The 1,153,433-nt window shown below is 36.0% G+C and overlaps 1 protein-coding gene and 1 long non-coding RNA gene across 3 annotated transcripts; both read right to left on the reverse strand.

Moving 5' to 3' along the window:
• Positions 1-69,961: 69,961 nt before the first annotated feature.
• On the reverse strand, positions 69,962-71,542 carry LOC113891895. Its single transcript, XR_003510900.1, has 3 exons — positions 71,189-71,542; positions 70,477-70,660; positions 69,962-70,346 (listed from the first exon to the last, which is right to left on the reverse strand). It is a non-coding gene; the product is annotated as an uncharacterized LOC113891895 (long non-coding RNA).
• Positions 71,543-146,754: 75,212 nt separating this feature from the next.
• Positions 146,755-696,358, reverse strand: SEMA3A (semaphorin 3A). Of its 2 annotated transcripts, none has more exons than XM_027539841.1 (19): positions 695,968-696,358; positions 525,060-525,136; positions 398,324-398,516; positions 330,733-330,890; positions 322,310-322,372; positions 301,331-301,450; positions 256,318-256,411; positions 246,679-246,798; positions 206,446-206,588; positions 204,589-204,703; positions 204,420-204,489; positions 202,562-202,706; positions 198,595-198,814; positions 194,557-194,648; positions 185,154-185,195; positions 180,089-180,246; positions 177,426-177,493; positions 153,736-153,878; positions 146,755-152,363 (listed from the first exon to the last, which is right to left on the reverse strand). In XM_027539841.1, the coding sequence occupies exons 3-19, from the start codon at positions 398,433-398,435 to the stop codon at positions 151,908-151,910; spliced, it is 2,319 nt and encodes a 772-aa protein (XP_027395642.1). In that variant the 5' UTR covers positions 398,436-398,516; positions 525,060-525,136; positions 695,968-696,358; the 3' UTR covers positions 146,755-151,907. The 2 variants fall into 2 exon arrangements, with proteins under 2 accessions (XP_027395642.1, XP_027395641.1); XM_027539840.1 differs by lacking the exon at positions 695,968-696,358 and adding an exon at positions 535,228-535,434.
• Positions 696,359-1,153,433: the final 457,075 nt, after the last annotated feature.

A 1,153,433-nucleotide genomic window follows, 5' to 3' on the forward strand; every position in this document is an offset into this window, starting at 1 on the left:
CTCAGATATAATAAAAGTAATCATATTTTCTTGCCCAAGAATTACTATGTAAGAAAAAAAAATATATTTCCTATTTTAAAAACACTGTTATTTTTAGGTTCTCTATCCCAGATAACTGCTATTTGTATACATTCATAAAATTATAATATCTTGACCATGTTTTATATAATTCATGATTTTCATTTAAATATTTAGCTTAAAATTGAATTCTCTTGAATCTCAGCAAAACATTGGCATACCATCTATGCAAATAGAAAATACTAATTATGAATTTGTTCTAACAGTTTTGACTTGGTGCATTGGTCTCTGATCAGAAAGAATGCAGTGTACTAAGTTATTACCTTGGTAGCAGTTTGTTAAAAGGGCATATGAAGCAGAGCAATTGAACAACCAATCATTTGCTCTTAGAGTGAAAGGCAAACAAATGTCAGTAAACTAATGGCAGAGTTAAGAAAGATGATGTAATAGTTAATTTTATGTATCCACTTGATGAGGGCATGATGCCCGCTTGTTTAGTCATATATCAGTCTAGATGTTGCTGTGAGGGTATTTTTAGGTGTAATTAATACTTAAATCAGTATGCAAATGAACTTATAGAATGAGCTTATTGTTACTGGGTGGTGGAGGAAAGGTATGTAAAGGGAGAAGGGTATGTAAAGGGTGTTGGGCGTTTGGGATCCGTATGTACACTTTGCTATGTTTAAAATAGATAACTAACAAGGGCCTACTGTATAGCACAGGGAATCTTGCTCAATACACTGTGATAATCTAAATGGGAAAATAATTTGAAAAACAATAGATACACGTGTATATATAACCGAATCATTTTGCTGTATGCTGCTGCTAAGTCGCTTCAGTTGTGTCCGACTCTGTGCGACCCTATAGATGGCAGCCCACCAGGCTCCCCCGTCCCTGAGATTCTCCAGGCAAGAACACTGGAGTGGGTTGCCATTTCCTTCTCCAATGCATGAAAGGAAAAGTGAAAGTGAAGACGCTCAGTCGTGTCCGACTCTTAGTGACCCCATGGACTGTAGCCTACCAGGCTCCTCCATCCATGGGATTTTCCAGGCAATAGTACTGGAGTGGGTTGCCATTGCCTTCTCCGCTGTATACCTGAAACTAATACATTGTTAATCAACTCTACTTCAAAAAAAAAAAAAATGTTTCACTCATTTTCAAAAAACAGTTTTTAAAAATCAGTAGACCTTGAGTAAAGCAGATTATACTCCCTAATGTGTGAGTATAACCCTCATCCAATCAGTTGAAGACTTTAAGATAAGAGATTGCCCTCCTGAGAAGGAAGTAATTCCGCCCTTAGTCTCAACTTCAACACTTCTTTGGAACTTTGATTTTGCCAGCTCAACTCTGAGGGCCAATTCCCCCAAATAAATCTTTCTTTCCCTCTCTATGTATACATCTTAGTGGTTATATTTCTCTGGAGATTTCTAATACAGATGATGAGGATCCAAAAACAGACAAAACAAAAATCGGTGACATAGGCAGCAATCTATGTAATTACTCAATGTCCATTTTTTGCACAAACCTTACTTAACTCTAACAGTGAATGTGTAAATATTCTACTATAAGGCAAAGTTATTAAAAAATTATATACAGTGCAAGAACAATACAGATTAGTCTGTAAATACACCTTTTGAACTGGAGATATGATAATTAAACTTAGAATGTTTAAAAGGAATACTTTTTACATTCACATTGACTTGTAATCCAGCAATATAAAGAGGATAGACCGTCACAGTCAGCTTGGGCTGCTATAACAGAGTACCATAGACTAGGTGGCTTAAACAATCAACACTTACTTCTCACAGTTTTGGGGGATGGGAAGTCCAAAATCAAGCACCAGCCAGCATTGTCAAGTTCTGGTGACAAACCTTTCTGGGTTACAGACTGGCTACATCTATTTTTATTCTCACATGGTGGGAAGAGCAGAGAGAAAACAAGCTCTCTGGTGAGTCTAATAAGGGCATTTATGAGGGCTCCCATTTATGAGGGCTCCACACTTATTATCTCATATAATCCTAATTACCTCACAAAGACCTCACCTCCTAATATATTACACTGAGGAGGGATAAATTTTAGCAGACACAAATGTTCAGTCCAAAACATAGACTAAACAATGAGATGAGAAGCTTTATTTAAGAAAACATTAATAGTTTTTGTAAGTCCATTAACTTTTGTTTGGGACTTACATGAAAATTCTATTTCAATTTGTGTATATGGATAAGGTAATTCATATTTAAGCAAAACACTCAGATATAATCAATAATAAATCATCCATTCAATAACTCAAAACAATCAGAATTACTGTCAACTATTGCCTCTTCTAATATTCAAATTTATGAACCAAAAAGTTCCACCAATTTTATCCCATAAATATTTTTTGAGTATTTTCCCTCATTCTTTTCTCTATTATTACAACTTATTTAGACTTCCATCAGCTTCCACCTAGGTTATTTTAGTGGTCATTCTTTCTCTGCCTTTATTCTGGGCTTACATCTGGGCAAGTTTCGTAATTTCTCTAGGTCTCAGTTTCCTCATCTCTAAAACACAGATAATAAAAGACCCTATTTCATGCTGTTGAGAAGACACCACAAAAGGTAATGAAGTAATGAATGAAGGAGCTCACAAGTAAGCATCCAATAAATTCTAAGTGTTGTTATTTGAGAATATGAAAAATGATTTGTTTTCATAGATTATTTCAATTTTCAAAAATTATACTTTAACCAGTTTAAATTTGCTCTTACCAGAAATAATGTCTTGAAGAATGGACCTATGAGAATGCAATTATTCATTCTTACAAACAATTCTTCATTTCTACGTCATAGTCTAATATTTGTTTTCCTCAGATTCTTTCCTTGCAGCATATTTATTTATTTATTTTTATCATTGGGAATTTTTAGTTGTATTCAATTTTTTTTCTATGAAAGTGTTATTCACATTCAGAATTTACCTTGATACATTCTTTATGGATTCATCACTCTGCCTAAAGATATTGATATTTTAAAAAATATTTAAAGCTGAATGCACTTTACTTTTTCATTTTAACGTTTAATGTAGAAAATTTTAAACATTCAGAAAAATGCAGACAGTGGTGTAAAAACCCTCCTGTAGCTCTCATCCTGCTTTGACATCAACATTTTGCCAATATTGTGCCAAATATCTAGCATTCCTTTTTTCCTGGAATAATTTAAAGAAAGTTTTAGACATTGTGTATGTATTGTGTTATATAAACTATGCAATCATTTATTTCAAATGTAAATATTTATTATACTCTCAAATTTATGAAGAAATTTTTTTAAATTTTATTTTATTTAACTTTACAATATTGTATTGGTTCTGCCACACATCAAAATGAATCTGCCACAGGTACACATGTGTTCCCCATCCTGAACCCTCCTCCCTCCTCCCTCCCCATACCATCCCTCTGGGTCGTCCCTATGCACCAGCCCCAAGCATCCAGAATTGTGCATCGAACCTGGACTGGCAACTCGTTCCATATATGATATTATACGTATTTCAATGCCATTCTCCCAAATCATCCCACCCTCTCCCTCTCCCAGAGTCCAAAAGACTGTTCTATACATCAGTGTCTCTTTTGCTGTCTCATATACAGGGTTATTGTTACCATCTTTCTAAATTCCATATATATGCGTTAGTATACTGTATTGGTGTTTTTCTTTCTGGCTTACTTCACTCTGTATAATAGGCTCCAGTTTCATCCACCTCATTAGAACTGATTCAAATGTATTCTTTTTAATGGCTGAGTAATACTCCATTGTGTATATGTACCACTGCTTTCTTATCCATTCATCTGCTGATGGACATCTAGGTTGCTTCCATGTCCTGGCTATTATAAACAGTGCTGCGATGAACATTGGGGTACACGTGTCTCTTTCCCTTCTGGTTTCCTCAGTGTGTATGCCCAGCAGTGGGATTGCTGGATCATAAGGCAGTTCTATTTCCAGTTTTTTAAGGAATCTCCACACTGTTCTCCATAGTGGCTGTACTAGTTTGCATTCCCACCAACAGTGTAAGAGGGTTCCCTTTTCTCCACACCCTCTCCAGCATTTATTGCTTGTAGACTTTTGGATCGCAGCTATTCTGACTGGAGTAAAATGGTACCTCATTGTGGTTTTGATTTGCATTTCTCTGATAATGAGTGATGTTGAGCATCTTTTCATGTGTTTGTTAGCCATCTGTATGTCTTCTTTGGAGAAATGTCTATTTAGTTCTTTGGCCCATTTTTTGATTGGGTCATTTATTTTTCTGGAATTGAGCTCCTTGCAGCATATTTAGATAAACAAATCTCTGAAAACTTTTCCCTCAAAATTAATTTTAAAATGATTTTAACTCACTTCTATAATTCTTACTAACAATAAACCTTGAAATATGAAAACACATAGTAAATAGCTACATTCTACTTCTAGTAAAATCATCCAGCAAAATACTAGGTGATTTTACTTCACTATGATGGCTTAATAATCAGAAAATATGTTTTTGACTTCTGGTTATTGTTATACTTAATGAGTATGAAGTTTTATGTAGTTTTTTGAGGATAACCTATAAATTTCCAAAAGATAACATTGTACCTTCTCCTCAGGTGGAAAGTTCATTTGAGTATATGATATATACATAGTTACACAGTTACAAAAGAGTGCTAACGAACAATTTTGAAAGAAATGATGACAATAAAAAGGACAATATTTTCTTCAGCTGTATTTATTCAGTGATATCAAAATTAAACTTAATATCAGGCAATGTTTTTGGCTAAGAAAAATAATTACACTAAAAATGGGCAAAATTAAGTTATTAAGTTTGAAACACTTATTTAGCATCTAAAAATGCCTTTATGTTTTGAATTTTGTTACTTGGTACAAAACATTTTAAAAATTTGACAACGGTGCGACAACTTAATAATGTGAGAAATGGTGAATTTGATAAAGTAAAATATAACTTATTCTATAATTTAAACTTTGTGAAATAATATTTGTAAGTTTAAGAAAATTACACTATGTTTTTTAAAGTTTGGTTGTTAAAAGCAGTGTTTCATTAAATTATATAGTTTTTCAGTTAGTATTTAAAATAAATGAAGCTTAATTCGTGATCAAACTTTATTTCAATTTTAATTATTAATAAGAAATTAAAATACATTTTAATGTTATATAATATAGTTATTTAACTTATGCTAATAAAAGTTGTTAAAAAATGGTGATATAAATCTTGTCTCTGAATTATCCCAGACTATTTTATCCAGTAACCAATTCTGATCTCATAAAAGTTTGCCAACTCTAAATTTCCTAGATGCATTATTCTATTACATGGCTATCATTTTGGTCTTTCATAAGAAATAGTTCCATGTTCTTTATAGCGTCCAAATTTCAACAGGTTAACTATATGTACCACAGGAGAGTAGAGTCTACAATTTGATGAAGAATATGTCTCACTTGGGAACAAAAACAATGAGCAGTATACATAGTAATGTTAATCCAGAACCATTCAGTAAGAGAAATTTTTTGTTAAATTTCATATTTAGAATAGAGAAGTATCTCAGAATGATTTATCAAAGCTAACAGCATCCAGGCTACTTGTAATGTTTATTATATTTATACTATGCCAGATGTTTTACTAGAAGAAAGATCATTTGGTTGATCAATCATTTTTATTCCCTTGAAGAATAAAATCAGTTCAGTTCTGCATATAAATTTTTAGTATGGAAAATTGCCAAATTATGAGTTATGAATTCCTGTGCTATGAAAAATCTGTGAACTTTGAAAAAAAATCTTTCAGCTAGTTAAATACTACATTTTTCTATGGGAATATAAACATGATGAGTAAATATTATTATTTTTTAAAATATATAATTCTTTTGCAATGTTTTATAGAATATACTACAATGACACGCTTCAAATTCGTTTTCTTAATGATAATCAGACAGTGAGCTGCATTCAAGCAAAATACATTTTGATAATCAACGAATTTCAAATAGCCAGGAATATAGACATCTATATGAATTCAAAACATGGGGTTTGAAGTCAGAGTAAACTGGCTTCCTTCAATTACTATGTAATCTCAGACAAATTTCCTAATATCTTGGAGCCCAATCTTCCTTATTCATAAAGTAGTCATAGGCATAACTCATCATAATGTTTTTGCAATTAAATAAGGGATCAGTCCAAAGCCCAACATAGTCAACTAACTTAGTAAATTTCTTCTCCTGTAATTTGACTAGCAAGTAAAAAAAAAAAAAAAAGCAGTAGGAAAACAAGCCTCTGAGTATAAATAATTTTATTGTATCATTCAGCATTACTCAGAATCGGGCATTTTTCCCCTTGTGCCGTCAAATTTTAATTGGGTTCCCTACTGGGAGCAAGAAAATTCCACTCACTTTAAATAATGCACTTGTTCAAAACCAATTCAAATAAGCACTTAAGCTAATTATTTTGCTGGAGTGGAGAATGGTAAACCACTCCAGTAATCTTGCCGTGAGAATTGTATGAAAAGGCAAAAAGATATGATACTGGAAGATGAGCCTGCCAGATTGGAAGATGTCCCATAAGCTACTGGGGATGAACAGAAGGCAATTACTGATAGCTCCAGAAAGAATAAAGCAGCTGGACCAAAGCAGAAACCACGCTCAGCTGTGGATGTGTCTGGTGGTGAAAGTAAAGTCCAGTGCTGTAGAGAACAATACTGTATAGGAACTTGGAAGGTTAGGTCCATGAAACAGGGTAAATTGGATGTGGTCAAACAGGAGATGCCAAGAGTGAACATAGACATCCTAGGAATCAGTGACATAAAATGGACAGGAATGGGCAAATTTAATTCAGATGACCATTATATCTATTACTGTGGGAACAAATCCCTTAGAAGAAATGGAGTAGCCCTTATAGTCAACAAAAGAGCCTGAAATGCAGCACTTGGGTGCAATCTCAAAAATGACAGAATGATCTTGTTTCATTTTCAAGGCAAACCATTCACATCACAGTAATCCAAGTCTATGTCTCAATTACTGATGCCAAAGAAGCTGAAGTCAAATGGTTCCATGAAGACCTACAAGACCTTCTAGACCTAACACTAAAAAAGATGTCCTTTTCATTATAGCGGATTGGAATGCAAAAGTAGGAAGTCAAGAGATACCTTGAGTAACAGGCAAGTTTGGCCTTGGAGTACAAAGTGAAGCAGGGAAAAGGCTAATGGAGTTTTGTCAAGAGAATGCACTGGTCATAGCAAACACCATTTTCCAACAACACAAAAGACAACTCTATACATGGACATCACCAGATGGTAAATATCAAAATCATTTTGATTATATTCTTTGCAGCCAAAAATGAAAAAGCTCTATAGCATCAACAAGACCTGGTGCTGACTGTGGCTCAGATCATGCTAAGTTACTTCAGTCAGGCCTGACTCTGCAATCCTATGAACCATATCCTGACAGATTCCTCTGTCCATGGGATTATCCTCTGCTTATTGTGAAATTGAGACTTAAACTGAAGAAAGTAGGGGAAACAACTAGGCCATTCAGGTATGACCTGATCATATCCCTTATGATTATAGAGTGGAGGGGATGAATAGGTTTAAGGGATTAGGTCTGATAGAGAGAGTGCCTGAAGAAATATGGACAGAGGTTTGTACCGTTGTACAGGAGGCAATGACCAAAGCAATCCCATGAAAAAGAAATGCAAGAAGGCAAAGTGATTGTCTGAGGAGGCCTTACAAATAACTGAGAAAAGAAGAGAAGCAAAAGGCAAGGAGAAATACTCAACTGAATGCAGAGTTCCAAGAAGACCAAATAGAGATAAGAAGGACTTCTTCAATGAACAATGCAAAAAGGTAGAGGAAAACAATAGAATGGGAAAGACTAGAGATCTTTTCAAGAAAATTGGAGCGATCAAGGGAACATTACATGCAAGGATGGGCACAATAAAGGACAGAAACAGTAAGGACCTAACAGAAGCAGAAGAGATTAAGAAGAGGTTGCAAGAATACACAGAACTATACAAAAAAGTCTTAATGACCCAGATAGCCACAATGGTGGGGTCACTCACCTAGAGTCAAATATCTGGGAGTGTGAAGTCAGGTAGGCCTTAGGAAGCATTACTGCAAACAAAGCTAGTAGCTAGTGAAGGTGATGGAATTCCAGCTGAACTATTTCAAATTCTAAAAGATGATGCTGTTAAAGTGCTACCTCAATATGTCAGCAAATTTGGAAAACTCAGCAGTGACACAGGACTGGAAAAGGTCAGTTTTCATTCCAATCCCAAAGAAGGGCAGTGACAAAGAATGTTCAAACTACCGTACAATTGCACTCATTTCACATGTTAGCAAGGTTATCCTAAAAATCCTTCAAGCTAGTCTTCAGCATTATGTGAACTGAAATCTTACAGATGTACAAGCTGGGTTTAGAAAAGGCAGAGGAAAGATCAAATTGCCAACTTTTGCTGGATCATAGAGAATGCAAAGGAATTTCAGAAAAACATCTATTACACTTCGCCTTCATTGACCAGGTGAAAACCTTTGACTGTGTGGATCACAAAAAACTGTGGAAAATTCTTAAAGAGATGAGAATACCGGACTACCTTAACTGTTCCCTAAGAAACCTGTATCCAGGTCAAGAAACAGCAGTGAGAACATTATATGGAACAACTGACTGGTTCAAAATTCAGAAAGGAATATGACAAGGCTGTATACTGTCAGCCTGCTTATTTAATTTATATGCAGAGTACATGATGCAAAATGCCGGGCTGAAATTTCAGCACAAGCTGAAATCAAGAAACATCAACAACCTCAGATAAGCAGATGATACCACTCTACTGGCAGAAAGTGAAGAGGAACTAAAAAGACTCTTTATGAGGTCAGTGAAAGAGGAGAGTGCAAAAACATGCTTAAAATGCAACATTCAAATAACTAAGATCATGGAATTAAGTTCCATCACTTAATGGCAAATAGAAGGGGGAAAAGTGGAAGCGGTGACAGATTTTATTTTCTTGGTCTCTAAAATCACAGAGGACTGTGACAGCAGCCATGAAATTAAAAGATACTTGCTTCTCAGAAGGAAAGCTATGACAAACCTAGAAAATATATTGAAAGCAAATATATCATTTTGCTGACAAAGGTCTGTATAGTCTAAGCTATGGTTTTTCTAGTAGTCATGTATGGATGTGAGAGTCAGACCATAAAGAAGGCTGAGCACCGAAGAACTAATGCTTTCAAAATGTGGTGCTGGGAAAGACTCTTGAAGGTCCCTTGGACAGCAAGGAGATCTTCCTAAGGAAGATCCATCTTGAATATTCATTGGAAGGACTGATGCTGAAGCTGAAGTCCTAATACTTTGGCCAGAGTGGACTCATTGGAAAAGACCCTGATGCTGGGAAAGATTGAAAGCAAGGAGAAGATGGTGGCAGAGGACGAGATGGTTAGATAACATCATTGACTCTCACTCTGGGAGATTGTGAAGGATAGGGAAGCCTGGTGTGCTGCAGTTCATGGGGTCACAAAGATTCAGACATGACTTAGCAACTGAACAGGGTATAGGTAGCAAGTCTCATTATAGAGTTTGTGTCTACAGTTCACTCTTTCTAGAAACCATACATCCTCACAACTTGGACATGGTCATGTAAGTCATGAATTACACAGGATGATCTATTCTTTAGAATTTCTACACTATATTACATGGGAGTAGAGCTCAGATCTACCATTATTAATTAGCATTTATGTCCTTAGTGCTTTGGAGAGACTGAAAACTCTTGAGAGACTCTGAGGTAAGTATTAACACAGTTCTGTGCTTTTTATGAAAAAATAAAATGAAAAGGATATAGTTCATATCCTTAAGGAACAAATTATCTTTTACTCATCTTTTTTTTTTTTCCCTCAACTGAATTGGATAGCATTTCCTATGATTCAGGATATATTGCCAAATTTTCATTACAACTTTCCCTGTTATGCATTTTATTACCAAGATTTCAAGTATTTTATTAAGAAAGTTGAAATAGAAAATGCAAGATTTGGTTTAAAAAGAACAGAATATACACAGTCAACAGTAGGAGACTAGATGCCTAACTGGAAAAACTGATGTCAGATTTTTCAGTGATTGAACTCCCAGTTGCCTAAGATCAAGAAACATTTTGTACTTTTATCACAGTTTCATTATTTCATACAAATTTAGCTTCTGTCTTTCCTAAAAATTTTTAAATATGGGGAGAGGCTTGGGGAGTCTCTTCCCTCAGGTTGAAAAGTTGCAAAAATCTCCCTTCTCACATCCACATTATCACCTCACTTCCTTTTAGGAGGCAATATGTCTTCAGAAATATCACATGGTTGGAGTCAGTCAAATGTGGTTATACTCTCTGTGTCTTAATTTCACTGTCTACAGAGTGCGGTGAGTAATGCAAGCATTAAGGATTGTATGAATTTTCACTGCAGATTAGACAAATAGTAGTATATAAAAAGAGACTTCCCAGGTGGCTCAGTGGTAAAGAATCCACCTGCCAACGAAGGGGACATCAGTTCAATCCCTGGGTCAGAAAGATCCCCAGGAGGAAGAATGGGCAACCCACTCCAGTATTCTCTGTTGGAAAAATCCCATGGACAGAGAAGCCTGGTGGGCTAGAATCCATAGCATTGCGGAGTCAGAAACGACTGAGCAACTGAATACACATACACACACAATATGCAATGATGGTAAACATCACAGGTTCACAATTTCAAAATCAAAAATACTTTGAACACTTTCAAAGTTTTTGTAGACTTTTGGAATTCATTTGACAACAATATTTAACCTGATTTGATATAAGGCTGCTTACAGAATGAATAATTTATTTTTCATTGTAAGCATTTTGATTAATTACATATTGTAGCCCCAGAATCTCAGAGAAGGCAATGTCACCCCACTCCAGTACTCTTGCCTGGAAAATCCCATGGACGGAGGAGCCTGGTAGGCTGCAGTCCATGGGGTCGCTAAGAGTCGGACACAGTTGAATGACTTCACTTTCACTTTTCACGTTCATGCATTGGAGAAGGAAATGGCAACCCACTCCAGTGTTCTTGCCTGGAGAATCCCAGGGACAGGGGAGCCTGGTGGGCTGCCGTCTATGGGGTCGCACAGTGTCAGACATGACTGAAGCGACTTAGCAGCAGCAGCAGCAGCAGCCTGAGTCTAGAGGATACGTGGCACAAGATACAGTATATGTGCCACTTAACTTTTTAAAATTTTCAAACCCTGAATTCCAAAAAACTAAAGTTTTTAAAAAATTATATGGACATATAACTATTGTTATTAAATACAATTTAATTCTAGACTAAAATTTCTATATAAAATATGAAATATATAGAGGCAATAATACTATTAAGCTTTATATTGAACTTTCAAGATTTATATCAAAACACTTTTGACTTCATGTGACAAAATGATCCTTTTAAGTGGCAATTGGTAAAATTAGTATGACCTTTTCAAAGCTAAAGAAATTGAATTACAGAATGCTATATTTAATTTAAGCAAAATTATGATAAAAATTAAGATCGCAGTTGGGATCAGGAATACTTTATTTACTTCCTTTGTGTTGAGCTCCTTGATTAGACCTCTTCCATTTTCAGCTCAAATACTTCTGGAAAAGATGTTTTGCAAAAGAATCTCATTGGCAACAAAAAAAATAGCAGACTATCTTTTCAACTTTTATATTTTTTCAGATTAAGGCACACAGCCTAAAATTTAAAATGTTTTAACTTATCTATCCTATTTGCAATTTTTCATACAAATATGCTGTAGCACATAGTTTGGAAAATATATGCATATGCATGTAAACAAACATACATATATAAATCTATACAACAATGCTTGTTAGCCATCTAGTGGCTTCAAAAAAAATTCATGGCAAAAGTAGAAATTACTATCTTAACTACCACTCCAGAATACTTATTGTTTATATTACATAGCATTTTAAAAACACTTATATAAAACCATTTAGATACATTTTAAAGTCAAGCCTCATTTAGCAAATTTTGCTTTCAATTTTTTATGAACTCTAGCTACTCATTTTACTCTTATTAACAAAATTTGAGCTACTTGCTATTTTAACTTAGTTTTACGCCTTACTGAAGTCTATGACAGTGGTAAAACAAAATTTTGCTCCATTTTCTTATGCTAAAAACCTTGCCTTTCTGCCACAGTACTGCTGTAGAATTGAAGAACCTTATAGGCTATGTTTTGTGTATGTATAAGAGGACAGTAAAATGGAGTCATAATTTGGAATTTATATACTTTCTCATAATCAAACTTCTTATCTTTGTGTATGTGTGATCAGTCGCTAAGTTGCATCTGACTCTTTGCAGCCCCTGACTTCCAGGTCCTTCATGGAGTATTATTTACTGTGAAGTTTTATTTATTTTATAACATCAAACCTCAAAAGACATATTGAAATATCAAATATGTTGATCTGATATCTTGAAATGTATTGGCATTATTTTCCATTTTGGAGCCTTTATCCTATTTAAGAGTTCTTGGATTTGCCTAAAGTTTTTTTAGTCTCATTTATCCCTTATTTTACATTTTGTTAGATTTTGTGAATGTGTATATGCGTACTTTAAAACTTGGCAGGCTTATGTATTCACACGGAAGAATTAAATTGCTGTACATTCTATTTTATTTTCCTTAAAGGTTCGCCATCCTTTACTCTTATATAATAGCTATCTTAATGCATAAAGGAAAATCTTATTATTAATAATGTCACACGTATCTGGATAATACATCCTTCATTAATTGATGACATCAACTTATTTTTTAAATTTAATGGAGCAGAAAAGAAATTCCATAGCAAAAATCTTCATATTTATTAATTTAAGCCAATCTAGTAAAAGCTATTTTTTATTCATTGCCAATTAGCTTTATAAAACATAACTGAAAAATGTTGATTTATAAGTTCACTTATTTCTTAGCCACTATTCTTGCAGATTCAAGGACTAGTAGGTCTATGTGCAAATCAAAAACAGTTGCCCCATCCCCTGGAGGCCTCTGGGTTCTATTCCTTTGGAGTTACACTGGTGTGACTAGCTCTATTTGCTCAGTCACTGAACTTCTTCATCTTAAAAAGGGAACACAGACTCAGCTCCACTGCAAACATTTAGATTCCAGATAAAAAATAACTAAGATCATACTTATATTTTCTCCCACCAAGTACCTATGTATAGAGTGATCATTTATCTTATTGGTCATTTTATACCTTATTATCTTTACCCATTGACATTTGACACCATCTCAGGATGGTAATCTTACTAAGAATCAGAACTGAACACTTTTTATACCAATTTAAAATTTTTCAGCTGAGTTGGAAAGTGCTTCATTCTTATAAGTTTTCCAAATTTGTATTAATCTATGTGAAGGGCTTTTTTATTCTCTAGAAATTTTGAGTTACAATGCATCTATTCTCTTATGGTAACAACTTGTTATAGAAGGATGTTCATTGGTGACTTTTCCAGAATGTAAAGAAATGTGTCTGACATCTTGAGGTTGTTTTTCTATTATTTTCGGGGATGTCATTAGATTATCAATACTCACTGAAAAACAGAAGTTAAATGATACTTCCTTTAAGCAAGTCTTTCTTTAGTGTCCTTGTGGATATGATTCTTATCTTTCCTTAATGGGAATTTTCATCTTCATATCTCAGTTTAAATTAAATTTAAACACATAATTAAAAAAAAAACTTTTAAAAGTTAAAAATCTTAATTACCTATATTGGGGATTTTTACATTTAAATTACTTAAATCTTTTTTATAAAGAACTTACATGTCATTTTTTTAAAGAATACTGCCAGTGAGCTAATTACATGAATTAGATATTTATACTTATGGTTTCCTGGCATCCAAATGAATAATTGGTGGAAATTATTTTGAGGATTCAGGAAATAGGAAATAAATTTAAAATTTAATGCTTCCTTCAGATAGAGCAGAATCTGGCAAGTGTTTACAGTCGCAGATGAACAAAAGGATTTAGGAAATCAGATCCCTATCTAGGAGAAATAAATACAAACTTAGAAAGTAATCTTTCCCTGCTTCTGCCAAAAAAGTGAGGCTCTTTAATCACAGAAACAGAAAGAATAAAAAAGAGAATTTGCAGTGTATTCAGAATACTGTGGCAAGAAAAAAATAAGCATTGAAAAAAGTTGGGACATAATTTACTCACTAATTATAGCTAGCTAATATTGGTGACATACTGATTGACAGAAGGCACAGATACAAGGTGTTCGATACAATGTATTCCCACTGAGCTAATTAATGCACCTCCAGGCTTTAGTTATGGGCTCCATTTTCAACAGAAGGAAAGATCCAGGCCTTCATACTCTTTGATTTGTCCGTGCTCAAACATGTGAGTGCAAAGATGAGCATTATGACTGGACAGAGTTGGCAGCACCTGTTACATATTCTCACATCCTCTAACATTAAATATAATAGTTTTAGAAACTCCCAAGTGTTAGAGTGACAGTTGGTAACAAACCATCAGTGCTGTCATTTGGGCATTAAAATAATCAACTGCTTTTTCTACTTTAATTAGTTTGCTTTCCCTATTCTAATATCAAGTGATATTTGGAATTTAAGAGAAATAATAACGAGCCATGTTAGCATCCGTCTGTTTTTCTCCTTGGTGAACTGAGCTGTTGGAAGCAGTTTCATTATTATTAATACAGCATAACTTTTTTTTTGCATGGAAAGTATGCATGTGTCATCTGAAATAATTATATTGGTGATGCCGGAAGATAGGAACTTTGATGTGGTAGGTGACATCCTGAGTGGATTCATGTGGAAGTCTAAATATAATCTTTTAACATTCGATTTATACAGTGTTTGCTATTTCTAAGAAGGATGTAATATTTGGGTAGATGAGATAGAGAGGTGTCCACTGAGATCATTTTAGCATTAGCAGACTTCAGTTTTAGATTCGTTTCTCCACTCCCCAGGCAAGCAAATTAATGTCTCATTTTCCTTCTTTGTAAAAGGGGAATGATAAATCAGAGGTTGTTTTGAGGATTCAATTAGCTGCTGTGCAGTGCTTAACCCTTTTACACAGTTCATGAGATTCTCATGGCAAGTACACTGGAGTGGTTTACCATTCTCTCTTCCAGTGGAATATCAGAGTATTGGCAGAATGCCAAAGAACTGATGCCTTTGAACTGTGATGATGGAGAAGACTCCTGCAAGTCCCTTGGATGGCAAGAAGATCAAACCAGTCAATCTTAAAGGAGATCAACCCTGATTATTCACTGGAAGGACTGAAGCCAAAGCTGAAGCTTCAGTATTTTTGTCCTCTCATGCGAATAGATGACTCATGGGAAAAGTCCCAAATGCTGGGAAAGATTGAGGACAGAAGGATAAGAGAGCATCAGAGGATGAGATGGCTGGATGGCTTCACTGATGCAAAGAACATGAACTTGGCAAACTCTGGGAGTGGTGAGGGACAGGGAAGCCTGGCGTGCTGCAGTCCATGGGGTCACAAAGACTTGGACAGGACTGGGCAACTGAACAATAACAACAACGGTGCTTAACCCAAAGGTTAGCAAGTAACAAGTACTCAATAGGGTTTTTAATGCAATATATTAATGTGATGATATTAAAAGTATTTTAAATAAATAATGCACTCATGATTAGCTATAATTAGTACAATTACAAAACAAAATAGAGTACATATTAATTAATATTTTTATTTTATATTGAATGTCACAATATTCCTTTAAAATGTATTAACTATAATGTGTATTTCATACTACAACATAATAAATATGTAAAAAGTAAGTTATCTGACTATTAAAAAGAAATGCTTCAATATTAGGATATTTTTTTTAACTCTAGAGATAAAAAAACTAAATAAAGTCTAAAACAGAGAAAAGATGCAAGAAGTTTAATACACGAAAAATAGATTTATAGTTTTATTTTCCAAAAATTAAATCATCCACTTATAATTTTAAAGAGATCACTTATTGATGACAATCTTTTAATAAGACGAATTTGTCATAAAATAAAACTAAGGCAAAATACACTGTAACTTAAAATTTAACATTCATTAAAATACAAAAAATGAGACCCTTATAGATTTTAGGTCACAGGCACAGGTTATTTAGAATGTTTCATTTCTTTTCTTGATTGTGATGTGACTGGGAAATGCCAACACTGATAAGTTATGATAAGTTAGGAAGATGCCTATGTGGAGAAGGGTGAACTGCATCATAACTTGAAAACATTATGCTTAAGACCCTTTTATTTTGACCTACTATCACAAGATAACATGTTACTCTCTCACATAAGCATTCCTATTGAGAGGAGATCAGCTAATCAAACAACATAAAGATTTTAGGCTGATTGACAATGTAAATAAATATCATCATAATAAAACCCTTTCAGGATTTGATTGCCACGAGCTCCAAATAATAAATAAAGTACACATACATGAGCGCACACACACACACACACACACACACACACACACTATTAGGAAACTTTCAAATAAGAAGGCAAAATCTACATGACCAAAGGAAAACATTCTACTTTTAGAGCAAAATATCATTTTTATCATGGAATTCTAAAACAAAAAAGAACTAATCAACATATGGGCTAAGTATATTTCAGGACATAGTCACAACAAAATGAATAGAACTAGAACATAATTGATAGATCTAAAAATTATAGCAAACAACCAGTCTTCTACTTATGAAAATCCATAATTAAATGTCTTATTTTCTAACATTGTGATGTTAATTTTAATATATTTATTATACCATACTGTATGATTCAGAGAAGGCAATGGCACCCCACTCCAGTACTCTTGCTTGGAAAATCCCATGGATGGAGGAGCCTGTTAGGCTGCAATCCATGGGGTCGCTAAGAGTCGGACACAGCTGAGCGACTTCACTTTCACTTTTCACTTTCATGCATTGGAGAAGGAAATGGCAACCCACTCCAGTGTTCTTGCCTGGAGAATCCCAGGGACAGGGGAGCCTGGTGGGCTGCCGTCTATGGGGTCGCACAGAGTCGGACACGACTGAAGTGACTTAGCATAGCATAGCATAGCACTGTATGATTATATTATGCCTCTTATTTCATTTTTCTTGCTTCTTCAGTTAAAATTTTAATTGCTGGATCACAGGAATCATTTGTGTATTCGTTTGTATTATTCACATGAGCTAAACATCAGCTGTACATCTAGTATCAAATACATATTTATTGAATGAAATATGTACATAATGTTTCATCAGGCTATATATTGCATAGGAAATAAAACAAGTATATTGTACAAATATGGTGCATCATTTGTTTTAGTAACCAGAAGAGTGTCATGTAAACAGGCAGCTTAAAAAACTTGTGATATTTATATAGCAACAGGTTAGAATTCTTACTTCTAAATAAATGTTATAGCAGGAAACATCTATTTAAACCATAGATAATAATCCTTGTTCTATATGTTGTGAATTATAATAAATACATTGTATCAATAAAGTTTTCCAAATATATAGCAGCATCAAATTGTAATGGTAATAAAAATGTTTTTCAAAGCTCTTTTGAAAGTATGCATGGCTCATTATATTCTTTGAGAATTGTTAACTGATATGAGTCATTATGAAAATTTGATAGATGGAAAAATAAAAGACTCAGAGATAGTCATTCCTGATGTCACTCTAGAGACACTGAAAATATAGATCACTTATTAGTACATTACAGACTGTTTACTATACATACAGACCTCATAGATTTTTGACCAACTTCTCCCAGACTACTCTAATTTTTAAAAAGTTATGTTTCCTGGTTTATAGTCTATGGGAACTTGAATAGAATTTGTATCCTGCTGTTGTGTGAAATAGTATAAATCTCAATTATGTTGAATTGGTTCACAGTGCTTTTCAGGTCTACTATATCCTTTTAACTTTCTGTCTATTCATTCCATTAATTTTTGAGAGTTTGATATTGAAACTCCAACTAAAAATCTTAATTTATCTACTTAAAAATAATTGCAATATATAGTAGAACTATATTTATCTTTGTCCTGTATTTTCTAAGTCCCCTGTAAATGTGTTAGCATACTTTCATAATTTAAAAAATAAAAAAGAAAGAACTCCCCCAAAATGAAGTGTATTTTTTTAAAAAGTTGGGTATTCATGATATTGTATAGTGGTAATCATGATATTTGTATTTATTTTCATAACTCTTCTTGAGGATCAAATATTTTGGTTTCCATAGAGGTTTGAGTATTTCAGGATCCATCACTTTTCTAAAGCTGTATGTTAGGACTTAGAAGCAGAGACAATGTCTGTTGTTCACTGTTGGATTCCCATCAGTTAGGATTGAAGCCAGGACACTGCAAACACTTGACCAGTAGTTATGAATGCATGCATGTTGTCCTCTGCCACTGACTTTAACTTTCAAGAATACTACTTTTTAATATTAGCACTTTTTTATAGCAGTAATACCTATCTACATCATTTTGTTTAGAGGACTGCCATGTTTTGTGGTTGGCATGGTTTTGCCAAGCCGTCTCCCCCTCTGATTAAATAAGCTTTAGATATTAAATGCGTAATAAAAGATAGGAGTAAAACTAAATAAAATATTACCTTCAAAGTAATTAATATGTCTGCCTTTTTCTTAGCTTAAGTAACACTTTAGTTAAGGGGAGTTTGTCTTTTATAAACTTATTTTATTCTGTTGCTAGAGTTGTTTAAAGATTATCTATAATTAATTATTAATTCAACTTGTTTATAAGCAAAATGCTGTCTTCTAAATCTATTCTCACTGGTATTGAAAAGGATTTGGTAAAGTTAATGTAACGTCACCTCTTGTCTTGACAAAGAAATGTCACTCCTACCCTAGAGATATTTAAATGTACCCTGAATAAAAAGTCTCTTCAGTGTTTCCATGTTATCATCACAAATAACTAGTTCAGCATTTACAGTTATCAGCATTATGGAAATAGTCGAGGGCTAATTAGCTTATTTGGAAAATGTAAATTCAGAAAGATTGATAAGCTCCTTTGTAAACTAAATTTTAGTCATCATTACAAGTGATGAGGCTCAAAAATGTATTGAACATTTGCCAGGCCACATCTGTCAATTATCTATATATTTTATGTCCTTAAGTTTTATTGAGTTGTATCACAAGCCTTTTGAGTAGGATTCCTGTCTTAGTAATTAGCATGGACTACCTGGTTTAAAATCCACTACCTGCAATATTTAGAGAAAACTATAAAAGAGTAGCAACTTCAAATAAGAAGAGCAGTATAATTCACTGAGTGGACTCCGAAGCTGGACTCAATGTGCATAATGCACTTCAGGAAGATAATTTCTCCCACACTTTGGCCTTTCAGTTTGCTGAATTCTTTTTCTGCAGTAATCTTATCTTCCAACCTGTTTCAGCTGTACATTATCACAGTGATACTGCAGTGTTCAACATGGTAGACACATGGATATTCATTTTTAATTAAAATTGAATACAATGTACCATTAAAATTTCATTCCTCAGTTGCACTAAACACATTTCAAGGGTTCAATATCTATGTGTGCCTAATGGCCATCACATTGTACAGTTCACATATAGAACATTTCTATCATCACAGAAAATTCCACTGGCTAGTACTGCTATAGACATTGCATTCAAACTATAATCTTGCCCCATGCTCAACTGCATGCGTTGTACTTTTATCAACACTGCCTGTATTTTCAGCTCACTCTTTGTTTTATTATGACTTCAAAAATATTTTAACTCAAAATGGATTAAAGACCTAAACGTAAGACCAGAAACTATAAAACTCCTAGAGGAGAACATAGGCAAAACACTCTCTGACATACATCACAGCAGGATCCTCTATGACCCACCTCCCAGAATATTGGAAATAAAAGCAAAAATAAACAAATGGGACCTAATTAACCTTAAAAGCTTCTGCACATCAAAGGAAACTATTAGCAAGGTGAAAAGACAGTCTTCAGAATGGGAGAAAATAATAGCAAATGAAGCAACTGACAAACAACTAATCTCAAAAATATACAAGCAACTCCTACAGCTCAACTCCAGAAAAATAAACGACCCAATCAAAAAATGGGCCAAAGAACTAAATAGACATTTCTCCAAAGACATACAGATGGCTAACAAACACATGAAAAGATGCTCAACATCACTCATTATCAGAGAAATGCAAATCAAAACCACTATGAGGTACCATTTCACGCCAGTCAGAATGGCTGCGATCCAAAAGTCTACAAATAATAAATGCTGGAGAAGGTGTGGAGAAAAGGGAACCCTCTTACACTGTTGGTGGGAATGCAAACTAGTACAGCCACTATGGAGAACAGTGTGGAGATTCCTTAAAAAACTGGAAATAGAACTGCCTTATGATCCAGCAATCCCACTGCTGGGCATACACACTGAGGAAACCAGAATTGAAAGAGACACGTGTACCCCAATGTTCATCGCAGCACTGTTTATAATAGCCAGGACATGGAAGCAACCTAGATGTCCATCAGCAGATGAATGGATAAGAAAGCCGTGGTACATATATACAATGGAGTATTACTCAGCCATTAAAAAGAATACATTTGAATCAGTTCTAATGAGGTGGATGAAACTGGAGCCTATTATACAGAGTGAAGTAAGCCAGAAGGAAAAACATAAATACAGTATACTAACGCATATATATGGAATTTAGGAAGATGGTAACAATAACCCGGTGTACGAGACAGCAAAAGAGACAGTGATGTATAGAACAGTCTTATGGACTCTGTGGGAGAGGGAGAGGGTGGGAAGATTTGTTAGAATGACATTGAAACATGTAAAATATCATGTAAGAAACGAGTTGCCAGTCCAGGTTCGATACACGATACTGGATGCTTGGGGCTAGTGCACTGGGATAACCAAGAGGGATGATATGGGGAGGGAGGAGGGAGGAGGGTTCAGGATGGGGAACACATGTATACCTGTGGCGGATTCATTTTGATATTTGGCAAAACTAATACAATTATGTAAAGTTTAAAAATAAAATAAAATTTAAAAAAAATGAAAGGCTTGAAGTTGAACAAAATATTTTCTTAAAAAACAATTAGCAAGTGTATTTCTAAGGATAGACATAATTTTATCTGCATATACCTGGCTTTATATTACATAGTATATTTCATATTTCTAAATTTGCAAGTGGTTCTATTAGCTTTTCCTAGGAATATTCTGGAATAATAATTCCTAAGTACTAATAAATATTTGAAAAAGAAAAAAAATACTCCTTTATATACAAAAATAATTTTATTACCTAGATTTCTTTATCACACTGGTTTTAGCCACAACCGTGGTTAAATACTTTTCTGCCCTATTCCACAGCTGCTTCTGTGGAGATTAAAGCTGGGGAGAATATTCTTGATCATGTGGACTGATCTCATTCCATGCCCTTTAATCTCAAAAGGACTGTCAGTATTGCCAGATACTAATACTATGCAACATAAACTCTTAAATGTCTATTTGCTAGTTTCTCCTTTAACCCTTCAGTTCAGTTCAGTCACTCAGTTGTGTCCAACTCTTTGCGAACCCATGGAATGGAGCAGGCCAGGCTTCCCTGCCCATCACAAACTCCCGGAGCTTACTCAAACTCGTGTCCATTGAGTTGGTGATGCCCTTTAATCATCTCATCCTCTGTTGTCCCCTTATTCTCCTGCCTTCAATCTTTCCCAACATCAGGGTCTTTTCCAATGAGTCTGTTTTCCACATCGTGTGGCCAAAGCATTGGAGTTTCAGCTTCAGCATGAGTCCTTCCAATGAATATTCAGGACTGATTTCCTTTAGGATTGACTGGCTGGATCTCCTTGCAGTCCAAGAGACTCTCAAGAGTCTTCTCCAACACCACAGTTTAACCCTTAACTCTCCAAATTTCTTCCCTTATGTGCACTCCCAATCAACAACCTCCAACCTCATTGAGGAAGGCAAGCATTCAGGGAATGTCCACAGACTCACACCAGCTACTGTACCTCCTTCAGCATTTATCTATTCATATGTAATCTCTGCTGCTATCGAAGACTATGGAAGAGCACTCCACAAGCCTGTCTAAAGTCAATGGTTCTGTGGGAGCACAGATACTATCCTCTCTCCTCTACACCAATAATTCTTCCCTTTCCCTTTGACATCATCAATATTCTTCTTTATTGGCTCATTCTCATCACCATCAACACAAGCTGTTAAGTTCTTTCTGTTGATCCCATTTACATGTAGCTACTTATGTAGTAAAAATGTTCAAAAAGTCACATATAAGCCCTTTTTCCAAATTTACTTTTCAATTCATTCTTAAACATACTCTAATCAAGCTTTTCCCCCTATCGTCTCAGAAACTGCTTCTGTCAGTTGCCAAAACCAATAGTTAGTTTCCAGTTCTCCCTACTGTTGACTTATCAAAGTATTTGACACAATTGATTATCTTTTCCCTTTGGATATGTCAAGGGAGTGTGTAATTTCCTCAGTTCTGTCTCATCACAACAAAAATTTGAAGTGATGGATCAGCGTTCCAGCTCATGGACAGACCAGTGTCACAGCTCTCAGATGGACCAGTGTTAGAGCTCCGTGTTACAGCTCAGTTTTATTTAGAAAATAAAGGAAAATACATCCTTGAGGCACGAGGGCATGACGACCCAAAAGACACAAAGAGAAGAAAGAGAGACCCCTGGACTTTTGACTCCTCTTTTTATATGTTTTTTCTCCTCCCCCTGGGCCTACTCCATGTAAACTGGGCTAGTCAGGAGTGCTGTTTGTTCTACCTGAGGTCCTCACTCTGGTCCTCAGACCTTCCTTTATTCTATTTTTGCAGGCTTTTCCCTTCCTTGTCTTTTAGCCACCGCCATTCTGGAATCCTTTTTCCTATTCTAACTACCTAACAGATGCATACCTTTCTTGGCTTCCAGGACACTGCTTTCCTACGCTGTTTCCTCAGCTTCTACCGGATCTCTTAATTTTAGAGTATATAAATCCCGTAGTCCTTCATCTTCTCCTCTCTATCTATATTTGCTATTTTGGTGATCTTATGCAGATTTTAACATCATCTCTATGCTGTGACCTGAATGGTCTAGTGGTTTTCCCTACTTTCTTCAATTTCAGTCTGAATTTGCAATAAGGAGTTCATGATCTGAGCCACAGTCAGCTCCTGGTCTTGTTTTTGTTGACTGTATAGAGCTTCTCTATCTTTCGCTGGACATGGAACAACAGACTGGTTCCAAATAGGAAAAGGAGTACATCAAGGCTGTATATTGTTACCTTGCTTATTTAACTTCTATGTAGAGGACATCATGAGAAACGCTGGGCTGGAAGAAGCACAAGCTGGAATCAAGATTGCCGGGAGAAATATCAATAACCTCAGATATGCAAATGACACCACCCTTATGGCAGAAAGTGAAGAGGAACTAAAAAGCCTCTTGATGAAGGTGAAAGAGGAGAGTGAAAAAGTTGGCTTAAAACTCAACATTCAGAAAACGAAGATCATGGCATCTGGTCCCATCACTTCATGGCAAATAGATGGGGAAACAGTGGAAACAGTGTCAGACTTTATTTTGGGGGCCTCCAAAATCACTGCAGATGGTGACTGCAGCCATGAAATTAAAAGACGCTTACTCCTTGGAAGAAAAGTTATGACCAACCTAGATAGCATATTGAAAACCAGAGACATTACTTTGCCAACAAAGGTCCATCTAGTTAAGGCTATGGTTTTTCCAGTGGTCATGTATGGATATGAGTGTTGGACTGTGAAGAAAGCTGAGCACCGAAGAATTGATGCTTTTGAACTGTGGTGTTGGAGAAGACTCTTGAGAGTCCCTTGGACTGCAAGGAGATCCAACCAGTCCATTCTGAAGGAGATCAGCCCTGGGATTTCTTTGGAAGGAATGATGCTAAAGCTGAAACTCCAATACTTTGGCCACCTCATGTGAAGAGTTGACTCATTGGAAAAGACTGATGCTGGAAGGGATTGGGGGAAGGAAGAGAAGGCCACAACAGAGAAGAGATGGCTGGATGGCATCACTGACTCGATGGATGTGAGTCTGAGTGAACTCCAGGAGTTGGTGATGGACAGGGAGGCCTGGCGTGCTGCAATTCATGGGGTCGCAAAGAGTCGGACACGACTGAGCAACTGAACTGAACTGAACTATGCTGTTAATTTCCAAATTAAAATCTTCAAGCCAAATCTCTCTGTTGAACACTAGATTTGTATAGCCAAACACACACTCTCTTAACATCTCCACTTTAGAGGTCAGATAGATAAGTTACATTAATTTTCAATTAGGATCTCTATCTACAGAATTTTTCCTCTTGGTAGTTAGCAAGTTTTTCCCTAGCAGTGCTCAGGGAAAAGACAGGATCCTCATCGATGACTTCCTTTGTCTTCATCCCTCATTCAGTCCATCATCAAACCCTGCCTGTTACCTCTGCTAAAATTGGCTAAGAAACTGAATATTAATGAGTGAGAAACTTAGTTAAGAAACTGAACTTTAAATGTTACTTAATTTTAATGGGCTGTAGCCTACCAGGCTCCTCTGTCCATGGGATTTTCCATGCAATAGTCCTGGAGAGGATTGCCATTTCCTTCTCCAGGGGATCTTCAACCCAGGGATCGAACCCGGGTTGCCCGCATTGTAGACAGACACTTTACTGTCTGAGCCACCAGGGAAGTAAATTAAATTAATAGTCACCTATGATTGATAACTGCCATATCACCACAGATCTAGACTAACTACTAAAATTATAAACTTTAAGTATTGGGGGAAAATAACTAATAATAATAGCAAATATATATAAAAGAAAGTAAGACAGGAAAGAAGAAAGAATATAAACCTGTCAAGACGAAGAGAATGCAAAAGGATCCTTGAGTGCTAGGCTTATGTATATGTTGCACATGCTTGGCACAGAATAAGTACTAAGTATATACTGAGTGAATGTTGCCATTAATGGTTTTATATGTTATGCCTTCAATTAGTAGACCATTAGACACGTTAAGATTGTATATGCTTTTTGTATTTTTGTGTGTGTGTGGTTTCTCTTTTGTTTCTACTATTTTCAAATCCAAAGAATTAATGTTTTATGTCACAACTTAGAAAAATACCATCATTCTTTATCATTGTTCACAAAAATGTTTTAGGTGGTTTTATGTTCCTTATTATTTTCTTAATATGCAACCCTTTGCTTACAAAGTAAGATGTGGTTTATGTGATAAAGTTATTTGCTGCTGAGTTTTGGGATTGAAATTATCCACAATCAGACAGAGAATGTGTTCTCAATCACTGGAGAGGGACCAAGTTTATTTATATATTATTTAGATGATTGTAAGTCTCGGATATATTACAGATTAAATGCATTTTATCTAACAAAAATATTGCTGTCAATGGAACTTATTACTTCCTGTGGCTATGCCAATATATTAATTTCTAGTACTTAGAAGGATATAAGTTTCCTAAAGTTTTCTGTTGGTTAAGTATGATACATTTTACTTTAAGGGATATCTGCCAGAATAAAAGCCATATATAAAAAAGTACTTGTATTGTCTTTAAAACTTTGCTTGTTGACTGCCTAAAAGAAAAGCAAATAGTAAATACCTAAGGAAGATTCTGTTATTTCATTCACTGATATAGTTAATTCATGGAAAAACTCTTTTCTCTGTGTGATAGCATTAAGAACTGTTTTAGGGATACACTTACAAATCTCAGAATTATTAGGTCACAAAATGTGTACCTTTTACCAAAATAAGAACTTTTCAATAATGGTCTGTAATGATCTATGCTATAGAATAATGCATATTAGTTGTTATAGTGTGTTTTTTCTTCTTTATTGATTTTTATCAAGTTTAGTTGCCTCCTATACCTCTCTGCTTAAATTTGGATGTTTAAAAATCAGAATTGTATGGTGAAAAAAGCTTAAAATAAATGTTTAAAATTCAACAAATTTTGGAGAAAATAGTCTATATTTTTTTATTTTACTTTTAGGCAAGCTTGTCCTTTTGGTTCTCTGGAAAAGTGAGGATTCTGCTTTTTACATTATTTATCTATTAATCACATCTACCTAATGTGTGTGTGTGTGTATTTATATCTCCTTATATATGGTACTTTCCAAAGCAAAAAAAAAAAATCAATCCAGACTGTACTCTTTAACTATATTCAATATCATATCAGAGGGAAGCAAAATGTGGATTATTCTCTCTTGGAAAATAAACAGAAACCACTTCTCTTAACATAAATAAAATAAAATAAAAACATCCTAAACATAAAATTTTAAGCTTCCTAAAAGTTTCTGCATGGACTATATCTTCTGGAATAAATTACCTTCTGGGGTAAATTATCTCTAATAAAATGGAGTTAACTTGTATTAAGACCAAACCATGTTTTACTTTATAACATGCTAAACTTATCCCTCCTATGAGCTAGCAGTCTCCTCTTTATTCTTGCTCCTTTATGACTCTTTAAAAATTATTTTTAAAGTTCTAATATATACAGGCTAATAGAATATTTTCACCTTTTCAATCTCATCACATTAGTTAAAAACAAATTTGATGTCAGTCTGTAACCCACAGTAAATAACCTCATTACCTTTCTAGAAAAAACTGATCACAACCTAAGAGTATGATCACAGCGTGACTGTGATCAGTGGATGTATTCCTAGCATTGAAGTTGATGTGATCATGTTGCTAGGCTGACATAACATTTACGAAACTAGGAGTCCTTCCTTGCTTTGGTGCATCATCTATGCAGGTGCAACTCTGCTCACACCCACACATGCTTATCTACTCACTTGTAAGAAACGTAGTCACTCTGGCTTAGTTTAGATTTATCTGCAGAAGTTTCAAAAATAAATTGCAGTGCTTCAATATAACTTAAATGTTTGTAGAAAAAATGCATAAGGTTTTTATTTAAAAACATTTGCTTGCAAATCTAAATAGGAATTTACCAGAACGAACCTTATAGATTATCTAAATTACCTAAACTATTAAAAATTTATAACCGTGAATTAAGGAAACTTAGACACAAAGTACATGCTATCTTTTAAACAAAGCTGATCAAGGCAGATGAAAATAAAACTAGGAGTGTTGGTTAGAGTACATCTAGAATTTCACATTCAGTGTTAGATGCTCCTTTTAAAGCCATGTTTATAAGCTAGAAAGCATTAGACAACAGTGACAGGGAAAATGAGGACTCCAAATCAAATTAATTTGTATATGAATTTCTTTATATACTTTCCCCTTGTTGTGGGCTTCCCCAGTGGCTGGGTAGATAAAGAATCTGCCTGCAATGCAGGAGACGCATGAGACTAACGTTCAATCCCTGGGTCAGGAAGATCCCCTGGAGAAGGATATGGCAACTCACTCCAGTATTCTTGCTGGGATAATCCCCGGCAGGCTACAGCCCATGTGGTCACAAAGAGTTGGACACGACGGAGTGGCTAAGCACACACACCCTTGTTTTATTCCACAGTTGTTTTGAGGTAGATATATGTAGGTAGAAATTTAAAAAGAATGAATTGTCAAGAGCAAGAGAAAAATTAAAACATGCAATGATTACATAGGAATGTAAGTTTTAATAACCATGTAGGATGTTGTGGACACATGGCCTCCTTTAGAGTTCTAGAGTTTCCTAAAATTCACTTAAGAAATATGGTTATTAATCTGACTCACATTGTTTCAAAAGGGGAAAAAACGCATGTGTATTACTCAGGTTCTTCCTGGCACTAGGCCTGAGAAAAATGACTCATGTGGTTCTTTATACTGGGAACACTGAGTAATGTCAAAGGCAATGTCCTCAACAACATTTCTCCAATAAGTAAAGTAACAGGTTCCATATGGCACTTACAGTATCCCATAGTGTAAGCCCAGGATGGAATACAGTGGAGAGCATTCCTTCAAGCAGCCAAGACTGTGTTACATACACAGAATTTTCTGCACATTAATTTGATTCAGAAATAAAACATAACTATCAAAATATGGATGACTTCAGACCAAGACACTGGGCATGTTGAGGACATTTTGGTGGTGGGGAAGGAGAGTGGAGGAAGTTGTGTGAGCTGTACAACTGAGTATTTGTTATCTGTTTCCCCCAGTATTTGTGCCTGGGGCCAGGCTGCTTGCATTTAATTCTACCTGTGCTACTTATTACCTGTATAACTTGAACAAACAAAGCCCCCTGTACTCCTTGGGGGATCATGATATTTCTACTTCGTAAACCTGTTGTGAGACTAGAAGGAGTAAACACAAGTTAAGTCCTGTGAAAGGAGCCTGGCATCCATCAGAGAATGCATAACTGTTACTTTATCCTCAAAGCTGAGAAGGGCTAATACAAGAAATGAAAAGCTTGTTCTGTTTGAGAGGTGGAATTAGGATAAATTCTGTCAATCCTCAGTGTTTAAGAGCTTGGTATTTGCTAATTTGCCCACTCACTAAAATTTATTTGTAAACTCAAAATTAATACTAGGGTGAGCCTCTTAATACAGGCAGACATGTTCTGAGTGGCAAAATATGTGTCACCCATTGTGCATATTCCCCACTGAGGCTAAACAAGGCAAAGCTCTGCCTTGTTTCAGCTTTTATACTATCAAAAAATATCCTTTTCACTGTCCAGTTACTACCTTCTCTCCCCCCACCACACCCACATTTTTGTGCTTTTTTTTTTTTAGCTTTGCTGTTTAAAATTTGCAGCAACATGGATTGGCTTGGAGATTATCATACTAAGTGAAGTAAGTGAGACAAAGACAAATATCATATAAAATTGCACTACCGCACAATTGCACTCGTCTCACATGCTAGTAAAGTAATGGTCAAAATTCTCCAAGCCAGGCTTCAGCAATATGTGAACCATGAACTTCCAGATGTTCAAGCTGGTTTTAGAAAAGGCAGAGGAACGAGAGATCAAATTGCCAACATCCGCTGGATCATGGAAAAAACAAGAGAGTACCAGAAGAACATCTATTTCTGCTTTATTGACTATGCCAAAGCCTTTGACTGTGTGGATCACAATAAACTGTGGAAAATTCTTCAAGAGATTGGAATACCAGACCACCTGACCTGCCTCTTGAGAAATCTGTATGCAGATCAGGAAGGAACAGTTAGAACTGAACACGGAACAACAGACTGGTTCCAAATACGAAAAGGAGTATGTCAAGACTGTATATTGTCACCCGCTTATTTAACTTTTATGCAGAGTACATCATGAAAAACGCTGGGCTGGAAGAAGCACAAGCTGGAATCAAGATTGCCTGGAGGAATATCAATAACCTCAGATATGCAGATGACACCACCCTTATGGCAGAAAGTGAAGAGGAACTCAAAAGCCTCTTGATGAAACTGAAAGAAGAGAGTAAAAAGTTGGCTTAAAGCTCAACATTCAGAAAACGAAGATCATGGCATCTGGTCCCATCATTTCATGGAAAATAGATGGGAAAATAGTGGAAACAGTGTCAGACTTTATTTTGGGGGGCTCCAAAATCACTGCAGATGGTGACTGCAGCCATGAAATTAAAAGACACTTACTCCTTGGAAGGAAAGTTATGACCAACCTAGATAGCATATTCAAAAGCAGAGACATTACTTTGCCAAAAAAGGTCCATCTAGTCAAGGCTATGGTTTTTCCTGTGGTCATGTATGGATGTGAGCGTTGGACTGTGAAGAAAGCTGAGTGCCAAAGAATTGATGCTTTTGAACTGTGGTGTTGGAGAAGACTCTTGAGAGTCCCTTGGACTGCAAGGAGATCCAACAAGTCCATTCTAAAGGAGATCAGTCCTGGGTGTTCTTTGGAAGAACTGATGCTAAAGCTGAAACTCCAGTACTTTGGCTACCTCATGTGAAGAGTTGACTCATTGGAAAAGACTCTGATGCTGGGAGGGGTTGGGGGCAGGAGGAGAAGGGGATGACAGAGGATGAAATGGCTGGATGGTATCACCGACTCGATGGACATGAGTTTGGGTGAACTCTGGGAGTTGATGATGGACAGGGAGACCTGGTGTGCTGCAATTCATGGGGTTGCAAAGAGTCGAACATGACTGGGCGACTGAACTGAACTGAACTGAAACTTGATAAACAACAGATAAACTGATGAACAACTGAATCACTTTGCTGTGCACCTGACACTAACACAACATTGTTAATCAACCATGCTGCAATGTAAAATAAAATTTTAATTAAATAAATTTATGTATTTATAAAATTGTCCCCAAGCATGGTTTGAATGTGCTATCCAGTGTTTCTAAGGCAAGACAGCTGTGTTTTTGGAATGAAATTTGGCAAGGACAAAAGAACAAAAGGGCAGTGACAAGAGTCTGGAGTCTGAGCTGCTTTAGGAGTCAGTGTGGTCTTAGTTGTAACATTGAAATATTAAATGACCATTAACCTCAATCATAGAGAAAGCAAACAGGTTTCACATTTCTGTTAGATTCAGGCATGAATCTAATAGCTATGAGGAAAAATTAAGACACGTAGAAAGCAAGTATTTTTTCTTTAAAAATATTTTGGAATGATAAAATATTTAAGAATTTTGCTTTTTATAAGAATTTATAGTTTGGACAAAACTACTGGTTTTTTTGGTTGTTTTATTTTGCTTTTTTATAGTTGTTAGTGCTTAACTGACTTTTCAGATATTTGCATTTATAACTGCATCAGGGCAAGTTGAGTTTGCCTGATTTACATATAATGTCTATGATGTGGCATATTCTAAATTAATAAGATAAGCTCAATCAGTTCTTATTTTACTTAAGTAATCTATTGTACTTGCTGTACTAATACTACTTTATTATATATCTATCACTGGGCTCTGTTGAAAAGGAAGAATTATCTGAGCATGTAAACATTATAGCTCCACACTTGGTTACAGACCAATTTCCTTGTCTATAGCTTAAACATTGTGTGTTCACATGCCCACAGATGAGGAGGAGGGTGGTTCAACCTACTGCTGTGACATTCTCTACACTTCCGGTTAGGTGGCTTTTGTAGAAAACACTTATTTTTATAACTGACAATTCCTCCTATGGAGTTGCAAGATTGCGCATTCTAAATAGCAGGAACTTTCCCTGAAATGAAGTGTTATAAAAGGAGTAATTTAGGCTATAGTCATAGAGGTACTTTTTCTCTCTGTAAGTAAGGATTACATTTCCTATAATTCAAAGGAAATGTTGACATTATTTAAAGCTATCTCAAAATGGATTTATTTTTTATTTTTTCCTGCTGGCTTTGTAAAAACACATATTCCAAATGTGCGATGTGTATGTGCGTGCTTGGTTGTGTCTGATTCAAACGCAAGGACTGAAGTTTGTGAGGTTCCTCTGTCCATGGGATTATCCAGTCAAGAATACTGGAGTGGCCATTTCCATCTCCAGAGGATTTTCCTATCCCAAAGATTGAACCCACATCTCCTGTGTCTCCTGAATTAGCAGCTGTATTCTTTCACTGAGCCACTGGTGAAAACTAGCTCAGCTTTGAATCATTTACTTTATTTTTAATAAATGATAAAAAGTATTCCTGTGTCTTGGAAAAATGGTCTAGTATATAGATGTACATATAGAGTAGTTATATGTTAAACCCACACCTCAGTTGACTTAGACCAAACTGTCTGAGCTTCAATTCCTAGCACAATGAGGGAGTTTCCAAAACAGCAATTTTATAATTGGCAGTATTCTCTGGGAAGACCTAGCCAGAGCAGGGCTGGCATGACAGTTATGACTGTCTTCCAAAGTCTATTTTTCTCATAAATCAGTAGAATGTAGTTGGATCTTCCAGCTTTTATCATAACTGGGCCAGAGAACCAGAAGACTCCAAGACTGCACAAGTCATCTACCCATGACAGAGTAGATACAAGTCTATGATAAAATCAACTAGAATCATATGCATTGACTCACATCATTGGAATGAATGGATCAAAGTTTGCATTAAGGCCTAAAGGTGAGATCCCACTGCTCTGTTGTATGTTTGAACAGAGCTGCTGATAATTATTATGTATTTATCCAGAAAGTTTAAAGTTGAGAATCAATCCTGATTTTTATTTCTATATTTGGGTAGAATAAGCTTTAGAGTTGAATTTTGTTCACTGTGACTTAATCTTTTGAAAAATAAATTATTTGCTTGGCTACAATTGTCTTTGTCATCTTTAGAAGAGGTAAAACTGCAAGGTGACTAATGTGTTCTCTGAATCTGCCATTCCCTTAAATTTTATAAATACTTGCTATGTTTTACTGATAACCCCTGAAATAAATGGAAATTGTGAAAATGTATCCACACTAAGTGTAATCCCTCAAGAAAAAAAAAATGTAGTATTCACAGAAGTTAGGAAACGGAGTAACAAAGTGCACATCTTTTATTGTCACTACCCAACTTTGGATCTAGGTTACTGACAGTACCTTAGGTCCACCCGTATATGCTTCTCAACCCATCTCATTGTCTCACCTGCAAACTCCACCCTGATTTTGAATTTTGGACTGGCCATTTATTTTCCTTTTGTTCTGTTTAAATTATCTTATCACTTTATGTATGTATGTGCATAAATGCTAAGTCACTTCAGTCATGTCTGGCTCTTTGAGACCCTATGACTGTTGCCTTCCAGGCTTCTCAGTCCATGGGACTCTCCAGGCAAGAATACTGGACTGGGTAGCTATTCCCTTCTCCAAGGGATCTTCCTAACCCAGGGATCAAAACCATGCCTCTTCCTCTCTTGCATTGGCAGAGGGTTCTTTACTACTAGCACCACCCCGGAAGCCCTTATATGTGTATAGACAATTTACACATTGTTAGATTTTGTTTACTTTTGAGTTCAATAAAAATGTTATCTTACCACTGTAATTAATCTTTCCTCAAATATTTATCTCTAATATTATTCTATTGCTGCATATATATTTCATTTTTTCATTAATCATTTCAATAATGGCTATATAATGCTTCATTTTTTTATGTACTATAATCTGCTTCTATATTGTTTTCTCCAAGGACATGTGAGTTGTTTCCAGTTTTATCTATTGCAGTATCTAAGTACCTGTATCCTGGCACATCTTGCAAGAGTAGAACACAGGGTTGTGGAAAATGCATATGCTTATCTCCACAGGGCAACAGTAAACTATCCTTCAAAGTGGTTGTGCAACAAATATACCTCCAACTGTACAAAAGAGTCCCATTGGTTCCCATGCACAACAGCCCTCAGCATCATCAGATATCTTAATTTTTTCTAATTTGGAGAAATAAATGTACATAAATGAATATGAACATTCCTTATCATTATCAGTTTTCCTATAGTTAAGATCTTTAATGTTTCCTTCTCAGTGAAATGCTTGTTCATGATTTTTTAAAACAGACTATTTTTTAGAGCATCTTCAGGTTCACAGCAAAACTCAAAAGGTACAAAGATTTTTTATATACTCTGTGCCCCCACAAATGGGCAGACTCTCCCACTATCAACACCTTGATTTTCATGAATTCAGTGTACTTGTCTCCTGATTGGTATGGGTTTTTTCTGAACAGTCATATTTCAGAGTGTCTGGCTTGTCTTTTCACTATTTTATGGTGTCTTTTGAAGAACGAAAGTTCTTAATTTAATTTTGTAGCTTATCAATCTTTCTTTTATGGTTATCATTTTTTCTGTTTGTTTGAAAAATCTTATTCTATCCCAAGGCCATGAAAGTATCTTTCTACATATGTTTACCAAAGTTTTTGTTTTTGCCTTTCACATTTAAAGCTTTAATCTACCTGGACTGGATTATTTTATATATATATATATATATATATATATATATATATATATATATATTATATTCAAGACTCCACTATAATGCTTTTGGATAGCAATAATATAATCCAAGTTTAATGAGTATTTTAAATCCTATCATTTGAAATAGAAGGGCTTTAGTAAACTTTAATGGAGGTAGAAAGAATAAATGCACTGTCCTAACTGGGTCAGTAGGGGAATCAAGCAATCAATATAAGTAAAATTTGGACACATAACCACAGTCACAGAGATATCAAAATAAGGGCCCTAAGTGTTAAATCATGTGAAAACCATGGAAAAATGAGAGTGTGTGCTTACAAGGACTCATGCAAACTTCTGCTTCACAGATAGGTAATGTGCTTTGGCTGTCTTTTATGTTTGTGGATTCTTTCATCTTTGGCCTTCAAAATTCTAAGACTTTATCTTAAGAGTGGTAAGTGTCTTTTACATAATATACTCAGTAAATGTTTATGTAACTGAATTGAATCACATACTATAATATAATGAAATGAAGAATTTATGCTATAGATCAATAGATGATTGACAGGAAGGAAAGAAGGGAGAGATGGAAGAAAGGGGAGGGGAATGAATGAAAGAATAAAAGGCTTTCTAAGTCCAGTGTCACCATAGCATTCAAAAACTTTTTTTTTTTAATTTTTCTTAAATTTGTGAATAAGAAGCCTTTCTGTGGAAAAGTAAAGGAAAGAAACAAATGACAAGAATTATTTGCAACCTTCAACTAGGATAGATCTATATAATGAAGGGTGAGTGTGTAGCAGGAGCAGGGTAATGTAAGCACCAGAGAGGTAAAGGCATGTCTCATAAAATGCTGTCAGCTATTCTTCCTTCCCTTTTCTTTCCGTTGGTCTTTCTTTTTCTCTTTTGTCACAAGAAAGCTGCTTTAAACAATTTCTGATTATTTTGGTGCTCCTTTCCTCCCATGCTCTCAAGGGCTGTGAGACAACATCCTCTTGTTGCCAGTCTACCATTACCCATAATGTTTTTTTAATGGCCTTTTTCTATCTTCTGAAAATGGAAATGGCTTGACAGTGAATGTTCCATGACTTCTAATGGGTTCCTTCTTCCTTAGTACTAAAATAAAGTTACTTGGTAAAGGAAACTCACTTACCCTAAGCAATTTTGTTTTAAAATGATGCTCATTTGAATTTCTTACATAGCATGCACTCATGCACTAAGACGCACGTACCATTCAAGTGCAATAGGGCTAATGATGTTATTGACCTAAAGTAATAGTAGTTGTTAGTGGCATTACCCATTCTTTGTGACACAAACCATAATTAGATGTAGCTTTACACAAATTCACTTAAAATTTTTCAGACAAATATTTTCACCGATGTGTAAAGAAAATATATTTCTTTCTGGTTATTTCATTGATTAATGCAAGCTTAAAGACTTACTTCAGAGAAGGCAATGGCAACCCACTCAAGTACTCTGGAAAATCCCATGGATGGAGAAGCCTGGTAGGCTGCAGTCCATGGGGTCGCTAAGAGTTGGACACAGCTGAGAGACTTCACTTTCACTTTTCCCTTTCATGCACTGGAGGAGGAAATGGCAACCCACTCCAGTGTTCTTGCCTGGAGAATCCCAGGGACGGGGGAATCTGGTGGGCTGCCATCTCTGGGGTCACACAGAGTCGGACATGACTGAAGCGACTTAGCAGCAGCAGCACTTACTTACTTAGAACTGTAGAGCCCAAACAGAATGAATACAATATTTTCCTAATGTATCTAATTGAAGTGGATGAGTGATATTTAAGGAGAAGGCAGTACTCTTGCTTGGAAAATCCTATGGATGGAGGAGCCTGGTAGGCTGCAGTCCATGGGGTCGCTAGGAGTCAGACACGACTGAACGACTTCATTTTCACTTTTCACTTTCATGCATTGGAGAAGGAAATGGCAACCCACTCCCATGTCTTGCCTGGAGAATCCAGGACAGGGGAGCCTAGTCTGGCTGGACAGGGCTGCCATCTTTGGGGTCGCACAGAGTTGGACATGACTGAAGCGACTTAACAGCAGCAGTGATATTTTTTTAAAAAATTGAGAAAGCCTATCATTCTTATTGGTTAAATGAAACAAAGCTTTGTTCTGTTAAGGTTCTCTGCCAATCATACTCACACTGCTGCTTTGTACATGGAAGTGAAAAACATTCCATGAAAACACACTCCTTAGATATATTTGAGGGTATTTCAGAATGTGTGAAGACATTGGTTAAATGCCCATGAATCCTGATAGTCACTTAAAATTGGATACATTTTCAAAAGTTCTATATGTTTATCTTTAAAATATAGACAACATTGAAAGAAAAGGCAATAAATCAAAATGTAATAACATATTGAATAATAATCTGTGTTCCTTAGTTTTGCTATGATCTTAAAAATGATAAAGTGTTTGGGATACAATTAAATAGGATAGAAAATATGACTATATAATAGCCTTCAAATAAAAGGGAGATAAGTGAAATATGACCAATTTATTCTTCATTATTATTAAGAATAGGACAAGAAAAACATGAGTTGGGTTATCCTGAGAAATGCTGGGCTGGATGAAGCACAAGCTGGAATCAAGATTTCTGGGAGAAATATCAATAACCTCAGATATGCAGATGACACCACCCTTATGGCAGAAAGTGAAGAAGAACTAAAGAGCCTCTTGATGAAAGTGAAAGAGAAGAGTGAAAAAGTTGGCTTAAAGCTCAACATTCAGAAAACTAAGATGATAGCATCCGGTCCCATCACTTCATGGCAAATAGATGGGGAAACGGTGGCTGAATTTATTTTTGGGGGGCTCCAAAATCACTGCAGATGGTGACTGCAGCCACAAAATTAAAAGATGCTTATTCCTTGGAAGAAAAGTTATGACCAACCTGGACAGCATATTGAAAAGCAGAGATGTTGCTTTGCCAACAAAGGTCCATCTAGTCAAGGCTATGGTTTTTCCAGTAGTCACGTATGGATGTGAGAGTTGGACCATAAAGAAACCTGAGTGCCCAAGAATTGATGCTTTTAAACTGTGGTGTTGGAGAAGACTCTTGAGAGTCCCTTGGACTTCAAGGAGATCCAACCAGTTCATCCTAAATGAAATCAGTCCTGATTATTCATCGGAAGGACTGATGTTGAAGCTGAAACTCCAAATCTTTGGCCACCTGATGTGAAGAGCTGACTCATTTGAAAAGACCTTGATGCTGGGAAAGATTGAAGGCAGGAGGAGAAGGGGAAAACAGAGGGTGAGATGGTTGGATGGCATCACTGACTCAATTGAGATGAGTTTGAGTATACTCTGGGAGTTGGTGATGGGCAGGGAGGCCTGGAGTGCTGCAGTCCATGGGGTGGCAAAGAGTTGGAAATGACTGAGTGACTGAACTGAACTGAACTGAACTGAACAGTAAAGTGGGGGATACAAGTAAAACATGGGGAAAGTCTGAGAAAACTAAGTTTAACTATTTTCCTCCATTTGGCTTGTAAAACCAACATTAGTTTATATGTGCAGAAAGTTGAACTGGTTGGGCAACTGGAATGAAATGATGATAAAGTTGTGCAATCTGGGGTTCTTGTTATAGCAGAAGAGACATTATGCTTATCATGAAACATGAACAAAGAGCTCAATAAAATGAGAATATTTGGGTTAAAGCTGGAAGCTTGTTTTGAATATGATTTTTAATACATTCCTTCTGGAGTTCTACAGCTTTGCACAAAATTCATTTTGTGAAGCTCATTCTGGGATGAACCACTGTGAGGGTCCAAGAAGATGAAACAAGATGAACCCAGAGAGAGTAAGAGAATAATGATCAGTCTGTAAGTTGTGAGACTAATAAAATTACTTTAAAAATATTGTATATCAAAGCATTCTTGAAAGGAAGCTGAAATAACTTAAAAAAGCATATAGGATGTGTATGAGTGCAAGCCTTAACTGTAAAAAAAGTTCTATATGAAACAAATAGGAAAATTATGTAATATATACACACATATGTATATGTGTGTATTTATATGTAGATATATATATATACACATATTATATATGTATATTTATGTTTATGTATTGTGCTGCATATAGTCGCTCAGTCATGTCTGAGTTTTTGGAACCCCATGAAGTATAGCCCACCAGGCTCCTCTGTCCATGGGGATTCTCCAAACGAGAATACTGGAGAGGTTGTCATGTGCTTCTCCAGGGGATCTTCCCAAACCAGGGATCAAACCCAGTTCTCCCCCACTGCAAGCAGATTCTTTACCGTCTGAGCCACCAGGGAGTCCCTTATATTTATACAGCTATCTATAGTTCTATCTGTGAATCACCGTTGTTGAGCAAAATTGTAGGCACACTGGATGGATGTAAGAAATACATTCTTAGACAAATGTTACACATTATATGCAGCAGAAGAATTGAGACTTTCCTCCACAACCCCAAAACCATTCAGTGCCTCAAGAGCCATGTTAGAGGAAAAACACTTTCTAAACTGGGCCATTTTTTGCTTGGTAGAATAGGATAACAGAAAAATAAGAAACTGAGGTGGGAGAGAAAGGGAATTTGCTGGGAGGAGCCTAAGAAGGAGAACAAGATAGGTAACATCTGCCTTAGGGACAAGAACTTGTAAGAAGCAGGGATGCTCAAGGTGGGTTTGGGAGAAGTTTCATTTGTGATATGCGATGCCAAACCTGCATACTCCCATGACTCATTCAGAGAAATCAACCATACCTTTTAAGGCTTTGGGTGCTGAATGTGTGATTTTCTTTTTCTCAGACATAACCATAAGTTGCTTAAAAGATTACAAGTGGCTTTTACTATGCCTCATTCTTCCTCTTCGCCTCACAGCATGTCTTACATCTTAAATTGCCTCCTTGAGACAATGAATAATTTGTTTCCCTAAGGTAGAGGAAATCAACTAAATTAGCTACATAATTTTATATACTTCTGTTTCTCCTAAAGATGCAATATGGATTTCACAGAGATTAAAGCATCTATGTATAAAAAGATATATATATATATATATATCATTATAATCAACAGAGTGACATATTTTGAATGATCAATATAGAATTTAATATTTAACAAATAATATATTTTATTAAATTCTACTTTAAATATTTCATGTAATTTGGGAAAATGAGACCCTCACTATTTGTGAAATTTCAAAATTTTTTAGATGCCATTTCCATTGAGAATATAATAGTTTCAAATTTGACTTAGAATTTAGAAGGTTTTAGAAAAATTTCTCTCAAACTTTAGTTGTATGAAAATAAATTTATATGAGAAGTATGATTTCACCATATATGAAGTGGCAAAATGAAGGAATCAATATGTCCTTAGCACTCACAATTTTAATATGTGTATGCATATATATATATATATATATATATTTACACATATATATTTGGATATAGGTTGACAGAATTTTCCAGTTTCAGACTTAGATTACTGATTTCATTGCAAATGAATATTTTTAGTACAGAAAATTAGAGCTAGAGAAGTAATTCATAATCTAGCAAATTAATCATTTTAATCAGTTGTCTGTTGATTACAGTTGATTCAGGCATTCCTAAAACAGAAATCTTTACTTAAGTTTCTCTTTGTATTCTACAGTTAATTTGTATGCTACATACAAATACTTTAACAATGTGTCAGTTGGTAATATCACTTGATTTAGAGAAAAACAAAATTGTTGGAATTTTTTTTTTCTATAGAATTGAAAGCCTAAAAAATTTGGTTAGAGTTTAAATCTATTGAGTCTATAAGGCAGCAGTAATTTTTCAAGTGTTTCATAGGATCATAGATGAACTTTCATAAGTTAATTGCTAGCTATTGAGTAGCTCGGGAGAGACCACCAAAGTTATTTTGACTTGACTAAATTTTTTTAGGGGTCTAAATGATAAAAAGGTGCTGACATCTGAAATAGATAAAATCAGCAAAGATGTAAAATTCAGTGTTATCATTGTTCACTGAAAAGCTATTTTCTTGAATTCCACATTCATTTGGTAAATTATATTAGCATTTGTTATGCTCACAAACTATATTTGATGGTGAGATTAAAACCATATGTTTTTAAATCACACAAGTAAGGAACGTTGGTGCTAAAGCAAAGCAATGCATATTTGTAGAAAATTGCAACATTTGCTCCTTCTAATCCTCTCTCCCCCTCCCTTTCTTCTATATTTCCACTTTTGACTTGTGGAGAATAATTACAAATATAATTTAAAGTTGCTCTATTGATTAGCATTTGATCTGTTTGTTTTCTGAGAAACTTCAGGGATCAGAATGTTTACAGACATAAATAAGAAGACCCAATTTAAAGTGGCTAGAAGATAGAGATATCCTTTACTTCTAACACAAAATCTGAGAGCAAGGCATTTTTTGGCTTCTTCCCTGAGGTCCAAGATGGTTACCACAGTCAAAGGTGTCATTTGGAAAGAATATTTACCATCTGTGAGCTTCATTCTTTTAGAAAGGAAAAACAAAACAAAACAAAGCAAAAACAAATCCCAAATATTCTCTCAGGTTCTCTTTGTCTCTACTAGCTTGTATGCTCATGCTTTAACTACACGTTGCTGGGAAAGCAAGTAGCCGATATTCAGCTATTACAGTGGAAGACAGGCTCGGCTGGGAAAAAAGAAGTAGGGGAGGATGATGCTATATCTTTGGCAGACAGCTCATACTTCTGCCAGCTATGCATAACAGTGTCTATTTCCAGAGAGCCTCATCAATACTATGAATTGCTTAAATTTTCCTTGACTGATAAATGAAAAATGGGATCATTTTAACTTGAAGCTTTTTTATAATAAAAGGTTGAACAAACATATTACTTCAATGCTCCTGCAATAATGGGAAAACTATTTAATTGGATTTCATTATATGTGAGTACTATTGTAATTTATCTGATATTTAAAACATAATTTTCTGAATAGGTGATGAATTAACATGGTTGCAAATTCAAAATGTATAAAAAGATATGTAGTAAATATTTTTCACTTAAAGAGATCTTTTCATATAATATTTTTACATTGTTCTACATAGTTTAATATAGAACAAATACATAAAATATTTTTTCATTCTGTTTATTTTACTAGCCCTTTGTTGATAGATTTTGAATTTTTTTCAATAATTTGTTATTATAAAAAATGAGGTACTATAATAACAAAACACATTCATTAAACATACATGTAAATAATTTTGATGAAATGCAGAATCAAATTTATATACATTTGTATTTTTTAGAAGCATTGTTTAATTTTCCATGGAGTTTGTTAAAAAAAAAATAACCTACACTTCCACCCATAATATATGATAGTCTGTAATTCTCCATAGACTCGTAAACATATCATGTAGTTAGATGACTTTGACATAAGAATAAAATTTATATAATAAGGCTGGTAAATTATCCAATGTTCTTTTCTATAACTAATCTTGAATCATATTTCTTTGAGTTGTATATCTTTATTCTTTCTGATTTTTCATGAGTTCTTTATATATTGAGATTAATTTTTTTCTGTAAAACACATTGCAAAACCTTTTCTTTTTGCAAAAAAGTATTGTTTCTACTTTGCCTTTGTTAATGATATAATTACAGAAGTGATAATTATATATAGTCAAATTAAATAAGCATTTATAGCATTTTTGTCTTTATTATGTTCTTTGCTATGAAGAAGTTTATGCAAAAAAAAAGTGATAAAAACTGAACTTGTTCCCAAGTCTGCATTCTGCATCACAGAGAAAATTCAGTTGCTGTAGGCTAACTCAGTCAAGTCAGGATACCTCAGTTAACTCAGGCAATTTCTTCTCCCTCAAGTCCCTAGTTTTAGGTTTAAGTTCAAGGGCTAATTTATTCAAAAGCAGAGACATTACTTTGCCAACAAAGGTCTGTCTAGTCAAGGCTATGGTTTTTCCATTGGTCATGTATGGATGTGAGAATTGGACTGTGAAGAAAGCTGAGCGCCGAAGAATTGATGCTTTTGAACTGTGGTGTTGGAGAAGACTCTTGAAAGTCCCTTGGACCACAAGGAGATCCAACCAGTCCATTCTAAAGGAGATCAGTCCTGGGTGTTCTTTGGAAGGACTGATGCTAAAGCTGAAAATCCAGTACTTTGGCTACCTCATGCGAAGAGTTGACTCATTGGAAAAGACTCTGATGCTGGGAGGGATTGGGGGCAGGAGGAGAAGGGGACGACAAAGGATGAGATGGCTGGATGGCATCAGCAACTCGATGGATGTGAGTTTGAGTGAACTCCGGGAGTTGGTGATGGACAGGGAGGCCTGGTGTGCTGCAATTCATGGGGTCGCAAAGAGTCAGACACAACTGAGCGACTGAACTGAACTGAACTGAATATACTGCTACATCTTTGTGGGCCTATATTTGATTCGTATGTACACATTAGTTCAGTTCAGTTCAGTTACTCAGTCATGTCCAACTCTTTGCAAACCCAAGGACTGCAGCATGCCAAGCCTCCCTGTCCATCACCAACTCCCAGAGTATACTCAAACTCATGCCTATTGAGTTGGTAATGCCATGTAACCATCTCATCCTCTGTTGTCCACTTTTCCCCCTGCCTTCAATCTTTCCCAGCATCAGGGTCTTTTCAAATGAGTCTGTTCTTTGCATCAGGTGGCCAAAGTATTGGAGTTTCAGCTTCAACATCAGTCCTTCCAATGAATATTCAGGATTGATTTCAATTAGGATGAACTGGTTGAATCTCCTTGCTGTCCAAGGGACTCCCAAGAGCCTTCCCCAAGACCACAGTCCAAAAGCATCAATTCTTCGAAAATCAGCTTTCTTTATAGTTCAACTCTCACATCCATATACGTCTACTGGAAAAACCATAGCTTTGACTAGATGGACCTTTGTTGGCAAAGTAATGTCTCTGCTTTTTAATATGCTGTCTAGATTGGTCATAACTTTCCTTCCAAGGAGTAAGCATCTTTTAATTTCATGGCTGCAGTCACCATCTGCTTGATTTTGGAGCCCCCTCAAAAATAAAGTCAGCCACTGTTTCCCCATCTATTTGCCATGAAGTGATGGGACTGGATGCCATGATCTTCGATTTCTGAATGTTGAGCTTTAAGCCAACCTTTTCACTCTCTTCTTTCACTTTCATCAAGAGGCTCTTTAGTTCTTCACTTTCTGCCATGAGGGCGTGTCATCTGCATATCTGAGGTTATTGATATTTCTCCCGGCAATCTTGATCCCAGCTTGTGCTTCATTCAGCCCAGCATTTCTCATGATGTACTCTGCATAAAAGTTAAATAAGCAGGGTGACAGTATACATCCTTGACGTACTCCTTTTCCTATTTGAAACCAGTCTGTTCCATGTCCAGTTCTAACTGTTGCTTCCTGACCTGCATATAGGTTTCTCAAGAGGCAGGTCAGGTGGTCTGGTATTCCCATCTCTTGAAGAATTTTCCACAGTTTATTGTGATCCACACAGTCAAAGGCTTTGGCATAATCAATATAGCAGAAATAGATGTTTTTCTGGAGCTCTCTTCCTTTTTCCATGATCTAGCCGATGTTGGCAATTTGATCTCTGGTTCCTCTGCCTTTTCTAAAATCAGCTTGAATATCTCGAAGTTCATGGTTCACATATTGTTGAAGCCTGGCTTGGAGAATTTTGAGCATTACTTTGCTAGGGTGTAAGATGAGTGCAATTGTGTGGTAGTTTGACCATTCTTTGGCATTGCCTTTCTTTGGAATTCAAATGAAAACTGAACTTTTCCAGTCCTGTGGCCACTGCTGAGTTTTCCAAATTTGCTGGCATATTGAGTTCAGCACTTTCACAGCATCATCTTTCAGAATTTGAGATAGCTCAACTGTAATTCCATCATTTCCACTAGCTTTGTTCATAGTGATGCTTCCTAAGGCCCACTTGACTTCACATTCCAGGATGTCTGGCTCTAGGTGAGTGATCACACCATTGTGATTATCTGGGTCGTGAAGATCTTTTTTGTATATCTCTTCTGTGTATTCTTGCCACCTCTTCTTAATATCTTCTGTTTCTGTTAGGTCCATGCCATTTCTGTCCGTTATTGAGCCCATCTTTGCATGAAATGCTCCCTTGGTATCTCTAATTTTGTTGAAGAGATCTCTAGTCTTTCCCATTCTATTGTTATCCTATATTTCTTTGCACTGATTACTGAGGAAGGCTTTCTTATCTCTCCTTTCTATTCTGTGGAACTCAGCATTCAAATGGGTATATCTTTCCTTTTTTCCTTTGCTTTTTGCTTCTCTTCTTTTCATTACATGCATATATACATAAAATCAATGGATTTCCCAATATTTGGAATTTTTTTACTACTTTACTTATTTTTATATATAACAGGCTTTTATTTGATATAGACATTTTTAAAACTTCTTAAAAGGACAAAGGACAAATAATACCTTGCTGAGTTGTAGCTGACACATTAAAGTCACAGAAATGAAAACTTCACATAGAATTTTTGTGCCACATAAAATAAGCCAAGTATGTGTATATATTTGATCTTATACAAACATTATTTCATGGATATTCTGTACCACATACCTTTTTTTAAATGTTACTCTAATTTATTTAGCTGCTCATTGCCCCAGATATTTTTTGACTGAGTTAGTTTATTAATATTTTATGTTAAGAGATGTGTGTGCTAGCATGCTAAGTCACTTCAGTAATGTCTGACTCTGTGCGACCTTACGGACTGCATTCTGCCAGACTCCTCTGTCCATGGGGATTCTCCAGGCAAGCATCCTGGAGTGGTTTGCTCTGCCCTCCTTCAGGGGATCTTTCCCATGTTAAGGGATAGCTTTTTCTAAGAGAAATTATTGAAGGGATAATTGCTCACAGGTAATAAAATAAGTGTTACATCATCAATAAATAGTTTATTATAGCAGTACCTCTTTATTGAATGCAATTATATGTACCAGGCACTATAAAACTTTGTATTTCTTAAATCTTACAAGAATCTTCATAGCTGAAGAAATTAGAGACAGAGAGAGTATATGTTTCAAATATTTATTGCAAGCAAATGGAGGAACTGAGACTTGAACTCAAGAGGACTGGTTCCAGATTCTATGTTCTTAACCACTATAAAATCCCATACTAACTCAAGAGTAACTTCCTCAATCCCTGTTGACTTTCCAGCAAACATTTCTTATCCTAAGACAGCCCAGCTGTGCTTATTTGTTTTGGGTTTCATGAGATACCCCACATGACCTTGCAGAAAATCCTGTTGAGACCTGCTCCAGCAGGTTTCAGTTACTTGATATCAAACATACTTTGATAATGATGGCAAAAAAGAGTATGTACCAAGGTCTGCTTGTCTCATTTATTCTGCTTTCTTTAAAACTCAGTGCAATAAACAGGTACTCATACTGAGTTGAAAGGCTTCCTTTGGGAAGAGAATATTTCACTCAGAACTTGGAGGTCATGAATACCTCTTTCACTTCCAAATACCAGCATCAGTCAACAATGAGTGGTGCCTTCTGGGAAACAATATACATAGAATGAAGCTTCTTTTTTCAAAACTTCATGTTTTTTCATTGTTGAGAATCGTGAGACCCATAGGGCCTCAATTGACATGAGAATACTGCTATTTGTGGTTAAAATAGAGGCTTTGTGCTTGGGTCTAAATTGGATATGTCAATCCTTCCCAGTGAGATCAGAATCTGGGTCAAGTTTCAAGCCTTAGAAATCAGTTAGGTTTGGCCCTGGTAACAAGTTTATTTGATGTGTTTGAAGAAAGAACTATCATTGTTTGCCTGTGCTTTTCTGAAAAAGAAGACAAAGTTGATGGTTGCAAATTGACTCTGAGTTCCTAAAAGACAGACCTGTTCCCCTGTCAGGGGAACCCATATATCAAAAACTATGACTATAAACTCATTTTAGAACACTTAGTCTTGGGAAATGTATCTTATTTAGACAAATGTAGGAGAAATAGGAAACTGGTTGTATTGAAATTGAAATGTCAAAACCAAATATGCTTTCTCAATTTAATTGATTTATACTTAGTTATAATAAAAAGATATTTATGATGTCTGTAAAAACTGAGGTATTGAATTTTGAGTTGAGGTACCAAGGCTTCCCTGGTGGCTCAGATGGTAAGGAATCTGCCTATAATACAGGAGACCCAAGTTTGATCTCTGAGTTGGGAAGATCCCCTGTAGAAGGGATAGGCTACCCATTTCAGTATTCTTTCCTGGAGAATCCCATGGACAGAGGAGACTGGCGGGCTACAGTCCACAGGGTCACAAAGAGTCAGACACACCCGAGTAACTAAGCATGTACACGCATGCATCAAGAGCCAAGCAGTGCGTTCAAAAAAGAATTAAGGCAATGGTTATAAGAAATAGCTTGTGAATATGATTCCGGATGAGAGAAAAAGCAGAGTCCACAAAACAGTCCTGGAAACCTGTATCAATAACCTTCACCAATAACCCAGAAGAAAACCCTGGCTGGGAAGGAAGTGCAGATAAACGTATATAATAATTTTGGCCACATGTCTATGGGGGCCTCATTTCTCTAAGTTTATCTGCGACATGGTTCCTGCTGCTTAGAAACTTCTTCACATTGTATTTTGTCTCCTATCTCAATTTGAAGACCGTAAAATGGCTCGGGTGCAAAAAAATACAACTGATTCTGTTTCTTTTCAAGATTCAGTGCTTCATTAGATGACTCTTAAAAAGAGAGTCCTCAGTCATTCCCTTTGTAGGGACTATTTGCTTGCAGCACTAGAAAATAGCCAGCGTTCAATGAAGTGGACTGAATTGATTTGATTAGCACACCGTGTACTTAGAATGTCCCTCCAAACTCTAACTTTACAAGCCACTATCATGTCATCATTTAAAAATAAATCTCACAGATTTCTCTTTCAGATGTGACAGGACCTCTCTCTCATTACAGATTTTAACTTGGTGTGTCTAGGACTCTTCTCCAGTCATGTATGCAGTCTTGAAAAGAAAAAACACACTTTGTGGTACATTGTACAAGCTGTGAATACTATCAACATTCTTTATAATGTCTATGAGTTATTATCAACTCCCAGAAAGGAGAAACTGGATCTGGGTAGCATTTTATGGTACACTGTCATGTACCGTCAGTAACCAGCTTTTGTTACCCTGAGGATTTGTTTAAAGGTAAAGTTTTATTTTTTTAATTCTAATCTAGCAAATAAATGTTTTGCTGCTTCAGATATATTTAAACTAGTTATAGACACATTATGGCATTATTGACAACTCAAAATAGATTATGAAGAAATCTATAACTTATTTTTTTGTGTATGTTTTCCCTTAATTTATAAATTTATGTATAATTTAAAGGAAAGTAACCCACATGGTTTCATTTATTCATATTTAAATTGTGAAAATGTTCATTTAAGAGCTCTTTGAAGTTCAAGGAGATTTTTAATAGCCCAGTGAATTCTTTTTACTGCTAAACTAGGATTGCATTTTGCCATGAATAAACAAAGACAAACACCTAATGGTTAGGTTTCCAGTTAGAAATTTCAAATTCTCATATTTCCCCCCTTGTGTTCTTAAAAGTTTAAAACAAAATCTATTTTCTCCAGTTCCAACTGGAGAAATGAGCAATTGGACAAAGAGCAATTGGAATGGGGAAACTGTTCTTTTTCCTTGACTCTATTCATCCAGAGCTAAAGACCGTATTAACTTATCTATCATCAGTATTTTATAGGCAATAATGCTTTATACTACTGGAATAAAAAGATTTATTTTGGATACTATCTTAATTGAAAAGAATATTTAATGCTATAATTTTGTTTATTTTAATACAGTTCAAAGCCATTATTTTTATCCTGTGTTCTATTCCCATAGAACTAAATGCCAAGTATAAAGAGGGAAATACAGTTTAGCAGGGAAACAGTCAACAAAGTCATAAAGATCCAACAGAGATGAAGTACACTGTGCCATTAGATAAAGCAGGACATGTTACAATCATAGATACTTGACTAATTAATTACAAAACATAAATCAAGATGTAGTGCAGGATACAATATATGCATTCGCTTTTCCTTTGCTTGTATTTAATCCATTACTCATATTCCATCCCTGTAGCTCACCAAGTTATTCATTATTTTTCTCTATAAATTAGTCCAAGGAAGGGTAATTGCAGGAACAGAGCTTGCATGGATATTGCTCTTGATTAATAGATATATGCAATATTGTAGGATGCACTGGTATATAGTCATACCTGCAACATGTCAAAATGTCAATAGTATGACAGCCACTTCAACTAAATGGGTATGGGGTTAGGATGTAAATAAAATTATCTAGTTAAATTGCATTGTTTTGTTTATGTCTATGGTCATTGCAAACAATTAAGTTATAAAATACACTCAAGGTAAGTGCATCTGATAAAAAAATAGAATGAAATATTAATAGGAAAACTCATTACTTTTTATTTAAGTAATGGTAGGTTTGCAACATTAAATAATAGGCATCTAATTATGTAATGGATAGAGAGTATCAATCAAACCCCCCTATGTATCATATCCAAAATTTATTCAGTAATAAGTTTTTATTCTTATTAATGCAGTATTCCTGAGGTTTAGAATGAAATTTGGCAACATTTAACTACGAATACGTGTGTCCTTAATCTCTCACTTGTGTCCAACTCTTTGGGAACCCATGGACTGACTGTAGCCAGCCCTCTAGGATCCTCTGTCCATGTGGATTCTCCAGGCTACAATACTGGAATGGGTTGCCATGCCCTCCTCTGGGGATCTTCCCAACCCAGGGATTGAACCCAGGTCTCTGGCATTGCAGGCAGATTCTTTACTATCTGAGCCACCGGTGAAGCCCAAGAATACTGGAGTGGGTAGCCTATCCCTTCTCCAGGGGAACTTCCCAACCCAGGAATCAAACCAGGGTCTCCTACTTTGCAGGAGGATTCTTTACCAGCTGAGCTAACCTGGAAGCCCAACTATGAATATAAGTGAGAAATATTTTAAGTGAATATTAAAGAACTCTTGTGTGACATTTTATAATCTACATTTTTCTTAAGTGATTTTGACATAGTCCATTTCAAAAGATATGCAAACTTTCAAAGTCTGTAACCATTTGGAGTGCTACTAATAACAGTGCTGTTTCTAGTTATTCCCTCCTTTATAACTGTGCCAAAAATGACGTCCTTTTTAAAATAAAGTTTATCTTCTAACATATAAAATAATTATGCTTTTCATGTAAAATATATATCTTACTATATAAATTCACATATATGTTTATTTTATCTATCAGAAATGGTAAATCATATTGCAGTTTACATTGGGTTCTGCTATTAAGAAAAACAATTGAAAATCACTCAGTTGAGCCATCTTTCTTCCTTTCCCTTATTTATTTTCCTTCCAAATATTTTCAGTTCGGATCAGTCACTCAGTCATGTCTGACTCTTTGCGACCCCATGTATCGCAGCACACCAGGCCTCCCTGTCCATCACCAACTCCCAGAGTTCACTCAAACCCATGTCCATCAAGTCGGTGATGCCATCCAGCCATCTCTTCCTCTGTCGTCCCCTTCTCCTCCTGCCTTCAATCTTTCCCAGCATCAGGGTCTTTTCAAATGAGTCAGTTCTTTGCATCAGGTCACCATAGTATTAGAATTTCAGCTTCAGCATCAGTCTCAATATTTAAAATTTTTAAAATTGCCTCTGCAGGGTGTCTTTTTTTTTTTTTTCCCCCAAGATGACACACCACAGCCTGACTCTGACAGAGAGCAGACTTGTCTGTACTTAGGAAGTTCAGTCCACTATGGGCTTAACCATGAGGCTGAAATGGTTCTCTCATGTGCATTAGAAGAACAGCCATATTTTCCCCTATTTTTTCATCATATGTTTCTACTCTATTTATACAAAGAGATTTGCAGTAGGGCAAGCATTCTGCTGTCTGTGAGCCTATTTTTGGAACTCACCTGTTAATAAGTGTCTAGGACATGTTGGCATTTTCTCAACTACTAACTACCCAGCAACTTTATGATTAGAGAAGAAAGAGTTTCTAAGGAGTTTTGAACTGAAGGTCCCAAAGTAGACTGATTCTTTGCTTTAAATAAAAATTTGTGATCCATCTCAAAAAAAAAATGTCTAACAATTATTACAATGAAATCTTCTCATCTCAGCTTAAGTGAGGCATTCAGACTAGAGATTGTACATCCCAATGTAAGAAAATGATACAAAAGCATCAAATATCATGGGTGAAAACTTGCTTAACAACTCAAACTTATTTTTAGTGTATCAAACATTAGGAGTGGAAGATCAGGAAGAGTATTGAAAAAACATTTTAATTAATTTTTATTGGAGTATAGTTCTCTACAATGTTGTGCTGCTTTCTACTGTTAAGTAAAGTGAATCAGCTATATGTATAAATATATCCCCTCTTTTTTGGATTTCTTTCCCATCTAAGTCAAAAGCATCGAGTAGAGTTCCCTGAGCTATACAGTATGTTCTCATTAGTTATCTGTTTTATACATAATACTGACGGTATACATATACCAATCCCAATGTTCCAATTCATTGCACCCCCTACAGAAAAGAATTTTTAAAGAAAGCTGTCGGTGTGCTATGAACCCCATCACTCTCTTCACCTCACAAAGACTAGTGACAATGGCCAAATGAAACTGCTTGCAGAGTCAGGTACGGACCCAATCAAGTTAGGAACACATGCTGGACCAAAGTCTGACATCCATCAGAAAGGTGTAAATGAGGCAGAGCTGCAGGCTGGTTAAGTGCTACTGGATTAGGAGGCATGTATATGATGAAGGTCACTGATTGCTTTTTCAAAATGGTTTTAGTGCAGTATGGGGACAAAATCCAGATAAAGTTATGCTGACGTGGTATGGATTGGTGAGAACATGTAGACAGATAGTATAGACCAATGTCCATAAGGGGTGCAGAGAAAATGGTGGTGGGGGATGAAATTTTTATTTTTTAATATGTGATCTCTCATGTTACATTCACATTTTTGTCGAAATGATCCAGTTGTTATTTAGTTACTAAGTCGTGACCAACTCTTTCGTGACCCCATGGACTGAAGACCACCAGGCTCCTCTGTCCATGGGATTTCCCAGACAAGAATACTGGAGTGGGTTGCCATTTCCTTCTTCAAGGGATCTTCCTAAAGCAGGGATTGAACCCACATTTCCTGCACTGGCAGGTGGATTCTTTACCACTCAGTCACCAGGGAAGCCCATGACTCAGTAGGGAAAACAAAAAAAATAATTCAGGAGAGAGAGTGTTGACTGCAAGAACAAAGTCTTTGAAATGCTAGATGCTAGGCTTTTGATAACTGCAGGGAGAATCCAGCCTTTGTAGGAGGAAAGAAAGTATAGCTCTTAGGATCAAGTCAAAATTCTGAAGTCAATTAGAAGACCTCAAATTATTTTGCCATTATCACTATCTTTATTATCCTATTTTTTCTTTGAGTGTCTCCTCTGCAAAAGTGCAGACTTGTTTAAATGTCTTCTATAGTCCCTCAGACAGATGTATAGGCTTCTGAAGTTTACAGACAGGCTGTTATTCCCTCTACCTCAACCACTCTGTCATCCAAAAATACCTCCCTCCAACATTATTACTCTTAAGCTAATTATAATTTGTGTTTTAAGACTATACTTATATGAAAAGGAGTACGTCAAGGCTGTATATTGTCACCCTGCTTATTTAACTTCTATGCAGAGTACATCATGAGAAACGCTGGACTGGAAGAAACACAAGCTGGAATCAAGATTGCCGGGAGAAATATCAATAACCTCAGATATGCAGATGACACCACCCTTATGGCAGAAAGTGGAGAGGAACTAAAAGCCTCTTGATGAAAGTGAAAGTGGAGAGTGAAAAAGTTGGCTTAAAGCTCAACGTTCACAAAATGAAGATCATGGCATCCGGTCCCATCACTTCATGGCAAAGAGATGGGGAAACAGTGGAAACAGTGTCAGACTTTATTTTTGGGGGCTCCAAAATCACTGCAGATGGTGACTGCAGCCATGAAATTAAAAGATGCTTACTCCTTGGAAGGAAAATTATGACCAACCTAGATAGCATATTAAAAAGCAGAGACATTACTTTGACAACAAAGGTCCGTCTAGTCAAGGCTATGGTTTTTCTTGTGGTCATGTATGGATGTGAGAGTTGGACTGTGAAGAAGGCTGAGCACTGAAGAATTGATGCCTTTGAACTGTGGTGTTGGAGAAGACTGTTGAGAGTCCCTTGGACTGCAAGGAGATCCAACCAGTCCATTCTGAAGGAGATCAGCCCTGGGATTTCTTTGGAAGGAATGATGCTAAAGCTGAAACTCCAGTACTTTGGCCACCTCATGTGAAGAGTTGACTCATTGGAAAAGACCCTGATGCTGGGAGGGATTGGGGGCAGGAGGAGAAGGGGATGACAGAGGATGAGATGGCTGGATGGCATCACTGACTTGATGGACGTGAGTCTGGGTGAACTCCGGGAGTTGGTGATGGACAGGGAGGCCTGGCGTGCTGCGATTCATGGGGTCGCAAAGAGTCGGACACGACTGAGCGACTGAACTGAAACATCCCTTTTAAAACAATACTTCTATTCCTACAAATAGGCTGTAAACTCTATTGCAAACACAAAGCATTATTCTATAACTTGTATCTCATCTACACTCACATTTGCTGTCCTTACTTCATTGTGAATTACAGGTGGATAGTGATTAAGGCTTTACTTTGACAATGCTGTACCCTATGATGGCTGACATAGAGAAGACACTGAATTTGATGACTGACCATACAAGATGGTCAGTCTAAGAGAAATCCAACCCTTAGTTTATCTTGAATTGAGCATCTAAATCCAGAAAGCTGTATGCAACATGCATTTAATATAAGGGAAAATATTATACTAACATTTATCAACACAAAATTTGAGGTGAGTAAGCAACTACTTTGCAAAGAATAGAGCAAGACAGTAATGATGCCAGGGATAGATAAAACTGAATGGGGACAGAGGTACTGATAAAGATCTGAAACATCAGCTAAGTTTTGGCACAAAATTGGCTTAATGGAGGGAATAAAGGCAGCCGGTTCTCCAAGGGGAAAACACAAATTTCCCCACACTCTGTTTTCAATTCAGTCAAAATAACACTGGTCTTTTCTTTTTGGTTAACTTAATCATGCTTCAGACTTCTGCTCAAATTAAAGAGCTTGATTACTCTTCAATATGACTTGGCAATAGCATTTTCCATCTTGCTCCTATTAACTGAGTATCTGCTTCATATTATTTTTTTTTTCCAGAATTGTTTTTAGAAGTTGAATGCCAACCAATTTTGCAATGTAAATATTAAGTTTTTGTTTCCCTTCTGTATTTCTGACACAGCTACCTTTTTCAAATTGTCCTTGAGGAGTCATTATGTGTTCAATTTATATTTTGTATATGTGATATTTATCGAGAACTTAACACACAAGGCATTGTTCTTGGTATAGAGGAGAGTACAAGGCCTTCACTTCCTACACAGTGACACAAATAGGTACATAACTAATTATCAAACACAGTGGAGGGTAATTAGAACTATTGGAAGATTGTAAGTGGTGTGCCTTTGAAACACAGATGAAGGAATAATAAATTGTCTCCAGATAACTGAATAGGCTTCACAGAGAAGTTTTAAATGGGGCCTAGGCCAAGAGTAGTTACTCAAGAGGGCATCCAAGCACCAAGAAAGGCATGATTACCAGCACAGAGGTATCAGAACGTCTTTGGATAAATAACTTCGCTGGTGTGACAGGACCAGTGTGTGTGTACATGAGAAAGAGTGGGGATGAGAGGCAGGAAAAGGAAGTGAGGGCCATAGTACACAGGACAGCAAATGCCTCCTTAACAAGAACAAATGTACTCTGTATATGATATAGTATAATTCAAATTTAGACTGAAATAGAACTAATCTGCAGTACTGATTAAAATACTAGGAAAAGCTTGCATCAAGTTACGAGGTTTGTAAATGGCAAAACCAGGATGTGAACTCAAAAAGCACAGCTCCTGGACTCTCCTTCCTTGAAAAACCGCAGCTTTACTGCGTGATAAAGAGAAGGTTAACATACTGGGCATCAGGATGCAGCATTATATGGGTTCAGCGTGTACATGCTGGAGACATTTTGAGTGACTATAGAACAAGTGGAGAGAGCAACAGTGAACCAGGTATGGCTTCTTTAAATTGATTTTTACTTTTGCTATAAATTTGAAAAATAAAATTTAAAAATATCTAACTTTATAATTTACCCTTCCACTAGCATGTGCAATGGTTAGGAGTATGGACTCCAGAGAGAGAATTCCTGAATTAAATTCTAGTCTTAGCAATTACTAGCTGTGTGACCTGCAGAAAATTATTTAACCGCTCTGTGCCTGTGTCCTTCTCTGTAATTTACGGGTATCACATAGTGCCTATTTTAGTGTGCTGTGCTGTGCTGAGTCACTCAGTCATGTCTGACTCTCTGGGACCCCATGGACTGTGGCCCGCCAGGCTCCTCTGTCCATGGGGATTCTCCAGGCAAGAATACTGGAGTGGGTTGCCACTTTCTCCTCCAGGGCATCTTCCCAACCTGGGGATCAAACCCAGGTCTCCCACATTGCAAATGGATTCTTTACCATCTGAGCCACCAGAGAAGCCCAAGAACACTGGAGTGGGTAACCTATCCCTTATCCAAGGGATCTTCCCAATGCAGGATTTGAACCAGGGTCTTCTGCATTATAGGGGGATTCTTTACCAGCTGAGCTACCAGGGATGCCTCTATTTCAGTGTACTGAAGATTAAATTACATAATATTAATAAAGCACTTAGAACAGTACCTTGATTATATCATATTAGCACTGTATGTGTTTGTGAAAGAAAATGACAATATGTATCGACTAAAAATCTCAGTTATAGCAATGTTTCATTAAATAAAATCTTAATATAGAACAAAAGAAAAATATTTCTATGTATAGACTTCACTAATGTATGCTAGGGGAGAGGATGTAATTTATATCTTAGTAAAGAAAGGGGGCATTCAAACAGAATTTCTGTTTTTTATTCTGAATTGACTTTCCCTCTTCCTTAGAGGGCCTAGCACTAGTCTTCCTCCTTGTGTAAGAAGTTTAAAAAAGTAAACATGATATAGAAATGCCTACGCTTGTAAATATTAACAGACTTCTGATGAATTTCCTTAAACATCTTTCTAAGACTCAGTCTGAACTGCTCATTGTTACTTATTGAATTTGAGATTATAGATAAGTAAATGTATCATTTTCTTCCTCAAACTATAGCTGCATAGAGTCAGACTACTTTGTTTAAAATGGAAAACCTAGTAATTGTCATTTTATAAAATTCTTGAGCTTATCCCAATTTCAGCACCTTTGGAAAAATAATCATATACATGAAATACCTGACAGGATTTGAGTGGAAATTTTGTTCCAGAGTGTTTATCTTTAGACTTTGATTCAACCCAATATGCATCATAATCTCTAAGGTGTTTAGAGCTCATATCTAAATAATCAAGATTGTTGTAATGAATGCTTCCATTATTTTTAAGCGGTATATTTTCATAATCTATTGCTAGAATTAGTGCAAATGCAGTATATCAAGTATGGGGCAATACTTGTTTTGTGTGGAATGATGGTGCAATTCACTAGGGAAAGTTTGTACATAGGCTTAATTTTCAAATTATTTGGAATGGTCCTCCATACTATAGACATTTTACCCCTTTCTTCTCAATGTATTTCCATTAAGAAAAGAGACCTGCCTTTGGATCAGTAAATAAATAATAAAAGAAAACCTTGGGTGAGTCCAGCAAGGTGCTAAAGCAGCTTACCAGAGAGCCTGGAAGGATGAGAAAAAGGACGCTGAAAACATCCCCAGGGGATTTCTGATAAGAAGCCTACACTTGGGCTTCCCAGGACAGCTCACCTACCTGGCTGATTTTCTCAAATTAGTGTCTGGTATCACAACCTTATTTAATGTAAGTGGTATATCTTTAGCAATGTTTAGCAATGTCTGATTTTCTCTCCTAGCATAAAAAATTCTATCCGAATTTACCTGCTAAGGGAGGAAAAGGAACACACTCCAAAGATCTAGAATCTAAGTAACATACAGACCAGAGAAAGATAAGAGAACATCTATGGCTACAGAATCAATGAGAGAGGCATAAAGTTGGATAATGTTCTGCAAGAATGTAACATTTGGTATTTTGACAGGGACCCCATGTAACAGTTCTAACAGACTATTAGGATAGCCTTGGACTTTTGGAGAAAGTGGTGTTTTATACTACATGCTAGAGAAAGGGCTTAGTTTGCTAGGGCTGCTATTAGAAAACATCACAGGCTGAGTGAATCAACAAACTTTTCTCACCGTTTCAGAAGGTGGAAAATCCAGTATCAAGGTGAAGGCAGATTGATTTTTGCTGAAGCGCTCTTGCTGGTTTGCAGATGGCAGCCTTCCTGCCTGTATCCTCACAGGGCAGAGGGAGGAAGCTGTAACATCTCTTCCTCTTCTTGTAAGGACATTAATCCCATTTTGAGGACTCAACCCTCATACCCTCACCTAAACTTAATCACCTCCTAGAGGCCCCGCCTCCATATAACATCACATTGAGAATTAAAGTCTTGATCATATAAATTTCTAGAGGACACAAACATTTGTTCCATATCAGTCTCCAAACACTCACAGGTGTGTACAATGCCATGGCTAAAATAGGTAAGGCTGAAAAACACACCAGCAAGTATGTTGAATGCGAGTGCCAAAAAATAACTCTATCAAAGCAGATAGGAGTTTATTAGTGAGTCAGAAACATTGAGAAGCTCCCTGGTGTTTGTCCTTCATAGGCTAGGCTCCTGTAGAAAATGCTGATTCAGAACAGAGGTCCCTGAAAGTAATAAATATCCTGAAATAATAGAGTCCATCTGGTAGCACTTAACTATCAGCATTCAAGAATTCAGGTGGGAGCAATTACCATGATGAGTAGCAAGGTCTGAGTGGCAGCTATGATCTGGACCTAGAGAGCTATTGAAAAAATAGAACACAATGTTCTGAGGCACAGGATAACAGGTAAGCCAACAAGCACATTGCTTAAACTATACAATCAAAAAAAAAATTGAAGATGGATGATAAGGAATCTAAGGGCAGACCCCCACCCCTGAATAAAATGTCACATTCTCAGGTCCCATTTCTAGACATGAACCAGCTCTACAACTGGGATAGAGGGAGAGGCACCACATGCCCACCATAAAGAAGAATTCTACAGTTACCAAGTTTGTATGGCAATGGCATCTTCAGTGCTTTTCTAAAGAAACTCATGACCATCTACTTGGAAACTATGAACTGGGAGAGAGGAGTAGGGATTTTAGACCTAGGACACAGGGTCTGAATTGATAACCCAGGTCCCAAAATGTCATCATGGTGCCACTGTTAGACAGGTGTATCAGGACTTGGTATTAAATGAAGTCTGTGCCAAGATCTTGCTCACAGTGTGTCTACAAGGTCCCTAGAACCACCGTGTGAATTCTCCCACTGGTCCCTGCACTGCCGTGAGGCTCTGTATTCAGAAATAGAGTGAAGGGTGGTTTTCTTAAGGTTCAGCTGCAAGGCCAATTTAGAGACATTACGCTGTGCCACTCTCTATGAGGACACAGTATATACCTTAAATTAATGAATTTTATTTTCTACTAAAATGGTAGGGTGCATGGCTACTGGAACCAAGTTACAACCAAGTGTTGTCACTCCCAGTAAGGCAGCTGGGCAATTTGTATTCCTCATTCCCTCAGATTTAGGCTCTGAGGGCCTAGAACAATTGGAGATGATTTTGTTGTCTCTTCTGGGATGGGCCGGTGGTGCATTTGGCAATGTCTACAAATATTTTCGGTTTTCATAACTGGAAAATGCTACTGGTGACTAGAGGTTAGAGAATAGGGATGCTGCTTAATCTCCTGCATTGTACCAGAAAGTCCCCCAGAACACAGTATCTGGCCCAAATGTGAATAGTATCAAGGTTGAGGAATGCTGATCCACACGTCCTGGCTCCCAGAGAAGAAAATGCTCCCGACATGAGACAGAGGAAGAGTTCTCTTGAACATTAAGCTGTGGGTGCCACCCAACCTCCTCAGGATCCCTTGCTGAAAGTAAAGCATACAGAGAAAGAAGACTCTGCCCAGAATAGGTTACTGGGTCAAGAAGAGGCTGCTGCTCTATCACAGAACAGGGAGGCACTCAGTTGGCACTTTCGGTTTTCTGCTGACCAAGTATAGTGACAAACGAAAAAATATACAGTAGCCATGGCCCCATAAGGACATGGTAACTGGGGGGGTTAGGTCTGGGTCACTTTCCCAGGTATGCCTCTGAGAGCGGCATAAGAATGGGGAATTATTCCCCCATAAGAATGGGGAATCTAAAGGAAGGGGATGATGAGGTTTTAGGTCAGTTGCAGCAATAAAGATTGTTATCCATTTTACTAATCTTCAACTTTTAAGTTTCCCCAGAAAATGAGACAAACCAGAATCCTCAGAAAGTTGTCCCAGGAAGACTGAAATTACAAAAAGAAGCAACTGGATCCAAGTGGACAGTAGAGATATTCCGATGCACTATCCTTAAGGTGTAAGACGCTTAATCTCCCAGCTGATAGGTCTTCAGCTGCTGAGTTCTCAAAGCTCCATCCACTCCCTGAATAGCTCTTTCTTACTAGTGCAGGGGTGGGTATACAGGACCTGGCATCCTTGCCTCCACACCAGACTACTCTCAAGGTAAACTGTGGCACAGCTGAAGTCACTTTTGCAACTACACTGTAACATTTTTTACCCCTGCCCAATTCTGCTTTCTTCACATCTCAGAAGTGGTGTTCCTAAGAGTGCTCTTCAATGAAACTCAATGAAAAGTCCCATCTCAGACTCCATTTGCAGGAACCCAATCCAAGTCAGAATCAATGAAAAGGTTCTGCAAATTAAGATGAGAAAAGCATTGCCCTAAAAATGCACATTTAAGAGGAACATGTAAAAATAATGTAGTAGATAAAACAAAAATTTTTAAATCTCATTTTCACTGTCAGTAAAATTAAAAAAAAATACATAGTCTTGATACCAAATATCACAATAAGCTGAACAAAGGGATGACTGACATAAGAAAAAAATGCAGTCATGCATTAATGACTGCATGCGGTAACAGTAACACTATTACTAAACAGTAATAGCAGAATTAACAATACCATTAATACTGAAAGCAAAATTCAACTGCTTTATGCTTAATTGGTGATAGTAATAATATCAAAAAGTTTTGAAAGAAAACAGGGTAGAAGAAGGGAGATAAAAGTTATGTGAGAAGATTAAAAATGTGTCAACCAAATAGTCACCAAGTTACAAAAAAAAAGTAATCAAAGGGAAACCATAAATTTTAAAAAATTATTAAAAAACTGGGATTAGAGTTTAAAGAAAGGTGTATCAGACAAAAACTAAAATGTGGCTTCAGAGCCAAAAAACATGTCATAGAATGTGCAAGTAAGTCAACTTAGAAAAAGGGAGACATGGTATAACACAAAGCTGAAGACCTGAACCAGGGCAAGAATCTACAGGGCATATGAGCTTAATTAACTTGTTTAAAGTTTGAGAGAAATGGAACTACAAAAGAATATGAGAAAGGAAAAAATATGACTGGATCTTCCTTCAGAAAGATTTCTCTGGCTGTATAGGTACAGTGTGAGCTAAGTTTTTTTTTTTACATTTTATTGAAGAAAAATTTAAACATGTACAAAGGTAGATAGAAAAATATAATGACACCTCACATGTCCTTTATATATCTTCAATAGTTCTTAATTCATGGCCAATCTTGTTTCATTTCTATTCCTACTGTTCAATTTCCCATATTTTTAGATAAGTTCCAGATATAATCCCATTTATATTTCAGTATGTATTTCTAAAATGAAAGGACTCTATTAAAAATATAACCATAATACTATTTATGCTTGCTCCTTGGAAGAAAAGTTATGACCAACCTAGACAGCATATTAAAAAGCAGAGACATTGCTTTGCCAACAAAGGTCTGTCTAGCCAAAGTTATGGTTTTTCCAGTAGTCATGTATGGATGAGAGTTGGACTATAAAGAAAGCTGAGCACCAAAGAATTGATGCTTTTGAACTGTGGTGTTGGAGAAGACTCTTGAGAGTCCCTTGGACTGCAAGGAGATCCAACCAGTCCATCCTAAAGTAGATCAGTCCTGGGTGTTCCTTGTTAGGACTGATGTTGAAGCTGAAACTCCAGTACTTTGGCCACCTGATGCGAAGAGCTGACTCATTTGAGAAGACCCTGATGGGAAAGATTGAAGGCAGGAGGAGAAGGGGACGACAGAGGATGAGATAGTTGGTTGGCATCACCAACTCTATGGACATGAGTTTGAGTGAACTCGGGGAGTTCGCAATGGACAGGAAGGCCTGGGATACAACTGAGTGACTGAACTGAACTAAATACTCTGGTCATATCTAAAATTTTAAACTAATTACTTAAGATACTATCAAAATTTTATTTTAAGATATATTTACATAATAAATAATAAAAGAATACCTAGAAAAGTATTTATTTGGGCCATAGGATTATGTCTTTATTTCTCTATTCACACTGTTTTTGAGTAAAATGATATGGCATAATATTGAAACTAAACTGTAAGATTTTTCGAATTCAAATAGTACTTTGAACATAGATTAATATCTTACATTAAGAAATATGGTACACGATAGAGTTAGTTGCCCTGGGAATTCAGCCTCAGACCCAAGGCTTCTCTGAACTGCTGTGAGAAGAAAAATGGATAGGGAGTCGGGAAGAGCATTTTCAGAGTCTTCTGGCATCACAGTATCCATGTGCTTCCAGAGCCTTGTTCTGAGCAGTTCTCTACCTCGGATCTGGGGTACAGTTTAGAAATTAAGGTGTTTCCTGACTGAGCACTGCATTCCCAAGCAGCCTTTGATTTTAAAAGCCTAATTCTCAGGAGTGCTTATTTTGATGAACTTCCACCAAGGTTTAAGAGGAAATTAGATATTAGAGAAATAAATTAGGAATTACATGCTGACTTTTCCCATTGAGTTCTTTACATTGGGTCTCATGGTTTGCAGTCTATAACATAGGGACTTGTCAGAATTAATAGAGGAATTAAGGAAGAATCAGATTTCTGTGGAAATTCTGATTTACAAAGTGAGGTACAGAGCCCAAAAATCTGGGTATGAAGTCAGTTCCCTAGTTCCATTCTATTCAAAGTGTGGTTCTTCGACAAGCAACATGAGTATCACTGGAGAGCTTTGAAACATGCTCAGCATCTCAGTCCCACTCTAAACCTTCTGAATCAGAATCTGAATTTTAGTAATATTCCCAGGTATTTTATGGACACATTACAATTCAGATACACTGGTCTACATTGCCTAGTAAATACCCAACTTTGTTAACCTACTGATGGAAATTTCAGGGAAGGCTTGACATCATTTTTTGTTTTGATTTGGTTCATGTGCCTTAAACATATTTAGTTTATAAATTGTTTTATCAAGATAACCATGCATAGTTAAGTTTTGGGAACTGTTTACCAATAAAAAAGTCTTAGCCCTAGAATGAACCTATGTCATAACCTCAGAAGCAATAACTATTGTACACAATTCTTTACAGAATATTTACAACTGTGTAAATATGGAACACATCAAGAAGGCCACAGCACTGCTTGACTGAACTAATGTGGTGAAGCTAAGTTACAACATGAGCAAAAATTGCTAGGACATAACTCAGCAACATGTCAGCTCTGCTATATCTGGCAGTGGTAGCAGCAACAAAATCAAGCTGGCTGGAGGTTCTTTATAGGTTGGAGGTTCTTTGTAGGTTTTTACCCTACAAATGTAAAAAGAAAGAAAGAAAGAAAGAAGCAAAAAGCAACAGACTTTTTTCAGCAACAACCCATGTATGGTCCATTCATGCTTATACATACCACCCCATTTAAATACATGTTTGTCATGAATCCCAAAATAGTATCAACACAATTAACTGCATTTTCTAATACAATAAATAAAAAAAAATAGTAAGTTATAGAGACAGTATGATGAAACAAATTTCTAAAAATCCTTTTAATAGAAGTAAAATATTGTTTCTGCATGATTAAATCCTGGCATCTTTTAGGGGAATAATTAGCACCATCAGTCCAGATCTGATAATAACACCATAAAATCTGACAAATCACAGCTGGAATCCTGGTGGAAGGATGAAGAGAAGGCTTAGGATCAAACTGCTTAAAGGTTTTGTTTGTATCATCAAAGAGTTTAAAGATGTTTGTCAGCTGATCTGGAAGTAAATCTTGGTCTTTTCATATAGCAGGCCATGTTCTTACACTTAAGCTTCCTAATTATTGGTGTCACATGGTTTATTTACACAGAGGTAATTTAGTTTTGATTTGCTTCTCTACTTTACACCAAGGAATCTACATTTTTCCAAGGGCAGAGGAAATAAGTGAGCTGTGTGGCCCATTCCCTTATTGTTTAATGAGACCTGATTTCTTTCAAGCTCCTGAAGAAGCTGCTTCCTGATGTTTGGCTGGGCTTGTAGCCATTGCTGTGAGAGCTAGGAGAGACTAAAAGGGTCATCATGCCAGCACTTTGGCAGAAGACAGAGAAACATGGAAACTATTTTTTGAGACGTCTCTCTGAACTTTAAGGTTCTTAGTCGCTCAATCATGTCTGACTCTTTGTGATCCCATGGACTGTAGCCTGCCAGGCTTCTCTGTCCATGGGGATTCTTCAGGCAAGAATACTGAAGTGGGTTGCAATTTCCTTCTCCAGGGGATCTTCCCAATCCAGGGATCAAACCCAGGTCTCCCGCATTGCAGGCGGATTCTTTACTATCTGAGCCACCAGGGAAGCCCTTATACTCTAGAAAAAGAGACAAATAGAGACATAGCAGTGTTGGTTAACGGATGGTGTTAGTAATACTTGTGTACACTGTTTTTACACATCTATTAATCACAGGCAAGAATGAGGCTTTCAATAGATAAGTACTATAGCAAATAATGTTTGCTTGATAAGAAATAGTAACATCAACATCTAATAATTGAATGGGAAACAGTTATAATAACAAAAACAATTTCATGTTATTTGAAGAGTAAGTCCGACTTTTGAGAAGTGATGCTATTTTTTTTAATAGGAAAATAAATCATCTTATCATGGATTTAATGCAGAGATAATAACTTCTAGTCAGAAACTAGGCCTTCCCAGGTGACACAGTAGTAACGAATCTGCCTCCCAATGCAGGGGATGCAATAGAGGAGGGCTCAATCCCTGGGTCAGGAAGATCTCCTACAGAAGGAAATGACAACCCACTCTGGTATATTTGCCTGGAAAATCCTATGACCAGAGGAGCCTGGTGGGCTACAGTCAATGGGGTCTCAAAGAGCTGGACACAACTGAATGGCTGAGTGCACATGCAGTTATAAACTAACGCTGGCATTTTTTTTTTTTTTATTACTGTAGAGTTTATGTAGCTTCAGGTAGATTCTTCTCTGAAGTAACATCAAATATGATGTTAATTATACCAAATTACCACATCTTGCAGAAGAGCTTGGATGTATTTAGTAAAGGAAAATCCTACAAAATATCCTACAGCATCATTTAGATACAGATACACATACATACACACCTCTGTGGTGCATACAGATATACATGGAGACACATGTTCTGGAGTATACACTTGCCCAGGAAAATACCCAGGACAACACAAGACAGATTTGAAGCTACTGCAGTGGTTTTCAGTCTTGGACGCACATTCAGATCACCTGGATTGCCCTTAAAATTATCGATGCTTGTGCCCCACCCATCCCAGGCATGCTGATTTCTCTAATTTGCAGTTCAGCACTGAGATTTTTTTCAGTTTCACAGGTGATTCAAACATACACCTAAAAATGAGCAACTACTGAGCTAATATGATTACCTAATGTTTTGATTTTGAACAAACACACCAGCTGGCCTCTGTTCCTCAGTTTGTATCCCTCCTTCCAAAACAAGAGCTACTAACCCCCTCATAAAGACGTATTTTCCTCTGAGACTGTCTTGATGGCAGTTTGAATGAGGAAAGTGGGGATGAAAAACACTATGGAATGTAGGAGCACGAGTAACGGTGCTCCGTCTTGGTGATCACTGCACCTACAATGTCTTCAGGTACCTAACGTATCAGCCACTTAATAAGCCTGCCGTGCTGCGGCTCATGGGACCGCAAAGACACGACTGAGCGACTGAACCCAACTGAACTGAAATATACTTTGAACTGAAATATATCTTGGATAGATAAATGAATGCATGTAGCTACTATGGTTACTTTGGCTCCAATCTTGTGTCCCGAGAATCTCTTATTTGTGGCCAGAGTTACAAGATTTTCATCTCTTTATTCTTATCATGTCTTTTGCTATGTGCCTCAGTCTTTTGTCATTGTAACTAAAGAAGAGATTTTTGCAGTGGCTGCCTTGATAAAAATTTTCTCCCACATCAGTTGGAAAAAAACAAAATGCACGGGACCAGAGCTCTGCCTCATGACTTCTGCTGGAGGAGGGAACAACTGGTCCAGTAGAGCCAAATGAATTCCTCTAATATTTTGTTCATATTATCTGGTAGTGCAAGTTTCATTTGGCAGTAATGTCTCTTAACTGCGGATAGCGCATGGTTTTCAGAGTTTTTGGTTGCATACAGGAGACAAAAGATTGCCTGTGGTCGTATAGCTGACTTATGCCAAGTAAATGATTCAAAATGAACTCTTAACTCACTTAGCATCGCTTAGCAGTCACTCCTGGAGAAGGCAATGGCAACCCACTCCAGTACTCTTGCCTGGAGAATCCCATGGACAGAAGAGCCTGGTGGGCTGCAGTCCATGGGGTCGCTGAGGGTTGGACACGACTGAGCGACTTCACTTTCACTTTTCACTTTCATGCATTGGAGAAGGAAATGGCAACCCACTGCAGTGTTCTTGCCTGGAGAATCCCAGGGATGGCAGAGCCTGGTGGGCTGCCGTCTATGGAGTCGCACAGAGTCAGACACGACTGAAGCGACTTAGCAGCAATAGCAGCAGCAGCAGTCACTCCTAGCACCAACCTCTTGGTGACCTGGAGGTTGCCAAAGCCTTTTGAAATTCCACAGTCCTCAGCTCCAGTGTAACCATCACTTAAAGAAGACAGTGACAAAAAATAGCAAATCAACAATCTTTGCAGTTTTTAATTAATCCCTAACATTCATGGTCTTAGATGTGATAATACACATATGTTACTTTGGAAAAAAAGCACATATATTTAATGTTTAAATACTTACTGAATTCACTTTCACAGTGTAAAAGATGTTTTATCAGTGCAGTAATTCTGAAAGGCTGCTTTAAACATTATACGCTTTTCATAAGTCAGATTATGTCTCAAATAGACTCTGTTGAGTCTGTTTATAATACCAAAGGCTTATCATCGTACTCAGAATATAATCTAGTGTTAACTGTATCAGGTCACCTATGATTCCTTAATCATCCCAAGCAGGGTCTATGCTCAAGGTATTTATACTTGCTGTTTATAGTTCTTAGAACTTTGTTCTCTTGAATAGCAAATGCTTACTCCACTTCACTCTCTTCAATGTGACCTCATCATAGGGTCCTTTTCTGCCCATGTGTGTGAATTAGTGCCTGTATCTGATACTCTCTACCCCCTTCTTTTCTTACTTGTAACAATTTGATGTCTAACATATTCACTACTGACTTGTGCTCCAACACACAAGCACACACCCACAGGAATGTAAACTCTAAGGACCTTTTATTTTCACTGTGGTATCCCATGTACTTATAAAATTACTACAGTATATATTTAATAAATACTGATTAGAAGCACAAGCAGTATGGCAATAAAAAATCACTAGAAATGACTTTTTAAGGTGTAAAACTTGAGATCTTCTGGAATTCATTTTTCTGGGCATTCTGAATACATTCTTTTATTTAGTTGAAGAATTTGAATAATTGGATCAGTGATATTATGCACCTGGTAGACTGAATGCCAAGTAGGTTTCCAGGTAGGTTTTTCATCTGCTGCTGCTGCTAAGTCACTTCAGTCGTGTCCAACTCTGTGCAACCCCATAGACAGGAGCCCACCAGGCTCCCCCGTCCCTGGGATTCTCCAGGCAAGAACACTGGAGTGGGTTGACATTTCCTTCTCCAATGCATGAAAGTGAAAAGTGAAAGTGAAGTCGCTCAGTTGTGTCCGACTCTTCACGACCCCATGGACTGCAGCCTACCAGGCTCCTCCGTCCATGGAATTTGCCAGGCAAGAGTACTGGAGTGGGGTGCCATCGCCTTCTCCAGGTTTTTCATCTAGATGATGAATAATATTTTATGTACATGTAGTGTCCTTATTTGGATAAATTACATATAAATATGCAAATAATTGACCTTCATCTCTAATGTTTGTGGTATTTGACTTGTAAGATCATGAAAGATGTGGGAAATTTTCAGTTGTATTGAGTATCGTATTTGCACTATCAGAATACGTCACAAGTTAAAATACAAAGCAAGATATTTACAGAGAAAAAAAAAATCATGTGATGTGCTGAGGAAATTTATGCTGCAGAACTTTACCAAGAGTTAATGAATGAAAGACTCTTGAAGAACTGGTGAATACAAAAAGATATGGGAGATAATACATGCAGAGGCTGAGAAAATTACAGTGCAAGGTAGAAAGTGACAAATTAATAGTAGAGAAAGCAAGTTAAACTCTGATCAGAGAAGACAGATTGCAGTCAGAAAAGGCTTCATTGAGGGGGGAGGATAGTGTCTATGTTGGAAATGAAATAGAAACATTCTCCTCAATTATCCAAAATTAAAGCCAACTTAAGAAATTAATAGCATTTTAACTATACAAGGCTGAAATAATTAGAAAAAAGAATGAATATTTATGAATAAACCTTTCTACCCTAGTCAGGTCTTATGTAAAACTCCAGGTGATTAATCGACTACCACAAAGGCATAATAAATTCCTACTTACTCTAGACATAAAAAGTTACTGCTTGCACAGCTTTTCTTTTGAAGAGGAACACATACCTTTAATGTTTTAAATGCCTGCTGAGTCGACTATAACTCACAGGTATAAACCATGTTTATCTTTCTAATGAACCCCCAAAAGTGATGACATATTGGAATAATGTGAACAAGAAGTCCTTTTAATGCTTACAATAGTGAATGGGTCTGAGCAATTTGCAACCCAGATCAAACTAGAAAGGAAACTAATCAAAAGCTGCAGGGATCAGTGACATCAATATAACTTTGAATTTGATCCTTATTATTCAAAGGATCTGAAAGTTCCTTAGTCTCAGGCTGTATTATGTTGCCATCTTTTTTATTAAATCTCATGGATTACATAAACAAGACAGTTCTCATTAGGAACTGCTTATTGTATGTTCCACCCAAATCTATTTGCCTTTTTGTGATTTCTACACTACACTGTCTTTTTCACCTAATTTATGTCTTTTCTTTCTTCCTCTCTGTTCCGGCCTCCATTCAGTCTCAACTACACATGTCCATACATATACACACGCCGTTGTACATCACAGCAACAGATGAACAAATAAAATACTATCATTTTCCTTTTAATAGGAATTAATATCAATTTCCTTTTAATAGCCTAAGGTAAGCCTCAGGTTCCCATCAACCAGTGAGAATCACTTCAGATATTGAACATAATGCTTCTCATGGAAGTATGAACAAAAAGACACTAAGTCATAAGGTGAAATGATCTCTGTTCAGTTCCCTTCAAGTTTCAAAAAGTATTTGCCCACAGCTGACTCCAAATGAATGATTTTTACACTAAATTCATATAACTTTTTTTCTCTTTTCCCTCTATGCCATGCATAGAATTTTTAACAAATCTGCCTGATATCCCAAACCACAGAGAATTAGAGACAAGTCTAACAAAAAAATATGAGATTAAATCAAATGAAAATTCTCTAGTGACAAGAGGCGGCTCTGGTTTAATTTCTCTAAAATAAAACCCAAAGGCTGGAAGCATGACAAGTTCAAACTGGGCAAACAAGAAACATTATGTTCAAGCATGTAGGAGAGGCTGGGACACAGTCTCCCCGAAATCCCCATTCCTGGGGTATGTAGCAACTCAAGACGGTACTCAAACAGGGAATTTCGTCCCTAAGGAGCAAAGGATTTGAACCCCACACTGGGCACCTTCGCTTTTAAGACCGGCACCTGAGAGACAACCCCCGCCCCAAACCTCTAGCTTTGAAAATCCATGGGGTTTGTGTCCAAGACATCCCCCAGGCAGTAACAGGCTGAGAAGGGACTCGCAAACTGCCCACAGGCTCAGATTCACCCGCCTCATGTCCAGCACAGTTGTAGCGGCTCATGCAACCAGGCATCAGGAGAAAAGAGACTCATTTACTTATATATAAGCAGCCTGAGGGGCAGGTGTCAACTTAACACGTACTTCTAAGAGCTTCTGGATGCCCACCAGAGAGGACACGGGGGCGCCATCTTTGGTGTCTCCCTCTTCCTGCTCTAGCTCTGGAGTGCCATCATTTTCCCTGTTTTTGTTTTGTTTTTTTTTTTCTCTCCTCCCCACAGGTGTCTTAAATTTGTAAAATATTTAATTAATTTATTTAATAAATTCCAGGCCTGAGACTTCCCTGGTAGTCCAGTGGCCAAGACTCAGAGCTCCCAACGCAGGGAGCCCTGTCTGATCCCTGGTCGGGGAACTAGGTCCCACACATGGCAACTAAGAGTTCACAAGTCGCAAGTAAAGATCACGAAGTCGCAAGTAAAGATCCTGCGTGGGGTAAGGAAGATCCAGATCTCATGAGCCTCAAAGACCTCGTGTAACCAAATAAATAAATCCAGTCCCGTTTCTCTTTTTCTTTTTTCCTTCACCTCCACATCACCTGCAGGTACTTTTTTTTTTCCTTTTTTTCCCCAAGGACACATCTTCCTCTACTCCCACCCAGTCATGGGCATCGTAAAAGTTTTTGTTTGTTTTTAGGTCTGTCTTTTCTTCTTTTCCTGGTCACCTTCCTGTAAGCACCATCCTCCCACTCCCCCTGTGCCTTGCTCCAGAGGTCCTGTATTTCCTAGAAGGGAGCTTTTATACATGTCTGGTCCCTAGGTTCTGCAGCTGCTGCCCAGGGGACACTCCTCAACGGCCTGGCCCTGGTGACCAGTGAGTTTGTGCTCCTGGGTCCCAAGGAACTATAACAATGGGAAAATTTGCTCTTAGCAGGCTACCTACCACCTCCAGGACACTGTACAGGTGGCCAACTGAAACAGCCCAGTCTTTCTGTGCAAAAAGCCTATTTGCTTATCTAGGCTTTGGCCTGAGGGGCAGGGTTCTGGTTTGGCATACACATAGGGGCCTATAGAATGGCTCTCTAGAAACAAGGCTGATGGACACCATTTTTGTGCTCTCCTTCAATCTCATTCCAGCTTGCTAGTGTCTCCTAGAAAGTAGTTTATACCCTTGTCTGGTGCCCCAATTTTTGTGGCTGCTGCCAGGCGACACCTTACCATGGCCTGGCTTTGGTGGTAAAATTTCAGATTTGGGGGCGCACTAGCAAGGCTTTATATATGTACTCCAATTAAGACATTCAGATGTTACAAAATTATGGTATTTAATGTGTTAGGCCATTTTATTCAGGAGTTTCTAAACTGTCCTCCCACATCCTAAAACTTGTCTCAAAGATGTTTCAGGAGTTTCCACTGCAGGCAAAGAAGGGGTGAAAGTGACAGGGCTTAAGGAACTTTCTGGACCCCGACTTTTGCCTCAAAAGAAAAGACCCATTTTATGACTTCCGACATTGAGCTTTCCTGTTGAATTTCATCCAAAGAAATAATGTGTGTCAGTTTTGGATCTCTAGAAAGAATATACCAGTACGGAAATAAGAGTGTAAAATACTGATTAGGCAAAACACCTGTAAAAGATAAATGTGGGAGAAGCAGGAATAGATGGCATGAGGTCTCTGAATCCTCAGAGAAGCAGATGCCAAGGTTGAATTTAAAATATCAGGATTTTACAGTGGAAATTGTGGCCTGAAAGAAAATGGGCAAGGATCTAGATAGGGCTGGAAGAGCTTTCAGACCATAATGAAAGTTCTATCTTAAGGGAAGGAGGGGCTTCCCAAATAGCACTAGTGGTAAAGAACCTGCCTGCCAATGCAAGAGATGCAGGAGGTGCAGGTTCGATCCCTGGGTTGGGAAGATCCCCTGGAGAAGGGAAAGGCTACTCACTCCAGTATTCTGGCCTGGAGAATCCCATGGGCAGAGGAGCCTGGTGGGCTATAGCCCATAGGGTAACAAAGAGTTGGACACAAATGAAGTGACTGAGCACAGCACATACAGCAAGGGAAAGTGAGAGGGAAAGTTGAGTGGAGGCATCTCAGACAGATGTGCAACCATTAAGAGAAGGTTGACAAGGTCTTCATGGAGTCTGCAAGCTAAAGCTGGCCTTCAGAGACATCCTGTGGCTTCCAGGAACGGGCGTGCCTTAACATCTGTCAGTCATTAGCAGGAAACATCCCACAGCCTTGCAAACTTGGCAATGGATGTCAGAGCACAGCAGATGGAGCCCTTGGTCCATTATTCCCCCTGCAGTTGGAAGTGTGTGAAGGTCATTCTCACAGCTGCCACACGGGAGAGCTCCAGACCACCAGACCACGATGTTGACTTGATACCTGTGAAGAAAGAGAAGGAAGGTGGTAGGATTGAGTGGTTAACAGCCTCAGACTACAGTACAGCTCTAAGAAACTCCCACCAGCCTGATGGAGAGACTCTGAGTAAAGGCTTCATGATAGAAGAAATTACCTTCATAAAGGCACAAATGACAGTTCTTAAGTCATATCCTTCTCAGTCCCTAGGAGCCCAGGAAGAAAGTGGCCTTGGCATAAACAGTGCACCAGATTTTAAAGACACAGCAGTTGGGGCTTGTCAGCTAATTACATTGGAGAAAGTTCTTTTGAAGAAAGATCTGGGTGGTGCATCTTCATGGCTGCGGAGAATTTCATGTGAAAAAACTGTTTGCAAATAATATATCTAGTAACTACTTCATTTTATAGACTATGAAATTTAATAACTGAATGAAATAGCATTCCAAAGTCATTTAGTTAGCTGTTTTACAACCAAGACTAAAACCAAAATATCTATTTTCTACCTAGAATTGTTTGCATCATACCTTCATGTATTTCCAGAATTCAGTTCTACAATACAGCAAATTATGTTTCTTTTACTTTCACCACAAAAACCTTCAGATAATGACAGGATGAAGAGGAATCACAATTTGACTTGCACCCTTTCATTTCTTTACAAATTTTAAAATTGTTAATAAAATTCTCAGTCAGAAAGGACCTTGAGGTCAATAACAAAGAATGATTTATTTGGGTTTTGGCTTTTCTTTTTTAAATGAAATTCTGTTGATTTATAAATGAATAAATAAAGTCATTGTTGGAATTAAATTGTCTGACTTGGTCTGAATAGTGAATCAATGTCTAATTGAATGAATATCAAAGACACTGCTCACTTCTTTGGATGCGTTCATTTTCACATACTTGAAAATGCTTCTGTTGATGAGATTTCTTGTTATCTGTTAACAAAAAGAGAGTCATAAAAATCACTCATCAAGAGTCCATTAACCCATGTGACTCTTCAAGCCTGCTTCTGAAATACTGAAATCGAAATTTTATGAAAATACAGAATTTTCTTTTTTCTATCACTTAAGATAAGTAAGTACACAGTACGCCAAACTTTCCACAAAGCATATCCAAGAGATAAAATTAAGTTAAAATGGTGAATTTTGGTGCTTTTATATCTGTGATATTGAATCTAAGAAGTTATAAAACTATGGTCTCTGTCCATATTTTCATCTTTCTACTAAATTTTTTAGTTGCTGAATATTATAAATGTTATATGTTTATTAAATTGGCTTTCTTTTTGTATTTCCTAGGGAAATGTTTATAATTTATTGCCAAAACATATAATATCTCTCCTCTCCTATGAGAGAGATGCTGATTTACTGATTGCACACTTGTTGATGTCTTCTTACTTTTTTCAGAAGAAAACAGAATGAAAGAAGTCAGTAACATAAGCTAAAACTAAGAATAGCTATATCAAAAGTCAATGTTATTAGAGGATAATATAACATTTTTTTTCTGGTGTCAATAGCCTCAGAGTTATGGCTTAATACTCAATATCATCAAATGTTAAATACTGGGTCCTGTGCTACATACTATGGTTTTCAGAAGAAATGTAAGACTTTTTTTTTTTAAGCTCACTAAAGGTTTTGGAGAAGGAAATGGCAATCCACTCCAGTATTCTTACCTGGAGAATCCCATGGACTGAGGAGCCTGGCAGGCCAAAGTCCATGGGGTCACAAAGACTCGGACCCAACTGAGCGACTAACACTAACACTACTAAAGGCTTAATCACCAGTATCTCAGATCTAAAGTGAGCTTCGAGATCATCCAGTTTAATTTTTTTCCCGTGCATCCCTCTAGAAAACAGCTTGGGTCAGGAATAACTCTAATTGTTAGAGAACATCTTCATTGTATAGGCTATGTCCATCTCACCCACTGGTTTAATTTATACTCTGAGAAGTAGCTCCAAACTGTTTCAATCCTTTTTTCCATGTGGTAGCACTTTAATATTAAAGACAACTCTCATGCCTCTTGTCCTCATGTCTTAGCCACATAATTGTATTTAAATGTATACTAATATAACTTTCTTTTAAAATTAAATATCTCGCTACTGTGGCTTTCAATGCAGGCTGGGTTTCATTAAGTCTTGCCTAAAGGAAGAATGTTTGGAGAGCAGGCAGGAGTTTTTATTTCCTTGACTGTTTTAAAAAACAAGACTTTTTTATGAGAATCAAAGAAGAAGGAGGGGTTTAGCTTCTTCAAATTCTTTTGGATTCCAGGGTGAAATCCCTGAGGAAATTGCAAGAAAAAAGGCGAGATGGATGAGCTTTAAAAATAATGGAATCAGATAATTAGATTTAATTAGGTCACCTCCTTACCATCATCATAACCTAATCTTTCATTTAGTGTTCTTATAGATACCAGGTGAAACAATGAACTCACTTTTGTAGTGAACAAACTGGAAGTCTGTAAAATAATAAACTTTAAAAGAAGAAAAGTTGTTATTGCAGTTACTTTAAAAATCAGTTTACATTTTTGCTTTCATGCATCCTGGTTTCCATTATGTAAAAGTTAGAATGTATTATGTAAAACCTAGGCTATGGTGAATGGGATTTTACAATTCTAAAACTAAAACTATGATTTATGCTTTTAAATCTGCTTTATTTTAGAGTCAGGTCTAAGTTCTATAGGAACTAAATTTGTATCGGCATATATCTAAAATATTCTAAAAGCCAAGATTCACTTTCAGTCATGTTGGAATAGTATCCCTTCACAAAATGACTATTCAAAATTAGCTTGTAGGAAGTTGAATTTTCTTCCAGATACACAGGAACTTGTGATAAAATTGGATATCATTTGCAAGTGTCTTTATGTAGAAAGGAATAATATATTTTGCCATAGTGTATTTTATACAAACTGCTCTAGATTTTGACTTTTTATTGTGTGTTGCCTTGTGGCAATGTTATTTAAACCAGTTTTGTGATAATATTATTATTTAGAACTTCAACCTAGTTAACTCAAAGTTTATTAAAGTGCACAACAAAAGTGAGATTTGCTTTGTTATTCTAGAGTTATTATGATTGTATATAAATTTGCCAAATCTCACTAGAATAGCACAAAAAGAATAAATGCTCAAATGAAGCAAAATTATTTTCTACATTATTATTCTAGCTTTCTACTCCATAAAATGCAAAATTACTCTATTAAAATAGCAACATTTGCACAAAATAAAAAAAGATATTAAGCTAGAGACTGAAAATTTTAAATACATTCACTCCTATAGCTGTGTATAACATCTCCTATTTTTATTTTGCTAGACTTCCCCTTCATCATTCCTCTGGAAATAACACCCAGACTCAAAATAAGAGAATTGGCCTCCTCCATCCATGTGGCTGTAATGGGATCCAAAGTGCTGAATTCTGTTTTAAAATTTAAAGTGAGAATTTAACTCAAGCTCAGCCAGTAAAATTACCTTATTCTTCAAGCCACAATTACTGGCACAAGAACTTGATAAAATCTTCAGTTTTTAACACAAAATATTTTGAAAGAGACAATCTTTCTTTCCTCCAGGATGACTACCTGAACTGATGCAAACCTGGATTTTTTGGAGGCCATGGACTCCCAAGGTATGAAGTAAGTCTTTCTGCAGAAGCAGGAGAAATGAAGGCAATTTACAGGGAGAAGTCCAGGAGAGAGACAGATGACTGGGGACCTGAGAACACCATTAAAACTTGGGATTCTTTGATAAAAAGCACCAATAAATCTCTTTTTTCTTGCATAGGTCAGGTTGATTTGATTTCTCTATTTTGCAACTGAAGAATCCTCAAAAATATCAGGTGAAGGAAAGAAATATCTTGCAGAGATACAGCAATGGCTGGTGACTCAGTCTGTTGGAAAGTATATAGTAAGACTTCAGTGAGTAAAACAGGAAATATGATGTTGGGGGGAGAGAACTAACAAGCCAAACCAATGAACAGATGATATCTTGTGAAAGGATGTGTGTGTGTGTGTGTGTATGTTTGCATGTATATCAGAGAGAGAAAGAGACAGTGAAGGCAAAGGTGGAAATCACCATACATGAATAGAAAATCAGTTGAATATTTAGTTTCCTAAAACTTCTTGTTAAAAATTTATTATCCTAAGAAACCATACCACTATTGCTGCTATTAATGCTATGGCTATTACTACTATTGCTACTACTACTAGCTAATATTTATTGAATTTTTTATATTCTAAAACCTGTATGTGCTAGATCACTGATTTCTTAGGACAATTCTATCAAGGAGGTACAATTGTTATCAAACCCATTTTCCAGATAAGAAAACAGGGATAAATAACTTACTTCATGTGACATACATAGACTAAATGTTGGAGTTATGATCTGGATGAAACTAGTCATGCTCTTAATGAATAAATATTTACCCAAGAAGATACCAGAAGCACCTACACATTCTGGTGAATGCGAGGTAGAGGAACATTACATTTTGATGTTGTCAAACATACCTTATTCATAGTAGCCAACTGTCTCTTTTCCTAATACACCTGCATCAAACAGCTATTCATCTGGTAAGCTGTCTACAGTTTCCTTATTATTGCTTCTTGACAAGGTTGAAAAGTATTTAATACAATAATTCCAATGCTAAATGTTTGATGGGCCTTATGCAATCAAAATGTACACATAAATATATTTCAATTTGACATACACAAGCACACATATATTCTATTAAATAAATGTGTTTATGGCAAAAGAAAATGTTAAATTCACAGTAATTTCCCATGCAAATAATGTGATTTGAATGTGACAAATTAATAATGAATGCCATTTTCTTCACAAATATTAGTTCTGATGATTCAGGCTTCTGTAGCTAGAGCCGACCGACCATGCCATCTGGTGTACAGAGTGGGTGCTGCCATGAACAGTGAGACAACAGACTCATGAACCAGAAATCCAGTCTCAGAATTCAAATAATTTTACTTATTACATTCATTAGATGAGATTGAATGTTATGAAAGGATAAGTGTATTTCTTTTTCAGATAAGGAATGGAAGGTTTTAGCTGTTTTTAACAATAAAGGCATTGGCAATTACCTGTATTCCTGATTTTATGTGTTAAGCCCTGATTTCCTTCATCCATTCTCCCCATCTTGCATCACACACATGCTTTTGTGGTATCACCTCAAAACCTTGTCCACTGATGAGGCATTATCTGTTCAAGTGATCATCCAGAAACATACCATATGAAAAGCAAAAACAGTAGGAAAAAAGTGAACCAAAAGAACATTTGATCTTAGGAAGAAAACTATAGAGGCAACTAAACATTAAGGAAGCAGACACATTACTGAAAACTTCTTGTAAGCAGACTGAAAAAGCTCAAATAAATATACAAATATCTAATGACAATGTCATTAGTATGTGTAACAGATAAAATATTACAGAATATTAAAAACATATTAAATATAATTACATTAACACTCTCAGCGTAAATTCAAGTCTACTCATTACTTGTTATCCGCCTCAAAAATCCATAACAGTTCACTGTTAAAATGAAGTTTATTGTAGCACTCATCTCAAAGAATAATAGACTTAAACTGGATAAGAAACATAAAACAAAAGGACAGTTCTTAACACACAGTAAAGACTCACATATTTGTATTGAAAAAGTATCAGAAAGGGATATGCTGGACTAGAATGACAGCTCCAACCAATTCTCTTTGACTCAATCCTCCACCATTCATAGGGTCTAATTTGTTGGCTAGAATTAGTCCCATAGTCACACCAAGCTTCAAGGAAAGCTGTGAACTGAAATCAAGCTTTTTGTTACAAAAAGGAAGAGAAGAATATATATTGGAATATCAAACAATTGGTCACAGAGATAAAAGTACTGTTATTTGAGTCTAATTTTGAACTGTACCTAGTTTTTTAAAAAATATTTATTTTTAATTGATTGATGATTGGTTTACAATATTGGTTTGATTTCCATCATACATCAACATGAATTAACCATAGGTTTACACATGTCCCCTCTCTCTTGAATTTCCCTCCCACTTCCAGCCCATTCCCACCCCTCTAGGTTATTACAGGGCCCCTGTTTGAGTTCTGTGAGTTATACAGCAAATTCCCATTGGCTCTCTATTCACATATGTTAGTGTGTATGCATCCATGCTACTCTCTCCATTCATCTCACCCTGTCCCTCTTCTCCCACACCCTTGTCCATAAGTCTTGAACTGAACCTAGTTTTCATTCACAGTCAGATCAGATCAGATCAGTAGCTCAGTCGTGTCCGACTCTTTGCGACCCCATGAATCACAGCACACCAGGCCTCCCTGTCCATCACCAATTCCCGAAGCTCACTCAGACTCACGTCCATCGAGTCAGTGATGCCATCCAGCCATCTCAACCTCTGTCGTCCCCTTCTCCTCTTGCCCCCAATCCCTCCCAGCATCAGTCTTTTCCAATGAGTCAACTCTTCGCATGAGATGGCCAAAGTACTGGACTTTCAGCTTTAGTATCATTCCCTCCAAACAAATCCCAGGGCTGATCTCCTTCAGAATGGACTGCTTGGATCTCCTTGCAGTCCAAGGGACTCTCAAGAGTCTTCTCCAACACCACAGTTCAAAACCATCAATTCTTTGGCACTCAGCCTTCTTCACAGTCCAATTCTCACATCCATACATGACCACTGGAAAAACCATAGCCTTGAAGAGACGAAACTTTGTTGGCAAAGTAATGTCTCTGCTTTTCAATATGCTATCTAGGTTGGTCAATAACTTTCCTTCCAAGGAGTAAGCATCTGTTAATTTCATGGCTGCAGTCACTATCTGCAGTGATTTTGGAGCCCAGAAAAATAAAGTCTGACACTGTTTCCACTGTTTCCCCATCTATTTCCCATGAAGTGGTGGAACCGGATGCCATGATCTTCGTTTTCTGAATGTTGAGCTTCAAGCCAACTTTTTCACTCTCCACTTTCACTTTCATCAAGAGGCTTTTGAGTTCCTCTTTACTTTCTGCCATAAGGGTGGTGTCATCTGCATATCTGAGGTTATTGATATTTCTCCCGGCAATCTTGATTCCAGCTTGTGTTTCTTCCAGTCCAGCGTTTCTCATCATGTACTCTGCATAGAAGTTAAATAAACAGGGTGAAAATATACAGCCTTGATGAACTCCTTTTCCTATTTGGAACCAATATGTTGTTCCATGTCCAGTTCTAACTGTTGCTTCCTGACCTGCATACAAATTTCTCAAGAGGCAGATCAGGTGGTCTGGTATTCCCATCTCTTGAAGAATTTTCCACAGTTTATTGTGATCCACACAGTCAAAGGCTTTGGCATAGTCAATAAAGCAGAAATAGATGCTTTTCTGGAACTCTCTTGCCTTTTCCATGATCCAGCGGATGTTGGCAATTTGATCTCTGGTTCCTCTGCCTTTTCTAAAACCAGCTTGAACATCAGAAAGTTCATGGTTCACATATTGCTGAAGCCTGGCTTGGAGAATTTTGAGCATTCCTTTACTAGCGTGTGAGATGAGTACAATTGTGCGGTAGTTTGAGCATTTTTTGGCATTGCCTTTCTTTGGGATTGGAATGAAAACTGACCTTTTCCAGTCCTGTGGCCACTGCTGAGTTTTCCAAATTTGCTGGCATTTTGAGTGCAGCACTTTCACAGCATCATCTTTCAGGATTTGGAATAGTTCAACTGGAATTCCATCACCTCCACTAGCTTTGTTCGTAGTGATGCTTCCTAAGGCCCACTTGACTTAACATTCCAGGATGTCTGGCTCTAGGTGAGTGATCACACCATCGTGATTATCTGGGTTGTGAAGATCTTTTTTGTACAGTTCTTCTGTGTATTCTTGCCATCTCTTCTTTATATCTTCTGCTTCTGTTAGGTCCATACCATTTCTGTCCTTTATCAAACCCATCTTTGCATGAAATATTTCTTTGGTATATCTGATTTTCTTGAAGAGATACCTAGTCTTTCCCATTCTGTTGTTTTCCTCTATTTCTTTGCAATGATCGCTGAAGAAGCCTCTCTTATCTTCTTGCTATTCTTTGGAACTCTGCATTCAGATGTTTATATCTTTCCTTTTCTCCTTTGCTTTTCACTTCTCTTCTTTTCATGGCTATTTGTAAGGCCTCCCCAGACAGCCATTTTGCTTTTTTGCATTTCTTTTCCATGGGAATGGTCTTGATCCCTGTCTCCTGTACAATGTCATGAACCTCATTCCATAGTTCATCAGGCACTCTATCTATCAGATCCAGGCCCTTAAATCTATTTCTCACTTCAACTGCATAATCATAAGGGATTTGATTTAAGTTGTACCTGAATGGTCTAGTGGTTTTCCCCACTTTCTTCAATTTAAGTCTGAATTTGGCAATAAGGAGTTCATGGTCTGAGCCACAGTCAGCTCCTGGTCTTTTTTTTTTGCTGACTGTATTGAGCTTCTCCATCTTTGGCTGCAAAGAATGTAATCAATCTGATTTCAGTGTTGACCATCTGATGTCCACGTATAGAGTCTTCTCTTGTGTTGTTGGAAGAGGGTGTTTGTTATGACCAGTGCATTTTCTTGGCAAAATTCTAGTAGTCTTTGCCCTGCTTCATTCCGTATTCCAAGACCAAATTTGCCTGTTACTCCAGGTGTTTCTTGACTTCCTACTTTTGCATTCCAGTCCCCTATAATGAAAAGGACATCTTTTTTGGGTGTTAGTTCTAAAAGGTCTTGTAGGTCTTCCTAGAACTGTTCAACTTCAGCTTCTTCAGTGTTACTGGTTGAGGCATAGACTTGGATTACTGTGATATTGAATGGTTTGCCTTGGAAATGAACAGAGATCATTCTGTCGTTTTTGAGATTGCATCCAAGTACTGCATTTCGGACTCTTTTGTTGACCATGATGGCTACTCCATTTCTTCTGAGGGATTCCTGCCTGCAGTAGTAGATATAATGGTCATCTGAGTTAAATTCACCCATTCCAGTCCATTTGAGTACGCTGATTCCTAGAATGTCGACATTCACTCTTGCCATCTCTTGTTTGACCACTTCCAATTTGCCTTGATTCGTGGACCTGACATTCCAGGTTCCTATGCAATGTTGCTCTTTACAGCATTGGACCTTGCTTCTATCACCAGTCACATCCACAGCTGGGTATTGTTTTTGCTTTGGCTCCATCCCTTCATTCTTTCTGGAGTTATTTCTCCACTGATCTCCAGTAGCATATTGGGCACCTACTGACCTGGGGAGTTTCTCTTTCAGTATCCTATCATTCTGCCTTTTCATCCTGTTCATGGGGTTCTCAAGGCAAGAATGCTGAAGTGGTTTGCCATTCCCTTCTCCAGTGGACCACATTCTGTCAGATCTCTCCACCATGACCCACCCGTCTTGGGTTGCCCCACAGGCATGGCTTAGTTTCATTGAGTTAGACAAGGCTGTGGTCCTAGTGTGATTAGATTTGACTAGTTTTCTGTGAGTATGGTTTTAGTGTGTTTGCCCTCTGATGCCCTCTTGCAACACCTACCGTCTTACTTGGGTTTCTCTTACCTTGGGCACGGGCTATCTCTTCACAGTTGCTCCAGCAAAGCGCAGCCATTGCTCCTTACCTTGGATGAGGGGTATCTCCTCACTGCCGCTCTTCCTGACCTTCAACGTGGGATAGCTCCTCTAGGCCCTCCTGCGCCCACGCAGCCACGGCTCCTTGGACGTGGGATTGGTCCTCCCGGCCACCGCCCCTGGCCTCGGGCGTAGGGTTGCTCCTCCCGGCCACCGCCCTTGGCCTCGGGCTTGGGGGCATGGGGTAGCTCCTCCCGGCCGCTGCCCCTGACCTCGGATGCGGGGTAACTCCTCTCGTCATCGCTCCTCTTGGCTGCCCCACCTTACCTCGGACGCGGGGTAGTTCCTCTCTGCCGTTCCTGCACCGTCGCACTCTGGTACTCTCAGCCGCTGCCCCTGACCTCGGACGTGGGGTAACTCCTCTTGGCTGCCACCCTTCGGGTATGGGGTCCTCCCGGCTTCTGCCCCTGACCTCGGACGTGGAGTGGCTCCTCTCGGCTGCGCCTAATGATATATTTTAATTTATTTATTTTAATTGAGGCTAGTTACAATATTGTAGTGGGTTTTGCCATACACTGACATGAATCAGCCATGGGTGTACATGTGTTCCCATCCTGAACACCCCTCCCACCTCCCTCCCCATCCCACCCCTCAGTATCATGAAATATTCTCCTAAACTTTTTTCTCTCAAGTCTGGATCAATGCAGACACTTGTCTATTCCCTATCCTTCCCCCAATTTTCACCTCAGAATACATAGTCTGCCACAAACTGTGTAGTCACTTATTTTCCTGGAAAATAAAACAAGGTTTAACAGGAGTACTGGTACATTCACTTTCTAAATACAGAAAATCTCTGAGGTTTTTCTGTACTCTATACGTCTCATGTATCATTCTTTCAGAATAGCTGTTTCCTTTCAATTGCAGCTAGTGTGTCAGTCTCTAGAAAGTCCTCTATGAAAATACTGGGTTAGGAGAAATTTTAAAACTTAATGAAGTACCTAAGTTCTGCTGATAGGATGACAGCAACTGTTGGTAAGAAAGAACAGGGCACAAAATAAGAGTGGGGATAAAAGGTAGAGCATATAGAAAAGGAAGAAAGGAAGTAATGTTAAAATGCTGGAACAATTCTCCCATTTCTCAAGTTTGCCTCGGTATAGCTGACAATGTGGCACCCTAGTTTAAGGCAGCTGCCCCACACTCTGCCTTGGGTAATGAAGTTGAGCCACACTTAGAGTATTTGTTCTAAGAGTTTCTGAGGCTCTTGCTGTGTTTTTTCTTTTCCCATGTAAAAACACCTTTATCTATGTTCTCTATGTGGTAAATTCTTACCAATCCTTTGAGTCACAGCTCAGGTTTGGGAGTTGTGCCACTCCTATCTGATGCTGTAAAGCATATGCATGTAACTGGTCCTCATACCAGTTATAGCCGCATTACCTGTGAACTTGTTAGAATATAAATGATTCAGATATACTAAATTAAAGTCACATTGGACAAGATTTCCAGATTATATGTACATTATAGTTTAAGAAACATTTTGTATTATATTTAAAAAATTTATGTACACAGAATCCCTTCAATTTTATTGTGAACAGCTTTGACTAAAATATTGTGATTAAATTTGAATCAACATCTCTCAGCATTATACTTATTCAATAAATATTTTATAAATAAAACAATATGAATAGCATGTAGCATAGAAAAATTACTCCCAAGAATTGTAAATTTCAAATGCTGATCAAGAATTATTACCAACAGGTACTGAATGAGTGTATCTTTTACTTATATTTTTCAAAACAACTAGTAGTAACATCATTTTTCTAACATTGCTAAAATCAACTAAGAATTATATCAATCTTGATATATTTAACTGGGAAAATAAAACTATTCCTTTGACTTTTCCAGGATAGAAATTTTAACAAATGAAGACTCAGTTAAAACTACAGTTTAGTCATAATTAGGATGACTTTCTCAAAGTCTTTCTCTTTACACTCAGCGGACATCACTAAGAGAAGCTCGCTTCCACAACCATCTACTATCTTGTTTTCTTGAGTCTGAGAAAGCACAGTAAGCTCAGTTCTGAAAAATAAATAACTAACTTTACTGGTAAAGAAGCAGAGGGTAAATAATGAAAATGTTAGGAAATCTATTTTCTTCCTTCTCATGTATTAAAATTATATTATACCTAAAAAGTAGTATTTTTTTTTGTCTTGGAAAAGATGTATATGCATTTGTGTATTGCATATATGTGTTTGGTCCAAAAACTAGGCTCTGGATAGTCAGAATAATAAACAGATGTGCTTACACCTCCCAGTGAAAGGAAAATATTTAAATAAACCTCCTTCAATCAAGAGCTATAAGCCCTTACTGGGCTTCATGGGGAAACTAACAGCAGCCACATGCCCTACACTTAGACATTCCATGTTTCTAACAATATTATGCATGTTTTTCTGCAAACCAGCTCTGGTGTTACTTTTAAAGGAATGTCTCAGAAATGAGGAAATGCACTGCTGACAAAATGAAGTACAAAAGGACAGGCATAGGGTAAGACATTCCTTCAGATAGAAGGGTTTTAAACAACGTGTGGAGAGCAGAATGCTAGGGGTTAGGAAAATGAAGTTCACTTCTTTAAAAATTGAATGACTAGAAAATTTAGAAGTTGTAGTTTATATCATGTTTTGTAATCACACATCAATTTTTGTGGCCCATAAAATAAAGATATGGGATATATTTGATCTATATATAAAATTTACTTCTGAAAGAGAATACAATTTTGTAAAAAAATTAATTCATAAAAGCAAGGTTAAGTTATCTCTAAATATTGATTCACATATCTCTTGATAATAAATATTAAAAGAATTCCCATAAATAAGTGGGCCAAGGTCTGTAATTTACTGTGTTCATTGATATAGCATAACTGATGGATTTGATATAATATATTACATTTTATGGGCTTCTCTGGTGGCTCAGATGGTAAAGAATCTGCCTGCAATGCAGCAGACGTGGGTTTGATCCCTGGATTGGGAAGATCCCCTGAAGGAGGGCATGGCAACCCACTCCAGTATTCTTGCCTGGAGAATCCCCACTGTCAGAGGAGGCTGGTGAGCTACAGTCCATGGGGTTGCAAAGAATCGGACACAACTGAAGTGACTAAGCACAGTGCACATAACATTTTATATACATAAATAACATTTTAGCTTACTTGTGTGACCTCTGGTCTCCTGATATCTAGCATCCTCACCATCACCTTGTAGTTTAAAATTTTTCAGTCCTTCTTCACAGTAGTCAAATCTTCTGCTGAGTGAAACAACATCAATTAATTCCCTATATGCTCCATTAGTTTCTGCCATTTTCACTTTTAAATTTGAAGAAACAAGTGTGCAGACTCACAAAATTTCTAATAACCACTGCCATGTAATTAAATGGATCAAATGTTAATGCCTGAGATTGTTGCTAAGTAAATTCAAATACTATTTCTGTTAAAAACAAATGTCGGAAAAGTAGCATTTTGAGATAGAGCAAATAGAAAAGTATTTCAAATACCTGAAATATGGCCTTATTAAAATAATATTTAGTCAGCATCACTAACTATTAGAGAAATACAAATCAAAACAACAATGTGGTATCACCTCACGCTGGTCAGAATGGCCATTTTATATACACACACACACACATATATATATATAAAATATATAACTCTACAAACAATAAATGCTGGTGAGGATGTGGAGAAAAGGGAATCCTCCTACCCACTTGGTGATAATGTAAACTGCTATAGCCACCATGGACAACAGTACGAAAGTTCCTTAAAAAAATAAATGCAGAACTATCATATGATCCAGTAATCTCACTCCTGGGCATATATTCAGGGAAAATCACACTTTGAAAAGATACATGCACCTCAATATTCATTGCAGCACTATTTACAATAGCCAAGATATGGAACTTAAGTGTCCATCAGCAGATGAATGGATAAAGAAAATATACCACATCTTATCTATCCATTCATCTGTTGATGGACATTTAAGTTACTTCCATGTCTTGGTTATTGCAAATAGTGCTACAATAAATACAAGGGCTTCCCAGGTGGCTCAGTGGTTAAGAATCCACCTGCCAATGCAGGAGATGCAGGAGACATAGCTTTGATCCCTGGGTCAGGAAGACCCCATGGAGTAGGAAATTGCAACCCACTCCAATATTATTGCTCAGAAAATTCCATGGACAGAGGAGCCTGGCGGGCTACAGTTTATGGTGTCGCAAAGGGTCAAAGACGACTTAGCAACTGAGCATGCAGGCACACACACACACAAAGAAACATTACTCAGCCATAAAAAGAATGAAATATTGCCATTTGCAGCAACATGAATAGATCCAGAAATTATCATATTAAAGAAATAAGTCAGATAAAAACCCTTCAGAAAGCAGGAATAGAAGGAACATACCTCAACATAATAAAAGCTATATATGACAAACCCACAGCAAACATTATCCTCAATGGTGAAACATTGAAAGCATTTCCCCTAAAGTCAGGAACAAGACAAGGGTGCCTACTCTCACCACTACTATTCAACATAGTTTTGGAAGTTTTAGCCACAGGAATTAGAGCAGAAAAAGAAATAAAAGAAATCCAGGTTGGAAAAGAAGAAGTAAAACCCTCACTGTTTGCAGATGACATGATCCTCTACATAGAAAACCCTAAAGACTCCATCAGAAAATTACTAGAGCTAATTAATGAATATAGTAAAGTTGCAGGATATAAAATTAACACACAGAAATCCCTTGCATTCCTATACACTAACAATGAGAAAACAGAAAGAGAAATTAAGGAAACAATTCCATTCACCATTGCAACAAAAAGAATAAAATACTTAGGAATATATCTACCTAAAGAAACAAAAGACCTACATATAGAAAACTATAAAACAATGATGAAAGAAATCAAAGAGGACACAAATAGATGGAGAAATATACCATGTTCATGGACTGGAAGAATCAATATAGTGAAAAAGAGTATACTACTCAAAGCAATCTATAGATTAATGCAATCCCTATCAAGCTACCAACGGTATTTTTCAGGGAACTAGAACAAATAATTTCACAATTTGTATGGAAATACAAAAAAACTCAAATAGCCGAAGCAATCTTGAGAAAGAAGAATGGAACTGGAGGAATCAACCTGCCTGACTTCTGGCTATACTACAAAGCTACAGTCATAAAGACAGTATGGTACTGGCACAAAGACAGAAATATAGATCAATGGTCAAAATAGAAAGCCCAGAGATAAATCATGCACCTATGGACACCTTATCTTTGACAAATGAGGCAAGAATATACAATGGAGAAAAGAAAATCTCTTTAACAAGTGGTGCTGGGAAAACTGGTCAACCTTGTAAAAGAATAAAACTAGAACACTTTCTAACACCATACACAAAAATAAACTCAAAATGGATTAAAGATCTAAACATAAGACCAGAAACTATCAAACTCCTAGAGGAAAACATAGGCAAAACACTTTCTGACATAAGTCACAGCAGGATCCTCTATGACCCACCTCCCAGAGTAATGGAAATAAATCAAAAATAAACAAATGGGACATAATTAAACTTAAAAGCTTTTGCACAATGAAGGAAACTATAAGCAAGGTGAAAAGACAGCCTTCAGGACGGGAGAATATAGTAGCAAACTAAGCAACTGACAAAGAATTAAGCTCAAAAATATACAAGCAACTCCTGCAGCTCAATTCCAGGAAATCAAACAACCCAATCAAAAAAATGGGCCAGTCAGAATGGCTGCAATCCAAAAGTCTACAAGCAATAAATGCTGGAGAGGGTGTGGAGAAAAGGGAACTCTCTTACACTGTTGGTGGGAATGTACACTAGTACAGCCACTATGGAGAACAGTGTGGAGATTCCTTAAAAAACTGGAAATAGAACTGCCTTATGATCCAGCAATCCCACTGCTGGGCATACACACTGAGGAAACCAGAAGGGAAAGAGACACGTGTACCCCAATGTTCATCGCAGCACTGTTTATAATAGCCAGGACATGGAAGCAACCTAGATGTCCATCAGCAGATGAATGGATAAGAAAGCAGTGGTACATATACACAATGGAGTATTACTCAGCCATTAAAAAGAATACATTTGAATCAGTTCTAATGAGGTGGATGAAACTGGAGCCTATTATACAGAGTGGAGTAAGCCAGAAGGAAAAACACCAATACAGTATACTAACGCATATATATGGAATTTAGAAAGATGGTAACAATAACCCTGTATATGAGACAGCAAAAGAGACACTGATGTATAGAACAGTCTTTTGGACTCTGTGGGAGAGGGAGAGGGTGGGATGATTTGGGGGAATGGCATTGAAATACGTATAATATCATATATGGAACGAGTCGCCAGTCCAGGTTCGATGCACGATACTGGATGCTTGGGCCTGGTGCACTGGGACGACCCAGAGGGATGGTATGGGGAGGGAGGAGGGAGGAGGGTTCAGGATGGGGAACACATGTGTACCTGTGGTGGATTCATTTCGATATTTGGCAAAACCAATACAATATTGTAAAGTTTCAAAATACAATAAAATTTTTTAAAAAATGGGCCAAAGAACTAAATAGACATTTCTCCAAAGAAGACATAAAATGGCTAACAAACACATGAAAAGATGCTCAACATCACTCATTATCAGAGAAATGTAAATCAAAACCACAATGAGATATCATCTCACGTCAGTCAGAATGGCTGCTATCCAAAAGTCTACAAGCAATAAATGCTGGAGAGGGTGTGGAGAAATGGGAACCCTCTTACACTGTTGGTGGGAATGCAAACTAGTACAGCCACTATGGAGAACAGTGTGGAGATTCCTTAAAAAACTGGAAATAGAACTGCCTTATGATCCAGCAATCCCACTGCTGGGCATACACACCGAGGAAACTAGAATTGAACGAGACACGTGTACCCCAATGTTCATTGCAGCACTGTTTGTAATAGCCTGGACATGGAAGCAACTTAGATGTCCATCACCAGACGAATGGATAAGAAAGCAGTGGTACATATACACAATGGAGTATTACTCAGCCATTAAAAAGAATACATTTGAATCAGTTCTCATGAGGTGGATGAAACTGGAGCCTATTTTACAGAGTGAAGTAAGCCAGAAAGAAAAACACCAATACAGTATACTAATGCATATATTTGGAATTTAGAAAGATGGTAACAATAACCCTGTATGCGAGACAGCGAAAGAGACACAGCTGTTAAGAACAGTCTTTTGGACATGTGGGAGAAGGTGAGGGTGGGATGATTTGAGAGAATAGCATTGAAACATGTATATTATCATATGTGTAACAGATTGCCAGTCCAGGTTTGATGCATGAGACAGGGTGTTCAGGGCTGGTGCCCTGGGATGACCCTGAGGGATGGGATGGGGAGGGAGGTGGGAGGGGGTTCAGGATGGGGAACATATATACACCCATGGCTGATTCATGTCAATGTATGGCAAAAACCACTACAATATTGTAAAGTAATTAGCCTCCAATTAAAATAAATAAATTAAAAAAAAATCCAGGCTGGGCTAGGACAGGACAGAATCCAACAACTATCCCTAGTTCTCACTGGCCCAACACCAAGGGAGATCGCCGACTGCATCTTCATGTCATCAAATCCTGCCTGTATCCCTGGGCTCACATCATATTCCTCCCCTCCCAGGTAGCTCTCCCCCTCTCACCAGTGAGCTGTGCTTCCCTGACCACCCTCCCCTTGTGTGCAGGGAAGGTAGTGTCCAACCCCAGGGAGACAGACAGTCACAAAGACCCCAGTGGCACTGTCTCCATCTCCCTAGACTTTAGGCAGGGTGGGACTACAATACTTGAGATTTCTCAGATATAGCAGTAGATTCATTTTTTTTTTTTATCTGGCTGGAAGAATTGTGAAGTTTACATCATCACAAAATAAACTGAACTGTGACTTCTGTTTCACGAAAAAAAAAAAAAAGAAGTCAGACAGATAAAACAAAGATCATATGATATCACTTACATGGGGAACCTAAGAAATGATGTAAATGAACTTATTTACAAAACAGAAAGAGACTCACAGACTCAGAGAACAAATTTAAATTTACCAAAGGGGAAAGGTGGTGGAGAGGTAAATCAGGAGGTTGGAATTAACATATACACACTGCTATAAAACAGCAAAAATACTGGAGTGAGTAGCTTTTCCCTTCTCCAGGGGATCTTCCCAAATCTGGGATCGAACCCAGGTCTCCCACATTGCGGGCAGATTCTGTACCAGTTCAGCCACAGGGACTCCCAGATAAACAACTAGGGGAACTCTACTGAATACAATAACCTAAATGGAAAGGCTTTCCTGGTGGTTTGGTGGTAAAGAATCTGCTTGCCAATGCAGGAGACAGACTCAATCCCTTATCTGGGAAGATCCCATATGCCGTGGAGCAATGAAGCCCATGGGTCAGAACTATCAAGCCTGTGCTCTAGAGCCCTGGGGCCACAATTACTGAAGCCTGTGCACCCTAGAGCCCATGCTCTGCAACAGGAGAAACCACAGCAATGACAAGACTGGGCACTGCAACTAGAGAGTAGCCCCACTTGCTGCAACCACAGAAAAAACCTGTACAGCAACAAAGACCCAGAACAGCCAATAAATATATATATAATAAAGAAATTGATCAAATAACCTATATGGGAAAAGAATAGATATATGTATAGAAATAACTAAATCACTTTGATGTACACCTGAAACTAACATAATATTGTAAATCAACTATACTCCAATATAAAACAAATTTAAAAAATAAAATAATATTTGGATCAAATTTTGCCAGAAGCAATATTGGGGATCAAATCATCTGAGATTTAGGGTGAAAATGAATAAACTTTGAATTGAAACTTTTATATTATTTCATTCCATTTTTAACTCACCTCTTCTATATAAATCACATACATAGCATGATTCAAAAAATTTTTTTGTCATATAGAATCAGTGTGAGTATGTGTGTGTGTGTGTGTATGTGGGCACCAAGGTTAGGCATACAAATGCAATCAGTGTTTATTGCAGGCTAACAGGATATTTAAGGGCTACCACTTCATACACGTTAAAGGCTGAGTGCCAAAAAATTGGTACTTTTGAACTATGGTGCTGGAGAAGACTTTTGTGAGTCCTGTGAACTTCAAGGAAATCAACCCTGAATATTCATTGGAACACTGATACTGAAGCTGAAGCTCTAATACTTTGGCCAGCTAAAGCGAAGAGCTGACTCACTAGAAAAGACCCTGACGCTGGGAAAAATTGAGGGCAAGAGGAGAAGGGGTCGCAGAGGATGAGATGTTACATAGCATCATTGACTCAGTAGGAATGAATTTGAGGAAACTCCAGGAGATAGTGAAGGAAAGGAAAGCCTGGTGTGCTGCAGTCCATGTAGTCACAAAGAGTCAGATGCAACTTAGCAAGTGAACAAAAACCAAAACTCTGTACATTCTACATTCCCCATGTTCTCTATATTATGGTGTTAAACTGCATTTTTTAAAATGTGCAATTTTTATATTAACAGTGAAAGGTGAAATGTGTTCTTCTGAACTGTGATGTTTAAGATATCCAAATTTAAGAAAAAGACTCATTACTCCTGGTGAACAATTCAAATGTAGATACTTACAGCTGACTGTAGAATAATTTGATATGTAAGGACACTGAATATTGTTTTACTTGTTTCCTTGTTTTGCATGTTATTGGCTTCCCAAGTGTAGTTTTTGGTTGTGCCATTCTATATAAGAGATGTTCTCGGAGAAGGCAATGGCACCCCACTCCAATACTCTTGCCTGGCAAATCCCATAGACGGAGGAGCCTGGTGGGCTGCAATCCATGGGGTCGCTAAGAGTCGGACATGACTGAGCGACTTCACTTTGAGTTTTCACTTTCATGCATTGGAGAAGGAAATGGCAACCCACTCCAGTATCCTTGCCTGGAGAATCCCAGGGACGGGGGAGCCTGTTGGGCTGCTGTCTATGGGGTTGCACAGAGTCGGCCACGACTGAAGCGACTTAGCAGCAGCAGCATAAGATATGTTCTACCTACCACAAGGCCATGAAGATGTTTTCTTCAAGAAGATATATTCACCTTTTTTTCACATTCGAAACATGGCATGCAGAAAGTCAAGTTTTTTTCTTATTTTTTTAAATGGATAAGAAATGTTCTAGCATGATATTGAAAAGCTCACCTTTCCCCCTAAATTGAAGAGTGCTGATGTCATAAATCCAGAGCTTATCCTTGCATGAACATTCAACTGTCTTCATTACTGCAGCTTTCATGTAAGTGTGAAATCTGGTTGTATATATCCTCCAATTTTTTTTTAAAAGCTTGTATTGTGCCAATATAAACCCTTTGTATTTCCATATGGTTTTTAAAAGTTTCTCTATTACTGGAAAAAAATAAAGCATTCAGAGATTTGGATTGTTATTTCATTAAAACTGTAGATCAAACTGGGAGAACAATATTGAGTTTCCAGTCCATGAGCAGGAAAAGCACATTATTTATTTAGATTTTTTAAAAATCCTCTCAGCAAAGATCTGATACATTTTTTTTTTTTTTGGAAAAGCCCTAACACATTTGGTTTTAATAATATTGTAAATAATATTCAAAAATTTTTCCAGTTGTTTGTTTCTAGTAGATAGAAACATATTGATCATGTATTGAATGCTTTCTAAATTTACTTATTAATATCTATATTATATAGATTCTTTTGAATTTTCTAAACATACCTCTGCCATCTGTGAAAAAATAATTTTATCTCTTTTCTCTAATATTTATAAATTTAATTATCTTCTCTTCTCCTTGGCAAGTACTTTCAGTACAAAATTGAAAAGAAGTAGGGAGACTGAACATCCTTATCCTTTTTCCATTTAAATAAGAAAGCATCGTAACCTACCTTTTAGAATGATACCTATAAATTTCTTGGTAGGTATCCTTTATGAGATTAACAAAGGTCCCTTCAATTTCCAGTTCTAGGAGAATGTTTATCATTAATAAACATTGACTTTTTAAATGAATTGATTATTTTAAATGCTTATTTAAATGCATTATTGAATGGTTATTGAATACTTTAAATGCTTTTTCTGGATATGGTCATATATTATTAATATAATACATTTTATCAATTGCTTGGGACATAATTTCAAATTTACAAAGTAATTGCTACCTAAAATATGGTGCTGCCCATATATATAGGTATCTATCTATCTATCTATATGTATGTGTATAGGATTGTAAAAATTTTGTATGTGGTTTTACACATGAGAAATGTTACAATTTTCCATTCTTGCAATGGTCACACCACACATTGGTATAGTGATTATGCTGGTTTCAAAAACTTATCTGGAAGTAGTTCCTCCTTTTCTATTCTCTAGAATAGTTGGTATAAATATTGTATCACTTATTCCTTTAATGTTCTTAAAAGTTTAGTAGTGAGGACATCTTGGCCTGAAGTTCTCTTTTTTGGAAGGTTTCAAGTTATGATTTCAATTGGTTTTAAATTATTTTCTAGATTGAAAGTTTTACATTTTATCCTCAAACCCAACGAAAGTTAAGAATGCAAAGGACATGTGAGAACTGTATCACTTCATATACAAGTTCAAGTTACTGATGTTAGAAAATATGGAAGTATGATATGGGGATATTTATGTTCTATTTGCAGTGAACATTAATTATATTTATGATCTTCAAAACAGTACATTTTATTAAGACACATAAAATGTTATGAAATGGCAATGAACTTTACAAAATTTGAGGAAATTATCAGTAGACTTTGTCAGTTTAGTTTTTTTTTTTTTTAATTTTATTTTATTTTTAAACTTTACATAATTGTATTAGTTTTGCCAAATATCAAAATGAATCCGCCACAGGCATACGTGTGTTCCCATCCTGAACCCTCCTCCCTCCTCCCTCCCCACACCATCCCTCTGGGTCGTCCCAGTGCACCAGCCCCAAGCATCCAGTATTGCGCATCGAACCTGGACTGGCAACTCGTTTCTTACATGATATTCTACATGTTTCAATGTCACTCTCCCAAATCTTCCCACCCTCTCCCTCTCCCACAGAGTCCATAAGACTGTTCTATGTCAGTTTAGTTTTATGTTTAAGTGTAATGAACTAAATTCACCTGTGTGAAATACTATCCATTATCTATATGCTTTCCTCTCTCTGCTGCTGCTGCTGCTGCTAAGTTACTTCAGTCGTGTCCGACTCTGTACGACCCCAATAGACAGCAGCCCACCAGGCTCCCCCGTCCCTGGGATTCTCCAGGCAAGAACACTGGAGTGGGTTGCCATTTCCTTCTCCAATGCATGAAAGTGAAAATTGAAAGTGAAGTCACTCAGTCATGTCCAACTCTTAGTGACCCCATGGGCTGCAGCCTTCCAGGCTCCTCCGTATATGGGATTTTCCAGGCAAGAGTACTGGAGTGGGGTTCCTCTCTCTCTGCTCACACACATAAACAACCTACATATTTCAGAAAGTATAATGAATTTCTTTGCAGTTAGCTTTAATTACGTCCCCTGATTGTCTCCTCCATGTCTGAAAACTAAGGATTTCCCTTTTGAAATAACTTAAACTATTTGTTTGTTATTAAGTACATCTACATAAGTTTGCTTGATTTTCCTTTGCAAAATACTCATGTCTTTCTATTTTGAATTGGGTTGAGAGAGAGAGAAAGGCATATTTATTCTTTATTTACTGAGTCTAAAAGTTTTACCAGGGTCATCCATGAAACAGTTTCATATGCTACAACACCAAATTATATATTTATATTAAATTACCTAGCTTCCTTGTAGTTGGAGATATATTAACTATTACTTTCCTAAAGCAAAATAAGAAAGTAGAAAATTAAAAATAGAATATTTATGTTGCTATACCTTTTCCAAATATGTAATTAACCCCTAAGAAACTCTTTTTTTCAATTTGTGTATTATTTAGCATACAGAATAGATTAAAATGCTTCTTGTCTTATTCACTTATTCAACATTTTTTCTATTAAGCACCTATTATACGTAACATGGTAAGTTTAGGAATGCAGTGAGGATTGGTAAATGTCTAATTACTCTTCTGTGTTAAAATGATGCTAGGTGTTTATTTTTATGCAATATAGTTTGACATACAATTCATTAGTTTTAAGCAAAGAATCTTAAAGTTTGTATTTTACAAGTTAATCTATAAGAAGCCTTGGAGAATAATGTGCTAAACCTTATTTTTGTCAGAAAATTTTTATGACATAATTGAATTTCATTAAGTGCCTGATTAAATCATTAGGCAGGTTTGTTTTCAATTTAATGTTCTTTGGATAGTATATTTCACAAAGAAATTTTTAATAAAAATAGATTCATTTCAGTTGAGCAGATGACATTTTTCATTTTGCGTAAAACTCTTAATCTTAGGAAATATTGATAAGTTATTATCAAGTTTTAAAATATGATTTAAAAGTTTAATATCTTTTTCATACTTCAGAATCAGTGTTCTCCCCACTAAACTGTAAGCTACTTTTACACTGAGAATATAACTTATTTTGCTTTGAAATCCTGGCACCAAGCAAAAGTTAGACATTTAATAAATACTAATTGTATGAGTAAAAAAATGTAATATAATTTCTTTCTGGAAATTAATGACAAGAATATTATTGTTTGTAATATCAGTCAGTTGGCAAGTTCAGTCGCTCAGTCGTGTCTGACTCTTTGCAACCTCATGAACCACTGCACGCCAGGCCTCCTTGTCCATCACCAACTCCCAGAGTTCACCCAAACCCATGTCCATTGAGTTGGTGATGCCATCCAACCATCTCACCCTCTATTGTCCCCTTCTCCTCCTGCCCTCAACCTTTCCTAGCATCCAGGTCTTTTAAAATGAGTCAGCTGTTTGCATCAAGTGGCCAAAGTACTGGAGTTTCAGCTTCAACATCAGTCCTTCCAATGAACACCCAGGACTGATTCCTTTAGGATGGACTGGTTGGATCTCCTTGCAGTCCAAGGGACTCTCAAGAGTCTTCTCCAACACCACAGTTCAAAAGCATCAATTCTTTGGCACTCAGCCTTCTTCACAGTCCAACTCTCACACCCAACATGACCACTGGAAAAACCATAGCCTTGACTAGACAAACTTTTGTTGGCAAAGTAATGTCTCTGCTTTTGAATATGCTATCTAGGTTGGTCATAATTTTCCTTCCAAGGAATAAGCGTCTTTTAATTTCATGGCTGCAGTCACCATCTGCAGTGATTTTGGAGCCCAGAAAAATAAAGTCAGCCACTGTTTCTACTGTTTCCCCATCTATATGTCATGAAGTGATGGGACTGGATGCCATGATCTTCGTTTTCTGAATGTTGAGCTTTAAGTCAACTTTTTCAGTTTCCTCTTACATTTTCATCAAGAGGCTTTTGAGTTCCTCTTCACTTTCTGCCATAAAGGTGGTGTCATCTGCATATCTGAGGTTATTGATATTTCTCCCGGCAATCTTGATTCCAGCTTGTGCTTCTTCCAGTCCAGCATTTCTCATGATGTACTCTGCATATAAGTTAAATAAGCAGGGTGACAATATACAGCCTTGACGTACTCCTTTTCCTATTTGGAACCAGTCTGTTGTTCCATGTCCAGTTCTAACTGTTGCTTCCTAACCTGCATAAAAATTTCTCAAGAGGCAGGTCAGGTGGTCTGGTATTCCCATCTCTTGAAGAATTTTCCACAGTTTATTGTGATCCACACAGTTAAAGGCTTTAGTATAGTCAATAAAGCAGAAATAGATGTTTTTCTGGAACTCTCTTGCTTTTTCAATGACCCAGAAGATGTTGGAAATTTGATTTCTGGTTCCTCTGCCCTTTCTAAAACCAGCTTGAACATCAGGAAGTTCATGGTTCACATATTGCTGAAGCCTGGCTTGGAGAATTTTAAGCATTATTTTACTAGGGTGTGAGATGAGTGCAATTATGCGATAGTTTGAGCATTCTCTGGCATTGCCTTTCTTTGGGATTGGAATGAAACTGACCTTTTTCAGTCCTGTGGCCACTGCTGAGTTTTCCACATTTGCTGGCATATTGAGTGAAGCACTTTCACAGCATCATCTTTCAGGATTTGAAATATCTCAACTAGAATTCCATCACCTCCACTAGCTTTGTTCATAGTGATGCTTTCTAAGGCCCACTTGACTTCACATTCCAGGATGTCTGGCTCTAGGTGAGTGATCACACCATCATGATTATATGGGTTGTGAAGATCTTTTTTGTACAGTTCTTCTGTGTATTCTTGCCACCTCTTCATAATATCTTCTGCTTCTGTTAGGTCCATACCATTTCTGTCCTTTATCGAGCCCATCTTTGCATGAAATGTTCCCTTAGTATTTCTAGTTTTCTTGAAGAGATCTCTAGTCTTTCCCATTCTATTGTTTTCCTCTATTTCTTGAAACTATTTCAATGAAACTAAGCCATGCTGGGTGGGGCAACCCAAGATGGACAGGTCATGGTAGAGAGGTCTTACAGAATGTGGTCCACTGGGAAGGGAATGGCAAACCCTTCAGTATTCTTGCCTTGAAACCCCATGAACAGTATGAAAAGGCAAAAAGATAAGATATTGAAAGGTGGACTCTCCAGGTCAGTAGATGCCCAATATGCTAGTGGAGATTGGTGCAGAAATAACTCCAGAAAGAATGATGGAATGGCACCAAAGCAAAAATAGTACCCAGTTGTGGATGTGACTGGTGATAGAAGCAAGGTCCGATGCTGTAAAGAGCAATATTGCACAGGAACCTGGAATGTCAGGTCCATGAATCAAGGCAAATTGGAAGTGGTCAAACAGGAGATGACAAGAATGAAAAATGACATTCTAAGAATCAGTGAACTAAAACACACTGGAATAGGTGAATTTAACTCAGATGACCATTATATCTACTACTGTGGGCAGGAATCCCTCAGAAGAAATGGAGTAGCCATTATAGTCAACAAAAGAGTCTGAAATTCAGTACTTGGATGCAATCTCAAAAACGACAGAATAATCTCTGTTCGTTTCCAAGGCAAACCATTCAATATCACAGTAATCCAAGTCTATGCCCCAACCAGTAATGCTGAAGAACCTGAAGTTGAACAGTTCTGTGAACACCTACAAGACCTTTTAGAACTAACACCCAAAAAAGATGTCCTTTTCATTATAAAGGACTGGAATACAGTTGTAGGAAGTCAAGAAACATCTGGAATATCAGGAAAATTTGACCTTGGAGTACAGAATGAAGCAGGGCAAAGGTTAATGGAGCTCTGCCAAGAGAACACACTGGTCATAGCAAACACCCTCTTCCAACAACACAAGAGAAGACTCTACACATGGACATCACCAGATGGTTGACATCGAAATCAGGTTGATTATATTCTTTGCAACCAAAGATGGAGAAGCTCTATACAGTCAGCAAAAACAAGACCAGGAGCTGATGGTGGCTCAGATCATGAACTCCTTATTGCCAAATTCAGACTGAAATGGAAGAAAGTGGAGAAAACCACTAGACCATTCAGGTTTGTAATATCACCAATCTAAAATTTTTTCAATGATGGAAATTAAAAACCTTGAATGGGGCATTATTTAAATAAACCAAATAACCTGGATGCATGTATTTAATTTCAGTGTAAGCTTTCCTTATTGTGAATACTGAAAATCTCTCCATTACCTCATCTTCCAACCCAGGTTTGATTCCTGGGACGCGAAGATCCATTGGAGAAGTGATAGGCTACCCACTCCAGTATTCTTGGGCTTCCCTGGTGGCTCAGCTGGTCAAGAATCCGACTGCAATGTGAGAGACCTGGGTTCAATCCCTGGGTTGAGAAGATCCCCTGGAGAAGGGAAAGGCTATCCACTCCAGTACTCTGGCCTAGAGAATTCCATGGACTGTACAATCCATGGGGTTGCAAAGAGTCGGACACGATAAGTTACTTTCACCTCGTCTTCTGTCCAGTTGTTCTTTTTATTATAAGCTGAGACTCCTTCTAGGTTTTTGCTACTGAGCAAGGGACCTGGTTTAGGGACTATCACATCAGAAAGTTAGCTCCATGGAGTCAAGTGAAGTGAAAGTTGTGCAGTCATGTCCCAATCTTTGTGACCCCATGGACCGCAGCCCACCAGGCTCCTCTGACCATGGGGATTCCCTGGGCAAGGATACTGGAGTAGGTTACCATACCCTCCTCCAGGGGATCTTCCTAAATCAGATCTGAACCCAGGTCTCCCTCAGTGTAGGCAGATTCTTTACCAACTGAGCCACGAGGGAAGCCCACGAATACTGGAGTGGGTTGTTTTGCCTGTCCCTTCTTTAGGGTATCTTCCCAACCCATGAACTGAACCAGCATCTCCCGCATTGCAGGTGGATTCTTTACCAACTGAGCTACTGGGAAAGCACTCTCCCCTAAATCTGTCCATTCATAACAGAATGATTTCCATAAAGCAAGATTTTTACATTTCTTACATCTCTTTGCTGTTGCTGCTGCTGCTGTTGCTGCTAAGTCGTTTCAGTCGTGTCTGACTCTGTGAGACCCCACAGACAGCAGCCCACCAGACTCCCCCATCCCTGGGATTCTCCAGGCAAGAATACTGAGGTGGGTTGCCATTTCCTTCTCCAATGCATGAAAGTGAAAAGTCAAAGTGAAGTCGCTCAGTTGTGTCTGACTCTTAGCAACCTCATGGACTGCAGCCTACTAGGCTCCTCCGTCCATGGGATTTTCCAGGCAAGAGTACTGGAGTGGGTTGCCATTGCCTTCCCCAAACACACACTGGTCAAATACCAACTATTACTACTACCATTAGTACTAGTACTCATTACTACTATAACTGTTAATACAACTACTACTATTTGTAGAAGTAAATTATCTTTCAAGTTTATTAGTTCCTTAGATTTTTCAAATTAAACAAACATATTCAATCACACTTTTGAGACTCTTCTACAAAGAAGAACATATAAAATTGTAACTAAACCTTGTCAATAGCTTTCTGTTAATTTTATCTTTACTGAATACTTGTACACTGGGAAAATTCTGTTAAACTGAAATATCCTCAAGAGTTTTTGCTCTGTGCATCACATGAAATTTATCATTTGGGGGGCTATATCATTGAATTTACCCTCTAAATATTCCCTTCTAATGCTTCATTCTAATATTGATTGATATTTTAGAATACATCTAGACTTTTAAGGGAGGAGATTAAATTATCTGTATTTTTTTACAACTTTCATTTTTACTTAAATTATACTTTTTTCAACTATCTTACATAAGAAGACTATTAAGCAATTGAAGAGATAACATTCAACTTGAGTGAAAATTGTGTGCTTTTATTAATTAAATATTTTACTGTAGTCTAGGAAACGAAGCTTTTTGGGTGGGTAAACTTTCAACATGAATTCTGCTATCCTAGGTCCATGTGTATTACAGGTTCTACATTTCTGATCGCATTATTTGTATTCTAGTAGAAAGAAAGTACGAATGAAGGGGGGATACTGGACAATGTTTAAAAGAAAGCACACATCAATTTCTCTTAAAACCTGAGTGGTCTATTTCATTAGAACAGTAGACGTGAGAAAAACATGAATCAATCATACACATAAATCATAAATGTAATCTTTTCCACTGAGATAATTCATATTGTGGCAACCTTTGATTTGCCTAAATTCTTGGTTTTATGTAAATGTTTATATCACAAATGCAAATCAAGGGAAAGATCTTTTTTTAGATTAGAGTTAAATTTGAGGATACATAACAGTTCAATTGCTGCAAAAGAACACTTTTCTGGTGCCTCCAGTCTTACTTCCAAGAATGGCATTCTTTATGCCTATTCACTAGACTTTTTCGAGGAAGGGCTCTTTGAGCATGGCAGCTGGTGTAGAGCCTTCACAACATTTAAATTCTCTAGCTAGTCATCCTGGGAGGAGGATTATGAAACAGATGTACAGGAAATCCTATATTTATATGTGATGTTAGTAATTCATGTGGAGACGGTAGAGATTAGACCTTTGTTTCACCTTTATGAAAGCCTAAGTTATGTTACTGAAACAACTGTACATTGCTTGAAATCAATAAAATAAAATCCACCAATTAAAAATATTTGGATATTTCAAAATAATTGAAAATGAATAACTTTTTTCTTTTATTCCAGATAAATTATTTTTATCTCTTGTTTTACTTCTCTGGTCAATGAGGCTTATATCATGAATTAAGTGTCTTTGACCAAAAAAAAAAAAAGCCATCCCGAAATCCAACTGTGTTTTTGCTATTGTTTATGTTTTCACACTGGAAACAATTTCATTTTTTTGCAAGTGAGTGATTTCTAAAACTAAGCAATTGATTGTCTTGATACCTCATGTTCATTGTAAATTTGATACTTCTGACAGAGTCTACTCTTTGTAGTAATTTAAAGAAAAATGAGAGCTTAATAAAAGTAGAATTACATAGAATATAATGAATGCCACTTACATGGTACTCAACTTATTTACCAAAAAAGGAGAATATCATATTTGCATTTGTCTTGCCACACCTGACAGAAAGCATATTTCAGACACATTTTTCTGATGTGGGATTTTTCTGGGATGATAAGTCCCAGAGCCTATAATATTGGTTAGGAGTTGGCTTTTAATCTGAGGCTCAGAGGACAAGAAATTATGGCTAAGAGAAAGGCTTATAAGGGGTATTTTCAGAAAATAGGAATCAAGTTATCAACTTATTGATTTATTCATTCAATGTCTTTGCAAAACACCATGTTTATGTCTTATCTGACATAGCGGGAGTGAAAATAGCAAGTAAAAGGTACACCTCCCTTTAAGTCATTTGAATTACAGAGGAGAGAACACTTATTTGCATGATTAGTATAAAGGACTAGACAGAGATGAGTTGTGAGAAACATTCTGAGCAATGAGCTATGCTGAAACAGGCAGCCTGGGAGTATCACATTGTTGCTATAGTATGAGCTTCCCTGAAGTCTTATGTCAAAAGCAAGGCAAGAAAGACTGCCAGATGGTGCAGTGACTTTTAAATTCTATCCCTGGGTCAAAGTAGATGACCAGAGGGAACAGATCCAAAAGAAGGTGGGTAAGTCAGATGTAAAGGGATTTTTAAACATATACACACAAACACACTTTTATTCTTTGTGTTTTAGAAAGGCTAGAATTCTGGTGTGTCTTTACTAAGCCATGATGGTTGTGTCTACTTTCCAAGTAGAATCTTTAAAAGTTAAAAGGGTTAGTTTCAAAGGCTACTAGTTGTAGACTTTTATTTACCAAAGTTATAGAACTCCATTTATTTAAAAAAATTGTAACATACTAGCTTGATTATTCATCAAGTTATAGTGACAGTCTTGATGTGTCAGTATCAGTGACCTTGAATCAAATTCCTTATTATAGCATAAAAACATTCACAAGATTTTCCTCCCAATTCCCCACCTCCATTGAGGCACTTACTCCTTGTCTTGCTCTGTCTCCTGTGGGGACTTCCCCTTCTAGGTCTCATTTCAGGGCTATAAACATTCTTCTCCCATTTCTCCTACCAGTCATCCAAATCAAAACATTCTGTGATATCCTTCCTCTGCAGCACATGGTATGAATATCTGAATAGGCCTCTGGAAACAAAACAATGAGACTTAAAATCAGGGAAAACACATACTTTTAATTCATTACTGGGCTCATAAGAAAACTCAAGAAATTTTTAGTGACAAATAAATCAAAACAATCAACAGAAACAAAAACAATGAAAAGAAAAAGAAAATAGAAACCAAATTGAATAAATTTCAAATTAAAAAATTTACATTCACAGACCCGCAGAAAAGGAATTTCTATCAGATACACTTAAGGAAGAGGGAAAAGGAACTGAGCTGTAGGAATAATGGGTAAGGAAACAAGTAAATACATAAGTAAACTGAAATAGATATTGTCTAAATAACAATAGTGGAGTCTACTTATATGTTTAACAATAAATACAAATAATATTCTATTCAATGTGAAACAGTAACTTATAAATCAGGAAAGGAGATCTCAGAATTAAAGTGTTATATTATTTGGTAGGTGATTGAGATATTGAACAGAAAACTGTTAAACTAAATATATATGTGATAAAATTTCAAAGTATTTCCAGTTTTAAAAGGAAGAAACAATCAGTATGCCAAAAAAGTAAAATATAAGAAATATGGGAACAGACAAATGACACACTAAGAATAGTAAACAATGGTGATAGAAATAAAATTAAAATGGCATACATGAGTCCATAATGTACAGTAATCACAGTAGACAGATATAACAGACTAAGCTTGAAAAATAGAAGCTATCAGACAGAAAAATGATAAAACCCATCTATGTGTATAACACCTGTATAAGAACAGTATTGGAGATACAGAAACATTTTCAATGGCAAAACTAAGAATTAAGTAGTCAATGTCAGAGTAGTGGACATTCCAAGGACAACTGTCCACAAGTCAGTGCTGTCAAAATAGTAGTGAAGTTGGAGTGGAAAAGATCAGAGTGTGAATAAAATCTATTTATGTATATCCTCTGAGATGTATGACTAAACTCAATAACTGTATTTTGTTTCAATCATGACTTAGATGAATCAACTGTAAAGAGACACTATTTTAGGAAATAAGGGGAAATTTGAACAGGAGAATAAGAGTGAAGTTGGTTTGAATTTGACAAGTTAAAATTTGAAACTTGGGTTTTCAGAAGATTTGGGGGATGACTCAGAAATGGAGTTTATGCATTTAGGGTACAAGTTACAGTCTGCATCTTCAATGAGAGGCAAAGGGATAATAACCCAAGAGGTTAACTCTTTCATATAACTGGTATGTACAATTGAAACATTTTTATGCTTCTTTGACCCTATTTGATTTGTCATTTCTCAATGAGACAATAAGTAGATTATATATTTTTCTACATTATGAGCCCTCCCACAGAGGGAGCTCTAGAGCCACACCTAATAAATTTTATCAGATTCTGATGATCAATAATTCTTTTTAAAAATCAAGGTTTAATTGTATATGGGCTCTGAATCTATATAATATAGTAACTTCATTATTAAAATGAGAAAGTATAATTTAATTTGCATGCTGGCTTCCACTTGTGTGCATGCTAAGTCACTTCAGTCATGTCAGACTCCAATTTACTATTACCTAAAAATCAAAGCAGAGACATTAGTCAACAAAAGTCCGTCTAGTCAAGGCTATGGTTTTTCCAGTAGTCATGTATGGATGTGAGAGTTGGACTATAAAGAAAGCTGGGCACCGAAGAATTGATGGTTTTGAACTGTGGTGTTGGAGAAGACTCTTGAGAGTCCCTTGGACTCCAAGGAGATCCACCCAGTCCATCCTAAAGGAGATCAGTCCTGGGTGTTCATTGGAAGGACAGATCTTGAAGCTGAAACTCCAATACTTTGGCCACCTGATGTGAAGTGCTGACTCACTTGAAAAGACCCTCATGTTGGGAAAGATTGAAGGTAGGAGGAGAAGGGGATGACAGAGGATGAGATGGTTGGATGGCATCATTGACTCAATGGACATGAGTTTGGGTATACTCTGGGAGTTGGTGATAGACAGGGAGGCCTGGCATGCTCTGATTCATGGGGTCGCAAAGAGTCAGACACGGCTGAGTGATTGAACTGAACTGAACTGAAAAATCAACTGGCCCAATATATTTCCTCCAGTATAGAGTTATTTTGATGTCATAAAATACAAACAACAAGCCTTGATTTTATAGAACTCCACCATCAGCACACTGTGTCCTTACGGGCTCCCTCCTTACTTACACCAACATTCATTACAACTTTCCTCCCATCCCTTGTTCTGAGTGTATTTCTAGGCTGGATTCCAGGATCCAGCACACTCCTCCTATCTATCACTAAACCTTAAATTTACTTCCTGCCTTTTCCTTTGGGTTTAACATTTAACATTTTGAAAACTCATTTATGTCTCTGCATGAGACTCCATCTTTATTTTACTCTTTGCATTTGCCTCATGTAAAACTCAACCCCAGTTATAGCCACCATAAAGCTCTGGTCTAAGGTTTCTGGATCAGATGAAGACCCAGATGTTTATCAGTCCCGTGGAAGAGATTGTGCATCTATTTTGGAAGAATGAAAATCTAAGTCTATTCTTTACTATGCTAGGTCCTTCTGGCCAGATTATTACAGTGCTCATATATCGTGCCTAGATGGTCACATTCATGCAATGTGTGATTAAGCAAAGTTGATGTTGATCATGCAAGGGAACATACAGATGAATAATAGGTGTTTTCCACATCCGTGACATGAACCAAGTTTATCTTTCTGAGTCTCTCTCTCTCTTTTTTTTTAACTTATAAAGTTAATTTATTCTTGACTTTTCCTAAGATTTCTGCTTATTAAATTTTATCTAGACTCTGTATCTTTCTTCATGATGAATTCTATGTCTGGAAGCTTTTCCTGAGTGCTTTGGACTGTCACTGACAATCACATTTGTGTTCCTATAGCACCTGTTATGAATCTCTTACAATGTCTACTGTGTTGTCATTGTTTTGTCTCTTGCTGAACTGAAAGCCTCTGATTCATCTTTCTCTGTGCTCATCATGGCATCAGCTTCTAATGTGCATTCATCAAATACTTATTGCAAGTATGAATGAATAAGTAAATGCCTGAAAAAATTATAAATAATATTTTGAGTTTGCATCACTTTATATATGTGTGTGTATGTGTGTGTGTATAAGTAATTGTACTATCTTAACACAGTTTTGAAGTCCTGACTTGAGGTTGATCAGTTTTTTTCTTGAGTAGCTAATTAAGTTCATATCCAATAGATGACTTACCTTACTGGGCTCTCATTCTAAGCAACAATGTATCAACCTTAATGATCCCAAAGCCAGGGAAGAGACTAGAGACAGCCTCAGGCTAAAGATCTGCTAAACTGAATGATTGTGTAGGATCCTAGGCTTCAGGGAACCCATGCTGCTTGCCATACCTAAGCTGCCTCTTACTACTACAGTTTGCTTTAATTCTGCCCCTGGGTGCAACCTCTTTGCCCTTGCCTGACAGCCTTTTCTAGTTTGGAGCTGTAAATAACAAAAAATTCTGCCTTTCATCTATCCAAGTGTAGTGTGTTATGATACCCTACCATTAGAAGAATTTTTAAGTCTTATAAAGGACATGAAAACCCTTACCTAAAAATCAATGTGCATCAATATAAAAACAATTCAATACATCATAGCAGGATCCTCTATGACCCACCTCCCAGAATATTGGAAATAAAAGCAAAAATAAACAAATGGGACCTAATTAAACTTAAAAGCTTCTGCACATCAAAGGAAACTATAAGCAAGGTGAAAAGACAGCCTTCAGAATGGAAGAAAATAATAGCAAATGAAGCAACCGACAAACAACTAATCTCAAAAATATACAAGCAACTCCTACAGCTCAACTCCAGAAAAACAAATGACCCAATCAAAAAATGGGCCAAAGAACTAAATAGACATTTCTCCAAAGAAGACATACAGATGGCTAACAAACACATGAAAAGATGCTCAACATCACTCATTATCAGAGAAATGCAAATCAAAACCACAATGAGGTACCATTTCACGCCAGTCAGAATGGCTGCGATCCAGAAGTCTACAAGCAATAAATGCTGGAGAGGGTGTGGAGAAAAGGGAACCCTCTTACACTGTTGGTGGGAATGCAAACTAGTACAGCCACTATGGAGAACAGTGTGGAGATTCCTTAAAAAACTAGAAATAGAACTGCCTTATGATCCAGCAACCCCACTGCTGGGCATACACACTGAGGAAATCAGAAGGGAAAGAGACATGTGCACCCCAATGTTCATCGCAGCACTGTTTATAATAGCCAGGACATGGAAGCAACCTAGATGTCCATCAGCAGATGAATGGATAAGAAAGCTGTGATACATATACACAATGGAGTATTACTCAGGCATTAAAAAGAATACATTTGAATCAGTTCTAATGAGGTGGATGAAACTGGAGCCTATTATACAGAGTGGAGTAAGCCAGAAAGAAAAACACCAATACAGTATACTAATGCATATATATGGAATTTAGAAAGTGGTAACAATAACCCTGTATACGAGATAGCAAAAGAGACACTGATGTATAGAACAGTCTTTTGGACTCTGTGGGAGAGGGAGAGGGTGGGATGATTTGGGAGAATGACATTGAAACATATATAATATCATATATGAAATGAGTCGCCAGTCCAGGTTCAATGCACGATACTGGATGCTTGGGGCTGGTGCACTGGGATGATCCAGAGGGATGGTATGGGGAGGGAGGAGGAAGGAGGGTTCAGGATGGGGAACACATGTATACCTGTGGCAGATTCATTTTAATATATGGCAAAACCAATACAATATTGTAAAGTTAAATAAAATAAAATTTAAAAAAATAAAAATGAAATAAGCTACAAGATATATTGTACATCACAGGGAATATAGCCAATATTTTATAAGTGGAATACAATCTTTAAAATTGTGAAGCACTATGTTGTACACCTAGAACTTACAATATTGTACATCCATTATAACCCAATTAAAAAATTGTCATTTTGAAGCAAAAAACAACAACAATTCAATTAACAGTTATATTTAGGACTCCAGATGAGAAGTGTTCCTTAAAATTTGAGAACAAAAAAAATTATAATCAAAAACCTTGAAATAACTGCCCTAACATGGACAAAGAAAATGTTGACAACTATCATTTTTGCTAGCTTTTAAACCCATGAAAAGAAGCAGTTTTGCCTTATTCCCTGCTTATACACCTTACATGTAAAGACGATTACCAACAGACTGAGTTCTTTTTTGGGTTGGCTTTTCTAAGGAAATAATTCTTCATCTTTTATTTTTTCTGTGTGAACAATAAAGGACAATCTAATTACATTAATTTAAGGTGGTCTTAATAGACAATAAAATAAATAAAATAGGTCAAGTAATATGGAATATAATTGCAATCAAATTCAGACATAAATAGCACATTATTTTAAACTAAGCTGGCTGCAACTAATGTTCTTTTCTTTTTTTGCAGTTTCCAGCATCTGCTGGATTTGCTGTATAGGTTGTATTGTCCTTACATTTTGGCAGAAACATAAGAGAGAACATATTTTCCTCACTGCCCCTCACACCCTTGATTGGAAGGTTCCACTATTCTATTTGGACATTTTCCATTATACTTCTTATAGCATCCATATGCTAGCTTTTTATGCCTATTAATGCTTTCTTTATTCTGGGCACCCTTCCAAACACACTACTTTGAAATATGGAACTCCTTATTTAGTTATATAGCCAATATCTAAAAATCTCAACTAAGAAAAGATTTCCACCAGAATTTCTGCAGGTACTGTTCAGTTCAGTCAAAGCAGCCACTCAATGAGTGTGGAAAAGAATCTCATAACAGCTCAGGAAATCACCTCATAAAGCCTCTACCAAGGAGAACATATCAGAAGACAGAGACTACAAACCACCAGAAAGGAAAACTGTAGCCAAATTCAGCAGCAGCAGATGGAGAAGAAATGCACTTATTGACTAACTTCCTTGCAAGGCTGTATTTATGTTTCTACTTATTGGGTGCCGATTATATTTTCCTGCCAACAGTAAATGCTATTGATTTAATGCATGTGACAGCTCTACACTGCACTACAGCCCTCTGAAATAGAGAGATGGGATATAAACAGAGACTTCTTTCTCTAAATTATGGAAGATAACTCATATATTATTCAGGTACTTGTGTTCAAGGAAGGCTCATGGCTAAGAGGAACTTGTATTATAAGCTTTTGGGAAAAGTATAGACATGAAGTAAAAATACATTTTGGATGGTGATACGTGATGCTGCTTCTTTTCCAGATGTCTGCCTATTTTCCTTGCCAGAGATTTCAAAGATTTGTATAAAATTTTCCCTAAAGTGCTTACCAATGCTCTGCAAAAGAAAAAGCAAGGCACATAATGACTTCATCATCTCAGAGTGAATCATAATGACCAAGGTACTGCATCATTATTGAGGAAATATGAGTCTAGAGAAAGCAGAAACCAGGGCTCAAATCCACTGGCAAAGCCATGATCAGAGGCTTTCGATCTGATTGTAAATTTGCTTCTTTGTAATGATGGCATTCCATCTCCAGCATGCAGGAGGTAAACATTTTAAAGTAACTGTTTATGTCACTTGAAAATCAGATCCCAGAGATGCTGGCTGGAAGCCAGAGAGTTACTTCCAAATGCATCAGAAAGTGGCTGCAGCATAGAATTAGGTTAATGCTGGGCTAGACCCTGCTTTTGATGAGTTGGCAACTCCAGTGACTGCTATGCTTTAAAGTGGGTTGTTGCCTGGGAAGAAAATATACCAGTTTAGTTCAGTCGCTCAGTCATATCTGACTGTTTGCAACCACATGGACTGTAGCACGCTAGGCCTCCCTGTCCATCACCAACTCCCAGAGCTTATTCAAACTCTTGTCCAACCATCTCATCCTATGTCGTTCCCTTTTTTGTCCACCTTCAATTTTTCCCAGCATCAGTGTCTTTTCAAATGAGTCAGTTCTTCACATTAGGTGGCCAAAGTATTGGAGTTTCAGCTTCAGGATCAGTCCTTCTGATGAATATTCAGGACTGATTTCCTTTAGGATAGACTGGTTGGATCTCCTTGCTGTCCAAAGGACTCTCAAGTGTCTTCTCAACACCACAGTTCAAAAGCATCAATTCTTCGGCACCCAGCTTTCTTTATAGTCCAACTCTCACATCCATACATGACTACTGGAAAAACCAATGCTTTGACTTGATGGACCGTTGTTGGCAAAGTAATGCCTCTGCTTTGTAATAAGCTGCCTAGGTTGGTCATAGGTTTTCTTCCAATGAGCAAGTGTGTTTTAATTTCATGGCTGCAGTCACCATCTACAGTGATTTTGGAGCCCCTAAAGTCTGTCACTGTTTCCATTGTTTCCCCATCTATCTGCCATGAAGTGATGGTACCAAATGCCATAATCTTAGTTTTCTGAATGTTGAGTTTTGAGCCAACTTTTTCTCTTTCCTCTTTCACTTTCACCAAGAGGCTCTTTAGTTCTTCCTTGCTTTCTGCCATAAGGGTGGTATCATATTCATATCTGAGGTTATTGATATTTCTCCCAGAAATCTTAATTCCAGCTTGTGCTTCATCCAGTCCAGAATTTTTCATGATGTACTCTGCATATAAGTTAAATAAGCAGGGTGACAACAACAGCCTTGATGTACTCCTTTAACGATTTGGAAATAGTCTGTTGTTCCATGTCCAGTTCCAACTGTTGCTTCCTGACCTGCATACAGATTTCTCAGGAGGCAGGTCAGGTGGTCTGGTACTCCCATCTCTGTAAGAATTTTCCAGTTTGTTGTGATCCACACAGTCAAATGGTTTGGCATAGTCAATTAAACAGAAGTACATGTTTTTCTGAAACTGTGTCAGTTTTTCAATGATCCAGCAGATGTCGGCAATTTGATCTTTGATTCCTTTGTGGGATTCAATAGGAGACAAGTCCCAGAAAGCAACTGAAGGGCTGAGATTTCTCAAACCTTTCAAATAATGGAATCATAGGAAAAAAAAAGTTTGTGTGTTTGGGTTCCTGACACTACATGGGTTTTAAGTCTGAAAGATAAAATCCAGTCAACCTTTTCATTTAGATCTCCAAAAAGGAGGTTCTACTTTTTGGAATTGATGCTTTTGAACTGTGGTGTTGGAGAAGACTCTTGAGAGTCCCTTGGACTGCAAGGAGATCCAACCAGTCCATCCAAAAGGAGATCAGTCTTGGGTGTTCATTGGAAGGACTGATGGTGAAGCTGAAACTCCAATACTTTGGCCACCTGATGTGAAGAGCTGACTCATTGGAAAAGACCCTGATGCTGGGAAAGAGTGAAGGTAGGAGGAGAAGGGGACAACAGAGGATAAGATGGTTGGATACCATCACCGACTCAATGGACATGGGTTTGGGTGGACTCCCTGATTTGGTGATAGACAGGGAGGCCTGGCATGCTGCGGTTCATGGGGTCACAAAGAGTTGGACACGACTGAGCGACTGAACTGAACCATCTTCTTTGGTGAAGGTTTTAAGGTATAATATTTCAAGACGTTTTTCCATATGACTACTCAAAGTCTCTTTGTTGTAGTTAAGCCCCAGTTAATTTTTTTTCATAATGTCCTTTAATATACACATGTGTGTGTGATTCCTACATATTAACTCAAAGTATCAGTATGCTTTTTATTAGAATAACTTTCCATGTCTGAAGCTGTTAATTACTTTTCAGTGGTTCAAAACTGGTCATAATTCCAATAAACTCCCAATTCTGATAACATGGAAAGTACTACACTCTTGTTCTTGGATTCCTGTTTAAGTTCTGGCCACATGCAATAAACAGCATATTCTGGTTTATATGACACTTTTGTAAATTGAAAGATACTCTGAAGGGCACAAACACACACAGATTACTCAATGTTAAATGATTAAGTTACTTAAAATCACATTTGGCTGAAAGTGGGAATAAAAAAATTCAACTTACAAAATGAGTTTCTGCTATATAAAAAGAAATTCTGCTTTTTATGTAAAGGAATATAATACTTATTAAATTTTATTATTAAATATATAGAAACATATTTTATAAAGTTTTCCACTATACTTCAGGAACATAAAGTTTTGCAAAAATTTTAACTCCTATAAAATGCCTGAGTCATGTGCTAATACAAAAATGTGAAACAGGCAATCACTTTCAAACAGTACATTTAATAATACCACTAAGATTTTTTTACACTGTAGAATGTAATTCAGGAAAATGTTTTTCAGAGCATATTTTCCAGAGGAATCTTAAACCAAGGAGTCAGACTTGAGAAAATCTCAAGAACACATACTTGAAATGCTGAAAATGGTTGGGCAGACTATAGTAATAATTTGACCAGTTTTTGTTTAATATGTTAGCCATCACAGACAGTAAAGTATAAGGAATTTTCCTCTTAAATATTTCTTGTAGTTGTTAATATATCATTCTGAAATTTTATGAGAAAAGAACAAAACATGCTCATGCATGCTTATCTCTTGCATTTCTTTGTTTCTTCACACATTATATTATTTATCATGTTGAGACTCAAGTTGATTTCTCAAAGATTTCATGGATATGACTCTGGATTTTTTTCCTTCCTACTGAATTTTTATGTCTATATTGGCAACTAAAAAGGTTTACAGTTTTTTTCTTGAAACGAACATGTGAAAGTGAAAGTGTTAGTCATTCAGTCGTGTCCGACTCTTTGCGACCATGCACAGTACCCTGCCAATTTCCTCTGTCCATGGAATTCTCCAGGCAAGAATACTGGGGTGGGTAGCCAGTCCCTTGTCCAGGGCATCTTCTCAACCCAAGAACTGAATCTAGGTCTCGTGCATTAGAGCAATATCTTTACCAACTGAACTACCAGGGAAGCCCTGAAATGACCATGGCCTAAATTAAATAAAGTAATAATGTTATAAATTTCAAAATATAATTCTATAATGATTAAAACAACTATATAATTAATTTCTATAATTTTGTCTTTATATTATTTATTTTGTCATGAAAATCTATTAAAGTATATAATATTTTTCCTAAAATGACCTAGTTACCACATTCAGTCTTTAAATATTTCTGTTATTTCTAATCTTTTTGAAACTTTTATTACTTTTATTTATGTGAATATCTTTCACAATCATCATTAACTGTTGTAGCCCCTTTTACTTAAAGATAATGCATGCTCATATGTGCGTGTGTATTCAGAAAAATACTGATATCTTGAAATGTGGTATTCTTAGATAAATTCCAGCCCCATTTTAATGGACCAACCATGGGCTACACATTTGGTTTGTACCAGATTTCACTCTTCTTCAGTAGTGGTCTAAGCACCCCAACTGTGTCTGCCTGGTTTGATTTTCTCCCTTTCCTTCCTTCCTCTCTCCCTCCCTCCATTCCTTCCTGTGTCCCCTTTCTTCCCTTGGTCCCTGTTCCAGGAGACAGGGAGGAAGAGTTATAGTCTGTCAAACACTTCTCAGATTTGATCCAGTTTACAGATTCAGAACCTCTGGAGTGAAAGGGAGGCCAGGTCACCTTGAGGAAGAATGAGGCTACACTGCCAACATTTAAACTCTCCATCTTTCACTCAGTCTTCCAAAATGGGAACTGCAGAATTTTCCACCTTGAAAGCACTGGTGAAACAGAAATAAGCAGATTTAGGGGGATTTCTATACAGTTGCTCTGAATTGACAATAACCCCAGGGAACCCCAAATGTCACTGTGTTCCACCAATAGAGGTAGAGGCTTCTGGAGGTCAGGCGATCAATGGAGTTGTTGCTCAGGTCTGTCTCTAAGTGGTTCCATTGGGTCTGCGAATCCACTGTCTTGTCATTTCTCCAGTTCTGGAATAGACATACATAAAAACTAACAGAATCCCCACACTGGTTCCCTGGTCTGTGGAATAAGGACTATTATGGTAGGGGAGGCTAGGTGGAAACCACTTGAATTGCATTATCTAAGAAGCCAAAAGTTACACCACATTCATAGAGGGACTGCAGAGAATACTGCCATCATCAGGGACTTGATGGAAGCACAGGTGGTGATTCCTACCACATCCTCATTCAACTCATCTATTTGGCTTTTGCAGAAAATGTATCTTGGAGAATGACCATGGAGTATTGTAAGTTTCATCAGGCGGTATGCAGTTGTTGACTGAGCACACACTGTTTTCTCTATGTCTACTAGTACAGATCACCGGAACCATTTGCTTTCAGCTGGCAAGGCCAGAAAAATACCCTCACAGTCCTATGTCAGGAGTATCCCAACTCTTCAGGTCTGTGTTACAATTTAGTTCACACTGGGGATCTTGATTGCCTTCCCTTCCCCAAGAGACTACAATAATTACACTGATGATACTATGCTGATTGGACATAGTGAACAAGAAATAGCAACTGCTTTAGGCTCATTGGTAAGACATTTATGTGTCAAAGGGTGAAAAACAAATTAAACAAAAATATCAGTGGCCTCTACCTCAGCAAAATTTCTGGGGGTTCAGGCATGTCATGATATCCCCTCTGAGTTAAAGGACAAATCGCGGCATTTGAATCATCCTGTAACCAACTAAGAGGCATAATGCCTAGTGGGCCTCTTTAGATTTGGAGGCAATATGCTCCTCATTTACATGTACTACTCTAACCCACCGAGTAACACCAAAGGTGCTAGTTTTGAGTAGAGTCCAGTATAAGAGAGAAGCTCTGTAACAAGTCCAGGCTGTTATACAGCTGTTCTGCTCTTTGGACCAGATCCAGTGGTGCCTGAAGTGTCAGAGATAGACCAGGATGCTGTCTGGAATCTTTAACAGGGCTCTGTAGGTGATCACATCAAAGACTCTGATGATTCTGGAGCAATGCCCTGACAGTCTTGTAGACAACTATTCTCCTTTCAGAAACTCCTTCAGGCACACCATTAGGCCTTAGAAAAGATCAAGTTACTATGTGACCTGAGTTGCCCCTTATGAACAGGGCGTGGCTGACTCATCAAGCTATAAGGGTGGGTGTGCACAACAGCAACTTTCCATTATCAAATGGAAATGTATCAGATTTGGCTGTGAAGATACAACTTGGTTACAGAAGAAAGAGGCCCAGTTGCCTATTGTCCCCACTCCTGTCATACTTCTTTTTCTCTTCCAGTCTGTGTCAATGTCATAACAGGGAGTCCCCTACAATCCCTGGACTAAGGAAGAAAAACCTCAGTCTTGGTTTGCATCTTGTACTGAGAGATATGCAGACACCACCCCAGGCTGGACATCTTTAGCAGTACAGTCCCTCCTGGGTCATCCCTGAAGGGCAGTGGTAAAAGGAAACTCACACAGTGAGCAGAACTTTAAGCAGTGCTCTTGCTTGCTTATTCTGTCTGGAAGGAGAAATGGCCAGATGTGTGACTGTATACCAGTTCTTAACTGTGGCCAGAGAGCTGGCTAAATGGTCAGGGACATGGGGGTAGTATGACTAGAAAAGTAGTGAAGAAGCCTGAGGAAAAGGTCTGGGGACAGATCTTTCTGAAAGGACAGACAAAATGAAGATATTTGAGTCCCATGTAAGGAAGAGTTTAATGATCAAAAGGATAGGATGACCTATTTTGTGAATATTAATCAGTCTCCTTCCTAAGTCACTCTTGTCATTCTCCAATGGGTCATGAACAAAGTGGTGATGGTGGCAGGACAGAGGTTATACATGGGTCAAAAGCATGGGCTTCTACTCACCAAGGCCAATCTGACTATAGCCACTGCAATTCATGACGGACTGCTAAGATCCCAGAGCCTCCAGGAATAAACGTTTGGGTCATCACACTAGACCAAAAAAACAAAAACCAATCAGTTTAGGTATTTGCTTGGGATAAAAAGAACACAGAATAGAAGAAGACAGTTAAAACTACTAGCTATAATGTCTCCATAGTTTTGCTGTTTTTTCCATAATGTTTACCGTTGAAACCACACAGCACATAGTCTCTTTTCAAATTGGCTTCTCTCACTTAGTAATATGCATTTAACATTTTACCATGTCTTTTCATGGCTTGATAGCTCATTAGTTCATTTCTTTTTATCCTGAATAACATTCCTTTGTCTGGATGTACCACAGTTGATTTATCCATCACCTACTGAAAGACATCCTGATTGCTTCAAAGTTTTAGCAATTATGAATAAAGTGGCTAAAACAGTCATGAGTAGGCGTTTTGTGTGAATATAGTTCTCAGCACCTTTGGGTAAATATCAAGAAACAGGATTGCTTAGCTTTATGGTGAGATTTACCTAAAAGTAAATCTCAGTATTATGGGGGGTCCTTTACGGTTAGGTCTCCCCACATTTCTAACTCTCAGATGTGTCTACATGAGCCTTCACCAATTCATCAATTAGAGTTCAGGTTCTATACCCTGGCACTGGTTTCTGCTGCAGTTCCCATTTCGAGTCTCTGCTCTAGTGATGAGCTGTGACTTTGTATTTGCCTGTCTCTCCAGTCTTGGAGGCAACAGTTTATCCTGTGTGCCACTTCTCTTCCCAAATAAAGCTGGTGATTTTTCAGTCTGTTCAGCTTTTTACTTGTTAGGATAAAGTGGTGACTTTCAAGTTCCTTACATTCAGATAAGAAACCTTTGTGTGTGTTTTTTTTTTTATAGGTGAAAAAAGAGTTTTGGTTACATATTTTTTAGGCAAAATGTATTTGCCTTCAGTAGTCAAGATGAAAAGTGATGTTTTACAAAAAATAAAACTTTATATGAATGAGTGAATTAAAAACTAATATTGAATTAGTGCTGAATATGATTTATCTTTGTATGAGTACTTGGAAAATATTTTAAAAACCAGAAATCACGAGAAAGATTATATATAATAATGGCTTAAATAAACAACCCCAAAACAATTATCACTCATAGCTGTAGAGTTTCCATCGTGTAATAAATACTAATCATTACCAATTATTGAGTCCTACTGCCTCAAGAGAAAATCTTCTGCATGATTTTTTAAACCATTTTATCACCAGAAAACCAGCATGATTGTAACCTACTTTTGAATAATATTCATAGTCTGTTATTTGACAACGTTACTTTTAAAAGCTGTAAGCATTCCATAAAAACATCACTAAGTACATAGACAAAGTGCCATAAACAGCTCCTAACCTTGATGTCATTAAACAAAAAAGCTACGGCCATGGTACCAAAACTACTGCTTTGGTATTTTTCCACAATTAATTTCCACAAAGTTTTCTCTTTAGTTTGTCTTAAACACATTTGACAACTTAGATTTTTCTCTAAAGGGAAAGTCTGCTCCTTATTATAAAGTTATAAATGTATTTTTGAATATTTGAAAGTGAAACCCAAACACAAATGAATGCAGAAAAAAATGTATTTAAAAGTTGAAAAGCTTAAATGGTTTTAATTGCAATTTGAAAAATGGTTTGGAATGCTTGATTAAGTCAGAAAGAAATTATAGATTCTTGACTTGGACACATTTGAAGTGTACCTTCTTTTGTCACTTTAAAATATATTTATTAAAACCCAAGGGAAAATTTGAGGAGGACACGGCAACTCACTCAGCATTCTTGCCTAGAAAATCCCGTGGACAGAGGAACCTGGGAGGCTATGGTCCATAGGGTTTCAAAGAGTCAGACATGACTGAAACAACTTGACATGCACACACACAAGAGAAAATTCATATACAAATGAAATAGAAAATAAAATTTTAGAAATGTACAACATCAGCATAAGTCATTCTGCTATTTAGAAGTGAACTGTAACAAAAATTTTTAGGTCAATAGTAAAATCAGTCATTTAAGACAAAGAGTGTAAATAATGAATAGGGTCTTTGATTATATGATAATCAAGTTGTTGAAAAGAAATGAATCGTATGAATACAGCTGAAAATACCTTTAATGAAACTAATATAAAACCTATAATATACTACTATGATAATAGACTCCTACAATACTATGGCTTATGTGGGAAGAGACTTGATACATTTTCCCCAATTTGACATCAATTCTAAAAACATACATGATATTAAGTGATAACAATTACGAGCCTGAAATATTTCCAACAAAAGTGTATTTTCTATTACCTTTATAATAAGTTATAGTAGATATTATTGGAGAAGGACCTGGCAACCCACTCCAGTATTCTTGCCTAGAGAATCCTGTGGACAGAGGAGCCTGGTAGGATGCTGTCTATAGGGTTGCACAGAGTCGGACACGACTGAAGCAACTTAGCATACATGCACGCATGTATTGGAGAAGGAAACGGCAACCCACTCCAGTATTCTTGCCTGGAGAATCCCAGGGACAGAGGAGCCTTGTGGGCTGCCATCTATGGGGTCGCACAGAGTTGTACACAACTGAAGTGACTTAGCAGCAGCAGCAGCAGTAGATATTATTGTAAATTTAAGAGGCAATCAAAATATATGCAACCAAAACTATAAGAAAAAGGTGTTATTAGATATATGTCAGACCATTAACACCTGTACAACAAAACTTTCTAGACTTTTTTGCTAAGGTGGATTTCAACAACATCATTGCTTTAGATAACTTATTGACTGACCAATAAGGAATGTCTCCATAGCATAAATCTTGCTGTACCTGGCTGAAAACCTCTGGTATTGTAGCAAATACAAGAAGTTAACAAACAAAAGGCACTTGGCTAAACAGTTTAATCCCCCTTGCTTTGAATTCTTTGATACTGACTGATTTGGTTTGTGGGGGCTTACTTCAATCTCTTGGTGATATCCTCCTAATGGTCATCATTGCAGTCTCCTTGTTGTGCTGTGTTTGCTCGAAGGTCTCAAGTGCCTGTTCACAGCCACCGGTAGAAATAGAAATAGCCACCAACAGAAATCAACAGTACTTCAGATGGTCTCACTGTTCTTAGAGAAAAAGAAGTAAGATGAAATACAGACAGCAAATATAATGCCTCCAGTAATCTGACCTCATAATCTGAGAGTTCCACACTGAGACAAGAACAACTTAACTCTAATGGTGACTGAGAGTGGGGTTGATACCAAATTTGTTGGTTAATCTCTCATGTATGTTCAAAAGGTAAAGAATCTGCCTGCAATGCAGGTGATCCAGGTTCAGTTCCTGGGTTGGGAAGATCCCCTGGAGAAGGGAATGGATACTCACTCCAGTATGCTTGCCTGGAGAATTTCAGGGACAGAGGAACCAGGCAGGCTACAGTCCATAGGATTATAAAGAATCAGATAAGACTGAGAGAATAACTGTCACTTTCACACTTTCTCTCATGTATGAAAGGATGAACAAGAGGGGGAATTGTTAAATTAACTAAACAAGGAGACTGCCAGACTGAGGTGATGGCTTAATCACTTCAGTGATAGCCCTAATTCTGTGATGACTTATGTAATCAAACCAAAATCTAAGCCTGTAAATGACCATCATCTTTCTATCTCCAATGCCAAAAATGTTATTTATAAAATATAAATCTATATAACTGCACATATTTTACCAAAGAGCATATGCTTTCTTTACCTAGAATAATAGAAATTTTTTACTTCCAAATGTCTCACTACTACTCTTGTAAATATTTGTGGAATATTTATTTTTTATAAATAAAAATATGGGACTACTTATCTCCCATATTAGTTTCATATTGTCACTGTAGCAAATTACCAAAAGTTAGTGGCTTAAAATAAAACCCATATAATCTCTCTCAATTTCAGTGTGTTGGAAGCCCAGGCACCATATAGCTCAGCTGCTTCTTTATCCTGGGATTCACAAGGACAACATCAATGTGTCAGCAAGACTGTTTTCCTTCATGGAGGGTCAAGTAATGAGTCCACATGCAAACTTATTCAGGTTTGCAGATTTAATAATATTTGTGTTGTTTTAGATTTTATCAAATTTCTGAAATGTCTAACAGTAGAAAATGGCTAGATTCTCCTATCTGCCTCTAAAAAAGTCCACTATACACGTATGAACTACCTCGAATGAAAGGCAAATAACACATTATTATTTTCATCTTGTGGATCTCTTGAATGGGGCTCGGGTTCCCCGGGAGTTCACAGTTAAACACTTTGGGAACCACTGTTCTAGTGAACAACCAAAAAGATTATGTAACAGAGTGACAAGTATGGAAGAGAGTGATAGAAAATGTTCATTTGTAATTAAGTAGCCATATGGACGTGAGTCTGAGTAAACTCCAGAGTTGGTGATGGACAGGGAGGCCTGGCATGCTGCGATTCATGGGGTTGCAAAGAGTCGGACACGACTGAGTGACTGAACTGAACTGACTGAGCCAGATTATTACTTTATGGAGGCCATCATTCTCAATGTTAAGCTATCCTTCCCAGTTCTGGACATGAGAGGAAAGAATAATAAACTCAAGCATGTTAATTTACTGTAGAGTAAGTGTAATAGATTCTAATATTTTAACAAGTTGTTGTGTGAGCAGCAGCAGCAGCAGCAGCAGCAGCAGTTGTGTGAGGAAATGCATCAAGATTTCATTCCCTTGGTTTTTAGCAATTTATTGTTTAGGTTTCTAACCTGTAGTCTGGAGATATTGATGTTTTAGGTTCTCAAGCTTGTTTAAAAATTTGTTTCTCACAAAATTCATAATAACAGGTTTTCCCATTAATGACTGGTTCAAGCTGCCATCTACCTTCTACTTTTAAAGTTTTTCATCAATTTTGTCTTAAAAAATTAGGGTCATTTCCTTTTTTCTCTGCATAAACAAAGGACATATACTGGGTGACTAGACATGATATTTCAGTGACTGTGTATGTTAATTTTCTTCATAATCACTGACAAAATGGTCTCTGCCCTAAGCTCTGTTAGTCAGAATCCAGTTGTTCAGTTTGAGTATTTAGTTCCTGCATATGATTACTCTAAATTCTAAGAGGAAAAATTTGATTTTAAAAAAGTGCTTCCCTATACATTTGTACAAAAATATGTTTATTTTATTAAATAAATGAAATATCTGCTGTAAAAAATGTGATTCCCATATGCGTTTTATTCCAATGCTTTTGTACTCATATTATTTTGCCATGTCTTATACTTCACAATTTTATCTTCAGCTATAAAAAATTGTGTTGTGAGTTATTTATTTACCTGAGCTAACACCAGAATTCTGTGTTTAATTGAATGCTTTATATACTGGAAAATTTGAAGTTTCCTGGCATCTTTTTCTAAATCATTAAAAAAAAAAACACACACACTGATGCTCTCACTGAGAGCAGATGGAAAAAGAGCAGCACTTATGAAGAAATGTGCACAGATACAGCACATGAGGTTGGACAAAATGTGTTCTAAAAATAAAGGATATTGATTACTCTTTCAGTGCTATAAGAAACTCCTTCCCCCATTCATTTTCACTGAGTCATCGTCCTTTACTTATTTATTAATCGCGTTCAGTTCTGCATCAGGCACTGAGCATAGCACTAGCACTGAGATTACATTTGTGAGAAGACATACAATTAGGTTGTGCTAACTGCAACCTGATGAAAGAAGGTTAGTATTCAACGTAAATCGAAAGACATTCTAAAACAGATTGCTTTGTTTTTATTAGTTTTTAAAAATATTTTACTTTTCCAGATTAGTTTTAACAGCAATATTGAGTATGTATATTGTATGTATACATATATACATCCCATATATCCCTGGCCCAAAACACGTGGAGCCCCCAGTGGTACACTTACTGTACTGATGTATGTATACTAATACATCATTATCACCTGAGGTCCAAAGTTTACACTAGAATTCACTCATGGGGCTATATCTATGTGCTGTGCTTAACTGCTCAGTCATGTCTGACTCTTTGTGACCCTGTGGACTGTAGTCTGCCAGGCTCCTTTGTCCATGGGGATTCTCCAGGCAAGAATACCAGAGTGGGTTGCCATGCCCTCCTCCGGAGGATCTTCTGTAGCTTTGGGGGAAATGTGTAATTTCATATGTTCACAGGAATCACATAGCATAGTTTCAATGCCCTAAAAATACTGTGTGCTCCATTTTGCATCTCTCCTCTCCAACCCTCAACCCCTGGAAACTAATGTTCTTTTACCATCACAATAGTTTTGCCCTTTCTAGAATGTCATATATTTGGAATTACACAGTATGTAGCTTTTTCAGATTGGCTTCTTTCACAAATCTATGGCTTTTTTCACAGATCTGTTGGAAACTACAGATTAAATTGAAGAACTGACATCCTGTGAATACTGATTCTTGCCTCTCCAGTTTTTTTTTTTTTTTTTTTTTAAGTACGTGTAGGTAGGCATGTTCTTTCTGATACCTAAAGTGTGTTCTCTGGACCAGCAACGCTGGCATCAGCTAGGTACTTGTTAGTAATGCAGAAGCTAATAGCACACATCACAGTGGAAGTGTGGTTGGGGAGACTGAAACTGTCAGGGAGCAATTCATGAGCAGCGTGTTGGGTCTAATTCTAAACAAACTTTGAAAGAGACCAGGGAACATCAATAATTCTGAAGGCATTGGATCTTGTAGGATTTCAAGAAGTTCATTTTTCTTTTGCGCAATGCTCATATAACTGATATAATTATAATGATTTCCTTAAGTTATTTCTTTATATCAATGAGATTATATACTTGTAGTGAGAAGAAGGTGCTGAATTATTATATATTTGTGAAACCCTTCTACGGGAAATAAAATGGGTTTCCTCGTCATTGTTATTCTGCAAACCAGCTAAAATTGCTACATAACATTTTAGATGTTGTATATATGAATTAGTAGTTCAGGGTGTCTCTAGACAACCAATTTAGCTCTGGGTTCGCTTTCCAATTTGAGATTCTAGCTTCAAACACTCTTACACCTCAAATATATAAAACAAAGCAAAGACAACCATCCTTACTCCAAAATATAAATGAGAGGATTGTAGCTTCCTAGAAATGAAGGAGTAAGTAGTATTTGACAATAAAGCAAGTTTCCCCTTAACTGTTCTCTATCTCAAAATCCTATGTTCCCTTTATCATGTTCATTAAATATGCAGTTATTTTACTTTGTTGTAAAATTTGTCTTTCTTGCTAGAATGTACATTAGAAGAGGTTTTGTACTCTTTCTACTTTTTTCATAATTATATCCTGGGCTTTGCTCACAGTAGACCCTTAACTATGCGATAAACAAGGCACTGAGCTCAACGCTTTAAAGAGAAAGTTTATGAGTATTTTCCACTAGAGGGCATTTTCCTTCCATTTTAAAATACTTATTCTAGTCCTTGATTTTTTTTTTAATCCAAGGTATTTAGCATGCTTTATTAATTTGTAAAGATAAAATATTTCAGGTCAATCTATCATCTCAAATTACGAAGTCTTTATGGCACGTATTATGTTAAGATACATTTGAAGCATCCACCATCTAGAGTTAAATTAGCTAGAATTTAAAACATTAATCCAATAAACTGTTCAGGAGCTTAAATTTAGGTCAATATTACCAATACACACATATACATACACAATACACATATAGGATTATGTAAAATATTTTAGTTATATAAAATAAATAAAATGGCCAAAACTCATGCATCTCAAGTATTTGATAAGATTTGATTTAAAAAAATTAAGGTAAATATAACATCTTTCTTCATGTGACTTGTGTATGTTTGAACTGAGTCATGTCCAACTCTTGGTGGCCCTATGGACTGTTGCCCGTCAGGCTCCTCGACCTGTGGGATTCTCCAAGCAAGAATACTGGAGTGGATTGCCATTTCCTCCTCCAGGGGATCTTCCCCACCCAGGGACCAAACCCACATCTCCTACATCTCCTGTATTGACAGGCATGTTCTTTAACACTGTACCATCTAGAGAGAATTCTCCTGGAAGCAGACACTGAGATGGAGTAAGCCTGCAAAGAAATTGCTCATTAGGGAATGCCACTGGGATGAGCACTTGTGAAAGGAAGGTTAAGGAAGCAGGGCTGGGAAGAGGCTGAATTCTGAATTCATACTGGAAGTTTGATAGATGTCAACATTACAAGTTGCTCTGGGGCCAAGGTGGTCCATTAGAATGATCCAAAGTTAGGCCAAAATGGCAGGCCTTGATATTCTTGTATTCACCTGTCATTGGATATTGGCCACCAGGGACCTGAAGCCATCAGAAGAGTAAGTAGGGGCAACTGAGGAAGCTCTAAAGAGGCTGGAAGCTAAAATCTGGGATAATAAGCCCTCTTTGAAATGCAATCTGGGAGGTGCTTGGTTATGTCTAGTGTGCGTGTGATCAATCATGTCTGACTCTTTATGACCCCATGGACTGCAGCCCAACAGGCTCCTCTGTCTATAGGATTTTCCAGGCAAGAATACTGAAGTGGGTTGCCATTTCTTCTCCAGGGGATTTTTATTGACCCAAGGACTGAACTGGAATCTCTTATGTCTTCTGAATTTGCAGGCTAGGTTTTTTGTTTGCTTTTGTTTTTAACCACTGGGACTACCTGGGAATGTCTATCACAGCTTAAATTTAAGGAAAATTCATGTAAACTGCTAGTTAAGTAAGGACTCTAGAACTGTTAAATGTAGTGAGTAACAAAGTACATTTTATGGACCAAATATTGTTTCAGTGTAATGATTCAAACAAAGATTAATATATGGATGTTTATAGCACAGGGTTTAAAATAGGTAAGAAATTGAGAGAAAATCATTAATTTACCTCACATAAGTGAGGGAGGTTTTAATTGGAACATAAAAACTATTGTAATAATTTAACATTAATAAAGTTATTATGCTTTGTTGTTATTTGATACATGCTTGTTCTAATTCTAAATATTGATAGTAATGTCTTGAGCAGAGATAATTATGTTTTAACTCTCAGGAATTTCCAAATTATATAATAGCTAATTTACCTGAAGGTATTTATAAGAAAAAAATAACTTCTTAGGGGAAGGAGGATGACTCTCAACCCTAAACCTAGAACTTGTCTCTCAATGTCCTCTGACAAAAGATAGCTTTTTAATTTTTTCCTCCTCCTTCCCACTTTACTTTTTAGAGTATATTTTTACTTAGTTTTATGCAACTGAGCGTGGAATAAAATCTTGAGGAGGAAATGGTATGTTCAACACTTTGGTAATTCAGCTTCAAAGAAATGAAAATTCTTTGTTTAATAACTTTCTCTCAAACAAGTCGCAGAAAAACCTTTCCTGCGTTGTCTATGTCATGTACCAGAAGATGGCTCTCTTGCTCCTCGGTGGTGACCGAGAGGCTTCCGACTGCTTCAGGAGCCCCAGTCACAGATTTGCCCCAGAAAGCAGTATAATAAAGCAGGCGCCTCCTGCCTGTTTATCTGAACTGACTGAGATTCTTTACGCGCAGGTGCAACTAATCCTTTCAAGATGTAATGAAGCTCAATAAATCCCCTTTTGCAATATCTTCCCTGGTCTTTAGGCCGATTTTGCTTTTTGTGAGGAGGAACGTGCAGAACGGCTCTGCACAATGCTGTATGTTTAAGCAATAAGGAGACTGCCCCGTTGTCTCACGTCAGGCTGCCTGGGATGCAATTTCCTTTTTCCTGTTCTCAAAATTAGCTGATGAGAGCAAGTTCCCCAGGTGAGCACAAGTTCCCCAGATTTTTTGCCCTTTTTTTTTTTTTTCTTTTGTGCTGAAGTAGGTGACCGAAGAACTATGCCATTGCTAGCTGTTATTCTAAACTTTATGTACTGGGAAATTCACTGGGGCACATCTTATTATCTGTCTGAATCTCTACCCTGCTTCTTATTAGTAGAACAAAGTATTACCTGCTATTCATCTCCCTTTTAGTGATTGTATAAATACCAAAACTATATGCTGGAAACTTCCAGAATTATTTATAAATATTAGAATCCCTAGCATATACATGTATTCTAAGGAGAGTTAATGAAAAGCAAATGCAGAAGAGGCCTGCTACTCCTGACAATTATTCAGTGTTGTGATCTTTCTCATTTAATCTTCAGCTTTCCTACTTCCATTTTGTTGATACTCAAACATCTACTAGTGACTGGATAACAAGCTAGATCTAGAAAAGATACATTGTCCATATCCCAAGGTATCCCTCACTAGGACCACATGCTTGCTGTTGAAGAGTTAACTGAACAAAACACATTCTCTCCAAAGCAATCAAAAGGATGTTTTAAAACCCTGCATCATATTGAGTCCATTTTCTGCTTATTTTAAGATTTTCCAACATTTTCATATTGCACTTAAAGTTAAAAATCTATATAAATCTTTATGCTGCATGCTTTTTGAATTCCTAGTCTCTAACCTGATCTCCCACTTTTCTGCCCTCAGCCCATTCAACTCTAGCTGCACTGGTCTGATTTTGGTTTCTGGAATGTAGCATGCTTTTTACAGCCTTAGAATATTGGTTGTAGCCATTTCTTCTACTTTGAGCACTATTACTGCCATTTGTTGGTGGCTTGTTCTTTATTCTCATTTAAATCACAGAATCAGTGTCATTCACTGACTTTCTATCACATGAGGAAGTGCTTTCAGTAATTATAGCTGAGACCCTCAGACATTTTAGACATATGACTAATTCCTTTTCTGAAACCATGCTAAATAAAAGTGTTCCTCTGTATGCTTTTCTATCTCATTCACAGCTATTAATATATTTCTTGTTGTAAATTAATAGATTGTCCATGTTCCTTCTGAGTTGTATTTTGTAGTCTGGAGTCAACAGCCCTGAACATACTGGGTCTTGAAACCTGGCAGATCAGGTTTCTGAACATGGAAGGAGCAGACATTGGACCTTATTGAATACAAGGAGGTAAATTCTACTTTACATGGCCTTTGTTTGGTTAATCTCTAGGAAATCCCTTGGAGATGCCCTAAGTCAACACGGCATCTCTTTATTCAACTGTCCCTCTCCCCCAGTAGTAGTCAGTGGTAACAGAGGAAAACAAGCAGAGGTTAAAGATAATATCATAAATCCTAAAAGGATCTTTAAATATAATAGACATCATAAATTCAATTTCTCCTTTAACTCTATGAGGGTGATAGGTGTTTTAAATTCCTGTATTTGATGCCCCATGACAAACGACCTCATCCTTAGCTGCACACTGATACCACTTGGGGGACTTTTTAAAAAACCTAACCCTTAGGTAACACTCTGGATCAAGCACACCACAATATCTGACCATCAGATATTTAGGTCTCAACACTTTTTAAAGAGATTCCAGTGCAGCAGTGGTAGAAAATCCCTGCTCTGATTCCTTTCCCTCTGGTTTAAGTTCTCCTAATTGTTGTTTCTCTTTCCTGGGGCTGGTTCTTCTAAGGTGTCTTGTGATCTCTGAAAATGTTCTTATCTGTAGCTCAGTTTCCCTTTCAGATGTGTGACTCTCTCACTTTATGAAGTCTATCTGAGGGTAGAGCACAAACTACAGCTGGCTCTTTCACTACTCAGTTTTCAGTGACTGTGGTACAAGGGTAAGATTAGCCTTAGAGATGTTTCTGTCCTTCTGTTTGGTGCCTTCCCCTCCAATTTTTCTCTAGCATTGCCAGATACCTAGAGCATTGTCCTTTGTACCCAACATGCAAGTCTACTTTGAGATAAACATTAATGCCACAGGTTATCTTGGTGGAGAGGAGCATGCTGTGTGCAATGGCAAAGGAAGGAAATGTGTTGGCAGACAACTATTACCTTGGAGTTACCCTAATTTCTCTGCTACAGTTGTTTCAGCTCCCTCCTGCTTCAGGCATCCACCATGGAATTTCTGTGGCTTTGCTACTATCAAGTTTGAAAAATCATACTCTTTCAAAAGTTTATTGAGCTCACATTCTTCTCTCTGTTCAAAATTTGTGTTCTTTCGATCTCTCAGGAATAACTCAGTTTTGATCTTCTGAAACTTCCTTATTTCTGAGTATAGCTCTACATTTGTGCAATTAAAAAAATATATATATACACATATAAAAGCAGTTCTAAGGTGCACTGTGAGATAAAAAGACTATAATGTGTATTCAGTATGCCTTTCTATCCAATGCTATGGTATATTGTTACATACACTTGATGCTATATCTATACAAACACATACCACGTTTCTCATTCAGATTCAAAGATGGCACTGCTTTGTTTTTCAGCAGCTAACTCATGTCTGACTCTTTGCAACCCCATGGACTACAGCACACCAGACTCCTCCGTCCTCCACTATCTCCCCAAGTTTGCTCAAATTCACGTCCACTGAGTCAGTGATGCTATCTAACAACCTCATCTTCTACTTTCCTCTTCTCCTATTTCATTCCATCTTTCCCAGCATCAGGGTCTTTTCCCGTAAGTCGGATCTTTGCACTGGATGACCAAAGTGTTGGAGCTTCACCAACAGGCCTTCCAATAAACAATCAGGGTTGATTTCCTTTAGGATTAACTGGCTTGATCTCCTTCTAATAGTACATTGATTACAAATCAATTAAACATCTATTGAGTACTTAGCATTATATGTTTGGAACTAAGCTAGAAACTGCGGATATAAAGATACATAGGACACGATTTTTTCCTTTCAAAAAGCTCAACATCTGGCTAAGATGTCATTCAAATAAAAATATAGACTATATCTCTCTCTATATATAATATAATGAGTGCTAGAATAAAAGCACATCAGAAAGTTTCTTGAGGATTAAAAATGATTAAAAATAAGTAATATGACCTATGCCTTTGAAGAATCAAGATTCAATAGCTGCCTCTGCTTTTTTTGCCTTTTGTTCACTGTTCTTTATCTGAGTTCAAGGACTCTTACTGGGAGGACAGTGTTGCTTTGGTTAAGGCTTCATGTCTGAGTCTCCTGGCTTCCTATGGTTATGGTTATCTGAGCATACAAGGCCTCTATGCTGTTTTTTCATTCTTTGTACAACTGCTATTGACTTCATCTCTTTGTCTTGTGATCTGTGTGAAGTCTTGCTTAAAAAATATCACTCTATCTTAGCTCAGTGTCAGACTACCCTGTCTGTTGCCTTTGTTTTGCTGGAGACAAATCTATGTGGCAGGTGCATTTCTGCAACTTTATCATATTCCTTTCTGCCTGGGTTCACTATATTTGATTTTAGAAACTGTCCTGCTACTGGTATTCTTCACAAACACTTGGCCCAAAATAACCTAAGCAAGAATTCTAATTAGATAGAGCTAAAATGGCTTTTATTCAGCCAGACCTTATTGAAGACAATTGTTTCTGTTTTCTCATATATGGCATAGATTTATCATGCTTCTGCTTTTTTTTAAGAGAAGAAAAATAAATTTTAAAAGATTCATACAATTTAATTATATAAAACAGTAAGTTGAAGTTTCCTTTTTTATCTATTAGATAATTTAGGGTATTCATTAGCTAGCAACTTTTAGAAAAATGGAAATCATTCTATATAACATCACTGTAGATTAATATGTTTCTTGACATTTTACATCTTTCTAAAAATTCTATTTGCTAATCTATAATACTTGAGATTATTTTCTGCATAATTTTGCACAAATATTTTAATATTCCTCCATTTTCCTGTTATTTCATATTTGCATTCAATATGCTACAAATGTGATCAAAGTAATAAAAAAATATTGAATTAAGTAGAAAGTACTGATAAAACTGAGAGATAGTTGAAGTACTGTGAATTGAAATTTATCCACATAGTTCAATTCCAGGTTCAGCTTTTGCTCAAGTGTTTCAGATAGTCAATATTTTTATTATGTAGCTGACTCCAGATATAAAGCTGGGTAGCTTTCAGAGCTGAATTACTTAGCAATGAATATGAAGTCAATGTTTTTTAAATAAAATAAGTCTGAAATACTTTGGAGAAAAATTTGTTGTATTTAAAACTTAATTTTGTTGCATTCAAATGGGAAGGTCTTTTTTAAAAAGTTTAATTTTACTCTTTTGAAGTTACTCCCCAGTTTTAAAATCCTAGGTGCTACAATAATATGTACTTAAGATTAAGAGTCTTCTCATTTTAAAAATATAGGAATTAAAAGTTCTTTTATAAATGTACTTCTCATTTGAAACCACAGTCATTTGGAGAATTCATACAATATCAGCTTTCTCAATTAAAAAGAATTTGGAGAATCAATCCAAATAAGAAAATATAATATTTAAATCCATTGGGATTTCAGAGTTAAGAGATAGTGGCAGAAAAGAGCTGTTGTTAAGAAAATATTCCTGAATAAAAACACTGTCCACATTTCTCCATGTTAATCTATTCCATGTATTCATTGGATTTTACATTACTTCTTTCCCCTTTTCCGATCAGGTTTTATTCTCTATAGCTTATGAGAAAGTTTAGAAAGAAAAGCATACTATCTCATGGTATGGTTTCTAACAAGAAAGACTTGGAGGCTAAAGAAAGAATGCTGGCATGCAGGTTTAATTATTCACTGTTTGCAAATATCCACTTGTTTATTTTGGTTCTCCATCAGTGAAGGATTATAATTTTGTGATTTATGGCACCTTCTTACCTTTTAATAAAAATGGATGAATTTACTGCACCAACTAAGTTTGTGTTTGGAATCTACACGTGTCCAACACTTGGACTCCATTCATGCAATTGGAACTTCAAATAGTATTAATTACATTCTACTAACTGGTATTGATTGAAACTATCATAGATTTATAATGTGTCATCCCTCCTAACTCCAGAGTTTTTTAATTTGAAGGACAGATGTTGAGATTCAAACTGAGTGGTGCCAGTCCTCCTTTAAGTGATTCCCTCTGAATTTCATGTTCATGGCACAAAATGTGCAAGTGAAAGCTCTTACATGGTTGGACAACAGGAATGAATTTAAGTGGAAGGATTTTAAGGGTCAGTTAGCTGAGAATTTATATTATGATAATCATATGGAGAAGTTTGTTTAATATTAAAGGATTTCTGTGTGATACTCTAGTTTAAAATAAAAATATGGGATATTTATTGAATTAATAAACTGTGGTATATATTAATATTATAATAAATATTAATTATTAATAATGATAAAATTTAATTGTTAATACTGATAAAAGGGAAGGGACATCATGTAAATAGTACATTATTAAATATTATAATTATCACTTGTTAGTACTTGTAATACATTTTATTCTCCAAGTTGATACATCTGTCATTCTGAGTACTTTCGCCACTTCAGTTTATATATTAAAGCCACATAATAATCTATGTTAGTCATTCACTCATGTCTGACTCTTTGTGACCTCTTGGACTGTAGCCAACCAGGCTTCTCTGTCCATGGAATTCTTGAGGCAAGAATACTGCAAAGGGTTGCCATGCTCTTCTTCAGGAGATCTTCTCGACCTAGGGATTTAACCTGGGTCTCCTGCTTTGCAGGCAGATTCTTTACCAATTGAGCCACCAGGGAAGCCCCTAAGTAGATAATCTATCTGTAAAGTCACATGGAAAAGACTAATTTTCAGCCACAGCTGTGGAACTCCCTGGTTAACAATTACGGTCTTCACATAAATACCGACCGATTTCTCATTTAACAATGCTATTGCCATCACTAGTCAGGCTGATATAAATTATTAATTGAAATCTCTTTTATTCCTTTATATCTTTTTTTTCAGTTATAAATTATCAGGTACCATTCTTGAAGGGGAAGAAGGAATAGCATGATAGCATGTCTTTATTTCCATTCTTTATGATATATTCACATCCAGCAAACCTCACTTATCTAACTACCTACCAGAATATCACTAACTCCTTATCTTCAACTTCCATAATGTTTCTAATATATTGTGCATAATTTTGTGAACTGATACTTTCCACCATTTGCTATATGCAAGGCTCCATGACCCACATATTAAATAACTATATTATTTAATCTTTACAGAAACCCAGAAGATACCTGTTCTCATTTAGCAAGGATAAGTAGCTTGCCAGTAAGTAACAAAGCCAGGTTATATCTTTCACTTAGGAAATACTTACTAAATCCTTATTTTATACAAAATACTTTGCTTGGTGCTAAAAAAATTTGTTCGCTACTACGTACTAAAGTTCTACCTGATTAATGTTTTATTGTTTCACAGACTGAAATGTTAAGAGCCTTTAGGAATTTTGTCTTTTTTAAACACTAAATATTCAGTGCATAGGACCATGCCTTAAGTGAACAACAGAAAGTGAACACTGCAAAGAAATAGAGGAAAGCAATAGAGAGGGAAAGACTACAGATGTCTTCAAGAAAATTGGATATGTCAAGGGAACATTTCATGCAAGGATGGGCATGATAAAGGACAGAAATGGTAAGGACCTAAGAGAAGCAGAAGAGATCAAGAAAAGGTGGAAAGAATACACAGAAGAACTATACAACAAAAGGTCTTAATGACATAGATAACCACAATGGTGTGGTCACTCACCTAGAGCTAGACATCCTGGAGTATGAAGTCAAGTAGGCCTCAGGAAGCATTTCTATGAACAAAGCTGATGCAGGTGATGGAATTCCAGCTGAGCTATTTCAAATTCTGAAAGATGATGCTTCAAAGTGCTGTACTCAACTCAGCAGTGGCCACAGGACTGGAAAAGGTCAGTTTTTATTCCAATCCCAAAGAAGGCCAATACCAAAGAATGTTCAAAGTACCACACAATTGCTCTCATTTCACATGCTTGAAGGTCAAAATACTTAGAGTTAAACTTAGAAGTACATGAACTGAGAACTTCCAGATGTACAAGCTGGATTTATAAAAGGCAGAGGAACCAGAGATCAAATTGCCAACATCCAATGGATCATAGAGAAAGCAAGGGAATTCCAGAAAAACATCTACTTCTGCTTCAGCTACTACTACTCTACAGCCTTTGACTGTGTGGATCACAACAAACTGTGGAAAATTCTTAAAGAGATGGGAATACCAGACCATCTTACCTGTCTCCTAAGAAATCTGTGTGCGGATCAAGAAGCAACAGTTAGAATAGGATATGGGACAAAAGACTGGTTCATAATTGGGAAAGGAGTGCAACAAGGCTATATATTGTCATGCTGCTTATTTAATTTATATGCAGAGTACATCATGAGAAATGCCGGACTAGATGAAGCACAAACTGGAATCAAGACTGCCAGGAGAAATATCAATAACCTCAGATATGCAGATGATACCACTCCAGTGGCAGAAAGTGAAGAGGAACTAAAAAGCCTCTTGATGAGGATGAAAGAGGAGAGTGAAAAAGCAGGCTTAAAACTCAACATTCAAAAAATTAAGATCATGGCATCCAGTCCCATCACTTCATGGCAAATAGAAGGGGGAAAAGTAGAAGCTTGACAGATTTTATTTTCTTGGGCTCCAAAATCACTGTGGACAGTGACTACAGCCATATAATTAAAAGATGCTTGCTCCTTGGAAGCAAAGCTATCCCAAACCTAGACAGCATATTAAAAAGCAGAGACATCACTTTGCCAACAAAAATCCTGATATTCAAAGCTATGGTTTTCCCAGTAGTCCTGTGCAGATGTGAAATTTGAACCATAAAGAAGGCTGAGCGCCTTGATGCTTTTAAACTGTGGTGCTAAAGACTCTTGAGAGTCCCTTGGACAGCAAAGAGATCAAACCAGTCAATCCTAAAGGACTCTGAATCCTAATCAATCCTGTCAATCCAGTCAACCCTAATCAACCCTGAATAGTCATTGGAAGGACTGATGCTACAGCTGAAGCTCCAATACCTTACCACCTGATGTGAAGAGCCAACTCACTGGAAAAGACCCTGATGCTGGGGGACATTGAGGCAGGATTAGAAGGGGCGGCAGAGGATGAGATGGTTGGGTAGGATCATCAATTCAATGGACATGAATTTGAGAAAACTCCAGAAAGCAGTGATGGACAGAGAAGCCTTGTGTGCTGCAGTCCATGGGGTCTCAAAGAATTGGACATGATTAGTTACTGAACAACAACAAGAACAATGCCTGGCATTCATTAGCATTCATCAAATAGTTACAGAATGAATGAAAGAATGAATGAATGAATAAAAGCAGAAAAGTGTTCTCTTGGAATGGTTATAAATGAACCAGGGGTAAGAAAGAAACATCATGTGTTGAAACAATTCTTTACCCAGAACGCCAGCCCAATCCAAAAAGTAGAAATAATAATTACTTTATAATCTCCTCTCTATCTCATTATGTAATTTTATCACTTTGGCTTTCAGAAAGATTAGATTAACTTGAGATTCCTTCAAATTTTTCCAAAATGCTATAGATGGAAGGCAAAAATCACATAATGAGAGGGCTTTACAATTCCACAGCATTTGTGAATTACTGAAGTGTGATCTGTAAAGTGCTTTTACTTCATGTAAGGAAACCACACAGGACTGGGTCTCCAGGGAAGGTGGCAGGTGCAGGTTGGCTAAAATCATGGAACTTTTGTTAAGTTTCTATACTTATCTGGAAACAGCTCATATTACATTGTTAAAGATAATGACACATTGAAATGTCTTTGAAATGAAAAATAAAATATCAAAAACAAATGTTGCCAAGAAATTTAGACTGAGACACTTTATGATGTGAAAATAGGCTTTGCAAAATCCCTAGATACTCACTCATGTTCTGACTGGTCTTTGCTTGAAAAGCTGACAGCCTGATGGTTCTTTCCCTTAGCATAAACCCATTCTCAAGACTGAACTCTTTCACCACATTTTTAAAAGTGAGCACACACACACACACACACACACATATATAAATTGTGCATAAATCAGAGTTATGTGAAATGAGTAATCTAAACTCCTAGGGTCTTTCTTCATTAAAAACAAAACAATTATCAAGGAGAGATTACTAGGTATGAAGTCATAGAGGCTACCAGTAGGCAAATTGATAAAGCAGAAAGTTACCACACTGAAATATTTATTCCTCAAATTTCAAACATATTTATACAAAACATTTTATCTGCATGAATTCAGATAAATATTTCAGTTACCACATAGAAATGTTTATGTCAACTTTGTATCTCACAGAAAACAGTGATAATCAGTATGATAGCAATATATAGAGAGGCATAAACTTTAGCATCAAAGCCTTCCACTATTTGTCCATCTATCTGTTTAATGGGGTTAAGAATGTTGAATCTCCCTGAGAGAGGGAAGTTGTTCCAGAAATACATCTGAGATTCTTTTTTTTTAATATAATAATCTATGAATTGCAGTAGTAGGTAAATCTCTTATTTTCCTTAATATGTTTGTTGCTTTCTACTATATATATCAGTGTTAACGCTCAACTTATAGGTTGTAACCTCACAGAAGTCAGATTTATATATCTTATGTCTGTCACATAGTAAAGACCTGATAAATATTTATAAGAGAATAAGTAAGATATATCAATCTTTTCTTGTCTTCCTGAGCCCAGTGTTGACTCTTTTATAATGTAATTTTAGTATGAATTTTTATGTGTCCTAAGCTTGTGATAGATGTTTGTCATATGCATTTGTTTATAATTAATAGAACTCAAGGTTAACATAGTCAGAGTATGGTCATAGAATAATATATTATAGAAAATGGGATGATTTTTTTAAGTAGGCTCAGATTATACCCATAATACAAGAGCCTCAGTATCCACAATTATGAGCAAAACTGAAGAGGTCTCTCATGGACAGAGAAACTGGAAGTGAACTTAGCAGCCAGGCAGGCAGAAGAGGAATAATCTGGATGAGATTCAGGGCAGAGCCTTGTTGGCCCCCAAATGCTTCCCTTTCAATATTTAATATTGTCACTTAGATTGTTGAACTTCCCTCACTTATAGCAGTTTTATTATGTTACTAAGTACAATCTGGGAGGTTGATAGAGTCATATTTTCAAATCTTTCTGGAACAGGCTTACAATATTTGTAGCATATCCTAAGGGATTTAATTGGTTTACCTTCTTTCTACTGTAATCAATGGAGGAAGCTTGATGAAAGATTTTCAGGCCTCCTTTTACCTTCTCCTTTAAAAACTACACTTCTAGAAGTGAAGAATAGTTATATTTGAGTATTCTCATGTGAGGCAGAAGAAAGTCTTAGTCATAAGCCTGCATCTTGCCATCATCTTAACACTTTTAAAAGAGATTATGGAGGAAATTTTAAAAATCTGTGTAGATGTACTTCTTCTATTGCTCAATTCTATAGAAAATGATAGGAACCAGTTTATGTCAGGTGTAGCAAGACAGGGGTAGTAAAGGATTTGGGATGGCATCAGTAATTGGCACCAGGGGCTGCTGTGGTTTCTGAGAGTGTCTGGTGGTGGATGTGTGAGTATCCACAGAGATGTGCTCAAAGGAGATCAGATAATAGTGTTATGGTGGGATTGGGCTGAGTGTCGACATGAAGATTAGAGGCAAAGAGTTGGGGTGGATGTAGAACAGCAGTGGGCACTGAAGGTGGGTTGCAGCGGGGGCAACAGACAAGAGTTTGTAGGGAGAGTTTTATAGGAGGAACCCACAACTGTGATTTGCTGTATCTCATTTTATTTTCCAAATGAGTTGCCTGTGGATTTGGAGATAAGGTGGGGCCACTGAATTTCTCCTCACTGAAATGTACATCTCTAGAGAAAGAGAAGCTATAATCTATTCTACTAGCTAATGGTGTTTAGAAAGCACAGATGGGGAAAGTGAGTGGGTGCTTGAGATCTAAACACTGTAGATTCCCAACAAGCAATTTTAGCCGTGAAAATAAGGGTTCTACAAGTTACCAGCTTTAAAATTTGAATACAAAGAGGGTTATTAGTTTATATATGCCTGAACTGACACACACACAACCAATCACAAGAACATAAGCACATACACACAGCTCTTTAGAACTTAGATGAAACACCCAAGACTTGAGTATTTCCAGCTAAATAAGCAACTCCCAGAATCAATCTTTTTAATCATGTCCTTTTACAGATGAACCCAAATTCTAAAATTATCTTCCTTATTTTTCTTTCCTTTTGAAAAGTCATGTTTCCTAAAGGAAGGAAGGTTAAGTTGTAGTTTCCTGTTACCTTTTACTCACTTCATTTTCTTCCACTTTCTAGTATCTCCTGTGACCTCTCACCCACAGGTACTTCTTTTGCTTTGGCTTCAGAAGATATCCTTTTTCTCTGAAAGTGGTCAGAGTCCTGTACCCTTGTCCTGTGTGGTCCTCTATTCAGCCTCAAGGTGTAAAGGATAACAGGGATCCTGTAAAGTGGAGTTCTTCTGATTTGCAAACATTCCTGATTGATTAAAACCTTGACCACTCTGTATAACATTTATATGTCATAAGCTAGTGGCCACTATCCTATGGTGATCAGCACAGGAACTGACCAGTAAAAAATATGGATTGTTCACTGTACTTGGCCATGGAAACAACTTCTAAATGCTCAAAGAAACTGTCACAATTTGCCAAAGTGATCTAAGACTAGAGTGGGTTATTTGTTATAAATGTAGATTTGGGGTTTTAAATTCTTTAGTATTGGGTTTTGACTAATGACATAGCTGTTGATGCTACATGAGATTTTATCCAAGGTTACCCTTTTATGCTAAAAATATAAAATACAATCCGCTTTAAGTCATATCTAAAAGCTGATACTCAGTGGTACAACATGAAATGTTTATGCTTCATGACTGTGGGACAGGAAACCAGAACCTCTTTGGTAGTGACTTCATTTTGTCCTTGAAGTGAATTGTTAGTTGCTCAGTCATATTCTACTCTTTGCAACTCCATGGACTGTAGCCTGCCAGGCTCTTCTGTCCATGGAATTCTCTAGGCAAGAATATTGGAGTGGGCTTCCCTTCCCGACCCAGGGATCGGATCCTGGTCTCCTGCATTGCAGGCAGATTCTTTACCATCTGAGCCACCAATGACACCTCATTTTGTCCTCACAACTATTCAAAAACTGCTTCGGAAATTTCCTGTAACTCAATTGCCCCCAGGCTCCCATTCCCATTGATCTCAATTTATCCTTTTTCTTCAACAAAAAATCTAGAGGTCTGTGTTACACATTAGCAAATCAGCAGTATTTTAAGATGATTTACAGAGAGATTAAAAGAAAACTGCACTTTTTAAACTCCATGACTGGAAACCCTCTTGAGCTTAAATTTAAAGTCCCCACTTCCTGAAATCTCATTGACATAAAACATCCAATACTTCAGTACTAACTGGGTTTTTTTTGGAAGTGATTTTAATAGGCTCACATATTTCTGCTAATCAGAAAACCATTTTCATAGAAAAAACTAGCATAGAGACTTTCTCTTAAGGACAGATATTCTTTCCTCAAGAAGGTATAGATCTGTGACAATGGGGAGTCCAACAAGAAGTTCAAGGGCTGCTTTGAACAGACAGTATCTGTTGCTTTGACATGCAACAGTGACTGCAACATAAATAGTATCATTCCTTTACAGTTCTACTAGAATTTTCCAGGAAAGATTATCAGGGTAAATTCAACCTTACAAAAACATTTGTGATTGTACAACTAATGGCAGACATTGGTAATTTTTGCTGGTAGTGAACTGACAAAGTTGCTGAAACCTTTGTAAATATCATCTGGTACTTAAACAACACACACATGGATTTTATTTATGATGCTTTTCAATAACCCTGAACTTTGGGATCAGTTGGTTGTAGTGTAAAAGGCAGTAGTAGAGACCACCCAGGAAGAAGTGAAAAATAAATTTTAGAAATATATGCCATGTATACATGCATACACTGTTAAAGCTGCTCATGCTTTTAAGTATTAGCTTTACACATTATTGAGATTTAATGGCACCAAAATATTCTAAAGAAATAGACTTTGATTATTGTTTTGCTAAATTGCATATTTAATTTTTAAAAGACTTTCTGGTGGAAATTCAAGTAGTTCTATTTATAGGAAGTATTTAAATTACTATATTTTATTCACAGAATTTAAATGTTATAAAATTACTGGAAAAAAAAATGGTTGAGAAATGCACTCATTCATACTGCTGCTAAATTTTAGGAAGCCTAATGTTGAGATCCTCCAGGAAAATCTGTAATTTCATTATCCCAGGAAATCTAAGGAAACGAGATGACAATATTGTTGATAAAATATATTCTCTTATTGTGCTATGCTCCCTCTCATAAGAATATTATTCAAAAACTAGGTTAATCTACTTATACAGCTGAACTTTTCTGTATTTTTTTATACAGAAACACCCCAAAACTAAACACAGGAAACGAAACTTTAAAACACCTGAATAGTAGAATTATCTTCTTAGAGTCTCCCACCTTCAGTTTAGCCTATTATCATTGATGAGCAAAAATTACTTGAAACACAACTTTCTGTCAATTTCCATCACAATCATTCTTGAAATATACAACAGTTTCTCTAAACAAATGGGATAAGTAATTTTTACCTGACATCCAAGCGCCCAGACATCTTAGTGACTGGTCTCAGGCCTCTAAGTGCCTGTAGATCCCGGAAGCAGATTAGCCTTCACAGGACAAACAGGCAAGAGCCTGTATGGAGCCATGGGGGGCCAGTGAAATCCTGAGAAAACCAGGAAGGGCTGGCTAAACGTGTGTGCCTGCAAGAGAACGAGATTCAAATCTATAGGAATGAGTCAGAGAACTGCTGCTCAAACATTATCAGGGGATTGAGCTAAAATGCTTTTTAGTTCTGATTTAGTGGATCTAGGGAGGGTCTTGGGTAGCTGTCATGTTCAGTTCAGTCTCTCAGTCGTGTCCAACTCTTTGCAACCCCATGAATTGCAGCATGCCAGGCCTCCCTGTCCATCACCAACTCCCGGAGTTCACTCAAGAGGCAGGTCAGGTGGTCTGGTATTCCCATCTCTTGAAGAATTTTCCACAGTTTATTGTGATCTACACAGTCAAAGTCTGTGGCCTCTGGTTCCTCTGCCTTTTCTAAATCCAGCTGAACATCTGGAAGTTCATGGTTCACATACTGCTGAAGCCTGGCTTGGAGAATTTTGAGCATTACTTTACTAGCGTGTGAGATGAGTACAATTATGCGGTAGTTTGAACATTCTTTGGCATTGCCTTTCTTTGGGATTGGAATGAAACTGACCTTTTTCAGTCCTGTGGCCACTGCTGAGTTTTCCACATTTGCTGGCATATTGAGTGAAGCACTTTCACATATCATCTTTCAGGATTTGAAACAGCTCAACTAGAATTCCATCACCTCCACTAGCTTTGTTCGTAGTGATGCTTTCTAAGGCCCACTTGACTTCACATTCCAGGATGTCTGGCTCTAGGTGAGTGATCGCACCATCATGATTATCTGGGTCATGAAGCTCTTTTTTGTACAGTTCTTCTGTGTATTCTTGCCATCTCTTCTTAATATCTTCTGCTTCTGTTAGGTCCATATCATTTCTGTCCTTTATCGAGCCCATCTTTGCACGAAATGTTCCGTTGGTATCTCTCATTTTCTTGAAGAGATCTCTAGTCTTTCCCATTCTGTTGTTTTCCTCTATTTCTTTGTATTGAACACTGAGGAAGGCTTTCTTATCTCTTCTTGCTATTCTTTGGAACTCTGCATTCAGATGCTTATATCTTTCCTTTTCTCCTTTGCTTTTCACTTCTCTTCTTTTCACAGCTATTTGTAAGGCCTCCCCAGACAGCCATTTTGCTTTTTTGCATTTCTTTTCCATGGGGATCGTCTTGATCTTTGTCTCCTGTACAATGTCACGGACCTCAGTCCATAGTTCATCAGGTACTCTATCTATCAGATCTAGTCCCTTAAATCTATTTCTCACTTCTACTGTATAATCATAAGGGATTTGATTTAGGTCATACTGAATGGCCTAGTGGTTTTTCCTACTTTCTTCAATTTAAGTCTGAATTTGGCAATAAGGAGTTCATGATCTGAGGCACAGTCAGCTCCTGGTCTTGTTTTTGCTGACTGTATAGAGCTTCTCCATCTTTGGCTGCAAAGAATATAATCAATCTGATTCAGTGTTGACCATCTGGTGATGTCCATGGGTAGCTGTAATTCTCATAAACTCCCAGGTGATACCAATACTGATAGTCCACAGTTGACTACATGTTCTGAGTAATTGGACTTAGTAAATTAAATAGTTGACCAAAGTAGACAAGTTAAAGATAGATCAATAGTATGTAAGACAGGGATCTCCATAAGGATAAAGAGGAAGTACATAGGAACCCAAGCACTTATACTGTTAATAAAAGAGATGATAGCTGTGTTCCTTTAGGATTTTACTTCCTTTAAAGATCAATGCACTTTCTTCCCTTGCCTTCCCAGCTTCCATTCTTTCTTCATGCTCTTACAATGTCTGTTTTTTCCTGATTCTATTCTCTTAAAACAAGTTCTTTTTGAGCAGTATCTTCCCATCCCTTAATGTTATGTTAAATATGTTATATCATCTGGTCACTAAAAGAAAGCTGAACATAAAAGGTGAGTTATGTTGTATTCAGCAACATAGCAAGACTGATCAGAAGCACTGAGGAACACAGAGCCTGGAGATGTATCCAGAGAATAGACCTAGACTCAAGGTATGAAAGACACTCTAGTTCAGTTTTCTCTGAAAATCATCTTCAGTACTACCATGAATATATATACTGCCCATGAGTTTTGAACTTAATGCTCTTTATACTTAGGGACAGTATAAAATACTTTTTGTGTAGTCTTGTTCTTTTTCCCCTTCTAGCTTGTCTATTATATACAGTAGTCTTTTCTAGACACCAGCTCAAATGGTATCGTGAAGTTCATATAAATAGAATAATTCTACTTCAAGCCTGCAATCATTATTTGATCTCTTATGCTTCATTTTATCAGTTACCAAGATACAGCTGAAAGATGATAATACTTCAAACAAAAAGCAATTATTTAAAAAAGAATTACCAAGTAATTGAAGCCGATCATTATTCACACTTTTGAAAATTTTATCCCTTCCAACCAGACCTTGATGTCTGTCAGATTTTGCTGAGACCTTCATACTAGTGAACATCTGGATCATGTCATAGTTTGATCTTATGTTTGCCTAACAGTTTCTTTGTGATTTGCCTCCCACAACACATATGGTTTATTTCTTGTGTTTATCCTTATTTTGGCAGGGTTTTGAGGTGTCATGTCTCTTTTCATCTCTACTTTTTAAAGGGAGTGATTTTGCATAAATTATTATCTTTCTAGGTGTGAATTATGGTAGTGGTCTTTTTCATGTGTTCTTTAGAGACTATGAGTAAATGCATGTTCTTATATTTTATACCTGTAAATTATATCTTACTACAAGAAATATAATTTTTTATTTTTTTCAACCCTGATTCTATTTTTGAAAGTTCTTTACCAGAATTTGCAATTGCTCAGACTGTCTCAAGATTTCATAAGCAAAAGCACACAATGCAATGTGATTTATTTGAGACTGTATAAAAAAGGATTATTTTGTTTTCTGGAAGATAGAAATAATGTATAGAGAAATGTCTTCTTTCCAGGCTTGAAAATGTTAACTGTGGAAACTCTATACACATGCAAGTGATTACTTAGTACAGAACAACTGGGTGAGTCACTTTTAGAACACATCCTTTGGGATGATGATGGCAGACAGACAGTAGCCCTAAAAATTACAAACTGACCTAGATGGAAATTAGGAAAAATCTGCTGGTATCTTCATTTAATGAGGTTTTACAAGAGGATAAATGTCAAACACTTATTTATCTTTTATTGGGAATATTTATAATTTCTTTTGAGAATTCTTATGGGAAAAGACAAGTAGAAAAGTATTCAGATGAATAGTATAAATGAAGGAAATTATTTTTGTTATATTTATTGCTTTAGAATGGTAGAGAGAGGAATTGTAGGTACATGAGACTGAGAAGACATAGAGGGATGAATGACTAAAGAGGGTGGCAATAGACATAATTAAGAACCTTTTGTTTATTCATTTTTTAAAAAGGGAAAACATTTTTTCACCATTATCAGAAAAAATAGAGAAGAAAGCCCTTTGATTGTCTACCTTGCTTTATGAAAAAGGTGTTCTCTGCTTCCTTAGTCGATCCGGATCCTGTCCTCTCCTTCATTTTCTAAAATTTCTTGACATACTTTTTCTTTCTTTTCTGTACAGCATTTTTTAAAATAATATTTACAATAACTACTTATTTTTCGAGAAACATAATCAGGAATTTTATTTAATTAGTTATTTAACCACTGTGTGCCAGTTTTTTTATTGATTAAATAGGTACTAAATAACAAGGTTTGTGGAGCTGTTGTATTAATTAAATAAAGCAATTCAAATAAAGTACTTCGTTAAAACAAACAGCATGTTATAAGCAGTATCACTACTATCAGTGCTACTATAACTATGATGATTTAATACTAGTGTACCACATATATGCTATTTGACATGTTCTCTTCTGGTGTTTGGCATTTGATTGTGTGTGTTTCTCAAAATAAGAGACACATTTTTCCTCTTCCTTGACACCCACATGTAGCATGTTGTGCCTGTTACTTAGGGTGCACTCAGCACATGCAAAATAAATGGCCTGAGGCCTAGATCTTCCTTTTCTGGAAACTGTGCTCTACTTCCCTTGCTCTAACCACAGCTCACGTCCTTATTCTCATTTTTGTTTTACATGCCATTGAAGTCTTCCTGGTTTCTTGTTGATGACTGAAGGTGGACTGGAGAAATAGGTCAATTAACTGTGCAAAGATGTTAGATGGATCATCAGTGAGGGTACTGACTTTTTTTTTTTTTTAATTTTCAATTGCGGTATAGTTGCTTTACAGTGTTGTATTCGTTTCTGCTATAGAGCAAAGGGAAACAGCTGTATGTATATATACATCTCTTCTTTTTTTTTTTTTAATTTCCTTCCCATTTAGGTCACCACAGAGCATCAAGTAGAGTTCCCTGTGGTATACAGCAGGTTCTCATTAGTTATTATTTCACACATATTAGTGTATGTATGTCAATCACAGTCTCACAATTCATACCCCCTTCCCCTGTTTGGTGTCCACATATTTGTTTTCTATATCTGTGTCTCTATTTCTGCCTTGTAAACAGGTTCATCTGTACCAGTTTTCCTGGTTCCAGTTATATGTGGTAGTATGTTTTTCTCTGACTTATTTTACTCTGTGTCACAGTGGTCCATCCATGTCTCTACAAATGACCCAGTTTTGTCTGTTTTATGGCTGAATAATATTCCATTTTTCATATATACCACATTCTTTAGAGGATACTGAATATTTTAAGCTGGATTGCTAACTGGTAGGAAAGATGTGCCAGAAACTGCAGAAGATGGAAGAGAATCAGGGAAATTAGTATTTAATTTTTAAAGGGTTAAACAAACAATGAGAAGATGGCAAGATCTTCAAAACACAATGAGGTTTTGCTTTGTTTTGAAGTTTTGATTTCAGCATAAATTTTGGAAGTGTATGAGGCAATAAGAATGCTTTTATTCACTGAAGGATAATTTTTCCTGAGAACACAGGCTTATAATAATATAGAAATACTGTTTTAAAACATTACTATATTGACCCAGTTTTCAAAACACTCAACTGTGAGATACCATATGGTACAACAGAAGTAACACAATAATGCAAGTGGAGATGAAAGACATCCACCTGGAATTGACAAGTCTAATCTACATTTAATACTGAATCTTGGATTTTGAAATAATCTTCAAATGGTTCAGACAACCTAGTGAATACTAAGAACAAATCTGACATTCTGGGGTACCATATTTAATTGGAAGTTAACATATCTTGACGCATATTTCCTAAGGAAGTTGGTGTCTGCTAGAGTTCATTTCCATTGAGACACTCATTTAATGGGTGGGACTGGAGAATTTTAAAACCAAGTGACATATTGAAGAATTTAGGATTTCAACAAAATTTATCATTCATACAATTTAGGATTCTTGCAATTGTCTATCATACTTCTTTAATATTTTAAAGTTATATTATCTAGGCATATATATCAAGTAAAAACATAATTTATTTCAAAAACGATAGATATTTAAGTTGAATGTATGTACATAGAACGTTTATAATTACTACTGTTGAAGAATGGGAATATGTATAGAATTTCTTTTGGCATTTATTGACATAAGGCACTGATAATTATGACATATTTGAAAGTAGCAATTCAATAAGAAGTATAAAGTTTTCTCGCTATGTATTTTTATGAAAATACTGTATATTTTTAAAGTTTGCTTATGGAATGGTGTCCTTGATATGTTAAATTGTGTAAGGATATTATTCCACACAAAAGTATACACTTCAAATTGTTATTAAAAATTAAGGTATTTTCTAACAAAATAATTTTCATCTATAAACACAGACTTTAAGAATGCATTTATTATTCCAAAATATTTTTATTATTTCTGTCACAGTTAAATATGTGAAAAAAGCTCACTTAATATAAAAGTTTTCTTTTTTTGCTTCAATTGCTTAAGAACAAGTCATGAAGTAACCAATATTTTTTCTTCAAATTTTTTTCTTTGAGAAAGTATAGACATTAAGTATTTTATAACTGAAGACTGATGAAATTTTCATTGGACCTTTCATCTTTCATATTAATATCTTATCAAGTACCCAAGTCAATAAGTTGTTTCCTGGAATGTACATTATTTTTAGATGACCGAAACAAAAATAACACCTTTGCAGTGGCAATTTATTAAAAGTTTAATAGAGTTTTTTTTTTTTACTATATGATGAAATGTGATAAAAGTTTCTGTTCAAATTAGATAAAATAACAAGATTGTAATCTGGGGTTTAAAAGGTTAATGTTATTGATTAATAATGTAGGTTATTAATAATAAATTATTAATTATTATTAATCAACTATAATAATATAATTATATTATTATAAGTATATAATATATATATTATATATATAAATATAAAAATATATATAATAAAATATATAATAATAATAATTATTAATTAATAATAATAAGATCTAAGACAAATCACTTATTACTGTTCTTTCCTACAAAGTTACGATAATAAGACTGCCCTACTTCATATAAAGAGGATCAAATGAGATCAGAAAAATACCTGGATTATTATAAAGTGATACAAAAAATGTAATATTGCTATTGTCAAGAAGTAGCTTTAGTAAGGCTTTATTATTGCTTTTATACTTTGCATATATTGATTTTATTTAATATTATAATATTAAATACAACATAATGCAATATATCATAAAATTTCTTCTTAGATTTAGTATGTACTGATATCAGTCAGATAATTTTATAAAAATATATAAATATTTCCTTTAAAGAAGTTCAAGCATATTACTTCTCAATAGTGAATAGAGAGCCACCTGATATTACACAATTTTAATAAACACTGTCTAATATCTAAGAGGAGCTTAGAAAGAGACCAATATAGGAATAATTCCAAGTTATATTCCAATCTCCAAAGGGAATATAATATCTTATTTTTATGAATGATTATGGATTTTGTAATCTAGAGTATGTGATTCTGTTTTTTTTTTTAATTTTAAACTTATGAAGAAATTAAAGGAGAAGTCTTAATAATGGCATGTTTCTAAAGTTAGTGACTAGACAATAGATTCAGTCAAAATATAATAATCTTGGGATAAGAATTTACTTATGCTTTTCTGAGTGAACAGACTTAATAATGTTAAGAATTTAATATACTTTTTAACAGTACACTTTTTCATATGGATGCCAGATTTTATTTATCATGCTGTATACTATTCACTAGGTAATAAATTTAAACTGCTTCTTGAACCAAATATAGTAAAAGTTAATTTCAATAAATATATACTGAGAATCAAAAGTAATACAAAGAAGAAAAGCAACATTTTTTTCTGAAATTGGTACATGCCAATAATACAGTATAGATGAATCATTTTTAGTCAGTATCTAAATTCAAGTAGAATTTATTAAATGGTACATGGAGATATGTATTAATTTCTTGATATTTACCAGCAATTTAATTCAAATAAGAATATTTGAGGACTAACAAAATTCATTCTTTATTTTGAAATTCAAAGGTGCAAACCCACTAAAAACTGAAGTGCAGTAAATAAATTGTAAAGTGGAAAAGCTATTTGATTTTCAGACACAAAACTTTGCTGAAAAAGTTTAAGCCTCTCTGGACTTAGTTATCAACCAAACAATTGAAACTTTAAGAATTGGGCTACACAAATAACATGGATTTTTTTTTAAATGTGTTTACTTGAGATCTAATGCTTCAATGAGGTTTACAGAGAAAATGGAAGTTAAAACTTCAAAATCACCCAAACTGTAATGATTTGAACACATTTATGAAAACTTTTGCTTAGGTACTGTATAAGTAAATACTGCAGATACAAGTATAATGTTTAGGTTAAGAGAAATAAAATATATATTTTTTTGTTATAGGAGAGAAAATTTGACATAATGGTGATATGGAGTTGACAGACTCAAGATATGGCTCTCACTTAAAAAAAAAAAAAAGTTTTTCAGTTAAGAACAGAAAATAGGAATCTTTGCCTGTCAACTGTGCTTGCTAACTTCACTTGTGTTATTGTTTAGCTGTGAAGGACTCCGTCTAGGGCATCCACTGAATAAACATGCTGCTTATTTCAATGCTATCTTCCGCGAGCTGCGGTTCATGGGGCCGCAAGGAGTCGGACACGACTGAGCGACTGATCTGATCTGATCTCTGATCTAATCTTTGGTGAAGTCTTGTTTGTGGGTCACCTTGCTAGGCAATGTTGGAACCCATGACATGGCTGCCTAGTACTAGATGGGTGAGATAATGCTGAAGGTACGTAAAATACAAGAGGAGTGGGGCTAACCTGAAGAAGCCATCTTCTCTCAGGTATTCTTCTGTGGAATTCCAAATTCCAGCTGACCTGTGGTCACTTGAACTAGCAAAGAGATTATGGCATTGAGATTATTTTGAAAGTGATCGTGGGAATACTGCCCAGTGCTGTGACTCCAGCTGAGTAAATATCAAAGATGTTAAGATTCAGAGGAAAGACAGGTAGAGCAAAGGGTGCAAAGGATATAAAGGAGCAGAATGAATGATGTTATGTACCAGTGATGAGAATATGGGCTGCAAATAGAGTGTAATAAATCAAAATACAGTAAAAACCAAACAAATGCACCATTTTGACTCATAAGATAGGGGACATTTAACTTTTCATTATGATGTCCATGCTCTTCTCATTTGGGATGCTTGTTCTTAAAAGTATTTTCATACCTTTCTTTCTCCTTATTCTGTCTTCCCAGAATGCCTTCTTTTACTTCATTTGGACAAATCTGTCATATTTCATTACATAGTGTATGGGTCACTTCTTTTTTAAAGCTTTCTATGATATCTCCCACCACATTCTTGATTCCTCTTTGATTTCATAGCATTTTTTTTAAATTGAAGTATCGTTGATTTACAATATTGTCTTAGTTTTCAGATACACAGTAAAGTGATTCAGTTTTATATATTTCAGATTCTCTTCCATTGTACATTATTAACATAGTTTTCAGTGCTATACAGTAAATCCTTGTTGCTTTTCTATTTTTGTATAGTGTGTATCTGTTAATCCCATACTCCAAATTTATCTTTCTGTCTCTCTCCCTTTACCCTTTAGTAACCGTAAGTTTGTTTTCTATGTCTGTGAATCTGTTTCTGGTTTGTAAATAAATTCATTTGTATTATGAGATTCCACATGTAAGTGATACAACATTTCTCTTTCTCTGATTTACTTTACTTAGTGTGATAATCTCTAGGTCCATCCCGGTTACTGTAAATGGTATTATTTTTTCTCTTTTTATGGCTGAGTAATATTGCATTATGTATATATATGCTGTATCTTCTTAAACCAATCCTCTGTTGATAGGCACTTGGGCTGGTTCCATGTCCTTGCTATTGCAGATAGTGCTGTTATGAACACTGAGGTGCATGGATCTTTTTGAATTAGAGTTTTCATCTTTTTTGGATATATGACAAGGAGTTGAATTGCTGCATCCTATGGTAATACTATTTTTAGTTTCCTTAAGGAATTTTCATACGTTCTCCACAGTGGCTGTAGCAATTTTCATTTGCATCAACAGTGTAGGAGGGTTCTCTTTCCCCCACACGGTCTCTAGTATTTATTATCTGTAGACTTTTTGATGATAGCCATTCAGACCAGTATGAGGTGGTACCTCATTGTGGTTTTGATTTGTATTTCTCTAATAATTAGTGATATTGAGCATCTTTTCATGTAACTGTTGGCTATCTGTATCCTTCTTTCAGGTAATGTCTATTTAGAACTTCTGCCTATTGACTGGGTTGTTTTGTTCTTTAAATATTGAGTTGTATGAGCTATATTCATATTTTCCCTTCTTAGTTATACTGCTCACAAACATTTTCTTCCATCCTATACAATTTTTTTTTCATTTTGCTGATAGTCTTCTTTGCTGTGCAAAAATATTAAATTTGATTAGGTCCCATTTGTTTATTTTTGCTTTTAATTCTTTTGAATTAATCTAAGCATATATTGCTATGATATATGTCACAAAATGTTCTGCCTATGTTCTCTGCTTCTGCAGTTTTTTGGTGTCATGTCTTATACTTAGGCCTTCACATTCTGAGTTTATTTTTGGATATGTTATGAGGGAGTGTTCTAGAAAAACAAATAAAAGGCATCCAAATTGGAAAGGAAGAGGTTCAAGTTTTCATTATATGCAGTTGAATGGCACACTATATAGTAAATCCTAAAGACTATGCAAAAACTTAGAAATAATAAATGAATTTAGCAAGGCAGTAGGATACAAGATTAATATACAGAAATCTGCTGCATTTTTTTACACTTACAATTAAATATCAGAAAGAAAAAGTAAAACAATCTCATTTAAAATTCAGGTCAAAAATAAATAAATAAAATACCTAGGAATAAACCTAAACCAAGTAGGTGAAAGACCCATATGTTGAGAACTCTAAAAACACTCATAAAAGAAACTGAAACAAACAAATGGTGATTCAAACAAGTGGAAAGATATCCCATGCTCTTGGAAGAATTCATATTGTTAAAATGAGCATACTACCCAAAGCAATCTACAGATTTAATGCAATCCCTATCAATTATCCATGATATATTTTAGAGAACTACAACAAATAATCGTTAAGACTTATATAGAACCATAAAAGACCTAGAACTGCAAAAGCATTCCTGAGGGGGATTAAAAAAAAAAAAGCTGGAGGCATAACTGTCCCAGACTTCAGACAATACTACAAAGCTACAGTAATCAAAACAGCATGATATTGGCACAACAACTGATATATATATCAATGGAACAGAATAGAAAGTCCAGTAATAAACCTATACACCTATGGTCAAGTAATCTTTGACAAAGGAGGCAAGAATATACAAAGGAGAAAAAAAATCCTCTTCAGCAAGTGATGCTGGGAAAACTGGACAGCCTGGACATCCCCATAGCACTTTTATTTTCAGTTTGCTCTTGGCACTCATCACAGTGTAACCTGGTTCTTTCCTGCAACAATTTAAAGAGCTCCTTTCTTGTGCCAGTCATCAGGCTAGGACAGAAATAAAATAAATACAAACCTTGCCCTCAAGGAGCTCACTCACAGTCTAGAAAAGGAGACTGGGCTGTAAACAAAGCAATTACACTTTTGTGATAAGTGTGATAGTGAAATTACATTCAAGGCACAGATTTAGGGCAGCGAAAATGGTTAGTACAATCTAGGGATGGGAGGATCAGGAAAAATTGGCCAGATAAGATGATGCCAAGTCATATTACAATCTTTTTTCTTTATTTCATTGTGAGCTCTTGAGTCTATACCTCATTTATGTTAGTATCCTCATTATCTACCAGTGCCTAGAACATTGCACATAGTAAGACTTACAAGCAGAATTTAATACAGTGGGTAGGAATCTGGTTCTAAAGAACAAAATGTCTAAAAGCCTGATTTGTTTATATTCAAAATTATTATTGTTATTGGTTTAATTTGATTTGGTACCTCTGCCTCTGTCTATGTATGCTTGCATGTTTGAAATGAAAACCAAGCTGTCTTCTTTGGTCAGGTTGACTGTGAAAATGACCATATTATATGAGGCAACATCTCCATGGGTTCATTCTCTCTTTCATCTATAGGTCCTCTTACTATTTTAATTTTAAAAAGTATGTTTCTTTAATTAATTAGTATATAAACTGTTAGAAGTAAAACTTAGAGGTTCTGCAGAGTTTTGAAAAATGCTTTCTTATTGATGGACATATGTATTTTGCAAACATTAACATTGACTTTATAGTTATTACAAAGTTAAAATACAAAGCATGGATGTCTTTGGCATTAGGCTCATTTATCTCTATACACTGTTACATTAATGTTGAATCCTATTTGTTAAGTGTGAATTTGAAGCCATGAAACTCAACAGATTTCCATTAAAGTGAAAGAAAGTTGTGTTTAAAAATGAATTCTTAGAACAAAGATTTCAAAATGTTGTACTAATCACTCCATATTAATAAATTAATAAAATGCTTGCTTATGACCTTCAGGATAGGCAATTTCAATAACAATTTTCAGGCATCTTTGTAGATCCTGAATGAAACTGACTATGATAATGACACACTATAGAATTTCCTCCCCATATTTGCTTTGTAAGTATGGCATAAAATAACAATATTTAATTTAAAGGTGTAGCATTCACATTTATCACCAGAAGTATAGAGCTCAGCTTACAGATGACTACAATGAATAAATATGCTAGCAACTTGACTCTGGTTCTCAACCTTTTCTACTCTTACATTCCTTGACACTATATGCTACATGGAATAGTAAAGACATCTGAATTCAAATATTTTGAAGAAATGTGTATTTAGCAACTGAATACATGCTAACAGGAGTAATTTACAGCAGCAGTTTCATTACATTTTTCTCTCCAGTTTTCTAGTTCCCATCTGAAATCCAATGATAAATACAGATATGGAACATATTTACTACCTGGCAAAAAACATGCTTATTGAATGGGCACACAGCTTCTTCCCTTAGATAGCACATGAGCCACTTTGTCACCTATGTGGGAAAATCTTGCATTTTAGGATGATGTTGAACACACTGTAATGGGGTACCTACAAAAAGTTGCATTTTACACTGTCCTTCCTCTTCTTTCCAAAATTATTTACATCTCTTTTCCCTAATGTGTAGGTAGCAAAAATATTAAACACATACCATTGAAACTCACTAAATAATACATAAAAAGTAGCATTAAGTGTGCATTTACATGCATTTACACTTTACATTTGACTTCAAGTGGGTCATAATTTCTCTTCTGTTACGTACTTTTTCCTATTTTAAGATTGTTGTCATAATCTGTTCAAGGTCACATGAGTCTGTTAAAAAACTTTCAACTCTGATGATACAAGCATGAGCCAAAGTCTATTAAAACTGAATAAATGGGATATTAATTATTTTTTGTGCAAATTGCCCCGTTCACACTGACAGAAGATTAAGACTGGAATAAGTTATTTATGTGTAAGTTACATCTATAATTTTCTTCAAAAATGTAGACCTGATGATTTATTAAGACATGCTGGTGGATTTGTTGGTTTTGTTTAACTGAAATCTAGACTTTCTTTCTATGGGTATTTCATAGTGCTGAACAAAATGCATTCAGATATTAGATGGCATCCCTAAAGTTACATAATCTCTATCCTTTCAAATCCTTTATTTTTGAGGACTAATAAGAAATAAGATACTTTTGCTATTTTCAATAAATGTGTTTCAGCTGCAAATTTAGAATAAAATGCAATACTGAATTGCAGTACAGTTAAGATACTCTATGAAAACATTTTAAAATGACCTATTTTTGAAGCACTTTTTGTTCTTTGATTTATATCTCAAACACTTCTTCTCTATAGGAGTCTGTTCTTCAAATAATTTAAAATTCAGCTGCCATTTGAGGATGTACTTCTAAGAGTAACACTGTATTAATCAATGGAGCCTAAAATTGAATATAGGGTACTTCTAGGCTCCCATTTGAAACAAACATCAAAAAATTATTTATTCAACGTAATCATTAAAGTTGAAACATGAGCTTTCATCTGTGAAATATTTCAGCTGATAAAGAGGATTTTTTGAAAATTCACTATAGTCTGAGGTGAGAAATTAATTCTGAGTTATTTAGAATCCCAATACAGCTATAGTCAGAATTTCAATGCTGCTTTCATTAATTAGCAATAATATGTTTCCTTTGCATTTTTGTGCATGATGAAGGACCCAGAGAGGAATTCTTGGAAAGATGAATGCAGCACAAAAGAAACTGCATCTCAATGCTGAAGGTTTTTTACATCTTGAAGTCAATTATTCTTAAGGAATCATCTTAGGACAATGAAGCAGACAAGCCCTTAATTAATAATTATCTTATTTTATAAGTTGTTGCAGAAGACAACGAGCTTTACATGTTTTAAGGCTGGGTTGTGTCCTGGAAAATAGTTTGTATAAAAGTCACTCCCACTGACTTGAAAGGAATCATGAGTTCTTTAGACAGATAATTGTCTTAAGGTGAGATAAGAAATAGCTGGTAAAAATGTGAACAGAGCTGGGAAATTTGCTTTTAGGATGCTGTTCTGAATATCCTCGATCTCCCTCTTCTCAAAAATATTAAGTGACACAGATAAAAATCCTAATGGAGTCAAGAGAGAGTTTTTATATCTCAAATATCAGACAGGGATTCAAGTGAAGAGTTAAGACATTTTCTATTAACATTAAATTAAACCAATGCTTACTATTTTTATGAAATATACAATCCTTTTTCTCTTTGTTGATTCATTAGGTACAACAAAATGCATTTGCAAATTGATTTCTATCTTTGTTTTTCTTTCCAGATAAATGCTCTGTTTTTATAAGAATATTTATGCAGTTTCTAATTAATTTAGGTAATATTTGAAGAAAGGGAGGTGTTATTTTCTTAATTCCTCAGAGAAATAAAGCATACTTTATATCCAGACTTTAGGAATTAGTTGTTAATGATGTATATATGCTTTAGGACAATATTGGTTATTCTTGCAAAACTGAAAATGTTTTAAAAAAGCAGCACACAACTGGAGTTTTTTAAAAACAAAAACTATATACCACAATAACTGTAAGACAAAAACTTACTCTAACTTAGAAAAGAGCTAGTTTTTTCTGCATATTTGTCATGGTACATTTAAATTATAGTTTTAATAAAATACATCTTTAGATCAAAGCTGGAAGAAAGACATCAGTAGTAGATCAGTGTATTCCATTTTTCTTCTGGATGATGAATGGTTTATGTTTGTTTGTTTGTTTTTTAATTTCCACAGACCATTTCATTCAGTATCATTTTACTCCTCCAGTACACATAAACATGAGTGTTGGTAGCCAAAAGATATCCTTGAATCAACAATGTTTTGGGATATTCATCAGCTTAGTAAATCCATGCAGTTTATCTTAAATTTCTAGTTCAAGAAAATGGCTTTGCTGATGCCATTTTTATTCTTTAGATGGCACTATGGCAAATGACATTTTTATTTCTCAGGCAAAGAAGAAAGTGAAACCTGTATAGTGAAATCTCATAGGAAACATTAAGTCACTAGTGTGAACATCTGTGTTCATCTGACCTCTATTAATAGGTGTTGGTATTCAGAAGAATGCCTGTTAGTAATATTACTCATGGACTTAATTTATAGTTGGTGGAACTCAGTTGCATTTCCCACCATTGTAAACATCCACATAATGCCATGAAAAAGTTCATGTATATTGCATTTTTTCCAGTTATTGTCTAGGCAAGTTTCTACTTGTTTGAGGTTTCTAGAGGTAATGCAGCTCAGACACTCCTGGGTGCCCTCTCAAATTCGTGGGTCCTCCTGTTTCTGCCTTTCTTATTTTCCTGTAAGTGCTTCCATTTGTTACTGTTCCCTTGGGTATGTCCTGGCCTTTGCCTACGCTGTTTTCGGTCCCTTTTCCAAACTTGTTCACAGAACTCATCCATTGTGTTCAGGTTGGGATGGTTGATGAGCTGCATGAAGTCTCTGTACCAGACCTTCTGGCTAGGCGTCATGCTGTTGGACGTTTCTTTGGTCTTAGACCCATCTCCATCATCATCTTTATGAAGAAGTTCTTCCAAATGCTCTGTGTCAATGACTTCTAGGGTCACTTTAAGAAGAGTTTGCATGAATCCGTGTTCCACTGCATGACAGAGGTAATTGCCTGAATCCTTCCGCTGCAGACTACGCAGTAGAAGGCCTTGTTCTGTTCTGATGATATGATCATCCACTCTGATCTAGCAAAAGAAAATAAGCAGTGAAATCATATATATTTACAAGAAATATAAGCTCCAAAACTCTGTCTCAGTAAAAATTTGTATTGTATACTGAGGTACATTTTAACAGTAAAATTTCTAGTTTAAGAGAAATGATATAATTTTCCCATCAGAAAAAAGAGTTATAAACTTCTCCTGTCTTTAAGACATATTGCAAAATACTGGTTGTCTATTGTTTTAATAAAATTTCTCATAATAATTTAAAATAATTAAGAGGATGAAAGGACAAAGATATATTCTATTTTAAAACTTTGAAATAAAGTGTATAAATATAGGCGAAAGTGAGTATTGGAATTGGAATACAGAAACATAATACTAGAAAACAGTGCAGCATTAGAATGAATTTATAATAAGGTTTGAAAAAATGAAATAAATTCAGTAGTTGAGCAAAAGCAGAAAAATTATGGGATTACATGCTTACTTATTTATTCAATTTCCTGTCTTAGATGCGACATGAACACATGTCATTTAATATATCTAACTGCACTTTTACTCTGAATGAAGTTTACAAAAGAGATCTCTGGAAGCCTAAGCTGGTAACATATAAAATCAACCTTAACATGTATATGACATGATTACATGTTTAAAGACTGCTTCAACTGTCAAAAGAGATAATGGGGTACTTTCACTTCTACATTCAGATTTTGTAAAATTGTCTGCAAAATGTGCATTCATAAATCACGTACATTGTATGGTTACCCTTATTTAAAGCTTTAAAAAATGTTTAAAAGTCAGAGTATTCACTGAGATTTTCTGTGTATAATTTTTTAATTTTACAGAGGAATTAATGGATTCATTGAGGAGGAATATTTGTATGAAACTACATGCATACTTCACATCAGAGTTCAGTACTGGGACCTAAGATCTTTCCTCCTGAATCTACTACTCCTTTCTCTTAACTGCCTCTTCCCATTTGAGGAAGAAGTTAATGAAGAAAGGGAAACTTGTTTGGATAGCAGAATCAATTGAACAAAAGTTAAAATTAGTTAGGAGGATTTTTCTTTTTCTTGTATACAAATGAATATAACATAATAGATAACTCCAGGCCAAAAAAAAAAAAATAATCTCTAAAATGTACCGCTGGCCCTGGCCCCCCAAACCCTTGCCACAAACAGCTTCTAGGACAAAATTCTTACAGTTCAACTTTGTTTCTTTAATTCCTAGCACAAAGCCTGCCATAAAATCATCTTCAGTTAATACTTTTTTAATGAACAGGTACTGGTAGATTAAGAAAAGAATAAATATCCACAGTACTTCTTCCCCCTAAGTCAACCACGCTGGGGTCACTTAACAGCATATGTTAGGTAGAGTGAGTCCAGTTTCTTTCCTATACCTCTTCTTTTGGCTCTTCATTTCGCCTCTGGAACTGCCAATAGACCAGAGCTCGCTGTGATTTCGGACTGCATTCCAGGAACGTGCTACTATTTTCTACTCCATAGATGATTCTTTCTTCAAAGCTGTGGCCATGGTGATTATCTGGCCGGTGATGAGGAAATGAAATGAGAAAATGTTAGAGAAGTAAACTCAACTTTCCAGAGTATTTATTTGGAAATTCAGGAGATGGACTTGTTGCCGAGTTGGAAATCTTTTCCAATTTTATTGAGGATGGCAGAAATGTCAATGTTTCAGAACTCAAGTGTCTACCTAAACAGACTAGTTATTTTGTTATGGGTTATATAAGGCATATACAGAGATTTGTCTACCAGAAAATAGCATTACATTAACAAAATTAGTCATACATGCAGTGTAACTATACATCTTTATATGCCATGATAATACTTTCCAAGAAATTCTTTTCATTGTAAAACTGGTCTAATTGTGCCAGTTTATATTGCACTATTTTCCAGCAGAAAAAGTAATTCGATTGTGTTTTTGAAAACACAAGTTTTTCTTTGAGAACTTAATATTGCCTCTTTGTTTTTCATCTTTAAAATTAAATTCACCAACCAATAATATTTGTCTAGTATTTTACAGAAGTTATGAGTTCAGGAAGTTTATATTCCCTACCAATAACCCTTAAATAATCCACAAGTTTGTTCTGAAGATCAATTGATGTGAAATGTTTGGGATGGCTCAGAAGAAAGATGCACAAGTATAATGCAATGTGGTTTCAATTGTCTTTATTTTAAAATGACACATCTTTTATTATTTTCAAGAATTAGGCTAAAGAATATGGCAAGAGTATATAATAAAATACAGCAATAAGAAAGCCTGTTTCCTGATTAAGTTTCTATTATTTTACCCTTTATGTAACCTCCTTCAATGTGGTAAATGAAACACAGTTAAGATCAAAACTACGACACAGGGAGTCTAGGTAAAACTCATTTAGAGAAAAAAAACTCCTTATTATCTTGTATAATCCTATTTCCATTATGACATCCTGTACAATCTGGAACTTATTAAATTCATTTAGAAAATAATAAATATATTTTCACATGCACAGAGGGCTGACAGTGTAGACATGAACAATTTTTGCTTATTCTTTCAAACTCAGCTAGATTTTTAATTTAAAAAATGTTTGACCCTTTTTTGCATTACTTTGACAGTTTTACTCTCATTATAACTATCTGAGTACTTTTGTCTGTCGTAGACAGTGTGATCTGCTCTAAGTTTAAAGCTTTCAAAAATCCTGCTTCCGCCAATCCCTGTACACAGCCTATGGCCATCATCTCCTGTTCTCACCCTGCCTATGGTCAACCTTCTGTCTGCATTTGCTGTCTCCAGGGATGTCTATCCCAGTGTCCTTTCCTTTATTGTTTCAGGTATGAAACAAAACTCTTCTAATATTGGGAAGTATCTGTCCCTTCTTATTTAAAAGATCAAGTCCCTGGAAATAATAATTAAAAAAAAAAACATGAAATAACTGAAATGTAAAGAAATAATGTTTAACTGATTTCAAGTCACATTTCATTTCATGTTGGAGATAAGTGTATCTATCAATGTATACTTTGACTATGGCAGTGTTGTTTTTTTCTCCCTGAAATTATTAGTATATTTTTATTGAAAAAACATGATACATGTTGCTGTGCTAGTTTGCAAGACACCTACTTCTTTGGATAGAGATAAATTGAATCTCTTGTTCAACATGAGGTGGATGATCTGTGATTCAGGAGCTACCATGAATAATTAGAATGCTTTGTCACAGAGGTCATGAGAGTTTACCCAGAATGCATTTTTTCCTGCTAACTGTTGTACAGTTTAAATTTTTTTGATATTTAAATTATTTTCCTTATACTATGCTTATTTATAAATTACTTATAATATTATAAGAAAGGTAGATATCTGCAACATGCAACAACATGAATGAAACATGAGAACATGCTAAAAAAATGTCAGTCACAGAAAAACATAAACTGCATGATGTCATTTAGATGAGGTATGTAAAGTAGTAAAATATTCTAGAAGCAGATAGTAGAATGATGGTTGCCAGGGATTGGGGGAAAAGGAAATGAGGAATTGCTAGACAACGGGTATAAAATGTTATGCCAAATAAATGAGATCTGCTGTATAACAGTATGCCTATACTGAACAATACTGTATTGTACACTTTAAATTTGTGTATCTCATTTGATCTCATGTTTAGTGTTCTTACTCCAGTGAAACTAAAAAAAAAAAAAATCAAAAAGATTTTTTTTTAATTAAAAAAAGAAATCCTTTTACTTTTAGGAAGACACTTTTCATTCAATCTCTAAACATTAATGAATCATAAGATATACAAGAGCATGATAAAACAGAAAAAAAAATAAGTTGGATTTAAAAACAAACAACATGGTGATCCACCAGTATCTTCTCTCTTACCAGCCATGCTTACTAGGTCTTTTTCTTGAAGAAATTTATAATACTTGACTTGTCTCTCATCTAATCTGTCTAAATTAATGTAGATAACTATAGAAATCTAAGGTATAAATAAATTATTGCCCTCAAACATAGAAATCTGTTTAAATCCTTCAGTACATTAGTGGACATTCAGCTAAGAAAATCAATGTAACTTGTGCAATAAGAAATAATAGAGCTTAATATAAGTGAAACATCTATTAGGCACATTATCAAAAAGTCAGTTTGTCTTCTGAATTAATTTAATCATTCTTACTGATCCATGAAGTGAAGTGAAGTCGCTCAGTCGTGTCCAACTCTTTGCGACCCCATGGATTGTAGCTTACCAGGCTTCTCAGTCCATGAGATTTTCCAGGCAAGAGTACTGGAGTGGGTTGCCATTTCCTTCTACCAGGGCATCTTCCTGACCCAGGGATCGAACCCAGGTCTCCCACATTGTAGGCAGACGCTTTACCCACTGAACCACCGGGGAACCCCATGTTCTGTTAACTTTACTTAGTCCTAGAAAACCTACTTAGTCTTTATGTTCTCTCCAAAATCTCTTCTGGTGACAGCAAATATTTCCCAATGTACAGTAAAGAAAAGAATTCTCTTAAAAGTTTCCTGATTAAAAAAAAAAAATTCACCTGTTACTTGTCTACGAAAAGAAAGTGAAAGTGTAGTCACTCAGTCCTGTCCGACTCTGCAACCCCATGAACTACAGCCCTCCAGGCTCCTTTGTCGGTGGAAGTCTCTAGGCAAGAGGACTGGAGTGGATTGCGATTCCGTTCTCCAGGGGAATTTCCTGACTCAGGGATCAAACCCGGGTCTCCCTTATGGCAGGCAGATTCCTTACCATCTGAGCCACAAGGGAAGTCTGTTATTTGTCCATAGTAGAATCTAATATGTTATTTGATTTAGCCAAGGATTTATACCAAGTGATTTATGGTTTAATATAGGAATAGACCATGGGTTTCTTCAAAAAATATAATGACCTTCAGGCACTTTCCCACCTGAATAAGCTAAGAACCACAACTGGTGAAACCGGTTCATTGGCTTGAGGCCTTTAATAACTACTCTTGCCAATACCTTAAGGTTTCATTTCCCTCTAAGTTGGCTCTTTCTTTTTCTCCTCTGTCAAAATTAAAAGCAAAAGAAAATCTAGTTAGTAAGCAGTAAAGCTAAAAGTCCTGTCATATTAACTATCAGTCACAGTCATATTCAAAGGCGCTACTGAGTCTGTAGATGACAGTAGTACCTCCTATTCTCGGTTTTTTGAAGTTCTGTTGCCAATCGCCAAACACTAAACAGACAAAATTTCCACTGAATACATTTGTTTCTTTTAATTCCTCTGCAACAGAATGTTTCTGTCACCTGCAACTTTTAATTGTGGATCACAACTTTCATTTAAAGTGGCCTCAGATAAGTTCTTATATTTGGGTATTTACATGTCACAACCCATAAACATTCTTTTCTGTTAAATTCGCCACACCTGACACCTTACAAATAGATACTCAATAAATATGTTTTTTTAAGTTTTAACTTATTTTTTATATAATGTTACAAGTCACACTCCATTAACGATTATTACCAAACATTGGCTATGTTCCCCATGTTGTTCAATATATCCTTGTAGCTGAACTTACACCAAATAGACTACTGGAAGGCACTCAGTAAATAGCCACTCCCTTTTCTGACCCTTCTACCGCAACTACTTGAGTAAATTTTGTACAACACAGGAAACATCAGGGGTCTAATAACTATACGATTTTCTCTCTCTCATTTTTCCCTCCTTTCTTCCCTTTACCCTTATTGCTGTCTCTCTTTCCCTCTCCTTCTCTCCAAGAGTAATTACAAACAGGAACAACATTTTGATTCTTGACTTCTAAAATTGAACTAACTGTTCAATATTTTAGATGCCAGAACTCAAAATACTTTATTGAGAATCTATAATAAGACAAATTAAGAACTCCTTCCCAACATCAATCCTGCTCTCTCATCCCCATTAAAGAAGGTATTTCCTCATTTATGCTTTCAAAAATCCTCTTTTTACATGTACTTTTAGATCACATGTAGTCTTAATTGCTACAATTATTTATCAGTCTAGTTATATCCTTCCATTTTTTTGTTTTCCACAATTCTGGCACAAGGGTGTCATAAACCTTTAAATGATGTTTGCTAAAAGGGAAAACGAGGTAATGATTTACTCTGCATTTAAAAGCTGAAATCTCATGTAACTTTGACATCCTCAAGACACAGAGTTATCATAATTACATAGATCATTAAGAGTTCAATCAATTAAAATGGCATAGGGTGTATACCCTCAACATGACAGAACAAATGATTGAACTGAAAACATTTCAAGTCTTCTAAATTTGTTAAGTTTTATAATGTTACATGAGTTGATTTGAGATATGGTAGGAGAAGATGATGATTAGTCAAGTGTATTCCAAAATCAAAAATCAAAATATGGGATATTAACAGAGATTTCACAAATTATATGCATAAATCCTCACATCTCTAGGGTCACCTCTATCTCTAAAGGATGTCCATGCCAATGAGTAATCTTTCCAGAAAGAAAGCAATCTCATTTTAATCCATTAAAAAGAAAACTTTTCACACTGAGCAACTGTTTTGAATACAAACTTTTGTCATGAATATTAGCAGTAGATAAGAAGGGTGTAGTTGTTAAATTGGCACAAAAATTCTTGTGGGTTGAAGCAACAAACATTAAATTTATTTTAGATGCATTGGTGTGTTTAAATAGCACATATTACAATATGCTGCAGCTGTTAATGACAAGAAATAATGTTTTTAAGGAAGCAATCTTCAATTAATCATTTCCTCTTTTAGCTGGATAATTTATGGAAATGAAATGAGGCTAATAAACCAAAAAGAATGGGAGGAAAGAAAGAAGTTAAATAAATTGCTTCCTGTTGTAACAACAAAAAGTCGTGATATCCATCATTTGTCCAGAAACATGATGTTGCTAAAGGCCTTATTTAGTATTTGATTGTCTTCCAATATTGCAGAAACAGAAGGCATCACATTTCAGCTTTCCATTTATTTCACTTTCCATTTTAACCCCATACATGTCTCCCATGATTGAAATGCTAATAATATAAGAATCTTAGGAAATTTGATTTCATGTATAAAAGACAGATATAGGTTAGGTAGTGAACTATATATGCTCTCTGCTGTCATTTTTTTATGTTCTCCCTTTTAGGTTATTAAAAAGTTGAATTTCATAAATAAGGAGTATAAAAATAAAATAATTTGCCAGAGGGAAATTGGTTGCAAGCTATTTAAAATATTTAGCAAATTCAGTTAGTTGCCAAACTATGCAAAGAGAAATATAATTCTACTTGTATTCATTACATTATAATTTTAATATTTTACACTGTCAATCTCTCCACAATATTATTCAATGTAGGGGCTTTCCTGGTGGCTCAGATGGTAAAGAATTCACCTGAAATGCAGGAGACCTGGGTTCAATCTCTGGTTTGGGAAGATCCCCTAGAGGAGGGCATGGCAACCCACTTTAGTATTCCTGCCTGGAGAAAACCCACTGACAGAGGAACCTGATGGCCTGCAGTCCACGGGGTTGCCAAGAGTCAGGCGCAAGTGAGCAACTCAACATATTCAATGTAAAGGTCAAGCAAGCAGAAAAGGAAATGTTGTCCCCCAATTCCCGGTGACACAGCTATGCACTTCTTATGTAAAAACAACATTACTTAGATTTTTCTTACTGGATTCTAGATTATTTTCTCCAGAAAATACAACCAGCACTTTATCAACAGAAAAGACTATTAATTCGACTCCAAGCAGATGAATAATATTTTCTAAAGTAGCAGTAGCAGAAAAGGCATTTCATGGATGAATCAGTAACTCTTGGAAAGGCATTAAATATTTTAAAATAAAAGACAAAAATGTATTCATCCTTAACATTTGTGTATATTTTGGACCTAACAATATTAAGATGGTTAACAACTGATTCAATAATTTCATATACTGCAGTGCTCTTAACACAAATTTATAGTATATACAAGCTATGTAACAAGGGTACTATTCATTTGTTTATAAAGATAACGCTTAGTATAATGTTTCTCCACTCCACTCTAATCTTGTATGATGAGAAACTAGTTTCTTAGTAAATGTTTGTAGCATGCAAACATGCACCTCGAAGTGTGTGCATATATATAAAGGTTCATGCACTTAATATATGTATTTCTTAAGTACAAAAAAGATTTAATTAATGGAACCCTAGAGAAAATTTAAACTTCTAATTTATCAAATGCTAAAATAAATTTAAACGGTAAATTGTTTTATGCCCTAATTACTATCTGTCGCTGATGCTGGAAAATAATTATCTACCAGAATACAACACTTAAAACTTTACAGTTCAACTTTTACAGTTTTCTTTTAATTTCACAGATACCTGTGGATTTGTGTTTGAATGCTCTTGTGAGTGTATCGATAGGTAGATAGATAAACAGAGACATGACTAGGGTATTTTAGTTTTATTATTCATGGAAAATTATTGTATTAAAGAGTTGCCAGTGTCTCATTTTTAAGATATTTATTACTTTAAAATATAAAAGTGAAATTGAAATGCTCTGAAGTTAACTATGAAGTCATTTTAATAATGTGCTTAATAATCTTGTGACATCAGAGGATTCAATGCTTCTTAGTGTAAGGAGGGGGCTGAAACTCAATTATTTATAAAGCATCACCAATATGAAGCTATCTACTGGAATATTTAGTCTATATCGAATTTCTGATATGTTTTATTTTTCATGATTATATAGTAAATTCTTTACCAAGAAAGCACATGTAATTTATATGCCATAAAATTATGACAGGAATTTATATATTTAGAAATCCAGAGACCTGAATTTTAAATTAATTTACAGTTTTCAAAGAGATATGATAGAAGATGATGAAAAATCCATCTGCTGAAGCAGATCAGATCAGTCACTCAGTCATGTCCAACTCTTTGCGACCCCATGTATCGCAGCACGCCAGGCCTCCCTGTCCATCACCAACTCCCGGAGTTCACTAAGACTCACATCCATCGAGTCAGTGATGCCATCCAGCCATCTCATCCTCTGTCATCCCCTTCTCCTCCTGCCCCCAGTCCCTCCCAGCATCAGGGTCTTTTCCAATGAATCAACTATTCACATGAGGTGGCCACTACTGGAGTTTCAGCTTTAGCATCATTCCTTCCAAAGAAATCCCAGGGCTGATCTCCTTCAGAATGAACTGGTTGGATCTCCTTGCAGTCCAAGGGACTCTCAAGAGTCTTCTCCAACACCACAGTTCAAAAGCATCAGTTCTTCGGCACTCAACTTTCTTCACAGTCCAACTCTCACATCCATACATGACCACAGGAAAAACCATAGCCTTGACTAGACGAACCTTTGTTGGCAAAGTAATGTCTCTGCTTTTGAATATGCTATCTCGGTTGGTCATAACTTTCCTTCCAAGGAGTAAACGTCTTTTAATTTCATGGCTGCAGTCACCATCTGCAGTGATTTTGGAGCCCCCAAAATAAAGTCTGACACTGTTTCCACTGTTTCCCCATCTATTTCCCATGAAGTGGTGGGACCGGATGCCGTGATCTTCATTTTCTGAATGTTGAGCTTTAAGCCAATTTTTTCACTCTCCATTTTCACTTTCTTTTTTTTTTTTTTAATTAATTTTATTTTATTTTTAAACTTTACAATATTGTATTAGTTTTGCCAAATATCGAAATGAATCCGCCACAGGTATACCCGCGTTCCCCATCCTGAACCCTCCTCCCTCCTCCCTCCCCTACCCTCCATCTGGGTCGTCCCAGTGCACCAGCCCCAAGCATCCAGTACCGTGCATCGAACCTGGACTGGCGACTCGTTTCATACATGATATTATACATGTTTCAATGCCATTCTCCCAAATCTCCCCACCCTCTCCCTCTCCCACAGAGTCCATAAGACTGATCTATACATCGGTGTCTCTTTTGCTGTCACGTACACAGGGTTATTGTTACCATCTTTCTAAATTCCATATACAAGCAACTCCTACAGCTCAACTCCAGAAAAATAAATGACCCAATCAAAAAATGGGCCAAAGAACTAAATAGACATTTCTCCAAAGAAGACATACAGATGGCTAACAAACACATGAAAAGATGCTCAACATCACTCATTATCAGAGAAATGCAAATCAAAACCACTATGAGGTACCATTTCACGCCAGTCAGAATGGCTGCTATCCAAAAGTCTACAAGCAATAAATGCTGGAGAGGGTGTGGAGAAAAGGGAACTCTCTTACACTGTTGGTGGGAATGCAAACTAGTGCAGCCACTATGGAGAACAGTGTGGAGATTCCTTAAAAAGCTGGAAATAGAACTGCCTTATGATCCAGCAATCCCACTGCTGGGCATACACACTGAGGAAACCAGAAGGGAAAGAGACACGTGTACCCCAGTGTTCATCGCAGCACTTTTTATAATAGCCAGGACATGGAAGCAACCTAGATGTCCATCAGCAGATGAATGGATAAGAAAGCAGTGGTACATATACACAATGGAGTATTACTCAGCCATTAAAAAGAATACATTTGAATCAGTTCTAATGAGAAGGATGAAACTGGAACCTATTATACAGAGTGAAGTAAGCCAGAAAGAAAAACTCCATTTTCACTTTCATCAAGAGGCTTTTGAGTTCCTCTTCACTTTCTGCCATAAGGGTGGTGTCATCTGCATATCTGAGGTTAATGATATTTCTCCCGGCAATCTTGATTCCAGCTTGTGTTTTTTCCAGTCCAGCGTTTCTCATGATGTACTCTGCATAGAAGTTAAATAAACAGGGTGACAATATACATCCTTGACGAACTCCTTTTCCTGTTTGGAACCAATATGTTGTTCCATGTCCAGTTCTAACTGTTGCTTCCTGACCTGCATACAAATTTCTCAAGAGGCAGATCAGGTGGTCTGGTATTCCCATCTCTTTCAGAATTTTCCACAGTTTATTGTGATCCACACAGTCAAAGGCTTTGGCATAGTCAATAAAGCAGAAATAGATATTTTTCTGGAATTCTCTTGCTTTTTCTATAATCCAGCGGATGTTGGCAATTTGATCTCTGGTTCCTCTGCCTTTTCTAAACAGCTTGAACATCAGGAAGTTCATGGTTCACATATTGCTGAAGCCTGGCTTGGAGAATTTTGAGCATTACTTTACTAGCGTGTGAGATGAGCGCAATTGTGTGGTAGTTTGAGCATTCTTTGGCATTGCCTTTCTTTGGGATTGGAATGAAAACTGACCTTTTCCAGTCCTGTGGCCACTGCTGAGTTTTCCTAATTTGTTGGCATATTGAGCGCAGCACTTTCACAGCATCATCTTACAGGATTTGGAATAGCTTAACTGGAATTCCATCACCTCCACTAGATTTGTTTGTAGTGATGCTTTCTAAGGCCCACTTGACTTCACATTCCAGGATGTCTGGCGCTAGGTCAGTGATCACACCATCGTGATTATCTGGGTCGTGAAGATCTTTTTTGTACAGTTCTTCTGTGTATTCTTGCCATCTCTTCTTAATATCTTCTGCTTCTGTTAGGTCCATACCATTTCTATCCTTTATCGAGCTCATCTTTGCATGAAATGTTCCTTTGGTATCTCTGATTTTCTTGAAGATATCCCTAGTCTTTCCCATTCTGTTGCTTTCCTCTATTCTTTGCATTGATCGCTGAAGAAGGCTTTCTTATCTCTTCTTGCTATTCTTTGGAACTCTGCATTCAGATGTTTATATCTTTCCTTTTCTCCTTTGCTTTTCACTTCTCTTCTTTTCACAGATATTTGTAAGGCCTCCCCAGACAGCCATTTTGCTTTTTTGCATTTCTTTTCTATGGGAATGGTCTTGATCCCTGTCTCCTGTACAATGTCACAAACCTCATTCCATAGTTCATCAGGCACTCTATCTATCAGATCTAGGCCCTTAAATCTATTTCTCACTTCCACTGTATAATCATAAGGGATTTGATTTAGGTCATACCTGAATGGCCTAGTGGTTTTCCCTACTTTCTTCAATTTAAGTCTGAATTTGGCAATAAGGAGTTCATGGTCTGAGCCACAGTCAGCTCCTGGTCTTGTTTTTGCTGACTGTATAGAGCTTCTCCATCTTTGACTGCAAAGAATATAATCAATCTGATTTCGGTGTGACAATCTGGTGATGTCCATGTATAGAGTCTTCTATTGTGTTGTTGGAAGAGGGTGTTTGTTATGACCAGTGCATTTTCTTGGCATGAACAGAACAGTATGAAAAGGCTGAAACAGAAACCTTCCACAAATAATCATTAGAATACTACTTTGTATTTTAATTAATATTTTTTGCTTATAACATTTGGAATTTAAAAAATACTGCGTGTTTAACAACTTTTTGTTTACAATCTAAATGCAGAGTTCCAAAGAGTAGCAAGGTGAGATAAGAAAGCCTTCTTAAGTGAACAATGCAAAAAAATAGAGGAAAACAATAGAATGGAAAGACTAGAGCTCTCCTCTAGAAAATTAGAGATACCAAGGGAATATTTCATGCAAAAATGGGCACAATAAAGTACAGAAGCAGTATGGATCTAACAGAAGCAGAAGATATTAAGAAGAGGTGGCAAGAATATAGAGAGCTGTACAGAAAAATGTCTTAATGATCTGGATAACCACAATGATGTGATCACTGACCTACAGCCAGACATCCTGGAAGGTGAAGTCAAGTGGGCCTTAGGAAGCATTACTATAAAAAAAGCTATTGGAGGTGATGGAATTCCAGCTGAGCTATTTCAAATCTTAAAGGACAATGCTGTTAAAGTGCTGCACTCAATATGCCAACAAATATGGAAAATTCAGCAGTGGCCACAGGACTGGAAAATGTCCTTTTTCGTTCCAATCCCAAAGAAGGGCAATGGCAAAGAATGTCCAAACTACAGCACAATTGCTCTCAATTCACATGCTAGCAAGGTAACGCTCAAAATCCTTAAAGTGAGGCTTCAACAGTTCATGAACCAAGAATTTCCAGATGTACAGCTAGATTTATTAAGGGCAGAGGAGCCAGAGATCAAACTGCTAACATCTGCTGGATCAGAGATAAAGCAAGGGAATTATAGCAAAACATCTACTTCTACCTCATTGACTAGGCTAAAGCTTTTGACTGTGGATCACAACAAACTGTGGAAAATTCTTCAAGAGATGGGAATACCAGGCCACCATACCTGCCTCCTAAGAAACATGTTTGCAGTTCAAGAAGCAACAGTTAGAACCAGACATGGAACAACAGACTGGCTCAAAATTTGGAAAGGAGTATGACAAGGTTGTATATACTGTCACCCTAATTAATTAACTAATATGCAGAATACATGATGCTAAATGCCAGACTGGATGAAGCACAAGCTAAATTCAATTTTGCTGGTAGAAATATCAATAACCTCAGATATGCAGATGATACAACCCTAATGGGAGAAAGTGAAGAGGAACTACAGAGCCTCTTGATGAGGGTGAAAGAGGAGACTGAAAAAGATGGCTTAAAATTCAACATTCAAAAAACTAAGATCATGGCATACAGTTCCATCAGTTCATGGCAAATAGATGGGGAAACAATGTAAAGTGACAGACTATTTCTTGGGCCCCAAATCACTGACAGTGACTGCAGCCATGAATTAAAAGATGCTTGCTCCTTGGAAGAAAGCTATGACAAACCTAGACAGTGTATTAAGAAGCAGAGATGTCACATTTCCAGAAAAGGTCTGTCTAGTCAAAGTTATCGTTTTTCCAGTAGTCATGTATGGATGTGAGAGTTGGACCATAAAGAAGGCCGAGGAATTGATGCTTTTGAACTGTGTTGCTGGAGAAGCTCTTGAGAGTTCCTTGGACAGCAAAGAGATCAAACCAGTCAATCCTATGGGAAATCAACCCTGAATATTCATTGAAAGGACTGATGCTGAAGCTTCAAAACTTTGGCCACCTGATGTGAAATGCCAACTCATTGGAAAAGACCCTGATGCTGGGAAAGACTGAGCACAGGGGGACAAGGATGAGATGGTTGGGTGGCATCATTAACTCAATGGACTTGAGTCTGAGCAAACTCCAGAAGATGGTGAAGGATAGGGAAGCCTGGCTTGCCACAGTTCATTCGGTCATGACTGAGAGACTGAACAACAACAACAAATTTAAATTATAGGTGTGTAAACAATCACTGCAGACCATGGGGTCATGAAGAGTCGGACACAACTGAGCGAATTCACTTTCACTTTTCCCTTTCATGCATTGGAGAAGGAAATGGCAACCCACTCCAGTGTTCTTGCCTGGAGAATCCCAGGGATGGGGGAGCCTGGTGGGCTGCCATCTATCGGGTCGCACAGAGTCAGACACGACTGAAGCGACTTAGCAGCAGCAGCAGAAGCAGCAAACAATCACTAGTAAAGTAGTACTCAACTTGGAGGCTTCAACACCATGTGAACCGTGAACTTCCAGATGTTCAAGCTGGATTTAGAAAGGGAAGAAGAACCAGAGATCAAATTGCCAATATCCACTGGATCATTGAAAAAGTGAGAAAGTTCCAGAAAAACATCTATTTCTGCTTTATTGACTATGCCAAAGCCTTTGACTGTGTGGATTACAATAAACTGTGGAAAATTCTGAGAGAGATGGGAATACCAGACCACCTGACCTGCCTCTTGAGAAATCTGTATACAGATCAGGAAGCAACAGTTAGAACTGGACATGGAACAACAGACTGGTTCCAAATAGGAAAAGGAGTACGTCAGGCTGTATATTGTCACCTTGTTTATTTAACTTATATGCAGAGTACATCACAAGAAACACTGGGCTGGATGAAGCACAAGCTGGAATCAAGACTGCTGGGAGAACTATCAATAACCTCAGATATGCAGATGACACCACTCTTATGGCAGAAAGTGAAGAAGAACTGAAGAACCTCTTGATGAAAGTGAAAGAGGAGAGTGAAAAAGTTGGCTTAAAGCTCAACATTCAGAAAACTAAGATCATGGCATCTGGTTCCATCACTTCATGACAAATAGATGGGGAAACAGTGGAAACAGTGTCAGACTATTTTTTTGGGCTCCAAAATCACTGCAGATGGTGACTGCAGCCATAAAATTAAAAGACACTTACTCCTTGGGAGGAAAGTTATGACCAACCTAGATAGCATATTAAAAAGCAGAGACATTACTTTGCCAACAAAGGTCCATCTAGTCAAAGCTATGGTTTTTCTAGTATTCATGCATGGATGTGAGAGTTGGACTGTGAAGAAGGCTGAGTGCCGAAGAATTGATGCTTTTGCACTGTGGTGTTGGAGAAGACTCTTGAGAGTCCCTTGGACTGCAAAGAGATTCAACCAGTCCATTCTGAAGGAGATCAGTCCTGAGTGTTCATTGGAAGGACTGAGGTTGAAAGTGAAACTCCAATACTTTTGCCACCTGATGCAAAGAGCTGACTCATTTGAAAAGACTCTGATGCTGGGAAAGATTGAAGGTGGGAGGAGAAGGGTATGACAGAGGAAGAGATGGTTGGATGGCCTCACCGACTCAATGACCATGACTTTGAGTAAACTCCAGGAGTTGGTGATGGACAGGGAGGCCTGGCGTGCTGCAGTTCATGGGGTCGCAAACAGTTGGACATGACTTAACTGAACTGAAACAATTGGGTGACCTGATGACATATTTAAAGACTTTAATAATATTGATAGCACAAAATATTTCAAATCTCTTCTTATTCAGGTTGTGTGTGTAGGCCTTGCATACATATACTATGAATAGTTGGATTATTTGCCTAACGTAATATCAGAAGATGGCTGTGTTAATGGTTTTTTCCAGTGAAAAGTTTCAAAAAGGGTTTACAAAGTTGTAGAAGGTGACACTATAATAATTTTATTCTAGGATGCATACTTCTTTATATTTTAACGTCTTGACATCAGAATGTTTTACGATTGCTCTCTGAGTTGAAGTTGCTTTCTTTCGGAAAGAATTTGTTCTTAACCTCTGCCAGACACATGAGTCCCTGCTAAGCTGATACCTCCTCAAAGTTCTGTCTGAAGCTTTGGTCCACCTTGATGCTGTGAATTCAGAAAGTAAACCTTCAGGAGGATCAACTTTGTGACTCAAGGAGTAAAACAGGGACGTTTCTTTGCTATTTTCTGGTTTGGAATTTATTTGTCCTTTGTGCCCACACTGAAAAGTTCTGGTTTGATGCTGGGACCCTATATTATTGTTCATTTGGGGCAGTTTTTCTGAGCAGTACATAACAGAACGGTGCCTTCTATAGTCTGTGACATCTTAGGCTTGATACAATTTGATAATTTACCAAGGTTAGGGATTTTTTTTAGGACTGACATCAGCTCATTTATCAAATCTTAAGGTTTCTTTTTGGGCCAAATGTTCAGATTCATAGTTGGATTTTCTATATGTTTAAAAGAAGCTAAAGCATAGACCAGATTAGCAGTGCTATAAAATACTAAATTTACAGCTTTACAGACCATAAAGATGACACTGCCAAAGATATTTTATGAAAATTTAGAACCATTTTGAATCCAACTAAGACGTAAATTGATATGAAGTAGCTGTAGAAATAATGAAGAAGATTGGACTCAAAGAACATTCTACTGTGGGTTATTGGAATGGAAATGCATGTACGTAGAACAGGCAAGAGAACTAATTCAATGATGGCATTATATAGAAGTTAGAACATAAAGTATTTCGAAGATTCAAAAATTTAAGATGATGTTAATTTTTAAAATTGTTACTGCTGGTATAACTTTTCCCTTTCTGGACATGTAGATCATAGTATAGCTTGTTTAATAAAGAAGGAAGAATGAGAGGTACCTTAAAAGTAAATTGACTCAACCACTCATGTTCTTGAATACAAAATCAAACTCCAATTTTGTGCACAATAGTTATTTTAGGGAGGGAACATATTGGAGGTTTCTCGTTAGCATTGTGTATGAGGTGCGAGTGGGAAGACAAGAAGATCTGCCAGCACAGCTATATTTAGGGTTTTGTACTGAAATTTCCCTAGGCGAAAGGTCACCGCTGATGGGGGAAGAGTGTGCTAGACCAAAGGGAAGTGGAGCTGGATTATTCTTTCATCCAGGCCAGCTCATTGTTAGTGCTTCTTTACAAGAGAGGAAACAGAGCACTGAGTGCCAAAGGTTTCATCAAGAGTGAAATTTCTTCCACCTTAATTCTGAGCTGTTTTATATAGTCTCTCTATGAAAATCTCCAGGATATGTAAAATATAGAGTGTTACAGAATATGTTTACCATTACAGCTGGAACTAATCGTCCTGAAGTGTATAATTTGGCTTCAGGTCACTTAGCAGTTTTCTTGAAAAGATATATCATATCTTTATATGTTTCCACATGACCACATATATTTTACTCAATGTGAGATGTGACATTAGCAAGACAACATACATGATTTAACAGGGCTGAGCTCTGGATTTCTGCCCATTTTACTTTCAAAGATTGACATCACCTATTCTAAGATAATTCACTGATTCCTAACCATAAGACCCAATCTGACCATATGGGAATGTCTGACTTAAGTTTCCAAACATTTGAAATTCACTGTAATCTGTGGTGTATATTTTTTATGTTTGGTCAATTAGTAAGAGAAGCAGACAAGGAATAAAGAGGCCTTCAAAAAAGGAATGTTTTTACTGCTGTAGAGCTTCTTAAACTATTTTGCCATTTCCTCCCATATATCACAAGCATCTACTTGGGGTTGTTCTTATACACACACACACACACACACATCCCAGGTAACACTGAAACTCAGCAATTATGTTTCTTTCCCTATAGTATGCATTTCAACTGAAGAATCAGGAGAAAAAATTATTCACATTCATTTTAACTTTCTATAGCTAAGCAATTTCATATTGCCAAAGTTTATAGGCTGCCACTCCAATTTCATGAAAACGTAATCTTAAAATCTGAAGCACTTTCCAAAGTCCATACACTCAACAACAACAATATTTATTTTGCATTGCCTCACTTAAATAAATATGACTTTGGTCAGCTTTTCCTTGTATATATGTACATTCGTAATTCCAGAATACATAACATTTTGAAAAAAAACACTTAACTGAGTCTATGAAGGGATTAAATTGCTAAACAAATGAATATATTGGTAAGATATATGTGTGCGTGTATTTATATATATATACGCATATATATTTTTTTTTTCTCTAACAATCTTCAAACATAGCCTGGTATCCTATGTAAAGTGGTTTGTAATTATAATTTATTAGTTAATTGTTTGGTTTACAATATTTCTTAAGAAAGATTCTACTTCTGAATACAATGCTGTTACTAACAATGTATTACAAATCATTTTCACAATAAATAACAAATGCTGTTTAGATCAAATCTCTACTGATTAACAAAATAATACTATTCTATAGCTTGAAATGTTTAGATCATTCACTCAACAAATATTTGTTCAATGAATATCTACAACAGTCACAATATTGCATCTGTTATAGCTAGAGATAAAAAACTGAGCAAAATAGCAAGTTTATATTGCCATGGAGACTAAAACTGATAGGAAATGAGCTCTAGTTATATCATCTTGTTTTGTTCACTTCTAGTTAGTATCATTAGTCTTTCCATATTTAAGAAAAATGAAAAAGTGAAAGCGTTAGTCCCTTAGTCATTCGGTAGTGTCCAACTCTTTGCAACCCCCAGGACTGTGAAACACAAGGCTCCTTTGTCCGTGGAATTCTTCAGGCAAGAACACTGGAGTGGGTTGCCATTCCCTTTCTCCAGGGGATCTTCCCAACCCAGGGATCGAACCTGGGTCTCCTACATTGCTGGTAGATTCTTTACTGTGTGAATAACGAGGGAAGCCCATATCTAAGCAAATAAACTCTTTAATATAAGGAATTAATATTTCATAATACTGCATTGCAGAAAAGCTGATTATCATGATTCAGTATTTCTATGTGAAATAGATAAATGGAAGATGAGGGAATATTTTGTTGTCCAACTGAAATATGCCATCTGAAAAATTTAATGAGGGTGTGCCAACAATGTACTAAATCCATATAAAGACAAAAACTTGTTAGGTAGGATGAGCAACAAGGGGAGGCCTGGCTGAAAACTGACCTCTAAACTCCATCCCAGACTCACCCAGGAGAGCTCACAGCCTACAAGATAATTACAGAGACTTTTCAACTCCTGAACAGGTGCCTTAGGCACACAGTGGATACAAAATAATCAAAGGAGCTTAAGTAACCTTAAAGAAGGCAGTTTGGAGCCCATAATGGGCTTATGAATATTTTACATCTAATTATAACAGACTGAACTATGTGAAGACATATGGGAAGACATAAACAACACAGCCTGCTTGTTGTAACTTGGAATTGTCAATTGGCCTGAGCATATGCCCTCTGCATTCCCTTTCATTGACTGGTGGTGAGTATAAGCCCTACTTTGCACTGGGCATAACCAAAAGGAGCAGACTGGATGTACAAAAGGGGGAAGCCGAGAGGAATGGACAGGAAGGATGAAGAGAGCTCCTTTTGGGGTAAGCCTGCTCACATGCCTTAGGAGTGTCTGTCTAATAAAGTGTCTGTCTGCTTGAGCTGACTGAGCTCTAACTGGTCAGTTGTTTTTAACCCTTTAGTCCAATGCTCAAAATTTTTGTTGTGATGAAACACAACAAAGAACCGAGAAGAGAAGAACCAAGGAAGAGAAATAAACTGACCAGACATTCTGAACAATTAGAATGTGCATCAACAATGTACAAAATCTGTATAAACACAAAAGTTCTTGCTCTTATCTAGTGGCATTTTTTATTCCTAATAAGAACAGTAACAGATAGAAAAGCAAATGAACAGAGAAGAAAATTTTATAAGCAAAATGGATGCAAAATATAGGTTCAATATGAGGCTACCTATCTCCTAGTATTGGCATCGCCAAATGACCTTGTAGGCATTTGCAAATCACACAGCAACACACGTAGGATACACAACAAGGACCTTCAGAAAGGCAACCAGGCTTTTAAATGTTGCTGGGTGCTCTTTGTACAACGTGTTTTCTTTCTTAACAATTATGACCCATGAATGGACCCAGAGACCCCATAGAGACTGTGACAGAACTGTGTTTGAGCATTTCCTGTGGAGGAAGGGTCAGCAGTGGACTGCTGCAGGGGCAGGGAAACGGAGCAGCAGATTTGGGTATGGCATGGGCCCTCTTGGAGAAGGTCACCATTAACCCCACCATAGAGCTGCCAGAACTTAAACAGGACTGGGAATTAGACTCTTAGAGGGCACAAACAGAACCTTGTATGCACCAGGACCCAGGAAAAAGGAGCAGTGACCCCATAAGAGACTGAACCAGACTTTCCCAGGAGTGTCCAGAAGTCTCCAGCAGAAGCATGCGTTGGTGGTGGCCTACCACAGGGTTGGGGGCACTGAGTGTAGCAGTGCATGCATGGGACCTTTGAAGGAGGTCGCCATTATCTTCATTACCTCCGCCATAGTTTGGCCCCAGGTAAATAACAGGGAGGGAACACAGCTCCACCCGTCAACAGAAAATTGGATTAAAGATTTACTGAGCATGGCCCTGCCCATCAGAACAAGACCCAGTTTGCCCCTCAGTCTCTCCCATCAGGAAGCTTCCCCGAAGGCCCAGAGGTTAAAGCGTCTGCCTCCAATGTGGGAGACCCAGGTTCGATCCCTGGGTCGGGAAGATCCCCTGGAGAAGGCAACAGTAACCCACTCCAGTATTCTTTCCTGGAGAATCCCATGGACGGAGAAGCCTGGTACTGAGCTTGGCCCTGCGCATCAAAACAAGACCCAGTTTTCCCCTCAGTCTCTCCCATCAGGAAGCTTCTATAAGCGTCTTATTCTTCTCCATCAGAGGGCAGACAGACTGAAAACCACAATCACAGAAAACTAACCAATCTGATCACATGGACCACAGCGTTGTCTAACTCGATGAAACTAAGAGCCATGCAGTGTAGGGCCGCTCAAAATGAACTGGTCATGGTGGAGAGTTCTGACAGAACAGGTCCACTGGAGAAGGGAATGGCAAAGCACTTCAGGATTCTTGCCTTGAGAACACCATGAAAAGGCAAAAAGATAGGACACTGAAAGAGGAACTCCCCAGGTCAGTGGGTGCCCAATATGCTACTGGAGATCCGTGAAGAAATAACTCCAGAAAGAATGAAAAGATGGAGTCATATCAAAAACAACACCCAGTTGTGGATGTGACTGGTGATAGAAGCAAAGTCCAATGCTGTAAAGAGCAATATTGCATAGGAACCTGGAATGTTAGGTCCATGAATCAAGGCAAATTGGAAGTGGTCAAACAGGAGATGGCAAGAGTGAATGTCGATGTTCTAGGAATCAGAGAACTAAAATGGACTGGAATGGATGAATTTAACTCAGATGACCATTATATCTACTACTGTGAATCCCTAAGAAGAAATGGAGTAGCCATCATAGTCAACAAGAGTCCAAAATGCAGTACTTGGATGCAGTCTCAAAAATGACAGAAAGATATCTGTTTGTTTACAAGGCAAACCACTCAATATCACAGTTATTCCAAGTCTATGCCTTGACCAGTAATGCTGAAGAAGCTGAAGTTGAACGATTCCATGAAGACCTACAAGAATTTCTAGAACTAACACCTAAAAAATATGTCCTTTTCATTATAGGAGACTGGAATGCAAAAGTAGGAAATCAAGAAATACCTGGAGTAACAGGCAAATTTGGCCTTGGAGTAAAGAATGAAGCAGGGCAAAGGCTAACAGAGTCATAGCAAACACCCTCTTCCAACAACACAATAGAAGACTCCACACATGGACATCACCAGATGGTCAACAGTGAAATCAGATTAATTATATTCCCTGCAGCCAAAGATGGAAAAGCTCTATACATTCAGCAAAAACAAGACTGGGAGCTGACTGTGGCTCAGACCATGAACTCCTTATTGCCAAATTCAGACTTAAATTGAAGAAAGTAGGGAAAACCACTAGACCATTCAGGTATGACCTAAATCAAATCCCTTACAATTATACACTGGAAGTGAGAAATAGATTCAAAGGATTAGATATGATAGAGTGCCTGAAGAACTATGGACGGAGGTTCGTGACATTGTACAGGAGACCGGGATCAAGACCATTCCCAAGAAAAAGAAATGGAAAAAGCAAAATGGCTGTCTGGGGAGGCCTTACAAATAGCTGTGAAAAGAAGAGTAGCAAAAAGCAAAGGAGAAAAGGAAAGATATATGCATCTGAATGCAGAGTTCCAAAGAATAGCAAGGAGAGATAAGAAATCCTTCCTCGGTGATCAGTGCAAAGAAATGGAGGAAAACAATAGAATGGGAAAGACTAGAGATCTCTTCAAGAAAATTAGAGATGCCAAGGGAACATTTCATGCAAAGATGGGCTCAATAAAGGATGGAAATGATATGGACCTAACAGAAGCAGAAGATATTAAGAAGAGGTGACAAGAATATACAGAAGACTATACAAAAAAGATCTTCATGACCCAGATAATCATGATGGTTTGATCACTCACCTAGAGCCAGACATCCTGGAATGTGAAGTCAAGTGGGCCTTAGAAAGCATCACTACTTAGGAAACTAGTGGAGGTGATGCAATTCCAGTTGAGCTATTTCAAATCCTAAAAGATGATGCTGTGAAAGGCTGCACTCAACATGCCAGCAAATTTGGAAAACTCAGCAGTGGCCACAGGACTGGAAAAGGTCAGTGTTCATTCCAATCCCAAAGAAAGGCAATGCCAAAGAATGCTCAAACTACCACACAAGTGTACTCATCTCACATGCTAGCAAAGTAATGATCAAAGTTCTTCCAGCCAGGCTTCAAGACTATGCGAACCGTGAACTTCCAGACATTCAAGCTGGATTTAGAAAAGGCAGAGGAACCAGAGATCAAATTGCCAACATCCGCTGGATCATCAAAAAAGCAAGAGAGTTCCAAAAAAACATCTATTTCTGCTTTATTGACTATGCCAAAGTGTTTGACTGTGTGGATCACAGTAAGCTGTGGAAAATTCTTTAAGAGATGGGAATACTAGACCACCTGACCTGCCTCTTGAGAAATGTGTATACAGGTCAGGAAGGAACAGTTAGAACTGGACATGGAACAATAGACTAGTTCCAAAAATGTCAAGGCTGGTTATCGTCACCCTGCTTATTTAACTTATATGCAGAGTATATCCGACAGTGTACATGAGAAATGCTGGCCTGGTTGAAGCAGAAGCTGGAATCCAGATTGCTGGAAGAAATATCAATAACCTCAGATATGCAGATGACACCACTCTCATTGCAGAAAGCAAAAAAGAACTAAAGAACCTCTTGATCAAAATGAAAGAGGAGTGTGAAAAAGTTGGCTTAAAACTCAACATTCAGAAAACTAAGATTATGGCATCTGGTCCCATCACTTCATAACAAATAGATGGAGGACTCAGTGGAAACAGGGACAGACTATTTTTCGGGCTCTAAAATCACTGCAGATGGTGACTGCAGCCATGAAATTAAAAGATGCTTGCTCCTTGGAAGAAAAGTTATGACCAACCTAGACAGCATATTAAAAAGCAGAGACATTACTCTGCCAACAAGGTCTGTCTAGTCAAGGCTATGGTTTTTCCAGTAGTCATATATGGATGTGAGAGTTGGACTATAAAGAAAGCTGAGGGCTGAAGAATTGATAGTTTTGAACTGTGGTGTTCTGGAAAAGACTAAGGAGATCCAACCAGTCCATCCTAAAGGAAATCAGTCCTGAGTATTCATTGGAAGGACTGATGTTGAAGCTTAAACTCCAATACTTTTGCCACCCTATGTGAAGAGGTGACTCATTTGAAAAGACCCTGTTGCTGGGAAAGATTGAAGGCAGGAGGAGAATGGGACAACAGAGGATGAGATGGTTGGATGGCATCACCGACTCAATGGGCATGAGTTTGTGTTAGCTCTGGGAGTTGGTGATGGACAGGGAGTCCTGGCGTGCTGCAGTCCATGGGGTCACAATGAGTCAGACGTGACTGAGTGACTGAACTGAACTGAACTGAATTACCCATGAATATTCTTTACACAGAATTAGTAGATCAAGTTCAAGTAATTGATAAAAACAGTATACCTTCTTTTAAGATTAACGTAAAAGGTATCAAAAAAGTCAATAGGAAAATTATGGATTATAGGATATTAATCAGTGGCACCCCACTCCAGTACTCTTGCCTGGAAAATCCCATGGACGGAGAAGCCTGGTGGGCTGCAGTCCATGGGGTCGCTAGGAGTTGGACACGACTGAGAAACTTCACTTTCATGCATTGGAGAAGGAAACGGCAACCCACTCCAGTGTTCTTGTCTGGAGAATCCCAGGGATGGGGGAGCCTGGTGGGCTGCCGTCTCTGGGGTCGCACAGAGTCGGACACGACTGAAGCGACTTAGCAGCAGCAGCACACATAATATGTTTACAGTTGATATTTTAGCCATTTTTAACTGAGCTGTTCATAAGCAGTGATGTCATTGCTCAGTTTTCCCAGCAGAGGGAAGCATGGCCTCAGTAATTTTGTTTTCTGTAAAGGGTTGAAGTGGGAGGAATGGGATATACTACAATTTTACTTCATTTTAAATAAAGATTGGTTGATATTTCATCATTAAATAAGCAACTTGACATCTTTTAGAAAGCAAAAAATGAACTTGATCTAAAATCCCCCGATTCAGGGGAATATCCTACTGGTAAATCAGTGTGAAGACATCCAAACTAACTTTTACTTGAGTAGGATACTCAGTAATAATGTACTGGGTCTATACTATCAGCATATAAATGAAAAATTTGTATGGCTTAGTTTAAGACTGCACTTTCTTCTTGGATATATTTAAATGAATATATTTGCTGCCTACTACTCAGGTTGCAACTATATATAAAAGCATATACTTAAACCTGACTTCTTTTGGTTAACATTTGAAAATTGAGCATAAAGTCTCGTAAGGGTCTAATATCTTGAACTTATCATGCCTACAATAATAAAACATAATTCAGTGCTTTGTGCTCATTATAATTTTCTTCCACAAGATGTTCTTTCTCTTCAGTTGCACTTCTCTGAGTATTTTGGCAGAGGTGTATAACTTGTAAGCATATGTATTACTGCTTTTGGTTTTATCCTAGTACTAGCAGGTTGAAAGAGTAAAAATGTAACTTACCATGGTGTTGTAAGTCTGAACAGTGGGTCAGTGGATCTCCATTTCTTATATCTTGTCGTCTCGTGCGTCTAAAACAATTATATTTAAAAGGTATTACTGTATCTCTGTTCCATCTTGGGGATTTGTTGTAAGAGTCAAGAAGAATCGAAATCAAAGATCCCAGGAGTTTATTAGAAGAGATGAATCTATATATGACTAAAAGAGTTTTTAAAGCAGTTCATTATACCTCTAAGAGAAGTCTCCAAGATGATCAAAATGGAAAATAGCATATAAATGCACTAAATAAAAAACAAAGCATTAAAAGTCTTTCAAGGTATTGATAACAGGAAATTCATGGGTTCTTTTGCTAGTGAATGTCAATCAATAAGAACCTAACATCTAAAAAATTCAAAATTCTTAATACCTTAAATTCTGAGGAAAAAACACAAAATATAGAATAGCAACCCATTTATTCAACAAATAGAATTAAACATTTTTTCCCCTAATCACTAATGAAGGAGTAAGATTGAAAATTAAAAACCATGAATTTTTGTCTTAATATTTATACATAATTCCTTAAATTAATTTTTGTTAAACTATAGGTATTAAGACAAAGAATTATATTGTAATTTAGTCTGTAATTTTTATTTTTTGTTGCTATATCAACCTTTTTTAATAAAACATTTCTTTTATGATTACATAGTTAAAATGACTGCAAACCAATTTACTTATGAAGTGAATAAAAGGACAAAACAACAACAAATATTAAGGAGCAAGTCTCCTTTTATAAGAGGAAGGTGAGAGAGAAGGCGAACTTACCCCTAAAAGAAAAGCAAATTTGCTATAAAACTGAAATTAAATTCTCCTGCATTCTACTGCTCAGATAATGTTTGTTATAGTACATTCTGGGCACCTTCTCTCTACAGTTTGCTAAAGGTTAACTGGGAATAAGGAGGTTGTCTCCAGCCATTGTGGTGCAAACAAGGCGTGTAGTTCAAATAAAAGGCTAAAAATGGAGACTGCTTATGTGTAACTGGGGAAGAGACGGGGGACACTTGCCCAACTGTATACTGCATCTGTTTTAATGGGTATTGTCTTGCTGCAAGTTAGTTACCAACACTGAAGAAAGTTCTCACAAAGGCCACTGAGAACTGCAAACATGGAATTGGTTACCGTATTCATAAATTTAGAAGTCCCAAGTATTTATGAATTTCTATTTGTAGTATTGGTGACACTATCAAACAGATGGTGCACATTTCAAAATTGCGCCAACAAAAGAACTTGTGAAACACGAACCACAAAGCATTTGGGACGGAGTGTTTTTTACTGCCATTTAAGCTTTTGAAAAATGCCATCACAAAGAATATATAAATTGTAAGGCCTCTAAACATCCTTTCCAAAGACACATGAAATTGGATTAGGTAAAATCTGTAAGGCACAACAAAAATGTGTTAATTGTAATTCCTTCAATCTTGGATTCTAGGTATGCAGTAAACATTCCAAATATATAATAATATCCAGGTTTTAATGTATTACAGATTTAGTTATGATGTTATTTTTATATTATTTTTCATTAAGAAAAGCTTAAAATTCAAATGAATTATTACTAAATTAGGCAATGTTATACATTTCACATGGAATGAAATTAATACACATTTTTAGTTCAAACATGAATTCCATACTTTCAAGCAACATTTAGTCTGTATACAAAGCCCTCTAGAGCTAAATGATTTAAGAAGCATAAAACCTTTATCTTAATTAATTTTATTTTATTGCTGTAACAAGATCATATTGCTATTTATTAGTATATTCAGGGTTTCTTTATCAGTAACACATTATCTCCAAACTAAGTTTTTGTTTTAAATTTAAACTTCCAACAAAGTCGATAGATACATGAAAGTAATACAAATACGTTGTTTCAATTCTGAATACTGAAGGCTCAAGAAAATTGAGTATTTAGTAAATGGAATAGGTTAATACATTTATATTTAATATTATTATTAACAAGGTAACTGTGTTTTAACCTATATGGACTGAATATATGAAAGTTTTAAGTTGTAGATAATACTACAGTCAATAATATCTAATGTGTAATCAAAATACTTAATTAGATATTTGGGTTATTTCTTTTCTCTAATATTTTCTAAAACATTTTAAATGATCCAAATGTTGTAGAACACATCTCATTAGCAATGAAAAATGTCATGTTCACAGCTTCTTGTAAAACATTAGCTACAATAAAAAACAAAGCAAAGTTTACTGCCCCTGTAATGAATGCATCAGTGTAATAATACTAATTTCTATTAAATTTTTCAATAGGTTGTGTGCATACCATTAATCTTTAGGTTTATATTAGTAAGTATTGTATATTACTTTTATCTATTATTGCTTATTTCTTAAATACTGGTGAATATCAAGGGGAATAGGTAGCATTGAGTGAGTAGTAAAGAATACATTGAAATGATTATTTTGCCAAATTAAGATGGTGTTTTTGTTTTCTAAAACAAAAGTAAAGCAAGTTTGTGTAGAAGTTTAGGATATATCTAAGAGTTCCCTGAATTGTAACACCTTGCTTTATACACAGAAATAAAGAGATGATGTACTTATATGAAGAAGCTGTTTCAAAAATGAAATCCAATAAGATAAATGTCAAACAGTGTATTTATTTCTAATAGTCCTCCTACCTCTTTGCAGTAGGAAAATAGCGAGAGCATGAGGAGCCATCCCAGGCACAGTAAGGGTCTCGGGCAAGGCAGCATTCTGCACAGGCTTTCCCGTAAATATCACATCTGTGTAAAGGGAGTTGTGTGACCCCCGTGGTAGAGCCAATATATAGTTGTTGCTGTGGAAAGAGTTTACTGTTATGACAAAAATTACCTTGTTTTTAAAATATCTTTTTCCTTAAGAAAAAAAAAAGAAAATGTTATACTTTAGCAAGCATACATTTATCTTTGTGGGTTTAAAATATTTCATTTCTGGTAATTTTTTCGAAGGCCTGGCAGAAAATGTGACCATCTAAAATACATTAAGGTCGAAATCCATATATTTGACTGAAACAGGTATATTTTATAAGGGAAGATGAAGGAAGACAGTAGTAGTTACATGTCAATTAAATCTCATGAAAATAAAAAAATTTTTAAATGACATTACTGAGCAATGGACAGTCCAAACCTTCAGTTTGCTCTTAGGTTGTATTTTAAAATTCTGCTGTTTATAATTTTGATTAACCAGATTACCTACCCTGCCACGTATTCTGATTGGTTTTGAGGCAGGGATCTTTTGCTTTTGACTCTTGGGGACTTCCACGTTAGGTTTGCCCTCCTATAAGCAGGGAAAGGGTGAAGTTTTGGTGCTTGTATTGGTAAGAAGCTTTGCTCAATTTTAATCATCTTGCCTTTGTACTACCTCCAGAAGACTACTTTAAACAAAAGTACTCAATTAACTTCTCACTCAAAGATCATCATTTAGGGGAATCGAGGACACACTGCTTGGTGCCATGGGCTTGAACAAAAAGCTCAAATGTCAAAAAGGTGGGATATTGGGCATCAACATATCTGGATTCTAGGTCTTGCCTGACATTAACTCTCTGTTGATCTTGGGCCATTCACATAATTTTCCTAAGACTTAACTTCCTTATTCATAAAATAAGCATGTTTAACTAGAGCTTCAAAGTATGCATCCAAATAAAACATCTATGCTGGAGTTATTCTCAATGAATTTGAAGTTATCAAAGGAGCCAGAATTGGAGGGAAAAAAGCTTTCATATCAGTGATTAATTTAGGTTTTTGATACAAGTTAAAAAATACCTTTAACAAAGTTGCCCAATGTAGCATATCAGTTGCAACTTTATGTAAACACAAAATTAAATACAAATAAAACGGTTTTGTGATTGTTCTACATTTTACTATCAATATATAGTAAACTATATACTATACTAGCTCCCTTTCTTGTACCAGATGATTGAATAATTATAATAAATATTAAATGTGAAAAATTTTATGTACTTAAACATGATAGTACATATAAAAAAGACCCCAGAAGTGTATTTTAATTTCTCCACTGTAGAAAAGAATAGTTACAGAAAAGCCCGACTTGGAACTATGGCGTGCTCTTTTAGTATTACAAGTTGCCTATTAGTAAGCAATGGATATAATTAAAATCACATTTCTAGTTGGCTTTCAAAGATGGACTACATATAGCAGATATGTTTGAATGAAGATAAAGTATCAGAATCTAAGAAATTATTGACGGTAAGGAGCATTATATAGAAAACAATTATATGCTTAAAGCTAACCAACTTACTTATATGTTAACACAAAACAGGGAAAAGAAAGGGGGAAGAAATAATACAATAAAAACTAAACTATTATGGAGGTAGTAATCCTGATAAATATTACTTATTCCATTTCAGTAAAGTGAAGAATATTTATTTTAAATAGTATTCCAGTATAGTATATGGAATATGGTATACATTACAGATGTTCAATTTCTCAGTATATTCACCTTGTATTTTTATGTTGAAAGATGCTACAAACCACAGCAAATTAAGAAATGATAGTTAAAGTCTCTGGGAGTAAAAGATGAAATATTATTAAGCCTTTTTGTTGAGAGAAAATGAGACTGATTTGTACCCCTCTTATAGCATCTACAGAACCTGCATGTGATAATATTTCTCAAATTATGATTAACTGTTAACAGAGATCTTAACTAATGCAAAGAACTTTTTTCCCTCCTATTATTTCTCTCTTCCAAAAGCACCTTTAAAAAATGAACTTAGATTGTATAGGGAGGAGGGAGAGGGTGAGATGTATGGAGAGAATAACATGGAAACTTGCAATATCATATGTAAAATAGACAGCCACTGGGAACTTGCTATATGCCTCAGGGAACTCAAACAGGGGCTCTATGACAATCTAGAAGGGTGGGATGGGGAGGGAGACGGGAGGGAGGTTCAGGAGGGAGTGGACATGGTAGACCTATGGCTGATTCTTGTTGATGTTTGACAGAAAACCAAAAAATTCTGTAAAGCAATTATCCTTCAGTTAAAAAAAAAAATTAAGTGGCAAAAAAAAAAGAAGGCAAGAAATCATAATGTGATTAAAAAAAAATGAAACAACCATAATATTTAAATGATAGATTAGTTAAAATGAGGTAGCAGTATTTAGAGGCATGTCTGGCATTGGTGAATATAAGATATACCAAACCATATACTGTGGACATAATTATTTAAAAAGCTATTGAACAAGTTGGTCATATATAAGAAAAAGATTTCTATGTTTGACCAATAACTTTTAAGAAGCATGAGAAAACTTCATACTTATAGATTTCTAAGAATATGGCATTGAGTAATAAAGGAGTTGTTATCCAAATAATAAATTCTATATCTGTCAGATCCCTTTGGCAGAAAATCGGAGAAATAATACCTGAGAAAAATATGAAATGAAAAATATGGCAACTGAAATCATTGTAATGAAAACCTAAAGTGTGATAAAATGGAAAAAAATTAATACAATCAATGTAGTTTTCATTTTACAATTACTCTGCTGTACTATTAATGATTTGCAAATAAATTATGCCATCTAAATGAAATGTAGGGGAGGCTTGCAGGCACCATTGAGCATAATCCAGTCACCAGCAAATAACCTGATGTGCTTTTTCTGCCCAATTTAACATCACCACAGGCTTTCTCACTATCCTTCTTAATAAGTTGCAGGTCATAAGCAGGATATGAGTCCATTTATCCAGAAAATTAGTTGCAACACGTTTGTCCCTCTTGATACTACTGCCTCACTTTTAAAATTTCCACGAGCATAAATGAAATTGACTCACATCTGAATGAAGTCAAACTCTGGTAATGGAAAATGAAGGCTAGAGTTACTTTCTTCTAACCTAGTATTTTAGGTTGATAAATTGTTTTTGTTTTTTGGTAAAATGTGTTGCGTTTAATGGGCCATTCTTAAGGTAGGTTTAAAAATGTTAAAACAGACAGAGATAGTTTACAAAACTGAATGCAATGTAATTAAGACTGACGAAGTCCAGCAGAGAATAAATAAATAGTTTTAAAAATCATTATAGGAAAGAATATCCCAGTCTAGCTACCATCCTGGAACTCCCCGGATTTCCTTGCCAACATTTGACAATTTTTAGATTACAAGAACAGGTGAACACATACTTATGAAGTATAAGATGACAGTATCAGGTCAATAATATCTGCACTCTGGATTTCTCTAAATATCTTGGAGATTATCAATGTATTTTGATACAAATGTGTTGAAAAGGTATCTACTAAGTTTTACCAGCACAGTATTTTAGCATCTTGTATGACAAAAAATGGCATGGTTAGAGATAAAACATGTAAGTAAGATCTGCCATCAGAAATAAGATCTGCCCAATCAGTCTCATATTAAACAATTTTGTATGTAAGTTTTCACTGCAGAGAGCGAGAAGTCAAAAAGTGACTACTTTTTGACTATTTCTCCTAGGTTATTTAATTAATTTCAACTCAGGATCCAAGTCATTTTTTTAAAGTTAAATTTGATATATTCATAGAAAGGCTAGGTAACATTTTTGCAGAAAAGATAATTCATTAGAAGTTAAAATCATATTTGCTTTGCCATTATCATTGAGCATTTCATTAAGAGTCCTGCCAAAGCATTCATTCAACAGGAATGAGAAGACTATTAACATGCTGTCCTCAAGCTTTGAATTCAAAGAGTTTAATAATTTATCATTTGCAGGGACTGTTTTGCTGTTTCCCTTTTTATTTAGCCAAACTAAATGTTTTCTCTAGCACATGATACTACTGAAAACGTAAAATTAACTAAGTCAAAATTCTCCAAAAATATACTGTCCAGTGCATGATTTTATTAGCCTGTATAATACAGTTTGTTTGTACATGTAAATTAAATTATACATTTATTTATATTCTAAAACATTCACCTATGTTATTTCAGAGGATATACAGATGAAAATATGAGTTATTACTGAGGAAATTATGTTACAATGGCCAAGAAGGAAATACTATAAATAAAAATCTACAACAAATAGTGATCTAAGAGGGCTTCCCTGGTGGCTCAGCGCTAAAGACTCCGTTGGCAATGCAGGAGCCTCAGGAGATCTAGATTCAATCCCTGGATTGGGAATATTCCCTGGAGAAGGAAATGACAACCTATCCTAGTATTCTTGCCTAGAAAATCCCACGGGCAGAGGAGTCTGGTGGGCTCTAGTACCTGGGGTCGCAAAGAGTCGGAGACGAATGAAGCGACATTGCCTGCGTATGATCTAATAAATATATTTATAGGACATATATGTGTGCAAGGGTACTAAGTTGCTTCAGTCGTGCCCAACTCTCTGTGACCCTATGGACCATAGCCTGCCAATCTACTCAGTCCATGAATTCTCCAGGCAAGAATATTGGAGTGGGTTGCCATGCCCTCCTCCAGGGGATCTTCCTGACCTAAGGATCCACCCTTCCTCTCTTATGGCTCCTGCATTGGTAGGCAGGTTCTTTACCACTCACACCACCTGGGAAGCCCATAGGACATATATGAGACTGGTCAAAAGCATGAGGGCAATGAAATTATCTTTAGTTTTCATTCTGCTATTTATAGTAAGAATGTTTTTTTTCCTCTTGTGTTTTGAACAACTGTTAATAAACCTATAAAATTTGATGGAACATAAATATATTTATCTATTTGAAACAAAGTTAACAAAATATAGATTACCAATTGTAATGTATAATGTTATTACCTGCTTAGTGGAAAGCTCCATTGCTGAAATAGTAGTTGGTTCCTAAAGAAGAAAAAGCAAATGTGAAATGTTCAGTCAATTAGAAAAGTTACAAAATGCCAACATAAACTTTCAGAAAGATAACTTCAGTGCCTACAAGCAGCAATATAACTGGGGGAAAAAAAAAAAAACATGTGAAAGAAATTGCATAGACAAGTGTTCTATGTGTGGAGCAGACAATAAGTGCATCTTCCAGTTAAAGACCATCAAGAACATACCTGTGGATCAAGTTGGGGGAACTGCTCACTATGATAAAGGAGACTGGGGGGACTCAGTAAGAGTGAGATGGAAAGGACTTAATATGTTTTGGACTTGTGTTTAGGTGATTTGAGGGAGTTCCAGGAAGCAGGATTTCGCTTTATATTGGATGCTGTCACAAAGCAAAGGTAATTCTATGATTAGGTATCTTCATAAGTTTCATTTAGAAGGAGGAAAAAACAGAGTGAACCTAGAGCAGTTATTGGGAAAGTAGCAATCACTCACTAGGGCAGATAGGGAGATTGTTCATTTTTATGGTTTGGACAATGTTTATGTTCTCTTCTGTGTCAGACATGATTACAGAATGGACTTGTTACTGTTCTGGTTTACCGTGGTCTGACAATAGCCCCGTCTGATGCTGGGGCTCTGTGAAAATTTGTATGTTCAACTGGAGAACACTGTGGCTGAGGTGAGAATGTCAGACCAGCTCCTAATAGCACCAAGGATGAGCTGAGGGTATAGAGCTGGTGTCCAGCTGGCAAGAACTGTAAGAGCTTGGTTGAGACGATATTACTTCATTATCATTAAAATGACTATTTAAGGTGCAAAGGTCTACATTCGGGTCTCTGCTGAAGAACATAATCTCTTTAATTTCTGTCAACCGACTAATGTAGAGAAGTCATGACTAGAGAAGAAATAATCACCAGCACCCTTATTAAAGTATTCTGTTAAAGCCTATTATAAGCATATGTAGGCTACGTAAATAAATGCTGTTCTCTAGTGAACTCAGACCACCAAATTACTATTTACCTAAACACATTTGAGTATCTTCTCTCAGATTCACTTTCACTGAACTCCAATCCATCCTGTTTCATCAGTGACAATTACAACACTAACAAGAGATAGCTTGGGGGGGTTTATAGAAAGGTAATGAGAAGGAGGCTTAGACGGGATGAACAAAATCCTGAAAGTTCTCTCTGAAGTCATGCCTTGAAGAAAGTGTAAAGAGTTGGACTCAGGGGTTAAACTGTATGAATTCAAATGGTAGTAACACAAGTCTTGTCAGAAGGTTGATGTTAGGTGTGGTATAGAAGCTATTTCTAATTTAACTTTCTCATCTGAAAAATACATACAATGGTATCTTCTGCATAGGATTGCTATAATGATCAAATTAATTAATAAATGTAAAATACTTCACAAACATGTTTGTCACATACTGTTTATTCAGATCTCTCCTGTCTCTCACATGCACATACATACACTCAACACACACTCACATACACATTCATATCCTTCCTTGGCTTCAGGTTTTCTCTTCAGTGCTTATCACTATCTAGAAATACATAGATATGACATTTGTGGTATGTATATGATTTATAGGTGATATTTATCTTGGGTCGTACACGTTTCTTCCTATACCTCAAAGTTCTTATCTGAAGGTAGAGAGGACTGAGAGGAAGGAGGAAAAGCCAATAAAAAGGCAGGTCATGTAAGTCAACACTGAGAGAAAATCTGAGGATAGTAGACAATGACTCTCTCAAAGCTATCCACTGAGGTTAGTACCAAGAAAAGTTACTCATTGCATGCCCACAGGGCTGTTAAATCTCCCAGACCCCTAGCTGTGACTCTTGCTTGCCCTTTTGCCGGTCAGAGAAGTATGGGGGGAAAAAGTGAAAGATACCCAGTGGGAATTCGAGGTTAGGCTGACAGGATGTGAGGACAGCGGAAGAGGCATGTCACATTTTCTTAACCGTCTATGTTCCTTGCCCCAAGCCTTCCCCAATCGCCTACCACCCAACGCTAATTCAGCACAGGCATTTTTGGCTGTTTAGTTCACTGCCATATACTTGGGATTGCTTATCCTACAGTTGTCCCTTGAATAAAGGGGTTTGAACTGTGTGGGTCCACAAAGACATGGATTTTTTCAATAGTTAACACTGCAGTATTACACCAGCAACAGTTGGATGAATCCACGCATGCAAAACCAGAGATATGGAGGGCCAGCTGCAAAATTACACTCAGATATTCCCCTGCACAGCAGGTGGGGGCCTCTAACCCCCAAAGTTGTTCACAAGTCAACTACATTTACATGTTTTTGGTAATTATTTATTAAATAATGGAATAAGCAAATGCATTCCCTACAAATTTCCCCCTTTCTCTCATATCTCTTTTACTCTCTCCATTATACTCTGTTCCTTCCACTGAATTTGTATGACACACAGGGAGCCATCTTTTTAAAAAAGTTTTTCCTCAACCCTTCAAGCTTATCTGTATTTTATTTGAAAATAATCTGATTATTCTATACTCTCCATCTTTACTCATTCATGTCTCGTTTGGTGCCATGTATCCCTCAGCCCACTGACTCTAGGCCTTACTCTGGAGAGAAGGCCTATGATTTTCAGAAGGAGGGATGGCTGATAACCTGTAGTGCTGAGTGGAAGCTTCAGTCTATTGTGATTACTGGACTTCCTGTTTGATATAGCACTAGTGACCACTCAATTCTTGACTGCTTCCTCTATTTAGATTTCATTATGCCTTAGAACTCTTTATTAACTATTCTTAATTTTTTCGAGTTTTTTCTATTTCTAGTCATTCTTCATATGTTTGCCTTTCCTTACTGAGTCCTATCCACTCCTCCTTGGATGCTCCATTCTTTTCCTGTTGGGCTTGTGGTTTTAATTACCTCCTATGTGCTATAGAATTGCAGATTTCCACTTCGAACCCTGATATCTAAGCTGAGCACAGAATTTTCTTAACAGATTTAAGACTATCTGCCTGAGACATAAATGAGACAAATGATTTAGGATGTAAATTAATTTGATAGGATAATTTAGAATTGCCCCACAGTTACCCATTTTCATAGCTTAATGATATTAAAGATAACAATTTTCTATAGGAACTATCAATCATAAAGACAATGATGATGAAAGGAATATCTATCAATTTTCTCTATATAGAAATAAGATTTTTGAAATTTATTCCATCAAATCACAAAAATCAAGGGACCAAGTCATCATAGATTTTTTGTTTTAAAAGACAAAACTGATTGTTATATTTAGGTTTATATAATATTGGAATCAGTGAATCCAAACAAAGAATTTAAAGCAGAAAAATATTCCACAGCAGCTTCTTCCATTCCAACAGTTTCACAGGGAAAATGGTTATGTTGTTATGTATATAAGCAGCTAACTTCATGGAGACTTTTGTGAAATAAATTTTATAGCCAAGGTGCAAGGAAAGCATTTCTTAGCGAATTAACAGGTAGTATAATTAAAATGAAAGTTAGCTATGTCTAGGCTCTTTTCAAACAACTTCAGTGAAACTATCTATAAATGAAGCTGGTGAATTTTCACACATTTCACATACACTGACAATACAAAATTAAAATGTCTGTAAGGCAGACTGAAATGATCACTTTATATATAAATTGTAAAACAAAACAAACCTCAATATACAAGAAACTCCACTGTGCCATATAATGATTTCAAAGTTCTTAAATTAAGATCGTAGACTCTCTCTATTAAAAGCAGCTTACTTATATTTTAGATCATGAAACAGTTTGGAATAGGATGTGCTACATGCTGCCTGTGGTTGAATTTTAACAGACAATATATTGAGATGACATCCATTTAAATAAGCTATGTTTTTTTCTGAGCCTAGTTGGTAGTGAATATGACTTCCATTTAAAACAGATGTAGCTTTATAAGCATTTTTTCATGAAACTGGTTTTAATTGCAAATTTAACTGGAGTTTGAGTAAAAATGAAATTAAAAACTTAGCATCTTTTCAAGATTTTCTATGACTCTAATTTGCTATATATATTTTTTTCAGATATTTTAAATCTAGCCCTTATTAAACTTTCACACTTGCAGAGCTTTTCAACCTGCTGATCCCAGGAGAATCAGACAGCGTTCCCTGGATGCTAAGCATGCTGAAGCTCCATTAGAATGAGTTAACCGACTAGGTTTTGGAAAGCATCAATTATGTTTTACATTTGAATAAAAATTAAACTCTTTCATTTGTTTGCTCAGCTGTTCATGGAATACTGCATAAATTGGGTTTAAAATGAATGTATTATCTATGTAAATGCATTGCAATCCTTTGCAGTCAATAGCAGTATAAATAAAATCCACTGTACTAAATGCATTGCAACTTGATATAACCAGCCACTGTATCAAAAGTAAAACCCTCCTTGGACTGGAAAAAAAAAAATCTCAAGTGCAAAAAGTAAAAGTCAGCATACTTCTAGTTTTCACAGCTTTTGAATATTTTTAACAAGGTATAGATTTAGAATTTTCAAGCAGTTATTTTAAATGAGATTGTCATTTATTTAACTAGTTAATAATAGCTACAATTGACTAGTAACCTTAATTAGAAAAACAAAAAAAACTGATGAAGAAGTTGAGGCTCAACTGACTTTAACCAATTTGTTTGGAATATCACAGTAATTGTGATTCAAACACGAGTTTATGTTACAAGTAATATTTGAAATAGGTTTGTGTCTTAGTACTTTAATACCATTTTGAATATATGATAGCTATTTAAAGTAATTTCTAGAGTCCTATGAAAATGAAAGTGTTAACTGCTCTATTGTGTCTGACTCTCTGTCCATGAAATTCTCCGGGCAAGAATACTGAAGTGGGTAGCCACTGGGGAATCTTCCCAATCCAGGGATCAAACCTGCAACTCCTGCATTGCAGGCAGATTCCTTACTGTCTGAGCCACTTGGGAAGCCAATTTATTTCATCTCTTGTTTCCCAATAAAATTTTACTCTAAAATGGAAATTTCATCACTGAGGAATATTCTTCTTACTATACTCTGATTGGGATTTGATTTCACCCAGAATAGAAGTATCTTAAATGTAACTAGAACCACTGGAATGTCCTGTGATTAACCAGGGTGTTTTCTTAAAACCAACCTCAAAATGGCAATGGACACAGTACTGGCTTTAATTAGAATTTTATATGAGGTTGGTTATTCAGTCTAGCAAAGATACATAATGAATATGGTCTCCTGGAGATGATATTATGGTAATATAACTGTTTGGTTGACATTAATGTCTTTCTTTTTAAAATCCAAGAGTATCAGATACCACCAGGACCCTAAATCTGTTCCTTGTCTATTCACCTTGTCAAATCAACATAGTGTTTCAGTTAACCCTTTTTAAATTTTATGTTAAATGCAAGGCTCAAATAAAAATAAGGAAACTATAACATTTCTCTGCTAGTATCAGTGTATATAGAAATTGCTTTAATGTGTTGTGTTTTTTGCCCTACTTCTGCAAAATTAAACAAAGTTTGACAGTGAAATATTCCAATTGCTAGACCACAATACATGTATGAACTTTGCCTGATAGAATAGAATGTTGAAAGTAAATATTTCTTTAAACTCTGCCCGAATACATTTTGTCTACTTGAGTGCCAAAGAAATAATAATGACAACAATGCATGGCAGACAATATGGGAGAGAAATGGAATATTTATCTGAGGAAGATGCGTCCCTATGTTGCAAACAATCTTTTCATAAAATCATAAACTCATAAACAATTATTTCCATGAAAGCATATTATTACTTATTTATACCTAATTGTTAAAAACTGATAAAGAACCTCTCTCATGACATCTTAAACCATGCAGAAATCATTCAGTAATTATTACAGGTATAATTAGATTGTGTAATCCTTTGGAAATTGCAAAATACTAATAAAATCTAGTAGACACTAAATACTTGTGCTTGCAAGATTGCTGGCTTCCCATCTCTGAAGATTTTGCTGAAAGTCATTTAACAGTTTGAAGTAGCATTTTTAAACTAAAACTTGTCTTGATTTACTAAAACAAATCTAGATAAGATTTGAAATATAAACTTAAAATCCCAGAGATACAAGGAATGAAAATTAGCTAGAATACAGCATTATTTCAAAATTGTATATATTCTGATTAAATGATAGAAAAAAGAACCTTATTCAATGGCATGGCATAGCAATATAATTCTACAAGATAAAACTTAATTGTACTAATAATAAATCAAGTACTTGAAACTATGAGGGAAGACATGTTAGAAAGAGTCTCTAAGCTGGGTAAGGTCAGAGCCCATGTTTATAGTGTCCATCCCTGATTCATTAGAACTTAGCCCTGTGCCAGAACAATGGTGGACATGTTTGTTTAGAGCTGAATTAGTAAATGAAACTTGTTATAATAATATACAGTAACTAAAAGGGAATATGTAGAGGAACCACGACAAATCCAAAAGTAAAAGATTATGGAAATAATTAAGAAATTCTAAAGTTAACATAATATTTTAGTAGCTCCTATAACTTCATTGGCATGGTGGTGGCAATATAGATTTCTAAAAAAAAAAATTGGTAAATTTTTTTTTCTACTAGAAAATAATATGGGATATAATCAAGCAGGATAACTTGTTGCTGTTCTTGGTTTATCTTCCTTATACTCTGGCACCTCACTTTAAGGAGGGTCTCCATAGACAAGACTTTAAACTCCTTAATTTTTCATATTTCATTTTTTGCATAAATACTGATTTCTTTATTCATTTAACAAATGCTGGTTGAAAACATATTTTAGGCTCTGGAGACACAATAATGGATATAAGACAGAAATTTATATATCTGCCTCTTAGTGCCTATAATTTGTTTGCTAAATCTAAATGGACCCTATATGACTGACACAGTCCATTTGGAAAACTGTATTTTACTCCTTGGAAGAAAAATTATGACCAACCTAGATAGCATATTCAAAAGCAAAGACATAGTTTGCCAACAAAGGTCCATCTAGTCAAGGCTATGGTTTTTCCAGTGGTCATGTATGGATGTGAGAGTTGGACTATGAAGAAAGCTGAGTGCCAAAGAATTGATTCTTTTGAACTGTGGTGTTGGAGAAGACTCTTGAGAGTCCCTTGGACTGCAAGGAGATCCAACCAGTCCATTCTAAAGGATATCAGTACTGGGTGTTCTTTGGAAGGAATGATGCTAAAGCTGAAACTCCAGTACTTTGGCCACCTCATGTGAAGAGTTGACTCATTGGAAAAGACTCTGATGCTGGGAGGGATTGGGGGCAGGAGGAAAAGGGGATGACAGAGGATGAGATGGCTGGATGGCATCACCAACTTGATGGATGTGAGTCTGGGTGAACTCCGGGAGATGGTGATGGACAGGGAGGCCTGGTGTGCTGCGATTCACGGGGTCACAAAGAGTCAGACACGACTGAGTGACTGAACTGAACTGAACTGGACTGATTTTTGAATTTGTAGGCTAAAGTATCAATGTGTAAATTCTGAAATGGGAGGCAATGGAAGATAGGAATTAGTCATCATTCTATAACAGACAAAATAAGGTCCAAGTGCTTAAATTTTAAAAATCATAGTAGAATTATAATGATTGTGTGATTTTAAGACTTAAACCAAGGATTAGCAGAGAAAGCTACTGTAAATGCAGCTTATATTCACTGTAGACAAACTAAAACAAGTAAAATTATATTGACAATAAGATTCTAAGCACAGTAACTAGCACTGTCCTGGATATTCCACAGATAGTGTCTCTAATTCTTCTAGCTTCCTTGTGAGATAGGTATTATTTTCCCTGCCTATACTGATGGGAAAGCTCAGATGAACTCTTTGTTGTCCAAACAGAACTATTATGTAGGTATGATTCAAGAACCTAAGACCTTCCCAGTAGAACATTTCTTAGTTACTACTAGGTGTCTGTGTCATGATTTATCAGTTACATATTTCAAAGCTAATTACAATTTTACCTGAAACAATATCAATTAGGAACTTGCCATATTTTATTTTATTTTCTCTTCAAAGAATTACTGAAATAGGGAGCAAGAGCCCTATTGAGTTAATAAGTACAGGGTTAAAAGAAGTCTTGGGAAGATTTTGCTTACAATCAAAATATTTAATCAACTGAAAACTTCAATACAGGCACTTCACTTTATAGATAAAGTGTCTGAAATTCCTGGAGACTAAATGAGGTAATTTTTAGTTGTGAGACTAAATCAGACATTTCTCATTTTCTGTCCACTAAATAATTCAATTTATTTTTTGTAAATAAATGTTTGATTGTTTTTACCTTCTTCTATCAAAAACTGAAATAACACCTTTGATAGGCATCATTTCTCTGTTATGTTTCATAAATAATTCATATCAAGGTGTGTCAATTCAAACTTCCTCCTAGCTGATTTTCTAAAAGGAAAAAAAGACTGTGGTATATGTTAAATTACTTTAGTTTTCTACTCTCACCGCAACACATAAACTGCTGCCTCTATCCCCAATCTTGTATAAACTTAGCTGAGCCATAAGTGATTGATTCATGACAAAGGGACAACTACCAGTACCTTTCTTACTTGTGCTGCTGCTGCTGCTAAGTCGCTTCAGTCGTGTCCGATTCTGTGTGACCCCATAGACGGCAGCCCACCAGGCTCCCCCGTCCCTGGGATTCTCCAGGCAAGAACACTGGAGTGGGTTGCCATTTCCTCCTCCAATGCATGAAAGGGAAAAGTGAAAGTGAAGTCGCTCGGTGGTGTCCGACTCCTAGCGACCCCATGGACTGTAGCCCACCAGGCTCCTCCCGTCCATGGGATTTTCCAGGCAAGAGTACTGGAGTAGGGTGCCATTTGTAAAGACTAGGAATTCGTAACAAATTTTCCACCAGTGATATAAAAATCGTGAACATTTTCTTTCGCTAACAAATGATTTCTTTAGAAAAATGTGATAAAACAACTCACAAATAAGATTTTAAAAATTACTGAAATGTCTTCATTCCTTCATTCTGAATGTATTTCTTTAATACATTCACGGAAGTCATCTGTCACCCCAATTATACCATAAAGTGTGAAAGAAGGGATTTGGGAGGCCGGAGGCACACAGAGTTTGTTCAGTGAGGTAACTTACATTAATAGTATAAAATGTAAATCATATAATTTATCACTGAGAAAACAAAATATGAGCCAAGGATATATTTCTTTACATTTTTAGATTTAACCAGCATTGAAAGTTTCAAGGTTTATTTTGACTAGTGTCTGGCTTTTTAATTGACAAGCTAATTAGAAGAGTATGCCAGACTACTTGTCCATACCAAGATCAGTGTGCAGCTGTCCTAGGGGAAGGACATACAAGTGAACTTGTCGACACTTGAAATTAAGCAGCACTCACCCGAAAAACTGTCATTTCTTCAAGCAGAACTTCTTCTAAATCATGCCAGGTCTCCTTAGGAATTGAAACTACTTTAAGAACAGTTCCAACATCTTTGAAAGAAAGTAGAGAACACCACAATTTAAACAGATCTGAAGAGAGTTTAGTGTTAATAAATTATATCAGTAATTGAATAGAAAGAATGGCATTTTGATGTCAGCCTTTTAAAATTTATTTTATTGTTATAGCATTAGTAATATATATTCAAATGCATTTCATGAAACTAGATAAAATATAAATGTAGCTATGGAATAAAAATAATTGAATTTTTTAGAAATATATGAAGCCTTGAAGGTGGTTTTATTCTAAACCTGTGTAATTAAAAAATGTATATATATAAAATAATCATTAAGTTGGATTATTTTTATTTTTAATCTCAATTATCAGGTGTCTCAAAAAAAAACTAAATTAAAAATAGTATCAGTTTGACAGTATGGGGGCTTCTCAAAAAACTAAAATCAGAACAACCATACTGCTGGGTACATATCAGAAAAGAACCAAGAACAGTAGCTTAAAAAGATACATGCGCTCCCATATTCACAGCAGTATTATTTACACCTACCAAGGTATGCACATAACCTAGGTGTCTGTCAACAGATGAATGGATAAAGAAGATGTACATGTATACACAATGGAATACTACTCTGCCATAAAAAGAAAGAAATTTTGCATTTATAGCAATATTGATGGACTTGGAGGGCATTATGCTAAGTAAAATGAGTCAGACAAACCCCATCTATCTTATATGTGGAATCTAAAAAATACAACAAACTAGAATATAACAAAAGAATAAGCAGACTCACAGACATAGAGAACAAAATGAGTGGTTAACAGTGGGAAGAGAGAATGGGGGAGGGACAATATGGGGGTAGGAGCAAAAAAGGATTATTAAGGGGTTATATGGAATCATGTGTGAAACTTTGGAAAATATTAAAGCACTATAGAATTGAAGAATCTTTCATCCAATAAGAAATAAAAAAGAAGAAAAATCACACTTTGACATGACAAGTTTTTCTCGTTCTTGTCATGAAATCAGGAACTACTATCAATATTTAATATTCAAGCAAAATGGAAGCAATGTTGCCAAGCAACAAAAGTAGTTGAACTTCAGAGCCCGACTGCTCATCATCTTCCCATGAGGAAGCCTTTAGTGCTTAGAGGTCCCTAAAAAGACAGCTCAATGACCATTTAGTGCTAAATGACAATAATCTGACTTCTCATAATAAATACTAGATTACTTATTAGAGTGGTTTTTCAATAATTGGCCTAATTAATTTTGGCTTTGGTTTAATTAACAGAGTGCTAAAAATTTTTAAATTCATCATTATAAATAATAAAATAACTGTTAAAGTGAATACATTTTAATAGAGATTTCAAGTATTGCTTATTCATTGCTAAAAGATACAAAGTGTTTTAATGCTAAGAGTTGCCAGTTTTACTCTAAGTTGGGTTAAGAAGCTACTTGTGTACATGCTCAGTTGTGTCTGACTCTTGCAACCCCCACCAGCATTTCTGTCCATGGAAGTTTCCAGGCACAAATACTGGAGTGGGTTACCATTTCCGACTCCAGGGTCTCTTCCCAACCCAGGGATCTAACCCACATATCTTGGATCTCCTGCATTGGCACGTATATTCTTTACCAACCTTACCAACTACACCACCTGGGAAGCCTACTAATTTTCCAGTATTTAGAGATATGTTTCTATTCTTGATAGAAGAAAGAACAGGGGTTTATGAAATTCAAAAATTTGACTCTTTGACATTCCATTTCATCAGATGATCAATTATTTTTAGCTATGCATGGCTCATTTTAATCAAATTTAACAGACAAATTATTTGAGAAGAAAAATCTTGTCTGTAAAAAATGTTACACCATAAAAATAATTCAAACTATTCATACCACAGATAACCATTTTCAGGAGATCAATATGATGTGGTATGTGAGCTCAAGAAAGGCTGCTAGTGTATCCCTTGTAAAGTTTTTTTTTAAAGCCCTCTTTTAAGAGGGTCTTTCTATGTTTACAGGACCTTAGACTACTCATAACACCAAAGATTAAAGGTAAATTAGGTTAATCTACTCTGTGCCTCTGATCGGTCTCCAGTATCCAAACATAACCTTATCTGTGTTCCAGATCAAGTTTTACTGAGTAGTATTTCAAACAATTTCACACAAATTGAATCAGATTACTCAACCAGGATCAATGTGCAACTTAGTTAAAAGGTAAAATTACTGTAATCAATTTACTTTGCTGACAGATGACCCTGCTCTGTGCTGACCAATAGCCATCCACAACATCAGATGTTCAACATGCTCATAAAATTGGTTCCTTTAAAGACAGCTCGCGTCCCAAGAAGAATTGAAAACTCAAGCTTGGATTTCTTTGGTCAAACTGCCAGAAGCAAGCTTTTGTTGCAGTGACAATGAGTGGGGGACTTTTCAACATTAAAGGCCAGAGGTGAAGAAAAAGGCAAGTGTGAGTTTATCGAACAAGCTTAACTACTCTGTAGAGAGATCTAATTATAATTTGACATTAAATGACAAACTAATATTTATTGAAGAGAAATCCTATCATCTTATAATTTCTCAAGATATTTATAACCAGAAGTTGATACTTGCAATTCATTGACTTTTACTGAACTCCAAGTCTCACTGGGATTCTTTAATTTGATAGAGAAACTTTCTCCCCCATAAAAGGAAACTATAACGTATTGCTCAGAACCTGACACTGTTACACCTGATAACATTAAGTATTTCACAATTTTGTTATAAAACTTTAAGTCTTCAAAGCACTTACTGCGCAGATGCCATTCCTCTATAGTTAATGCAATTTTTTTCTCTGTTTCTCACCAAGGGAAAATAAATGTTATTACACAAGGTTTCAGTGGAGCACTCACTCTGTTTTCCCACTGATTTATGTCAGTTAACGTTAATGGAGACCAGGAATTTATTACCTTGGAATCTGACCCTAAGTAGCAAGTTTCAGATTTGTAACTGGTGCTTTCAAAATAGTATTATTAAAGAGAGTAGGGGGGAGATAGAGTAATATATTATAACAGTAATGGAATTCATTCTGAAAATATACCTACCTACAAAATTCTTATTTCTAGCCACATAATTGGTAAGATATACTGTTAAATTTACATAGCAATGAATCTAAAATGTATATGCTGATTCCTTATGCCTACTTTGTTGCTTTTCTGATGAAGTTTGGTTTGCTTCGTTTTGTTTCTCATTGTATGGTAAACACACTTAACAAATTGTGTTGCCAGAATTTATTTTCTGGAAGTTTTTTCCACTCTACAATAATTTTAAAGTTCAGATAGTTTTGCATTAATATATTATAGAACATCTATTGACTGTCTTGGGAATTTTATTCATGGTTTGAGCAATATCTTTGTCCTGAAAAACCACTGGTCAAAAAAGAGTTATGACTCAATTATAGACACTGATTGTTCACCTAATCATTATCTTTACCTGATTAAACTTATCAACTTTTGATTGAAAAGGAGATTTAAGTTAATAATGTCAACTTGTCTAAAATCATGACACATTAGAATGGGACAATGTTCAGGATTTTTATAGTTATTTATCAGAGGTTAACTATACCTTGAGCCCCAGTTCGATTCCTGGGTTGGGAAGATCCCCTGGAGAAAGGATAATCTACCCACTCCAGTATTCTGGGCTTCCCTGGTGGCTCAGATGGTAAAGAATCCGCCTGCAATGCAGGAGACCTGGGTTGGATCCCTGTTTGGCAAGATCCCATGGAAGAGGGCATGGCAACCCACTCCCGTATTGTTGCTGAGAGAATCCCCATGGACAGAGGAGCTTGACAGGCTACAGTCCATGGGGTCGCAAAGAGTCAGACATGAGTGAGTGACTAAGCACAGCACAGCATACCTTGACAGTGACTATAAAACATTCCCTCAGTTTTTAGTATACTTAATTAGTTAAATGCAATGTTCTGGAAGAACATTTAGAGCTGAAGTTAAAACATTTACCTGTTCCAATAAACATGACATCATACTGCCCATCTTCTGCATCCACTCGATCTACCACAATTTGTGTAAACTGATAATTTACATCTGTTTTGATCATTATCGGCCGGTTATTGATAGGAAATACTGGATTGTACATGGCTGGATGACTTCTTGCAAATGTTATAACGTCATCAGGAAGGTCTTTTGTAGAGTCAAATCCACCAAATGTTTTACTGGGACACTATTAAAATAAAGAGAATAATATCTTTTGATTACAATATAATGAATAGGACTATAATTTATATATTATATGGCCTCAATTGTCTAGAATTTAAATCTGCAATTTTTTTTAAATTTAAGTAACTGTTAAACTCAAAAATAAAAAAAATGTTGCTTAAATTAGTAGATATAATATGTGGTATATATTTTCTAAATATATTCTAAGTCTCAATGGGATGTCATCATTTCTCACCAGGAACTATAAATGTATCTAATGAATTCAGGGTACAGAAGTCTGATGCCTTTTATTAGTGACAATACCATCTACATTACGTTATCAATGAAGAATTTGAAATAGCGAATGAAATATGTTATCACTGCATGCAATTAATCATTAGTTTAGAAAAAGTCAATAATTTTCTTGAATACAGTCATATTTTCCTATGATATCATGATAAACATAAACATGTTCCTTTCAAATTAAGAAAATATAAACTATTTTTTATTGCTTTATTTTAATATAACCCTGAAAAAATATTACAAAAGTACCAAAAATATTATTAATAATTACAGTAACTTTGGGGAAAAGAAGATGTGTTATTCAAAGTGTTTACCAACTTGTATGGCACAGAAACTGACCAAACACACTGGACCAAGCAGAAAAGATGATAGCCATAGAAAGCCAGACAGAATGCAGTGTTGTATACTGCCATAACATCACCTCTGATTTAAATGCTCCATTTAAGGCAATAAAACAAAAACAAGAAAATTCCGATTTTAGTCTTTTCATTGCATTTAGTTATATGGTAAAAGCTTTTAGAGTACAATATCATCGTTTCTTGCTTTTTTGCCTTACACTTAGGTAATTTCTGCCATTTAGTTTAAGAGTTTGAAAGCTGAAATGTAATTAAGTGGTTCCTGATCTTGCAAGAGGCTTAGAAGGAGAAATCAATTGTCTTTGTCATTACCTTGATACAGATCATTAATAATTCATGAGAAATAAAATAAATAAAACTTGTTTTTAAATGGGAAGACTGTCTGTCTATCTATGAATATATATGTATATAGTAACCAGATACACACACAATAACACATTAATATATCAGTTAAGGGATTTAGGGAATTATTTCTGTTTTAGTAAATTAAAAAAAATATTTATTTAATGAAATATCAAGTAGCTGTATAGCTGTATAAACTCCTGCTACTGCTAAGTTGCTTCAGTCGTGTCCAACTCTGTACGACTCCATAGACGGCAGCCCACTAGGCTCCTCTGTCCCTGGGATTCTCCAGGCAAGGATACTGGAGTGGGTTGCCATTTCCTTCTCCAATGCATGAAAGTGAAAAGTGAAAGTGAAGTCACTCAGTCATGCCTAACTCTTAGCGACCCCATGGACTGCAGCCTCCTAGGCTCCTCCATCCATGGGATTTTCCAGGCAAGAGTACTGGAGTGGGTTGCCATTGCCTTCTCCAGTATAAACTCCTAAAAGAAACAATAAAACATATTTTATGACATTAATTTTTTTTTTGCTTTTCTACCACCATTTAGAAATAACCTGCAAAAATTTAGAAATGTAAGATTGCATATTAAGAGATTTATTTATTGTAGATTTTTATCTTATAATTTGTCTCATTTTCTTGCCTAGCTTTTATCATTGTATTTAGTACTACTTAAGCTGTAGGTTTTTGTTTGAAAATGCCATTCTATTGACACACTGTTTGAAGGCCACTTACTTGTTTTTATCCCGGAGAAAGCAATGGCACCCCACTCCAGCATTCTTGCCTGGAAAATCCCATGGATGGAGGAGACTGGTGGGCTACAATCCATGGGGTCGCTAAGAGTCAGACACGACTGAGTGACTTCACTTTCACTTTTCACTTTCATGCATTGGAGAAGGAAATGGCAACCCACTCCAGTGTTCTTGCCTGGAGAATCCCAGGGACGGTGAGCCTGGTGGGCTGCCGTATATGGAGTTGCACAGAGTCAGACACGACTGACGTGACTCAGCAGCAGCAGCAGCAGTGTTTTTCTCCAGTAGTGTAGATGGAATGACATATTCTGAGAAGCCCACTTTTGAAATTAATGGATTCATCTAAGTGAATTTTATTCACAGGGCATGGTGCTATCTCCTCTTGGAAGCCCTTCTCTAACTCCTGGCTTAGAGAAGGAATTAAGGCCTTCTGCCTTCTGCCTCCAGCACTTGGTGCAAATTGCTACCATGATTCCCCATGCTATAACAACTATCTGTGAATAATGGGTGAGAATTCAGGCTCTAGAACAAAACTGCCAGAATTAGTCCTGGCTCCTTTCTTTGCCTCAGAGTCTTGATCTGTAAGATGGGGACAATAATTGGGCTACTGAATATAATATGCATATACATATAAATAGGCCTGACAAAAATAAAATTTTAATTGCTATTAATTCTAAACACACTGTAGACATCTTCAGATCAAATACTTTGTAGCTCCAAATAACAGCACAGTATCTAATGAAAGACTTCCACCAAGTTTGTTGAAGTCAGCCCAGAGCAAGTTTATAATTAGAATACACTGACATTAATTAGTCATAGAGATTAAAAACAGCCATAAGTTATAAAACTGTCCATCAACAAAGTAAAACAGTTGATCATTAAGAAATGGAGTAAATATCATATACATTTTTATAAAACCATTTGGCTTCTTACAATCAATGGATATTCTATCTTGTTCATTTATTCTTCAGAAAGTCTATTTAATTTTTTATTTACAAAATCCATCAACTAGAAGTAATCTTTATGAAATCCTAAGTAAGTTTAGTAATACAGAAAACAAGATTAAAAGCATTCTATGTCCAATAAAATCATATAAAAACAGCATTTGAATTAAACAATAAAACTCATGTACAATTAAACAAATTTAAAGAACAAGTTTTGTCATCATATGAAATTATTTCCTTAAAGATTTTTAGGGTTAGAAAATGTTGCAGTGGATGAATCCATCCACATATTTTAGAACTTCTGACATCATATTGATGACTTTGCTTGCTGCTGCTGCTAAGTCGCTGAAGTCGTGTCGGACTCTGTGTGACCCCATAGACAGCAGCCCACCAGGCTCCCCCGTCTCTGGGATTCTCCAGGCAAGACTTTTGACCATATTGATCTTTTCTTTTTTTTCTCCCTACTTTAAACTGTGGGCTTAAAGCTGGTTTTATTATGAGCTCTGTCCAATTTTTTTGAGCTGGAGTGTGCCTAGGATTGCTAGAGGAGAGGGGCCAGTGAGAGTAGACAGCATCTGTTAAAATATGGGGGCCCTGTTCCATGAGGTAATTTTATTTCTTGCATATCTTCTTTAACTATTTGAGGGATTTTCACAGGAAGAAAATACTGGTCAAAAACGTTTTCCTCCTATTTAATAGCAGTTCTTGAGCCTTCACCATGATCAAAGAGAATAAGTCCAGGTGTATCTTAACTGTCTCAGCTCTCCATGAAACCCATTTTTACTATATCCCTTTCAGAAAAGAAAATAAATAAAGCTATCTTTTCAGTTTCTATTTTTTAGAAATTATGGGCAATAACTACTGGTAGGCACTGAACTTAAACACTGATGTCTCTGAAGAACATGTTGTTAAATGTGGAATTTCAAGGTATCAGACAAAATCCTCATCTTGCTTTCATTTATAGTCTTGGAATCATTCTTTTACATAATCTGCATTAAATATGTGCATAGCTGCTTTTTTGTTGAGTCTTCAGCATAAATGTACTCATTTCCTATCTTGAACACCTAGGTCACTTACAGTTCCTGGTCGTGGGTAGGGAACTCTTCCTTGATAAGGCACCCACTGGTAGTTGGGACCATCCCTGTGAGCATATGGTCCAAGGAATACCCTTCTCACATCACTCATGCTATACATGCACACGGCTGACCCCTTGAAGATGTTACTAAAAAAGAGAGAACAAAAACAGAATTTCATTTTTATACAGTGACAGAGCTATTTACGCTGATGTCTTAAATTTCAGATAGCAATTATCAATACCTGAGCATAAATCTTCAAATAGTGTTTAGTATTTTTAAAGCTGCATGTATATATATTTTAATAAGACATAAGAGAACAAATTATCATTGCTCAAAATTAGAAGGCATGGATGAAACCATCTTTAGTACTAATGTGTGCATGCTAAGTTGCTTCAGTCGTGTCTGACTCTGTGTGACACTATGGACTGTAATCTTCCAGGTTCCTCTGTCCATGGGATTCTCCAGGCCAAATACTGGAGTGGGTTGCCATGTCGTCCTCCAGGGGATCTTCCCGACAGAGGGATCCAACTTGCATCTCTTACATCTCCTGCACTGGCAGGCAGGTTCTTTACCACCAGCGCCACCTGGGAAGCCCCTAAGTACTCATAGAATAATGTATTCATATCATAAATAGAAAATATATGACACAAATATATACACTCATATCATGTTACTTTAAAAAATTAAGTGAATATGTCCAGTCGAATTTTAATGGCTTTAATACTTATAGAATAAATCAGTATTGGACATGATAGTTTAATCTTTCTTTATGCTATCACAGTCCTTTGCAGCAGTTTTCCTGACTTTTGATTTTAAATTATTTCCCTTTTAAACATTTATACATATCCAAATACATAACACTATTTATATGCATGTAAATATATATTTGGAGAAGGCAATGGCACCCCACTCCAGTACTCTTGCCTGGAAAATCCCATGGATGGAGGAGCCTGGTAGGCTGCAGTCCATGGGGTCGCTAAGAGTTGGGAACCACTGAGCGACTTCACTTTCACTTTTCACTTTCATGCACTGGAGAAGGAAATGGAAACCCACTCCAGTATTCTTGCCTGGAGAATTCCATGGACAGGGGAGCCTAGTGGGCTGCGTCTATGGGGTTGCACAGAGTCGAACACGACTGAGCGACTTCCCTTTCACTTTTCACTTTCATGCCTTGGAGAAGGAAATGGAAACCCACTCCAGTATTCTTGCCTGGAGAATCCCAGGGACAGGGGAGCCTAGTGGGCTGCGTCTATGGGGTTGCACAGAGTCGGACATGACTAAAGCAACTTAGCGCAGCAGCAAATATATATTTAATTCAGCAACTCCAGGTAATGTAAACTTTATGCTGAATAGAACAGTCAGAAAATACGCTGTTTGACTGACAGTAAGAGCTTTGAGGGAGATGAAAATGAGGAAAGGAGGAGGGGAAGAGAGGGGGAGGTGAAGAAGGATGGAGACGGAGGAGGTGAGGGAGAAGGAGGGTAAGGACAAGAGAGAAGAGAAAGGAGAGAAGAGGAAAAAAAGATTTTTCACCTTTAGTTTATATTACTATAAACTGTTAACAAAACACAGATTTCTATAATATTTTATATTTCATTCAAATTTTTCAAGTCAAAGCTATACATAGGGCATAGAATGCATTTCATTGTTAAATTTATAGTAATGAACTTCTTTGCTAAAATTTATGTATAAAATGATTTACATCATCACTTGTTTCAAGCACCCAAGAATGCACAAGAGCTCAAAGGTTAAGCCAACATTGTTCTTTCAAAAACATATTTTCACAAATATGGACACTTAAAACAGTGTCTAAAGGACATGGATTTTCTATGATAATAAGAGAGTAAAATGCTATTTACCTGGAAGTTGTAAACACTCCATATACAACTGGATTTTTAGGATCTTTAGAATTCATCAGGAATACATCCTCTGTTTAAAAATAAAATTAGGGAAATTTGCATTTCTGAAGGTTATGGCAAAGCCTGAACAAGTATACTCTGTGCAACACCAACATCATTAGCTACTTACGCAATTCATCAAAATGAGTGTCGATGCCATTTGGGCCTGGCACTGAGCAAATGAGACGAGCTTTGAGGAATGTTGTCCATTTATTCACCAGACTTCTGTGGCCCCCAAAGTCATTCTGAATGGAAGGAATAATGGTTTTAAAAACTGTGCATGCAAATGATAATTTAAAATATTAGTTTTATCGTTTCTTATCTTTTGTATATGAAACATACACAAAACGCAATTCCTCATTTTTCAAATTGATAAATGAATTTTAAATGACTAGATATAAGTAACTGCATTCTTATCCTACTGTTGGTACAATCTAGTCATTCAAACCTGATTCAAGGAGTGACTTATAATAAATATCCCTTAGCATTAAACAGTCACTGTACTTTTTCCATTCTGTTACCACTTAGCAATGGACAATATTACTCTTGTGTCTGTTTTGTCTGCTTTAAGTCTCTCTCTCTTATGTAGTAAGATTTTACCCATCTAAGTAAGCTGGTTCATGGAAATAAGCACATTTGCACATAGTAGCACTTAATGAGTATTTATTGAATGAAAGAATAACTGCATGCCTCATAACCCATACTCAAAATACAACACAAAAGCATGCTAAGCATTAAGTATTTTTATAAGTTCAAACAGGTGAAACAATTCTGACTTTACAAATAGCATGTTGAAAAAAATATCAGAAAAATTTTAGTAAAGAACTCATTCCAGAGTAACATATTGAAAAAGTAACTGCTCATTGAAAATGAAAATTAACTGTAACCCAATGTAGCAATAAATTCTATTATGATGATATGCTTTTACTGGCAACTTCTAGACTTAAAATAGCATTTATGTGCATATTTTTGAAGAAATATAACTTTTCCTCAAAATTATAACACTGATTTATATTTTGTTTATATGATTTTATTAGTATAAAGATTTTTTTTAACCCTTGTAAGTAATCCTTTTAATGATGCTCTGTATTTTATGGAGAAAAGATTCTCATATATTCATATATCATTTGTATGTTTCCAGATCATTAAAACTTATAATTTTCCAGTAATTTAACATACTACAGATAAATAATTAAATCATGATTGGGGAAGAAAAGAGGTTACGCCCCTCTTCTAAGAGAGTGATTTGTAAAATTTCATTATTTTTTAAAAAATAATTTCATTTGAAGACAATAAGTGACTTTTGTCCTTATGATTTTCTTGAGATGAAAGGTGCTTTAATAATACAATAACAGTTGGCTTTAATCATATTGCATATATACTATATTTTACAGTACAGAGGGTAAGAACAGAACTGTTATCATATGTTCACACTATTTAGCCCTAAGTATTTACTGACCAATTTTTTATTCTATCTAACAGTATAATGCATCTCACATCCAATTTTGTGCCACGCAGTATATGAAAGCTCACAGCTTCAAAATTATGTATGTGTGCTTTGTACGTGCACACTGAAGGCAATAAACTTATAAAAATAAGCTATAATGTCTTTTCTTTTATATTCATACTTTAGTTATTTCCAACAAAATATATTCATTGAAAACCTACACACTGTAGGAAACTTTACTAAGTCTGAGAATACAAAAACTATTTTCCAAGGTAATATAAAAAATTGTTTCTCTTGAATTTCAAACTAGTATTATTTAATGTACTTGTGAACTAGTATGTGACAACCTCCACCAGCATGTTTGACTATGAGGTTATACATAAGCAACTGTAATATGTTTTCAATAGTTTTTGCCATTTAAATATTTACAATGATCAGGCAGGCTTTTTAGCCATATTTTTATTGTATTTGTACAAAGACGGGAAAGGAGAAAAAAACTGTGATTAGACAATGATACTCTCATTTTTTTCTTTACCTCACCTTGCATATCTGACCTATTCTAGCGTGAGTGGCTTTTCCAGTGTGTTCTCCATCTATTGCATTTTCACGGAAGAAAAAGTACACTTTGTCATCTTCAGGGTTGTCACTCTCTGGGATGAGGTGGGCACTAATGAACCTTGGATCTGAGAGACAAATTATAGCATATATATTAATTAACAATTGGGTAAATGAGATCATTCATTATAGTCTATTTTCAATTTTCTTTTAACTCCTATTTGACATATTTCACGAGCTAATTTTCTGGGTTCACTCCTTTTCAGCAGATGCAAACTGCTCTTTATGCATTTTAAAGTATGTTACAAATCACTTATGTTTCAAAAAGTTATTTTTTTCCAATAAAAATCAGGAATAGATACAGACATCCTCGGTGTGACCAGATAATGCAGATGCATTATTGGATATTAAAATATTTTGTAAACTGTAAGAGCTATCAAGCATTACTTATTGCCATCATCATTATTCTTTTTTTCAAGCATATAATAGTTTAAATCACACTACCAATTGGTCTATTCCACTTTCCAGTAAAAACTGGGTGGGAAGGGAGAGGTGAGATTCCTATAAAACAAAGCAAAACAAGTTCTCTCAAGTTGTACCCCATCTCATTAAATGGGAACGCCATTTACTAGATACTCAAGCTCCAAACCCTGATGTCACTCTTGAGTTCGCTGTATCTCCACCGAATAGGTCAGGGTGTACCTCTGATACATCACTACTTCTCTAAACCCTCCTATATCTTTTCGAATCACTGGCAGTAAAACACAAACTCCTTACAGTAACGAAGCCATCTATGACTGGTCCCTCTATGACATGGAGCTACTCTTCATGCCTTCTCTTCTACCTACCCTTCCTTCCATACCTTACTCCTAGCCAAGTATACCAATCCCTTCCTGGTTCTCAAATAGGTTCAGTTCAGTTCAGTTGCTCAGTCATGTCCAACTCTTTGCAGCCCCATGGACTGCAGTATGCCAGGCTTCCCTGTCCATCACCAACTCCTAGAGCTTGCTCAAACTCATGTCCATCAAGTTGGTGATGCTATCCAACTATCTCATCTTCTGTTGTCCGCTTCTCCTCCTGCCTTCAAACTTTCCCAGCATCAGGGTCTTTTCCAACGAGTCAAAGTACTGGAGCTTCAGTTTCAGCATCAGTGCTTCCAATGAATATTCAGGACTGATTTCCTTTAGGATTGACTGGTTTGATCTTCTTGCAGTCCAAGGGGCTCCCAAGAGTCTTCAATACCACAGTTCAAAAGCATCAGTTCTTTGGTGCTCTGCTGCTGCTGCTGCTAAGTCGCTTCAGTCGTGTCCGACTCTGTGTGACCCTGTAGATGGCAGCCCACTAGGCTCCCCCTGTCCCTGGGATTCTCCAGGCAAGAACACTGGAGTGGGTTGCCATTGCCTTCTCCAACGCATGAAACTGAAAAGTGAAAGTGAAGCCACTCAGTCATGTCTGACTCCTAGCGACCCCATGGACTGCAGCCTACCAGGCTCCTCCATCCATGGGATTTTCCAGGCAAGAGTACTGGAGTGGGGTGCCATTGCCTTCTCCTTTGGTGCTCAGCTTTCTTTAATGTCAAAATCTCACACCCATATATGACTATGGGAAAAAACCACAGCTTCGACTATATGGACCTTTGTTAGCAAAGTAACGTTTCTGCTTTTTAATATACTGTCTAGGTTTGTCATAGATTTTCTTCCAGAAAGTTATAATCAAGCAAAAGTGATGATAGAAGAATAAATAAAAACAAAGCAAACAGTATTTTATACTTATAGATATTCTCTTAGGTTGGTATTTGGGCATGAAAGAAGGGCTTATCAGGCATCTCAGGGTGCTCAACCTGGTGCTCTGTGACAACCTAGAAGGGTGGGGTGGGGTGGGGTGGGGGTGGGAGGGAGGCTCCATGTTGAATTGTGTTGACATATGGCAGAAAGCAGTGTAATAGTATAAAGCAATTATCCTCCAGCTCAAAATAAAGAAGACTAAATAAAAAAGAAGACTTTATCAAGCATCATGGTCTGTCTCTAAAATATGTAAGGATAATTATCATCTTACACAAGTGGATTCTAGTGGGAAATCAAGCAAGTTATCATGTATAACATTGTTAAAAGATCTTCAATCCCAGTATCTCTTTGGTACCTGACACCATACGCACAGAGGATTTGGTAGCCAAATTAAATCTGACATAACTTCAGATATGACAAAAACGTGCCATTATGCACAGAAAATAAACATATTAAAGTAGAAAAAGAGGATATCAAAGAAAAACAAAGTCAATTTAATGTGACCTGGCTATAATAACTTTAGATAATTATCTTAAACAAAATATTCACTCTAATTTCAAAATAAATCAGGCCTTTAGTTGATGTTTTCCAAAAATTTAAAAGAAGCCATTCTTTTAATATATTGAATTTAGAAAATCTTATATATATTTACTTTTTGGCCCAAACCTTTGCTCACTATTCATTTTCTATTTCTCAGGAGCCCAAAATTTGCCTTTCTCTTCCTTGCCCCTCTCTGTCATTCTCTCAGTCTATTTCTCTCCTCTCTGGTGAATCCTCCTCTTTATCTAATCCAGTCATTCTAATTGTCTTCCTTATCATCCTAGAACTTTTTGGCCTCCTAAACCTCCAGTTACCTGCCTATACAACCCCAGAACTTTCCTCTGTCTTCATATCTAAGCAAGGTTGAAGAAAATCATATAGTCTTTGTAAATGGATGTACATACATTCAAACTATTTATCCTAAATGCTAATGTCGCTAAGGAATTATTTTATTTACTTTTAGTGACTCACTTTAGACTTATCTGCTGCTGTTTAAAATCATTCTCACTGTCTTCAAAATAACTAATGGATCATCTCTCAATTTATCCTCCAAAGATGGATTATTTATCTGCTATACCACTGAGACCAAAGCCATTTAGTAAGAACTCCCTTCTTTTGCTTCCTTCCCCACCCAATCTTTCTTTACTTCCATTCTGTGGAAGAATTATTTCTCTTCCTTTATATGTCTAAGGCCTCTCTCTATTTGCTCTCAATCCAGTAATCTACAGACTGTTGGTTGCTCCAATAAACAATCCCCCTTCTTCATACAATCTCTCACCATTTGTATTTTATTTATCAAATATTTCCTAAGCACTTGCTCTGTGCTCTGAATTGTGGAGGATCAGGGGAAATGTTTTCTGCCTACATGGTGCTTACTGTCTGTGAGAGAATACCAACAATTAAACACAGAAATTATTAAATTGCACATAATTTGGAAAAATAGAGAGTTTGAAATGATTGTAATGAAAAATGAAGGGAAAACTGATCTTGCTTTGATGGAATTAGGGAAAGTTTTTCTCAGAAGAAATGACATACAATTCAAGACCTGAAGAATATCTAGGAGTTTCCCAGGTAGAAGGAACACAGGTGTGAGGTTACAGAAACCACAGAGAATTTTACGCAACAGAGGAGGGAGGTGGTCAGAGATGATGACAAAAAGTTAAACCAGGCCACAGTAAGAAGGAAGTTTATTGTTCAGTAGTTTATTTTCCTAATGGCTAAAAGGGAAACCAGTAAAGTATTTTAAACCTAGTAATGACATTATCAGGTTTCTGTTTTTAGAAGATCACTGGCTTCTGTAGGAAAAAATACATATATACTCAGGCAAGAATGAAGGCAAGAAGATTACTTTGAAGGCTGGTGAGAAATTATGGTGATGTGGACTTGTATCACAGAGGAGACAAATGCAGAGACTCTGTGAAAGTAGAAAAAATGGATTACATTCGCTGATAAGACATTGGATATGAGAAGTAGTAAGAAAAATCATGGACAAATTAAAGAAACAGTTGATTTAAACATCTGGTTGGATAAGGATCATTTACTGAGATGGACGGACAAGGCAATGGAACCCCACTCCAGTACTCTCGCCTGGAAAATCACATGGATGGAGGTGCCAGGTGGGCTGCAGTCCATGGGATCGCTAAGAGTCAGACACGACTGAGCGACTTCACTTTCACTTTTCACTTTCATGCATTGGAGAAGGAAATGGCAACCCACTCCAGTGTTCTTGCCTGGAGAATCCCAGGGACGGGGCAGCCTGGTGGGCTGCCGTCTATAGGGTCACACAGAGTCGGACACGACTGAAGTGACTTAGCAGCACTGAGATGGAACAACTGAGGAAGAACAGATTTGAGAGTGGAGAAGGAAGACTAGCCCAGTTTAGTGCATCTTTGGCGGGAGATGCTTTGGAAGTTATCCCTTAGACCAGGAGATACAAGAGTTCTTTCCCCATTGGTAGTGTTCTTAGTGTGAGTCAACAGGAACCATCTCATCAGCCAACTGATTCCCCATCCTCCTTTGGTTGTCATCAGCCATTGGCACAATAAAGCAGTCACATCTTTCCAACAATTTTTATTGCTTCTCTGGCTTGTGCCTTTTATTTTTTTGGACTTTGAACCTCAATTGTTAATGATCTAATCTTCACAATTTCCTTTGGCACTATTTTTCTGAAAACCCTAAATATATATGTTCCTTAAATTTCTTTTCAGACACTTCTTATTTCCTTCTATTCCTATAATTAAAGCCTCTCCTAGTATTTCTTCTACTATTTAAATATTCTTAATTTTATTATATTTTTAAAGTTTTTTCCTTTGGGAATTTATTCACTTTTGTAGCTTGCAGTATCACCAGACTACATCAGCCTTTCTTTTCTTCCTATATTCATTTCTGCATTTCAAAATTTTGGCTACAATAGTCTACTTAGATATCTTATTGCAACTTAAATTCATTATGCCCAGCAAAGAACTCGTCAACTTTTCTTTATAAACTGCTTCTGCTCGTACTTTTCCATTTTGGTTAATGTGAAGATCAGTACCTAGATCTAAATGCTAGTTTACCTTAAATTGCCTCCATCTCCTGCAGGACTTCTGTTTTGTAGTCTAAATTTATTTTCAAACGTATTCTTGCTATAATTTCCACTTCTTTTCTCTGTTTTATAGCATTAACTTTGCCAGCAAAATTCAGTCTTTTCACTTTAGAATTATATTTTTGGAATAATCTAACTTATACATGTATTATCTATTTCTTCTAAGGCATCTATCCATACAGTGCTACAGAAATAAGTACAAATGTATTTATACCATGTATTTTTCCATCAGATCAGATCAGATCAGTCGCTCAGTCGTGTCCGACTCTTTGCAACCCCATGAATTGCATCACGCCAGGCCTCCCTATCCATCACCAACTCCCGGAGTTCACTCAGACTCATGTCCATCGAGTCAGCGATGCCATCGAGTCAGCGATGCCATCCAGCCATCTCATCCTCTGTCATCCCCTTCTCCTCTTGCCCCCAATCCCTCCCAGCATCAGAGTCTTTTCCAATGAGTCAACTCTTCACATGAGGTGGCCAAAGTACTGGAGTTTCAGCTTTAGCATCATTCCCTCCAAAGAAATCCCAGGCCTGATCTCCTTTAGAATGGACTGGTTGGATCTCCTTGCAGTCCAAGGGACTCTCAAGAGTCTTCTCCAACACCACAGTTCAAAAGCATCACTTCTTCGGCGCTCAGCCTTCTTCACAGTCCAACTCTCACATCCATACATGACCACAAGAAAAACCATAGCCTTGACTAGATGAACCTTTGTTGGCAAAGTAATGTCTCTGCTTTTGAATATGCTATCTAGGTTGGTCGTAACTTTCCTTCCAAGCAGAAAGCGTCTTTTAATTTCATGGCTGCAGTCACCATCTGTAGTGATTTTGGAGCTCGGAAAAATAAAGTCTGACACTGTTTCCACTGTTTCCCCATCTATTTCCCGTGAAGTGATGGGACCGGATGCCATGATCTTCATTTTCTGAATGTTGAGCTTTAAGCCAACTTTCTCACTCTCCACTTTCACCTTCATCAAGAGGCTTTTTAGTTCCTCTTCACTATCTGCCATAAGGGTGGTGTCATCTGCATATCTGAGGTTATTGACATTTCTCCCGGCAATCAGGATTCCAGCTTGTGTTTCTTCCAGTCCAGCGTTTCTCATGATGTCCTCTGCATAGAAGTTAAATAAACAGGGTGACAATATACAGCCTTGACGTACTCCCTTTCCTATTTGGAACCAGTCTGTTGTTCCATGTTCAGTTCTAACTGTTGCTTCCTGACCTGCATACAAATTTCTCATGAGGCAGATCAGGTGGTCTAGTATTCCCATCTTTTTCAGAATTTTCCACAGTTTATCGTGATCCACACAGTCAAAGGCTTTGGCATAGTCAATAAAGCAGAAATAGATGTTTTTCTGGAACTCTCTTGCTTTTTCCATGATCCAGCGGATGCTGGCAATTTGATCTCTGGTTCCTCTGCCTTTTCTAAAACCAGCTTGAACATCAGGAAGTTCACGGTTCACATATTGCTGAAGCCTGGCTTGGAGAATTTTAAGCATTACCTTACTAGCGTGTGAGATGAGTACAATTGTGTGGTAGTTTGAGCATTTTTTGGCATTGCCTTTCTTTGGGATTGGAATGAAAATCGACCTTTTCCAGTCCCGTGGCCACTGCTGAGTTTTCCAAATTTGCTGGCATATTGAGTGCAGCACTTTCACAGCATCATCTTTCAGGACCTGGAACAGCTCAACTGGAATTCCATCACCTCCACTAGCTTTGTTCATAGTGATGCTTTCTAAGGCCCACTTGATTTCACATTCCAGGATGTCTGGCTCTAGGTGAGTGATCACACCATCGTGATTATCTGGGTTGTGAAGATCTTTTTTGTACAGTTCTTCTGTGTATTCTTGCCATCTCTTCTTAATATCTTCTGCTTCTGTTAGGTCCATACCATTTCTGTCCTTTATCGAGCCCATCTTTGCATGAAATGTTCCTTTGGTATCTCTGATTTTCTTGAAGAGATCCCTAGTCTTTCCCATTCTGTTGTTTTCCTCTATTTCTTTGCATTGATCGCTGAGGAAGGCCTTCTTGTCTCTCCTTGCTATTCTTTGGAACTCTGCATTCAGATGCTTATATCTTTCCTTTTCTCCTTTGCTTTTCACTTTTCTTCTTTTCACAGCTATTTGTAAGGCCTCCCCAGACAGAAATTTTGCTTTTTTTGCATTTCTTTTCCATGGGGATGGGCTTGATGCCTGTCTCCTGTACAATGTCATGAACCTCAGTCCATAGCTCATCAGGCACTCTATCTATCAGATCTAGGCCCTTAAATCTATTTCTCACTTCCACTGCTATTTCTCACTTCCACTGTATAATCTATGTATATCATAGACCTTATGGTCTAGTGGTTTTCCCTACTTTCTTCAATTTAAGTCTGAGTTTGGCAATAAGGAGTTCATGGTCTGAGCCAGTCAGCTCCTGGTCTTGTTTTTCTTGACTGTATAGGCTTCTCCATCTTTGGCTGCAAAGAATATAATCAATCTGATTTCGGTGTTGACCATCTGGTGATGTCCATGTGTAGAGTCTTCTCTTGTGTTGTTGGAAGAGGGTGTTTGTTATGACCAGTGCACTTTCTTGGCAAAACTCTATTAGTCTTTGCCCTGCTTCATTCCATATTCCAAGGCCAAATTTGCCTGTTACTCCAGGTGCTTCTTGACTTCCTACTTTTGCATTCCAGTCCCCTATAGGATATGACCACCATAAATCAAGTTGTCGCAACCAGAAAGGTCTATAGGGCTGATACTATTCCAGGTCAGTAAAAGGGTTCAAAGTAGAGACTACATTTATCAATACATATGCTCAAGATGGACCATGATTTTGGCTCAGAGCTTTCTAGCAGTAAGAGGAAGTGGGAAACCTTGTCAGTTGCTATTCACAGTCTCTAATATAGATGATAAACTAAAGGCAAGCCACACCATCCATGGACTAAAACCTCTGACTTATTTTTCAGTAGAACCAACCACAGTTTCCCTTTATTAACTCCTTAGCAAACCCACATATCATTCCAGAAAACACCACATCTACCATCTTCACAGTCATTTAGTTCACATAACATGGAGGAAAATTTGCTTCTATCTCTTCTAAATCATTTAATTCTTTTTTTTTTATGATGCTCACCTTCATTTTTTATGACAATCGTTTGTCCATTATTTCTCCCTCTCTTACCTTCAGCTTCTAATAGACCAAAAATTCCCCTAAGCATATTGTGAATCTATCTCACTGCAGCTACCTAAATGTATGCCCTTATCTTTTCTGCCCTGGCACCCACACTCATGTTTTCCCTGCTTGTGGCCTTACCTTCTTCAATCCACCTTGTATATTCTACCTCCTTTTAACATATAAACTCTTTCCTCGCACCTGGTGCATATTCCTCAATCAGATGGGGAACACATGTATACCTGTGGCAGATTCATTTTGATATTTGGCAAAACTAATACAATTATGTAAAGTTTAAAAAAAAAAAAAACTCTATTTAATGATGTATTTTCTTTCCTCTTTATTCTTGTAAGCTGATCTCCCTATTTTTTCCCTATTTCTTCCAGGCTAACCAAATTTCTCAAACAGAACATTGCTCCTGAATGAATAAATGAAGAAACAGATGAATGAGTTTGCTGAACTAAAATGTGCAGGTTTTTTTTTTTTTTTTAAAGATATATCACATTTTATTGCTTTTGGAAGTAGTTTGTTAAAGCTTGGGAATGAACAGAACTCATCATAGCTTTGACAATGTTTAAGTTCTTGGTTAAAGAAATGTTTAGATGTGTTTATTTAAACTGCAACTATTTCTAAGAGTTATTATACCATAGTGGTTTTTCAAAAGGTTCTACTGAAATGTTATAAATGTTCTTTTAATTGAGAAGAAGCTTTTTGTTTTTGATTGCATCCCTTTGTATTAGGTAACTAATGTAGTAAAATAGATTATCTGTTTGCAATTTTTCAAAATTAGATTTCATCAGTAGGATTAAAATATCAGAAAGCATGCCTCTTCATTTTATGAAGCTAAGAATAATGCATATATTAGAAGTCAGAGATTACCACTGTCCTGTGAAACCTCAAGTATTCAATAACTTGCCCTGTCATCAAAAACACTGCATGGAAAAGTTTTACCAAAATTCATTTAGATTGACCTATTTTATTAGTTCTCTTTAGGAATCTAAGAAAATTCCTGGCATTTACAGAGGAAGTTATTCTACTTCCAGTTACTCCCAGCAAACGGCAAGCAGAAATGAAAAACCCAAACCCACTAGTTACTTTTTCTTCTAAAATTTGTGTTCTGTAACCCATTAAATCAGTGATTGCCTATTTCCAGATACAAATTCCTGATTTTAATATGTTCAAGTCCATTGAAAATAACAGACATGCACATACAGGATTTTTAATAATGTAAACAGTTACAATGCCCCTAGATACTTTTCCACATTGCAACTCTGTAAATTGCTCTACTCTGTAAAGTTCACAAAATCCCAAGTGAGAATGATTTAACAAAACCTTTGAGCTTGTACAATTTGAAAATATTTCTTGCCATGTAAAGCAGGAAGTTCATGTGGATATATAGTAAAAGCTGAACATCAAACGAAAGGGGCAAAATCCATTTAAGCAAGATCAAAGTGCATTAATCTTGCCAGCATACAACTGCAATGTAAACACTATGAAGGGTAAATAGAGTTGGAAAGATTCTCTCATCTGAATAGCTTATAAATGGTATGCCTTTGGGGAAGAAACTTTGCCTTTACAGGTATTGTGCTACCTTTGCAATGCCCCTGAGCTTGGGATAGAAGCTGAACAAATAGTCACATTTAATAATCTTGGGCCAATGCTATCATGTGAAGCATGGAGTCTTTAATCATGATAATAGCAATAAATGCTGAGTAAATACACTTCTCTTCTCTTTTCCCCTTTATCTCCTTTAGCACCCCTTGACATTCTTCCACACCTCATCCCACACATGGCATTTCTTGCAAACTTCACGTTTGGGCACCACCTGCCACTTATAACAGTACCACTCTGTCAAAATATTTTTAGCAGCTGCAAATTAAACTGTCCTTCAGGTGCAATCTCACACTTAATGGAAATGACACCTTGTTATAGGACATGCGGCTCCCTTTATGATTCATTTGGCATCTTGAGTTTACTTAAATTATGAACACATTTTGCTGCACTCAGGATTAGGATCAGTCTGATTTGCTAGGATGGGCACATTTTGACCAGTATTTGGCTGGACTTCTCCCTTGTACCCACAAGTCCCCAAAGAACAAGAACATTCAAGCAAAACCATAGAAATATTTTTTTCTGAAAATGAATCAAACCTACTGGATGATTTAAGGTTTTGGAGTATCTATACTCCAAATGGTATAACATACATTGATTTTCTAGGACATAAATTACAGACAGTTCATTGGGATAGAGGATGGAATTAATGATTATAAACTCTCTTATGCAACTTTAAGAGGAATAGTTTCACACCATGAAACAGACGATCCTTTTGTAAAGTATGTTAGAGGGTTCTAGAGCAGAACAGAAGGAACAAAAGCCCACTGTAGAAAAACAGTGCCAATTACCTAACTCTCTGAATCCGTCCTAACACCATTATGACAGGGCAGGAAGGCTTGAAAATTCACCTAGTTCACAAATAAACATAGACTCTTGTTTTCTTCACATTTGAAATGTGACTTCACTGACATTATGATTTATGTATGAAGGAAAATCCTTACTAAATATATACCTTGAATTAACAACATAAAAATAAATTCTTACCTCACTGTACATATATAAAAACTCTCCTGTGATAGGAGTCAAATAAAAACTGGGTAAAATGAGGCTTTTCCCACTCACTGGACTTGTAACATCAAAAAATTAATAAATGTCAACTAGTCTCAACTTTCTTATCTGTCAGAGGCACATGTCTTTGAGGGGTGATGAAAGAATTACATTAGAATATATACATATATACATCTACATCTATATCTATATATATATATGTCTATATATATATATATATATATGTCTCTGTGTGTGTATCTATCTATCTACTTACCTACCTAACCTATTTATATTGCTGTATCACAGGCCTTCAAAAACTGCTAGCTTGTATAATTATAGAACATAAAAGTTTAGAAATATACTGTGTAAATATATGTTTAAAAGTTAATGGTAACAAAAACTCAGATTGCTAATGAAAGCAAACAGAAACAGAAGCTGGATGATAAGGTAGCTATAAACCTGTTATAGACAACTAAGAAGAACAAAGAGCAGGTGTAAATTATGTAAATTTTTAAATTTTTACAATTAAGAAAAAATATTTCTAATGTCACAGCCTTAGACTTCAAAATACTTACAAGCTAACTAGCAGGGAAGTTGCTGACAGAGAAAAACTCTCACCAGATGAAGGCCAGCACACCAGGATGGCACCCAAAGTGACTGGTTTCTTTCCCTTTCAGCTCTGATACAGCCTGGGGCAGGGGGGAGGCCCCCAAAGAATCAGAAGACCGTGAATGGGAATGTCTAGCACATTGAGAATGCAGGGAATGCAGCATAAGGTCATCTCACATTCTTAGCTAACAGCCTAAGCAGAATGGATATATCATTTTTGGCTATGGAATAGAAAAACCTCTGGCTGCCAAGAAATAGGCCTGGAAAAACTTTTGATGCTTAGTTGGCTGCAAAAATATGAACAGCCCTTGGGATAGTTTAACCCAAAGAAAGGTTCAAAATGAGTCATGCTAGGAAACCGAGAAGAGCTGATTCGGATGGGAAGATGAGCACAAACAGTAAGTGAAAACAAAAGATACTAGTTACTTTGATCCTTCCTTGTCCTTTTTATACATTGTTCTAAGCCACACTCATCCCAGAAAGAAGTCTGACATTAAGACCCAACAAGTGTTCAAAATGCAGACTAGAAACTGGCAAAGCTAGGATGTGAACAAGACCCGAGTTTTTACTGTCCCAAGCAGCATCAAATATTTATACCAATGTATTTTGTAATATGTATCTAGGTTGTCTATGCGCATACACGATTTGGTTACTGTTTACTATTTTAATAAAGAGATCAGCTTTGTTAATTAAAAATTGGTGTAAAAGCTTGATGCTTTCTACTACTTCAGACTCCATAAAGACATTCAAGGTCCTCACTATTCAGTCCCCTTGCTATATAATTCATGGCTCACCTCACATTGCATTTTCATCTGTATCCTCCTGTTATCATTCTTGAAACTTTCACTCTTAAAGGACTGTATTTATGCAAATTCTATATGAAGAATCATGCCAGTTTTTCAAGATCTTTTCCTAATATTTTCCAAAAGTACTTTCTTTAAATTCTTCAAGTGGAAATTTGTCTTCTGGGCTCTCACAATATTTTGCTTAGATTTCAGTTAAAATTGTTAAACCATCTCACCTGCCCTAGATATTCTTTACAATTTCTTCCTAAAGTTTTTTAAAGGCAGGGCTCTGTCATTTATCTTCAAATCCTAATTCTTAAGATAGTATATATTACCATTTAAACCCTTGCTAATTTGAACTCAGCTGAACACTATTCTATTTTTATAACCGTTTTACAGTTTGTAAACTGCCTTCACACAGGTGATTGCAGAATAACTGCATGAGGATACAGTAAGGAGCTGTCACATTTGGCTAAGCTTTACCACTAACTGTGTGACCCTTCAAACATTATTTCACATATCTGTTTCAAGTTCTCATCATAAGGTGAGAATATGGTGAGGCTATAAAGCTCAAATGACCTAATGGCATTAAAACGCATGGACATAGAACAACATGCCATGTGAAATAAGAGCTATCATTGTTTTCCAAGTATTGGTTACCCCTGCTTCCAAGTTAGCCATGTGCTGTTCTCCAGAAATCATTTAAGAAGAGCACCATTGAAGTGAAAAAAAAAAAGCATCTTAAAAAAATACAAAAGTGGAAAATAAAGGGCACCAAGGGCAAATCAACAGCTCCTTTCCCCCCCCCCCCCCCCCCACATCACTTGGTCATAATGAAAGAGACAAAATGAGTCAGACACTAAAATATCAGCAGCCACATGTTTCTCCATACAAACTTAGATAAAGACACATGAATCCAAAGAATTCAAAAGGAGGTTTGATTCTCAATGTTGAGACTTAAACAGCTATATTCCCCATCAAGCAAAACTGGATGTGCTGCAACATTTTTAGGTTCTCCCTTGTACTTTCTGTCAATAAATTTATACCATGAGTGTACTCATCACCTTTGCAATTACTGAATGATTAGCATTTTTAATCACATTATATATAGGTAAGATTACAGGTGTGTATAATCATTATGAGGTAATTAAAACTTTTTCTGCTAAAAGAATTTTTTTAAGTGGAGTAAGGAAATATTCAGAAACGTATCACTCCCATAGTTGCTGCCTTTCACTTTCATTCATATATATATATATATATATATATATATATATATATCCATCTTAATCAGTTTGATTCCCCAATTATCAGGATATTCTTTTGTGCCTGAGCAGCACTTCTGGGCTGACTATTGACCATGTTTATTAGTATTGCACATTCAGCTTCTCAGAATAACTCACTATCTCCATCATGTCCACACTTGTTCCAACTGGAAGCTCATCTTTCTCAATGCCACCCCATTTCTTTCTCCTTACTCTTTATCAATATTTAGTCAGTCATCAGGTTTTATTTCCATCTCTCTCCTAAATATTTTTATATCTCTCTTTATTCTTCATGTCTTAATCTAGGTCCTTAAAGTTTTCCCACCCTTTAATAGCCTTCTGAGTTTCTGGTTATCAGGCTTACCTTGCTACATTTTTTTCTTCTACACAACGCCAAGCGGCTTCATCAACATTCAGTTTGTTTTTGTCAATCCATTGTTTGACATTCTCCTTGATACAGTTTTGGTTGGAATATAAATTGTTCTGGCCATTTTTTATAAAGCCACACATATACCTACCCTATGACTTCCCAGCTGGCTCAGTGGTAAAGAATCTACCTGCCAAAGCAAGAGACACAGGAGATGTGGGTTCAGTCTCTGGGTCAGGAAGATCCCCTGAAGGAGGAAATGGCAACCCACACCAGTATTCTTGCCTGGAAAATTCCATGGACAGAGGAGCTTGGCGGGCTACAGTCCAGGTGATCACAAAGATTCAGACATGACTGAACGACTGAGCACACAGGCTTACCTACCCCATGATCCAGTCATTGCTTTTTAACTGAGAGAAATGAAAACTTTTATGCCCGCAACTAGACTTGAACAAGAATGGTTATGGCAGTGTCATTAAGCTGAGGTGTCTATCAGTAGAACAGATAACAGGATGTGGTATAGCCCAAACAGGTAAATTTTCCCAGAATCATTTGAAAAGACCCTGATGCTGGGAAATATTGAATGTGGGAAGAGAAGGGGATGACAGAGGATAAGATGATTGGATGGCATCACCCACTCAATGGACATGAGTTTGAGTAAACTCTGGGATTTGGTGATGGACAGGGAGGCCTGGTGTGCTGCAATCCATGGGGTCACAGAGTTGGACGCGACTGAACTGAACTGAATTTCCCAGAAATAATAAGAAACAAAATACTGATATATGTAATGATATGGATGAATTTCAAAAATATTAAAACAAAGGAGCATGTATTGTGTAATTCCATTTATGAGTTTCTCAACTAGGCAAGAATAATTATTGTAAAAAATTCAGAATAGTGGATTCCTCTGGGGACAAGGAGAAGGCAATGACACCCCACTCCAGGACTCTTGCCTGGAAAATCGCATGGAGGGAGGAGCCTGGTGGGCTGCAGTCCATGGGATAGCTAAGAGTTGGACACAACTGAGCAACTTCCCTTTCACTTTTCACTTTCATGCATTGGAGAAGGAAATGGCAACCCACTCCAGTGTTCTTGCCTGGAGATTCCCAGGGACGGGGGAGCCTGGTGGGCTGCCGTCTATGGGGTCGCACAGAGTCGGGACATGACTGAAGCGACTTCGCAGCAGCTTCACAGCTGGGGACAAAGGTATGGAGATTGATTAGGAAAGGGCAAGAGAAAACTTTCTGGGGTGTTTCTAACCTTAGTTGGCACTTAGGGTACAGAAGTATTTCATGTGTCACAACTCATTGTATACTACACTTGTTATTAGTGTGTTTCATTCTATATAAGTTTCACCTCAATAGAAAAAATAAACAATATTGAACTTGAATCACTGTTAATCATTTGAGAATTGTGTGCTGATGTCTGACATCTATTTTGAATTGACAGAAAAAAGATGGTTGATGAAGAAAAATGGATAGATAGATATGTGATAAATTACAGAAAACTGTAAATTTGTAGAATACAGGTTGAGAACAAATGTGCATCACTATCAAATTCTTTCAAATTTCCTGTATATGAAAATTTTTCTTAGAAAAATAATTTAAAATTACTTCTATGTCTCTGAAACAAAATGTAATATGTTTATATTAACTTTCTGTTAAGGTGTGCTAAGACACATATAAGGAGTAAGATAAATTAAGAAAACATAGCCTGTAAATAATTATCATTATGGGTGGTAAGAAAATCACTTACTTTCTTTTCTTTACTGATACTTATCTTTATAACTTAGTCTTAAATTCAAACTGCAGGAAAATCAAGAAATTCAAGCCGTATAACTGAGCCTGCATTGAAAACATTACTTAGATTTTCACAGAGATGAAAATTTGTCTGATAAAATCTTCAGTGTATGGTTGATTTTCTATATCTAGATAGAATGTATGTTGTTTTTACTTAAATATTGTGATTTTTAACATTTTACATTCAAATAGGAATATTTTCATATTGTAATTGCCTATATGCTGTAGAAATGTTTGAAAATGTTTAGTTTCTGTGTTTTTTCTTTTTTTTTAAAGAAATAACATGTTGCTGTATTTTTTCATCTCTCTGTCCTGCTGGTTGATTTTTTTAAAATTTTATTTCATTTTTAAACTTTACAATATTGTATTAGTTTTGCCAAATATCGAAATGAATCCGCCACAGGTATACCCGCGTTCCCCATCCTGAACCCTCCTCCCTCCTCCCTCCCCTACCCTCCCTCTGGGTCGTCCCAGTGCACCAGCCCCAAGCATCCAGTTCTGTGCATCGAACCTGGACTGGTGACTCGTTTCATACATGATATTATACATGTTTCAATGCTATTCTCCCAAATCTCCCCACCCTCTCCCTCTCCCACAGAGTCCATAAGACTGATCTATACATCGGTGTCTCTTTTGCTGTCTCGTACACAGGGTTATTGTTACCATCTTTCTAAATTCCATATATATGTGTTAGTATACTGTATTGGTGTTTTTCTTTCTGGCTTACATCACTCTGTATAATAGGTTCCAGTTTTATCCATCTCATTAGAACTGGTTGATTTATTTTTATCATGTATATTATACAATTGTTTCTCTATTTTATTGAATTTCTCAAATTACAGATATACAGTATTGACCACATAGCAGATTTTAAGATGAGTGATTGGAATATTAATCTAAGTTAAATTAAATGGATCTATCAGTTCATAGGATTACGTCTCACTTCTTATGATCTGATACTTATCTAATAAATGTGGTCTGGTTTCACCCTTTTACCTTGTAAGCATGTTGTCTTTTTTATTGATTGTTGTAAAAGAAGCAATTCTTCAATATTTAAATATGGGAATGATATAATTATATACCTTATTCTTTATAAGTTAAGAGTGATTTTTCTCCATTGCAGAATTCAGGAGTTGCATAATGATGTTCTTTTTATTTATAGGCACATTATGAATAATGACCTGTAGGTCTGTTTTATATCATGATAGATATGGATTTTGAAACAGTTCATGTCTTTAGATTTAATACAGTTACCTCAACTATAATATTTTTAGGCATTTCTATAATTTTGGAATATTTGTTCCTTCTTAAATACAGAAAGTTGTAATATCTATAAATTATGTCTTGGATTAGGTCCTAAATAAATAAATTCATATCTAGGCATCATCATAAAGTGTCCTTTACATTATGTTTTTGAATTATGTCCCAGGTGGCACTAGTGGTAAAGAATCTGCCTGCCAATTTATAACATGTAAGAGACTTGGGTTCAATCTCTGGGTCATAAAGATCCCCTGGAGTAGGAAACAGCAATCTGCTCCAGTATTCTTGGGTGGAAAATTCCATGGACAGAGGAGCCAGTGGGCTACAGTCTACAGGATCACAAGGAGGCAGATACAACTGAGCATAAAAAGAGTTGGCCATGGCTGAGCACAAGTTTAGATTAGATGATTTGTTACTTGAGAAGATCAGAGAAATTTCATGGAAGAATTTTCATTATCTAATAATGGTTACAAATGGATACACATACATATATAATGTACACATTCTTGAGATAAAAATAAGTCGGATATTTATTTTGATTATATTTAAACCTCAAGGACTTAATATAGACTTTTTCCCCCAATGGATTTCTACAAAATTGAAAAGGTTTGGGAAAAAGGCAATTTTTAAAAATATTTTATCATTACAGATATTAACATTAAATGGAATATGTATAATGTAAACCCCACTCTCTAAAAACATAATCAAGCTATCAATGGATTCCATGTTCATTAAGTAATTACAATATTTTGCATATAATATAAATTAAAAATAAATTTTGAGCTTGGATGAAGGGCCAAGGCAGCAAACTTTCATTGTCTACATCCAAAGAAAATAGAACTTGTTTTGTTTAGAAAAGCCACTGCTCCATGATAACAAATAATTTATATGCTCTTACTTAATCGATGACTTCACACTAAAACTTTCCCTTAGAGAGAAAATTGGTAGAGGTTCAAGAATCATGTTATTTCCTAACTTACCTCATTTTAAATTAGAGCACGTTTTCCTTCCCTTTGCCAGAAAGTTCATCAAATTTTTTTATACAATGTGCTTACTCTGCTTTATTAAACAAGATGAAAAAGTACATTTCAGTGAACGTGATTTATTTTTTAAAAGTTTCAGTGTTTAAGCAAAGAGCTAAAAAAAGAAAACACAGCAAAGAGATATAGTACAGGAGTGATTTAAATCTCTCGGAGAAGGAAGAAAAACATAGCAGTAACTCTTTTCAACTCTTTCTCCAATCTGTAGTCATATCTCATTCACTTGGTAACATTTAAAATAAAAGGAAAGATGTAAGTTTAAGATACACTTCATAGAAATAAATACGTCTTTTGAAAAACAATTATATAAAGGGAATGAGAACACAAGTCTCAGACTATGAGGAACTATCTGCAAAAGACACATCTAATAAAAAAAAGAACTCTTAAAACTCGATTAGAAAATAAACAATCAGATTAAAAAAATGGGCCAAAGACTTTGACATCTCACTAAAGAAGATACGAAGACGGCAAATAAACACAGAAAAAGATGTTCCATATCTTTAGGAAAATGCAAATTAAAACAACAAGATACCATGGCACATCTATTAGAATGGCCAAAATCCAGAACACAAAATGCTGGCAAAGATTTGAAGCAATAGGAACTCTCATTTATTGCAGGGAATTTCAAATGATACAGCCACCGTAGAAGACAGTTGGTGGTTTTTACAAAACTAAACATACCCTTACCACATGGCCCCAAAATCATGCTCCCTGCTATACACTCAAAGGAGTTAAAAAGTTATATCCACACAAAAACCTGCACATTATGTTTATAGAAGCTTTATTCAAAATTGCCAAAACCTGCAAGTAACCAAGACGTGCTTCAGTAGGTGAATCTAGACAACGGAATATTATTTGGAGCGAAAAAGAAATGGACTATCAAGCCAGAAAAAGACATAGGGGAAACAAATGTATATTAGTAAGTGAAGGATGCCAATCTGCAAAAGGTTACATACCATATGGTATGATTTCATAACACGACATTCTGGAAAAGATAAAAATATACAGACAGTAAAAAGATCAGGGGTTGCTGGGATTAAGAGAAAGGAAAGAATGAAGAGGTTGAACACAGGGGCTTTTTGGGTCAGTGGTTTCACAGTGCTAGACTCACATACTTTGTACAATTACTGTAAGCGCAGATATACATCATTATACATTGGTTCAAATACCAAGAGGGAACCCTAATATAAATATAAGACTTTGGGTGATAATGTGTGTGTCAGTATAGGTATTAATACATCAACTGTAACAGATGTACACTCTGGTAGGGGATGTTGATAATGCAGAGGCTAAGCATATGGGGAGTAGAATTCTGTGGAAAATCTCTATCCCCTTCATTCAATTTTACTGTTAATTTTACAAAAAGTGCTCTAAAATACAATGTCTATTATTTTAAAATAATTATAACAACATATACATTATTGGTATGCTTCTGGGCAGTAAGAACTTTAATTGTAGTTCAATTCTTTCTTATCACATTAAGGACATATTCTTCTACTCTTAGCTAACAAATTTTAATCAGAAAATCTGACTAATTTTTCAACATTAAAAAGGTAACAGATTTTATTTTTAAAATATAAAGGTAATGAATTGAGAGGTTTATACTTACTGAATCATTCTTGTAACACTAGAATTGACTTTATGCATTTATTTAGAATATCTGGATACTCATAAATACATGTTTCTAGTTTACCTTTTCGTCTGATATTGATATTGGTGATACTATAGCTCTAGCTGACTTGAATGGCCTGAAAGCCTATTTATTCTTGTCTATTCTCTCAGATATTTCTTAGAGATTTCATTCAATTATCTCATCCACATATTTTATATGACTGGAAGTTAAATTGATACATTGAAACTTTGTCAAGAAAAGAACAGAACCACTTAAGTAACACAAAATTTATACTACCAATTTATTTCTTTGGAATGTTCTTAAAATCCAGGTGTATACACAATTTCCGCTTACTTTTTTTTTTTTTTCTCTCTGAAAAGTAGCTCAGAATCTACATAGCAAAACTGGTATTTGTGAATTTTAGTAATAGTTGTTTTAAAAAACAAGCCAGTTTTATCATAAAAATTTACTTTGCCAAAACATTTCTGAATATGTAATCAAACAAAAAAATTTTCCTCTGTGAAATAAAAAGTTAATTTTGCAAGGGAAATGGAAAAAGTTTCTTCTCTCTAATCTGCCCATTTCCTAGGACTTGGTAAAAGCTCAAGCCCTTTTTCAAGGACTGCATCCATAGGGGCTTACCTCTGAGTTCCCTCTCATTGCTGCTGCTAAGTCGCTTCAGTCGTGTCTGACTCCGTGCGACCCCATAGATGGCAGCCCAACAAGCTCCCCCGTCCCTGGGATTCTCCAGGCAAGAACACTGGAGTGGGTTGCCATTTCCTTCTCCAATGCATGAAAGTGAAAAGTGAAAGTGAAGTCGCTCAGTCATTTCCGACTCCTAGCGACCCCGTGGACTGCAGCCTACCTACCAGGCTCCTCCATCCATGGGATTTTCCAGGCAAGAGTCCTGGAGTTGGGTGCCATTGCCTTCTCCATTAGGCCCCTGAATTCCAGGGAAAGGAAATATCTATTTCCACATTGTAGACTGATTCTTAAAATAATGATTTAGGAACCAGGGAGGATTTAGGTCAATTTTTATTTGACACAGACCTTGGAAACTTTTTAATAACAGAGTTTATAGGAAGAAACTAATTATCTTGATTGCAAAATCAGCAAAGTTAGAATTAACTCTATCACATTCTGATCAGAATGTGTTCTCAAAATGCTGAAAATTCAGGACCTCTTCAAAGAAAAACATGTTCAACTGTGATATAATTAGCAGTTTCCATGGCTTTTGTTCTTTAGAGACAATAATAGTTTTGATTCTTGAAAATGTCTAATTATGTGGAGAAGGAAATTCAAAGCACTAAAGAAGATAATTTATAGAATAGTTTTCAAAGTGATTAGAATTTGCAGAAAACAATTCTTACTACATACTCTGTTTAATCTTCAAGATTTTATTATCCCTTAAGAACTAATAATTCAAATTTAACATTAGCCACCTTTTTTGTACTTTGGCTTAATCTCAATATATTGGAAACGAACAATTACTGTTACTTTAACAAAACAACTTGCACTTATTTTAAGGTTTTTTTTTTACATCTAAGGATTACATCTATGTACACTGGATACTAGAGATTTTTAATATCTGACATGCTGTATTATATATATAAATTATATCATATCCCTAATACTTAAAATTTAATGTCACAATACAAATTTTAAAGTTGAAACATAAAATGTGTAATTTTCGGTTTTATGTTTGAATTTTATCTGTATATTTGCACTAAAAGTCTAGTTTTTCTTTTTTAACCTGGATACTTTTGACAAAAGGGTATTTGGATTAGTCACTCAGTTGTGTCCAACTCTGTGATCTCAAGGACTGTAGCCCGCCAGAGTCCTCTCTGTCCATGGAATTCTCCAGGCAAGAATACTAGAGTGGGTTGCCATTCCCTTCTCCAGGGGATCTTCCCGACCCAGGGATCGAACCTAGGTGCCTTGCCTTGCAGGCAGAATCTTAACTGACTGAGCCATCAGGGAAGTTTACAGGCAAATAATTAGTTATCACATATTTTAAATACTATGTTGCTGTTTTATCATCCAGTTTATTATTTAAAATAAAACATTATTAGTCCTAGTTTAGTTCAAGTGTAAAGAAGTTAATTCATATAAACCTATACTAAAAACAACTCTTTTAAAACTATCTGAGGCTTTTCTGAACCTAGAAGTCACCATCTCTACCACTACTTTTAAAAAAAAATCCCTAACATTTAGCAGGAAATGTAGTTGTGGGGGATTTTATGGGTTAGCATAAAGGTGCTTTGTTGTTACTGCTTAGTCCCTAAGTCATGTCTGACACTGTAGTGACCCCACGGACTGTAGCCCACCAGGCTTCTCTGTCCATGGGATTCTCCAGGCAAGAATACTAGAGTGGGTTGCCATTTCCTCCTCCAGGGAATCTTCCTGGCCCACGGACACAGTTGTATTCACCAACACTGTCTTGCTAGATGATTCAAGCAGGGTAGGGTGGGTCTTACTCAGTTCAGTTCAGTCGCTCAGTCATGTCCGACTTTCACGACCCCATGGACTGCAGCACGCCAGGCCTCCCTGTCCATCACCAACTCCCAGAGTTTACTCAAACTCATGTCCATCGAGTCGGTGATACAATCCAACCATCTCATTCTCTGCCATCCCCTTTTCCTCCTGCCTTCAATCTTTCCCAGCATCAGGGTCTTTTCAAACGAGTCAGTTCTTCACATCAGGTGACCAAAGTATTGGAGTTTCAGCTTCAGCACCAGTCCTTTCAATGAATTTTTAGGACTGATTTTCTTTAGGATGGACTGGTTGCATCTCCTTGCTGTCCAAGGGACTCTCAAGAGTTTTCTCCAACACCACAGTTCAAAAGCATCAATTCTTCAACACTCAGCTTTCTTTATGGTCCAACTCTCACATCCATACATGACTACTGGAAAAACCATAGCTTTGACTAGATGGACCTTTAATGTCTCTGCTTTTTAATGTGCTGTCTACATTGGGTCTTACTAGACTTACACAAAGGTCTTACCAGTGATTGTTGCTTAAAATTCCAATCAACCCATTCAAAGGATATACTTACTAGGTATTTATAATTCTCCAATTGAAACAGAACCAAAATCTACTAATTTAATAAGGCTAAGGCTTCCCTCGTGGCTCAGTGGCAAAGAATCAACCTACCATTGCAGGAGACACGGGTTTATTCCCTCATCCTGGAAGATCCCACATGCCACACAGCATCTAAGCCAGTGTGCCGCAACTATTACGCCTGTGCTCTAGAGGCCAGAACTGCAACTTCTGTGCCTAAGCACCCTAGATTCTTCAGTCCACAATGAGAAGCCACTGCAATGAGAAGCCCATACACTGCAACTGGATAGTAAGCCCCAGTACTTACTAGAGAAAAGTCCAAGTAGCACAGAATAAATATAGTTATTTTTTTTAAAAGCCAATATTAATGACAAAGTTTAGATTAGACCACATCACAGTAGAGTCTAAACACCAAACACATACACACGTATCATACAAACATTCTTATATGCCAATGTCAAATTAGTTGAGGTATAGGATTGTTCACTCGTAGAATGTAACAAAACTGTTCTGTTTCTTCTTTAATGTTCAAAGGTGTGGTATATTTTGATAGTTTGGTCCTCAGGTCTAATGTAGGACTTTGACAGAGAGAAGATTCTGATTAAGTAGGTGTGAGTGGGCTCTGAGATTTTTGTTTTCTAACAAATTCCCAGGGAGATGCATATGTTACTACTCCCAGGGCCAAACTCCTGGAAATAAGGATTTATATCAGCTAAGTTTTCAATGATTTGAGCTATGTATAAATGACATAATTATGTGAACCACTGGTAGATAGACTCCTTTAAGTGTGGCAAATCTTGGCTTTTTAAAAAGTATACAACTGTAATAATAAAATGAACATGTTAGAAAGACAACAGAGTTCAGAAGGTATATTTCATCTTGTTTTCAGTTGATACAAGATTATTACTCACCTCTTGTAGGTTACTTAAATTTTATTACTTATAGTTTTCTATCTCACAAGGTTTTTGGGAAGATGAAGTGATTTTACAGGAAGCACTTTGAATAATATAAAACACTATATGATCACAGGATTTCAGTTGATAATGATTTCAATTATGTCTTTATGTAAAAACATCAATTTTACAAATTAATACTTTCATTATTAAAACTTTCAAATATTCAGGGTAATAACACTAAACGTCATGCCTTTGCAGTACAGTGGATGCAATTTAGAATCGGTGCTGTTTAAGTCAATTTGTGTTTTTGTTCAGTGCAAGCATTCCATTTCCTATTTTTTTCCTTACAACTCTTCCCCATTGCTTCTGCTTTAATACAGGTTCTATAAGATCTTGAGTACTAATATGGAATAGCTTCCACCTATATTCCACCTTTCAGACACCTAGTCAGGACTAACAAAGGTATTTTCTAAACCAATTTGATACTTTCAATTTTGTTTTTAATAAGTACAGGGCTTGCTTCTCTTTATTTTAGTAACACAAAGAAATATTTTCTAACTTTAATATAGATTAAATTCATTTTATTTTCTAGTGGACCTATGATTTCTATATTTTTCCATGGAATAAAAATTATAATATACAAACAACCATTACCTGGGCAATGTTCTGAGCCTTATATAATTACATGTTGGAATAAATTTCTTAGACCATATAACAAGACATGCTTATGTATATTAATTAGTTTAAAACACTGAGTAAAAGTAGATTTCCTCATCTTTCAAAATATTATCCTTCAATTTGTTACTGTGCCCCCTCAAATATTTATAGAGAAGCTATAAAAGGTGTTAAAATATGGCAACAATATAATTTATAGATTAATATAGTAAAATCCAAAGAAAGAGGGAGATTATTTAACCACTGCTTTAAATAATCAAATGAGAAATTAAAAATTTTAAACAAATGAAATGTTTTTACTCTGAGAGAATGGGTCAAGAATCATGCTTATTGTTAATGACGAATTCATTATTTTTACATATTTCTTTTAAATCTCAGAGACTAGTTGAAGTGATCTTATTTACTTACTTTCTGGAAAGCAGCCCAGAACTTCTAGATTATCTATCTAAAACCGTTTAGAATTTCTGCTTAATTGCTTTATATAAAATAATATTGTTTCTGGTTTTTCTCTACTCCTTAACGAATTCTCTCTAACCATTATCTCTTTTTGTCTCATTATTTTTGGGATGACTTTACTTAAAAACTTATGTATAATTAGGGACATATTCCACTAAAATAGTATCTCCTAAAAATTGAAAGTCGTATTATGTACAGTTTTTTTTTTATTCCAATTGATTCCCATCTTTTTTCCACAACACTTAAAAAAGGGGTTGCCAATTTCTTGGATTTTGAACTGTCTTAAACACATATTTTATAAGAGACCACTGTAGATATAAGGACAAAAAGCAGCCTCCCTCATAAGTTGTCAAATCTTGGTATCATTTTATAAGTAAAAGGCTCAGACACTGTGGTTCTGATACTGAGTTAAACAAAGCGTGGAAATCAACTGAATCAAAAAGTTCATGTTTCACTGAAAGAAAAATGGATATACTTGTTCATTTACTTTATGGGTTAAACAATGGATTTAAGATATTAAGACTCCTTGGACATATAGGCATGTAATCCCATAGACATGCTAAAACCTCCAGAGTTTTCCATTTGATAAAGAATTCTATTAGTATTATCCTGGAGGGCAGAGATCTCTCTTACTCAGCTGTTTCTTATAATAGTTCTTGGTACCAAGAGAGTGCTTAATGTGCACCCAAAAAATGGAAGTTGGCCAGAATAATACGTTATAGCTAGCAAATGTAGCTAGGTATTCACTGTACTATTATCAGTGATCTAGGAGCACGCTCAATAGAAGTGCTGGGTACAGATGAAAGAGTAGAATTCTACTTTAGTAATTGTGCCGACTGATAAACTAAAGTTCTATACAAAGACAGACAGTGTTGAATGAGATGGGAAAGGACTAGACTTGGGGAAAGTAAAGACATTTGTTGGAAAGCAGAATGTAAGCACACTGTAGATAGTAATTAAATATGACAGTTTAGTTTACCTAAAAGTGATTTATTCTTAATGTCTCATTAACAACATCTATTTTACCTCTATCATGTCATATTATATAGTATTTGTTTTGTATGATAAGATGTAAAATGGCTCATGAATTAACATATGTCCCAATAATATTTTCTACTGTTCCAAGACTGAAAAATTATTTAATATGTATCACTTCTAATTTACATGATAAACTTCAGGGTTAGACTTTTAGATAGGAGACTCAAGAGCATAGTTTAAGAATCTTAATTTCAACAAGTTATATTATAAATTTTATTATAGTGACAGATATTATTACTGTGGTTAAGTGATAATGACAATCTATTTAGGAAGCTACTATTAACCATTAGGAATTAATCTGTTCTTTATTTCTCTATAATTTTCATCTTTCTTTTCTGACTACATCCAAACAGTGGATAGGTTAAGTTTTCTGAAAACTTTTCTCCCTCTTAATGATTTTAATCTCCTATGTTTTCTCATCCTAGAAAATATGTTGTACTTCCAAGTAATCCGTCTAATAGCAATGACATATTCAGCTTCCTTAGTTGCACTACAGTGTATTAAAGGGAGCATCATTTTGCTACTAATATCAAAATATTCTGTACTAAATATTTGTGACATAATCTACTAACAAAGTATGATCTTTTCAAAGATGAAAAGTTTGGGAATTCATGAGTAGCTTACAGACAGAATTGATAAATGGAATTGCAGCACATTTATACAAAATCAAAACTATTAAACTATCAAAACTATTAAACTGAGTAGAGATTTGGCATATCTTTATGACATGGCTACCCTCTTTTCCGTTGCTGCCTCAGCTCTATCACTACCAAATGATTTCAACACTGTAGGCCATTAAAACTGGATCCTCTGACTCTCTGCCATTCCTGTTCTCTTTCCTGCCACCATAGCCCTATCTCCAGCCAGTCTTTTCAATTCCATTCTGCAAGTTGCTCTTACTCAGGAATTTGAAATGGACAAGAAAGGAAGTAAAAGTAGTTCTGGCTAAGGAAAAAAAAAAGTGTAAAACCAGTTTACATTTTAAGATTCATTAACATACAGTATCTTAAGGTCTCTCAAATCCAATTACAGTATATTTTCTCCATTAGGACACTGATTGCTTGATCAGAGTTGACTATATTACTTTAATATTTATAAAGAATGTGATTTTTTCCCCTTTAATTTATTTAAAATAAATCATCAGAAGTACAATAGTCATTAGCTTTCTTATGGGGAATAGCAATATCCCACAACTTCAATAATTTCTCTTCAAATATTTAATATGATTATTGAAAATATAAGAAAATCTCTGATCAAAGATATTTTATAACTTACCATTTCACCCTAGTATTATAAGCCAAAATTTTATAATTTTAATTATTAATATGACTAGATGTCTCTTTAATTCATCCAAAAATGAGTAAGGCTTAGTGGTAATTTCTGTGTTTTGTTTTCTTTTTTCAGAATATTGTCATTTTTGTTTGACTTAGAGGATTGTCTTCTAGTCCTGCAAAGCATGGGTATAATGTGTTTATTTATTCTAATATGTGTTGATGAACTCTATAGGTGTTAAGTAGTTAGTGGCAATCATCATTTGATATCAGTCTTGGCAATATTAGTTTTCAGGATCACTGAGATTCAAGCTTACTAATTGTAAATGGGTCAAAATACAACATACACACCCCCCAATACAACTCTGTACTGACTGCCACTGAAATCCTGCTGTATGTATGCCAAACAGGAAAAGGCAATGGAGGTTTCAAAGGAAAAATAAATCTACCAACTTCACATAGGATTTTATAAATGTATAAAAGGGATGACTCTCTCTGACATTGAAACCTTGACATTTTTTAAACTCTGTATTAAGTGAATGGAAGAGATTATTTGTAGTTATAGAAATGCAAAACACCAATACAGTATAATAACACATACATATGGAATTTATAATAACACATACATATGGAACAATAACCCTGTGTACAAGACAGCAAAAGAGACACTGATGTATAGAACAGTCTTATGGACTCTATGGGAGAGGGAGAGGGTGGGGAGATTTGGGAGAATGGCATTGAAACATGTAAAATATCATGTATGAAACGAGATGCCAGTCCAGGTTCGATGCACGATACTGGATGCTTGGGGCTAGTGCACTGGGACAACCCAGAGGGATGGTATGGGGAGGGAGGATGAGGAGGGTTCGGGATGGGGAACACATGTATACCTGTGGCGGATTCATTTTGATATTTGGCAAAACTAATACAATTATGTAAAGTTTAAAAATAAAATAAAATTTAAAAAAAAAAGAAATGCAAAGAAATACAGGGAAACAATAGAATGGAAAGACTATAGACCCTGATGCTGGGAAAGATTTAAAGCAGGAGGAGAAGGGAATGACAGAGGATGAGATGGTTGGATGGCATCACCAACGCAATGGACATGAGTTTGAGTAAGCTCCAGGAGTTGGTGATGGACAAGGAAGCCTGGCATGCTGCAGTCCATGGGGTTGCAAAGAGTCAGACACCACTGAGCAAATGAACTGAACTGACATATCTCTTCAGGAAAATTAGAGATACCAAGGGAACATTCCATGCAAAGTTGGGCTCAATAAAGGACAGAAGTAGTATGGACCTAACAGAAGCAGAAGATATAAAGAAGAGGTGGCAAGAATACACAGAAGAACTATACAAAAAAGATCTTGATACCCATATAAGCACGATGGTGTGATCACTAACCTAGAGCCAGACATCTTGGAGTGTGACGTCAAGTGGGCCTTAGGGAGCATCACTACGAACAAAGCTAGTGGAGATGATAGAATTCCAGCTGAGCTATTTCAATACTAAAAGATGATTCTGTGAAAGTGCTATACTCAAAATGTCAACAAATTTGGAAACTCAGCAGTGGCCTCAGGACTGGAAAAGGCCAATTTTCATTCCAATCCCAAAGAAGGGCAATGTCAAAGAATATTCAAACCACTACACAATTGCACTTATTTCACATGCTAGCAAGGTAATGCTCAAAATTCTCCCAGTTAGGCTTTAACAGTATGTGAACCGAGAAGTTCCAGATGTTTAAGCTGGATTTAGAAAAGGCAGAAGAACCAGAGATCAAATTGCCAACAACCATTGGATCATTGGTCAAAGTAAGAGAATTCTGGAAAAACATCTGCTTCATTGATGACACTAAAGCTGTTGACTGTATGGATCACAACAAACTGTGGGCAATTCTTAAAGAGATGGGAATACCAGACCACCTTCCCTGTCTCCTGAGAAACCTGTATGCAGGTCAAAAAGTAACAGTTAGAACTGGACAGGGAACAACGGACTGGTTCCAGATTGGGAAAGCAGTACATCAAGGTTGTATAATGTCACCCTGCTCATTTAACTTATATGCAGTATCAGATCAGATCAGTCGCTCAGTCGTGTCCGACTCTTTGCGACCCCATAAATCGCAGCACACCAGGCCTCCCTGTCCATCACCAACTCCCGGAGTTCACTGAGACTCATCATGAGAAATCCTTGACTGAATGAAGCACAAGCTAGAATCAAAAGTGCCAGGAGAAATATCAATAACCTCAGATATGCAGATGACACCACCCTTATGGCAGAAAGCGAAGAGGAACTAAAGAGCCTCTTGATGAGGTGAAAGAGGAGAGGGAAAAAGCTGGCTTAAAACTCAACACTCAAAAAAGCAAAGATCACAGCATCTGGTCCCATCACTTCATGGCAAACGATGGAGAAACGAAGGAAGCAGTGACAAACTTTATTTTCTTGGGCTCTAATATCACTGCAGATGGCTACTACAATCATGAAATTAAAAGACACCTACTCCTTGGAGGAAATGCTCTGATAACCTAGACAGCATATGAATATCAGACACATTACTTTGCAGACAAAGGTCCATATAGTCAAAGCTATGAGTTTTCCAGTAGTCATGTATGGAGGTAAGAGTTGGACCATATAGGCTGAGTGCCAAAGAATTGATGCTTTTCAACTGTGGTGTTTGAGAAGACTCTTGAGAGTCCGTTGTACTGCAAGGAGATCAAACCATTCAATTTGAAATGAAAACAATCCTGAATATTCATTGAAAGAACTGATGCTACAACTGAGGCTCCAATAGTTTGGCCACCGGATATGAATAGCAGACTCATTAGAAAGACCCTGATGCTGGGAAAGATTGAAGGCAGGGGGAGAAGGGGATGACAGAAGATGAGATGGTTGGATGGCCTTATCGACTCAATGGACATGAGGTTGAGCAAACTCCAGGAGATGGTGAAGGACAGGGAATCCCTGCATACTGCAGTCTACGGGTCACAGAGTTTGACATGACTGAACGACTGAATAACAAAAAGAAGAGAGATTTATAAATATACTGAAGAGGTACATTTTGATGCATCTTTTATGCTAACAGCCTACATTAAATGCCAAAATAGTTATGATTTAGTAAATCATCATAAAATAATAAAATTATACTTCTATAATGAATAAAATACTTAATTTATGAAAATTACTAATAATAAATTATAGTTTTCAAATGCGTATCTTTATTTTAGAATCAGTATATTTTAACATAATAATAGTACCATATGTAAAATGTCATAGAGAATTCATGTGTTGATCCAAAATTACCACAGGAAATTGACAGATTGCTGAAGGAAGTTGTGGGAGGCTGGAGTGGGAATGAAGGGATATGATTTTCTCTTGTCTAGTTTACCTAAATCATATAATGACAGAAACATTTCTGTTGAAAATATTTCTTCTAAGGGCATGTAAACACACTTAAATCTTCCTTACTAACATTACCAGGAAAATATTTTAAATACTTTTCTCTTACATAATGTTTTGTGATTTATGTTTGGTTGACTATATGAAGCTTACAGCATTTCAGTGTCATTTTGGGGGTTTCCCTGGTGGCTCATCAGTAAAGAATTCCCCTGTATTGCAGGAGACATAGATTTGATCTCTGGTTTCGGAAGGTCCTCTGGAGAAGGAAATGGCAACCCACTTCAGTATTTTTGCCTGGAGAATTTCGTGGACAGAGGAGCCTGGTGGGCTGCAGTCTATGGGGTCACAAAGAGTTGGACACAAATGAGCTTAAGATTAATTTCTCTGGTAGAACCTTTGGTTCTCTGATGTGTTTGAATGTGCCAGGCTTTGGGAAACTTTCATGGCAATGCCAAATAGCTACACAGACAGAATCACTGAGTTGGATACAGCTTAGCAACTAAACCACCACCACCACCAATGTTATATGTAAGTAACTTAGTAATAAGTATATAACTAAGCTTAGAAAAACTCCTCCTCTTTATTAAAGCAAAAGAGTAGCATATCTATTTTTATCAAAATGTACTGACCACAAGAAATTCTCTATGCATAGACTTAACCTAAGGAAAGGGCATAGATCACTATTCATCTTGCTTGGTTTTCCTTTTAAGTCATTTTCATTGCTTTCTCAGAAATGCATGGCTGCTTAGTTTAGTAAGACTGTGTGTGCATTCTACTACATCTTTAGTGATTTGACATAGCTAGGTATTTTTATTTTTCTATTATTTAAATTTCTTACATAATGCTATGAAACCAGTTAACATCAATAGTTGTTCTGTTTGCTTGTTAGGTTTGTTTTTGGTAAAAGTAGCCTACTTTCCAAGGGCTTTACAGAAATTTACTTATGCATGATCCTCATGACAATCCAATAAGGAAGGAACTATTATTATTTCCTCTTGAAAAAAGGGATGTTGAGTACAGAGAGCTCACGTTAGCTGTCTGTAGCTGCTTAGCTACTGTACAATTCAGCAGTCAAGTTCCACAGACTCCACGCTTTTAACTCTCACCCCAAATGTTATAGACGATGTCTTCACAAGAAAAATAAAATTAAAAGTTAAGCTGTGATATGGCAAGATAAAGAAATATCCTAGATTCAATTCAGTCAATGTTTTTTAAAAAAGTATGTTGGAAAAACTAAAATATTCACCTAATGATTTCAGTGGTAAGTAATGCACTCAATAGAGCTAAATTAATACTTAGAAAAATACATTTTATTAACATTTACGCTTGGTTCATCATTTGTTTCATCTGCTAGTTTTGTTAAGCCCAATTTTATTACAATGTTTATATATTATTTTAATACTAAAGACAAATATTTTTGATATATTAACTGCCCATACATACATTGACAACAATCAATTAAATTAAGAAAAAGTAACCTGAGAACAGATTAAGAAAGGCAAAAAATCTGCAGACTGGCTAACTGTATTAATTTGCAAAATGTGCACTATATTCTAGATACAGAGCTGGTATGCAAATAACAGCAGCAGCAACCACAGTCATAATGAGCATTGACCATATTATCAGACACTGTTCTTATTACCTTATAAGGGCTGTCTCATGCATCTTCAGAAAAATAATATATTAGTATTACTTATATTTTACAAATCATAAATGGATGATAAAAATAAGTAAGGTAAATTAACACCAAAGTCACAAGGGATAATGGACCTGGGATACAAACTCAGACAATCTGACTACAGAGCCTGCAAAGTAGATTCATTGAATTGTTTTTTATTTGGTATATCCTAAACTGTAAGGCAAAGTGGTAGGCTCTGTGCTAAATCCAAACATGCATTTATGTGGTCTGGGATTCCAAGGTAGGAAAGATTAAAATCCTTTTAGAGAATGCTATGGCTAAATGAAAATAATAGTAAGTTTTTGGACACAATTTAATTTCAGTTTGTTAGTGCTTAATATTGGAGAGGTCATTTAGGATTGGATGACAAAGAACTTAATAGGCAGCGAAATCTGGATTCAATTCACTTGTAAATTGAAAGATATAAATGATTTTTAAATGGGAAAGTATCATGATAGCCCTCAGAGCTATATTTAAGGAGACATCTGCCAGTGGTATCTAAGAAGGAAGAGTATATACGGCTTATTATGTCAGGTAATTTTTAAAAAGTAAGCATAAACAATAATCTATTGACTAATTTTAACCATCAAAAACTGTATGCAGAATTTTTTTTGTCCTAAGCTTCTGACACATCATTCTCTGGCACAGTTAACCTAATTCGATACTTGCAAAAATAGATAGCAAAATATTCAATCTCATGAGTCAAGATCTCTCTTTGACTCATGATTAATTACATTCAGCACATGAGGATTGCATCTTAGAAAACAGTTGGGGTAAATACATCAACAAAATTTTATCAATATAAAAAGACAGGTTACTTCATAACAGTTTTTCATTTAGATATCATCGTATCAGCCTTTGATACAAATTTAATGAAAACTTCCCCATCGGAAAGTTTCTGAAAATTTCTACTATGAAAGTATTTGTGTCAAGCCTACATTTAATAATAATGTGAACTTATTCTACTCAGTCATTAGAACCTAACCGGTTGCCACCCTCCCATCAAAACTGTCCATGCTATTAAAATTCAATGGCATTGCTTGCCATCATTCAGCTTTATCTGACTAAAATCCTTTAATTTCCCCACTCCTGCTGTTGGGAGCTCTAGGCTCATCACACTTAACCTCTGCCTAGGCTTCTCAGAAAAGAATTTGTTTCAGTCCATTCATGGTTTCAATAGTTGAGCAAGCCACACGCAACTGCACACTGGTCTTTTACCCTGAGCACACTAATCTGATTGTTTTTCCACTCTACAAACTCTGGGTCAACAATCAAGCTGCCGCCAGAAACTAATTAATTTGCAAACAGGCTTCTGTTTTCACAGAGGGAAAGCTTTTGAGAGCCGTGTCAGAGAGGCCAGTCACACCATGGTTACACGCATTGTCATGGTATCCACTTCTCAGGGTAAGTCTCTTGCTAGATGTCACTGCACACATGAACCCAGATTACTCAGTCAGCAGTAAATCCCTATTGAGACCCACCAAGCTCTGAATGTAGTGACTCTGGAAGAGGAAATTGGTATAGACAGGCTCTGTATTCATTAAGTCGATGGTGAGATGAGAGAAAAATCATGTTAAGAACCAAGAGAAAAAGGGAACTGCCTTTAACTTATAGAAGTTTCTAAGATTTTGCTTTACTTTTATATATTTTCTTAAATTTTAATTTTTAAAAAGTAGAATTTTTTTTTCAGTTAATGTAATCATACAGCAAAATGTTATTTTCTACTCTTACCATTCAACTACTGAAATAAGTGGTTCAAGCTTTGTGATTAATGTGCCATACTTGAGGGTTGTACTTTTTAGTCCATTATTAAAAAATGGTAAAATAGCAAATTCTAAAAATTTTCTTCAGCTACATTTTCTCAGTGGCCTGAAAACAAATGACTTTCCAAACATTACTTCTGAGTTAATTTTTCTTCCAAAGTTTTATTCAATTTCTTTTCATTAGTATAGGCAATTAAAAAAAAAGTTAAAAGTGATTATGGTTCTTAGATAAAATGTGACATAAAAAATCAGTCCTCAAGAAAGACAATCAAGATATATTTTACTAACTTTTGCTCTTTATGAAAAATGGAGTATATTAAAAGTGAGTATATTAAATTTATCATCATTTAGAGAGACGAATCATTTCAGAAAAATTTTATATATATTTATTTTTTGGAAAAATTGCATTTCTGGCAGGTGTACATCCTTTATTAGGATGAAATTTTTTTCTGGTAATAGATTCATGAGGAAAAAAACAGACCTACCAGACTGTGTTTAGATCTAGATATGAATATTTATTTTAAACTATTATATATCCATGTTTCAGCATAATTTCACCAAAATTATTAACACTTTTGTGATTCTATGCATTGATACTTCATAACTGTTGACTAATGAATACAGAATATAATTCATAGAATATATAATTCAAAAGTTAAAAGAGACTATCTTTGTTGCTTCTTTCATAGAGGATGTTTAGTTGTTGTTCTTATTGCTTTACCTGAACGGTCAGTACACATCTATAATACCATGCACTCACATAACCATAAAATAAGGCTTCCAGTGGACTTCCTCCCCCAAGTCAGCAAAATATTATTACTTTCATCTGAGAAATACTTCAAAATGGCATCATTAATAAGTCTGACATTATGCCAAACTAGCTGATTAATTTTATTTATTAGAAAATCCAGTTGGATAACGCTGTTAAGTTCATGCCTTTAAAGATGGTAGAATTAAAATAGTGTATCAAAAGAGCTGTACAAGTGATCTGAGATTAGGTATCTGGTACCATGAAGTATTAATTTGTGCCCTCAGATATTTGTGGTTATATTTCTTGGTTCCATTTTCAAAAAATAAATATATCTGGTAGAGAAATTTGAATCATTAGAGAACATGAAATATCCTAGTGCATGACCACAGAGGAAGCCATGCTGATTCAAATAAGTGTAGGCTACCCTGGTCTGACTATGTTACAAGTGAGAGGAAGTAGAATGATGACTCACATACCATTTCAATTACAGAAAAGGAAAAAAAAAGCAAACGAGTTGCTTTATCCACAGGCACAATCCTTTTAGGAAATTCCACTAAAAGAAAACAGGTCTTCCTGAAGTAAGTGGGAAAGCCTCACACTCTGGGCACCCCATTTAGGTCTGTTTGGGTGTACTAGGCCTTGGCTCTCTCAAGGATCCATGTGGTTTCATACATTAAACCCAACTCTGACTGTCCTGACTCAGATGTTATACTCAGAGAATGAGTCTAAAAATGATTACTAAGCATGTTCTACCCAATGGATTTGGGATAAAGCATAGAGAAAACCTTAAATTTATTAAGTGCTTACTGCATGCCAATCCGGAGAAGGCAATGGTACCCCACTCCAGTACCCTTGCCTGGAAAATCCCATGGACGGAGGAGCCTGCAGTCCATGGGGTCGTGAAGAGTGGGACATGACTGAGCGACTTCTCTTTCACTTTTCACTTTCCTGCATTGGAGAAGGAAATGGAAACCCACTCCAGTGTTCTTGCCTGGAGAATCCCAGGGACGGGGGAGCCTGGTGGGCTGCCATCTATGGGGTCGCACAGAGTCGGACACAACTGAAGCGACTTAGCAGCAGCAGCAGCAGCATCATGCCAATCACTTGCTTAGTACTTTATACAACATTATCATGTAGTCCTTTTTCTTTCTTTTTTTTTTAAACTATAAGAAGATAATAGTATTTTCTTCTATCATATAGTATTCCAACCTTAGTTCAAGACATAAATAATATTAGCAATCAAATATTAGCCCAGCGACTGATCTGATCTGATCTGATTAGCCCATTAAATAGAAAAATAAATGTGGGTTAGCTATCCATCTGCTCCATCTTCTTGTTCATGGCTAAAAAGAACAAGAATACTAGGTGATAATATTTACATAATAAATATTAAAAATAATTATTATTACAGCATGGTGAACTTTTTTCTTTTTACTATTAAAGCTTTTATTCTTCTTACTATGAAGAGGGCAATTTTACCTAATTTTCACACTGTTAGTAAACCAAAATTAGAATTGAAGTTTAAATCTGTATAATATAGAATTTATAAAGCAAAAAAAAAAAAATAGTGAATTTTGGTACATCAGGTCAAACTCATACCAGTACATTTTCTGAAATCAAATGTTATCCTAATATCTAGCAATCTTAAACTAGAGGCTAGAATAAATGATTTTTTTAAGTTATGTAAAAAATCAATAGATTCCATCTCTCTCATGTTTTGCCATCAAAGTGATTTATTTCCTGGGAAAGTGAAACTGAATTTAAGCCATTATTTCTCCTATTACAAAATGGAAACTTTAATGAGTTTTAATTATGAAAATAGTGAAATTCCATAAAAACTGAGACATTTCAAGATCTAATTCTAGACAGCAGTTTTTCTTTCTAATTTCAGTTTAGCAAAAAACACAAATTAAAAGTCATCTAAAGTAGGCCAACTAATTCTTCCAAAATAATTGAATTGGTTTGAATTTATTTGATAAAAGTAAAGTAATTCCTGTACCAAAATTAATTTGAATAGCCTGGAAGACCATTCAAAAAGTACCTTGCAGGGTAATTTATTACTTCTGGCAGCACAACTGATTGTGTAGTCTATGCTGAAGTCTCAAAACTCATTTATTTTATGCATGTATGTATAAACATTATGTTTCTAATTTTGTCCTTCAGTGGTATTTAATTTCATGAGGTTGTGATCACACAGCCCCTTGGTTCTAAGTCAGATAGGTCTGCATCCTCCATCTTGCAGCAGTTCTGGTTTTTGCACCCTGTCAAATGTAACCTTTGTGCTAATTTGGCAAAATCAGTTCTCACATTTAGTGCTGAGAGACTGATAACTGAATTCTCAAATGAACTGCACATTTGCAGAGATGAAGTACAGAACTGTGGACTGTTTTCCCACAGTTTAAATTCTTCAGACTCAGCTGTCAACATGTGAGTTTGTAGCACAAAAGCAGTTTTAACTTGATGACTTTTTTCCACCAAAGCCATAAAAATGAAATGTATACTACACTTTCCTTTATGTTATTCCATCTTCTAATGAGATTTTCTTTCTCATGGACAGTGAAAGCCTGTATGCCCTTTAGAGTTCTTAGTAGATCAAAGTCTCCTTGCTGAATTAAAAAAAAAAAAAATTCTCCTACTACATAAATATTTCACTTTGAGAACTGACTAGATAGCCATGTTTAAAGAAGTTTGTTCCTACTAATTTTGAGTCCCTATAGAAAGAGGAGAGGGAAAAGTTGTCTTAAAGCTCAACATTCAGAAAACGAAGATCATGGCATCTGGTCCCATCACTTCATGGCAAATAGATGGGAAACAGTGGAAACAGTGTCAGACTTTATTTTTCTGGGCTCCAAAATCACTGCAGATGGTGACTGCAGCCGTGAAATTAAAAGACGCTTACTCCTTGGAAGAAAAGTTATGACCAACCTAGATAGCATATTGAAAAGCAGAGACATTACTTTGCCAACAAAGGTCCGTCTAGTCAAGGCTATGGTTTTTCCTGTGGTCATGTATGGATGTGAGAGTTGGACTGTGAAGAAAGCTGAGCGCCAAAGACTTGATGCTTTTGAACTGTGGTGTTGGAGAAGACTCTTGAGAGTCCCTTGGACTGCAAGGAGATCCAACCAGTCCATTCTGAAGGAGATCAGCCCTGGGATTTCTTTGGAAGGAATGATGCTAAAGCTGAAACTCCAATAGTTTGGCCACCTCATGTGAAGCATTGACTCATTGGAAAAGACTCTGATGCTGGGAGGGATTGGGGGTGGGAGGAGAAGGGGACGACAGAGGATGAGATGACTGGATGGCATCATCGACTCGATGGACATGAGTTTGGGTGAACTTCAGGAGATGGTGATGGACCAGGAGGCCTGGCGTGCTGCGATTCATGGGGTCGCAAAGAGTCTGACATGACTGAGCGACTGAGCTGACTGACAGAGCAGAGGTTAAATAATTGACGGTGGATATTCCAAAACTGTCCTGGGATTTTAGACTTTGGGTCTTTTATGACTTTACACAGAGAGTTTTATCACGATCTCAGCATCTTTTCTGTTCCTTGGTGAGGCTTCTAATTTCTCAGATGATCACCTGGTACCATTCTACCTCCTCTATTCCCAGACAGCGGGTATCTAGCTATATGCCCAGTCCCTTTTGATTACCACTGTGTTTGTACTGAATCATGAATTATCTTAGGGAGGAATCATATTAATTTAAAGGACAGCAACTGGCAAGTAACATCATATTTATTGTATACTTGGAGAGCAGGAAATACAGGAAACATAGAAGAGACTCTTTTAAAGAGAAAAGGCTAGTGGCAAACACTGTGGGAGAGACAGTTGAAATGGAGATTTATTTAAAAAAAAAATCACAGAAAGTCATTAGTGGAAAAGCAGTTTCATGGGATCAAAGTCAGGATGAAAACAGCTAAATTAGTGAAAACGTTGAGTAAACAAGTTCCTTAACCAGACTACGGACTTAAGACATCTAGGGACCTTGTGGTTCACCATCATTAAATGGAGAATTTAGGTAGGGTACATGAGTACGTTTTCAGGTCAGGGAAGAAATCAGAGGTGAAGAACCAATAAAGTCAGCAAAAAAAAGTAAACTGGGTAAATTTATGAAAAAAAAATCAATGCAATTAAGAGCAAAGATAGTAGGGTCAAAGGTGGAAGGTAAGAGGCACATCATTTTCATTAATACATGAAAAATAACAGGACGATCAGAAACGTTGCTATAGGAGAAATGAATGATGACTGAGGTAATTTGAGGTATATTTTATGGTTTAAATAGTCATTTTAGAGTTGGGATACAGAGAACAATGGAGAAGGAAATGGCAATCCACTCCAATATTCCTGTCTGGAAAATCCCATGAACAGGGGAGCCTGGTGGGCTACAGTTCATGGGGTCACAAAGAGTCAGACACGACTGAGCAACTGAGCATGAGCACAGAGAACAAAAACCCACAACTCGTGGTCTCCTGAAATTTCAGAGGTTCAGAATCAGATTTTGATTTTTCTCTAACAAACAAGACAGAGATGAAATTAATTTGAAGTAACCCTAGAAGAGCAGGAGAAACAAATGTGGCAGAAGTTCAAATACTGAGATAATCAAGTACCTTACTGAGTACATAGATGGATTGTAAGCTATGAAGTTCATCTTTCTTAATAAGGTATGTGAAACCAAAGGAGAATTCATGAAAATGAGATTAGGGACTGGGAATCTTTATTTTATAGGATTGAGGGCAGATATAAACGGAGATACTTATTTAATAATAAAAACATCTGTGAACATATTTGAGTGACCAGTATAAAAATCACTGATGAATGCATAATTAAAAAAAAAAAAAACTCTACATAGAAGACTTACATAAGGATTATTTGGTTTAAAATTTGAGTGAAAGTAGTGTTTACTTATTTTAGGCATATGAATTTTATCATTTTCAATTGTAAATTTATTTATATATTAAAAAGAAAAAGAATTTTAAAAGTATCTGCTTTGCAAACCAGCATATAGTGAATGGATAAACAACAAAGAATACTCTGTAGAACACAGAACTACATTCAATATTTTGTGATAAACCATAATGGAAAATAATTATATGAAAAAGAGTATTTTCTATATGTATAACCAAATTGCTTTGGTGTACAGCAGAAATTACCACAATACTGTGTCAACTACACTTCAAAAAATAAAATTTTTTAAAAAGTATCTGCTTGATCCAGGAGTGACACCAGCACCTGAAGTTCAAAAAACTAGGTTCTTTTCCAAAATCTATCTACTGGGTAGATGTAATCTTAGATTCACATATTAGTCTTAATTTCCCAACCTGTAAAGTGGAAAAAAGAATTTTAGAAAGATTAAAGGAGAATCAAACAATATGATACCAATGTTTCAAAAATATTTTCAGTGTAATGTGTTTAGCACAATGTAATGTGTTTAGCACAATTTAATAATTTATATGATGCTCTAAAGGCAACATGAGAGGTGTGGAGGAAAAAAGTACTACATGAGATTTGTGGTGGTGTCTCTGGAAGACAAGATTGGTAAGGCATCTTATCTTTTTCCACTGTCTCCCTTCCGTAGCTCCAGCCCAAATCTATTTTTTTCCATTGTTAACTACTGAGAAACTTTACTTTTGGCACAAAGCAAATACTTTCCAGAATTTTTAATCTCTGTTCTCTTTTTGCCCCACTTTCTCACACCCACAGCTATGAAGTCATCACTATGAATTTAACTGCACACTGAATCTCAAGCTCGTATTGCCTGCACAACAGGAGGAAGCCTCTCCGCTGACTTTCTACAGACGCCATGTTACGTGCTTGTGCTCTTACAAGCAGTAGCACTTACCGTTGAGCCACCTGGAATCGTGCTGCTCCGTCCTGATTGGATGATGGTGCCCAAGAGTTCGGAAGATAGCAAAGTCTCGCCCCATAAAATCAGCTGCTGTTCCAGAGTATAATTCTCCATCTGCGTCGTGATAAAATAAAATCACATGCACGTACTTTAATTAAGGCAACTTAATCCAAAACTAAGTACAAGTTTCATGTTAAGACCATCCTAACACCCTCTGCATCATTATGCAAAGCTACTGATATTTATCCTATATCTTTGTAGAAGGGACTATCTCGCTACTCATTTAGCACTAACTTTGAAAAATTGAGTAAAATATGATTCAGTGGACATTATGAATGGAAACAAAAATTATATGTACCACATTGTCTGCTTTTATATGTTTAAAGCTACTATGATTCTAATATCTTTATTTTTTACAGTCTCGTAAAATATTACTTACACTTTTGGCTTTAATCAAAAAATTAAATTTCTAATATATTTCCTTTTCAGTGGGACTTAATTAATTAATGAAATTTTGCTATAATTGACAAAAGACTAATACTTTCTTGCCTTCCATTTTTTAATATCTCAAGTGGGAAAAGTATTCTAATTTGGTATGAGCTGTCATATAATCATAAAACAAGTCCACCACAGAGTCTCAAATATAACAGAAATGTGTTTGAAGAGGGGGATTTTGATAAACACAGGCCATAATCACTATAGCTCAAGATTCTGTTGTGCCTTGATTCATTTCTACTTAAATTGAATTAACTCTAGGACAGAATTTAATGATGGAAGAATCATAATCAGCAGGTTAGAACAGAAAGGGAAAAGAAACAAGGAGAAAGACAACTTAATATTTACTGCATACCATTTGTGCTTGTGGGGCAGTCAGGTTCTGGCTTGACACTTCCAAATTATCTCATTTACTTCTGTCAACAACCCCATGATGTACATGTTATCCTTATTTTACACTTCACCTCAAGGTGAAAGTTCAAACTCAAGTCTGTTTAACCCCAAGTTTCCTATACTAAATATATATCATATCGCCTTTTAATAAACTAAAGTTTGTAAAATTGGCATTTTCTTTCCTTTAAACAAAAAATGCCTCATATTATTCCACCCAGAAAATGCATTATTGCCTGCTTGCTTATGTAAATTATCAACAGAAAAACCATAAATATTATATCCAAATAATCTACCATAATGACAATAAAAACTAATATTATCTTGTTGATTATTTGGACAGGTTAATGTTTCTAAATCACTGACTTGAGAAATACTCAGAAAACAAAGTCAGTTCAGTTCACTTTAGTCGCTCAGTCGTGTCCGACTCTTTGCAACCCCATGAATCGCAGCACGCCAGGCCTCCCGGTCCATCACCAACTCCCGGAGTTCATTCAGACTCGCATCCATCGAGTCAGTGATGCCATCCAGCCATCTCACCTCTGTCGTCCCCTTCTCCTCCTGCCCCCAATCCCTCCCAGCATCAGAGTCTTTTCCAATGAGTCAACTCTTCGCATGAGGTGGCCAAAGTACTGGAGTTTCAGCTTTAGCATCACTCCTTCCAAAGAACACCCAGGGCTGCTCTCCTTTAAAATGGACTGGTTGGATCTCCTTGCAGTCCAAGGGACTCTCGAGTCTTCTCCAACACCACAGTTCAAAAGCATCAATTCTTCGGCACTCAGCTTTCTTCACAGTCCAACTCTCACATCCATACACGACCACTGGAAAAACCATAACCTTGACTAGACGGACCTTTGTTGGCAAAGTAATGTCTCTGCTTTTCAATATGCTATCTAGGTTGGTCATAACTTTTCTTCCAAGGAGTAAACGTCTTTTAATTTCACGGCTGCAGTCACCATCTGCAGTGATTTTGGAGCCCAAAAAGATAAAGTCTGACACTGTTTCCACTGTTTCCCATCTATTTGACATGAAGTGATGGGACCGGATGCCATGATCTTAGTTTTCTAAATGTTGAGCTTTAAGCCAACTTTTTCACTCTCCTCTTTCACTTTCATCAAGAGGCTTTTGAGTTCCTCTTCACTTTCTGCCATAAGAGTGGTGTCATCTGCATATCTGAGGTTATTGATATTTCTCCCAGCAATCTTGATTCCAGCTTGTGCTTCTTCCAGCCCAGAATTTCTCATGATGTACTCTGCATATAAGTTAAATAAGCAGGGTGACAATATACAGCCTTGACGTACTCCTTTTCCTATTTGGAACCAGTCTGTTGTTCCATGTCCAGTTCTAACTGTTGCTTCCTGACCTGCATATAGGTTTCTCAAGAGGCAGGTCAGGTGGTCTGGTATTTCCATCTCTTTCAGAATTTTCCACAGTGTATTGTGATCCACACAGTCAAATGCTTTGGCATAGTCAGGAAAGCAGAAATAGATGTTTTTCTGGAACTCTCTTGCTTTTTCATGATCCAGAGGACGTTGGAAATTTGATCTCTGGTTCCTCTGCCTTTTTAAAGCCAGCTTGAACATCTGGAAGTTCACGGTTCATGTATTGCTGAAGCCTGGCTTGGAGAATTTTGAGCATTACTTTACTAGCATGTAAGGTAAGTGCAATTGTGTGTACGCATACACAAATTATAAGTTAAACATTGGTATACCACTAATTTCCAAAGGACTTTTGTATATATCAATCAGAAACTTTCTGTACATCTTCAGTTATCAATACCTTTTGCAAAGTCTTATTATCTAATCTTTTATGTGATATCCTTAGTTCACACCTAGAATTATTACTTGAAAATAAATGTCTTTGAAACGAAAATGGACATTTTCAGGGGTCCACACTAAATTTGGCTTCCCTGGTGGCTCAGACAGTGAAGAATCTGCCAGCAATTCAGAAGACCCGGGTTCTACCCTAGATTGGGAAGATCAGCTGGAAATAGGAATGGCAACCTACTCCAGTATTCTCGCATGGAGAATTTCATGGACAGATGAGCCTGGTGGGCTATAGACCATGGGATCACAAAGAGTTGGACATGACTGAGCTTAAAGTAAATTAATTCCTCTGGTAGAACCTCTGGTTCTTTGATGTGTTTGAATGCACCAGGCTTTGGAAAATGTCCAAAGCAGTACAGGACAGCTACACGGACAGAATCACTGAGTAACTGTAAGTTATGACTTTAAATATTAACAAAGAGATAGTTCCTCTTAGAGACTGAGTTTTTAAAAATTTATCACTTATTCTGAACTGTTGTGAATCAAGTCAAAGTGATGGTCTGACAATATATTAAGTAAAATTCACCAACTCTATGAACAGTACTCATGGGACATCATAAATTGACATATTGCATATTGTGGTATCTTTGGGATTCAAAAACATCTTGTCTTCTTTTTACTTAATTAAATGAAGTTCAAAACTGACTTGCTCTCAAAATAATATACTGCAATAATTTTTTATCTGCCCATAAAGAAATAATCCTTTTTGAAAAGTACAGAAACACTATTACCAAGCTATTTACAAGTTTCAAACATACTGTGCAATATTTTAATGTAGATGGTCTACTTAATATAACCTATATGCAGTAAGCTTAACACTTTAGTTAAGGTTGACACTTAATCTTTTTATAAATAACTGACAGATGTGATGAATTTTTAAACTTCAGGTGATTTTTTATCTATATGAATAAAAGAATGTTAATTTAAAGTGTATTGTGAAAGCAACCTCAAATGTTCAAGTCAATTTCAAACATTTTCATGTTGGAACACCTTTCACATGAAGGTCTGTGTCCTCTTTACCTTAAAAAATCAAAAGCATTAAATCGTTCGTTGAACCTCATTGCCCTCTCAACCGTATGTGAGGTAATGAAAATAAGGAAAGGTGAAAATAGAACAACCAAAAGGTGAAAACTGAGTGATTATATGTCAGAGATTTGTCAGACCATGCCTAATAAGAGGTGTAATCAGAAATGGAAGAGTAAAGAATATCATGAGTTAATCTTTTTTTTCATTTAGCTTTTTCAATGTGAGTAAAATTCATAATTATGATTGCTATTATATGTAAACTCTATTCCAGAGAGATGAAATAACAAAAACTACAACCAAATATATATTATTTGAATATGACAGGTGTTTGTTTCTCATATTCATTTCTTTAGCTTTGTTAACAATCATGATTATCTTTTCATCTATTCCCACATAAGGAAGGCAAAAAATATGAGTGCAAAGGCAGAAAGACTGATTTTATTTCTCTTTTGACAAGAGATAAGTAGGCTCCTTAGAGAATGTAGAGGGTTCATCAGTAGAAGAGCTTAATTTATTATCGAGAATATAATTTATGAAGAGTTGACTTAGAAACCAAAGAACGGTTGCAGCTAAAGCACCAGTTGCCTCCAGTCATAGGAAGTTACCTCCCACTCAAACACTATTTTTGAGTCAGCGTAATATGCTAGAGCTGGAGGTCACCAGATGATTAGGTGGCCATGAGGGCACATTCTAATACTGTCAGTGCTTAGTGTCAGTAACTATTCCTTAACACCAGGCCTTAGATCAGATTTTCTGCTCAGAGGTCTATAGGATTCGTATCAATGTGGATTCTTCATCCTTGGGGAACAAAGGGGAACAAATCCCGCTTTGTTATCTGGCCCAAGTGTATAGGTGGTAGCATATCATACTCTTGCATTCTCTTTAAGAAGATATATATCAGCTCAGAGTATATTTCATTTAATGTAACTGTGTATTACCACCTTATATTAAAGACATTATACTCTCCAGCTATCTGAAATGATCTAACAAAATATCTGAGTTGAATAAATCTACTATACCTTAGCTGGCTTATATTTGGAAAACAATATGTTTGTTTTACTTTTTAATTTAAAAAGCCCATTTGGCAAGCTTTTTTTGTATGTTTGATGTCATCTATTAAGTTATCAAAATATATGTGTAATTTTTCAATTTTATGACCTTAAATATAAGTTAGCCTACAATGGTTCAAATTGCATTATGGCTAAGATACATACTTTTGGGTTTTCCAAATATACTAAATTACTACTGAAAGAAAATATATTTGTCCAATTTTATTAAATTGATGGTAGAATAATACATGCAAGGAATTTTGATACACATTACAAAAGTGGTTGTGGATACTCTGTCCAAAAAAAATTTTTAAGTTTTTCTACAAAAATACCATATAGACAATTAGATATCTCAAAAGATATATCAGACTAAGATAAATTACTGCTTATGGATATAAATAACTTGCTAGAAATTTTCAAATATGAAAGTTGCTATTTGAGTATATGCCATTCTTTCTGAACTGTAAGCTTTCTTACCTATCTCTAAATAAAGCATTCTTTCTGAGATGAACAAAAAGTTTAGTGAACTGTATTCCCACCATGGCAGCGTTACCTGAGAAGCAGTGTTAAAAAACAAAAGTTCATGTGTACTCTGTATTTTGTGTTCACAGCTCAAAATGAAGTAAAAATGTGGCTTAGATCAGGTAATGTATTGGATTACAATTCCTAAGAAGGGTGTGGTGAGAAGAAACAGAAGGTGGAAAAAAAAAATTTTCCTGATGAAATAACAGCATTACTAACACAGGTGTAAAGTGTGACATGGATGTGAGCAAAAATCAAACAAAACTAAAGACCAAGTCATTATGTTGTTAACACCTTAAGCAAATTCTACTTACAGAATAGCAGAGTAATTAGAAACAGAGGCAGGAAAAAATGTCTGTCTCTCTTCTTACACACACACTCACGCACACACATACACACCCATACCACATGGCATGGATGAAATCTACTTCTTGAAAGTGAAAGGGTATGGGAATACTTTTACATTTTCACATTTATTAAGCACCTTTTCTATACCAATGAATATACTGGCTTTGTTACTCATATTGTCCTTTAAAAATTAACATCATTCTTTAAATAGTTATAAATGTAAATGCTATAAACTTAAAAATATAAAATCTATCCCAACAGGCAACCACTATTACTAGTTCCGTTTTTTTTTAGTTTCTACCTACATTTATATGCCAGAAATATGTACATACCCAAATGTAGTATGCTATTACATTGTCTTATTTAAATCTTACAATAAACTAGTGGAACTTGCATGGCCATGCCATTTTATACAAAGAAACAGAGACTTCAAATAATTTTCTCAATTTTAGTTAATTAATTTGGGGAGTACCTCGTTTAATACCAAGTGAGAGAATAGTCTAATGTCAAATTATGTTTTTTCCTGAGGCATGGCAGAATGCTAGCTTAGGGAAATAAACCATTCGTAAAAGTCCCAAACACTTGAAGCTGGTCCTCATAATATCTGTTAATGATGGAATGACTGATGAAGATTTCCGAAACATAAAACTGCTTTCAAGTTGACTGTTCCTTTCATATCTTGAAAGTGTGTGTGTGTGTGTGCATCTATGTATTTTAGCTGTTCAGTCATGTTCTACTCTTTCAGACCCCATGGATTGTAGCCTACCAGGCTCCTCTGTCCTAGAACTCTCAAGGCAAGAATAATGGAATACGTAGCCATTCCCTTTTCCAGGAGATCTTCCCAACCCAGGGATCGAACCCACATCTCCTGCATTGGAAGGAGGATTCATTACCACTGAGTCACCTGGAGAACCCTTTGTTAAAGTAGATTTGAAAAATTTACTTTTCTAAAGTGATTTGAAAACTTTGGGATATATTATAGGACTGGGGTAGCTTTGTATGGGTAACTATGCATTGCTCAGGAAAAATTCATATTTTCTATAGTTATCAGCTTAAAACGCAAGGCAATTTGGAAAAAGGTTATATTAAACTCTTACAGATTTCATAAACCAAAGTTTTTAAGTAGTCATCTGGTTCTAAAGCTTACAACAGGTTAAAACTGCTTAAAAGAAAGATTGGGGATATAAAAATATCTGCTATTAAGATCCATCTAGCCAGTTTATAAGTGTTTTGAGCTAAATGTACAATTTTTATTCCCAGTATTGGGGAAAGAAGCATCCTGGAACCACCTCAAAAATTTCTTCTGTGTGCAAAAATGAGAAGAGCATATTTAAAATCTTTTGGCTGCAAAGCTTTCCCCCAAACCATTTTTTAAATGTACATTGTACAATCTGTATATTTCAATGACTTTTATGTAAAAGTTTGGGAAGTGTTGTAGAAAATATTTATGTTAAAACAACTCCATTAAATTACTAAACAATATTTTTAAAGCAGCAAAATAAAAATGCCAAGAGGAACCCAACAAGGAGAATTAAATTTACTGTTAGAGGAAAAATTTATAGCATAGTTTTAAAAGAAGCAAATAAACTCAATAAAGGAAATCACAGCTTTTGAATTAACACGGTGCTGCAAATATTTTGAGGGATTTTACTATGTATCGTATGCCCTGCTCATTTTTCTGCATCCTGCTATTCAACTGATTCAGAAATTAACTTACATTGGCTTGAATCATCTTCTTTGTCAATAGGCAGTAAATATCTCCGAAAATTATTCAGTCACTGTACAGCACTGGCTAGGTCAGATCTGGGCTTCCGTTTAAAAGCTGCTTCTCTTTTTAGTCATACCTGCTCTTCATGATTCATGCAACTTCCGTCACTCTCTCTTCTTTTTCACAAACCCATTCAACTTTTTCAAAGAAGTTCTAATATAATACCAAAACTGTGGCGTTTCACATTCTTCGTGGACACTGTGTGGTTGCCTACCATATGAACTATGTAATACTTACTTGTCATCATCCTTACTCAGTGGAATAGTAAAATAAATAATCAAGAAGATCCCTACTGAGAAACATGCCACAAATTAAAGCTGTTCTAGGTACAATTTTATATACTGCTTTATGAGAAATTTCTCTCTTTCTTTGCTTTCAGTGTGCAATTTAAACAAGTATAGGCTACAAGTTCAAACAAAATAGGATGCCTCTCCTTTGTTTAAGACACTTTTCAAATTTCTGTGTGTGTACTTAAGGAAGTTATTCACACATAATCACTAGGCCATCTGTGAAAAGGAAATTATGAGTGTGTTACATCTGCTGCATTCCTTTAGGTCTTAAACTTCTGTTAAAGTGCTCCATAAATGGAGCAAATGGACTGAAATTGTCTGCATTTCGAAAGCAGTAGAAGAGATAACTCATACTGTAAGGGTTTTATTCTTAATAAAAAAGGGATCAGTGAAAGGATGATAAACACTAGAGAATACTGAAAAAATATATTTTCATAGTTAATGCTGTAGACGGTATGACCAGAGTCTTATTTTGTTGAACAGAGGAAAAAGGTTATCTTTTAAAAGAAAAAGAGGGAAAATTTTATGGACCTACTAACTCCGGGAGTTGGTGATGGACAGGGAGGCCTGGTGTGCTGCGATTCATGGGGTCGCAAAGAGTCGGACACGACTGAGCTACTGATCTGATCTGATCTGATACAACAAATAATATCCTAAATTTACCTTTTAAAAATTTAGATGTATTATTCAAAATTCAAATAGAAAGTTTATACCTGAAAAGTTTTACTATTATTGTTGTGTTAGCAAATAATTTCTATATTTCATAAAAAAAAGAAAAGGAAACAAAAAGTTACATAATTTCTACATGATTATTTAAAAACATAATCTTCTGTGTTTCAGGTTGCTGGCATACTCAACAATTAAAAGAGAAAAAAAGAAAAAAATTGTTTAATGATGATACACTTTTTGTGTATTATTTAATCCCAGTACAGAGTGGTAAAAAGAATGTGGAAAAATTCTCTTTCAATACAAACTAAAACTTTTTCCTTTTTCTACTTCTATCTTTCTAATTCTATCCTTTTGAACTATGGCTAAACATTCACCACTTATCTGCAATATTTAAGGAAAAAAGAAAAGAATAAAATTAGAAAGGAAGAGGTCAAAGAAAAGTATACAGGAAATACATACAATGTTTTGATTTAAGAAAAAGGAAGAGAGAAAAGCCCTAAAATCAAAAAAGATGAACACACAAGAACTTAGTCAAATCAAAGTAACATAAGGGGGAATCTATCAATTGTATTACCATTTAGTTGTATTGTGCTGATTAAGTTATCCAAGTGTTAAAAGTGCTACAAATCTTGGGACTACAATTAACAATAGAGAATGAATCTCAATCTTTCTTTCTGACTTGTCAAAATTCCCCCTTTGAAACATCTCTTTCAAATAAAGAAAATCAAAACCATATTTTTACAACACAAAATCTGTAAATGTCTAGTGGAGATACGGGGCTTCCCTGGTGGCTCAGCACTAAAGAATTGGCCTGCCAATGCAGGAGACACAGGTTCAGTCCCCGGATCCGGAAGATCCTCTGGAGAAAGAAATGGCAACCACTGCAGTATTCTTGCCAGGGAAATCCCATGAACAGAGGAGCCTGCTGGGCTACGGTCCAAAGGGTCGCAAAGAGTCAAACGCGACTTAGTAACTAAACAACAATCGTGGGGATACATGTGATTGAGCAGTCAGTTTTAAAGATACTATTAAATCATTTTGATTAAAAAGAATCATAGACTAGATAGTACAAAAATCAAAGCAGCGTTTAGTATTTCTTATTCATTTTCAAAATATGTAAAAATATCTCAACTGACATACTCTGAATATTTTATGATTAATAAAGGAAAATGTTGATATATAAGAAGGAACATGAAATCTGACCATTATCTACAGAAAATTTACTGTTTAATTGATTGCTGATTAAGTACCTATTAAAAGAGATGCTGTCAGCAGTTTAGGGTCATATGGGCTCTTCCCACGGCCATTTTCAAAATGTGAGTCTTGCAGCTTAAAAATGTTGTCCTGTAGAAAAGAAAAAGAATTCAGTTTATTTATAATAAAATCATTTTAACATGCCAGTTAATCATAGAGAGTTTGAGCATTCTTCTGCACTATCAAGGTATATTATTATTTGTGTAATCTTTAGAGATGGCAAAATAACTTAAGTGGGGTAAAAACTAGATATTATTAGACAAATGTCTATTTAGCTTGGTGATTTTTAGTGGCATTTACCATGTTGCAAGTAAGTATATCATCAATCCTAAAGGACAAAGCATGATGTGACAAGAGTAGAGTGATCATTTTATCACGTAAGTATGCCAAGAGCTACCCTAATGGCTCTTGAAAGAATGTTAAATTTAGACAAAATGACTCCTTTACTTCCTTCACATAGAGGAAACACAGCAACTCACTATATTAGATGTCTGTAACAAGATACACTATCTCACATTTCTGTATGTACTTTCCAGAAGGAAGTAGTCATAGCAGCCACATTCTCCACTCTGTCATTCCTAAAACTTTATGCTTACAAGCTTCTCAAGCATTTTTAAATTAGTCACCTTGGAAGGTAGAAGGTACCTGAAACTATCCTTATCAATTTCTCTAAGTCAGAAATATAAAATTATTTATTAAGACAGGTATGCCTGGAGATAGTGTCCTTAGGACAATAAGCACAAGGTGACAGATTTTATCACAAGGAAGTCTGCTCAGTTGAGGCTCACGCACCCAGAAATTGAAGCGAACATTTGACTATGGTAGGAAGTATGCCAGAAAGCACTACAACAAAAGCCTTAATAATGAGGTAACAAACTAACTTAGGCCTAAGACCCTGTCCTCAGAATGTGAGACTTCTGTATGACAGTGGAATTAATTGGGGGGCTTTCTGAGCACTCTTTTCAGAAGCAAATAAATGCTCTGGAAATTAATTAGGTCAGAATATGTATGCATTTTCCAGTAGCACATTAACTTGTCTACAGACTGAAATAAGATAGCTTTTTTGGCAATTTCTCTACTGTTCACATAAAAGCATTTTCTATATTCTTAGAATAATAAATGGTGTTCGTTTTATAGCCAATACACATCACTTTATTTAACATTTAATATTTCTGATGGAGCTAATGGCAGAGTTTCAAATTATGACTCTTAAAACTCATTTGAATTAGGGAAGAAGAGTGAAAAAGGAAGTAAGCCAAAAGTATTCTCCATTTTTATTACTCTAAGTGTGAGAATTACCATATCTATGCATTCCTTACACTGTACTTGATAAATAGCTATCCCCTAGCAATGACTGTTCCTTGTTGTTTAGTCACTAAGTCCCATCTGACTCTTCTGCAGCCCCATGGACTGTAGTCTGCCAGTTTCCTCTGTACATTGGTTCCCCCAGCCAAGAATAGGTTGCCATTTTCTTCTCCAGGGGATCTTCCTGACCCAGGAATTGAACTCGTCTCCTGTATTGGCAGGTGGATTCTACATCACTGAGCCACCAGGGAAGCCCACTGGTTGGTTCTTTAGCTGAGTTCTAAAATTTACAATGTGAAAATTTTATGGGATTTCTCAGAACTGCTTTAAGTTGTGGAAGGAAATGGCAACCCACTCCAGTATTCTTGCCTGAGAAATCCCATAGACAGAGGAGCCTGCCAGGCTATATACAGTCCATGGGGTCACAAAGAGTCAGATACAACTGAGCAACTGAGTATGCATGCGTACACACAGTAGGAATGGCAGTGAGTTAGGAGACAGGCCCAGTTGGGCCAGCGAGGTGAGCTTTTGTTCTTTGATGGTCAACCAATATCTCTGAACCTTAGGTTTCTAAAAGTTAATGTTGATAAGGATATTTAATCTCAAATGCTTATTGTGATGATTAAAGAACTGGAATAAAACATTTTTAAAGCAGCAAAATAAAAAGGCACAATTTATTCTTATTCTATTAATATTGCTCATATTAAAACAACAAAAATATGAAAATTTAATACAAGTTTTTACCATTGTGGGCAACCTTTCCTAGCAGAACTTAAAAGAAATATTATCTAAAATGTTATATAAGTCACCAAATTATAAACTTATTTACAAAAACACATTTGTCACAGGCACTTGAATATTAAAATTATGGTATGAAATTTCTTGCAATACACTAAGAAAAAACATAGAAGTTTAACAAATATTTAGATTCATTTTAATAAAAATTAGGAAACAATACAAAAGAAATATACTCAGTAACTGATATATACTCTACTGCCACAATGATAGAAAATATTAAAATCTGTCTGTTAGTAATCCTCAAAGGTTAGAGGAAGCAGCAGGTGGAAGTGACAGTGTGACTAAAAATATTGTTATAAATATACATATAAATTTCTTATCCTCATAAGACATTTTATTTTACTGACTATGATAGAGGAGCTATCCCTCAAAATATGAGACACCTGATGACTGGGGTCATGTGTCCAAGATAATAGGACAATGCCAAGGTATATGAGAAGTACTTGCAGCCTCGTGTTTAACATTTGATTTACAAGCTAAAGGATTAGAGTTCATAGGGAGAAGGGTTAAGTATGTCAGTTATGGTTAAAGAGAGGAAAAACTATACTTTGCCATGGTATCAGGTAATGTGTTCAAAGCCAGCTCCCTTTTCCTTTCCTTCCTTCTTCCTTTAAATGGAACTCTTCCCCAAATTTCTGTGTTTCTATCATGTAATTATTCTATATTTTTATATGATTCTACTGAAGGGTAACACTGAATTTCTTTTCTAGCCTAGTGATATGGAGGCTTGGAATAATTATAATTTGATTTCTGAGTAGTAAAGTAAAATATATTTCTTATATACAAATATTTGTAGTGTAAAATCCATACCTGTTACACATAATAGTGAAGTCTGCATAGTCACTCAGTAGTGTGCGACTCTTTGCGACCCCATGGACTGTAGCCTGCCGGCCACCTCTGTTCATGGGGATTCTCCAGGCAAGAATACTGGAGTGGGTTGCCATTTCCTTTTCCAAGTAATGAAGTCTAAAGCTGTTGAAATCAGATATTATCCCTGGCCATGCCTTTTATTATCTGGGTCTCAGGGAATCCCTAAACCATTCTGAAATTCAGATTCCTTTTATAAGGAGAATAGTAAAATCTCATAGGGTTGATTATGAATATTTATTGTAACAATGTATATAAAACACTTAGAATGCCCGAAAAATATTTATTAATTTATTTTTTTCATTGTTTGTAGTTACCAAAATAAAATCATTCTTTCCTATAGTGATTAATATTTTTCATGCTATAGTGGAAATGTCTGCCTATATTTTAATCAGTGGAAATTAAGACCTGTGTTTAAAAATATGTTAATACTTTGGACTCCCAAAATGCACTGAAAATTATTTTTTCCTATAGCTAGACCAGAGTCCATTCAAAGCTTTTTGACAAACAAAGCATTAAATATAATATGTATAAAATTTCTCAATTTAAAAAAAGACTAGTATTTTAATATATCTGATAAACTTAATGTGATTCATGTTGAGAGACACCAGTACTGCTGTTTCTGTTATCTTATGAGGAGACCTAGTAAATGTGTGAAAATATTGACTCCTTGGAAAAGAAGCCTTTGTTAATATAATTGTACATTCTATGTTGTCATATGTAGCAAAACACACAGACAACTGTCTGGCTGTACTTGGCAGGCTTTTTGAAACCTGATTGCTATTCAATGATTCTCTGTTTTAAAGAGTGTTAAATAGATCACATATGAAAGTAATAAGACCAGAAATATTAAGACCAATATACAATTAAAACTGAATAGCTTATATGTCTAACTTGGGCTGAAATAGTTTTCATTTTTAGTAATACACGAACAGAAATCTAGCTGCATGGATTCTAATTGCTTTAGCAGATACTATGAATATATCATATGTTACTGTACCATATTTTATTACATGATTGCATCAGTTTTCAGCAACTATTTTTAGCTTTCAAGTCCACTCTTTCCCCTTTGTCTTTTGGATTTCCTGAATGTTATTAAGACTGTGGTGAGGTAAGGCATTAGAGGAAATAATAACTGTGCTAATGTCTAATGCAAAGTTTTATAAATTATAAACCATTGGTGACATCATGGCAATAAATTTCTGAAATCCCAATCTTGTCCAAGTAATAAATTTAAGTAACAAAGCTGCAATTTTAGTTGCTTTAGTTAATGATTAAAACACAAATGATGCTTGTAAAAAGGAAAAGAAATGAAAGAAAGTAATAATATATGTGATAGAATAACCATGTTGGGTATGAAGCTATCTAAATTTAAACCCAATATTTGGGCATCCATTTTAACATCATTTTAAAACATCAACTATTCTATTTTTTCAAAATGCTCAATTGCCTTTCCTGCTTTTTACAAAGATACTTTGTTTGCCAGTTATAATGAATTATCAGGTATTCCCTGGTTGTACCAGTTTTTTCTTATTTCTGTCTAAACTACTCCCAGCTCATCATCAGCATAAACTTGATGCATAAACCTCAAAATCAGCATAAACTTCCTTTCCGTTAAGACTAAATTCAAAAGTTACTTTCTGGGAGAAGTCTTCAGAGCTTCCTGGAGATGTAATTTGTTAGTTTTCTTTGTGTATATCCTAATTAACAATAATACGCAGGCAATAACAATACTGGGTAAAACTACTGGCTTCAGAAATGAAGGGACATAAGAGGATTTCACAAGAAACATTGTGGCATACTATATTTTACCGAAGGAGATCCATTTGTGGCTAAAATTAATTTGGAATTTACTTCTCTTAAAGAGGTGACTCTAGGTCCTTGTTGTGCAATTCTAATAGCCATGAGCTCTATTGTAGCAATTTAATTTAATGAAAATTAATAAACCTATTCCTCAATTGCACTAGCTACAGTTTAAGTGTTCAATAGTCACATGAGACTTGTGAATACAATACTGCAGATCCAAATATTTCCACTGTCATAGAAGTTCTACTGGACAACATCCTATTAGCAGCAAAGAGCAGAACTGAAAATTAGAGGGTCTCCAGAAAGAGAAAAGTTGTCTTCAAATCACAATTGTAGTTGAAAAAGTCCATGAAATCTACAAGGAAAGATTATACTAAAATATTAATTTTGATTTTTATTAGCAAGGGGTTGCCCTAAGTAACATTAAATGGTAGAGCAGATAAACAAATACATGCCCTGTATTTTTTCATAGGCCATCCTTCTTCCATTTAAATTCAGTTCAGTTCAGTTGCTCAGTTGTGTCCGACTCCCTGCAACCCCATGAACCGCAGCATGCCAGGCCTCCCTGTCCACCACCAACTCCCAGAGTCCACCTAAACTCATGTCCATTGAGTCGGTGATGCCATCCAACCATCTCATCCTCTGTCGTCCCCTTCTCCTTCTGTCCTCAACGTTTCCCAACATCAGGGTCTTTTCAAATGAGTCAGATCTTCGCATCAGGTGGCCAAAATATTGGAGTTGCAGCTTCAACATCAGTCCTTCCAATGAACACCCAGGAATGATCTCCTTTAGGATGGACTGGTTGGATCTCCTTGCAACTCTAAGGGACTCTCAAGAGTCTTCTCCAACACCACAGTTCAAAAGCATCAATTCTTCGGCACTCAGCTTTCTTTATAATCCAACTCTCACATCCATACATGACTACTGGAAAAACCATAGCCCATAGCCTTGACTAGATTGACCTTTGTTGGCAAAGTAATGTCTCTGCTTTTGAATATGCTGTCTAGGTTGGTCATAACTTTCCTTCCAAGGAGTAAGCGTCTTTTAATTTCATGGCGCAGTCACCATCTGTAGTGATTTTGGAGCCTCCCCCAAAATAAAGTCTGTTTCCACTGTTTCCCCATCTATTTCCCATGAAGTGATGGGACCAGATGCCATGATCTTCGTTTTCTGAATGTTGAGCTGTAAGCCAACTTTTTCACTCTCCCCTTTCACTTTCATCAAGAGGCTTTTGAGTTCCTCTTCACTTTCTGCCATAAGGGTGGTGTCATCTGCATATCTGATGTTATTGATATTTCTCCTGGCAATCTTGATTCCAGCTTGTGCTTCTTCCAGCCCAGCGTTTCTTATGATTTACTCTGCATATAAGTTAAATAGGCAGGGTGACAATATACAGCCTTGACATATTCCTTTTCCTATTTGGAACCAGTCTGTTGTTCCATGTCCAGTTCTAACTGTTGCTTCCTGACCTGCATACAGGTTTCTCAAGAGGCAGGTCAAGTGGTCTGGTATTCCCATCGCTTGAAGAATTTTCCACAGTTTATTGTGATCCAGTAACAAAACTTACTCATTATTTAAAGTTTAAATCATAATACCAGTCCATTAAATTTTCATTAATTTTACCCAGCAGAAAAAAATATTTTCTCCCTGGAACTTGTATAAGAATCTATTCATCGTCTTTTTGTGCCATTTCTTACCTTCAACTGTGCTGTTCAATAATGCATTTGATTCTTTTCTTCTTAATACTTATGAGGTGAAGGAAAAATTTTACTATGTTTCTCCAAAATACTAAGATAGAACTTTTCACTGAGTTAAAGCTCAATGAAATAATGAATAAATAAGTGACCATGTGACTGAGTAGAAGAGGTGCTACAGAAAAACTACATCCAAGGTGCACCAGGAACATAGCCCTGACCTCTAAGAGCTAATGTTTTAAGGATATGACTCAGATATGGAAACAACTGTGCAGCAGAGGCCAAACTACAGAATTCAAATATTAAACCTGGTTTTAAAGTGAGTTTTAAGAAAGGTAATAGTCTTTAACTGTTTTGTGTATATATCACTATTAACAGAGTTTGATATTTGTTACATACTTCAAATGAGTTTATTCTTACTGCAAAAGCATAAAAATAAAATTTAATGAAAAAGAGTATAACCTTACAGTCCTTTTGCTTTTAAAACTGTTTCTGTTTCATTTTCATTGGGCTTTGTGATTCTTCAGTTATTATTATTATTAAGCTTGTTAATAAATAGTTACTCCTCTCAGTAGAACCAGCTTCAGGTGAAAAGTCATCAAATATTTCTTTGCAGAACTTCAAAAATCGTTCTTATTAATGTAATACCTCCATAATTTCAGGGTAACTGTTTTATCTGATTTTTTTTTTTAATTAACAGAAATCACTCCAAGTATCTCTGAGATGCTGGAAAGTAGAACATCAAACAAAAGAAGCTGTTTGGGCTTTTGCTAAATATAATTTTATACTTATAAAAATAAATAATTTCTTAGGATTTACACTTTTATATTTATTTTCAAAACTTTATAATGTATATGCTTCCTAAAACATATAACATTAATATGTGCAAAAATATAAACTGAACTGTGACTATGTAAGAATTATGTTTGGAATATGAAGGTGAAAGGTTTAATTATTTAACTCAATTAGCATACAAGAAACTACAACAACAATGACATGACAATAAAAAATTACATATATATGATACTACAGTGTTTGTAAGTATTGGGTAGCTATTTCACTTAACATGGAAAAACATACTAAGTGTTCATAATATCCTATACTTCATCTATATTTTTTCACTTAATCTTAAAACAACCCTACTATTATCGTGCCAGTTTTACAGATGAGAAACAGGGGTGTTTTCTTATAATACTCAAAGTTATAGAGATGGATTAAAGTTTGATAAAAAAACTGTCTCTTTCCAAGTCCTTGTTTTTAACCGCTATTTAAAAATTGGGCTTCAGGAAAATATTATGCAAAAAAATATCTGAGACGTACCCTAAGATAGTAGAAACTGGAAACCACAGGAGTTCAAAATGGGATAGGTAATTTTATGTTCCAGTATAGAAAGAAAAATTTTAATTGGGTCCTTTAGAAATGTATTTTGGTGGGAGGTGAATGCGTCTGAGAGTATGCATTTGTGTGTTTGTATGTTTATTGCTTAGTGCAGAGGGCAAAATGAGCTTATAGAGAGAGGGCAGGGTAAAGTGCAGGTGCAAATTAGTCCATCTACACATAACAGCATGAACAAAATTCCCTCAAAATAGACAAAATTTGTAGGATAAGTAACATAAAGTTGAGTTCATATAATGAAGACTGTATACATATACTCAAAGATAAGGTAGATATATAAAGTTGGAATCAAACTGTGGAAAGTTTTCTGTGCCAGAATAAGCAATTTGCTCTATATCAAATTACACAGTGATAATTTTAGTTGGAGAACAATAGCATCAAAGTGGTGCAATATGATGATGAATCTGACAGTGATGTGTAAGACGATTTAAGATATATGAGCCTGGTGACAGAAGAAGAACCTGTCCTCATAACCTGTAACTCTTCTTACACATCACAGTAGTTTAAAGGAATTTTTTTTAAAATTTTGTGTGTTGTTACGTGAAGTCACCTGGAGAAGGCAATGGCACCCCACTCTGGTACTCTTGCCTGGAAAATCCCATGGATGTAGGAAGGCTGCAGTCCATGGGGTCACTGAAGGTCAGATATGACTGAGCGTCTTCACTTTCACTTTTCACTTTCATGGATTGGAGAAGGGAATGGCAACCCACTCCAGTGTTCTTACCTGAAGAATCCTAGGGACGGGGGAGCCTGGTGGGCTGTCGTCTATGGGGTCACACAGAATCGGACACGACTGAAGTGACTTAGCAGCAGCAGCATGTGAAGTCACCTAGCTCCTTCGTAGTTCATGTTTCTTAAGTTATGTTGCATCAAAATTCCCTTTGATATTCTAGCAAAGTTATGGATTCTTTGCTCCAGAAAACTGAAGCTAAGCATACATATATTTTGTAAGCAATCTTTAGGGTTTACTGACCTTAGTAGTCATGGTAAGAGCTTCCAAATCAGCTATTCATCAAAGACCTTTCTGTTTCTAACTTGGTGTGATGCTTTCATCCTATCCCTCTGACCTTGGACATCTGCTTCTGTTGTTTTTTGGCCCTGTCCTTGAACATAATACAGGGATTATCCAGACTTTTAAAAACTCATTTTCTTTTTCATTTTCTATATACTGTTACTTGGTATTCATTTATTTTTATAAATTCAGCTATTGAACTTCAGCCCCAATCCCTCTGCTATTCTAATCATTCAAACTTGGTTTCCTGGCCTGTATGAAATCTCCTATTTTCCATGGTTATTTCAAAATTGAGAGCTATTAAGAGTCCTTAGCTCTTCAAAAGAATATAAGAGCAATTATGAATAATAAACTTCATAAGAATTAGCCTGTCAGAAAGAGTTATTTAACAATATACATTGTGGGAAGATACAAAAGAAATGTAACACTGGTATCTGTCACTGAGTGCTGGGAAATTTTAAAGTAATGCTATGTGAATAAAGCAAGTATAATTTTCTGCCCTGATTGTACTAGTTCTGCCTTTGATTTCACTATGATTTCAGCCATATATGTTAGAATTTTATTTTTCTCTACAATTAAATAAAGAAAACATTGTTGCATGTAAATGACTATTATTGAAAAACGAAGCTCAGTAAAAGATAAGTTTAAGAAAAAACTTTATATCTGTAAGGATTTTTAGAAATGAATATACTAATACTTTTTAATATTAATTTTTGGAGTAGTTTTAGATGTATAATATCTACAAGATTTGGTTCTGAATCCAAAATTCAGTCATTTGATGCTAAAATATTTAGAGTCAATAACTGTAATTATTGAATAATTTCTAATACTTTTTCAAATATACATCTTGGATAGTAAAGTTTTTCTTAGCAAGGAAAGCCATAGAGCCAGTTTATGATAATTGTTTTGACAAAAAGTATTCTATTTATCAAATTAAATAATAAAAATATTCCACTTATATAAATATAGTTCAGCTTATGTGATCAATCTCTAGTTACACCTATACGGACTTTTTACTGAATTTAATTTCTGACCCTGAGGAATTCTTAGGATCCAAACAGAGGGAAGGATAGTATCATCAGGGTACATAACATCTACTAAGTTCATCTCTAGACTGAATATAAGTAGGAATGTTTTAAAATCATTGATTTCTATTTCTACAGTCAGTTCAAGCAATGCTTTAGTAAAGTGGAAATTTTACCTCTAAAATTAGTCTCCAGAGATTATGTGGTCTTTCTGCAACCCACATTTTATTCTGCAATTTGACTTTGACGGTGTATGTGGTAAAAATCTAGATTCTCTAATACATTGTGCTAAATGTTGATTGCAAGCTCAAAAATAATTTTTTTAAATCACTTTTGATGTGTCAACATTTTTCTATGAAATGGAAATACTACACATAATTGCCTCAAGGATCCAATGAGATATAATGTGTATTTTATACAGGGAAGCATGCATAAACCATATCCAAATTTAGTTATTTATAATTTTAATTATTCTAAATTCACTATTAATGGTACATCTTTACTATGACAGCATGTTGATAACTCACTATCTGTGATAATGTAATAGCTAAAATGTATTAAGCAAATACTAGCCAAGTGCACTCTCTCAAGTGCTTGTAGGTATTTACTTTTTTAACATTAGAGTATCCCTTGAAGTACACAGTGTAATAACACTAATTCTGTAAATGAAATAACAAAGAGAAATAAAAGACTTGTCTTAGGTCACATAGTACACAGAAAAGCCAACTAAAGAATTTCTGGAACCAGTAATAAATGGAGGGATTATAAAAATATTTTTTGTATTTGATTCACACACCATGTTACTTTATGAATACATATCATATATAAAGTGAAGTGAAAGTGAAGTCGCTCAGTCGTGTCTGACTCTTAGCGACCCCATGGACTACAGCCCACCAGGCCCCTCCGTCCACGGGATTTTCCAGGGAAGAGTACTGGAGTGGGGTGCCATTGCCTTCTCTGATCATATAAAGTACTGTTATAATAATATTCCTTAATTCAACTGTGTATTCCTAGTAATTCAAGTATAGTTAGGTCCTGAATTAATCTTAAATGATTGACTATGACATATAACACTGTATTTAATATAGACCCACATTATACTCCAAAACAGTAAAGACAAGTAGAGAAAACTAACATAATTCTAGCTTTGCAGAAAAATATGTGAAATTACTTTGTTTCATGGTTGTGAAAAATTCAGTTCAGTTCAGTAGCTCAGTTGTGTCCAACTCTTTGCAACCCCCTGAATCACAGCACGCCAGGCCTCCCTGTCCATCACCAACTCCCGGAGTTCACCCAAACTCATGTCCATTGAGTCAGTGATGCCATCCAACCATCTCATCCTCTGTCGTCCCCTTCTCCTCCTACCCTCAATCCCTCCCATCATCAGGGTCTTTTCCAATGAGTCAACTCTTTGCATGAGGTGGCCAAACTACTGGAGTTTCAGCTTCAGCATCAGTCCTTCCAGTAAACACCCAGGACTGATCTCCTCTAGGATGGACTGGTTGGATCTCCTTGCAGTTCAAGGGACTCTCAAGAGTCTTCTCCAACACCACAGTTCAAAAGCATCAATTCTTCGGTGCTCAGCTTACTTTATAGTCCAATTCTCACATCCATACATGACCACTGGAAAAAACCATAGCCTTGACTAGATAGACCTTTGTTGGCGAAGTAATGTCTCTGCTTTCGAAAATGCTGTCTAGGTTGGTCATAACTTTTCTTCCAAGGAGTAAGTGTCTTTTAATTTCATGGCTGCAATCACCATCTGTAGTGATTTTGGAGCCCAGAAAAATAAAGTCTGACACTGTTTCCACTGTTTCCCCATCTATTTCCCATGAAGTGATGGGACCAGATGCCATGATCTTAGTTTTCTGAGTGTTGAGCTTTAAGCCAACTTTTTCACTCTCCTCTTTCACTTTCATCAAGAGGCTTTTTAGTTCCTCTTCACTTTCTGCCATAAGAGTGGTGTCATCTGCATTTCTGAGGTTATTGATATTTCTCCCGGCAATCTTGATTCCAGCTTGTGCTTCTTCCAGCCCAGCATTTCTCATGATGTACTCTGCATATAAGTTAAATAAGCAGGGTGACAATATACAGCCTTGACGTACTCCTTTTCCTATTTGGAACCAGTCTGCTGTTCCATGTCCAGTTCTAACTGTTGCTTCCTGACCTACATACAGGTTTCTCAAGAGGCAGGTCAGGTGGTCTAGTATTCCCATCTCTTTCAGAATTTTCCACAGTTTATTGTGATCCACACAGTCAAAGGCTTTGGCATAGTCAATAAAGCAGAAGTAGATGTTTTTCTGGAACTTTCTTGCTTTTTCAATGATCCAGTGGACGTTGGCAATTTGATCTCTGGTTCCTCTGCCTTTTCTAAAACCTTAGCATTACTTTATTCATTGTCTGCCCAGTAACAACATATACCTCTTACAGCTGGATTAAATAGGATTTGCCCTTTAAATTTAAGGGATATGAATTTGTCTGGGTTCCTCATACAAGCATCAATGACATAATTCATCTGTTTTTTGTCATCTTTAAAATTAATGGTATAAACCAAAGAAAACAGAAAGCATATGCATTCATACTTCATGCAGATTATGTTTTTAATAGGAGCTTAATTTGAGTTTATGCAGATATCTCATACCTGTCATGGTATAATTATTCAGCTATGAATGCCTATTAACTCCCAAGGTATATAACAATGAAAGGGTAAATTTTATCTTGGCTAGAATGAGAAATTCCAGAACATGAACAATTTACTCTAAAATGCTTTGCCCCAGTGAGACCTGGTGGGCTCAGTCAAAAGAGCAAATCAATAGTTCACAAAAATATGAAATAATGGAACAATTAACTTAATCTTTCTATGTGCATTTTAAGTTCTATGTCCAAAATACAGCTATTTTGCATTTGTCATCTTATAATTTCACAAACCATCAGTGTTTTTATCCTAAATTGTGAAAGTACAGCTATTATTTTTCACCACTCTTTTTTGTAAATGTTTTTCTCACATCCATGATTAGACACCAGAGGGGAATTTTATCAACCTAAATGTAAATATGTCAATAGAAGCAGCATATGTACTGTTAAGAAGTATTGGAATCTATTCATATGATTTCTTTACATTTCAAGAGTTTTTCGTAGATACCATCTGGGAAGTACTAATGCCAAAAGAAATAACATTTTATTTATACCAAGTTTTGTTTTAGCAAAGCCTTATCATTCAAGTGTTGTTATAATCATATGACATAAATAAATGATTTTCTTTTAGCAAATTAACAAAGTTTACCAAAATAGTATATATTTTTGGCAAAAGTATTTTAGGAAGGAGATAAGCCTGGCAATTCTTGGGGAGATCATAAATTTTAGAGAATTGTTTGGCAATTAGAAAGCTCTTTTAAAATGTCTATATACATTAACTTGATTATTTTACTTTTCAAAAAGTACACAGGTAGAAAAACATTAAAAACTTAAGCGAGAAGAGTTTCAACATGGTATTTAGAAGACTGAAAAACAAATAAAAGCCAGTAGGAGGATAGTAAATGTTAAAACAAATGTTTATATTAAATTTGTTGTAATACCTAGAATCAATAGCTCTGTTAAGTCATTGTGGAAGCATTATATGGTAACACAACAACTATTCAAGATACATGGAGAGAAATGAAGGAAATGCATTAAGATATTATCTAGTTTTTGTTATTTAGATATTAATTTTTTCCTATTTCTACTGTTTTTATCTACCTTTAACATTATATACAATTATCATGCACCCCATGTATTAAAAACAAACACTCCCCTCCCAAAAAACCAGGCTCACTATATCATAAATAAACTTTTAAACTGACAATGCATGAACTGAATCTGGCCCAGACACACACTTTATTTAGATGATATGGTCTTCTGAAATCTTGAATTTGAAAGCCTTTTCATGGGTTTAGCGCTTTTCATTGGACAATTCAATGTTTGCATTGCTCCACATTCTTTTGTTTCCATTTTCATCGTTTTATGTCACCTGCAAGGTACTTTAGGTATTTATGTTTGCAACTCCTATAGAGCATTGTGACTTATTTACCAAAAACTACGTTGCATCACCATCTAATTGTCTCCATCTTTCAGATTTACTAAAGGTTTAGCAATTAATCATGGCTATACATAAGAATTAGTGGGAACTTCAAAGTGATCTGAAATTCTGTCATGTATCGTAATTCTCCAAAGCTCTTTGCTAATTCTGTTTAGATAAATAATTCTATACATGCACTGCTGTTTAACAGCGTGTCTTTTATTTTGATAATAATAAGTATTTAAAATATTTATATCTCAATCAATTAGCCAGAATACGTAAGACTTAATCTTTAAGGCTATGTGGTTAATCACTGCAAAACACAGGCAGAGCAATCCCGAGGAATATTCAGATATTGGCTAGCTTCTTTTGATTTCAAATTAATGACTATGAAGGCATTCTATGTCACATGTTAAGCTGAATTCTGCATCATTATTGCTAATCTAGTATAGTGTACACTTGTAGTATTTATAAATATATCTCTCTCACTGGCAGAATTCACTATCTATAAAACAAGACTTTTTATTATCAAATAAATAACTGCAATTACATATTTATTTGATTAACTAAAATGTTTGCTGTTGAAAATTATACCAAAATTACCATTTGCATGGATGAGACATTTATATCATTCTAAATGGCATTTTCAATTACAGAGAACATAATAAATCTTCATTATAAATTAAATTAAGAGCATTTGAAAGCTCAAATAGTATCTTACTCAGCTTGCTGATGTCCATGTATTACTCTTAAAAAAATATATTTTAGTCCCTGTCATTACGAGTTGCAAAATGTTAGATGTGGAGAGACTATTAACTCATAAAGACTCATAAAGACTGAAGGTAGTATAAAAATTGAATACTGAAAGTTTTGACATACATTCCCACATAGTTTGTAGTATGCAAATTCAAAATGAATTAATAAGTTAAAGAAAGCACATAATATATTACACCACTTATATGCTATGCTAAGTTGCATCAGTTGTGTCTGACTCTTTGCGACCCTACACTGTAGTCAATCAGACTCCTCTGTCCATGGGATTGTCCAAGTAAGAACAGAGTGGATTGACAAGCCCTCCTTCAGGGGATCTTTCAGACCCAGGGATCAAACTCAGGTCCCTTATGTCTCCTGTATTGGCAGGCGGGTTCTTTACCACTAGCTCCAACAGAATGAAGCAATGAGAGCAATGAACTGATATGGGAAAAACAGGAAAGAAAAATTTATCAAAATTATATTTTCTAGGTGTCAAATTTTTAAAAAACTGTCAATATTTTTCAAATCTATATTTGATCAGTGTTGACAGGTAATATACAACATTATAATTAGAAAGCCCTTCAGCAATACGTGAACCATGAACTTCCTGATGTTCAAGCTGGCTTTAGAAAAGGCAGAGGAACCAGAGACCAAATTGCCAACATCCGCTGGATCATGGAAAAAGCAAGAGAGTTCCAGAAAAACATCTATTTCTGCTTTATTGACTACGCCAAAGCCTTTGACTGTGTGGATCACAATAAACTGTGGAAAATTCTGAAAGAGATGGGAATACCAGACACCTGATTTGCCTCTTGAGAAATCTATATGCAGGTCAGGAAGCAATAGTTAGAACTGGACATGGAACAACAGACTTTCAAATAGGAAAAGGAGTACATCAAGGCTGTATATTGTCACCCTGCTTATTTAACTTATATGCAGACTACATCATGAGAAACGCTGGACTGGAAGAAACACAAGCTGGAATCAAGATTGCCAGGAAAAATATCAATAACCTCAGATATGCAGATGACACCACCCTTATGGCAGAAAGTGAAGAGGAACTTAAAAAACCTCTTGATAAAAGTGAAAGTGGAGAGTGAAAAAGTTGGCTTAAAGCTCAACATTCAGAAAACAAAGATTATGGCATCCAGTCCCATCACTTCATGGGAAACAGATGGAGAAACAGTGAAAACAGTGTCAGACTTTATTTTTTTGGGCTCCAAAATCACTGCAGATGGTGATTGCAGCCATGAAATTAAAAGACGCTTACTCCTTGGAAGGAAAGTTATGACCAACCTAGATAGCACATTCAAAAGCAGAGACATTACTTCGCCAACAAAGGTCCATCTAGTCAAGGCTATGGTTTTTCCTGTGGTCATGTATGGATGTGAGAGTTGGACTTTGAAGAAGGCTGAGCGCCGAAGAATTGATGCTTTTGAACTGTGGTGTTGGAGAAGACTCTTGAGAGTCCCTTGAACTGCAAGGAGATCCAATCAGTCCATTCTGAAGATCAGCCCTGGGATTTCTTTGGATGGAATGATGCTGAAGCTGAAACTCCAATACTTTGGCTACCTCATGCGAAGAGCTGACTCATTGGAAAAGACTCTGATGCTGGGAGGGATTGGGGGCAGGAGGAGAAGGGGACGACAGAGGATGAGATGGCTGGATGGTATCACTGACTCGATGGACGTGGGTCTGAGTGAACTCCGGGAGTTGGTGATGGACAGGGCGGGCCTGGCGTGCTGCGATTCATGGGGTCGCAAAGAGTCGGACATGACTGAGCGACTGAACTGAACTGAAACATATACATATTGGAGAAGGCAATGGCCCCCACTCCAGTACTCTTGCCTGGAAAATCCCATGGATGGAGGAGCCTGGTGGGCTGCCGTCTATGGGGTCGCTAAGAGTCAGACATGACAGCGACTTCACTTTCACTTTTCTCTTTCATGCATTGGAGAAGGAAATGGCAACCCACTCCAGTGTTCTTGCCTGGAGAATCCCAGGGACAGGGGAGCCTGGTGGGCTTCTGTCTATGGTGTCGCACAGAGTCGGACACAACTGAAGTGACTTAGCAGCAAACATATACATATACCAATGTTCATACATATGTTTACATGTACCTATGGAAAAATTGGAAATATGCAAATAGCATAAAATGTTATCTATATGCATATATAGTTTTAAATATGAGTGCATATATATGCATTTGTATATGTTTATAATAATATTACATATATTTTAAAATACATCCTAACCATGATATCAGGTTTATATTATTTAAACATATACATGCACACAAACTCTACTATATATTTTAAAGGTCAAGAAAACAAAACACTTTTTAAATTTTTGATTATGAGATTGACTAAAGATTATCTGTTTTAATTTTTGTCCTCTTATTTTTTTTCTAACACTGAGAACAAGGTTGAGGATGGCTTTCCCCATAGTGGTAGAATAAAAACACTGAAAAAAGGATTCTGTCTTTTCAGTTTGGGTAGCTTTTCAGTTTGCCTTGTAGTTTTGGTTTAACACTGTTTCCTTAAAATTGTTTTATCATCATCTCATTATCCATGTTACTGTTGTATGGCAGTACACACAGAGGCAAGAAGCATACACTCTTGAAAGACTAGAATATATTATAGATATTTCACTCATTTTCAAATTGTGAATTATTGATTTGGGCTGCATTCTAGATACAAAGCTAAATAACAAGGATAAGCAGCAGGAAGGGAAAAGCGGAAGGAACTCAAGGTGGTAACACAAGAGTGGAAACATAATGAAAGAGGCAGTTGGTACACAGTGGAGTAGTTAAGTCCTGAGAAATTTAGGTAATCCCTAATATTATTGTCATCATTGAAGAAACCTGTATCATTAAGTACATAAAAGACTATTTGAAAACAAACTATTTTAAGTCATCTTTAGTTTTAATCTTGCATACAAATGGTGTTTCTTAATTTTAAAAGAAAAAGTTATACTATATTAAATCTTGAGAGAATTCAGTTCTGAGGTCCTTTTTAAGAGATGACCAAGGGAAATTTAGGAGCATCCAGAATATAAAAAATTCTTTGGGCAAAGACCTGAGCTCAAAGTTTAACAAGAAATTCAAGCCATCCAAAATCTGCACGTGGACAGAAAAACTAAATTTTGGCTGTACTAAAACATCATTGGAAATACAGTCTTAGAGTACTCATCTATACCTAAAAACGTACATAGTCATATCATGTCTGAATTTTATAGGATCAGTTAAATAATATACAATGCCTATTACTGGTGGCATTCATTACTGTGTGATTACAGTTATAATACAAAAGAGAGGTTTCATCCTTAATATTTGATGATAGAATTTAATCAGAATATGATTTCACAGAAACATAGAAAAACATTCTTAAAAGAATGTCAAAATGCAAACAAGGTCCAAATATGATTGGAATCTAATCAATTTAAAATATTTTGGTAAATAAACCAACTATTGATAATATTTTTATCTTTAAATTTATATTAAAGGACATTAGATTATGATGACCTTAAAAGTGATGGTTCTTCATCTATATTTACTATATGTATGTTTTTACTGATATTTACTAATATACTCAACTAAATACAAATTAATTAAATGAAAAATAATTGAAACATTTATTTAAAAATACATACTTTTTTAATATTGTATGTCATAACTATAAATAAAACCCAAATGATTATCAGCTGAAATAACCATGGATAACCATGGCTTCTAAATAGTTTAGATTTATTAATATTACTATTTATGACTGAGTAGTCAATATCTCAGTTTTAGAATCTCTTCCACCAAATAAATAGCTCTTTCCACAGCTATCTTTGTGGTTACTGTTACATTTATTTTTAAATTAATAGTTAACTCCGTAAAAGACATCACTCTGTATACAATATAAGCTACATTTCAAGTGTCATTACTAATTGCCTTATGTTTATTTTTGCTGCCCTGTTTCAAATTCTGATTTCTGCTTTGTTGAACATCAGTGATCATACAAGTGGTGGGTATATAGTAGGCTAAGAACCACCAACCAACCAAGCATTTCAATGAAATTCTAGCTGACTATACGTTTAATAGCTTGATTTTAGAGTCAGTTTAATTTTATAGAATCATTCATAGTTTTGCTACGGTTCTTATATCTTTCAAGTCCATAAGGGTTATTTATTTATTTTCATAATAATACTTTAAAAAACTAATCATAAAGGCCAAGAAAATGACGACCTGGTTATTATTTCAGAATAGTTTTTGAAATTACTGTACATTTCTGAATAAATGATCAAGTAGCTACATGATAAGTGATATTCATACTCTGAAAATAATTATAAAATTTGGTTAGATAATAATACAGTAGGAAGATTCTTTCCAACTAATGAATTGTAATTCTGTACCTGTTTCTTTATAAACTGTCACTCATAAAATCTGAACCATAAAGGAGTTCTCTGCATAGTTGGATTAGGACAGTGAGTTGAGAATAAACATAAAAACTCAGATGAAATTGCTTATGGCATGATCTGGTTATCCCAAGTTTCTACATATCATAAAATAATCCTCTAAACCCATTTTGCTTAGAATGCCTCATAGCTAATTTAGAGTATCAAGGATACAGGGTCAAAATTCATTTAGTATCTTAAATAGCAGTACAAATGCTCCTGCTCTACATGGTACTATAAAAAGTCCTCCCAAAAGAGGCAAAATACTTTTTTTAGAGAGTTGTTTTATTTTGTAGTTTTTAAACATTTCTGGAATCTGAGCATAATCTCCTATCACTTATACTCCCAGATATGTCCTTATTAGAAATATAGATCCTCATTTGAAGACACTCAAATTTTGCTAATGCCAAGGCAGTACACGTAAGGAAAATAAAGCAGCTTCCCAGTTTGTTAATAAAAAGTCACAACACTCATTTGCCTCACATAACCCAAATCTTAAGTCAAAATTTCTGAATGTGAGCAAAATAAAGGAGGAATCTGTCCTCAACAGTAGTGAATTAGTTTTGACTTTATAGATTTAGACTGTTCTTAATTCCGAAAATCTACTTGTGAGCCAATTATTTCCTGATGTCATTCATTGTCAAAGATAATGCCATTAGGAAAAATTAAGTTACAGTATTTTAAAAATCTAAAAATGCCTATATAATGTGATACCTAACCATGTGGGTCTCTCAAGGGATGTTAAGAATAAAGGATACAAATATGTCATTATTAGTGAGGAAGGATGTTACATTTGTAATGATTTTGGTGGGGGGGTGGGTACTGCACAAATGAACTGTATTGAAGCTTAGGAGAAGCAAAGGGTGGTGTCTAGGAAATGAGAGCATAAATGTAGGAAGATAGCATATTACACAGAGCTTGGAACTGATTGTAAAATCTTAAGACACTATTCTGGAGGAAAAAAGTAACTGGTGGGCTGAGATGAGGACAGTGAGTGAACGCATATGGAAATGGAAAACTGCTCCAAGATCAGGAAAGGATAAAATATAATAGGAACTAAGTTGAGGAATATCCTTAATCGTGTGCTCACAACTGGAAAATTTGCAATTTGATAGTTTTTGCAGATAAAAATCCAGTAACATTTACTAGAGAAAAAGCAATTAGAAAACAATATAAATTTGTTGAGTTTATACCATGAAAAATGAGAATGAAAACTGCATTCAGCTGTATTGTCCATGAAATTCTCCATGCCAGAATACTGGAGTAGGTAGCCTATCCCTCCTCCAGTGGATCTTCCCAACCCAGGAACTGAAGTGGGGTCTACTGCATTGCAAGTGGATTCTTTACCAGCTGAGCCATCAGGGAAGGCCTGAGTTTATACCATAAAATTAATTTCATCTGAAGTGTCTCCTTAAATGGGCTTCCCTGGTGGCTCAGTGATAAAGAATTTGCCTGCCAAGAAGGCGACAGGTTGATTCCCTGGGTTGTGAAGATCTCCTGGAGAAGGGAACGGCAACCTACTCCAGTATATTTGTCTGGAGAATCCCATGGACCAAGGCATCTAGTGGCTACAGTCCTATGGGGTTACAAAAGAGGAGGACAGGACTTAGCAACTACAACAATCCCCTTATTATTACTCTAATTTTTATATCTTCTTTAACCTTTTAAAAGTAAATGAAGCCATCAGCCTTCTCTATTCTGCATTCCTCTTGCACTTTTATTGCTAAAAATAACCAGGCAAAATGGAAAAAAAAAATGCATATGAATGGATTATCATGAAGACATGGCTGTTTGAGTCAGAAGTTTTGACAAAGAACTTTGTTCTTTGAAGAGGGGAAGTACAATGTGTTAAGTCACTTCAGTCATGTCCGACTCTTTGCAACCTCAAGGACAATAACTTGATAGTCTCCTCTGTCCATAGGATTCTCCAGGCAAGAATACTGGAGTGGGTTGCCATTTGCTCCTCCAGGGGATCATCCTGACTCAGGAATCACTGAACCTTAAATGTATAATCAAGCCAGACTGCTCACCTTCCACTAATTTTTTGGTTTTATTTTTCTCATCTTGTCATTGTTTGGTACTTTATAATTGCTTCAATGTCCAAACATAGGCTGCCACACAGAATCAGGAGAAAGGCCAATGCAGTATTTTTTTCCTGTTTTCCTACCCCTATGGCTTTATAAATGGTAGGTACTTTGTGTGATCACTTTGCAGAACCACAAGACATAAAGCCTGCTGCTACTGATGCGGCTATTACAATCACTATTACCACTGTCCACTTTGCCCACCCTCTCTCTGAGCCACCATTAATTTACAGAAGCACAAGTTGAGAACACAGATATTAGTCCTATGTTGGCCACTTTCACAGTCTCTGGAATCAGAGCACCAGAGTTTGAACTCAGGTTCTGGTGCTTTGTAGTTGTGTGACTCTGACTTTCATCTCAGGCTTTTTTCTCCTTGTGATCAAAACATATAAACTCTTTGCAATTGATTCTATTATTGCTATTTTCAATTCAGTTCAGTTCAGTCACACAGTCATGTCCAACTCTTTGCGACCCCATGGAATGTAGCACGCCACGCTTCCCTGTCCATCATCAACTCCCAGAGCCTACTCAAACTCATGTCCATCACGTTGATGATGCCATCCAACCATCTTATCCTCTGTTATCCTCTTCTCCTCCCCCCTTCAATCTTTCCCAGCATCAGGGTCTTTTCCAATGAGTCAGTTCTTTGCATTATGTGCCCCAAGTATTGGAGTTTCAGTTTCAGCATCAGTCCTTCCAATGAATATTCAGAACTGATTTCCTTTAGGAAGGACTGATTGGATCTCCTTGCAGTCCAAGGGACTGTCAAGAGTTTTCTCCAACACCACAGTTCAAAAGCATCAGTTCTTCGGTGCTCAGCTTTCTTTATAGTCCAACTCTGGAAAAACAATAGCTTGACTAGACAGACCTTTGTTGCCAAGGTAATGTCTCTGCTTTATATATGCTATCTAGGTTGGTCATAACTTTTCTTCAAAGGAGCAAGTGTCTTTTAATTTCATGGCTGCAATCACCATCTGCAGTGATTTTGGAGCCCCAAAAATAAAGTCTCTCACCATTTCCATTGTTTCCCCATCTATTTCCCATGAAGTGATGGGACCAGATGCCATTAACTTCGTTTTCTGAATGTTGAATTTTTAAGCCAACTTTTTCACTCTCCTCTTTCACTTTCATCAAGAGGCTCTTTAGTTCTTCACTTTCTGCCATCAGGGTGGTGTTATCTGCATATCTGAGGTTATTGATATTTCTCCCGGCAATCTTGATTCCAGCTTGTGCTTCATCCAACCCAGCATTTTGAATGATGTACTCTGCTACTGGTGCTGCTGCTAAGTCGCTTCAGTCGTGTTCGACTCTTAGCGACTCCACGGACTGCTGCCTACCAGGCTCCTCCATCCATGGGATTTTCCAGGCAAGAGTACTGGAGTGGGGTGCCATTGCCTTCTCCCGCTGTACTCTGCATATAAGTTAAATAAGCAGGGTGACAACATACAGCCTTGATGCACTCCTTTCCTATTTGGAACTAGTCTGTTGTTCTATGTCCAGTTCTAACTGTTGCTTCTTGACCTGCATACAGATTTCTCAGGAGGCAGGTCAGGTGGTCTGGTATTCCCATCTCTGTAAGAATTTTTCAGTTTGTTGTGATCCACACAGTCAAAGGCTTTTGTGTAGTCAATAAAGCAAAAGTAGATGTTTTTCTGGAACTCTCTTGTTTTTTTGATGATCCTGTGGATGCTGGCAATTTCATCTCTGGTTTCTCTGCCTTTTCTAAATCCAGCCTGAACATCTGCAAGTTCACGGTTCATGTACTGTCAAATTATATTTAAAATATATTCCCCACAAATGTGCTAGGAGGTAGATATTATTTTATTCATTTGACAGTTAAGGAGACTGTCTATGCTCCAGGGGGTACAACTAATAATTAACAGAGCTGGAATTCACAATAATTTTTGTGCATGGCCAAGATATTATAATAGAAGAGAGTAGGCTTCAGGCTGTACTACATAAAACGTGTGATATAAAAATTCATACCCAAAATGTTGTGGTTTGTGTACTAATACAAGTTTCTGGGAACAAGGAACTATTATTTCTAATCTTGTTTTACCACAAGTTGTCTTAACTTGTTTCTTCAAATGCTCAAAATGATAACAAGAGGCCTGTTTAACATACGACAGACCTGAGAACCGAGATAAGTTGTGTGTGTGTGTGTGTTTTTTTTCCCCCAAAGATTAACTGGGAAATATATTTTAGACACATAAAGATAAATGTGGCTACCTGAACACTTTGTTTTTCTTATTGACTGACACTCCTTAAATTTGATTGCTTTCAGATTATTCCAAATCTCATATATAAATTGTTTTATTCCTTTTACTTGTCCTCAATGATCCCTTCCGCATTAACATTTTATTCTGAATTCCATTCCCACTCTTCTACTTACAGGGCCATAAACAGTGACTTTCTTGTTCCAACTCCACTGGAGTTTTCCTAAGGCTTTTTGTTGTTCGTATTCCTTGGCATTTTTATTGACTATGGAAATTCTGAATGCCTATTTTTAACACAAGGCAAGATTTTCTGTTTCAACTCTATTCTGTGTTTGTTCTGTGTTCTCAGTCACTTCAGTCATCTTTGCAACCCCATGGATTATAGCCCACCAGGCTCTTCTGTCCATGGGATTCTCTAGGTAAGAATACTAGAAAGGGTTGCCATGCCCTCCTCCAGGGGATCTTTCAGACCCGGGGATCGACCCCACATCTCCTGCATTGCAGGCAGATTTTTTTACCCACTGAGCCACCTGGGAAGCCCTTGTTTGTTCTACGCCTGTCTAATTCCTCTTTCTCCATCATTTCTTACCTAGCTCCACCAGAAGTATTTCTGCTCAGGTTTATTAGTCTTTATGTTTTGTTTTTTTTTTTAATATTTCGTTTTCCCCTAATTATCACTCAGAACTTCACAGTCAGGACTCCTTTATCTACATTTCTACCCCCTTTTTTCCCCTTCAGCTTAACATTTGCCTAAGTGATATACTGCTTGGATATGTCATCCCAATCATAACCTCAGAGAGTTGAGACCAATCCTCTGAACACCAGGATCCTATAATCAAGTCAATTCTCTTGATGATGCTCCAAATCTTACAAACGAAATAAACCATCATTATGGTACATGTTCAGAGCTCAGAACATCCCTTTGGTTTATCAGTTTCATTTATGATTCATTAACTATCAACTACTGATTTTTTTAACCAACAAAGTTCTATGTTTTTTTCTTCTGCCTTTACCAGTCAAGTGTTAATGGCTCAGTCCTGTACGACTCTTTGCAACCCCATGGACTGTAGCCCTGCCAGATTTCTCTGTCCATGGAATTCTTCAGGCAAGAATACTGGAGTGGGTATATGTGTGTGTGTTAGTCACTCAGTCATGTCCAACTCTTTGCAACCCCATGGACAGTGGCCCACAAAGCTCCTCTTTCCATGGCATTCTCTAGACCAGAATACTGGAGTGGGTTGCCATTCTCTTCCCCAGGGGATGTTCCCAACTCAGGGATCGAACTCAGATCTCCCACATTGCCGGCAGATTCTTTACCATCTGAGCCATGAGGGAAATTTTGGTCATATCAAGACTAGATTTCTAGTTAGCTTCCTAGATCTCTTTGATGCTCTACCTTGATTTATCCAGCTCGATACATTTATCCCATCTCTTAAACAGGCCATTATCAGAATTCACTTTCAATTAACTTAACCTAGTTACTGTACTAAGAGGTTAGTAGTAATAAAAACTTTGGCTCAAAATGTGACTCTGGAATTCCCTAATCAATGAACCACTCTAATTCTCATTTTTCTCATTATAAAATGCAAAAATTTTTCTATCTATTTAAAATAGTGAAGTGATGAACCAAGATAACTACTTGGCATAGTGCTTAGACATGCAATCATTAATCTTTAATGATCTCACCTCATGCCAGGGGTGGGATTGCAAAGCCAGATAAGACAAGACACGATCGGTATTCTGGCATTGACAGGGTTATAGAGAACACAGACATTCAACAAATAAGTGTCTATATACATATATAGGGCATACACATACATATACAGATATATACAAGGGCTTCTCCAGTGGCTCAGATGGTAAGGAATCCACCTGCAATGCAGGAGACCCGAGTTTGATCCCTGGGTTGGGAACATCCCTTGGAGAAAGGAATGGACAGTATTCTCCAGTATTCTTGCCTGGAGAATTCCATGGACCAAGGTGCCTGGCAGGCTATAATCCACAGGGTTGCAGAGAGTTTGACATGACTGACAGGCTAACACACACACATACAATATATATGCAATTTTAATGTATGTTTCTAAAGGACAATATCATATTCAAAATACAATGGTGACTTGACTTAGGTGGGAGCTAGGAATGAAATAGTCTGCAAAGGCTTTCCTTACAGAGGGGCATCTCAGTGGAAATATGAGAGATAAACAGAAGTCATATCTAAAAGTGTTTAGGAGTATCTCAAAAATAGCAGTTTATTATTTTTGTTTTAATGTTACTGCTGTTGTTACTATCCTCTTGCCATGAATACTTCATTCTCACTGACATGCATTCTCTGAAAATCTATCGCATTGTATTACATTCCTTGATCAGCATCACGCTTCTGTATTTGTTTCAAATTTGGATTTGAAACAGGATTTGAAACAAAATACATGCTTCTGTATTTTGTTTTACTCTTGTTCCTCTGCGCCTTGCAATTTCTCCCCATTTTCTGAAATGACCCTATTCTGTTTTGACCTGCTTGGAACTAGCTTAAATACTCTTAGGCAAAACTGGATACTCCAATATCAGGGATTCTCTGGCACTGTATACATACCATATTATAACTGTCCACTGCTTTATGTTACAAATGATTTCTTTTTTTTTTTTTAATTTCTTTCTCAAATGCCCATGCAGTCTTTTGGGCAGAAAACATGTTAAATATATCTTTCAACTTAAATCCATAAAGTTGGTATCATCATAAAAAGAGTACCCAAAACTGTTTGTTGAAAATAATGTTGTGACTTTGACAGTTTTATGTCATGTCTCTAAGTAAATTCTAAGTTAGTTAAGGCAGGATTCCTGTCTTAGTTCAATTTTATTTACCACTATCATAATATAGCACAAATGGTATTCTATGTGAGTTTTATGCTGACTGATTATGAAGATATTTTTCATATCTATTTAAAGAAAACAGAATATTTTATTAGTCTTTGACTATGAAATTTGATATACTTAGAAAAATGACATAAAATGCGTTATCCTATTCATTTTTCTGAACTTCCTGTCCAACAAGATGAAAACCACTAGAATATAAAATGTTAGCTTGAGATGAAAAATAAATAAAATTTTTCTTGTTTTAGTTGAGAAACCTTTCATGCTACTCTAAATGTTATTTTTTTTCAGGATTTGAAACAAAGGAAAGGTTGTTTTGAAAGTTGTTTAAAGTTATTTGCCTAAGTTATTTGAGCTTGACAAAGAGTAACAAAAGACACTGAAGTAATAATTCTCCTAAGACATGATGATGAGTCAATTTAGAGCTGTTAGGGGAAGAAAATGCCATTTGGTTAAAAATTATACATAAACATTCATCTCAAGCACCACTTTGTAGCATGTTTTATGAGTAGTGTAAAATACTTCCCCTTATATAGGAAGAAAAATGTTAAGATCTCACTCAGTTCAGCTATCAGTTTGGTTCTCCACTGGCATAAGAATATATGTTACACATGTAGATATCAGCATGATATAAATTTTTCCATTTTAAAAATAAATGAAATCTTTATTGATTATAAGTTCTTCAACAAGAATATTTTTAACTTTATAGATAAAATCTACAAACACTGATCAACTATTAATATTTTGACATAAATCAGACTGCAAATATTACTTCACAGATAAAATAGAGAAGGTTAAAATTATTGGTTCAGTGCAACTGTAGTTTTGAATATAAACACTTAACAGTCTGTAACCTTTAATCAGGGCTCCCAGGAGGTTCAGTGGTAAAGAATCTGCCTACCAAGTAAGAGACATGAGTTTGATCCCTGAGTTGGGAAGATCCTCTGGAGAAGTAAAATGGCAACCCACTATAGTATTCTTGCCTGGAAAATCCCATGAACAGAAGGGCCTGGTGGGTTACTGTCCATGGGATCGCAAAGAGTCAAGACACAACTTAGTGAATAAACACCAGCAACAAACCTGTAATCACGTGACAGAAATAATTCATATCTAAATTGCATAAAGTTATAATTTTGAATTACCTAGAAATCACATGAAATATAGTCATTCCTTCAGAGTAGTTATTAACATTTCTTATGGTTAAATTCATTACAGGGCTCATTTTACAAATGAATGCTTTTAAAAAAAATAATTATGCAGCTTCTAAAGAGTGTATATATATTTATATATACATAAAACTATTATATACAAACAACTTATAGTTTAATTATACTGAGTATTATTTTAAATACTAGATTTATGAACTAGAAAGGAAACCTGTGCTATCAAACTAAGTTTAAAGATTATGAAACATACTGATGATGCAAAATTGCTGTATAAATGAGAAATATTTAACAGATATATAAGACTAAATAAATAAGACATTTAAAACATTCATTCTTAGGACAATTTATCTGTAAAACTCATTATCTTTAAGAAGGCTTTAAAGTTAGATCTGTCCTATTATAAGAAATAAACTAGTAGAGAATTAGGTTTGTGAATATCTGTAAGATTTTTGAAGTTTGATCCCATACATTCTCTGAGTAATAATACAAATATTGTAAAAGAATGTTATTACTTTTTAGATTACAGTAGAGATCTGAGTACATACAATTCTTAAAGTCTGATTTGGAAAGATCTTGGTAAGAAAAACCTTATAAGTAAAACCATGGAAGTTCAGGGAATAAGTAGACTATCTCATAGGAAAAAAATCTACATATTTGTTTAATAAGAATTTAGAACAATCAGAGTACTAACGGCTGTTAAATCATGAGGTACCCTCCACTCCACTCCTGAAACATGTATTCTTTATCATTCGCTCTTTAAACAATGGACAGGGAACATGATGTTTGCAGACGGTTTACCTAAATTTGTGCAGATATAGCCTACAGTATGGCAATAATGTGTTTTCTCTGCAAGGAGGAAAGATATAACCCAAGTGCAAAGAAAAATAAACATACAGCGTGGAATTGAACAAATAAATGCAAAATGGAATTTAAGCTTACACCTAGAAGCCAAGAAAATAAGTCAAAGTGGAAACGAATGTATGATATTATTTTCCTATAAAAATAGGAAACGATTAAATATTCCCATTAAATATAAAAATAAGAATCTTTAAACTTAATACTTTTAAAATCATAATAATTATGCTACTAGTGGTTATTCATTTACTTAACAAATATTATCAACTGTCTAAAATGTGTCACGCCATGTGCTAAAGGAAACTGTGTAGAATGAAAAAAAGAGTATGCTTTCATATAATATATTTATATTGAACGACTAATCTGGATAAAAAAATCTCCAAACTGAAAGCACAACCTTATCATTTGAGTGCGGCTTCAGGGAAATGGGAGGAGAATTAGAGTAAGCTGTATTTAGTGTTACAATTCAGAATCTTTTAAACAGAACAACTTCCTAGGTAAAACACATTTGATCACAATACCCCTTTGAGGTAAAATGATAAAAATCAAACCTCAATCTAGGTAACACTATTATTAATCCAAAGTGGTTTTTAAAAACTCAAACAGGATTAGGGAAAACTTTTTTTTTTTTTAATTTGACTCCATGTTTTGGGCAATATCTTTATACTTTCCTCACAATGAATATCCAGAAATTTATTGATCTATTAATAACTCATAAGAAAAGAGTTTAATTAAGTCAGTTTTGGTTTGTCAAAAATAGGCAGGGATTTTTATTATAATGCTCTTTTTTCTAACCTTCCAAGCACTGTAGAATTCTGAGATGATTTCTCTAGAATTTAAACAAATACATTATGAACACAGTTAAATGCCATAATATCACAGTGTCTCATTTTTCCCAATAGAGAGACATGCAGGCTGCATAATTTCACAACTTTGTACAGTCTGCTAAATTCTAACGTTGGAATTCTAGTCAACCCATAGTCTACTCTCTACGAATATTAGTGAAATAATGTTTTACACATGTCAAATACATGCTGTTCACAAAGAGGGAAAAAAGCATTTAAGGTGAGTCAAGGGAATCTTGCTCCCTGTCAAACCGCAAACCTCTGAAATACCCGATTGTTAAGCAAGTTGTGTCATCTCTTGCCAATGACATCCTAACAGGGGAAGATGAAAGGCAATTCCTTGACCAAAACAGAATTTGCCTTCATCCTCAGTGAGCTTTAATTCGAAACTCAAACAATGGAGTATAGTTTTCCGGTAATACTGCCTCCAGGATTTTTACCTTTTTTAATGTTAGTGTGGACATATTTCTGCCTTTGCCCTCCCCTTGTCTCCTGGATCCTCTCTCTTTAAAACTCCCACTTACCTACACCATCAGCAAAAGCTGCTGCTGAGCATTACATTACTAATTATTTTTATTGCTTCCTCTGTGTTAGTCTTCTGTTAGGAGAAATGTATATGTCAGCATCAATGTTATGTTATGAGTTGACAGCACTCACAGAATCTTAAGTGTCATACTGGATTTACTCTGCAAAGAATTTCTGTTCAACTTTAATAAAGGGCTACAAAGAAAAATTAATAGATACATTATTATTATTATAGTTTCTATTTTAAATGGATTTGAGGCATATTACTTCATTCCTTTCTTCTCTTAGCCCCTCTCCCTTCCTTCCTTTAGGTTTAGTCATGTATATTCTTCAACTATTTTTCTGACTTGCTACATAAGGGCCTTGAGAGCAGAATAACTTTCAATTGTAGATCAAATGTTATAATGAAAATTCTACTGTTCTCTACTTAGGGCCATATGCACATGAGGGATAAAACAATTATATCAATAATAACATAAAAAAATCAGAAGTGCTAAAATTTAAGCATAGTTTTATGTTAATCAATATGGATTATTCCTGACATGAAAATGGGGATATAAATCAAATTTATAAAATGGATTATATTAAAATATGGAGCATCCATTAAAAGAGAATACTTGGTGTTATTCAAGGAATCTTTATTTCAAGTCCTCATTCTGATTTGCATGATGTGGCTTTTTACACAGAAGAAACACAAGAATAATTAACCCTTGAGATATGAAGAAATGATGCTTAACAGTTCAGAGTTTATAATGTGAATTCTTCTTGCAAATATATATTCTATTTCAGATAAATTTCTCTAATCATAAGACTCATCACAATATATGCATCTATTTATTTGTCTGCCTTTTCACCTATGTTGCTTTGAGAGTATACACAAGAGTAGTATTAATCTACAATACAAGAGGAGACAAGGAACTTGCTCTAAGGAAGTAATGATTGAATTGAGATCAGAGGGATGAGATGGATTGGGAGGGAGGTGGGAGGGGGGTTCAGGATGGGGAACACATGTACACCCATGGCTGATTCATGCCAATGTATGGCAAAAACCACTACTAATATTGTAAAGTAATTAGCCTCCAATTAAAATAAATTAATTTAAAAAAATCCAAAGGAAGATCCATCCAAGAAACAGGCAGATGCTGAAAAGAAAAATGGAAGGCCTAAAAGAAGAGAGATGGGGAATGTAAAGGCAACAGAAGAAGAAAAAGGAGCTCCAGGACTAGGACAAAGTAAGGGGAGTGTGGCCCAAAAAAGGATGCTAAGATAGGAAGGACTGAGATCAAAAAGTAGACTTCCCTAGTTGCTAAGGTTAAAAGGAAGCAAAGCAATATCTTTAAACAGAAGAGACAGGCTACCGTTTGCTCTCAGAGAAGACTGCTTTGGCTTCAGTGTGATAACCTGACTGGTCAGGCCAAGTGGTGCTGGTCAGCAGTAAGGACAGAGCAGGATCTGAGTTAGTATTATTCCATTAAATGGAACCAGAGGTTATGGGTGACCTTTACACAGCTTGTCTGGCATCGAGCAGAAGAGTCTACTTAGTCTATTACATATAGGAATGATCTTAGAGGCAAATATCTTTCCTTTTGTATTTCCTAAATACTTTCTCACTAATCTTAAATCATGGCTTCTTGCCATTTTTGACCATGATTCACTTTTTCTGACCTCAAACATGGTTTGCATCCTTGAACTTATATATGTATATATTTAACAGTTTTCTTTTTACTTTATTTTAAAGAAACTAGGGCAAATTCAAGGTTAATACTCTTATGTCATTATTTTTTCAAATTTCAGGCTCTAAAGTCATTCTTTTACCCACTCATATTTCAAATATTCTTACGTATATATAATGGGTGTGCCTAGGAGAGAATGTCACATATGTAGATGTCACCCACCAGACATAAAGCTGGGAAGAGCTATTGTTAATGGTCAGAGTCCTAGAAAAGACTAAATCATATGACAGCAGAACCTATACTTACAATAGATATGATACAAATAATAAAAAAGAAAAGTCACCATCACCACCCTTTAGGATACAAAAACTCACAAAACCTTAAAGTTACCCAAATGTATAAAGTACAGATAAAATATTTTTGCTTTGGATACTTGCAATAGCTGAATGATGGACAATGCCCAGGCAATATCTACCCCTATATAGAACTGATCCATTTCAAAACAATCACTTTTCCCACAGCTTCCCTAAGATACATGGAAAGTAGATTAAAATCTATATTTACAAATATATATTCAGGCAATCTAAACTGACATATGTTCCTTATATTACACCTTCACTATTTGTCTAAGATGTTGCTATCACTATGGACATAAGCACATACATATATATAATATGCAAAAAGTTATATAGATATATACTGCATATATACATATATATTTTTCCTGTTGAAAACATTTGTAGAGAACTCACTGCAGGAATTATAAATAATTTAAATATAAATCAAATTGTAATAATTTTAATATCCTTTTTCTAAATCAGACTTTCTTAGGACATGTTGAGGTCTATGACTATAAATAAATTTGTTCCTGCATTCTTTTTCTTTTCTCATGCTCTGTGTTAACACTCAACTGGGTCCCCACCCTGTTCATTAAACCCTTTTTCTAACAGATGTTGCTTTTTTCCCTTTTACTCTTTCATGTTATCCAAGAGAGATCAAAGAGTTTAGTCATTCTTGTCTATTGTATGCAGAGGTGTGTGGGTGAAATTCTGTATGATTCTGATGTTCACAGTGTTCAGGTTGCCTTCCTAATGTTTCAGTTACTTTCGGTGATAATATCTGATATGTGTTGACTGCTGCAACTAATAGAAATCATCTTTAATCTAGCTAGTTTCATGAGAATAAAGGAAAATAGTGTAAAGTATTGAAACAATATTCAAATTTTATCTATTTTTAAGAGACGATTGACTTATTTTGGAAAAGGAAATAGTACTTTTGTAAAAGAAATCACACAATTTTTCCCTGACAACATAGTTTATAATCAGACTATGAATGCATGGAGGAAGTACAAGAAAAGACCTTTTCAAAAGTAATTATTTAATATTACTTATACATTTTATTTTTAAAAACTTATATAAATAACTTGATACAAATGAAAAATTGTGCCTTTCACGTCCTTTTCCATGTGTGATAGTGAGAATGAGGCCATATAGTATAATGGAAAGAACTCTTAATTAGCTGTCAGGAGAGCTGAGTTTAAGTTCAACTTTTAACCACAAAGTAGCCAGAGGATTTGAAGATACTATTTAAGAAATTTGAGTTTAAATTTTCTATATTATGAAATGGAGGATAGGAATTAGAGGCGTTATGCAGTAACTATAAGCTATAGTATTATAAACAAGCACTTTTGTGCAAAAATTTATGGAAATTGTGATCACAGTTTAACTCTGGACACATAATTTTTTAAAAGTAAGATATCAGATATTGCTGAGCTTTGTGCTTAGGATGTTGCTAGGCTTCAGTAGTCTTGTGTATATCAAATTTTGCAACTGAATATTTTGTAGTAAAAATTTCAGGTCAAAATATTTTTCTTAGTCACATAGTTGAAAAATACTTTTCATTTATTTCTTAGAAGCTTATTACATTTTTCAGACTTTTTTTAGTATAAGGTAGAAAAGTGAATGGATTAAATTTTTTTGTCCTCCCTGTGGCAAACACATCATTTGGTTTTGTCATATCATTTCCCCTGAAGTTGATTTTAATCAAGAGACTGAAAACAACTGACTGCCTTATGCATTTTACGAACAAAGGGATGTTAGTTCACTTCTATCTTTATGGATATTTACATTGTTAAAATGGAAATATTTTGCTTATCAATGGCATGATATTTTCCTATTCCTCTCTCAGATAAGTCATTGCATTTTATTCTAGAAAAAAATTACATGTGTCTAAGAGATTGTGCAATCATAGCCATGATTTTAAAAATTCCAAACTGTTAGGAAAAATTTGCAAAAATTTGACAGTGTCAAGGTAGTAGCTAGGTCTGCTCTCTAGCATGATATAATACAAAGAATAGGTTTCCCTTCCTACAAATCTTCCATTTGCGTCCAAGATTTAGGCCAGCAAAGGGCAAGTCGATGTGGGATACTAAACATCCATCCTTTCCAGGTTGAGTAATTTAAATATGAGGTAAGACAGCTATTAAATGCCAACAAAATATAAATCAAAAGAAGAAAAGTTTGCCAGGATAAAAGCACTTAAGAGGAGCTTGAACTCTGGCGTGTATACAAAACCCCATTTGCAACATTAGAAAGATCCAGACTTTCAGCCTCTGTATAAAGCTTTGTGATAATCTCAAGTGAGGTAACTTAAAATAGAAGCTAGTCTTGAAGTTCTTAATCATCAAGCTACTTTTTAAAGTATATATCCATAAGGCATATTCGATAGGTATTTATTTATTATAAGAGAAATTCTGATGTATAAAATTGTTGAGGAGACCAGTTTAATGTAATTTCAGTGGCAGCAAAAGTCACACAATGAATCAGTGACAGACCTGTGAATTGATTTTTAGATCCCATTAGACTCCCTTTTTAACTGCTCAGCAATTCCTGAGATTGCTTTCAGTGGCCAGAGATGCACAATCAAATTAAAACAGCAGACTGGAAAATAAAAATAAAATAAAATGGAAAGTAGTTGTTCCATGCGGATTGATTTCCGACATATAAATATACAAATCTCAAGCTGTATTCAGGCATTAATATCAAATTTTCTATCATTTATATAGAAATGGATTTAAATTACTGAAATATATGAGTAAAATAGGCAAAAATAGAAATAACAGTATTAAGTGGAAGATGAAAGCCTACACAATTCAATTTCTGAGGCAGTGATTAAAAAAGTGTCTATTCACGTGAATATATATTTATCAAGATACATTTGTTCTAGCTGGAAATTCTAAAGATTCATAAGTACAAAATTAATTTTGAGTAAAATTATTTCTGCTTTCAGATATGCTAATACTTTCATCAGCAGAGATAGCTTGATAAGGCCCATTTACATTAAGGAAAATGAAATAAAGACAATGTCAATTTTCTGTTATTTGATAGTCTGTGTGCCATATAAAATTACATATTTTCTGTTTATTAGAGAATCTAAAATTCTACATAAAATAATATCCAGACTTTGTGTTCTTGAATTATGACATGATCAAAATACCAAGAAATAGTAAGATACATTTCATTGCTAAACTTACTTTGAATAAGAAGTGGGAAACTCATTAATTTTTAAAATATTTTAAGAAATCTATCTCAATTATATGTCTATTAATGCTACAGAATCTGATTTTTCCTTTTGCATTAAAAAAAAAAATTACAGCTCTCTCTGATTGTAGTCAATCCCTGGGTCGGGAAGATCCCCTGGAGAAGGAAATGGCAACCTACTCCAATATTCTTGCCTGGAGAAGCCCATGGACAGAGAAGCCTGTTGGGCTACAGTCCATGGGGTTGCAGAGAGTCAGACATGACTGAGTGTAAAACATATTAGCATTCTTTTGTGTGTCTAAGTGGAAGTACCACAGGCACGTTTTATTTTTGCTCAACACCTTTATTACATAGAGAGGGAATTAACAGTGTCTAAAGGATATTATGCTAGGTAAAATAAGCCAGGAGCAGAAGGGCAAATGCTGCATGATTTTAGTTATGTGAGATATCTAAAACAGCTAAACTCATAGATTGAGAGAACAGAATGAGAGAATAGAGCAGTGGTTGTCAGGGGCTGCAGGTAGAAAAATGGGGAGTTGCTGCTCAATGGGTATAAAGTTTCAGTTACACAAGATGGGTAAGTCCTAGAGAGCAGCTGCACAGCATGGTGCCTATAGTTAACAATAGTGAATCATGCACTTATAAAGTTGTTAAGAGAGTAGATTTATGTTAAGCATTCTTACTACACCAAAAATATGTATAATTAAAAAAACACACATAGGATAGCATCCTACCAGTGGGGATGGTACAACATCAGTACAGTATGAGACATAATATTGACGTCACTAGAAAAGTCATGACGACAAACTGACTAGCTGTATGATGATAGGGAGGCTGCTGAATTTTTCTGAGACTTAGTTTCCGAAAGTGAAAAGTGCAGATAGCATTTCAATCACTGGGTAATGAATATAAAATGCTATAATATTCATAAAACCATCAAATATGCCAGCAATGACAGCCATTAGTAGTAATAAAATTAATTTAAAAACCACAGAGAGTAGTTATAGCAGGAGGAAAACTGGGCAGAAAAACAAGGGATAAACTGGATATACCAGTCTCACAAAAATCTCACAAAATCAGTATAAGCTAAAATATAATAATGAAACTAAAATTAAAGCATGGTTTTCATTTAAAAATAGCTATTTCTAAGTACAATGCATCTTGTTTCTTTTTGTTATTTTTTTTTAAAACAAAGTGTGTTTGAATTACTTTCACAGATGCATTACACAAAACAGCATTCTCTAGATTTACAAGTGTGGAGAAACCATGTTTTTGTTATACGCCATGGGTGAGAAATTCACATAACTTTGCATATGGTAGCTTAATGTTTTATGCACAACATAAAGTCAGCTTATTTGTAGACTCAGCAGCGAAGTAAGCCACAATATGCTATAAAGCATGTTTTATCTAATTGTCACAAAAGAATTGGGAAACCATTTTTTCACTGGAGAGTTTAAAGAGTATCATCATGTCAATATACATCATGATTTATGATATTTAGATGCTATTTTATTATTGTTTGTTGTGAGAATTTTAAACATTACTCAGTATCTTTTTCCTCAGTATCAGTCCAAGTTCTCATTATGTGACATTTCTGAACTTTTGCCAAAGTCTCAAAATGGATATTCCTATATGTCCATCCCCTACCATGCACACACTGATACTAAAAATATGTTTCAGAACCAACCATAGCAATACTAGTAGTAACCTTCTATGGCTTTGTATAGCTCTTGACTAGATTTCCAAAATCAATTTGATTCTAATTTTCCAGCTCCTTTTGAAAATCACTGTACTCTATGCACGCTGATATGTGCCACTTACCAACGCCTTTCATGTCTCTGTCCTTCTATTCTATCCTTCTAGTCTTACTAAAGGATCCTCCACATCCATCAGTATTTGATCCCATTTTCAAAGCCCAGCTTAAACATGATGGCTTCTGTTCACTTCATCAAGCTATTCCTTAATTACAGTTATCACTTTGTTCAGACTAGGCATACATTAAGAAGTTCTGAAATATAAAATATAAATACATGACAAAATCTTTAATAATTTAAATAAGAATTAATGATTTTAATCCTCCTCTCCCCCTGCACCAACCGGTACTTTCTTTTAAAGGAGCAGATTCTTGACTCAGACATAAAGCACTGAATAGCATGATTGCTTCAGGCCCATTACAAAATACCCATGGAAACCTTAATTTTCTCATCAATAAAATGAGGATGTGAAGAGTAGGTATTTCATCAGATTTTGTGAAGACTAAGGTAACATACTCAATGCTGCCATTACAGAGTATAATTATTGCTAGTAAATACTAGTAGTTGGGATTATCATTATCATTGCTCATGTTTTCACCAATGTTGAAGTTATATATCTATGTATGTGTTCAGTCTTTGAGGGAAGACGTTCATCTTTATATTCCTCATCTTTATATTCCTCACCATTATTATTAGAACCTTACTTAGGAAAAATGTTTCCTATGTTTTTATTAATGTCAATTTTATCTTAATGACTATAAATTGCTTTGGAATACAAATTGCTTCCAATAATACAAAGGCATTGATTGTAGCAGCAGAACAGAATTGTAGCTACAAATCTGAAGAACCCTAGATTATAAATGCTAAGCCTCTATTATCTTCTAGTATTGCCAACAAAGGTCCATCTAGTCAAGGCTATGGTTTTTCTGGTGGTCATGTACGGATGTGAAAGTTGGATTGTGAAGAAAGCTGAGCGCCGAAGAATTCATGCTTTTAAAATGTGGTGTTGGAGAAGACTCTTGAGAGTTTCTTGGACAGCAAGGAGATCCAACCAGTCCATTCTAAAGGAGAGCAGTCCTGGGTGTTCTTTGGAAGGACTGATGCTAAAGCTGAAACTCCAATACTTTGGCCACCTCATGCTAAGAGCTGACTTATTGGAAAAGACTCTGATACTGGGAGGGATTGGGGGCAGGAGGAAAAGGGGACGACAGAGGATGAGATGGCTGGATGGCATCACCGACTCAATGGACATGAGTTTGGGTGAACTCCAGGAGCTGGTGATGGACAGGGAGGCCTGGCATGCTGCGGTTCATGGGGTCGCAAAGAGTCGGACATGACTGAGCCACTGAACTGAACTGATTCTCTCAAATCTATTTAATATAAATTTTTATACCAAAACTTCTGGTTTTCTCATTATACCTTTCCTTTTCACCTCAATGCTATTCAGATTACTTCACACTGATTCTCAGCATCAGTCTTTGCTATTTCTATTTCCCCAGATCCTCCAACTTCCAAACAGACTGCATGTAGAAAGACTGGAGCAACTGAGAACCACAAGGAGCCTAGAAGAGAAGTCAACACACTAGAGCAAGGGGAGTGTCCTCAGATGTGAACACAGGGAACAGGGGACACTGTCTGCTTAAAAGGTAGCTCCTTAGTGGGCTTCCGGTTACCTTACATTGTATATTTTCTAATAGTAACTACATTTATAAGATTCTAAAGCTAAGTATAGGTTCTTCATGGTTAAAATTAAGTACTGACTAGAGAACAAATACAATTGAAATCAGCATTAGCAAACAATGTGACAACAATATCTTTGTAAATCTTGAAAAGTAAATACCTTCTTACACTATGAAGGTGATTCTAGTGACCAGGAGTTACAGTCAGAACTCTCCTTTGTGCTCTGGGGTAATTTACTTTCCTCTGAAGCACAGCAAGATCTTTCATACGGCCCATTCTGACCTCCCCTTGGCCTTCACTTGGCAGGAAGACAGTGTTTGCCTATCAAGTCAACTCTTGTTTCCTTCTCCTTAGCCCAAGATATTACAGGTATATCCTTGGCACTCACATGTTTATAAGCCTTAAGCGAACAAGGGCACTAAAATCTTAAGATTTTACATGATTATGAGGTAGTTATCCAACTAGTTTAGAATGGACTTATATAATTTTCCTCAGGTTATCATCAAAGTGAACCATTATGATTTAAAACAAATCTACAAGATAACTTGCTGAGGGCTATTTGGAACACACACCAAGAGGAGGTGAATGTATTCTGATTTGTGGAAATTCAGTTTAAATTATTTTTGCTGTGTTTCCAAAGTTTCAAATATATGAAACTAATACCTTCCTTCTCACACATATATCCAAGTTGTATTTTCACAACCTTAACCTTTGGTTCCAAATGAAGTACTTTAGGCAAGAAGACAAAGAGATAAACGAGGAAAAACAGAATGTGAGTCCAAGGGTAAAGAAAAGGTCCTGAAGAGGAAGGAGAGGAAAACAGCCTAAACAGGTGAGCAGGTGCTGGGGCTTAGCACCACTCTATTTTTTGTTTGTTTGTTTTGGGAAAAATATAATATTGATAACAAGAGTTTTTATGAACAGAAATCTCCTCTCAAAATACATTATATATGGAATGAGTGCAAAGCAACCAGTCAAGAGGGCACAGTAGAAGAGAATTAAGTTGGAGTTCACATTATCAGTGACAAATTAGCTCCAGGAAATCAAAGGTCTTTGTTCCAAACCAGCATTCGTAGTTCATGAGGAAGAGAAAAAATACATTGGTTAAAGTACTGCTTATCTTTTAGTCCTCATGTCTGGGTTGACTGTGAATAAAGATGCATTTAGGAATTGAGTACTACAGATAATAAAGTCTTTTAATAAGTAATTGATAATGACATCATGCACCAATATGGCCTTAAGAAAACTTTTTAATTTTGTCCAAATTATTTTTCTGGTACTATGTGAACTAGATCTGACAAAACATGGAATGAAATACCCAGCAAGTTAAGAACTGAATGTTAACATTTCTATTTTTTCTGTCATTGTTTTTAGGAATAACAGGTGACAAAACATCGTGTAGGGGGAAAAAAAAAGAAACCCAAACACTTCACCATTAAACCAAATAAGTATAGAGAGTAAAAGTGTATTTATCTCATTAACTATGGTGTTTTCATATCAAATATTTAGAGCAAACAAGTCAAAATATAAAATGGTCATTTGAAACATTTTAAATACAGTAAAAGGGATGTTGCTTTGGACTTTCGGTTCTCTTTCTCTCTTTTACCATTTTTTTTCCCTTAAACTTGTTTCTAATAATTTAGGTCTTCCTACTACCTCACTTGGCCACTAGTTCTTTTAATTTTGAGAAACAGACTTCTTGATAATATCTAGAGTTTAGAATGTTAATAGCTCATAGAAAATACACTGTTGAATTGCTAAAGTCACAGAATTTATGAACTGTGATTTTTTTCCTCAAATACAAACAGCAGAGCATTTTAAAATTTAATTTGCAATATAAATGGTGGTACTGTTTATTCAGCATTGTAATTTGTATGGTTTCCTGTCCAACACAATTCAAGTATTGAAAGATTAGGGGGGGAAAAAAACCCCCTAGAAACCATAATGGTCTTACTCCAACCACATTTGGCTCAGGTTCGCAGTGCAAATGAGGGATGCACTGCCTCTGGTGGAAATAATGAAGCCGAGAAGAAATCACCAAGAATCCTGACTTCTGTTAGTCTACTAACCTACTAATTTATGTTATTCTGCTAACGTAAGTGGGAAAAGTCAGACTCCAACGCATGATCTAAGAAAGATGGAAAGATACAACCACCCTAAAAGAATGCTTCATTGTTTTACCAAGATATCTAAATTCCTTAACTTGGGCATCTCTTCTTGTACTCTTTCTACAGTACAAGAAATAAACTTTTATTCTATTGGACTCAATGACAAAATAAATTGAGAGAGATAACTCAATTAGAAAAAGTTAATTAGATGTATAAATTAGTCAACTGAGCTCCAGGTACCACTTAAGTAGAATTTTGGCCCTGGAGACTGTTATAAAGAGCATTTGATTCAAAGTTTTACATAGAAGCAAACTCTTATTCTTGGTGGAAGAGAAAAAACAGACAAAACATTTTATTTTATATCTTGATATATTAGTTGTCATCGTAGAAATGACCTTAGAGATAGCCATTAAGCTTTACTGCATTTCTTAATGTCCCTTTGGTTCTATCATAAATTGAGATCATGGCATTATGAGAGTATTTATAGAGTTAATATTTTCCAGCTCTCATCTGGGTTCATCTTTCTTTAGATTTCCTCCCAGTACACAGAGGAGGCCGTTTTGGAATTTGAGAAAACAACCAGAGACTTCTTCGGCTATACCCCTCCTAAATTCATACATTTTTTATTAACAAATGTAAATTTGAGAGGGAAATACCATATAATAAAAGTCTTTGGGGAATATTCTGTTGCGTAAGAATGGCTTACACTTTTCATTTGAATGGCATGATATTGAGAGCTTAAACTCAAAAATCATCTGTACTCTAGCTCTGAATCATTCCTCCTGCGAACTCTGCATGAATTTTTATAATAAACACACACATGTGTATGAAGCATGTGACTTCATAGGCAGTTATCTTCAGGGTCAAGTACTATTGGAGGATAACCAAGAATTGACTGACACATATCTTACAGAACTGGAGTTAATTAATAGGTCTACCAATTCCCAACTGCACTACAGGAAACACAAAATCTGCTTAATACAGCAATCAATGACATATCTGTATGGTCATAAGGCATTCACTATACAGCAAGAGGAGATTTCAGATATAGTATTCAGGAGTTTAAATATTGCTATTAAAATGCAGGAAGAGTAAAGTAAGATTATTCACAATCAGAAGACTGAACAAGGATTTCTTTGCAAACTGCTTATTATTATTTAAAAGGAGTTTTTAATTTCTTCATATTAGATCTGAAGCTATTAAATGATGAAGGTAGCTTTGCTTTGTTTCAAAAGTGATATCTTTATTTCTGTGGCATCCAGCCATCTTGAAAGGGTTAAATCTATAATTTCTAACAATGGATTTTAACAATCTTTGGGACTCAATACAAGACAGTTATTTTAAAGACACTGCAAAGAAAAAACTGCATGTTAAAAACTCCATGAAGTCATGATAAAAGCAAAATGTCTTTTTTTGTGTCATAAAATTATTTATAATATGTAAAGTCTGGACAGTACTTTAAAAAAGAAACTATTTCATTGTTTTATGTAATGAGGACAGGAAACAGCAGCATATACATGTTATTTTTTCAACCAGAATATAGGAAAAGGTTTGTCTTAGTTCTGTCTGAAAGCCCATCCCTGTAAATAAAAGTTACTAAATTCAAACTTCAGGAGATCTTATGAACTCTAATTCAACAAGCCTGGCCTCAGTCCTGCTTGCTGTTTTATTTCTTATTCTGCCAATCCTTCCATTACCATCATGACTCTCCTAACTTCATGAAACACATATTGTCTCATTGTCTCAAATTCAAAAACAGTATAACTGTTTAAATACAAGTGTAGTATTTTAAGTACCAATAGAGATCAATTTAAGGCAGATTCTCTTTTAAGGCAGTTTAGGATTGAAAATTGAATTTTATGTTGTCTAGACAAGCCATCTTGATAATATCTTTTCCAGAATTTCCTAGATTGACTGTCTAGACCGCTCCCAATTCCCCCAGATAATTGCATAATCATCTTCCCTCTGACCCCTAAATAGTCTGGAACAGCATCTCCTCATAACACAGTTGGCATGCAATTCAAGACCACTGAGCTTCTGAGGGAGGACTTTTCTCAAAGGTTCTGAGTTTTAGAATTTCAATAAAACACTTTTTCATCAATATCCTACCATAAGGTGATTGGATGGGAAGCTTTATTTATTTATTTCAGTGGAGGAAAAGGCCTCCTCCATTTTGCTGGGTAAATGGCCTGGCTCCTGTACCTCTGCATCCTCCCATCCACTCTTAAACCAGCAATGAGTAGTTGATGAGTTGAGAAAGAGGGAAATCTGCTAAAGAACAACTTCAGAAAGAAAAAGAAAAATTTATATTTGGGGAAAATTGTAAAAATACAGAAACCATATGTGATATTTTAATTTAAATGGCCATCAAGATCATCTAAGCTTCAAAATTAAAAGTAGAGGAATTAAGCTAAGTACAAAATGACCTGGCAAGAATGAGAGCCCAGTGCAGTAACTTATAAACTCTGATGAATGAGGTACATTTAATAGCAAAGTGACAGTTATTACCATAAAAGCTGCAATGGCTTTCATCCTGCGATACACATTCATATTTAAAAAATTACAATCTGCATTTTTTTAAGAACCTACTACCCATTAAGCAATGTCAAACTCTTATAACTGCATGAGGTAGAGACCATTCTTATCACCACTTTCTAGACTAGAAACAAAGACACAAAGGAAATTAGTAGCTTACTGCAGATTAAGTATCAAGTACTGAACTAAGGTTGGACAAAAGCTCTCCAGTGAAAGGCTAGAGGACATGAGTTTAATAATGAAGGGATTACAACTCCTTGAGTTTCTATAGCAAAAAAATGTCAGTGGGCCATGCCGTGGTTAGACAATTGGGAGACAGTTGGAGATAGTAAGTTGATTTCTCACTTAAATATAAGGACACGAGGGTCATAGAGGTTTGCTTTGTTTTTACATATTATGAGACAGAATCTGAGAGGTTAAGCAATTTTCCTGGACTCCACAGACAGTAAGTTGTAGAACATGATTAGAAGCCAGAAATGACCCTAAAGCCCACCTATTTTCCACTAACCCTGTGTTTGGAGCTCAGCTCTCCGGGTCCCACTGTCCCATATAGTATGATGCCAGACAGATGTGAAAAGTCCAAGACAATATGCAGAATGTTCTCCAGAGATATCTCCAATAAACATAAAAGTGGGACCCAAGTTTTAGGGTGCCTGACTATTGAAAATAGCCTAGAAGCAGGTGAAGAAGGAAAGATTTATCCAGAAGTTGCTAAAAAGTTAATTATGCAAAATCTGCAGGACTGTATGCAAGAAATTATTCCTAATTTCATCAATAAAAAACAAGTAACTTAAGTAGAACTGCCTTTCCTTAATTTAATTTACTTAAAACTCCTGGGTATGTCATCAGGTACAGAATGCAAGCTGGTAAAGAAAAAAGGAGGAGGATGCACTGGGGGAAGAGGTTTATGAGGGCAAATGTCTAAACTCGTGAGAACTTGGGAAAGGGTTTTAATCTTCCCAGGATCATCAGGAAAGTCATAATAATCATGTTTAGTCTAGAAACCACATAGCCTCAAAGGTGTCTTCTTATACAAAGAAGGTACAACACAAAAATGTTTCGATTATTCAGCGTTTGGGTTGTAAGATCATATTTGTATCACTTTTGGATTCCATAAGAAAATATAGAGAAAAGATTTAAAGTTATAAAGAAGTGGCTAACATGTAAATTATATTTAACATTTAGGATTCCAGAAACATTCTGGGAACAAACCTTTTATCTGATGAGTAATTCTGGGTTCCAATTGGAAGAAAATCCTGTCACAAGATTTTTTCACCACATGAACACTTTTGTTTTTCATAGGATTTTGTGCCAAAAATTATAAAGGGCTTATAATTAAATGCTATTGATAAATCCAACCCATGGAATTGCTTTCAAACTAGAAACTTTTCCTTTAAATACATCCCTAATTTCAAGTTTTGCTTAAATTTACCCAACTTAATTTTCTCACTAAAACATCTTTTAGGAGCAAGAGACAAATAAACATTTTTTATCTTTTTTATCCTGACAAAATTATAGTCCAAAATATAAATATAAAGCCTAGCTAAGCAAGAACACAACTGTGAGCAATTTAGGTCAAACATATGATCAGAGCATTGAGCACATGTATGGCATCCTTTCTTAATCCCTGGGCAGAAGAAAACAACTGTGGTGGCAGACACTTCTGGCTGAGGAGGGAAATGGTGGGGAAAGCTGGCAATATACAAATGAAGGAGAAAACAGTACACATTCAGCCTGCTGACATCTGCTGCACATGCAAAATGGATTGGACTCTGTAATAGAGAGGAAAAGCAAATGCTTTCTTCCTTCCTTCTCCCTGTTTCAGTTATTGTTGAGTGATGGTCTCAATTCTTTTTGCATTCACAGATTAAAATTAATAATAACATCTGAATCCCAAGTAGGAGCTATCTAACAGCAAACTAATTTCTTCAATGAAGTGAGGAAAGTAGTAATAAAGTATTTGAAAAGGAAGGGGTCATGGACAAACACCATTTTTAAAAAGCGAGCTTTACCTCAGGATGATGTCCAATTTCAATGTAGGTGCAAACTGGATGAAAAGCCCCCGTTCCACAGGCATACAAATGAGTCTGATTATAAGCCTTAAGCACCTTGATGAAATTAGCACATTCTTTCTGTAAAACAAAAGGAAAACCAGTGAGTTCTAGCAGTGAGCATGGCTGAGGTATCCTTTAGTGTGCTAGGCATGTTTGAGCAGATTTCTTTTGTGTCCTTTCACCTTAGTTTTTATAGCTTATTATTCTATTGTTTGTTCACATTACTACATGAGACACAGATGGGGTTTGCTCTCATTGTTACATGAAACAAAGAAGTTCTTATTTTGGGGGGTAAAAAATAATATTCCCTTTAATGTTTTTATTAAAACTATAATTTATTTATTAAAAAGTGGAATAAAGTTATAGATGACCAATTATAATAGGTGACTTTTCTGGAAATGAAGGAAACAGAAAATTTTTTAGTCAATTAGTTAAATCGTAATAATGATGAAAATTTATTTGCAAAAGTCAGCTTTAAATTTGGAAAAGTAAATAAAAAATAAAAAGTAATAAAACCTTCTACTAAACATAAATTTGAAACATCATCAGTAACTCATAATGATTGGCAACTAACTTTGAACTTTAGCAGTGCTACTTATTACTGGGCTGCCCTGGTGGCTCAGATGGTATAGAATCCAACTGTGATGCAGGAGACCCAGGTTTGATCACTGGATTGGGAAGATCCCCTGGAGAAGGGAATGGCAACCCACTCCAGTATTCTTGCCTGGAGAATTCCATAGACAAAGAGTCGAACATGACTGAGTGACTAACATACACACACACACACACATACACACACACTGATGCTTACTAGTGAGCTTTACAGACTTAAGAAGATAAAACCACCTCCTCTTGAAAAAAGTCACTGAAACTTCAAAGATGGTTTGTGTATAAGATGAGACAGAGAAGATATTAGAGTTTAGAAAGTCTGTAAACTGAGGGTCTTTATTAGAGTGGCTATATTTAATAAATATCTTCATGAGTACATGTACATCTTAAACCGATACATGGATACCCTTACCAATGAGTCATGGATCCTCCAGGTAAAGAACAGCTACTTTATAAGAGGGGATTATAGTCATATCTTATTATGTATAGAAGTTTAGACATTCCTTCCATTTCATTATCCAAATGTCACCTAATAAGTATGATAGAGCTATTTATATTTTTCCATATATTCTATCTGTAGACCCTATGAAAGAAAATGTGTTTCTACAAACAAATAGGAATCTTAGCCTTCTGTTCCTGTTAAGGGGAAGATTCAGGGGAAAAAAAATCAGATGAAGTATAAACTGGATAATTTTATTGCCAAATTAACCCTGAGTTGAAAAGATATACTTTTCGCAAAATATTTTTAAATAAATGAGTTGCTATCAATACTATAAAAAGAAAACAGTGAAAAGAGAAATTCAAACTTGGTGCTCTGTGACAACCTAGAGGGGTGGGATGGGGTGGGAGGTGGGAGGTAAACTCAAGAGGTAGGGGACATAAGTATACCTATGGCTGATTCGTGTTGATATATGGCAGAAATAGCACAATATTGTAAAGCAATTATCCTCCAACTGAAAATAAATAAATTTATTTTTAAAAATCTTCAAATAAATGCTATGGTCTATTAACCATATAAAATCTTAAAATTAAATACATATAAGTAGAAAATATGAATTTGTCATGGGACATACATTATTTTTAAATACCCAACTGAATATTAATAATTGCACTGACATTTTATGGTTTCATAACATAAAATTCTCACCACTACTATTTAATACAGTTTTGGAAGTTTTGGCCACAACAATCAGAGAATAAAAAGAAATAAAAGGAATTCAGATTGGAAAAGAAGAAGTAAAACTCTCACTGTTTGCAGATGACATGGTCCTCTACATAGAAAACCCTAAAGACTCCACCAGAAAATTACTAGAGTTAATTAATGAATATAGTAAAGTTGCAGGATATAAAATCAACTCACAGAAGTCCCTTACATTCCTATACACTAACAATGACAAAACAGAAAGAGAAATTAAGGAAACAATTCCATTTACCATTGCAATGAAAAGAATAAAATACTGAGGAATATATCTACCTAAAGAAACAACGATTATGCTGTGAAAGTGCTGCACTCAATATGCCAGCATATTTGGAAAACTCAGCAGTGGCCACAGCACTGGAAAAAGTCAGTTATCATTCCAATCCCAAAGAAAGGCAATGCCAAAGAATGCTCAAACTACTGCACAATTGCACTCATCTCACATGCTAGTAAAGTAATGCTCAAAATTCTCCAAGCCACACTTCAGTACTATGTGAATCGTGAACTTCCAGATATTCAAGCTGGTTTTAGAAAGGCAGTGGAAGCAGAGGTCAAATTGCCAACATCCGCTGGATCATGGAAAAAGCAAGAGAGTTCCAGAAAAACATCTATTTCTGCTTTATTGACTATGCCAAAGCCTTTGACTGTGTGGATCACAATAAACTGTGGAAAATTCTGAAAGAGATGGGAATACCAGACCACCTGACCTGCCTCTTGAGAAATCTGTATGCAGGTCAGGAAGCAACAGTTAGAACTGGACATGGAACAACAGACTGGTTCCAAATAGGAAAAGGAGTACGTCAAGGCTATATATTGTCACCCTGTTTATTTAACTTATATGCAGAGTACATCATGAGAAACGCTGGGCTGGAAGAAGCACAAGCTGGAATCAAGATTGCTGGGAGAAATGTCAATAACCTCAGAAATTCAGATGACACCACTCTTATGGCAGAAAGTGAAGAGGAACTAAAAAGCCTTTGATGAAAGTGAGAGAGGAGAGTGAAAAAGTTGGCTTAAAGCTCAACATTCAGAAAAATAAGATCATGGCATCTGGTCCCATCACTTCATGGGAAATAGATGGGGAAACAGTGTCATACTTTATCTTTTTGGGCTCCAAAGTCACTGCAGATGGTGACTGCAGCCATGAAATTAAAAGATGCTTATTCCTTGGAAGGAAAGTTATGACCAACCTAGATCGCATATTGAAAAGCAGAGACATTACTTTGCCAAAAAAGGTCCGTCTAGTTAAGGCTATGGTTTTTCCAGTGGTTATGTACGGATGTTAAAGTTGGACTATGGAGAAAGCTGAGCGCCAAAGAACTGATGCTTTTGAACTGTGGTGTTGTTGGAGAAGACTCTTGAGAGTCCCTTGGACTACAAGGAGATCCAACCAGTCCATTCTAAAAGAGATCAGTCCTGCGTGTTCTTTGGAAGGACTGATGCTAAAGCTGAAACTCCAATCTTTTGGCCACCTCATGTGAAGAGTTGACTCATTGGAAAAGACTCTAATGCTGGGAGGGATTGGGGCAGGAGGAGAAGGGGACGACAGAGGATGAGATGGCTGGACGGCATCACCAACTCGATGGACATGAGTTTGAGTGAACTCTGGGGGTTGGTGAGGCACAGGGAGGCCTGGCACGCTGCAATTTATGGGGTCGCAAGGAGTCGGACACAACTGAGTGACTGAACTGAACTGAAAGAAACAAAAGACCTATATATAGAAAACTATACAACACTGGTGAAAGAAATCAAAGAGGACAAATAGACGGAGAAATATACTGTGTTCATGGATCAGAAGAATCAGTATAGTGAAAATGAGTATACTACCCAAAGCAATCTATAGATTCAGTGCAATCCCTATCAAGCTACCAAGGATATTTTTCACAGAACTAGATCAAATAATTTCACAATTTGTATGGAAATACAAAAAACCTCGAATAGCCAAAGCAATCTTGAGAAAGAAGAATGGAACTGGAGGAATCAACCTGCCTGACTTCAGGCTCTACTACAAAGCCACAGTCATCAAGACAGTATGGTACTGGCACAAAGACAGAAATATAGATCAATGGAATGAAATAGAAGGCCCAGAGATAAATCCACACACCTATGGTCACCTTATCTTCAACAAATAAGGCAAGAATATACAATGGAGAAAGGACAATCTCTTTAACAAGTGGTGCTGGGAAAACTGGTCAACCACTTGTAAAAAAATTAAACTAGAACACTTTCTAATATCATACACAAAAATAAACTCAAAATTGATTAAAGATCTAAACGTAAGACCAGAAACTATAAAACTCCTAGAGGAAGACATAGGTAAAACACTCTCCGACATAAATCACAGCAAGATCCTCTATGACCCACCTCCCAGAACATTGGAAATAAAAGCAAAAATAAACAAATGAGACCTAATTAAAATTAAAGGCTTCTGCATAACAAAGGAAACTATAAGCAAGGTGAAAAGAGAGCCTTCAGAATGGGAGAAAACAATAGCAAACAAAGCAACTGACAAAGAATTAATCTCAAAAATATACAAGCAACTCCTACAGCTGAATTCCAGGAAAATGAACAACCCAATCAAAACATGGGCCAAAGAACTAAACAGACATTTCTCCAAAGAAGACATACAGATGGCTAACAAACATATGAAAAGATGGTTAACATCACTCATTATTAGAGAAATGCAAATCAAAACCACAATGAGGTACCATTTCACGCCAGTCAGAATGGCTGTGATCCAGAAGTCTACAAGCAATAAATGCTGGAGAGGGTGTGGAGAAAAGGGATCCCTCTTACACTGTTGGTGGGAATGCAAACTAGTACAGCCACTATGGAGAATAATGTGGAGATTCCTTAAAAAACTGGAAATAGAACTGCCATACGACCCAGCAATCCCACTGCTGGGCATACACACAGAGGAAACCAGAATTGAAAGAGACACATGTACCCCAATGTTCATCGCAGCACTGTTTATAATAGCCAGGACATGGAAGCAACCTAGACATCCGTCAGCAGATGAATGGATAAGAAAGCTGTGGTGCATATACACAATGGAGTATTACTCAGCCATTAAAAAGAATACATTTGAATCAGTTCTAATGAGGTGGATGAAACTGGAGCCTATTATGCAGAGTGAAGTAAGCCAGAAAGAAAAACACCAATACAGTATACTAATGCATATATATGCAATTTAGAAAGATGGTAATGATAACCCTGTATGCAAGACAGCAAAAGAGACACAGATGTATAGAAGAGTCTTTTGGACTCCATGGGAGAGGGCAAGGGTGGGATGGTTTGGGAGAATGGCATTTAAACATGTACATTATCATATGTGAAATGGATAGTCAGTCCAGGTTTGATACATGATACAGGGTGCTCGGGGCTGGTGCACTGGGACGATCCAGAGGGATGGAATGGGGAGGGAGGTGGGAGGGGGGTTCAGGATGGGGAATACATGTACACCCGTGGCAGATTCATGTCAATGTATGGCAAAACCAATATAATATTATAAAGTAATTAGCTTCCAAAAAATAAATAAATTAATTTATTAAAAAAAAAAAAAAAAAAAGGATGCTATGGTACCCTTAGGATCCATGTGTAGTGTGGATTTGATCCCTGGGTTGGGAAGTTCCCCTGGAGAAGGGAATGGCTACCTACTCCAGTATCCTGGCCTGGAGAATTCCATGGACTACAGTCCATGGGGTAAAAAAAAAAAAAAAACTTCAAATAAAAACTATGGTCTATTAACCATATAAAAATCTTAAAATTAAATACATATAAGTAGAAAATATGAATTTGTCATAGGACATACATTATCTGTTTTTAAATATCCAACTGAATATTAATAACTGCACTGAAACTTTATGTTATTGACCATAGACTTTTTTATACACATAGTTTTGTGTTTTTGCCCATAAATGTGGAAATAAAAACCAAATATATAACTAAAAGTGCCAGTAAAGATCAAATGCAGACTATAGTGCAAGCCCTTGGCAAATGTAACAGAGAATTGGGTTGGTCCTGACACCTGTAACTTCGTAACACTCCCTTAGATCATTCTCTATAACATGTGACTCTTCAAGTGAAAGCTCAGAATGTGTTTGGACTTTATGTAGTTAGTTGGAATTTATAACTGAGATGTTAGAATAATTTAAGTACATTCCCAAGTGACATTTATATTCTGTGTTTGTAACTGATGATTTTGGTTTTAACTTTAATGCCTCCATAAAATAAAGAGCAGACTAAACCTGAGCAGAATAATTGTTATTTAAATTCAAATACTTGCTTTCCATCATCACTGATTTATCCAGGATGAAATCCGAGGATGTCCTATAAACATATCATCCCAAAAGTAAGTTATACCTCTATAAGGGAAAATATGAAACTTGACTGTTAGGACTCATCACTCCTTCTTATCAAATGCTGAGCAGTTTCAGAAAGTAGCTGAAATACACATCTGATTTGTCTCACTGTTTTGTTACTTACATCCTGAGTCTTTCCTTTGTCTGGAAAGGCATTATAAAAAGAAAATTAAGCACTGAAATCAACTAACTTTGAAACTAATTTTGCAAGTTTCTATAAAGAAAATTTTCCTAGCTTAAAGAGTATATGCATCTTATCCATGTACCACTTTGAACATGACACATCTTAGACAAAAGCTTAAATAAGCTTAGACATAACCCAACTTTCAAGGCTCTTAGCCACAAACTCCCCATTCTATAACAGTTTCTCCTCTTTGAGAAAGAGGATAGGGCATGAATTCTTGGCCAGAGGAAAGAGGCTGTGGACAGGGAAACATCTGATAAACTCATTTACAAATAAGACATTCATGAGTCTTACCCAAAGGATTTACTTGTACTCTTAAGAAAATGCAGTCATTTGAAAATGAATTATTTTCAGGAAAATGTTTTATGAAACATGTAGGTGGCCACATACTCTGATTTTACATAAAGACAGCCAACCCTGATTGTGGACTCAATATTATAGCATTCAAGATTATAAACAACCATTTCCAGCACCATATGTTGAAATTAAGAAACTGGCTGTGTACACACATATTGGTAAGCAAACGGATATTCTAATAAATAGCAGTGGCAGACCCAGATGGATGTCTTACTCATTCTAGAAAAGAACAGGGTTTTACTTTGCCCACCAGGCCTATAAAGATATACATGCAATTTTAAATACAAATCAAAGTCTTTAATTCCAGCAGTGACACATAAGGGCATTATAGAAGTTTGAGAGGAGACCCTAGATCTCCATGATAAAGAAAGGAAGGAAAATTTTATAAGTATAGATACCTGTGCATACAAGTGAAGGCTATGTCACTTTTGCAATTGTTATAAATTCTAAGGTCACAGAATCTGTGGGCTCTTATCTATTAATCAGTTAGGTAACTGATTAGCAATAATTATTGACTGAAAAATTCTCAAGGTTCTTGAGAACTATGTAACTGAGCTACCCTGAATATCCTAATTTTTTTTTTTTGTTCTCTGTGTGCTGTGTTGTACTGTGATAAGTTGCTTCAGTCCTGTCTGACTCTGTGCAATCCTATGGACTGAGCTTGAAAGTTCAGTTCCTCTGTCCATGGGATTCTCCAGGCAAGAATGCTGGAGCATTCTTTTGGAGCATTTCCTCCTCCAATTTTGTTGTTGTTGTTATGGCTGTTGTTCTCTATTAACTGTCAAAGAAGCACCACTATAATATGACAACTATTCTTCTACAGAGCTGCTAGAAAAAAATCACAGGACTGAAGCTGTGAAACCTGGCAAAGGGTTCTACTGAGGATGCTGATAATGGATTTTATCTGTACTACAAAGCATCTAGACCCACCCTATTGGCCTGAGGCCTGAATGATTTACCCAGTGAACTCTCCCAGTTGGCAGAAGGCTGTATTGTACCATGCCTGGGGGCTAACTCAATATTATTTTGATGTGAAGGTTAATGCAAATAGAATGGAGAGAAATTTCTTGGATTTATATAGTGTGTTAAGACACTTGAACGGAAACAAAGAAATTGAATGAAATACTTTCAAAATTGGTTTAAATTAGTTGCAAGAAAACTCGTCAATAACAATATACAAGGAAACAGTGAATTAAAAGAACTGGACAGAGAAGAAACCAAAACTTGAAAGAGACATAGTGAAGTAAGGATTTTTCTTTAAACAGAAAACCAACACAAAAGAGTATCAATCCTGTCATTCATTTGTCTTCATTCTCCTGCTTGTTGTTGCCAAGGCTTTTGAGTGTTCCAAAACAGGATATTCATTTTATTTGGAAGCAGCCTGGACATTCCTCTAAAAAAGAAGGAAGCGTGGCAGAAAAAGGAAACACACTTCACACATTTCTGCTCTAGGGAGACAGAAGAAGAGTGTTTCTGACCTTTTCTTGAACCATGACGATTCTTAAAACTCAGAATGTAATGTACTTTTTGGCATTCAACTACTGTGCTGCTTTGCTCAGCACTGGTGGATTTACAACGTAATAAAGAGAATGTAATCAGTTCAAAATGAATTCATTTTTCAAACCTGGATCTTTTTGGAATTTAAGCTGATACACAGACAAGTTAGCAACAAGCTGGCTTCCCGAGAGTCAGGCAACCATACTGACCTCTTATTTCACTGAAATGTACTCCAGAACAAGAGTATTATAAATTGTTAACTTAGCCTCATGGTAAAAGTAAAGGCAGTCATAAACCAGTAAAGCCCAAGGCCACACCTGAGGAGCAATGATTCATCATCCTTAGTGACAAACCATTTACACTTATTTTTTTAAGAATTTCTAGTGTCTTAAGGTCAAATGTAAAGAGGAATTACACACAGAGATATTAGCCTGGAAAAATAAATTAGAAAGAAAATGTCTACCCTCAGAAAAAGATATAGAAGCCAAATGCACAGTGATTCAAAAACAAACATTACAAATATGTAGCACTGATTAGACTGTGTTAAGCAGACTTTTCCCGGACGGTTACAAAAATAAAGTCCATCCATCTGTCAAAACAACTGCTCCATGCATGAAAATTAAAACAGAATAGAGGTGTTTTTAACTAACTTCTGATAATTACACTTTCTACAAAAGAATGTAATTTACCACCAATCTCAATTACCTCCTTACATGTTCTTAAAGGATTGAGCAGTGAAATTTAACTCTAAATAAAAGAGAAGGCTGTGAACATGAACAATCTACATTTAAATATATTTAGTTTATGATTAAATCAAACAACTTATTCAGGTTCAAATATAAATCAGCTCAACATGAATGAATATAGTACAACATTGGCTCAGGTCAGTGAACATTCATTTAAAAAGCAAAAAAAAGTCTCTATCCCATCAACAATTTATGTTGAAATATTTTAATGTATAACACAGCAGCTGGGAAAGCAAAGGAAGCCCTTTCCTATCATGGTGGGTGGATACATCTCTGCATGAAAATCCATTAATAAGCTTAATTCCTGAAGTTAATCTGTTGACTTTCTTTTTCTCTGGTCAATTTATTTGGCAAGCTGGCCGAACACTAGAATCTTCATGCCAAAGCAGTAATCCATGAGATTGTTCCTGTCACTCACTCATCCCTTTCTCTATTTAAGATGTTCCATACTTACCTACCAATAATTTTCTTTTTCTTTTTTTCTTTTAATTCTATTACAGCTGTGATCAGATCATCCATAAGCATGTCTTCTTAATACCTCAGCATTCATTAAAGGATGTTAGAAACCTCTTCTTCAAAGAGGAATATCAAACAGAACTAAGACTTAACTGTGTTCTGTTTATAATATTAGCAATTGAATGCTGACTTTGTGACTTGGAATTTTTTAGCATCCACCTGATAAAATGGTGAGTAGCCTGTTCTGTCTATTTTGGGAGACATTTTTACTTTCCCTAACTAAGAAGCATCATGTATAATAAAACCAATGGACCTTTCCATTTTAATGTTTTGTTTTGTTTCAGAAAAAAATTTTGTTCTGAAGTTCTAGAAATACTGATCTAAGATTCCATAAATATTTTTATTTCAAATTACTCAAAAGCTTCAAAATTGGTCAAAAATATACGTATAGTCATTATAGACAAAGGCAGGAACAAAAGTCAGCCAATGTGATTCTCTTCTACTTAAAGGAGTTTTGAGCAATTTCACTTTGAAATGTCATGTGGACTAGAGAAGCTGATTAATACATACTTATGGCTTACATTGCATTTTACACTGTAATAGCGATCCAATTATTTACATTTGTACCACTCATTGGAGATATGATTATGGGTGGTCTATATAATATGTATTTAGCATAACCGTTTGCCATCTCATATGCAAATGAATTCACACAATGAATGTGAAACTGACTCAACTATGTTTTCCTGCCAAACCAGGAGAAATATTTAGTCAAAAACCTTACTCTGATTTCAATAATGATATTCTGTTTTTTCCAATTTTATGCAAGGTTCTTGTATACTTAGTGCTCATGCCTTAAAGGAATTAAGTCAATGATTTACACCAAGCAGGTAGAGTTACAATCCAAAGAGATTTACTGTAGATACAATTAGTTGGCATATTAATTCTAACACATATGCATTTATCATGAATTTAACACTCAAATAAAGGAGATTTGATTCTTTAATATATATGAGATGTAGCTTTAAGGAAGGAGATACAAAATGAAATTCAGACTATAAAGGAATGCTTTTTTATAATTCATATATATACCCCTTTTCTACCCTCTGTCTTATCTAATATCAAAAGTTAAAATATTCAGTTGGAGTCTTTAATATGCAAAATATTAAATGCTATTATATAATTAATAATATAAAATATTATCTTAATTTATATTCTAACAAATGGAACCTCTTTAACCACTCATAACTCTTTATCCATTTATAACATATCCATGTTTATAATAAATGGACATACATATATAGGCATATATATTATGTACATACATATATTAATTTCAGAAATTATTTCTGAATACAATTAAATGTTTTAAACTTTAGAATTTAAAATCTGCTTATATTTATTATTTAATGAAAATGGTTATTTATTCTTGAGCATGTATTTACATTTGAAGGTATTCTTGAAGAATTTAAGAGAAACATATAGAATAAAACTAATTAACATCAAAATGATGAAAGAGAAACACCATGAAAGTAGTTACCTATACTCATCTGATGCTTTATCAGACGGGTTAGAATTAATAAAGCATCATATTCTCTGTGTGATTATAAGAGAGTTATTTGGGATTTCTGAGCTTCAGTTTCCCCAAGTCAAAATGCTATTAATAACATATCTGTGCAAAGTACATAGTACGATGTCTGTTGTTACCGTAGTTCAGTCGCTAAGTCATGTCCAACTCCATGAAACCCCAGGGACTGTAGCAAGCCAGGCTACGTATTATCCTCCACTATCTCCCGGAGTTGACTCTAACTCATCTCCATTGAGTCAGTAATGCCATCCAGCCATCTCATCCTCTGTCATCCCCATCTCTTCCTGCCTTCAATACTTCCAAGCATCAGGGTCATTTCCAGTAAGCTGAATCAATGAAAATTCAGAGTTGTTTTTTTCTTTAGGATTGACTGGTTTGATCTCCTCCCAGTCCAAGAGATTCTCAAGAATATTCTCCAGTACCACAGTTTGAAAGCATCACTTCTTCAGTGCTCAGCCTTCTTTATGGTCCAACTCACATCTGCACATGACTACCAGAAAAAAACATAGATTTAACTATATTGACCTTTGTCAGCAAACTGATGTCTCTGCTTTTGGATACACTGCCTAGGTTTGTCATAGCTCTCCTTGAAGGAGCAAGTGTCTTTTAATTTCATGGCTGCACTAATCATCTGCACTGATTTTGGAGCCCAAGAAAATAAAATCTGTCATTGATTCCACTTTTTCCCCTTCTACTTGCCATGAAGTGATGGGACTGGAGCTATGGTCATAGTTTTTCGAATGTGGATTTATAGGCCAGCTTTTTCACTTTCAGCCAGCTTTCTCCTCTTTCACTTTCATCAAGAAGCTCTTAAGTTCCTCTTTACTCTCTGCCATTAGCGTAGTATTACTGGAGCCATGAAATTAAAAGACACTTGCTCCTTGAAAGAAAAGCTATGACCAACCTAGACAGCATAGTAAAAACCAGAGACATTACTTTGCCGACAAATGTCTGGCTAGTCAAAGCTATGGTTTTTCCAGTAGTCAGGTATGGATATGAGAGTTGGATTATAAAGAAGGCTGAGCACTGAAGAATTCATGCTTTTGAACTGTGGTGTTGGAGAAGACTCTCGAGAGTCTCTTGGACTGCAAAGAGATCCAACCAGTCCATCCTAAATGAAATCAGTCCTGAATATTCATTGGAAGGACTGATGCTGAAGCTGAAACTCCAATAGTTTGGCCACCTGATGCAAAGTATTGAAAAAGACCCTGATTCTGGGAAAGATTTAAGGCAGGAGAAGGGGATGACAGAGGATGAGGTGGTTGCATGGCATCACTGACTCGATGGACATGAGTTTGAGCAAGCTCTGGGAGTTGGTGAAGGACAGGGAAGCCTGGCATGCTGTAGTCCATGGGGTTGCAAAGAGTCAGACACCACTGAGCGGCTGATCTGAACTGAACCGCTTGCATATAATTTTCCTGACAATCTTGATTCCAGCTTGTGAATCATCTAGCCTGACATTTTGCAGGATGTACACTGCATATGAATTAAATAAGCAGGGTGACAATATACAGCCTTGTTGTATTCCTTTCCAATTTGGAACTAATCCATTGTTCCATGTCCATTTCTAATTGTTTCTTGATTGGTGTACAGATTTCTCAACAGACAGTTAAGGTGGTCTAGTGGTGGTCACACCTCTTTAAGAATTTTCCACATTTTGTTGTGATCCACAAAGTCAAAGGCTTTAGCGTAGTCAACAAAGCAGAAGCAGATGTTTTCCTGGAATCTCTTTGCTTTTTCTATGATCCAATGAATGATGGTATATTGATCTCTGGTCCTATGCCTTTTCTAAATCCAGCTTGTACATCTGGAAGTTCTTAGTTCACATATTACTGAAGCTTAGCTTGAAGGATTTTGAGCATTACCTGGCTAGCATGTGAAATGCACACAATTGTGCAGGAGTTTGAACATTCTTTGGCATTGCCCTTCTTTAGGACTGGAATGAAAATTGACCTTTGTCAATCCTGTGGCCACTGCTGAGTTTTCCAAATTTGCTGACACACTCAGTGCAGCACTTTAACAGCATCATCTTTTAGGATCTGAAATAGCTCAGCTGAAATTCCATTACCTCCTCTAGCTTTATTTGCAATAATGCTTCCTCAGGCCCACTTGACTTAACACTCCAGCATTTCTGGCTCTGGGTGAGTGACCACACCATCATGGTTATATGCAGGTCTTTAAGATCATTTTTTGTATAGTTCTTTTGTGTATTCTTGCCTAGCACTTATTAACTGAAGGGAAACTCATCTTATTATTAAATTAGTCAACCATCTATTTATTACTTATAATATTTTCATATAATATTTTCTGCTTAAAACTCTCAGGACATTCCACACATGGTGACATGATGCAGGCAAGAAGGCTATAATGAATTGTTCATTTCTTATAAGTAGAGTTAAAAACGATTACGACCATAGTCAGCACAAATGAAAAGTAGACTTAATAAAATTTGTTTTGAATATTAATCTGAGTCCAGTCTTGTTAAAAAGATGATGTAAGGTTATTCATTAGAATTTTCATGAAATTCCAGTTCTCCAAGAGTAAGGATGATAAATTATAAATTTATAAACATTTTATCAAAGAGGTAGATGGTATGAACCAGTGTCACAGTGAAACAGCAAATATAGCAACTGTTTGTGAATAGTTGTGGCAGAATTGTGCTGTATCTACTTAGGTAAACCAGAACTACATTTTTTGAAAGGAAATGTTTATCTTATAACCAAATATGAGTTACATAAATGAGTTAATAAAATAAATGTATACAGAACAATCCCTAGTATATATAGTAAGCTACAATTGATGTTAGCTATCATTATTACCACTATTCTTTGAATATAGAATTTGAACTATCAGTTTACCTGATATTCACCTCCAAACAGAAATAAATGTACACACAATGCATGCACATGAAAATCTATGCTTATTTCTGTGGCATTTAATAAAAAGTTTTTCATTTGCTTTCATAAGCAATCAGTTGTCTGTATACCTCATCTGTCATCAAATTTCATTATGGAATCATATCTAAAACTAATAAACTGATCAGAGTCTTTCATGTGAGGTCATCTAGGGTGCCCACAAAAATTTATAATCAATAATATCAAGAATAGTAAAGGGTCTATGATTCCACTCTACTGAAAAGATAACAAGCTGCCATGGCCGTTTTACAAATGCTGACAAAAGTTATACAGCTCCTGAATCAGAGATGAAAAACTTTATTATTCACAGGCATAGCAGTAGTCAGAGTCAGCATTTCTCATGTCCGTTCCCCAAGCTCCAGTTTCCACTGTGCAGTGAGAAGAGGGCCAAGTGACGCCTGCACACGCAGTGAGGTGCATCACAGCAGAAGTCCTGGTTGAGGTAAGCTCAACATTTTATAGCAGGCATAAGCATGCTGGTCATTACATTTTGAGAAAGAGGTTATGTTCACTGTACTTGCAGATAAGCATAACTGCCCTTTGCTCTAAGAGATACAATATCTCTACTTCAAGATTATATGAAAACTAGCCTTTTGCTTAAGAATTCCTTCATTCTTTCTATGTTCAGAAGTGTGAGAGATCCACGAAAAATGATCTCCAATTATACATCAGGGTTTTGAGACTTAGTGAAACATTATGATTTTTACAGAATTAGAAGGTAATTCTAACTATCCATTTAACGTTTTAACATACCTTGAAGTCCCTAAAATAAAATTTTAAAAATGAAGTTAATGTCAGCTTTGACCTTGGAAAAAGTAAGCGAAATTCAAGGACTAACTCGCATTTAGATTGTACAAAACTTAAGATGAATGTGTAGCTTCAAATTCTCAGTTGCATGCACTTGGCAAAAAGTGTTGTTGAGGTCCTGCAATTTGAGTCATGATAAATTTGATAGACAAGCTATAATATAGCATATGTTAAAAATGAATAACCACTAAGGACAAGAACAGAAAAATAAGTCTCTCAAGAGTTTCAAAAATCTCCCCAAATTCAGGTGCATGATACTGAACTTTGAAATGTATCCAAAAACAGTGATGTTAGGAGAATCTGTTATTTTTTTGTTCATCTCAGATGGCTGAAATTTTGGTTTCCAATGATGTTCAAAATATTTCCAATAGTCATAAGGTTGCCATTTGGTTTTACTGAAGCTTAGTACAAAGAGAGATGTTTAGTAGGATAAACAAAGAAGATTCAGAGAGCTATTGATTCGAAACAGATTCTTTTTCCAGCTTAGCATGTATTCCTTTTTCATTTGCAAAACAGGGTCAAGGAAGTTAATCCCTCAATAGAAATGTTATTGTGAATACAAAGTGGATTTTAAGCACCAGGAAAATATCTAAAATAATAGTAAAGGTGGCTAATAGAAGTGACAATAGAGATATCTGGATTGCATTTACGTCCTTATTGAGGGTATCTGTACAGTAATATTACATATATGTATTTTTTTTCAAATTACAGCTCTCAAGTGACAATAATAGAAAAGGTTCATGAACATTTCACTCCTCTAGTGCAGATATACAATAACAGTGTAAATATTTATAACTGACAACACCAAGAAAAGAAGGTATAGTAGTATATATATATACTGCATATTCACTTCTGGAAAAAATATATTTAAATTAATGTTATTGTTAGAAATGCAATTATCAGCAGCCTACGGCATGTTTATATTTCCTCCTTCTCTCTTTATCTATGTATACCTGGAGAAAGAGAGAGACTGTAACTGTCTTAGGCTAGAGATTCCCTCTTAGCACAAAGTTTGTTTTTTGTGAATTAGCTGCTCAAATCCCAACTACTGACTTAATATATACATTGCATTGCAAAATTGAGCCGTGAGAAACAATGGTTTGTATCTTTCCAGCTTCCCAGGAGAATGGAGAAAGGTTTCAACTTTCTATACAGTGCTACACTCACTGACACAGGAACCATGTAGGTTTAATCAAGTGGCATATCCTGATTTCCCAGCTGGTTGTGCCATGTAAACCACCTTAAACAGACTTAAGAATGACCTCCTTTCAAAATACATAAAATTAACCAGTATCTTTGTCTTGCTTTTCCTACTGTAGTCTTGCATCTGAATCTAATACTAAGAAGATAGCATTTCCTCCAGGATGGTTTGTTTAAAGCAGCTTTATTTCCAGAGGACTTTTAGAGAAAATACTAAAACCAGTGGGAAAAGGGTAAACTTAGGTTCAAGAAACCATGGAGAGCACTCAAGAAGGTGGTTAGTTTATCTTTGTATAAATGTTCAGGTCAATTCCTATTTTGGTTACAATTGTATCTTGGAATCCTAATGGCTGCAAAAATCACTCAAGCCTCCTTCATGTGGTTTCAGAATTACAAGAGGTCTTTAAAAGGAATTATTGTCCGTCAGTCATAGCTGACTATTATTTACTCAAGATAGAGCCTAGAATTTCCTTCAAACTGTCTGTGTATCACTGCACAGCTATGGCCCTGAATGAAATTTTTTTAAAAAAGAAAAAACAATGTAAGTGGCTGAGAAAATTTTGGTAAAGATACTGATGCTATTTTTTTATGCTTATCAAGGAAGAAATGCTACAATACCAATAAGTCAACTATTTGCTATTTTCTAAAATGATACTTAAGACAGAAATGAAAAAAGAATGCACCTGCATATTAAAGTCCCAAAATGATAAATGCCATGTATCTTATTTAAATAGTTATGTAATTGAGGTACATAAATGAGGTCACCTGAGAAGTAAAATTAATTTTAATAAAATTCATTCCAAATGTCCAAAATGTATTTTTAATAATAGGTCAATTAAAAACAATACTAAAGTAATGAGATAGGTTATGAGAAAAATAGTATGAAATATATTTCATTATTTAAATATACTGTAGTGATTGGTTAAGAGCTAAAGGAAAAAATACATTTTTCCTTAAACTAAAATACATGAAAATTGCTTTGTTCTCCTTTAATTAAGTGTTAAAAAAGAAAAAGAAAAATCCACAATGCCTGAACTGATTTGATGCAGAATGTAGAGGAAAAACAAAAGCATGTGCATTTTACCAGGTTATATCAATTATATGACTTAAGATTTGTATGACTAATACTGCCATACCAATAAACTTTCAAATGTTTATATCTCTCAGTGAATTCATAATTACCTATTTCTACCATAATGTATGAGACATAATTTACAAGTTTTCAGAATCCTTATTACAAAGTGTTACAAAAAAATCAGGTGCCATTAATACCCTGTATCAGACTTCACAGACACCATATGGTTTAGCTCCTTTTAATTTACTTCTATCAAGACCATAAGCATATTCAGCAAGCCTGGAAAATATAATAAAGTTGCTTGTCTTGGAGAGGAAACCGCTGAGGTCATCATTAAGGTTATTCCTTGGAACTCTGGGGATCCTGACTTTACTGCAACTGCTGATCTAACTGTATCTAGGCTAACACCAGAATCCCTCAGTGTTTGGTACTGATTGAGGAGTAGGAGTGGGAGAGGAGGGAAGAAGATGAGAGGTTAGGGGAGGGGAGATGAGGCAAGGCCAGAGGCATGAAAGATAAGGGAAAGAGACTGAGATGAATTTTGGAAACCATAGACAAAAAAGAATATCTGCTATCTTAGCAACTGAATGAGCTAATTTAATCATTGGACCAGATACGGTCAGTACTTGGGCTTAATGCTTTTTATAAAATCCAGATAATCTGTCAGTTAAGTATGGTTATTATCTTCAATTTGCAAATGTTACTGAATTCAGAGCAGTGCCACACTACAGTGATCATGATCATTAGGAAGGACCAAAACATATTTCGTTAACAATGTTTTCACTTAGAAATTGTCTAAGCAACTCTATTACATACACTATGGTTTTTCCACCTGTCATGTATGAATGTGAGAGTTGGACTGTGAAGAAGGCTGAGCGCTGAAGAATTGATGCTTTTGAACTGTGGTGTTGGAGAAGACTCTTCAGAGTCCCTTGGACTGCAAGGAGATCCAAACAGCCCATCCTAAAGGAGATCTGCCCTGGGATTGCTTTGGAAGGAATGATGCTAAAGCTGAAACTCCAGTACTTTGGTCACCTCATGCGAAGAGTTGACTCACTGGAAAAGACTCTGATGCTGGGAGGGAGTGGGGGCAGGAGGAGAAGGGGACGACAGAGGATGAGATGGCTGGTTGGCATCACTGACTCGATGGACGTGAGTCTGAGTGAACTCTGGGAGTTGGTGATGGACAGGGAGGCCTGGCGTGCTGTGATTCATGGGGTCCTGAAGAGTTAGACACGACTGAGCGACTGAACTGAACTGAACCGAATAATAGTTAATATTTGTATCATGCATTACAGACTAGGTAATAATTTCATTTGTGATTGAGTCTTACAAAAATGTTATGAGTGGGTTATTATTATGTCCACACCAAGATCCCCTAGAGGAGAAAACGGCAACCCACTCCAGTATTCTTTGCCAGAAAAATCCTATGGACAGAGTCTCTGGGCAGGCTGCAGTCCTTGGGGTCACAAAATTGGACATGACTGAGTGACTGAGCACACACACAAAGACACCCTTAAAAAGACCGGAACATGTAAGATATTTCTTTCAATTTCTAATGTTCATTATCTGTGTGTTAATGCAGAACTTCAAATCCATATATGCCACACAACACCAAAAACATCAGCAGAGACACAAAATTTTTTATCTCAGCTTTGAGTAGTGTACTCAAAATGTTTCAAAATTTTTGAATGAGAACATTTTGAATGAATACTCTGAATCATTATATTTCCTGATTAAGAAAATGGTGCTAATGATAGCCATTTGGTAAATTTATTATTAAAAAACTACATATAAAATACTATTTAAATTATCATAGTGCTTGGCAAAGGAGGGATTCTCAATAATTTTAAGTGCCTATGTCTTTGCCTGTTATATTTTAATAGAAAGAGAAAAAAATGTGTTTTTAAAAGTGACAACTGTATACAGGTAAAGCCTCCATTTCTCTCCATTCTTAGTTATTATTACATTGCAATCTTTCAAATTTGTTAGTGTTAAATATAGCATTTTGATAAATATTTACTTATTCAGTCATATATTTTGCCCACACTTATGCAGTAGTATAAATAATTTTCACAAAAACCATTTAACTCATAATTGCAAAATATGTACTGTCCCATTTAACGGATAAAATACTATAAATCCACTCCACCAGTTAAGGTGCTTGCTCAAGTAAAATTAATGAGTCAGTGGGAATCAACGTAAAATTCTCGGCTTTTTTGAAGTCTTATTTAATTTTTCAACTTACTCCTTTTCAATCACCCTAAACTATGTATTAATTTAGGATAGTATAAAGTTTGATAGAACAGAATTTTTGTCTACTTTCACGTAATCGGAAAAATGTTTATGCTTCTGAAGGTGTAATATGAGTTACAATCTTTATATTTAAAATGAATTTTTTTTTTTTGGAGGTGGGTAAAGTAGAAAAGGATAGTTTTATTGCTTTGCCAGGCAAAGAAGGACACAGTGCGCACCTGTCTCAAAAAACTATGTGTCCCTAAACTTAAATTTTTAAGGATAAATTTCCCATGTTTGCTCATATGTCTTAATCATAGGCAGAAGATGCCTGTGCTCTGTGCACCTCCATCTGTTTTCACTGGTAGCAACACTGCTGCCATCCTTTCCCATGAACTCAGATTTCACTTCAAATCATTCTAAATACATACATCGTAGGCAGCTGCTACCAATCAATCAGATTGTCCCTCGAAAATATCTATCTACCTATCTATCTACATACATACATATATACATACATACATACAAGTTGATTTATGACTTAATGCACTTAGGATAAATTTCTTCTAAATGCTAATCCAGAGACAAAACATTTAAACTTATTTCCTTTTGTTTTGGATCCAAAAATACCTGATAAAACATAAAAAAAAAATCATATTTAAAATTCTGAATTTATTTTAAAGCATTGATTTAAATGATTATAACTGCCTTTCATGATCTGTGCAGATACATGGCTATGCTTCAAACCTGTGACTCGCTGACAAAGCTTACCTCAGGAAAAATGGCCTCTACCTATTGCTACTAAGTCGCTGCAGTCGTGTCCGACTCTGTGCGACCCCATAGACAGCAGCCCACCAGGCTCCCCCGTCCCTGGGATTCTCCAGGCAAGAACACTGGAGTGGGTTGCCATTTCCTTCTCCAATGCGTGAAAGTGAAGTCGCTCAGCCGTGTCCAACTCTTAGCGACCTCATGGACTGTAGCCCACCAGGCTCCTCCATCCACGGGATTTTCCAGGCAAGAGTACTGGAGTGGGGTGCCATTGCCTTCTCCACCTATTAATCATTGTAGGGATTGCTTACCGTTCATTTCATCTTTTGTCCGGAGTACCAAAGACAATGTCTATTACATAGTCATTTCTCAATTCATATTTCCTTAAGGAATGAGTACATGAAATATAGGAAGTAAGGAGGAAAGGAAAGATGAAAGTTCATAGGGAGAAAGGAGAAGAGAAGCATAAGGCAGAAAGGAAAGCAGGGGAGAGAAAAGAAAGAAAAGAAATAGAATGAAATGGAAAGAAGGTGTAATTTAATCACAGTGACTCAGAAGAAGAAAAATTTCAATTATTCAAAAGGAATTAAGAAGAATTAACATCGAAAACCAATCTGTACAAATAAGTTGTTTCACTGGCTATAAGTATATATGCTAAAAAATGCATTTTGTTAATTACCTTTTGCATATATAAATCATCAAAAGGAACACATTTTTGCTTTATTAGATATATTGTCAATTTTACCCACTTGCTTTGCATTAAACTTTCAATGTTTTACATAAAAATGTCAAAATATTCAAAATTATGTATCATTAATTTGTTTTGAAAGAGTGATTAAGTCCACAAAGCATGATGTTTCATATAAAAATGAGCAAAAATGATGCTAGAATAATAAATTCCTTATGCAATTACTAAAATAACTTACTAGATTGATACTTACCAGAATATCTTTTCCAGCCCACTTGCATTCATCTCTTCTGGTGTAAGATACTGGCCACACAATCTAAGGGCAGAAAAGAAACATTATTTTCTGCCAATTAAGTTTTCTAAGAGATCCAACATTACAGTCTGTTAGATCAAGTAGGGCAACTGAGACAAAGAAAGTTCCAGAAAGCATTATTGGCAAGAGACTTTGAGTGTAGACTTTAAAGTGGCATTAGATAATTAGCATGAACTTGAGTCATATACTCTCTACCTGTTAGGTTTTGCTGTATAAACAAAATTTGAGCAACACAGAAATTTATGTAGTCAATAGATCTAAACAGTGTGTGATGGAAAGAACTGTAAGATAGTTTGGGAGTGGAAGATCTTCTTGAGACCACATGAGAATCTAGTGAAGAGAGACAGAAACAGGCACAGAATGCAGCTTGCATTCTTTTCAATGAATCAGTTTTTATCATAAAATAGTGATATTGATTTTGAAATTTAAACATCAGGTGCTCTGGATCCATTTCCATAAGTCAGATCTCAGCATGACATTCTTGAATGAGCAACTGATAGGGTTAGAGAAATCCACTTTAGAAAGGAATCTTTCTTCTCTTTTTTTTTGAAAGGAAAATGGGTGAACAGTAGCACTGCATACGTTCAAGAGATAAAGGAGGAAATGAGGAAACAGATACTCTTAAAAAAAAAAAAAAATCACCCACCTCACTGTGGGTAAAACTCAGATTGAGTAATAACTTTGCATTTTCATCCCTAATATTTGGTCATCATCTTTCCAAAGTTTCCTGTATGATTTGAATACAGGGACACTGGTAGGTAAATCAATTCAACTCTTGGCTTAAAGGATTGTAGATGCATTTCCCTCAATAATATTAATTAAAATATCCTCATCTAAAGTTTAACATAAACTTTTTCAGTTCCCCTGAACAATTTCAATGACTCCTATCTTTTTGGGCATAGCAATTTTAATTTTTTTAAACTCCTCTTTCTTGTCTGGTAACAACAGTTAATTTCAGGGGGAAAAAAGTCATATGTAAAAGAAAATTTCAGAGATGATGGCAGTTAGTCATTCATGTATGCTAGAAAGCTTTTAGTCTCAAAATGAATGATTATCATTCATTTGGGAACCTCTAGATAATTCAATATAAATGGTCATAAACTTAAGCAAAGGCTGTGATAATCTAGGGAATAAAGGCAAAGTGCAATGCATTTATAAATAAGAATTTAGGACTTATTGAAATAAATTATGTTGACATGGCAAGTGGATTTCAGGTCCATGTCACAATGAAAAACTCTAAAGATTTTTTTATATGTATTTATTTTTTACCATTTAAAGCACTTAATTTATGTAATCCTTTCATTTTGATATACTTTTCATGTATGTCTGTGTATGTAAAATACTATAATATAATTTGCATCATAAGTTTTATTTTTCACAAAGGAATTTCATAAATTTTTTACAAAGGAAGAATACAGTCACCATGATTTTAATTAACAAGCCTTACATTCTTACAATTAACATTACTCTGATTCTTGAATAAGGGCTTGCACCTCCAGTCAACAGGCTCCACAGCCCTGTCTTCTCACTGAATATGGAAAAGCCAAGTGAGCTATTCTTCCTTAAAAGTTAACAATGGAGGAAGATCAAATACAAATTTTCTCTGGAACACAGAGATAATAAATAGCAGAGCTAAGATTTGACTTTCATATTCAGCTTTTCAGACAGATTGTGCAAAAATCATGTATTATTAAAATAGATACCTTTTTTAATTCAAAAAGGCAGGTTGTTTTCTTGCAGTTTCCTGGTTTTTCATAGATGTCATTGACACAACATAGGACTCGTTTTTAGATTTCTCTCTTACGTCATTATTAACAAAAAAGTAATCATGCTAACATTCATGCTAAATTTTCTTATAATTTAGAGGGGTGTATTCAGTTCAGTTCAGTTCAGTCACTAAGTCATGTCCGACTCTTTGCAACCCCATGGACTGCAGCATGCCAGGCTTCTCTGTACATCACCAACTCCTGGAGCTTGCTCAAATTCATGTCCATCGAGACGGTGATGCCATCCAACCATCTCATCCTCTGTCATCCCATTCTCCTCCTGCTTTCAATCTCTCCCAGCATCAGAGTCTTTTCCAATGAGTCAGTGCTTCACATCAGGTGGCCAAAGTATTGGAATTTCAGCTTCAGCATCAGTCCTTCCAATGAATATTCAGGATGGATTTCCTTTAGGACTGACTGGTTGGATCTCCTTACAGTCCAAGGGACTCTCAAGAGTCTTTTCCAACAGCATATTTCAAAAGCATCAATTCTTCCGCACTCAGCTTTCTTTATGGTTCAATTCTCACATCCATACATGACTACTGGAAAATCCATAGCTTTGACTAGACATACATTTGTTGGAAAAGTAAGGTCTCTGCTTTTTAATATGCTGTCTAGGTTGGTCAAAGCTTTTCTTCCAAGGAGTAAGTGTCTTTTAATGTCATGGCTGCGGTTACCATCTGCAGTGATTTTGGAAACCAGAAAAATAAAGTCAGCCACTGTTTCCCCATCTATTTGCCATGAAGTGATGGTATCGTTTGCCATGATCTTAGTTTTTTTAATTTTGAGTTTTAAGCCAGCTTTTTCACTCTCCTCTTTTACTTTCTTCAAGAGGCTCTTTAGTTCTTCATCCCTTTCTGCATAAGGGTGGTGTCATCAGCATTCAGAGGTTATTGATATTTCTCCCAGCAATCTTGATTCCAGCTTGTGCTGTATACAGCCTGGCATTTCACATGATGCACTCTGCGTATATGTTAAATAAGCAGGGTGACAATATGATGCAGCCTTGACATACTCCTCTCCCAATTTGGAACCAGTTTGTTTTTCCATGTCTGGTTCTAACTATTGTTTCTTGACCTGCATACAGATTTCTCAGGAGGCAGGTCAGGTGGTCTGGTATTCCCATCTCTTGAATAATTTTTTCACAGTTTTTGTGATTCACACAGTCAAAGGCTTTGGGATAGTCAGTAAAGTAGTAGATGTTTTTCTGGAACTCTTGTGCTTTTTCTATGATCCAACAGATGTTACCAATTTGATCTCTGGTTCCTGTGTCTTTTCTAAATCCACCTTCAACATCTGGAATTTCACAGTTCACATACTGTTCAAGCCTGGCTTGGAGAATTTTGAGCAGTACTTTGCTAGCATGTGAGATGAGTGCAATTGTGTGGTAGTTTGAGCATTCTTTGGCATTGCCTTTCTTTGGGTTTGGAATGAAAACTGACCTTTTCCAGTCCTATGGCCACTGCTGAGTTTTCCAAATTTGCTGGCATATTGAGTGCAGCACTTTCACAGCATCATCTTTCAGGATTTGAAATAGCTCAACTGGAATTCCATCACCTCCACTAGCTTTGTTTGTAGTGATGCTTTCTAAGGCCCACTTGACGTTACATTCCAGGTTGTCTGGCTCTAGGTGAGTGATCATACCATCATGGTTATCTGGGTCATTAAGATCTTTTTTGCCTATTTCTTCTGGGTATTCATGCCTCCTCTTCTTAATCTCTTCTGTTTCTGTTAGGTGCTTACTGTTTCTGTACTTTATTGTGCCCATCTTTGCATGACACGTTCCCCTGTTATCTCTAGTTTTTTTGAAGGGATCTCTAGTCTTTCATATTCTATTGCTTTCCTATATTTCTTTCCTTTAATCACTGAGGAAGGCTTTCTTATCTCTCCTTGCTATTCTTTGGAACTCTGCATTCAGATGGGTATATCTTTCCTTTTCTTGTTTGCCTTTAGCTTCTCCTCTTTTCTCAGTTATTTGTAAGGCCTTCTCAGAAAGCCATTTTAACTTTCTGCATTTCTTTTTCTTGAGGATGGTCTTGTCACTGCCTCCTGTACAATGTCATGAACCTCTGTCCATTGTTCTTTAGACACTCTATCAGACCTAATCCCTTGAATCTATTTGTTACTTCCACTGTATAATCACAAGAGATTTGATTTAGCTCAAATGAAACATTTGCTTTTCCTGTGCTTTTCACTTTTTCATCAATTTAAGCCCAGATTTTGCAATAAGGAGTTCATGGTCTGAGCCACAGTCAGCTTCTAGTCTTGTTTTTGCTGACTGTATTGAGCTTCTCTAATTTAGCTGCAAAGAATATAATCTGATTTTGGTATTGACAATCTGGTGATGTCCATTTGTAGAGTCGTCCCTTGTGTGGTTGGAAGAGGGTGTTTGTTATGAGCAGTGCATGCTCTTGACAAAACTCTGTTAGCCTTTTCCCTGCCTCATTTTGTACTCCAACACCAATTTGCCTGTTACTCCAGGTATCTCTTGACTTCCTACTTTTGCATTCCCGAGGGGTGTGTAGTCTCAACTTATTACAGACCAGGGTGAACAAAAATGGCTTAAATATCTAACATGAAAAATAAATAAATAAATTCTGGTGTAGAAAGTGCTCTTTTGGAAAGCAATATAATGAGAATAACTATAAGTTAATAGAGCAAATATATAAATTGTCTTTTTAATAGCATTTATTTCCATGAAGGATAATTCCTAACTTTTGGTTAGATTTATTAACCTGTTGATATTTTCTTTTCCTTGCTCTACAATTTCTCATTAATTTAATTGTTGTTTAGTCTCTAAGTCATGCCCAGGTCTTTTCGTGAACTAATGGATAGTATCCCAGGAGGCTCCTCTGCCCTTGGAATATCCCAGGCAAGAATTATAGAGTTGACATTTCCTTCTCCTGGGGGTGTTCCCAACTCAGGGATTGATCCTGTGTCTTCTGTGTTGGCAGGTAGTTTCTTTTCCACTGAGCCACCAGGGAAGCCCATTAATTAATCTCATTAATAGTGCTTATATTTCTTACCCTCATATTCAAAGTGCTTCATGATCATATTTGACTTTCCCTTCTTTATGTTTCTACACATTTATCCATGGTAGCTCCTCTTACTCATTATTGAATAAGCATTTTCACCTTAAAGAGATGTAAGCCTTTATCAAGGCCAAATACGTTTTTTATGGTCCATCTAAACCTGAGTGCAGATGGTGATTGCAGCCATGAATTAAAAGACGCTTATTTCTTGGAAGGAAAGTTATGACCAACCTAGACAGCATATTCAAAAGCAGAGACATTACTTTGCCAACAAAGGTCCGTCTAGTCAAGGCTATGGTTTTTCCTGTGGTCATGTATGGATGTGAGAGTTGGACTGTGAAGAAGGCTGAGCGCCGAAGAATTGATGCTTTTGAACTGTGGTGTTGGAGAAGACTCCTGAGAGTCCCTTGGACTGAAAGGAGATCCAACCAGTCCATCCTAATGGAAATCAGTCCTGGGTGTTCTTTGGAAGGAATGATGCTAAAGCTGAAACTCCAATTTTTTGGCCACCTCATGTGAAGAATTGACTCATTGGAAAAGACTCTGATGCTGGGAGGGATTGGGGGCAGGAGGAGAAGGGGACGATAGAGGATGAGATGACTGGATGGCATCACCGACTCGATGGACGTGAGTTTGAGTGAACTCCGGGAGTTGGTGATGAACAGGGAGGCATGGAGTGCTGCAGTTCATGGGGTCACAAAGAGTCGGACATGACTGAGCGACTGAACTAAACTGAAACCTGAGACTGTGTTTTTCTCTCTAACAAGGGTTGGCCTAATATTCACCTTAAATTCATACATCTCAAGTTTAATATTATCTTGTAAGTGCCTCAAGAATTATTTGTACCCCCTACAGATTTTATACTGAGTTTATTTTATACAGATTTTATTCCTAAGTAGAGGTTTAGGAAAAAAGTTATTGAATAACATTATACATAGGTTAAAAGAGCATTAATAGACAAATATAAACAAGCAAAAGTAAATCCTTAAGAAAACTGTATTTATCTTATAAACAGTGTGACAATTAAATATTTTTGAAACTGATGTTTAAAATTAGAAATATGTCTCATATTACAGAATAATGATTTGAATCAAGAGTAGGAGCTATAGTAAGAAGACTATGATATTGGGCAAGTCACCGAACTTTTACTGAATCCATTTTTCAGCAAATATTTGCTATAAATGATATATCCCAGGCATAAAAATGTCTCCAGGATTTTTCTCAATTGTAGAATAGTAAATTGTTTTACATGACAATTTAGTGCTTTTCAATATTAGAACTTAATGTATATATATATCAAATTAAGAATATTCCTTCAGAAGAAACACAATCAATACATTAAACATATTTTGAAGTGACACCTGCTCATATATTGTCTATGTAGATATATATCACATATATTTATATTGATATATATGGATTTTATAGAATTATGAAAATTCTATAAACATTTAAAATGTGAACTGTATAGTCTCTTATTACTAAAATATGTAGTCTTCGTAATCATCTTAGATTTTCCTTCATTTTATAAAGAGTGGTTTTCTTTCACTAAAGCAACAAAAACCTGCTTATTTTGTGACCTTTACAAAAGATGTAAAGTATTTTTATCATTTCAGAAAAACAAATGGATAACTCATTTCTTTAGATAATAGATAACTTTAGGGATATTGCTATCATCTGAGGAGGCTTCAAAATCAAATAGACTGATATATATATATATATATAATATATATATAAATATATATATATAAAGGAAATAGACTGAAGAAATCAAGGTGATTATTAAATGCCATATTTTAATTTCAAAATATATCAGTAAGGGCACTGCTGTTTTATGACTGTATGTCAAAAATCAAATTTCTTAATTCACAGTCAGAATTTTAGGGTTTGGGTAACAGAATAAAAGTTATAGGTTTACTGGTATACTCTATTAGAAATAAATCAGCCCTGAAATTAAATCTTTAGTGTATCGTAGGCAACATTCTGCAAACAGAACAAAAGCTTTTTACAATTCTGTTATTTTTAAAAACTTATTGTCCAGTTCATTACAGTTTATAAGAAGTTGAGACACACCACTTTAAAACCCTCAGTATTAAGAAGTAAAACTATGTATGATACTTAGGTGTATAAATACATGTATAAGTGCTGAAGTGTATGTACCCTAAAGGGGCTTCGCTGGTGGCTCACCAGTGAATAATCCACCTGCCAATGCAGGAGATGTGGGTTGGATCCTTCGGTCAGGAAGATATCCTGACCCAGAAAGAAATGACAACCCACTCTAATATTCTTGTCTGGAAAAATCCCATGAACAGAGCAGCCTGGTGGGCTATAGTCCATGGGGTCACAAAAGAGTAGGATAGGACTTAGCCACTAAAGAACAACAGCAATGCACCCTAAAAGGCCTTCCTAGGTGGGTTAGTGGCAAAGACTCCACCTGCCAAAACAGGAGACTCAGGAGATAAGAGGTTGATTGCTGGGTCAGGTCAGGAAGATGCCCTGGAGTAGAAAATGACAACTCACTCCAATATTCTTGCCTGGAAAATTCCATGGACAGAGGAGCCTGGCGGGCTGCAGTCCATGGGGTCACAAAGAGTCAGACGCGACTGAGTGACTAAGCATACATGCACGCATGCATCCTAAAAAGCATGTCACATTTGCACTCTTGGGAAAGCTTGGAAAAAGATCTCTGTTTCTCAGAAAATTTAGACTGGAAATACTAACTGAAAAAATAAATGTTTGACTCAGAATACAGCATATAGACTCAGTAGCACAATTTCCATTAATTTGTCATCCCATGTTTATTTTCCAACCTATATAGTGTATTAGTTAAATAAGTAATAAATACCAAAATATTAATAATACTTTTTATAATGTGTATTAAAAACTGATAAAGACTAGCATCTAAATGACCACATTTGCAAAAATTGAACACTGAAAACCAATCTCCCAGATCAAGGTTTGGCAAACTTTTTGTTTAAAGGGCCAGATAGTAAATATTCCAGGCTTTCTGATCCAGATGATTTCTATCACAGCTACTCAGCTCTGACATTGTAGAATAAAAGCAGACAGGGACAATATGTAAATGAATTAAGAGTAACTGTGTTCCATTAATAATAAACTTTACAAACATGAGTGACACATCAGATGTATATAATGATTGATGAAGTTTGCATTTTTTGGCAATATAGACAGATGCATAAATTATATATAAATATATATACACATATACCTAGTATATGAAATCAATTATTATACATTTCTAAAATGGTTTAGGTATTTAATTGTATGCAGGAAAAATGATACCACTGTAGAAAAATAAGCTAAAGTTAGCATTTCTTATAATGATCACCGAAAATACTACAATTTCCTTCTCGATGATTTTTATGGTTTACTATATATATTGATTTATAAAAGTCAAATCAGTGCTTTAATTTTATGTGTCTGAAAAGACAAAATATTAATTTGAATAAGTTTTTCAGTTGTCACATAATTAAATAGCTAGAAAATTCTGTATAACTTAAATTGTTTCACTAAAATTATAGTCCATATATCAGAATAAAGGTACCTTTTGAAAATCCTTGATATTAACCAGGTTGAATGAAAATATATGATCCTTTGCTCCAACATACAGTCTACTCCGTTCCTCATCCAAAAGGAAGGTATGGTAACTGGAGCTGTTGGCCAACCCATTGAAAGTAATCACATTGTTGGATTCCAACATTTCTGCAAGGTAACAAAGCAAGACATTGAGCGTTAATGTGAGGTTCGGTATGAGTACAGACGATTGGCATATGGTAATCTGGCTACTGCCTGCTGTGTTATCAATCAGTGGTTATTCTTTGTGATAGTAAAACTTCACAGGACTCTTTACCTTTCAATGAAATGGAAGTTGTGCTCCCATTAGTGTGCTGATTTCATGTTCAAGATAACATACTCCTACAGAACAAGGGAGAGAAATACCTTGTCCAAATGATTGGTCTGGTGGAATCTCCTTGCATGTGGCAATAAATTAGAATGGTCAGTTTGTATTAAAACATCTTTAACTCTATTAAAATTTGTTTAAGTGGTTTTCATCTGCTCCAAGTCATTGCTAGAAGGATAAGCTTAAGGGCCAACAGAGCAGAGGTACTGTGGGGAAAACAATCTCGTAGACCATTAAAGGTCTCTCTTTAATAAAGAATTTCAGTATGCCTTTTTGATAATTAAATCACTAATTTTGTAATATTTTGTAACTGGCATGTGGATGAGTTATTTTTTTTATGAAAACATTGAGTTAAATTAATTTGCTATGTGATCCCAATTTTTCAGTTTATTGATTTCCAATTTACTTTTGCTGTGAACAGGCAAATACTGAACCTTCAGATACCTTAAGAAAAATATTTTCAAATAGAAAGAACAGTAAATTGTCTTTGCACTAGAAAGGTAATTGCTGATCATCACCAAAAAGGTTTCCTTTATCTGTTTCAACTGAAATTTTATATATAGTGTTTATATAAATACACCCACCACCACCACTCCTGCTGCCACCACCACCACCACAGTCCCCAAATACAAATGTTGGGGACTCTTCGAAATGTGTTTTGAATCAGTGATTCTGATTTTTATCACGCATGCATAGTAGAAATTTTCATCAGCACCCATAAAATGTAGAATGTGCCTTCCAAGGAATGAAAGCAGAAATGAAGACCTTTCCTCTGTCCCAGACCTACCCCAGGACACTAGTCACTCAATAATCTGCCTTGTTTTATCTTTTTACTTCCTTTTCCATCTCATCAAAAGAATATTTTAATAGAGAACAAAGTTCAAAATTCTTAACTTGGCATCAAAATTCAGATAAACACCATTTGAGTTTAAACCCCACCTCAGTACTCTTTCTCATGCCCACCACAGGGCAGGAAAACACACTCCATAGTCATCCACTTATTAGCCTTTCCTGACATTGTTCCTGACACCTACAACTATATGCTACCTAGAGAAAAGAGCATCACTCTTCCAAGCTAGTTCAGATGAAACCCCTAACAGATTCACACAGAATTAATTTCTTTGTAATATTTTCCTTTAATTACTTATAGCCTGCATCACAGTGTCAATTATTACCATCATTCATATAAATGAATTACATACCAGAATTAATAAGAAAACATATAGTTAATAGCTTATTATCCACAAATCACATGGTTTCTTTTATATAGTACTGGGTCAATACATATTAAATGGAATGTCTATCTATATCTACCTACCTAACTACCCATCTTGCATGCAAAACTGTAATAATTGTTAATAAATTGTTAAAAGATGCTTTTCAAATTTCTTCATGAGAAACAGTACACTACTGGTTTATCTTATTTCGTCCTCAACTTATGACCAAAAAAAAAAAAAAGGAAGGAAAGAAGAATAGAAGGCAGGAGGAAAAGAAGAAACAGATCAAGGGAAAGAGACTCATTCATGTGAGGCATATCTGAAATAAATGAGTGCTATTAGTCTCCAAAGAGAAAGAACAAAGAATCCACCACGCAGTACATGAATGTAAATATAAGTCAGTATAAGACAGAAATTTCAGGCACTCCGAGCTGTGTGAGGATGGAAAGACCTATACCAGAGACATGGCTGTATCACTGGATATGCTCATGTACTAATTGACTATATACAGAGCTCTGTTTATCAAACAGAATAGATGACCTTCACTCTTCTTTCCAATTCTAATCTCTAATTCTATCCTAACACCAGAGAGACCAAACTACAGGTAGCTAGGCAAACTGAAAAAAGTTTGAAAAGCCTGCTGAGTCTAAATCAAGACAATTACATAGATATTAATCATCAAGAGGGTCATTTAAGAGATGGATTGATTTTAATTGGACACGCATAGAAACCATGTAAGAGACCTCTAAACATGAAGTGGAAAAGCAGCGGGAAGACAACTAATATAGCTATAGAATATGGAGTCATAGCTATAGGTGAAAACATAAGCACGGCCACAGTACTTACAGGGTGTGTAAACTTAGATGAGTTCTTTTCATTACTTAGGCCTCAGGGTTTAGAAAAAAGGGGTTAATAATAAATCTTCCAAGAGTTATTACAAAGGTGAAATTAAATAATTCTTCTTGACTACAAGTAGGAAATCAGGGAAGATGGAGCTGACTGAAAGAAGTACTTTTCCACTATCTCATCAAGTGTACTAATTTGTTAGTGTCAGTAATTGTGTATGGTTAAGGAATAAAAAAGAAGAGCAGTAACTCCTTGGTTTACTTTGGTTTTTGTTTGCCAATTTCTGTATGTTGGCTGCACTTTATTTATTTTTTTTTTGATTTTTTTTCTAATTTTATTTTATTTTTAAACTTTACATAATTGTATTAGTTTTGCCAAATATCAAAATGAATCCACCACAGGTATACATGGGATGGGGCACACATGTATACCTGTGGCTGCACTTTAAATAATAAAAATAATGACTTTCTATATCATTTATTGTTGTTGTTCAGTCACTCTGTCATGTCTGAATCTTTGTGACCCCATGGACTCCCACACGGCAGGCTTCCCTGTCCTTCACCAGCTCCCAGAGATTGTTCAAACTTAAGTCTATTGAGGCGGTGATGCCATCCAATCATCTCATTCTCTGTTGTCCCCTTCTCTTCCTGCCTTCGATCTTTCCCAGCATCAGGGTCTTTTCTAATGAGTCAGCTCTTCACACCAGCTGACTGGAAAGTACTGGATTACTAGAGCTACAACTTCAGCATCAGTCCTTCCAATGAATACTCAGGATTGATTTCCTTTACGATTGACTGGTTTGATCTTCTTGCAGTCCAAGGGACTCTCAAGAGTCTTGTCAAACACCACAGTTCAAAAGCATCAATTCTCCGGCGCTCAGCCTTCTTTATGGTCCAATTCTCACATCCATACGTGACTACTGGAAAAACCATAGCTTTGACTATATGGACTTTTGTTGGCAAAGTAATATCTCTGCTTTTTAACATGCTATCTAGCTTTCTCATAGATTTTCTTCCAAGGAGCAAGTATCTTTTAATTTCATGACTGTAGTCACCATCTGCAGTGATTTTAGAGCCCAAGAAAATACAAGCTCTCACTCTTTGCCTTGTTTTCCCATCTATTTGAGATGAAATGAGGGACCAGAAGCCATGATTGTAGTTTTTTGAATGTTGAGTTTTAAGCCAACTTTTTCACTCTCTTCTCTCACTTTCTTCAAGAGGTTCTTTAATTCTTCTTTGCTTTCTGCCATAAGGACAGTGTCATTTGCATTTCTGAGGTTATTGATATTTCTCCCAGCAATCTTGATTGCAGCTTGTGCTTCATGCAGCCCAGCATTTCACATGATGTACTCTGCATATAAGTTAAATAAGCAAGATGACAATATACAGCCTTGAAGTACTCCTTTCCCATGTTGGAACCAGTTGATTGTTTCATGACTGGTTCTAACTGTTGCTTCTTGACTTGCATACAGGTTTCTCTGGAGTCAGATAAAGTGGTCTGGTATTCCCATGTCTTGAAGAATTTTCCACTGTTTGTTGTGATCCACAGTTAAAGGATTTGTATAGTCCATGTAGCAGATGTTTTTATGGAAATCTCTTGGTTTTTCTATAATCCAGTCAATGTTGGCAATTTGACCTCTGGTTCCTCTGCCTTTTCTAAATCCAGCTTGAACATCTGGGAGTTCTCAGTTCATGTACTGTTGAAGCCTGGCTTGAAGAATCTTGAGAATCACTTTGCCAGTGTATGAAATGAGTGCAATTGTGTGGTAGTTTAAACATTCTTTGGCATTGCCTTTCTTTGAGATTGGAATGAAAACTGACCTTTTCCAGTCCTCAGGCCACTGCTAGTTTTCAGTATTTGCTGGCATATTGAATGCAGCACTTTCACAGCATCATCTTTTAGGATTTGAAATAGTTCAGCTGGAATTCCATCATCTCCACTAGCTTTGCTCATAGTGATGCTTCTTAAGGCCCATTTGACTTTACAATCCAGGATGTTGGCTCTAGGTGACTGATCACACCATCATGGTTATCTGCATCATTAAGGGTTTTTTTTTTTTTGGTATAGTTCTGTATATTCTTGCCACCTCTTCTTAATATCTTCTGCTTCTGTTAGGTTTATACTTTTTTTTGTCCTTCATTTTTCCCATCTTTGTATGAAATGTTCCCTCAGTATTTCTAATTTTCTGGAAGAGATCTCTAGTCTTTCACATCCTGTTCTTTTCCTATATTTCTTTGCATTGTTGACTTAGCAAGGCTTTCTTATCTCTCCTTGCTATTCTTTTGAACTCTCCATTCAGATGGGTATATCTTTCCTTTTCTCCTTTACCTTTAGTTTTGCTTCTTTTCTCAGCTATTTGTAAGGCCTCCTCAGACAACCATTTTGCCGTCTTACATTTCTTTTCCTTGGGAGTAGTTTTGATCATTGCCTCCTGTACAATGTTATGAACTCCATTCACAGTTCTTCAGGTACTCTGTCTATCAGATCTAAGCCCTTGAATCTATTTGTCTCTTCTACTATATTATCGTAAGGAATTGGATTTAGGTAATACCTGAATGGCGTAGTGTTTTTCCCTACTTTCTTCAATTTAAGTCTGAATTTGGCAATACCATAATTCCAAATAATGAAAATATTCATACAACTGAAAAATGTTACATGTTGAATTTTATAAATTAAGCTTAGGGAGAATTAGTGGTTTCTATGCACTGACAACTTAAGAGAAAAGACTTTAGTCATTTATGTGTGAAATCACTCTGTAAACAAACTACACTTAAAAAATGTTTCTGCTGGATCATTTCATTAAACAAAAAGACAATATTCTCCTGGAGTACAGGTTGGCAGCTGTTTTACATTCTTTGAAGGTACTTAATTTTGCCTCATCATTTCTTTTGCTGCTAATTCCTTACACGTTCCTGTGTATCAGGGATTTTATCCATCACTTCATAACAGAGAAGAATCTTTCTGAGACCTTCTTGGCATTGAGCCAGGGCAAATTCTGGATTGCTTAGATTATCTCACCTCTTCTCAGGGTAAAAAAAATCTAGGTTAAAATTAGAGACTCTTTCCTTAAGTCTATATTTCACATTTTAAAACAGTCTGTTCTCATTTATGGTTTTTAAATTATAAGCTTATGATTTTATTTTTTATATATGTTGACATATTAAGTTGCAGTTGATTTTAACTTCAATTTTGACTTTACTCTTTTAGAATCAAAGAACTTTAGATGTTTCTTTTCAGCCACTTTAATGTACATTTTACCATTATACAAACTAGCTTTGAAATTAATATACAGTAATATGAGACATTTAATACCCTACTATGTTCTTACATCTTGCCTATGTTCACATTTCGTCAACAACAGCTATTCATTATAGAAAAACATAAATTTCTATAGAATCAACTTGACTTCGGTGAATCCTAGTAGACAAAGCATATAAAGGCACTAATTCATCTTGGGTACAATTCAATTTTTCCCTCATTTAAACATTATTTTACCTTCTACGTGCCATGTCGACCATAAAGAAAAGCAAATGCAGGACTGTAATCAAAAGTGCTATTTCAGACAAGCACTTTTAATAAACTATGTATTCTTATATTTTTAAGATAATTAAGAAAACATTCTGTTTATTCCAGATTCAACAAATGACTTAGTGTTTATATGCTTTGTTTAACGACAAATGAAAGGTAAACTGGTCATAAAACTATAAGCAAATAGTTTGTGTTCAATAATTGCTACCTAAGACATGCTATATATAAGGCAATATAGACAATAAGTGTAAGTTTACACATGTTCTGGAAGGAGAACTGATTCATATAACTTCAAGCAGCATGATTTTCAATTATAAATAGATTGCATTCTCTGTGATGTATTACTAAAAATCTTATGGATCTTCTGAAATTCAAGACACAAAGTCCACGTGATAAGATTTTTAAAAATCTAACATTATGCAGCAAAAGGAGAGAAGAAATTTTTCTTGTTCTGTCCTTCAGTCAGAATATCCTATCAAAATAGTCATGGGTGAAGACCCATGATTTTTTTCCTAATGAGTAAATTCTCATTTTCATTCAACTTATTTATTTATAAATTTTTAGATTTGCCTTTTCCCCTTGAATCCATCAGGATATCTAATGCAACTCTGAATAGAGAAAAAACAAATTTAGATGTCACTATCAGTACATTATTTAAAATACTAAAAAATTATTTTATAAGTTAGTGCTCTTCTTGTGTATGTAACATATGAAAAGAAAAAAGGTGAGAAAATTTACATCAAAATCACATCTGTCGATTCAGCTCTACATAATAAAGTTGTATAGTTCCTGTGCTGTCCTGATTATCTTTAGGGTAAGCACCGATTTACATAGATGACTGCATTACAATGACCAGATCAAATTTCAAAAACACAGTGAAATGAATACTGATTTCCTAATGCAAGATTATCCAGAACTAGAGTTTTTATAACTGGAAAGAGAACTGCTGTACACTTGAACTTCATATCGAAACAACAGTCATCCTGTTCTCTATACTTCTGACTTCTATGACATTTCTATTTCTATTTCTCTCCTCCTCCCTTTCTTCCTTCCTTCCAAAACCCACCCTTCTCTTAATTTTATAGCATGAAAGGTAATGGGACCCCACCAGTTGCTGTTCTCTAATGAATTGCCTGTATTCACTGAAGGCTTTAGGCTTATGTCCTTTTTCCATGGCTTGAACTTTGTCCTTTGCACAGAACAAAGATCCTATTTAATGCAGTCAAAATTTGGGTCTGTACAATGCCAAAATATTTTGACTAAATGGTGGCACATTCAGATATTTGTAAATATGGGAAAGTTCATTGAGGTCCCAAATTTGAGAGTATTTCGGTGCTTCCTAGAGTATTTAAATTTCCAAAAGAGAAATGAGGGCTGAAATGAAAGATGACAACTTTTTGTTGCCCTATAAAAACAGAACAATAGAATAAGTGCTATTTACTATTATTTTCATTTATACAAAGAAGATAAGGAATTTTATTTAACTAACAAAAAGTTTAGGAAGGACCAAAAATACACAATAAATTTTAGAGATTAATAAAGTTATATTGTAGAAAAAGTCATCTTTTTTTTTTACTTTGTTTCATCGAGGACTGGTTTTTAGAACTTAATGTGGAGAAGGGTGGTAGCTTTCTCCAGACTTCTATTTGGGAAGTGCTGAAGGCAATGGCACCCCACTCCAGTACTCTTGCCTGGAGAATCCCATGGACGGAGGAGCCTGGAAGGCTGCAGTCCATGGGGTCGCTGAGGGTCAGACACGACTGAGCGACTTCACTTTCACTTTTCACTTTCATGCATTGGAGAAGGAAATGGCAACCCACTCCAGTGTTCTTGCCTGGAGAATCCCAGGGACGGGGGAGCCTGGTGGGCTGCCATCTGTGGGGTCGTGCAGAGTCGGACACGACTGAAGCGACTTAGCAGCAGCAGCAGCTCTAAGATAAACTGTAGAGAATGAACTCTACTCGGAGCATTTCTGGCCACTGCATCTTGTCATTGAACCAACAAACCCCAATGTTAGTGAGCTCTACATGCTATTATTTATTTGATGGTGCTGAGAATATTTTCTCAATTTACCAAGTTTGGTCCAATGTATTGTTTGAATATACTTAGAAAAAAAATCTATCTTAGATAACAGGTAGACTCAAAATGTACATCCAGTTTAAACATACTGGTCTGAAGGTCACTTTTACCCTAATGAATTTGCTACTTTCTCTAGCTTGTGCCAGAGGCCACAACACTTTATAAAACACAACCTCATGACCTTTGCCTAGAATATTTCTTCAAGTTCTCCTTTCAATGCATTTCTTTGTATTTGCCAACAGTCTGATCTCTGATATTAGTCGCCATCACACTGACATGATACCAAGACTGTCTTCTGCCAGATATTTCTTATTTATAGTTGACTTGAATACATCAACCTTTTTTGACTTAGATAGACCCCTTGATCAAGGTTCTGGGTACTCACACGAGCTTTGGACAAGTAAAGGTTCATGATCAGCCCAAACCCAGATTCTATGCTTCTAGACCCATAATTCACAAGTGCCCTGAACCACATTGTCAGGGAGGGACAAGAGATTTTCCCTTCAATACACTATAAAATATCAAGAGCAGGCCTCTCTGTGATAGAAATCTACTCCCACTTTTTCTCATGTGAGAAATATTTGTGGAAAGTAAGTTTTTCACAATCTACTCTGATGATTCACATTTTTTATTTGAATCATTCAACTACTAATTCAACAAGCATCCATCTAGTGCTTATTATGTGTAACACGTAGACACTGACTATGAAGTATGAAGACTAATAAAACTTTGATTGAAAGTAGACAAATGCCCTCAGGGAAGCAAAAACTAAATGAACAACAATCACAGAGAGAATAGTAAGAGCTGAGGAAGTTTATAGAAAGGATAAATTAATGCTACCAGAAGAAGTGGGTAATACTTAGAGAAAGTTTGGCAATTAAGCCTGGCCTTAAAAATGTACAGGGCAGTATAAAGGGGTAAAATGGAACATTTCATTCAGAGGACATGAAAAACAGCCAGGAGAAAGAAGAGAAAATACAAAAGAAATAAATTTTCAGTGTCTATTATGTGCCAAAAAGCTGTTGAATGATTTATTAATATACTAATTCAAGCCCTGAAACATTTTAAGGTGGAAACTTTTATTTCCATTTTTTCTCATGGAGAAATTGATTCAGATACATATTGGGAATATCTTAGGTCATAGAGTTCATGAGATGGAATCAAGATTTCAGTTCCCAACACCAGAGGCCAGACTGTCTTACTCTGCACCACCTCTAAGAAGGAGGAATTTTTGAGAATACTAAGAACTGATCATTAAAAAGAAAAGAGAGAAATATAAGAATATACTTTGGAAAATACTTAGACTGATTGTTGAGAAGTTTGGTTACCTCTCACTATCACATAATTCACCTTAGTTAATAGTTTCTTAAATATTTACATTATTTTATTTACTCTGTACTTGGTCTTTTTATACAATAATAACTCTGTTTATAATCTTATCTACAAGTATAGCTTTCATCACAAGCAGTATTTTGATATGTCTCATATGTATATCTTCCAAGACAGATTTCCCCCCAAAAGCCAAACAAAGGTTTACTGCTGCTGCTGCTGCTAAGTTGCTTCAGTCGTGTCCGACTCTGTGTGACCCCATAGACGGTAGCCCACCAGGCTCCCCGTCCCTGGGATCCTCCAGGCACGAACACTGAAGTGGGTTGCCATTTCCTTCTCCAATGCATGAAAGTGAAAAAGAAAAGTGAAGTCGCTCAGTCGTGTCTGACCCTTCGTGACCCCATGGACTGCAGCCTACCACGCTCCTCCGCCCATGGGATTTTCCAGGCAAGAGTACTGGAATGGGGTGCCATTGCCTTCTCCAAAGGTTTACTGCTGCTGCTGCTGCTGTTGCTTCAGTCGTGTCCAACTCTGTGCGACCCCATAGACGGCAGCCCACCAGGCCCCGCCGTCCCTGGGATTCTCTAGGCAAGAACACTGGAGTGGGTTGCCATTTCCTCCTCCAATGCATGAAAGTGAAAAGTGAAAGTGAAGTCGCTCAGTCGTGTCTGACTCTTAGCGACCCCATGGACTGCAGCCTACCAGGCTCCTCCATCCATGGGATTTTCCAGGCAAGAGTACTGGAGTGGGGTGCCATTGCCTTCTCCCTCAAAAGTTTACTAGTAACCTCTATTTAGTTATTGCACAAATATCTCAGAGTTTGCATGACTTGGTTAGAACTCACTCCTTTTTCTTTTTTCCATTGGTATCATCACTTTTTGGTTCATTTTAAAACTGGATACAAGTGTCACTCATCCAAACAATCGTACAAACCAGAGCCTCTTCATCATCCACAGACCGTTTCCATCACTTCAGTTTGGTTCAGTGCTATAATATCTCCTATAGTTTCCTCTGCTTATATCCTCACTGCCACAGTTTAATTCCTTATAATTTCATCTTTTGATTACACTAATTATCTTCTAACAGAACTTCCTTTGTAAGGTTACAACATTCATGTTATGCATTGCCTCTAGAATAATCTTTATACAAAATAAATACGACACACTCCTGGTAAAGTTGAGAAAAAGTCACTCTTAACTTTATCCCCTTCCCTTGAATCTCACTTTACAAAAAGAAGAAAATAGAGGGGAAAATATTCAGAGGAAATGCACTCATAGAATATCAAACCATGAGTAGTTAAGAGAATACATCCAAAATAGTGGAGCATGAAATATTTTGAGATAAAATGCTGAACTACAGCAATAACTACACATAATTAGTAACCAAAGTATTAACAAATCACAAACCTTCTAGCCATAAATGCTTTATTATATAAACAAGTTGTAGGGGTATATATGACTATAAAATTATTGGAAAATATCCATAAAAATTGAAAGTACCACTAACACACAAAATATCATCTTAACTAACATTTGTATGCCAAGTACTGTTCTAATAACACACTGTACACAGTACTTATTGTGTGTGTATTACCCTCCCACTCAAGGAAATCACTGTGGATAAACCACAGTGAAGGTAGGCGTGGAAAGTGTGAACACTAGACTACTCCCCAGTGTCTTTGATGGGGTTTCATAAGACACACACCAACTGCAAAATATGAAAGAGTAAAGAATATATTTTCCTAGAAGAAAATGTATTTAAAAATTTGAAGCTTGTTTTCAAGTAAAAATAACAATTGTATACTGTGAACTCCTCGAGCTCACTCTCACTGTTATAAAGAGATAGAAAGTTGACCAAAATGCAACCAAAAAACATAGAAAAGAGGAATTGACATGGAAAAGGGAGTTAGACTGTTTTGTTGCCAAAGCTCCACAGTAATAACAAAATCAAATTTTCATTAAAAGAGGCAAAATTTATTAATGAGAAGATAATAAGAATGGATGATAGGAAATAAAACCTTAAAATCCTAAAAATAAACATATCTGCAGACTGAAATGTTACCATTTTCCAGGAAAATCTAATCTATTAGAGGATCAATTATGGAACTTACTAAACAAAGGAAGAATATATGTGAAATCCATGAATAAAACTCAGTCATCTATTGAAGTTATCAAGTAGGCTGTATCCTTATTCAAAACAACATTGTTTGCCAGAAATCAAAAAAAGGAATTTGTGCAAATATCCAATTGAAAACATACTTGACTCAATAAGTTTATACCCAGTAAGAAAGACAGTATCAGACATTCTCAAACATGCAAGATTTAAGGAGACAGACCATCCACTCACTCAAGAGACTACAGCAACAAGAGTTTCTTAGTAATATATTCATTCAAACAAGGAATGAATCAAATTTAAAAGCACAGATATTAGATCATTTATCTCTTTAAAACCTGTTTAGAAATTTCCAACACATGATTTGAGCTCTTAGCATTTTCCACATATTTTGGGGCTCATTTACCAATAGATTGTGGGTAAGTGTATGTATCCTATATTTTACACACATACATGCATATGTATTAACAGAATGGCTACCAGTCACCCCAGTGGCCTACTCTCTATAGTCACCACTGCTTAGAATGTCTTCTGTTTCCCAATGGTTGCCATCTTCCACCCGAACTTACCATGTGAATCTACTCAGATTCCAGGATCTAGGTTAATTCTCTCCTATGAATTCTCCAACCTTCTAAGGGACAGTATACCATGCCTTCCTTTGTGAAAGAGTATCATGTAATAATGTAAGTTAATCACTGCTTTATCTTTTTAGCTCCATTTCTAGAGTTAAAACATTCTGCTTTTTCTTATCTTTGTGTTCCTAGTCCTAGAATCTTTCCCTGGTATATAACTAGTGTTGGCACATAGAAATATTTGTCTCAGTAAATAGTATTTGCAACAGCTTTTACAAAATATAGCAAAAACACAGAAAGAGTAAATGTAATAACAAACTTCTAGGAATAAGCAGTATATATTTTATGTCAGAGTATACACTGGCTTTTCTAATTACATTCAAATAACCAATAAAATCATGCCATCTAAACCCTGAATTATTTATAACATGGCTATAAAATGGCTATTTTTTAAAATTCTATGTGTCAGGCACTGTTATGGTCATTTGACATATAAAAATCATGACTACAGTTTGATTTTGGAGTTGTATTTAATCAGTAATATTAAACACAGTAACTATTACAATAGCAATAGTTTATTGCTACAGTTTATGCCAATAATTTAACTGATCCTGTTTCTTAAACTTCTCATTTTAATATAGTCTTCAAGGCATCATTATAAAATTGACCAGAGCCAATTTCAAAAATATTTCTTTTTTTTTAAAGTACCTACACCCACCACCATTACCTTTGCCCTGTCTCCCTAATAAAAGTCACAGTTCCTAATGTTCCTTTGCAACCTTGTTTTAAGCCACAATTCTATCAGAAATGGCCAATTTACTCTTCTCTAAATCTAGGCTGCCCTCTCCTTTTTCTAGTTTACCTTTCAGGTTCTTATGCTTCAAGGTACAGTTAGTAGCCATCTCTCCCATAAAGGCCTTGAGACTTAGCAGGTATTACTCCTCCTCTGATGCTCCATACATTTTAAGCATAATACATAGTAATGCATTAATTGTGTGCCACGTGTATGGATGGGGAGTAGAATATGTTTTTAGTTCTTTTAGATGTCAAGTTAGCATGGTGGCATATGTGTCTAATTATCTGAATAGTTAGTGAGTTAGATATTTAGAAGGATCTTTTGATTATAGTCTGATTGCCTCCATTTACAAAAAGTCATGAGTGATTTTACCATTAACAGTTGCAGAGGCCAAGTTTAAATTCAGATCTCCAAGCTCTCAGTTCAATGCTCTTTTTAAATAAATTTCTAGAAAAACTGTGACTTCAGTTGTTTTGCTTTATTTTTGCTGCCTGATCCCTGATGTCAGTAAATTTTGGGCACAATGATATGCTTAAAAAAATGTTGCAAATAATTTACAAAATAACTAATGCATAATTTTAACTTTTAATTCTCCTTGGAAAAATGAAAAAAAGTTTAAATGTTATTATTACATTAACTAAATGTCTCAATGTGGACAAAAAAAATTTAATACAAAGATACATAATAATTGATCACTCATTTCTGTGCAAGATCATTAGAAAAGATTTAGAACTGAAAAGCAGATACTTCTTTTACAACTCACATCAGTGTAACTTGGTGCTCTTGAGTGATGGGCTAGTAATCGAGGAATATAATTTTTGTTCTCTAATCTGTCTTTTGTCTTATTTGTAAGGCTCCTCTACAGGCATGTTTCCATTATTAATCAGCTCACCAGAAAGTGTTCCTTAAATGCCTATGAGTAAGCAATGCAACACTAGCAAAGTTAAAAAACAGGAGGTTTAATTTGATAAATATCATCAAAAGTTTGGTTTTTCAGGCTGTCTTATTTAGGTATACCACAACATATGTATCAGTGTGTTCTTCAAGTAATTAGCATTTCCCTACAAGACTATATGAAAGCAAACTTAGATTCTGACACTTAAACATTAAATATTTCATTTTCCTGTAAGAAAATTGTGTAATATAGTCACATATGGAGTATTAAATACTTATAAATTGCTTAGCCACCTATTATTTGATGTGTATGCACACTCTAAGAATTTTTTTAAACTGTTTAATAATAATTTGAATTACCTTAACACAGAGCAAATGAGTTTTTAAGAAATAAATTGAGTAATTAGTATTTTCCATTATTTCCATCCCAAGACACATTTATGACAACAAAAAAATTTTCCTTACTCACTGATAAAAATTGGTACGGCTAAGTGTGAACTTATTGGAGAATATATGTAATTCAATGTTTGTGGGTGACCCTTTGAAGCTGAGACAAAACTTTATTTAATTCCCAGAGTTTGGAGGAAAAGAGAAAGTCATAAGGAAGACCAGGAGATGATGTGAATTTTATCAAGGGTCAATAAAATGAATAAATCAGAGAAGCAGTTGTGTGTGGCTGTGAGCTGCTGCTGCTGCTAAGTCACTTCAGTCGTATCCAACTCTGTGCGACCCCATAGACGGCAGCCCACCAGGCTCCCCGTCCCTGGGATTCTCCAGGCAAGAACACTGGAGTGGGTTGCCATTTCCTTCTCCAATGCATGAAAGTGAAAAGTGAAAGTGAAGTCGCTCAGTCGTATTCGACTCCCAGCGACCCCATGGACTGCAGCCTACCAGGCCCCTCCATCCATGGGATTTTCCAGGCAAGAGTACTGGAGTGGGGTGCCTTGCCTTCTCCAGTGGCTGTGAGCAGGAATTACCTAAACCCTAGATGTGGCTAACAGAAGTGTTTGCTATGCTTATCAAATGAATGATGGATTTCTGATTAGGTGGATAAAATAAATATGTTCATCATGTGTAATAGTGCATGTGAGTCAAATAACTCATAATTTATCCTGTTATCCTTACTATTTCTAGTTTTTTCTATCTCTAAACTACATAGTATCTGAGTACCACAAACAAATGCAATGTAAGTTTGTCAGCTGAAAAGTAGAAATTGTTCACCTGAGATGCTTCTTTTGGTTTTTTTTGGGGGGGGGGGGGGATGGGAGAGGAGGGAAGGTGTTCGTATGACATTTTGCTGCTATTGTTCAGTCATTAAGTTGTGTCCAACTCTGTGGCTCCATGGACTGTATGTAGCCTGCCAGGCTCCTCTATTCATGGGATTTCCCAGGCAAGAATATTGCAGGGGGTTGCTGTTTCCTTCTCAAGGAGATCTCCCTGACCCAGGGAAGGAAATTGCGTCTCCTGTATTGGCAGGTGGATTGTTCACAATTGAGTCTCCTCAGAAGCCCTCAAATGACATATCCCACTTCTATAACTAGGATAAATATAGATTCTGATTATGAAGGCTTATGGATTCCTTAAAACAGGATTTTGTTTGAATCAGATTTCCCTGCAGAAGGGTAGGAGGGAGAGGTGAGAGGATGGTGTTGAAAACCAGTGAACTCAGAGTCTTTAGATGAAGCCATACAATGCATTCTGGGGACTTCCTTATCATAGTGACAATAACGTACTATTTATGATGGAACGCCACAAGTATTTTTCCCCTAATGATGTATTTAGTTTTGGAGTTAACACATTTCAAAACTAATTAAGCAATGGAAGTCAGATGCCCTAATCAAGTTGGTTCATAATAATTCATTGACATTTTATAATCTCTCTACATACACAAATAAAAAGGAGATAAATTGATCAGTTTAAATTATTCTACTCTCTTTTCCAAACACACCCTGCTGTAAATATACTCTAAGATTGGGTCATGGTTATAACTAGTCTAGGATTAAAATTAAATATAATGTGAGACAGGTTTGGTTTAAGAGCTAAAAGGACAACTAAGTGGTTCCCTAGGATGAAGCTAAAACTCCAATTTGTTTATGGAAAATTCTTGCTCTCCCAGGGCCCATTAAATCAAGATCATCTCTGGGCTGGACAGGACAGCACACACTAAAGATTATCTAGACCAACACAGGACACACAGATATTTATCCCCACAAAGACAAACAACTAATTCAGAACCAGATTTGCTTCTTTTTTTAAGAGTAGGCAAACAAAAAAAGTAGCTTATGTCTTCTTTAAACTTCCTTCTATACTTGCCCAAAAACTGCAGCTGTTTTTCTCTTTAAAAATAAGAAAAGAAAAAACAAAACAAGGCACTAATATCAATGTTACAATGATAAGTTATAAACACTGTTTAGAGTGAAACTCGATATCCCTTTAATCCACACTGACCACAACACACATGCAAAATGAGACTCAAAATGAGTCTGAATGCAGAGAATAGCAGGAGTAAAATTTGCCTTTAGACCTGCAATGAGACAAAGTGTGTGTGAGAGCTGTTCAGTCCTAATATAACCCTAGGGGTAGATCAATGTGAGCAATGAAAAGATCCCTGATATCTTGATTCTTTCATTTTCCTGATACTTGTTTATTTTGCATGTAAATAGTTAATAGACGATTTTCTTTGTCGATCATGTCTTTATAATAATACTGTTATTACTAAACTTTTAGTAATAAAAGTCATGTCCAACTCCTTGTGACTCCATGGACTGTATAGTCCATGGAATTCTCTAGGCCAGAACACTGGAGTGGGTAGCCTTTCCCTTCTCCAGGCGCTCTTCCCAACCCAGGGATCAAACCCAGGTCTCCCACATTGCAGGCAGATTCTTTACCAGCTGGGCCACAAGGTAAACCCAAGAATACTGGAGTGGGTAGCCTACCCTTCTCCAACAGATCTTCCCAAATGAGGAATTGAACCAGGGTCCCCTGCATTGCAGGTGGATTCTTTACCAACTGAGCTATCAGGGAAGACTATGTCTTTACAACAATACTGTTATTACTAATTCTTTTTTTCCCAAATGAGGAATTGAACCAGGGTCTCCTGCATTGCAGGTGGATTCTTTACCAACTGAGCTATCAGAGAAGGCCATGTCTTTACAACAATACTGTTATTACTAAATTTTTGATTAAATGATAGAAATAATTTTATAAACTAAAATTGGAGCATGTTTATTCCTTAAAAATATTATATTTTTTCTATTCAAATTAATAAATTGTTATGAAAATAACAACCTATGTACCTACACCTCACAAACCTAGCTTTAAAGGATTATGTATTTTATTGTGTCTCTAAGCAGCAATGTATTTTCAACAAGGCTTCCAAGATTTTTTAAATTTAATTTTATATTAATCTTGTAATGACCTTATGTAAAATAGGCACTTGTTTTTTATTAGGCTAAATGCCACTACTGATAAAACTCAAAAAGTAATAGAAACCAGTATAATTACAAAATTGAGAGAGATTTTCTAGCTTTTCCCAAAAATAGCTGTTGCTTTATCATTTCTAAGCGCTCAGTGAGAAGAAATTACTTCTTTAAAAAAATCAAGAAATCAGTTTAAAAGTTCATAGTTGAGTTTGTTTGATGAACATAATGACTTCCACCTCATTTAGAAAATCAGAATCTAAAAAAATGCTACACTCAGCCCTCTTGATAGGCTCTGGAGTTTATCAGCCCTGCTCTGCCACTTCATTAGCTGTCAAGAACCAGTAAGTGATATTGCTATGAAAGTCTTGATTCAGGTAGTTGAAAATGCTCTTATTGCAAAAGCAGCAATTATCAACAGACTTTAAGTTAAAAGAGGGTCTATCAGGAAAAGCACATCATCTATATCTATACAGTTGGTTATCATCTTTGTTGACATCAAAGAAAGAAAGAGCATTTGAACTATCAGTAGTCAACTTGTAACATTCCGCAAAAGTGCACACATTGATTTAATATACACTGCAGCAGAGTTATCATCAACCTTAGAACTCTTACCTTCTATTCACTTGAGGGAAAAATGTGGGGAAAAAAGCTAAACAAAGAAGGACTAAACAAAATAAAATAAAATTGTGCATGCTTTAATCTCTGCTTAATAGTAGTCTTAGATTTGGCCTTATACTGTTATTGCAGCCAATCTTATCTTAGATGTATTCTTTTCATTAAAAAATTTTATCACAAACTTTCCCTTTAAACACTCCAGTTAAGGTTAAATACATCACTTTAGTGATATTTAACTTTAATCATAAAGTCTCAGTTTCTTTCTACCTTCGACTATATTTTTTATGGCTAGTAAACAGAAAACTAAACAGGAAAAACACGTGGGTGTAAAATCTTAAATATTCCAAACAAGTTAGAAAATATTTTCTGTGACATTTACATAACATTATCTACATGTTAAAAGCTGTTGACGGACTTCCCTGATGGTCCAGTGGCTAAGATTCCATGCTCCCAACACAAGGGACCCAGGTTCGATCCCTGCTTAGGGAACTAGATCCCGCATACCACAACTAAGGGTTCACACGGCACAAATAAAAGATTTCATATGCCTTAACAAAGATCCCCTGTGCCATAACTAAGACCTAGCATAGCCAAATAAATAATTTTTTAAAAACTGCTGATCCTGTCTCTTTGCCTAATAAAATGCACATACTGATGAATGAACAATCCTACACTGATATATTCTATAAAGTATACAGAATATATCAGTTTATTCTGATGTTTCATGGGATGAAGGACCCCATGAAAAAAAAGAGACTGACAGAATACTACACATATCATTATGCTAGTGCTGCTGCTGCTAAGTCGCTTCAGTCATGTCTGACTCTGTGCAACCCCATAGACAGCAGCCCATCAGGCTCCTCTGTCCCTGGGATTCTCCAGGCGAGAATACTGGAGTGGGTGGCCATTTCCTTCTCCAACGCATGTGTGCATTCAAAGTTGCTTCAGTCGTGTTCGACTCTTTGAGACCCCCACGGACAGCAGCCCACTAGGCTCCTCCATCCACGGGACTCCCCAGGCAAGAATACTGAAGTGGGTTGCCATTTCCTTCTCCAACATATCATTATATTATACTTCAAATTAAGACATCAGAGACTTTTTGAAGTAAGGAAATTTGCTTAAAGAAAATCTTTAAACCCAATGTTTATCAACCTTGTATGACATCGAATCTTCTCTCTCTTTTTTTTTTAATATAAAATAACTCATTGTCAAAAATATTCTGGGAGATGCTACTATTAATGGAAGACCTTGATTATTAAAATATAGTTTATAAATAATAGGATGTTAAAATATTTGCAAAAAATTTTGGTGGCAATTATTTTGAAATCAGACATTATCCATCTAGGGGAATTATTCTGAAAAACTGAATACAGATAGATTTCTTTCTTTGTGAGTAGTCTTGTCTTCAATTTCTTTAATTACTGGCAGGTAACAGTATTATAATAACAATGCACATGTTTTTGGTAGATCCCCTAAGAGAATTTAACTTTTTTAGGAAAAAAAATGCCTTTCCAAATTAAAGGAAAATGATCAATTTACTTTGCCAACAAAGGTCCGTCTAGTCAAGGCTATGGTTTTTCCAGTGGTCATGTATGGATGTGAGATTTGGATTGTGAAGAAAGCTGACCGCCGAAGAATTGATGCTTTTGAACTGTGGTGTTGGAGAAGACACTTGCAAGTAAGTCCCTTGGACTGCAAGGAAATCCAACCAGTCCATCCTAAAGGAGATCAGTCCTGGGTGTTCATTGGCAGGACTGATGCTGAAGCTGAAACTCCAATACTTTGGCCACCTTATGCGAAGAGTTGACTCATTGGAAAAGACCCTGATGCTGGGAGGGATTGGGGGCAGGAGGAGAAGGGCACGACAGAGGATGAGATGGCTGGATGGCATCACTCACTCGATGGACATCAATTTGAGTGAACTCCGGGAGTTGGTGATGCACAGGGAGGCCTGGTGTGCTGCGATTCATGGTGTTGCAAAGAGTCAGACATGACTGTGTGACTAAACTGAAGGTAAACCTTAGAAATCCTTGGAAAGAATTATAAAAATCATAATTCTATATATACAAGAAGATTTATAAAATATATTTAGAAATATAAGAATCCTTAGAAAGGTTATAAAATTGGTATAAAAATATTTAATATCAGATTCAGCTAAAAATGTTAAGCATTCATTGCCCAAATAAAACATCTCAGTGATTTCCTAGAATTCAGCTAAAAATGATAAGCATCCATTGTACAAATAAAACATTTCAGTGATTTCCTAGAATTTCAGTCATATGTCTAGAATTGACATAAGAGTCACTGTATGTTTTCTGTAAGTTGCAAGTGATAATTTTTTGCTTTTGTTTTTAAATATATATCTGTACATATTAGCCAACCTTTTTTTTGTATAAAATGGGAGTATTTTGTATAACCATTAGATCAAATCAGTCAATCCTAAAGGAAATCAATCCTGATTATTCACTGAAAGGACTAACGCTGAAGCTGAAACTCTACTACTCTGGCCACCTGATGTAAAGAGCAACTCGTGGGAAAAACTCTGGTTCTGGGAAAGATTGAGAGTAGGATGAGTGGGGACCACAGAGGAAGAGATGGTTGTATGGCATCACCAACTCAACAGGCATGAGTCTGAGCAAACTCCGGGAAGGACAGGGCCAGGGAAGGACAGGGAAACCTGGCAACGCTGCAGTCCACAGGGCCGCAAAGAGTTGGACAGGACAGAGCAACTGAACTGATACTGTAACATATATCAGATATATACATGTACATGTGTCAGTACTCATATACAGGCCTTAGGGCAGGGATGGTGTCCATCTATCCTGGTGGGGGTGTGAGACTTTCTGGAGGTGGCCCAGTGTATGAGTATACCTGCTCTTGTGCACTGAGGCCAGCTGGGTCTTCATGGCACCTCTGTCCTATGAAGCTTTCTTGGGTGGGCAGAATCTCTGGAGACCTTGACCAGGTACTTAGATGAGTGATGATAAATTATTGGCACACATGCAACCTTTCCACACTCTTGCATCCATGGACAATGGGGCTAGCTGATCACAGCATTCAGAATACTCCTGTCAGGCAGGCCTTTCTTGAAGGATTATCATCAGATAGGCCACCCAGGGGGGGGAAGGGAGCCGCGGGCAGCACGGACTGATAGCCAGCTGCCCCACTCCCCACACCCCCACCCCAAGCTAAGAGGGCTATGCCTGGGTTGCAAAGGCAGGCAGTTGTCCAGGAAGCCCTAGAACTCATATTTGGGTGCTGCTTCCTGCCCAGCTTCTGCTTTCGGCCCCTTGAAACCAAGACCAAGTCCGGGACCCCTAGTCTTAACTATAGGGTTGCTAGCTGGTCCATCATATACTCTTTATTTAAATAGTGTTGCCCCTGGCATGAAAAGGATTTACTGTACACAACCTCCAGTGAGCTTTGCTTGGGGCGAAGCTCCCAAGGCCCTAGGCACATTGTGAGCACCTGCTGTATACTCGAGCTGGCATCACCACAGCCTAGCTTCAGGGCAACTTATCCGTTTCACTTCCATGCAGCCTGTGCAGTGGTTTGGCCAATCCTGGGAGTCAGGGGTCCCCGCCAGGCCAGGCCCTAGAGCCGTGGGTGCAGACGGTGCACAGCCCGCATGCGTCCAGCAGGGGGGGCTGACTTAGCCACCAGGAAATTGTCCGCGGCTCTCGGAGTGCGTCCTCTCTTCCGAGATAAAGACCATCCCTGTACCGAGACTAACCTTTCTTTGCCTCAGGCCACCATCGGACAGTCTATTCCTGAGGCTGTGCCAGTTTAACAGAAGCTACCCATGCCAGAACCAAAGCTGCAGAACCACCAGCAGACAGAAAGGACCAAATGGCGACAGCCAATGGCCCTGAACCGGTTCCAGCCAGACCGTGAGGGCAGTGCCAGCACAGACAAAACCCAAAGGATTTGCCAGTTTCATTTGCCTCCTTCGCAGGCTGAGATCCCTGCCCAAACCAGGACCTGCACTTTGCTAGGCACAATTAGTGTCTGCTGAGCGCAAAGGACTGCACCTTCTCCAGCTGTTTCTGGACATCGCTGTCCCCTTTCCCCAATTTTGATGGAACATGCTAAGTCGCTTCAGTCCTGTCCGACTCTTTGTGGCCCTGTGGACTGCAGCCGTCCAGGCTCCTCTCTGTCCATGGAATTTTTCAGGCAAGAATACTGCAGTAAGTTGCCATGCCCTCCTCCAGGAGATCTTCCCAACCCAGGGATGGAATCCACTTCTCTTATGTCTCCTGCAATTGCTTGCGGGTTTTTTACCTCTAGGGCCACCTGGGAAGCCCTCTGATACCGCATCCACCCCTTAAATGTTTCTCACCTCTATCCCCTGGATTGAAGGGAGTCTTTCCAGCACTAGCTTTTCCTCCCTATGCCTTCATCAATAAAGTTATTGCTCTGTTTGCCAAACCAGTCTCCTTCAATTGACGTGAGTGGCACCAGACAAGGAAAGGACCCAGCTGGGCTCCATGCAGTTCCAGGGGGTTGGTATATGGTCAACCACACAAGAAAACTCTTCTATTCCTCTCTCTCCCTTTTAAATATTTATTGTATTTATTTGGCTGCACCAGGTCTTAGCTGTGGCATGTTGCAGCATGTGGGATCTTTGATCTTCTTTGCTGCTTGCGGAATGTCTTTTTCAGTTGCTGCAGGCAGGCTCCTTAGTTAAGCCATGAAAACTCTTAGTTGCAGCATGTGATATCTAGTGCCCTGACCAGGAATTGAACCTGGACCCTCTGCATTGGAAGCATAGAGTCTTAGCCACTGGATCTCCAGGGGAAGTCCCAAGATGACTATTCTCTCCCTCTTTGTACGTCCCTTCTTTATGGTCCCTGCTTCATCTACTGATCTATGGTCCCTACTCCTATGAATGTGCCTGCCAGTGCCCTTTAGGCCCGACTGGCTCCACCTGCTAGTTTGTTGAAGGAAAACATCTGCCCTGGTGATGGTCATTAACCTAAAGGGCTGTGCCTGACGTGCCCCAGCTCCTGATTTTCCAGGTAACTGATGAGCCAACCTGACGTCACTTCTCCCTGTAAATGGTAGCCTCCTTCTCCCCCTGTCAGAGAAGATTGTTCACATGTTCTTCCTGCCATCTGCCATAAATGGTGGCGTGATCCTCCAGGACTTTTTTGCTTAAAATTCCCCCCTTAATAAACCATTGCTGTCTCTGTCAGTGTCTCCAGGATCCTTCTTTGATCTGGAGGCTGGGCAGCTACAAGGCTTGCAGGCCTGTGGGATGCAGCCCAGCAGTCAGTAACAATGTGGCTACAAAACACAACTTTTAAGGATCTAAAATTGGGAAAAGAGTAATGTTTTCATGTTTAAATACTACTTTTTGATAAAATTATAATCTATCCTTGTAAAAATGTTAAAACAATAATACAGATTGGTATTAAAAAAAAAAAAAAAAAGGAGGGGAAGGGTGAGCCTGTGTTGGGTGTGCTGAGGTTTAGAGAACAGCAGAATCAAGCCCAACTCCCCTGCAATCAGGACCACACTTCCCAGCGGAAGCTAGATCTGATCTTGGAGGCTCTTAGGAGTTCTCTTGGCAGGGGTGAAAAAATCTACTTTTTGAAAAAATAAATGGATATGATAATAGTAAATGTTTAATCACCTAATAAGAAGGATTCAAAAACCCAAAGCAAAAATTGACAGAACTACACAAAGAAACATTTTTGTATTCAGAAATGTCAACAATCCTTTTCAAATAATTGATGGAACATATATATACACATATATGTATATATATACACATACATATATATGATGCTGAAAATTTAGGTAACATTATCAACCATTTTGACCTAGTTGACATTTGCAGAACCCTCCACCAAACATGAATACAATATACATTCTTTTCCAGTAAACTCAAGATAACCCATATTCTGGGCCATAAAGCATGTCTCAGTAAATGTAAATAATTCAAGTCATAAAGTATACACTCTGACTGAAATGTATTTTTTTCTGTTATTGATTTATTGCAAGGAAAATTATACTTTCATGCTGAAGCAGCAAATCTGAAAGGCTTGAGTCCAAATGTCCACCTCTCTCGGAGAGATGTGGAATCCGTAAAATGACAGTAGCTAGTTTAATTCCACTTGTGTGAAAGACATTACATTTTACAAAAGCAGCTGTTTTTCATGGAATATGTCCAGGTTTTCTCCTCAGGATATAAACCAGTGACCTCATACTTCCAACTCAAGACCTATCTATCAACACTCTTCCCATGCAAGATTTTCGTTATGCAGGATTTTTCCTATGATTAGATCAGCATACCCAAGACTACATAAAATAGTGTCTCTTTTAATTAGACTCAAATGTGCTCAATTCCCATTAGATTTTCAGAGCTGGTTTGTGTGTGTGTGTGTGTGTTTTAAGTTACTCCAAAGTTTCTGGGAGGGGAGAATTTGGAAATATTTTAGCTTTCATCAGGTCTGTGCCTTCCCAGCACAGAGCTCCTAGCTTTTAAGAAGTTTATGTGCTTTGGGCAGGTGTGCCTTGCTCTTCCTAAACAATTTGACAAAAACACTGGGCCTCAAGTAGGCCATCTTTTCCATTTGGGGAATTTCTCTGAGATAGGGGATTGAAAATTGTGTCAACTTGTATCAAATACTGCCTAGAGGGGTTACCAAATGCAGACTTCTTGGCTTCAATACTTGCTTCTTCTTTATACTCATTAGCTTATTTTAATTATGTAAGGGAGAATGAGGAAGGAAAGGCAAAATCAAAATGTTTTAAATGTTTCTATTTCTACTACAACTTATCTAATAAAACAGTTTTTAAAGTATGTATTCTATGATAAGATCTGTTGAGATTTAGGTAAAGTTATATTAATAACATTGTTCTTATCTTTAAGCAACATAATATTATACTTACTTTCAAATATATCTAAATGAACTGTACAGTTAAGGAGTATCCGGAAATCTTAGAGTTGTTTTTGGAATACTGTATTTAATGCTACATCTGATTTATGACGGAACTCGTGGAAAGATCCTTTGCCTCTGTTAGACCATATGTAAAATACCTGTCCCTAAATATTTCTCAGGAAAACATAGAAAGTAAAAGAATGATGTAATGTCTGAATATCTTTAATGCTTTCTCTTTCTGAAGATGTTATAGTGATTCCAGTTTTTAAAGATATTTTTAAATATAATTCTTCCCAATTGGAATTTTGTAAATAATAAGTAAAATTTTTATTGTTTTATCTTATTATTTTTTATCATCCTTTGGAATCAAAGGCCACTAATATTTATATAATGTACCAGGAAGAAAAAAGAAATGGTGAAATTTATACTTTCTGACTTCCAAGGGTAAATAAACCATTTTTGCTCATGCTAGAACTGCTTAGTTATTTATATTTAGTCCATGCTTGAAGTCTCCACCTGACAGCAGAAAAGTAGTAATGACAAGTAATCATAAACCCTTGAAAATGTGACAAAATAAAATGCTATTGGGAGAACTATAAAGCATTCATTCTTGGGTCATTCTATGACTTGAAAGCACCTTCAAAATAATCTAATAAAAAAAGATTTAGATTAATGTTGCATAATTGAGTGAGCCACAGGAAATGATAGTTTTATCACTTAGTATTTATTGCCTGGATTGTCTGTGGAGGAATTATTTGTAAAATACACATTCCAGTTCTATGTATGTGGCAAGTTTCTGTGGGAAAGTTTGTATGTATATAAGTCTGTATACAGTGAAGATACACATGTCAAAAAGAGATGAAATGTATGTGGGAATATTATGTTTTTCGCCAGCTGTGTTTTCCATCCATATGATTTTCCCCCCTATATATTTATTTGAATGAAAGTCATAGTCCTCCATCCTGACTCATAAAATATTAATCCTTTGAAGAATGTCTCTATTTATTTTGTTAAAAGAACTCTATATAACATTATCAAGCCCAAATTTTTAACTAAACTTTCCACCAAAAGGTGGACAGGTGGACTTGAAATGTCTGTTAGGAATGCTAGCACTTATTTAAAATACTTGTAAAGAATGCTTTTAGTTTTCTTTAAATTCCTGAATAATTTTCAATCGACACTGTAATTTTCAAGATTAGTACATTTTGAGCAAGTGATTGGAGGCTCTATCAATTTCTCAAAATTGATAAAAGTTTACTCTTTTGAATGGTATTAGAAGGGAAGTTGACCTTTGAGATTCATTTCAGTATTAAAATTCTCTATTTTTCCCTCACACTGATACCTCTAATTCTCCAAAATCCTTGTAAAATTTCACATTATATATGTTTACTTACAAAAATGCAGGAATAACCATTAGTTGTTAATTGTTTTCCATACTGCTAAATACCTACATCAGTTAAAATAACATACTTCATTACTAAAAGATGAACAACATCTGAGGGGATCTCAAAAGTCTTGTGTTTAAGATCTATGGATGATAATTTGGGGCTTCCCTGGTGGCTCAGACAGTAAAGAATCTGCCTGCAATGTGGGCGACCAGGGTTCCATTCCTGGGTCAGGAAGATCCCTAGAGAAGGAAATGGCAGCCCATTCCAATATTTTTGCCTGGAAAAATCCCATGAACAGTGGAGCCTGGCAGGCTATAGTCCATGGAGTCACAAAGAGTGGGACATGACTGAGTGACTAACACTTTCACTTTTCATGATAATCTGAGAACTCACACATAATACTTTGTTGATAACCACACACTGACTGATATCTAACAAGGTTAAGGGGATTTTAGAGGGCAGATCTGCTAGGAAAAAGTTAAAAGGTGGATTTTGCATTCTTACATACTTTAATCAAGTGTGTGTGTGTGCGAGAGAAAATAGCACTAACAGTCCTTTCTGAGGATCTGTGGCTTATAGTCTGTTCAAGCAATTTATGTTGTAACTAAGACATATTCACAATTTTAACTACTAGGGAAATTGATACAAAAATACATAGTTGTTCCAATTACCCAAACTGAGAAAGTCAAAGTCAAGTCTGCCCTTAAATACATCTCAAACAGCCACACACCTTTCAATGGCAACCACTACCAATCTAGTTGAATATATTCTTCTCTCTGGACTAATGCAACAGAATTCTAAAAAAGTTTGACTCTACTATTCAATGCATTGGACACAGAATAGTCAGGAGAATCTTCTGAAAATAGAGGACTGTATCATTCAACTCCTTTGCTCAAGCCCCTGCCACAACAGTCCCAATAACTTATTCCTCCCTTACCACACTGACTAGTATAGTGCTCTTTTGTCTGAGGTCTTTAGCAGATATTATCACTTGGTTTGTAATTATCTAATCCCTTCTTGCCTTCCACTTGGTAAACCTGAATCTCACCAGTTCAGCTGCTCAGTCCTGTATGACTCTTTGCGACCCCATGAACTGCAGCACACCAGGCCTCCCCGTCCACCATGAAGTGACAGAGTGTTCATTTCAGTTCAGTTCAGTCACTCAGTTGTGTCCAACTCTTTGCTAACCCATGAACCACAGCACATCAGGCCTCCCTGTCTATCATCAACTCCCAGAGTCCACCCAAACTCATGTCCATCAAGTTGGTGATGCCATCCAACCACCTCATCCTCTGTCGTCCCCTTCTCCTCCTGCCCTCAATCTTTCCCAGCATCAGGGTCTTTTCAAATGAGTCAGCTCGTCACATCAGGTGGCCAAAGTATTGGAGTCTCATCTTCAACATCAGTCCTTCCAATGAACACCCAGGACTGATCTCCTTTAGGAAGGACTGGTTGGATCTCCTTGCAGTCCAAGGGACTTACTTGCAAGTGTCTTCTCCAACACCACAGTTCAAAAGCATCAATTCTTCGGTGCTCAGCTTTCTTCACAATCCAAATCTCACATCCATACATGACCACTGGAAAAACCATAGCCTTGACTAGACAGATCTTTGTTGACAAAGTAATGTCTCTGGCTTTTTAATATGCTGTCTAGGTTGGTCATAACTTTCCTTCCAAGGAGTAAGTGTCTTTTAATTTCATGGCTGCAATCACCACATGCAGTGATTTTGGAGCCCAGAAAAATAAAGTCAGCCACTGTTTCCACTGTTCCCTCATCTATTTCCCATGAAGTGACAGGACCAGATGCCATGATCTTCGTTTTCTGAATGTTGAGCTTTAAGCCAACTTTTTCACTCTCCTTTTTCATTTTCATCAAGAGACTCTTTAGTTCCTCTTCACTTTCTTCCATAAAAGTGGTGTCATCTGCATATCTGAGGTTATTGATAGTTCTCCTGGCAATCAGGATTCCAGCTTGTGCTTCCTCCAGCCCAGCATTTCTCATGATGTACTCTGCATATAAGTTAAATAAGCAGGGTGACAATACACAGCCTTGACATACTCCTTTTCCTATTTGGAACCAGTCTGTTGTTCCATGTCCAGTTCTAACTGTTGCTTCCTGACCTGCATACAAGTTTCTCAAGAGGCAGGTCAGGTGGTCTGGTATTCCCATCTCTTGAAGAATTTTCCATAGTTTATTGTGATCCACACAGTCAAAGGCTTTGGCATAGTCAATAAAGCAGAAATAGATGTTTTTCTGGAACTCTCTTGCTTTTCTGATGAATCTTATATTTCAACTTAAATGTCTTCTTTAATGTGAGAATCTATGATTTAAATGTCTTTCTTGATGTGAAAACCTACTATAGATCTCACTATTAAATTGTTCATAATATTCTGTTTGCTTCATGGCATTTGTCATGGGATAAAACTATATACATTTACTTTTACCATACTCTAGTTTACTATGGGGAGAAGGCAATGGCACCCCACTCCAGTACTCTTGCCTGGAAAATCCCATGGATGGAGGAGCCTGGTAGGCTATAGTCCATGGGGTCCCTAAGAGTCGGACACGACTGAGCGACTTCACTTTCACTTTTCACTTTCATGCATTGGAGAAGGAAATGGCAACCCACTCCAGTGTTCTTGCCTGGAGAATCCCAGGGACGGGGGAGCCTGGTGGGCTGCCGTCTATGAGGTCGCATAGAGTCGGACACGACTGAAGCGACTTAGCAGCAGTAGCAGCAGCAGTTTACTATGGAGAAGGCAATGGCACCCCACTCCAGTGTTCTTGCCTGGAGAATCCCAGGCACAGGGGAGCCTGGTGGGCTGCCGTCTATGGCGTCCCACAGAGTCGGACACAACTGAAGCGACTTAGCAGCAGCAGCAGTTTACTATACCTCCCCAGCTAGACAGTGCCATTCGGGGTAGCACCACATATGTTTGTGTTTCTTTGTAACCTCTCTACAAACAGAACAGGCTTCCCTGGTAGCTCAGCAGTAGAAAATCTGCCTACAAATACAGGAGATGCAGGCTTGATACCTGGGTCAGGGAGATCCCCTGTAGATGGAAATGGAAACCCACTCCAGTATTCTTGCCTGAGAATTCTCATGGATAGAGGAGCCTGGTGGGCTGTAATCCATGGGGTTAGAAAAAAGTCAGACATGACTTAGTGACTAAACAAACATAATACAAAATGTGTAGTACAGAGTAGGTACTTGAAAACACTGACTGAATAAATTATGAATAAAAATTATATACAATTCCCTTGATAGTCTTTCCTCCATTGATTATTTGCATATTGTTGTGATGTTCTGAATTTCATGTGCTTTTTCTAGAGTTTTTAGTTTTATGGTCTCTACAGAATATAGTAATTGTATAAGATAACAGTAAAGTAGGAAATCATAGTTACTCATTTCTGTAGATGACAAGTGATTCCAAAATTTATATAAGAGGTCACGTGCTAAGTCGCTTCAGTCATGTCAGACTTTGCAACCTCATGGACTGTAGCCCATGAGGCTCCTTTGTCTATGGGATTCTACAGGCAAGAATACTGGAGTGGGTTGTCATGCCCTCCTCCAGGGGATCTTCCCATATATATGAGAGGTCACAGTTCAATCTTAAACTAAATTTTATGAACTAATTTTTAAAGCAAGCTTTAAAATTTAGTAACTTTTAAAATTTTTTAAAAAAAAGCAACAATTCTGTAAGAGGTTGCCATTTTAAAAACAATCTTCATTTGACTTGGACCTGGTAAGCAATGACTCTTTATATTATGAAGAACTTAAAATATTTTACTTTTTCAGCTTTTCTTTCCAAAGAAAGAGACTATATCTTTTGCCTGCCTTCCCCTCTTATAGAAACCCATTAGTATAATGTCAGACAACTCAAGTATTTACCAAGGTTTCAAGAGTACAATATTCATAAAATTCTAATTTATATTTTATTGTTTGATACAGTTATGATAATATTAAAGGAATGTTTCTACACCCACAATTGTAGTCAATCCATTCACTGTTTCTGCATCTTACACTAGGAGCAAATTTGAAAATAAAAATGTCTTTTATAGTACCTTTACACTAATTTAAAAGAAATAGGGTAAAGTTTTTTGGAAGCACTTATCTTTACAAATTTTTTTTTCCCTAGCAAATATTACACCATTTAGATTCTGTTAAATAGTAAAACACTAGATGCAAAACTCCTACACAAAGCTCTATCAGTCTACCTTTGGTATATTTCCCAGGGAGTTGACATAGTAATTGTGGGGGAAATAAAATTAGAATACCACCTCTTCACACCAGTTAGAGAAAAGCATTCCAACATTAAGGCAATTTGCAGCTTGAAAAGTGTGTTACCTAGCGATACTGTAATACAATCACAGAATAAACTGTCAAAAATATGGTTAGGCTATTTTAGCTCTTGATGTAATCTGAGCATTAATGCTTCTAGTAATTTGAGGGCTGGAAAGGCCCAATTTTATCATTATCTATAGATAATGACAATGTGCAAGCTGGGTGTGGACAATTGTTCCTAATGGGTTTAATATTGGGAGTTCCATAATTTGGGCATTTTGCTGTTTGAAAGCCAGAAAAGAAACACTGAAACCATAAAAACAAGAGTCCCATAATAGAGACCATCAATTTTCACACATGAAAGAATAAAAATAAGCATGAAATTATTGTTGATTCTTAAAATATATTGATTCATGATACAATTTTATTTTGCAATATTTATGAGTTTTTAAAACCTCAGGAGACCGCTATGAGGGGTCTTAATAAAATCTGAGGTACTGTAAACTTAGATTAAAAATACAATCTTAAGGAATAGTGATCCTATTCATTCTCATTAACAAAACTGCACACAATATTGGTACTGAAGTATTTTTAAGCACTGAACATTTTGTGGAGTAAAAAGGTTAATATTTATTTAATTATAGCCTGTGTAAGTTACTCTCACACATTTACATACATTATCATTTTAATAAATTCATGAGGTAGGCACTGTTATTTCAGTTTTACATTTGAGAACACTACTGTTCAAAGAAGTAAAGAAAGGCAGCTGAGACCTTGCAGCTAGCAAGTGCCAAGGCTATCTGAATTTAAAGTCCCCACAGGCCCCTTATCATGATTCTTCTTTCTGCTTAATGCAACAGAATTACCTACCAGAATTAGGACAAAAGATTGTTCTTTGGTATGAGTAGAAGAAGAAAAAGCTTTTCTTAAAGTATTTTTTAATTCAATCCAGAAATAAAAATGTGGAACACACGCTCTTTGCACTACAAACACGGCGTACAGAACACATCATACCGAGCATACTCATGGGACTCTGAGAGTCCCAGGTCCAATACACAGGGAAAGCCAATCACTGAAGGTTTTTACTCCACGAAACTATAAAAAGTAGTTGGCAAGCTCATGAAATAGGTGGTTTGAAGTGATGTGTGAAATGATTTCATTGTATAGTATATAACTTTCCCTGCTTCGGAGGTTGCAGAAATATCTTGATTTATGGAGAGAATGGCTAGATCTCCATGGTTTAATTTTGGAACTGGTACAGAGCAGATGCAGGACAGGCAGGCTCATTCACATATGAAATACTTTTGCATATTGACTTAAGATCAAAAACGAATAGATATTTAGCATGTTGACAAGCCAACTGTCAAAAAAGAGAATATGAAGAGCATATTCTATTTTTAAATACTATAGAAGAATTAATATTTAAATTCACTTAATGCTACTAATGCTTCATTTTTCTAGCACATTTATATAAAATATATAAATATATAAATATAAGATATATAAGCTTATCATTAAAAATGGCAACAATATACTCACAAAACTGCTTGGCTCAGTACTCATTTTAATCCCGACCCTAATTCTGGTCCTAAAACTTTAGCCTGCTTAAGTATACAGCATTTAACATATGGTCTTATTGGATTTACTCAGAATAAAATGTTTATATTTTGAGGTTCATGTTACTGACAGAACAAGAATATTCAGCTTCATATAATGCATACCAGACACTAAACATATAATAGCTTAATAACTGATTCTGTAGTAGTGTGTAGAAGCTCCTGCATACATGGAATTTACTCCAAAATGTCATTTCTTCAGTTCATTTTTCCCTAATAAGAGTCATTATCGGAACATTTAGATGCTACTAGTATCTGTGATGGCTAGTAGAGTTAAAGCTATATGTATATTCTAGTAGGATTTCATAAATGTAGGTGTGAGGTGGTGGGAAGGCATGTGGGGTAAAGCAGAGCACGCCATTGGAGCTTAGCTTCTTCTGTAGCAGAATGTTAGAAGGGGAGGGGGACAATCACATTCAGTGTACCTACAAACAGACAAAGAGCCTGGGCACCTCAAGGTCTTAGAGATAAGACCTTGCTAAGGAGTTTAAATGGAGAAGGAAATGGCAACTCACTCCAGTATTCTTGCCTGGAGAATCCCATGGACAGAGGAGCCTGGCGGGTTGCAGTCCATGGAGTCGCAAGAGCTGGACATGAGTGAATGACTGAACCACCACCATCAAGGAGTTTTAAAAACATGGTCTCAGTACTTGGTAGTTTAGCAAAGTTGTAGCTATGTCTACCACAAGTCACAAGGACCAAAGAGAACAGAGCTGCAGAGCTAAGTAATAGCATTTCTTGGTTGATAGTTCAAGCTAGCTGGGTTAGATTTGTTACTGAAACGCAATGTGACAGCCTCTAAGAACTCCTGATAATACTTAGGGAGAGAGTGGCTACACAGAGGCTGAGATCTTGAAGTTGAAATTATACACCAAGTCAAAGAACTACAAGTGATTAATTAATGTAACTGCTGGTACACTCTTTAGAAACTCAGGTTCCGAGTACTTGGCAAGATAAGGACCATTAAACTTTACTAAATCGGCAAGCAAAGAGAGGTTATTAATGATAAAGTAACTTGGCAAAAACCACACAAGTTGTTCGAGCTGTGTTTTTACCTAAAGTTATTGATTCCAAAATCCAGGTTCTTCTGTATTCATATGCTTGTATAGAATTCTATTAAATCCTATAAATTATACTTGGAGATATAAATGTATGGATTTATATATATATATGCATGTACTGTGCATATACCTGTATGTTCATATATATGTATTTATGTTATATACATATACCTTTTAAAGCATACTTAAAGAAGTAATGTAGTGAGTACATGGTGAAAGAACATATATACCAAAAGGCCAAAAAAATTAACTGCCCTTATTTTATATGAGCATTTTTTGATTGGCCTTATAATTTTCACAGAAAGGAAAGTTAAAACGCTGAACTTGGTGACTTCAAATTCAGCTTAAATAATGTTGAGCATGCTGATACCAAAAATACATGAAAATACTTCAAGCAAAATATTTTCATAAAGTGAGATTGAAAAACAGCATAATCCCTCAATATATTTCTCAGGTAATTTTAAAGAAATGACACAATTAATAAAATCAATAGCATAAATATATTTAGAAATCCTTAAATTTTTAAAATTCCTCTTGACCAGTATTTGAAAGAAACTTTATCATAAAATTTAACTGTTTGTCTGATCACCTTCTAATTGAATCACCTTTCCCAACAGCCTATCTTTATGCTTTTTGAAAAAAAAAATATTTTATATGGAAAAATGGCAATTTTATATAATGCTACTTTAACAGAATCTTAAATCAGAAAAGCAAGAGTAAATACATACAAAAGATACTTGAATGAAGCTTGGGAAATATTTCTAGTAATTCTGCTTATATCCTAATTCATTGATAAATCCATTGTCATGATTTAATCTGAATTGCTATTAAAATTGGAGAAGGCAATGGCACCCCACTCCAGTACTCTTGCCTGGAAAATCCCATGGATGGAGGAGCCTGGAGGGCTGCAGTGCATGAGGTCACTGAGGGTCGGACACGACTGAGCAACTTCACTTCTACTTTTCACTTTCATGCATTGGAGAAGGAAATGGCAACCCACTCCAATGTTCTTGCCTGGAGAATCCCAGGGACAGGGGAGCCTGGTGGGCTGCCATCTATGGGGTCGCACAGAGTCGGACACGACTGAAGTGACTTAGCAGCAGCAGCTATTAAAATAGAAAGATTTTGCAATAAAATTCCTAGAATGTATTTGATATTTTTATCCTAAAAAATTTTCACACAATTGTGAAATTTAGAATTGTATTTAGAATACTGTACTATATTCAATGGCTAAGTAAATATTCCTCTTTGGTGCTTTGGGCTTCTACCTATATTGAAGAAAGGTTAATTTTCTATATTTGCTCACAATATCTGATAACTACAGCTGCTTCAATTTGTATCATTTTTATATAGACCAGGTACTCACATATTAGCACATTCAGTCCTTCCTAGCAATGACCCAAAGAGGCAGATTCTATTATTATGTCTAATTTATCATGAGAAAACTCATAAATAACTTATCTATAGTAAATAACTTGAAAACAGAATATGGACAGCTTGGCTTAACAATCTTTGCACTTGTTCATTATCCTGCACTGTCTTCATGCCTTGAAACAATAAATCAAAAAACAAAGTTCTTAATTCTGAAGACATTCCTTTTTCCAATGGTTTTTAGCCCAGGTGGCATAGAATTTTCATTTTATTATATTTTAAATGCATATTCATATCAAGATCCTCCAGCTTAGTCTATACTTCTAGTAAACAAGAGTATATGTGATTTGTGGTTATATGAAATATGGAAAATAAAAAGTTAGGACAACAAAGATAAGGTTGAGTTAACGAACAGACAATGTATTCTGTTAACATTTTTGGTCTAGTTTGTTTATTACTGTGAATAGTCCTGTCACACAGTAGGTGCCCCATAAATTTTGCTGAGTGAAAAAACACTGCAAAAGCAAATCAGATTTTCTGGATCATGGGGATGATTTTGATTATGAAAAAACAGGCAGATTTGAAAACATAATACATCTTGTAAGACACGGTAAGAAATAAAGAATTTATCTGGATGATGAAAGGGAATCATCAAAGAGGAAACAGAAGGCCAATGATCCAATCAGGATTGAACTGTGGAAAGGACATAGGTAGCAAATTTGGTCCTCAAGCTACCTATCCAACATGTGCTTGGGTGTCCAGATAGCACCTGAATATGGATTGAAGTAATTAAAACTGAGTGTCCACCACACCCAAAGCCTCCCTTTGAAAAACAGGAACAGTAGTTTGCTCTCATGGTTTACATCATGCAACCACAATTTAACGGATTAAAGATCTCTGCCTGTATCAAAGAGTGCATATCAGAGGGTGCTTTTGATATACCTGGCACAATAACTCTTTCCAGTAATAAATGTTCCAGTAGGAACATTTTGTTATGGAATCCTAACCAAAAAGATTAAAATGTACTTTCTTTAGAAGTTCGAATATTAGAGACATGGAGAACTGAGTATGGCAAATACTCAGACACAGAGAGAAAAGGTTGTAAGAAGAACTCATAAAACGATAAAAGACACTGAACACATGTATACCTGTGGCGGATTCATTTTGATATTTGGCAAAACTAATACAATTATGTAAAGTTTAAAAATAAAATAAAATTAGAAAAAAAAAGAAAAAAAAATACATGAGATGGTAAAAAGGAAAAAAAAAAAAAAAGACACTGAACAGCAAAACTATAAGGTGGAAAGTAGAGTAGAGAAGAATTTGTAGGTGGTGTTAATAGAACAAAACAGAGAGAATGACAATCATCTGGTATAAATTTTTCTGTTATTTAATATATAGTTTGAGAATTTCCAATGTCTTCATTACTTAGTTCAAGTTTAACATCACTCCAAGAGGGTAAAAATAAAAGTTAACATAATATCCCTTCTCAAATACCATAATATCCTTCTCAAATACAAGTGGAAGAAACAAATGAAAACAGTCCTTGAAAGAGAACTATACAAATTGAGATTATTTGCTGAAATGCCTTAATTTTGCATTACAATGACGACTGCAATATTTTGAAGCTGAATGAAATAGAAAAGTAGGTCATAGGGTAAACCAGCAACTAGTGGCTCTGAGTTACTAGAGGAAATAGGTCACAGAGTTCAGTTGTATTTGTTTAACTACATTTACTATTTTCATTGAAGAGGGCAAGGCAACTCACTCCAGTGTTCTTGCCTGCAGAATCCTCATGAACAGAGGATCCTGGCGGGCTATAGTCCATAGGGTAGCAAAGAGTTGGACATGACTGAGCGACTAAGCAAAGCACAGCACAACACTATTTTTATTCCCACAGATTATACAATCATACCTCACTCAATAAGTAAGTTATTACTTAATAACAAATAAAATCACCATGGTTTAAGGTCAAGGATAATTCACATGTAAGTGCAATAAAATTTGGGAATTCCATGTTTCTGACTGATACTCAGTTAGAAAACACTGCTTTTGAAAAAGGACAATGAAGAATAAATCAAGAGATAGTAAGACAAAATATCCCGGGTTGTTTTTCCCTCCATTCAAATGACTTCTACAAAAATCAAACTAAGTTGATGTGTATATTCACTCCCTTCACTCAGTGTATAGTGTATTTACAAACTCTTTTGTTCTGTTTGCAGCTCACATGCTGATAGAACAATTTATATTCTGTTGTCTTCATTTCTAACACAAAACAGTTAAGTTTCTGTAGTGTCGTAAGATAACTTATAAAGATAACACTATTACAAATACATGTGCGTTTTCAAAGGAAAGAAGTGACGTTCTACAAACAACTGACAGAAGAAATAAATGTATGCTGAAGCAAATAAGAGTATCACATTGTGGTATATATAGAGGGAAATAAATTATGGCTCTGGTTATGCAAATCATATCCTCTATTAAACTAATCATTTCATAAGCAAATTAGATGATTTACAAAATGGATGATATTTCAGAATATAAAGAGAACCAATTAGGATATCTAACATAATATCTACTTGTTCACAACATATATGAGCTTTTCTACCATGAGTTAATCTTTTAATACACATTTTAAAGATTATCTTCATTATCTAAATTTGTCAGAGAATGGTTTAAACTTCTTTTCTACTTGGCTTACTGTATGTGTGTGTGTGCTCAGTTGCTCAGTCATGTCCAGTTCTTTGGTTGGCTATATTATTCAACTTTAATTTCTTGAAGGTCAAATTTATATTGAACTATATGCAGCTACGGAGAAGGCGATGGCACCCCACTGCAGTACTCTTGCCTGGAAAATCCCATGGATGGAGGAGCCTGGTAGGCTGCAGTCCATGGGGCCGCAAAGAGTCGGACATGACTGAGCGACTTCACGTTCACTTTTCATTTTCCTGCATTGGAGAAGGAAATGACAACCCACTCCAGTGTTCTTGCCTGGAGAATCCAAGGGACAGGAGAGCCTGGTGGGCTGCCGTCTCTGGGGTCTCACAGAGTCGGACACGACTGAAGCAACCTAGCAGCAGCAGCAGCATATAGAGCTAAACCAGTGATCTCAAATCTGACCATGCATTGATATCACCTGAAATGCTTAAAAAATACTGAGACAGTTATTATTGATCCTGTGTTGAGGTCAGATGTCATTAATTTATTTTTAATAAATCTCACCAGGTGATTCTAATGTGTAATCAACACTTTGAAAGCCAAACTGTCCTCAAATACTTTAAGTATTGCAATAAAAATTGTTAATAAATTAACAATCATGGTTATTACTTTAAGTATTGCAATAAAAATTGTTAATAAATTAACAATTATGGTAAATTGTAAATTACATTCCTATTAAATAAAAACATTTCTGAGTATGGAGAAGAGCATAGGGGTATTAAGTTTTCCAGCTAATTACATTATCTGTGAAACTAATGAACTATCATAAAATGTTCAAAAAACTTTATGTAGATACAAGCCATAGACCCTAGTCCTCTTTCTGCCACAAATCTTCAAGAACATAATCCAATGAATTATTTTAGGATTCAATTGTATAATTAATAAAATTAACAAGTTGGCCTATGGATATCTGGTATCATTGGATTACTATTATAAAGTTTGGGCATTGCAGATACTCATTATTGTTGATATATCTATTAAATGCTCTTGACTGTAATCTTTGTTTACTGCAGCAAAATATAAGTGGTTGTGAAGATTTTCTAAGTTAATTATAATTAGTTTATTGCTCTTATAGAAATAGAAATTATTGTAATTTCTATTCTTCAGATATTGGAACTAAGATTCATAAATATTAAGAAAGAAGATAGGTTCCAGAATTTTCTTCTTTGCTTTAAAAAAAGTCATCTTTTGCAAAAAGAATGACACTTTCTTAAGAGGTAACATTAAATAATGCCAACACAAAGTACAATGTTATTAATAATACACATAATAAAGAGGAAATCAATCTTAAAATTAAGAGACTATTAAAAATTCCTCTGTATGAATATTAAAAGCTTTTCTATAGAGAAGATATCATTCATCTCATGAAACAGCTTCACATTTAACAGCTATTAAGGCCTAAAGCTCTGTTTTTCTTGCAGGCTACTTTGTAAGTACCTGTAACTAATGAAAGTTCCAGCAAGAAGAACTAAAAAAAAAAAAGTTAAAGAGAAAAATGAAAAGAAAGAAAATGACAAATGTCAACAAGCACAATGCAATTTCAGTTTTCAGGTTGCAAAGATGAATGAGATATCAGAGGAAAACAGCTCTGTTAGACAACCCTGACATAAGTTTCGGAAGGCGGACACATCTTTTTACTCTCAGTTACTATGAGTCACTGCCTTACAAGTCATAAAACGTTTTTATATATGCATTGTTTGACATCTTCCTACTTATAAAAACATTTCATTTAAAAATTAAAATGACTTTTTTGTAATATATAAAGTACGTACAATTAAAGTCTATAAAGATTGCAACTTTTTGCAATTTCTCAAGGTGCTTAGCATTGCAGTGGCTTCTAAATGGAATTTATGAGTCTTTTGCTGTGATGTTTTTTATGCTAATAAGCTGCACAACAGCAAATGCTGTGACAATTTTGGATTATTAGAAAATGTCATCAGATGTTTTTCCTGCTCTTTGCTGTATTTATATTTGTGATAATCATATGAGATGAATTTGATACGTATGCATAAAACTTTATATGGTATTTTCAAATGGAATAGAACAGCCGGAAATTATTCTATGATTTTGAGTATTATGATAGATATCTTTGGCAACATACTCATATATATGTTAAAATCTCTGATAATAGTTTCATGGTTCTTTGCATTTAAAATTTTCATTATCTAATCTCCTTGAATGTGTGCATTTGATCCTCATGAAAAGCTCTTGCTGCATGGATTTCCAAGCTGAAAACAGACAGTGTGTGGCTTTATGTTTGCCAAGTGTTGCCAACTTAAAATCTTGACTGTTGAAACAATAACATTTTGGCTGCTTTTATAACACTCATTTAATGTTTACAGTTTAGTAAATATGCATTTTTATAAACAGAGGGCTTACCTAATTAAACTGGACCAGTGTAAGAACTAGGTCAATGTATTGTGAACAAAATAATCCCAATATGGTTGGGTTATGGAACAGCTCAATTTTGCTCATGGAGTTCTATCGATTTTTGGCAGAGAGAATAGAAAGAAAGAACAGATGGTGAAAGAAAGAAATTGAGCTGCCGGGTGATGGAATACACTCTCACACTGAATTATAAAGAATGGTGCTTCAATCTCCTGAATACTTATTTCAATTAGAGTACAAAATCAACACATACTGCCTATTTCTGAAGCAAGAAAAAATTTTCAACAAAAGTGATCATAGAGTTCAGTTTCAATTATGATGATGCAGTGTGAAAATATGACATCACAAGAAGGAGAAAGTTTTCTTCTGCAGTTGGTTTAATGAAACATAAATTACATTTTCTTGTTTCAGCTGGAGAGTGGGGAGACATTTGCACTTAATTCATTGACAATTTGAGTGTGCAGATCTGAGGGATTTATACTACTTTCAAATAGGTGCAGCTTTTTAACATATGTAAATTGCATGTAAAATGTAAATTAACATTTTGCCAAAGATTAGAAACAGTTCTAACTTTACACAAAAATCACAAGAAAATTCATTCTTTTCAAAATAATAATATAGAGATATCAACTTGTCATTAATTATCTTTAATGGCTAATTAATATTGATATTGGTATACCCTTTATTGTTCTCTATTTTTATCATATAAATCTATATAAATAATATCTTAAATAACTAAACAGTGCCAACACGTAAGGTTTGTAGAAAACAAAATGAAACAAAAGTAAACAAAAATACTAATAAAAATGTAATTATTATACTTCACTTTGATAAGAAAAAATTATTATAAGAGAGAACCAAATTAGTTTAATACTAAACACTTTAAATGTTTTTAACCAAATAATATATTTATCTCATTTACATGGAAACATGATTGTTTTTACTTTTCTGCATTTGTTGCACCAAGAGGATAATAATGTAAGCCATGAGGCTGCTTCAAACAAGAATCAAAAATTAAAAAGTAGATATTAAATAACATGTTCAGTGTTAGTGGAATGAAAATAATCAAAATCAAGATTTCACTGCACTTTTTTTCAAATCTTAAACAAATTTTATAAAGTTTTGAATCAGAATGTATCTATATTTTGGGAGTTTAACAACCAATATATTCACTTTGGACATCTCCATTTTGATAGGATACCTGGCCTATTTTTGTCATACCATCTTTCAAGGTATCACTACCAATCATAAAAAAAGGGAGAAACTTCTATTGAACCATCTGATCTAGCTTTTAAAACTCTTGCAAAATTGCTATTTACTTATTGGAAATATGTAATAAAATCCATTTACTATCATCAAGAAACCCAGAATAATCCAAGTTTTCAACTCAGCTGAACAGATAATGGTGCCATACCCTGAGAGTGGAGGATAAGAGGAGGAGTCTGAGAAGAAGGGGACCCGATGAACACAAGTTGACATGAAGTTAGATTGGGACATCCGGGAAGGTCAGACCCAAGATCCAGAGATAGTTGAATTTGAAATTCACAAGCACAAATATGAACAAGAAATCAAATTCCAAGGTGCAGAAATCCTGAGATAATGCATAAATGGTCCCTTTACTAATCCTTTGTAAATTTCCAGGTTCATGACAGTCAAGACAAGTGCTTTAATGTTTATAATTAAGCATTCCAATTGTTCACCTGAAAAACACTGGCAATAGTTTTCAAATGAAAGAGCTAAATTAAAAATAAAAACATATATTTCAATGATACATTGCCATGTATAAAAGAGTGAGAAGTTGCTGTATTAGGCAGGGAGCTCAGCCTGGTGCTCTGTGATGACCTAGAGGGATGAGAGCCAAAGAATTGATACTTTTGAACTGTGCTGTTGGAGTAGACTCTTGAGAGTCCCTTGGACTGCAAGGAGGTCCAACCAGTCCATCCTAAAAGAAATCAGTCCTGAATATTCATGGGTAGAACTGAAGCTGAAACTCCAATACTTTGGCCATGTGATGCAAAGAACTGACTCATTTGAAAAGACCCTGATGCTGGGCAAGATTGAAGGCAGAAGGAAAAAGGGACAACAGAGGATGAGATGGTTGGATGGCATCACCAACTCAATGGACATGAGTTTGAGTAAACTCCAGGAGTTGGTGATGGACAGGGAAGCCTGGCATGCTGCAATCCACGGGGTCGCAAAGAGTCGGACACGACTGAGCGACCGAACTGATCTGAACTGAACTGAGAGGGATGAGATGGCAGGGTGGAGGGAGGCTCAACAGGGAAAGGATAACTGATTCATGTTGTTGTATGCAGAAACCACCACAACTCTGTAAAGCAGTTATCCTCCAATTAGAAATAAAATTTTTAAAAAATTAAACCAAGAAAAATAAACCATGGTGTTCATAGTTGTCACTGTTGTTATTAACTCTAAACAGAAGAACGCAGTACTTACTATAAAACTAAAGCAGCCACATTATTTAAACACTGTTCTCTTTCTTCTTAAAAGACTGATGACCTTCTCAACATTTCATAAATCTTCCTGCTTCATTAATTCTGAGAAGTAATGCTTCCAATAAAGCATCCACAATAGAACGTGACAATTGACTTTAGTCTCTGATTTCACTCATTTGTCAAAAAGTTTGGCAAAAGTTAAGAACCTTTATATGAACCAGGTTCAACATGCCAGCAATGCTAGGGTAATATTTGGATGTTAGAATGGGATTTATGGTTTAGAGAGTAAATCCTGTGGAACGCAGTTTTGCATTATTTCAGCCTCAACCAGGCATGTTATAGAAGTTTCACTTGAGTTTTGCTTAAACTTTTCTTGAAATCTGTAATAATGGTTTGTATGCTGAAACATCTTAAGCATCAATGAAAGAGGCTAGAACTGTTTGCTATTCCAAAAGCTACTTTATATATAATCTTTTTTTTTTCCAGTAAACTTAATTACATAATGGTATATGATTAGCTATGCATTACTGGAAAACTATACATTATGATTCACTTCTAAAAAATGAAAGATTATATGGAAATATGTATTATTTTCCAAATAAAGATGTAGAATGAATGAATATCTAAGACTGGAATAATTCTTCTTATAGAATGAAGTGTTCAGTAACCCATATGTTTAGAGAAAAAAATTTCATTTTTCTCCCAAAGATTTTAGGTAGTAGTATATATTTTAAGTTAGAAAAAGATAAACAATCTCTAGTTAACTTCTTGGAAATGTAATAGTCTCTGAAATGTTTTGCCCTCAAACTAGCAGCAATAATTTATATCACAAATTTTAAAACTCTGTGATTTTGACATTATTTCTAGACCATAATGATCATGTAAAATATCACACTTGTAGCCTCTGAACAGTGGTTTTTTTCCAATCACCTAGAATCAGATCTTCTTCGATGGAGAGCCAAAGATTAAAAATAATGATTCCATTTATACAAAATATCTAAAACAGTCAAATTCATAGAATCAAAAAGTGGAGTGGTGGTTACTAGAGTTAGGGAGTGGGAGAAATGAAAGGTAACAAATCAACTGGCATAAAGTTTCAATTAAGCAAGATTAATGTGCTCTAGAGATCTGCAGCACAACATTATATCTGTAATTAACAAAAATGTATTGTACCTGTAAAAATTTATTAAGAGGGCAGCTTTCATGTTAGAAATAAAACATAAATGTAAAACAAAATAAAAATACCAAATACTTATAAAAATTTTTTAAATGTAAAGGCTTTGGTATCAGACAGACATCAAAATACTTTTGACCCTACTACTTGTACTTTGGGCCTTGGTTTCCTCATCCATAAAAGGATGTAAAATGTCCACTGACTAGAATGGCTGTAATGATTACACAATATGATTTACACAAAAATCTTAGCACTGTTTCTAATCAATAATAAATATTCATTAAGTAGTGATTTTTGATATTAATTTTATCATCACCACAGCATTATTTACTTCTAACATGGTTTTTCAAGTACATTTTTTTAAATTGTTACTTTTTAAATTGGAGGATAATTGCTTTATTGTTGTGTTTGTTTCTACCATACAACGCAAATCAGTCATAACTATATATATAGATATAAGTATATCTATATCTCTATCTATACATATATCTTCTCCTTCCTGAGCCTCCATCCCACAGCTCTAGGTTGTCACAGAGTGTCAGGCAGGGCTTCCTGTGCTGTATAGCAGCTTCCCTCTAAGCTATCTATTTTATACTTGTGTGTTCAGTCGCTCAGTCATGTCTGACTCTTTGCGACCCCTATGTACTGTAGCTTGCCGGGCTCCACTGTTCACGGAATTTTACAGGCAAGAATACTGGGGTGGGTTGCCATTTCCTCCTCCAGGGATCCTCCTGACTCAGGATCAAGTCCATGTCTCCCTCATGTGCCTCCTGCATTGCAGGCAGATTCTTTATCACTGAGCCACCGGGGAAGCCATGGTAGTGTATATATGTCAATACTGCATTCTCAATTTATCCCACTTCTTCCCCTGCTATATTTTAAGTAACTTTAAAAAACAACTGTTTTGTAGCTAATCTTATTTCAAACATCAGGGAATGCCTATCATCCTCAGTAAAAAGAAAGAGAAAGACTGATATCAAACCAACACCTCACTGTATTACCTATGCTAACTGAGTATCCCATGTATCAGCTTCTCCTTGGTTAGAATTATGAGGGTTCATCACTTGGAGGTATACAGGCAAGCCTGGTAATCCACGTTCTGTATTATTTGGGACACTGCTGCTAGGGCTGTAAACTAGAATTTTCTTGAGCTCTAATTCCAGTCCCCGTTTCAGAGTCATCTGGATGACTTAAGGGCAAAGCATGAAACAGATCGATAAATGGTTTTGGTTATTTAAATGATAGTTAACAAATGTTTTAATTACAAACCTACATCAGTCTTTTTTACTTTTCCCTTGTTATTACATGCATTATTTTGAATAAAACAATATGATAAACATTCCATCAAGTAGATGCACATACTATTAGAAGCTTGATATGTGAATCCTAAATGTCTGGAAATGGGCCTAGGAGCAGACTCCACATGAACCTTGCCTGCCCCACAAAAGAATGCTCTGAAGTTTTATAGCAGTTTTTATTTACGGTCACAGTGATTCACCAATACTAACAAGCATTAAAATTTCACAACACTCCTATCACTTTATTTGGTATGGAAAATGGTAAATCTGTGACAGTCTAAAATGAAATTATGAATTAAAAGTTGGTATTTTTTTCTAAGAATGATTATTTCTATTTTATTGCTCCCTTTTTAATACATACAATATCTTACTTCATTGAATTTATAAATCATTTACAACGCAGTTCTTATATTTCAGTAGATACAAATCTTGTTACTAAATGCACATTAAGAGGTTATTCTGTGGTGTGTTGCAGATTGCTGAAGCCGTTTAAATAAAGGTCCCAATTAGTATGAATAATAAGAACTTTGAAAAAAAAGAGCAGACAAATCAAAAAATTATTATCCAGACTGGAATAAAGATCAGAGGGGTGTAAATATGTTTCCTATTGGAATTTCTACCACAAATGGTTCTCACTTCCTGTGTTTAATAGAAAACATACCATGAGTTTGATGTATACCTATTAAAAAGAAAAAGTCATCTATTATCTTCTAAGATATATGAGCTTATTTATTTATGAAAGGTGGCATGGGAAACCACTAGGATGCCAGATTACTGTCCAAAAGAGTCTGGAACAATGTCTTAAAATGAACTCTTTTTCCTCAAAGACAATGATAGAAAAATCAGTATTTGTAGACCAAGCAAACAGCTGGTCTTCCTATTGCTTAATCTAAGACTTAAGAGCAGTGTTTAAGAATGCTTGTTTAAGAATGCTTAAATATTTCTTTAAGCATTTAAAAGACATTTTCAACCTGATAGAGAGCAATAATAGTATCTCCTATTTACTTGCATTTCCTAGTCTCTCTGACAATGTTTATGAAATGAAAGCAATGATTTAGATTTACTTTAGCAAATTATTCAGATAATTCAGTCTGGAGTCATATTTCCCAGTAGCAGGCATTAAGTTTAGAGTGTGCAACATTCAGTTCCCATAGTGAAGATAACTGACTGTGGAAAATGGCACCACCTAAGCCTTCTTCATTGTTGCATAATAATGTCTAGCCTTGAGTCATAATACTGGACAACTTCAGTAATACGATCAAGTTTCTTGAAGATATTTTTGGAATTGTATTTCTATTATTAGGAACACCCAGGGGAAAAGTTAAGAAAATGCTGCTTCAAAAAGTTAAAAGAACATGATGAAACATGTACATTCAAATAAAACTCATTCTTCTGTAAGAGTTATTTAAGAGAAAATAGTTAAAAGAATAGAGCTGTAATCCAGTGGAATGCCATTACAATTGAGATAGCAGAACTAAAGGGCACACAACAGTCTTTCCTGTGTGTAACTGTCATGCTTTATAAAGCATATTTTGATCCGTATCCTACTGGAAGACACGTCATATATATACTAAACAATCTACTTGTAGGTTACCTGTCTTTAGTTCCCCTTGATAGGCCATACATTTTATTCTTTTAAATGATTATGATCTAATGTCAGTTATTTCGCCATGGCACCTGCCCATTATTGTCACATAAGGTAAAACTTTCTGTTATTTTCCTGAACTAAAAGGAATCACAGACTGTTAGACACAAGTTTAATAACAAAGTAAATTTAATGAGATTATGAAAATAAGCTATTGTTTAGTAACAACAAATTTTATAAATTTTGTTTCATGTATCATACATATTATGTTCATTTTTTTATAAATTACCTTCAGAAGTCTCTATGTAGTTATTATGGTTAAACAATTCAATATTGTTTACAATAGTTTGAATACTTTTGTTAGTTATAGTTGTTTCCTGTCTCGAATGAGAGATGTAAAAATATAAAGCATCAACTAATATAATTTTAAGTAAGTTTCCTCTTCCCCAAATTCACCTCACAGAATCTATTTCCTCTTTTGGATTCCACTCATGTTATTTACGTCTAAACCTTTAACTGTCTTGATAAACTTTTGGCTAGATCATTGTATCAAACAACTCTTGAGAGCTACGAATATTGAGATGTTGACTCATCTTGCTCTTTCAATTCTTTTCTCTTTTATACATCTTGACTGAGTCATTGCTTATCAATCTTTTCAGAAGACAGAGATAATAACAGAAAATCAATCACAATAATTAGCATCTACATCACGAAGGGTACTACATTGATTGAAACAGCTTATTTAAACCAATGTTTAATACAATAGAGGGAAAAGTCAAACAAATTGCCTTTCTTTCCCCAAACACAGCTTATGTTTTACCTAATTGCTTATAGCACTATCTCCACTCCTGACTTATCTTATTTATACCTTTCCTTGACTCCTCAGTCCTCATCTCACTTTGTAAGGAATGTCTCCTCTGTTCTCCACCACACTTATTTTTTATATACTTTTATCACTTGACCTGATAACTCCTTTTGTGAGCCATTCCTATATTTTCTATTAAAATGCAAAACCACTGGGCACTTACCATGCCAATCACTTTGCTAGTGTTCCATGTATCAGATGTTAGCCCCAATTTCCTCATTACTAATACCACATTCTTAACTACTGTGTTCTACCAAATCTAACTAGATTATGGTTCTGGGCTTGGTGCCATGCACCTATAATGTACTAACATATGAATTAAAAATAATGATGGTAATTTATACTGGATATTTAAACATTTCCATTGGAAACTGAAGGATAAAAGATGGAACAGTTCCTGAATAATTCTTTTGTGTCATGTGTTGTATGATCAGAAAAATCAAGTTAGCGGCCCATGATTATTCAATTAGTACCTGGAACCTAGAAAAGATTAGAAAAGACCTTGATGCTGGGAAAGGTTGAAGACAGGAGGAGAAGGGGATGACAGAGGATGAGATGGTTGGATGGCATCACCTATTCAATGGATATGAGTCTGAGCAAGCTCTGGGAGATGGTGAAGGACAGGGAAGCCTGGCTTGCTGTAGTCCATGGAGTCACAAAGAGTTGGACACGACTGAGTAACTGAGCAACGACAACCTGAACATATCTCATATGATTTTTTAAAATTATACTTCGGATGTATTCTCAGTTGTGTCCAACTCTTTGTGACCCTATGGACTGTAGCCCACCTCAACCCAAGGCTCCTCAACCCAAAGAATTTCCCAGACAAGAATACTGCAGTGGGTTGCCATTTCCTCTTCCACAGTAAATTCTTGACCCAGGGATTGAAACTTCATCTCCCGCAGCTCCTGAATGCAGGCGGATTCTTTACCACTGAGCCACCAGGGAAGCCCAAAATATATGCTTAAGCAAACTAAAATAATATACAGATCATGACCTACCCCGGACACTTCCTCTCCTATTCATTATTTATTGACGTCCATCGCTTAGAATGTTTTCTATTAAAGGTTCTTTGAGGTCTACCTCAAATGCTTGTTTTCACATGAGGACTTTTCAGATCCTTTGCCTCTTTGATACCTTAAATTTTTGAATTCTCACAGTTCTTTGCTGGGATATATTACTTTTTGCATATCTGCCTCATAATATGTGTTTCGACCAACTTGCCTACCTTCTCCATGAAATGAGACTCTGTAGGCAGAACGCATGTCATCTTTGTGCATGTCCCAGAGTGTGATTCATTGCATACCATATTAATACTTATTCGATAAATGATCAAAGGTTATATAGCATCATTGATAACTTACATAAGCAGAAATTCAGAATTATCCCTCATTGCCTCACTACCCCGCTACTCCTTTCCATAAAGATTAAATTAATTTTGAATTTATTTTGTGGCTTCTTAGATAAACTATACACATTAATGCCTTATATCTCCAAATTGCACTTCTAACAGAAAGGCCTTCCTCATTCTTTCTTACAAAATTTTTCTTCATCCTTACAAGTATAGCTTAATTTTAACTCCCTGTGGAATAATATTTTCTCCATGCTCAGTAGCAAGTGTGTGTGTGTCCAACTCTTTGTGACCCCCATGGACTGTAGCCTGAAGTCCATGGAATTTTCCAGGGAAGAATACTGGAGGAGATTGCCATTTCCTACTCTAGGGAATCTTTCCAACCCATGGATTGAACTTGCATCTCTTGTATCTCCTGCATTGGCAGGCGGATTCTTTACCACTGTGTCACCTGGGAAACCCTAATCAATACTATACCATAGATAATCAAGAAACCACTGTCCCCCCTAAACTTCATAGCATTTGACTTATATTTAGATGATGGACTAATTGCCTGAACATTGCTTGGTATACTAGTGAGCACTATATTGTCAGGTTCTTGAGAATCAGGGTTAACTTTCTATGTTTTTCTTTACATAGTAGTCATTATAGTGATTGGTGCATACTTACACTTACAAATTCTTGATAATCTGAAATGAGTTTGTTTTGAAAGAACATTCTTTAGATGAGAAAAAGAATACTATTTAAAGAAACAAGAGCATAATAACATGGAAATATGTACTGAGTAATCAGAGTTACAGTAAAAACCCTAGACCAAACTGCAACAACTACAGCACACATGCACATGCATCTGAGTTAAGGAATTTGTCTTTTTTTTTTAGAATTTTCACATCCAGCATCTTAGTTAATGCTTCTCTATCCCTAGTCATTCCTCCTCTCCTCATATTACTATTCCACTAGGAAATAAACTTCAACTAGCAACTGGCATTTGCCATGTACTCTGTGGAATCGATTCTGTTTTGTAAAATTTCCACATTTTTTTTTAATTAGCTCAATGATATAGTAAACTCTAAGTAATCTGTGTTGATACAGAAGGGTAGGATCCTTCTGCATGGAAGTGTGTCTTTTATCTCTTTCCTAGTTTGTCAGAGAACCTGGCTCAGAACATGCATGCTTGCTGAATGAAGGATGACATATAAAGCCAAGGTTTGGAGACTGTTTCTTGCTTACATCAGTGAATTATATTTAAATATTTTGTATAATGACTGTTTCTTGGTCCACTCAAGGAACTGTGTTAGGATGAGTTTTGTTTGCTTTACTATGAGTAAATTAGGAGCATATCAACCTGATTTCAGTCTAATAAAATATGATCTTGTGGTTTTTTTCATTGAAAAAATGATAATGTTTAATACTGATCTTTATTTTATTTTACTTTATTTTATTTCCCTCTACTCGTTGTATATGTGTGTCTAGTAACCCTACTTTGAATTCCTGTTATTTTAATATCCAGCTTTATATAGAGCAGATGGTAAAAATATTTTTAAAGAGGCACAGTACCATCATATTGAAACTAAGAGTTTCATTGTTTTGAATTCAAAGAAAGGGAAACATTTATTTTAATGATATCTATTTCCTTTGCAACAAGATTTGATTCAGGTTTATATGTTCAAAATTTATAAAATGTTATGAAGCATATGAATATATATATAAAGTATATTATAGGCAAAAAACAAATTGATATCATGTTAACATAAAAGGGGGGGATTAATATTAATAAAGGACAACTGCAGTTAATCTAAATGTAAACCTTAGCAAAAAGTAGTTTTTCAGGGATAGATGTAATTATGTCTAATTACAGCTACTTACATTTTAACAATTACTTAAGGTAAAAAATATTTGCCTTTAAATGTTGTGTCCTAAAAATAATGTAACAGCACAAAGTAGCACTGTATTTTACATTTATTGTACTTAACTAAGAAAACACAAGCAGTTTTAAGAATTTATCACTGATTATTTTTACATTTAAGTTACCATTAAAAGGTAAGTAGCTCCTTGTGATGTGATTATAATTTATGACCACAGACAGTCTAAGTTTTTAAGCTAAAACTGTACCTCACCTTCACATATCATTTACATATACTGATTGCTTCCACATGTCTGGCATGAGGTAAAATAGTTTATGAGCATTGTAATATGGCTAAAGCCACAAAGAAATAAAATTCATCTTTGTCTAGAGTAACTCAGAAATTTATTCATGTTGGGACATAAAATGTTTTCCAAAGGAATTCTGCCTTCCAGAAAAATCCTTTAAAAGCCAACTGTGGTTAGTGTCACCTCCCCTTCTAATAACGTCTATATTTCCCAGTCTGGCTTCCCAGTGTCTTCTGTTAGACAAAAGCCCCTTTAAGTTACTCTCAACATGTTCTTCATTCTGTTTACTAGCTTCAGACTGCAAGTTTATTTTCTTGAGTGACTGCATATCCTCTTTCCAAATAAATGGGTTATTTGCCATCACAGGTGGTTCACAGAATTGGTCCAAAAGACTTTATATCTACAATGCTTCATTCAGACTCAGGGACATATTAAATGGAAATATTGTGTTAATTCCTATGTGGATTCAATACTTTTTAAGTTGTCATGAAAGATGTTGTGTCTTCATGGTCTAAGTCATAACAAAATAATATTCAAGACAAGCATTACGCCATTTGAGAGGATATGCTGTAAGTACAAGAGCTAATAAAACTAGTCATTTCCTGGTTATTTTACTGAATATTAAATGAATGATTTAATATTGGTTCATGTTGGTTCATGTTGAAAACAGAAATTGGAACTTATAGTCTGTGAGATGCAGACAACTCCTTACTTTAGAAACAGGTGCTTCCTTGCTCAGCATGGCTCACTAAGTACTCAGAGCCAGAAGATCTAAAAATCAGGTCTACCTTCATCCCCATCATTAGTGTTATGTATAACTTCAGAGAGAGTCCACATTTAAAACTGTGACAAGCGATAGATCAACACCAATATATTTAGCGTCACCTATGTAAGACTGAAAGGCCTAACGTTAAACATCACTTTTTACAATTTATTTTTACAATTGTTTACTTGCAACAGTAGCTTTTCACACAACCTTCCCCTACACTGACCAGCCAGTTGACATTGCGAAACTTCACATTTTTCAAAATTCACACTATTAATGCTACATGTCTTTGAAAGATGCATATTACAAATACAATTGTGATTTTCTTTGTGTCATTATCATACACAAATTTTACTCACAAACTGTGTAATAGCTAGAGAATACATGCATGTACACCTACTCTGAATGAGCAAAACACTGTAATCTAGAACCTATGCAATTATTAATCTGCCTCAAGGAATTAGTTGTTCATGAATATCTTCTATGTACCTAGCACTGACTGAACACCTTACACATGTATTGTCAATATACCAGTAACAGCTACTGTAAAGCAGATATTCTCTCCAAGCTAGAAAAGAGCAAGCTGAGGCTAAAAAGCATGCCAGAGTCCTCATCTAGAAAATGCCAGAGTCAATTCACTCCTTTCTTTGCTATGCTCTGATTCTTCTTGTACTGGTGAAATTTTTATTCTAGCAGCTAAATCTGAAAAGACTGTTAATTTTCAAAAGGCCAACAAACAGTTGCCTGAACTCTTTAAACATAGCATGACTTGCTATTCAGTAATACTAAATAATGACAACATATATGGTCAAATGTATGGAATTTTTAATTGAATATGTGCTGTCATTTTGTATCTTCCAAGAATGTGAAATTTTATTCTTTAGGAAATATGAAAATGCAATAAATTTGCTATTAGCTCTATAAAGAAAACTAAATTGTAAGAAAAAGATGATGTAATATGTACAATGGAGAATCCATTCAGGAGACTATGACCCTTAGTATATGTTACTTATGGTACATTTCAATATTATAGACTGAGATCTGTAATACAGAAGCAAATTGCTATACCATCACTCATTTCATTCCCTTATATGGCATCTGCTTAGAACAGACTAAACAGATTCTTTCAGAACTAGTGTGCAATGTTCATATAGATGTGAACAGAGGTACTGTCATAGAGTAGACAGTTTTCTCATTTGACAGCTAAAGAACAAAGCCAATCAGATAAGTATTAATCTCATTTTTGATGAAACAGTGGGCACACGGGACATTGACTCTGTCTTGTAAAGAGATTTCACGTGCACCAGAAAGAAACTGTTTGAGTCACTGAGTCTCATTTGTTATTATGCTAGAAATCTTTCTCAAGAAGCTGTCTGGATTATAGGGTTGAATAGTAGAAAGAGAACATCTGTTCTGTTAGAGTGAGCAAAGGGGACCTTAATTCTGTTCTGAATAGGTGCCTCAGGAATAAAAAGAAGGCTGAGACTCTCTTGACCATGGGGAACACGGAGTGCAGGTAAGCAAACCCCATGGCTCCAGGTCAGTGTGTGAGAGCCTAATGGGGAATTTGAGTCTCAGGAGTACTTGCTCTGTTACAGCACAGCTTCTAATTTCATCTAGTTAGAATCAAATGCAAAGATGGTGAACCTCTGCTTGCCAGTCCAGGACAAAAGAGAAAAAGTGATCAAAAGAATGATAAACTCACATAATATAGTGATCTGGAATAAAAAAAATCACCTTTGATATCTTGCTTTGCCTAAATAGTGACATCATGACAGAGTAAAACGCATGCATCATTCATTGTCAGAAGTTCTAAATGTACACTTTGCCAAAAACCTAAGAGAGTTTGAAGGAATTAGTATGTAACATAGAATATTTTTAATGTAATTTAAAATTTTACATGAAATCATAAATATCTGAATTTTCCTTAAATAAAACTTGCATTTATACTGGACATGTGAAACTATATTGCTCTATGTAAATAAGTTGAGCTACATCCCCACATATGAAGTCTTCAACAGGAAAACAAGGCTGTGAAGCCCAATCTGAGCTATAGTCACATTACAGAATCTTATTTCCACTTCTCAGATGATGACTCCATAATTATGAACTGAAGGCCAACTCTCAGGTTTCAGGAAAGCTAAAGTGATGTCTTGCACATGCCATTCATTTATAAACTCTAAATAATTTCATCACTTGTTATACAAATCTAAAGTTTAAATTCTGTAAACTCTTGTTTCAAAATTCCCTACTATTTATCAGTATTTGGACTGATTCTTCAGCCTTAAATGCTTTTGCTTCCAATCAAGTATTTTACTACTCAATTTTACAGCCCTTTAACTTAAACTGGGCTACATTTTGTTCTCAAATCCACTGTTTGTGTGATCTCACCTCTGCTCCTTGGCTCTCTCACCTGGAATGATCACCAGCCACCTCCTCATGTATTCATTCAACCACCTCATTCCAGGAGTACTTAGTGGGGAGTAGTCATGTACAAGACTCTGTACTTGACTGGCAGTACAAGATGGATAGACAGCAGGTGAGATCCTACAAAGATGGAAGTCTGTGTCCTTTCCCCTTCTGAAAGTGAAGTTTCTTCAGGACAGGGGCCATACTGTGTTTCCTACTTCTCTGCCTCTTCAAAAGCCTTGACAAAGGCGATGTTTGTTTGAGAGGGCAGGGTCAGTAAACAGTTTAGAGGGTGGGAGGATGTCCACCAGAAAGGTCACAGGTGTGACGTGGAGGAGGGAGTAGTATACTGGGGCATTATTGGGCTGCAAGGTGAAGACAATTTCACTTTCCAGATACTATCAATTGTTGTACCACACTGCTAGCTGCTGGAATTTAAAATGTACTGTTCTCAAATTCTCCAGATTCTCCTACATACAACCAATCACCAAACCCAATCTTTCTATGTGTTTAGTGTGTCTCATCTCCAGCCTTTCTTTTTCATTTTCATTATCATGATTGTTATTATAGCATGAATTTATTTCTTCATGTGTGAATCATTGCAGTAACTCCAAATAGCTCCCTCTATGCCCTAGACTACTTTAGGTTAATCATTCTTATAGGTCAAACTAGGAAATATGGGCTTTAATCAGAAGGAACTTTTAAAAATGGAATGGGGTAATTAGATTTGAATTTCAGAAATAATTGTACTCAGTAGCGAAAGAAAGAAGAGACGAGTCGGACACGACTGAAGCGACTTAGCAGCAGCAGCAGCAGCAGTTGCCAAAATAGGGCAAGTAATAAGAGCCTGACCTAACCTGGAGGAGAGAATAGGAAAGACCGGAGGGATGAACTAAAGAGGGAGACTCCGTAAAACACTGAAGCTGGTAGATATGAGGAGAATCAGCAAGGGAAAAGCGAAGATGATAATGGTACAGATAACTAGGACAAAATGACAACATTCCCTGAAACTGAGAACAAGTAACTTTGCAGGGAGGACAGTGAGTTGGAGTTCTCTGTGAGAGGTCCTAGTGCAGATATTCTATGGCATTTGCTATGTGGAAGGGGTACATGCAAAAGCCCCAAGCTGGCTCAGCAACTGGTTCCCTGAACTCACAGCATCTGGGAAAGTAATTTTCCCAGGCAGGTGGTTGGGCAGCCTTGGGAAGAGCTCCCTGTGCAACACTGGCTCCTGTTCTCCAGTTGACAGCTTTCTGCTGGGCTTCCCCTCCCAGTCATCACTTGGAAGACACTTCTACAGCTCAAGGGTCAAGAAAATTAATTTGTCCTTAAATCAGCATATTTTATTGATGGAAAGTTGAGACATTTTGACTAAAATATATGAGATCCACACTCTCTGTTTAAGCACAATGTCTAGATTCAGGTGTGTGTGTCTGTTGAGGAGAGGGCTTCCCAGGTGGCTCAGTGGGAAAGCTGCCTGCTATTGCAGGAGATGTGGGTTTGATCCCTGCATTAGGAAAATCCCTTGGAGAAGGAAAGGGCCACCCATTCCACTATTCTTGCCTGAGAAATCCAATTCACAGAGGAGCCTGGCAGGCTGTAGCCCACGGGGTCACAGAGAATTGGACACGACTTAACAACTGACCAACAGCAATGTGTACAGGAGTGAAATATTCAAGTGACAAGATTAGTTAACTAAGAAATTGTCATTTAATTTCTGTAGATTAGCCTGCTAAAATGAAAAATTCCTACCCTCTTCCCAAGAGAGATACAAAGGTTTTTAATTTTTGAGGCTTAAAAACTTTCTCTATACTCCCAGGGGAAAATTAACAGATTTTGTTTTCAAAATGATATATGAGATTTACTTAGATAGGATAAAAAAGTTGTGAAGACTTTGTACTTCCAGAGAAAAAGGGTAGAGTGAGGCGGCCAGAATCAGTTTAAAAGATGATTTCAGATCTGGAAAGATGAAAGACTATTTTACTAGCAGGATGTGTGCTCTGCTTACACTGAACTCTGGAGGTAGAAGGACCTGAGAGTGAAAACACTCTGTGCCTGCTTTTACAGCAAAGACACTACATGACCTGGAGCCAAGATGCTGAGAAGCCTCAATGGAAGGACTATTGAAAGGGGCACCTTGGTGACTTCCCAATGTACTAGTGCCTAAGAGAGAACAGAGAACAGCAGCACTGCACAGCAGAAGACGCTCAGGTAAGGTCAACTATGAAAGGACAGAAGATCATGGCCAGGTGGAGGGAAGAGAGAGTGAGGGAGTTTGGGACTGGCATGTACACACTGTTGTATTTAAAATGAATAACCAACAAGGACCTACTGTACAGCACAGAGAACTCTGTTCAATGTTATTTAACAACCTAAGGGGAAAAGAAATTTGAAGAAGAATAGATACAGGTATACATATAACTGACTCACTTTGGTGTCCACCTGGAACTATCACAACATTGTTAATCAACTCTACTCTGATATAAAATAAAAACTTAAAGAAAAAAAAGAAGATCATGGCCAATTCTGAACCACTCAAGACCAGCCACTGAGCAAAGGGAGAGGGTCTCCCATGCCTTTTGTCTCAATCTGTGTTCTAGTGATTGGCATTTCATTTTTCATAATTCTCAACCATGATGTTGAGAATTTCTAAACCATTATATAGAAAAATAATCATTTGGTTTAACTTTTCTTGTATTTGTTATGGATACACATACATATGGACTGTATATAAACGCAGTGATTTGTGTAGCACTTCATCAATACATAATTCCGCAAGTACAAGGGATTATTCTATTATGACTAAAATTCCATAATAACACTTTCTGCATTTTCTGTTGCAAAATACCACAAATCTACAACTTTTCTCTAATATATTATGAATGGTGCCAAGATTTTACTAGCCTGTTTTGTTTTGAAACTAAGTTTTTTTCTTAAATGAGTCAGAGATACATCCTGAACAATAAAAGGACTAAGCAAATTAAAATGTATGTGGTGGATTCATTTTGATATTTGGCAAAACTAATACAATTACATAAAGTTTAAAAATTAAATAAAATTAAAAAAAATAAAATAAAATGTATGCAGTATATGACTTGAGATTTAAAGTTATATGGCACATAATAGGAATACATAGTAAAGGGAACAATTTAATACCTGAGGTTCATCATATAGAGGATATGGATGTCTTGATATTAAAAACAAATATGATTTATAGGATAGCAATTGCTCTTTTCAAAGGCTTCCCAGGTGGCACTAGTGGTAAATAATCTTCCTGTCAGTACAGGAGACAAAAGATATGGGTTCAATCCCTACGTTAGGAAGATCCCCTGGAGGAGGGCATGGTATTCACTTCAGTATTCTTGCCTGGAGAATCCCATGGACAGAGGAGCCTGGCAGGCTACAGTCCATAGTGTCTCAAAGAGCTGGACACAACTTAACAACTGAACAAAAACGTGACTGAAGTGACTTAGCACCCATGCTCTTTTCAAAACTTGTTGGTGGATTGATTATACAAATAATAGAGCAAAACAGAAAAAAAAATAGGAATTAACTAGGAGAACAAGAAGAAACCTGCCTCCTAACCCAGTATATTTTATAATTTCAAGAAACTATAGTCATGGTGTTTTCTATACTGTGTTTTCAAACACAACATTTTTTTACCCCACTGGCTAAAGACAAGTTTATCTCATATACTTTATAGACAAATCTCAAAGGAGAGATGGATAGGCCCAAATGACCACTGTGACCACCACGGAAAAGTCTTTCAAGGATGTGCACTTGTCCGTCTTGCTATCATTTTCAGTCAAACATTGGCAAACACCTGTTAACTCCTTGACATTCCTGGCTTGACATGCTGCAGCTTTAAGTTCCCCTTGTTAAAGGACAAACTTGTTTCCATATCACATTTGAATTAATATGTATAAAACTGTATTATTACATACTATATAAAATATATTGCTTTCCTAAAAAACAACACCCCCAAATACTTTTAGATAGTGGTAATTATCACTTTTCTCTACCTCTGTGTTCTCAAAAACTTCTTGATTTTTAAGGTCCACCTTCCTTATGCCTTATTTTACAAAACTCCCTGAAGCTTTTAGCTAGGTGTGATACCACCTTTCTCTGAAGTCCCATTATACTCACTTTAATCCAAGAATCTAGTTATTCATGAAGAAATCTGTTCCATGCCTCACATGGTTTTCTGTGTTTGTCTTACATAAAAAATACAAGTAAGAAATGTTTATTATTTATATTAACATTTTGGTAAATAATTGAAGTTTTCACAGTTAATAAAAACCTGCTGCTGCTAAGTCGCTTCAGTCGTGTCTGACTCTGTGTGACCCCATAGATGGCAGCCCACCAGGCTCCCCCGTCCCTGGGATTCTCCAGGCAAGAACACTGGAGTGGGTTGCCATTTCCTTCTCCAATGCAGGAAAGTGAAAAGTGAAAGTGAAGTCACTCAATCATGTACAATTCTTCAGGACCCCATGGACTGCAGCCCACCAGGGTCCTCTGTCCATGGGATTTTCCAGGCAAGAGTATTGGAGTGGGTTGCCATGAAAACTTACATTCATTTAAACTGATTCTTAAAGGATGATTACAACAGAGCAGAGTTCATTCTCTTGACATTTCAAGTTTGAAGATAGAAATTTAAATTTCTGCACATATTATAAAGACTCATAAGTGCTTGTAAAGTTTTGATTTGATGTCAGGCATAAAGAACTTTGTTTTGGCTTTCCCCAAATATAGTCCTGAAGGATCTGGACTAGGACTCAATCATTTTTAAACATGAATAATTATGATTGTATGTAACAGCACTCTGGGTAGTCATATTATTTCCTTTCCTATTGATATGTCTACCTTGTCACAAGACTAACATATTTTTAAGACTGTAAAGTCAAGCACTGTACATTATTGTATACTCTAGGTCTCAATTATAGACGTTCAAGTGGACTAAGGAAGTTCAGTTCAGTTCAGTTGCTCAGTCATGTCCGATTCTTTGCGACACCATGAATCACAGCACGCCAGGCCTCCCTGTCCATCACCAACTCCCGGAGTTCACTCAAACTCATGTCCATTGAGTCAGTGATGCCATCCAGCCATCTCATCCTCTGTCGTCCCCTTCTCCTCCTGCCCCCAATCCCTCCCAGCATCAGAGTCTTTTCCAATGAGTCAAATCTTCGCATGAGGTGGCCAAAGTATTGGAATTTCAGCTTCAGCATTAGTCCTTCCAATGAACACCCAGGACTGATCTCCTTTAGGATGGACTGGTTGGATCTCCTTGCAGTCCAAGGGACTCTCGAGAGTCTTCTCCAACACCACAGTTCAAAAGCATCAATTCTTTGGCTCTCAGCTTTCTTCACAGTCCAACTTTCACATCCATACGTGACCACTGGAAAAACCATAGCCTTGACTAGATGGACCTTTTTTGGCAAAATAATATCTCTGCTTTTCAATAGGCTGTCTAGGTTGGTCATAACTTTCCTTCCAAGGAGTAAGCATCTTTTAATTTCAGCTGCAATCACCATCTGCAGTGATTTTGGAGCCCCCCAAAATAAAGTCTGACACTGTTTCCACTGTTTCCCTATCTATCTGCCATGAAGTGATGGGACCAGATGCCATGATCTTCATTTTCTGAATGTTGAGCTTTAAGCCAACTTTTTCACTCTCCTCTTTCACTTTCATCAACAGGCTTTTCAGTTCCTCTTCATTTTCTGCCATAAAGGTGGTGTCATCTGCATATCTGAGGTTATTGATATTTCTCCCGGCAATCTTGGTTCCAGCTTGTGCTTCTTCCAGCCCAGCGTTTCTCATGATGTACTCTGCATATAAGTTAAATAAGCAGGGTGGCAATATACAGCCTTGACATACTCCTTTTCCTATTTGGAACCAGTCTGTTGTTCCATGTCCAGTTCTAACTGTTGACTAAGGAAAGTAGCCTACTATTCTCTCTCATGCTGTCAATTATATAAGATTGGGATCTTAAACAATTGACTCAACATACATTTTGTACATTCACACTTCAACAAAGACTCCTGTGGCTCTTTCCTTTCATGTCTACTCTTGTGGGCAGGAGGTGCTTGGGAGCAAGGGCTGGGGGTGGAAGTTGGCAGTGGTCTCAGGCTACAGAACACAAAGCCAGAGGCTGAGTTGGAGATGAAAAGCAAGGGGCAATGAGTAACTGCAGCTCTGGCTGAGTGGAATCAAGGATAAGAGGACACTTATAAGGAAGACTCTGCAACACTAATCTTAGCAAACTGTCAAGAGCAAAGCCAGGATTGTCCCAAAAGTATGGATGGTGAAATATAGTCAGTTTAAACTTTTAAATGATTATATTTTCAACTTTGTTTGGTAGGACTGGTTTGTTCTACACAAAGTTTCAGACACAGTGAGAGTTATAATGAGACATTTTATCTTTGACCACTTTTGGTTTTAGAATCACCTCACTCACTTTGTTTACTAGCTGTGTATACTGAGAAACAATAATAAGGAAAAAGACGTATTTGTTGAAACAAATGAAATAATTTTCCTCCTAGAATGGTCAAAGATGCATGTATTATTAAATACTATCTATCTCCTACTTGCAGGAAAACAAAGATTGCCCTAGACACTTTCTGATTTAGTGCTGAAATAAGCTTGGCTAATTGTGCTCAGTTGCTACGGTTGTGTCTGACTCTACAACCCTATGGACTGTAGCCTGCCAGCCTCCTCTGTCTATAGGATTCTCCAGGCAAGAATACTGGAGGAGGTTCCCATGCACTTCTCCAGCAGTCTTCCTGATGCTTGGCTCAGGGGAGACGTTGTTTATGGAGATACCACTGTTCTTTGTTGGAGAAGACAATGGCAACCCACTCCAGTATTCTTGCCTGGAAAATCCTATGGACAGAGGAACCTGGTGGGCTGTAGTCCATGGGGTCGCAAAGAGTCAGACATGACTGAGCGACTTCACTTTCACTTTTCACTTTCATCCATTGGAGAAGGAAATGGCAACCCACTCCAGTGTTCTTGCCTGGAGAATCCCAGGGACAGCGGAGCCTGGTGGGCTGCTGTCCATGGGGTCGCAGAGTCGGACAGGACTGAAGCAACTTAGCAGCAGCAGCAGCAGCAGCAGCAACAGCAGCAGCTGCTCTTTGTGCACATCTGAATGCCTCCTCTGATATCCTCCTATTCTAGTATCTGGCACTGAATTTACTTTCTCTACCATGTTACAATTACAATTCACTTATAATGAATTATGTATTAAAATTCTTAAATTTTGTACTCATTTATAAACAGGTATATTTTGTGTTTAGAAACAAGGTATACATGATGAAGAACAAGTTCATTCAATGAGTGACTGTGCCAGTGTTTGAGACTATAATGATAAACAATCTGCCTGTGAGAAATTCTCAAACTGACACGACAAAGATGATCCACATAAGTAGTTTTACGGACTAAAGAACTCACTGGACATTTTCAATAGAACTAAGCTTCATTTAGCTTGCTGATGAAGACTCAAGGGGGTGATGTTATATTTTATCCAAAGACATGTTTATGATTGTGGCGACAAATTAAGTTACTGTAAAGGTTTGGTCAACATTGTTTGTCATGCCATATCTCTTCAAGCAAAGGAAACCTGGAAATGTAGGTTTAATGACTCATTCAGGGGATGACAAAACTCCCTAAATTTGTGGTTCCTTTCAGTTTTACTCTAAGCTTGTGTTAAATACTAAGACCAATTCATTCTTCATATGTATCAACAGAATTTTATTTTTGCTTATCTTCATTCCCTAATTCAAGTATAAATTGTATATCCTCTTATCCTTGGTTTGACAGAGTCCAGCTTTGTTACTGTTTGGAAATAGTGGGCAATTTCTCTATTTATACTGATGTTTATGTCTTGGCAATAGAAGAGATAGTAACTGGAGACATTTAGACTTATTTGGGTCAGAGAGAATTTATTGATTCTTTGGTATGTTTAATTATGATAATAATTTAAAACAACCTACAAATCTAGAGGAGTCATTCTTTTAAAATATACTGATTATAATTTTCTAAACATTATTTTACTTTCTCAACTAGCTACTCTCCAATTGTAAATGATGGCAATAGTGGGCCACAGGCAGGCAGGCTCATTGCTGATAAGCCCATTTTATAATTCCGGCTTAAAATAATTATATATATGTATACACACATATACACACACACACATATATTATGTATATCCACAGGACACTGCCCTTTCATTATTCTGATTGTTCATACCACTACTTCACTTATGATTGTTTATACTTTACAGATCAATTTCACATGTAAATTCTCATTTAAGTTATATTACATTATTTATTTATTTATTGGTTATAAAAATTTACTTTTTGAGGGTTAGAATGGCTCAGCTGGTAAAGAATCTGCCTGCAATGTGGGAGACCTGGGTTTGATCCCTGGGTTGGGAAGATCTCCTGGAGAAGGGAAAGGCTACCCACTACAGTATTCTGGCCTAGAGAATTCCATGGACTGTATAATCCATGGAGTCACAAAGAGTCGGACACAACTGAGTGGCTTTCAGTTACTCACTCACTCATGTACCAACAAATGCAAACAGCACATCAAACTCTGTAGCAAATCCTGTTTTAACTAATGCTTCTACTTTGTGCATGCTTGACTCTTACTCCAGTTTTTCCAAGTTTGGCTTCCCCACATTACTCTGTGTGTACTAGTCTCAGCAGCCTGCCCATTCTCCAAACTAAATGAAAGAACTGTCACAAATTGCTAGTGCCACCTATTAGCAGAAGCACAGAACTGCAAAGCATGGTAATTCCTTTAAATAGCACCTTAGAAGTCTTGATGGGTAAAATTCATCCCAAGACTCACTGATTCTAATTTATGTTTACAACTGCTGGCCTTTTTAAAATAAGCTTTCATGGCATGAATTAAACTTAGATATGTCATATATTTTGGAGATTTTACTTACATCTTTGCATTAATGGATCATTTTATCATAGTTTTTTTTTTTTTAATGATGAAGTACAATGTCTTCGTCAATTAATATGTCTCTGTGATATAATATCATGGCTTTACAAATGAACATTGCTAGATAAATATTAATTAAAATTTTACTTCATTACTGGAAGACTGGAACATGCTCAAATATAAATTTCATTTAAAATAGCCTGATTTTAGATCTTACAACTCATCAAAAAGATATAAAGGTGTGTATGATATTATGATTTTGGTAACTCTGATACATAGGTGTGTAGCTGAAGTTTAAATGAGAATAATCAGGATAAGAAATTAAGCCACAAAATTTTTTACAGCTGACTTTAATTTTTTGATAACTTTATGTTATCAAAGATCACATCTGAAATACAATTATATACTCACACTAAACATAAATGGATTATGCTCTGTAACCAACAGTTTAACTTTTATTTTGTTACTGGGAACATATGCAATTGTATGAATTGATTCAAATTAAATTTATTCCTGACAAATCTTTCAGTAGCATTCATTCTTAAATATAGAATTTAAATATAATTGACTGAAAATCACAACATATTTTTAAATCATGTGTGACTGATGTATGTTAATTAAAAATAAGAGAAAAATCAGTTATAGTTATATCTATACTTCTATCTAGTTACCTAAATATTTAGGTACTTCATATCACTGACAATAATTGAGTTTAGGAAATATAGTTTATATAAAAAGAAACAACCTAAAAGAGTTAGAATTGGAGAATTCATCTCTTCAGTATTCAGGTTTCCTTAAGTTATTAAAGACTGCCTCTCATCATCAGAAGTTGGTGGGTTAGTCTTACATGGGATGGATTTGTGGGCTCATTCATTTTCTTACTTGCTAAAGTTACACTGAATCTGGTTGGTGCTATAAACAGGGAAGCCTCAACTTGAGACTTTCACTAGCTCTCATATGACCTGATCAACACTGAATCACAAGATGTGAGACTGAGCATGTTATTTTGATTTTTTATCATTCTGCATGGATATACTTGTTGAGTAGATAAATAAAAAGTTCAACTTTTCCATGTGCTTACATTGAAGATGTCAGAATCAAAAGATGATTTGTACAGATAATAGAATTTGAGAAGAAAAGACCATGCTAAATGAGAATCAGCAAAAAAGAAACCTGATGCCAAATATGCAGTGACTATTGGAGAAAAGGTATTGCAAAGAATTTATAACATCTTTGCTCTGTGAAAATATTTATATATTACCCTTACTTTTCATAGACACATTCCATTTTATCTCTGAGGAGATTTCCAATACAAGGCAAATTCCATCTTATATTATTATTCGAATACTTGAGATCTTTCTGAAAGGTTTTCCTGAAACTCAAAATGTTCATGCCCACTAAAATACATATACATTTAATTTAATGTGTGACTGTCTTTTAAACCAATATAAATTTTATTTATAAAGCATTTTATTACAACTTACCAAGATTGCTTTTATTAACACTAAAATATTAATATAAATTTTGCCCTGAATATCTATTTATCTATTTGCCCTGAATATATATATATATATATCTATGCATATATGTTTGTGCTTTGTTAGTAGTAATCAAAATCTCTGAAAAGTCAACAAGTTTAATTAGTAAATCATTATTCATACTAACTAAATTTTGAAGTGGTCATAATGTATTGAATAATGGCAAATAAAAAATGCTTTGCAAATTGATTCATAATGTTTAGTTTAACATCATCATATATCTGAAATATATGTTTGAGAATTTTGACTTATCTAATAACCCCTTTCTTACAATAATTATACAATTTGACTGTGAAAAGAAACTTTTACAAAATATGAGAAGAAAGTCTCTGAAAAATCTACTATTTATTTAAGTACTATTTATTAAGTCTTTTATTGAAGGTAAAGTTAAAGAAACTGATTTAATCTTTGGAGTCACATGATCACCATCATATTCAGACTGGCATATGTCTTTGATTTCTACTAAAACTCAAGCACACAATGTCCTGGAAAAGCTCATTGCATTGAGTGATGGAACATTTGTCATTTGTTTAAAACCCCAAACCTAATTTCTTTGCGTATGATTTCCATAGGTTTTTCTGAAGTCTTCATTGTACCACACACTCCAAAAGGAAAAGTTTATGATATTCTGGTATTTCATGGGAAAAGTGAAATTTCAGTAGTTTTGTAGGGGAAATAAACAGTTATGCATTGATTTTAAAAATAAAAGTTTTAACATTTAGCTATGTTCTATGAATTTAAGGAAGGGAAAACTATCTCTGATCGAGTGTTTCTTGAGGATAATTTGTATGTGACTGCTGAGATTTATAGAGTTCTCACATTTGCTTCCCCCACAAGGATTCTAAATCAGATTGGTTCAGAGGAAAAGTGAGCATACCCCATTTTTCTAATATTATCACTTCTCCACATGGTCCTGAAAACATCTATTCTATTACTTTTCCCTAGAAAATAAAGAGGTACCTTATTAGATATGTGTATACGTCTACTACAAAGTCTACTTCTTGTTTTTTACTTCTTTTTCTCTCTCACTTAACATATCAAATCTCTTTTATCTCCTATCAGACAAGATGACAAGTAGAAAGTAAGCACAGTGATTGCCTGAAACTTTTTGTCTTGGCAACCTGAGCAGTGAGAGAGTTAACTTAATGGTGGATCTTTGAAAACAAGTGACCATGGGAAATTAGAGTTGGCAGGGATTTAACTCTTCATGAATCATGCTAGAATATTTTTAAGGGCAAAGCAGTGAATGTTTTAACCATGTTTGACATCTAATTAAGGAGGAAAAAGAAGGAACTAAAAAAAAAAAATTTCTATTATAGTTTAGTAACAAAGTACTGACAATTGGTTACCAGACAGTTGCTTTGACAAAACAAGTCTACATATAGAGAAAAAAGGTAATGATGTATCAATAAAATGATAGAAGAAAATTGCTTGGGCAATCCCTTTTATTCTTTTTGCTGTTCACTTCACAGCTTGTTTTACCAAATTGTCAAGCTCTAGGTACATCAATAGATTGTTATATAGTTGTAAGGCAGCTTTTGGTTTAAAGGCAAGCAGAATAAGTCTAATGGATACCATTACTAAGAAGAGCTCATAAACACAGTGTCAGATGTACACGTCTTGTCAATATATACAGTTCACTTCATTTAGACAAGTTTAAAGCATTTGTGTATAACAAAAGACTATTGTAATGAAATGCTATCTTCTAATATGTGGAAAAACTGGTGCCTCTTCCATTAATGGAGAGTAATCCATTAACATGGAAATAAAATTATTGCAAAATAAATAAACATAATTCTCAATTTTATAATTTATTTAGCACTTAGACAAGTATCTTAAAGTACAGTAGATTTTAAAAAGGCATGTCATATCTAAAACTTATTCCAAAATTATAGCATATACTTATTTACACCTTCAGGAACTAAACTTGTATGTAAAACTCACTCATAAGAAATATAAACTTGGAGAAACTGGACCACCAACCTAAGAATTACTGGATGGACTACTCTCAGAGGATAAAAATAGAAAGCAAAAACTGACAAAAACAGAGATTTCATAATATCATATACTAGGTAAATAATTTAAAGACAGCTACTATATAAAGATATACCTGGGATTTAATTAAATATTTAATGCTTACTATTTGGTTATTTTTAAAAATCTTATATAAATACAATTGCAATTTTGCTTGCTAATGTTCAAAATTCATTCTCATTTTAAAAACCAAAAAATTATACCAAAATATAGTCTCCAATTCAATGTATTTTATTTATGTAATAAATCTAAATAAACACATTAATAGGTGTTTAATTTTCTAATCCAAAAGTGTGAAAATTACATCTGTCTTTCTTATTTGTGGTCCTCACTCACCCTAGAGTATTCAGAAAGAGATGTTCCCCATCATGTGAAAATTAAAGAATATATTTTCTGGCATCAGGTAATGTACAGCAGACAAACATCTCTACAGAGAGGTTCAATAATTTTCTTTCATATTACAGGCTAAAAACAGAATATAATTGAAGCTTCTCACTGCCCCACCCCCAATTGTAGAAATTTGAGAATCATAAGAAAGCAACACCTTAGGGAGTAAAACTGCTTGAGTTAAAACAGTTTAATCTTCAATTCCATTTTAATAATATCTCACTATATAAATATTTTCTTCCATTAAATTTATATACATCATGTTAGAATTTACATTAGCATGATTTTACACATCTGTCTATAAAATCTATCTAAACAACTGTAGAACAAATATTTTCTTTAAAATCCTCATTAAAAAACAAGCATATACATTAAAATGTAGCCAGACCAACCATGTGATAAGGCTTTTTATTCCCCCTCTTAAATTTAGACTTTGTTTTGAAAAGAAGTTCACACAACTAGCTGTACGACTAGAAAGTAGTATCTCTTCAGTTCTCACTCAAGTACATGAGTCAAATAACATTATATTTCAAAGGTTTTAGCTCTACACCAATTAGCCAAATACACAGTCTTTTGTACAATCATAACACTGTAGAAAAACTAGTCTGTTCTTTCCAGTTTATATTCTCTTGGCAAACCATGATCTACTGCTTATGTTAAGCATCTGATTGTCAGATTTGAACAAACTGAATATTCATGACAACAATTAACCATTTACTGTCTAAAACTAAGAAAATATAATTTATCATAACAATTATTGTATGTGAGGCATTCACATCTACAAAGAGACCATTGTTGCAACAGTGGTTTTAAAAAATACTTTAACAGGAGTAGAGTGAGAAAAATTAACAGGATATATGATCACATATACAGATCTGTATTTACCAGGCATTCAGCTCTTTTCTGCAAATGTGATTAAATGCTCTTTGTTTGCATTTAAATTGTCATATATCCAACAGAAGGCATGATTTTATAAAGAAAAAAAAGTGTTTCAATCATCTCCAAAAGACCCACACAATCACAAAGGTTTCTCAGGTTAAACTCAAGGTTTTAAGGTTTAGGTTGGGAGGGAGTTCAAGGAATAAAAAGGCAGGGGGCAGCGGGGCATTAGAAAGCTAGCCAAATAAAAGGAAAAGAAAAACTTACCTTTGTAGGATAATTTCAGTCTTGGCACATTGTTTTTCCCATTTTGATAGTTTGCTCTTGCTGTAAGTAATACTCCCCAGAAAAGACAGACAATCCTAGCGAACCAGCCCATGCTGCAGACGCTGTGGGTCCTATGCTGCTTCAGTCTCCCGTCCTGTATTGTGCGGCCAGAGAAGTTCAAACAATCTGGAAACTGGAGGTAACAGGTGATTTAGGTCAGTTTCATTCATAAATGCAGACAATCAAGACCTCCAGGCAACACGAACACCTCTTCTTCTGTAACAGTCACTGAAGCACAGAAACTTCAAACCCTCAAAAAAAAAAAAAAATCGAGCCAGGCACCGGATAATGAGGCACAACTGTTGTGTGGAAAAAAAAAAAAAAAAAACAAGGGCTGCTGCAGTGGTGCTTAAGAAGCAGTTCCTTTTATCTAGGTTCTTCTGATAGCTGGCGGACTCTAATCCTGTTCCCTGCTTCATTCGGCTCCGGCTCCGGGGAAGCAGAATGAAAGGGAAACAGAGAGAGAGAGAGAGAAAGAGAGAGAGAGAGAGAGGAACCGTGAGCAGCGCGGAGTTTTCCTGTACACATGTAGGGAGAGATGACACAAGATCCCACAGACAGGTTTTCCCAACACTCACTAGACTGGCTGACAATGGGAGAACAGGCAAGCTCAACCCACTCCCCTTCCCTCGTGTCACACAACACATGCAAAAAACATCTCGTAGAGATTAGAGCCGGGAGCAGAACCCTCCGGCGTGCCTGTGAAAGGCATGTAGCTATAAATTTACTTCCCAAGGCAATCGTTGTTTTATAGCCATTTTTAGGTGCAATTTTGAGAAAACAATCTGAATTCTGCTACCTACATAATTTACAACTCACGCTCATTATATAATTCTGCTTGAACTTGTGTGGTGTATGTGTATATGTATGTTTATGCCTGTATACATATGTAGATATGCATATATATGTCTGTCCTTTTCATCAGTATAACTTTAACCACTGAAGGTTTTAAAGCCTTGTTAGCGATTGTTCCCTTCTCCCAACAAACCCCCTTGGATCAACCACCCCCTCCCCCGCCCCACTGCAATTTCAGGGAAGAAATTCCTAGTAAAGCCCATTTCAACAATCAGTTCGAGACAAATATAGGTCCACTGAGAATTATAAATTACAACAAGGGATTCTCAAAAGGATACTCAGAATTTAAAAACATCTACGGTTTTTCAGCTTCTGGAATGCTCTGGCTAACGTTTTTAATGCATCACATCTCATTAATTAAAGCCACTTCCCTAGTTTTGGTTTAAAGATCAGAGGAGGATGACAAAAGTTCACAAAAGTCCCTGCTGAGTGTCAAGGACCAACATAAAGAGTATCTCTGTGTCTTCATGAGCTGGTGAAGGGTTACTAAATTTCCTGTGGACACGCATGTATTTCTGCAGTCCTACAAATACCACTAATTCTTTCCTAAATGGGCATGTCTGAGGTGTTTAAATTTCCTTTTCTATTTTTCTTTCAGTTTTTCTCAGAGCTGATATCTATATAGGATTGTGTGTGTGTGTGTGTAGGAAGGATGCATAAAAATCAAAGAATTTTCCCTTTATATTCCCCAACTCTCTCTACTTTGCACCCTCCCCCCACCCCAGGTACAACACACAGGTTAGAAATACAGAGGAGAGGACGGTTCCAATAATATGGAAATTACTTGGCTGAAAGGAGAAGGTGAGTTTGCAATTAAAAACATGAACACTCATTGAAAGTGGTTTAGTATTCATATGTTAAAAAAAAAAAAATGACCTGAGCATTGCCACTACAGCTTTCATTACTTAATGTCTACAGACCAATAGAGAAAGAGCAGCTCTCTCTCTGTGCGCAAGTGTGTGTGGGTGTGTGTCTGTGTGTGTGTGTCTGTGTTTGCCTGAGAGTAGGCGGCGGAGGAGGAGGAGAATGAAAAGGATTTAAAGGGGGGAGAATGGGTGAAGGGGAGGAGGAATTCCGTGTCTACTCCATTAGATTGATTCATCAAATAGACCGTATTGTATTTGTCACTTCCCACAAGCCTATTGATCAGTCAGTATTGTTAAGAAAATAAAATCCAAAAATAATGTTGATTTTACTGATTCCCACACTTGTTATCCTGAGCACTTTTCATGCTCCAGGCAATGGATTAAGGCTACAAATGACAAGAGGCTTGTCTGTCTTCCATGGATTACTCTCTATAGACATTCATTCTGTGGAGGAATTCATGTCACTTTGGGATTATTTAGGAGATTGGACTAATGGATTATTCTATCGAAATATCACATATGATTATTTTAAATACTTTAAATAGTTGTGCCGTTTTCACTAATATGTATTTCAAATATTTATTTTTCTCCTGCTCTTGTTACCTCAAGTAGGAGAGCAAGTTTATATTTGTCAAAACTAAACAGGATAAGCAAATTTAGAAATGTATCCATTTCACTTGTGTAATGTCTAATCCTGAAACATTTTGATGTGTTCCAGGAAAAATAAAAGATTGTAGGTAAAATTCAGATAAAAGAGGGTGAGAATTGACTCCACGGAGAAGAAAGACAATCTATATTTTGGACCACAAAATCAGGACAGAATTATTTCATTTTCTAAAATAAATAATTTAAAATTGAAGTCAGAATTGGGTACCATAGACACCCCCATGTTTATATCCAAACACAGGTTTCTTTTTTTAAAAAACTCTAATGTATTTATTTGCATTTGATATTTTTCTTACTCTGAAATTTTTATGATCTTTAGGTCTTTTCAAATGTTTGAAAGTTTAATGAATTCACATTTACTTCTCTGTAGATTTTTTAATTCAAAACATGTAGAATAGGAAGTTCTTTATGTAAGTATAACTGTTCTAGACTGATTACATTATAAAAATAGAAAAGTGTGACCACAGATAGACTTTTTTTTTTAATGTAGAAAGAAAGAAAGAAAAGGAGGGCAGGGAGGAAGGAAGGAATGTACTACGTGCCTGAAAAATATTTACCAAAGTATTTGTTATATTATATTTCTACTGATTTCTCAATTGACATTGGGGATAAATAAAGTTGTTTTCCATGTTTTCCTTATACACCAAACATGTGAGGGATAATCAAGGTTAAACCTATTTCCCAGTTGTACACAGGGTGTGTAAATGCTCAGTCGTGTCTGACTCTGTCACCCTATGGACTGTAGCCCCCAGTCCCAAGACTGTCCTTGGGATTCTCCAGATAAGAATACTGGAGAAGGTTGCCATTTTTGTCTCCAGGGGATCTTCCTGATCTAGGGATTGAACCCTCATCTCCTGCGTTGGCAGGTGTATTCTTTACCACTGTGCCACCTATTTCTCAGTTGAAGTAGGTGCAAAGTTGAGGTGGACTTGGGTGGGTGTTTATCAGAATCTATCAACATCTGCATGCTTGAAATGCGGACTTTGATTCACCTCCTAAGAAACATCACTCCCTACTCTGAGAATATGTGAACTCAGCCCTGACACAGTCAAGCCTGCTGTATTTACCACATTAACCATTGATCTTACTGCATTACTTAAATTTTTAAAAGTCAGAAATAATATATTGACCTTTTAACACTGTATTTTTAAGGTACAAGTGAAAAATCTTATTTTGTTTCTCTTAAAGCAATATCTCTATTTTCAATTATTTTCTAACCCACAATCTACATCATATGCTATAATTAACTCTACTTGCAACTGAGCTCCTAATATCTTCTTAAATTTCAAGTTTTCAGATGTGACTAAGTTCTGCTACAGAGTCAAATTTGAGCAGGTGTTTAATATGGTGATCATGCTGTTGTATACATTTCTGTCAAATAAATCTGTAGTTTTTAATCTCGCCTCACTCCATATTGAGATGGATTACAGAGACTTCCAAGTATAAAACTCTGACAGGCAGTTTTCTGGGTGGTGAGCTTGATTTTCTAGAGAAGCAACTCTTCCAACTTCACTACAGGTTGGTTAACTCTTCTTTCTCAATTAAGATTGGTATAGTCGTAGAAAATACATGTTAAAGCAATTTCCCATAGGAAATGTATTTTTGATCTTTTCGTTTATTAGCTAAAAGCAATGTGTACATTTTAAATGTCTACTTCATATAGTTTATTATTTATTATAAAACACACTGAGATGGTAATAAACATTGTGATTTAATAGCAGAAATTGTTCTAATTTGTGAGATGGTATTTCAAGTGCTTCTCCAGTTTATAGACACCCTGATACTTTCTGTGAGTGGTAGGCAAAAATACTTGCTATATTTGTACATAAAAGAATATAAGGAGAAACATTGTTCAGATATAATTAAAAGATTGAGTGGAGTAAATGTACTAGAAGTTACAGTGTACATCATTAAACACACCTGTCTCTCCCTGCAATCCCACTCCACCACGGTTAGATCTAGAAACACCCTCAAAATGTGTGCCACCCACAGAACTAGATGCCTCTTTAAGAGAAACTACTGAGTTAAGAATTTCAAAACGCGTTGGATAACCAGCTCTCCTACAAAACAACACCAAGAAGGAAAACAAATACTAAAAAACAAATAAAAATTTCCATAGTCTTCCCAAGATGCTATTCAATTGAGTCAAGGGAAAAAAAAAAACCAACAAACTGTATTAGTTTCTATTCAACATCTGCTATTTCCTTTTTTTTGTCTTCAAAGGAATGCTTCATTAGTATATGAGAAAGGCCTATGATCAACAGAATTATAGCAAATGTCAGAGTACAACATTTGCCCTTGCTCTGACATCTCATGCTGGAAATTCATTTTTAATGAGGGTTTTTCTGGTAAGGGAATTTGAATCTCTCTCTCTCTTTTTTTTCTAAAAAAGAAATGTGTGGGTGAAAACATTCTTTAGAAGATCAGAAGACATCTTATTAATTGGGGAAACTAAATAGTTGATGTATTATTCATTCTAGCCAAAAAAAAAAAAAATGATAGTTATTTAAGGACTACTGTGGTAGTCGCTGAGAACTGGGGGTGGCAGGTTAAAAGCAATATTTAAGAAATTAAATTAAACTTTTTATAATCTGACCCTTATGAATGCTTTTAGTATAAGCCACATGTGAAAGCATGAGTTGAGAAGAGAGACTGGTAAGAACCAAAGGGAATTCAATCTCAAGGGAAGCATTAACTCCTCCCTTCCCCTCCTACACACCCATGAACACAGATCTCAGTAAAAGAATCGAGTAGTTCCTCCAAACTGAATTTTCAACAGTGTAAGCAAAAAACAGTTTTATGTTTTTTCTTGTGACATCAACGTTAATTATATTTAAGGTAAATAGGGACTTGAGATAAAGGCCCTTTTGTTTTTCCAATGAATTTACATGATAGATGTTAAATCAACTCAGGAGTTCAGAAACTGGCCAGTCACATTATTTGTGACTTTAGGTTTAAAAAAAGTTTAAACAATTAAGGGGTATCAGAAATTGCAGGAGGAGGCTCTTTAGTGTTCAGGTAAAACGATAGCTTCTCTTTCCTTGAGGATTTGAATCACAGGGCTAGCAGGCAAGTTTTATTTCACTTGTGTGGGGAACAGAAGAGAGTGACCAAAAAAAAAAAAAAGATGTATAAAATTTTGTTTATGTTTAGTGTCTATGCAGCCAAAAGTGGCTAAAATCTAGTTACAGGAATGGGATTTATCATTTCCACAGTCTCTCTTTTCTTTCAATTTCTTAAATCAATCATATTTTTCAACATTTCAAAATGTTTTGCACATGGGATTTTTCCTTTTTCACCTAGTTAAGGAGCAGAATCACTACAGCTTCTTTATTCGATTATCTGATAAGTGAACGCAGTTTTCCTGAATATTAATATATTGAAATAATACGACACGGAAATACCTGTGTAGGTTTTTGCTATTGTGGTTGTTGTTTTGTTTTGTTTTTAAGTCAGAGTGTCTCCACCTCAACTCAAATGGAACAAGAAAGTTTTCAAGTGAGACAAAAATCCCATTGTTAATACTGATCAGTACAGGGTAGGCAGTGAGGAGGAAAAAATGAGGCGTCCGTGGAATACAAATGAAATGAGCAGGTTGGCTGTTGAGTGTTGCAGGATATGAAGTTATTAGTTATTTGCTTTCAGCAAAAGCATAGCACACAGCTTCTCACTGAATAAATAAATAAGCAGATCTGTACTAAGCAAACAAAGTGAAGAAACTGCGCAGTATTGTTTAAAGGATTACTTTACATCTGACTCAGGCAAAGTAAATGCATAGTTTCTCTTTGTTACCACTGAAAAGAATGTGGCACCTCAGATTAACTTTACTAAAATCTGTATGTTCTAGGAAGGGAACATTTTTTTCCCTTCCTTTTATTTAAAAAAAAAATGCTTTTAAAGAGTTTGAAACTGATAAGGATAGGGAAGAGAAATGCTGAAGCCTAGAATTAAAGCTCCTTAAAAGGGTTTATTATAAAGGCAAAACCAAGTGTTTGGAGGATGGTGACTCAAAAACTACAGAGCATTCTGCTTTTCAAGGCACAGATTTCTTCAAATTGCAAGAGTTAGGAAAGACTTCAATTGTTTTCTTCCCTATCTGCATTGTTTCAAGTGTTAAGTATCGTTTGGTCTAGTCTATGCCCTCCATTTTCTTCTTTTGTGATGTGGGGGTGGTGTCAGAATTATATGCCCGGTTTCATTTCACTGTCTTGGATACAGAAGCAGCTGTCACCTTATGGGAGAGATTAGGAAATGCCTTGTTTATTAGTTACCCATTATTATTATTATCTATAAGTTATTTATATAGAACATTCAAGTCTTCCCCATTTTCCTCTGGAAGTATTCAAAGAATAAGTCTCCTTGAAAATCAATTGACAAAAATTCATTTTCTCATTTCTACCACACCAATGAAAAGGGAAAATAACATCAATACGTCCAGCCTTGAATCTTTTTAAGTTACAGATCCAAATTGAAAATGGTTTGACTAGCGGACTTAAATGGCAAATGTGATTACACTCTTGCTTGTTTTTTCAAAGTTGATGTATAACTTTAGTAACTTAAAGCACTTAAATGTCCCTCAAATACCTCAAATATCTAATAGAATATTATAAGACACTCTTTGCAGCATAAAAATAATGTTCACTACACAAAATTTTAACTCTCTTATCTTAAAGTTTAGCAATTAACAGTAATAATTTGCTGATGATACATAAGAAAAAAACCCACTAGTTAATTTTTAAACTTAAAAACTTAACTTAAATTTTTAAACAAGGGTAATTCTCATTGTGTAACTTTGTAGAAATAGCATTTGATGGTTTTTGATAGAATCACATAGTTTGGTAGTCTTGCTTTGACATATTAAATAGTTACTGCCAATTTAATAATGCTGTGAAACCTATTTAAATTTCCTTAAACTAAAATAAAAACACTAAAGAGAAATAATAAAACTAAATTTGAGTGAATCAAGCTAAATGTGGTAATCTATTTCTTAGACTGACAACATGAGTTGTAGGTGTTGCCACTGTGTGTAACCCAGCACAGCTAAATTGGTTTTAGAGACACAATTTTAGATACAGATATATATATTCTTTCTTTACTCTCAAATCCAGTCACTTTTGAAACAATTTCAGGTCTCATATTTCTTGCATTGTTTCTTTTATATTTACCCATTTATTCAACAAGATTTTGAGAATTGCCTAGGTGTCAATCATTTTGTCTTGTAAAACAAATTACATATTTTTTGAGAATTAGTGATATGCATTTCTGATAACTAATGCCTATTTATCTTTGTAAAAAACTTCTCTACCATAAATATAAAAAAATCTACAAAGCTTTCTGTACTTCTCTGGGGCTGGAGAGAGATTTATTTATTTACTTATAATACTTTTCTACTGCTATTTTCTTTTCATCAAATCCTGTGTCCGTTTTCATTCCTTCTAGAAATATTTCTCTATTATTGTGGAAGATGCTACCTGATGACAGAATGTCTGCACATTTTGCTGGATTAATTCTGATCAGAGGCTACTGTAGTCTCCTAAAATTAATATGCTTATATTAGGATTTCACAGTAGGAACTCAGGGCACAGGTTGCTTTAAGAAAAAAAGACTTGCATAAATTTTCACAATGCTTTGTGACTGTTCTGGAAGCTTTCTCCCCTATGATTCTATGGTGCTAGGTGCATACATCTATTTTAGTTCTTATTACTTTGTATTATAATAAATTTCCTCAACAGACTCTAATCGCAAAGAGAACAGAAACTTTTTCTCATTATTTTATTTTCATTGCTCAGCATAACTTCTGGCACAGAGTAAAAAATCTATTAATTAACAGATTAATTAATTAATTAAAGAGTCAGGGGAAATATATGCTAGGTAGGCCCAGGAATCTCACAATTTTAATAAATAGTTTGGTAGAAATGGTTTCTTTGCAGATACAATTATACTAGTTTTCCACGTTCCTATATTAAACATGGATTGGAGTGCAGACATTGAGAGATTTCTAAATTGTTCATTTAAAATGCTGCTGAAGAAACCATATTATAGTCTATAAAGTATCTTTTGGTCTTTTCTTCAAAGCATGGAAAATTTTGCTACTTTGTTATTATTATTTTTATTCAATATATATTTCTTCTCATAATTAAGACCTCTCTTCAGATTCCCTATAGCCCAAAAACTATTAAAGTATGTTGCTAGTATGAACATTAATCAAAATGAAAATTCTACAGAGTTAGCAAATATATAGTGTTTTCAAATGGCAGTAAGTTCTCACTTTTTTTTTTATTTTCAAAATTTAGAGATGTTTATAAAACTCCCAGAAAGAAAGTCACCAAAATTGTGAAAGCCACCATAATACATATGAGATAGGACATCTGGATTTAAATCACAAGATCACAATTTGTAGCAATATGATTGAAATTTTAGTTTCTTTAGCTAGAAAAGATATTGGTCATCCCCTGCTACCTAATGGCATTCAAGGTAGAGTTCCCACCATAACAGAGCACGTCTTCAGACTCTGCAATCACAGATTTTGACCAAAACCTCTGAGCATGAGAAGTGAATACGGACGGCCAAGGTGACAAGTAAATATTGTTGGTAAAATACAGCAATTCTAAAATGCCCTTTGGAGAAAGAAAAGACAATTCTTTGAGAATCATTGCAAAAGCTAGATGGAAAAAGAAGAAAGGCGCATATAGACTGTTATTACTTTGGGGTGTTGAAACATTGTACATTAAATATTACATGCTAGATTTTAAATGCACCAAATTTACATTTCAAGAATAAGATAGCTAAATTAAAATATGAAGACTAGAGAAGGCAGCAGCAAGTAGAGAACCTCTGCCTTAGATTAACAAGCATGTGGTTGCCTTCGCTAATCAGCCTTCCACCCATAGGCAGCTGCAAATTGAAGGAGAGCAGCATTTCACATCTTAATAAATCACTGGTGACTCACTTGGCCAGATGTGGGTTTGAGATCCTCCACCTTTCACAGCTTATACAGTACAGAAAGAATTGTATCTTTTATGGTAACTCAAGCTTTAAATTAGTAAAAGACCCATTACTAGCACTAAATCCTCAATATGCAAGGTTGTTTTTTTTTTTCATAATCTAAGTTGCAAACTTCATGAATCCGTATTTACATTTCAGAGCAAATTATTTTCCCAGAGAAGTGTCATGCTTAACTTTGGAAGCAGAGAAGTTTAGGTCAACAGGTGAAACACCTGTACAACTATTACGGGAATATTTCCTGCTACTCTTTATATTTTAAGACATTACATCTTATAGGTCATCAGCACTCTTTAGTATTTTAACTGTTCAAATTTTGTTTCATGCTGTTTTCAGAACACTAGGGAATCTTGATTGGCTGGTAAATAAGTTAATTTTCCATTCTAGTGGAATGTTTTACTATAATAGTTTCAACAGGAACATTTTCCCTTTTATCTTTATCATTACTGTTAAAACACAATGGCAAAAACAGGACAATGATTGATATTATACAATTATCTTTGAACAGTTTCTCGAATTAACAAATGGATACCCACAATATATCACTTAGATTCACAAAATAAATTGTTATGTATATATTACATTATAAAATAAGTCCATTTTGTATTTATTTTTCACTCTAATTGCCAGATATTAAAACATTAATAAATATGAAAATACAATTATCAAAATCTGAATAGAATTACAATTTTTATTTTTGTATAAGGATCAGTCCATTGCAAAGCTTTCTAGATTTATTAGCCATAAGTAGTGGGATTGTTAAGCAGATTTTAAAGAGAGACTCATGTTTTATAAACCTCTATGGAATTTAAAAAATCTGTCCAGTTGTATTCCCTCAAAAAATGTTGTGTTTCAAATGTATTTAGCAGCATTTTCAAATGTGAATTCAATAAATGTCGAAAGCCACTTAGACTCCTACTAAATTGAGTCTATCAGAAAGTGGTTCAAATATCACTAATTGTTTTATAAGAATAATCATATTGTAGCTTTAAACAAACTTAAGCTTCAGTCTACTTTAAGACTGGAGTGCCAGGATGAAAGTAAAGACCCTTCGGCTGAAATAGAGACTATTGAGTTACATTTAACAAGATGCAGGATGTGGCACTTGAGGGATCTAACACTGGCGGGCTGTGTGCCACCCCAGCAGCTAGATCAGGTTTCCTTTGCCTCAAATGATTTCAGAATAATTTCATAAAAATTACATGACTGACACTATAGCTTTCTTCCCATTCCTATGTATTTAAATGTCAATGTCTTCATAATGCATTGGAATCCTTTAAAAATACCAGAAAAGAAAGCAGTTTCACTTAGGTGAATTTTGTTATACAAATTCAGATGACCTTTTATTTACTCTAAAGGTTTTCCCAAATTGCTCTTACTTTTCTTTCTTTCTATTTATTTTATATGTTTTTTTTTTTTTTTGGTGTGTGTTTTCATTAAATGCATTTTGGGATACTTTCCACAGTCCTTTCTGTCAGCTGTAAATATGAGTGGCTGGGTACTGTAAAAAAATATGAGTAAGGTATCTTTTTCTATATACATTATCATTATAGTAAGTGTCCCCTTCCCTAGTTCATTCTATCTCTAATTTGGTTATTCTCCTCTTTAAATTCAATTCTCTAGAAAATCTTGCAAAATAAATTATTTTAACTCTAGTCATTCCAACACTCATTATGCATTATGAGCTAAATCTCTATACATATGTATTGTTTTGGGGCATGTTTTTATGTATTCATTCTGTCAGTATAGTGCACATATCATGAATATATTTGTCTTCAATAGCACTTTAATTATAGGACATCTTCAATGGTGATGGTCATATGGATTACTTCCTGTGAAGTTCCTAGGGCAATTTCTTTCCCACAATGGGTCCTCAATAAATGTAAGTGAATGACTTCCTGACTATTGTTATGGATCCTGGGAGATGCAGGATGGGGTTGGCAGCAAGAGACAAAGCTGGCTGTCAAAACTGTTATATTCAGATGAACAGCAAAATGTTGAAAGAGATCTTAAAGTTTTCAGAAGCACTCTGCCTATTCTGTCAAAAACTGATTGAAAGAATTGTATGTATCCTGAACTCAGGAAGATTGGTTTGAAAAACAAATCCCAGATTTCAAGAAACTGGTCAATGACTAATTTACTTCAATAATAAAGAAAAAAAAAAAGAGTAAAAACTCTGATGGTTTAAAATTACATTTAACTGAAGAGATTTACTATGTCTTAGTGTGGGATATGCAGAAATGTATCTTGTAGTTGAGTGATGAAATACTTTAAATAATAGAATTTCATTAGGTATGGGTTTGACACAAATGGCTTTCGTCTTGCCCAGCTCTCCCCATAAACTAAATATCATGTGCTATAACATTTAAAAAGTAAGTATTCTTCCGGTGCAAATAGATGTGGGAAAAACGTGTCACCCTTTTCCTGGGAGATCGGTGGTGCTGCTGGTGAGGCACACAGGTTTCCTTTCAACTGTTCTATGCTACAGAAGTAGCACTATCAAAGAATAAGGCTATATATGTAAGGAGGGTCATAAAACAGTGAGATGGTGAGGAGTTTGAAGTTAAGTGAACATGTTTTCCACCAAGATTTTAAAGCATTTTAGTCTAATGTTTTTTATATGTGCATGTATGCAAGTATGTATGTAAACCCATCTATATGTGTTTATATATGATTATATGTATATATCTATATATATACACACACACACACATATATATATATATACACATATACATGCTGAATATAATTCAACAAGAATTGATTGAATTTCTGTGTCAGTCATTCTGTGCTAAAATTGTAAAAATTCAAAGACAAATGAATACAACCCTACCATGATGGATTCACAACTGAGCTGGAGAGGCAATGTAAGACCAGCCTCTTAGAAATACATACCAACAATCTCCTAGATGCCATTCAGTTATAAATGTTAAGCCATATACAAAAGATAATTAATCTCATTTTTAAAAAGTATTTATGTACTTCTAAAAAAAGTGCTTAGGTACTTTAAAAAGAGTACTTAGGTATTTTTAGGAAGTGAGGTATTTTTTCAATAATGTGTAATAAAATATTTTTCTTTTTTCTTGAATGATACAAATCCATGTGTGATTTCTGCATTTTAAGTACAAGTAAAACAGTTGTCTTTGACATATATCCTTATCCTGAAAAATTACTGCTCTCAGATTTTAATCTTGGAAAAAGCGATAAAGGGTATTTTCAGAAATCAGATTCAGGATGCAGAAAACTTCAGGTTTCTGATTAGTGCATTTTAAATGGGTCTAAAGGTAAATACCATCATGGACTGTAGCCTACCAAGCTCCTCAGTCCATGGAATTTTCCAGGCAAGAGTACTGGAGTGGGTTGCCATTTCCTTCTCAAGGGCGTCTTCCCAACCCAGGGATCGGACCCAGGTCTCCCGCACTGTGGGCAGACTCTTTACCATCTGAGCCACCAGGGAAGCCCATGTATATTTAATGTTCTAAAAATAATGTTCAAGTTCTAAACAGTATGCTTGATAAAACTAATGGGATAGTGGCTTATACACCTTCATTCAATTTTAAATATAAAAAATTATTTTCTTGGTGACTAATACTTGCATTCTAAAATTGTTTCTGTTTTGCTTCTGAGTGTTTTATTTAGTATTTACTGGAGATGAAAAACCACTTTTCAGACTTACGTTTTGTTATATATACCTGGAAAGAATCTAGAATGAACTGAAAAACAGAGATGAATTCTATAACACCTTCTCATTGATCCTGTTAATTTTTGAAATGAGTCTTCCACATTGCTCAGTGGTTCCAGTAGAAATGACAACAAAAGACTCCATTATTTAACCATTTCATGTAATGGGGTGTGTGTGTGTGTGTGTGTGTGTGTGTGTGTGTGTGTGTGTAGTAGGGGAGCTGTATGTAAGCTCAAGTTTGACACAAGTACCTGAATTGTTTTTTTTTAAATAGCAAATAAGGAGGCAGTACAGTGTGATGAAAGAAACCTGGCCTGAGTCCCATTATCAGCTTGGGCACTAATGAGTTATGTGTTATTAGATAATGAACTTCTTGGGGCCTCAATGCCTTCTCTATAAATGAGTTAACCAAATGAGATATATTCCACTTTTGATTCCAGCTAGTGCTGAAAATACTATATTCTGTAGTATATTTCCAAGCCATAGTCTGAAGTGTATCACTTAACATTTTAGCAATGTTTAGTGATTTTAGTTAGGAGTAAAATTTGATAATTCATATTATTCCATGCATAACTGTAATATCAGTTGGGGAATAGTAAATCTAATATATTATACTGTGTCATGAAAATACTTATGATAGTTCCAATGTCAAATTATTACTTTATTAAATAAAACTTAGTTATAAAAATATCTTCTATACTAGTTTCTGAAGTAGGTATTTGGGATGAAAGTCATTTGTGTCGGTCTGATGTTAAATGTAGTTGGCATGATGCAGAACAATTTAGCTGAGGTTGAACTGAACTGAAAGGAGACCAGTCCTGGGTGTTCATTGGAAGGACTGATGCTGAGGCTGAAACTCCAATACTTTGTCCACCTCATGCAAAGAGCTGACTCATTGGAAAAGACCCTGATGCTGGGAGGGATTGGGGGCAGGAGGAGAAGGGGACGACAGAGGATGAGATGGCTGGATAGCATCACCGACTCGATGGACATGAGTTTGGGTGAACTCTGGGAGTTGGTGATGGACAGGGAGGCCTGGCATGCTGCGATTCATGGGGTTGCAAAGAGTCGGGCACGACTGAGCAACTAAACTGAACTGAACTGAAGGTTTCTGGAGAGTGTTTACTGTTTTATCATTTGGGTAGGAAAAGTTAAATATCTTCTTCAGAATGGGTTAAAAGAGATTGTAGTGCACAAATTCAATTTATATTTCTCTCATTTGGTTATATTAAGATATGCATTTCATAGAAGGGAAAACACAAATAATGATAATAATTTTAATTCCACTTATTTTAATGGCTATCTATCAATCATTTACAGATACTGAAATAGTTGCTATGGGGAAGAAAGGAAATGAATTAGATGTGATTCCTGCCCTTGAGGAGGTCACAGTCTAGTAGGGACAGTTACAACAAAAGAAGATAGAAACACAAAATGCGAATTCCTCAGATGGAGCAGATGACAGGCATTTAGCCCAGCTGGGATTTTATAGAGGCTTCCTGTGGGAGATTGTGCCTGAACCAAGTCTTAAATGATGAGTAAGAGCAGGTGAAGAAAGATGAGGTGGTCCTGCTAGGACTTCAATCAAAGCACAAAGCCACAAAATAGGAGAACATGTGTGAGTGCAGGAAATGGGAGCAATTTTGCCATTAACAGGGTATAAATCGCAAAGAGAAGAGAAAGGAGAAATCAGCAGGGGCCAACCAAAGAAGTGTCTATATAGCCATGCTTATAACTCTAATATAGGTGATGAAAAGACACAGAAGACATCCTAGAGGAGAAAGCCATTGAGAAAATATTTTCTTTTTAGATAAATGAGCCTGGTTGCAGTGTGAATACTGTAATAACTAGCAACAAGCCTGAAGGTAAGAAGGCCAAGTAGGTTTCTCTTGTAACAGTCTAGAGCAAAGGTAACAAGGCGAGGTGACAAGGCATCGAATCATGGCAGTAGAATATGCAAAGGAGAGAGAAATCAAATAGAAATACGAAGGAAGCATGCTAGTCCTGATGAAATATTTGATAGAGAGGATGGCAAAGTGGAATTTTAAATTTCTTATGCTGTTATTACAATATTGTAAATGTCGTACACAATGCAGTTATTTCCAGTAATTCTCATGCTTTTGGCAAGGATGAATAGTTATTAATTGAAATCAGTAAGAAAAGAAGGTGAGCAGATATGCTTGAGCAAAGAGAACAGAGTTCAATTGTGAACTTACTGGTTTTAAGAAGATTACTAAGTATATATTTTAGGTTCATATAAGCAGTTTAGTAAATTAGTCGAAAGCTCAAATGTCAAAGATTGGAGTCTATCTAGGGATTACGGTCAATACAGAGAGAAAAAGTGGGCTGAGGACAGGACTCTGGATGACCTTAAGGAACAGGCACAAGAAGGGAGCCCCAAACAGGGGATATGACAACTTAAGCATGGAAGGATAGGAAAAGCAACATCATGGATATCTAGTCAGAAACGTAAGTAAGTCAGCCAAATGTGGGAGAGGGATGTGGAAGCCGTCCTATGCAAATTCTGTTTGAAAAGGTGGTTTGAAAATCATTCTTAGTCCCTACAAGAACTGAGTCAGAGGTGGGAACAGAAGCCAGATTGCAGTGGGTTTTATGAAAATCAACTACAAGAGAATTAATAGTTATCTGATTTTGTTTAATCAGCTTTCTGCCTTTCTCAAATATAAAATGACACATAAAAATTCTTTACCTTCCTAGTATCTTGAATTCACAATGAGATTTGAAACATCTACTCTGAAAATGGAAACAATTTAAAACACATAAAAGTTTTCATTTATCATCACTGCCCTGGGGAATTTGATTATCTTTTTTCCAAATGACTTGATTTAATTTATCTTTTAAAAAAATTTTTCCCCAAGTGTTATTACAGGCTCCTCATAGAAGTTGATTCACTGATTACAGTATAATATTATGCCCTTAGTTTTTATGGTAGGATGATATAACAAATGATCTCAGGAGGAATACTCTTCCAATGTCTGCAAAACCACTATTCATTATACCAGTCAACATCTCAAATAATGATACACATGATAAATTCCTCCAAGAATTTAATGCCAGGAAGCTTTTCTCTGATGAAGCACTGATATATTACTTTTTGATCAGTCAATGAGAACTTATTTCTTTTTAACCTTGGTTGATAGGAAATTCAAAATGAAATTTAATGCTCACAGGTAAAAACCAAGTTTTTCCAGTTTCCTAGTTAATTCCTGGAGAGCACCTTTTCTTTTTGAGTTTTCTTATTCTGTACTATTTTAGTCATATATATATATATATATGTCTATTTACTGAAGTCCTCTTCAAATGTGATTAAAAAAGATTAATTAGCAACAATAAAATAATGGTAATAAGGAATTTGATCAACATTTTATTTCATTTTCTATTCTTTTCTTTTGAAATTTCTTTTCCCTGCCACATAAGCACATGATAGAAGAAAAGTATATTTTGGGTATTATGTTATTAAAGCTAAATTTCTTGAGTATATAAAGTCAACCATTTCCTTCTTTTTTCATATACTTAATTTCAAGGAAAGCAGTACAACAAAACTCAATTCTAGCTTGAGGAACATTGCCTATTAATTTACTATGCTTATCATTTTTAATTATATAATCCTTAGCCTAGAACAAATATCAGTGGTGATTTTTCTTATAAGACATTTAGCTGCATTTAGAAATACTTGAGATTGTAATTATTTCAAACTAATTTTCAAAATAGTATTCTCTTTTAATAGAATACTTTCAGTGTGTTGCCCTTATGCTTCATTGTCCCTAAACAGCATTTTCTAAGAACAGTATGAAGACTGGTACGTGCAAATAATGAATATAAATTATGAAATAAGGAATACCAGCTATGGACTTTTACAGTTTGAGTGTAGGCAGGAGAATTGTAGAAGTGGAATTGATATTAAAACTAGCAAAATCTCCTTCTTTTTATAAGAAGTCCCCAAATATTCTTTACAAGATAAATCCCTCCCCATCTTTATGACACATCTCAAATGTCACTTTATCTCAGCCCTTGCCTAAAATTCTACACAGTTATCAGTGCCCATTTTTGGATTCCTGACATTCTGTTCTTAACAATTATAATGGAATCTCAAAAGACAACTGTAATGATTTGTTTAAAGTTCAGCTTCCTTCCTCTCTTCACAGAGAGGAATTATACCTTCTTTGCCATATAACCTAGGCAGTGAGTAAAGGGTACTTAGGAAAGCCTGGTTTTGAAACCTAAAATATATGAATGAAGGATGGAGGGAGGAGGCAGACATAAGAGTGAAAACTGGAGAATAATGAGGCATTGCTCTAGAATTTAAATGTCACTTTCTAGATAGTCAAGATGATTATAGAAATGGTGACATTTCTACTGATGACATAAGGTAGCAAGAATAAGAGTCCTAGTAAGAATTTGAAAATGTTGGAAAATAAAACTGTCTCTATGAAGTCACAGTTAAATCAACACAGTGACCTGGAGTTGCAACGCAAAATTACTGCTAAGACATCACCTGACTCTCAGAACAAAAAAAGCTTGAATTGAACATGCCCGACAGTATGAGCACAGTGGAGCATAGAAAGGTACACATCACAAGGAAGTCGAATAGCCATGAAGGCACGGAGGAAAAAGACTCCAAGCCAGCTCGTGGCAGTGTTCAGCACTCAGACTGTACACTGGACTTCCATTATTTGAAAAGGGGAGATCGTCCCAACACTGTCATGAAAACGCATGCATCCACCTACGCTCTCAACATGATGTGCTTCAACAACAGTCCTTCCTTTCTCTGGTTTCAAGCAGCATGCTTATAAGGAGAGAATGTGATTGGCATGATAATATGAGCATTATGGGTGTTGTGAGACTTAAGTTTCTTTTTGTAACTTGACAATAAATATTCTGATTGATTACACAGTAATAACATGCATTTGGTTTTTGATTGTGCACAATAAGCCAGATGCCCTTATCACCACCTGACATAGTATACATTTTAATTACAAGGATTTTGATTGTCTTCCTCCTTTTAGAGGATAATCTCCAGGTCTAGTATGCTTTATTCTCTAACGTCAGGAATAGTACCTGGTACACGGTAAGTGTTATTAATTGTTTATTAAATGAATGAATTTATAACACACCCAGAAGTAGAGCTTGAAAAACTAATGCTCAGAAACAAATATATATTTTTCAGGACCATATAGAAAACATTCAATGTTTTATAATAGGGCTGACAAGATCGTGGTGTCAGTTTTTTTAAGTATACTATTATTACTACTACTTTACACCTACAGATGAACTATTAAACATTAATATTCACTGAGCAAATACTTACTGATGATCCTTTTTGCCTTTTATTTAAAAATGATGCAGGTAGTAAACGATAATCTACCTTTAGATTTTCTAATAGATATAAGAGCAGTTGGAAAAGTAGCTCTCTCTATTAAGAATATAAGAATCTATAGAAATATATTATATGGACAATTTTTTGTGAGAAGAAAATAGCACAACAGAAGACTAAATTCAAGTTATGCCACTGAGAATAAGAAATTGTGTAAGAGCCATTGCCTCTGAGTCATGTTAGGCAGAATGACAAATGGACGATAATACACATAATGACATAGCAGTCTTCGGCTTTGCACAGAGGCCCATAAATATTTTGCGCATGCTTGGAATACATGGATGTCCAGTTGACAGACTCTCCAAGAAAATTCTAAAATTAGATACCAGATCTAAATTGGTATCAGGAATTTAATAAAAAGGGATGTCCTCAGAGGCTTTTAGGTCATCACACAAAGTGGTCTTCATTGTGTTTTATTTGGAAAAACAGAGTACAAAGAACTGAACGTTAAGGCTTCCCCCCCATATTGCAATCAGTTTGAATAGCAGCGGATATGTGATTCATGTTAATTGTGCCAAAACAGCAGCAGCATGAATACTAAATTATTCACCATGTTCACAAACTGTCAAATGGGGCAAATAGCCAACTATTCAAAATAATTGCAAAAAGATTGGCACAGCTGTAATGTGTTTTCAATGTGTATTCTCTGTCCTCCTGAAACCAATATTCAATGTAGTGAAACGAATACAGCTCTTTGATAGAGGAGAATTTAGATTTCATTCATAAGTACTTTAAGCAAAAATTAATTATTTGTACTATAATTCTCTCCTCTCTAATAACTTAAAAACACCAAAATATGTCCAGATAAGAAGTTAGCAATAAAAAGACAACACTCAAATATATGTTGATCATGTGTTGAGATGTGCTTTGTCTCCTATCATTAAAAGGGAACAAAGTTATTTCTAAATTTCAGGCATATTTTTATGGTAATAAACACACATAAAAATGTATGTAAGAAATTTAGCTTCCATTTAAAATTTTGTTATAATAATAGTGCTTGCTAGCTCTACCATGTTCTACAGTGTTTAAATACAATTCTTTTTTAAAAGATAAGGGAGAGAACGAGGGGGAGCCAAGGAGGGGAAGAGAAGGGAAGGAGAGAGGGAAGAATGAAGAAATCAAACAAAGCAAGGTTTAAAATCTTTCCTTTTAAATATCTTCCTCTGGATGCTTAGATCAATCCTTTAACTTTTTCAAGCACTCATTCTTCTGCCAGTAAGAATAGATTTATGAATAAATTCACACCTAATTGTACTATTTTGAATAAAGCTTCTAATTTGCTTACCTACTCGTCATCAGTTACTATTATTTAATAGAAATAACATATTTCCCATTCATATGGGCTATACAAATAGTTTAACATTAAAATACTAAACTATTTAAAAATTATTTTTATAAAGAACTTTTGAAATATGCTGAAGATTTTATAGCCCCATTCTGGTTAATAATGAAGAAATATTTGGTGATGAGTATTTATTTATGATGGAAAATGAAGAAAGAGGGATTATTACACAGTACATTTTCTTGATAGAGCTCAAAAGGAATTTAAATTTAATCTTAGAGAAATGTTAATAATGAAAAATATTATTTTCTACAAACTAATATAATTATAGTTTTAACTCTAAAATAAAAAAAATGACACAGGCAAATTTATCCCAATACCAAATCTGAGATTTAAATATATAAAATACTGATATATTTTTATTAAAGTTGTCTCTATTTATGCATATTATTATTAAGGATGTTTGTGCCATGCTATATTAGTAATTGTACCTTTCAGAAGAGCATTGTATTTCCACTTTATCTCAGTGTGAATAAATTGAGATAAAGGTAATTCGTTAAGCTCAGATACTTGTACATTTATTTATGAAGTTGCAAAATATAATACAGATATTTTTCCTATATCAGGTTAGGGAAAAGCATTTATCTCATACAATGTTAATTTACTGCATTTATATTTATATCAAAATATCCAGTTGTCATTTAATTTATAATTTTTACTTAAATTTTCTTCTGAAATGTATTTTTAAAACAGAGACATGGATAAACTGTGTATTTCAGAATACCAACAGGAAAAATATTTTCAAAAAGAAAACTGAAATATGATTTCTAATTATTAGCTACCTCTTTCTTTGGAAAGATTGGACTTGACCTTAAGCTTAGTCATATGATTTGTTTTGACAGTGAAAAATGAACAATGCTGCTGTAACCTCTGAACAGAACTTTTAGAACCATCTTATAGTTCTCCCATGTTTCTTTCTATTTTGTTTCAGAGGAGGTTACTCCTTCAACTTGTAGCCCAAGTGAAGACTTGGATCAGAGACAGAGAAAACTTGCAAAAAGGTATTTAGTGAGCAAGGAATAAATTTTGAGATTTGGTGCTGTGTCTACAGAAGCATTCTTAAGCCTAAGATAACTGACATATTGTTGCTTGCCATCCTACCCTGAGGATCATCTTATTGTTCTTAATTCCTATTCTTATTTCCATTCAAAATCCCCATAATTTGAAACATTTGTGGTATGATTCCTAGATCTGCAGATTTAAGATCTTTGCTCGTCACTGAGAAGATTTTCTAATATTGAGTAGAAAATGTAAGTTGCTTCATCAGGGAAGAAGAGTTGTGCCAACAACTAAGTTATATCTATTACTTCAATCTATGATGCTAAATAGAGAGAATTAGTATTCTTAGATCTGGTAAAAATTTGTATGGGATTATATGATCATGCCTTCTGCATTCAAATGGGTTAAGGATTATTATTAATAATCAATAGTTCTCTTGCTTCCCAATTCAAACTGATGTATACCAGAGATAAAATAGTCTAGGAAAAATTGCTTAACTTTAAGGAGAGGAAGTCATTTAACTTTTTATAAATTTCAGACTATATAATTTGTAGATATTTTTAGAAATATCCAGTTGATACTGAAAACTCCAAATCTACTAATTATTTTGTGGCCTTAATGAAATCATTCAATTTGAATTTATAGTCATCACTTGAAAGTGAAAGTGATTCAGTCATGTCCAACGCTTTGGGACTGTAGCCTGCCAGGCTCCTCTGACCATGGAATTCCTCCGGCAAGAACACTGGAGTGTGTAGCTGTTCCTTTCTCCAGGTGATCTTTCCAACCCAGAGGGTGAACCCAGGTCTCCTGCATTGAAGGCATATTCTTTACCATCTGAGCCACCAGGGAAGCCCAAAACTAATCAGTTGGCCTTCATTAAATCATGGAGATGAATTTAATTTAATTTCTTAAACAGAAATAAGATAAAAATAAATGAAGCATTAGTGTGTTTACAGATTCAAATAGCATATAGTAATATAGCATATAGTATATAGTAATATAATTGCCACATTTAGTATGATCTCAATTTCCTGTAAGTTAGTCCTTTTTCATAATTTAGAAGAACCAACTTTAAGAGATGAAGAAATACGACATTTTATATTTGCTATTCACCCACCTATTTTCACTTTTGTCATGCCTCCTTTTCCTACGATCCCAACAATTAATGTCCTAATCAAAATAAGATACATATTTTGATCTTTTCCTTACAAAAGAACCATTTTTTAAAAATGTTGATATAGAGGACCCACAAAGCACTCAATGTTCCACTCAAAAAGACTGACTCTACATAATCAGTTCCCTTTGGGTTCTACTAGTGGCTCCACACTAAGAGAAAACCGACAAGCCGCAGAGGGTGATATTTGATTATCTTCAATGGAAACGAAAAGAACCGTTGCTAAAGATATTTATTTCTTGCCTCTAAGAATCCTATATTCTCATCTACTTCCTAATAAAATGAATTAATTATGTAGGGCCTGGCAAGAGATAATAAGTCTTTTCTGACGTCTGTTGAAGGTCCCTAAAACAAATCATCAGTGTGGTTTAAAGAGCGTGAATTTTGTGAATATATGTTGAATATGTATAGAGATACTATGAAAGTTCAAAGCACAATAACCATATTTCCCACAGAAGCATACAAAGAACAAGTCACAGAACTTCCTTCATCATACATGTCCATACTATAAAACTTTGCCATGATGATATGATTTTCTTCAGTGTTACTTACTAATACAATCTAGTCATTTCTGTCAAAATTCATTTTTATATTACTGAGAACCTTTTCAAGATAATAAGATACATGTCAAAAAAGAACTGTAGGCTATTGATTCTGATACTTAAGTCCTATATAGTTCAATGATAAAGTGATCAAAAAATTAAACTGAGATATGTAAGGGAGTTAGACTTCAAGTCTTGTACCTGTGACACTGGATATAACCTCCAAACTATGACTATCACATCGTATTTCCATATATTCTTATAGATCAAGTAGAAGGACATATCACCAATAATAAATAATACAATGCAAATTAGGTTACCAAGACTTCTCTTATACACATTGAAGTAAAATATTGGATGTCTAGACATATAAGAATAGATCCAAGTAGGACAATGATTCAGTTATAATATAATAAGTGGATGGGATAGGATGTCAGGAAAAAAATTAAAGTCTCATATTGCCTTTGGCAATTTCGCATAACTGAAAGGGTTGGGAATGACAATTGCTGACAAAGCAACATAAAAGTAATTAGTTTTACTTTTATTTCAAATTTTAATATGAACTGTGAGCACAGAATAGATTTTTCCAAAGAATAATGTAAAAATTTTATATAACAGCCATTTTTGATAAATTGCATTACATTCAGTATAGAGAGGTTTATTGGCTCTAAATTAATATTTTCAGCCTTATTCATTTATCCATTAAATCCTTCTTTAACTACAAAATACCTACCATGTGTGACACCTGTGCTAGGGTCATGATTTTCAAATTGGCTGTGTACTGGCATCAGTGGAGAAAATTGTTCAACATATAAATATGTAGAAATTACTCCAAACTTTCTGATTTGGGATTCAAAGGAGTAGAACATAATCATCTCTGCATTCAACACAGTTTTAAGATGATTCTTATGCCAGAAATAATCATTAAATTAATTGAAAATGTTTCTGAAAACAAGATACTGTCATAACAAAATCTTTACACACTATGAAATAAATATTTCAGAACAGACTCACCAGGGCAATCTAGGAAGCAGATGTATTGTGGTAAGAGATTTGCACCTTCATTAAGGTGGAGATGTAAAGACAGGGGAGGGAAAATGGAATGCTAACAATAAGAAAACTGTCATACTCATAGCAAATAGGAAAAGGAGTACCTCAAGGCTATATATTGTCACCCTGCTTATTTAACTTTTATGCAGAGTACACCATGAGAAACGCTGGGCTGGAGGAAGCACAAGCTGGAATCAAGATTGCCGGGAGAAATATCAATAACTTCAGATATGCAGATGACACCACGCTCATGGCAGAAAGTGAAGAAGAACTAAAGGGCCTCTTGATGAAAGTGAAAGAGGAGAGTGAAAAAGTTGGCTTAAAACTCAACATTCAGAAAACGAAGATCATGGCATCTGGTCCAATCACTTCATGGCTAATAGATGGGGAAACAGTGGAAACAGTGGCTGACTTTATTTTTCTGGACTCCAAAATCACTGCAGATGGTGACTGCAGCCAAGAAATTAAAAAGCGTTTACTCCTTGGAAGGAAAGTTATGACCAACCTAGATAGCATATTCAAAAGCAGAGTCATTACTTTGTCTACAAAGGTCCGTCTAGTCAAGGCTATGGTTTTTCCAGTAGTCATGTATGGATGTGAGAGTTGGACTAAAAAGAAAACTAAGCACTGAAGAACTGATGCTTTTGAACTGTGGTGTTGGAGAAGACTTTGAGAGTCCCTTGGTCTGCAAGGAGATCCAACCAGTCCATCCTAAAAGAGATCAGTCCTGGGTGTTCATTGGAAGGACTGATGCTGAAGCTGAAACTCCAATACTTTGGCCACCTGATGCGAACAGCTGACTCACTTGAAAAGACCCTGATGCTGGGAAAGACTGAGGGCAGGAGGAGAAGGGGACAACAAAGGATAAGATGGTTGGATGCCATCACCGACTCAATGGACATTGGTTTGGGTGGACTCGAGGAGTTGGTGATGGACAGACTGGCGTGCTGTGGTTCATGGGGTCGCAAAGAGTCAGACACAACTTAGCGACTGAACTGAACTGATGGCAAACAATATTTTTGGAACTAGTGTAGGAAGAGAAACCATTAGAGTATTGAAGAAAACTGGTTTGTCATTTTTATATACATAGGGAAATGTGTGTGTCTGTGTCTGTACACACTTGTCCAGGTAACACTGATCTGTAAACCGTTCCCTCTATTGACTGATATAGAGGTTAATCCACTGATGGAGTTCATATCTTACTACCAATCTATTTCCAAATATCAAAGTATCTTCATATTTTCAAGAAAAATAAACTCATTTGATGGGATTACATATAACTGTATAACAAAACCAAAAATTTTAGTTATTTAGGTTTCAAAATTTAAACATATATTGTTTTTAAATATGTAAGAGTAAGCCAATTAGAATATGGATTTTAAAAACCACATAGCCCAGACTCTGAAGGGGAACACTCTATACCTATGAGAAAACTTAAGGTTTTGCCATATGAAACCAATAGGGGGCAAAGATAATAAAATTAACATCTAGAGAATTTCAGACCTCCTGAACTTTAGGGAAGATAAGTTGATATCATAGTTTAGAAATAAAGTAAAAATCTTATCTTAACTGGACCCGGTAGTACAATTTACCAGTAGAAAATTTTGAGACTTGCATTGCATTTTTCTGTTGAAATAAATGGCCAGGTATAGATAAAACTAATTATAAGAATGAACTCTTGTCAAAATAAGGATCAATATGTGAATAAAAGTACACAGCAAAGAAATATCTTAAAAAGTTTAAATAGAAATATATAAAAAGTAAAAGCATATATGCTAACAATAGAAAAGTTTACCACAACTATACATATGTTCAGATGTTAATCATAAACAGAATGGATTCTAATTTTCTTCTGTACTTCTCCCCATTTTTAACACAATCACTCATTTGAAGATAACGTTTACCTTCTATTCTTCATGTTCTATTTAGCATTAAATTAAAGGTAACTAATACCAAAGGATAGAGGAGAACATAAATGTGACCTTTGTAAGAAGTAATACCTCTGAATCAATTATTGTTGATTTTTCTGTCTTAAGGTTTAACTCGAAATACATGAGCTCTGTATACTGATACTGTGCTACCTTGTAAATTGTAGAAAAATTTTAAAATTTCAGTATTGTAGTACTAACTATATTCTTTTTATGACTGAAAGGAATTTTAGCTGATTTTTACAACCCCTCAAATTCTCCAGGTTTAATTATTTATACAAAAAAAATTGTCTGATAAATATACCAAAGACCAAAAGGTCACTTAATCTTTTGGTCTATTTAGGTTTTAAAAAACAAGTAACATCATGATGAATGAGCATTGACACAGAACTAAAACATTCCCATGAAAACATACATTATGAACTATATACAATCCATTAAATAAGACGAAGTCCATTCCATTCTAGTCCCTTCTTAGGCAGCTGCAAGTATTGAGAAAAAGATTTAGGATACCTTGAGTCCCCTTTCAAGTACCACTAATAAAATAAATAATATTTGGTGTCACATCACTCACAGGGTGGTGGATATGACTTCATGCTTATTCATTTGTCACTCTCCAATTGAATGATGCCTTTCTTAGCACATAGACCTTTTCCCAACAATTGGTAACTACTCAACTAGAAGTTAATTGAGTCATTGGTTTCTCTTTAAATGTGTGAATGTTTGGGGATTGTGAGCCATTAATACTGCATAAGGTAAGAGTCCAATTCCTATAATGAAAATTAGATGAGCTTGCTTTCTATTCTACTCAGGTATATGAAACGGAACTATAAGTCATTAGAAGGAAGAAATTTTGGGAAGAAAATGATCAGGAAGTTTAGAATGAGAATGAGTGTATTTGGGGCTTAAAAGGTAATATTTAAAAATAGTATTTATTGTGCTTCATGGAAAAGTTCCAATTATTTTTTTTCTGATTTATAGTCACTGATTGAACTGCTAATTTTATACTTTATCATTCTCAGATTCAGATTTAATATAATTTGTGAAAAACATCATCTCTCTGTAAGGAGAGATAAGCCATGAGATCTGGGTTTGTGTTCATAGTTCTATATGATATGAACACATAAGTAAATAATTAAACACTTTTTCATATTTAACTCTGTACTTGATCTTGATATGATGTAGGCTTTACTTCTGGAAAACAAGAAGAATACATTGAGAGTGGTAGTAAAAAATTAAAAATCTCCAAACAACCTTATCTGTTTGAAAAGAACAAGTTTACTTTTGAATGACCGGTAAGAAAGCAATGAAGCCATTCTTTAAGGACTGCTGTTCTACTTTTAATGAAACAACCCTTTCACAACAAGCTGAATACAGAAGAGGTGTCAGGGCTTCGCTTAAGAGGAACAAGGCCCTATTTACAAACTAGAGAGATGATTTTCAGTGACACATAGATCATGCAATTTATTCTGTGTGTTTGCCTGTACCAATCATGTGCCTTACCGTCTAAATAGAACCATAGGGGCCTGGTGTGAACTTCCTGGATCATCTCACGGAAGGGAGGACAGACATTCTCACACCATGAGTGCTTTGGTCTGCAGAGAAACACTAGAGGAAACTGTCTCCAATGACGTGGGCACAACAGTGTAGATATCTAGGCAGCTGGAGTGGGATAACAGAGGAAAGTGTGAAGAATAAGATAACTTGCTGTCTCTTTTACAAGCAGCCACATGAAGATTAATGGGCTAATTTCTGAGAAGCACTTAAACAGTCATGGATGCCAAGTTTAAACAATATTATTTATTAGTTGGCTATGTGGTAAATTTCCCCTGAGAGCACAACTGAAAGCCATATAAAAATGTATCTTCTTATTCAACTTCAATATACATATTGTATATAAGGTAGATTTTAATTGCACAAGAGCATTTAGAAAGATAGTAAATCACCTTGAGTAAGTCTAAGGGTGAAACGATGTCTTTCCAAATATTTAAGAATGTTCAGTATCCCAGGGGTAGCAAATTAGAAATTAACTCTTAAATGATATATTCTGTTGTCTCTATCCCTAGAGAACAGGATTCAGGACAGGGAACATAAATTCAGAATGGTGCTGTTGGGAACAGGAAAGGTGTCAGAAATCACACATTTTGCCATGGACTCCCCTATAAGCAAGTCTTTAAGGAAAATGTCTTTAAATGGACAAGCTGAGCTCATAAAGCTTTACAGAAAACAGGGGCTGGGAGAACTCAGACTTGAAAATGTTCCATATAATTTTTGAAGCACTTAAAAAAAAATTTGTCTATAATAAAGTTCTAAGGCATAGCTCACAAGGATAAAACTTCATATAGTAAATAGCACATCAAGAAATGTTTCAGGGTAGCTTGTTGCTCATTAAAGTAACCAAGATTATTATTTAAAATAAGTGTGACTTTTAAAGTGCCACCCAAGAATTGAGCTAAGATTTACAGTCAATATCATGGTGGTGATATCATTTTCCAATTAAAAAGCAAAGATTCATACCCTCAGAATCATTCTGCATAGTATATTTATAACTATGTTCATAATAAATATCTGATACTCTCTCCACAACAACCAAAATTTGAAGCTAAAAAAAAAAAAAGCAAGGTGATTTTGGCATAAGGTTCTTAAAAGCATCTAGTACAAATTACATATCATTCTATCCATAATGACTGTGGCATTTGGGAAATTAAGATTTATTGTCAGTTATCAATGCCTATAATTATAGAGATGTTATTAAAAACCCTCCCTGAATTAAATATGCCTCACAGATTCAACTCATTATTTGTTAATGCTTGAGGTTTATACTTCCTAGGACAGAAAGGCAATGGAAATGAGAGCAGCTATCCTGTACAAGGTTAATTTGTGAATGATAAATGAATGCTTTACAATGAACTACATAGGTTACAATTTAGACAGGACTTGGTAGAAAATCAGTTTTCTCTGTTCAGTTGGGGTTTTATTTCTTTAAAGAGAAGATTCAATAGTACAGAAGAAAATATAAATGATTGCTGTGCCAAGTCTTTCTCGAGAGAGATTAAAGAGTTCATCAAGGTATTTTCAATCTCCAAGCAAGCAAATTTTGTTATTCTAACTTGGACATTCCATCATTTATTTGCTACCTCCTTTACTGAAACAACAGCAAAACTAAAAAATATATTTTTGCTTTCAATAAGTATATCTCTTTGGCGGCTGAAAAAACAAAATTCATTTTAATGAAACAGCTGAATGGAAAAGTCATTGTATCTATCCCCTCAATTTCTTCAATTAAACTCTGTTAAATCAAAGCCATTTTATTATTAAATTAATTTTACATTGAAAACAGGACTCTATAGTCATAACTGTTTTTCCAATAACTCTGAGTAAGCATACTCACATGCATTCTATTTAAAGGTATTTAAAGCCCTAGTACCTAGGGGAGTGGGTTATTTCTTTAATGAGTAGGACCACCTGTGTGGTATAATTTGAATGGAATGGAAAGACCCTGCTTCTGCAAAGTAATTCTATCACCAGACTGCAATAGAAATTTGCCCTTCTTCTCGGTTTGAAATTCTCATCACTGAGTAATTTCCTCTTCCTTAGCTATTGGGGGCTAGTAGGTGATGTTTAGGAGGGATGGCAGTTGAAAGCTCATCTGGAATTTGTACAAAAAGAGAACAGATAATGAGACACAGAGGAAAAAAATCAATTAAATGTCACTTTAATACTTTGAGAAGACCTTCTGCTCTACCTATGTGGAGGACAACGTACAGCTGAGGTTGTTGGAATGCAGAGAGATGGGAGCATAGAGGTGTTCTATAACAGGGTGATGAAGACACCAGCGTACAATGGGCTTGCATCTGAGTACAAGGACCTGGCTGTTCAGTTCAGTTCAATTCAGTTGCTCAGCGGTGTCTGACTCTGCGACCCCATGGGCTGCACACCCAGGAATAAACAGAGGCCCAGGTGATGGGTAGGTTGTAAACTGTAAAGTGAAACATCTTCCTACTGAGAAAATGGAAATTATTTTAACTGATGCTGGACCAAGATTTGGAGACCACAAGCAGCCTATAAGTATCATACTCCATGGACCTGATAAACTGTATTTATTTAGCATTTATTGATTGGGAGTGATAAGAAACTGACTTTCTTTAATAAAATCCTACATCATTACTCATACTAAATATAAATTATAAAGGTGTGCTAGATATCTACTGCTGCTACTGCTAAGTCACTTCAGTCGTGTCCAACTCTGTGCAACCCCACAGATGGCAGCCTACCAGGCTCCTCCATCCCTGGGAATCTCCAGGCAAGAACACTGGAATGGGTTGCCATTTCTTCCTCCAATGTATGAAAGTGAAAAGTGAAAGTGAAGTCGCTCAGTCGTGTCTGACTCTTAGCCACCCCATGGACTGCAGCACACCAGGCTCCTCCGTCCATGGGATTTTCCAGGCAAGAGTACTGGAGTGGGGTGCCATTGCCATCTCCACTAGACATCTACATGCTCCTCCAAATCTTCTTTCAATTTATCCTCTCTTCTTTGTGCCCGAGGAGCTTAAGCAATAGAGGCATAAAGTCAATCAAATGACTCTTGTGTCCTCTGGCTTCTACTTTGGTTTGCAAATAGGAATTACCAGCATGAGAACAGAATGGGTGGGAAAAGGGATTAAGGAAACAAAAGTCCCATGTTTATTTCCCTGACTTTCTCCCTGAAGGATTTCCCAGGGTGGCTGCATATTTCCTGTCTCTTTTCCAACCTTCCTCCCTCCTTTTAGTCCTTTTGTTGTAACAATTAAAGGCCTGGAATAAGAGCATTATCCTTTATAGTTTCCCTATACCCTGCCCACATCTTTGTAAATTGCCCCTTTATTAAACTTTCTTCTATTTACTCACTTTAAGTGTGCCAGTTGTTTCGTCTAGTACCCTGACTCTTAATATAGTAGATGTGCTCTACATAACTTAGTTCTGACACTTTTGGAATTGTCTTTTATATCACATTTTGGTTTTTGTCATTTGTAACTAACAGGATAGGGATAACCCTAAAGATGGCTGGTGCAACCCATGTTTACCAAGTCACAAAGTTACTTTAAAATAGTGGATTAAATTTGACCAAAAAAGGGTATTGTATTTTTCTAAAGTGCAAAGCAGTTTCACTTAATAATAAGCCCAAATAATTCAGACATTTATTGGTCATAGACAACTGCAAAACATTTTTAAAATTTTAATACTACTAAAATCACAAATGTAATTCACAAAAGTACTCTCTATTAGTAATTTTCTTTTATACATATGAAACAAGTTACTAGAGTACCATACATATAATGTATTCTTTTTCTTTCTAGTTTTGTTATCAATCCAACTTATTCTTGGATTGCTGATTAAGTACAACATGTTATTCAGTAGAATATGGTTTCCCAGACAAAGCCTTAAAAAATATTTTTTACTTTCTGGTTAATTCAATATAACCAATATATCACCAAGTTTTGTGGCAATTATAATTTTTCAATATCTTCAAGTCCTATATTTCTAGGATCATATCAATGTTAGGCCTTAATTGAAGGTTACTTGTAACATGGAAACAAAATAATAAATTTTTATCTTGAATTTTGCAGTATAACATTACTAGTCTCTAGCCCCTAAAGTATACCTTTAGAATAAAGTCATATTTCTGTTATTTCTTTTCTTTTCAGTCAAGAAACATGCTCAATTTCCTCATATTATGGGAAGAATAAATAAATAAATAAAGGCCATGAAGAACAACTTCCCCAATTTAAAATGCCCCCCTTTTGCTATGAAGCAATTTCCATTTCCCTTCTCTTCTTACAAGAGAAGTCAACTGGGACTGTCTCCAGTCTCACCCTCACTCATTACTCAGCTCTCCATAGTGAACAGAATTCTCTAAGTAGGTCACTAACCGTCTCCTAATTATCCAGTTACCGTCTTATTTCAAATCTCTAGCATTTAATACTCTTGATCAATTGAAATTTGTTTGAGATACCTCCTTTGCTTTTCATCACAGAGCCCTCTGAACTCTCCTAATTCATAGGTCTATTACCCACCCCTCACCCCCAACCCATCGTCTTCACTGACTCAGTCACCTCCTCATATCCTCATTCTTTCTCAGAGTTTTATCCCTGTCTCTCTTATCTTTTTAGCCTAACCACTTTTTAAATGATATCTTACTTAATTACTTCATTAATGATAAGCTATAATTATCATAGCTTTAGCAATTATGTATATTTTGATATTTTCCAAATCAATGTCTCTAACCTAAGACTGTCTTCAAACCCCCAAACTCAAATTTCTGTCTGATTTGGAGACATAGCCACATGGATATACTCTGTTGAACTCAACTTCAGAAGGAACAAAGTTGAAAATCACTCCTTTTTGTGACCCTATGGACCCCATGGACCACTCATGCTGCAGTCCATGGGATCACAAAAAGTCAGACATGACTTAATGACTGAACAACAACAAATAATGCATATAATAATCCAGAAATCTCAAAGTCAACCAGGTCTTTTCAGTTACCTTAGCTCTTGCATCTTTCAATATTTTTTATCTAATTAATCACCATATTCTTCTAATTTCACTGTTCAACATTACCTCTTCTGGTTCTGCTCTTATACCCGCTATCATTGCCTGGTTTGAGGCCTAAATATCTTTTGATAATACTTTTATAAAATTTCAAAAGTTATAGCCTTAATTATACAGTTACCTAATTAAAAAAGAAAACTCTTAGTATTATGCTCTTATACAAGATCTTTCAATGCCTTCTCTTTCCTTAGCATTCTAAAAAAGGCTTTTAATAATCTAGCTCCTTGTCAGTATTTCTGATGTTATCTTCTATCATCTCTCTGTTAGTCATCTGTTCCAGTTATTTTGATGTATTTACAAATTACCCAAAATCACAGAGTATCACAGTGAAGTATACATATGTACAATCTAATCATTGGACAAGATTGCCTTGATGCTTCTTTTCTGACTGAGGAGTCCTAATTATGGTTTAAAAATCTCTTTATCCAGTTCTTCTTCTCTGAGGCCATTCCTGAATCCTACAGACATACTGAATCACACGAAGCCTGGTGCATACAACACATATTTATTTGTACATATCTCACTGTACTGAAATGGTTCATTATTATTTGGCCTTTGTGCCTACAGGAAATGTATCTTAGTTGTCTTAATATCTCAGGTGTAATCACAGGGTCTAGATAATAGTAAGTAGCCAATAAATGTGTGTCTATCCATAGGGCATGAGTATAGGAGAAAGGAGATACATTATAATCTCATAAACCAGGAGTAACAATCTGTACAAAAGACCATGAGTTACCATCAAAAAGAAGACAATAAGAAGGAGGACAAACTTTCATATAATCATTTTTCTGGGAGTAGAGATCATAAACAAGATGATTCTAGCATCTTAAAACTCTAAGATAGGATGAGATTGCATTTTCCCCAATTAGTTTTTAAAAAGAGCCCTAATACACTGTTTAAATGCTAGTTGGCATGGCATATCCGATATCTACAGGAAAGTTTCCAGTATTACATAACTATAAAAAAAAAAAATGTCCTGGGAAGAATGAGAAAACATCCGAGTCCAGAAAGGACTGGAAAATCTGAATCTTATTAGATAAGTTAGCATCCTGAAGACATCAGCCTATCCTTACTAAGCAGGAGCATGAATTTTAATGGGGGAGTGTGGGGGCCCAGAGACAAAAACAAAGCCAAATTGGGTAGGAAGTCTTCTCAGAGTCTAAAAAGTGACCCCATCACTTTGGAAAATAGAAAAGTACCCCTGCTCCAGGAGATACAGTGGTACAATGGAATTTGTAACCTTGCTTCTTACTATATATATATATGTATATATATATATAAAGATATCATTAAATATTGATTAAAAGAAAGCTGGTATAGCTTTGTTATAATATCTCACAAAACACAGTAATAAAAATCACTACTTAAATAAAGAGGTTCCATGAATATGAGAAAATAGTTCAATAAATATAATATTTTTAAAGCGGCCTACAACTAAAAGCAAGTTTCAAAACACAGAAAGCAAAATTATCCATTTTCCGAACAAATATAGAAATTTGTAGCCAGAGTAGCATATTTGAACATATCACTCAGTGATATTTTTCATTCAGAAACATACACACACACACACACACACGAACACACGAATCAGTAAAGACATAGATTTGAACAACGAAATTAATAAACTTGTGCAGACCAATGATCCAAAGGGATATTGCATGTTAAGAGCAATGCCACACCTTCTTTTTTAACTGCCCTTCTTTTGACGTGTTCTCTCCTTTTTGACCCTAGCATCTAGGGAAACTACATTCAATAGAACATAACTTGACTAAGAGACAAATTTCCCTTCCAATCTTTCCCTTCTAATTGTCTTTCAAAACTCAGTTGATGTTTGTATTTTCATCCATTTCCTTGAAATGCCTCCAAGTTCTGTTTGAACGCAAAAGAATGCTTTATACAAACACAGATTCATATTTCACAAACATTTAGTCATCTTTTCTGTTCTAGGTGCTTTCCTTTCCTAGTACCACCCCACATTCTTTCCACAAGTCCGAACCAAGGGTCAGGCTTTTCCTTAGGACAGCCATGAGGTCTTCAGTATTGTCAAGTCCCTTCCTAGTATGCACTGAGCAACAAATAATTAATTTAATGAAGAATATTATTTTAGATTTAGGAAAATGATAGGCGATTAAGGTGGAATTACTTTTGGAGTTATTCTATTTTTTTTTTTTTCCAGGTTATCTCAGTAACTTTGTAGACTTTCTGTATCTCATTTGTAGACCTAAAGATTTGGTCTGATCAAAGATAATAGTTGGGGCAACATGGAATTTCTCAATCATATATAATGTGATTTTAATTAATTGATGCTTTTTTATTATTGTTACATTTACTGGTCAAAAACAAATGCTTCTTGCATACATTTATTCTCTGTGTAAGAGTCATTTCTGGTGAATACTCTTACAAATCAGAAATGCTCTTAAACATGTTTTAAACCCCAAACCAACCTGATTTTATGTATTTTATTTTTGCTTCTTACTTAACCTCTCTGTATTCATTTTCTCATTTAAAAAACAGAAGGAAAATAATAATTGCTTCATAGGGTGGCATAGTCTGTGTGATAAAAATTCACAGACAAACTCATTAGTGTGAATTTTTTTGCACATGACAAAAAATGAAAATTACCTTTTTGTCAATGAATATGATTTAAATTAATGAGGGAGTTTTCACATAAATGATCATTTAAAAGTAAGCCAAGAACATCTAAAATCCTTGACAAATATTTCAATCATAGAATGATGTATTCAATAATATCATAATACTGTCTCATTCCCTGAATAATTATAGTAAGCAGAATAGATTTTTCTATTTTCTCATAGATTTACTTACATTACACTAAATCAAGAAGTAAAACATTTTTTAAAAAATCATATATTTTGCTGCATTTTCTAAGTCACCTGATGGTCTGTCTGGGATATTCTGCCGTGCAGGGACACAACAGTGCATGTAGTGAAGCTTGGCCCTGGTAGGAACTTAACATTGTGTGCATATGCATGAGATATTTAAATAATAAATATGAAATATTGTGGTATCAAGTACTCTGTATTAAAAGTCTTGTTTTTATAAAACATTTAAAACATTATAGAGCCATAATCTTTCATCTTGCTTGTTCATTTATTTTAATGATGACCTTATTGCTATAATGCCACATAAGAAATTAATAAAAAGCTGAACAAAAAGCAAATACACTGACTTGGGGAAGGCTGTGGTGATAAATCATATTGTTTCTGTTCTCTGGACACTAGTAAACTGGATTTGCTTTCTAGATCTTTTATAAAATTAAAAAAACAAAAACAAAACCCCTAACATCTAAACTTTTTCTTTTTTTTTCCAATTTAACAATCTCTGAGTTTTAATTACATTGTTTAGAGAATTTACATTTAATGTGATTATCAACATGTTTGGATTTAAGTCTAGTTTTACTATTTATTTTCTATGTGTTTGAAGGTAGACTGTGATAGTATTTATTATGAATTCTAGAGAAAACTGAAAATATAGAGAGGAAGAATCAACTAAGCTAACAGTGGAGATGAAATAAGAAATGATAGTCAATTCAAAGGAAGGCAGGGAAATAGTAAAACAAAGAAAGAACAGAAAAGGCACATAAACTTTTTCTAGAACAGTGTGTCCATTTCCTCACCTGAACTGAAACTGAGCCTAACCCTGATAATGCTACCTACCCCGGAAACCTCACCCAACTCACACCCATGATGAACAAGGAGGGCCCAGTGTTCTCCTTACTCCTCACTGCTGTATTGGTATTATTGCCCTGTCATCATCATTCAGTAACTGCTCTGCTTTTGATGCCTGTGCCACTCACTTGTGATATATACCTCAAACTTCATTAGGCTCTTTTCTTTTCACCACTGACTTAAACTTACTTTGTTCATTATGTTATTTGACTACTCTTCTCTGGTCTGGTTCTTAACATTCAAGTTAATGAGCCTTTTAACTATACTCACATAATCCTAGATTTCTTCAACTCCAAACAATCTCTGTTTTCATTAGACACATGCATTTCTTTATCCAAACATGTCTTCGTCTTGTGAACTTTATCCCTTCCACTTCACCCCCAGCCCTCACTGCATCCTTACCCACTTTACACAGAACTGCTAGCAGTTCCATTATTACTTTCACGTATCTGTAGATTTGCGCCTTACTCTTTCTGATTTTCTGCCTTTCCTGTGTGCCATTTCAGTTTTCAGATCTAGGATAATCTTCTTCATTTTTGTTCCTGACTTTTAAGTGATGCTTAAAAAGGTCAAGTAACAAAAGTAGTTGTTTTATGTTACAGACAAATACCAGTTAACATCTCTGATTTGCCATCATTTTTGTCTACATAAGGTAAATGGGAAAACTATTAATACTTCAACTTACTGAGAATGGAATATGATGAAAATATTCTGGAGAAGCATTTAATAATCTATATGAAGGTGATTTAAAATTGTATAATCCTCAAAACAGGAATGCCATTATTACCATTTATTCTAAGGTGATTATTAGACAAGAGCAAACAAATATATGTTATTGTCTGTATATAATGAGTTGGTTAAGTAACTTATTTTATAAAAGTATAGTGGACTAGCATACATCCATTAAATGTATTTTACATTAATACGGCAATGTATATGGGTGTTAGTCGCTCATTCGTGTCTGACTCTTTATGAGTCCATGGACCGTAACACAGCAGGTTCCTCTGTCCATGGAATTACTGTAGTGGGTTGCCATTCCCTTCTCCAGTGGATCTTTATGACTCAGGGATTGAACCTAAGCCTCCCACATTGCAGACAGATTCTTTACCATCTTAGCTACCAGGTGATGCCCAACATGGCAAAATTTTTACTCTATTATGGAATGGATTAAATATTATAAAATGGGTAATTACATTCAATCATGTATATATGAGTATATATCTAATATTACATGCAACCATATATGTATGTCTTGTGCTGTATGTAACTACTCACAAGTTTGAATAAATGTTTGCTGAATTATCAATGGTTGATTTTTTGAAATTTTTCATGACTTTGACACCTTTATTTCCATCTTCAAGCTTTTCACTATTACTTGAAATTCCTACATGAATCTATGTTACTGTAGTAAGAAAAATAACACAATTAAGCTATATTAATTTGAGGAAAATAGTAGTTAGATATAATTGTTTAATTCTGCATCTCCCTTTTATTTCTAAACAAAATGGAATCCAGTTTCTTGACCCCAACTATTTTAATAAAATGATTCTTACAAAGATTAGCCACCAATGAACTAATCATCAAATCTACTGATCCTTATTCTTGAACAACAATCTGAGGCATATGACATAGTTAAGTATGCTATCTTTATTAACAGCATGGCTACTTTAAATCACATTTTATACTACTTCATCTTAAGATCTTTTATCAGCTTATTCAAAGTCCTCTAAAGCCATTTTCTAGATTCCAAGTTCAAAGTGCATTCCTTTTCACTATACATATTCTTCATTAATTGACTTCCCTCCCACAGCTTCAAATATCAGTGTTACTGGATGAATCTCAAATTATCTAAACATCAAAGCCACACATCTAACAGCCTTCTGTTTACTACGCAAAACAAGCCTGAAGTTACCTTGAACTTCGTTTGAGTAGATGAGAATTTATTAACTTCCTTCTAAATTTTCATGCTCTTATGCCTTCAATTTTTTTTTTTTTTTTGCCTTCAATTTTAAATGCATCACTATTCTTTCCTTTGCTTGGACTTAAAACTCCAGACTTCCTAAACTTTCTCTCCCTTGTGCCTTGTAGCTATTCACTGTATCTGTATTGATTATGCACTTACTACATATTTGTCAGTGGGCAAAAGAAATAACATTTTGGATGAGGTGCTATCTAGTTTTTGTTTCCTTCAGTCATGTAATCATTAACAGCAAGCTGCTGCAATTCTGATGGCTCTTTTTGCAATCACAAATTATAATCTGCTACGCACAAATGAATAGCCATGTTCTTCTAAAATACATGAATTTCTCCATCTATGACATTAATTTGATGGAGAAAAGGAGTTTGGCATTCACCTGGAATACAGCTAATTATTAATTTTTTCCACAATTCCCTTGATTATCATTTTCCAAAGTCTGTGCCTTTAGTCATTATGGTGTACTGTAATTAAAATAACAGCAATGAGATGCACATACACTCAATTCAAAGAAACATGTTTCAGAGAATTAAAAAAAAAAACACCACAACTCTATGACAATGCAGAGGAGAGGGGGAATTATTGCTGATTGAAGTGCTATCAGAAAGCTCATCTATTAAAAAAAAAGACAGTAGTATCATGGGCTACTTGATGGACTAATAGCAAGGCTATATGGCAAATACTGAGGGAGCCAGATTTGGTGGCATATTGGTTATTTTGTGGGGAATAGTAGATGAAGAATGCCTCAGAGGGATGTTGATTGCATTTTCAGTTGAACCTGACTACAAGACGGTAGTGGGCACAGTGAACATCTCCACCACAGAGACAGATAAGAACAGGAACAAGAGTTCTAGAAGCAGTAAGGAGGAAATGATTTGCCAGATATCAGTGAGCATGTTTCTCTGAAAGCTGATTACTGAGAAAAGGAACAATGATTTTACAGACAACTACATTATAATTTAAATTATATACAGTGTGTGTGTTCAGTTGTGTCTGATTGTTTTGTGACAATGGACTGTAGCCTGCCAGGCTCTTCTATCCATGGGATTTCCCAGGCAAGAATACTGGAATGGGTTCCCATTTCCATCTCCAGAGAATCTTCCTGACCCAGGGATTGAAGTTGTGTCTCCTGATTGGCAGGCAGATTCTTTAACAGAGTCCATGCCCATAATTATTAAAATCTCAATTTTTATGTTATTTATATATTTATGTTATTATATATATATAGATATATATTTATATATCTACATTATATATCTACATCACTTCATGGGAGATAGATGGGGAAACAATGGAAACAGTGTCAGACTTTATTTTTTGGGGCTCCAAAATCACTGCAGATGGTGATTGCAGCCATGAAATTAAAAAGATGCTTACTCCTTGGAAGGAAAGTTATGACCAACCTAGATAGCATATTCAAAAGCAGAGACATTACTTTGTCCACAAAGGTCCGTCTAGTCAAGGCTATGGTTTTTCCAGTAGTAATGTATGGATGTGAGAGTTGGACTGTGAAGAAGGCTGAGCGCCGAAGAATTGATGGTTTTGAACTGTGGTGTTGGAGAAGACTCTTGAGAGTCCCTTGGACTGCAAGGAGATCCAACCAGTCCATTCTGAAGGAGATCAGCCCTGGGATTTCTTTGGAAGGAATGATGCTAAAGCTGAAACTCCAGTACTTTGGCCACCTCATGCAAAGAGTTGACTCATTGGAAAAGACTCTGATGGTGGGAGGAATTGGGGGCCGGAGGAGAAGGGGACAACAAAGGATGAGATGGCTGGATGGCATCACTGACTCGATGGACCTGAGTCTGAGTGAACCCCAGGAGTTGGTGATGGACAGGGAGGCCTGGCGTGCTGCGATTCATGGGGTCTCAAAGAGTCAGACACAACTGAGCAACTGAACTAAACTGAACATTGTGATTGAGGAAAATGAAATAATGGCTAAAAATAAGCATAGCCCAAATTGAGGGTCTTCAGTTCAGTTCAGTTGCTCAGTCGTGTTCGACTTTTTGTGACCCCATGAACAGTAGCACACCAGGCCTCCCTGTCCATCACCAACTCTTGGAGTCCACTCAAACCTATGTCCATACACAACACCAGTAGTGTTGGTGATGCCATCCAACCATCTCCTGCCCTCAATTTTTCCAAGCATCAGGGTCTTTTCAAATGAGTCAGTTCTTTGCATCAGGTGGCCAAAGTATTGGAGTTTCAGCTTCAAAATCAATCCTTCCAATGAACACCTAGGACTGATCTCTTTTAGGATGGACTGGTTGGACCTCCTTGCAGTTCAAGGGACCCTCAAGAGTCTTCTCCAATGCCATAGTTCAAAAGCATCAATTCTTCGGCGCTCAGCTTTCTTTATAGTCCAACTCTCACATCCATACATGACTACTGGAAAAATCATAGCCTTGAATAGATGGACCTTTTCTGAAAAAGTAATGTCTCTGCTTTTTAATATGCTGTCTAGGTTGGTCATAACTTTCCTTCCAAGGAGTAAGCTTGAGGGCCTTATGTCTTCAAATTGCATATTCAAATATGGTTCAAGAAATGTTAGTACAATACCTCCAGAGTTGGAAGATCTTAAAGCTTGATGCTTTCTGGCAATCAGATTTTCAACAAATACTAGTAACAAGGCTATATCAGAGACTAAGTAGTATGGTTTTCAAATCAACTGACAAGAGTTTAAAACTGGGCCATTACTTACTATATGTGTGACCTAAAAGACAAGAGATCCGGGTTCCAGCTTTTCATAACTCTTAACTGGCTATGTGATAAATGATGAGTCAATTATCATCTTTTTATTTTGGAGGAAGGTTTCATTAGTTTAACAGGTGTAGCCTGTTAAACTCTACTCTGGAGAATAAGCAAGCATCGTTTTCCTCTTTGACGGAAAAATAAGATATCCAAAATAATGTTATTCATATTGGAAAAAAATGAAATACTGGAACAATGTACTACTTCAATAATAAGAACTTGTTAAAAGTAAGAGGGAATGCTCAGTGAAGTAAATGTTTTAATGGAGCAATAACTGAGTTGAAAATAAACCTAATAGAGAGATCAGCCAAGATGGCAGAGTAGAAAGAGCCTGAGTTCACCTTCTTTCTTGGAGGGGAGATTCAAATTATAACTATTTACAGAATATCTATGGATGAAAAAGACTGAAGCTTACCAGAGAAGATCTTACACAACTAATGATTTTAAAAAAGGACCCGTATCTCCCAGGTAGGTGATCCCCAAACAGGAGAATAGTTACAACCGAAGAGTTTTCTCCCCAAGGAGTAGAGCAACTGTGTAAGCCTCACATAAGGCTTCCCAGCCTGGCGGTCTTCCTCTGGGAAGACAAACCCTTAGAATATTTGGCTTTGAAGGCCAATAAGTCTTACTTTCAGGAGGGCTGTGGGAAATAGAGACTCCACTCCTAAAACACACAGAAAAATTCCCACGCTCTAGGACAAAAGGTAGAAGTACTTTCTTTCTCCAAAAAAGACATACAGATGATCAAAAGGCACAAGAAAAGATGATCAACATTGATAATTATTAGAAAAGTTCAGATAAAAACTACTACACATACAACAGATAAGCAATAAGGATTTACTACACAACACTATATTCAATATCTTATAAAAACCTATAATGGCAAATGCTCTAACATATTCCATGGCATTTTCCAGGCAAGAATACTAGAGTGGGTTGCCATTTCCTTCCCCAGGGGATCTTTCTGACTCAGGGATGGAACCCACATCTGCACTGGAGGTGACTCTTTACCCCAAGCCACCTGGGAAGCCCATGTAAGATTATATATACACACACACACATAGTGTGTGTGTGTGTATATATAAATATATATATATATATATATATATATATATATATATATATATATAAAACTGAATTTGTCTGCTGTATAGCTAAAACTAACATAGTGTTGTAACTCAACTATGTTTCAAGAGAAAGAAAGGAACACAATTAACAAATATTGCCTAGGATGTATATAAAATGGAACCCTTGTATAGTGTTTGTGGGAATGAATATTGATCTAACCACTGTGGAAATTAGCACAGATGTTTCAAAAAAACTAAAAAATAAAACTGTCTTAAGATTTTGTAATTTCACTCCTGGGTATGTATATCTGAAGAAAACAGAAACACCAGTTCAAAAAGATACATGCATTTCAATGTTCATAGCAACATTGTTTACAATTGTCAAGATATGGAAGAAACCTGAGTCTCCATCAATAGACAAATGGATAAAGAAGATGTGATATATTTATACAACAGAAAACGACTCAGCCATAATAAGGATTGGTATTTTACCATTTTCAGCAACATGATGGATGTAGGGAGTAAGTCATATAGAGAAAGAGAAATACTGTATGTTATCATTTATAGGTGGAATCTAATAAATAAAAGAAAGTACTGAATATAACCAAAAAGACTTATACTTACAGATATAAAGAACATACCAGTGAGGAAAGGGAAGGTAGGAGGGGCAAGATAAGGGTAAAAGCTTAAGAGGTACAAACTATTGTCTATTAAACAAACATGCTACAAGGACATATTGCACAGTATGGGGAATAGAGCCAATATTTTACAATAAATGTACGTGAACTATAATCTATAAAATTTTTTAATTACTATGCTGTATGCCTGAAACTAGTATTATATTTAATGTAATATTTTAAATCAACTATATGTCAATACATATAAATAAATAAAACAGAAAATAGACCTTATATCTTTATATTAATAGTATCCTGATAAGGGAAGATGTTTCCAATGTGTAACATTCTAATACATTTAAAATTATTATTAGAAATCTGAACACTATAAATGCTTTAAAGTATATTTTAAAAGAGCATTTGAAATGCAATAGCTACTTCTGTAGGAAAAATTTGTAAAAGTCAACTATTCATATTACACTGAGTAACATTAACAACTCTATGAATTATGCTTGGTTAAAAATATGCTATCAGATTGGACAACAGCAGTAACATACATATCATTTTGGCTTATACAATAGTAGTTATTGATATATATCAATATACCTATTTTTAGATATATAGATCTTTTTATTTCCATGTATAATTTATCTATTTGCCAATCTGTGTAAGTATATCAGTAGTTATTAATATAGCAGTCAACCTTAGCATCTTGAGATTTTTAAACTGGTTGGCTTTGTAATAATACCTCCATTTCACATTTCTGATAAACTGTCATAATCAGCATACTATTCAAAGAAAGTAACTGTAGGATCAAATGCATATAAGTAAACACTTCAAACTTAAACACTTTGAACTCTGTCCTCCATTTAATTTGTAGCTATGTATCTCAGTCAGCTGCCTCAACTCCCTTCACTTGGAGAAAGGGGGAATGGTAGCTTATGAATAGGTTACTCATAACCACTCACACATAATATTAAAAGCATAATTTTTTACAAGTAAAATAGAACTGTAAAGTTTTTCTATGTTAATTTTTTCCTAGAAAAATTTAAGTGTTTCACTCTATGTATTATGAAAGTGCACATATTGTCATTTCCTAGTTTGACTATATCTATGAAAACCACAATGATTTAAAGCCGTTTCAAATTCAAAAACATTAAGAATGTTTTCTAAGACTATAAGAAAAGTGTACTATAATAGTAATACTAAAATATGATTTTTTTTATTTTAATGAAAGATTTTAGAATAGTTTGCAAGATTCCGAGAACTGTGAAGCTAAGCATAAATGCTATAGAGAAAACAAAAAATATATTAACAGTTTATTAGGGATATACATAATCAAAAATCGAATTACCCTATAAATTATTTTTCAATTTTTAAAATAGTAGACATTTTATCTAAAATATTTGAGCAAAAATTTTTGTGGGTAAACTAACTTGTTTGTCCACAGGCATTTGCACCCACTAAACACTTTATTTATTTATTTTTTATTTTATTTTTAAACTTTACATAATTGTATTAGTTTTGCCAAATATCAAAATGAATCCGCCACAGGTATACATGTGTTCCCCATCCTGAACCCTCCTCCCTCCTCCCTCCCCATACCATCCCTCTGGGTCGTCCCAGTGCACTAGCCCCAAGCATCCAGTATCGTGCATCAAACCTGGACTGGCATCCACTAAACACTTTATAAGTAATCCTCTTTGTGTAGCCATATGGCATATTCATTTTATACTCAAATATCAAAGAAAAATGGAAGATATAATACAAGTAATATTTTAGAAAAATATCTGAACTGTTATTTGATGAAGTAATTACTCACAGAACGTTTTTAAAATCTTGTATAATGAATTCATTTTTTTAAAGCATCTGGTTATCTCTCTGACTAAAAATGCAATGCCAATTATATTTTATAGGTAGCAATTTCTTTTTACAGTCTAAAAATTGCATCATAAAAGGAAAACAACTGTGGTTAGAATATATTTTGCATATTTTGAGAAACGTAATGAGATCCGAGGCACTAAATCTGAGGAGTTCAACTTAAAATCAAAATCACATTACTGAGTTTAATTATTTTTGGAGGCCGTCTTTGGATGAAATTGCTTCCACAAACGACAGAGTTTTATACACAATCACTACCTTTAGTCTACGTAAAAACTATTGTGTTTTTTAAAAAAATAGCAGTCATTAAAAAAATATTGTTTAGTTTCTAAGTCATATCTGACTCTTTTGAGGCCCCATGGACTGTAGCCCAGCAGGTTCCACTGATTATGGATTTTCCAGGCAAGAATACTGGAGTTTACATCTCTAATAAAAAGCTACCATCACCAACTAAATTTTAAGATATGATATAATGTAGTAGGATAGTTATTTTTTCTATTATTTTATAGGGAGAACCCATGTTTTCTTCCAGCATCATCAGTCTAAATAATGAGTGCTTTAATCAAAATCAGTAAATATAGAGTACAATTTTAAAATATCATACATATATAGTCTCAAGTGCTTTAAATCACCATTTTCCACCTAAATGAACTAGATATTCAGCATCCTAAAATAAAGAGTATTATTTGTTGCAAATATTATCAGAAAAACACCAAGGCTAGTCTAGACATATCAGATCCAAATGTGGAGCAAGAGACAGAGAATTATAAGAGGACTGAAAAAAAGTAGAAGTGAACATGTAACTTACTATAAATGTTTTTAAATAGAATTGCAGTGGAACAAGTAATGGCCATCAAAACATGACAGGTCCCAGTCTATGGAACCCGTATATGTTACCTTAAGTGTAAAAATTTTGCAGATGTGATTAAGCTAAGGCCCTTGAAGTAAGATTTCCTGCGTCACCCCAGGCAGGCCCTAAATTCCATCACAAGGGTCCCTTTAAGAGAGAGATAGAGAGAGATGGGACAAAGGGCCATGAGCCAAGGCAGACAGCTCCAGAAATGGAAAAAGGCAAGGAATGGATTCTCTCCTAGAGCCTCTAGAAGAAGGATGGGACTGTTGACCTTGATTTCAGCCCAGTGACTTGATGATATAAAATTTTAAACTATTTATGCCAAAACAAAATACAAACTGTTGCTATTGTTTGTCACAGATATAACATAGGATTAGTAATATAAATATATATATAATAACAACTAATAAATTACTAACATCCTAAGTTATAGAAAAGCTATCTCTAAAATGAGAAATTCAAAGGACTATTATGTACATATATATTTAATACTCAAATTGAAAAGCATCAAAGTGAGCTAATATATTTTCTCCTAACTTGACAAAAATCCAAGATTTTGTTTATATTTTTCAGGTTAAAGGTGTGATAAATTAAGCACTAGCATACTCTTCCTAAAAAAGAAACAATACTATCCTAGATAAAGGCTTGATGTGTATATATGTATAAGAACTGTAACTGTGTATTGTATTTGACACTGTAATTTAAGTATTAAAAATTAGTTTTAAGGAAGTCATCAAAATGAGTTACTTATAAAAGTGCTATTTCAGCAGAAAATAGTTGAAAACAATAAAAATGTTTAATAACTGGAGAAGACATTACTGTAAAATGATATAGTACAATATGATGATACGATTGTATACCATGATTCTTAAATATAATTATTGACATTGGAAATGCTTTTAGTTGTAAAAATTGGTGAAATATGAATGCCGAAGAGAAAAACTAAAATATCAAGCTGTAAAATGTATGAAAAAAAATTTGCAGAAAGTAAAACAAACCAAGAAAATAGTATGAGAACATTTATTTAAAAAGTAAACCTAGAAAGACTTATTCTCAAGTTTTGAAATAATTAATCCTGAGTGTAGCAATAGAAATGAATTAACTGTCTTAGTTTTAATCTCTAGTGGTTCCACATTGAGGTTTTGGGTAGCTTTAAAAATTTTTAAATATAAGTATTTCAACTTTTCAGAAAAATGTCATATAGTATTCACTCTGATATCCACCATCACTGTTAAACCAACATTCACATATTGATATATTTGTTCCTTATCTCTCTATTGTATTTTATATTTTAGGAAGTGAAAAAAGCAGCAATATAAAAAAATAGCAAACTATCTCTCTCTCCTTCTGTTTTTAGAGTTAACTGATATCCCAAAGTTGGTGTCTTTTCCAACATTTGCATTCGGAAAAAGTTATCCAATTTTTAACCAAAATAAATTTCAATAACAAAACCCTTCAGTTAAGAAGAGGTAAGTAAATAAAGAGTGATAAAATTTCCAAAATACAACAAAACATTTTGACTGGCCCATAAAAAGAGGAAGAATAAAGGGGAAATATCTGCAAGATATCAGCTATTCTGCCTCCAAAATACTTTGAATAAATTCAAGGAGCAACCACACTCTTGATCACTTCAACCACCACCACCAAAACTACTCCCACCAGCTAGCTGTTCAGAAGAGAGTGCTGCTGCTCAGACAGCATGAGGCTTAGAGACCTTAAGAACTACAGCTATTGATCCATGCAGCGCTTAGAAGGTAAAATACATGTTGAGCTTAAATTATTTCTTCAAAAGCTTTTAGGTGAGATTTATGTTCTGGATTACGTTAGGACAAACTGACTAGGGTCTTTTATAGTTGAAAAAAAGAAAACCACTGAACTACTTTCTGCTTTGTGTTAGGCAGAATAAAGCAGTCATTCTCTTGTCACACACCATCCCATAGCTGATAGGTAGATAACCATACATACAACCTGCCTTTATCACTTCAAGATAGAAACTGGAATTTGTGGTTTCTTTTCTGGTAATGACAGACGAAACTAACACTTAAGATATACAATAAATCTTAGTTTTCTTTTCATGTACAAATTTTTTCCCTCACCAATCCTCTGCTTTCTCTTCAAATCCTAACTTGTTCCTTAAAGGCTGCTAATACTTTACCTGAGAGAAAATTACCAAAAGAAAATTAAAAAGTACTTCAAGTTCTTGACAACACCATCCTGACACATAATCACGATGCTTTGTGTATCATTCATGCCGGCGTGTGGCATGCTCTAGCAAGTAAACACTCCATGACAGCAAAAGGGAACCATGAACAGTATAACTTTTTGCTGGGAAGTTGTAACATATGGTTAAGAAAATATTTTACTGTATACTGAATACTTGTCTTTCTTGGGAATCAGCAGATATACACTGAGATTCCTCTAGAATTTGTCTCTACTTATTCTGCCAAAAGGTAAAAACTGCATCCTTTCACCCAGTTATCTATGAAGAGTTAACATATTTTTTCAGAAACATGATTCAATAAACAGCATATCAATGATTGTTTTTAGTGCTAAAAGGTTTTCTCTATGCATAGCACCTAAAAAAGTTCCACTTTTTTTTTTTAATTACACTCTGTGTGTTGGGAGGGACTCCATCTAAGAGACACAACAAAAAGTTTTTTTAAGCCTTTTAATAGCTCAAGGTTCCCACTACAAGGGAGTGTAGGGCTTCAAGGAACAAAGAAAGAACTGCTCCTCAGTGTGACTGGTTTCTCTGGTGGCATGATCTGGGTCAGAGCAAGGCCACATTTGGCTGGACATCTGTGATCCAAGCTCTAACCTCATGTGGAACAGGAAACCTGGGTGTGTCTATACTTGGCAAACCAGTGCAATATTTCATGCAGCTCAGTTTCTTCCCTTGCCTGTTTCTGAGGAATAAAGTGCTTCTCTATACCTTGTTGGATACCAGGCCTCTCGTTCCTAAGAGGATCATGTTCTGCCCCAACCCTACGGCTTCTGTACCTAAAGATTGCCCAGGATCTAGAGAATCTCTGAAAGGGCCATTCTTCAATTCCACCCTTCCTCTTTTATTAACCCTGCTACTGAAACTCTTTTTGACTAAATTATGGCAGGGGAGTGTTTGTTCTCAGCATAGCAATTAAGACCAAGCTGGAAAAGATTTTCGTAAGAAAAGGACATGTGTTGGTCACAGTCCAAATTGTTTTTAACTTCTTTTTGCTGACATATGCAGATACAGTCAACACATTCAGGTCTCCTATTCCTCACGGTAGTGGGTTAAGATATTTTTTCAGACATATAGATTCAGTAAATAGTATGTCAACTATTATTTACAGTGCTAAAACGATATTCTTTAAGAATACCACCAAAATATTGTTTTTAATTAGAAATAAACAAAATACTTCACTATACTTAGAGAGACATGATTCCAACTAGATGTAATGTAACATACGGAATTAGTGGTGAATTAGTGTCTAGCTCCAGAGAAGGCAATGGCACCCCACTCCAGTACTCTTGCCTGGAAAATCCCATGGACAGGGGAGCCTGGTAGGCTGCAGTCCATGGGGTCGCTGGGAGTCAGACACGACTGAGCGACTTCACTTTCACTTTTCACGTTCATGCATTGGAGAAGGAAATGGCAACCCACTCCAGTGTTCTTGCCTGGAGAATCCCAGGGACGGGGGAGCCTGGTGGGCTGCCGTCTATGGGGTTGCACAGAGTCGGACACGACTGAAGCGACTTAGCAGCAGCAGCAGTGTCTAGCCCCAACTCTTACTAAACGTGATCTTAGGCAAGTCACATACATAATGAGTTTTATTTTTATTGATTTTTAAAAATTTGTCAAATGTCCTTCTATTTTATAAAGCTATTTTAGAATTCAAGTGAGCTACTAAATATATAAATGTTTTGTAAAAGATAAAGTAGGTTATGCTTGCATAATGCTCTCAGGAAAGAAAAACAGCTACATCCAGGTCTTTAGACTCTGTGACCAGTTTTCTTTCTAATTGACCATACTCAAACAAAAATATTATCCCATTTCAAGAAGCTTGATTTTTTCCTGCCTAGTCAAAATTTATAAACTTTAAGAGTCCTTGTACATCCTCTTGCAAAAGGAGATATCTTATAAGGAGTTACTGGTTGGATTTATAATACTATTCTGGTGTGATGTTTTTAGAGGAAAAATATCATGTGAAAGCATATAATTAAGCATAAAAGGCAATTTCTTATATATAATTTTTGTTACTTAAAAATATATAAAAATTTACATTTTTATACATTTTGGGGTCTCTGGGTTAAAAACAAACAAACAGAATAAAGCAACATTATTTAACTGTTTAATTGCTTCCATTTTGTTTGGGAAACTTAACCTTAATTTAACCTCTGTGGCTACCGTGCAAGTCAAAGTCAAATGACTTTGACGATCCTAGCACCAGAATAATAAACTCTTTGGGGGCTTTAAGCCTCTTTACCTTTAACAGGGGAAACTGAGCAGTCTTCAACTTGTTTGTGTTCGTTGATTGATAATGAGCAGTTTCTCTGTCTACATCTGTGTGGGACTTATGTGAGGTCTGCTTTAGCCTGCTGGGAGTTGAGAGGAGGGAGAAGCAATCACAGTGGGTTTAAAAAATCGTTCTAAAGATGACATTTGGGAGGCAAATATTTTGGCCATATGCCAGTGTGTTGTTTTTTTTTTTTTCTTAACCCTAAAACAAGCTTGGCACTTTACATTTTCATTTTAATCTGTTTTCACAATTCAATGTAACTTGACAGTCCAGTATTTCTTAAGTAGTGGAAACTTTCTTCAGGTGGCCGCCTTTATCAATACGTTATCTAAAAAAGTAAACGATGAAGGAAAAACTCCAGACTTACAGTATTCTGATTTCCCCATTTCCTACAAAACCTATTAAGAATAAACTCTTGTCAATTATGGAATATTTAATTTTTACTTTTGTTTTCCATTCAATTCGGCAAAAATGTCCATGTCCAGCAAGTACGTAACCTCCTGAAGAGTTAATTATTTTGTATTAAATGGGGATGAGACAGTAGTGATAAAATTCATAAAATGTACTCTTCCTATAAGACTTTTCTTACCATAAAAATTTCAGGTTTAAATATAATCCATGCCTTTTAAATACTTTATGCAACAAGAAAAGTGTTTTTCAAAACTCAGCAAAGTATAGCCTTAATAACACTATTAGTTTCTTTATTCTGTGCAATTGGCTGGCCTTAATTCTATCAGTGTTGCAGTGCTTTGAGTTTTCAGGAACATTGGTTAAAATGAAAAGTATCATTTGGTAATCTAAGGTGCTATGCTTTGGTAAATGATCAGGAGACCATCTGCGTTGGAATTTCTGACTGAGAAACAGCAGGTTAGAAGCCAGGAGGACTGATTTACATGAGTGGAAGCGAAGAATCTGCTTCCAAGTGGACAGGAGGACTTGAAGCCAGTGCACATGGTCAGAAGAACTGCCTCCAGGATAAGCAGCGTATTCTCATTTATCCTGTAGTGATGACATCTATGCTTAAGTGAAGACAGGCAGACTATTTTTGAGCAAGAGGGCTGACTCAAGTAAACTATATGTCTTTACAGCTTGAAAGGCTACCCAAGGAGCAGAGGTCCTGCAGAAACCACGCTACATGTCTAGTGACTGACCTGGTACTCTTTACACAGAACATATTATTACATGACTCATCCTGCCTCACCACATCCCCTGAGCAACAAAAGTAGTTTCATCTTCAGATCAACTGTTATGATTTCCTGGTCACTAAATCTACAGGATTCTCACGAGTATTAGGACGTCTCTTCAGACTAACCTGGAACAACGAGAGAACACAGACCTTTTTTCACCCATCTAAGCAGCTGCTCTACTTTGATAAGGGGGTTAGTAAAACCAAGCATGTGATTCCAGGTCCACAAAAACCAAGCACACCAGTTGCAGAGAACTTCTCATATGCCTATTCCTGGTATGGAAGACTAGAGAAATTTACTTTTAGGGTCCTGAGAAATTTGATATCACACATTCTTACAATAAATACAACTACAAGAATAATATGGTTTTTAAAAATAATATTCTACAATTCAAGAAAAATGAATCAGAGACAAAATGATATACAATTTTTTGAATATGCAGATCAATCAAAAAATATTCAAGTATGCACTAGACTGAATGGAAAGCAAATGCTCCAAACAGTCCCTTTCCCTGTATGTTATTTTTCTCTGGAGGGATGCTGGTAGGTGTTGAGAAAGAACAAGATCAGTCTTAGACCACTTGACTGGTGCCAGGTAGGCAGTGATTCTGAGAAGCTGTTAAAATGTAGTATCACATAATTTAATAGCCATGCAGAATAGGGTTGATAATCATTTATGAAAGATTAAAGATGGAAAAGCCATTCATACTCAAATAGAAGAATACTAATTTCCTAAAAAGGCAAACCACAACATAACACAGGAAGAATGAGATTTTCTTTCCAGATGTGATATTGAATCTGCTGCAGCATATACAACAAAATGGACTATACATGTAAGATCTGTTGTTGAAGGTCTCTTCGTAAGTTACGAACCTGTCAGAACTATTACTGCTTACTAAGACATTTCTGTAATCCTCAAAGAATAGTTACCATCTATGAAAACCAAACTTCCATGTACACATACATTAGAAAAACAAGTTCTCACCTATAGAGTAATTCAGGATTACATACAAAAATTGAGTCTCTGTTCTACAGTGAAGAATCAAGATACATTGAATGATATAATATAAAATACATTATTTTACTCTCCTATTCATGAACAGAAATTGCATTCTATAAACTCATCAATTTAAAATGTTAAAAGTGTGAACTTAAATAAAGTTGAATAAGAGAGCCCAACTCTGAAAGCTTTAGAAAGCATTTCCTTTGTGCTTAAGTAACAAAATCATTCTTTCTACAGAGGTCAACGTTTTGCTGAATGCAAGTTCTGATTAAAAAAATATTATATGACTTTTGATAATATTAATTAAATCACACAGCAAATATTTCCTGGGAGTTGTGTGGAGAACTTGCTAAAAGTTTAGCAAGACAGATTTAGCCCCAGAACTGCCCCCCCGCCCCCCCGCCCCCACCATGAGTTTCTAATCTAGTGGAAAGTCCAAAAGACAAAATCTGTGATAATATTTTCAAAGTGCCTGTTTGATTAAGTGAAAGTCATCACTTATTTTCAACTTTAATGAGATCAGTTTGGTAGCGATTAAATGTATGTAGAATAGATATAGATATACAATCTATGTGTTATATATGCATGTATGTATATTATACACTATAGTTACATATAGGTATGTAATGTATTGTTATACATGCACGTATTATATGTGTTTTACATATTAATACATGTATATATCTACATAGATCTGGATATTTATCTGTGAAAGAAAGAAAAGAAAACAGAGAGTAGCAGCTAAAGAGGGGTGTGGGAAGAGAGAAGCTGTAGGTGAAAGACATCTTATTGTCAAATCATGATAAGAATTATCCAGTAAAGAATTGTCTAGTAAAGAAGCAAAAGTTGAAGTTTCTGGATTGAAGCAATATAAGATAGAGTGAAAACTCCAAGAAGGAAATAGAGAATGAAATCCAGAACACAAATTGAATAGAAGGAAGGAAACATCCACTGTATTGAGAGGATATAAGAAAATTATAAGCAATGAGACAGCTACATTTATCAGCTAGCAAAAGTTGGGATAGTTCTCATTTGATGGTTATTTTCTCCATTACAGTTTTGGTGGCTAAGTTATCTCTCAGAGGATGGGATGGAGGAAGGGAAAGGCTATATGTGAGGAAGATAAATAAATCTTGCCATGATTTCTGTGGAAAGCTGTGGAGAGTTGATGAGGAAAACTAAGAAACACTGGGCAACATTAGGGCCTGGTTGACGCTTGTCATCATGAATGTGTACTGTTACTAAACTTCACTGTTTTATTTTTCTCTAGCAGTTCTGGTGGAAGTATGAAGATGACAGGTTATTCAAATGATTCAACACTGGGGTTTAGCAGAAAGGTGCAAAGAAGTTAAACTGGCCTGGAGAAGTGAGATATTATCCTGATAGTGAAATATAATCTAAACTTGTAAGATTATAAAGAAATGAAAAATAGTAACAGTTGAGAAAATAGAAACATCAGGCTATTGGATGTTTGGATGAGATGAAGTACTGATCTCCTTTACTGGGAAAGAGAGTGCCAAAGAAAGGAGGCTGAAGACTGAGTTGTCTCAGTCTTTTATTCCAAACCCCTCAAGGTGATGACAAGTTGCAGATGTGACTATCAGATTTAGTCACTAAAGTTGAGTTAAATGGAGATGAGACCAAGGAAATGAAATGGCAAATTGTCAGCTGAGCAAAAACTGAAGACACTGAATTTGCCTAGAAAGTGAAAGTGAAGGTCACTCAGTCATGTCTGACTCTGTGAGTTGCTGCTGCTGCTGCTGCTAAGTCGCTTCAGTCGTGTCCGACTCTGTGCGACCCCATAGATGGCAGCCCACCATGCTCCTCTGTCCCTGGGATTCTCCAGGCAAGAACACTGGAGTGGGTTGCCATTTCCTTCTCCAAGGCATGAAAGTGAAAAGTGAAAGTGAAGTCGCTCAGTCATGTCCGACTCTTCACGACCCCATGGACTGCAGCCTACCAGGTTGCTCCATCCATGGGATTTTCCAGGCAAGAGTACTGGAGTGGGGTGCCATTGCCTTCTCCAGACTCTGTGTGTAAGGAAGCAATAATACATGGTTGGGGAAAAATCACTTGAGTCAGGTACTGAAGTTCAGCAAAAAACAAGAAATGTGTTGGAGGTCAGTGAAACTAAGTAGGAAGAAAAATGAAGGGAGACAGAGTTGAATACATAGTCTAAAATTAGAAGGGCTTTTACCTAAGAGTTGAGGTGTTATGATTTGAATACTTCTTTGAGAATGAAATCAGAGGACAATGAACCATAACACTCCAATATAAATTTTAAATAACATGAAATTCATGAAAATCATTACTTTTAGTATCTTTTCTTCGGACATTTTCCCCCATTTTCCTTTTTTTTTTTTAATTTTAAATTGAAGGATAATTACTTTACAGAATTTTGTGGTTTTCTGTCATATACCAACAAGAATAAGCCACAGGTACACCCATGTTCCCTCCCTCTGGACCTCCCTCCCATTTCACTCCCCATCCCACCCTTCAGCCTGTCACAGAGCCCCTGTTTGAGTTCCCTGAGTCATACAGTATATTTCTGTTGGCTATCTGTTTTGCACATGGTATTGTAAATTTCTGGGTTACTCTCTCCATACATCTCCCTTTCTCCCTCCTCTCCTCCCCTTGTGTCCATAGGTCTGTTCTCTATGTCTGTTCCTCCTTTGTTGCCCTGAAAATAAATCCATCAGTGCCATCTCTTTAGATTCCATATATGTGTGTCAGTATACGACTGGGGGCAGGAGGAGAAGGGGACGACAGAGGATGAGATGGCTGGATGGCATCACTGACTCGATGGACATGAGTTTGGGTGAACTCCGGGAGTTGGTGATGGACAGGGAGGCCTGGCGTGCTGCGATTCATGGGATCGAAAAGAGTTGGACATGACTGAGCGACTGAACTGAACTATTACAATATTTATCTTTCTCTTTCCAACTTACTTCACTGTGTATAATAGGCTCTAGGTTCGTCCAGCTTATTAGAACGGATTCAAAAGTGTTCTTTTTTATGGCTGAGTAGTATTCCATTGTCAGAGAAGGCAATGGCACCCCGCTCCAGCACTCTTGCCTGGAAAATCCCATGGACAGAGGAGCCTGGTAGGCTGCAGTCCATGAGGTCGCTAAGCGTCGGACACGACTGAGCGACGTCACTTTCACTTTTCACTTTCATGCATTGGAGAAGGCAATGGCAACCCACTCCAGTGTTCTTGCCTGGAGAATCCCAGGGACGGGGGAGCCTGGTGGGCTGCTGTCTATGGGGTCACACAGAGTCGGACATGACTGAAATGAGTTAGCAGCAGCAGCAGCAGAAGCAGCAGTATTCCATTGTATATATGTACTACAGCTTCTTTATCCATTCATCTATAGATGGGCATCTAGGTTTCTTCTATGTTCTAGCTATTGTAAATAGTGCTGCAATGAACATTGGGGTACATGTGTCTTTTTTTAATGTTGCTTTCCTTAGAGTATGTGCCTAGGAGTGGGATTGCTGGGTCATATGGTGCTTTTATTCCTAGCTTTTTAAGGAATCGCCATACCATCATCCATAGGGGCTGTGTCAGTTTACATTCCCACCAGAAATGTAAGAGTTTTCCCTTTTCTCCACACCCTCTCCAGCATGTATTGTTTGTAGACTTTTTGATGATGGTCCTTCTGAGTGGTGTGAGGTGGTATCTCATTGTAGTTTTGATTTGCATTTCTCTAATAATGAGCAATGTTGAGCATCTTTTCATGTGCTTGTTAGCCATCTGTATGTCTTCTTTGGAGAAATGCCTCTTCAGGTCCCTTTCCCACTTTTTAATTGGGTTGTTTGCTTTTATGGTATTGAGTTGTATGAGCTGCTTGTATATTTTGAGAATTGTCAGTTGTTTGATTTGCTATTATTGTCTCACCTTCTGAGGGTTGTCTTTTCACCTTGTTTGTAGTTTCCTTTTCTGTGCAAAAGCTTTAATTTTAATTAGATCCCACTTGTTTATTTTTGTTATTTCTGTTACTCTAGGAGGTGGGTCATAGAAGATCTTGCTTTGATTTATGTCATCAAGTGTTCTGCCTGTGTTTTCCTCTAAGAGTTTAATAGTTTCTGGTCTTACATTTAGGTCTTTAATCCATTTTGATTTTATATTTGTGTATGGCATTAGGTCGTGTCCTAATTTCATTCTTTTGCATGTAGCTGTCATTTTTATTTTACTTTGACTATTGCAAAGTGCACACATTTTAAGTACCAGGTGATTAACCTTTACGTACCATGTAATTATCACCCCATGATCACCACTATCCCAGAAATTCACCTTCTGCTCCCTCCCCATCACTACCCACGCATCTCAACATGCAATTACTTAATTAGGCTTTTATCATCATGAATCAGTTTTATCTGTTTTGCATGTTACTATCAACAGTTTTGTATGTCTGTGGGCCTACATATGTATACCAAAGACATTTATAAGAGGTTCGTGATAGCACTATTCCTAATCACCTTCTTCAAATTTTAGTGGAGTAAAAATTGGTGAGTACTAGAAGCAGGAGGAGAAGGGGATGACAGAGGATGAAATGGCTGGATGGCATCACTGACTCAATGGACGTGAGTCTGAGTGAACTCCAGGAGTTGGTGATGGACAGGGAGGCCTGGCGTGCTGCAATTCATGGGGTCGCGAAGAGTCGGACACGACTGAGTGACTGAACTGAACTGAACTGAGAAGCTTGTGTGTCTTGTCAAGCTCCATTTTTGACTGCTGGAGACAAAGTCTGAGTGAAAGACAGAATTAAGATGAGGATTCAAAACTTAACTTGAAAGCAGATAACCATAATGGAGTGAAGTACCCAGGAACATTAAGAATCTGGCCTAAGCAGGCCTTGGCTCAAAGTTGAAAAACAATATAACAAATAGAAATAACAATGAAGATTTTTGAACAGTGATCATAATAAAGATATTCTTCTAATAGCTGCAGAAACATTATCTTGTCACAAACATTTTGTATGGTTGCTATTCTTACCTGCTGGTTATAGGTGACTAAACTGAGGTATAAAGAAGTGAGATTTTGCTAAGTTTGTTCCCGTCTCCACCTAGGTTTTCCATTCAGGCTACCTGCAATCAAAGGCAACATACTCTCAAAGCCAGGCCTTTCCACACTGAGCCTTGACCCTCTTACAAAGACCGTAGAATTCCATCTAGAAATATATGGGAACACATCTGCTACACCACAGCAACTCTGCTGAAACTGAAAACCTGAAGAAATATTCAAATTTGTAGTCTTTGGTGAATAACTCTGGAGTCTACATTCTCTCTTTGGTCTAACCTAGAAAACTTCAGAGGTTTCTCTCTCCTGTGTCCTTGTATTATTTCCATTGTTTACCAAACTTCTGTGATTTTATTCTGAGATCACGTTCATCATCAGTCTCATTAGGAGAACTGTTACTGATAATGAGAAAAATAAAGATGGCATAGAGGTTAGCAGCTAAAGCAAAATCACTTTCCAAAATAAGAACAGAAAAATTCTGCAACACTGTACTGATGTTTTCTGATCCTTTAAACAATCGCCACCTAGGCAAGACTTCAAATTGTAATGTCTTCTTTCACTGTGATGACAGATGAACCCATTCTGTTTCTGTCCCTTTTTATTCAACTTTACTGAGTATCTAGAGATTTATAATATTTTCCCAAAGCAAAAGAATAAAATTCACTGTGCAATTAGCATTTGGAGTTTTTAGAACATAATATGGGTGAAGGGGGTGAGAAAGATGATGTGATGAAGGCGACATCACATCCAGACTTGAGTCTCTGTATAGTTGCTTTTGCACAAGGGCAGTCCCTTTATTTGTATAAATACATGTACATAAACGGGCTTCCCTGGTAGCTCACCTGGTAAAGAATCAGCCTACAGTGCAAGAGACCTCAGTTTGATTCCTGGGTAGGAAAGATCCCCTGAAGAAGGGATAGGCCATTCACCCCAGTATTTTTGGGCTTCCCTGGTGCTCAGCTGGTAAAGAATCTGCCTGCAATGTGGGAGACATGGGTTTGAGCCCTAGGTTGGGAAGATCCCTGGAGGAGGGCTTGGAGAACCCCGTGGACAAAGGAACCTGACGGACTACAGTTCATGGGCTCACAGAGAGGCAGACACGACTGAGCGACTAAGTGTAGCACATGTACATATATATACACAATGTAGAGAAAAAACTACAAAACTGACTTTCTTTTACAAGAAGTGACATGTTAAGGTTAACTTGAAGGATATTGCTTTGTCATATTTAGGACTCATTAAATTTCAACCCACTCCAGTTTTCTTACCTGGAGAATCCCTAGAACAGAGGAGCCTGACAGGCTATAGTCTATAGGGTTGCAAAGAGTCGGACACAACTGAAGCAACTTAGTACTCACACATGCCTGGAAATAGTACATGGATTTGTGAAATGAAGTTATTTCATGTGGCTATACTTAGGTCATATTAAACAATACTAAAAGTTATTATCAGTATCTACAAGTGATTATTTTTCTTTAACTCTTGTAGTATTGAATGATGAAATATATTCTTAAAATCCTGTTAACATTCATTATAAGAGGTCACTGCTCTGAGGCCAAGGGATTCTTTGGATATTTTTTTAACCTATGATCTTACATTATGATTTTATCTAAAAGTATTTTTTAAGGCAAATAAGGAAAACAAAAGCCTAGTGAATGTAAGCATCTGTTTGGAAGTCCTCTAGTTAACTACAGTAATAAAAATGATGAGAAGAGGTACTGGGTTTGCTGAACAAAGGAGCTTACCAAACATTGGAGAGTAGCACTGAAGGGGTTACTGTTTAGCATATCGTACAATGGAATGGAAAATGCACACTGGCTTCAAGTTCAAAGGGCTGGGGGAAACTTTGGTAACTTTATCCCCTTTAGTCCCAAACTGTGAAACAGCATATGGTTAACATCCTTTTTTGGTGTTATTTTTAAACTTCTTTATGAGATATAAATAAAAATATTCTGAACCCTATAATGACTTTTCTCCCTGAATGGAAACTCCTCGAGTTGTAATGGGCAAGGCAGTACCTCTCCCAGTCTGCCTAGCGGACAACCTTTCTCTTCAGTGGAGAAGCACGAATAGATGATGGAGAAATTGAAATTGAAACAGCCGATATAGTTATATTCCTGCCCTTTTATATCCCCCTCTGAGCTTTCCCATGGCATAGGTATTCTAGACATAGAACACTAAGATAGATAAAGGGATATTTAAAAAACATCAAAAATCATTTGGGAGAAGAGAGTGTCTCCACAGTTTTCAATGAGTCACATGAAAATAAGGGAATATCCTTTTCTGACTAACAATTTCTGACTCTATGGCAGCTAGTGGATTGGTCTTCCTAAATCACACAAGATTTTTTAAGGAAAAAAAGCCAAAGGAAGTAATAAATGTCAGACATTCATCAAAAGCAGATTGGGCACTTTAATTTTTTTTAAATTTTATTTTAGCCTCTACCGGAGTTCTTTGAAGTTGTAACAAGTAACCCATAAGCAGTTCAAATCTACTGTAAACAGGTTGGCCACGCTACCTGTTTTAAAACTTAACGTCCTTACCCCCAGGACATTAGGAAAATGGGCCCTGCTATAATATATTCTGAAATAGAGACCTCAATTCTCTTTAATTTTCCTCAGTATATGTTTAGAATTTCACTCAGTATAATCAGGTAACATTTAAAGTATTAAGATGTATACACATGTGGGCACTGGCATAACACTCAAGTCGTTTGTTTAGGGCAAGAATGTGTGCCTATTCTGAAACAGAAATCCTCACAGGGACTGCCTAAGGCCTCCCAATAGAAATTAGATAGGGCCTGCTGTGATTTTCCCTGATCTGATTCATCAGCAGTGTGTGCACTGTCTCTCCATAAATGAAAATGAAAAGCAAAAAAGACTTGAAACAAAATTTTATAAAGACCCTAATTTTTGCCAGTGCTTAATTGTGGCAAAATTGGTGTGTTTACATTCATAAATGTAAGGAGTATGGTTTGGATAGAATAAATGTCATGAGTCAAATAACTTAATAAACCAGTGAAAGAAAAGCATGTGGACCAAAATCAGAAAAAAAGATGATGAAAATTTCTTGTCCTGTTTTAGACATATTAAATAGAATGGTATTTCACGTCTTGTGTTCATACCTTTCCTGTGATAATTAAAAACCTATTGCAAAGACTCATACTTTTTCTACTATAAGAGAGAACCACATCTCACTTTGAAGTGCTGAAATCAACTCTTTGTGTTCAAAGCCTCATCTTCTGCCTTTCATCTGACAGCACTTTCTTCTGTGGCATCAGAGTTCGGTGGGTTCCACCTCCTTCATCATGTAGACTTATATCCAGCACTTCATTTACTTAGTTTGTTCCTTCCTGGGGGGGGTCAGTGAATGGATGAGAACTTCAGGTTTACTTAAGAACTAGTAGTCTAGTTATAAGCTCCTATTTCCAAAGCTCAGATGTTGCCCTTGCTTAGTTGGGAGTCATTTATCAAATTCACTTCACTTCCTATGACAATGTACATTCATAGATGGATGTGAGATCTCCACTGAACTCTTGAGGAACTCTTTTTCACTGTGTAAGAGTTCAGAGGAAAGAGAAAATGTGACATTGAAATCTAAAAATATTCTGTATTTTGAGAAGATAATTCTACCCTTTTCAATATAATTCAAAACAACAACAATCTACTCAGTTTCTGTAGGAATTTACATATTTTGAGACTGGTAAAAATAATCTCTCCTGCTTCATTTTTCTTACCACCTGATATTTAAATAATAATATTTTTAATACTTCTGGTGACAATGAATATTTGCCTTGTGTGGTTTCACAGAGCCCTAGAAACAGTCTGTCAATATTTATTTATTAATCATTGCTACTTTACTGCTCCAAGAGACAATGAATAAATGGTGCAACCAAAATTACAAACTAGGATTCCTCACTTGCAGCCATAATTCCAACCACAAAACCTCATTCTTCTCTTTAAGGTATTGCTACAGGAAACTAGACTTACTCCAAAGGCAAAACTCTGGGGATTATCTGAACTAGAAGGGATGATTTTTTTTTCTTATTTTCTGAGCTGTGGCTTTGCCATCTGTTATATTTCCCTTGTTGCACAAAATTGGTTTTTATGACCAAGAAAATAAAATTCTGGCAAAGAAACAGGATATCTTATGATGATCTGCTATTTTAGAGACCAGTATGTGTAAATAACTTCAATATCATATTTGAATTCTACATATTTCATATAAATTAGTTTCTCTAAGAAGATTAAAATAAAGCATTTGAACACTTAAAAATCTATATTGTATTTTTAACTAATCAGTGATGATTATCAACAACTTTTTGTACTCAGTTTATACCGCAGAAGATAAGTTGTACAGAATGCTATTTTCCAATTAATTCCATGTAACTTGTACAATTTTTTGAGTCAGCTTATTTCTTATCTCCTTCATCTGGCTACCAACATCAGGATAAATTACCACCAAGGAGAGGAGTAAATTTTCTACACTACCTCATTCATTCTGAGAACAGAAATTGGTTCTCTAAAGCCTTTCAAGACTGATGTTTCAGGTGAAATATATTTAAGTTTTATATCTATATATATATCTGTGTATGTATGTTGTTGGAATGGGTGGGGAAGCATCTGGTGTAAGATCTGGGGAAAGTATGACCTGAATATGCTGTTGAGAAAAAAGAGAATGGGAATGGACTATTATTTAATTATCCTACAATAAATCCTAGGTACTTATTTTAGAAAAGAAAACAGGAATATTTATGGTACTGAGACAGAAGTAGAATCTTTCCTTGCTAAGATCAAATGTTACCCAGGAGGGATGCAGATGCTATAAATTAGTTAGTTTAGTTAGGAGAAGACATTAGTTAGGATAAGACATTAAAAAAAGATGTAAGCCCAAGAACTGGGAGATTAGCCCAGTAAAATAGGAAGCCGAACAGTTAGAAGTATACTGTGCCATAAATCTAGGGCAAGGCCTCCTGCTGTTTCTGGTGGAAAGGCAGTGATCTAGGGCAGGGGCCACTGAGGATACCAATAACAGCAAGAGTCATGTTCTTTATCTCAACATATTTACTAGCAGGATGGGGCCTAACATTTAGTTGTTAGTCAATAAATACATGTTGAGTTAACAAGTTTATGAATAAATGAATGAATGAATAAAATGATATGAGAATGACTGAAAGTTATAAATTGGTATATCTTTGAGAACTTTATGGGAGAACAATATAAATAAAATATAACTCTCTCCACCATAATAATACTCACATTTGCTTAATAAATAATCTGTACTAGACACTGTAGGTTTGTAGTAAAGATCCTGCTTGCCAATGCAGAAGACATAAGAGACACAGTTTCAATCCCTGGATTGGGACCATCCCATGGAGAAGGACACGACAACCCACTCCAGTAGTTTTGCCTGGGAATCCCATGGACAGAGGAGTCTGGAGGGCTACAGTCCACAGGATTGCAATGACTTGAACATGACTTAGTGACTGAGCATGCATGCACACTGTAATGGGTACAGTGATAAAGCACTGACACTACTTATAACTCTCACAGTCACTCATTAAACTGAATATTGTTATCTCATTTAACAGGAAAGATCTTATTTACACAGATATCCAGAGTCCTTTGAACTAACAATGTCTATAAAAGCAAGATTATATGTTTTGGGCCTTGTCTGTGAGGACTTTGCACACTAACATCTCTAGCTTTAATGCTACTCTGAGCACACTGCTGCTTTATATCAACCAAGAAACCATAGCAATTATACCTTTTACATAATGGCCATCTCACCTCTCAGGATTGCTGTATTGTTCAATACATAATCATACTAATGTACGTATTCAATAAAATACAGTCAACTTTTTTAAAAGATGGTAACTCTTCTGCATTAAATTATTTCCCATAAGAGGAAGAGTTAAAATCTATATCCATACTCATGACTATAGCTAAATCTATAAGTTTATCTACAAGTATATGGGTGGTAAAATGACTTTTTAAAAAATGTAACCACAATAAACATTTACATTTAAACAAAATTTTAATTCACTAGTACTAGCCCAATGTATAACAAACATTTAATGCTTATTTTTCCTGTTTATGTTCTGTCAGCTTTACAGGTCAGATAAGTATTTCACAAAGTGTAGACTAAGAGCTTGTGAAAACTCTGCCAGGGTTTATTCAGAGTGTCAAGCACAAGATTACAGAGAGAGTAGATATCTCAAGGATGATCTACGGGAAGAAGAAAATGTGTTTTATTTGTGGAGGAAGTGGAAGGGGTTTTCTTTAAGAAGCTATAATGTTGGGTATAAATTATAAATTTATAGGTCTTTTAAAATTTGGCATAATTAAAAATAAATTATGTCAATTACACACTTTAACAAATGGAAAGTTTTCATTTACTTATGGTATCTTTCCTTTTTCTTAGCACTTCTGCAATATATTTTCCTGTTGATTAAATTTTTATAAATCTTCAAATTCTAAAACATATTTCTTTATATAGTTCTGGGTTGGCGTTTGTGCTCCTGTCTAATTTTACAGACCAAACTAGGCATGTGCAGGCAGAAACACTCACGATCTGGAAGTTCTAGTCACTCTCACTTGGAAAATACTGTAGGCAATGCAGAGTTCAAGGTCAGTGATGCTTGCCTCAGAACTAGAAAACCCCCATCTTCTAGAACTTTTATACATTTTTTATAATTTTAATGTTGGCAACAGGACATACGGTATCTTTTTCTTAGCTTGTCTTTACATGCCTTTCTGGTTTCCTCATTGGGATATGTTATACTGTATGTCTGTCCCTCTGTGTCTATAAGTAAAGTTGTTCAGTCATGTCTGACTCTTAGTGACCCACGGACTGCAGCCTACCAGACTCCTCTGTCCATGGGATTTTCCAGGCAAGAGTACTGGAGTGGGGTACTATTTCCTTGGGTTTACTAGAAGTATGTAACATGTAGTTTGTTATAGTAGTAAATTACTATTAAATTATACACATACATGAAGCACTTGTGCATGTCTAGCACACTGTCAATGCTATTGATATATAAGTGTTATCATTCTTTCTCACTCACACACAGGCGCACATGCACACAATGTCTTTAATAGCTATCTCTAGAAATGATGTTCCATACACATCATTTGCTGCAGCAAGTTTGTACAGCATTTGAAAGCAGGAGATTAATCTTACATCTCTCCAGTTTTTATTAAAAAGAAAGTGCATATTAGATATAGCAACAGCTTCAGATATGTAGATGATACCACCTTAAAGGCAAAAAGCAAAGAGGAACTAAAGAGCCTCTTGATGAATGTGAAAGAGGAGAGGGAAAAAGCTGGCTTAACACTCAACATTCAGAAAACTAAGATCAGAGAACACGATGGCAGAGGAGTAGGTGGACATGGAGTACATCTCTCTCTACATATGCATCGGGAATACAACTTTCAGACACAGAAAATCTTGCAGAACATGAGCTGAGAGTGGGCAGGAGTACCTGACCACCAGAAAAGAACATATAGAACCATTCAAAACTTGGCAGGACAAAGCAAGTAGGTGGGGAAAGAGGACAGTGAGCAGGACTGGACTTGTATCTGGAGGGTGAGGGAACTGAAGCAGGGGTCAAATCCCCACATTGGGGCAACTGTTTGGGACAGAGAAGCATTTGAGGCTGTTGAAGAGTGAAGCAGCTGACCTGTGACACTCTGAATGGAATGAGAATCACACAGACAATCATTGCTATAGCCATATGTACCACGGACAGGGACATAAGTCCTCTAGAAAGCACAGTGGCTGGGAGCTGGAACTTAGGGATGGAGAACAATCCCAGGGTGAGGTCTGCTGTTGACTGCAGGGGAGATGACCAAGGGAACATGAGGGAGGAGACTGTGGCAGGAAATGCCTGTGGAGGAAAACTAGGCAGCCGTAGAGGCAAGGCAATACTGCTCAGTCTAGCACAGGGGGTGGGAACATCACTGTAGCCTCTCTCTTTCCCCACACACCAGCTGAACAATAAAGACTCCAGAGACAGTGGCCACTTAAGTGCCTGACACACTGAGCAAGTGCCAGCCAGGCACTTCTAAAACTTTTGCAAAAATTCCAAGAAAGGAACACTTGAAAACTCATTGTATGAGGCCACCATCATCACCCTGATACCAAAACCAGACAAAGACAATACAAAAGAGGAAAATTAAGGTCAATATCACTAAATAAACATAGATACAAAAATAATTAACAAAATTCTAGCAAACAGAATTAAACACCACATGAAAAAGATCATACTCCATGATCAATTTGGGTTTATCTCAAGGATGCATAAATTTTTCAATGTAAGCAAATCAATCAATGTGATACACCTTATTAACAAATTCAAACAAAAAAAAAGACATGATAATCTCAATAGATGCAGAAAAAGCTTTTGACAAAATTCAGCATACATTTAAGATAAAAACTCTTCAAAAAAATGGGCACAGAAGGAAACTACTCAACATCATAAAAGGACTATACAATAATACCACAGCAAATATGATTCCTATTGGTGAAAAACTGAAAGCATTCCAAGACAGGAACAAGACAAGTATGCCCACTCTCACCACTATAATTCAATTTAAATTTGGAAGTCCTAGCTATGGCAATCAGAGAAGTAAAAGAAATAAAAGTAATCCAGATTGGAAAAGAAGTAAAACTCTCACTGTTTGCAGATGACATGATACCATACATTTGTTCTTGTTCAGTCACTCAGTCATGTCTGAGTCTTTGCAATCCCATGGACTGCAGCATGCCAGGCTTTACTGTCCTGTACCATCTCCTGGAGCTTGCTCAAACTTATGTCCTGTGAGTTGGTGATGCCATCCCATCATCTTGTCCTCTGCCATCCCCTTCTCCTGCCTTCAATCTTTCCAAGCATCAGGGTCTTTACCAATGATTCTGTTCTTCGCATCAGGTAGCCAAAGTATTGGAATTTCAGCTTCAGCATCAGTTCTTCCAATGAATATTCAGGGCTGATTTCTTTTAGGATTAACTGGTTTTATCTCCTTGCAGTCCAAAGGATTCTCAAGAGTCTTCTTCAACATCACAGTTTAAGGGCATCAATTCTTCGGCCCTTAGCCTTCTTTATGGTCCAACTCTTATATCCATATATGCCAAGTGGAAAAACCATAGCTTTCACTATACAGACCACTGTTGGCCAAGTAATGTCCTGGCTTTCTAATATGTTGTTTAGGTTGGTCATAGCTTTTCTTCCAAGGAGCAAATGTCTTTTACTTTCATGGTGGCAGTTACCATCTGCAGTGATTTTGGAGCCCCCCAAAATAAAGTCTGCCACTGTTCCCATTGTTTTCCCAAGTATTTGCATGAAGTGATGGGACTGGATGTCATTATCTTCATTTTTTGAATGCTGAGTTTTACATCTCCTCCTTCACCTATATTCAGAGGCTCTTCAGTTCCTCTTTGCTTTCTGCCATAAGAGTGGTTGTCATCTGCATATCTGCATATCTGAGATGACTGATTTTTCTCCCAGCAATCTTAATTTCAGCTTGTGCGTCATCCAGCCTGGCATTTCTCATGATGTACACTGCATGGCATTTAAATTAGCAGGGTGATAATAAACGGCCTTGATGTACTCCTTTTCCAATTTGGAAACAGTCCATTGTTCCATGTCTGGTTCTAACTGCTGCTTCTTGACCTGGATACAGAAAGTTTCTCAGGAGGCAGGTAAAGTGCTCAGGCATTGCCATCTCTTTAAGAATTTTACCAATTTGTTGTGATCCACCCAGTCAAAGGCTTTAGCATAGTCAATGAAGCAGAAGTTTTTCTGGAATTCTCTAGCTTTTTCTGTGATCCAACAGATGTTGGCAATTTGATCCCTGGTTCCTCTGCCTTTTCTAATCCAGCTTGAACATCTGGATGTTCTCGGTTCACACACTGTTGAAGACTAGCTTGGAGAATTTTGAGCTTTACTTTGCTAGCATGTGAGATGAGTGCAATTGTCTGGTAGTTTGTACATTCTTTGGCACTGCCCAACACTCTTCGGGACTGGAATGAAAACTGACTTTTCCAGTCTTGTGGCCACTGCTGAGTTTTCCAAATTTGCTGGCATTCTGAGTGCTGCACTTTCACAGAATCTTCTTTTTGTATCTATAATAGTTCAGCTGGAATTCCATCACCTCCACTAGCTTTGTTCCTAGTGACGCTTCTTAAAGCTCACTTGACTTTGCACTCCAAGATGTCTAGTTCTAGGTGAATGATCACACCGTCATGGTTATCTGGGTCATTAAGTTTCTTTTGTATAGTTCTTCTGTATATTCTTGCCACCTCTTCTTAATATATTCTGCTTCTGTTAGGTCTATACCATTTCTGTCCTTTATCATGCCCATCTTTGCTTGAAATGTTGCCTTAAGTTCAGTTCAGTTCAGCCCAGCCGCTCAGTCGTGTCTGACTCTTTGTGACCTCATGAACCACAGCATGCCAGGCCTTCCTGTCCATCACCAACTCACAGAGTTTACCCAAATTCATGTCCATTGAGTCAGTGATGCCATCCAACCATCTCGTCATCCGTCATCCCTTCTCCTGCCCTCAATCTTTCCCAGCATCAAGGTCTTTTCAAATGAGTCAGCTCTTCGCATCAGGTGGCCAAAGTATTGGAGTTTCAGCTTCAACATCAGTCCTTCCAACGAACACCCAGGTCTGATCTCCTTTAGGATTGACTGGTTGGATCTCCTTGCAGTCCAAGGGACTCTCAAGAGTCTTCTCCAACACCACAGTTCAAAAGCATCAGTTCTTCTGTGCTCAGCTTTCTGTATAGTCCAACTCTCACATCCCTTGGCATCTTTAATTTTCTTGAAGATATCTCTAGTCTTTCCCATTCTATTGTTTTCCTCTATTTCTTTGCACTGATCACTGAGGAAGGCTTTCTTATCTCTCCTTCCAAATAACTGAATTTATATGGGTATATCTTTCTTTTTCTCCTTTGCCTTTTGCTTCTCTTCTTTCTCAGCTATTTGTAAGGCCTCCTCAGATAACCATTTTGCCTTTTAAATTTCTTTTTCTTGGGGATGGTTTTGATTACTGCCTCCTGTATAGTGTTACAAACCTCCATTCATAGTTCTTCAAGGCATTCTATCAGATCTAATCCCTTGAATGTATTTGTCACTTTCATTGTACAATTGTAAGGGATTTGACTTAGGTCATACCTGAATGATCTAATGTTTTCCCCTACTTTCTTCAATTTACATCTGAATTTTGTAATAAGGAGTTGTGTTCTGAGCCACACTCAGCTCCCGGTCTTGTTTTTGCTGACTATAGAGCTCTCCATCTTTTGAAAATCTATACATAGAATACATACTATATATAGTAAACTCTAAAGATGCTGTCAGAATATTAATAGAGCTAATCAGTGAATTTAGCAAATTTGCAGGATACAAAATCAATACACAAAGTCACATGCACATAAGTATATGTATTCTCACATACTAACAATAAAAAATCAAAATGAATAATTTGGAATCAATCCGATTCACCATTGCAACACAATAATAAAATATCTAGAAACAAATCTATGTAAGGAGACAAAAGAGTTGTATAAGAAAACTGTAAGACATTGAAGAAAAAAATTATAGATAACATATACAGATGGAGAGAATTCCGTGTTCCTGGGTTGGAAAAATCAATGTTATGGAAATGACTATACTACCAAATGCAATCTGCAGATACAACATAATCCCAAACAAATTACCAATGGCATTTTTCACCAAACTACAAGAAAAAATATCACAATTCATAGGTAAATACAAAACACCCTGAATAGCCAAAGCAATCTTGAGAAGAAAGAATGGAGCTGGAGTAATCAATCTTCCTGACTTCAGACTATGCTACAAACCGAGAGTTATCAAGACAGTATGGTACTGGCACAGAAACAGAAATGTGGACCAAGGGAGTAAGATATAAGGCCCAGAAATATACCCACACACCTATACATTACACATTATTTTTTGAAATAATGTATATATTTTGTATATATGTATATATGTACATATTATGTACAATGTATATATGTACATATGTAAATATACATGTATATATACATATATATATGTATATATTTTGAAATAATGTATATAATGTATGCATACAATATATACATTATTTTTGAAAAAGCAGGCAAGAATATACAATGGTACTAAGAAAGTCTCTTCAATAAGCGCTGCTGGGAAAACTGGGCCACTATGTATAAAAGAATGAAATTAGAACACTTCCTAATGCCATGCACAAAGATAAACTCAAAATGGACTAAAGACCAAAATGTAAGACCAGAAAGTATAAAACTCTTAAAGGAAAACATAAACAGAACACTCTATGACAGAAATCACAGCAAGATCTCTATGACCCACCTCCTAGAGTAACGGAAATAAAAACAAAAATTAACAAGTGGGACCTAATTAAACTTTAAAGCTTTTGCACAGCAAAGGAAACTATAAACATGGTGAAAAGATAATCCTCAAAATGGGAGTAAATAATATCAAATGAAACAACTGACAAAGGATTAACTTCCAAAATATATAAGCAGCTCATACAAGTCAATACCAAAAAGAAAAACAAAAAACCCACAAAACAAACAACCCAGTCAAAATGTGGGAAAAAGACCTAAACAGACATTTCTCCAAAGAGGACATAGAGATGGCTAACAAACACATGAAAAGATGCTCAACATCGCTCATTAGAGAAATGCAAATCAAAACTGCAATGAGATATCATCTCATACCAGTCAGAATGGCCATATCATCAAAAAATCTACAGATAATAAATGCTGGCAAGGATGTGGAGAAAAGGATATCCTCTTACACTGTTAGTGGGAAGGTAATTGTTAGTGGGAATGTAAATTGATACAGCCACTATGGAAGACAGTAGGGATATTCCTTAAAAAACACTAGGAATAAAACCACTATATGACCCAGCAATACCATTTCTAGGCATATACCCTGAGGAAACCAAAATTGAAAAAGACACACGCACCCAATGTTCACTGCAACATTATTTACAATAGCTAGGACATAGAAGCAACCTAGATGTTGATCAATAGATGAATGGAAAAAGCCTCTGTGGCATGCATATAGAATGGAATATTACTCAGCCATAAAAAGGAGCACATTTAAATCAGTTCTAATGAAGTGGATGAACCTAGAGCCTATTATACAGAGTGAAGTAAATCAGAAAGAAAAAACAAATATCATATATTATCACATATACATGAAATCCAGAAAGATGGTATTGATGAAATTATTTGCAGGGCAGCAATGGAGGCACAGACATAGAGAACAGACTTATGGACATAGGGGCTGGGGAGGAAACAGAGGGTGGGATGTATGGAAAGAGTAACTTGGAAACATACATTACCATATATAAAATAGATAGCCAATGGTAATTTGCTGTATGACTCAAGGAAATCAAACTTGGGCTTCAGCAGAGGGGTGGGAGGTAGGAGGGAGATTCAACTGAGAGGGCACATGTGTATACCTATGGCTGATTCATGCTAATGTATGGCAGAAACCAACACAATATTGTAAGCAATTATACTTCAATTAAAAATAAATTTGAAAAATCGTAATATCATGGCATCTGGTCCTATCATCCATGGCAAATAAATGGGGAAGAAATGGAAACAGTGGAAGATTTTATTTTCTTGGGCTACGGAAAGTGACTGAAGCCACAGAATTAAAAGACACTTGTTCCTTAGAAGAAAAGCTGTGACAACCTGCTGCTGCTACTAAGTCGCTTCAGTCGTGTCCGACTCTGTGCGACCCCAGAGACGGCAGCCCACCAGGCTCCCCCGTCCCTGGGATTCTCCAGGTAAGAACACTGGAGTGGGTTGCCATTTCCTTCTCCAATGCATGAAAGTGAAAATGGGAAGTGACGTCGCTCAGTCGTGTCCGACTCTTAGGGACCCCATGGACTGCAGCCTACCAGGCTCCTCCATCCATGGGATTTTCCAAGCAAAAGTACTGGAGTGGGGTGCCATTGCCTTCTCCTAGACAGTATATTGAAAAGCAGAGATACCACTTCACTGACAAAGATCCATATAGTCAAAGGCACATTTTTTCCAGTAGTTTTGTACAGAGTGAGAGTTGGACCATAAGGAAAACTGACTATGGAAGAATTGATGCTTTCGAACTGTGATGTTGAAGGCTCATCAGAGTCCTTGGATAGCAAGGAGGTCAAACCTGTCATTCCTAAAGGAAATCAACCCTGAATGTTCACTGGAAGGACTGATGCTGAAACTGAAGGACTAATGCTGAAACTGAAGCTCCAATACTTTGGCCACCTGGTGGGAAGAGATGGCTCATCAGAAAGACCCTGATGCTGGGAAAGATTGAGGGCAGGAGGAGAAGGCAGTGACAGAGGATGAGATGGTTGGATGGCATCACCAGCTCAATGGACTTGAGTATGAACAAATTCTGGGAGATAGTGAAGGTCAGGGAAGCCAGGCAAGCTGCAGTTCATGCGGTCACAAACGGTTGGACATGACCTAGCAGCTGAACAACAACAAATTAGATATACATGACATTTGGTCCCAAATGGAAATAATATATTTCAATACGAACTGTACTAATGATTAGTGAAACTTTTCTTTAGAGTATTAGAATTGACAGTTAAATAATGGGGAAAATTGTATTCTGGCATACATGAAACTGTTAAGTGTACAACATAGCATAAACTAATTTCTTTTTAAATGAAATTTGCAAACAAATTATGAATGAGTTAGCATTGCCACTGCTTCCATCAAAGAGAGACATATGATTACTGTTTATGATATTATGTTATTTTTCCTTTTCCTTGTATTTAGTCTTTATTTTTATCAGATAATGAATATTTTATACGTTCATCAGTCTGTCTTCCTGCTAATACAAGTTTACAGATATGGTCTCAGCTCTTTACAAAATGGAATATTTTAGACAATTCAATGTGATGATTCCAGAATGTGTTAGGAGAGAATGTAAATATTTGAGGAAAATAAATAGTAACCTGAAGCCGACTACTTGGGGGGCCTACAGTAATGTGGGTAATTCTTTCCCCTGGTTCTTTTTACTTTTCCAGAATATTTATGCATTTTGTTTCTGGCTAAGCATGGCAGTAGAAGAGCCAAAATTCAATAAGAAAATTTTTTCCTCGGTTTTTTCTTTTTGTGGCTTCTGTAACAGCAATAAATTCAGAGATACCAGATATATTAAGATAACATATTTTCATTAGATTTCTAACCCAATTGTATATCCATGTGGTTCAGATAAACCATATTCATATATACAGATCTGAGATGCTTGTCATAACCAAACAGATCTCTAGCGCGTTGGAGCATTATTCATCCTGAGAATGAGCCACATCCATACCTAAAAAAAACAAACTTCAGCTTTTAATTTGGAGTGAGGAGAGTTTGGGAGCTCTTTTTCAGTCTGTTTAAAGCTTACTTGAGCTAGGACACATTTCTTCTTCTAGATCTTTCCTTGGCACTGCAGTAAAAAGTAAGAGGCCAAGTCATTGTCTCTGGTAAGTTGTCCTGGGTTACGGTATTTCAATATCGACTAGTTCTTTTCCAGGTTCTTGTAAGAATTGAAGATTTCCAAGCTTCTCGCCCAATTTTCTGAACCAGGTTTCTTGCCTGGTTTCTGAGTTCCTATCCCAGTGGTCATCTTATGTGCCCCTTTCCCTAGCAACGTAAGGTTCACCACCCATTTCCAATGTATACCTGTGACGGATTCATTTTGATATTTGGCAAAACCAATACAATATTGTAAAGTTTAAAAATTTTAAAAAAAATTAAAAAAAAAGACTTCTTAAAAAAAAAGTAAAAGGACACTGAAGTACAAAAAAGAAAGACTTCTACTTCAGTTTTGTTTTGAAGTTTTCAAAACTGTAACTAGGGCTTAGAAAGTTAGTGAACTACCTCAGGAATGAGGGCCAATAAATGGTAAGGCTGATTTTATAGTTACATATAATCATATTCTTTTGATTCCAAAGCTCATAAGCATATTCTCTAAGCTGCTGTATTTGCTTGAGCTCGTTTATCTTTTTTCTGTAAATACAAGGAAATAGTCCTCTGAACCTAATTCCAGAATGGAAACTTGCAAGTAATGGCCCTTTCAGTTCAGTTCAGTTCAGTGGCTCAGTCGTGTCCAACTCTCTGCGACCCCATGTATCTCAGCACACCAGGCCTCCCTGTCCATCACCAACTCCCGGAGTTCACCCAGACTCATGTCCATCGAGTCAGTGATGCCACCCAGCCATCTCATCCTCTGTCATCCCCTTCTCCTCTTGCCCCCCAATCCCTCCCAGAATCAGAGTCTTTTCCAATGAGTCAACTCTTTGCATGAGGTGGCCAAAGTACTGGAGTTTCAGCTTTAGCATCATTCCTTCCAAAGAAATCCCAGGACTGATCTTCAGAATGGACTGGTTGGATCTCCTTGTAGTCCAAGGGACTCTCAAGAGTCTTCTCCAACACCACAGTTCAAAAGCATCAATTCTTCGGTGCTCAGCCTTCTTCACAGTCCAACTCTCACATCCATACATGACCACAGGAAAAACCATAGCCTTGACTAGACGAACCTTTGTTGGCAAAGTAATGTCTCTGCTTTTGAATATGCTATCTAGGCTGGTCATAACTTTCCTTCCAAGGAGTAAGTGTCATGGCCCTTTAGACACTGTCTAATGCTCACCAAAGAAGGAGTACTTAGCATGAACCCATTGCCACTCTGTTCCGCTCTTCTCTTTAGGTATTCAGAGGGCTAGACTACTCAGTTAAGAAATAATTTGAATGAACTAGAACTAAATACTTATGTTCTGCTATGTCCATCATGCCTGTCTATTTGAAAAATCTCCCTTTACATACCTCTGTCTGCTCTACTCAGTTCAGCCTAGTAGAAAAAATGAATAATAGATCTCATTCTGGCCACCTCCCCCAGAACCTCAACACTTTGCCTCCTGTAAACAAGCATCTTGCTTAGAGGAAGCCCAAAATATGTTTTAGAGCACATGTGATATAATTGATATATGGGCTATGTAAAATAAACAGTAAAAACACTGGTATACAATTATTAGCATCACAGCCTGAATGATATCTCTTCATTGCTAGCCTAAGAATTTCAACATACTTTAGTATGAAATGAAGGTCGACTCATTTTTGGATAGGTCAAAGTGGTGTTTTAGAGAACACTTTTTAACAGTATCAAAGTAGCAGAAAAGACAAGTGGCCACTTCAACCTTAGACAGTATAAGTGGGAATGGATACAAGAAAATAACTTTGAAAATTAAACAGCTTTGGTGTGAGTCTGTAACTATAGAATATGAATTTATTATCCTTTGGCAAATTTAGGGAACTTACATTTTTAAGAATTAAAAAGAAAAAATGACTTATGAGTCATCTAGTGAGAAAAGGTACTACCTAAAATTGCAATAAAAGTGGAGGCCAAGTACAACTCAAAAAAATTAAAAACATAATTGAAAAGAAACTCGAAGTGCCAACTGGAACACAAATGGGAGGAAATTGCTCAAGTTGGTGAGTGAGAAAATAGGGATGATGAATTAGCTGAGGTTTGGTCACCACAGGACTTGCTAGAACATTTCAAGAATGCTGTGAATATTAATACAAGAGCTTATTAAGAATATTTACAACCTTACATGTAAGCATTACCTAGTCATTGATGCATCTATCAAATCACAGTTACAGATTGTTTACCATGCACACTGATATAATAGAGATTAGAAATAAAATATAGACAAATTTATGAACATCATTTCATATTACTCAATTTAATTTTCGGTATTTTGGGTAAGAATACCTGTCATGTGAATTTCATCAATCTTAGAGAAGATATGACATCTTTTAAAATATCTACACATCTAAGTATATTATTTAAAAATATGTTCTTGAGACATTTGTCTCTATGTAACTACCCTACAAATGTGCATGCATCTCATTCTCATGGTAGGAATCATTAATTTTAATTCTAAGAATCTAGTTATTTTGCCTAACACTGGGTACATTTGTCAGAAAATAGTAATAAACTACATCTGTTGCGTGCGTGCATGTTAAGTCACTTCAGTTGTGTCAGACTCTGCAGGACACTCTGGACTGTAGCCCATCAGGCTCTTCTGCCCATGGGATTTTCCAAGCAAGCATACAGGAATGGGCTGCCAAGCCCTCCTCCAGGGGATCTTTCTGACTCAGGCATCAAATGCAAGTCTCTTTATCTCCTGCATTGACAGGCAGGTTCACTACTACTCATACCACCTGGGAAGCCCCAAACTACATCCCTTACCTTATCCCCCAAATGCATAAATACTGTTTAAAGCAACAGTTCTTGGGTCTTTAAAAATGAAACATTTTCCTCTAAGTATCTCCATGTAGAAAGACTTATCCTTTTACTTGCTAAGTCCTTAATAAAATATGAAGACATTATAATGTTCCAGATAACAAGATGATCTTTATTTTTTATTGAAGTATAAATAATTTACAGGTATATAACAAAGTCATGCCATTTGTTTGCAGACTGTACTCCATCATAGCTTGTAATTCCTGTGCTATATAGGTTCAGTTCAGTTGCTCAGTTGTGTCTAACTCTTTGCAACCCCATGGACTACAGCACACCAGGCTTCCCTGTCCATCACCAACTCCCTGAGCTTGCTCAGACTCATGTCCATTGAGTCGGTGATGTCATCCAACCATCTCATCCTCTGTCGTCCCCATTTTCTCCTGGCTTCAATCTTTCCCAGCATCAGGGTATTCTCCAAGGAGTCAGCTCTTCGCATCAGGTGGCCAAAGTATTGGAATTTCAGCTTCAGCATCAGTCCTTCCAATGAATATTCAGGACTGATTTCCTTTGGGATGGACTGGTTGGATCTCCTTGCTGTCCAAGGGACTCTCAGGAGTCTTCTCCAACACCATAGTTCAAAAGCATCAATTCTTCGACGTTCAGCTTTCTTTATAGTCCAATTCTCACATCCATACATGAATACTGGAAAAACCATAGCTTTGACTAGACAGACCTTTATGAGCAAAGTAATGTCTCTGCTTTTGAATATGCTGTCTAGGTTGGTCATAACCTTCCTTCCAGGGAGTAAGTGTCTTTTAATTTCATGGCTGAAGTCACCATCTGCTTTGATTTTGGAGCCCCTAAAAATAAAGTCAGCCATTGTTTCCACTGTTTCCCCATCTATTTGCCATGATCAAATGGGACCAGATGCCATGATCTTAGTTTCCTGAACGTTGAGCTTTAAGCCAACTTTTTCACTCTCTTCTTTCACTTTCATCAAGAGGCTCTTTAGTTCTTCTTCACTTTCTGCCATAAGGATGGTATCATCTGCATATCTGAGGTTATTGATATTTATCCCACGCTGTATGATTTATTCTTGTTGCTTAAAGAAGATTACCTTCAGCTTTGTAACTATGACTGTACCAAACAATTTGAAAACCAAAGCTAAAAGTGATTCTGCAGTCATTTAGTTATCTAAAATATTAACCAAAATTACCAAATATTCTTCAACATACACACATACAAACATACAGGTAGACTATCCAAATTAAATCAGTATTTGCTTAAGTCATAGCTATGAAGTGCTGATTGGTGTATTAATTTGTATTTTTGTTTGTAAAGAGTCTGATTCTTTTATAGCAATATATATGCAAACTATATTTGAATTGTATGGGGGCAGCTATAAAAATGGGATGGTGACTATGTAACTCTATTTCTACTTTCTAACCATTATTGAAGGTAATAATACAACTAATTAAACATAAAAAACTTCTATGTATTCAACTCAGCAGAGAACCAGTGCTTTTGGACACTCCTTCCTTTATTAGTATTCTGTTTACTTATTTTTCTTTTTACTTAATTTTTTTTTATTGAAGGATAATTGCTTTACAGAATTTTGTTGTTTTCTGTCAAATATGAACATGAATAAGCCATAGGTATACACATATACCGGGGAAGGCAATGGCAACCCACTCCAGTACTCTTGCCTGGAAAATCCCATGGACAGAGGAGCCTGGTGGGTTGCAGTCTGTGGGGTCACGAAGAGTTGGACACGACTGAGTGACTTCACTTTCCCTTTTCACTTTCATGCTTTGGAGAAGGCAATGGCAACCCACTCCAGTGTTCTTGCCTGGAGATTCCCGGGGATGGTGGAGCCTGGTGGACTGCCATCTACGAGGTCGCACAGAGTCGGACACGACTGAAGTGACTTAGCAGCATACACAAATATCCCCTCCCTTCTGAACCTCCCTCCCATCTCCCACCCCATACCACCCCTCTACATTGATACAGAGTCCTGTTTGAGTTTCCTGAACCATACAGCAAATTCCCATTGGCTGTCTATTTTACACATGGCAATGTAAGTTTCCATGTTACTCTTTCCATATATCTCACCCTCTCCTCCCCTTTCCCCATGTCCATAAGTCTATTCTCTATGTCTCTTTCTCCATTGCTGCCCTGTAAATAAATTCTTCAGCACCATTTTCTAGATTCCATACACATGTGTTAGAATATGATAACTTATCTTTCTCTTTCTGACTCACTTCACTCTATAAAATAGGTTCTAGGTTCATCCACCTCATCAGAACTGACTCAAATGTGTTCCTTTTTATGGCTGAGTAATACTCCATTGTGTATAGGTACCACAATTGTTTATCCATTCATCTGTTGATGGACATTGAGGTTGCTTCCAAGTTCTAGCTATTGTAATTAGTGCTGCAGTGAACAATGGGATACATGTGTCTTTTTCAATTTTGCTTTTCTCAGGGTATATGCCTAGGAGTGGGATTGCTGGGTCATATGGTGGTTTTATTCCTAGTTTTTTAAGGAATTCCTATGCTGTCTTCCATAGTGTCTGTATCAATTTACATTCCCACCAAGAGTGCAAAAATGTTCCCTTTTCTCCACATCCTCGCTAGCATTTATTGTTTGTAGACTTTTTAATGATGGCCATTCTGACTGGTGTGAAGTGATACCTCATTGTAGTTTTGATTGGCATTTCTCTAATAATGAGCGATGCTGAGCATCTTTTCATGTGCTTGTTAGCCATCTGTATGTCTTCTTTGGAGAAATGTCTGTTTAGGTCTTTTCCCCACTTTTTGATTGGGTTGTTTGTTTTTCTGGCATTGAGTTGTATAAGCTGCTTGTATATATTGGAAATTAATCCTTTGTCAGTTGTTTCATTTGCTATTATTTACTTCCATTCTGAGGTTGTCTTTTCACCTTCTTATAGTTTCCTTTGCTATGCAAAAGCTCTGAAGTTTAATCAAGTCCCACTTGTTTACTTTGGTTTTTATTTCTGCTACTCCAAGATGTGGGTCATAGAGGATCTTGCTTTGATTTATGTAATTGAGTGTTCTGCTTATGTTTTTCTCTAAGAGTTTATAGTTTCTAGGCTTACATTTAGGTCTTTCATCTATTTTGAGTTTATCTTTGTGTATGGTGTTAGGAAGTATTCTAATTTCATTATTTTATATGTAGCTGTCCAATTTTCCCAGCACCATTTATTGAAGAGGCTGTCTTTGCCCCATTGTATATTCTTGCCTCTTTTGTCAAAAATAAGGTACCCAAAGGTGGATGTGTTTATTTATGGGGTTTCTATCTTGTTCCATTGGTCTATATTTCTGTTTTTGTGCCAGGACCATAGGATCTTGATGACTGTAGTTTGTAGTTTAATCTGAACTCAGGAAAGTTGATTCCTCCAACTCCATTCTTCATTTTCAATAATGCTTTGGCTATTCAGGGTCTTTTATGTTTCCATATGAATTGTGAAATTTTTTTGTTTTAGTTCTCTGAAAAATGTCATTGGTAATTTGATAGGGATCACATTGAATCTGTAGATTGAATTTGGTAGTATAGTCATTTTCACAATATTGATTCTTCCTACCCAGGAACATGGACTATCTCTCAATCTGTTTACATCATCTTTAATTTCATTCATTAGAGTCTTATAATTTTCTGTGTGTAGTTCTTTCATCTCCTTCGGTAAGTTTATTCCTAGATATTTAATTCTTGTTGTTTCAATGGTGAATGGGATTGACTCCTTAAGTTCTCTTTCTGGTTTTTCATTGTTAGTATATAGAAATGCAAGTGATTTCTGTGTATTGATTTTGTATCCTGCAGCTTTGCTAAATTCACTGATTAGCTCTAGTAATTTTCTGATACTATCTTTAGGGTTTTCTATGTACAGTATCATGTCATCTACAAATAATGAGAGCTTTACTTCTTCTTTTCTGATCTGGATTACTTTTATGTCTTTTCCTTCTCTTATTGCTATAGCTAGGACTTTCAGAACTATGTTGAATAATAGTGGGGAAAGTGGGCACCCTTATCTGGCTCAGGATCTTAGGGGGAATACTTTCAGGCCTTTACTATGTTGAGGTAGGTTTCTTCTATGCCCATTTTTTGAAGAGTTCTAATCATAAATGGGTGCTGAATTTTGCCAAAGGCTGCTTATGCATCTATTGAGAATATAGTATGGTTTTTATCTTTCCATTTGTTAATATGGTGTATCACATTGATTTCCATGTATTGAAGAATACTTGCATCCCTGGAATAAACCCAACTTGATCATGGAGTATGAGCTTTTTGATGTGTTGCTAAATTCTGCTTGCTAAAATTCTGTTGAGGATTTTTGCATCTATGTTCATCAGTTATATTGGCCTGTAGTTTCTTTTTTTTGTGTTGTCTTTGTCTGGTTTTGGTATCAGGGTGATGGTGGCCTTGTAGAATTTGGAAGTGTTCTTTCCTCTGCAATATTTTGAAAGAGTTTTAGAAGGAGAGGCATTAGCTCTTTTCTAAATGTTTGATAGAATTCTCCTGTGAAGCCATCTGGTACTGGGCCTTTGTTTTTGGGGAGAATTTTGATCACAGCTTCAATTTCAGTGCTCGTAATTGGGTGTTCAAAATTTCTATTTCTTCCTGGTTCAGTCTTGGAAGGTTGAACTTTTCTAAGATTCTGTCCATTACTTCCAGGTTATCCATTTTATTGCCATATAGTTGTTCATAATAGTCTCTTATAATCCTTTGTATTTCTGCATTGTCTGTTGTAACCTCTCCTTTTTCACTTCTAATTTTGTTGATTTGATTCTTCTCTTTTTTCCTTGATGAATCTGGCTAAAGGCTTGTCAATTTGTTTTATCTTCTCAAAGAATCTGCTTTTAGTTTTATTAATCTTTACTATTGTTTCTTTCATTTCTTTATAATTTACTTCTGCTCATATCATTATGATTTCTTTCCTTCTACTAACTTTGGGGGTTTTGTTCTTCTTTTTCCAGTTGTTTTAGGTGTAAAGTTACATTGTCTATTTGATGTTTTTCTTGTTTCTTGAGATAGGATTGTATTGCTATAAACTTCCCTCTTAGAACTGCTTTTGCTGTATCCCATAGGTTTTGAATTGTCATGTTTTCATTGTCATTATTTTTTTAGAAATTTTTTTATTTTCTGTTTAATTACTTCAGTAACATGTTGGTTTTCTTAGAAATGCATTGTTTAATCTCCATGTGTTTGTGTTTCTTACAGTTTTTTCCCTTGTAATTGATATGTAGTCTTAGAGTGTTGTGGTCAGAGAAGATGCTTGATATGATTTAAATTTTTTGTTAGTTTACTGAGGTTTGGTTTGTGATCCCAGATGTGATCTATCCTGGACAATGTTCCATATGCACTTGAGAAGAAGGTGTATTTTTCTATGTTTCGATGGTAAGTCCTGAAGATATCAATAAGATTCATCTTATCTAATGTATCATTTAAGACTTGTGTTTCCTTATTAATTTTCTGTTTTGATGATCTGTCCATTGGTGTGAGTGGGATGTTAAAGTCTCATATTATTATTGTGCTACTTTCAATTTCTCCTTTTATGTCTGTGAGGGTTTGTCTTATGTATTGAGGTGCCCCTATGTTGGGCGCATTGATATTTACAATTGTTATGTCTTCCTCTTGGATTGATCCCTTGATCATTATGTAGTGTTCTTCCTTATCTTATAATTTTTATTTTAAGGTCTATTTTGTCTGATATGAGGATTGTTACTCCAGCTTTATTTTGCTTCCCGTTTTTATGGAATATATTTTTCCATCCTCTCACTTTCAGTCTATATGTGTCTCAAAGTCTGAAGTGGGTTTCTCTTAGACAGCATATATATGGGTCTTGGTCTTGTATCCATTCAGCCAGTCTGTGTCTTTTGGTTGGAGCATTTAATCCATTTACATTTCAAGTAATTATTGATATATATGTTCCTTTTGCCATTTTCTTAATTGCTTGGGGTTGATTTTGTAGATCTTTTTTTCTTCTCTTGTATTTCTTGACTATATAAGTCCCTTTAACTGTTGTTGTAAAGCTGGTTTGGTGGTACTGAATTCTTTTAACTTTGCCTTTCTGAAAAGCTTGTTATCTCTCCATTAATTTTGAATGAGATCCTTGCTGGGTACAGAAATCTTGGTTGTAGGTTTTTCCCTTTCAGTATTTTAAATATATCCTGCCATTCCCTTTTGACGTGCAGAGTTTCTCCTGAAAGATAGCTGATAAGTATATGGGGTTTCCCTTGTATGTTACTTTTTGCTTCTCCCTTGCTGCTTTTAATATTCTTTCTTTGTGTTTAGACTTCATTAGTTTGATAGTATGTGTCTTGGAGTGTTTCTCCTTGGATTTATCCTGCATGGGACTCTATGTGCCTTGTGGACTTGATTGACTATTTCCTTTTCCATGTTGGGGAAATTTTCAACTATAATCTCTTAAAAAGTTTCTCATACCCTTTCTTTTTCTTTTCTTCTTCTGAGATCCCTATAATTCAAATGCTGGTGCATTTGATATTGTCCTAGAGGTATCTGAGACTATCCTCAGTTCTTTTCGTTCTTTTTACTTTATTCTGCTCTTCAAAAGTTATTTCCACCATTTTATCTTCCAGGTCATTAATTTGTTCCTCTGCTTCAGATATTCTGCTATTGATTCCTTCTAGAGTATTTTTAATTTCAATAACTGTGTTGTCTCTGTATGTTTATTCTTTAATTCTTCTAGGTCTTTGTTAATTGATTTTTGCATTTTCTCCATTTTGTTTTCAAGCCTTTTGATCATATTGACTATCATTATTCTGAATTCTTTTTCAGGTAGTTTGCCTATTTTGTCTTCATATATTTGGACTACAGTGTTTCTAGTTTGTTCCTTCATTTGTGTAGTATTTCTCTGCCTTTTCATTATTTTTTTTAACTTATTGTGTTTGAGGTTTCCTTTTTCCAGGCTTCAAGGTTGAATTTTTTTTTTCCTTTTGGTTTCTGCCCTCCTAAGTTTGGTCCAGTGGTTTGTGTAGGGTGAGATTTGTGCGCAGTTTTTGTTTGTGTGCTTGTTTTTCCTTTGATGGGCAAGGCTGAGTGTGGTGGTGATCCTGTCTGCTGATGATTGGGTTTGTATTTTTGTTTTGTTTGTTGTTTAGATGAGGCATCCTGCACAAGGTACTACTGGTGGTTGGGTGATGCTGGGTCTTGTATCAAGTGGTTTCCTTTTTGTGAGTTCTCACTATTTAATTCTCCTTAGGGTTAGTTCTCTGGTCTAGGGACTTGGAGTCAGTACTCCCATTCCAAAGGCTCAGGGCTTGACCTCTGGTCAGGAACGAAGATTCCACAAGTGGTTTGTTATGGCATGAAGTGGAATTAAAACAAATATCAAAAAATGAGAAACCAAAGATGAATGCCAGACAAATGGCAATTACAAAATCAGACAAATAATAATTAAAATAATGCAATATATACATATACACTCATGAGAAAAGTCAAAACAGTCTACCAAAAAGAAAGTACAATAGATTGACCCAGTAAACAAAGGAAACCAAAAATCATATCTACCAGAACAAAACTAACTAAAGCACAAACTGGAAAATAAAACTAAAGCAAGGCACCAAGTGGGGAATAAAGCAATGAAAATAAAACTAACAAAATGTTGAAAAGAAAGGAAAGAAAAAAAAGAAAGAAAGAATATATATGCAAAGTTAAACAGAGGTAGATGAAAAAGATTTGTATGTTAAAGATTAACTGCAAGGGGAAAAGAACAGTAGGAAATGCAAATAAAGGAATAAATGTAGAAAAATAATAATAGGTTTTAAAATATATAATTTAAAAAAAGATTAAAAAAAAAAAAAAGGAAAACTCCACAGAACTGCAAAATCCCAATGTAGAGGCAGAGGTTTATAATAACAATAAAAAATGTGACTGAGGGAAAAAAAAAACAGCCTCAAAGGCTTAATTAGATAGACGGGGAAACAGTGCAAACAGTGTCAGACTTTATTTTTTTGGGCTCCAAAATCACTGCAGATGGTGACTGCAGCCATGAAATTAAAAGATGCTTACTCCTTGGGAGGAAAGTTATGACCAACCTAGACAGCATATTAAAAAGCAGAGACATTACTTTGCCAACAAAGGTCTGTCTAGTCAAGGCTATGGTTTTTCCAGTGGTCATGTATGGATGTGAGAGTTGGACTGAGAAGAAAACTGAGCACTGAAGAATTGATGCTTTTGAGCTGTGTGTTGGAGAAGACTCTTGAGAGTCCCTTGGACTGCAAGGAGATCAACCAGTCCATCCTAAAGGAGATCAGTCCTGAGTGTTCATTGGAAGGACTGATGCTAAAGCTGAAACTCCAATACTTTGGCCACCTCATGCGAAGAGCTGACTCATTGGAAAAGATTCTGATGCTGGGAGGGATTGGGGGCAGGAGGAAAAGGGGACGACAGAGGATGAGATGGCTGGAGGGCATCACCAACTCGATGGACATGAGTTTGGGTGAACTCCTGGAGTTGGTGATGGACAGGGAGGCCTGGAGTGCTGCGATTCATGGAGTCGCAAAGAGTCGGACTCGACTGACCGACTGAATTGAACTGAGTGCCAATAAAATAGACAACTAAAACAGGAGGAAAAATAAGAAAAGAAAAAAATCCAAAAGAATCTATAGAACAAGTCAGAACATAAGAATAATAAATGTTTTTCTTGAGTGACTGCTGTCAGAGTCCTTTCCCTCGCTGGGAGTTACAGTCCACCTTACCTCCCTAGGATGCCTTCCAACTGTGCTGATCTCTGGACCTTCTGTGGGGGCAGCTCAGATTCTAACCTGGTCCTACTCCTGTGTGTTTTTTCCTCCAATGTCCACAGCTATCATAACTAGTGCATTTTCTTTTGTGGGAGCTCTCAGTGACCTTTTATATATTCCAGAGACACAGAATCTGACTTGGTGATCATGTGGAATTTAATCTGCAGCTTGTACAGCTGGTGGGAAGGTTTTAGGTCTTCTTCCTTCGCCACACTGCCCCTGGGTTTCGATTGTGGTTTTATGTCCACCTCTGCATGTGGGTCGTCCAGTGGAGTTTGCTCCCAAGGCTGCCCTGGAGGACTTGGGTTGCTCCTGTGAGGGCCAGGTATGGAGGTGGTGCAGCTGCTTGGATTGCAGGGGTTTTGGCAGCACCAGGTACTCAGGGGAGTTGGCAGCTAGGGCAGCAGGAAGTATAGCACTCTAGAAGGGTATGGCAACCAGTATTGGCCAATATGCTCCAGTATTCTTGCCTGAAGAACTCCCCCTCCCTGACAGAGAAGTCTGACAGGCCACAGTCTACAGGGTCACAAAGAGTCGGACACTACTGAGTGACCCTGCATGCATAGATGCAAGACTTGTTTGGCCTCTGGTAGCTCTGCCCCACTCCAGTACTCTTGCCTGGAATATTCCATGGGCAGAGGAGCCTGGTAGGCTGTAGTCCATGGGGTCGTGAAGAGTTGAACATGACTGAGAGACTTCACTTTCACTTTTCACTTTCATCCATTGGAGAAGAAAATGGCAACCCACTCCAGTGTGCTTGCCTGGAGAATTCCAGGGATGGGGGAGCCTGGTGGGCTGCCATCTGTGGGGTCTCACAGAGTCAGACAAGACTGAAGTCACTTAGCAGCAGCAGCAGCTCTGCTCCAGTGAGAGTTGAGTGTGATGATGCCGCACCTGCTTGGCTTGTGAAGACCCTGGTGGCACCAAATGCGCAGGGACATGGACTGCCTCCACTGCAGGAGTTACGGCCTATGAGAATCTTTTTTCCAGCCTCTTGTAACTGGCGATCAGAAGGCCTCTTTGGCAGTCTTTCTCCACAGTTCTGTCTCTTCAGGCACTTAGAGGGCTCCCTTGCCTCGGGTCCTTCTCTGCTGTTCAGTACATCAGGCACATAGAGAGGCCCCCCTGGCTGGGGTCCTACTCTAGATCTGCGTGTCAGTCACTTAAAGGAACACCTTGGGTGGGTTACTGCTCTGTAGATCAGTTCGTCAGGCATTTGATGGGCCAGCCTCTCTATTTTTCAGCTGCCGATGCTGGCCTGTGGGGAGAGAGAGCCTATGGTGATGGCTCCATCCACTATGTGTGACTTAGTGGTATTGCCTTGCTTCCATGGCTGCCTGGCTTTCCTTCACAGGTATTTTGCACCACAGTCTTCTCCCTCACATCCCCTTGATCCGTCTCTCCACAGTCAACAGCAGCCCTCGCTGTGGGATTGCGCCACGATCCCGAAACTCCAGCTTGCAGCCGCTTCGCCTTCCAGAAGACCTGTAGCCCTGTCCGGGGTATGTATGGCTGTGGCAAGAACTGATTCTCATTCTATTTAGGCTGCCACACACCAGGTGTTTCACTCTCAGCCTTAAATGTTTCTCCTCTGACTCAGACAATTGCCACGATGTGGGCATCAGACCCCGGGTTCAGTTCCCCCACCTGCCAAGGGCAGGTTCAGTCCTACTAACTTTCCTGTTTCCCCCCTAGTTGCTTCATCCTACCAAGTTTTGCGTGCTTCTGTATATTGTTTTCCTCTGGTCAGGTACTCCTGTTTGCTCTCAGCTGGTTTTCAACATGCACTTCTGTGTCTGAAGATGTATTCCTGACGTATCCGTGAAGAGAGATGTACTCCACATCCACCTACTCCTCAACCATCTTGTTCTCCCCCTCTGTTTATTTTTAGTGGGGAGGCTGTGTATCACTGTAATGTGGTCCTCTGGATACAGGGCCTTTCCTTTACAGACATGGTGATTTGTCTGTATGGCAGAAGTATTGCTAAATTACCCAACTGAGTCGAACAGATTTTTTCCCCCTGAGATATATGTATCCCTCTCTACCTTATTTGTCCATCTGTCTATTAAGTGCTCAGGATGTATTCATGCTCAGTATGTATGCTTGTATGTATGCTTAGACACAAAACTCTGCTTTCCCTTTGGAATCTAAGCTAGGATGAGGCTGATTGCAAGGTTTGCCCTCACACCTCCAACTTGGTGGAATACATGATCTTTAACAAAGAAGTGAAACCAAGATGGGCCTAGGTGAAAATGAGAAAGAAAGGCTCAGCATCTGACTGCCTGCTTCATTAAATCTGAGGCAAACCTCTAACTCTGTCCTTTCCAATATTTTACCTCAATTTTTAGGCTAAGTCAAATTCAGTTTGTGTAACTTTCATCCAAAAAGTTTCCTTGGCTCTCTCAGCTTGAGAGGCACTCACTATCAGAGTTATAAACAATTTACAGCCCTCTATTACTCTACCCTTTTTCTCTCCTCTAGATAGGATGTCAGAATAGAAGCAAAGGGGTTATTATTATAGGCTTAACCTAAATGTGTTCTGATTTACTCTAAAGAAAATCATTTGCAAAGTTTGCTCCTTTAACAAATATCAAATTACTTGAAATTCACTTCCAGCTAATCATGACCCATCAGTGTATCCATACCCCTCTTGAGAATTGCAACTCCAACTCAAGGAAAACGAATGGTTCTAATTTGCTACTAACACATATGGCTGATCAATGAGCATCCTCATAATGACTCCTCTTGCTAATAAAATAAACCTCACTGTACAACTAGTAGAAGACTTTCTTGCACTTACTACCACTTCTGTGCTTCCTTCCATTCTTTTTTCCTCCCTCCCTCCCTCCTGTCCTTCCTTATGCTAACTCTGGATAATTTTTCTTCTTTCTCTGGCATTCTAAAGAAATTAATAGCCTTAAATTATCAAGTGCCTTAAAAAAGCACACACACACAGAGGATTGTTTAGCAGTCCTTATAATCCTACAGAACTAGAAGATGCTTTCTAATATATATAATTTGGCTTAATTGTTGGAATCAAAATGCTAGTTACTTGGTACATATATTTTAAAGCATATTTTAAGATACCCTAACAAGTGTAACATAACTTTGAAGTAGTTTATCCTTGGACACCATATGCATGTCATTAGTTCATACAAACTCTGATCAAAACTGGGCCAGACAGATGCATCTAGACTGATGAAAGTGCAAATTATATTATATTGGCCTTTTAGCATCATAGAGATTTTAGAGCTTCCAGGGACTTAGGAGATAATACAGTCAGATTCTCCAATTTTAAGGATAATTGAATTTAACCAAGAGAGGTTAAGGGAATTACATAAAATAAAACAGCTAATTGATGACAGAGCATAGATTAAAATCGGGGTCACCTATCTCACAAGTCAAGCATTTTTCCTCTGTAACACATTCTATGTTAGTCTAAAATAATGTTAAGGAGATAAGCATTATATTGTTATTATTAATTGAGGTTTGCACAAGCAACTATTCATGTAGCATTTTACTTTCTTAAAAAACACTTGGTCTCTGCTATTTCATTGCTCTTCAACTCCATGGCTGAAATTAATTTTGGCTAAGATATTTACTTTGGTGTTTCAGATATATGCATGCTTTTCTTTATGAGTATATAAACACATTATAGTAATCATTTTATAATAAAAATGAACTTAAAATGCATAATTTAATTTCTAAAAATAAGAATAAAGCATTTTCTTTTTAATGAAGTCATATTGTTCAAAAACAAAAGCATTTTTCTCCCCTACAAAACCTGTTGAGCAAGTGTGGTTTACAGCAGAAACATTTAGATGGAGAATATGATTCGGTATCCCCTGAGGTGGCATCAATTTTCAAAGGATTAAGCTTGAAATCTCAAGTGATTTACCTGCTTGTCTGACTGACCATGAGAATTGAGATGGCACTAAGTCTTATTTTACTCGTCAGCCTGGGTGGGCTTAACTCTGGGAACCAGGTAGAGAAACCTTTGTAAATTATTTTCTTTTAAAAATTTGCTCTTGGCACGGTGGAAAATAAAGACTTAAATGTCTTTGTGCTCACTGCAAACACCTATGTGCTTTGCAGAATCTCTGCAGTATTTGTGTGTATGTGCGCTCAACTGTGTCTGACTCTGCAACCCCATAGACTGTAGCGTGCCAGGCTCTTCTGTCCATGGGATTTTCTGGCAAGAACACTGGAGTGGGTTGCCATTTCCTATTTCAGGGGAACTTCCCGACCCAGGGATCAATCCTGCATCTCCTATTTCTCCTGCATTGGCAAGTGACTTCTTTACCACTGTGTTACTTGGGAAGCCCTCTGCAGCGTCTTTTATTTGACCTGCTATGAGAAAGGCTACAAGTGAAGGGGATGAGCTAAGGGAAGATGAGAAAATTGAGAAATAAATCTCCTTCCCCTGTTTACTCCCAGCAAGTCTGAATAGCTCTGACTATTCTTTAGGATCTAGTTTGACGTTTATTGGCATTGTGCCAAAGGCTTTCTTTTTTTTTTCTATTCTTATACACATTCATCTTTTACTGGTTTGTCTTGGTTTCTTGTTTGGTAACTCTCAGGAATATATTAGGATTGTGTTAGTTTTTAGAGGAATAATAAATAGTTTCAAATATTAAATTTTAATACAGTCTCTAATAGGAAACTTTAAAATAAATAGAAACACAGTTTGTAGACAGAAATTGTGTTTCATGAGTCTTATCAATAGGGCAGTCTCTAGAAAATGGAAATTTTCAGGTAGATTATTTCTCTAAATCTCTGGGGCTGTCTGGTTTACCTGGTGACTATGTTGGGATCTGTCATAAGTATTACCCAATTTCATTCATCTTTCTGAAGCAATTTCCTATTGGACAAATTTAAGGATCACTAACTTTTTCTAGGAAACACATATTGCAAATAATATCATCTTTTTCCTAACCTAATTCTGAGTTCCTTTTTCCTCTTTCTCTTTCTCTCTCTAGTTGTAGTTACCTTCTATGAAATATACTAATTTCAAAGATACAAATATCCATCCATATAAACTACTGAGATAATGGACCCACAAAATAAAAGTAGCTCATCAGTTTTTAACTTTAGTCAGAATTGCTTCTCTTAACTCAGAATTGCAACTTCTGGAAATCATGTTCACTAAATTGTTTACAGAAACAATAATGTGAATAAAGGAAAAACAAGATGAATAGCCTTATAAAAACATTTTATCTAGTTCTGAGTACTATTAAACTCCTTGTGTCCAGGTATTTCTGATACTTGAATGAAAAGTGAAGTGAAGTGAAAGTCGTTCAGTTGTGTCTGACTCTTTGCAACCCCATGGACTATACAGTCCATAGAATTCTCCAGGCCAGAATACTCAAGTGAGTAGCCTTTCCCTTCTCCAGCAGATCTTCCCAACCCAGGAATCGAACCAGGGTCTCCTGCATTGCAGGTGGATCCTTTACCAACTGAGCTATCAGGGAAGCCCAATGGATACCTGAATGGATACTAACAAACTTCGAAATGGAATGGAAACTAACAATCACAAGCAAATTTAACAAGCTACCAATTGTCCTTTATTTTATAACCAAGACCTGCACCTTTAACCTTAACCATGAAAGATACAGGAGGGCCTGGTAGAGTCGGCACAAATCTGTCAATGATCTACAAAGGTCGCATCCCACTGAAATTCAGTCAGAAAATCATCCTCAGAAATTCAGAAAAACACACTACCAAAATGCAAATATAATTATCATAACATGCTCCTCATAATTCAACCTTTGTCCTTGATGCAAGATAACATGTCATACCTCACTGCACTCCTTTCAATTACTAAATGCAATTACTTAGCCTGTTTACTTGTCATTGTCTTTCTCACCAGTTTATAAGCTTATTTAAGATATGTACCATGTCTGTCCTGCTATAGATACATCCAGAGTGTCTAGCACCTTGGCTGTCACGTTTGAATACTTGATGGAAGGAATGAACAAGAAAACTAAAACAAAACATTCTATTAGATTGGTAAAAGTAATAGCATAGTTTATATCAATAGGACCATTACAGTTAATTATAGAACAAGCCTTAAAATCATAGAAAATACAGAACCTGTGAAAAGAATGAAAATGTGAAGTAATTTCACATGCACCTGTTGCAGATTTTTATAAAATTTGGAATTTTTTTTTGGTGACAATTAAGAACATTATGTTTCTCAGAGCTTGTCTCACTACTAATTTGTTAATTCAATTATTTTTAACTGTTTATTATCAGGTAATAGGTCATTTATATTTGTTACAATCATTGATTAATACTAGATTCAGCTGAAAAACAGCAGTTTTGAAATAAATATATTTGTTTCTCAGTTCAAATATATTAAATAATTTTGGCTAAAAGAACTTGGGTCTGATGAACTAGGCAACAAAATAAAGTCTATATTGGTAATGACATCTTGGGACATTTTAAAATATCACAATTTTCCCTAATAATATTGGCATTATTCTTTAAGCTGAATCATGTATATTAATTATAAATGAGATTAGATTACAAAGTCCAGTGCTGAAAGATATTTCCCCACACTTCCACCAAGGTAACCATTGTATAGGCTGGTCAGGTTACACCATTATCTCTTGAGCATCTGGAAAACTTATACTATTTGGTCTCTAGGTACCAACAATAAATTCTTTAGGGAATTTTCTGTTTTTCTAGCTCAGATTCTTTTTCACCTAAGAAATATATAACATGAGCTGAAGTTTAAATACAATAATTTTCTAATAGTATGTTATATCATCCAAACAGCAACAATGATGATTTTCTACATTGTACCTCTGGGGGTATGTCTACCTCATTTCAGAAATATGAAGTTTGGTTAAAACAAATAATTAGATACACACATGCATGCATACCTATATTTTTCACTAGATTCATATATATACATATACATATATATATATATATATATATATACACACATACACACACACACACAAACCCTAACATTTATAAAATCACATTTCACATTTGAGAATAGTTTAATATTATTTATCAGGTTCCCTATTAACTGGGTCTTTACTGATACATTAATAAAGCAGTGAAATAGCACTGCAATTTCAGACACACAAGAAATCTCAAATAACTGAGCAATAGAAATGTAAATTCAACTAAAATATTTTGAAATGCTTTTCTAATACTATATTTGATTGTTTTAAAACTTAGATATCCATATCAAGGTCAACAGCATGCTAGTAATAGTAGTACACCAGCAACATTCCTCCAGCCCAGAAATTCCAAAAATGTTTTCTGTAGGACACTAGTTTCTGAAATTTAAGATGCATAGGTAATGTGGAATGAACAAAGTTGAACAACTAATTTAGCCCCTGCAAGACCGTTAAGACTATTAACTCTAACACTATTAAGTACGTGAATGTGCAATGTGACAGTAATAGAATGTGAAAGTTTTCCTACATTTACTTAAATATTGTATCGTTTCCTTAAGGCACATTCAAAAAACTAGTGCTCCAAGGAACACGCTTGAGAAAAGTTGCCCCATCTAAACCTTCATTATGTGAAAAATACCAAAATCTGTTGTAGTGCCAGAAATGCTAGAAAGCAGTTGTATATGATTGGATATTCTCTAAGTAGAATACATGCTAAGTTGCTTGAGTCATGTCCAGCTCTGTGTGATCCAATGGTCTGTAGCCTGCCAGGCTCCTCTATCCATGGGATTCTCCAAGCAAGAATACTGGAGTACGTTGCCATGCCTTCCTCCAGGGGATCTTTCCAGCCCAGGGATCAAACCCATGTCTCTTACACCTCCTGCATTGGCAGGAGGGTTCTTTACCACTAACGCCACCTGGGAAGAGCGTGGGTCTGCTATAGCAGAACACACTTACCTATAATTTAAGGGTTTGATGGCATTCCCTGCCAAATTTCTCCTGTGCTTTTTAGGCTTTGTGTCTTGCTCCAATTTCTTCATTATGAAGAGTCATGTTTAACAAGTAACTTTATGTTTCTTTGATTTCCACAATTTGTGAACATTTCACTCATTTAATTGCTGGTTCAGTTGACCTCTCCCCAAATGCCTTGCTGGTTTTATTATATGGGCCACTCAAATAGTATCTCTCATTTTCCAAAATCATCTCATTCATTTTAGCTTATATAAAAAACAATAATATATTAACGTATAATGGAACACTACAGATATATAAGTCTTATTTTCTTAATATATACTCATAGAGCACCAAAAGATTTTCAGAGATTATATAGTAGCTTGCATGCTCAGTGGTGGCCAACTTGTTGGGACCCTGTGGACTATAGCACACCAGGCTCCTCTGTCCATGGAAATTCACAACCAAGAATACTGGAATGGGTTGCCATTTCCTCCTCTAGGAGATCTTCCCAACCCAGGAATAGAACCATGTCTCTTGCAGTTCCTGCATTGGCAGACAAATTCTTTACCAGTGAGCCAGTTGGGAAGCCCACAGATTATATAAACATCCATTTATTTAGACACGATCCATTTTTAACCATTTAAATTTTATCTTTTACTTTTTCTGCTTAAATATAAAATTTTCCATATCCAAGTTATTTTTTAAATCTTATCCCAGATTTTTAACTTATCCCATGTGAACTATGTGTGGATGATGGATTCCCTTTACAGTCTGCAAATGTGTCTTCAAAGCTTCACAGGGCATCACCCAACTTGCTTAAGCTGCTGCCTCCTGTTGACTCTGCCTTTTCTTGGGTCATTAAACAACTGGCTATGCAGGAAAGACCTCTGAAATGCCTAATAATTATTTCTCTCTCTTTCTACAATTAGGGAGGAGCTAGAAGAAAGAGAGGAGAGAAAAATACACAATTCTGCTTAAACTGTCACTTTGCATCAGTGTGAGTGGGAACACATATATCTGGCCTGAAAGGGGCTGCCGAGAACAATTAAGCATGGGGGTTAGGAGTGAACCTGGGAAACAGTCCAGCTTCTTGCAAGTCAGGTCTTTACTCTGTGATCGTCAATGTAACAAAAATGAACAAACAGATTTCTACCAGGATATACGATCAGTGATCCTAAAATTGTGTACATGTATTATGTACTATATTTACACATTGCATACTTTATAAGACACTCAAAGACAAATTTTAAGTGCCTGCAATAAACAGGGTGACCAAATGCCTTTGTTTCCAAACAGAACCTCTTTTGAGATCAAAAGATAGCACTACTTATATTGAGACAACTGTTGTGAATTGGAACCCTCCTAGGCAAAGCTGGATATAGAACATGCCTAACAAAGATTAAACTAAAGGCATTTTTCAAATGTCTTACTAATTATTATGGCTTCTTACTACCACCAGGTAATATCACAAAGTACAATATATACCGGGGGCTAAGTTCACCACTAAATGTAGGGGTTTTAATCTATATTCCAAGTAGATATTTTGATAACTTTAGAGGTTTCATCTCATTGCTTAGTGAGTCTGTTTATATCATCGTCATTTTTTTTCTACTTATAATTGAGACTAAAGAAGACTTCCTCTGAGAATGAGAACAGTTAGTTCTGCCACTTTTCTGTTTTGTTTCCTTATATTTGCAAAAATGTATTTACAAAAATATTTTACAGTTTCCACTTCATTAGTTTAATTAATATCTAGAAACATAATCGACAATAAAATTTACAAATCCATTTAAAAGTAAAGATGACAGACACAATAGCTGTTCCCTTGGTTTAACTTCAACTCTTAGCTCAGTTTGTAGTGAAGTGAAGTGAAATGAAGTGACGTCGCTCAGTCGTGTCTGACTCTTTGCGACCCCGTGAACTTTAGCCTGCCAGGCTCCTCTGTCCATGGGATTCTCCAGGCAAGAGTATTGGAGTAGGTTGCTATTTCCTTCTCCAGGGGATTTTCCCAACCCAGGGATTGAACCCAGGTCTCCTGCATTGCAGGCAGACACTTTATCCTCTGAGCCAGCAGGGATTACTCAGTTTACTAGCTCAGTTTACTAGACATTAATGGTAAGAAACAATGTCATCTGACATTTGGATAAAATAAAGTTATCAGTTTGAATACAATACTATATATATATGTGAAGCTTAATTTGGACTTTCAAAACAACATTAATATAAATAATAAATCTACTAGATCTAAACTTTCTAAACTCCAATAGCATGTATCTGCTATACTCCTTGGGATGTACACACTTAACTTTAGAGCTGGTTATCTAGACTAGTGTTTTTCCAATTCTGATGCACATAAAACTCTCTGAAGTTCTTGGGAAAAATTCACATTCTAATTTAGTTGGTCTATACAGCAGCCCAGGAATCTGCATTTCTATTAACTTTTTAAGTGTTGCTCATCTAAGGACCATACTATAAGTAGCAAAAACCCTAGACCTGTTCTGCTTAGTACACTAACCACTGCCACATGTGGCTACTGAGCAGTTAACATGTGGTTAATCCAAGCTGAGACTTACTGTAAATGTAAAATACTCATCAAATTTCAAAAAAGTACAAAAAAGAATATAAAATAGTTCATTAATAATTTTAACACTGATGATATGTCAGAATAATATGGATCCTTATGATATATAAATTTCAGTTAATACAGAGTATGAATGCAATAATAACTTTTAATGTGACTACCAGAAAATTTAGAATTATTGTCGTGGCTCACATTATATTTACTTTGGATGCTGCTGCATGAGATCACAGAACAACAAACATCCTGATTATGAAAAGTGGCAGTGAAAATATTCACTATGTGCCTCAATTAATATTTCCAAATTTGCCTTCTGCCATCCCATAAGTTTCAGCTATATAAAGCTATTTGATTGAATATTGATATTCACTCAATATTTATTCTTTTATTTATTTATTTATTCAATAAGTATTTATTGAGTGTCTACACTGAACCACATAACATTAGTAGGTAATGGGAGTGTTAAAAAAGATAGATGGGGTCTAGTTTCACTAAACATAACTCTGATTAGCTCTTCTCATTTCATAAAAAGAAAAAATTATATTATTCCTTACATCCCTCTCTTTTTTAAAAAGTACTTACTGTCTCCTTAATCTGTACTTCTATAGCATTTTTTATATATTTCACAAAAAAAGCATTCCTTATATATGCTTAATATAGATTTGACTCATATTTCCACATATGTGTTGTCAAGACTTTGATGGTATGATTTAATCACTATTTAATTGTCCACTAAAAGTATGATGTCCAGCACGTAGTAGGTGCTATCTAAAGCAGTTTTTGAGTAGACTAATTATTTCACAAATAAGATGGTAAAAATAAACATCAATCACTTCCACAATTGAATTTCATTTGAAATCAATGATTATTTTAATTTGATTGCCATTTGGCATGGTTCACTATAGCCCTCTTTCTGTTTTTACAAACATCTTATTCAGTAATGTACTATCAAGCTCAGCAGATTTAGAATCAATTCAGCAAAATCTGAGCCATACTTGATGATCTTATTTGACTTTAAGCAATTCATTAAGTCATCCTAAATGAGTCTCCACATTAGTAAAGTGGATTTTTAATTACTATTGCATGTTTTTGTTGAAAAGATTGAAAGATTCAATTTATTAAACAGTACCTGATTTATAGAAGTCCCTCAATATATATGAAATCTAACTAGGTAAGTCTTAGTCATCTTATTTTCTTTTCAGTAACAAGATATAAAATAACATTTGGTGGGTAAGACATTAAATCACTTACATGTTCTGAGTAAAATGTGTAACTTTACATTTATCTAAATGTACTGCTTTAACAAGGAGTCCCATTTCCCTCTCGATCTTTTTAGTATAAATGAGGGGATGAGACAAAAAAAAAAATCCTTCTATTGTTCCAAAATCAATGACTCTCAGGAAATGACAATGAAGCCTTAAAAAACAATCAGCAAAAACAAAGCCTTTTTAATTCTTTTTTTTTCTTCCCTCAATCTGATTTCTGTCTAAAAGTCATTGCACAGTCATGACTAATAAGTTAAATTTCAATCCATTTTGTAGATCCTATGGATACTAAAAATAATAATAAAAGAATACTATTTGAAAAACTCTGTGCCCACAAATTTTGTAATCTAGATGAGAAGAAACAGACAATATGAATAGGTTCATATTAAAGAAATTTAAATCTTCCAAAATAGAAAGCACCAGACCAAGATGGATTCAATTATGAATTCTCCTAAACAGTTAAAAGAGAATTATGCTGATTCTCTATAATCTCTTTCAATGGATAAAAGGCAGGGAAATATTTCTTAAGTCATTCTATGAGGTCAACATTTCCCTAATAATGCAACCAAAGACATTAGAAGAAATAAAAACTACAGACCAATAGCTCTCATAAAAGCAGATGTGAAATTCCTGAACAAAGTATTAGAAAACCAAATCCAATAATGTATAAACTGAATTATATACCACAGTCAAGTGAGATTTATCCCAGGTATGCAAGGCTGCATCAACATTTGAAAATCAAGTAATGTAATCAATCATATCAACAGGCTAAAGAATAAAAAATAACATAATCATGTCAACATAAGCAGAAAAAACATCTGACAAAAATCCAACATTCATGATAAGAAAGACTTAGTAAATTAGGAATAGAGAAGATCTTCTTAAACTTGATAATATCTCCAGTAAAATCTAACTTTATGGTTAATAGTGAAAAACTCAAAACCTTGTCTATGCAAAAAATTTGTGTTTCCTAGGTAGTGCTAGTGATAAAGAATCTGCCTACCAGGGCAGGAATACACGAGACGCAGGTTTGATTCCAGGTTGGGAAGATCCCATGGAGGAGGGGAATGCAACCCACTCCAGTTGCCTAGAGAATCCCATGGATAGAGGAACCCAGTGGGCTACAGTCCATGGGGCCACAAAGTCAGACACAAACGAACAACTGAGCACATGTAAAAAAAAAAAAAAATCAAAAGGAAAAACAAACAAACAAAAAAAAAAGCCTACTGGAACTGATTGCAGCAATGTTGCAGAATACAATGTTAAAATACAAAAGTCAGTTGCTTTCTTTTATAGCAGTGATCATGTGGAATTTGAAATTAAACGCAATGCCATTCATATTAGCATCACAAAAATAAAGTACTTAGATATAAGTAACAAAATATGCATAAGAGCTATATGAGGAAAGCTACAAAACTCTGGTGAACAAAATAAAAAATAAATAAATGGAGAAACAGTCTGTGTTTATAGCTAGGCAGACTCAAATTTGGAGCTTCATAGGTGGTGCTAGTGATAAAGAATCCATCTGCCAATACAGGAGACAGGACATTCAGGTTTGATCCCTGGATTTGGAAAGCCATAGGGTCTTCCCTGGTGGCTCAGCGGTTAAAGCGTCTGCCTGGAATGCTGGAGACCCGGGTTCGATCCCTGGGTCGGGAAGATCCCCTGGAAAAGGAAATGGCAACCCACTCCTGTACTCTTGCCTGGAGAATCCCATGGATGGAGGAGCCTGGTAGGTTACAGTCCATGGGGTTGCAAAGAGTTGGACACGACTGAGTGACTTCACTTCACTTTGGGAAAGATCCCCTGGAATAGAAATGACCACCCACTCTGGTATTCTTGCTTGGAGAATCGCATGGACAGAGGAACCTGGTGGATTACAGTACATGGGGTCGCAGAGAGGCAAACATGAATGAGTATCTGAGCACAGCGCAGCACAGACTCAATATTGTCAAGATATCAGTTGATCTGTAGAGTCTATGCAATCTTAGTCAAAGTCCCAGCAAGTTATTTTACTGATAGTGACAAAGTGGTTCTACAGTTTATATAGAGATTCACAATAGCCAATGCAATGTTGTTATCATTGTTTAGTCACTAAGTTATGTCTGATTCTTTGCCACCCCATGGACTATAGCCAGCCAGGATCCTCTGTCCATAGCATTCTCCAGGCAAAAATAGTGGAGATGGTTGCCATTTCCTTCTCCAGGATGCCTTCCTGATCTAAGGACTGAACCCACGTTTCCTACATTGCCAGGCAGATTCTTAATGATTGAGCCACCAGGGAAGCTCAGCCAATATAATATTGAAGGATAATCACAAAATTGGAGGTCTGATACCATCTGACTTCAAGATTACAATCTCAAAGATACAGTAATCAGAACAGAGTGCTATTGATGGAAAAAAGACAAATAGAACAATGGTCAGAATAAAAAGCCCAGAAATAGAATCCCACCTCATAGATATAGTCAACTGCTTTTTGATAAATGGTGAAAAGCAATGAAATGGAGAAAAGGTAGTTTTTTAAAGAAATGGTACTAGAACAATTGAACTGAACATCCCCATACAAAGAAAAACTGAATCTAGACATGAATATTGTACCTTTCATAAAAATTAACTCAAAATGGATTAGAGATGCAATGTGAAACTCCTTAAAAACTAACATAGGAGAGAATCAGGATGATTTTCTTGATTACGGTAATGACCGTTTAGATAAAACACTAAGGTCAAGAACCCTATGAGTAAATGATGGACTCTGGGTAATTATGTTGTGTCAATACAGGTTCATCAATTGTAACAAATGTTCCATTCTGGTGGGGGAATGTTGATAATGGGAAAGGATATGCATATATAAGAGTAGTGGGTACATGGGAAATCTCTGTACCTTATAGTAAATTTTTTATGAATCTAAAATTCTCTAAAAAATTAAGATCTTAAAAATTTGGATCATAGAAAAAGCAAGAGAGTTCCAGAAAAACATCTACTTCTGGCCCACCTTACCTGCCTCCTGAGAATTTGGTATGCAGGTCAAGAAGCAACAGTTAGAACTGAACATGAATCAACTGGTTCCAAATTGGGAAAGGAGTACTTCAAGGCTGTATATTGTCACCCTGCTTATTTAACTTATATGCAGAGTAAATGGGAAATGCCAGGCTGGATGAAGCACAAGCGGAAATCAAGACTGTCAGGAGAAATATCAGTAACCTCAGATACGCAGATGACACCACCCTTATGGCAGAAAGTGAAGAAGAACTAAAGAGCCTCCTGATGAAAGTGAAAGAGGAGAGTGAAAAAGTTGGATTAAACCTCAACATTCAGAAAACTAAGATCATGGCATCCGGTCCCATCACTTCATGGCAAATAGATGGGGAAACAGTGGCAGACTTTATTTTTGGGGGCTCCAAAATCACTGCAGATTGTGACTGCAGCCATGAAATTAAAAATGCTGGCTCCTTAGAAGAAAAGCTATGAACAATCTAGACAGCATATTACAAAGCAGAGACGTTACTCTGCCAACAAATGTCTGTCTAGTCAAAGCCATGGTTTTTCCAGTAGTCATGTATGGATGTTAGAGTTGGACTATAAAGAAAGCTGAGCACTGAAGAATTGATGCTTTTGAACTGTGGTTTTGGAAAAAAGTCCAAGTCCCTTGGACTGCAAGGAGATCAAACCAGTGAATCCTAAAGGAAATGAGTTCTTAATATTCATTGGAAGGACTGATGCTAAAGCTGAAATTCCAATACTTTGGCCACCTGATGCAAAGAACAGAATCATTGGAAATGTCCCTGATGCTGGGAAAGATTGAAGGCAGGAGAAGGGGATGGCAGAGGATGAGACTGTTGGATGGCCATCACCAACTTGATGGACATGAGTTTGAGCAAGCTTCCGGAGTTGGTGATGGACAGGGAAGCCTGGCGTGCTGCAGTCCATGGAGTTGCAAAGAGTAGGACGTGACTGAGCCATTGAACTGACTGTATCACTGCAATGCTTGGCAGAGCTAAAGCTACATTATGTCTATTTTATGAATCATGTATTTTCTAATCAGTGTAACTCTTTGTCCCATTTAATCTTTTTTGTTGAAATGCCTATATAGAAATATTAAAATTGCAATATCACTTTTCTTCTCATTTTAATGACCTGATAGACTTTCACCCAGTGTTTGGATTTTCATTGTTTTTTGTTAAAATTTAAGAAATCTTCATGATACCAAATTTTAGGCATTCAATCTTTCAAATAGTACATCATTGAAAGTTGGTTTTCCCCTTAAATGAGAGAATGTATCTTTTAAGACAGAATTTTCTAAATTTTCCTAATTTACTACTATAACGAATGTACTTCTTCTTTCTTCCTTTTTTTTTTTTTTTTTAATCTCATGTGTCCTTGACATCTCCTAGATTTTGGCTACATGGACCACATGCAATTTGATTTTAAATTCACTGCTATTAAAGAGGATGTATATCATGCTTAAAATTTCCCAATGATTGCTCTTAAGTTTTTCAAAAGCATTTTAGACACCACTAGCATTTTCTCTTCTATGGATTATTGCTATACCAATCTTGGAGAAAGAAATGGTAACCATTTCAGTGTTCTTGCCTGGAGAATCCCAGGGACAGGGAGCCTAGTGGGCTGCCATCTATGGGGTCGCACAGAGTCGGACACGACTGAAGCGACTTAGCAGCAGCAGCAGCAGCAGCATTTTCTCTAATTGTTGAGATCAAAGCTTTCTTTCTTGGAAAACTCAATTTTGATATAAGGATTATATTCTCTTTGCCTCCTTACTTCTCCACTACTGTAAGAGTTGGACTGAGGAGGGTAAGATTGGTATAGCAATAATCCATAGAAGAAGTCTGTGGTGCTCCTAGGGTGACCACTTGAAAACAGGGCACCAGGGCAGACTTCTGAACATGATCCAGCATGATTCTCAGGGCTTCACATGGCAGCTGGGTGGCAGTTAGCCCATATCTGAAGTTAGTGCATTGACAAACTATGGGCTTCCCTGGTGGCTCAGATGTTAAAGAATCCACCTGCAATGTGGGAGACCTGGGATCGATCCCTGGTTTGGGAAGATCCCCTGGAGCAGGGAACAGCTGCCCACTCCAGTATTCTGGCCTGGAGAATTCCATGGACTGTATAGTCCAGGGGGCCGCAAAGAGTCAGACATGACTGATTTTCACTTTCACTATGTAATAATTTCTATATATTTTATATAGTAATAATATATTATTTATAATTATGTTGTATTATACATGTATATACTATATTAATATATATGTTTATATTTAATATAATTTTCACTTTCACTATATAATTATTTCACTGTATAGTTACACTATACTTAGATAGGATTAGAGAGGGATGACCTACTTCTTTCTCCAAGTAAAAAGGGGAAACAATTTAGGTCATTAACAGAAGATTGGGTTTCTCTCATTCAAATATTATTCTCACCTTGTTGCAACTTAAAATCATTATCATTTTTTTACAGGTTTTGAAATTAAACAATATTAAGTTATGTATAAAAGAACAGACTTTGTCGCCACATTCACTAGGTTCAAATCTGACTCTTGTCCACTAGCTATGCAAACCTATTTGCCAAGATAAACTGAATCATTATATATGACTATGCTGGGTTGAAACAGTAAGAATTCAATATATTCAGTTATTATTATAATGCTTTTTGATAGTACTGAGGTATTTTCTTCATCTTTCATATCTTTATGTATGTTTAAGAGCACAAAGAAGGTAGCCATTTGTCTGCCATCCAGAAGTTAGGCTGAAATGGAATGTATTGATTATCCATTTTAAATGATTTCTTCCATAACATTCAAAATCATCTGAGACCTTGAGGCACCAAACTTGCATTACCAAAGGTGACACACGGAGATACCTGTTCATAACTATACCAACCCATCACCCTCAACTGGAATAAATCTACCACTTTCAATTAGCTCCATGGAATTTCAGATTTTTAAACTACTGTTGGACTCTGAAAGCTGCTTTACAATACTTTTATTTACCCTCAATTTCCAACTGAATTTTTTTTTTTTTTTTTTGCTTTTTTCTGTTGTCACTGTTTTTAAAGTTTGGACACCTCTTCTCTCATTCCTTTAAGCAGACTTCTCTACTCGTTGAATAATGTAAATCAGAATTCTCTAAGGGAAAAATGTTTATATTTCTATATAGTACAAGTTGTGTTCTCTCTCTTAAAAAATGAAAAAGAAACTATTAATATCACAATGAAATACATTTTGGAAATGGGAGTAAAATTATATAAATAACAGCAAAATTATGTAAATTATTTACTAGGTTAACTTGGATGTTAATCTTCAAAAACTGTGTGTGTATGTTTGTGTGTGTAAGTATCATTGGTTATAATGAGTATTGGCTTGAAAACGTATTTAATATTTCAAACCTTGAATTCTCGTTCTCAGAACACCCATATTTTACCATTTTAGAATCAGTATTTCAAAACACACATGCAGACTTTTTCCATGATACATGCAAATACAGATATGTGCATGCATTAAAGTGTTTTTTGGTAATTCGGATTGACTGTATCAAGCTGAATCTAGTCAAAACTAAGCTCATCTTTCTCTTATACTTTTCTATTTTAACTATTACTTTAAATGTCACATTCTCAGGCTTAAAATTCCAGAAAATACTCAAAATAATATGTAATTCCTTCCTAGTGCTCTACCTTACTAACTGAAAGGTCAAAAAGGTCCAAAGAAAGGCAATATCAGTGAAAATAAAACAATAGAAAAATATAATATTTTAGAGAAGAATACATAAAATTTGATAACTGACTGAATATGGTAAAAAAAATCACTATTTTAGATCAGGAGAGGAAACTAATGCTGAAGTACATACAAAATATTTAATTGAGAGTGTTATGATTAATACCACTTGCAAAAATGAGCCTTATTTTCTTTTAAAAATTTTAGATAGTTGCATTATACAAGGAAATCAGATTGCTATTTTATAATAAAGTCTAAATTGACGAGAAATTGAGTACCTACACTCTCTTCTAAAGTAAATGCTATGGGTACCTGTCTCTGAGAAGACGTTTTCTCCAAGAGCCAGTTGACACTGACTTGCAGGAAGAGCAAAGGGACTATCTATTAAGGAAATATTTAGCCTGGCTCTTCTGTTGTCAAAGTCTAGCTTCTCTTATCATTCTCTAAGTTTTGTATTCTCCTTTCTTTCAAGTATTATGACTCAGGAAGTAAGTGAAAATGACACTATGAGAAATTGAAATATAAAACAGCAGATGCAGCCCTAAATTTATCCTAGTTGACAATTTATCACCACCTAAGATCATTAGACTTTACTTACAAAATTTCAGAGGGAGAGAGAGAAGGCTAGGTAGATGGTCAACTGTAGGATGTAAAAATCTGCTTCATTTCCTCACATTTACCAAAAAACAAAAACAACTTTTGACCTTCAACTTGAGTATACTATCCTATAAAGAGTATTGAGTAATTAAAACAGAAGGTTGGACCTCTTTAGTAAGTCCAACTGTGTGCTATGATTGGAATGACTTTCCATAGTTATTAATAGCAAACGTTATGAGGAAAGAGAATGTGCTTATTTTTTAATCTCACTATCAAAACACTTCCTGTTTTCTTGATGATGTTTCTCTTTTGACTGACGGGCCTGTTAAGTTTCTGGGAATAAAAGCCTAACAAACATATCATACACAGATTTTCTTTAGGCACTCAAATTCAAGTCCTATTTAACACAGTGGGGTCACCAACCATCCAGTAAAGCTATTGCCAATGTTTGTTTTCTTGCAATTAGATGAAAATCAAAGCCATGTGGGTACCCACAGGGAAAACAGCAGGTCTCAATGTGTACTTGGTGGGGCACATTCTGCTATTTATTCTCTTGTACTCTTTTATGTTTGTCAATGTAACCACAACTTCATTGTATTTTATTATTTGTGCTGTAATTGTGGTGATCCTAAAACGTTTCTCCCACCTTACATATACTATTTACTGACGCCCACCAGGTGGTTTCAGAGAAGAAAATCAAACTCCCTTCTATAATGAGTCTACTTCCTTTAGTTTAAATAAGAAGACAATGTAGCAGGTGCCTGACAACCTCAGTGAAGACAATAAGCAAAAGGGAAATCCAAAGAATTTTGACATTATGCTCTACTAAAGGTCTTTCCAGGAAATGAAAGCAATATGGATATAACAAAGGTATTTAAGAAAGAAAATATGTATGTTCATATGCATGCACACAAACATCCACACGTGATGAAATTCCTAAAACATGTGATTATGACAAGAGGAAGTAATAAACCCAAATCATTTAAGAGTAAAGTTATATTTCTTTTCAACTAAATATTAGACACAAAGGCTAGTGATGCCAGATATTTAACTAATATAAAGGCTAGCATAAAAAACTAAATTATTTTTATTTTCTGAGAATTTCATTGAATATTTTGTTCATTTTGTCTTTAACTAGGAAGATGGTTCTCAGAAAAGAAGCTGCACATAAAGCAATGTTTTCTTTGGTAACAGACAACTTATTGGGAAAGAAAAAAAGTAGCTGTTTACATTAGCCAAAAAATAGGCCTCAGTAAATATGCATAAATTATAATGATTCAAATTCTGTTGAAGTCTTGACGTGTTCAGTTTTGTTAAAAACATTTTCGTTCACCTCCTCCCCCAGGCAGTGCATTTTTTACTTCAAGAGAAGAAAAAGGAAATAAATATGAGGAACCTCAATGCAACAGTGGTAGCTTTGGTTTGAAACTAATCCAATTCAAACTCTTTCATTCACATCTTGAAGACTCATTGAATTCAGTGACAGTGAAGGAACGTAGAACAGGTAGAAAGTAAAGCAGACAAGGGAAGGAGTGAGTTTAGAATTTCATTCTGATGTATGTATGTATGTATGTTATTACCTTTCTTTTAAAAAAATTACTCAAGGACTACTGAAAGAGTTTTAACTAAAATAACAGACCCTGGTTAACCAAAGAATTAATAACAAATATGACTGTCTAGTAAAGAAAAAGAAAACAGCATTTAAAGCTCTCCATTTCCTACCTTAGTTTAACAGGATTGTTATATTATTAAATAATGATAGCTGGGAGGGCTGGGGGCAGGAGGAAAAGGGGATGACAGAGGACGAGATGGCTGGATGGCATCACCGACTCGATGGACGTGAGTTTGAGTGAACTCTGGGAGATGGTGATGAACAGGGAGGCCTGGTGTGCTGTGATTCATGGGGTCGCAAAGAGTCGGACACGACTGAGCAACTGAACTGAACTGACTGAACGATAGCTAACATTTCTTGGGGGGGGGGACCTGTCACTACTTCATTTCCTCAGAATAGTTCTAAGATGTAGGAACTATGGTTTCTTCCCATTCTATACAAACAAGTCTTAGAGAATTTGAAAAAAAGTTAATAAAAATCACAGACAGAATTCAAAGAAACAGCCCAGCACCAAAAAGTAGGCAAATTGTGAACCCTACTTCTACCCTCTCTTTGTGCCAAAGACTGATTTGTTAATGCTATGCTCTGCTGTTTTAGGATCTTGACTATGTTTTACATGTTTCAATTTTCTAAATACAAGGATTTACATTTGCACCACTTAAGAAGGTGATAATAATGTATTCCCAAGGATCCTAATGTTTGATGCAATTCATATTATCAATAGGAGAAGGCACTGGCAACCCACGCCAGTACTCTTGCCTGGAAAATCCCATGGATGGAGGAACGTGGTAGGCTGCAGTCCATGGGGTCACAAAGAGTTGGACACGACTGAACGACTTCACTTTCACTTTTCACTTTCGTGCATTGGAGAAGGAAATGGCAACCCACTCCAGTGTTCTTGCCTGGAGAATTCCAGGGTCAGCAGAGCCTGGTGGGCTGCTGTCTATGGGGTCGCACAGAGTCGGACACGACTGAAGTGACTTAGCAGTAGCAGTAGCAGTATATTATCAATAATTCATATTTAATATTTAAAGTAAATAATTTACATATTGTATCTATACTTAAACAATTTTTAGAAAACACATGTATTTTCTCTAAGACACACAAACATAGAGCAAAGAAGTTCCCTAAGTATTTAATTTAGGATCTATTGAAATTAGTGGGATAATTCAATTAAAAAATGATTCTCCCTGACTACATACCAGCACCATCCTAGCTTTGCTCTGTCTATGTTATACCAGAGTTAAGTTATTTTCATCTCTCAATGAATAGAAAAACTCAATAAAGTTTGCATTATCTTACTTTGTTATGAATAAACTTGCTATATTCTTTTATTTTTTCTTGCCAAACCATCTAAAACCTAGCATTTTGAAAGCTGAAAAGGATCATCTACTTTTGGTTTTCCAATGTATCATCATCTCTCTTTTTCTTTTCCCATTCTCTTAATCCAAACTCTACTCAGAAGATGTATTTTTAGATTCATTCTGCCAAAAATATCATGGGAAAAGTGTTCCTCTTCTACCAGGTCTGATTCCTTTCTGTTCTTCACTGTACTCCCCCAACCTATTTCTGAAAACCCATAGCCTGCTGTATCTGTTGCTATTAGTAGTAATAGTATTTGCTCTCTTTTAAGGTGCTATTCCACTTTATTTCTTTCCCATTTTTCAATAACTATAAAATGTTGTTGAGAAGTCTACTTGAATCAGTTTGCTAAGAATGAACTATGAGGAACTGTTAGTTACCATTCTGACAGAGGCTCCTACTTACTGTAGTCTCAAATAATGCAAACCTTTAACTTCTTTGCTAAATTTCTGCAACAATTTCTTCAATGCGTTTATTTTAATCCTTCTCTATGTATTTCTTTACCTTGAAAAGTATGCCAAACCAGTGATTTTCATATTTATCCTTATGTATATTAAATGGAGGCAAGTTTGGAAAACTTGTACTTCTATATTTGGTCCAGTGTGCCATCGTGTAAAGCAGTTACACCAAGACACTTCGAATGCTCTTTAGCGATTTTAGATGTTAAAGGTTTGCCACAATATCTGCGGGCTTAGCATGTGCCTCTGCAGTCTGCCTTGCATAGAAAGTTATGATAGGATGGTGAGAGTGAGTATTTAACAAATGTAGATTAATTTTATTAAACTCATAACATACAAAAACAATAAAAAGAATCAATGCTGGTTTTAGAAAAATGGGAAGGAAAGAAAAATTTACTTTCTATATTCCAATATTTGTCTTTTAGAATCATCACTCCCTCCATAGATAAACACAATGTGGAGTCTCATTTTCCTATACTTCAGGCAATGGGTGGTTCCATCTTGATCATTTCAAAAATGTAATACACAAAGTATTTATTTATCTATCTATTCGTTGATAAACTTTAGATAAATTTCAGATAAATTTTACTCAAAAATTATTAATTTTTGAAGTATAGTTGATTTACAATGTTGTGTGAGCCCCAGGTGTACAATGAAGTGAACAGATTATATAAATATTCTTTTTTAGATTCTCTTCTTTAAAGTTCATTTCAAAATATTAAGTATAACTCCCTCTGCTATAGAGGATGCTCTTGTTATCTGTTTTATATATGTGTGTGCTAAGTCACTCAGTAGTGTCCGACTCTTTGCAACCCTATGGACTGTAGCCCACCAGGCTCCTCTCTCCATGGGATTCTCCAGACAAGAATACTGGAGTTGCCATGGAGGGTTGCTATGCCTCCTCCAGAGGGTCTTCCCAAACGAGGGATTGAACCCATGTCTCCTGCATCTCCTGCATTGGCAAGTGGGTTCTTTACCACTAGAACCACCTTGGAAGCCCATTTTATAGATAGTAGTGTGTATATATTAATCCTAAATTTAGGTCAACTAAATAAGTGGCACCTATGAGATAACCTCTATTAAGATAGGGTTAACCCATTTATTTTATGAATTAATAATGTCACAAAATATTAAAGAAATATGCTTGTATCCATGGCTAATTTAGAACCCAAAGCGTTTGTCTCTGAACTCAGTACCCTTGGTGGAGGATTACCTTTTGTAAATAATTTCAATATAGCTCATTCCACTCATTATAGCTTTCAGATTGCTCTATAAGCTGAATTTTTATTCTTTCTATTTATCTTTTATGTCTAAAGAGCCATGAAGTGTTCTAAGTACTCCTTGGTGGATTCACACAGATGAAGCTTCATCTTCCTTTCACAAGATAGCCTTCAAAATGCCTGTTTTCACCCATTTTCCCAATGAGTTTTGTTTTGTTTTGTTTTGTTTTCCAAATGGCATGGTGAGTCCCCTAACCACAGCAACAGTTCTCTTCTGAATTCCTTTTTCAAAATTAATTATCCATTTAAAGTTTGAACATAATTCCTTGAAACTATTAAATAGACTGTCACCTTTCCTGTTATATGAACTAAACTATTTCAAGGTAGTATGTTCCCTCTTTGAGGAATACTTAATTTAGAGATTAATATTTAACTGTGGATTAGATGAATGTTCTTTTCTGAAAGGATTTTCCATGAGTAGACTGAGTAATAATTTGGATGAGAAACGCTTTTGTTTGCCCCTAAAATCTTAATGGTTATTGTTTGGTTAATCAAATTTTATTTCTTTCCCCTAGAACAGTTCAGTCAGTAGAATGAAATCTGATGTTGTTGATAAATTTGGCTATTAACTATAAACACATCAACTACCTTATATAAAAGAAGAAGAAAAAAGGACATGAAAGGGTTCAGAACATATACCAGATATTATTCTGACAAGTGCCAAGAAATTAATCACAATTTATTCTCAGTAAATTTCTTTCTGTGTGATGCATTACCCTGGAATTCTGTTCATACCATTTCATTACATGTTATATCAAATTTAAAGCAATATAAAATAGAAAGTTTCATATAAGTAATATTATTGATACTCCTTTGTTTAAAGTATAAAGCAGAATTTATTCATTTATACTAAATAGATGGACATTTTGATTTATTTTACCTGCCTTTAATATTTTATCCATTGTTCCTACCCATAATATTTGCAGGCAACAATGAAGAAATCTATGGAGCGTAAGAATCTAAGCATTATTAGCAAAGGATCTCATATTCAAATTTTGTTATAAGTCCATTTGACTGAATTCCTTTCATTCTTCATTGCCAGGTAGTTTTACATGGCGTGTAAGAAAAGCTAAACAACTTAAATATGTGATAATGCTCTTACATTTGTTTAGCTTTTTTTATAGGCCATGTAAACTAGCTGGCAATGAAGAATGAAAAGGAATTCAGTCAAATGAACTTATAACAAAATTTGAATATGAGATCCTTTGCTAATAATCCTGAGATTCTTACGTTCCATAGATTTCTTCATTGTTGCTTGCAAATATTATGGGTAGGAACAAGGATAAAATATTAAAGGCAGGTAAAATAACTCAAAATGTCCACCTATTTATGAAACTATAATGTTTATAACAGTAAACATTTCCAACTTGGAATTTGTACTACCAAGTTCTTCCAAGCCACACCGTCAGGTAGTCTTATGCAATACAATTTTAAACATAAGGAAGTGTCATGCACACATATAATAGAGGATGATTTCCTTCTCATAAGTTGTTTAGTCATTATTTGATACTGTGCTGACATTACTGACATCTGACACTGTTCATTCTTCAGTTTAAAAGTGAAAAGCTTCTTAGGAAGAAAAGCCTCTCTTGTCCACTTTAATTCCCTAAAGAGTTTATTCCTTTGGGCAAAATAATCGTGTGGAGCACCTGTGGTGCAAGTGCTAAAGAATATCAAGCAAAACCCAGCCACAGCTGTGCTGTAATCACTGAAGTGTGCCCAGTGCATAATGGCACATTAGGTAGGCATTGATCTCTGCCAGTTTATGAGGTCTCTTACAGAATTAGGCAGACTTTTTCACTGAAACCCATGGAGCAGAAATTGCTACTTCTAAACTAATCCATTTTCAAATTACCATCCAATTGTGACTGATGACCTCACTACAAATCCGCTTATCTACCTCCAACCACTCAACAAGCAAAGGAGAATCAATCCTATTTTCCTTTATTTTCTACTCTTTACAAAAAAACTCTTCTGCCATTCTTAGTCACCTTTAGAGCCACTGCAGCTGTGAAGATAAGCATGACAAATGTTAAATGCTGCCTAATAGTCAGTGCTAATTTGGAAGGTAAAATGGGAAAGTAGAATATGTGCATATTATGATATACAGTTTAAGATTTGATACAGAAATTGCTGATGTAAATTATAGCTAATTTCATGAGTGTATTTAAATAATTAATTTAGATTGCCATATATTGATGCTTGATTTAAAAAAAAAAGTCTATCACTATGATATGCAGCATTTTTTTTAGTGAAAACCATGGGTCCAGTATAATCACCTGAGTAGATAAAACTCTGAATATTTGGTATCCTTTATTCTGAAAATGAAGCCAATGCACAATAATTTATTTAATTGAAGGTAATATCATATAAAAATGTGTAGGAAGCAAAAACCACACAAATTAAAAATATTCCTAATTTCTTCTCATCAAACTTTATCACGGTAGGGAGCATTAGTCACTTTATGATCCCCAAAGTTGGTAGTGGCAAAATATATAAATAAAGAATGCATAAAAGTCACAAGACTGAGGTAGGGTATTAAGAGGTACAAACTACTATGTATAAGACAAGAAAACTACACAGATACATAGTTTGAGTAAATTCCGGGAGTTGGCAATGGATAGGGAGGCCTGGCATGCTGCAGTCCATGGGGTCGCAGAGTTGGACACGACTGAGCGACTGAATTGAACTGACACAGATATATTGTATAGCATAGGGAGAATAGCCAATACTTTACAATAACTATAAATGGAGCATTACCTTTAAAATGGTGAACCATTATGTTGTATACCTGAAACTTATGTATATCTTGAGATGGCTGGATGGCATCACTGACTCGATGGACATGAGTCTCAGTGAACTCCGGGAGTTGGTGATGGACAAGGGAGGCCTGGCGTGCTGCGATTCATGGGGTTGCAAACAGTCGGACACAACTGAGCGACTGATCCGATCTGATCTGATCTGATACATCAATCAATAAATAAAATTTTAAAAAGAATGTTTAAGTGATAGGAATGTGTATCTCTGTCTATTAGAAAATTGGAATTAGCCATTAACAAAGACATTTGGATGTATATTAAAAGTCAAAGCTTAGAGTGTTGGTTATTTTAGTATGAAAAATGTCTTCCTGGTTCTTTGAAAACTTTTCACATGGACCAGCTAGTAGAGAAATAATCAGTGAATATATTAATGTATGTACGGGAGTATTTATTTACATATTTCTTGAGGCAAATCGTCTACAAGTAGCAATTTAAAAACAGTTCTAGCAAAATTGTGGAATGTCTATTTACAAATGCACTGGACAAAGCAGCAGTTACAAAAATCTCTGCCTTGGCAGGGTGATGGATGAGGCAGAGAAATAATTATTTCCATGTCTATAATTAAAGCACATATTTGTAATGTTTCCATCTTAAACATAATCAAAATTCAAACATCTGGACCAATCACTGCTGTGAAGCATCATTGTCATGGTTTTACCTACAGTTCCCATCAGGCACTGAGGGAATATCTTCTCAAAGGAGCTGGAGTTACTGTCTCACAATTGCATACTGATTTATGTAGATTTTTCAGGGCCTCTTTCTGAACATTATTCAATGGTATTTCTTACATTTGGTGTATAGACTAGAGAAAGTCATTTGTAAAGTGTTACAATACTACCTACTCCAAAATACTTACTAGGAGGTGGGATGAAAGAAAACTATTTCACAAATTAATGCAAAAACCCCTAACAATTCTATTTTGGTTTACAATATCTTAATTTTAGGAGTAATATTATCAAATTCTTGATTACCTGTACAGATGGATGGGGAAAAACCACACGTCTATAAATTTGGGTCTCCCACATTGGAGGCAGACACTTTAACCTCTGAGCCACCAGGGAAGCCCCAAATTACAATTAGTAATCCAAAAACTTTTCAAGTGCATTCATCTGAATGTTTTCCAAAATATCCATGTTTTGTTATACAATAAATATTTTCAAACAAAATCAACATGTATTCACTTCACCTAGTGGAAATATAAGAAGTTATGTAGGAGGAAAAATTTAAATTAAATTGCCTATATCACCTCCTTCCTTCAGGTTGCCAAGATCAGCAGTAGCCTCTTCCATATCTTTCTTTCTACTGATGAATACATATATGCCTATATATCATACAGATTCAGTTTTATGTGATCAGTTTAACAAAAACAGCATCATAACGTAAACACTGTTTAGCAAAATTGTTTTATCGTGAGCAATAAATCATGAATAGGCCTCTAGTCAAATGCATGTATCTCAACCGTGCTGTTAATCAGTGTGTTGTATCAATAGTACAGATTAAAACCACATGACCTAACTAGTCCCCAGTAGTAAACATCTGGATACTCTTGGACAAGGTTTTACCTGTTGTCCTTGTGGATTTGCCCTACCTGTTAGCTATTACTTTATTAAAATAGATGCATTTTCACTTTAGTAGCTATTTTTTGATCAGTTTTCATGAATTCATGTCCATTTGGATTCCCTCCAGCAATGAGTAGACCCACTTCCTGGCACCCTAGAATCATTGACTAGATTTCCTCTTTTTAATTTTCATCAACTTGATGGGAGAAAAATGGCATCTCATTACTGCTATACAGTTGGCAGGTTCTACTAGTAAGCTTTAGCATCCTTTTCTATGTTTGCTGCACATTATAGCCTGGTCTGCTCTAATTTCCTATTTGTATATTTTGGCCAGTTTTATATTAGGTTATTTGTCTATATTTATCACCATAATTAAATAAATTAGATCCCTATATTCTTCTCATGGGAGGTATACGAAGGCTAAGTGAAGACGGAGAAGTGGGCACTGTGCCATCTTAGCACTTACCATATTTTATTGAAAGTTTTACTATATTGGGCCATGATGACACTGCTTTGATTGTAGGCACTTATTTTTATTTCTCTTGTACCAATAATTTATTATAATATCTGGAATACTCTAAATATTCTGTAAATGAATGTTGAACGTAAAATGGTGAGAAAAGTACATCTTCAATTAAATTGCCAGATAGTTAAGGGAAAGAATCACATCTTGTATTTATATGTCCCCAGCAGAAATCTGTTCAAATAATGACTATATCAACTGGTAACTCAGTCTTTATTTTCCAGTTTTATTTGATATAACTGACATATAACATTGTGTATGTTTGAGGTTTGCAACATGATGGTTTGATACACACATGTATTGTGAAATGATTATCACAATAAAACTAGTTAACACAGCTCTAACCTTACATGCCATCATGGACTCAATGGACATGAGTTTGAGCAAGCTCCAGGAGTTGGTGATGGACAGGGAAGCCTGGAGTGCTGCTGCAGTCCACAGAGTCACAAAGAGTTCGACACAACTGAGCGACTGAACTGAACCTCTCATTATAACTGTGTGTGTGTGTGTGTGTGTGTGTGCATGTGTGTATGGTGAGAACATATACTCTTAACAACTTTCAGGTACACAGTACAGTATCATTAACCACACTGCACATTAGGTCTTTAGAACTTATTCATCTTGTAACTGGAAGTTTGTATCCTTTAACCAAATTCTTCTATTTCCCCTGCTCCCAATCCCTGCTGCTGCTGCTGCTAAGTCGCTTCAGTTGTGTCCGGCTCTGTGCGACCCCAGAATACGGCAGCCCATCAGGCTCCCCCATCCCTGAGATTCTCCAGGCAAGAATACTGGAGTGGGTTGCCATTTCCTCCTCCAATGCATGAAAGTGAAAAGGGAAAGTGAAGTCGCTCAGTCGTGTCTGACTCTTAATGACTCCATGGACTGCAGCCCACCAGGCTCCTCCATCCATGGGATTTTCCAGGCAAGAGTACTGGAGTGGGGTGCCATTGTCTTCTCTGCTCTCCCAATCCCTAGCAACTACCAATCTACTTTGTTTCAGCTTTCCACATATAAGTGAGATAACACAGCATTTGTTTTTCCTGTCTTGACTTATTTCACTTTTGGTTGCTCAATCTTGCAACTTTTTTCCCCACCTTCACAATTTTCGGATGGAGGAGCCTGGTAGGCTTCAGTCCAGGGGGTCGCTGAGAGTCGGACATGACTGAGCGACTTCACTTTCACTTTTCACTTTCATGCACTGGAGAAGGAAATGGCAACCCACTCCAGTGTTCTTGCCTGGAGAATCCCAGGGACGGGGGAACTTGGTGGGCTGCCAGATGTCTATGGGGTCGCACAGAGTCGGACATGAATGAAGCGACTTAGCAGCAGCAGCAGCAGCACAATTTTCTCTTGGAATTAAAGACAGTTCAACTTCAAGTTTAAATCTGGAATGGAGAATGCTAGAGGCCCTTCTCTTCCCACTGCAGTATGTTGGACCATTGTATAATATTCATTTTTAATGTTTTTTTTTTTTAGTTTCCTTACTTTTAGTATTATGTTCATTCCATGCAAACTTGGCAACTGAGGATTGTGTGGAATTTCAACTAACACATCTCAGATGTGCATGATCTCAGCCTGTGGGATATGAAAGGATTTAATTTAGAAGGCACCACCATCCAACTTCAGAGTCTAGACTGGCAACTGCTCTAGAATTTATCTATAAGACAATGGTCTCTTGATTCAAAATAGATGACAGTATCATTTAATCAAAATGCTGACAGTATCATTTTGCTACATGAGTGGCATTAAGTTTGCTATTTTTGTTGGATATTCTTACATTAAGTGACTCGGCTGTAGAGGTAAGGATTTTACTTCATTCACAAAACATGAATGCTATCATTCATTTTTTCCTTGAGGCACAACTTTTGTAAAGAATACAGTTTCTAAGAAGAGAAATAACTGAAATGAAGTCCACATGTTTGCAGTAGAAAAAATATCTTTATAGCTTCCAAAACTTTGATTTCTATATCTATGCTTTCTATTGACTATCCGTATATGGGACAAATCATTTTGCTTTTCTCTCATTTTTTTCATTCTTATACCTAAAAAATTTGTGCAGAATAATTTTAAAAACTTTTCCTGTTCTAACTTTGCTTTCTTTGGTAAAACAAAGAAACTAAGGAAGTAAAATAAGGAAATTACACTGTCTGATACTCAAAGTATTACATATTATTTATTTATTATTTTTTTTTTAATTTTATTTTATTTTTAAACTTTACATAATTGTATTACTCCTTACTCCTCTTTGGTTGCATTTAACTCAATTATAATCAAGGATTTTTATTATGATTCTGAAAATAAGTCAATAATACATTAAAGATAGCTTTGTAAAAGCTTGTGATAAAATAGTCATTATCATGGTTGGCTTTGATAATTCAAACATGATCATAAATGCACAAGTCAAAGCCACTTTCACAGGTATTCTCATATTTTACTGAAAGCAGCAAGAAATCATGAGAGTAACTAAACAAAATATATAATATTTAAATATAAGCTCAACTAATCAAATGATAAACATATTAATTGAGCAACTTCTGGTGAATAAAATAGTAAATAGAGAATCACAATCTCCAACTTAATTGAAAATATAATTAATAGAAGTAGCCACTGAATAAGAAGTTTTAAGTGTGATGATAGTGTAAAACATGAAGGTTTTTTTGTGGAAGTAATACTGAGCTGAGACATGAAAGGTTATATGGAATTAGTTAGATAAAGGGATTTTATCAATTGCTCTGCCAAAATGCTTAATTTCAATCTCAACATTTCATGTAGTTTCTTCAAAATAGCCACTTTAATATGTGTAACTTCTTTTTAATTATGAATTTGAGCATCATATTCACCAACTAGTATAAAAGTTGGATGAGATCCATGGCAAAGGATGGATAAGTTTTGCATACTATCTGGTAATAACAATGTGTTTCAGTAGATTTGATCCATCGTTTCCTTACCAGCTGAATCTATGGCAGTAAGGCAGTCTACGTAGCAGCTACAGTTGTCAAAGTACAGAGTGACTTCTTGACTGTTGTTCTTAATTACAGAACTGCAACTGATTTTTCTATTGGTGTGACTGATCTTAGATATCCTGGAAATACTCTGTGATTAAACATGCCTTTATTTTTTTCATTTTGTATTTCCATATTCCTTTTGTGGTTGAAGGAAGAACTGAAGAACCTCTGTCCATCCTATGGATGGAGGTTAATGACATTGTACAGGAGACAGGGATCAAGACCATCCTCAAGGTAAAGAAATGCAAAAAGCCAAAATGTCTGAGGAGGCCTTACAAATAGCTGTGAATAGAAGAGGAGCGAAAGGCAAAGGAGAAAAGGAAAGATATACCCATTTGATTGTAGAGTTCCAAAGAATAGAAAGGAGAGATAAGAAAGCCTTTCTCAGTGATTAGTGCAAATAAATAGAGGAAAACAATAGAATGGGAAAGACTAGAGATCTCTTCCAGAAAATTAGAGATACCAAGGGAATTTTCATGCAAAGATGGGCACAATAAAGGACAGAAATGGTATGGATCTAACAGAAGCAGAAAATATTAAGAAGAGGTGGCCAGAATACACAGAAGAATCATACAAAAAAGATCTTCATGACCCAGATAATCATGATGATGTGATCACTCACCTAGAGCAAGACATCCTGGAATGTCAAGTCAAGTGGGCCTTAGGAAGCATCACTATGAACAAAGCTAGTGGAGGTGATGAAATTCCAACTGAGCTATTTTCAAATCCTAAAGTATGCTGCTGTTACAGTGCAGCACTTAATATGTCAGCAAATTTGGAAACCTCAGGAGTGGCCACAGGACTGGAAAAGGTCAGTTTTCATTCCAATCCCCCAAAAAGATAATGCCAAAGAATGCTCAGACTACCACACAATTGCACTCATCTCACATGCTAGCAAGGTAATGCTTAAAATTCTCCAAGCCAGGCTTCAACAGTACATGAACCGTGAACTTCCAGATGTTAAAGCTCATTTTAGAAAAGGCAGAGGAACCAGAGATCAAATTGCCCACATCTGTTGGATCATCACAAAAACAAGAGAGTTCCAGAAAAATATATACTTCTGCTTTATTGACTATGCCAACACCTTTCACAGTGTCGATCACAACAAACTCTGAAAAATTCTTCAAGAGATGGGAATACCTGACCACCTGACCTGCCTCTTGAGAAACCTGTATGCAGATCAGGAAGCAACAGTTAGAACTGGATATGGAACAACAGATTGGTTCCAAATTGGGAAAGGAGTACATCAAGGCTGTATATCATCACTCTACTTATTTAACTTACATGCAGACAACATCATGAGAAACCCTGGGCTGGGTAAGCACAGGCTGGAATCAAGATTGCCAGTAGAAATATCAATAACCTCAGATATGCAGATGTCACCACCCTTATGGCAGAAAATGAAGAACTAAAGAGCCTCTTGATGAAAGTGAAAGAGGAGATTGAAAAAGTTGGCTTAAAACTCAAAATTCAGAAAACTAATATCATGGCATCTGGTCCCATTACTTCATGGGAAATAGATGGGGAAACAGTGGAAACAGTGTCAGACTTTATTTTTCTGGGCTCCAAAATCACTGCAGATTGTGACTGCAGCCATGAAATTAAAAGACGCTTGCTCCTTGGAAGGAAAGTTATGACCAACCTAGACAGCATATTAAACAGCAGAGACACTGCTTTGCCAACAAAGTCCATCTAGTCAAAACTATGGTTTTTCCAGTAGTCAAGTATGGATGTGAGAATTGGACTATAAAGAAAGTTGAGCACCAAAGAATTGATGCTTTTGAACTGTGGTGTTGGAGAAGACTCTTGAGAGTCCCTTGGACTGCAAGGAGATTCAACCAGTCCATCCTAAATAAAATCAGTCCTGAATATTCATTGAAAGGACTGATGCTGAAGCTGAAACTCCAATACTTTGGCCACGTAATGCGAAGAACTGACTCATTAGAAAAGATCCTGATGCTGGATACGATTGTAGGCAGGAGGAGAAGGTGATGACAGAGGATGAGATGGTTGGATGGCATCACTGACTCAATGGACGTGAGTTTGAATAAATTCTGGAAGTTGGCAATGAAAGGGAGGCCTGGCATGCTGCAGTCCATGGGGTTGCAAAGTCGGACACGACTGCGGGACTGCACTGAACTCCTTTTATAGCTTTTAATCACTGTACAAGGAGAATTTAGAATCATGAGTATTGTTAGGTTAAAAATCTTTTAAATGCCATCATTTAAAAGAATATATTTTCACTACAAAACTCCTAAGTACTCCTCCTCATAAAGCATCCACAACTTGGCAATTTGAGTGTATTTACAGCTTTAACACCACTTGAAATCATGTCATTTTTGTCACATTATTCAGTGAATTGGCTTTCTGAATAACATTTGATACATTTTTTGATATTTTTAATAATATTGAGGAAAACACTACTTAAAATACAAACTGTTAAATAATTTCATCTGAACTGCTGTACTTTTTTGATTAAAAATTAATTCTATGTTTCAGTCTGAATTTTTTAGCTTCACTTTTAGAAATAAAACATAGCTGTCCTTAACAAAGAAAGTTCAAAGGAATTTGCGACCACATATTTGGAATGATGTGGACCTAAATTCCTCGAAAACGTGAGGATCTGATCCTAATGTTTATAGTGTAGATTAAAATTAATTTTTCCAGAAACTCCACTCATAAGAACTAATCTACATGGATCTATGTACAACAGTCTACAAATTCAACTAATGTTAATACCCACATCATTCTGCTGTTTTCTCCATTTCTTATTTTCAGTTTTGGCTAACAGCTATTGGTTAAGGTTTCACTAAAAAGGGTGGAGTGCGATAGTTTCCACAGCAACTGTCTCAGACCTCAGGCAAATCTCTGATGACTATGGGTAGCACTTCCAGACATCAGTTGTTTCAAAGTCCACTTTTCTCCCAACAGGGATACAGTTTTGATGAAACCCAGATGAACTATAACTGTATTTTCGTCAATACTCGCATTTAAGCTATAGACAATTATCTATGGTAATAGGAGACCAGAAATAACACAAATAATGAAATCTGCAGGTAATCTCAAAGCATCACTTTAGTCAATAATTTTGAATCCCTTATCTATCAAATCTCTTAGTAAAATGTCTTAGAATGTATTATAATGGACAGATGTGAAGTGCTTTTTTTTTCCTCTTCATATACTAAAGGTGACAATAAGTTATAAAGTGATTCTCAAGATATGGCCACAAGGGAGGAAACCATAATCAATCATTGGTGCAGATATTTCTTCCTGAGAAACTTAAGAAATTCTTTCTCCTGCCTATCAAACCTCTGGAAAAACATAATCATCGCTCATAATTATATGTAAGTTAAATAAATCTATTTAAACAAATCTGATTATTTGTTAAGAGGATTAAACATACAAACCCACTTCTTCATTCTTCCTTAGCCTGAGTAGAGGTATAAGAGAACTAACAAACAAAAACAAATATATTCAACCACTAGGATAAAAAGAATGATAACAGTGATCACATCAATATAAGACTTTAAGGAAATTTGGTAATAAGGAATTCACATAAATTTGACAAAGGGGAGCTAGAAGACCTCTGAAGAAAAGCAAATCCACTTACTCTAAAGAAAAGGGAAGATGATCAATGATCAGTGGGATACCTTACCAGGATAAAAATCAGGAGTTCAACATTTCCCCCATTTTTCTCCCAAAATATCGGCAATCAGTGTTAGTAATTTTTCCTGCTAAGCCGCACTAGAGAGAGCATCCCGTATATATCATCATTTGGTGGTCCACTGTGAAAAGACTGATTTGCTTACTGGCCAATACAAAGTGCAATCTAATGATACACAGAATACCCTCTAATCTCTCCCACCCAAATCCCACCCATACAATGCTTTTAAAAATGGTTTGACGTCTTATTGATGGACAATTCAGAATTGCCTGACTCAAGAGGAAAAGTGACAACATGAGTGGAGAACAAAAATTTCCAAAATAGCAACTGAAGGAATTTGAAAAAAAACAGACAATGAAAGACACGAACATCTCAAAACTATAATGAACCTTTTCCAGAAATAAGAAATTATACTTAACCTATTCAAAATAAATAAACAAGACTGTAAGAAAAAAGGAATTGAGACCCAGAAAGAGTTGTTAGCACTTAAAATTATGACAACCAGAAAAAGAAATGGAAAACGAGAAGTAAAAGAAAATGAATGGATCAATTAAAGCAGTCAAATACCAGATTTTTAGGACTAATAGAATGGAAAGACGGAAAATTCAGGGAAGAAACATACACATTTGCAATATATACAACATATAATTTCTTATATATATATTTTACAAACCTATCTATATATATATATCTTGATAATTATATATATATATATATATATCAATCTCCATCTACTAATATCTCTCTATATGCAGAGAGAGATATAAACTATGTGTGCTAAGTCACTTCAGTCCTCTCTGACTGTGATTCTATGGAGTGTATTCCACCAGGCTCCTCTGTTCATGGGATTCTCCAGGTATGAATACTAGAGTGGGTTGCCATGCCCTCCTCTACGGGATCTTCCCGACCCAGGGATCAAACCCATGTCTTCCAAATGATACAACCACTTTGGAAAACTGTCATTTCTAAAAAAAAAAAAAAAATGAATATACACCTACCAACCAACTGTAATATCTAATCTTCTGTATTTTTCTGGGAGAAATGAAAACATATGTCCATAAAAAGGCTTGCACACAAATGCTGAGAAAATTAATTCAGAAAAGTCAAGAGATAGAGATGATATATCCACAACCCAGTGAATGATAAACAAATGTATATCTAATCAATGGAATACTGTTTTGCAATAAAAAATGAATGAACTCCTGATACAAACCAGTAAATCGTTAAATTATTATGCTAAGTAATGATTAGCGTCACACACACACACACAAACATGTATACTTATTTCATTTGTATAAAATGCAAACTGATGCATAATACAAAAAGGGTAAAAAGTCAGGAGGAATCTTATCAGGGTAAAGAAATGCTCTGAATCTTGCTTTTAGGGGTGGTTTAATGTATGTACAGTACTGTCAAAACTCATAGAATTGGATCTCTACAAAGATATATATATATATATATATATATATATATTATATATGGGCTTCCGGGGGAGCTCAAATGGTAAAGAACCTGCCTGCAATGCAGGAGACCCAGGTTTGATTCCTGAGTCAGTAAGATCCCCTGAAGAAGGGTATGACAACCCACTCCAGTATTATTGCTTAGAGAATTTGGAGAATTCCATGGACAGAGGAGCCTGGTGGGCTATACTACATGGGGTCCCAGAGAGTTGGACATGACTGAGGGAGTAACCTACACACACATTCCACACACACACACACACACATATATATATCTGTATATATACAGATATGTATATAAAACAAATATTTAGCCAGTCATAAAACGCCATTCCCCAAAAAGGTTTGTTCCTTGACTGTGTGGATCACAACAAACTGTGGAAAATTCTGAAAGAGATGGGAATACCAGACCACCTGCCCTGCCTCTTGAGAAACCTGTATACAGGTTAGGAAGCAACAGTTAGAACTGGACATGGAACAACAAATAGGAAAAGAAGTATGTCAAGGCTGTATATTGTCACCCTGCTTATTTAACTTATATGCAGAGTACATCATGAAAAACGCTGGACTGGAAGAAGCACAAACCGGAGTCAAGATTGCCGGGAGAAATATCAATAACCTCAGATATGCAGATGACACCACCCTTACAGCAGAAAGTGAAGAAGAACTAAAGAGCCTCTTGAAGAAAGTGAGAGGAAAGTGAAAAAGTTGGCTTAAAGCTCAACATTCAAAAAAACTAAGATCATGGCATCTGGTTCCATCACTTCATGCCAAATAGATGGGAAAACAGTAGAAACAGGGGCTGACTTTACTTTGGAGGGCTCCAAAATCACTCCACATGGTGATTGCAGCCATGAAATTAAAAGACGCTTACTCCTTGCAAGGAAAGTTATGACCAACCTAGACAGCATATTAAAAAGCATAGACATTACTTTGCCAACAAAGGTCTGTCTAGTCAAGGCTCTGGTTTTTCCAGTAGTCATGTATGGATGTGAGAGTTGGACTATAAAGAAAGCTGAGTGCAGAACTGATGCTTTTGAACTGTGGTGTTGGAGAAGACTCTTGAGAGTCCCTTGGACTGCAAGGAGATTCAACCAGTCCATCCTAAAGGAGCTCAGTCCTGGGTGTTCATTGGAGGGACTGATGTTGAAGCTGAAACTCCCATACTTTGGCCACCTGATGCAGAGAGCTGACTCATTTGAAAAGGCCCTGATGCTGGGAAAGATTGAGGGCAGGAGAAGAAGGGGACGGCAGAGGATGGCATCACCAACACAATGGATATGGGTTTGGGTGGACTCCAGGAGTTGGTGATGGACAATAGGCCTGGCATGCTGCAGTTCATGGGTTTGCAAAGTGTCAGACACGGCTGAGTGACTGAACTGAATTGAACTGAACTTGAGGTAGCATAGTACGTATGGGCTTATCTTATTATCCAACCTTTTCTGTTCAATTATTTCTATCCACTGACAGACTTCTGTCTGTGAATGATGAAACTGTCATCTCTTTATTTTGCTCACAGAGATACAAAGCATAGTTGAAAACAATGCTGATAAATAATGGAAATTATCAACAGATACTCCTAAAATGAAAGAGGGAAAAAATCCAGCAAAGTAGTATTTTGAAAGCAAGATATGATGATACAAAGGAAATGAAAGGAGAATGAAAGTTTAAAATTTAGGTTCTTACTGTCTGTAACTTATATTATATTTTTATTGGCCTTAGTTTCCTTATGTAAACAATGAAATGATCTCTTAAATCCCTGCTGGCTCAGAAATTCTGTGGACCTAAAATCATTTAGCATAGATTAACAAGGATAGAAGAAAAAAATAAGTTTAGGGAAAGAAGGAATTATTAGCCCAGAAAAAGTAATAAGTCAGTCTGAATTTGAAGTAGAGTCTGTGCAAACATTACAGACAATTAAGTTTTTCTAAGAGGTAGGAAACATTCTTCTTCTACTCATGGCCATTCCAATCCTACCCTCAGTACAGAGGAAGGTAGGCATGTACTAGAATGTCTCAGGAGAAAAGCTATGCTCTAAGTATTCCTACTGATCCTGTGGAAAATAATATGTAGCCAGGATGATAAGGTAAGTGCTTGCCTAGCTGCCCAGGTCACCAAGGTTCTTGTCACTATAGCTACGTAGGAGCTCAGTTCAGCATGAATGTCTTAGCTCAACTTCTCCCTTTATGGAAAAAAAAAAGGAAAAAATGTCTATGGATTTCTCTGATCAGGAAAAGATATTCTAACTTCTGGAAAAATCTTAGAAATGGCTATTAAATATTGAAACATTAATATGCTAAAAAGCTGAAGATAATTTATTTTAAAATCAAAATTAAATAACAGCTAAATTAATAGGTGACTGTTTTGAGTCAAAAGGATTCATCATTTTTTTTAAAAAAGTCTTTAATAAATACTGACATCCTTTAAAGAATTTAAATGCTATAAATGGTTCTGTTTTGACTCAAATCACCAGCAACTTATATATATATAAATGTTCTTACTCTTTCCTCTAGTCACTCACTAAATATTGTCTGTTCCTTAAATTGGCAGGTGGGGGAGGCATATAGAATAAAGAATATTTTTCAAGTAAAAAAAATTACATACTTAAACATCCATGAAAAGAGTAAAACTCTTTTGAAAGATAAGGTAAGTAAAAAAGTAATTTGTAAAGTAGTCACAGAAAGGGAATTCTATACTGTACATTATAAAATTCAAGGTTTAAAGTAAGTCATGAAGTATTTCAAAATATGTAAAATATGTAAAAAAAAAGCAAAATAAAAAAATATTGTTAGTCCCACATAAATGAGAAAATTTGATAAAAGTAAAATAATTTTCTCAAGGTCACACAATAATTCACCTTAAAATCCAGACTATGTGAGTCTGAAGTATAATTTCATTCTATCTTATAAAACAGGCCAAAGTTATTCAACAGTCATAAGAGAATGAACTTCAAATGAAATAATAAATTGTATATACTACTCTTAATTTTTTTTTTTTTAGCATTCTGATTGTATCTCCTTTCTTACCTACACATTTTTAACTTTTTTAGTTAATGTGGAATTTTATCTCATATTCGTCTCTTCCAAAATCAGTATATCATTTTCCTAACTACAATCTCTTTTAATTGTCTTCTACTTTTTTATGAATGCTTAAAATTTATGTCATGAGCTTCTTAGTAAAGTATTCATATATATTCAACCTAGAATTTGTTTAGAATCAAACTCATATGAAGCCATGAGGAGGAAACAGTCAATATTTGCAGAACTGTTCTCAGATTCAGGAAAGGAGAAAGTGTTATGGATCTTGGAATTCCCTAAGCAAATAAGTCATTAAATAATAGATTTAGCAAGACAAGCAAAATTTTGATTGTCTACTCTTTAAAATAATTATTTATATTAAATATTTTAATACATTTACATGCAAAAATTCTCCTTCAGGTTTCTTCTATTAAAAAAGAAAGAAATAATGAATAAATAAAGGACAAAGTAGCACTGTCACGAAAACGGACATTGATAAAAAAAAATTTCTTGAGGCTCCCACTTTGAAATAGACAGATAGCATTTTCAAATAAACTGATATTTATCTACCCCAGTTTGTATACGTATCACTCAAAGCCTAGAATCTTAAGTTCAATTCTGCAAATAGTTCTATTAGATCTAATACTTGGAAGTAAATTTGATCAGGTGCTAGCTGGATGTACTATTCTGACTTTTATAAATTCTCCATGAGTTGACTACCAGTTCCTGTCTCACTTCAGTGCAATGTGTAAGTGTAAAGTTAATTGTTTCCAGTGATTTAAGACTCTTCTGCATGGACTGCTGATGTTTTTATAAATTAAATTTGGAAAACTGACTTGACTTTCAAGTATATCTTTAAGACAATGATGGCAATGACATTGAAATCAAGTCTGTGTATGATTCCTGGATAGGGAAGATCCCCTGGAGAAGGAAATGGCAACCCAGTCCAGTATTTTTGCCTGGAGAATCCCATGGACAGAGGAGCCTGGCAGGCTACACTCCATGGGGCCATAAGAGTCGGACACGACTTAGCAACTAAACAACCACCACTATGTATGACTTTGATCTTCATAAATTTAGAACAGATTTCAATTAGGACCCAGAGAATTCACTTTGTGAACCATGCCTCCTTTATTGGTGCCTTATGAGACGATTATAATGGGAAAATCAGTGTTCTTGTTTGTTGAAAAAGACAGCAAATATTTACTGTCTATGTATATGATGCACTAATAAAAAATATAATCCAAGAAATTAGTTTTGTGAAATGCTAAGAATTAACCTAGCCCCCAATGCATATATATATATATATATATGTATGTATACAGATGCTGATATGTATGTATATAAGTAAATGCATGTGCTAGAGAACTGGCAAAGTGTATATTGCCCTGCCAATACTAAAGATATGAGATTTTTTCCTGTATAAAAAAAAAACATACTGACTTGATACTAACTTTAACAATTCCAATGTGTATCTCAAGTCAGTGAATTTTTACCTTACACGGTACATGTTTTTCATGTATAAGGGAAGCTTCCATATATCAATTATAATGTAGTTTTCATAAGAATCTTATTTTTCTTGATACTAAATATGAAAAATCTGGAAAAAAAAGGAGTTGTTCATATTACGTAGAAATAATCATCTAGTTAGAGTTGGTGATGGACAGGGAGGCCTGGTGTGCTGCGATTCATGGGGTCGCAAAGAGTTGGACACGACTGAGCGACTGAACTGAACTGAACTGAAATTTAAAGGGATCCAATAAAATTGGAAAACCTTTAGTTTTACTAAAATAAAAGTCAAACTAAAATTGATAAGCCACACATTTTATTCTACTCAAAGATCCATAAGGAAAAAAATGAATAATTTTTATTAATTTATTAAATTATTATATAATTATATATAATATAGTATATAATATAAATTATTATATTATAATTTTTAAAGTATTCAATTTTTCCTACTAATCTCATACTACTACTCATAGATCTTTAAGTATATGTTTTCCCTCCTTTTTCATTCCTTCTAATAGCAATATATGTAATGCAGTGGGAATGATAAGTCTAATGTTGATAAATTTTCTTTTTTCTTGATACAATGAAATGAGTTTGAGCAACAATTAGAGTTAAAGAGGGTTAAAAAAAAGTCAATATAAATACATTCAGATTTCCTAACCATATTTTATTTTAAAGGTTATATTTTAATCTCACATTTTAGGTCAAAATTAAGATAGCATAACACATTAAAAACTGACTCCTCCCTCCGGTTTTGGCTCTTAAACCTGAGAATGCATTCTAGTTGATAGTAACCATATGTGGTCGAGGAAATGTAAAAGGGTAGGCTAGCCAAAGGATCTTTCTGGATGGTAATCTGTCCACAATCCCAGCTATCTCTGCTCTGTGGCTCCAGAGGAACATGGCAAACCCAGTCTAATCCTAAGTATAACAATTAAAAAAAAAAAACAAAAATAAAAGAAAGAAAGAAAAGTAAAAGATTAGCAATCCAGATCTTGACATTTTAAAGTGGCAATGTGCTTCCCTACATGGAGGAGGAAACGGCAGCCCGCTCCAGTATTCTTGCCCGGGAAATCCCTTGGAGACAGGATCCTGGTGGGCTACAGTGCCTGGGGTGGGACATAACTGAGTGAGTAAGCAGGTCAGGGCAGGCTTCCCTAAAAACTGTTTTTTTCTTTTTTTGGTTTTGGTTTTGGTTTTGTCTGACATGTTGGAGCCCTCTCATATAACCAAATCATTCCACAGAATAGAAATTATACAAATGAAAATAGAAAGTGCCTTAGTTTTTAAAAATTACATTCTAAATTACATGCCAAAGAAATGTACTGCTGCTGCTAAGTCGCTTCAGTCGTGTCCGACTCTGTGCGACCCCATAGACGGCAGCCCACCAGGCTCCGCCGTCCCTGGGATTCTCCAGGCAAGAACACTGGAGTGGGTTGCCATTTCCTTCTCCAATGCATGAAAGTGAAAAGTGAAAGTGAAGTCAGTCGTGCCCGACTCTTAGCAACCCCATGGACTGTAACCTACTAGGCTCCTCCATCCATTGGATTTTCCAGGCAAGAGTACTGGAGTGGGGTGCCATTGCCTTATCCAAAGAAACGTACTAGTAAATCTAAAATTTTCACTAAAACTTATTAACATACAAACATGCATATTTTCTTACCTCTTTCCAGGAAGAATTAATTCCTGAGGTACATTTGTTCAATCCAACTGTTTAAGTATCTGGGCATATTAAGTACTCTATAAAAATAAATAAGCTCAGTTTTAGTGTTCAATTTAAATCAAACAATTAGCTATTAATTAATAGGTGCTTAAAAGTCAGTATAAATTTCTTCAAACAATCTTAATTCCTTGCATTGGAAAATGTAATTTAAGAAGGAAAAAGGTATTCTAGGAGGCAGACACTGAATCTGACAGCCATTTCACTCTGGTTCCTCTAAACAAATTACAATTTGTAATTATAATTGGATTTGAGGTACTTTGAAATAATTCATTATTTAGTCTCTGACCCTGCTAAAGAATAACTGATTTATTTGAGAATTAGTTGAAGCTCTAACACACTCTATTGATTTGTCCATAATGCTATGATGTCATTAACTTTTTTCACAATTGATGATGGAAGGCTGAAACTGACAACATAGCTAAGAAGTAATTTCACGGCGCTGCCAGCAAGTAACTGGATTACATTTTAACAAAAGCTTTTTTCCCCCCTGAATAAAGAAAATATACTATATATATAAAATAAATAGAAATTTTAAAATAACTGAATATTTTAAGAATGAAATTTAAAGTACACTTTGAATAGTTTTACTTTACTAAAATAGATGCTTTTCACAACATTAATCACACACTATTTTATATTTGAATAAATAAAACAAAGATGTAGAAAACAAAATAAAGACAATTCAGACCTGGGCCCTAAACTGAACAGTACAGAGTCTCATTTTGTCAAATCAACAAAGAGTGTATAAATATTCATTAGCTTGGTATGTCTTATTAAACATTATTTATTAATAAAAACTATGGTAATACAGAAGTAGCATTTTTTCACAGTTATTTCTAATCCTGTTTCTTTGACTATACATTTTTGAGAAATATAAATTTATTTCTATATTACTATATTTTTGAGAAATACAGAATATATTATCCTACATGCTTCTCTGGATGCTTTACCAAGGTGATAAGATTAGAGATAACTTAAAAAGTTCATGTAAGCAAAGAATTTATGTTAGGTGTATAGATAGAAGGCGATGGCACCCCACTGCCGTACTCTTGCCTGGAAAATCCCATGGGCGGAGGAGCCTGGTAGGCTGCCGTCCATGGGGTTGCCAAGAGTCGGACACGACTGAGGGACTTCACTTTCCATTTTCACTTTCATGCATTGGAGAAGGAAATGGCAACCCACTCCAGTGTTCTTGCCTGGAGAATCCCAGGGACAGAGGAGCATGGTGGGCTGCCATCTATGGGGTCGCACAGAGTCGGACACAACTGAAACAACTTAGCAGCAGCAGCAGTATAGATAGAAAACAGAAAATTTATTAACCTAAAGATATATACAGACATCAAAACTCAAATGTCAATACCATATTAAATATTTCCAGTTCACATACATCACAAGATAATGAAATTATTTCATGGTGGAAAATGAGATCTTTGCAGGAGAGGAGTCAAATAACTGAGCAAATAGTTTTTGAAGACATTTCTATGGATGTTGAAATTACCATACTATATGTCAAGAATGGAGTTGGAAAGAGTGACAGTAAGATAAATCTAAAATCTTGAAAGAAGAGAGGAAGTGACCAGAGGTTGGTGGAATACTTATGTAAAGAGGAGTAGCAGGTGGTATCTACCAGTGTCATGAGATCACAGCTAGGGAATTTAGGGAGGAGGGAGACTGCTCTAGAAGTGACATTGAGAAACAACAGAACATTACCCCACCTCAATCCCAGTAATTTAAGTGATGTGACAGGAATATAGCCATCTCTCGAAAGCTGGCATGAAAAGCAGGGTTATAAGGGAAGAACTAGGCTTCATTTAATGAGAAGAAGAAATTACAAATAAGCAGTTGAAAATAAAGAGACATGGTTGGTGAGTTAAACAGAGCATAGAGAAAGAATACAATTAAACAGAATTTGAGGATGAGGATTAGAGTCTTGAGAATCACCAATGACATGGAAGTTCTGGTCACTACATAAAAGGAGAAAAATAGGCATGATAAATCAAATCCTCATTTTTCCAAATTAGGCCACGGAGATGAGGCTGTGTATGTCAATGAGGGCAGAAGAATTGTTGTGAGGTCTTGTCAGGTGTGTTCAAGGCTTTAGGGTGTCCACTTGACTCTTGATAATAGTGCTCTCTGATCCAGCAAATCATGTGTGAATTTCTCTTGATTTCAGATGGACACTGTTAGACTAACATGGGGGCTATATTTCTTCCTTGACCTCTATCAGTAATGGCCTGTAGGTGAGGAATGTATACCACATGTAGGCTTCCTTCTGATTTGTGCAAAAGAAATCCCAGAGGCCAGTCTAGAGATCAGCTTACGTTTAGGGCACAGCCAATCTCTTGAGCCCTGCTTGTGGTGGCCATACCTACCATATGGTTGAATCTTCTGCATATGAAGACTAAAGGCCTGCTGAAGGGCGGGTCAGAATATTTCAGCATTCTGATTTCTGAATTTTACTGAAGGAAGCCTCATTTTGTTCCAAATATAAAGGCTTTGCTTTTTCTATCTTTGAATTTTCTCTTGTCCTGATGTTATGAATGTTTTAACTATTTCATGAACAGCTACATAAACTACAGCTACATAAACTGTAACTGGACTGTTCATAACTCTTGTAGATATTATTAATTCAATAAACATTTATTGAGTATTTACTATGCATGTATGTGCGTGCTCAGTTGTGTCTGATTTTTTGTGATCCCATAGACTGTAGCCTGCCAGGCTTCTCTGTCCACGGAATTTTCCATGCAAGAATACTGGAGCAGGTTGCCATTTCCTACAACAGGGGATCTTTCCAACCCAGGGATTGAATCCGCATCTCTTGAGTCTCCTGCATTGGCAGGCAGATTCTTCACCACTGCGCGACTTGGGAAGCCCATTTACTATGTGCCAGTTACTATTTTAGACAGTAGTGATAAATAATTAAAGTGTCTGGCCTTATAAAAATAATAAAAAATAACATGTGAACTTATAATGCAATGTCAGGCAATATGGGTTATAAAGCAAGACTATAGAAGGTAGATGGGTATTAGTTTGCTTCAGATGGTTAGGGAAGTCCTCTCTAAGATGGCAATGTTTTACCTTAGGTCTGAAGGAAAAAACCATGTGCCGATCTTGGGAAAGAGTATTTACAACCAAAGAAGAAATAAATACAAAAGTCCTGAGGCAATATTGTATATGGTCCAGAAAAGCCAATAAAGTCAGAGTTAAGAGTGATGGAAGAATGACTTAAATGTGGAGAGGCAAAATATAAGTTTGAACTGGTTAAAAAAAAAAAAAAGTGAAATCTATGTCATGAACACAATTTTCTAGATAATAACAATCCATTGCTCAAATCAAAATATTGTAAAACAAAACAAGCAACCAAAGAAAAAACAAGCCCCAACTATGGATAACATAATTAAAATTTCTTATTTATACAATGGAAGTTTTAGTACTTCATTTCTCTTTTTATCAAATTGACTACAATGGAACCATCATGTTGGTTGAAAAAATTTTACATTTTGTTTAAACTATGTTGTTTAAAAATAATTAATATATTTTTAAGTATGATTAAAATACACTTGTTTGACAGAATGAAAATATGCCTCTTTCTGATAAGGCAGAAAATCTTCCAGCATATTGAATCTTTCCAACTCTCTTTGGGAAGATTATATGAGCCAAGTAGGTACCTGCAGATACAGAATATCTGATCTAACCTGACAGTCCTTTTATTTTTATTTTTTCACTCACATCATGTAATTTTTCAACAAAATATCTGTCAGAAGAGTTTCCATTAGTGTCAGGTAAAGATTACTAGCCAGCATACTTTCAACTTGCTCTAAAATGATAGTAATAAGTAAAACTTAAATGGGAAACTCCTATTGCAGAGAAATTGTTACTCTTTATCTTATCTACTTCTTTGCTTTGATCCTGGTGTTCTCCTGGAAACTCTAAAGAAGTTGTGACAGTGATAAATCTGATGTCTGCTAGTTTCTACAGGGATGTACTAAGAGCAACTACAACATTCTACTTTCTGCTGTACTTGTTTTCATTGAGGCAATGATTTAGTGGGAGTCAGGTGAATTGAAACATGCATTGGTCATTTTCTTTAAAAATAGCATAGCAAATTTATTGCAAAGACTTAAAATTATCTTTAATATTTCTAGAAAAGTTCATTCCAAATTTGATCTCTCTTTTATTTTTTCGCATTTCCTCCCTCCAATTCTCTTTCTCTCTCAAGGGTGGATGAAACAATTAGGTAATTTGGGAAAAAGATACGAAAACATTGAAAACTAATCATTTGAGGTTTAATTTCATTTATGATATAGAATTCAAAGTGATTCTGATTAGAATTGGTAGATATATTTTAAATAACTTAAAGATATGTGTTTGTTCTGTATACTTAAATTGGTCTAGAATGTGTACATTTAAGTATCTTCAAAGATTATCATGTTTAATTATGCAGTCTCCACATTTTATTTATTTGTTAATACATTTTAAATACTCATTAAACATGAAATTTGTCAAAGCTTTAGGTGTAAAATTAAGTTAGGCATGCAAGCTAAAATATAACTTCTGGGGAAGGACTTACTTTTTATTTGCCACTAAATCCTCAGTGAACCGAACAATGTCTGGTAGAAAGGAACATTCAAATATATATATATATATTTGTACATACACATAAAGTAAATATGTATTTTAAGTGAATGTAAATATTTGAATGAATGTATATGTTTGAGTCAATGAAAGACTATATGTTCCTATCACCCTTCTTTAATTTTACTAAAAAATTCAGACAACTAAATTAGTGATGTAGTTCAGTATGAAAAATATAATGATGGTCACATGTGTTTAGGAAACACAGAGATAAGAATCTAAGTCAGACTACACGAGTGTTCAGAGCTCCAAGCCTATGAACAGAAGATTAAAAACATATTCAAGACTTAGAATATACACATCTGGGGAGAATATATCATTAGAAAATATAGCAAACTGTTCAGGGAAGACACATACATTTTTCAAGTTCCCAGATTTTTAAGTTGCAAAAATATAATGGCTTTTATAACATGAAAAAAGATGCAAATCAGAAATTAAAAATATTTAAGTAGATTTCTGTTAAATTTAACCTTCAGTTCAGTCACTCAGTCGTGTCTGACTCTTTGCAACCCCATGAACCACACCACACAAGGCCTCCCTGTCCATCTAACTCCCAGAGTCCACCCAAACCCATGTCCATTGAGTTGGTGATGCTATCCAACCTCTGTCATCCCCTTCTCCTCCTGCCCTCAATCTTTCCCAGCATCAGGGTCTTTTCTATTGAGTCAGCTCTTTGTATCAGGTGGCCAAAGTATTGGAGTTTCAGCTTCAATGTCAGTCCTTCCAATGAATACCCAGGACTGATCTTTAGGATGAACTGGTTGGATTTCCTTGCAGTTGAAGGGACTCTCAAGAGTCTTCTCCAACACCACAGTTCAAAAGCATCAATTCTTAAAGTCTTATTAATTGTTAAATTGAAAACTTTAAAAATATTTAAGATTCTTTTACTCTGCTAGTACCTCTAAATATGCATAATGGTTGTTGGAAAAAAATCACAGAAAATGATAATGAAATGAAAGGGCACATTTATAAAGACTCCTCAAATTCTTAAATTAAAAAGCAGATGCTGAATGTGGAACAAAGGTAGAATTAATATATTTGAAATTCTATGGAGTGAACTAACCAAACCAAAGAAATGACATGTAGGGCTACAGTGGACCTAAAATAGGCCCGTATTATCTAGTCTTACACTGGCTGAATATATATATATACATATATATATATATATATATATATATATATACATATATATATATAATTTGATCAAAACAATCACATGCCATGTATCCTCTAACTAAGCAATTTCTAAACCCCAAAGTGTCATTGATTATCTCGCACTTAAAATTAAAACCTGAAGCTTAAAATTGTATCATTTTTTAAAATTTTTCAATGAGATTACCAAGTATAGAAAATTAGAGCATCTGTCCTTATCCTTGGTTTAATACCCTTCAGAATAATTGTTTCTTTAAATAAACTTCTTTTTGTCTTTTCAGGAGACTTTAAATTGGCCTGGACAAATTTCTTGGGGCAGTTTTAGGTCATTAAAAGGTCATGAAGAGAGCCCCAGTGGTAACAGATAATTCTTAAAGGTGTTTAAAAAATTACACTGGAAACAATTTTCCCCTAATAAAGTAAACAGAAATTCTATGAACTATTATAAAACTAATTGCCTGCAGCTTAAATGCCTTAGTTTACTCATGTTAATAATTCTGTCTTGTAAATGTTTATTCATATATATATCTCCTAATATATATATAATTTATATTAATATATACTTTATAAAATAAACATTATTATATATAACACATATGTCCAACACATGGGCTTCTTAAGTGGTGCTAGTGGTAAAGAAGCTGCCTGCCAATGCAGGAGACATAAGAGATGTTGTTTCAATCCCTGGGTTGGGAAGACTGCCTGGAGGAGAGCACAGTAACCCCCTCCAGTATTCTTGCCTGAAGAATCTCATGGACAGAAGAGCCTGGTGGGTTGTGGTCCATAGGGTTGCAAAGAGTCAGATGTGACTGAAGCAACTTAGCATGCAAAACACATATGCATAGGCAAGCACGTGCATTTACTCCCATACATACACATACTTTCCATGGAGAATCCTTAGCTGATTTGTACATATTTTGAAATGTTTTCATTAAACTTTAAATAATCCAAGTGCTTAGTACCACCAAAATTTTTGGAATTCATATCTCCATCTGACTATATGTGATCACCTAGTCTAAATATAAAATTATTTATTCTGAATATATATGATTCCTAGAAAACTTTTGGAGAAGGCAATGGCACCGCACTCCAGTACTCTTGCCTGGAAAATCCCATGGACAATGGAGCCTGGTAGGCTGCAGTCCATTGGGTCGCACAGAGTTGGACATGACTGAAGTGACTTAGCAGCAGCAGCAGCAGAAAACTTTTAATCTTTCTATTATTTCTTAAACATAGCTACAAAAATTATGGGTACAAACTTTTTTTGAAGTGACTACAACCGGTCACCACCTCTAATTAAGACAGGTATTGTTATTTATTATAACAGCCAGTAATACTTTCCTCAGGATAGAATGATTCAGAGAAAACAGAATAAAAAAGGATACAAGTCTTCTATAAGCCCAGTAAGCTCAAGGAACCAGAGTTTAGATGGAATATCATGTGGGTAGTTATTCATACATGATTGTGAATAAAATAAAATTCTATAAGTAAAAAGCCTGCTGTGTTTTGAGAAAGTTATACTGCGAACAGAACCATCAACCTGGAATAAAAGAGACTGTGAGTATTCAAGATTTAAAATAAACTTTAGGCCTACCAAATACCTACTGGCAGAAAAACCAGACCAAGAAGGAGCTTGGCCTGCAAGGTGGGTATTCCACAATACCCTCCTCAGAAAATGCTGAGCAGGCAGAGAAATGGAAAAGATCTGCCAGAGGCAGAGCTAAGAGCTGTGGAGATAACAGGGTGGACAACCTCAAGGAGGCATCAAAGCTGCAGGCCCTCAGGGAGCATCCCCCATCACCAGGAAAGGGGCGTTCCCACTCTCATTTCAGACTTGCCTAATCTACTTGTGACTGCTTTGTGTCTTACTTCTTCCCTTTTCTGTTTAAGTGTTCTGCTGTTCCACCATAGTATATTAGAAATGTATGTGTGTGTGCGTGTGTGTGTGTGTGTGGTAGTGGGTGAACGGGGAGGGATTGAGTATATAATTGATCCTTTTTAGTTAGAATTTCAGAATTAGGATTCTCCAGATTAAGATCCTCATCTGTGCTATCATGTGGTTCCAGACTTTGACACTGTGACTAGATAGGCCTTTTGTGCATGTAAGAGAGTAACATTAATATATGTGAACAGACTCTGGTAGGTTGTGTTACTGTCACTATATGCTGCTCTCAGCTGGGCCAGTCCCTGTAGGAGGATTAGACTTCAAGGACCATTGACTTTATATGTGGTCAAGTAACTTGCTTTGTACAATGACATGTGACTATAAGTAATATGTGCCACACTTGTGCAATAGCTTTAAAACACAGCTCATGGTTCTGCCCTTGTCCTTTTCCTTCTGCTATGAGATGAGTATGTCTCAGACAGGGCAGGCTTCCTTATTTCAGAATAATGAAGCCGAGTTTAAACTGTCCCATGATGGGCATATGACAGGTAGTAATGTGCAAACTATTTTTTTTTTTTAATTATATAGCCACCTAGATGTTGAGATCATCTGTTACCAGAGCACAATTCAGGGTTGCCTCACTGACTGAACAATACAACAGAAAGTGCCCAGAATCAAAAGGTGTAGAGAAAACATGGCAGAGACAATAGTTAGTTTTGCTCAGCCACACAACGCCTGCTTCAGAAAGAATTCACTTTATGCCCTGTCTGCCTTAGGACAGCAGGAATTCCAGCGGACTAGAAGATGAGACTTGGTCAGAGAGCCATTGTTCAGAGTAAAAGCTGATTTTCCCTGAGTATAAAAAGAAGAAATGAATGTTCTAACAGTAAAAGAGAAAGTAGCTTGATTTGTTTTAATCTCATAATAAATCATTCACAGTGCTGTAGAATTATGGACAATAAGCAAATAATAAACTAACTGAAAATAATTATCTGGAGAAGTTTTGGTTTGTTGTGAATAATTTTCTAGTAATTGTTCTAGCTGGTGGTATTGGATTGGTAAACCATGCATGATTCCCAAATGGGGAATCAACTTTACCAAAATTAAACTTCAGAAGACTTAAAAGCTTTATATCAAGTTGAAATTTTAAAATATATCACTTTAATCAGTCAATTTGTCAGCTCAGTAAACAGGTAAAAATGCAAATGTAGCCTGTTAGGCTGAAAAGAGCAGGAAGTATTCTCCACTAGATATTTTTAACTTTTGAGGAACTTGTTATACTAATGATGCCACACTGGACACCGCCCTGGTAAAGAAAGACCTCAAGAAATGAAAGTGTAGATACTTTCTACTCTTCTTCAATGACTGACACAATAATAATAGATACAATTTTGACCTCTATTTTTAAAATACCAGTTATGGTTATTGTCATCAAATCACAGAATGGAAATAAACAATAAGTATTCAACTAAACTGCCTCTGTTAAAACCAGTCTTGTCACAGTTTATCTTCTTAAACAATTAAGTAAGCCATCTTTGGTGACTAAGGTTTTTCTCAAATTTCATCCTTAATATAAACCAATAATACTTAAAACAACCAAACAACAACGAAAAAAAAAAAAAAACACTACATATTCTTATCATCAATAATATATTTAACTAATATTTCAGGTTTAGGGTTAAGAATTCTTTCAAAAATTTTATATAAAACTTACTTTAAATACATTCAAATAGCTTACTTTGATACTTATATCTTATGACATCGAGCCATTTTGAAGCCAGTGATTTTTGACTATGAATTTACTCAATATTCTGATTATTCGAGTTTAAATAGATTTATTGGTTAAAACTGTTGGGGTTATTCTGTTTTAGCTATTTTTGTGTTACTAATTTTTTATTTTCATTTTTGTAATTGGAGGTCCTTTTCCTTTAACTTTATATATTTTCTTTTGTTATTTGTTTTAAAAGCATTCCCTGTTTTCATACAAATCATTTTTAAGCCATTTTCTTGCATATTTTTTCACTTCCATTTGAAAGAAATTAACTAAGATAAAATTATTTGAACTAAAAAGACTACACTCCCTTAAGTTCTATGTACTATTCTTAACTTTCAGTATCAATGTAATGAAATTAAAACCAAAATTACCACTGATGCAAAGAAACGTGTAGGTAGCAAGTCAGTTAATAATTTCAAATTAAAATAATTTAAGTCAAACATGGAAAAAGACTTATTTAGTAACATAAAGAATACAGGTACACAAACTAAAAAATCTACTAACTACCTTACATACAAAAAACTCCTTTGTGTTTGCATCACACAGAGTATATTACAGTTGTATCATCTTAGTCCTTAATAAGATAAAAAAGCTGTTCTAAGTCTATAAATTAAAAACTATATTTGGAAACATTGAGAGACAGAGAGAAAATAAGTTACCATTTCGGAGCTCCTGTGAATCTTCTTTTCCTATTGTTTGCTGATGATTTTTGATAAAGCAATTTTTTGTTTTGCTTTGTTTTCAGGAATCACATTCTTTTACTTTCTTTTAAAACTATAATCCAGTAGCAGGAAAATTTTCCCAAACTGCCAGTGGTCAAATAAAAGAAGGGACAAGGAGAGGCACGCGGTGCCTACAATCAAGCTGATTAAACTCTGCAGGATCTGCAGTTTGTCAAAAACCATTTTGCTGCCTCACATTTTCTAAAAATGGAAAAGGTGAAGCTTTCACAAGTAACGGGCTCCAAATAAACCAGTACACCCAGCACAAAGCTCATGATACCAGCAAAAAAAATTTTTTTTCACACATTAGGAAGTTATACTATTAGCAGGAACCCATCATCCTAATAAGACACTTCTCCATATTAATGTGAGAGTCAGCTTCTGGACCCTAAAAACTCTTTCCATCCCTCGGGCTACATTTGTCCCAAAGAAGCATTAGTCACATGTAGCCTTGAGGGACTTTTATACAAAACTTGTGGAAGTAATGTATAGATACTTTCCCTGGAAGGGAAAAAGACAAAACAAAACTGGGTCACTGATGGTGATTGTTAAAACAGTAAACTTAAGAATGCACTACTGCTTCTTTCTCTTCATTTAACTTCCTTAGTTTTATCATGATTTTCTCGAGATAAGATTGCTGTGTATAGAAAATTAAATATGGGCCACATGATACTTAGCCATGGTATTATATATTCACTGACACATACTGTTAACACAATTCATTTATTTTTGCTTCTCACCCTATCTGGATGTTAAAGGTAATAGACCAATACTTTTTTTTTTTTTTTTTGGGGGGGGTGGTGGTCATAGAGCTTATGTTTTGCTCTTTTAGTTTTAACTTATATTTTAAGAAAATTTGTCTTTATCTAAATATCACTACTTCTTCAGTTTAAAAATATAAAGGCAAACAGAACCTTACTATTTTATAGGTATTATTCTTCATTTTTCGTGGCATATGCTCTTCCTATTCTAAAATTCGCAGTACATTTCACATTCACTATACTTGACTACTCCTTGTCTCAACATATTTCATCAGTTATTATGGTCGCTGAGTTGCCAATAAATTATTTAACTGAAATATCTTTACTCTGGTGGACAGCATTTCTTGGGACAAACTTCATGGAAATGCAACTACTTCGGGAAGTCCTGAAACTGTAGAATTGTATTAGAAATGTCTACTTTCTAAATAAGCTTCAAAACAAGCATCATTTTAAAAGATATATTTGTTTCTTAAAATTCAATTATCTAGAGATATTCACTACATTTTTATGCAGTAAAATATGCAAAGCATGAATGACAAAGTATGCAAAACCATTCATCAAATGACTTTTAGGTCATATATGAGCTTTCTTTTCCCATTCATTAGAATAGATAGGTAATTTTGGGGCATTTAGTTTGAAATTGATAGGTTTTTAAGCATTGACAGCTTTAAAAATAGAAATATGGATTTAAAAAATATTTAGTCCTAGTCTTTCTTTAGCTATGAGATATTTAAACCAAAGTGATAACAACTTATGGTTAAGAAATAAATGACATCTCAATTTTGAAACATAGTTTAAATAAGGAAATTGTTCAAAGCTCTGACCTCAGCATTTATTGTGTGAATAAGTGATTTCTTTATTTTTGTATCCAATAAGATACATAAAAGAGTAGAAGTTGGTCAGCTGGCATAAAATAATTTCTATGTACCACTGCATTATTCAATAACATCTTTTATATAGCTATTTTATCATACCATGTGTGAATGACAGGATATATTTCCATCAGACTTGCTTGAAATGTAGCCACACAGAAATTACTATACTTTTAGGCATCGTCTTGGGAATGCATTTCTTTAAATATATTATGTAAAAGATTATTACAGATGTTACACACTCACCAGATAATGCAAATAAACAAGGTTGAATAAAACATGAACCCTAATTTGAAGGGATTTCAAGTCTCCTCATCTACCACCTAGATTCTAATTAGTATTGCAATTTATTACACATCAGAGGTCAGGATAACAGTAGCTCCTATTACTGGGAATTTAGTATAAGACAAATTCTGTTCAAAGGACTTTGGGACAATTAGCTAGCTATTTTAATTCTGTCAACACTTGGGTCAGATATTTTTTTTAAATTATATTTTATTTTTATTTTATTTATTTATTTATTTTTCTTTCTTTTTTTTTAAATTTTATTTTATTTTTAAACTTTACATAATTGTATTAGTTTTGCCAAATATCAAAATGAATCCGCCACAGGTATACCTGTGTTCCCCATCCTGAACCCTCCTCCCTCCTCCCTCCCCATACCATCCCTCTGGGTCGTCCCAGTGCACCAGCCCCAAGCATCCAGTATCGTGCATCGAACCTGGACTGGCGACACGTTTCATACATGATATTATATGTATTTCAATGCCATTCTCCCAAATCATCCCACCCTCTCCCTCTCCCACAGAGTCCAAAAGACTGTTCTATACATCAGTGTCTCTTTTGCTGTCTCGTATACAGGGTTATTGTTACCATCTTTCTAAATTCCATATATATGTGTTAGTATACTGCATTGGTGTTTTTCTTTCTGGTTTACTTCACTCTGTATAATAGGCTCCAGTTTCAATATTTTAAATTCATTTTATAGGAATAAAACTTGAAAGAGAGAAAGCTCAATGAACATGGATAATCAGTGACATAATTGATATTAGACTAGAAAATTGAGTACAAAGACTCAGTTCTTTGGTTTTGTGGCTTTTAGCATCAATATTTCAGCTGGGACATTTTGTGGGAAAGGGGGAGATGGAAGGCTAGATAAAATGCAGAATGTTCAGCTCATGTGATGTTAGACCCTGGTGATGTGTCTGGCAATTTTTGTAAAAAAACAAAAACAAAAACAAAACAACCCATCTAATAGTTGTTTTGAGTATAAATAAGCAGGGGCACAATGAGCTGGAAGGGGATAGCAAATAAATAAGCAGATGGTGTCAAAGACATACTTCACTGACATAACCATTTCTTTAACCTCATGAAAAGAGATTACTAAGAACCCCAAATTTTCTTAACCAAGGACTCAAACACCACCTAGAATCTGGTATAAAATTCAGATGATTAGTGAACTTGGATTGGAAAAAAATGTTTTCATTTCAGTTCAGTTCAGTTCAGTCGCTTAGTTGTGTCTGACTCTTTGCGACCCCATGAATCGCAGCACACCAGGCCTACCTGTCCATCACCAACTCCTGGAGTTCACTCAGACTCACGTCCATTGAGTTGGTGATGCCATCCAGCCATCTCATCCTCTGTCGTCCCCTTCTCCTCCTGCCCCCAATCCCTCCCAGCATCAGAGTCTTTTCCAATGAGTCAACTCTTCGCATGAGGTGGCCAAAGTACTGGAGTTTCAGCTTTAGCATCATTCCTTTCAAAGAACACCCAGGGCTGATCTCCTTCAGAATGGACTGGTTGGATCTCCTTGCAGTCCAGGGGACTCTCAAGAGTCTTCTTTCTCCAACATCACAGTTCAAAAGCATCAATTCTTCGGCGCTCAGCCTTCTTCACAGTCCAACTCTCACATCCATACATGACCACAGGAAAAACCATAGCCTTAACTAGACAGACCTCTGTTGGCAAAGTAATGTCTCTGCTTTTGGATATGCTATCTAGGTTGGTCATAACTTTTCTTCCAAGGAACTTGGATTGGAAAAAAATGTTTTACTAATTTTTAACTGATATTTAGCTTTTTCTTCATTTTTTTTGAAGGTACATAATAAAGCACAGTGGTCTCACTGATAATAAGTAAAGTGAAAGTGTTTGTCTCTCAGCCATATCCTACTCTTTGTGATCCCATGAACTGTAGCCTGCCAGGCTCCTCTGTCCATGGGATTCTTCAGGCAAGAATACTGGAGTGGGTTGCCATTTTCTTCTCTAGGGAATCTTCCTGACCCAGGAATCAAACCCAGGTTGCCTGTGTTGCAGGTAGATACTTTACTATCTGAGCGGCCAGGGGCTCACCATAAAAATGGATCAGATATTTTCAAATCACATTTCTTCCAGAAACCTTACAGTGTCACTTATACTGATCATCTCTTTCAAATTGTGGTGGTGTTCAAAAATTGCACTATATTCTCTTCTTTAACACTTAAATTTAAATTGGCAAGCATTACTAAATTAGAGTTCCAAAGAATAGCAAGGAGAGATAAGAAAGCCTTCCTCAGTGATCAGTGCAAAGAAATAGAGGAAAACAACACAATGGGAAAGACTACAGATCTCTTCAAGAAAATTAGAGATACCAAGGCAACATTTCATGGAAAGATGGACACAATAAAGGACAGAAATGGTATGGACCTAACAGAAGCAGAAGATATTAAGAAGAGGTGGCAAGAATACACAGAAGAACTGTACAAAAAAGATCTTCATGACCAAGATAATCACGATGGTGTGATCATCAACCTAGAGCCAGACATCCTGGAATGCAAAGTCAGGTGGGCCTTAGGAAGCATCACTACGAACAAAGCTAGTGGAGGTGATGGAATTCCAGTTAAGCTATTTCAAATCCTGAAAGATGATGCTGTGAAAGTGCTGCACTCAATATGCCAGCAAATCTGGAAATCTCAGCAGTGGCCACAGGACTTGAAAAGGTCAATTTTCATTCCAATCCCAAAGAAAGGCAATGAATGCCAAAGAATGCTCAAACTACCGCACAATTGCTCTCATCTCACATGCTGCTAGCAAGGTAATGCTCAAAATGTTCCAAGCCAGTTTTCAACAGTACATGAACTGTGAACTTCCAGATGTTCAAGCTGGATTTAGAAAAGGAAGAGGAACCAGAGATTAAATTGCCAACATCCAATGGATTATTGAAAAGGCAAGCAAATTCCAAAAAACATATATTTCTGCTTCACTGACTATGCCAAAGCCTTTACCTGTGTGGATCCCACAAACTGTGGAAAATTCTTAGAGAGATGGGAAAACCAGACCACCTGACCTGCCTCTTGAGAAATCTGTATGCAGGTCAGGAAGCAGAAGTTAAAACTGGACATGGAAAAACAGACTGGTTCCAAATTGGGAAGGGAGTATGTCAAGGCTGTATATTGTCACCCAGCTTATTTAACGTACATGCAGAGTACATCATGAGAAATGCTGGGCTAGAGGAAGCACAAGCTGGAATCAAGATTGCCAGGAGAAATATCAATAACCTCAGATATGCAGATGACACCACCCTTATGGCAGAAAGTGAAGAACTAAAGAGCCTCTTAATGAAAGGGAAAGAGGAGAGTGAAAAAGTTGGCTTAAAGCTCAACCTTCAGGAAACTAAGATCATGGCATCTGGTCCCATCAATTCATGGCAAACAGAGGGGTAACAGTGGAAACAGTGACAGACTTTATTTTTGGGGTTCCAAAAGCACTGCAGATGGTGACTGCAGCCATGAAATTAAAAGACACTTACTCCTTGGAAGTAAAGTTATGACTCAACCTAGACAGCATATTAGAAAGCAGAGACATTGCTTTGCCAACAAAGGTCCGTCTAGTCAAGGCTATGGTTTTTCCAGTGGTCATGTATGAATGTGAGAGTTGGACTGTGAAGAAAGCTGAGTGCCGAAGAATTTATGCTTTTAAACTGTGGTGTTGGAGAAGACTCTTGAGTGTCCCTTGGATGACAAGGAGATCCAACCAGTCCATCCTAAAGAAAATCAGTTCTGAAAATTCATTGGAAGGACTGATGCTGAAGCTAAAACTCCAATACTTTGGCCACCTGATGCGAAGAACCGACTCTTTTAAAAAGACCCTGATGCTGGGAAAGATTGAAGGCAGGAGGAGAAGGGGACAACAGAGGATTAGATGGTTGGATGGTATCACCTACTCAGTGGATGTGAGTTTGAGTAAACTCTAGAAGTTGGTGATGAACAGGGAGGCCTGGCATGCTGTAGTCCATGGGGCTGCAAAGAGTCAGACAGGACTGAGTGACTGAACTGAACTAAATTAAAAAATTGTTCTTTTTAATACTCTTACAAGTTTCTCTATATAATTGTCTTTCCTTGTAATGCTATATACTTTATTTTCTGCACTAAAAACATCACTACTTGAAGCAGTTCATGTAGTCCAAGCGGCTTGCCAGAGAAATGAAAATAGTAAATCTCTCCTGTACGTGAAGCCAAATTAAGAGCCCAGTTGGCAGCAAAGAGCTCAACTGAACAACTTCTCTGTTACTATGTCTGACATCATTCCCATTTCTATTCTCTTTCTTCTTTACTGAACTCATACTATTATATTGATGATAGAATCACTAATACCCTAACCCCATCATGACCACTTGGTAGTGGTTATTATACCATTAGTCCTAACCATATTTAATAGGAGACATACATTTCAATTCTCTTGCTCCTATCAGAAAATGATTAATTGTCTCTAAGAATTATGATGTATTACTGCTTTGTCTGCTATCTATAGAGTTTGTAATTTGTCTGTGTATAGTAAAAATAATATTCTCCTTTCCATATACTAAAAAAAGTTCCTAAGTTTTAGCAGGAATTTCTCCCAAGAAGAATTGCTGTAAGTATATTAAAGCAATCAAGTTTATTTCCTATTGATAGCACAATTACAAATTTCATATTGGTAGCATCAGCTACTTATTTTATTAAATGCATGTAGTTGGATATACCACATTATTTATTAAAAATTTAAAGGAAATATGTTTTAATTGCAGCAATAATCAGTTTAGGGGCTTTATTAAGTCACTTTCTTCAAAAAAAGGAAGCTCATAATAGTATTTTTTGTATGTGGCTCAGTGGTAAAGAATCCACTACCAATGCAAGCAGGAGTTGAGGGTTTGATCCTTGTGTTGGGAAGATCCCCTGGAGGAGGAAATGGCACCCACTCCTGTATTCTTGCCTGGGAAATCCCATGGACAGAGGAGCCTGGCAGGCTACAGTCCATGGGGTCTCCAAAGAGACGGACAAGACTTAGCAACCTAACAACAACAATACTTTATTATTATTATTTTCTATAACTTAAGATGTTTTGACATTTCTTGAGAGTGTTATAGACCCAGAGAGAGACTGATCTCCCAGAACTAGCTAATTCCTGGGAATGGTAGACAGAAGCCTGGAACACACTTTTCATGCTCAGAGCAGTAGATCTAAGGCCACACTCCCATTTACCTTCTTAATTCTTTTTAAAGAGTGTTTCCCTGCTCTAAATGACCCCAGGGCTTCCCTAGTGGGTCAGCTGGTAAAGAATCTGCTTGCAATGCGGGAGACCTGGGTTCGATCCCTGGGTTGGGAAGATCCCTTAGAGAAGACAATTAATGGCTACCCATTCCAGTATTCTGGCCTAGAGAATTCCATGGTCTCTATAGTCCATGGGGTCTCAAAGAATCAGACACGACTGAGTGACTTTCACTCAAATGAACCCAAAGCCAGCAGCCAGTTACCAGACAACTTGCAACTATCCTGAAAGCCCAAAGTCATTACAAATTATGCAAACTAGCCAATTCTAAATGGCTTACTCTTAAATAATGCCTTTCCTGTAAAAACTCCATTAAAGGCTGCCTCCCTCACTTTTATAAACTAAGACCTGAGCACAAAACAATTGTATTTCATAGTAAAAAGCTAAACCATGTATAATTGCTTAACTGTGAGTAATATTTGATTTAGGTCATACCTAAATGGTCTAGTGGTTTTCCCTACTTTCTTCAATTTAAGTCTGAATTTGGCAATAAGGAGTTCATGATCTGAGCCACAGTCAGCTCCTGGTCTTGTTTTTGCTGACTGTATAAAGCTTCTCCATCTTTGGCTGCAAAGAATATAATCAATCTGATTTCAGTGTTGACCATCTGGTGATGTCCATGTATAGAGTCTTCTCTTGTGTTGTTGGAAGAGGGTGTTTGTTATGACCAGTGCATTTTCTTGGCAAAACTCTATTAGTCTTTGCCCTGCTTCATTCTGTATTCCAAGGCCAAATTTGCCTTACTCCAGGTGTTTCTTGACTTCCTACTTTTGCATTCCAGTCTCCTATAATGAAAAGGACATCTTTTCTGGGTGTTAGTTCTAAAAGGTCTTGTAGGTCTTCATAGAACCGTTCAACTTCAGCTTCTTCTGAGGTTCGTGACATTGTACAGGAGACAAGGATCAAGATCATCCCCATGGAAAAGAAATGCAAAAAAGCAAAATGGCTGTCTGGGGAGGCCTTACAAATAGCTGTGAAAAGAAGAGAAGCAAAAAGCAAAGGAGAAAAGGAAAGATAAAGGATCTGAATGCAGAGTTCCGAAGAATAGCAAGAGATAAGAAAGCCTTCTTCAGCAATCAATGCAAAGAAATAGAGGAAAACAACAGAATGGGAAAGACTAGAGATCTCTTCAAGAAAATTAGAGATACCAAGGGAACATTTCATGCAAAGATGGGCTCGATAAAGGACAGAAATCGTATGAACCTAACAGAAGCAGAAGATATTAAGAAGAGGTGGCAAGAATACACAGAAGAACTGTACAAAAAAGATCTTCTCAACCCAGATAATCACAATGGTGTGATCACTGACCTAGACCCAGACATCTTGGAATGTGAAGTCAAGTGGAAAGCATCACTATAAACAAAGCTAGTGGAGGTGATGGAATTCCAGTGGAGCTATTTCAAATCCTGAAAGATGATGCTGTGAAAGTGCTGCACTCAATATGCCAGCAAATTTGGAAAACTCAGTAGTGGCCACAGGACTGGAAAAGGTCAGTTTTCATTCCAATCCCAAAGAAAGGCAATGGCAAAGAATGCTCAAACTACCGCACGATTGCACTCATCTCACATGTTAGTAAAGTAATGCTCAAAATTCTCCAAGCCAGGCTTCAGCAACATGTGAACCGTGAACTTCCTGATGTTCAAGCCGGTTTTAGAAAAGGCAGAGGAACCAGAGATCAAATTGCCAACATCCGCTGGATCATGGAAAAAGCAAGAGAGTTCCAGAAAAACATCTATTTCTGCTTTATTGACTATGTCAAAGCCTTTGACTGTGTGGATCACAATAAACTGTGGAAAATTCTGAAAGAGATGGGAATACCAGACCACCTGATCTGCCTCTTGAGAAATTTGTATGCAGGTCAGGAAGCAACAGTCAGAACTGGACATGGAACAACAGACTGGTTGCAAATAGGAAAAGGAGTACGTCACCCTGCCTATTTAACTTATATGCAGAGTACATCATGAGAAATGCTGGACTGGAAGAAACACAAGCTGGAATCAAGATTGCCGGGAGAAATATCAGTCACCTCAGATATGCAGATGACACCACCCTTATTGCAGAAAGTGAAGAGGAACTAAAAAGTCTCTTGATGAAAGTGAAAGTGGAGAGTGAAAAAGTTGGCTTAAAGCTCAACATTCAGAAAACGAAGATCATGGCATCCAGTCCCATCACTTCATGGGAAATAGATGGGGAAACAGTGGAAACAGTGTCAGACTTTATTTTTCTGGGCTCCAAAATCACTGCAGATGGTGACTGCAGCCATGAAATTAAAAGACGCTTACTCCTTGGAAGGAAAGTTATGACCAACCTAGATAGCATATTCAAAAGCAGAGACATTAGTTTGCCAACAAAGGTTCATCTAGTCAAGGCTATGGTTTTTCCTGTGGTCATGTATGGATGTGAGAGTTGGACTGTGAAGAAGGCTGAGCGCTGAAGAATTGATGCTTTTGAACTGTGGTGTTGGAGAAGACTCTTGAGAGTCCCTTGGACTGCAAGGAGATCCAACCAGTCCATTCTGAAGGAGATCAGCCCTGGGATTTCTTTGGAAGGAATGATGCTAAAGCTGAAACTCCAGTACTTTGGCCACCTCATGCGAAGAGTTGACTCATTGGAAAAGACTCTGATGCTGGGAGGGATTGAGGGCAGGAGGAGAAGGGGACGACAGAGGATGAGATGGCTGGATGGCATCACCAACTCAATGGACGTGAGTCTGAGTGAACTCCAGGAGTTGGTGATGGACAGGTAGGCCTGGTGTGCTGCGATTCATGGGGTCGCCAAGAGTCGGACACAACTGAGCGACTAACTGAACTGAACTGAACTGTGAGTATTACAAAAGTTGAAACAATGTAATAATAAAGTAGGAGATTTGAAATGAGATAGACTTCTCTAGTTTACTTGCTGTGCTCCCCTAGTGCAGTTTACTTGTTTATTTATGCCTCTATTTTCTTCTTCCACAAAATGAGTACAACTATGACTGTCATTCAAGATTATTGTGAATATTAAAAGATAAGACATATGAAAATACCAGCACCACAAATGTGCTAAATACATAGTGGCCACTAATACTGGTGAATTACCTAACATTAGTAAAATATGTATTTAGCTAAATTTTATTCTTCATTGTTGACTTTAGAAAATAGGACTTTTAGTGCAATAACAATTGTGATTACTATCATTTTCCTAAATTCCAGTTTATTTAGATTAAACCAAGTGGTTTGGTTATAATCAATGGAGGAAAACAGTTTTTAAAGCTGATTCTAATTAATAAAACTAGTTTTATCTCATAATCTTTATTTTTATGTTATGGTTATATTAATCAATCATATTATTACATATTTAATTCAATAAATATCTATTCATTGATTAGTAAATGTGCTCTTTATTGTATCTTTTTGCTAATTATTTTTTCCTGAGTTACATTTATATGATTTCTGAAACAAGATGGGATATAATTATCACTAAAATTAAAATATCAGGATACTACTTTATAAAAGTGTTCTAGAATATAAGTAAAGCACCATCTTTCTTCACAATATAATCCAGCAATAACATAATCACTTTTAAGATACATGATCTGGGAATCAGACTGCCTGTGTTCAAATTATTGCTCTGTAAGTAACTAAATGTGTGACCTTTGTTTGTTCACATGTAAAATGTGAACAGTAATACTTCCTAGTAGTGTTGTGATGATCAGTGAGTTAGTATTCGTAAAGCAAATGACTATCAGAAATAAACCACTGTCATTATCATTTGTATTTCAATTATATTCAAGAAAAATATACACACTGATGTGGAAACTTGAAGCCAACACTTTACTCACTGCATAACCTCAGGCAAGTGACGACAACTCTAGCCTCATTTTCCTAATCCATAAAGTGAAGGAAATAATAGTACACTTCTTATTGGCTTGTAATAAAGATTAAATGAGTCTTTAAACAAATGCATCAAATATTGAATATAATTAAATGCATGAGAAATACTTAATAAGTATTAACAACAAGGCTAAGACTCTTCATAATTTCTGAAGATCAGCTACCAACAGAGTGACATTAAATTAACTGTGCATTTTTCTCTATACTGTAATATTTATGTCAATCAAAGGCATGAATTTTGAAGGGAGGATGATTCCCTCTTCAGAAGATACAATTCACTGTGGTATGGTTGGAAAGTTTGCTAAGATTCATTTTCGTGAGGCTCTTAATCTATATGCTCTTTTGGCACTAATCACTACATAATCAAACATGCCAAGTATGACAGACAGACCACCTCCTGCTAAAGCAGAACATAAGTACTATTCACTTCTTAAAAAGAAAACAATTCTCTGATGAGAAGAAATTATGTCATTTCCTGAGTGGAAGTTCACAATGGGGTACTTGCAGTATGCAATGAGTGAAAAAAGAGTAAATTTAAAGGAAAAATATGAAAAGAAACTTACAGAAAGAATATAAATGAAAAAAACTTCCATGCTAAACATGATCCTTCCTAACAATGAACTATAGTCCCTTAAAAAGTGGAGAGCTTATTTTCTGATTATATTCTGTCATAAATCATATAGACAGATGTGTGCCTTAGTCACGCATCATGGTCAATTACCATCATTCAAGGTTTATGCAACACAGGCTAACAATTTTATTCTTTAATTCAACATTTAATTTATTTGGTATTATTACAGACAAAAAAGCAATATCCTATGCATTTTTCTTTGTTATAACACAACATCTGCACAATAAAAATATTTATGTCAAATATTTCTATTTTAAATGTGTCTTTAAAATCATGCATAAGTCTGTTTATTCTCTTTCCAGAGAGTAAGTACATTTTAGCTATTAAAAGTGCAGTTAAAAGTAAATTGTTTTAAAGTCTTAAATTATGTATTACCTTTTCTAACTATTGTGCAAACAGATAAATCAAAGCAATGTCAAAATGTGTAAATAAATAAAAAATTATCTGAAGAACTGGTATTTACCAGTGGGGTAGTTGAACCCACTTACATTCCTGGCACCATGAGTCAAGGATTTCTTTAATTAGAGGGTGTATGAAGAACTTTTAAATACTGTTGAACACAGCAGCCAGACTTAGGTGGGTGGGATAAATCCATAGGGTGGTTTCTTAAAAAGTAAACTCTGTAGGATGATAGTAATCTACTAGGGTTTCCAATCAAACTTTGTTCATTAGTGCTAGTTAGAGCTGGTACCCAGAGAAGATTAACATGAGATTACTCAATATTTCTATTAGATAGAGTTCAGATTTGACATTGGTCACGGATATAAAGTTAATGCTGAATTGACTTTGGAATTCAAACCCTTATAGCTATCTGCCAGCTCCAATGAATGAACAAAAACAGGATTGTTGTACAGCAAAAAGAAAAGAACATATGGTTGAAACAAAGCAAATGCTGTTTTTGGCTGATAGATAAATAGCAAAATGATGATTATATATATGTATTTCCATCATATTGATATTTTACCAAATAAGAATTTTAAATAACACATATGTAATTTTAAAAATCTTTAACAAAAATTTCAAAATAGCTTCTGAATTCATTTTTTCAAAGTGACTGAAATTTATTATGAAGTGTTTGTTTTAAAAACATCCTCTATTCTTATAAAAAATGAAATGCAGTAGTTCCCCTTTATTTTCAGGGGATATACTCCAAGACCCCTAGGGGATGCTTGAAGGAGTGGATAGTAGTGAAACTTATATATCCTATGTATTTTCCTATACATGCATATGATAAGCTTTAATTTATAAATTAGGTACAGTGAGATATTAAGATTATAATAAAATAGAACAATTAGAGCAATAAACTGAAATAAAAGTTATTTGAATATGTTCTTTCTCTCTCTTAAACTTTCTTGTACAAATTTAATTCCTTTTTCATCTAACCTAAGCACTTATCATGTACTGTGGACATGATTTTTGCAGTTTGAGTTGGGACAGAAAAATTAGCACAATTTTTTTTTTCCTTCTTCACAATTTCATAGAAAACTCATTCTTACTGTAGATCTTATCAAGTTTGGCATATGATTTTATTTCTTTCATCTAAAGTTGAGAAGTTTCACCTTTTCATCAAAAGGAAACACTTGAAAGCTTCCCTTTGGTATATCTGAATTGCCAGCATCACTATCCTTGTGCTTTGGGGACATTATTAAGTAAAATAAGGGTTACTTGAACACAAGCACTCTCATATCTCAGCAGTGAATGGAGGGGGCTACTTAGTGACCCAAGGACAGGATATGATGAACACAGGGATGCAGCAGGACAGCACAAGATTTCATCATGCTTCTCAGAATGGCAGGTAGTTTAAAACTAATGAATTGTCTAATTCTGATATTTTTCATTTAACATTTTTGGGCAGCAGTGGACTGTGGATGCTGAAAATGTGGAAAGGGAAACCACAGAGAATGGGGGACAGCTCTACACATCAAAATCATGTCTTGCTAAATAGACTGCAACATCAGTGAACATGGTAAGAAGAGTCACAACACCCCTGCGTACATTACAATCATAAACTACACATCTAAATATGACACAAATGAGCCTATCTACAAAACAGAAACAGACTCACAGACATAGAGCACGGACTTGAGGTTGCCAAGGTAAGGGGATATGAGGGAGAGAGGAACGGGGAGTTCGGGATTAGCAGATGTAAACTATTATATATAGAAAGGATAAACAACAAGATCCTACTGTATAGCGCAAGGAGCCAAATTCAATGTCCTGTGATAAACCAAAATTGAAAAGAATATGAAAAAGAATATATATATATAATATAACTGATCACTCTGTTGTACAGCAGAAATAAACACAGCACTATGAATCAACTCTACTTCAATAAAGTAAACAAATAATTCTCAGCCACAAAAATAATTTTAAAATAATGGTTTAACATTAAATAGACAATTATTTTTTGATAAAATGCATAAGGTATGTACTGAGTTTTGTGGGTAACACCAACAGTAAGTAGATATAACCAACCTTTCATTCAAAGAGTGTATTTGAGTAGAAAAGAAAAAGATATTCACTGTGTAATACAGAGAATGAAAGAGGTATCGTAGCTAATATAATAAGTGGTTTATATGCAATCATTTATATTTCTCTTTATTTTCATAATAGGCCTACACAGCTACAACAAAGAAGAATACACAAGTGTATATAGATAGATATATATCATATAGTATGCATATATTATATACAAATTTTAAAACAAATATTTTATGTCAACTATGGGGCAGGCACAGTACTAGACTTTGGAGTCAAAGCAATGGACAAGGAAAGTCCTTGCCCTAATGGAACATGAATTCTAGGGAAAGGAGAGAGATAAATGAATAAATAAATTAAGTAATATTTAAAAACTACAAACTACCAAAATGGAGCAAAAGAGAGAAAGGGTGGTGAGAGGTGCTATTTTAGGTGGAAAATTTCTCTAATGAGGTCACATTTGCATAGAGATCTGAATTAAGGGAAAAAGTCAGTCAAGGATATCTAAGAGAAGAATCTAAGATTTCGAGATTCAAAGGATATAGGCAAAGTATTTAGAAACAGCAGGGAGACCTGTGTGGCTGCAGTGGCCTGAGAGGGACATGGTGGAAGGTGAAATCAGAAAGGTATGAGGGAGCTTGAACATAAAGAGCCTTGTTAATTTTGAAGGACTCAACAGGCCATGGGAGCTTTGCCAGTAATTGGAAGATTTTGAGCAAAGCAGTGATATGACCTGTCATGTCTTAAGAGGACTCTGGCACTTTCGAGGAGGTTTGAGAGGAGAGATGTTGATTACCTATGTAAGGGCATTCATAGAGGTAATGGCTAAACAAAACTTTATGGCTAAATTCAAAATTGGCCAATTTTATAATTTAAAAATATATTATAAGTTAAAGTGTTTTAAAACCATAAAGAAATAAAATGTTCTTAATTATTTTACTTTGGACTTATTTCAGGTTGGGATATATAGGTAAAACTGATAATCACACTATGGTTGATATAAATATGGAGTAATTAATTTTTACTGTGTAAAAGTTGTGAAAAAAAAGTATTTATCAATGATATGTGTCTGTTAAATGTTTTATGTTTGTTCTTAAAATACTTTTGGAGGCTGTGATAGGCCCACTTAAGTACGATAATCTGAAATGTGCAAGATCTGCCAACCAAATGACCCCTGATCAATTTACATTATTTCCAGGGAGGTGAAAATTTATATATAAGAGACTTTGCAAAGATCTTTCAAGATAAAATTCATAACATAACTTAATTCTAATCCAGTAGGTATGTTCAATGGCAGTTAGGAAGCAAGTGGTCAGTTTTAACTGGAACAATCAGGGAAGACTTCCTTTAAAGGTAGTGGTTGTGATGAGTAGGAGGAGAAAAGGAGAGTGAAAGAGAAGGAGGGAGAAAGAAACGCAGGCAGGCAAAAGGAGCAGGGAAATACTGAACTCTCAAATATGCCAAGACTTATACTAGGATTGTTCACATATACTCAATGTAGTATCAAAGACCATGTGTAATTCCTAACAGTGATAGCATGAGAGTATATAAAAGTATTATTGAATCCTGTAAGTTTAGAATAATTCTATAAAGAGACGTTTAAAAAAATCTATGAAATTACTATTTGTACCTTAGAACTATCATTGTATAGATATGAGTTTATTTTTTCAAAGCAGCAGTGTTTTGAACTAGTCCCAGTTTTGTAACTTTCACTCTGCTAGCTAATGTAAGAATGTAGCATTTAATCACAAATTTCAAGCCTAAAAGCATGCACATACAGCAAACTCCAATACAGAAAAGCAGCTATGGTATAAGATCTTTTTGATGAATGGATAGTGCTCATGGCTGTTTTCCTTTTTGCAAGGTCCTTTAGCCTGCAATAAAATTCAATATTAGATTAATGGCAACCACATAATATTTGTATGCATTTGCTACAAAATAAAGCACAAAGGTTATTTATAGTATTTTCTAATTTGTTGGGATGATGGTTGACAGATGAAAGTTTTGAGTTTTATGAATTAAATCTTTAATTTATGGGTGGTTCTATTTATGTTTAAATAGAACATAAATAGAACTCTTTTGGATTGCCTCTTTTGGATTGCATATAATTCCCTTTGTACAAATAAGTGTTTTTTTTTAATTATAAAGAAATATAAGGGCCAATATAATCTTTAGGAAAATTACTCAGAAAATCAGAAAAGAGTCAAATGCATAAGGACTGGAAATAATAGAAGCCAGTTATTTTTTATGGCAGTCTATGTGGAAAATATTTTAGGGTCCCCATCTTTACACTTCAAAAACTCATTTACACTGTCACAAGAGAGTTGGGTAACCATAAATAAACATTAATGACCCCTTTAACACCATGTTCTAAAGACATTTCTGGTATATAATAAATGTTCAGCTCTTGGGAAAAAGAGAGAGAAAGGAGAAATCATAGTGGGAAAGAAGGAGAGAGAGAGGAAATGGATGGCAATTATCAGAATAAGAAGCTTTTATACATGGAAAGTTTCTGTCTTTGTAAAAGATGAAACATTACTTGCTCTACATAAAATCTTTGAAGGTTTCTTTTTTTTTCCCCCCTAATGAGATATACCTTCATCCACACTGAATCAATTGATTATAGCTAATCTATTTCAACAAGCTATGGCAAGTTTATATGCAGTAAAAACACCCTTTAGTGAACAGACTTTTCTTCATTTTGACCCATTCACTTTTTTTGTTCATAAAAAGAAATTTACTAAGCATGTAGGCACTGTACTAGACACAGGATACCCAAGAGTATATAGCATGTGATTTCTACCCTAAAGAAATTCAAAATTCCATAGGAGGGAAAATGTAAATTCATTAGAGAGAAGAGTAGGAAAAAAAAAAAACAATACTAAAGGAAAGATACAGAGGTAGTATAGGGTGAATAATTCCAACCCAGGCTCACAGATTACCTGATTTAAAAGGAAGTAATTTTAACCTGGAATTTTTCAATCAGATTGTGCCAGACACAGGGGGATGTAGCTACGCAGGGTCAGACTCAAGGAGGACATCCCAGGCAGAGGTTATAATAAATATACAGGCATGGAGGCATAAAAGATGGAATGTTCAAGGAATTACATCTAGCTTTGTGCCTCAGAAGACATTTTAATGATATAAGTAGGCAAAATATGAAGTTTGAGGGGTTTCCATGGCAAAGAGTTGAGAAAGCTATATGTAGCAGAATTTTACTAGGCATATTCTCTTAGAAACCAAGGAAAGAAGCTGCCATCAGGTCAGTCAACTATTGTAACAGTTCAAGTGAACAACAATGAAAATCTGAAATAACATGGGACCATGATTTTGTTTACCAAAACCTATAAAATATACTGTCACCCTAAATTTATCTAAAAACAATCATTAATATCAATGAGACATAATATGTTTTAGTGAAAAATAAGAGAATACAGTTTACAATTCCAAAAGTTATGTTATTTCATGTATTTGTGTTTCTCTGTTTATGCCTTCACATGAGTCCTCTGTGACCCTTAAATGAATTACTGACCTACACTAAAATGACTTTATGGTATTATTGTTCTGGCAAATTTAGGGCTTGTACTTATTTAATTGATGGGCCCCCAAATATGATTTATTCAGATATTTTGAACCAATCATAATGATTAAGAAATGTATGAAATTCAAAGATGCTTTCTCCTTGGAAGAAAAACCAGGATAAACCTAGACAATATATTAAAAAACCAAGACATCACTCTGCCAACAAATGTCCATATAGTCAAAGCTATGGCTTTTCCAGTAGTCGTGTATAGATGTCAGAGCTGGACCATAAAGAAGGCTAAGTACTGAAGAATAGATGCCTTTGAATTGTGGTGCTGAAGAAGACTCTTGAGACTCCCTTGGACAACAAGGAGATCAAACCAGTCAATCCTAAAGGAAATCAACCTGAGTACTCATTGGGAGAACTGATGGTTAAGCTCCAATACTTTGGTGACTTCCAAAGAGTCAGCTCATTGGAAAAGACCCTGATACTGGGAAATATTGAGAATAGGAGGAGAAGGGGGTGACAGAAGATGAGATGCTTTGATGGTATCACTGACTCAATGGACATGAGTTTGAGCAAACTCCAGGAGATGGTGAAGGACAGGGAGGCCTGGCATGCTGCAGTCCATGAGGTCACATTCGGTGACTGAACAATGAACAAAGATATGATATATGGGTGAAAAAAGAGTCTCATAAGAAGTCAAGTAAAAGAAACATTAGGTCAGTTATATTCAATTTTATGGCAAATGTAGCTACTAATAAGCAGAAGTAAATATTTTATGCCTTAGATATGTGTTCCATAGTCCAATTTTGTGTTAACTGGAAATTCAAAATGAGTCTGAAAAAAACCTCTATGATATAATCTAGGTAATTTCTTAGATATTTTATAGCATAATCCATGAAATGAGGATGACAATAACCTCTATCTCAACAATAAAAAAAATGGATTAGATAAATGACATTTTAAATGTGTCTATTGAAAAATGAGGGAACCCAAAGTCAAAATTTTGAAATAATAAAAAAAAAATGAAGACAATATATAACAAAACATTAAATAATAAGATCTACTTATTTTTAAATGTTTCCAGTGAATATCATCTGTTTAGGTAAGTACCATATGTAGATCTTTTAAAGACAGTGTCAAAGTTTGTAAGGAGATAAAAGGAGAAAAGTATGTCCTTTTACATATGTTTTACCATTGAAAGGATATTACAAAATTTATTTTTCCTTTACCACCCAAAATAGTCATCTGCCATTGATTGTACTACTTATTTTCTGCAACTTATTCCCGCCTATGGTACATGGTAGGGGAAATTCAATTTATTCATTGCACACTTAAATGATTAGGTATTTTAGAATTTTATAAGCACAGCTTTTCAGCCAACTCTTCTATGAGCTCATGCTAACAACGACAATGATTCTGTTTTTATACTCTGAAGTAAGAATGGTTTGGATTTTATTAAATCAGAGAATCAATAAGTATAGGAATGGACTTTGTCTTATATCTACCTCTTTGACATCATACCTGAAGGTAGTTAACCAAAGCATTGAAAACATAATCCGTGTCCCTACCATGGAAAGAGAGGCCAGCCTCACATACTGCTAGGTTTTATACAGCAAAGTCTCTATCTCAGGTTTTACACATGAATGAAGTTTCAAGCAGTCAATACCTATGACTGACTTGGTTTTCTGTTTGTAACTATTGATTGCTTTTCTGAATAACTTCCAAATCCTACTTTGCAGTCATTTAGCTTGGAGTTGAAAAAGACAGACATTAGGAGCCTTCGGGTATCAAAAAAGCAGAAGTAACAAGATGATTAAGAAATCTGCCAGGGGTATTTGGAAGAATTTTTTGGCTTCCTTCCCAGGTTCTTCTAGTTTCAAGTCAAAGTTTGATATTTTATGTGAGTCTTCTCCCTTAAACAAAAGGTGCATTTCTGCTTTTAATCCAAGCTAACAATTTCATAATAACGTTTGAAAATAAATGATTCAGGTGACTCTAGCTTTCATTAACTATTTTAAATTCACTTAACTTTAAGTGGAGTTTTCATTACCCAGTATCTACAATGCATTGAACATGTTCTTTATTACTAGCTGTTTGTGGTTTTATATGCTTCTAACTAATCATTGTTCATTATACCAAGAGAATCAGATTTCCAACCATGGTTTGATGTCATTGTGTATGTACAGGACGTCCACAGGTGCCTGGAAGGCCAAAAAGGAGAAGAAGGAAACCAGCCAAGATTAAAGCTGCATAGATCCAGATGTTGCTGCTGCCGCTGTTTGAAAAAACACATTTTAGAGTTTGGCATTTCAGTCTTACAGCTGGCAAGTAATAAGAGAGTGTGAAGTCTGTGTGCGTGCATGCATGCTCCTTTAGTGGCAGAACGAGGAGAAATGGAAAGAAGGGGAGTCCAATCTGCTGACATAAAATAGGAATGTGGAAAAGAGCCTATTCAAACCTGCTGGCAATGAGGTATTTCCCTGTTATTAACAAAACGTTTTGGCACATTAGGAAGAATACAATTTGCCTGAGTGAAGTATAGAACCAAAAATAAAATCTCTGACTCCTGCTAGTACCTTTACAGCTCATTCACAAAACTGTCATAAGCAGGATTCAGTTGCCTTCCTTTTTCACTCAGTAATGTGTTTTTACCATTACTCATTACTCCTTAACTGGTACTCTTTCAGAGGGAGTTCTAACAAAGGAGCCAAAGACTACATAGGTTACTGAATCACACAACATGCTAATATAAGTACTGGCATGGCATTATGAGTTTTACAAGTGGCTCATTCCAGATGTTTTTATCAGGATATTACCAACAAGTCCAACACTCCAAATTCTAATGACTCATTTCCCCCTACCAAAAAAAAAAATTATATTCAGTGCACATTAAAATGTGATCAACATGGTTGTAAATAATTACAAATTCCTATTCAGGGAAATATAATTGCCTCTTCTTATTTTTTTCATAGAACCCATATTAGTGGCTCAGTGAGTAAAGAATCTACCTGCCATGTAGACCACAGGAGAAGAAGACACAGGAGACTTGGGTTCGACCCCTGGGTCAGAAACATTCTCTGGAGGAGGAAATGGTAACCCACTCCAGTATTCTTACCTGGAAAACCCCATGGAGAGAGGAGCCTGGTGGCTACAGTCTGTGGGGTCACAAAGGGTTGGACACGACTGAGCGACTAAGCAGTCACCTATCTTAGATGCACTGCCCGTGGAGAGATGTACATAATTCTAGTCTAGTCTCTCTTGGACAGTGATCTGTAGAAGTGTAAATGTCTAAGTAAAAGTCTATGAATGAACTCCAGTATATTAGGTCCTGGGCCAAACCTGGAGTCAGCACTCAAAGTAAGTGCCAAAATTAAGACAAGATTAACTGACATTTTCTTCATAAGAAGAAATTAATCTTTTGGGTTTTTGGTGATGATTCAGTCTAGTCAAAAGAATATAAACTTAACACATGGCTTACCATATAATCTAAGGCACTGATAAACTAGAATATTTATCTATTTTCATATGGCCTACTAATGAAATAGGTGTTAATGTGCCTTGAGATACAGATAGATAGATAGACAGGTATCTAGGGAGATCTTTGTCATAGAAAAAAATTGTAGAAAGAAAAAAAAAAAACATTTAAAATGATCACTGCACATTAGCTTTTACTCCAGAATAAATATTCATATTTCTTGAGCATATTTAAAGATGGAATAGTAAGTTTGTTACACCCAAAAAAACTATTTTCAAGTCTCTACTCACAGCAAGCATGTTATTGATACAACATTTGGCAAAACTAATACAATATTGTAAAGTTTAAAAATAAAATAAAATTTAAAAAAATAAAAATGTAGTTAAAAGCTAAAAATAAAATAAAATAAACATCATAGGGTTATGAATCATTGTATTAAGAAAGAGAAATAATGCCTTTTTTTTAAAGTCATGATTCAACCTAAGACTACTGCCTTGGAGACTGTTTCAGGCTTGCTTAGGGGGTCCATTAATTAGTTCTTTAGTTACCTTCATTAATACTATTTTTGAGACAAAAATCCAGCTTTGATGGTTTCTTATGTATAACGGAATATGACAATAGTAACTACATACTGTATGTGAGTGTCAATTTAGAAATATGTGGGTAAAATCACAATCTTCCAAAATCCTCAGCTGAAGCTATAATCAAGGACCTCATCACAAATTCATTCAGAGTCTCCCTTCATTGCCCATACTTTAGTGTTCAAACTTCCACCAGATTGTAGAAATGCAACACAAGAAAATGACTCTCTATTGGCTATATGTAACCCTCAAAACACTGCACCTTGAAATGGTGATGCTTCAGAATTCTATACTCTTATATTCATTTATACTCTCGTGTACTCTTATACTCATTTGCCTTTTATCAAAATCCTCAGAACTCATAGAATAAATTAACAAAGAAATCCCTCCCCACAAAAAAACTGAAAAAAAAAAATCTAAGGAAAGTAGTTGCTTCTAATTAATAGAAGGAAACCAAAATATTCTTATTATCATTTCAAAATTTCACACTCTTTCTGCTTGCCATGAAAAACCCACACTTCAAAACAAACAAAAAATTCAGATGAAAAAATATAGCTCCAAGGCTAGAAAGTCAGAAGATACAGTTTGTTACAAGTGCTAATTTGAAATGTTTTAGAGAAAGGAAATTTTCAAAGGCATAATGCCTATGAACAGTGACATTTTTCTCTTTTGTTTTCAGTTTGAAACTTTTATCCAAGACATATGCTATACATACAGAGACTAAGTATCTGTTAGAATTTAAATGAATTCTAAGCCTTGGGGCATCAAGGAAGTTATTTTTAAAACTTAAAGGGAAACAACTTTAAAATTTCCCATTTACATTGTGTACCACTGCCAGAAATTTAAACTCTGTATTGAAGAGAAGTAATTTTCAGATTCTGATGAGATCAGGCACGTTCAAAGTTATATAGCTTTTAGACAATTTTCATATTCTAGACTGTGTACTGTCCTGTATTTAACAGATTTTGGTATATAACTAAAGCCCACCAAGTTTAACAGACAAAAAAAGTAACTAATCATGCCTGCCTTTTCTTACAATTGACTAAATGCCAAAAAACAATCATTAGTTCTTAAAAGTTAACTAAAAGGTAGCAATGGCACCCCACTCCAGTACTCTTGCCTGGAAAATCCCATGGACAGAGGAGCCTGGAAGGCTGCAGTCCAGGGGGTCGCTAAGAGTCAGACACAACTGAGCGACTTCACTTTGACTTTTCACTTTCGTGCATTGGAGGAGGAAATGGCAACCCACTCCAGTGTTCTTGCCTGGAGAATCCCACGGACAGAGGAGCTTGGTGGGCTGCCGTCTATGGGGTCACACAGAGTCGGGCACAACTGAAGCGACGCAGCAGCAGCAGCAGCAGGTAATCAAAGACTTCCCCAGTTTCTCAGCAGTAAAGAATCTGCCTGCAATGCAGGAGACACAGGAGACAGTGGTTCAATTCCTGGGTCAGAAAGAGCCTCTGGAGGAGGGCATGGCAACGCACCCCAGTATTCAGGCATGGAGAATCCCTGTGGACAGAGGAACATAGTGGGTTATAGTCCATAGGGTAACAAAGAGTCAGGCACGACTGAAGTGACTAGCACAGTCAAAGACTAAATTTACTATTTTAAATTCTGTCTGCTGCTGCTGCTGCTAAGTTGCTTCAGTCGTGTCCGACTCTGTGCGACCCCATAGACGGAAGCCCACCAGGCTGCCCCATCCCTGGAATTCTCCAGGCAAGACCACCGGAGTGGGTTGCCATTTCCTTCTCCAATGCATGAAAGTGAAAAGTGAAAGTGAAGTCGCTCAGTCGTGTCCGACTCTTGGCGACCCCATGGACTGCAGCCTACCAGGCTCCTCCACCCATGGGATTTTCCAGAGTACTGGAGTACATGATTGCAAATGTATGGATTGGTCTTTCCTAGAAGTAAATATTTTGGAATTGCAAATTTGTCTGCCAATTTTACATTTACTGTATAAAGTTTATTTTTATAAATTTATTTATATATATGAAATAGATTTCAAAGTAATGTCAAAAGTATTTTACAAATAATTCTAGAGAAAATTTAACCTTTTAAAACCTGAGATCATGCTTTGTGGGTGAAAAAAATTTCCAGAAAATGAAAGCTTATTTATAATTTATAATAAAATAAGAACTAAAACTAAATAAGAAACATTTAAATAAATGGTTTAAAATAACATTAAATTTATTTTATTTTGTCTTTTGGGGGGTTAAATTATTTCTAAAATGTATTGCCAATTTCCAGTGTTGGGTATATAATTCCTATTTTAAGTAATTTGAAATGTCCTTACTGACTCAGATTCGCCTGTATAAACTTCAATTACAGTACTTGAAATAATCTGGGTCTATTCTATGAGACAGGGAGGATAAATTCTCTAAATTCCTATGATTTCCTTGTAATTCTTTTCTCCCTATTATAAACTTATCATTAATGTTGGTTGCATGTAGAACCTAAAATAATAGGCTTGTAAAATGTACATACTTATATTTTTATACACATTTAATTCTTTTTGATATGATGGCCCACTCCCTTTTCATAATAAAATACAAGAATTTTATGTCTTTATTCCTCAGGACTTTTGCATGTATATTTTGACTATGAAGCTTTACTCCCACTAGAAGATATTTTTATATTGGCATATATAAGACATGTTTGTGGAAGATAATAATTTATTAGTTTAATTGACAAACTGTATATCTGTCTATCTATCTATAATATTATCTATCAATCATATAGTCATACACACACACACACTGTTTATTACCTGCTAGAAAGTAAAGATGATGTGATTCACATTGTCTTAGGATATTCAAACATATTATCTTTAAATGACAGATATTTATGAATTGTAGAGACATGCATTTAAGAAAGTAATTACTACAGACTACAGTAAAAATTCAACATGAGCCCAAATAATGAATATACTAATTATTGTTATCTGTTTGTTTGCTTCCTAACATCTCAACTCTCAGAAGTGGTTGAAACAGAAAGTCTAATAGAAGTATTTACAATCTGAGTCATTATTTAATTTTAAACCTCCTAGCAATCACTAAAAATGTAAAAAAAGAAAAAATAAGTGAAATTAATTTAATAATACTTTATCTAGTATAACAAAAATATTATTTCATGCAATCAATATATAATCAATATAAGATTATTGAGCTATTTTATCTTCTTTCTTTCCTATTAGGGCTTCAAAATCTGCAAAACTCTACTCAGACTAGCACAACTGAAGAACTCAGTTATCAAACAAGACTGCTGGCTATCCATCCTATTGAACAACATGGGTCTACATTGTGGTTAAGTCTACTAACAAAGTAACAGAATGATCTTCAAGAAATATCAGAACTTTTTCCTCCTAGATACCATATTTGGAAGAATATAAGCAAGCAACTGTCACATTTAAATATCACAATGACTATAGAAACAAACCCTATATAAGTGCAATTAAGGGGAAACTTTTCAAAACAGAGGGAGTAATTAAGTAGAAAATGTGTAGCTAAATCCACACAAAAAAGTTGGATGGAAAGATCCTTTTCCAAACAGAAGAACACCAAACATAAAAGGAAAGGGGAGGGGAGGAAACTTAACATAGGCAAAAATTACCATATTTACTGAATAGATGGCCGGTTAGGCTCTGGAAAACTTTCTCTTTTTTCCTCCCAGAGAGAATGGCCACACGCCAACAGATACAGGCTTAAAATAGAGTATATACCATGGTAACCATAGTAATGAGTAGATGGAACTAAAAAAAGCTGGTCTTGGGTGAGCAGATGTTCAGTCAAAGCAAGAATGAAAACATGAACTGCATTTCACAACCTCCATTTTACCTCCATACAGTAGGACAGTGTTCTATGCGCCTGTGGGAGAAAAGCATTTGAGAAGGAGGGACCAGCCGCCAAGCAGGCCTTGCCATCCACACCGCACACAAACTGGGTTCCATACTAGGGAGGAACATCTCCAGGCAGGTCTATCTAAGGATGACAAATGTTACCATTATATATGTGCACACACATACACAGACACACACAAAGTAGTGTTTTACAGTCATTTAAAATAGCCTGCCCAAGTTAAATTATGGGGAAAAAAAGTGCAACCATTTACAACCTCAACTTGTCTTAGGAAGCCCAGCCTAAATACAATTTTTCTAAGAATAGCATGGTCATTATCTCTATTATGCCAACACCTTCTCTAGACTTAAAGTTATCTTTGCGATAGAAGCGGGTCAGTGTTGTGGTTAGGAAAAAGATGTGTTATACAGACAGCCTGTGTTTGAATTCTGGCTCATCAGGTGACTTGGGAAAAGTAACTTACACTTCTTAAACTTCAGTTCACTCACTTTGAAGAGGGGATAAGATTGTGCCACTTTCTAGACTGCTCTGTGGGTTAGGAAATTAAAGATCACTGGCACATAGTTAGGATGGATACATTGTAGTTACACTATTGTTCCTCGATTCAATGAACTATTTTTATGCAATATCTGATTTAATTCCAAAATAGCGGTTAAGAAAAATACTGAAACTGTTTTATGGCCTAGCACATTTTTGTTGATATATGTGATCACAAACACAAAACATACACAGACCTCTGACTGCTTCTTTATTTATGTATTTCATCTCTTAAAACATGCATTTTAAAGAGAAAAAAAAAGACATACTCAAAGAAGACAGGGAGTGCTCATCTTACTTCCTCAGATGCCATTGCGCCAGTACTCCATGTGTGAAACATTTTGCTGCATTCATGGGCACTGCATTAAAAGCATATCCTACACCACAGAAGACTATCGAGACTGAGGAGCATTGAGTCATGATTAGCTCAAGATGAAAGTTCACTGAGGAATGGATTCAAATTCTATTTAATATAAAAAAGATTTAGAGAGAGGAATTGTGTGGAGATCTGAATGAAACAAGCTTGCATTCTTAATCATTGGAAACTCCTTGATAAATCTCCCTAGATCTTTAAATGCCTTGTGCAGCTGGAGTTTGATGTCATACTTCTCACTACATTTAATGTGGGGAAGGAGGGCTGGCACATTTTCCTTCTGATCTACATGTTGCACCCAAAGCAGTCACAAAGAGAGAAAGAATTTAAAAAAAAAACAAAAAAACGTAGCATATTTTCCAATGATGAATTTCAGGAAGCAATGAGATCTCTGAGAGAACATTTCAAGCAGAAGTTGAAGAAGAATTTCATTGTGCCAGAAACACTGTACCTCACCAAAACTTTTTTACAAAGATTTTCATCACAATGTTATGTATATATGTATAGGAAATGGCAACCCACTCCAGTATTCTTGCCTGGAAAATTCTATGGACAGAGCAACTCTGAGGGCTACAGTCCATGGGGCCTCAAAGAGTCAGATGTGACTGAGTACAAGTGTGTAATATATATAAACACATATACACATATGAGATTCCCAGGTGGCGCTAGTGGTAAAGAACTTGTCAATGAAGGAGACCTAACAGACTTGGGTTTGATCCCCGGGTCAGGAAGAATCCCAGGAAGAGGGCACGGCCACCCACTCCAGTGTTCTTCCCTGGAGAATCCCATGGAGAGAGGAGCCTGGCGGTCTACCGTCCATGGGGTCCCAAAGAGTCAGGCACAACTGAAGCAACTTAGCATACATGTGCACTTGCTCATGCACACACACACACACACACATACACACACACACATGGTAAATTGATTGAGTTACATCTGCCTCTTTACAGCACAATAGACCTAGCCTGCCAGGCTCCTCTGTCCATGGGATTCTCCAGGCAAGAATACTGGAGTGGGTTGCCATTACCTTATCTCTCTCTCTCTCTCTATATATATATATAAATGAAAAGTAAATAAATGTATATATATATATATATATATATATACACAAAAAGTAAATACTTACAAAATAGAACAAAATAAAAGATAGCCATTAAAAAAGCTATAGTACGACCCAGAGGGATGGTACGAGGAGGAAGGGGGGAGGAGGGTTCAGGATGGGGAACACGTATATACCTGTGGTGGATTCATGTTGATATATGGCAAAACCAATACAATATTGTAAAGTTTAAAAAAAAAGCTACAGTAACACAAATCTGTTCATTTAGACTTTAACTAAAGTTCATGTAGGGATTTTCAGGTGGCTCAGTGGTAAAGAATCCACCTGCCAATGCAGGAGCTGCAGGAAACACAGGACTGATCCCTGGGTCAGGAAGTTCTCCTGGAGAAGGAAATGACAACTCACTCTAGGATTCTTGTCTGGGAAATCCCATGGATAGAGGAGCGTGGAGTGCTACAGTCCACAGGGTCTCAAAGAGTTGAACAGGTTAAGCACGCAGGCAAAATTTAGGTGGAGAAGGAAGTTAAACCCTAAATTAAGTAACTGTTTAGAATTATTTTCCCCTCCCAAATTTTAACATTGTGCCTGTGCCTTGCATTAGAATAGGCAGAAAGAGTTGACCATTACAATGTTGATGTCTTTTGTATTTTATAAGTTGAAACACATGATGCCTAAGAGTTTAAAGAAACATTAGTCTGAGCTCACATTTAAATTATTCTTAGACTTCACTTATTTCTAACTTCAGAAATATACCTTTGCCTCTAAGGATGAATATTTGAAGAAATGGGAAGTTTAAATACAGAGATTGGACATAATATAATAGGCTTAAAATGGCAGCTATGGGGATTCAGCTTGCCCGTGTCCACAAGAAAAAAATGTTTAAATGCCAGTTTCTGTCTTCACATGGACCTACCTAATAGTGTTCATTCAACTGAATAAAGGCAGTTAGAAACTGAAAGAATAGAAGAGTAATTCACAAGTGTTCAGTTTTCTATCATCATTAAAAAGCAAAGGGAAAAAATAAAGTATTAACTGAACTTATTTTGATCTTTGTTGGAAACAAGAGAAATGCAAGGCAAATCTATTTTTTAAAAGTTTGGAAGAAAAACACATTTTTAAGTTATTTCCATCAGGTCTGGGGTTTTACTTGAATGTTCTCTTTGTTTTTATATGGTATAGCTCAGATGTCTGTGGTAGGTTCCATTCTCCATGTTGGCGTGTGTGTGTGTGTGTTCACGTATGTATGTGTATGTGTGTATGTGTATGTAAATATATATACACATATCACATGTATGAGTCCCTGGTAATAATTTGGTATGAGGGATTGTTTAGACTTTGCAAGAATTAACTGTCCAAATGGTGCTCCCTTGGAAAATTACAAATCAGAGATCGTGCACTAACTGAACCAATGTAATTACACTGTATTTAGTGTGGGTTTGTGTGTTGAAAAGATATATAATCCTAACAAAAGTAGATGATTTGGGGACTAATGAAGGCACAATAAAAGATATTAGACTCTTCCTGCAAGGTCAATTACAGCCTGCTTGTGTAATTTCCCTCTTGCCTAATGGCCTTAATATAACCACATATTCTTATTATTGCTTTAAAATTATTGAACATATGTAATCTGTGTATCTGCCTTTGTGGGTTCTTTCAATAGCTCTACTCAAGGCAGCTGCACTTGCAGCTTAAGGGTTTGCAGCTGTTAGAAGCTATATGAGGAACGTGAGGTTTTGGCACTCGTTTTCACAGTTCCTACTGTGTAGAAGTTGGCAAGAACTGTGGAAAGGGTATGGTGACTTAAAAATGTTTGTAAAACTTTTCCCCATAGTTGTGGCCTGAGCACATGAGGTATGGAGTCAAAGAATATAATGGTGGTTATTTTGATTGGGGCATTTGGGTCCCATTCATACCATGAGGACAAAATATTCTGAGATGCTGCTTAAATTTTGTTTTTTCTTTGATAAATAGAGCCAAGAGAAAATGTGATGTTAAATCCAAAGAATGTTTCCTTTTCTCAATTTCAACAACAGTTTTCAAAACCTTTACATGATAATTTACACTAATAGCATCTTTAAAGAATGTATTGATGGTGGTATTCCTGAAAAAAGCTTTAACATTCATAGACAAAGTATTTTACTGACAAGAATTAGTTTTGGGGAAAGAATAATTCTAATACTCAAATCATCAATTAGGATAATTATTCAACATTTTAGAGAGAAAAAAAAGCAGGAAGGAATTTTTAAATTCAGTGATTTTAACTTTATATCAGAAACATATTTTCAAAAACAACCATGATATGATATAATAAAATTTATTTTTGAATTTATTTAAATCTTATAGAAATAAATAAATATTTAATATAGTTCTATAATTCCTATACAGGAGATTATTAAAGTGATTTATCTAGATGTCTATTTAATTGAATATTTATATGAATGTAATTATAAGCTATGAATTCTCAATGCTCTTAAGAGGCAATTTGAAAAAGTGGTATTTTTTAGGTAAATTTAAGATAATATATTAAAATTTATTAATAATTCAATCAAATTCTATTCCTTGAATTATAATAACACTTGTGATTAAAGAATATTTTTTAGGTCTAGCAATTTTATTGAGGGCAGGAGAAGGGGCAACAAAGGATGAGATGGTTGGATGGCATCACCAACTCAATGGACATGAGTCTGAGCAAACTCTGGGATATAGTGAAGGACAGGGAAGCCTGGCGTGCTACAGCCCATGGAGTGGCAAAGAGTCAGATATGACTTAGTGACTGAACAACAAGAACAACAAGCGATTTTATATCCTAGTTAGGACATTCAGTCATAGGATTATACTAAGTTCAAGATAGTTTTATGCAGATATACTTAAAAGGTATATATGCATCAGAAATATTTGTGTCAGGTCAACTATAATACTGATACATTTATAACCACCTTGGCATTTCTAGTGAAAATGTGTAGTCTTTTGGGAGAAAATATTAAATTTTTATTCACAGTTGAATGTATAAAAACAAAATAGTAAAATTGTTTTTAAAATATTTTCCATAAAAATTGAAGTTATAAAAGGGAAATTAGAATTCTAAAAGTCAAAGCTTCTTAACCTTTACAGTGGTTATATCTCCATGTACAAAGTAAAATAGAGAAATGAGGCAATTTCAAAAGAATAAAAGGGTCACTTGAAAAAATAGGAACCTATTAGAATAATCTGATCAGTAATGTCTCCATTTAACTCTGTATAGACACAAATTACCACAATATCACTCATATGATAAACACATACTCTCTGCTCTCCCTGCAGTTAATATGATCATGTGTTTACTATGATATATTCAGCCAACACCCATTTATTAAGTAATTTCTAAATGTGTGTTATAAAGATTTAATTATTGCTTTCAAATAGTGGTCTGTATGTTTATCAATCTTCAAATGCTATTTCAAGGTAGGATTATATCTTCTACTTTTTTAGAAAACACCATTTAAATTCCAAATCATCCAAGATAATTTCTTTGGAATTAAAAAGGATAAAACATGAACAAGTTGCTTACAACTTATAATTCTCAGATTAGTTCATGAATGTAGGTGCTTGAAACCTAGAAGTCATTCTTTATTCTTTCTCACCCCACATTCATCTCATCAGCAGATCCTGCAGATAGTACCTTCTGAAAATGTTTTTATTATCTCTAACTTTCTCCATCTTCACTGATAGCTTTCATCCAAGCCCTGATCATCTCAAACCTAAATGACTGAAACAGCCTCCTTATTCTCCCATTCACTCTATCTGCTCTGCAATGTACAGTGTTTTCCACAAAACTTATTTTTTAAATTATTATTCTGGACACACTACCTACACAATCCACTTCCTCTTCCCTTCAAATATTTGAAAATAGCAGTATAACTCTAGAAACCGTTCTTTTAATGAAAAATTTCTATTGCCATTTTGGAAGTTTATGTTCCCTCACACTTTAGAATCTCTGTCTACTATACATTTCCTACTTTCACACTCCCAAACAAATGAACTTTTACTCATTCTTTAGATGTCATCTTATGATTCACCATCTCAAAGAAACCTTTCCTTAACTCTCAAGTCATTTGTTCTTTGCTGTCTTAGAAACATTTTTTTACTTCTCTTTGGAATTCTTATCAAAGGTTGTAAATGCATTTTTGTGATAATTTATTTAACATCCAAACTGTGATTGCTATGAACACAAGAATATTGGTGTATCTCTGAACAAGTACAGAAAATTAAGAAAAAAGAAATTTAATTTATAAAGAGTACAGGCCTTCAAATTCTATTTCTTAAACTAAATAAACATTTAGGGAAAATAAGAGAGCTTTAAATGCAGGGAAAAAGAGACTTTTAGAAATGGTATGGACCTAACAGAAGCAGAAGATATTAAGAAGAGGTGGCAAGAATACACAGAAGAACTGTACAAAAAAGATCTTCATGACCAAGATAATCACGATGGTGTGATCACTGACCTAGAGCCAGACATCCTGGAATGTGAAGTCAAGTGGGCCTTAGAAAGCATCACTATGAACAAAGCTAGTGGAGGTGATGGAATTCCAGTGGAGCTATTTCAAATCCTGAAAGATGATGCTGTGAAAGTGCTGCACTCAATATGCCAGCAAATTTGGAAAACTCAGCAGTGGCCACAGGACTGGAAAAGGTCAGTTTTCATTCCAATCCCAAAGAAAGGCAATGCCAAAGAATGCTCAAACTACTGCACAATTGCACTCATCTCACACGCTATAAAGTAATGCCCAAAATTCTCCAAGCCAGGCTTCAGCAATACGTGAACTGTGAACTTCCAGATGTTCAAGCTGGATTTAGAAAAGGCAGAGGAAACAGAGATCAGATTGCCAACATCCAATGGATCATTGAAAAAGCAAGAGAGTTCCAGAAAAACATCTATTTCTGCTTTATTGCCTATGCCAAAGCCTTTGACTGTGGATCACAATAAACTGTGGAAAATTCTGAAAGAGGTGGGAATACCAGACCACCTGACCAGTCTCTTGAGAAACCTATATGCAGGTCAGGAAGCAACAGTTAGAACTGGACATGGAACAACATGTACTCCAAATAGGAAAAGGAGTACATCAAGGCTGTATATTGTCACCCTGCTTATTTAACTTATATGCAAAGTACATCATGAGAAAAGCTGGACTGGAAGAAGCACAAGCTAGAATCAAGATTGCCGGGAGAAATATCAATAACCTCAGATATGCAGATGACACCACCCTTATGGCAGAAAGTGAAGAGGAACTAAAAAGCCTGTTGATGAAAGTGAAAGTGGAGAGTGAAAAAGTTGGCTTAAAGCTCAACATCCAGAAAATGAAGATCATGGCATCTGGTCCCATCACTTCATGGGAAATAGATGGGGAAACAGTGGAAACAGTGTCAGACTTTATTTTTCTGGGCTCCAAAATCACTGCAGATGGTGACTGCAGCCATGAAATTAAAAGACGCTTACTCCTTGGAAGGAAAGTTATGACCAACCTAAATAGCATATTCAAAAGCAGAGACATTACTTTGCCAACAAAGGTCCACCTAGTCAAGGCTATGGTTTTTCCTGTGGTCATGTATGGATGTGAGAGCTGGACTGTAAAGAAAGCTAAGTGCCGAAGAATTTATGCTTTTGAACTGTGGTGTTGGAGAAGACTCTTGAGAGTCCCCTGGACTGCAAGGAGATCCAATCAGTCCATTCTGAAGGAGATCAGCCCTGGGATTGCTTTAGAAGGAATGATGCTAAAGCTGAAACTCCAGTACTTTGGCCACCTCATGCGAAGAGTTGACTCACTGGAAAAGACTCTGATGCTGGGAGGCATCTGAGAATCTGACTGGGGGCAGGAGGAGAAGGGGACGACAGGATGAGATGGCTGGATGGCATCACCAACTCGATGGACGTGAGTTTGAGTGAACTCCGGGAGTTGGTGATGGACAGGGAGGGCTGGCATACTGCAATTCATAGGGTCGCAAGGAGTCAGACACGACTTAGCGACTGAACTGAACTGAACTGGTATGTATATACATGATGTACCTGGTGGCTCATATGGTAAAGAATCTGCCTCCTGAGTTTGATCCCTGGGTCAGAAAGATCCCCTGGAGAATGGAATGTATTCTCCAGTATTCTTGCCTGGAGAATTCCATGGACAAAAGAGTCTGGTGGGCTACAGTGCATTGGGTTGCAATATTTGTCAGTAGAATTACTTTAATTTAAAATTTTCCACATCAATTGAATAAACACACAATCTGATAAGATTAGTAAAAATGGTTATAAATAGTTACCGATATAATTCTTATAATTGGGAATGAATAATACAAATAAAATGTATGTGGTGAGCATTTCCCAAATGCCAGACATCACATTATGTATTTTGAGAAGTATATTCTCATTCACAAGCATGTGAAGCAGGAACTACTGATACTACCTCAATTCATTTACAATCAGTACTCTAAATTTAGAATTAGAGCATTTTGGTAAATTTTGCATGAATGTATGGTAAGGAATTAAAACATGAACTCTGGAGCCCACAGATTTAACCACCAGATTATACTATTCTTGAGGAGAGTGAGGTAGAGAGAGATGAAGCTGAAAACTTGAGTCACATTTGTGAAGAAGGTTGGATACTGTGTTTAACAGTTTCAGCTTTGTCCTTCAGGCAATGGAAAACATTGGAAGGTCTGTAAGGAGGGGGATTACAGGATCCATGGTAATTTTTAGAAAGATTTCTATGGTGGAACATATGGAAAATTAATGAAGGTGGATTGATTCAATTGCCTATGACTGTGTTAAATTGCCTATAACTGAGATAGGATAGGATACTTAAAAGTAATTTGATTCAGTATTACTCAAACTAAATCCTCTAGAGTGATTATTGAGTCCTACCTCATCATCTGCCAAATACCAATTCTCTAAGGAAACACTTGTCCATTTAGGATAATCTAGTATTGAGAGGTAGCTGATGTGCTTATGGAACAGCCAAGTGGAGATGTCAAAAAAAGTTAACAATATTCATCAGGAAAGGAAGAGTCACTCAAGATACAAAAAGACAATTATAAGTCTAAACATACAAATTATTTAAAGAAACAATCTGGCTATATGATTTTTTAACACTTTTGCATTATACTTTTGCAAAGGATTTATTAAAATCTATTTGAATATGGATATTCCTTACAATAAAATTTATTCAAATGGAAATGTTTGGCAATCTACTCAATATGGACTTTTTACAATATTACCAACATTATGGAAGATAAAGACTAACATTTCTGGCCAATGTGTAATAAAAGGGACCAGACTGACCCTTCTGCCTTAAACAACTAGGTAAAGAAAACACAAAATCAGAGAACAATGGTTTGAAAACATTGAACAAAAGGTGGTGCAAGACTGTGGTCGCTCAGAGAAGGAAAATTAATAAAATGAACCCTATAGTTACATCACCATATTGCTCGGAATCAGTATCCTGACTTCAGTGCAGAAAATTTAGAAAGACTCAAGCATAAAACAAAGTTCTTGTTGAGTTGAGGATACAGAGAACCAAGTTCTGAAAAACTGAGAAAGTTAGACTTTGTGGACCAGAGTTCTGGAAAAGAAAATTCTCCACAGTAGAAGAGATAGACCTCTGTGTATCAGCAGAGGTATCTCTTCAGTATTTGGAGAACTACTGATCTCTTCATGTATGAGAGTAGACTACTCTAGGAACTAGAAGGAATCATTTTATAAAGAGTAGGCAGAAAAATAATCTGGAGCTAAAGGATCATAGTTCATGATTTTATTCTCCATCATTGAAAGATCTAGCAGGATATAAACCATCAGTTAATACCCTTAGACTTACTCAAAATTGAAGGCAAGACTAAACTAAAACAGTGGGAGAAAGTATTTTCAAAACATGTCTGAAAAAGAACTTGCATCTTGAATGTAAAAAGAATTTCTCCAATTCAATAATATTAATATAACTCTAACAATATATACAATATGTGCACAGATCATTTTACTAAAGAATAAATACAAGTAGCAAATAAGCACAAGAGGCTTAGCACATGGGGCTTCCCTGGTTGCTCAGCTGGTAAAGAATCCACTTGCAATGTAGGAGACCTGGGTTCGATCCCTGGGTAGGGAGGATCCCCTGGAGAAGGGAAAGGCTACCCACTCCAGTAATTCTGGCCAGGAGAATTCTATGGACTATACACAGTTGGTCTCAAAGAGTCAGATAGGACTGAGCAACTTTCACCATTAGTCATTAGGAAAAAAACAAAATATCAACACAATGGGCTACCTCTACACACTATTTTTTGTCTATCACTAAAATTGATGCTTTTGAATTGTAGTGTTGGAGAAGACTCCTGAGAGTCCCTTGGACTGCAAGGAAATCCAACCAGTCCATCCTAAAGGAGATCAGTCCTGGGTGTTCATTGGAAGGACTGATGCTGAAGCTGAAACTCCAATACTTTTGCCACCTCATGTGAAGAGTTGACTCATTGGAAAAGACCCTGATGCTGGGAGGGATTGGGGGCAGGAGGAGAAGGGGACAACAGAGGATGAGATGGCTGGATGGCATCACCGACTCAATGGACATGAGTTTGGGTAAACTCCGGGAGTTGGTGATGGACAGGGAGGCCTGGCATGCTGCAATTCATGGGGTCACAAAGAGTCGGACAAGACTGAGCAACTGAACTGAACTGAGCTGAAAAATGCTGATAACACCAAGTACAGATAGGATGTGGAATTTGCATATGTTAATTGTGAGAATGCAACATCATTGTATAGCTACTTAGCAAAGAAATACAATCAGCAGTTTCTTATAAGTTTATACACATCACATACCATATAATCCAGCAGTCTAAGTGCTAGGTAATTTTTCCAAAGAAATGAAAACATACTTACTCAAAGATGTGGATTCAAAACTCATTGTAGCTTTATTATTAATAACATTATATTATTATATTAAAACTAAAAAACAACAAATTTCCATCAACAAGTGACTAGATAAATTATGGTTTATCCATACAATGAAAAACTACTTAAGAATCAAATGGAGCAGACTACACGCAACAAAAATGAGTCTTAAAAAAATTCCCAAGTAGAGAAAATGAGCCACAACAGGATATATCCACTACGATGATACTATTTTGAATCCTAGAAAACGTAGAGCTTCAGATTCATAAAATCTCAATCATAAGTGACTGCCAATGGCCAGAGGTGAAATGAGGTAATTGACTGCCCAAGGGCATAAGGAACTTAGAGGTGGTGGCAATGTTCCCCCCACGACTGTGACGGTGGCTAGGTGACTGTATACATTTGTCAAAACTTAGCAAATTTACAATTAAAAATGGTAAATTTTATTATATGTACATTATAATCCAGTGAAAGTGATTTTTAAATTAAATGTAAATGCTGCCAGCAGGGGAGGCTTAACATGTGAGGGAAAGCACAAATATGGGAATTCTGTACATTTCAGTTAATTATTCTGTGAACCTAAAACTTCTCTATAAAACTAAAATCTATTTTTACAAAGTCAACAACAAATATTAATGAAAGGTAAATTTCATCATAAAAAATTAATGTGGCTTATCTCATATAAGAGAAGTAGATAAAATTTACATGATTATTAAGATTATTGTTTTTGTAGGACTGTTATATCGGAGAAGGCAATGGCACCCCACTCCAGTACTCTTGCCTGGAAAATCCCATGGATGGAGGAGCCTGGTGGGCTGTAGTCCATGGGGTCACTAAGAGTCGGACACGACTGAACGACTTCACTTTCACTTTTCACTTTCATGCATTGGAGAAGGAAATGGCAACCCACTCCAGTGTTCTTATCTGGAGAATCCCAGGGATGGGGGAGCCTGGTGGGCTGACGTCTATGGGGTCACACAGAGTCGGATACGACTGAAGTGACTTAGCAGCAGCAGCAGGACTATTATATATGAGAGAAAATACTAAATATTTTTGAATACATATTCAGCAAAAAATTAGTTTTTTTTACATAGATTACAAAATGTAAATTCACTCAAAATTATCTGGGTTTTCTGTTCTCGTCTTTGCCTGAGAAATTATATCTCTAAAAATATAATTTAAAATTTCTGAAGTCATGATTTGAGATTTTAGTGGATTACTTTCTACAGAAAAATAATGATCAAAACATCAAAATGAATCTCGTAATGTTGAGTGAAAGCCAGACTCCACATGTAAATATGTATGTTCCCGTTTATATAAATTTCAATTAAAGGAAAAACTAATATATAGTGATAAAAGTCAGAATGCTAGCTTTAATTGAGGGAATGTTTTCTGGAAACTGACATGAAAGAATCCCATAAATTTATCTCAGTAGTAGTCACATGAGTTTGTGTATATCAACTTATATAATTTATCAAATTGTGTAACTGAACTGTTTCCTTGATCCATGTAGTTTATACTTACATTCTGAGATAGTTTTTTCCTGTTTTGAAGTTATATAATCTACTCATTATTTTTCTGAAAGTCTATAAATTCTCCCTGGCTTCTTGTTCTTCATTTATTCCCTTCCTTAGTGAATAAAACTTTTTGGTTTTAACTCTGTCTTTCCTTTTCCCTTCCTTCAGCATCTTCATTTTTCCTTCCTGTATCTCCTCTTTTTCTCAACAAATATTTTAAAATGCTTACAATGTCCAAAACTGGGCTAGGTGCTAGGGGAATAAATGAACTGTAAAAATAGAATACTGAAGTGGTTTGCCATTCCCTTCTCCAGTGGACCATGTTTTGTCAGAAATCTAAGATCAACATTCAGAAAACTAAGATCATAGCAACCGGTCCCATCACTTCATGCCTAACAGATGGGGAAACAGTGACAGACTTTATTTTGGGGGGGCTCCAAAATCACTGCAGATAGTGACTGCAGCCATGAAATTAAAAGAAACTTGCTCCTTTGAAGAAAAGCTATGACCAACCTAGACAGCATGTTAAAAAGCAAAGACATTACTTTACCAACAAAGGTCTGTCTAGTCAAAGCTATGATTTTTCCAGTAGTCATGTATCAGTGTGAGAGTTGGACTATAAAAAAAGCTGAGGGATGAGGAATTGATGTTTTTGAACTGTGGTGTTAGAGAAGTCTCTTGAGAGTCCCTTGGACATCAAGGAGATCCAACCAGTCCACCCTAAAGGAAATCAGTCCTAAATATTCATTGGAAGGACTGATGCTGAAGCTGAAACTTCAATACTTTGGCTACCTGATGTGAAGAACTGACTCATTTGAAAAGACGCTGATACTGGGAAAGACTGAAGGCGGGAGGAGAAGGGGACAACAGATGATGAGATGGTTGGATGGCATTACCAACTCAATGGACATGAGTTTGAGTAAGGTCCGGGATTTGGTGATGGATAGGGAAACCTGGTGTGCTGCAGTTCATGGGGTCGCAAAGAGTTGGACATGACTGAATGACAGAACTAAACTGAAAAATAGACATTGTCCTACTCTCATGAAGATTAAATTCTAAGAAAGGAGACTAATACCAGTTTTAAAAAACACTCAGATAAGTGGGAGAATAGTAAATAGCTCTGAAAAGCATATAATCAACTGCTTTGAACTTGGCTGTAAGGTCAGAAAGGTTTTAGTGAAAAAGTGAGTGTAGGAAGATGAAGAGGGGAGGAAGATATTGGCTGCATAATACAGAACATCTGGACAGACACTGTGGCTGGAGGAAAATCATCAATATGAAGAAATGAGCTTCCCTCCACTTCAGTCTGGATCTACCAGAACTGAATGTCCTTTGTTCACCCATGGTCTTTATGTTAATAATCTCAACAGTATATTTTCAAGCCTAAATTTATCTAATATCTTAAGAGCATTAGACTTTATTGATATTTTCTCCTAGAATTTTTTTACAAGTTCTCCTTTATTTTTCTACTATAATCTCCAGATATTCTCACATGCATCTATGATTTCAATGAGAAACTTTAAAGATTTTTTAACAATGTGATCTATAGGCCAGGCTGCTTCTAAGCTCCAGGTGTATATCTCTCTCTGCCTTCTTGATATCTCCACCATATATCAGATCAGATTAGATCAGTCACTCAGTGGTGTCCAACTCTTTGCGACCCCATGAATCGCAGCACGCCAGGCCTCCCTGTCGAGCACCAACTCCCTGTCCATTGGAGATAACATTCTTGCTGCCCAGAGTAACCCCAAATTGACCTGACTACTAGTGTTCCCTATTTTAGCATTATATCTGCTCTGTCACAAAAGCTGGACACTTAGAATTTAACATTAATATTTGTTTCTTCTTTATGTTCCACATTAATATACTTCTATGATCTTTCAGTTAATCTAGGTCAATCTCTATTGCACTGATCACTGGAATGTCCCTCAGATCAATGTGAATTTCTTTTTTCATTTTCTTAATCTTTGTTCATATCATGTCATCCCTTCACTGTGCTCTGACATACTTGTCTGTAGCTTCTCATCACTCATTACAGAACCCGATCCAATGCTTTGTGGAACAGGGAATGGGGTGAGGGGGTGGGGGGTGATATAGTATTTCTTTTTCATCATACATAAAGCAGTAAATTTTCACTGAAAACAATTAATACACATATTTTTAACACAATAGAGTTTTATGTATTAACAGGTATGTTTTATGTTTTAACACAATACACTTTTTTAAAGCTGGAAAAATATTTTCTTTGTAATTAAACATGTATCCTGTGAGAGTAATATATCAGTGGTCCAAATTATACTTACATTGCTACTGGGTTATTTATATTCATTTCCCCTATATTGAACATGTTTACTAGTAACAATGGATATACTCACGTTTATTTTCCATTCATCTTGTTTAAAAATACAGTGTATTCTATACCATTATTAAATCTAAATTTAGAATTCTCAGAAAGCACCATTAATAAGGCTACTTTGTAACCAAAGAATGATGCAGAGCACAATCATGCCAAAAATACATAAATCCTCAATTACCATGAAACTGAAAGTTGCTCAGTTATGTCTGACTCTTTGAAAATCCCGTAGTCTGTAGCCTGCCAGGATCCTCTGTCCATTGAATTCTCCAGGCCAGAATACTGGAGTGGGTAGCTGTCCCCTTCTCCAGGTGACTTCTCAACCCAGGGCTCTAATCCAGGTCTCCCACATTGCAGGCAGATTCTTTACCATCTGAGCCACCAGGGAAGCCTAAAGGAAAGTCGAAGTCACTCAGTCCTTTCCAACTCTTTGCATCCCCATGGACTGTAGCCTGCCAGGCTCCTCTGTCCATTGAATTCTCCAGGTCAGAATACTGGAGTGTATAGCCATTTCCTTCTCCAGGGGATCTTCTCAACCCAGGGACTGAACCCAAGCCTCCACGTTGCAAGCATATTTTTTACCATTTGAGCCACCAGGAAAGCCCAAGAATACTGGAGTGGGTGGCCTATCCCTTCTCCAGGGGACCTTCCCAACCCAGGAATTGAACCAGGGTCTCCTGCATTGCTGCTGGATTCTTTACCAGCTGAGCTACTAGGGAAGCCCCTTAATTACCATGGTTGTTATTTTATTTTCATCACTTTCATTTCCTAACTGCTCTTACATATCAATTATTGTTTCCAAAAAAATCAAGTAACCTTTGAAATGTAGTCATCTTGATCTGTCATGACCCTTGGCATTCTTTGAGAATTAGTAGTGATTGAACAGGGTGAAGATAAGATGAGGTGTGCATATCTGTGATCCTTCTTGGAAACCAGACCAAAATTTTCCAATATAAATACAAAGTTGTATAAAAGCATGTGTGCAAGTGTGTGCACACACACAAAGGTATGTCTTAAAGCAATGCATTAGAAAGCATTTTTGGATAGTCAGGTATTGGAAGTTTGCAGAGGGTAAATATTTATTTACAATACTTATATAAAGACAGTGTCAACATTCTTAATGATTTAGATGGCCTTCAAAACTCTTTCCCATTCTTCTCATACGTAAGACCTATATCCTTATTTACACATGGACTGATCTTGCTTGCTTTCCTCCAGTGGTATCATATCTTGGATAAGCCTTTGAAAGATAGCTCCCCAGATTCACAATTCATTTTTCCAAGTACTTTATTAGGAATTGAGAGTTTTCTGATCTTTAGGAGAACCCAGCATGTTAACTTTCACCTCTCTAGTTCAGAAGATACAAATAGAACTTCAAAAATTCAAGCAGATTTTAAAAGTTTATCCCTTCCTATAATAAGGCAAGAAACTGTCTGGTCATGTTGACAGTATACTAAGGGCCAAGACTGAGCGTAGATTGCAGAATGTCTCAGGAACATGTTTAGGTAACATGGCTAGAGGTTTGGAGAAAAAGGAGGATGCATTTCTGATGGTGTTGTTATTTTTCTGTTGCTAAGTCATGTCTGACTCTTAGCGACCCCATCAACTGCAGCACACCAGGCTTCCCTGTCCCTCACTATCTCCCAGAGTTTGCTCAAATTCATGTCCATTGAGTCGGTGATGCCATCCAACCATCTCATCCTCTGTCGCCTCCTTCTCCCCCAGCCCTTAATCTTTCCCAACATCGGGGTCTTTTCCAATGAGTTGGCTCTTCCCATCATATGGCCAAAGTATTAGAGCATCAGTTTTATCATCAGTTCTTCCAGTGAATATTCAGGGTTGATCGATTTCCTGTAAGATTGACTGGTTTGATTTCCTCGCTGTCCAAGGGACTCTCAAGAGTCTTCTTCAGCACCACAGATTGAAAGCATAAACTCTTTGGCATTCAGCCTTTATCATCCAACTCTCACATCCATACATGACTACTAGAAAAACCATAGCTTTGACTATATGGACCTTTGTTGGCAAAGTGATGTCTCTGCTTTTTAATACACTGTCTAGGTTTGTCACAGCTATTCTTCCAAGGCACAAGTGTCTTCTAATTTTGTGGCTGCAGTCACCATTCCCAGTGATGTTGGATTCCTGTAACAATATGCTATTGCATCCTGAAACACGTTTGAAACTATTAGAAAGCAAGCAAATCAGAGTCATATTGCTACATTCTTTTAGATTCATTATAACCAAAGAATTGATGCTTTCAAACTGTGGTGCTGGAGAAGACTATTTAGAGTCTCTTGGACAGTAAGGAAATCAAAACTGTCAACTCTAAAGGAAATCACCCTGAATATTCATTAAAGGACTGATGCTCAAGCTGAAGCTCCAATACTCTGGCCACCAAATGGGAAGAGCCAACTCACCAGAAAAGACCCTGATGCTGGGAATAATTATATACTACACACAACATATTTTATATAAATACAGAAATGCACATACAAATACATAAACATATAGCCTCCTTTCTAGAATAAAATAAAAGGATTTGGAAAACATGTTCATCAACTGTACCGGTTCTCAGAATATCTTGAAACAAAAAAAGACAAGTTATCAAAAAATAAGAAGTTTCAACACAAGAGAGCCTTTTCTATGAGATAAATTATTTCTTTCTATATCTTCCAGATGCCTAATATATTTTCATGATCCTACATAACGTATATAGTGGATATAAAGATACAGATGGGTAAAGTGTAATTCAACATAGATGAATGAATTAATATGAAATATGGAAGAAAAGTGTTTCATTTTCTTTGTCATATTAGAGTAGAAACTGACATGCTATGCTATTTATAGAACTGAAATAAACTTTTGAAATGTTACTTTTTTCTTCCGTTGTATATTTTTCAGAAAGCATAAGTAAAGTCTCGATGAGCACAACATTAAAGTGTCATAAAACATGGAATCTAACTGAAGAAGTAGTTTTGTCTGTGAGCTTTTAAGTCCACATTGTTTATTGATTTTATCCTCTTTTCAAACCATATGTTAAGTTACAAATACTGAAATTGCTTCATTAAATCACATTTTTTCTTCTTTTATGTGTCAGTTACCTATTAAGAACATATGTTATCTCGACACACTAATGTTACTCCCAAGTCATTTATTATAAGCTTAATGCTCTGAAAAAAATAGAGAAATAAAAACGTCACCGTGTTCTAGATGAAAATAAAATTTCATCAAAATGACACTATGAACATTTAAAATTTAAAGCAAAGCTTATAATGATGTAATAACACATTCATAGAGTTCTTGGACATAAAGGGATATGTTAAAGAGCATTGGCAATGTATCTCCCTCCATGTGAAGTCATTGCTTAATCTTTACTTGATCTACACAGCTAAGAAAACTTCAACCAAAGATTTGTGTTCATCGGAACTGATGCTAGTTCCTTAAGTGGTATGATGGCTCAGAACTCATTTCCTTAATAAACAAACCATTTTTCATTTCCTTTTTTAATACAAGAGAAATGTAGCATTTAAAAATAGATTTTATTTTTAACTATATGAAGGTATATATCTGTACCATTATCCTACTCATTCAATTTCCACTTCCTTCCTATTCATATTTGTTTCCCTACATCTCACATTAAGATGCCAGCATTTTGAATAGACTTTCTCTTAAGAGATTTTTCTAATACAGTATATGCATTTCCAACAGCAAATGAATGTTGAATCATATGCACAATAGGGTTTATCTTGCCAAACCTAGAGAGAGACAAAGCAATACTGTTGGAATTTTTCTGCCTTTGGGGCAGGGTGAGGTGGGAGGAACTACTCTTCAATTATATCACTTTTTAAAAGAATGTTTCTCTAAAAAAAGAATTTGGTGCTAGTCCTTTTAGATATGATTCTTTACATATGCCATATTTTCTGAGTTCATGTGCTGTGTATGCACCACCACGAGAAACAAATAGATACATAGTATTTGGTAGGAAAATGCAGAAGGTGTAAATAATTTAGAATCACTAAATTCAAGTCATTCCTCCAAAAATGATGTGAAAAATATGGCATTATTCTTTATATCATAGGAAATTTTAGTCTTCCAACCAAATCACGAAATCAATTTACCTACTACCATAACTTCATGAGAATGAAATATAGCATCTGCACACCAGACCTTCATGACCAACTGAGGATAACAGATCATTTCCAGTTAAGATTCTCAGGGAAATTAAGTATACCGAGTGGAATTCCCTAAATTAGAATGTGCACATTATGAAGGCAGAAACAATTGTTTTGACCAGAAACAAAGGCTCCAGTGTTTCACAAGTTCAGTATAACAAAAACAAAGCTGCTTTTGAAGTCCTTTGCTCTGCTCAATATCTCAGCTGTTTTATAGGAAATAAAAATTTCATTCCTTCAATAAACTAAAATTTAACCTGTATTCAAGTATAGATACATACCACACTTATATAAGTTGATGCTGTAGTAATTGGATAATCTGAATCTACATAAATGCTTTTTAAAAAGTGTGAATTTACTAAGTCAACAACTAACTTTTAAATAATTTCTCATTATGATTTATTTTTTGGTATGTTTTATTTGATCAAGGGTATGATTATATTTTTTCTACTTGAAAAGTTTGTCTGTTGAATCCAGATAATCAAAACTAAGGAGGTTTTTGAAGAAAGCTTAAAAATATATGAGCTCAAGTTAAAGTGTCCTTTATTCCTAAAACCAGGAATAAAGGACAAATTGGTAAGCTCTTGAGAATGTAATTTCTTAACGTGTATTCCCTGATCAATAAAATGTGAATGAAAGACCTGTTTTGTCTCAAGTGACATGGCTCTTCATAATGGTATAAATGGAAATATTCTAGAATGAAATGAAATAGTTAAGAAAAAGTCTCCAAAAATGGTTTTAACAAGAAATGGCAACGCCATACAAATTTTTTCTACATTTCTGATTCATGCATTGTTTTACAGAACTTATTTAATTACTGTGTACATTAAATGATGTATCTATGAATATTAAAATATTATATATTTCTTTTTAAATTAATCTTTTAAAAGTACATAAGGATTTGAGTCTTACTGATGTTATAGTGTATGCAATGTAATAAGTTAATTTGTCCTTTTAAAAAGATAATTTAGAGGTAAGATAGCAATTTATTTATCATACCTCAATGCTAATTAACTTTACTTCTAATATATTCTTATGATCAAATTCAAAATCAGATCTTATTCACTTGAATTTGTTCTAATTCCAAAAATATAAACAGCACTCTATTCTCAACCTATTCCATATTATAAGAAAATAGCCTGGACCTTTTAGGTTAATCTGAAATATATCTTTAAACATAACAGTTTCAGAAATGTGTTTTTTAATTATAACCAGTGATTTACTAGAAGCCTATTAAATGAATGTAAATTGAATTGTATAAAGTAAAACTAAATCACTATGAAATCAGAACCTTTACAACATGCATTTTAATGAGAAAAATATGCAGTTTGGAAAGTCTGCATTTTTTTTCATATAAAGTAATTTTTGCACCTGCAGGTAAGTCTAAGTATAAAAAGATTTCATTTGGGTCATTTTGTCTAACTTCTGTATATGTTTCAGTTTTTAAAATGTCTTCAATTTAAGTAAATACAAATAGAATTGTTTATTATGAAACACAATTTTAATACAATTAAAAATTTAGTTGTGATAATTCTGCAGATTGATATTTAAGTTTTTATTGATGTTGGAAAACGATAGATTCTAAAATTCCAGGTATGGATGCTGTGCTCCAGGTTAAGAAAAAAGTTACTATGAAAACTTTAATGATCACAAAGAAGCTTAGTTTTGATTGTCTATCTGAAAACCACATAAGAACATTATGACACCTTTTTCTCTATTTAATGTTGACAAATTAATTCCTAAACAGACTAATGACTTCAGAATCCTTGCAGTGATATATTTGGAGGTGTTACATTGAAATACATTATAATTGCAAAGGTATTAGCATATATTTCACTGTCTAAATTTGCTATAGCATCAGAATGGAATCCAGAACATATAGTTTACTAGTATGGTTTTGCTAATGTGTATAGAATTTAAAGAGGAATAGAGTAATCACACTTTTGAATCAGCAGCTCTTATCTACAGCCCTTGAGCAGGGGGTGGAATACAAGTTTAAATAACTCTTTAAAAATTCTGCTACCAAGAACTAAAACCTAACTTGAATTTTAAGAATGTACAGCTGTAATATCATTACTTTATTATCAGGAATTAAAAGTTTACCATTTGTTTTTCTATATTTTTTCTCACTTGAATTCTTGAAAATGTCTTTTAACTTCACATGCTTATTACAAATTTTATTGTGAGAGATGTTTTCAGCAGGCCTTATTAACCTGTACAAGTATACTTAACTTTTGCTATAAAACTATGACAAGTCAGAAGGGAAACAATATAGGAGTGAAGCAAAACAGGGTATTCTAGATTGCTTGTCATCTACTAGTAGTAATGGAATAAAATTAAATTGTTCAAAACAAAATTAGAACTGGGTTGTCTTCATTCTTTCCCACATCAAATGTAATTGACAATCAATTCTGAGACATGAGGACACATGGTAAACAAATGTGCAGTCTACCAAAGGAAGAAAGAAAAGAAGGATGAAAAGGAGGGAAATCAACAGAAGAGTTGTAACTATACATAACAATGTCAAGAAGGGTAAAAAAGATTTTTGTGATACTATTTCAGTGAATATGCTATTAGCCACATACAGAGGCAATAGGAAAGACATGTAACTTTAGGAAACAGGAAACTTTTTCACAAGCAGTATAAGAAATTAACCAGGAAGTTAATTAGGAAGAAATTTATTTAATCATCTCAGAGAGCATGGGTAGTTTTAAAAGGAGAAAATTAAATGTAATTTCCTTTCTTGGCAGGGTGGCCAAGCCACAAAGGCAGAAAGAAAATACAAGATCTCAAATCTCCTACAGAATACTTAGATTTGGTAGGAACCAAGATTATTTTTTTTCCATAGAAAGTGGGTTTAATTGATTTTGTATAATTCTTAAAGATCTTGTGTTCTGATTTTTGGGTGGTTTACAACTAATTGACTTTCAAAGGCTGGTGTTAATTACTGTTAATTGGTTCCTGGTGGATCTCAGAAACTAGTTAAAAAAAAATAAAAAATAAACAGGAGTTCTTGGAACATGGAATGACTAGATCTTGGGGGGAAAATTACACCATTTTTTTGAATATTTGAAGTAATCACCAAGGAAAACCATCAGTCAGTCAGTCAGTTCAGTCGCTCAGTTGTGTCCGACTCTTTGCAACCCCATGAATCGCAGCACGCCAGGCCTCCCGGTCCATCACCAACTCCCGGAGTTCACTCAAACTCACATCCATCGAGTCGGTGATGCCATCCAGCCATCTCATCCTCTGTCGTCCCCTTCTCCTCCTGCCCCTAATCCCTCCCAGCATCAGAGTCTTTTCCAATGTGTCAACCCTTTGCATGAGGTGGCCAAAGTGCTGGAGTTTCAGCTTTAGCATCATAGTGGCTCATAGTTCTATGGGAGATTATGATCCAATAGCGAGATGACTAAATTAGGAGCACATTCTTGTGAAGTGCTGTGGGAGTTTGTTTTGAAGGTGTATAGCTAGGTGGACTTGAGAAACTTACGATTTGAAAGAAAGAATATTTATAATGAATCGCAGAAATTATACATAATTAAAATTAGTGGTTATAATATTCCTAAATGGTAGACAGGAACAGATGAAAATAACAAAATAGAAAAGTAAAAATTGAGAGCTATCACACAATAGAGGAGAGTGTACAACTAGAGCAATGGATTTATGCATGTATTCAAATAAATACATTTATTTTTACTAAGCACCGGAGTTAGCTCTTTTATACGTGAAGAAATTGTCAATATTCAAAGACGGTAAGTGGATATCATCGGGAGGAAGGACTAAGGTAAAGCAGGAGAGTTGAAGAAAAACTTCTGACTACTTATGATGCCCTGATAATGAATTTCATGACATGCACTGAACAGCATGGAAAATTCCCAGAAAACATCCTATTGCTAAATCACATGGATACAAATATCATGGTCTTGGGAGCCAGAGAAGAATCTTTAGGGTTAGGCCTGGGAGGTTTACTGAAGACTTGGGAGAACATACTGCATTTTCATTCCTTCATTCCTACAAGTGAATTTGAAGGTGAATGTGATTCTAGGCCATCCCTTCCTCTACCCTTATGATAGTTTTTTAAGTTCTTGAAAATAGTTTGTCTGTTGTTTTTTAATGATGCTCATGTAGGTTTGGATGGTTTATTCACTGGTTAAGAATTGGTGGCCTGAAGACATCTTTGAGATAAACATGTTTCCTTCATCACTAAATACCTGGATGACATTGGATAAGTTACTTAATTTCCCCAAACTCAGTTACCATATTTATAATATGGCAATAAAAATAGTAGGCTTCCCTGGTGGCTCAAACAATAAAGAATCTGCCCGCAATGCAGGAGACCCAGGTTTGATTCCTGTGTTGGCAAGGTCCCCTGGAAAAGGGAATAGCTACCCACTTCAGTATTCTTGACTGGAAAACTCCATGGACAGAGGAGCCTGGTGGGTTACAGTTCATGGGGTGGCAAGATTTGGACATGACTGAATGACTAACACTTTCAGATTTTTTTCTTTTCACAATGAGAAGAATTAAATGAGAGAATTAAAGCAGAGAATTCTCATTTCCCACCACACAATAAATGCTTTAAAAGATTAATTTTATTATGATTATTCCAGGATTTTATAGGTCCATCTATAATGTTATAAGTCATATTTGAGCAACCGTTCTGAATATATCAGAAGATCCAGGAACTATTTGACAGAATTGTTTAACAATGAATATGATGGTGGCCAAGGGCAAATATATCACTGAGAGCTCATCCTTATCATACTTTCTAATCTCACCTTTCAGTCATGGCTTTTTGAAAATTTACAGCCTTGAAGTTTCACATAGACAAACACATACGGAATCTCCTTCTATACTACATTTTTAATAGAATTATGTTAACTATTAGTATTCACATACTTACATAGAACTATAAAATTTTCCCTGGTAATTTTACATTTCCATCAACCAGCTTTGATATATTTATCTATTTTTTTTTACATTAATGATGCACATCACAATGTGACACAATAACGATAAAAACATAATTCAAACAACAAACATAAAGTAATTGCTCATGTACATGAAAATGGGTTAATGAAATAAACTATACCATAAATGAATGTTAGCTGAGACAAAGCAACCAATTCAATATGTTCAATATCTGAACATATTTTAAGAAGGTAACAACTAAGACTATTATGAGAGTTCTGTGAAAAATTAAATTTCCACATTGTTTTTGTATATTACACATTCACAAATTTGCTTCACATGTGTTTTCTGAGAAGCAATCAATCTGTCTACAGACTCTGCAATGGTAACCAAGTATTGGAGGAGCACTCTTTGAAAACTTTGAGCTAGTCCAGGGAATGAGCAGAGAGAGACACACACACTGTGCCTGCATGAAAGAGACATCCATTCATTAATCTAGGTAGGGAAACATGCTGCAGATCAAATGGATGAGGAAAAGATGGGAAAATTACAAATTAAACAGCAGTGTGGAGGGGACCATGGAGCAACAGCCGGAGGAAGGAAATGGATGACGTGTCCTGACACAGATCACCAAGCTGCCTCACAGGCCAAACACAGTAGCAATGGGAGAGTCAGGCTATAGACATCTGCTGAAATTCTCTTTCAGCGAAGTTAGTCATCTGACAAGTTCCTGACACACCTTATTGAAAATTCCATTCATCAAAGATAAAGGAAATGAATTATTTGGAAAATGACAACTTTGGGTCTAATTCTAACCAATCAAAGAACTGATTCATTAGGTGAGAGAAATGGGAATCTAAAAGAAAACAGTTCAGTGGCCTAAAATTCCATGAGAGCCCAGGAGAAGGAGACTGGATTCTCACTCTTTTTACCATTGGACGTTGGGAAATACACATCTATGTCTCAAAGGCATCACTGACAGAGTATTTGCTTCTGTTTTTTTCCCCCACTCCATTAAAAAAAGGTTTTTTAAAAAATAGCTTTATTTAGATCTAACTTCCAGTCATTTTAAAAACAGGAATATCTATAGATATTTTAATTGGCCACCTTAAAACGTTTAATTTCACATCCTTTTGCATTCAACTTTATAATATAAATGTTTCCATTTAATCAATGAGACTAACCTAGTTTGAATGTTTACATAATACTAAACCATGCAGTTTAGAGAACTTGGTGACTTACTTTCCCACCTCTTAAAGTCCTGCTTAATTATGTAGTAACAATGCTGCTTTTGTGACACTGCTATTCATCCCTCCTTGTATGGATCTGATTGATTTAGGACAATGGTTCTCAGAATGTGAGCTAGAGAATCCCAAGTTTCCTCAATAAGTTTTCAGGGGCTTTGTAAATTCATAATTACTTTCAAAATAATATGAAGATCTAATCTACCTCTTTTGCTCTCATTTTCTGGTAAGCATACAGTGCAGTTTTCCAGAGGTTATAGATAGGGCTGTCACCACAGATTGAATACAGATGCTGATATAAGAACCAACCTATTAAGCCAGATATTAAGGAAATGTGTAAGAATGTAAAACAATGCTACATTCTCACTAGTTGATTTTGGAGATTCATTTTCATTCAAATAGGTATTTGTGTTAACAAGTGATGAGTTTCTTACAGTTTTAAATAAAGTAATAAATATGTATTTTTAAATGTCTCTATTTTAATTTCTATTATAGCACATATTTATAGATGTAAACAAAACCTCTTAGGATTTTCAATAATTAAATATATATATATGTATAATATATAAATATAATATATATATAAAGAGGTCCTGAAACCAATACTTTTATATGGTAACATAATCCTTTGTCATAATCCTTAAAAACTTGTTGTCTTAATGATTAGTTTGCACATGAATATTGGTTAAATAAATATTGAATATTGGAAAATATTGGAAATTGGAATATGAATATTGGAAAATATAGACACATAAATACAATTTTTTTCAAATGAAAGTTTAATTTTGTGTTATCAAATGTTTATTCATTTCCTTACAATGTATTTTTGTCATTTAGGATTAGAAATCCATAATTTATTTTTGTCATTTAGGATTAGAAATCCATGATCTTTTTGGATTTAAGCTATGTTCATTTATTTTTCTAACATTCTAATTGAATTTTTTGTATTTATTTTAGCCACAAAAGAAGAACACTGTTTTATGGAATAAGAAACAAAGTATTTTATAACCCAAGATGTATTTAATTGTGTGATACAAGAATCTAAATATTTACATTTTCTTAACAGCAAAACCAATATTCTATTAACATTACTGTGCTGTTGGGTTTTGTTGTTGTTGTTAATTAATAATTACAGATGAGAGGTAAAATTCCTTCTCTAAGAAGGAGAAAAGAAAGAACCAAGAGTAATTTCTGTGAGCAAAAGAAGTTAGTAAATCCTAAAAAGACCTTTCCGGTCAGGCAGGCCCTGAGGACAGAGACCTTGAAAAGGGAGAGGGAAAAAAAACAACCGGACAAGAGGGGGAAAAAAGAGGTGGAACTGTAGAATTGTTTGCATTCTTTTAACCACAAGAATGAGGGCAGTTATAAACACAGAAGCCTTCAACCAAAGAGAGTTACAATCCCTGATCAAAGCTGAGCTGTGCAGTAAGTCAGCAGCAGCATGCTGCTTCACCATTACTTTCTGATTATGACACTACAAAGAGAATAAAAATATATGACAATTATATTATAATAATAATTTAGGATTAGAAATGGAGGTGAGAGTCAGTTCAACCCTGCAGAGAGAACTGAGGGATGCTTGGGTGGAGTTTGTGCCACAGGAAAATAAACAATATGACAAGGAGGAATTATACTCATATTCCCTTTAGCCTGCATGCTGGAGAGAACACCGTCTTACCCAGGCTACTGAAATATTCGTGATTGGAAGGGAACCTGCACATATTCAGAGTTTGGAACTAAAGAACGATTACTCTTTTGGTGTCTTCATGGTTAGAATAGTCTAGTATGAGAGCACTTATTTTGTGTTCTTTGCACTAACTATAGGTATGCCCATTTTATACTTGAAAAAGAGACAAGATTAACTTGCTCCAAGGCACACAGCTCTTTTGGGGTGAATCTACGCTTCAAGCTCTTATCTCTTAGTCTCCAAAAAGTATTTTCCAGATCAGTCCTTCACATTTGGAAGACTCTTTCTTCCCAAACTAAGTTGTATCTGATACTCTATTATTGTCATTTTTTCCATTGATATGCTCATTTTTTTTGGTAACCACACTTTTATTGTGGTGACTTCTAGTTACCCCTTACCACTCACCAAATCCACATTTTGTTATGTCCTTATATTTGGAAACAACTTCAGAATAACTATAAGATATTCCTAAATGAATTATACGTTTAACATATTTACTTCTATAAGCAGAACCAGAACTACTCTATGATACTAAGATTCATACAACCATTATAAGATAATATTTCTCTAAGAGTTTTATAAGTAATTCTAAGAGATTGTGAATAGATAATATACCTGTGATCAGAAATATGAATTTTAGCTCATATTTGAAATATTTTATCTTGAAAGAGATAAAATGTAATATTAGAATTATATTTGAGTAATTATGATTAGAAAATTTAAACTAACAGAATTGGATCCATTACTGTTCATCTAAATCATCTGAATATTATATTTACGAGGAAAAATGAAGGTTCTCCACTGCTTTTGAAAGCTCACATTGAAGCCACCACAGACAAATTTGTTCAGAAAAACAAAAAAATAATTATAATTATTTTTTCATGATGTGGTTGAGAAAACAGAAGAGAGATATTCTGGTCCTTGGTTTATAATATCCCTCATGCCCCCATGTCCAGATGGAGAAGGAAGCCAACTACTTTCTTTTTCTTTAATTATTGATTTTACTCTAGCTGATTATCTAATTTGATCAATTAGCCAGAGGAATACATTACAGAGCCATAAGAATGAAATTTGCATCATCACATATTTATTAAGAAAGAATAGTAGGTGCCACAAACCCATATGTAGGCCCATATTTAGTTTTGAGTAAAGCAAAATTCTTTTATTCTCTTATAAATTTGACTGTCTAGTGGAGAAAGGAGAAGGCAGTACTCTTGCCTGGAGAATCCCATGGACGGAGGAGCCTGGTAGGCTGCAGTCCATGGGGTCGCTAGGAGTCGGAAATGACTGAGCGACTTCATTTTCACTTTTCACTTTCATGCATTGGAGGAGGAAATGGCAACCCACTCCAGTATTCTTGCCTGGAGAATCCCAGGGACTGGGGAGCCTGGTGGGCTGCCGACTATGGGGTTGCACATAGTTGGAAATGACTGAAGTGACTTAGCAGCAGCAGTGGTGGAGAAATAGAGGCATTAAACAATTACTAGTGAAAGAAAGTATACAAAAATGTGTTACTAACACGTCAACTATGATGACATGCTCAATATTCATTGTGTAATACAGTAAAATACTCATTTTTAAATATAACCAATTGTTTCTGAGCAAACCACCATAGTAGAAAATGTATCTTTGTTGTCCAATTTTTACTCGGGCTTGTATGACTTTGTAGGTCACAACTGTACTTCATGCCCAATCAAGCAAGAACATGGAACACACATTTTTTCTGCCTTAATAGATGAGTATTCCAAGGCAGAATGACTTCAGGCTCCCTCAAGAGATTTACTTGGTTTGTCATAAACAACAACTGAAAAGGCTTTTATGTTCAGTCAAAATCTACCTGTCATTTTCTAGGTTTTGTAAGACGACAGGCATACTGGCAGGTATTTTTCCAAAGCTAACCATATTAAAAAGGTGATTACAATTTATTTTCTTGGTTATATAGGATTCCTCATTGTGGCCTCGTTTAATGATGGCAGAAACTTACTAAAGGTTTGTTAAGCAGGTCAATGTTCTAAATAATTTACATATAGCTCATTCAATTTACAAAAGATGACACAAAAGAAAAATTACAGGGGAGACTCATCTCATCTCAAGTTTAGTTTTCATACAAAATGAAGTCCTGAGAATTTAAGTAACTTTTTACTTGAAAATGTTATTTGCTGCTGTTCAGGGGCTAAGTTGTATCCAACTCTGTGTGACTTCATGGACTGTAACATGCCAGGCTTTCCTATCCTTCACTATCTCCTAGAGTTTTAAATGCATCTGTGAATGTACTAGTCCTACTGTCCTCTCTCCTAGACAGGAAAAATGGAGTGCCTTTTCATACAGGTGAGAAGGGAAGGGTTACATTTGGAATAAGGAGTAGACCCATACACATACAGGTAGAGAGAGATCAGGCTGGAAAAGCAGGCTGAAATCCAAGTATGAAATACAAAGGTTAGTTTAGAGATTGGTCTTGATTCTTTGAGAGCCATATGATTTTCCTTAGCCAAATCTACAATCTTGTTTTTTTTTTAAATGGTCTATAATAAGTCTTAGGTTTATAAAATATTAGACCTTCTTAGTAACATGACAACAAATGCATAGTAATTGTACACATACTCTGTAGAAAGTACTACAAATACAAACATGACTAAGGCAGAGTAAATGCTCCCAAGGATATTATGGTTTTAATGAGTAAACATGGAATCATGATGTAATGCCATAGGTGCTGTGAAAAATGTAACACAGAGTATTTAAGCTTATAAATAATACAATATACGACTTTAAAAATATAATAGGAACTTCAAAAAGTCTGTTTTTTTGTTACAATAATAGAATGAAAATTAATTTAAAGTACTTTTACTGAATCTTGCTCACCAAATAGATTGGAATTTCTGACTAGGAGCCAGTAATTTCTCATTGTATATAATCTTTTTTTTTTTTTCCTTTTGCAATTGAGAAGAGGTGACTTGTACATCAAACTCACTTCTCGAGTTAAACCATTGTTTTCTCTAGATGAATTGTAATTAAAAGCAAGTTATTTATCTTTGTGATAAGGATTGAAAGGATAAAGATCATTTTAAAACCAATGCAGTTATTTTGTACGTCATTTACATGTTATATTGCTGTGCCAAAATTTTGATTTATTAGTTTCATCTTTTGCTGATTTGGTCAAAATCACATCATACTTTCACAATTTTGTTACAAAATGAAAAGCCAGATATTTTATATTTGAAGGTTTTATTCCTCAAAACACTGAATTTAATCTTATCTCAGAGATGTATAGCCAGATGATAACAGTGATTTTTCTAGTGAAAAATGTGTTAATTAAAACATTTTTGAGAATATTATGTTAAACATTTAGGTAAGGCATTTATTTTTGTTCAAGTTTACTTTTGCTTTCCTTTATATCGATCTTTCTGTCTGGCCTCTGATGGATGAATGTATGAGGCAGGTAGAAACTTCCTGGCGGGAGAGACTAGCAGTAAGTAAAACTGGGTATGCCTAATTCAATGCAACTATGAGCCATGCCATGTAGGGCCACCAAAGATAGATGGGTCATGGTGGAGAGTTATGACAAAATGTGGTCCACTGGAGAAGGGAATGGCAAACCACTTCAGCATGGCTGCTTTGAGAACGCCATGAACAGCATGAAAAGGCAAAAAGATATGACATTGAAAGATGAACTCCCAAGGTTGGCAGGTGCCCAATATGCTACTGGAGAAGAGTGGAAAGATAGCTCCAGAAGGAATGAAGAGGCTGAGTCAAAGCGGAAACAATGCTCAGTGATGCATATGTCTGGTGGTGAAAGTAAACTCTGATGCTGTAAAGAACAATATTGCATAGGAACCAGGAGTATTAGGTTCATGAATCAGTGTAAATTGCAAGTGGTCAAGCAGGAGGTGTCGAGAGTGAACACTGACATTTTAGGAATCAGTGAACTAAAATGGACTGGAATGGATGAATTTAATTCAGATGACCATTATATCTACTACCATGGGCAAGAAGAAATGGAGTAGCCCTCAAAGTCAACAAAGGAATTTTAAATACAGTACTTGAGTGTAATCTCAAAAAAGACAGAATGATGTTAGTTTGTTTCCAGGGCAAATCATTTGGTATCACAGTAACCCAAGTTTATGCCCCAACCACTAATGCTGAAGAAGCTGAACTGAACAGTTCTGTGAAGATCTGTAAGACTTTTTAGAACTAACACCCAAAAAAGATGTCCAGAGTTTTGCCAAGAGAATTCACTGGTCATAGCAAACATGCACTTCCAACAACACAAGAGATGACTCTACACGTGGACATCATCAGATGGTCAATACTGAAATCAGATTGATTATATTCTTTGCAGCCAAAGATGGAGAAATTCTATACAGTCAGCAAAAACAAGAGTGGGAGCTGACTGTACCTCAGATCATGGCTCCTTGATATGATCTATGGCTCCTTATTGCCAAACTCAGACTTGAAGCAAGTAGGGAAAACCACTAGACCATTTAGGTATGACCTAAATCAAATCCTTTAGGATTATACAGTCGAAGTGAAAAATAGATTCAAGGGATTAGATCTGATAGACAGAGTGCCTGAAGGACTATGGACGGAGGTTCATGACATTGCACAGGAGGCAGTGATTAAAACCATTTCCAAGAAAAAGAAATGCAAAAAGGCAAAATGGCTCTCTGAGGAGGCCTTACAAATAGCTGAGAAAAGAAGAGGAGTGAAAGGCAAAGAAGAAAGATATAGCCATCTGAATGTAAAGTTCTAAAGAATAGCAAGGAAAGATAAGAAAGCATTCCTAAATGAACAATGTGAAAATGTTGAGGAAAACAAACAATAGAATGGAAAAGACTACAGATCTGTGCAAGAAAATCAGAGATACCAAGGGAAAATTTCATAAAAAGATGGGCTCAATAAAAGACAGAAATGGTATCGACCTAATATAAGTAGAAAACATTAAGAAGAGGTGGCAAGAATACACAGAACTGTACAAGAAAGATCTTAATGACCCAGATAACCATGATGGTGTGATCATTCACCTAAAGCCAGACATGCTGGAGTGCAAAGTCAAGTGGGCCTTAGGAAGCATCACTCCGAAAAAGCCAGTGGAGGTGATGGAATTCCAGCTGAGCTATTTCAAATCCTAAAAGATGATGCTCTGAAAGTGCTGCATTAATATGCCAGCAAATTTGGAACTCAGCATTGGCCACAGGATGGGAAAAGGTCAGTATTCATTCCAATCCCAAAGAAGGTCAATGACGAAAAATATACAAACTACCACACAATTACACTCATTTCATATGCTAACAAAGTAATTCTCATAAGTCTGCAAGCTAGACTTCAACAGTATGTAAATCAAGAACTTCCATATGTTCAAGCTGTACTTAGAAAATGCAGAGGAACCAGAGATCAAATTGCCAGTATCCGTTGGATCATAGAGAAGGCAAGAGAGTTCCAGAAAAAACATCTACTACTGCTTTATCGATTATGCTACAGCCTTTGACTGTGTGAATCACAACAAACTGTGGAAATTTTTTTAAGAGATAGGTATATCAATTTCTGTCCAGCAAAACATGTACGAAGGTCAAGAAGCAATACTTAGAACCAGACATGGAACAACAGACTCATTCAAAAATTGTAAAGGAGTACATCCAGGCTGTATATTGTCACACTGCTTATTTAACTTACATGAAGAGTACATCATGAGAAATGTCAGGCTAGATGAAGCACAATCTGGAATAAAGATTGCCAGGAGAAATACCAGTAATCTCAGATATGCAGATAACACCACCCTTATGGTAGAAAGTGAAGAAGAACTAAAGAGCCTCTTGATGAAAGTGAAAGAGGAGAATGAAAAAACTGGCTTACAATTCAACATTCAAAAACTAAAATCATAGCATCTGGTCCCATCACTTCATGGTAAATAGATGGCGAAACAATACAAATAGTAACAGACTTTATTTTTTGGGCTCAAAATCACTGCAATGGTGATGACAGTCATGAAACTAAAAGACGCATGCTCCTTGGAATAAAAGCTAAGACAAACCTAGACAGTTTCAAAGGTCCATCTAGTCAAAACTATGGTTTTACCAGCAGTCATGTTTAGATGTGAGTGTTGACCCTAAAGAAAGTTGAAAACCAAAGAATTGATGCTTTTGAACTGTGATGTTGGAGAAGACTCTTGAGAGTCCCTTGGACTGTAAGGAGATCAAATAAGTCAATGCTAAAGGAAATCAATCCTGAAGGATTGATGCTGAAGCTGAAGCTCCAATACTTTGGCCACTTCATGAGAAGAGCTGACTCATTAGAAAATACCCTGATGCTGGGAAAGATTGAAGGGATGAGGGGAAAGGGATGACAGAAAATGAGATAGTTGGATGTCATCACTGACCCAATGGACATGATTTTAAGCAAGCTCCAGAAGATGGTAAAGGACAGGGAAGTGTGGCATGCTGCAGTCCATGGGTTGCAGAAGATCAGATATGACTGAGCAAATGAACAACAATTTATTGCTTTTATCTTATTATATCATATGTATATGACATTATATATATACATATATACACATATGTATATATATGTATACATACACACACACATATATATATATACACGTTATCTCTTCATCTCTCTTGGTATTTGTGTGTACAAAGTGACTAGATTTTATCTTGATGATGTATCTTTAGTTAAGCTATTCTTTCAAATGTACATCCTGCCTTGAAACTGAAGTTATCACTAGAGTACAATATTAATCCATCTCATTTAGAATTATTGTTTTTCTGCCTGAAAACAATAAGCCCACTTTGCCAAAATTGCATCCTAATAGAAATCAATAATTATAGAGATGAACATATAAAACACACAAACATATCTGGAGTCCAAGTAAAACCTCAAACCAGCTTGGAGCCAGACATTTTACAGTTTAATATGTCTGGAAAGTTCTTTTAAAAAAATGTATTTTAATATCCTGTATCTGTATGGACTTAGTTCTAGGGGATTTTTACCAAATGTGCATTATCATCTTTTTTGGGAATCAAATAGAAGAATTATATTCAGTCATGTGCAGGAATTAATAATAATGTTCTGCTGAAAATGTCTTTTGGTTTAAAATACTTTATTCATCAATTTCAGGATACCAAGAAGAAAAGTAATATTCATCATTGTTTCATGAAGAGAAACTGAGTGTTTATGTTATATACAATAAGCTGCAGACCTGGGAAAAAAGAAAAGCTTCATCTTTGGATACTTAGACCAGGACATCTTTTTAAGAAATATCACATTAAATGATATTTTATTATGATTAAAAAATTCTATTAAACCCTAATTTTGCAAACTAGAAAGGACAAATGGATGTCTCTAGGTATTTGAAAATATTCATTTATTCAAAATTAATTAATTGAAGATACAGTATATGCCAAAGGTAACCAGGGTGTTGTGACTAAAGTGACAAAACAAAGACTCGACATGCACAGATATTTCGTTTTTTTTAATGTGGTGACAGAGAATATAAAATATAATGTCAGGTAGTAATCAGTGTCATAATTACAAATAAAACAGTGTGACTGGATACTCAATGATAGGGATATGTATTTTGAGACTGGGTGGGGAAGGCTTCTCTAATGTGTGGTGAAAGCTGAGGGATGAGCAGTGCTCATATCTGTGATGCAACACTGCTTTGTCATCGTCAAGGGGCAGCAAGGAGGCCAGGCTTGTTCAAGTGGAAAGAAACGCAGGAGATACGGTGAGGGGAAGTCTGAGTCAAAGCATGGAAGTCATTAAGTATACGCCTGGATTGTACTTTAAACTGCAAAAGGGCTTCATTGGCATGTTTGGACGATGACATTTTCATATGGACATTTAAAATCCTAATTCTAGCTGCTGTGGGGAGACTGCAGGGTCGAGGCAAAAGTGAAAGCGTGAGTCCGCCTGAGGTGAGAGACGACGGCTTCTGCACAGAAGACTGAGAGAAGTATTGAGAAATGAAACACTTAATTTGTATAGAAAAGCTATACAGTTAAAAGTCATTTTCAACTATTAGCATTTCGAAAGCAAATAGCTATTTCCTGAGTTTCTGCTGTTTAGAGGATATGATATGGCACTTGTGGTTATAAGAAATGATAGTACTTCCTTCTCTCAAGTAATAAATAGTATTTTACTAGTCGTCTGACACTGCTTTTCATTTTCCATAAGTTGGGAAGATATATATGTGTGGAAAAAGAATAACAATATAACTCAGAGAATACCTTATTACTTTATAAAAATTTGCAATGCATAGCCTAGCAATCCCTTTTATAACACTCATTATATTAGTCAATAAACTTTATTAGCAGAAAACACATCATATTTTATTACTAATTAGTAAATTCTTAATTTTCTACTAATGAAAATTAGTAATATATATATATATCACTTTTTCTGATGACAGTGTGATGGTCATCGGCTAGGACAATGCAGAAATGCCAGTAGGTAGAGGTTAGACGTATCAGTCAATAGATGTATGATGAATAGTCTCTGGTCAAGACACGTAGCACCTAGGTGAGAATGAAAGCTATGAAAATAAAAATGAGAATGCTGTCTGTCTGCCGGTGGCATGAACAAGCTTATCTGACTAAAGTAGAGACTCTTATTGACAGAAGTAGAGGATAACACCTCAGAAAGATAGGTGGTAGCCAGATTCATCGGAGAAGGCAATGGCACCCCACTCCAGTACTCTTGCCTGGAAAGTCCCATGGACAGAGGAGCCTGGAAGGCTGCAGTCCATGGGGTCGCTGAGAGTCGGACACGACTGAGCGACTTCACTTTCCCTTTTCACTTTCCTGCATTGGAGAAGGAAATGGCAACCCACTCCAGTGTTCTCGCCTGAAGAATCCCAGGGACAGGGGAGCCTGGTAGGCTTCTGTATATGGGGTTGCACAGAGTTGGACACGACTGAAGTGACTTAGCAGCAGCAGCAGCAGCCAGATTCTTAGTGAGATGGAAATTTGAGGAACAAGTTAGTAACTTACTTTGCAGGTAATGGAAGGCATTGCAGGTTTTGAATATAAGTATGAAATGATGAAAGATGTGTTTAAAACCATTAGAAGATTTACCGTGATAACATACACAAACTACAGTTCATATTCTTCAGCCCTACACTGTGGTATTCCTGCTCCATAGCTCCAGAGCCTCATTAGGAAATAAGGAATGTGCACATAAGCCAACACTTTATATTATCAATGTATAGGTTCTCTCCATAACTATATATTATAGTTTAACAGACACCTTCTTAAATAAAATATGGAATATATGGAAATCATAGGTAAGTTATAATTTCTAGCAAAACAAAATATCATAGACTTTTTTAAAAAACATTATCCTATTGACATAAAGGTTTAAATTCTCATGTGACTTTGGATAAGTTATTTAGGTCTTTACTGTTGAGATCATAGTGTCAAACTATATAAGAAAATATTAAAACAAGTTAATTAAATATGTTTATTTCTTATATCAAGACAGGCCCTGTCACTCTCAGAAATTGAAAACTGATACTCTGTAAATTTGAATTTGGAAAAATGAGAAGACACTTAACTGGATTTTTCATTTTGCTTTTAGATCAACTGAAGACTTTGTCTTTATATTCTGTATAATATATAGACTATATAGACTTTTTAGTCTATATAATATATAGACTTTATATTCTTTGGTAAGAATGTAAAGATACTAATAATTTCCTGAAGGCTGTTTTAGGGTCCACCTAGAGTCAAACACGCGGAGAAGGCAATGGCACCCCACTCCAGTACTCTTGCCTGGAAAATCCCATGGACAGAGGAGCCTGGTAGGCTGCAGTCCATGGGGTCGTTGAGAGTCGGACATGAGTAAGCGACTTCACGTTCACTTTTCACTTTCCTGCATTGGAGAAGGAAATGGAAACCCACTCCAGTGTTCTTGCCTGGAGAATCCCAGGGACAGCGGAGCCTGATGGGCTGGCGTCTACGGGGTCACACAGAGCCGGACACGACTGAAGCGACTTAGCAGCAGCAGCGGTAGAGTCAAACACGAAGAGTCCTAGAGCTCTTAGAAAGTGCCTGCTAACATGCCTCTTCTCCATGAATTCTTTCCTTTGTTACCTCAAAGACTGTTCCATTGATGTATTTTTAAAATATTCTAAAAACCCAAGCAGGCAAACAAGCAAAAGTCTTTCATATTTGAACTTCTACCAAAACTTGAACTTTCTTAGTGAGCTGGTTTTAAAAAAAAAGAAAAGACAAAACAGAATACTTCTTTCCTACTGCCAGTGAACTACTGTATACCTTGGAATCATTGCTGATCTCTCTCAGGCATCACTAACCTCTTTGTTCTCTCATCACTAGCCACTCAGAGCACTGTTATCTTCCTTACCTCTTCCCAAACTGGATGCTGTAAGATTATTTCCGCTGTTTGTGTGTGTAAATCTGGCTCATGACTTTTCACTCTTTCTTCAGCTGCCTTATCTTTTTTAGACAAAATGTGTTCACCCCTTCAGCTGCTTTAGACATTTCCGGCTCTCTATCTTCAGTGATACTCCCGGGTTATGATTCCCTCCTCCAATTTCCTCCTAACTCACTGGGACTGAGTAATAGTCACCTTAGGATCAGGTTCCCCAGCAATCAAGCTATTTTTCTTACAGACAACTACCCTCAAATGCTCCTTTCAAACTTTCAGGCTTTATTTTTTGGCACCAGTTGAATTCCAGATTCTATAGTTTTCATGCTATGTGACACAGCAGCCGCAGATTTGGAGGCTGTAGTATGAGGTTGAGGGGGTGGATATAGTGGTCACTCGTTCAATGAGTCATGCTGAGAGGTTTTAGCACTGAAAACTGAACCCGGAGAGACACGCAAGAGGTTCTTAAAGAACATGAGCAATATCATTTCGTAAAAAGAAAACACCTGACCAAAACCCAAGACGTCTTCACCGTCTCCTCTTTCCCTCAGGAAATCAGAAAGCTTCATTGTATCCCATGATGAAGTGGTTAAGAATATAAGTTAAAAAATTAATTTAGTTAGAAACTACAACACATTTTTAAATAATATGCAATTGTTTTGGTGGTAGGTTGCATTAGCGTCCCCAGTCTTCCCTCCCTCCTTATCATCATGCTCTTTTCCACATGACTTTGCAGCTTTTTCCTCCACAAAGTGGGGTGATTGTATTTCTATCCCTTGGCTATGAGTTTGGTTATAAGACTTGGTTATGAGACTTGCTTCAGCCAGTAGAACAGCGTGAAGGCAATAGTGTGCCATTTCTAAGCCTAGGAAACGTTACGTGCTTTCACCTCCTCTCTTGTTCATGTCACTGGTGTAAGAAGGGTATACCTGGGCTAACTCACTGGTCCCAGAAGGGTAATAAGAAACATGTGGAACAGAGCTGTCCTGATAGGCTGCCCAGACTAGATCAATGACCTGAGCCAACCTGAAGAAACTAGTAGGAACTTACATTAGATAAACTCCAGCTGTCTGAACAGACGGTTGTTTAAGGCACTGAATATACAGTGCTTGTTCCACCATAACAGTTATTCAGTACAAACTGAATAGTCTATCAGATAAGTACAGAATTACTTACAAGCTCGCCTAAATTCCTAAGTTTATCATAATTATGTGAATTTATTTTAACTAGATATCTCTTAGAAAATATATGCAATTATAATAAGAAAATATATAAGCAATAACCTTTTATAATAAAATCCAATACCAGATATGTGCACATTTTCTCAAATAATAATATCAGCCTAGATTTATCCTGATCTAAATATAAATTTTTCATCACATACTAATTTATAAGTCAAATTAGTTTCTAGAATCTTGCCTTTGAAGATCTTGCAAAACCCTAATTTGTTTCTGCATCACCAAATACTGGCAATATATCATGGTAGTTAAGAACAGAATTGGTCATAAAGTCAAATACTGGAATGCTGGCTTCCAGGGACTGAGGGGAGAGGGAAAAATGGACTTATTAATTAACAGGCATAAAGTTTCTGTTAAGGTAAGATGAATAAGCTCTACAGATTTGTTTTATAACACTGAACCTATGGTTAACAATAATGTATTGTACATTTCAGCTGTGCTAAGAGGAGAAGGCAATGGCATCCCACTCCAGTACTCTTGCCTGGAGAATCCCATGGATGGAGGAGCCTGGTAGGCTGCAGTCCATGGGGTCGCTAGGAGTCGTACACAACTGAGTGACTTCACTTTCACTTTTCACTTTCATGAATTGGAGAAGAAAATGGCAACCCACTCCAGTGTTCTTGCCTGGAGAATCCCAGGGACGGGGGAGCCTGGTGGGCTGACGTCTATGGGGTCACACAGAGTTGGACACGACTGAAGTGACTTAGCAGTAGCAGCAGTATGCTACTCATGGGTTATTTGTACCTGGAAAGTAATAAAGATTTTCCAAACTTCAGTTTTTTATTGCAAAGGGAAACATTAATAATAGTACTTAATGATTTATATAATGCATATACAACATTTAGCTTACTATCGGCAAATTAAAATGAGCATTATTATTTTCAAAGAAAGTTTAAATTGTATTCATTAATATTGTGCATGCATACCCAGTCATGTCGAAGTCTTTGCGACCCTTTGGACTGTAGCTCACCAGGCTCCTCTGTCCATTGGATTTTTCAGGCAAGAATACTGGAGTAGGTTGCCATTTCCTCCTCCAGGGGATCTTCCTGACCCAGGGATCAAACCTGAGTCTCCTCTGTCACTTGCATCGTGGCAGACTATTTACCTGCTGAGTCATTGGGGAAGCCCAAATATTTATCCTTATTTTCTCTTATATATTTTAAAAAGTAGTCGTCGAAAATATGCCTGGAAGTGAGATTGGCTTAAGAGGTGGAGAAGGTCAGCAAGAGAGTCCTCAGTGTTGAAGAAAGGACCCAGCTAAGAGTTACTGGGAAAACAACATTGAGGAAGACCTGGCAGGAGATCAGGAAAAGAGTAAAGGATCTCAGGCAGCATCTCATGGGCAGTAGCCTGAAGGAGAAAATCAGTGGGGGCAGAGAATGAAATCCATATGAACTTTAGGATACTACCTTGGCAATGGTGGCAAAAAATCGGTAACAGATTTGCCAAAGGCAATGTGCACCAAAAATGTTAATGTGTATAACTGTTGCCCAACAATTTCATCGTAAAGAATTCATCCAAAGACTAGCAATAAATAGGTAGACGAAGACATTCACATAAGGATGTGTACTGTGGCACTGCTAATAATAGTGGAAATGGAAAACACACACCTTTATCAAAAAAGTAATATTTAAGTAAGTTGCAGAATATGAATACTACACATCTATAATGATGCATACATATTAACAACATATATAATTAATGAATGTATGTGTATATATGTGTATTATTAGTGTACATATGCACACATTATATATGTACGTATTACACACATATTCAATAACAACATGTACATTTCACATAATATGTTGTTAAGGAAAAATTAAAAAACAGTATACGATTTTTATGTTTTATGTAATATGACCTCAGTTGTGGAACATGGTATGCACAAAGTGTGTGTATGTGTGTATATACATCTGAACAACGTTTAAAGTTTAAAAGGACAATTAATCTGTTTAAAAATATCTCTGGCTTATAAGCATTCAGCTTATTCTATCATTTTTATATTTATCTGTTTACAATTAGGCCAAAATAATCTTCCAGAATTATTATTACCAGAAAAAAATCACAATTAAATAATTGAAAAATATATTTTAGAGAATTAGAATTATACATAAATTATGAAAAACCAAGCATCCAATAATAATTGGCCTAATGGACTGGTAACAGGTATTTATCTAGACATGCAATACTTGATATATTTGAATCAGAGAGCCTTACTTATGTTGATGAGATGGATAAATTGGACCAACCATTCCATCATATCATCTACATATGACAGAATTGTGTGTGCAATGGCTTTGTTTACAAGCTTAAGGAGAGATGTGGATGCTTGAAACATGGCCTGGCACTTTAAAAGAGGCACTTTCAAGGGAAAAGTAATACTTCTGAGATCATTAAGTGTGAAAAGTACCAAGTTCTATTGTGTACTTAAGATAAATTGCTCATCCTACTAATAACCTTATATGATGACAGCTTCCATGCAGGAGGTGTAGGAGACTGGGGTTTCATCCCTGGATGGGGAAGATCCTCTGGAGGAGGGCATGGCAACCCATTCCAGGATTCTTGCCTGGAGAATCACATGGACAGAGGAGCCTGGTGAGCCATAGTCCATGAGATCGCAAAGGGTCGGACATGACTGAAGAGACGTCTTTCATGTCTTTCCATTGATTGAAAATTTCTTCTTTATCAGAGTTGTATAGAGTGCTGCGGGGGTGTTACTTCACATAATCCACATTCCAACCCAGTGTGGTAGATATTCTTATTCCAGGTCTACACTACCCAAACTCAGAACTTTCTGACATGCAAAACATCTCAGGGCAATAGGAAGAGGTTCCCATCCAAAATAGGGCCCTAATTAAACTCCAGATGTGATTCACCAAGTGACCTCCTCTAGGATGGCAGAGACTCATATTCTTATTGGTGAATCTCTTCCAACTATCACTGATCAAAAGGCATTTACATGAACATAGCCATGTTTCCAGTTATAGGTGGTAATTTCTTAGGGAATAGAATTATACAAATCCCCTCAGGCTCATCTGACCACACACCCCAAAGCCCTTTCCCATGGTCCAGAAGGTTCCCCGGGAACATCCCATGAATGGCAATTTCATTATCACACAATGGCAAGAGTAGATGATACAACATTTCATCATAGGCAAAAATAAAATCTCATTTTCCAATATTTTCTGGGCAAATGGAGTTGTCCATAATATCAATTCCCCTCAGTCTGTATTTTCAACATTCATAGCAATCTGAAGTTCCTTATTTTTACAAAGAAACTAAACAATGCATACTCAATCAATTTATTTATTTTTTTAAATTTAAATGTATTTCTTTTAATTGGAGGCTAATTATCTTACAATATTGTATTGGTTCTGCCACACATCAACATGAATCTGCCACAGGTGTACACGTGTTCCCCATCCTGAATCCCCCTCCCACATCCCTCCCCGTACCATCCCTCTGGGGCATCCCAGTGCACCAGCCCCAAGGATCCTGTATAGAATCTGGACTGGCGATTCATTTCTTATATGATATTATATATGTTTCCATGACATTCCCCCAAATCATCCCACCCTCTCCCTCTCCCACAGAATCCAAAAGACTGTTCTATACATCTGTGTCTCTTTTGCTATCTTGCATATAGGGTTATTGTTACCATCTTTCTAAATTCCATATATATGTGTTAGTATACTGTATTGGTGTTTTTCTTTCTGGCTTACTTCACTCTGTATAATAGGTTCCAGTTTCATCCAACTCATTAGAACTGATTCAAATGTATTCTTTTTAATGGCTGAGCTACAAAGATCATGGCATCTGGTCCCACCATTTCATGGGAAATAGATGGGGAAACAGTGGAAACAGTGTCAGATTTTATTTTTGGGGGCTCCAAAATCACTGCAGATGGTGACTGCAGCCATGAAATTAAAAGACGCTTAGTCCTTGGAAGGAAAGTTATGTCCAACCTAGATAGCATATTCAAAAGCAGAGACATCACTTTGCCAACAAAGGTCTGTCTAGTCAAGGCTATGGTTTTTCCTGTGATCATGTACGGATGTGAGAGTTGGACTGTGAAGAAGGCTGAGCACCGAAGAATTGATGCTTTTGAGCTGTGGTGTTGGAGAAGACTCTTGAGAGTCCCTTGGACTGCAAGGAGATTCAACCAGTCCATTCTGAAGGAGATCAGTCCTGGGATTTCTTTGGAAGGAATGATGCTAGAGCTGAAACTCCAGTACTTTGGCCACCTCATGCAAAGAGTTGACTCATTGGAAAAGACTCTGATGCTGGGAGGGATTGGGGGCAGGGAGAAGAGGACGACAGAGGATGAGATGGCTGGATGGCATCGCTGACTCGATGGACATGAGTCTGAGTGAACTCCGGGAGCTGGTGATGGACAGGGAGGCCTGGCGTGCTGCGATTCATGGGGTCGCAGAGTCGGACACGACTGAGTGACTGAACTGAACTGAACTGAACTGAAATACTCCATTGTGTATATGTACCACAGCTTTCTTATCCATTCATCTGCTGATGGACATCTAGGTTGCTTCCATGTCCTGGCTATTATAAACAGTGCTGCGATGAACATTGGGGTACACGTGTCTCTTTCAATTCTGGTTTCCTCGGTGTGTATTCCCAGTAGTGGGATTGCTGGGTCATAAGGCAATTCTATTTCCAGTTTTTTAAGGAATCTCCACACTATTCTCCATGCTGCTGCTGCTGCTAAGTCGCTTCAGTCGTGTCTGACTCTGTGTGACCCCATAGACGGTGGCCCACCAGGCTCCCCCGTCCCTGGGATTCTCCAGGCAAGAACACTGGAGTGGGTTGCCATTTCCTTCTCCAATGCATGAAAGGGAAAAGTGAAAGTGAAGTCGCTCAGTGGTGTCTGACTCTTCACGACCCCATGGTCTGCAGCCTACCAGGCTCCTCTGTCCGTGGGATTTTCCAGGCAAGACTACTGGAGTGGATAGTGGCTGTACAAAATACTTTTATATAATTTACAGTGAAAAGTGAAAGTGTTAGTCAGTCAGTTGTGTCTAACTCTTTGTGACCCCATGGATTGTAGCCCACCAGGCTCTTCAGTTCATGGAATTCTCCAGGCAAGAATACTAGAGTGGGTACTCATTGCCTTCTCCAGGGGATCTTCCTGATCCAGGGATCAAACCCAGGTCTCCTGCATGCAGGGAGAGTCTTTACCATCTGAAACACCAGGGAATTTACAGTGTACTTATTTAAAAGCTAAAAATTGGAAAAATTATAAATGAATATTTTTATTTGTTCTTATGAATGTGAAAATGAAAACTGATTACCATATTTTCATGCATTTGTACCAAGTTTTAATAAATTGGAAGAAACATTAAGGTTTGTAGTAATTAAGAATTCATTTGTTAGTTCATGCAGATAATTTATAACTCTATGGTTAACGTCCACAGAGCTTGTATAAAACAGTTAAGTATATACATAGAAGATGAAGTATATGTTCATGGAAAAAAATATTGTTTTCATTAAAAATTATTTTTCAGATTGAATTGCCTCTTCTGATCACATTCAAGAGTGAAATTCCAAAGAATTGAGGAAACTACTCATGAGAAATTCTGTTCAACAACTCATACTATTGAATTCATCTACAAACATATGAACATAATTGTATCTATTTATAAGAACAAAGCTTCTATTTGAGGAAATAGTTTGGTCTTGAAAAATTTCCTGCAAATTCCACACCACCAGCTTATTCCATAACTAAAATGAGCTGACAACTCTGAAGCAGGAAAAAACAATAAACTTAGCTCCAATCTCATCAAAATTATTATGGGAAGACTCATCCCATTTTTGTAACCAATAAACTTCAAAGTACTGATGGCTTTTCTTTTCATATTTTACTGCTCAGTACTTTCCAATTAGGGGCAATTTGTAACAAGACAAAAACACTGGCAGCGTGACTCATACACAATTGCTAAAAACATAAATTAGATTTGCTTGGCAGCTAATTTGTCAAATGCTAAAAAATGTAAGTGAAAATTATGATTTCAGAATGAGGCTGAGTTTGGTATACTAGACTTTGGAAAAACTGTTTCAATGAATTATTAGGCAATACGAGAAATTCCATGGCAAGTTTTGCATGAATTCAGAATATTGAGTGTAGCATATATTTATCAAAGAAATGAGATTGATCTTTTGAACTCCTGCAGCTCAATTCCAGAAAAATAAACGACCCAATCAAAAAATGGGCCAAAGAACTAAATAGACATTTCTCCAAAGAAGACATACAGATGGCTAACAAACACATGAAAAGATGCTCAACATCATTCATTATCAGAGAAATGCAAATCAAAACCACAATGAGGTACCATTTCACACCAAGTCAGAATGGGTGGGATCCAAAAGTCTACAAGCAATAAATGCCGGAGGGCATGTGGAGAAAAGGGAACCCTCTTACACTGTTGGTGGGAATGCAAAGTAGTACAGCCACTATGGAGAACAGTGTGGAGATTCCTTAAAAAACTGGAAATAGAACTCCCATACGACCCAGCAATCCCACTGCTGAGCATACACACCGAGGAAACCAGAACTGAGAGACACATGTACACCAATGTTCATTGCAGCACTGTTTATAATAGCCAGGACATGGAAGCAACCTAGATGTCCATCAGCAGATGAACGGATAAAAAAGCTGTGGTACATTTACACAATGGAGTATTTCAGTTCAGTTCAGTTCAGTTCAGTCGCTCAGTCGTGTCCGACTCTTTGCCACCCCATGAATCGCAGCACGCCAGGCCTCCCTGTCCATCACCAGCTCCCGGAGTTCACTCAGACTCACATCCATCGAGTCAGTGATGCCATCCAGCTATCTCATCCTCTGTTATCCCCTTCTCCTCCTGCCCCCAATCCCTCCCAGCATCAGAGTCTTTTCCAATGAGTCAACCCTTCACATGAGGTGGCCAAAGTACTGGAGTTTCAGCTCTAGCATCATTCCTTCTAAAGAAATCCCAGGGCTGATCTCCTTCAGAATGGACTGGTTGGATCTCCTTGCAGTCCAAGGGACTCTCAAGAGTCTTCTCTAACACCACAGTTCAAAAGCATCAATTCTTCGGTGCTCAGCCTTCTTCACAGTCCAACTCTCACATCCATACATGATCACAGGAAAAACCATAGCCTTGACTAGACAGACCTTTGTTGGCAAAGTGATGTCTCTGCTTTTGAATATGCTATCTAGGTTGGACATAACTTTCCTTCCAAGGAGTAAGCGTCTTTTAATTTCATGGCTGCAGTCACCATCTGCAGTGATTTTGGAGCCCCCCAAAATAAAGTCTGACACTGTTTCCACTGTTTCCCCATCTATTTCCCATGAAGTGATGGGACCAGATGCCATGATCCTGGTTTTCTGAATGTTGAGCATTAAGCCAACCTTTTCACTCTCCACTTTCACTTTCATCAAGGGGCTTTTTAGTTCCTCTTCACTTTCTGCCATAAGGGTGGTGTCATCTGCATATTACTCAGCCATTAAAAAGAATACATTTGAATCAGTTCTAACGATATGGATGAAACTGGAGCCTATTATACAGAGTGAAGTAAGTCAGAAAGAAAAACACCAATACAGTATACTAACACATATATATGGAGTTTAGAAAGATGGTAATGACAACCCTGTATGCAAGACAGCAAAAGAGACACAGATGTATAGAACAGTCTTTTGGACTCTGTGGGAGAGGGAGAGGAGGGATGATTTGGGAGAATGGCATTAAAACATGTATAATATCATATAAGAAATGAATCGCCAGTCCAGGTTCGATGCAGGATACAGGAAGCTTGGGGCTGGTGCACTGGGATAACCCAGAGGGATGGTATGGGGAGGGAGGTGGGAGGGGGGTTCAGGATGGGGAACACGTGTACACCCATGGCATATGCATGTTGATGTATGGCAAAACCAATGACAATATTGTAAAGTAAAATAATAATAATAATAATAAAATAAAATAAATAAAAAGAGAAAAAAATTTAAAAAATGAAATTTATTTCAAATATTTACTTTATCACACAATACCACAAAAGATAGGACATTAGATGAAAATAAAGGGATATATCCCTGGATTAGAAAAAGATTAAATGATTAATTTTATTACTATTAATGATTTTGAGCAATAAAAATACATTGTTCCAGGTGCACTGGAAGACACAAAACAAAAAGTTAAATTATATCTGTGATATGTTTATAGTCTAGTCGGCAGTAAAAGCAAAATGGACAAAATCTTCAGATGGCAGTCCAGAGTTCTATTGGATGCTATGGGCTACAGGTACCACTGCTCAAGAGTGGAAATTAGAGTGAGTGGAGTAACAGAGGCCAAACTTTGAACATGTCTGCACTTTGGATAGGCAATGAAAGCATGAGACTGCTATGGCAGAGGTCATGAACAAATTCAGAAAAACGAGATGGATTTGGCATAAGCTTAGTTTTCTATTGCTGCTGAGGAAAATTAATTTAAAAAGTTGTAGCTGAAAACAGCACACATTTATTATCTTCTATAGTTTTATAGGTCAGACGTTTGGTAACATGCATTAAAATCTAGGTGTATGCCTGGCTAAACTCCTTCCTGGATGCCCCATGGAAGAATTCTTTCTCTTAATTTTTCCAGCTTCTAAAAGTCTCTCTCTGGTTCTTGCTTAAAGACCACTACATTTCAGAATGAGCAACAGGAATTGAATCCTTCTCATATGGCCATCTCTCTCGGACCACAGATAGGAAAGGTCTCTGCTTTAAGAACACAGATGATTAGATTAGATTAGATTCAGGATAATCTCCTTATTACAAAGTCCATGCAGTCAGTGTCTGACTCTTTGCTACCTCATGGACTGTAGCCTGCCAGGCAACTCTGTCCATGAACTTCTCCAGGCAAAAATACTGGAGTGAGTAGCCATTCTTTTTGCCAGGGTATCTTCCTGACCCAGGGATTGAACCCAGGTCTCCTGCATTGCAGGCAGATTCTTTACCATCTGGGCCACCAGAGAAGCCCTTATTTTTACTCAAATCAGCAAAGTCTTCTTGACAAGTAAGGTAATATACTCACTGGAACTGAAGATTAGATTGTGGACATCTTTGAGAATCATTATTTTCCTAGCATACCATAGGCATGAGATGGGATCATCTCCCTTTTTCTTGAAGTTTTCTAACTTTTACTCTGTTGTTTACTGAACTTTATATTAGACTAAGCTTCACCCAATAAACATAGGCTGATTCTAGTTTGAGTATAGAGGTTGGGACATAGTCAAGGTGCAGAGGGGAAAAAAAAAGGACCTCAATTTTAATAATTTTTGCATTTTGCTTCATGTTAGTCATGATGTGCACCTAGAGAACTTAAGCCCATTATCGTAAGAATATTCCATCTAGGAGCCCCCACTTCATCCACATCATAGTATAGTATACAGTGACCTTGGTGATAGTTGTTTACAGATAGGACAAGAAGCGGACTGCTCTTGTGTTGTCTTGCTTATCAAGATTCCCTCAAGAACAGGTGTGGATATCTTTTGCAAAAAAGTCAAATTCAGATAGGTCCCTCTGGCACTCATTTAGACCTCAAACACACAGAGACTTAAATGCTCAAAAAATTGCTAAAAGCATTAGATTTCTGCCTACCACTCTCTCCTATTCTCCTGGCCCCACCTGTCTTGCAAAATTCCCCAATTTGATCTTTCATTCGCTAACCTACATTTGGGTATTTGGCTTCATACTCATAAATGCTGTGATCTATTCTACCTGCCCTGCTCAGAATGGCCCCTCTTTTCTTGTCCAAGCTAGAATTTTCACAAAAGAAAGTAAGAAGATATCCCTAACAACAAAAGTTAAACTTGACTCTTAATAGGAAATACAATTGATTATTTTGAAGTTATTTGATGAAGGGTTATATATGTTAGAGAGAGAATTTTGTCTTGAGATAGTCCAACATGAATAAGGAAGTTTCAGTGATTAAAAGATATTTTAGGAAGACTGTATATATATGTCTGCTGAAAGCAAAGCAAAAACAAGAAATGGGAGATGCAGATTAGAGACCAGGTGTGTGATTTATTAGGTGAGGAAATCAAAATTGTATAAACTGAGAGAAACATTGGCTTGATTCAGAAATTTACAAAAAAATTCAAGGTAGTATTTCTTTTCAAAATTCATATACAGCTTTTAATTAAACAATAGACTAGGTTCTGGTTTTGATGTATGTGTACGTGTATAATGGAAATAGTCTTAAAAAAACTCAGAGAGATGAAAGAGCAATAATTTTACCATTTTAGATATTGTTTGTTATTCAAGTTAGTCACAGTTTAATTGTGCACAAATATCTTATATCATAAAATTTAACTATTTTAAGAAAATGCATTCTTGATTACAGTGAAATCATTTTCCTTATAATCGAGGAAATGCATGTAAAGTGAACCAGAATAATTTCCTACAACATCTATATTAAACACTTCTGTCATATACTTTTAAAAAAGAATCCTCTCTAAATTTTTAGTGTAAGAATACATAAAGAGCAATAGTTTAAAAATCCTTGTTCTACACAGAAAGCTGTTAACTTGAATAATAAACTGTAAAAATTTAAGTTACATTTATAATACATATTTAACAAAAACAAAAAATAGAAGTATATTAGGCCAATTTACTTTTCTGTTAGAGAATATTAAATAAATGCTATAAGATACAATTGAATATTCCCACTACACAATAACTAATTTTTATACTTTACTAGATGGAAAATTCAAAAAGGAGTACAGGTTATACAGATAAAATATAGAATTCTTAACTCATTTTTAACCAGAAAGAAACTTCCAAAGTTTAGTTAATTTGGAAAAAAATTTCTTGGTTCACTTGCAACAATACACTGCTATATTAATGTTTTCTTACAATCACCCTTAACAGTTAACTCCACACTTAACATCTATAGCCACCTTACACTAGGGAAAGGGAGAACTGAACCACTGATGCATGTAATTCCAGTCCTTAGGTCCTACTGTTTAATACAAGTAGGGGTCTAATTATAATTTATTCAAATGAGCCATATGTTATGATCAAACATATCAAATTGCCATTCAAACTTCTGTGATATAGATGGAATTCTAACTAGTTCAAAGAACAAAAGGGCAGAAAAACTTTCTAGTAAATTATTATGTGCAATTCAATGCATTCGTGGAAAGTTTATTACTAATGAGTGAAGTTAAAAGATTTGTATATTTAAACCTGCTTTACCTGTGATCAAGTTAGGGAAAAACTTTGATAAATGTACCTCCTTACTGACCTAGTTTATGGAGCTCTTTAAAGTTTAGGAAAAATAATTACATGTTTGAATGCTTAATATGAGGCACTATCATGAATTATTTGAGATAAGTCTTCCCTCTTACCTGGATCTCACAGAGATTTGGCTAAAGAACGAGATCACTCCCTTCTAAGTCAGTCAATTTACAACGTTTGAAAACCTCATTAATCATTTCTTGGAGGGTACTTCTAGGACACAACGGTCTCAGTTACAAATAGGGTCATGTGAAAGTTAATGAGTCCTTTAAATAACTCATTGGTTCCTTGTTCCATTTATTTTCACTAAGATGTTAGGGCAGAGATCACTTTGCTATGACATTGAGAGAATGAAAATAATTATCATCTGTAGGTTTCATGCTATTTTTGATTTGTTATTATGGGTTAAGTTTTATTTTAGGCCTATGTATTACAGAACTCTAAAAATACAAAATAATTTCAACATTTTGAATTCAGAAGACAGACTGATTTCATAACTATTATGATATGTAAGAGTGAAAATGAACAAACATTAATCTGTTAAGAATGTTACTCAAACATTATTTCAGTTTGAAACCAGAAAGCAGTATGTCTCTCCAAAATTTACATTAAATGTTGTAGTAGCAGTATTTAGATAAGAAAGGTGAGGTTACGTACAAGTTCAAAAAACCTCAGAGACCTGACACAGCAAAAGCTTATTTCTCTTTCCCACAAATGCACTATGGGAATGCATAGCATCCCAAGACCATATTCTCTCTATAGCAAGCAACTCAGTGACCCAGGCTGCTTCAACCAGATGACCATTATCTCAACACAAGTATTTACTGTTGCCTAGCAAGGGAGAGAGACTGGAAAATGAAATATGAGCCAAACTCTCTTGGACTGAATTTTTATGTGTCAATTCTGTTCACCTTTCATTGACCATATCAGCTTTCATAATTCTTGGCTCCACCTAACCTCTGGAGCAAGGGGATATAGAAAACTAATGGAATATGTGGGGATTATTATTTGAGGACTGTTTCCATCACCCAATATCCCTTTTCCCCCCATTAATGTGCACAGAAACATTACTCTCCAAGTGAGATAACTCAAAGGTCCAATCCAGTTTCTGCTTGTGGAACACTCTGGCTGATATGCAAGTCTCTATATCAGTTTCAGATGTCAGTGCTTTCAAGTGATACATATGAACTAAAAAGACAAGCTAAGGGAGCCTCCCCATACACATACATGAACATTCAATAATAAATGACAATAAAAAACACTACTAATAATGGTGGAACAGAAACAGAACAGATACTACTTAGAAAGGAGAAGACTCAATCCGTCCCCACTCCTCCTCTCTCCTGTGTCCACAAGTTTATTCTCTCTGTCTTTGCCTCTATCCCTGCCCTGAATATAGAGCAGAAATAGGTTCATTAATACCATTTTTCTAGATTCCATATACATGTGCTAATACACAACATTTGTTTTTCTCTTCTGACTTACTTCAGTCTGTATGACAGGCTCTAGGTAAATACTACTGTGGGTAAAACAGATAGCTAGAAGGAAGTTGCTGCATAGCACAGGAAGCTCGGCTTGGTGCTCTGTGATGATCTAGAGTGGTGGAATGGGAGGGTAGGAGGGAGACTCAGGAGGGGGTAGATATATGTATTACACACAGTTGGCTCATGATGCTGTACAGCAGAAACTAACACAACATTGTAAAGCAATCATATTCCAAAAAAAGAAAAGAAAGGAAAAGACAGACACACCTTAGTCACTGATACATAGATATCTCACTCCCCATGAGCAAACATTTGTACCTGTTCAGTCACACAGTCATTTCCTATGGAATGACTTTTCCATAGGAAAAGTGACTATGGACTACGTGACTAAATGACGACTAAGTGACTAAAGGACTACACTTTATGACCCTATGAACTATAGAGCCTACCAGGCTTCTCTGTCCATGGGATTTTGTAGGCAAGAATACTGGAGTGGGTTGCCATTCTTCCTCCAGGGGATCTTCCAGACCCAGGGATCAAACTTGTGTCTCCTTCATCGGCAGGTGATTTCTATATCACTGTGCCACCTGGGAAGCAGGCATTGGTGAGAGGTCCCAAACTGGGGTTGGAGAATGTTCCTCCAAGGTCTAGACTCTTTTGGGAACCTCTACAAAGTCCATTGTTCGCTGTACCTCATGGCTGCTTCTTTAAGGATGCTTTTTCTTTCCCATTAGCCTTGTTCTGATTCGATGTGGGTTTGGGGGAATATACCCTAATTGCAATCTGAGGAGTTTGCTCAGCCAGCTTTCTTCTCACAGAAAGTTTGGTAATTTAGAGTTATTTAAAGCCTGTAAAGTTGTTTTTTGGGGGGTGGGGGTGGGGGAGGGGGTTCCAAACTCAGTTTCTTTACCAGAAGAACTTAAAAAAAATCCAGTAAGCTTTCATTCCAATTTTATCCATGCACACAGAAAATGCCCTGCTCTTTTTTATTTTGTACCTATCTACTCTTTCGTTCCATTATTCATTCTCTCTATATAACAGGGTTACACAGAAGCTGTTTGAATTTCCGGGCAAAGCCACACTGTTAATCTGATCTTTGCCCTGAATCATTTTACCAAATTATTGAGTGCACATTCTTAACCTGTTCTTTGCTTTGAGGCAATTTAATCAGTTGGAACTATATTGCCAGACATTTATCTGTAAAGGCTTTTGTACCCTTATCATTTATCAGGGTTATGAAGTGATTGTTTTACCAACACTGAAAGACTTTGTATTGACTTTCTCTACTCATTTCACCTTTGCTTACAAAGTAGCCAATTCTATTCTGAACTCATTTATTACTTAATATACCTTGCTGAATACAGTTAATAGCAAATCATACACATTATTAACATCCTGCTTCACACCAGGATCCCAAGTTTGTTAGGCACATGATCTGCTGCTCACATTATTCTAATGCTTTGCTACTGTATAAAATAAATCTCCATCTTTCTAAAGCTTCTAATAACAGTTCTCTCTCTGCTCATTCACTACTGGATCACTAGGTCAATGCCAAATAGATTAGGTTTTTAAAGACATACTCTCACTTCTATTGCCAACTTCTACAATAACCAGGATAGGCTAGCTAAAATAGACAACTAGGTAGGATAGATTAGATAGAAAGAAACAATGCCACATCACAATGCTCAATACAACAAAGGCTTACTTCAGGTTCATTCTGAATTCAATGCATATTTGAGCAATTCTTTGAGCACTGTTCACCTTGCAGTAACTCGGTGATCCATTCTGTTTTTATGTTTTGGGTTCACAACACAAGGCCTTAGGTACATAGTAGAGCAAAAGAGAAAATGAAGAATGGTGCCCGAGATATCCACTGTCTTAGCCTAGAAATGTCACATGACACTTTTCCTCACTTTATTCTCCAAAAATATTCCTGTGGTTCAAAATAATTGTAATAGAGCATAGGAATATAATGAATAAAATAGAATATTTGGTGATTCTTACTGTCAGCCACAAGAGAGAAAATCTCCTATATTTTGTAGAGATAAAATTGTCATATGTTGACCTATTTTAAAAAAAAGCTTCTGTAACTAACACTGTCTCAAGTGAAAACTTAAACAAGTAATATATTTTAATGGCTAAGAGTGTAGTTTCTCTTTTTATTTTTTGTTTTTTAGATAATCCTGGTTAATTAGCTCTGTAATTTTGGATCCAGTGAGGTTAAATGAGATAATTTATATAAAATGCCAGACATCTATGAAGTATATTATGGTTATTAACTTTAACTGGAGACTTCATTCTATGTATATTTTCTCATACTAATAATATAGATATTTAATTCACAATTTCCTGCTAAATTTTAAAATATCATATTAGTGAACCTGCCAGAGAAATCTAATTATGTTGTTATTGGAAAAAATAAAGCCAAATTGTCGCTTGAGAACATAAAATTGAACTGACTTTCCTGGAATTAATTTTAAATAGTCTGAAAATTAGAACATGTAGTGTGACACTATTCTAAGTAAATTAATAAATTAGAGGAAGAGGGATGATGGCAGAGAGGTGAAAGGATTAGGAAAAGGACAGATTTGACTTAATAACTAAAAATATTTAATTTTGTGTTGGGCAAAACCTAACACTAATTAAGGTTAATTAACAGGCCCACATGCCTCTACCATCTTAATTTAATACCTGCAATATTATTCTGTTTGATCTCTTTTCTTTGAAAACTGTTGGCTAAATGATACAGATACAGAGAATTCTGCCCTAATCAGAGAAAATAAGTTTTGACTTTGAATCTGATCTGTAGTCTGGCTCTTTTATAGCTGTCCTGACTTCTAAAGAAACAGATCTCTTTAAAAACAGAACCTGTTAGAATGTAGACATGTTTGACGTATTAAAACTCTACTTTGTTTGATCTTACCAAACAATTGAATGTATTTCAACAGAAAGAATGCTCACATCTGCCACAACAGGCATGTTTACAATCATTTTAATGATACCATTAGATGTTCCTCTTTGGAGCTTGCTATTCTAGGCTGTTGTATAAAAACCACATGAGGTAAATTTACTACCTGTGTGCAATGGAAATGACCTATTTAAAGGAAACATGAAAAATACAGATAGAAGATAGAACTCAATTTATTTCTTATGTTGAAATATGACCCTGAAAAGAAAGGATGTTTTGTGGTAGAGTGCATCTTTACTCTAAACCGGAAAAACGAACCAAAAAAGGACTTTTCCTAATCTCAAAACATTTGAGTTTCAGTGTCTCTGGAAAAATCTGTTAGTTGAGAGGTAGGTTCTTAGGTCATATAAGAAACCTGAGTTTAAAAAGCTTTTCTAAAACATTTACTTGAAACCATCTTGGATATAAATGCTTTTTGGGAAGTTGGTAGTTAAATAACGATAACTTCATTGCTTCTATACTTATCTCCACAAGGGGTGAAAATTATGTGCTTTTTGAAGACTGAAAGAGTTACAGGATATTTTCTCTTGAATTCACATTCTTTTAAAGCACATTTTTTTTTTCCATTTGGGGTGGAGGAACAGTAATTCAGAGTACTGTTAAACCAGTAGACTGGTTTATAGACTGGATCCCAGAATTTTTTTTGTTTAATTTTCAATGTCAATTTTATCCACCTCTTTATAGTCCCAGATGACCGGACTATAACTATCACCAGGATTGTTAGTAATTCTTCTTACAACTTTATATAACAATGTGAAATACAAAGGGAAACTTAATACTCTTTATTAAAGAATTTCTGTGGGTCTAAAACTGTACTAAGACCTAGAATGAAAGCACACATTATAGAAAAATAAATATGTTGTTAGTAGCTAGTAAGTTATCAGAGTGCTACTGGATGTGAAGAGCTTTTAGTTTCTGATAACAGTCTCAGAAGCGCTTTCCCTGAAGTTCTGTTGTATGATCGAAGGAAAATTTCCTGATTGTGTAGCTTTCCCCAAAGGCTGTGTAGTAACAAATTTCATTAATATGATTAGGAAAATAGAAGTATGAAAGTTAGTTGGAGTATTTACTTACTATTATGATAATAGGTAGCAATCTAGGGTGTCAAAATTGCTTTTTGTAATTACAAAGGAACAAATTACAAGGAACAATTTATGAAAAGGAAATATTATGAGGGGGAAGGAAAAAGATAAAGGACACTTTTCTACGTCTCAGATCATGAGGATTAGAAATGTTGGTAGTAAAGTTCTCTGCAGAGAAAGCTTCTTTCTGTCAGGTACCAATCAAGTGAATAAAAAATGAATAGTAGATATTTTCTTGATTAGATAAAATAGAATCAGAGTTTGTGTTGGCTTTGACATCCAGGTATATTGGAATTGCTCCTTTTAGGTAGAAAATTGCTAGAGTGAATCTAATCTCCTGTATCTCTCCCCACTTGTCAATAGGATGCACTCTCTGATTTCCCTATCCACTATTTGTAGGAGGAAGGCCTATTTTCTGAGTCTGAAGTATGTAATGATGCACGCTGAGTGTGCATTTGGCTTTCCTGTCTACTCGGCTTTTATGGTTTCATTTCCCCCTTTTGATTTTTGAGTATGTAATTGTGTAACTCAATGGTACACACCTGGCTTCTGAGTAGTCTAGCCGAGGCTGGTAGGAAAACAAGTCACAAATCTCTAAAGTCCTGGCAACATTAATATGTCAAATTTAATAAAACTGTACAGAGATCCTAAACATAATCTGCTGAATACTGATCGGAGATATCCTTCCTATACATAACATAAGATCCATTGTTTAGCTAAGGAATTCTATTTAGAAACGTTAAAGTAGTCATCATGGTAAAGAATGAAATTGCACATTTGAATTAAAATGTACTGCACCTATTTTTTTGCCACCATATACTGGCAGTTACTTTATAAAACTTATGAGTAAACATACACAGAATGAGGATAAATAAATGTTTACACATGAAACATAACATATAAAATTACAGACATGTAAAACAAAAGAGAGAGAAGAGAAAGAGAAATTATAGACTGTAAAATATGTAGAATACATTCAAGGGCACTCAGACACTTATATAATTTAACTTTGCCTATGCAAGTTGAGATGAAAAGAATACAGGTAATTTCCTAATCCTTTTGTCCATCTCATTCTGTATGTTGACATATTAAACTCAGTTTGGCATGATTATTTTGTATCAAAGTAAAAGGCACAGGTATCCTCTGCCTAAAATAAAAAACAAACAAACCTAACAATAAAATAGATGATTGCATTTCAGATACACTTTTGTGTTTATAAAGCAAGTGCAACCACTGGCTGTTTTTTAAGCTCTCTTGAGACTTGTAAAGTTCCTTTCAATCCATTGCCAGTGGGGTAGGAAACCACCTGCATATCTGCTAGTACAAGATTATTTTTATTTCTACTTCTAATTTTTTGTTATTGTTCAGTTGCTCAGCTGTGTCTGACTCTTTGGGATCCCGTGGACTGCAGCCCACCAGGCTTCCCTGTCCTTCACCATCTCCTGGAGTTTGCTCAAACTCATGTCCATTGAGTTGATGATGCTATCCAACCATCTTGTTCTCTGCTGTCCCCTTCTCCTCCTGCCTTCAATCTTTCCCAGCATCATGGTCTTTTCCAATGAATCAGTTGTTCCCATCAGGTGGCCAAAGTACTGGAGCTTCAGCTTTAGCATCAGTCCCTCCAATGAATATTCAGAATTGATTTCCTTTAGGATTGACTGGTTTGATATCATAAAGTCCAAGGGACTCTCAAAACCACAGTTCAAAAGCATCAATTAATCAGTGCTCAACCTTCTTTTTGGTCCAACTCTCACATCCATACATGACTACTAGAAGACAGAACCATAGATATGACTATACTATACCAACCTTTGTTGGTAAAGCGATGTCTCTGTTTTTTAATATGCTGTCTAGGTTTGTCATAGCTTTTCTTCCAAGGAGCAAGCATCTTTTAATTTCATGGCTGCAGTCACAATCTGCAGTGATTTCGGAGCCCAGGAAAATAAAGCCTGTCACTGTTTTCATTGTTTCCCCATGAATTTGCCAAGAAGTGATGGAACTGGATGCCACGGTCTTTGATTTTTGAATGTTGAGTTTTAAGTCAGCTTTTTCACTCTCTTCTTTCACCTTCATCAAGAGGCTCTTTAGATCCTCTTCGGTTTCAGCCATAAGGGTGGTGTCATCTCCATATCTGAGGTTACTGATATTTCTCCCGGAAATCTTGATTCCAGCTTGTGCTTCATCCATCCCAGCATTTTGCATGATGTACTCTGCAAATAAGTTAAATAAGCAGGGTGACAATATACAGCCTTGATGTACCCCTTTCCCAATTTTAAACCAGTCCATTGTTCCATGTCTGGTTCTAACTGTTGCTTCTTGACCTGCACACAGATTTCTCAGGAGGCAGGTAATGTGGTCTGGTATTCCCATCCCTTGAAGAACTTTCCGCAGTTTGTTGCGATCCACACAGTCAAAGGCTTTCTTGTAGTCAATGAAGCAGAAGTAGATGCTTTTCTGGAATTCTCTTGCTTTTTCTATAATCATTGTATGTTGGCAATTTGAGCTCTGCTATCTCTGCCTTTTTTGAATCCAGCTTGAACATCTGGAATTTGTTGCTTCATGTACTGTTGAAGCCTAGCTTGGAGAATTTTGAGAGTTACTTTCTTAGCATGTGAAATAAGTGCAACTGTGCAGTAGTTTGCTTTTTCTTTGGCATTGCCCTTCTTTGGGATTGGAATGAAAACTGACCTTTTCTAGTCCTGTGGCCATGATGAGTTTTCCAAATTTGCTGGCATATTGAGTGCAGCACTTTCACAGCATCATCTTTTAGGATTTGAAATAGCTCAGCTGGAATTCCATCAGCTCCACTAGCTTTGTTTGTAGTGAATATATTGAACTAACTAAAAAAAAAAAAGTTGGAGATATCCAAGAATAATTATCATTTTAACAGCTGGGATCCAATTGCTAGGTCAATTTTAATGATATTGAGAGTATTAACTCTTCTAACACTAGTAATAAGAAATCATCCTTTTGGTCACAAATACAGTCTGTGAGCACACTATCCAGTTTTCCTGTTGTTTTTTGTATCATTTCTCCCTGAAGTGCTACTTTGTTTAGCACACTTAGCAATTAGACTTACACTTAACTATAAACATTCTAATGCAGATGCATCAAATCATCAGTAAGATTTCCAAGTCTTCAGTGAGTGCCAGTATATACACTCAAGAGAGTAGGAGAACTGGGTTGACAGTTTAGACTGTTTAGAACTGCCTCTAAATGTGCTATGGCTTGATAATAGGATGAAGAAGAGCTAGAAATCACCAATTTCTGCTTTTTAGGGACATTTGTTAAGATGTGATGAAACAATTCCTCAAACTGTTACATAACTACTTTGGGATCTAGACAACACAGTAGCAGAAGTTGAACTGCAGGTGAATGAAGAGTTGAAACTCAGAATGGTAGCCTGCATTTAGTTGTTCTTTGAGGCCAGACATTCTCTGCCTATGGTTTGTAATCCAGGCTGACTGAGAGTTCATCTCATAATTCAGCACTTCGAACGATACGGAAAAGCAACTTCTGTTTGCCAGCTTGAAGCTAGTATAAGTGCCAGCATTGAAACATCAGTCTCATTAGGAGGTTTGATAAGGAGGTGCCTCAGACTCTCCCCAACACCTTTCTTCAAGGGGTCACACCCTCTTGACCAATGCAGGTTATGGTCTACCTAGTCTAGATTCAATGCTTTGTTTAAGCCATTTTGACCATAGACATAGGAGCATGGAATTGATTAAAAGTAAATAAATTTGAACATACTAAAATTTCAGGGAAATATACTAGCAATAAAATAGGAAATCTGGCTAGGAAACATCTGTGAAAATCCCTGGGCTGCTGAGGTGGCATCAAAGAGAGATTCTACAAGCAGTGGATCCTCCAGAAGGAGCAGCCAATTCAGATATGAATGGGAAGGAAGACAAAAAGGAAAATTGTTCTCTCCTGGCGATAGAACTAAAGATTTTAGAACAGAATTGGAGACAGAATGAAGTGGAAATCAGGAAAATTACTGCATTGCCAGGATAGGATTTCCTGCCATTACTAAATAGCAGGGTAAGATATATGCTTTCTATAACAATTATTGTGTTTCAAATTGTTCACAGTTAAAATGAAAAACTAAGTTATAGTGAAGAAGAACTGAAGAGCTTCTTGATGAAAGTGAAAGAGGAGAGTGAAAAAGTTGGCTTAGAGCTCAACATACAGAAAATTAATATCATGGCATCTGGTCCCATCACTTCATGGCAAATAGATGGGGAAACAGTGGCTGACTTTATTTTTGGGGCCTCCAAAGTCACTGCAGATGGTGATTGCAGCCATGAAATTAAAAGACGCTTACTCCTTGGAAGGAAAGTTATGACCAACCTAGACAGCATATTAAAAAGCAGAGACATTACTTTGCCCACAAAGGTACATCTAGTCAGTTCAGTTCAGTTCATCGCTCAGTCGTGTCCAACTCTTTGCGACCCCATGAATTGCAGCACGCCAGGCCTCCCTGTCCATCACCAACTCCCGGAGTTCATTCAGACTCACGTCCATTGAGTCCGTGATGCCATCCAGCCATCTCATCCTCTGTTGTCCCCTTCTCCTCCTACCCCCAATCCCTCCCAGCATCAGGGTCTTTTCCAATGAGTCAACTCTTCACATGGTGGCCAGAATATTGGAGTTTCAGCTTTACCATCAGTCCTTTCAAAGAACACCCAGGACTGATCTCCTTTATAATGGACTGGTTGGATCTCCTTGCAGTCCAAGGGACTCTCAGGAGTCTTCTCCAACCCCACAGTTCAAAAGCATCAATTCTTCAGTGCTCAGCTTTCTTCACAGTCCAACTTTCACATCCATAAATGACCACTGGAAAAACCATAGCCTTGACTAGACGGACCTTTGTTGGCAAAGTAATGTCTCTGCTTTTGAATATGCTATCTAGGTTGGACATAACTTTCCTTCCAAGGAGTAAGCGTCTTTTAATTTCATGGCTGCAGTCACCATCTGCAGTGATTTTGGAGTCCAAAAAAATAAAGTCAGCGACTGTTTCCACTGTTTCCCCATCTATTTCCCATTAAGTGTTTGGACCAGATGCCATGATCTTAGTTTTCTGAATGTTGGGCTTTAAGCCAACTTTTTCACTCTCCTCTTTCATTTTCATCAAGAGGCTTTTTAGTTCCTCTTCACTTTCTGCTATAAGGCTGGTGTCATCTGAACATCTGAGGTTATTGATGGTTTTTCCAGTAGTCATGTATGGATATGAGAGTTGGACTATAAAGAAAGCTGAGCACCAAAGAATTTATGCTTTTGAACTGTGGTGTTGGAGAAGACTCTTGAGAGTCCCTTGGACTGTAAAGAGATCCAACCAGTCCATCCTAAGGGAAATCAGCCCTGAATATTCATTGGAAGGACTGACGTTCAAGCTGAAACTCCAATACTTTGGCCACCTGACGTGAAGAACTGACTCATTGGAAAATGTCCTGATGATGGGAAAGACTGAAAGCAGGAGAAGGGGACAACAGAGGATGAGATGGTTGGATGCTTCACTGACTCAATGGACATGAGTTTGAGTAAACTCTGGGAGTTAATGAGGGACAGGGAGTCCTGGCATACTACAATCCACGGGGTCACAAAGAGTTGGACACGACTGAGCGACTAAACTAAACTGAAGTTATAGCATTTCTTCTTCTTGTATATTGCGCATGTTAAAGGTAATTATGTTCTGTTTCAACTCAGTTTCTGGATCATGAGTCGTAGCATCTAAGCTGTCAGAGATTAGGCATATCACCAACATATTTTAGGAAAGGAGCCATATGCAATAAATAGTAATTGGATCAACCTTTGGGGTGGTTTCTCTTGTGGAAGAGGAGGATCTTTCATGAACAATGAGTATGCATGCTGAATAGCAGGGGTGGAATTATATCAGATTCCATTAGTTTGCCTCCAGCAATCCATTCCCAGTGTCCTTCCCCTTATGGATTCACCAAAGATCCTCATTTCTCTAGTCTTTCTTGAAGCAAGAACTAATCATGAGGCTCAGTTATAATCACAGTAACCTAAGAAGAATTTTACTGGGATCATGTTCAAAAGATAATTTAATGCAAAGAAATAAAATAGCCTGCTGGTATCCTTCCATCCTCTTTGTTTCTGCCTTGCTAATGTGATTCTTAGAGCTATGGAAACCATCTTTATAGCCAAGATGCAAGAATGATTAAGACAAATAATCAGCATGCTAAGAAAGCAAGAAAATAGGTCAGGTGTTGCTATTCTTTAATCACTGAATCATTTATGAAACAATCTACCTCTAGACAGTTTCTAAACAAACAATAAATGATATTATATTGTGAGGCCACTGTTGGTCAGGTATTTTGTTACTCACAGTTTAACTGATAAATACTGACAGATCATTAAATCAAATTCATCCCAGTGTGTACCATGTGATTTAAGAAAATTAAGAATTTATAAACTGTCATTTAAAGAAAGATTTTCATATAAAATCAATAGGTAATGGCATTCTGTATATTGTTTGCTAATCTTCGAAGGATAGTTAAGTTAAAACTGGGATGTTATTTCTGAGGTATAATTCATAGGATTCTCATTCTCTAGAGGCTGATTTCTTACATATGGTATATCAACATTCATTTGTCTTTTGTATCACTTCTAACAAAGAACCCAGTGTTAGTAAGATTCATAGTTGACAGCTGATTGAAACAACAAACAAAAATTCTAAAAACTAAAATATACAACTTTAACATATAATAATAATAAGAGGCATATATAATTCAAGTTTTAAAAATAGGATTTTCAATGAAACATGTAGATAAAACTTAACAGACATCCCAATAAGAATATGTAAGAGAATATGTTTCTTTTTATTTGATTTTACATTTTACAAATAAAATGCAGCAGGCATCTTTTTGATGCCTTCCTGTAATGATAATAAATTTTAAAAGCCATAGAGGCTAAAAACAGTGAGAATAAAAGCCTAGGAATTAGGTGTGCTTAAAAGCTAGTTTTTACTTTACATTGATGAACCAAACCCATGGGACTTTAATTTTCTGTTTTGATGGCTGTTCTGGGTATGCAAGACAAGAGATAAAGTCCCAGGTACGATTAAAGTAGAGAAAATGACAGGAGATTGCTCTATAAAGCTGAATTCCCAAAGGATTACACCTGCAGTAAACCCACAGCAGAAGGGACAATAAATAAACTTCCTTATGTCACTGGTATTGTGTGAGGGGAAAATAATATCCTTTTAGAATTCATAACCATAACTTGGTCTTCATGCAGATTATTTTCTCAACTTTATACAACTTAGCTGGTGGCAGGGGGCACCCCCAAGCAACCAAAACAAGAAAATGCAGAATCTACACTAGTAAATCTTACCTTCAATTTGAAACTCTCATACACAGACAAAACCCAAGAAACACATGGTGGAAAATGTAAAACTAGCAGAAGTAAATGTGCAAAGATATCATATATTAGATGCATAAGACAATAATTTAAATATTCATGTTTCACCTATTTCAAAAATTAGAAACAAGCATGAAAATCTGAATGAACATCAAGGGACTCTAAAGTTTCTGTAGAGACTTAAAAAGGAATCTTAAAGTTTTAGAAATGGAGAAAGTAAAGTAAAAACTTCAGTGCATCAAAGTGGAAGCAAGAGCTGGAAGATAGACTAAAGAAAATATTCATGAGGCAATCCACAAAGAGAAGTTAAAATATCAAATAGTGGTATGAGACACAGAAAGTAGGCTAATATAAGTCTCCCCTTCATGGAATCCAGCCTCATCGCTTCAGGGCAAATAGAAGGGGAAAAGGTGGAAGCAGTGACAGATTTCCTCTTCTCGGGCTCTAAAATCACTGCTGATGGTGACTGTGTCCAGGAAATCAGAAGATGATTGCTTCATAGCAGGAAAGCTATGACAAACCTAGACAGTGTGTTGAAAATCAAAGACATCTCTTTCCCAGCAAAGGTCTGTTTAGTCATGGCTATGGTCTTTCCAGTAGTCACCTATGGTTGTGAGTGCTGGACCATTAAGAAGGTAGAGCACTGAAGAATTGATGCCTTTGAACTGTGGTGTTGAAGAAGACTCTTGAAGAGTTCCTTGGACAACAAGGAGATCAAACCAGTCACTCTTAAAGGAAATCAACCCTGAATATTCACTGGAAGGACTGATGCTGACGCTGAAGCTCCAATATTTTGCTCACCTGATATGAACACCTGACTCATTGGAAAAGACTCTGATGATGGGAAGGATTGAGGGTAGAAGGACAAGAGGGCATGAGAGGAGGAGATGGCTGGATGGCATTACCAATGCACTGGACATAAAATTGGGCAAACTCTGGGAGATGGTGAGAGATAGGAAGGCCTGGTGTGATACAGTCCATGGGATTGTAAGAGTCGGACATGACTGAGTGACTTCACTTTCTTTCTTAGCGTCTACTGGAGATTCACAGCTGAAGATTGCTGACTTTCTTGAAATTCATTTACTTATTCATTAATAGAAAAAAACTTACTTTTAAATTATTCTTGAGTTAAAAAACAAAATCTAACTTATTTGTGATTGTTTTAATTGTTTCCAAATTAGAAGAGAAAGCTAATGTGTTTTCTCAATCACTGACGTTTTTGGACCAAGTAAGTTAGGTAAGAAAAACTGTGCTATGATAGCACATGATTTGTGAAAACAGGTATCTTTTAAAATAAATTAGATAGAACCTCTAAAAATTGTGTCCTAATTTCATTTCTCAGGAATTGTGCAGTGATTTCCAAGTTTCTTCTTTTATGAGGTATAAAATTCAAGAGTGTTAATACATTAAAGAAATAGAAATATTGATACTTATCTATTTATCAAAAGTTTTCAATTTTTCTGCTTGGAAAGAACGATTAATATAGATCACATTATGAAGTAGCAGTTGTTATACGATAACTGATCTTCAAGACAATTTTTCTACTGAGGAAGACAAAGTAAATGACTACCAGAAGATGGTATTTCTGTAGTCCTGTGCAAGAATAAACAAAAGTAAATAAATGTTATCTTCTTGTATTATATGATCAATTATTCACTATTTATAGGAAAACATAAATTCACATGAATCATTGTGTTTTTATATACCAATATACACACATATAATTCATATATATATATATATATATGTGTGTGTGTGTATAAACCATACACAACATATTTTTTCTTTTACAAGTAGTGATTGTGGTTATTCATCAGAGGGCATCTTTTTTTCTATAATTTTAAAGATAAAAGGTATTCTTTTAATGTTAACCCGTGCCTATATGCTTATGCATTATACTATTAAGCAAACCTGGATTTAATTCCCAGCCCAGATTGCACACTCCCCAGGCTATTTTGTTCAACACCTTTAAAGAAGAAAATTACTAATGCTACATGAAAGCATTCATTTTAGTTTTAAGGAAAGGTGCTAGCTTCCAATAAAGAAAAAAGTGTTATTTTGCTTTGTTTTCTGTTGGAAATATAGCAGTTGTGGCCTTTCAGCAAGAGATATAAAACCACCCCACAAAGGGTTTCTGTCCCAGTGGATCCATTTCTCTGTGTACTACCACATGTTTTTCTCATAAAAAAAAAGAAAAATGCAGGTATTAGAGATTCTAATTATATGTTTCTACAAACTGAATTAACACGGAAATAGCAAATTGCTTGGGGGAGCATTTAACCCTGTGCCTTTGAAGCATTCAAAATATTTATATTTCTCCACACTTGGACTCTTAAAAGCCATTTGACTATTTTCCCAGGATATCTGCATCTACAAGACTAGCTCTATATTGACACAGTGGCACCTATTAGCTACAACTTCTCCCAGATTTTCTTGAGGGGATGTAACTTTTCATTGTCCCCAAACCTTAATTAAGGTTTAAGAAGAATATGTATTGCAGTAAGTCAGTGTATTCAAAATATTTGAATGCATGTGCATTTGTGTGCCTGTGTGTGGGTGTGTGTTTAGGAGAAAAAGCTAACTGTATTTCAGAACCATCAACAAAGATGGAGAGACAGGCTTCTTCCCTAAGCTATACTTGATTTCTAGAAGACGAGAAAAATAGTAGCAGATTACTTGGAGTCTGTTTTATAATGTTGTAAGAAACTGTGACTTTGAATTTCTATTTTAACAACTAAACATATTTAAGAGACAAAGTAGAAAACATAGTCACTGGAGGAGAAGCTTGAGTGGGACATATTAAGACATTTTATTGTCAGGAATAACTGATCTTGGAGAGACACTAGAATGCTATCCTTGCTTGCCACCTAATTATGATGAATGTACTGTGACTTCCATTATGGCGTTTCCAAAATACCCATCAAATCAATCTTTTATATTAAACCCACTTGAAATAATAGACTACTAACATATGTACATCCATGTCTTAAAATTTTGATATTTGGGTATGATGTTATAAAGTGGCATGGGCTCAAATTCATCAAAGTTTTAAAAATTAAGAATATGTAAAAATACCATTGAAAATCATAATTTTCTCCTAAAACGTTGATCATTTTCCTCATTTTTTTTCCTGTCCTGTCAACATTAAACAGCTGGATTAAGAAAGATAGTATTGTAGATCAGGCTTATTTTCTTTCTCCTTTCTTTAACCAAGAGGTCATGGACCACCTGTAAACTTGATGGATTAAATAAAACTTGTGAAATTGAATCCTGGTAACAGATTGGATTCTATAAAGTAGGCACCATGTATCTCTCTCCCCATTATTCCATTCTTTTGTAATTCCTTCCTAATTCCAATGTGCATTTATTTAATATACATGATTTCTACAACATTTTTCACTTTCTTTCCTAAGAAACCCATTGTGACTTTTCTTACTGTGCTGAGCAAACTTTGAAGCACTAGATGCTGTTTATGACAGCTCAAAATGAATGCCTTGATAAGGCTACAAAGCAAAGTAATGGCTAGAAAAGCCTACTGATGAAAAGGCTGTTAGGCAGGCAGTGCTAACCACATACATGGATCATGCAAGAGGCTACAGGAGGTCACAGGTTTTTAAGGAGTGAGGATCAAGCAGGGTCAAAATTGGTTACACTCAATTGCATGGCTGTATTCTTCTCCAGTCAACCCCAGCTGAATCTCTAATTATGACCTACACAATCAGTGCCAAAGCATTAAAGAGTGTAACTGTATTGTTCCATGGTGAGTGCTTAGCAAAAAAGCTGGAATTTGATACTTAGTCACAGTTTGCAAACAATGTGGTTGAACCACCTGAGGGGTCACATTTTTACATTCTGAGGCAATTTATTAGTAATGGTACCTGTCAGTCAGAAATCCCCCCAAAGCTCTTTCATTACTAGACATGACTTTGATATAGAAATGGTTCAAAGTAAGAGGCAAATAAAATAAGAGCTAGATCATTTACAAAGAAACATCACTAGATTCCTTTTATCCTTTCCTGATGAGCAATCTTTGTAGTTGTGCTCTAAGTGGTGTAAAGATTAGGCTGAATGGGTTATTTTAAAAGCAAGCCCATTTATTTGTCTATGAGGAATTTGGAAAGTTTCTAAACTTGCACCACAACTTCTTCCACTTTAACTAAAAATATACGAAAGCAAACACTATGGTTGACACTTTCCTAGTCAATCATACTCCCATGATTCAAAGTTTAGAAAGCCTGTCTAAATTAAAAAAAAAAACAACTGTCCTGCATAAGGATAGCACACAGCTTTCACCCAACACACACACATGCACTCACATACACCCATGTAAGTGCACCTGCATTTCTAATGCAGAAAACAAACTTCCATTTCTGATTATCAAATGTTACTTTTCTATCTTTGGAAAGAAATACCACTTTTTACAAATAGATTAACTATTTTAATGGTTTTCATTTAATTAATTTGTCAAACATGATCCTGGAACTACTACTCCTTTTTATATTCCTTTCTTTCTACAGAAGACTTCCATTTAGGAACTTACTGTTTAAAACTTTTATGACATCACAGAATGTATTACCACATGTGTACAATAATGTTATTATTGCCACCTCCTATCTAAATGTCTTTAACAATGAATGTCACATTTTTCAAAGATTATATGTGGGCCATTTCAAAACAATGATCAAAGGATTTAAGGTAAGAAACAGAGCATACAGGAGAAAGCAAATCCATCAAATGAAACTGCATATGTAGAGAGAAAAAACCTGAAGCAGCCTAGATTTTATTCCCTCTATTCATTTGTATCCTACAGTAATTTTTAAAAATTAAAAATTTTGAGTTACATGATGGGTAGGACAATGTAACACAGAAGAAATAACTAAGATTTAAAAACCATTATCACATTCTAGAATATATGATCTGTGCTTTACATCTAGTATCACAATTAATCCTCAATACAACCCTATGAAGTAGATATTATTATTCCAAACTTAGCAGATAAGCAAACTAGGCTCATACTGCTTCAGTAGGAATTCCTGATCCCTGACCGCTCTTTATTGAGTCTTAAAATGCTATTTATGGCTTAACCCCTGCATTGTTAACCTGAGTAACTTCTTTGACACCATTTTAAAAAGTAAGTAAAATGGATACTTGTTTATTTGTTTTCTATTTTTTAAAATATTTTATACTCATGTGTTAACCACTTTTGAAATCTGGAAGCTATGCACCTGTGTATGTATATCTATGATTCCAGTCTTGAGCTCCTTTAACCATTCTAGCACTCATAAAAATATTGACATTTTACTGCTTCCTTGGTGGCTCAGTGATAAAGAATCCACCTGCCAATGCAAGACACACGGGTTTGATCCCTGATCCACATGCTGCAGAGCAACTAAGCCCATGTGCCACAACTACTGAGCCTGAGTTCTAGATCCCGGGAGCCGCAGCTACTGTGCCCGTGTGCCACAACTGCAAGGCCCTGCACTCCAGAGCCTGTGTTCAGCAACAAGAGAAGCCACTGCAACGAGAAGCCGGAGCAGCACAACTAGAAAGTGGAGCCCGCTCGCCACAGCTAGAGAAAGCCCTCAAGGCAGTGAAGACCAGCACAGCCAAAGATAAATACATTTTTAAAAATACTGACATTTTAAAAATAAAGAATTAGTTTGGTGAATATCAGTGTAATATTGGCCCAAGCAACAATCATCTCAACAGGTTAAGTCACTGGTTACAATGTTTTTGGAAAATTTGATCTTTACAGTCTCAGAGTAATAATACCTCAGATAGTTTGATAAATATGTGCAATTAAATGGAATTCTATAATGCAGAAATCTCAACAGAAATCACCTTAACCACCACGTGAACAAACTTAGCACCTTGAAAAAAGAGACAAACTCTCATTAAGCAAATCTGACATTACAGTAAGTACACAACATCACTTGTAGTATTCTTGCAAAGTAGGTTAGACTTAATTTTATAACAGCTAAACAGACAAATCCAGATGGTGGAATATCCTGTAAAATAGGCAGAATTCTTTAAAAAAAAATCAATATCGTGAGAAACAAAATCAGCAGGATGAAATGGAAGGACTATTCTTCCATATTAAAGGAAATTAGGACATGAAACTAGCCATGTACAGATGTGAGAGCTGGACTGTAAAGAAAGCAGAGCACCAAAGAATTGATGCTTTTGAACTGTGGTGTTGGAAAAGACTCTTGAGAGTCCCTTGGACTGCAAGGAGATCCAACCAGTCCATCCTAAAGGAGATCAGACCTGGGTTTCATTGGAAGGACTGATGCTGAGGCTGAAACTGCAATACTTCGGCCACATGATGCAAAGAGCTGACTCACTTGAAAAGACCTTGATGCTGGGAAAGATTGAAGGCAGGAGGAAAAGGGGACAACAGAGGATGAGATGGTTGGATGGCATCACTGACTCCATGAGTCTGAGTAAACTCGGGGAGTTGGTGATGAACAGGGAGGCCTGGTGTACTGCAGTCCATGGGGTCGCAGAGTCGGACATGATTGAGCAACTGAACTGAACTGAATTAAATTGCTGTACTCAATATACCAGCAAATTTAGAAAACTCAGCAGTGGCCACAGGATGGAAAAAAGTCTGTGTTTTTAATTTCAAGGCTGGACTCACTGTCTGCAGTGATTTTTGGATCCCAAAGAGGAGCAATGAAAAAGAATGTTTATATTACTGAACAATTATGCTCATTTCACATGCTAGCAAGATTATGCTCAAAAGCCTTCATGCTAGGCTTTAGCAGTATGTGAATCCAGAACTTCCAGTTGTACAACCGGGGTTTAGAAAAGGCAGAGGAACCAGAGATCAAATTGCCAACATCTGTTGGACCATGGAGAAAGCAAGAGAATTCTGGAAAAAAATCTACTTCTGCTTCATTAATTATGGTAGAATCTTTGACTGTATAGATCACAACAAACAGTGGAAAATGCTTAAGAAATGGGGGACCAGACCACCTTACCTGTCTCCTGAGAAACCTGTATGCTGGTCAGGAAGCAGCAGTTAGAATTTTATATGGAAAAACTGACTGGTTCAAAATTGGGAAAGGAGTATGTCAAACCTCCCTGTTACCCTGCTTATTTAATTAATAAGCAGAATACATCATGTGAAATGCCAAGATGAATCAAAAACTGGAATCAAGACTGCTGGGAGAAATATCAACAACCTCAGATATGCATATGATACCATGGTAAAAACTGAAGAGGAACTAAACAGCCTCTTGATGAGGATGAAATCAGTTCACTTCAGTTCCGTCACTCAGTTGTGTCCAACTCTTTGTGATTCCATGGACTTCAGCACGCCAGACTTCCCTCTCCATCACCAAATCCCACACCTTACTCAAACTCATGTCCACTGAGTCAGTGATGCCATCCAATCATCTCATCCTCTGGTGTCCCCTTCTCCTCCTGCCTTCAATCTTTCCCAGCATCAAGGTCTTTTCCAATGAGTCAGTTATTTATATCAGGTGGCCAAAGTATTGCAGATTCAACTTAAGCATCAGTCCTTCCAATTAATATTCAGAGACTGATTTTCTTTAGGATGGACTGGTTGGATCTCCTTGCAGTCCAAGGGACTCTCAAGAGTCTTCTCCAACACCACAGTTCAAAAGCATCAATTCTTCTGTGCTCACGTTTCTTTACAGTCCAACTCTCATTTCCATACATGACTACTGGAAAATCCATAGCCTTGACTAGATGGACGTTTGTTGGCAAAATAATGTCTTTGCTTTTTAATATGCTGTCTAGGTTGGTCATAACTTTTCTTACAAGAACCAGTATCTTTTAATTTCATGGCTGCAGTCACAATTAGCAGTGATTTTGGAGTCCAGAAAAATAAAGTCTGTCACTGTTTCCATTATTTCCCCATCTATTTGCCATGAAGTGATGGGACCAGATGCCATGATCTTAGTTTTCTGAAGGTTGAGCTTTAAGCCAACTTTTTCACTCTTCTCTTTCACTTTCATCAAGAGGCTCTTTAGTTCTTCTTCACTTTCTGCCATAAAGGTGGTGTCATTTGCATAGCTGAGGTTACTGATATTTCACCTAGCAATCTTGATTCCAGCTTGTGCTTCATCTAGTCCAGCATTTCTCATGATGTACTCTGCATATAAATTAAATAAGCAGGGTGACAATATACAGCCTTGATGTACTCCTTTCCTGATTTGGAACAGTCTGTTGTTCCATGTCCAGTTCTAACTGTTGCTTCTTGACCTGCATATAGATTTCTCAGGTCAGGTGGTCTGGTATTCCCATCTCTTTCAGAATTTTCCACAGTTTGTTGTGTTTCACACAGTCAAAGGCTTTGGCACAGTAAATAAAGTAGAATTAGATGTTTTTTCTGGAACTCTCTCGCTTTTTTGATGATCCAACGGATGTTGGCAATTTGATCTTGGTTCCTCTGCATTTCTAGATCCAGTTTGAATATCTGGATGTTCACGGTTCACATACTGTTGAAGGCTTGGCTTGAAGAATTTTGAGCATTACTTTGCTAGCATGTGAGATGAGTACAACTGTATGGTAGTTTGAACATTCTTGGGCATTCCCTTTATTTGGGATTGGAATGAAAACTGACCTTTTCCAGTCCTGTGGCCACTGCTGAGGTTTCCAAATTTGCTGGCATATTGAGTGCAGCACTTTCACAACATCTTTTAGGATTTGAAATAGCTCAACTGGAATTCCATCACCTCCTCTAGCTTTGTTTGTAGTGATGTTTCCTAAGACCCACTTGACTTTTCATTCCAGGATGTCTCTTCTAGGTGACATATCATCATGGTTATCTGGGCCAAGAAGATCTTTTTTGTATAGTTTTTCCTGTGTATTCTTGCCACCTCTTCTTAATATCTTCTGCTTCTGTTAGATCCATACCATTTCAGTCCTTTATTGTGCCCATCTTTACATGAAGTGTTCCCTTTGTATCTCTAATTTTCTTGAAGAGATCTCTAGTCTTTCCCCTTCTATTGTTTACTCTATTTCTCTGCATTGATCACTGAGGAAAGCTTTCTTGTCTCTCCTTGCTTTCTTTGGGTATATCTTTCATTTTCTCCTTTGCTTTTTTGTCTTTTCTTTTCTCAGCTATTTATAAGGCCTCCTCGGACAATCATTTTGCCTTTTTGCATTTATTTTCTTGGGGATAGTCTTGATCCCTGTCTCCTTTGCAATGTCATGAACCTCTGTCCATAGTTCTTCAGGCACTCTGTCTATTAGATCTAATCCCTTGAATCTATTTGTCATTTCCACTGTATAATCATAAGGGATTTGATTTAGGTCACACCTGAACGTTCTAGTGGTTTTTCATACTTTCTTCAATTCAAGTCTGAATTTGGCAATAAGGAGTTCATGATCTGGCTACAGATATTTCCTGGTCTTGTTTTTGTTGACTGTATAGAGTTTTTCCACCTTTGGCTGCAAAGAACACAGCCAATCTGATTTCGGTATTGACCATCTGGTAATGTCCATATATAGAGTCTTCTCTTGTGCTGTTGGCAGAGGGTGTTTGCTATGACCAGTGCATTCTCTTGGCAAAACTCTGTTAGCCTCTGACCTGCTTTGATTTGTAATGCAATGACAATATTGCCTGTTACACTGGGTCATCAAAAAAGCAAGAGAGTTGCAGAAAAACATCTATTTCTGCTTTATTGACTTTATTTCTGCCAAAGCAAGAGAGCTGCAGAAAAACATCTATTTCTGCTTTAATGACTTTATTTCTGCTAAAGCCTTTGACTGTGTCAATCACAATGAACTGTGAAAAATTCTGAGAGATGGGAATACCAGATCACCTGACCTGCCTCTTGAGAAGCCTGTATGTAGGTCAGGAAACAACAGTTAGAACTGGACATGGAACAACAGACTGGTTCCAAATAGGAATAGGAGTATGTCAAGGCTATATATTGTCACCCTGTTGATTTAACTAATATGCAGGGTACAGAATGAGAAACACGGGGCTGGAGGAAGCACAAGCTGGAATCAAGATTGCCAGGAGAAATATTAATAACCTCAGATATGCAGATGACACCACTCTTATGGCAGAAAGTGAAGAAGAACTAAAAAGCCTCTTGATGAAAGTGAAAGAGGAGAGTGAAAAAGTTGGCTTAAACCCAACATTCAGGAAACTAAGATCTGGTCCCATCACTTCATGGGAAATAGATGGGGAAACAGTGGAAACAGTGGCTGACTTTATTTTTCTGGGTTCCAAAATCACTGCAGATGGTGACTGCAGCCATGAAATTAAAAGACGCTTACTCCTTGGAAGGAAAGTTATGACCAACCTAGATAGCATATTCAAAAGCAGAGACATTACTTTGCCAACAAAGGTCTGCCTAGTCAAGGCTATGGTATTTCCAGTGGTCATATATGGATGTGAGAGTTGGACTGTGAAGAAAGCTGAGCACTAAAGAATTGATGCTTTTGAAGTGTGGTGTTGGAGAAGACTCTTGAGAGTCCCATGGACTGCAAGGAGATCCAACCAGTCCATCCTAAGGGAGATCAGTCCTGGGTGTTCATTGGAAGGACTAATGTTGAAGCTGAAACTCCAATACTTTGGCCACCTGATGCCAACAGCCTACTCATTGGAAAACACCCTGATGCTAGCAAAGACTGAAGGCATAAGGAGAAGAGAGTGACACTGGATGAGATATTTTGATGCCGTCATCAACTCAATGCACATGACTTTGGGCAAAGTTTGGGAGATGTGGAGGGCCTTGGAGCCTGTTGTGCTATAATCCATTGGGGTAGAAGAGTCAGACATGACTTAGCAACTGAACAGCAACAAAATTATACATATATATTTTCCAAACAATATAGGTAATTAAAATACTTTCCAAGCAGTGAGACATTTTGCATAGGAACTATGACATTCCTATAATGCTAAAGAACAGATAGTAACTTTTTCTAGGTAAAAACTGTTGTTAAAGAATTAGAATAGGTAAATCTTTTATATAATGGACAACAATTAAAATTATTACAATTCCAATTATTATCATAAGTATATAAAAAAGATTATGCATGTCCTTTTCAAATTACATGGACTATTATTTAATCAGATTAGTGTGGAAATTTGTAATTCTAACTTTTCATATATAAAATAGCAATCAGATTTCTTATTTGGTGATTTACTAAATAAAAAGGGTTTATAGGATGTATACTTGGGAAATAGATTGGCGAGGAGGGCCAGGTATTGGTGGATCACTCTGGTTGAAGGTACAGATCATTTGTCTCAAAATTTTCCATATTTCTCATACATGCATACAGACTCTGTATGTGTGTGTGTTTTACTGTGTGTTTAAGTCAACATTTCATTTTCGCACACTGTATAATATTTTCAAGATACTTATGGAGGGGAAAGTTCTAAAGGCCTACATATTTAGCTTGGTACTTCAATATGAGTTTCCAAAGAGTCAGATGATATAATGGAATTTAGCATTCATAGCTACTTTGATGCAGCTATTTAGAGAATTAATTTCTCCTAAAAATCTGGCTGTCATATATCTTACACAATGGGCAGTCAGCCCTAATTAGATGATATTGGGGAAAAAAATTTTTTGAAATTGTATTTAAATTTTGTGTGTAGAAGAAAACTAAATGCATTTAAGCTTGCCTTTTCTGCCCATGAGCACCTGAGGGGAAATTGAGTTCCCATAATTATGATTCCCTGACAGCTAATTCATCAGATAATGTTTTATGTGCTATTTAATGTTCACTAAGTCTTAGGAGTCTATTCACCTTTTAAAGTTTTTCTTTTCTGAACCAATAGCATATTTTGTCAAGCTTAGAATCTAACTAATTTTCAGAAAGCTTACACACATTTGACAATCAGAATTCACTGAATTTGAGTTGAATTCAATGAAAGTATTTTGTTATCATTTACTTAGTCTAGTACATAGAAAATATGGAGTGTATTCCAACAAATTTACAAAAAGCTAAAAATCAGTTTGAATAGCAATGCTACCTAAATTTGGTGTTAAGATTGGGTTTATCATTTTTCTACAAATTTAATCTAAGCAGTACAGAGTAATACCTGAGGCCAACTTCAGGAATTATTAGCAGAAGGGAAGGTGGTAAATTCCATTAATTTAATAAGCATTCATTGATATTTACATTACAAAGATTCAAAGATTTATGTGTATCCTGCCTTCAAAGCACTTACAGTTGAGTAGCAGAGCAATATACGTAAGCAAATACTTAGGTTTTCCAGGGGGCACTAGTGGAAAAGAACTTGCCTGCAAATACAGGAGGCATGAGACCCAGATTGGATCCCTGGGTTGGGAAGATCCCCTGGAGAAGGGCATGGCAATCCACTCCGGTATTCCTGCCTGAAGAATCTCATGGACAGAGGAGCATGGCAGGCTACAGTCCATGGGGTCACAGAGATTTGGACACGACTGAAACGACTTAGCATGCATATACACAAAACAGATTTTAAGTAAACTGGACTACATGCAGAGAGCAACACAGGAGGAAGTGACTGCCTCTTTTAGAGTCAGCAGATTATACAAGACAATGTGTAGTTGTAATTGTCTATTAAACAGTGAATAGAAGTTTTCAAGTAGGAAAAGGAAGACTACAGATTAATTACACCCAAAAAAATGCCATCAGCAGGTGCTGTCAGTGACGAAGAGAGTGCTATTAATAGACACAAAAATATACTCTATATTTCAGTGGTGGACTTTAGTAGAGAGGAAACAGAAGCCAGATCCCTAGATGTCATGTAAGTAAGTCTGGATACAGCTTAATAATAGTGGGAGCCAATGAATGTCTTAACACAGAGTCACATGACAAAATACTCATTTTAGTCAATCAGAAGGTAAATTATTTCTGAATGCTTCTCTTACGCAAATTGGGAAAATATTAACACATTTACAATTTATTGTGACTGAATTTAAGCCACAGTTTCCAACATCTACTTATTCCATTTCTCTGAGGAGCTAAATATGAAATTGTATGTGGAAACAAAGAAAAAATTACTTTTTCTGAAACTGATATTGTTTGTCCAAAAGTGATTCAGCTTCCCCAAATAGTTTTAAACTGCATTTAAGTTCTAGTAATTCAATTCCAGGACACGAACATAGACAAAGCAGAATCCCAGGGACTGTCATCTAAAACTGCTTCTCAGCTCGATATACTTTCATGAATTATTCTTCAGAATAAAAGATCACAAGGAGTTTTACAACAGACTCTCTGGAAGGTTGAGATGATTCCCAAAGGGGTAAAATGAAGAATATTATATGGTAAGCAAATACACGCAAGATTCAGTGGCTAATTTTCCCTGGAAGACCAGCTCCAACAAAAATAAGATGAACTGAAATAGAAATGGAAGGTGAGATTTTGTGATATTTGTGCTAATAGTTAGCTTTTGTCTCTAGTATTCAAAGTAACTCCATACTTTGGCCATTCTTCTTGGCATCTTTCTGTCCAGTTAAAAGTAGCTTAAACATAGCCTACTTAAATTGGTATTGCTATTAAGATAGTTTTATGCAATATGTTTGTAGGATTGGATACAATTTTCACTTTTCTTTTAGTAAAACATATTCAATTATTTTAATTTATAAATTTAACTTCAGAATTAACTGATGCTCTTATAGCATTAAATCTCTATATCTAGCTCAGTTTTCTTTTAATAAATGAGGAGAGTTGCTTAAAAAAGTTGAAAATATTTTTTAAGCTGGATATTGCATTATGATACGTGAAAACAGAATATGTCAGATAGAATTTTTAAACAGAAAATGCCAAGAAAGTATCTTAAAATATGCAGTAATCAGATTGACAGAATAAAAGCAATAGAACATTAAAAGAGTAAAATGTGTGAATCTACCAAAATATTTGGCATAATCAATAAATCTCAAGATGCTACTTTTCAAATTAATTTCTCTAATTATATACCAGTCCAGTATTGATATTTCCACAGGCCAATGTGGCATCAACAGCTTCGCTACTAAACTCAGCTGATTAAAAAAAAAAATATATATATATATATATATATAAAATGAAAGTTGACTTTTAACAGATGAATAATGGAAGAAAATCTTTGGGAACCAAGTAATCTATATAAATGCTTCAAATTTTCAGGGCCTTCTAGAAACCACAGAGTATGGAGGCTGCTTTGTTAATCAAAAGGAGGTTAAGTGCTACTCTTACAGAAGTCAACAAATATGTATTGGCCTTCTATCTATTGTGGACATAAAATAGGATGACTAAAATGAAGTGGATACAAATACTGCACTCAAAAAGCTTATAGTATGTTAGAGATGACTCTGGGATAATGTGTGTGTGGTATGAAACGAGATAAAAACAGAACAATATGCATTGTATGTTAGTCTGACCAAGTCAATTAGTTTTTCCAACTTTAAGGCATCAGGCTAATGTGTTACTGACACAACGGAATCCATAGAAGATCAAGCCTATAATTATAGTAGGTCAGCCATGGTAAATATGGCTACCATATAGTTAAAATTTCTTCAGTCCATGGAATTGTAATGGGTCAAATAAATTTTCCCTACACAGAATTTTGGGGCCAGGCTGAAGTACGGGCTATTTCATTATATGTATCATCAGCCAGCATGCCATGGGAAAGCATGCCTTTCACACTAAAAACTGAGTAACAAGTACATTTTACCAAGTCTGAGTAAGGACAAAGAACATATTCCTGAATACTGCTTCTGTACAGCAAGTATTAAGATGGTTGTTGTTGTTCAGTCATTAAGTCATGTCCAACTCTTTGTGACCCCATAGACCACAGCATGCCAGGCTTCCCTGTCCTTCACTATCTCCTGAAGTTTGCTAAAACTCAAGTCCACTGAGTCAGTGTTGCTATGCAAGCATCACATCCTGGCATCTGGGCCTTCAGTGAAACTCTTTATTGTCTCTGTTTAATAAGATGGCACCCATCAGAGACAGTCAAAAGTCTGAGAAACCAAAGATTGTCATCAAGGTAATGACCTATACCTTGGGGTTTCATGGTCCTTGAAGGCCTGTAATCTTTATATTGTTAAATTTGGTTAAAATTTAACTTTGGTGAAAGTTTATTTTTTTATCATTGTATTTATTTTATTTTTGGCTGTGCCAGGTCTTCATTGCTTCACAGACTCTTCTCCAGTTGTGGCGCCCCGGGGCCTTCTCATTGCGGTCGCTTTTCTTGTTGTGGAGCGCAGGCTCCAGTGTATGTGGGCTTCAGTAGTTGTGGCACGTGGGCTCCACAGTCATGCCCCTCTAGAGCACAGGCTCGATAGTTTTGGTCTGTGGGCTGAGTTGCTCCTTGGCATGTGTGATATTTCTGGATCAGATATCAAATCTGTGTCTCCTGAATTGGAAGGTTTATTCTTTACCACTGAACCACCAGGGAAGCCCCTAAAGTTTATTTACTTTTTTTTAATTCAGATTGTAACACAGTCATTGAAGTTTCTCCCTTACTATCATTTATGCTTTTTAAATATGAAATAAAGCAACACTTTGTATCAATATATCTCAATTGTGCAAAGGAAACTAAAGAAAGGGGTTTTTCTCCAGAGACTGTTGTATCAGAAGGACACAAACAGGATGGTGCTCTGGTAACCAAGTTGAAAGACTTCAATGATAAGGTGAAAACTAGGAAGATAGGATGGGAACACACTTGTTCAGGTCCCTCTTATCATTGGTAATTTTCCTTCTATAGATCCCTACTAAAAAGCTTCAAAACGACAATGATAAGAAAAATGCTTAGTTTTAATAAGGATGAGGAAACTAAATACTTAGCATCAAAAACTTAAACAACTTCTACATTTAATAACTTACCTGCTGACTCTAGGATGGACTTGGAATAATGAACATTAACTACCTGTATCTTAGTTGTGACTTAAAGACTTCAAGGGGAATTACAAACGGTTTTTCTTCTTCCTGTTTGTCCTTAAATGGTCAGAAATTAGAGACGGTATAATACATACATAAATTCTCCTTTTCCATTCCCCTCTTTCCTTCTAAAACCAAGAATACTACATATCAGTGAAAAGGATACAGGAAGCATGCGCGCACACACACACACACACACACACACACAAAACAGGAAAGGTTTTGGCAAGGGAAAATTCATGTGGCAACTTGGATGAAATTTGTCTTATTTTCATGCCTCTCTTAACTTTAGATTGTATTTCAAGAAGTAAAACTCTTTTGTTAATTTAGATTTCTGAGTGCTATGCTGGTTTTATTTAGTGTTTCTCTTGAGCATACATAAGACAGTGGTCTTAATTACTTTATTTTGACAACAAATACAACAAAGATGAAAATTTCTGGATTATGTCTGTATATAGATGACTTATAATTAAAAAAAATAAAACAGAGCCATGAAAATAGATATTTGTGATGAAACTTTTCAAACAGTGATTGCCAAAGGTTAGCCATCTACAAAGAAGATTTAGATTAAGACTATATAAAGCTTGCTTGTGGAATTACCAACTGTTACAAAGTATAAAAGGGATTAAATCTGTCAATACAAAGAGGGTTGAGATGGCAAAACATGTGAATATTTAAAAGTTGAAAAACTGCAAGTAGAAAACACAAATTAGGAAATTTGTAATATATGACACAAAATTAAAAAATGTATTTATATATACAAATATTTAGGAGTGCCTACCATGTGCTTGATTCCCTGGCGGGCCAAAGGTTAAAGCATCTGTCTACAATGTGGGAGACCTGGGTTCAATCCCTGGGTCGGGTAGTATGTGCTTAGTAAGGGGATAAGGAAGTTAACATTTGGAGCAGACATGAACATGTTGATGTAACAGGTTGTATTTTCCAAACCCTGCTACAATATTTCACCTGGCATTCTCTTCCTAAAACATGACTTTTTTTCTTTCAGAAATATGACTGTTTCTGTCATCAAAAGGTGAAGTCTAGTCTCCCATTCATTGAATTTCAGGAGGCTTGTAACTACAGCGGAAGTAACACTACGTGATATCCAAGGTGAGGTCATTAAGGCTAAGTGCTATGGCTTCTACCTGGTGTGCTTAGGACACTTGTCTTTGGTGTTCTGAGCCATTACATAAACAGAAGGCATCTCTTAAAGTTGTCACATTGTGAGCAATTCTAAACTATGGTGGGGAAACCACATGCAGAGACTCTGAGACGGCAAAGAGAGAGAAGAGGGAGAGAGTCAGCTTTAGCATTTCACTATCCCAGCTTCTGCTACCTTCTAACTGCATAAAAGATCTCATCCAGAAGTGCCCAGCCAAGTATTCCCCAAATTCCTCAATCAGGGAATCAAGACAATATACCAAGATGTGTGAAATAGATCTCAAGCAGGACTTTGAATGAACTTTATAGATAAGAAAAAAGGTATGAAATCACTTTCTTAGGTGAAATCAATTTATCTAAGCTGTCATCTTAGAAGGCTACAGAAAGAAGAGTAAATTACATCCAAAATAAGTAGAAGAAAGAAGAGGAAAAAGTTCAGTGAAGCAAAATCTGACAAATTAAGAAGTCTAAAGTTAATACAATTAATAAATTAATGAGTAGTTACTAAAGTTGTTAAAATTCTAAGCTAGACTGCTCAGAAATAGTCACAAATTCATAAACAACAGGACTGAAAGAAGACACATCGCTATGGATCACACATTAAAAAAGGGGGTATTGTAAGAAGATTTAGTGAAGAGGGTTATACTAACACGTTTGCAACTTAGATGAAATAGGTGAATTCGTATAAAGCATAATCTACCAAAACTGACAAAAGAAGAAAAGAAGAAAGCTGAATAGCCCAATTCAACTAAAGTAATTGACTTCATTATAAAAGCCTTCACACAAAGAAAATTCCAGGCCCAGATGGATACACCAGTGAGTATTTTCAAACCAAGGAAGAAATGATATCTATAGAAACTCTTTCATAAAATAGGAAACAGACCACAATCAAATTTATGAGGTCAACATACCAGATATTAAAACCTGACAAGGACAGAAAGAAAAATATTGCCTATAGACTGATACCATGAACATAGAAAACACCCAAGAAAGGCATTAACAAACCTAAGGTAACAACGTGTAAAATGGTATATGCAATCCAACAAACTCTATTATGCAAAACTGTAAAACATTCAAAAATCAATTAATGCAATTCACCAATTATAATAATAGAAGAAAATTTTATGATCATACCTACAGAGACTTAAAAAGCTTTTGATAAAATGCAATACTCTCACTGATCAAAACTCTCAAATTATGCTGACAAGCAATGTTTGTTAATATTATAAAGCCCACTTGTGAAAATCCTATAATCCGCATTAAAATACCAGTGAAGTATTGAATATTTATCCTCTGTGATTAGGAACAATAAAAAGATGTCCACTCTTTCCAAATACATTCATTGTGATCATGATCATTATCATCATCAACCATTCACCAACAACATTACATTGAAATTTTAAGCCAAAGAAAAAACAGTATTTATGACAGTAAAAAAAATGGAAAAAAACTAGGAATACCATTTTATTTGCAGGAAATGGGATTGTGTAGTTAGGAAGCTTTAAGAAAGCTTTAAAAGAAGACAGCTAGACCACCACATAAACTTAGCATAAGTGGCAGGATTCAAATTCAATACATAAAAATCAACTAAACTCTGCATACTAGCAAAAACTAATTTAAAAATACATTTTTAAAATTACCGCAACATTAATCATAAAACTATTCAGCAGTTAATTAAAGCTGTCAAATCCTCTTCACTGAAAACTACCAAGGATTGCTGAAAAAAAAATTAAAGGATATCTAAATGAACTGAAATTCAGTGTTGTTAGAATATCCAATCTCATCAAACTGACCTACAGATTAACTGTTGTTGCTGTTCAGTCATTCAGTCATACCCAACTCTTTGCGACCCCACGGACTGCAACATGTCAGGCTTCCTTGTTCTCCAAATCAAAATCTTAGCAAGCTTTTTTGAAGAAATAGACATTTATACAGAAATAAAAGAAACAAAATGAGACTCTAAAAGAGAAGAACACTTTGAAGTACCTAAACGATCTGATTAAAAGGCTTATGTAAAGTTGTGCTCATCAGTGCAGTGTGGTAAGGGTGGAAGGTTATGAACACACACAACTCAGATGCATATTTGTCAGAGAAAAGAGTTCCAGCTAAGGAACTGTGTGTGTTCAAATGTCCACTAAGGCGTCAGGAGAGTTCAGTGTTAAAATCAAAGTCTATTTAATATACTGTGTTAAAACAGGTGAGTTTATACTGAAAAAATGAACCATGACCCTTACCTCTGAATATACAAAATAAATAATTTGAGATATAAGATACAACTAAATGTAAAAGCTAGAAAATATAGGACGATATTTGCAAATCTGAGACACAAATATTTTTAGAGAAAATAAAAAATAAATGAATCATAAAAAATTAATTACATGCACTTGATTAAATTTTAAATTTCTGTTCATCCAAAATACACCACTTAAAATTAAAAAAAATAAAATAAAAAGTTGGAAAAAAACAAAACAAAACAAAACAAAATACACCACTTAAAATTAAGGACTAAGCAAGCCACACACGGGAAGGAAAATATTTACAAACATCTGACAAAACAGTATTATCCAATATACATATGTATATTTACGTATACATATACATAGTAAGTTCTAAGGAATAAACTAAAGACAACTTAATAAAAATGAGAAAATGACTTGAAGTTCCACTTAGTGAAACAAAATGTATGGTTAACCAATGCATATTTGAAGTGATGTTTAACATTGAAAATTATCAAGAAAATGCAATTTAAAAACACAATGACATACTGCTATACATCCACCAAAAAGGTTAATTTTTAAAAGACTGGTGATATTAAATATAGACACAAATATTCTCAAGAAAATATTAGCAAACAGAATCTAACAATGCATTCAGTTCACATTAAAAGGATCATAAACCATGACAAAGTGGGATTTATCCCAGGAATGCAAGGATCCTTTGGTATATGCAAATCAATCAATGTGGTACACCATATCAACAAATTAAAGAGTAAAAACCAATTGATTTTCTCAATAGATGCAGAAAAAACTTGACAAAATTTAACATCTGTTTAGAAATTTGTATGCAGGTCAGGAAGCAACAGTTAGAACTGGACATGGAACAACAGACTGGTTCCAAATAGGAAAAGGAGTACGTCAAGGCTGTATATTGTCACTCTTATTCATATTTAACTTATATGCAGAGTACATCATGAGAAACGCTGGACTGGAAAAAACACAAGCTGGCATCAAGATTGCTGGGAGAAATATCAATAACCTCAGATATGCACATGACACCACCCTTGTGGCAGAAAGTGAAGAGGAACTAAAAATCCTCTTGATGAAAGTGAAAGAGGAGAGTGAAAAAGTTGGCTTAAAGCTCAACATTCAGAAAACAAAGATCATGGCATCCGGTCCCATCACTTCATGGGAAACAGATGGGGAAACAGTGGAAACAGTGTCAGACTTTATTTTTGGGGGCTCCAAAATCACTGCAGATGGTGACTGCAGCCATGACATTAAAAGACGCTTACTCCTTGGAAGGGAAGTTATGACCAACCTAGATAGCATATTAAAAAGCAGAGACATTACTTTGCCAACAAAGGTCCGTCTAGTCAAGGCTATGGTTTTTCCTGTGGTCATGTATGGATGTGAGAGTTGGACTGTGAAGAAAGCTGAGTACTAAAGAATTTATGCCTTTGAACTGTGGTGTTGGAGAAGACTCTTGAGAGTCCCTTGGACTGCAAGGAGATCCAACCAGTCCATTCTGAAGGAGATTAGTCCTGGGATTTCTTTGGAAGGAATGATGCTCAAGCTGAAACTCCAGTACTTTGGCCACCTCATGCGAAGAGTTGACTCATTGGAAAAGACGCTGATGCTGGGAGGGATTGGGGGCAGGAGGAGAAGGGGATGACAGAGGATGAGATGGCTGGATGGCATCACCGACTCGATGGACGTGAGTCTGAGTGAACTTCAGGAGTTGGTGATGGACAGGGAGGCCTGGTGTGCTGCGATTCATGGGGTTGCAAAGAGTCGGACATGACTGAGCAACTGATCTGATCTGATCTGATGATAAACAAAAACAAAAACAAAAACAACTCCAGAAAGTGGGCATAGAGGAAACTACCTCAAAATAATAAAGGTCATAGATGACAAATCCACAGCAAATATCCTCAGTGGTGAAAAACTGAAAGCATTTCCTTTAAGATCAGGAAAATGAGAAGGATGCCCACTTTCACCACTATTATTCAACATAGTTTTGGAAGTCCTAACCATAGCAATCAGGGGAGAAAAAGAAATAAAAGAAATCCAAATTGGAAAAGAAGTAAAACTGTCACTGTTTGCAGATACTATACACAGAAAATACTAAAGATGCTATCAGAAATTTATTAGAGCTCATTAATAGATTTGGTTAAGTTGCAGGATACAAAACTAATACATAAAAATCTCTTGCATTCCTATACACTAACAACAAAAGATTCAGAAACAGAAATTAAGGGAACAATCCATTTACCATTGCACCAAAATGAATAAAACACCTGGGAATAAATCTATCTAAGGAGGCAAAGTGAAAGAGGAGAGTGAAAAAGTTGGCTTAAAGCTCAACATTCAGAAAACTAAGATCATAGCATCTGGTCCCATCACTTCATGGCAAATAGATGGGGAAACAGTGGAAACAGTGTCAGACTTTATTTTTGGGGGCTCCAAAATCACTGCAGATGGTGATTGCAGCCATGAAATTAAAAGACGCTTACTCCTTGGAAGGAAAGTTATGACCAACCTAGATAGCGTATTCAAAAGCAGAGACAGTACTTTGCCAACAAAGGTCCATCTAGTCAAGGCTATGGTTTTTCCAGTAGTCATGTATGGATGTGAGAGTTGGGCTGTGAAGAAAGCTGAGCGCTGAAGAATTGATGCTTTTGAACTGTGGTGTTGGAGAAGACTCTTGAGAGTCCCTTGGACTGCAAGGAGACCCAACCAGTCCGTTCTAAAGGAGATCAGCCCTGGGATTTCTTTGGAAGGAATGATGCTAAAGCTGAAACTCCAATATTTTGGCTACCTCATGCAAAGAGTTGACTCATTGGAAAAGACTCATGCTGGGAGGCATTGGGGGCAGGAGGACAAGGGGACGACAGAGGATGAGATGGCTGGATGGCATCACTGACTCAATGGACATGAATTTGGGTGAACTCTGGGAGTCGGTGGTGGCCAGGGGGGCCTGGCATGCTACAGTTCATGGGATTGGAAAGAGTCGGACACGACTGAGCGACTGAACTGAAGGAGGCAAAAGACCTGTACTCAGAAAACTAGAAGATACTGATGAAATAAATAATAAATGGCACAAACCATTTATTGTGGAGAGGCATACCATATTCTTGAATTGGAAGAATCAATATTGTCAAAATGACTATACTACCTGAAGCAATCTATAGACTCAATGAATCTCTATCAAATTACCAATGACACTTTTCACAGAATTAGAACAAAAAAAATTGCCTTTCCATACAAATTGTAAAAAGACCCATATGGGCAAAGCAATCTTGAGTAAGTAGAAAAGCTGGAAGGCTCAGGTTACCTGACTTCAGACTACAACACAAAGCTACAGTAATCAAAACAGTATGGTCCTGGCACAAAAACAGAAATATTAATCAATGGAATAGGATAGAAAGCCTAGAAAGAAACTCATATGCCTATAGTTACCCAATTTATGACAAAGCAGGCAAGAATATACAATGGAGGAAATACAGCCTCTTCAGTAAGCAGCACTGGGAAAACTGGACAGCTACATGTAAAAGAATGAAATTAGAAAATTCCCTAGTACCATATACAAAAATGAACTCAAAACAGATTAAAGACCTAAATATAAGGCCAGACACTATAAACCACAAAGGAAAACATAGGTAGAAGACTGTTTGTCATAAATAGTAGCAAGATGTTTCTTGATACACCTTCTAGAGTAATGAAAACAAAAACAAAAATAAACAAATGAGATCTAATTAAGCTTAAAGCTTTGGCACAGAAAGGAAACCATAAACAAAATGGAAAGACAACCAAAAGAATGGGAAAAATATATTTGCAAATGAAGCCATTGAAAAGGGATTAATCTCCAAAATATATAAATATATATCTCAGGCAGATATAAGTATATATCTCATGCAGCTCTATGTCCCCCAAAAAAGACCTAGTCAAAATGGACAGAAGATCTAAATAAGCATCTCTTTAAAGAAGACATACAGATGGCCTACAAGCACATGAAAAATGCTCCACATAACTAACGTGGAAGCAACCTCAATGTCCATCAACAGAGGAATAAAGATGTGGTACACGTATACAGTGGAATAATATTCAGCCACAAAAAAGAACAAAATAATGCCATTTGCAGCAACATGGATGGACCTAGAGGTTGTCATACTGAGTAAAGTCAAACATTGAAAGACAAATATCATATGATGTCACTTAGATGTGGACTCTAAGGAAAAGAGTTCAAATAAACGTAGAATGAGGATGTTACTTATGTTACTAGGGGATAAGGGAGAGAGGGATTAATTGAGAGATTGGAATTGACATATACATACTTCAATATATAAAATAGATAACTAACAAGAACCTATTGTAAAACACAGTACAGGGTACTATAACTACATTCTATAATGAGCTATATGAGGAAAAGACTAAAAAAAAAATAGAGTGGGTATATATATGTGTGTGTGTGTGTGTGTGTGTGTGTGTGTATAACAGATTCAGTTTGCTGTACACCTGAAACTAATGCAACATTGAAAATCAACTATATTTCAATAAAAATTTTTTAAAAAGTTAAAGAGAGACCAGTCAACATGAGTGCAGCCTTCTCTACTTCTGTTAAGCTGAGTGGGTTCAGGGATGGAGTAGATGGAAAATCTGTTTTAGACATGAGTGTTGTTCAGTTGCAAAGTCATGTCTGACTCTTTTGTGACCCCATGGACTGTAGACTGCTGGGCTCTTCTATTCATGGGATTTTCCAGGCAAGAGTACCAGAGTGGGTTGCCATTTCCTTCTCCAGGGGATCTTCCTGACCCAGGGATCGAACCCGCATTCCATTTCCTGCATTGGTAGGTAGGTTCTTTACCACTGAGCCATCAGGGAAGCCCCTTAAGCATGAATACCCTGGTACATATATTTTTGCTAATTGATTAGAGTATACACTTAAATTATCAGAAACAAAATTACTGGGTTAAAAATATGTACAACACAAATAACATTTCTCCTAGACCAATGCAGAAACTATTTTGCTAATTCCTCTCAAAGCCAAATATATCCTTTGGGTGATATTTAAAATCAGGTCCATGGGTAATCAAAGTCATGAAGAAAAGCCTCTGTCATCAATTCTGAATCATTCTGGAACAAATTTGCCCAGCTATCACAAATAACTCTTAAATTGACTACAGATGTTTAGAGCCATAAATTATTGTTGAATAGATGAAACTAAAACATTAACCTGAAATTCAGACTACTTTTCAATGGTAGTAGTGATTTTTATAGAGTATATACATTATAAAATAGATAAAAATGTGCTTTATATGTAATTATTTAATGCAGAAGTACCTAAGATCTTCTGTTTAAGTCTCCACAGTCTCTGAAATTCAGTACTGTTTTAAAAGTGACATGGTTTGAAGATTTAAAGCAAATTCATCAGAGCACATTTGCCTTGGCAAAATTCATGTTTAAATATCATTGATGATCCAGTCGTATGCTGAGTTCATATTTCAATAAATAGCTCATTGGAAATAGAAACAAGTATACAGTTTTAATGTGCACTGTCCCTCTAACTTCTCCTCTTCCAAGTTAGGCAATATTAAGAAGTTGGAAATCTTGGGGGTTTTCCCCTACTTTTTGGTTTACATAACTATATTCAGTGGGCTTCCCTGGTGACTCAGTGGTAATGAATCTGCCTGCAATGCAGGAGACATGGGTTCAGTCCCTGGGTTGGGAAGATCCTTGGAGAAGGAAATGGCAACCTACTCCAGTATTCTTGTCTGGGAAATCTCATAGACAGAGGAGCCTGGTAGACTACAGTCCATGGGGACAAGAGTTGGACACAACTTAGTGACTAAACAACCAACAATACAACTGTATTCAGTACCATTATATTTTTCTAAAATAAAGAAGCAGTTACAGCAGTACTTACATGAAATTTGTAATTTCTGTTCCTCTTCTTAATATTCCTAATTTCTAAATAAATTTAGAATTTAACTTGACATTTGCAATTTATCTAAAATTTTCTACTTTTTATCTTTACAGTTTTAAACCTGCTTTTAACCTTTTATTTATTTATTTATTTTTTTTTTTTACTGTCTGGCTTGAGTCTGAATAAAGAGATTCATATTAGGACCACACTTATGTTCCTTCCCTTTGTAAAGCTTACAAGTTCAATGTTTGGCAAAACAGAACAAGGACTTACTACGTCAACATAAGATTGTTATTTTAAGGCCAGATTTTAAGAAATAGACAGTAACTGAAAAAATTGTCTAACACAAATTCACTAGGATATATGTTACTCTGTGTTAGTGAGCTGTCATAATACTTATTTTGTAAAACAATGAAAGAGAAATTCATGAGAATCATTACAGAGAAATGAATTCTATTGTTTGAGAGTTGATGATGTCTACAATCCAACTAGGTGTCATGCACTTTGTGAATATGTTGTAGCCATCTGAAAGTATTCGTGTGTTATTCCCAGAAGCATTCATAAAGGTATTTTGTGGTGGCATATTTAATAATATTAGTCTGGTGTTCTGGCCCAGGTAAATTTCACGATAATCTCTATCCCGTTACTTGCTTCCTTTTTGTTGGGTTGGCCAAAAAGTTTGTTCAGGTTTTTCCATATGACATTGTATGGAAAAAAACAAAGAACCCTTTGGTTAACTCAATAATTGACCCTCAGCATGAAACATAAATAATGCTAGGTAACTGTTCATTAAGAATTGGTTTAAAAAGTCTTTAAAAGCCAAAGTTCATAGTAGGACACTCACAGGGCAACTATGCATTTTGCCCCGGCACTGCTTCATGGAGTACTGCTGATGAAAGACTTGTAGACAACAGCAATTCACCTACCTGTTTTCCCTACAGCAGCATGATGGATGCAAAGTTCATCTGTCACTGACACAGCTGTCATTTTTCTTTTTCATTTGCAACCTGCCTGAACTAGGTATTCTAGGTCACATGTCACTCTCTGTGACCATTTGTACAAGAAAACAGGGGTCTTTTTTTCAGAAGTAATCTATATAAACTGTTGAAATCACTTCAATCTCTTAACAATCTCTTGTTAATTTTGGAAGTTTGCATGGTAACATCCTTAAAATTTGTAGCAGATCGTTTTATGAGTGATAGCTTAAAATCTTTATGTTAATCTTCTCCCAAACTCCCCAATTTTTGCCTTATCTTTATAAAAGACAAGCAAATCTGGGGAGAAAATAAAAAAAATGTCCCTTTATACACACTGAAGACCTGCTGTTATACAAATTAAACAGTGAGAACCCTGGAAGAAAGAGAGCCTCTAGATCTGGTTTCAGAGGATATTAGGGTTGGTGAGACTGTTACAGTTTGAATGACAGGTGGACCTCATTCTAATCCACACTGCAATGCTACAATCTTCTGTGCAAGGTCAGGAACTGGCATACAATGCAGCCACCTCAAAGAAACATTCATCTTTCCCTAAAGGCCACAGTCTCTGTATTAAATAGTCTTCCATTGTTAACATTATCACAGTAAGGAGTAATCTAGAATTTATCAAGAATAGCTGTTTGCCTTTCTGTGCAAAGAAAAAACATGTGTAATAGTGGATTTGCTAATATGCCAAAGAAAGGAATGAATTAAACTTGACCTGATTAGAGGACTCAATTCCAGTTACAATTTTTCTTTTAGAAGACAGAGGGCTGCCCTGGTGACTCAGTGGTAAAGAACCCGCCTGCCACTGCAGGAAACACGGGTTCGATTCTTGATCCAGGAAGATCCCACATGCTGCAGAGCAACTCAGCCCATGGGCCACAACTATTGACCCTGTGGTCCAGAGCCTGGGAGCTGCAACTACTGAGCTGTGTGCTGCAGCTACTGAAGCCTGCACGCCCTACAGCCTGTGCTCTGCAGCAAGAGAAGCCATTGCAATGAGAGGCCTGGGCATTGCAACTAGAGAGTAGCTCCTGCTCTCCACAACTAGAGAAAGCCCGTGCAGCAGCAAAGACCCAGTACACTCAAATAATTAAAACAAAATTATTAAAAAAAAAAATAAGAGGGAGAAAACAATACTTGTCCTTGATATTACAATGACACTGTAAGGCAAGATAAAGAAAACCACCATAACAAAAGTGAAGCAGATGTATTGAAGCAATTGTTATGATCATTAGAGCAATGAAAAATGTATCCACAACACATGTGCACCAGTTATTTGACTTAATTCTTTCTAAAGTTTACCTCAATTCTCTCCACATATATTTAAGGTGAAGACGATCTTGAACTTTTTCTGAAAAACTACAAGCAAAAAAAGCATACTTGTAAAAAGCATACTTGTATAAAGCATAAAGGGAACTGTGGAGACTTACTGCAGTTTGGGGAACACATTCTTTTTCTGCCTTTATTCTGTGTTATAATTAAGTTAGGTTTTATTTACAGAAGATGTCAAGTGCCATTACACTAAGACTTGAAAGTGTTTACTCTGTGAAATAGTCAGACATATATCAGCCATAGATAAGTTTCTATTTGGCCTTGACCTGAAAGATACTAACTTTCAGGTGAGAGTTTAGCTTTCTTTATCATCATCTGTTTGTTGAGTATTCATTAATTATAAGCTTCATTATCATATCATTCTTTAAAGATGTATGCATAAAGGAACTAAGAGCCAGTTGTTTTACTTTGGGGATTCTAGGGCCTGACAGCTTCAGCTATTATAGCAAACTGAATGTTCCTAAAATAATAACAGTAATTATAATTTTTAAACTCATCATATCAATGATAGCATGATTATATTAAAAATTATTTATAGCATGATTGCATTGAAAAAACATAGAACTTTTCACCAGTAATTGTCAGGTATCATATTTATTCACATTGTACTTAAGATGTCTTAGGTTTCGTACAAAACATCAATAATAGAAAATACCCACATTGAAAAAAAAAAATCATTTACTCACACTGTAACAGAATTATTTGACTCTGATTTTTCCTGCCATCTGGTGGCAAGATCAAAACTCAAACAGTATATATTCACCATATAAACAATGAACTCTTACTTTAAATCTTTTACCACTGTCAGAGTATGCTCAAGTTAATTTTATATGATCCCAGTAATGGATTCAATACTGAGTAATTATATGTATAAACCAAATAAAAAGTGATTTTAATTATATTAACAAATAGCACATGATCTTTGAAACTATTACAATAAAGTTAATAAGACTTTCTTAATAATTAACAATCTATCTGGCATCATATTCATATGTTGATAATACTTTTCATTTTATCACACTGAATATTCACCACAAAGTTAGTGGACAGTATGATATTATATTAATTCCTTTTGATGGAGAATTAAATTTGATTAAAAAATGAAAGATATTTTAAATGTAAGAGTATGCTAGAAACGTAGAACTTTTATTCTTAATTTCTTAAATGTATATGGTGGGTTGGGACAAATATCTTTTCCTGAAGATACTTAAAAATTCCAACAGGAAGTTCAAGATAAAAATAAATATAATTTTATATAAACATTGGCTACAATAATTACTTTGAATGTAATCCTTTCAAAGAAGAGTACAAAATGTATCTTAAAATAACCATTTCATTTAATATTTTACATCTTATTGAACAAATATATTTGAAATAACAGATTCTTATAACCTTACAGAAACTTAAAGGTATAAGAGATGGTGTCATACTCTAAATGTTGAGTTCAGTTAGGCAATCTGAGTTAATGATAGCAACAGAAAATCAGTTCCCCACTTGAGGACAGTTTCCCCACAGGAGGACAGTTTTGGTTTTGTTTTTGTTTTTTTAAAGATATAATCTCTGAACTTGCACGGTGAGCATTTTTCTTTGCAAATTGGTCTGAGGCTTCTTATCAGTATATTTGTATATAATTTAAAAGAACAATCTTAAGTTTACTACTTAGAGTTTAGAACTAAATTTTGAGAATCTGCTTTTAAAAATGATAACGATAAACAACTTTAAAATGTTATGTTGTACTTTTATGAATTCCAAGACCAAACCTTCTCTTTTGTATATAGGAGAAGGAAGGATTAGAAAAAGATTTGCACCACTGTTATAACCAAAATATACTCCAACTTTCATTCTAATGAGTATGCTTTCTTACCTAATTGGCAATGGGCAATGGCTGAAATAGATTGTGAGACAGCTGAATGCGGATTCATGCAGGTCATTTGGATACATGTTCTGTCTATACAGCATAAACTGAAGTGGAAATTTGGCAGCTACCCAATTTATGTGATCCTTGACAATTCAGGTCTTAAAGTAGATTTAACACTTGTGAATGAGATGCTTAAATGTAAGGATGTTTGAGATGATATTCTAAAATTATTTCATGTACTTCACAACTTGTTAAGTTCTCCTATGGGGGGAAAAGTACTTTAAAAAGCAGAAAATATCTCCTTTTCTTATTTTTAATCACCTATGCTTATAAAAGTCTCCCAGGTGGCTCATACAGTAAAGCGTCTGCCTGCAATGTGGGAGACCTGGGTTCGATCCCTGGGTCAGGAAGATCCCCTGGAGAAGGAAATGGCAACCCACTCTAGTACTCTTGCCTGGAAAATTCCATGGATGGAGGAAACTGGTAGGGTACAGTCCATGGGATCGCAAAGAATCAGACACGACTGAGCAACTTCATTTACTTATTTATGCTTATAAATATATGTCTATGAAAGTAAATTAGATACTCAGACATCTAGGATTTTTGAGTCAAGTCAACTTGGGATCAGGAACATGGGTGAACTCTCAATATGGTACATATCTATCATACTACACCATTTTGAAGGCCCAAAGACATGTTCTATATTAATAGAGAAGGCATTCATCAACTTTTTTGAGTATTTATGTGCCATACACTGTGATTAAAAAATGACTAAGGAAGAACTATCAACTCTTAATCATTTTAACTTTGATTTCAGTTTAGTTCAGATGCTCAGACATCTCCGACTCTTTGTGACCCCATGGACTGCAGCATGCCAGGCCTCCCTGTCCATCATCGACTCCCGGAGTTTACTCAAACTCATGTCCATTGAGTCGGAGACACCATCCAACCATCTCATCCTCTGTCATCCCCTTGTCGTCCTGCCTTCAATCTTTTCCATCATCGGGGTCTTTTCAGATGAGTCAGTTCTTCCCATCAGGTGGCCAGAGTATTGCAGTTTCAACTTCAGCATCAGTCCTTCCAATGAATATTCAGGACTGATTTTCTTTAGGATGGACTTGTTTGAGCTCCTTGCAGTACAAGGGACTCTCAAGAGTCTTCTCCAACACCACAGTTCAAAAGCATCAATTCTTCGGTGCTCAGCTTACTTTATAGTCCAATTCTCACATCCATACATGACCACTGGAAAAACCATAGCCTTGACTAGATGGACCTTTGTTGGCAAAGTAATGTCTCTGCTTTTTAATATGCTGTCTAGTTTGGTCATAACTTTTCTTCCAAGGAGCAAGAGTCCTTTAATCTCATGGCTTCGGTCACCATCTGCAGTGATTTTGGAGCCCCCCAAAATAAAGTCTGCCACTGTTTCCATTGTTTCCCCATCTATTTGCCATGAAGTAATGGGACCAGATGCCATGACCTTAGTTTTCTAAATGTTGAGCTTTAAGCCAACTTTTTCACTTTCCTTAGTCACTTTCATTAAGAGGCTCTTTAGTTCTTCTTCACTTTCTGCCATAAGGGTGGTGTCATCTGCATATCTGAGGTTATTGATATATTTCCCAGCAATCTTGATTCCCACTTTTGCTTCATCTAGCCAAGCATCTCTCATGATGTACTCTGCATATAAGTTAAATAAGCAGGGTGACAATATACAGCCTTGAGGTACTCCTTTCCCGATTTGGAAGCAGTCCATTGTTCCATATCCAGTTCTAACTGTTGCTTCCTGACCTGCATACAGATTTCTCAAGAGGCAGGTCAGGTGGTCTGGTATTCCCATCTCTTTCAGAATTTTCCACAGTTTATTGCGATCCACACAGTCAAAAGCTTTGGCATAGTCAATAAAGTAGAAGCAGATGTTTTTCTGGAAGTCTCTTGCTTTTTTGATGATTCAATGGATGTTGGCAATTTGAATTCTGGTTCTTCTGCCTTTTCTAAAGCCAGCTTGAACAGCTGGAAGTTCATGGTTCACATACTGTTGAAGCCTGGTTTGGAGAATTTTGAGCATCACTTTGCAAGCCTGTGAGATGAGTGCAATTGTGTGGTTGTTTGAGCAATCTTTGGCATTGCCTATCTCTGGGACTTGAATGAAAGCTGACCTTTTCCAGTCCTGTGGCCACTGCTGAGTTTTCCACATTTGCTGGTATATTGAGTGCCACACTTTCACTTCATCATCTTTTAGAATTTGAAATAGCTCAACTGGAATTCCATCACCTCCACTAGCTTTGCTCCTAGTGATGCTTCCTAAGGTCCACCTGACTTCACATTCCAGGATGTCTGGCTCTAAGTGAGTGATCACACCATCGTGATTATCTGGGTCAGGAAGATCTTTTTTTGTACAATTCTTCTGTGTATTCTTGCCACTTCTTAATATCTTCTGCTTCTGTTAGGTCCCTACCTTTTCTATGCTTTATTGTGCCCATCTTTGCATGAAATGTCCCTTTAGTATCCCTAATTTTCTTGAAGAGATCTCTAGTCTTTCCCATTCTATTGTTTTCCTATATTTATTGGCACTGATCACTGAAAAAGCCCTCTTATCTCAACTTGCTATTCTTTGGAACTCTGTATTCAGATGCTTATATCTTTCCTTTTCTCCTTTGCTTTTTGCTTCTCTTCTTTTCACAGCTATTTGTAAGGCCTCCTCAGACAGCCATTTTACTTATTTGCATTTCTTTTTCTTGGGCACAGTCTTGATCGCTGTCTCCTGTACAATGTCATGAACCTCCGTCCATAGTTTATCAGGCACTCTATCAGATCTAGTCCCTTAAATCTATTTCTCACTTCCACTGTATAATCGTTAGGGATTTAATTTATGTCACACCTTAATTGTCTAGTGTTTTCCCTACTTTCTTCAATTTAAGTCTGAATTTGGCAATACAGAGTTCATGATCTGAGCCATAGTCAGCTCCTGGTCTTGTTTTTGCTGACTGTATAGAGCTTCTCCATCTTTGGCTGCAAAGAATATAGTCCATCTGATTTTGGTGTTGACCATCTGGTGATGTCCATGTGTAGAGTCTTCTCTTGTGTTTTTGGAAGAGGGTGTTTGTTATGACCAGTGCATTCTCTTGGCAAAACTCTATTAGCCTTTGCTCTGCTTCATTCTGTACTCCAAGGCCAAATTTGCCTGTTCCTCCAGGTGTTTCTGACTTCCTGCTTTTGCATTCCAGTCCCCTATAAAGAAAAAGACATCTTTTTTGGGTGTTAATTCTAGAAGGTCTTGTAGGTCTTCATAGAACCATTCAGCTTCTTCAGCATTACTGGTCAGGGCATAGACTTGGATTATGATGATGTTGAATGATTTGCCTTGGATATGAACAGAGATCATTCTGTCGTTTTTGAGAAAGCATCCAAGTATTGCATTTTGGACTCTTTTGTTTACTATGATGGCTAACTTTGATTTGGCTGGATATAAAAATAATAAAAATTGTACCACGGAAAACTAAGAACCTAATGACAACCAAGTAGAAAGATTTAAATCTTCCAAATATTTAGTGTTTAATAAATACTAGTATGTATATGTGTGTGTGTGTATGTGTGTATCTATACCTGCATAATTGTTTTTTATAGTAAAGCTTTTAAAAATCACTTCATGAAATAAAATTCAGTTAAAAACAAAAAATTTGTTTTCTCATACAACTTATACAAATAACCATGATGTATTTGGCTTTACTTACATTTGATATCTATATTGTCACTTTAGTGCTTTGTAGAGGTATCAAACAATCCCCATTTATACAGTATGTTGCTGCTGCTGCTGCTAAGTTGCTTCAGTCGTGTCCGACTCTGTGTGACCCCATAGACGGCAGCCCACCAGGCTCTCCAGTCCCTGGGATTCTCCAGGCAAGAACACTGGAGTGGGTTGCCATTTCCTTCTCCAATGCATGAAAGGGAAAAGTGAAAGTGAAGTCGCTCAGTCGTGTCTGACTCTTAACGACCCCACGGTCTGCAGCCTACCAGGCTCCTCTGTCCATGGGATTTTCCAGGCAAGAGTACTTGAGTGGGGTGCCATTGCCTTCTCCATACAGTATGTTAGAAAGACTTATTTCCTACCCACTATGATGATAAAAATCTGAGGCTAATGAACCTAAGTGACTTGTCTAATGCCAGCTCTAAGGAGTAAAACTGGGACAATCAAAATCAGGCCTCCAGATACCAGTTATACCGATCTGTGCATCTTATGTAATTAGGCATAATTTTGGTATAAAAATTTGAATTTTGGTATAAAAACAAGTGGGCTCTAATCTCAGTTTCACAAATGAACTCCTAATATCATTAAATAAATATGATGAACAAATGCCAACTCCACTGTGGAATGAAATATTAGAAAGCCGGGAGAATAGAAAAGTGGCAATTTTTCATCTTTTCTTGAATCATTTATCCTTTAAGTACAGAATATTATTCTTTTTCCATTACATGCAAATACATTCCATATCCATACATAAGAATGTATGGCAATTTGTTAATTTCAGGTCTGCAGCTTTTCTGTTCTATCATGGGTGATCAAAATTTGAGAATAGGGCAAAGTCTAGGCACATGCTGATACTAGTTAATGGGCCTCAGAGATCACGAAATACTTAATAGAGAAGGATATTTGTTTTAGTAACTATGGAAAATCAAAAGTGGTGTTTACTTTACAAAATTTCAAGTAATTTAAATATGCATATGCGGGTGTACACACACACATATTCAAATAACTTGAAATTTTGTAGGTAAATGCTACTTTTGATTTTTCATAATCACTGAAAAAAATTCTAATTGAATGTTTTTGCAACAATCTTTAAAAATAAAGGTAGAATATAGTTTGCTTAAATGAGTCATTTCTTCTAAATAAAGCAATAATCTCAAGTGTTCCTATTTGAATGGCTGATTGATATAAATGTTAGTTAACATCATAAACTGCTGAAGGTCCATTTGAGGTGTTCCAACTTGAGAATACCAAGATATTTGATTATAAATATGAAAAAACATGTTTCCAGCTAGTTCTCAATTTCTTCTCAAATATGTTAGCGAATCATTGGGGAAAAACACAATTATTGAGTCAATAATCCACTTATGTTCTATATTGATAGAAAGTAAATAGATTTATACATACAAAGGAATGTAAATGCAATGAGGGGAATCATCTTGGTGAGTGGTGTGGGCCTAAAGGCACTTGACTTTTAGTCCTAATTCTTCCATTGACTAATGTTGGAAGATAACAATTTAAATTATATGAATAACTATTCATCTTCTCAACATAGAAGCATTACACTCCCAGGAAGATTCTGAGTCTCTGAAATGAGAAGGCAGTACCTTGCATTTATACCAAGAGAGTGATTTTTCCTCTACAGCATTTTTGATAAAAGAAACTTGTCTTACTTGTTCATTTAACATACAAAGTGGTTTTTATTTTGTATTCTTGGGCTTCTCTTGTGGCTCAGCTGGTAAAAAATCCAACTGAAATGCAGGAGACCTGGTGTTCGATCCCTGGGTTGGGAAGATCCCCTGGAGAAGAGAAAGGCTACCCACTTCAGTATTCTGGCCTGGAGGATTCCACGGAGTCCAAAGGGGTCTCAAAGAGTCAGACACGACTGAGTGATTTTCACTTTCATATTTCAAGGAGAAGAAATTAATATTTAAAAAAACATTTTACTTAATTACTATTTAACATATTGATGCCATTATTTCAGAGAAAATAGTTATTAGTCAAGCTCTTTGTTGCTATGCAAATCATGGAAACAAATGGGATAAACATTTTACTTGTTCATTTTGATTACATTCTTTAAAATATTCTAACAAAATTATTCATTTTTTTGATTTGTGATTGCCCACATGAAAGCACAGAATTTTTGCTTTTTGCCTAGAATTTTCTTGAGGAAAGAGCCTATCCTGTGGGCTTTGTGGTTACAGAAGCCCTCCCACCTCTCTGCTGGCTGTCCCTCAGATCTCACATTTTCACTTGACATCTCCTAGCTCTTAAAAAAAATTCTTGGAGTGTGTAGCACTAACACCATCATCCTCCCAGCACTTACTTTTTAAATTTTACACATACATATATATATACAATTTCATCTTTGCTCTCTATAAAAATCCTCTAAAGACCCATTATATTTCTAACATGTGACTCACTGTCATGTTGTAGAAAGTTGTGGTTTCAGGGAAAAAAAGGTCATGTAAGATGTAAAATTAGTTGCAGTTAAAAATACATATTCATATTTCTAAACACCCTCTGTCAAGTATTGAAAAAGAGAGTGTAGCTACTGAACCATAAGACCAAGAATTCACTCTGGATCTTAATACAAAAAAAAGTCTCTGCAGAATGCTGATCATTACACTTCATTTGTGCTTTATTTCTTTATGATAAAACAGCATAGTAATGATGAGTTGCAATGTCTTAAAACTCTTTCTAAAAATTCAAGTAGTTTTTCAAACAAATAAAAATAACTTCAGTGACCTTGTAGCAGGTGGAAAGTAAATATTATCAGGTCTAGACAAGATGAAAGTAGATATAATTCAAGACAATGGTGTGAGGATATTCATGACAATGCCAGCAGAGGAATACAAAGAAAGCTAGGGTCTGAATTAGGAAATTTCTAAAGATTCTCTTGACACTCTGAAAAACAATCTTTGCATTAAATATCAGGTTTCTAATTTCCTCATATAACTTCAATAAATCTTAAGGAAAAAAAAAATCTTCTCCAAATTAATTTAATAAAATTTAATTCATTGTTACATGTAACTTTTTAGAGGCATCAAAGAGGGTTTTCATCAACTCAACAATGCTAGGAATTCTCATTTTCAAAATGTTAAGAATTCTTGGCATTAGAGATTTTACAATTAATTTAAAGAAATGTATGATAATCACAAATGCAGATTAAAAGGCCATAAAGTAATGGAATAGAAGTTTGGCTTTGTTTCCTTAACTCAGCAGGTACAGAAGTTAGTAATACAGTGCTATTTTTGTGTCAAAACTTAAGTTTTGGGAAACTTTTTCAAAAATACAATGAAGCACAGGAAACTGTAATTTTTTTTTTTTTAAAGGAGCAAGCAGGTTGGCATCACATAGGCCAGTGGGGCCCCAGGTTCATCCTGCACATTTTTAGAGATGGGTCACTATGGCCCAAGTGGGAGAGGCAACTTGACAAGGCTACAGCCGGAAAGGTGTTACGGGCTGAACCACATCCCCCCAGAGTCTGCATGTGCCCTCAGTCACATCCAACTCTTTGAGATCCCGTGGGCTGTAGCCCGCCAGGCTCCTCTGTCCACGGAATTTTCCAGCCAGGAATACTGGAGTGGGTTGCCATTTCCTTCTCCAGGGGATCTTCCCAACCCAGGGATTGAACTCGCATTTCTTATGTCTCCTGCACTGGCAGGCAGGTTCTTTAACCACTGCCTTAAATGGTAAATGGGTGGGCTCTATCCAATATTGCTGCTGCTGCTAAGTCGCTTCAGTCATGTCTGACTCTGTGCAACCCCAGAGACGGCAGCCCACCAGGCTCCCCCGTCCCTGGGATTCTCCAGGCAAGAACATTGGAGTGGGTTGCCATTTCCTTCTCCAATGCATGAAAGTGAAAGTGAAGTCGCTCAGTCGTGTCCGACTCCTAGCGACCCCATGGACTGCAGCCCACCAGGCTCCTCCGTCCTTGGGATTTTCCAGGCGAGAGGACTGGAGTGGGGTGCCACTGCCTTCTCCAAGGAAACTATAATTTTTAATCAATTATCAGAAAAAATTAACATGAGGAGGATGAATAACAACAGTACTAATCATTTGGGATGAATGTTATGCAACTTGCAAAAGTTGCATTAAAAAAAAAAAAAAAACTTCCAGCCTCTATTGCTCTTTCATCTAGCTATGAAGCAAAGAATAGAAATGCATTTACCCTCAAATCTTGGAGAAGGAAATGACAACCCACTCCAGTATTCTTGTCTGGAAAATCTTATGGATAGAGGAGCATGGTGGGCTACAGTCCATGGAGTCGCAGGAGTCCAACAAGAGAGACTAAACCACCACCACCCTCAAATCTAGCCATTCAGTGCCATCTAAAGGTCTCATAGCTCAGTTCACAAAGAATCCACCTGACATGCAGGAGACCCCAGTTTGATTCCTGGGTTGGGAAGATCTCCCGAAGAAGGGATAGGTTACCCACTTCAATATTCTTGGGCTTCCCTGTGGCTCAGCTGGTAAAGAATCCGTCTGCAGTGTGGGAGATCTGGGTTTGATCCCTGGGTTGGGAAGATCCCCTGGAGAAGGGAAGGCTACCCAGTCCAGTATTCTGGCCTGGAGAATTTCATGGGGTCACAGAGTCGGACATGACTGAATGACTTTCACTTTCTAAAGGTCTCATAGCCTTTACACTTTTCCCAGTTTGTTGTTTTGAATACCAGCAACTTGAATTATAATATGCTGTCCCATTTGATTAGTGTTTTACAGTTTACTCAAAACTTTATTGTATGCTATCTAATTTAAGACACACTAAACTCTATGACTAGATATGGATCAATTTTCCCCTCAAGAATAAGAAAGCAAAAAGGAAGTACATGTAGGAAGTGGAGAAGCCAGGGCTTTAGACTCCTGGTTTCAGGTGTTGTTTGTGACTCTGCAACTGAAACCCAAATATTCCAAAGTACAAAACTGAGTCACATCAGCTTCATTGCAGGGCCTACATGCACACATGCAAATCGCCTTACATTTCAAAGTAAGAATTCCCAAGACAGCAATTGAAAAGCAAACTTATTTATTCCTTTACTTTCAAAATAACTTTCTTTTTGTAAGATTATTTTCACATTCTAAATAGAACCTGAAAATTCACAGGGTATATGTCACTTTTTTTTTAAGAACGCATAATGTGTTTTAAGTATATTCCATTATAAATGACATGTAATAGACATGATGTTCTATACATAGGATGTGAAATGAATTGCAGATTAAATATGTTGATAAATGTTCTTAGTGAGCAGTCTGAAGCGACCTTATGTTTCAGTCATTTATATCCTTAGAATTTGGTTCTTAAGTTCAATATGTTTAAACATTCAAACAGAGCAAAATTTCAAGTATTGCCACTGAATGCCCTGCTGTGTCATACCAGGAGTGACACAAATAAAGAGTTATGAAGAGACAGAATTTAACTTTCGCTAAATTATAATATTTCCCCTTGCAAAGAACACATTTTGGGTGGGTAATTTTCCATCATGAATATGTATTTTTGATGCACAAATACTTGGAAAGCTCTTTTTTTTACAGCTGTCTTCATGTCTTTTAAATAAGGCAAACTTTGGATGCATAATTTAGGGCAATTGTGCATGAAGAGAAAATATTTGGTGTATTATAATAAAGCAGAGGCCATGGACAAATAGCGGAGATATGTACCTTCTCCATCGTCCCGTAAATTTTGTGTAGACCTTTTGGGACCAAAACAAACAGACATTCTGAGAAGGGTTAAATCCAGTTTAGACTACCTAACTGTTAATGCTTAGCTCATTTGACTGTCTTTAGGGTGGAATCAATTTAAATGGAAGAAAACCAAACCACATAAATTAAATGAACTTGTTTCATGCTTATAAAAAACAAATTTATGATTAATTTTACTTTTCTTATTCTAATTTCTCATTTAATTCTGTGTTGTTCAATTCTTTCATATTTATGCATTTACAGTCTCACAGACACAATTGCTTCAATGGCAGGATTTAGCGGTTTGAACATTCTATTACCTTAGCAATACTGTTAAAATTTTGTGATGTTCAGTCATTTGGATTTCTTTTGATGCTAAGTTGTCTTTAAGTGAGCTTTTATTTTTTTAAAGTACTGGTGATATATCTGAACTATGCCTATCTCTCCATTAGTATATAATGCCTCTTATATGATGACTAGCACCTTAGAACTTATAAGCCAATTTCCCATGTAGCATTAAGCATTGACATGTTACATACTGAATAATTCTTTTTTTCTCACAAAAATATACCTTATTACTGAAGCATTCTGAGGAATTAACAAAAGATGTATAGCCTGATTTTTGGCTTGTATTACATTTTCAGGATACCACTGCTGCAATATTTTATAGTGCAACATATAATGCAGGGGTTCGTATTAATCAGGCAAGAGGAAATGACAAAATTTTACATATAGCAACTGTGACTTCTGGAGTCTTCCCAAGGAATTTTATGTAAAGAAGCCAAAGCATCCCTGAAAGAATGTGAGGAACTAATTTTCCATGATCATTGATACTGACACTAGGTCCATAGGATCATTAAAGACTCTTATTGTTGAAGTTAGAATAGCTATGGTCCATTTTTTTGTCTGGCTGGCTTCCTTTAAGTCACATTTATTCTTCCTCACAGTCTGGCATTCTTGATTTTTCATGTTTCTCAGATCTTTATTTTGAATAGGTTTGTATTAATAATGGCCCCTTCTAATGCAGAAGCAAGTTACCACGTGTAGACACCTACTCCACTTCAGTAGAAGAGTTTGCTTATAGCACACAATCGGAGTGGACCCAAGGAAAAAGGACAGGAGGGCTCCAGAGAAAAGACAACTGAGAATCTTCCTTGTATGTTTCCATAAGAGCTATTCAATCCATAACCTCCCAAATTAAAATTGGCATCTTCCTTTCTTTCCAGACACAAAAGAAGTGTCTCTGAGCTCATCCACCTAGGTTATTAACCGTGTTGCTTTTATTTTCAAATGTCCTCTCTATACTAACTTTTCTTCTTCCCTTATAGTTTGAACTTCCTCCATTTTAAAGACATTTTCCATCAATATTCCAATTCCTACAACTGTCATTCAACCTCTCCTTTGGATAGATAAACCTTTTTGAAACAGTAGTTTAACCTTTTGTTTTCCATTTTAAACTTCATTCATTCCTCAACACACAGAATCTGCATTTTGCCTGCACTAGTGTAAGGCAATCATTCTTGAAAAATTTACCAGTGATCTCCACATATTCAAATTTTATAACTACTTCAAAAATTTTAAACTGTTTAACCACAGAAGCATTAGACTTCATTTGACTTCATTGATTCCTATTCCTTAAAACTTCATTAGACTTCATTAGAAGACTAGGACTTCTAAGACTAAGAAGATTAAGACTAACACTAAGACCTCTTCAGACTTAATTGACTCCTATTCCTTAAAACTATTCCTAAAAAAAATTCCTTCTGAACCTTCTCACTGCATTCTCCTCAGGGTTAGAACTGGCTGAGATTCTACCCATGATTTTCTGCTTGGAATGATGTTTCCTCTGTGCTGAACACCTCTTCAGTATCTGAGAATCAAATCAAACCAAACCTTTATATAAATCCTTCTCTTCCTCACTCTATGTTTTGATTAAATATTGCACTTGTCTATACTACAGTATCAATATATTACAACATAACTGCATACCTACTTCTTTTACAGAGTATGTGTGTTTCTGTTTTACAGGAACTAAATTCAGTAACTCCAGTACTCTTGCCTGGAAAATCCCGTGGACAGAGGAGCCTGGAAGGCGGCAGTCCATGGGGTTGCTAAGAGTCGGACACGACTGAGCTACTTCACTTTCACTTTTCCCTTTCATGCATTGGAGAAAGAAATGGCAACCCACTCCGGTGTTCTTCCCTGGAGAATCCCAGGGACAGGGGAGCCTGGTGGGCTGCCGTCTATGAGGTCACACAGAGTTGGACACGACTGAAGCGACTTAGCAGCAGCAGCAGCAGCAAAGTCAGTAAATATTAGTAAGTATTAATGGATAATTTATAGTAAATATTAATGGATAATTAATTAATTAATGCCAAGTCCTGGGCATGGCTGGTAAGCTAAAAAGTTTAATCTCCTTTTAATATCATTTTCCATTGAGATATTCATATTCCTAGTTTTTCTTATTTTAAACTCTAATAAAAAAATTCAACTTAAATTCTTTTCTAGTTAAAAGAGACAGTGAAAGTGAAGTCATTCAGTCGTGTCCGACTCTTTGTGACCCCGTGGACTGTAGCCTACCAGGCTCCTCCCTCCATGGGATTCTCCAGGCAAGAGTACTACAGTGGGTTTGCCATTTCCTTCTCCAGGGGATCTTCCTGATCCAGGGATCAAACCCAGGTCTCCTGCATTCCAGGCAGACACTTTAACCTCTGAGCCACCAGGGAAACCTAAGAGAGACAGAGATTAACATAAATAAGAGTTTCAACTTATTGAATTCTTAATCTCACAACAACTCTGACAATAATACCAATGATATCCCTATTTTTAATCTTTAAAAAGGACCAGGAAAGTCATGGGCCTGAGGAAATGAGTGGTGTAAGAGTTCAGAGCAGAACTCAAATCTCTCTCTCCAAAGTTGTGTACTAAAGTTACAATGGAGGGAAGACAGAAAAACAAACAAACAAACAAAAACTGTGCTCTGAAGAGTGAACATTTAAGCTGATTTCTGAAGGATCTTTATCTTCTCAGATAGGGGCAAGAACATTTAGAAAGAAGGTAGTATCACTACAATGTCTTAAGCCAAAACAGTATTTTTGATAGGGTTAATAAAAGTAGTGAATTATCTCTTAAAGTGAGATAATGACAAAGACATAGACAGATAAAAGCCATTTAGGGCCTTAAGAGTCAGGGTAAAAATTTGCTTCTGCCTCATTGTAATAGGAATTCATTATAATGGACTGGTGGTATGGAGTGATGATATGATCTTTCATTTTGAAAAAAGTCACTGTAATTGATGCATAAAGATTAGAATATAAAAAAGATAGCAAAAATTGGGAAAGTTACAAAAGAATGATACTGAAGAGAGCCTCATTTCGTTGCCTTTGATGCACAGAGTAGGGAAAGACTTATTATATAAATCTATCTTTAAATTCTGAAGTCAGAGAAAGACAAATATAAGATATCACTTATATGTAGAATCTTAAAAAGGTACAAATGAACTTATTTACAAAACAAAAATAGAGTCACATATGTAGAAAACAAATGTATAGTTACCAAGGGGGAAAGGAAGAGGAGGAATAATTTAGAAGATTGGGATTGACATATACACGCTACTATAAATATATTCCCAGGTGGCCCAGTGGTAAAGAATTCACCTGCCAAGGCAGGAGACTCAAGAGATGTGAGTTCAATCCCTGGGTCGGGAAAATCATCTGGAGTAGGAAATGATAACTCAACCCAGGATTCTTGCCTGGAAAATTCCACGAACAGAGGAGCCTGGCAGGCTACAGTCCATGGGGTCACAAAGAATCAGACATGACTGAGCGGCTGAACACACACACATATGTAAAATGCATAACTAATAAGAACCTGTTATAAACCTGTCAATAATCTATAATGATCTATTTGAGAAAAGAACCTTAAAAAGAGTGGATATATGTATATGTATAACTGATTCACTTTGTTGTAAAGCAGAAACTAATGCCACATTGTAAATCAACTATACTCCAATAAAAATCCATTAAAATTTTCTGAAGCAGGAGCATGCATTACTATTAGCACAATAAAGAGAGGATTGAAGTAGGAAGAGCTCTTTCGAAGCCACCTGATTATACAGACATTTCCCCTTAAATTTTAACATGGAACTGAGCTATTTGAGGAGTAAACACAGAGACTCACAGAGTGTCTTATGGTTCTGAGAGATAGAGACTTAAGTTTTGACCCTACCGTTACTGAATTCTATAACACATATAAATGCATCCGGATTATGTCCAACTTTAAATCACCTAGTTTAGTTTATGATCAGTTCCTTGTATATTACATGGAAAGATGATGAGGCAAGGGAAGGGAAAACGCATAGCTTGTATTCAATGGGTGTAATGTTGGGTTGTGAAAGATGAATAAGTTCAAGAAATCTACTGTGCAACATAGTGTCTATAGTTAACAATTCAGTACTATAGACATAAATATTTGTTAAGAGGCTAGATCTCATGTTAAGTGCTCTTACCATAAAATAAACATTAAAAAAAAAGAACCAAAAAGGCAGAAGAAAACTTTTGAAATTGGTAAGTATTTTTCTTACCTTGACTGTTGTAATGGTTTAATAGGTGTTGTATGCATATTCCCAACTCATCATATTGTACACATTAAATGTGCCAAGTTTTTTGGGGGGTTAATATCAATTATAGCACAAAATTATGAGAAGATTATTGGAGACCAGTGATTTTCAAGTTGTTCCTGTTAGCCCTGACTGATCCTGAAGGAATGGAGGGGTCTTCTAAACGGGTGAAGACTGACTGTACAGGTAAGGTCCTCCCCATGGCTCCCTCCTCAATTAACTGGCTTCATATTTTTGGTTTTATATGTTAGATTTGTACTGTTTAACTTGAATAAAGCTAAAGCATATTGCAAATCATTGTTAAATTATCTCTGAGGTTTCTTTCAGATACAATATCATATGATCTACCACTGACTTTCTTTTCTCCTTTGATAGATATTATTCATAGGTGTTCTCATGCATGCTATTGCTATATAGATAAGTATACTTTTTATTTTTTATTTCTAATACAGCCTTGACTCATGGTCATGGATGATTTCCAACTATATGTTTATCTGAATCTCTCAGAAAGATGCCAAACTTAAGAAACTAAAAATAAAATACCAATTCCTCTTCATTTATGTCTTATCACTCAAGTCAGAAAACCAGAAGTCATTGATTCCTCATTTTTCACATTCCATTATATGTTCTTGAGTCCTATATCCTACCTCTTAAATATCTACCAAATCTACTCCATCCACTTTGGCTACAGCTTTCATTGTAAGCATTAACATTTCTTTTGGAAGATTTTAGTTTCTTAAATGACCTCTTCTAATTCCTTCCTCCTCCCCCAACACACTTGTTCAAACCTCAGCTCAAAACTATCTCAAAACTTTCCAATCATATTTCTCTCCTTATAATGGCTTTCCAGTTTATCCAGGACATACTTCATAGCTTGGCATAGCTGCTAACACACAAAACTTAGTCACTATGTACCAATCACTCATTTTGGTGCCTTAATGTTAAACTGGTAAGTAGAACAAGTTCATTTATGATATCAAAATGAAACTTCATTTTTGTCTCCCTTTCAAAAACACTGTTAAGGAAGGTTTTATTTTCCTGTGAAAATAAACCATTAAGTAAAACTCTGACAAGCTCACAAATTCTCTGCCCTTAAAAGATAACTATTTGATCACCTTAAGTCAGCCTCCTTATAGTATTAGAACATGCATATCCAACTGAGATGAACCTGACTCAGCAATAGATCTTCCAACTACCTGCTCAGGTCAGCCTCAGGCTGGAGGGCTGGTGGTACTTTGGATCTGGAAGGTGGTAGAAGGTGACCACCTTTACTGAAGCAGTGATTGGGAGTGATTCAGATGTTCACAGCTGGGACCCTCCCACCTCCAGCTCCATCTCTAGGTCTGAAGTGATGCAGGTGGTATCACATCATCCCTTATTTCATGAGAATGGATGCCCACAGGTTCAATTCAGTCCTGTTCAGACACTCAGTCGTGTCTGACTCTTTGCGACCCCACTGAAGCACACCCAGGCTTCCCTGTCCATCACCAACTGCTGGAGCTTGCTTAAACTTATGTCCATTGAGTCGGTGATGACATCGAACTATTTCATCCTCTGTCGTCCCCTTCTCCTGCCTTCAATTTTCCCAGCATCAGGGTATTTTCCAATGAGTCATTTCTCCACATCGGGTGGCCAAAGTATTGCAGTTTCAGCTTTTGCAGCTATTTCAGCCCTTCCAATGAATATTCATGACTGATTTCCTTTAGGATTGACTGGTTGGATCTCCTTGCAGTCTAAGGGACTCTCAAGAGTCTTCTCCAACACCACAGTTCAAAAGCATCAATTCTTTGGCACTCAGCTTTCTTTACAGTTCAACTCTCACATCCTTGCATGACTACTGGAAAAAACCATAGTTTGACTAGATGGACCTCTGTTGGCAAAGTAATGTCTCTGCTTTTTAATATGCTAATAGGTTGGTCACAACTTTTCTTCCAAGGAGCAAGCATCTTTTAATTTCATGACTGCAGTCACCATCTACAGTGATTTTGAAGCCCCGCCCAAAAAAACAAAGTCTGTCATTGTTTCCATTGTGTCCCCATCTATTTGCCATGAAGTGATGGGACTGGATGCCATGATCTTAGTTCTCCGAATCTTGAGTTTTAAACCAGCTTTTTCACTCTCCTCTTTCACTTTCATCAAGAGGCCCTTTAGTTCTTCTTCCCTTTCTGCCATAAGGTTGATGTCATCTGCATATGTGAGGTTATTGATATTTCTCCTGGCAATCTTGATTCCAGCTTGTGCTTCTTCCAGCCCAGCGTTTCTCATGATGTACTCTGCACATAAATTAAATAAGCAGGGTGACAATATACAGCCTTGACGTACTCCTTTTCCTATTTGGAACCAGTCTGTTGTTCCATGTCCAGTTCTAACTGTTGCTTTGTGACCTGCACACAGATTTCTCAGGAGGCAGGTCAGGTGGTCTGGAATTCCCATCTCTTTAAGAATTTTCCAGTTTGTTGTGATCATAATTTCTTCATGAACCCTTCACCTCTCTCTTTTTATTTAGCCAATAAACAGTTTGAAAGTGAAAGGTGTTTCAAAGAATGATCAGTGCTCAAGAATTCCCTTTAAAAATCTACATGTTGTGATTTGGTGTCTCAATGAGCAATTTTGCATGTTTCAGTTTTTGTTGTGTACTTCGAGTTTCAGGTTTAGTATGAGTTAATTTATTCCTTAGCATAATTCAATAAGAGAGAAATCTAATCACATGTTCACATGTGGGAACTGAGGTTAAGAGGTGTTAAATACATTTTTGTAACATGTAGACCACATAATGACTAAGTCAGAAATCCATTCCAGGCACTGGACTCGGGGTCCATGACCCTAAGCACTGAACCACACAAAATTTTCATGACATTCCTTTTATGATCTGGCCTCTATCTATTTTTAAAGCCACTTTCACATTTCTAGTGCATTCCAACTACATTGACCTTCTAAGAATTATTTTTCATTTCTCAACCTTTCACCATCTGCCTTTCACGTAGACCATTTCTCTTCCAGAAATGGCATTCCCTCTTTCCTTGATAGTGATTACACACCGCACTCGTATTCAAGACAGCTGCTTTCTTGAGCTCAAAAGACGAGTTACATGCTTCCTTTAACATAACTGCAAGTAACAATATTATAGTACCATTTTCTATACTTTAATAATCTGTTTACATTTCTGTTTCTCCTGCTTAAAGTCTAAGCCTGAAGCAGATAGAAACCATAATTCATCAAGCCATATATGAAATGTTTGTTGAATGAACAAATGACAGACCCAGTGTAAGCCACATGACTGCATGCATGCTTAGTCATGTCCAGCTCATTGTGACCCCATGGACTGTAGCCCACCAGGCTCCATCTCCATCTGTCCATGGAGTTTTACCAGCAAGAACACTTGAGTGAGTTGCCTTTTCCTGCTCCAAGGGATCTTTCAAACCTAGGGATTGAACATGAGTCTCTTAACTCTTGGGCATTCGCAGGCAGATTCTTTACCACTGTGCTACCTGGGAAGCTCCAAATCACCACAAGTGAAATGAAATTCTTGCTAAGAACTCTGAGAGAAGAGCATATCCTTGGAAACGATCTATCACAACAAACTCACTTAAGAGAAAAGTTTAGGGCCAGAAAGGAAAAGTCACCCATTGCAGGCACCCAATACAGCATTTTTAATTTGGAACTCTCTCTTCCATATAATGGGAACTTTTGCTTTTCTTGCTTGCCCAAAACTTTCAGCAAGGTCATATGTCACAAAGCCAGCATGCAGAACCCTCACCCTCATCTTTTTAAGACTTAGCAGATGTGACCAGGCTGTGCCAGGACCACCTGAGAGTCATTCCGAAGTGGCAAAGCTATCGCACTTATGTAGAGGTTATAACTACAATCCACAGCAGGTGCTCGGTGTACTGCATTTAGGGTCATTACAAAAGCACTTTGCTAGGTTCTTATATGCAATGAAACTCGGATCTTTATTTTATGCTCATATCAATGTAACAGTGTTAACCAGAATTGCTCCCTCTCTTTGTTTTCTTTTTTTTTATCAACTATTTAAGTCAAAGCCTTTTGTTATCTACAACTATTAAGTCCTTTCCAGGGATAAGCTATAAATTATGAATGAGTAAATGAATGAACAAAGGCATGCTACCAGTTAAGAAGAATGAATTAAAAACAAAAATTAGTGAAAGAAGTAGAGACACTGCTCACTATCATTTTCAGTAAAAGTTGGTGCTAGATTAAATAATCTGGTTCTGAAGTTTTTCTAATGAAGACTTATGACAGGGAGCCCATTCTGGTGTTGTGTGATGACTTAGAGGGCTAGGATGAGGGAGGGAAAGGCAGGCTCAAGAGGGTGAAAATACATGCATAATTATCACTGATTCACACTGTTGTATATTAGAAACCAACACAACATTGTAAAGCAGTTTTCCTCCAACTAAAAAAGTTTTTTAAAAGGTGATTGTGGCGGATTCATTTTGATATTTGGCAAAACTAATACAATTATGTAAAGTTTAAAAATAAAATAAAATTTAAAAAAAAAAAATAAATAAATAAAAGGTGATTATTAGATTCATATCAAGTATTTTTTGTTTTCTTTTTACTAAAGCTGTCTTTCTGTAGTAAAATATTTTTGAAAAAGCTAGGTCAGTCTTAGTGTTAAATTTTGCTTGTTTTTCAAATTTTGAGTGTGACTTTCTATATATATATATGTGCTAGTGTGCATGTGCAAAGAGAGAGTGGTGATTTTTTCTTTTTTTTTTATTTGAATTCAGTAAAAACAAATAAATGGTCAAAATTGAAGAAATATTTATGAAAAAGCTTTAACCCGGACAGGTTAGAAGTAATTATTATAAAATTTCAAATACAAATAGGCTGAGCTGAAAAGCACGGCACATGTGTCTTAAAAGTAATTACGTGGTTTATGTATTGATATTTTGAAAAGTAAACTTTCTATCCCCTCTAGGAAAAGGAAAATGTGGATGTGTATCTGAATGATGTAATATTACTTCCTGTCTTTGGGAGACCTTTGCTCTTGTTAGTGCTGCTATCCCATTCTGCTACATCCCTGTAATCTTTAAAGAATGTTTTTGGTCATGGGCCTTCACCTTCCAGTGATTTCATCCAGATACAGTTTCCATAGGATTTACTGGTTTAAACAGAAGAAAAGAGTAGACCATCTGAACAAAATAAAATGTCACCATTAAATTGGTTTTTGTAGCTTAAGGTACAGGGTAATGACATTTCTCCAGCAGCTGCTTTCAGTTGGATTTAAAGTTTAGAAAAAGCTTTGTATCTGATACAAACTAATAAAGCACAGGTTACCTTACTTCCTTCTTTTGTGTCCCCAAACGTAAGGAAGGCTTTTGTGCTTTTACATGGTAACTGGTGATTATTAGGAATAATAGTATTTTGTTGTTGTTAATCTAAATGATTGCCCACATGTGCTAAATGGGATATGTGTGAAAAGTGCTTTTAAAAGATGTAAAAGCATTTTTCTAATAAATATGGCTGTAACTTGGTTCAATTTGTATGACTTCCCACATTGCTTTTATATGGTAGTTTAACTACTTATGTAAAATGAGATGTCTTAGTGATAAATCTGTTGTTATTACCAAGAGGCAAGTTCTTCATATAATCACAGTAACTAATTTTATTTCCCAACCATGCTGATATGTGTTCTATTCATAAAGAATATAGACTAAAGAAAAATATGAACTTAAAAATAATTGGAAATAACAGTTATCTGTGCTATTACTCTTTTCAAATTGTTAATGAAATAAAGAGTAAAATGAAACAAAAACATTAATAGTTTAAACAAAAAGCATAAAATCTTTCATTATGTTTTAGACTAGTGCAATGACCAAATATTCACCAATTACTAAATTTACTGCTAGATAATCTAATAAAGAATGGGAAGAAGAGAAAAAAATCATTCAGAGATTCCTTAAGTGCTTCGGATTCCTGTATGGTTATAACTCATAAAGAGGTCATAAATCCTCTATTGTTTCTGTTGTCAGAAGTTTCAAGGTCTAAATTAACTAAGGAGAATTGCTTTACTTATAAACAAGGTCCTTAATAATCCTCATTTTTATTTTTCTTTAATTTGCTAAACTTGTGTTCCTAATCAAAACTACATTTTATTTTATATTATAACTAGGCTATGTGACAAAGTATTTGAGGAGAAATAAATGATCTTGTAGTCAATAGAAGATAGCAAGAATTATGAAATATTGCTAGAAAATAAAATAATAATAAAAAAATTAAAAAAACAAACACTAAAGAAGGTGAGAACACGGAAGAATACATACTAGGCCTTGCTGGATGGTCCTCACCCTGCGCTGAGACAGTGAGTTAACTTAAGGAAAAAGTATAATGAATTTAGAAATGAGACCGTCAGTTATTGCTAAAAACCTGAGGCTTCCATACAGCTAAGAGTTAACAGTTACTTATGTATAGTACAGAGCCAAGTTTATACACAAATCCCAGAACTTCTCCTCCAATTATCTTTTAATTTTGTGATGTTTCTTAGCAATATTCCTTAGCAGAAACTCTACAAAGAATCCAAGGGGATAAGAGTAGGCCTGTCCCAATCTTGCCCCCATTCAACCATTCGGCTGCCTGAGTGACATTTGAATTGTTTCTCCTTCAAGACGGTACTTGATATCTTTTTTTAAATAATTGGATTTCATATATAAAATTATTTGGGTCAGTGGGAAAAATAGATTATGATTCTCTACTGGCTAGCAAACAGTAAAGACAGAACACTTAGAGCAGACAGAGGAAGAAAAAAAAAAAATGAGAGAGAGAAATCTCTTGTTTACCAGGCCTTTCAACAAGTAAGTAGAGACACTAAAATGGGGAATTATGATATGTTAGTCATGTTTTCCAGCAAAAACTCTGAAGTTCAAAACCAGCAATAGACACACACACAAAAAGCTTCCTTAAGCTCAACAGACACTGGGATGAAACCATTTTCTCTATCTTTTGTGATGTTTCTTTTCTGTTCCGAGCCATGAGCCATAAAATGTTAACACTTGTGAGTGGCCTTGCAAGCAAAATGATATTAAACTGTATGGGTGCATGTTTTTTCCCAGAAATATCTTTTTTTTAGAAATCAGAGTGACTTCTTGACCCAATATCATTTTAAAATAATAACATTTTTCTGACTCAACATATTTATATCTCTTTTATTAAGCAGATATATAACGTTTTAAAGGAGTGCAAGGAAATCCCCAAAGGAGGATCTTTAGGTGTCTTTTTCTGTATGAGATTTTTAATAAAATGTTGGAATAGTTGCTCTATATCTCATTTTTCCACGGCACAAAGGAATAAATAGATGCAGAAAGAATCAAAAGACCTTGACATCTACGGTAATGTTAAAAAAGCAAAGCTTAGATTTGTAGGACAATAATTCCAGTCTTTCGAGGGATAAAAATAGATTGTGTTAGCAACCTACCCCAAAGGCTTTATATCCTCATGGGAGAGAGAGAATGAAAGTGTTATGAAACCTAGACCTGGAATTGCTAGAGTGCAACAAAATCCCCAATTCCCGCAGCCAAAAAGAGATAGTCTAAACCATCCATATTTCCGAACATTTTTTTTTCCACCCTGGTTTCTAGGGAAACATGCGTTTATACCTACAGCTGACTTGGGAAATCCTTTTTTTAGATCTCTGGTTCCAATAAAAATGTGCTGCTTCTAATTGTGAACAACACATTAGGAATACTGGTCCTTCAAATCATCTGACTCACAAATTTTTGTTCCCTCAGTAGCTTAGGTTAATGCCCAGGATCATTATTAATTGTACTGACTTGACACTGATCTCTAACTAAATTTAATAGAGTTTTAAGAGACTAACTCAATGAACAGTAGTAGATGGCTCTGGGGATTACTTCACTTCAAATTGAGTGCCCAGTCTATAAAAAAAAAAAAAATTAATATTTATGGCTGCACTAGAAAAAAGGCATATGTGAATATATATGTGTGCTTATATATCCATGGAAGTAAAATCAAGAGAAATGGAACATATTTCAAAATTGAAGAAACAATAGCTGAGAGTCAAAAATCAGTTACAAAGAAAAACACAAGTTTTACTGTCCTATTACCCTATACAAACATGTTTCAGGAACAGGCAGAAATTTGAGGAAGACTTTGGACTTAGATGCGATTTGAATCTGGGATAAGGAGGAGTTAAAGTAAACATCTACACACTAAAGGCGAGGAAATCTTAGGAAACATCTTAATTATTTGAGAAATAGGTTCAAACTCTTGGCATTTTTACTGGTCATTAACCACTGGTGTTTGTTATTTTAACCTATATTTTGCTTGTCTTTTATCCCATCAAATTCTCATCTTTTTCAGATAAAACTACCCCTATCCCTCCATTTTTACCAGATAAGACATTCAATGTTTGTCAAACAAAATAACTTTAAATTCTTTAGAGCTAAACAAAAATCTTTCAAAAACAAATACATGTGCCAAAACAGATCACATAATATAGTAAGGGGTAAAGCAATATTCTGCTCTTAAACTTTTACCATAATGTACTTTACCACATTATGTCAGGGGAATATCAGCACACTAAACCAAGGCTACAGATAAAGTCATATCAGTAGGTTTTAAGACTGGAAAAGGGAAATCTCAAACACAGTAAAACATGGACATTCACAAAGTAAAGTAGTACTCCAACCCTAAATGGCAGATAACATAATTAGCAACAGCTTTTAAAATTGCTTAAGTTCAGAGTGACGCACATATCCTTGGTAACACATCCAGTGACGGTGAGAGTGGCAGTAAGAAGGATATTGTATATGGTATATCAGTGCTACAAAACTGGCCTTTGGAGTTAGGCAGGTCTGGGTTTGAATCTCAGCTCTACCACTAACTCTAGACACCAACCTAAATAATTTACTTAGTCTCTTTGAATCATCACGTATGTTTTCTTCATGAAGATACTGCTTGGGTTTAAAACAAAAACAACAACAAAAAAGAAACTATGCAGATACACACAAAGATTACATTAACAAACTATATACAGAGTTAAACAGAGTACCCAATACTTATTAAATGTTTCCTCCCTCTTACTCCCTTTGAAAGTTTTAATATTTCTATGTGTAATCACTTTATTTTCCATAATATTAACTTACAAAGGAATAAGATTATAGGAACAAAAGAAATGGAAAACATTAAAATGCCATCCATGAATAAATCTTAGTATTATATATTTGTCAAATGGAATACATGTTGTAATTACCATGAAAATGGATGGATAAAAATATCCAATCATTCAGTCAGTGAAGACACTAAGGAAAGCATTTAAATTAATAAATGTGAGCCCTAATACTATGAGAATTATCTTAAAACACTCGTTCTAAGGGGAAATTTTTACATTAAAAAAGTTAAAAAGAAAAGTATAATTAAAAACACTATACTAAGGCACGAATGAATCCTACTTCTGTTTTCCATACCTATATTGAAGGAAGAATCCAGATGCCTGAGACTCACAGTTCCTGATCTTATTGAAGACCTGGTACAGTTCAACACCAGACAAAGCTGTGTATGTTACATCATTGCAACAACGGCACTCAGTCTCATCTGTTAGCAAGTGGGAAAGTCCTAACTCTCTTTCTTTACCTCTTGGCTTCCTTGGAAAAAAATTTCTTTCAGATTTCTCTGACTACAACATAATATTAAAAATGATATAATTAGAAAAAAGCAAATGAGCTAAACCTGAACTTTCCTTGCTAATAGAATCAGCCTTCCCATATTTTAAATGAAAAAAATAGATGAAAGATATAAATTGTGCATATGCCAAAAATAGCACCATGCAGAAACTGCACCAAGAGGGCCTTTCTGTATGGTGAAGGCGATCACTGAGACAAGTGAACCTAAAGCTGTTTCAGTCACTCAGTTGTGTCCTACTCTCTGCGACCCCATGGACTGCAGCACACCAGACTTCCCTGTCGATCACCAATTCCTGGAGCCTACTCAAATTCATGTCCATCGCATCGGTGATACCATTCAACCGTCTCATCTTCTGTCATCCCTTTCTCCTCCCACCTTCAATCTTTCCTAGCATCAGGGTCTTTTCTAACGAGTCGGTTCTTCAAATCAGGTGACCAAAGTCTTGGAGTTTCAGCTTCAGCATCAGTCCTTCCAATGAATATTCAGAACTGATTTCCTTTAGGATTGACTGGTTAGATCTCCTTGCAGTCCAAGGGACTCTCAAGAGTCTTCTCCAACACCACAGTTCAAAAGCATCAATTCTTCAGCGCTCAGCTTTCTTTATAGTCCAACTCTCACATCCATACATGACTACTGGAAAAACCATAGCTTTGACTAGATGAACTTTTGTTGGTAAAGCAATGTCTCTGCTTTTTAATATGCTGTCTAGGTTGGTCATAGCTTTTCTTCCAAGGATCAAGCGTCTTTTAATTTCATGGGTGCAGTCACAATCTGCAGTGATTTTGGAGCCAAATAAATAAATAAATAAATAAAGTCTTTCACTGTTTCCAGTGTCTCCCCATCTATTTGCCATGAAATGATGGGACTGGATGCCATGATTTTGTTTTCTGAATGTTGATCTTAGATTTCTGACAAAATGTGGTCCACTGTAGAAGGGAATGGCAAACCACTTCAGTATTCTTGCCTTGAGAACCTCATGAACAGTATGAAAAGGCCACAAGATAGGACACTGAATGATGAACTCTCCAGGTTGGTAGGCGCCCAATATGTTCCTGGAGAAGAGTGGAGATTTAACTCCAGAAAGAATGAAGAGATGGGGCCAAAGCAAAAAAAAAAACCACCCAGTTGTGGTTGTGACGGGTGATGGAAGCAAGGTCTGATGGTGTAAAGAGCAATATTGCATAGGAACCTGGAATGTTAGGTCCATGAATCAAGGCAAATTGGAAGTAGTCAAACAGGAGATGGCATTTTAGGAATCAGTGAACTAAAATGGACAATGCATGACTTTAACTCAGATGACCATTATATCTACTACTGTGGGCAAGAATCCCTTAGAAGAAATGGAGTAGCCATCTTAGTCAACAAAAGAGTTCAAAATGCAGTACTTGGATGCAATCTCAAAAATGACAGAATGGTCTCTGTTCATTTCCAAGGCAAACCATTGAATATCACCATAATCCAAGTCTATGCCCCAACCAGTAATGCTGAAGAAGCTGAAGTTGAATGGTTCTATGAAGACCTACAAGACCTTCTAGAACTAACACGCAAAAAAATGTCTTCTTCATTATAGAGGACTGGAATGCAAAAGTAGGAAGCCAAAAGCTACCTGGAATAAAAGGTAAATTTGGCTTTGGAGTACAAAGCAAAGCAGGTCAAAGTTAGCAGAGTTCTGCCAAGAGAACACACTGGTCATAGCAAACACCCTCTTCCAACAACACAAGAGAAGACTCTACACATGGACATCACCAGATGGTCAATACCGAAATCAGACTGATTATATTCCTTGCAGCCAAAGATGGAGAAGCTCTATACAGTCAACCAAAACAAGACTGGGAGCTGACTGTGGCCCAGATCATGAACTCCTTATTGCCAAATTCAGACTTAAATTGAAGAAAGTAGGGAAAACCACTGGGCCATTCAGGTATGACCTAAATCAAATCAGGTATGACCCTTACCATCATACAGTGGAAGTGGCAAATAGATTCAAGGAATTAGATCTGATAGACAGAGTGCCTGAAGAACTATGGATGGAGGTTAAGAACATTACACAGGAGGCAGTGATCAAGACCATCCCCAAGAAAAAGAAATGCAAAAAGGCAAAATGGTTGTCTGACTAGACCTTACAAATAGCTGAGAAAGGAAGAGAAGCTAAAGGCAAAGGAGAAAGGGAAAGAGATTGACCCATGTGAATGCAGAGTTCCAAAGAATAGCAAGGAGAGTTAAGAAAGTCTTTCTCAGTGATCAACGCAAAGAAATAGAGGAAAACAATAGAATGGGAAACACTAGAGATCTATTCAAGAAAATTAGAGACAACAGGAAACATTTCATGCAAAGATGAGCACAATAAAGGATAGAAATGATTTCCCAGATTGTGAAAGGACTACAGGAAGCACAGGTGAGAAATTCTGCTCCCTGCTCAGACTGCATAGAATTCTGGGCCTGGTGGGGTGGGTGGGTGGTGTACTTTCCTCCTCTAACAGTTATGCTGACTGCTCTTTTTTTCCAGAGAAGTATTAAAAATCATTTTGAAATGAGTACAACTATTCCTCTTTGTAGCAGCTTTTACACTTGATAGTGTTATCTTGTAGGTAGGTATAATAAGGTATACGACCTTTTTCCTCCTCAGGAGGGTGAGAACTGGTGCATACAGAACCCGAAGGAGAGAAGAGAGCTGAATTATTACTATTTGGCACTTACATAGTTTCCTCTGAAGGGTGCAAAGCACATCATAAAATGCTAATTAATAGCCAGTGTTTTTCAGCAAATCCCTAGGTAGGGCAAGTATAGGTGATGATCCCTACACCTGCACGTTTACCCTGGGGGGAAAAGCCCCGTCCATGACAAAAAATTGAGAAAAAAGTACAAAGGACCAGTGGGAATGAATGTTTATACTGGGTCAGGAGAACTGTCCCTCTGTTTAAAGGAATCAGAGAGCATTGGAGAAATGTGAGAAGTTTAAAAAAATGAGAAGAGACTGGAAAGAGAGGCAAAATCTTTAACAGCACAAGAGAATGAAATAAAGAGGATGAGGAAAAAACAGTGAAACATCTGTGACATCATTTTTCTTTCAGAAGGCCTCAGATGGGCTCAAGGCGCCAGAGTTCTCACCCCCACCCCCAGGAGTGCTGCGTCCCAGGAGTGTTGCGGGGGCCGGGCAGCGAGGTATAGCCCCTTTCACACTCCCTGGTTAAAGTGTATTTTGATAATACACATTCAATTGGAGATTTATTTTGCAACGAGTTGTTAGAGAGGCAGAAATTGTTTTTGCAGTTGGTTTGCTTTTTATATCTGCTGTGTGTTTGTTTGTTCATTTGGTGCAAGGGTGTCTGTGCATGTGATGAGTTGTTATACTGTTTCTTGTCATTGGTTTTAGAGTGATGGTTGGTGTGTTGACTTCTTGTCTTAAGGTTGAAAAACCCATATGAAACAGATGCCATTTTCTTAAATTCCTTCCTACTTAATGTTTAAAAAAATATCAAGTGAGAAAATGCAGTCACATAGATGTTGAAACAGACTTCACTGGGCTGGGCAGGACACTCTGACCTAACTCTTTTACAGATAAAATCAAATGAATTTCAAGTACAGTTTTAAGGAAGAAAATTCACATGACATGCAACCTGGTGGTTTAGTTGGGAAGTAGGAAGGAAAGATCCCTATTTATTTTCTTTTCCTCAGTATTTGATAAGTAATTAGAGTTGAACAAATATTTTGTTAGCTGATGGGTGATATGCACAGAAATATGGATTTACTTACACAACTCCTGATTACCTGGGCACTCATTCCTCTTCTCACTTGAAACACAAGGGTCAAAGCAAAACAGCTCTCCTCCCTATTCCTCCTTATAGAATAGCCTCTACCTTTGTAGTTTTCTCTAAAATGCTTCAGCATTAATCTTATCGGCTGCTTTGCTCTCCTGATAAGAATATCTCCAGTTTTAATACAAATCTAGGTTAAAATTCATTTTGGAAGAGCATGAAAATAAAGTCAACCTTATGGAAAATTTAAGAATCTTTTCAAAAATAAGAAAAAAAGAAAAGTGAGTTACAAAAATAATGTTTTAAATATGTTGCAGCTACTCAAATGTAGAGCTAACATTTAGAGCTAATAATCAGTAGAGTGATAAACTTTGAAGTTAAGCTTTATTAAATTAGTCAGTGTTTAATCAGAATAATTAATTTATTCAACAAATAATATGAATGTCTAATATATGCAAGGCATTGAGGTGCCCAAGTTAAAAGATAAACATAACAAATATAAAAATTCTGTCTTTTATTAATACTGGGTAAACTGATTTTCTATTTAAATATTCATCTATTAAATTATTACAATCTCGTGTTTCTCATGCAAACTAACAAATACCCCAAAAAGTGATACATTAAAAGCATAGAAAATAATTTACATTTTTTATAATCCAGACTTTAAACTGCTCCTGAGAACCCAATGTAAGACATTAACATCTTGATGTCCAGATAGTTTAATTTGCACTTAATAGTGTTATCATAAACTTAACTATTTCTTATAACTTAGGGACATGGCTACCATTACTACTTATTCCTAACCAAGTTCTATAGGAAGAAAAATTAAGAACATTTTAGTCAGTTTTCCAGTATCCAGCCTCTATGACAGCATTTAATATTCAATTCATCTTAAAGAAACTTGTATTATTCCTAGTTGTCCCTCTGCAAGCAAAAAGCATTATAGAACAGTAACTGCTGTTTGTAAAAATAAAATAACTAAAAAATACATCCCACATATGTTTACAATACTGATTCAATAACAGAAATGACAAAAAATGCACTTGAAGTAACAAGGTTCCTCAAGTAATGTTACTAAAAGAATAAATGTATGCATTGGAAAGGTCTACAAAGATGGACAGAAATTTACTTCCAGTTATTTGCTCAAGGTCAGAGCTAAATCTGCATATATTTTTCATTACATTGTGTCAAAACAATGTTAATGTATACAGATATGTCTAAGCTATATATAGTGACATGGGAATATGAAAGCTATTAAATATAAAACAAAACAGCTTATTGCTACAGCCTTAGGATCTTATACCTGTAAGAGCATCCTCTGGGTCATGAATGAACAAATGACAAAAATGCTCAGAGTGAAGTAAACATATGGAGAGTAAAGTCTATGAAAGCTATTGATTAATTCTCAAAACGCATGGTCAGTATTGGATTGGGTTTGCCTTTGTGGAGCTCCTTCAGACTCTCCGGCCAAGTCTCCCTCTCACTATCACCTTCTTTCTCAGGTAACTGTAAATTCCAAGGGAACTGCTAACCAGTTGATGTTGAGGTAACATCCTTCTAGAGTTGAAGTCATAGTGTTACACTGGCTTGTTTTTCCAATGAGATTTCACATTCATAAAATGTGCCTTGAAATGCAGTTGTAAAGGAGACCCTACTCTGCCCTCAGTTGCTCACACATCCTAGTATCAGTTCCCTCTGGGACTTGCAGCAAAACTGAGCACTTTTGCAAATCTAAAAATAATCAGTCCATTAGTATCAAGTTGCTTTCCTGAATACAGCAAGGTGCTCTTTGTGCCTCCTTCAGCCCCAGCCACCATCCTAAGATGTATTACGTTCAGAATACAATGAGAACTTCTCTGACTTATTGTTTTCCTTTTAAGACTGAAGCTGTAAAACAAAACTGCATATAAAATTACATACAAAACTTTTTGCAAATTTGTAACATTATTTTACTACATTTATAAGGGTTGTGAATGTATATCTTGGCAAAAATAAAGCCACAATATAAAACAAACACAATGAATTGGAATACATTAATTAACACAACATTTTCTTTCCAATAACAATTATTGCTATTATACATACTTCTCCTGAGACACCCAAAAGAGAAAATATAAATTTTGCAGACTACAAAGGATTGTGAAAATGGGTGCTATTATTTCAACAGTATTGGTTATATCTATAAACAAGAAAACTTCCAAGAACAAATTTAAAGCATTGTTTTTAAAGAAAAAATTCCATTTAGCCTTCTCTTGGTTATTATCTGAAATTGGATAGAATATATTTCAGGCAGTCATTATTCTTGAAATAACTGGTTATTTTTCCATGTCTGGAGTTAATACTAAATAAGATTTTAGCAAGAACTATAGGAAAAGTTTATTTATTTTTTCATAAATTTATAGGTTTTTAGAAAGTGATATGACACTGCAGTGATTATAAACCTTATAAGTGGTTCATTTAAAAAAAGCATTGTTTTGTCTTTTTCTCAAATATATACTAACAAGCTCCTCAAAATAATTTTCCAATTTTGAATCTTTGAACACCTGGAAAATAAATTACTATCTAGGCAAAGAAATGGAGTCAAATGTTCTCTTTCAAATATGTTTTTATAGCCACTCACAGAACAATAAAAGCATTCTACTAAGATTCTTTTCCATGCTACAAAAATGCATTCAGGGGGTCTGCTTTGGGGGATTGTAAAGGGAGAAACCTGGGGTGCTTTAAGGTTAATGGACAGTGATTAAGGTTAATGGCTGAGTGCTTAAGGTTAAGTGCTATATTTACATAGCTGCCAATTCTCTTAAAAAAAGTCTTCATGTCTATCAATCAGTTCCAGCTAATAGCCAATTAAACAGAAAATGAAGCATAGAGAATGAAGGTAAAGACCCTTCAATCTACATTTACGGAGCAGAATTGCCCATTCTCTATCAAGAATTTAGTGAACACCTACTTTGTCATGACAGTGTAGCACATAGAAGCCATGGCCTGTGTCCATGAAGTTTATCCTCTAGCAGGGAATGGAACCAGATATGGAAATATGAAGTTCTCAGTACAAAGAGCTATAAAGTAAATGACACAGGTAATACATGTTATGGCCTTCCCTGGTGGCACAGTGGTAAAAAACCCATCAGCCAATGTGGGAGATGCAAGTTCATTCCCTGGGTTGGGAATTCCATGGACAGAGGAGCCTGGTGGGCTACAGTCCATGGGACTGCAAAAGAATCAGACATGAATTATCAACTAAACAACAACAACAACAATGAAGATACATGTTACAAAATTCAAAGCAGGAAGGTATACTACCGAGCAGAAGATAAAGAGTGCATGAACAATTTAGCACTAATATTAATAAGTAAAGTTCAATAGATAAAAATACTCCTTTTGAGTGGGGCCCTCCTGAGTACAAATGCCTTTCCTTGTTCACTGTTTCTTATTTGTAGGAAAAAGGTTTCCGCCCCCTAGACCATCCCTGAGTTTCACCAAAGGACCAACTCAAACAGTTTCTAAGAAGTAAGGGAAGGCAAAAACAAAGAGAAGCAATCAAGAAACAGTGCAAAGAAGAAAACAGGATCCTGGTTCCTCCTCAAGGAATATATGTAACAATGAGTTTTACTGAGGAAGTAAGGCCACCTCTTCACTCTACAAACTACACAAGAGACAACTCTACATATGGACATCACCAGATGGTCAATATCGAAATCAGACTGATTATATTCTTTACAGCCAAAGATAGAGAAGCTCTATACAGGCAGCAAAAATAAGACTGAGGGCTGACTGTGGCTCAGATCATGAACTCCTCATTGCAAAATTCAGTTAAACCGAAGAAAGTAAGGAAAAACACTAGGCCATTCAATATGATCCAAGTCAAATCCCTTATGATTATACAGTGGAAGTGACAAGAAGAGGTGGCAAGATACACAGAACTATACAAAAAGAGATTAATAACCCAGATAACCACGATGGTGTGATCACTCCCCTAGGGCCAGATATCCTGGAGTGCAAATTCAAGTGGTACTTAGAAAGCATCAGTACAAACAAAGCTAGTGGAGGTGATGGGATTCCAGCTGAACTATTTCAAATCCTAAAAGATGATGTTGTTAAAGTGCTGCACTACATGTGCTAGCAAAATTGGAAAACTCAGCAGTGGCCATAGAACTGGGAAAGGTCAAATTTCATTTCAATCCCGAAGACTAGGAATGCCTAAGAATGCTCCAGCTGTTGCACAATTGTACTCATTTTACATGGTAGCAAGGTAATGCTCAAAATTCTTCAAGCTATACTTAAATAGTGTGTCAACTGAGAACTTCCAGATGTTCAAGGTGGATTTAGAAAAGGCAGAGGAACCAGAGATCAAACTGCCAACATCCTTTGGATCGTAGAAAAAGCAAGAGAATTCCAGAAAAGCATCTACTTCTGCTTCATTGACTATGCTAAAGCCTTTGACTGTGTGGATCACAACAAACCGTGGAAAATTCTTCAAGAGATAGGAATATGAGACCACCTGACCTGCCTCCTGAGAAATCTGTGTGCAGGTCAAGAAGCAACAGTTAGAACTGGACATGGAGCAATGGACTGGTTCAAAATTGGGAAAGGACATCAAGACTGGATATTGTCACCCTGCTTATTTAACTTCTATGCAGAGTACATCATGAGAAACGCTGGGCTGGAAGAAGCACAAGCTGGAATCAAGATTGCTGGGAGAAATATCAATAACTTAAGATATACAGATGATACCACCCTAATGGCAGTAAGTAAAGAGGACCAGAAAGCCTCTTGATGAAGGCAAAAGAGGAGAGTAAGAAAGCTGGCTTAAAACTCAGCATTCAAAAAACAAAGATCTTGGCATCCGGTCCCATCATTCACAGCAAATTTTGGGGGAAACAATGGAAATAATGACAGACTTTATTTTCTTAGGCTCCAAAATCACTGTGGATGATAACTGTAGCCATGGAATTAAAAGACGCTTACTCCTTGGAAGAAAAGCTATGACAAACCTAGACAGCATATTAAAGAGCCGAGACACTGCTTTGCCGACAAAAGTCCATATAGTCAAAGCTATGGTTTTTTCAGTTGTCATGTATTTATGTGAGAGTTGAAAGAAGGCTGAGTATGGAAGAATTGATGCTTTTGAACTGTGGTCTCTGAGAAAACCCTTGAAAGTCCTTTGGACAGAAAAGAGTCAAACCAGTCAATCCTAAAGAAGATCAATCCTAAAAAAAAGTACTGATGCTGAAGCTGAAGTTCCAATACTTCAGCTTCAGCCACCTGATGTGAAGAGTTGAGTCATTAGAATAGACTCTGATCTGTAAAAGACTGAAGGCAGTGGGAGAAGGGGATGACAAAGATAGTTGGATGGCAACACCGACACTATGGACAGGAGTTTGAGCAAATTCCAGGAGATAGTGAAGGACTGGGAAGCCTGGTGTGCTGCAGTCCATGGGGTTGCAAAGAATCAAACATGACTGAATGACTGAATAACAACAAAAGTCCCTACCCAGGTGGGGATGGTAACTTCAGACTCAGCTCATGTTTCCTGGAACATGGCCCTGTTACCCTCACCACCAACCAATCAGAAGAATGTCACAGACTCTGCAGCCCTCAGCCCAAATTTTGTATGTTAAAAAATGCTTCCCTAAAAACCATCAGAGATTTTGTGTCTTTTGAGCTTAGCTACCCAATCCCCTTGCTTGGCCCTACAATAAGCCTCGGCTCCTAACTTCAACTTTTGGTTTATTTCATTTCACTGTGCATCAGGCACACAGACTTGTATTTGGCAAAGCTTTGCAGTTCTTTTTACATGGAAACTCTCAAGATCAGTTTAAAGCAAGACAGCAATAACAACAAAAATGACTAGAGACAATAACTTCAGCACACTAACTTCGATTTCTATTTAAACTTACTTAGATGAGGCACAACTGAAAAGTTTAGGCTAGTGTAAGGCTCTGAAGTATCCGGCAGTTATCCAAGGCAAACTCCATCACTAACCTCTGAATGACAACATGATTAATTACATAAATGAAGTTTACTAAAACAAGATTAATGTTCATCTCCGCAGTAGCCACTGGCAACATTGAGCAGCCTCACTTTCACTCAATTAGCAACATTCAGACAGAGTATATTGTATTTTTTAAATTTTTTTTCACTCCCCCTGTATTTCCAACTGATTTTGAAATATATGCTAGGGATGGAGAATGTGGGGGTTAGGGGCTAAGGAGGAACCCTTGGAATGGTACAGAAGGTGAAAAATAGACTCTTACATACGCATAGTCATTAAAAGTAAATTTGAAGATTTCTCGTAAAGAATATTTTCATTCAATAAGTTTCTTCCCCCTTGGTTAACTTCAGAATTTTAGAAAGTGTTAGTCACTCTGTCATCTCCAACTCTTTGTGACCCCATGGATTATAGCCTGCCAGACTCCTCCGTCCATGGAATTCTCCAGGCAAGAATACTGGAGTGGGTAGCCATTCTCTTCTCCAGGGGATTTTCCCAATCCAGAGATTGAACCTGGGTCTCCTGCATTGCAGGCAGATTCTCTACCGACTCAGCCACTAGGGAAGCCCCAAAATGTTTAGGGCGTGAACTTAAATCAGACAAAAGTAAAGGAGAACCAAAAACTGACACTGAATTATAGCAGATCTTGATCTCCTGATAGTGGGGGTTTTGGTCAGGAAACAGCTTCCTGGGTCAGGGCCTGCCTGAGGCAGAAGGTCACTCAGAGGTGGAATGGAAGGGTGCTCAGCCCTGTTTCTGAAATTCAAGAATTTGTGAATTTTTCTGAAGCTAAAACATTAGAGACCCTTTTTGAATTAGAGCCAAGCTTTTAATAAAATGTAAACACCTCGGAAAGGGTGAAATTTTATTAATTAGAGGTATCCAAACTGTACTTTCAATCTGCTGTGTCTGTGTAAATTGGCTAGCTGTCATTACTACACCAGTGGAATGAGTGCTTTGATTTAGGAGTTACCAGGAGGAGGACAATGAATAACGATAGCTAGCCGAAGAATAAAGGCTATTTTGGAGCATAGAGATCGTTGAACTGAAAACTGTGCTTTGGGCACAAGTTCAGGTTCTGCAGAAACTGGAAATCTGAAGATTTTGAAGCCCCAAATTAAGAGAGTTGATATTAAAACTTAATATTTCAAATAAAAAACGCAATGAATAGAAAAAACATGTAACAGAAATTCTGTACACATCTGAGAAATTTTCTAAAGATTTATAATTTTGATTTCAAAAAGGAATATGAAATAATAATACATTTTCATATTTCTTTAAGAAATAGCATCCTTAATATGGTTTCATGTTTTTTTTCTTATTATACATAATTAAAGATAAATTATGTTAACTATTTTCAGCTAATTACATTGTACCACCTCCATTTGATTATGATGTCTACGGCTTGACAGAATAAAAAATTATCTTTAATAGAAAAAAGCCAAATTATCATCTATTTAAAGTCTAAGAAATGCATTTGAATTCCTTAATTCATGATAAGCACTTAACAGAAGCTAGCTAGCAAAATTAACTGAATCAATGCCCTCATTTTTTAACATTCAAGTAACTTGAGGATATTTAATTACTCAAGACTTTATTAATTCAGTCAAGATTGACCAAGTCCTTTAAAATGTATCATAAAAATAAACTTTAAAAATCAACATATATGTTTGTAAGAGTAATTTTTTCACGAAAAGTTTACTGTTAAATTATGTTTTATGTACTACTATTGATTAATGTTAAATATCATAAATGAAGTAATATATATGAAAAATATTAAAAATTAGTCATAAGAGGAACTATATACATCATCTATTTCAAACTTTTTGTTTTATGGTTGAAATTTTTGAGGTAGTGTAATTAAAGACATGACCATGGTCATACTGTTAATTTGAACTTATGGCAAGTAAAACCTATGAACTTTTGGTAAATTATCTACACATTATAAGACAATGTACACACATTTTATAATAACTGTATAGTTAATATCTGTTCCTAAACAGTAAACTAATGGATTCAACCTGAATGCATATAGTTTCTTAGCATTCATTTACTTAAGTATCACTATTTAAACTTCTTAGTAGTACTTTTAAAATCCAGTAATTAACACTGACAACCACAGTAATAAAAGTACTCAAGATGCTCTAAAACTGTCCAACCCATAGTCCTTTCAGATAAAAATAGCTGGAGTTAATTCTTAAATGCTAATGATTATGTTATAGGAACTCAAAAGATATCATCTGCTCGTTACACTGCTTCCTTCCTGCCACTTCACATCCTTCCCCAAAGGCATGTTTACCTCATGTGTGGTCACATATAACGTTACCACTGTGGCCACAGCTGATGTGCCATGATGGGCCCTATTAGCCTCTTCCCATGTCAAAAGTGTTTCTCCAGAACTATTATAGTATACTGAGCTCTGGAAGCAATTCTATGCCTATCTCATATAAAGCCTTGTTTATATTAAGCAGCTATATAATTGACTCTGAGTTTTAGTCCGTCAAAGTGTAGTCTTTACCTTTCTAATTTAGTCAAATATAAAGGACACAAAAATTCCTCAGATATTTTAATTAATGAATCTAGACATTTTTCAACCCTTCAAAATTGGTTGGTGTGTATGTGTGTATAGTGTTTAAAGTTTACAGAGAAGGCAGAAATGCTTAAAATGTTTTAGAAACAAAACCAAAACAACAAATGACATCAGGTCTCTGCAATAACTGGAACCATAAAGTGAGGTATGCTTTTGTAGACAGGATAGACATATGCAATACTACTCCTTAAACTGGGGACTTCCCAGGCGGCAAAGTGATAAAGAATCCACCTGCCAATGCAGGAAGATACAAGAGACCCAGGGTCTATTCCTTTTTGGGAAGATACCTTGGAGTGGGAAATATCAAACAGCTCCACTATTCTCGCCTGGAAAATTCCGTGAACAGAGGAGTCTGGTGAGTTACAGTTCATGGGGTCACAAAGAGTTGGAAATGACTGAGCAACTGAGCACACATACGATCCTTAAATTAATCTTCTCAAACTTCACATTATCTACCTGTGGATAAAGGACTAACAACATGCTTTCCCCTTTTTCATGACAATTTGATCTTTTATGAACTGTTTAGCTCTATTCTTCTGATAAAAATTATAATCACTAGAAAAATTTTACCCATGGTAAAAATGAGCCATCTTCAATTGTAAACACTTTTTTCAATTATCTACTTTCTTTCATTACTTATTCAAAATTGGGCAAGGAAGGGACACATTAAGAAATGACAATAATCGAATATGAATTCTTCATTAAATTTACAATTTGGAAAAAGGTTTGAGAATGCTTGTTGTTTGGCCCAGGAAATAATTATTTATTTAAACTTACTGTTAAGTGTAACTCAGATTCAGATACAAGTTTTCTGATTAAACATCATTGAAATATATTTTAATCAAAGGGAGAAGATAAATATTAAGCTTTCTGTGATATAAAAATTACATCAAACATATAGTGCTGCACTACATACAAAATCCTTTTAAAAGCCTGGTAGTCTTGTGTGAAGCCTCATATGTATGATTTGTGCCTTTTCATATGTTTTTGTCATATGATAAAATTTCAAAATTCTTCCTGGAAACTTTACAAAGAACTTTGCAAAATTCTTCCACATGTAAATCACCAAAATGTCACATCATGCACATTCTCCACATTTGGAAAATGAACTACAAATTGTCAAAAACAGTATCTCACCCCAGTGTTTTACTTCACATTCAGTGACCCACTTATGCAGAATTTTAGATTTATAATTGAGTCAAGTGTAATTAAAATGCTAAAATGTATACACACAATTAATAGCATAGGTTTAGTCTAGGGAGAATAAACTCTAGAATGATTGAAAATACTATTTATTGGGAAAATGATTATCTAGCATGTAAAATTTAAGCATATCAGCACATCTGGCCAGAAACAGAGTCAAAAACCTCAAACTTCTAATAGTAATACCAATAGAAAACTAATCATCTCTTTCTGCTATTCATCCAGATTTGAATGTACAATATTAAGGAATAAAACAAAATGAAGTTGTCTGCTAATTAGATGTCTCTGAATTCTTGAGTTAGTCACACCTGCAACTTTTACTTTAAACATAAGCCTATCAGGAAGCCTACAGACAGAGCTTTAACATATTTAAAATATTTTAACAAAACATACTTTAAACATAGAGCTATGATAAATAGTACTTTATTACAAAATGAAAACTTCATGTCCTGCTCAAAATAGGTTACAGGTTTCAATGGGCCTAAAATGAAGAGAATATGTATTGCTAAGCAGGAACAGAAACCAAGAACTCTTGGATATTGGCTACAGAAATAGAAACAAGGTGGCCAGGAGTCTGACAGGTGTAGGAAAACTGGGAATGAGAACCCTTCATAGAAAAGGAAGGATCATGAGTTGAGTTGTAGTTGATTGCTGTCTTGGGATTCAGGATGTATGAAGCTGGGGAAGTGAGTAGAGATGGCCAACCACCACCTTAAGGAAATCAATCCTAAACATTTATTGGAGGGACTGATTCTGAGGCTGAAGTTCCAAAACTTTGGCCACCTGATGCGAAGAGCCAACTCATTGGAAAAGACCCTGATGCTGGGAAAGATTGAAGGAGGGAGGAGAAGGGGACAAAAGGGGATGAGATGGCTTGATGGCATCACCAACTCAATGGACGTGAATTTGAGCAAACTCCAGGGGATGGTGAAGGACAGGGAAACCTAGCATGCTGCAGTCCACAGGGTCACAAACTATTGGACATGACTGAGTAACTGAACAATAGCCAACCACCAGATATAGGTGGAACTGTCCACCAGCACAAAGTATGACCTAAGTATTTCCAATATTTCCCAGAACATGAACCAGTAATACTCAGCATCAGAAATAATTGTGAACTGGTGCCCTGGAGTAAGGTTGGGAATGGGTCAAGTAAAGAGTTGGGATAGGGGATAGGAAGGCTCTCCCACTCAAGCTGAGTCTACAAATAAAAGCAGCTTCTGGATAATTCAAAAAGGATTTATGAGGATCAGATTAACTTCAAGGACCTAGGCTGTTGATTTCTTTGAGTAATGATAATGACAGAAGAAGTCTTTGACTGCTGTTTTTTAAGTAATCATTAATCCTCAAGGTATTTAGAACTTTCAGATCTTGTCACCGTGGATTAATTTTTCTAAGATCTTAAGATTAATTTGAAAAAAAAAATGATGTTTTTCTTTTTCTTTTGTATAATAGTTTATGGTTTTATATATGCCAATCATATTTAAGAATCTTTTTCAAATACCTTTTATCAAAACCAAAAGGATATGTGAGAATTATAGTAACATATCTACCTACTTTTTCAGAAAAAAATGGGCAGAGGTTGTTAACATTTTAAAGGCATTTCCTCATGTTCATTTCATTTGCCTTGCCTAAATCTACTTGTGTTTATAAAAGAAACTAATGTTTGGCTTAAAAATTTAATAATACGGACTTGAAAAAATCTTTTTAAACTGAATATTCTGATTTTATCAGGGGGTGAATACATGTCTATAACGATACAAGTTTTGTTATGAAATAGAGCATTTTTATAAAAAATATTTTGGTTTTGGTCTCTCTACTCTCAATACTCTCAAGAAATACTCTCAATCATATTGATGAATGTCTGTCTTAGGGAGAAAGTGTTTTGCTGATAGAGAAACCACAGATGCAGGCCCTTGGAAAATCTGTATATGAAGTGAAAATTTTCAGATATGTGCTTTCCAAGCTGTGTTCTCATGACAAAAAAAAAATATATATATATATATATACACACATATATATATATCCACAGATAAGGAAAAATCCAATTAGCATTTTATCTTTAAAAAGAAAAATAAATATCCAGGTGTTCCTATTGAATAACTGAGGCCTAAAAATCTCTGAGGGTAAGTAACTTAGAGCTGTTATTTTTCAGTGTCTTGGAGGGGGGAATGTGTTTTGGTGACTCTCTTTGGAGGTCACTGTGATTAGAGTCACCTCTGAAAGTCAACAGTGGTTGGAAACAGTGGTCAACAGTGGTTGGAGATACCCTCCGGAAACAAACTCTTCTCAGAGACTCAGTATTAATAGGAATGGAAATTTGGCAACTGAGTAAGAGTGAATGGATCAGTTCTTCCCCAAATGTCTAGGGTGTAAATGCAACTCCTTCTTTACCTATAATAAAAAACTATGACAAGTAGTAGCATCTATAAGTGCTGAATGAGTGATGTAACTTGAAGTGAGTTCATGCTTATTGGCATTTAATTATTTAAATTGTTTGATTGGATGTTATTTCCATTTATAAATCCCTTTCATTGAGCAGTCCTTTTAAAGTGATCATAGATGAAATTAGCTGTACTGAAAATGAAGTCACTTTTTAGAGAAGTAAAGTCCAGTGGTTGGAGGAGACATTTGTCCATGGAGGAAGTTAATTTGAGCCCAAGTTCCACTACCTACTAGCTGTGTGACACTGGCCAAGTCCTTAAACCACTCTATTTTTATATTTATAAACATGAATAGAAACTACCTGGTTTGGTATGCTCTAAGAACTAAATAAATAATGTGCACAAAATGCTCAGAACAGTGTCTGGTTCCTTGAGGAATTCCCAACTCATGTTATTCATTAGTACCCTATCTGGAAGTAGGTGGCTTCCAATTCAGAGCAAAAAATAGAACCCTGAATAGAACAGTATGTGGAAGATACAGCTGCAATCATTGATAAGGCAGGAGGACATCTAGGATGTACTGTGTCCATTATAAAGTCAACTACACTGTTTCCTCCTTGATTGATCATTGAAATTGGATTGTATTTTTTCCTACAATTTCTGCCTTGATATGTAATATAGTTCCTTTATTATGAGTGAAAATAGAGTTATTAAATCCTGTAATTGCTGATTTAAGGTTAAAAAAAGTTATTTAAAGCAGAATATTCCTTAGAATAAGTTGATGTATTCCTGTGATTGCTAAAAAATTTCCTCCAAGCATATAGAATTTTCACATCTAATATATATCTATATATACTCACATTATTTGTATTACTTAATTAGTCATTACAATCTTGAAAACACACACAGATAAAGCCACAGGGACACAAAACACATAGTTAAATGAAAAGAAATGGTCCTTATTTAAGGACCATCTAATTTGTGAATTCACAAGTTTTAACATGGTATTTATTAGCAAAACACAGTTCCCTTTAAAAGCATTTTTTTAAAATTGGACTTTACCATAATGCTTTCTAGCAGAAATCTTAATTGGAATAGTTATAACTAAGCCACCATTATAAGCTTTAGATGACTAAAGTACTTCTCTGAGGAGGTCACCACGTTTATACTGTCTTCAATTCCATTTAGCTATAGTCTTCAGTAAATTTCACTATTGCTGACATAAAATTATCAGCAGAAGTGACGCATTTATATTCACTTTCTAACATATAGTTAGCACTGAAACATAATAAATCTTAGGTAAAAATATCAAACTCTTCCTCTGTCACTCCATCTTCACCCCCAGAGTGCCTCTTAAAGTTTATTAAATTAACTGAAATTGAAGCAAAGGTTATATATATTCTATTTAATGAATAAAATTCTCATTCATCATCCTATGCCCTCAATAATTGGTTTGACTTTTTCATTTAATTATTATTTTTTATATGAACTAAAGATACTAACCAATGTGTTGCTATCATATATCAACTATGAAGGCTTCCCTGGTGGCTCAGAGGTTAAAGCGTCTGCCTGCAATGCGGGAGACCTGGGTTCAATCCCTGGGTCAGAAAGATCCCCTGGAGAAGGAAATGGCAACCCACTCCAGTATTCTTGCCTGGAGAATCCCATGGAAGGAGGAGCCTGGTGGGCTACAGTCCACAGGGTTGCAAAGAGTCGGACACGACTGAGCGACTTCACTTTCACTTTCATGAAGTTTTTTTAAAAAGTGTGGTATAGTTCCACTTGATTTTTATTACACTTTGAAAGGCAAATGAAGTAAATCAAGAAGAAACAAATCTAAATGCAGTGCTGAAGTGAGATCCAGCCATTCAAACTGGCTTCCTATTAATCACATAGCTGACCTTTCATTAAGGGGCACTTGTTGGAGTCATTGACACGGTTACAGCATTCACATGTGCGAACTGTACTCTGTGGTATTCATGTTCTGGCGAAGGCACAGTGAAATTAGATTCTCTCCCTGTAGGGGGTAGACATTGACCGCTATTCAATGCCAACAATTGTCGGTTAAAGTATTTCATGAAGGATGACTTTTAAACTGCGTTTACTCCACCATCAGTAATGTCAAATGCAATTGTTAAAGAAATATATTTAACTATTGGTAATTAATTAAACCTTTCATAGCAGCAACTTTATCCAAGGTAAATCATTTCTGAAAATACACAAAGGAGTCATCAGGATTCTACCGTCATGGCTTTTAAACCATCAATTTTATGATGTCCATCTATAATAGTTAGAAAACAAAAACAAAACAGCAGCCAGTGGGGAATTATTTAAACAATGCAACAATGTTTTATCTAGTTTCACTTGTCTATGTACCTTATGCATGTGAAATGTCTTTTGGGATGACAATGCATTCCAGACAAATTTTTTAAATAAAAAAATGCCTAAATTAAGAAAATAAGATAAAACCTCAAAAGGCTACAAATAGATACGATGTGCTGAGAGTTTTTATTGTATCCTCTTTTAACATGATCATCTTTGTGCAGTATTTGATGGACTGCATTTGGGAATCATAACTGGAATCTTTGTCAGGGCGTATGTCCCATGTGCTTATTTCCTACATGGAACATCATACATGTAAACAGCAAACACATTCTTTCACATTGGTTGACATTCCACCTGAAAAGTCCACCACAGTTAGCCTGTTAACACAATTCAGGATATATGGTATAATAGTAAAAAGACTCCCCATAGCCAAGTAAAACTTGGAGTAGGGGGCTCAAGGAACGGGGCTGTGCTTAGATCAAATCTGAATTTCAAGTTCAAACATAGTTTAATGGTGAATCGAAAGTTGTAAATGCAAAGTAAGCGCAATGTGAAGGCTGCTTGAAACCAAGCATGAAAGATGAAAAAGTCAAAGTTGAGATTTGCCACATCTGGTTTTAATATCTTTTCTTATGCTATTAGACAAATGACCTTTTGTTTTGTTTTGTTTTAAAAATTCATTATCATTGTCATGGCTGCTACAGCTTAATACTGTTTTTAGAATTTTTAAGATGACTTCTTTGGTAAGGGACCAAGCTATAGAATGCATTTAAGAAAAATTACAAGCATATTTCTCCCATTAATGTTTGATTAGTGATGTAACCAAATAGCTATGTGTAAAAGTTGAAATCCATCTTCAAGAAGAGTATGTGCCTTCTTAAATAATTATTTTCCTATTCTTAGAACTATGACAAAACACTTGCCCATCATCATTTGACAGCAATAAAGGACATTTCATCCAGAAACAGAGGGTAGTATGCTAGGTTACAGGATTGAATTAGCAATATGATTAGCACCACATTTCAGTTCCAAGACTTTCTGAATGAGGAAGTTACTTGCGGAGTCTAAGCTTCAGTGACAGTGCCAAGGCACTGTTGCAAAATGAAACCGGAGGAAATCCACAGGGTTATCAACACAGGTTTTTTTGCTAGTTCACTTTTGCACAGTCTTCAGAGGATTCCCTGAGAGTAAACATCCCTAATTAATTCCCAAATAAAAGAAGGAAAGATAAATTTTCCACTTACTTCATTTGCTGTCCTTTGTCCGCACGCTGAAATGAAAGGGTGGTTCTGCCGATCCTTACCTAGCTCCAGGTTGCCCTCCGGATTAGGCATAAACGTGAGCGGTGAGAAGCACGTTGACTTTGTAACTGTACAAGGAGCAGCCCATCGCGCTGCTGCCTGAGAGCCGGTCAGGACAAAGTGCTAAACTTCAGCCCGAGAGCACAGCATCTATTACCCCTGAGGCTCTACCATTTCACCTACACCTGGGCGGATCTATCAAGCTTCATCTCTATTAGAGCTATTTGACTCTGTGGTTTAAGAGGCAGAAGGAAAAAAAAAAAAAAAGAGGCTTGCCGTTGTCACACTTGTTTCCTATTAAAGAGCCTTACGGTGGATTGAGTAATTGTGTACGAAGGTAGTCTGGCTGGCAGATGTGTGCAGCCCCAGCGGAGCACTAGATTCAAGGCAGATGGGTTGTACCAGGGCGCAAACAACATTGAAAGAGAGAGAGGCGTGATTAAAACAGCAGGCCTCTGTTTTATAGTGCTGGAAGTGGGGTAGCCTTAAAGCTCCTGGGAACTGGAGTTCCCCAAATGGCAGTGCTCTATAGCATGGAAAACAATAAATCCAATAAAAAAGAAAGATATTTGAGCAACGAAAGTTATAAAGATATTTATAATATTCACTTTAACTATTAATGAAGAATTAAATGAAGGACCCCTCCCCCACACACTCTAACTGAACTTAATTAAAACTACTCAATCATGGGTCATAGTGGGTTACTGATAATGTTAATGTGATGGATTTGAAACAGATCCCTCATTCTGCTGTATAAGCCCTGGTTATCTTTTTAAATCTGAATTAAATTGTTTTAAGGAGATTTACACTGTCAAACAGATTGACATTCTGCAATTGGGCATTTTTTAAAGATGTAACTGAAGCCAATTGCTAGGAAAATATCCTCTTGCAGGTGTGTCTCATACCATATATTATCTCAAGCAATTTAACCCATGGAAACTTTAGGGCTGTCTGTGTCATACTCTTTGAGCATCAAAAGTGTGTAAGTAATCAAACTGAGGGTGTGTATGTACGTGTGAGGGTTTTGATATCTTAAAGACATTACAAGCATACATGAATATTCAAGTAACAAAATATATACTACTGATAAAGTACAGAAACACCTACAGAAATAGTGCATAGGAGAGCATTTCATATTATTTAAAAAAACAAACAAACTGTATTTCAGTAAGCCAGATTAAAGTTTACCTGTGACTACCTGAAGTTTCTTTCATGAAATTCAGCCAAAAATTAAGATTTTCAGATTTCAAAATTTTTCATTGGAAAAACAAATGAAACTTCTATATTTTCATGGTTTCACATACAATGCTATGAATACTTTCACAGTGAATTTTTTTCTATCTTGACTAAAAATGGGATATACTGGAAATGTCCCAAGAAACAATGTTCTTAAGAGTTTCCAGTCCAACTTATCCACCAAAGTTTGAGTTTGATTTGGAGAAGCATACAGACTTTATTTCCAGCTTTTTTTTTTTAAACAACCCATCACATATGCCTATTCTCAAGAGAGTCCTTTATACCAAATGTTGAGTCCTTTATACCAAATGTTATCTAATTTATGAACAAATGATCCAATGCTTGCTGTTTGCTTTTTTCTTTTTTTAAGAAGGTAAGAAACCAGAATTTTCCCATCACCAAACTCTCTCATTGCTTATCCCCACCACTTCCATTGGGTTTATCACTGTCCCTTCTACACACAATCCTCGCTTCAGTTACCTCTCTGATAGTTACTATGGTTACATTATCTGTGAATTTGTTATTAATAAGATTGTTATATTAATTATATAAGATTAATAATAAATTCCAAAAGTGATCTTCCATTTCCAACTCAGTAACAAAATATTTTGTTAAAAATTGTGTATGCATTTTCCTATTTGATATATTCAACTACTTAAAATATTTGAACTGAACTGTCATTGAAACCAATTCATGGCATTTTAAATTATCTGATTCAAAATTTAATTCTATTTTTAAACATATGTCTCAGCCGGGTCAAGATTTTAAAGCCCAAATGGTAAATAATTTTAATTTCAAGCTATTTATTTCTGAGTTTAAGTTAATAATAATAATAATAAACCCTTGTGCTGATCCCTAGCAGCTGGTCAGAATTCTGTAAAACTATATCAATGTTTAAATGTAAATACACTTTAAATGAATATCTTTTAAAATATTTCATATACTTGAATTTTTCTACTCCATGATTTCAATATTGGGCCTTGTTAACCTAAGAAGATAAAACACAAGGAGCTCATTAAATTATGTGGTTTAGGTGGGTGCAATTATATATAAGGTAAAGATGGGACAGAAAATTTGATGTTTTTGCTAATGAATCAGCTCTTGAAGATGAGAAAGGTGGCTTTCTCTCTCTCTCTCTGTTTGATTTTTGTTGATTTATCAACAATATCATCTATTAGGAAAAGAAATGTATGTCTCAAACTGTAAGTATTCTATTACTGACTTTATACTATTATTAAAACGGTATAGAAAAAATATCACTAGACTAGGATGCATAAAATTAGAGCAGAGGAAATACTTCTATGAGCAGATTTGAATAAATATACAGAGGTTTGTAAACTGGGTGTGTAATCAAGAATTCAACAAGTAATTAGGAGCAACTCCTTTTATGAGATGAGGCATGGGAAACAATTTCCAACACCGCTCATCTTCTTCCTCTTAGATCTTAAAATATCGTCCTTAAAAGATGCTTCTGATCAAGGTCAAAAACATCCTCACCAAAAACTTTATTTTCATAAAAATGCTGGTGATTTGCTGCTGCTGCTGCTGCTGCTGCTGCTGCTCAGTCGCTTTAGTTGTGTCCAACTTTGTGCGACCCTATGGACTGCAGCCAGCCAGGCTCTTCTGTCCATGGGATTCTCTAGGCAAGAATACTGGAGTGGGTTACCCTGTCCTCCTCCAGGGTATCTTCCCAATCCAAGGATGGAACCCAGGTCTCCCGTGTTGCAGGCAGATTCTTTATTGCTGAGCCACCAGGGAAGCCCTGCTGGTGATTTAGGGGGAAGGTAAATATTACTACCTAGGGCATTTTCTTGATTTGTTCTCTATCTGCCGGATTACTTTAGGATGTTAACTAGTTGACCCTGTCGGCCTGGTATATAGTACATCCTTCAAAGGACAAAAGAGTTTTCTTGGGGAATATAAATTGTTGTGTTAAAAAAGGTACAGGAGTCATCAAAAAGGCTCCAGATTGGCTGAGGTCCTATACTATAAATCCCCCTAAGGAGCCGAAACAAGGAGAGTTATTTTGGAAAAAAAAAAAAAAAACATGTATGGGCAAGGGCAAAGTTAGTCTAAGTTTGGAAGTAAGGAACAGAGGGGTGGGGAAATTTACATTAAAGGAAAGAGATCTAAAAAAGTAGTTCTACTAACCCTATAATTTTACTTAGGGCAATACTAGAAAATGTGCAAGTTTATTGCAAAATATTTGTGAGTCGATTAATCCAAACACTAAAAATCTAGAACAAAAATGATTAGGTTTATCATTCTTCAAAATGTGTCAGGCAGTTTTTATTTCAGCTAAACAAATAATAGATGCTTCTTATAAGCTATCACTGATGTAGACTTCATAGAGAAGCAAAGCAAGACCCAACAACTGACCTCAAGACATTTTACAAACTACTTGAGATGAAAATATATATACACAATAAATTAAATGAGGGTTTATGATTGGAAAGAATGATACAGACAATAAATTTAATGAAAGGTCAGAAAAGTAAGAGAACAGTGTGGGCTGCATGGATTCTGAGGTAGATAAGGATACTGTGCAGTTCAGAAATGATGACAAAAACAGTCTGTCAAATAGAGGGTTTGAATTGGGGAATCAAGGAGAATGTCTGGGAGGGGTAAGATTGTGTAGAACAAAGAAACATTGTTGGAAGTTTTCTGGTAAGCGCCTGGCATGATAAATATGTTTTGGAAAGATCAATTGGAAGGGATTAGAAAAAGGCAAGGCAGCCTTGGAGTCTGCTGCAATAACTCAGGCACTGACCTATATTTCTCACTAGATCATCATTTTTCCCTCTGAGTAGGACTATCCCTGCTACTGAAATACTCTAGTCCTCCTTACATTCCACTCCCATTTCTATTCCTATGTTCATGCCATGTGCTTGTGCTTCAGTGGAAACTGCTGAATTTTAAAAGCTTTTCAATGTAAATAACTATTCTATTCAGTTCAGTTCAGTCACTCAGTCGTGTCCAACTCTTTGCAACCCCATGAATCACAGCACGCCAGGCCTCCCTGTCCATCACCAACTCCCGGAGTTCACCCAGACTCACGTTCATTGAGTCAGTGATGCCATCCATCCATCTCATCCTCTGTCGTCCCCTTCTCCTCCTGCCCCCAGTCCTTTCCAGCATCAGAGTCTTTTCCAATGAGTCAACTCTTCGCATGAGGTGGCCAAAATACTGGAGTTTCAGCTTTAGCATCATCCCTTCCAAAGCAATCCCAGGGCTGATCTCCTTCAGAATGGACTGGTTGGATCTCCTTGCAGTCCAAAGGACTCTCAAGAGTCCTCCAACACCACAGTTCAAAAGCATCAATTCTTGGGCGCTCAGCCTTCTTCACAGTCCAACTCTCACATCCATACATGACCACAGGAAAAACCATAGCCTTGACTAGACGGACCTTTGTTGGCAAAGTAATGTCTCTGCTCTTGAATGTGCTATCTAGGTTGGTCATAACTTTCCAAGGAGTAAGCATCTTTCAATTTCATGACTGCAGTCACCATCTGCAGTGATTTTGGAGCCCAGAAAAATAAAGTCTGACACTGTTTCCCATCTATTTCCCATGAAGTGATGGGACCAGGTGCCGTGATCTTTTCTGCTTGTTGCGCTTTAAGCCAACTTTTTCACTCTCCACTTTCACTTTCATCAAGAGGCTTTTTAGTTCCTCTTCACTTTCTGCCATAAGGGTGGTGCCATCTGCATATCTGAGGTATTGATATTTCTCCCAGAAATCTTGATTCCAGGTTGTGCTTCTTCCAGCCCAGCGTTTCTCATGATGTACTCTGCATATAAGTTAAATAAGCAGGGTGACAATATACAGCCTTGACATACTCCTTTTCCTATTTGGAACCAGTCTATTGTTCCATGTCCAGTTCTAACTGTTGCTTCCTGACCTGCATACAGATTTCTCAAGAGGCAGGTCAGGTGGTGTGGTATTCCCAACTCTTTCAGAATTGTCCACAGTTTATTGTGACCCACACAGTCAAAGGCTTTGGCATAGTCAATAAAGCAGAAATAGATGTTTTTCTGGAACTCTCTTGCTTTTTCCATGATCCAGCAGATGCTGGCAATTTGATCTCTGGTTCCTCTGCTTTTTCTAAAACCAGCTTGAACATCAGGAAGTTCACGGTTCACGTATTGCTGCGTAATAGCAAATTAACTGCCCCCAAAATCATTTTTAAAAAATGGCTTTCCAATCCCTGTTTGTAAAATTTAAATGTGATGAGATCACTAACTAGAGCTTAATACAAGGGATGAGTATAAGCTTAAGATAAATATTCAATGCCTTTCTCTGTATCTTTAATTACTGATATATTAACTCAGTTTACTACAATGTCATAAATATTTTTCAAACTTCAGTTCAATTCAGTTGCCCAGTCATGTTTGACTCCTGCAACCCCATGGACTCCAGCACACCAGGCTTTGCTGTCCATCACCATCTCCCAGAGCTTGCTCAAACTCATGTCCTTTGAGTTGGTGATGCAATCCAACCACCTCATCTTCTGTCCTCCACTTCTTCTCATGCCTTCAATCTTTCCCAGCATCATGGTCTTTTCCACTGAGTCAGTTCTTTGCATCAGTGGCCAAAGTACTAGAGTTTCAGCTTCAGCATCAGTCCTTCCAATGAATATTCAGGACTGATTTCCTTTAGGATTGACTGGTTTGATCTCCTTGAAGTCCAAGGGACTCTCAAGAGTCTTCTCTAACACCACAGTTCAAAAGCATCAATTATTCAGTGCTCAGCTTTCTTTATGGTCCAACTCTCATATCCATACATTACTACAGGAAAAACCATAGTTTTGACTAGATGGACCTTTGTTGGCAAAGTAATGTCTCTGCTTTTTAATATGCTATCTAGGTTGGTCATAGGTATTCTTTCAAGGAGCAAGCGTCTTTTAATTTCATGGCTGCAGTCACCATCTGCAGTGATTTTGGCAGCCAAGAAAATAAAGTATGTCACTATCTCCATTGTTTCCCAATCTATTTCCCATGAAATGATTGGAATGGATGCCATGATCTTAATTTTTGAATGTAGAGTTTTTGCCAGCTTTTCACTCTCTTCTTTCACTTTCATCAAGAGGCTCTTTAGTTCCCATTCATTTTCTGCCATAAGGATGGTGTCATCTGCATATCTGTTGCTATTGATATTTCTCCCAGCAATCTTGATTGCAGCTTACACTTCATCCAGCTGGCAATAAGCAAGGTGACATGACAATATACAGCTTTGACTTACTCCTTTCCCAATTTGGAACCAGTCCATTGTTCCATGTCTGGTTCTAACTGTTGCTTCTTGACCTGCATACTGGTATTCCCATCTGTGTAAGAATTGTCCACAGCTTGTTGTGATCCACACAGTCAACAGCTTTGGCATAATCAATGAAGCAGAAGTAGATGTTTTTCTGGAATTCTCTTGCTTTTTCTATGATCCAATGGATTTGGCAATTTGACCTCTGGTTCCTCTGCTTTTTCTAAATTCAACTTGAACATCTGGGAGTTTTCAGTTCATGTATGGTTGATGCCTACCTTGAAGAATTTTGAGCATGACTTTGCTAGCGTGAGATGAATGCAATAGTGTGGTAGTTTGAACATTATTTGGCATTACCTATCTTTGGGATTGGCATGAAAACTGACCTTTTCCAGTTCTGTAGCCACTGCTGAGTTTTCCAAATTTGCTGGCATATTGAGTGTAGCACTTTTACAGCATCATCTTTTAGGATTTGAATTAGCTCAGCTGGAATTCCATCACTTCCACCAGCTCTGTTCATAGTAATGCTTCCTAAGTCCCACTTGACTTTGCCCTCCAGGAAGTCTGGCTCTAGGTGAGTTCTCATGCCATTCTGGTTATCTGGGTCATTAAGATCTTTTTGTATAGTTTTTTTTTTTTTGTATAGTCTTGCCACTTCTTCTTAATATTTTCTGCTCAAGTTATGTCCACACCATTTCTGTCCTTAATTGTGCCCATCTCTGCATGAAGTGTTCCCTTGGTATCTCTAATTTTCTTGAGATCTCTAGTCTTTCCCATTTTTGTTTTCCTCTCTTTCCTTGCATTGATCACTTAGGAGGGCTTCCTTGTCTCTATGAAATTGTGACAGTGTCACAAATATGTTATCAAACTTTGTATTTCTCAAAGTATTTCTCAAAAACACACTCAAAAACACAAAAAACTACTTATTTTTTTAGGACTAGTAAATGTACTTGGTAGTGACAATAGTGTTAAATACTAAAAAGAACAAAAATCACTTGAATTCAAAAGAAATTTCAAAGCTAGAAGCAATGAAACTTCATAACTGAAGGAAAATATTGAGTGAAAATTAACTCTACAAGTAACAGAAAATCATAGTGGATTTAACTAAATCAATATTTATTCAATATTTCTTCTTTGTACAAAAATAAGAGAAATCCAGAAGTAGCATTCCAAGTTATATGGCATCATTTTTCAAGCAATTAGACAACCAAGAATCTTTCTTTTTGCTCTGTTATTCTTGGATAATAGATGTCATTTTCAAAGTCCCAAAGTAGCTGCTGGAATTCTTGTCATTGTTTTTTTTTGTGGTGACCTGAAGGAACGTTGGAAGGGGGAAAAAAGGGCCCATAGTTTCCCCAACACCATTTGTTGAAAAGACTATCCTTTCCCCAATGAATGATCTTGACACTCATGTTGAAACTCATTTGATGATATATGTGAGGATTTATTTCTGACCTCACCATTGGTCTATGTCTGTTTTTAAACCAGTATACACTTGTTTTGACTATTGTAACTTTGTAAAAGGTTTTAAAAGTAGGAAATGTGAGACCACCAGCACTGTTCTTTTGAACAATTGTTTTGCTTATCTAAAGCCCCTTGAAATTCACAAGAATTTATGACTGATGTTTCTATTCCTGCAAAAAACATCATTGGAATCTTGACAGAGACTGCTTGGAATCTTGACAGAGACTGCTTGAGATCTGTCAACTGGTTTGGGAATTTCAGTTCGTTCAGTTCAGTCGCTCAGTCATGTCCTACTACTCTTCGCAACCCCATGGACTGCAGCACGCCAGGTCTCCCTGTCCATCACCGACTCCTGAAGTTTACTCAAACTCATGTCCATTGAGTTGGTGATGCCATCTAACCATCTCATCCTCTGTCGTCCCCTTCTCTTCCTGCCTTCAATCTTTTCCAGCATCAGGGTCTTTTCCAATGAGTCAGTTCTTCACATCAGTTGGCTAAAGTATTGCAGTTTCAGCTTCAGCATAAATTCTTCCAATGAATATTCAGGACTAATTTTCTTTAGGATGGACTGGTTGAATCTCTTTGCTGTCTTTTCTCCAATACCACAATACAAAAGCATCAATTCTTTGGTGCTCAGCTTTCTTTATAGTCCAACTCTCACATCCATGCATGACCACTGGAAAAACCAGAGCTTTGACTAGATGGACCTTTGTTGACAAAGTAATGTCCCTGCTTTTTAATATGCTGTCTAGGTTGGTCATAACTTTCCTTCCAAGGAGTAAGTGTCTTTTAATTTAATGGCTGCAATCACTATCTGCAGTGGCTTGGGAGTCCAGAAAAATAAAGTCTGTCACTGTTTCTACTGTTTCCCCATCTATTTGCCATGAAGTAATGGAACCAGATGCCATGATTGTGGTTTTCTGAATGTTGAGTTTTAAGCCAACATTTTCACTCTCCTCTTTCTTTTTGATCAAGAGGTTCTTTAGTTCTTCTTTGCTTTCTGCCATAAGGGTGGTTTCATCTGCATATCTGAGGTTATTGATATTTCTCCCGACAATCTTGATTCTAGCTTGTGCTTCCTCCAGCCCAGCATTTCTCATGATGAATTCTGCATATAAGTTAAATGAGCAGGGTGACATATACAGTCTTGACGTACTCCTTTTCCTATTTGGAACCAGTTTGTCATTCCATGTCTTGTTGTAACTGTTGCTTCTTGACCTGCATACAGATTTCTCATTCTCAACCAAGAATGATTGCTAAATCTCTACCTCCTGCCTTATACATATTAGAAAATTATTGTTAACTGTATTCCCATACTTTAAGAATGTTTCATTAAGCTTTTATAAAAAACTTTTTTTCTATCAAGATACAAAGCTCATCGCATGACTTGTGAAAGTTTACTACAGCACATTTTGATTATACATATTTAGACATTGCTTTTTAAAGGGGACTTAAGGAATCTGAAAAACACTAAAGCAAATGCTACAAGTATTTTAGACAGGAAGTATCAGAGGAGTGAAAGCTGGTTTTCATTGTTCAAATAATCATTGTACAATACTTTAACATTCCCAGTGACATGTTACATGTGTCGTTATATTTATGTGATGGAAAAGTACAAAGCAGTACAACCTATTTAGTAAATCCAGATTTTCATAGAGCAATAATAAAGAACTAAACCTTTATTATAATATATGTATTTTTATCCAATTATAAACTTTTTCTAATAACTTTGTAGGAAATGCATCCAAGTTTCCTCCTATCTTTATTTTGTTCATAAAAAGTGAATTGTCAATATCTTAGATTACCCATAAATATGAGCCTTTCCCTCTATCTTCTTTTTCAGTTTCTTTTGCAGAGAGCCTGTCCTGATAAATCAAGTTCTTACAATGTTTAGCACTTTTAAACACTGAATATTTAGTATGTGCTATTTTAGCACCAATGCCCATGTAAATTTTATCTTGTACTCTTTTGTTGTTTAGGAAATGAAAGTAATTTTTTCCATCAAAGTGGTTCTTTAACTGTAGAAGTCATTATGAAACTTTTACATATCCTTCTACTTTCCCTTATTAGTGAATCTCAAAATGACCATTACACTGTCAGAGCGCGGTGTTTAATGGGTGCTATGTAAACAGCATTTCTGTAAGTTTTCCTTGTTCTCTATCCTCTCAGCTCCCCAAATACATTTCTAATATATGAAGATGGAGTTAGAAATGTATACCTTTATATACTTACACTTTCAAATAATTCTCCAGCACATCTTTTTTTACTGAGAATCTACTATATGCAATCTATTAAGGGCAGTGTGGTGACTATAAGTTGAAACATTAGTAATGTTTAACATTAGTAAATACTTAAAGTTAGTATCATTTAAAATTGACATTACTAATTTTATTCATAAAATTTAAATTGCACTTAAATTATTAGTATTTAAAAAAATTTTCCTTTTTCATGTTGGGTTTCTGAATTTTTAAACACATAAATATCTTTAAGTATCTCTTTTTTCTTTTCAGTGTTGTTGATTATCAGTTCAGTTCAGTCACTCAGTCGTGTCCGACTCTTTGCAACCCCATGAATTGCAGCACACCAGGCCTCCCTGTCCATCACCAACTCCCGGAATTCACTCAGACTCACATCCATGGAGTCAGTGATGCCATCCAGCCATCTCATCCTCTGTTGTCCCCTTCTCCTTCTGCCCCCAATCCCTCCCAGCATCAGAGTCTTTTCCAATGAGTCAACTCTTCGCATGAGGTGGCCAAAGTAGTGGAGTTTCAGCTTTAGCATCATTCCTTCCAAAGAAATCCCAGGGCTGATCTCCTTCAGAATGGACTGGTTGGATCTCCTTGCAGTCCAAAGGACTCTCAAGAGTCTTCTCCAACACCACCATTCAAAAGCTTCAGTTCTTTGGCGCTCAGCCTTCTTCACAGTCCAACTCTCACACCCATACATGACCACAGGAAAAACCATAGCCTTGACTAGATGGATTATCATTAGTTATTTTTTTTCCAGTAAGTTAGCTAGAGGTGGTGATGGCTTGACCTGAGGCTATAACAGCAGAACAAAAGAAAATTTCAAGAAGTGTATGATGAACATGATGAACAAGACTTGGTAATTATTAAAATACAGGAGACAGAGGATACAGTTACAAAAACGACTTGAATATATATGAGCCTGTTCTTGAGAAAACAAGAATGATCAGCTAATCACAGTGTTTATGAAAGCCCACACTGCAGAGTTGCACAAAAAATATAATTCTGCATAGACAAAAGAGATTCAGTTTCTAAACAGTCATCCACATTTCCACATTATTTTAGGGAAGCAGAAGGTAAAATAATTTTCCTAAACACTTTTTTCTGCTGTTACTTCGAGCAAGCAATACTCAGTGGATTCAATGGCTGTCTTTACCCAGAGAGAGATTACTGATGAGTAAGAGTCAGCCTGGGGAAACATGAAGAGGTCACCTTGGGTTCCAGGGCTGCTTTAAGTGTTTCTTCAATGACCTGGAAAATGAAATAGTGAATAGGCTCATCAAATTTGTAGATGAGTTCAATCTTCTGAAGAGAATAAAGACAGGGCTGCTCATGAAAGACGGATTCAGTGTTCAAAATGAACTTTGCAAATTAGAAAAGCAGTGAGAAATGAACTGAATGAAGTTCAGATGGGTCAAATTCAAGGTGGTGCAATGCAAGACAGAGAGCCAGCCTAAAAGGATTCACAATGGTGAAATATTTATAATAATGAGAGGAAAGGTGATTTCAATTAGTACCGGAAACACTCTCTATAGTAACCCTTTACCAAAAAGAGTGGGGAATGATACCTGTATGCCAGCAGGACACAGGAGAAACAAACTCACATCTCTTGAATCTAGGGCTCCAAAATATTCACATAAAACTTTTCTATGTAGCACTTCATCAATAGCTAGTATTATACTAGATAGAATAGAAAAGGCCAGGTAGCAATAGATATCAGAGAACCTACTGTGTACTGGGTGGGTCTGTTCTTTTTCCTAAAAGTGAAAAAGTCACGACTCCAGGGTAATACACTCCATAACCTCAGATATGCAGATGACACCACCCTTATGGCATAAAGTGAAGAGGAACTAAAGAGCCTCTTGATGAAAATCAAAGAAGAGAGTGAAAAAGCTGGCTTAAAATTCAAGTTTCAAAGGAGACACTGATGTATAGATCAGTCTTATGGACTCTGTGGGAGAGGGAGAGAGTGGGGAGATTTGGGAGAATGGCATTGAAACATGTATAATATCATGTATGAAACGAGTCGCCAGTCCAGGTTCGATGCATGATACTGGATGCTTGGGGCTGGTGCACTGGGACGACCCAGAGGGAGGGTATGGGGAGGGAGGAGGGAGGAGGGAGGAGGTTTCAGGATGGGGAACACAGGTATACCTGTGGCGGATTCATTTCCATATTTGGCAAAACTAATACAATATTGTAAAGTTTAAAAATAAAATAAAATTAAAAAAAAAAAGAACAAAAAAAAATATTACAAGCATATAGTGACACAAAGATTTCAGATAGTAAGAAATGCTATGAAGAAAATAGAACACATTGATATGATAGTATGACTTGGAGGGAATAGAGTCATGGAAGGAGTCAGTTAGTGTGTGGCATTTGATCTAAATGTAATGAAGATAGTCTTGAAAATATCAGAAGAGAATTCCAATCTGAGGAAAGAGCAAACGCCAAGTCTCAGAGTTGGAGTAAGGCTGGCAGGATGTAAAGCCAGAAAACGGATGGAGCGGTCTGAGTGCCTCACAGATGCTGAAGGCATTTACTGTGAAAGGCAAGAGTAAGGAAGGAGCAGACTGGGAAGAAATGTCACGAGCTCTGTTTGCTTTAAGTGTCAGTTGCTTCTCAGGCATCTGAACCAGGATTTCCAGTATGGAGTTGAATACATTAGACTGTGGCTTAGAGTTTAGTAAGAGGGAAGGAAAGAGAGATTTGGGAGGGAATCATAGAAAATCACTGTGCTTGGATATAGTGGGAAATTTGAAAAGTAGATAGAGTATAGTGATGCATGTCCTTACCGGCCACGTTAAATGGGCTGTATTGCTGCAAATATATTATAAAGCAATTGCAAGATACTGTCCCCTGTCCCCCTCCCACCCCCTAGCCCCAACCCTCAGGGCCTGACTCATTTTATTCTACTTTCTAATGCAAAGTTCCTTAAACACACACACATGATTTTTAAGCAAGGGAAAGTGCCAAAATTCAAATTACAGTTGAGCCTTATTATTTGTAGACCCTCATTGTTCATGGTTCTGTCTTTTTTACTCACTAAAATATATTTGTAACTCCCAAGTCAAAATTGTGGGACTTTCCTGGTCATTTGCAGATGTGCACAAAACTGAAAATTTGAGCCTCCAGATGTGCACTTGCTCTGCTCTTGAACATGATGGTTTGTCTACTTATTTCAGATCTTGTACTGTAAATAAGTGTGCCCTTCTTGTGGTACATTCAGTGCCACACTTTTCACATTTTCAAGCTTTATGTTGCTGATTTTGCTGTTTAAAATGGACCCCAAGCATAGTGCCAAGGTGCTGGCTAGTGTTTCCAAGCTCAAAAAGGTTGAGATGTGCCTTAAGGGGAAAATGTATGTGTTAGATAAGCTCCGTTTGTCATGAGTAATAATGTTGTCTGTGAGTTCAATGTTTATGGCTTCCCAATCTATATTATATAACATGTCTTTAAGAGAAATACACCTAAGACAAGATTATGTATTGTTCATGTGATGACAATTTTGTGACCAGAAGTTCATAGGAACCCAAGCCTGTGCTTCCCCTAGGAGCAGTGGTTCAGTATTCATTAATTCAATATTTGCAATGACTTTACAGAAAATAACTATCATGAATAACAAGAATTGACTGTAGGTCTCATAAAATGCTGCTGCTGCCGCTGCTAAGTCACTTTAGTCGTGTCCGACTCTGTGCGACCCCATAGACGCAGCCCACCAGGCTCCCCCATCCCTGGGATTCTCCAGGCAAGAACACTGGAGTGGGTTGCCATTTCCTTCTCCAATGCATGAAAGTGAAAAGTGAAAGTGAAGTAGCTCAGTCGTGTCTAACTCTTAGCAACCCCATGGTCTGCAGCCTACCAGGCTCCTCCGTCCATGGGATTTTCCAGGCAAGAGTACTGGAGTGGGGTGCCATATTATGAGACAGTTGCATTTATTATAAGGAAACTTTTCCTGTAGTTGTATAAAAGATTGACAGAACTTCTCTGACAAAAGGAAAAAGGTAATTCCTTTTTCAAATTATATGTGTGTATGTATGTATATATATATATATATATAACAATTCAACTGGAAATTGAGAAATTTTAGCCCTTAGATTATATATAGCAGTTATTTTATTTTATTTGTCATTAGATAAATGTAAAGTGAAGTTTCAGTTGCCTTTTTCTCCCTGCCCTTGAAACCAGTTGATACGATTATGTGCATATCTGAGAGTAAAGCTAAATGCTTAGCAGTGTGTGACTGACACTCCTTGCTTCAGTAAGTGTTGGCTGCTGCTGCTACTCTTGCTGCTGCTGTTCCAAATGCCCTGGGTGAAAACATCCTATTTAAACCCTGAGACAATATTCTCAAGAGACTAAGGTGACAACACTAAAACATATTAAACAGGATATATTCCCTAAAGGTAGGTGTGACCAGAACAGTCTCTGTCTGTTGCTCCAGACAGTTTCCTCTTCTGTTGGTTGCCCCAGGTGGCTCAATAAATAATATGGTCATGCTGCCCAGAGAATATTTTGTAAATATAGGATATGGATTTAGTGGTGAAGCAGTCACCACTTAGCCTTGGAAGCAGAGTTAGGTGAAAGGCCAGGAACTGGGCAATGTTCTAGGCTAGTGTGTTCTAAGCAGGAACCAAGCAGTTGGTTGAAATAAGGGTCAAAGAGATGTTGGAACTAAAAGTCAGGGAGAGCTAGAAGTTGTTAAAGCTTTTAGATTAGGGTATTTGTAGTGATGGAAAATAGCACCTCCGTTTATTGTGGCTCCGTGGGAAAAAGGAAATAATGAGAAGACTGCGTAAAGACAGGTTTAGAGAAAGTTAGCAAATCACAAAATGTTAAAAAAAAGTAAATTTTTAAAAAATGTAAAAATAAAAAGGCAAGATTATGGAGATACAATGGAAACAGAAGAGAACTAAGTAAACACAAGCATCTACTGTTGGTTTCATTCTTTATCTCCATTTCCTGCTGCCCCTTACTTTTCCTTCATGACCTTCATTATTTCAGGAAACTAGTTTTCAGAACTTGAGCTTAGAATTATCTGTCCCATTGCCCTTTCTGGAACTGAGGTTTTCTTCTGATTCCAAAAGCAAATGCTTTTAATCAATGTAGTATTCTGTTACCATTTTTATATACATTATTCTAAAAAAAAATGAATCAATAATTGAGTTATAAATTGTCACAAAACACATTCAAATGCAGGCAACTCCTTTTGAATTTTCATTTTAACTGGTAAGATTTATATTGCATGTAGCACTTTAGCACTGCATTTACCAATATTATTCAAAGAGTGCTGTTACTCTACTACAAATTCCATTATTTATATAATGATGGAATATGGGAAAGAAAAGCAATCTTTCCTCATCTTTCAAGAATGATGGGATAAGTTTCAAAAAACAATGGTGAATTTTGTTTATGGCAGCATGCAGTTCTCCAGGGACTTGACTCTTTTCAGTGTATCTTAGATTCAGCAAAGGTAGAATAGAATCACATTTCCAGGAGGTTGCCTAATATTGTAAAAGGCTCTAGCTAAATCTCAAGTGAACTGCAGTAACGTTTTACTGCCCTGTTGCTATAGGTTTCCACATGTAAGCGTATACCAGCTGTTTGAAAGTTGAAGTGAACTTCAACTACATCATCGCTGTATCTGTCCCATTAAAAGAAAAAAAAAATAATATATTTTTCCAGTGAGTCTCAAAATCATAACCTAGATTTTAGTTCTTTTATTTTAAAAGGAAATTTATTGCAAGTGGTGATAAATTAATCTGAGAGACTTTTAAAATTTAATTTAAAATATCAAACATTACCTATCTAAAATAAGTAAAATATCACTTAAGGGGTTGTTAAGTGAAAAGTTGGAGAGGAATACCAGGAATCCTAGGAAATAGTCAGAATCTGGAAACTCACAAAAATTATATAGCTTATCTAGCATATTCATGTGTTTCTACATTTAATATATGTGCTTCTAAAAAGAAAAATAGTCAACAAGAATGGGGAAAAATACTTTCTGGAAACATTAAAGGTTTATTATTCAGAGTCTCAAAAACACTACCACAAATACAAGCTGACCTTCAACTAAGACCTTAGCCTGTGTGAAATATTCTATATCATGGCCAGTGACATAGTGCAGTTTTTTAGCCCTTCCTCTCCCTTAGGGCTTCCCTTGTGGCTCAGCTGGTAAAGAATCTGCCTGCAATGTGGGAGACCTGGATTCGATCCCTGGGTTGGGAAGATCCGCTGGAGAAGGGAAAGGCTACTCACTCCAGTATTCTGACTTGGAGAATTCCATGGACTCTGTAGTCCATGGGGTTGCAAAGAGTCAGACACAACTGAGCGACTTGCACTTTACTTCCTCTCACTTAGAACATGTTAGGCAGTAGTCAGACACAAGTTTCGGCGGAATAATGTTCAGTGTTAAAGGACTATTTTCAATGTCTTTTCTGTTTCCTGCTGAAGAATATAATAGAAACTGTAAATAAAACCCAGATTATATAAATTCCTTCCTAGCAGACATCATTTTCTCCTTACAGCACACTGAATCTTGATAACACAACAGCTAATCAATTCTGGCAATTCAGTCATCAGATATACTAATAAGTAAACTAATCCAGATGTTTTTCATTAAATGATGATACATCCAAATAGCTAATTGTACTGTAAATTAAATTTATATTTTCTGTGAACATACTTCCAAATGTATTTAAAGTTTATGAGGGGGTCATTTAGAATTTGGGAGTTTATCTATTTTCCCTATCAAAAAATAAAACAAATGAAATATGAAGTGGAAATTCACCTAGAAGCATATTGCTTCAAGAAATTCCTTGAGTCATAGCTGTAGCCTTGAGGAGCCTTTCCCTGTTGCCTATAGAGTTTCTCCCAATTAAATACTGCCTCAGTGCTATGGGCACACCAGCATTTTTATGGTTTCTGATATCTGGGATCTGGGATCTGCTTGTGTCACAGTTCTATTTATTTCTTTGCTATGTCTTGCAACTTAGGAAGAAATTCTGTTTCATGAAAAATACTTGTCCTACCATTGGGAGCCCCAGAGAAAGAAGCAAGAGGTTGAAATGGATGTAGTATATTATTTATGGTGGTATCCCACAAGCAAGATTTTGTATGACTACATATGGTGCAAGTCTTGTTTTAATTCAACCCTTGGGACATAGATCCAATAATGTTGCCAAAATATACTTTTCAAAGTTCACTGATAATAGAGTCTGAGGATAAGTTTTCAACTTATAGGTGGCATACTTTTTCTTCATATTTTACACACATGCCAGTTTAAATATATGTCATAGAATTTGTGACTATTTTATGATTAAGTCTTAACTCTGATAAGTAACTATTTACTTTTTAGAAATAGTATTAAATTATGTCTTTTTTAGGTTGGGATATTTTTCCTTTGTTTACAGTGCATCCAAATATACATGACATCTGTTCTTCTATTTAGGTGTTTAAAATTTTTCAAGCACAGGTACACATTTTATTTTTTTTTGGTAAGTTGAACGCTTCTTATTCTCAGTGAAATATGAAATGTTCAAACATATTGCAATCTCCCATCAGAACTATTGCTTTCTCTGGATCTGTTTCAGGGATTTTTGGCCCAAGCATAGAGAGGTGTCCGCTGATTTTACAAGCCAAGCCTGACATATGTTTTTTTCAGAACTCTACAATGGAATAAAGACATTTTTTAAAATATTCAGGTCAAAGTAATGCTCAGGGGAAGAGCAAGTGTTTTCACTAAATCTGCATTTCACCTGAGGCTGGAGGGTCTATACCAAGGTTTTATTTTGTGTTTTTCTCAGAGTGTTATATATTACTATAAGTGAATCACATATTCACCTTTCTCTTTTTATGTTGAATGACTGTAAACAGAAGAGTGGCCTAGGTCAAGACACTTCTCATTAAAAGCCAAACAGTGTACACACTTCTTGTTTTTGTTTTCTTTCTCTTTCACAGCCCTCTACTCAAAAGGAAGTGACATAAGAACAATGAAAAATGACTTTTGGGCATGTAAATAATCATTTCCCAGACTTGTCACTTCTTATTAAAAACCTAAAGAAACTAGACACAGAAACTTTTCTTATAACTCACATAGCTTCTCAGTTTAAATCTAGTACCAGTATCTTTAAATCTGGTACCACTATCTTTAAAATTCAAATAGTGTGGATGTAATTTGATTACAAGCTTATCAGAATTCATTCACACGACTATTCATGTGGACAAAATATATGGTATTTAAACAGAGCCATGTCTGCAGACTGAATAATGGAAAATTTAATATTCTTTGTCTCACTAACAATTATAGCCTAAAATAGGTTATCTAGGAACTCTCCACCAGTGCCAGCAATTCATTTCTGAAAATCAAAAGTTCTGTGTGAAAATGATTCCTGAAAGCCCATTCCCTACTGTTTCAATGGGAGAAATTATATTACTCATCAATCTCAAAACTTCAACCAATTTTCTAAAATGACTGTAGACTATAAATGACAAACTACCATGAAAGGATGTAATATGTTTTGAAACATTAGTTTCTGATCAACAAAAGAATGTTTAGTTCAGTTCAGTCGCTCAGTCGTGTCTCTTTGCGACCCCATGAATCACAGCACACCAGGCCTCCCTGTCCATCACCAGCTCCCAGAGCTCACTCAGACTCACATCCATCGAGTCAGTGATGCCATCCAGCCATCTCATCCTCTGTCGTCCCCTTCTCCTCCTAACCCCCAATCCCTCCCAGCATCAGAGTCTTTTCCAATGAGTCAACTCTTCGCATGAGGTGGCCAAAGTATTGGAGTTTCAGCCTCAGCATCAGTCCTTCCAATGAACACCCAGGACTGGTCTCCATTAAGATAGACTGGTTGGATCTCCTTGCAGTCCAAGGGACTCTGAGGAGTCTTCTCCAACACCACAGTTCAAAAACATCAGTTCTTCTGTGCTTAGCCCTCCTTATAGTTCAACTCTCACATCCATACATGACCACTGGAAAAACCATAGCCTTGAACTAGACAGACCTTTGTTGGTAAAATAATTATCTCTGCTTTTTAATATGCTGTCTAGGTTGGTTATAACTTTCCTTCCAAGGAGTAAGTGTCTTAATTTCATGGCTGCAATTACCATCTGCAGTGATTTTGGAGCCCCAAAAAATAAAGTCTGACACTGTTTCCACTGTTTCCCCATCTATTTCCCATGAAGTGATGGGACCAGAAATGTTATGACTTAAAACTAATACAATTATGTAAAGTTTAAAAATAAAAAAAAAATTAAAAAAAAAGAACTAAATGTAGTATGCTGGACTGGTTCCAAATAGGAAAAGGAGTATGTCAAGGCTGTATATTGTCACCCTGCTTATTTAACATATATGCAGAGTACATCATGAGAAACGCTGAGCTGGAAGAAGCACAAGCTGGAATCAAGATTGCCGGGAGAAATATCAATAACCACAGATATGCAGATGACACCACTCTTATGGCAGAAAGTGAAGAAGAACTAAAAAGCCTCTTGATGAAAGTGAAAGAGGAGAGTGAAAAAGTTGGCTTAAAGCTCCACATTCAGAAAACTAAGATCATGGCATCTGGTCCCATCATTTCATGGGAAATAGATGGGGAAACAGTGGCAGACTTTGTTTTCTTGGGCTCCAAAATTCCTGCAGATGGTGATTGCAGCCATGAAATTAAAGGACACTTACTCCTTGGAAGGAAAGTTATGACCAACCTAGATAGCACATTGAAAAGCAGAGACATTACTTTGCCAACAAAGGTCCGTCTAGTCAAGGCTCGGAGAAGGCGATGGCACCGTACTCTGGTACTCTTGCCTGGAAAATCCTATGGACAGGGAAGCCTGGTAGGCTGCAGTCCATGGGGTTGCTAAGAGTTGGATATGACTGAGCGACTTCACTTTCACTTTTCACTTTCATGCATTGGAGAAGGAAATGGAAACCCACTCCAGTGTTCTTGCCTGGAGAGTCCCAGGGACGGCGGAGCCTGGTGGGCTTCTGTCAGTGGGGTCACACAGAGTCAGACACGACTGAAGTGACTTAGCAGCAGCAGCAGCAGTCAAGGCTATGGTTTTTCCAGTGGTCATGTATGGATGTGAGAGTTTGACTGTGAAGAAAGCTGAGCGCCAAAAAATTGATGCTTTTAAACTGTGGTGTTGGAGAAGACTCTCGAGAGTCCCTTGGACTACAAGGAGATCCAACCAGTCCATTCTAAAGGAAATCAGTCCTGGGTGTTCTTTGGAAGGACTGATGCTAAAGCTGAAACTCCAATACTTTGGCCACCTCTTGCGAAGAGTTGACTGATTGGAAAAGACCCTGATGCTGGGAGGGATTGGGGTCAGGAAGAGAAGGGGAAGAAGAGAAGAGGATGAGATGGCTGGATGGCATCACCAACTTGATGGACATGAGTTTGAGTAAACTCTGGGAGTTGGTAATGGACAGGGAGGCCTGGCGTGCTGCGATTCATGGGGTCGCAAAGAGTTGGACACGGCTGAGTGACTGAACTGAACTGTACTGCTTGCAAGAAACCTAAAACAAACATTCATTTATAATACATGTCAAATACAATGTAATGAATATATTTTAGAAAAAATGCAGACAATGATGTACAACTATTGATCAAAAGATACTACATGATTATTCTGGCTATCTCTTTTCCCTAAGAAGTGGCTTAAAACCATTAATACTATCTTTTACAATCCCAGTAGTTAGTTGATTGTGCTCAGCTGAGTGTTATAGCTTAGAGTTTCCCATGTGATTGCAGTTAGATGGCAGCTTCATTGTAGTTATTGAAAGATTCCAAGATCGTTCATGCACATAGCTGGCGGATGATCTGTCTATTGGCCAGGAGCTGAATGGAACTGTCTCCTGGAGCACCTACACCTGGTCTCTTCAATGGACTTTTCACAACATACTGGCTCACTTCAGGTAGGAAACACTGTAAGAACAAGCACTGCAAGAGGTCCCGGCAGAATTTGTAATTTAGCCCTGAGAAACCTCAAAGCGTTATTTCTGTTGTATTCTCTTAGTTATACGTGATTCACCAAAGCCAGCTCAAAATAAAGGAGAGGGGGAGTAGATGTTTCCTCTTGGTATCAGGGGCAGTATGCACATGCAGGAAGTGAAGTAATTGACCATATTTGAACATTATCTATCATGAAATTTGGCAAACTACAAGCTCCCAGATAATATCAACCACGCCACCTGAGTTGGGCAGTATTAGGTAATTGTGACAGGGATTATATCTACTATCTAAATATATTTATGATCAGAAAAAAAGTCTTCTATCTTATGCAGAAATATCCAGCAATAAACTTGCTATCTGAGGTGGGGCCTTGAAACTTGGGGAAAAGTTCAGAAATAAGGTGGGAAAGGATGGCAGCAGAAATTGTGACTTGATGTGAAAGACAATGAGTTGGGTGAAAGAGGGATATTTTAGGTAAACAATTTTAGGTAAACTATTAGACTCAGGAGATCTAACTGAGATTTTTCCATTATTTTTATGTTTTTTTTTAGCCTTATTGAACAAGGTTTTAAAATATTTACGAGATTTAAGGCTTTTTAATTTTAAAATTAATACAAAATGGAGGCTTTGCTTACACTCCTATTTTTGTTTTTTGCTTCATTTTTCTCTAATAATGGTATTACATCATCTCTGAATGGTGTTATAAGAGACATCTGACCATTTTCAAAGAAAGGCTATCCTGGTACAATCAAAGATGATGTTTTTTGTCACATAATCCATACTTCTTTAAATTGATTTCCAGTGTTTTCATTTACTGCTCTTTCATGATTTTACCATTGTGGTCTTCTTCTGACTACTATTTCTGTTTCTCTGGATGAAATCTAAAAGCTCTTATCATTTTCTTTGATCACCTCCAAGTTAGTTATGGTTGCAAATGCAACAATTTCCCCATTGGCATCAACCACATTTTCAAAGCTTTTTAAATTGGCCACAAATGAAGGAATTCATTTGGTCCATGTAAAGTTTATCATTTGTTGAAAACTCTCTGCCATGACTCATCAGAGAACTCTAATACTTTCTTTTTATTGTAAAAGGTTTTTTTTCAAAGGTCTTTCAGTGAAGTTTCTTGGCTGGCATCCATACCCTACTTAAACTACATATCACCCAGGAAAATGAATATAATAGGTCATAAGGGATGTAATACTCATCTATTCCACGGGATGAAAAAGTGGGCTGTGAAAGGAAGAAAGCCACTTGAATGTTGTCACCATGTTACAACACTCCACGAATATCCAGGAACATTATTGATATTGTGAAAAGCCTTCTTTGTGAGATTTTTTGTGTATATTCTCCTTGGTGTGCACCAATTAGCATTGAGTACAAGTCACAAAAACTGTCTCATCAACAAGTATTGATGTTGATGTTCTAGACAGCTGATGATGTTCTGAGCATTTCTTGAGGGAAGAGAGTCTTACAGAATGATCACTAGAAAGGGTTTGAACTTAACCCCCAGCCATTAAATCAATCTCACCTAGAGGCTTTGTGATCAGATATTTTCTCTTCTTGCTGTAAGATAAATGTTGAAAAAGGCATGCATTCTAAAACAAAAGTTGTTTTTTTTTTTTTTAAACACAGAATAATTACTCAGCGGTATAGAGCCTTCTTCATCAATAATTTTTCTTTTATTGTAAATGAAACAGGAATATGACATTCACCTCACTGTTAAGGGCAGATGCTTTCAACCATTTTAATAATAAGGAATAGGGCTTGAAGAGGTAGCAAAATTCAGGACTTACTCCTTTAATAGTTTATCCTTGACCACCTTTAGCTTTTCAAATATGTTATTCACTTCTTGATCAACACAGAACAGGATCAAGTCTTGATCACTGGGGCTTAACATTCACTTTTTTAGGTTTACCCAAATCTTTTCTAACATAAAATGTTAGTATTTCTGTCCCACTACACATTTTACTCCCCAAATGCTTTATGACCTTTTGCTTATTTTTTTTTCCACTACTTGTTATTAGCGTATGTAAGGTGGTAACTGAAATAATAACTGTGTACTTGAAGTCTTTGGTGGCTCTACATTGTCAAACAATATTACATTCATTTTTTCCGTCTATTGTAGGCCCTCTTAACACATACTTTACTTACTCCCCCACATTTTTCTTCAAAGCTCTCTCAAACTTTTGAAGACAATTTATAACATGAGCCAAAAACATGGGCTAAGTAAAAGTAGGCATTATTAAAACTAGTTCAGGATATCTGTACAAGGAGAGAAAATAATAACACTAAGTGTGACTCCATGATGACCTTTCTAGTGGTAGCAACATTTGGTGGTCACATCCCCTGTATCAGCACTCAGAATACTTTTTAAAACATCTACCTGCGATTTTGCTAATCTACAGTTATATTTGGGATATAACATGAAACTTCCCCTCCCTATAATTTTGTAAGATTTTTACATTTGAAGATAGATACAATTTTTTCCTCAACAAGTATCAGTAGAAAGCTACATCAAAGATATATTTATGTTCTAAGGAATTTTGATACTAAAAACTAGGTAGTGTTCCACCAAGGAAGTTTACTGAAGACAGGATTTATAGTATATGACTATATAGAGTTTTAATTTAAAAAGTGTTTATGAAAAATTAATTCAGATAATAACTTACAAACCATATATAACTCTTTATTCACTTATTAAATAAATAGCACTTGCTACACTCACCAAAATGGTCTTAATATGAGAGATGCAGTTTGGTTATAGACAGAATGAACAGTATATGCAGAATATGGGCCTAACTGTGTCAGTGATATCTGAGACTGAAAGTCAAGAAAATCAGAATAATCTCTTGTTTTTATCAATCAAGTATTTTAATAAAAGCCGTGGCAAATACCACTAGCTGTCCACCAAATTGCATTTTTCTCTTCCGTGGTAACAGATAGCACAAGACTCGACTACCTTCCCCAATCTCCTTGAAGGTGGATGTGGCCTAACTGCTAAGTTCCTTCAATAGCGCAAAAGTCTGGGCTTATAAAAGTCTATATGTGTCTACTTCACCCTGACTCACCCTTTCTTCTGACTGGAGGTGGCAGGTGAAATGGTTTTAGGAAAAGGCAGATCCTGAGGGTTGTTGCATCACATGAAAGAGAGCTGCCTTCCAACCAGGAATGTCAACTTTACATCATTATGTGAACAGGAAATAAACTGCTTGGTTGTTATGGCAGTTTAGCCTACTCTAACTATTATAAAAGCAAGTTAATATATTGACATTTTTGTGCAGAAATTCCAGCTTGTAAATGTTTGGCTTTTCCATTGAGAAAGTCAGAATTAAATTCAGTCATGTAAAAAATTAGGAATGCAGAATTTTCAACTTGTGTCTAACCTCCAAATATGCTAATTGTTTTTATAATTTTGTTTGTGTTTCTTTCCTGAGAATCTTTAACATACGGTATGATGGCTAAATTTTGTCATTACTTTTTATTGTACTTTACACTTGGTTTGTGTGAAGTTCTTCCTTACACAGAAACTATAAAACTATGAAAACAAGGCCATATCATATACGTTGTGTATTGGTCCATTCGCCTGACGTCTTCTAGACATACGGTAAGTTCATAACAGATGTCTGTTAGGTGGAATTGAGAACTTGTCTTTTCTACCATGATGCCTTCACAGTGTAATTACTACTCTTTGCCCATAAAGTGATAACATATGAAAAAAATCACATCCATCTAGGCATCAAGGTGTATAATTTTCATGTTTTTCCTTTTTTACCTTGGAAATGAAGATACTATTAATTTTTAAAAGAACTCATCATGATACTAATTTATCTTGGAGTCACTTTGAGATATTTAAGGTTGTTTTTTTTTCTTTTTTTGTTTGGTAGTTAAAGTTACCAAGTGTGATTTCCAATCATCATTGCATATTATGTTATTTTAAATTACTTTATAATGATTCATCATCATAAAATTGAAACAAAATTAATTGTGAAAACTATTATATCAGTACAATAAATTACCAAATTCTTATTTTCTCAACACAATACTTTAAGCTACTTTCAGAATATCAGTTACAAATAAATAGAAACCAAGTAAATTCTATTTGGGCAACAGTTTTCATTCTAAACTTAAATATATTATAGACAAACACAGACTTTGATGGCATATATGATATATAATGAAAATATATTTGTAAATAACCCTGCAAAGCAACATCATTTAAAATAATATTTCATGAACCATTGAGGGTGCAGTGAAAAAAAATCAATAATGTTCTTAGTTTCCTTTTTATTATATATTGTAAAATGTACTTTTCCATAGGTATCAGTAATTATTACCCAGCCAGAACAAGAACAACTTGCTGTTAATTTTTATGTGGTTAAGCCACTAATTGAATAAGCACATTTTGAAAACTAAACTGAAAAACGTGTGTTTGTCCCCAAAGTAGTAATTTCATTAGTGGTTTACATCTTTTTCTGTTTTTTACTTATTTTAAGGCTACAATTAGAAGCATGCTCGTATAATCAAACACTGCCTAGAGTACTGTATGACTATAAATAAATAATAATTCTTAGGAGATCTTTGCCTATGTCATCATGCACTTCATTTGAAGTTACTAATAATATCAATGGCTTATAAGAGCATAATAATTTAGAGCAAACTTGCATTTTGCTGAGTCATTTTTATGTAGGTTTTGGCATTTTTGATTCAAATGGCAGAACATGTACAGTGATGTCTTAAAAACTCATCAACAAAATTAAAAAACAAAGAAATAGACAAGAAAGAACTAGACAGCTTGCCAAACATTCAGATGTCAAGAATTCTTTCCAGCAATCAATTTCCCTCCTTTGCTAGAAAAAAAATGTATCCAGAAAGAGGGACATGAGGTTTTTGAAGACTTTTCAACACCTGAAGTTATGCTAGCAATTCTTGGTAAAGTTAACGGAAAATCTATTATTTTCCCTAGGGCAATCTTATTCTGTCCTTTGATCTGTCTCCATGACAATTAAGGCCAATAAGGCTACAGAGATGGTTGAATGGCATTCTCTTTCATGTTGTTTGTGTGGGATTTGAGATGATAATTCCTCATTTACATGTAAGGGATGCAAAGCAATGCCTATATTACCAAAGAACTAGGAACTATGGGATTCTTGTCATTTATCTTACACAGCATCCATGTCCTATTTCCCTCTCTGAGTCATGAATAATATTGTGGAATTTAAGTAATATGCCATATATAGGGTCTAAGTACTGTTTATGTTCTGTTACTATTCAATCTCTATAGCCATAAGAAAACTTCATAGTAGAATTGTTGGCTTTGGCATCGTTGTCCAATGTTTAGGACACTCACTGTGCAGGATCTTTCTTATTCATAGAGAAGGAGTATTCACCAATTTACATGCCCTTATGTTTACTCCAACACAACTTGCAGGTATGATTTTTGTGTTGAGTGGGGAAGATAGTGTTTCCACCTTAATTTATTCACTCAAAAATTATTTTAACATACAATGGGAGCAAAGGAAAAATGTTGATGGCATGTTAATCTCTCTCTTTTTTTTTTTTTCCTACAGAATAGTTGACTATAAAAACTGATCAGGATTCCCTTGCACCACTTTTGAGGTATTGCCTTATATTAGAACTGTTAAGTTCCCAGGAATTAATCATATATGCTATGTATTAACCCTGTTAAAGAAGCATCACAGTTTTTTGAAGGATCTACAATTAGGGTAGACTTTGCAGACTTTGTGGAGATTAAGATGTGGAAATTCAGTCTGAGTGATAAAGTCCTTGAGGTGACTTTCATACAGATGTCTAAAAAGGCAGCAGATGACTTCTTCTCAAAGGATTGTCTGTCTTCCATATTTAATTTGTTTCAATTCCACAAATTTATTTTATTGTCTTCTAAGTGAAATCTTATGATATTGCCTGAGCAAAATTGAGAAGGAAAATAGAGACAGAAAGAGATACTAAATATCTTTATTGTATAAAAATTAATTGTAGACTTAATCCAAGATGAACAGCTATTATATTTTTAAAAATTTATCATTTGTAGATTTTAAATGGTCTTCTAGTCTTTTCCGACATTTATGAACATCGATCAACAAATTGAGTCAAACTGTTTATACACAAGTAACTCAGTAAACCTGTTATAGAAGACATTGACAAAATATATATTTCCCTTTGACCGCACTATATTCACACCTAAGAATGAATACAAAGGAACTGAATGAAGTAAGCACTGTAGATTCTAAGTAATAGCTATAAAGATTTTATCATGTTACTATGTATGATAGGAAAAAGCTGCCAACAGCCTAACTGTGGAATAATGGATAAATAATAAAGAAAGCATTAATTGATCCCTACAATGATGTTGTACATATTTCTTTACCTAGAAAGACGTTCTTATAATTTGTTGTTGTTGTTCAGTTATGTGTGACTCTTTCCAACTACATGGATTGTAGCGTGCCAGGCTCCTCTGTCTGTGGGATTTTCCAGGCAAGAATATTGGAGTGCGTTGCCATTTCCTCCTCTAGGGGATCTTCCTGACCCAGGGGTTGAACCCATGTCTCCTTCACTGGCAAGTGATTCTTTAACACTGAGCCACCATTCTTATAATATCAACCAAATAAAATGTTATAAAATAGTATGTGAAGTATAATCTTACTTTTAATGAAATATACATGAATTCAAATGTTTCTAGAAAAACATAAAAAATTTTAATTTAAAAAACAATAGTCCGACATCTAACACTAGAGATAACAACTCTGATAAAACTTGATTGTCAGATATTGTATACTTGCATTGTATTGTATACCCTTTTTATACATTCTATTTTTGGAGGAGAAATACTTGGTAGTTAAATGCAAAGTGCTTTAATTTCTATGGGGTGTTAACGTTGAATTAACAAAATATTTATACATGTTCATGAGCCATAGCCTTTATCACTTTACTAACGGAAAAGATTGCATGACGCCAGTAGAAAGATTGCAGATAAATGTGGCTTTAAGTAAGCAGTTCTTGGCATGAAAAGAGTAACAGATAAAATCAGGAACTCAACAAAGAGGTCATCCACAGCACTGAAAACTTCTTCAGAATAAACATCTACTTATATGGGCCGTTTTACTACATTCTGGATTTGTTCATTTGATTAGAAAACTCTTTGCCAAGGTTTATTAAAAAAAAGAAAAAAACTTTGAAAAGAATGTTGAAACTATGTTTAGCTCAAAAAATACCTCTTTCTCAGTTTTGCTTCATTAACCATGGTTTCCTTATTAAACATAGGAAGTTGTGTTTGGAGTTGCCTTAAATTTTGTCATGCCAATCAACTTGAGTTTTGGAGGAAAATGGTTTTGAAAGATTTTAAAAATTGGACATGAACCCTTGAAGATTCTTCTTTTTTGTTGGAGTCAGGAGTAGTTGGGCCCCAAGATCTGAGGAGGCAGGTGGGCCAGGCAGGCCCTAGAAAAGGCAACTACACTCAGCGCCCCCCACACTATGCCATCCTGGAGAAAGTGCTGAGCTGTCATGCTTCTCAAGCCCCTCTTTTGACCCCTCTCATTAACACAGATATTCCCTTCCCATCTAAGATGCTCCTTTTCCTTCTCTTTCCCAGCCCCTGCCCAGGGGTACCTGGTCTTCTCACATCTTCCCACCCTAGTGTCAGGCAGCTGGCTGGTTTTGTGTAGTACTCATGGGCAGACAGTGATTTTTTTTTTTGGTTAAGTTAAACAGGCCCAACTTTGTTCGCTCTACTTAATAGACACAAGATAGTGTTATAAAGGTTATTGTGTCATTCAGTCTTGTCAGTCGTGTCCGACTCTTTGTGAACCCACGGACTGTACAGGCCATGGAATTCTCCAGGCCAGATAATTGAACTGGGTAGCCTTTCCCTTCTCCAGGGGATCTTTCCAACCCAGGGATCAAACCCAGGTATCTTGCAATGCAGGTGGATTCTTTTCCAGCTGAGCCGCAAGAGAAGCCCTAGAATACTGGAGTGGATAGCTTTTCCCTTCTCCAAGGGATCTTCCCAACCCAGGTATCGAACACAGGTCATCTGCATTGCTGGCAAATTCTTCATCAACTGAACTATCAGGGAAGCCCACGAGATAATGTTATAAATTTTAAGTGATTAAATGTATAGACTATGAACAGAGGAAAAGAAGGTAATCTTGCCATTTGTGACAACATGGATGGCCTTTGAGGGCATTATACTGAGGGAAATAAGTTAGAAAAAGGCAAATACCATACGATCTCACTTACATGTGGAATCTTAAAGACAAAATGAAACAAAGCAAAACAACAACAATAAAAACAACCTCAAAGATACAGAGAACATGTTAGTGACTGCCAAAGGCAGGGGGTTGGGGATAGCATGAAATGGGTGACAGTGGTCAAAATATATAAACCTCCAATTATAAAACAAATGTCACGGGATGTAACATATAGTCTGATGACTAGTTAATAATACTGTATTGTATATTTGAAAGTTGTTAACAGAATAAATCTTAAAAGCTCTCATCACAAGAAAAATAACAAAGCCTATGTGGGGTGATGACTGTTAGCTAGAATTATTGCTGTAATCATTTCACAATATGTACAGATACTGAATTATAATATTGTGTACCTTAATACACATAATGTTATATGCTAGTAATTAAAAAAAAAAAGAAGGCAGGAGACAAGATTGTTGTTCTCATGATGGGACAACAGAACTTATGCCATATTTCACATATTTATTCCAAAGATATTTCCAGCTTACTCTGTATTAATGCTGAATTCTCAACTATTAGAGTCTGAATACAAAAATAAACTTTGGAAGTCTGGTGAACCATTTTAGCCTGTATGAAAACATTTGTAGCTGAAATCAAAGTAATATGGTCTAAAATATTAAACTCATATTAAATAAGTTTTTTAGTTTAAACATTCTTTTGGCATTTTGTATATCACACATCATAACTGTTGCCTACTTGCTTGTAGGTAGGAAGTGAATAGCCTAGGGTATTAGTACAGAAAACAATAATTGTGATAAACATATATGAGAAGCATGGTTGTTTTTTCCATTTGAGAAGCTGTCATTATTTCAAAGCATAGAATTAAGTATTTCCTTGGATTAAGAAATATGGAAAGAGTGTTAAAAATTGCTGTGAAGGCAATTTTGGAGACCAAACACCTTATTGTTAAGTATAAAGCATGACAAAGTAATGAGCAAAATGTGTATGTGAGCCTGATGGATATAATTTTTATTTTATCCTCACACCTGTATAAAACATTGCTATAGTTAAAGATATTGGTGTGAATATTCAAGTCTTACTCAATCCAACAGGGAATGTTAAGATTAATAATGCATGTCAAATGAGAGAAGCAAACAGTATGGATCCAGGTGTGAATATGTTTGTCTTGTTTCTAGCTTTAGTTCAGTATTTTTCCTCTCTCTGTCAATTAAATTTTTCTTACAGGAAGTAATCTTTTATTACATTGATGAGATGAGTTTATAAGATTTTACTCCAAGCAGAATACTGTCATTAAGAAAATTCCAATTTTTGTGTGTGTGTGTGTGTGTTTTTTTGGGGGGGGAATGTATTAATTTACAAAAATAGAAAAGCCTTATGTTTAATGTGCTACCCTTGACCTGAGATAAAAATCTTGGATTTGTCTTTAATGGAGGGATTTTGCTCTGCCCTGCAGTGTTTATGACCAAAGAATATATTTGCTTCCTCCATCACTGCTGTGGGGTTATCACATGCAACTGGCTTAAGCAAATGGAAAGTACATTACTATTACACACCCATCTCTGAGTCCAGATGAGAAACAAAACAATTGGACCATAAATGTCATCATTAGCTTGATTTTATATATATGCACATAAATTAAATGTGTGTTTAGTGTACATATTTGGCAATAAGTCAAAAAATAATCTCATAGCATCTTTAATAACTCTTATTTAAGCAAAATATGGCATGAAGAAGTAATGTGATCCAGAACTCTGAGTAATCCCAGCCACAGTTCACTAGGATTTTCAGTAGTTATTGAAGCCTATGAATGTTTCTAGCTTTTCTTTCAGTCTCTCTGAAAACAGGTCTGTCCTTGAGGTGTCAGATTAACACTCCACTCGGAAGACAAATTGTCCGTGGGCACGGTGGACATATGAGAGCCATTAGATAGTGTGCTCTGCATTCTTGAAAAATGAAAAATTCTCAGCAACACTACATTTTATAAATGCAAGATGTTTATTATTACAGTACCAGCAATAACTGTTTAGAAACTAGAGAGGGTTCACAATGGTTCTGACTAGGAACATATGCCTATCAAGTTCATTGGAAGCGGAGCCATTGATTTTTGGCATTAAACAAAGGGTCTGGAAGCTATTATGCATTTGGGCTTCTATGAGTATTTAATTATATCAATAGGAGAACACAATTTCTGTTGTGTGCCTAGTGATGAATGTCTCCATTTATTCATGTTACTGTGCATGATAGATGAGTTTAAACCAGATGCTGTAACTTTCTTGCAATTTGAGCAAATTATTTAAATCATTTTCTTGAAAATTTAGAGGATGCCTTCACAGACAGCATTGAAGAAACCTTGCTCATGGAATCTCTTTACAGATTTCCCCCAGGACTATATGCAAATTCACACACACACACACACAAACCTGCACATAAACATTTCCATGTCTCGATGTAAACTGGTAAAGGCTACTCTACTGCTCTTACCCGTATGCACTTTCCCAGCTCTGCCATATTTCTGCCTTAAAATGATGCCTGCTTGGATATGTGATTACTACTGTTTATTTTATACTCACCACTGCATAATCAGACATAATTTAATGATACAATCCAAAGCCTGTTGTCTGGCTGCTTTCTTCCAATGTAACTGCAGTTAAGATACTGACTCAAGCCCTATTCTTTTGTATAACATGATTTTACATACAGAGTGAAAATCTTTTAAAGAAATTCATTGTTTGTGAAAATAAGATAAACAGATTTTATATTTAAACCAACACTTTGCCCAGCACCTAGAACATGAGAATAGTAAATGGCTTGTATGTCATAAAGGTATAGTAAATATATATCTAAGGAAGGAATAAATGAGGTTATGAAAGGCTCCAAACAAATGGGAAAAGGAAAACAGTTGAAAATGGTACAATTTTCAAAGGCGAAATGAAATTCTATTTACCTATTTATCATTTAAAATTCCAGAATGATTGCTATATAAATGTTTATAAGAAGTCTTCAGAAAACGGAGGAACTTTTCAGAAGCTACCTATCTGTTGGGACCTATGGTCAAGGAGCCTTAGTGTATTTCAACTATACCAAGTTCAACGTCTTTTCATTAAGGTCAGAAGCTAAGTTTCAAATCACTAGGTAGTTTTACTGTCTCATGATAACCAAATGCATGCAAGTCTGATTCATTCAAAAAAACATACTTTTAAGATTAACTAAAGTGAGAATTTGGTGGCAAGTTGGTCATTCAGGATTTCTAATTTTTCTATCATATTCTTAAAGAGATTTAGTTAATGGCTTATTTTTACACAAAACCAAGTTTATCAAGAAAGACCTAACATATAATTTGAGTTTGGGTTGCCATAAATAATACAATTTAAAAAAATGATTAAAAGATCCAAGTACACAGAACAGTTGAGATCAGCCCAACCATACTTTAGTGTTTTCAGAGAGTTTATCACATCTGTACACAGAAGCCTCTGAATGTTACGTGAAATCAAACATCAGTGACAACAGTGTGAAAGATTTATTTTTTAAATGTTCAAATGCTTATTACAAATGTGGACACAAAATGTCACTAATCTTAAATCCTATTTGGAATAATTGTATTGATAGTTCAAAGAACAGCTTATAGTAGAGTTAAACCCACGAAAGATGAAGTAGTATCTTTTCAGAACAGTTTCACCTTATCTACTAAGATATTGTTGTAATATTAATAAAACATTTATTGAAACTCAAATAATTATTAAAATATTGCTTTAACATACAACAAAAGTAAAATATATGATCTTAAAAGATATTTTAAATCTGTGAGTATATATTTATGAGGTGCCATCACAATTACAAACAACACATATGTTTTGTTGTTGTTATTTAATCGATAAGTCATATTGGGCCCTTTTGTGACCCTATGGACTGCAGCCTACCAGGCTCCTTTGGCAAAAATAAAAGATTGCCTCTCCCATGAAGTTTAAAAAATCTGCTTGCAATGCTGGAGATCTGGGTTTGATCCCTGGGTTGGCAACCTACAGATCCCCTGTAGGAGGGCTTGGCAACCCACTCCAGTATTCTTGCCTGGAGAATTCCATGAACAGAGGAGCCTGGCAGGCTACTGTCCATGGGGTCTCAAAGAATTGGACATGACTGAATGGAGAAGCACAGCACAGCCTTCCAGGTTCAGTTCAGTTCAGTTGCTCAGTTGTGTCTGACTCTTTGCAACTCCATGGACTGCGAACAGGCTTCCCTGTCCATCACCATCTCCCAGAGTTTACTCAAACTAATGTCCATTGAGTTGGTGATTTCATCCAACCATCTCATCCTCTGTCGTCCCCTTCTCTTCCCTCCTTCAATCTTTCCCAGCATCAGGGTCTTTTCAAATGAGTCAGCTCTCTGCATCATGTGGCCAAAGTATTGGAGTTTCAGCTTCAACATCAGTCCTTCCAATGAACATTCAGGATTGATTTCCTTTAGGATGGACTGGTTGGATCTCCTTGCTGTTCAAGGGACTCTCAAGAGTCTTCTCCAACACCACAATTCAAAAGCATCAATTCTTCAGCGCTCAGCTTTCTTTATAGTCCAACTCTCACATCTATACATGACCACTGGAAAAACCATTGCCTTGACTAGACAGACTTTTGTTGGCAAAGGAATGTCTCTGCTTTCTTTTTTTTAAATATATTTTATTTTTTAACTTTATAATATTGTATTGGTTTTGCCATATATCAACATGAATCCGCCACAGGTATTCACGTGTTCCCCATCCTGAACCCTCCTCCCTCCCCACTCCCCATACCATCCCTCTGGGTCATCCCAGTGCACCAGCCCCAAGCATCCAGTATCGTGTTGGTCATAACTTTCCTTCCAAAGAGTAAGTGTCTTTTAATTTCATGGCTGAAATCACCATCTGCTGTGATTTTGGAGCCCCCCCAAAATAAGGTCTGCCATTGTTTCCACTGTTTTCCCATCTATTTTCCATAAAGTGATGGGACTGCATGTCATGATCTTGGCTTTCTGAATGTTGAGCTTTTTTTTTTTTTTTTTTTTTTTAAACTTTACATAATTGTATTAGTTTTGCCAAGTATCAAACTTTTTCACTCTCCTCTTTCACTTTCATCAAGAGGCTCTTTAGTTCTTCACTTTCTGCCATAAGGGAAGTACCTTCCAGGTAAACTTCTCAATAGATAATACTAGTCATTATCCATTTCATTTTTTGTTGTACCCATATATTCCTTCTTTTTTTGTGGCTTTTGACACATGATTTATTTGTTCTATTTGCACTTCTTTATTCCTGCCTCCATGATAGGGAATAGTTTGGTGGAATGAAACTAAAACAGACTCTGAATTTAGATTTAGCAAAAGAATTGGAATGCTCATTTCTAAAATAATCATAACTATATAATTTAGAGAATTACTTTAAAATGAAAAAATGATGTATATTAGATCCCTCCTCCATTGTGTAGGCTCTCAGAAAATCTATTCTAGAAGCAATTATTATCCAGGCCCTTAAGTGGGTAGAATTTTTTTGTGATCTCACATAATATTTCTTACCATTAGGAAAATGGTTAAAGAAACCACAAGTCTGGATCACTTCAAATGGCAGGGTAGCCAGCAAAACTGAAATTCAAATGAATCTTAAAAGTTACATCGATTTAAAAAATCAAATTACATTTGTGTATTCATTCTTATTTTTTTTCCCTATTTAATGACTTAAGTAAAAGTTAAATACTGAATCTAGTATGAGGGAATCAATGATGAATTTACATGTTCAAGTCAGAAGCAGTTGAGAGAATTTGGAAAAGTTTTTAAAGTTCAGCAAAAAATAGGATATCTTCAAAAAATTAAATACTGTGACTTTGTCCTGAATGTCAGAACATAGTAGGTATCAGTATTCAAGTTCAGAAATATTTTCCACTTAGCTGGTACAAAAACTGAAAAGAAGATACCTTTCTAGTTCTATAAGCATAATTCCATGTGATAAAAAGTGAAGGAAACAGAAGGGCAAAAGGGAGTATCAAAACTAGGTCATTACTAATGGGTTAGAAACCAGATGATGGATACTCCCATATACTGCATAATTATTAATTGAAGCCATCAAATGGTCTAATTACTTTAATATGTTTTTGCATCTATTTTCTCCCCTGATACATTTTCTTGCTCTTAATGACTGTACTTGGAACAAGATTAAAGATTTTTTTTAAGTCAAAAGCAAATGAAATGATACTTTTCTTTCTTTTGTAATAATTGCTTCCATGGTATTCTAGGAGTATCAGATCAGATCAGATCAGTTGCTCAGTCGTGTCCGACTCTTTGCGACCCCATGAATTGCAGCATGCCAGGACTCCCTGGCATCACCAACTCCCAGAGTTCACTGAGACTCACGTCCATCGAGTCAGTGATGCCATCCAGCCATCTCATCCTCTGTCGTCCCCTTCTCCTCTTGCCCCCAATACCTCCCAGCATCAGAGTCTTTTCCAATGAGTCAACTCTTCACATGAGGTGGCCAAAGTACTGCAGTTTCAGCTTTAGCATCATTCCTTCCAAAGAAATCCCAGGGCTGATCTCCTTCAGAATGGACTGGTTGGATCTCCTTGCAGTCCAAGGGACTCTCAAGAGTCTTCTCCAACACCACAGTTCAAAAGCATCAATTCTTCGGCACTCAGCCTTCTTCACAGTCCAACTCTCACATCCATACATGACCACAGGAAAAACCATAGCCTTGACTAGACAGACCTTTGTTGGCAAAGTAATGTCTCTGCTCTTGATTGTGCTATCTAGGTTGGTCATAACTTTCCTTCCAAGGAGTAAGCGTCTTTTAATTTCATGGCTGCAGTCACCATCTATAGTGATTTTGGAGCCCAGAAAAATAAAGTCTGACACTGTTTCCACGGTTTCCCCATATATTTCCCATGAAGTGACAGGACCAGATGCCATGATCTTCGTTTTCTGAATGTTGAGCTTTAAGCCAACTTTTTCACTCTCCACTTTCACTTTCATCAACAGGCTTTTTAGTTCCTCTTCACTTTCTGCCATAATGGTGGTGTCATCTGCATATCTGAGGTTATTGATATTTCTCCCGGAAATCTTGATTTCAGCTTGTGTTTCTTCCAGTCCAGCGTTTCTCATGATGTACTCTGCCTATAAGTTAAATAAACAGGGTGACAATATACAGCCTTGATGAACTCCTTTTCCTATTTGGAACCAGTCTGTTGTGCCATGTCCAGTTCTAACTGTTGCTTCCTGACCTGCATACAAATTTCTCAAGAGGCAGATCAGGTGGTCTGGTATTCCCATCTCTTTCAGAATTGTCCACAGTTTATTGTGATCCACACAATCAAAGGCTTTGGCATAGTCAATAAAGCAGAAATAGATGTTTTTCTGGAACTCTCTTGCTTTTTCCATGATCCAGCGGATGTTCGCAATTTGATCTCTGGTTCCTCTGCCTTTTCTAAAACCAGCTTGAACATCAGAAAGTTCACGGTTCACGTATTGCTGAAGTTTAGATAACTCATTTAACAACTATCAAGTATCTAGTATGACTCAGGAAGGACAATTGCTTCTTTTTTAGGTATTTATGGTAGAAGAATATCAAGAATGGTTTTCAACAGACTCCTTAATAATACTGTTTTTTATGTACTAGTGCTGGCGTCTCAAAAGTTTAAATTTGACAGCTCCATTACTGCAATCTCAATTTCAGGTTAAGAATTTTGTCATTTAAATTATTTGTTTATGGTATAATTAAGTCTTAGCACTTTTAAAGAGCTCTAACATCTTATTTCTGATAAAACAAATATTCCTTCAGATTGCTTGGCTTGCCTTAATTGGGTTCCCTTTTGCACCTAATTCCATTATTTCAATAAGTGCATTTAATAGTAAACACCTTGAGAATATAAAATGTTTGATATAGTAATAGGAGGAGGAAGATGAGAAAAAGTAGTAGCAGCAGTAGCAGACAGTGTTTGTTTGCAGTATTCTATAATCCATCCTATCTATTTCAAGGGCATCATCTAATCCTATGAGTAAATGCTTATTTCAAAGATGAAGTAACTGAAGCTTAGAAAGATTATATAATGTACACAGTGTCACCTAGCAGGTAAGTGGTAATGTCAATTTGGATAGTAATACTATTACTCACTTAAATATACAAACCAATTTTTACTCTTTTTTAATCTATTAGTTTAGGAAATCATTCACTCTATTCCCCTCTTTGGGGGAACTATTTTAAATATTTTTATTCCTGTTAATGTATGGTCCATTTATTGTGACCCTCACTAGACCATGATCATGAAAACAAATCACCCTTTTTCATCTATAGTATTTCAGTGTAGAATTCCTATTTGAGGGGAGTTTAGCTCTGCTCTCCTGTCTCCAAAACATTGACATTGACTTTCTTTGCCACTTTCCAATGGCAGAGTAGAACAGAGTTTTCTACAGCTAGTGCATTACATGCTGACTACTTGAGGAATGGGCTGCCTGTGCATACTGCTGCGCTGCCCTGCTGATGCCACAGCAGCATCAGTGCTAAGGTGACTGCCCTCTCAGGTCCACGGGGTAAGCCATACCACAGTTTGTGAGAATAGGATTTTCCTAGTGTTTATAATCCTGGGAAGAGGTTAATTACAGTCCAGGATACTGTAGGTTTCTGATTTGAGGCAAAGAGGGGTCCACTCTATCTGGATGCAATATGAGACTGGGCCGACATTTTGAGGGTGGAGCGTTCTGGATCTATTCCAATAATGAGGGTGGGCCACCATAATGAGACAGAAACAAATAAACCCAGAGTGGTGACAAAAGTGAGTGGCGATACTCAGAGTCATATTTAACCACAGGTGACAGCTCAGTAAATCAATAATACTTGGGACAATTTACCAAAGAGATTACTGAGTATCCTTTTCATGAAGTATTGGGTGTTATTGGATTGACCCTCAGAGTGTATCTGATTCTGTGGGTGTGCGTGACTATTGTCTAGGCTGTTTTATAGCTCTGTGGGGTGAGATTAACTGGTAGAAAACTGATAACAGTGTAAATGATTCTCGCCTTTAATCAATGCAAAGAATTCCTGTCTACAGCAGCGCAAATTAATTTTGTTTGATTGAGATACAATGGACCTGCACTAGGTGGAAAAGATAACTCCAAATGTAGCAATTGTTCTGTGAGGAATCAGCAGAGTGAGAGGAGCCACTAGCAGAAGTCACATATATGGACAAGCCAAAACAGGGTTGAAAGACAACATATTCCAACCCAGTGTGACCGAAGAAGGTCCCAAGTTGGCCATGGGGTAATGGGGAAGACAGTGATACTCAAGGAATATCTTTGATATGCACTGATTTTATATTTGCATGAAAGTCGTGTCTTTAACATTTTGGAAATTATACTTGGGCAACACATTACAGCAAGATGGGACAATTCCTCATCATAAATGCTTTTTTTGTCACAAAATAATCAAACTTTAGGTGACTTATTGTCAAGTCATAGATAATTTGTGACTAGATTTCTTTCTATATATCCTAAAGCTCTGGGCTTCAATATATAACACCCTCTACCTCCAGCCAGGTAGTTTAAGTGGTAGATGGCAGTGGGTTAGGAACAAAATCAGAGGCCTGGAGAAACACAAGGTCAAAGGTTTAAACAAATGGTCACAACAGGAGAAAGTTGTATCGGTTCATTTTTGAATGCGGAGTAAGCAATTATGGCTAAATTTAATCACAGTATAGGGTACATAAAAGGTATATATGCTACAAAAGGAGGCTTTTATCCAAGAAACTGGGGAATACATATATCACATCACTTACTTGACATCAGAAATCCATTTCTGAAAATTCAGATTCTTTATGAAAATGCTAACTGTGGACTTGTATTATTTTCATGTAGCCATTGTGACAAGTTATCACAAACTGGGTGGCATAAAACAACAGAAATTTCTTCTCACAGCTCCGGAGACCAGAAATCTGAAATCAGTATTACTGGTCCACAGACAAGGTGTTGGTAGAGTTGCACTCCCTCCAGAGGCTCTAGGGGAGAATCTACTTCTTGCTTCTTTCATTAATGTAATTATATTCGCAAAGACCTCTTTCACATATAAGGTAACATTTACAGGTTCCATCTATTAGAAACATCTACTCTGGAAGATGTTATTCAGCCTACTAGAGAATTCATTTTTTATCAAGTTGGAAAAACCAAAATGAGCTACATGTTAAACCAAAATCTCATCCAATATTTTTTAACTACAACACAGTAAAGCATGTTTGTGTAAGAAATATACTACCAATGTGGATCTAAAGTACATAAAACATTATTTTCTAATCACTAAACAATGAATAATATAGTTATAAAAATAGTTGGTTTATATTTCATGACATGCACATTTTGGTTCCAGCAGCATTTCCTTTACTGATTCTCAGAGCATCCTTCAAGATATATACATGAGATTCTGAGTTCTACCCACTGTATTTGGGATGTAACACTAGGCTTTTTTGAATATATTTTTGGTGTTTACTATGTTTTATTTTATTGAGGAGATGAAATTTATTTTTTCCTAATATCATTTTCAGCTAAAATATTAAGAAGCATTCTACTAGGCTATATTCACCAGGAATATGTCCATAATGAAAATGGTGTATTCTCAGAATTGGACTTTGAGTCATAATGGATCATATCATAAGTGGGTTAGAAAAGAGAAACAAGTTCTATTTAAAGAGAAAGAAGAATTCTCAAAAAAGAGAAGACTATTGTGACCAGACTGTATATTTTAAATCCACCAAATTGGACTTGTCAATTTTTAAACCATTTAAGAAAAGATGTAAAGCACAACAATGTCAGAGTCTATACAAGTACTGATCTACCTTCCATTCAACCCAATTATTGTTTGCTTCCCAAGTTTTTTGTTTTTGTTTTCATACAAAGACAGACTATTTTGACAGCTATCTTCCTTCTTAAAAAGGTAGCATTCTAATTTTATATATCAGTCTCTCGTGATGTAAGTAAGCAGATATAATCAACTTTGGATGTTAGCAATTTAGAATTTTTGGTTCTGGAAAGATATTTTCTCCAAAATGTAGCTAGAATTTAATTTTCTTCATTTCACGTACTACTACGTTGGTTCAAACTGTCTTTTTTTTTTTTTGGCCTAATTTGCTGTTAGTCTTCTATCTAGACTTGGATTTTACCCATGTTCCTCTGCAATATACTTTTCACACAATGATCAGTTAAACATGCAAATCATATCATGCTGATTTATAATTTCAAATTCTCTAATTTCTGGCTACAATTCAAATTTTACCTTGACTCTAGGGGATGTGCCCCTAGCTATTTTTCTCATCTCATCTTTTTTCTCTCATTCTCCATTTCATTACCTGCTGGCCGCATTAACCTTCTTTCTGTTCATCAAATATGTGGCGCTTACCCCCCACCTAGTATCTGCTGTGCCCTGAGCTGGATTGCAATTCTCCAGATAGAAACATAGGTTCTCTGTAGCGCGCAGGGCTCAGCAGACCTTAAGGCAAGCTTGTTGCAATGGTTCAGTCGGAAGCAGCCTCCCAACCTCCATCGCCTCTGAATGCCTCTGCTTTATTTTATTCCAAGAGTTTTCATTCTCAGAAATTATTTTATTTATTCACTTGATTATAGACTGTCAGTACCACAAAAGCAACTGCTGCTTTTATTCACAAAATTGATGATAATTTAACTTATATTAATACATTAATAATTTAACTCAAAAATCTATAACTTAGCTTTATAAAAGGACCTTATTTCTGTCTTAATTTTAAGCAGCATCTCATCAATGTGTCTCTGAGGCTGGGTAAAGGCACAAACAGAGGTATCCAAGGCCGCCCTATAGGTAGATAGGTTTCTCTAGGATATGGAATCCTAAAATGTGTCCACGTTGAGAGTCTACTGAAACTGCTCCAGGAAGCCTATCCTCTTTCTCAACTGGCACACCAAAAATGGTACTCTGGTACCCATACACAGAAACACAGAGACGTACACACAGACACACACACACACATTCATCCTTTAGGTTCAGGAACTGCTGGGTAGTGCCTAAAATATCTAAGAAGGATGTCTACAGTCATGACAACATTATTCTGTTTATTCCACTGCAATACAAACAACAAACATCATTTTATATGCACCCTAATATTTAAAGAGTATTGAGAAGAACAGCACAGACTTGCTCTTCATCCCTGATACAGAAGACACATTCCAATGTTTACCTGACTTCAAAACCCTGAACTGTCTTGTTTTATCAATGTCCCCTAATTTACCACATAGATTCTCATTCTTCTTGGTAAACCTCTTTCTTTATATATTTAGCTTATTCCTTGCTTAGTTCATCTATGGACAAGATTCCTTTATGAAATTCTCTCTAAGTGATTAGTAAAATGTAAGAAGTGTGAAAGTGTTAGTCATTCAGTTGTGTCCAGCTCTTTGCAACCCCACATACTGTAGCCCTCCGACTCCTTTGTCCATGGGATTCTCCAGGCAAGAATACTGGAGTGGGTTGCCATTCCTTTTCCAGGGGATCCTCCCAACCCAAGAATTGAACCCAGGTCTCCTGCATTGTAGGTGGATTCTTTACATCTGAGCTATCAGAGAAGCCCTTTAAAATGTAAGAAGGCCTTATCATTTCAGAGCTGGCCTATCACAGATAAGATCACTTTCAAAGAAAGAAGAAACCACTCTGTTGCTTTCAGCCTCTGTACATGACAAGTGTTCCAGGACTTAGACACAAATTTTTAAAAAAGAAAACGCATCCAAGCAAGTTGAAAGAAAGGATTTGGTCACTGGGGAGGACTTGAGCCTGGAGCTAGGTAGGAAGAAGATACCAAAAATCTAAGAGGACCAGTGAAAGGTCTCACTTAGAGTTTAACGTGTTACTCTAACCCCAAAAACAAAGATTTGGCAGCTTCAGAGCCATCTCTTTGAATTCATAATATTCCAGACACCTGAGTATTTCTTAGCAGAAAATTTACTATCTCTTTCTTTTCTCTTTTTCACCTTTGGCCAGTCTCTGTATTCTAGGCAAATACACGAATGCTGTCTTTTCACATATTAAACAGCCCCTCTGGGTAATTTGCAAACAAGTGAGTAACCTTTTCAGAGAAATCCTTCAATAAACTCTTAAAATAATATTTTTTTCTGTCCTACTTCTCTCTTTTAAAATTTTGAAATTATTTACTATATTTGAGAGAAGCTCTTTTAAAAGCTCTAATAATACCTGAATCTTCATAATATAAAGTCAGTCTTTTTTTTTTTTTTAATTCTCCTAAGTCATTAGGAAAAAAGCATTAGGTCAGAATTTAGTAACCATATCCTAGTTCACCTTCTGAACTTAGAGGCTTTGCTTCTATCTTGGCAGAAAGCAAGTCAAACAAAGAGCCCAGAGGAACTACAAGGGGCCAGTTTCTTCTTTCCCAAATGAGATGAGACATAGGAAAAATCGACGGTAATTGTAATCAAGGGCCAAATTGGGCAGAATCAGTTAGAGAAACTCAGTCTGACTCAGCCAACACTTGAATTGATAAATGTTCATATTGAGCTACACTGTTTTTAAAGAACTTGCACTCTCTATGAAGACATTCTGGTGGTATTATGGGGTAGATCTTACCCTAAAGGGCAACAGCACAGAAGACTTAACAAGGAACCCAAATATCAAATGAGAGAACCTTTCAGAGAGTGAGGATTTACTGAGGAGCTTTCCAGGCTGAGGCAATAGTGCTCTTAAATGCATTTCCTTTACTACTCCTGAGTGTCTCAGGGCTGAGCTAGTCAATGTTTCATGCTCTGTATTTCACATTTAGTCTACCAACCTCAAACAGGTATGTTAGCTATGCCAGAACAGGAGAGTCACGTTGGTTAAAGCCCTTCTATATGAGTAAATTGCCGTTTCACTTGTCAGTATAATTTCAAAAATAACTATTAATCTATACACAGTTACTGACTTTTGTATTCTGGATAAATAAGAAGTTACAAGTAAGAATAAAAAAAAAACAGCAATATGAACTCTAAGCATAATCACAAAGGACAGTGCATTTTAATAACAAAAAATGTAGAAAGTCTCCTGAAGCAAAGAATAAAAATGTCATTAAGATAAACTGAGCTTTATAAGTTTTCTTATATCATCTTTTAGCCTACATTTGGTCCATATTTCTTCACAGACTGACTCCAAAGTACAGAGTGCTTGGTAATACTGAAGTAGGCTTTCTCTAACTTGCCAGCTTCATTCTGACCATTTTTCTCACTATAGTTACCTGGTAAAAATTTAAATCTTCACGCACATAGGTCTGCATAACTTTCAAGTCTCCTTCTGGTTTTCATTTTCTTATAACCTGAAACTACTACCGACTTTAAAGTGTTCAGCATAAAACCCAAATTGTGCTTTTATTCATTTACAACAGATGGGGTCACCGTGAAAAGAGGGAGCAGATTATAGCTTCCCTTTTCTGTAGCTCCTTTATTAAAATCACTTGCATCATTTTTATAAGACTCACACTTTCTTCTAAGATGTGATTCTTACAAAGGATACACACTTTATTTTAGAACAGTTTAGTAAGCAGTAAACCTGGGCCCTCAAAGTCTCTATAAAAAATTTATGGCCAAAATGACATTCATCTTAATCACAATACCCAAACCAAATAGTTGTCCAACCATGCAGGAACCCTAAGCAGAAAGAAATTCCAATAACATATGCTGAAGTTACAACTACTGACAACAAATGTTACCAGTCCTAAAAGAACCAAGAGCTATTGCTTACCAGTGAGAAATGGGATGAGCATGATATATTACTCTTTTTAACTTTCAATATCTTGTCAGTCTGCCAAAGGACTGGTGCTTAAAATTCATTTTAAAATTGTGCTTCTGGGAATTTTAGTACTATCGCTTATAATAAATATATCTTTTTTTTTTCCAATTTTGACTATAATATGAAGGAAAGACTTGAGAAAAAGGCTGTGAAACAGAGATGTAAAAAATAAATAGGTACAAAACAAATTAAAATTTTCTTTGACTTATGATGGAATTGCACCCCAATAAACCCACTATAAGTTGAAAATAGTCTTAAGTTGAAAATTTGTTTAATACACCTAACCTACCAAACATCATAGCTTAGTCTAGCCTATCTTAAATGTGTTCAGAATACATATATTAGTCTATAGTTGGGCAAAATGATCTGTCACAAGGCCTATTTTACAATCAAGGGTTGACTAGATATCATGTCATTGATTAAATACTGTACTGACAGTGAAAAACAGAAAAGATGCCCCAGTACAGAATGGCTGTAAGCGGATCAGTTGTTTGCTCTCACTACCACATGGTTGACTGGGAGCAGCTCACTTCTACCAAATACTACAACCGCGGGCAAAGATAAAAATTCAAAGTATGTTGTGTACTGAATGCACAGCATTCTTGCAACATCGAAGTGGAAAAATAGTAAGTTAAACTATCATTACGTCTGGAAACATCTATAGTAAATAATGATATTAATAAAGGAAAATTATTGCAAGAAGGAATTGCAGAAAAGGGATTCATATCTTTCTTTCCTCCAAAAGAAAACAAACAAACATTTTTGGGAGCACTTATGTCACTGGACTATGAAAAATTCTCATCAACTAGTTTCAAACTTTGTCATTTAACATACACTGTTGGCCAGGGATCATATCTAATTTCAACAGCCTAAGACTTCATTACTTGGAGAAGGAAATGGCAACTCACTCCAGTACTCTTGCTTGGAGAATCCCCATGAACAGAGGTGCCTGGCAAGCTACAGTCCGTGGGGTCACAAACAGTTGGACACGACTGAGTGACTATGCAGAGCAGCTACAGCACATATTGTGGTAACATACTATACTGCTCTAAAAAGTTAATGTGTGGTCTGTGTCACTGAATATGTGTTCATAATGATAACTGGTTTAATATATTTTAAAAATCAATTAGCAGTGATGGTGATTTTTTTCACCACTTACATAAAAAGGTAAAAACGTATTTTTATCTTTTGTAAAGAAAAGTACAGGTAGAAATAAAGTCCCATTTTCATCACTAGTTTTGTACCATAGCGACAATCATAAAACTAAAAGATTTTAAATGATAAGTAGTAGAAATAAACTAATTCAGGAAAACTAGTCTTTAAATAGTGATTTGAGAAATTTTAGATATTTAAAATTATAAAAGAATACGTGGTAAAGACTTTAATTTCGGTGCAATTAGATTTATATTATTGCTTCCAAATGACCTTTTGAAAAAAATAGGTTATTAACATTCTCAAATATAACAAGAGAAATAGGGAATGATTTTAAAGATTATAACTATATTTTACATTAAGATGTAAGAGAAATATCACTGGCTTTAGGGTTAAAAACAATTTGTGCTATATTTATAAAATAAAATAACTATTTATGTTGAGCCTGTATTCATTGTAGAAAATTAGAAAGTAAATGCAACAGCAAAATTAATATTCTCCCAATCCAAAGCACAGTAGAATACTGATTTCCAGATCTTGAGATCTTACTATAGATACTTTTTTGTAGTTTCTTTTTACCATCATTTATCTCCATTTCTCCATTCCTGTACTATATATTTATCTCCATGTTTTCCCTCTGTTGTACTTTCTATTTCTTTAGTATACAGATTATATTTAAATTATCTCAATTTAAATCAATACCTCAGTTCAGTTCAGTTCAGTTCAGTCACTCAGTCGTGTCCAACTCTTCGCGACCCCATGAATTGCAGCACTCCAGGCCTCCCTGTCTATCACCAACTCCCGGAGTACACTCGAACTCACATCCATCAAGTTGGTGATGCCATCCAGCCATCTCATCTTTTGTCGTCCCCTTCTCCTCCTGTCCTCAATCCCTCCCAGCATCAGTCTTTTCCAATGAATTGACTCTTCACATGAGGTGGCCAAAGTATTGGAGTTTCAGCTTTAGCATCATTCCTTCCAAAGAAATCCCAGAGCTGATCTTCAGAATGGACTGGTTGGATCTCCTTGCAGTCGAAGGGACTCTCAAGAGTCTTCTCCAACACCACAGTTCAAAAGCATCAATTCTTTGGCACTCAGCCTTCTTCACAGTCCAACTCTCACATCCATACATGACCACTGGAAAAACCATAGCCTTGACTAGATGAACCTTTGTTGGCAAAGTAATGTCTCTGCTTTTCAATATGCTATCTAGGTTGGTCATAACTTTCCTTCCAAGGAGTAAGTGTCTTTTAATTTCATGGCTGCAATCACCATCTGCAGTGATTTCAGAGCCCCCCAAAATAAAGTCTGACACTGTTTCCACTGTTTCCCCATCTATTTGCCATGAAGTGATGGGACCAGATGCCATGATCTTCGTTTTCTGAATGTTGAGCTTTAAGCCAACTTTTTCACTCTCCTCTTTCACTTTCATAGGAACCTGGAATGTTAGGTCCATGAATCAAGGCAAATTGGAAGTGGTCAAACAGGAGATGGCAAGAGTGAATGTCGACATTCTAGGAATTAGTGAACTAAAAAGGACTGCAATTGGTGAATTTAACTCAGATGACCATTATATCTACTACTGCGAGCAGTAATCCCTTAGAAGAAATGGAGTAGCCATCATGGTCAACAAAAGAGTCCGAAATGCAGTACTTGCGTGCAATCTCAAAAACGACAGAATGATCTCTGTTCGTTTCCAAGGCAAACCATTCAACATCACAGTAATCCAAGTCTATGCCCAGACCAGTAACACCGAAGAAGCTGAAATTGAACAGTTCTATGAAGACCTACAATACCTTTTAGAACACCAAAAAAGATGTCCTTTTCATTATAGGGGACTGGAATGCAAAAGTAGGAAGTCAAGAAACACCTGGAGTAACAGGCAAATTTGGCCTTGGAATACGGAATGAAGCAGGGCAAAGGCTAATAGAGTTTTGCCAAGAGAATGGACTGGTCATAGCAAACACCCTTTTCCAACAACACAAGAGAAGATTTCTACACATGGACATCACCAGATGGTCAACACCAAAATCAGATTGATTATGTTCTTTACAGCCAAAGATGGAGAAGCTCTATACAGTCAGCAAAAACAAGACCAAGAGTTGACTGTGCCTCAGATCATGAACTCCTTATTGCCAAATTCAGACTTAAATTGAAGAAAGAAGGGAAAACCACTAGACCATTCAGGTATGACCTAAATAAAATCCCTTATGATTATACAGTGAAAGTGAGAAATAGATTTAAGGGACTAGATCTGATAGATAGAGTGCCTGATGAACTATGGAATGAGGTTTGTGACATGGTACAGGAGACAGGGATCAAGACCATCCCCATGGAAAAGAAGTGCAAACAAGCAAAATGGCTGTCTGGGGAGGCCTTACAAATAGCTGTGAAAAGAACAGAAGTGAAAAGCAAAGGAGAAAAGGAAAGATATAAGCATCTGAATGCAGAGTTCCAAAGAATAGCAAGAAGAGATAAGGAAGCCTTCCTCAAGTATCAATGCAAAGAAATAGAGGAAAATCAGTACCTAATTCCAGATAAAGCATTGTTTCTGGTTTTGTTGTCTTTAACATCTCCTTTCATTTTTATTTGATGTTTTCTTAAACTTATTTTAATCTATCGGGTTTGCCTACCTCTCCACTTTTTAAAACCTTTGTATAACTGAAAATTTCTAGCATTTATAAAATAGGAAGATAGGGTAACTCTCCATGTACTCATCAACTAACTTCAATAATTAACTCAGGCCAATTCTGTTGTAGCTGTATCCACAAAGACATACTGTGTGCTTAGTTGCTCAGTGGTGTCTGAATCTTTTGCAACCCATGGACTATAACCACCAGAGTCCTCTATCCATGGAATCCTCCAGGGAAGAATTTACTAGAGTGGATAGTTATTCTCTTATTCAGGGGATCTTCCTGACCCAAGGATAGTACCCGGATCTCTGGCATTGTAGACATTCTTTACCGTCTGAGCCATAAGGCAAGCTCAAAAAGACATACTGGCTCTGCCCAACAGAACTGAATTATTTCTGTGACATAATTTCATGCACAAAAATACTTCCAACATAGTTTTGGAAGTCCTAGACATAGAAATCAGGGAAAGAAATAAAAGGAATCCAAATTGGAAAAGAAGTAAAACTATTACTGCTTATAGATGACATGATATTATATATATGATATCCTAGAGACACTACTGGAAAACTGCTAAAACTCATCAATAAATTAGGTAAAGTTGCAAGATACAAAATTAATGTACAGAAATCTGTTGCATTTCTATATACTAACAATGAAACATCCGAAAGAAAAATTAAGGAAAACAAACGCATTCACCATCATATCAAAAAGAATAAAACACCTAGGAATAAACCTACCAAATGAGACAAAAGACCTGTACTCCAAAACTGTAAGACGTTGATGAAAGAACTGAAGATCATACAAACAAATGGAAAGATATATTGTGTTCTTGGTTTGGAAGAATCAATATTGTAAAAATGATGATACTACCCAAGGCAATCTATAGATTCAATGCAATCGCTCAAACTATCAATGGCTTTTTTCATAGAACTAGAACAAAAAAAATTTTAATTGAGAGGGCACTTGGAATAATTCCACCCTTTATCACTGCACCATCAATTTAGTACATAGTTTTGTTTCTTTCAATTTGCTTTCAGTTTTTAGGAATTGTTATTTTTCCAATTTTGACTAAATTTTGATGTACAATTACTCAGAATATTTACATGGTTCTAGAAAAAACCTACAAAACAAAACATATTCAGAGATTTCAGTTCTAACCTTTTCATTATCTTCTCTCTTATTCCTCTACGTATCCATGTCTTTTAATTTTAAAATTATTTTTCCAACTTTTAACCCAAGTTATATACATATGTATATGCTAAGAGTCAATGTATGTTGATTGTATTTTAACATATTGCTATTTTTGTACTTAACATTTTGCATTATACTGTCCCCTTCTTAGGTAAACAATAGCACAATATACCCACTTTTCTTCACCTAGTCTTATTTAACAAAAAAGACTGGAGAAAAATCCATAATTGTTTATAAACATATTTCTTTTGTCATGCTAGTATTACCTATAACTCTATTGTGCTGCTTTATTGCATGTATTCAAAAATTCATGTTCCATATTGATGCATATTTGTTTTTTTCCCAGACTTTATTATTTAGATATTGCTGCCATACATAGACTTGTAGAAAACATTTTATTTTTCATATTTTATCAGTGTATCTTTGAGAATGTTCCTAGAGGTAGGATTATGGGGTCACAGGATAAATGTATAGATATTGATAGACATTGTTAAATTTCTTTCCAAAGTGGTTTTAACATTTTGCATTTCCATTACCAACATAGGAGAATGTTTTATTCATCTTTACCCACAGAGGATACTGCCAAATTTTTGGATTTTAGCCAATTCAATATGTGAGAAATGGGATCTCAGGGTAGTTTTAATTTGCAGTTTTTTTTATTATGAACAAAGCAGAACATCTTTTTGTATTTTAAGGACATGTATATTTCTATTCTCTTTGAGCTGTCTGTATATTTTGTCCATTTTTCTATAGTGCTGAGGCTTTTCTTTTAGATACTAATATATTTATTATACTACCCTTTATAGTATATATTACATTTATTTCAGTTTCTTATTTGTCTTTTGTAATGCTGAAAGCATTGGCCTTTTGTTTTTTGTATTTTTTGTTCACTTTTCTTTGCGTTTGTATGTAGACAAACCTATGAATTTATCCATATTTTCCATTATTCTGTCCATAGATCAAATCTAAGTTTGGACAGTTTTCTCCACTTTAGATTTGATGCAAAATTCACCTAGGTTTTCTTCTAGCACTGGTATATCCAATTTAAAAAAAATTTTAAAACTCTAACCTACTTAGAAGTTACCCCAGCACATGATGTGAGGACTGGATCCAAATTTACTATTTTTCTACATTGCTTTTATTATAAAATCTCACTTATTAAAAAGCTGTATCTTTTCCTCACTGATTTGAGATGCCATTTTTATCTTTTGTCAATATTGTATTCTCAATTTGGACCATTTCCAGAGTCTTGTTACGAGGTATGTTTTTAATTGACGCTGACTTGTTGATGTGAAATAGGCCAGCTGTCCAAAAGGATACTCTGCCTTCTGATTTTGCCTGCATGCTGCCCTTTCATGTCCTTTAGTTTATTCTCTTTTAAATGTGAAAGTTTGAGGCATCAAATGGGACATTTTTTGACTAGAATTATCATTGGTGGAATCACGTATTTCATGTTACATTACAGCAGAAGTTACGCAGTATCAGGGTTACCTAGTCTTAATGATGCTACAATCACCTACTACATTTGTTAACATAGACAATCTCTCTCTGTGTCATGCATTTTTCCCTTGAGATTTTTTTATATAACAAAAATTAGGGACTAATTTCTTTATAATAGTTTGATATATTTGATAAAAAATAATACATTGACTAGAGGATTGAAACAATAGAAAAAGTATTTGTCAAGGTAGCTAGAATTGCAGGTATTTTCTTCTAAAAATTACCTTTAATTTGGCATTTTTCTTCTAATTTTATTTTTTAAAACTTACTTACATCACTGTTAAAGTAGGATCTAACCTATCCGACCTAAATAATGCAAAACCATATGATCAGACATTTTAAGGACACATGTATCACTCTACTCTTTTAACTTGTTCCCTTATTACAGAGAAGCAAAGAAAACCCAACTAGAACTATATTCAATAAAAATGTGTATGTAATCTGAAAAAATTAATGATTTTGAGCTCTGATTTTAAAAGATTTTCTATATTAAGTTGTATTAGTATTATTATTAGTATACAATTACTTAATATAACTAAGTTTTTAACTGTTTTAATCAAACTTAATGGTTTAAGAGTATAATGATAACGTTTTTATTTTTAATAAAATTTTTCTTTTATTGAAATATGGTTGCTGTACAGTATACTGATTCACAATTTTAAAGGTTATACTCCATTTATAATTAATATCATAAAACATTGCCTATATTCCCATGTTTTACAATAACCAAGTTTTGATAAATAATTATAAAATAAAAGTTTTATCATTTTTAGTGAGATGCATGTGTTTTTCATCTAATTATTCTAAGCAGACACTGATTAGTATAATTCGTTTTCAGAATCACCCAGAACAGCCTCAATCTTGCTCCTCTTTTTTATTTTTAAAGATGTTTGAGTAAGCAACATATTTCACATTTCAAAAATAACTAAGTGGGAATGAACTTGTTATTGTATAGAGAGATCACTCAACTATTTAAACTCATTCTGTGTTGTATGCCAAAATTATTTCTTTTACCAAAGTTACTTTTAATGATTTATTAGCTGACATCTCAATTAAGTCCTTCTTCAATTTTGTCAAAAGCAAACATTGGAAACTGCTTGAATTATAAAAGCATTTGTTACCTAGTTATGAAAGTCATGGGTTTTCCTTGGGGCTCAGCTGGTAAAGAATCCACCTGCAATGTGGGAGACCTGGTTTCTATCCCTGGGTTGAGAAGATCCCCTGGAGAAGGGAAAGGCTACCCACTCCAGTATTCTGGCCTGGAGAATTCCATGCACTGTATAGTCCATGGGGTCGCGGACACCACTGAGCAAGTTTCACTTCACAAATGAAAATCATGCATATCTTCAACTTTTGAAAAGTCTAAAAATAGGTTTGCAAGGAGATCCAACCAGTCCATTGTAAAGGAGATCAGCCCTGGGTGTTCTTTGGAAGGAATGATGCTAAAGCTGAAACTCCAGTACTTTGGTCACCTCATGTGAAGAGTTGATTCATTGGAAAAGACTCTGACGCTGGGAGGGATTGGGGGCAGGAGGAGAAGGGGACGACAGAGGATGAGATGGCTGGATGGCATCACCAACTCGATGGACAGGAGTCTGAGTGAACTCTGGGAGTTGGTGATGGACAGGGAGGCCTGGCGTGCTGTGATTCATGGGGTCGCAGAGTCGGACACAACTGAGCAACTGAACTGAACTGAACTGAATTGAGTTTCATAGTTTTTGTACAAGTGTTTGATAATAAAAAAGGTTACTCAGGCAATGGTCTGTTTTGGTGTCTTTGTATGGTTCACATGGATTTTTTAACACATGGGTTCAAATATACCATACCAAGATTCAAGATGTGCGAGAGTAAGTAGGGGATGGTGATGGGGGAGGTGGTCAGAAAAGGGAAATGGCACAACATCTTGACTGCATGTGTGTCCTCAGGTAAATACATTTTAGCAAGGAGTATTTATGAAAAATGAGAATTGGAGCTGGAAAGTGATTTCCTTAACACCACTCATGCCTGTCTCTCCCTTGGAAACTCTGTTTTCTAGGGAAAATGTGTCTCAATTTGAAAGATTCCATAGATCAAAACAAAGTCATGTACTGTGTCTCACAGAGTTTAAAGAAAATATTGACATCTGCTGAAACATTTTAAGAAATTAACTTAGCAGCTAACACTTCAACTGGTATATCACTATTCTCCTGAATCTTATAGAAGACTTTAAGCTTTCTTTCCTGAAAAGACTCTAAAATTATTTGGTTGGAACCTATTGTTCCTTAGATGAACATAGTTTGATCCATATAGCAGGCCTTGCACATGAAAAGATTTTCAAGTTTAAGGTTCAGTGCCTACACTGACACTTGATCATTATTAGCTTATTCCAGTTATAACAATTAGACCTCACAAAGCACAAGACAAAGAAATAAATTTTAATAAATATTGTATTCAGTATTAATAGGTATTAGTGCAAAGAAATAGAGGAAAACAATAGAATGGGAAGACTAGAGATCTCTTCAAGAAAATTAGAGATACCAAGGGAACATTTCATGCAAAGATGGGCACAATAAAGGACAGAAATGGTATGGACCTAACAGAAGCAGAAGATATTAAGAAGAGGTGGCAAAAATACACAGAAAAACTATACGAAAAAGGATCTTCATGACCCGGATAATCACAACGATGTGATCACTCACCTAGAGCCAGACGCCATGGAATGTGAAGTCAAGTGGGGCTTAGAAAGCATCACTATGAACAAAGCTAGTGGAGGTGATGGAATTCCTTGTTGAGCTATTTCAAATCCTAAAAGATGATGTTGTAAAAGTGCTGCACTCAGTATTCTAGCAAATTTGGAAAACTCAGCAGTGGCCACAGGACTGGAAAAGGTCAGTTTTCATACCAATCCCAAAGAAAGGCGATGCCAAAGAATGTTCAAACTACTACACAATTGCATTCATTTCACATGCTAGTAAAGTAATGCTCAAAATTCTCCAATCAAGGCTTCAGTAATATGTGAACTGTGACCTTCCAGATGTTCAAACTAGTTGTAGAAATGGCAGAGGAACCAGAGATCAAATTGCCAACATCTGCTGGATCACGGAAAAAGCAAGAGAGTTCCAGAAAAAACATCTATTTCTGCTTTATTGACTACAACAAAGCCTTTGACTGTGTGGATCACAATAAACTGTGGGAAATTCTGAAAGAGATGGGAATACCAGACCACCTGACCTGCCTCTTGAGAAACCTGTATGCAGGTCAGGAAGCAACAGCTAGAACTGGACGTGGAACAACAGACTGGTTCCAAATAGGAAAAGGAGTATGTCAAGGCTGTATAACATCACCATGCTTATTTAACTTATATGCAGAGTACATCATGAGAAATGCTGGGCTGGATGAAGCACAAGCTGGGATCAAGATTGTTGGGAGAAATATCAATAACCTCAGATGTGCAGATGACATCACCCTTATGGCAGAAAGTGAAGAAGAACTAAACAGCCTCTTGATGAAAGTGAAAGAGAAGAGTGAAAAAGTTGGCTTAAAGCTCCACATTCAGAAAACTAAGATCATGGCATCCAGTCCCATCACTTCATGGGAAATAGATGGGTAAACAGTGGAAACAGAGGCTGACTTTATTTTTTTTATGGCTCCAAAGGGCTCCAAAATCACTGCAGATGGTTATTGCAGCCATGAAATTAAAAGACGCTTGTTCCTTGGAAGAAAAGTTATGACCAACGTAGACAGCATATTAAAAACAGAGACATACTTTGTCAACGAAGGTCCATTTAGTCAAGGCTATGGTTTTTCTGGTAGTCATGTATGAATGTGAGAGTTGGACTATAAAGAAAGCTGAGTGCCAAAGAATTGAAGCTTTTGAACTGTGGTATTGGAGAAGACTCTCGAGAGTCCCTTGGACTGCAAGGAGATCCAACCAGTCCATTCTAAAGGAGATCAGCTCTGCGTGTTCATTGGAAGGACTGATGTTGAAGCTGAGACTCCAATACTTAGGCCACCTGATATGAAGAGCTGACTTATTTGAAAAGACCCTGATGCTGGGAAAGATTGAGGGCAGGAGGAGAAGAGGATGACAGAGGATGAGATGGTTGGATGGCATCACCAACTTGATGGACATGAGTTTGGATGATGGACAGAGCGGCCTGGCATACTGCAGTTCATGGGGACCCAAAGAGTCGGACACAACTGAGCGAATGAACTGAACTGATTAGTGTCTTTATATACTAAGTATTGATTCTTCAATATGGGCTTCCCAGGTGATGATAGTGGTAAAGAATCCTCCTGCCAATGCAGGAGTCACAAGAGACTTGAGTTTCACCCTTGGGTCAGGAAGATCCCCTAGAGAATGGCATGGCAACCACTCTTGTATTCTTGCTTGGAGAATTCCATGGACAGAGGAGCCTGGAGGGCCACAGTCCACGAGGTTGCAAAGAGTCGGACATGACTGAAGCAACTTAGCAAGAAATGCTTTAATACAGTGCTTTAAATACCATAGTAAGTTTATGTGTACTTGCTCATTACTATTTGTTGTTGTTGTTTAGTCACTTAGTCGTGTTGACTCTTTTGTGACCACATGGACTGTAGCCTGCCAGGTTCCTCTATCCATGGGATTTCCTAGGCAAGAATACTGAAGTGAGTTGCTATTTCCTTCTTCAGGGGATCTTTCTGACCCAGGGATTGAACCCACATCTCCTGCATTGGCAGGTAGATTCTTTACCACTGAGCCACCAGGGAAGCCCTATACTTTACTATACATATTTAATAAATTACTTTATATAATATACATTAGTGCCTAAGGGACACTATATACAATTCTACCTAATTTTTTGTTTTGGGGGTTTTTATGGCAGGCTGAACTATGACCTTCTCTTTGAACTGTTTCTATTACTTCCAACTCAGACTATTTAAAAGGCAACCAGAAAAACACTGGTAATAAAATGACATACTGTCAAAGTACTTAAAATATCATGGTGTTAGATGAGATTTGATGAATTAGACAGAGATGGCAAAATGAATAGAAACTATGTGGATGGTAAGTATGACAAGAATGTAGTTTACTCAACTCCAGGATTTAAAAATATTTTGATTTAAGGTTAGAAAAAAATTCAAATATTTTAAATTTGAGGTTCATTGGCAAATCTGAATTCTTTATGACTGTTCATTTATCTCCTAAAAGTAAGTTGTGACTCATCATAGTGTATTCAAGGGACCATTATCACATTTAATAGCTCTGTACAATCAGAAACATTCAGATCATTTACTTGAAATTACATATAGGTGCAAATGTTAATGGAAAATGTGCTTGGCAAGATAATTTTGGAGTCTCCAAAACTCCAGATATCTTAGACGTGTAGACGATGTTATAATGAACAAAACATACAACCAATTCCTTGAACCTTAAAGTTATATGTCAGGAAAGTAGACAAAATACCAAATATGTTTTCACCCTTTCACTAAACCAAAGCCAATCTCATGTATTTGATTTTAGACTTCTCCCATGTTAAGTTAAGCTATGAGATGCATTACTCTGACTAAGAAAATGCCTGGTCCAATAGAATTTATTATCAATAGCTTAACCTCGTAAATAGAATTGTGCATGCATTTTTAAAAAAATATTTCTATTAAAGGACATGACAGCACTTGATGAGTTGTCTAAACTGTATATTGGGGGATGAATTTCCTACACGTGAGTAATGGACATTTTTGAATTAAAAAGAAATTAGTAGAAACACATCACATACTTTATTTGCAGAAACTCCCCACGCCTTATGTCCTCTATAGGAGGCCACACCACCACCCTACTTTCACGTAGTTCTCTGCTATTCACGATGCTAAACGTGAACAAATGAGCAACGGTTCCTCTTCTACCTGAATTAGCAGTAACGGTAGTAGTGCTGTTTGCTCAGTTGCGTCTGGCTCTTAGTGACTCCATCAACCAGAGGCCCGCAAAATTCCTCTGTCCATGGAATTCTCCAGGCAAGAGTACTAGAGGTGAAAGCAATTCCCTTCTCCAGGGGATCCTCCCCACCCAAGGATCAAACGCAGGTCTCCTGTATTGCAGGCAGAATCTTTACTGTCTGAGCCACCGGGGAAGCCCTCTATCTGACCTAACACTATATTTGCTTTCTCCTTCAATTTATTCCCTAAAGCCTATACCTTTGATAATCTATCTTCTCAATGAATTAAGATTAGACATATATTTTATCCTGTACACCAAGCCCAGTATAGCTTATTGTATGAGAAATTTTACTTCTAACTTGAAAACAGTTAGGAGAGAAGTGAATGTATAAATGTACAAAATGTAAAATGTATGAAAACTACTTAAAGAATACTTTGTTTTTTGTCTGCTTAAATTTGAGACTCTAAGCTAAGATAATAGGAACTCTTTCTTGAGGTTCATTCTGGGGAATTAGTGAAAGAATTTGGCATGCAGATAAGAGGACAAAGTAAAAAAGTGGTATAAAGGTAGTAGAAATCAGTGCATTCTGATTTAGAAATACCAAAAAGGCTACAAGTGGAAAAGCCATTGGAATTCCATGAGTGGAAATGTTTTAAGAAGACAAGGATTCTAATTAGCCTGGATGGGAAACTCAGCATGAGGCTAAATAGTTGTTTTGATGTTTAGAGTCGTTATACTGGACCGTGTCAGTAGGATCACACAACACTATTGTGATAACACAAATGTTAAACAAATCACCTATCTCAGAATTTCCTAAACAGTGCTTTACAGCTTTTGGAGACATTTTTTTTTTTTCTCCAATATCATAGTGTTTGTCTTTGTTGGATTCCCTAATGAATTTAGCAGTCTTTATACTTAGCAGGAAATCTGGACTGATCATTTGAGGCCTGTTTTCCTTATCCATTGTGGAGTATGGGTTTACTTTTGGACACCTAATAAATCATGATTTAACTTCTAAGAAACAGACTTATTGCCACATTGCTAAATCAAGGAAAGAAGAAAACAGTATAAAGGGTTAGTTTGTCTTTCACGTACAGACAGTAATGAAGCAAGAAGTGATATTCTCTAGTAATGATACACGAGACTCTAATAATGATATGTTAGTGCCCCAGCCTTATTATGTGGGGTTAGTAATGGTTTTGTATTTGAAAATGTTAAGCCCTGCCTTGTTTGTAGCCCACCAAGGAATACGACCATATGCGATGCTTTTCTATTTCAGGCAATGCCCCCACTGCTGGATAGATTGCTGTTGACAGCTTTTGACCAGAGGGAGCCATTAGATTTTGCTGGCTAGCAAACAATTACAGCTTTGATATGAGCTACAAGGTAAAGATGAAAAGGAAAACTAATGTAGAAAAATATGCTAGCTCTGTGTGGTCGCCAGACCCTTCTTATGTAAATGAAAAATTATTTAGATGTAAACAATAACAAAAGAAAAAAAAATTCCAACTTTTCCAAGATTAGATAGGTAAAATGAGCCTTGAAAGAGACCTGGAAGAAACATAGTTGAAATTTCATGCCACTGAAAAATAATTCAAAGGAGTAATTTGAAGATGGCAAATAATTTTCAACTGATGCTATTGGAGAGAGGTTCAAAAATAGTTTCTGTATTTGGAAATACCTTGATTTTGTTCCTAATAATGTCATTTTAGGACAACAGTTGTATCTTACATCTATCTGCTGCTGCTGCTGCTGCTAAGTCACTTCAGTCGTGTCTGACTCTGTGCGACCCCATAGACGGCAGCCCACCAGGCTCCTCTGTCCCTGGGATTCTCCAGGCAACAACACTGGAGTGGGTTGCCATTTCCCTCTCCAATGCATGAAAGTGAAGAGTGAAAGTGAAGTCGCTCAGTAGTGTCCGACTTGCAGCGACCCCATGGACTGCAGCCTACGAGGTTCCTCCATCCATGGGATTTTCCAGGCAAGAGTACTGGAGTGGGGTGCCATTGCCTTATCCGGTATCTTATATCTACTAATGTAATAATACATTTAAACTGGCAAAACTTCTGGGTCAATGAATGCTGTCAAAGAACAAGACAACAAGAAATATTTTTACTATTTATGTTTTGCTGAACATAACTAAATCAGTAGTTTGTTAGTTTGAAAACATTGGTTGGACTGAAAAAAGAGACAGACTATGGTAAATTTAGGTTTCCATCGTACCCGTGATCATTTTTTTTAAAGCAAACTTAAAAGCCTATGTGGATAAACACACCTTCCTTGTATTTAGATTATCAAGTGAATTTTATATAGGAAAGATGAAAGTGCTGACCTGTATTACTGCCTTGTATACCTAACTTTCCATGAATTGACAGTAAATAGTTTTAAACTTTGGTTTAAACTGTGGTTCAACTTTGAAATACAAAGGTTTTGATATCCAAAACTGAAATCTTACATTCCTTTACTGGGTTAAGTGATGCAGTATTCATCAGTAAAAGTACTTGGAAGTAGAGTTGGTAATTTGTCAGAATACTGATACGTCATTTATTTAAACTTTGTTTTTAACTATATGAATAGAATCGCCATTTTTTTCCCTCTGGATATTTCTGTCAATATCCATCTAATATGGGTAGAGTAGAAACCAATTTATTAAACAGAATATATATTTTGGCTGCCTGATGCAAAGAACTGGCTCATTGGGAAAGACTCTGATGCTGGGAAAGATTGAAGGCAGGAAGAGAAGGAGATGACAGAGGATGAGATGATTGGATGGCATCACCGACTCAATGGACATGAGTTTGATAAAGCTCTGGGAATTGGTGATGGACAGGGAAGCCTGGCATGCTGTAGTCCATGGGATTGCAAAGAGTTGGACACAACTGACCGACTGAACCGACTGACTGATTACCTAAAGATGTATAAGTATACAATTTTATACTACTTTCAAAGGTGTGCATCTTCTATAAATACACATCTACTTTCTTTTAGACAAACACGTTAAATATTCCCTCCCACACACATATTTCTCATATAAGATTTCTGAAACATTAGGCTTTTACTGTGTTTCCTACCCTCTTTAGGTAAAACCAATAGGTTGGTTTTGAAAATAAAAATATAATTGTCATGATGATACCTAAAATAGACTTTCATCCTTGGATCTAAGGACACTATTCAATAATCTCAAAACTGAGAGAATGCAATTTCCTTTGTAACAATGTGGAGCCAGATAGTAAACACTTCTTTATTCAAGTCTGGAAGCCAGTATCAGCTGACACCCTTCCACCAAATTTGAGGTTTGTGAAAGGTCTGGCTGTCCAGTACATAGAACTATAAGCAGATGATTTAATTCTAACAGAAATATTTAGTTTTAGATTTTTTTTCAGTATCTTATTTTTTCTACTTTGCTTCTATTTTCCCATCTGCCAAAAGAGAATAATAATACTTAACATATGGATTATCAGGAGAATTATAAATTGCTTTTTACAATGTTAGGCAGATGGTATGTCCTCAAGAAATGTTAGCTAATTTTATGATTGCTATTGTTTTTTAATCTATTTTTAGGGTTCAGAGTTCTTATAGTATTAAAAAATCAAATTATTGAATTTAAAATCACTTAATCTTCAGTAGAATCTTATGGAAAATATGTGATTAAATGTCTTTAAACACCATGATTTTTTCTTCTTGGCTGCCAGGTATCTACTTGTAACTCTTTGACTTTTCTCTAAATAAAAACATAAAATGTCAAAGGCTTAATAAGATATATTTATCATAAAGAGTGAATTATTAATATTCTCCAAAAGAAACTATAAAATTCACAATCGCTTACAGGGTATCCAATCAGTAACATGAATATTGTTAGAAATTTGACAAGTGGATTTTAAAAATTACAACTAAAGACAAAGCAAAACTATGTAAAAGTCAATACATAAAAGAACTGAAAAATTATAAGATTGATTTTAAAAAGTAAGAAGTGAACATTCCCATTTTAAAGAATACTGAAAGAAATAAGCAATACATCTTATAAGATGAACAAATATGTTGGTCATTACTTGGTTTTATATTTATTTGGGAATTTAAAAATCTTTCTTTACTTTGGTGTCAAAAATCTTGATCTCTAGCCAATCTGAGAGCCCTACTTCAAAAACTTCCTCTCCTTCACTTTCTACATGCTGTCTATCATAAAGTCCTGATGATTCTGCTTCATATTTTTCTTAAATTGGTTAATTTCTCTCTGTCTACATCATCATCATCTCTTGTCTTGACAAAGGTAACTATCTTCAATTTACTGTCTCCTGGTCTCTTCTTGACCTTTTTAATCTAGTCTTCTCATAAGAGAACAAAATTATAAAACACAAACCTGATTTCAATATGTCCCTGCTTAAATCATTCAGTTTCCTATTTCTCTTAAATAAAATAAATGCCCTTTCCATAGTCACCTTCACTCAGATCCTTTTAATCTTTCATTCCACTCAAACCAAGCTGGCCTCCTTTCTCTGCCTAGAAATGTCCCAACTATTTCTTTTCTCAGAGCTTTATTATCCGCCTTTTGTTTGGTCTGAAAAACTCTTTTGCCAACTATGCCTCTGGAAATTTCTATTTAAATAATTAAAGTCTCAGCTTAAAAGTTAGGGCCTTAGAGAGGATTGTCCTAGCCAAACAACATAAATTATATCCCTTCTGTTATTCAGTTTTGTAGATTCAATTTATTATTTTCTTTTTCTTACCACTTAGTTACTTTGTTTTTCTTGTCTTATTCATTTTACAGTGAAATTGGTCAAACAAACAGAATATTAGGGGAATAATTAAGTACACAATATTGTACCAACAACTGATATCATGTCTTGCATATTCTTCCCAATTTTCTCAAATATGACATAATAGGAAAAAAGGGAATTACCAAATCAGCACTCCTTGTAACATACTTGTTTTCATCCCCTCTAGCAGTATTTAGGGGTATATCATCCTCCTAATCCTTGCTAATACCGGGCAGTCCATTGAGTGAAAAATTGTCTCCTACTGGTAATCTGCTTCTCACTGCAAATTTCTTAGGGAAAATTTCCCCATTTTTACCACCCCCAAAGATACTCTTTTGTGACTTGCCTTCATAACATTCATTTTCTTTTGGAGAGCTAGATTTGGCATGGACACAAGTCACTGTTTTCTCAGGATGTGTTGGCAGCTACCACTTTGGTAGTAGGTGGAACTCGAAACAGAGGGGATATCACAGTGCGTGATGTGAGGAAGAATTTCCTCTCTGATCAGTGACTATCACCACTCCGTCAAGGGTGGAGTCTGATCTCAAGTTCCTGGAGCAAAAGCACCGAGTGTCAGCCCTGAGTTGGTTCTATTTCCTTTGAGTGTGTGGTTTCCCCTCTTCCCACACCAGGAGCTTTGCCCTATAGGAGGGAGGTACTGATGTAAGCGGAACCTGTGTGCAGTCAGAGGTCCAATTCATTGTCTGGGTAGGTAGGTACCTACGGCTCCACTCAGACAAAGCCTTGGGTGCAGGTCCCCCTTGTCTCTCACAGCTGCTCATTGCCCCCAGCCTCTGCCACCCCAGTTTTACTTGTGGAAGCACTCCACAAAGTTGGTGGGATCCTGCATAGATTCTTGATATCCACTGGACGTGAGCTTCTGAGGCACCACTTGAGTAAGCTCCAGTAATGATCACCGCCACCCCTGTCCAGGTTCTGCCCCAGGACTGGGTCACCTCGGTGTCCTTGGGATAAGCCTTTTTCCTAGTCATGGGTGACCCAGATTCAGTGCCACACTGTGGCATGGAGTGAGTGGGACTGCAGCATTCACATAGCTCGGGCTGGGGCAGGTGGGGAGGAGGTGATAGAAACACAGCAGTCTTGAGAGCAGACTTTTCTCTGTCTTGCTTCTGAGGTTATTTAGTGTGTGCCTTCCTCATGAGCTGTATCCAGGCTCCTCCTCCCCAGCCCTTCTATTTGTCCTAGAGGCCCTCCAACAAACAAGGGGCCTGTGTCCTCCAAATAGGAGCCCAGGACCAGGAAGCCCAATCTCTGGCTCAGATCATGCTCACTCCCCAGGGAGTCTGTGTACTTTCTCCCTTCCTCTGAGAACACTCCCAAGGACACAGGTCTGAACCTGATCACTATTCCTCCCTTCCTACTCCATCAGGTATGTATTTTTCTTGCAACCTTGATTGTACAGGAGTCCTTCTGCCAGCTGCCAGTTAGTTTTCAGTGAGAATTGTTCCACATATAGTTTTATTTTTGATGTATTTGGTGGGAGACGTAAGCTCCTCAATTTTCTCACCTCACATCTTGACCCTTCCTCCCTTGTACAGCCTTCATAAATGCCTTATAAAATGTCTTTTCATGTCTTTCATATAAAAATGTGAAAAAATCCAAATGTCCATAATGATGAAAAGATAAACACAATGTAGTATATCCATACAATTAAATACCATTCAGCCATGAAAAGAAATGAAGTTTTGATAAATGCTACATGAATGAACCCTCAAAACATTGCGCTATGTGAAAGAAGTCAGGCAAAAACAACCGTATGTTACATGATTATATTTAAACAAAAGTTTGGGGATATATTTCATTCTCCTATTGTTTGGAACTGTTTGTAAAAATCATTATTTCTTGAAGATTTATTTTTAAAATACCCTTTAAAATCAACAATGCCTAAAATATTCGTAGACATTTACTTAGAACTTCCTGGGTGTTGCAGTGGTCAAGAATCCGCCTACCAATGCAGGAGACACGGTTCAATCCCTGGATTGGGAAGATCCCCTGGAGATGAATTTCCAGTATTCTTCCCTGGAAAATCACATGCACAGAGGAGCCTGGGGCTACAGCCCATCAGGTCGCAAAGAGTCGGACACAACCGGGCACACACAGCAGCAGCAGCAGACATTTACTTACTTATTCCAGTTTTCAAATGCTCACTAGACGACACAAGTTTTGTTTTCACCTTGAGACAATTTTGATAGTAAGTATATATTTTAGAACACTGTTTGGTACAAATTTTTAAATGTATTGTATTTGTTCACTGTATTATGTTAGTACATAATATATTATACGTAATATTTGTATTATATTTTACTGGGTTCTGTTGTCCTTGCATCAAATCATTCAGTTATTTTATTCAAATCCTCTAATTCCCTGATGATTCTTTTGTGTATTATACATTAGTTCCTATTTCATACAATCTGTTACCCTTCTATAATTTATATCTCCAACTATGACTGTGACTTTTAAAAATTCTCTTTAGATTACTGTCAAATGTTCATTGTGTATTCCAAAATAATTTTATTTAAAGCATGGACAGTAATGAAATATATTTATATTATGTTTTGCTATAATTACTATGCAATTCTAAGCTCCATTCCAACTGATGCTTTTGACTTTTTAAAATCTGTATAGGATATATTATAGAAGCTGTTTTTATGTATTTGTTTCCTATATGAAATATGGAAATTGCCTTCAATGAAACTTTATATTTCACTTTATATGAAAATTAACTTCAATCTTTCTAGATGGCTATGCATGTCTATTTACATTGGTTATAGCTTTTACATTGCATAAAGTATTATATAATCTGATGTTCTGTCATTTAATTCATGAACTTAATCCTATTATTGACACATTTAGATTTGTTAGATGTTATTTTATGTTCTCTAATATTTTTTTAATTCTACCTAATCTTCCCTATCTTTACATTTGTTAAAATAGTAAAGGTATTGATGCTCCCTCGCATCCTCTTTGTGGCTATTGATTTACTAGCTATAAATAGTGTATCTATTATTTCAACTATTATCTCTGATGGTTTTAGCCATACATATTTTGTTTTGGGGAAAATAATGCCAACCCAAATAAGAACAAAGTGAGGCTATTTATTCAGAGCTTGTTATAGCAAGATTGGACATCATTACTTGATTTTAGCAGAGATTTAAAGTCAACCAGGGGAGAGAAAAAGGTCTTTAATGAAAGCAGGGAAGGCTTCAGGTGTGCTGTGATTAGACGTTGTTAGCCCATGAAGCTGCTGCTGCTGAAGCTAAGTCACTTCAGTCGTGTCCAACTCTGTGTGACCCCATAGACGGCAGCCCACCAGGCTCCCCCGTCCCTGGGATTCTCCAGGCAAGAACACTGGAGTGGGTTGCCATTTCCTTCTCCAATGCATAAAATGAAAAGTGAAAGTGAAGTCGCTAAGTCGTGTCCAACTTTTAGCGACCCCATGGACTGCAGCCCACCAGGCTCCTCTGTCCATGGGATTTTCCAGGCAAGAGTACTGGAGTGGGGTGCCATTGCCTTCTCTGAGCCCATGAAGCTAGAGACAAGTAAAACTAGAGTAAGACATCCTATGTGAGTGGTTTGAGAAGCAGGTTTGACTTATGTTGGTAGATAGTGAGTCAATAGGGAAAATGAAGGAAACTGAGAGTCACTGAAGTCAGGACCATTCGGGGACAGTTGCTGCAAGGACTGTGCATTGGCTTCTCAGGCTGGTTGCCACTGAGGTTGTGGGTCTGAATTCTTTTATCACTCAGATAAAATGTCATTGTGTGTTTATGTATTTACTATCTCACTATAAATTCTTCTTAAACTCTTAAACTATTCAGTATCTTTATCAACCTTTTCATACAAAATAAAGCTTCAGTTCAGTTCAGTTCGACTCTCAGTCGTGTTTGACTCTCTGTGACCCCAATGACTACAGCATGCCAGGCCTCCCCATCCATCACCAACTCCTGGAGTATACTCAAACTAATGCCCATTGAGTCCGTGTGCCATCCAACCATCTCATCCTCTGTCTTCCCCTTCTCCTCCTGCCTTCAACCTTTCCCAGCATCAAGGTCTTTTCAAAGGAGTCAGTTCTTCACATCAGGTGGTCAAAATATTGAAATTTCAGCTTCAACATCAGTCCTTCCAATGAATATTCAGGACTGATTTCCCTAAGGATCTGGACTGGTTGGTTCTCCTTGCAGTACAAGGGACTCTCAAGAGTCTTCTCCAATATCACAGTTCAAAATCATCAGTTCTTCAGTGCTCAACTTTCTTTATTGTCCTACTCTCACATCCATACAAGACTACAGGAAAAACCATAGCTTTGACTAAATGGACCTTTGTTGACAAAGTAATATCTCTATTTTTAATATGCAGTCTAGGTTGGTCATAACTTTTCTTCCAAGGAGCAAGCATCTTTTTATTTCATGGCTGCAGTCACCATCTGCAGTGATTTTGGAGCCCCCAAAAATAAAGTCTGCCACTGTTTCCACTGTTTCTCCATCTATTTGCCACGAAGTGAAGGGACCAGATGCCATGCTCTTAGTTTTCTGAATGTGGAGATGTAAGCCAAGTTTTTCACTCTCCTCTTTCACTTTCATCAAGAGGCTCTTTAGTTCTTTGCTTTCTGCCATAAGTGTGGTGTCATCTGTGTATCTGAGGTTATTGATATTTCTCCCGGCAATCTTTTTTTTTTTTTTAATTTTATTTTATTTTTAAACTTTACATAATTGTAATAGTTTTGTCAAATATCAAAATGAATCCGCCACAGGCATACATGTGTTCCCCATCCTGAACCCTCCTCCCTCCTCCCTCCCCACACCATCCCTCTGGGTCGTCCCAGTGCACCAGCCCCAAGCATCCAGTATCGCGCATCGAACCTGGACTGGCAACTCGTTTCTTACATGATATTCTACATGTTTCAATGTCACTCTCCCAAATCTTCCCACCCTCTCCCTCTCCCACAGAGTCCATAAGACTGTTCTATACATCAGTGTCTCTTTTGCTGTCTCGTACACGCAGGATCCTCTATGACCCATCTCCCGGCAATCTTGATTCCAGTCTGTGCTGCATCCAGCCCAGCGTTTCTCATGATGTACTCTGCATATAAGTTAAATAAGCAGGGTGACAATATACAGCCTTGACATACCCCTTTCCTGATTTGGAACCAGTCTGTTGTACCATGTCCAGTTCTAACTGTTGCTTCCTGATCTGCACACAGATTTCTCAAGAGGCAGGTCAGGTGGTCTGCTATTCCTAACTCTTTCAGAATTTTCCACAGTTTATTGTGATCCACACAGTCAAAGGCTTTGGCATAGTCAAGAAAGCAGAAATAGATGTTTTTCTGGAACTCTCTTGCTTTTTTGATGATCCTTCGGATGTTGGCAATTTGATCTCTGGTTCTTCTACCTTTGCTAAAGCCAGCTTGAACATCTGGAAGTTCATGGTTCATGTACTGTTGAAGCCTGGCTTGAAGAATTTTGAGCATTACTTATTAGTGTGTGAGATTAGTGCAATTGTGCAGTGGTTTGGGCATTATTTGGCATAGTCTTTCTCTGGGATTTGAAAGAAAACTGACCTTTTCCAGTCCTGTGGCCACTGCTGAGGTTTCCAAATTTGCTGACATATTGAGTGCAGCACTTTCACAGCATCATCTTTCAGGATTTGAAATAGCTCAACTGGAATTCCATCACCTCCATTTGTTTTATTCATAGTGATGCTTCCTAAGGCCCATTTGACTTCACATTCCAGGATGTCTGGCTCTAGGTGAGTGATCACACCACTGTGATTATCCGGGTCCTGAAGATCTTTTTTTGTACAGTTCTTCTGTGTATTCTTGCCACCTCTTCTTAATATGTTCTGTTTCTGTTAGGTCCATATCATCTCTGTCCTTTATTCTGCCCATCTTTGCATGAAATGTTCCCTTGATATCTAATTTTCTTGAAGAGATCTCTAGTCTTTCCCTTTCTACTGTTTTCCTCTATTTCTTTGCACTGATCGCTGAGGAAGGCTTTATTATCTCTCCTTGCTATTTTTTGGAACTCTGCCTTCAAATGGGTATACATTTCCTTTTCTCCTTTGCTTTTTGCTTCTTTTCTTTTCACTGCTATTTGTAGGGCCTCCTCAGACAGCCATTTTGCTTTATTGCATTTTTTTGGGGGGGATGGTCTTGCTCCCTGTCTTTTTACAATGTCATGAACTTCATCCATAATTCATCAGGCCCTCTGTCTATCAGATCTAGTTTCTTAAATCTATTTCTCATTTCCACTGTATAATCGTTAGGGGTTTGATTTAGGACATGCCTGAATCGTCTAGTGGTTTTTCCTATTTTCTTCACTTTAAGTCAGAATTTGGCAATAAGGAGTTCATATGAGCCACAGTCAGCTCCCAGTCTTGTTTTTCCTGACTGTATAGAGTTCTCCATCTTTGGATGCAAAGAATATAATCAATCTGATTTCAGTATTGACCATCTGGTGATGTCCATGTATACAGTCCTCTCTGGTGTTGTTGCAAGTGAGTGTTTGCTGGAATGTGAAGTCAAGAGACCCGCAGTGAAGCATCACTACGAACAAAGCTAGTGAAGGTGATGGAATTCCAGTTGAGTTATTTCAAATCCTGAAAGATGATGCTGTGAAAGTGCTGCACTCAATATGCCTGCAAATTTGGAAACCTCAGCAGTGGCCACAGGACTGGAAAAGGTCAGTTTTCATTCAAATCCCAGAGAAAGGCAATGCCAAAGAATGCTCAAACTACTGCACAATTGCTCGCATCTCATACACTAGTAAAGTAATGCTCAAAATTCTCCAAGACAGGCTTCAATTGTACACGAACCATGAACTTCCAGATGTTCAAGCTGGTTTTAGAAAAGGCAGAGGAACCAGAGATCAAATTGCCAACATCTGCTGGATCATCAAAAAAGCAAGAGAGTCCAGAAAAACATCTATTACTGCTTTCTTGACTATGCCAAAGCCTTTGACTGTGTGGACCACAATAACAATGGGAAATTCTGAAAGAGATGGGAATACCAGACCACCTGACCTGCTTCTTGAGAAGTCTGTATGCAAGTCAGGAAGCAACAGTTAGAACTGGACATGGAGCAACAGACTAGTTCAAAATTGGGAAAGGAGTATGTCAAGGCTGTGTTGTCACCCTGCTTATTTAACTTATATGCAGAGTATATCTGACAGTGTACATGAGAAATGCTGGGCTTGATGAAGCACAGGCTGGAATCAAGATTGCTGGGGAAATATCAATAACCTCAGATACACAGATGACACCACCCTTATGGCAGAAAGTGAGGAAGAACTAAAGAGCCTCTGATGAAAGTGAGAGGAGAGTGAAAACTTGGCTTACATCTCCACATTCAGAAAATTAAGATCATGGCATCTGGTCCCATCCCTTCATGGGAAATAGATGGAGAAACAGTGGAAACACTGGCAGACTTTATTTTGGGGGGCTCCAAAATCACTGCAGATGGTGACTGCAGCCATGAAATAAAAAGACACTTGCTCCTTGGGAGAAAAGTTATGACCAACCTAGACTGCATATTAAAAACAGAGACATTACTTTTTCAGCAAAGGTCCATCTAGTCAAGGCTGTGTTTTTTCCAGTTCACATATGGATGTGAGAGTTGGACTATAAAGAAAGCTGAGCGCTGAAGAATTGATGCTTTTGAACTGTGATGTTGGAGAAGACTCTTGAGAGTCCCTTGGACTGCAAGGAGATCCAATCAGTCCATCCTAAAGGAAATCAGTCCTGAATATTCATTGGAAGGACTGATGTTGAAACTGAAACTCCGATACTTTGACCACCTGATGTGAAGAGGTGACTCCTTTGAAAAGACCCTGAACTGGGAAAGATTGAAGGCAGGAGGAGAACGGGAGGACAGAGGATGAAATTGTTGGTTGGCATCACTGAGTCAATGAACATTAGTTTGAATAAACTCTGGAAGTTGGTGACGGACAGGGAGGCCTGGCCTGCTGAAGTCCATGGGATTGCAAAGAGTCGAACACAACTGAGTGACTGAACTGAACTGAATGGTGGTGTTATTGGCGACCTCCTCCAAGAGGGCTTATGCCATACCCAATTCTGCTGTATCCAGAGCCCCTGTCCATGCGGCAAAGCACCACCAACCGGTACCTCCATGGGACACACACATGCAGTTTTGTCTGTCTCTGTGGGGTCCCTGGGTCCTTGTGTGCACAAGAGTTGTCTGAGTCCTCTGAGCATCTCTGGGGAGAATGGGGTTTGATTCTAAATGGGAGTTCACCCCTTTTACTGTCTTGCTGGGGCTTCTCCTTTGCCCTTGGACATGGGGTATCTCCACATGGCTGGTCCAGTGAAGTAATATTAAAAATCCAACAAACTTTCTTTCTTTCGCCTTCTCTTATATCATTCTCTAGAATTTAGTATTATATTTTTAGAAACCAAAATTAGTGTTTAGTTTGTTTATAGAAATAGTTAATGAAATAGATAAATACATATTAAAATATCTGGGACTTACCACTAATTTTTCATTCCATTGAAAACTTCATATTTTATTTTTCTTCTTGAATCATATCCTATGTTCTGAAAACAGTACAGTATTTTACTCCTTACCTGTCTAAAAATGCCTTTGTTATGCTTTTGCATTTGGACAATTGTTCAGCTGAATATAAAATTTTTCTTTTACAGTTATCTTTCTCTTAGGATTTTAACTTTATACCCCATTGTGTCAGGCATCTATTGTTGAGAAAAAAATCTGTTATAAGGCAATGGAAGAAAATTTGTTTTTTATTCATGTCACAACTTAAGATTTCATATCTTTTATCATTGATGTTTTTAGCTTTTCTAATAATTTGTTTTTATTTATTTTTATCAATGCTTGGCATTATCTGCAGTTTTAAAAACTTTCCAGCCATTAACTCATTAAATATTTGTTCTCTATCATTTATCACATTCAATCTTCTCAAACTGCTCTTAAATTTACATTGAGTCAACTTAACCTATCTTTGTTTCTATGGCTTTTTAATATATTCTTACCCCTGTGTTTTTCCATTTCATTTTGTGCTAATTCCTCTGCAGGTTTATTTACAGTTTACTACTTTTAATCAATCTAGATTTTTTATATATATTATGATATTTGTCTTCCAAAATCTAATATATTTATTTCTAAAATTTCCAAGTTATTTTTACTTATTTATATTTAATTTTTATTCATTTTGTTTCATATGTATTTTTTAAACTAACACTTTTCCCTCCATTATATTTTTGAGGATTCCAAGAACAGTAATGTTATGTAAGTTTAGATCATCCGGTTTTTTGTTTTTTTTTAAACTTTTATTGGAGTATAGTTGCTTTACAATCTTGTGCTTGTTGCTTTTCTTAGACTTTTTTTTTTTAGCAGTAAAAGATTTATTCATGTGTTTGGTATTTTGAGTTCCAGACACATGCTCAATGCTGTTTCTCTACCTCTTATTCTCTAGTGGGGTTACATCTACCCAGTCCCAGGGATCCCAGTCCATAATCAAGTATTATTTTGGAAGTTTAAGGAATTTACACCATGGGAATAGTTCAAAGATCCAAGAATCCAACCATGGAAAATTTGTCTCAGTTTCTGCTCAGGAGGTTGGCCCTGTTTCCTCCTGCTTCCCCAAGCAAATTGCTTCATACTAGGCAGAGGCCCCAGACAAGCAGTATTTTTCCCTCTTTACGTGCAGGGTAGAAAGCCCATTCCAGCCACTGGTTTCCAGCAGTGAGTTTGGCTGTTTTCCCAGTATTCACCCAGAACACACTTAGCCTCTTCTACTCTACAGAAGTTGAACTCCTAGCAACTTCCAACTGCTTCCAGATCTAGAATTTAACAGGCCATCAAACTCAAATTTATTTCATTCTACTTCTTTTCAAATGCTTGAACATAGAGATATTTATCTCTTTTTCATCATTATTCAGGAGTGGCTTTCTTTAACATTCACTTTTTTAATATTTTATTCATCATGGTTATGTGTTTGATGTGGGGCAGGGTGAGTTTGAAAGTATATATTTGCAATATCATTTTTCCCAACGTTTCATTTTATTTTTCTTTCAAGTATTTCACTTTGACTAAACTATAAACTCAGTGAACGTAGTGGCCTTATCTTCTTTGGTCATTTTATGAATAAAAACGGAGAGTGAAAATAGTTTTCAGTGTTGGTTCTGCAGTGAGCCATTATATAGGCGTCATGTACCCTGAGCAGTGAGAGAGGTACCCCAAGCTCCTTCCACAAAACTACACTCAGCATCTCAGCATCAAACCACCATTGCTTTGAATTGTGTCTATAAGCACCTGTGCTCTATCTTGACTTCTTTTGTGCATCCATTAGGAAGATGTGTCCTAAGATAATTGCTTCTTACTTTCCACCATTTCAGCTTACAAAGGAATGCTCTGCTTTCAGGTAGTGGGGGAACCTATAACATGAATTATTTAATTCACTATCAGCTGACCTAGGAATAATTTGACAATAATAGTGTAGTGCTTGCTGAGGCTTCAGCAAACAAAACATAAGAAAGTAATGCAACTTAGCATTATTTGGAAGTTATTCCACTTAGGTAAGGTCATTATAGAGTTTTATTGAAATGGAGTAATACCAAGAGCAATATCTCAAATAAATAGCCATGCTTTTCTGAACATACAAAGAAAGTGTCTGTATTTCAGTAGCATGCAGTAAAATGAATGTGCAAGTTAAGTATTGAGATAAACAAAGAAAAAGAGGAACAGTAGATAACTATTAAAGGACATCATCACTGGACATCAGGAACTAGGCTTTCTAGTTATGCAAAATCTTAAGAAACCCTTGTGGTCATGATTCATTGGTGGATATTAAATAATTCTAGCACTCTGGTCTATTATGTGACCAGTCATCTTTTAGGCTACAAATAATTATTTAAATACCAAAGCAACTTTTTGACATCAGTGTCATTCTAAGTATACAGATCACTAAAAGGAAACTAAGGGTCAAAGTGATCTGTTCATAATCACCCAACTCTAATGCAGAGCAATATTTGAATCTACGTTTACCTTCAAAAGTCATGCGTCTGATCACCAAGAATTAAAAATCTAAAAGGCAGATTCTTTGTATGCTAAAAGTTTCCTACCTAGGAAAAATCAAGACAATGTTCCCATGATTCACTTATTTGTTCATTCATTCAACAACCAGTTGTTGATTTCTTCCCTGCTCTGTGTCATATGTTGTGACAGATGCTGGTGATAAGAGTGAGCCATAGAAATATAGTATTTTCTCTCACACAGATGTGGAGAAAATTTAAAAACTATTATATTGCTTCACATAGGTTATTAAATTTTTTTTTTAAATATGGTACATTATGGTAAAGAGTCTGCTTGCAATGTGAGAGACTAGGGTTCCATCCTGAGTCAGAAAGATCCCCTGGAGAAGGAAATGGCAACCCACTCCAGTATTCTTGCCTGGAAAACCCCTTGGATGGAGGAGCCTCGCAGGCTACAGTATATGGGGTTGCAAAGAGTTGGACATGACTGAGTGACTAATGGTTTACTTTTCAATAATACAAGGTAAATTTTGGGAATTTAACTAACCAGGCTCTGAAACTTATTATTTTACCAAAAATGCTTTCATTTGAGCTAGTGGATATTTATTAATTTTTACAAACTGATAGGCTAACACCACTTTTCTCTGTTGAAAATCATATTAAAGGAAATGCTTTATTTTTCTGAGAAATTAATCAAAACTATGGTAAAATAAGAACATTATGATCAAAATAAGAAAAGTTAACCATTTTCAGATACATTTAAAATTGAAAATTTACTAATTTCATATCAAGCATTTACAACCGTCTCCTTTTCAAGGATCAATTTCTTCCAGCTACTTCATTTCCTTCGTGTTTGTTCTACTGAAAGCTCTCATGTGTGCTTGCCTCTGGTTCTGGCAGGACCCCTCGTGACTTGCCTTGCTGCTGGTTTCTATTGCAGTCCCTTCACAGCTCTTCTAGACTCATGTCACGAGTGGTTGGTACATGATGGGTCAGAACACACTTATTATTACCTTGCCCGTTTACTCTCCACATCACCTCTCAGGTCCACAGGAGTAGCTTAGACTTTAGGTAACTCAAGGGAATAATAACTTAGGAAGGTAAAATGTACAGCTGATGTGAAATATTTGTTCATATAGCTCAAGTGGGAATACACCTAGTAATTATAGCCACAGAGAAAAACCTGGTCTCTTATGATTACATAACATGTTCTAATCTAGCTCCCTCTGCCCTGATCTTAACTTTGTGTATTCCACCATGAAAGATGCCTCCTCCTTAATATTTCAATCCTTTTTAATAGAAATTGATTTCAATTCGTGACCTTTGTGCTCCTCCATTAATGTATATCCCCTTATTTGAATTATTAAGTTTAGGCCAGAGGTCAGAAAATGCCAGTGTGTGGACTAGAAACAACTTGCAACTAAGTTTTGGGGGCAAGTACAAGGGTCAAAAATGTTTTTTAATTCACTTCCAAATAATTAAATTTTGGAGACTTTATATAAAAGGTGGGATTCTTGACTATTTATGATACAGTGAAAAATTCAGAAACCCAATCTTCCTATTGCAGCATAGAAACAACTAGCAGATATTGTGAAGAGGCTGCACTCCTCGGATAAAAAGCACGGTCTTTGGTTTGCCATGGAACTGATGTTTTCTATTTGCTATATTCTACCTATTTTATTTATTTCTGCCACCTGCAGCCCCCTAAAAACATTTGAATTTTTGTCCTTTAGTTAGAGAAATGTTCCAGGTGTCATTAGACGGTTAATGAAGATCCCAGCTAGCCCATGACTTTGATGGATTCTTTAAGTACAATACACATTGAAATCTACCCACAAGCAAAGTAGTACATTTGTCTGTTTATTTTTCTTATTTCAAAAGTGTCGTGAATGCTAGTAAAACATGTGCCACCATTGTCATTTTTGATACATCCATGTAGCATCCATAGATTTTCTTTTTACTTAAGTAATGAATAGTCAGAATATTTTCAGGATAATCAAGGTCATTTCTAGCATTTTGAGAGGAAGAAGTCTTAAGGAGCCAAAATTGAGACGGGAGTCCAGTGAAAAGGACAGGAGGAATGAAATTCAGGAAGATGCCTTTCAAGAAATTTGGGAGTAAAGAGTCTGAGGAAGTTGGAATCAATGGCTGATCTACCCACAGTTAGGGATTCTCAGAAAACCTTGACAAATTCTCAGGCTGCTATAAACTTATTCCTATGGCTTGGCCTACAGATGTTGTCAGAAGTCATTGTTTTTGCCTTCTTTGCCTTCTAAATTTTGCATGAGTTTTTCCTATGGTTGGATCTGAATCAGAAACCTGTAGGCAAGGGAGTCAGGGAAATGTGGTTACCCAGATTTCCTCCTCTGTGCTACAGAGAAGAGCTTAGAAGGGCAGTGATAGAACTGACCATTCTTCACAAAGCTGGCTGCTTTTAAAATAAATCTAATGGTTGTGGGACACAAACTAAGAAAACAGAAAACTCCAAGATAAAAATATCAGAACCATTAGTAGCTGGTGAAGACTGATGTTCTTAGCATGTCTGGGTCTGGTACCCCAGGTTGCAGGAGTCTGACAAGAACAGTGGAGGGATCTGGATGTCTGTCATCCTGCCTTTGAAAAGGGACTCCATCACTGGGTGGGAGACGGGACCACACTTTGGGGCACAGAAGGATGAAAAATTAGAGTTAGACCATTAAGGACTGAACAAAGAATATGAGGGTGAGGGATTGTGGTGAGGGAGGGTCACAACACAGGAAGGATTCATGAGACTTAAACAAAGAAAAAGCTATAGAAGGAAGAAGACGCATACAGGTTAAGAGTGTATGGCAGTCAGGCAAGTCACAGGACTAGGGCTTTCTTAACGTTGCTGCAGTTTAGGGAAGGGATTCAAAGGCGGTACAGGGAGGTCATTGACATCTGTAGGGGAGTGCAGAAGTATTAAGTGAGGATTTCTAAGGGTTAATCCAGAGTTAGGAACTGGGGATAGGTTAGAGGAACAGTCTAATAATGTGAGCTCAAGATCTCCAAATGAGCAGAAAGAAAGGGGTAAATAGCAGAGAAAAGTGTTTGTTGCGTGAGTCTCCATCAGACCATTCTATGCATGTTGCTTCTTGAGACTCTGTGGTCAATATCATCAGCTCAGTGTACCATGAATGTGCCTAGACCTGAAGTCCCTGCCATACCTAAGAACTTTTGTACACCTTAGGTAATACATTTCGTGTACTCAGGGAGAGACTTGCCTAAGGAGTAATGGTAGAACCAAATATACACAGACACACACACACACATATTCACATTCCACCCAAAGATAAGCATCCATTCTCTGAGATACTATGATTTGAATCCAGAAAGAATATGAAAAATATTTTCTTAATGGTCTGACAATGTGTAAGGTTCCTCTCTCTGGGGCAATGCTTCATTTTGGCAGTTAGGTCAGAAGAGTGTCAGTTCTTTTTCTTTATGAGTCCAGAGTGAATATTTCAGGCCTGTCTGAATATAAAAGGAGTTGAAAACTGAGAGGTTGTTTATCTACTCTTTCAGTTACAAAAAGATGGGGCCAGAATTTTGACATGATTCTCTATACAGGATAAACTGAAATCATGGCTCAGGTTTACCATTTTCCTCACTTCCTGATCCAGGAGAAGGGGAGGAAGAAGGGAAAGGGTATTTTTAATCTACTTATTTTGGGGTTACATTAAGTTAGAGCAATAATTCAAAGGCCTGTCATATTACTAGGACAGCGTAAACATATACATGTGGTCTACCTGATAGTTGATTTCTACTTTACATGCATCAAGCAATTGGTAGTGTTCTATATGTTACTGCACATAAATTACCTCACATAGTCTATGCATTTTCTTTTCAACAAGCAGTGACTGAATGCACTATGTTCCAGGAATGTGTTAGGGTCTGAGGTTACAAAAATATGTCAGATGTAGCATATGCCCTCAAGGAATATTCTAATAAGTGATATAGGCATGTTACTAATGATTATAGTGTTGTAAGTGCCAAGATTGTGGTATGAAACCAAAGATATCCAATTACAAAGAAGTATCTGAATGAGATGAAAGATTAAAGGAAATTTTCCTGAAGAGATGAAATATTTCAGTTATACAAAATAAATGAAGGTAATAATAAGAAAGGCACATTACAAAAGTTCACAAAGTTATTAAGTCATTAGAGGGATTAATGACTGTAGGAGAAACTGAAAACTGTTCTTATTTATCACTAAATCATTAAGGAACTGCATTTTATTTTATATGAAATTAATTCATCTTGATTACTTGAAAAATATATTCAGTTTTTAGTGGCAAGAGTGCTAATTGTCTCTAAATGTACCTTGTCTTTTTCTGTAGTAATGGAACTCCTATTTTTAGTTGGGCACAAGGCACCTAACATAAAGTTTTCAGCTAAGATTGGCCTGTGATTAAGTCTTGGACCACAGATAAAAGCAGGAAGATGGCCTTCTCCATCCCTTCCTTATTCCAGGTGACAGAAAAAGAGCCATGATGGCTGGAGCTGGAGTAACTTTCCTGGACAACACAATGAAAAATAAAAGCTGAGGATAGCAAAGAAAAACAGGAACCCAGGTCCTGACCGTATAGAGACCCCTTTACCCTTGGTTCTACCTCCTTAATTAGATATAGATTTAGAAGAAAGACATTCTTTTTCCCTAAAAATCATAAAACTCAAATTACAAACTTGAAAAATTTAGTTTCAAAGATATATTTTCTATATTTGTCATTAAATTTACAAAAATTAATATATTTTTAAAACTAAAAAATGCATATGAATATATATAGTAATTATGTATGTGAAATAAAAATATAAATAGAAAAAATCTAACAGCAGATATAAATAGAAATAAACTTGTGAAAACATAAATTAAATGATAATTTTAAAGATTTTTAAAAAAATAGCTAGTTGTTCAATTCTATACAGTTCTACTCTCAACTGACCTAAGACTTCTCTTATTATTGAGTCAGCACATAAAAGAATAGCAACTTTTTCTTAAAAATTGTTAAGTACTTATATAATTTCCTGATATTAAACCTCATCTAATCTATTTAGTTTATTGATAAATTATTGCTCAGAGAAAGTTAGTAAGTGAATTACAGTTAGAATTGGAGTTCGTTTTCTTAATGATCAACGTAGTCATAGTTCCACTACATCTCATGCGTGAAGAACATCTTCTACTTCCATTTGATAGAAAAGGAGGCAACATGTTTAAGTGTGGCTTGGTAACATTCCTGAAGCTCAGTCGAGGACAAAGAGTCACTGTGCTGAATGAGGGTTCCAACTCACAGTCTATTGTGATCAATATGTTACCCCGTCCAGCATCCTTAATCTGGAGATGGATATTTCAAGTTTATGAACCACCTGGAATTGCTTTGCTAAATGTTTACATGTTCATTTTCTGATAAATGAGTTCATAGTTAGATTTTCATACTGGTCAGTGATCTACAAAGACTGACACACAACGCCCTTTTCAAATATCCTGACTGTTCTCTGAAGCAGTGCTCCTTCTCACCGCCTAACACAATCTTCTGCCCTCAGAGAGTTTTTTCTTCTGGAGGATAGATATGTATTTTAAGAAATCATGTTAGAAGTTGGAAAGAGGGACATGATTCAAGAGAAGGCAAATAAGAATATCCATAATTACCCTGGGACAATTGGCCAACTCATTAAGTAAAAAAGAAAAAAAAAGATGTTTTAGGATGGATTGGATAAGCTGCTGAGATGAGGAGGCAGTAGCTATGAAGACACCATGCAGTCCTGGGCTTATTATTTCCAAGAATGGGCCAGTCATAGGAGGATACCTTGAATCTCTTCCCACCTTGAAAGTGAAAGTGAAAGTCGTCAGTCCTGTCTGACTCTTTGTGATCCCATGGACTGTAGCCTGCCAGGCTCCTCTGTTCATGGAATTCTCCAGGCAAGAATACTGGAGTGGGTAATGAGTTCTCTTCTCCAGGGGATCTTCCCAACCCAGGGATGAAACCCAGGTCTGCAGCATTCCAGGCAGATTCTTTACTGTCTGAGCCACCAGGGAAGCCTCTTAACTTTTAACAAAATGAAGCTAAATATCACTCTTTAAAGAAAATTCATTAAGAAGTTCATCCAATTCCACCATGAACTTCTTCTCTGGGTATGATGACTTTGGTGCTGGCTAAAATTTACAAATGAAATAATTGTTCCTGAGACTGTGAAAAACACCAGCCACACCACACATCTCAGACTCTTAACTAAGAACAATTCAGCACAGTTAGGGGCCTTCAGCTAAAAAGAGTTTCAGTATAAAGTAAACATGACCAATGAATTCCCCTCCTTCCCTTGGAGAGGTCACATTCAAGGTTCATTGCCAGTGCAAGATGGGAAGGCCTGGTTTGTGCCCACCTGCTAAGAATTAAACAGTATAGCTGTAGTCTCCTGTGCAGTCAGTGACTGGTCTTTAATGGGATGCCCTGAATTCAACTCCAGAAAATGATATGCTCAAAAGCCTTTTATTAATTTATGTTAACCTGAGCATCATGGAATTACTCTAACTTAAAAATAACCACGCTCAGTAAATGTGAGAAAATTCTCTGACAACCGGACGCATGCATTGCTTTTGGTAATCAAGTTTATGTAGCAGGTTTTATTGTGTTCTTCTCAGCATGGTGCTTAGTATCTAACCTACCACATGTTGTAATAATAAGGTTATTGCTTACTGACCAAAATCGACAACCAGCAAATGCTGCCATGAGTTATTTCAGATGGATTACAATCCTCTCACTGGTAACTCATTAGTGTGTATCTGGTAAATAGTGTTCAATAATGTTCAGGATAGCAAACTCATGAAGAAACACACTCAGAAATCAACAACCACCAAGCACAAAACAAAACAAAAACAGGGAAGAAAGCCTATGTGTAGAGAAATACACCGAAAAAAAATAATAAAATAAATTGTGAAAGTGCAGATTTTTCCACAAGGGGAAAATACTTACACTCTTTTTTTAAGGCATGAATAATTCTAGACAACACCATGTTTTTTATTAAAACCTCACCTTAGAAGTAACACTGGACTATTCTTAGGGATGGATGGGCATTCATCACCCTCCTCTTTGATGGAAGGTGTTGATACATTTTTGGTGGTAGCTTAGCTACATCCTTCTTTAAAGGCTTCAGAAGTTTTAGTGAACACTATTTGAACTTAGTGATTTATTGCCACTTAATTTCTCATATTTTTTCAATCAGGTCTTTGTTTTGATTTCTCTGACAGTTCTTTACCTTCCTTCTCTGTACAAAGTAACTCCAGGGTAGACACTTCTTCAATCTGGAGAGAAGGCCAGGCACAAAATGACCATTCAATTCCTTTGCATTATTTGCAGTCTCTTCGGAACGCTCTGTTCCCAACATAGTAGTGTAATAGACCAAGTCAATCTCCGGTGGATTTTGCATTTCTGGTATACTTATCTCCGGGGGATTTTTTCCTTTTGTATTTGGGAATGACTTTGTTTTTTTTTTTTTTTTTTTGGTTTGACATTATCCCTAAAAGTCAGTATTGTAGGCTTTATCACCTAACTTTCATCCTTACCAACCCCCTCATATCTTTCCTTATTTTATTTTGCTTTTGTCAGAGTTCATGAGTCTCAAATAGTGTATCTTTAAGCAGATTCTATGCTGTTTCTATGGATTGTAATTATCTACCCTTTTCCTTTGGATCCTTCTGACTAATCTCTTTTTTCTCTTAAATTTTTCTTTGAAAATTTGAGTATCCACATGTGTTCTTTTGATATAATGTTTTCTACGAAAATGTCAAATTTGATTATGTCATTGCTACTTCTAATTTCTAATCTTTCTCTCAGGCCAATGACTCAGAAGTGACAGAAGTTCTCTAAGTACCCAAATATTGCTCTTATTTAAAAAAAAAAAACACTTTTCTATCCAATCATGACACAAGTGTCATGATTCAAATTTTTAACAATGTGCAAATCTCAGTATTGGTTATGTCACCTCTTAAAACTTGCCGCTTGTGTCAGAGTAGCAAGAATAACACATTTCTCTGTCTAACAAGTCTATCAACCTGCTCCCCCACCCACGTTCTGTGCGAAAGGCCTCTGCTGTAATACAAAGCTTATGTCCTACATTTCAATATGATAAACCAATCACAATGCAACATAGGGTTCCTATTAACATATGCCAATCACTCTTTGGTAATCTACCAACACTTACGTATAGAAAGCATAGTTTACCCTTCTTTATATAAATAAAACAGTGTGTCTCTCTCACTTTCCTAACCATTTCAATATAACACCTAGTGGCAGACAAACCATACTGAGTTGTGGTGAAAATATTTGTATTCCTTTCAGATTGAATGAATCTAGCTGAATAGCTTTGTATTACCACAGATTCTTTTTTGCAAGAAACTATGGGAGAGATGCTGAATTCCTAGTATAACTGAAAAACTTAACAAATCTTTCAGCAAAACCTAAAAGGAACTTTGTAAAAATAAATTATAAATCCAATACATACTTTACCATTACTAGGGAAATTTTCTCTAAATATGGATCTCAAAACACCTATAATCATTTATTTTCCTTACACAAACCATTCAAATTTCCAGATCCACTGCAGATCTTATTATCAAAATTTCTCAAACACTCTCAGTAGACAGAATGCATACCTCCATCTATATTCATCTGGTAAAATTAGAAACTAAATTCAGATTCAGAGTATCCCACTCCCAAAGGGAACTTAGGCCTCTTATCAAATAAATAAGACTTTAAAAAATGTTGTAGATTGCATTTCAACACCCTCTTCCAAATATATAAGTAGAAGACCTAATGCCTACTACCTCAAAATATAGCTTTATTTGGAAATAGAATTGTTGCAGATGTAGTTAATTAAGATGAGGTCATACTAAAGTAGAGTGGACCCCTAATGAAATAAAACTGGGTTCTCAGTTGTGTCCAACTCTTTGTGACGCTATGGAGTGTAGCCTGCAAGGCTCCTCTGTCCATGGACTTTTCCAAGCAAGGATACCGGAGTGGATTGCCATTTCCTTCTCTAGAGGATCTTTCAGACCCTGGGGTCAAACCCCATCTCTTGCGTCTCTTGCATTGGCAGGCAGATTCTTTGCCACTGCATCAGTTGGGAAGTCCTGCAATAAGACTGATATAGAGGGAAAATTTGGACACAGAGTCATGCATACAGAGAGAGTGTCAGGTGAAGACTGGAGTTATGCTGTCACAAGCCAAGGAACTACTATAAGCTGGGATGGGGTCTGGAACAGATCTTTCTCTAGTGTTTTCAGATGGAACATGGCCTTGCTGACAACTTGATCTCAGATTTCTAGCCTCCAGATCTATGAGACAATAAAAATAAATTTCTGTGTTCTTTAAGCCCCTAAGCTTATGATACTGTATTATGGCCTTCCCAGAAAATTAAGGTAATAAAATTCAGTTTCATGCATTAATATCAAATAATGATTAGATAAATGTGCTTGGTGGGCAAATAAAAGAGAAATGTATAGAAGATTTTGAAGGTTTATTATTTTTATATTGGAGTGTGAAATTTTCCCTAATTTTTAGGTAAATATCAGCTTATTCTTCAGTATTTCCCTAGCATTTGTCACATAGCTATGTTAATAACGCTTCATCACATCTTTATAATCATTTGTCCACAGATCTGTCTCTTGAAACTGAGACATGAGAAGGTGAGGACCATGTATTTATTCTTTATCTCAGAATCCAATAATGATACATGACACATAGTGCATGTTTAGAAAATGTTTTCAAAGAATGGTGAAACTAGATTTGCCACAGTTTTTATAATTTTAACCAGATTGTTCCATCAAAGTTTTCACTCAAAACAGTTATTGGTCCTTAACCAAGACACGTGAAACAGTTCAACAGACTGGAATCTGACCATATCTTTTCTCAACACCATAACTAAAGAGGAGATGCGCTGTCTTTTAAAGAGTCCTTGGAGACCAAATATACGGATGATAAACCGGACTAAAAAGAGGAGAGAGACAGAAAACAGTCTCTGGCCTCTGAACTAGATTTCTATTTGTAGATTTTTGTCTGTTTCTCAGAACCTAGTATTAAGAGAAGTATAAAAATATAGCCATGTGGTAACCTCTGTTCTAGGCCCAGATTGTCCTGTCTGGCTAAGGATGGAAGTGTGCAAGCAGAAACACACATCTTAATGTGAACCAGACTTGGTGGGGGATTCACCACTGTATCCTGCCAGGTATGCAAGGCTTCCAGATACTCTGCTGTCTCTTGATGATCTGCCTATAAATTTTTCAGTCTCTGAGATGGAGCCCCAGTTTCTCCTCCTCCTCCTCCTGCCTCTAACCTCCACTGTGTCTCATCTGCATTGTGCAATCTGACACAAGCTACTATGGCTCAAGCTCACTTGCATTTTGCTGCATTTATTTCACCATATAACCCCGATTTCTGTGTTTCCAAGCACAACCTAATAACTTGACTCCTGTTCCTGAGAGATAATTCAGTTTTATTTTTCTGACTCCAGATCTTAATCTACCTCCAATTATCTAAGACACAGCAGTTTACTGTCAGTGTGGAAACACAAATTCCTGATTTCTATCCCCAGGCTCTGCTTTTCTTCAGGAAGATGTTTTCCCCCAGGTAACTGTTCTATCAACATGAACTAATATTGGCAGGCTACTGTATATCAAGTGAAAAGGAATTAAGCATTTATAAACATAGTTTTCTCAATCATATTAGTTTATAATGTATATTGGAAATGTTCTTAAAGTAGAGCTGAATACAGAAATTTCTTCTTTGTAGAGAAATTATTTTTGTAGATTCTTAGTGATTTTCAACAATTTTCCATAGGATTGGTTATTTAGAAAAATCTGCATATTTTGCTTTCACTCTTATTATCTCCATCACCCCCAAAATATTTTATATAGTTACAATGGAGATGGAAAATTAGACTCCAGCTTAAGTGAAATTTAGAGTTCTATCTTGTTGAACTGAAAAATGTCAACAAAATGTCAAGTTTTTAAAATATATTTATTGTTAAGATGTAAAGTCAGTATGTTTTCTACCCTCAAATCCCAAATAAAATAAAAACAACTAAAATACCATGAATTTCCAACAGACCTTGAAAAAAACACAAACAAATATCCTGGCCACATTATGTTTATGTTCTCAAATAAATTGAGCCCTTGTATGATTTCTTTAGTTTGCTACATTCCTCACTACTCCCTATTATCCTACCAAGCTCATTTCACTTATCAGAGATTGCTACTTGTTCTTACATGAATTAACCCGTAATAAGCAAGATATCGGAGAAGGCAATGGCAACCCACTCTAGTACTCTTGCCTGGAAAATCCCATGGATGGAGGGGCCTGGTGGGCTGCAGTACATGGGGTCCCTAGGAGTCGGACACGACTGAGCGACTTCACTTTCAATTTTCACTTTCATGCATTGGAGAAGGAAATGGCAACCCACTCCAGTGTTCTTGCCTGGAGAATCCCAGGGACAGAGGAGCATGGTGGGCTGCCGTCTATGGGGTCGCACAGAGTTGGACACGACTTAAGCAACTTAGCAGCAGCAGCAGCAAGCATGATATATTTTGATGTATCATGCAAATGATTTTATGTCCTAAATCCTTTATTCTACTTAAATAAAATCAATGACAGAATTGTGCTTGTTATCAAGTACAACTTCCATGGGACCTGACCTACTCAGTATAGTTACATATGTCCCAGGTTGTAGGCTTTCCTAAAGTGCAGAACTTTGACCCTATGGATTCAGGCTTTTTGTTCAATAAAGAAAACCATCAATAACATTATATCAAAAGTGCTTTGATCTTGTAAGGGTATTTATTACAAAAGAAAGTAGAATGAGAGTCTTTTGACAGACATAAAGCTTTGTGTAAAAACTTCAAGCGTCTCATTGGCTTACTTGGCATCAAACTGTTGGTATAAAATGTCTCAGATCTGATCTACTTTACCTTTCTGGATTTGAGTTTTAGTTTTTTCATTTACTAGCTGTGTATGTGAGGACAAATCTCTATCTGTGCACTTCAATTTCTTAATTTGTCACATGTTGACTCTCAAATTTTCACATATGATCTCTAAAGACCAATTGAGGTCTTCAGAAAACTTCAGTCTTCGTAATTAGCACATTAGAAATTCTTGGCCATTTTGTAAAATAATTGAAAAGGATTGAATATATTATTGGTTTATAGGTAGAAAACTTATGTTTTAAAATAACTACACATTCACCAGAAATATGCTCAATTTGACTTGGAATTTCACCTTAGAATCCTTATCACATGCTCAGTCACTCAGTCATGTCCAACACTTTGTGATCCTTTGAACTTTGGCCAGCCAGGCTCTTCTGTCCATGGGATTTTTCAGGTAGGAATACTGGAGTGGGTTTTATTTCCTACTCTAGAGAATATTCCTGATCCAGGGATCAAACCTGGGCCTCAGAATCCATAATACAATTATCTAAAGTTTTAAATTTATTAAAATGCAATACAGCTGTCTGAGACCTCACTTATATGTGAATCCAAAAGTAAAAAAATATATATGAAATCATGGAAATATTAATATTCAAAGGTAGAAAAGGAATTGCTAGGGGCAAAGCCTGGGGAAAATAGGCAGAGTTTGGTAGAATAGTGTAAACTTTCAGTTATAAGATGAATAATGTCTAAGGATATAATGTATAACATGATGACTAAGTTGATAGCACTGATTGCAAAATGGAAAGAGAATAGAACATAAATGCTCTCACCAAAAAAAAAAGAGACAAGCATTTGAGTTAATGGATATGCTAATGAAGCCAATGGGAGGAACAATGTATATGTATATCAAGTGATCACATTGTACTGTAAATATGTTACCATTTTATCAGTCAATTATACCTCAATAAAGCTGAAAAAAAGCTGCCTCACCTCCAGCATAAAGAATGAAAGTCTGAAAGAAAAACTAACCTCCACCAAGATGGACAATCTCCACTTCCTCCAGAGAACCTATCTTAGCTTCTTGCATCACATCCTCTCAGTATGTTGAACTAGCTTCAAAGACTTGGTTTAGCTTCTTCTCCCCCTGTGACACTGAGACACCCAACCAGTCATGTGATTTGTAAATTACTCATTCGCAGTTCTTCCCAACCTGCAGTCTCCAAACAGTCACATATCCAGGTCTTGTTGCTTAAAACTCTATCACATTGACTTCAGAGCAGTATTTCTGCAACATGTGTTTCATTACTTCTTGTTCTTCATAAAACACTGTTCTTTTCAGCAATGTGAAGACAGTAAATGTATCATCATGGTTAAAAGCGTTAAGACTTGGGGAAGGTGGCAAGCCAGGGCTTTTATTACAGCTCTATTAAATGTTAGCTACTTAGTCTTAGGCAGTAACTGAATAAGCATGAAAGGTAGGGTCTGTTTGAAACATCACTGAGGAAAAGACTACGTACTTTTTAAATATCACCACAGAAGGCAAAATTAGGACCTACTGATAGATATGATTGGGATATACATATTTTAATCCAATACACTGAACAGTCTTCACTCAAGCAACCTCAGAATGGAACTTAATGTTCTATGAAAAATTATTTCTCCACTTCTAAATGTATTGAAGTAGAGGAAAAAAAGGACCACAAATTAAAGGTATTTAAATATTAGGTCGGAAAGAAGTGAAGTTGCATAAAGAAGTATTGAAGGCTATTTACAGTCTGAGATTTTCAAATTCTGTGGTTTGAGCTTAACTGAATTGACTTAAATGCTAGTTCAAGTACACTTTATGCTTAAATTTCAGGAACATTTTCATGTATAGAACCAAAGGTTAGTTTACCAAATGCTATTTTTTTTTAATGATACAGGTCTACACTATAAAATAGTTCTCTTGGACTTAAAATTATTATACTTAGAGATAAATGTGTATGTTTAACTCTATACTAATTGTTTTCAGAAAATTTAAATATACATTGTGGGAATCCATTCATAGATGGTCATGCATACATATAAGAGATTCTGTGATAATTTTGCCCAAATATGTATTGTTCTTGTTTTCTCTTATTGTCCCCAAATACTGACAAATTCAAAGGATCATTTTCCTCTTGGAAATTGATAGGTTATTCACCAAAAAATGAAGTATTAATCTTAGAGTTTCTATGGTTCAGATATCATTTATAAAAAAAAGTTTTGATTTTTTTTTCTGAATCTATCTAAATCAATTCCTTTCCTACCTTTGAGAGATTTTTTACAAGTAATTTCTTTGTTTCTTTTAAGCCTGGATGAAAAGAGATAAATCGCTGCAAACTCTGATGGCCTTAATGACGGGAATGCCGTCTATGGGATAAAGTGGAGACCACCAACCAGTTTCCTAGCAGCCATCAAGCAACCTCATGTGTTAACAATTTTCAGTCTCTTTTTATCTGGTTTGGATTCAAAATGGCAACCTAAAGGTGAAAGGTCTGATTTAGAAAAACAACTCCCCTGAGCCATCCAACCTGCATAATTTTCTGAATTTAATTATATCATTTGAGTTTAATGGAATTATCAACATGTTCAGCTTCATTTCAAAATAACACTTTCCCTGTTCATATTAGAATCAATCTTTTAATGTTTACCTTGTTTATAAAGATGTCTAAAGAGGACTAAGTGTTCTACATAATGTATTTTATTATTTGATTGGAAATGAAATTACATTTCAGGATTTAATGAGGCTAATATTTTCAATACTTGCTTTTTCAGGGTTTAAAAAGCACACATTCTTGTGTTTTATTAGACTTTCTACATGAAATTTGCTCACTGGTTAAATATTTCATTGCAGCATTACTTTTTGATCTAAGCTTTATTAATTTTTATTTCAGCAACATTTACAAAATGAAAGGAAATTTTAACAATAAATAATTGATTACATAGAGTATTAATCTTCTAATCCAAACAAATATACAGTGGATCAAAATGAATAGTTTTTTATTATAAACCTTCCTAAATGAGTAACTTTTGAATTTAGATTCTAAAAAGTGAAGATAAATTTATGACTATTATTTGTTTTATACTCACATATTACTAGAATTTTGGTTAATGCTTAATACTCCAATTTAACTTTATGCTGTAGTCAATTTTCATTTCACTTTTTATAGGTTGCCTTTTGTCATTTTAAAATTTATTTATTTAACAACTAAAAAAATTTGATGAAATATTATAGAATATGAAATAAGAGAGAAAATGTTGAAAGATAATATAATTTTAATATTTCTTTTCCAGATGTCAGATATAATGATTTATTAAGAAAGCATATACTTCAAAAGGAAGAAATAAATAGACTACTTGATTTTAATAATCTAATTAATGAAGAAGAGTGAAATACATGAACATATCTGAAAAATATTTTTATTGGGAATTAGATACAAAGTATACTGGTGAAGATATTAATAAACCATCTCTAAACAAGGAAATTCATGACTATCTTATCATTGAATAAAAGTATTGTGAACTGAATAAACATTCGTAATTTAATAATAAAAAACTATAGTCAACCATGATCAATTGTAATCACTCTTTTCTAGTAATATGAAGGTGATCTTTATAAATCTGAAGCTTTTAAATATTTAGGTTTTGTTCTATTTTTGTTGTGTTATTCAAAATATTCTTTAAAACTCAATGTTGTATTTATAATTTTATCTTTTTATTTCATTTTTTTACTTAAAAGAGTTCTCAAGACTTTTTAGGCTTTGCAAAACTAGGATCCCCTCCCTTGTTCAAAGTAAAACTATTGAAGAAAATATTTAAAATCCAGTCAGATGTGCCAGGTATTTCTACAGGCACAAATGTCTTCCACTCTGTCTCTAAGCCAGATGTCTCTCGAGATTCAGCTTTATACTCTGACCTCATATCTTTGTAGATGTTTCTAGTTAAATCATTGTGTGCTGCTCAGTTGCTCCAGTTGTTTACAATTCTTTGTGACCCTATGGACTATAGCCTGCCAGGCTCCTCTGTCCATGAGATTCTCCAGGCAAGAATACTGGACTGGGTTGTCATGCCCTCCTCCAGGGGATCTTCCTGACCCAGGGGCCGAATCCCCATGTCTCCTGTGTCTCCTGCATTGCGGGTGGGGTGTGGAGGCGTGGGGGGTGGGGTTCTTTGTCACTAAGCCACTAGGGAAGCCCCGGGCACTACATTAGAAAGTTAATGTCAACTGGCATACTTTGTCCTACTTGATCAATTTTTAAAAATTGGTATATTCACTGTAGAGAAACTTCCAAACTGCAAATAAATAGAAATATGGGAATGTGTAGATATTAAGTTATTCTCTGTGGAAACATTATTTTAAATAGAATGGAATGTTTTTTGAATGATTTCAAATGCATTGAAGATGCTTACTCCCTTAGTATTTTTAGCATCCTATGCTCATTTTGTGTTCTAACTTTACTAAACCATCCATCTAATTTTCATATTAAGTTGGTGATTTAATTTTCTCTTATGCATGTTTTGATTTGCTTTTATTTTTTCTTAAATAATAACCATATTACTTATGTCTAATTCAAATCTGAAAAATAATTATAACACCAAAATTTTCATTGTATATAGTATGTAATCCTCAATTCTCAGCTTGTAACATGTTTTAGTACTTTAAGAACACTATTATTTAAGTACCAAATTATGATCACTTTACAGTTGAAAAGAATAAGACCTGCTGATAGTCATGTAACCAGTAAGCTTTAGAGCAAAGAATTTTTACACAGGCAATATAATTCTGGAATTTATGCCCTTAGCCAACTTAATATACTTCAAAAGTACTTCTTTTTCAAGAAAGCTTCATTGCAAATTATATACACATGTACATATATAAAATAAAGCATAATATATGTGTGTATATATATATTTGCAAAATATCATTTTTTAAAACTTTGACTCTTGATAAATACCAAGAAAACATTAAATGTATTAGTGATAGAGTGAAATTCCAATATGGAAAAAGTCCATTCCAAATACCGTGAGCACCTTCATTCTTTTCTCCTCAAATGCTAAAATGCACACTTCTATATACTTTTTTCTAGCAGTTAGAAAATAAATGAACCCAAAGACAAACAAAAAATCACAAGGTAAGACAGATTTAATAGCCGGTAGATTTTAAGATTGATTCATGAATCTTGACAGTAATCAAAGCACAAAAGTTTGACAAGTACCAAGAACTTGAGCAGAATATGCTTCCCGGTGTGCTTGTTGATTTCCCAACATCTATACCTCAAGCTCCCCTGAGGTTTGAGAAATGAAAGCATGGTGACAGTCATAGTGACAGATGAATGGAAGGTCCGTGCAGTATAAACTACAGTGTAGTTGTGACTACCTTTTCTCAGTTCTTCACCTTTAAAGTGGATAACCAGTAATTTGAAAGTACCCTTGTCATTTCTAGTCTCTATACAGAATCTCGTTTCACTGGGAAATGAATGGACTATGGATGTCATTCCACAGTCATTATACAATCCTTTGCTATATTTTTAATTGTCCTCCTTCATCAGTGTAATTTAAGAAGTGATGTTGATGGTTCTTCTTTTTTCTTTCCCTCCATAAGACTAAACTTAGGGGCCAAATCTAACAGAGAACAGGAGTCTCAATGCAAAGGTACTCTTACAACTAATGAGGAAGCAACTATTTCACATTCTCTGCAGTCTAGCCTCTTACAACTAATGAGGAAGTGATTTCTTCACATTTTCTGAAATCTAGCTAAAAAATAAAATAAGAAACTAGATTTTTAATAAGGAAATATAAAAATTAGATGAATCAAAGGTAAGACAAGTAATAAAGGAAAAATAATTAGTTAACAAACTGAGAGAGAGGGAAACCACCAAAGATACTGAAAGTTTCAGATCAGTTCAGTTCTTTTAGTAAGTTGTGTATGACTCTTTGCAACCCCATGGACTGCAGCACCCCAGCCTTCCCTGTCCATCACCAAAGCTTGCTCAAACTCATGTCCATCAAGTCGGTGATGCCATCCAACCATTTCATCCTCTGTCCTCCCCTTCTCCTCCTGCCTTCAATCTTTCCCACCATCAGGGTCTTTTGCAGTGAGTGAGTTCTTCACCTCAGGTGGCCAAAGTACTGCAGTTTCAGCTTCAGCATCAGTCCTTCCAATGAATATTCAAGACTGACTTCCTTTAGGATGAACTGGTTGGATCTCCTTGCAGTCCAAGGGCCTCTCAAGAGTCTTCTGCAACACCACAGTTCAAAAGCATAATTATTTGGTATTCCGCTTTCTTTATAGTCTAACTTGCACATCCACACATGACTGCTGGAAAAACCAGTAGTAGACAAACACATCTTTGTTGGCAAAGTAATGTCTCTGCTTTTTAATACACTGTCTAGGTAGGTACAACATGAGAAACGCTGGGCTGGAAGAAGCACAAGCTGGAATCAAGATTGCAGGGAGAAATATCAGTAACCTCAGATATGCAGATGACACCACCCTTATGGCAGAAAGTGAAGAGGAACTAAAAAGCCTCCTGATGAAAGTGAAAGTAGAGAGTGAAAAAGTTAGCTTAAAGCTCAACATTCAGAAAACGAAGATCATGGCATCTGGTCCCATCACTTCATGGGAAATAAATGGAGAAACAGTGGAAACAGTGTCAGACTTTATTTTTGGGGGGCTCCAAAATCACTGCAGATGGTGACTGCAGCCATGAAATTAAAAGACACTGACTCCTTGGAAGAAAAGATATGACCAACCTAGATAGCATATTGAAAAGCAGAGACAGTACTTTGCCAACAAAGGTCCGTCTAGTTAAGGCTATGGTTTTTCCAGTGGTCACGTATGGATGTGAGAGTTGGACTGTGAAGAAAGCTGAGTGTGGAAGAATTGATGCTTTTGAACTGTGGTGTTGGATAAAACTCTTTGGAGTCCCTTGGACTGCAGGGAGATCCAACCAGTCCATTCTGAAGGAGATCAGCCCTGGGATTGCTTTGGAAGGAATGATGCTAAAGCTGAAACTCCAGTACTTTGGCCACCTCATGCGAAGAGTTGACTCATTGGAAAAGACTCTGATGCTGGGAGGGATTGGGAGCAGGAGGAGAAGGGGATGACAGAGGATGAGACGGCTGGATGACATCACTGACTCGATGGACGTGAGTCTGAGTGAACTCTGGGAGTTGGTGATGGACAGGGAGGCCTGGCATGCTGCAATTCATGGAGTTGCAAAGAGTCAGACACAACTGAGCGACTGAACTGAACTGAGGTTGGTCATAGCTTTTCTTCCAAGGAGCAAGCATCTTTTAATTTCATGGCTGCAGTCACCATCTGCAATGATCTTGGACCCCCCAGAATAGTCTCTCACTGTTTCCATTGTTTCCCCATCTATTTCCATGAAGTGATGGAAGATGCCATGATCCTAGTTTCCTGAATGTTGAGTTTTAAGCCTACTTTTTCACTCTCCTCTTTCACTTTGATCAAAAGGCTCTTCACTTCTTTGCTTTCTGCCATAAGCGTTGTGTCATCTGTGTATTTGAAGTTATTGATATTTCTCCTGGCAGTCTTGATACCAGCTTGTGTTTCATCTAGCCCAGCATTTTGCATGATGTACTCTGCATATAAGTTAAATAAGCAGGGTGACAATATACAGCCTTGAAGTACTCCTTTCCCAATTTGGAACCAGTCTGTTGTTCCATGTCCAGTTCTAACTGTTGCTTCTTGACCTGCATACAGATTTCTCAGGAGGCAGGTAACATGGTCTGGTATTCCCATCTCTTTAAACATTCTCCACAATTTGTTGTGATCCACATAGTCGAAGGCTTTGGCATAGTCAATAAAGCAGAAGTAGATTTTTGGGGGAACTCTTGCTTTTTTGATGATCCAGTGGATGTTGGCAATCTGATCTCTGGTTCCTCTGCCTTTTCTAAAACCAGCTTGAACACCTGGAATTTCACAGTTCATGTATTGCTGAAGCCTGCCTGGAGAATTTTGTGCATTACTTTACTAGCGTGTGAGATGAGTGCAATTATAGTTTGAACATTCTTTGGCATTGTATTTCTCTGGGATTGGAATGAAAACTGATCTTTTCCAGTCCTGTGGCCACTGCTGAGATTTCCAAATTTGCTGGCATATTCCATGCAGCACGTTCACAGCATCAGCTTTCAGGATTTGAAATAGCTCAACTGGAATTCGATCACCTCCACTAGACTTGCCTGTGAGTTTCCAGGAGTCTCTGGTGGAGGTGTGGGTTGTTGGTGGCCTGCTGCATGGTTGGGGACACTGAGCGTGATAGTGCGTGCCTGGGACCTTTTGATGGAGGTCGCCATTATCTTCATTACCTCCACCATAGTTTAGTCTCAGGTCACACAACAGGGAGGGAACACAGCCCCTCCCATCAACAGAAAATTGTATTAAATATTTGTGGAGCATAGTTCCACCCATTAGAACAAGATCCAGTTTCCCCCAGTCAGTCTCTATCAGGAAGCTTCCATAAGCCACTTATTTTTATCCTTCAGAGGTCAGACAGAAGGAAAACCACAGTCACAGAAAACTAATCAAACTGATCACATGGACCACAGCCTTGTCTAACTCAATGAAAGTTTCAGATAGACTCAAGGAAAAGAAAACGGTAAGGCAAATTATTATGTTTATATCATGTTCGTATTAAATGGAAAAAGAATGACCTCAATAATATAGTTGAAATTGGGGAAGACACAGATAACTTTAATGATTAATAATGAAAAATATAACATCTTAGTGAGCTATAGAGAAAGAAATTATAATTTTATGCTTAGTATTTCTTTGAAAAAAAAAGAAAACTGTGGTAGTCTTAACTATCTTCCACATGGTGTTTTTGACTCCAGGAATAAAATATCATAAAAGTGCATAAAACAAAGTCTGATTATGGGCGATCATATTTTAGTAGTAAGAGAGGAAATAAACAAATACACAAATAGAAAATAAAATTTCAGTTAATGATTAGTACTTGGAGGGAAACAAACAGGGTAAGAAGGCACAGAGTGATGTGCTGAGGATTTAAGACAGAGTGTTGGCAGCTATTTTGTTATTATAGTCTAAAAAGGTCTTCAGAAGATGTGACATTTCAGAAGAGAGTAAAATGATGACAAGGAGACGATCTTGGGGAGGAAATTTCCATCACAGGAATGTCTCAATTTGTACTCAGTTTTGAAATGTGAAATTCAATAATACTCAAACCATTATAGAGGTTTATTACAGATATCATAATTCAGAGGATTAAACATTAACATTACAAAGGCACAGAATCAGAGGAACAAAGTCACATAGCCACTGGGGGAAGAATATATTTTAAATGGCTGGCAATAAAGAAGCAAACTCTTTAACCCTCGATATAATGCTGGGATTCAAAGAGAAATTGATAATTTAGATAAGTCTTCTAGATTTTTCAGGCTTCCCTTGTGCTCAGATGGTTAAAAATCCTCTTGCAATGCAGGAGACGTGGGTTCAATGCCTGGGTTGGGAAGATCCCCTGGAGAAGGGAAAGGCTACCCACTCCAGTATTCTGGCCTGGAGAATTCCACGGAATCTATAGTCCTGGGGTTCCAAAGAGTCAGATACAATTGAGTGACTTTTACTTTCACTTTTCTAGATTTTTCTTTGGTCAGAAGACAGATAGCCATATCTTTAAAAAAAAATTGAAATAAAACCTGGTAAATACTATTCTCCATATTTTAAAAAGATTCAAGATCTTCCTACCTCTTCCATACTGTAATAATACTAAAATAAATTGAGCCTTGGCTAGAAGAATAGACAACATACAAGTACTTTGATATTTCCTAAATGAATGATGGCTATGGCTCAGATCATGAACTCCCTATTGCAAAATTCAGACTTCAATTTAAGAAAGTAAAGAAAACCAATAGGCCATTCTGTTATGATCTAAATCAAATCCCTTACAATTATATAGTGGAAGTGATAAATAGATTCAAGGGATTAGATCTGATAGAGTGCCTGAGGAACTATGGACTATGTTATGAACCTGTTCATAACACTGTACTGGAGAAAGTGATCAAGACCATTCCCAAAAAAAAGAAATCAAAAAGGCAAGATGGTTGTCTGAGGAGGCCTTATGAGCAGCTGAGAAAAGAAGAGAAGAGAAAGACAAAAGGAAACATGGAAAGATATACCCATCTGAATGCAGGGTTCCAAACAATAGCAAGGAGAGATAAGAAAGCCTTCCTAAGTGAATAATACAAAGAAAAGAGGAGAACAATAGAATGGAAAAGATTAGAGATCTCTTCAAGAAAATTAGAGATACCAAGGGAACATTTCATGCATAGATGGGCACATAAAGGACAGAAAAAATATGAACCTAACAGAAGCTGAAGATATTATGAAGAAGTGGCAAGAATATACAGAACAATGCAAAAGACATCTTAATTACCCAGATAATCATGTTGGTGTGATCATTCACCTAGAGCCAGATATCCTGGAGTGCTAAGTCAAGTGGGCCTTAGGACATGACTATGTGACTTCATAGCATGACTATGAAGAAAACTAGTGGAGGTGATGGAATTCCAGCTGAGTTATGTCAAATCCTAAAGGATGAAGCTGTGAAAGTGTTGTATGCAATATGCCAGCAAATTTGAAAAAACTCAGCAGTGGCCACAGTACTGGAAAATGTCAGTTTTCGTTTCAATCCCAAAGGAAGGCAATGCCAAGGATTGTTTAAACTAATGCATAATTGCACTCATTTCACACACTAGCAAAGCAATGCTCAAAATTCTCCAAGTGAAGCTTGAATAGAACATGAACTGAGAACTCCTAGATGTTCAAGCTGGATTCAGAAAAGGCAGAGGAATCAGAGATCAAATTGCCAACATCCGTTGGATCATAGAAAAAAATGAGAATTCCAGAAAAAAAAAATTTAATTCTGTTTCATTGACTATACTAAAGTCTTTGACTGTATGGATCACAAACTGGAAAATTCTTCAAGAGATGGGAATACCAGACCACCTTGCCTGCCTCCTGAGAAACCTGTATGCAGGTTAAGAACCATTAGTTCTTAGAACTAGAACCAGACATGGAGAAATGGACTCGTTCCAAATTGGGAAAGGAGTTTGTCAAGGCTGTATATTGTCACCCTGCTTAGTTAATTTCTTATTCACTGTCATGTGAAATGCCAGGCTGGATGAAGCACAAGTTGGAATCAAGATTGCTGGGAGAAATATCATAACCTCAGATATGCCTCAGATGACACTTCCCTATGACAGAAAGCAAATAAGAACTAAAGAGCCTCTTGATGAAGAGAAGAGTGAAAAAGCTCACTTAAAACTTAACATTCAAAAAATGTTTGAATATAAGAGCATGGCATCCAGTTCCATCACTTCATGGCAAATTGATGGAGAAACAATGGAAGCAGTGTCAGACTTTATTTTCTTGGGGTCCAAAATCACTGCAGATGGTGACTGCAACCATGAAATTAAAAGACGCTTGCTCCTTGAAAGAAAACCTATCACAAACCTAGACAGTGTGTTAAAAAGCAGAGACATTACTTTGTTGACAAAAGTTTGTCTAGTCAAAGCTATGGTTTTTCCAGTAGTCATGTATGGATGGAAGAGTTGGATCATAAAGAAGGCTGAACACCAAAGAATTGATGCTTTTGAACTGTGGTGTTGGAGAAGACTCTTGAGAGTCCCTTGGACTGCAAGGAGATCCAAGCAGTCCATCCTAAAGGAAATAAATCCTGAATATTCATTGGAAGGAGTGATGCTGAAGATGAAACCCCAATACTTTGGTCACCTATGTGAAGAACTGACACATTAGAAAAGACCCTGATGCTGGGAAAAATCGAAGGCAAGAAAAGAAGGGGACAACAGTAGATGAGATGGTTGGGTTACGTCACCAACTCAATGGGCATGAATTTGAGAAAGCTCTGGGAGATGGTGAAGGACATGGAATCCTGGCATGCTGCAGTCCATGGGGTCACAAAGGGTTGAACACGACTGAATGACTGAACAACAACAAGTGCAATGATACCAAATACATAGATGGAGAAGCACACAATAGGGGTTCTGTAAACTTTTCCAAAAAAAGCTCTGTTAAAGACATCAGTAGGAAAGTACTATTTGACCAATGAAGGTTTGCTGCAATTTTCTGGCAAAATATAGGAAGGATAATTTTTATCATCTGTCAGGCTTGGAGAAAAGGACAAATCTATGATGACTAGCAGAATTTGAGTACAGTGGCCATTAATTTAGATGGTCTCTTCAGGACTAGAAGAACATTGAAGAAAGAAGATGGGAAATAAGTTGGACATGCCATCCAAGGTCTGTTCATTTAATGTTAGATTTAATTATTCTGCATTAAGCAGGTCAGCAAGGGACCCAGGGAAGAAGGAGTTAATTTACCTGACCAATGTCTTCTAAGTTGCATTTAGCTGCATTGTTTTGCACACTAATGTGTTTTAAAGCTGCTACTTCCCCATATTTCCTATCTCTTGATATTTACCCGGTTATTAATTATGATTTCACATGAGAATAAGAAATAATGGAATAAAATTATACCTTATTTTGTAAGAAAATATATCTAGCTTGCAGCATTTGAATACAGAAACCTGAAAATCAGAGACAAATTTGGGAATCATCACCATATTTGTCAGGGGTGAAATCATATATGTGGATGACATAACCTAAAGAGAGCATAATGAGTAAGGAAAGCAGTTATCTTAGAGAAAGTTAGCCACAAAGAAGACTAAAAGCAACAGGGACAGAAAGGTAAATAAAATCATATGCATTCAATAATCCAATCAATTATATAATTCTACAGTTTCTAGGTAGCAAGTCAGCATCAGCAATGTCAGAATTATATTTAAGTCAGGTACAATTAGTTAAAATTTTTAGATATATTTGTCATTTCAAGTATAACCCAAATGGTCTTAATGGTAATATTTTCTGTTTCTAGTAATACTTGAGTATCATGAAAATTATTTTAATATGTTTTAAACACAAATTATTAAAAAAGAAAACAATTATATAAATATTTACTTAGAAATCATATCAGTACTTGTGTTTGCAGGGACAGTTCTGGTTATGAGACAAAAAGTCAATAAATACTAGAATATTGGCTCAGACACATAAAAATCCAGGGATCGTTTAGGCATAGCTGAATCTAGGAATGCAGTATAATCAAATATGCCCTCTTTCTGCTCAGTTATATTTTATGATGGCTTCATCCCCGAGAAGTTTGCCTTTTTGCCATCATCAGACAGAGTCTGGATTATTCTTATACCTCACAATGCATAGTATCCCTTCCCAAGATTCATATCAATAATTTAAAATAATTTAAATTAGATCTTTAATTTCATATGCACTATGAAATTGATGCGGGGAAGCCAGGTGATTATAGGCTCCACCAGGCAGGAGAAGGGGTTGCTCCTCTTAGAGAAAAGGATCCAAAGAGAAGAATGCCAGGAAGATAAAAATAACAGATATCCACTACACTGTGGTACCATATTCTAGGCAAATGCTCAAACGTCAATATTTGAAAGATTTTGTCACCCATCAAACTATGCTTTTTCACATAATAAAGTATGGTGTCCTTTTAGTCCTTACTATTGCTTAGTTCAAATCAAAATAATTAACTACTACTATATGCCTCATCACCAGACATACACAGAACTGAAAAGTTCTAATGAAGGATTGGAATTGCTCTGTTTTGAATTTGTTAACTATTTGTTTAACCTGTGCTGTCAGAAGTACTATAAATCCATCTTGGATAATTGTGTGTGCCTTTTTCTTTTGCTAGATACCCTTGAATGTCTCTAGGGACTATATTTCTTTACAAATGGCTAATTTTTCTTAAATTATACATTTAGATGGAAAGATGTGGAAATGGCATAAAATATCAGGAAATTCACCTAGGAAGAAAAGCCAGAAATAACACACCTGTAAAAGTAAAGAATATAACCACTATGTTAGTTTGCCAGTGGAATGTCAATTTAAAACATAGGTAATTATAGCCCTCATTGACTATTTTAAAGCATTTTAACTTAAGTATATGAAAGCAATGCTAAATCTCATTCTTTTTTCTGAAAGCTACCTCTGGTTTGAGAAAAGATTTGCATATTTCACATAAAAGCAATTTTACTGCTGTATTCATTCAGCATTCAATAGATATCTGATGAGTACTTATGTGTGCCAGCTATTAATATTATACTTCATTTTGAAGATATGAAACCAAGTTCCTCTAAAACTAAGTTCCTCTGTTGAGTTTAAGATCAACCTCTTTATCCAAAATGTTATTCCCTTTCTTGTCCAACATCTGTTCCTTTGAAGATTGAGGAGTATCAAAGAAAAGGGGTCATTGAGACTGCATACAAGCCTCTGTGTCCCTGTCCTTCGAAGTAAAAGGCTTTTGCTTTGGTCTCCCAGACCACCCCTCTGCCTCAGAAGGCTGACTCAAAAGGTAATGATTAGAAAATATGAAGATGCAGAAACAAAGAATAGATGTTGGATCAGGAAACTTGTAATGATTTAGACTATAAACCCACCATATAGCAGTCATTGAATTCCCAAAAGGGTCTGGCACAAATTCCTATCATTTTTACAGGAAGCAAGAAGCAGGTTCCAACCAGATGAAAGCTGCTGAGCATAAGCACATAGAACTTAGACTAGTTAAAGCCACAAGATTGGTGATGCTTGAAACTTCGCCTTGATGCCAACCAATCTGAGAATTGTACAATAGCTGATAATACACTCTGCAGCCCATTCCCTCATAGTGCTTTCAAAACCTTTGTTTTTGGACTTCCGTGGTGGTCCAGTGGTTAAGAATCTGCTTTCCAATGCTGTGGATGCAGGTTCGACCCTTGGTCAGGGAACCAACATCCCGCATGCCATGGGGCAACTAAGCCTGAATGCTACAAGTAGAGAAAAGCCCATACACTGCAGTGAAAGATCCCGCATGCTACAACAAAGATTGGAATATCCTGTGTGCTGCAACTAAGGCCCAAGGCAGCCAAAACAAATAAATAAAACATATTTTAAAAACAAAGAATAACAAAAAGCCCTTTGTTTCCTAACTGGCAACTTGAAGACTGTATTAAGATACTAGTTTACTATCTTCCCAGATTGCTGATATCCCAAATAAAGAGCTTTTCTTTTTCCACCAATACTTGTGTCTGGATTATTGGCCTTTCAGGTGGCAAGCAGCTGAACTTGAGTTTGGTACTGGTCTCATACCTGTAGAGATAGACAAAGTACTTATCTCATTGACTGCAAAACAAAGAGTTAAACAAATGGTGGTTTGGGCATAGTATATGAAGAAAAGAGAGTGTGGTAATGACTTCTAGGCTTTTAACCAAACACACTGAGTGAATGATGGTGCCATTCACTGAGATAAGGAAGAAAAGCAGACTAAGGTGGTATGTGGAGGGATGGGGAGTTCTACTTTGGACAATGTGACATGTGTGTTACATAGCCAAATGGAAACATCACATAGTCACTTGCATGCAGAGACTTGAGATAAAGAAGTTAAGGCTGGAGAAGCACATTTGGTAGTCAAAGATAGACTAAGTAGTGAAACTGGATGAGGTTCTGTAGGGAGTGTATGGAGATAGAAAGAAGAAATGGCCAAGAATGAGCCTTGAGGCACCTGATATTTTAGAGATATGGAAGAGAAGAAGAAAAGGTTACAGAAATGATGAAAACATAAGCTATGAGGTAGAAACATAATTTAGGGTCAAAAGGTGAAAAATTTAAAGGTAGATGCAAGTAAGTTAATTGTTGCTGAAAAGTCATGTAAGATGAAGACTGAGAGATTATGGCGATTTGATAACTATTAGTAACGGCAGCCAGGTAAACTTCTGTACAACTATTAAGAAAAAGAAAGAATGAAAGCTGAGGATATAGACAAAAAGAGAACCGATCATTGCTTCAAAGAGTGTTGCTATAAAGAGAAGTAGAGTAAAAGGGTAGTATATAGAGAATGTGAGTTCCAGAGGAAACTTTATAAATTATAGTTGCACACTGAGGGGGATAAACCAGTAAAAAGTGAAAGTTTGATTATGAGGAATAAAATGGAGACTTTAGAAGACAAAGCCTTGGGAAAGTGAGGATATCTAGCAAAGCATAGTAGGGATTAGCCTTCCTCTATTTCATACCTTTTCACGCATTGGAGAAGGAAAGGGCAACCCACTCCAGTGTTCTTGCCTTGAGAATCCCAGGGACGGGGGAGCCTGGTGGGCTGCCGTCTATGGGGTCGCACAGAGTCGGACGCGAGTGAAGTGACTTAGCAGCAGCAGCAGCAGCAGCAGCAGCAGCAGCAGGAACAGGAAGAAAAACCTGATATGTAACTATAGACACAAGTGGTTTTATAGATTTTCTTATTTTTCATCAGTAATATTATAAGGAAGTAGAAAGTTTTTGACAATTCAAAGGGAAAGAAAGTGTGAAGAAATTTAGGAGACTGACACGGTAATGCTGGGGACCAGGCAGAAAGAAAGAGCTTCAAAGGCAGTGCAAAGAAGATGAGTAAGTGAATTCACAATATGTTCAAACAACAACCTTAAGGCATGGTCCTGATTCTGTTGAATAAACACCTGAGATATGGGTGCAGTGCAGACTATGACCTAGACCGGGGTGCACATTCTTGATTCAGTAGCAAAGTTGAGGTAGAAAGTCCCACTAGTCATAGCAAAGATTTGTATAGTGAGAGTACAGTTAACAACTCATCTCCATATTTTTCACCAGAGCAGTGTTTGTAATAATGCAACACTGGAAGAAGAATAAATGATGTCAATAAGCATACAGTTTTTTTTTTTTTTTAATGTAGCAAAGTAATATGCTGAAATGAAAGAACTGGAACTACAAAGATGGAAAGTCATTTGATCTTACTGATAAATGAGGAAATGAAAATTAAACAATAAGAAGATTCCATTTCATACCTTGAAATTTATTAAAAATAAAACTGCCACAATATTAACTTCTGTAAGGAGTTGGGAAAACTCCCTTTATCTACTAGTAGAAATATAAGTGAGCACAATCGCTTTGGAGACCATTTTGGCAATATAAAGTAAACCTGAAAGTGTCCAAATCCTATAATACAGAAATATCACTTCTAGGAATGTACCTTAGAAAAACTCTTGTCAGCTTCACTACATGTTCACGTGCGCGTGTGTGTGATAAGTCTCTTCAGTCGTATCTGACTCTTTGTGACTCCATGAATTGTAGTCCACCAGGCTCCTCTGCCCATGGGTTCTCCAGGCAAGAATATTGGAATGGGTTGCCGTGTCCTCTTCCAGGAGATCTTCTCAACCCAGGGATCAAATCCAAGTCTCACAGGTCTCCTGCACAGGTAGGCAGGTTCTTTACCACTAGTGCCACCTAGGAAGCCCCTACATGTTCACAGCTAAATACCAAAAAAAAAAAAAAAAAAAAAATCAAATGTATATTAGTGGGAAAATAGATATATTGTGATGCTGTCCTAAATTAGAGTGCTCTGAAGAGATTGAAGTAAATGAACAAGCTATATGGGCAACAGGGAGTATAACAAGAGGGAAGATAAAAATTTGAGTGCAGAAGGAAATTTGGTTTGTAGATTTGATAGTGGGAACATGATGATCTTTTTATTTTCTTTCCTTAGTGAATTAAAAGGTGGGGTCAGAAGATGAACTAGGTTGGAGGAAGGAAGAGGAATTTGGAGCTTTGAAAAAGAGGAAAGGTTTATAGTAGTCTTCAGAAAAGGAAATGAAATTCACTAGAGAAACAGTACTAACAATCAGTTATAATCATTACATGCTTTCATCATTTCTGCACAAATAAGTGATATAATTGAAAGTGACATATACTTACAAATGTACATAGACAGATATGATTTTTTTCAGAATTACTAGGAGTGATTAGCCAAAATAAAATGTAGTTATCCAAAGTTATTAAAAAAAAAAAAGCTCCTAAATACTATAGCCAAATTTGCTCAATAATTACATGTAACTTGTAGGTACCTTTCTGAACAGCACAGATACAGCATGCGCATCACCAAAGTACACTCCAATGGACAGCCTTAGTCTAGATTAGGAATGGCAAACTTTTTCTTAATAGACCCGAGACTAAATATTTCAGTCACTGAAGACCATATAGTTCCTGTACCATCTGCTCAACTCTGTTGTAGTGTGAAAGCAGTTATAGACAATTGATAAATGAATGGGCATGACTGGGGGTGTGACTGTGTTCCAAAAAAACTTTATCTACAAAAACAGTCAGCAGGGCAATATTTGGCATGATGTGAGGGCTATAGTCTGCTTACTTCTCATCTGGATCATTTTTCTATAAATAAGATCCATTTACTCAAAGGCAAGCAATACTGAGAAATGTTTGGTATACGTAGCAAGAGAGAAGAAGACTTTTCCAAGAAAAAGATTAATCGTTACTGATGTAATAGAATAAACTGTATTGACACGAAGGTAACTGTTTTGCACATGACCTAGAGCACTGAAATCAATATGCAGCTGCAACAAGCCATGCTTTCTTTGTGTTTACTTCTATTAAACTTTCTTTCTAAAGTATCCAACTTTATTTTAAATGCAGTCTGTGTGTATCAGATATATATATTTTTAGTTGCCTGTAAGAAAGTAACATAGTATATGTTAAAATCAACATCACTGTATTTCAGTATTGCCTTATTATTGTCAAATTTAAACAAAGAAGCATCTGCCTAACTCCTAAAGACAGGAATTTAAGAATAAAATGTTACTGTAAGTAGAGGGCTCCTTAACCACTAATTTAATGGAACTGTCATTCTGCCAGAATGTTTCGTTGGTGTCTATTAAAACTCCACTACACAGAACACTGGGCCCCTCCAAAGCCCTGTAATTTTCAGGGCTTTGCAGGGGTTTTGTGGTGTGTGTTTACAGGGTGAGACTTTCTCCCTGGGTCAGCTATGTTTTCTCTCATCTCCCTGCATCTCTAAAAATAGAGGCAAACCTTGTTTGAAGTGCTAACTTATGTCTTCTTTCACTTTCATGTTTCTGAATTTTTAAGACAGTGAAATGGATGATGATATAATTCTATGGTTTCACATTGTCTAGTTTTATATATTATCTCTGTATAGCTCATTCTACTTTGTTCTCATATGGAACTATATATATACGTATATAGCATTTTTGTTAACTATTATGTTTATTATTCAAATAAACAAGAAAACTTCAATGCCAAATTTGATTTCCTTTATTAATCTTTGTGAGTTAACTTTTGATCTATGAAATCCTATAATCTTTCATAACTGAAGTCATATTACTAGTGACAGTTTTACTTAGATAATTTTTTCTAGGTTACATGTAATAGCTTAATGGCTAAAGTGAAAAACTACAGAAAAATATAATCTATGAATAGTCATTAGAGAATGATTTCTGAAACACAGCTTCCCTGTCCATGTTCTAATATTTATATTAACCCAGATACTATTGATCATCTGTATGCAATAAACATGAAAAATATGTAATTTAGTCTCACTGAAGAAATCTAAAAGTATAAATTTTATAACAAGAATATGAATTTTCCAATGCTCACAGAAGTTATCTTTTATTGACTTGCTTTTATTATTTTAATAAAAGATTGTTTAACTTGATAGCATATCAGAAGGCTTAAAATACATATAATTATTTTATGAGATTTAAGGACTCCTTTGATGGCAGAGCACAATACAGTGACACTCAAAAAGATGAAAGGCAGAGCTCTTTGTTACCTGATAGCTTCAAACAAGAGAAGGCTGCGCACAGGGCCCCAAAGTAGGCTGTACCTGGAGCCAGTGTAGCGGCACATTGCAACTCTAGAGGCAGCTTGTATGTGGCAAGTGAAGGATTACGTTACCCATGTTTTATGAGTTCTCTATGGATTGGCTGATTTGAATAATTTCACAAGCTCTGGGGAATAGGATCTCTATCTGGCTACCTGGTACCTGCATACTGGTCTATGAGGGTGAGTGTATAGTGGGCCAAAAGAATGACAGCCCACGAAGGGAAGTGTTTGAGGTGTGGACTCATCAGCTGCTCAAGAAGAGAAATTGACCCAGTCGCTAGCTAAGCTTTCAAAAACAAGACAAAATAAAATGATATTCCAATTGACTCATGATGTCGACATCAGTACTCAATTATTTGGGTTATTTAGCTCACATAGTAGAGGAGACTTCCAGACAGTAGCCTAAGTTGCCCTATATTCTTTAGCAACTATTTTATTATGAGAGGAAAAAGGAAGAAAACAAGTGTAAACTGGCCTTAACCAAGTTTCCTATTTGTATATCATTTATATGGCATTAACCAAGAAAATGGATTTGAAATGTCTGAGGTTTCTAATAAAGTCTCAGTAAAGCTAAAGTTTTGTTAAAAGTATAAGTTTTATTTTCATGAGAATAATATCCTGGTGTATTCCTTGAGCATGGGCAGCAGTCTCAGCAGTTATGTTGTTGAAGAGTATGAACTGATAGTTCATAAGTGAAGTGAAGTGAAGTCGCTCAGTCGTGTCCGACTCTTTGCGACCCCATGGACTGTAGCCTATCAGGCTCCTCCCTCCATGGGATTCTCCAGGCAAGAGTATTGGAGTGGGTTGCCATTTCCTTCTCCAAGGTACATGTAAATATTAGGTGCAACCTAGGAGAAAGAGAGTTGTGGTGGTCATGGTCAGAGACACAGTTCAAGAAGCTGTGGTGGAAAGCTGGACTAGGGGAATGAGAGAAGGCTCTGGGAAGTGACGAGTTTCCATGGGGTCAAGGGGTGAACCCATATGATGCATATTGGTTTCTGGGGAAATCAGTAATTTTCATTAATTTTTAAAATGGCATAGATAATAGTGACCTTTATAAGACTTCCTCTTAGGCTTGGGAGTGTAGAACAGTATGTTTTGACACAGCAGATAACATGGGTTATGGAAACTGAGTTCAGGAAATATAATAAAATCTCTAATAACAAAGGAAGAAAAGTGATATATGCTCTATGTTCAATATTTTAGTGTCTTAGGAAAAGCGGTTTGTGAGCATCACTGAGGCAGTGGTCTCAGCGTCTATGGTGAAGTCATCTGAAGTGAGTTCCTGGCCAGAGAGATATTATCTAAGCTGCAGAACTAGGAGATCCTTCCCAAGTAGATATGCACTTGGAGTGATATGGTCATGTTTTCATGGTCCTAGAGTAAAGCTAGTCTGGGCCACTTAAAGAGTGTATATATTATATATAATGTATATATATATTTATATATATGTATATTTATATAATTTATATAATTCCTTTTTGGGGGGAGGCACTGGATATATTTAGGGGGGTTATTTTTACATTGATTATATTTATAAATGTCTTCCAGCATTATCAGGGTTAAGAACCTCATCTATGGCAATGGTCGTTGTTTTAAGGACTCCAGACATGACTTAAGTTGGGTTTGAATTACCTCTTTTTCTGGGCCACAGGGGTACCATGTGCATCTTCCCTTATAACCCTGAAAATTATGCTTTCTGCTGCTCAGAGCCACGAGCACCAGAACAGTGCAGCAGCATAGCACCAGGCCCACAACTCAGAGTTGGCCGGATAGAAACCACCATCTGAAAGAGCTCTGAATTTCCCTCTGCTATGACACTGCCTTTTCCTGTCAACTCTACCAAACTCTTCCTAACACATCCCCCCTCCCCAATCCCAACACACACAGAAACAAGCTCAGTCTTTTTTGGGGTGATGTCACCTATAATTCTTACTTTTCTTCCCCTTCCTATAACTCATACAACTGCCATTCAGGTGGGTTCAATGAAACAGGGCTGGGAGTCTCAGTGGCCTGTCAGCCATCTCTCCTCCCAGGTGTTCCCAGTCCATCTTGGAGGCATCCAGGTTTGCATTTAAGAGACACAGCAGCCTGTTTTTGGATCTGTTAGCCCCTTTGAGTAACTAGGTCTCTTGGCTGATGTTTGGGAGGCTCATGGGTAAGGTATTCATTCCCTTACTCATTTGAATTAAACATTGGACCACTGGTCTTCATGAGTGTAATCCATGTTACTCTTGAGGATCTAGGGAATGTAAAGTATTCCAGTGCCAGCAGCAAGGTATGTGGCAGCAAGTACTAATGGGTCAGCTATCCCCACGTAAGTAATACTGGCATCAAGACGGGAGTGCCATTGTAATAATTAGTTTACTGTTATAATTAGTGTTTCCCAAGTGATGCACTGGTAAAGAATCTGCTTGCCAATGCAGGAGATGCAAGAGATGAGGATTCAATCCCTGGGTCCGGAAGATACCCAGGAGTAGCAAATGGCAACCTGTTCCAGTATTCTTGCCTGGAAAATTCCATGGAGAGAGGATCCTGGGAGGCTACAGTCCATGGAATCACAAAGAGTTATACACAACTGTGTGACTGAGTACACACACACACACACACACACATTATAATTTTTATAGCACAATAACCCATTATTATATAATGATATTATTATTATTAATTGATTACAAGTATGATGATGGTTGGGCTTCTCTGGTAGCTCAGCTGGTAAAGAATCTGCTTGCAATGCAGGAAATCCTGGTTTGATTATTGGGTCAGGAAGATCATCTGGAGAAGGGACAGGCTACCCATTCCAGTATTCTTGGGCTTCCCTCATGGCTCATAATGTAAAGAATCCGCCTGCAATGCTGGAGACCTGGGTACAATCCCTGGGTTGGGAAGATTCCCTGGAGGAGGGCATAGCAAACCCACTCCAGTATTCTTGCCTGGAGAATCCCCACAGACAGAGGGGCCTGTGGGCTGCAGTCCATGGGGTTTCAAAGAACTGGACACGACTGAGTGACCAAGCAGAGCACAGCACAGCACAGCATGGTGATGGTTACATACTCTGTGACTATGAGAAAAACTATTATATTGTATAATTTTAAGAAAAGCAAAAGCAGCATATTACTATTCGATAAAGTATGCTTAAGAGTAAGGAAAATTGCCAGAGATAGTAAGGTATACTGCATAATGATAAAAGGACCAATCCATTGAAAGTCATAATGATTCTAAAGATGTATGTATCAAACAACAAAAGTGCAAAATAGGTGAAGCAAACTGACAGAAGTGTGAAGCGAAATTGACAAATCCACAAATCCTGTTGGAGACTTCAACACCTTTTTCTCAGTAGTTGATGAAATAGCTAACCAGATCAGCAAGGATATGAAAAACTCAACAATACCATTTATCAACAGGATCTAATCAACTTTCACAGAACAATTCACCTGAAAACAGCAGAAAACCCATTATTTTCAATTACCCACAAAATGTATGTCAATATAGACCATATGCTGGACTATAAAACCTATTTCACTTACAGTTTAAAGGACTAAAATCACAGTGTATTTTCTGACCACAGCAGAATTAAAGGGGAAATCAATAACAGTTCATTTCCACTGATGTGTAAATATCCACAAAGTACTACATAAATAAATGGAAATCTTGTTTGATATTTTAAGTATTTGAATACATAATTATTTTATATAAATACAATGTAAAAGAGTAGAAATAACAATCAAATCAACAAAAGTCTTTTCATCCTGTTACAAGGTGTTCATCTTCAAAATGAGTAGTATGCTTCCCTAGATAAGACAATAGTGTAGTGAAAACTACAGACTTGGAGACGTCACTCAGGCTTTTAGAAGTTGTGTGATATTGGATATGTTAATCTCTCTCACACTTAGGTTCTTTTGATATAAAAATGAAGAAAATAACTACATTCCAACACTGTGCAAAATCAATGAACTAATGTATGTAAACTCATCATAATGTGCATTTATCCTGTCAAGCAATGTAAGAGACATTGTTCCTTTTTCATTCTATAGCTATAGTTTCTTGGGAACCACAAGCACAATGCCAAGAAACAATGTTTTCAAATAAATATTACCTAGGAAAATATTGGGTTGGCCAAAATATTCCTTTGTGTTTTTCTGTAACTGTGCTATGCTTAGTCCCTCAGTAGTATCTGACTCTTTGCGACTCCATGGACAGTAACCCGTCAGGGTCTTCTGTCCATGAGGATTGTCCAGGCAAGGATATTGCATTGCAGGTAGATGCTTCACTGCTGAACTACGAGAGAAGCCCTTTTCTGTAATGTCTAATCGTAAAACCCAAACTAACATTTTTGGCCAACCCAATACTTTGTAGGTCTCATGTACTGTTTCCAATTAAATTTATAATGTATAATATTGAAAAATGGAAAAATTATCTGAGGTTATAAGCTAAATATTTAGTTTCTTTACATTAGAATAAAATAATTAAGGTTTTCAGGTACTGCATTTTAAACAAGCTGTGTTAACATTGTGTTACATAGAATTTTGAAATTTGGGGAAACTGGAATATGGTTATCAGACATTTCCCATCAGTTTAATACTCACATGCCTCTCCCTCCCACATCTTTAGAGATTTATTATCTAGGAAACATTTACTAAGCCAAATGAAGTTATATATTGATACTAGAATTATTTATTATAATAATTGTATGGGTAGTCATAGAACAAAGTTCAGGATCCACTACATGTATGCATATACACATCTATGCATAACAAGAGTAAAAAAAAATCTTGAAAAATGATTGTGGAGCTAAGTTTTCTTGAAATTCAAGAGAGAGAGAGTGAACTTATATCTAAATATGTGTAGTTAAAAACAAACAAAAAAAACTACATACAGATGACTAATAAACACATGAAAATATTCTTAACATTGCTCATTATTAGAGAAATGCAAATCAAAACTACAATGAGGTATCACTTCACTTAAGTCAGAATGATCATCATCAAAAAATATACAAACAATAAATGCAGCAGAGGTTGTGGAGAAAAAGGAACCCTCCTGCACTGTTGGTGGAAATGTAAATTGATATGGCCACTGTGGAGAGCAGTATGGAGATCCCTTAAAAGACACGGAATAAAAATACCATGTGAACCAACAATCCCATTACTGGGCATATGCCCTGAGAAAAACACAACTGAAAAAGACACATGTACCCAAATATCCATTGCAGCATTATTTACAATAGCTAGGACATGGAAGCACCTAGATGTCCATGGACAGATGAATGGATAGAGGTTGTGATACATATATACAATGGATTATTACTCAGCCATAGAAAGGAACATGTTTGAGTTAGCTGGAGTGAAGCGAATGAACCAAGAGCCTATTAAACAGAGTGAAGCAAGTCAGAAAGAGAAAAACAAATATCGTATATCAATGAATATATATGGAATCTAGAAGGATGGTACTGACGAGCCTATTTGCAGAGCAGCAATGAAGATATAGACACAGAAAACAGACTTGGGGACACAGCTGGGAAAGAAGAGGGTGGGATGAATTGGGAGGGCAGCATTGGAACAAAAAACTTTACCATATATAAAATGGACAGCGAGTGGAAATTTGCTGTATGACACAGGGAGCTCAAATCTGGTGCTCTATGACAACTTTCAGGGGTGGGATGGGGTGGAAGGTGGTAGGGAGGCTCAAGAGGAGGAGGTATGTGTATACCTATGGCTGATTCATGTTGCTGTATGGCAAAACCCATAAATATTGTAAAGCAACCATCCTTCAATTAAAAAATAAACTTCATAATATGAGTTCCAATTCAAATAATTTTTAAAATAATAAATAAAAACTTGGACAGAGATGGAGAGCACATTCTAGATGATATAAATATTATAAGCAAAGACAAATTTCAGAATGTATTTCCTGAGATGATAAATAGGCTAGCTTGACAGATTAGAAGTTATTGGTGTGGAACAGTGAATGATATACTGAAGATGTGGGTATTATGCAAATTTAGCAGCCTAACATGTGCAATTACACTCCCCAGGCATGGCAACCTACTCCAGTGTTCTTGCCTGGAAAATTCCATGGGCAGGGGAGCCTGGAGGGCTACAGTCCATGGGGTTGCAAAGAGTCAGGCATAACTGAGCCACTTTCATTAACTAACTAACTCCCCTTAAAAAGTCTGTTTTCACAGTATGCTTAGTAATACAAACTTGAGGCATGATGAATCTTACTTGAGGAGATGAGCCTATAACACTATAAAGTGATCTGAGGGGTTAGAATGCAAGTGTAAAATTATAGATGGCATCAACTATAACTTTAATAAATTGTTATACATGGAACTTCCCTGGCAGTCCAGTGGTTAAGGAGATGCACGTGCACTGCAGGGGTGCTGCTACAATCCCTGGTCATCTGGGATCAGACCCCACATGATATGGGAAAGTGAAAGTCGCTTGGTAGTGTCCGACTCTTTATGACCCCATGGACTATACAGTCCATGGAATTCTCCAGGCCAGAATACTGGAGTGGGTAGCCTTTCCCTCCTCCAGAGGATCTTCCCAACCCAGGGATTGAACCCAGGTCTCCCGCACTGCAGGCTGATTCTTTACCAGCTGAGCCACAAGGGAAGCCCACACTAAGAGAAAAAAGTGTGGTAGGCCAAAAAAACAAAATAGTTGTATGTATCAATGGAAGAGACAGAGAAAATGCAGACTTTAGTAGATTACAAGTATGGAATTTAGCAACTGATTATTAGGAGGTAAAGCTAAAGGAAAATTCAAAGTATTAGTGTTTGGGAAATGATAATGTAAACTGATAAATGCTGGGGGTGACATTATGAATTGCTGCTGCTGCTGCTAAGTCGCGTCAGTCATGTCCGACTCTGTGCGACCCCACAGATGGCAGCCCACCAGGCTCCCCCGTCCCTGGGATTCTCCAGGCAAGAACACTGGAGTGGGTTGCCATTTCCTTCGCCAATGCATGAAAGTGAAAAGTGAAAGTGAAGTCGCTCAGTCGTGTCCGACTCCTAGCGACCCCATGGACTACAGCCCACCAGGCTCCTCCATCCATGGGATTTCCCAGGCAAGAGTACTGGAGTGGGGTGCCATTGCCTTCTCCGAGACCCATAATGGGTGAAAGTGTTAAGTAAGCACTTAAAACTTAGAAAGTAGAATTTAGCATCAAACTCCAGACTAGAGAGGATGAAGATGTGGTCATTGAGGAGAGATTTCAATTGTAGCAAGAAAGAGATACAGAATAATCTTTTATGAAAAAGCTCCAGAGGGAGGAAGAGAGAAAGCAGAACAATAAAAGAGAATCACCAATGAAATGCTAAGTAAGTGAGGGAAGTGATAACAATACATATGTGGAGGGGGTGAGGTCAAAGAAGAAAGTTTCACCTACTGGGGATGGAAGAAGAAAAAGAATAAGAGAAAAAAGTAAGATGTAACCAAATATTGCTGTAAATGATACGGATTTGCCACAAGTTTTTCAAGTGTTCTTAACAAAGGATGAAATTGCTTTGTATTTCTTTTTGTCCAAAGAACTGTGATTCTAGAATGTCTATCACTTTACGATTAGGCCATTTTAATCTCTTTTCTGTATCAAGTGTAAAAACAAAATGTTAACAAGAAGATAGAGTGCAGAGAGCTTGGCATCAAGAAACTGAAGCATTGATAAAAAGTACTTTGATGAAAAGAGTATGTTATGATTGAAGTGTCATGTATGGGACAGTTCCAGAAAGTCAATCATTTGTACTCTAGGAAATTTTGGATGCTGACAAGGAGGGAAGTAAGAATGAACAGTGACTGTTCAGATCGTTACAACTCAAATGCAGCTATTTTGCAAACTTGCTTATCTTCTCACAATGCTTGCCTATGGGCAATTTTAGTGTTATGCCAAATAATTTATGTATTAATATAATACACATTACAACTAAAATTTATTTAAAAAAAGTTAACTAGTTCTCTGGTTTTCACACAGTTTTCAACATAACATTTGATAATTTCCATGGGCAATTTTAGTCATTTTACAGAAGAAAAATGTGGAAAAGCAAAATTATTTATTTTTCACTTTTATCATTTAGGTAGGCATAGGTTTCTAAGTTATGAAAAACAATAGGGAAGTGTTTACAACAACCTAGAAACATTTAGAAAGGCATATTTGTTTATATATATATAATACATGTATGTATATACACACATATATAAACCACACATATCTATTTAATGAATAAAGAATAACAATGGATTTTAGTTAAACAGAAAGGTTATATAATATATATAACAAATGTATATGTATATAAGTGTACTTAAAAACTAATATTTGGGCCACTTCTCTAAAAATCTATAAGTACGACTTATCAATTCAGTTCAGTCGGTCAGTCATGTCTGACTGTTTGTGACCCCATGAACCAGGCATGCCAGGCCTCCCTGTCCATCACCAACTCCCAGAGTCCACCCAAACCCATGTACATTGAGTTGGTGATGCCATTCAACCATCTCATTCACTGTCATCCCCTTCTCCTCCTGCCCTCAATCTTTCCCAGCATCAGAGTCTTTTCAAATAAGTCAGCTCTTCGCATCAGGTAGCCAAAGTATTGGGGTTTCAGCTTCAACATCAGTCCTTCCAGTGAATACCCAGGACTGATCTCATTTAGGATGAACTGGTTGGATCTCCTTGCAGTCCAAAGGACTCTCAAGAGTCTTCTTCAACACCACAGTTCAAAAGCATCAATTCTTCAGCGCTCTGCTTTCTTCATAGTCCAACTCTCACATCCATACACGACCACTGGAAAAACCATAGCATTGACCAGATAAACCTTGTTGACGAAGTAATGTCTCTGCTTTTTAATATGCTATCTAGATTGGTCATAACTTTCCTTCCAAGGAGTAAGCGTCTTTTAATTTCATGGCTGCAGTCACCATCTGCAGTGATTTTGGAGCCCAAAAAAATAAAGTCTGACACTGTTTCCACTGTTTCCCCATCTATTTTCCATGAAGTGATGGGACCAGATGCCATGATCTTCATCTTCTGAATGTTGAGCTTTAAGCCAACTTTTTCACTCTCCACTTTCACTTTCATCAAGAGGCTTTTGAGTTCCTCTTCACTTTCTGCCATAAGGGTAATGTCATCTGCATATCTGAGGTTATTGATATTTCTCCTGGCAATCTTGATTCCAGCTTGTGCTTCCTCCATCCCAGCGTTTCTCATGATGTACTCTGCATATAAGTTAAATTAGCAGAATGCCAATATACAGCCTTGATGTATTCCTTTATTTGGAATATGTTTACTGGCAGATGAATTTCAGGATTTCTAGCTAGGTTTTGGTCATTAATTCCTCCTTTAGGAATGGTTTATGGAACGATAAATAGGTAGTGGGAGATTAGTTTTTCCAACACACTAAGAATCTTTTCAATTAAGCTGTTTGCAAAATCAGAATGGAATGGCATTCATTTCCCATAGTAAAGGTTTTATTCTCCTGGAGGCTGCCAATCACTTTATTCGCATTCCACTGCTGCTGGCTTAATGTTTCCCTCACTATCACACTCTAATATGAGCTGGCTTGACTCCTGGTTGGTAACAAGAGTGACTGAGAATCAGGACTAAAAAACTATTTATATGTATATTTAAAGATTCTCTCCTGCCTGTCTCTTCTGGTTATTATTCTACTTACTGTTCAGGCAAATGTAAAGTTAAATACCTTGAATTGGAACAAAATGTTTTATTATGAAAGCTGCCTGTTAAACAAAATTTCCCAAATTAATACTATTCACATTGTATAGATTGTTTCAGATTAAACAAAATTTATAAAATCTTAGGAAAATAAGATATCTAAAAATATTTAGAAGAATGTGTAAAGTGAAACACTCTTCTACAAAAATTTGATATATGGCTAAGTGGAAGAAGTAGACAGTTTTGTCGACTATAAAAAGTGAACTATCAAAAAATTACTTCCAAGATTATTTATATGTAAAAAAAGAAATGTTTATAATTCTCATTCTCTATTCTTTAGATAACCAAGAACAACCAATGGGAGTGCTATTGGTTTTCTATATATTGCTACTGGCATATTCTATTTTTAATTTCCCCCTTATTGTCTAGCCCTGTTAACTAACAGCTTCATCTTTGATTACTTTTTCAATCTTCTCAACAAGTCTCATCTATTTTGTATTAAATCATCAGAAAGATATTTAAATACACAATGATAGCTTAATTTATTAATAACATAAAACCTTAGAATGTTACTTAAACAAAATTTGCTAGTGAGCGAAATTCAGTACAAAACAAAATCAACATCTGATTCTCTCAATAAACATTTATTAAATATATTCTATAGACCAAGACTGTGTTTAAATCTAGGGATAAAATGTAAACAAGAGGCATTTCCTAAAGGCCACATGCACAAGTATATACAAGGAGTGTTTAAAAAAAAAAAAAAAGCCCATTTTGTCTTTATTCAGAGTGATTACTTTATTCAAATCTCAAACACAGATAATTAGAGTAGGGGTAGACCTTTGACCTAAGATGAACCAAGTAGACTTTCCTAGAAGCTTGAAATGAGTGGGTAGAATATGTTGATTTGGGAGCGTTAACAACCATTTTGAGTGATTATTAGGTAATGTCATGTGTCATATGCAAAAAATTAATAAAGTGTATATTAAAAGAAAAGTGGAAGTCAAAGTCACTAAGGGAAGAAAGAAAGAAAAAACACATTGCTTTCTGTTTTCTTGTTCTTCTTATATGACCCAGGTAATTCTAGCTATAATTGAGTTTTGTGAGATTCCATTCTAGCTTTATTTAACAGGGAGAAAGTGATATGGAGAAGAAAGGGAAGGATGAGGAGAAAACAATAACAAAAAAATGTTTGTATAAACACAGAGCCTTCCAAGAAGGGTAAACAATCACAAAAATAACAATCGTAACAATTGACATATATTAAGTCTCTAACTCTGCCAGAAAAAGTGTGCCACTCACTCAGTTGTGTCCAACTCTTTGGACTGTAGCCCACCAGGCTCCTCTGTCCATGGGATTTCCCAGGCAAGAATCCTGGAGTGGGCTGCCATTTCCTACTCCAGGGGGTCACCATCCAGGGATAGAACCCACATCTCTTGCATCCCCTGCACTGGCAGGTGGATTCTTTACCACTAGCACCACCTGGGAAGCCTCTGCCAGGGTTTATTCAAATTTACATGTGTTAAGTAACTTAATCATCAGCATAAACAAGCAAGGTAATTACTACTATCCTCTTTATACAGATGAGGAAACTAAGGTACAGAAAATTTAAGTAACTTGCCCAAAATTATTCTCTAGAGAGAGTAATATTCAAGAAGATGTAAGATGCAGTGAGTGAGTGGCACACTTTTTCTGGCAGAATTAGAGACTTAATAAATGTCAATTGTTATGATTGTTATTTTTGTGATTGTTTACCCTTCTTGGAAAAGTTTTGAACTGATATCTGGCTAGATACATGTTGACATGATACCTAATGAGCAAGAAGTGAGTAAAGAAAGAAGCAAGTGAGAAGTGAAAAACCATAGCAAAGCAAAAAGGGTCAAGAAAAGTTATCCCTACTGGAAGAGAAGTTAAAGAGATTTTCAATAATAGAAATTTTAAAGTTGTCTTGTGCAATATAAACTATCCCCTGCCACTTCCATACTATCTATCAGACTCTTGAAGTTTTGTGTAAGACAAATCACGTATCTATTTGTGTGTGTGTGAGAGAGAGAGAGAGAGAGCGAGCGAGCGAGCGAGCCTGAGATGAGGGCAACAGAGAAGAGACAGGATTTCAAGTTTTCAGCTCTGGGGTAACCTCCTACTGCTATTCAGTCTCTTCTCCATCTTGCCACTCAAAGGACTCTTTTGAAATCTTGGAGGACAGCTTGGACTTCTTGTCTTGAAAGTGAGAAGATTAATGTAAATTTTCTTAAATTTAAAGATGTAAGATTCCTGAGTTTTTAATCCATGTTTCATTAATATAAAGCTTTTTATTTTCCTGCCTGAATGAGTTCTATTCGTTTGCACCAGACAAGCACACTTCATTGGACACTATGAGCAATTACCTACAATTGTAACAGATGTTAGTTCTGATTTTAAGCAGATAATCATTAGTGCAGAGTTGAGTTGAGTGTGTTAGTCACTTAATTCTGTCTAGTTTTTTGCAACCCCACGGACTGTGGCCCACCAGGCTCTTCTGTCCATGGAATTCTCCAGGCAAGAATACTGGAGTGGATAGCCACTTCTTTTTCCAGGGGGTCTTCCCAACACAGAGATTGAACCAGGTCTACTTCATTGCAAGCAGATTCTTTACCATCTGAGCCACCAGGGGAAGCTCTAATCATGAGTGCAAAGGATCCATTGATTCAGATTAAGGATTATGACATAATATGAAAAATGAAATAATAGACATATACATACAATACTATGATGGTAAAGAGGAGATACAACTAAGTCATTTTGATGAGTCAGAGTCAGGAAGTGCTTTTATGAAAAGGTGACCCACTGTATCGGACTAGGTACCTTTTAAACTGGCCAATTAACTGGCCAAAAAAAAAAAAAAGTGTTTAAAGCCACACAAATGTAAAAGAGTTTAAAATATTTGAGAGATTTCTAATGACTAGGTGTGTAGGTTTAACAGCAGGTTTCTTAGTGAATATCTGGAAATTAGCTTGGAAATTATTTTATTAGCTTAAATGAGGAGTATTCTACACACAAGAGGAAACAACTGAACTATTAAAATCCTATGAAAAACAAACTCATGATTAGGAAATACGCTCTGGTGGCAGAACACAGTATTGATCATCATGGGCAATACTATGAGAAAAGGAGACAAATTAGGGACTGTAATAGAAGAAAGGATACGCTTTATAATTAATAATTAAAATTTACATTATTATATGGGATGATTAATTAAGATTAATACAACTTAATGAATATTGGTTCAGAATATGTGACTTCAGGCATAACTGGCAAATGACAGAATGGAGTGAGACTACAGGATGAAGCTCCTAGGCTTCTGGCTTGGGTGACTTGCCTCTCGGTATTCTAGTGAAGTAAGATGGAAGGCAAATGAGTTTGTTGAAGGTAGGCGAATGCTGAAATCCATTTAAAAATATTCAAACAAGGTAGTCAATAGGCAACAGAGAATGATTCTGATGACAGAAGAGCTAAAAACAGATATCTGTGAGCCATAAGCACATGAGCAATAGTTAAAATTATAAACAAGAATCAGAATTGTCAGAGTGCATAGTTGGAGGAGAAACCAGGGGTTGCCAGAAAGCTAATGTTTTGTGAAAGAGAGGGAAACTTAAGGAGCCAGAATAACAATACAGAGCCAGAGAGAAGAAACTGCTACAGAAACCTAAGAAGGAAAAGGGTGATAAAGAGGAAGGGCTGTAGCAAATTAAAAGTTGAAAAGTGTTAAATTGAACTATTATTATTATATTTGTATTAACTATTTTTATTATTTAACAATTAACTATTAGGTTGACAAATGGCTTTTTAGAACTTGCCATGTGCCTGGATTAATACAAACCTCTTGGGACAGAGTGGTAGATCAGAGGCATGTTCCTTGTATTTGTGGATTTTATTGTTCAGTGGAAAAGAAGAATAATAAATCAACAGACAAAGATGATAATTAAGGTGGTAGGAGTTGGTCTCTTTGGTGTAATATTTTAGCTTAGAAATGAAAGATGATAAGGAACTAACCAGGGAAGAAATACATTCCAGGAAGAGTAAATGGCATGGTTGAAAGACTTCAGACAAAAAAGAAGTTGGCATGTTTTCAGAAACATGAAAAACAATTCACGTAGCTGTAGCGATAATGTTGGAGGAGTTAGCAAGGCCAAGTCTTGTTTAAGAAGAGTCAATCTTGTGACATTTCATTAAAAATCAAGATATAAGTCTGTTAAAATTTAAAGATTCTGAAAGAAATTGGGGGAAATGAATACATTTTATTAAAAGTACAGACAGTGAAATGATTAATTACTTGAACTTAGGGTATGCATTATCTGCTGTCTACTTTAACATCCCTTCCTACTTTTCCCCTGTGAAATGTTTCTTCAAAGAATGTGATTCTTATATGACTTTCATTGTAACCTGCCTACCTGCCAAAAGACAGGTTCACGGTCTAAGATAAGTAAACTGAAGTGCTTTCTTGATTATTTTTCATCTGAGTCTGTACACAAGTTTATAAGCAAACCACACCTTTATAGCTAACCGCTGAAGAGATTGCTTATCTCATGGAGAAGCTTTCAGAAGGATGAAACTGACACAGTGCAGCAGAGTTGGAAAAGAGATGAAGGGGGTCCTTAAGATGTTCAAACCCTTGAAGCCAATCATTAATGAGGCCTCTGCTCAACTCAGAGTTTGCCTATTTGACCCAATCAATTCATCTTTTGATTTGTTTAAATATTTTTGAGTTTTGGTCTTGGAAACTCCACCGTACTGATTCAAATGATGACCACATTTTTCTAGCATGATTTGGAAATAAAAATGAAAAACTTAGTTGGGAACAGTTACACAAAGCTTTGAATCATCAAGTATGATGGGAATAATGTCATTTTAGTTGCATAATTTGCTTTGGAGAACAATAGAGAATAAAGAAGTCTGCAGTTGGCTTTGACATTCAGAATCAGACTAGTCAGCAGAGAGGAACACAGAATCAGCCAGAGAGCTTCCTTTCCTTGGAATTATAAGGAGTGGAAACCTCCATAGGGCCATGCAGGGAAGGGGAGAAACAACACCTCAGGAACTGGAACTTTACATTTCCTGACAGCTTAACTGAGAGTGACTAAGTTATTCTTATCAACAAGTTTACAGATGTCCATTAACCAAAAAGTGGATGGTTTGTGAGAAAGATTGTAATATAGAAAGCGATGTTTAAAAATACATCCTTTCTGTCCATGTGAGTGCAAACGTGTGACCCTTCCACACTAACAATAAAAGAAAAAAAGATAGCTTTATTAAAGAATCACCAATGAGGTGCTCAAGTTAATATATATTTAATAAAATCCAGCTGTTAACCATATGCCCCCACCACTATTGCCCATCTGCTGGCAGAAGTTTTTATTATTTTTAATTACGTCTCATTTTTTTCATCTCTACTTCTGAAATAAACATGCCATCACATGACAATTCATTTTATCAAACATTTATAACATTCATAAATGGATATGCTTTGATTTGGCAAGTCTCCTATCTCTAGTAAAATCTCACATTCATTTTTATTAAGTACCCTTGTGACATAGTTTTTTATTAATGGTATGAGATAAAAATCTGAGCATCATTTGGACTCAGTGTCATTGCTGTAAGAGAGATAAATTGCAAGACTTGACAAGTTTTTAAAATTATAAGAGGAATTAATAGTATCAAGGGATCATTAAGGCTTCTATGATTGTGCAAAGACTATAAAGTTTCCATAACTAATTTTCTCAGTTTTTTGCTCTTTTTTTTGTCTCCTAAAAATATGCCAAAAAGATGGCCATTTAGGTTATTAGCTGTACGTATTCCCACTGAAGAAGCATTGTTTTCTCTTACATGAACTGTCATTATTTGGAGAGAAAGTTTAATCATTTACTATTTTTTAGCAAAAATAAACTGTCATTCAATGGAAACATTTCATGGACATTGGTTTTATGAGCTATGTTTCATGTTCTAGATGAGGTCAGTTGAAGACTTGTGTTTCTGTGCTTTTTAAAATTTGTACTACTAGCATTTCTTGGTGTAACTGGAAAATTTTCAAGGTTAAGTGCTCCAGAAAGAGGAGCGGAATAAAATAGTAGTGCTGAAAATGGCATGCTGAGGAGGAAGGTCTTCCCTGGTGGCTAAGACAGTAAAGAATCTGCCTGTAATGCAGGGGATCCAAGTTAGATTCCTGGGTCGGGAAGATCTCCTGTAGAAGGGAATGGTAACCAACTCCAGTATTCTTGCCTGGAGAATGCCACGGACAGAGGAGCCTGGCAGGCTGCATGCAGTCCATGGGGGCTGAAAATGGCATGGAAGGGAGAAAGCGTTCCTCACTTACCTAAATAAAAGTTAAATAACATTGAGAAGGGAAATTCTCGACAATACAGAAGCATAATAATTCATTGCTATGTTTTGCTAAGGACAACTTGAAAATTCCAATTTTTTAAATTTTTTCTTCTTTTTTGGTCACACTTAAATTCAAAAGATAAAAATCACTACAATAATTCACTGTTAAATTTGAGTTCAGAGTTTAAAATGTACCTTAAGACCACCCAAGATGAAAAGTAACTTGCAAATTGTGTGCTAATAACTACAGCTTTATTGTTACATTTGCTGTATTATAGAATTTGGTCACCAAAGAAGTAATTTTTAATAGTTAAATATTCATTGTTATTTACAAAAACATTTAAAAGAGGTATAACAATAATCTTTATTTGCGCGTACTTATTGGCTAAACAATATAAGCCTGAGCAACATTTTCTGGTGGAGTTGCCTAAAAAAATGAAGAAATAATAAATCATTTTAAATACTAGAATTCATTAAGTCTGCAATCTTACCTAAGTCTGTTTTTTGAAACTGAAATTCCTGAGTGGGAATGAGTTAGCAGTGACTTGCATTGAAATATAGTATTTTACTTTTCTTCATGGCATGGTAAACATTTTTTCAGAACATTTAGAATCACTTGAAAATTTTTCAAATACTTTACACATTTTTTTTGTATTATTGAAAAAAAATTACTTAAAAGAATACTGCCCCTTCCCCAGGAAATGGATTTCTGGAGCCCTAAATTAATACTGTAAGTAAAAGTAAACTAAGAATATATTCCATGTAAATCTATCTGCCTTTATGATTGCTATTAATACATAGATAGTAATGTTCCTAATGATTAAAGACTAATGCCCTGAGTGTAATTCATGGTTAAAATGCTGTGATTGGCAAAGAGTTTAATTAGCCAATGCACAGCTCTAATATTTAGGCCTCTTTTCTGAACATGTTCTACATATGAAATATATTAAAAATTGAGCTGCTGTCAGTCCTGTTTCCGGATTGGCCAGGACCATTAATGCAGTCCATCAACTCACCAGCAGACCATTACTTTCTCAGCAGCGTTCCCTGTGGACTTGCATTGCTCACTTTGAACATATTGCTTTAATAAGAGAATTACTTCAGAAAGCTTGAGTTATCTCAGGCCTGGGAAGAAGCACTTCAAAACCTGACAAAGTGCTTTTTATAGTAGATGGTTTTGAAGATTACAGAGTGAAATGTATATTTGGCCTCATTTGCATAAAAACATCCAGCACAGTTTTTCACAAATTAACACAAATTTGATAGAATATTGAATGATATATGACTAAATTCTTCCATTTCTAGGATTCCAGATGTGTTTTTTATGTTGGTTGATACACTTTTGATTAGTTGTTAGAACTTAAAGACATCTGTTGCCATTGTGCGGTGTAGAATACTTTAATGGTATTACTAAATGCCATGTGTCTATCAGTGCCTAATCATGTGTCTAGACCTAAAGCAACTCCCTGGGTAGGCTTTTCTACACAGATGTGGAACACTAGACTGCTGATCATGAAATTCTGCAAAAGTAGCATTTATGAAAAGCAACTTCTTATTGTTTGAATTTAGGTAGAAAACAAAGTGATAAAACCATAGAGAAAACAGTTCAGAGTTTCATGATTTTGATTCTTTATTACAGCAGCTGTGAGTATACATGTTTTTGGTAATCACACTGTATGTTTAAGAAACTTAATTTCACTATTATTGATTACACCAGATTGTTTTCTCTGAAGTTCAGGGAAGTAAGTCATAGTATGCCTGGTGTCTCATAATAAATCAAGTTGGAACTGATGCAAATCAGACTCCAATTAGAAAGATAATCATATAGCTATTCCTGAATAAACTGTGCATACTCTTCCTTATTATTACATTAATTATTTAATTTATATGGAATGCATCTCTGTTGAGGGAATGTAGAGTATTTACTACCAATCTAGGGTCAATTCTCTTTAACTACTGATCAGAAAGTCTATAAGAAGATGAGGTGATAACAGGATGAACAACCAGTGACTTGGTAAATTTCAGATATTAAAATACTACAGTTCAAATGAAATATTGCATGACGATTTTATTTTAAATATGTTGAACTCACATTGTACACAGTCCCTTCTACTTCTTTTTTTTTCCCCCCTTCTACTTCTTGAGGTGATAAATATTATTACTGAAAAGAAAGAAACTGAAGTCGCTCAGTCGTGTCCGACTCTACCAGGCTCCCCTGTCTATGGGATTTTCCAGGCAATAGTATTGGAGTGTATTGCCATTTCCTTCTCCAGTGGATCTTCCCTACCCAGAGATCAAACCCAGGTCTCTCGCATTGTAGACAGACGCTTTACCGTCTATTACTGAGCACACTGATATTGAGAGGAGGCCAAAAGTCTTCCCTCTGGTCTATGGCCCTCAGTTAGACCTAGATCTAGTACCTACTGGTAAAATGCTATAGGAATGAATGAAAGTTAAGATTCTTTTGCTAAATTCTCTTTGGTTTAGACTATATACAGAAAATTTGACATTATTTTTGATGAATGGAAGAATATTCTCTTATCAAAGGAATGGAAACAGGAGAAAAGCATAGAGATTCACACCTTTAGCAAATTTTGAAGTCAGAAAGAATTTTGACTAAATTCTGGCTTTACCACTTCTTAGTTGTATAATCTTTGATGGTTTAGCAGATTTGTATCTCTGCTTTTCAATTAAATGTAAAAATAAAGATGACTACTTTATAGCAGCTGGTGTAAGAATTAAATGATATGATAAGCTTAAATGTGTTCACCCTAGCATTCACATATATCAGGCACACAGCAAACTATAGATATTACTATTATTGGTGGTGGTGGCTTATGTTGTTATTATTAGTATTACTAATATTATTATCATTATTTATCCTCATCTCTGTAGACTTTCATTATGAACCAAATATACTTACAAAGCAACTAAAGCAGAGCATATTTTCTATGCAAAAAATATCTCAAGATTAACAGTGAGATCCTTATTGTTGTCATTATAGCTTTTTAATGTAAAGTATTTAAAAATCCATCTAAGTGTTCATCTTATTATGTCACATGGGATATATGGAATATACTTCATGTTTAATCCTGGTGTATCCAACAGGAAACAGATGATTGTAGTCTAAGAGAAGTATGAATTTTGGAGCTATCATTAAATTGAATTAGAATGCAGAATGAAAATAGGTGTATTAAATTCTAAAAATAATTTTCAAAGTAAATAAAATAAGGTGTTTACTCAATCCCCAGCCAACTTATGTGAGTTTTGTATAGAAATAAGAAGGAAACAGAAAAATATAGTTTAGGGCATGTTCCTACTGAGTCTGAACCCTCCTTAAGAAGCTCATAGCAAGTTCCTACAACTATTCTCAGACATAGTATTTGAACCAGACTGCATCACGCATATACTTTATCTTCAAGAGAAGCCTGGATGCATAGGCTTTTTTTGCTGTTTTGTTCAATTCTTTGTTTTTTAACTAGGTGCTGTGCTACTCCCAACAAAATCAAAGTTCAGTTTTTAAGGAAAAAAGATAGAATGAATATTTGGTAGGCAGCAGAAGTCTTTGCCAGAGTGTGGAAAGCAATAATTAGTAAAAATGTGATTAATGTAAATACCCCTCCTATAAAATAGTACAACTCAAGAAGGAAAGAGGCAAAAGGTAAAAATCTGTACGCTGACAATTTTCAACTCTAGTTGTGAACAAAGTAATGCTGAAAGTAACACAGAACTTCATAAATAATTGATTCATATAGTTTATCAATACTCATCAGTTGTATTGGGTATAATATAGTTCTCATTGTAAAGTCCTTTAAAAATGGTAAAATAATACATCCCAGATCATTGAATAATCCAGGAAAGACCACAGTGAAATATCTGGAGCTATCATTAAAATGAATTAGAATGCAAAATGAAAATAGGTGTATTCATGAAAAGAAAAATACATATATAACCTCAGTACAAGAAGATAATCAATATTAAGATTTTGTGTATAGCCTTTTACTTATTTTTCAAGTTTACATGCATGTGCATGTGCATAATATAGTTCATAAATACAACCTTCAATTAACTCTTTTATTACTTAAAAAATGCAAAAAAATTCCACATTACTGGTTTTTTTCTGCATGATTTTAATGCTACAGCATATGCAACTTAAAGTGGTAGAAGACATTACCAATTTATGAGAGGATGGAATTTCTTATAAAAAGCTCTACTGTAAAGAACATAATCAACCAAGTACTTTATGACATTATAGTTGAAGAACTTCAATGGAGATTTTCATTTAAACAGAGATTCCGAATTTTACTTTTTCCAACAGTATTTATAATCACTAGACTTACAAAACAGACACAGACACACATGTACACACTTCTAGTAAGGGAAAACAAATTATTGAAACTTAATTTTTTAAACTCCTTTCCAAATGATGTTTAACCTTTCCTCTGTACCCTATTTATGTCAACAGAACCACAATATTTCCAGGAACTGAAGTTCACGTCACAGCTGTGAAGAGAACTATATCAAAGTAGTGTGTACTCTAGCAGCTAGATTCTAACAAACTTCATCATGACTATGTCACACATATGAACCTTGGGTTATCTGCTGTGCTGTTTTCTAATCTGTAAATGAAGATATAAGTCTTAACTTCATTGATACTTTGTAGGAGTGAATGAGATGACAAGGAAAAAATTAGAACATTGTCCTTTATTACTAGTCTTTTTTAGTCATGTATAAGCAATAACAAATTCCATTGTGCAATATCAGTTTTACCTGTCACTCTTTCCCTATGTCACTGTCACTACAGCTAACAAAGTCCACATCTTTATTATCTTGCCTCTCAACCAGCCTCACAACTTCGAATTTTCCCTTTTGTAGAGCAATTAATGTTCTTAAAGAAGACCTCTGATAAACTTAGTTTCTTGCTCAAAATCAGTAGCTCAAACAAAATATGTACAAGATCTAAATGAGGAAGACTACAAAATTCTGATAAAAAAACTTTTTAAATAACTAAATATAGACATGTTTCATGTTTATTAATAGGAAAAAATTCAGTTGTGTCAAGAGGTCAGTTCTTATCAACTTGATTTGCAGAGTTAATGCAATTCCAATCTAATTCATGTATATCAGTGAGCTAATTCTAAAGCTTATATGGACAGACAAAAGACTCATAATAGACAACATCATATTGAAGCTAAAGAAAAAAGCTGAGGGCTGATACAGCTCACTGCAAGTGTGGCATTGGTGAAAAAATAGCGAGTAGATCAATGGCCTATAAGAGACAGACAGAAGTCCCATATAAATAGCCGACTGATCTTTGCAAAGGAGCTAAGACAACACAATGGAACAAAGATAGTTTCCGCTACAAATGATGCTGGAACAACTGAATATTCACATGAAAAAAAAAGGAAAGAATCTAGCTAAGACCTTACACCTTCACAAAATTAAATCAAAATTAATCACATGCTTATACATAAAACACAAAACTATAAGATCAGAAGATACTATAGGAGAAAATCTAGATGACCTTGAGTATGGTGATGCCTTTTTACATAAAGTATCAAAGGCACAATCCATGAAAAAAGGAAGGCCTAAGTAAGAATTTATTAAAATTAATAACTTCTGCTCTCCAAAAGTCAGAGTTGAAGAATCAGAAGATAAGCAACAAGCTGGGAGAAAATATTCGTAAGAGACATATCTGTTAACAGTTATACAAAAACATATAAAAAACTCTTAAAACTCTACAATAACTAAACAACCCAATTAAAAAAAGAATCCGAAGACCTTAACAAACGTCTTACCCAAAGAAGATACAGATGGCAAATAAGTACACAAAAGAGTGTGCCACATATCATCTGCTGCTAAGTCGCTTCAGTCGTGTCTGACTCTGTGCAACTCCATAGACGGCAGCCCACCAGGCTTCCCCATCCCTGGGATTCTCCAGAAGTGCAAATTAAAATAATAATCATTACACACCTACTAGAAGGGCCAAAATCTGTAACACTGATAAGACCAGATGCTGGTAAGAATGTGGAGCAATAGGAATTGTCATTGCTGGTGGGAATGGCAAAATGGTACAGCCACTCTGGAAGACAGTTTGGTGGTCTTTTATAAAGTTAAACATATTCTTAACATATAATCCAGCAGTTGCACTTCTTAGCATTTACCCAAAAGAGGTGGAAACTTACATCCACCCATAAACCTGTACATGAATGTTAATAACCAAATGTTTATAGCCAAACTTTTACTTGACAAAATTTGGGAGAAACTAAGATGCTCTTCAGTGGGTGAATGGGTATATAAACTATGGCACATACAGACAATGGACTATTATTCAGAACTAAACTGAAATGGGAAATAGATGGGGAAACAGTGGAAACAGTGTCAGACTTTATTTTTGGGGGGCTCCAAAATCACTGCAGATGGTGACTGCAGCCATGAAATTAAAAGACGCTTACTCCTTGGAAGGAAAGTTATGACCAACCTAGATAGCATATTCAAAAGCAGAGACATTACTTTGCCAACAAAGGTCCGTCTAGTCAAGGCTATGGTTTTTCCTGTGGTCATGTATGGATGTGAGAGTTGGAGTGTAAAGAAGGCTCAGCGCCGAAGAATTGATGCTTTTGAACTGTGGTGTTGGAGAAGACTCTTGAGAGTCCCTTGGACTGCAAGGAGATCCAACTAGTCTATTCTGAAGGAGACCAGCCCTGGGATTTCTTTGGAAGGAATGATGCTAAAGCTGAAACTGCAGTACTTTGGCCACCTCATGTGAAGAGTTGACTCATTGGAAAAGACTCTGATGCTGGGAGGGATTGGGGGCAAGAGGAGAAGGGGACAACAGAGGATGAGATGGCTGGATGGCATCACTGATTTGATGGGCGTGAGTCTGAGTGAACTCCGGGAGTTGGTGATGGACAGGGTAGCCTGGCGTGCTGTGATTCATGGGGTTGCAAAGAGTCAGACACGACTGAGTGACTGATCTGATCTGATCTGAAACTGAAATGAGATACTAAGCCATAAAAAGACATGGAGAAACCTTAAATGGATAATATTAGGTGAAAGAAACCAATCTGTAAAACTACATAGTATATGGTTTCAAATATATGATGCTTTGAAAAAGGCAAAACTATTTTAAAAAATCAGTGATTGCCAAAGGTTGAATGGGAACAGAAATGAATTGGTGGAGCACAGAGGATTTGGGGGACAGTGAAACTATTCTGTATTCTGCACAATACCATAAGGATGAATACATTTGTAGAAGTCCATAGAATGTACAACACTAAGAGTGAACTTAAATGTAAACTATGGTCTTTGAGTGATTACAATATATCAATATAGATTCATCCTTGCTTAAAAAAATAGTACCATTCTGGTGAGTGATATTGACAATGGGGAAGGCTATTAACGTGTTGGGTGAGGAAGTATATGGAAAATGTGAGTACTTTCCTCTCGATTTTGCTGTGAATCTTAAAGTATTCTAAAAAATAGTCATTTAAAAAAATTGGTAAGAATTACCCATCAACAATTAATGAAAGGTCATGACATTCAAAATCTTCCACAATATGGCTCAAACTTACTTATACAACTTTGTATTTTTTATTTCACTTTTTTATTCCTGTGTAGAGAAACTAATATTTACTCTCAACTATTCTATCTTTACTCATGTACTTTTTCCCCATTGGATACAACTTATTCCCATTTTCACATATTTGAGTCCTAATTAACCTTCAAGGTTCAACTCAAATGGTATTTCCTTCATAAAACTTTTCTTAGCCTTCAGTCATAAGCAATCTCTTCTGGCCCTGAAACCTACTATTTTATTTGTACCTCTTACATGAATCATTGCTTTTTACACCCTTCTGCAAGTTGTATCATCCCATTCCTGATGTCTACCTATTTTGAGAATAAAATAATTTTTGAGTTGGGATTACATATTTAGTTTTTTAGATAGCATCCATAATATATAAATACAGTAGTTAATAAAATGTAACTAACCCAATGAATTAAAAATTATATACCCAAGTACATCTTAAAATCACAATACTGCTAAAGAGAGAAAAACAATTATGTGGTAAATATTACTTTAGAATTTAACAGCCCATTGATGATTTTATGGATGCTTCCTATAATTTTTAAGAAATGAGTAGATTTATGGAATTTAACAGCTAATTAGAGAGTTTAGGAATCATCTACTCCAACTTACTCCCCAAGGAAAAGAAATGCAAAAAGGCAAAATGGTTGTCTGAGGAGGCCTTACGAATAGGTGTGAATAGAAGAAAAGTGAAAGGCAAAGGAGAAAAGGAGAGATATATACCCATTTTAATGCAGAGTTCCAAAAAAAAATAGCCAGAAGATAAGAGAGCCTTCCTCAGGGATCAATGCAAAGAAATAGAGGAAAACAAAAGAACGGGAAAGACTAGACATCTCTTCAAGAAAATTAGAGATACCAAGGGAACATATCATGCAAAGATGGGCACAACAAAGGACAGAAATGGTATGCACCTAACAGAAGCTGAAGATGTTAACAACAGGTGGCAAGAATACACAGAAGAACTATACAAAAAAACTTCACAACCCAGATAATCACAATGGTATGATCACTCACCTAGAGCCAGACATCCTTGAATGTGAAGTCAGGTGGGCCTTTGAATTTCATGATTGCAGTCACCATCCGCAGTGATTTTGGAGCCAAAGAAAATAAAATCTGCCAGTTTTCATTGTTTCCCCATCTATTTGCCATGAAGTGATGGGGCCAGATGTCATGATCTTAGCTTTCTGAATGTTGAGTTTTAAACCTACTTTTCCACTCTCCTCTTTCACTTTCATCAGGAGGTTCTTTACTTCTCTTTCTGCCATAAAGGTGGTATCATCTGCATATCTGAGCTTATTGATATTTCTCCTGGAAATTTTTATTCCAGCTTGTGCTTCATCCAGCTTGGCATTTTGCACGATGTACTCTGCATATAAGTTAAGTAAGCAGGGTAACAATATACAACTTAGATGTACTTCTTTTCGGATTTGGAAGTAGTCTGTTATTTCATGTCCAGTTGTAACTGTTGCTTCTTGACCTGCACACAGATTTCTAAGGAGGAAGGTCAGGTGGTCTGATATTCCCATCTCTTTCAGAATTCTCCAGTTTATTGTGATCCACACAGTCAAAGGCTTTGGCATAGTCAATGAAGCAGAAGTAGATGTTTTTCTGGAACTCTCTTCCTTTTTCGATGATCCAATGGATGTTGGCAATTTGATCTCTGGTTCCTCTGCCTTATCTAAATCCAGTTTGAATATCTGGAAGTTCACGGTTCACATACTGTGAAGCCTGGCTTGGAGAATTTTGAGCATCACTTTGCTGGTGTGTTAGTTGAGTGCAATTGGGCAGTAGTTTGAACATTCTTTGGCATTGCCTTTCTTTGGGTTAAGAATGGGAAACTGACCTTCTTCTGACCTGTGGAGACCAGTGGGATTTGATTACAGAACTTACACAGGACTGGGGAAACAGACTCTTGGAGGGCAGAAACAGAACCTTGTGTGCAGCAGGACCCAGGAGAAAGGAGCAGTGATCCCACAAGAGACTGATCCAGACTTGCCTGTAAATGTCCAGGAGTCTCTGGTGGAGGTGTGGGTCAGCAGTGTCCTGCTAAAGGGTCAGGGGCACTGAGTGCGATAGTACCTGCACATGACCTTCTGAACGTGGTCGCCATTTTCTTCATCACCTCCACTGTAGTTTGGGCTCAGGTCAAAAAACAGGGAAAGACCACAGCCCTACTCATCTACAGAAAATTAGATTAAAGAGTTACTGAGCATGGCCCTGCCCATCAGAACAAGACCCAGTTTGCCCTTCAGTCTGTCTCTCCAATCAGGAAGCTTCCATAAACCTCTTATTCTTCAGAGGGCAGACAGAATGAAAACCACAGTCACAGAAGACTAATCAAACTGATCACATGGACCACAGCCCTGTCTAACTCAATCAAACTATGAGCCATGCTGTGTAGGGCCACCCAAGATGGACGACGGGTCATGGTGGAGAATTCTGACAAAACATGGCCCACTGGAGAAGGGAATGGAAACTACTGCATCATTCTTGCTTTGAGAACCCCATGAATAGAATGAAAAGGCAAAAAGATTGAAACTGAAAGATAGACTCCCTAAGTCTGTAGGTGCCCAATATGCTGCTGGAGATTAGTGGAGAAATAGCTCCAAAAAGAATGGAGATGGAGCCAAAGCAAAAACTATGTCCAGTTGTGGATGTGACTGGTGATGGAAGTAAAGTCTGATGCTATAAATAACAATATTGTATAGGAACCTGGAATATTAGGTCCGCAAATCAAAGTGAATTAGAAGTGGTCAAATAGGAGATGGCAAGAATGAACATCAACATTTTAGGAATCAGTGTCTAAAATGGACTGAAACGGGCAAATTTAATTCAGATGACCATTATACCTACTACTGTGGGCAAGAATCCCATAGAAGAAATGGAGTAGCCCTCACAGTCAACAAGGGTCTGAAATGCAATACTTGGGTGCAACCTCAAAAATGACAGAATGATCTGTTTGTTTCCAAGGCAAACCATTCACTATTACAGTAATCCAAGTCTATGCTCCAATCAGTTATGCTAAAGAAGATGAAGTTGAATGGTTCTATGAAAACCTACAAGACCTTCTAGAATTAACACCCCCCAAAAATGTGTCCTTTTCATTATAGGGGATTTGAATGCAAAAATTGGAAGTCAAGAGATACCAAGGCAAATTTAGCCTTGGAGTACAAAATTAAGTAGGGCAAAGGCTAACAGAGTTTTGCTAAGAGAACACACTGGTCATATCAAACACCCTCTTCCAACAACACAAGAGAAGACTCTTCACACGGACATCACTAGATGGTCAATTGTGCGGTAGTTTGAACATTGGCTTGCCCTTCTTTGGGATTGAAATGAAAACTGACCTTTTCCAGACCTGTGGCCACTGCCAAGTTTTCCAAATTTGCTAGCATATTGAGTACAGTACTTTCACAGCATTCTCTTTAAGGATTTGAAGTAGTTCAGCTGGAAATGATGAAATAGTTCATCACCTCCACTAGCTTTCTTCATAGGCATGCTTCCTAAGGCCCACTTGACTTTGCACCCCAAGATGTGTGGCTCTAGGTGAGTGAGCACACCGTTTTGGTTATCTGGGTCATTCAGATCTCTTTTGTATAGTTCTGTGTATTCTTGCCACCTCTTCTTCATATCTTCTGCTTCTGTTATGTCCACACCATTTCTGTCCTTAATTGTGGCCATCTTTGCATGAAATGTTCCCTTGGTATCTAATTTTCTTGAAGAGATCTCTAGTCTTTCCCATTCTATTGTTTTCCTCTATTTCTTTGCACTGATCCCTGAGAAAGGCTTTCTTATCTCTCCTTGGTATTCTTTGGAACTCTGCATTCAGTTGGGTATATCTTTCCTTTTCTCTTTTGACTTTCACTTCTCTTCTTTTCTCAGCTATTTTTAAGGCCTTCTCAGACAATAATTTGCCTTCCAATATGAATTTAAATGCCTTTGGGGAATCTCACACTATATTCTGTATTAGTTCAAGACTACTACCATCAGTGAGCGAGCCAAAAAAAAAAAAAGAACATTAATTTTATCTCTCTCTAACTGTCTCAAGTCCCAACTCCTTACTTGTGAACTCTCTCCAACTCTTCAGGTATACTAAATCTCATCTTTGATCAACTAAATCTTCCACTTGTTTTTTTTTTTTTTGTCATCTCCTGTCTCATTAATTCCCTCAAACACCTTCTAACTACATTGTGGCTTTTCTGCTTGCCTGTGTCAATATCCTTGAACCTATTTCTAAGATTAGCTTATTCTTCCTCTGGATTTTAATTATTTTAGACCCTCTGGTTCATCCTTTTTAATATTTAAAATTCTGACTTATTGGAAAAAGTCTCTACTAAAGTTGACTGGAATCACTGCAAAATCACATTTCTTATTTGTCTAATTTTCTTTCCTTCTGAATTGAAGCTGAATTTGTGATTTTCTTTTGCCTATAGGATACAGCAGAATTAACACTGTTGTAATTTTAGATCTTAGAACTTAAGAGATGTTATGGATTCCACTCTTGCTCTTTTGGGATCCTGAGTTTACCATGCTGTTAAAAAGTGCAGATTGCTGGAGGATACAAAGATATGAATGAGAACTGAGGCAACCGATTTGAACATGAAACAGAAAATACTAGCATTGAGAGCAGGACCCAGAGGGATGGTATGGGGGAGGAGGGAGGAGGGTTCAGGATGGGGAACACATGTATACCTGTGGTGGATTCATTTTGATATATGGCAAAACCAATACAATATTGTAAAGTTAAAAAATAAAATAAAATATATTTAAATTAAAAAAAAACTCTCCAACATAATAATCACAGTTACAGATAAATAGAACTGCATGACTGATCCTACGTGACATCAACAGAAGAAATGCCCAGAATGCCAATTCACAACTTTTTCAGCAATGATAAGGCTATAGTTGTTTTACATCACTAAGAGTTGAGGTAGTTTCTTATGCAGTAGATAACTGATATATTAACAATCAAGTTATTCATCCACCACCCTTCTCCGATTCATCATAATGGCTTTCATTGACACCTTTATACAATCTCTTAAAGCCAACAGATATTTCTTTTTCTGTGAAACTCTTCTTTGACTTAAAGCAATTTTAAGAGCTCTTCTTCTGAGTGATGAGTAAGTCCTATTAAATTTTAAACATAACTTCCTTTATTTAGACATTTGTTCTAGCAATTTAGAGTCATCCACATCCTTTCCTGATCTAGCTACAAGAACTAATAGATGCTTCTTATTTGCTATTTCTCTGCTTTGTGTATGCTTCCCTCTTTGAAGAGACAATCTCTCTCCAATGTAACTTTAGAAATTTGCTTGTGTATCTCTATTTTCTGACTATGCACTTCTTGTGGTCAGAGAGTGTGTCTTGATATAAGTATCCTAAGTAATCAGATTCTATGCTTGTTCATACTTAGTCACTCAGCCAAGTCTGACTCTTTACTACCCCATGGACTGAAGCCTGCCAGGGTCCTCTGTCCATGGGATTTTCCTGACAAGAATACTGGACTGGGTTGCCATTTCCTTCTCCAGGGGATCTTCCTGACCCAGGGATCCAATCCTCATCTCCTGCATTGGCAGGTGGCTTCTTTTACCACTGAGCCACCTGGAAATCCTGGCACAAATCCAGAACCCAGTAAATGTTTAATAAATTAATGAATTTTTAAAAATAAATGACATACTAATGTGGTTAGTGATAAATGAAGGAAAGGAATGCCTGAGTCTTTTATTTTAAAGTATCTCTGTTAGCTCTCTTCCATTTATATTCAAAACATATCCAAAGAGATATAAACTAAGAGATGTGCCATCATTTATAAAGCATTTTTGTGTGTGTTTCTTTTTTCACCAGTTAGATTTTAATCTCCTTAGCTGTGGAAACATAACTAATACTATAAGTGATTAAGACAAGTGATTTCTACTATGACTCCTTGCTTCCATATATTTTATTGCTTCAATTTTAATTTCTCTACCTGATACTCATTAAGTATGTGAAATTTTAAATCCTCTTGGTTAATTATTGTTGGTTTTGAAAATTTTCTGATACATGGCATTACTGAAAATGTCATAACTTGTTAAAGAAAGAAGCTGGAAATTTCAGGAAAAAGTAGTAATAACATTCTTGTTGGTTAAGACATCTAAATTAAAATCTTGATTGTGACAAGTCCCCAGTCCATTAGTTCTAGTGAAGTTTTAACTTTAAAATAAGAAGACTACTAAATGCCAAAATTTTACATCTTGTTTCCGTTATTCAGTTAACTCAGTTGTTAAAAACATGGCTGTTATTTCTGGTCCAAGGATGTTTTATTATGGCCAGGAAAATATGTTTCTTTTGCAAAGGGATTCATTGCTTGTATTAGAAAAACAATTTAGAGCATGTCTTCATGGCCATGGGTCAAGAACCTCAATGTCACATAGGAACAATGGCAAACTTTATTTTGTTTATATTTTTTTCTAGATTAAGATATATATTCATTTTTTCAAACTAAGCTCTCTATACTACTAACTTGGCATTGTGTAGTATGGGGGGCTTTTTGTATAACATGTTGAGATATATTTATGTCTTTCTGGGGGAGAGTATTGCCTGTGACTGTTTAGTGTACAAAACTAATAAAACCCTTCAAGACTTTCCATTTTTAACCTAATCACTTAATATCATATAATTTCTATGTTATGAAAGTATGCTTATGATTAGTTCCATAATTAGTTCCATAATTAACAACTCCATTTATTGTACTTGTGACTGCTGTTTTATTGCTCCAGTAGAGACAAACAATGATTAGAACAATTGCAGCATTAATTACATGCAGTCTCTCAAGATTTACTATATAGTCTCCAAAAATATGAGAAACTAAAAGTGTTTTATTTTTTGTATAACTACCAAAAAAAATCCTGTTATGTAATTTTCATTGTTTTGAGAAATTCTCTATGCAACTGTTTGATAAAGAAGTAGACTTGCCAAAGTTTACAATCTACTTTCCTGGCTAGAGAATGAAATCCTGCTGACTTTAATATCTTTAAAAAAGTGTACTCTTAAAATGAACTAAAGACCTAAATGTAAGACCAGAAACTATAAAACTCTTAGAGGAAAACATAGGCAGAACATTCTCTGACATAAATCACAGCAAGATCCTCTATGACACAACTCCTAGAGTAATGGAAATAAAAACAAAAATAAACAAACGGGCCCTAATTAAACTTAAAGTCTTTAGCACAATGAAGGAAACTATAAGCAAGGTGAAAAGATAACCCTCAAAATGGGATAAAATAATAGCAAACAAAACAACAGACAAATAATTAATCTCCAAAATATACAAGCAGCTCAAGCAGCTCAATACCAGAAAAACAAACCACCCGATCGAAAAGTGGGCAGAAGACTTAAACAGAAATTTCTCCAGAGAGGACATACAAATGGCTAATAAACACATTAAAAGATGATCAACATCACTCATTATTAGAGAAATTCAAGTCAAAAATCACAATGAGGTATCATTTCACACTGGTCAGAAAGGCCATCATCAGAAAGTCTACAGATAATAAATGCTGGAGAGGGTGTGGAGAAAAGGGAACCCTCTTACACTGTTGGTGAGAATGCAAACTGATACAACCAGTATGTAGAACAGTATGGAGATTCCTTAAAAAAGAAAAAAAAAAAAAAAACTACCATATGACTGAGTAATCCCACTACTGGGCATATACCCTAAGGAAACCAGAACTGAAAAAGACACATGTACTTCAATGTTCATTGAAGCACTAATTACAATAGTTAGGACATGGAAGCAACCTAGATGTCCATTGGTAGGTGAATGGATAAGGAAGTTGTGGTACCTATACACAAAGGAATATTACTCAACTACAAAAAAGAACATAGTTGAGTCAGTTCTATTGAGGTGGATGAACCTAGAACCTATTATAGAGTGATGTCAGAAAGAGAAAAACAAATATTGTATATTAATGCATATATATGGAATCTAGAAAGATGGTATCATTGACCCTATGTGACGGCAGGAGACACAGATGTAAAGAACAGACTCAGTGGGACACAGATGTAAAGAATAGACTCAGTGGGAAAAGGAGAGCATGGGATGATTTGAGTGAATAGCATTGAAACATATATATTACCATATGTAAAATAGATAGCCATTGGAAATTTGATGTGAGATGCAGGGCACCCAAAGTCAATGCTTTGTGACAACCAGAAGGGATGGGGTGGGGAGGGAGATGGGAGGGGGATGAGAGGATGTAGGTGACACTTGGATCCCTATGGCCGATTCATACTAATGTGTAGCAAACCTATCAAGATATTATAAAGCAATTATCCTTCAATTAAAATAAATCAATTTTTAAAAGTACACTTATAAATGTGATTTTATATTAAAAAATGATACATTGTCATCTCATTCCTATGTAAAATTGTGAGTGTGTATGTGTGTTGAAGAATGAGTGTTGGCTTTTACAAAAAGTGGGTGAAAACCCATAGGGACTTTTGCTGAAAGATTAAGAAATTTCTTCTGAGTTCTCCAAAGGCTATCTCTCTACCCATTCAGCTTTTGTTATCTTTCTATAACCACTGACTGTCCCTTTAGATAAGAAATATTTGGCTGGATTCACAAAAGCTTTAGTGAGTCACAGAGACATCAGAAATACTTGCAACTTGTAAAAATCATCTGATTCAAAGCAACTGCATCTTTGTAGTCAATGCGCAAACTGGACCCCATTCAACTCACTGTATCTCTGTGTATTTAGCCAGATGTCCTGTAATGGGATTCAGTATTCAAGCAAAATTAAAGAGTGCACACAAAGGAATCTGTCTGAACATTATTTAAATATATGAACAAGTAAATTGTAACAATGTTTAACCAGCAAAGGATATATTAGATTTAAACAAATGACATGTCTCCAGGAATCTTTTTCCTATCCTTTTTTTTTTTTTTTTAAGATTTTTTGATGTGGGCCATTTTTAGTCTTTACTGAATCTGTTACAATATTGCTTCTGTCTTATGTTTTGAGTTTTTTGGCCACAGGACATGTGGGAACCAAGTTCCTAGACCATGGATGGAATCCAGCCCCCCATATTGGAAGTGCAGTCTTAACCACTGGACTGCTAGGGAAATCCCAGGAATCTTTCTTTAAAAAAAAAAGAAAAATGTTGACTCACAAAGATAAGAAAGTCTGTGTTAACTGAATGCTCAAATAATTATTTGAAATTTCCCAGCATTATAAAGATAATAAAACTACAGAATTTCTTACATTTCATGGACAATTAACTTTATGGGAAACTCTGTACTAGACTAACCTGTCTTCTAAGAATTCAGAAGGAATGTATGCTCTCTTCTTTGCAGTTAACTCTAATATGAATCAAATCACTATGATACTGGTAGTCACTCCTACTTTTGAATCACTATGGGATTGGTAGTCACTCCTACTTTTGATTCTTAGTTTACTAAGCCAGGCTGCTCTCCCTGAACAGATATTCAGTCCTCTGAAATCCTTCTCTGCATGGGTCAGACTCACTGAGTCCAAGTAGTAAACATAGAAATGCTAGGAAAAGAAACTGAAATCCATTGTTAGAATCATTGTAGAGTGAAATACTATATTTAGAGCTCCTGCCAGTTTCAATACATGTGTATCTACTGTTTGGGGTGCTCCAGAAATTGTGGTAGTTAAGATGTCTTAGTTGGTCCCAAGAAGGAAAAGAATAAGCAGATTTGCTGACTTGACAACTCCTGTTCTAATGCTCTCTAGTCTCTCCCTAGATATTAAGTACACATTTTTCTTATTAAAGATGTTTTGGGAGGGTAGGTCATCATATTCCTGTCAAGATCATCCCTTGTCATGAGTCAGAATCATCCAGCTAATCTCTAGTGATTTCCTTCAAGCACACTATTTCATGAGATTTTTACATTAATTTTAACCCCAATGTTTCTTCTCTGAACAGAAAATATTTGAGAAACACTAAAAATGAGTACGTTCTGGTGATGTGGAATGAATTAGAAATTAAAGACAGAAGTTTTATTATGATGTGTTCTTTCTTCAGTCCAAAGTGGCATTCAAAATATTCATATTTCACTGCCAACTTTAATATTAAATGCTAAAACCGTGAAATTTTCAAGGGACTTAACCTGATTCTGTGTCTGTATAGACATAAGGCAGATTAAAAAGCTATTAGTCATTAACAATCTACTGTGATGATTAGATACTTGTAACATAAATTCAGAGTAAAATCATCCTACTTAGTTCATACCCTGTTTCCCAGACAAGGAAGTGAAAGAGCACATATACATACTCTGTAACCCAATATGTGAAACAGGGGGTTTTCAGAAATTCCTTTATTCCCCAAGTGTGTTCTCTTATTTTATATGTCTGAAAAGGATCGCAAGACCAAGAGTTGTGTTGAAAGCATCCAAGATTTCTGAGGAAAAATATCAACATAAGAGAGAAAAAAGTAACATACAATGTTCTATGTAAAATGCCAACTTTCAGGAAAATGATCTCAAATCTGATGCTTCCTATATTTTAAGCTATTATTATATTTTCCTTATTATTAGAAATTAGAAAAGCATCTAAAATAACTCTAATCATCATGGAATTAAAAACTAAAGCTTTTATACATTGTCTATAACTGCACATTTTTACACTATTTTAATATTTTTTTATTATTGCGGAATTAGAATACTGCTTTTTAAAATTTTTGTAAAATTATTTTCATTTGTGGTCATAACTTTTTAACATTTTGATTACTTGATCCAGATCAAATCAAATCTTTATGTGTTTATAATTCACAAATAGCTATTATGTAGAAAGTTTTAGAGAATAATTTCCCTTTAACATATTTTTAAAAAATTCTGATAACCTTCCAAATAACATCTATTGCATAAATTATTCTTTAGCTTCTTAACATGATATTCTCAGTGCCTGACACAGGACCTGTCACATAATTGTGGCTCTCTAAGTATTTGATGAATGAAGAAATGATTACTATCTTCAAACTCAGCTATGTCAATCTTTTGAAGGTTCAAACTCTTCTGTAATGGTATATTTAGTTTCACTTCAAACACCTTGCTATATTTGAATCTAAAGAAAAACAGCACCATAGGAATTCTAGGTCAGAGGAAAAAACCACGAGAGAACAGGATTTTTTTTTTGGTAGGTGGCATAAAATTATGTATTAAATTTAAGAGACAGAGGTATTTATAGTTTACAAAAGGATCAGAGATATCAGTTGAATAATAAACTGTGTAAGTGATGTCAGAGTCCCAAGAAACAAAACAAATGAGCCAAAAATCTTATATTAAATCTAAAGAAGTTCATAAAATAGAGTCTGATAAGTCAGACATGACTTCATGACTAAACAACAATAAAATTCTTAGGTATTAGACAGATTCATTCTAGCATGTCTTTACTTTTCCCAGATTCCTTGATCTCTGACTTTCATTTTAATTATGACAGTTCTTTTATTTTATAACACCTTTTTACATTTTACTAATTTTTGTGCACATAAGTATGATTTTCAAAGAGACGTTCTGTTTTGTAAGTAATCCCTTAAATAATGTTAATCAATTTTGTGTTACAACTTCAAAAGAAATAAAAATATTTTATTCTTATTTTATGTTTAGGTAGGATTGTATTACTAGCACTATTTTAAAATGATGTTTACAAGAAATAAATAATACATTAAAAGAAATTTTAAAGCAATCAAATGAAATATTTAGGAAGTTAATTCCCAATGTACTTTTCATTATATCATGACAAATTTTTTAGTGGTTTTTTCTCAGCAGCTGATTAATATTGATTGACTAAATTCTCATGTTGTATTAAGTTAAAAAACAAATCTTACAATATATACTCATCTTTCTATAAACCTATATTTTTAAGGAGATGTTAGCATATATTGTCTGTAACATACAGAATCCTAAGTCTTTTAATGACATTGAATAAACAGAATACAACCTTTTCACATAATGTGGCTCCAAAGATATCTGTTCCATCATGATAGACTTAACATAAGAAATCAAAAATGCCTCAGAATTAAAATAATCATTTTCCTTCCATCAAAAAAATACTTCTGATTTTCCTTTGAAAACATAAACAGCTATAAAATTTTATCTTAGCAAAATATATTCTAATTTATTTATATTTGTAAATATATTTTAAAATATTTATATGACCACAACTCTAAGTAATGATAAAATTAGATTTAATGATCAATAACCCCAACATAGCACTAAAGTGTAGAGAAAACAACTGCTCCTTAACCACAAAATTTAATAAATGCTAACAACAAATATACATAAATAAAATGCCATTCAAACCTTAAGCATAAATACTTAAGCAGTGTCATCACAGAATTACCTATCTAGTGCCTTTCTCTCTTCATAAGGTTAATATTTATAAATGTCAGAGGCAAAAATTGAACATGTAGAAAAGTAGTAAAATGGGTCATAGTAACTTCGACATTTCAGTGCACAAATTTCTCTGCATATTAGGTACATTAGAGGCTGTATCATTTTTAGTTTATTCCAAGTCAGATAGACCTTATCTGCCCTTTCTAAAATTTTGAATTCATAGTAGCCCACCCAAATATTATACGGATCCTTGATTTTTCTGGGTGGGCTCTTTGCACTTACTATAATTTTTCTGTACAATAATGCTATAGCTTCCTAGCAGACAGTGTTATTAACCCTTGGAGCTCACTGTGCTACAATTGGGAACCCTTTTCCTGTCTCATCAGAGCCATAATCCTATCTGTGCACAAAAGTAATTTGCAGCTCTATGGATCTGCTGAGAGGGGTCCCTAGGATGTCACAGATACTTCCCTTGAATAATATTAAATATCTCAAAATGCACACAATAAAGTTCTAGAGTATGAATTTTATCCAACAATTACATGCAGTGTTTTATCTCACCCATTATCCTAAGAGTTACAGTTCATGATCATCTCTGCCTTGCCTATGAAAAAAACTGAAGTTCAGAGAGAATAATTACATCTGTCTTGAAAGGTGATGCTGAGATTCAAAGAAAGTGAAGTCACTCAGTCGTGTCCGACTCTTTGCGACCCCATGGACTGTAGCCTACCAGGCTCCTCAATCCATGGGATTTTCCAGGCAAGAATACTGGAGTGGATTGCCATTTCCTTCTCCAGGAGATCTTTCTGACCCAGGGGTTAAACCCAGGTCTCCTGCATTATAGGCAGATGCTTTACCATCTGAGCCACCAGGGAGGTATCTGAATGAAGACAACAATCAAAAAAGTACATTTTGATGTGTTTTGATGAGTGTATATACCTATATAACCACTATCATAAATCAAGATTCAAAATATTTCCATCATTTCATGAAATTGTCTTGTACAATCTTCCAATTGTCCCCCTGTGTTTAGCCCCAAAGAAACACTGACCTTTCCATCACTATAGTTTTAAGTATTATGTGTGCTTAATCACTCAGTCATGACTGACCCTTTGTGACCTCACGGACTGTAGCCTGTCAGGCTCCTCTGTTTGTGAGATTCTCCAGGCAAGAATACTGGCATGGGCAGCCATTCCTTCTCCAGGGGATCTTCCCAACCTAGGGATCAAACCCAGGTCTCTTGCATTGCAGGTAAATTCTTACCATCTAAGCCACCAGGAAGCCCCTTTATATTTTATGATTTAATATAAATATTGTTGTTGTTTAGATGCTAAGTTGTGTCTGACTCCTTTGCGACCCCATGGACTATATGTAGCCCACCAGGTTCCTCTCTCCATGGGATTCCCCAGGCAAGGATACTGGAGTCAGTTGCCATTTCCTTCTCCAGGGGAATTTTCCCAATCCAGGAATAGAGCCCTTGTCTCCTGCATTTGCCAGCAGAATATTTATTATGGAGCCACCTGGGAAGCCTTTAATATAAATAGAATCCCACATTATAAACTTTTCTGTGTCTTGTCTATCTTTCAGCATAATATTTTTATTATTCACCTACACTATTACGTATGTCAGTGTATCATCTACATAAGCTGTTTAATAAAACAGTATGACTTATTTTTATTGCTGAGTAGTTCTCATTGAAATTATATATCAAAATTTGATTTGTCATTCAACTGTTGACAAAACTTGGGTTATTTCCAGGTTTTGACTCTTATTAATAAAGTTGTTATGAATATTAATACCAAGTCTGTCTGTCTGTATATATATATGCATATAAGTTTTTCTTAGTAAATACCTTGTAGAATTTTTTGTGATATAATAATTTTATTTTTAACTTTATCAGATCAGATCAGATGAGTCGCTCAGTTGTGTCCGACTCTTTGCGACCCCATGAATTGCAGCACGCCAGGCCTCCCTGTCCAACACCAAATCCCGGAGTTCACTGAGACTCATGTCCATCGAGTCAGTGATGCCATCCAGCCATCTCATCCTCTGTCGTCCCCTTCTCCTCTTGCCCCCAGTCCCTCCCAGCATCAGAGTGTTTTCCAATGAGTCAGCTCTTCGCATGAGGTGGCCAAAGTACTGGAGTTTCAGCTTTAGTGTCATTCCTTCCAAAGAAATCCCAGGGCTGATCTCCTTCAGAATGGACTGGTTGGATCTCCTTGCGGTCCAAGGAACTCTCAAGAGTCTTCTCCAACACCACAGTTCAAAAGCATCAATTCTTCGGGGCTCAGCTTTCTTTACAGTCCAACTCTCACATCCATACATGAGCACTGGAAAAACCATAGCCTTGATGAGATGGACCTTTGTTCCATAAAGTAATGTCTCTGCTTTTGAATGTGCTATCTAGGTTGGTCATAACTTTCCTTCCAAGGAGTAAGCGTCTTTTAATTTCATGGCTGCAGTCACCATCTGCAGTGATTTTGGAGTCCAGAAAAATAAAGTCTGACACTACAAATGACTTTAATTCTCATTTCCCTAATGATCAATGGTACATCATTCATTCTTATTTTGTTCACGCTGTCCTTTAAATACTTGTATATTAAAATGTATATTGTATATTTAAATACTTGTATAAAATGTACAAGTATTAATTGTATATTAAGTGTACAATTAATTGTATATTAATTGTATATTAAATACTTGTATATTTAAAATGACTACTTACCATTTAAAAAATTATTCTATCATTACCTTTTGGCCTGTTTTCATATAAATCACTTTCTCATGCCTTTTCAAAATTCTAGTAACTTTGGGTAGTGTGTTAGACATTGTTTTATAATGTCAATTGTCTGGATTTTATTGTCCTTTTTAAGAGAAATGTACGTACTTTGTTTTGGCAGATATCTAAGTTATTTTCTACTCGATTTTTTGAGGACCTGTTTCTAAGCTTTTTTAGAAAAAGTTTAGTGTAACATTCATTTTACAGATAACACATCTCAACTACTAAGATGTGATTTTTCAGAGTCTTCACTGAGTACTGAGTAGTCTCTGAGGGTTCTCAAGTATCTCAAGAAGAATCAAACATCTTCCCAATTTTTGTGAGCACTGAACATTTTTCTGGTACAAATCTCCTGTCATATTTTGTCTCGCCTTATGGAATTTCAGTGCTTAAACGAGGAGGTTAGTAGCAAAGACTCAAAGGGATATAAGAGTAGATTTCAAAAGCTCTTCTTTGTGAATACATCCATTCTTTCTGAAAATCTACTTTGCAATTTACAGTCAGATAAGACTCACCAAACTGTAATCTTTACCTTCTGCACTGTTTAAATTCTTCCATTCTGCACCTATAATTCAGGAGTTGGTCCTAGTAGGAAAGTCAGGGAGATTGTAGGGCTCATTTATTTTGTTTTCTTTCTCACAAAGATCAGATTTTTGCTGTCTCTTGTCCAAAGTCTTAACAGAATTGTCTTATATAACTTCTCACATGTTCTAGTTGCTTATAGCAAGGGGTGAATTTATATCTTATTACTCTATCATGCCTAGAAGTGAAAGTCTGACACTTTACTCATTTTTTTCTGGAACCTAGAATGTTAACCCTCTCTTTGCTGCTTTTGCTGCCATTTGATTTCCCTGTAGGTGCACCATGAGTATATGACAAAGTGAAATCTCAAGTCTTTTTCATGTGAAATCAACACAAATCAAATTTTCAACTTGTGTTGTATACAATAGAATATACATGTAATTCAATTCCAATATGGTCCTTTGCATTCCCTGCTGCTGAGTATACACTTCCCCATTTTGATTTTACTATCCATTATACAAACTGTCGCTATCATTGTTTTTCATTTGCAAATGCAATTTGAATCACTATTTTCTTATTTTTCTTATTGGTAAAAATATTGAATCATACTCGAATCTAAACACATCAGTTTCACTAAAAAACATCATCCAGTTTGGAATCCAAGCATATACATTCTCCCTGTTATTCAATCATTATCTCTTCCAAAATCCAGACACATTTATCTCCCTTATCCATAAGGATGTCACGAGAGATTTTTTGACAACTACTGTTGCCTATGTATCGAGCAATCATTTGACCTAGTACTCTAATAATACAGTCAAAAAAGGAAATGAAGCTTGTTTGACATGGCTTGTTCCTAGTGAATTCATGCTGGCTTCTAGCATACTCAACATTCTTGAGACCACATAAACTGCATGCTTAAGAACCTAATAAAGAATTCTAAGATAGCTTAGGCATTTTTGAATTTATGTTTCTAGTTTGAAACCTGAGGTAATTTACTACTTCTGCTTATTTTCCATTTATCTTAAATTCTGAGAAAAAAAACAGGAGTGATATAATATAACCATAATTAATTTTGGCCTATGATATGATTTTTCTGGACCTAGAAAATTTGAATTTTTTAATTAAAGGGACCGTGATAGCTTTTTCTGCCTGTTCTATAGATTGTGAGGTTTTTTCCTAATTTATAAAGTTTAACTGAATGATTTCTTACATTAGGATTTAAGAAGCAAAATCAGATTGTCTTTACCCTTATGAAACTCACAGTTAAAAGGAACACATACAGAAAATATTCAGATAAGATGTGTAAAATAAGAAATGTGATAAGTCTTAAGAAAAATAGTCATACAGTGTTGTAAGACCAGGAGAACCTGAGTATATTTTTGGATATTAAAAAGGGCTTCCCTAAGCAGTATTTTAATAATCAGTAGCAATTAATAAGCAGGCTAGCCAGTGATGATAAAGAGGCAGAATCTAAGCAAAGAAAACAGCTTAAGCAAGAAGCTGTAACAATAAACAAACAAAACAAAAACAGGCTCATTTGCTTTATTTTACAGCTCTTTATATCAAGGCTATGGTTTTTCCAGTGGCCATGTATGGATGTGAGAGTTGGACTGTGAAGAAAGCTGTGCACTGAAGAATTGATGCTTTTGAACTGTGGTGTTGGAGAAGACTCTTGAGAGTCCCTTGGACTGCAAGGAGATCCAACCAGTCCATTCTAAAGGAGATCAGCCCTGGGTGTTCTTTGGAAGGAATGACACTAAAGCTGAAATTCCAGTACTTTGGCCACCTTATGCGAAGAGTTGACTCATTGGAAAAGACTCTGATGCTGGGAGGGATTGGGGGCAACAGGAGAAGGGGACGACAGAGGATGAGATGGCTGGATGGCATCACCGACTCGATGGATGTGAGTTTGAGTGAACTTTGGGAGTTGGTGATGAACAGGGAGGCCTGGCGTGCTGTGATTCATGGGGTCGCAAAAAGTTGGACACGACTGAGCAACTGAGCTGAGCTGAACTGAACTGATATCTAGCAGTATTTCTCAGTAGCTGCCATTTTCTCTCCACTCCTCATTTATGCTACAATGGGAGTTTGTTTTTCCTGCTGAGTAACTAGTCTTTGGAGCAATATCTGGTATTGTAGTCACTCAACAAATATTTGTGGGTTGACTGAATGAATCAAAGAATGAAGAAAGAATGATTAAAACAAAATTATTACCCACTTTCAGATATTTACCAAATGTATTCTTACTTTGATTTGCTATTCATGTTGCTTACCCTGTGGAATTTTACCTTTTATTCATAACCAACATCTTATTTACATGTTACAAGTCAAACATTCATGCACAAATCTCTTTATTTTACTCTATTCTTGGTTAGTCTTTCCTCCTGTGAACTCCTACTGCATCATAGTATATGTAATGTTATTTATTATGTCATGATAGGTGGCCTTTACCAATATCTATTTGTTTGATGTCTATCTATCCACTTATCTTTGTTCCTTAAAATGTTTCACCTAAAGTTTTACCTAAAACATGTCCACAAACAGTTTCATATCATAACGTTCTAGTTCTTGAAACAATGAGTGCTACATATGTGACTCAATCTTCTTTCTTGTGTCATTAAGAAATGTGCTTAATATACTGATATATCTTAAAATATTATTCATGGTTAACTTATTGATGTTGTATGCTTAACTCATATATAAGTGTCTGTACTGAGAAACTATATTCAAGGTAAAAATAAGAACAGTGAAGATTAAGGAAATCCATGTTCTAGGAACAAAGATATATATATCATCACATACAAAGCAGCCAGATTGAACTTTAAGCCAGTGGGGTAGAAACTGCATAAGAACTCAGAACAAAAAATGAGACACAGCACTGTGTAAAAGATATTTGATTTCTTCTCCCACATCTGATGAGACATTCCTAATGAGATTGAGGGAGCAGTCAAGAAAATGGATTAATTCCGTGTGTACCAAGTGTCAGTTATTGTATATAATGCATCTCATTCAGTTCTCACAAACTGAATGAATATTAAATATTTATACTAAGTATGTATATTAAATATTTAATTAAATATTAAATATTTATTAAAATATTAAATGTTTTCATTTTTATTTTATAAATAAATGTCCTTACAGACTATTGTTATATTTGTATATATTATGTATATTGTCCAAAAGAAAAGACTTCAATACAACTAACAATCCTTGGTATAAGTCTTCAATAATGTTTATATCAAACAGCCAACATAGCAAGGAAAAGTTGCTGCTTTGTTTCTGTTTTTATTGTCTGGTGGTATCTCTTGAAATATATGAGATATTGACTTACTAAACATTTAGACATTTTATGGGGCTTCCCTGGTGGCTCAGGTTGTAAAGAATCCACCTGCAATGCAGGAGACCTGAGTAGACATTTTATGTATGCAACAGATTTGTATGCATGTTAAGATACTAGTAATAAATGCTCTGAAAATGTTCCATGATAGTGTTAATTCAGCCAAACACTGTGAGAAAATTTCAAGACTACTATTATTCATTTATTCAATGGTATCCTTGAACTCTTTGTGGAGAAAGACTTTGGCAAAAACCTATAAAGCCCTACTTCAACTGCCTTTTCTCTTCCGGCTGAGTGTTGCTTTGACACCTTAATTTTCTTTTTTTTTGACACCTTAATTTTCTTAAAGGAGCTATGTCAACCTTACCAGCAGATCAAGAATATGCCCTAGATTTGCAACATATAATATTTATTCTCTAGGTTTTCACTAACAAATATAACTGAAACTTTCTGATACCAAACCATTACCAAAACCATATTTGTAGCAACTGACATTAATGCGGACTATGGAACCTATTCATAAATGTAGGAAAAATTTTCTTATAAATATAACCTAGCAATATCAGTTCTATTTCTCTGTGTGTGCATATACACACATATGTATATATTATATTAATTTATATCTATAAATATATTTATATATTAAAATTTATAAATTATATGTTATATCTAAAATTAAGGTATTTCAAACTAAAGTGTAAAGCATCTCTGAAAAAAATAAAATCTGGATACCTGGTATGCACATCTACACACAGCAACACCCAGATTGAGTAAAGTTTATATACAGAGGCAAGAGACACAGAATAGACAAAATAATATGGAAGAAGAACAAATGTGGAGAACTGAAGATACCCAAATTAAAGACTTTAAATAATCTTTAAGATTTTAAATAATTTAAAGACAATAATAAAGAGTGATTTTGGGGAACAGGAGTGGGGAAAGATAGAGCACAGAGGATTTTTAGAGCATAGGAATACTCTATATATTATAATGATGGGTATATGTCATTACACATTTGTTCAAACCCAATGACTGTTCAACACCAAAGGTGATCCTCAGAAGAATACGGACTTTGAATTATTATCATGTGTCATTGTAGATTCATTATTGATGAAAATAAAAAAAGTACAGTTCTGGTGAATGATGTTGATATTGGAGGAGGCTATTGTTACACAGAGTCAGACAAGATTGAAGCAACTTAGCAGCAGCAGCAGCATTAGCAGCAGCATGCATTTGTTGGGGCAGGGTATATATGGAAAACCTTTGTTCCTCTCTCTCAGTTTTGTTGTAAAGCTAAAACTTTTTTAAAAATATAGAGTCTTAAAAAAACAACATCCTCCCAAGATTCAACAATTTAATTTTCTAACTATATAATACTCCCTACTTTAAGGACACACATAAGGTGAAATAGAAAGGATGGAAAAATTATATTCCATGCAAATGATAACCAAAAGAGAATAGGATATCTCTACTTGTATTAGAAAAAATATATTTTCATTCAAAATCAGTAACAAGAGACAAAAAAGTCAGTATAATAGTGCTAAATGAGTAAATTCATCAAGAGAATGTAATAGTTAAAAAAATATGTGTCCAACACTAGCACACCAAAGTACGTAAAGCAAAAATTATCAGAACTAAAAGGAGAAATAGATAGTAATATAAAAATAACAGGAGACTTCATTTTCAACATTGGGTAAATCACCCAGAGATAAAAATCAATAACGAAACATCAACTTAAATTAGACAGTAGATCAAATGCACCTAACAGTCATATATGGAACATTTTATCAACTGGCACTAGAACACATGTTCTTTTCAAGCACACATGGAACAGCCTCCAAGAGAGGTCAAATGTACCCTAAATCAAGTTTTAACAAAGTTAAGAATACTGAAATTATATAAGGTATCTTTTCCAACCACAGTGGTATGAAACTAGAAATCAGTAAGAGAAGGAAAATCGGGAAATTCACAAGTAAACAGAAATTGAGCAACAAACTCCTGGCCAACCAAAGGGTTAATAAGGAAATCAAAAGGGAAATGAAAAATAATTGTGGAAAAAAAATGGAAACATACCTAAACTTGTGGAATGAACAAAAGCAGTTATAAGAGGAAAGTTCAGAACAATAAATGTTTGCAATAAGAAAAAATAAAGATTTCAAATAAACAACCTATTTCAAGGAACTAAGAAAATAATAAACTCAGCTGAAGTTTAGCAAAAGAAGAAAAGAAGTTTAGAGCCAGAATAAATGACATAGAGCCTAGATATACAATTTAAAAACTCAAGATAAACAAAATTAACAAATTTTAAGAAGATCAATCAAAAAATACAGAGGACTCAAACAGAATTATAAATAAAAACATAGATATTACAACTGACACCACAGAAATATCTACGCAGAGGATCATAAAAGACCACTATAAACAATTATACAAAATCAAATTAGATAACATACTTGTTTCTCTCTTTCTGACTTACTTCACTCTGTATAAGAGGTTCTAGCTTCATTCACTTCACTACACCTCACTCAAGTCCATTTGTTTTTATGGATGAATAATATTCCAATGTAAAATGTACCATGATTTCTTTATCAATTCATCTGTCAACAGACATCTAGATTGCTTCCATGTCCTATTGTTAATATTGCTGCAGTGAACATTGGCGTACATGTGTTTTTTAAAATTATGGTTTTCTCAGGGTATATTTCTAGTAGTAGGATTGCTAGGTCATATGGTAAATTTATTCCTAGTTTTTTTAAGGAAACTCCATACTATTTTCCATAATGGCTGTATCAGTTTACATTTCCACCAACAGTGCAGGAGGATTCTCTTTTTTCCACATCATCTCTAACATTTATTGTTTGTAGATCTTTTGATGATGGCCACCAATTCATATATTAACACACATATATATATGGAATCTGAATATTCATTGGAAGGACTGATGCTGAAGATGAAGCTCCAATACTTTGGCCACCTGATGCAAAAAACTGACTCATTGGAAAAGACCCTTTTGCTGGGAATGGTAGAAGGCAGGAGGAGAAGGTGATGACAGAGGACGAGATGGTTGGATGGCATCTCTGACTCAGAAGACGTGGGTTTGAGGTGTGCTGCAGTCCATGCGATTGCAAAGAGTCAGACACAACTGAACGATTGAACCACAACAATATGGAATCTAGAAAAAAAAGGGACTAATGAACCTAGTAAAGAAGGGGCTTGTGGACACAGTAGAGGAAGGTAAGGGTGGGATGAATTGAAAAAGTAGCACTGGCTCAATACACTATCATGTATAAAACAGTGGGACACCGCTAAATAACACAGGAAACCCAGCCTGGCACTCTGTGATAACCTAGGTGGGTAGGATGAGGGGAAGGAAGGGAGGGGAGGGAGGGAAGAGATGTGCATGTAATTATAACTGATTCCTGTTGTTGTACAGCAGAAACCAACACAAAGTTGTAAAGCAATTTTCTGCTAATTAAAAAATAAATTAAAATATTTTTATTTTATTTTTTTCCAACTACAATTTTATTTTATTTTTAAACTTTACAAAGTTGTATTAGTTTTGCCAACTAAAGAACTAAAACAATTAGATAATCTATAAATAATGAACATATTCCTAGAAACACATAATTGACCAAGACTGAGTCACAAAGAAACAAAAATCTGAAGAAACCAATAGCAGTGAAAACTACTAGTGAAAATTAATAATTAATCAAAAACCTTCCAACAAAGAAAAATCCAGGATCAGATGCCTTTATTAACTGGTGAATTTTATTAAAGATCTAAAGAAAGATTAATGTCAACCCTCCTCAAACTCTTACAAAATTAGTAGAGAAGGGATAAAACTCCTAGAAGAAAAAATTTTCTTGACATCAGTCTTATCAATAATTTCTTTCCATATGACACCAAAAGCATAGGAAACAAAATACAAAACAAAAGGAAAAATACACAGGTGGGATGGTATTAAACTTAAAAACTTTTGCAAATCAAAGGAAACAATCAACAAAAAGAATATGAAAACTACGGGTTAGGATAAAATATTTGAAAATCATATTTCTGATAAGGGACTAATATCCAAAACGTATAAAGAACTCATACAATACCAAAAACAAAAACAGCAATACACACACAAACATACATGTATGGTCTTCCCAGATGTCTCAGTGGTAAGGAATCTGCCTGCAATATAGGATACAGGGGCTCAATCCCTGAGTCAGGAAGATCTCCTGGAGAAGGAAATGGCAACCCACTCCAGTATTCCTCCCTGGGAAATCCCATGGACAGAGGAGCCCGATGGGCTACAGTCCATGGGGTTGCAAAAGAGTTGGAATTACTTAGCGACTAAAGAACAACATATACATACATACATCTATATACATATATATATATATATATCACAAAGAGAAATAAAATTCAGTTATAAAAACAGAAATCCTGCCATTTGGGACAATACAAATGAATTTGGAGTATATTAGGCTAAGAGGAATGAAGTAGACAGAGAAAAGAAATATTCTGTGATCTCACTTATATGTGGAAACTAAAAAAGTTTAACTCATAGAATCAGAGAGTAGAACAGTAGTTACCAGGGGCTGCGGGGTTGGAAATGGAGAGAGGCTGGACAATGGTTACAATCTGTTAGAAGTAACTTCTGGAGATTTAATGGATAGAGTGGTGACTATGGTTAATAACCCGAGAAGGAAATGGCACCCACTCCAGTAGTATTGCTTGGAAAATCCCGTGGGCGGAGGAGCCTGGCAGGCTGCAGTCCATGGGGTCGCAAAGAGTCAGACACAACTGAGCGACTTCACTCACCCATGGTTAATAACACTCTATTAATATTAGAAATGTGCTAATAGAGTATATCTTAAATGTTCTTAACAAACTTCCCAAAGTTAAAAAAAAAAAATCAAAGCAAAACTGTGTGAGATGATGTTTGTGTTAATAAACTTGACTGTGATAATCACTTCACCACTTATATATGTATAAGCCCATCAGACTATGGGCTTCCCTTGTGGCTCAGCTAGTAAAGAATCTGCCTGCAATGTGACAAACCTGGGTTCAACCCATGAGTTGGGAAGATCCCCTGGAGAAGGGAAAGGCTACCCACTCCAATATTCTTGCCCAGAGAATTCCATGGACTGTATAGTCCATAGAGTTGCAGAGAACTAGACATGACCAAGCAACTTTCACTTCACTTCATGCATCACATTATACACCTTCCATTCAATTCGTTCAGTTGCTCAGTAATGTCCAACTCTTTGCAACCCCATGGACTGCAGCATGCCAGGTCTCCCTGTCCATCACCAACTCCTGGAGTTTACTCAGATTCCTATCTATCAAGTTAGTGATACCATTCAACCATTTTATCCACTGTCATCCCCTGCACTTCTGGCCTTCAATCTTTCCCAGCATCAGGGTCTTTTCCAGAAAGTCAGCTCTTTGCATCAGGTGGCCCAAGTATTGGAACTTTAGCTTCAGCATCAGTCCTTCCAGTGAATATTCAGGACGATTTCCTTTAGGGTGGACTGGTCGGATCTCCTAACTGTCTAAGGGACTCTCAAGAGTCTTCTCCAACACCACAGTTCAAAAGCATCAATTTTTTGGTGCTCAGCTTTCTTTATAGTCCAACTCTCACATCCATACATGACTACTGGAAAAACCAGAGCTCTGACTAGAGAGACCTTTGTTGGCAAAGTAATGTCTCTGCTTTATAATAAGCTGTCTAGGTTGGTCATATGTGTCTTCCAAAAATCAAGCGTCTTTTAATTTCATGGCTTCAGTCACCACCTGCAGTGTTTTTGAAGCCCAAAAAAATGAAGTCTGTCACTGTTTACACTGTTTCCCCTTCTATTTGCCATGAAGTGATGGGACCTGATGTCATGGTCTCAGTTTTCTGAACACTGAGTTTTAAGCCAACATTTTCACTCTCCTCTTTCACTTTTATCAGAGGCTGTTTAGTTCTTCGCTTTCTGCCATAAGGGTGGTATCATCTGCATATCTAAGGTTACTGATATTTCTCCTGGCAATCTTGATTCTAGCTCATGCTTCATCCAGTCCAGCATTTCTCATGCTGCCTATAAGTTAAAGAAGCAGGATGACAATAAGTATTCCTTTCCTTATTTGGAACCAGTCTGTTGTTCCATGCCCAGTTCTTACTGTTGCTTCTTGACCTCCATCCAGATTTCTCAGGAGGCAGATAAGATGGTCTGGTATTCCCATCTCTTGAAGAATTTTCTACAGTTTGTTGTGATCTACACAATCAAAGGCTTTGGCGTAGTCAATAAAGCAAAAGTAGATGTTTTTCTGGGACTTTCACATTTTTGATAATCCAACACATGTTAGCAATTTGATCTCTGGTTCCTCTGCCTTTCTTTTTTTTTTTTAATTTTATTTTTTAACTCCTCTGCCTTTTCTAAATCCTGCTTGAACATTTGGAAGTTCACAGTTAATGTACTGTTGAAGCCTGGCTTGGAGAATTTTGAGCAGTACTTTGCTAGGATGTGAGATGAGTAAAATTGTGTGGTAATTTGAGCATTGTTGGTATTGCCTTTCTTTGGGATTGGAATGAAACTGACCTTTTTCACTGCTGAGTTTTCCAAATTTGCTGGCATATTGAGTGTAGCACTTTCACAGCATCATCTTTCAGGATTTGAAATAGCTCAATGGGAATTCCATCACCTCCACTAGCTTTCTTCATAGTCATGCTTCCTAAGGCCTAGTTGACATCATATTCCTGGATGTCTGGCTCTAGGTGAGTGAGCACACCATCGTGATTATCTGGGTCATGAAGATCTTTTCTGTGTAGTTCTTCTGTGTATTCTTGCCACCTCTTCTTAATATCTTCTGCTTCTGTTAGATTCATACCATTTTTGTCCTTTTTTGTGCCCATCTTTTGAAATGTTCCCTTGGTATCTCTAATTTTATTGAAGAAATCCTTTGTCTTTCTTATTCTATAGTTTTCCTCTATTTATTTGGATTGATCATTGAGGAAGGCTTTCTTATCTCTCCTTGCTATTCTTTGGAACTCTCCATTCAAATGGATATATCTTTCCTTTTCTCCTTTGTCTTTTGCTTCTCTTCTGTTCACAGCTATATGTAAGGCCTCCTCAGACAACCATTTTGCATTTTTGCATTTCTTTTTCTTAAGGATGGTCTTGATCACTGCCTCCTGTACAACGTCACCACCTCTGTCCATAGTTCTTCAGGATCTCTTTCTATTAGATCTAATCCCTTGAATCAATTTGTCACTTCCACTGTATAATCATAAGGGATTTTATTTAGGTCACCTGAATGGTCTAGACCTTAAATATATACATTTTTTACTTGTCAATTATATGTCAATAAAACTTGAATAATAAGGGTGTAGCCAATAACAGGAGAAGGCAATGGAAACCCACTCCAGTACTCTTGCCTGGCAAATCCCATGGACGGAGGAACCTGGTAGGCTGCAGTCCATGAGGTCATTAAGAGTCGGGCATGACTGAGTGACTTCGGTTTCACTTTTCACTTTCATGCATTGGAGAAGGAAATAGCAACCCACTCCAATGTTCTTGCCTGGAGAATCCCAGGGACGGGGGAGCCTGGTGGGCTGCCATCTATGGGGTCACACAGAGTCAGACACAACTGAAGCGATTTAGCAGCAGCAGCAGGAGCAGCCAATAACAATGGTTTACATTATAAAGTATTTTTAAGAAGTAGGTAAATTAATACATGAAAATGAATGAACACAGGAAACATAGGGCTTAATAAATGTTAGCTAAACTAGCCAATCTGATCACTTGGATCACAGCCTTGTCTAACTCAATGAAACTAAGCCATGCCATGTGGGGCCACCCAAGACGGGAGGGTCATGGTGGAGAAGTCTGATAGAATGTGGTCCACTGGAGAAGGAAATGGCAAACCACTTTAGTATTCTTGCCTTGAGAACCCAATGAACAGTTAGAAAAGGCAAAATGATAGGATACTGAAAGGGGAACTCCCTGGGTCGGTAGGTGCCCAATATGCTACTGGAGATCAGTGGAAAATAACTCCAGAAAGAATGAAGGAATGGAGCCAAAGCAAAAACAATACCCAGTTGTGGATGTTACTGGTGATAGAAGCAAGGTCCGATGCTGAAAAGAGCAATACTGCATAGGAACCTGGAATGTCAGGTCCATGAATCAACGCAAATTGGAAGTGGTCAAACAGGAGATGGCAAGAGTGAATGTCAACATTCTAGGAATCAGTGAACTGAAATGGACTGGAATGGGTGAATTTAACTCAGATGACCATTATATCTACTACTGTGGGCAGGAATCCCTTAGAAGAAATGGAGTAGCCATCATGGTCAACAAAAGAGTTCAAAATGCAGTACTTGGATGCAGTCTCAAAAACGACAGAATGACCTCTGTTCGTTTCCAAGGCAAACCATTCAATATCATGGTAATCCAAGCCTATGCCCCAACCAGTAACACTGAAGAAGCTGAAGTTGAACGGTTCTATGAAGACCTACAAGACCTTTTAGAACTAACACCCCCAAAAGATGTCCTTTTCATCATAGGGGACTGGAATGCAAAAGTAGGAAGTCAAGAAACACCAGGAGGAACAGGCAAATTCGGGCCTGGAGTACAGAATGAAGCAGGGCAAAGGCTAATAGAGTTTTGACAAGAGAACTCACTGGTCATAACAAATACTCTCTTCCAACAACACAAAAGAAGATTCTACACGTGGACATTACCAGATGGTCAACACCGAAATCATATTGATTATATTCTTTGCAGCCAAAGATGGAGAAGCTCTATACAGTCAACAAAAACAAGACCAGGAGCTGACTGTGCCTCAGACCATGAACTCCTTATTGCCAAATTTAGACTTAAATGGAAGAAAGTGGAGAAAACCATTAGACCATTCAGGTATGACCTAAATCAAATTCCTTATGATTATACAGTGGAAGTGAGAAATAGATTTAAGGGACTAGATCTGATAGACAGAGTGCCTGATGAACTATGAAATGAGGTTTGTGACATTGTACAGGAGACAGGGATCAAGATCATCCCCATGGAAAAGAAATGCAAAAAATAAAATGGCTGTTGGAGAGGCCTTACAAATAGCTGTGAAAGAAGAGAAGTGAAAAGCAAAGGAGAAACAGAGATATAATCATATGAATGCAGAGTTCCAAAGAATAGCAAAGAGATAAGAAAGCCTTCCTCAGAGATCAATGTAAAGAAATAGAGGAAAACAACCAAATGGGAAAGACTAGAGATCTCTTCAAGAAAATTAGAGATACCAAGGGAACATTTCATGCAAAGATGGGCTTGATAAAGGACAGAAATGGTATGGACCTAACAGAAGCAGAAGATATTAAGAAGAGGTGGCAAGAATACACAGAAGAACTATACAAAAAAAAAGCATCATGACACAGATAATCACGATGCTGTGATCACTCATCTAGAGCCAGACATCCTGGAATGTGAAGTCAAGTGGGCCTTAGGAAGCATCACTACAAACAATGCTAGTGGAGGTGATGGAATTCCAGTTGAGCTATTTCAAATCCTGAAGGATGATGCTGTGAAAGTGCTGTACTCAATATGCCAGCAAATTTGGAAAACTCAGCAGTGGCCACAGGACTGGAAAAGGCCAGTTTTCATTCCAATCCCAAAGAAAGGCAATGCCAAAGAATGCTCAAACTACCGCACAATTGCACTCATCTCACATGCTAGTAAAGTAATGCTGAAAATTCTCCAAACCAGGTATGTGAACCATTCAGATATGACTTAAATCAAATCCCTTATGATTAAGGGATTTTAGAAAAGGTTCAAGCTGGTTTTAGAAAAGGCAGAGGAACCAGAGTTAAATTGCCAACATCTGCTGGATCACTGAAAAAACAAGAGAGTTCCAGAAAAACATGTATTTATGCTTTATTGACAATGCCAAAGCCTTGACTGTGTTGATCACAATAAACTGTGGAAAATTCTAAATGAGTTGAGAATACCAGACCACCTGACCTGCCTCTTGAGAAACCTATATGCAGGTCAGGAAGTAACAGTTAGAACTGGACATGGAACAACAGACTGTTTCCAAATAGGAAAAGGAGTATGTCAAGGCTGTATATTGTCACCCTGCTTATTTAACTTCTATGCAGAGTACATCATGAGAAACGCTGGACTGGAAGAAACACAAGCTGGAATCAAGATTACCAGGAGAAATATCAATAACCTCAGATATGCAGATGACACCACCCTTATGGCAGAAAGTGAAGAAGAACTAAAAAGCCTCCTGATGAAAGTGAAAGAGGAGAGTGAAAAAGTTGGCTTAAAGCTCAACATTCAGAAAACGAAGATCATGGCATCTGGTCCCATCACTTCATGGGAAATAGATGGGGAAACAATGGAAACAGTGGCAGACTTTATTTTTCTGGGCCCAAAATCACAGCAGATGGTGATTGCAGCCATGAAATTAAAAGATCCTTACTCCTTGGAAGGAAAGTTATGACCAACCTAGATAACATATTGAAAAGCAGAGATATTATTTTGCCAACAAAGTTCTGTCTAGTCAAGGCTATGGTTTTTCCTGTGGTCATGTATGGATGTGAGAGTTGGACTGTGAAGAAAGCTGAGCACTGAAGAATTGGTGCTTTTGAACTGTGGTGTTGGAGAAGACTCTTGAGAGTCCCTTGGACTGCAAGGAGATCCAACCAGCCCATTCTAAAGAGATCAGCCATGGGATTTCTTTGGAAGGACTGATGCTGAAGCTGAAACTCCAGTACTTTGGCCACCTCCTGCAAAGAGTTGACTCGTTGGGAAAGACTCTGATGCTGGGAGGGATTGGGGGCAGGAGAAGAAGGGGATGACAGAGGATGAGATGGCTGGATGACATCACTGACTCGATGGATGTGAGTCTGAGTGAACTCTGGGAGTTGGTGATGGACAGGGAGACCTGGCGTGCTGCGATTCATGGGGTCACAAAGAGTTGGACACTACTGAGCGACTGAACTGATTTGATTATTCTAATAACTAACATCACAAAAAAAAATTAACAAAGCTGAAATAAAGCCAAAACATGACCTATATATTCTTTCAATGCTAAATGGTATTGATATGACCCAAAATTGTCCTAGGGAAATTTTCTTAGTTAAAATCTTGGCTTGAAATTGATTAAAGATTGATTTTTAGTTTTTGTCTAGTACAGATATGAATTGTTTCTGTCAAATGTCCCAGGTAAGTCCAAAGGTTATAGTTTATTGCAGTATAAGACATTAATCAGTTTTGCTTCCTATCCTGAAGTCTAACATTTAATATTTGTATAATTATATGAGTTGTATAATTTATAGTATAAAACATGTTTAATTATATCATGTACAGTTTTCAAATGTACTTTGGCTATTTGAGCTGATTTTATTATTACACTGTTTTACTCTTGTAGTGAGCTGGATAAAATGTTTAACATATGTTCATTTTATATTTACATTATATCACCATTTTCCCTCTTAAAATTTACTTTAATGACAATGATACTCCCTTCTTGGTTTTATCTCCTGGGAAACTCCATACCAAATTTATGACTCATCGTATTTACCACTTTCTTCCTGGCTTCAATGTATTGTTATGTCCTTATTTTCCACAACTAAACTTTGGCTATATCACTGGTATCACTATATATTTGTAATAATTACTTACATCTATTTTAGGGAGTCAGACTAAATATACTATCATCAGTCAAACCAGCACAGTATTTTGCACTAATTTCTTATCTACATTACATTTTGTAATCCCCTCTGTTGCAATTGTCCTGAAACTTAGAACCACGTCTTACTTTACTTATTTTCATTTCTTCCTCCTAGTGAACAGAATAGTAAATATTCGAATGGCCAAAATATTTAGAAACACACATTGAACATAAAGGGAACAAGAAGATAAATATTTGAATGCTGTGTTTAATGCAGCGCTAAGAAAATACCTCAAAACCATGGAAGTCTTCATTTCCCTGAGGAAGCGCTTTTTACGGAGAGAGGTACCTTTACATGTAACAAATCAATTGAATAATATTTTACACAGATGTATTACATTTCCCAGAGAACAAATCAATACCAATATCTATGTTACAACACTGGATCCTTAAACCCAAAGTTTTGTGACACACCCTAACTCACCCAGCAGGCATTCTGCAAATCTGGCAACATAATTCATTTTGAAATTAAAATGTTAAAGCATTGTTCATATCTAAACAACCAGACTGGATGGTTTTCAAGGATTAGAATACTATCCATCTATGGGGAATATGGAAGAAGATAATGGTGATGAAAACTTGACAACGACATGACACATGAAAGGAAATTCCCGCTATGATGGGAGAGGTGAAAGCCACATCTGTTATTAACATTAAACAGGAATAAGGCCATACAATAAAAAGTGGCCCAAGGAAATGCAAAGTGAACTATTATTTGATGTTCTTTTTTTATTTATCAGCAATTACTATGCACAAATATAGTAAACATAAGAATATTAGCAGTTTTACAGATAGAGTTCTGAATAAAACAGCTAGTAAGGATCAATACATATTAGTTCTTCAAAACTATAAAAAGATAACTTTCATACTTAATGATATATTCCATATTAATTTTAGAATTATGAAGAGTTTAGATTTTTAAGGGATGTACATTTATAATTATTCTATCAGATTTTTTCCCCATTTCTGTGTGCACTGTATGTCGCAAAACAGTGGTGACTGGACAGAATATGTGGGTTTTGTCAGTTTGCTGTGGTTACAGTTTGGATAGAGAACTCCAGCTGGAGAAAGAAATTATCCTTCGGAGATTCGGGGTTGAATTCTAACTCAATCATGGTCATTTCAATGGCTTTTAAAAATTTGCAATTTCTTGGAATGTTCACTAACCATTTCCCAGAATTTTTGTTACTAAGGGTATACAGACCACATATATTTGAAATTGCCTATCAAATTGCATCTTCTCCAGAACAATTCTTTACCACATTTACTCTTTCTCTGCCTTCTATACAAACTTTTATGCTGAGCATGTTTGAATGTATACATTAAGTCAGACAGAATTATTTCCTGTACTTGCCTTGGGGAGGCATGTACTGCCACATTAAAAAAAAAAAAAAAAGTCTGTGTGTGTGGGTGTGTATGCTTAGTCGCTCAGTCTTGTCTGACTGTCACCCCATGATCTGTAGCCTCCAGGTTCCTCTGTCCATGGGGATTCTTCAGGCAAGAACACTGGAGTGGGTTGCCATGCCCTCCTCCAGGGGATCTTCCCAACCCTGGACTGAACCCAGTTCTCCAGCATTGCAGGCAGATTCTTTACAATCTCAGCCACCAGGGAAGCCCCCAAAATTTAGTGACCTGTTTGCAGGAGACTGAGTCCATCCACCTTTCACTAAACAGCTAATTATGCATGGTGTTAGAATGATTATGAGGATGCAGTTTTAAAGAGTGGAACATATGTTTCCTAACAACACAGAAACTGTTAGCAAATGCTAATTGATTAATCGATTGAAAGACTCACAAATTTTGTTTAGAACATGAGAACTTCAGATTTTTTGAGAAAATGTTTTTTTTTTTCTTTCCTGTTTGGCCATCATCCATCCCTTACAGCATGCTAATAATGTGATTTCATATACTCTTTATTCCCTGATTAAGTTGTGGCTTTTCTGAAATAGAATGGAAGTGAAAAATGAGGGTAATGACTTTACTTCTTCAGTTTTGTAGTAGATAGGACAACTACTTCATAAAGTAGCTTTAAGCTAAGATTAAATGGGATTTTAATTTTTGTTTTAGAATTTAGAGATGATAACCACAGTTAGACTTTAATCAGTGAAGAAACCTTGATCCATGTGTACCTGAGGTACTCACTCAAGATCAAAATTTATAATGCTTGAGAATATGGAAACTGTTAAACAACAGAAAATGCTCAAAGGAAGAACATTTCTTCTATAATACCAAAATTAGGGAATGGGAGATCAACTATAGACATTTTAACTAATTTTCAGCTTTTCTTTAATATAGACTATCATATTTTCATCTCAGCCATCTATTTGTCTTTTTGATTGTTCATTGTGAAGGGCAAAAGAAGTATGTGGATTTTAACAATAATATAAGTTTAGGTAACCCCTTAATGAAGTTTAGAATAATTAAAATGAAACTGAGTGTGGAATAAGTGAGAAATATATTGGAATGAGTATTATTTGGCACCACATAGATTTTTACTTAAATTGCTGCTGCTTTATCAAAATCTCATTATGTGAGTAAGGGGAAAAATCAATATTTCTAATTTTAAATTTCTTTATCTATAAAATAAAAATAATAATGCCAATATCACTGAGTTGTTGGGAGAATTTGATGATATAAAATATGTAAAGGTTATAATACATAAGAAGTACCTAGTAAAAAGTAGGTATTATGGTAGCAGTAATGTTAGTATATGTATGTTTGAAACAACACAAGGTATATGTGATCGAAAAATTATGTAAACATTAATTCCAGATGACTAGACATAAACTCAGAAAATTATGAACGGAATTAAAACTGAGTTAGGATTAAAGAAAAAATTGTTAACTGATAAAACTTGATTAGATCATTATCTATATTACAGTTCTGAAAACAAAGTCTTTGTCTAATGGAGAGGATATCTTGACCCATGAACCTCAGATATAGTCTGTATCACAGAAATATTTCTATAGTGTTGACAATCACATTTGGCTATCATAACATGTAACACACATATATATAGTATATATGTATATAAATAACTTTTCAGTCAATAATGTAACTTGCTATGCTTTAATTCCATGTTCATTAAGTAATATACTTAGGTCAGTATTAATTTTTAACCAATGTTATGCCTGTCTATTGGACACACTGGAGCAGTGATTGTTTATGATTATAAAACACATAAAATTCTCACTAATACCTAGCCTTTATGAAAAAAATAGAGCTCTGTTAATTTTTTTGGCAAAAGCTCACATAATTAATAACTGTATTTTTAGTCTTCACTGATTTAAAAATAATGTTGATAACAAGTAATTAAGAATTTAAACTCTAATTAGTAACCTTGGTAGTTATCAGGGCTACTAAGAAATATTTTATCTTCCTTCTTAACATATGGTAGGATGCTTCTCCATTCCTTTTGAAATTAAGCCTGACAATGTGACTTACTTTAACCAATTAAAAAACAAGTATAAGCAACATTTTACTTCTAGGCAGAAGTTTTCAGAACATGTACGTGAATTGCTACCTTCCCTTTACCTGATCTGATATGCATGTGTCAAATGGAGCATTCATCACTCTGAGTTCTTTAATGATTACCGTGAGCCTCTATACCACCCTCTCTCCCTGCTGTCACTACTTTGTCATATTACATGGGCAATCAATTTGAATTAAAACCTTAATATTTGGGATTACTTGTTACTGTCATATAACCTAGCCCATTTTGGGTTACATGACAACTAACTGTACACTTTGGAGAAATAATATTTTATAAGTCAAGATATATTTTTCAAACTATAAATATTCAGTGTTTTATCATTGTATCAATTCTTAGCCTCCTTATTATCATTATTCTGAAGTACTGGGAGTCCATAAATAATTTAAGTACTGCTTTGTTTCACTAAACACCCCAAGCCATAATTGCCAATATTTTGAAATCTCATATAGTGGAAATATATATTCCTATACCTAATACTCAAGTATTTTGAGGGATATGTTACTATTGATATAAAGAAGATGAAATCTTACTCTTTAGAAAGATTCTCAACAAATGGACATTCCTAGCCTTGTCCCTAGTTCTTGTTTAATCTAACAGTTAAACTAATTATCGAGTCCAGTTCCCATTCATTCAGCACATGATATTCATTGCATTACACTTACTGTTTTATGCATTAATCTAGTTAATCATCACTACAGCTCTATAAGGTTGTGCAGAGAAGAAATTGAGATATACAAAGTTCAAAATGTATCCCTAGGTAAACAAATAAAAGATGACTGAGCAGCTGCCACTTAGCAATTCTGCATTATCAAAAACATTTGTTCAGCTCATTCTGGTTGATATCTCAGTATAATCATTAACTGATCACAAATTCAACGTATTTTAATATTCGACTTAGTCTAAGTGTTATCTTATAAATTGGCAATTAAAATATCAAACATCTCATGGTGCATCATAGAGAATATGGGGACAGACAATTACTGACTTACTGTGGTGATCATTTCATAATACATTTAAACATTGAATCACTATGCTGTATTCCTAAAATGAACATAATATTGCATATCAACTATATTTCAATTAAAAAATATCAAACATCTCAAAATGATAAAATCTGCTAACTTTTTAAGGTTTAACTTTGATTAATTTTATTTGAATAAGTTTATTACATTTCAACACATACAGATGTACCACAAGGATATAAAAGTATAGAAGAGAGAGCAATGTGCTTAGTGTTTCTGAGTGTGTCTTAATAGGGCTCCAAAACTGAGTTTGACAGCTTTGACAGCACAACCTAGTCCATAAGCTCAAAAGCTTGTAGAAGAGAAATGTCAGCTACTGTGCTGTCTCCCAGTCTGTGCATTGCAACAAAGCTGCTGATATGATGATTTATTAAATAGCACGATGCCATTCACTAGAGACAATACCTATGGGTTCAAAGGGCGGGTCATTTAAAAATAAGCTTTATCCATTTTTCCAGCTGGAAATCAGCATAAAGCATACCTGTCTATTGTCATGCTCCTTAAAAGAAAATTAAACTTATCAAGAGTTGAAAAGAAGTAGTTGAAAACAAGCAGAAAAAAACATTAACTATTTTCTTCATGTATGACATGTAAATAGATTAATATATTCACAGATAATAATCATACAAAAAATTTTAGTATTGTTCAAAGAAAATAGCTGAAAAAAGTTTTCATAGACAGTAAAATAAAACTCTATTTTATTTATTTTATTTATAAAATAAAACTCAATAAAACTCCATTGAATAAGAATGCATATTTGAATTGATACACTTGATATTGCTAGCAATTTGAAACAAGTTGTAATAAGCTTTTTGTTTAAATCATTTCAAAGTTTTTCACTGCCTTTTTATTTTCAACTAAAATATAGTTAACTATTGGCCAAATGTAGTGCATAGTAGATTGTACAATATTGTCTATGCTATGCATCCAGTTGGGAAATTGTCTATATACCTGTGTGTGTATATATATTTATTTATATATAATTATGTAGATATATACATTTCACTTTAATTTTCTTAGAATAAGACAACATAATAAAAAGAAAAATAGAACCATACTGGGTTTGGTAGTCATGAATTTTAAAAGGCTTAAATACCTTTAAGACATTTCCTTCTTAATCAAAGAAATATGTGACTGTATTAATAGATTATTTCTTATAATGAAGACCTTTTAACTAATAAAAGTATAGCAAGCCATTGAAGCAACAATACAAAGCCTCTTACTCTAAATGATTCAGAATACAAGAAGTAAAAATTAAGAGAACCACATGAGTGAAACACAATATTTGAATTTCCAGAATGATTCACTTAGGACAATAACAGGCTATCAATAAAAAGCTATGAACTCTCAACCATATGCAAAAAATAAATAAAATGCTGCACACACAGCTAAATCTCATGTTGGAAATTCTTTTTATATCCATGTTTAAATATTAAGTTCTAAAAAGAATACCCAAGAGAACTGTGGATAAGGAGTGGTGAACTAAGGACGAAGAAATGTATGGAATGCTGGAAAGAGCTTATTTTATTAAGCTCTGAAATAACTAAAGATGGCAGGAGAATGGTTAGAGTCCTCTAATTTCTGGACCCCAAGCCTGTTCTGCAGGAGCAGCCTGTGTGCGTTTGTTTATTCTAAAACGCCAAAATTTCTGACTTAAATCCTATATAATGAATCTGACTCTGGAAATTGCTCAGGGAACTGCAAGGATCAAGCATTGTGAGGAGAAAGCTAAGATGAATGGGAAATATATCTAAAGCATCTGTTCTTTGTGTCGTTCTGATTGGTCACAAAGGCATGAGCAAGTCTTGCAAGTACTCTCAATTCTCATGGAAAATCATGTAAGTAGGGTACATTTTTGTCCCCCTGAAAGTAGTACATTAAATTTTTAAATGGTCAATAAATTAAAGAGAATTTTATAGATGGTGTGATGCAAAAACATCTGTTCATTCTGGGTTTTATATCCTGTACACATTCAGTTTTAAACAGGCTGATCACAGTAGGTGAATCATTTAGCTATTGCCACAAGGGTGTTAAATAATCACAAAAAATATCACTGACATACATAAACATTTTTTAGCTCACAAATCTGGTGGCCAGCTATAAGATGATGCTCTAGGCTGGACTAGGTGGGATAATTTGGCTCCACTCTGTGTGTTTGTCATTCTCCTCCAGGGGCCAATGGACCAGCCTGGACATATCTTTTTCATCTGCATAGCAGGAGTAATAAAGGAAAGATCTGGTATTGCAAGTGTTTTTCAAGCAGGAACAGTTTTGTAATATTCCATTGACAATTTATATGGCAAAAGCCAAAAGTCAAGGAGGAGGGGCAGGAAATATACATCTCTTGTAGAGATGAGATGGGGAGAAGAAGCAAATATTTCTAATCTATAATCTATCATAGGAAATCTCCCTGAAAATATCTAATTTAAACAAAGACCTGATGGAACTAAGAAAACAAGTTATGCTTATTGTGGGGGAAGAACATTTTCTGTCAGTAGTAACAACACGCAAACAAAGAATTAGAGCACAACATCTAAAGAGTCAAAAACTAAAACAAGGTGATTGTGAAGCAGAATACAGGAGAAGGGGTGAGAAAGGTAAAAAAAAAAAAAAAAACTAGACTGTATCTCACATTTTGCTGATTTTGCAGAGCTTGGCACTTACCCCAAGATGAAAAGTTACTGGAGGCTTTTAGACAGAAGAATGACAGGATCCAAAAACACTTCCAAAGGATCGCCATAATATATATAGTGGGAATATGTGAAAGCAGTGAGGCAGGTATGAGACCAATACACTACCCTGACCAAAATCATAACAGTGGAGGATTGACCAGAGTTGGTTTTAGTATATTCCGTCATTGAACCTGTCTACAGACATTTATTGATTGCCTGCTGCATGTCAGGCACTATACGTAGCTTATCTCTAGTAGATATATTAAAAAGGTGGGTCCTATAGAATTTGCTTGTGAATCTATAACAAATTCCATTTTCATTAAAACAAAATATAGACCTTGAAGATTCAGAAGAGGAAAAGGTACCTCCAGATTTGGTGAGGCAGCAGATCAAGCAGCTTCAATATGTTCAGCTACCTGATCAGCTGCCTCGCCAAATCTGGAAACCTCTCTCTCTTTTAAATCTTGAAGTTTTAGAAAACTATAAAACACTGGTGAAAGAAACAAAGAGGACACTAATAGATGGAGAAATATACCATGTTCATGGATTGGAAGAATCAATATAGTGAAAATGAGTATACTACCCAAAGCAATTTATAGATTCAATGCAATCCCTATCAAGCTACCAACGGTATTCTTCACAGAGGTAGAACAAATAATTTCACAATTTGTATGGAAATACAAAAAACCTCGAATAGCCAAAGTAATCTTCAGAAAGAAAAATGGAACTGGAGGAATCAACCTGCCTGACTTCAGGCTCTACTACAAAGCCACAGTCATCAAGACAGTATGGTACTGGCACAAAGACAGAAATATAGATCAATGGAACAAAATAGAAAGCCCAGAGATAAATCCACCCACATATGGACACCTTATCTTTGACAAAGGAGGCAAGAATATACAATGGATTAAAGACAATCTCTTTAACAAGTGGTGCTGGAAAAACTGGTCAATAACTTGTAGAAGAATGAAACTAGAACACTTTCTAACACCATACACAAAAATAAACTCAAAAAGGATTAAAGATCTAAACGTAAGACCAGAAACTATAAAACTCTTAGAGGAGAACATAGGCAAAACACTCTCTGACATACATCACAGCAAGATCCTCTATTACACACCTCTCAGCATATTGGAAATAAAAGCAAAAATAAACAAATGGGACCTAATTAAACTTAAAAGCTTCTGCACAACAAAGGAAATTATAAGCAAGGTGAAAAGACAGGCTTCAGAATGGGAGAAAATAATAGCAAATGAAGCAACTGACAAACAACTAATCTCAAAAATATACAAGCAATTCCTACAGCTCAATTCCAGAAAAATAAATGACTCAATCAAAAAATGGGCCAAAGAACTAAATAGACATTTCTCCAAAGAAGACATACAGATGGCTAACAAACACATGAAAAGATGCTCAACATCACTCATTATCAGAGAAATGCAAATCAAAACCACTATGAGGTACCATTTCACGCCAGTCAGAATGGCTGCTATCGAAAAGTCTACAAGCAATAAATGCTGGAGAGGGTGTGGAGAAAAGGGAACTCTCTTGCACTGTTGGTGGGAATGCAAAGTAATACAGCCACTATGGAAATCAGTGTGGGGATTCCTTAAAAAACTGGAAATAGAACTGCCTTATGATCCAGCAATCCCACTGCTGGGCATACACACTGAGGAAACCAGAATTGAAAGAGACACATGTACCCCAATGTCCATTGCAGCACTGTTTATAATAGCCAGGACATGGAAGCAACCTAGATGTCCATCAGCAGATGAATGGATAAGAAAGCTGTGGCACATATACACAATGGAGTATTACTCAGCCATTAAAAAGAATACATTTGAATCAGTTCTAATGAGGTGGATGAAACTGGAGCCTATTATACAGAGTGAAGTAAGCCAGAAAGAAAAACACCAATACAGTATATTAATGCATATATATGGAATTTAGAAAGATGGTAACAATAACCCTGTATACGAGACAGCAAAAGAGACACTGATGTATAGAACAGTCTTTTGGACTCTGTGGGAGAGGGAGAGGGTGGGATGATTTGGGAGAATGTCATTGAAACATGTGTAATATCATATATGAAATGAGTCACCAGTCCAGGTTCGATGTATGATACTGGATGCTTGGGGCTGGTGCACTGGAACGCCCCAGAGGGATGGTACGGGGAGGGATGAGGGAGGAGGGTTCAGGATGGGGAACACATGTATACCTGTGGTGGATTCATTTTGATATATGGCAAAACCAATACAATATTGTAAAGTTAAAAAAAAAAAAAGAAAGCTGTGGTACATGTACATAATGGAGCATTACTCATCCATTAAAAAGAATAAATTTGAATCAGTTCTAATGAGGTGGATAAAACTGGAGCCTATTATACAGAGTGAGGTAAGCCAGAATCAAAAACACCAATACAGTATACTAATGCATATATATGGAATTTAGAAAGATGGTAATGATAACCCTGTATGCCAGACAGCAAAAGAGACACAGATGTATAGAACAGTCTTTTGGACACTGTGGGAGAGGGCTAGGGTGGGATGATTTGGGAGAATGGCATTGAAACATGTATAATATATCATATGTAAAATGAATCGCCAGTCCAGGTTCGATGCATGATACAGGATGCTCAGGGCTGGTGCACTGGGATGACCCAGAGGGATGGTATGGGCAGGGAGGTGGGAGGAGGGTTCAGGATGGGGAACACGTGTACACTGGTGGTGGATTCATGTTGATGTATGGCAAAACCAATACAATATTGTAAAGTAATTAGCCTCTAATTAAAATAAATAGATTTATATTTTAAAAAAAATCTTGAAGTTTCTTTGTTTTAAGAACAAAAAACTTTATTCTCCCTAAAACATGGGAAAATGAGAACAATAATGACCTAGGGAATATTCTATTTAACTTGTACTTTCTTTAGCTGAGAGTAAAATGTAAATATTGAGCAAAAGAAGAGAAATAGGAAGATGATAGAGAACTGCATTAACTCTCCTATGTATTTAATTCAATTTTAAAGCTCCACTTGCTTTCTACTGCATATAAGACAGCAGAAAAAGGAGAGAGGTGCTGATAGCTAGTCAACCAAAGAACACAGGACATATTCACAATAGAACACATCCCTCCAAATGCCCCATAAGAGTTAGAAATGGACCATATACACACAGAGTATGTTAAGGCAGTAGCCTCAGAGAAGGTTTACTGTAGGCATGTTACAGAAAAGAAGAGAGTTGAAATTGAAACAAGCTCTTTGAGGCGGAAATTTTTGAACCTCTCCAATACATTCCTGTCTTATGTTACACAGTACTCATGAGGTGGTCATTTCATACAGTGGACAAGTCTAGGGATAATAAGTGGAGATGAGCTGGAACTGAAGTCTGTGACACGTCTTCCAGCACAGAGTGCCAAAACACACATGGGGAATCCAACCAGAGTAGCTGAAAAGAACAGACCCCATATATGGAATTATACTTGCTCTACAAACCCTCCAAATCCCACTAACAACACTTAAGTCATGGAGAATTATTCTGTTTATTAACACTACTTCTGCCTTCATCTGATAGCTTCCACTAAATACATTAAAGATACATATGTTAAACATTTTATTGTTGCCAGAAAGTATTAGTAATATTGCCTTTAATGAAACTTCAGTATCAGTGAGATTATTTTCTTTCTCTGTACTCTACTGGGCAGTAATTATTTTCTTGGTTGATATTTTCTAGAAAGACATGAAAATATATATGACTTCCTATTATAAAAATAAGTACTACTTTAAGGAAACTTCTTTAAGATAGAGGAAAATTTAAAGAAGATAAATTTGAATACGGTTATTCTGAAGTCTAGCAATTTCACATCCTATTTCTCTTAAAAACTCTAAACTTGGATAGTCTAGATGTATTTTTACTCTCATCAACTACTCAAATAGCTATTTACAGTAAGTAGCTCAGAAATGTGAAAGCTGTGTGTTGCAGAAGATTTTATAAATAGCTTTTTGAGGAAACAAGTTTACAGTTGGTAAATATGAGCTAAAGTTATTATTGTTATTTACTGATGCTTAAAATATTTTGAGAAATTTTGTGTGTTTTTAAAATTAATGTCTTAAATTTGCTCTCTTATTCCATTCCCACAGCATTTAGAGAGAGACAGAGGTAGAGAAGATTATATTTCTTTCATTATATAGTCAAGAAAATAAGGAAAGGAAGAGTTTCCGTGACTTACCCCAAATTACCCAGAGTCCTGATTTCTGTGATGTCAAACTGTGTATGAAAATTAGATCACTGATTCAACTTTGCCTGGTATGGCTGAAAACAAACTTAATCTTTTACCTATCTTTTGATAGTGGAACTTAAATGTTTCAAATCTTGTTTGAGCTCTGAAGCCCTCCAATGTTAATATACAAATGAAGAAAATGAGAACCTGATCAGTGTGAAACATTTTGAAGTGTAAAATAGTTTCTGTTTCCTGCAACATGAAAGATTATGTGTTAAGAGAAATCAGTCCATGCACAGCATACTCAACACACCAGATTTCCACTCAGTTTCTAAAACAAAAGTTGTCATCCATAAACAAAAGCATGTGATGTGTCCCCCAAACAGCTCATTCAACATTCTAATTACAATTCTACTCACTTAGCTTATATTCAGTTCAATAAACATTTGAGTGACTATTTTATGCCAGGCATCAGAAACACTTTCAATGGACTTAGAGTCTAGTGAGGGAGACTGACAACAAAATAGAAATTTTCTATACTGAGATGTGCTAAATTAGAAGTTTGCATTGGTAGCTAGCTCTAGGTTAATACTCAGAAGATGGACAATTAGCCTCTGGCTTATGTAGAGGATAAATTCCTTTCTAAATCAGTACACTCTGGAATTTGAACTACCAGTAAAACAAAGTAAGATAATTTATGGGCTATATTCACTTATCCATTTCCAAGATAAAGAAAATGTCAAAAAATCTTTGAATTTTCTTCACACAAAGGTGACAATTTTCTAAACATATGAACTGTGTTCTCATCTATTTTTGTGACTGTTTTCACTTCCATATACAAATGTATTAAAATTAATATATTATGCAATAAGTGCTTATAAAAGGTTGAATTGAAAGTAAAAAATAAGTAATATTTACATACAATAGAAGAAAAGAGTACAGGAATAGGAAAATTTTTTCCTTATAGCTTTAATGAGTCATCTTTATTTCAATTAAAAATTCTGATGGTGTATTAATGGGTAAGAAAGCATAAGATAATGTAATACAGTATATCTTCATTGATATCACTTTTTTAATATGAAAAAGTGATAGATATGGAAAGATGATAGTTTACACAACATTGCTTGGATTCTCTTAATCATTTATACATTAAGTGGAATAGAACCAGTCAATCCTAAAGGAAATCAGTCCTGAATATTCATTGGAAGGACTGATGCTGAAGCTGAAGTTCCAATACTTTGACCACCTGATGCAAGAGCCAACTCATTAGAAAAGACTCTGATCTGGGAAAGATTGAAGGCATGAGGAGAAGGGGATGACAAAGGATGAAATGGTTGGATGGCATTACCGACTCGATGGACATGAATTTGAGCAAGATTCGGGAGTTGGTGATGGACAGGGAAGCCTAGGGTACTGCAGTCCATAGAGTCACAAAGATTCAGACATGACTGAGCGACTGAACTGAACTGCAGTGAGAATCAGTTCAGTTCAGTCGCTCAGTCATGTCTGACTCTGCGACCCCATGAATCGCAGCACGCCAGGCCTCCCTGTCCATCACCATCTCCCGGAGTTCACTCAAACTCATGTCCATCCAGACGGTGATGCCATCCAGCTGGTGATACCATCCAGCCATCTCATCCTCTGTCATCCCGTTTTCCTCCTGCCCCCAATCCCTCCCAGCATCAGAGAGTCTTTTCCAATGAGGCAACTCTTTGCATGATGTGTCCAAAGTACTGGAGTTTCAGCTTTAGCGTCATTCCTTCCAAAGAACACCCAGGACTGATCTCCTTTAGAATGGACTGGTTGGATCTCCTTGCAGTGAGAATAGATTATATCAAATGCAATTTAAGACAGAAAATTATTTTATGAACACTGGAGAGAAAAAACCTAAACATCAGGTTAAAAAAAAAAAGAAATGTTTTTCTTTCAATAAAAGATTTAAGAATGAAAGTTTTGAAGGATTTTTTAAGAAAATATGACCCATAATGTTTGAAGTTGAGATAAGGCTTTTCAATAAATGAGCCAGAATATTAACTCTTCACTCCACTAAATGTATCCCTTTCCTTATCAAATAATTAGGGATATTTAATGTCAACATACATTTCTACTCCTGTATTTAGATTATTTTAGAGTTATTCTCAAAAATACTTAAACAACTGTTAACACAAAAACCATAAGCTAAAAATGGAAATGGGCTAAAAGGCATTATTTTTTGGACATGAAATATCTTGATTATTCACTGTTTTGTAGTCTTCCAAGCTATATAACTTATATGGATAAGTTGTAAGTATCTTCATAGGACTGATTTTATTACAAGATATCTAGAAAGAAATATTAGTTAATTATCCCTTTTCCCATATTACCTGCTTGATTTTTAATAGATTGCAAAATTACTTTTCAAGAACTGTATATCAATCAAATATATTTTTTTTAATGTGGCACTTTTATGGATATAAATTACTGCCTTACTCCTTAGAATTGCTCAGTATTTTATTTTCCTAATCAAATTTCACTGGACAAACTCATTGCTTTTTTGGTACTAATTGTCAATGATTGTGTCTTCCAAGAAAGAGTAAGAAGGTATAAACAATCCATTTGCATTACTTAGCATGATAATATGTTTAAATTGTCAGATTTCATAACATCTTAGCACTTGGGAAATTGTTGAGATATTACTGCACTTAATTGAAAAATATGACATTATTAATTGTTAAGTTTATTATTTTTGATGTACTACTAAGAAAAAAAGATATTGCCAATTAAACCATATTAAAAATCTGTAATATTTTAAATGTTAAGATGCATCTTGATTCCAAAGTAGGTAAAAAAAAAAGGGGGGGGGAATGTAAATTCTGGACTTGAAATACAGTAATAATAAAATACTATGGCAGAGACTGCTTCTTCCTGGGTTACATTTTCTTGTCTTCCTTGTAATTAGTTATAGTCATGTGACTGAGTCTAAAAGCAAGCAGCAGTGGCATTGTATTTCAGGTCCTAGCTTCAAAAACGTTGCTGTGAAATCATTCATATTCTCCCCTCACCTGCCTATAGGATGTGGATACCCAGGCAAGTTGGAAGTCCTGTGTGGAAGACTAGTAAACTGCGACTCAGCATGTCAGCATGAAACACATCGTTTCTCCAGCCAAACAGGAAGACCAGTACAAAGTGATGCTTGAGAACACAATGTTTATTGGATTAAGTCACTGGATTTGAAGGTCTATCTGTTAAACAGGTATCAGACAAAAATATTACAGTTATTCCATATATTTATACTGCAAAGCCTTAAAGTACCTTAATCCCCTATCAAGATTCAATTTTAAGAGTCTGAAAAGCAGGAACCATTTAACTTCTCTCAAAGTGCTCACTAACAAATAATAGAATTGGAAAAAGTTCAACAAATATATATTAATGCCTATGGCATGCAAAATATAGAACTGGGTGTTGCAAGAGTGCACAACAACATCTATGAAAATGGAAAGTTCAGTTGCAATCATAATGTAGCCTACTTATGAGTGTTAATGAAATGATTAAAATAATAACAACAACAGACTCTCAAGTATTACAGCCAGAGAGAATAGCTGATAGTGTTACATGAAGATATGGAATAATTTTTATTAAAGTCTATAGATTTGGGGAGAGAAGGGAGGAGAGAAGAGAGAAGTTAAGTTGGGGATTGGGGAGAGGAGGAGAAGAGATATAGTTTTCCACTTGACCCTTTTGGAGATACAGATTTCACACAATCAAATGCTTCAGTTCAGTTCATTTCAGTTGCTCAGTTGTGTCAGAATTGCTCAGACGCTCAGTTGCGACCCCATGGACTGCAACACGCCAGACCTCACTGTCCATCAAGAACCCCCAGAGTTTACTCAAACACATGTCCATTGAGTCTGTGATGCCATCCAACCATCTCATTCTCTGTCATCCCCTTCTCCTCCTGCCTTCAATCTTTCCCAGCATCAGGGTCTTTTCAAATTAGTCAGTTCTTTGCATCAGGAGGCCAAAGTAGTGGTGTATCAGCTTCAGCATCAGTCCTTCCAATGAATATTCAAGACTGATTTTCTTTAGGATGGACTGGTTGGATCTCCTTGCTGTCCAAGAGACTCTCAAGAGTCTTCTCCAAACCATAGTTCAAAAGCATCAATTATTCAGTGCTCAGCTGTCTTTATAGTCCAAATCTCACATCCATACATGACTACTGGAAAAACCATAACTTTGACTAGATGGACCTTTGTTGGCAAAGTAATGTCTCTGCTTTTTAATATGCTGTCTAGGTTGGTCATAACTTTTCTTTCAAGGAGCAAGTGTCTTAATTTCATGGCTTCAGTCAGCATCTGCAGTGATTTTGGAGTCCAAAAAAATGAAGTCTGTATCAAATGCTTAGCTTTACATATTAAAAACATGTTCCAATTTGCTTATCCAAATTTATATGTTCATGAAACTCTTCAGTGTGGGGTATACTGTTAATATAAAACATCTATGCTGTACTGACCACTTTACTGCCATAGAAAAAAATATTAAAATCTTTTTTAACAATAGGGGTAGCATTTGAAATCTATTTTAGCTTTCTCATACTACAAAAGGCAGGAGTGGCTTTCCCAAATAATTTGCTAATCAGTTTTGTACAGTTTGATGTGAGAGTGAGTGCCCTTAGCTTATTTTACCATAAGGACTTGTGAACTAATGAACAGGAAGAAAGACATCATTAACAAAGTACTTTAACTTTGAAACTATGAACACTGCAGAAAGAAATTGAGAAGCCCTATAATTAGTCCTTCAAACAATAATCTGAAGTGATCTAGGATATACCTATATAATAAATATATCATACCAGTCAGAATATTCCTAGTTATGCTACAGTAACAAATAACTCTTACATTTCAAAGGTTTAAAACAACAAACATAGATTTCGGGCACACACTATGTCTCCCTCCTGCTACCCCACTCTCACCATCACCGTAAGCAAGAAAAAGTCACTCTCGGAAATAACGGCAGAAAGAGAGTGTGGTAAAATAGAGTGTGGCAAAACGAGTTCTTAAAGGTTCACCTGAAAATGATATATATAATTTTTGTTCATATTTCATCAGCTAGGACCACTTACAGATTTTAAATTCTATTACTTATTAGCTATCTGATCTAGGAAAAGATGCTTAAACCTCCCTGTGGTTAAAGATTATAACAGTACCGGTAACCCTCCTTACAGAGCTGTGATGAGGATTAAATAAACTAAGCCACATAAAGTGTTTAGTACAGTATATGGCATAATATAAAATTGTAATGATAACAATGAGAGCAACAAGAATAACTGAATTTTGGAATATGATGTTACCTCTTCAGACCATATATCTTCTTACTTGCAGTTACACCTTGTTGAATATTTCATTTAGTCTCCAAAAACATTCAAGGTAGGAAGTGTTCAAGGTTGGTGAAAAGCTAGAGAAAACAAGATCTTATGTGTAGATTAGCTTGAAAAGCCCCCTTAGGAACCTAAGTCTTCTTGATCCTAAATGGCATGGCTTTCCTCGACAGCCCTTTTCCTTTTTGAATAAAGAAAATTTCCCCAGTCTCACTTGCAAATTCAGCACATAATCACCTTAGAATTGAGCCACTTGAACTTTTTTTTTTTTTTCCATTGTAGACCTTATATCTTCCCAGAATGCATCTATCCCATTCTGCTTGTTGTCTAGACTGCCTAATTAATAGTTTGAGTTTCATAAGCTATCCCAGCTCTTCTCAAATTTGTCTTCTTTGCTTCCATTATTACCAGTCTAATGGCACATCCAGAAAATAAGTTATCACAAAGAAAAGTTTGCGGACAAAAGATCAGAAAGAGAAATCAAGGAAACCATCCTATTCACCATGGCATCAAAAAGAATAAAATACCTAGGAATAAATGCATCTAAGGAGACAAAAGACCTCTACTCTGAAAACTTAAAGACAATGATGAAAGAAATGAAGATGATTAAAAACTAAAAAGTAGAATATCATATGATCCTACAATCCCACTCCTGGGCATATAACTGGACAAAGCTAAAATTTGAGAAGATACATGCATCTCTATGTTCACAGCAGCAGCCCTATTTACAATAGCCAAGACATAGAAGTAACCTAAATGTCCATCAACAGATGAATGGATAAAGAAGATGTGGTATATATATACAATGAAATTATCATACTAAGTGAAGTCAGACAGAAGAAGACAAAAACCATATGATATCACTTACATGTGGAGTCTAAAAGAAATGATACAAATGAACTCATGTACAAAAGAGAAACAGACTCACAGATATAGAAAGCAAACATGGTTGCTGGGTTGGGCAGGGTTGCAGAAATGGGAGTAGGGATGAACTGGGAGGTTGGGATTGGCATATGCACACTACTATATATAAAACAGATGACTAATAAGGATCTACTGTGTAACGCAGGGCACTCTATTCAGTATCTATATGGGAAAATAATCTTAAAAAAAAGTGGATATATGTGTATGTATAACTGAATCATTTTGCTCTATAGCAGAAATTAACACAGCATCTTAAATCAACTATACTCCAATAATTTTTTTTTCAAGTCTTGTGGTGTGGTAGTAGAGTATAAACTGGGTGCAAAAGGATATCTGAAATCTCATGTTTTAGCACATAAATCCATTCTTGAGAAGCAAAAACAACAGTGATTCACTTTGGAAGTACCACAGTTTGAGAAAAATAAGGTATTTCTCCACCCCCTTCAGTTACTCATATCCTAAATTCCACTGGTTTCTGCACTCCAAGGAAAGCAAGAGATAAATGCATACTTTGGGTAATATGAAACTCCCTCCTTCCCCCTGCTTCCTGTCATGTCCTCATAATCTCCAACACTTGTTGGCTCACCACAAATTTGAACTTTACTCTGAATAGAGCAATACTTCTGCTCATCAGTCTTTTAATGTAACCTTTATTGATTCACTCCCCCACCTCAAGCCACTTTGGAACTTCCTTTTTAAAATGCTGGTTTTCTATGCCCTTATTCTCATCGTCACAGCAGACAACACTGTCCTGTATTTTTCTGAGACTGTTTCAACTTGTCCATGTAGATCTTACCCAGATGAGAAATGTGTTTTTCAAGCTACAATGTGGTTTACACACATACTTGTTGTTTTTATGAACATTCTCCCTTAATTATGATGACACTTTCATACATTTCAGTTTTATTTTCATTCTTTAAAGAAAACCAGAAATTTAGATATTTCTGTGTCAGAAAACAAAGTATGATCACATGTTCTTTAGAACACAAGGAAAAATATTAAGTAGTCTGCCTATAAACTATGTTTTTTTAAAAAACATCTTATTAAAGCATCATTTTTAAAAATAATTTAAGAATAAAGACAACTTGCATAAAAACTGTTTTGTGCTGTACTTTTCACCTTTAAATAGAAACCCCATTTGAATGGCATATCTGTAGAGGAAATATTTTGATTTAACTTCATATATTTTCTATATTCTCTACATTTGAGCAGTTACACTTAAGAATGAAAGAATGCAGTTACATGAGTGTGTCATAGTAGCAATTTGGGATCTTGCAAATTAGACTTGCTCTTACTACTTGTGATGGAGGTACCTCAATATTTCTTTTAGTAAAACTTTTTTAAAAAGATATTTTCTTATCCTCTGTTTCATGTCTAAATTAAATTAATTAGCAGCTGTCAACCCCCAAGGAAAAATGTCAACACTAATCAAGACAACATCTGAAGGTGTCGGCTTTCCTTCATTTATCTCCTGTCCCCAGAAGGTACAGAACCATCAAGTGAAAAATTCCAGGTAATGACTGCTTTTGTCATCTGTTAAATGTGATTAGAATGCAGTTGCACAGACATGAATGTTGTTTCAAGCTGCCAAAGACACCTGTCTTTATTTTTTTAAGAATTAAATAATAAATATTACAAGCCTCATATTTACTGTAGATCTGTACATGACAGTTCGCGTAGTGTACCTCTACATACAGCACAGTGATATTTTAAATATTTGATTCATTGAATCTGTCATATTGGGCATGTTCCATTGTTACGGATATCTCTTCTGCAGCCTTTCCAATTCACAAACTAGGGCCTTTAAATATTCAATAATTTTTATTTCACTTTCTTCATCTTACAATATAAGGGAAGAATGTGTGAAGGCAATAAATACCTTTCTATATAAATGTATTCATCTGTGAGAATGAGAATTTTGCTCAGCCTTGAAGTTTTATTAGAGAAATGTCTTACTGTTATAACTGAAGTAACATCTTTAAGAATAGAGAATTCAGGAATTTTTCTAACTGAATTAATCATGTTACAAAAACACCAAGGTGACATTATATAGTTATAAGGAGGTTATTAATTTATTCTTCCAAGAAAATTTCAATAGAAAGGAAAATTAAATCAATGGAATGGCTTTAAATATAATTCCCTAGATTAATCTTTTCTTTTGAAGCAGAGAATAATACTGTATATATTATATATAAATGAAATTGGCAATGATATAAAGGCTGAGAGAGGGTTAATACATAATACTTATTAAGACGCACTTAACATTCATTTACTAAGTCCCTATAATGATAACATATTGTCTGAATTTCAGAACAAGGACAGTATTTGAGATCACATTGTTTATTACCCTCATTTTAGGATTATGCTCAGTCCTGGAAAGGTTAAACCATTTGCTTCAAATTCATCAACTAATTTTAAGAGACTTACATAATATTCAGCCTTTCTTGCATGTAGGTTAGTATTATTCCCAGTCAATTATTTTATTATACTTTTTATTTCTATTATCATTATTTGTAGTAGAAGTAGCTAATGCTTACTGAGTGTAAGCAATATTCCAGACTCCCAATATGCTCAGTTCTTTATGTGGATCAAACTCTGAAAAATACCTACTGTTACTCTCATGATCAGATTAGTTAGCAGAGGCATGAATTTATTCAGTAACTTGTACAAAGTCATTTGAATAAGTGGCAGAGTGTTCTTACAAGTTTTGAAATTGCTTTCCCATGGTATCTGATTTTATTCTTATAGCAATTTTATTGCAAAAATGGAGCTGGAATGACAATATCAAACTTTACAAATGAGGAAGTCAAGTTTCCAAGAAGCTAACTTACTTACCTAAGGTCACACATCTAGTAAGTGGCAAATATATGAGTTGAACCAAAGTCTCCAGCACTTGATCTCTTGCTCTTTACATTATATAACATAATAGTGTTTTAGGCGTGTAGATATTATAAGAATTATTGTCACCTTCTTATTATTAGAGTGTTAATGCTATGGCATGTCACTAAATTAGGTTTTAGATTTCAATTAATTCTTTGTCAAACTAATGTAAGGAGCAATTAAAAGTAAATGCCTATTCAAAATAAAAATGAAGTATAAACAAAAGTTTATATTCCCTAGAGTATGCTATAAGTCTGTTTAACACCTATTTATATATCAAAATCCCAGCAGACTTTTCTTCTGGGCATATACTGATCCTAAAATGTATATAGAAATTCACAGGGCCTAGAATAGCCAAAGTCACATTAAAAATGGAAAAAAAAAAAAGTTGGAGGACTTAGATTATCTGATTTCAAAACTTAGTATAAAACTACAAAAATCAAGACAACATGGTAAGGAGATCTTAGTGCTTTGTACATAATAGATACCTCATAGATTTTTGTCAAATATGTACATAAATTTAAAAAAATGAATGTCATTGATTAAATGCTATGTGACTAAATCCAAACATGATCTGCTTGTTCTTGATTACTAAATTGTAAATGAAATTCTCTACAGGAAATCGATGTAATTGACTAATATTTCTCTTAAATTGTAATAAGAGAATATACAATCATTTTCTCTCTAAAATCCAGAACACATCTTGTTTTCTTTAAAATAGTTTGTATTTAAAAAAATAAAAAAGGTAATGGGGGTATTGGCCACGGGGTATTTGAATCAATGAAACAGAATTGGGAGTTTAAAAATAAATCCTTACATGTTTGGTTATTTATTTCTGATAAAGGTGCCAAGGCTACACAGTGGGGGAAAGGTTGTCTCTCATACCAAATGGTGTTTGGACAGTTGGATATCTGCATACAAAAAATGGACTTAGATCTTTGAACAGCACTTGAACAACACAATGAACAACACTTTTCAAAATGAAGTTAAAATGGATCCTAGACCTAAATTTAAGAGCTAAAACTATAAAACTTCTAGAAGAAAAATATATGAAACATTTTCGTGACTGTCTGGGTTAGGCAAATAATTCTTAGATACAACAATAAAGGCACAACCTATAGAAGAAAATAACAAGATTTCAACAAAAATAAAAACTTTATGTGTAAAAGACTCCATTAAAAATAGACTAATCACAAAGAGAAAATGTTTTCAAATTATGTATTTGATTAAAACTTGCAAACAGGATGTATTCAAAACAAAACAAAATGAAAAGCTTCTTACAGCTAACTGATAAGAAGACAAATAACTAAATCTTTAAAAATTAATAAAGGACTTGAACAGACATTCCACCAAAGAAGATATATGAATGGCTAATAAGCACATGAAAAGATGTATAAAATCATTAATCATTAGTAAAACGAAAGTTAAAACCACTACATACCAATTTGTGTGGCTATAATTAAAGGCCAACAATGGCAAGCGTGAGGATGTGGTGAAATGGTAGAGCTAACATGGAAGAACTGTTTGGTAGTTTCTTTAAGAGTTAAATATAAATTTATATATGATCCACCAGCTCCACTCCTAGGAATGTACCAAGAAAAATGTGATGTACCTGGAGGTTGGATATAGGGAAAAGGATTAATAGCAAAAAGGCTTAAAGGAATCTTTAATGTTTTATGATTGCTTATTGTGATTCACAATTCTATATATTATTTGAAAATTACTGAATTGTAAAGTTGTAATGCATAGATTTTATAATACACAAATTATACCTCAAAGAAGTTGTAAAAGAGTCACATACCTGTGGCGGATTCATTTCGATATTTGGCAAAACCAATACAATAATGTAAAGTTTAAAAATAAAATAAAATTTAAAAAAAAGAGTCACATAATTTTTAATTACAATAACCTAAAAAAGAACATTATGTAAATAAGAATTATATTTATTCCAAAGTAGATAATTTATGGCTTTGGGAAGGAGGGGCAGGGACATGATGTTTCTATGGGGGACAGCAGAAGGGAATATTTTCAGAAGATACCACGAGATTGTGGTGAATTACAGACTCCTTTTTCATCCTTCCCTTCTTCCAGCTGACCTCCTTTTTCTGTTGCTATCTTTCACACATTCTTGTTATACAAGAAGCCAAGAGCAGGTCAAAGGATGTCACTTTATATTTTTAAACAGAGAGGCCCAACAGGTTAACCTTTTCATTGGCATATGAACTTATTCCTGAAAAATACATCAATCAAGATGAGAAAGTTATGGGAGCAGATGTGTATCAGCATTTAAAACAAAAAACAAAAAAACTTGTTATGGCATACTGATCAATATTTTTTCAAATGTTACTGACATATAAAGGTTTATTCTTGTTTAACATTTCTGTAACTCTGTAATGACTTACAGAATATTTGAGATAAACGTTATTAACTTCATAAATCAAATAAAAGATGATTTGAAATATCTTAGACACAAGGCTTAAACCTTTAAATATTAGATATCATATTCCATATTAAAAGATAGAAAATAATAGTGGCTTTGTCTCTTAACAGTAATAAAATACTTTCAAGTTTCATTACTAGAAACTAGGAAAGGGAATTTAAAAAGTTGAACTTTAAAATTAATGAAATCAAAATAGAATATTAAAGTTTAAAAGCTTATTCTTTAAAAATACCAGTAAGACAAATGCAGGTAATTCTTTTAAAATTCTAATAAAGATAAAGGAGAGAGAAAATATATACAATTTAAAAAATACCTAAACATAAAGAAATGACTTTTTAAAAAATTGAGATCATTACATGTTACTAGGTAATGAATATGATATACAGGGAAAACATATGACTTGTACAAAGTAGAAATAGTCCAAAATTTGCCCTAGAAGAAATAAAAAACTTTAATATAGTAAGTATGAAAGAAGAAATGAAGTATAATTAAAAGCACTATCATCAAAAAGAGTCACTTAATCTTCAAAAAACAGATAATTCCCATGTTACTGAAGTTTTCCCAGGTGTACAAAAAGTTTCTCACTTTATTTTATAACATGTGCATGACTTTTATAACAAAAAGCCAAAAGAACAATCTTCCTAATGATTATGTATACAAAATTCTTTGACATTTGTTAACCAAGTTTAAGGTTGTGAAGCAACAAAACTCCACATCAAAAGAAGCCTTATGTAAAGACAGAAAAGACATAATCTAATCCGTCCTGGGATAAACCCTTCAAAAGACAGGGTATGTATCAGTTCAGTTCAGTTCAGTTCAGTTGCTCAATCGTGTCCGACTCTGTGCGATCCCATGAACCACAGCACGCCAAGCTTCCCTGTCCATCACCAACTCCCGGAGTTCACTCAGACTCACATCCATCGAGTTGGTGATGCCATCCAACCATCTCATCCTCTGTTGTCCCCTTCTCCTCCTGCCCTCAATCTTTCCCAGCATCAGGGTCTTTTCAAATCATCAGCTCCGTTAATCATGTGGCCAAAGTATTGGAGTTTCAGCTTCAACATCAGTCCTTCCAATGAACAGTCAGGACTGATTTCCTTTAGGATGGATTGGGTGGATCTCCTTGAAGTCCAATGGACTCACAAGAGTCTTCTCCAACACCACAGTTCAAAAGCATCAAATTTTGGTGCTCAGCTTTCTTTATATCCAACTCTCACATCCATATATGACTACTGGAAAGACCATAGCCTTGAATAGATGGACCTTTGTTGGCAAAATAATGTCTCTTTTTTTTAATATACTGTCTAGTTTGGTCATAACTTTTCTTCCAGGGAGTAAGCACCTTTTTATTTCATGGCCGCAGTAGCCATCTACAGTGATTTTGGAGCCCAAATAAATAAAGTCTACCTCTGTTTCCATTGTTTCTCCATCTATTTGCCAGGAAGTGATGGGGCCAGATGACATGATCTTTGTTTTCTGAATGTGGAGCTTAAAGCCAACTTTTTCACTCTCCTCTTTCACTTTCATCAAGAGGCTCTTTAGTTCTTCTTCACTTGTTGCCATAAGGGTGGTGTCATCTGCATATCTGAGGTTATTGATATTTCTCCTGGTAATCTTGATTCCAGCTTGTGCTTCATCCAGCCCACTATATCTTGTGATGTACTCTGCATATAAGTTAAATAAGCAGGGTGACAATATAAAGCCTTGATGTATTACATTTCCTATTTGCAATCAGTCTGTTGTTTCCATATCCAGTTCCAACTGTTGTTTGCTGACCTGCATACAGATTTCTCAAGAGGCAGGTCAGGTGGTCTGCTATTCCCATCTTTTTCAGAATTTTTCACAGTTTATTGTGATCCACACAGTCAAAGGTTTTGGCATAGTCAATAAAGCAGAAATAGATGTTTTTCTGGAACTCTCTTGCTTTTTCCATGATCCAGCAGATGTTGGCAATTTGATCTCTGGTTCCTCTGCCTTTTCCAAAACCAGCTTGAACATCTGGAAGTTCACGGTTCATGTATTGCTGAAGCCTGGCTTGGAGAATTTTGAGCATTACTTTACTAGCGTGTGACATGAGTGCAGTTGTGCGGTAGTTTGAGCATTCTTTGGCATTGCCTTTCTTTGGGATTGGAGTGAAAACTGGCCTTTTCCAGTCCTGTGGCCACTGCTGAGTTTTCCAGATTTGCTGGCATATTGAGTGCAGCACTTTCACAGCATCATCTTTTAGGATTTGAAATAGCTCAACTAGAATTTCATCACCTCCACTAGATTTTCTCATAGTGATGCTTCCTAAGGCCCACTTGACTTCACATTCAAGGAGGTCTGACTCTAGGTGAATGATCACAGCATCGTGATTATATGGATCGTGAAGATCTTTTTCGTACAGTTCTTCGGTGTATTCTTGCCACCTCTTCCTAATATCTTCTGCTTCTGTTAAGCCCATACCACATCTATTCTTAATTGAGCCCATCTTTGCATGAAATGTTCCCTTGGTATATCTAATTTTATTGAAGAGATCTCTAGTTTTTCCCATTCAATTGTTTTCCTCTATTTCTTTGCATTGATCACTGAGGAAGGCTTTCTTATCTCTTCTTGCTATTCTTTGGAACTCTGCATTCAGATGCTTATATCTTTCCTTTTCTCCTTTGCTTTTTGCTTCTCTTCTTTTTACAGCTATTTGTAAGGCCTCCTCAGACAGCCATTTTGCTTTTTTGCATTTCTCTTTCTTGGGGATGGTCTTGCTCCCTGTCTCCTGTCCAATGTCACAAACCTTCATCCATAGTTCATCAGGCACTATCTATCATATCTAGCCCTTTAAACCTATTTGTCACTTCCACTATATAATAGTTAGGGATTTGATTTAGGTCATACTTGAATGGTCTAGTGGTTTTCCCTACTTTCTTCAATTTAAGTCTGAATTTGCCAATAAGGAGTTCATGATCTGAGCCACAGTCAGCTCCTGGTTTTGTTTTTGCTGACTATATAGAGCTTCTCCTTCTTTGGCTGAAAGGAATATAATCAATCTGATTTCAGTGTTGACCATCTGGTGATGCCCATGTGTAGAGTCTTCTCTTGTGTTGTTGGAAGAGGGTGTTTGCTGTGACCAGTCCATTCTCTTGGCAGAACTCTATAAGCCTTTGCTCTGCTTCATTCTGTACTCCAAGGCCAAATTTGCCTGTTACTCCAGGTGTTTTGGCACCCCACTCCAGTATTCTTGCCTGGAAAATCCCATGGACAGAGGAACCTGGTAGGCTGCAGTCCATGGGGTCGCTGAGGGTCAGACATGACTGAGCGACTTCACTTTCACTTTTCACTTTCATGCACTGGAGAAGGAAATGGCAACCCACTCCAGTGTTCTTGCCTGGAGAATCCCAGGGATGGGGGAGCCTGGTGGGCTGCCGTCTATGGGGTCGCACAGAGTCGGACACGACTGAAGTGACTTAGCAGCAGCCAGGTGTTTTTTGACTTTTTACTTTTGCATTCCTGTCCCCTATAATGAAAAGGACATCTTTTTTGGATGTTAATTCTAGAAGGTCTTGTAGGTCTTCATAGAGCCATTCAACTTCACCTTCTTCACCCTTACTGTTCGGGGCATAGACTTGGATAACTGGGATATTGAATGGTTTGCCTTGGAAACAGACAGAGATCATTCTGTTGGTTTTGAGACTGCATCCAAGTACTGCACTTCGGACTCTTTTGTTGACTATGATGGCTACTCAATTTCTTCTAAGAGATTCTTGCCTGCAGTAGTGGATATAATGGTCATCTGGGTTAAATTCATTCATTCCAGTCCATTTTAGTTCGTTGATTCCTAAAATGTCGATGTTCACTCTTGCTATCTCCTGTTTGATCACTTTCAATTTGCCTTGGTTCATAGACCTAATATTCCAGGTTCCTGTGCAGTATTGCTCTTCACAGCATCGGACCTTCCTTCCATCACCAGTCACATCCGCAACTGAGTGTTGTTTTTGCTTTGGCTCTGTCTCTTCATTCTTTTTGGAGTTATTTCTCCACTGATCTCCAGTAGCATACTGAGCACCTACCGACCTAGGGAGTTCATCTTTCAGTGTCCTATCTTTTTTCCTTTTCATACTGTTCATGGAGTTCTCAAGGCAAGAGTACTGAAGTGGTTTACCATTCCCTTCTCCAGTGGACCACGTTTTGTCAGAAGTCTCCACCATGTCCTGTCTGTCTTGGGTGGCCCTACGTGGCATGGCTCATAGTTTCATTGAGTTAGACAAGGCTGTGGTCCATGTGATTAATTTGGTTAGTTTTCTGTAATTGTGTAGTTCAGTCTCTCTGCCATCTGACAGAGAAAGATAAAAGGCTTATGAACATTCCCTGATGGGCTAGACTGAATGAGGGGGAAAATGGGTCTTGTTCTGATAGGTAGGTTCATGCTCAGTAAATCATTAATCCAATTTTCTGTTGATGGGTGGAGCTGTGTTCCCTCCCTGTTATTTACCTGGGCCCAAACTATGGTGGAGGTTATGAAGATAATGGTTACCTCCCTCAAAAGATCCCATGCATGGACTGCTGCAGCCCATGCCTCCAACCTTGTAGCAGGCCATCGCCAATCCACATCTTTTTGGAGACTCCCGGACACCCACAGGCAAGTATGGGACAGTCTCCTATATGGTCACTGTTCCTTTCTCCTGGGTCCTGGTGCACAAGGTTCTGTTGTGCACTCTTGGAGGGGACAACAGGGTATGTATAAATGTGCATTAATTTGTACTTTAGGGTTTCAAATTAAAGGAAATGAACTGTAACCATGGGATAAATAAGATTACAGAAAATGAGAAAAATATCAGTGGCATTTTAACAATGTAATCCATCTTAGATATCTTTCTCTAGATCTCAGGAACTGTGGTACTAAAAACTACTAAAACATAAGAGGTATCTCTCACCATAGTGAGATGTATCCTTACTCAGCTAAGAACAAACATGTTAGGCAAAGAATCCCTGAACCACCCTGACTGCTTCTATGTGGAAATACGTTCTTCATTTGAACACTTACAATCTTCTTTAACCTAATCTTTCCTGTCAACCTTTGAACATATAACACTACCAATTTGTTATTCACTGACTATATGTGTAGTAACTAGTACCTGGCATTTAAACAAAGATATTTGCATTTTCATCTTTTGTATCTTGAACATCTCTTTAATGGGGTAAAATGAACAACTATATTTATTGCTATAGAAACATGTTCAAATACCAGGAAATGAGTAGGGAGAGATTGTCTGTGGGAAGCTTCTCATTTTTTTTTCTTAAAAAAAATCCTCCAAATTACGTGGCATAATTAAGATCAAACTTGTAGTTACAAGTTCTTTAGCTCTTTTTATGTGGTTTAGTGTTTTGTGTATAGGAGAATAGAGGGGAAGACAATGAAAATGAAAATTGATTTTAATCTCCCTCTAGTTCTCTAAAGAGAAAAAAACTAGCTAAACCTGTTTTGGAATGCAGAGGCTCTTTCTCAATAAAGACTAAGAAAAACTACAGCCTTAACACTGATCCTCAGTGTAACCATTTTCCATGTGAAATAGGCATGGGGAAGACAAGCAACATACTGGCTCTGCAGTGCTGGAATTCACAGTTTAGTGAAGGAAGTATACAGAAGTGGTCAGTGTTTCCAAAGAAGTGTATACTCAAAAATGCAATTAGAAGACAAAAGAAAGGTGCTTAATGCTACCTTGGGACGTGTTTCTGGAAAGGAAAGGTTTCCTAGAGGAGAAGATGGTTGAGTTGAACCTTGATGGAAGGAGAGGACTGGAGCCGCTGGAAAGCATGCATTACAACATGTACAAATGCCAAGCAGAAGTAAAAAATCATCTACCTATTTACAGACAGACTCTGCCTTTTTCTTCTTTGCCTTGTGTAGCCTACTGTTAAATACATAGAAACCTTCCTTTAGAAGAATGTGGTCCCACATCGTGTGGTTTTAATTCATTAGAATAAAATTCAGGCCAGGATGGGGATAGTGTGTACATGGCGGTGTCTGTTCACGTAAAGATGCCTTCTGCTTTAAAGAGTATGTGCTTTTAAAAGCGCTTGGAAATAGTCCAATCTTTTTTTGCTGACTCTGTTGTCTGCATAGCGAATTAGGAAAGACAGTGTTGGTCCTGCTAGATTTTATCTTAATCTTCACATGGATTCTTTTATTACTTAATGTTCTTAAGGAATGGGCCAGAAAGGGATACCAGAGTGTGTTTTTTCCTCTCTTTTCTTTTATTGGACTACGCATATATACAATACACTTACAAACAGCAGGTTTCAATCTATCTCTTTGAAAGAGTGACTGTGCTTTTACATTAGATGCTCTGCTTGTAAGAGGGACCTAGTATTTATATGCGTGTGTGTGTGTATGTGTGTGTAATCTCCTAGCTCCTGCAGGTGAAATGCTGCAGGAGAGTTCTATCGGACTAAAGGTTAGGTTTTAAATATTAGTCAAATATGAAGTTGTATTTTAGGGATTTAAAAAAAAAAAAAACTGTGCAGTTGCAAATATCGGTCAAAAAATTGTTGCCAGAAACTGAACCACCAAATTTAAATTCATATAGATTTCTGATGATTTCACAAGCAACTTAACTACGTAGAGTAATAATAATATGCTAACATTTTCCAAAAATGACAGGTAAATGTTTGCACCTGGTTGTCTTTCTTCCCCCCAAAGGATGATATATTCTTACAAAATGTTTCCTGATTTGAAAATGCCTGCACAAATCTAAAGGATAGATTGTGGTCCTTTAGTAACAGAATGAATTCTTTAGGATTTGCTTCATATAATCTCATCTTTTTCCTTTTGTACTCTGCATACTTAACACTCACATGCTAATATTAGCACTAATGCCTCAGGCCTAAATAGCAATAATTACTGGATGACATACTGGCTTCTATTTAAGTTGACAACTCAATAACTTGACATATGCATTACATCTCTATTACACTGGAATCTAAATGGCACTTTATAAAGCATTCCTTTTATATTTAGTTCACTGACTGATCAGACTGGAGCTTATGCTCATCATGTGTCTGTTAAATACTAGTGGATGTGTCATTATTTCTAAGACCTTGCCAGTGGTGGATAATGGAATCATGGAAAGCTGTGTTTACAGAGAAATGCTGGGATTTTGATAATATGTGTTTCTTGAACAAGAAAAGTCAAAGACATTTTTATAATTTTTTTAACATTTGTAGAAAATGCCATAAGTAGAAAATGACATACCTAAGAAATTCAGTCTGGAATATAAGACATATAATTTTTTCTCCCCTCACAGTTGTTCAACAAATAAATCTACTTTAGAAAATTATTTTTATGTTTTAGAAAGTTTTGTTTTAGCAACATTTCAATTATCAATATGAAGAGCATAATAATTATAAAATATGTATATCTGTTTTTGTTATCTAAACCTTACACAGCTTGGAATATTTCAGTCTATTCTACAATATAAGCGAAGTTTAGCATACGAACATTCTTTCCCTGCTTCACTCTTCTCCTGCCTTTAATCCTCTCTTTACCTTAACCCTTCTCCTTTATCCTCTTTTGTTTCCAAAAGACATCAGGCTGGGGTAGTAGTGACGGCAGGCACAGGCTTCATGTGGACTGAGCTCGTTAGTGTGGGCAGATGTGGTCAGGACAGCCCATGCAGAGGTTGTGTGTCAGACTGAAGTAGTAAGGGCAGCCTTCAAGTTTTGGGAGATTAGTCACACACAGGGAATTTATCAAAAAACTAAATATATTGAGGATATTGGAAACTAAGTTTCTCAATGATAGAGAATGAAGGCACACATATTAGAAGATTTTTGACATTGGAGCAGCACATTAATAATGAGCTTACCAACTTCTAAGTACCACCTCTCCACTAAAAAGCACCATAGACTACTAGAGAAACAGGTGATTTTAGTACTGCCAGAAATATCTTGTTGGGACAGTAAGGAACAACTCAAAGAAAAACAGGAGTATAATAAAAGGATTCATAAGTCAGTTTTAAGGGGCTCATATTGGCCAAAGAAAGGTCAATCTAACCATTTATTTCTATAATGATACTAACAGACAATAAAAAAGAAATCAATGAAAACACACTGTTATAAATAAGCAAATCTATAAATAAATGGGAAAAAGTACAAGTAGAAGTTAACGACAACTATCATGATTTGACACTATCCTAGCCACAATTTATTCAAGCAAGAAACATCAATGACTGCTAAAAATAGATGACAGTGGGATGAGGAAATGGGTATTTATATAGTTTCAAATTACTTCTACACAGAATTCTTAATTAGGAAGCAAAGAGTGGAGAAAGCTAATACATCTTAATTATGAGAACAAAGTTAACACAACACAAAGACAGAAACAAAGACATTAAGACAGAAACAATTATGTGCTACGTGATAAGATGCATAAAAATGAAAGCATAGTATTGTTTGCCTGATATATCTCTCAGTTCAGTTCAGTCTCTCAGCCGTGTCCAACTCTTTGCGACCCCATGAATCGCAGCACTCCAGGCCTCCCTGTCCATCACCAACTCCCGGAGTTCACTCAGACTCACATCCATCGAGTCAGTGATGCCATCCAGCCATCTCATCCTCTGTCGTCCCCTTCTCCTCCTGCCCCCAATCCCTCCCAGCATCAGAGTCTTTTCCAATGAGTCAACTCTTCGCATGAGGTGGCCAAAGTACTGGAGTTTCAGCTTTAGCATCAGTCCTTCCAATGAACATCCAGGGCTGATCTCCTTCAGAATGGACTGGCTGGACTCCTTGCAGTCCAAGGGACTCTCAAGAGTCTTCTCCAACACCACAGTTCAAAAGCATTAATTCTTCAGTGCTCAGCTTTCTTCACAGTCCAACTCTCACATCCATACATGACCAACTCTCACATCCATACATGACCACTGGAAAAACTATAGTCTTGACTAGACGGACCTTTGTTGGCAAAGTAATGTCTCTAAAAAATGTCTCTAAAAAATAATCTGACTCTCTTTATGAGAAAACATCAAGCCAACCTAAATTAAGAATATTTCACAAAATGATAGCCTGAAATCTTGAAAAACATGAAGGCTATGAAATCAAAGGACCATTGAAGAAGGTTCCTGGATGAAGCAGATTAGAAAGATATGACAACTGGGTATATGTATGATCCTGGATTGGATGCTTTCAATATAAAGGGCACAACTGAAATTTTAAAAGGTTCTGTGAGTAAATGGTATGCAGTTGTTTGCATTCTTCTTGCTACTTTTCAGGAAGTATGAAGTTATTTGAAAATAAAATCAATATTTTGAATATGAAAAAAATATTTTATATTTCTTTCTAAATGCGTTTTAAAGAAAGCTATGGTACATATACACAATGGAGTATTACTCAGCCATTAAAAAGAAAACATTTGAAACAGTTCTAATGAGGTGGATGAAACTGGAGCCTATTATACAGAGTGAAGTAAGCCAGAAGGAAAAACACCAATACAGTATACTAACGCATATATATGGAATTTAGAAAGATGGTAACAATAACCCTGTGTACGAGACAACAAAAGAGACACTGATGTATAGAACAGTCTTATGGACTCTGTGGGAGAGGGAGAGGGTGGGAAGATTTGGGAGAATGGCATTGAAACATGTAAAATATCATGTATGAAACGAGATGCCAGTCCAGGTTCGATGCACGATACTGGATGCTTGGGGCTGGTGCACTGGGACGACCCAGAGGGATGGTATGGGGAGGGAGGAGGGAGGAGGGTTCAGGATGGGGAACACATGTATACCTGTGGCAGATTCATTTTGATATTTGGCAAAACTAATACAATTATGTAAAGTTTAAAAATAAAATAAAATTAAAAAATGTAAATAAAAGGGCTTTGTGTTGAAAACAGCAATTTCAATAAAAAAAAAATTAACTTTATAGAAGTAGAACTGATATACAAAAATGCTGCACATATTTATTGTATTCCATTTGGTGAATATGGACATATTACATATACCCCTGGAGCTACTATCACAATCAAGGTAGTAAATATATCATCACTTCCAAAAGTTTACTCTTGCTCCAATTTTGTGTATATGTGTGTGTAAAAAGGATACTTAATATGAAATATATCCACTTAACAAATATTTAAATGAACATTATAATATTAAGTATAAATGAATTTTTAAGAGACATTTTTAACTTGCTTCATTTGCGCGAAATGCAATTTAAGTTTTGCCTAATTTCCAGCAATATGCTCACATAGAAACTCCCCATGACATACTAATAGAGATATAAAATCAGCAACTATGGGAGGAGTGCTTTTGAACTTCCCTTTTATTTCCTTTGACCTGGACACCTGCATCCTGGATGGTATCTTTCTAAGTTCGTCATGACAGTGCAATAGGAAATGGCCATCTTATCAAACTTCCTGGAAATCCTTCTTTCCCAAAGAAAACAAGGACAAAACTCACATAAGCAAATGTTCCCTTCACAGTGCTTCTCTCAGCGTCCTCCAATATTGAATTCGTTAACAGATACCCTGAAGGGATGGTAGTTTTGTGGGGAAAGGCGACACTATATCCATATTTATTAACAGCCCTTCAAACAGAATAGCAATTTCCCTTGAGATTGTGCCCTTACAAACAACATAATATAGTGTCCAATGCTTCACATAAGACATGTCATTAACTGCAGAACTATCTATCATGTGGTCTGTCTCATGTTTCTTTCTTTTTTTTTTTGCTGATGCCAAGTGATCACAAAATTTCCCAGAAGCAAATGAACACCACAAAAAATGAGTACAGAAGACAGTTCATGTACTTCTTAGAAAGGAAGAAGGAAGCAGGATGAGTTCAAGGAGAAAAACAGGACTTAAGGGCAATGGCACCCCACTCCAGTACTCTTGCCTGGAAAATCCCACGGATGGAGGAGCCTGGTAGGCTGCAGTCCATAGGGTCGCGAAGAGTTGGACACGACTAAGCAACTTCACTTTCACTTTTCACTTTCTTGCATTGGAGAAGGAAATGGCAACCCACTCCAGTGTTCTTGCCTGGAGAATCCTAGGGACTGCGGAGCCTGGTGGGCTGCCGTCCATGGGGTCACACAGAGTTGGACACAACTGAAGCCACTTAGCAGCAGCAAGGGCACAGAGGGTCAAAATGATGCAGAGAGACTCAAGAGCCTTTGGAGGTATCTATGAGTCAATCTTGTAGCTTAGTCAGTAAAGAATCTACCTCCAATGCAGGAGACCGAGGTTCGATTCCTGGGTTGGGAAGATCCCTGGTGAAGGAAATTGCAATGCAGTCCAGCATTCTTGCCTGGAGAATCCCACGGACAGAGGTATCTGGCAGGCAACAGTCCACAGGGTCGCAAGAGTCAGACACAATTTAGTGACTAAACCACCACCAGCATGAAACAATCACCAAAGCAGATCAGGTACTATAGTCGTCTGTTCTGATAGTCTTTACTGAAGAGTGATGCAGCCAAAGAATATTTTGAAAATTATCAAAATATATCTAAATGACAGATGCCAAAAGATCATCCATTTCCCCAAAAATCTCTATGGGAATATTGTTTCATTAATTTAGTTGTGTGTGTGTGTGTGTGTGTGTGCGTGCATGCATGTGCTCAGTCGTGTCTGACTCTTTGTGACCCCATGGACTGTAGCCTGCCAGGCTACCACTCTCTGGAGTGGTTGCTATTTCCTTCTCCAGGGGATCATCTTGACTCAGGGGTTGAACCTGTATCTCTTGCATCTCCTGCATTGGCATATGGGTTGTTTACCACTGTGCCCTCTGGGAAGTCCAATTCATATTAATTCCACATATCCATCTTTGCCTACTATTCCCAAAACACTTTTAGAAATAGTGAAGAGTATACAAAGATAAATATGGTATAATCTCATATCTGAAAGCTGAGTCTGTGAGATGGCATTACTCTAGTACAAGACAAAAGATGATACATTCCTTTGGGTTTTGGTTGTTGCTCTTTGGAATCAAATGTTTCCTAGAAAATAAAACAGAAAAGACTTGAGCAAATCTGTACATGTTTGCAAAAAAAAAAAAAGAACCAGAGATGGTTACAGATACATTTGCATGGGGACTACAGAGGATCTCCATGGCAGGGTCAAAAATGTTTCTTTGTGTGGTAGACACACAGGATTATAAAGGTCAAGATTCACAATCAGAAGGTCCCAAGAAGTCTGAAAGCACCTGTGGAGTTATGGTTTGTAAGGAGAATGGGAATGGGAGAGAAACAGTACACGGAATAGAAAGTGGGCAGGATGCAGGGGGAAAACAAATCTGGCCTTCTTCAGTGTTTGCCCAAGGCCAGTCTTGTTATCTCAATTGCTACATCCACACTTAAAGAGTTAATAATGCAGGAAATATAGACTTCCTTTTCACCCGTCACACTCCTTGCTCACATGCAGCCCTCACACCATTAGTGCCTTAACAAGCCTCCGCTGTTCATGCCAGGATTTCCTTTCCTTTTTTATGTTTTTATTATTGTTATTATTACTTGGATTTATAAGTGTCACTTGCTGTATACTCAACAGTGTAAGTTGGTATTCGGATTTCATGTGTTTTTAGAGAGCACTTGCTCAGCACAAAAGAAAGGGGGAAGAAAAGCTGTTACATGTTTTTTGCCAAAAAGCCTCTCTACTCAAAGTTTAGATTCACCTGGAAGGAGATCTGCTGACAAAAAAAATACATAGAATTTCCAGTATTATAATTCACACAGTCTGTGTTAAAATAAAAAATAACAACCTAGAGCAGGAAATATATTTTCCTTGATATTTGCAGTGATTGTTTTATGGTTTGCTCTGGGCATTTGGTTTATTAACGATAACTCTTAAACACAGAGATCATTTCTTTTCCTCTGTTTTTATCTGGTAAACACAGAGATCATTTGATCACTTTTTCCCTCTGTTTTCATCTGTTCTTTTCTTATGGAACTATTACTATTTGGATGCTGCACTCTTTTGAATGCTCCTCTTATTCTCTTTTGTTATCTGAATATCCCTTTTAAATACCAAACTATATTTAATTCATATTCCTGTATATCTGTTGGGAAAGGTAATTTTGAGCACTCAGTCTTTTGACCTCCATTTGGCCATGTAAGAATGGACTTTGGGCCTGGAACCCTTCCTTACCAAGTGATATTAATAAAAGATCTTCCCAGTCTAGCTGAGCTTACCGCATGTGTGAATATCATTCCCTGTTTCAGATTTAAGGTATTACCCCTCTTTTTCTGGTTAAGTACAGTCTGAATCTGTGTTTCAGACTTACAGAGGAGAGAATGAAGCCCTTCTACTACAGCACAAAGATTGTATACAGTTCTACAACCACATGGGCTGCAGAGTAGATCTGAGGTCCACAGGGCACTGACACAGTGCAAAAAGCTTGAGCCTATGCCCTTTCCCGGTACCACTCAAGCCTAGTGTGCATGCAATCTGTTCTCAGCGACCTCAAATCATGCTCTAGTCTCTCCTCTTTGCAGCACTTAACTCCCTTTTAAACTGGAAGGCACACTTTGGACACTCAGTAAATGAGCTTACAAAGTCTTTCTAAGGATACTAATGATTTACTTTTTGAAGTTTGCTTTTCCCTATATACTTTTTTCCCCTCTGTTAGATTATTCACTAAATTCCATATTGAAGAATTTTCTCGGATATCTGTTCATCATTAGTTTGTTACTTATATTCAAGAGTAGGGGATTAAAATGCTGTTTGGAAGTTCTGAGCATGTGGGTGTGGGTGGTCAACTGTGGGTTTCATTGAAAAATGATCCGACTGGGCCATTTTCATTGGAAAATCCCTATGTCAGGATCTTAATGTTTTGTCTTTTGGTGTGGTTAGATTCTGCAGACTCTTTAGTCTTCTGCCTGGAACCAATGTTTTGAGAGCTAAGAGAAAGAAGATGGATGGGCAGAGGGGATGTCTCAGCCCTTCCTTTAAATATACATACTTTAGTTAATGCTTCACACTCAACTGTACAGAGTATGCAACAGTTCACAGATCTTCTGCTTTATTCTCTCCAGAAAACAAGCCTCCAGTCTCCTGTCAGCATGGGACTATAAATTAGCTACTTATAGTAGGGTAAAAAATTGGAACAATTACATGTTTTATAAACAGGCTTTTAACCAATCTTCTGTTAACAGACTTTTCTCTCTAGTCAACTGACAAGTGACCTAGGGACACCAATTCCTGAAGTCTGGGGGATGTGCAGTACAAACGGTTTGGCCTCCTATTTCTCACTGCTGCTTTAAGTTTCAGATTTTTTGAATCTGTTGTGTCAGATTCTCAATTTTTCTCTCATATTCATTCTATTCTTGTGAATCTAGATCTTTATTGTCATGTTAGTCTGCTTTTGTGAGGGAGTGATATTAATATGTGTTCAATTCACCACTACCTGAAATTTTACAGCTATCCATTTTGTGATCAACATTTCAGAGTCAAATTAATATTCTACAGTATTTTTAATTGAGTGTCAAAATCATAATAACATTGACAATACATTTATTAACTTTGGAAAGAATTTTTTGGTCCATCTTTGATTGGAGGTTACTAGCAGATGTGTCCACCCTCTGAATGTACCATCAACACATACATGACACAATGAACTCTGTAGAGCTGCTGCTGCTGCTGCTAAGCCTCTTCAGTCATGTCCGACTCTGTGCGACTGCATGGACTGCAGCCCACCAGGCTTCCCCGTCCCTGGGATTCTCCCTGGGCAAGAACACTGGAGTGGGTTGCCATTTCCTTCTCCAATGCAGGAAAGTGAAAAGTGAAAGGGAAGTCGCTCAGTCGTGTCCGACTCTTCATGACCCCATGGACTGCAGCCCACCAGGCTCCTCCGTCCATGGAATTTTCCAGGCAAGAGTGCTGGTTTGGTGTGCCATTGCCTTCTCCGACTCGGTAGAGGGAGTGGCCTAAAATAGAGCAGAAGCATGAATCTATTTGAAAATAGAGTAGCAATGCCAGTGGGCTTTACATTAATTTGGATTCAGTCAAGAAAACATTGCTACCTTTAAGATCTGGAGAACAAAGGATATAACATAGGAATTAGGGCTCCAAGAAATGTTAGAAGAATTGGAGAGCAAAATTTAAGGAACAGCAGCTGGAACATCAGTGAAGAAGCTACTGAAGATCTGAGCTTGAGGCACAAAACTGGGTAGCTCTTAAAAGTATAAAGAATAACTACTGCAATTCTCAAGAAAAACTGTAAAGCACCTATGAATTCTCTCTTGTGCCATAGTCAGGTGAGTGACTCTCAAATATAGCCGGAGAACCTTCTGTGGCTATGCAGTCACTTCCAAAATACAGCTGTCCACTATATTTCTTCTATTCTGTCTTTCAAATTGCACTGTGTTCCTTTCACTGGCCAACTACAGAGAACCACAGACAGAAGGGATTCTTGTCTGAGTTCAAAGGGAAACTTGTAAGGGCTGTTAGTAAAGCTGAATTAGCAACAGATAATCCACCTACAACATAAAAAAAATATTGTATCTATTCAGTCTAGTCCTGTGGCTATGGACTAATTTGCAATGGTACTGACAGGAATGCAAAATGACTGAGAAAAGCTGAGTGAAGGTGAAGATATAAACTAAAATATTTCTCTTTTATATCAGGTTCCATGTAACAAATAAAGTATACCTACTTTTAAATGTCAGTTTTGAGAGTGTAGTAAAACAAAGCCAACTACTACCAGTAATTTGAAGAGAAGTACAAAAAAGTGTCAAACTACTAAGAAAAGAGAATAAGAAAAAAAAAAAGAAAATCAGCCATTTTACCTTCAGATCCTGGCCTAATGCTTTCCACTAAGCCATGTAGTTCTCCCATTGACCAAAAACAGTCTAACAGAATACGAACCTCAAACAAGATTACTTTGAGTCCAAGACAAAGTGAAACAAAACAAGGCCAGGCCACTTATTGTGCCAAAGTCCAGGCTAAAACAAGTCACCACAAAATAACAGACATTCGCCTTGCCTCTTTTGGCTAAAATGAGTAATTTTTCACTCTTTATCAATCATGGGTTTATCCTCATCCTAGCCTCTTCTTCCTACAAATAAGATGTATTGAAATACCAATCATAAAATTGTCCCACTTTCTCTAAGCATCCAGTTTACAGCACCAGGCTGACCACTGTGGCCTCCTTAAGCCTTCCCCCAAATCACCTACAAAAGCCCTCCAATTTCTGTAACAGATTCTTTCTAATACTCTCTTATTGTGACACTACATGGTTACTCATTGTGACAGGTAACGTTAACTTGTTAACTGGCTTGGTGTCCAGTTGTTTGGCCACGTACCATCTATAGATATTACTCTGAAGATATTTAAAATATTACTGACATTTAACAGGTAGACTTTGAGTAAGCAGATTACCTTCTATAACGTGTGTGGGCCTTGTTCCATGACGTTCCCTCTGCTGTATTAAACTCAATGTGTTTAGTTATAAAGATGTATTCCTGGTAGTATTTCTCTGAAGGGTGTTGACCTTATCCTGTCCTGCATTATTTCTCTCACAGAGCCAAAAGAAAAAAGGGAAGCGTCTCTATATAAGGAAATAAACTGGAAAATCAGGGAGATTTTTTTTCTCTTAGTTTTTTTTTTTTTAATTTTCTTTTTCATAAAAGGAGCTGGCTATTTGAAGACTATACCCAATCTGTATGTTTTACACAATCAGTAAAGACTTTTGAATACATTTCAAGTATTAAATCTATTTAAATGTATCATTTTAAAGAAGGTCGTGGCAAATAGTTAGTTTCACTTAATAAAATGCTTGGTTTTACTTAATAGAATGCACACTAGTTTTCTGCATCTTTTCAAGGCTAATGAAAATATTGCTAAATGGATAAACAGTGATGCTAAAGTACCATCCACAGAATTACAGATTTCTCTGCAAAGAACAGATTTTTATTTTCTCTGAAAAAAAAAGAAAAATCTGTGCTTCTTTCTCTCTAAATATCAACATTACAGAAATAGCACCACTTACCAAAGTCTGTTTAATATATTTCCTATGACCAGAACATCATTTGTTTTCCTTTACCAGAATTTGGTCAGTTTGTCAGTTTCCACTCTTTCACAGAACATAAAAAAAAAAAAAAAAATTATGAGGATCTTGAGTGTTAAAGCTTGTGACGAAAATCAATCCTAATGGGAAATTGGTGAGTTCATTTACAACCAGGAAACCATTAAGGAAATTCTGTTTCAAGAAATCCTAATTGGTCATATGTTAGTGACCAGTCCAGTGATTAAATCATCCTTTACGTAATTATTAGGGAAAAAAACAAACATACTTTTATATATTCATGGCCCAGAGCCACTACACCCCAGCTTGATCTTATCAGCCTTTGCAAACAGATCAAGGAGAGATATGATCTACATTTGGATGGAAACATTCCAAGAAAAACCCAGGTGCTGCAGGAAGTGTTATGGGTGATACAGTAGGTGGTGATCTTTCCTCTGAGTCAGTTCTGCACCAATTACCCAGCATGGGGCAAGGGAGCAGCAGTGTTGTGTGATGACCTGTCACAAAATTTCTCTGTGGTGTACAGTTTCTCATAGGTGAATGAAACTTTTTTAAAATGCCAATTTATTTTGTCTCCCAGGCAAAATTTTATGTAAATTATGTCTTATGCCTTTGCTTATTCTCTCTGTAACTAATAAAAATTTTAAAACTTGTCAATTTAAAGAATTTTAGTTCTGAGTACTACTGAAGATCTCAAAGGATTATTAGGGATCATTTGACCCAAGCCTAAATTTTATAATTAAAAATAGATTATTTACATGAGTTGCAGAATTGGGATTTGGACCAGGTTCTCTGATACCTAATTTTACTAATCTGACTCTCAATGTTTCTCTCTTTTTTTAACACTCTCTCCAGTGATCTTAACAATATGTTTTTAGTGCATAACAAATGTTTTATAGTCAATGAATAAAGAAAAATACATTGCTAACATAAGAACTGCTAGATATTGATATTTTTTCTTTTTGTTCCTTTTTTTAAAATGTAGTACATACATAGCAACTATATCCTAAGATTTTTTGTGAACTTCAGATTGTAATAGTGTCACCAATGATTTCTAAATATTTATTGAATTCATAAAAAAACTATTTTCATGTACTTTGGTAACCATATTTATGAAACATTAGTTTTATTCTTTTGACATTGAGATTTCTACTAAGGAATAATAAAGATGTCTAAGAAGAGATAACTAATCATGTGCTGGCTTTATATACAAAATTGTGGCATTGTAATAAATATTAGGACAAGTTGGAAAATAATGCCAATATTTAGTTGCTATTGGTTGGACAAAAAAATTGCAAGAAAAGAAAGTACTTCATCATTTAAGCTATGGAGAGATGCTACATTCAATTAAACTTAAAAATCAATCCTGTCATTGTGTATACAATTGTTAGAAAAGAGGACAAAGTGATGAAATTTCCTATTATTAAAAAGTGAAGATGTGCTTTTATTTCAATATGATGGAAGTAAGTGAATGGTACACTGACTAGAGATAAAAGTATTTTTAATCTATTCCAAACTTTGAGACAGTCTGACACATCCATATACCTTATCTACTAAAGCAAACAATCAAATGGATCACTTGTAATAATTCTTTTATAAATTACCTAGTTTCTTTATAAGTCACTCTTACCTCTTGGTGTTTATGTCATTTCCTAGTTTGTTCCAACTCAAATCAGAGTTCCTGTATATTTACAAGCACCCAACTCGGCAACCTATAGCTCCGGGTCCTTGATTTCATCTCTGACCAATACTGTACTGTTGCTATTTTTGCACCTCACATGCTAGGTGCAGTGAGGGCTTCTCAGGTGGTGCTAGTGGTAAAGAACCCACTTGGCAATGCAGGTAGATGTAAGAGACACAAGTTTGATCCCTGGGTTGGGAAGATCCCCTGGAGGAGGGCATGGCAACCCACTCCAGTATTCTTGCCTGGAGAATCCCATGGACAGAGGAGCCTGGCAGCCTTCAGTCAATGGGATCACAGAGAATCAGACACAGGCACATGTTCAGTGATCTCTGGTTTGATTTTAGGCTCCCAGAAAATATCAGTTACTATACTCTGGCCTTGCCAACCTCAATCCCTCAGCCAAGTCAACCAGTTAGTACACAGCCCACCTCAAAATGTGCCTGAACTTGGCTTTGTGTATTTGGCCTCTTGATAACCACTCTGCAAAACTGGTCTTATTTCTACAGGGCAAACAGCAATATGGCAGAAAAGTAGATGCATGGGATTTTTAAAAGTACTTTAAAATAAGTGACTTAGTTACTGATAACTACTAGATAATAAGGAAAAGAATCCAGAGATTTGGATTTGGGATTGATACCTATGTTAGGTACCATCTTACCTTGAAACGGTATTTCACACTACGCCAGAAACACCTTAAGTTAGGTGGCTAAATTCTACTTAATAAGCCTACTTTTGAGGATAGTTTTCTTGAGATATTATTTGATTTTAATCAAAGTAACTTGAACATTTCCTTACCATTGTGGAGTGTCCATAAGAATTTCATATTAGAAAAGAATTAGAAGCAATTTATACTTAATATATTCATTTAAGATCTGGATTAAACAATGTATGAGGAATGCTAGAAAAACCATGTTGAACAGACAAGTTGGTAATACTGAAACCTGTAAGGAAGGTAGGTGTTTGCGAAAGTAATGAGAGATGGTAAAAGGGAATAAGTGTGAGCCTTAAAAAGGCACAATTCTGAGGCTCTCCATTGTCTTATCTTACAAATAGTGAGAGGTAGGATTGCATGGTAGTTACATTCATGATCTCTAGACTTGGGACGGTAATTTCTCATATGTTAGCTCTCTTAAATGTTCATGGGAAAGTAGTACTGATGTCACGGAGATCTTATGAGAATAAAAAATAAATACAGAATAAGAACCCAGTAAGCATTAATAATCATGACAATGATTACTGTCAGTAGTTAGCATCCGTTACAATAACATTATGTATAACAGCATGTTTTGACACTGATGATCTTGCCATACTTTTTGTGGCCATATTTCTATAAGGCTTCAGACCAGAACAAGTTAATCAGTACTGTTGGAGGCATTCAGATTTAGAGAATGAATCTATGGACACAGTGGGGGAAGGAAAGAGTGGGGTGAACTGAGAAAGCAGCATCATGCTATATTAACAGATAGCTGGTGAGACGTTGCTGTATAGCTCACGAAGTCCAGCCTTTGTGCTCTGTGATGTCCTGGAGGCATGGAATGGGGTGCATAGGAGGCTCACGAAGGAGGTGAGATACATACAGTGATGGCTGATTTGCATTGTCAAACAGCTGAAACCAACATAACATTGTAAAGCAATTTTCCTCCAATTAAAAAATAAAAAAAACAGAACAAGTAATAGGTTCTCATTATAAAAAGAAATAAACCTTACAGTCTATAGATCTAAGCACACTAATTTCATTACTCATGAATCTTATGAACTTATGACACAAACTAGCATTAACATTTCAAAATGCCCTAATTATTATTACTTGTAAGAATTAAGTATACTTAATTATAATGAAAAACAAAGGTATATTTATAGTTTCTCTAACTACTCCTACTTTCACATCTCCAGAGTCATATTCCTTCTTTACACAGTAATTATAAAGGGATCAAATTTTAAATATTTTATATTTACTATATATTCTATGAAAATGGAGAAATAATACAAAAAAATTAGGTGATTAAGTTGCCAGTGAATATTTAGTCCTGATTACATATAAGTAGAATCTTTTGCCATGACCCACTGGAGTTTGGAATACTTTTTTATAGCTGCATCTGTACCAAATCATGAATAAATATTACAGAGACATTTGCTCTCTTGATGAACAGTCATAACTCCCATTTAAAGGAGTGGAAAATGAATCTGCAAATCTGTCCTCTTTACCAGATCTCAGTGCCAAAGAACTAGATGTGTTCTGGTGATAAAGTTCCACATGGAAGAAAAAGTAAGCCTCATATCTGGAAATTGATTACAAAAAAGTATCATTGCTTTATATTTTTATAAATATACAAATGTTGAGACTACATTTAAAAAATCTTTTTAAGTACCTCAAGATATATGTTCCTATGAAACAGGGAGTTTACTGTAGCTATTTTTCCCTAATAATTCTAAATAAAGTCATAATTAATTTCAGAAGAAGCAGGCTTCCTCAAGAAAGTGAAATGGTGAAATGTTAATTGTAGATCTTGTGTATATTTAGAAAATTTCCTCTAGGAATATTTTATATATCATTAAGTGGTTGTATTACTTATTATATTTTTCATCTGAGCTTAGAGGATTATATTGGTCTTGAATGTATACATAATTACTTGTTATATATATAATTATGGCATATTACCTTATGCAGAAGGGACTTTATACATATGAAGCTACTGTGATTCAGAAAGTTTAAGTGACAGAAAGTTTATCTGGCCAAAGTGACAGAATCAAGAAAGGATCCAAATTTTTCTGTTTATTTGTAAATATAAAAAAACTATTAAAAACCAACTCTGAATAGCAGAGCATCTTCTTATGTTTTAATATGCAGTGAAATAAGTTTGAGTAATATTTCCTATAGCAAGCTCCAGAAGTGGCAATGAAGTTCAGTTCAGTCACTCAGTCGTGTCCAACTCTTTGCCATGCCATGAATCACAGCACGCCAGGCCTCCCTGTCAATTACCAACTCCTGGAGTTCACTCAGACTCACGTCCATCGAGTCAGTGATGCCATCCAGCCATCTCATCCTCTGTCGTCCCTTTCTCCTCCTACCCCCAACCCCTCCCAGCATCAGAGTCTTTTCCAATGAGTCAACTCTTCGCATGAGGTGGCCAAAGTACTGGAATTTCAGCTTTAGCATCAGTCCTTCCAATGAACACCCAGGACTGATCTCCTTTAGGATGGACTGGTTGGATCTCCTTGCAGTCCAACGGACTCTCAAGAGTCTTCTCCGACATCACAGTTCAAAAGCATCAATTCTTCAGCACTCAGCTTTCTTCATAGTTCAACTCTCACATCGATATATGACCACTGGAAAAACCACAGCCTTGACTAGACAGACCTTTGTTGGCAAAATAATATCTCTACTTTTTAATATGCTATTTAGGTTGGTCATAACTTTCCTTCCAAGGAGTAAGCGTCTTTTAATTTCATGGCTGCAGTCACCATCTGCAGTGATTTTGGAGCCCAGAAAAATAAAGTCTGACACTGTTTCCATTGTTTCCCCATATACTTCCCATGAAGTGATGGGACCAGATGCCATGATCTTCGTTTTATGAATGTTGAGCTTTAAGCCAACTTTTCCACTCTCCTCTTTCACTTTCAACAAGAGGCTTTTTAGTTTCTCTTCACTTTCTGCCATAAGGGTGGTGTCATCTGCAGATCTGAGGTTTTTGATATTTCTCCCAGCAATCTTGATTCCAGCCTGTGCTTCTTCCAGCCCAGCGTTTCTCATGATGTCCTCTGCATAGAAGTTAAATAAGCAGGGTGACAATATACAGCCTTAACGTACTCCTTTTCCTATTTGGAATCAGTCTGTTGTTCCATGTCCATTTTTAACTGTTGCTTCCTGACCTGCATACAGGTTATCAAGAGTCAGGTCAGGTGGTCTGGTATTCCCATCTCTTTCAGAATTTTCCACAGTTTATTGTGATCCACACAATCAAAGGCTTTGGCATAGTCAATAAAGCATAAGTAGATGTTTTTCTGGAACTCTCTTGCTTTTTCCATGATCCAGTGGATGTTGGCAATTTGATCTCTGGTTCCTCTGCCTTTTCTAAAACCAGCTTGAACATCTGAAAGTTCACCGTTCACGTATTGCTGAAGCCTGGCTTGGAGAATTTTGAGCATTACTTTACTAATGTGTGAGATGAGTGCAATTGTGTGGTAGTTTGAGCATTCTTTGGCATTGCTTTCTTTGGGTTTAGAATGAAAACTGACCTTTTCCAGTCCTGTGGGCACTGCTGAGTTTTCCAGATTTTCTGGCATATTGAGTGCAGCACTTTCACAGCATCATCTTTCAGGATTTGAAATAGCTCAACTGGAATTCCATCACCTCCACTAGCTTTTTTCATAGTGATGCTGTCTAAGGCCCACTTGACTTCACATTCCAGGATATCTGGCTCTAGGTGAATGATCATGCCATCATGGTTATCTGGGTCATGAAGTTCTTTTTTGTATAGTTCTTCTGTTTATTCTTGCCACCTCTTCTTAGTATCTTCTGCTTCTGTTAGGTCCATACCATTTCTGTCCTTTACCGAGCCCATTTTTGCATGAAATGTTCCCTTGGTATCTCTAATTTTCTTGAAGAGATCTCTAGTCTTTTCCATTCTGTTGTTTTCCTCTATTTCTTTGCATTGATTGCTGAGGAAGGCTTTCTTATCTCTCCTGCTATTCTTTGGAACTCTGCATTCAGATGCTTATATCTTTCCTTTTCTCCTTTGCTTTTTGCTTCTCTTCTTTTCACAGCTATTTGTAAGGCCTCCTCAGACAGCCATTTAGTTTTTTTGCATTTCTTTTCCATGGGAATGGTCTTGATCTCTGTCTCCTGTACAATGTCACGAACCTCATTCTATAGTTCATCAGGTGCTCTATCTATCAGATCTAGTCCCTTAAATCTATTTCTCACTTCCACTGTATAATCATTAGGGATTTGATTTAGGTCATATTTGAATGGTCTAGTGGTTTTCCCTACTTTCTTCAATTTAAGTCTGAATTTGGCAATAAGGAGTTCATGATCTGAGCCACAGTCAGCTCCCAGTCTTGTTTTTGCTGACTGTAGAGCTTCTCCAATCTTTGGCTGCAAAGAATATAATCAATCTGATTTCAATGTTGACCATCTGGTGATGTCCATGGGTAGAGTCTTCTCTTGTGTTGTTGGAAGAGGGTGTTTGCTATGACCAGTGAGTTCTCTTGGCAAAACTCTATTAGCCTTTGCCCTGCTTCATTCCATATTCCAAGGCCAAATTTGCCTGTTACTCCAGGTGTTTTTGACTTTCTACTTTTGCATTCCGGTCCCCTATAATGAAAAGGATATCTTTTTTGGGTGTTAGTTCTAAAAGGTCTTGTAGGCAATGAAGTAGGGAATCTCAGTTGGGTCTTCAATGCTGACCTGCCATATTTCTGTTTCATTAATCAATTCAGATTAAAAACCAACAAAAGTTAAAAAAAAAAAAAGTTTTTCAGCTTCATATTCTCCCTCATTGTCTTGTTTCTTACCTCCTTTTCACAACCACCTTTTGTCTCTATTGTCTTGCCTTCCACTCATTTGTTATCTTCAAAACCAAAATTTTCACTGGCCCCATCACTCGAGTCAATGTTTTTTTTTAACAATATTGATATTGCTATACCAATTGAACTTCTAACAACATTCTGATTGTACTTGAGCACACAACATCGTTTGACATGTTTGATCATCTCCTAACTCTCTTACCTGACATCTGTTATAGCACGCTACTGATTTTCCTTTAGTTATTCAGGTTTCCTTTTCACCTGTCTTTCTTTTGAAGGCTGGTACCCATCAGTGTGCTCCCTTGTACTATGCTCACTGAACAGTCTCATGCATTGTATGATTGCAATTTTCACCTATATTCAAAACAATGTTAAAAGCCCAGTATGTCCCCAAATCCAAAATACTCTTAGATATTCCATAAGTCAGCATCTCCAAATATGAACATTGTCCTCAGTCAGAAAACTACCCTTCCTTTTATTTGATTATTCTGTGATTCTCTCCATCTATCCAATTGTTAAGCCAAGCTCTTCATCCTTTATGAATTAGTAAACACATGTGAATCTCCTACTAGTCTCTTCAGTCCTTAGCTCCACCCCAATGCCAGTAACCTATTTCACGTATTCTCACACCAAGATTATTTCTAAATTCCTCAGTTTTTAATTTTTTTTTCCTTCACAGTATTTTGTACACAACAATAGGAATTATTTTTCACAAACTCAAACTTAATTATACCATTCTTCTTCATTGGATACTCCATTGGCTTCCGATTATTCAAAACATAAAATCCAAATTATTCAATAATAGGTGATACCCAACACTGGATGATCTTGCTCCCATGATCTCTCCAGCTCCATCTTCTTCGCTATCCTGCAAACCGACCTCCTACTTTAACTTTTATACATATTAAATAACTATCCTTAATCCAGAGACTAGGTTTTTGTTCACCTTTGCACATATTTTCTTATCCTAGAATGTTTTTTTCCATTGTCACTGCCCTCCTCTCCCAGTCATTCCTCATATGACTAACTCCTACTCATTTTAACCATTCTCTTTCTGGTTTCAGCTTACATATTCCTTTTTCTGGAAAGCTCCTCTAATCAATCCCAAATCCACAAGTCTAAATTTAAAAGTCCTCTCATGTGTCCCCATAGCACCCTCTGATCCAGCTTCCCAAAATTGTACCTCAACATAGAATATATAATAATTTCTTAATTACTTGTCTTTATTCCTCAGTAGAGCATAAGCTCCAAGAAAGTAGACATTTTCTGTTCCTTTCACTGTTGTATCTCCAGTGTGCTGCAAAGAGCCAAGGGCAAAGAAGCCATCAATAAATGTTCATTTTATGAATACATGAAACTGACAAAGCATATAACCATGCTTCACTAATTATAAATCAGTTCCTATCTACCATAATCTTGATAGATAAAAGACTGAATAATTTATTCTATTTAAACATTATTTTATGTCTATAAATTAAAAATGTATCATTGTGGAAGAAGAAATGGATTATAATTAAAAAAAGTGTGGTGACACCCCCTTTATTTATCAAAAATATAATCTAAAAAATGAAGTCACTTGAGAATCTAAGCATAAATTCAGTTACCAATCAGGAAGTAAAAGCATAATTTGTAAATAATTCTGCAGTGCTTGTAAACATCTTTCATTGCTGATTCTTTAACTAATTTTATAGTTCAAACATGGCAAGTTTTTGGAAAATATTTGGATTCTCTGCTCTAATTGATTCTGGAAAGAGGGATTTGGGGTTACTGCAACAGTTGATATATTATCAAATATTGAATTTACAATTTGTTTTGCATATCATTTAGTATGTTCTCAAGTAACTCAATCCAAAATAAATAGTAAGCATGCAAATTGTAAAGATGTAAGATTTTTGTTACTAAAAATAAGACCCAATGTCAGGAAGAGATTTTGCCAGGAGGCATTACACCATTTATTATATGTTATTTAGATTGTATTGAGTAGTATAAAAGAAAATAAACTTCATTCCACAGTTACCAGTAGAATCAAAGAGATTTTCAATGTAGCAATGAAGATGAGCTTACAAAGAATGAAATATTGAAGATTCAAAGGAAGAACAAATAATGTTATGATATTATTTTACCAAAATAGATTATCAGAATTCATACCTTAACATGTTCTTAGTTATTGGCAGTGATTATTGAAATTTTCATCCAGAGAATTATACTAGCATCATAATCTGAAATATTAATCTTTGGAATGTCAATTACATCATTTGTAAGACCTAAAATGATTAGAATTACATTCTAATAGAATCTGTGGCAAGGTCAGTCCAAGTGCTTTCTCTGTAGTTTAAATCAATTTAGATTGTTATGGTCAATTGTGCTAAAAAAATTCAAAATGTGTTTAAAATTATAAGAAGGAAATGAAGTATTAGCTGAGGAGTAAAAATAACAGTATATTCTTACATTTTATTCACTCATTCCACAGGTGCTTATTTAGCACCTACAAATCAAAGTATATTTCTCAGAGTAGAAAAGACTAAGACAAATAAGAAAGAGCACTTGACTTTAAGAAACTCAAAGCCTATTTGGAGGGGGAAGATATCAGGTAGGTAAGAAGACAAATTGATGTATATATGCCTTCATTTTTTGTTTGTATAACTGATATATCTAAAATGTTAACAGGTTTGTGCAAAATTCCTCAAAAATTGACATTTTAAGTCATTTTTCTTCAAAGGGAAATAACTTCACATGATCCTATATGATTTAGTTCAATAAAAGCTATTAACATATTTTTTTAAATTCAGTCACCTCAATTTTAAATGTGGTGCAATTAGAAAGCCAGAGCAGGATTATTAATTCTATGATAGCTCCTGTCAAATTTCCTCCTATAATATTTTGTCATCTTTAAAGTTAGATGAAAAACAGTTTAGGAAATAAACCCTATTCAAACTGGTTGTATAGGCTTAAAATTAATTTGATCTGTTGTTTGAGTTTGGAAAACTTTTAGGGATTCATTGGGTCTAGCTAAGAAAGCTTTCCCTTCATGTGATTCTCTTACATGTGGATTGGAAGAGAATCGTTATTCTTTTTTTTTTATTTTTTTTTATTTTTAAACTTTGCAATATCATGTCAAACTCTCTGTGTAAGTGGAAATGGTGATAGAATAGGGAGAACTATTTATCCAAACTCAGAAATACGGATTATTGATTTGAGAGAGTGACAGATGTTACTGTATGATAAGTTTCAATCTGAATAAAGTAAAAATTATAAGAGCCTGTGTCTGTAACCAGAGAAGGCAATGGCATCCCACTCCAGTACTCTTGCCTGGAAAATCCCATGGACGGAGGAGCCTGGTAGGCTGCAGTCCATGGGGTCGCTAAGAGTCGGACATGACTGAGCGACTTCCCTTTCACTTTTCATTTTCATGCACTGGAGAAGGAAATGGCAACTCACTCCAGTGTTCTTGCCTGGAGAATCCCAGGGACAGGGGAGCCTGGTGGGCTTCCGTCTATGGGGTCGCACAGAGTTGGACACGACTGAAGCGACTTAGCAGAAGCAGCAGTGTCTGTAACACTTGAACTTATATGTCTTACTTAATTATTCTGTGATACCTTTAATTATTTCCCTAAGGTAGAGATCCACAATTTTGTTTCCTTTATTTTACAGGTGGAGGAACAGACCCAGAGTTTAAGTAATTTGATCAAGGTCATAATGAATGTTTGTATTAAACTTATTAATTCAGGTGCAGAGTTTTCCTTAGAAAATTTGCATGTCTCAATTCAACCTTCACATTCAATTAATGAATGACCTTATAGATTGAATTTACCTCTTCTTTTCATTAATTGTGTTAAATATTCAGTGAGAACTCTTCAATTTAACTCTTGGCATTCAGAAGTAGGAACTTTTCCCTTAACTTTCTCTCCAGCCTCTCTCTTCTCTTTATAATGTCACATTACTAGAATAACCAGATACTTCTCTTTATCATTTTTAAATGATATCTGTTAAATTCTCTTACTGATTTTTCCACTTTTTCTCTCTTTCTTCATTGCAATTTTTAAATTTCCAAAGACTCACTTTTGTTCTCTGGATAACCCACTACCATACTGTTCTTGCTTCGTGTCTTTCTGAGGGTATTCCTTCTCTGTAACCTTTTTTTGTTTGTTTGTTTTCTACAGTTTCCTTGTTTCCCTTTTAGTTTATTATCCTTTATCTCTTATTTTCACCTTCAGTTCAGTTCAGTCTTTCAGTTGTGTTGACTCTTTGGCCCCATAGACCGCAGCACGCCAGGCTTCCCTGTCCATCACCAACACCCAGAGCTTGCTCAAACTCATGTCTATCAAGTCAGTGATGCCATCCAACAATCTCATCCTCTGCCGTCCCTTCTCTTCCTGCCTTCAATCTTTCCCATCATCAGGGTCTTTTCCAGTGAGTCAGTTCTTTGCATCAGGTGGCCAAAGTTTTGGAGCTTCAACTTCAGCATCAGTTATCCCAGTGAATATCCAAGACTGATTTCCTTCGGGATTGACTGGTTTGAGCTTCTTGCAGTCCAAGGGACTCCCAAGAGTCTTCTCTAACACCACAGTTTAAAAGCATCAGTTCTTTGGAGATCAGCCTTCTTTGTGGTCCAACTCTCACATCCATACATGACTACTGGAAAAACCATAGCTTTGACTATATGGACCTTTGTCAATAAAATAATGTCTGTGCTTTTTAATATGCTGTCTAGATTGGTCATAGCTTTTCTTCCAAGGAGCAAGTGTCTTTTAATTTCATGGCTGCATTCACCATCTGCAGTGATGTTGGAGCCCCCAAAAATAAAGTCTGTCACTCTTTCCATTGTTTCCCCATCTATTTGCCATGAAGTGATGGGACCAGGTGCCATGATCTTAGCTTTCTGAATGTTGAGTTTTAAGCCAGCTTTTTCACTCTCCTCTTTCACTTTTATCAAGAGGCTCTTTAGTTCCTCTTTGATTTCTGCCATTAGGATGGTGTCATTTGCATATCTGAGGTTACTGATATTTCTCCCAGAAATCTTGATTCCAGCTTCTGCTTCAACCAGTCTGGTTTTTGCATGATGTACTCTACATATAAGTTAAATAAGCAGGATGACAATATACAGCCTTGATGTACTCCTTTTCTAATTTGGAGCCAATCTGTTATTCCATGTCTGGTTCTAACTATTGCTTCTTGACTTTCATACAGATTTCTCAGGAGACAGGTAACGTGGTATGGTATTTCCATCTCTTTAAGAATTTTCCACATTTTTGTTGTGATCCACACAGTCAATGGCTTTAGCACAGTTAATGAAGCAAAAGTAGATGTTTTCTGGAATTCTCTTGCTTTTTCTATGATCCCACAAATGTTGGCAATTTGATCTCTGGTTCCTCTGCCTTTTCTAAATCCAGCTTGAACATGTCTAAGTTCTCAGTTGACCTTAGATTTTCACCTTAGCTGCATCTATAAAATTTCCCGTGACCCATCATTGTCTTTAGTGAGGCAGCACAAATCGAGTTGACCAAATTTTATTTGCCCTATAGGGCTTGTTACCAGACACTTGTTAAGCTGACCAAGGTAGCAGATGAGATTTGAGTATCCATCTAAATCCTCATTATATAAATTTTCAACCAATATACCCTTCTTAGATTTATGGCAATCCATCTTCAAAAAACCTCTGTTTTCAATGCCTAAGCCAGGCAGAGTTTTGAAGCAAAATCAGAGAGCTTTTGATAACTAATCTCTCCCTCTGTTAACTGAAGGAGGATTTGATAGTTTCATCAAAACATTACGGTTAATATATAAGAGAGATAAGCCTGAAAGCAAGGCTTCTAAAACCCAGCAGGCACTTTACCCACCCCTATGTCAAGACAGCCAGCTTCTTCAGTAGGATTTGCCTAACAAATAGACCAATTCTAAACCACACAACACTAGATTCGGGTTATCATGAGTTATTCTCTGTCAACTAAGTGCTTTTTCTCTGGAGTGCCACCTTTCAGAAAAACGTAAAACCTGTATCATTACCAGTATTACTTACTAAACATTCAGTTACTGACTATGATAAGTGGAAAGCATGTGAAACATACAGATACAAAGCAAATTAAGTATCTGCCTTAATTTGGTTTCTGCTTTCCAGAAACTAAACCTAAAATATACCAAACCCTATCATATACACACTTTCTAAAGCCCCAGAAAAGTAAAATAAAAATCTATGTTTAAAAAACTATAGACATTTTTGTAGTGGGTACTAAGTAGTTGGAGGAAAGTTAGCATTTAAATCCTAATAGTAATTAGTTGGTTTCCCAAGTGGCTCAGGTGGTAAAGCATCTGTCTTCAATGCAGAAGACCTAGTTTGATCCCTGGGTCAGGAAGATCCCCTGGAGAAGGAAATGGCAACCCACTTCAATATTCTTGCCTGGAGAATCCCATGGACAGAGGAGTATGGTGGGCTACAGTCCGTGGTGTCACAAAGAGTTGGACACGACTGAGTGATGGCTGGATGGCATTACCGACTCGATGGACCTGAGTTTGAGTGAACTCCAGGAGTTGGTGATGGACAGGGAGGCCTGGCATGCTGCAATTAATGGGGTTGCAAAGAGTAGGACACGACTGAGTGACTGAACTGAACTGAACTGAGTGACTAACACTTTCAATAATTGTTTGAGTCAGCATCATATAACATGTTTCAGCTTTGGAATCGAACAGATCATAGTCAAAATTGAAATTATGCCACTCTTTTTTGAAACTGTAAAATGAAGCTGATAAGGACATCCATAGTTGTGAGAATTATGAAAACAAATGTGCTGTGCCTAATGTTTTCTGGTATATAGCAGATGTTTTGTTAATGCAAGGTGGTATTATTTAATTCATTCAACAATAGCCCTTCTGCAACTGTTATTTTTCAGGCTATGTGTTATATGCTAGGGGAAAGCAGCTAGGATCTATGTTTAATCAGATTTCTAGCAGAAGATTGACTATCACTGATCATTAATTTATCATTTTATTTTGTGCTTTTTGCTGGCAATATGGTGCCGGATAAGAGAAACTGGTTTTTCCCCCCTACTGGAGATGTATCAAACATGAAATTATAGAACTATGATAGGAAATTCAAATATAAACCCAGTGTTTAAAAGTTGGATTTGGTATTAGAATCTAGGAAAGAATTCATTACGAAATGACGTTTATACTGGGTAATATGAAAAAGATAATAGGCATTAGGTAACTGAAGGCAATGGCAACGCAGTTCTAGAAGAATACAGACAACTCAAATAAAGTTGTACTGAGAGAAGATGCATTGTGCTTCAAAGAAAGCACTGGCATTTCTGGAGTCATGGGATTATATAGAGTGGCTTAAGACAGAGATGCAGCAAGAGCCAGATCAGGAAGAAAAATGTACACCAAGTTAAGCACTTTGGATTGTGTTCTAAAAATAATGCATAGTCCTTGAAAGATGTTCCAAGAGGACTGACATGATTTGATTTGCACTTTAGATTATTCTGTCTGCTGAGGGGGAAAAAATAGAAGAAACAAAACAAAGATGCAGGGAGACATGTGGAGAGGTAACTTCAGTGTCTCAGACAAAGTAGGTATCCTGGATGGGTAATGGCACTTATAAGTTCTATGAGTTTGCAAACGAACTGTATGTTGGCACAAAGGAAAGTTATTTTACAGTGACTTAAAATAATGAAGACTTCTGACTGAATTTGGGTTTGAAAGGACTATTTCTAACAGTGGGTTCTATCTAGGTTCTACTTAATATCATGTGGTACAGATTAGTTTGAATGTCATACTCCTTTTCCTTTTAAGACCACCCCTTTAATATTCTTTGGGGAAATTGTCTCACTCTAATTTTGTGAAATCATTGGATTTCAGGCAACATGCTGTGCCTTTGCTGACCAAGGTTAGGAGAACTGGACTATTTCCTTGGATTCTGACTCATTTTAGAATACTTAACAAAAGTAGAGAAAGTTCAGCTACTGATTTTTCTCAGCGGTAACTGCCTGATAAGACTACAAGTTAGCTTCCTCCACTTGTAGCCTTAAGATTGCCCTGGTTCCAGCTCTTTCTAAATTTGATTCCTCATTATTACTTTAAGTTTTCAGAGCTCTTTTGTGCATTTACATTAAGTTCTCATTTTGCTAAAGCCAGCCTGAAGCTCTCTCTGTTGATTGCAATTGAAGTGACTCAGCAGATATGTACTGATGAATAAATATCTTGTAGACTAAACTCAAGGACTTGCAGATAGAAATGCTGAAGATCTTGCTATAGTGCAAGTGACTTTTAACTTTCTGCAGATGTAAATGGCCATGATCTTCTTCCTATAAAAATTCATTTATGCACAAACAAATGATATTTTGCATAAAATTTCAGGGAGTTCATGAACCTCCTGAATCCCTTCCCTGGAACCCCTAGGTGTCAATGGAGTCCAAATTAAGAACACCTGTCCAAATATACAATTTTCTCCTCAAAGTAGTAAAAGACTAAGATATGTTTCACATTTATTTAATTTTGAATCCGCTTTCACAAAGTAGGTGATGTAGAATGTGAATGAAACCATAAAACAGCAATTGACCTAAAGCACGAGAGTTTTAGGAGCAATTTTCATTTCAAAGGAGAATTTTTAAAACAATTATTAGTAACATCTTTCTCCTTCTCCTTGAAAAATATTTGAGGTGCTTGGATTTATTTTACATGATGTGCATATAAACTTCACCTGAAGGAGAAATTATTCACACTGCCTAGTAGTATATCAAGGTCTTAACAGCAAGATGTTGAATACACTTAGAAACCACATGTAAAAGAGTGAGTGTGTGTAGAAACCTCTGTAAACATTATCTTCCAAATTGAGAATTTAAGTATAACTGTATTTTTAGCACTTCTGTATCAAAGAAGAGAAAATTTCAATTCTAATTTTCCTGTGCAGTTTAGGAGTTTTGCTAATCTCAAAATTGGCACTTAGAAATCTATTAGTTATCAATGGAGAAATTTCTGACATTGTGCTGTAGTAGCACTATTATCATTGCTATAATCTTTGAGACATCACATGCTGCATTAAAATATTTAAAAGATGGGCATTTATGAATTTGATAAATGACATTAATTTGGAGACTTGGAGGAAAATGGGGAGAGGCTTTTCAGTTTTACGAAAAACTGGAGAAAACTTTGTAGCAAAATATAGGTGGAAATTATTGTGTTCCTGATTTAATTTAGAGAAAGCTTTATCAACCAATCTGTCTGTCATAGACAAATCCAAATTGATAATTAACTGTGATCCACCTGCAGAATTTCAGTGACACTTCACTGTCATATTCACAAAATTGCTATGAACAAGATGAAATAAATATCCAAGTATCTCAAAACTATACTTGTTGTTAAATATCAAATGCATTTGATATTTATATAAATGTATAGATACACAAATAAAATCTATGTAATTATGTGTTCATATTTGCAGAATTAAATATATTAAATTTAAGCATTTCTATCACAAAGAGAGGCATTGCCATATGTTTAAAATGCATCCCATTTTTTGAAGATCATGAAAGTTGTCAGTGTTGTAATTCTATCACATACTTAAAATAAATATGTGAAATGCATTTCATTAGACATGCAACATATGCAGCCAATGGAAAATAAAGATTGTTTCCGTATGGGACTTCGTATTCTGACTGCCTTCAAACAGATAACTCAAATGAAATAGATTAGGATCATTTTACAGCCTGGATGGTAGCATTTGGATTTGAAACAGAAAAAAAATTGCTTATTGAAATGACTACATTACTGCCACTGTAGTTTGCACAAGAGATCTGAATGCTTTGATGCTTAAGATTCTATACCTATTGCTTGAAAAACTGAAAATCAGGTTAATTATCTCCCTGACTGCGTAGTTCAGAAGCATTTGGTTTTTCCACAAGAAAAAGATGTACTTATCAGGATGATGATTTACAGGTTATCAGAAAACATCTAAGATTCATTCCAAAAATTCGAGATCTTGAAAATTAGCCCCTCCAGAGTCTGGGAAAAGCTTATAAAGTTTTTTTAATTTTTTCTCTTCACCTCTTTGAATTGAGAATGAGAAGCAAGTGTGAAAGTGCTTTAATATTTCAAATGTGAAAATCAGGACTTTGATCAAAAAGAAAATCTAATCAAGATACACAGAACTGAAACATGGTTAAAGGTATAACATTTTATTTGGAGCAAGTCTTGGACTAAAAATAAAGTCTTACATACAATCTAAGAACATGAAAAACTATGAAAAGTAAGATATTTAATCTCTAGGCAAGCAGGCATTCTTAAATTTAATAGTTCTCTAAGAATTCTTTATTCTGTTGTTCTAAGGAAACAATCGTTTCCTATCGTTTTTGCAATAGATATATTCCATATTTCATGAATATGTTTCCATTGTGCTGTCTTTAATCATGGGTCTGGTCTCGGCTTTAGTCTGGGATTTCAGGAAATTGCACAAGTAATTGTCATCACAGACACAGCTTAATTTCTAGTGTAGTGATGACACAACAATTTGCCCAAGGCCAAACTGAAACAGAAAAGTCTTTTATAAAATGATGGGTGGTTTGTTCTACAGCTTGATAGTTCACTATAGTAAGATTAGAGAATGTAAAAAAGGGAAATTTAAGTTTATGTTGAGCTTCAAAATCTTAATGAAATTGATTGCTTGAGAATGATTTAACATTATTATGATAAAATAAACCTATATTCCACCCTTCCTTACACATATGAGCTTTATTTTTTGAAAAAAAGTAGATATAGGCAAAAATAAAGGAGAAAAGTATACATAAAAACAAGGCAATGAAAATTAAAATCTAGGGACTCACATACAATTTTATTCACATTTGGAAGTCAGAAGCACTTGTTTCAAATACTGCTTTGCCACTATTTAGCTGTAAACTACTGATAAATGTATGAACTTCGTGTTCTCAATATCAATCCTGCAAGGTTCTCGTTATTAAAAATGAGATTAAAAAAAAGGAAAAAATAGGTTTGTAAGATATTTAGTATAATACCAGTCACCTATTAAGGACACAGTAAATGACAGTTATTAAATGTTTATCAGAAAGTGCTTCAAGTAGGTTTTTGAGCTATACTTAGCAGAATTTAGAGCCCTGAGACCATTAAAATTGCAAGTGATCCAATATCAACTTTTCAGGAAAAAATACTTAATTTTATACATAATCAAAAATCTAATATATTTTAAGGATAATGACAGGAGGAGAGATGAGGAGACTAAGTGTAAATGTATGTGTACATATAAATCTACTGCTACAGGAAAAGTTTTAGGAAGGAAGGAAGGCAAAGTAGAAGATACTTAATAAAGATAACAGAAAGGAACCTGGGAAGGGATGTGGTCCCAAGGGGACCTGGAAAAATGGCCTATGACAAAAGGAGCAATATTTCCTCCATGATTTAATATTAGCAACTGAGAATGCGAGAGGTAGATGGATCACCTTAGAAATTGGAAGATAGAAGTAGCTAGAAAAATATTAATTAAGATGTCTTCTAAGTGATGAGGAACTTGTTACAATTAGGTATTCTGATGGCTAACCAGTTTTCCCCAGCTGTTTTCTGATGGCATGTAGATAGGAAATGTTTTGATTTAAAATTTTATGAACTAGGATTTAATCATGCTAAGTTAGGTTATTTGTATACAGTGAATCCCAGCTTGAAATCGAAGATGATGTAGCAAGAGCACAATGGATAGGGAGAAACTGAACAGGTCAAGGGAACATAAGTATCAGTGAGATGAAATATCATTAACAGTGAAAGATGATACTGTTAATAATGAACAGTGAAAGTTTATGGTCAGAGAGTGCATTTATATGTACACATACATTTACATAATTGAGATACAGCTTAATATACGGCTTGTACCTTGTCACTAAAAATTCTTTGAACATATTTTAATGGCTGAAATATCTACCATGTTGATATATTCAACCATTTCCCCTTTGTGGTTTTCCCCATTTTTGAAATTCTAAGAAATGCTGTGGTGAAAATTCTTGTACATAAGTTTAAGAGCCGTTAAAGCAAAAAGGCAATTGTTTTTGTTCTCAATAACTCAATGCTTTGCTTTTCAGTATCCAAAACCCCAGGAAAAGGAAAGTAAGGAAAATGCAATAGAATCAACATCAAACTCCAGTAGATCTTCATCTTAAATATTAATTTTTGTAATGCTGACATTTTTAGTGTGGTAGTGAATAAGATTTACATATAGATTATTCCTAATTACATGATATTTGGTAGTGAATAAGATTAACATGTAGATTATTCTTGATTACATAATATGTTTGGTCTGATCACTACCTTTGGCCTGATTATGTATGTGCATGCAGCAAGAACATTGCTTCCCTAGCGACTCAGACAGTAAGGAATCTGCCTGCAATGCAGGAGACCTGGGTTCCATCCCTGAGTCGGGACGATCCCTTGGAGAAGAAAATGGCAACCTACCCCAGTATTCTTGCCTGGAGAATTCCATGGACAGAGGAGCCTGGCAGGGTACAGCCCATTGGGTCACAAAGAGTTGGACACGATTGAGAGAATAACACTTTAACTTTCAGCAAGAACATTAATTTATGAAACAGTTCTGCAGTTTACTTCACAAATCTAGAGTTATACAATACTTAAAATTGCTGAGGTCACAGGATGAATGCTGTCTTGATAATTCATAATAAAAAAAATCAGATTAGACTTTTAAAAGTCTCTAAATTACTATGCAAAGTCTAAGAAAACAAAATCCACAAATTTGCTCCAACTTGCTTTCACCTGTTATACTCATATATTAAGGCAAATCCTTCTCTCCACAAGGCTCCCCAAATTTAGTAGGTTCCTGGAATACCAGCCAGTGACCTTTGTTACTACCTATAAAGATGAGACCCAGCAAAGCCTGATAACAGACCAGATTTCCTGGTAGGACTTTGTAAGCATTGACTATATAACTAAAAACACCTTTGTTCCATAAAAAGTGGTTTGTCAAACCTTTTTAAATGAGCATTGTTCTCAAATGGACACTCCCACAAATTTGCTCGAAAACATCCTGGTTAAAAGGAAGACAGATTCTTATTAACCTATGTAAATAACAATTTTGCCCTGAAAGTGACTTAGTAAGAGTTTTTGAACTCTGAGGGAATCAGTGAGTATCTGATAGTTTAAAATGTTTTGTTTTATTTCACAAAAGCAGAGCTTATGAATTAGTAAGAAAAGTGGAAGAAAAGAAGCCTTTTCATAGAAGCAGAAGATATAACATTAAGACAATGTTAAAACTATTCAAAAAAATCAATAAATTTCACTATCAATTAACTATCATATAATAATTCTTGTGCATTTTGGTTCAACAGTATTTTTTTGTGAAGCTGTTTGATTCTAGATAAAAATGGTACTGGAAATCCTACCTCAGTCGATTGGTAGAAGTCTGAAAGCTGTCTAAGAGACACATGTTCAGAAACCTATACCCATGGAGTTTCATGGAAGCCTGTATCCAAGAGTCTGTTCTGTGAAGTGTTAATCATTTAGAGCTCCTTTCACAGTCCTTTTCCACAAGACTCAGAGACTACCTTTATTTCTGTGGAAGACGCAAATTCTGTCATGTTGCACATGACAGAGCTTTCAGATAAGTATAAGAATAGAACTCATTCTACAGTCTCTACTGTCTGTAGATGACAAAGATGTAATGGCTACTGTAATTTACTACTGGTAAATTTTCAATATGAATGGTCTGATGAGGAATTATGATAAGAATAATGCAATAAGACATTTTGATTAGAATAACAACAGAGATCAGGGATTGTAATAAGAATTAAAATGATTAGCTCTGAAAATTGTTGGGTGAATGAAAAATTATCGTTGTAATTATTAATATGAACTAATTCAATAAAATGACTATTTTGCATAGCTATTGATAATTTTTATTTATATATGAATATATTTATTTATTAAATAATTGTTTATTTTTTATGTTTAGGTAAAAGAAAAGAAGCAATCCAAGTCATGATTTCTGGTATTGTATCATTTGGTTTATCTCCTTCTGAGGTTGCCAACTCCATAAAGTCTTAGCTATTACTTTAATGAACACCATCACATATATGACAATGTTCTAAGAGATATGCTAAAATTCTACTTATTTTAAAGATTCAGTTCATTAAAGAGGGAAAAAAAGATGTAATTTCAACTAATCTTCCCTAAACCAGCCCAACACAGTGACTTATATTACAGTCACTATGTCTGACATTGTTAAAATCAATGAACAGAAAAGATAAAGAAGATTTTGAACTTCATTTTCATTCAGTTAAGTTTAGTTCAGTCACTCAGTCGTGTCCAACTCTTTGTGGCCCCATGGAGTGCAGCACGCCGGGCCTCCCTGTCCATTTCCCGGAGTTTACTCAAACTCATGTCCATTAAGTAGGTGATGCCATCCAACCATCTCATCTTCTGTTGTCCCCTTCTCCTTCTACCTTCAGTCTTTCCTAGCATCAGGGTCTTTTCCAACGAGTCAGTTCTTTGCATCAGGTGGCCAAAGGATTGGAGTTTCAGCTTCAGCATCAGTCCTTCCAATGACTATTCAGGACTCATTCATTAGTTAACTTCTAATTAGAGCAACATAACACTTGATTTTTTCTAATTATTGATTAAATTAAATACATTATTAAGACTTCATTTTCTAAGAGCAGATTTGGGTTCACAGCAAAATTGAGGGGAGGAAACAGAGAGGATACTCTTATATTTCCTTCTCCTACATGTGCATCGCCTGCCCCATCATCAACCTTACTCAACAGAATAGTACACTTTTCACCAAGGATGAACCTACACTGACTCAGCGAATCACCCAAAGCCCATAGATTATGTTATAGTTCACTCTTGATGTTGCACAGCCTATGAATATGGATAAACATATAAAGACATATATCTATCATTATAATTTGTACATAGAATTTTTACTGTCCTAAAATGTCTCTCTTCTCTTTTTATTCTTCACTTTCTCCCTCAACCCTCTGCCAAATAGCATAAAGTCATGTGTATTCATTATTTCCAAATTATCATTATTCATTTATTCTCTACTATTGAAATAGCAATGTTTACCTTCAGTCTTATTGATCTTTTCCATATTCAATTGTAATAGCATTTTATATAAAATTCATTGATTAGAAAGGCAAGTATTTCAAATAATCGAGAGAGAGTAATATAACTTCTTTCCCAATGGTTGTTATACACAGTTATGATTAAATATCAGTGAGCATTTGAAACTTTAGCTTTATAGGAAAAGAGAACTAAGAATTTCCATTAATGGGGTTCACTAAATTCCACAGATATTTTCACCACATTCAAAGTAATGGTGGAGAGATAAACCAACCCTCTTCATTGCTGGTAGATAATTCAAGTAATTGTCAACTGATTGTTGTGTGGCAAGCCCACAATATGTTTGGCCAACTGTTTAGTTTCCTCCTCTATTTATGGCTATAAACAGTATGAGGAAATTTAATCTGTATGTTTCTGATTCATTTACATTTGACTTATATTGTTTTAAAGAAACACAAATTCAAGTAGGCCTTTTAAGTCTTTTAGTTTATTTTTGAGAACTAGAAATCAGTCTACCTGTATTCTCTCAGCTATAAATTAATTTAAGAAAAATGTAAATATTTTAGACTTGACATAAGACCTTTTCTATCCTTGGAAGTCCCAATAATTAGATAGTTTGCTTTTTCTTCTGTTCCTGAAAGCCAACCTACTGAGTTCTCTCTGGAGTTTGTGCTGCTGCTCCATAAACAGACATTATTTCTGGAAGGATTTCAGACTATCTAAAGCAGGTAGAAATTTTAAAGTGAAAGAATTAAGTTTTATGAGCAAAATGAGAAAATACTACTTGAAATTTTAAAGTGAAAGAATTAAGTTTTATGAGCAAAATGAGAAAATACTACCTTTTTTTTACAAATTTAAATAATTTATTTTTATCTACATAGAAAGTATGTTTTATCAGTGTGAATAAGTAATCGAATTCACAGTCCTTACACCATAACTTATCTGGCCTTTTCATCCTACATCTTCTGATGCCAAAGGAGAGGAATTATGAAGACTATTCTGTAAAAAGAGGTTAAAGAAAGAACTCTAAGTAGCAAACACAGCTTAAAAATATCTACAGGTGATACTCACCCTGTAAACACTTGAATTAAGTAATTATAAAGAGTGAATTATAAAATGGAAAACTCAGTAGAGATAAGCATTTAAAAGTCTCATATATATGTGGACAAAGTAGTCTAGTTATTACTGTGTTGTGATATGTGACATTTTTTTAAAAATGACAATCATAAATCCTAATTCATTTTTTCATGTGTTCTTTAAATGCACACTTTAAAATGCCAATTATTTTAAAACATATATTCACTAAAAAATGAGTATTATACTATTCTTGTCTGTAAGGAAAACATGCACTGGCAGTAATAAAAACAAAAAATCCAATTTTTTAATACTTTTGCTGCTAAGTCACTTCAGTTGTGTCCGACTCTGTGCTACCCCATAGACGGAAGCCCACCAGGCTCCCCTGTCCCTGGGATTCTCCAGGCAAGAACACTGGAGTGGGTTGCCATTTCCTTCTCCAATGCGTGAAAGTGAAAAGTGAAAGGGAAGTTGCTCAGTCATGTCCAATTCTTAGCGACCCCATGGACTGCAGACTACCAGGCTCCTCCGTCCATGGGATTTTCCAGGCAAGAGTACTAGAGTGGGGTGCCATTGCTTTCTCCATAATACTTTTGAGTATATAATAAAAATAGTAATAGTAAAATAACCCTTGTGGCTAAAATGAATAATTTTCTCTCAAATAATTAATTTTAATTTCAATATTTCTCTGCTGAACTTGCCAAAAAATGACGCCAATTGGTATTTTATATATGAATAGAAGTTTAGGTGTAAGCATTTATCTGGTAGGAAATAATCAGTTTCACTTGACTTTCTAAGTAGTCTTCAGTGACCTCTAGTTATCCAGATGGAATTGAGTGCCAAGATGCTTTTCTATTTCATGGGATAATGAGCAGTTAGTTAAATGAGCTGTAAAGTACATAGTAATTATGCCAGAACAAGTTTTATTCTTTAATGGCTTTTGATATAGCAAAATTATTCATCATTTCTCCTCTTATCCCACTCAATTTAAGACTTTGTTAGTTCAAGAGATTTAACACTGATGTGAAAAAAAGATTACTTGTTTCTCTTTTTTTTTTTTTTCAGTTTGTCAACATTACTGCAATGAACCCTTCAAGAAACTGAAAAGTACCGTATTTCACAGTAATGTCCCTGTAACTTTATGCAAAGTTGAGAGACCTGCAGTGTCCAGCATGGCAACCACTAACCATATGTGGTTTAGGATCAGAGTTTTCAAATTTCCTATGTTGCTACTTCCACCTAAAAACATATTCAAATTTTTAATCCTATGACTCACTTTGGTTGAATTAGTCTCCCCAAAAAGAAATGTTGAAGTCTTCAACTCCAGTACTTCTGAATGTGATCTTATTTGGAAACAACATTCTTTGCAGGTATAATCAGTTAAGCTGAGGTCTTCGTCAGTTGAAGTAGGCCCTATGTCCTCTATGCTTGATATCCTTTTAAAAGGAGGGTAACTCTGGACACAAACAGATGTGTTTCAAGCAGAAACACAGAATGAAGATGGCTGTGTGAAACAAAGGCTGAGATGTGGATTTTCTGCCACCAGCTAAGGAATTTCAACGATTGCTGGCCATCAACAGAATCTAGAAGTAACATGGAAGGATTCTTCCTTAGAGCCTTATTGGTTTTCAATTTCTACCTTCCAGAACTATGAGAGAATAAATGTCTGTTCCTATAAACAATAGATTTGTGGTAATTTATAAATGGCAGCCCTATGAAACTAACAGAGAACTCTGATAGTTTATAAAGACTGATTCATTGAGAATCAACTCTGAAAGTCACAAGGTTTGCCCCCATAAAGGCTTACTATTGATAGAACATCCTTAACTGAAGAATTTTCTTCACCAGCCCTAGAAGCTCTTCTGTCCTTAGAAATGATGTAAGGTGGTAAAGCATGACTTTATTTCTACTCATGGTCATCAATGTAATAAATTCAGTGAATATTTAAAATCTTAATTAAATTAACTGAATCTGATACTACTTTAATGTCTTTATTATTTCCATTTCTATGGTGTTTCACAGATTTGGAAGCACTTTAATATACATGTTCATTTGATCTTCACAAGAACCATATGAAGCAGACTAGACAGAACTCATTAAAAAATAATAAATGTTCATTCCTTAAGGACAGTGCTTTATAGTTCTCTGTTTTCAGTGAAAGGCATTAAAAGTACTAAGAAAATGTTTTCTTTTGCTTTGAATGAGTCTCCATTTCTGAAATAGAGAACTAGGCATTGAGAAGCTAAGTTTATAATAGAAGACATGAAATTCGGACTCTGTCTGTCTGACTCTATTTTATTTGTTTGTTTATTTTTATCTTCCTGGATTCATCTGGGAGTAAAAGTGGTAATCTCTCACTAGGATTAGGCCATTTCTGCCATGAATTCATGGGTATCAAAAACACCTTAGCTTCTTCCTCAGTTGTTTCCAAAACTTCTTTTAAATTTATTGATGCAATATAAGGTTAAAGGTTCACTAATTTTAATAAATCAAGAATGCTTTTCAAGCACAATATCTCCAACTCTCCTTTATTTATAAAAGACTAGATTTTAACTTTGGTTTACTTTTATAAAGCTCTAGAATAGAGATTACTAATTCTGGTGTTGGGCCCTAAGGAATTTCAAAACTAAGCAAAATAAAGTTTCCTTAAATGTTTAAGACAATCCCATGCAGTATTATTTAGGTAATAAAAAGGGTTATTTGTAAGTACAACAAAGAATTTATTCAATAAGGACAATAATTATTATTCTGGGCATCTCTACAATCTAGTGTTCATCAGGATACGATCAAATAAACCATATTTTGTTTATTTGCCTGAGACAGCTTTCCTACCCTAACAGCAATCGTATAAAGGGCCTAAAGTGCATATTCTGTGCAATATAATTTCACACAAAACTAAAGCACAGCGGTCTTATTACAGCAGTGCATGGCAAATGGTAGGCTTTCTCTAGACATAAAGTAAATAGAAGTAGAAATAGATGAGAAACAGCTGGAGTTCAGCATTATATGGAGTCTATATTTCCATGCACCTTTAGGTGTGATGTTATTTTGAGTAGATCTTAGTATCCTCCAGGAACTTTCAGGTGCTTTGGCAAATAAGTAGCTACAGAACCATCATAAAACAATGCACCAAGAAAGAAAATGCTCAGACCCAAAACTAAGTGCCCCAAATTCAAACAGTTTATTATGCCAGAATGACTAACAAATAAAACATAAGTTTAATTTTATAAGGCAACATAAAAGATGTTACTTAAGAGGCAAACTCATCTAGAAAGCTTTATTGCCCCCATAATTTATTATGGAATTAATCCATTGCGTGTTTGCATCGGGTCTGTTCACGGAAGGGAATCTGCATGTTATCCAAATCAGATTGAGAGGTATAAATCGAGACTCCCAAATGGAGTACTAAGCACACTTCAAAAAGCCAACCGTATGGATTGTATTTCTGAATGTTTTTACTTGAGTCATAACATTAGCCAAAGGGGGAAAAATCAACCAGGGCTATTTTCTGACTAGTCTGTGCATAATCTAGAAAGAAAAGATTGTTTTTGTTAAAATACAAAAATAAGTGCTTTTGTTTCAAAATAAAGAACTCTTCAGGAAGAGCTCTTGCTCTCTTTCTCTTGCTGTTCCTCATAAAATATGTTTGGATAAAAATGTCAGAGAAAACATGCTAAGATATGATTCTTAGATATCTGGAAAGCTTTGTTTATTCTTGAGATATTATAGACCTGTTGATCAATTCTTACTGACTGCAAATCTAAGAATGTATTATCTATATGATTGAAAATGTAAAAGCTACTTTTTTGGACACATAAGTTCTCATTATAAAGAGGAAAAGATTAGGTTAAATAGTCAGAAAAACTGAATTTGGATACTTTCTCTATCTTTTGTTAATCATATAAATAACCAAAAAATTCATCATCATCAACTCTGAATTAGGGAATATGATGACCATAAGCAAAGTGAAGGTTAAATATTATTGAAAGAATCAAATGAGATGATGTTTGTGAAAAATATTTACATATCTAAATTGCATTAATATTAGAAATTTGTATTAATAGATATATTTAATTATAAATTATTTATGCAGAAATGTTAAATAGCATTTTCAGCTTTCTGAGAAAATATAGATTTCTAGTTAACAGTGGTATCTTGTGATTCAATAATACCTCAGTATATCATGAGTATGTTAATAATACATAACATTAATAATTGTATTATCATTATTAATTCTAATTAATATCATGCAACAAATTAATACAATATCTAATTTAGGTGATTGAAATATTTAAATGTACACTTTACATACATGACATTAATACACATCATTAATACATAATAAATATTTCCCCATTCATGTATACATATATATAGATTCACATATTCATATCTACAAATAAACACATTTCCATGTATACATGTTCATTTTAATTAAGAGACCCAAGGAGGATCAAGAGGTCACATCTTTATGATAAAAAATCCATTTTTATAAGAAATTTATGTAGATGATAAACAGATCTTCCCTATAAAATTTCATCCTAAAAGTGAGTGTCAAATAATGTATTTCCTCTTAATACATTTATCTTAAATGTTTAATTTTCTTTTGAATTACTTGAACATATCATGAATGAGAAAACAGGATGATAATATTAAATTAATATTCTCCAGGGTATTAAGATAAAGAGGGGGATGTGTTTCTCTCTTCTCTTAAGTCCACATCCTGCTTTATCTTTCATGTGCCTTTTATACCCACCTCTCTGTTATTTATCTTCTTTTGCGATTATTTTATTGACAAGAAATTTTGGGAGTTTTAACTTCCCTTTAACAATATTTCTTACTTATGTTAACTTATAGAGCATAGCTTTCAATCACACCATGAAGTATTTTATATCTATGTGCACTTGAAAGTCCAGTAATTTATTTTCCTCTGTCTGCTATGTGCTACTGCAAGCCTGGAATTTGACCCATAACTTCAACTCAAGACCCCACTCACCTATCGCTTTTCGAAATGTTTAACCAAACACTCTTAACTATTCACAAGTCAGATATAGGAGAGCCTCCTACTGGGCATCCTCAGTGCTGTGTGGCTCATTGACAGCTGGCGAGAAGGCCTCTAGTTAAGCATATCTGATTTGCCCTGGTTTATGTCTCCGCTGTTTTACTGGAAAAGCCGTCAGCAGGTCACTGGCTGTGCCTTCACAGCTGAGCACTAAAGATACGAAGTGTAAACGATGATTAAGTGCCTGCACAATTCTCAGATTTCCAGAGTTCTAGCCTCACAGGTGTTCATATTGCAGCTGGAAATAAGGTCTTATTTTTATCAAAAGTTAGGTGTCTATTTTAATTATGAAAAGGAGAAGGTATTGATTGAAGTACACTGCTTTTGCTGACTGGTGCTCATGTAAAGAAAGCTAGTACATTTATCGAAATATGTTATAGACCATCTTCTGGACCAAGGTGAAATGTAAAGAAAAAAGCAGATTGTCTTACAGATTAATAGCACTGATTACCTATGTCATGCTGTAGCATGCTGAGCAGTGTAAAGAATGGTGAGGGGTATGACCACTTTGTTCAGTGACTTAGACAACTGAAGATGCTTCATGTAGAATAGACATTTGATGGTCATTTTCGTCTTTGAAGAGCTGTCTGTGGAACAGATACATTTTTTCTTGTGTAATTCCAGAGGGCAGTGTCTTAGGTAGAGAGAGAAGGTTACAGGGCAGCAGATTTCAACTCAAAATAACAAATTTCCTAGCCACTGGAATATACAAAAATTTAAATTAGAGTTGATAAAGTCTTCTTTCCTGGAAACGTTCAAGGAGCAGTGAACATTTTTTATAGTGGTTGCAGTAGTTATTCCCACATAGAATACAATTTTGGATTAAATGAGATGTATGAGATTTCTGATGCTTTGATTTAATGATTTTAGCATCAAATGAGGTTTGATCATACCAAAGGAATGCATCTTAAGGCAAACATAACTGTCTTTGGTTTGATAAACTAGAAAGAGTGCAGGTTTTGAAGTTCAAAAACCAGGACTTAAATTCTAGTTATCTATTTACAGGTTATTAGCAAATCATTTAAGTGCCCTTACAGCTTCCCCATCTCTAAAAAGGATTATGCAAAATTATTATCGGGATTGAATGATTAGAAAGTCCCAAAGTTCAGTGTCTGGCATTTACAAATATATTCAACATATATTTGATGCTAACTACCATTATTACTAGCATCACTTAAGTTTAGACATTTGATATGACCTTCAATGCATCACTACACACGAAATGCATCTTAAGCAGCTGGTGTGCCTGTGTGTGTGTGTAATACTCACTGTTTCTGCCTATCTTTCTCTTACCTCCACCATTAAATCCAAGCTCTGTCTAGGATATGCTGGCAACATTGTAACAGTTTAATTTTCTAGACTCTACCTTTTCACTCCAAGCTTGTTTTTAATCTTTCAGCCAAAGTGCCATAATTTATTTTTCAAATCTTCACAGTTGATTCATACTTTGAACATATAAAAACTACTACTACATTGATAATAGATAACTGTATTACTTGAAGATTAAATCCAACTGCTTAAACACACACATGGATCCTTGTTATGGTAATCCTTAACAAGGAATCTCTTCTGCAGCTACACTTGCTGTTTCCCCCCCCCCCCCAATTACATTGAGTATGCATGTTTGCTTTCCCTTCATTAGTCCTATGTTTGCAGCCCTGAAGTTTTTGTTACAGTATTTAGTTACCATGAGGACTACCTTCTTTTATTCACTCAGCCAAATCCTCTTATTCCATCAATACTTTCTTTCTCCAAAGAAAATATTTTCCAAGGAGACTTTCTAGATGAATACCAAACCTCAGGACCACCTTGCTCATGAGTTGATGTATATCTTGTTTTATTGAATTTATGTCTATTGCTTGATATCTGCATAATTTTCCCTAGAAATTTAATTTATGCTCTATATTCCAAGTAATTCCTTTGAAATTATTGGAGTATGCATGCAATAAACACTGAACACATACCTGAATCCAAGTCTTTTAAACATTTAATAAATTTTTGTTTGTGAGAAACTAGTTTTACAATTCACTAAATGATTAGAAAATTTGAATCTATTTTAAAAAGCAATTATGGATAAATGAAGTTGCTAGTGAAAATTTATTAACTGGGAATATAACAAAAAATGAATTTACAAATGTATGTATGTATATGTGTATCTAAAAAAAGAGTGATCGTTCATATTGTATAGAAAGAACATATATGCCCCATAAACATTAGCTTTTAGGTCTTTCTTAGATAAAAGGCAAAGCTTATATGTAACAGATGATATTTGATGATAAAATGAAAACTCCTGCCAAGGAAAACAAATAGATATCTTTCTTATCTTACACTAAATTTGGCACCCAGTTAACTGGAAGTCTAGGGAAAATTAATTGTTTAGATACATTTCAAGTCAGAAAACTTTGATACGAGTATATGACATTGCCCATAGAATTACAATAACTAGTAAAAAGTATTTGTACAAGAAGAACTACTGTATTAGGCAGACAGCTACTCTGAAGATGTCTATAACCTAATCTTATGAACCTGTACATATGTTAGTTTATATTTAAGGGGAGCTTTGCACATATGACCTTAAGATGGGTAAAATAGACTGTATTATCCAGGTGGCCCAAAGTAAACTACAAAGTTCTTAAAAGAGTAGGATATGTGATGATGAAGCAGACTACCAGAGTAGTGATGCTAGGCTATTGACTCTAAAGATGGAGAAAGGACTCATGAGGGAGCGGCTGGGAGCTAGAAAAGGCAAAGAAAGAGGTTCTCCCCTAGAGCTCTATTGACACCTTGATTCCCAGTTAAACCTGTTTCATATTTGTGATCTATAGAATAGTAAGATAACAAATTCACGTTATCTTAAGTCACTGTCATGTATTATAGAAGCAATAAGAAACTAGTACAAACACAAATTAACGATTTTCTTCCAATCATTAGCTCCTGCACATTAGGAAAGTGTATAAACAAAGCAACCTACAGTTCTGTTTCTGTGAAGAGATTTGCCCATGTAGAAATTGTCAGAAATTTAGAAGAAAAAGATGAAGCCGGAAATGTGTGCACCTCCTTTTGACAGCTGTAGCAGGGTATGGCTTCATAAGCATGTGACCTGCAGCATAATACAGGACCCCATGTTTAGAAAGGCCCCATTCTTGTTTTAATACTCTGCTGTCACATCTCAAAATCTTTAACAAATTTTTAATAAAATTTTCATTTTGCACTGAGCCCTACAAATTATATTATGTAGCCTTACTGCTTAGAGTTATTTCAATACTCTATTCACTCAGAAAGACGAAAGTGACAACAAATAAATAAAATGAGGAGGAGGAGGAAGAAGAGGAGGGTAGGAAGAGGTGACCGAGGCATCAGGGTGAAGAAGAAAAGTAAAACTATTCTATATCCCTCCTAATTTTTCTGCCTATGTAATCCTCCCTTCTCTTCCAAATCTTTATGTCAGAGTTTATATAATTCATGAATCACGGTTACTTTCTATTTACTGGAGTTAAGAAAGTGAAAGGTATTTAATATTCTCCCCCTTCAATACCATATATGTTTATTAGACTACAGAATTATGTGAGACAGTCAAAAAGCTCCAAAAAGAACCTTGAGAACTATTGGGTAGCAAGTAGAATTATACACTTACAGTTACAAACTGCCATCCTAGGAAAATAATTAGAAAATTTGAATTAAAGAAAAAATCTATAAAAATGAATCAATACAATTATATAAAATCAGTAGAAAAAAATTAAACTTGATATCTCTATAACTATACATTACAAAACCACATATCATCATCAAAAATTTTCATAGCCAACTCCACCCTGTTATTTCATAAAACATTCTTGATTTCTAAAATCGTAAGCCACATTGATCCTTTCTATTAGCAAAGTCTAAATCTCATTAGTCTTTTGATGGAATCCATTATTCAAATGGAATTAATATTCCATTGTTGACTTTAATAAGTCAGCAATGACTTTAATAAGTCAACTAGTCAAGAAAAAGTTCTACAAAAGTTGAATATATGTGTATATATTAAAAAATCATGCATGTATCCATTAAGAGACATTTATTATATTTGTTATTTGTTAATTTTAAATTTGTCAGTAAAGAAAACATTCATTTAGAATAACTTCTCAAAGGTCATGTAATCGTTGCTTTATTTTAGAGAAGAAGGTGTGCAACAGAAACCACAAAATTACAGGCTGCTAATATTTGTAATTAGCTTCACTGATATTACTTATAAGCCAGTTTTTAAATCAAACAATAATTAAAGGGAAATATTGTATTTGGCTTGCTGTTGTTCAGTGGCCCAGTTGGGTCCAACTCTGCGAGCCCATGGATGTGGCTTAGCCTCATACAAAGCTGATATTTCAAAGTTGCCTTTGAAAACATGCTATAACTGAAAAATCATTTAATTTAGGTAAAAAAAAAAGATCTGGGTTTGACAGTCAGATTTTTTTCCTGTGTGGCTTTGGGCAAGTTACTTTATATTTCTGGCTCTTAATCTGTTTTCATCCAAACAAAAAGCCGGGATCAAATCATTTCCAAGGTGGGTGCCTCCCAACTCATTTCAATGTTGCTTCTAAAGGAATTTTCCAGAGAGGAAGTTGTTGCTGCCAATTGGTTTAAGATTAAATATTAATTTATTAATAATATTAATACATTTCTGTGTTGTTGTTAAATTGCTAAGTCGTGTCAGACTCTTTGTGACCCCATGAACTGTAGCCCAGCAGTCTCCTCTGTCCATGGGATTTCACGGGCAAGAACATTGGAGTGGGTTACCATTTCCTTCTCCAAAATTTCCATGGCTCTGTGGTAAAGAATCTGCCTGCCAGTGCAGAAGCCGCTGAAGATGTGGGTTTGATCCTCAGGCCAGGGAGATCCCTGGGAGAAGGAAATGGCAACCCACTCCAGTGTTCTTGCTCGAAGAATCCCATGGACAAAGCAACCTGGCAGGCTACAGTCCATGGGGTTGCAAAGGGTTGGACACGACTGAGCAACTGTGCACACCCATGCAATTACTCATGAAACTGAGATCTTTGGTGGTTTTTGAATTCTATTACCTTTAGAATGCAAATAAATGTTAACATTTCTCAAGTTCTGAAATTATCTAAAGGAAATGCTCTAAAATTTAAGATCCATAGAGACACTTGTGATGACTCAAATTTGCACAAATCAAATTATCTTTTAAATGCACTAATAAGTAAAAAGTTTCTATTCTATTAAAAATAATTCCCCATTAAACTCTGAGAATAGTTAAGTCATTTGCCTTTTCATATTAATACAGCCTTATTCTAAATATCATCATCACTATGTTGTCAGAAATCTAGTGTCAAATTGACTGTCATTTATTTTTCTAACCACAGGCAGGAAGGATATTTCTAAATGAATTATATACAACCTCATCTTAAATAAAAAGTCTTTTTTTATGACTATTTAAAACAATTCTTACAAAAATGTTTATTTGACTTTAAGAGGTAGTTTACAATCTCCCACTAAATAAAGTGCATACATTTTAACCTATCACTCAAGAGACTACACAACCTGGCGCCAATCTAATCTTTTTTTCTTTCAACCTAATCTTTAGAGCTTTATCTCCTCTGACCTAGTTTGACACATCCCAAACTGCTAAGCTATTTCTTTTCCTAAATATATTTTGTATTTTTCTGCTTACCTATCTTTGCTCAAGCTCTTATTCTGCTTTGAATGCCTTCCAAGTTGTCTTTGTATTTCCAAAGACTACCCTACCTCAAGGCTCAAATCCAGTACTGGTTCATTAATAGAAACACTCATATCCTTGTCTCTCCTATATCCCCATCTTGCCTTGCCACATCAGTGTCCAATTAGCTCACTTCCTTCTGCAATTCTTAAACCAACTCTTTTTTTTTAGTCCTTAGAGTATTAAGCATATCCAAATATATACTAAGGAAATTTGTATACATTTAGTTCCTTTATAAGATTGAAAGACTCTTGAGACCAGAAATCATCTTGTTTAGCTGTTTGTAATCTCCACATCATCAAGCATGTCGTAGTTTGAGAACGTGCACACACGCAAAATAATACTTGAAGGAGTATATAATTAATAAAAAGGCAAGGGAGGGTGTCCTATTATTTTAATTATAACAGTATTATAGGCTAACATGGACAGTCTTTTAACATCATGGATCAATTATAATTATTTATACAGTCTTAAATTATCCAATAACTGTTTTTAGGCTGTCCTGAGAAGATTTTATATAATTGTAAGAAACCGTCAGTTAAAAAACTCCACTCTTTGAAATCTTTACAATCCTAGAGGACAAGTCATCACTCTTTAACTCCTGCCTCCTCTGACTTATCCCAAGGCTGTAATAATGTTTTATTATTTATATAGAGATTTATATTTTCAAAGCACTTCACAGCCATTAATTTGTTAGGCCAAACAATATACAGTAGAACAAGGTGAGTGTGATTAAATGCATGTGACAGATAAGAAAACAGCAATAACATGAAACTAGTCTTTTCCCAGCCAGTGGGAGCCTGGAGTTTCTTTCAGTGCTAGAACTGTAACTTTCTGATGATGAAAAGCAACCAAACAATGGACCTATCATTATTTACTTCATTTTCAATTACTCTTCATTTCTAGAGCCAAATAGTGTTAAAAGCAAATCTTATGTTAATGATCTTTAGCTCAAATATATGACTAATTGTAAAATGAAGTTTTAAAATTTCACTGTTTCAATTATTGAGGGAAAAGTACTATTGTCTCTGTTTAGTTTGAATCTGGAAATACTTATCAATGATCAAGCATAATAATTCCTTAAATACCACTGAGAAGTAAGAGTACCTGGATAAATAAAATGAGATCTACCATTTTATGATGTTTTTCATTTGTAATGGATTGAAAACAATCTTTCCAAAAGATTTCAGGTTTCCTTTTGTTAACTCTAAAATTATGAGAAAATCATATACATGTATGATAAAAATACTACCTCTACAATATAAATGCATTTGTCTTCAGAGATATAAATCTTACCACAGATAACTTTTCCCACCAAAGTTTTAGTTCCCTAAGTGTCAATGCAAAATTGATTTGAAAGTAGATTTTCTTCTTTTATGCTCAAGGTTATGATTTGGGGATATATGATAATAAATTATTTGAAGTTATTTTCTCTCTGCTCCTGGACCAAGCAAATCTCCAAAGAAATTGTCTGTCTCCAGTCAGTATTTCAGGAATGTAATGTTATTTTATCCCAGTGGGGATGAGGGCTTTTCACCTTTATTTATGGCTGGCATTTTTATGCCTTTGACTCACGCAACCACTTTCTCACTGTGGAGCCATTCATATTTCATGAGAAAGGTTAAGATAATTTACTATTGTTGAATATATTTTTCGCTCACACTGATGCAAAGAATTAAACATGTGACTCCTGTTAGGGTCATTCCTAGTGATCTATATGCAAAAATCAGGACTTTGTATAAAAAGTATCAACTTGCTTTGATTCAAAACCTTAAAAGTGTTTGCATATGCCCATATACTCAGGCATACATGCACTACAAGTGGAAATTCAGACCTTGGGCAGAAGAGAGAACCAATTATGTAATTTCAATACCAAGTGCTCACCTGGATGAATGACGGATCTTGATTAGCTGTTGAGCCCACATATTTGAAACCTTCTGTTAAATCTTACTTTCACTTTATTATGTAGGCCTAACAAAAACCCTGAGGGTTTAAAATAAATTAGCAATTAGAATATATAGATTTGATCATTTAAACCAATTTCTTTTTTGCATTTCTGTTCATCATTTTCCTGTTAGCATAAGTTTAATCATTTTTACATAGTCATAAAAGAAGTTACCAACACTTGGAACACTACCACTGACCTCAAGTGTCTAAGGAACAACTTCTCTGAATTGACTAGTACAGGCCCCTCTGGGTTAGAAAAAAAAAAAGCTCATCCTCTAAAGCAACCAACACAGGTTAAACTTTTAAATGTCTTCAATTCACTCTCCTTTCAAGTATCTGGAGGGAAGTTAGGAGTGCAAGGGTCAAACCTACATCTGAGTTTAATTACAAGACACTGTATTGGAATACCATTTGAGACCTTTTTCCTTCAAGTTACAGCATATGTTGTGCTCAAAGGTGGAAAGGCTATTTTCTACCTTCACATCACTGAAAATCCAGGCCTCTCGCCTCATTTAGGTACTTTGATGTTTTCACTGGGCTTGGGGCTACTAGAGGAATTGATTTAAGACAGCCTTCTATTTTAACATCATGATTTCTTTAAATGGAAAAATAATTGACAAATGGCTGGCTTAAATGAAGTTTTTTAAAAGAGGCTTAAAACAATGCCAATTTTTTCAATCATTAAAAAGACAGTGCAATTCTTTATAATTATGTGTTTAAAATGTTTACAGAAAGTAAAGTTAAATTAATGGACACATATACAAATCCACTGTTTACATACAACATAAGCAAACATATACATACATGTGTGTGTGTATGTATATATACATTGTACATATATGTGTATAAATGCTAAATAAATACAAAGTACATAAACTGTGCAAGTCTCCTGAAACTGCTTATACTTCATGACTTTAGTGTTCAACAGCTGCTTTCATTACATAGTAAAATCCATGAGGCACTAATCACTAAAGATTACCTCTAGGTAAAGTAATAATAACGCTCTGACCTATGTAGTTAGCCTTTCCACTCACTTGTACCATACAGTCATTGTTTTTTAATGCAAGGTGAAAATGAAACTCAGCATCTGGGGAGCGTGCCTGCCCCACCCTAATCAGACTTTCCTTCCACTCTCTATGCAGCAAAGCACATTGAATTGAGGTTTAAATGTACCAGCATCTCCCTTGTTCTTCACTATCTACAGTGGGGAAGTAAAGGTCACTGATTCCTTGCCAAATAAATTCTCAGCTGTATAAGAATTGACTTCAAACAAAATAAGCTACTAAAAAAAGACACTCTTTCCTATCCACTCCCTGCAATGGGTAAAGAGGTTCACTTAATCTCAGAGAAGCAGTCACAAACATAATCAAGTGTATATACATGGAATTTAATTTAATGTACTAGATTTTTTGTTTCTTTTATTTTTAATAAATATTTTATTTTAGAATATATTTAGATCTACAGAAAAATTTACAAAGATGATAGAATTCTTATATATTCCACAGGTACTTTATCCAGTTACATCTTAAATTGGCATAGAATATACATTACAATTAATGACCCAATACTGATACACTATTATTAACTAAAGTTCACACTCTATCCAGATATCTTAGTTTTTTTTAAAACCTAAACGCTTGTTTTCTATTTCAGGATTTTGTCTGTAATATCATATTGGGTTCAGTTATTGTGTCTTTTTAAGCTTTTTTGGCTGTAACCTTTTCTCAAACTATGGTATTTTCAAGGAATATGGCTTAGATGTTTTATGGAATATACCTCAGGTGGGATTTGGGATTGAAGATCAGAGGGGTCACTATTTTCATCAAATCATATTAAAGGTATATACTATCAACATGATTTATCACTGGCTTTGACTTTAATCACCTGAGAGAGGGAGCTTTTGTTAAGTTTCTGTTGTATAAGTTACTCTTTTTCCCCTTTCCACATTGTACTCTTTAGAGATAGTCACTATTGACTATGTACAGTCCACATGTAAGGAGTAGGAAGTTATGCTCCACCTCCCTGAGGACAGAGTATCTACATACATTTTTTGAAATTTTTCTTCATGAAATATGTTATACTCTCTAATTTATTTATTCAATCATTCATTTATACTGTATGAACATATGTATGTTAATTCTGTATTTTGGATTATAAGCTGGTACAACTTTATTTTGTTGCTAAAATTCTTCCAGCTTTAGCCATTTAAAATTCTTTTAGATAGCTTCTGTGACCTATTGACATATATACATATATATATATGTGTAATGTATATATGTATACATATGTACATATGTATGTATATGTATATATCTATGTATATATCTATGCAAATTAGCATGCTCTTAAGACCATTTTAATCTTTAATCATGATTTTTGTCTTCCTTTCTTATCATCATGGAAATGAAACTACTTAATGGAACCTCCTGATTTATGTGTGGGGAAGCAAAAATTAATTTTTTTGAATGCTGCATGAGTGATGATTCTAAATTGAAAATACTTTGAAATTCTCAATAATCAGGCAACCATTAAGGAACTGCAAATCATTTTAGGGTATGTTATAAACAACTTAAAGTTGCCATTTTCATATCTATATTTTTAAAGAGATAAATTACCACCACCAGCACCATGATTATCAATTCTACAGAGAAACTGAATTACTTTAAAAACATTCTGTTTACTTTTGAACACAGCAGGAAGGCAGGGAAAGAATAATAAACAAAGATGAACTTATCTTTTTCAACAAAGTCTTCTCCACTGGCAACCTGTTTCCTATCCTCATCCCAGTTCTTTCCTAACCTCTTTTTCAAATCCCTCTTTCACATAGAAATGCAAGTGGTACACCAACATAATACTGCCTAGAGTTGATGTAATGTGTGATTTGCACTCAAGTAGAAACAGTGTCAGACTTTATTTTGGGGGGCTCCAAAATCACTGCAGATGGTGACTGCAGCCATGAAATTAAAAGACGCTTACTCCTTGGAAGAAAAGTCATGACCAACCTAGATAGCATATTCAAAAGCAGAGACATTACTTTGCCAACAAAATTCTGCCTAGTCAAGGCTATGGTTTTTCCAGTGATCATGTATGGATGTGAGAGTTGGACTGTGCAGAAAGCTGAGCGCCAAAGAATTGATGCTTTTGAACTGTGGTGTTGGAGAAGACTCTTGAGAGTCCCTTCGACTGCAAGGAGATTCAACCAGTCCATTCTGAAGGAGATCAGTCCTGGGTGTTCTTTGGAAGGAGTGATGCTAAAGCTGAAACTCCAGTACTTCGGCCACCTCATGCGAAGAGTTGACTCATTGGAAAAGACTCTGATGCTGGGAGGGATTGGGGGCAGGAGGAGAAGGGGACGACAGAGGATGAGATGGCTGGATGGCATCACTGACACGATGGACTTGAGTCTGAGTGAACTCTGGGAGTTGGTGATGGACAGGGAGGCCTGGCGTGCTGTGATTCATGGGGTCGCAAAGAGTTAGACACGACTGAGCTACAGAACTGAACTGAGAAAACCTTCTAAGTGACATAACATTTTTTTTCTCCAGCCCTAATTTTGTTACTGTTGAGTGTTGGGAAACATTTCAAAATAACTCAAAAATATATATTTTATTTGGACCTTTTCTATTAGTCTTATTATTTAATCTTAGAATCTTTGAGATTATTTAATTTTTTATAGAGGTCCTTTGTCCATATGAAGAAACGAAAGATCAGAGCTACAGAGTAATTTCTTTAGAACTTTAAATAGTATTAATGATGATTTTAAAGGTGTGTTCTCTTCTAGGGTGAGAGGGAAATGATGACATATAAAGAACAGGAAATATTGCAATTCTTGGGCATAAGAAAGAAGGAGGAACTTCCTCTGCTCTTAGAGTTGATCCAAGAAAAAGGAAGAGGTGGCTAAATCTGGGACAGCTGAAATCTGAGACTGGAAAATAATCAAGACTTACCCAGACAAGTTGGGGAAGAGAGGTACTAGTGTAAGTGGAGGTACACTAGTGTAAGTGGAGAAAATGGAGTGTGCATGGTAAACCAAAAAGTTTTCCCATACTAAAGTTGCTTTGAAATTGGAAATCTAGGGCATTGATGTGTCAACTATAAGTTGACACTTGTCATCTGCCTCTACAAGGATTAAATCATGTGCTACTGCAGCTGCTAACCTTCAACACCCACTGGAAGGAGTTAAGGGTGGAGAGGAGCAATGAGGCACTCTATGCTCAGGGGAAAAGTGGCAGGAAAGGTCTTCAGATAGTTAGGGTATTTTCAGGAGCCAATTTTATGAGCCCAATTCTTACATCTCCCATTTCTAGAAAAACACTAAAATCCTTCATAGCGATGACTGTTACTTGTGACTAGGAAAAGGTTCAAGAGACTAGTAGAAACCTGAAAAAATATATGCTTGATTGTGTGTGTTCCTCCATCAAGATCACATATACACTGACCTTTACCCCCCTGCTTCTTTGGAGCAGTTTCTCACAGCTATCTGAGGTGCGGTCTTCCAGGCTGCAGTCCTCATTTTGCCCCAAATAAAACTTAACTTACAATCCTCATGTTGTGCATTTTTTAAGTCAACAGATGAATGAAGTATTAGCCTTACATATTCTTTCCTCCATGTGAAAAACCACAACCTAATCACTTACACCAGTTCACCAAAACGTTTTTGTTCTATGAACAGGACCCCTGAAGCACCAGATCACCAGCCATTAGTGATGGCTCATGTTTTGATCCACATTATCCAACATGTGACAAGAATCATACAGGCAAAACTATATCACCTATATTACTATATATATATATATATATATATATATATATATATATATGTACTATATATACAGATAACACAAATTTTCATTTGTTTAAAGAATGCCTGTGCAACCAAATTAATATGTCAATTTACATCTCAGAAGTACAATAAAGTTTCCTGTTAGGCATATATATTATGGTTAAATTTTATCCTTGAGGTTAATATTAATTAAAAGAGAAATAAAGCAGATACTGGTAAGTAAAAACTTCATATATCTAGAATAGACCATAGTCTGTATAGACAGAGAGAAACAGATTTGTTAATTCAGTCTGAGGTTTATAGTCTAATTGCCCCACTAAAAACACATATATTCTACACTATATCACAATTTTAATTTTATCAACAGCTATACCTTCCCAGGTGAATGAATTTCAGTTTAATCAAGTTTTTCAGATTCACATAAGTATTCTAATGTCCTTGCTACCATTATTATTCTTTCTATCAAAAGAATAACATTAGTATTAGTTCAACACTAAAAAAAGTAATTTTAACTGTTTTATTAGAGAAGAAAATGATTAGTTTTTCTTCTCATTAATCAACATATGAAAAGTGAAATGTTGGAGATGATATAAAGAAAAGGGGACACTCGTTGTTGTGAACGTAAATTAGTGTTCATTGCAGCACTATTTACAATAGCCAAAATGTGAAACAACTTAAGGCTCCATCGACGGATGAATGGATAAGGAAGATATGCACACACACACATGCACACACACACACACACACACACACACACACACACGGAATACTACTCAGCCATACAAAAGAGTGAAATCTTGCCATTTGCAACAACCTGGATGGACCTTCAGGCTATTATGCTAAGTGAAATAAGCCAGACAGAAAAGAACAAATACTATATGATTTCACTTATATGTGGAATCTAAAACAAACAAACAAAATAAAACAAAAATACATACGGAGAGCAAACCAGTGGTTATCAGAGGGAAGGAGGCTTGGTAGCAAAATGGGTGAAGAGGGTTAAATATACAGTGAAGGATGGCAACTAGGCTTGTAGTGGTGATCACTCTGTAGTGTATAGAGATCCTGAGATCTAACATTGTACAACTGAAGCATAATAAAAAATATATGAAAGCTTATTTTTTTCCTGTTGTAGCAGTGTAATTTTTATTGGCAAATTTAAAACTGGCTTTCCTAAAACTATTAGTTTTTATTTGCAAAGTCTCTCAACAAAAAATATATTGAATCAAATCTCTCTCTCTCTCTAAATATATATATATATATATATATATAAAATGTCATATTAAGCACTGCCAGAAACATAGAGATAACTGGGGCAACACTACTACTCACAAGGAGATTGAGACTAATGGAATTTGATAATGCAAAAACCTCAATCCCAAGAGTGAATGTAGGTATAATCAGAGAAGAACTTGAAGGAAAATCTCGGGATTTGGAGCCAGACCAATGTGAAGTCCAGTCCCACAAATCACTAGCTTTGTGATCATGCAATCATTAAGAGTCTTTGAATTTCAGTTGACTGAGTTGTCTTATAAAATGGGACTTTTTATGAGGAATCAAGAGAATCCTTTTTATATAGCCCAACATAAATTGCAAAATGCTGCAGAAATGCAAGTTAATAGGGTTTCAAAAAATGGACAAAATGACTGTATTCATTTCTTACAGTCAGAAATATAGTGTCTCTTCACAGATGTTTACCAGTTTGCTAAGGAAGTGATACAGGAGATTGGATGAATTGCACCTCCACAAAATAAAAATGGCATTTCCAAAGAAAGAAACAGCATGGGAAAGGCATAAAGATTGTTAAATTCAGGTTGTGTTTGACAAATTTAGAGGGATTGTATTTGTCTACAGAATGTGGATCACGGATACAGGATTAGTGGGAAATCAGGGTGAAACATAGGGTAGGGTATTAATGCCAGAAGATGAAAGGTGTGGTGATGTGAATGCCATTTTAAATATAATAGACAACAGGAAAATGATATTTGAAATAGTGACACGATTAGTTCAGAATGAACAGAAGACACATCTCATGGCAGCACAAAGGGTGAACTGGAATTTAGAGCAGTTAGAGAGTGGAAGTGGAATCTGGGTGAGTTTGAACGAGTGTAGGAATAGTACGGATAGAACAGAGTAAGAGACCCTGAAGATGATGAAATCCAAATCATTAGCTAAGGCCTCACTCCGGACCTCAAGTATCTGTGTTTAGTTATCAAATAAAATTTCCAACTCATAATCCTAAAGGCATATCAAAATCCAGTACTTTGCCAAGTCTGGTCAATTCCTCCTTGTCTTTGCCATCTGTCCCTCTTCTCCCTTTTAGGCCACAATCTTCAATTTAGACCTTCATCTCTTTCCTACATTATTACACGTATTTTCTTGCCATCATTTCTTCATCAAAAACTCCTTTGTAAATAACTGCCTTTTAAATGTCTATACTTACTGTAGAATCAGCTTGTTAATTTATGTAAAATATCCTTCTGGGCTTTTTAATAGAACTGTATTGTATCTATAGATTAATTTGGAAGATAGTTGATATGATGCAATATTGAGTTTCCCAATATTTACATGGATTTTCACCTTTTCTTTAAACTTTCTTGAAATTCTCTCAGTGATTCCTAGTTTCTATTGTAGAGGTTTTTTACATACTTTGTTAGGTATTCCTACAATGAGCTGTTTTTTATATTATTGTGAATTTTATTGTCTATTCATTTTCTATTATGTATATTAATATTGAATCTATGACTTTGATAAATGACATAAAGAACAGTAGATTACAGCAACAGGAGTAATTTTCTACATGTACTTGTGACTCTTGGATGAGTCTCAAAAATGCATTTTGAATAAAATAAGGCAGACAAAGCAAGGCTAATAACATGATTTAATTTATTTGAAGTACAAAGACAAATGACACAAATCTCTGTTGTTGAATGTCAAGATTATGTTTACTATTGGGTAGATAATCACTGGAAGAGTTTACAAAAAGACTTATGAACAACTGATACTGTCCTGTTTCTTCATTTGGATGCTGGTTACATGGATGTGGGCAGTAAGTTAAGAGTCAGAGACTTGTGCTTTTATGTACAGTTTTTTTTTTTTTTTTTTTTTTAATATATATATATATATTAGATTTTTGAAGAAATAGAGATGAGTTTTACTTCCAGTTTACTTTTACTATTTACTATACTTCATGATTTCGGAGAAGGCAATGGCACCCCACTCCAGTACTCTTGCCTGAAAAATCCCATGGACGGAGAAGCCTGGTAGGCTGCAGTCCATGGGGTCGCTAAGAGTCGGGCACAACTGAGCGACTTCACTTTCACTTTTCACTTTCATGCATTGGAGAAGGAAATGGCAACCCACTCCAGTGTTCTTGCCTGGAGAATCCCAGGGACGGAGGATCCTAGTGGGCTGCCGTCTCTGGGGTCGCACAGAGTCGGACAGGACTGAAGCGACTTAGCAGCAGCAGAAGCAGCAGTAGCATACTTCTTGGTTTAAGCCTTATACACAATATATATAGGGAGTGAAAATGGGAGAAAATAATGATGTTGTACAGAGAAGTACAAACTCTGAGAGCATTTTTGCATGACTTGTACATTATTCCTTAAAAATGCTCCACCTATGACATCTTTTCATGTTTCATTGCTGCAACAACTTGGCTGTAGTTGAGTTCTTTCTGAATTCTAAATACTTTTTGACTGCTAATTCCCTGGGGAGAAGATAGGATGAAGCTGCACTAAAAACCTATTTGCTTTCAAAGTGACAGTCTCACAAACCCAGATTAGAAATGGGAGACAAGGCATTCCTTACTGGTGCTGTGCTATGCTATGCTAAGTCACTTCAGTCATGTCCGACTCTGTGCGACCCCAGAGACGGCAACCCAGCAGGCTCCGCCGTCCCTGGGATTCTCCAGGCAAGAACACTGGAGTGGGTTGCCATTTCCTCCTCCAAAGCATGAAAGTGAAAAGTGAAAGTGAAGTCGCTCAGTCGTGTCTGACTCCTAGCGACCCCAGGGACTGCAGCCTACCAGGCTCCTCCGTCCCTGGGATCTGCCAGGCAAGAGTACTGGAGTGGGGTGCCATTGTCTTCTCTGTCCTTACTGGTGGCACACTGCTAAATAGAGGTAACACTACATGAAAACAGGTCATAATTAATGTGTCAAAAATATTAGCATATTTAATCCCAGTGTAACTTAGGCACTGAGATGCCTTGTACTCTGAAAGTGTGATATTTACCTCCTATTAACTGCCATCAAAGCATGCTAAGTAGCCATGAGATACACACTAAGAATCCCATGTTTCAGAATTTCACTTTTTATCCTAAAACATGGCACAAGATTATACAAATGTATTTTTGTTCTATATATTTATTTTTGGTCTTCACTTAGTAAATATACCTATGTAATGTATAATGAAATGCTTAGGTGTTTAATAATGAAAAATGCCTTCCAGCAATGTCTCAATGATTTCAATTTATTACAAGAATGCTTTTCAGCATCTTCATGTTTTATCCATATATATTTAGTAAGGCTATAGAATTCATCTAAACTATACCACAGTACATGTCTCGTCAATTTTAGTTTAGCTTTTAATGGATTTCCAGACTCATTAAAAAATCTTAACAAAATTATGCCCCCCCAAAATAAATACACTTTCTTGCTCCAATTACAGCCTTAACAGTTTATGTTAACTCTAAATAAAAATATACTGATGTCTAACTTACACCATTCCAAATTAAATAGAAATTCCTAGCAGGAAAAATAAACATCCCAAATAATTCAATTTTATTTAACATCTGTGATTGAGAGCAATATACGTTGTGAACTTGCATATTCTTAGAAATTTACAGTTGAGATTTTTAAATGTAAATTAACTGCAAAGAACCATGCAAACAAGACTGAAAGCTGTCCCTGAGCTCAGTATAATCATTTTACACCTTAGCTAAGTCCTTATGCTATGGAGGCCCTTTAGAAATATTGAGGTATTTAATTTATTTTCAATTATTTACAACTCCATAAAATAATAAAGTAGATATGAAATGGCTATATATTAAGTACTATGTGATGAGAATGCAAAAATATGAAATCTCTCTATTTTAAAGTATTGAAACTCTGTGAAAAATAAAATGCTAAATCAATATAAATACTGGTGAGTCTTCTAGAGAACAAACATGAACACAAATAAGAAGACATAACACCAGGCTTTCCTTTTTTATTTTTTTGACTATTGGAAGTAAAAAAGTATCTTATCAGTTTGGCAAGTAATGATGACAATAAAGAATAGGATATCTGTTTCAAGATTTAGCATTTTCAGTAAGGTTGTAATATCTTAATAGCTGTAAAATGTCTGCTATTAAAATTATCTGGCATATCTACTCAGAAAACAATCTTTTAAGCAAGTTAAATCAAGTAAAACAGAGTGAATCAAATTGTTACTACTTTTAGCTTTAAAGAGAAATGAAACATATTTTCCTTTAGTGAGAATTGTCCCTGGTTAATCAAGAAATTTAAATTGTCAAAAATTATTTTCAAGTAGATCTCTGCAGGTTAAGGTAAAACTAAAATGTTCTTTTTTTTTTTAATTTTATTTTATTTTTAAACTTTACAATATTGTATTAGTTTTGCCAAATATCGAAATGAAAGACCAAGCCTTTTACTTTTAGCAGTTCTTACTATGTGGAAATCGTTGCATATCATCTTATCTATCAATAAAGGAGCTCAACAAAAAGGAGCTAGGTCAGGGTGAAATCCAACCCATTTCAAGAAAGGCGACTCACAAAATGTACATGCAAGCTCAGACAAAAGCAGAATAAGTACAAAATAGATTCTGTGTGGGTTTGCAAGAATTAACTTGTCCTGTCTGGCAGTAATCAATGTTTCATTTGAAAAATCAACTTCCTGTTTGATGGGCTGACTAACGAAGTGGACAAAAATTAAAACTAATATTTTCATAAAAAGCATGATATCCTTATCCTGCCCTGTCTCATCTAGCTCCCTTTTATCCTCCGTTTCTACTCTCCCACATATAGGCAATTACTCACTCTCACTGGGACACATTAAAGTTCATCTTAGAAAAAAAAAAAAGAAAGAAATCCACAAACCAACACAAGACCATTAAGGATATAAAATAAATTTACTGTTGCTTATAAACACCCTAAGTTATAAGAAAATGAAGAAATGAAATGGACTGAGCACCACTAATCATCCTTAACCTATTTTGATACATTTTTCTCTTAAATTCAACAGTCATCTAGTAATTCATTTATAATTTGCACATAATTAAAAGCTGTGGTCAGTTATTTCTAAGATTTAAATTTCATTAAGGAATGTGCCCTCTAATTTTTAAAATTTAATCAACATTTTACAAAATTTAAGTTTTATTTATAATCAGATACATTATTATTTGCTATATACATATAGTTTATATTGAAGGATACAAATTTATCTTTTTGTATATTTTTATTTTATTGAGTCTGTTAATTATTCAGTGTTGTTGTCACAAAATAATTTTAGGGAATAAGTTCTAAAAATGTGAGCCAGTACACAATATAACAAATATGTCACCTTAAAGACCTAAATTTTTTACTAAATAATATTTATATACCTAAGTTATGAGTTACTCAAGGGAGCTACATAAAGTCCTTAAGGACATATTCCCTTCACTAGTAAAACTGAACTCAGTCTCAGTTAAATTATTAATAGGTACACTTTTGAATTAAATCACTATGTCTATCATCAAATCTCTATGAAATCAAATTGTACTGATGTTTTTACTACAGTATTCATTGAAACACATGTTTTAGTAATGTATTTATCTGATCCAAGGTCTGGTTTTAGTAATCTTCATATGCTGCATTTAACTGAGCTATATTTTCAGCGTAAGGTTATTATATTAAAGTTATATGGGACAAAAACTATATATTCACATTTTCCTAGAGAGTAACACACAGTTATAAGTACTTCAATAATTGTTTGACCTGGAAATGGCAATGTAATACTAGAATGTAGAGTGATCTTTACTGAAACCTGTAAAGATCAGTCCCAGAAACAGAGAAGAGCATGCAAAGAACAAGAAATTGGTCTGAAGGGTGTACAGGTTTAACTCTTTGATTCAATGATTGAGCAACATGATCTGTGTTGTCTTGTTGATTGCCATTTCTTATGGCTACTGAGCTCCCTTAGCAATCTCTTTCTTTCCTTATTGTCTTATTCTTGTTTTAGAGTTCCATTACAAATGTTTAAAGATAAAGTCGTTTTTGTTCCGAAGGTGTGGCAGCAGGTTGCCTAGCAGTCTACTGCAGAAGTGTTAAGAAGCCTTTGGGCCCCTTCTATCATTATCCTTTTCCAGTTCTCAGGAGTAGAAGATGGTCTACCCACCAGTAAGATACTCTTTATCTTTCTTGGTACCAGAGGCCCTTCTTTGTCACAGAGACTAATGTGGACCTTTCCCATTGGCATCCATGAACCTGTCACTCTCATTTCAGGGCTTACAGTACAGTGATGAAACTCCTGACCAGCCTACCAGTAAAACCCAAGAAATCCAAAGGCTTCATTCCCATTCAATTGCCTGATAGGCCAAGGAACAGCTTGTTTCTAGAGAAGTGGATAGATTGGAGTTTGGGGTAGAAAAAAAGCAACAGCTATTCCAAAAGAAATCTTTCATTAATTTTAGAACAATTTTTCTAACAAAACTGATGTACAATAAATCTAGTTTTGTGGTCCATAATGCTTACTGACTTACTACAAATAAATTTCAGGCTACAAGTCATACTCATCAAAGAACTCTTGAAATAGATTTCCTGATTTTTTAGTTAGACATCAGGCTATCCAATGAGCTTAAAGCAAGTACTTATAAAGCAATTTAAATTTTCTATATGGAAAAAACTAACAACTGAAAAGAGTTGGATTTTTTTGAGTACAAGGGAAGGTTTTATTACTTATTTTCAAAGTAAAACCACTCCTTAAGGGATATAGGGCATGAAGAAATCAAAGACATCATTTTGTTTAACCCTGATAGATGATTTTAGCAGGTGCAGGCAAGTTGAGAGCACAGAATACCAGACCTTGACCTTGAACAAAACTTAGCATGTGTGCGCCAGCAATAGGCTGCCTCACACCCCGAGAGACCACAAGCAGATGCAGCCGAGTCAGGGATTCAATTATACGGAAAAAAGGATCGATCTGTAAAGGCCTTTTAGGTGTTAGCAAGCAAAGCATTATTTGTTGCTTTTAAATTTGCAGATAATTGAGTTCAGTATCCATTCAGAGCATTAAGGAGGGTCTATATTTAAATTCTTCGTGACAAAGGGGAAATGGTAATTAAGACAGTTTGAAAATTTTGGAAGTAGACAGAATAATTAGAAATAAGACCCTCTGACTGTGGCTGCCACTAAAGTAAATTGCTAAACTGCCTAAGAAAACAACAAATGCTATTCTCTGAGAGCTGACCGTTTACGTACACATAAATGGCTATTTTCCCCAGACATGGGAAATGAATAGCGCCAACTTTTTCTCAACTCAACCTTGGTTCTCATTTAGTGGATTCTGGGCAACTGTCATAAACAACCAAGCATCCTGCTGAGACTAAACACAAGAATATATTTTGTATTTGCATTTCTCCATTCAGAGAGCATGTAACTCTTACTATGGTCTTTGTTAACTGTAATGGGAACAGAACATGATTGTGCTAGGTACAACTGCTATTCAGAGCAAGATTAGCTTGTTTTCTAAATTTGGTAGTGGTTGAGCCAGTGCTGTGTTAATCACGTGGTGGTGGCTGTTTAGTCGCTAAGTCATGTCCGACGCCTGCGACTCCATGGACTATAGCCCTCTAGGCTCCTCTGTCCATGGGATTCTACAGGCAAGAATACTGGAGTGGGTGGCCATTTCCTTCTATTCCCTATCAAATATGTGACTCTTTCAAAATAAAGCTCAAAAGAAACTTATAATTGAACAAACATAACTTCTGAATATTTTAAGAAGCTACATTTGTTTGAGTTAGAGACAGGCCAAGTTGCTGCTAAAGGAATTCCAGTATAGGTGAATTGAGACCCTGATTAGTGAATTACAGTTGGTTAGGGCTCCCTGGTGGCTAAAATGCTAAAGAATAATCCACCTGCATTGTGAGAGACCTGGGTTTGATCCCTGAGTCAGGAAGATCCCCTGGAGAAGGGAATGGCTACCTATGCCAGTATTCTTGCCTGGAGAATTCCAGGGACAGAGGATAGACCCAGTGGACTAACATTTCCACTTTTCATTGACCAAATTGTGCCTCCCCTGACCCCAATTTGTGCATTGAAGTCCCAACCCTAGTACCACAGAAAAAGACCACACAGGGTCTTTACAAGGGTGGGTAAGTTAAAATTCAATCATTAAAGTGGGATTAAATAAATATAGCAATGGCAACCCGCTCCATTACTCTTGCCTGGCAGATCCCAGGGACGGAGGAGCCTGGTAGGCTGCAGTCCATGGGGTCACTAGGAGTTGGACAAACTGAGCGACTTCACTTTTACTTTTCACTTTCATGCATTGGAGAAGGAAACGGCAACCCACTCCAGTGTTCTTGCCTGGAGAATCCCAGGGACGAGGGAGCCTGGTGGGCTGCCGTCTCTGGGGTCGCATAGAGTCAGACACGACTGAAGCAACTTAGCAGCAGCAGCAAATCAATATAACTGATGTCCTTATAAGAGGAAATTTGGACACATACATGTATTGAGGGAAGATGACTTGAAGACACAGGAGAAAATCACCATCTACAAGTCAAGTGGAGAACCCTGGAGATTCTTTTTTCATAGCCCTCAGAAGGAATCAATTCTACTAACACTCTGATTTCAAACTTCTAGCCTCCAGATCTGCAAAAAAAAAAAAAAATCTGCTGTTTGAGTCAGCCACTCTGTGGTACCTTTTTATGGTAACCTTAGCAAACTAATATATCGGCATTCATCTAGTTCCCTTTTAGTTGAAAACAATATATCGAAAATTCTGTACGAAGTATATTTGGCCTCTTCCACTTGACCAGTCAGAGGCAGCGTTTAATTTTTTTTTTTTCCCAGGAAACTCAAAGTTCCCAAATCAGTTGTTTTGTGTCCTCTGGAAGCAGGCCTATTTTTCTCTAATTTCAGGCGTATTTTCCCAACAATATTAGTGTTATTATAGTTCTTCACTTCTTGATTCTTTTGTTATTTTTTCAATTGTTTCAGAAATTAGGTGAGGAAGGGAGGTACTTTGTACTGGCCCCTACAAGGGCTCTAAAAGTTTGCCTTGATGATAATGAAAGTTTGTGTGATGATCACAAATTCTTTTATTTTTTCAAATTTACAGAACCTATTCTTTCACTACCTTGTTCACTTCCCTGAGACAATGCCCTGTCCTAGTTGAAGAGGCTGTGATAAACTGCAGATTTAGGGATATCACCCTGATTAACCATGCCCTAGAGTTGTTTTTGTTTCCAAGACTTTCTTTTGATGTCTATTGTACCAAGAACAGATGAATAAGCCACACATTTGGAATTGTTAAACTATTTCTCAAAATATTTTTCAAAATTTTAAAAAGCAAAATGCATTCTCATAAACACTTTTCCCATTAAAGCAGTGCATGTTGTAACACAAACTCTCTCCATATGGTTCTGATTCATTTACACTTAACTCATCAAAAAGTTGTCGGGGGAAAAAATACTTGATTGCCCAGTAAATTGTTTTGATCATTTTATTTTAAAAACAGGACATGTTATCCAAAGTAAACAAAAGTCAAAGTGGACAGTTGATGTCTAATTCTATCCTGTTGTTCTAAGATTCAGTGTTTTATACTCAAACATTCACATGGTCATTTTTAAGCCAAACAATCACCAAAATATTTACAAATACATATGCTTCTCTAGAAAAATGTGAAAATGTTGTCCTATATAACTTTGATATAATAATTCCATGCTGAAATTGTAGCTCAATTAAAATACAGCATTATGAAGGCCTTGGGTCAGATAAACACACTGCTAAAACATATGTCATTGAATATTGGAATACAAACACTGGTTGTACCGATTCTACAGAGATTTAGAATGAAATCATAGTAATTTATAGTCCAAAATTGTGCTTAGTTTGTACTGGAGACTGAGCTCAGGTTTTTAGTGGGTAGAGTATTCCACAATGACTTTAACTTTTTTTTTTTTAATTTTTTAATTTTATTTTTAAACTTTACAATATTGTATTAGTTTTGCCAAATATCGAAATGAATCCGCCACAGGTATACATGTGTTCCCCATCCTGAACCCTCCTCCCTCCTCCCTCCCCATACCATCCCTCTGGGTCGTCCCAGTGCACCAGCCCCAAGCATCCAGTATCGTGCATCGAACCTGGACTGGCAACTCATTTCATACATGATATTATACATGTTTCAATGCCATTCTCCCAAATCTTCCCACCCTCTCCCTCTCCAACAGAGTCCATAAGACTGTTCTATACATCAGTGTCTCTTTTGCTGTCTCATACACAGGGTTATTGTTACCATCTTTCTAAATTCCATATATATGTGTTAGTATACTGTATTGGTGTTTTTCTTTCTGGCTTACTTCACTCTGCATTTAACTTCTTTGAATAACTCATAACTTAGAAAAGTAATTGTTACTGAATTACAAATGTATATTAAAAAATTTGAAAGATAATCAAAACTGGATATTAAGTTATACATCCAGAAATAATTATGATTTTAATACATTTCTGAACTTTGATATATCTAACCAAAGAGGCCTCATTAACTTTGTAAGTTTTCACCTTGTCATTGCTATAATATTTCATAGAAGACTAAAATTACAATGAGTTGTTCTAATAATTTTTAATATTTAATCATAATTAAATAAGCCTATGAGCACCCCACTCCAGTACTCTAGCCTGGAAAATCTCATGGACAGAGGAGCCTGGTAGGCTGCAGTCCATGGGGTCGCTAAGAGTCAGACATGACTGAGCGACTTCACTTTCACTTTTCACTTTCATGCATTGGAAACCCACTCCAGTGTTCTTGCCTGGAGAATCCCAGGGACGGTGGAGCCTGGTGGGCTACCGTCTATGGGGTCGCACAGAGTTGGACACGACTGAAGCGACTTAGCAGCAGCAGCAGCAGCATAAGTATATAACCATAAACTTCTATTTTTAAAATGAATCAATTTTTATATCAATTATGTTATGTATGTTGAAAAAAATTTGTCATATTGAGATGATTACCATGTACAGGCATATTGCTAGTGGATTTTCAAATTTTTTAATATTCAGGTTTTTAAACATTATATTCCTCCAGGTTGCTTTTAGCTATAAAGTAAGAACACCCCAAAAAATGGAAGAAAAGCAGATGAATAAAACTTAGATCCTCAGCTAACAATGAATCAGTGATATTCCATAAAATATGCTATAAAATACTTGCTTTTGAACAGAATTTTGCAATAAAATAATTCTAAGATAATTATTATGATAGCTATGAACTACTGAATGACTTTACATATATTATTTTCAATCCCCACAATTATCTTAAAATTTTTAAATGTTTCCTTCATAGTTTAGGTAAGGAAACAGAGAATTAGAAAAGCAGCATAACTTTTAAAACTAGTAAGAAACCAGGTCAAATTTAAACCAAACCTGATTTGTTCTAATAAATTAGTTTTTTCCACTGCAATCTTCATTCTCACAAATTTCTTAATAAGATTCTGTAATAATGTTTTGTCTGGCAGAAACGACTGCAAACTTTAAAAACTAATGTATGATGAAAATTTAGTAACATAAAAGTCTCTGTAAATACTGAATCAAAAATCTGATTTTTTTTCTGTAAAAGTCTAGTTCTAGATTTATTTAGTATTAATATATAATATATATATTATAAGAATGGACAAATTACAGTTTATGGCAAATCCAGTCTTTGTTTTTGCACAGTCAGTGAGCTATATTAAAATGACTGAATGACTGAAAAAATGATATTTCATGACATATGAAACTTATATGAAATTCAAATTTCAGAGTCCATAAATAACATTTGATTAGAGCATAGTGACATATATTTGTTCATTGTCTATGTCAGCAACAAAGACTGTATGACATGCAAAATCTGAAATATTTACTATCTGGTTCTTTACAGAAAGATTTGCTGATCCATGATATATACTAATAAATAAGAGCTTTGAATCACAGTTTAAATAATATGAATTAAGGCATTTTCTTCTTATATATGGTAAAAATAAAGTTGCAGAGAATGGATTATAGTTGTCCCTAGGTATTTTCAGGGAATGATTTTAGTATGCAATCTATGGTTGGTTGAATCCACAGATGTGGGCCCTGTGTATGTTGAGAGCCAATGGTAATTGGAAGAAAATGGTAATTAAGCCAAAACATAATGATACAGGTCTCTAAGGCAACATATTATATATTATTTAAATTAGTTGCATTGCATACTGCTTTACAATATTAAAACTATTGATTGCCAAATATTACTGTGACATCATTGGTAGAGTGGGTAGTTTCCCAAAGAAAACTACCAATTTGGAGACCCCAAAAAATGAAAATAACTTAGGTTTTCTATAAGAAAAATGCCTTGTACCCACATAAAGGAGTTGTAAGAAAAGAAAGTTGTCCTTAAAAAGATTTATGATGTCTGACATGAATTAGGTTGTGCAGATAAAGTTATATGTGACAAATTAACTAGAAATCAAATATGTGAAATTCATGGAAAAAACATAAGAGAATTGCATAGCAAATATTTCAGTTAGAAAATAAACACTGTAGCCTTATGTTGCTCTTTTATTGTGCAGAATATGAGTTATGGCAGTAGGTCATCTTGCAAAAATGAAAATAATTTATTTTAATAGAAAGTATTTTTGGTCAAAACCATATGCATACCAGCTTCCACAGCTCCTTTTGATTACAATGATATACTGCCATACAAATAATGGATACCATATAATACTTAGCATGAAAATGTCAACTTTTATCCTTTAACTTTTATTTAGAAACCACAAACATTTAGAGTCAAAATGTATGAACTGATATAAAATCTGCTGTTGTGATTTATCTAAAAGTATGGGATAAGGCAAACATACAAAGCTAATGGTATCAAAGTACAACAGAATACCTTAACTATATTTCATAGGGCTACCTGTGTCTAACACAGGAATTTGTAGGGAAAGGAAGTATGTATATTTCAATTAATTAATGCATTAAGACCATTTATATTTAAAAGAACACCCACTTGTACCATTGCCACTTGAAAAAGAAGCTCAGTTTAAAAAAAAAAAACACAAAAATGGGAACATATACCATACTTATGGACTGGAAGAAAAAAATATAGTTAAAATGACCATACTACTAAAGGCAATTTATAGATAATGCAATCCTTATTAAAATACCAATGACATTTTTCACAGAATAAATGTTCTGAAGTATATGAAAATTGTTAATAAGTAAGTTCTAAGAGTTTTCATCATAAGAAAAAATTTTTTCTTTTTCTTTTGTTTTGTATTATAGCAGATGAGGGATGCTCATTAAACTTGGTAATCATTTCATGATGTGTGTAAAGTCAAATTATTATGCTGTGCACCTTCAACTTATACATGCTACATGTCAATTATATCTCAATAAAATTGGAAGAAAAATAAAGTATTATTGATACAGTTGAATTAGCACTTAACATGTTTGCAGCTATTTCTACTCATTTTTTAAATTGTTTTCTTGTTTGCTTACTTTTCCAGTTTTTTGGGTTTAATTGACTAATTTACTTGGCTGCATTTTACTTGTTCTCTTAGCAGAACATCTTATAACAATGACATTATTCTAGCATCCATATTTTATAAAAACATTCTATATTAATTTTTATAAGTATAGATTAATGGTAAAAATAAAAAATATTAGGTTTTACCTTAATTTAGTCCTTCTTTGACATTCTCCCTTTCATGGTAGATCTGACCAATATAATGTTCCTTCTCCCTGAAGAACTTCTTTTCATGTTTCTCTGATGGGAGGTCTGCTAAGGATATATTCCCTCAGTTTTTGTCTGAAAAAGTTTTTATTTCTCCTTCACTTTCAAATTGTTACTTTTTCTGGGTATGGAATTCTAGGTTGGTGGAGATTTTCCCTTTCAACACAGAATTTAAGGGGATATATACATATATATATATATCAGAGAAGGCAACGGCACCCCACTCCAGTACTCTTGCCTGGAAAATCCCATGGATGGAGGAGCCTGATTGGCTGCAGTCCTACGAGGACTGCACTAAGCGACTTCACTTTCACTTTTCACTTTCATGCATTGGAGAAGGAAATGGCAACCCGCTCCAGTGTTCTTGCCTGGAGAATCCCAGGGATGGGGGAGCCTGGTGGGCTGCTGCCTATGGGGTTACACAGAGTCGGATATGACTGAAGTGACTTAGCAGCAGCAGCAGCAGCAGCATATATATATATATATATATATATCATTGCACTCTTTTGCTCGCATGGTTTCTGAAGTACAGTTCATTTTAATTTTTATTATTTGTTTATTTAGACTTCTTTCAAGATTCTGTTTTTGGTTTTGGTTTTCTGCTGTTTGAAAATAATATGTCTAGGTGTAGTGTCTTTTGTTTGTTTGTTTTGATATTTATCCTGTTTTGTGTCCTCTGGGGTTCCAGGATCTGGAGTTTTTTTATATCATTAAATTTAGAAATTTTCTGTTTTTTTCTTTAAATATTTCTGCTGTTTCTTTCTCTCTTCTGATATTCAAATTATCCTTACATTGCACCTTTTGAAACTGCCACTGTTCTTTGATGTTCTGTAGTTTTTGTCTTTTTTTTTGGTCCTTCTCTCTCTTTTTATTATTATTACTATTATTTTTGCATTTCATTTTGGGAAGTTTCCACTGATCTAACTTCAAATTCACTAACATTTTCTGAGTGTTGAGTCTACTGATGGGCCAATCAAAGGCATTCTTCATTTCTATTTGTGTGTTTCTGATTTCTAGAACTTCTTTTTGATTCTTTCTAAGGGTATCATTTTCTGTGTTATTGCATGTGGTATATTTTTCCCATGAGAACCCTAATGTATTAAGTGGCTTCAAATTTCCGTAATGTACTTTCTTGTCTCTTCTGTTGCCTTTTGGCTTCTCTAAGCACTCTTCCTTCTCATAAACCATCTACTTCTTGCAGTTCTTTTATTTGTGACCCTCTGGTGTTATACTAGAGTCACGTTGGTGTGAGGCATGGAGGAGGTTAAGTGTTCTAGAATCTTGTGATTAAATCTCAGTCATTTAGTGGACTTGTGTCCCTGTATTGTGACAGTCAAAGAGTTTCCAAACTTTGTCTTTCTCTGTAGTTGAGACAGGAAGGCTGTGAAATTAGGGAAATGTTCTTCTATCAGCAGTAAAGGATAAAGCACCGGCAAAGTCATCTGCAGAGTCCAGTTTTTATTTTTGCTTTTAGTAGAGAGAACATATTCTGGGTATATTTCACAACAATTATTCTTCCCCTTCTCTTGGCAGAGCCAAGAGAGGAAAATGTTTCTCGACTCTCTACTCTGAGAAGCTAGTGGGATTCCTGGAGACAAATGCATAAAAGTGTGCTCCCCATCACCACAAACTCAGACTACAGGACATTTCCCAGTCCTGGCATTTTTTTAAATCTCTCAGATTTTAAGAAATCAGAAAAATTAAAATTTAAATATTCCTATCAGTTGGCATTTCCAGAAGCTTCTGCTCCAAGTAAGCAGATCCCAGTTGTGACACTCTGTATTCAAATGTCTCTTCAGATTTGAGTGTGGCAATTTGCCAAGCCAATGTAGTTCCCTGACAGGTTCCAGAAAAGTCACTGAATTTCAATTTGTTGAGAATTTTCTTGTTTTAGGGATGACCATTCCAAGCCTTCTCCATTTTGAAGCTGAAACCAGAACTGCTTTATTTGTTAATATATATGTTTTATTGAGGTATAGTTGACTTGCAATGATGCAGGTGCACAGCAAGGTGGTTTAGTTATTCATATACATGTATATTATTTTTGAAATTATTTCCCAATATAAATTATTACAAGATATTTTCTATATTTCCCTGTGCTAAACAGTAAACCTTTGTTGCTTGCTGCATGTCTATTTTTTTTTAATTAGAAATCTAGCATTCTATTCATACTGAGTCAAACAAGTGGAATCAAAATGTCATAATTTTAAAGCAAAATTCATATATTTTCTAAAATATATATATATTACATATTTATGTCTATATATATATAGAAAGAGACACTTATGTCTATATATGTACACATACATATATGTATACAAAAGCTTTTCTATTATACATGATAAAGGTTTAAGAAAGAACATAAAAAAAAAAGAGACAGCAATTGAGAAATTGGAAAGCATAAACTAAATGAAATGGAAGCACTGAATATGAAAAAGTAAAACAAACTAGATAAAAGCAAAAATATCATCATATAGTCCAGATGTTTTTAACCATGACTGCTCATTAAAAACATATCTGGGGATCTGGAGATAAAAAAGCAATACCTGGGCATTTATATTTTTCAAAAACTTTCAAGATAATTCTGATATGCATCTGCATTTTTAAAAGTGATTACAAGTTTTTCTATTAAATCATGATATAGAATTCTATTATTTTTCTTTTGACCAATCATGACATAATGGTATTAAGTGAGTGTGCTGTGTGTGCTTAGTCACTTAGTCATGTCTGACTCTTTGCAACCCTGTGGACTGTAGCCTGCCAGGTTCCTCTGTCCATGGAGATTCTCCAGGCAAGATTGCTGGAGTGGGTTGCCATGCCTTCCTCCAGGGGATCTTCCCTACCCAGGGATTGAATCCAGGTCACCCACATTGCAGGTGGATTATTTACTGTCTGAGCCATTAGGGAAGCCCAGGTGAGTTATAGTTACATAATCACAATAGTGACACATGTTTATCAGTTTCCATTGACCAAAAAAAAAAAAAAAGATAATTATAATTGCAAGCCATAAAGTGAACCTGAATAAACTTAACAATATAACTACATACAACTTGAGCGGGGGGTCAAGCAGAGTGATGTGGTAAGTGGAAGTGCATACATGCATATGTTTTCATCTGCCCAGCCAGTCTATGTCTTTTCATTGGTAAATTTAATCCATTTGCATTTAAGGGAATTTAGGTTCAGGTTTCTTTTCTGTAGGTCTTTTCCTTCTCTTGTGTTTCCTCTCTAGAGAAGTTCCTTTAGCATTTTTTGTAAAGCTGGTTTGGTGGTGCTGAATTCTCTTAACTTTTGCTTGTCTGGAAAGCTTTTGATTTCTCCATCAAATTTGAATGAGAGTCTTGCTGGGTAAAGTATTCTTGGTTGTAGGTTCATTCTTTCATCATTTTAAATATATCCTGCCATTCCCTTCTGGCTTGTACAGTTTCTGTTGAGAAATCAGCTGAGAGCTGATGGGAGTCTCCTTGTATGTTATTCATCATATTTCCCTTGTTGCTTTAATATTTTGTCTTAGGTTTTGTCAGTTTGATTACCATGTGTCTTGGTGTATTCCTCTTTGGGTTTATATCCTGCTTGAGACTCTCCGTGCATCCCTTGTGCAGACTTGATTGACTGTTTCCTTTCCCATATTAGGGAAGATTTCAGCTATTAATACTTCAAATATTTTTTCAGGTCCTTTCTCTCTCTCTTCTCCTTCTGGGACCCCTAAATGTGAATCTTGGTACATGTAAGGTTGTCCCTTTGTTCTGCCACAGTGATTTCCACCATTCTATCCTCCAGGTCATTTATCTGTTCTTCTGCCACAGTTATTCTGCTATTGATTTCTTCTATTGTATTAGTCATCTCTGTTTGTTCTTTGGTTCTTGTAAGGTCTTTGGTAAACATTTCTTAGATCTTCTCCATTGTTTTCTTGAGATCTTGAATCATCTTCACTTTCATTATTCTGAATTCCATTGCTGGAAGGTTGCTTATTTCCACTGCATTTAGTTGTTAAGCTGGAATCAAGATTGCCAGGAGAACTATCAGTAACCTGAGATATGCAGATGACATTACCTGCCGGGGTCCAGCCCTGGCTGATCCAGGGTATTCGAAGGAGAGACGGCATGGTTGACCTATTTATTTAAATACTCATCAAAGATATAAAGAGTAATAGAATGAGGATAGCTCAGTGAGGAAATTCAGTGGAGAAAAGAGGCTGAATAATTCAGCAAGAAGGTAAGAGAAAGAACGACATGGGGAGACCAAGTTTCGGTGAACAAGGCCCGCACTTTATTTTTCAAAGTAGTTTTTATACCTTAAGTTATGCATAGAGGATAATGGGGGAAGGGGTAGAGTCATGCCGTAAGCCAGGCTTTCTTCCTGCAAACTTATCATATGCAAAAGTTTAGGTGATTTGCATCATCTTCTGGCCCGGAGGCCTGTTAACATTTTAAGACCCTTTCTTCAGAAAACTTATTTTTCTCTAAAGGTGATTAGGCAGGCGCCACCCTCCAAAAGCATTAAAGTTGCATTCCTACAGGGCAAAGGTGTGGTGGGCTACAACAAAAAAGAATTAACTCAAGGGTCCAAGGTTACAAACATTAAAGCTACTACTTACACCAATTATATTAATCAATACACTGCCAAGGACACAGTAGGTAAGAGATATGGAGACTTAGCAGCAAACATTGGGCCAATAAGTGAAAAACCCTTCACCAATACAATTTCTAATCAATCTTTTAACTACTCAAAGGAATCTGTGTTTAGACAGTTTAGAACATCTCCTGCCTCTCACAGTTGGGAGGCTCTGAACAATCACGTGTGGCCGGAAAAACCTATTCAGGCAGGCTAGAGGATTTCCAAAAGAGTTTGTAGGTTGAAACACTGTCACACCCAGGAATTATTAACTGGAGCTGTAAGTTAACTCTTTTTTCAGAGAGAGGTAGTGGGGGACAGCCCCCCATAAAGTCAGAGGTGTAGGTGAGAGCACAAAGCAGAAAGTAGGCAGACTCTGGTTTGGGGGGGTAGATGCTCGAGAATTTCCAGGGTGGACTCCTGAGGCTCGATCCTGCCTTTGCTTATGCCGAGCCTCCTTCCTCATGACCTTTGCCACAGGCAGAGTTGCTCATGCTGGCTCCCGGCAGTGATAGAATTCCAGTTGAGCTATTCCAGATCCTGAAAGATGATGCTGTGGAAAGTGCTGCACTCAATATGCAATATGCTGGCTCCCGGCAATTACCATTATGGCAGAAAGTGAAGAGAAACTGAAGAGCCTCGATGAAAGTGAAAGAGGAGAGTGAAAAATCTGGCTTAAAACTCAACATTCTAAAATCTAAAATCATGGCACCTAGTCCCATCACTTCATGGCAAATAGATGGGAAACAATGGAAACAGTGAAAGATTATATTTTGGGGGCTTCCAAAATCACTACAGATGGTGACTGCAGCCATGGAATTAAAAGACACGTGCTCCTTGGAAGAAAGGCTAAGACAAACCTAGACAGCATTTTAAAAAGTAGAGACATTGCTCTGCCTACAAAGATCCGTCTTGCCAAAGCTATGGTTTTTCCAGTAAACACATGTGGATGTAAGAGTTGGATTATAAAGAAAAGAGCACTGAAGAATTGATGCTTTTGAACTGTGGTGTTGGAGATGACTCTTGGACTGCCATTCGACTGCAAGGAGACTGAACCAGTCCCTCCTAAAGGAAATCAGTCCTGAATATTCATTGGAAGGACTGATGCTGAAATTGAAACTCCAATACTTTGGCCACTGAATGCGAAGAATTGACTCATTTGAAAAGACCCTGCTGCTGGGAAAGATTGAAGGCAGGGGAAGAAGGGGATGACAGAGGATAAGATGGTTGGATGGCATCACTGACTCGACAGACATGAGTTTGAGCAAGCCCCGGGAGTTGGTGACAGACAGGGAGGCCTGGCGTGCTGCAGTCCATGGGGTCGCAAAGAGTTCGACACGACTGAGCAACTGAACTGAACTGAACTGGGGTTTTATCTTGTCCCTTCATCTGCAATATAACTTTCTGCTCTTTCATCATGATTAACTTTCTGTAAAATGGTTTTTGTTTTAGCCACTGTGGGACTGTGGTTCTTCTTGCTTCTTCTGTCTGCCCTCTGATGGATGAAGTTCAGAGGCTTGTGTAAGCTTCCACATAGGATGAACTGGTAATGGGAAAAACTGGGTTTTACCCTGCTGGGTAGGGCAAATTTATAAAATTTATGAATACATATTTTAGAAACCCATTTACTTTTACTCTTTATGTTTTACCCTATATATAATAAGACTATGTGTGCTGTGATGTGCTTAGTTGTTCAGTCGTGTCCGACTCTTTGTGACCGCATGGACTGCAGCCCCACCAGGCTCTTCTGTTCATGGGGATGGATTCTCCAGGCAAGAATACTGGAGTGGATTGCCATGTGCTCCTCAGGGGATCTTCCAGGGATTGAACCCAGGTCTCCCACATTGCAGGTGGATTCTTTACTGACTGAGCCATCAGGAAAGCCTAAGAGTACGTGTAGTGTCTGCAAAATATATAGAGAGAAGAAATTAACTCCTTCTATCACTGTGACCAATAAATAGCCCACCTTGAGTTTACAATTAAATTATACTTTCTGATAAGTAATCAATGGCAGAGAGTATGTTTCTCATTACTAAATGAAAGGAAGCATCTTTGTCATGAATTTAACACATTTATTTAATGTATTAAATTATTAGTTTAATAAAATTCATTTAGGATGTGGAATGTCATTAAAGGGACAGTGTGTAACATAAGTGTTTGTTTACATACCTTGTCTCCTCTCCTTCCTCCCCTCCCCAAATTCTTTGGCTATAAATACCTTGAAGATAATGATTTAGATTTAATCTACTTTGTATCATTTGTGCCTAAGTATTATTTGTTTCTTGCTAGACATCCAGTAATTGTTAGTTTAAATAAATCTTAGAATGTTTTTAAAGACGATACAAAATATTTTTGTGCGACTATTTTCTATACTGACTTACAATTAAACCCGAGAATACAACATTATAATATGGAGTGTTGAAGATGTTTTATGTTGCAAGAGGAGTTAATGACTTCCAAGTGCATGGTTTTTGGTCACATAACTTGAGAAATAGAATTCAGAATACCTAGACAAGTGATATAATAGAGTGTTCTTAGCTAATATTTTTTGATATAAATTCTTTAAATTAGTGTTTTAACAGAGTCTTGACAGCAAGATGTACAAGTTCTACTTGGTGATAAAAACATGAAGTGATTATTATTGGCTGTAAAGCTTGGAGATAATCCATATGTCTTAGACATGAGAAGAGGAAAACAAAGCTAAGTGTTGATAAAGAAAGGTAAAGAACCCAAAATGATTATGAAAGTTTTTGAGTAGAAGCAAAATTTGTGTAAGGATTTCAAACTTACTCCTAGAAATAAAGGAATTTTGCCTATGCCTGTGGAGTTCAACAAAATGGGCAGTGTAGAAGTAGTTCCTGTCAAATTAAGATGGTATTTCTGAACTTAGACTTGTCTATTGGGAGGTGGATCAAAATAAATATGCAGAAAGCTGGCAAGATGCTTAGAGGCATTTCTATTTCTTTAGAAAGGAACTGACCAGACTCAAGAAGGGCACCAAAGATTCCAACACTGGTTGGTTGTCAGGGCATAATTATAGGTCTACAGTAAAAGGAGTACCAGTGTGGTACTATAGAGAGAAAATGTAAGCAGAAACTCAACCCTGGGGAGTGGGCAAAAATGTGGAGTGTATTCAAGGTCAATTTGAGGGCTATGTAGTTCACAACTCACTGAACCTCAAGGAGAATTGGCATGGAGATGGGGAAGGAGATGTATGCCAATAAGTCAGAGGCAATTGTCATACATTTGCTTCTGTTGGAGACTATAGGAGAAATTTGAAGAACCTTGAGCCTATTTTTTGGAGATACCAAAGGATATAGGTCTCAGATGCCAGAACAAAAGATACAACATAAATAGAAACTACATTGTAAGTTTTATATTGAAAAATGCAAGAAAGATTCCTCTCTTGTACCATTTATCTGTGAGAAAACATTTTGCAGTTTCTGTGGATTTAGTTGAGCTACATTCTTCCTGACAGGACTTTCAGAATGAGGTTCCTGAAATACAACCCTTGTTACTAGGTGAATTGACTTATTCCATGATCTATTTTAGTATTTTCAGTTCAGTTCATTCACTCAGTCATGTCTGACTCTTTGTGGCCCCATGGATTGCAGCATGCCAGGCTTCCCTGTCCATCACCAATTCCCGGCGCTTCCTCGAACTCATGTCCATTGAGTCAGTGATGCCATACAACCACCATCTCATCCTCTGTCATCCCCTTCTCCTCCTGCCTTCAATCTTTCCCAGCATCAGGGTCTTTTCCAGTGAGTCAGTTCTTTGCATCAGGTGGCCAAAGAATTGCAGTTTCAACTTCAGCATCAGTCCTTCCAATGAATATTCAAGACTGATTTCCTTTAGGACGGACTGGTTGTATCTTCTTGCAGTCCAAGGGACTCTCAAGAGTCTTGTTTAACACCACAGTTCAAAAGCATCAATTCTTCAGCCCTTCAGCCCTCAGCTTTCTTTATGGTCCAACTCTCTTTACATGACTACCGGAAAAATCAAAGCTTGACTAGACAGACTTTGTCAGCAGAGTAATGTCTCTACTTTTTAATATGCTGTCTAAGTTGGTCATAGCTTTTCTTCCAAGGAGCAAGTGTCTTTTAATTTCATGGCTGCAGTCACCATCTGCAGTGATTCTAGAGCCAAAAAAAAAAAAGTCTGTCACTGTTTCCATTGTTTCTGATCTATTTGCCATGAAGTGATGGGACCAGATGCCATGATTTTAGTTTTCTGAATGTGGAGTTTTAAGCCAACTTTTTCACTCTTCTCTTTCACTTTCATCAAGAGGCTCTTTAGTTCTTTGCTTTCTGCCATAAGGACAATGTCATCTGCATATCTAAGGTTATTGTTATTTCTCCCAGCAATCTTGATTCCAGCTTGTGCTTCATCCAGCCAGGCATTTCACATGATGTACTCTGCATATAAGTTAAATAAGCAGGGTGACAGTATACAGCCTTGACGTACCTCTTCCCGATTTGGAACCAGTCTGTTTTTCCATGTCCAGTTCTAACTGTTGCTTCTTGACCTGCATACAGATTTTTCAGGAGGCATATAAGATGGTCTGGTAAACCCATATCTTAAAGAATTTTTCATAGTTTGTTGTGGTCCACACAGTCAAAGGCTTTGGCATAGTCAATAAAGCAGAAGTAGATGTTTTTCTGGAATGCTCTTGATTTTTCGATGATCCAATGGATTTTGGCAATTTGATCTCTGGTTTTTTTGCCTTTTCTAAGTCCAGCTTGAACATCTGGAAGTTCACAGTTCATGTACTATTGAAGCCTGGCTTGGAGAATTTTGAGCATTACTTGTGCCTCAGCTGGTAGAGAATCTGCCTGCAATGCAGGAGACCTGGGTTTGATCCCTGGGTTGGGAAGATCCCCTGGAGAAGGGAAAGGCTACCCACTTTAGTATTCTGGCCTGGAAAATTTCATGGACTGCATACTGCATGGGCTTGCAAAGAGTCGGACATTATTGAATGACTTTCACTCACTCACTCACTCACTCACTGCTAGGGTGTGAGTTGAGTGCAATTGTGTGGTAGTTGGAACATTTTTGGTATTGCCTTTCTTTGGTATTGGAATGAAAACTGACCTTTTCCAGTCCTGTGGCCACTGCTCAGTTTTCCAAATTTGCTGGCATATTGAGTGCAGCACTTTCACAGCACTTTTAGGATTTGAAATAGCTCAACTGGAATTCCATTACCTCCACTAACTTTGTTCGTAGTGATGCTTCCTAAGGCTCACTTGACTTCGCATTCCAGGATGTCTGGCTCAAGGTTAGTGATCACACCATCTTGGTTATCTGGGTAATAAAGATCTTTTTTGTATAGTTCTGTGTCTTCTTGCACCTCTTCTTAATAGCTTCTGCTTCTGTTAGGTCCATAACATTTTCAGTTTGAACTTTAATTTTTATGAACTTACAATATTGTTACTAGAATACTATTTGCATGCATGTTCAGTCATTTAGTTGTGTCTGACTTTTCGTGACCCCATTTACTGTAACCTGCCAGGCTCCTCTGTCCATGGGATTCTCCAGGCAAGTATACTGGAGTGGGTTGCCACTCCCTCCTCCAGGGGATCTTCCTGACCCAGGGATGGAACATGAGTCTCCTATGATTCCTGCATTGCAGATTCTTTACCACTGAACCTCCAGGGAAGCCCATTTTAACATAAGTGCAAGTTGAAAAATGGGTTTTATATATATATATCAACTGCTTATATATGCTATGGAGAAGGCAATGGCAACCCACTCCAGTGTTCTTGCCTGGAGAATCCCAGAGATGGTGGAGCCTGGTGGGCCGCCATCTATGGGGTCACACATTATAGTAAACAAAATATAAATTGTGTGTGTGTATATACAAATATATATAAATCACATATAAAATGGGTTTATATACATGTATAAATGACACACAATTTGTATATCAGACTAAATATAGCAAATTTTTGATAAATCATTTTACTTTAAAATTAATCAAACTCATTATTCAATATTAATTTAAAGTGGTATGTCTCAACCTTGTTTCATAACTTTTATTCATTTAGGAAATTTTCCAATTAAAAGTACTTTGTAAACTAACTTCATAGTTAGATGTTCAAGATATCACAAATATCTTATTATTATAGTTTCAGTTTTCCAAATCATTGTAATCATTATACTTATTTCCAACTTATATAATCAACAGTCATCCAGGAAAATTGCAAAAAAAAAAAAACCCAAAACACATTGGAACCAACTTGAACACTTACTTCACCTATTTTTTTTCTTTTTTTGAGACAGAACTTAAGTTCTGCCTGTTTAGAATATTTTAACCTTATAATGCTTATAGTAGTAGTCACCATATTATACATTAGATCTTCAGACTTCATGCATCTTATAACTCAAAGTATTGATTCACCATCCTCTCCCTATATCCCCTATCCCCAGGCCCTGGCAACCACCATTCTACTGTTTCTATATGTTTGAACTCTTATTTTTAGGTCCCACATAAAAGTGATATCAGGTAGTATTTGTCTGTCTTGTTTATTTCATTTAGCATAATGCCCTCTAGGTTTATCTACATTGTCAAAAATATCAGAATTCAGAATTTCCTTCTTAAGGCTCCATATTTTCTATATATATGGGGTCACTAAGAGTCAGACACGACTGAGCAACTTCACTTTCACTTTTCACTTTCATGTATTGGAGTAGGAAATGGCAACCCACTCCAGTGTTCTTGCCTGGAGAATCCCAGGGATGGGGGAGCCTGGTGGGCTGCCGTCTATGGGGTCACACAGTCGGACTTGACTGAAGCAACTTAGCAGCAGCAGCAGCATACATATATATATATATATGTATGTATGTATATAAAACTTCTCACACATATAACTTCTCTTCACATCTTCTCTAGCCATTCAACTGTCATTGGACACTTTCACTGTTTACATATCTTGAATATTTTGAAGAACATCACCTTGAACATAGAAATGAAAGTATCTCTTTGAGAAACTGATTTCATTTCCTCTGGATACATATCCAGAAGTGGGACTGCTGGGGTCATAAATAGCTCTATTTTTAGTTTTTGAGGCGTCTCCACACTGTTTTCCCTAGATGCTGCACTAATTTACATTCCCACCAACTGTGCAAGGGTCCCTTTTCTCTGCAACATCTCTGACATTTGCTTATCTCTCATCTTTTTGATAAAAGACATCCTAGCAGGTTGTCTGAAAAATTAATATCCCGTTGCACTTTTGATTTTCATTTGCCTAATGAGTAGTGATGTTGAGTGTATTTCCATGTACCTAGTGGCCATTTGTATGTCTTGAAAAAAAAGTCTTCAGGGTCTTTGCCCATTTTTTAATTGAGTTATTTGGCTTTTTGTTAGTGAGAAATATGAGTTTCTTGTATATTTTGGATATTAACCCTTTATCATATTTGTAGCTTGCAAATATTTTCTCTCATTACATAAGTTGTGTTTTTGTTTTGTGGATAGTTTGCTGTGCAGAAATAAAATTTGACTCATGCCATTTTTAACTTTGTCAGTTATCAAATATCTACTTGATAGGTAGATATTCTGTTTATTCATTTAAAGTGGGAATTATGTAGATACTATAAATATATTAATAAATATAAAGTTATAATAAGAAAGGTAAGCATAATATTGAAAAAGAAAAGTGATGAGAAAAAAAATTACTTTTGTTCTCAATTTTCAAACTTTTTACTTTGTGAGTAAAAAATACTGTTGCCCCACTAGCCCCTCCTAACAGAATAAGAAAGAAGCAATTTACAGTTCCCTTAAATAAAGAGTAATGAATAATCAATAATGAATAATGAATAATAATAAATAATCAATATTTAAAGGTTTGGGATTTATTTAATAATGTATTTCCTTTGCATTTTAACATATTTAAAAACCACAAAAAGAATATTTGGTTTATTTTATCTAAAAAAATTAAAATACTATCAAGCTCTACTTAAGACAGAAAACTGTATGAGCTTTAAAGAAAACAGATAATTTATAATCGCATTGATTCATTCTATTATATGATTGTTGTTGTTCAGTCTCCCAATCTTATCCAACTTTTTGCAATCCCATGGACTGCAGCACTCCTGGCCTCCCTGTCCCTTACCATCTCCCAGAGTTTGCCCAATTTCATGTCCATTGCATCAGTGATGCTATCCAGCCATCTCATCCTCTGACACCCTCTTCTTTTGCCCTCCATATTTCCCAGCCCTCCAAAGACCCATCAGGGTCTTTTCCAATGAGTCCTCTGTTCTCATCAGGTGACCAAAATACTGGAACTTCAACTTCAGCATCAGTCCTTCCAATGAGTATTCAGGGTTGGTTTCTTTTAAGATTGACTGCTTTGGTCTCCCCACTGCCCAAGAGATTCTCAGAAGTCTTCTCCAGCACCACAGTTCAAAGGCATCAATTCTTCGGTGCTCTGCCTTCTTTATAGTCCAGCTCTCACAACCATACACATCCACCGGGAAGACAAAAGCCTTGACTATACAGACCTTTGTCGGCAGGGTGATGTCTCTGCTTTTCAACACACTATCTAGGTTTATCATAACTTTCCTGTCAAGAGGCAAATGTCTTCTGATTTCATGGCTGCTGTCACCATCCACAGTGATTTTAGAACCAAATAAGAGGAAATCTGTCACTTCTTCTACCTTTTCCCTTCTATTTGCCATGAAGTAATGGGGCTGGATGCCATGATCTTAGTTGTTTTTTTTTTTAATATTTAGTTTTAAGCTGGCATTTTCACTCCCCTCCTTCACCCTCATCAAGAGGTTCTTTAGTTCCTCTTCGCTTTCTGCCATTAGAATGGTATCATCTGCATATCTGAGGTTGTTGATGCTTCTCCTGCCTATCTTTATTCCAGCTTGTAACTCATCCAGCCCAGCATTTCTAATGATGTGCTCAAGGGTTAGCTGCTCAGTTGTGTCTGACTCTTTGCAACCCACAGACTGTAGCCTGCCAGGTTACTTTGTCCATGGAATTATCCAGACAAAAGTACTGGAGTGGGTTGCCCTTTTCTAGAAGATCTTCCTGACCCAGGGATCAAATCTGAGTCCCCCACATTGCAGATAGATTCTTTACGATCTGAGCCACCAGGGAAGCATGGTGAAAACAGAAAACCCTGAGGTACTCCTTTCTCAATACTGAATCAATCAGTTGTCCCATACAGGGTTCTAACTTTTGCTTCTTGACCCACATACAGGTTTCTCAGGAGACAAGTAAGATGGTCAGCTATTCCCATATCCTTAAGAGCTTTCTACAGTTTCTTATGATGCACACAGTCAAAGGCTTTAGCATAGTCAATGAAATAGAGGTAGATGTATTTCTGGAATTCCCTTGCTTTCTCTATGATCCAGTTAATGTTAGCAATTTGATCTCTGATTCCTCTGCCTTTTCTAAACCCATATTGGATGTCTGGAAGTTCTTGATTTGTGTAATGCTGAAGCCTAGCATGCAAGATTTTAAGCATGACCTTGCTAGCACGGGAGATGAGTGCAATTGTCTGATGATTTGAACAATCTTCAAATTGTTCTGTACTGTTCAAACTGTTCAAGTACTGCCCTTCTTGGGAATTGGGATGAGAATTGATCTCTTCCAGTCGTGTGGCCACTGCTCAATCTTCCAGATTTGCTGACATATTGAGTGCAACACTTTGATAGCATTATCTTTTAGGGTTTGAATAGCTCTACTGGAATTCCATTGCATCCACTAGCTTTATTGATAGCAGTGCTTCCTAAGTTCCACCAGATTTCATACTCCAGAATGTCTGGCTCTGGGTGACTGACCACACCATCATAGTTATCTGGTTCATTAAGGTCATTTTTGTACATTTCTTCCACATATTCTATCTCTTCTTGACCTCTTCAGCTTCTACTAGGTCTTTGTCATTTCTGTTCTTCATTGTGCCCATTTGGGCAAAATTTTCCCTTGATATTTCCAATTTTCCTGAAGAGATCTCTAGTCTTTCCCCTTCTATTGTTTTCTTCTATTTCTTTACATTATTCATTGAATAAGGCCTTCTTGTCTCTCTTGGCTATTCTCTGGAACTTTGAATTTATTTGGTTCTACCTTTCCCTTTCTCTCTTGTTTTTGCTTCTCATCTTTCTTCAGCTATTTGTAAGGCCTCCTCAGATAAGCACTTTGCCTTCTTGATTTTCTTTTTCTTTGTGATGGTTTTGTTCACTGCCTCCTTTACAATATTATTGACCTCCATCCATAGTTCTTCTAGCACACTGTTAACTAGATCTAATTCCTTGAATCTCTTTGTTACTTCCACTGCATATTCATAGGGGATTTGAATTAAGTCATATCTGGCTGGTCTAGTGGTTTTCCTCACTTTGTTTAGTTTAAACCTGAATTTTTATATGAAAAGCTGATGATCTGAGCCACAGTCAGCTCCAGGTCTTATTTTTGCTGACTATATACATTTTCTCCTTATTTGGCTACAAAGAATGTAATCAATTTGATTTTGATATTGACCATTTCAGTTCAGTTCAGTTGCTCAGTTGTGTCCGACTCTTTGCGACCCCATGAATAGCAGCACGCCAGGCATCTCTGTCCATCGCCAACTCCCAGAGTTCACTCAGATTCACATCTATTGAGTCAGTGATGCCATCCAGCCATCTCATCCTCTGTCGTCCCCTTCTCCTCCTGCCCCCAATCCCTCCCAGCATCAGAGATTTTCCAATGAGCAAACTCTTTGCATGAGGTGGCCAAAGTACTGGAGTTTCAGCTTCAGCATCATTCCCTCCAAAGAAATCCCAGGGCTGATCTCCTTCAGAATGGACTGGTTGGATCTCCTTGCAGTCCAAGGGACTCTCAAGAGTCTTCTCCAATACCACAGTTCAAAAGCATCAATTCTTTGGTGCTCAGCCTTCTTCACAGTCCAACTCTCACATCCATACATGACCACTGGAAAAACCATAGCCTTGACTAGAAGGACCTTTGTTGGCAAAGTAATGTCTCTGCTTTTGAATATGCTATCTATTGACCATTTAGTGATGTCCATATGAAAAGTTGTCCCTTGGGTTGTTGAAAAGGGTGTTTCCTGTGACCAGTGCATTCTCTTGGCAGAATTCTATTAGCCTTTGCCCAGCTTCATTTTGTACTCCAGGCACCAAACTTACCTGTTACTCCAGCTATCTCTTGACTTTCAACTTTCACATTCTAATCCCCAGTAATGAATAGAACATCTTTCTTTGATGTTAATTCTAAGAGGTCTTCTAGGTCTTCATAGAACTGATCAATTTCAGCTTCTTCAGCATCAGTGCTAAGGGCATAGACTTGAATTACTGTGATGAATGGCTTACCTTGGAAACAAACCAAGATCATTCTGTCATTTTTGAGCTTGCACCCAAGTACTGTGTTTCAGATGGTTTTGTTGATTATGAAGGCTATTTCATTTCTTTAGGATTCCTCTAGCTTCAGGAGAGAAAGTATGGTTATGTGGTGATCCTAAGGCCTACAGATTAATTTATCAACAACAGGAAACAAATTAAATAAAGTATTACATATACACTGGAAATCTATATAGCAATTAAAGACCATGTTATATATGAGCATACTAATTGACATTAAGCTTTCCTGGTGTTTCAGCTGTTAAAGAATCTACCTGCAATGCAAGAGACTGCTTGCAGTCTCCCAGGTTTGATCCCTGGGTTGGGAAGATATCCTGGTGGAGGAAATGGCAACCCATTCCAGCATTTTTGCCTGGAAAATCCCATGGACAAAGGAGACTTACAGACTATTGTCCATGGGGTCACAAGATTCAGACATGACTTAGTGAATAAATCACCACCACCACTAAATGGCATTATGTTATATAAATTTTATAATTGGCATTGAAAATACCACAATGCATAATAAAATGACGAAAGCAGATTACATAACATATACATATGAAATTTTTATTTATTTACATAAGGAACATATATGAATAAACCCAAGGTAGTGAGGCCTTCAGAAACATTCATAGAATCATGTGCCATTCTGATTTAAACTGTAGGCCTGAACCCTGACTCACACTTGCTAAACAATTATCTTAGGGCTGAATCCCAGTAAACTTCATATTAAGTTTTTTCTATATTTTATACCCATGATACTCTAATTTAGGAAAGGAAGAAATAGATTTGAAGATAGTATATATATTTTGTTGTTCTGATTAAACAAATGTGTGTCAGTGACAATATCAGGGCTTCTCTGATACCAGGGCTCAGACAGTAAAGAATCCACTTGCAATGTGGGAGACCTGGGTTAAGTCCCTGGGTTGGGAAGATTCCCTGAAGGAGGGCATGGCAGCCCACTCTAGTGTTCTTGCCTGGAGAATGCCCATGGACAGAGGAGCCTGGGGGGGCGACAGTCCTTGGGGTTGCAAAGAGTCAGACACGACTGAGCAACTAAACACGGCACGGCACAGTGACAATACCAAGTACCTGAATGCTTAAGCCAATTTTTAAAGTTAGGGTAAGGCTTTCTTTCTAATTCATCTGTTTGTAAGAAGTCTAGAGATGCACTAATATATTTTTAAAGTAAAAATAAAGTTTTTATGAAAAAAAGGGTAAAACACATAGAAATATGATAACCTACCAGTGAAGCCAATCTAACAACATTGTATCAACTCAGCCTGATTTTACCATAAAATATTTTTTACAAGCTATATTTCAGCTACCCATTAACATGCAAACATATACAATACACACAGGGCTATTTTTTGCTTTCATAGTTGTATGTCATAATATCAATTTTACATGGAGTAAGACTGATAACTTTATACCAGCTTCCTTGCCTGTATGAAACCAGTGAATTAAGCAAGGTTTTTAATTGTTTTAAAAAAAAACCTCTTAAATCACAACTTAATAGCCATTTTCCCTAACAACAAGTATAAATTACCTCCTAGCTTAATGAAAATTAATTGTTTTTCTGCCTTGACAATTATGCTGTGATTGATCAAATTTAAAGGACCTGCAAGGTTCATTTGCTGTAATTCTATTGTAACCCATTAAATCTGCAGTGGAAGATGACTTTTAACTTATCCACATATTAAGGAATTCTAATAGCAGCTCTGTATGTCACTGTTTACACAAAAGTGATATATCAAATTGCCTCTTTCTCTTAGCTCAATTACTGTTGTTTGTCTTTACTGATATGAGACATTCATATCAGTATGAGTTCTACTGTGGTGCCTTCATAACTAATGCATTTATATCACATTTTTAATTCAAGCAACAAAGATTAAAGAAAAGTAATGAATGTTTGTTGTCTAGCAGTAGCAAATAAATGAAATAGCTTAATGTAACAAAACTTTTCCATAATAAAAATTTATGTATCTCTTCAAACAAATTCTGTTTCAAAAAAAAAGACATAAATTTATACCTGTTACAAAGACAAAAATTAAAAAGGTGGGTAATATTAGAAAGAACAAACAGAGATGGGAACTGTAGTGTACTATGGGTGGGAATCTCAACCTTAGAGTCCATCTAGAAAGTGGTATATTTCCAGAAAATCTAGATGAAATTAAATATGGGTATCATATCCCAGAAAATCCATAAAGTGAAAAGTATAGAAATGATTGCTGAGCTACTATTTGTATCATTAGGAAGTCGGGGGGCGATATCATGGTTCATCACTAAAGTAATGGATAAGTAAAGGATTAAAGAGAAAGACTAAAGTACAAGACTTTAGATTGTGAAATATGAGACTGTATTTTCAGTAATATTCAGGCATAATAGTATCTATCATTTATGTATTATTACAAAATATATTATAAATGCTAATGTTTTGAACTGTGGTGTTGGAGAAGACACTTGAGAATCCCTTGGACTGCAAGGAGATCCATCCAGTCCATCCTAAGGGAAATCAGTCCTGCATGTTCATTGGAAGGACTGATGCTGAAGCTGAAGCTCCAATAGTTTGATCACCTGATGCAAAGAACTGACTCATTGGAAAAGACCCTGATGCTGGAGAAGATTGAAGGCAGAAGGGGATGACAGAGGATGAGATGTTTGGATGGTATCTTCAACATTATTTTCAGTCCAATTATTATTTTCATTATTATTTTCAGTCCAGTTATTTGGACTGAATTATTTTTAATCCAATTCAGATCTAATGGATAATAGCTGAGTCAATACATTGAAGTTCTAAATAACACTATCCATAAAGAAACAAACTTTAAAACTTGATCATAAAAGATAAACTTTATTCTCAACATGAAACATTAAAAAAAAACTGACCATATGTTAGAAAAGTTGGGAAATTCTATGAGGCAAAACTAATAAAAACAAGATTTCTGATTATAATACAGTAGATATATATACATGCATATATATATTTATATATATACATGACCTGACACAAAATACCAAACCACCTCACCTGCCTCCTGAGAAAACTGCATGCAGGTCAAGAAGCAGCATTTAGAGCCAGACATAAGTTTAAGAATACTCTGGAGATGGTGAAGGACGGGGAAGCCTGGCATGCTACTATCCATAGCGTCACAAAGAGCTGGAAATGAACAACATGAAAACTACAAACATCTCAGGAAAAATTAAAGATGGCCTAAATAACTGAAGAGCTATATTTAATGGTTCAAAGATTGGAAGAGAAAATACTATCAGGGTATCAATCTTTCCCAACTTGATTTATAGAATCTTCATGATGCCAAACATAATCTCTATAAGTACGTGTACAGAAATTGACAAGATAAATCTAAAATTTATATGGAAAAATAAAGGATGCCAAAACAACTTAGAAAAAAGACTACTTGGAGGACTATCTAATTTCAGGATTTACTATAAAATGACAGTAATCAAGACAACATGGTACTGGCAAAAAGATAAAACTACAGATAAATGAAAAAAAAAAATAGAAAGTCCAAAAATAAACTTACACATATGTGGCCAGCTGGTTTTTGGCAAAGATGCCAAGGTAATCAATTAGGTGAACAGCATTTTTTAATCAAAAAATGGTACTAAAACCAGTGGATATCCATATAGAAGAATTAATGTACCCTTGTCTGATGACACCACAAAAATTAACTTGAAGTACACATGTGGATCTAACTGTAGGCAAGTGTGTATGTGTGTGCGCATTCGTGTGTGTGTGAGTGTATATAATAAGATAAAGCAAATGTAGCAAAATGTTAAAATGAGTGACTCCAGATGAAGATATAAGGGGTAGGCACTCTATAGTTTTTCAACTTCTCTGTAGCTTTGAAATTTTCAAACCAAAATTTTTGAGAAAAGTTCTGAGTCAAATATGAAAAATATTAATATTAAAAATAAAATAATTAATAGAAATATTTAATAACGTAGCTAATTCTATTAGATTTAACATTTAAATGCTGCATTCATGAAGAATCTAATTGGCTTAATCAGTACCTAATACTCAAATTGTTGCTCACATAAGCTACCTTTGTTCTTTACTATGGGGATATATAACTTGTTTATATACAACTTCATAAATAGGTCACACTCTATAAACTTCATACAGGCTTAAGTGGCCGTAAATTCTTATCTCTTCAAAACCATGAATGTGCTAAGAAGAAAACTTCAATAGGCTTGAAATTAAGACAGTGCTTGATCCCCATTCAGATTCTGAGATTAGTATATCAGACTAAATCCCATGACATTCTAGAACAACATTCTATTGCAGTCTTGCCAGAGATAAATCCATTTATTACTCAGTAAAAATGTATCTGTTTTCATTTTAATCAGAAAGCAATACCCTTTTTTCTGTTATTGTCTTTCATCTTTGAAACACAAAATGTTTTAAGAAGTATTATCCATTATAAAGAAAAGAGAAAGGAGCTAGAGATGGGCTGACTTTATTTCAGTGTCTCCCCCAAGGCCTGAAACAAAGGCTAGAGAATTCAACAATCTCAGCTTCTTAGAAGTAGTGCAAGGTTACACTCACTGGAATTCAATGCCCTTTGGGTTAATATTCATGTTTCAGTAATGTTTCTCTTAAGTTTATTTTTCTGTAAAGCCAAACACAAATCTGCCTTTATAAGGGCATTATGCTTTTCAAAAGTGAGCTTTTAAACATTGATATGAGAACTGTGATAGTGGTGTTAAGGTACACATTAAGGGGAAATGTACGTGGGAAAAAATAGAAGGGGAAAAAAAAAGCAGGTAATAATGTGCCCAGTAATCTCAAAATCAAAGTTGTCCACTTAGAAATGCTCATTCTGTTTCACGAATTGATGATGAAGAGAAAACTCCAAAGTGGATGTAAATTGTATGCAGCCATTTGAAACCTTTGAAACATAGCTCATCTGCGATTATAAAGGGGTATGTTTCTAAAATTTCTTTGTAAATCATTTGTTTAGAACTCAGAAAGAATTTCCCCACTGAAACTATATTGTTCATGATGTTTTGTAGGTTAGGTTTCAGAGCAAAACCACAAAAATCTGCTGTATCCCAAACGGACCTAAAATGTGGTAAAACGGACTACCTTTTCCTCTACAGCACATTCAGTCCCTCTGAGGCTTCTTATACAGTTACTGCAGGAAACAGTGGAAAGCCATGCCTGAAAAAGAATACCATGCCCTACAAACTGGTCACCAGGGTCAAAACAGGACTTTACAACAAGAATATCTGCTGTGAATTGAGAAGGTAAATATCCCAGACCCAGTTCCCACACAAGCATGTTTTCTGAGTTATGATTCTCACTCAAAATGTAGGAAAATCCAGCCTGAGGAGAGTCAAGGCATGTGCCCAGAAAGAAACCATGCATGTGGTATTAGTTCCATATTATCCCTCCTCCCAAATGTTTGTAATATTGTATAACCCACTGGAGCTTTTTTTCTAAGTGGCCTTATCTTTGATAATTACTAATTATCAACTAAAATTACAAATTATCATAATATACAAATGATTAACAGCAATGAATAATATTCTAAATCATTAATTATGACAGTTATTAATAATACACAAACATCTATTAACACTAGTAACCTTTTAATGAACACCTACACACAACAAACACTTAATTTGTTGACTTTTCATCCTCATAACAACTCTGAAAAGGAGAATTTATCACAGCAAAGTACAGAAGAGAAAAGAGATGTTCACAGAGATTACTAAAAACTTAGTTTTTTATCTCTAAACTGGTAAAGCTAAGATTGCAATTTAATTCCTCTGATCTTAACCATCATTCCTTAATTAATTGAGCAATTCATTCAGCAATTGTTTATTGAGGGCCTACTATGTGGCATGCATGGTTCAGAGAGAAGTTTAACTTTAAGAGGCAAATGTGCTTTAGGGGATTTAGTATAGCCAGAAGTAGAGGGAAGGAAACCAAGGGGAGAAACAGGAATAATAGGGAAATGTTGTAATTTAGAGAAATCAAACAAGAGAGGCAATTATAAGTTTATTATTGGGTACCAGTACAGTTATATATCATTTATAGTTTATATACTACATATGATATATATTTATTATAGTCATTTTCATCTCCTGATAAATCCCATAACTGATATTATATATTTTTACAGTTGAGCTCCACTTGCTTTGAATAATAAACTCACTTCTCCAACAGAGCATCAACCAGGAAAAAATGATAGTGTATATGTTCCACTATTTCATCTTTTCTGAAGATGTGAAAAATAGGCTGCTAGTCATGTAAATATAGAGTGCTATAAAAATAATAACTTTATATGAAAGAAGAGGCTGAACTTCTGACTAAAAATGGGAAATAAAGGAAAATATTAAGTACGGAATTTTTGATTATATTATAATGGTGGTATATAAATGGAAATTTAATGAATAAGGAAAATATTTCTGCCAATATACGATTAAAGTTGAGTATGATCTGTATCGGAGACATGCATTGCTTTGGAGAAGACAGAGATATAGGCTACTATTACAAGTTAGGAGGGTACACAGAAAACAAAACTGTAACAATGGCCATGGAACTAGGTATGGGAATATTTTCTTTCCACTTATGTACATGTTATTAAAAACAATCTGCTGAATATTCATAGAAAATTAGGGATACCTAAGTCACAATATGAATACCACATTGCTAATATTTTCTGGTGGCATGATATTTCTACAAACCTTGTTTTAAGAGTTCTTAGGTACAAAGTGGTCATATTTCTCTAGGTGTGATAGGAGCTCCATCCAAGTGAATGGTAATTGCAATACTTGCATGCCTTCCACAACTATCTAAGCCATTTGTGTCAGTGATATTTCCAATATTAAAGTTATTTACATACCAGATGGTTATGGTTATAGAATGTCCTTTATTAATTGAAGTATAGTTGATTTATAATATTTTATTATAAATGCTCTACATTGTCATGTGTAGAGCATAGTGATTCAGTTATTTATTGTGATTATATTCCATTATAGGTTATTAGAAGACATTAAATATAATTCCATGTAATATACAGTAAATGCTGTTGCTTATGTATTTTATACATAGTAGTTTGTATCCTTTAATCCCATACTCTTAATTTGCCCCTCCTCCATTTCCTCTCCCCTTTGGTAACTATAATTTTGTTTTCAATATCTGTGAGTCTGTTCCTATTAAGTGTGTAGATTCATTGAATTACATTTTTAGATTCCACATGCAAGTGATCTCATTTATTATATAATATTTGCCTTTTTCTGTCTGATTTACTTCACTAAGCATAATATTCTCTGAGTACATGTTGCTGCAAATGCTGAAATTTCATTCTTTTTTGGTAATATTCCATTATATATATAATACAAATTATATATGTGTAATATATATATTATGTCTTCTTAAACCAATCATCTGTGGATGGGCACTTGGATTGTTTCCATGTCTATGTCCTACTGTAATCAATGCTGTTATGAACACTGGGGGTATATCAGTTCCGTTCAGTTCAGGGCAGTCGCTCAGTCCTGTCTGACTCTTTGCGACCCCATGAATCGCAGCACGCCAGGCCTCCCTGTCCATCACCATCTCCCGGAGTTCACTCAAACTCACGTCCATCGAGTCGGTGATGCCATCCAGCCATCTCATCCTCTGTCGTCCCCTTCTCCTTCCCCCAATCCCTCCCAGCATCAGAGACTTTTCCAATGAGTCAACTCTTCGCATAAGGTGGCCAAAGTACTGGAGTTTCAGCTTTAGCATCATTCCTTCCAAAGAACACCCAGGACTGATCTCCTTCAGAATGGACTGGTTGGATCTCCTTGCAGTCCAAGGGACTCTCAAGAGTCTTCTCCAACACCACAGTTCAAAAGCATCAATTCCTTGGTACTCAGCTTTCTTCATAGTCCAACTCTCACATCGATATATGACCACTGGAAAAACCATAGCCTTGACTAGACGAACCTTTGTTGGCAAAGTAATGTCTCTGCTTTTCAATATGCTATCTAGGTTGGTCATAACTTTTCTTCCAAGGAGTAAGTGTCTTTTAATTTCATGGCTGCAGTCACCATCTTCAGTGATTTTGGAACCCCAAAAAATAAAGTCTGACACTCTTTCCAATGTTTCTCCATCTATTTCCCATGAAGTGATGGGACCAAATGCCATGATCTTCATTTTCTGAATGTTGATCTTTAAGCCACCTTTTTCACTCTCCTCTTTCACTTTCATTAAGATGCTTTTTAGCTCCTCTTCACTTTCTGCCATAAGGGTGGTGTCTTCTGCCTATCGGTGGTTATTGATATTTCTCCCAGCAATCTTGACTCCAGCTTGTGCTTCTTCCAACTCAGTGTTTCTCATGATGTACTCGGCATATAAGTTAAATAAGCAGGGTGACAGTATACAGCCTTGACGTACTCCTTTTCCTATTTGGAACCAGTCTGTTGTTCCATGTCCAGTTCTAACTGTTGTTTCCTGACCTGCATATAGGTTTCTCAAGAGGCAGGTCAGGTGATCTGGTATTCCCATCTCTTTCAGAATTTTCCACAGTTTATTGTGATCCACACAGTCAAAGTCTTTGGCATAGTCAATAAAGCAGAAATAGATGTTTTTCTGGAACTCTTGCTTTTTCCATGATCCAGCGGATATTGGCAATTTGATCTCTGGTTCCTCTGCCTTTTCTAAAACCATCTTGAACATCTGGAAGTTCACAGTTCACATATTGCTGAAGCCTAGCTTGGCGAATTTTGAGCATTACTTTACCAGCGTGTGAGATGAGTGCAATTGTGTGGTAGTTTGAGCATTCTTTGGCATTGCCTTTCTTTGGGATCAGAATGAAAACTGACCTTTTCCAGTCCTGTGGCCACTGCTGAGCTTTCCAGATTTGCTGGTTACATTATTTGCAAATATTTTCTCCCATTCCATAGGCTCCTTTTTCCTTTTGTGGATTGTTTCCTGTACTGTGAAAAAGTTTATAAGTTTGATTGCACCACATTTGTTTATTTTTGCTTTTGCTTCTTTTGTCTTAGCAGACTGACCTAAGAAAATATTGCTACATTTTATGTCAGAGAATGTTTTGTCTATGTTCTCTTCTGGGAGTTTAGTGTGTCAAGTCTTATATATAGGTATTTAAACCATTCTCAGCTTATTTTCATGTATGGTATCAGGGAGTGTTTGGATTTCATTGATTTTTCGTGTAGCTGTCCAGCTCCCCCAACACCACTTGCTGAAGAGACTGTCTTTTCCATTGTATATTCTTGCCTACTTTGTCAAAGATTGACAGTAGGGACACACGTTTACTCCTGGGCTCTCTATTCTGTTCCACTGATTTAAATGCCTTTTTGTGCCAATACCATGCTGCATTGATTACTGTGAAAGTGAAAGTGAAGTCGCTCAGTTGTGTCAGACTCTTTGCAACCCCATAGACTGCAGCCTACCAGGCTCCTCTGTCCATGGGATTTTCCAGGCAAGAGTACTGGAGTGCGGTGTCATTGCCTTCTCCAAAATACATTATTAATTTATCTTGAAAGTGAAAGTGAAGTTGCTCAGTCATGTCCAACTCTTAGCGACCCCATGGACTGCGGCCCACCAGGCTCCTCCATCCATGGGATTTTCCAGGCAAGAGTGCTGGAGTGGGGTGCCATTGCCCTCTCCGATTGATTGCTGTAGCCTTTAGTAAAATTTGAAGTCTGGAAGGGTTATACTCCTAGTAGTAGTGTTAGTCCATCTCCTCTGTCCATGGGATTCTCCAGTCAAGAATACTGGAGTGGGTTGCCATTCCCTTCTCCAGAAGATCTTCCCAACCTGGGGACTGAACCTGGATCTCCTGCACTGAAGGTAGATTCTTTACTGTCTGATCTACAGGGAAGCCATTAAATGCCTTGCTTTGTTCTTTTTGCCCAGGAATGCTCTGTTAATTCTGGGTCTTCTGTGATTTCATATAAATTTTAGGATTATTTCTTCCACTTCTGTGAAAAATGTCATGGGCAGTTTGATAGGGTTCACATTAAATCTGTAGATTTCTTTGTGTAGCGTGGCCATTTTAACAATATTAATTCTTCAAATTCAAGAACATGGGATAGCTTTCCACTTCTTTGAGTCATTTTCAATTCACTTTATGAATGTTTTATATTTCTTGGAGATTAAGTCTTTTACTTCCTTAGTCAGGTGCAGACCTAGGTACTTTAATTTTTTGGACACATTTTAAAAGGAATGATTTCCTTTCTTTCTCTTTTTGATATTTCATTGTTACTGTAAAGAAACACAACATATTTCTGTATATTAATCTTTTATTCTGCTACTTTGTCACATCTACTTATTAGCTCTAATAGTTTTTGTTTGCAGTCTTTAAAGTTTTCTATGTGAAGTATCAAGAGCTTCACTGGTGGCTCAGATGGTAAAGAATCTGCCTGCAATACAAGAGCCTCGGGTTCAATCCCTGGTTAGGGAAGATTCTCTGGAGAAGGAAATGGCTACCCACTACAGTATTTTTGCCTGGAGAATTCCATGGACGGAGGAACCTGGCAGGCTACAGCCCAGGAGATCACAAAGACAGACATGGCTGACTGACACACACACGCATACACACACATATAGAATACCATGTCATTTGCATGTAATGACAATTTCACATCTCCCCTTCCAATATGGGAGCCTTTTATTTATTTTTCTTGTGTGACTGCTGTGACAAGGACTTCCAATGATGTTGAACAGAAGTGGTGAGAATAAGCATTCTTGTCTTTTTCCAGATTTTAGCAGGAAAGTCTTCAGCTTTTCACTGTTGAGTATTATGTTGGCTGTGGGTTTATCATAAGTAGCTTTTATTATGTTGATATATGGTCCCTCTATATCCATTTTGCTAAGAGTTTTCAATCATGAATGGGTACTGAATTTATCAAATGAATTTTCTGCATCTATTGAGATAATATTGTGGTTTTTATTTTTTATTTTGTTGATGTGATATGTTGTACCACATCAACTTATTTGCATATGTTGAATCATCCTTGTGACACTAGGATGAACTGAACTTCATCATAGTATACAACCCCTTTTAATGTGATATTGGGATCAACTTGCTAATATTTTATTATTTTTCCATCTATATTAATCAAAGTGGGAAGAATGATAGGTTTGATTTTCTTGGGCACCAAAATCACTGTGGACAGTGACTGCAGCCACAAAATGAAAAGACATTTGTTCCTTGGAAGAAAAGCTATGACAAACCTATACAGCCTATTAAAAAGCAGAGACATCACTTTGCTGACAAAGGTCCGTCTAGTCAAAGCTATGATTTTCCCAGTAGTCATGTATGGATGTGAGAGTTGGATCATAAAGAAGGCTGAGTGCTGAAGAATTGATGCTTTTGAAATGTGGTGTTGGAGAAGACTCTTGAGAGTCCCTTGGAAAGCAAGGAGATCAAACCAGTCAGTCCTAAAGGAAATCTACCCTGAAGATTCTTTGGAATGACTGATGCTGATGCTGATGCTGATGCTGATGCTGATGCTGAAGCTGAATCTCCAATACTATGGCCACCTGATGCGAACAGCCAACTTATCGGAAAAGATCCTGATGCTGGGAAAGACTGAGGGAAGGAGCAGAAGGGGGCAATAGAGAGTAAGATTGTTGGGTGGCATCATTGACTCGATGGACATGAATTTTAGCAAATTCTGGGAGGTAATGAAGGAGCCTGGCATGCTGCAGTCCATGCAGTCACAGAGTTGAACACAACTGACTGAACAATAATACTATTCCTCAAAGATACTGGCCTATAATGTTTTGTATGGTTTCTGTTTGGCTTTGGTATCAGGGTGATGATGGCTTCATAGAATGTCTTTGGGAGTGTTCTCTCCTCTTCAATCTTTTAGCAGAGTTTGAGAAGAATCAGTACAAATTCTTCTCTGAAGGTTTGGTAGAATTCCCCAATGAAACCATTTGGTCCTGCACTTTTGTTAGCTGGATGTTTTTAAATTATTATTAGAGATTCTTTTTCACTTCCAGTGATCAGTCTGATTAAATGATCTTTTTCTTCTTAATTCAGTTTTGGTGGGCTGTATGTTTCTAAAAAAACTTATCCATTTCTTATTTGTCCAGTTTGTTAGCATATAACTGTTCACAGTATTCTCTCTTTTTAAAAAAATTTCTGTATTATTGGTTGTTTTTTCTCCTCTTTCATTTATTATTTTATTTGGTTTCTCTCATTTTTCTTCTTGATGCTTATTTGCACTCTTCTTGATCAGAGGTATATAGATTTTGTTTATCCCTTCAAAAAAAAAACCCAACCCTTGGTTTTATGATTTTTCCTATTTTCTTTTTAATCTCAACTGTATTTACTTCCTTTCTGAACTTTATTTCCTTCCTTCTGTTGACTTTATGTTTTGTTTGTTATTCTTTTCCTAATTCCTTTAGTTGGTAGATTAAGTTGTTTATTTGAGAGTTTTCTTATTTTTGAGCAAGGCTTCTTCTCTATGAACTTCTCTCTTAGGACCGCTTTTGCTGTATCCTATAGGTTTTGTATGGTTGTGTTTTCATTGTCAACTGGCTCAAGACATTTTTAGTTTCCTCTGTGATTTAATTATTGACCCATTGTTCTTTTAGTAGCATGTTGTTTAGTATCCATTCACCTTCCTGCCCCATTCTCTTTCTGTGCTGTTGTAGTTGGAAAAAATGCTTGAAATAATTTCTATCCTCTTAAAAATGTCTGAGCCTTGATTTGTGTCCTACTATGTGGTCTATCCTAGGGGATGCTCCATGTGCTCTTTGAAAAGAATTTGTATTTTGGTTTTTTCAAATGTCATGTCTTGAAAATACCAAATACGTCTAACTGATTTATTATATCATTTAGGAGCTCTGTTGCCTTATTGATTTTTTATCTGAAAGAGCTGTCCATTGATGTCAGTGCAGTGTTAAAGTATCCTACTATTACTGTATTCTCATCAATTTATCTCTTTATTTAGGTTGGGATTTGGTTTATATCAGAGAAAATAATGGCACCTCACTCCAGTACTCTTGCCTGGAAAATCCCATGGACAGAGGAGCCTGGGGCTGCAGTCCATGGGGTTGCTGAGGGTCGGACACGACTGAGCGACTTCACTTTCACTTTCACTTTTCACTTTCCTGCATTGGAGAAGGAAATGGCAACCCACTCCAGTGTTCTTGCCTGGAGGATCCCAGGGACAGGGGAGCCTGGTGGGCTACCATCCATGGGGTCACACAGAGTCAGACATGACTGAAGTGACTTAGCATAGCATAGCATAGCATTGGTTTATATATTTAGGTGCTCCTATATTGAGTGAAAATAAGCTAGCAAGTGTAATATTATCTTCTTGTATTGATCCCATCATCATTGTATAGAACACTTCTTTCTTTCTGAACTTTGTTTTAATGTCTATTTTGTCTAATATGAGTATTGTCATATCTGCTTTCTTGTCTTTTCCATTAGTATGAAATATCTTTTACCATCTTTTCACTCTCAATCTATGTGTGTCCTTCACCTTAAAGTGGGTTTCTTATAGGCAGCATATTATAGGTTCTTGTTTTATTATCCAACCTGCCACTCCTTTCCTCTTGATCAGAACATTTAGCCCATTGCCTTTAAAGTAGGTATTGATAGCTTTTATTTATTTGCCATTTTAAACCTTGTTTTTCTGTTGATTTTATATTTCTTCTTTGTTGCCTTCTCTTTCTTTTTCCTTTTATGGTACAATGGTTTTCTTTTGTACTGTGCTTTAACTCTCTTTTTGGTTCTTTCACTCTTTTACATGTTTTAGATTTATGGTTACTCTGGTTTTTAGGTATGTTAACCCATTAATATATCTACTTGTTTTCAACTGGTGTTCTCATATGTTTAAATACATTTTTTTAATCTATTTTTTTTCTTACTCCCTCACTCACGTTTGATTTTGATGTCCTATTTTACATCTTCATGTAAACATCCTTTTGATGTTCATTATAGTTAAAATTGTTTTCACAAGTTTTTTTTTTAAATCTATGTACTGACTTACTTAAGTGATCTTTAATCTTTTTATAAATTTTCTTTTCCTATTCTGATTTTCCCTTTCCAACTTATTTCTTTTCTATTTATAAAAGACCTTTTAATACTGCTTTTAGGGTAGGCTTACTATCACTGTATTAGTTTAGGTTTTGCTTGTCTGAGAAATTATTTATCTCTCCTTGTATTCAAATGATAATCTTGCTGGATAGAGTATCTTAGGTTGCAGGTTTTTCACTTTCAGGACTCCAAATATATCTTGCCATTCCCTGCTGGGCTGCAACATTTCTGCAAAGAAATCATCTACTGGCTTTATGGGGGTTCCCTCGCAATCAATTTTTATTTTCTCTTGTTGCCTTTAGAATCTTCTCTTTAACTTTTACCATTTCAATGATATTACGTTTTGGTGTGGGTCTGGTTTCATATCATTCAGGGCCCTCTGTGCTCTCTGTACTTGGGTACTGTTTCTATCTTTTGGTTTAGAAAGTTCAGTTTTCAGCCATAATTCCTTCAAATACCTTTCAATCTTCCTGTCTCTTTTCTCCTTCTGTAAAGGCTATTATGTGTAGGTTGGCAGGCTTTACACTGTCCCATAGATCTCATATGTTGCTTTCATTATTTTCATTTGCCTTTCTGTCTGCTTTCTGATTGGGTAATTTCATTATTCTATTTTCCAAATCACATGGTTCTTGAATGTCATTCAGTATGATATTCATTGCTTCTACATTGATTTTTATCTCCACAATTGATTTGCCTTTTTTTGATTGGTTCATCTTTACAGTTTCTAGTTCTTTTTTTGTGGTGATCTGCTTTTCTATCAATAATCTTTCTTAATTCATTTAGCATTTTTACTATCTCCTTTTTCAAGTCAAGGTCTATTATAATGGTGAAATCTGCTTAATTATCTGTCCTTTCAGGGTATTTTTCTTGTTCTTGTCATTGGGGGTGGTTACTCTGCCTTCTTTTTTACTTAACTTTGTCTCTATGAATTTAGGAGGAACAGTTCTTTATCACAGTCTTGAAGGAATATAGTTATGTGGGAACATTCCTGTGGAGACTATGTGTCTAATAATTTTGGTGCAAGGGCTGAGTTTTGTATGGATAGCATACATGTCTTTCTTCAGAGTGTGTTGGTCATTTTGCCCTTCTTAAAGGGTGTGGTTAGTTTTGTATTGCCTAGATCCTGTGCTGGATGTGAGGTCGAGATTTCTCTCTACTCTGTGGCTATCTCTGCCCTATTGGGTAAGGTCTGCTCTCCAGTTATTGCAGTAAAAACCCTGAGGTTTGAGTTTGATCAAGTTCCTATGCTCTTGAGTGTGCTCCTTGACCCAGAGGTGTTGGGCTCAAGCAAGTGAGTCCTGTGCCTTCAAAACAGGCCTTTGCACTGCCTGTGTAGGCATCTAGGGTTCCGTTCAGAAGCAGCCCAAAGTTGTATCTAATTTCTCTTGTGTCTTGTATATGTCCCAGATTTAGTACAAGGCTGTGTTGTGGAACAGGCTAAGGCTGGGTATCAAGGCACTGTGACTATAGGAATTGAGGTGGCTGCGGGGCCATCTAAGGTCTGGGCTGCTTCCGTGGTAGACTTTTTTCAGTATTTGTCTGCCGAGATCAAGCACTAAGCTGTGGTGTGGAGCATGCGGAACCAAGGCACTCTCACTGGGAAATGAACTGCTATGTATTCCTGCCCAGGGCTTGTCTACCCAAGATTCAGTGCTGAGTATCTCTGTGTTCTCATGGCATCATCCAGTGGGCTGTGACAGTGGTCTCCATGACTCCACCCAGGTCTCATCCCAGGAATCCTAGTCTGTCTCTACATAGCTAGACCAAATATTTGCCTTGATCTTCTACTAGGCTGTAGTATGGAATGAGCAGTACCCCGTTAGACTGGGAAATGTGGAGGAGAGGTAGCAGTCACCAGTTCAAGGCTCTTGCCTTTCTGATTGTTAGCAAACCAGCATGCACATACTCTGAGGGGTTGAACTTTTAACACCTACTTTTTCCTGCCTGAATTCTGAACCAAGTAATGTAGATGAATCACAAGAAGAGAAATAAAAATGTCAGCTTTATTACTGATGGAGCAGATATAGATCATTGCTTATGTATGCAGAATTCTAGTTCTTAGGTGAAGGTCTCATCTGCACCCCAAAAATGGACAAACTTATCAGTACAGTTTAGGCAGAGCAGCAAAACCACAGGTCTTGCCTTGAAGCCTTTACCTCCAAGCTTAACAACTGTCCAGAACTTGGCTACCTGCTCTACCTACACTGAAAGGTGTATGCCAAAGAGCAGTGAGTAAGAAAAGGACTGGCAAAGCAAGCTCAGGTCCTACTCCCAAAGCCACCTGTCAGTTAAGTTATTCCTTCACTCTTGGGAAGGCACAAATGATAACAGAGAAAGAGATGGGGGAGAGTTGCCCTATGGATATTCCTTTAAATAAAAGGAATCATCAGGAATAGGATTACTGTCCTCTAAAAAGAAGGCAACGTTGAGTAGGAGTCAATCTTGGACATAGTGATTTATCATCAATGAATGAAAAGTGCTAAGATTTCTACTCATTAATAAAATATTTATGGAATATCTGCTTTCTGTTAGCACTGTGCTAGCATCTGAAATATAAAGCATATAAAATATGGTTTCTAATCTCAAAAAGTTTACATTCTATAACTATGTAATATATTCAAAAGAGAACCTCAGAAATAATTTGAGGTATTCAACATAAATTAGAGATTTACACTATAATGTTAGAATCTTTTATTTAAATAATGAAATCACTGAGATAAAAATCTATATCAAATTTTATTTAAAAAATACAGTCTTGAAAGAGAATAAGCTACCTTAAATTCAGCCAATTTCAATCTTTCAGTTCTTATCAGATGTTTTACATCCACAATTTCTCAAGAACAAACCTTCCAACTTTTTGTATTTATAAAATCTGGTTATTTTGTTTGCCGCCCAGACATACGATGCCTCCATATCAGTGCCTACACGTCATTTATTCAACATAAATACTTTATGAGTTCTATAAAAGTGAAGAAGAATCATGTTTTGTTCCATTATTCTCTCAAAGATGGACTTCATTAAAACATGATTCTTTGGGTCTTTGCCAGGCAACTAGATAAAGTAGTATAACAAGAACCTTCTGGTTGTTTCAGTAACAAGCACCAATCAATAGGATTATACTAAATTTCATGCTATGGCAGGTCATATTTTACCAAGGTTCCACTGCATTTACAATGAACAATAGTTACTCTGTAGATCTCTTTATTAACTCTCATAGTAGTTCTTTAGGTCTGGAGACTTTCCACCACCAAACTTTTAATGTCAATATTGAAAAATCAATATTTTAGAAAAATAAAATAAGATTATTTTCATTTAACTTCTAAAATATGTTGAAATTACATATTCTCAAATAGAAAAAATGTTATTGTTATATAAATAAATATTTCTACATAATAGAAATAAAAATAGCTAGTATTTATTCAGTGCTAGCAGTCACTAGTTGTAGGGCCTTGCATATATTATCCCCAATATGTTAACTTCATGATGGCCCTTTGAAATAGATACTATTATCTCTGTTTGATGCTCCTAGAAATTAATATAAAGGAAACAAAATTTAGCCAAAACTGAAACATTTAAGTAATTGCTCAAAATCACATCTAATAAATATGAGCAATGCTGGATATGAACTAGAGTCTGAAAGATTCCAGGCTCAGATGCAGAGGATTCTGCCTCCAATAATGCAGCCGAATGAGAGTATCTATTTATACAAAGTTTCTCTTGTGTTTTAAAATGCCAAAATAAATAAATAAATAATATGTTTATATAACATACATTATATTTTCTATATAACAAGACTATATAAATTATAGATACTTACCTTATTTTAGACGTACTTGTATATGAACATGGATTTGAAATTATGCATCTCTCTATAGAGTTTTAGATACTCAGATTATACCAGATGACTACTTATTCCAATCCAAGCAACCATACTGCTATAAGTTAAAAACTTAATACCTCAAATATTTATACTAGCAAACCAAAAACATACTTCAGAGATATATCATAATACATATATACATACATGTCTTCTATATTAACATGACTAATGAATTAAATAAGTAGATCAGACCTTAACATGAAGTTGATCCTGTAGAAACTGGTATGTATTGTGAAGATATAAATTATATATTCCTTTAACATACAAATTATAAAATAAATATGTAGTATAGATTTTTTAAAATTCCCAATGGAAAAGAAAAGAGTATAAATCCCTATTCCTGAGTTATTTTGGCTTTAATAGCTCACAAACAGAATCATCCAGAGAGCTTGTTAAACTGCAGATCACTGGATTCCATTTTTTGTGTTTTTGAGAATTTGCATGTTTAGCCCATTCCCAGGAGATACTAATGGTGCTGGTTCAGAGACCACATTTTAGGAAATATTCTTAAGAACATAAAGGTATAAAGTAAATTTTAACCCCTCTGCTTATCCTCATCCTACAGGTCAAATCTTGGGCAACAACTGCTTTTTGAAGATGTGGACAAGCAAGTGACAAGTCCACCAGCAAGTAATTTAAGTTTTTCCCAAGAATCCCAGTATATTTGAGTCACAGGAGGAATTTCTAAAAATTCCACTGTTCGGGCCCCATCCAAAACTAATTAAATTGGAGCCTCTTGATGAAAGTGAAAGAGGAGAGTGGAAAGGTTGGCTTAAAGCTCAATATTCAGAAAACTAAGATCATGGCATCCAGTCCCATCACTTCATGGCAAATTGATGGGGAAACAATGGAAACAGTGAGAGACTATTTTCTTGGGCTCCAAAATCACTGCAGATGGTGACTGCAGCCATGAAATTAAAAGACTCTGGCTCCTTGGAAGAAAAGCTATGACTAACCTAAATAGCATATTAAAAAGCAGAGACATTACTTTGTCAACAAAGGTCCATCTAGTCAAAACTATGGTTTTTCCAGTAGTCTTGTATGGATGTGAGAGTTGGACTATAAAGAAAGCTGAGTGTGGAAGAATTGATGAGTCCAAGAGTTGACTCATTGGAAAAGACTCTGATGCTGGGAGGGATTGGGGGCAGGAGGAGAAGGGGGCAACAGAGGATGAGATAGTTGGATGGTATCACCGACTGGATGGACGTGAGTTTGAGTAAGCTCTGGGTATTGGTGATGAACAGGGAAGCCTGACATGCTGTAATCCATGGGGTCACAAACAGTTGGACACAACTGAGTGACTGAACTATACTGAACTGATATGAGTGTGGAATTCAGGCAATGCTAAAACACCCCACTCTTTCCAATAGGCAGCCAAGGTTGAGAATAAGAAAAATGTAGCAATACTTATACCCAGTGGTGTTAAAGAGCTACCTCCATATTACAGATCTCAAGGACAAGAAGACTGTCAATCACTATGTATGTTTTTCAGTCAAATATGTAGATTTAGATAGTTATTCATAACAATATAATCAATACTGAAGTGGTCAAACTTAATAAATACAGAAGGTATTTTTAACACAATTTTAGTTTAATAATTACAGTCAAAAACTTATGTTTCTGCCTTTAATAGAAATTAAGTGGATATGGCAATTAAAATGGGGATGATTCTGATTAAAAGAGACTTGAGTCAATCTATAAAGGGAATTCGGTCACAGATTTAGTGAGAAGTTTCCTGAAGAGGATGTAAGAAAATCTATGAAATAAGTTCTCCATCTACTCCCGTTCTTATTAATATACATGTTTTAATATATTAATTTGTTGTTTTCATGCTTCTTTTCTTTGGGCTAGAAATCAATAAATTTAAACATGCATATTCTGATAGATTCCCTGCTAAATTTTTTTCAAATTTATATTCGTTATTGCTATTTTCAGCTTTCTAATTAAGTGAACATTCCTTACACATCAAAAGCGGAATTAGTTTTGGCCAATAAAACCTTAACTGGTTATTTATTTATAACTTGGCTGGCCTCACTGAAAAACTTCTATATCCTCAAGTAGGTTATTCACAAGACCTTTTCAACGTTCTATGTAATTTCACTCGGAGTTGAGAAAATACTTTTAAAATGTTCAGAAATCATCTCTTAAAAATAATTTTCCTCATCTAGGGTAATATTAATGATGATATATTTTATTTATTTAAAGCCTTTAATACAAGTATTAAAGGCATTATCTCTCCAAAGATTGTCCTTTTGTAGTAATGCTATATTTTTACCTTAGAAACATAAAACAAAATGAAATTAACAGAACACTAAATTGAATAACACCAGTATTCAACATATTTTGTTGAATTACTATTATGAACAAGCTGTTGTAAAAGCAGCGAGTAACTATGGTGAGATAACCTAAAAAACATGAGTTGGCAAACTGTAAGGGCAAGATACTAAACATTTTAGGACTTGTAATGCCACTTGCAGTCTCTGTTATATTCTCCTTCTCCTTTTTCTTCAATAACCACTTACAAACATAAAAACTTTTTTTTGGCTTAGAAACTATAACAAAACAGACTACGAGCTGGATTTTGGCTAATGGCCTATAGGTTGTTGATCTGTGACCTAAAATGTTTTTAGAGTATATTATCGTTATTACGATTGTGGTTTTTGAACCAAAATTTGAGTAATACCATCTGCAAATTTGCAACCACATTTAGAGAACATTCATGAAAGTGACCAAGAATCAAAAATGATTACAAATCTGCATAATTAATCTCAAGTTGTGGAAGACGAATGATTCAGAAACACTGAGTTATACAATAGTAATACTACTAGAATAAGCATAGAGGACACCTACAATAGGGACAGCTGTGCATGATTTACTTTAGTTTTAGTCATAAAATTCAATATCATGTGCCAAGAATCTGAATTATGAGGCAAAGAATAAAAAGGCACAGACTTCTAGTAATGAAGTGTCACCCACAGAAGAGGAAAATAAATACAGTATCCCATGTACTTGAATAAGGACAATATTTAGTAACAGAGGATACAATTATTTTTCCATGAATCTACATCCAAAAGCATACGCACAGTTTTATTTTGAAAATCATATATAATGATTTCATTTTTATGTTGGAACTACTCCTCATACCCTCAAAATATACATCCTGAAAATATGGTTTCATTATTTGAGATAGATTAAATTATACTACATTTATACAACATAGACATAGTTTCTGTATTTGATAGTATTTCAAGAATAATGTTCTGACTAGGCTGTTCTAAAAATGGCTTAGCTACTTTAAAAAAAAATTGCTGTTGCTATTCGCTGGAAGACTTTTGAGAAAGCGATCATATGACACACACACACATATATATACACACACATATATAAACTGATTCTTAAAATATATGAATGGATGACATATACATATGTGTGTGTATATATATACATGTCATCCATTCATATATTTTAAGAAGCATTAAGTTTAAAATAGAATATTTTTCTTAAAAGACTGTTTTCACTTTTGCTTGGAAGCTTCAGAAGTCATTATTAGTCTTCTATCCCAGGGAGAGAAAAAAATTGAACCAGAAGAACCGTTTCAAGACCAATTGACTTTAATGCCTATGTACCAATTCAGCAGAGTTGCTTGGGAAATGAGGGAGAAGGAAGCTGTTGAAAAAGCACAGTAGGAATCCATCTAGGAAAAAAAAATTAATGTGAACTAAATCACATCATCTCAGTATGTTACTGAAGGCTGTGGAAACATATGAAAGAGTGACTATGTCTCAACTGAAAAAAGTCAGGAAGTACATATTTGCTATTTATAAGAGACAATTTATATTATATACAAGTAAATAACATATGATATGTTATCTTATTATGAAGTTTATTAATATATAAGTAGAAAATTTTAATGTACACTAAAATATTTACATGTATAAATGTTGCTATTTTTTGCCTTTGTAACATTTCCTAATCATTTTAGCTCTGTTCTTCAGGTTGTCTAATTGGAGAAATTTATCTTGTTGCTGGTTAAACATGACCAGTAACAATGGTTTAGTGTTGGGAACTCACTGGACTAGTGCCTTAATGAAACTCCAGGGGGTAGCCATTGAGAATCAGTTTGAGCATCACTAAAGAAGAAGAGAACAAATCCGTGACCACAAAATATTCTGCAACTAAGAGCAGTTCGTTTACAGAAAGATTAACTAGAGTGGTGTTGAGTCACTAGAGCAGCATAGGTGATGAAGAGAAAAAAATGCAGTTGTGCATATAAGCACTGAATTCCTAACACTTGCTATGCATGGTCTGTCAGCCCATGCTCCCCACAGGTTTACTTTCAGAAAACATATACCTAAATGGCAAAATAACATATTTAAAATGTCAATGTTAATTATTTTCTTTACTTGTTATTGTCCAATACACATTACCCAACACCCTCACTGAAGTAATACTGGGTCAGTTTCCAGACTTCCATGGCAATGGGGTCACAGAACTTCAACAACAGTCCTTGTTTGGTGAAGGTGCTACTTTCACTAACCATTTCCATTGCGCTGTCGTTTGTAAATATTTGAACAGACACTTACATGCCTGCTATTTTGTTTGCTAGAATCTGTGAAGAAATATTTAAATGTTTTCCTGTTCTCAAGGTTTGGGGAAAAAGACATGTAAAGCACAAAGGTAAGGGTTGCTATAATAGAATAATGCAAAATGGGCTTTGAAGGCATAGTGTACTAGTAAATTTTACCCACACAAAGTAGTATAAATTTCAGTGAGAAGATAATGCTTCAGAATAATCTTTAAAAATTATTTTAAAGAATACAACATTGTAAATCAACTATACTTCAATAAAAATATTTTGAAGGTATAATAACACATTAAAAACACAGAATGGAAGTTTAAAAGTATCAGATGATTAATATTTGATTATAAAGAAACATTAGATTATATGAAGATTTTTTCACCTATTCTGATATTTTGCTTTTCTCATAAGGAAAGGACAAAAATCCTTTCCAGTAAATACAATTAGTATTAGGAAATCAGCACAGAAATCTAAAAATTAAAAAAAAAAACTATCATTAAAGTTTACTTACCAGAGAACCACAATAAATACACTGAATTACTAATTTCTAAATCAGTCTGCTGAAACAAAATTTATTTTTATATAGAACATTAACATGAAATGCAGCAAAACTTAGAGGTGCTTGCATGATGCATTTGCACTCTAAAATATTTATCAGTATTGGATAAATTGTTTCATGCAAGAACAGAAAAATAATTTGTCAAGTTTATATTAAGAGACATACAAAACAATCATATGAAAAAGTTATCCTACTCCCAAGACAAAAATCCTCTTAACCTACAAAAAGTGACAATGGGACAAATTTAGTGACAAATCAACTATTTAACAAAAATTTACATTTTTTGAAATAAACTTTTTTTCACTGCTCATTCTCTACTCAGGTGAAGTGGTGACTAAAATCTATTCAGCTTGCAGTAGAAGGGAAGTTAAGTCTGACACATGTTTTATATGCACCAATCATACTGGAAAAACTAAAGATTCTATTATGAAAATGGATTTTTGACTCATATTTTTTACTTGCAGATTAAAAAATTACCCTTAATGTTTAAGTATTATTCCACATAGCACATAACCACCACTGAAAGGAATGCTATGAGTGTAATCTTTCTTGAATTAATTCTTTAAAATACCAAACTCTCAAATTTTGCTTTATTTTAAATAGAACAAAAATGTTCTGTTCAATATCAGCATCCCAGACTTAAATAGCAAGCTTCCAGAAACATCCTACTGTATTCAATATCTGTCTTCATAGAAATACAGGGTGAAATTAATGTGATAAATTAAGGTGGCAACTGAGAATGAGACATGTTTCAAGAATTGTGTTGGATACAAAGGTTAACACTGGCTTTATCTTTAAATGTCCCCTTTTTAATATGAGGAATCAGCCAGGAATTAGTTATATATATGTATATGTCATCAAAATATTTTTCTCCTCTCTCAAAAACTGTTGCCTAGAATCTTTCCAAGAATGCAATAAACAAAATGAAAAACAACGTGTTTTTAAGTTTCGTAGAAGAAAAACACATTAAGAAACATTACTGCAAATAGTTCTTCATGTACTATGCTAAGGTTTATTTTTCAAATATATACGGATTTATTAATGAGTATACCTTTAAGTATACTATTAGAAATACAAACAATGATAAGAAGATACTTCCCTCTTTGTATTTTAGTAGAAGTTCTTTCATGTTTTTATAAAATTCATTTTAAAATAACAGCATATGCCTGGGAGTGAAATACTATGAGTTTGTTTCTGAGTGAGATTCCATTAATGAGTCTACTTTTTTCAGAGTAAAGAACTGCTATATGAAAACAAAAGCAATAGGTTTGAAAGGAACTGATCCACTTTGCTGTCTCCTGAAAGCCTCCATGAGTTTTTGGAATGTGCACACTGATGCGATAAACTCTTTTTTGTTAATTTCCAGAATTCATATCCTCTTACATTTTTCTACTGAAATATCATAATTTTGTGATTTTATACAATGTTTGCTATAACTTTTTTCTCTCAGAGATAAAAATATATTAAACTAAGTAAAAAATGACACATTCTTAGTGGTGCATCATAAAGTCAACACTTTATTTAAATACATTTGGAATTCTGGCCTTTTCTTCCAAACCATAAATTACAACTTCATGAAACTTAGCTATATTAGTTGTTATAAATATAATGTTTTCTCTAAAATGCTCAAAATCAATAATTACTTTTCAAACTCAAGTGTACAATGAAGTAATTTAAATATTAAGTATCTTACTGATTTTTGAAAAGTAATGGCTTTATATTTGGAAACAAGTTTAAAAATCAATTAAATCAAGAATAAACAGGTAGCACCAGAAGTATTTGTCAATAATTATTAGTGGAAAATCCCACAATAAAAGTCTTCCAAAATTGTTGTAAATACATTTTCTATGTAAAATTATATAATCATCAGGCTTTGCTTTTTGTTGCCCAGTCCTACTTTTTCCGGATCTTTCAGTATAAAGTCACAAATAGAAAATCACTGACTCTGAAGGCCCAACTCAAAAACAAACAAACAAACAAACAAAAAAACCTATATGCTCTAAAGCAATCTTGTAGAGACTATTTAAGTCAAATGGTTCCCGAAATATTGTCATTTTAAGTTCCTCCTTAATTGTATAATTAAAGATTGCTGCCTTGTATTACCAGAATTAAAGATGAGCTCAGAAAAATTTGCTATTCTGCCTAAATTTATAGCTATTGCTCTAATAGTACTATATAATAAACCACTTGCAAAACTCAGTGACTTAAGAGCATTTATTCTCCTAGTCTGAGAATCTATAGGATGAGGTCTGCCTGAACTTGAGTACAGAATCTCTACTTCAGGTTGCAGTAATGAGAGAGCTCTTCTTCTCACTGCATATTTTTTATTTGGCTCTGCCCCACATGGCTCTCATCCTGTTTCCTCATAGAGTTAAGTAACCAGACTCCTCTGTCCAAGACTACTTGAGTGGGTTGCCATGCCCTCCTCCAGGGGATCTTCCCATCCCCGGGATTGAACCCAGGGCTCCCATATTGCAGGTGGATTCTTTACCATCTGAGCTACCAGGGAAGCCCAAGAATGTTGGAGTGGGTAGCTTATCACTTCTGTGGGGGAACTTTCTGACCCAGGAATTGAACTGGCGTCTCCTTCATTGCAGGTGGATTCTTTACCAGCTGAGCTAACCAGGAAGGCTTGTATCCTGACTACTCTCATCCTACTAGTTAAAGAAACACACATGGCTAAGCCTAGTGCCAAGGGGCAGAAAAAGATACTGTGCTCTTGGTAAGAGGATTGGGAAGTTATGCAACAAACTGCATGGATACACACATAGAGAATTTTGTCAATAGTATAATCCTACCAACACAGTATTGGAGGACATTACCTCAACCTATATTTAAATTCAGCTATAATTCTGAAGATACTTCTTCTTGATCATAAAGACATAGAAGTTTATCAAAATATACAGGTACTCCATATAAAAATATTTACCTATTTTAAAATAAAGTCATTGCAAAAGTAAAAGGATTTGAGCATATTTGGTATTACAGATAATTTCAAACTAATTAGAACAAAGATACATATTTCATTTTAATCATTTTGCATATATATCTTTTCAGAAGTCTACCTGGAAAACTACTGCCCCAATGAAGACTAAATATTTATTATTTAACTAGGCAAAAAAAAAAAAAAATCTAATTTATTGTCTCTGAAACTACTTGCTATTATTGTATTTATTTTTTCTTTTCTCAAGTCTTACCTTCAATTTCTCTCTTTTCCTGGATTCATTGATCTGTGAGTTCTACTTAAATCAGTGGTTCTGAAACAAAAGTATATATTAGAATCACCTGAGAACTTTTAAGAATTTTTTTTTTTAATAAAAACACTTGTGTGCCGAAGACACAACCCCAGAAATTTTGGTTTATTGGGGTTGGCAGGGGCTTGGTATTTTTTTTCTTTAAAAATCTCCTGGGTAATTCTAATAAATTGCCAGGACTCAAATCCCTTATGATTATTCAGTGGAAGTGAAAAATAGATTCAAGTGATTAGATCTGGTAGATAGAGGGCCTGAAGAACTATGGACAGAGGTTGGTAACATTGTACAGGAGGTGATGATCAAAACCATCCTTGAGAAAAAGAAATGCGAAAAGGCAAAACGGTTGTCTGAGGAGGCATTACAAATAGGTGAGAAAAGAGATGTGAAAGGCAAAGGAGAAAAAGAAAGATAATCCATCTGAATGCAGAGTTCCAAAGAATAGCAAGAAAAGATAAGAAAGTCTTCCTAACTGACCAATGCAAAGAAATAGAAGGAAAAAATAGAATGGGAAAGACTAAAGGTCTCCTCAAAAAAATTAGAGTTACCAACAGACATATCATGCAAAGATGGGAACAATAAAGGACAAAAATAGTATGGACCTAATGGAAGCTGAAAATATTAAGAAGAGGTGCAAAAATACACAGAAGAACTATACAAAAAAGATTTTCATGACCCAGATAACCATGATGGTGTGATCACTCATGTAGAGCCAGATATTGGTAGTGAAAAGTTAAATGAGCCTTAGGAAGCAATACTACAAAAAAAAAAAAAAAAACTAGTGGAGGTGATGAAAAGCCAGCGGAGTTATTTCAAATCCTAAAAGATGGTCCTCTGAAAGTGCTGCATTCAATACACCAGCAAGTTTGGAAAACTCAGCAGTGGCCACAGGAATGGAAAAGGTCACTTTTCATTCCAATCTGAAAAAAGGGCAATGCCAAAGAATGTTCAATCTACCACACAACTGCACTCATCTCACACGCTAGTAAAGTAATGCTCAAAATTCTCCAAGCCAGGCTTCAGCAATACATGAACTGTGAACTTCTAGATGTTCAAGCTGGATTTAGAAAAGGCAGAGGAACCAGAAATCAAATTGCTAACATCCACTGGATTATCAAAAGAACAAGACAGTTCCAGAAAAACATCTATTTCTGACTTATTGACTATGACAAAGCCTTTGACTGTGTGGATGACAATAAAATGTGGAAAGTTCTGAAAGAGATGGGAACACCGGACCACCTGATCTGCCTTTTGAGACACCTGTATGCAGGTCAGGAAGCAACAGTTAGAACTGGACATGGCACAACAGACTAGTTCCAAATAGGAAAAGGAGTATGGCAAGACTGTATACTGTCACCCTGCTTATTTAACTTCTATGCAGAGGACATCATGAGAAAGGCTCAGCTGGATGAAGCACAAGCTGGAATCAAGATTGCTGGGAGATATATCAATAACCTCAGATGTATAGATGACACCACCCTTATGGCAGAAAGTGAAGAAGAACCAAAGAGCCTCTTGATGAAAGTGAAAGAGGAGAGTGAAAAAGTTGGCTTAAAGCTCAACATTCAGAAAACTAAGATCATGGCATCTGATCCCATCACTTCGTGGCAAATAGATGGGGAAACAATGAGAGACTTTATTTTGGGGGGCTCCAAAATCACTGAAGTTGTTACCTGCAGCCATGAAATTAAAAGACACTTGCTCCTTGGAAGAAAAGCTATGAACAACCAAGACAGCATATTAAAAAGCAGAGACATTATTTTGCCAACAAAAGTCCTTCTAGTCAAGGCTATGGTTTTTCTAGTAGTCATGTATGGATGTGAGAGTTGAACTATAAAGAAAGCTGAGCATCGAAGAATTTATGCTTTTGAACTGTGGTGTTGGAGATGACTCTTGAGATTCCCTTGGACTGCAAGGAGATCCAACCAGTCCATCCTAAAGGAGATCAGTCCTGAGTGTTCATTGGAAGGACTGATGATGAACCTGAAACTCCAATACTTTGGCCACCTCATGCGAAGAGCTGACCCATTTGAAAAAATCCTGATGCTGGGAAAGATTGAAGACAGGAGGAGAAGAGGACGGCAGAGGATGAGATGGTTTGATGGCATCACTGACTCAATGGATATAAGTTTGTGTAAACTCCAGGAGTTGGTGATGGACAGGGAGGCCTGGCATTCTGCAGTCCATGGAGTCGCAAAGAGTCAGACACGACTAAGTGACTGAACTAAACTGAACTGAATGGTCTTGTGGTTTTCCCTACTTTCTTCAATTTAAGTCTGAAATTTGCAATAAGAGTTCATGATGAGCCACCATCAGCTCCTGGTCTTGTTTTTGCTGACAGTATAGAGCTTCTCCATCATTGGCTGCAAAGAATATAATCAATCTGATTTCAGTATTGACCGTCTGGTGATGTCCATGTAGAGTCTTCTCTTGTGTTGTTGGAAGAGGGTGTTTTCTATGACCAGTGCCTTCTCTTGGCAAAACTGTATTAGCCTGTGCCCTGCTTCATTCTGTACTCCAAGGCTGAATTTGCCTGTGACTCTAGGTATTTCTTGACCTCCTTCTTTTGCATTTCAGTCCCCTATAATGAAAAGGACATCTTTTTTTGGTGTTAGTTCTAGAAGGTCTTGTAGGTCTTCATAGAACCATTCAACTTCAGCTTCTTCAGCTTTACTGGTTGGGCCACAGACCTGGATTACTGTGATACTGAATGATTTGCCTTGGAAACAAACAGAGATCATTCTGTCATTTTTGAGATTGCATCCAAGTACTGCATTTCAGACTCTTTTGTTGACTATGATGGCTACTCCATTTCTTCTAAGGGATTCTTGCCCACAGTAGTAGATATAATGGTCATCTGAGGTACATTCACCCATTCCAGTCCATTTTAGTTTGCTGATTCCTAAAATGTTGATGTTCACTCTTGCCATCTCCTGTTTGACCACTTCTTATTTGCCTTGATTCACGGACCTAACATTCCAGGTTCCTGTGCAATATTGCTCTTTAGAGCATTGGACTTTATTTCTGTCACCAGTCACATCCACTACTGGGTATTCTTTTTGCTTGGCTCTGACTCTTCATTCTTTTTGAATTATTTCTCCACTGATCTCCAGTAGCATATTGGGCACCTACTTATCTGTGGAGTTCATCTTTCAGTTTCCTATCTCTTTGCCTTTTCATACTGTTCATGGGGTTCTCAAGGCAAGAATACTGAAGTGTTTGCCATTCCCTTCTCCAGTGGACCACGTTTTGTCAGAACTCTCCACCATGACCCATCTGTCTTGGGTGGCTCAACACGGCATGGCTCATAGTTTCATTGTGTTAGATAAGGCTGTGGTCCATGTGATCAGATTGGTTAGTTTTCTGTGATTGTGGTTTTCAGTCTGTCTGCCCTCTGATGGAGAAGGATAAGAGGCTTATGGAAGCTTCCTGATGGGAGAGACTGACTGAGGGGGAAATGGGTCTTGTTCTGATAGTCAGGGCCATGCTCAGTAAATCTTTAATTCAATTTTCTGTTGATGGGTTGGGTGTTCCCTCCCTGTTATTTACCTGGGGCCAGACTATGGTGGAGGTAATGAAGATAATGGCGACTTCCTTCAAAGGTCCCATGCATGCTCTGCTACACTCAGTCCCCCAACCCTGCGGCAGCCCACCGCCGACCCACGCCTCTGCTGGAGACTTGGACACTCACAGGCAAGTCTGGGTCAGTCTCTTGCGGGGTCACTGCTCCTTTCTCCTGGGTCCTGGTGCATACAAAGTTTTGTTTGTGCCATCCAAGAGTGTTTCCCCTGTCTTGGGTAAGTTCTGGCAGCTCTGTGGTGGAGTTAATGGCGACCTCTTCCAAGAGAGCTTATGCCATACCCAGGTCTGCTGCACCCAGAGCCCCTGAATCTGCAGCAGTCCATTCCTGGACCATACCTCCACAGGAAACACTCAAACACAGTTCTGTCTCAATCAATACAGAAAAACAAGAAGGACCCACTGTTTGGTACAAAGAACTATATTAAATATCTTATAATAATCTACAATGGAAAATAATCTGAAAAGGAATATATTAACAGCTTGATTTTTTTTTAATTGAAGTACAGTTGAGTACAATGTTGTATTGACTTCAGGTGTACAACAAAGTGATTCAGATATATATATATTCAGATATATTCATATTCAGATATATTCAGATATATAACTTTCAGATATATACTTTCAAATAACTGAAAGTATCTGAAAACCTATGAGACCTAATAGATGGAAAGAGATTCTAGACTTTTTCTGTGGGGAAACAGTGAGAGGAAAAGAAAAAGAAACATTTCCTAATTATACTCTCTCAAGTTCAAACATTTTTATAATGGATATACATATGAGTCTTTATATGTAAATAAATAGTCTTTAACCTCCCCATTAAATCAATCAGTACTTAATTTAAAGCACCATGCTGGGTACAAACTGAGTAATTTTAGATTGCTTCCTCTCATGACCGTGCTCTCTCTCCATCCCTTTCTATCTCACACTGATACTAAGAAGAGGCAGATCTCTTAGTTCACAGAAGAAAGTCCATCAGTGGAGAACCTCCCTCCACAGAAAGGAAGTACACATTTCCCCATGCCCCAAACTGCTCCAAACTCACACTATTTACGTTTAGCGTAAATTGAAATATATGCTGAAAATCCAAAAATTGCCCTGGGGGAAACTATGAATACAACTGAAAAAGGAAGAAATAAAGTATTTTTTCCCCCTTCAAAACTGCAGCAATGAATCTCAGAGAGTAATTTTTCCCGAGTTGGGGAAGGCCTGAATCCTTACAGTGGAAAAAGAGATCTGCAGATCAAACATGTTCCTGGGTGAAAGAGAGCATGGAAAGAATCTACTGCAACATACAAAAAAACAGTGAAAAAAAAAAAAAGGTATCTTGATGTAGCAGAAGTTAGCAATCAACATAAGCTTCAGTGATGATTTGTGTGATTTGGGGATTGCAGCTGCCCATCCTGCCAACAAACCCAGGAAAGGTAGCCCAGCTGTTACCAGCAAAGAACTGCAACAATGGGAATTCTGTTCTCTGGGAGACATGAGGATTAACTGCCAATGATCCCAGTTGTGCGTAGGACCACACACAACTTAATTCAAACAGAAACCTGAAGTACAGTATTTGCGTGTCTTGATATTTGTAAAAATCTGAACTAATCCCTGAATATAACACACCACTAACAAAATAATTACAGAGAAACACTACTATAGAGTCTTTTTAGAAAGATGACTTCAAAAATGTTCACTGGCTTCTACTCTAAGTTGTTTAGATAGATGCCAATTTCATTATTTATACTGATTATAAAATATTTTGCATTATTTTCCCTGAAGATATGCTTAGAAGTAAAAATATAGAAACAATGACTACTATGATTAATGGGAGTCCACATGTGTGCCCGTCTCATTCTTTATTTTATACTCAGCCTTTTTTTGAATAGTCGCTTTTTCTCTCTCATTTCTTTAGAAAAAAAATAAAATGTGATCTTTGGATCAATAGTGTACCTCTGTAAAGAAGAAAATGGAAAAAATAAACTTTTGGGGAAAAAAAAAAAAACAAGTGATTCAATAGAAAATGGAAAATTAACAATGCTAAAAAGGGAACAGGGCTGATCTTTGATTTATTATGTATAGTGTTTCTCTGGTTTTCCATGATCCATGGAAGAAAGTTCAAACTTTTTCAAGGCATAAATGTTCCCATGCCCACATCTCTCCTTTAGTCACATCTTCAGCTGCTACCTGCTCTGCCCCTTATAATCTGACTGAAAAAGTAACTTTTCACTTTTCCAAAATTGTTTTTTTTTTTCATTTCTCTGTCTTATGAGATGCAATGTCCTTTGCCAGTAATAAATCTAACTAGCAAATCTCTACAATTTTTTTTTTAAGATCCAGCTCAATTTTCACTTTAAGTAAGTCTTTCTTGAGCAATTTCATGGAGACATCCAGTGCCATTCCTTGTGTTTTTATCAATACATGCTTTTATAATGGCCTTATCACACTGTATTACAACAAATTATATAGAAGAGTGTGTCTTTTCAGTGGAGTATGAATTCTTTTAAGATCAGGGTTTGTCATATTAATACCTATATTCCTTAGGATTGTTTGTTTGCTATGTAATAGACATGAAGTAACTATTTCTTGTATTTAAGAAAAAAATAATATGCCAGTGAGTCCTTTTTTGTTTTGGCACTAACCATAAGCTGCAAACTCTGCGCCTAAGACTGCACCAATACTGCCCTTCTTATAAAGGTTGAAACAGAGGATAGTCATGCCGTTTGACAGACTTAGTCCCTAATCAAGTGTGAAAAGTTATAAGCTAAGATCAACTGTTACAGGGCATCTCAGTGTTCACTGTCCTCATGTACCTGTAACAATGTCCTACCAAAAAACCAAAGTAAATCATTATTCAAAACTCAAACCCATGTGAAAGAAAAAGAGAATCTTTTTTTTTTTTGTAGAGTCTACTATAAAATATGGATAAACAGTCTAAAAGTATATTATTACTGGCCCTTTTTTTCAAGGTCTTACTCCTTTTATGCAAATGTTACATTTTAATTGTATTAGTCAAAACAGTATGGAAATATGTACAGAAAAAAGTCCCCCCATACACATTTAATTCTACCTTCTAAAGTAACCAGGGTTATATAAACACACACATGTGTGTGTGTGTGTGTGTGTGTGTGGTGAGTGTGTGTGCATGTGTGCCTGCTTGCAATGCACTTTTTTAAAAAAAAAATATTGATATCAAATATTACTATGCACCCTTCTTTTTGTATTTAACTTTCTCTTCCTTTTCCATTTTTTTTTGCCAAAGCTTGAAACATGTCAGGACTAGAAATCCTTGAGGATAATGTTTAAGGACTTTTCTTCCTCCTTTACTAAATACTGAATGTGACATTTTGCCCCATGTTATAGTCTTTCAGTCAACTAAGGTTTCAAATAGGATTATAATTTCTGTGCTTCAAAGGATGCATTTTTACACAATAACCACTTACAACACCCAGACAAGTCTGATTAGGTTCTCTCTCTTCACCCAAGCCCCACCCCCATCCCTCTTCCTGTCCCTTGGTCTCCTTCATTTTCCTTCTCTCTTCTTTTTCTCCTCTCCCACACATGCAAAACTCACACATGTCCACAGAGAGGTGGAAGAATGCCTCTATTCTGGTTATCACTCCGTAGCTATCTTCAAATTTTTTCGAACAGTTCTAGCACAGTTACCCTTAACAAGTGATATTTTATACACTGTAAATGCCAAATAAACATTTTTGGAATGAATGAATGGATGGATGGATGAATTTCACACTACATCCAACCTGTTTCACCTTTCTTTACAGATTCTGAAGTCCATGGAATTCAGATATATCTGTATTTTCTTCCTTTGATGACAGTCCATGCTTAAAATACTTCTACTCAAATTCCCTATGAATGCCATCTGAAACCATATAATGTACAATAGACCTTTAAATTTTACCCAAGGAACTCTCAAGAGTCTTCTGTAGCACCACAATTCAAAAGTATTAATTCTGTGGTGCTCAGCCTTTTCAGCAGTGACAGAATTAATTTTCTTGGGCTCCAAAATCACCATGATGGTGACTGCAGCCCTGAAATGAAAAGATGCTTGCACCTTGGAAGGAAAGTTATGCCAAACCTTGACAGCATATTACAAAACAGAGACATTACTTTTCTGACAAATGTCCATATAGTCAAAGCTATAGTTTCTCCAGTAGTCATGTCCGGATGTAAGAGTTGGACTATAAAGATGGCTGAGAGACAAAGAATTGATGCTTTTGAATTGTGGCACTGGAGAAGACTCTTGAGAGTCCTTTGGAAAGCAAGGAGATCAAACCAGTCAATCCTAAAGGAAATCAACCCTGAATATTCATTGGAAGGCCCGATGTAGAAGCTGCAACAGTTTGGCCACCTGATCCAAAGAGACAATTCATTAGAAAAGACCCTGATGCTGGGAAAGATAGAAGGCAGAAGGAGAAGGGGATGACAGAGAATGAGATGTTTGGATGGCATCACAGACTCAATGGACATGAATTTGAGCAAACTCTGGGAGATCGTGAGGGGTAGGGAGACCTGGCAATCTACAGTCCATGGGGTTGCAAAGAGTCAGACACAACTTAGTGACTGAACATCAACAGCCTTCTTTATGGTCCAACTCTCACATCCATACATGACTACTGGAAAAACCATAGCTTTGACTATATAGACCTTTGTTGGCAAAGTGATGTCTCTGCTTTTTAATATGCTGTCTAGGTTTGTCATAGCTTTCCTTCCAAGGAGCAAGTGTCTTTTCATTTCATGGCTGCAGTGACCATCCACAGTAATCCTGGAGCCCAGAAAATAAAACCCGTCATTGCTTCCACTTTATTTACCCTTCCATTTGCCATGAAGTGATGGGACCAGATACCACAATCTTAGTTTTTTAAACACTAGGTTTCAAGCCAGCTTTTTCACTCTCCTCTTTCATCCTGTCAAGAGGTTCTTTAGTCCCTCTTCACTTTCTGCCATTAAAGTGGTATCATTTGCATATATTTAAAATGCTCTATTATGCTTTAACAATCATCCTGCTTTCAACTGATTTTATTCTTCCTCAAATATATACAGGATTTTAAAAAATAATAGTAAGTTAAACCATTACCTAATACCCATTTTGTAACATAATATACATGACTATCATTTTTTCTTTTTTAAATGTGCATCTACATCCTTGTAATCCAATTAGAGGTGGTAGTAGAGAACAAAAGAGATTTCAGTTCAGTTCAGTTCAGTCACTCAGTCGTGTCCGACTTTTTGTGACCCCATGAATCACAGCACGCCAGGCATTCCTATCCATCACCAACTCCCGGAGCTAACCCAAATGCATGTCCATCGAGTCGGCGATGCCATCCAGCCATCTCATTCTCTGTCATCCTCTTCTCCTCCTGCCCCCAATTCCCTCCCAGCATCAGAGTCTTTTCCAAGGAGTCAGCTCTTTGCATGAGGTGGCCAAAGTATTGGAATTTCAGCTTTAGCATCAGTCCTTCCAAAGAACATCCAGGACTGATCTCCTCTAGAATGATTTACTCCTTTTTATAAAATTTTATTGTATAAGTAAGGAAACTGAGACCCCCAAAAGCCAAATATCTTAAGGACAGTTACATAGCTAGTCTGACCAGCTTCTGACCTAGAGACATATCTACTGTACTGACATTCAGCCTGTGTTCTTTCTACTACACTTCATTATCTTTCAAATAAAACCAGTATTTTTCCAGGACCGCTTAATTTGGTGCCATGGTTTAGTTTGGTATTAAGTTAATATTAAATATTTATTATAAAAAGAAAATAAATGAATACCATTTTATTAAAAGCAGAATGCAAGGTAATAGTTCCACCCTGTGCATGTTTAATAAGAAAAAAAAAATAATCTATGATACTGATAGCTTTATATTTTTCAAAGTAATAAATGCAATATTAAATAACTTCAATTAATATTTTTCAACTGAAAGACTAACATGTTTCTCATTGAGTTTCAAAATTTTGCCCACAAAATAATGAGTTCCCATTAAACATGAAGGAAAGTAATAGGATACTTTAAACATGTCCTTATAACCTACAATGGAAAGAACCACACACATACACTAACATTTTGAAATTAATTCACAGAGGTGCACTAAAAGTATTTTTACTATATAAAGATTCCAAACATTGGCATAAAAAAGAAATCAACTATAAAAATAGATAAAGTTTGTTATAGTTACCACTGGCAGTTTTGGTATTGACTAAATATTCTAAATAATCTAAAATAAATGACTTATTTTATCTTCTGTACTGACAATTATGCTGGTGAGTCTACTGTAAATAATTTTTCCAATAGTATGACTTATCCTGTATAAACACAACTATTTGCTTGTATGACCTCTCCTGCAAAACAATCTAGATTTACTGGAATATTTAGCAGAGCTGTTGGCATCTTAGGAAAAGAGAAAATGTCAGCAGAGAATTATTTAGAATTATAAGAATTAATAAATAAATCAGTTGTAAACGTTCAATAAACTTGATTCCCACTTTAAACTCTAAGAAATAGAATCAAACTCTTATTGAGATTTTACACATACACATATGTGTATTAATGTGGATGTGCACATGTGAATATGTGTGTCTAAATGACATTGGTGCAGCAGCCCCCAATAGCCCTATAGCTTTAACCTCAAGCCACCACTCTGCTTGACTGTGCTCTGCTTTTTTTGTAACATCCTCAATGTTTTACACTTTCTCTGTAACTGTTTTGACCTTGCTCTTTACCTTTTATATCATAGCATGAACACAAAAACCAGTAAGAACTACCAAAAACCAGAATTTGTTTTATCATGCTTTAAAAATGAAAGTCACTTACACTATATACAAGTAAAATATAGCTTTGCTTCCCAGGTGGCAGTATTGGTAAAGAACCTGCCTGCCAGCGCAGGAGACATAAGAGGTGTGGGTTCAATCCCTGGGTGGGGAAGAGCCCCTAGAGGAGGGCATGGCAGCCCACTCCGGTGTTCTTGCCTGGAGAATCCCATGGACAGAGGAGCCTGGTGGGCTACAGTACACAGCATTGCAAAGAATCAGACATGACTGAAGTGACTTAGCACACACACAGAGTATAGGTTTACTGTACAGATACTTGATATTAATGAGTTCACAGAGAACTGTGCCAAGAAATATTTGTCAGAATGAGGAAATATAGGAAGGCATAAATTAAATATATATCACAATCTCCGGCAGACACTCCACTGTCTTTTTCTGATTTAACAGTAATAAAATCTCTTCTACTAGCCTATAAAGTATTTTGATAGAAATTTCTTGCAATTTACTAATTTATATATTTTATGATAGGTTCAAGAAAGTTCATTGCTGTATACATTTATTTGAGCATTTTAAAATATGGAGTACAAATATTTATTATAGATATTCAGTAACCCCTTTAGAATTAATAAAAATAGCATGGCAGTTTTTATGCACTGTAGTATAGAAATTAACTTACATGTAAAGCAAATGTATCTGAAAACAATTTTTTTTTAAGGTATGATAGTTCAGGCAAATTAAGTTTCTGCATTAAGTTATTCAGGAGAGGCACCTCAATAATTTGACAGACTAGCAAAATCAAAGTTCAATGTTCTTCAAAGTGTGTTTACATCCTATGAGAATGGGACATGGTGCTTGTTTCCTGGAAAGCTTCTAAGTTTTGGTTTGAGGTGAAAGTAGGAGAAATGTTCATTGGTTTGAGCGTATTCTCAAATCTGATGACACATATCACATACCATCTCCAATTCATAGTGCTACTAGTAATAACTACCACTTTTACATACTGATCACCATGTTAACTGCCCCTGGGGGATTATCCCATTCAGTTTGCACAACTTTCAACAGTAAGTTTTACAAAGAAAAATCTATTTCACATATGAGAAAACTAAGACTCAGAATATGTATCCCAATGTCACATCTTGAATGATAAAAAAGAAATGTAATTACAGTGCTCATAAACTCCTAATAGTATTTATTAAGGGAAAAATATGGAGGGAAGCACTAAAACCACTAAAATATAAACTGAACTGAAAAAGAAGGCTAAAATATGTGATTCTCTTAGAGCATGTGAAGAATAAAAATAATTGAATCAATTAAATCAATTAATTTCTATTATTAATGAGGGAAGATGGCGAAGTTCCCTTTCCAAGTGTTTATCTTGCTGTTTTGTGACCTGCTAAATATTTTGGCTTCTCACAGTGAGAACTATCTTTTCATATTGCAGTTTCTATTCATATGAAGTTGCAATTATTAGTTAAATGACAGATATTCAGAGGGTGAATTCTTCTGATTAAAGATCTAAAACAGTCAATCTATATATGAATTTTTGAACTTATAATAATAAAATCTATCATTATCCTTTTGCATAGAAAATTACAAATAATTTTCAGGTCCATTAAATGCAGAATCATAATTACTAAAATAATTATTCTTTAAGTTCAAAGGTATGATCATCATTTATTTATATAGAAAGTATCATACAACTTTTCAGATGCAAAGTTCAGATACATACTGTTTGTATTCCACTGTATAATATATGGATTTCTACGTTACTCTCAGAGATTCTATATGTGCCTTAGAGGATGGAAAAAGGAAACTGAAAATATTCATCTTATTTCATCATTATTAGTCTTATTTCCCAAATAAAAACTAGTATAAATTCTTAAATACCTAGAGTCTTGTAATGAAACAATCACTGTTTTGAGAAGGTAGCTGTATTAGTAGAACAGCTCATTTTCTCCCCAGTTCTAGATAGCAGTAAATACTAAATCATGCAGAAGCTATTGGAAATGGTATACAATGATAAGTACATATATATCCTTTCCTTTAATTATCTATAACCAATTTACTTTACTCTATTATGGATCACTTTCTAAACTTCTCAGACCACCAAAATAATTTCACATATATTTCACTCAACAGTGGTTTTCCAACAGTGACTAGATGGTATGTATTGTGCTTGGTTAAGCATTCCCTTCTGTTTCTATTTTTCAAATTTGGCAACTAAGCTTTATTAGTTGACATATGGAATTTACAGTTAAACCTACGTCAACTGAGCTCTTTCAGTAAACATCAGTGAAGAATAATGAAATTCAAGAGGTACAAAAACAATTGAGACTCTTTATTTTCTTTTTCAGAAAATGAACAAAATACCAGCATTTAACGTGATTAAATTCTTATACTACCATAATTGAAATTAATTTACAGACAATAACAATTTCCAGACAGAAACATCAGGGCTGAAAGAAATATTAACACTGACATACAGTGGTTTCCATACTGGGTGGTAAGGCAGTTAAAACCACTGCTACCATGTTAGTGCCTGCATTCCAGTTTTGTGCAACGGGGGATCTGTTACTCATTTAGAATTTGACTGATGATATAATCTTTTTGTTTTTCCTGAATACCCATAGCATAAAGACCAATGAATTGAGCGATTTTTTTAAATCAGGCAAGTGAACGCCTTCAGAGTACAGGTAAAATACACACATGTACACAGACGTTCACTTACACTTATGAAACTGTTCTATTGAGAAAGAGACATACACACAAACAGAGAGAGAGGAAGCAAGCTATGTGTTTAGCTGCTTATATTTGGGAACACTATGCATTAGAATAGAGTAACAACCTCAGATCTATGCATTTTTTTTAACACATTTACCTCATTTTATTTGGAAAAAAATTGAGCGATAGTAGAAAGATTAATTTCTTCAATATGAGAGTCACACATAAAAACAAGCCACATACTGAGAGGAAATATTTGGAAAACACACTTTCTGATAGAGAACTAGTATTCACTCTATGCAAGGGAAACTTAAAATTTAACAATAAGAAACCTAGCAAACCAATTAAAACATGGACAAAAAATCTAAGTATTAACAATGACACACAGAAGGCATGTAAGTATATGCAAAGATGTTCAATATGGTTTTTCATTAGGGAATTGCAAATTAAAACAACGAGATACATCTACACACCATTAAAGTTGTTAAAATCTAAGAAAATGGCAATTTCAAATGTTGGCGAGGACACAGAGCAACAAGAACTCTCATCCAGTACTGGTGAGAATGAAAAATGGCACAATCCACTTTGGAAAATAGTTTGGCCATTTCCTACAAAGCTAAATATAGTCTTATCATATGATTTCATAATTGCGCTTCTAAGTATTTAACCAAGTCGCTTGAAAACTTGTATCTACACCAAAACCTGTACATGAACATGTATAACAATCGTATTTATAATTTCCCAAAACTGGAAGCATCAAAGATCTACCTCAATATACGAACAGATAAACTATGCTACATTTATAAAATGGGATATTATTTACCAATAGAAGTAACTGAGTTATCAAGTAATGAACACAATACAGATGAGCCTTACATTCCTATTGCTAATTGAAAGAAGTCAGACAAAAAAAACCTACATACTCTGTGGTTCCAATTCTATGAATTTCTGAAAAGGGAAACACTTAAGACTCTAAAAGCATCAGTAGATGCCAAGGATTCTGGAGAAGAGGGGTCACTAGCTAGGTGAAACACAAGGGAATTTTGTTTCAAATGGTGAAACTATCTTCTGTAACACTGTAGCTGTGTAATTGTGGATATGACACTGCATTTGTCAAAATCAAATGAACAAGAAGTAAACTTTAATGTATACAAATTTTAAAAAGACAGGAGACTGAGTGCGTCTCAGGATGAAATGCAGAGTGTGACAAAACCATCTAATTGTCTTACAAACAACCTTGCTGAAGGAATGTGAAAGACAGCTGCTGACCTAAGAAAACTTGGAAATGAGTAGAGTCTTTAAGACTGAAAAAAAAAAAAAGCACTGTATTCTAATTGATAATCATGTTTACCACGAGCATAGATTAGAAACGTTTATACTGTTTTATACATATATATAAATTTTATATATATAATATTTTATTATTTTATATTATATCTATCATATACATTATATTATATTATCAATTCCATTTGAAAAAATGTAATAGATTCTAGAGTCTGCATAATAAAATAATCACAATGTCTGAGATATAATCTAATATTACCCAACGTATGAAGAACCAAAAAGATGCATCCCAGTATCAGGAGGCTCAGATGCTAGAATTAGTAAAAATTAGTTAACTTTAAAGGAGTTATTTTAATTGTGCTCAGTGAAGTAAAGAAAATCATGCTTCTATGAATAAAAAAAAAATGAAGTCTCAGCAGAGAAACGGAAACTATAAAAAAAGAACCAATGGAAATTCTAGAACTAAAAAGTAAAATATAAAAGATCAGTGAGGGCATAGATTATGTGAACAACTGTATCAATTAATTTCCTCTACTATTTGTAGGGAAAGCACACTCAACAACTGTAGAATATACCTTATTTTCCAGTGAACATAATTAATTCATCAAAATTGATCATACCTTGGGTCATAAAGCAATTTTCAATATATTTAAGAGAACTGCAGGACTTCCCAGGTGGCACTAGTGGTAAAGTACCCACTTGCCAGTGTAGAAGACAAGAGATGTGAGTTTGATCCCTGAGTTGGGAAGATCCCCCGGAGGAGAGCACTGCAACTCACTCCAGTATTATTGCTTGGAGAATCCCATGGACAGAGGAGCCTGGTGGGCTACAGCCCACAGAGTCACAGAGTTGGAGATGACTGAAGTGACTAAGGATGGCAAGAAAAGTGCAATTTAAAGGATTATGTAGTTATAATCAAATTAAGTTAGAAATCAGTCACACAAAGATATCTAGAAGATACCAAATTTATAAAACTAAATAATACTCTTCTAATTAATTCACATGTCAAAAATACCACTAAAGCAATTAGAAAATACTATGAGTTGAACAATAGTAAAAATTAACATATCAAAATTTGTGGGATATAATTAAATAATATTTAGAGGGAAACATTGTTTTAAAGAAAGCTGTGGTACATATACACAATGGAGTATTACTCAGCCATTAAAAAGAATACATTTGAATCAGTTCTAATGAGGTGGATGAAACTGGAGCCTATTATACAGAGTGAAGTAAGCCAGAAAGAAAAACACCAATACAGTATACTAACGCATATATGTGGAATTTAGAAAGATGGTAACAATAACCCTGTATACGAGACAGCAAAAGAGACACTGATGTATAGAACAGTCTTTTGGACTCTTTGGGAAAGGGTGGGATGATTTGGGAGAATGGCATTGAAACATGTATAATATCATATATGTAAGGAGTCACCAGTCCAGGTTCAATGCACGATACTGGATGCTTGGGGCTCATGCACTGGGACGACCCAGAGGGATGGTACGGGGAGGGAGGAGGGTTCAGGATGGGGAACACGTGTATATCTGTGGCAGATTCATGTTGATATATGGCAAAACAAATACAATATTGTAAAGTTTAAAAATAAAATAAATAAATAAATAAAATGAGATTTAAAAAAAAAAAAAGAAATTTTGCTCAGACTATACAATAAAACCTTACTTTTCATTTTTTAAAAGACAACAACCTAGTAACAACAAAAAAAAAAAATAAAGAAACATAGTCTGAAAATACATAGAATGTGTGGGTAAGGAGACCAATTAGAAGACTGAAATCATCTAGGTTAGATGTTGCTGGTCTGGGAGACAAATATAATTATAGAAGTAGCTAAGAGTTGAATCAGAATCTAAAGATACATGTTGAAGGCAGACCTGATGTAATTGATTTGGGAATTTGATGTGGAATGTGAGATAAAGTGATGAGCAGGGGTGACTCCAGGGGTTTTGCTCACCCATATAAATGTGATACAATGTGTATCCTCAACTAAATGTATAGAAAGAGACATGTCTTAAAAATTATTGAACATATGGCTAATGGCACACTGAAATAACTAAAAATAAAATATATTAAAAGGTTAGAGTTGCCATTAGCCAACATAGAGAGGACTGAGGCTGGAGCAAGTTTGAGGGGAAAGTAGTTGCTCACTTGGAAAGGTTGAGTTGTAGATGCCAATTTAAGATCAAAGCGGAGATATCATGTATTCAATCTGGAAATAATAGAAGTACTAACTCAGGTTGCCCACTTCAGAATTTTTAGCACACACATTGTAGTTTCAGGTAAGAGACTAAATAAAGTCACCAAGTTAGGAATAAAGATGGGGTGGCAGGGGAGACCAAAGACTGGGACTGAGTCCTCCAATGTTTAGAGAATGAGGGAGAAAAGGAAGAACCAGAAAAGGAGAGTGAGAAGGAGCAGCAAGAATGTGGGAGGAAAGCCAAAAGAATTATGGCATCTTGAAAATTGAGTGAATACTTTCAAGGAGGAGAGTGTGATCAACATTCTCAAATTTATTTATTTGAAGTTGGGGTTTTAGGTGGTAAGAAATATGGCTAAATGAGAATAAATGGAAGTAAAAGTAAGCAGCAGATATATATAAATTTTAATATATACAGCTACAGAGCTCCAAAGTTAACAGTTTCGTTGAATTTGGATCAAAAATTCAGTTGTTACAACTAATGGAAATAAGCTTTCATATGTTAAAAATTTTAACTTTCCATTTGAAAATAATTATGAGGAACATCATATATCAGTTACTTAGATTTGCCTACTTTTAACACTTCATTCCATTTTACGTTTTGCTGTGTACATACATATATAAATAAATTCAGAGAATATGAATAAAACTATATCCCTTTGTTTTTGGTTAAATAACTGAACAAAAGTCTCAATAATTAAATTTTAATGATTTTAAACTCTGATTTCACATTTTTGGCATACATTTTAGTTGACATGTTCTAAGATTTGATATACCTGAGCATCAAATGGAAATTGTTTTATAGAATTTCTTTTAACTTAAAAAAAAAATCGCTCAATTTCTAGTTATGGGGCGACTTTGCACCATGAAATTGGGGTGACCTGATTTTGCTAGGAAAATGAAAACAGAACTTTTTCTACCACAGCACTTTTTTTCCACGAATGTCTTTTTTTAGCAAAGTGTGAAAAAAAAAAAGGGTAGTAAGGTGTTAAATGGCCTAAAAAGTATGTTATTTTCTAGGGGTTTATGAGCCCACTTTATGATTAAAAATCTAGAACTTTATATAATACATTTTTAAATATAATAGGTTTTAATAAATTAGTGAAAAGTCATTTCACATTTTTGCATTTTATGTTGGCATACAAAAGACTGAAACTAATTTTGGAAAATATATTTATATGTTTATAAATTCATATTTTAATAACAATTTTGGTTACATCATATTCTACAACAAAATACAAGGCTAAACATATCATTCATTATGTTTTGAAACAAACACATAGCCACAATTTTACTATTCTGACCAATTTTTTCACACTGAATTTATTTTAAAATTCTTAAATGATTATTTGATTTTGGGTGTCTATGTATACATACATGTATCTGTGACACATACAACATTATCTGAGGAACTGGAATTAATCAAATATAGATAACTTTTATAAACATCTTAATTTCCTAAAAGACTGTTTCAAATCTTCCTTTTGAACATAGCCTAAGACTCAGTGCTTTCATTTAAGGAGAAAGTGTCATGTTAGATTGTATTATAAAATAAAAATTTACAAATTCTATCAGTAATTCCAAGTTTTATCCAATTTCCGTCCCACACAGCTGCAGCCCCACAAGAAAGTCATACAATTATTTAAAACAAATTGTAATTCAAGAAGAGTAAATTATTCAAATAGATTAGAAGTTTTCTAGAATCTTGTGGAATAATAGGGTTAGCTACATAGGTCATGTATCTGTATTTAGCTTAGTTTAAATTTTAAACAATATTAACAATAGCTTTATTTTAAAATTTTTAACAAATTTTAATATTCAAAAATTTTTAAAAAAGTTTAACAATTTTAAAATAACACAGAATTTATAGTGATAGAAGTACTAAGAATTGCAGGCAAAGGTTAATCCTAGTTGCTCTGTCTAAACTGTGTTTTGGACTCTTTCCTTTTTAGCATTTTTAAATAAGCAAGATTTATCACCTCTGGTCCAAATCTTATTTTCAGGGTGAATCCCTGCCAGCTATCTAAACATTTCTAAATGGTTTTCATTTTCATTTGCATTAACTCATTTAGAAACAGAAGTATGAGAACTATTATTTTGTTTACAATATAAAGTCTAATTATATGATTCAATAATTATACTCTACAAAAAATTTTAAAACCCTAAATATAAAAAACCTGTACTTGGAAATTCAACTTCAGTAAGCATGTTTCTATTGCATATACAAAATAATCTTTTAAGAAAGGCAGCCGCATAGCAGCATAACTGTGGATGCCATGGAATTTTATTGCCATCTTTAAGATAAAATAGTGACCTAAAAGACCAGATTTCTATAAAATCTAGTGCTACAGAAACACTAGTCTGGAAGAATAGGCTTTATTCTTCAATTTATATACTAGATTATGTTTCTCCAAGGACAAAATGTCACATTGCTATAAGTTTACAAACTTTTGAATTATTGAAATACATTTTAATAGTTGGTTCAAGGGCAAAAAGGAAATCTTCTGGCCTTACTACAAAAATGGAGGAAGGATCACTGCTTTTCCAATCAAAGTAAATGGCACAGCAGGGAAAATATTTCAGGCAAGAGAGTCTATCTGAAGAAACAGCTCCTTGATTAGAAGCAGTAGTGATAAATCAGTCACACAGTGTTCTATGGTGCAGCTCCCTGGTTTAGTCACTCAAACAAATGGAAAGCCCATTAGACTTGAAGTAGTAGCAAATGTTACAGTGAAAAGGAATTGTGTAATCCACAGAGGTTAGGGTATATGTGATTACTTTATTTCTTTTTTCTAAAGCTTTTTGAGAAATAATTTCTTCCCAGAGAAGTTTTCAACAAAGGACTTGTACTTCATTCAAACACACCTCAATATTTGATTTTAAATATTTGTAAATTTATTGTTTTTAATATAAGTGATTGGCAGCACAAATCCTCATCCTTTGAACAGTTTTTCCAACAGTACCCAAATGATCTTCTGAGAGGAAACATAAAGTTTACCACAGAAAAACTTTTGGCTGAGCTTTAAAAAATCAGGCCATGTCTACATATACAAATAGAAATTGAAATTCAGGAAATTATCCAGTCAATTCATATGTCATCCTCTGGGAGAAACATTTTTTTAATTGCCTAGCAAATTGCTTATTTTATTTTGTGAATATATGGGCAAGGAAGAAAAAAAGAAAAGAAAACACTGTTCATCAATTTGAGGTGTTTTTTTTGTATTTTTTTGAGAAATTAGAGCTAAACTTAGAGCTATTTCTCATTATGAAATAAAGGTAAAAAGGCATTCCTTGATTTTGGTATTATAATAAAATCCTTAGTATTAGAAATTGAGAGTTATCATTTCCCCATGTTTTAACTTCTCACTTATTTATAGCTATTCATTAACAAGTCTGAAATTGTTGCCTGCAGAGAGAAAAGTCAACTTATTGAATGTAGTGTTGTAGATTTTTGGTTACAGTATTTACATATTAGAAAGTAAAGCTTTAAAAGCTGTAGAAGTAAGCTAGGATTGGAAAAAGAGAAATAAAAGGGGAAATGAGCTCACAGGCAGCTCTGGCTTATCAAATACAGAAAAGGAAAATCAGGCACTGAAGCTTAAAGTGGTAGGATTATTAAAGAAAGGAGAATATTCACATTGAGATAAACTTTTCTTCTTCACAATGGCTGGAGTCTGTATTTTACTGTATGAAGTAAGTGAATTCATGACTGAGTAGAGTTGATGGATGTTGGTTGCAAAGAATCGGATACAATAGGGCAAATGAACAACAAAGAGTTGACGGATGGCTGTCTGCTACTAGAAGGAAATAATTGTTACTTAGTACAGACTATGGGCCTCCCTGGTGGCTCAGGGGTAAAGAAGCCACCTGCAATGCAGAAAAATCAGGAGACAAAGGTTCTATCCCTGGGTCAGGAAGATCCCCTGGAGAAGGAAAGGGCAACTCACTCCAGTATTCTTGCCAGGAAAATCCCATGGACAGAGTAGCCTGGCAGGCTACAGTCCATCCATAGGGTCGCAGAGTCGTACATAACTGAGCGAATAAGCACACACAGCACGCCGAGTTTGCTCCCCCAGGCTGGACTGGCTTCAGCATTGTGCAATTTAAAATAAGTAACTGAAGTATCTTCAGTTCAGTTCAGTCGCTCAGTCGTGTCTGACTCTTTGTGACCCCATGAATTCCAGCACACCAGGCCTCCCTGTCCATCACCAACTCCCAGAGTTCACTCAGACTCATGTCCATTGAGTCAGTGATGCCATCCAGCCATCTCATCCTCTGTCGTCCCCTTCTCCTCCTGCTCCCAATCCCTCCCAGCATCAGAGTCTTTTCCAATGAGTCAACTCTTCACATGAGGTGGCCAAAGTACTGGAGTTTCAGCTTTAGCATCATTCTTTACAAAGAACACCCGGGACTTTAGGACGGACTGGTTGCATCTCCTTGCAGTCCAAGGGACTCTCAAGAGTCTTCTCCTACACCACAGTTCAAAAGCATCAATTCTTTGGTGTTCAGTTTTCTTCACAGTCCAACTCTCACATCTATACATGACCACTGGAAAAACCACAGCCTTGACTAGATAGACCTTTGTTGGCAAAGTAATGTCTCTGCTTTTCAATACGCTATGTAGGTTGGTCATAACTTTCCTTCCAAGGAGTAAGTGTCTTTTAATTTCATGGCTTCAATCATCATCTGCAGTGATTTTGGAGCCCAAAAATTTGAAGTCTGACATTGTTTCCACTGTTTCCCCGTCTATTTCCACTGTTTCCCATCTGGCGATGGGACCAGATGCCATGATCTTAGTTTTCTGAATGTTGAGCTTTAAGCCAACTTTTTCACTCTCCTCTTTCACTTTCATCAAGAGGCTTTTTAGTTCCTCTTCACTTTCTTCCATAAGGGTGGTGTCATCTGCATATCTGAGGTTATTGATATTTCTCCCGGCAATCTTGATTCCAGTTTCCATCCCAACGTTTCTCATGATGTACTCTGCATATAAGTTAAATAAGCAGGATGACAGTATGCAGCCTTGACGTACTCCTTTTCCTATTTGGAACCAGTCTGTTGTTCCATGTCCAGTTCAAACTGTTGCTTCCTGATCTGCATATAGGTTTCTCAAGAGGCAGATCAGGTGGTCTGGTAACTTAAGATTATACAAATCTGGAACTGTATTTAAAAAGTTATCATTCCTAATTATTTTGTCTTCTCTTCCCTGTAAAAAGTTTATCCATTTCCACAAATGTGATGTACCTATGCTGCCTTCTCTTGGAAGGAGTTTCCTTTTTAGCACCATGGAAAGGCAATGAATGACACTTGCTTTGGTCAATAAAATGAAAGTCTATTAATAACCTATTCCTGGTTTGAGGAAAAGTTTTAAGAACCATTGACGGGTCTTTCTACTAGATCTCTCTTTTTCCTTTCTTTTTCTCTGTTTTGAGAATCAGATCAGATCAAATCAGATCAGTCGCTCAGTTGTGTCCGACTCTTTGCCACCCCATGAATCACAGCACGCCAGGCCTCCCTGTCCAACACCAACTCCCGGAGTTCACTGAGACTAATGTCCATCAAGTCAGTGATGCCATCCAGCCATCTCATCCTCTGTCGTCCCCTTTTCCTCCTGCCCCCAATTCCTCCCAGCATCAGAGTCTTTTCCAATAATAGAAGCTGGATCTCTCAGCTTAGATTCTGAAATGAAGCCACAAGGAATAGAACCTCACACAACACCCTAAGCCTGCAGTCAAATATGACTTAAGTGTTGTACGCTTCAAAAATTTGGGGATTGCTTGTCACCACCATATAACCAAGCAAAAACTTCTAATGCAGAACAGACTTATCTGTTGGGTAAGAGGTTGGATTAATTGACCTTTATGATTTCACTTCTACAAATCTATTATTCTAACATCTTTACATGGAAAAAAGCAATACAAGGATTTCACAAATAATAGGTTATCATTTTTAACAAAACTGCCAGTGGTATTTTATGTTTAGGAATAAAATAATTCTTTATGATAAAGTAAAAAATGGTCTCTGCTCATTTTTGGCAGTAGTATTTATATAAATCATAAGATAATAAGCACATACAATATAAGTACACTCTCAGCTTTCAAAAAATTATTTTTATAGCTAGTCCAATCTTGTGAATGCCTTATGAATTGTGTTCCATTATTCATATAAATGAATAGACTTTATTTTCCCTTGTTCTTCCTTGAAGGAATTTCCTGGAATTAGGAGGGATTAGAAGGCATGGGAATAACATTTTTAGCTGCCAGTTTTATTACTACAGATTGTCACTATAATTATATCACCAATAAAGATCAAATAAAGACATTTTAGTTGTATTTATATACATAACATAATGGGGTTTTTGACAAGGATTTTTAGTGTTTCCATCAACTTCCCGAATGGTCTTTTTTCTAGGTTTTATAGGCCAGTTCTCAAACTTTAATGATATCCTCGACCACGCTCTGAGTAGCAAGGTTATAGGTAACAGATTAGAAAAGGCATATTAATTCAGTTAAAGTTATGTAGCACTCTGAGAAATAATTTATTCAATTTCACCTTGCAATTGGAATCAAGGAGTAGACAACATAAATTTGAAAATAGTAACAATAAACAAAAACTGTAAATTTTTCCTTCTTTTATTGGAAAAAATAGTACATCTACATACTTTACTATGTCACTTCAAAGGCAAATCCCAAAGCTCATTTAAATGTTTCATATTTCTAAATAAATTGTAAAAGGACCTATTCTTCATAAACACATATAATTAATATTTAATAAAATACACATGAATAAATGGTTTCTTTTTATTCTCTTAAATGTACTTGTATAATATAACATTGAGAGTGAAATAAAATTTATACACAGGTCACAACAAAATAAAAATCCAACAAACTCCTTTCTCCCTCATCAGTTATCTGGATGTTCTAGGTAGAATTGGCTCATGACTCAAATCACTCAGGTAATTCCTCACATTTACATTTGATTCAGTAAGTCCCCTTAACTACTAAAGACCAATTGCTTAGCCATGCCTTCAACCCTTACGTGATCTGGTTCCATACACTTCCAGCATAAGTGGGGTTCCCATGAAGTGAATGAAGCTTGGTTTCAGGGCTCCTATGGAATGTGTTCTGTCTTTGACCTTAGGGGGAACACTAGTTTTGTGTCCACATGGTTATACATTATTTGAAAATTTGCAAAATTAGATATTTTAATGACAATTGGTTAAGACAGTTGTGCTTGTTTTTGATCAGATTGAATGGTAGTTGAGTAGCTAAAGGCATTTTCTTTTTGTGATATTCTATTCTTCATTTAAAAAGTGTTCCCCACAGTCTTAAGGCCCCAATTTAAAATAAATGTGTATTTCTTAGAATAATCTCCATAGTTGTTCATTTATTGATTTTATCTAACCGACAATATTATACTTTCTCTAAAGAAAATATCTCAACTTAATTAAAGTTTTAATTCTTTGTAGCACATAGTACAGCAACTTCACATTGTAAGATACTTGATAAGTATTTGCTTTAAAAAAAAAAAAGGAAAAAAAATATATGATCATAGTTTTGATTCTGCCAGCAACCTGAATTAACTTGGAAGAGCATTCCCTAGTTGAGTCTTCAGATGAGGGTGAACCAGCTTACACCTTGATTTAAGCCCTGGGAGATCCTGAACAGAGAACCCAGTTAAAACATACCGAACTTCTGACCATGGAAAACTCTAAAATAGCAAGTTATCTCACAACTAAGTTTGCAGTGCTTTGTTAGGTATAATAGAAAAGTAATAGAAAATGTAATCTTATTTCACAGAGCTGCCAAATTGATTATTTCCTCATCCACAGTAAACTTTTTCTTATTTAACTTAGCTTCTATGTCACCAAACTCCCTGTTTTCTTTGTAAGAAAGGAAGTAATTCCTTAGCTATTTTTTCTCAATCTTCCTTTTCATTCATGACTTTTAATATTGGGGTATCCCAGGCACAATACTGGGATACCCCAATATTATCACGCTCAGTCTCATATTATTGTGATGGCCAAGTGTTTAGTCGCTGGCTCTCCCTGACTTAGTTGTACACATTCCCCCTAAAGTGCAGGACTGTATCCTAACACTTTTGTAAAGAGATGTTTACAGAGTTGCTGAATAGAATATTTGGTTTGAAGTATATAGAATAAAACCTGGGATATAATAAAAAATGTCAGAACTTTAGCCACACACACACACACACACAAAACCTCTATGTATAGCCATGGCTCCAATAATTTTATCTCTGCTCTGCCCCTGTTCCCTCCATAGCTATTTTCAAAACAACACCTATAGGAATTCTTTTAAAAAGACATTTGGATTATGCTACTCCTATACTCAAAACTTTAAATAGTTTCCAATTTCATCCAGAACCAAAGTTGTTACAGTGACACATAGTATTGTCTATTATGTATTCCTATGATAGTTTCCAAGTCTTCTACTTGTGCACTTTACCTGGCCACAAAGCTCCTTTCTATCACTCAAAGATGTCAGGTACACTCTTATGATCCTGTCATTGACTGATTCTTCAGGTTGAAAGACTCTTCTACCAGAGAGACACATGGCAAATTCCCATATCTCAATTCAGTTTGTGCTCAGAGATGACTTTCTCTATATACCTAACTAGATCACCATGTTTAAATACAGCAAGGCTGCTTGTATCCTTTGGCACTGTCCAATCTCCCTTAACCTACTCTGTTTTCTTAACCCATATCAGATATTACCTGATTGCATGCATACTTATTTATACTGTTTACTGCTTATTGTCTATCTTCTCTCATTTGAATGTGAGTTCTGTATGGCAGAGAGTCATACTACATTTACTTACTAGTTTTCAGGATTTCCAGACACAGAGTAGATACTCAATAAATATTTGTGGGATAATCATCTATTTAGCAAAACTTAAAGTTAAGTAGGTCTCATCACAGATATAAAGAAGAAACTGCTGCTGCTGCTGCTAAGTCACTTCAGTTGCGTCCAACTCTGTGAGACCCTATAGACAGCAGCCCACCAGGCTCCCCTGTCCCTGGGATTCTCCAGGCAAGAATACTAGAGTGGGTTCCATGTCCTCCTCCAGGGGATCTTCCCATTCCAGTGATCGAACCCATGTCTCTTGTATCTTCTGCATTGGCAGATGGGTTCTTTACTACTAGTGCCACCTGGGAAGGCTACACTGTACACCTAAAACTAATGCAATATTATAAATCAACTATACTGCAAGGCAGCAGACTTGGGTTCAATCCCTGGGGTGGGATTACCTGGAGAAGGGAATGCCAAAGCCTTTGACTGTGTGGATCACAATAAACTGTGGAAAATTCTGAAAGAGATGGGAATACCAGACCACCTGACCTGCCTCTTGAGAAGCCTATATGCAGGTCAGGAAGCAACAGTTAGAACTGGACATGGAACAACAGACTGGTTCCAAATAGGAAAAGGAGTACGTCAAGGCTGTATACTGTCATCCTGCTTATTTAACTTATATGCAAAGTACATCATGAGAAATGCTGGGCTGGAAGAAGCACAGGCTGGAATCAAGATTGCTGGGAGAAATATCAATAACCTCAGATATGCAGACGACACCACTCTTATGGTATAAAGAGAAGAGGAACTAAAAAGCCTCTTAATGAAAGTGAAAGTAGAGAGTGAAACAGTTGGCTGAAAGCTCAACATTCAGAAAACTAAAATCATGGCATCTGGTCCCATCACTTCATGGGAAATAAATGGGGAAACAGTGGAAACAGTGTCAGACTTTATTTTTCCGGGCTCCAAAATCACTGCAGATGGTGAATGTAGCCATGAAATTAAAAGATGCTTACTCCTTGGAAGAAAAGTTATGACCAACCTGGATAGCATATTGAAAAGCAGAGACATTACTTTGCCAACAAAGGTTCATCTAGGCAAGGCTATGGTTTTTCCAGTGGTCACATATGGATGTGAGAGTTGGACTGTAAAGAAAGCTGGGCGCCGAAGAATTGATGCTTTTGAACTGTGGTGTTGGAGAAGACTCTTGAGAGTCCCTTGGACTGCAAGGAGATCCAACCAGTCCATTCTGAAGGAGATCAGCCCTGGGATTTCTTTGGAAGGAATGATGCTAAATCTGAAACTCCAGTACTTTGGCCACCTCATGAGAAGAGTTGACTCATTGGAAAAGACTCTGATGCTGGAAGGGATTGGGGGCAAGAGGAGAAGGGGACGACAGAGGATGAGATGGCTGGATGGCATCACTGACTCGATGGATGTGAGTTTGAGTGAACTCTGGGAGTTGGTGACGGACAGGGAGGCCCAGTGTGCTGCAATTCATGGGGTCTCAAAGAGTCGGGCATGACTGAGTGACTGAACTGAACTGACTGGAGAAGGGAATGGCTACCCATTCCTATAGGGAATATGCTATGCACAGGCCTGTACTATAACAGGGCTTCTTTGAAAAATAAGAATGATCTTCTCATCACTCCCAGGCAAAGGGCTGGGAGCAGTAAAAAGTACATCCTGGAAAAATATCTTGAAAACAAGATGTTGAAGTAGTGATGTGACTGATGGAAAACCATTAGTGACTGTTCCCGTAACCAGAGCCTTGAGGGAGTTGCTGGGAAAGGTTGTCACTAGCTGAAGGGCTAAACAGAGTCATGAAAGGCCTGAAGGTTTGACATTGAGAACTATGCATTGTATATCTTTATCCCCGATCTGAGATTGTAAAAAACAGATATATCTAGAGTGTGTACAAGGAAGTAGATGTTAGCAATAAAAAGCACACAAGGATTAGGATCTGGGCTTTTGCCTGTGAGCGGCATCAGCCTCCTGATCCCCACCTTATTCCTGAGTCTTATTTTTCTTTATTCTTCTGCGGCACCGCTCCCTCAGGTCAGTTCGTTGTTGGGCTGGTCCCAGCAACCCCAGTATTCTGGCCTGGAGAATTCCATGCACTGCATAGTCCATGGGGTTGCAGAGTAGGACATGATAGCAACTTTCACTTTCACTTTCATACTTCAACCCCAAAAAAAAGAAGAAATGAGAAAAGCATGGGAAAGAAAGAAAATAGGCATTTTAGGCAAAATAAATAATTTGTACACATGAAAACATATTGAGGTAAAAAAAGAAAGTTGTATTAAGCAAATCACAAGCTTTGTGTGACCAGAATGTCAGGATGTGAGACTAGAAAATTACACTGTATTATTGGACTTCCCTGGTGGCTCAGATGGTAAAAAGAGTCTGCCTACAGTGTGGGAGACCTGGGTTCGATCCTGGGGTCGGGAAGATCCCCTGGAGAAGGACACGGCAACCCACTCCAGTACTCTTGCCTGGAGAATCCCATGGATGGAGGAGCCTGTTGGGCTAAAGTCCATGGGGTCGCAGAGTCGGACACCACTGAACGACTTCACATATTATCTGAAGGGCTGTAAAGAGTTTGGACTCTATTCTAGGACAGAATTGAAAGACCAATGGGTTCATCTATTGGATGACATAGCAGTTTTCCCTGGGACTGCTGGCTCCCTCTCCTCAGGGTCGAAGCTACTCATTTCTCAATTTATCTTAAAATCTATTGATCCAATCAACACAGGCTTCCAGAAACAAGATACTTGCTTTAAATCCCCTAAACAGTTGCTCTCCAAGTTCAGACAATTTTATCTTTCACTCTCATACCTTGTTCACACCAAGTCAGAATCTGAGAGAGTAGACAGGGTTCAATTTTGAATTTGCTGATTCGTGTCTGATAAGATATACCTAATCAGTATGTGTTTAATAAATTATTCCATGAAATGCTGTTTGAATATCAGGTTGTAAATGTCTAATAAATGAGTACATAATACTGGAGGTCTGAAGTAGAATATAAGCTTAGCATCTTTTTGATTCTATGGATGTAAAAAATATTTTTCCAGTTCTGAGGTATGAGTAACAAATAAAAATCGTATATAGTTAGATTGTAGAATATGATGAGGTTTTTAAATTTTTAGATGTATACCATGATGATCTGATATCCATATACAATGTGAAAAAAATATCACAACCACGTTCACTAACATATCCATCACCTCTTACATAGTTGTCTCTTATACCTTGTGGTAAGAACACTTAAAGTCTCCTCTCTTAGCAAATGGTAAGTGTGTAATACAGTGCCATTACCTATGGTCATCATGAATAAGTTCTGGAGATCTGATGTACAACATGGTTAAAGACATTTTTAGGGAGAGTTGGGTGGAAAGACAAGGAAGAATAGAGTAATATCAAGACTGTGGGAATGAATGGAGGCAAAGAATCTTCAAAAGGACACTGAGAATGCTGTGGCGCAACTAAGCCTGTGCACCACAACTATTCAACCTGTGCTCTAGAGCCCGTGCTCCACGAGAAGAGGAGCCACTGCAAGAGAAGCCCATGCACCGCAACTAGAGAGTAGCCCCTGCTCGCTGCAACTGGAGAAAAACCTTTGCAGCAACACAGACCCAGCACAGACAAAAATAGACAAATAAATAAAATTATTAAACAAGAAACAAAAGAACATTGAGAAAGTGAAGTTAAGAGATGAGAGAAAGACCAGGCGAAAATGCAAGAAAGGTGTGCTGGAAACTAATAGAGAATGTTTCAAAAAGTAGAGAATGGTGGTTGTATAACAACACTATTACAGCAGTTGAATGAAATGTTGAAAATTATATTACCTTTGTCATTGAGGATGCCACTGGTAATTATCATAGTGTAGATTCCCCAGGAATCAGAAATCAAAAGTCTGAGATCTGCTTGTAAAAGGATTATTGGACCATACTATGGAAAAAGTACCTATGAAGGGTGAGGGAATCAGGATTGAACAAAGGGAGACAATGAACTGTAATGTGATTACAGTTGGAATTTGAGGAAATGCTGACAATGGGATAACATTTCACAGTTGCCCACCTTGAAGCAAGGGAGCCTTGTCTTTAATACCATCACCTCCACCTATTGTTATATAAGACAGGAGGCTTCTGAGGGGAAGATATATTGTTGGGACAAGAAGGCTCTGAGCTCTCTTTGAGGGAGGGCAATTTCTCTTAGTGAAGGTGGCTTACTCAAGAGTTCCCTGCTGTCAAAAGAGTATCTCTGCTCCTAGAAGGTGGGAGAATGAATGCCTCAGACCTGAAGGGGAGATCCGGGTGATGCACTAGAGCATCCTACGCTGAAGTGTTTTTGCATAATTTGCCTCACATCAGACTCACTTGGAGTACTTTCTAAAACAAAAATTCCTTGGCCCATTCTGATTCAGAATCAGTTCTTGGGTAGGGCCTGCAAGTTTTTTTTCACAGTGTCCCAGGTGATGCTGATATATAGCTGATTTAAGAACTACACATTGAGAATCAATGAACTATAGCAATAATTGCAAGCATATTAGTGAGGTAGTGGAATCAGAGTACAAAATTTAAGAGGTTGTCAAGTGAGTGAGAGATCTAAATCTATATTTATATATTTTTTTTATAAAATAACTATATCTGTATCAATAGAAACATAATCTTTTTTCAAGAAATGATATAGTAGAAAAATAAGAGAAGCAGGAAGATTGAGGCAGATTTTTATGCTGTTTTACTTTAATGTTGTTAAAAAGATTTAGCATTTAATATGATGAAGTCATGTCACAAAAGGACTCTTTAGTCCTCACCCCAATATCAAATCTGTTCTTACTTAGGCTCCTCTTTCAGTAAATGATAACACTCAACTGCTCAAATGGTAACTATTGGCCATCTTTGATTATTCTCTTTCCAGTTCCTTCTATTAATAGTTATCCCACCATTTAATTATATAGGATATATTTCAAAACATATTTCAAATCAACTGATTTCTCTCCTTCTGGGCAGCTACTACCATCATGATATAGTAACCACTATTCTTGCATAAGTTTTCTAACAATTCCTTAGCTTCTTGTCCTTACAACTCATTCTCCCCCTGAAATCAGAATAATCTTTTAAGAATAAAAACCAAAACATATGATTCCCCTACTTGAAATGCATCATTGTCTTCCCCTTGGTAATTAGACTAAAGTTTGAACTCCATCATGGTTTGCAGGGCTATATTGTCTTTGATCTTTTCTGCAACTATAATTTCTTTCTTGCCACAAAGCATTGAAACATTGATTCTTGCTTTTTCTTGTGTTGATAATTTCTTTATGCCTATACTGAGTTGTACTGGGAATTTACTAGTGCAACTCTGATTTAACTATAAGATCTATGTGCTAACACCACAATAAAAGCAGATACAAATGATCAAAACCTGGCAAGCAGTAACAATTGATGATCTCACAAAATGAAACATATGCTAAACAGGACTTCAAATGTATTTTATTTTTGCTCTTTGTAGATTTAAATATTTTTCTTCACCCACAGGATGACTCAAACATCCAGACATAACAGTGAAAAGGGAGGACATATGGGAGGAAAAGGAAAGAGTAAAGGAATAGGTAAGCAGGTTTGAAGGAGCACTTTTGGATCAGCCTAATGTTCAGTGGCTAGCACAACGTCTGCTTTTAAGAGAACTTAAGTGGGCCCATCGAAAGCTGAGAAATTACGATGGTATTTTTACTTGCATATCAGAGTCTAGGATAATACGATTTTATCATTAAAATGTGCCTTATCAGGGCCAGACTTTGGAAAAGAAAAGGTTGTTTCACTCTACTTCATGGTCATGTGAACTATTTCTGAAGGGCCTGACCACCAGCACATCTGTCCTCTTGCTGGCTTTTAGATCAGTTGACCAGAATGTGATAAATCCTTCAAGACTAAAGTATTCTGGGTTAATCTATGGTAATACAGTGTGTCACCATAGAATATAAGTTTACTAACATATTATAGGCCTCTTCTGAGGTTAAGAAAAAACTAGATTCCTTCAAGTCATCATCCAGAGATTTATTCTTGGTACAGTGAAACTTACATGTCTGCACTTCTCTTAGCCATAATCATAAACATTCAAGTTTACTTTTATAATGTTTTTTATATCTCCCAGTTTTGAAAAGCTTACATGATGATGGGCAGGTAATTTAATTTTTTATCTTCTATACATGCTGGGAGAAAAATAAGTTTCTAAGGTAACTTCTTGAAAAGCAGAACACTTATTTCAAAGATGAGAAGTAAATAATAAAATCATTGACCCTTGTTTTATGAGTATATGGTAATGATAAATTTTGATACTGTAAATGAGCCACATGTTAAGATCCAATAGTTTTAGTCAGAAATTTATTTTCTTTCAGACTAGGATTAGATATAGTCTATATATATTAGACATTTTGATGATGTTGATTATTAAAAACAAAGCTGGTAATAACTTAACTGTATAATAATAGTAATATTTTATTTTGGTAACACTGTAGTAACAATTTTCTGTAGTATGTAAGAGGTAGATAGAAAATTTCACTATAGGTTATTTGATATAAATTAAATATAAATTAAAATTGAATTTTCTGTACTACTTTTATTTTTTAGATTGCCAGGGCAAACTGGAAAATGGCCCCATTAGAGCATAAAGAGGAAATATACTCTAAATCTTTTCCAAAGATATTTGTATAAAAATTACTTATTCTGTATTAATAAGAAATTACATGAAAGGTCTAATCACACTATTTAGTAGTTTAGCATTCACTGAACAAGTGAACTTTTATGTCAGCAAAATTTAAACTGAAAAATTCAAGATAAACAACAAAAAGAAATACACAACTTCCCAAGTTTGGAGAACATTACCCAGAGAAACTTTGAGCAGTGTGAGAAGCTCCCCTAGTGATTCTGGGGCAATGCTTATACTACAGTGGCAATTTACAAGTACTTTTTTCCTCTTTAATTTTTTGAGATCTGTCTTCATAAAAAAAAAATAAAGATGCACATATAAAGTTCAAATAACATTAACAAACACATCTCTTCAAGAGTTTCAGAAAAAAAAAAAAATCGCAATGATATAAAACCCTAGGTAGACCCTCCTAAATGCATCTCCCACTGTCTCCCAGTCCCTACGCTGACTTTGCCTTCTTCATCAGTCTCTTTCTTTTCTTTATCCCCAACAGTCTTAGCAATTTTTAACGTGAAATGTTTCATGTTAAAGAGCATATACAGTATATATGTTATAATTTATATGTATATGTGTGTATACTATAAGCACGATATAAATGCTATTTACATAAACACAAAGTAATACATATATACATAGTAACAATCGCTGACAAGTGTTAGAATTAGTTAGAAATAAGACTATAAACTAGAGAAGCTAAGTAAATTAGCCTAATTTTATTTATCTAAAATTAAAAGAGGACTTGAATCCAAATTTTTAATACTAGATCTACAGCTCTTTCCAAAAATGCTAAGATATGTATAAGGGTTATCTTTAGTAAATAAATACTTGATAAAATATTACAAAAAATTCAGTTACGTTCTTAAGTAAACTTTTACATCATGAAACACAATTTATTGTCACATATCTGTGCTAAATATTTTATTTATTCAGACTATGAGGAATGCTTGGTATATACCTGAAATTAGGTATCTGTTCCCATAAATCCAAAACTCTCCACCCTCAGTTTGGGAACACAACTCTAGTATAATCACTTACTTTTGAATTATTCTGGTATTACAGTGCAGTAGTTATTTTGCTCTGTTTATAAAAGGAATCAATCCTCTGAGAAGACAGTCTCTTTATAGTAAAACTGAAAGTGGAATGTCAGATTCTGATTCATATGGGAAATGCATTTTACAAAACACTGTATGTGTGCATAAATCAGACTAGCCCACAGCTAAGCTGAAAATAGATTAAAGTCAAAGTCCTACTTAGTGCTTTTAGAGTTTTTAATCTGCCTTTCGGAAAACAACACGAAGTCGCTCTACTCTCGGCAACTTTCTGTAGTGGAATTTTCTCTTATAAGGGGCCATCACAGGTTATAGAAAAAATAAAGTGCTTGAACAATGAATTTCATAGTAATCCTTTGCTGACCAGAGCTAGAAAAGGTGGGTAGACAATATTTATAAAGAAAAATTCCTCTATAAGTTAACAACTAATATGTAATAAACTTGTTACATAAAATATATGTATGCATGTAAAATCTAGAATTATGCAAATTTCCCCTCATATTTTACCAAGCCAATTATTATCAGAAAAACTTTGGTTTATAATCTAGTGGTGAATTCTGCATGAATTTGTCTAAAGCTTCATGTTTTAATTTCATAGCTACAGGTTAACTTGGAAGAAGCAGACCACATTGATGCTTTAACTCTTAACTTCTTGGCCCGTCAGGTTCACCTACAGCCACTGCAGATGGTTTCCAGTAAGCTGAGTTTCCCTGTTAAGTACCTATGTCTCTCTTTTCTCTGCATCAGGGACCTTTGAGAACAACACCAGAGGCAACCTTAAACTAATGGTCATGACGTCAGTGAATAAATGCCCAGTTTTCTTTCTTCTTCCCTTCCCTCCCCTTTCCACAATCCAGTGGGATGATTCTAAGGCATGTTCTACATAGCTTCTTACAGAGTCCCCAGTAGGAATGGGCTCCAACTGCCCCTACTAATAACCTATTTATAATGCACTCTTTATTATCTTATCTCTTTCATAGGTCTTACTTTTCCCTATTCCATTGTAATCATTCACAGGAGCACCCTCTTCCCAATAACTAAGTCCCTGTCTTGATGTCTACTTTTTGAATTACTCAAACTAAGACATCATTCTAGTTGGTTTTCATCACCACCACCAGTTCCACCATCATGATCATCATCATAGGTAATATGAAGCTCTTCCTAAGGATCAAACATGATTCTAAATACTTGATATTTATTAATACATTTAGTGCTCTCTTAAAACTCCTGACAGTTATTTTTTATCATTCTTAGTTTAAAACTGAGAAAGACCAAAGCACACAGCAATTAATTACCTAGTTTAAGTTCTGACACCAGAATTTGCACTGAACTAGTACAGTATACCTGGAGAAGGCAATGGCACCCCACTCCAGTACTCCTGCCTGGAAAATCCCATGGATGGAGGAGGCTGGTGGGCTGCAGTCCATGGGGTTGCTGAGGGTTGGACACAAGTGAGCGACTTCACTTTCACTTTTCACTTTCATGCATTGGAGAAGGAACTGGCAACCCGCTCCAGTGTTCTTGCCTGGAGAATCCCAGGGACGGGGGAGCCTGGTGGGCTGCCATCTCAGGGATCGCACAGAGTCAGACACGACTGAAGGGACTTAGCAGCAGCAGCAGCAGTACAGTATACCAATTTAAGCTTTTCTTTCTTTGTGAGTATATATGTGTAGTTTTTCAAACCATCGTTTTTTCCTTACGTGACACTAGGTATACACATTTTCTTCAATCTTCACAGCAAGACCCACTCTGATATTCACTCAAAAACCCAAAGAAGTATTTCTAACATACATTTGCAGCACCCCAAGTTCATGTGTGCATAAGTCCTGTAAGATGTGGGGATGACAGGCGATTCCTGAAATGACCAGTCACACTTTCTACATTGGTCTCATAAGCAGATCGCCCAAGAGAGGAAATACAACTTAAATGTCCTTATAAGATTCTAGATTTCGAAAATTTATAAGACACCTAGTAGGCCTTTTTCATAGGTCACATATGCTTCTCATTTGGTAAATTTATTAAGATAGCCTTTATTTTAAAGTAATGGCTTGGCGGAAAAGGAGATTCTTTTCTAAAACAAATGTTTAATTTCTAGAGCAGCATCAAGGATAAAGTATACCATCAATAAGTAATACTTAGCAATAACTCCATATCCATGTATTTAGTACTATTAAAATATTATGTCAACATTTATCATCATATATATAAAATCTACATGTATATATAAGCAGGTACATGAATTATAATCTTAAGAATACATTTTAAACTATTAATACAAAATGCTACTGCTGTCTTTTTCCCTTTTATCCCTCCCTTCAAATGACAGTCTTTGATACATTTGAAGAGCCATTGTTAAATATGTTTTTAAAATGCTATGATGAAAACTAGCTTTATTGACAGTGCACATATTCTGTTACTGTTCAGAGTACATATAATGTTTTAAAATGAAGGCAAGCTAAAGCAGCAAAACATTTGTCATGGTTTGAGGTATTAGGTCATGAAGTTTGCATGTATATTTGGTGGTTTATATCATGCCAAAATAGATGTTCCCCGTCGGGAAGATTCTTAAGTGCTAAAATTTGGCCTTACTGTTCTGTAAAAATTGTAACTCTTTCAGAGGGGAAAAATGTGTTAAAGTATATATTTTCACATCTCTGAATTGATATATTTTTTAACTACCAAATATTTTAAAAACTTATATGTATCACAAAGATATAAAGTGACTTAAAGGTGCTAAAGAAATAGCTAATTTATTCCACATATTCTGAATCTTCCAACAGATGGCATATTTTCAGCAAATAACACCTAAATTATTATCTCTCAGATGATCAACACCTGATAATTGGTGGCTAGACACATTTCTATTTAAAACATGGAATTCTACATCTAGATAATGCAATATCTTTAAACATTCACAAATTTCCTTTTTATAACTTTATTATAATAAATATTTAATTTATACATTTTACAAATTATCCCTATGAATGTGATATACCTTCATTTGTATAGTTATATTCAATGAATTTAATCTCTAGACAAAATACTTCCCATTACTCTCTTCTAACACCATCATTTGCTTTGACTTAAATGATAAACATGATAGAGATTGAATTTAATTTCCTTAATAAGTAAAGTTTATCTAACTTATTGAATATTTATATTTTAATCTTGAATTGATCAACATTGATCAACATGTCTTGGATTTCTTCCCAATGCTGTTATGACAGTTTTTTTTTTTTTCCTGATGTAGCAATCTATACCCAAAACTTACTATGATATAAAATGAATATTTAAAAGTTATCTTCTACATGAATGCATAATAGAATCAAAGACTTTATAGCATGTGAAATACCATATTACATAATATCAAATTTAATTTTGATGTTGAAATTACAGAACTATATAGTTCATCTCACTGTTAGAAGAATTAGGTCCTATTTTGGGTTTGGGGACAAAATTTCAAGCCTGTGAAAGGTGTGTGTGTGTGTGCGTGCATGTGTGGGGGGTGGAGGGGTTCCTGCATGTACCCAAGCAAGTTCTACACCAGTTCCAACACTATATTCTAGGAGATAACATCAAATTCCATAGGTTGAGACCTCAGTCCTATAGGACTGTGTGCCCCTCTCCCATCCCCACCAGAGGTCAGAAGCAAGCCCAGGTTGTTATCTGTACTTTTGCCTGACTGGTTATAAATCAGAGTTTCCCACAACCCTCTCCTTGGGTTAGACTAATTTGCTAGAGTGGCTCACAGAACTCAGAGAAGCATTTTACTTACTGGATTACTGGTTTATTATAAAAGGAACAGCCAGATGGAGGACATGCATAGGGCAAGGTATGAGGAAAGGGCACAGAGCCTCCATGTTCTTCCCAAGTATGCCCCTCTGTCTAAAGCCCCAGATGTTTACCAACCCTGAAGCTCTCCAAACCCTGTCCATTTGGGGTTTTGTGGAGGCTTCATTCCATAGGCATGATTAATTAACTCATTTTTCATCAATGACTGATTCAACCTCTACCCTCTCTCCCTTAAACATTTCTATCCTCCAATCACTTGGTCGGTTCTCCTGGCAACCAGCCCCCAACCTTAGCTGCAATCCGCAATCCGAAGTAACCTTTTGAACAAAACCAAAGACATCTTTGTGACTCTCATCACTTAGCAAATTCTAAGGGTTTTAGGAACTTTGTGCCAGAAATAGAGACAGACAAAATCAACATTTTTTATTATGAATCATGATATCAGTTTCCATGCAGTTAAGAAACTAATTTTAAAGCAAAAATATTAGATAAGATACCTTAGCAATAGTGGCAGTTACTGTTATTATGGTTATTTAGTTGCCAAGTCTTGTCTGACTCTTTGTGACCCCATGGACTGCAGCACACTAGGCTTCCCTGTCCCTCATCATCTTCCAGAGTTTGCCCAAGTTCATGTCCATTGAATTGATGATGCCATCCACCATCTCATCCTCTGTCACCCTCTTCTCCTTCTGCCTTCAATCTTTCCTAACATCAGGGTTTTTTCCAATGAGTCAGTTCTTCCCATCAGGTGGCCAAAGTATTGGAGCTTCAGCTTCAGGATCAGCCCTTCCAATGAGTATTCAGGGTTGCTTTCCTTTAAGATTGACTGATTTGATCTCCCTGCTATCCAAGGGGCTCTCAAGAGTCTTCTCCAGCACCACAGTTTGAAAGCACCAATTCTTCTGTGCCCTGTCTTCTTTATGGTTCAGTTCTCACATTCATACATGACTACTGGAAAGACCACAGCCTTGACTCTACAGACCTTTGTCAACTGTAACCCACCAGGTTCCTCTGTCCATGGAATTCTCCAGACAAGAAAACTGGAACGGGTTACCATTCCCTTCTCCCAGCCCAACTGAACCTGTTTCCTGCATTGCAGGCAGATTCTTTATCATCTGAGCCACCAGAGAAGCCCCATAGTGGCAATATCTATACTTTATTTCTTTCACTTCTTCTACAAAGGACTAAAGTTTGAAATAAAACCAACTTTTTTTCCATAAAATGTTTGTACATTTAAAAATGTACTTGTTTTGTAATGTGTGCATGTATTTTTTTTTATTATAATTGTAGTACATTTTAATTCTGAATAGCAACTTATCAAATATTTAGTGATCACATATCTTAATATTTTTCACTACAGAGACATGAAGTTTATCATAATGATTTCCTTTTGCATATAATGTGCTTTCCACATGCATGAAATTGCATTTTAATATAGCGTTGTGTTTAGAACTAAAGGAAACATTATAAGTTAACATTTTTTAAGGCAAAAGACATTAGATAACTAACATCAATTTGAAAATGATTATTGCTTTCTGAAATGTGGGTTTTGTTTTGTTGTGAATAGGGAGGAGATATTTCTACCAGTAACACCTAAAACTGGCCCTTGTCATTTTAGGCTCTTCAGGACAACAGAGCAGTAATGGAAGGGGTGTTGGATGTTGATTATCATGAGAAAGTAGTGCTCACAAATCCAGACAATGTGTTTATTACATTGAAATGTTATTAACCACAATAGAAAAGTCCATTATATGTCTATACATGATTTGTGTACTTGTCTAACTCCCTCAATTTATCTGTGGCTACCAACATATCCATCTATAATCATTAAAGTGGTAAAGTTCCTACAAGATCCTCTGCTTCTCTGATTTGAGTCTTGTTTTGTGCAAGTCAAGTACAGAATAATGTCAGAAATACCAAAAATACAGTTTAATTTTCATCTAAAGTTACAAGTTGTAGAATGTAAAACTCAGGCTGAAGTCCTTGATTTCTTTGATTAATAAAGTACTATTTATGCTAGATTCAATTACAGAATAATTCAATATACTGTGACTTAAACAGTCCTCTGCTAATACATAATCAGTGGTTTTAGATTTAAAAGTAAGCATGCTTTTGCTTTGAGAGCTTATACTTTTAAAAAAATGTTTGGAATATCTAAAGAGAATTTTTGCTTAAATTGTTATTTATGCCCTTCCCACTGCTCCCTTGTTTTAAATACAGGGAAAAATTATATAACCTCTACCCAACAGAAATAATATTTATGGCTTTAGTTATAATTATGTCATCTACACTATATTTTTTGGATAGCATCCATCAAATATTGACTATTTTGAGACTGCTGAAAAATAACACTTAGAAACTGATGAATGTTTCATTTAATATTTCTATTCATTTCCTTATTGTCTGCTTGCAAACTGTTTGATCCATACTTATAAGCTTGCAAAGAGATACTATAAATAGAAGTTTTATGTGTTTATTTGTTTTTTTCAAAAAATATAGGTCTATACAATATGAAACAATTAGGCTGAAAGGATATAGTGCTGACCTAGTACTTTTAGTCACAAAGAAATATCTTGTGGGAGAAACTAATATTTACAGACTATAATGCAGTATGAAAAATGCTGTAACACCAATGATGAATATCTGTTTCATAAAATGAATATTAAATGAGTCTTTCTGGAAACCATAAAAGTATGTAGGAAGAGAAGTATACAGAAACTTTCAGAAAATTATATATATATATATATATATATATATATATACATATAACATGAAACTTACATAAATTACTTACACATTCAATACATCTTTAGTTAGGGTATATATTTGTTCATTTGTTACCTACCAGACTCTCTAGAAAACTTCTATGCCAACCACATTATTTCTGAAGTTAATTTCCAAATTTAACTGAAGCTTGTTATGTCTTCTTTTTTGCAATCTCCAAGGCAAGAACCATATAAACTTTTCAAGCAGGGTTTATATATATGATTTTTATTTAAATTTCTATTTTTTGAGAAAGCTTTGCTTTGAAGAAGTCATCTGTTCCTATTGTTTATTTGTCATATGAGTTCTTAATCCTTTGTAAGAATTGTCTGCACTGGCAATAATTAGGCTATATCAAATGGGGAGATGAAAGACAGAAGAACTTAGCAGTGTGCTAAGTGCTTCAAAATGCCACAAGTTGTTTCTAAATGCTTTGCATATAGAAATATTTTCAACACGACTTATAAACAATTTTTCTCTAAGCTATGCCCACTGCAATATGCAGGAAAAAAAAAGGTCTAGTAAATATGAGCATGAAATACAAATTTAAAAAGCTGGATAGGAAATCTGGTGTAAGTAACAAGGCTTGGAATTCCATAACTGTCTATAAATTCACTGCATGGATCATCTTGAAGGCTAATTTCTGGGTATTTGATCAGCCTCTCTGTGGCTATTGAACACTATCAAGGAATTCACAAGCTGAAAAGAAACATGATGTTCATGCAGCATTTGCTACTGTCTATATTTTTTCAATGCCATTGACTTGATTCTTTTGTATGGTTTTCTTTCCACCAACTTATCTGATTTCATAATCAGTACAGAAATGTTAATACACCTTTCTTAGTTCAGTTTACTTCACATTTACTAAACACTGCTCACACCATACAATCTGCCAGAATTTGGAGCATAAGAAGTCACCACTACATGAACATACTGCTATTTTAAAAACAAATAACCAATGAGGACCTACTATATATTTCAGGGAATCTCTGCTCAATACTCTGTAATGGTCTAAATAGGAAAACAATTTGAAAAATAATAGATGCCTATGTATGTGTAACTGAATCACTCTGCTGTACAATTGAACTTAACACAATATTGTTAGTTGATTATAAGATATAAAATAAAAAAATAAAGTATTTAGGCTGTGAAAACAAGAAGAAAATCAATGCTATTACTGTGAAAAGAGACAATGATAGACATTCAATTTTTTGTGGCCATTTCTATGACAAAGTTGTACAGAGAATGATAAGATTGTTCTGGGGGAATCAATGAGTTGAATATTGAAGCATATGTAAATGTTAGCAGGATAAGAAAGAACTGCAACATGACAATTTTGACCAGAGGAAACATTTGTGAAGGTATAGAGCTAGGAAACATCATCTAATAAAACAAATGCATGATTCTTAAGGGATGAGCCAGGGGGACAGGCATTTCTTGTTGACTTGTGTTATATCCGTATGTGATGGGAACACAATGGATATTTTAAGCAGGCCAGTGACAGGATTCATATTGCATTAAAATAATCCTTTGGCCCCAGTGTAGTCGACTGGCTTGATTTAGGTAGGATTACAGGCAAGGAGACAAGTTGAGTGATTACTGAAAGGGACAAGGCATGAAATGAAAAGGGGTTAAATCCGGTCCTTGGATAAAAGACAGGTAGGTAATGAGAGTTACTGGAGAAATATCAAGACCATAACTGATTAGAGGTGAATGTGAGAAAGAAATTTTGAAATAAAAGCTCAAGTTTTGAAATTTTGTTAGTGAATATTACATAAACTGAGATTAGAAATATTGATGGGAAAGATTATGAAGAAAGATTAATATTTTAAGCTTCATCTTTCTTCATAACCTTTCCCATCAATATTTGAACATGGCTTATAGCACGTTCAATTAGAGATACCAAGAAACATCATCATGATTCAGAAACTCTATAGTCATGCTTATGTGGAATCAAATGTATAAATGAGACAGAGGGCCAGAAGAATAAAAGAAAAAGAATAGATACACGTGAAACTTTTTCTTACATAGGAAAAAGAAAATTGAAGAAGGAATTTTGAAGAGACTTGAGTAGCTCCATCATTTAATGTCTGGAGACTGAGGAAGAGATCAGAACAGGATTGGTCCACTGATTCTAGAGTAGTAAGTTTTAAAAAGGAGGAAGATGTCAACAGTGTTCAAAGCACCTGTGATATCCAGTAAGATAAGAATTCAAAAGTGTCAGTGGGATGTTGTTTCCGAGTTTGGGAGGCATTTCAGAGAAGAGTGGAAGCCAGATAAAGGTGAGCTGAAGTGTGAATGCAAGATGATAAGGGAAAGAGAATGAGTTTGGACTAAAACAAAACTTTACTGAAAAAGAAGAGTGACAATGAGAAGTAGCTCAAAACTTGAAATCCTTTGAGATGTTTTCTCTGCCTGTCTTCCCTCTTTATACCTTTTAACAAAAAATTTCTAATGCTCTGTTGATTACAAGCAATTTTCATTGCTTTCACTTTAAGAAAGTGAAACATTCTTAAAATGATTTATAGGTCTTGAACTACTCTAGGAAAAAATTACCCAATTTGTAATTTAAGTGAACTATTAACCAATAAAATCTAGAATTACTTTTTGTAACAGTGGGGTTTTGTTACACAGAAGACTTTAAAATGTTTAAGTTTTTCAACATGCCAGACTTTGCAAAATCTTCCCTTCTAGTTCCATTATTTTCATGATAAAAGTTTTTTTTTCTTTTTTTTTTTTTTTTTTTTTTTGAGCATCATCTCAGGAAAAAGAAATCACAAGAGAATACCCAAATACAAACAAATACAAAAATGAATAAAACATGGAAATATATAGTCAACAAGCATTAATGCCTTTAAGACAATGGTACCTGCAATTCTATGAGACTATAAATATAAGAAAATATTTATGGTTTGATAACTCATCCAGTTGCATCATTTCCAGAAATGTACTCTCCACCTTATGGATGCATATAATTTAGTGGCATGAGCAACTTTTTATTTAGGCCAACTTTCAAATAGGAATTCAACTTGTTTGCCCTATTCATTGTGGTCTATGATTTCAAAAAGGCGTCCTCTTATTCCCCAGAGAAATAATCAGATGAAGGCACAAAGTAACCTTAGAAACTAGATAGTCATTTTATATTTCTTATGTCCTACAAAAATCAGTAAGAGTATGCCAAAATAAAATCATTATTGAGAAAATTTGGCAAAAAAAAAAACAAAAAAAAATGCCATGAATATGAAATTTGACCCAGCAATTCCAGTTTCTATTCACATATTTTTGCACTGGAAAATATACAGAGGTATCCATAACAAGGTTATTTATTTTAGCAGTATTTGTAAATGCTGCTTAAAAAAACAAGAAAGAAAAAAGAAACCCAAAGGTAGCTGTAATATAAACTATGGAAAATTCACACCGTAGAGTCTATCAAGTTATAAACAATGAAGAAAATCTTTATACACTGCCAGAGAGTGATCTTCAAAATATATTAAGTGAAAATAGCAAAGTAGAGAAAAGTTTATATGCTTTCCCCTGCTTATCAAAGAAAGGTGGAGGTTGATTTGAAAATATTTATGTACATCCACATACATACACACATATGCACGTAAATACATATACATAGATACACACTATGTCTATGAATATTTTTTCATATACGTAAAAGTGGAAGAAAATAAAAATTTTAAAATGCTTACCTATAGAAGGAGTTAAGCAGGTATACCATTAGAGATTATAACTAGATTTCTTGCCTATGTCATGTTTTATAATATGATTTTAGAACCATGTAAGTATTCTGCATGATTATAAAATAAAATATATTTTTCAATTCAGTTTAGTTCAGTTCAGTTGCTCAGTCGTGTCTGACTCTTTGTGACCCCATGGACTGCAGCATGCCAGGCCTCCCTGTCCATCACCAACTCCAGGAGCTTATTCAAACTCATGTCCATTGAGTAGGTGATGCCATCCAACCATCTCATTCTCTGTCACACCCTTCTCCTCCTGCCTTCAATCTTTCCCAGTATTGGGGTCTTTTCCAATGAGTCAGTTCTTCGCATCAGGTGGCCAAAGTATTGTAGTTTCAGCTTCAGCATCAGTCTTTCCAATGAATATTCAGGACTAATTCCCTTTAGGAAGGATTGGTTGTATCTCCTTGCAGTCCAAGGGACTCTCAACAGTCTTTTCCACCACCACAGTTCAAAAGCGTCATTTCTTTGGTGCTCATTTCTTTATAGTCCAACTCTCACAACCAAACATGACCACTGGAAAAAACATAGCTTTGACTAGACGGACTTTTGTTGGTAAAGTAATGTCTCTGCTTTTTAAGATGCTGTCTAGGTTGATCACAACTTTTACTTCCAAGGAGCAAGTGTCTATTCAATTCATGGCTGCAGTCACCATCTGCAGTGATTTGGGAACTCCCCCCCCAAAAAAATGTCTGTCACTGTTTCCATTGTTTCCCCATCAATTTGCCATGAAGTGATGGGACTGGATGCCATGATCTTAGTTTTCTGAATGTTGAGCTTTAAGCCAACTTTTTCACTCTTCTCTTTCACTTTCAAGAGGCTCTTTAGTTCTTCTTCACCTTCTGCCATAAGGGTGGTGTCATCTGCATATCTGAGGCTATTGATATTTTTCCTGGCAATCTTGACTCTAGCTTGTGCTTCATCCAGCCCAGCATTTCACATGATGTACTCTGCATAGAAGTTAAATAAGCAGGGTGACAATATATGGCCTTGACGTACTCCTTTCCTGATTTGGAACCAGTCTGTGGTTCCTAGTCCACTTCTAACTGTTGCTTCTTGACCTGCATACAGATTTCTCAGGAGGCAGGTCAGGTGCTCTGGTATTCCCATCTCTTTCAGAACTTTCCACAGTTTGTTGGGATCCACACAGTCAAAGGCTTTGGCATAGTCAACAAAGCAGAAATAGATGTTTTTCTGGAACTCTCATGCTTTTTCTATGATTCAATGGATGTTGGCTATTTGATCTCTGGTTCCTCTGACTTTTCTAAAACCAGCTTGAACATCTTGAAGTTCACGGTTCATGTACTGTTGAAGCCTGGCTTGGAAGATTCTGAGCATTCCTTTGTTAGCATGTGATATGAGTGCAATTATGCTGTAGTTTGAACATTCTTTGGTATTGCCTTTTTTTGGGATTGGAATGAACTGACCTTTCTGGGAGTTGGTGTTGGACAGGGAGGCCTGGCGTGCTGCGATTCATGGAGTCGCAAAGAGTCGGACACAACTGAGCAACTGATCTGATCTGATCTGATATGACCTTTTCCAGTCCTGTGGCCACTGCTGAGTTTTCCAAATTTTCTGGCATATTGAGTGCAGCACTTTCACAGCATCATCTTCCAGGATTTGAAATAGCTCACCTGGAATTTCATCACCTCCACTAGCTTTGTTCATTGTGATGCTTCCTAAGGCCCACTTGACTTTGCATTCCAGGATGTCTTGCTCATGGCTATCTGGGTCATGAAGATCTTTTTTGTATAGTTCTTCTGTGTATTCTTGCCACTCTTCTTAATATCTTCTGCTTCTGTTAGGTCCATACAATTTCTGTCCTTAATTGTGCCTATCTTTGCATGAAATGTTCCCTTGCTAACTCTAATTTTCTTGAAGAGATCTCTAGTCTTTCCCGTTCTATTGTTTTCCTCTGTTTCTTTGCATTGAACACAGAGGAAGGCTTTCTTATCTCTCCTTGCTGTTCTTTGGAACTCTGCATTCGAATGGGTATATCTTTCCTTTTCTCCTTTGCCTTTAGCTTCTCTCCTTTTCTCAGCTATTTGTAAGGCCTCCTCAGACTACCATTTTGCAAAAAGGCAATTCTTTTAAAAAAATAAATAAAAAGGAAAGAAAAGGACCTATTAAATTTTATCTTTCTCTCCACTATGCACCACAGTTAGAAATTAGGAAGAAATGACTTTGGTAAGAATTCTCACCTTTTGGTAACTTCTGCTTGTTTCTCAGGATCCAGTCTACCGGCACCAAGAGTAACTAGGGTTGAGCCAGCACTTCCTATCCTGGTCACTAGAAACCGTAGAAGATGAAAAATAATTTTCCCTTCATCCTTTCTAGTGAGTGCCGACAGGCTGTTTTTTTTTTTTTTTTTTCTTGAGGGCACCTCATAAACAATTCCCTTTATCTTGCTTAGCCTGTCCCCACTGTGGCCACGGGTAGTCAAGATTATCTTTAGTTACTGTTAACCTACTTGTACAGCCTTGAAAAAAAATGTTACTCATTTGAGGCCTGACACCAGGCCCAGTTCAGTTTAAGCCGTATCCACTCATGTTCCAGACCCATCAGATTTCTGAGTCGGAACCAGTCCGTCCCCAAACCTGATCTTGCTTCTGAGTCGAAATCATTCCTACCCCGGAACCGGTCCAGCTTCGGAGTTAAAACTGATTCATCCCTGGGCCCAGCCGGGTTTTTGAGTCAGTCCTTGTTCAACTCTGGCTAGTTTTTCAACCCAGTTCAGAAAAAGAAGTGCTCAAATAAAGTCTGGAGGCTCTTAACACAAAAGCTGCAGAACTAAGATCCAGGGATGCGCCTGCCGCCTCCAGAGGCAGCGAGAAAGCAGCGACCTTGTGAGATTTAACAGATACCTAGGGCTGGTTGCTCAGTGCTCCAGGGGCCTGGGGTTTGGCCTGGGCTGGGTAGGGGTGGCAGGAGCCTCCTTCAGTTCCCTCTTCAGATACCAGGACTGTTAAAAGATAAATTGAGGGATATTAAAAAAGTTGTAAGTGTTTATTTGTACAAAAATGGATTCCAGTTGGACAGTATCCAGTCTGGCAGAAAGTAAACTGTTCTGAGGACCTGTACAAAATGAAAGGCTTGGCAGAAGGGAAAGGGAGCAAGAAAGTTATATTAAGCAAAAATAGCAGTTGGTTATTGGAAGTTAACTTTCCTTGAGGGAACTGCGTGAATTAGGCAGATTATTTAATTAATGCTGATCAGGGTGATTCCTACTTAACTGGTTTAAGATTCCTTATTGCTAAAGCTGAAACTAATAAACTTTCAGTGTTTGTGATGTGGCACTTAACACAGGAACTTCATTTGGGGCCTGTTTTGTTTTTAGCAGACATACAAGCTGAGACATTCAGGAAAAACTTTTGGATATTTGGTGACAGTGAAGGAATATCAGTATTCTTATTTTGGGTATGGCAACGGTCCTGTGATTTTATTTTAGAAAAGTAAGAGTCTGTCTTTTCAGATATTTATTGGAATTCATATAAATGATATTATGTCTGGGATTTAATAATATAATGAACAAGGAGTAATAGGTAGGGATTGATTTGACATGGTCTTGGTCATGAGTTAATAATTGTGTGATAAAATGTGTGATGGGTAAGTGAAAGTTTATTATACTGTCTTACCTGTTTTAACCTGCTTTTGAAATTTTCTAAAATGAAAAGTTAACTTTAAAATGATTGTTGAATGGAATATCAGCATTGAATGAACTTCAGTTGAATGTAACTTACTCGAATTAGAATCAATTGATATATGAATAAACATTACAGAAATAAGTTGGAAGAAACATTCAACTCTGACAGAAATGAAGAAAAATAAATACAAAGGAAATCTTACTTTGTTATAGTTAGCCTGAAATAATTTACCTCTAATTCAAATTTGTTTATTCCTAAAAAAATGTAAGTGATTTAATTTGAACAATAGCTTATTGACTGAATGTTCCTAAACTTTCCCTCAACTTAGAACAGTTCTTATTTAGATATATTTTTAATAATCTTAATTATCAACAGGGTAGAATGCATTTTTTTCAATTAATAAGGAAGTGTTACAATCCTTGTGATTACTTTCAGAATTAAAATGTTCAAAATATATGTTAAATGGAAAAATTACATGTTGATAAAAACAATGCATCTTTTATGTTCTAAAATTTATGGTGGGTTTTGTGTTTGTGTGTGTTTTGAAAGCTGTAGCTTAATTATAAATGATATGTATATTATATGGCAGTTTTATATCTCAGTCTCTAGAATGGTAAAAACATTAATTTTGACCAAATACAACATATGTAATTTAAAACATATTTACGTATTTTATAAATTTTCAAAATGGTTACAGTAGACAGCTATTGCTTCAGGCTAACATGAAAGGGTAATATTGTGATTACAAATAGTATCTATATGCTTCTGTATAACTAAACATAAGATGCTTAATTTGAATGATTACTTTTAAAGTTATGATTTTCATTTTTGATAAAAAGTGGACCAGTTCACTGCTTTCATTTGGTAAGTAGAAAGCTGGTAATATATATACATTATACGTATACATATATATATATGACTAATATTTGCTCTTCTACAAAATGACCTTATATTGCAGTTGAAAGGTTCAAAGTAACCAAAGGGTAGCTTTAGAGAATACACAGTTGTTATCTTTGAAAAATATGCCTTACCCCTAGGAAATGTGCCACCTAGATGGCATTTCCAAGTAGGGGGAACCAGTAATTTCTCTTGCATTGAGACATAGAATCCCCCAATTTTTCTTTGAAAGAATGTAGAAGGCATTTAAGTACATAAATTAAAAGTGGATACATTATTTGGTACCACTTTGGAATAAATATATTCCTATAAACATTGGTCTTGCTACTAATTTGGCTTAGTATAAGCTTTCCATTTATACACTTGGATTCTATATCTTTCTACTCCTATTGACAAATTTTCTAATTATTTCACATAAAAGTCTTAACTTGTCTTAGTTAACTTAAAAATGTCTTAAATAAGCACGTATTTTGTATTAAATACTAGATTTATAAACATTAATATTTAGCTGTGTATTGTATCAATGAGTTCAGTGTTATCAAATTAGCTTAAATTATCTTGAGAAATTAGCAGTTACCAGAAGAGTGAATTTTCACTGCCTTACTTACTGTATTGTACTTAAATCACTGGTAATTCTTATTTGCATTCTGTACCTTCTAAACATTTACCTAAAAATAACATCTATCACTTATCTGCATATAATCTTACTATTAAAAACATGAACTTAGAAATATGTCCCTCTCTCCTTGGGTTGCCACTTCAAAACAAACAAAAAAAGGCTTAGAGTTCATACATAAGAAAAGTATGTATTGACTACTCATGTGCCAGACATAATTAAGATTTTTGTTATAAAAAATGATGAAATGGATTGTTCTCAAGGAGCATACTCTCTGGTTAGCAAATAACAGACAAGTAAATATATTGTTTAGATAAGTTATAATTAATTCCAAGAAACCAGAAATCAAAGTCATAGAAGTAAAGTTCATGTGGGTCTTTGTGGAAGTACTAACCAGCCTGAGACTTAGATGATTAGTGGTAATTAACATCCATCAACTGTGTGTGCGCTAAGGGAGGCCTGGGGACATGGGTTTAGTTCGAACAGAGAGGTAGAGATGAGGTAAAAGAAAAGGCTGAGTGAAAAAGGCATACACAAGAGGACTTTTGGGTTCAGGGAAACACAAATTGTACCTGAGATTCTAAAACATGAAGTTCAAGAGGGAAAGCATAGCATACCTGCAATGGAAGGGAAGAAAGCTTCTATAGCAGCATCTTGATTTTAGGTCTCTTCAAGAAAATGATGAATTACTGAGTGGTTTTAAGGGAATGTGGTCATTTAGCTTGCATTGTTTATTTGTTAAAACCCAATCCAACTCTGTGAGTTTTTTTGTTTTTTTTTTTTAGAATGCGCTGTAATTATAAGAGTAAAAATTGGGCTGCAGCCAATGTAACAGAAAATTCAAGGGTTTCAAGTCTTTCTAACACATCCACAGTCAGCTTAAAACCCTGTGATATTAACTGCAAAACACAATGAGAAATGGGAAACTTGGGGCAAATAATCCAGTGTGCTGGGAACTTTATTAATACAATACCTCAGAAAGGAATAAATTACAGGAATAATCACTTAATTCACAGGTCAGTAAGGGTCTTTGAAGGAACCATATCTCTTATTCTTTACCTCCTTTTTTAGCATGAGCTTCCCACCCATGTCCATGGTTAATTTCATCTTCGTTCCTAATTTCACCTGTTCACAGTGTAGCATTTTTATGGCCTCTTCTTACTCCATTCCATCAACAAACATTTTTCCCTGTGTTATGAATAACAAAATGCATGTCCTCACATGCATGCATACACACAACATACAAATGAATAAAATCCCATAACACTCTGTTTCTTTTCACTTAATGCCAAATTTCTCATAGTGATGCCTTATACTTAATCTCTTACAGTCTGACTTTAACTGCAATTATTAAATGGCAGAAGACATAAAGAAAAACAATTTTGTAGGTGTATTCCTCCTTTACCTGTCTGTGGGAGGGATTGGGGGCAGGAGGAGAAGGGGACGACAGAGGATGAGATGGCTGGATGGATGGCATCACCGACTCGATGGACGTGAGTTAGAGTGAACTACAGGAGTTGGTGGACAGGGAGGCATGCTGCAATTCACGGGGTCACAAAGAGTCGGACATGACTAAACAACTGAACTGAACTGAACTGATTCGTCCTTTACCTGTCTGTCACATGTGACCCTCGTATTTGCACACTTGAAATCAGCTAGAACTTTTTCATTGACCTCATTTAATCTATCACATATGGAATATATCTTCAGAGCTAGTCTTTTATGACAGACTCTCACAGCTGTTGTCAGGAACTCGTCAAGGTCACCCCTCTAATTTGCTAGGCTGTCAAAGAGAAATAGTTGGTTGAGAATAGTTGGTTCCAGAAGAAAGGAATTTTCTAAGTGATTTCCTATTAGAGATCAGTGGAGCTACTTCTGGCATTTTAGTCAGAACTTTCAGTGATAGAATTAATTGCTGGATAGATAATCATTGAAATAGCTTTTTTAAGAAATAATTAAATGTGATTGTATGGCGCTCCTCTCTGGATCATAAAAGTGTGTGTGTGTGTGTGACGCGCGCATGTGCACGTAATCTCTTTTCACATTAAACATTCTTCCTTTCTTCTGCTCCTCATCATTCTCATAGCTTCTGAATTCTCTGGAGGATCTTTGTCTTTGAAGTAGGTCAATCCCCTTATATCATTATGTTTTTTTATTGTTTAAGTAAGATTTTCTTAGAGAGTAGAAAAAAGATTTTGGAGCTATGATAAGATTTTACCAGCTCCCCAAACTTCCTGAATCTTGCCCCGCAATTCATCCAAACTTCCCTAGGAAATAGGAGTGCAGAGCATATTCCGAATCAAGGTACTTCCTCATTAACAGAAGAATAACATCTCACATTCTGCAATACAGTGTACTCTGTCAAGGGATGAATTGTTGAAGCATTTGTTTTGGTTTAAGTAGAGACTCCAGCACTACCCTCCTTCCCCCTCAACATCACCAAACCCAAACCTCATATCAAGAAATTAACTGAAAAGATTAAATTTGCTTTTGTAACAAAACATGTTCTTAGCCTTGTGCTACCACTATTGTTGACCTTTCCCAAGTCTGTGTTTTATGAGAGTCAGTAAGAACACACGACCTCTGCCATATAGCCTCCTTCCTAAATGTTGCTGATTATAATTTCTGATAAAGCAACTTCCAATGTGGTGGTTTTATCAGAAATGGTACTGAAATCTCTAAGTGAAAACTAGAATAGGCATGTATGAAGAGGGATGATTCTGTCCTAAATTACCCTTCCCAGTAGTATTCTAAGGATAATTTTAATTTCAATGGCTTGGAAGAACTGACAAATATGGGCAGAAGCCTTGGCACTAGGTCCTGCTTTACTTGCTTACAGCGGAGAGTGGGCAGTGTACAGGTGTTAGCTTTGAGCCACAGTAAGAATGGTCCTTAGAGAAGAGCCATCACTATAATCAACCAATTTACCAACTCCTATTTGACTGGAGAATGATAGGGAAAAGTTTAGAAGCGTGGAGTAGTGATGTCTCCTACCTCTAGATATTTCACATGCTGTGTGTTATATGATATGGTATATATACTCAGGTTGATGATGAAATTTCTATTTGAGATAAAGGAACTAAAAAGCCTCTTGATGAAAGTGAAAGTGGAGAGTGAAAAAGTTGGCTTAAAGCTCAACATTCAGAAAACAAAGATCATGGCATCTGGTCCCATCACTTCATGGGAAATAGATGGGGAAACAGTGTCAGACTTTATTTTTGGGGGCTCCAAAATAACTGCAGATGGTGATTGCAGCCATAAAATTAAAAGATGCTTACTCCTTGGAAGAAAAGTTATGACCAACCTAGATAGCATATTCAAAAGCAGAGACATTACTTTGCCAACAAAGGCCCGTCTAGTCAAGGCTATGGTTTTTCCTATGGTCATTATGGATGTGAGAGTTGGACTGTGAAGAAGGCTGAGCGCCGAAGAATTGATGCTTTTGAACTATGGTGTTGGAGAAGGCTCTTGAGAGTCCCTTGTACTGCAAGGAGATCCAACCAGTCCATTCTGAAGGAGATCAGCCCTGGGATTTCTTTGGAAGGACTGATGCTAAAGCTGAAACTCCAGTACTTTGGCCACCTCATGCGAAGAGTTGACTCATTGGAAAAGACTCTGATGCTGGGGGGGGGATTGGGGGCAGGAGGAGAAGGGGAGGACAGAGGATGAGATGGCTGGATGGCATCACTGACTTGATGGACGTGAGTCTGAGTGAACTCTGGGAGTTGGTGATGGACAGGGAGGCCTGGCGTGCTGCAATTCATGGGGTCAGAAAGAGTCGGACATGACTGAGAGACTGAACTGAACTGAACTGAATATTAAATATTAGCATTTTCATGTGATTCAATTTCAAGTGATCACAGGTGGGTTCTGTTTATAGGAATGCTTAATGGAATGTGAGAATGAGTGTGAAACTCTCCAGAGAGACTCCAGCTGGTGGGGTATATAACCACCCAGTGTACCTAGAAACCAGGAATTTTTCCTGTAATCTTGATAGAAACCAGACAGTGGTGTGCTAGCTATATATTTTATAGAATTTTAAGATTATTTTGATGGAAGGACATAATACAGTGACACTGGGATAGATAAAAGACAGGACTCTTTGGTATTTGCAGCTCAAACAGAGAAGGCTATAGTTGTGGACTCACAAAGGGGATTGCACTGAGGACCCATAGCAACAAGCTGGAGCTGTGGGGTCTAGTTTAAGGATGGCAAGCAAGGTAGAATTAACTAGGTTTTGCGGAATCTCTGCAGCTTGGCCAGTTTGAATAATTTTGCACATTCAAGGGGGTTGTCTCTAGTCTCTGGTACCTGTTCCTGAGGTGGCCCAAAGTATAAGAGCCAGAAAGGGAAAGGTCTGCTGTGGTCCTAATTAACTGTCAAGAAAGGAAAAGGGCCTCTAGCCAGGGCCTTAAAATTGAGTCAAGACAGCATTCAAACAAAAACACACTGTCTTGCTCTATGGAAGCAGGCAAACACTTAGGAAGAACTAAGCTTCATACACAAGGTTCAATTTTGCCAAAATGTAACATGCTGTTGGAAAGTGAAGGTGCAGCACCCATCAGAACAAGTTACGGGTAGAGATAAGTGAAGCCTTGTTGGAAAAGTTCATTCTATTCTTGAGTCATGAAACATGAGAAATTGTTTGGATAGGAAAGAAAGTAGTGGGTGGGGAAACAGCAGTCCTGTCAAAGAGAACAGTATGAATTTAGACAAATAGCTGGAAAGAACAATTTGGTATTTGGGTATTTTTATTACAAAAAGTCAGATTCCAGTGGGATACATTTGAAACGCAGCAACAGTCTGCTACTGCTGCTGTTGCTGCTGCTAAGTCACTTCAGTCGTGTCCAACTCTGTGCAACCCCGTAGATGGTAGCCCACCAGGCTCCCCAATCCCTGGGATTCTCCAGGCAAGAACACTGGAGTGGGTTGCCATTTCCTTCTCCAATGCATGAAAGTGAAAAGTGAAAGTGAAGTCGCTCAGTCATGTCCGACTCTTCGCGACCCCATGGACTGCAGCCTACCAGGCTCCTCCATCCATGGGATTTTCCAGGCAAGAGTACTGGAGTGGGGTGCCATCGCCTTCTCCAACAGCAGCCTATACCTTCTTAATTCCCTTCTACTCCACAGTTCTTCCACAGAGGTTTGACTGGATAAATCTCTGTAACTTTGGATAAAGCAATGAGGGTTGCTTTGGCTTTTTTTTTTAAGAGAAATTCAGCTTTATATCATTTTTTTTAATTTAAAAAAATATTATTTTTTTTTTCTGCTCAATCTGCATGGCATATGGGATCTTAGTACCTCCACCAGGGGTTGATCTTGGGCTCCCTGCATTGGAAGCAAAGAATCTTAACCACTGGACTGCCAGGAAAATCCCTTCTTTGGCATTTTCTAGTGGGCTACATGCACCTATTGAGTTAAAATAGGGCAGTGGCTATAGCATTAAAAAATTCCATAAGGATGATGAAAATCAGGGAAACATCTCTTTTGGTAGATTTTTAAGACTTATAAGCCATGTTTGATTGAGGATTAGCAGTTGGTCCACCATCATTTATTCATCCTATGCATAGTTAACATATTTTCCCACTTACCTCCATTTTTCAAGGCCAATATAATAATAGTAGCAAGCACCAATATAATAATAATAGCAATAGCATGTACCCCTGTGAAGTGTTTACTCTAAGCCAAGCTCGAGGCTGTTTTATAATCCTTGCTGCTGCTGCTGCTGCTAAGTTGCTTCAGTTGTGTCCGACTCTGTGCAACCCCATAGACAGCAGCCCACCAGGCTCCTCCATCCATGGGATTTTCCAGGCAAAAGTACTGGAGTGGGGTGCCATTGCCTTCTCCGTTTATAATCCTTACCTCTGTTCTAATAAAATAACCACTGCCTCTCCCCCCACATCTAAGTCAATATACTCTTCAAATACATCACTTAAAATTGGCCTAACTCATACTAGATATGTTACCTGAATGTTTCTTAAGTTCAAGGACAATGAGGCTGGGCCCTGTATTCCCTTAGATTTTAGCACTAAAAGTCCATTTTTTTTTCTTCAGAACTTCATTTAGTGTTAGATTGCATTGTAGTCTGAAATCTCCAATAAAGTTTAATGGAGTAATGTAGTCAGGTTTAGACTTAAAGGTAAATCTTTTTGTAAAAAGCTTAAGTGTAGTTGGTCAGCCTCAATCTCAGACCAACTGCTGCCCATTATCCAGAAAGATAAAGTATACCTCTCCAACTTCTTTTTTTCATTTTTTTAAAAAATTGAAGTATAGTTAATTTGCAATGTTGTGCCAATCTCTGTTGTATAGCAAAATGACTCAGTTATATGCATATATGAATCCCTTTTTTATATTACTTTCCATTGTGGTTTATCACAGGATATTGAATATAGTTCCTCGTGCTACATGCATTAGGACCTTGCTATTTATCCATTCTAAATGTAATAGTTCACATGTACCAATACAAAACTCCTAGTCCGTCTGTCTATCCCCACCCCTGCCTTGGCAACCACAAGTCTATTCTCTATGTCTGTGAGTATTTCTGTTTTGTTGATAATTTGTTTGTGCCATATTTTATATTCCACATATGTGTGATATCACATGGTATTTGTTTCTTTCTGACATCACTTAGTATGATAATCTCCAGTTACATCCATGTTGCTGCAAATTGCCTTATTTCATTCTTTTTTATGGCTGAGTAGTATTCCACAGTATATATTTACCACATCTTTTCCCATTCATCTCTTTATGGACTTTTAGGTTGTCTCCATGTTTGGACTATTGTGAACAGTTGCTGCCATGAACATAGGGTGCACGTGTCTTTTTGAATTATAGTTTTGTCCAGTAATTTCCCAAGAGTAGGATTGCTGGATCACGCAGTTATTCAACTTTTAGTTTTCTGAGGAATCTCCATACTCTTTTCTATCATAGCTGCCCCCTTTCTGACTTCTTTTATGGCCTACCTTAAATGCCAGGGCTTCCCTCACAATTCTATCTAAAATAGCACCTTCCCTTTCTCCCCAACCATCTTTCACTCTTTACTGTCTTATCCTGCTCTATTTTTGGTTCAGACTGCCTTCATTACTTGACATATTTTATAATTACTTGTTTATTGTCTAACTTCCCTCTCAAGAATATTCCTAGGCTTAGAATGGTGGTATTATGCCATCGGTGCTCAGTGAATGTATGTTGAATATATCAACCAAAATAATATATTAGTTATTTGTAAAAAATATTGTTTTTAAGTATATGCAAAAACTGCTAATATACAAAACTTGAAGAAAATTTTAATAAACTACCAATTTTAGAACATTTTCTGTATTTCATAAGGTAAACAGTTTATAAGAAAATTATTTTTTATAACATGATTTTTCTTTTAATTGCTAAATAGCTTAGTAAAACTATTTCTGGTCATCTGAACTTCTTAAGTGTGAAAATTATGGAAAGAGCCTTAAATGCCTTTAATAAATTCTGAATGGTCTCCCCATTCAGTAGATGGCATAAATGAAATACACTGATAAGCAGAAATCTCTTTTTGAACTCAGCAATTATTATCTATAAATTAATTTTTTCTATAGCAGTTTATACAAAATTCTAGAATGATAACAACTACCTATAATGCAACTCCCAAATTTCATTTAATTGAATTTATCTCACTTGAGACACTGTGAAGGAAATTGAGTAATTAAGACTTTTAGGTTGCATTCTGCTTTGACAATATCAGGTCTCCCAAACCAAAAAGTTAGGTATATGTCAACCAAGCTTGCCTTTGTGAAAAATACTGATTTTTGAAACAGACTCACAGATAGAATAAACATAAAATAAAAATAGTTGTAAACATCCCAGGAGGTATGTTTTCTAACTGAAAAATCTTGATAAATTTCTAGATCATGTCATTATAGACTGTATTACAGACTAAAAATGTTTCTGTGGTGTATCCTTTTCCCCTTGTTAAAAAAAATTGAATAATATGCATACAGGAGGATTTTTTTTAAGTCTGCATGAATGTTAAGACTGGTTACTGGTGGGAAAAGGGAAGGGAGGAGGAGCAAGACAGGGGTAGGGAATTAGGATGTACAGACTACTCTGTATAAGATAATTTGTTTAATCTTTGATTAAATGTAAAAAGAAAAAGTTATTCTTAATCAATCCCTTAATTGCTACACAGAAGCACCTTATAAATGTCACTGAGTATTTTTGTTAGATACATAGTAACAGTTTAAATGTTATGTAAGCCTCAAATAATCTAATGTTATCTCACTAATCATTATTCTACAGAATGATGGTAGTAAAAGTACAGTTTACAATAATATAAATGTGCAGAATAATTTTAATGTGAAGAAACTATTGTGTGTTGGCTCTGTAAATCTAGCTTTCGGCTCTTTGGCCATTTTAGCGCATGGAAGGGCAAGGAAGCTTTACCCAGAAGCATGAAATATGACAGAAAGAATGTCACTTGAAAAGATGAACTCTAAACTCAACTCATTAAATATAAGGCCAGAGATAACATTGGATGAACATAGAATTACTTACAAGAAAAACCTGACAGCAAATGGATTAAAAAATTAACTTTGCTAAAAAAAAAAAAAAAAATTGTGCCAAATGAATTTTGTCAAAAATGTATATGGAGGGGAAAAAGGAGAGTTTTGGCAATAGCCATCTAACATTATGCAAGAAAGAGATTGCCCTGAACTAAAAATGTAACTCTTCTTATGGAATGAGAAAGCAAAATCTATTGAGAAAATGGATACATCTGTCTAATTTAACCTGTGGGCATTAAATATTCAGATCATATAACTATGCCTCCACCATACTGCCACCACCCAGACTCCAGTTCTGATCCTGTTGTCAGCTGGCCATCTTCTGATAATAGTCTCCTCATGTAGCTTGTGTGAAGGAAATGTGCTATGACAGCTATATTTCTATTGTAAAAAAATAAATTGGCATTGTAGCTTATATATGTCACTTTTGATTTTAATCAACATGAGTCAGCCTTCTCAAGTTTGATCAACTTGATACAGTGAACTGTACCAAGAATTTGTCCTTTTAATGCAGAAAACCAACTCACTATGTCCTACTCTATTATTCAATAAGTCTTGTAAATTCCCCTTAGCATGCAGTGTCTTTCTTAACAAGTTAGAGATCTCTCTTTTGCATCAAGATCAAATCTACAAATCCTTTGATACCATACTAAAAATAATTGTAAACTTCTAAAGAAGCACGTTTTCTAACTTTGAAAAATCTTGATACATTTCTCGATGACTACTTTATAGACTATACTGTATGCTCAAAATGTTTCTGTAGTGTATCTCTTTTTCCTTCTCTTATTTAAAAATTAAAAATTGTGCATACAGGGGTATTTTTTAAAAGTCTGTATATATGTTAAGATATTTATACATTTTTCTAATTCCTTCTTAACAGAACTCTGTTATTCTAAGGTATCTCTTGGGCATTCCATATCTATTATTTCTTTCAAGATTTTGCTTTAAGCACCTGTATCCCAGGAGGACACACACAGGGCCTTACATAATAGTCTCTGAATAACCCTTGAATTAGTTCTTAATCAAAAGCAGGAATCTTTCATGTAAAGGGTCAACTCTGTTAAATAAAGACTGAATTTTATAGTATCTTGACTCTAGCTAGTCATAGTGCACATGGTAATGTCTAGTTCTGCTCTTCACTAGTAATTTAAAATCCTTCAATCAAGAGCTAGCAAGATAAATGTTTAAATAAGCCTTTAATGCATTTAAGTTGGTATCTCTGGATTCATGAATCCTATTCCTACTCCACCTCCAACTAATCCAGTAACTAAATATATAATGAAAAAAAAAAATTTAGTAATGAAATAAACAGCTTACACATTTGGAGTGATGTAAGTCATGCGTTTATATGTTTATTCTACATGTACTATGTTTGACTGCTGGACATTGATAAATCAGAGTGCAAACTGGTAACAGGTAAAATATATTCACATAAAACTAGGCACATAGAAGTATTTGCCCACAGAGAGTAGTCTGACTTAAATTCAATAGAAACAATATTTAATTAAATATTTATTTCATGCCAAAAATATGCTCTCTTTGTACAGTTCTGTGTATTCTTATCACCTCTTTTTAATATCTTCTGCTTCTGTTAAGTCCATACAATTTCTGTCCTTTATTGAGCCCATCTTTGCATGAAATGTTCCCTTGATGTCTCTAATTTTCTTGAAGAGATCTCTAGTCTTTCCCATTCTGTTGTTTTCCTCTGTTTCTTAGCATTGATTGCTGAGGAAGGCTTTCTTATCTCTCCTTGCTATTCTTTGGAACTCTGCTTTCAAATGGGTATATCTTTCCTTTTCTCCTTTGCTTTTGGCTTCTCTTCTTTTCACAGCTATTTGTAAGGCCTCCTCAGACAGCCATTTAGCTTTTTTGCATTTCTTTTTCTTGGGGATGGTCTTGCTCCCTATCTCCTGTACAATGTGGCAAGAATACACAGAGGAACTGAACAAAAAAGATCTTCATGACCCAGATAATCACGATGGTGTGATCACTCACCAAGAACCAGACATCCTGGAATGTAAAGTCAAGTGGGCCTAGGAACAAATGTGATGGAATTCCAGATGGCTGAGTGGTAATATCACTCAGCCTATCATGGTAATCCAAGCCTATGCCCCAACCAGTAAGGCTGAAAAAGCTGAAATTGAACGGTTCTATGAGTCCTACAAGACCTTTTAGAACTAACACCCAAAAAAGATGTCCTTTTCATTATAGGGGACTGGAATGCAAAAGTAGGAAGTCAAGAAACACCTGGAGTAACGGGCAAATTTGGCCTTGGAGTATGGAATGAAGCAGGGCAAAAACTAATAGAGTTTTGCCAAGAGAACGCACTGGTCATAGCAAACACCCTCTTCCAACAACACAAGAGAAGACTCTACACATGGACATCAGCAGATGATCAATACAGAAATCAGATTGATTATATTCTTTGCAGACAAAGATGAAGAAGCTCTATACAGTCAGCAAAAACAAGACTGGGAGCTGACTGTGGCTCAGATCATAAACTCCTTATGGTCAAATTCAGACTTAAATTGAAGAAAGTGGGGAAAACCACTAGACCATTCAGGTATGACCTAAATCAAATCCTTTATGATTATACAGTGGAAGTGAGAAATAGATTTAAGGGACTAGATCTGATAGATAGAGTGCCTGATGAACTATGGACAGAGGTTCATGACATTGTACAGGAGACAGGGATCAAGACCATCCCCATGGAAAAGAAATGCAAAAAAGCAAAATGGCTGTCTGAGGAGGCCTTACAAATAGCTGTGAAAAGAAGAGAAGTGAAAAGCAAAGGAGAAAAGGAAAGATATAAGCATCTGAATGCAGAGTTCCAAAGAATAGCAAAGAGAGATAAGAAAGCCTTCCTTGGTGATCAATGCAAAGAAATACAGGAAAACAAAAGAATAGGAAAGACTAGAGATCTCTTCAAGAAAATTAGAGATACCAAGGGAATATTTCATGCAAAGATGGGCTCGATAAAGGACAGAAATGGTATGGACCTAACAGAAACAGAAGATATTAAGAAGAGATTAAGAAGATATTAAGAATACACAGAAGAACAGTACAAAAAAGATCTTCATGACCCAGATAATCACGATGGTGTGATCGCTCACCTAGACCCAGACATCCTGGAATATGAAGTCAAGTGGGCCTTAGAAAGCATCACTATGAACAAAGCTAGTGGAGGTGATGGAATTCCAGGTGAGCTATTTCAAATCCTGAAGGATGATACTGTGAAAGTGCTGCACTCAATATGCCAGCACATTTGGAAAACTCAGCAGTGGCCACAGGACTGGAAAAGGTCAGTTTTCATTTCAATCCCAAAGAAAGGCAATGCCAAAGAATGCTCAAACTACCGTACAATTGCATTCATCTCAGACACTAGTAAAGTAATGCTCAAAATTCTCCAAGCCAGGCTTCAGCAATACGTAAACCATGAACTTCCAGATGTTCAAGCTGGTTTAAGAAAAGGCAGAGGAAACAGAGCTCAAATTGCCAACATCTGCTGGATCATCAAAAAAGCAAGAGAGTTCCAGGAAAATATCTATTTCTGTTTTATTGACTATGGCAAAGCCTTTGACTGTGTGGATCACAATAAACTGTGGAAAATTCTGAAAGAAATGGGAATACCAGACCACCTGACCTGCCTCTTGAGAAATTTGTATGCAGGTCAGGAAGCAACAGTTAGAACTGGACATGGAACAACAGACTGGTTCCAAATAGGAAAAGGAGTATGTTAAGGCTGCATATTGTCACCCTGCTTATTCAACTTATATGCAGAGTACATCATGAGAAACACTGGGCTGGAAGAAGCACAGGCTGGAATCAAGATTGCCGGGAGAAATGTCAATAACCTCAGATATGCAGATGACATGACCCTTATGGCAGAAAGTGAAGAGGAACCAAAGAGCCTCTTGATGAAAGTGAAAGAGGAGAGTTAAAAAGTTAGCTTAAAGGTCAACATTCAGAAAACTAAGATCATGGCATTTGGTCTCATCACTTCATGGGAAATAGATGGGAAACAGTGGAAACAGTGTCAGACTTTTTTTTGGAGGCCCCAAAATCACTGCAGATGCCAACAAAGGTCCGTCTAGCCAAGGCTATGGTTTTTCCAGTGGTCATGTATGGATGTGAGAATTGGACTGTGAAGAAAGCTGACTGCTGAAGAATTGATGCTTTTGAACTGTGGTATTGGAGAAGACTCTTGAGAGTCCCTTGGACTGCAAGGAGGTCCAACCAGTCCATCCTAAAGGAGTTCAGTCCTGGGTGTTCATTGCAAGGACTGATGTTAAAGCTGAAACTCCAATACTTTGGCCACCTCATGGAAAGAGTTGACTCATTGGAAAAGACCCTGATGCTGGGAGGTATTGGGGGCAGGAGGAGAAGGGGACGACAGAGGATGAGATGGCTGGATGGCATCACCAACTCGATGGACATGAGAGTGAGTGAACTCTGGGAGTTGGTGATAGACAGGGAGGCCTGGCGTGCTGTGATTCATGGGGTCACAAAGAGTCGAACATGACTGAGCGATTGATCTGACTGAGTGGTAAAGAATGTACCTGTAATGCAGGAGATGCAGTTCAATTCCTGGGTCAGAAAGATTCCCTGCAGAAGGAAATAGAAACCCGCTCCAGTACTCTTGCCTGGAGAATCTCAGAGACAGAGAAGCCTGGTGGGCTACAGTCCATAGAGTGACAAAGAATGAAACACAACTGAGCAACTACATAACACAAGAGGGAAATATAGAGTTCAGCATGAGTTTTGGGTTTCTAATTTGGTGATTAGGTAGATGCCAACATTATTATATGGAAAAAAGCAACAATTTTTTTTAAATTCATTTTTTGGTAATATGAAAGCAACTAGAAAATAGAACAGTGTCTAAAAACAGACATTCTGGTTCAGTTTTTCAGTAGGTCTGTGACTTTGTTGCTATTCAGTCACTCTAAGTCATGTCTGGCTGTTTGTGGCCCCATGGACTGGGGCACACCAGGCTTCCTTGTCCTTCACTGTCTCCTGTACGTTGCTCAGATTCATGTTCATTGAATTGGTGATGCTATCTAATCATGTTATCCTCTGCCACCCCTTCTCGTTTTGCCTTCAGTCTTTCCCAGCATCAGGATCTTTTCCACTGAGTCAACTTTTCACATCAAGTGGCCAGAATACTGGAGCTTCAGCTTTAGTATCAGTCCTTCCAATGAATATTTAGAGTTTTTTTCCTTTAGAATTGATTTGTTTGATCTCCTTGCAGTCCAAAGGAATCTCAAGAGTCTTATCCAGCACCACAATTTAAAAGCATCAATTCTTCAGTGCTGAGACTTCTATTTAGTCCAGCTCAAACATCTCTGCATGACTACTGGAGACCCATAGCTTTGACTATCTAGACCTTTGCTGGCAAAGAAATGCCTCTGCTTTTTAATATGCTATCTAGATTTATAATAACTTTCCTTCTAAGGAACAAGCGTCTTTTGATTTTATGGCTGCAATCACCATCTGCAGTGATTCTGGAGCCCAAGAAAATAAAATCTGTCACTGTTTATGCTTTTTCCCTTCTATTTGCCCTGAAGTGATGGAACCAGATGCCATAATCTAATTTTTTTGAACATTGAGTTTCAAACCAGTTTTTTCACTCTCCTCTTTCACCCTCATCAAGATGTTCTATAGTTCCTCTTCTCTTTCTGCTTTAGACTGGTATCATCTGCATTTCTGAGGTTGTTCATATGTCTCCCGGCAATCCTTATTCCAGCTTATGATTCATCCATCATGGCATTTAACATGATGTACTCTGCATATAAGTTAAATAAGCAGGGTGACAGTATACAGCCTACACGTACTCCTTTCCCAGGTTGGAACCAGTCTGTTGTTCCATGTCCAGTTCTAACTGTTGCTTCTTGACCTGTGTATTCAGGTTTCTCAGGAGATAGTAAGATGGTCTGATACTTGCATCTCTTTAAGAATTTTGCACAATTTATTGTGATCCGTACAGAAAAGGAGTACGTCAAGGCTGTATATTGTCACCCTGCTTATTTAACTTATATGCAGAGTACATCATGAGAAACATTGGACTGGAAGAAACACAAACTGGAATCAAGATTGCCAGGAGAAATATCAATCACCTCAGATACGCAGATGACACCACCCTTATGCAAGTGAAGAGGAACTAAAAAGCCTCTTGATGAAAGTGAAAGAGGAGAGTGAAAAAGTTGGCTTAAAGCTCAACATTCAGAAAACTAATTTCATGGCATCTGATCCCATCACTTCATGGGAAATAGATGGGGAAACAGTGGAAACAGTGTCAGAGTTTATTTTTCTGGGCTCCAAAATCACTGCAGATGGTGATTGCAGCCATGAAATTAAAAGATGCTTACTCCTTGGAAGGAAAGTTATGACCAACCTAGATAGCATATTCAAAAGCAGAGATAGTACTTTGCCAACAAAGATTCATCTAGTCAAGGCCATGGTTTTTCCAGTGGTCATGTATCAATGTGAGAATTGGACTGTGAAGAAAGCTGAGCACCAAAGAATTGATGCTTTTGAACTGTGGTGTTGAGAAGACTCTTGAGAGTCCCTTGGACTGCATGGAGATCCAACCAGTCCATTCTGAAGATCAGTCCTGGGTGTTCTTTGGAAGGGCTGATGCTAAAGCTAAACTCCAATACTTTGGCCACCTCATGCAAAGAGTTGACTCATTGGAAAAGACCCTGATGCTGGAAGGGATTTGGGGCAGGAGGAGAAGGGGACAACAGAGGGTGAAATGGCTGGATGGCATCACCTTGATGGCCATGAGTTTAAGTGAACTCCGGGAGTTGGTGATGGACAGGGAGGGTTGGCATGCTGCGATTCATAGGATCTCAAGGAGTCGGACACAACTGAGCGACTGAACTGAACTGAACTAAATACAGTCAAAGGCTTTAGTGTATTCAATGAAACACAGAGTGAAGTGAAAGTCGCTCAGTTGTGTCTGTCTCTTTGTGGCTCCATGGACTATACAGTCCAAGGAATTCTTCAGGCCAGAATACTGGAGTGGGTAGCAATTTCTTCTTCAGGGGATCTTCCCAACCCAGGGTATCCCCCTACATTGTGGGTTGATTCTTTACCAGCTGAGCCACCAGGGAAACCCTTTTATCTGAAATTTCCTTGCTTTGTCTCTGATCCAACAGATGTTGGCATTTTGATCGCTAGATCCTCTGCCATTTCTAAACCCAGCTTGTACATCTGAAGTTCTCAAATCGCATACTGCTAAAGCCTAGAGTGAATGATTTTGAGCATACCCTTGCCAGCATATGAAATTGGCACTACTGTATGGTAGTTTGAACACTGGCATTGCCCTTCTTTGGGATTCGAATGAAAACTGATCTTTTCTGGTCATGTGACCACTTGCTGACTTTTCCAAATTTGTTGACATATTGAATGAAGCACTTTAGCAGCAGCATCTTTTAGGGATTTAAAAAGCTCAGCTAGAATTCCATCACCTACACTAGCGTTGTTTGTCCTGATGCTTCCTAAGGCCCACTTGACTTCACACTCCAGGATGCCTGGTTCTAGGTTGAGTGATCACACCATCATGGTTATATTGAGGTCATTAAGACCTTTTTAATATAGTTCTTCTGTGTATTTTTGCCACCTCTTCTTAATCTCTTCTTCTTGTATATGTCCTTACCATTTCTTTCCTTTATTGTGCCCACATTTGCATGAAATATTGCCTTGATATTTCTAATTTTCTTGAAAAGATCTCTAGTCTTTCCATTCTATTGTTTTCCTCTGTATCTTTGCATTGTTCCTTTAAGAAGGTCTTCTTATTTATCCTTGCTATTCTCTGGAACTCGGCATTCACTTGGGTTTATCTTTCCCTTTCTCTCTTGCTTTTCACCTCTCTTCTTTTCTTAGTAGCCGGCAATGGCACCCCACTCCAGTACTCTTGCCTGGAAAATCTCATGGATGGAAGAGCCTGGTGGGCTGCAGTTCATGGGGTTGCTGAGCGACTGAGTGACTTTGCTTTCATTTTTCACTTTCATGGATTGGAGAAGGAAATGGCAATCCACTCCAGTGTTCTTGCCTAGAGAATCCCAGGGACAGGGGAGCCTGGTGGGCTGCCGTCTCAGGGGTCGCACAGAGTCGGACACGACTGAAGCGTGTTAAAGCCTTCTCAGACAATCACTTTTCCATCTTGCATTTGTTTTTCTCTGGAATGGTTTTGGTCCCCTGTACAGTGTTACAAACCTCTGTTTCTAGGTCTTTAGGCACTGTGTCTACCAAATTTAATCCCTTGAATCTATTCATAACCTCTACATATAATCATAAAGGATTTGATTTAGGTCATATCTGAATGGTCTAGTGGTTTTCCCTACGTTCTTCAGTTTAAGTCTGAAATGGCAATAGGGAATTCATGATCTGAGCCACAGTCAGCTCCACATCTTGTTTCTGCTGACTGTAAGAGCTTCCCATATTCTGCTGCAAAGGATACTATCAGTCTGATTTTGGTATTGACCATTTGGTGATGTCAATATGTAGAGTCATCTCTTATGTTGTTGGAAGAGGGTGTTTGCTATGACCAGTGTGTTCTCTTTGTAAAACTGTTAGCTCTGTGACTTAGTCAAGGTCTCCAGAGATGCAGACCACTGGGAGGGCTGCCTAAGTTGCAGAGCTGTTGAGAAGTACAGCTCAGATTGAAAGTCAAGCTGCCTAACTTCATAGGAGATTTAGTATGAGAAATTGACTCACACAGTTGTGGAATCTGAAAAGTCTTATGACCTGCTGTTTGCAAGCTGAAGATCCAAGAAAGCCAATGGTGTAATTCAATCTGAGTCCAAATATCTGAGAACTAGGTGAGCCAATGGTGTAAATCCCAACCCGAGGGCAGGAAAGAGCTGTGTCCCAGGTCAGGCAGGCAGGAAGGGGATGGATCTACTTTTCTTCCTCTCTTTGTTGTATTCAGGCCCCACTGATTTGATTGGGTAATACCCACAGATACTGGAAAGGGCAGTGTGCATGATGCCCACCAGCACTGAAGAGAACAGTCTACTGAGTCCACCAATTCAAATGTTAATCTTATCCAGAAAACCCATAGGCCTTCAGAAATAATGTTCAATCTGGACACCTTGTGGTTCAGTCAAGTTAATATAAAAAACTAGCCATCACACCTTATGTACCTCAAATCCATCATCTCTAAAATGGCAATAATAATTGTACCTACCTCAAAGCATCACTGTGGGAATTTAGTGATTTAATATTCTTAGAGCACTTAGTTCAGTGTTTGGTCCATACTGAAAGCACTATGTACCTTTTAGTTTTCTGTGAAACTCAAAAGTAAAGCTGAGGCTAACAAATACAGATTTTTGAAGTCATCTGCGTGTGTATGGTGGTTAAAGCCATGGCAGTGTGGAAGGAATGGCTCAAGAAAAATGTCTGGCGTGGGATTACAAGCTGTCCACAGGTAATACCTGAATGCAAAGAATAGGTAATGAAGAGGCTTAATTTGAAGAATTCAGGTAAAAGATCCATAAAGAAGAGACTGGAGTCTCACAGGCCACCAAAGACAGGTGTTTCAAGAAGGAGGGTTTGAGCTTTAAATACTCAAAGAGTATTACCCTTATTATATATTTTGAGTATTTGACAGAGTAATTAAACTGAAATACGGTCAATAAGGCTTTGGTTTCCAAAGACAAAAACCATTTATAAAAATAGGTCAAGGCTGTGGTTCTACCCCTCTCTTTCTCATGATCCTACCTTCTGTTGGCTTCATTATCAGGAAAGTAAAAAAGAAGCCAAGTCAGTGCTAAGAGTGCCATAAAGAAACAGCAACATCTGAAGATAAAAAAGGGCATTTTCTCTCTTTGAAATAAATAACTCCTTGCCCAGAAGAGTTCCTTCCAGTATATTTACCTCCTGACTTGTTGGCCTGTGGGTAAACAAATCATTTGCAAAAAGAATCAGGCACCCATAAGGTTAGATAAATGTGGCTTCTCCCCTCATGCAAAGGCAGTACTCATTTTCTCTGAATTAAATGGCTGTGATAACCTGATTACAACCAGGGTTATTTTAGGAAAGATGATATAGAACGGATGAACATTCAATAGACAGGTCTTCTGGATCACTGCATCTCACACTTTAATATGTACACCTGGAGATCTTGATAAAGTGCAAAGTTAGAATCCATAAAGGCTGTAGGGGAACTTTGAATTGTTGGCAGCTCTAACAAACTCCTCAGTTCAGTTCAGTTCAGTTGCTCAGTCATGTCCGACTCTTTGCGACCCCATGAATCGCAGCACGCCAGGCCTCCCTGTCCATCACCAACTCCCAGAGTTCACTCAAACTCATGTCCATCGAGTCAGTGATGCCATCCAGCTATCTCATCCTCTGTCGTTCCCTTCTCCTCCTGCCCCCAATACCTCACAGCATCAGGGTCTTTTCCAATGAGTCGACTCTTTGCATGAGGTGGCCAAAGTACTGGAGTTTCAGCTTCAGCATCATTCCTTCCAAAGAAATCCCAGGGCTGATCTCCGTTAGGATGGACTGGTTGGACCTCCTTGCAGTCCAAGGGACTCTCAAGAGTCTTCTCCAACACCACAGTTCAAAAGCATCAATTCTTTGGCGTTCAGCTTTCTTCACAGTCCAACTCTCACAGCCTTGACTAGACGGACCTTTATTGGCAAAGTAATGTCTCTGCTTTTGAATATGCTATCTAGGTTGGTCATAACTTTCCTTAGATGGTGCCAGTAATGCTGCCCTGGGGCAATTTGACTAGAAAATTTTAAGGGTGGTGATTATACACTTGGGCTTCCCTGGTGGCTCAGAGCATAAAGAACCACCTACAGTGCGAATTAGATCCCTGTGTTGGGAAGATCCCCTGGAGGAGGGCACAGCAACCCACTCCAGTGTTCTTGCCTGAAGAATCCCCATGGACAGAGGAGCCTGGTGGGCTACAGTCCATGGGGTCATAAAGAGTCCAACACAACTGAGCAACTAAACACAATTATACACTTACTCTGAATTTGCCCTTCATTGGTACCTGAAATACAAAGTAAATTAGTCATAGTCTCTGTCCTCAAGGGGATCAAGACAAATGAAGATAAATAGTCTAGTGGTAGTGTACAATAAAAATAAAAACACGTAACGAAACCAAGACAATCCTGAAATTAGAAATATGATTACATGCCGGGAGCCGGCATATTGCATATTGAGTGCATATTGCATATTGAGTGCAGCACTTTCCACAGCATCATCTTTCAGGATCTGGAATAGCTCAACTGGAATTCTGTCACTGCTGGGAGCCAGTGTGAGGAACTCTGCCCATGACAAAGGTCATGAGGAAGGAGGCTCAGCATACGCAAAGGCGGGATCGAGCCTCAGGGGTCCCCCTGGAAATTCTCGAGCATTTACACCCAAAACCAGAGTCTGCCTACTTTCTGCTCTATGCTTTCACCTACTCCTCTGACTTTATGGGGGGCTGTCCCCCACTACCTCTCTCTGAAAAAAGAGTTAGCTTACAGCTCCAGTTAATAATTCCTGGGTGTGACAGTGTTTCAACCTACAAACTCCTTTGGAAGTTCTCTAGCCTGCCTGAATAGGTTTTTCCGGCCACATGTGATTGCTCAGAGCCTCCCAACTGTGAGAGGCAGGAGATGTTCTAAACTGTCTAAATACAGATTCCTTTGAGCAGTTAAAAGATTGATTAGAAATTGTATTGGTGAAGGATTTCCACTTTTTGGGCCAATGTTTGCTGCTAAGTCTCCATATCCCTTACCTGCTGTGTCCCTGGCAGTGTATTGATTAATATAATTGGTGTAAGTAGTAGCTTTAATGTTTGTAACCTGGGACCCTTGAGTTAATTCTTTTTCTTGTTATAGCCCGCCACACCTTTGCTCTGTAGGAATGCAACTTTATCTAATGCTTTTGGACGGTGGCGCTTGACTTATCACCTTTAGAGAAAAATAAGTTTTCTGAAGAAAGGGTCTTAAAATGTTAACAGGCCTCTGGGCCAGAAGATGATGCAAATCACCTAAGCTTTTGCATATGATAAGTTTGCAGGAAGAAAGCCTGGCTTGCTGCATGACTCTACCCCTTCCCCCATTATCCTCTATGCATAACTTAAGGTATAAAAACTACTTTGGAAAATAAAGTGCAGGCCTTGTTCACCGAAACTTGGTCTCCCCATGTCGTTCTTTCTCTTACCTTCTGGCTGAATTATTCAGCCTCTTTTCTCCACTGAATTTCCTCACTGAGCTATCCTTATTCTATTACTCTTTATATCCTTAATTAACATTTAATTAAGCAGTTGTTTCCTGATCTTCGCCAATGCCGTCCCCGCTTCGAATTCCCTGGATCCACCGGGGCTGGACCCCGGCAATTACACATACAATTCTCAATATAAAATAGCTAATGTTTAACTCTTATGGATTACATGCTAATGCCAATCACTTTGCAAAGGTCTTTTAAAGCATTAACTCACTTATTCCTCTTACTCCTATTGTTAAAATATGTAATATGGAGGTTAGCACTATATTTTATTTCTACATCTTCAGGTATGGAGGTATGGAAAGCATTTTTCTTTTCTTTTTTTATATATTTTATGTCTTGTTTATTCATCAAACTGAATTTACTTATGAAATTATTTCTGACTTACTTGGATATTTTATAGTAAGTGTGGACCTCATTATAATAAAATAATAGATCTACATATTCACAGAGACTTCTTCAAGACTTCACAGTGTAAGAATAGGTTATTGTCTTACTCTAGGTCCTCTGAGCATAGCAGTACATGCATGAGATCTTTTGAGGGAGGTCACCATTATCTTCATTACCTCCATCATAGTTTGGCCCCAGGTAAATAACAGGGAGGGAACACAGTTCCACCCATTAACAGAAAATTGGATTAACTTTACTCATGGCCCTGCTATTCAGAATAAGACCCAGTTTCCCCCTCAGTCAGTCTCTCCCATCAGAAAACTTTCCTAAGTCTTTTATTCTTCTCCATCAGAGGGCAGACAGACTAAAAACCACAGTCACAGAAAACTGACCAATCTGATCACATGGACCATAGCTTTGTCAAACTAAATGAAACTATGAGCCATGCTTGTAGGACCACCCAAGATCATGGTGGAGAGTTCTGACAAAACGTGGTTCACTGGAGAAGGGAATGGTAAACCCCTTCAGTATTCTTGCCTTGAGAACCCCATGAATGGTATGAAAAGGCAAAACAATAGAACACTGAAAGATGAACTCCCCAGGTCAGTAAGTGCCCAATATGCCACTGGAGATCAGTGGAGACCTAACTCCAGAAAGAATAAACAGATGAGGCCAAAAAAAAAACAACACCCAGTTGTGGATGTTACTGGTGATGGAAGCAAGGTCCAATGCTGTAAAGATTTATATTGCATAGTGTTAGGTAGGTAGAATAGGGAAAAGGAGTCCAAAATGGTGGTGGCTAAAAGACAAGGAAGGTCCGAGGACCAGAGTGAAGACTTCAGGCAGAACAAACAGAACAAACAGCACTCCTGGCTAAGCCCAATTTGCATAGGGCAGGTCCAGGTGGAGGAAAAAACATATAAAAGGAGGAGAGAAAGCGCTTTCTCTCGGACTCTCTCTCCCGCGTGCATGCACGTGCTCTCTCTCTCTCTCTCTCTCTTTCTTTCTCTCTCTCTCTTTCTCCCTCCCCACGCACTTCTCCACTCTCTTCTCTTCGGGTCTTGGATTCTTCTCCTGTCTTTAAAATAAAATAGAGCTGTAACACTGATTTGCCTAAGAGCTGTAGCACGGTTTGTCCAAGACCTGAGAGCTGTGACGCGCCGAGGGCTTTAATGTCCGTTGCTCCAAATCTTTGTTGTGACGAGACGAAGAACCGAGGAACAGACACTTGCATGACAGAATGAAACAGTGCAAAGGCTAATAGAGTTTTGTCAAGAGAACGCACTGGTCATAGCAAACACCCTCTTCCAACAACACAAGAGAAGACTGTATACATGCACATCACCAGGCGGTCAATACCGAAATCAGATTGATTATACTCTGTGCTTCCAAAGATGGAGAAGTTCTATACAGTCAGCAAAAACAAGACTGGGAGCTGACTGTGGCTCAGATCATGAACTCCTTATTGCCAAATTCAGACTTAAATTGAAGAAAGTAGGGAAAACTACTAGACCATTCAGGTGTGACCTAAATCAAATCCCTAATGATTATACAGTGGAAGTGAGAAGTAGATTTAAGGGACTAGATCTGATAGACAGAGTGCCTGATGAACTATAGACGGAGGTTCATGACATTGTACAGGAGACAGGGATCAAGACTATCCCCAAGACAAAGAAATGCAAAAAAGCAAAATGGCTGTCTGAGGAGGCCTTACAAATTGCTGCTGAAAGAAGAGAAGCAAAAAGCAAAGGAGAAAAGGAAAGATATACCCATTTGAATGCAGAGTTCCAAAGCATAGCAAGGAATGATAAGAAAGCCTTCCTCAGTGATCAGTGTAAGGAAATAGAGAAAACAATAGAATGAGAAAGACTAGAAATCTCTTCAAGGAAATTAGAGATACCAAGGGAACATTTCATGCAAAGATGGGCTCGATAAAGGACAGAAATGGTATGGACCTAAGAGAAGCAGAAGATATTGAGAAGAGGTGGCAAGAATACACAGAAGAACTGTACAAAAAAGTTCATGACCCAGATAATCACAATGGTGTTATCACTCACTTAGAGCCAGATATCCCGGAATGTGAAGTCAAGTGGGCCTTAGGAAGCATCAGTATGAACAAAGCTAGTGGAAGTGATGGAATTCCAGTTGAGTTATTTCAAATCCTAAAAGATGATGCCATGAAAGTGCTGCACTCAATACACCAGCAAATTTGGAAAACTCAAGTGGCCACAGGACTGGAAAAGGTCAGTTTTCATTCCAATCCCAAAGAAAGGCAATGCCAAAGAATGTTCAAAATACTGTACAATTGCACGCATCTCACATGCTAGTAGAGTAACTCAAAATTCTCCAAGCCAGGCTTCACCAATTGATCCATGATCTTGCAGATGTTCAAACTGGATTTAGAAAAGGCAGAGGAGTCAGAGATCAAATTGCAAATATCTGCTGGATCATAAAAAAAGCAAGAGAGTTCCAGAAAAAAATCTATTTCTGCTCTACTGATTATGCCAAAGCCTTTGACTGTGTGGATCACAATAAACTATGGAAAATTCTTCAGGAGATGGGAATACCAAACCGACTGACCTGCATCCTGAGAAATCTGTATGCAGGTTAGGAAGCAACAAATAGAACTGGACATGGAACAACAGACTGGTTACAAATTGGGAAAAGAGTACGTCAAGGCTGTATATAGTCACCATGTTTATTTAATTTATATGCAGAGTACATCATGAGTAATGCTGGGCTGGATGAAGCACAAACTGGAATCAAGATTGCCAAGGGAAATATCAATAACCTCAGATATGCAGATGACACCACACTTGTGGCAGAAAGTGAAGAACTAAAGAGCCTCTTGATGAAAATGAATTAAAAGTCAACATTCAGAAAACTAAGATCATGGCATCTGGTCCCATCATTTCATAACAAATAGATGGAGAAACAGTGAAAACAGTGGCAGACTTTATGTTGGGTGGCTCCAAAATCACTGCAGATGGTGAATGCAGCCATGAAATTAAAAGACACTTACTCCTTGGGAGAAAAGTTATGACCAACCTAGACAGCATATTAAAAAGCAGAGACATGACTTTGTCAACAAAGGTCCATCTAGTTAAGGTTATGGTTTTTCCAGTAGTCATGTATGGATGTAAGAGTTGGACTATAAAGAATGCTGAGCGCCAAAGAATTGATGCTTTTGAACTATGGTGTTGGAGAAGACTCTTTTGAGTCCCTTGGACTGCAAGGAGATCCAACCAGTCCATCCTAAAGTAAATCAGTCCTGAGTATTCATTGGAAGGACTGATGTTGAAGCTGAAACTCCAATCCTTTGACCACCTGATACAAAAACTGATTCATTTGAAAAGACCCTGATGTTGGGAAAGATTGAAGGTGGAAGAGAAGGGAACAACAGAGGATAAGATGGTTGGATGGCATCAATGACTCAGTGGACATGAGTTTGAGTAAACTCTGTGAGTTGGTGATGGCCAGGGAGGCCTGGTACTCTGCAATCCGTGCAGTTGCAAAGAGTTGGACACAACTGAGCAACTGAACTGAACTGAACTGAACTGAAGTCATCTGAGATGCAGCCTCCAAAACAGTATTAAATTAGAAAGAAATATCAAAAGGTAAAAGCCTGTGAAAGGAACTGGGGATAAATCTGGGAGAGATTAGCCATGACCATGATGCAAGTCTAATTCCTAAAAAATAAAGCAGAAAAGAAGGTGAGTGAGCATGGCAGCATCTCAGACTACCATGTAGTCAGTTCTCAGAAAAGTTACACAAGGCAGCTCTTGAGTCCATAAGGCAAAATATTCATCAGCGGAGTCCTGTGTCTCCCAGGAACAAGCCTGTCTTGGTATTCCTCCCTTGCTCACTCACTGGCAAGGAACAGCCTGAGGGAAGCCCCTGGGCACAAGCAGCAATGTGAATTTCAAAGCATTCTGGGTCATCTGGCAAGTAAACTCCCTGTAGCTGAAGATTTGAGGAGCCATTGGGACAATTCTCATCGTCACCCTAGTTACATTGACTGTTCAGTGTCCTTTGCAGAGTGAGTCCAGCTGAGTCAAACTCTTAAACTTTAAATTTGTTCCTTTAAAAATAAACATAAAATGACCATTGATTCACAGGTGCTATCAACATCTGCTTCCTGTCATCCTGAACACAGTTCCAATTTGTCTTGTTAAGTGCATAAACTAAACAATTAGAATTAAGATCCTAGAATGTGTGAGGCTTCTGGAGGTCTTGCAGAATTCTTACAGTGCTTTGGATAGTTAAGACTGGACACTTTTCAGCATATTCCAGGAAACTCATGTGACTTGCACACGTCACTGCAGCTACTTCCCTCTGAATTCTTTACTTAATGAAGCACACTAAGAAAAATGTAAGAAAAAACTAAATGATGAAAATCACATGTAGCAAACACTCAAGGTGTTGCATGATGCACAAGCATAGATCAAGTACTGGGGACAATCTGAAAATTATAATATTCAATCATCTTTTATAGATGAAATCTTGAAATTTAAACATACCACAAATACTTTCTATATTTCATTGTCAGTTTCTCTAACAATACTACTACTTTCCTCTTACAGGAATTTTTATATTAAAAAGCCAATACAGGATCACCAAAAATTTTGTAGTCTTTTGAATTTCATTTCGTATTGTGATTTCAATCATGTGCTCATTTCAACAAAAGAGGGAGCAAAATGCTTGAAAGTTATGAAATGTCAATCTATACATGGAAGAAGAGAGTAATTTAGCAATGCATCAAGACTTGGCTTTAAACTGTTGCAACTGTCAAGTTTTGAGGGAAAAAAAAAATAGCACCTGGTGCCTTACATTCAAGAATGGGTGTGTTCTGCAGTCAAGACTTCTAGCCAACGACAAGTCAGAAACAATTTTTCAAATAGTGATTAGTGATTAGTTCTGCAGTAGCAAATCAAGGAATGAATTTACTTGTGCATTAATATGAAACAAACTTCTAGTCTGTCATCATGCAAATCATATTACAAAACACAAAACTAATCAGTTCCACAAAAAATGGGGTATATGCTGATATAGTCAATTTCTTTCACAGCTGCATAGTATTTCTACAAAGGTATAGTACAATGAATCCAGATAAATAAATAAAATTTCAATATTTTTCTTGAAATAAAGGCTCATAAGTATGTAATAAAAGATACTTTTTACTGCTTGTAAAATATTTACATAGTACTTCCTGATGATTAATTATAGATTTTAATAAAGAGCTTTCATAACATGGGCTTCCCTAGTGGCTCAGATGGTAAAGAATCTGCCCACACCGGGTTCAGTCCCTGGGTCAGGAAGATCCCTTGGAGAAGGGAATGGCAACCCACTCTGGTATTCTTGCCTGCAGAATTCCATGGATAGAGGAGCCTGGTGGGCTACAGTCCATGGGTTCACAAAGAGTAGGACACGACTAATTGACTAACCCTTTGACTTTCATAGCATAGTTGAATAGAGCCAGTTTAAAAAGTTAATGGAAAAGATCCCAAGTCTTAATTTTTTAAAAAACAACCTAGCTTAAAAATTGAATTTGGTTTGTTAAAATTCCCCAAGCAAAACATTTAAATCTTTGCAAAATAAAAATATAGTTTAGAATTTAAAAGAATAAATTTATCCTTCCCAAACTGCAGTGCTATGGAAATCTACTATTAATAGCCACTCTATTACCCAAATTATTAACACAAATATACCAAAACATTGCAGTATATCAAAAGATTGCTCTTAGGAACTTGAAAACCTCTCATAATTCTTATTAAAAGGAAAATTGTGTGTGATAGAATATAATACTTTAGAAAAGTGCTTATAAATATTAAAAGAAGCCTACACAGTAAATTTCTTTGTCATAAATTAGAAGAGGCAGTCTCATATGCTTTTGAGTTTACCTTGGAGGAGGAAATGGCAACCTGCTCTGATATCCTTGCCTGGGAAATCCCATGGATAGAGGAACACGGCAGGCTACAGTCCATGGGGTCACAAAGTCACCACTGAGCGACTAACACTATGGCTTTTAAATTCAGAGTAAATTTTAAAAAGAAAAAAAAATGAAAACAAATGCTTAGGTTGAAAACTCTATGACAAAGGCGATTGAATTTTAAATTGGCTTATTTAGGTACAAGTGGCAGAAGGGATTTTTAATTAAAAACCTAAAACAAGGACTAATTTGAACCTTTTTAAAAAGTCTTTTAAAAGTTGGTAAGCAGAGGTAGTGCTAGCACAGAAGTATGAATGGGTCTCATACTTTCCCCTACCCTTCTAAGGAAAATATGAAACAGGTTTGCAGGAAAAAAAATAGCACATGGCTCCCTTGAAGGCAAATTTTCATTCCAATTTTACTAGATCTTAGTTACAGTCTGCAAAATCTACTTCTGATGTTTTCTGCTAAGCACATCTGTTGTTGGTAGCTAGAAGACAAGCATGCTCATTTTTTAGAAGTCTATATAAATGGAAAAAAGTGACATTATGCAAAGGCTTTTATAAGTATCACTCAGAATAAAATCAGTGCTATTTAGTCCACATAAGCATATTCAAGAAGAGTTTTTCTCCGATCCTCAAAACAGATTTCTACAAATTACTTCACACAACAAGATGTGAATCCCTCTTATGGATTAAAACAGAACACAGAAAGTTATTTTCCAAAAATCAGGTAGTTATACATTATAAGAAATATGTAAATTAGATCAACCAAAATAAATTCCTATTCTCAAATTTCATTACTTGTGATTATGTTTAACAAAGAGAAAGCATGAAATATAATTCTCCTCCCCTTCTCCTCCTGCCTTCAATCTTTCCCAGCCTCAGGGTCTTTTCCAATGAGTCAGCTCTTTGCATCAGGTCGCCAAAGTATTGAAGTTTCAGCATCAGTCCTTCTAATGAATATTCAGGATTGATTTCCTTTAGGATTGACTGGTTGGATCTCCTTAGGGTCCAAGGGACTCTTGAGTCTTCTTCAATACCACAGTTCAAAAGGTTTGTATTACCATTCAACATACTGTATTTGTCAGACCCAGGGCATTAGAGGAGGGCCAAGCAGGCTCTCCATACTCAACAGATGTCACTGTTTTAAGCCTTTTTAGAAAGTGCTGTTTAAATTTAGAACTAAAGAATGACAAACAGATAGATACACGAGAGGAATAAGGTATGTGGAGATAATTATTCCAGGCAGAGGACACAGAAAATTTTAAAAAGCCCAGAAACAGGAAAATGCACTTTCAGGTTTGAGGTAAGGAATGGCAATGTGGTTAAGCACTGACTTTCAAAATTCTTGACTCTGACACACAGCAAAGTTAATTAGTTTTATATTACCACCTAATATACACCCAGACACATACACATATGTATATTGAAAGAGCTTTATGAAGCATTTTTACTTACTACATGTTGTAATATGCTTTGATCTTTGCTTCAGTTTCCTCCTTCTCCCCCTCCTCCTCTTCTCTCTCTTTCTCTCTGTCTCTCTATATAGATGAGAACCATAAGTTGATTTCACTTTTTCCTAATTGCTCACCTTGCAGTTTGTAAAACAGGGTAGAGAAGAGTATGGTAGAAACTGATTAGGATGATAATGGTAGCCAAGATAAGCAGGTCCCAGAGAAGATGAGATGTGTAGGCCACTAAAAAGCCCTTGTTTTGTGAACTAAACTAGAGTGACTGATTTAGCAGATAAATATACACATTGGAATTTCAGATAAACAATAGCTTTTATTATAAAATGTTTCATCACTACTTATACTACAGTAATATGATATATAACACGTAACACATCCTATATTTTATCTGGCAACTCTAACAGTGAAAGAAAGCCATTAAAAATTGTAATCCAGAGTGATAAATAGAAAGATAAATGATCTGATTTCCTTTAATATTGCTCCAGTTGCCATGGAAAGAGAGGCAGAAAGATGACCCTAGAATTATGGATCCTAGAATATTGGTTTAATGTAATTTAATACAGGGAATTTCAGCAATATCCCAGATCTTGGAGCAAAAATTGAATTAATTGAACTAAGTTAGCCTATCATATGCTAACATACTAAATATCCTTTAAATTTTAATTTTATTTCTCAAAAAACATCATTTAAAATGCTGTGGCTTTTTAACTAGTAAGTGTGAATTTTTTGCAATTCTTCTACTTGAAGAGTGTTTTTGTAAAAAAAATTTTTTCACCATGCTTCCAAGTCCCTGGGGCTAGCAGTTTAGAGGTTTGAGTATGGTTTCAGTTCCAAAGGGAGGAAAAGGGACCCAGGCTAGTAATCCCCACTGGCCTCCATAGCACAGCCTGTGCTGTTGCCTTAGCGCATAGTCCCTGAGTTTTGAGGAGGAATTTCAGAATGGAATTTTTCATGTGGTGACATGTTTTCACAGATAAATCATATAGTGGTATCCTGAAAGTGCCTTTCTTTAAATTTTCTTGTAAAATATTCACAGAAGCTTATTTAGTGTAATGGCTCCTCAGAGAATAGAAAATTTAATATAGGTAGTCTGTCTGTACTTCATTAAGTTAAACAGTCACTTAAAAATATGTTACACTTTTTAATTTTTGATAATTATTTTTTAAGATGGTTTCTCAAAATCTTACTCCTAGAGCAGTGATAGACAGTATCTTTAATGACAGTATTTTAATTTAAAAATATCATGTTGTTTCAGTATCCCTTCAACTAGATTTTGGAAACCTAACTCACTCTAATTTAGAGAGACTTAGTTTCACTGCATAATTATCCATGAAATCACTAGGATTCCTCAGCATCCCTTAAAAGGAACTGGCTAAAGCGCTTTAAGCCCTATAAAATAAGTTAAACAGAGAAAATCTATTATTTGAAAGTTAAGCATAGCAGAAACAGCACAGGACAATCATGGGGGCCAACAAAGCAATATGGGGAGGAAAGCTTATTCAGATATCAAAATGAACTCTAATATCGGCCATTCTGAATAAGTTGTAATCTGAAAATATCCTGTCTATCTGCACTAAACGTAACAAAAGAGTCCCAAGTGACACACAGTAAATGACAGGATCCTCCTCCTATAATTGTAACAGTCCCTGGATTAGCCAATACCGCCGGCTTTTGATCTTGGCATTTTATAGGATCGCAATAAATGCATTATATATGGAAGTTCATTTGAGTCACAGGCTATTTCCATATGTCTATTATGCTTTAGTAGACACAGTTACAATAGGATTTTTCCACATTAAATTGAAGCCACCTTTCATTTCCCTAACCATTCAGAAGAATTTAGATTTCTTTAGAATTAGAGCAATTATAATCTATATACCTGGCCTCTGCCAGCAATTTTCTATTTAAAGTGAATCCAATTATACCTTTTTCTTGCCCTAATACTAATAAAACCTCATGTTAATCAATAAGAAGAGGGTTTATCATTATTCAGGGCTGTAGGAAATTGCCATAACTTGTAGTGAAGGTTATTTTTCCAATTATTTAAACCAATTCCTGTTTTTAAGTTCAGTGGTCTCTAAAGAATCATGTCAAATTAGATAACCTAAACTAAAAAATGCACAGGTAACACTCATCAAGTATCATTAAGAATCCTCCAAAGTGTGATGTAATTTGGTTTGCTCCAATATAAATGGTCTTATTTTCATAATATGAAGGTACCAGAATTATTTCAAGTATTGACATATTTAAAATTTGATTTAAGATCTTATTCTTTTTTTAACTCAATCCATAATCAGCATATGATTTTAGTTTTTTATTATAAAATAGCTGTAGTTTCAATAATGAGACCAACAGTAATGGTATAGTAATTCATAAAGGTAAAAAAGATTAAAAGATCTGCTTTTAGTGGATCATGGATTAACTCAACTATTTACCCACTCATTTACTAGGTTTTAATCCCAGTAGTCATTATGAGAAAGAGTGTTATTGTTAACCTACATGAGAAACACTGGGCTGGAAGAAGGACAAGCTGAAATCAAGATTGCCGGGAGAAATATCAATAACCTCTGATATGCAGATGACACCACCCTTATAGCAGAAAGTGAAGAAGAACTAAAGAGCCTCTTGATGAAAATGAAAGAGGAGTGTGAAAAAGTTGGCTTAAAACTCAATATTCAGATAACTAAGATAACAGGCATTCAGTACCATCAGTTCAGTTCAGTCGCTCAGTCGCGTCCAACTCTGTGACCCCGTGAACTGCAGCACGCCAGGCCTCCCTGTCCATCACCAACTCCCAGAGTTCACTCACACTCATGTCCATCGAGTCGGTGATGCCATCCGGCCATCTCATCCTCTGTCGTCACCTTCTCCTCCTGCCCCCAATCCCTCCCAGCATCAGAGTCCTTTCCAATGAGTCAACTCTTCGCATGAGGTGGCCAAAGTACCGGAGTTTCAGCTTTAGCATCAGTCCTTCCAATGAACACCCAGGACTGATCTCCTTTAGGATGGACTGGTTGGACCTCCTTGCAGTCCAAGGGACTCTCAAGAGTCTTCTCCAACACCACAGTTCAAAAGCATCAATTCTTCGGCACTCAGCTTTCTTTATAGTCCAACTCTCACATCCATACATGACCACTGGAAAAACCATAGCCTTGACTAGATGGACCTTTGTTGACAAAGTCATGTCTCTGCTTTTTAATATGCTGTCTAGGTTGGTCATAACTTTCCTTCCAAGGAGTAAGCATCTTTTAATTTCATGGCTGCAATCACCATTTGTGTTGACTTTGGAGCCCCCCAAAATAAAGTCAGCTGCTGTTTCCACTGTTTCCCCATCTATTTCCCATGAAGTGATGGGACCAGATGCCATGATCTTCATTTTCTGAATGTTGAGCTTTAGCCAACTTTTTCACTCTCCTCTTTCACTTTCATCAAGAAGCTCTTTAGTTCTTCTTCACTTTCTGCTTAATATTTTAGACTGATTTTCAGAAAACTTAAATTGCAATTCTTTTTTTGAAATAAGGAGATAGATTTTCTGATTAAGTGACTTCACATTCCAAGAATTAGTTCTATACCTGAAAAATGAGAAATCTCACATATTTCTAAACTATTTGCTGTTTTTCTTCACTAAATTAAATTTTTCATATTAGTTTTAATGTACTGTTTACTATAATTGGTGGCTCAGCTTTTGTAGTTGTTCTTAGGTAGGTGATATATTTTTATTATTTTTATTTTTTGGCAGCTAGATTATTTCACATATAATCTTTTTTATTAATATGTTTACTTTCTTTTAGTGTACTATGTTTCATTTGGTATTGGTTCATTTTTTTAAAAAGAATGACATTTTTTAAAAAAACTGTCTAGGAAATGTAGACAATTCATGAATTACTTTAACTGTAAAGATGGGAACACTACCTCTGTCTAAAGTTTATTTCTGAACAGTATTTCTTTTCTTATATCACCTAAGAGGGATCAACATTAAATATTAAGAATATTAAATTTAATTTTAATATTTGTATTTTCCCTAAAGCCTTAAGATGGAATTGAATTTTACTGATATGACCATATTTTTACTTTATAATGCATTTGTTAATTTTTAGGAATAGCCCGAAATTCTCCAGAAACAACAGACAAAATAGGTGAGCATAGTTTACTTTCCACAGCATGTGTTAACTTTTAAAAAGTACTATATGCAGGCTTAATAATGTGTGGACATTTTTGCTTCAGAATAAAATCCTTTCATACCTTTTTTAAGATACTACATTCTGAAGTTAATCTATCACAGCTATATCTTAAGAACACCAAAATGGAGTTTATGTAACTTAAAATGTGGCTCAGCCTCATTTTAAAATAAAGACATCTTTAAAAAAAGAAGAAACACAGAGGGGAGTCAGCATAGGTAATGCTGGGAAGTCTCCCTTCAAACATAAAATTTAAAACAAATGCCAATAATATGTTAGGGTAAGTTATACATGAAAAAGAAAAGAGATAGCAGAAAATGAAGAAATTAAGACATTTCATAAAGGTATGCTAACCCATAGAAAAGAGGAGGAAGTATTGTCAGATTATATATATGTATATGCTTTCCAAATTGTAGGTTTGGGAGTAATAAAACATAAAATAGACATTAGTCCTTTTGAAAGAGTTGATTCTTAAATGAAGCAAACTTTAACATACTCCTCAAGGACACAGAAGTAAACTTGGGTATGAGGATCTGCCATGCCATTCAACAGGAAACCAACACCATACAGATTTCGATTATATTTGAAAATTTATGAATTAAAAATTAATTCCTACAAAATACAAACAGTTTTGATGGAAGCAGACAAATAGATTCTGATGCTCTTATGGGGAAAACATCAGCTAGAACAGCCGAGAGAAGTCTGAAAAGAAATAAGATAGGGCTAGCATTACCAGATGGGAGAAGGCAATGGCACCCCACTCCAGTACTTTTGCCTGGAAAATCCCATGGGCGGAGGAGCCTGGTAGGCTGCAGTCCATGGGGTCGCTAGAGTCGGACACGACTGAGCGACTTCACTTTCACTTTTCACTTTCATGCATTGGAGAAGGAAATGGCAACCCACTCCAGTGTTCTTGCCTGGAGAATCCCAGGGACAGGGAAGCCTGGTGGGCTGCCGTCTCTGGGGTCACGCAGAGTCAGACATGACTGAAGTGACTTAGCAGCAGCAGCAGCTGCATTACCAGATATTACATTATATCATAAAACCTAAAAAATTAGTAGTAGTGGCATATAAAAAGACAGGAAATGAAACAAAAAAGCCAGAAATACTACCACACACATTTGGAAATTGACAGCCCTTCAGTTTACTGAGTTAAAGATGGACTTCTTAATAAATGGTGTTGGGTCATGTAGGTACAATTTGTTTAAAAAAAAATTCAGGTTAGACTCTTTGCCTCACACCATACACTAGTATAAACTGCAAAAAGACTAGAGATCTAAATGCAAATCACTAAATTTTGTAGTAGGAAAAGCCTCTATAAAGCCAAAGGCATCCAAGATAGAAAACACTGTCATCAAGGTCAAAAGATAAGTGACAATTTAAAAACCATTTAGTCAGTCACTCAGTTGTGTCCCACTCTTTGTGATCCCATGAGATGCAGCATGCCAGGCTCCCCTGTCCATCACCAACTCTTGGAGATTTCTCAGACTCATGTCCATTGAGTCATTGAGGCCATCCAACCATCTCAACTCTGACATCGCTTTCTCCTCCTGACTTAAGTCTTTGCCAGCATCAGGGTCTTTTCCAATGAATCAGTTCTTCGCATCAGGTCGCCAAATGATTGGAGTTCTACCTTCAGCATCAGTACTTCCAATAATATTTAGGACTGATTTCCTTTAGGATTGACTGGTTTGATCTCCTTGCTTTCCAAGGGACTCTTAAGAGTCTACTCCAACACCACAGTTCAAAAGCATCAATTCTTTGGTGCTCAGCTTTCTTTGTGGTCCAACTCTCACATCCATACATGACTACTGGTAAAACCATAGCTATGAGTATACAGACCTTTGTCAGGAAAGCAGTATCTCTGCTTTTTAATATGCTGTCTAGGTTTGTCATAGCTTTTTTTCCATGGAGCAAGCATCTTTTCATTCCATGGCTGCAGTCACCATCTACGGTGATTTTGGAGCCAAAAAAATTAAAGTCTGTCACTGTTTCCATTATTTTCCCATCTATTTGCCATGAAGTGATAGGACTATAAGCCATGATCTTCATTTTCTGAACATTGAGTTTTAAGCCAGCATTTTCATTCTCCTCTTTCACTGTCATCAGGAGGCTCTTTAGTTCTTAACTTTCTGCCATAAGGGTGATGTCATCTGCATATCTGAGGTTATTGATGTTTCTCCCAGCAATCTTGATTCCAGCTTGTGCTTCATCCAGTCTGGCATTTCAAATGATGTAGTCTGCATATAAGTTAAATAAGCAAGGTGACAATATACATCCTTGATATACTCCTGTCCCAATTTTGGAATGGTTTAAAAACCATTAGGTGGACAATAAATGAGAAGATGGATATTTATGTAGTACCAAAATATCATTGCACATGTTACTTTCTTGTTGTACAAGGAAGCATAAGTGAGTGCTATGCAACCTTAGTGATGATTCAGCATCCGTAATGGTGGTTCAAGCATATATTTTGAGCCTCCTGGGCAGATAAAATATAAAGTGTACAACATCATCCTGAACATATTCTGGAAAGAAAAAATATCCAACCTTTCAGATCCACATTCACAGTCATAGAATTATGAGTAACTAGCCTCCAATTAAATAAATTAATTTAAAAAATAAATAAAGTTGCCTGAATTAAATTAAAAAAATATAATATATAGGGCATAGAGAAACAAGTTATAAGATACCTCAAGGAAGCAATCAGACAAATCAAAATAGATTATTCATCAGGAAAACCGGCCTAGTCTCTTTAATGAATCTTTGAAATGAAAACAAAACCAAACAGATGACAACAACAAAAAATCTGTTTTAGATTAAAGAAGAGAAGACTTAAGGGATGCGGCAGGTAAATGCAGTAAATGAGTCTGGATTGAATTGTGGTTTAGCCAAACCAGCTACAAAAGATAGTAGAGGTATAGTTGGAGAATTCCAAATCTACTGATAAGATGAATTCTGTACATAAACATGCAAAAATAACAATGAAAATTAGCACATGGCAGTCTGATATTTTATGTGTGCATACGTGCTAAGTTATGTCAGTAATGTCTGACTCGTTGTAACACTATGGACAATAGCCCGCCAGGCTCCTCTGTCCATAAATTCTTTAGGCATGAATAATGGAGTGGGTAGCCAGTCATTTCTCCAGGGGATCTTCCTGACCCAGGGATCAAACCCCTGTCTCTTATGTCTCCTATGTTGGTAGGCATTTCTTTACCACTAGCGCCCTGGGGAAGACCCAGTATTTTATGTACATGTAGTATATATGCATGAACAGTATGGGAAGGCAAAAAGATAGGACACTGAAAGATGAACTCCCCAGGTCGGTAGGTGCTCAAATGCTACTGGAGATCAATGGAGAACTAACTCCAAAAAGAATGAAGAGATAGAGCCAAAACAAAAACAACACCCAGTTGTGGATATGACTGGTGGTGGAAATAAAGTTCGAGGCTGTAAAGAGCAATACTACATAGGAACCTGGAATGTTAGGTCCATGAATCACGGCAAATTGGAAATGATCAAGCAGGAGATGGCAAGAGTGAACATCAATATTTTAGGCATCAGTGAACTAAAATGAACTGGAATGGGTGAATTTAACTCAGATGACCATTATATCTACTACTGTGGGCAAGAATCCCTTAGAAGACATGGAGTAGCCATCATAGTCAACAAAAGAGTCTGAAATGCAGTACTTGGATGCAATCTCAAATATGACAAATTGATCTCTGTTCATTTCCAAGACAAACCATTCAATATCACTGTAATCCAAGTCCATGCCCCGACCAGTAATGCTGAAGAAGCTGAAGTTGAACGGTTCTATGAAGACCTACAAGACCTGCTAGAACTAACACCCAAAAAAGGTGTCCTTTTCATTATAGGGGACTGAAATGCAAAAGTAGGAAGTCAAGAAATACCTGGAGTAACAGGCAAATTTGGCTTTGGAGTACAGAATGAAGCAGGTCAATTGCAAACAGAGTTCGTTCTGCCAAGGGAATGCACTGGTCGTAACAAACACCCTCTTCCAACAGCACAAGAGAAGACTCTACATATGGACATCACCAGATGGTCAATACTGAAATCAGATTGATTATATTCTTTGCTTCCAAAGATGGAGAAGTTTGTTACAGTCAGCAAAAACAAGACCGGGAGCTGACTGTGGCTCAGATCATGAACTCCTTACTGTCAAATTCAGACTTAAATTGAAAAAGTAGGGAAAACCACTAGACCATTCAGTTATGACCTAAATCAAATCCCTTATAACTATACAGTGTAAGTGACAAATAGATTCAAAGGATTAGATCTGATAGACAGAGTGCCTAAAGAATTATGGACAGAGGGTCATGACGTTGTAGAGGAGAAAGGGATTAACCATTTCAAAGAAAAGAAATGCAAAAAGGCAAAATGGCTGTCTGAGGAGGCTTTACAAAAGGTATGAAAAGAAGAGAAGTGAAAGGCAAGGGGGAAAAGGAAGGATATACCCATTTGAATGCAGAGTTCCAAAGAATAGCAAGGAGCGATAAGAAAGCCTTCCTCAGTGATCAGTGCAAAGAAATAGAGGAAAACAATAGAATGGGAAAGACTAGAGATCTCTTCAAGAAATTAGAGATACCAAAGGAACTTTTCATGCAAAGATGGGCACAATAAAGGACAGAAAAGGTATAGACCTAACAGAAACAGAAGCTATTAAGAAGAGGTGGCAAGAATACAGAGAAAAAAACTATCCAAAAATATTTTCATGATTCAGATAATCACAATGGTGTGATCACCAACCTAGAGCCAGACATCCTGGAATATGAAGTCAAATGGGCTTTAGGAAGCACCACTATGAACAAAGTTAGTGGAGGTGAAGGAATTCCAGGTGAGCTATTTCAAATCCTAAAAGATGATGCTGTGAAAGTGTTGCACTCAATATGCCAGCAAATGTGGAAAACTCAGCAATGGCCACAATACTGGAAAAGGTCAGTTTTCATTCCAATCCCAAAGAAAGGCAATGCCAAAAAATGCTCAAACTATGGCACAATTGTACTCATCTCACATGCTAGCAAAGGAATGTTCAAAATTCTCCAAGCCAGGCTTCAACAGTACATGAACCATGAACTTTCAGATGTTCAAGCTGGATTTAGAAAAGGCAGAGGAACCAGAGATCAAATTGCTAACATCCACTGGATCATAGAAAAATGCTAGAAAGTTCCAAAAAAAAAAAAAATCTACTTCTGCTTTATTGACTATGCCAAAGCCTTTGACTGTGTGGATCACAACAAACTCTGGGAAATTCTTCAAGAGATGGGAATACCTGATCACCTGACCTGCCTCCTGGAAAATCTGTATGCAAGTCAAGAAGCAACAGTTAGAACTGGACATGGAACAACAGGCTGGTTCCAAATTGAGAAAGGAGTACATCAAGGCTGTATATTGTCACCCTGCTTGTTTAACTTACATGCAGAGTATATCATGAGAAATGCTGGATGAAACACAAGCTGGAATCAAGATTGCCAGGAGAAATATCAATAACCTCAGATATGCAGATGACACCACCCTTATGGCAGAAAGTGAAGAAGAACTAAAGAGCCTCTTGATGAAAGTGAAAGAGGAGAGTGAAAAAGTTGGCTTAAAGCTCAACATTCAGAAAACGAAGATTATGGCATCTGGTCCCATCACTTCATGGGAAATAGATGGGGAAACAGTGGAACAATGACAGACTCTTTTGAGGGGCTCCAAAATCACTGCAGATGGTGACTGCAGCCATGAAATTAAAAGATGCCTGCTCCTTGGAAGAAAAGTTATGGCCAAACTGGACAGATTATTAAAAAGCAGACATTATTTGGCCAACACAGGTCCATCTAGTCAAAACTATGGTTTTTCCATTAGTCATGTATGGATGTGAGAGTTGGACTATAAAGAAATCTGAGTGCCAGAGAATTGATGCTTTTCCACTGTGGTGTTGGAGAAGACTCTTGAGAGTCCCTTGGACAGCAAGGACATCCAACCAGTTCATCCTAAAGGAAATCAGTCCTGAATATTCATTGGCAGGGCTGATGCTGAAGCTGAAACTCCAATTCTTTGGCCACCTCATGCAAAGAACTGATTCATCTGAAAAGACCCTGATGCCGGGAAAGATTGAGGGAGGGAGGAGAAAGGAATGACAGAGAATGAGATGGTTGGATGGCATCACCGACTCAATGGACATGAGTCTGAGTAAACTCTGGGAGTTATGATGGACAGAGAGTCCTGGCGTGCTGCAATCCATGGAGTCTCAAAGAATAAGACATGCCTGAGCAACTATTCTGAGTATATATGCATGAAGGTAGAAGATTAAATATGTATAAAATTGTTTAAGGATATCAGTAGGCTTTTAAAAGTGGAAATATCTGTGTGGTCATAATACAGAGTTTACATTTTACTACTGCTTGTTCATTTTCTGTCACCCCTTTTAAACACAGTGTTATCTTTCTTTGTCATCCACCTGAAGAAATATTTGGGTATGTTTAACATATGATTCTCTAAATTCTCCTTATTTCATGTTATATATTTTTTAATTTAGTTTTTATTTTATATTGAAGTATAGTTGATTTACTGAATATGTTGTGTTAGTTTCATGTATACAGTTAAGTGATTAAGTTATATTGATTTATATATATACCTTTCTTTTGCAGATTCTTTCCCATGTAATTTTTTGCAGAATATTGAGTAAAGTTCCCTCTGCTATGTAGTAGGTTCTTGTCGATTATCTATTTTATGTACAGTAGTGTGTATGTGTTAATCCCAAACTCTTAGCTTATCCCCCACAGTGTTTCTCTTTTGGTAATCATACATTTGTTTTTGTATTCTGTGTGTCTCTTAAGTATCATTTTTTTAGATTCCACATATAGGTGATATCATATGACATTTGTGTTTGACTTACTTCACTTAGGATAATCTCTTAGGTCCATGAATATTGGTGAAGATTATATTATTTCACTTTTATGGCTGAGTAATATTCCATTGTGCATATGTCCCATATCATATTTACCCATTCCTCTTTCAATGGACATTTAGGTTGCTTCCATGTCTTGGCTATTGTAAATGGTACTGCAGTGAACATTGGTGTGTATATCTTTTTGAATTGTGGTTTTTTTCTGGCTTTATGCCCAAGTGTATGCTTTTTACAAGTTCTTAAAATCTGAGGAAGAGAAAATATAAAAGTAAGTTGAAAATTCTAGGCATATTTTATGTGAGAAGGGACTTCCATCTGCATAGTGACAATAATTTCAACAGGGCTACTCAAGCTTTTTTTTATTACATTCTCCTATTGATTATTCCTCTCCTGGGTTGTCTCTCAGACTTTAATATTTTAGGGTGAAAATTATTATTTTATACTCCTTTGAGGTGCTTTGTTCTGCTTTCTTGGGCTTCTTGACTTTGTGAGCAATTTTATTTTCTTCCAGGACTTGAGTCATATAGTTTGCCCTCATAAATATTTAAATAGTTATTATCAATATTATTAACATATTTTTAATAACAGCACTTCAGAAAAGTGGAGCTGCTGCTGCCTATGAAAGCTAGTTGACACCTTTTGATGGGTATGGCTTTGAGAGGAGCTGTAAAGAGCAGGGGAGGAGCTTGACAGCTGTGGTAAAGAGAACATGACTCCGACCCAGGGAAGGCAAGTGTTTGCAACTGGAGTGACAGTTTCCAGGTGGTTTCATTTATCTCTCTGATACCTTTCAAATACCTCTCTAGCAAAATGCCTTGAGCAAAACACACAGATTTCCAGGTGTAATCTTATTAAAAGAATACTGTAGAGGTGTATAGAACTCTTTTAGGGAATAGTTTCAAAAATTCATATTTGTAAGAAAGTAGTTTAATCATCTCCCTTCTAAAATTTACTTCCGACAGCTTCAGCTAATCTTGTGTGGTCTTGACCACTCACTATCTGTCAAACATTCAGGATCAAAAAGAAATTCTCTTTAGTCATGAATTCTGCTCCAAATAAGAATAAACAGATTACAAGACTCAATTTTAAACTTCTAGCCTAATGGAAATAAAATTTATAGGGCAGAAATACCAGGATTATTTTCATTTGTTAAATGTAATTTTGTTGAAACACAGATCTCCTTTTGAAGATATTTACAGGGCAGAATGGGTATTTCCTCATGCCCCCATGTAGTAAACACACCAGAGCAGTAACCAAGAATAAAAGATAAACTCACCAGGAAAAAAAAAAAAAAAATGCACCTTCTCTCTTGAAAGAAAAAGATTCACAATCAGATCACATGATAATTGTCCACAGATATTACAAAGAACAGACATTGGAGACCACTCACTGAACCAAAGCTCTTCTAACTTCTCTCTTTTTCCCTATCTATTTAGTGTGTGTTTTGCAGCTGTAGCTGCAACAGTCTGGGGAAAACTGGAAGGAGATATTCAAGAACCCAAAGAAGAAAAGGAGAAGATGGATAGAGAAGGATTGTTTCTGCTTTAAATTAATAGAAAAACTAGCAGGGGACCATTTCCTCCACCTGTATCTGTATCAGTGCCCTTTATGCCAATATGGAAATGATTTGAACTGATGTACACAGAGGGAAAGAAGGAGAAGAAAATAAACTATGACCAGGCTATTAAAATAATCTATACAAGTTTACTCACTTAAAAATGTGAAAAACAAAACCATGTAACTAGAGCATCACTGCCACCCCTCTTCCCCTTATCTCATACTTCATTTACCATCTGTGCTACGTGTTTTGCCTCCTTTTTCCCCCTCTTAATTCATTATCTTATCTTCTTTTTTCCGGTTCCCTGACCCTGTGAACCAGTGGTCTATTTCATGTTCGTAGACACAATATTCCCTGCTAAATTTGATGGGCAACATAAGGTTTGTGTATTCAAATACCATTTCATGCTCTGTTCCACACTTTGCGTCCTTAGGATCATTAGTCACAGTATGTGTTCCATGCTGTGCCCATAATGTCTCATCTGATAATCACACACTCAAAGAATATTTTGAATCTCTATTTTACTAACCAAGTATCAGTGTCAAACACAATGTGTCCCTTGAGTTCCTACTCTTTCCAAAGCTATGTCTTAACATATAGACAATATTTATCTCTTTAGAATTCCCCAAATATGTTTTGGTCAACTGAGAACTTTTCAGGGTTAACAAATAGGAAAAGCTATTTTTTTTTTTTAAACTTGAGGTTAGCAAGGAAGCATCTTTAAATAGACTAGAATTTTTTAAGATAATTATTTCAAGCTGATTAAGTTTTAACCGTGAACATCATCCATGGACTGACATAAAAATTTGAAGAAAGAAGAAATTATCATAATTAAGGGATTGAATGAAAATTCTTTTAGTGGTACAAATCATTAATTTTTGTAATAATCAGGTAAGGTTGTAAGACAGCCTCAAAGGAAAAAAAAATCTAACATTATCTCAGTTTGATATGTACAGAAGTATACATATGATTGCCATATGTTTTTATGAAGGATTTGCAAAGATCCTAATAAGATGAATGTTGGTATGTTGAGATCTACATGAAAGAATATGAAAATTACCAGTAGTGGCAATAAATTAAAATTTATAAATTCTACCACGATTTTAAATTCTAGCTTACCAGAAATGATTAAAATTTTTTCTTTTAAACCTTTTTATTAGCATATCTATCAAAATAGACAATAATTCCTTAATATCACTTACTGTGCAGTCCATATTTGCATTTCTCCTGTTGTCTAAAAGCTTCTCATTACAGTTGTTTTGTTGAAATCAGTTGAAATATAGTATATACAATATTCCTTTTGTATACAATGTATGCACATTGTATTTGACTAGTACACTCTCTTAAATTACTTTTAAATTGTAAGAGTTCCCCTCTTATTGCCCCCACCCCGTTTTTTCATTTGCATTACACATTCTAGAATGGGTGATGACTTCCTTGTGGTGAGATTTAACTTACTCCCTTATTCTTATATTTTCTACACATTCAGTCCAAGATGGTTTACAGATGGTGCTATGTCTTCTTATTGCATCTCCTCTAGAGACATATGTCTAGTTGTCACTCTTTTTTTCTTATGGTGTAAAGGTAACTTTATTTTCAATTGTATTGAATAATGCAAAATTGTTTTTCAAAGTTTTTATACCAAGTTAAACAATCTTTAGCAATTCCATAATCTTTTATTGCCCCATAGCCTCACCAGTTCCCACCAATGCTCTCTGAGGGGTGGGGTGGGGAGTGGGAGGGAGGCTTAAGAAGGAGGGGATATATGTATACTTATAACTGATTCACATGGTTGTATAGCAGAAACCAACACAACATCGTAAAGCAATTATCCTCCAATTAAAAAATTTTTTTAAAAGAAAATACAGGAAGATAGCTTTATGACCCCAGGTTGGTAGATAATTTCAAGCACTAATATAAAAGAAAGGAATGATAAATTCTATTATATTGAGATTAAGAATTATTGACAATCAATATACACTATAAAGGGAATAAAAATAGCATGCCATCTAGCAGGAGAATTACATGTGTGTGTATAATTTCTAAAAAACATTAAGAAAAAACAGTCCATAATGAAAAGACATAGAAGATTAAAAATGAGTCTCTGATTTTTTTAAATGCACAACTGAATAACTAATAAAGTAAATAAAAATGAAAACCACAGTAAAATGCCTTTCAAACCTGACTGTTGAAGACATTAAATGTTGATGAGAACTGGTGAAGCAATGGAGCAATAAAAGACTATGGAATTGCTCAAGATTGTTAAAATTTTTCATTTTATATTAGAGTATAATTGATTTATAGTGTTGTTAGTTTCAGATTATTAGCAAAGTGATTGAGTTATAAGTATACATATACCTATTCTTTTTCAGATTCCTTTCCCATTTAGGTTACTGTAGAATATTGCGTAGAGTTTCTTGTGCTATACAGTAGGTCCTTGTTGATTATGTATTTTATGAGAATCCCAGGGACAGAGGAGCCTGGTGGGCTGCCGTCTATGGGGTTGCACAGAGTCGGACACGACTGAAGCAACTTAGCAGCAGCAGCAGTATGTTTATGTTAATCCCAAACTCCTAAGTTTTCCCTCCCCATCCCCACCTTTCCCCTTTGGTAACCATAATTTTGTTTTTGTAGTCTGTGGGTTTATTTCTGTTTTGTAAATAAGTTCATTTATATCATCTTTTTAGACTCTACATGTAAGTGGTATCATATGATATTTTTATTTGACTTGCTTCACTTAGTATGATAATCTCTAGAACTGCTCTTTTAATTTTATGTGCTCTGCTGGGCCTCTAGCCATTTCTTGTACTAGACAATAGGCATTTGTTGGTTAAGACTACAAAATAGTCCCCTAGTGAATCATGTCTCCTGATATTCACACCCTTGGATGGGCCATGCTAACACTGAATCTGCTCTGACCAAATACAGCCAAAAGATCATGGCATAAATAATGACGCATGGGTTCAAGACTAGCTTTTAAATACTGGACTCTAGGAATACCCACTTATCACAATAACCATGTCAAAAGTCAAAGAAACTAAGACCACCATGCTATGAGAATACTAAGGCTAGCCAAGTAAAGAGGCTGCATGGAGACAGCTACAGGCTTCCCGGGGACTTAGTGGTAAAGAATCTGCCTGCCAATGCAGGAGATGTGGGTTCTGTCTCTGGGTCGGGAAGATCCCCTGGAGGAGGAAATGGCTACCCCCTCCAGTATTCTTGCCTGGATAATTCCATGGATAGAGTAGCCCGGCAGGCTGCAGTTCCTGGGTTCACAAAGAGCTGGACATGACTGAATGACTGAGTACATATAAAAATAGCTATCCCAGACCAGCTGTCAGCCATGTGAGTAAAGGAATCACCTGGCATATTCCAGCTCTGCTGCTGCTGCTAAGTTACTTCAGTCCTGTCCCACTCTGTGCGACCCCATAGATGGAAGCCAACCAGGCTCCCCATCCCTGGGATTCTCCAGGCAAGAACACTGGAGTGGGTTGCCATTTCCTTCTCCAATGCATGAAAGTGAAAGTGAAGTCGCTCAGTCGTGTCCGACTCTTCGCGACCCCATGGACTGCAGCCTACCAGGCTCCTCCGCCCGTGGGATTTTCCAGGCAAGAGTACTGGAGTGGGTTGCCATTGCCTTCTCCAATTCCAGCTCTAGGAGGTATCAAAGTTAAAAGCAACAGCTAAAGCTGAAAACCTACGGCCCTACTTAAGCTGTCCCAGCCACTTCGGCCATTTGACCTACTCTAGTAGGGCTCCACTGCTAAGCCTTCCTTGCTGCGGCCCACCTGAGTTCCTAACCACAGAATTTCAGTATATACCTATGGCTGATTCGTGCTGAGGTTTGACAGAAAACAAGAAAATTCTGTAAAGTAGTTATCCTTCAATTAAAAGAAATAAAATTTAAAAAATTTAATTGTCATTGGGTGCTAAGTCACTTCAGTCATATCCGACTCTTTCCGACTCTATGGGCTATAGCCCACCAGGTTCCTCTGTCCATGGAATTCTCCAGGCAAGAATACTGTAGTGTTTGCCATGCTCTCCTCCAAGGGATCTTCCCAACCCAGGGGTTGAACCTATGTCGCTTACGTCTCCTGCATTGGCAGGTGGATTCTTTACCACTGACACCAGCTGGAAAGCCCCAATATTTTATGTACATGGTTGTCACTGTATACCCTTAAATATTGGGGTAATTCATTATGCAGCAATAAATAACTGAAATGGTGTTTACTTTTTAGATGCAGGATAAATGTATGAAAAAATATAAAATGTATGTCATTAGCTTTCATACCATGCAGTGGGCAGAAATGGAAAGGACATTAAAAAAAGTTATTAGAAGCTTGAAAGGACTCAAGGAAACTGTTGATGTGGGCTTGAAGGACAGTGAAGGAAAGGTACCAATTACATGCTGACAGAAAAGTTGCAGAAATTTTTTTCTCTGTAATGTGAAAAATGGAAAGGGGTTATAATTTGTGCATAATTAAGATTTCAACACCAAAAATTGAAAGTTCTACATTGTTTCTTTTAGATGTATATAATAGGGAAGAGAAAGATGCCTTAAAGAAAAAGTAGTTCCATTTTTTAGCATAATTTAGAGGACATATATAGGAACAAGGAATTGCTGGATTTAAAAATAAAAATCTTTCTTTTCCCCAGCAAAGTATTCTCAGAGTGAGAAATGGGCAAAGATACAATTCAAAATGAGGCAGTTAAATCCTTTACTAAGATACAAAATTTTAAAAAAAGATAAAAAATGCTGCACCATAGAAAATCTCAAAAGACTTAAGGGCCTTAAAGAATTTTGTTAAATAATAGGGCTCCTAAGAATTTTAAGGAACTTGTTCCACAACAGCCTGACATAGGGCCCAAAATAGAAAATAACCTTTCTGAAGGCGATTTGAGGCCATGCCTTTTGTTTTTATAGTAAATTCTAATATTATTAATAGGAAGCTCAAAGTTCTTAATAGAGTGATACTTGAAGAGGCATTTCCTGCTTGACTAAAAGCCACAGAGCCTGTACAAAGTAGAAAGATACTTCCTAGGGAGTGAGGTGACCAATAAAGACCTCAAGAATTTCAGTCATCCCAGCCCAGGTGCTAAGCAGGTGAGGGGGAAAAGTCTTCAAAGGTCACCAGCCTCAGTCTCTATCTAACTGCAATCTAATTGTATAAGGGATTCAAAGAAGGAATCACCCAGACTGTCATCACCAGAAATCATCTGCTTGACTCATACCTCTTGATGACACTAAATGTGTTTTTCTAGCTTGGCAGATATTTTGCAATAGCATTTAAGATTATCTTTGTTTTCCATGTTTTTGATTCTCTGCAAAAAAAAATAATAATTTATAGCCTATCATAATGGTAATTCACATCATTTCATAAGATCATAGCTACTCATATCAGATGAACTAATCCAGAGTAATATCAGCCATATGATCTCTAAAGTTGGACAGCGTCAAAGTCTCTAATTTTGGCACATTTCAACTTTTTTCTCTCCATATAATCTATTTTAATTTCACCATGAATTGAAAAGTTTTGGGAATTTGAGTTGAGAATTTTAACCTATACATTTTCATGATCTAGTTATAAATTTTACCCTAAAAACTTGCAAAAAGAATAGATAAAGGCAAATCTGCCAGTCTGTATATAGGTGAATTAAGATGAGTCAATTTAGGACATTATATACTACTAGAAATAAACACGTACATTATTATATGTGAAATTTAAATGTAAAGTACATTGAATGTTTTGGTGAATTTTTCTGCCATAAATTTATTTCTCAAATGGAATCAATCTTAGAGTACAATATATTCTAACACAGATTAAAAATATCACTGGTATGCATTATAAGATTTTATTTTGCGAATCTTAAACACCAGACTCTTTCTTTTCTTCAAATATTATTTTGAAGATACTCATGAACAATTTTAATAGTTTGTAAATATCTAAAATACACTTTATAGTTCAGTTTGCAGGCCAAAACTGTTGGTTTTATAAATGGGAAAGCTCTATTATATAGCATTAGCTAGTTCTCCTTAAATATTTACTGAGCATTTATGGTTATGGTTATTCATGATGAAAACCTTTGAGCTGTTTCTTGAAGTGGAAAAAGATTTGCATTAGATAAAGTGCAAAACAAGTTTCTCTTTAAGGCTGACCTATATCAGAACTAGTGACTTTTAATATCACTTTCCTGTGATCTGAGATTGAATTAGGAAGAGTAAGAATGTATTGATCATAGATATGTTTGTTATAAAATGTTCTATTAGTTTATGTACATGTTGACTCCAAGTAAATGTCCTCTATTCAATTTTTTAGTCTTCTGTCCTTTCCAGTAATAAAACTTTAATTGGAAATTACTAAATTGCCACAAAATCTTAAAGTTGGAAGAGGCTTTGAAGTACTGATATATAAACTTAAACTTGGTGCCAGCTTGTCAATTGCAGTGTACCTGCATCCCACCCTTCAGGGGTATCCTGCGAGACCTGGTCTCAGCATTAGCATTCCCTGCCTTTTCTACTCAAAGACTTCAAGCTAAATAGTTTCATACATGATGAGCAATAACCTACTTAATATCAATTCCCTTCAAAAAGATCAAGGTTCCCTGCTTAAGATAATATACCCTTTGAATTTTAAAACTAGGATGTTTGAGAGATTTGATAAAATTCACATTGTCTTCTTGTAGTGCCTAAAATTAGGATAGTGGATTAGAAGTTACTTTAAGAGTATAAAAATATTATATTACTGAAATTCTAATTCAAGCTAATGTATGAATAATGAGTGGAGGAAAAAAGACCGACTCAACATACATCTTCCCTTCTCTTTTATTCACTGTATTTTTCCTGTAATTACGTCTTTATTCATTCTTCATTTTTAATTCACCACTTCTTCTGCTACCTAACGTAATCTAATTCTATGTCTCCTATACATGTCAGACACCCAACTATATCAGACACATGATGAAGCAACTTATTAAGTGCAAGTTAATGAATTCTCAGAGAAGTTCCTGATCAACAAAGGAATGAAAGTGGCTAGGTAGAAATTGCATTTTCCACTTTCTCATTTATTTCAGGACACAACTTAAAAGACAAAGGGCAGAAGAATGTTCAGATATCACTTTGTTATCCTAAGGAACTGTTTTTCATGACTATAATATAATGCTTTTGGGAGAACTATCTCTGAATGTTCTATGATAACTATACTTATTCTAACATAAAGAAAAGCAAGTGTGTCCAAAATATTATTATTTCACTTATCAGGTCAGAGTCAAAGTAACAATGATTCTGAATATCATTTACACATTAGCCTCCCCTTAGAAATCTCCCACTTGAGATAAAATTAATCAACAGAAATTCAATTGTATGGATCAGGATTAGTATTCTAATAAAGTTGTGTCCACAGTAAAAGGTATTAAGAAAAATATGTATTTGAAGGATTAAGAAAAATAACCTGAACACATATGCTTAATTTTAAATCACACACATTGCTCCTTTCTAATTGATTATGGCACCTTTTGTAGCTCCAGAAACAGCAAGTACTAGCATTATAATTTTCAAAATATCTTCAACAAGAAACTAAGGGTTTAGAATGACCTCATATTTATCGCTTCAAACTCTATCACATGTCAATAGACATGGCAAACGTACAATACTAAGTTTAACAGTTTACAAAAAAAAAAGATAAAAGGTAATTATATGATCATAGTTAATCATTTCTAACAATTTGCTCTTGGGTTATCCAAGTAATTTCACTTCTTTATGAGTATTATGTTATTAATATTTGTATGGGCATCACATTGTTTACTTAATCTCTCCAAATTACATTGTAATATTTTATCAAGAATTGAGTCTTTGGCCTCTTGATCATTTTCATGGTTCCTATATATGTCTTTCACAGTTTGTCAATACCAGTAAGAATAGAATTCAGTATTTTACATATGGTCTTACCCATCTTTCTTCAGTAGATTTTCACCCACCTCTCATGAATTCAGAGACTGTATAAACATGGCATCAAACATGTGGAACTGATTTTTCTCTTCATATATAATCTGCTTGCTATCATTGTTTTCATCATCAGACTTTGATTATCATCACTGTTTTCAGCTTATAGTATTCAAACTATATGTGTTTTGGAAGCTAATTCTTTTTTTTTTTTTACTTTACTCCATAACTTTTTTTACAATTATTCCATAATTGTCAGTTTGCTTCTCCTGATAATGTAAAAGAAAAGAAAGTTTGTTTTTAAAAACTAGAAATGTTAATATTAAATAAAGTTCTGAAGGACTCATGATAAAGATCGTGTACTAGAGAAATACTAACTCTTGCCTATTAACATAATATTCTCCAAATGTTGAGCATTCAAACTTTCTAATATTATTTTTGTAAAATAAAGAGTGAAACTTTACTATGCAGATAACAAAAGGTAATGCATGACATTTATTTTAAACTAAAACTACCTTAATTTTCCCACTAGACCCTTACTTTATTGAAAAGGCAAGCTATACAAATTCTAGTTTTTGCTCCAAGAAGGAGAATTGTGACATATACTACAAGAAAACTATTACAGCGAAGCTCTGCTATACTTTCAAATTCACACAAATGACGGGTTCACACTGATAAAACTCATGGACCATTTTGCACTCTTTTCTCAGAATGTTTTCCTCCACTTACTGCCTATCATCATCTATCAGACTCTTGATTCTGCAAGAAGTAGTTCAGATGTCACTTTGCGAAGTTTTCTTCACTTCTCATCAGAATAGATTATACCTATGACGTGATCAGTTCAGTTCAGTCAGTGGCTCAGTTGTGTCCCTCTCTTTGCAACCCCATGGATGGCAGAACGCCAGGCTTCCCTGTCCATCACCAACTCCCTGAACTTACTAAAATTCATGTTCATTGAATTAGTGATGCCATCCAACCATCTCATCCTCTGTCATCCCCTTCTCCTGCCTTGAATCTTTGCCAGCATCAGGGTCTTTTCAAATGGGTCAGTTCTTTGCATCAGGTGGACAAAAGATTGGAATTTGAGCGGCAGCATCAGTCCTTCCAATGAATATTCAGGGCTGATCTCTTTTAGGATGGACTGGTTGGATCTCCTAGTTATCCAAAGGACTCTCAAGAGTCTTCTCCAACACCACAGTTCAAAAGCATCAATTCTTCGGCACCCAGCTTTCTTTATAGTCCAACTCTCACATCCATACATGACACTGGAAAAAAAAATAGCTTTGACTAGAGGGACCATTGTTGGCAAAATAATGTCTCTGCTTTTTAGTAAGCTGTCCATGTTGGTCACAACTTTTCTTCCAAGGAGTAAGCATCTTTTAATTTCATGTGTGCAGTCACCATCTGCAGTGATTTAGGAGCCCAAAAAATAAAGTCTGTTACTGCTTCACTGTTTCCCCATCTATTTGCCATGAAGTGATGGGACTGGATGCCATGATCTTAGTTTTCTGAATGTTGAGTTTTAAGCCAACATTTTCACTCTCCTCTTTCACTTTCATCAAGAGGCTCTTTAGTTCTTCACGTTCTGCCATAAGGGTGGCGACATCTGCATATCTGAGGTTATTGATAATTCTCCTGGCAATCTTGATTCCAGCAGCCCAGCATTTCTCATGATGTACTCTTCATGTAAGTTAAATAAGCAGGGTGACAATATACAGCCTTGATGTACTCCTTTCCCAATTTGGAACCAGTCTGTTGTTCCATGTCCAGTTCTAACTGTTGCTTCTTGACCGGCATACAGATTTCCCAGGAGGCAGGCCAAGTGGTCTGATATTATCTCTTGAAGAATTTTCCACAGTTTGTTGTGATCCGCATGGTCAAAGGCTTTGGCATAGTCAATGAAGCAGAAGTAGATGTTTTTCTGGAACTCTCTCGCTTTTTTGATGATCCAACGGATGTTGGCAATTTGATCTCTTGTTCCTCTGCCTTTTCTAAATCCAGCTTGAACATCTGGAAGTTCACATTCATGTACTGTTGAAGCCTGGCTTGGAGAATTTTGAGCATTACTTCACTAGCGTGTGAGATGAGTGCAATTGTGCGGTAGTTTGAGCATTCTTTGGCATTGCCTTTCTTTGGGATTGGAATGAAAACTGACCTTTTCCAGTCCTGTGCCCACTACTGAGTTTTCTGCATTTGCTGGCATATTGTTGCAGCACTTTCACAGCATCATCTTTTAGGATTTGAAATAGCTCACCTGGAATTCCATCACCTCCACTAGCTTTGTTCATAATGATGCTTCCTAAGGCCCACTTTACTGAGCATTCCAGGATGTCTGGCTCTAGGTGAGTGATCACACCATTGTGATTATCTGGGTCAAGAAGATCTTTTTTTTTAAAAATAGTTTTCTGGTATTCTTTCTACCTCTTCTTAATATCTTCTGCTTCTGTTAGGGCCATACCTTTTCTGTCCTTTATTGTGCCCATCTTTGCATGAAATGTTCCCTTGGTATCTCTAATTTTCTTGAAGAGATCTCTAGTCTTTCCCATTCTATTGTTTTCCTCTATTTCTTTGCACTGATAACTGAGGAAGGCTTTATCATTCCTTGCTATTCTTTGGAACTCTGCATTCAAAGGGGTATATCTTTCCTTTTCTCCTTTGTCTTTTTCTGCTCTTCTTTTCATAGCTGTTAGTAAGGCCTCCTTAGACAACCATTTTGCCTTTGTGCATTTCTTGTTCTTTGGGATGGTCTTGATCCCTGCCTCCTGTACAATGTCATGCACCTCCATCCATAGTTCTTCAGGCACTCTGTTTATCAGATCTAATCCCTTGAATCTATTTGTCATTTCCACTGTATAATTGTAAGGGATTTGATAAAGGTCATACCTGCATGAGCTAGTGGTTTTCCCTACTTTCTTCAATTTAAGTCTTAATTTGGCATTTTGGAATTCATGATATGACTTGATGTAAGATAGAAGCTTATTATTTTCCTCTATTAGACTATAAATCTGTCAGAAGCTATGTTTTGCTTGTTCTGTTGTCCCATAAGAGCAAGTGCAAATACTTAATCATCTGGTTTCTCCATACACTTCTGGAACAGTAGCTTAGGGCAAAGTAATATGGGTTAAGTAACCAGCCTAAGAATCAAAAAAGATAAAAATTCATTTAGAGGTCAATGGCTTTGGTGTCTAAGAGACCCCAAGTCTCTCCTAAACCAATAGCTATGTTAGATTAAGAATTTTAAATATCAGTTTGCAGTAATTAATAGATTATTTTGTTTTTCCCCAATAACCATTTTCATTTAAGCCATGAGATTTGGTATCACCTTTTTCCTAAAATAAGATTTGGAGATGAATAAGTGGTTGGTATTGGGAAAATGAAATTTTGTGGCCAAAGTGGAAAAAAGACAAGTTACTGACTTTCAAAAGCATTTCCCAGACATACAGCTTGATATTCCAAAAAATATGTGTAGTTGTCCTTTTAGGCAAAAATAATATTCTCATGAGACAAAATTGTGCGTGTGTGCATGCGTGTGCATGCTTAGTCATGTGTGACTCTTTGCAATCCCATGGACTGTAGCCCGCCAAGTTCTCTCTGTCCATCAGATTTTCCAGGCAAGAATATTGGAGTGGGTTGCCATTTCCTTCTCTAGGGGGTCTTCCCAAACCAGGGATCAAACCTGGGCCCCCTGTGTCTCCTGCATTGACAGGCAGATAAGGCTTCCCTGGTGGTTCAGTTGGTCAAGAGTCTGCCCGTCATGTGGGAGACCCAGGTTTGATTCCTGGGCCTGCAAGATCTGCTGGAGAAGGGAATGACTACCCACTCCAGTATTCCTGCCTGGAGAATTCCATGGACAGAGGAGCCTGGCGAGCTACAGTCGGGGTCACAATGAGTTTGGACATGACTGAGTGACTAGCAACAGAATTGTATGGTTTAAATTTAGCATACAGTAGGGTTTAAATACAATCTTTTTTAAAAATAAAAATAATTTAAGTGCTTCAGATAAATGAAGGTGTTATATTTCACCAGTTAATCTTTCCAAACATTGGATAGAATAGCCAAAAAATATCTTTTTTAAGCTGCCATGTCTTTCACAAAGTGACTATTGAACTGAGTGTAGTTGCAGTAATTACTGTTTTCAAATGTTATTGAAATCTAGTTGATTTACAATGTTGTGATAATGTCTTCTGTACAGCAAAGTGACTCAGTTATACATACATATACTATTTTTCATATTTTTCCATTATGATTTGTCACAAGACATTGAATGCAATTTCCTATGTAAAACAGTAGGACCTTGTTGTTTACTCACCTTAACTTCAACAATTTATCTCTGCTAATCCCAGACTCCCAATCCTTTCCTCCTCTCCTCCTCTCCACTTATGTGTAGAGTCTAAAATACAATACAAATCAACATGTCTAATTATTGTAAGTTCTAATATTTTATTTTCATATTACTCAAGGAATAGTAGGTATTATTAAGAAAGAGACTCAATCCAATCAGAGGATGTTACACCAGATTTAGAGATATTACTTCATATAATTGTGTTTAGTCATGCAGTCAAGTTCACTGTACAGTCATACCATATTTAAAGGGATGCTAGTCTATAATCCCAGTTATCTCTTTCCTTTCCTGGAAACTGAACATATATCTCCTCCTTAGTTTCTGTGGGAAGTGTGTTTACTTAGACTATTTATTGTGGACTTTAAGCAAATATGACCTTCAAAATATCTGTAAGATGTATAAATATATAAACCAACCTGACATACATTATCTTCCTAATAGATTATCACAGAATTGTCAGGAAAAAGAGAGAGTGGTGTATATCATTTTTTGGCTTGTTAAACTGTTGTCGGATAAAATTCTAATCACCAAATTATTTTACTATAATTGTTTAATTTCAAAATGATCATCAGTACTAATAAAGCAAATATAAACAATACATTTTCTTAATGGTAATTCCTACCCATTTGATACAAAACAATTCAAACAATTCAAAAATTGTTTCCAGTGTTTACAATTTTTCAATAACTATCCAATGGTCTGCTTTCATGAAAAATTCAATGACTGTGCAGCAAGACTCATATATAAATCTTGGAGACCAGTAATACAGTTATGTATATTGCTTTGGGTATAAAAATGTTTATTTCATTTTAATTAGGGGAAGAGTAGCCCAATTTTATGAGTTGTATCTGAATGATGCGGTGTTCAGTCATATCAAGATGAAGTCCTACTGTTTCTAAATTTCAAACCTGCCATAACATTATACTTTAGCTCTTAAATGTGTGATAGTCTAAAAGTGACTTTTTTTAATCAGTGAGAAAGTATCATAATATCAAAGGATTTTTAGAAAGATATTTTTCCTTTTACTTTTCTTGTCACCTAGATAGCAACGACATAAGTTGATTGGAAATAAGAAAAATTGGCATTGCATTTCTCAACAGGCATGCAGATAATACATAGAGAATAAGGAGTGTGTTTAAAAATGTTTGGAAAGGACAGACAAGGATACACTGGAAGTGATTTAATGATTTATAAGATTAAAGTGATCTGAAGAGTTTAATAATATGCATTAGGGACTGGAATTCAGTAACAATATGCCAGATCTTTCTCAGATGTTCTGTCTTGCATTCTTCACATTAAAGAGTCTTTAGCTTCCCCTCTGTAAAATTATAAATGTTTGGCTACCCAAATGATTTTTCCAAATTTCCCAGGCTCTCCAATGTCCAATTATTTTACAGTACAGTGTCCTGAATATCTTAATGGCATAACTGGCACAGAATCTTTTCTATATTAGCACTGGGTCTTCAAACACAACAGCACGTGCAGGGAGACAATTAAAGTAAATATTTTAAAAAAATGTTTGAAGTAAAATAGCTTTGTGATATTCTTTATATAAACTGGTCTATTTATGGCTTCCCAATGAAGAGAAAGAATGTGCACTGAATGTAGTGAAGCAAAGCAAGCTACCGTCAAGAACAAAAATGGGCTTGTACAAGTGTCATATTTTCAGCAGAACTTTACATAAAGGTGATGTATCTATCCTTATTTAAACATATTAGGATCCCCTTTCTCCATGCACAAGGTTATTCATGCACACACACACACACACACACACACTAAAAGCACACAGCATCTGTTACTATAGAACACTGCAGCGATTACTGTTCATTTTGACTACCTACCCTTGGTATGTTATGTTGTCATTCACATGGACATTTCTCTTATTTTTTGGCTAGAAACCACATTTTTTATTTCTACTGAACGTCTGGTTATCTTCAACTTGTCAGCTGCTTTATACTGTGAGGTTTGCTTAGCACCTGGGTGCCTGATATAAGTTGATGCAGTATCAGGTAATGCTGTGATTACTGTAATAAATTCAGGCTTCACAATTGCTTTACTATGGCAAATCATATTCAAGAAAAGGCTTTCTATGTGTTCCGTAAAAGTAGATGACTATGGACTCCGCTCTATAAAGCCTAGTCTTTTTCTCAGATAGCTTTGACTGTCTCCAGATTTAAATATATCAAAAGACTGAACTCTAAGAAGCAGTTCAAGGTTGTTGAAAGGGAGCCACCTCTGTCCATGTAATTCTTCAGGCAAGAGTATTGGATTGGGTAACTGTTTCTTTCTCCAAGGGATCTTCCCAACCCAGGGGTTAAACCCAGGTCTCCTGCATTGCAGGCAGATTCTTTAATATCTGAGCCACCAGGGAAGCTTGACAGTTGAAGAATAATCTGCTCAGTTGGTAAAATTGCCTATGATTAAAAACTAAATGAGAGACAAACTTTTGGCTTACATTGCTATAGATTGTGATGCTTTTGGTTTGAAAACAACTGACTATAGTTTCATGTTTCCCTTTTCTTATTTTTTTCTTCTTTGCTTCTGTAAGTCACAGATTCTAAAGAATATATTCCTTCCTGCTTTTATTTGTTTTGTTTTATTTTGATTTTATGGCATGAATGGTCATCTTCCTTACAGACTCATTAAATAATGATTTCCCATTATTTCCCAAGATTTCCCATTAACTTTATTATATGTATTTTTTTTCTCAACAGTGCAGCTTGCCTATGACTAAATTTCAGAATCCATAATTGATAAATTGTGATTGATGAATCCAATTAAATATGTATCAAACAATAAATTTGACTGTATGTAGACGAAAAGCACACCTAAGCAGGCATATATGATAAACTAAGTAGAAAACTTACCTGCAACACATCATAAACAAAAAGGTAATATATTTTCTATATAAAGAATCCCTAAAAATAAATATGACCAAAGGAAAAATCGAAGATGATGATTATGAACCCCTAGTTGCTCTCACAGCGTCCAGCATATAGAGAGACATTAAATGTTTTACGAAGAAATGAGTGAATAAATGACTATTCAATCAGTTGTCCTGACATTTCAATAAAAAGCTTCACTTTTTGTGTAGATTACCAGTAAAGAGATTGCATAAAGTTTATATATGGATCTATAGAATATTTAAAATCTGAATTTTTAAAGATATTGAGTGTAGTTCCCTGTTCTATAGAATGGGGCTTTGTTGTTCCTGCTTTGTGTAGAGTAATGTGTATATGTTAATTCCAAACTCCTAATTTCCCTCTTCTCCCCCACCCACTCCACCAACTGTAACCATAAGTTTGTTTTCTGAGTCTGTGAGTCTATTTCTGTTTTGTAAATAAGTTTATTTGTATCATTTTTTTAAGATCCTGCATAGAAATGATATCATATTATATTTGTCTTTCTCTGCCTTCACTTAATAATTGTTTCCCTGAGTGGCTCAGAGGTTAGGGCGTCAGCCTCCAATGTGGGAGACCCGGGTTCGATCCCTGGGTCAGGAAGACCCCCTGGAGAAGGAAATGGCAACCCGCTCCAGTATTCTTGTCTTGGAGAATCCCATGGATGGAGGAGCCTTATGGTTGTACCATAAGAAAGAGTGGAATAATGCCATTTGCAGCAACATGGATGGGCCCCACAATTATCATATTAAGTGAAGTAAGTTAGGCAAGGAATGATAAATATCATATAATATATTTTATATGCAGAATCATAAAAAAATGATTCCACTGTAGGGCTTCCCAGGTGGCGCTAGTGGTATTAAATAACTGCCTTCTAATGCGAAAGACATACTAAGAGACTCTGGTTCAATTCCTGGGTCAGGAAGACCCTCTGGAGGAGGGAATGACAACGTACTCTAGTATTCTTACCTGGATAATTCCATGAACAGAGAAGCCTGGAGGGCTACAGTTCATAGAGTCACAAAGAGTGGGACATGAGTGAAGTGACTGAGCATGCACATGCACACACACACACACACACACACACACATTTACACACAATATTCCACCTCACCTTGTTTATACATGCATCTGTCAATGGACATTTAGGTTGATTCCATTTCTGGTAATCGTAAATAGTGCTGCTATGGACATTGGAGTTCAGGTATCTTTTTGAATAAGAGTTTTCTCTGGATATATGCCCAGGATGGATATATGCCCGTCAAATAGAATCATGTGATGACTCTATTTTTAGTTTTTTTAAGTAGCATCTATACTGTTCTCTACAGTGGCTGTGGTAATTTACATTCCCACCAGCAGCGTGGGAGGGTTCCTTTTCCTCCCTACACTCTCCAGCATTATTATTTGTACACTAGAGCTCATCAATGAATTCAATAAAGTTGCTGGATACAAAATTAATATGAGAAATCGATTACATTTCTATTCATGAACAATGAAATATCAGAAGAAGAAATTAAGAAGATACCAATTACCATTGCATCACAAAAATACCAGGCAACAAAACTTCCTAAGGAGGCAAAAGGCCTATTCCCTCAAAACTGTAAGATACTGATGAAAGAAACTGAAGACAACACAAACGGATGGAAAGTTTTACTATGTTCTTGAATTGGAAGAATCAATATTGTTAGAGTGACCATACTCCCCAAGGCAATCTACAGATTCAATGCAATCCCTATCAAAATGCCAATGGCATTTCACAGTACTAGAACAAAACAATGTAAAATTTGTATGCAATTATAAAAGACCTAGAATGCCACAGTAATCTTGAGAAAGAAGAATGGACCTGGAGGAATCAAGCTCCCTGACTTCAGACTATGCTACAACTATACCAATCAAAACAGTATGGAACTGGCACAAAAACAGATATGCAGATCAGTGGAACTGAATAAAGAGCACCAGAAGTTAACCCACACATATTAATTTATAGCAAAGGAAACAAGAATATACAATGGAGAAAAAAGGCTCTTCAGTAAGTGATGCCAGGAAAATTGGACAGCTACATGTAAAAGAATGAAATTAGAACATTTTCTAATACCATATACAAAAATAAACTCAAAATGGATTAAAGACCTAAATATAAGGCTGAATACTGTAAAACTTTCAGAAGAAAACATAGGCAGAACACTCTTCGACAAAAATCTCAGCAATATTTTTTTGGCTCCATCTCCTAGAGTAATGGAAATCGAGTCAAAAATAAACAATTGGGACCTAACTAAACTTTAAAGCTTTTGCACAGCAAAGGAAACCATAAATAAAATGAAAAACCAACCTATGGGCTGGAAGGAAATATTTGCAAACAATGTTATCTACAAGGGATTAGTTTTTAAAATACACAAAGAGTTCATACAATTTAATGTAAAAAAAAAAAATCAAAAATGGGCAGAGACCTAAATAGATATTTCTCCAAAGAAAACATACAGATGGCCAACAGGCATGTGAAAAGATGCAATAGTGCTAATTATTAGAGAATTGCAGGTCAAATCTACAATAAGGTATCACCTCAGACCAGTCAGAGTGTCCATCATCAAAAAATCTACAAATAAAATGTGTACTTTATACATAGAACAGATATATATGTATTATACATAATTTGTATTAAACTATAGACAAAATAGATATTACATATTATGTGTAAAATATGTACATTCATTTACACATATATACATACACATGCATATATATATATATGTATACATAGGTATATATCTTTTCTCTTAAATTATCATGTTAAAAAGAGGGTAGAAGTTTACTAAAAAACACAAATAGGTTGGCATTTAGTTTGTAGATTACATTATCTCTTTTTATATTGTTATAGCATCACTTCTGCTTATTATATAGGAAAAAAATAAAAACATAATAGGTAATAACAGATGATAGATGAATGTATGTAGATTTAATTGTTTTTCTTCAATCTTCACCTGCGTCATGCAACCAAATGACTCTGCTGTGCCCCAGAGTAAAATTTTCCATTTAATTGATGTTGAGCTTTGCCCACAGGACTTAACTTTGATAAACAGAATATTAAGGGGCATGACTTACAGAGATCTTAAACAAGCTTGCATGGTTTGGCTGAGATGACTTGGCCTGGGTAGCTGCTTGTCCAAAAATGCATAGAAACACATGCAGCATGCCTGAACCCATCCTGCAGCCTCAAGCTGGAACCTAGCATGTAGCTGGTTTACCATGAGCAAAAATTAAAAACTTGTTATTGTAAGCCATCAAATTTTGGAGAGTTTCACTGTGCAAACTTATTTCTGTGTTAGCTGACCAATAGAAAATGGTATCAGAAATAGAATGGTGCCAGCAACAGAACTCCAAAACATGTGTGCCAAGAGCTGACTTTACAATTGGGTAGTGGATGTCGATGAAACTGTTATACTGGACTGAGAACATAAAAATCTCCATTATACTGTAGCAAAATATTTGGTAAAAGTGTTATCTGTGGTAACCTGGAAGTCAAAAAATGTACCCAAAGAACTTCTGGTATTGGCCAAGCTGTGAGGCAGAATGTTGATATCATGAGTGCATTATTGCTAGCAGCATGTACATGATGTTACCACAAGAGAGATAAGCTCAGAGAAAGGGAAAAAAAACAACTGGCCAGTTTGCAAGCAGAATTTAAAGGTACTATGGAGATCCTCTTTCCCAGATAGCTTTAGAATAGACAGCATTAAGTTGAGAGAGTCATGGAAGAGAGAATGCAAAGAAAGAGCTTATTCATGAAAACTCGTTCTAAGGAAGAACTCCTGGCTTGGTTATTCATGAGAAACAGACCAGAAGCCTAAGAAATTTTTGAGTAAAGTGTATTCCAAAGAAACCTCACAAGCTTGGGTTTCAAAGTCATTTGATTATTTGAAATTTAAAACAAACATCGGATGCCCAGATTTACAGGATCAGGATTCCTGCTGTGAAATTCATTCAGTACCCAAGAAGGAATACTTTCCAAACCCACTTCAGGAAGTGGTCAAAGAAGGCTCTCCTAGAAGATGCAAAGGAGTCATGTAAAACCATAGCCAGTGGAGTTAATCCCTGAGTAAAATCTGTATTTAATCCCAGTCCTTTTCCCCACCTACAACAAGGGCAGAACCACAGTGTAATTGATTATTATCTATTTTCTTCAATATCTGAGTAATAGTCACCTATATATGCCCTATCTTATAAACCAAATAATACTGTAACTTTGAGTAAGATAAGGAGAAGTGGACTTTCAAGTGCTAAGTAAAATTTTATTCATGTTAAACTATTATGTTTAATTGCATTTCCCCATAGCCATAACTTTCAGTCTAATTTACAGTAAGCATGTAAAGGAAAACAGTGTTATTTATGAGGTAGAAAGTCTAAGTAAACCCTTATTCCTAATGAATACATATGATTTCTTTATCTAATAGCCTTCTAGAATCTATAGGTATTATAATGTAAAGAGATTTTGTTATTGGAATAGATGTATAAAATACTTAAATGTCCTAGTTTCACAATTAACTTGGGTTTCTGAGTAAGAAAGACTGACTCAATATTCACACATGGCTTTGAAATAAAAAGTTAATAGACTTCATTTATAATTCTTTAAAAAAACAGTTTAATTTATTAATTATTATACAGAGATTACAGACAAGGTATTCAACAGAATGTTAATTGCCCTTTTTGATGTTTTCTTGCAAACTAATTTGTATCTCAATAGCTATTTTCTCCTAGAATTTCTATAGCTTTTTTCTGTTTCACTAAGTAGATTCAAATGATAATTGTTTTTGTATCTACTTATGTCAAAAATAGACTCATAATAGATATAAAAGTCAAAGAATTTTGCATAATAGTCCATAAGAGAAAGGGGTATTTTCATTTTAGCCTGGAGAAAATTGATTTGAATGAAGTCCAGTTTTTCTCATACTGTATTCAACTAAATTGATTCTAGTTTAAATAAAATCTCATCCTTCTTGTCTCAGTTTCCTGCACATTTACATAGACTTTTATAATGCTGATTAATTTCAGTGCTTGCTAAATTCTGTGGGAATTAAAGTCCATGAAATCTCATTTTAGCTTTTATTTTGTGTGTGTGTGTGAGGAGGTGGGGGTAGATCTAAGCATCCTTTTCTGTACCCATACACACGAGTGGGTGATTGACATTTTAAAAAAAGAAAAGTCATTTCTTTGGATAACTTTGAGATTCCTTCCTCAAATGTTTTCATATTAGGCAAAGGGGATGTGAATTTCTACACTGATAATAAAGTGTTAACTGTAGATACATTTTGCTCCATAGTAGGCCTTTACTTTTTGGTCTAACTTCATTAAGTAGAGAATACATACCAGTGATGAAAATAATGAGAATACTTTCTATAAATATTTTTAATATGAAGTAGCTAATTATGTATTATTTTATCATTTTCCTCTGAAATATATTTGAACCTCAGGTTAGTAAGCTACAATAAAGGTAGCTGAAATTATGATTCGAAAGTTAAGTTACAGTAAAAAGAAATGAAAAGCTTTTAAATGACTAGAGAGGAGATAGATGGCTTCAACAGAAGGAAAAAAATGTATACAGTCTTATAATTCCTTATTTTCAGTATAATGTTTTCTGATAAGTCATGTGCTTTTAAAAAGTTTAAAATAATGTTTGAAAGGCATCGTAAGATATTTTAAAAACCTGCCATCTGTATTATTTCATTCTAATTCATATACCTTTTATCACTGGAATGTATCAAGAAACGTTTGTCCCCCGTTGAACTATGTTATTGGTCCTGGGGTTGAAAACACACCATCTGCAAGATTTTCCTTAAAAATGATCAGAAAGATGTCTTAATCTCAATTTGAGAGTGTTTATGTTTACCCAACTATTGAAGTGATGTATTTTCAGTGGTTATCAATAGAGTCTGTTCAAACTGACACTGTGTACATGCTAATGAAAGACAATTGACAACTGTGATAACCCTTGGAAAGAGCTGTCTTCTTTGGTTGTGTGGTCTTGCATTTGTCACTTGGATAGTGTTTATGATTTTGAATCTTCCACTGGTTTGAATTTCCAAATAGAAAATAGATGAGGAAACACATCCTCCCCTTTTAAAGAAGTCATTTCTGTTATCTTTCTGATCTGCATATAATTCATATTCTCTGTGTATGTATGAGTATATATAGAAAGAAATAATTTATTGATAAGAATTAATATAATCACTTGCTTATGTACTGAATTTAATTGCCTGTAAATTAGAATTAACAACACTGAACTTTAAAATTTACTTTTCAAATTGTCTAGAAAATAAAAGGAGACTGAATGTGTTGTAGGAAGAGGCCCCAAGAGTGGGCTCTTGTCTAACATTCGGAAAAGAATCATCCAAGGAGACAAGAGACTTTACTGGAAGAAGGCACCAGGGCACAGAGCAGCAGGGGAAGGGAACCCAGGAGAACTGCTCTGCCACGTGGCTCACAGTCTCAGGTTTTATGGTGATGGGATTGATTTCCAGGTTGTCTTTGGCCAATCATTCTGATTCTGAGTCCGTCCTGCTGGCACACGCATCGCTCAGCCAAGATGGATGCTAGACAGGGATTCTGGGAAGTGGACGGACACGCGGTGTCTCCTTTTGACCTTTCCCAAACTCTTCCGGTTGGTGGTGGCTTATTACTTCCCTATTCCTTACCAGGACCTCCTGTCTAAAACAACTCATGCGAATTGTTACCAGAGATCCTGGCCAGGGTAGGCGGTTTCAGTCGGTGTGCTTCCCCTAACAACTGAGAGCAGTTCTCCTGGGTTCCCTTACCCTGCTGCTCTCTTAATTGCAAGAAGGCCCGGTGCCTTCTTGCAATAAAGTCTCTTGCTTTGTTAGCACGTATCTCCTTGGATAATTCTTTTCTAAGTGTTAGACAAGAGCCCTCTCTTGGGGCCTTGGAGAGGGCCCTCCCCCCTTCCTACAACAAATAGTCTGAAAAATTTTAGTTCTACATGTCAATAAGACATAATACTGATAAGTAATATTTTTAAATTTCAGAATTTGTACTTAAGTAAGATCTTTTAGTTTATAGTTATTTCATTATGGTATAAAATGGTGAAGACAATGCTGTAAGGTAAAAATATAGGTGCTCATCTATAAAACCCCAGAAAGAAGTAAGAAAATCCCCACACTAATGTGCTTGGAATTGTGGAGGAATACCAGCAATAATTCAAGAAAGGTGCTGGAAGGTGTTACAAATCATCTTTCTATGCATAGCACTGACATAAATTTGAAGAAAAATAGCAAAGTATTCCACTAGATAATTTTTTATGCATGAGAACCTGCTCATAGAAGGACGTTTGTGTTAGTCAGCTCAAGCCATCATAGCAAAATAGATGGGGCAACTTTAGTCCAAGATCAAGGTTCCTTGCTAATTTGATTCCTAGTGACATTTTCCTCCTAGCCTGCAGGCAGCTGGTCTATGTCCTCACATGAAGGAAAGCAACAGCTCTAGTCTCTCTTCCTCTTCTTTTTTTCTTTTTCCAGATTTATTAAGATAGACTTGATACATAGTATTATAGAAGTTTAACGCAATAAAATATATTATTGTGTAATGTTAAGACACATGAACAACATATTGATTTGACATACTAGTATATTACAGAATTGATTACCACCATGCTGCTGCTACTGCTGCTAAATGGCTTCAGTCATGTCCGACTTTGTGGGATCCCATAGACAGCAGCCCACCAGGCTCCCCCGACCCTGGGATTCTCCAGCCAAGAACACTGGAGTAGGTTGCCATTTCCTTCTCTAATGCATGAAAGTGAAAAGTGAAAGTGAAATCCCTCAGTCGTGTCTGACTCTTCACGACACCATGGACTGTAGCCTACCAGGCTCCTCTGTCCATGGGATTTTCCAGGCAAGAGTACTGGAGTGGGTTGCTATTTTACCACCATAGCTTTCGTTAATACCTACAACACATCACATAATTACCGTTTTCTTTTGTAGTAAAAATATTTGACTTACTCTGTTAGCAACTTTCAAATATTTAATACAGCCTATTAACTATAATTACTATGCAGTGTATTAAGCCCCTAAAACTTAATCATCTTATGCTGGAAGTTTATGTTGTTTGATCAACAATATCCCCTACTTACCTCCTCTCAATTTTCAGCCCTTGGTAACTACCTGGTAACTAGTTTCTGTTTCTATGAGTTTGGCTTTTTAGATTTCACCTATAAGTAATACTATAGAACATTTGACTTTGTCTAAACTTATTTCACTTAGGATAATGCCCTCTAGGTTGATCCATGTCCTATCCAAATGGCAGGATTTCTTTCTTTTGTAAGGCTAATTAATATTCCATTATGTATTTATTGACTTCATGCTGCTGCTAAGTCCCTTCAGTCGTGTCCAACTCTGTGCGATCCCACAGACAGCGGCCCACCAGGCTCTGCCATCCCTGGGATTCTCCAAGCAAGAACACTGGAGTGGGATGCCATTTCCTTCTCCAATGCATGAAAGTGAAAAGTGAAAGTGAAGTCACTCAGTCCTGTCCTATTCTTAGTGACCCCATGGACTGCAGCCTACCAGGCTGCTTCCCCTCCATGGGATTTTCCAGGCAAGAGTACTGGAGTGGGGTGCCATTGCCTCACTTCATATATTAATATAATTACATGTATTAAACTCACATCATTTTAATCTGTTCATTCATTGACAGACACTTTGGTTGTTTCCATATTTTGCCTATTACGAACAATGCTACAATGAATACGGGAGTGTGGTTATCTCATAGATATCCTGTTTACATTTTCTTTGGATATATAACCTGAAGTGAGATTGCTGGATCATATAGTAGTTCTAGTTTTAATTTTTTGAGAAATCTCCATACTGTTTTCCACAGTGGCTATACCAGTTTACATTCCCATTCTCTTCTCTTCTTATAAAGGTACTAATCCCATCATGGGGCCACACCTTCATGAGCTAAGTTAAACCTAATTACCTCCAAAAGGCTGTACCTCCAAATACCATCACATTGGGAATTGGGGCTTTAACATAAGAATTTTGGAGGACATAAATATTCAGTCCACATTAGTGCTGGAATATATTACTTGATTTTAAATATGTTCTTTTTTTTCTAAATTTCTATTGGACTATTAAAAAGTACTAACATAACAAGCTGATAAAGCTAAAATATTTTAGAGACTTTGGATTTTGTGGAAAATAGCATGAATCCCAAGCTTAAGTGTGCCATAGAGAGATTAGGGAGGTTAATTGATCTCAGTGCCAATTCTTACCAACACCCTTCAGCACTAGGAAAAATCATTAGGGTGACCCAGGGTGCTTTGGATGTGGCATGGGAGGATCTTTAGCAAACAACAAAGGGGACAGGGTTTCAGACACAAGTGCTTTTTATTTCCTTATGCTTGATAAGTAGCTTCAGTCGTGTCTGACTCTTTACCCCATGACCTGTAGCCCGTTCCCCTATCCTTGGGATTTTCTAGGCAAGAATACTGGAGTGGGGCCCTGCTCCAGGGGATCTTCTTGACCCAGGGATCGAACTCGCGTCTCTTATGTCTCCTGCATTGACAGGTGGGTTCTTTACCACTAGTGCCACCTGGGAAGCCCTGTGTCCTTATGACTGTTCCTCATTTGCCCTGGGAAAAGTAGAAACGTATTAAATCCAATAGGAAAGGGAAAGTGGTACAAATTCACAAGTAATCACATATGTGTAAATTAAAATAACGAATACTACTATAAACTCAAAGTAGAAAATTTTTCCAGAATTCAGGGTATCCAAGCATTTTTACCTTTAGATATACAACACAGAGAAACTTGCATGCAGTTCATACCGAAACATAGACAAGGGTACTTATCTTATTGGTATTTGTGGAAGAAAAAACCATCTGGGTTGTTATGACCAGGGGAATAGGAGAATCAAGATTGTTACATACTTGTGCTGGAATACCACTGAAAATTCACAGTTAAGGAATATGACATATATCTCAGCATTGCAGTCTCAAAATAAAATATTTTTGTGAAAAATAATAAGAAACGTGTGTATAATTTATGCAAAGTAAATGTGCACAGATACAATATAGTTTATACTATACAAAAACTCTAAATAAATATGTAGACAGTAGATTGAAATCATGTTCATTTACTATATTAAAATAGGTGTGTGGAGTGGATGGAGAAGTGGAAAATTGTTTTTAAGAAGAATATAACCAAGATACCAAAAGCAATGTATCAATAGTTAGGTTGTCCTCAGTGAATGGCTCTTCATTATTAATAATTTTTAGAGGCAATTTAAAAGGACAAATTCCTTGCAGAATAGAAATTTACTTTAATTATCTCCTTATTAATCAAGTATTGCCACAATAAGGATGTAAAACAAACCTGCAGAATCTTAGTAGCTTGCAATAAGAGCATTTACTTTTCCCACTCACAGGTTTGTAATTTGAATAGGAAGGCAATCATTTAACATAATGGCTCAAGTTGAGTCCAGGCTTCACGCTGGATTTCATTCAGCCCACAAGTATCTAAAGGTTCCTGTGCTTGTAGTGCTCCAGAGCATGTTTATATCATGATTATTAAGTAGAATACAAGAGGCAAAGCCATGCCATGCAAACAGTTTAAAGATCTTGGTTTGCATCACATTCCAGTAAAATTTCTTCAGCCAAAACTGGTCATGTGGCCTTGCTCAGTATTAGTGGTATGAGAACATATATCCTTTTATTCTAGAGACCTGAAAGATCCTATGGCAAAAGGAATGTGGAGAGTTGTGGGGGAATTTCAGTTTACCACTGCAAAATTCACTCTCCCTGTCCCAACTCCCAAATTCCCATGTAGTCACATCAGGCTTGAGGTCCAGGATCTAATGATTTACCTTAGAGCCAGATGAGGAACCTGTTGATCAGGAGACTGATGAACTAAAAGATAAATAAACTGTCCTCTGCATACCATTAGTACCAGAGAACAGCTGTAATAAACACTCCATGTAAAAGGGGGAGGGATGAGAATCATACAGTAGCTATTATTCCACAGTATAAGACATAACTGATAACTCTTTTTGACCTGTACATTTCCTCTAGACTTATTTACTAAGGCTTTGGACATACCAGATTTCTGCACACTGTGAGTTTAAACTTTCTTAGGATTGTTTCTTCATGTATGACTCAAAGCATCTACCTTAATCCTTTCAGAGGCCTAACAAAGGTTGTACCAGTCACAGCCTTAAGTAGATCATGTCCTGGGGCTTTGTCTTAAAGGTTATACCCTGGATTTGTTTTGAGGCATGTTTTAATGACATTGGTTTATTTTTCAAAGAAAAAAGTTTACATAGAATTATTCTCAGTGGGATCAAAATCTGCTAGTTCCCCTCCAGCTATTACAGAAAATTTTCACTTTGCATATGATAGCTCATCAGTTTTCCAACCTTGAATAGCTATTATTTTTGCCATTTACAACTTAATACCTTGGCCCATGACCTACAAGTCAGTTTTTGTTTATGATTGTACCTTCTTCAAGGTACTAATTTCAGTATAAGTAAGGCACTAGATGCCTAAAAAGATTCCCTTAATTTGTACAGAAATGAATTTTAAGGACCAGGATCTTGTTTTCTTGACCTACAGTTCAATGGCTAAATCTATTGTTGTTTCTACATGCTCCGCTGCTGCTGCTGCTAAGTCGATTCAGTCGTGTCCGACTCTGTGTGACCCCATAGACGGCAGCCCACCAGGCCTCCCCATCCCTGGGATTCTCCAGGCAAGAACACTGCAGTGGATTGCCATTTCCTTCCCCAATGCATAAAAGTGAAAAGTGAAAGTGAAGTCGCTCAGCTGTGTCTGACTCCTAGCAACCCCAAGGACCGCAGCCCACCAGGCTCCTCCGTCCATGGGATTTTCCAGGCAAGAGTCCTGGAGTGGGGTGCCATTGCCTTCTCCATCTACATGCTCTAGCATAGAACAATTCTAGATGTGGTAGCATGATCTAAAAATATCAGAAGGCCAAATAAGGATATGATAAATGCTTATCACTAATTACTAGGGAAATGAAAATCAAACCATAGTGAGATACCACTTCATACCTGTTGGCATAGCTATTGTCAAAAATCAGAAAATAACAAGAGCTGGTGAGGATGTGGATAAGCTGGAACACTTGCTCTTTGCTGGTGGGAATGTAACATGGTACAGCCATTATGGAGAGCAGTATGCCAGTTCCTCAAAAAGTTAAACATAGAATTAGCACATAATTCAGCAATTTCACTACCACATATATACCCAGAAAAATAGAAAGCAGGGCCTTGAACAGATATTTGTGTACCAGTGTTCATAGTAGCATTATTTTACAGTACCTGAAAGGTGGAAACAACCCAAATGTCCACTGAATATGGATGAATAAACAAAATATGGCATACACATACAGTGGAGTATTACCCCTTTTTAAAAATAAGTGAAATTCTGATATATGTAACAACATGGATGAACCTTGAAGACATTATGCCAAGAGAAATAGCTAGACACAATAGGACAAATATTGTACAATATTACTTTAATGAAATGCCTATAGCAGTCAGATTCTTAGAGACAAAAGTAGAAGGGCAATTATCAGGGCCTGGGTGGCAGAGAGAATGGGGAATTATTGTTTATGGGTACAGAGCTTCAGTTTGGAATGTTGAAAACCATCTGAAAATGGATTGTGTTGCTGATTGTGCAACAATATCAATGATTTAATACCATTGAACTGTACACCTAAGAATGGTTTAGATGGTAGGTTTTATGCACATTTTACCACAATAAAAATTATTTTTAAATATCAGAAGGCCTGCAACAGCAAATCTAAAGGGCCAGTGACGTGGACCAGCATATATGAGATGCTTTGAAGGAAGAACACCTTGCTGAGGAAAGAGAGAGACAACATCTATAAAGTGTGGAGTGAGAGAGAAATATTAGCTCTTGATATTGTATCTCTAAAACGATTACTAAATTCAGCCCCCATTCACTAGTATCTGAGCCTTAGCAGAGAAGGAATACACTTAAAATGTAACTATGTATTTTATAGAATCCAAAAGAGTTCTTGGGAGCACTGTGAGACCCCTTCCTAATAGGAAATGCTTAAAATAGTTGGGTAGGCTTCAGTGGTGCTAGAGGCAAAGAATCTGGCTGCCAATCCAATGACTCGCGATGTGGGTTCAATCCCTGGGTCAGGTAGATCCCCTGGAGTAGGGAATGGCAACCCAACCAGTATTCTTGCCTGGAAAATTCCATGGACAGAGGAGCCTTGTGGGCTCCAGGACATGAGGTCACAAAGTTGGACACGACTGAGCATAAGGATCTGAAGGAATCTGTAATCCTCACAGTTCTACAGTTCGGCTTGAACTGTTTTCATTATGATTATGACAGTGTTGATTCCTTAGCTTCCTGTGGTGGTCTAAAGAAATACTGGTTACACAAGCTGTTCACATTCCAACCTGTGTAAGAGTTGCCATCAGTCAGACAGCACCTTCGAATTTCAACTGGAGGGGTAAACAAGAGTGGACGTGAACCTTCTTGAAACTGTTAATAACTGCAAAATTACTGGTTCCTTTCTCTCATGACACCAGTAATTTCCACCTGGAAATCATAAATTGATTCTTTTCTCCATCTATAAATTTTGCAGAACATTATAATTGTAATGTTTTAGCAGAAACAATATAAATGTCCCTCTCTGAATTACAAGTGCTTTTAAGCTAGTTGCTGGAGGCAAATGCACTCCTTGCATCAACAAGTCAGTGAAAGTTGATTGAAAGAGAGGTAAAGCTAAGAGATTCTCTCAGTGATAACTGCAACACCTGTATTAAAGGGCTAGACACTAAAAATTATGAGAAGTAATGAAGCAGCAGCAAATTTACATTTGCTCTTGATTCCTTGACAACATAATTGTGTCTTACTTGATGTTATTTTAATCATAGTATTGGAGAACACCCAGTGAAACCAAAAACAAAGAATTGTGAAGACATCTGTGTCCATGTTTTTCACCTATAATGGTATTTGTGTCTTGGTTTTTAGAGGAAGTTGTAGTAACCAATGAGAAATATGCAACTAAATATATCTTTGCTTCCATTTTATTTTAAAAACATTTCCCATGGTACTATTTTCAATAGTATCATTATAAAAACAATGAAATAAAATTTAAGGTGCCAAAGGAACCATGAACTTCCAGATATTCAAGCTGGTTTTAGAAAAGGCAGAGGAACCAGAGATCAAATTGCCAACATCCACTGGATAATGGAAAAAGCAAGAGAGTTCCAGAAAAACATCTGTTTCTGTGTTATTGACTATGCCAAAGCCTTTGACTATGTGGATCACAGTAAACTGTGGAAAATTCTGAAAGAGATGGGAATATCAGACCACCTGGCCTGCCTCTTGAGAAACCTATATGCAGGTCAGGAAGCAACAGGTCAGGAAGCAACAGTTAGAACTGGACATGGAACAACAGACTAGTTCCAAATAGGAAAAGGAGTACGTCAAGGCTGTATATTGTCACCCTGCTAATTTAACTTATATGCAGAGTACATCATGAGAAACGCTGGGCTGGAAGAAGCACAAGCTGGAATCAAGATTGCCTGGAGAAATATCAATAACCTCACATATGCAGATGACACCACCCTTACGGCAGAAAGTGAAGAGGAACTCAAAAGCCTCTTTATGAAAGTGAAAGAGGAGAGTGAAAAAGTTGGCTTAAAGCTCAACATTCAGAAAACTAATTTCATGGCATCTGGTCCCATCACTTCATGGGAAATAGATGGGGAAACAGTGGAAACAGTGTCAGACTTTACTTTTTGGGGCTCCAAAATGACTGCAGATGGTGATTGCAGCCATGAAATTAAAAGACGCTTACTCCTTGGACGGAAAGTTATGACCAACCTAGATAGCATATTAAAAAGCAGAGACATTACTTTGCCAACAAAGGCCCATCTAGTCAAGTCTACCGTTTTTCCAGTGGTCATGTATGGATGTGAGAGTTGGACTGTGAAGAAAGCTGAGCACCAAAGAATTGATGCTTTTGAACTGTGGTGTTGGAGAAGATTCTTGAGAGTCCCTTGGACTGCAAGGAGGTCCAACCAGTCCATCCTAAAGGAGATCAGTCCTGGGTGTTCACTGGAAGGACTGATGCTGAAGCTGAAACTCCAGTACTTTGGCCACCTCATGCAAAGAGCTGACTCATTGGAAAAGACCCTGATGCTGGGAAGGATTGGGGGCAGGAGGAGAAGGGGACAACAGAGGATGAGATGGTTGGATGTCATCACCGACTCGATGCACATGAGTTTGGGTGAACTCCGGGAGTTGGTGATGGACAGGGAGGCCTGGTGTGCTGCGATTCATGGGGTCACAAAGAGTCGGACACGACTGAGTGACTGAACTGAACCGAACTGAACTGAACTGAAAGACATATGACATACAATGTAATAAAAATCATCTATTCTTGAGGTAGCTTTGGGCAATAAGTAGATTGTCTTTAGCTGTAAATCTTATGTGTTATTTTTACTGTAAATACACACAATGTGATGAATGTTCAATTGCTCATGAGCTATTGGATTTTCCACACATTCAACTTTTTGACTTTTCCTGATTTCATGAAAAAATAGACCACAGAAGCCACTGTAAATTAACAATATTAAAAATTGCCTGTAATGTCTTCATTGAACAATTATTTTGCTGGGGACTGTAGCCATACTCAAAATCCACTCAAATTCTACAGACACTTAATGATACAGTCAACTGCTAATAACACATCTACTTTAGTATTCCTTCAGGATGAGGGAGAAAGAGGAAATGGAAAGTGTTCTCTATTTGCATATCAATAACTAACATTGCATTTTCAAGTCAGATTTCTATCATTTATTATTCAAGATAGCAGGAAACTTCTATAATTATAAAATTAATGGCATTTTGTGAAATCTTTTATTTTTCTAATGTCTAAACTTCATGGCCTGCAAATAATACTCCCCTAAGAATACCCTGTTGTCTTCGACAAAAGAACATATTATAGTAGCAATGAACAGTGCTACTCCTGTTTATATTTTTCTTGCCCTTATTCAAACTGAATCCCCAGCATCTTTTTCTGTTCCTCTTATAGCATTGCCAAAATATTAACAAAGGCTTTCTGGACTATATTTTTCCCAAATGCAACACAATCCTAAATTTGGCATATAGCTGTTTGGCCATATTTTCTTTAAATACTATAAAAGCCAGTTTAGCTTCCTGGTGTCATTTTGAATACTGTTTCTCTCAATTGTATAATAATATGGCCCCATCAATTATATGATTAGTATTATATTCTTACTTGTGACTGTTTCTAAATACAGTACTTTGCCAAGGTTAAAGAAAAATAATAATAATCTTAACTATAGCTTTCTTATTTCTATGTACCATTTGATAGACATCCAGACTTTTTCTAGTTAAAAGTGAACTTCTGTTACCTCTGTTGTCTTCAGTTAAACCCAGATTTATTAATTATTGAGTGTACTCCTTATATTTTAACATACACTAACATTTGTTGGGACATTTGGGGAAAAAACTAGAAAATTTTAATGAAAAAATGTTTAAATGATAAAATATCCATCTCGTACTAATTAGCTTCTTTAAGGCTTAGAAATAAATGGTACAAAATCAAGGTATTTTTAAACACTCTAATATTGCTTTTGAAAAAAATTAAGATTCCAATAATATTATTTGGACCCATTCAAATTAAATTTCCACTTGGGTACAACTACTTTTTTAGTGAATTTTTATCATGTGGTCCCATGGTTGATTTGCACCCTCCTCCTGTTAAATGATGCAAGATACTTTGAAACTGAGATGTTATTAAGCCTCACACAAATCCAAAACCAACTAGCCACAGGTGTCAACCATGTGAGTTGCTGAAAACAGGGCCAGGAGGATTGTGGTGCATCGAAAATACGTTCATCTTAAAGTGAAGCTGGGCACTGTTTATACATCAAGGTATTTTTACTAGTAGCCTTTGAAATATTTAGGCAGGTGCCTATGTATGATTTTCGTCTGTGGAGCAGATGTGTATCTATCTATACCTAACACATAATAAAAACCTAAAGGTTAATAAAGCGATAAAAGGTATGACCAAGAGGAGGGCTTGGTATGAGTCCACAGTATAATTTAACTATGAAGTTGACACAGTGTGTAGAAAGGCACACTAGAGATAGCATTTCCTTCCCTCCAAAGAGATACTTAAATGTTTCCATCTCCCCTTGGTGAGATGTAGCCTGTGCTAGATTATTTTCAGGTGGTGTGGCATTTTCATGAAAAGAGTGGTGTGTGAGTGAAATTTAGAAGCCAATTTTTCCCTTATTAGAAAAATAAAAATCTGATAACATGGAGGATTCATTCCACATCATTCTGCAGAATATAGTGTTTCAAATGTTATTCAGTATGAAGGACATTTGAGTTTGCTCTTGAAAATTTTAGTTTCTTTTAAAAATAAATTTATAGGAGATGAAATCCAGTTTTAGAAGGCTATAGTTTTTGTGCTAACGTTATTGGCATGTGAAGTGTATAATTCTCAATTTGAGTTGCTTTAAGAATCATACTAAGTCACTAAAAGTGACTTATGGAATTTATGGAATGCAGTTTGAGTTCATAATGTAAAAGAAGGTATTTATATTAGAATACAGGAATTATTAGGAAAGGCCTATCTCTGAAATTCTTTTAAAGTGGAATAAGCATCTGTTGTTGAAGCAAGTATGATCTGATAACACACAAAAAAGAGCCAATACAAGAAGTATTATTTTATTAAAATAATTAGTAATTAGTATATATTAACAGGATCAATTCTGAAATTATAGATTGAGGACAGGAAGTTAAAATGATCAACATAATTCTTATGTACTTAAAATCACTTCTTTTCAAACTTTGTGCAATAATTGAGATAAACTTACAAATATCCAGTACACACACACACACACACAAATGAGAAACACTCAGAGATTCATGAATCTGTTACATGTGTAAAAGTATTACACATTTTGTTGTTTTAGGAATTATTTACAACCTTTGAAGTTTCTTTGAAAAATATCTTCTTTCAGATATTCAACAAAATATAAAGCAAGATTATAGAATTGTAACACTGGTTCAAGTCTAGGTTGCTTCTCTTATAAACATAATGTTTGAATTATGGGTAGAATTTGTATGAGTATCTCTGTATGCAAAGTGTAATATTGGGCAATCTGCTAAATGATATAAAGATTTTTCAAAAGGTAAACTTAAGCTCACACTCAATCTCAGCAGTCAGTGAGGAAAATGCTTTCCACATGGCTTTTAACATGCCACAAACCAATTCTCTGCTTTGAAGATCATTCTCAATGGCAGGAGAGGGAAGATACCAAGGGCAGAGTGATTTCAGGTCCAAATCCACTGGCAGTACTCTGCAACTGCAGTCAACAAGGTTCTGGATCCACAATTCAGTCTTTCTGGTCGATTCCTTGGGTACCTCATACTGTTTCTATTTTAGTCCACGTCAATACAATTTTAGAATATAGATTTGCTAACATGCAATGTTCACCAAAAAACAATTGGGGAAATTGTAATGCCAGTTGGTAGGCAAGATTTTTCTGGATATTTAATTTTTAGTGTCATATTGAAAGCAACTGTTTAGTGCAATAGCTGTCTTTCACACAGAGTGAAACCTACATAAACTTATAAAAAGAACCTCATCAAACTTCAGTTTTCCCAAGTCTGCAAAAGGAGATGGAGGTAAAGATTAAATGAGGCTATGCATGTAAAATACCAGTCATATGTGTGTGGTTATCAAATATAAGGTTTTAAATATTATTGTCATCATAATTTTTTAATCTGGAGCTCTACCTTCATTTCATAATTCAAAATTAAAGTAGACAACACATTTAAATGGTTTAAAATTTAAATGATTTAAAAATGAAGATTAACAAAGAGTATATATTGGAGAATCTTCATTCCTCCTTCTTTCCAACCAGTTGGTTTCCTGTCAGGAGAAACTCATATGACCAATTCTTTATGTATCCTCCCAGAGATATTTTGCATATATGAAGGTAAATACAAAAATATTTTTTACTTTTATACATGTTGTTGCAGAGTATGATTAACACATTTTTGTACCCTGCTTATTATTAGATATATTAATCAGTAAATTTCCCCTCTCCTTATTCAACCTCCCTGGAATTGACCACTAGTTTGTAGCCTAGTTAGCCTTATTGGCTATCTCTGGGTCACGCAAGCTCCTACCTTGTCTTCTCTTCTGATGTGTACAATAGAAATTTTTCATCCTATCCAGACGTTCCCACAATCTATTCTCCCCTTCCCTGGGAGCGATGGTGGGGAGGAAATGTATATACTAAGGAAAACATTGATAAATAAATCATCCCATCATTTCTTTCTAATAGTCAACTAACTGAATATTCATTGCAACAAAAGAAGTCTTCTTTAGTTTTATCTCTTCCCTGATATATAAGAACATAACAGATAATCAGAGAAGCCCAATAAACAAACCTTTTCAGTCTAAAAATTAAGACTTCATAAATTTGTGAAAAGTGGGGAAATGGGGGACTGCAACACAGGAGTTGGTCTTCCTTGGTGGCTCAGACAGTAAAGATACCTCCTGCAGTGAGGGAGACCTCGGTTCAATCCCTGGGTTGGGAAGATCCCCTGCAGGAGGTCCTGGCAACCCATTGCAGTGTTCTTACTTGGAGAACTCCCATGACAGAGGAGACTGCAGTCTACAGTCCATGAGTTCATAAAGAGTCAGACACCACCGAGTGACTAAATACACAGCACAGGAGAGGGGGGTCCTAGTTCTAAGTATCTGTCAACTCCATCAACTCATCATCTTCTGTGTGTCCACAATATTATCTCTAAAATAAGGGAGTTGAGCCAAGTGATTTCCAAGTTTCTCAGTACTAACATGATGATTCTGTTTTATGTTTGCAAAGACCTTTTTGCTCTCATCACACAATGTAAATATCAGCAGAAACATGGAGAAATAATGAGAATTGTAATAAATTCAAGACATTTTAAAGCCAACTGGTATCAGTTACCCCACATTTTCTGAAGAATGAGGCATTATGCTTTGGGTTGAATCATTGGCATCCCCAGTTTATACAATAGAAATTGTTAAAAAGGTGCTTTAAAACCATTACTGTATTATCTTAAGGTCAAATTCAAAGGTAGAATTTCATTTATCTCTGAATTGTTTATAATTGGTATAAAATATCCTATGGAAATAAAATTCAAACATGGAAAGGAATGATGAGGATTTAAAGGAATGAGATGAAAATAAAATATAAGTAAATAATTTAAATGTCAGGGTCCATCCCCATACCCAATCACCCAGAAATATCTGCAGATCCCCTTTACTCGATGGATCACCCATCCCCCATCTGCTATGAGTGTGGGCTGCAGAAGTTACCCAACATTCACCAAGTCCATAGGTCAAGGAACACATGTAAGGATTCTACTAGTTACTAAGTTTATTTATTCCAGCAAAGAATCCCAGAAGTGGATCAAAAAACAAAAACATAAACCTGGAGTGTATTTATGGACTGACAGGACTCACCCTGAGATGGACTTGAGCCAACCCTCCATTGATCATGTAACTTCCATATAACTCCAACTCTCACTGCTGGGCCAGTGTTACTGTTTGGTGTCTCCAGGAATTAGGGTCAGTGCAGAGTCAGTGCTCAGTAATCCATGAGTAGTTTGTTTATTCCCCCTTCACAAGTGCAGTCACTCTGAAAAATGGCCAGAAGTTCTTTGAAGAAGGAGGAAGATTTATGGTATGTTTTTTTCATTATAGCAAGGTCCTTCTTCCAGAGGTCTTGCCCTCTCATATAGTCTAGGGGTTCTGAGTCTGTGAACCGAATCAAGTATAGGAATTGGTGGAGGGATTAGAGCTCTCTATTTTGTTAATTCAAGTCAGATTTCTATTAACATTAACCAGATTTAGAACACTTTTACATATATAAATCAACTAAGATTTTTGTAGAATGTCATTTCAGTTATAGGGAAACCAGGGCCAATTAGCCAAAGGCAAAAACATCGGCTGATAAAGCCATTTTAATCACTGCCTTGATTGTGATGCCCATCACAGTCCCCACAATCACCTTTTCTGTGGTGATTAAGCGCCACTACTTGGCTTCCACTGTCAGAGCACATCATCCATAGTGAACGCACAGAGTCCAGTTCAATGGCATTCTGAAAGTATCCCTAGCCAGTGGAGAACAGCCTCCACAGAACTCCTGTAGGATGCCAGGACTCTCCTCAACAATGTAGTCCTATAAAACTTTGTAAAGAGAGTGTCCACTAGACACTCCCTGCTACTGCTGCCAAGTCGCTTCAATCGTGTCCGACCCCATAGACGGCAGCCCACCAGGCTCCCCATCCTGGGATTCTCCAGGCAAGAACACTGGAGTGGGTTGTCATTTCCTTCTCCAGTGCATGAAAGTGAAAAGTGAAAGTGAAGTCGCTCAGTCGTGTCCGACTCCTAGCGACCCCATGGACTGCAGCCTACCAGGCTCCTCCGTCCATGGGATGTTCCAGGCAAGAATACTGGAGTGGGGTGCCATTGCCTTCTCCGTAGACACTCCCAGGGGACATATTAAGAGGATGGTTGAAAGAAAGTGAAGTCGCTCAGTTGTGTTCAACTCTGCGACCTCATGGACTGTAGCTTACCAGGTTCCTCCATCCATGGGATTTTCCAGGCAAGAGTACTGGAGTAGGTTGCCATTTCGTTCTCCAGGGGACCTACCTGACCCAGGGATCGAACCCTTGTCTCCCTCATTGTAGGCAGACGCTTTTACTGGTTGCTGCTGCTGCTGCTGCTAAGTCGCTTCAGTCGTGTCTGACTCTGTGAGACCCCATAGATGGCAGCCCACCAGGAGCTGCCATCCCTGGGATTCTCCAGGCAAGAACATTTTACTGGTTGAACTGACCTTAAATGATAAATCTACTCTAGGCTTCCAGTCTCTATGAGCTTTTGCACACCTTCCTCTATAACATATCAAGGAAAATCTGCAATTTCAAATTCGTTTGCTGTAGACCAACCAAGAAAACTGTCAGGATTATTCTCTTTGCTTAACACCTTAAGTCCAGAATCTCTGCTTAATAATAATATAAGAAGGCAGATTACATTCCTATCAGACTAAACTTCATTTGTTCCACGACCTTTAGACAAGCAAATTCTTCACAAATTCACTCCTCAGTTGGGACCTGCAAATACCCAGTTTGTTACCCTCTCTTTGCAGCTGCTAAAAGCTTTTCTTGGATTTTCTTTCCCCTCATAAAGGCTACTTGCTAAGTCCATTCTCAGAATCACCAGATACCATGGAAGGAAATAAGCTGCTTCTTGTTAGCTTATACGTGAATGACGAGCATATCTCTGGAGTTTTAGCCAGTCAGGACTTCTTTCACTCTACAGATCTCTCATGCCTTAAAAAGTAATATGAACTTTGTAATTTAATCAGCTTTTTCTACCTGTTGTAATGAGAAATTTGGTCTTGCCTGGACTTATTATATCTTATACAGCAATAGAATTCCCCATTTGTTTGTGCCAATTAGGAACAGTTTATGTTTATCTCGTGCTCTTCAGATAAATATAGGAGGGCAGAGAGTTGCTTATTATTGTTTAAAGTCCAAAAACCCAGACCTCTCTATTTGGGGACACTAGATCCCTTAGATCTCTTGGCGAAATTCATTTAGTTTCTATAGGGAAAAAAAATTTTTTTTTTCCTGAACATAAGACCATTTATTAAGGGCTTTGTGACTTCAGAGAAACATGCTTCTTCCATTCTATACTTGACTATAGTGTCCACCACAGTGCCCATGAGGTAATTTACCTAGTCTTTTAGAAATCTACTGAGATACCTTGTCTGCTAATGCTCAGTAACCATTCTCTTCATTGATGAAAGTTCATTTTAATGAGTGGTCATTGAAAGTAGATAATACATGTGTTCAATCTACCACTGGCCCTAGATATCTCCTCAAAGATATTATGAAATATTTTAAATATTTAAAAAATTAGAATAAAATGTTCTGTTATTACATTTTTCAGTGAATATTCAACATATCTTGTTACAGAAAAATGTGTGGTAGAAATAAATGAGGACCACCAAATGAGAACAAACAGAGGCTACTTATTCAGAGCTTGCTATTACAAAGGAGTTGGCCACCATCACTTTGGTTTGGCAAAGACCCAAAGACAGTTTTATAGCTTAAAAAGGGAGAGGGAGGCTTTATGTATACGATTAAAAGTTGTTGGCAAGGGGAAGCTAGATGAGGTTAACTATAGTGAAGAATTCTATATGGTTCGTTGAAGAGAGTGTTTGGCTTTTACTGGTTGATCACGAGTTGGAAGCAGGGATAAAAACTAGGGAAGCTGACACTCATTGACCAAATGCTGTCTGTTCTGGGCTTCAGAGACCATAGTTTATGGTTTGGCTTTCCTGCTGATCACTCAGATTATGATTCAGGGGTCTTTGTCATATATGATCTGGCCGCTGCCCATTTGTATATCCACTTTCTTGATATAAAAGTAGTTCCAGGTTTGTTCACTGACAGTTTGGTGAAAATATTACTTTCCTCCATACTGTATATCATTCAGCAGGTAAATTATTGCAGAGAGTGCCAGCTCCCACTTTTCCATAATTAAATCTTATTAGAAAGTGGCTTTCTAAATTAAAATAAATGAGAAGCTAATAACAATTCAAATATTATTGTTTTTGCTTGATTGCTGTGTTGTGTCTGACTCCTTGCAACCCCATGGACTGCAGCATGCCAGGCTCCCCTGTCCTTCACTGTCTCTGCTCACATTCATGTCCATTGAGTTGGTGATGCTATCTAACCATCTCATCCTCTGCCAGCTCCTTCTCCTTTTGCCTTCAGTCTTTCCCAGCATCAGGATCTTTTCCAACAAGTTGGCTTTTTGCACCAGATGGCCAAAATACTTAAGCTTCACCTTCAGCATTAGTCCTTCCAATGAATATTCAGGGTTGATTTCCTTAGGATTGAGGGGTTTGATCTCCTTGCTGCCCAAGCAAGGGACTCTCAAGAGTCTTCTCCAGAACTACAGTTCAGAAGCATCAATTCTTTGGTGCTCAGCCTTCTTTATGGTCTGACTCTCACATCTGTACATGACTCCTGGATATATTCAAATATCACTGACAGCTAAAGGAAAAATCCCAATAAGTTACTGCATTAAGTTAAATATCCTTAGGGTTTTGAGTTGATGATTGACAGATGGCTTTATTTTGGAAATGTTTGATAGAAAATTATTCCAACCCTTCATGCCTGGACAGGAATTTAAATCATTGGCTTTTAAATTTTGTTGTGACTTTTATTTTTTTTTCATAATTCATTGTCATTCCACTTGGCCCAAACCTGCACCACACCTCTTTGTTTCTATGTGCTACATCAATAATGTGTTTATCATCCATGCACAGATGCATGTAGGCTTATTACTTTGTCACTGAGGACTTTTAAAAAATGCTGATTTATTTATATGTCAGAATAACTGTCAACTAATGTCAAACTTGGCATTGTACCAAAATATATAATGAGAAATATTGTCAGTTTATGATGATCCCCTAAGTATACTGTGTGTTAAGTTAAATATAAATTAATATAATACTTTGTCCTTCATCTAACAAGAAGATTCATACACTCTTTCAATAGTATACTGTGCAGAAAGAATTTTTTAAAAAGATTCTGATGGTTTATGGATTCTCCCTGTCTATCACCAACTCCCGGAGTCCACCCAAACCCATGTCCATTGAGTCAGTGATGCCATCCAACCATCTCATCCTCTGTCATTCCATTCTCCTCCTGCCCTCAATCTTTCCCAGCATCAGGGTCCTTTCAAATGACTTAGCTCTTCGCATTTGGTGGCCAAAGTATTGGAGTTTCAGCTTCAACATCAGTCATGCTTAGTAGTAAAACACTGAAAACCATAAGATGAGAATAGGCAAGGATGAATACTGTCTTTCCTTATATTCTCCTTTGCCTTGCATCCTAGGCAGGGACATATGGGAGGTGAGGGGAAGGGTTGCAGGGAGCCAGAAGGACAAAATGGGCTGAAAAAGACTAAAATTTGTACCAGGATTATAGAGGGGCTTATGTTTTAGTCAAGTGATCTGTTTCTCAAACTGGTTGGTAGGTACATGTGGTTGATATTCTTATTACAGTTTAACATGTAGAAACATGTAGATGTAATGTTATAAACTATTGTTTGCATCAATGTATAGTTTTGAGATAAAGTTTAAGTCAGGAAAAACAACATAACAGAGTATTTAATCTGGGTAAAGGTGAGGAAATAACCTTAGGTTATTTAAACCAATTGCTTTTTTAGGCAGGTGATAATTTAGTCTCATTAAAATGACCACGTGTGGAACTACACCATCATGCAGAATGTTGAGCTTTCACTTCTCCTATTTTGTCCTCAGATCTTTAAATGGCTGGAAGAACACATATCCCCTTCTAGTTAGTGAATTCCCAAATGAAAGATGGAATTCCAAATTTCTACATTTTATGTCCCTTTCTGCTCAAAATTTTTTGAGAAAGCAGTTGTGAGAAGTCTTGGAGAGTTGGAAATATAAAGGGAATACTGCTGAAGGAACTGGCACCCCCATCACTATATCATTTAACGGTTTACAAATGATTTAGCAGTAATACTACCAGGCTTCTCAGAGTTCACAATTTCCATTCTCACATCTGAAAATAGATCATAGTTCTGCTAACAGTTCACGCCATTTTTCAAAATAGGTCAGCAGAGCCTTTAATATCCAGTGTTTAAAAGGCATCGCCACAAATGCTGTCCCTGCCTACACTTAGATAAAGTGGGTGATTTGTGAGGTGCAAAGGAAATCTCCCAAAACAGCATAATCACTTACAAAATAAACTTGGATTGCTTGCTTGTCTTACAAGATGCTTAACAACCATCATTCTATTTAATTGCAAGGAAAATAAATCTAGAGAAATTCAAGTTTAAAGAGAGATGGAGGGGAGGAAGCAGAATTAGAGGGAGAGAGAAAAAAAATTAGTGAGAGAGTACAGAAAAGAGTGAAAATGAAAAGGACAGAAAGCTAAAGAGACAGGAAATAAAGAGAAAGACAAAGAGAAGGAGATTCAGAGACCAAGAGAGTAAGGGGAACTAGGGAAGGGAGGAAGAACAAGGAAGTGCAATAGAACCCTAGGGAAAAAAAGAAAATGATTTGCAGCAGATAAAGGAAAACCTCTTTCTCTCACACACATTCACAGTGTGCGTGTCAAATGGCTAATTCAAATTCCAATAATCCATTCAACTATTGTTTGTTATTTGCTATTTAATCGCTAAGTCTAAGTTGTGTCCGGCTCTCTTGCTACCTCATGGACTGTAGCCCATCCGGATCCTCTGTCCATGGGATTTCCCAGGCAAGAACACTGGAGTGGGTTGCCATTTCCTTCTCCAGGAGAACTTTCTGACCCAGGGATCGAACCCGCGTCTCCTACATTGACTGGTGGGTTCTTTACCACCGAGCCACTAGGGAATCCCCAATCCAGTCAAGTAATCACTATTGTAAGAATGATGATCCAGATCTGACTATTGTGCTAGAACTTATAGCAGTTTTTGGAGGGTGGTTGGGCAGGAGGCAGAACCTGCATGGTGAGAGTAAGGGGAGGTAGGAAGAGGAACTGAGTTGACTGGATGAGACAACAGGAATGGATGATGCTGATTTGTGAAATTTATGTTGGAACACATAGATTGAGTGTACTAATTTTTCCAGAAGTGATTTCCAAGTCCATGATGCCTGCAAGCCCCTCTATTAGTACAGAGGGAAAAAAAAAAAGACACTATTTAAATTCAGGGAAGGGAATCTGTCTCTTAATCCCCATTTTCTATGATGCTTCCTCTGAGCCTGCTGACCCTTCCTGGACTGCTTGGTTACCACCACCCTCCTCCACACTGGAGAGCATGAAGACTCTGTTTTTGATTCTGACATGAGACTGAGCCCCTGCACTGACATGATTAATATACAGCACAGTAGAAATTACTGGAACCATACTCTGAAGTCACGCCAAACACATGCTCTGTAGACATGATAACCTTCAATAAAGATCACAAATGAATGTTTTCATTTTCAAGTGAGAGGATTAACTGCAGGATTACCACCCAGAGAACTCCATTCATGTAGCTGGGCATGATTATTTTGAATTATGAAAATAGAACTCCTTTCAATCATGTCTGAAATTCCATTCAACCTGGTATGAAAGCAACTATAATACACAGAAATACCTTGAAGGGTGCAAATTAAACCCACACAAAGAGGGATTCAGGCCAGATTTCTGGGAGGATATTTGAGCTTAGCTCGTGTCACTGTTGTGCAAACATAAATTAAAGAAGAGAAAGTGCCAATATCCTGACCAAGTAACAGCATGAATCTAGCCTCAGGCCTAAAGTCTAAATTATCCATTAATAATATTTTCAGTTTTATTCAAACGGGGCATGATCCTTGGAGCAGCAATTCAGAAGAGTCTAATGCGTGTTGAGCATTACTAGCTCACATAGGTGAGGGACTATCAATCTCTTATGGTAGAAAAGAACAGAGGTAATTTACCAAATGGTACCCTACTGACTCAAAAAAACTGATTTACCTCATATGGAGGTTTCATTTTAGAGGAAATTTTATTTACCAGGCTTCATTGTAAGACCGACACATTGCATGCTGATTAAGAATGTATTGGAATATTTTGCTTCCCTATGGTCCTTTTTTGAAATAGGAAGGTTGATATTTAGTTGCAGGTTACAAGGCTCTGAGTTAACATTCTAGACCTGAAAATCATTGGTGTGCTGAAGCGTATTGGGCTGTGTTATCATCCTCACTGAGTCAGGATGATACCTATTATGGAATTATTAAAAATGCAGACTGTTTAAAACCCTGAATCATAAAGGAAATTCTTTTCTCCTTGACTTATTCAAAATACACTATTTCAAATTCTGAGTTACTCTGTACTGTATGGCCTTTAGAAAATAAATGCGGTTAATAACATTTGATATATTAAAGGCTTCCAAGTCTGTAATTTAGGGTCAGGTTACTAAACATGATACTGTTTCTTTTACTAAAGGAAAAGAGAAAGATCTTAGACAAGGATTTCAAGCAAAGAATTCATGTTCTTAGATCCTTAGAAAGAAAAGTTATCACTTGTAGTACATCGTGTCACTATTTAATTTCTATTTGAAAGAATCATTTTCAGGATAATGTTGAGACCTCTCTAAATTTCTCCCATCATAAAAACCAAATTGCTTCTCAAGCTCACAAAGTATAAAACTCAATTGCCTTGGAGGAGTAAAAGGGAGAAATGATTATTGAAACGCAATTCCAAGTGCTCTGAGTATGGCATATCATATTTTGTCCTGTGGGTCTCTGAAGGACTCAACTGACAATAACGCTGTTGCTGGTCCCTGTGATACTCCCATGGCATCATTTAGAGCTCTCTCATCATTAAATCACAGACATTTTGTGAGCTGATAAATATAGTCTTCAACATTAACTAAATAATCCTCCTGATAGTCTGGTAAAACAGATGGAGAGAATAAAACAGAGAAGTTGTTAAAGGGCTTAAGTCAGTCCATAGAGACAATCCCACGATTTAGTTAGTGCTGGACCTCCCTAGTTTAACTTCATGACACCTTCTTTTCCATTCTTTACTTATAAATAGTAACCTAGTCTCCAAACCACAGCTACCCCAACCCCACTCCCTCATGCTTGTCCTTCTTTCCATTTAATCAAGAACAGGACATAGTATTGCTATAAAGGGAATTACAACTTTTTCATGTATACATTTTCTTAACTATACCTTTAAGAGCCTTAAAATTGCTTTTAATAAGATATTTTTTTCAAATGGGTAAATATTTTACGTTTTCCTTTTTTTAAAGGAGCAAATTCATTTGAAGCACATTGTTTCTATCAACTTCTAAATTATTTTTATTTCTTGTTCTTTGACACAATCAGCTCCTTTTTAATTAAGTGGAATAAGCTGATTACTGCATTTCTTCTTGATGACAAGTATTTTGTTGGCCACTTGAGGGGCATAAATGAGTATGATATGGCTGCCATCTTGAAGGAAACCAGGATAAGGAAAGAAATTGATGACTAAACAAATATTACGGTCATAGTAATGATAATAATTCCTGGGAGTTTATTATGTTCCAGACCCTGTGCTGAGCATGCCTTCCTCCATTTGATCCTTTGATGTAAGACCTATTTCTATTCTCATTTTTCACAGACCATGCAACTGAAGCTTGCCTGGTTAATGATCTTACACATTGAACCCATGTAAAAAACAAATATTCCATTCTCCCATTCAAAGTTTATCAAACAATCTTTTAAGATTTCAATTTTTCACATAACTTTTCCATATAGAGCTTGTCTGACAGTTTTAGTTCTCAATATAATTAATACTTTTCAGTCTGGTTTATATTTTTATGATTTTTCTTGGCTTGAATTCTATCCCCAAGTCTAATCAATTCTGGGTCAGTGACAAATAGCATTTCAGAAACAGCAAAGTTGAGAACTATTTTGACAATTATTTTTAGGTCATTCTACCATGTCAGTTTTTGTGGTTAGTGGTTTTTCTCTCAAATACCAGCTAATCTTTGGAAACTTTCCTGAGTTTCAGAGGGATGTGAATATTATTTTCTCCTGCTCTTTTAAAATATCCCTACATTGCTATATTTATTTTTATACCTTATTCATATGATATTCTTCATTTTCAAGTGATAAGTATCTTCTGAGCTATGAGGGAAGCCTTAAGACAAATTAAATATTCTAAATTTGAATTCTTCAGAATCTAAGTTAAATGTCTGATATATAGTAAATTTCAATGTCTGTTGAAGTGAATTTTGCTTTCTTGAGAAGAGACCTCTATGAGGTCTCCAGTCTTTCTTTACATTACCTAATCCATGTCTATCTCTTTTACCTCTCTTTGTTTCTTCTTGTTTCAGAGAAGTAGAGTTCTCCCCTCTTTTTCAAGTGTGATCCCACCAGTTTAAATCATGGTTGTTATTGATCTATTTTTCTCCAAGACCACTAGTCACTCAGTATCTATGCCTTCCTTTCAGAAACTCTCATGGCCATCTCTTCCTTCCCTTTGGATTATAAGTTTTATTTTGATTTGTCACAATACCTTCCAAAGAATACAGTATACAAAGGAGGGGAAAAAAGAGTAACTTAATAGTGGGGAAATACTACCTGAACCAGATGATCAAGGTCAATATCAGCAGTGATAAATCATGTTGATAGTATGTGCATTTGATACACTGTGTACTTTATCTCTGTGGTTTTCCTCCCAGGAATGCATATCCCCATTTTAACGATGAGAAACACATCAGCCAAATGCCAATAGAGGGCATGTGAGGAAAAAAACCTGACTGGCACTATCAAAGCTGTCAAAGTCATTGTTTTAATTTCTCAGTGAATTGGCAGTGCTGTTCTCCCCAAAGAGGTTCTAGGAGATATTCTGTCCCTTGACTTTTCCAGCTTCTGCATTCCTGTGCTTGTGGTGGCATCACTCCAGTCTCTGCCTCTGTGATCACTTTGCTTCTTCCTCCTCTCTCTATGTGTGTCTTCTTTGTTTGCCTCGTATAAGGACACTTGTAATGGATTGAGGTCCTGCTCAGATAATTCAGGAAGGTCTTACCTGGGATCTTTCACTGGTTGTTATTCAGTCACTCAGTTGTATTCAACTCTTTGAGACCCCACCCACTATAGCACACCAGGTTTCCCCATCCTTCACTATCTCCCATAGTTTGCTCAAACTCATGTCCATTAAATTGGTGATACCATCCAACCATCTCATCCTCTGTCATCCCCTTCTCCTCCTCCCCTTAAACTTTCCCAGCTTCAGAGTCTTTTCTAATGTCTCTCTGCATCAGGTGGCCAAAGTATTGGAGCTTCAGCTTCAGCAGCAGTCCTTCCAATGAATGTTCAGGGTTGATTTCCTTTAGGATTAACAGCTTTGACTCCATACTACCCAAGGGACTTTTAAGAGTCTTCTCCAGCATCACAGTTCCAAGGCATCCATTCTTCAGCACTCAGCCTACTTTATGGTTCAGACCTCACATCCATAAATGACTATTGGAGAAACCATAGCTTTGACCATAAGGACCTTTGCAGCAAAGTGATGTCTGTTTTTTTCATATGCTGTCTAGATTTGTCATAGCTTTTCTTCCAAGGAGTGTGTCTTTTCATGGCTGCAGTCACTGTCCTCAATGATTTTGGACTCTGAGAAAGTAAAGTTTGTCATTGTCCATCTATTTGCCATGAAGTGATGGGACTGCATGCCCTGATCTTAGTTTTTTTTTGAAAGTTAAATTTTAAGCCAGCTTTTTCACTTTCATCAAGAGGCTCTTGGTTCCTCTTCACTTTCTGTCATTAGGGTGGTGTCATCTGCATATTGGAGGTTACTGATATTTATCCCTGCAATCTTGATTCCAGCTTGTGCTTCATTGAGTCTGGCATTTCTCATGATGTACTCTGCATATAAGTTAAATAAGCAAGGTGACAATATACTGCCTTGATGTGCTCTTTTCCCAATTTGGAAGCAGTCTGTTTTTCCATGTTCAGTTCTGACTGTTGCTTCTTGACCTGCATACAGGTTTCTCAGTAGGCAGATAAGGTGATCTGTTTAAGAATTTTCCATAGTTTGTTGTGATCCACACAGTTGAAGGCTTTAGCAAAGTCAATGAAGGAGAAGTAGATGTGTCTCTGGAATTCCTTTGCTTTTTCTATAACCAGTAGATGTTAGCAATTTGATCACTGGTTCCTCACCTTTTGTAAATCCAGCTTGTATATCTGGAAATTCTTGATTCATGTATTGCTAAAGCCTAGTATGAAGAATTTTGAGTGTAACCTTGCTAGTAGTTGAAATGAGTGCAATTGTGTAGTACTTTGAACATACCTTGACATTGCCTTTCTTTGGGGTTTGAATGAAAACTGATCTTGTCAAGTCCTGTGGCCACTGCTCAGATTTCCTAATTTGCTGGCATGTTGAGTACAGCACTTTAACAGCATCATCTTTTAGGGTTTTAAATAGCTCAGCTGAAATTCCATCACCGCCACTAGCTTTGTGGGTAGTAATGCTTCCTAAGGCCTGCTTGACTTTGCATTCAGTATGTTTGGCTCTAGGTGAGTGATCACACCATTGTGGTTGTCTGGGTCATCAGTACCTTTTATCTATAGTTTTTCTGTGTATTCTTGCCACCTCTTCTTAATCTTCTCTGCTTCTGTTAGTTTCTTAGAATTTCTGTCCTTTTTTTGTGTCCATCTTTACATGAAATATTCCCTTGATGTCTCTAATTTTCTTGAAGAGATCTCTAGTCTTTCCCATTCTATTATTTTCCTCTGTTTCTTTGCATTGCTCACTTAAGAAGGGTTTCTTATCTCTCCTTGCTATTCTTTGGAACTCTACATTTGGATGGATAGATCGTTCCTTTTCTCCTTTGACTTTCACTTCTTTTCTCTTCTCAGCTATTTGTAAGGCCTCCTCAGAAAACCACTTTGCCTTTTTGCATTTATTTTTCTTTGGGATGATTTTGATCACTGCCTCCTGTACAGTGTTATGAACCTCTGTCCATAGTTCTTCTGACACTCTGTCAGCTCTAATCGCTTAAATCTATTTGTCACTTCCACTGTATAATCATAAGGGATTTGATTTAGGTCATATCTGAATGGCCTAGTGGTTTTCCCTGCATTCTTCATTTTGAAATAAGGAATTCATGATCTGAGCCACAGTCAGCTCCTGGCCTTGTTTTTGCTGACTGTATAAAGCTTCTCCATCTTTGACCACAAAGAATATAATCAGTCTGATTTTGGTATTGACCATTTGGTGCTATCTATGTGTAGGGTCATCTCTTTGTTGTTGGAAGTGTGTGTTTGCTATGACCAGTGTGTTCTCTTAGCAAAACTCTGCTGGCTTTTGCCCTGCTTCATTTTGTACTCCAGGCAAAACAAATTTGCCTGTTACTCCAGATATCTCTTGACTTCCTGCTTTTGCATTTCAGCCCCCTATGTTAAAAAGGACATCTTGTTTTGGTGTTAGTTCTAGAACGTTTTGTAGATCTTTATAGAACCTTTCAACTTCAACTTCTTTGACATTAGTGGTTGGAGTGTAGACTTGAAAGACTACACCAGACAAAGACACATTCACAGATTTCAGGAACTGAAACATGGAAATTTATTTTTGAGGACCACCATTTCGAGGACCACCAAGAAGGTCTGAAAGACTGTGACATCCAAGAAGAGCCTAAGTAGACATGAGCACTAAATATAATCTGATATCCTGAATGGGGCCCTTAAAAAGACAAGGACACTAGGAAATAGCTAACGAAATCTGAATACAGAATTAGTTTAATTAATAATGATACACAAACATTAGTTTATCCATTGTAACAAATGAACCATTCTAATGCAAGATGTTAATAATAATGGAAGTTGGGTGTGGGTCATATGGGATCTAAAACTGTTCTAAAGCTCAAAGTCTACTTTAAAACAACTCTATGATTAATCCTTTATAACAGTTCTGTCAAACAGAAATATAATGTAAACCATATATGTGATTTTTTTCCCTAGAAGTCATTTCAAAAAGTAATAAGTGAAATTAATATTAATAATACATTTCATTTTATGTAGCCTAATATATTCATGAGGCTTCCCAGGTGGCTCAGTGATAAAGAATCCACCTGCCAATGCAGGAGTCACAGAAGTTTGATCCCTGGGTTGAGAAGTTCCCCTGAAAGAGGAAATGGCACCTCACTTCTATATTCTTGCCTGAAAAATCTCATGGACAGAAGAGCCTAGTTCATGGGGTCACAAAGAGTCAGACACGACTGAGTAACTGAGCACATACACACACACATACACACAATATATATCCAAAATAATATCATTTCAATAATTAATTGACATAAATATTATTAGCAACATTTATCACAATCTTTTCTTGGTAATATGTTATGTGTAGATCACACAAGTCATGATAGAACTACAATCTAATAACACTACAAATAATGCTCAAAGTGAAACATCACCCTAACTAAATGAAGTTGTGTTCAGTGGGGAAAAAAAATACATTGCTTCAGCTTTTGTTTAAATTAATTAGATTATATAAAATTCAAAATTATCCATATTTAAGCAATATTATATGATATTTATCTTTGTCGGACTTACTTTACTCAGTATGACACTCTCTAGATCCATCTGTGTTGTTGCAAATGGCACTATTTCATTCTTTTTAATGGCTGAGTAACTGTCCTTTGTATATATGTACCACATCTTCCATATATATATATATATGCAGAATGAAAAATGATAAATGAACTTATTCACAAAATAGAAGCAAGCTCACAGACTTAGAGAATGAACATACGGTTATGTGTGGGGAAAGTATAGATTGAGAGTTTGGGACTGACATGTGCACACTGCTGTATTTAAAATGGATAGCCAACAAGGAAGGATCTAGTGTATAGCACAAGGGACCCTGCTCAATATTATATAACAACCTAAATGGGAAAAGAACTTGAAAAATAGGTACGTGTGTGTATATTTATACACACACACATAAGTATGTGTGTGAATCACTTTGTTGTACATCTGAAGCTAGCATAACATTATTAATCATCTATTTGTTGTTCAGTCACCAAGTCATATCCAACTCTGCAACCCCATGGACTCCAACACTCCAGGCCTCCCTGTCCCTCACTATCTCCCAGAGTTTGCCCAAGTTCACATCCATTGAATTGGTAATCCCATCCAAACATATCATCCTCTGTCACCCTCTTCTCCTCCTGCCCTCAATCTTTCCTAGCGTCAGGATATTTTCCAATGAGTCAACTGTTTGCATCAGGTGGCCAAGGTATTGGAACTTCAGCTTCAACATCAGTCCATCCAGTGAACATTCAGGGTTAATTTCCTTTAAGATTGACTGGTTTGAACTCTTTCTGTCCAAGGGACTCTCCAGCATCTTCTCCAACACCACAGTTAAGAAGTATCTATTCTTCAGCCCTGAGCCTTCTTTATGGTCTACCTCTTATATCCATACATGACTACTGGAAAAACCATAGCTTTTACTATATGTACCTTTGTTGGCAAACTCATGTTTTTGCTTTTTAATACTGTCTAGGTTTGTCACAGCTTTCTGACAAGAAGCAGAAATTACTTCTAAGCAGAAACTAGAATCGTCTTCTAATTTCATGGTGACAGTCACCATCCACAGTGATTTTAGAGTGCAAGGAGAGGAAATCTGTCACAGCTTCTACATTTTCCCCTTCTATTTGGCCTGAAGTGATGGGACTGGCTGCCATGATCTTAGTTTTTTTTAATATTGAGTTTTAAGCTGGCTTTTTCACTCTTTTCTTTCACCCTCATCAAGAGGCTCTTTAGTTCCTCTTCACTTTCTGTCATGAGAGTGGTATTATCTGCATATCTGAGACTGTTGAAATTTCTCCTGGCAATCTTGATTCCATCCTGTAACTCATCCAACCTGGCATTTGCATGATGTGCTTTGCATATAAGTTAAATAAGCAGGGTAACAATATAACAACCTCTTTGTACTCCTTTCTCAATTTTGAACCAGTCAGTTTTTCCATACAAGTTTCTAACTGTTGCTTCTTGACCTGCATACAGGTTTCTCAGGAGACTGATAAGGTGGCCTGGTATTCCCATCTCATTGAATTTTCTACAGTTTGTTATGATCCACACAGTCAAAGACTTTAGCATAATCAGTGAAACAGAAGTAGATGTTTTTCTAGAATTCCTTTGCTTTGTCTATGATCCAGCGAATGTTGACAATTTCATCTCTGATTCCGCTGCCTTATCTAAACCCATCTTGTACATCTGAAAGTTCTTATTCACTTACTGCTGAAACCTGTATTTTGTACATAACCTTACTAGCATGAGAAATGAGTATAATTGTCCAGTAGTATGAATATTCTTTAGTACTGCCCTTCTGGGGAATTGGGATAAAGGTTGACCTTTCCCAGTCCTGTGGCCACTGCTGGTTTTTCCAAATTTGCTGACATATTGAGTGCAGCACTTTAATAGCATCACCTTTTAGGATTTTAAATAGCTCTGCTGGAGTTCCCATCACCTCTGCTATCTTAATTGGCAGCAGTGCTTCCTAAGGCTCACTAGAATTCACACTCTAGGATGTCTGGCTCAAGGTGAGTGACTACACCTTCATGGTTTTCCAGGTCATTAAGAGCTTTTTTGTATAGTTCTTCTGTGTATTCTTGCCATCTCTTCTGCTTCTATTAGGTCTTTACTGTTTCTGTCCTTTTTTGTGCCCGTCTTTACATGAAATTTTCCTTTGATATCTCCAGTTTTCTTGAAGAGATCTCGTCTTTCCCCTTCTGTTGTTTTCTTTACTTCTTTTCATCGTTCCTTGAAGAAGGCCTTATGTCTCTCCTTGCGATTCTCTGGAACTCTGCATTCAGTTCAGTATACCTTTCCCTGTTTTCCCTTGCTTTCTACTTCTCTTCTTTCCTCAGCTATTTGTAAAGCCTCCTCAGACAACCACTTTGCCTTCCTGCATTTCTTTTTCTTTGGGATGGTTTTGGTCAGTGCCACCTGTACAGTATTACCAACCTCTGTCCCTAGTTCTTCAGACACTCTGTTTACCAGATCTAATTCCTTGAATCTATTCATCACCTCCACTGGATACTCATAGGGGATTTGATTAAGGTCATGCTTGACTGGACTAGTGGTTTTCCCCACTTTCTTTAATTAAAGCCTGAATTTTGCTGTAAGAGCTGATGATCTGCAATCATCAGCTCATCATGTCAGATCATCAGATCATCATTAATCATCTCTACTCCTATATAAAATAGAAAATCAAGAAGCAAAGTGAAGTGCAATTTTAAAAAATTCAAAATTTCATTTCTCAGGCTTGCAAGCTACATTTCAAGTGCTTAACCTCACTGAACAGGATAACTCCAAATGTTTTCCTTGTTGTTGGTTTCTATGATATACTGTATAACAAACTACCCCTTCCTGCCAAATTATTACCTTAAAATAACAATAGCTTATTATATCTCATAATGCTTTCAGTTGACCTTGCAATAATTTTCTGTTCTTGCTTTATGTCTTTCATGCTGATGGTGTTAGAGAACCACTGGGGCTGGAATATCCAAAGTGGCCTTATCGCAGGTCTGGCTCTTTGGCCGGGAGAGCTGGAAGACCAGGCTGAACTAGGCCTCTCTCTCCTGCCCTGAAGCCTCAGGATCTCTGCTTGTGGTCTCTCCAGTAAGATGGCCAGATTTAATATATCTGTGGTACAGGGCTCCCCAGAGCTCAAAATAGAACCTTCCACACCTTCTTAAGGATTAGATGTAAGACTTGGCACAGTGTCACTTCTGTACTGTTTCACTATTATTGTTTAAAGATTGCTATTATTTAACGTGAGTCATGGAGCCAGCAGATTCAAGATGGAAGGAAAATGCTCAAGGGCATAAATACCAAGAGACTTGGAGACTAGTGTTCTTGAGTGTTGGTTCAGTTTTCAGCAAGTATTTATTTCATGAGGGTTGTCACTACTAATCTCATAATCGTGTACTGTTACTTCAAAGTAACAGAGATACAGAAGTTAAGAAACACGCTCAAGCAAGGGTTCCTTCGCAAACCCAGGCACTTTGGATTCCTGAGCCCCTGCCCATTTTGTTAACTGTTTCAGTTTATATAAACTTGTTTATATAAACAACTTTTAAGGACAAAAATTTACTCCTACTAAGAAGTATTTTAAATGCTTGATGTTATGCTTGTTATGCTTAAAGAAGTTCTCATTAACTGAACCTACTTATGGTCACAGCATTGTCTATATTTGTGGTGGAAAGATCTGACTCTTTGATCTCGAGCTTGCTTTTATTCTCTTTCTTTTCATGGATAAATTGTGATGGTTGTGTGAAAATTTCTGCTTGCTTTACACAAACTTTTCACTTAGAAATTTCAGTTAAGTGCATTTTTATCTGATCACCCAGAGCTCTTTCTGCTGACCCTAAATTCTTTCTTATCCTTCGTAATCACTGAAGACTCATCAGTGACATTACTAGTTTCGTGTAATATAATATGTTTTCATTCCATATTTTCCTTAGGCAGAGAAATCAACTATGATAAAGTAATGACCTTAACATAACTGTCATTAACAAAAAGGTTACAGTGTTCTCACCAGAATAATAGAGCCAGGAATCATTCTCTCTTGTGATTCTATATCTTATTTGCTCTGAGCTCTTTAAACGTAACAAATAATCATGCCTTATTAAGCACCTGCTCAGTGAAGTTGGGGAATCAGACTATGGTGACATTAAATCCTGACCTTTGACTTCTTCTGTCAGATGTCAGAATGATTATTTCTACTGGGTCTTGGTTTGACATTAGGGAGCAATTGGCTAATCCTCAGATTCTCCAAACTTGCTCTCTGGTCTCTTGCTAATGCTCATCTTGTTCTGAGTCTTAGATTTATTATGATTTACTCACCATGTGGGGTAACAGTATCTCCTTTTATCTTAAAGGGAGCAGCATCTATATGATTTTGAGTCCTAGTTCTCAAGAGAACTCAGGGGAAAACTTTAAAAGCTTAGGAATGGGTTTTTATCTCTTCCCTTGGTTGACTTTCCTAATATAGGATTTGAACAAGTGGCTAAGTGAAGAGATGTGTAAAAGGAAAAGACTCTGGGTCTAATTAGTTGGAACAACTTCCAGGAGGGGTGAATATTAGAATAACATCATATCCAGAAAAAGAACTATGAATTTGATAACTTTTCCAAACAATGGGCCTAACATATTTGTTTTGAAATGTAATCACTGGGCCTTTAGTATTTTAAAAGCATAGTTGAAGTTGGCATTGCCATTAAATTACAAATGTGATGAAGTCCAGAATTGTGAACAATGTCAGCCCAGATTATATACAGAAGGAAGTGTGATAAAAGGTATGGGAAAAATTTTGGTAGGTTAGATAGGAGAGAAGAACCTTGGGGAAAAGATCTACTCAAGCAGAAAATTTAAGAAAAGTGAAACTCACCTTAATTTATCATCTATTGTGTGTCAGACACTGTGTTGAGCACATCATAAACAGGAAAATGGGCACTAGCAGTAACATCCCATAAAAAGGAGCTAGAACAGAACGAGTAGAACAGGAGAGAGCAACACTGAAATAAGGAATTTCTATCTGGAATTTGCTAAGAACATCTGAACTTCTAGAACACAACTTCTATTTCAGAAAAATACCTAAATAGGTCACAGTGTGTGTATGTGTGTGCTTAGTTATGTCCAACTCTTTGCGACCTGCTGGACTACAGCCCACCAGGCTCCTTTGTCCAAGGAATTTCCAGGCAAGAGTACTGGAGTGGGGATCTTCCTGATCTGGGGTTGGGCCCACATCTCACTGTGTCTCCTGCGTTGGCGGGCAGAACCTTTACCACTAGTGCCACCTGGGAAGGCACAGCAGAACTCGACATCCAGCTATAAACATTTAAATAGGGCCACACAGCCCTTCTCCTCTTTAAGGCAATTTACCAAGCTTTATCAATCTGAATTTGCTTACAGTTCACTCATTCCTTTTTTGCTGAAGTTAGGCACAGTGTTTCTCTTCTTTGCCACCATGAGCTGATGCTTGCTTGCGAGTAACAATTTTAAGAATTTTGTGGGTTGTTGATCCATGTATCTTAATACAATCCTTTTAAGGAATTGAAGTGAAGGCTGCTAAAGAAAGAGTCCAGGGCTTCCCTGATGGCTCAATGGTAAAGAATCTGCCTGCCAATGCAGGAGACACAGATTTGATCCCTGATCCAGGAAGCAAAGATCCCACAGGCCAAGGTGTAACTAAGCCTGTGTGCCATTTTACTGAGCCTGTGCTATAAAGCTGAAGAAGCCCATGTACCTAGAATCTGTACTTTGCAACAAGAGAAGCCACTGCAATGAGAAGGCTGCTCGCTGCAACGAAGAGTAGCACCCGCTCGCCACAACTAGAAAAAGCCCATGCACAGCAACAAAGACCCAACACCGCCAAAATTAAATACATAAATGAAATTATATTTATAAAGAGTCCAGGTTCAGTACCTAACAAGATTCCTGAAGAGGAGGGACAGAAAGATAGAAGACAAGAGCTGCATGGTATTAGGAGAGACGGTAGCAGGAGAAATAATAGGGCTTCCCTGGTGGCTCAGCAGTAAAGAATTTGTCTTCAGTGTAGAGATGTGGCTTCAATCCCTGGGTTGGGAAGATCACCTGGAGGAGGGCATAGCAGCCCATTCCAGGACTCTTGCCTGGAGAGAATCCCATGGACAGAGGAGCCTGGTGGGCCACAGCCCATAGGCTCACAGAGAGTCAGTCACGAATGAGGCAACTAAACACACAGGCAGCAGAGACGATAAAATTGGAAAACTTGTAGGGTCCTTAGTGTTTTTGTCCAGTTGTTCTACAGAACTAAACACACCATGATCAGTACTGGTTGACTGAATAAATGAGTTGTTTAAGGCCAATGAATCCATATCTTTTCATGTCACAGCAGGCTCATAAAGTGTATGGCAAGGAGGGATGAATAGATGTGGTCACTTGCAGCTGGAGAGGATTGACTTTCAGGGTTCCAGCTGACTCCAGATCCTAGGGGTGCCCAAAGGATGAGCAGCTGAGTTTCTGACAACCTGCATGTGTTGTGGCCCATTACATGGGAAGCACTAACCTAAATCATGAAATATGCCTGAAATATACTTTTCTTCAGGTCTGTCATTAACATATTCTAACCTTTATGTATTGTGCACAGATGGTGCTTTGAAGAAGGGGATGGTAAAAATGCTTCTCTTCTTTAGGTGGATTCAGCTTCGTAAAACCTACTGCTTGGCACAGGTTCCAGGTGCTGGATTCAATCCCTGCTCATTCATCCACTGTGTGCTTTATATCATTCTGTCTGCTCAGCATTCCACTGTCCTCTTTCACTCAGCTAATTTTAGGCAATTTCCAATCTAGTGCTCACTGACCACCTTTTACTTGTAAATTTATGGATTCTGCTTCTTGTCTTCATGAATTCTCCTTTTGGTTCAAATTTCTCTTTATCAATCTGCTCAGGTTTCAGAGTTCTATATTCTCTTGAATAAATTTGAAAAAAAATAAAAGAAATCTGAAATTTTCTCTTCCCCATTATCCTTAATGTTGCCATTTTTGTTTTGATTTGTTTTTTGTCCAACTAATTCATATAGAGTCACAGCCTCTGATGAGTCAAACTGGGATCAAAGCCCACCAGCCATGACTTCCAAAAACACACTTTATTTGCCTTACTATCAACATGTGGATTTTCTGGAGAAGTTTAGGGGGGTGGGCGATGCTTATTGTAATATTAGGGTCTGGATTATGTGATTCCACAAAGGGATGGAGAAAATGGAGGTCCATTTTGGAGTGATTTCTCTCAGGAAACAGAGCAGTTCAGTTACAGTTGTCTTAGTCATTTTTATCTGGAAAGAGAAAGGATTAAAGTCAAGCTAAAGTTGTCATTGATAAAGAAGCCGTTGTCCCTTGTGATAATTAGCAGAAGGGCTGTTATTTTTATAGTTCTGGGTATCCTTGTCTCTGTCTTGTTTCAGGCATAATCACTGAGTGGCCTCATCTGTCTTGTCCACCATAGTCACCAGGTGGCCGGGTTTGAGTATTGTTTATACAGACATACCTTTGAGATATTTCAGGTTCCTTTCCAGACCGCAGCAAGAAAGTGAATATTGCAATAAAATGAATCATATGTGGTTTTTAGTTTCTCAGTGACTATAAAAGGGATGTTTGCACTGTACTATAGTCAATGAAGTGTGGAATAACATTGTTTAAAAAAAAGTATGTCTGTACCTTTAATTGAAAAATACTTTGCTGCTAATCATCATCCAAACCTTTAGCAAGTCCTAGTAGTAACGTCAAAGGTCACTGATCACAAATCGCCAAAACAAATATAGTAACAACAGAAAAGTTTGAAATGTGAAAATTGACAGAATGTGACACAGAGACACAAAGTGAGCAAATGTTGTTAGAAACACGGCACTTAATACACTTGCTTAATTGTCATGAAATTTCAATTTGTAAAAAAATGCAATATCTGCTGAAGGCAATAAAGTGAATCATAATCAAATGAGGTATAGCAGTATTCTGTAAGCATCGTTTATGCACGGTTGGAAACATTAGGTCTAGCTACCAGCTTACGACTGCCAGACCTCCAACTTTTTCAGTGCAGAATCCTTTTATTCATATGGTTATAGTTCTTGTTTTCCTGTTATTGTTTGCCCCTCCGTTTAAGCCTTTTCTATGGAGACTGCTGATTCACAATCAAGCCAGAAGATGAGAAAATCCTGTCAGATATTGATGGGTCTCTTCCTGAAATCTTCAGATCACTTGGGGAATGAAGACAGTCAAGAGTCAGAGACGTCACAGCATGGAATCTCCTATGAAGCTATCCTGTCCTGTGGCATAAATGAGCCTTGTAGGGTCTGAAGTCTGGCTTGGCTGCACAAATCAAGGACAGCCCCCAACTATCTAATTTTTGGATTGATAATCCTTCCCACCTTAAATTGCCCTTGTTGTTTCTGTTATGTATAGGTGATATTAGTGGAGTTTGTCAGTACTCTGAACTTCAGTAATAAAGGGAAAATTCCAAGTGTTTTTACCATACTCTCCTTTAACCTTATCCCATCTGTCTAGATATAACCGTTTCTGAAATTTCTGGGAGGTCTTCAGTAGTAGACTTCTTTAGTTTTCCATGCTGATGCAACTTTTTCTTCTATTTATATTCTGTTGATAATTTCAATGGGAGCTGGTGGGGAGAGAAGAATAATTGCTTCAAGAGATAGTCATCTCACTCTTTTATCTGGAGAAATGTTTGTGATTTCTAGAGAATGAAAGAGAAAAGATGTATCTTCCAGGAGTATTTTTTTCCCACATGCAAATGGTTATAGTTGCTGCAAAATTTCATCATCCAAACTTCTCAGGCAAATTTCCCTTTTGAAATGGGAGATGAAACGATTGTAGTAAATAGACTCAAAAATGATCTCAGTACCCTTAGGGAAGCCTCAGGTGTCCTGCCATGGAGCCCAGCACTCCAACATACACTTATCTAGTGACAGCCAACTTTTAAACCTGCTGACCTGTTCTTAAGGAAGATTTTTATCAAGAGAAGCTAAATCAAGTTAAAGTTAAATTGCCAACATTCGTTGGATCATCAGAAAAGCAAGAGAATACCAGAAAAGCATCTACTTCTGCTTTATTGACTACTCTAAAGCATCTGACTGTCTAGATCAAAACAAACTGTGGAAAATTTTTCAAGAGATGGGAATACCAGAACACTTTACCTGCCACCTGAGAAATCTGTATGCAGGTCAAGAAGCAACAGTTAGAACTGGACATGGAAAAACAGACTGGTTCCAAATAGGGAAAGGAGTATATCAAGGCTGTATATTGTCACCCTGCTTGTTTAACTTATATGCAGAGTACATCATGAGAAACACTGGGCTGGAAGAAGCACAAGCTGGAATCAAGATTGTTGGGAGAAATATCAATAACCTCAGAAATACAAATGACTCCACCCTTATGACAGAAATGAAGAATAACTAAAGAGCCTGTTGATGAAAGTGAAAGAGGAGAGTGAAAAGCTGGCTCAAAATTCAACATTCAAAAAACGGAGATCATGGCATCCAGTCCCATCATGCATGGCAAATAGGTGGGAAAACACTTGAAACAGTGAGAGACTTTATTTTGGGGGGCTCCAGATGGTGCAGATGGTAGCCATGAAATTAAAAGATGCTTACTCTTTGGAAGAAAAGCTGTGACCAACCTAGACAGCACATTAAAAAGCAGAGACATTACTTTGCCAACAAAGGTCCATCTAGTCAAAGCTATGGTTTTTCCAGTAGTCACATATGGATGTGAGAGTTGGACTATAAAGAAAGCTGAGTGTCGAAGAATTGATGCTTTTGAACTGTGGTGTTGGAGAAGACTCTTGAGAGTCCCTTGGACTGCAAGGAGATCCAACCAGTCCATCCTAAAGGAAATCAGTCCTGAATATTCATTGGAAGGACTGATGCTGCAGCTGGAACTGCAATAGTTTGGCCACCTGATGTGAAGAACTGACTCATTGGAAAAGACCCTGATGCTGGGAAAGATTGAAGGCAGGAGGAGAAGAATACGACAGAGGATGAGATATTTGGATGGCATCACCAACTCGAATATGAGTTTGAGCAAGCTCCTGGAGTTGGTGATGGACATGGAAGCCTGGTGTGCTGCAGTCCATGGGGTCTCAGAAGAGTCAGACATGACTGAGCCACTGAACTGACTGATGCTTCAAACTTCCTCCCTCCTCCCATCCCCAAAATCCTAATCACTCGTCCTTGATCCCAGTGAATGTTACTAAAAGAATGTAGGTATTTCCGTGACATGCTCAGAAAAACACAGTTTACAAGTAAAATAGGGAGTCCATAATTTCCACATCCATCAGTGCCTGATCAAAGCAAAATACCTTAAAATCATTTCTATTCTTGTCATTGCTCACGAATTTAGATACCATTGAAAAAGACAGATTTCTTTTAACTGGCATGTTATCTAAGTGCTCTCAGAAAGACAATCATGGACTTTAAAAAAATGAGGAAAAACTTTGAAAGTCATCTGACTTATAAATGGGTCTAAAAATAACATAAAAAATGTGTTTCATGTTCAACTAAACTTGTTAAACACATATCCCCCTGAAAGTTAAATTGCAGCCTTTATTTAGAGTCTCATTTATTAATATACACTGTGGATTTTCAAGACCTGATATAAAATACAGTATCTCCCAAACTTATATAATCACTCACCCTCTTTAAGTTTCATACCTGTTAATATTTTCTAGAAGAATATTCTAAAAACTCATATTTATCCACACATTCTCATTTTTCTGAAACAAATCTGATAGAATTCATCTATTAGAGTCAATTCCCAGAATAGTACCCAGGATCATGATTCCCAGCCTAATTTTTCCACCACATCACACGTCAAAGATGTACACATATCAACACTAGATAAGCATTGTTGAACACACTTATCTATATAAAATTATATTGTATCTTTACTATTTTCTAATTTATTAAAGAGTTGTTTCATTATCTAATGTACTTCCAATCAAGTAAAGAGTCCAAAATTACCAAAGCTGCTATGTTTTATTCAGCAGCTTTGTTTATATTTGACTCTCTTTTAGTATAAACTAAATGTGCAAGTGATAGGTATCAATATAAGTTGAATGATTTTGTTTAAATCTTTGATTATAGTCAGCAAAATATGGTCAAATAGCTCATGTTAGTCTATAACATGTTTCTCTTCATTCCCACAACTGTGCATTTAATCTGAGTCCAGTGTTTATATATCTACTGCCTACTCAGAATAAAGCATTGATTGAAGTCCCTTTTATAAATAAGTAGTTTTGCTATTAATCAAAATTTACATTTCAATAATATACAGACTATATTAGTTTCTTGGAGCAAAGTATTGGTGGTAAACCATTATGAGAGCACTTAACTCAGTAAACAGAACTAGCTATGATTGTAACTGTTAAAGACTGATTCGGGGGGAAAAATAGCACTGTTTTTATGCAAAGATTTTTTGGAACTTTCTTCTAAAGGCTTTTAAACTATGTGGTACATTGAATAGTAAGGGAACTTTTACCAAATTGGAAATAACTCAGAAAGTAAAATATGCTTAAAAATCTTATTATTTCCATTACAGAAAATTACTTTTTCAAATCAAGATAAAATTTGGATTAATTTAACCATCTTGTGCAATAATTGCATTGTTGTAGTACTTTCACAGGGAATGCTTCATGATTATTTGTTATAAAAAAGAGAGTTTTTGATTTCAGTATCACAAACACTATAGATAAAATTATCAAGTTCTAGTGTACATAAAAGAAACCTATTTATTTTTCTTGCTTGTGATTCTCGCACATGGATTTCTGGGTCTTCAAGAAACCTGATAACATGTGGTATAAAGAAACAGAAGCTTCCTCCCAGCTTTTTCCATGTATGTTGCTCCTTAGCATGCTTCTCTTTTCTATATAGTCAAAATCTTTCTTCAAGTTCCTACCTGACTCCCATAAATGTAAAACTAGTTCTAGCCTTTACACGTTCTTTTTCTCTGGACTCAGTCTTTAGTTATTCAGTCCTATGAAGAATCCCACAATGAGCCAGCACTGCCCACTGATTAGGATGGCCGAACTGTAGAACAGGGACACCAAATGCTGGTGAAAATGTGAAGAAACAGGGAATCTTACTCATTGCTGGTGGGAATAAAAATGGTACAGCCACTTTTGAAAACAGTTTGGCAATTTCTTATAAAACTAAATATATTTTTACTGCATCATCCAGCAGTCACACTCCTTGGTATTGACCCCAAACAGAGGAGTTTAAAACTTAAGTCCACACAAAAATCTGCATACAGATGTTTATAGCACCTCTATTCATAATTGCTAGAATGTAGAAGCACCAAGATGTCCTTAAGTAGGTGAATGGATAAATAAGCTATAGTACATCCAAGCAGTCATGTATTATTCAACAGTAAAACAAATGAGCTATAAAGCCATAAAAAAAATCAAAGAAACTTAAATGCATATTACTAAGTGAAAGAAACCAATCTGAAATTAATTGAAGAATTCACTATTTCAAGAATTCACTATTTTAGGAATTCACTATTTGAAATTTCAAATTCAAAATTCAGAATTTCACACCAACCTGAAATTAACTCAAGAAGAATTCACTATTAATCATTAGTGTCAGAGTTGGTAGACAGAGTAAATAATAAATATATGTTGGAAATATCACCTCTTACATTACAGGTTATCATAGGAAAACTGATTTGAGGAATACGAGGAAACGGAAGAAATATATACAGCATTTATAGCAACATCATCTTGAACCATGACTGTAAAAGAAAGGAGACTTGAAGAGATATAACCAGCCACTATAGTCAAGAAAGAAATAATGTTGAAATTTGATGCAGTAAGTTCTGGTGACTAGAATGCAAAAGTAGAAAGTCAAGAAATACCTGGAGTAACAGGCAAATTTGGCCTTGGAGTACAAAATGAAGCAGGGCCAAGGCTAACAGAGTTTTGCCAAGAAAATGCACTGGTCATAGCAAATACCGTCTTCCAATGACACAAGAGAAGATTCTATACATGGACATTACCAGATGGTCAATACTGAAATCGATTCATTATATTCTTTGCAGCCAAAGATGGAGAAGCTCTATACAGTGAGCGAAAGCAAGACTGGGAGCTGACTGTGGCTCATATCATGAACTCCTTATTGCCAAATTCAGACTTAAATTGAAGAAAGTACGGAAAACCACTAGACCATTCAAGTATGACCTAAATCAAATCCCTTACATTGAAAGTGAGAAATAGATTCAAGAGATTAGATCTGATAGGCAGAGTGCCTGAATAACTATGAACGGAGGTTTGTGACATTGTGCAGGAGGCAGGATCAAGACCATCCCTAAGAAAAAGAAATGGAAAAAGGCAAAATGGTTTTCTCAGGAGGCCTTACAAAAAACTGTGAAAAGAAGAGAAGCAAAAGGGAAAGGAGAAAAGGAAAGATATACCCATTTGAATGCAGAGTTCCAAAGAATAGCAAGGAGGAATAAGAAAGCCTTCCTCAGTGATCAATGCAAAGAAGTAGAGGAAAACAATAGAATGGGAAAGATAAGAGATCTCTTCAAGATAATTAGAGATACCAAGGGAAATTTTCATGCAAAGATAGGCATAATAAAGGACAGAAATACTCTGGACCTAAAGTCCATTCTGAAGGAGATCAGCCCTGGGATTTCTTTGGAGGGAATGATGCTGAAGCTGAAACTCCAGTACTTTGGCCACCTCATGCGAAGAGTTGACTCATTGGAAGAGACTCTGATGCTGGGAGGGATTGGGGGGGCAGGAGGAGAAGGGGACAACAGAGGATGAGATGGCTGGATAGCATCACTGACTCAATGGACGTGAGTCTGGGTGAACTCCGGGAATTGGTGATGGACAGGGAGGCCTGGCGTGCTGCGATTAGTGGGGTCGCGAAGAGTCGGACACGACTGAGCGACTGAACTAGAACTAGTAACAGAAGCAGGAGATATTAAGAAGAGGAGGCAAGAATACACAGAAGAACTGTACAAAAAAGATCGTCATGACCTAGATAATCATGATGGTGTGATCACTCAGCTAGAGCCAGACATCCTGGAATGCAAAGTCAAGTGGGCCTTAGGAAGCATCACTACAAACAAAGCTAGTGGAGGTGATGGAATTCCAGCTGAGTAGTTCAATTCTTAAAAGATGATGCTGTGAAAGTCCTGCACTCAATATGCCAGCAAATGTAGAAAACTCAGCAGTGGCCACAGGACTGGAAAAGGTCAGTTTTCATTCCAACCTCAAAGAAAGGTAATGCCAAAGAATGTTTAACCTACCTCACAATTGTACTCCTCTCACATGCGAGCAAAGTAATGCTCAAAAGTCTCCAAGCCAGGCTCAACAGTGCATGAACCGTGAACTTCCAGATGTTTAAGCTGGATTTAGAAAAGGAAGGGAACCAGAGATCAAATTGCCAACTACTGTTGGATCATCAAAAAAGTGAGGGAGTTCCAGAAAAACATCTATTTCTGCTTTATTGACTATGCCAAAGCCTTTGACTGGGTGGATCACAACAAACTGTGGAAAATTCTGAAAGAGATGGAAATACCAGACCACCTGACCTGCCTCCTGGGAAATCTGTATGCAGGTCAGGAAGCAACAGTTAGAACTGGACATGGAACAACAGACTGGTTCCAAATCAGGAAAGGAGTACATCAAGGCTGTATATTGTCACCGTGTGTATTTAACTTATATGCAGAGTGCATCATGAGAAGTGCTGGGCTGGATGAAGCACAAGCTGGAATCAAGATTGCTGGGAGAAATATCAATAACCTGAGATATGAAGATGACACCACCCTTATGGCAGAGGGTGAAGAAGAACTAAAGAGCTTCTTGAAGAAAATGAATGAGGAAAGTGAAAAAGTTGGCTTAAATCTCAACATTCAGATAACTAAGATTATGGCATCTGGTCCCATCACTTCATAGCAAATAGATGGGGAAATAATGGAAACAGTGAGAGACTCTATGTTTTGGGGCTCAAAAAATCACTGCAGATGGTGACTGCAGCCATGAAATTAAAAGACGCTTACTGCTTGGAAGAAATATTATGACCAACTTAGACAGCATAGTAAAAAACAGAGACATTACTTTACCAACAAAGGTCCATCTAATCAAGCTATGGTTTTTCCAGTAGTCATGTATGGATGTGAGAGTTGGACTATAAAGAAAGCTGAGCACAGAAGAATTGATGCTTTTGAACTGTGGTGTTGGAGAAGATTCTTGAGAGTCCCTTGGACTACAAGGAAATCCAACCAGTCCATCCTAAATGAAATCAGCCCTGAATGTTCATTGGAAAGACTGATGCTGAAAAGTCCAATACCTTGGCCACCTGATGTGAAGAACTGATTCATTGGAAAAGACCCTGATGCTGCGAAAGATTGAAGGCAGAAGGAGTCGGGGACAACAGTGGATGAGACAGTTGCATGGCATCTCTGACTCAATGGACATGAGTTTGATTAAACTCTGGAAGTCGGTGATGGACAAGGAGTCCTGGTGTGCTGCAGTCCATGGAGTCTCAAAGAGTTGGACTCAACTGAGTGACTGAACTGACTGAATTTCTTGATGAAGACAGAAGAGGTCAAAAGCATAAGTGGACAGATTAGCTTCAAATTTTAAGATACAGTTTAAATGGATAAGAATAGGTACAGGTGTAATATAGATAAGGGGAGGTTGAACAAATTTGTAGCTGAGTCTCTTTCCTTTGAGAAATAAATTGAACATATTTTAATTTAAAAAGAGATAGAAGTATTTATCCTTGGAAAACTCTTCATATTTCTAAAAACAGAAGTGTCAAACATCATAGTGGATGAAAGACAGGAATTGTTCTATTGTCAGAGGAGAGTTTCTAACAACTCCATATCACATTGTCAAGACCATTAAGTACACCTGGAAATGAGTGGAAATGAGTGGAAACTTGACTAGAGCTGGTTATTTTGCAGGAAAAAAAATAGTGCTAGGCAAACTTTCTAGCGATGTTTCCATTGGTTTTCCTAGAAAAACTGAGTCTGAATCTAACAGTGATGAAGGAGAGAACTTAGGATCTCTGTCATCTCCATGGCTGTAGCCCCATCCTTCCTTCTTTCTCACCTTCAGCACAGTCACTCCAGGTCTGTCCCCTGGATGTAAGAGGAACCATTATTTAATTTACATATTATTTTTCATCCCTGGGATCCTTCCAGCTGATTATTCTTTTCCTGGAGAATAAAGAAGTGTTTGCTCACTCACACTCCACTATGTGCTTAGGCCTTTAGTTGTGTCCAACTCTTTACAACCCCATGGACAGTAGCCCACTAGGCTCCTCTGTCCATGGGATTCTCCAGGCAAGAATACTGGAGTGGGTTGCCATGCCCTCTGCCAGGGGATCTTCCCAACCCAGGGATCAAACACACCTCCTGCAATGCAAGCAGATTCTTTACCATCTGAGCACCAGGGAAGCTCAACTCTGCTACAGTTTATGCAATGTAATTCTCCCTATCTCACATCTACAACCCCAGATTCTGGTGTTTGCATCACTCCCAAATCAATCTCAGAACTTGAGGGCCACATCATGAGACACTTTCTGGCCTTACTTACACTTGGCTTCTCATCCAGGTTTTATCCCATGTTAATTTTCTAGCCATAATCTCTACCACTCTTTGTCTCATCAATTCCATCTTCCTTTTTATCTTATCCAATTGCCCTTCCTCTGATCACTAGACTTCTTTTAATGTCAAAATCTCATAACATCTATTAGATGTGGGCATGTTTTATGTATATATAAATCAGTATAATATGCAACCAAACATACCCTTGATACCTACTCAGTGCATGTCTTTATGTCTACTTAGTCAAATAAGTATGTGGTTGAACATTTGTGACTGGCTAAACTGTGAACCCATTGCCAGGAAGGATGTTGTAGAGTTTTACTAGGCTAGAAAAAACTATGAAAATCATATGGGAGATGATTTCAGGAAGAGGAAGAGAGTGGTATCTGTTAACATCCTAGCATACTAAGGTGCTCTTAGAAAAGCATTGACACTTTCATGCACTTTTTGCTTTCTTTTCCCTGGCCAGATTTATTTCTTACCTCACACATCTTTGAAACACAGTAAGTCAGAATAATGAGTAAAGATTCCCTACATGCACACAGACACACACACACACACACACACACACACACACACACCTGAGGAGTTTAGATTCTGTTTCTGAGGAGATTTTTTTCCAGATGTCAGGCTTTCACTCACCAGAAACTTACAGTTTAGAACATTATTATTCACCCCTCCCTTATCTTTTATTTTTTTCTATATTTGTTCCTAGTCAGTCGAAATTTTAGGACAAGGTGTTCTCTCTAGTTCATTTTCTTTATAAATACTCATTATAGTAATTGCCTGCAACTTTCTTTTGGAATTCACTCCACTCTCCTGTGTGCAATGTGGGTATAACCAGTCCTGCACCTTGGTCAGCACAGAATATATACAAATGCTGTTCTGCAGAAAAGCACAGCCTGGTCCGACTGATAGTGTTACTTGACATATATCCTGATTACAGACTTGGCTCCCTGGAGAAAAAAGCAATCTATGCCAAAAGGAAAAATGGATTGAAATCCTCTGAGCTTCTAGCAAAGGTTTTCTGTCTAATATCCCTCCTAAAATGGAGCCATAATTCACTTAAGTTCTACTTCTAAGCAGAAGAGTGTTAACTTTTGACCAACAGACTCTCAGATGTAAAAAGGAATCTTCGTTTGATATTTATTTGATACTCACTCTAAAAACCACAGTTGATCTTAGTTGAAAGGGTAATGTTAAAACACAAAAGTAACTATTTATAAAAAGGAAGGCTTTAATTTTCCAAATATGAATAAATAACTGTAACACTACTAATTGAATTTATGAACATAAATATTTTAACCTGTGTCCCAGCTACTACCCAGTTTATTCAGTGCTGTTTCCTAACTCCATGAAGGCATTTTCCAAATCATTGAGATTAATCCAAAGAATGAGAAGGATGGACATCATCTCAGAAGAAAAGAAAAAATAAATTCAATTAATAAGAATTCTTACACTGCAACATGAAAATTATGACTATTTAATTTTGATATTTGGCAAAACTAATACAATTATGTAAAGTTTAAAAATAAAATTAAAAAAAAGAAAATTATGACTATTTAATTTTAATTTCATACTTTTAATGAAAAGTATGACTATTTAATTTTTTGTTACATAATTATCCTAAGTATAGTTTTTTCACTGGAATAATGTAATACAGACGTTCTCAGAACACAGTTGTGCTTTAGCATCAGGGCTTGCTTGCTTTTATCAACTTGCAGCTGCAAGGGAACACAGAATGATTTAGACCCAATCCACCTAATGTGGTTTTGACAAGTTATATCACCTCTCTGTGCCTTTTTCCTTATCTGTAAAATCTAGATGAAAATAGTCCTATTTCACATGAGGTTGTGGGAATTAAACAAATTAGTATTTCTAAATGCTCTGGAATTATTAGTTTTTTCATTAATAAAGGTAAAATAGTATTTACTTCATTATATGGTTAAGAGAATTTAATGAAGATTGCATTAAATAAATATTAGCTTCTATAATTATTAGCTGTTAATAAATAGAAACAAAATTAAATCTGCATGTAGTAGTAATGAAAATACTTATTATAGACATTTTCAATTTAGAAATGGGTCAAGAGACATGACTGTTAATGTTAACAACTTGGAATTTAGAATCAGACAGAGTGGATATAAATCTTGGTTCTGTCACGTACCAGCTTTGTAATATCTATAGTGACATCAAATCACACCACTATTCTCTACTAGTGTTAGCTTCTTCTTTTGGAAAATGTGAATAATAATTCTTGCATCTAAGTGTTGTTGTGAACATTAACCGAGACCATGTTTGTAAAGTAGCTGGCACTCTGTGTGCTTTCAATAATTGCTGGGTATTAGTAACTTTCATATTTATTGGGTTCCACAGTTTGAAACTCAAATCACGTTTTCCCCCAAAATACTATATTTCAGGTTGTGACCAGTATTTTGGAAAAGTCTAGGTTAAAAAAAAAAAAATATATATATATATATATATATATATTTCAAAGATTAAGTAAAAAAAAAAAAAGAAACAGAATAACTAACACAAAAGCCATATTCCAGTGAAAACATAGCAATCTTAAGAAGCCTCTGAGGAAATCTGGACTATGAGTGCCTTCACCGGAGGCAGCCCTCCTTCCAGTCACATTCATGGAAGGGTGTTCTTGTCCATGAAGCAGTAGATGTTCCTACGGACCAGTAGGCAAGTGACTGTGTTCTCTTGGTCTGCACAAATGCAACCCTCTTTCTCTCTCTTGTACCTTCAGCTACAGAGACTTGATGGGTCACAGTCCACAGTGCATCACACATTATTATCATTGGCTCATTCAAATTCTTTTCTTTGCTTACTCGCTTGTTTATTTTATCCCCATATCTAGGCTGTGCATGCTAAGTCGCTTCAGTCATGTCCGACTCTTTGTGACCCTATAGACTGTAGCCTGCCATGCTCCTCTGTCCATGGGATTCTCCAGGCAAGAATATGGGGATCTTCCCAACATAGGGATCAAACCACATCTCTTATGTCTCCTACACTGGGAGGCAGGTTCTTTACCACTTTTGCCATCTGGGAAGCCCAATTATATTTGCTGGGTTGGGGCAAGAGTATAAATGGAGGCCTCAGGCCCATGATTCTGTCTGCTTCCTGAATTTCAGGGAACCTCAAGCAGATGCATATGAATGCCACAGGCTACACATGTATATTCCATCCTCCTTCACTACCCCACATCCTGGGCTTGAGGATGCCACACTAAAAAAAAAAAAAAAATTGCTTTCCTTGACCAAACCTTAGTCAGGCTCCTTGAAGGCCTCTTCTGAACTGATTTAATCTTGGACCTCAGTGTCCATCTTTCTTGGATCTGTGTCACCCAGTTTTAGCAAAGATCCTGCCAGGTCAGTTTAGTCACTGGTTTTTCTTAGTAATTTTCTATTCACTGAGCCCAACTCTTCTGTTTCTTGGCTATAAATCCGTACTTCTTTATGTTGAACTTTAAATGGAGCCCAGTTCTTTCTCTCTCTCTCTCTTTTTTTTAATATTTATGGAGGTTGTCCTTAAGCCATACGCCAATTAATTCACTGTTAGTGATTCCTTACTCTTATCAATATCTTCATTTTCTACCAGTAATACAAAAATTGAGCACACTCTTATTCCTTTTGGCCCTTTTCATCCCTCACACCGTAATATTGACATTGAGAAGCATGAGTCAGACCTTAACCAATTTGCCATCTTTTCAAGAGATGCAACAAACCACTTCATATCAGTCATTCCATTGGTGAGATAAACTGGAAAACAAAGGAGAATTTCTAAATGTGTTTAGTGTGGGGTTCCTACTGAGATTCCCCAGATATACATCTCCATCATATAAAATTTCAGACAATTCTTTATATACTCAGAAAGAATTATTTTTAATTAGATTTCTTCACTGCTGCTGCTGCTACTGCTAAGTTGCTTCAGTCGTGTCTGACTCTGTGCGACCCCATGGATTGCAGCCTACCAGGATTCTCCAGGCAAGAACACTGGAGTGGGTTGCCATTTCCTTCTCCAATGCGTGAAAGTGGAAAGTGAAAGTGAAGTCGCTCAGTTGTGTCTGACTCTTAGCGACCCCATGGACTGCAGCCTACCAGGCTCCTCCATCCATGGGATTTTCCGGGCAACAGTACTGGAGGGGGGTGCCATTGCCTTCTCCCAAATACTGCTATATAAATGCATTTATGAATAGCCTTAATGAATATTAAGTGTCCAAAAGAAAGGATTGTTGCTTGCTTCTGTTTTTATATAGTCAGAGAGAGCAAGGAGTTCCAGGGTTTGCCAGAGCCAATGCCTGTTTTTCTGCTGGTTTTCTGTTGGTTTCTGCTCTAGTTACATATATCATCCTGGGTCCAAATACAAATCATATGTCAGTAATTCACTTTTAAAAAATATATGTATGATGCATCTTAACAATACATCTTTATAGTTCTAAGTCAAAGAAATTTTTGCTATTTGATAAAATGTATAAATGTAACCAATATGCCTAATTAAACTATATTCTTGAGAAAATATAAACAGGATTGAAAATGGATAAACAGGGTTATAAGTTTGGTTGACTCTCATTTAATGCTGGGCTGTCAAGGTCTAGTAGAATGTTTTTCCAAGAAGATCTCACTTAGGACTTATGTGTTCTTTAATGTAAACAGTACACGGAAATGCTACGGCACAAATAAAATAATTTATTGTATTATTATCAAAGAATATCTGTCGGGTAAATCTATATTCTTGACTCTGCCATTAATTTAAATCTTTAAACTTTTCTTCAAAGACCTCTTCAAAGTCCTTGTGTTTAAACAAACCATCTATTACAAATTACATGGAGCTTCTTTCTACCAGTTTAAATCTTGTAGATTATGGCACTGAGTCCACCTGAATCAAAGAAAAAAAAAACAACTCGTAACACCAGTTTGTAATTGTTTTGTTTAAAATAGATGAACATTCAAAAATGAAAATAGACCTTCTTCAATTTACCAATTTGATTTTAAAAGAAGTACATGGGGTAGGAATTCTAGAAAATGCATCCAGTAATGAATCATGAGAGTTTTACAGAAAAGTTGTTTCACAAGTTGCTAGAGACTGCACTAGATATGAAGAATAGAGACTTTGTCTTCCAGAAATTAAGTTTCTGGTGGAAGATATAAGAAAAACTCATAAATTTTTAAGCTGTTTGATACCTTAGAGATATCTCATCTCATTAGAGAAATTAATGATAACTCACATCAGGATACACACTAACTTAGGCTAAGTTGACCACTAGCTCACTTAT

Source organism: Bos indicus x Bos taurus, chromosome 4 (genome assembly GCF_003369695.1).
Source record: "Bos indicus x Bos taurus breed Angus x Brahman F1 hybrid chromosome 4, Bos_hybrid_MaternalHap_v2.0, whole genome shotgun sequence".
In the NCBI taxonomy this organism is placed as follows: domain Eukaryota; kingdom Metazoa; phylum Chordata; class Mammalia; order Artiodactyla; family Bovidae; genus Bos; species Bos indicus x Bos taurus.

What these genes read in the sequence shown, in the direction of transcription:
- SEMA3A (XM_027539841.1), bottom strand. Translation starts at nt 398,435, where the DNA reads ATGGGCTGGTTCGCTAGGATTGTCTGTCTTTTCTGGGGAGTATTACTT. An exon ending in AAATTGGACATCATCCTGAG is followed by an intron (nt 256,412 to 301,330) that starts GTAAAGCTCGCT and finishes TCTTTTCTACAG; the next exon opens with GACAACATTTTTAAGCTGCA. An exon ending in GGAGTGTTTACAACTTCCAG is followed by an intron (nt 202,707 to 204,419) that starts GTAAATAGCATT and finishes TCTCTTTTTTAG; the next exon opens with TAACATCTTCAAGGGGTCAG.